Below are 1,153,433 nucleotides of genomic sequence, written 5' to 3' on the forward strand. Positions count from 1 at the left end.
AATTGCAATAATGTAATTCCAAGATGGTCAAAGTCTACAGAACATTACCCTTGTGCACTGATAGCTGAGGGTGTGTAAGGAAGTGTGCTATAGATATGACTATCTACTCCCACATCTAACACTAAACTCCAGTTTAAGGCAGGCCCTGGACCCGCAACAAAAAATGAGACAGAAGTCTGGTTAGACAAAGAATGGTCCTTCAGCAATCGGAGAGAGAAAACACAGGAATTATCATCTGATCCTGTTTGATCCCTTTCAAGGGTGTAAAATCTTGACATGTGCCTCAGATAGAGTTTTCAGGCACAATTTAACACTGTGTGCCATCAGAAGGAGCTGTAACTCTCACCCTGAATGTCCAGCTAAGCTCAGAGGAGTCACAATGGCCCATTAAGGTGGGCCAGTCTATCAAAGTGGGCTATTATGTGGCTCCTTGAAGGAATTAAACACCTCACTATAAGCTGGGTACCGGGTGGACAGCTCCTGGAGAGCTAATGCAAATTAGCTCATATGAGCTTCAGACTGTAAATGTAGCTTTCTAAAAGTTATCTTAATGCTTATTAAGAGTCCAACTTTATAGTTAGATTGTATTATTATTAACTTTCTATAATAGTAGTTTATTATTTACCTTGCTGATCCCGAGCTCTAGTTAGCAATGTTAATGTTTTAAACTTTTCTCTATTCTTCTGTACATGACAGCCAGGTCTGCCACAGTGAAAATAGCTTTTGGGGCCTTGTAAATGTAAGGACATGGTGACCTTAATTTTCTATGTGTCCCTCTTTCAAATTCCATGCACTCTACCTTGTGTGCTACAGGGCCTAAACAGAGGAGCCTTTCTTCATATTTAATGGGAGATCTTTGCCTGTCAAAAAGGGTTATTTTAATAAGTTGCATTGCAGGTTTACACTGCAGCAGTCATATTGTAATGGTAGGCCTGAAGCTATGTTTTGCAGACCCACTTTGTGGATTGCACAATAGGTGCTGCAGCCCACAAGTGACATTTAACTTTCAGACCCTAGGTACATTTTCTAGACCATATAGTAGGGACTTATATGAAAATTAAATATGCCAAATAGGAATAAGCTAATTTAGCATTGTTTAAAGGGAGAGCACAAGCCCTTAACTTCTGCCTAACAGGGGTAAAGTATACAGAGTTCAAAACCCAGCAAAATAATTTCCTGAACAACATGCAAAAATCTGGGGTGACCATGCAGAAAAGGCAGATTCTTTTTTTCCAGAAAAGAAAGGCTGAGAAGCAAGGTTTGACATTGTCAAGTCACAGATTGTACAAAATCTCCACAGCAACTGCATCAGCCCAGTATATTATCTTATCAGTTTTGGCCCGAGGGGTAGCAGCTGCACTATAATAATTAAAAAAAAAGAACAGAGAATGACGGACTCCTAAACAAATCAAACATTCACCTCCAGTGACAGATCTGGAATTAATCCATTGTTTTATTGCTCACCACGTCAATCCAGTTTGACCCAGCCATTAGCAAATCAGTATTTACCATGTTCCCCATGGGAACAGGCAAGCCTGACCTGCCAGGTCAGATCTTCCTTGGACAAGAAACAAGCATCCTGAGACCAGTTTTGGGGTGTCACTCCTCATCAGCCAGACTAGCTTGAATTCAGTGGCAAGGCGAGCAAGGGACTCACACCCTTGGCTACTTAGGGAGAACATAGCAAACACGATGATGGACAGAGTGCTGAAACGTTTTAAACATGCACCCCTAGTAAAGAGATCTGGGTTAAATCCATCTTTCTTTTGCTCATCATACCACTCCAGATTGGACCCAGCCATATGCAACAATCAGTCATGACTCTGCTCCCCAGGGGAACAGTCCAGCCTGAACTGCCAGGCTAGGTCCTGCCCGGAACGGTAACTAGCATCCTGGGACCGGTTTCGGGGTATCACCCCTCATCAGCCAAGCTAGCTTGAATCCAGTGGCACAGCGAACAAGGGAGCCACGTATGGGCATACCCTTGGCTACTTAGGGCGATCATAGCAAACACAACAAGATGAGGGATGGCATGGTGAAACCTTTCAAACACTCACCCCCATTCTAGAAATCTGGGTTAAATCCATCTTTTGTTTGCTCACCGTGCTTTCCCAGGTTGGACCCAGCCATATACAAATCAGTCTTGACCCTGCTCCCCGTGGGAAAAGTCCCGCCCACACTGCCAGGCCTGGTCCTCCCTGGAATGGAAACAAGCATCCTGGGACAGGTTTTGTGGGTATCACCATGGCATGGTTGTGAAAACATAACACAAGCCTTTCCACACACCAACCAAATTCCTAGCTGCAAAGAGTTTCATTGATGTGTGTGTTACCTTTAGCGAATTGTGGCTTTTAACTCAACTGCACTTTACTGCTGGGAGTTCTGGGCCCATAGCTGGAATGAGTAAATTTGCCAGTGAGTAAATTTGTCTTGATTGTTTCATTATTTAAAATCATTACAATTAGAAAATACTATATATATATATATATATATTCACTGAAAAAAACCATAGGTTTCAGGAGTTATATAGTTAGGAATTAGCTTTTACAAAACCTTTGAAATTCACTCAAATATATATATATATATATATATATAATGCATATTTAAATAACGAAGCAAACCACATTCACTGGATGATGTCATCAGTGATGTCATTTGAGATGTCATCAGTGATGTCACTGACCATGTCATGAATGATCTAATATGTGACATCATCAGCAGTGGATTGCGGGTGCGCGAAACATAGTTAGTACAACTAACTATATAGGAGCAATTTCAATGGTTTTGTATGAGTAAAATGTCCAGCTAACTATAACACCACTAAAACGTATAGTTTTTTGAGTGAATTTCAAAGGTTTTGTAAAAGCTAATTCCTAACTATATAACTCCTGAAACCTATGGTTTTTTCAGTGAATTTCAAAGGTTTTTTTAAATGCTAATTCCTAACTATATAAGGCCTGAAACCTATGGTTTTTTTCAGTGAATTTGCAAGGTTTTTTAAATGCTAATTCCTAACTATATAAGGCCTGAAACCTATGTTTTTTTGCAGTGAATTTGCAAGGTTTTTTAAATGCTAATTCCTAACTATATAAGGCCTGAAACCTATGGTTTTTTCAGTGAATGTGCAAGGTTTTTTAAATGCTAATTCCTAACTATATAAGGCCTGAAACCTATGGTTTTTTGCAGTGAATTTGCAAGGTTTTTTAAATGCTAATTCCTAACTATATAAGGCCTGAAACCTATGGTTTTTTCAGTGAATTTGCAAGGTTTTTTTAAATGCTAATTCCTAACTATATAAGGCCTGAAACCTATGGTTTTTTCAGTGAATTTCAAAGGTTTTTTAAATGCTAATTCCTAACTATATAAGGCCTGAAACCTATGGTTTTTTCAGTGAATTCGCAAGGTTTTTTAAATGCTAATTCCTAACTATATAAGGTCTGAAACCTATGGTTTTTTCAGTGAATTTCAAAGGTTTTTTAAATGCTAATTCCTAACTATATAAGGCCTGAAACCTATGGTTTTTCAGTGAATTTCAAAGGTTTTTTTAATGCTAATTCTATTAGCGGATAATGTTTAAATATATTAATATCCTAGTGGGACCACCTGAGCAGCCCTAAGGGGTCAGGGTGTTTCTACCCTGCCCCCTTTTTGTGTTCTACACGTTTGTTTTTCTGCTTTCTTGTGCCTCAGTCTACTAAGACCCAAGATGGATGCCAACACTTCCTGGTTAGAAGTGTTGACAGCCAATGAGCATGCAGCTTTCTCGGGAAGGCATGCTGATTGGCTGTCACTGTCTGTCAACACTAGCACAAGATGGATGCCAACACCTGGTTAGAAGTGTTGACAGCCAATGACCATGCAGCTTTCTCGGGAAGGCATGCTGATTGGCTGCCACTGTCTGTCAACACTCAAAACCAGGAAGTGTTGGCAGCCATCTTGTGCCTTGTTAGAACCAAGGCACAAGAAAGCAGTGAAACAAAGGTGTGAAACTCGCAAAGGGGCCAGAGTAGAAGCACCCTGACCCCCTAGGCCTGCTCAGGGGGTCCCACAAGGACCCCCAAGGCAAAAAAAAGAAGTTTAAAAAAAAAAGTCACGGGGTACGCGTACCGTGCGTGTACGGTACGCGTACGGTACGCGTACCCCGCGACTTTTAAAAAATATATATTTTTTTTGCCTTGGCGGTCCTTGTGGGACCCCCTGAGCAGGCCTAGGGGGTCAGGGTGCTTCTACCCTGCCCCTTTTTAAGTTCTACACTTTTGTTTTTCTGCTTTCCTGTGCCTCAGTCTACCGAGGCACAAGATGGCTGCCAACAGTTTCTGTTTTGGAGTGTTGACAGACATTGGCAGCCAATCAGAATGCAGCTCACGCACTAGAGGTACGCGTACGGTACGCGTACGTGCGCGTACGGTAAGCGTACCGTAAGCGTACGGGTAAGCTCACGGGTAAGCTGCTATAGATATATATATATTTTTTTTAACCTAAATTACTCAAAATCCACTGGAGCACATATCTTGAGACATAGCAAAGGCACATCGGGCTACCAGTCCCTACAATTTTGCCAAGTTTGGTGGAAAACCATTCAGCCGTTCGGGTTAAAAGTGAGTCCAACCGCCCTATGGAAATTAACATGGGGAAAACATGTTTTGGGACCCCCCTTTTATTTCGGCCCCCGCTTGACAAATCCCCCAGAAACTTTCAGGGAAGGAGCGAAGCGCAGCGAGGCAAAGTTAAGGAAAATTACAGGCAGATCCCTCAACCGGCGCCAAAGTTATTCCCAATAGAATGTTGCGATTTCCCTATGTAAAACAATCCTAACTATATATATATATATATATATATATATATCTATATCAACATTTCAAGTTTGCAAATAAGCAGAACCGCGCACTCGAGGATATTCAGTCAGAAAGTTTTATTCTCCGGATAACGCTTGTCTTGATTGTTTGATTGATTGCTTGATTATTATAGAGAGATTGAAGCTTTTATTCGATATGCAAGATATCTTGAAAGCGTACACAAAATACAGCATTTACAAAACTAGAAAAAACATTTTTAAGAAGCAATATTGAATGTACATTTAAGAAAGATAAAAAGACATGTGATGCCAGAATAAGTTAGTTAAAAAAGAATTAAACCGCTATTGACAATCTCTTGCAACGAATCAACCAGAAATGCTTTAAAAATTTGGCTATACCACAAACAATGGGAAGGGAAGTGTCCGTCATTAGGATGCGAAGGGCTACCAGATAACTACGCGTACCCATATTGCAACAAAGGGGTTTGAGCCAAAAACTCCTGGGTTTAGCATAGTCCGGACATTCAAACAGGATATGCGGTATAGACTCTATCCTAGTGGTACAACGGGCACAAAAGGGGGACTTGTGGGCACCTGATTTCCACTTTGACACCAGGGCCCCTACTGGAAGGGAGCCCACTCTGAATTTGAAGTATAGTGCTCGATCAGCTGGAAGGGTAATTAGGTCCAGGTAAGGTTCGTAAACTGCTACATCTTTTATTGTTAAAAAGGCAGCTGTAAATTTACAATGACTAGAATTTATAACTAACTGATCCGCAACCCAATTCCAGTATAATCTTTTCAGAACATCTTTTGGTGGAGCCGTTCTTGATGACCAACAGACCCACAGCCCAAGTTCCTCCAAAAGCTTTTTGGTGTCTCTCAACCACTTAATCTTCGCCCAACCGCCCAGGCTCATTATCTCAGCCAACCCTTCAGCGTATGATTTTAGCTCTTCACCCCTCCAAATACGTGCCCATAGAAGGAGTGGACGAAGCCGGGCTTGGTCTTTGATTTTCTTACAACCTGTGTCCAACAGCACAGGCACTGTTGGAGTGCTCGGAGGGAGGGCGATTAAAGATTTCAAAAGCTTGCTTTCTGCTGTCGCCAGGGAATCCAGGCAGCAATGCCCCCACAGCTCTGCCCCATACAAGGCTGATGTTACTCCCTTAGCCTTGTAAATGTCAATTACTGGGGCAAGCGACCTCCTCGGTGATGCCCGGAATTCCCTCAGAAGGGCACCTCCTACTCTCTTGTGGTTCAAGACCATCTTGGCAATGTGAGGTGACCAGTTCATGCTATCCGTAATCCGTATTCCAAGATAATCAAATTCGGATACTTTCTCCAAGGGAACAGAGTTGAGAATAGGTGGGCGGCCCAGTTTCCTTGGAGGGTTTAGAATTAAAAACTTAGTTTTATCCACGTTGATTAACAAGCCCCTTGAAACACAAAGTTCTGGAAACGGGTTAGCAACTTCTGGAGGCCTTGCGGAGTCTTAGAAATCAAGAGCGTATCGTCCGCAAAAAGTAGGGTTGGAATCCGCACTCCCCCGAGACAAGGAGCGTCGGCTGGTTCTTGCTGGAGATATTCCACCACCCCATTAACATATAATGAAAAGAGGGTGGGCGCTAGGACGCATCCCTGTCTCACATCCCTAGACACTGGAATTTTCTCAGTTAGCTCTCCATTTCTCCCCCAGCGAACCTGAGCAAAGGTATGGGCGTGAAGGCTAATAAGGAGGGACAAGATGTAGGGAGGCAATCCCAACCCATAAAGCACCCTCCATAACTCCTCCCGAGGAACTAGGTCAAAGGCAGTCCTCAGATCTATAAAGGCCAAGTATAGACTGCCCTTGCCTAGCTCCACCACCTTCCAGCCAAGGAGTGCTAGCCTAAACACCTGCTCTATCGTCCCTGTTCCTACCCGGAACCCTGCCTGGAAGTCTGATAGTATTTTGTTTTCCTCCACCCAATGAAGAATCCTACCAAGTATAGCTTTACCTGCTATCTTTTGGGTGGAGTCAATGAGGCTTATGGGCCGGTAGTTCCCCGGGATTTCTCTAGATCCTTTTTTGTAAATAGGGACCACCACCGCCCCTTTCCAGGAATCGGGCACTGGCCCCCCCTTCATAATATCATTGAGGAGTACTGCAATAACCCTACCCCAGGCCACTGGATATGCCCGCATGAGATCCCCCGGTAAGCCATCTGGGCCTGCTGCCTTCCGGGGGGCTACCCACCCAATTACCTTTTCAATCTCTAGAGCTGAAAAGAGATTGTAGCCGTGAGGTTCAGATACTCGTGGGGGGAGCACCCTGACATTTAGTGCCCCATCCGCCGGGAGGTATAAAGCCCCAAAATGTTTTACCCAGCTTTGTGGGGGGATATTACAGGGTCTCATAACTTCGTCGGGCCTATTCCGGGAGCCTACAAGGTTCCAAAAACCCCTTGAGTCTTTACTTTTGCTGGCAACAAGTAGGTCCTCCCAAAATTTCTCTTCCCACTCCTTCTTAGCAGATTTAAGGGATCTATTATAAGCCTTCCTTGCTTCCAATATATCAGGGTGGGATTTGAATTTCACTGCCTCTACAAGTCTTGATTTGTGTACCCTACATATTTGTGTGTACCAACCGTTACCTTGCTTTACACCTCCTTTCTTCCCTACCTTGCTCGAGGGGATGGTAAACACATTTGTCAGAGCCTCTGTTAGGGAGACAAAGACCCCGCAAGCCCTACCCACCCCTTCCGGGAGGGACCCCAGGTTTAACAGTGCCTGATCTAAAAGGGTTGATATTTCTCCAACCCTTTCCTCCGAGAGGACCAATTTAGCCCATTTTAGACGCCTTCCACAGAGTGAGACTACCGACTCATCAAGGGGAGCTAATGTGGGGTTAGTGGGACCCTTCTTAGAAAAACACCACCACTGGACCATGGTCAAGGAAAGTGGATTGTGATCGCTTTCCACCCTCGGGACCACAACCATGTCCCTCACCTGGCTCCACAGACATGTATCTAATAAGATATAGTCGATTCTAGAAGTGTGTCCTGGTCTATTATAGGTATGAGCCCCCCCCTATCTGAGTTTGTCCTCCCATTCACTGCCCTTAGATTTAATTCGATACTCAGGGTGTATAACTGTAACGCCACCTCTGACCATCTCCTAATGGGTGGAATCTCCAGGGCTGGGATCCCTATCTTAGCGTCCTCCTCATCCTGGTCTAAGGCAACATCCGAGCCCAAAGGCTCGAACGTACAATTCATGTCTCCCGCGACCAGGGTACACAACTTATGTAAAGTTGTACTAAGGAGACTCTCCAGAAGAGATAATACAGTGGACTTCCTCCCGCCCTTAGTCCCTCTGGCGTACACGTTATAAATATTCAATATTGTACGGCCCCTGGAATCTCTTAGAATAATATTTTGAATATCTGGACAGCCTGTCTGAGACTCCTCTATTCTGCAGTCTAGGGAAGCTGCCACCCATATGAGCAGGCCACCCAAAGGGCGTCCTCTCCCTGATTCCGAGATTAGTGCAGGCACAAAATAGGAGGAGAATCCCACCCTATGTATCGGCTCCAAACTCCAGGTCTCCTGGAAGATGCATATGGCATGCTCATCAACCAAAGCATTCCAGTCTGGGAGGGCCAACTTTCTCGCGATCCCTGCAACATTCCAGCTGAAAACCTTAAAAACACGGTCCGTCACAGCTGATGTGTCGCTGACCTCGAGAACACTCCTGTCCACAGGCCTCACAGGGGGAACAGGCAAATTACAGTCCAAAGAAATGGGCAGAGGGTCTACCAACCCACTGTCGCCTGTACTTATAGGTGAAACTATTCGAGGTGATGGTGCTGTCATTAAACCTGTTCTATTGCCAGTTACCCTGTCAGAAACTACAATTTCCCTCGTATCACCCCCCTCCAGTCAACAACTCCCTGGCCCCCACAGGGGGTTCAACCCGTTGTACCCAAGACCCCCAACCCAACATGGGTCCCGGTTTTGGCCTAAGCCAGATGTGCTAGGGCCCGCCCAGGGTGACATAACAATTGGCCTGGGGTAAAAAAAGGTTAGATCCACTAATTTAACCCCTACCACATCCATATTTTTTATAGGGCCACAGATGGAGCTCACCACTCTGGGATCTTGGAAGTTTATTATTACACAATCCCCCTCCTGTGTTTTTTTTCCTTGTCCTACCCACCCTACTCTGCGAACACTTAGAATTAGCCCATCCACACCACTCGGGATTGGCTTGTTTAACTTTAGCCAGTGGATACACTTATTCTTGAGAGCCTGGTGATTCTCCAACTGGTATTCCTTCAGTGGGGGAACATTTACTAGTACAGCAACAAAAGGATGACAATCTGGTGGGAGATTTATGGGGGGGGTCCTCCGTGGGAATTTGCGGGGGGCCACTGTGGTAGCAACTGGGGCTGCAGGTTGAGGGGCAGTTTTGGCGACCATCTCTGTCGCTGCTCCCTTGCCTTTGTCTTGTGTACCAGAGGCTTGGCTAACCTTTGCCGTCCCTCTACTTGTCGGGGGCTGCAATTGGGGTGTTAGTTTTGGTGTACTTTTGGCAACCTCAGAAGATGTTTCCATTCCCTTGTGTTGGGGCCCTCCTTTTGTTGGGGGAGGAATATCAGGTACTGGTACTTGCACTTTGCTAGTATCTACTTTATTTGCCCTAGTTGGAGGATTAGAATCTGCCTGTAGTGGCAAGGAAGCTACTGGGGGCACACTCCCCTTTAGTCCCATGGCCTGGTTCTCACTCACTCTTTCATGCTGTTTAATTGTAGATTTAAGTGAGAAAAAGCCGTCGAGGGTAGATTGCTCTAGTTTATCTATTCTAGCCCCCAAACCCTTAAACTGGGTCAACAGGGGCATCAAGAGACTGTTTACCCTCTCCATAATGCTGTCAATAATCTTGGGGTCAATAAATGTGGAGACATTAACAGCACTACTACTAGGGGACGAACAATTATTATTACCCGTGGATGTGTCCACAGAGCCCCCCTCCACCACTGCCTTGTCCTCTGGGACCGACCCCTTTACGTCCTTCCCGCCCTGCCCAAGAGGCTTCCTCGGTCGCTTGTAGAGCGCGGCCTGTCTCACCAGCCTACCCTTACTAGAGCTGGCTGCCCTTTTATTTTTGGCCCTTTTACTCTGCCCACTCGAGTCATACACAGATGGCACCCCAGCTAGGTTTACTTTTTTGGGAACAGGTTGAGTTGGCAATAATATTTGAGTTGTGCCTATGTTTGGGGGTGCAGGTGAATGCGATATACTTGCGCCACCCTCTTCCACAACGCCACTAGGTAGAAGCGCAACCAGATGTTCCAACCTTTCTATGTTTGTCCCTATTTCTACCATCTGGGGGGAATCTACAGAGCCATCCGGGACATCAGGGGAAACAGATTGGACCCGCTCACAGGCCGGTGACAAGGCCTGGGCTACAGCCCCCAGTGAGGAGCGTCTAGAAGGGAGATAGACCTCAGAGAGACAGCGTTCAGACATAGCGATCTCCTTATCAATGACCGCCGCCACTCTGGTTATAAAACGGTCCATGGTTCCAATCATTGGGCTCCCAACAGCACCTCCCCTTTCGCCCTCGCTCCTAAGTAATTTACCAGAACGGGTTGACATGGTAAGAGGTACGCCTTTAGGGAATGACACGCAACCCACCAGGGCTGGATGAAAAAGACGTGGCCCAGCCCAGCCTCTGTCTGCCCCTGACTGCCACAGACTGCCCGCCCTTTGCTCGGGCTTCGCTTGCGTCCCGCTTAGCGCCCTGTACGTTGGTAATAAGGGGCGTTGCAGGCGGGTGGGCGTGTCTGTCAGGGGGCGCGGCCGTGCACACCTGTGCAGAGCAGGGACTCCTGGTCTTACGAGTCCCTGCTGGCACGCTCCCTCTGACTGCTCTCAATGGATCTTCCTCCTCCGGGCGTCCGACTTGCAAACAGTTGAGACCTGCCCCTCACCGACTGCTGCGCAGCGGCACCCGCGGAGCGGGTGCTGCAAGTCGTGAACACAGGAGCAGCAGCGCGGTAGATCCCGGACCGGGCAAGGGCAGCTCCTCCAGCAACCAGGTGAAGTTCAAGGCGGCGTGTGTGAACCGGCAGGCAGCACCTCCCTCCACAAGGTTTAGCGGCGGTTCAGGGTATATATAGTATTTTCTAATTGTAATGATTTTAAATAATCAAACAATCAATCAAACAATCAAGACAAGCGTTATCCGGAGAATAAAACTTTCTGACTGAATATCCTCGAGTGCGCGGTTCTGCTTATTTGCAAACTTGAAATATATATATATATATATATATATATATATATATATATATATATATATATCAACACACTCCACCAGCGTCGTCTTTCTCGTACTCTCAGAAAGAAATAACACAGGAGCCGTGGCCTCAATAAACGGTGCAGATCACGTGACATATTTTTTTACTTTATAACAAACACTATTATGCACAAAGTTTGCCCGTGATGAAGGAGTAGGCTTACTCCGAAACGCGTAGGACGTTGTATCCGCATTAAATCTGCACCGTTTATTGAGGCCACGGCTCCTGTGTTATTTCTTTCTGAGAGTACGAGAAAGACGACGCTGGTGGAGTGTGTTGATTTTTGGGGGTGGCTACCCCTGCCGTGAGCCCGCCGACACAGAGGCAGAGGTTCAGCCAAAAGTCTGTGTTTATATATATATATATATATATATATAACGGTTTTAAAAAAGATGAGCCGTTAGTAAAAAGCTATAATGACTCTAATTTTCATTGAGGCATAGTGTCCCGGATGTTTAAAATGTGCACCATTTTCCAGCTGTGTATATTATCTGGTAAAGGGAGGAATCCAGCAGGGGCTAAAACTGCATTGTTAAGTTGAGGGGACAGTCTCGGCAAAGACAGGGGAAAGAGAAAAGGAAGAAGAAAAAAGAGGCTAATATAGCGCTTGACTCTAAAGAATCGAAAGTTCTGAGTGGTCTCCGCTATCGTCAAGAATGTTCAGGCTGGACCGGAGTTACTTGCGATCCTACTGCGCTAAAATCTTTGGCTGCTCTTGAAATTAATTTGGTGAACCGGATGTTAAGCATCGCATTTTCTGAATTCATAGCTGCTATGATGGCTTGTTGGTACGATCGAATACCAAGTTTGTTCTATTTGCCCCGCAGCCGTATCCTTCTGTCATTGAGTAAGATGGGGCAGACACATACCCAATGCTCAATCAATTCCGAGTGGCACCCGCAGCCCCTGCACTCGATGTTGGTACTTGAACGACGCCAGTCTGGAAGATGTTGCAAAAAAGTCCATTTACCCATCTACAGTGCCAAAACATTTTTTTCCATAGGACTGAGTAAGTGCTTGATAAATATGGTACCTCTACTCCGGGCTTAAACTTCGGAAGAACTGTCTAGGCATGGTTGTTTTGGCCAGTTGTGCCCTGTCTGAATGAAAAGACCAGAGTTGTACTAGTGCCTACTGGGGTGGGTTAGTTCCCCAGTATTCGAGCAGTTGCAGTGAATGTTCCAGGTTGTATCAATGTTTTTGTCCTACTTGGCTGGCTGATATTTCTTGCCAAAGCCTAGCCTCCGGACTTCCTTCCCGCGAATTAAGCAGTCTGTTACACAGCTTGACGAAGTTGGAATGTTAACATCACAACTTTAAGTTCCAGAATACAATGCGATGACTTTTGGAAGGTCAGGAGTGACTTAAACGGACATTTGCCAAGGGGACACTTGGAAGCTATGGATGTCTACACAACAGCAGCAGCACTGCCTTAATGTAGTCAGGCAAAGAGTGCAGGAAAGGAGTGGTGAGCATGCTTATGCCGTCATGTTTCAGGTGCCATGGATTGCATGGCTACAAATTAATCTGGTGCCATTTAAAATGGTAAAGGTTTAACAGAGTTTAACAGGATACTGTGCTAATTACAGGGTTGACCACTTATGGAATGTTATAATATTAAGTAAATAGTAGGTGAATCAATCACAATTGTGTCAAGGAATTAGTTTATTAAAACATTTGAATATAGCACTCTTCGTTTTTTAATCCATTAATTATCCTGTAAACCAGACTGAGACCCGACAGAGGGAGCGTGAGAGATACTGAGATATGAGAAAAGGTCATGAGATGTGAAGGTGAGAGAACAAAACACAGACTTTCTATGCTCAAAACAGTCTAACATAAGTCAATTTGGATACTGCTAGTCGGAAAACACTGCGTGCACTGCATAATTCTCTTTTAAATTAAGTATGTGCTTTATAAGAATCACTGCAAAGAAATCATGTTTTGTTTAAACTGGGAAAACAGAGTTTCTATCTATTTAAAAACGGGTGTGGTGAGCACCTGAGAGGTATATGCCATGACGAGCTGAGCTAGTCATGAGCACCGAAGGGGTTAGGAGTTAGGAAGCTGATAAGCATAGATAATCGCAGATTACAGAAGGTTTGGAAAACACAGAAAACGCCACTGAAATCCACAAAATAAACACTGAAAACAGGTAAGCCTAAAGAAACTATACACATCCTCTGCTGAAAAATCTCTCCTGAAACTTAAATGGAAGCACTCCAAAATAGGTGCTAAAGCAGGACAAATAATTGCCTTTCAGCTCAAATAGAGAGAGACGTGATTAGGCATTCCAGCAATTAGATCTTCTGTTGGGAAACTCCTTATGCTTCCAGAGGCAATTTTCATAGCATTTGAGAGTCTCTCTGAGTCAATATATGATTTAAATAGGACTAGCTTCTTGGAGAATGAGAACCGCTTTTTCGACTCTACCTGTGTCCCATCTCTCAGAGAGATTGTAAACTGTAAAATCTCTTTAGAGGAGCTTGACATGGCAATGGCTGATCTCCCCACCTGTAAGTCTCCGGATAAGGATGACTTCCGCAGCAGAGTTCTTCAAGGAATGCACAGCACAGGTGACCCCAATGCTCTATAAGGCCTTTAAAGGCTTAGAGGCAGAATCCTCAGGCTCCTGGGACCCATTTCTAACGAAGCGGGTAAATTTTTTTTTATAAGGAGTAGAAAAATTTATTGGAATGTGAAACTGTAAACCAATCTCTCTTATAAATGTTGATATTACTTTTTTTGCAAATGTGTTGGCCGATGTTCTCGGCATAGCCATCCCATCCATAATCCATTCATCACAGACAGGCTTTGTAGCAGACTGTTCTTCATGAAACACTATGTGAACACTGAATCATCATCTCTGGGACTCTAGGGATATGTGGGAAACGGCCATGGTGATCTCCCTGGATGTCAAAAATGCCTTTGACTCAGTGGCGGCTCGTCCATGGGGGCGTTTGGGCACCGCCCTACTGCTTTCTCGCCGTGCGAGAAGGCAGAAACACATGGTAGTTATTACCGTAATAACTACCATTTGTTTCTGTCTTCTCACACGGCGAGAAAGCAGAAGTTAGAGTGGGCGGTGTTACTCGAGGGCAGGGGGAGCGGCTTGCCCACTGTTGTTAATACTGTCTGTTTGGCTGCCAAACAGACAGTATTAAGAACAGTGGGCAAGCCGCTCCCCCCTGCCCTCGAGTAACCCCTCCCACTCTCCCTGCTCTCTGTATGCTGCAGCATACAGAGAGAAATGACGTAGGTAGGGCAGCCGGCCGAACCAATCACAGTGTTGGCTGCTGTGGAGGGGAGGGAGGCTGCCTGCAGCCTTCCTGTTGACGAGAGCCCAGTCTCGGGAGAAAAGCGGGAACTGAAGCCAAGGTAAGTTTTATTATATTTTATTATTTATTATCGGCTACGTCGCATGTAAAGTGCTCTGATGATACATGCTCCGTGTACCCGGTACATGTATCAAATGCAGCTGGTCCTCACACTGATTTATCTTTAAAGTTTTGTAGTTTAGGAAGGATAAGTAATGTGGCAATGTTGTGTTGTGTAGTTTTACAGTGGTTTAGTTGACTATGCATTTCTTTATTTCGATTTGTTACGTTTCTGTGTCTTTAATTAAATATACATCATATGGAATCTCGATTGTGATGATAGATTCTGGAGCTATCATCTGCCAAGCTTGTTGCTAGTGGCTCCAGAGCGAATGGGGACTTTGCCTTGTCGAGGGTCGTGTATCTTTATGCACAAACTCACCGACTCTGCAGCGTGATCTGGCTTTGTGATTGTTTCTCCTATGCTTGATGGTACACAGCCAGAACTGCAAACATTAAATAATTATTCGTTAACTTGCAGAGTGAGAAAACACACAGTACGTCATTCCTGGGGCAGTTAAAGTCTGTTCCTGGGCGTTACACAGAGTGTACGCATGCCGAGACAGACTCCACACTGGCTTCCCCGGTCTCCACATGGCGTGTACAAAGTCCACCCCCCGCGTGTTCACCCTCTTGGCCAGTCACGTGCCCCCTCCACGGTTGTTTTATTACTGCTGGGTATCGGATGGACCCGGCGGTCTGTGAATTATTCATCCTGCGCCTCTTCCTGCTCCCCCAGGTGCCCGCCGAGGAGCCAGGGAGCCGCTCCCCGCGCCCCAAGGCCCCCGAGATGGACGTCTTGTACAACTCCACGCTCAACATCACAAGGTGACAGACACCCGGGAACCGTGGCACGGGGAGGGACGGGGGGCTCGGCCCCATCTTCTTTCTCCCTCGAGAAGAACCTCGTCCTGGGGTGGCCCCCAACCACGTCTTCATGAGCTCCACCTTCGCCATCTGTAAGGCGAGATGTCAGGTGGACTGGGCACGGGAAGGTTGGGGGTTTTCTACTTTGCACCAGCCTCCCTCCCCCAGAGACCCATGCTTGTTGTGGTCCAAGCCTCAAGCAGCATGACTCACGGGGGCAGTTATGAGTGGGATAGCAGGTCGGGCAAGCGTAAAGCTGCTCCAGTGTGCATCAGACACCAGCTTATTGATAGAGACACAATACAAAATTGGTGACACTCATCCTGAACTTTTACGCCGCACTACTTTCAAATGTCACCAGCCGCCACTGCTTTGACTGTATTGATTAGTATTATTCATTCAAGATGCTAGGCAAGTTAGACCTAGGTCCGAAAAAATTCTCCAAGGTCAAATGGCTTTGCTAGGGACCTTCAGCATGAGTACACTGCAGAGAATATCTTTCACGCTAGATATTAGTAAAGCAGGGCACCGCATAGGGCTGCCTTTTATCCCCACAGCTCTTCCTTCTAGCTGTGGAGCCTTTTGCTTTTGCCATTTGTTCCTTCCAGCAGGTTCTGGGTATCCCCACCAGACAGAGATGGCCCAATAAACTTCTTCTTGTATGTTGATGACATCTTGAAGGTGGTGACCAGGCGAAGTTCTTGTATGCTGATACTCGTTTCCCTACTCAACATTTTTTGAGACTTCTCTGGTTGTAGAGAAAGCAGGGGGAAATGCAAAGTGATGCTTATGTCCTCAGCCATGATGACGGTCAGCATTGAGAACCTTTACCTGAAATGGGCTTCCAGGAGGAATGCATTATCTAGGCATTAAACTGAATGTAGGCCTAGCCAATATGATGCAGAACAATCTAATACCCTGATATCCAACCCTAAATTAGATTTTGCTAAGTGTTATTGTCCTCAATTATTCCTGAGGGGCCAGACACAGAACAAGAAGATGGTGACAGTGCCACACTAACATTGTTATTGGAATAAGGCCAAAAACTGTCCCCAGAGTGCTGATAACACATATGGCATTAGACAATAAATCATTCATATGGGCCTATCCGGACCTTGTCTGTATAGCAACAAACTACTCATGCCGAAGCAGGGGATTTTCGGTGATCGCATATGTATTTTGGCTACTTAGAGCATCATTTCTGCCAATTGGTGTACTGGAGGTCCACTGCTCATTAACCCATCAATGGGGATGGTCATTGAAATGACATTTTGTCCCATATCCCTAGCATCAATGCACTTTATGAATTTAAATCACTTACACCATAAATACAAAATCCAATAATTTACTATTTTACAAATGTGAAAGAGCGTAATGGGTGCATGACTGCCCCTCTTTGGGTTATCATAGACATCAGGGTGGATGGGTCAGGTTTGTCATAGGCTCTCTGGATGACAAAGTGTATACACTCTGTAGGTCAGTGTAGGAAATTACCATTTTTGGGTGGTGCACCCCCAGCATTTTGCCCCATCTGTGTTGGCTGTACTTTAACCTTGCTAACCAGTTGCAAAGTGCCTGTGCTACCCCTTTTGACGTGGTTGGATGTGTAAACTCCTAATTTACATATTTAACTTACCCATGAGTCTCTTGTGTATGGTCAAAGTTGTACCCAGGGCCTATAAATTAAATGCCACTAGAGGACTGCAGCATCTATTGGGCCATCCACTAGAGTAGCAAGGTAAACATGGCTACAGGTTTACCATTGTACCCTGACTGTAGCAGTGTTAAAACTGCAATTTTATCTGCCACAACAAACTCTTTTGAAAGGTCTAACCATTCTTTTTGAATATTAATAACACCCCCATACTCCTCCTAGCCCATAAGGGAGGGTGCATGGTATTTAAAAATAGGACATGTAAAGAACTAATGCTAAACATGTACTTACAGTAACTTGCACCTAAAAGCTAATTTTAATATAGCAAGGCTTGCTGTTCCATAGAGAAGCACTGTGATGCTCTATCATATTTAATGCTATATTTTGCTAGGAAACACTAGAAACATAATTCCAGGATTCTTTATTTGTAATATTTCTTAAAAGCTCAATGCAATGGTGAAGTCGGGTTTTTAATAAATATTAAGAAAAAGGGTACATGTAGAAAGTTACCTTTTCCCTGCCTAAAGCATCAGGAGACTTATTCAGACCCTCCAGGATTTTGCGATTTTGCGGTTTGCCACGAAATCAGCACTTTTGTAAAAATGCCGCGATTTTTACCAAAGTGCCCCCGAAATCGTCACTTTTCTAGAAATCGCGCCATTTTTACAAAAGCTAATCCATGCCGCTACATCCTGGGGGGTCTGATTAATGCAAAAACAATGTTAAGATGTTTCTTAGAAATGCTGTTTTTTCAGAGCATAGTCTCTGGAGATGTTGGCATGCTGCTAAACGCTGAGCAAGAAAGTGCCGGGGACAGAAGGAATGTTGAAGAAATTCAGCCAGCTCTTCTTTTGACATTTTATGATAAGGACCTCAGGCGCCACGAGAAACGCTACACCAGATAGGAAGAAAATGCGGTCAAGCGCGGTAACAAAAAAACAAGACATGTAAGCTTTAAAGTTAAATATGTCGTTGTGCATTTTTCTATTTATTTTTAAAATCTGCAGAGTTGTAAACTGCATAAATGTGAACATCCTGGGTTATTTTATCATAAAATGTATTTATCAGTTTGTGTGTGTGTGTTTTTTTAGCTTTATGAGCCATCTTTGACACTTCAGAGCTCGAACTGCTAGGTGCCCAGCGAGCAGGTGAAAGGTGGGGGTTGGGGCCGAACATTGGAGTCTTCTCAGCGACATACCCTAGACTAGCACCAAGACAGACATGTACTCACTGACTAGCCTAGTCAGAGTGCATGTCTGTCTTGGTGTTGTAGAACAATGTCGGGTTTCTTAGTATCGAACTGCAGCAGTATTGACTGAAGAATATCTACTACCACTATATCAAGGTGAGTATATATGACTAAGTGTGGTACCTCAGTATAGTTTGTTTTTTTTACTATCGAGCTGCATCAATATTGACTAAAGAATACTATCACTATATTGACATGGTAATTAAATATGTGTAGATGAGTAGATTTACAATGGCATTATAAATACGCCTGTAACGCTGTTTTGCTGCCTTGGGCTGCTGACGGGCAGTCTTTTGCTTTTCGAGGCAACCTGCTGCGCTCGCCGCATCGCCCTGGTGGGACTCGTGGTCCCAGGGTGCACCACCACTGAATTGGGATCAGCTGCTGCATTGGGGAGGCACTGAGACTGCGCTATAAAGCACCGCTTTGCCCCACACAGCGCGGGACGACTGTAACGCTGTTTTGCTGCTCTGAGCTGCTGACCGGCAGTCTTTTGCTTTTCGAGGGAACCTGCTACGCTCGCCGCATCGCACTGGTGGGACTCGTGGTCCCAGGGTGCACCACCACTGAATTGGCACTGGACACACTACCCTAAAGCCAGCCCTGACAACAAATGTTAATCTTGCATGCTGCCAATCAAAGACATCATTTAAACGTCTGCCCCTGATTACTACTGAATACTACTACCTCACTGTGTTTCTGCGTGCCCAGTGTGTGCCGGTCCCTGGGGAGCATTACTTTTGGGGCATTTATTCATTAACATGTTTATGTCCTATGTGTAGCTTTGAAGCCAAACAAAGTGTCTACATTGTAAATAAACCAAATATACATAGCTTCGTGTTGTTAAATAACTAAAAAAATGAAGATATCTGTGTTTGTTGTAGGAAATATGGCCAAATAAAATGCTGCAAAATTGCCGCTAAATTTCCATATTTGTGCCGCTAAACTTCCATTTTTGTGCCTCTAAATTTGCTAATCCATGCCGCTAAAGCCTGGGGGGTCTAAGATTTGCATTATCCTCCAGCTACAGTCCTCTGAGGGCTCAAGCCCTAAATAAGGTGTGAAAACTGCGCCCAGAAGGGAAACAAGAGCCTGTGTGTTGGGAGGTGATGTGTTCCTCTAGCAGAATAACCGCTTGAGTTGTGTCCAGGGGCTTAACTTACTTAAAAGATGCTTCTCCTGTCACAGACAGCTGTCATATGACACTTGGACAGGGCCTTCTTCTGTTCCCTCGGTCATGCAGGCACTAATCCCAATGGGAAGGAAGCTGCCCACTGAACTGGTTTAGAGTGACCACAGAGGAGGGGCTGCTCATTACCCTAGATGCACCTTTCGGGTGGGCACATATGCTCTCCACATGGGGAAAAGAGTTTCACCATTGCAGTTTTAGGCAGAGAGGGACACTGTGGGATTGTTTACATTAGGACACACTGGAAATGATGCAAAAGTGGATAGTGTAACCCCTGGGAACTTTTACTCCATTGGTTAGGGGGCAGTCAGGTGTCACCCCCACACACAAACTGGTATCAGGCATAAGTGTGGCATCTCCAGTACCCTCCCCAGAACAAGCAGGACCTGAGAAAGATCAGGAGAGGACCGAACCTGCTGTCTGTGACATGAGAAGAGCCCAGTATGACTGGACCTGTTCGCTCATGTTCCCAGGACATAGAAGTGCTCTCCAAGGGTTATAAAGTTGACTTCCTGTTCAAGCTACAGGGACACAGCAAGCTACAAGAGGCCATTTCTGCAACTGACCAGCTGAGCAGTTCCTACTGAACCTGACCTGGTCTCTGGCAGTGGCTTCTGTTTAAGTTGGTCTTGACTCCGAGTGCTGTTCCTGAGGTCGTGAACCCCTTGACTGTGGCTGGCTTCACTTCTCCAACCACACCAGAGAACCTGGGACTTTGAAACTTTCTGGCTCCAAAGACCTGTGAGGGACCAGGACAAACCTGCTAAGCACATCCAAACAAGTTGCGCTGCAGCTGGGCTGATGATAGAGGTTTCTCCTACATTGAGCTTTTTCGGGATGACAAATCCTCATTGGTGGACCTTGCGGAGATGGTATCTGGCCTCGTGGAGCCCTTTTCGGCTACAGCCTGCATTCTTGACCTGCTGGAGGAATCCAAACTCCAATTTGACTAAGTCCAAATTAAGAAACCTTGACCAGGCGAAGGCGCTAAAAGTATCTAGCCAGTGAGGGAGCTTTCCTGGATGTGAAATTCAAACTTCTCCCCCTCTGTGCTTTCCTATCAAAAACCAGCTGCTTCATCAAGACCTAGTCCAACAGCTATCCGGCCTCATGGAGTCCTCTTTGGCTACAGCCTGATGCTTAGGATTTTTGATTTCCATTAGTCTCAAGTTAAAACCTCTAACTGGGTTGAGCCTCGTTTCTGTATCAGACCCACGCTCCATTCAGGTCAGCCTCAAATCACGCCTTGAAGCGGTTGGTGCTTAACTCTATTTTGGTGCTGTTGTTTTTTTTTTATGTTAAAAACTCTTATCTCTACTTCCCCTTATTCAATTTTTGTAATTTTAGAGTCATTTAATTTATTTAAATATTTTCTCTTTTTCTAAATTGGTTTGGGATTTTTATTGTTTTGTGTTTTGACTTTAGCACTGTTTTGGTACTGCATAAATGCTTTACAAATTGCATCTAATTTAAACCTGTCTGCTCTGTGCCATAGTTACCTGGGTCTTTAGCTCAAGTTAATTTTGTGGCTCTGGTAGTTCACCCTGACAAGGACTGTGTTTATTACTTAAGCGGGGTATGCACCCCTTTAACTGATATTCAAGTTCTGATGATCAGTTGATAAATGATGAAACCCTAAATCCTTTCAGGGTCTCCGTTCAGAAACAGGGCTAAAACAGTGCTAACACTTGCGGTTTTTACAGTTATCCCATTGCATCAGAGACAGACTGCACAAGGCCTCTATACTCTTACATCCTTCCCAAATACATGCATATTTATTATAATGGGGTAAAGGTAGGCAGCATTGGCAAACACTCGTAGGGCCCAATTTTTCATCAGGGGATTTGTCTGCCCTAATGGAGTCGTATGATGCGCTCCTTAGGGAATCCAAATTGACATTTTTCAACTTTAAACTCTTACCTAATTGGCACTCATCACCTCTTAGGTTATATAGAGCAGGCCTATTACAACAAAGGAACTATTGGAGATGCAGAGATGAGGATTGTGACATAGCCCACATCTTGTGGCACAGTTCTAAACGTTCACAGTACTGATCTGGGATACGATCCACTGTATAGAATACCGACAACGTGGCTATCTCTCTTTCCATGTGGTTGGGATATTTTGGATGGTGTAGTGCACTCAAAACACGGGCAATGGTGGTTGACAACAGCACTAGCAGCTGCAAAATTATACATTCGCAGGCACTGGAGGAAACCTCCACTCCCATCTAGCTCAGACTGGTTGTCCCACCAAGCCAGAATTGCAGACTGTGAGCCAATAATTTATCAAAATTAATGAGCAGATGAATCTATTTTACTCAATATGGGAACTCTTTGTTGCCCCAGCCAGAGACACACCCTAAAGGGCTCTGTGGCTTCACTGGAAGCTGGTCTCTCCCGAAGCTTCCTTAGAGTCACGCCCCTCACTCATTGCTATTTCTTGGTGTGTAAATGGTAGTTGGTTCTGTCCTGTCATTGATAACAGTATTCGGTTGATTTGGGGATCTTTGTCTGCTCATGTATGATCTTTACAAACCTTAGGGATACAGGGAGAGGAGGTTGGGATTTTTTCTATTCGATGCACTATGCTACTACGCATTTCTCCACTCAATGGGGAAAATGTGACTAGCTGAGGGCGTATTGTAGTTGTGTTCTTTCTTTCAGCACAATTGATAAAGGTATTTATACAGGACACCTTCCTTTGTCCTTCTTCTCTACCAAAAATATACTTCTCTCAAAATATATTGGGCTTCATTCACAAACTATACTTTCGAGTAGATTTACTACTTTTTGGTATTCACAAACTGCACTTTGTAGTAACTTGCACATTTATAATAAGCCCAGCACTACACATGGCTAACAACTGGCACTGCAACACCTACCCATAGAAAATCATGACAGTAGGTACTAAAAGTAAAACCCCAGTGGTAAATTATGTTCAATTAAAACATTTTAAATCACTTAAAATTCAAATAAATACACATACATTTTTCAAAAAATATTACAAATAGTATATATTTATTTTGGAAGTATAAAGTATGTAATAACCTATTTTAAATTTAAAAAACATTGTCACAATAAATGTTATTCGCTTTTAATATTAATTTCAATATTAATTGAATGCTTTATAATTAAATATGTACTTTTTATGTATGTGTTCACATTAATTTGTAATTATGTATACCCATTTTCAATGATTTTATTTCATTTACATTATTTCCTACTGGGTTTTAGTTTAATCCATTCCTCTATTATTTTTCTATGGAAGGGTGTTGCAGAAGTCGTGGTTGCCCATGTGTAGTGCTGGACTTACTACAAAAGTGCAAGTTATTACAAAAGTGCAGTTTGTGAATACTGAAAAGTAGTAAACTTCCTCAAAAGTGTAAGTCATCTTTGTGAATGAGACCTATTTTTCTCACAAACACCTCGGCTGCAGTTTAAGACTTCCACAGTTGCTCTTTTCTCCCATAATTCCTTCATCTAGATATCTTCCAAGCACATATCCTTGCCTCTGAAAGCAATTTCCCTTTGTCATCTTTCTTGTTCTGTATGACCTATAAACTTTAGCATGAAACTTCTGATGGTCTCCAAAACCCGCGGATCCTGAGAAAGTTTCTGCTATTTGCCATAAAACTGGGTTCATTTGACTCCCATCTTTAATGGACTGGACGAAGGCATAGATCTAGACTCCCTTGTTGTACCTTATTGATGTTTCTCGTTTCTGCCTACTCAACTTCATGCTCTTTTTCTCTAAGAGAGGAAACTTGAATGCAGGCTGGAATCGAACTGTCCAAACCCATACTGGGATTTATAACCACAGAACCCTGCAGCTCGTGGTGGATATTATCACCTACCAGGAACCCCGATCCCAGCTAAAAACATAATCACCAAACACTTTCCTAATATATTTTTTGTGACATCTGAATGGGATTGAAGGCCCTCACAAACCCAACGTTTTGTTAACGAAATCTTCACCCAAAAGGAAATCCTGCGCTTAATCACCTCCATATCTGATAGCCAGGTCAATCAATTTCTGGTCAATCTTTAGAAGAATACTCTTCCTTCTTTCCATTGATAACGCAGTGTCAGCGTTCCCACTAAACATACTGCCCTCAGCACCCACTGATGCAGTCCCTCTGCATTCACTCCCCTCCCATTCACATGGGAATCCTCTGCTGTTACAAATATCTTTGTCAATGGGCCACGAGCAACTAGCAATATGGTCTAACAAGACCTCAGTACTCTGTCCAATCATTTTCTTTTGACCTTTCCTCCTTTACAACTAACCAGCAAAGCATTGGCATCAAGCTCATGAGTCATGATGATCTTATCAGCAACTGTTGGTCTAGAACATTCAGACATCAGCCTAGTTCTCACTTACATAGTAATCTCCTTGGGCAGACAATGATTTAGATACCGAGCTACATGATGGGAGAGAGACCATCAGGTGAAGGAGGATGCTGCATTAAGAAAGGGCAAACATATCGTACCCAAGAGCATCAATGAGAGGTTTGTTTGAGGCCATACCTGCCTCACCAGGTGCTTTATTGCGACTCGCCTGAACTGTTTCTTGATCACAATCAAACTCTGAAGAGTTTGAAAGCTTAATGTCCACATCTTTTGATAAATCTTAGGTTCTCTGAGTTATCCTTTCTGTTTGCCCAAAGTTTTAGTTGCATAAACACCCTCTGGGCCTTCTCTCTGCCCATCTGCAATGCCTTCAGTACAATCACTGCTCTTATTTGCATCATCATCCAGAGATATATCGTTGCCTTCTTACTCTTCTTTCCACCAACAAGAATAGAAGACCCAATTTTTCTTTTCTGTTGTATTTGCCCTACTCAACCACAACAACCTTTTTTTTCTGAAGTATTAATCACCTCAGCCCTTAAGAACGATAAATCATTGACCTGTTGTTCCAACACTAGCAGAAAGCTTTCCACTTTTCTCTTAATTGCCTTCTTGATTCTATCGATAAAATGTCCCTTTGTTTAATTAACTGAAGTTTCAGTTTTGCCATCTGCATTCTTCACATTATATTGCTCTGTCATGTTCCCAATGTATTCAATCTCTCACCATCAAATCTCTGAAGCCATGCTTGAATTGATAGTTGTATAAATACCCAAGCAATCAAAATTGTTACTTAATAAAAGCTATTGAAATCATCCCTGGGTTAAGATTTCTTGTAATGAGCCAGGGTTTCCAGTGAGGGGGCAGAACTTCTTGTAATGAGGTGAGAATACTTGTAGTAAGCCATGGGATTGCTATAATTGGGTGGAACATCTTCTAAGAACGTGTGATTTCCTGTAGGTGATAGAACTTTTTGTGATGAACTATGACTTCCTGAAAGTGGTCTACCTTCACCAATGTATAGAAATCACTCTTTCCTTTTTCCGCTTCAGCTTGTTCCTTTCACATACTTTTACTACTAAAGTGCAGGCTGACTTAGAGCAACAGTGACTCTTCTATGTCAGTATTAGAGGTCCAGCCTTCTTAATGATTTTATATTGTATCTTGCAACCTTTATCTTGTACGATTGAAATAGGGGAGAATGAACTTGGCGGCAGCACCAGTTGTCACCTAAATGTCCTCAAGCATGCCACTACTGCTGCTTGCAACCATTGCGGGAAGTCATCTGCAACATGCATCATGCAGTCTCTGGACCATGTTGACTCTGAGCTGTGGCTAGGTAGGCAGACTTTAGTATACCATCAGGATGATGGTTGCTGACAAACATTGGAGGGAAAAAAAACAACAAACATTCTGCTGCTGTCTAATTTCTTTTATTTGTAATGTTTTGTTTTGCTCTACATATCGGCAACAAAGAAACAAAACAAAAATAGACTTCCCTTTGTGCTCATATAAATAGCTAATCTTGATACAATGTTTTCTTTTGACTAGTTTCTGAATTCTTGTTTTCACAAAATATTATACATATATTTTTCTTTAGAAGAGAACATAGATTTCCAGCATCCTCCAACTCACACTTACTGTACATATCAATTACAAGTTGTCTGCAGTATACAAACAAAATAGAAACTACTTCGCGGGTAAATCGCTAATTTAAATGTGTTTTGGTGGGAAAAGTTCAAAGGTCATGGTTTTCAACCAACCTTTTATCATATGGAAGAGATCATGAACCTTGTTTTGAACTGTTTAACTATTATCACAAAGCAACAGTCACCTAAAAGTCACTTTTCACTTTGTATTCATTTGTGTGATTTGCACATCGGACTTCATGCTTTCCCAACAAGTACACAGACACTATCTCGCATGTGTCTTTTTGAAATGTAATATCCATAATCGAAGAACAATATCGCCAAAGAATATCGACTTTCAGTGGCAGAACAGTCAGCCATATTGCTTGTGACATCACTTCCTTCCTGCTTCCACATCGTTAGAGTAATTGCCGTGTACTTCATTTTCTGTAGTACACAAAGCAACTTGATAAGTTTGTTTAGTATGACTCATCTGGACTGCTGTTTCTGACCAAGAAAGGGAATGTATGGAATTATAAAAAATAATGTTGTTCTTTGATTATAAATATAACAACCTGTAACTCGCAGAAAACACTGGAACACACACTTTTTGAGGCACCATCACATCAGCTGGCCTAGTACATTTGGTGAAATTCTGGTGACACGCCCAGGGTACAGGGTGGCAGTGACTCATTCTGGCTCAACAGAAGCACATTTAGACTAGGTCTTGCCTTTTTTCTTATTTTATTGTTTTAATGATGTAGTTGGGTGATATGGCTTTCTTTCAGTCTGGCTAAATCAATATTTGCAATTCAAAAACCATTGATTTTCGGGGCAAGCTGTAATGAAGAAAGCTCTGCCTTTTCTGGGGCAGTAATACAGCAGCCCTCAGTCACGCTAGACCATGCCCGTTGGGAATGCCAAACCTCACGACGAGTGCAAGTTAAAGATGAATTGAAAATCATGCTATGTTAAACATTTTAAAGCTCAAACTAATCAAATTGAAGTGGAAATGTCCCAAAGGTGCAAGTTAAAAGAAAGCAGTTTGTACAGTGAGCATCCGTCCCAAAATAAGGAGTGTCTCGTTCAAAGTCAGAAACACTTGCCTTTAATTCAAGTCCAGTTTACATTAAAGCAAACGTGTCTACCTTTAAATCATGGGCACCTTTCTATAAATCATGAACACCTTTCGTTATGTGAGTCCCTTTTTATTTTAAATAACCAGCATCTCAGGGAATTACCTTGCAGACATGGAGTCATATTTCTAATTTTTGAATCACAAAACTACAACATTCAAATCCTGCAGGGAGTCCCTTGCTGTGGCAGGATTTTTAAAATATTGTGCGAGGGTAAACTATGAAAAGGTTATGGTGCTTACACAATTCAATCAGTTTCTATTCACTAGAGAATCTGCCTCATTGGACTTGCTGTTTGCCGCAGTGCATTGTGGGTATAGTCCTGAATGTGTGCATATACAGAATAACATTCTTCATGAGGCGTTGGGAAGAGAGGATGCTTAAAGTTAGATCTGGGAAGGAATGTATGTTGTGAGCAAAGGTTTCAATGTGCTCGTGACAGGGGTGAGTGGTCCAGGCTTTCTCTTTGCATTTACACTTGGAATGAATATGGTATTGAAGCAGATTTTTAAGAAAAACTAGAACAGTGGAAACTAATCACACCTGACATAGAGTATTCGGCGATCTATATTAGTGACCCATTGCATTCTCAAACATATGACTACATTTTCTGTACCACGTGAAGTGGGCTGTGGGGCTTCTGTAGCATGGATGGCACCTGCAGTTGTACCAAGTTCTGCCAATCAGATTTAATAAAAAGAATAAAAACAATCAATGTCATGAATGCCATGGACTAGATACAAAAGTTAAAGTTTACCCATTCCAAGTGTGGCTCATTTAGGAGTATATTACCTGCAATAAACATGTGTAACGTTTGCTAACTTATATATATATATTTATTTCATGTAGCTATTTACAGTATGTACAAAACATATGTACACAGTGATTAGTTACAGTTTGCAAAACGACATGGCGCAGTTTTGTCTGAAAGAAAGTCCTGCAGACACACACTTACACACACACACACTGTCCACACATGCACAGAGCCACACGCACACATCCACACACCTACATTTGCAGGTGCCAGAGTCTTGTGTTCCTGCAGTTTCAGTGCAGAGTCTGGCAAAGCTTTATGTCTAAATTCAAGATGGTCTCCTTGTGCTTTCTGAAATCAATGTCCATTGTGCTTCTTCCCTCCCCTTGTGTCACTCTGCTATGCCATTTAAAACCAGAGAAACGTATTCCAAGTGCAAACTCTTCAAATTACCCCATCCACCCTCTGAGCTATGGTTGACACTTGTTCTTCAAATTAGACTAAACAACCTATAACTGTCTCTTTCCAGACCCCCACACGATATAGGCCAAAAAAGTGCAGATGGGCTCTCCGACACCATCAATAAATTCATTCAGAATAGAATTTAATACATGACAGTAACTCATTGGATAATGTATTCCTTTTCAAAAATCGGACATGAGAAGTCCTACGATGGAAGATATTTTTCTAGGTAAAGTGATGACACTGTTCTAAAGGGAAAGATGTATCTGGTGGTGGGAACGAGGGAGTGGGGCAGACAAGAACTTCGTTTTTAGATCCAGTCTATGAAAACTGTGGAATCCGGAGACCAGCGTTCTAATTCCAACCTCCACCGAGACCAGTTTGTGTGACCTTGGGCAAATGACTTTACATGTGTGTGGCTCATATTCTTTACCATATAAAATCAAGACATGGCTACATAAGCCTACAAACCCACTGACCCAATGTATACAAAAGATTTCTAAAACACAACAGGTATTCGTACATGCTATATAGAGTCCTGCAGGCCGACTCTTGTCTGCTTTAGGAACATAGGTGAAAGCTGTTTTGTAATGAAAGCTCAAAATGACGGCCTTCAGCCCGAGTAAAATCTTCATATATGTTGACACATGAAAACAGGGTCATTGTATGTATTGTAAGGGGTCAATAATGTAGCTTTGTGGGTTGAGTGTCCCATATTGCGGTATGCCTACACATGCATGGTAAAGGAATGACTACCAGTTGGCCCGCCCAAGCTTTTAATTTTGATAATATATGTGTCACAAATTTGGAGATCATTATAAGTCATTCAATGTGGCTGGAGCTGCAGGCATTAACAACGAGCTCTGGATAAGTAACTCACTGACCTGGGAAACTTGAGAGCTCTTCTTTACAAGAATTATAATCATATGTGATACTTCAATTGAGCTGTACCAAAACTACAGTTCCCAGAGTGCATTAGGTTGCAAAATGAAGACCAGGGCTGCTCTCTTACGGGCATAAACGATCTGTCAGCTCTAAAGTAACCAAAAATAGCCTTCCTATCGTCGAATTTGGTGTAAGCAATTGTCAAAGCTTTCAGATGATTAACTATAAATAGCACGTGTTTAAAGATGAAGGGTCAGCAGAGAGGGATGGGGGCATAGTGGTTAAATTGCTGCCTTTTGAGCCCAGAAGCTGGGCACATATTACATAAACTCTGCACGAATGAAGTGCAATTCTGGGTCAATATTTTCACTATCAGTCCAAAAAACAAAATTTGCATTGGCCCAGCGGGGGTGAAAAGGAGCTGTAAGACTGGGGTAAATAGACCAGAAGTGCAGGGTGACAAAAGGAAGAGACATCACATACTATCAACACTAGGAACCCCTGGCTGTTGGCACCCCTGGCACTCAGCAGCTCCAGCGGTGGGCTCCCACAATACGCCCCTCCTCTGTGCTTCTTTTTATTCTATATTTATGCTTTTACAAATTAGCGCAGCCGGTGCCTTTGTTGCGTGGACTGCTGCCCCAATGTCAGCGAGGTAACCAGAGTGCATGCTGTGCTTTCCTCTATAGCCAGAAATACGAGTAGATGCAAGAAAAGTGTGTCTGCCTCCTGCAGAAACGCGGCGCACCCAGCCGATGGCCGTGTATGCCACGAGAAAACAGAATGCCCAGCGGATGCGTTCATTCCTTTCTGGTTAATGCACGAATAACAATTTACTCACTGCTTTAAAATCGACAAAATTAAGAAGTCCTGTTCCCACCTTTCTGTAGCCCCGTGGTGGTAGATGCGTTCACCCAAGTATTATCAAACATAGTTAGATTTTTAGAAAAAGAAAACTTAAAATACATATTTATTTAATTTATTTTATTTTATTTGAAGAGTTTTAAATAGCGCTGTTGTTCAACAATTTAAAATTCGCACTAAATGTCCAAGTGTTTAATATAAGTAAATTACCTTTTAAGACCTGCTCTCTGCTTTTGTCAGATGTGAAAACGAGGCACAGGAAAACATAGGGATCTGCCCAGGATCACACAGTAAGGTTAGGTATTAGAACTCGTGGTTCCTGGTTACACAGTCAATGGCTTAACTATCTTTGCGTGCAAAACTATCCGAATGATATACGCTTTCATACAGAAGCGTCACCGTGTGAGTTTCTCTTCTATTTGTCCAATGCCGCACCCCGTATGTTCGTAAATACAAGGAAGGACAGGGAACAGGTATTGAGCAACAAGGAAATCTCGATGCTTTCGGTCCCCGCACCTCTTTCTCCGGGCCTTGTAACCAGGCGTTGCTATGTTCTTCTAATTCTGTAACGAAAAGGCTCTAATTTGCTACCAACCACAGTGCACCCTCAGATTGGGTCTAGTCTAACCATTTCACAATAGAGGGACACATATTTGAGGGGACTTTTATAGTGGTTCCGTTCGTTGTATTAGCGAGAATGGGGAATTTCTTTCCGAAATACCCGTCAGTAGCATGGCATGTTTAGATGCTGTCGGTAGGGAGCGCCCTTTCTTGCTACCTTCGTGACAGACATCTAAAGATTGCCACGTAAAATAAATCCGTTTGGCCATTCACCGTGCAATACTGATACCCCTATAGGTAGCTCAGTGAGTTAAGGCGGTTGCTGCTGTGGATTGCGAGTAGCCTGCTGGCACCTGTACTGATAAAATCATAAAAATGAACACTTTAATCTAACAATGATACTTCTAATTAATAGTGTTTCGAAGTGCATTCATACATACTTCGTGGTGGTATTATAAGACGAAGCGGAGGGTAGTCTGGCTTTTTTGTTGCAGTTTTATAAAGCGCCAACTGGACTCGAAGGTATTGGAGCGCTGTATTTGAGCACAGTTACATTACACATGTTTTGGTAGGCGCAGAGAGATTGAATGATTTGCCTAGAATCACAGGGGGGTCAGTCGACGCTGAGACACGAACCTGGCTGTCCAGCTCCAAAGCCGTCAGCTCAGGCCGTTATACCACATCGTGCCCGGGGATTGAGATTCGGGGCTAATAAACCTAGACAGGGCACGTGCGAACCATGAATCTCTGGTTTGACAATGTTTCATCGGCATCAAACACATATGACACCAGAAGTGTTGCCATTTTAGGGTCTCGGTCGGGTGCACGCGAGCCACGCGATCAAATCCGGCCTTCAGTGGCCAGCGCGTCTGGCGGGACCAACCCACCCTCAGGCATGACAAGTGATGCCAAGCGCCCCCTCTCACACCCACACACAGTGGTCGTGTCATAGAACCTTCACTGCGAGAAGGTCTTTTCTTCTGATGTAGTTTTTGCAGGAGTACCACACACTTGCTAATAACCACGACGAGCACAACACAAGCAAACAACCCCAACTTGCCCCGTGCAAACCGTGCACTGTGCCGCCGGGGTCGCAGGAGGCTCACGCGTGCTCCTACCCCTCCCCCTCCCCGCCCTCCAACCGCGTAAATGCCCTCTTGCAAGCTATGTCAAGCAGAACTAATATTTGCCAAATTGGGCAACGAAGGTGGGGGCCAAGGACGTAAACATAACAAGTGCCGTTCATGAACGGGTCAATTGAAGAAGGTCCTGAAGAGGAAAAAGTGTTTTGCACTTCTGTAAATTGTATTTGTTTTTTTATATGTGCTGCAGCCTAGCGGCCTCCCAGCGCCTACACTTTGTTCTCAGGTGAGTAATTCCAGTGTTAGCTGACATTACATCTGCACTGGCGACCAGGGTATTAAATCAACGGGTGTATCAGGTGAACGCGTTTGTAGTTGTGCTTAGTTTGTAAGGTGCCAAGGTGGCACTCAGCCTGTCCAGTAATGATTTCCTCCTCTGGTGTCAGACAGGCGAGGTAAAGGTTTGTTTTACAACACGAAAAGAGGGTCATATTTGAAGAGCTTACAAACAGAGCTGCGAATTCACGCTGTGTGGGTGTTTTTCCTGCAAGTATGTTCATATCTTTAGGGACCTTGCCTTCCTTTTAACTGTATAAGGGTGGATTAACTACTGCTCTGAAAGCGGAGCCCGTTGCACACCTACAGCGCACCTACAGCGCCGCTGCTGCCTTCCATCATCTGCCCTGTCAGATCTGATTGTCACAAACATTTTCCACTGCCCATTCAAACCTTGATGTCTTTACTGTATTAAAAGCGCTCTTTTTGGGAAAGGGGGGACTCCAGCAACAGGAACTGCAGCAGCCACCCCCCCCCCCCCCCCCCCCCCCAGTGGCACTCCACGCAGGCCACTGGAAGAGACACGAGGCGCTTTACAAAAAGGTGCCTATTTTAAGTGCCATGTTAGGCTGCATTATACCGGCACAGCACCCACGAAGGAGCATTGCCAACGACCACACACTAAACACAGGGACACACAAGGCAGTCACACAACACACGCGGCTTGGGATGAGGTACGGGTGCTGCTGGCAGTAAACTCCTTTAAGAGGGGGTGGCCAACCCCCTTTCAGTGCCCTGTCCATGCATGAACGGCCCCTCCCTGGACTACTAACCAGGACCAGTCGTCAGCTCTGGTGTTGCCTGTCACCCCCTCACACACACTCTAAGAACACTGTAAATACTGTAGGGCAGAGTTCCTGCTCGAACTCAGGCCTGCCTCGGTGCGAGGACACCCTTGAGTGAGTACTGCACCCCTCTCTCCTGTCCAGATAGAGTACGGGCACCTGTGAACAGTACTGTCACTGTCAGACACGGCTCACGTGCCTTTAATGGGACCGTACCGCAGGCCTCCGCAGGGCTTCTGTGCGTCTAGCTGGCCAGTACCTGAGTTTGTCAGACGGGGGCAAACACCGGGGGGCAGAGACCCCACCCCCTCCAGTAGTTCCATGTCCAGCACCGCTCTCCAGCTGTCGGCGCACCCCTCTGCCCCGGTGGCTGTCGCCCTCACCATCATTCACTGTAAGAACCCCAGTGCAGGGGGGAGGGGTGGTTTCACCTCACTTCCACAGGTTAGACAGCATCGCCACACTCTTACACCTGCCCCGCGGGGTCTCCACCCTCTTCTGGGGGCCACTAATTAAGCTAAAGAGGAACATGAAATGAAGCGTCTCAAGAACCCAGGGTGGCAGGCGGGGTCACACGTGTGAGAGGGGCACCTGCTTGGGGTACAGGGCCAGGCTGCCCACGCCCGTCCTGGCTGCCAGCGCCCTGCTGGCCTCGCTGTACCCGCAAGCGTCCACGGACTTGCCCTCCCGGCAGCAGCGGCCCGTGAAGCGCCTCCAGGAGTCCAGAGTCTTGCCCGACCAGATCCAGACCCCGGAAGTGATGCCCACCACCAGGCACATGAAGTACTTGAGCATGAAGACGGCGTAGTCTGGCCTCAGCTTCCTCTTGTCCCCGGGGCACGAGCAGTTCTGCGCCTTCTCCCAGGCCTCGCGGAAGTGCTGCTCGTAGATGTAGCAGGCGACCACGATGGTGGCGGGCACCGTGTAGAGCACGGTGAAGATGCCAATGCGAATCATCAACTTCTCCAGTTTGTCCGTCTTGGTGCCCCCTTGCTTGATCACACTACGGATGCGGAACAAGGACACAAAGCCAGCCAGGAGGAACATGGTGCCGGTGAAGAGGTACACCACCAGAGGCGCCAGCACGAACCCGCGCAAGTTGTCCAAGTTCTGGTTGCCCACATAGCAGATGCCAGCCACCGGGTCCCCGTCCACAGAGCTCATGGCCAGAACAGCGATGGACTTGATGCTGGGGATGAGCCAGGCCGCCATGTGGAAATACTGAGAGTAGCTGGCGATGGCCTCGTTGCCCCACTTCATGCCAGCAGCCAGGAACCAGGTGAAGGACAAGATGACCCACCAGATGGAGCTGGCCATTCCAAAGAAGTAGATCAGGAGGAAGACCACCGTGCACAGCGCGGGTCCGGTGGTCTCATAATGGACATGGTTGTAGTCTTTGTTGCAAGCCACATTGGCATGGCCAACGATGAGCCGGACCATGTACCCGATGGACACCAGGAGGTAGCAGGCGGACAGGAAGATGATGGGGCGCTCTGGATATTTGAACCTCTCCATGTCAATGAAGAACGTGGCCACCGTGGTGAAGGTGGAGATGAAGCACAGGATGGACCACAGCCCTATCCAGAAGGTGGCGAAGGTCTTCTCGTCTTGGGTGAAGTAGGGTTGAAAGCATGGCACGGCGCAGTTGGACACCTGGCCGGTCTTGATCCTGTTGTACAAAGGGTGAGACTCTTTCAGGATGGGGATGAAGGGGTCTCGACACTTGCAAACCCCATCACATGCGCTGTTTGAGGGCCGTTGACCCTGCAACGGGTTGAGGTTGTTGTTGGGCCTCCTGGATGGGTGGGTAGGCTTTGCAAAGAAAGGTGGCAGTGTGGTGGTGGTCTCTGTCCTGTTGTAGTCCATACACAAGTTATCCGAGTCGCCAAGCACAGGCAGCATGTCGCAGTCCATCCTTTCTGGCCACACAAACCCATACTGCATCATCAGAGGAGAGCACCCAGATTTAGCCCTCTCGCACACCGACCGGCAGGGGGGCAGCGGCTTCATGTAGTCTGCCAGGCAGATTGGCGTGTACATGCTGCAGAGGAAGAACTTCAGGTCTGGGGAGCAGTGGATTTTCACCAGAGGCCAGAACTGGTGCACCTCCAGACCCGCCTCGTCCTGGGTGTCGTGGTTGAAGGGGTTGGGCATGTAGGTATTGTTGTAGCCGATGCCCTTGCACATGGGCACAGTTATCTCTTGGCAGACAAGGCCCTTTGAGGCTGCCGTAACAAGGGCAGGGAAGCCCAGTAGCAGAAGTGCTAGCACAAGACCCAAATGCGAGACTGTGGAGTCAGACCTTGCCATAGAGCCCATTTTCCACCCCATCCGTGTTCTGGAAGCAGGGGTCATTTCTGCACCAATCTCATGATGTCCTCCAGAGAGTGCATTCAGTCCATGGGCAGAGTCTCTACGACCTACAGCAAGTCCCCAGATGACATATGCAACCTTTCACGAGGAGGAGGGCATTCTCAGAGGGTTGATTGCCCCCATCAAAGGCATACTTGTCCAGCGTTTGCACAAAGGCCCAGTCGCTCTTCTTTCTCAGTTCAGAGTGTTCCTACACAAGCCATAGATCCATCGACGTAGGTACTTTAATGCGCACAACGCACTTATGCATGCACTGCCTCTGTGACCCATCTAGATGTATGCACTGACATTGGTTTCCTCCAGGCAGCGGGGTGTTTACCTGTAGAGGCACCCAGGCCCGGGGGTGCGGGGGCAGGTCCGTGAGGGAGACAGCGGGCAGAGGGATTCACGAAAGGACCTTTCCCCGCTCTCGGCTCCGACGTGCTGCACACACGAATCTTCATCAGATGAGCAATAGCAATTTTCCAAGCGATGACACCTTTGACAAAATTGAGTTTTTTCTCTTGCAATGAATTGTGCTATGTTTCACTCACAACCTTGTTTTTTTTCCAATTCCCAAGGGGATGGCCAGGACCGAACAAAGTCCTATTTGCAACGAAGAGGACGCATTAGTTGTTTTAAGAAAAGTTCTTCCCGATCCGTTCCGAGAAGTTCTTGGACTTTGTCTCGTGTTACAAAAAATACATCTTCGCTGAGCAGCGCGCGGTGAATAGTTCCGTTCCGAGCTGTTCAGATCTGCCTTGGGCTTCCAAACTATAAACTTTGCAAAGCTGGCGGGTTCCAGATTTATTTCGATCGTTCAGTGGGCGGGGCCCTCCTGTCGCTGCCAGTGCACATGGCTTGTCGTCCCGTAGCCTCCTCGCGACCTGTTGCAGAGATCGTGCGGACAGGCTCCGATGCACTCGTGGCCAGGACTTCACCCTGCAGTGGTCCTGCCCCTGGACTCTTGCCGGTGTCACCCGTCCTGCTGCTCGGATGCACAAGTGGCAGAGACGAACTCTGTCCCGGAGCAGCGGCGGCGCACTCACTCCGGCTCCAGTCTGGACTTTCTCCCTGTGGGCAGCTACCTGCACTCAAAGGGGCCGGGGAGGCCACGCCCATCTGTCAATCCACAGCCTCTTAATGCGCCCGCCAGGCAGCGCCCTTCTGCGCGGCCACGCCCCCGTGACCCGCCCCTTTCCCTTTCAGGCCTCTCCTTTCTAGTCCCTGTTTGTCACCAGCAGCAGCCCGTGTGTGATCAGCGGGGTGGGGATAAGGCCGAGGCGGTCCTTTCCGCAGCCCGTCGCCAAGACTCAGTTGGGGGGAAAAGTGTCTTCACTCACTCATTTATTAGTTTAGGTTTCTCAAATACCACGTTGAATTGGGTCTTGATACAGTGAAAATCGGAACACCTTTCCTTGTTTATTTATGCCCTAATAATAACAATGATATTTAATTAATCATTAATTAAATATCATTGTTATTATTAGGGCATAAATACACATTAATCAATTAACTTGGCATTAATTATTAATGCCAAGTTTACTTATACAGTACGTCTGTGCACTTGTATTTTATTTTCGGGGTGTATTTCAGTGTTAAATATCGTGCCAACCTCCAAATCCGAACCATACCTTTATAGGCATACATTAAGGACAAGCGGAAAACGTGTACATTCCTTAACTTAGATTAGAGCCCGCCATGCCTAAGTAATTTTTATATAAAAAACATTTTTGTTTAAATGTCCAGTTACGGGCATGGCCACCACCTCGACCTTACTCACCTGAAATCTATGTTTAATTGCCTCCCTGTTCGTTACTTTACTGTAGGGACCGTATGTAGTCCAGTTAAATGCTTAGCAACTTTGCATCAATTTTTTTAAAATTCGCCAGCTTCCCAGAGTGTTTAGATGGTGTAGGTAAAAACACAGAAAAGGGAGTGACGGAGGCTGTGATGCTCATGGCTTTTGCAGTAATTCCACGCTGCTGCTGATGCTTAAGGCAGCCTGGAGGGAAGTGGGAGCACTCTCACTCAGGGCCATGTGTCAGTCATCAGGCGCCCTGCTCATCTTGGGCGGGACATCCATCCTGCAGCGGGACATTGGGTCGGCTGGCATTAACTTGCCCTGAGTAGAAGTCAGGTAGATTCCCCTGCCTTTTCGAAGGAAGACGTTTTCCCTATTTTACGGGCGGGGATTTGACTAAACGTCGCAAACCCCATCCTTATGACTCTAATGGTGACAACGTCATAGGCCGATTTAAGGGATTTTGGAACATAACCATAATGTTTTTTAGTTTTTGTTTTTTTCGTCGAATTTTGGGGATTTAGCTTCTCAAAACACTTTTATTAGAATTTTTCCTCTTATGTTTTTTTTAACACCGTATCCTGTAAACTTTAATTTTCATTCTTGAAATGTAAATTTTGGTTTGAATATCAGCAGCGGTCAATAGAAATGTATGTGAACCTCTTATTGGCTCCCTGTATCTGTCTTGGGTTGGTCCGGGGTTGATGGCAGCATAGTGGTTGCAGTGTATATGATTTACTAATAGGTATGTAAATTGCCTCCACTGGGGGAGTGCTAAAGGGTGGAGCCGGCAGAGGTGAAGCGAAAACATGCCCTGCACGTTGCAATGCAAACACTCACAAATACTACATTACTTAGTAATTATGAAGGATTGGCAAATATTTGACACATTTATACAAGAAATTCATTTGTATCCAAATTAACCTAGATTATACTGTGTGCATAATGCAGTGAATTGTTCCATGCACCAGAACATGTGGCATGCTGAGAAAAAAGCACAATTGAATGTATTGATTGCCTCGGTTTCTACTTGCGACTATGCGCATGAGTAATATAGGCTTATTATGCATGAGTAATAAATGCACAGCATACATAAGGCAACCCTGCGGTTAGGGAAATGGTCATAAGTAGACAATGTATGCGAAAACCATACACAGGTGCACATCATGCATACAACGATTATCTTAAGCATGAGCCCTACTGAAATACATGCAAATTCAGGCAACGCGGCAGCAGATTTACTTAGTGCGGCCTCGCACCAGGCACGTTTTCATACGTAGAGTATATTTACTCTGCAAAGATGTGAGATGATGCAGGAGAGCAAAGAAAGCAGCGCAGAACACCCTCCGCGTCATTCAACATTTCGATTAGCCACCCTAATGTTTAAAAAGTCAGGTAAAGAGTGCAAAACACACCACCACTCTGCCAACATGGCAGGCCAGGAGGAGCACGAGGACACAAGATACGTCAGAGTTGCAGAATTTGCATGCCATCATCATCCCATGTGATTGCTTTCTCTTGTGAAGTGTTAACCAAAGGAACATGTTCATATGCCATTGTGGTATAGTAGGATTGTAACTTATAAACTGCAAGTAACAAAAGAATCAGTATGACAAAAGCAGAGACCCCACTGACCCTCTATGTTCTGCATGGTGCAAGTTATTTGCAGTAGGCACATTAATGCTCTGCTCTACTTTATGATGAGTCAAAACTGTCACTAGACATAAAACTCTGAGCTCTCTCCAGTGGGAACTTTAATCACTAGAGTTATTGTGACATTTTTATTGTAGCCTGAAAAATGCTGGCCACACAAGGGACACTGCAGTTCTTTTAAATCCATTATTTCTGAACATAGCGACCTCCCCTCGAACTCAGCTCCAGGTGCGGCTGCACCATGCGCACCGCCCTAAAGCCAGGCTTCGATATACACATGAGAATAGGTTTGAGGTTGACATTGTCTTCCTGCGCATTTGTGTCTCCCTAATGTGTTAAATTGTACCTGATCCCAATTTTGTGCATTAGGGTTGGCTCTAAAAGCCGCCTGCATGGCTGTCTGGTTAGAACCACCACAGCAGGGAGTTTCATGTGTCATGATTTTGTGTGTTTTGAAGTTCATGCAGATCGCTCGATAGCCTTTGCATTCCTTTCTGTACAGTGGTTTGTAAGTCCCTCGTGGGCCAATGCTTCACAGAGGATATATCATGAAATTCATATGTATGTGAGCTATGTAGCTCCTGATTTCTCTTTACACAACCATTAAGTCAGCCACAGCAACAACACAGGAAGTACAATACATTTTCTATGAGAGATTTACATTCTATGCCCACTTACTAAGGAGTGGCCCATCTACGTAGGTCCTCAAACCAGTAATTGTTGGGGGAGGGCTGGAAGATGTAGGCATTCTGTGCATTCCCAGGACACTTGGCCACAACATTCGTGAATTGTTACCATCTATCACAAACTGCTGGAGTGGGTGTGCTTGTGGTTCCGGTAGAGGTGAGCGGTGGCAGCTGGTGGGTGAAAACCCATTGCACCCAATGCAATTTGGAATTGGGCTGTTTGGTAGAAGCCTTGCTTTAAGTGGCAGGGATGCAGGCAGTGCACTCTGAAAGAAGCCTGCCACCTTGCCACTTGCTTTGGATTGACCCAAAGGCAAGTAGATGGAGGTTGGAATGAGTTAGTGCTGTGGCGGGCTTCCGGCTAGATACCATCTTTTCCAACAATGCCTTGATCATGTCCTGGCTGCAGTATGTACAACTTGACTATGTCTTCATCTCTGTGTTCGAGCAGTTTGATTCTCAGCATTAAGGCTCTCTCCTATTTCACTCTTCTTTTTCTAGGTGGTTGAAGTAGGAGCTCGCTTTGTCACAGAGTAGCAATCTCCATGGTTGTTTTCCAGTGTAAGGTATGTTGCCTTCTGCTCGTTATTGTAGTGCTGGTAAGGTTAGCCCTGAATTTTGCACCTAATCTAACCTTGCACTGTTTTTTTTAGCACAAATCAGCTTTTGCCCGACTTTACGTCAAATTGCCTGAGTATCATAGGTCGCTTTATGTCAGTTGTGCAATGTGTTTGCTCTGGTTTCACCTGAAATGCCCACATTGCATAAATTAAAAACACATTTTTGACATGGTGTAAGACAGTAACATGCTACATGATGCTGAAAAACATACCCAGTGCCCACAGGCCACAGCTACAGGGTATTTTCAACAGGCCCTGGGGATATCGTACTTGGCGTAGGATGCATCTGTAGGCCCTGCCTTCTGCTCAGCTCTAATGAATATGGCATAAAGGTATGCCCAGCTGGTCTTGTGTTATAAGGAACACAGGTCCCTAAACAGATATAGAACAACGTGTAATGCACTGGAGATATACATAATACACAGGGAACATCCAATCAACTTTTTCTGAAAATAAAATTTAAAGTACATAAAATTAAAAAGTGGTATGCAGGGGTGGTACTCCTGCGAGGCGCAATTATTCAGGCATCACAAGTGAAAAACAAACAGGCAAAGAAAAGTGACCAGGAATGCACAGTGCAAGTCACAACTCTGTATAACACATCAACACTGCGCCCAGTATTCAATTTAAATAATAAAAAAAACGAATATGCGAAGAGTCAATCATCATGCATGACTGACTCTTCGCATGTTTGTTTTATTTAATTAGTCTCTTCTTTTTCCTTTTTCATTTCCTTTCTCCTCTCCATTCTTTTGTTCCTACAGGTTTCATTTTGATTTAATTTTTCATGTATGGCTTATATAATCCAGGCAAATATTGTATTGTCCTGATGATGATCCCGAAAATTACGTGGATTGAAATGTCGTCGGCCTAATCACTCTCACCCGTCTGATTATTTAGATTGTGTACTGGGCGCAGTGTTGATGTGTTATAGAGAGTTGTGACTTGTATTATGTATTCCTGGTCACACATACTTTTCTTTGCCTGATTGTTTTTCTTTTTTGATACCTGTATAAGTGCGTTCCACAGGCGCACCACCACTGCATGTCACTTGTTAATATTATGAACTAATAAAATGTCTTTTCAGAAAAAGTTGATCGGATGTTCCCCGTGTATTATTTATATCCTTTTGCATTACACTTTGTTCTGTTTCTGTTTAGGGACCTGTGTTCCTTATGAAACAGTACTACTCTTGCTCCATATACATCCTTCGTTTTCCTCGTGTTATAAAACAGCTGGTATTGTGGGTAGTTGTACTGGGCATTGGATCTGAATAAAGACGGAGCTCTGCACCCACAGATTATACCCTGGGGGTTTTCAGGCTCTTGGTACACGCTGTGGCAGACTGTACCCCTGTGCCATATACCTCTCACATACATGGGCTGGGATCCTGGGTACTGGGAATGGTTGGAGGTCACATGCAGGTCCCAGTGCCCCCTCGGCATGACTATTGGGTACGCCCAGTGGGTGCTGGGGTACTGACAGGGCCTCAGGCTATGCCCAGTGGATAATGGGGGTACTGGGCTCAGTCGTGGGCCGAAGCCCACAGCTTGTGTCCAGTGCTGCCGGTGATGTCTCGCAAGTGTAGGGCACTGGGCACAGGATGTGACATTCGAACCCTGCTAAGTAGCTTTCCCCAAAATGAAATGGTACACAATCCACAGGCATGACGCCATCCCCGTGAAATAAGGGCCCTGAAACACGTTTTCTGGGCATGAAACACACATATATACAAATATATAATAAATGATTATTAAACTTTTGTTAACTTCGAGATTACTTTAGTAACCTCTGAAAGATGAAATGAGGAGCTATCATAACACAGCAGATTCATGTATATATATATATATATATATATATATATATATATATATATATATATATATATATATATATATATATATATATATATATATATATCAATCCAAAGGATTCCTCAGTAGAAGAAAACGTGCAACGACACACCAGGAATTGCTGTACTGCAAAGGTTTATTCGGCAGCAAAAAACAACAAACAACGCGTTTCACCTCTCGGCTTGTTCACGTTTGCCGTGGACCCAAAACAATAGTCCTTTTACATTCTCAATGGTTAGTTGTAAACATAAACAAAGGACTTTCTGTGCACACCCTTCAGTGACATAAGTGTAGCGGACATATTGGAAAGGAGATTTCAGCATATATCACGCAGTCCATTTAGCTAAATCTATGTGTGATCAGGAGCTTAAGTTGTGGCAACAAATATCTGAAGTATTTACATGTTCTATCTGATGAATAGCTTCTTCATAGCCAATCATTATTTACATATATTTACACAGATTGTATAGAAAATACATGAGACAACCAAACATAATAATAAATTAATATTATTCGGTGCTACCTTATTACAATAACTCTATTAATTCCATAGAGCATCTTTAAGCTTTTGCCCCAGTGGGCAGAATGTTAGTAGGCAGAAAGAGACTAATCACGTCTAGGGGGTGTCAAATTCCAAAGGTAGGCAGATTTCTGTTGGGTAGTTTAGGCCCAAGTGGGCATATAAACAACAAGAAGTATATATATAGATTTATAATCATCTACATATGATTATGTCTCTGAAATTTTAGTTTAGCCTCATTTCGTCCCAATGTCCATCTAGACTGTAGCATATCCATATTTGTTGGTTGTATTTTGGTCTGTAAAGATCATACCAAATAATAAGTGTCTTCTGTGCCACTTCAAATTGGTTTTCTAATGGAATTTCCTTGTTCTCATTCTCCAGTGTCCAAAAATTACAAAATCAGTTTCTGTGAATTAAAAACATAAATGTACATTTTGTTTAAAAAGACGACTTCAAGTTATGACAGCTAGTAATTTACATACAGGTTCTCGATAGTCCCACTCTAAACATTTTTCATTATTAGTTAAGATGAACTGACAATTCTTCATGGTTATTCAAACCCTGAGGGAACGTACATTCAAAGTCAATGATAAATCTAGATTCTAATTTGCGGAGGCATGATGTTCTATCCCCTCCACGTATTCCCATGTCTATTTTATCTAGCACCACCATTCTTAATAAATTTTCATTTTGGAAATGATATTCAAAGAAATGTCTGGCCACAGGATATTGTGTGTTATTGTTTTTGATTGCTCGAAGGTGTTGTAACACTCTCTCCTTGGCTTTTAGAGTGGTGCTCCCCACATACCACTTGTCGCAGGGGCATATGAGTAGATAGACACAGTACATGGTGTTACATGTTAAGGTCTTTTTTATTGTGAAAACTTTTCCTGTGCTAGGTACAGTTACCTCTTTGCAATTGCTGCTGTTACGGCATGCCTTACAGGACCTACAGCACCTAAAACCAGGTATGTCCTTAGGTTTAGTGGTGCTTGTTACAGAATTTGGACTCAGCTCGTCTCTAAGAGACCTGTTTTTTCTGAATGTAACTTGTGGAGTATGGTTTAGATGTGATTTCAAATGCTGGTCAGTTAACAATACATGCCAGTATTTATTTAGAATCTTTTTTACATCAGTTGCTTGGCCTGAGAAGGTTGTAATGAATCTAATTTTGGATTCTGTATCTTTATCCAAATTAGTATTCAATAGATCCTTCCTATCTTTGGTGTCAGCTCTTACAATGGCCCCTTGTATGGTCTTATTGTTGTAGCCCCGTTGTCTGAACCGCTTGATCATTGTTTCTTTCTCAATTTCAAACGCTTCAGGTGTGCTACAATTACGTTTGGCCCGTAGCAGTTCCCCATAGGGGATGCTGTCTATCAGGTTTCTTGGGTGTGCACTTCTTGCATTAAGCAGGCTGTTGCCAGCTGTGGCTTTTCTATACAAGCTGGTGATCATCTCTGTCCCTTTTATTTCGATGACAACATCTAGAAACTCAATCCTGGACCTTTGTATGTGTTCAGTGAAACCCAGATTGAGTGTGTTGTCATTCAGCTTATCCACGAATCTCCTTGCAGATTCCTCATCACCGTCCCAAATTAGGAAGATATCGTCGATATACCTAAGCCACAGGACAACCTGGTTGTTAAATTCGGCGATCTCGTTGGACACCTGCTCCTCCCACCAACCCATGAAGAGGTTGGCATAACTGGGAGCAAAGCAGGTGCCCATCGCCGTGCCCTGTGACTGTCGGTATATCAACTCATCAAAGATGAAAAAATTGTGGTTGAGACAGAAGTTGATCAGTTCTAACAACATCTCAGAATGTTCCAAGTGCACAATAGACCTAGATTTAAGGAAGTGTCTTACTGCGTGCAGACCCAAATTGTGCTTAATGCACATGTAGAGGCTGCTGACGTCCAAAGTAACCAAGATATAGGTTGGCTCCCAGACAATGCCCTCTATGCTTTTCAAAAAATGTGTTGTATCTTTGAGATACGTAGGCAGCGATATCACAAATGGTCTCAGGTAGTAATCGATATATTGGGAAGTTTTCTCCAGTAGTGCGCCTATAGAGGACACTATAGGTCTCCCTGGTGGATCAGTGGCGTTCTTATGTATTTTAGGGAGAAGATATAGGATAGGGGTTTTAGGATGTTCTCATTTAAGGAACAAATATTCCTCCCATGTGAGTAAGCCTCTATCTCTATAATCCTGTAGCTTGATGTCAAATGTGTTTTTGGTTAGTCTTAGATCGGAAAAGGAGCTTAGTTCATAACAGTTGCAATCTCCCAACTGCCTATGCCCTTCCGCCAAATAACTCTCCTTGTCTAGAATCACAACATTACCACCTTTGTCCGCATGGCGGATCACAATGTCATTATATTCTTTAAGATTTTTGATAGCTTTATGTTGTTCAAATGACAAGTTTTTCTTATTGTTAGGCATACGGGTTGATCTTAGCTTTTTGAGATCATGTAAAACCCCCTTCTCAAACACCTCCACTGCCTCACACACAATCTGAGTAATAAATCTCGATTTTTCTTTAAACTTACTCCCTGGGTTCAAATGAGTATCAACATCACACAAATATGACGGTAATAAATCTATCTACTAGATCTTTAACTGTTCATGAACATGATGTACTTTCTTTGGGATTATCATTTTGCCCCTCTAATGATTTAAATTACGCCCAAACAAGGATTGACTTGTTTTACTTTTCAAGAAAATTGAAACTAAAAAAGTGGTTTGAAACCCATCCCCCGAAACCTCCTCCTGTGAGGGAAACCATTCATGAAAATAATCTGGATTTGAATGATATTGAACTAATGGAAATTATTTCTTCTGGTACTATTGATGGTAATGAATATCTAATGGATGATGATGTTGATACTCATTTGAACCCAGGGAGTAAGTTTAAAGAAAAATCGAGATTTATTCCTCAGATTGTGTGTGAGGCAGTGGAGGTGTTTGAGAAGGGGGTTTTACATGATCTCAAAAAGCTAAGATCAACCCGTATGCCTAACAATAAGAAAAACTTGTCATTTGAACAACATAAAGCTATCAAAAATCTTAAAGAATATAATGACATTGTGATCCGCCATGCGGACAAAGGTGGTAATGTTGTGATTCTAGACAAGGAGAGTTATTTGGCGGAAGGGCATAGGCAGTTGGGAGATTGCAACTGTTATGAACTAAGCTCCTTTTCCGATCTAAGACTAACCAAAAACACATTTGACATCAAGCTACAGGATTATAGAGATAGAGGCTTACTCACATGGGAGGAATATTTGTTCCTTAAATGCGATCATCCTAAAACCCCTATCCTATATCTTCTCCCTAAAATACATAAGAACGCCACTGATCCACCAGGGAGACCTATAGTGTCCTCTATAGGCGCACTACTGGAGAAAACTTCCCAATATATCGATTACTACCTGAGACCATTTGTGATATCGCTGCCTACGTATCTCAAAGATACAACACATTTTTTGAAAAGCATAGAGGGCATTGTCTGGGAGCCAACCTATATCTTGGTTACTTTGGACGTCAGCAGCCTCTACACGTGCATTAAGCACAATTTGGGTCTGCACGCAGTAAGACACTTCCTTAAATCTAGGTCTATTGTGCACTTGGAACATTCTGAGATGTTGTTAGAACTGATCAACTTCTGTCTCAACCACAATTTTTTCATCTTTGATGAGTTGATATACCGACAGTCACAGGGCACGGCGATGGGCACCTGCTTTGCTCCCAGTTATGCCAACCTCTTCATGGGTTGGTGGGAGGAGCAGGTGTCCAACGAGATCGCCGAATTTAACAACCAGGTTGTCCTGTGGCTTAGGTATATCGACGATATCTTCCTAATTTGGGACGGTGATGAGGAATCTGCAAGGAGATTTGTGGATAAGCTGAATGACAACACACTCAATCTGGGTTTCACTGAACACATACAAAGGTCCAGGATTGAGTTTCTAGATGTTGTCATCGAAATAAAAGGGACAGAGATGATCACCAGCTTGTATAGAAAAGCCACAGCTGGCAACAGCCTGCTTAATGCAAGAAGTGCACACCCAAGAAACCTGATAGACAGCATCCCCTATGGGGAACTGCTACGGGCCAAACGTAATTGTAGCACACCTGAAGCATTTGAAATTGAGAAAGAAACAATGATCAAGCGGTTCAGACAACGGGGCTACAACAATAAGACCATACAAGGGGCCATTGTAAGAGCTGACACCAAAGATAGGAAGGATCTATTGAATACTAATTTGGATAAAGATACAGAATCCAAAATTAGATTCATTACAACCTTCTCAGGCCAAGCAACTGATGTAAAAAAGATTCTAAATAAATACTGGCATGTATTGTTAACTGACCAGCATTTGAAATCACATCTAAACCATACTCCACAAGTTACATTCAGAAAAAACAGGTCTCTTAGAGACGAGCTGAGTCCAAATTCTGTAACAAGCACCACTAAACCTAAGGACATACCTGGTTTTAGGTGCTGTAGGTCCTGTAAGGCATGCCGTAACAGCAGCAATTGCAAAGAGGTAACTGTACCTAGCACAGGAAAAGTTTTCACAATAAAAAAGACCTTAACATGTAACACCATGTACTGTGTCTATCTACTCATATGCCCCTGCGACAAGTGGTATGTGGGGAGCACCACTCTAAAAGCCAAGGAGAGAGTGTTACAACACCTTCGAGCAATCAAAAACAATAACACACAATATCCTGTGGCCAGACATTTCTTTGAATATCATTTCCAAAATGAAAATTTATTAAGAATGGTGGTGCTAGATAAAATAGACATGGGAATACGTGGAGGGGATAGAACATCATGCCTCCGCAAATTAGAATCTAGATTTATCATTGACTTTGAATGTACGTTCCCTCAGGGTTTGAATAACCATGAAGAATTGTCAGTTCATCTTAACTAATAATGAAAAATGTTTAGAGTGGGACTATCGAGAACCTGTATGTAAATTACTAGCTGTCATAACTTGAAGTCGTCTTTTTAAACAAAATGTACATTTATGTTTTTAATTCACAGAAACTGATTTTGTAATTTTTGGACACTGGAGAATGAGAACAAGGAAATTCCATTAGAAAACCAATTTGAAGTGGCACAGAAGACACTTATTATTTGGTATGATCTTTACAGACCAAAATACAACCAACAAATATGGATATGCTACAGTCTAGATGGACATTGGGACGAAATGAGGCTAAACTAAAATTTCAGAGACATAATCATATGTAGATGATTATAAATCTATATATATACTTCTTGTTGTTTATATGCCCACTTGGGCCTAAACTACCCAACAGAAATCTGCCTACCTTTGGAATTTGACACCCCCTAGACGTTTTTAGTCTCTTTCTGCCTACTAACATTCTGCCCACTGGGGCAAAAGCTTAAAGATGCTCTATGGAATTAATAGAGTTATTGTAATAAGGTAGCACCGAATAATATTAATTTATTATTATGTTTGGTTGTCTCATGTATTTTCTATACAATCTGTGTAAATATATGTAAATAATGATTGGCTATGAAGAAGCTATTCATCAGATAGAACATGTAAATACTTCATATATTTGTTGCCACAACTTAAGCTCCTGATCACACATAGATTTAGCTAAATGGACTGCGTGATATATGCTGAAATCTCCTTTCCAATATGTCCGCTACACTTATGTCACTGAAGGGTGTGCACAGAAAGTCCTTTGTTTATGTTTACAACTAACCATTGAGAATGTAAAAGGACTATTGTTTTGGGTCCACGGCAAACGTGAACAAGCCGAGAGGTGAAACGCGTTGTTTGTTGTTTTTTGCTGCCGAATAAACCTTTGCAGTACAGCAATTCCTGGTGTGTCATTGCACGTTTTCTTCTACTGAGGAATCCTTTGGATTGAGATATTGGGTTTCCGGGACCCTGACTACGACCCTTTCGCGAGCGGGCACTGGTTGCAATACCGGAATCTGGTGCGTGTATATATATATATATATATATATATATATATATATATATATATATATATATATATATATATATATATATATATATATATATATATATATATATATATATATACTGGCATAGAGGCGGCGCCTGAAGGGCTGGTCTGGCAGGTAAGTGTGTTGGCCGTTTTTTTGGGCTGGATTTATACCCTGATGGACACGTTTTTACTGTTGATTTCTCTAATATTACTACAATCATTGGCTGCAACAGGCTCAAAGGCATACTGTCGCCCATACCTCGCAAAATATCTACAGAGCTTGTCTTACAATTTTAAAACTGCCCCGATTTGCAAATGTTTTAGGGGGGGGGAGCTTTTCATTTGATGCCCAGGTATTTACTGCCCCACTCCGACCCTATGAGGCAGCAGTACCCAACTTTAATGGTAATTTTTTTGTCAACATTCATATGTAAACACAATTTTGCCTTGTTTTCTCTTAGTTAAATCCTTATTTGATATCCAAAGGAAAACAAACATTTCCCTTTTATGGAGCAGGCAGTGCCACTTATCCTAACAAAGGCTGAAGAAGGTGCAGCTGTGCTGTGGGTGCCTGTCAGGAATGTGTCCTGACACCTGCCAGACGCTGCCACAATGCCAACTCCACGCAGACACGAAGAGCGGTCTAAGAGGGAAGATCTGATTTGAATGCAGGTGGTCTGACCACAATAGGAGACCGGTAGCTTTTATTACCAAACACTGCAACCTCCTGGGGAATAAAGAGCGCCTGGTTAAACATCGAGAGAACCACGAAATAGACAGATAGAACCACACTTCACTAAGCAGTTTGGGAAGTTTTATTTTTGGAGAGAACTACAATATCTATTTATGTATCTACAGAGCAGTTTACTAAAATAAATAAAGACGACTCAACAATTTCTAGTGTCTCTTTTTTCATGTCTATCTACACTTTTTGCTGTGCAAAAAAATAGTTCCACAATGTATATACATATAAAATCAATAAACATGCAGAACTTCTGGTTGAAAAACTAGTATCACGCTTAGTCGTTTTGGCGTGTGAGCCTAAACAGAACTAAAACGTTCAAATAACACATATTTAATAAATTCCAGAATACTTTCTCCTCAGCTCGATTTTAACACGTTTTGTACTTACGGCAAAGCCTTGCATTGCCATGCCTCTGTGGCGCTGTAAATGCAGACTTCATTATTGCTAAACAGCAAGCCATTGGATAAGCCTGGCACCTGAATCTGGCGTGGGGGTCAGACACAAATACCTACAGCAGATACATGAACACACCGAGCTATCTTGCCGTCCTATTTCACGCAGCGTGCACCTCACGTCTTCTCAGAAGTCCATTCATTCTAAGCAAACACAAGTCAATCTGCGGGAAACCTTGCCAGATGCAGTTTAAAGTTCAAACGAAGTACACAAATCCCAGTTGTAAACACAAGAATCGCTGTTTGCTCAACTCCAAGCCTGAAGCTAGAAATTACTGCAGCAGAAAAACTAATATGCGCCTTTCCATTTATTAGTTATATTTTGTTCTATTTTGAAATAAACCTCGCACCTGTATTTCTTTATGTAAGAGTTTTGCAATGTGACAAATGTATGGCCTTGAGGTCACAACAAAAAACTACAATGTTGACAAATGGCGCCATGTCTGCGTATTATGATATTTTGAATGGGCAAATACCTGTGAGTGGTTTGCTTTCTACAGATGGGTTCTAAGTAACATCAACTAGGCAGTGAGAGGAAAGCTTGAGATATCTGTAGTGTCATTTGCAATCCCAAGACCGAAAACACTGTTAACGATAAATAGGATAGGATAGAATTTGTAGAGCGCACTAATACCCATAGGTGTCATGGCGCTATCGCGGACCCATATTGAATTTGAAGTTGTGTTGGGCTACCCCAGATGCGCCTCTGTAAGATGATCCCAAGGAGAAGGTGTGTAGGAGAGAAAAATCAAAGGAGAGCCACAAAGAAAAACCCTACTCACTCCACCGTTCACATCGCTTTTCTACCTCTCATAGCAACACCCAAATGTTAAAAAAAGACACAGCTCATGTTCTACCGTGTTCCCTCACTACTTTCTGCAATGCTCTGCCCACCCCACAGAATAAATAAAAAAATACCTGTCACCTCCCACCCTTAGTGACCGCACTCCGCAACACTCCCCCTAGCACAAATGTTAAACAGTGATTGGCCACATCAATAGGACTGGCCTTTTAATGTGTACATTTGTAGATACTGTATATATGAACCTTTTGATCTGACAGTGGTTCTGTTTGTGCCTGTTTTTCAAATTTTTTTTGCTGATAAATGTATAAAAAAGAAAAATAAATTCGTTTGGAAAATTAAATCCAGTGGTCACATGGTACAGATTGACTGTGTGTCTGGGGAATTGTCTTGCGAATAATCCTGTCCAGCCACCTTGTTCTGTTTTTCCTTTTAAGTCAGCAGCAGAATTATAGAGTTTGATAGTGCTTGTTTGCTTTGGTATATTTAACACTTCTTTACCATTTTCCAATGGCCAATATGTTTAGAACCAGCATTTCAGCCAGGTTGGAAAGGTAGAGAAGAATAAAATATGCCCAAACCGTCTTAGATGCTCGGCCAGGCATGTTCACCCCTGCATATGCATGTACCACCACCTTGGATTTTGCTTGTCAAAGTATAAGACAAACCATTCAAAGAGGACTGCTTGTGCGTTCATCTGTGTGTGCATGCGTTCAGACACACAGGTGGCCATTTTGTGATGGTGTTTGCTATTCTTTCTGAGTTGCAACGAAGGGCAACAAGTCCTAAATAAAGAAGTGGGGGGACGCTGTCATTGGAAGTGACATCACGACGGGAAGACACGTCATGAAAGGTGGCTTGCACCATCGGGCTCATTGCCTCCCCTCGCTCACCCTTTAGAGGCGATTGCATCTGAAAGGTCAGCGCGTGAGCAGTGCTGTGAGCTCCGAGCTCCTCGTCCCAGAGAGGCCAAAGAGTGAAGTCGAGCTATTTGGCAGGGGGGACAGCGTCCACCCGGTAAAATAAGTGGGGGACGCCGTCCACCCGCGTGGTACCCCGACTCGAGCCCTGGTAAAAACCCTTTGAAGATGTTTGCTACTAGCAGTTCCCACTCTGGATGAAGCGAACTATCAGTAGCAGCAAGGGCTCAATAGCTAAGGCTGTCTCAAAGGCTAGACCCAAAAGTGGTGTTTTGCCTCACTCCCCACCATCCATGCTAACTCCGCCCCCTGAATATACCCAAATACTAAGTTGCAAAAAACAAATCCCTCTGGCCGGGCATCCTCTTCCATCTCCCGCTCATCCTTGCCTCCTGAACTAAAGGCCATGCTTTCTACTCTCAGTGCAATCAAGGCCAGGACAGACAATGCCTTGCTGATGGCAGTGCTGCCTGAGTTATGTCAGCATGGATTGAAATCTATCAGCCAAGACTCTTTGCAGACTGTGGGCTGAAGGGGAAACAGCATTTGGTGACACGAGTGCCACCGATAATCCCTTAGTACTGTAATCTGCAGATACACAAGGGAGTCTGACATGGGGCAGATCCTCATCGCTGTTCGCCACTTGATTTAGGCCTCTAGATCCTGAGGCTAGTCACAGCAGCACCAGGGGAGCGAGCACTCTCCCAAGCGCAGTCACAGCAGTGAAAAACAATGTTTGCTTTTCACTGTGATGTGCGAGCAGCAAATTCTGTGATTTCAGATTTGGTATTGACATTATTGATCTCTATTGGAAGTTAGATATGCCTGTGAAGCCTCAAATAAGATACCACTATTGCCCGTCGTAACTGCAATTGAACCCTGTAACTCCCACCACATTACTATGGCTCCTATGTTTAATATTTGTAGAAACCGTTTCAGTGACATAAAATAGTTGAAAACAATATCGATTCACCAAAAATATCTTAAAAAAACTATTAATTACAGAAATATCTCAACCCTACACTTAATTAACAACACAGACATTGATTACAAAAAAATCACAGGTAAACATATCCATCCCTACTAATATAGTCCCTCCATCCCTACAAATATTGTATACAAACATAAAGAAAGTCTAATTGGTCGCACACTGCTTGTCCTACCAGCATGTTGCCCCAAAGCATTGTGGTCCATGAAGTAAGCATCAGCGGGTGCGCCTCTGCCAAAGTCTTGAGCAAAAATCACTGTCGCGTTGGCCATCCCTGGACACGTGTTTCAAGGTTGTTACCTCTCGTCAGCAGGGAATAGGCATGTATGTAGGGGTGCTGCGTAGGCTGCCAAAAAATATTCTCAGGTCCGGTACCGCTCGTGGCACGCAGGTGCGTAACCCGGGCTCGTCAGCCCCACCAGCTCAAGGGAGCCTGAATATAAAAGAAAGTCCAATTGGTTGCACACTGCTTGTCCTACCAGCGTGTTGCCCCAAAGCATTGTGGTCCATGAAATAAGCATCAGCGGGTGCGCCTCTGCCAGAGTCTTGAGCAAAAATCACTGTCGCGTTGGCCAGCCCCACCAGCTCAAGGGAGCCAGAGAGGTAACAACCTCGAAACACGTGTCCAGGGATGGCCAACGCGACAGTGATTTTTGCTCAAGACCCTGGCAGAGGCGCACCCGCTGATGCTTACTTCATGGACCACAATGCTTTGGGGTAACACGCTGGTAGGAAAAGCAGTGTGCGACCAATTGGACTTTCTTTTATATTCAGGCTCCCTTGAGCTGGTGGGGCTGACGAGCCCGGGTTACGCACCTGCGTGCCACGAGCGGTACCGGACCTGAGAATATTTTTTGGCAGCCTACGCAGCACCCCTACATATATGCCTATTCCCTGCTGATGAGAGGTAACAACCTCCAAACACGTGTCCAGGGATGGCCAACGCGACAGTGATTTTTGCTCAAGACCCTGGCAGAGGCGCACCCGCCGATGCTTACTTCATGGACCACAATGCTTTGGGGTAACACGCTGGTAGGACAAGCAGTGTGCGACCAATTGGACTTCCTTTTTTTTTATTGTATGCAAACATATTGTAACCTATAAATATATAACTACATCAAAAGTACTCCTGCCAAACCTATATCTCTTATATCTGATGGCCTGCAAACGGCTCAAACTGGTATGTCCTACAATAATAAGTCTTGCAATACAAGGGTATACAAAATATAGTTATTTTTATTCATAAATCTTCATTTCTTTTTTTGTGAGATCTCCATTTATAAAAATATATACAAACTTATGATAGACATTTCATCTTGTATTTCATTGGATTGGCATGTGCAAAAATATAAGTTACAGATAAAATAACTGAAAAGACATATACAGACATATGGCAGGAGTACTTTTGATGTAGTTGTTGTTCTTCCCCCTGGCTCCTGGACCAAAAGTATCCATAGGGGGTACCTTTCTTGAGAAATTTACCTATAAATCTATATACACAATATCGACCACACTAATATTGCAAAAAATAAAGGCAAATATTATGAAATAATAATTGAATAACTATATTTTACTTTGAACAACAAATACAATTAAACTCTTCATAAATCAAGAAATTATCTAACTACATTATTTATATTTTGAAGAATAAATAACCTTTAAACGCATAAAAAATAAAAAACTTTCTACAATTAATGTAAACTTAAAAAAATAACCACTAATAAATGGAATTGAACACCAAAATTACATTCAAAACAACACAAAAAACTGAAATACATCTCACATTAAAACAGAAACACTAAGGGCCCGATTCCGATCTCGCTCTGAAGGGCTCCGAATATGATCCGGCCAGAAAACGTACGAGCCATACGCGTGTTCTCCGCCCAACTCGTACAGCTGTACGAGCGAGTAAGTACGATGCCGGGTCTGAATCGCTCCTTTCGCCTCGTCCGTAAGCAAACCGGGCCGTGCAATGGAGGCGATTTCCGACCAAGCCAGTACGATGCACGTGTCGGACAGCCGGATTGAGACGAAGTTTCTGGCTCGCAAAAAATCTGTGAAACTGCCTTTGGGGGTTCACGTCTGACCCCCCCGTCACCCGCAGCCTTACGACTCGGACACAGGGGGAGACCCAAGGTTTTCCCCAACCCAGGCATGTACGGTATGGATGGCACCGACACATACCCACTGTAGAGGACACCCTTGTGCGAGACGTACCCATTCAGTCAATGGGAGTCTATGTACATGTCGTACGACCGGCTCCCATTGACTTCTATGGGAGTCTGACCGAACCGAGTCTGGCAGCATGCGGCCACATCGTACTCGCTCGGTCGAACTGCAGGAGTCTGGCTCGGTCAGAAAACACTCCAGTTCCGGCTCAGTCAGAGAGCTTTCCAACCCAGATCAGAATCTGCCCCTAATTAGCAAAAACCATAAAAGGTAATAATTGACAAAAATATATCAAACTAATTGAAAACTAACCAATAAAAGCACGGGTAACACAAACTAACCAATAAACATAAGAAATTACTTAAAAATACAATATAAAAGGAGCTGAATATTGCAACACTTTCCACACCAAAAACTCTGAGGCCCTGATTACAAGTTTGGCAGACAGACCACCAGGCCACAGCATCAGCGGTTGGGAGAACGCCGCCAAGCCGGCATCCAGACTGCCACATTTAGAGTTTACCACTGGGCTGGCAGTGTGCTGCACCAGTGTTGGTACGGCAGAATGCTTTGGCTCACAGAGAGAGCCTGAAGGCAATGCCGGCGCAGAGCAGCACCTGCACTGTCATGCGTGCTCTGTTGCCATGCACCATGGGTGGGGTGCATGGTACACAGTGCACGCATGACAGAGCAGGCATAGGGGGCACAACATGTGCCCCTAGCCACAATACCCAATGGGCTAAAAAGCCAGAGGGCCCCATTTGGGGCTCCTTTCCTGCCTTTCTGCAAACCTTTACATGAAAATGTCAGCGGAAAGGTAGGTTGTATTCAACACGCCGGTTCCGGAATCGGCACCGCCTCCATGGCCTTCTAATTTTCCCACTGCTGCCACTGTAGGATCTGCTGGATTGCCAACAGAAAACCAAAAATAAAAAACTACCTTCACAAGTAAGTAAAACATTTCTTTTAAGATAGTGGAAAGTACCTTATTAAAAAAATAAAAATACAAATAACTAACCAAACTTTCTATTTTTATTTATCTACCAAACTTTAGATACTACAGAACAAGTACAACACCATCTACAACTTACATATCCACCAATATAATTCAACAATCAAACATCTGGAAAAAGGCACAAAAAAGTGAATACAATGAAACCACTTTTAAAAATCAGTTATACCGTAAGCTTAAAAAATAAAAATAAAAGCCCTCAACGCCTGCAAACTATCTACAAGTAAACATTTACAACATACCTAATACAACTCCCCCCCCCTGCAGCAAATAAACCACCTGGTCCACATTAGAGCACTTCCAACGGAAAACTGAAAAAAAGAACTGCAAATATAATCAACAACACATATGTAGGTATAAAATTCAAAATTACTGTCGTAATATTTTATGTACATTTGCAAAGCAAAATTAATATTATTACAATTTAACTGTATTATTAAACTATTTTCAACAGAATGACAGAAATAGCAAAATCTATCACCTCATCGAAAGGCAAACAATTACTCTTGTACGTGTGCTACACCAACAGCCAAGAAAGCACAAACAGCGAGAATGTTAATTGGAAATGTGCAAAATATTACTCTAATGCATGTTATGGGAGAACTTCTATGAAAAATTATGTTACTAACGTGAGAGTACACAATCACCCCCAAATGTCACCAAATCGAAGTAAGGCATGTTCTTCAAGGTTCAAAAGAGGCAAACAATAGTTTCCAAGAGAACATTACTAAAAATAAAAAAGATATACCTCCTAAAGTGCCTGAACATATCGCAGGACAACTACCAGCTATACCCACTTTAAATTGCTTAATGGCATAAACTAAAAAAGCCACCAGTGATACACCTGCTGCCCCTAGACGATACAAAGTCATCCAATTGCCTGAACACTTAATCCCCACATATAATGATGAACCCTTGCTCTTACATGAGAAGTTAAATAATGACACACATTATAATATTTGCTACAGCAGATAATTTAATAAGATTAACCCAATGTCAAACATGAATGATTGATGGAACATTCAAAGTGTGCCCTTAGCAATTCATGCAGATATACACCATACATAGTTCATATCAAAACACCAGTATACCACTTAACTTTGCCTTGCTACCTAATAAACAGTGTGCCTACAATGGATTTGTTTAGGCGTACTTAGACAATCCAAAATAGAGCGCAACTCCTCTGACAGTCCGCTGTGAATACAGTCAGCGTCCCTTGGAGAAAATGAGGCTGACCGTTGATACTTATGCCTGCGTACGTCAGACACAAGATAGAGCGCTACTTCTCTGTCAGCGGACAGTCAGAGGAGTTGCGCTCTATTTTGAATTTGAATTTTGCAAGCACAAATACCAAAGGCACTTTTACAGGGGACTCCACCAGAGCCTTATAATTGGACGCCGATTGCAGGGACAGCGGCATAGGAGTAGCGTCCCGCTCTTTGTTTGAAAGAGTTCTTCAATAGCTTTTTCTCAGTGTAATTAACCAGGAAGATTTTACTTACATAACAGATTCAGTCATGATTAGACATTCTCCATGAAATGTTCATATGGGTCATACAACAGTTCATTTGATCGTCCTGGAAATGGTTTAACGGATGCGAACACTAACAAGACCGAAACGTGGACAACTGCATCTATTTCCTTTTTGATTGGTTTTCTTTAGAAAGTGTTTTCTGTTTTGTTCAGATTCACGGTTCTATTTATATATTTATGTTTGGAATAGATGTTCGCATTAATGACTCAAGTGTTAGTATTACAGAATTCTTTTGTAAACCGTGGTCATTTTTGTACTGCTATAATTCTTTGTACCCTTTATATTTACATCACATACATTTGTTTTTTGAAGAATTCACACCCGTTTTATTAGTATCTTTTACAGATCTTTTTAGGAAGTATTTAACAATTGAACTGTAGATTGTTTAACTGTAGGTTACCGTCTGGAACCGTGACACATTACCATATGAATTGCCTAACTTAAGTACGCCTAAACAAATCCCTTGTAGGCACATTTACCTGTTAATAGTTTACTTTCCCGAGCCTCCAAGGTTTAATTGGTTACCCCACTTTCCTTTGCATAATAAATAAAGTGGTACTTACTACGAACTACTAAACTGCATTAACATTAAAATGAACAACTACTCCCCACATAAAATAATAATTGACTTGGAACAAGCAGTTATACAAACAAAACCGAAACTGTACCCACACACAGACATTCAAAGCTGTTACTATCACTTTAATCAAAGCATTTGGAGACCTCTCCAACATTCTACACTAATGGGCATATTACTATGTTGTTTGGAAACTGTTCCTAACGACTCGGCCTCAGATTAGTTTCCGAACTAATCGAGTCCTGTGAGTCTGAATGACCAATTATGATGCTTCAAAACATCGTTCGGGTGGTCTCTTATTGACTTCAACGGGAGCCTGTGTGCTGAATGAGAAAAAGGCCTCCCATTGAAAAAATGGGTGGTTGGGGAAAACCTTGGACCCTGTGGCGGGCACTCCATGGTGCCTGCCACATTGTGAATGGGTGGGAAGAGGGGTCCCTGGGGTACCCCCACGGGCCCCAATCGGACACTTCTGGGAGAAGGTGGGCCCATAACAGGCCCACACAGACAGATTCCGACAGCCGTTTTGTGTCGGGCAGACCGAATTGGAACGGCTGTCTGAATCAGTCATCGTAATTGCTCATTCGGAAACGTGTCCATAGAACTGTATGATTCGGCTCCGAAAGACTTGAGCTGTCCAAATGCCTTTCGGAACTGATTCGGACTGCCCGAACAGTTTCTGGCATCATATTCGGTCATTGGGAAATGTGTACGATTCGTACGGAAACAAGGGATCTGCAATACCGAATCCCATTCGGAACCTTTCGGAACGACATCGTAATCGGCCCCTAAATGTAGAATTTTCAATAAACAGCCAGTTTGCCTTCGAAATAAAAAAACAAATTTCACTAGTCTTTGTCCCTGTAACAGAGGTAGCTAACCACTCCAACTTACTTACAGAAAGCCCATTTTACCAACAAAACAAACACAAACTAAGTCCACTAATGGACTAGTTTGCAGACACTTGGGGTGGCAGACTGCGCCTCTCTGGACACAGATACTAACCCAAATGCCACATACCATGGTGGAATGTCTATGACAGCACCATGGATCAAGAAGCCAAAACCAACAACTCCGTAGAATGATGGCACAATGCCTTCCAAGTCACACTAAAGAGAATCCAACCTACACTCTACAAATTCATAGAAGCCTTACAGAAAGAACAAAGCTACCACCAACCAAGAATCGAGCAATCAGTAACCCAAGTTAAACATAAGATAAGTAAACAAACCAGTAGAATGTATGACATCCTACAATGTAAATTCAGAATCTTTATAAATAACAAAGGAGTGCCCTACTTACAATCAAAAGCAACATTATCGTTATAAAATTATCTTCCTACACATTATCCAAGGAACCTTATCAAAGGTACACACCACCATGAATTAGGGACTTTAAAATAAATATTAAAAATATATGGCATACAATGATTAAAAAACATAGAAAGACATACATGAAAATAATATGTTTAATAATGAATTAAATATCAGCACATCAACAATCACAAAGCAAAACATTGGAAATAAACACAAAATGTAACCAAGAAAATCCACACATAGAATTGTAAAATAACACATTTAAAACAGCAAATACAGAGACATATTAAACTATAACATTTCCCACCCATAAATAAATAAAACTTATAGTTGAATTTAGATCTCCATCCACATCCATGTTGTCAAAATGTAACCCACCAAAATAGAAAAAGGAAAGTCCAAAAAAAGCCCCATAAAATGCAAAAATGAAAAAATGTCCATGGTAAATCCATTGAAGTAGTCCAAAGTCATAAATAACCTTAAAAAAATTGGGAAAAAATGAAAAAGAAATGCTTCAGGAAACCTGAAAAATCTAACGAAAATAGAAAATAAAAAATAAAAATATTGGTTTGATAGAAACAAAAATAATTTCCATTAAAAAAAATTCAAAAACAGTCTCAGAGTCGAAGTGAAGGGCCGAGCGTGGTTCTTTGATCAACCGGAGGCGGTGATGGAGTGGCTCGAATATCAAGGAGCTCGGGCCCCAGCGGACCGAGGAGATGATGGCAAAGCAGACAGTCAGCCACCCTGAAGCTGAGGCATGTAGAACACTTGACCTGCCCATAATGAGGACTTTGGTTGTTGGGGGGACGGGGAGGATGAGACACTTTTGCTAGGGCAATAGGGGTGCAAGGTGTTTGATAGTTTGCTAATTCTACATACATAAGGACCAACTGTTGCATGGGTTGGGGACACGGGCCGGAGCTCAAGACCTGGTACCCCCTAAGTTTTATTCTTTCTTTGAATTTTCTGGGGCGACAGGCACTCTGCTTTTTTCAGGGAGCAGTTTGGAGCCAAGTGGGAAGGGCAGCAGGGTGTGGGGATTTTGGGGAGAGATGTTTGGTTCACCTGTTGAGTGGTTTGTTGGTTGCATCAGCACAGTACGTTTGTCCGATAGACAAAATGCTGAGGTTTGTCAACTGTACCATGTAGACGATGGGGGGTAGGGAAGTGAAGGTTTTGAGTTGGAACGTTAACGGGCTGGGGGACAAAATTAAATGGAGTGTGGTCCTTTAGTATATTAAAAGGCAGGCACCAGACATGGTGCTGCTTCAGGAGACGCATCTCGTTGGGAACTCATGCAAAGCTCTGCACAGAATGGGGTACAAATTGGTCGCACACTCAGGGTTCACGTCGGGTTCCAGGGGAGTGGGCATTTGATTCGCAATGCGTTTCCGTTGGCAGTGACTTCCACGTAGGAGGATGAGAGTGGCAGATACATTGGAGTTACGGGCATGTGGGAGGGTCAACACATAACCATCCTGTCTATTCTAATCGGGAGTTTATGGATAGCGCGCTAGCAGCTGACGAGATCGCCCAAGCCATCCATTCAAATTCTGGTAAGGCACTAGGCCCCCCAACGGGCTCCCTATCGAACTCTATAAACTCAAACCGGACAGACTGGCACCTTATTGAAAGAAATGTTTGTTGACTCTAGAGACAAAGGGGTTCTGCCTAGGGATCAGAGAGTGGCTACAGTGGTCGTGATTCATAAGGAGGGCAAGATTAAAGCGAACTGTGCCTCGTACAGGCCTATCTCTCTTTTAAATGTTGAACCAAAGATCCTGGCCAAGCTCCTGGCAAATAGACTGGTAAAAGTCATCAGCGGTCTGGTTCACCCCGAACAATCGGGCTTCATGCCCCATAGGAATGCGTCCCTAAACCTGCTTAGATTGCACGGGGTGGTAGCCAGAGTCCACATTCTGCGGGAGCCAGCTATAATCGCGTCGCTCGACGCAACAATGGCCTTTGACACGATTGAATGGCCCTATCTGTGGGCGGTCTTGGCCAAATTTGGGTTCGGTCCCGAATTCATCAGATGGGTACGTCTGCTATACACGGAACCGTTCACCCAAATAGTGGTAAACAAAAGAGTTTCAGCACAGTTCTTGCTTGGTCGGGGCACCCGTCAGCGCCGCCCGCTGTCCCCCCTTCTTTTCTCACTGGCCTTGGAGCCTCTTGCCGCCTGGATACTTTGGGAACCATCGATTAGGGGCATGCGGTGGTCCCACGGATGGGGCGATCGCATATCTTTATATGCAGATGATATTCTGCTTTACCAGACCTCTCCCCGTAAGTCCCTTATTCTGATCTTTGATATCCTGGGCTCCTTTGGGAGAAATTCAGGACTCTCAATCAACTGGGAGAAATCCTTGTTGTTTGCATTGAGGGGAGATCCCCCTGTCCCTCTGCGAAACTGTCCTATACAGGTAAACACAGAAGGGTTCAAGTATTTGGGAGTCTTTGTCTCTCTGGATCCCTCATTTAGATATGCCCGAAATCTCCGCCCCCCCTGCAGAGGCTTAAGAGTGATATTGCTAACTGGAGGAAGCTTTCTCTTTCATTGTTGGGTAGGGCAGCCCTTTTAAAATGATGGCTCTGCCTTGTTTTCTCTACACCTTGCAGAATACCTTGGATGTTGTGCCACCTAGTTATTTCTGTGAGATCGAGAGCCTGCAGCGGAGTCTACTATGGGAGGGCAGGCCCCGCATCGCTCTGAATAAACGAACACTTCCCTGGTATGATGGGGGCATCGCCCTCCCAGATATCAAAGATACTATTGGGCCTCCTAGCTGGCTGTGATTAACCACGGCACATATGGTTGAGTTGATGATCCTGGATATGCCATGGATAAATGGCTTCTTCCTGGGGATAGGTATAGCAGGGCCTTGTACTCCCGACCGAAGAAACTGGCATTAACGGGGCCAACTAAACATACACTTCGGATCTGGCATGACGCCACAGGTTCCCTGGGTTGGAGAGACAAACTAACCATGGCCACCCAGCTGTGGGACTCCGAGAGGCTAGGTAAGCTCTGGAGAACAAAAGGTTTCAATAAGTGGGACCTTATAGGAATCTCCACTTTCAAGGATATCTGGGGGAAGGGGAGGATTAAATCATTCGAGGAAATGCAGGTGGAATATGAACTAACAAATGCCAAATACTTCCGCTATGTACAGGTCCGACACTCGCTTCTCTCGGCGCTGCCCGGGGATACGGAACCCCCAGAAGCTTCACCTCTGGAGGATAGTATACTGGATGGCCACCTTCCTGAAAAAACGATCTCCTTGATATATAAAAAGCTAATCAACCACAAAGCTGATCCCCTTGAGGCGTTAAGGGACAAATGGGTGCAGGATGGGGTAGAGCTAGATGACGAAGATTGGCAGACAGCAGTCTCATCCCCAAGGGAGGTAGCCATCCCAGCTCGCCTGAGATTGGTTCAGCTTAAGATTCTGCATAGGGTCTGCGTCACGGGACCCCGACTGGTACGCATAGGACTGTCAGATATGGGAGTATGCAAACGGCAATGTGGTCTCACAGGTACCTTTATGCATATCATCTGGGAGTGTGTACCAACATATTGGCGCAAGATACATGACAGTCTACGTAGGGTACTGGGGGTCTCCCTGACACCGGAGGCGAGGAGGTGCCTCCTGAACATAGGGGAGCCTACCGACTTAAATACCTCACAGACGCAATGGGCTACTCTGGGCTTCATGTTAGCTAAAAGAAATGTAGCCCAGTTATGGGGAGCGGAGCAACCTCCCACCATGCCATGCAGGAACTGGTGTGCATGCACACCGGGGCACAAGTTGTGCCCCCCGTATGCATCCACAGGGCGCAGAGGCACGAGGGGGCCCTCCTGGAGGGCCCCCTTTGTTTTCCCTCTGCCAGGGTTTACATCGAGGGGGAACTGCCTTGTAAACCCAGGCAGAGCGGAAACTCCTAATATGCTTGGCGCGACTGCGGCAGTCCTGACAAGCATATGGATGCCTCCTGACTGCCGCAACACTGCCAGAGAACAGCGGTTTCCTGGTGGCTGTGGCGGGCTGTGTTTCCATGTCAGAAAGCCTGACATGGAAAGCTAGTTGGAAACCAACATCATAATCCTTATGGCAGAAACACGATCCATAGGGGTTACGGTCAAGTCTCTGACTGGCCGACGGGTTCCTTGAGTTTGGCGGAATCCATTCGGAATGACCGACCAGTTTCACTTTCGACCGCCAGTATCGTAATGCGGCGGTCGAAAGTTAAACCAGCGATGAAACTCAGAAAGCCTCCGACTTATGCAGGCTTTCCAAGTCTCAGCGCAACGAGGCCCTAAATATAACAGATTATATATTTAATACTCTAAAATTTCATATTAATAGCTAAGTAAAAATATATTAAAAAGCACATATATTTTATATTAAAAGAATTGTGAAATCTTAAAAAATTATATACAATAATATTAAATTATATCATAAACAGTACATTATTATTAAATAAATGTTATTAATAGATAATCATTTTGCATCACATATACTTAAATGCAAATAGTGCATTAAAAATACAACACATAATTAAATATACAACCATTCCACAGACAACTTAAAGGACATTTTTTTTCAGAGATATGAATAATACAAATTATGTATTCATATATATATATTTTTAAATGACATAACAGTAAAACAATATATTACACATAAAAATTGTATAATTGATTCTACATTTTTCTACAATACACTTTGAGGCAATATTAATCAAATAAACATACAATTTATATTTTACTAAACAAATATAAAACATTTATATTTAAAACATTATAAATAATGATAAAGCTATGCACTCATAACTATTTTAATATCGAAATAAGTTGTAATTAACCTAAACCATATATATGTATATATATATATATTTCTAAATAATATTTCAAATCTTTTAAATTTGTACAAAATTAACAATAAATTAAAACATTTAAACCAGTTTAAATGATATAAATTACTTCATAATAACATATGTAAATAAATATAATTTAGCATTAAACTGTAATTTAAAATCTCTACCAAAGTATATTAAAAATGTCACATTTAAAGATACATTTTGTAAAAAAATTAATTCAAATCAAAATTTAGCGTTTGCCAAAGTAATGCAAAATGTTATTTCTAATATTTTGTACTAAATTATGTATCAACTTTATAGACAAAATTAATACAAAAAGAAACAGTCTATATAACAACACATTAAAGAAATGTATCATTCAACAAAATATTTTTCTAAATTATCCCAAAAATATTTTCTCATTAATTAGAGAATATTACATTCAAAAAATTACTAATTAATTTTAAAACGTGCCAAATAATTACTGATACACCAAATTTTACATAAACTTTAATATAAACATATTTCACAAACTTCTCCACACTTTACCCACCCATGATCCTGCTCCTTTGACAGTAAAAAACCACAAAATTCCACTAATACTTAAAAAGTAAATATATCTTTATTGCAGTCAATAGACCATAAAAGTGCGAAATAAGCAACATGTTGATAAAAAAAGCATTCTCAGATAGAGTATTTAAAACACCAGAGGCCCAATAATTACAGCTCCAAATTACTGTAGTTATCCACTTCCCCAATAAAAAAAAGAGCAAAATTCATTACAGCTCGAAAATAAAGTAGAAAAACGGGGGGGACCAGGAGCCTTGTTTAGACAGGTCCTGCACACAGGCTCCAAAGAGAACTGTGTAATGAAGGGGTGTACATTTCCTAACAGGGAGACGAGGGGAGGTCTTTCTTCGTGATGCCCTCACACACCCCGAGGGATGTCCTGCTTCATCATTGTAATAAATAATACAGGGTTTGGCTTATGTGCAGCAAGGCCACGCCCAGGGCCAGACTGGCCGTAGCAGGCATCGGGCAATCCCCCGGTGCGCCGCACGGGTGTGAGGCCGGTTTGGGGCCCCTGGGGGCCATTTTTGTTACAGGGCCGTTTTTGCAAAATCAGCCCTGTAACAAATTTGGCCGAAAAAAACAGCCCTGGCAAAGAGCTCGGCGGCACCCACAACTACCCGGGGGGTGGTCAGGGGGGATTGCTGTGCACTTTGCCAGGGCCAGTTTTAGTTCCCAGTCTGGCCCTGGCCACGCCTCAATATCAATAAACACAACAAAATGCCAGTACTGTACCTTTCTTTGACCAATAGTTTGATGGGCAATGAATCAAACCTCTGCCCTTACAAAACCACTTTTTCCGTTCATCATTGGGCGATGCTCCTCGTCGGGCCTGCGCTGCAATGCCCAACGGGCTCCCGTAAACGGGGCTCTTTGCCGAAGATCTTTTGAAGAGGCTGTGAGGTGTGTGCGGGTGTGGGGGTAGGGTAGTGCACAGGAGGTGGTTTAAGATAAGTCTGGAGCAGTCCTCTTCAGAAATGATTTATGAACTGAGGTAGTTCCAGCTTAAGTAAAAGGAGTAGAAGGCCTACGTGGATGCAATGTTCCTAGAGGGCTATCGCAGTATAATGGGTCGAAATGTTTCGTGCCTGTACTGCCCCTTGCTGGTCATTCGGCACTTCATCAGGACCTAAGAGAGTGTATGGTGCACTACCACTGGTCTGGTACCCTGGTTATGACGTGGTATGCGTCCTACATTTTCCTCTGCCCACCATCCATTTCCCCCCACCATATGAGTAGGGTGGGGGTACCGTGGCGGACGGGAAGACTGTCCGCCACTATTCCTTGAGTCAACCGGGCGGAAAAGGGTTTAATATGGTGGAGGTGTCTAGCAGACAGGCAGGCGGAGAGCAGCCTTTCGCCGCCACAGAAAGGCATGCGGAGTTCACAATTGGGGGCCTGTTGCGGGCCCCCAGGAAGTTGAGGGGGTGGGGGCTGCACATGGGGAGTACCAATGGTAACCTCCTGCATTTGCATACACAATGCGGCAGGCACCGTGCGGTGCCTGCCACTTTGTGTATGCAAATGCACAACATGCATTTTTACCATTGCGGCGGATGCAGCTGAAAGCACTGCCTGCCGCAATGTTACAAATGCGTGATGCGCCCGCCAGTGTGGCGGGCGTATCCTAATCTCCCCCACGGGACCGCCGCACATAAGGCGAGCGGTCCCGTTTTCCATCCTAATTATGCCCCAAGTTTGGTTGTCCACGAAAACACCTGCGATTACAAGTGCCAAGCAAGCTGCAACCTAGATATGTGGGTCCCTTTTCTATCAAACAAATTATTAGCCCATTAGCTGTGAAATTAAAGTTGCCAGAAGATTTACCCATTCATCCAGTATTTCATGTGTCCCTATTGAAGCCCTATTGTGCCCAGACCCATCTTGCTCCCCCTCCTTCACCCATTACATTGGATGGTCTTTTTTCCTCTCCAAAGTTTTATATAGCGCAAACTCGACCCGAAGTTATCAGGTATCACATTGCTTTACATGGGCACCAGTTATGTTACAGACGGACATGTGGAAAAGTAAATTTTGCCATGTTCTGTGTCCCTACGTGTCATCCATCATATGTTATGTGTGCATGATTAAATATGCATATGCATTCCCCATGTTCGATTAATGACGCAATTACAGTTGTGTCCACCTCTAGTATGCCAGTTTCCAGTCCTCGTGAATACTACGTATATCAGGCCTATGTAAAGCTACGTTGCCACGTTTCTCAGTGTGCACGTTATTCCATTGTAAAGTTCCCGTTTCTAGGCCTCAAAAGGGCCTGGACACCAGATTCAGCTCCTGTCTCCTGAAGCCTCGCTGAGGAGCGATACAGCCCCCACCTGTATCCTCGACCCTTCACTTACTTCCTGCCTCGCAGTGCCCGGCCCAGCCTGGCTCAGTCTCTGAGTCTGCCAAGAATATGTTATGATTCCAGTTATCAGTTCAGTCCTCCTTCTCTGCATTCCTAAGCTACTGAACTGCATCAATAGTTTCCGTCATTGTCTAGCCTTCAGGGCTCCATGTTAGAGAAATACTGCATTTAATGGTCATTTAATATTCTTCATCACGCACTACATGTAGAATAATGCATGGTCCAGTCTCAGAATCACGTTAACTTTTCCCCTCCTAACTTCTAGTTTATATCAACATGTTCTCTAAACATCAGATACTAGATACTGTTTAGGTACATGTCGCCCTGACTCTCCAGACTTCAGTCTCTGCTCCTAGCACAGAGTTCATAGCCCCCAGCTTCTCCTAGTGATACGTCATTGCTAGTTTGCGCGCACCATCAGGTTAGAGGTCCCGGCTCCTTAGGTAGCCCCCTCCATGGTTTCCGCCCCATTCATGACATATTCTGTTACGTTTGCATCACATGTCTATGTATACGCCCAGTTACACCTACTTTCGCCCTTATCTTTCGCGACTGCTACGCGTCACACCTTCTGCTCCACCCACTGCTACGCCTACTGCAATGTAATGCTATGTGTTTGCGTTATGTATATATGCTCATGTATTGTTATTAAAAGTCAGCGCGCTCATCCCAGATCCAGCCCCAGCAGCTGCTGGGCCCTGTCATCCTATTCCTATGCAGGTTGTCCTGTTCCTGTCCTTATGCTGTATTAAACCTGCAAAACTCCTACTACCTCGAATCTTGACTCTTATTTATTGAGCTATCTGTTATGATATATGTCTAGTCAAAAAGAGAGGTATTATTTATTTATTTACCACATAATGGCGCCCGAACAGGGACTTGCCCTTTCCCCACGCGTCGGTGAAGCCACGCCGACCCCCTGACCCTCTGCAGTCGTGACGGAACTCTTCTGTGCACCGGCAGATATTTCTGCTTCAAGTATCCCTCAGGCCCACGGAGGAGACGGAGGAGGCGGTCCAGCATCCAAACGAGACGGTGGAGGAACGCGGCGAGTCCCGACCAGAGCCCAAGCCAAGAGTCCAAGGTCCGAGGTATCCGGAGGCCCACCCGTAACTGAAGTCCGAAGTTCGTCGTCCGTCGTCGTAGCAGTCCAGTCCAGTCCGAGGCTTTCCGTTCTTGCTGCCCGGTGAGTACCATTACTGGGGTAGTATCTAGACAGGGTCAATCTAAATTGACTCTGGTCCGTGGGTTGGTGGTACACAGACTCACAAACGAAGTGTTCACCTAGGTGGATACGGGTCTTGATGCGTCCCTTTATGGGACCGGTATGTTCCGTACTGTTTCAGCAGTGCATCCAGTAACTCTAGTCTGTTCCGTTCTCGAGAAATTCTTGTGTTTCTGTTCTCAGTATTCCAGGTAATATTCTGTCCGAACTGTTATGTTATGATGTTGTTCAATGTATTTCCAATGTCGTGATATGCCTGAATTGTTCTCCAAATTGTTATTGTTTCTCGTGTATTGTATTGTGTTGTGTTCCGATTCAAGTTTACAATGTCTCTCTTTTCGAGATTACGTCAGCTAAAAACTAGAAAGGGTTTGTTAGAAGAAGCAGTTCCTGTTCCGCCGAGGGACAGTCCAGGTCATTTTATGTATCAGAAGCATGGCATAAGCGCCATATTGTATCTAGATTTATGGGTAGAGTATACCAAACAGTTAGAAGAAAAGTATAGATGGCCCGTATCGGGTACATGGGATGCCGAGTGCATCATGCGAGTAGAAGAAGCATTATGGAAAAAGAAAGCCAGACAATCACAGAAAGATGCCATCGAGTTATGGCGCAAAGAAGCTCATAGAAGAACTGAAAAAGAAATCAGAAAGTCAGAATTAAGTAGAGAATCCTTAGAACGAGCACAAGAAAAAGAACTAATCGAGATAGGTGAACAAGTCAAAGCCGAACAGTCAGACAGACAGAGGCATGCCCTTATTAGGGGTATGTATCCTCTTCTTGCCGAGGGCTTGCCAAAAGCGACCCCAGAGGCATCCAGTAATTTCCCGCCACCATTAGTTCCGACCAAGCTACGTCACAAACAGACCGCAGCTGATATTTTCATTTCGTCCTATTTGGACGACACAGTCCCAGAATATGCAAATCCTGTTCGCGCTCCGCCAGTCCCTGTAAATCAGGCACTTCCCGCTCCTCCAGACACCGGAGTACCTGTCACGGTACCCCCGGTCCAGTCCGTCATACAAGTCCAGCCTACATTTCCATTTCCCACTCTGCCAGGACGAAGAGCCTCAGTAGACGACTCCAGTTTAGGGACCGCAGGGGGAGGCCCTCCTCAAACCCCGCCGCCACACAAGCGTTTAACGACAGCCGAATTACATGCACAAGCGTCACAGCGTACGCCCAGACATCAGACTGTAGCAGAAATAAGAAAATCCCTTGCCGAATGTGGCTATGATCCAGTCCCAGGCGAGGATAATATGGTTTTATATTCATTCCGCGTAAGAAAGGTGGCCGAGTATCTAGTCACCCTACCCAATATGAAAGAAGATCTAGACAGAATATATTGTTTCATCCGTACAGGGGATGATCCAGAAAGTATTAGCGAGGCCATGTCTCAAAGGAAAGCCGAGATCCAGCTCATGATATTAAAGTTTCTGATTAATTGTCTAATAAGAGAACAAGATTACCCGTCTAAAGATCAAGCCGAAATGAAAATCCTGACAAGGTGGAGTGATAATATAGCCGAGGGTAAGCACAAGACCGTCGGTGCTATGGAGAGTATGTACAAGAAAATCCGTAGAGAAATAATAAAGATACACGAACAACGTAAAGCAGCACAAGTAAGCGAGAAAGAAAGTAACTCTGATACTGAAGAGGTAGAGGACGAGAATCCCACCAGAATAGCGTATGTAGGAAAATCTAGATTTCCAGATCGCCATTTACGCCTAGAACACAAGTCTATTTCTCATTCTCCAGCACCAGAACAAGGTTCTCTAGAACAAGTATTCCAAGCTACCGATCACATTCTGAAATCACGAATCGGTTACAGTGAGTTAAGTACCATGCATGAACAAGAACTAGCCCGATCAGCAGTCCGATGGATTACTGATTCTATCACTTTTCCAGACGAAATAGTGGCACAAATGTTTCTGAAAATGCCCCCAGCCGAGCAACGACTGGTGGGTATGTATATGATTCAGCACCTCATTACATTGTATGAGGGTCAGCACTCTGATCCAGGCCCGTTACATGATATCCTGAACGAGTTACTCCAGTATAGATGGAAAGGTCTAGGTACCGATTTAATTAGTGTCATTCTAGAACAGCGTCACAAATATAGAACGTTTCTGAACCCACATTTTGTTCATGTCTCGCCCCCAGAAAGTAAACCATTTTACATGGAAAGACAGAACCCGTTACGAGAAGTGCATCCAGTTAAGACAGAGGACGGTGAAATGCAACGAGTGTTTGTTTACACCCCGATTACAAAGATGGAACTCCTCGAGATGAAGAAATTAATTCCCTGTCATGACAAAGATCCAGCAGGGTTCCATAGAGAATTAAAAGACATGCTCCGTATGGGAGAATACACATATCCAGATATAATCAAAATGCTAAAGGTTCTGCTGCCCGCAGGGGTGTATGAGAAGCTCAAGGAAAAAGAATGGGAGGTGGGAGAGAAAAAGATCGATTGGGCAGTCCTAGAAGCTGAAGATAAGGCACGAGTACCAGGTACCGGTCTTGGAGATAAATGTAAAGAATTACCAGAATTATTAATACAAGTTCTACCCAGATTATTGACAACGAGAAAAGAAGACTGGGATGCAATCTCAGCCTGTAAACAGAAGCAAGATGAGGATATTAGTGATTTTTATTCTAGATTTGAAAAATGTTTCAGCATCAACAGTGGCCTCAAGACAAGTAGTGAGTCATACCCTCACCTTTTTGTTACTAAATTAGTCGAGAATTCAAGCCCACAAATTAAAAATCGAGTTCTGAAAGTCGAAAGTACCTGGCAAGCTAATACCCCGTCCCAGATGTTGCAAATGCTTCAGTACCACCAGAATAGAATCAGAGAAGAGCAAGAACACGAAAGAAAACGTATGAAAGACACGAAAATGAAAGTACTAGTTGCACAATCTGTTCCTCAAGACAGTCAGAAGAGGGGTCCGAATCAAGCCAGTCATCCTGCAGCTCCCGTTAAAGGGAATTGCAATTATTGTAAACAGCCAGGTCATTTCATAAATGAGTGTGCAGTTCTGAAACACAACATAGCTACTGGTAAGACTAAAGAAAGACCACGTCCGCCTAGACAAGAACAAGTTTCACAGATTCCTCAGCCACAGAATGCACAACAGACAGTTCCAGCTCCGCAGCCTATTGCTGCAACACAGCATGTTACATCGCAGATGTACCAGTATGCACAGTCTGAGTATCCAGAGTACCAGCAGTATTCATGAAACAGCCTAGAGAGGGAGGTAGGCTTGCCTCTCATCGAGATACCTGTAGATCAAGAAGGTCCCTATGTTCATAGTCAAGTATTAGGGAAAGACAGAAAGTTTTTGATTGATACAGGGACAAGTAGGACCACAATTAGTCACGCCGAAGTTCCAGGGGCTCCGCTCTCAGGCTCAAGAAATGTTTCCCTTGGATTTTCAGGAAAGCCTATCGTAAATGAGATTTCAAAGCCAGTTACTCTAGAAGTAGGTCCATTGTCCCGCACTACTGATCTGTTACTTACTAAGTCATGTCCAGAAAACCTATTAGGCATTAAGACACTGAAAGAGTTAGGTGCAGTTATATGCTGCTCCCCAGAGGGAATACGATTGTTCCTACGTGACTTTAAGGGTCACTATGTATTACGAGATTTTGATTCAAGACTGTCTAATGTTCCACAGCATCTATGGGCGCAAGGTCCAACTGATGTAGGTTACATGCAAATCACACCCTATCGTGTGACTCTCAAGCCAGGTGTAGTGTTACCACGAATCAGACAGTACAGATTGCCACCTGAGGCTGTAGCAGCCTTATCCAAAATTATTGACGAGCTTATTGCTCAAGGAGTGGTTGTAGAAACTGACTCCAATGTATGTAATTCTCCGATCATTCCAGTCATGAAACGTACTGATCCAAATGCACCCCCAGTATATCGATTAGTGATTGACCTACGAGAGCTTAATAAATGTATTATTCCGCAGTACCCAGTTGTCCCAGATATCTCTTCCCTATTAACGGCCATTGATTCCGAAGCCACGTTCTTCACTGTCATAGACCTCAAGAACGCATTTTTCAGTGTTCCTATTCATCCAGACAGCCAGTTCCTTTTCGGATTTTGTTTAAATGGAAGGAGCTATATGTTTACACGAGCTCCTCAAGGTTTCACAGAAAGTCCTAGTATTTACAGTCAAGCACTCAAGAGACAACTAGACAACATTCACATGCCAACTGACACTGCCCTGCTCCAGTATGTCGATGATCTACTGATCACAGCCCGTTCTGAACGTGCTTGCGAGCAAGCATCCCTTACAGTTTTGTATTTCCTAGCCGAGATGGGGCACAAGGTATCCCCTTCTAAGCTTCAATTCTGTGTCCAGCAAGTGGTCTACTTAGGACACTTGCTGTCCAAGAGGGGTAGGCAGTTGACACCAGACCGTATCCAGTTAATAGCGAGTCTTCCTCAGCCCAAGACCCAGAAGGAGGTACGTGCTTTTATCGGCCTTACTTCTTACTGCAGACAATGGATTCCTCAGTATGCATTTCTAGCCAAGCCACTGATACAGTTAACGACACAGGAGGCAGCCGTATCGACTGTCCTCCCTTGGACATCTGAACATACACTTAGTTTCAATGAGTTAAAGAAAGCCCTATGCCAAGCTCCAGTTCTAGCGACACCGAACTACAGTAAGCCTTTTACACTTTTCGTTACTGAACGTGAAGGTACAGCATTATCTGTTCTCACACAAGATCAAGCAGGACAATACAAGCCTTGTGCTTATTTTTCGAGCACATTAGATCCTGTAGCCCAGGCTCTGCCTGTGTGCCTCAAGTCAGTTGCAGCCACAGCACTAGCTATCAGACAAAGTGATTCCATAGTCTTAGGACATACCTTGACAGTACAAGTTCCACACTCTGTGGAAGTTCTTTTAAACCGAACACAAACTCAGCACTTGACAATTGCACGTTTAACAGGTTATGAATTGACACTGTTCCAGCCTCACATAGAAATCAGACGCTGCAACGTTTTAAATCCTGCTACACTGTTACCATCAGTTAATTCAAATTCTGCCACACATGATTGCGTGGAAGTAGTTAACATTACGACAAAGCCAAGACAAGATCTGACAGATACTCCGTTACCAGACCCCGACCTGACACTTTATGTGGATGGTTCATGTATGAGAACTAGTACAGGAGAACTAGTCGCCGCGTATGCAGTGACTACTGACACCGAAGTTATTGAAACACACCGTATTGACACCCTGTCCGCTCAAGCAGCAGAGCTAGTTGCTCTGACACAAGCCTGTATACATGCCAAGAACCAGAAAGTTAATGTTTACACAGATTCACGTTACGCATTTGGAGTTGTACACGACTTCGGAGTGCTCTGGCAGGAGAGAGGTTTCATGACTTCTCATGGAACCAAGATTCAGCATGGTCTCCTTATTCAAGCTCTGTTAGATGCCATACATTTGCCGACATCTATCGCTATCATGAAGTGCAAAGCACATACGAAAGTTACTGACATTATTTCCCAAGGTAATGATCTAGCAGATCGCACAGCCAAGCTTACAGCACAGACTCTAGACATTCCAGTTAATCAGACACACACTCCAGATCCGACCACATGTATGACAGTTAAGGACCCTACACAAGATGTCATAGATATCCAGTTACATGCTACTCCCGAAGAAATCAAGAAATGGTCCGAACAAGGAGGGGTCCAGACAGATCAAGGATGGTTAACGAAGGGTAGAGCCACATGGTTTCTCCCCGACTCTATGGTTCAAGTCATTATTAATACCGCACATAGTCCAGCACATTTAGGAGAAAAAGCTATGTTAGACAGTATCCAGAACATTTGGTTTAACAAGCATTTACGAGCTGCAGCCAAGCAGAAAGTCCGTACCTGTATGATATGTTGTCAGTTTAATCCAGGTAAAAGTGTCCCGGTGGAACAAGGTGGATTCCAGCCCCCTGACCACCCTTTTGAAGTCCTCCAGATGGATTATATTCAGATGGAGCGATGTCGAGGTTTCAAGTATGTCCTTGTAGTTGTATGCGCTTTGTCCAGGTGGACAGAAGCATATCCAGTCCCAGATTACACAGCCGCGACCACTGCCAAGCAGTTGGTTCGTGAGTTTTTCCCTCGTTATGGACTCCCTAGAGTCGTATATTCTGACAACGGCCAGCCATTCTCATCTGAACTCATGAAGCATGTTTCCCTGTTATTAGGGTACCAGTGGAAGTTTCATTGTGTACGCCATCCTGAAGCAGCCGGTCTCGTAGAGAGACATAATCAGACTCTGAAAATCCGTATTGCAAAAGTGTGTAAAGAAAAAGGTGTGGACTGGCTAGTAGCTCTGCCAGTCGCTTTATTTTATATGCGCATGGTCGCACATTCCAGATCAGGTCTGTCCCCGTATGAGGTCGTATTCGGCCGCCCCCCTAATATGTGGGGTACTCCTAGACCCCGAAGTATTACCGATGTTTCAAGTAATATGCTGACAGATTACCTAGCTTCCTTGATGTCTGCCCTCAACTCATGTCGTTCACAGGTTGCCGCCGCATTTCCAGACAATACCGAGGTGGCACCGCATGAAATCATTCCATGATCCATGGTGATGGTCCGCAACTTTGACAGATCAAGTCCGCTGGAGCCTCGTTGGAAAGAGCCCCGACAGGTCCTCCTCACCACCCGTACAGCCGTGAAGTTGGAAGGACGCAAAGGCTGGGTGCACCTTTCTCATGTTAAACTTTTTAATGGACCGAAACCCGTCTTAAAGAACATTTCCCAGGATTTGAAGGATTGCCAAGGCATTGTTCTCAAGGACTGTCCCGCAAAAGACATTGCTACAACCCCTCCCCTGTTAGAGAAAACTCCGCAACAGGAGTACAAGCTAAAACTTCGGTCTAGTAAAATAAGTCAGTCAGTTTGATTGTCTAAGTCCTCCCCTAGGTGAAACGGTTAGACTGTTTCTGACATGTATAAAATAGACCCCCATAGTGAGAGAGTTAGTCAAAACTCAATCCGATGTATCGTTTTTCTATGTTTCATATTGTTTCTCAGCATTATGATTTCCTGCACGAGTTATGCATTCTACTTGTACTTCCCAGTTCTTCATGTAAATAAGTCTGCTAATGCTACAATAGAGCACACGTTTAGTGATCTGCCTCCTCATGAACTCTCTTACCGCCTCGCCATGCGTAATAACTAATTTATCCGCATGTTACATTACTCACACCAGACCAGCAATGCCACTAATTGTTGGGTGTGTGGTCGACTCCCCCCTTTCCAGACACCGAAGGGAGTTCTGCCACTTTTTCCTTATCCATTTTCACATAATGGTTCGTGTGGAGCATGGTCCACGTTAACGTCATCCTCAACAGATATGTCTTTTCTTAACAGTACATGTTTTCCAGACAAGCAAGGTCTCCCCCACAGAACAGGTTTAGATCTAGAAAATGAAGTGTATAATTTAGGTAATTATTCGTCGAATTTCATGGTCTTGAATGTTCAGTCTGATACTACTCCAGACTTACCTGCTATTTCAGTACTGCCAGTCAAAGGCGAATTATGTGTCCGAAATAATGGTTCCGTACATGTAGGACACAGTGATTGTACTACTATTGTCAAGTATAGTGACAGTGGGAAATCTATTTTTAAAGCTTCACGTCATTCTTATTTTATTTGTGGTCAAACTGCATATGTTCGTCTGCCCCTCGATTGGGAGGGAACCTGTTACATTGCCTTCCTACTGCCACCAGTTTTCCTAGCCCCACCTGATTATCATAGAAATACACATCTAGTACACATTAGACATAGAAGGGAGTCCCCAATTGTCGATTATACTGAAACTGCTCTAGAACAGTATACAGATTTCAACAGAGGGTTCTTTTTCTTTATAGGACCTATCCAGAATAGTAAACTGATCCGTAGGTTAACCAGAACCCTCGAAGCTGTAATAAATGAGACTGCCTCTGCTCTAGGTAACTTAACTGAAGAGCAATCTGCTATGAGATTTGTCGTTTTGCAAAATCGTCTCGTCCTTGACGTCATACTGGCCGATAGGGGCGGGGCTTGTAGAGTCATCGGATCTAGTTGCTGCATTTTCATTCCAAATAACGCGCCGTCTGTTTATTCAGCTATAACCAGACTCCATAAAATTGCCCATCTGATACACCAAGATCCAGGCACCTGGACATGGTCCGGTTGGTTCTGGAATATAATTTCCGCATGGGGATGGAAAATATTGTCCTTTCTAGGTATTGCAGTAGCGATCATATTCAGCTGCTGCCTCTGTATACAATGTGGCCCTGCGATTTGCGGCATTTGTGCTACCTCTTGTATTCCTAGTCCCAAGCCCCGTTCTAAATCCCGTTCCAGGATAATTCGAGACGAGCAAATGATACTGTATGAAATGATAGATGGTATCATGAATATTGATGTTTCCTGATGGAAACGTAGTGACAAGGAGGGAATGTGGAAAAGTAAATTTTGCCATGTTCTGTGTCCCTACGTGTCATCCATCATATGTTATGTGTGCATGATTAAATATGCATATGCATTCCCCATGTTCGATTAATGACGCAATTACAGTTGTGTCCACCTCTAGTATGCCAGTTTCCAGTCCTCGTGAATACTACGTATATCAGGCCTATGTAAAGCTACGTTGCCACGTTTCTCAGTGTGCACGTTATTCCATTGTAAAGTTCCCGTTTCTAGGCCTCAAAAGGGCCTGGACACCAGATTCAGCTCCTGTCTCCTGAAGCCTCGCTGAGGAGCGATACAGCCCCCACCTGTATCCTCGACCCTTCACTTACTTCCTGCCTCGCAGTGCCCGGCCCAGCCTGGCTCAGTCTCTGAGTCTGCCAAGAATATGTTATGATTCCAGTTATCAGTTCAGTCCTCCTTCTCTGCATTCCTAAGCTACTGAACTGCATCAATAGTTTCCGTCATTGTCTAGCCTTCAGGGCTCCATGTTAGAGAAATACTGCATTTAATGGTCATTTAATATTCTTCATCACGCACTACATGTAGAATAATGCATGGTCCAGTCTCAGAATCACGTTAACTTTTCCCCTCCTAACTTCTAGTTTATATCAACATGTTCTCTAAACATCAGATACTAGATACTGTTTAGGTACATGTCGCCCTGACTCTCCAGACTTCAGTCTCTGCTCCTAGCACAGAGTTCATAGCCCCCAGCTTCTCCTAGTGATACGTCATTGCTAGTTTGCGCGCACCATCAGGTTAGAGGTCCCGGCTCCTTAGGTAGCCCCCTCCATGGTTTCCGCCCCATTCATGACATATTCTGTTACGTTTGCATCACATGTCTATGTATACGCCCAGTTACACCTACTTTCGCCCTTATCTTTCGCGACTGCTACGCGTCACACCTTCTGCTCCACCCACTGCTACGCCTACTGCAATGTAATGCTATGTGTTTGCGTTATGTATATATGCTCATGTATTGTTATTAAAAGTCAGCGCGCTCATCCCAGATCCAGCCCCAGCAGCTGCTGGGCCCTGTCATCCTATTCCTATGCAGGTTGTCCTGTTCCTGTCCTTATGCTGTATTAAACCTGCAAAACTCCTACTACCTCGAATCTTGACTCTTATTTATTGAGCTATCTGTTATGATATATGTCTAGTCAAAAAGAGAGGTATTATTTATTTATTTACCACAGACACATTCTTTTTTGTTAGGCGCAGGGAAATTAAGTGATTTGCCCAGAATCACAGGATGATGAGCATCGTTGCTGAGACTCGAACCCGGTTCCCCAGATTCAAGGTCGACCACCCTAGCCACATCTCCTCCCCTCTCCCATTTGGAATTCAAAGTATAAAGAATCTTTGACCCTAGGCGTGAGAATAGACAATTGAAAAAGGTGTGGTCCTGAAGAACAGTCTTGGGAACCAGCCTGCAATGTTAATGCCCCTTGCCTGGTTCATTCCTTCCATGCCAATCACCCAGACAAATCGCAAACTGTAGGTCGTTCCTTGTGGAGGGAAACTGTCACGACCCTCTCATGTGCCCTCTGTGCAGTGGGCCTAGTGTGAAGAGCTCATGTGGCTTTACTCCATGGCAATTTATGGTCCGCTATGATATTTATTACTGACGTTTCCCCAGCACACTCATGTCCTGCTATTTGGTTCCGATCAACAAGCTGCACCTGCCTATTCTGTAAGGTCATAGAGAGTGTACTAACACGTGTTTTCTCAAAGGTTTGGGAACCTTCCAGATGGCCATGTGCCCCATGTACTGCCGGTTATTAGGCTACATCCATCGAGCCTTCAAGAGGGTATATAAACTCCACCCAAACCTGAATTGTGGCATGGCCTCACTCCCTGAAGAATGAGCTTCACCCTCCACACTCACCTAAAAAATCCTACCGGAACCAAAAAGTGATACAGTCTCCTTAAATTCCATCGAAACCCGTGGTTCCTGTGGCATCTGCTTTCACAATGTCTTCCTCCTTGCTCCTTCGTGCATAGTTACTCCGTAATACACATCTCCCTGAGTGAAGGCTTTGAGATCTTCTTTGAACTTCAGACAAGTTGAAGAACTAGGCTAAGTACTTGATATCGGTTAGTGTGCACTAAACGTACTACAGTAGTAAACAAGACCAAATAACCTTGTTTTCAAAGGCTATAGACTTTTCCTCCATTCCCTCTCTGTGATTTACTCCAACACTTCATGTGTATTTAATCTCCGGACTCTCCCTAGAATCTTGGCGCTAGAAATATATCGCGCACGGATAAGGACTTGAGCTCCGTGTTTCTCTGATGAACAGTAGTGCCTGGAGAAAGCCCTTCAGAGTCTTTGCTGTATGTATGGACCTTGTACCAAAATCGGTATTTCAAGTTATTCCTAGGAGTGACTCACTCCAATTTGTGATTATGATTATTCTGCTCTCATGCCGAACTGCTGCTGAAACCTGTAAGTTTGTGTCACTGAAGTTAATGCATTTTCATTTATGTAGAAACTTGTTAGGGTACAGATGGTGACTGCCTCCTTTTGTTATTTCCAGTGCATTGAGTCATTGCGAAAACAGAGGTTCTGGTCCCAGGCACAGCTACCTCACAAAATGTAGAAGGTCTCAGAAGTGACAGATCGTGTCACGTAGTGTCGCACAATCGTAGAGCAGATCCAACACCGCAAGTCTCTTGTTTCTTATGTTATCCCAAACCCTCTTCCCCTTTGGGACAATGTGTGCTCTAAGGTTTACATTCCTAGGCATTAGCTGTCTTTGGGAGAGATAGGAGGCCCAGCATTGGCTCCAGTGTCTTCCATGCAGTTGAGACCATCAGCCTGATTCATCATTCTCCTGTTTTGCGAGCCCCTAATAGCGATTCATAAGGAATCGCTATTAAGGACTTGCAAAACGGGATTCATGTAGGAATTGCAAAAAATATTGCGATTCCTACATGTTCCTTATTTGCGAGTAGCAAATTGCTAATCGCAAATAAGGAATAACTCCCCATGCATTCCTATGGGCCAAAAGGCCCATAGGATTGAATGGGGAGTATTCCTTATTTGCGATTAGCAATTAGCTAATCGCAAATAAGATAGCGATTTAAAGTGTGCCAGGGGTGTCCAAAGGACACCCTGTAGCACCCCTTAAATGCAAATTGAAACAGGTGTTGCGCACACACATGTCCAAAGGACATGTGTGTGTGCAACATGCAACTTAGAAAAATGCTTTTAAAAGCATTTTTCTAAGTTTTCGCTATTTACCACGAGGTTTGACCTCGCGGTAAATAGCGGGCCGAAATTGCGAATTCGCAATTTTTAAATGGATGATGAATTGCATTTAAGGAATCTCAAATAGAGATTCCTTAAATGTAATTCCTCACAAAATAGCGAAATCGCTATTACCGATTTTTGCATTTGGGATGATGAATCCCAAATGCAAAAATAGCGCTCGCAAAGGGCCAGATTCTCAGAATCTGGCCCTTTGCGAGCTGATTTCGGATTGATGAATCAGGCTGCATGTGAGTGCAGGACACATTTGAGGGCCTGCTTTGTGGAATCGTTATATTGAGATGAGGTGTGAGATGGTGTTGATAGGTGTAGAACAAGGAGGGCTGCCGTTCCCTATTGTCGGGTATCATCTGGATGTCTTCCATGGCTGCTATAAGGGTGGTTTCCGTGTTGTGGTTTTGGTTTGGTATCTGGTACTGCAAATACAATTAAGATTTAATAAGTGGGTAACACCAAACTATTTGATTGGATTATATGTAAAATGATGATATTACTGATGTGCTGCTATTATGTTGGTTGCAATAAAAAGATTTATAAATATATATATATATATTTAATAAGTAGGATATTGATATCTCCCTATAAATCTCTGGAGGTTACATTCTTGTTACAGGTGCATTCTAATGCTAGACTATGCCTTTAGCAAATTATTACAGGCATATATAAAAACCACTTACTTTTGTTCTGTTCGATTTGAGGTCTTCCTAACTACACCAGTCCTGACCTCATCTGCAGGAGAAGGGAGTCATTGTAGCTGGCAGTCACAAATTAACCAAAGAGTGAAACCTTGCACCTACCTAACTGTTTGCCATTCCTAGCCGATTGAGCCACAGTGCAGTTGTCCTGCTCTATCCGAGGAGTCTCCTATCTCCTCTCCAAGACCTCATCTATAGGAGGAAGAAGCCCTTCCAGATACCAAGGAGCGCAAATCACCCATAGTCTAAAAGCCGACATCATCTGTTGTGCCATCCTGCTGCTCGTTCCCTCCTGCCTGTTTCTAGACCTGTGGAATAAGCAGTATCTTTAGTCCTTTTTTGCATTTATTTCTTTTTTGCATTGTGTTCATTGTAGTCCTGCTTTTGTAAAGGGGAACACAAATCTACAAGTTCCAGAATGCAAACATACCTTAGGACCTCTGGATATGGTTAGGAAAATCCACTTATTATATGACATAAAATACCCCAACAGTATCCTTAAAAAGGATGGGCGGATTTTGCGGATCCACGATTCACGAATTTGCGAATTCACGGATCGTGGATCCGCAAAATCCGCGGATTTAGCGGATCGGCGGATTTGGGGGCGGGGCTTCCTCGAGTGTGTGGGCGGGGCCAAACGGACGGGGCTTCCATGCGAGCGCACATGCCTCTTGTGTGTATAAAAGGTCAGAGACCGATCAGAGCAGCAGATTAAGAGACAGAAGCCCCTGGTCACAGGAACAGCACGGGGATTGCGCTCGTGAAAGTCAAAGATGCAAATGCCTCTGGCCAGCATCACAGCGGATTTTCGATGGTATATTTGGGAAGAAGGCACATCTGCCCAGCCTCCCAACGCTCACGATTTTTTTTGGGCTGATGAATGAGTCACTGCATTTGCGCTTCAACTAGTTCCAGCGACCAAGTGTGTGTTACTATGCAATCGCGCCGAAGTGCGCAGGGGTCCCTTGAGTGAAATGTCCATCATAGTGGGTAAATGGCGGGAAGACGGTGCACACCTCGAGTGTGTGGGCGGGGCCAAACGGACGGGGCTTCCATGCGAGCGCACATGCCTCTTGTGTGTATAAAAGGTCAGAGACCAGCATCACAGCGGATTTTCGATGGTATATTTGGGAACAAGGCACACCTGCCAGAATGAACCCCGCCCTTCATATTTATTCAAGAAGACACCATGTAAATAATTTACGATGGCGCCGGCAAGCTGCCAGCGCCATCCTGCAAAAGTTACTTAATTAGCTTCAACAGGAAGCTCCAACTGATAAAATAAAGCAGGCGCTCGAGCCCCTGCTTTATCTTATCTGTTAGAGCTTCCTGTCGAAGCTAATTAAGTAACCATTTGAGGATGGCGCTGGCAGCTTGCCGGCGCCATCGTAAATTATGCAGGCTTGAACTTTTGACCGCAAAATCCGCTCCGATCGCGGATTGCGGATTCTCGGTAAATTCGCGAGAGTTCGCGGATCGCGGATTTACCGAAAATCCGCAAAATCCGCGATCGGAGCGGATTTTGCGCTCATGCTTAATTGCGGTTCACACTGGCATTTCATGCCCTAAAATGTTTTTGGCCTGTGTAGCTTGGCATGAGCAGGAAGGCTTATCTCAGAGGCAGTGTGTAAAGCATTTGTGAACACATACAGTAATACAGTGAAAACACTATAGATGTAAAGTCTGTATTTGTAAAGCACGAACTACTCACCCTTTCGGGTCTCAAGGCACTGGGGGCCATAGTAGAAATTAAGTGAGCTATTGCCCAGAGTCACATGGTGCTGAACTGAGCTGCCGCCAGAGTTGGGGATCGAACCGTGAACCCTGTGTTCCGAAGTCAGCTGCCCTGGCCGCTGCACCACACCTCTCCACTAAGATGGACACAACGCAGGTTCTATAAAAATAAGTATTCTTTATATAGACTTAACACAAGACCCAAACGACAAAAATCCTCAATACAGTATTAAGAAAATGACTTTAAGATGGTAGAAATAACTCAGTTCACTTTAGATGGTAAATGCGACATGTTTCTCACAAAGTACCTTTGGATGCGTCACGCAAGTTAAACAAAAAGTTCGCAGGGAGAACGATGCGTTGGTTCCTTCCTTCGGGTGAGGCGATGCGACTGTTCCTCAGTGCTTGCGCAAAGTAGCCGATGCGTCGGTTCCTTACCGGAGAGGAGGTGATGTCACGATCTTTTGGTGCGTCCCGGTTGCGATGTGATAAGATAGCACTTTGATGCAATACGACGATCCGGTGTGATGCGAGAAGATGGCGCCCTTGATGCAATACAACAACGTGAAGATGATGCGTGGTGCACGCCCGGCGGCCGTGTGGCGACTCTGTAACTTTGGAGCCACGACAGGCCCTGCGACATGCTTCTCCGGTGATGCGATGGCGACCCTTGAAGTAGCGCATGCTTCTCCGGTGATAGGACGGCACACAGCTGCGAGGCAGACATGGTTCTCTGGTGATGCAACGGCGACCCGTGTGGTGGCGACACGCTTCTCCGATGATGCAACGGCAACAGCTGCGGATGCGACACACTTCTTCTTGTTGAGTCACGCTTCCAGCTCCCAACAACACGCAGGCTTCTGCAGACAAAATTCCCAACAAGGAAATTCAGGGGGGAGCTGGTGGTGAAGTCTTGTATCCCTGAGACTTCAGCAGGAGAGTAGCACAGTTCAAGCCCTTGGAGATTCTTCTTCAAGATGATGAAAGTTGCAAATAAAAGTATTTCTCCTTTCCTTGGCAATAAAGAAACCACTGCAGGCCAGCCTCAGAAAGCAACAGTCAAAAAGTCCTGCAGATTCTCTGGTTCTTCTTGGCAAAAGATCTGTCTTGCTGTCCAGAAGTGATCTAAAGTTCTGGGGGCTGAGACCCCCTTTTTATACACACAAATCATTTGTCTTTGAGGGCAGAGAGTGTCTGTACCTAGTCCAAACCAGTTCTGGGTTCATTCTGCCAGTGCACAACTTCTTCCTTTGTTAGTGTGGACCAGGGTCATCAGACGCACCACAGGACGTGGAGCCAGCATTGTGGAAGGCAGGCACGACCCTATTCAGGCCCAGGTGCTACTCTCCTACCACTCCCAATGCAGATAGGTCTATTCAGTGCAGTGCTGACTCACCCTGCCTCCTGGAGTCCCCTCAGCCCCTGTCACTCACAAACCAGATATGCAATACACAACCTAGCAGAGGCAGGATGGATGGTTTAGGCAAGAAAATGCCTACTTTCTAAAAGTGGTATTTTCAACACAGAATGTTCAAACCAACTTCACTAAAAGATGTATTTTAGCATTCTGAGTTCAGGCGTACTAAATTTGTTTTTCTACCATGTTCCCTGGGTCAGTTAGGATTATAAGATGTTATTATCAAACTGCCCATTCTGACCAATGGGGACAGCTAGCCTTGCAATAGTGAAAAACGAAATTGGCTGTAATTCACTATCAGGACATGCCACACACATCAGGGCATGTTCTACATTTCACAAACAATGCACCATGCCCTTGGTCCTACCTTAGGGGTGGCTAACATGTAGAAAAGGGACGTTTAAGGACTGGTATATGGATGCACTTACCAAGTCACATGGCAGTACTAGACGGCCTCTTTTTCTGTTTTGCTGCAGCTCCTCGTTGAGTATGAGAGTTTGAGGGGCATGGTTGTGGGGAGTTGGAGGAGAGCTGTTGAAGTAGAATAGGCAAGATGAATGATGGTGTCAGAAGATAGGCAGTCATGAGTATATATAACGGATAAAAATGTGGTGTTGGTCAGCAGGGAAATGGTAATGGGAGGGTGATGCTGTCAGGGGGGTATTTGTAGGTGGCCAGGGTCATAGGGATGTGGTGTGGGGTAACGATTGTGCGGTTATATAGTGAAGAGGGTTTTAACATGCTGATGGGCAGTGATGATGGCAAGGTGTCAGGGAGAAAGTGGGCAGTGCTGGTGGGAGTGCGGTGAGGTATGATGAGGTTTTTCATCAGGAGGTTGACAGAATTAGATGTATGGTGTCTGGTGTGGGTGGAAATGTGGGTAAATTCAGGAGGTGTGCAGAGTTATGCCCTGAGTGAAGACTGGATAGAAGAGGTAGGCTGAGAAGGACAGATGAGGCTGTGGGTGGGGGTCTATAGTATCAGGAGGTGAACAGTAGGTCTTATGACGTTCGAGTGTTTGCCCGATAACATGTGGTGAGAGAAAGGAAATGGGTGACCCCTTACACCCTCCACCCACACCTGTGCGTTTATGTCTCATCAGTATGTCTGTGGCTGGTTAGTGATTAGTCAATCTGAGAGTTTTGAGTAGGGTCGCTGGAGAGTGTTTTGAGGGATGGGATGGGTTTTCTGACCTGCCACTGAACCCTTTTGTGTTTGTATGATCAGTAGGTCTCTTTCTGCTGCTAAATAGTCCATCTGTGGATTGTGGTTTGTCCTAATGTGTGTATGTGATAACTCGAGTCTCTATTTGTGGCTGCCCAGGTGAAATCTGCTGTTTAACCTACACCCCTGATGAGCGATATTTTATTATTGTCTTAGTATTCTTATGAGTTTCCATACGTCCGTTTCTAAAACGTGTCTTAGAGTTAATCACGGCCATTTGTCTGTGGCCGCCCACCCGTGGCATCCCATCAACCTTTTGTATCTGTTTCTTTATCTTGTCCCTCAGCTTCTCAGGGCGCAACCCCGTTATTTTAATGTCTGGTCACTGCATTGTCTGCTCTACATTGGCACAGATGAGTTATATATAAAATACGTAAATGGTAAAAGGCTATTTCATTAAAAATTCAGGTGTTTCCCCCTTCCCACCTTTACATGATGTAAAGCCAAGCCTTGTTAGTGGAAGGGCAGGCAGTACAATACTTCCTTTCCCTGTCTCCTTATCTTGTGTCGTCCGCGTGGTCATGTCTTGGGTCGGGCGGGCGGCCATTTGTCTCAATGTCTAGAGAAGAGGGCAGGACAAGAGCAGAGAGAAGGGTGAAGGTGAAGGCTACGGGGGAAGAAGAGCGCCAAGAAGGGAATGGAGGACAGGAGGGTATTGTCTCTTAGGGAAAAGAAGGACGGAAGGGAGTGGCTGGAAAGGGATGACGTAGTTAGGAGAGACAGGAGGTTAGGAGAGTAAAAGGGGAGATGAGAGAGATGGGTAGGAGGTGAAGCCCTTAGAGGTGGCATCGAAGACGGCAGGAGGTGGTGTGAAGGGATGAGGAGGAGCGCAGGAGGGCAGGAGGGCTGTCGCACAAGTTTACTGGCTCCTGGTCAGAGCAGGCCACACACCTCAGCTTATCTTTGTCTAACTCTCTGGAACCTTTCCTCCTGGATGTATAACAAGGTGAACGTGACTCTACCTACCTTCATACACGTTTTAGAAGCATCCACATTCACGGATGTTTGCTAATATTTCAAACTGAAATTACAGCTTGGCACAAATGTGTTGCTTTGTGAACTTTTTTTATATGAAAGTCTGCACTGCAGCGTTGTAACTATTCCATCAATTCATGTTAGTGGAGTAAATTCCGGCTTATCCCGGGTCACAGTTCATGTTTTGAAATGATACATTTGTTCTAAGCACCCGAAGAACATTTCCCGATTTTTATCTGCACTTATGTGGTTTTTCACAGCCCAGTTTACAAATCGGACAAAGCGATTCATCGACCTAACATGAAGTACTTTTTTGGTGCAAGCTTTCTGCTAAGGTGCCACTTAATCAGAACTAATGGCAAAATGGGCGGAAAAGGGAGAATCTATTAGCCAGTGAGTGAAAATCGATGGCGTCAAGAGGGCAGATTGACTATTTATAATATAATGGCCCACTACTATCCATTTTACTTTCACCCTTTGATAACTCAACGTTTAATAACTTTTTATCTTGACTGTATTTATGGTTTTATTGTTGTGCCTGTATATATCTTATTGCACTTTTATGGTCTTTGACCGAAATAAAGTTATCAAATGTCAATGACTATTTATTACCTTGAGGTAGGTGGAATATGACCAAGAAATCTAGTGAAGGCAAGACCGGCCTCACGCCCTCCTTAGGACATTTCTAGGCAGATATCAGTGTCTTGGTGTCTAGAACAGCATCTCTGGTCACTGTGTTCACTAATTTTTCTAACTCCTCCTGCGCATCTCAGTTCTTCTTTTTGTAGATGACAGGCATGGTATTATAAATGAGATGATTCTTTTTCCGAGGGTTACAGGATATGGCCCAGGCACCAACACATGCACTAGGAATAAGGTCGTAGAAAATGGGAAGTAACTGAGAGCAAGAGATATCCATACTGCGAACCAATCTATCATCCTTTCACTATCTTGCCCCAGGAACTTGGGCACCAAGGAAGTCCATCGATGGCAGTGAGGAATCAGTAGACTCCAACCTCTCGCTTGTACTGCAGGGAAATCAAGTAAGCAAAGGGGCCTTCTACACTTTGCAAATCATATATCTTATCCGTCGAGATGTAGGATTGTCTTCCAGAATGCAGGCCATTATTGCACTATCCTGGGGCCTGTTTCTACTTATCCTGCAGCTCAGAATGTGGCTGCCAGAGAGTTCCTTTATCTATGCATGCTCCCCATAATTCCTACTCTACAAGCCTTACCCTGGATGCCTGAGGCCAGCCATATCACACGCCGGGTTCTCTACTTTTCCAACTCGACGATACATGGTGCCAGACCGATGTTTCTTCAATTTCCAGATGGCCAAGATTTTGGAACTCGCACCCTGCAACAGTAAAGATCATCAATGAAAATGTTGCATACTGGAATGTGATAAACACAAGGATGTTCCAAAACTTGTGACCGTCTAAAGTATAGTTCATACCAGCAGAAGATTAACTGCAAACCCAAATCTATCTATCCAGACCTGTCTTGCACTCTTTGCGTTAGTGCACCTAAAAGTCCACCACAACGCATCTGGAGCACCCATCGGAACCTCATACGTAAGAGTAACTTCCTGCAAACTCCACAATGCAAACTGGTATTCTATAAACCTTACCTCACAAATGGAGCAACCTCTTACTTGATCACCAAGATAATGGTATGTATCTATGCAGGAGGAACACTAGCCATGGTATGTATCTATGCAGGTGAAACGCTAGCTATGGTATCTATCTTTGCAGGTGGAACGCTAGCCATGGTATGTATTTAAATACAAAAAGGGGGTGGTGATGGACAGAGTAGCTGAGTTAATCAGAACACTCCTACCCAGTCAACAGATCAGGGCTTGATCCATCACCGTTTTTTAGCTCACTGCACCATCCCAGTTCAGAACCTGGCTATATGCAAATTAGTCTGTCCCTGGCCCAGTGCATCATGGGAACAGGGCAGACCAAACTACCAAGCCAATTCGTCACTGGAAAGGAAACAAGCTTCCGGGGACCGGTTTCTGGCATTACAGCCGTCTTCGGCCCGGCTTGCTTGAATCCTGATGGTGCAATGAGCAAGGGACTCATGTCTGAGCATACCCTTCCACACTCATGGTGGCCAAAATAATTACAAAAAGGGGGTGGTGATGGACAGAGTATCTGAGTTAATCAGAACACTCCTACCCAGTCAACAGATCAGGGCTTGATCCATCACCGTTTTTTAGCTCACTGCACCATCCCAGTTCAGAACCTGGCTATATGCAAATTAGTCTGTCCCTGGCCCAGTGCATCATGGGAACAGGGCAGACCAAACTACCAAGCCAATTCGTCACTGGAAAGGAAACAAGCTTCCGGGGACCGGTTTCTGGCATTACAGCCGTCTTCGGCCCGGCTTGCTTGAATCCTGATGGTGCAATGAGCAAGGGACTCATGTCTGAGCATACCCTTCCACACTCATGGTGGCCAAAATAATTACAAAAAGGGGGTGGTGATGGACAGAGTATCTGAGTTAATCAGAACACTCCTACCCAGTCAACAGATCAGGGCTTGATCCATCACCGTTTTTTAGCTCACTGCACCATCCCAGTTCAGAACCTGGCTATATGCAAATTAGTCTGTCCCTGGCCCAGTGCATCATGGGAACAGGGCAGACCAAACTACCAAGTCAATTCGTCACTGGAAAGGAAACAAGCTTCCGGGGACCGGTTTCTGGCATTACAGCCGTCTTCGGCCCGGCTTGCTTGAATCCTGATGGTGCAATGAGCAAGGGACTCATGTCTGAGCATACCCTTCCACACTCATGGTGGCCAAAATAATTACAAAAAGGGGGTGGTGATGGACAGAGTATCTGAGTTAATCAGAACACTCCTACCCAGTCAACAGATCAGGGCTTGATCCATCACCGTTTTTTAGCTCACTGCACCATCCCAGTTCAGAACCTGGCTATATGCAAATTAGTCTGTCCCTGGCCCAGTGCATCATGGGAACAGGGCAGACCAAGCTACCAAGCCAATTCGTCACTGGAAAGGAAACAAGCTTCCGGGGACCGGTTTCTGGCATTACAGCCGTCTTCGGCCCGGCTTGCTTGAATCCTGATGGTGCAATGAGCAAGGGACTCATGTCTGAGCATACCCTTCCACACTCATGGTGGCCAAAATAATTACAAAAAGGGGGTGGTGATGGACAGAGTATCTGAGTTAATCAGAACACTCCTACCCAGTCAACAGATCGGGGCTTGATCCATCACCGTTTTTTAGCTCACTGCACCATCCCAGTTCAGAACCTGGCTATATGCAAATTAGTCTGTCCCTGGCCCAGTGCATCATGGGAACAGGGCAGACCAAACTACCAAGCCAATTCGTCACTGGAAAGGAAACAAGCTTCCGGGGACCGGTTTCTGGCATTACAGCCGTCTTCGGCCCGGCTTGCTTGAATCCTGATGGTGCAATGAGCAAGGGACTCATGTCTGAGCATACCCTTCCACACTCATGGTGGCCAAAATAATTACAAAAAGGGCGTGGTGATGGACAGAGTATCTGAGTTAATCAGAACACTCCTACCCAGTCAACAGATCAGGGCTTGATCCATCACCGTTTTTTAGCTCACTGCACCATCCCAGTTCAGAACCTGGCTATATGCAAATTAGTCTGTCCCTGGCCCAGTGCATCATGGGAACAGGGCAGACCAAACTACCAAGCCAATTCATCACTGGAAAGGAAACAAGCTTCCGGGGACCGGTTTCTGGCATTACAGCCGTCTTCGGCCCGGCTTGCTTGAATCCTGATGGTGCAATGAGCAAGGGACTCATGTCTGAGCATACCCTTCCACACTCATGGTGGCCAAAATAATTACAAAAAGGGGGTGGTGATGGACAGAGTATCTGAGTTAATCAGAACACTCCTACCCAGTCAACAGATCAGGGCTTGATCCATCACCGTTTTTTAGCTCACTGCACCATCCCAGTTCAGAACCTGGCTATATGCAAATTAGTCTGTCCCTGGCCCAGTGCATCATGGGAACAGGGCAGACCAAACTACCAAGCCAAGTCGTCACTGGAAAGGAAACAAGCTTCCGGGGACCGGTTTCTGGCATTACAGCCGTCTTCGGCCCGGCTTGCTTGAATCCTGATGGTGCAATGAGCAAGGGACTCATGTCTGAGCATACCCTTCCACACTCATGGTGGCCAAAATAATTACAAAAAGGGGGTGGTGATGGACAGAGTATCTGAGTTAATCAGAACACTGGGTGAGAGTACTCTGCTTAATTCGGAGACTCTGTCCATCACCACCCCTTGTTGTAAATAATTTTGTCCACCCTAAGCGTGGAAGGGCATACTCAGATGTGAGTCCCTTGCTCATTGCACCATCAGGATTCAAGCAAGCCGGGCCGAAGACGGCTGTAATGCCAGAAACCGGTCCCCGGAAGCTTGTTTCCTTCCCAGTGTAAGAATTGGCTTTTGTAGTCTGGTCTGCCCTGTTCCCATGATGCACTGGGCCAGGGACAGACTAATTTGCATACAGCCAGGTTCTGAAACTGGGATGGTGCAATGAGCTAAAAAACGGTGTTGGATCTAGCCCTGATCTCTTGACTGGGTGAGAGTACTCTGCTTAATTCTGAGACTCTGTCCATCACCACCCCTTGTTGTAAATAATTTTGTCCACCCTAAGCGTGGAAGGGCATACTCAGATGTGAGTCCCTTGCTCATTGCACCATCAGGATTCAAGCAAGCCGGGCCGAAGACGGATGTAATGCCAGAAACCGGTCCCCGGAAGCTTGTTTCCTTCCCAGTGTAAGAATTGGCTTTTGTAGTCTGGTCTGCCCTGTTCCCATGATGCACTGGGCCAGGGACAGACTAATTTGCATACAGCCAGGTTCTGAAACTGGGATGGTGCAATGAGCTAAAAAACGGTGTTGGATCTAGCCCTGATCTCTTGACTGGGTGAGAGTACTCTGCTTAATTCGGAGACTCTGTCCATCACCACCCCTTGTTGTAAATAATTTTGTCCACCCTAAGCGTGGAAGGGCATACTCAGATGTGAGTCCCTTGCTCATTGCACCATCAGGATTCAAGCAAGCCGGGCCGAAGACGGCTGTAATGCCAGAAACCGGTCCCCGGAAGCTTGTTTCCTTCCCAGTGTAAGAATTGGCTTTTGTAGTCTGGTCTGCCCTGTTCCCATGATGCACTGGGCCAGGGACAGACTAATTTGCATACAGCCAGGTTCTGAAACTGGGATGGTGCAATGAGCTAAAAAAACGGTGTTGGATCTAGCCCTGATCTCTTGACTGGGTGAGAGTACTCTGCTTAATTCGGAGACTCTGTCCATCACCACCCCTTGTTGTAAATAATTTTGTCCACCCTAAGCGTGGAAGGGCATACTCAGATGTGAGTCCCTTTCTCATTGCACCATCAGGATTCAAGCAAGCCGGGCCGAAGACGGCTGTAATGCCAGAAACCGGTCCCCGGAAGCTTGTTTCCTTCCCAGTGTAAGAATTGGCTTTTGTAGTCTGGTCTGCCCTGTTCCCATGATGCACTGGGCCAGGGACAGACTAATTTGCATACAGCCAGGTTCTGAAACTGGGATGGTGCAATGAGCTAAAAAACGGTGTTGGATCTAGCCCTGATCTCTTGACTGGGTGAGAGTACTCTGCTTAATTCGGAGACTCTGTCCATCACCACCCCTTGTTGTATATAATTTTGTCCACCCTAAGCGTGGAAGGGCATACTCAGATGTGAGTCCCTTGCTCATTGCACCATCAGGATTCAAGCAAGCCGGGCCGAAGACGGCTGTAATGCCAGAAACCGGTCCCCGGAAGCTTGTTTCCTTCCCAGTGTAAGAATTGGCTTTTGTAGTCTGGTCTGCCCTGTTCCCATGATGCACTGGGCCAGGGACAGACTAATTTGCATACAGCCAGGTTCTGAAACTGGGATGGTGCAATGAGCTAAAAAACGGTGTTGGATCTAGCCCTGATCTCTTGACTGGGTGAGAGTACTCTGCTTAATTCGGAGACTCGGTCCATCACCACCCCTTGTTGTAAATAATTTTGTCCACCCTAAGCGTGGAAGGGCATACTCAGATGTGAGTCCCTTGCTCATTGCACCATCAGGATTCAAGCAAGCCGGGCCGAAGATGGCTGTAATGCCAGAAACCGGTCCCCGGAAGCTTGTTTCCTTCCCAGTGTAAGAATTGGCTTTTGTAGTCTGGTCTGCCCTGTTCCCATGATGCACTGGGCCAGGGACAGACTAATTTGCATACAGCCAGGTTCTGAAACTGGGATGGTGCAATGAGCTAAAAAACGGTGTTGGATCTAGCCCTGATCTCTTGACTGGGTGAGAGTACTCTGCTTAATTCGGAGACTCTGTCCATCACCACCCCTTGTTGTAAATAATTTTGTCCACCCTAAGCGTGGAAGGGCATACTCAGATGTGAGTCCCTTGCTCATTGCACCATCAGGATTCAAGCAAGCCGGGCCGAAGACGGCTGTAATGCCAGAAACCGGTCCCCGGAAGCTTGTTTCCTTCCCAGTGTAAGAATTGGCTTTTGTAGTCTGGTCTGCCCTGTTCCCATGATGCACTGGGCCAGGGACAGACTAATTTGCATACAGCCAGGTTCTGAAACTGGGATGGTGCAATGAGCTAAAAAACGGTGTTGGATCTAGCCCTGATCTCTTGACTGGGTGAGAGTACTCTGCTTAATTCGGAGACTCTGTCCATCACCACCCCTTGTTGTAAATAATTTTGTCCACCCTAAGCGTGGAAGGGCATACTCAGATGTGAGTCCCTTGCTCATTGCACCATCAGGATTCAAGCAAGCCGGGCCGAAGACGGCTGTAATGCCAGAAACCGGTCCCCGGAAGCTTGTTTCCTTCCCAGTGTAAGAATTGGCTTTTGTAGTCTGGTCTGCCCTGTTCCCATGATGCACTGGGCCAGGGACAGACTAATTTGCATACAGCCAGGTTCTGAAACTGGGATGGTGCAATGAGCTAAAAAACGGTGTTGGATCTAGCCCTGATCTCTTGACTGGGTGAGAGTACTCTGCTTAATTCGGAGACTCTGTCCATCACCACCCCTTGTTGTAAATAATTTTGTCCACCCTAAGCGTGGAAGGGCATACTCAGATGTGAGTCCCTTGCTCATTGCACCATCAGGATTCAAGCAAGCCGGGCCGAAGACGGCTGTAATGCCAGAAACCGGTCCCCGGAAGCTTGTTTCCTTCCCAGTGTATGAATTGGCTTTTGTAGTCTGGTCTGCCCTGTTCCCATGATGCACTGGGCCAGGGACAGACTAATTTGCATACAGCCAGGTTCTGAAACTGGGATGGTGCAATGAGCTAAAAAACGGTGTTGGATCTAGCCCTGATCTCTTGACTGGGTGAGAGTACTCTGCTTAATTCGGAGACTCTGTCCATCACCACCCCTTGTTATAAATAATTTTGTCCACCCTAAGCGTGGAAGGGCATATTCAGATGTGAGTCCCTTGCTCATTGCACCATCAGGATTCAAGCAAGCCGGGCCGAAGACGGCTGTAATGCCAGAAACCGGTCCCCGGAAGCTTGTTTCCTTCCCAGTGTAAGAATTGGCTTTTGTAGTCTGGTCTGCCCTGTTCCCATGATGCACTGGGCCAGGGAAAGACTAATTTGCATACAGCCAGGTTCTGAAACTGGGATGGTGCAATGAGCTAAAAAACGGTGTTGGATCTAGCCCTGATCTCTTGACTGGGTGAGAGTACTCTGCTTAATTCGGAGACTCTGTCCATCACCACCCCTTGTTGTAAATAATTTTGTCCACCCTAAGCGTGGAAGGGCATACTCAGATGTGAGTCCCTTGCTCATTGCACCATCAGGATTCAAGCAAGCCGGGCCGAAGACGGCTGTAATGCCAGAAACCGGTCCCCGGAAGCTTGTTTCCTTCCCAGTGTAAGAATTGGCTTTTGTAGTCTGGTCTGCCCTGTTCCCATGATGCACTGGGCCAGGGACAGACTAATTTGCATACAGCCAGGTTCTGAAACTGGGATGGTGCAATGAGCTAAAAAACGGTGTTGGATCTAGCCCTGATCTCTTGACTGGGTGAGAGTACTCTGCTTAATTCGGAGACTCTGTCCATCACCACCCCTTGTTGTAAATAATTTTGTCCACCCTAAGCGTGGAAGGGCATACTCAGATGTGAGTCCCTTGCTCATTGCACCATCGGGATTCAAGCAAGCCGGGCCGAAGACGGCTGTAATGCCAGAAACCGGTCCCCGGAAGCTTGTTTCCTTCCCAGTGTAAGAATTGGCTTTTGTAGTCTGGTCTGCCCTGTTCCCATGATGCACTGGGCCAGGGACAGACTAATTTGCATACAGCCAGGTTCTGAAACTGGGATGGTGCAATGAGCTAAAAAACAGTGTTGGATCTAGCCCTGATCTCCTGACTGGGTGAGAGTACTCTGCTTAATTCGGAGACTCTGTCCATCACCACCCCTTGTTGTAAATAATTTTGTCCACCCTAAGCGTGGAAGGGCATACTCAGATGTGAGTCCCTTGCTCATTGCACCATCAGGATTCAAGCAAGCCGGGCCGAAGACGGCTGTAATGCCAGAAACCGGTCCCCGGAAGCTTGTTTCCTTCCCAGTGTAAGAATTGGCTTTTGTAGTCTGGTCTGCCCTGTTCCCATGATGCACTGGGCCAGGGACAGACTAATTTGCATACAGCCAGGTTCTGAAACTGGGATGGTGCAATGAGCTAAAAAACGGTGTTGGATCTAGCCCTGATCTCTTGACTGGGTGAGAGTACTCTGCTTAATTCGGAGACTCTGTCCATCACCACCCCTTGTTGTAAATAATTTTGTCCACCCTAAGCGTGGAAGGGCATACTCAGATGTGAGTCCCTTGCTCATTGCACCATCAGGATTCAAGCAAGCCGGGCCGAAGACGGCTGTAATGCCAGAAACCGGTCCCCGGAAGCTTGTTTCCTTCCCAGTGTAAGAATTGGCTTTTGTAGTCTGGTCTGCCCTGTTCCCATGATGCACTGGGCCAGGGACAGACTAATTTGCATACAGCCAGGTTCTGAAACTGGGATGGTGCAATGAGCTAAAAAACGGTGTTGGATCTAGCCCTGATCTCTTGACTGGGTGAGAGTACTCTGCTTAATTCGGAGACTCTGTCCATCACCACCCCTTGTTGTAAATAATTTTTTCCACCCTAAGCGTGGAAGGGCATACTCAGATGTGAGTCCCTTGCTCATTGCACCATCAGGATTCAAGCAAGCCGGGCCGAAGACGGCTGTAATGCCAGAAACCGGTCCCCGGAAGCTTGTTTCCTTCCCAGTGTAAGAATTGGCTTTTGTAGTCTGGTCTGCCCTGTTCCCATGATGCACTGGGCCAGGGACAGACTAATTTGCATACAGCCAGGTTCTGAAACTGGGATGGTGCAATGAGCTAAAAAACAGTGTTGGATCTAGCCCTGATCTCTTGACTGGGTGAGAGTACTCTGCTTAATTCGGAGACTCTGTCCATCACCACCCCTTGTTGTAAATAATTTTGTCCACCCTAAGCGTGGAAGGGCATACTCAGATGTGAGTCCCTTGCTCATTGCACCATCAGGATTCAAGCAAGCCGGGCCGAAGACGGCTGTAATGCCAGAAACCGGTCCCCGGAAGCTTGTTTCCTTCCCAGTGTAAGAATTGGCTTTTGTAGTCTGGTCTGCCCTGTTCCCATGATGCACTGGGCCAGGGACAGACTAATTTGCATACAGCCAGGTTCTGAAACTGGGATGGTGCAATGAGCTAAAAAACGGTGTTGGATCTAGCCCTGATCTCTTGACTGGGTGAGAGTACTCTGCTTAATTCGGAGACTCTGTCCATCACCACCCCTTGTTGTAAATAATTTTGTCCACCCTAAGCGTAGGAAGGGCATACTCAGATGTGAGTCCCTTGCTCATTGCACCATCAGGATTCAAGCAAGCCGGGCCGAAGACGGCTGTAATGCCAGAAACCGGTCCCCGGAAGCTTGTTTCCTTCCCAGTGTAAGAATTGGCTTTTGTAGTCTGGTCTGCCCTGTTCCCATGATGCACTGGGCCAGGGACAGACTAATTTGCATATAGCCAGGTTCTGAAACTGGGATGGTGCAATGAGCTAAAAAACGGTGTTGGATCTAGCCCTGATCTCTTGACTGGGTGAGAGTACTCTGCTTAATTCGGAGACTCTGTCCATCACCACCCCTTGTTGTAAATAATTTTGTCCACCCTAAGCGTGGAAGGGCATACTCAGATGTGAGTCCCTTGCTCATTGCACCATCAGGATTCAAGCAAGCCGGGCCGAAGACGGCTGTAATGCCAGAAACCGGTCCCCGGAAGCTTGTTTCCTTCCCAGTGTAAGAATTGGCTTTTGTAGTCTGGTCTGCCCTGTTCCCATGATGCACTGGGCCAGGGACAGACTAATTTGCATACAGCCAGGTTCTGAAACTGGGATGGTGCAATGAGCTAAAAAACGGTGTTGGATCTAGCCCTGATCTCTTGACTGGGTGAGAGTACTCTGCTTAATTCGGAGACTCTGTCCATCACCATTCCTTGTTGTAAATAATTGTGTCCACCCTAAGCGTGGAAGGGCATACTCAGATGTGAGTCCCTTGCTCATTGCACCATCAGGATTCAAGCAAGCCGGGCCGAAGACGGCTGTAATGCCAGAAACCGGTCCCCGGAAGCTTGTTTCCTTCCCAGTGTAAGAATTGGCTTTTGTAGTCTGGTCTGCCCTGTTCCCATGATGCACTGGGCCAGGGACAGACTAATTTGCATACAGCCAGGTTCTGAAACTGGGATGGTGCAATGAGCTAAAAAACGGTGTTGGATCTAGCCCTGATCTCTTGACTGGGTGAGAGTACTCTGCTTAATTCGGAGACTCTGTCCATCACCACCCCTTGTTGTAAATAATTTTGTCCACCCTAAGCGTGGAAGGGCATACTCAGATGTGAGTCCCTTGCTCATTGCACCATCAGGATTCAAGCAAGCCGGGCCGAAGACGGCTGTAATGCCAGAAACCGGTCCCCGGAAGCTTGTTTCCTTCCCAGTGTAAGAATTGGCTTTTGTAGTCTGGTCTGCCCTGTTCCCATGATGCACTGGGCCAGGGACAGACTAATTTGCATACAGCCAGGTTCTGAAACTGGGATGGTGCAATGAGCTAAAAAACGGTGTTGGATCTAGCCCTGATCTCTTGACTGGGTGAGAGTACTCTGCTTAATTCGGAGACTCTGTCCATCACCACCCCTTGTTGTAAATAATTTTGTCCACCCTAAGCGTGGAAGGGCATACTCAGATGTGAGTCCCTTGCTCATTGCACCATCAGGATTCAAGCAAGCCGGGCCGAAGACGGCTGTAATGCCAGAAACCGGTCCCCGGAAGCTTGTTTCCTTCCCAGTGTAAGAATTGGCTTTTGTAGTCTGGTCTGCCCTGTTCCAATGATGCACTGGGCCAGGGACAGACTAATTTGCATACAGCCAGGTTCTGAAACTGGGATGGTGCAATGAGCTAAAAAACGGTGTTGGATCTAGCCCTGATCTCTTGACTGGGTGAGAGTACTCTGCTTAATTCGGAGACTCTGTCCATCACCACCCCTTGTTGTAAATAATTTTGTCCACCCTAAGCGTGGAAGGGCATACTCAGATGTGAGTCCCTTGCTCATTGCACCATCAGGATTCAAGCAAGCCGGGCCGAAGACGGCTGTAATGCCAGAAACCGGTCCCCGGAAGCTTGTTTCCTTCCCAGTGTATGAATTGGCTTTTGTAGTCTGGTCTGCCCTGTTCCCATGATGCACTGGGCCAGGGACAGACTAATTTGCATACAGCCAGGTTCTGAAACTGGGATGGTGCAATGAGCTAAAAAACGGTGTTGGATCTAGCCCTGATCTCTTGACTGGGTGAGAGTACTCTGCTTAATTCGGAGACTCTGTCCATCACCACCCCTTGTTATAAATAATTTTGTCCACCCTAAGCGTGGAAGGGCATATTCAGATGTGAGTCCCTTGCTCATTGCACCATCAGGATTCAAGCAAGCCGGGCCGAAGACGGCTGTAATGCCAGAAACCGGTCCCCGGAAGCTTGTTTCCTTCCCAGTGTAAGAATTGGCTTTTGTAGTCTGGTCTGCCCTGTTCCCATGATGCACTGGGCCAGGGAAAGACTAATTTGCATACAGCCAGGTTCTGAAACTGGGATGGTGCAATGAGCTAAAAAACGGTGTTGGATCTAGCCCTGATCTCTTGACTGGGTGAGAGTACTCTGCTTAATTCGGAGACTCTGTCCATCACCACCCCTTGTTGTAAATAATTTTGTCCACCCTAAGCGTGGAAGGGCATACTCAGATGTGAGTCCCTTGCTCATTGCACCATCAGGATTCAAGCAAGCCGGGCCGAAGACGGCTGTAATGCCAGAAACCGGTCCCCGGAAGCTTGTTTCCTTCCCAGTGTAAGAATTGGCTTTTGTAGTCTGGTCTGCCCTGTTCCCATGATGCACTGGGCCAGGGACAGACTAATTTGCATACAGCCAGGTTCTGAAACTGGGATGGTGCAATGAGCTAAAAAACGGTGTTGGATCTAGCCCTGATCTCTTGACTGGGTGAGAGTACTCTGCTTAATTCGGAGACTCTGTCCATCACCATTCCTTGTTGTAAATAATTGTGTCCACCCTAAGCGTGGAAGGGCATACTCAGATGTGAGTCCCTTGCTCATTGCACCATCAGGATTCAAGCAAGCCGGGCCGAAGACGGCTGTAATGCCAGAAACCGGTCCCCGGAAGCTTGTTTCCTTCCCAGTGTAAGAATTGGCTTTTGTAGTCTGGTCTGCCCTGTTCCCATGATGCACTGGGCCAGGGACAGACTAATTTGCATACAGCCAGGTTCTGAAACTGGGATGGTGCAATGAGCTAAAAAACGGTGTTGGATCTAGCCCTGATCTCTTGACTGGGTGAGAGTACTCTGCTTAATTCGGAGACTCTGTCCATCACCACCCCTTGTTGTAAATAATTTTGTCCACCCTAAGCGTGGAAGGGCATACTCAGATGTGAGTCCCTTGCTCATTGCACCATCAGGATTCAAGCAAGCCGGGCCGAAGACGGCTGTAATGCCAGAAACCGGTCCCCGGAAGCTTGTTTCCTTCCCAGTGTAAGAATTGGCTTTTGTAGTCTGGTCTGCCCTGTTCCCATGATGCACTGGGCCAGGGACAGACTAATTTGCATACAGCCAGGTTCTGAAACTGGGATGGTGCAATGAGCTAAAAAACGGTGTTGGATCTAGCCCTGATCTCTTGACTGGGTGAGAGTACTCTGCTTAATTCGGAGACTCTGTCCATCACCACCCCTTGTTGTAAATAATTTTGTCCACCCTAAGCGTGGAAGGGCATACTCAGATGTGAGTCCCTTGCTCATTGCACCATCAGGATTCAAGCAAGCCGGGCCGAAGACGGCTGTAATGCCAGAAACCGGTCCCCGGAAGCTTGTTTCCTTCCCAGTGTAAGAATTGGCTTTTGTAGTCTGGTCTGCCCTGTTCCAATGATGCACTGGGCCAGGGACAGACTAATTTGCATACAGCCAGGTTCTGAAACTGGGATGGTGCAATGAGCTAAAAAACGGTGTTGGATCTAGCCCTGATCTCTTGACTGGGTGAGAGTACTCTGCTTAATTCGGAGACTCTGTCCATCACCACCCCTTGTTGTAAATAATTTTGTCCACCCTAAGCGTGGAAGGGCATACTCAGATGTGAGTCCCTTGCTCATTGCACCATCAGGATTCAAGCAAGCCGGGCCGAAGACGGCTGTAATGCCAGAAACCGGTCCCCGGAAGCTTGTTTCCTTCCCAGTGTATGAATTGGCTTTTGTAGTCTGGTCTGCCCTGTTCCCATGATGCACTGGGCCAGGGACAGACTAATTTGCATACAGCCAGGTTCTGAAACTGGGATGGTGCAATGAGCTAAAAAACGGTGTTGGATCTAGCCCTGATCTCTTGACTGGGTGAGAGTACTCTGCTTAATTCGGAGACTCTGTCCATCACCACCCCTTGTTATAAATAATTTTGTCCACCCTAAGCGTGGAAGGGCATATTCAGATGTGAGTCCCTTGCTCATTGCACCATCAGGATTCAAGCAAGCCGGGCCGAAGACGGCTGTAATGCCAGAAACCGGTCCCCGGAAGCTTGTTTCCTTCCCAGTGTAAGAATTGGCTTTTGTAGTCTGGTCTGCCCTGTTCCCATGATGCACTGGGCCAGGGAAAGACTAATTTGCATACAGCCAGGTTCTGAAACTGGGATGGTGCAATGAGCTAAAAAACGGTGTTGGATCTAGCCCTGATCTCTTGACTGGGTGAGAGTACTCTGCTTAATTCGGAGACTCTGTCCATCACCACCCCTTGTTGTAAATAATTTTGTCCACCCTACGCGTGGAAGGGCATACTCAGATGTGAGTCCCTTGCTCATTGCACCATCAGGATTCAAGCAAGCCGGGCCGAAGACGGCTGTAATGCCAGAAACCGGTCCCCGGAAGCTTGTTTCCTTCCCAGTGTAAGAATTGGCTTTTGTAGTCTGGTCTGCCCTGTTCCCATGATGCACTGGGCCAGGGACAGACTAATTTGCATACAGCCAGGTTCTGAAACTGGGATGGTTGTGGAAAAGTAAATTTTGCCATGTTCTGTGTCCCTACGCCTCATCCATCATGTGTTATGTGTGCATGATCAATATGCATATGTTATTCCCCATTTCTGATTAATGACGCAATTCCAGCTGTGTCCACCTCTAATATGTTAGTTTCCAGTCCTCGTGAATACTACGAATATCAGGCCTATGTAAGTAATGTTGCCACGTTTCTCAGTGTGCACGTTATTCAATTATAAAGTCTCCGTTTCCAGGCCTCAAAAGGGCCCGGACCACAGATTCAGCTCCTGTCTCCTGAAAGCCTCGCTGAGGAGCGATACAGCCCCCACCTGTATCCTCGACCCTTCACTTACTTCCTGCCTTGCAGTGCCCGGTGCACCCCGGCTCTGCCTCTGAGTCTGCCAAAAGTATGTTATAGTTCCTGCTATCAGTTCAGTCCTCCTCCTCTGCATTCCTAAGCTACTGAACTGCATCAATAGTTTCCGTCATTGTCTAGCCTTCTCGTCTCCACGTTAGAGAAATACTGTATTTAATGGTCATTTAGTATTCTTCATCACGCACTACATGTAGAATAATGCATGGTCCAGTCTTAGAATCAGGTTAGCCTCTCCCCTCATGACTTCTAGTTCATATCAACATGTTCCCTAAACATTAGATACCAGATAGGGTTTAGGTACATGTCGCTCCGACCCTCCAGACTCTAGTCTCTGCTCCTAGCACAGAGTTCGTAGCCCCCAGCTTCTCCTAGTAACACGTCATTGCTAGTTTTCGCGCACCATTAGGTTAGAGGTCCCGGCTCCTTAGGTAGCCCCCTCCAATGTTTCCGCCCATTCATGACATATTCTGTTACGTTTTGCATCACATGTCTAAGTAAACTCCCAGTTACACCTCTTATTACTGTTATCTCTCGCGACTGCTACGCGTCACGCCTTCTACTCCACCCACTGCTACGCCTACTGCAATGTAATGCTATGTGTTTGCGCTATGTATATAAGTCAATGTCTTGTTATTAAATGTTAGCGCGCTCATCCCAGACCCAGTCCCAGCAGCTGCTGGGCCCCAGTTGTCCTGCCGGGCCTTATTGTCCTATTCCTATGCAGGTTGTCCTGATCCTGTCCTTATGCTGTAATAAACCTGCAGAAACTCCTACTACCTCGAATCTTGACTCTTATTTTATTGAGCTATCTGTTATGCTATAAGTCTAGTCAAAAATAGGGTATTATTTATTTATTTACCACATAATGGCGCCCGAATAGGGACTTGCCCTTTCCCCACGCGTCGGTGAAGCCACGCCGACCCCCTGACCCTCTGCAGTCGTGACGGAACTCTTCTGCGCAGTGGCAGATATTTCTGCTCAAGTATCCCTCAGGCCCACGGAGGAGACGGAGGAGGCGGTCCAGCATCCGAACGAGACGGTGGAGGAACGCGGCGAGTCCCGACCAGAGCCCAAGCCGAGAGTCCAAGGTCCGAGGTATCCGGAGGTCCACCCGTAATTGAAGTCCGAAGTCCGAAGTTCGTCGTCGTAGTCCAGTCCCGTCCGAGGCCTTCCGTTCCGTGCTGCCCGGTGAGTACCATTGCTGGGGTAGTGTCTAGACAGGGTCAGTCTAAATTGACTCCTGGTCCGTGGGTTGGTGGTACCCAAGCCCACAAACGAAGTGTTCACCTAGGTGGATACGGGTCTTGATGCGTTCCTTTATGGGACCGGTATGTTCCGTACTGTTACAGCAGTGCATCCAGTAACTCTAGTCTGTTCCGTTCTCGAGAATTCTGTTCTGTTTCTGTTTTCAGTATTTTCAGGTAGTATTCTGTTCGAACTGTTATGTTATGATATTGTTTAATGTATTTCCAATGTCGTGGTATGCCTGAATTGTTTTCCCAATTGTTATTGTTTTTCGTGTATTGTATTGTGTTCCGATTCAAGTTTAGAATGCCGCTCTTTTCCAAGTTACGTCAGTTAAAAACTAGAAAGGGTCTGCTGGAAGCAGCAGTTCCTGTTCCGCCTAGGGACAGTCCAGGTCACTTTATGTATCAGAAACATGGCATAAGCGCCATATTGTATCTAGATTTATGGGTAGAGTATACCAAACAGGTAGAAGAAAAGTATAGATGGCCCGTATCGGGTACATGGGATGCCGAATGTATCATGCGAGTAGAGGAAGCATTATGGAAAAAGAAAGCCAGACAGTCACAGAAAGATGCCATCGAGTTATGGCGTAAGGAAGCGCATAGAAGAACGGAAAAGGAAGTCAGAAAGTCAGAGTTAAGTAGAGAATCCCAAGAACGAGCCCAAGAAAGAGAATTAATCGAGATAGGTGAACAAGTCAAAGTCGAACAGTCAGACAGACAGAGGCATGCCCTTATTAAGGGTATGTATCCTCTCCTTGCCGAAGGCTTGCCAAAAGCGACCCCAGAGGCACCCAGTAATTTCCCGCCACCATTAGTTCCGACCAAGCTACGTCACAAACCGACCGCAGCTGATATTTTTATTTCGTCCTATTTGGACGACACAGTTCCAGAATATGCAAATCCAGTTCGCGCTCCGCCTGTCCCTGTAAATCAGGCACTTCCCGTTCCTCCAGACACCGGAGTACCTGTTACGGTACCCCCGGGTCAGCCTGCCATACAAGTTCAGCCCACGTTACAATTACCGACCCTGCAAGCACGAAGAATGTCAGTCGACGATTCTAGTCTAGGGGCCGCAGGAGGAGGTCCTCCTCAAACCCCGCCGCCACACAAGCGTCTATCAGCACTCGAATTACATGCTCAAGCATCACAGCGTACTCCAAAAAGTAATAAGTCGGTTACAGAAATCAGACAAGCCCTTGCCGAATGTGTCTATGACACAGTCCCAGGCGAGTATAATATGGTTTTATATTCCGTACGCGTAAGAAGGGTGACCGAGTATCTAGTCACCTTACCAAATATGAAAGAAGATCTAGACAGAATATATCGTTTCATCCGTACAGGGGATGATCCGGAAAGTATTGGCGAGATTATGTCTCAAAGAAAAGCCGAGATTCAGCTCATGGTATTAAAGTTCCTGATCAATTGTCTAATAAGAGAACAAGATTATCCGTCTAAAGATCCCGCCGAAATGAGAATCCTAACAAGGTGGAGTGATAATATAGCCGAGGGTAAGCACAAGACCATTAGTGCCATGGAAAGTATGTACAAGAAAATTCGTAAAGAAATAATAAGGTTACATGAACAGCGTAAAGCAGCACAAGTAAGCGAGAAAGAAAGTATCTCTGATCCTGAAGAGGAAGAGAACGAGAATCCCGCCAGAATAGCGTATGTAGGAAAATCCAGATTTCCAGATCGCCATTTACGTCCAGAACCTAAGTCTATTTTTCATCATCCAGCACCAGAACGAGGTTCCCTAGAACAAGTATTTCAAGCTACCGATCACATTCTGAAATCACGAGTCGGTTATAGCGAATTAAGTACCATGCATGAACAAGAACTAGCCCGATCAGCAGTCCGATGGATTACTGATTCTACCACTTTTCCAGACGAAATAGTGGCACAAATGTTTCTGAAACTGCCCCCAGCCGAGCAACGACTGGTGGGTATGTATATGATCCAGCACCTCATTACCCTGTATGAGGGTCAACATTCTGATCCAGGCCCGTTACATGATATCCTGAACGAGTTACTCCAGTACAGATGGAGAGGTCTAGGTACCGATTTAATTAGTGTCATTCTAGAACAGCGCCACAAGTATAGAACGTTCCTGAACCCGCATTTTGTTCATGTTTCACCCCCAGAAAGTAAACCATTCTACATAGACAGACAGAATCCGCTACGAGAAGTCCACCCAGTCCAAGGGGCGGGTGGCGTAATGCAACGAGTGTTTGTATACACTCCGATATCAAAGATGGAACTTCTTGAAATGAAGAAATTAATTCCCAGTCATGACAAAGATCCAGCAGGGTTCCATCGAGAATTAAAAGACATGCTCCGTATGGGAGAATACACTTACCCAGATATCATTAAAATGTTAAAGGTCCTGCTACCCGCAGGGGTGTATGAAAAGTTAAAAGAAAAAGAATGGGAGGTGGGAGAGAAAAAGATCGATTGGGCAGCTCTAGAAGCTGAAGACAAGGCACGAGTACCAGGTACCGGTCTTGGAGATAAATGTAAAGAATTACCAGAATTATTGATTCAAGTTTTACCCAGATTATTGACAACTAGGAAAGAAGACTGGGATGCAATCTCAGCCTGTAAACAGAAACAAGAAGAGGATATTAGTGATTTTTATTCTAGATTCGAAAAATGTTTTAGTATTAACAGTGGTCTCAAGACAAGTAGTGAGTCATACCCTCATCTTTTCGTTACCAAATTAGTCGAGAATTCAAGTCCACAAATTAAAAACCGAGTTTTGAAAGTCGAAAGCACCTGGCAAGCAAATACTCCGTCCCAGATGCTCCAGATGCTCCAGTATCACCAGAACAGAATTAGAGAAGAGCAAGAACACGAAAGAAAACGTATGAAAGACACAAAAATGAAAGTGCTAGTTGCACAATCTGTTCCTCAAGACAGTCAGAAGAGGGGTCCGAATCAAGCCAGTCATCCTGCAGCTCCCGTTAAAGGGAACTGCAATTATTGTAAACAGCCAGGTCATTTTATAAACGAGTGTGCAGTTCTGAAGCACAACATAGCTACTGGTAAGACTAAAGAAAGACCACGTCCGCCGAGACAAGAACAAGTTTCACAGATTCCTCAGTCACAGAATGCACCGCAGACAGTTACAGTACCGCAGCCTATTGCTGCAACACAGCACGTTACATCGCAGATGTACCAGTATGCACAGTCTGAGTATCCAGAGTACCAGTCATATTCATGAAACAGCCTAGAGAGGGAGGTAGGCTTGCCTCTCATCGAGATACCTGTAGATCAAGAAGGTCCCTATGTTCACAGTCAAGTATTAGGGAAAGACAGAAAGTTTTTGATCGATACAGGGGCAAGTAGGACCACAATTAGTCACGCCGAAGTTCCAGGGGCTCCGCTCTCAGGCTCAAGAAATGTTTCCCTTGGATTTTCAGGAAAACCCATAGTTAATGAAATATCTAAGCCAGTTACTCTAGAAGTAGGTCCATTGTCCCGTACTACTGATCTGTTACTTACTAAGTCATGTCCAGAAAATCTATTAGGCATTAAGACATTGAAAGAATTAGGTGCAGTTATTTGCTGTTCCCCAGAGGGAATACGTCTGTTCCTACGTGACTTTAAGGGTCACTATGTATTACGAGATTTTGATTCAAGATTGTCTAATGTTCCGCAGCATTTATGGGCGCAAGGTCCCACTGATGTAGGTTACATGCAAATCACACCCCATCGTGTGACTCTCAAGCCAGGTGTAGTGTTACCACGAATCAGACAGTACAGATTGCCACCTGAGGCTGTAGCAGCCTTATCCAAAATTATTGACGAGCTCATGGCTCAAGGAGTAGTTGTAGAAACTGACTCCAATGTATGCAATTCTCCGATCATTCCAGTCATGAAACGTACTGATCCAAATGCACCCCCAGTATATCGATTAGTGATTGATTTACGAGAGCTTAATAAATGTATTATTCCTCAGTACCCAGTTGTTCCAGATATTTCTTCCCTGTTAACAGCCATTGATTCCGAAGCCATGTTTTTCACTGTTATTGACCTCAAGAATGCATTTTTTAGTGTTCCAATTCATCCAGACAGCCAGTTTCTTTTCGGATTCTGTTTAAATGGAAGGAGCTATATGTTTACACGCGCTCCTCAAGGTTTCACAGAAAGCCCTAGTATTTACAGTCAAGCACTCAAGAGACAACTAGACAATATTCACATGCCAACTGACACTGCCCTGCTCCAGTATGTCGATGATCTACTGATCACAGCCCGTTCTGAACGTGACTGCGAGCGAGCATCACTTACAGTTCTGTATTTTCTAGCCGAGATGGGGCACAAGGTGTCACCTTCGAAGCTTCAATTCTGTGTCCAGCAAGTGGTATACTTAGGACACTTGCTGTCCAAGAGGGGTAGGCAGTTGACACCCGACCGTATCCAGTTAATAGCGAGTCTTCCCCAGCCCAGAACCCAGAAGGAGGTACGTGCTTTTATCGGCCTTACTTCTTATTGTAGACAATGGATTCCCCAGTATGCATTCCTAGCCAAGCCACTGATACAGTTAACGACACAGGAGGCAGCCGTATCGACTGTCCTCCCTTGGACATCTGACCATACACTTAGTTTTAACGAGTTAAAGAAAGCCCTATGTCAAGCTCCAGTTCTAGCTACACCGAACTACAGTAAGCCTTTTACACTTTTCGTTACTGAACGCGAAGGTACAGCATTATCTGTCCTCACACAAGATCAAGCAGGTCAATACAAGCCCTGTGCTTATTTCTCGAGCACATTAGATCCAGTCGCCCAGGCGTTGCCTGCGTGCCTCAAGTCAGTTGCAGCCACAGCACTAGCTATCAGACAAAGTGATTCCATAGTTTTAGGACATTCCCTGACAGTACAGGTCCCACATTCAGTAGAAGTTCTTTTAAACCGAACACAAACTCAGCACTTGACAATTGCACGTTTAACAGGTTATGAATTGACACTGTTCCAGCCACACATAGAAATTAGACGCTGCAACGTCCTGAATCCTGCTACACTGTTACCATCAGTTAATTTAAATCCAGACACACATGATTGTGTGGAAGTAGTTAACATTACGACAAAGCCAAGACAAGACCTGACAGATATTCCGTTACCAGATCCTGACCTGACACTTTATGTGGATGGTTCATGTATGAGAACTAGTACAGGAGAACTAGTCGCCGCGTATGCAGTGACTACTGACACTGAAGTTATTGAAACACACCGTATTGATACTCTGTCCGCTCAAGCAGCAGAGCTAGTCGCTCTGACACAAGCCTGTATACATGCCAAGAACCTGAAGGTTAATGTTTACACAGATTCACGTTACGCATTCGGAGTTGTACACGACTTCGGGGTGCTCTGGCAGGAGAGAGGTTTTATGACTTCTCATGGAACCAAGATTCAGCATGGTCTCCTTATTCAAGCCCTGTTAGATGCCATACATTTACCGACATCTATTGCTATCATGAAGTGCAAAGCACATACGAAAGTTACTGACATTATTTCCCAAGGTAATGATCTAGCAGACCGCACAGCCAAGCTTACAGCACAAACTCCAGACATTCCAGTTAATCAGACACATATTCCAGATCTGATTACATGCATGACAGTTAAGGACCCTACTCAAGATGTCATAGATATCCAGTTACATGCTACTCCCGATGAAATCAAGAAATGGTCTGTACAAGGAGGGGTCCAGACAGATCAAGGATGGTTAACGAAGGGTAGAGCCACATGGTTTCTCCCCGATTCTATGGTTCAAGTCATTATCAATACCGCACATAGTCCAGCACATTTAGGAGAAAAAGCTATGTTAGAAAGTATCCAGAACATTTGGTTCAACAAGCATTTACGAGCTGCAGCCAAGCAGAAAGTCCGTACCTGTATGATATGTTGTCAGTTTAACCCAGGTAAAAGTGTCCCGGTGGAACAAGGTGGTTTCCAGCCCCCTGACCACCCTTTTGAGGTCCTCCAGATGGATTATATTCAAATGGAGCGATGTCGAGGTTTCAAGTATGTCCTTGTAGTTGTATGCGCTTTGTCCAGATGGACAGAAGCATATCCAGTCCCAGATTATACAGCCGCGACCACTGCTAAGCAGTTGGTTCGTGAATTCTTCCCTAGATACGGACTCCCTAGAGTCGTATATTCTGATAACGGCCAGCCATTCTCATCCGAACTCATGAAACATGTTTCCCTTTTGTTAGGGTACCAGTGGAAGTTCCATTGTGTACGCCATCCAGAAGCAGCTGGACTAGTCGAAAGGCATAATCAGACTCTGAAAATCCGTATAGCAAAAGTTTGTAAAGACAAGGGTGTGGACTGGTTAGTAGCTTTGCCAGTCGCTCTGTTTTACATGCGTATGGTCGCACATTCCAGATCAGGTCTGTCCCCGTATGAGGTCGTTTTCGGCCGCCCCCCTAATATGTGGGGTACTCCTAGACCCCGAAGTATTACCGATGTTTCATGTAATATGCTGACAGATTACCTAGCTTCCTTGATGTCTGCCCTCAACTCATGTCGTTCACAGGTTGCCGCCGCATTTCCAGACAATACCGAGGTGGCACCGCACGAGATCGTTCCAGGCTCCCTTGTGATGATCAGAAATTTCGACAGATCAAGTCCGCTGGAACCACGTTGGAAAGAGCCACGCCAGGTCCTCTTGACCACCCGTACTGCCGTCAAGTTGGAAGGCAGGAAGGGGTGGGTCCACCTTTCTCATGTAAAACTTTTCAAAGGATCGAAACCAGTCTTCAAAAACATTTCCAAGAACATTTCCCAGGATTCGAAGGATTGCCAGAACATTGTTTTAAAGGACTGTCCCGCACAAGACATTATTACAACCCCTCCCTTGTTAGAGAAAACTCCGCAACAGGAGTATAAGTTAAAGCTCAGGTCTAATAAGTCAGCCAGTTTGATTGTATAAGTCCTCCCCTAGGTGAAACGGTTAGACTGTTTCTGACATGTATAAAATAGACCCCCATAGTGAGAGAGTCAGTCAAAGTTCAATCAAATGTATCGTTTTTCTGAGTTTCATATTATTCATCAGCATAATGATTTCCTGCACCAGCTACGCACTTTTCCTGTGTTTTCCAGTTCCTCATGTAAATCTGTCTGCTCATGCTACAGTAGAGCACACGTTTAGTGATCTGCCTCCTCACGAATATTCATACCGCCTCGCCATGCGTAATAACACATTTATCCGTATGTTACATTATTCACACCAGACCAGCAATGCCACTAATTGTTGGGTGTGTGGTCGACTCCCCCCTTTCCAGACACCGAAGGGAGTTCTGCCACTCTTTCCTTATCCATTTTCACACAATGGTTCGTGTGGAGCATGGTCCACGTTAACGTCATCCTCAACAGATATGTCTTTTCTTAACAGTACATGTTTCCCAGACAAGCAAGGTTTCCCCCACAGAACAGGTTTAGATTTAGAAAATGAAGTATATAATTTAGGAAATTATTCGTCGAATTTCATGGTTCTGAATGTTCAGTCTGATACTACTCCAGACTCACCCGCTATTTCAGTACTACCAGTCAAAGGCGAATTATGTGTCCGTAGTTATGGTTCTGTACACATAGGTCATAGTGAATGTACTACTGTTATCCAGTATAGTGACAGTAGGAAATCTATTTTTAAAGCTTCACGTCATTCTTATTTTGTTTGTGGTCAAACTGCATATGTCCGTCTGCCCCTCGATTGGGAGGGAACCTGTTACATTGCTTTCCTACTGCCACCTGTTTTTCTAGCCCCACCTGACTATCATAGGAATTCTTTCTTAGTACACACTAGACACAAGAGAAATCTCCCGATTGTCGATTATACTGAAACCGCCGCAGAGCAATTCATTGATATAGATAAAGGTGTTTTCCCTTATTTAGGTACAGTTGTAAATAGTAAGCTAATCCGTAGGTTAACAAGAACCCTTGAAACAGTAGTAGATGAGACTGCCTCCGCTCTAGGTAATTTAACTGAAGAGCAATCCTTTATGAGAATTGTCGTTTTACAGAATCGTCTCGTCCTTGACGTCATACTGGCCGATAGGGGCGGGGCCTGTAGAATTCTCGGATCCAGTTGTTGTATTTTCATTCCTAATAACGCGCCGTCTGTTTATTCAGCTATAACCAGACTCCATAAAATTGCCCATCTGTTACACCAAGATCCAGGCACCTGGACATGGTCCGGTTGGTTCTGGAATATAATTTCCGCATGGGGATGGAAAGTCCTGTCCTTTTTAGGTATTGCAGTAGCGATCATATTTAGCTGCTGCCTCTGTATACAATGTGGCCCTGCGATTTGCAGCATGTGTGCTACCTCTTGTATTCCCAGTCCCAAGCCCTGTTCTAAATCCCGTTCCAAGACAATTCGAGACGAGCAAATGGTACTGTATGAAATGATAGACGGTATCATGAATATTGATGTTTCCTGATGGAAACGTAGTGACAAGGAGGGAATGTGGAAAAGTAAATTTTGCCATGTTCTGTGTCCCTACGCCTCATCCATCATGTGTTATGTGTGCATGATCAATATGCATATGTTATTCCCCATTTCTGATTAATGACGCAATTCCAGCTGTGTCCACCTCTAATATGTTAGTTTCCAGTCCTCGTGAATACTACGAATATCAGGCCTATGTAAGTAATGTTGCCACGTTTCTCAGTGTGCACGTTATTCAATTATAAAGTCTCCGTTTCCAGGCCTCAAAAGGGCCCGGACCACAGATTCAGCTCCTGTCTCCTGAAAGCCTCGCTGAGGAGCGATACAGCCCCCACCTGTATCCTCGACCCTTCACTTACTTCCTGCCTTGCAGTGCCCGGTGCACCCCGGCTCTGCCTCTGAGTCTGCCAAAAGTATGTTATAGTTCCTGCTATCAGTTCAGTCCTCCTCCTCTGCATTCCTAAGCTACTGAACTGCATCAATAGTTTCCGTCATTGTCTAGCCTTCTCGTCTCCACGTTAGAGAAATACTGTATTTAATGGTCATTTAGTATTCTTCATCACGCACTACATGTAGAATAATGCATGGTCCAGTCTTAGAATCAGGTTAGCCTCTCCCCTCATGACTTCTAGTTCATATCAACATGTTCCCTAAACATTAGATACCAGATAGGGTTTAGGTACATGTCGCTCCGACCCTCCAGACTCTAGTCTCTGCTCCTAGCACAGAGTTCGTAGCCCCCAGCTTCTCCTAGTAACACGTCATTGCTAGTTTTCGCGCACCATTAGGTTAGAGGTCCCGGCTCCTTAGGTAGCCCCCTCCAATGTTTCCGCCCATTCATGACATATTCTGTTACGTTTTGCATCACATGTCTAAGTAAACTCCCAGTTACACCTCTTATTACTGTTATCTCTCGCGACTGCTACGCGTCACGCCTTCTACTCCACCCACTGCTACGCCTACTGCAATGTAATGCTATGTGTTTGCGCTATGTATATAAGTCAATGTCTTGTTATTAAATGTTAGCGCGCTCATCCCAGACCCAGTCCCAGCAGCTGCTGGGCCCCAGTTGTCCTGCCGGGCCTTATTGTCCTATTCCTATGCAGGTTGTCCTGATCCTGTCCTTATGCTGTAATAAACCTGCAGAAACTCCTACTACCTCGAATCTTGACTCTTATTTTATTGAGCTATCTGTTATGCTATAAGTCTAGTCAAAAATAGGGTATTATTTATTTATTTACCACATGGTGCAATGAGCTAAAAAACGGTGTTGGATCTAGCCCTGATCTCTTGACTGGGTGAGAGTACTCTGCTTAATTCGGAGACTCTGTCCATCACCACCCCTTGTTGTAAATAATTTTGTCCACCCTAAGCGTGGAAGGGCATACTCAGATGTGAGTCCCTTGCTCATTGCACCATCAGGATTCAAGCAAGCCGGGCCGAAGACGGCTGTAATGCCAGAAACCGGTCCCCGGAAGCTTGTTTCCTTCCCAGTGTAAGAATTGGCTTTTGTAGTCTGGTCTGCCCTGTTCCCATGATGCACTGGGCCAGGGACAGACTAATTTGCATACAGCCAGGTTCTGAAACTGGGATGGTGCAATGAGCTAAAAAACGGTGTTGGATCTAGCCCTGATCTCTTAACTGGGTGAGAGTACTCTGCTTAATTCGGAGACTCTGTCCATCACCACCGCTTGTTGTAAATAATTTTGTCCACCCTAAGCGTGGAAGGGCATACTCAGATGTGAGTCCCTTGCTCATTGCACCATCAGGATTCAAGCAAGCCGGGCCGAAGACGGCTGTAATGCCAGAAACCGGTCCCCGGAAGCTTGTTTCCTTCCCAGTGTAAGAATTGGCTTTTGTAGTCTGGTCTGCCCTGTTCCCATGATGCACTGGGCCAGGGACAGACTAATTTGCATACAGCCAGGTTCTGAAACTGGGATGGTGCAATGAGCTAAAAAACAGTGTTGGATCTAGCCCTGATCTCTTGACTGGGTGAGAGTACTCTGCTTAATTCGGAGACTCTGTCCATCACCACCCCTTGTTGTAAATAATTTTGTCCACCCTAAGCGTGGAAGGGCATACTCAGATGTGAGTCCCTTGCTCATTGCACCATCAGGATTCAAGCAAGCCGGGCCGAAGACGGCTGTAATGCCAGAAACCGGTCCCCGGAAGCTTGTTTCCTTCCCAGTGTAAGAATTGGCTTTTGTAGTCTGGTCTGCCCTGTTCCCATGATGCACTGGGCCAGGGACAGACTAATTTGCATACAGCCAGGTTCTGAAACTGGGATGGTGCAATGAGCTAAAAAACGGTGTTGGATCTAGCCCTGATCTCTTGACTGGGTGAGAGTACTCTGCTTAATTCGGAGACTCTGTCCATCACCACCCCTTGTTGTAAATAATTTTGTCCACCCTAAGCGTAGGAAGGGCATACTCAGATGTGAGTCCCTTGCTCATTGCACCATCAGGATTCAAGCAAGCCGGGCCGAAGACGGCTGTAATGCCAGAAACCGGTCCCCGGAAGCTTGTTTCCTTCCCAGTGTAAGAATTGGCTTTTGTAGTCTGGTCTGCCCTGTTCCCATGATGCACTGGGCCAGGGACAGACTAATTTGCATACAGCCAGGTTCTGAAACTGGGATGGTGCAATGAGCTAAAAAACGGTGTTGGATCTAGCCCTGATCTCTTGACTGGGTGAGAGTACTCTGCTTAATTCGGAGACTCTGTCCATCACCACCCCTTGTTGTAAATAATTTTGTCCACCCTAAGCGTGGAAGGGCATACTCAGATGTGAGTCCCTTGCTCATTGCACCATCAGGATTCAAGCAAGCCGGGCCGAAGACGGCTGTAATGCCAGAAACCGGTCCCCGGAAGCTTGTTTCCTTCCCAGTGTAAGAATTGGCTTTTGTAGTCTGGTCTGCCCTGTTCCCATGATGCACTGGGCCAGGGACAGACTAATTTGCATACAGCCAGGTTCTGAAACTGGGATGATGCAATGAGCTAAAAAACGGTGTTGGATCTAGCCCTGATCTCTTGACTGGGTGAGAGTACTCTGCTTAATTCGGAGACTCTGTCCATCACCACCCCTTGTTGTAAATAATTTTGTCCACCCTAAGCGTGGAAGGGCATACTCAGATGTGAGTCCCTTGCTCATTGCACCATCAGGATTCAAGCAAGCCGGGCCGAAGACGGCTGTAATGCCAGAAACCGGTCCCCGGAAGCTTGTTTCCTTCCCAGTGTAAGAATTGGCTTTTGTAGTCTGGTCTGCCCTGTTCCCATGATGCACTGGGCCAGGGACAGACTAATTTGCATACAGCCAGGTTCTGAAACTGGGATGGTGCAATGAGCTAAAAAACGGTGTTGGATCTAGCCCTGATCTCTTGACTGGGTGAGAGTACTCTGCTTAATTCGGAGACTCTGTCCATCACCACCCCTTGTTGTAAATAATTTTGTCCACCCTAAGCGTGGAAGGGCATACTCAGATGTGAGTCCCTTGCTCATTGCACCATCAGGATTCAAGCAAGCCGGGCCGAAGACGGCTGTAATGCCAGAAACCGGTCCCCGGAAGCTTGTTTCCTTCCCAGTGTAAGAATTGGCTTTTGTAGTCTGGTCTGCCCTGTTCCCATGATGCACTGGGCCAGGGACAGACTAATTTGCATACAGCCAGGTTCTGAAACTGGGATGGTGCAATGAGCTAAAAAACGGTGTTGGATCTAGCCCTGATCTCTTGACTGGGTGAGAGTACTCTGCTTAATTCGGAGACTCTGTCCATCACCACCCCTTGTTGTAAATAATGGTATGTATTTATGCAGGTGGAATGCTAGCCATGGTATGTATCTGTGCAGGTGCAGCGCCAACCATCTTACACCTCTCTGCTGCAGTCCATTGGTAAGCATGGTAACAGAATTGCCACAAGGCGACTGGGGTACCCTTTTAAACCTCCTGCACCACATACACACTGCTTCCCACACTAGGAACCACCACTCTATGAGCTTGTAAAACAAATTAGGTAGCCTCTTACTCGACTACTAGGAAGTGGTTTTAGCCTAAAAGAGGAAACTGAATGCTACACAAATGCTACTGACAATACATTACAGTCCCTACTGTTGCTGCTTCTTTGGGTTTGATCCAAGCAAGTTGAGTTTCGATTACCTGCTGGGTTCAAGGAACCCCCATCAGAACCCCTGGATAAACTTTGTTTGGGTCAAAGAGACAAAACCATGGTCATTTTGGGGGGCAGCCACGTGTGTTGGGTCTGGAAAAGTTGAATGTCTTTCGGTGTGACTTAAAAGACATAAAGACTAACATTCCTTACATAGCAAGGTCAGGAAGGGGGCATTAGTTCTGTAACCTAGCATTCACTCAGCGCTCCACTGCCTGAATGAGTGACATGCCACACCCTGCTGAAAACAGCTCCACTGCAAAAATACTCTCCCCGCTGTATCCTGTATTGTTCTCTGTTTATTTAAAATGTCTGCACCAATTCACCGCTGATGTGTAAACAGTTCGGGGAAAAAGGCTGAATGCTACATTAATCTACGTCTTATAAACATTCCGTGCATTAGGCCAGGAGGCGGCCTTAGAAGCACGAGAAGTAGAGAATAGACATACAAGTGTAATGGAGCGGAAAGGTTACCCTAATGTATGACCTCTTGACCTTTCAGCGTGTGCTTTGTCTAGGTGATGTTTCCACTCCGTCCCTACCTCTTCCCCCAGCAAAGTATATACATTTTTAGAAGGTTCTTTTTTTTAAATATATAATACGCACCTTCCTATTCCCTTGGGTCCTTATTTGGAATTTATGTTTTTTAAAGCTGCCTGCTTTTCTAGTACTGCAGCATTCTTTAACCCGATCGAACGCTGCAACGTGTGTTTCAACCAGGTGTATTTTTTTAATCTGTTTGTGTTTGCTTTTCTTTTGTCCAGGAAGGAAATAATCCCCCGTGGACACGTTCCCGGACATTTTGAATGAAAGTATTCCGCTCCTTCCATTAGAATCAGAGTGTGTGTTGCTCTTTAAGACGGTCTCTATTTTGCTATTCTTAGTACATTTGTATTACGTAGAGGAGTGACCGGGGTGGTTTTACCAGCACGCTGTGCATGTACCATACGCAGCCATTGATCGCTTACAAGCAAATGTATATTCATTTTTTTATTAGTGTGTATATGTGTAAAAGTGTCTAGATGGTTTACAGTTTGTTGAAATAATCCATGAATGCAATACCATGATTTTTTAGGTCTGTCTTGACAGTTGTCTGCATGACCAATTGTCACCACTTCAGTAATGAATACAATGGAACCGGCTTTGGTGCAATCGAGAGGAGAGTTTCTCTTGTTCTCACACATCATGTTATTGGCTACTGGGTGTATCATTCCGCCTTCAAAGAAGTGCTTTGAATGGAATGCAAGAGGGATTACTTCATATCTGAAAAGTACCATCAAACGTCTCACTGATTGTGTTAAGGGAAGAGCCAACTTCCACGGGAGCGAAGACAAATCCCCACACCTCCAAGACACAGCAGCAGGAATGCGCTAACAAGGTAGACCACACTCCTATCTGCTGTATCCTAAAAGTATGAGGGAATTTACCCAAGGAGTGTCCACCACTCTCCTCATACGTGGGGTAACAGAATAGTAGATAAGGCGTCTCCGGGAGGGGTGGTCCAGGCTAGGAAACAAAGATCAAGTTAGGAATAAACACAATCCCTATGCTTACATGAAACACCCTAAAACATTGACAAGTGTGATCACTCTTGGTTCTTACCCCAAATGTAGATCGGGCCAGCGTCAACGATGAGTCCAGGCAATCAGGGAGGGGTCCAACAGGACTCACGAAGGACTCAACACACCTCTGACGCAACGTAAATGGGAAGGGCAGGTGAGGTGAACTGGCCGGCTGACTAAAGAGGATCAGGCCAGCGGAGCAGTAACACCAAAACACCATACAAAACAAACACAAAACAGAAAAGGAGTGAGGGGCACCAACCGGCTGCACAGGGGGCGAGTACAGCGGAGCAGCACCCACTCAGGAGGTGAGACACCCGGCACCTAGGAGGATAGGGCGGAGCGCTCACTCTCAAGAGGAAAAAACCACTTAAGTAAAGGAGCAAACCAAAGAGGTAACAGTGGTAGCAAAACCAGTATATAGCAAAGAGTGAACCGATAACGCCCGCAAAATGCGTGAGGAATAGCAGGGCGTCGCGTTCACTGAAAACGAAGCGGAAAAGAATACCGCTTTCACAACCAGACACCACACGCACACTCACAGGGCAGAAAAGCGAGTAGCAGAGGGTCAGGAGAGTCTGGTATCAGGCGACTAGAAGACAGAGCCCAGCAGAGCTCTAGACGGCAGCACAACAACTCGAACAGGAACCAGGAAGTGGGAAGGGGGCGTGGTCACAGAAAGTAAGCCAAGCAATGATGGGAGGGCCCAGCTCCTCCTTATCCCCCTTAGGGAGCGTCAGGAAAGTACGGGTTTAGGCGCTAAGGGGTCAAATACAAATGCACAAACCGGAATGACGCACACTTGCCAATGTTAATTCCTAACAGATTGCCACAGTCAATTATTTTTCTCATATATGCATTCTCTACAGAAAGCATACCTTTTTTGCTTCTTTTCCCAGCATTGAGGTGAGAAGTGACATCATTTTTGTCGTGGTTCTTCCATTTTTGCCTGTGTGATTTTGCTCAATTTAGGACTGTGCTAAACAGTGGTAAAGTGCATATGCTTGTCCCCAAAAACAAGCTGCACATTACAACTCCCTGCAGATACTTTCAACTTCTCTATGAGTCCATTATAAATGGTGCCTAAAATTCACTTATAGCTCGGAGATTGAATGTCATAAGTAGGTTGCAATGTGTATTTCCATCACACGTATATATAGCTGGGCTAGGTTTAAATGCACTGCAGTGATACATGGTGGGGGAAAATGCCTCAGCCATGTAGGAAAAGCCTATTATACTAAATTTATGTCACCCGAAAGTGCGCATTGCATACCTGCAGGGCAGGGTGCTAATATATACATATACACCACACTACATATTGTGGGTTAGTGTACTCTCACAGTGAACTTTTTATTTGGCCATCGCCTCTCACTAATCTATCGTGATCAGGCGGGCAACTAGAGCCAAATTTCGAGGGGGGCTGACATTTTTTTCCGGGGGGGGGGGCTAATCCTTCCAACCATAGACAGAGTGACTGAAAGAAGGGGCGAAAACACACCAAACGCTTAATTTACACGTAAATGGTCTTTTAAAGACCTGGTAAGCACTCGGGTGCGGCTGCAATTAGATGGCCGCCAGCCTGCAAAGCTGTGTCAGCCCGGGCTGACACACACGACGGGGGGGGGGCTGAAGCCCTGTGAGCCCAATGGTGTTGCGTGCCTGATCGTGATGCCAGAGGCCTAGACCTGCCCCATACAATGTGAGGTCCAGAAACTGTTCTGTGACCTGAAGCAGCTTACCAATTGCAACCTCATTGAAAACAGCAGACTACAGTTCCTGTCATGGATACATCACTTAAAGTTGTGGTGGCAGCGTAGTATGTTTTATGTTTATTATGTGGATAGAGGTTTTTCTCTGTGTCAGCGAGAGCATCGTCTACTGATCTCTCTTGTGGCAGGTGTTACGGTTATATGACCAACACCAACTCAGCGCCCAACATCGCCATCACCATTCCCGACAGGTACAAGATCCTGCGGAAAGACCGCCCCACCAGCCCAGGAGGAGGCATCGCCATCATCCACAAAAGCACCCTCAACATGACAACCAACGGCCTGGACGACACTATGACCCTCACCTCCACTTCCAGATCCAGACCAACCCTAAAATGACTCTCCACAGAACCCTCATCTACTGCCCGCCCGGCCCTCACGCTCATTTCACTGACACCATCGCCGACCTCATCGCATCCCACGGCCTTACCTCAACTGACTACATCCTATTCGGAGACCTAAGCTTCCACCTGGACAGCCATGACGACCCCAACACCACCTCCCTTCTAGAGAACCTCACCAACATAGGACTGAAGCAACTGGTCACTGCCCCCACGCACACAGGGGGGCCACTCTCGACCCCATCTTTGCAAAAGCACGCCCACTGCCTCCCCCGCAGAAGCTGGAACAAAGTCACCTAAGACCAGTTCACCTCCGCTCTCATCGGCACTCCACAAACAACAACGCCAGATGCTAACATTGTGGCACGCAACCTCCACTGCTGGAACACGAACTGCGCCCCTCCTCCTCTAGAAAGCCACAGGACGACACATAAAGAAAGCAAGCTGGTTCACCCTGAACTCCAAGAAATCCAAGCACTCCTGCCGGCGACTCGAAAAGACATGGAGGAACAATGGAACCCAAGAAACACGCATCGCCTACAGAGCAGCCACCACAGCTCATCACCAACTCATCAAATCCACAAAGAAGAAATTCCTCCAAGACAGAATCCTCACCAATGCCCGCAACACCAAAGAACTCTTCTCTATCATCAAGGAGTTTGCCAACCCAAACAGCAAAACAACAGACGTCCCACCCTCTCAAGACCTCTGCAACAGACTCAGCACCTTTTTTCACCTCAAGATGAAGATGATCTACAACAACTTCGACAACCAAGCCCTCCACATCACTCCAGATTTCGCCCCCGGCGACACCACCTTACAGACCCTGCTCACCTGGACTCTACTTACGATATAAGACACCATAAAGACCACGAATGCCCTCCAGAGCACCCTTCGAACCCTGCCCACTCCACAACTTCCACAGAGCCACCACGGCCATCGCATCCGAACTACACTGGATGATCAACTATCCCCTCGAAACCTCCACAATCCCCAAAGACTGGAAACACGTCAAAATCAACCCCCTCCTGAAGAAATCCTCCATAGACCCGACAGACCTCAAGAACTACAGACCCATCTCCCTTCTTCCATTTTCAGCCAAGGTCATCAAAAGGCTGTCAACACCCAGCTAGCAAACTTGACCAAAGCCAACAACATCCTGGACATCTCCGATTCTGCATTCTGCAGCAACCACAGCACCGACACCGCCCTTTTCGTCGCCACAGGTGAGATCTGCTCTCTCCTGGACTAGGGCCAAACAGCCGCCCTCAGCCTCCAGGACCTCTCAGCTGCATTCGACACTGTCTCCCACCGCGCACTAGCCACCAGATGCCACAATGCCGGTATCTGCAGAAAGGCCCTTGACTGGGTATGCTCATATCTCACAGCCAAAACTCAGAGAGTTAGACTCCCCCTACCTCTCAGAACCAATAGAGACCAGATGTGTAGTGCCCCAGGGATCCTCCCTCATCCCCACCTTCTTCAACATCTACATGGCCCCCCTCGCAACCATCGCCAGAAACCACAGGATCATCGGCCACCAACTTGCCATCAGAACAAGACAAAAGGTAGCCCTTAATGAAATTCGGTTAATTCAAACTTCCTCAGGGGAAACTACGAGTGATCCCAATAAAATACTATCTGCCTTTCATGAATTCTATCAGAAATGATATACCCAAGAGGAAGCTGGACCTCAGGCGTTGAGCCTTGAGGAAACAGATAATTTTTTAGATACAGTCTCTTTAGCACAGCTTACTCCTGAGGGTTGTGAAGTTTTGGAAGATCCTCCTTCTCTGGAAGAAATCACCACGGCTTTGTTTAACTTGCCTGATGGGAAAGTGATGCCCTGACTGTATTCCGGTGGAATTTTATAAAATCGTCTTTCCACAAGTAAAAGATATTTTTGTGCACCTAATCAAGTTAATTTTTAATGGCGCTTCTCCATCTGCGACTTGGGCAATAGCAAAGTTTGTTATATTTCCTAAGAAAGATAAATCACCCCTACATATGGGTTCCTAGCACCCCATTACCCTCATAAATGGGGACTCTAAAATCTATGCTCAGATTTTTTCGACCAGACTCTATTCAATTATCGAGCATTTGGTTTCAAAGTGACGACACAGGTTTTTCCAAGGAAAAGGCACTATACACCATATACGTTGTACCATTACTTTGTTTGATGCGACTCAAACTACAGGGGACCCAATCGCGTTAATACTGCTCGACGCTGAAAAAGCATTTGATCGGGTCTCCTGGCAGTTTCTGTGGAAGGTTATGGAGAAGATGTGCTTTGGGCCCAAGGCTATTCAAGCCATGAAAGCCCTATATCATAGCCCTATAGCGAGGGTGTCGATAAATGGGCAGCCAACAGAGCCGGTTGTGATCTCACGTGGGACGCAGCAGGGTTGTCTCTGCTTCCCGCTGCGCTTTGCTCTATACATAGACCCCCTAATAACTAGGCTTCAAGACAATCCTGATATCAAAGCTATCAATTGATTTGGCTTAGAAACAAAGATTACGGCTTATGCCGATAACTTAGCCCTGATTACGCCTGACCCAGAAAAAGACATTGTTGCTTTGTTTTATTTTGCCAAAAACAATCAATAAATATTTACAAAAACTTTGTTTACACACAAAAAGCAAATCGGGAGGGATCACGATATATATATAATTGCAGTACTTTACACAAGAAAGCAAGAAGGTCGAAGGTCGTTACATATCCAAATCTGCCTAGCAACAAATCAAGCTCAATCAAGAGGGGGAAACAATATAATGCTCATATCTGATCACCAAGCCTTAGAAACACCCAAATCTTAAAACCAAGACATCCAAAATACAGACGTTAGGCTAAATCATGATTATTTTACATATACCGTAAGCGTCCCCCATATCTTTATGCCTAGCCTGCACCTATGAAGCCCCTTGAGTGCATACAGACTACATTCTAAATTATACATAGCATAAAATCTGCCCCTCCATATTTCAAAAGATGGTGGTTCTTTCTCCCTCCATAATGACACAATACATAATCTGGCCACTGCTACAGTGATAAAATTAAGATATCTAAATTGATAAATCCCCTGTTCCGCCAATGAATCATCCAGTACTCCCAACATCATCCCCTTCAGGGCAATCACAAACTGTCCCCTGTCACTTCTCTCAGAAAGACTTCCATTTTATGTATGAATTGCTTCAACTCTGGACATTCATAAAACATGTGAATACTATCATCTTGATCTTTCCCACATCGCGTGCATCTGCCCTCATTTAGCCCCTCCCCCCCTGCTATTTTGGCGGGCGTATAGTACAAATTGAATACCGTTTTGTAATATTGTGATTTAAGGCTGGAGGATACCAGAAGTGTATCAGCCATCGCAATTGATTCCTGTAGGATATCCCCTTCCTGTTCTAGTTTATTATTCCATTTAAGATTCTGTATTTCAAGGTCATCGCTTTGTAATTCAATAAAGCTTTGATATAAGTTAACAATCCTACCGTGCTTTCTCAAAAACTCCAGCAAATTACTTTTTCTAGCCAAATTCATTACATATACTCTTCTTGTTAAGTAGTCCCATATTTGTAAATATTTAAACAAGTCAGTTTGAGGGAGATCATATTCGGACACCAACGAGGAGTAGGCCTTGATAGCACCATTATTAATTAAATCCCTCAAGGTCATAAGACCCTTTCTCCGCCATCTAGCCGTGCCAACGTCGGAAAAGATTATGTGAGGTAGTGCTAGGGAGGAGGTAGGTGTGTAAAAATTGAGTTTACTAATCTTCAACATATTACAAATTTGTAACCATGCTTTATAGGAAGCTTGAAGCACCCTAAACCTTGTTTTTTGTAGTAACTGGGCTCTAAATTAAAAATAAAATCCTCTCTTTTTGAGCCCAACAAGATCTTATAGATATTCGGGGACTCTTCAACCTTTCCCTCAGCTTCTCCAATCAACAATATACCCATTTGTTGTAATAAGAATACCCAATAGTAAAACAAGAAATTGGGAACAGCCCATCCCCCTCGAGGTTGTGGTAAAGTCATGTACCTCATTGCACACCCGGGGCTTACCTTGTGCCCACAAGAAGCTTCTGCAAATAGATTGTAATTTCTGAAGTTTCTTCCGAGTAAGTTCCAGGGGGACACATCTAAAATAATACAACACTTTGGGCAAAACATCAGTTTTTAAAACGTTACATCTACCTACTAGGGATAAATGCAGGCCTTCGATTCTATCCAAGTCCTTCCTTATTTTGGATAACAAAGGTTGCCAATTAGATATTACCATCTTTTCCAAACATGCGTTCATTTTAATCCCCAAAGATGTAGCCTCTTCTATAACCCTGGCATTATTAATACGTACTTGGTCTGTGCAGAGTATTTGTGTTTTTGCGATATTTAACTTAAATGCAGATTTTCCCCAAATACAGCTGCTAATTGTTCAATCTCTATCATAGTTTTGGCTGGATCTGGTGAAATAACAGCAATATCATCTGCATATGCTAATATAGTAACTCCCATTCCAGGCCGCGCTCCTGATGCATTTATCCTAGTTTCCAATAGGTTCAAAAAGGGGTTAATATACAAGGCGAATAATAATGGAGAACAGGGACACCCTTGCCAGGTGCCTCTTGATATTACAACCGAATCAGACTCAAGACCCATGGCACATATTTTGGCCTTAGGTGCTTTATACATAATTCGCAAAGCTTGACTATACCCAGGTCCAAAGCCTTGCCACCTCATAGTAGCCCACAGGAACTCCCAAGAAACACGGTCAAACGCTTTCTCAGCATCAAGTCGCCCTACTCCACAAGGTGTTTTCTGTACATTAGCAATGTCCAACATAGTGACTACTCTGCTGACATGATTGACTGTGCCTCTTGCTGGGATGAAACCGTGCTGACGGACAGATACTATGGGGGCGTGTTGCCAGAATCTTTGCATAAATCTTACCATTGTAATTTAAAAACGAAATTGGTCAATAAGATCCAAGTAGCATAGATGGTTTGTCTTTTTTTAAAAAGATAACTATATCCGCCTCATCCGATGACGCCGGTGCATCCCCTTTCTGTGCCTCCCGAAAAACCGTTAGCACATCTAGTTGTATTTCCGTTATGAAGATCTTATAAATTTCAAGCGGAAGCTTATCAGGTCCTGCGGTTTTCCCTGTTGCTAAAGATCCAACCGCCTCCACTAATTCTTCCAAAGTTATAGTTTCTTCCAAATATGCAGAGTCTGCTACACTTAATGTTTTCCTATGTGGGTCTTCATAAAATGATCTTGATCTATCCTGGTTTTCATACTACTCTGTATATAACCCCTCATAGAAAACTCTAAAAACTGCTAAGATCTCCACCGGTGTTTGTACAGTTTTTCCATTAGCATCTTTAGTTGCGGTAATTGTGTCTTTTACCTACCTATTCCTGATTTTATTGGCCAGACACCTTCCCGTAGTCTCCCCATACTCATAGCATTCCCTTCGGTATGTTTTTTTTTTTTTGGCTTTATCTTTTGCCCATTCCTCTTTAACCTTAGTCTTATAACGTGCTACCTCGGCTTGTGCATGAGAGCTATCCATCTTTTCTATCACAGCACGAATTAACGCATATTCAGCTTGTTTGAGTTTGAGGCTGTCATACAATTCCTGAGTTCGCTGTCTCTGCTGCTTTTGAACGTATAATCCGAAACTCAAGGTTTCCCCTCTAAGTGCTGTCTTTAGAGCATCCCACAAAATGGCATTTTTAGTGGTGTTCCAGTTTCTGTCAAGAAATTGTTTCGGCCACTGTTTTATATGGTTGACATACTGATCATTTAGCAATAACTTTCAATCAAAAGGAAAAAAAAACAGGGTCAAACCACTCCTTGCATTTTCATTTTTAATAATATTGGGTTATGATCTGAGGTAATTCTTGGAAAGGCCTATATCTGAGCTTCGGCTAAAAGTATTTTAGTAACCAGAAAATAATCAAGAGTTTCTAATTTCTGATGTGGTAAGGAGTAATGCGTATATCCAGGGGCGAATTGCTTTAATATAAGCCAGGCATCATCCAACCCATGTTCATATATAAGCTGCCGTAATGCCTTATAAACCTTGGGTTTCCGACCATAATATTTATCCCCAGTAAAACCATGCGTGGTTTTTTCAAACCGAATATTAAGATCCCCACACAGAATCAGGGGAGATATCCAAGAAGTTAGTTTGGTATTTAAATAGTCTATTATCTGAGCTTTGTCATGATTTGATCCACACACCGAAGAAATTGTGAACTTTTTATTAGCAATACTGCATTCAACAATGACCCAGCAACCATATTTGTCCGCAAGACTTTTCCCTACCATTAAATTGCGTATTTTATCCAATATAGCCACTCCTCTAGTTGTAGTCCATGGGGAAGTGAAAGCCATTACTTTATGCCCTAGTTATTATAGTACCTTCCGTTTAGACCAAGGGACATGAGTTTTTTGGAGACAAATCACATCGGGGCTATATTTTTAATTTCTTGCGCTACCCTTTGCTGCTTAGCTCTCTCGTTCAAACCCCAAACATGAAATGAACAAACTGAAAACATGCTAATCATTGATCTTCTTCGTACTGAGAAAATAACCAGCTCCCTCTCTCCCAACATACCAGCTTACTTCATCTCCTTTGCATACAAACATTTATTGACTTTTTTACCCCATTTTCAATCCCTGTTCCCACATAGCAGCCACTCCCCTTGCGTCCCATACATCCCTTCCCTTCCCACCCCTTTGTCTCTTCTCCTAGAAGAGACCCCACTGCCCACCTAACCCTAGAGGCTGGAAGACCAATGGGTATTGGATGATGGAGAGCCCTGCCCTAGCACAGACCACCTCCCCTTTCCCCCAGAATCTTCCACACCAGTGTACTGCTAAGTGTAAGTACGCAAACTTGTTCCAATATACATTAATACAGATAAGCCAAATCAAAATGTAAAACATCATTGGAGAATAAAAGTCTCACAAAGAAAAGTGTGGCCAGGATAGAATTACTCTCATTTGTTTACTGTATTTATAAATACCATAAATAAAAAGATTTTTTTAAAAGGAAAAGAAAAAAAAAATACATCCTTAGATGGTGCAATAGTTTAGGTTTTAATATCATGTAGATATTCTTTGGCCTTTGTCGCTGCTGTAAAGAACTGGGGGCCAGATGTAGGTCGCCAAATACCGATCGGTAACGGCCGATTTCGGCCGTTACCGACCGGTATTTGGCTTTTGAGATGTAGGTGGGTCTGAATTTACAGAATCGGTATATTTACCGATTCGGTAAATTTACCACTTCGGTATTTTACCGAATCGGTAAATAAACCGATTCTGTAAATCCATATGTAGGTGACGCTCCTAAGAGTGCCACAGGCCCTTAAGAGTCGGTATTTTACCACCCAATTTAATTGGGTGGTAAAATACCGAATTCAGGTGTGATGCACATCTGTGCATGCACACCTGTGCCATGTGACACACAGACATGCCCTTAGGGCATGTCTGTGTGCCACATGGCACACATGCCTGTACTTGGGGTGCTAGAGGGTGTCAAAGTGACACCCCCTGCACCCTTGCAGGATTCGGTATTTACCGAATCTGTAAATACCGAATCGGTATTTCACATTGATTCCTATGGGCTTCAAGGCCCATAGGAATCAATGTGAAATACCGAATCGGTATTTACCGATTCGGTAAATACCGACTCTTACAGAATCAGTAATTTTTTACCTACATCTGCCTCCTTCCTATTTACCGACTCTTAAATACCGATTCGGTATGAGTCGGTATTTAAGAGTCGGTAAATAGGAATTACCTACATCTGGCCCTGGGTGTTATCCTTGTATATGATCTTAAGTTTGGCAGGGTTCAGAAGGAATGCTTGGGCCCCTTTGGCCTGAAACGGAGAGATTAACTGCCTAAATTGCCACCTTTTTTGTACCGTTTGATGGCAATAATCAGGGCGAACAAAGAATTCAAACCCATTCCCCCTTCTCTTCCTATCTGGCCTAGCCAGATCATACAAGGCTTGCCTAGATACAAAATTAGACAAACATATAAGGATTGCTCTTGGTTGCACAGACTTACTAGCCCCCTGATTATAGTTCTGTTGAAAGGGGAACCGATGGGCTTGTTGTACTTCATTGTCCCAAGCCCACTGCGTCAATTCGGGGAAGGCTTCGGTAAACAGTCCTACCACAAACTTCCGCAGGCCACTCCCTTCAATGTCTTCCGGAACTCCCAGGATTCTTAAGTTGTTAAGGCGAAGCCGATTTTCATGTCTTTAAGCTTCCATGCCATATCACTACGTAGCGTTGCCAAATCATCTGTCACCACCTTTTGAGCAGTCATTGCAACCTCAAGATTAGAGATCCGATTCTCGGCCTCTGTTATCAGCTCGGCAAATTCAGAACAGGATTTGGCCACTCGCCGAAGTGAATTTTGTAGTTTAAGACACACTCCCTGTGTTTTCATGCTCTCTGCCCGGGTCTCCCCTCTATGTGACATTATTGTCTCATAAATGACTGCCAGAGAGATTTCTTCTGTGTGATCCAATGAGTTATGATGCCCTCGTCGCATCGCCTCGAAAGGATCAGTTGGGCTTAGTGATGGTGATGCTTGATTATTTGAGTTCGCTAGGTTAGACCCCTCTCTCGGTGTTTCTATTGCTGGATTTATTTTCGTATATTTATTTTCCGTATATTTTCCGATTATTTTCCCTATATTCTGGGCCAGACATCCTAGACCCGTTCCCCGGAGTCTCATCTAAATGTATGCTACTGGTCTCACTCCACTGTACAGACTCATCTGATGATGAGTTAGAGTGCTCAGAAAATGAAAAAAAGTATTCACCTACATCACCTCTTGTGCCTTACTCTGGTTAGCCTGTTCTCCCAATAAAGGTGCTTGGCTCTTATCACTGGCACTGATACTTTTGTTCATCTCCGATCCCCCAGAAATTAATTCCGCTGTATTGATACCGGATTCTGGCCCCCCATAGAGTAGGTTGCAGCGCGCTGCTCCCTTGGCCCTTCACTGGCACCAGGAGTAAGTAAAGCAGAGTCAATATCGACCTGTCCTTCATGATTCCCCTTGTTTGTTACTATTTTCAGACCAGTATCATTGGCCCCTGTATTTTCACCGCTCACCTCATCGCGTTGCAGAGACACATCAGCCACCTACATCACAAGGCTATCCAGTTTACTACTCTTCCCTTTTCTATCAGCAAGAAAGATGGCAGGGGTTTTCTTCCCTGGCCCCACAGTCCCACAGTCCGACAGCTCCCAGTACGTGATTTGCTGCCTGTATCTTCTGTAGCCTCTCCCTGTCGTTGTGTCTCCTCCTGGGCATTTCCTGTTTGCTTTGCCGGCACGATCCCCGCCGGAGCTCCGCCACGTTCTTTGGATCCCCTGGTACTGTTGGGGGGCATCTTCACCCTCACCCCCTCACTCCAAGTTCTGAGTGCGTCGCGACAGGCTCCCGAGATGTACACTGCACCAGATGCAAAAGCAATGACCGGGAACCCGGTAAGGGATCTAGTCGTCTCATAATTATGCTTCAAGTCATTTTCTGGTTGCGACAATTATGTGCTGCTGCTTACTGTTCTTAACAGTCTACATTTAGAAGGTATGAGCTCGGGTTTAGTTAACCTTCAACCACATCTATTCCGCATTTCTGGGGGTTTACGGAGAGCAGTCCGTTGCAGTGCTCACTCGGCCATGGACAAGGACGCGGCCGCCATCTTGCCCTGTCTGGTGCCATTCACGTTGACGTCATCGTTGCTAGTGAACTAGACACACAAGCTTTTGGAAAAATCTCTGGATATGCTCTAAATAGAGACAAAACTCAGATTATGGTCAGCGAGAAAGTCAAATGGACTGATAGCAGAGTCGTACCTAGGGCAAAATATCGAGGTGTAAATATAGCCGCTGACACTGAATCAATTGTCTCAGAAAAATTGGTACCTCTGGTAGCTGAGACAAAAAGAGCATTAACTAGATTAAACAATCTGCACCTAACTATAATTGGGCAATGTAACGTACAAAAATGGTATTCTTTCCTTTTTTTAAATTTTTTTTATTCAAGCTTGACAAAATATAATCATAATACAGGGACATAATAAACCGTGGCAAAACATTGTACACAGCAAAAAAAAAGGAATACCAGCATTTGGTGAGAAACATAAAAAGAAGGGGGAATAAATACATAGATAATCCTAGGCAATGGGGCAGGCAAAGAAAAACGGGACAATAATGTACAGAAACTAAAATCAGAGGCACTAACGACATGGCAGACCAACATAATGCAGGGAGTGAATAATTACCCAACCTGAACAAAATAAAATTCTTTATTATTATCTAAGCCACTCCTCCAACCGGGCCCAAATCTTCTGGCCCATCTCACGCCTCCTTCTGCCCCACCTCTGAAAGACTGCTGACTCTAAATTATAAAGGGCCAAGATCCTCGCTCTCCAATTAGGAAAAGGGGGGGGATCTGAACTGATCAATCCTGATGTAATACAGAGCTGGACTAAAGACATAGCAATAAATAGAAAGGCAGAGGCATGTCTCGATCTCTCAGGCGGGCCATTACTTTAACATTCACGTATCACCATCTCTGGTGAAGGATCAACCAGGATACTAAGCGTGGAATTTATAAATCGCTCGACATCCAATAGAAAGACCCCCAATTTTGGGCAACCAAAGAACATATGTACATCATTGGCTGCTGAAAGGCCACATCTCGGACAACAACGACCCCCACTGCCCCCCCATTTTGAAATTATAGCTGGCGTGTAATAATTAAAATCAAGCAGAGCCATATAGCTTTGGGAGCGTAAACTTCCCGATACTAACACACTACTGGCCGACTCAAGAGCCTGACTAATGTCCACCCCTGTCTTACCCAGCTTAGTCTCTCACTTAGCATTTTGTAGTGACAGATCATCCGGAAGGCCAATTCTTGACCTCCTCTGAGTCAATCAATCAGTGTAATCTTATCAAACAAGGTGGTAGCTTGACCCTTCATTTTATCAACAAAACTTTGGATCTGCAGTTATTTAAAAAAATCATGTGTATTAAGATGGAATTTATCCTTTAGAAATGAAAAGGAGGCCATTTTCCCATCCAAGCCTAAATCACCAAGAGCTCCCAACCCTAGCGACAACCACCTAAAAGTGGTCTGATCTTGAAAAATTGATGGCAGGAGTCTAGCAGCGGTGAAAGATGTATTAAAATTATTATTGGGAATCGACCATTTACACCGAATCTTACGCCAAACAGAAAACATGGCCCGATGACCTTGAACTTAGTCTTCTTATAATAGCTGGGTTCGAGAATCCGCAATAAGATCCCCTTAGCATCCTCTCCAAGCCCTATTTCATAGATAGTAGGTCTACAGAACAAAGGAACCACCGCCCTGTCCTCGAGCAATGGCAGGCCAAAATGTTGGAGCAGTGCGTACCAGTGATAAAGCAGAAGATTTAGGACTGACCAGCCTCCCCTGTCTCTCGAGAGGCACATCCACTTAGCTGCCCTACGAGGGCGATGGTACCCCCAAAGAAATCTATTGCAAGTCCTTTCTGCTCAAGCAAAGCTTAATTGTGAGAACTCCAGTGGAATGGTTCTGAATAGGTATAGAAACTTAGGTAGAACCAACATTATAAGAACGTTACACCTACCATACAAAGAGAGATGTAAGTTGTCCAATCTTACTAGTGTAGAGTTAACAGATTCAATAACCGGCAACATATTCAGATCTGGAATATTAGCAACTAGGGCAGTGATTTTGACCCCTAGATATGTTGCAACTTGAACCACTGGGGCTTGAGAAGGACCCATAGTGGCAGTTTGAATAACCTGGGTTTTGGTGACATTGATCTTGTAACCAGAGAGCTGACCATACTGTTCTGCTAGGTTATTTAAGGCAGAAAAAGCAGATGCAACATCCGTGGTTAGAACTACAATATCATCAGCGTAAGCCAACGTCTTGTACTCTGTAACATTGACAAAATATTTTAATAGCATTCAATTTTACTTAAAAAAGGGTCAATGTACAAGGCAAAAAGCAGGGGCGAGCAGGGTAAGCCCTGCCTAGTGCCCCTGCTAATGCTAAATGATGTTGATACCAAACCAGAAACGCATAGAGTAGCCACTGGAGCAATATAAAGCGAATGAACCCCCTGGATAAACTTAGGACTAAAACCTTTCCAACAGAGAACTGCCCATAAAAACCTCCAGGCGACCCTTTCGAACGCCTTCTCGGCGTCCAACAGGATTGCTCCAAGGGGGGACTCAGTAACCTGAGCCCAATCCAGAAGTGCAATAACCCGGCGCACATGAACGGCCGTTTCCCTGCCCGGGATAAAGCTGTGCTGACGTAATGAGACTAGTAGAGAGATCACCAGGGCTAGTCTAGTGGACAACATTTTGGAATACATTTTACTGTCTGTATTTATAAGAGATATAGGGCAAAAGAAGGAAGGGTCGAGTTCGGGTTTATCTTTCTTCCTAAAGAGGATGATAGTAGTTAGGCGCCATGAGTCCGGTATGTTGCCTTCCTGTGCAGCTCTAAGAACTGAAAGAAAATCCAACCGAATATTCGAGCGAAACACACTATAAAATTCCAGAGGGATAGCATCTGGACCTGCAGTTTTACCATTCGCTAATAAGTTAATTGCTAACTCGACTTCTCCCCATTCTATGGGGGCAGAAAGAGCTTCGTTTTGTTGGGCCGTAACATGAAGGGTATTAATGTCCTGAAGGAAAGCCCCAGCTTCAGACTCTATCTCTAAACCAGTATTTTCCTCTGTATACAATGTACGATAAAACTGCTGAAAGACACCCATGACCCCCTCCTGTGTGTAATGAACATGGCCTTGATGTTCTTGAATCTTAGTGATACAATCGGCCAAGCTCTTCGTTTGGCCAGGACCCTGACAGATTTTTCCCCAAACTCAAACATCATTGTACGAAACTGTAAAAACTTAGCAGCCAGGTCCTGACCAAAGAACTCCAGCAGACCAGCCCTGGTTTTAGCAACCAGTAACTGACTTTGACCTGTGTCGCAACCCTCCTTAATTGCACCTATTAATTGGACCTCTGCAACCCTAAACTCCTCAATATGCCTTCTAGTTTGTTCTCGGTTTGTCCTCCATCAAAAGGCCGAAAAACTCTTCGTCTCCCCCCGGACTGCAGCCTTAAGTGTATCCGAGACTGTGGTACCAGAAGCTGTCCCCCTATTAATATTAAAATTGCAATCATCCAATTCCTCATATGTTCTAAATAAGACGGTTCCAATAATAGTTTTCTTTTGAATGTCCAGACCATTGGGACACTAGGCACGTGAAAAAGAGGACATCAACGATCAGGGGATTATGGTCTGACAAAATTCTTGGGGGGGCTGAAATAGAAGTAATCTCAGCAAGCTGACTCGACATAAAAAAATAGTCCCATCTAACCATTTTATGATGGGGGTAGAATAATATGTAAAACCATCTTGATTTCTATTGTGGCGAAACCAGAGGTCACTCAAACAATGCTCTTGAACCAGAGCTTGAAGTGCCCTAAAAACTCTAGGCTTCTTGCCCGCATATCTTTGACCACCCGCTAAATGGCAATCAGCAAACAAATTAATATTCATATCCCCACACAATCAAATAGGATGAGGCCATAATGCCAGCTCTACATTCAAAAAGTGTAATACTGCCGGGTCATCTAAATTTGAACCATACAGTGTGCAAACAGTTAAAGGTCTACTGTTGATTATCAACTCAGCGATTACCCATATCCCTGCGCTATCTTGTCTAGTTTTACTACATGAACCAACCCCCGTCTCAGTAAAATTGCCTCCCCTCTAATCATTGAGGTCTGGTGAGAACATCCAATTAAATCAAACTCCGGGATTCTCAAGTAATCACCATTACTCCAGGGGACATGCGTTTCTTGTAAACAGAGCACATCTATATTTCAGAGCCTGAACAATTCTCGAGAACAGGGCCCTTTTCTTACCATCATTCAGCCCACATATATTCCAAGAACCTAGGCGCAATTTACCCTGCGCCATTTACTTTCATAAGAGAGCCTGACCCAACCAATACAAACAAAACAATTTCAATCCACCCTTCTGGAAATGAACATACCCTAATGATATCAATACCAACAAAAGTGCCACGATTATACTTTAAATTCAAGCATTTTTCTGTTTTTGAACCCAACCCCCTGCCTCCCTCCCACTCCCCCCCCTTGACCACCCTCCAAACCCTTAACCACCCTAACCCCACCCACCCAGAACTCCCCTACCCCCACACCCCCCATGTAGGGCAACAGGACCAAGATCCTTGTGATGGAAGAACTGGTTTATCCCGATCTCCCCCGGTGTCATCGCCAAGCTATTAACAACAATGGGGGATACGGCCGTAGGGAAAAAAGAAAACAAAAAAAAAAGAGAATTTAAGACCCAAACTTTTCCCCAACAAATGGCCAATACCCCCACTTAAGGACGCTTAGGTTCTTAAAGAAAGAAAGATATAGGAAGACACAGTTTTAGAACCTAAAGTGAGTTCAAAAACTCCTTAGCCTGAACTTCAGAGACAAAAAATCTGGTCTGACCCTGATAGATAATTTTCAATTTAGAGGGAAAGAGCAGAAATACTTGGGCTCCGTTTGACTGGAAAGGTGCTATTAGCTGTCGGAGCTGCCACCTCCCCTCAACAATAGCTGGGCAAAAGTCAGGCCTGACAAAAAACTTGCATCCTTTCCCAGCCCGCCTCCTATCTGGCCTGGCTAAATCATACATTTTTTCCCTGGCTAGAAAGTTATTCAAACATATTAAAATAGCGCGAGGCTTATCATCAGTTTGGGCAGTCCGGTGCCTTCGCTTAAACGGAAACAGGTGTGCACGCTGGACTTCAAGTTGCCAATCCCACTGTTTAACCTCAGGAAATGCTTCAGTGAACAATTCTACCACGAACTGCCTGGTGTCTGACCCTTCCATCCCTTCTGGGACTCCCAAAACTCTCAAATTGTTCCTCCTTGCTCTGTTTTCACAGTCTGTGAGTTTCCACAGCATGTCATCCCTTTGAGTTTTAATGAGATCTGTAATGCCCTTCTGAGTGGCCATGTCACCTTCCAGAGTGGAGATCCTCTCTTCCGCCTCCACGATTCTGGAGGCAATATCAGAGCATGTTTTTGCTACTCTCCGAATAGAGTTTTGCACCCTACGGCACGCGCCCTGAGTTTGCACACTTTCTTGCCGAGTTTCTTCGCGGTGAGCCATTATGGTCTGGTAAATAATCGCAAGTGTCATCTCCCCTGGGGGTGGATGAGAGGGATTGGCCCCGTTACCACTCCCCACATTAGTAGAATTACCCTCCAGACCAAACTGTGTCGAAAAAGAATAGTCCCAGACTAATGAACCTGTATTCGGGCAAGATGATGGGAGCCCCTGATCTCTAGCTGCTTTCTGGACTGTGCGAGAACCATAGGATGAGGCTGCTAAGCTTAACACTTCGTTGGCTCGCCAATCACCCAGTTCACTGTCGTCATCAGTCCAATCTTTATCAAAACTGGCATCCACTTTAGATGACCCAATATGCTCATATAGAGAATAACATTTATCACCGCCTTCTATGTCTCTAGTATCTCCATTTATATTGGACATAGCATTCTGTGAGGCCGCTTGGCCCGCCTCGCCTGACATAGTCTTATTTTGCTGTGGCAGTTCCACAACCTTTTGGTCAGAGGGGGTTCCATGAACAACCGTAGGCACCATTGAAACTATAACTTTCAGAGTTCCACTGGGCTGGTTCGACTGATTTACACTGTTAAAGGGAGCTTCAGGATTATTATCAGCACTCTTGCCCCCTACCTTCGGGTGCCCAGCCTCGCTTGTGGGGTCAAACCCCTATGCCACCCCATCTAGGGGAACTTTACTGCCATCCGATACTGTTGACCCCAAAGGAGACAGAGAAAGAGTGACATCCGCCTTACCAGTGATAGAAGCTGCCAAAACTTTTAGAGATGCAAGTGCCGGCTGACCACATTTGTTCTTAGTAGGTTGCTGCGGCATCTTGTTCTTGTTAGCCTGTGGTTTAAACATAGCGGGAGGGTGTGTCTTGATTTCACCGGGACCACTGTCTCCACAGGAGCCGGCTGGCCGCCCACCACGTCTCCGCCAACTCCGGCTCCTGATATTTCAGCTGCTGGGTTCCACCACACCGGCCAACCTCGAAGAGCCGCCCCCCCGGGCCGTCGAAGCACGTCCTGCGGTGGCAGAAATCAGATTCTTCACCTGAGCTTTAGGAGGCATGACAAAGCGCGGAAAACCAGACAGCCGGAGCACGGAGCCAGAGCCAGAGCAGCAAGCGGAGGAGCCCGTCTGCAGAGAGAGGATCCAGCTGGTAAGTCGATTCCAAGAAATCAAGGGCTCCCACAGCATAGCGTTTTATATTTTGACTGAAGTTATTGAATCCGTTTGCAAAAGTCCTGCATAATTTCAGTCTTTAAGAGCCATAGTACACCGTAGATCGGCGAGTCGACCGGGAGAGAGCGTTTCACCCAGCTCACTCAGCCGAGTTACCGGCCGCCATCTTGCCACTATTCTTTCCTAAGTTACTTTATTTCTTCAGAGCCATTCCTTTGGAGTTCCCAAACATACTACTGCAGGAGTTTGAACACCTATATTCTCAATGTGTTTGGCCGTACTCCCAGCCTGGGAGAGCGTTTACGTTTTTATCCCTTCCTCGAGAAAGAGGGGGCTGGGCACTCCCCAACATAAGATTATACAATTGGGCTTCGGTCCTGCAGAATTGTTCAATATTGCTACAAGAACAATCTCTGACCATAGCAACTACACTCCCATCTCTGATCGAATTATTACTTGGACCAGAGACCTGGGGCTGCCTGTGCATCAGGTGGAATATGGTTACTACTTAATCAAATCCAGGATTTTTTTAAAAAGGTTCTAAAACAAGACATTCTACTATCTCCCACAACTATTCTGCTGTGCATTCAAGATACTGTTAGCAGAAAAAATGGTGGGGCTTTGATATTTGTTGTCATGACAATTTACCGGCTATGTATTACAGCTTGGATAGACCCTAGCCCTCTTGCTTTTTCTCAATGGCTAGCTAGACTTCTTGCCATTTGTAATCTTGAGAAAGGCATTTATTCCAAAAAAGGCAGACAGGCCAAAAAGAAAGGTCTCATAATTTGGGAGCCCTTATCCAGGCGGCTCAGTCAGTGTAATGATCAATGAACCTTTGGCCTGAAAAGGAACCATATATGAATGCTAACCTGACATTTTTTCAAGCTCCTAGTACTGTGTCCCCTTTTGATTTGGTTAAAAAATGTATCTCCGGAACGAATGATTTATGAAGCGAATTGTATAAATAATAATTATAATGTGCGTAGATTATAATGTATGCAGACCAGCTGTAATTCTTTAAAATCTATTGCCAATATGGACACTATATTGCTGTGCTATACCATCAGTAGCAAAGAATGATGTGCTCCAGTTGTTGTAAAAATCTTACTGTTTGACTGAAGTTAGGTTATGCTGGTCCTGGTGATGCTCCAGCAAGCCATTCGATATATCTCTGTTTCTCTTTTTATTGCACTTGACACTTTTGCACATGACACCTTAATATGGATATGAACTCTGAGTTGAGGACGGCTCTAACTCCTCCAATGTCTTGGCATTTCATGGTTAACTTGGGTTGGCTGGGATAAATTGCTTAACTTGCACATTTTATTTGTTTTTTTTAGATAGTAGCACAAGCCACTTTTCACTGCCGCACTTTGCGATGGTGTGCACTATGACTATGGTGTTACAATAGTTGTACTGGTACTTTATGGATCTATTTGCCTCAGATCCAAACTTTGTTTACATGCTGCAGGCCTTCAATTGAGTGTTAGGCGAAACACTATAATTGTGCTATAACATGTATTTATTTTTGGATTATGGATTATTCTTTCCATGTTTTATCCCTTTGTGTTTTTTCTTTTTCCCTGGTTTTCTTCTTCATGAGTTGCAAAGATAATCATTGTTTGATTGAAGTGGGGGTTGGGGGCGCGCCAAGCTATTTGGAATTGTAACACTGGTTGTTCGTACTGCAAAATTAAATAAAAAAAAAAAAGGAAAAAAAAAAAAAAAGAAACCACGGGATCAACATTGTCTCCTCTGCCAAAGACACCCAGGTCATCCTCTCCCTCACCAAAGAACCCAACATCAGAAGGCACAATTTCCAAGAAGGGATGAAAAGCATCGTCACCTGGATGAAGAAGAGCTGCATGAAACTCAACTCAGAGAAAACAAAAGTCCTCATCATTAGCTCCACCCCTTCTGCATGGAATGACACTTGGTGGCCCTCCACCCTCAGAAACCCCCCACTCTGACGGACCATGCACGAAACCTCAGGATCATTCTTGACTCATCGCTCACGATGAATCACCAGATCAATGCTGTATCCTCGACCTGCTTCAACACCCTCCGCATACTCTGAAAAACGTTCAGACGAATCCAGATAAACGGTCACGCACACCCTCATTAGTAGCAGACTGGACTACGGCAATGCCTCCTCTACGCGGGAATCAACAAGAAACTACTCCGCAAACTCCAGACCGTCCAGATCGTTGCAACCAGACTGATCCTAGACATCCCATGTGACAACCGCATCACCCAACACCTACGCGAGCTCCACTGGCTCCCTATCAAAAGAACAATAACCTTCAAGCTCCTCACTCACGCATACAAGGCCCTCCACAACATCGGACCAGCATATCTAAACAACCGCCTCTCCTTCCATGGACCTAAGAGACACCTCCGATCAGCTGACCTCTCTCTGGCCACAATCCCACACTTCTACAAGACCAGAATGGGAGGAAAGTCCTTCTCCAACCTCGCAGCCACGGGCTGAAACAACCTCCTCCTCCACCACCGGCAAGTCCCTACACTGCTCCAGTTCAGGAAGGACCTCAAGACCTGGCTCTTTGGATGACCCCAGCACTCAATGGAGCCCCCCTCTACCCTAGCGCCTTGAGACACTCGTGGGTGTGTAGCTGCACTTTACAAACCTCTGATTTATTGATTGGGTTGATATGAAGACTCAGTACCTTGCGCTGACATCCTGTGTGCATGTCAAGTGTATGCAAGGAGCTGCTGATTAGTTCTTTCTGAGCACTGTCATTTAATGAATTGCAGAGGTGAATGGTGAGACTACAGTTTTAGTTGTTCAAGATGAAGAAGTTTCAGTCCAGACCTGCCATTTTGTTTGTTCCTGATTTCTGCTTCTTTAAGTCTGATGACAACTGAATGCAGAGATATCACACTTTATTTATTTGGGTACTGGTGCTTGGTGGAAGCCCCACTGCTACATGCTGTGGGAAGCACCACTTTCCTAAAAGGCTGTGCTTGGGGATCAGCTTGTGAAAGACACCTGAACCAGAACCACCTCAATTCAGTTCTGAAGTGTAAGGCAGTGGATCCGCATGTATAAAAGAGGGATCCAAACCACCCCGCATTTCTCCAGGCCCAATTTCTTCATGATCAAAGGAAAGGAGTGCTCATAGAACACTTGAAGAGCTCCTTTGTAACTAGGGCTGGTGTCTGCCTGACACCCAATCACAAAGTGTGAGGGGCATCACCTGAAATCTGTTCTTTCTGTTGGGAGAGCTGAGAGTCTGCCTTGTACCTACAAGCCGTCTGCCTGTCTGCTGAGAGAAGGAAGAAGTATGCTTGGCTCTGCTGGAGGAGAGACTATTCAGGAGGAGAAGCCCAGCATGTACATGGTGCGATCGACACCTTGGGATAGCAGCCTACATTAAAGAACAAAACCATGAGTGACCTGTAATATGAGTGAGTCTCCTTATCTCAGTTCCTGCTAAAAGCTCCCCCAAACTGATCATTAATTCAAAGGGGCATATTTACTATCACTAAAGTTGCTGTGCTACGTTGCGTTAGAGGGAGAAAATAAGACAGTACTGTATCTACTAGGATATAGCACTGCTGCTCTATTTCCTAATGCCGGTGCACACACCTCTGCAACAGAGGCCAAGATTTTCAAAGATTGGGGTCACTTTTTTGACTTAGTACAGATGCAAAATCTATTTTGGTATTTAGAAAGTAGTGGAAATGTCAATGTATATTGCTTTACAAAAAAAAAAAAAGAAAAGTAACACAATGCTTCGTATTGTGCTGCCTTGCATTGCTTGGTGTCAGGGAGGCATTCCTTGGGTGGTGCATAGGCGGGTAGACATCATTTACCACGCATGCGATACAACGCATGCCATTACAACACGTTCATTACAGCAACCGCATTGTTACATTGCAGACCATTACAACGCAAGTCGGAACAACGACTTGATGTAGGGGGCAGAAGGTGCTGGCTTTAAAATCCAACACCTTCCCTACTGTTGCACTGATTGGAGTTGGAAAAGTAAACTATACTATTCCAAAATCCAGCGCACCCCTCCCCCATCCCACAGCAATTCGTTGTTCAGACTTGTGTTGTAATGGTATGCGAGGTAACAACTCAGTTGTTGTAATGATCACATTGTAATGGCATGCGTTGTAAACGCATGCGATGTAACGTGGCCTATTTGCATGGGCGTCCCCGTACATCCACCGGTAGATTCTGATGCAAACTCATATTTACCAAGAGTTGTACTCATAGGTTTTCTCCAAAATAATGCGTCTGCCTGAGGCTGACATAATAAGGAGAAATAGCCTTATTTTTCCTCGTTATTTCCTCTTTGCATTTACGCTGCAATCTGCAGCACACATGCAAGGAGGAAAAAGCCTCCAAGGTTTATTTTTGTACAGGAAGTTTTTGTGCAGGAAGCTATCCCTTCCTGCAAAAAAACTATCCTGACCTTACGCATGCACCCTTGTGCAGCCACCAGGGGCGGCTCCTCTATAATGGCGGAAGAGCGTCACGCCACAGCCCATACCAGCAGATGATTAAAAAAATGATATTAACACAAAGTTATTATTTTATTTATGCTGTCTGTCTGAGCCCCACAATAAGTATAGGGCAGGGCGGGGCCAGGCATGTGAGGGAGGAGGAGTAGTGTGCACATATAAGTGATCATGTGTGTTTGGCCAGCCGCGCTAGGCTGCACTTATTTTCTCCTACCTAGCTGTGTTGCACAGTCGGATTGGAGAAAAGCCACATGCTCCAATTAACTCTCTGAGCGGCAAACAAGGACGCTCAGACCAATCCTGGCACTGCTCTCATGCGCCTGGATTGGTTGTGGAGCCTGTGCCTTGATGGCCCATCCCCTTCCGGCCTGACAAAAGGAGCAGCAAGGTGGCCGTCAGCGGGAGCGGAGCAGAGCGGCAGGTAAGTCTTTCATTTTTCTATGTTTATATTATTTCTTCTCCTTTGTTCCAGTACAAAGTGTTGATTAATCTGGCCCAACTCTGGCTGTGTGCTTTGACAGCCAATGTGGGCCCTGAGCTTGTGCTGCTGCTGCTGACGACAGAAGGAAAGAAACTGTGTCACTTTTAAGTGGAGCCTCCTCCGCCTGGCAGGCTGCAACTGCACATCACCACCGATTGGAGCCAAACTGGAGCAGTTGTGGCCTGGGAGGCCTGAAGGAGCTGTTTTGTGGCATCTGGACTCGCTGAGCTGCATATGTAGGACAAGTCAAGGCCTTGCATTGTTGTAACTGTATGCCAGATAACAGTCCCAGGCAAGCCATCATCTAAGCAATCTTGGCTTGAGTCTGCAGAGGGGCAAAGGAGCTTGAGCCAGGTTTAAGACACATATGATTGGTATAATAGGTAGTAGAGCTGACGACACTGCCAGGAGGGCCAGTGGTGGGTCATCAGTATGGTGCCCAGGCTGAGGGTCAGTGACTTCATGGTCACCAAGCCTTGTAGTTCCTGAGATGGTGGATGTCATTGTGAAAGCCATTCAGGCTTGTGATTTCGTGGGAAAATTTACATTTTATCTCCTGTGCAGCTATTTGTGTACACTTCAGAAACATGATTGCAGTTTTTAAAAATTATTTGCTTTGCTTATTGCTGTTCTTGACGTTGGTGCACAGTTATTGTGTCTGGCTTTTGTGTGAACGTGCTTGAATTGTGTCAGCAGAGGATGGCTCTCCACTGTTTGCCTACCCCCAATGCATATTCCACAGTATGTTTGGGGTATCTGCAACTTGCAGCTTCTACTGGGTTTCCTTCGATGATTCAAGGCCCTGTGAGCACTTTGACTGGTCTACCCTTTGAGCGGGAACTTTTTCTTTCCCTTATTGCCAGAGGGCCTGATGTATTACAGTTACCAAACATTGCTGTTCATGGATTTCAAGTTTTGGTTCCCAGCAGCAGCATAATTCCCATGTTTTCAACACCGAAACAATATTGTCCCACTGATTCAGCAGACCCAGCCATGAAACAGGTGATGTACAAATAAATATTCAGTCCTGAAAGGAAGAAGCTATTAGATGGCAAGGTGAGTAGACAACGAATAATGTTCAGCAAAAGTACCCTGATCGGTGGCTTTCCAAGTGTCCATTGACAAGCTCCTTGACATGGAACACCCTAGCTCTTTTACTATTCAGAGGCAACATTGCTCCCCTTACCTCATGCCAGCAAATAATCGTCTCCCTTGGAATTCACAAGCAGGAGAAGCACCATCATCTCAATATATCCCCGCACTGCCGAATACATTCCAATTATAATCAGATGCTGTATTATTAAATATAAATGTATAAAAATATAATAAAGCTCCCGTGGGACCTCAATCTGATATAAACAATGCAGTGCAGTAATAAAAGTTGCTCTGCTGTGTTGCGTCACAGCGAGACAGCAGGACAGTGCCATATCTACTAAAATAAGGTGCAGCTTCTCTCTCCCACTGCACTGGTGCTCCATAGGCACCCTTGCATTATAGTGTAGATGTGTGTGCATGATGTCTAGCATAGGGTTTGTATTGGAAGGGTACCGTCCCAGTACAAAAAACTATGCTTCGATATAGTTTAGAACTTTTCCAAGTTTGTATGTGTGCTGTACGCCACAGCACACAATGCAAAGCTGAAATAGTCTTGAGAAAAGAAAACCTTTATCCAATATTACACCTGACTCGATGAGACATACAATTTTGGTGCAAAGTCCTATCACACTTTTTAGTAGCTATGGCTTTACATCAAAAACCAGGGGTCGTTGCATGGGAATGCCCATATACTACCCACGGTGCAACACCTTGGTGCAAAGTAGTAGCGACTAGCAGCGCATCACACTACTTTGATTTACTTCAGAGCTACTTTCGAGGGAAAATTGTAAATCACACTTCAACACTCAGCTCCAGTTTGTGTCACTTTTGTGACACAAACATGGTACAACGTGTTAGTGAATCTGCCTCCTGGGAGTGGTTGTTTAACATTAGTTGGTAGGCTCATAGTAACTCTGTGTTTGTGGCAAAACAGCATGGGGATACATTGTGACATTCCTAAAATGTTGAGCTACATTGTACGAAATCCATTTCACGTTCCAGTAAAAAAGGGCAGGCTACACCAACATCAAGAGTTACCAGTTTCACAGGTCTCACAGAAGTCTAGCAAAAGAACACAAGGCCTGGGGCCTCATTTATGAGGCCTTGCGTCAGTTTTGCGCTTCCGATGCGTCACTTTTTGTGACGTATCGGCGGCGTAAAACATGCCTCCTGTTGCGCACTATTTACAAAGTGACGCCTCTAAGCAGATGCGGCACTTTGTAACCCCCTGCGCTACATTATACCTGCGTCAGGTATAATGTATGCAGGGGGCATTCCCCTGCAAAAAGCCTCGTAGAAGTGACGCAGTGACATCTATGAGATTTCACTGTGTCACTTCTAGCACGCCGTTGCATCAAAATCTTGCGCCTGCCTCACAGCAGGCGTAAGACTGACGCAAGCCCTTTCACATGGGCTTGCCCCATGTGAAAGGACGCATTGCTGGAGTTGCGTCACTTTTGTAACACACTCCGGCAATGCGTCACTTTTGCGCTTACAGATACGTCAGGAATACTGACATATCTGTAACTCCTTGCGACATGATGCGTCATACATTGAATATGACGTATCAGGTATGTCGCAAGGAGTGTGCACTGAGAAGTGACGCATCGCTGTTTTCACGCAGCGATGCGTCATTTCTCATAAATGAGGCCCCTGGTCCTTGGAAAAGAGTGAAGAGAGCGTACAGATTGACAGCATGAGTTTATCCACGGCAGACGGATCTTGAAGGCTTTCTGCTTTTCATTTTCTCTTTTTCTGGTTCTATGTTCCGTGTGAGGCTTCCCTTCTGTCTTTCCTAGAAGGATTGGCTCAGTCTTGCATCCTTGTGAAGAGTATTAATCATTACTGCCTAGACACTTCTTATCAAAGCACCAAAAGACGGTTGGGCCAGCGCTATATTCATGATCAATAATATTGCTGTTAAAACGAAGGCCCTCATTACGATGGAGTACAGATCCGCCCGTCATCTAGGGCATCGATCCGACCTCTGCATTGCAATGTAGCTAGTCGTACCGCAGTGGTGGGGGGTAGGACCGGCACCTCTGACAGGATCAGGGCGGTCATATTCCTAATTCCTGCAATGGGGCGATGCCTGTGTAGGCACCGCCGTAGGGCTTAGGGTATCCCTTTCCGATTGCCTGTTCATGGCGGTCCCACTGCCATGAACAGGCAGCTCGAAAGGGACTTTGGGGACTCCTAGCAGGGCCCCATTTCCCTCTCGCCTTCGCCATGTGGTGCCACCCAAACATCCATGCACTGTGTAGTGCCTGGATGTTTAAAAACATGGCTTTTCCAAATAAGGCTTGTGCTGCGCATCTTTTCCGGGCCGCAGCAGAAGCCGCAATTGGAAAAGGCATGTTTCGGCCACCTTCATGGCCATCGGATTGTAATATGGCGGGTGGGGCAGCCGCCTACCTGTCAGCTGACCTCCATACCGACACAAAGGTCAGACTCTTGACAACATCTCGGAACCCTCTCTAACTGCTCTCTGATACAACACTACTTTCAAAATGTCTACACTAGAAGTCCTGATTTCTGACCCATTGCCTGTGGTACGGCTTCCAGCTTCTTTGTACCCTGAGATCATTAGGAAGCTGTGACCTATAACCCTTGGTACTAATACATTTATACTATGTTATTTTGAAGGCATATAGGGGCTGTCAATTTTTATAGAGCGAGCACAGATTAACAAAGCTCATTTATTTTTAATGAGATTAAATCATATCCCATGAAAAATCTATAATGCACCCTCAGTGGCCTTCGAAGGGACTGCATACCATAATCATGGCACAGCCCAAGCTTTTGGCTTGGAAGATCCCAATTATGGCTAAACATGCCTCAGAATAAGATCATAAATCGCAGAGGCTCTTTAAACGTGATTCTTGTAGCCAAAGGCGGACTCTAAGGTCCTGATCTGGAGTAGAATGTTTTTATTGTGAAGTAATTTCCCCCAAGGAAAATCCGTTGCCACGTCTTACTATATGTCGCTGGGTTGAGGTTACCACACAATTCTGAGTATTCCTGCTTGGAATGTAGGATAACTTGCAGAATCAGAGTTATTATACACAAATTCCTTTCTTATCAATTTTCCCCATGCAGATTTGTCTAGGTATTGTATGGAGAAATTTGAGCGTGTTAAAATTGGTGGTCTGTGGTACTACCGCGACACCTGAAATACTGTAATCGGTTTCAAATATCATTTGTGCCATTATCAGCATTTCTGGGCTCACTTAGAGCAAGATCTAAGATGCACAATCACTTGTACAATTTTGCGTGTTTTAAGTTCATCAGTGTGATGTAATTGGCAGATTTGAGAGTTGAAACGAGGTGAATGGTTAATATCAAATGATTAGCATGTTATGATGTGTTAACAAACATGGAGAAGAATATTCACTGTTAAATACAATGAAAATAAACATTTCCCAATATTCTGTTAGCTAGAGAATTTGCACCACAGCAAAAGGAGCAGCTGTGTACAATAGTTCCTGTTCCTTTTGGAGCGGTGCCCTTAGTGTATCTAGCCGGGGCTGATTGTAAACATTTGGCTCATCTGCCACACCTGTGTGGCTATTCAGGACTCACGGGCTCCATGAGGCACCTCCAAGCCCCACACATACTCTTGACTGTATCTGCTACTGGAATCAAAAAGCTTTGCCAGAAGTAAGAAGAGAAAACTATAGTTGCTCCATGACTCGCATTATTGACCAAACCTCCACTGGCTGCATAGAATGACAGTGATGTTTACCATTAGTGAGTGACGGGGCAGGACTTGCTTGTTTGCGTCATGCCCCAATGCTAATGAATTCAGGCCAGCACTGAGGTGTGATTGTGGTGCATACACTGGCAGTAGAGGAGAGTCGTGAAGAGGTGCTCCTCGCTCACCACCACCTCTGCCATAATGTGTGCTTTGGCACCCCCAATGGTAAGACTCTGCACTTGGTCACTTACTGCTCTTTGTGTAATGCGGCCCAGATGCCATGCAACTCATTTCAGTATATCAAATTAATGTTTGTCAAAAATTAACAAAACAGGAAGAAAATGGTGTCCCTTTGAAGAAATAATGGATGGTTAATAGGTTATGGCAGACTGACCATTTAATGTTTCCGGGGAGAAAATGTAGTACGTTTGATTGTAAATATAAGTAAAAGGGAAATGTTAAAGCACAGCAAATTAGTCAACACCAATTTCTTTTTCGAAACCAGCAGTTGCTTTTGGCATGCACTTGAGCGCCAGCCTGCATATGTGACAGTGTCAGACTGACATTCAAAGCATTTGTTGAAGGCGTTGTAGTGTTGCCGAGTTTGGACCCAACCACTTACTGTACACTACCGAGATAGCCCCTATGCTCCGCTCCCCCCACCCCCCACGGGCGTGGAGTATTTGGTTTGGCCCGACGTTTGCACGGAGGGCACGCAGAGAAGTTAATAAAGAGCCCAGGACCCTGGGCGTGGCAGGCAGAGTACTGACCACTAATCCTAAGCAACGTGTGGTCCCCAATCTTTCCTAGGCCTTTAGCTAGGACTTTACATTGGCGACGAGGTGGTCTCGCCAACCCATCGCGTGCCACGCACCATCGCGCTCTTGCTCAAGGAGCGGACGGCTGTAGCCCCTGCAGTCTCCTCCACGGCGGAACCATCGCGCCCCTGCACGAGGAGTGGACGGCGGCAGCCCGACGAGCCGACTTACCGGAGAGCGGCCCAGCCGCGCAGCGCCAGAGTGCGCATCCGTTTGGACTCGCCGTTGCCCCCCAGGGCGGTCCGGACGTGCTGGTGCATCCCACAGAGGTGGCCCCACCTTTCCAGCCTGGCAGGGAACCTCGCTTTCCAAAGGAGTGTGTTTGTGTGCCCCGGCGCCCTGGCTGCCTCCTCCGCCTGCCCGTGCTCATCCCCGGCCAAGCGCCTGCCTCCTACGCTGCTGGTCCCACCACGTGCGCCGAGCGTACATTTCCTCATGCATCCCGGGTGCAACGCTGCGGACCCTGCCAATCCTCACGCATCTCGCGTGAGACGCTACGGACCCTGCCAATCCTCACGCATCTCGCGTGAGACGCTGTTTGGACTATCCCGGGGCCCTACTGGGTTTCCCCCGCGTGCTCTAGTGCTCCTGGTCATCTGAGTAGCGGACGGGACCTGCTAGCAAATCCTGCACCTGCCCTCAACGGCCATGGCCAACGTGCCCCCCCTGGAGCCATTCACAGTCACCGGCAGGCATCCGTCGCAGGCGGCACGGTGGAGGAAATGGGTGGAACGCCTAGAGAACTACTTCGTGGCGGCGGAAATCACGGTTGAGCGGCGGCGTGCCATGCTGCTGCACCTCGGAGGTGAGGCGATCCACCACATATCGAAGGACGTAGCGGAGGGAGGCCCACCCCGAAACTACGCCACGTTACGCGACGCCATAACGGCGTATTTTGAACCCTTCGCCAGCGCAGATTATGAAAGATTCCTGCTCCGCCAGGCCCGCCAGCTCCCGGAAGAGTCTGTGGACGTCTTTAACGCTAGACTGAAGAAGCTGGCCAGCACGTTCACCCTCCCCGATGTAGACGACGAGATCCGCGCTCAGTTCATTCAAGGCTGCGCGTCTTTGAAACTGCGCAAAAGGGTTCTGGAAACGGACAACATGCCCATGCGCGACATCCTGGCTTTAGAGCGGTCCAAGGAGTTGTCTAAGGCCAGAGCCGCGCACATGGAGCCGAAGCCAGCGGTCGCAGTCAAAACAGAGACGGTGTGCGTCATCAAGACCAGTGCCACCGAGAACCGCACGAAACAACCCCGGCGAGGAAGACCAAGGCCGGCTCATTCCTCCCACGACCACGCCTGTGCATGGTGCGGAGGAGCAACGCCCCACAACGGAGCATGTTCGGCACATGGCAAGATCTGCAGCGCCTGTGGAAAAGCCAACCACTTCGCAAGTGTGTGTCTGTCGACACAGAGGAAGAAGCAAGGTGGCCCGCCCAGAAGAGTGAGACAGCTAGAGCCACTGCCAAACACCTCTACCAGCAGTGACATGGACAATGACGAGGCAGACGCGGCCTCCGTCCACGTGGTGCGGATGCTCAACACCCTGGCAGCCACGCCATCCGCAGAACCCATGTGCACTGTCAACGTGCAGGACCAAGCAGTGGCGGCCCTAATCGACACCGGTGCGACGATCAATCTAATGGCGGCCAGTGTGTACAGGACATTAGAGAATGCACCGGTGTTCCATCCCACGAGAGTGCAAGTATACGCCTACGGCACCAGTCGCCCACTACGCCTGTGTGGGGTGTTCCGGACGGCCCTGTCACACGACTCTACTCACTTGCAAACCAAAATCTACGTGTCGCAAGAGGGATCCGGGTTCCTACTTGGGTGCAGAACATCCCAAAACCTCGGGCTGATACATTTCGCACTCACAGTCCAAGCCCACAGCCTCGACCATCTCGTACTAGAACACACCTCGCTGTTTGAGGGGATCGGCTGTTTGAAGGGACCCGCCATCCATCTCCACATAGACCAATCGGTCGCCCCAGTGGCCCTCCGGCACCGACGTATCGCGTTCCACCTGCGACCCAAGGTAGAAGCGGAACTGCGGGTACTCGAGCGAGCTGGAATCATCGAAAGGGTAAGCGGGCCCACTCCATGGGTGTCGCCCATCGTGGTAGCCAAAAAACCGAAGCAACTCGACGCCGTGCGGATCTGCGTTGACATGCGCATCCCCAACCTCGCTATCAAGCGTGAGCGCCACCTGACGCCAACCATAGATGACATCATTGGAGAGTTATCAGGCTCGAAGTGGTTCTCGAAGATGGACCTGAGGTCTGGGTACCACCAAATTCCCCTACACCCAGACTCACGATTACCACCTTCTCCACTCACGCAGGCCTTTGGCGGTATACCCGGCTCAACTTTGGGATATCAAGCGCAGCAGAGGTGTTTCAAAACATCATTCAGAACGTCCTGCAAGGGCTAGACAGCGTGCTAAACGTAAGTGACGACATTTTGGTCCACGCGCCGACCCTGGATGAGCACATCCGGTGCCTCCAAGCAGTGTTTACCCGACTGCAAGAGCGAGGTCTAACCCTCCATAGGGAAAAGTGCGAGTTCCTATGAAAATACATTAGCTTCTTTGGCTACAGATTTTCCGACCAGGGAGTAGGACCAGACTCAGAAAAAGTCAAAGACATCCACGAAGCTCCCGCCCCAACATCGGTGACCGCCGTCCGCAGTTTTCTCGGAATGGTCACGTACTGCGGGCGGTTCATCAAAGATCTGTCGGACCTCACCGGCCCTCTCCGCGACCTCACGAAGTCCACGACTACTTGGGAGTGGGGGCCGGAACAGCAAGAATCATTCCAGAAAACCAAGGCGGCACTCTCAGCTGACACGACCCTAGCCTACTTCGACCCTCACAACGAATCACAACTCGTGGTGGACGCCAGCCCGACAGGCCTAGGGGCTGTGCTAACTCAACAACAGGCATGTGGAGAATGGGCCCCCGTCGCGTATGCGAGTAGAACCCTCACGCCAACAGAACAACGGTACTCGCAGATCAAAAGGGAGGCCATCTCCATCTTGTGGGGATGCCGGCATTTCCACATCTATTTGTACGGACACCCGTTTGTCGTAATTACAGATCACAAACCCCTTGTCCCACTATTCCAGGGGTCATCCTCACGCCCCCCACATCAAATTGAGAAGTGGGTGCTCCAGCTCCAGGAATTCCAATTCACAGTGGAGTATCGGCCAGGCACCCGAAACCCTGCCGACTACCTATCGAGGCACGCCCGCCCGGTCACTGACGCGGAAGCTGCGGAAGCCGCCGCCACCGAGGAATATTTCAGGATGATCGTGGAAAGGTCCAAGCCCCTGCCGATCTCCCTGGAGGACGTGGCGCAAGCCACCAAGGACGATGACTGCCTACAGATCGCCATCCAGGCTATCACGTCGGGAAACTGGAAGCCACTCCAAAGTCCAGCATCCTTCCGCACACCGGATGCCCAAACAACGCTGAGGGCACTCCACCAAGTCCGAAGCGAACTGTCTATATCTCCGGAAGGATGTCTCCTGAGGGGCCCTCGCCTAGTACTGCCCGACAGTCTCACCCAGCAGGCAGCCCTCCTGGCCCATGGCGCACACCAGGGCATCGTAAAATCAAAAAACCGCCTTCGAAGCAAACTCTGGTTCCCTGGCCTCGACAGGGTAGTGGAAGAAATTGTCCAGCGATGCCCCGTGTGCTTAGCGACTAGCCTGCCCAACCCTCCGGCGCCGGTGATTACGGAGGAAGGACCGACATCTCCATGGGTGCGTGCCAGTGCAGACTTTGGCAGCCTCCCCGGAGGGAAGTACATGTTTGTAGTAGTGGACGATTTCTCACGATACCCCAAAATAGAGATCCTGCCCTCCACAGCAGCATCCGAGGTAATTCCCAAGCTTGAGAAGATAATTGCCACCCATGGCCTCATTGAGGAGCTACGCACAGATAATGGCCCCCCTTCAACAGCAGTGAACTAGCTGAGTACCTGCAGTCACACCGCATCAAACACCGCAGGGTAACCCCGAGATGGCCTCAAGCCAACGGGGAAGTCGAGAGGGTAATGAGGACTCTGAACAAGACCATTCAAATCGCATTGGCAGTCGGCCAAAGCCTGGAGCTGGCCCTCTACCAGTTCCTACCTGAATACAGGCTGACACCCCACTGCACCACTGGGGTTCCTCCAAGCCGCCTGTGTTTCCACAGGGCGGTCATGGACACTATCCCACACCACCCCACGTGGGCGTCATCATCAACTCCTTATAACCGAGCCATGGAGCAGCGAACAAAGACCAACTGTGAGGCGTCCCGAAGGAGAAGAGCTGCCGACAGCCCCATTCAAGTTGGTGACCGAGTGCTCGTGAAAGACCGCCACCCAGGCGGAAAGTTCCGCCTACCGTTCGAGCTAGAACCATGGACTGTTACCAACATCAAAGGCACCATGGTCACGGCGACCAGGGGTGGAGAGAAGGTCACAAGGAACGTGTCATTCTTTAAGAAGGTCCCGAGCGGAGAGGAGGACGAGTTCTCCGAACCAGGAGAACCGTGCTCAGTGCCGTCCCAAGGCCCACGGGAAGCAGCGGAAGGAGAAAACCCCAGCGAAGAGGAATGCTCAGGAAATGATTTGGCCACACCAACCCAAAGCGAGTTTGGGTCGCAAGGGGCCCAGAGCTACCCAGGTGTTGTCGAGGCAGATGGCTCTGAGGACTTGTTTCAGACCCCCTCAGGCGGGCGCAGCCAAAGCAGGTACCATCTACGCCCTTGCCCGAAGCCATCCCAGAGGTACCGCGACTTTGTGGCCCGATGCAGACGCTGAAGAAGTTTGGGCTGTACCTCTGCCAACACTAAAGTAAGACTGTTCCTTTTTGTGTCTGTTGCAACTTCCAGAGACTATATTCTGAAATGTTGATAGGTTATGTTATGTTTGTTTGTTTTTCACTTCGGGGTAAAGGAGGAATGTAGTGTTGCCGAGTTTGGACCCAACCACTTACTGTACACTACCGAGATAGCCCCTATGCTCCGCCCCCCCCACGGGCGTGGAGTATTTGGTTTGGCCCGACGTTTGCACGGAGGGCACGCAGAGAAGTTAATAAAGAGCCCAGGACCCTGGGCGTGGCAGGCAGAGTACTGACCACTAATCCTAAGCAACGTGTGGTCCCCAATCTTTCCTAGGCCTTTAGCTAGGACTTTACAGGCACTATGCTGAGGTTAATTCTCCAAAACGTTTTGGGAAAAAAGCTGAACGATAACATTTCTCGTGCTTCTAACCCCTTCGTTTTAGAAGCGTGTTTGTAACTGGGGTTTCCTCGATATTTTTGTAAAAAAAAATCAAAGTAAGTCATTTTCATATCATTTATGTGGAAAACTTACCAAATGGCATCAAAACACTTCATGAAAGTCCCCCACACCAGAGTGAAATTGATGTGAACTCGACATGGACTTACTCCTACAAATCAACTAAAAATTCCCCGCAAATCTTATATTAGTTCTACAAGTAAAAGATGATGCATGCTAATGAGAAGATTTTGCGCCTTTTTGACGCTTGCAAATGGGAGATCGGCCCAATTGAGACCACAAAAAAAGGGTCCAGTCATGTACAAACGCTATTTTGCAAATCACTGACTCGCAAAATAGCGTTTTCAAATCTCGCTATTAGGAAGGGACGTCTCTTCCTAATAGCGAGTCTCAATGCCATGTACTATTGTTTTGCGACCGCAAAACACTTGCAGTTACAACCTACTTCCAGTTGGTGGTAAACCACTTGCAAATGAGAAGGGGACCCCAGGGGACGCCTTTCTCTTTGTGAGTGTGTGTGAAAATATTTTTTAAGAGCAGGCAGTGGTCCCAGAGACCACTGCATGTCCTTTAAAAAATGAAACTGAAAAGTTTATTTTTTCTTTTTCAAATACATCCCGTTTTCCTTTAAGGAAAATGGGTTGCGTTTAGAAATAAACCCTGCTTTATGGAAAAAGCAGTCACAGACATGGTGGTCTGCTGACCCCAGCAGGCCACCATCCCTGGGAGTGCTAGCCATTCCCAATGGGGTTGCAAATTGACTTGCCTAATAAATATTAATGAGGCATGCAAGTTGCGACCCCATTGGGAATCGCAAACAGTGTCTGAGACACTGTTGTACATTCACGTGTGCGAGTTGCAAATTGCGAGTCGCAATTCGACACGATTTGTGACTCACAAAAGTGAACGGTCGTACATCTGGCCCTTAGTGGCTTATTGTCTCAATATTGTTGGAACTCCCCCTGAGATGCTTCTCTCTTTCTCTTGTGATTCTCCCACCGTATTGGTTATTATGATTGTTATTTGGCATTTGTATAGCACACAAAATAACATTAGCATGGCATCACAGTGCTTTTGGTAAACAAAGTATAACTTTCTGCTTATTCCATCAACATCCGGAGGCCCTACATCATTCTTTCATCCAAAACAAGGTTAATCAGTTCTGTAATCTGCTCCTCACATACATGAATAGAACAATTCCCTTTCGTTTATATCTCACTGATTCTCCCCTCCTTCCCCCAAAGGGAAAAAAGCCTCTTCCTTGGAGTAAGCTATGCCGTCTCACTTTCAGTCCTAACTTTTACTTACAAAATGTACGTTTTTTGGGGGGTTACGCACAAACTATAAAAGCTGCATGTGGAATTAATTAAGATAACATAGACAGACATCTGGCATGCTCATCATACTATATGATTGATACTGTGCTCGAGTTTCATAAACAATTTGCTAATCTTACAATACATATTATTACCCACTGCTTCACTAAGATATATGTTTGCTCCTCACCGTGAATGCTTTTTTCCTCTCCCTATTGACCACAGCAGCTTCAGCCACTGTGCCTCCAGTCCAAGAGCGCCTGATAGTCCCCACTTCCACTTCATGGTCATCATGATGAAGACCCTTTAAGACTAGCAAGTCATGCAAGGAGAGATCATAATTTATTCTAATAAAACAAAATATGTACTTTATATCAGGCAATGAAGTTCCGATATGGAGGCAGATATCAGAATTCGTAACATACTCCATCAATAATTTATTAACTAAAATATTATTATTGTTAGCAACTCTAGCCCAATCAATCGCCACTTTATAACTTCTACCCTATTATTTGATTTTGAGGGATATCCTATATATGTCTTCCTGATCTCATAAACTGCCCTTTCAAACTGCGTCACATTATAGCGTCTATGGTTGCTCCTTAATTTCAAAGAAGGACGTACCACCAAAGTTTTAACCAAAATAATCCTGATCTCTAGCCGTATGTCAATCTCTGGAATTGAGTTATGGACTCTTAGTACAGGATACCACACTGACACTCGGCGGGCTAGAAAAGGGGCTATTGTTGGCCAATATGCAGGACACAGGAGCAACTGCGGTTCCTCCACATACTGTGTAAGTGTGCCATAGTCAGTACTAACTTTGTGCTGCACCACCTGTTCTTATGTCTGTGTACTAGGACTCTTTACCACCTCCAGCTCTGTCCTGGCTCAACTTGATGCCTTATTGACAGAGCAGCGGTAGACCTCAGATTTAGTACTCTTTTGTTTCCACTCAAGTTCTTAGAAACAGAAGAAGTACAGCCAATACTGTGATCTGTTACCATTTAAAGAACATTGGCAGCCCTTCTTCTATGTCCACAAAGCACAAAGGAAATACAAAAGACTCTTGTTCACCCTCCCTGACAAGGTGCTTGCTGCATAGCAAGGCTTACAATACAACTGGAAGTGTGGTTAGCTGGAAGAGGCAGTCGTGGGCTCCAGGCCACTACAGGCACCGCAGCTGCTGTCGGGCCATGTCCACATTGTGAGGAAGGTAAGACCTCCTTTCCTTGCTCATCCCTTCAGCTCTAAACAGTGTGCTTCTCCTCTTGGAGCTTAGAGGCCAAATAGCATGTCGGCTTCTTCAGAAACATGTAAGCATTGGCTGTTGTCCATCGCTGGAGACATTAGCAGATTGCTTTTTGGCTTTCAACAGAAGGCTCTAATGAAGGTGATCATAGATGACTATTTCGAAATAGTTACAATATTTACTTTCTCTAGCTTCCAACCATCTATAAAGGGGTGCAGTGTATTCTTTGTTGTCCAAACAGCTGAACATTCAAAGTTCTCTGTTTTACCACTTTTGGTTCCCAACTATTATAGAGTGCTTCCAAAGAACAAATGGGGATCCAGCACATAAGGACCTCTCTTTCATTTACTAGATGATATATTACAGGTTCTTTACAATTGGTCAATTAAAGAGGTTAATTTCCAGACAGTTCTTGAATGTCAACCACATTAGCTGGAGGGTTATAGTCCCAGGAACTCTTTGTGACAATGGCCAATCACATCCTAGACTCAGTCTGAGCTTCCATGGGCCTAACCTGAAACCTACTGCTAGCTTTATGTCTCTTGTTCACCTACAAGAGAGGAAAATGAGGTTGTTCTAAAAGGGTTCCTGTCTAACAATAGTTCTGGCGACAGATGTAGATTATACAATCATTAATATACAATTATTGCCTAGAAAATGCATTTAAACTTGAAAACCACACAGATAAGAGTGAATACCTTCCCTCATTCTATTACATGCTAATGTATAGTGAATTATTAGCTTTCTGGTAATATTCCACATCTTTAAGTCTGCTCTATTGTAGCTTCCAAAACTAAAAGCAGGTGCTACAGCTGTAGTGGTGGAGTAAAGAAGAGCAAGTGCAGTTCCAGGTGATACAATTGAAGGCATGAAGTAGTCTTATCATTTAGGCCAGTAAACCACACCACAGTGGCGGGGAAATGAATGGAAAGAAATTAATGAAACATGTAGAAAATTAGGAGGATATAGGGTTAGAGGTACAGTTGTGAAAAGAAGAGAAAACAAGGTTTGTGGAGAAGCTCTTTTTTATTCGTCTAGATGCATGGCTCTCTCGGCAGCAACTGCCGACCTCTCCAAAAGAATACATTCCATCCAGAACATGTAAAGATAAGATAAGATGCCATATTCCAGAAAACATACTGCCCATTTGTTTATGTTGAACTATTCTGGAATGGGTAGAAGGTGGTAGATTAATACAATTTGTGTACAAACATAGGAATTCTTTTTTATCATGAGGATTATCTCTCTATTTGATTGAATAATCTTTAAGGAAAATAATATTAGGCAGCCCCCAAATAACTTATATTCAATTTCTTTATGTGTTTGATGTTTTGAGTTTATATTTCAACAAAGAAAAATACCAGTTTTCACAGATTTTCCTATTTTTGTTTTATAACCTTGACCTTAAAAATCCTGGTCAGGCTTGTAGAATGCCAGTGGTGGCAGCCCTCGTTATTGGATGCACGGCAGCATGATTTCACTAGGGGTTAATCATATCTAACAAATTTACCTTCTTTTTCGATGGCTGGCTTGACAGTGCAGCAAGGCCTATGTTTACGAACAGCATTACAGATTATTAGCAAGCTGGGGTGAGCAGAGCGGGCTCACACATTGCCTTTGCATGGTACATGTCAAACTCAAGACACTTAGACACCCAGTCATAGCTCTTCTCCATTCCCTGGAACAGAAACACAAATATACCAAGGGGTCTGGAGCGAAGAGTGGGTGGCTGAGATACTGGAATTACAATAGAGTTATGGTGAGGAACGATATGTGGGAAAGGGACAGATACCTTGATTCCAGGACAAAAAATGGCTTTAGGGAACATATGTACTATGTTATGAGAACTCTTTCTTGCTATACAAACTGGTTGGTTATAGTTCAGACCATGATTCCATAGTAAAAGCAGTTTTTGGTTAGCTTATAACTCTGGCATTGTTTGATGAATCTTCACAAAACTTTCCCGAAGCGGCGGGGTGGGGGGGTGAGTTATAGTTACTTTAGGGCTCTAGTTATAGTTACTTGATACAACTATAATTGGTGAATTTCAGTGATTTTGCTTGTTTCAATTTCAGCTATCTGCAACATCCCTTTAGCCTTTGGTTTTTTCAGTGACTATGCATATTGACTACATGCATACTCATAGAAAAAACAAAAGATTAAAAGGACGTTGTCGGAAAGTAGGCTCACCCTCTGGCGCAAAACTGGACAAAGGACATGGGAGTAACCTCCCCTCTGTCCAGACCCTCCCCTGGGAGGGTCCTCTGAATCTTCCCAACCCTCTCCCTAGGGTACTTAAGGACTTACCTGGGTGTAGGTCCCTAGATTTGTCATGGGATAAGATTCAGACCTGAAACCACTGCACTTCAACCGTCTGGGCACTCTGTACTTCGGTGGACTTCGTTTGGGCCTGACTGTCTCTCTTCCAGTCTGCTGCATTGTCTGTGCCTCTGCATCATACAGAAACCTTCCAAGGCCTGTGAAGCATCAAGGACAACCAAAGTAATCTCTCCTCGGGTGAAGGAGTCACTCCCCTACATTCATAGGCACCTCAACACTACTGACCAGTCTGAGGATCCCAGGCTCCTGAGGACTACAAAGGGTTCAACAACACAGGTGGTGGTTATCTATGTCTCCCAAGGACCGAGTTGCCCTTTAACCATGTTTGAGGACAGAACCCCTTTTGGGGGCTGCATTAAGCAAACCCCTGTGCACCATGTACTTTTGCAAGTGCATATGCTTGTTGGCAACTCTGCTACAAGTGCTTTGGGCTCCAGGTAGCCCCAACCTTAAGCAACTTCATCCACCAAGATCTTTATCTACATCACCTGGTGGGCACCGTGGCCAGCTCCTTTACGTGAGCTGCTGGAGTTCCTCTCATGACCCCTGTGCCTTCAGCCTGGGGGTCCATTTGAGGGTTACCTTTGTTTTACTTGGGCTTCCCTGATTGCTCGGGTCCTGCCCTGACTTCCCTGCTTGTGTTGAGTCTCCTGGACCATGCTGGTCCCAACCGTACACATTCTTCACTTCCTGCATAGGTTGCATTTGCCAAGGCTTGTATGTACTCTCACCGGACACCGACCCCTCAGCACTCGACACCCTTTGTGGGACAGCTTTTATCTGGATCCTGGTGTCTTCAGCATTGCCTGGTCCTCGCAGCTGCAGAGTCAAGATCATCGTCATCTAACCTGAAGCACCTGACATCGGAGGGCATTCGTCTTCCAAGTCTCCTGGTCCCTCCCGAATGACATACACTCTGTGCCCTCTGCTTTCAGGTACTCCTCTTCAAGAATCCACATTTGGATTCCCACGGGCACTTTCTCCTCTTACAACAGCGACTCTTTCCTGAAGTCCTCCTTTGGGTCCTCTGGCGGTTTCCGTGCCTCTTCGCACCTATGTACCCGGCTTCCCTGGGATAGGTAACTTGGGTACCACAGTATCCATGGGTGGGGTGGCTCTCCAACCTTCTCTGTTCCACAGGGTTTCTTCAGGGTCCACTGGGAAGGGTCCCAATCTTTAAAATTCCAACTGCAACTTGCACATAGACTTGTACAGAGCACGCAGTTGTGTTCCCAAACTGCACACGCTCTCCGTGGGGCCCCTGTCTACTTACCTTGGGTCCCCAGCAATTCTACGTCCTCTTGACATTGTCCTGAATCAAATCTTGGTTCTTATACCACTCTTAGTGTGTAGTTTGGTCCCCATCCTTGGGGCCCGCTGTGTATTGGTGCTATTTACTGTGATTTCTTTGCTTAAGTATTGTGTGCTTTGTGTCTATCTCCGTGTGGGAGATACTGTAACGTACTAGGAAGTGTTATATAATAAATACATATTTTTTTATACCTACTGTGTGGTTCTCTTTTCATTTAATCTATACTATAAGATTGCATTCTGGTAAAACAAGCTGCTTTACACTCTTTTAAGACTAAGCCTGAAGGCTGCTCTCCACGGCTACCACTTGGATAGCTTTCTAACGTTGTCTGAGACCTCTTAAATCACCATGAGGGTTGTCTGGACTGGTGCAAAGTGCCCATTTACATTAGTGTACATCATATACCAGGCCAGCTTCTCACAGACGTTATGCAAAGGTATAGTAAAAATATCTTACTTTACATTTAAAAAACCTCAGAAATTCACAGAACAAAAGAAAGGCTAAAGTGACATATTCAGGTGAAAATGTAAGTTAAAATGTACTATTTTAAACAAAAAAAAACACAGAAATTTATGAAGTAACATCACTAGAACTACTTTAACTCACTATTAGATAGACCTTGTTTTTGTTAATCAATTTGATTTGCTCACAGGACCACTATATCCTAGATAAGCATCACATTTTTTAATTAGGGTAGTGAGTCCAACCAATAAATGTTTTTGAAACGGAACATCACTAGACCTATTTTAACTCACTGTTAGATACACCACCCTACTCACACCACAATAGCCCAGACACCCCCACTTCATCATTCGGCAAGCAAGAAATCTCAAGAGCCCCCTAGTGGGTGAACATCGGGCATTACAGTGCCGCCCCAACGGGAAGCAAGTCCAATGATGAATCATGACACTCTCTGGGGTGTGTGAGGGCACTTACACGTATTGGAGCATATTCCTCAAATCTGGGACCTATACCCCCGCCCCGTTTGTCTTAACCTTGAGGAACTGCTCACCATTGTTTATTAGAACATTGGAATGTTGGGAGCTCCATTGCAGACAATGGAGTGCTCCCTGCTTCTACGGGCTGATAAAGGCATGCAGAGCAACATTCCAATGTTTTACAAAGGCTTTTCGAAGCTCAAGGGGATATAAATGCCCTCGAGCTTCGAGAAGCCTTTGTATTATTTGTTAGAGCATTCTGCCCTTTAGTGGCAGAATGTTCTAATAGCCTTATAGCCCTTCGTAGCAGGGTTATACCGGCTATTAAAGTCCAGTCCCTTGTTAAAGTCCCTCACCTTTGGCTCGGGCCTTTAACGCAGGAGCGGGCCTTTAATAGCCAGTATAGTCCGCTATGTTGGGCTGTAAGGCCACATTATGTAACTATAACTTGCACAATCACCCTGCACATTGATGTCATTAATAATGTAATTTCAGATGTAATCAGTAATATCAATGATATCATAGGACATGTCATGAGTAATGGGGGTGCAAGGGAGGTAAAGAGAAAAGGGGGAGAAAGCAAGCAAAAGAAGAAGATATGAAGAATATGCAGGAGAAGATGGTAAGGGGAGAAGAAAGGAGGGATGAAAGAAGAATGGAATTATGTTAGGTAGATATTAAGGTTGAAGAGAAAAATGACTAAAGGAAGAAAAGAGTGGGCAAGCATTGGCAATGACAATTTGTTTAGCTTAATGTGCTGTCCCCAACAATCACACAGGCACATCCATTCCCCTGCACTTACACCTCTTCTGCTCACACGCACAAGCTCCTTGTGCACTCGCACAGGCACTCCCTGCACTAATACACTGATCCTCGACATATACACTCTGCACTCCACCCTCACAGGCACCTGCTGCACTGACCACCTACGTGCACCCTCTCCTTGCACCCCAACAGACACCGCAGGTATGTTCCTGAGACAGACACTCTTGCACTCACCCCTGCTCTCACACTGGCATCCTGTGAACTCACCCTCATTACTCACTGCCTAAAGGCACCCACTCTCTTGTACTACTCAGTCGCTCGCCTACTCGCACCATCTAAATAAGCAGGATTATGTGCAAGAAGTGCCTATTGGGGTGCACAGTAGGTGCCAAAAGATGTTTATGTTGGGGGTGAGTGCAGAGAGTGAGTGTAGGAATACATGGATAGGGAGTGCAGGAATGCCTATGTGTAAGAGCAAGGGTTACCTGAGTGAGTGCAAGTGGTGTTGGCGTGTGAGTACCTGTATAGTGGGTACCTGCATAGGAGTTGTACAAACAGGCACCCACTAAACACATGCAGGCAAATAGCCTCCCTGCACTGACACTCCGTTTATCTCACAGGCAACCTGCACACATTACTAATGCAGACCCTGCACACACTGGTTGGCATGCCCTTCCCTCGCCTGCTACCGCACCCCCTGAACTCGCCCCTTACAGGCAGGCCCACATTCACCCTCTAGAGCCCCTCTCAGATTCACCCCCAGCTCACACAAGCATTCAGCCTGTGCAGGCACCCCCTACATTCATTCTCTATAAACGTAAGCTGCACACCACACATCCTGTGCTCAACCCCTACAGACAACCCCCTGCTTCCACCTCCTACAGGCACCAATGCATTCACACTCAAGAGGCGCACTCTACATTAATACAGGCACCCTCTCCATTCACTCTGGTATACTCTGCAGTCACACCAGCACCTTCTTCACTCACCCCTTCCACCCAAGCAGGCACACCCTGTCACTCTCCCACCTTCCTCTTACATAGGCACAGCACCAACCCCACACAAAAACAGGCACATCCTGCATTCACACAGGCCCACCACTCCCACTGCACTCACAGGTACATTCTGCATGCTCACTTGTCACCCGATGCTCACCTTCACACAGAAGCTTTTCAAGAGCATGGCCTGATTGCTGGGAAGTAGCTGCACCCATGACAGGGCCAGTGTTATGTGGGAAAGGATTTGGTTCCACTAGGGCATTGATAGTTTGTGCAAGTGGCTCCAACTCCAAGGAATGACTGAGGCACATAGTATGAGACTCATGAATACAGAGATTCAAGGCCTGGAAATGACCTTGGCCCATACACCAGCCCCAGGGAGTCACTACCAGAACAGAGACTGACCCATAACAGGCCAAAGCCGCTTGCAAGGAAAGTCCAGGTATGGAGTGCACTGGGACCCAGGGGACACCGCCAGCTATACTTCAAGCCTGGGGGTGCATTGCTTTAGGTATGGGAAGTGCCTCTTGGCCAGGCTGAAGTACAGCTCATGGGATATATCTTGGTAGGGAGGCAGTTTAAAGCCAGGCCTTGGTGTAGCATTCACTTGGTAGGTCCCGGGCCAGGTGACAATTCTGGGAAACGTCTTGCAGCGGTAAGAGAAGCACCTGGGTTTCACTCTTAAGTTCACAACCTAGCCTTCCAGCATGTATTATGGAACTCCAGGCAAGGGCTCTATGGATCACTGTATACAGGGTTACCCACCAATGTATAAACACAAGAAGATCCGACTAACTCAGAACAGTTAACAGTATGTATGAGACAAACGGGGTGTTTTCAATCATAAAACTTCCCTCACAGGTTAGATTCACCGCCACCAGCCTGTTAGTCCCACTGTTCAATTTCAACATAAGACGTCAATGTACCACATTCCATACAAGCTTTAAGAGGAAATGTATACCCACAAAGAATTGCGACCTTATGTGGAAAAAGTGTGAGAAAGGTCAGAAAGTACCTCAGGTTAGTATCTCCAAGGGGGGCTGCTGGTAGGTGCTAACCAGTTTGCCCACATTATCATCATCGGTAACTTTCTTGACCGGAGAAAGAAAAAAAGTGTGTAGAATCAAATTCCTCAGAGGTGAGAAATCAAAGAAAGAAAATCAGTGAAGGTGAAAGGGAAGTTTTATGTTTGAAAACACTCCCTCTGTCTCATAAATACAGTTAACTGTTCTAAGTTAGTTGGGTCTTCTTGTGTTTACATTGTTATACATTGCTGAGTGGGGGGCGACCTGACTACTTACCCCCTGGTGCTCTCTTTTGTGATTGTGGTACAGGATTACCCACACCAAAGAGGTCAGTGCTTCGACCTGCTAGGACCAAAGTTGGTGGGCAGAGGGTATGGGCCCTGCAGAAGGACATACAGCAGCCTGTTGCCTTTACTGAAATCCATAACGCATGTGATAGCATTGTGAACCATCTTTTTCTGTAGACTATGCATAATATAATAGAAAGACAATAGACTATTGCCTGACGTATTCTACAACATTTGTTAATAACAAGTTTTGATAATTTCTCAATGTCATAACATAACTACAAGAGGGAGGAAGAAAGATATGGGTTGGCTACATCAGTCACCTTCTTATCCTAAATTTGCATAGATGCACTGATGCAATATGCAAATGGCCCCTACTGAAGACAAAGAGGTCTTTAAAAGGGGCTTCATCCACATAATCTTTGTGGCATGCTTCGTCATCGAGTCCTTCATCCAAAATTACAATGCATCTGGATGTGCTCAACCTAGAAGAGAGCTGTTGTTATTGTAAATTCAGTACCTTCACCATTTTCCCGCTTGCTAAACCTTTTCTGGCACTTGTAATTTCACAAGGTAACAATCAGAAAAATTTGAAAAGTTTTCTGAAAACTTTTGTGGCACCTTAGGGCTAAGGAAGGGGTTTGAACATACTATTGTGCTGAAGAGGAATGCCAATCTAGTTGTCTATGAAGTGAGAGAAGTACCCTAACTGATGTTGACTCCACTTCTGGAACTCTTGAGCAGATCAACTTCTCACCTGGATAAAACCTACCATCACAGATCCCCTAATTTCGCCCTAACATTTAAAGAAAACGTTTTCATCCTCAGAGAACCAATACAAAACAGGCCATCCTTGCACCAGATAATCTTTAACAGCCCCAACGCTGTGTCACTCTCTTCAGCTTAGGACCACTCAAGTGACGCCTAAAAGTTCTCTCTTATCCATGAAATTATCACCTTTTCTGGATTCACATGTACATCATCAACTCCACTCTTTAAAGGCAACCTTGAAAGTGGTCTGTCACACATCTTTTTAACTGAGGATGATATGTCAAATAGAAATTGAACTTTCCTAATCCTTCAATCCATCTACTAATAATTTGGAGTGGCTTGTAAATAAGCCCCCTGGGAGTGTAGTGGAGTTTTTGAAAGATGATTGTGCATGTGAAGGTGTGCCTGATGTTCTTATCATCACAGACAACACAGTGCAAATTCTCTCAAGCAAAATGCAGGGGATCCTGAAGAGCAAGTAAGTCAAACACCACAAAAAATGTTGTATGCCCCAAATGAATGGGTTGCCGAAAACATCAATACATTTGCTAAGTCATGTATTAGAGAGCAAGAGAAACCGGTTGTCCTTTCAAAGATGTTCTGCTAGAGAAAATTTGGACACATCATAACACATCAAATAGTGTTATACAAGTCTAAATTTTTGTGTGCTGGAGAGTTTTTATTGCAGGTTCAAGGGTGAATCCATTGTGGCAAAAGTGGGAAACTAGTCACGTGACTCTTCAGCAGAAGGAGTCAGCTAGGAGGAGAGTTGGGTATCAAAGACAGTTTGATAACAAGAAAGGATTTTTAAGAAGGAAAGGAATGAAGGTGAGTGGGTCTATGTTAGGGATCCAAATGCTGTGAAGAAACGGAATTCAAAGCATTTGGGCCTTTACAAGTTGTCTGACGTGAGGCGGTGTGTAGTGGTGTTAGAAACTGTTAATGAGAGAAACATGTCTAGGTAGGCTAAGTGTGTGGAGGATGGAAGTACATCTATTGATATGGGATGAGATATGTGTTGCAAATAGAAGTGGCAAGGTGTTGGGCAAAATCAATATGGAAAGACCAGGTTGGTGGAGAGACTTCATGATGAAGTGATAGATGGGAATATAGCATGTCACTTTGTGTATCTCTTTACACTTTTAATACATGTTCTTGACATTAGTGATTTTGTTCTGTTTCAAGTTTACATATTCATTTATTTACCCTCTTACTGTAATTGATTTTGTTCTCCTATATCATTTGTTTATTCCTTACTTCTTGATTTGTGCTCTCTGTTTTATTTGTTTTAAAGTGGAAGACGCGCTGTGGTATATGTTTCTTTAACAGTGAGTGTCACAGGGTGGAATGCTGTTCGTGTTACATTCCAAGAATGCTAAGAAGTCTGGATCAGAGGGTTGACAGCATCCTGGTGGTGTTCACTGGATTGAATAATTAAGGGACATATGTATCATTCAGATGTGTCCCTCTTGCTCCACGGAAGGGGGCGCAAGGGTGCCACAACTACTAAGCTATATTTATCAAGCCATGTAAGACCACCTTGCGTGGCCCTGAGTGGCTTGCTAAAGCCAGAGGAACACAACAGTGCAAATCGCATTACTCTGCCCCAGCGAGGTGCTGCTTGGGTGGAATGTGGGTGTTCCCAAGCATCAACCCATGGATTTTGATGCATACCATTACTGGTAGACTTGGGAATGCATCAAAATGCTACTACACCTTCCCAGATGATGCATAACGAGGAGAACTATATTTATTTCTCCTCATTTTCCTCTTTCTGTGTGAACGGCATTCTGCAGTACACGTAGCAAGAGGAAAATACCTCAGATTATTTTTTTTGAGTAGGAAGGCATCCCTTCCGGCAAAAAAATTATCTTTCTGACAACACAAGCACCCATGTAACACAGTGCAAGGGTGCCTGCGTTGGCGCTAGGCAGCACATTGTGCACCAGTGCAAGAAAAAGACAGAAATGCACTGCATAAATACAGCGCATTCCTGCCCTCTCCCTTTCATGCAACACAGCAAGGTGGTTTGTTGTGCTGCGTGATTTCTTGATAAATGTTCCCCCACATCTCTGTAGAAACTAACTACATTGTGTGGAGATTTAATATCAACACTCTCACTCAGCTATCACACAACAAATGTGTTCAATATTTTTAAAAATGTAAATGTCTCTTGAAACTGCACAAGACCTTGGAGTAGCATTTTTAATAAAATTGAAAAATAATATAGTTTATAGTATTAACATGTAACTAAAGAAAAATTAAATGCATTTAAATACATAATTTGTAGTAGGCCACTATACATACTCACTAGACCTGAAAAGCTAAAATGGAATTGCTTGATCTAATATGACATGACTAAAGAATGTTGACATAACCCAAAATTTCTTGACCTTTCCATGAATATGTAGAAAAAAAATTATTGTTTTTTTATAACTGTTTTCATATATTTCAGCAGAATGTTTCTACTCACACAAAGATCACTGTTAACAATGATTAGAAATGCATTTTAATAGGGAAATGATGGGTTCATATATGTAGATTCAGCATTTAAACTTGATCTTGACCCTGTTAACTAACATTTTCTATTAAATAAATGGTTCCTGCTAAATATTTTCTTTTCATATATTGCTGTTGCAACTTCTACATAGACCTTTGTTAATATACTCGATAGATAGGAAGGTAAGAAATGTAGTTTATGCATGGGGAAGTAGTCCTGATTGACAGAAGAACCCACAAGAACATAGAAGAGATACAATTTAGCAGCAAAGTAAGCATTGTCATCTGTGGCCTATTGCATTCCAGTGAGGAGACAAGGAATGATCCTGTTTCCAGGGGAGCATTGAAAGCTGATTGGCTTACTGAAGACGGAAGAAGCATAAGGTTGCAAAGCTTCATCAATCAATACGTTGATTTGTGGAGCAGTTCTTGTCACTCATGAGGGTATCCAGCTGCTGGCAGGGTCCAGTTTATCAGCCTAATAGCCAGGTCTTCATGGACTTTCAGAAATCTGAAAGAGATGGGGAAGGCCGTAGATGAAAGCGTAGCGCATTCCATGTGTTAGGTAGAAAGATCAACCTTCGCATCTGCTAGGTCGGATGCAGGGGTGAGGATTAGAGAAAGGGTTGTGGAGATGAGGTGTCTGGAGAGCTTATGGAAGTTTGAGCAGTGGTTCAAGTTGGTGGGTCCGCTGTTGTGTAGGGTCTTGTATGCATGGGTCAGAAGCTTGAACTGGCATCGCTTCTATACAGGAAGAATGCAAACATTCACCCCCGGTCACAAGGATCTGGGTTTAATCCAAACTGGAATGGCATGGTGCGCAAAAAAACAAAGGATTTACACCCATATCTCTGTACTGGGGTGAATGTATGACATTGTTCTGCGTTCTGTCTATCAATTGTTCTTTTTGCATTTGTCACCCAGAGTGGGACGGGTATGTCCAAATGTGGGTCCTGTACTCTCCATGCCACTGGAGTCAAGCTATCCTGGCTGATGAGGGCTGAAAGCCCAAAACCGGTCCTAGGATGCTTTTTTCCAGTCCAGAGAAGACCTGGCCTGGCAGTTCGGACTGGACTGTTCCCATTGGGAACAGGGTCAAGACTGATTTGCATATGGCTGGGTCCAAACTGGAATGGCATGGTGAGCAAACAAACTATGGATTTAGGCCCAGATCTCTATACTGGGGTAAATGTATTACATTGTCCATCTGTCCATCAATTGTTCTTTTTACTTTCTAAAAGTGGCATTTTCAAACAACCATCTCCAAAAAGATGTTATTAAACCATCCCCAAAAAGATGTGTTGTTAAATTCTGAGTTCAGAGAGCCTAAACTCCATTTCTCTATCTTGTCCCAAATTGAAGATATACTTGTAAGATGTTACAAAGCAACCCTCATGTTAGCCTATGTGACAGATAGTTTTGCAGTAGTTAAAAAATAAATTGGCAGTATTTCACTATCAGGGTATGTAAAACACATACCAGTACATGTCGTACCTTTTACATACACTGCACCCTGCCCATGAGGATGCCTTGAGTCTACCAAAGGAGTGTCTTACATGTAAGAGCAGGAAAGGTGGCGGCCAGGCAAGTGGGTGCCCTTGCCAGGTCAACATGACAGTTTAAAACTGCACGTGCAGACATTACAGAGGTAGGTCTCAGATAGATTTACAGGGCTACTCATTTGGGTGGCATTAGCAGGATGGACCTCTCAGCATCCGTCGATGCAGTCTCTCATCGTACCCTAGCCTGCACACTCCATGACTTGGGAATCTGAAACAAGGCCCCCGTCTGGATCTGCTCCTTCCTCTCCGGCTGAACACAACGGGGCAGACTCCCTCCTTTCATCTCGGTACCCACACCGACCACCTGCGGAGTCCCCCAAGGTTCCTCCATCAGTCCGACTCTGTTCAGCGTCTACATGGCCCCGCTCACATCCATTGGCAGATCACACAAACTCAACATCTTATCGTACCCATATGACACTCAACTCATCCTCTCGCTGTCCAACAAACCCAACCTCTCCAAACATAACTTTCAATATGGAATGGGTGCAGTTGTCAGGTGGATGAAGAACAGTTGTCTACAACTCGACACGGACAAAACCGAGGTGCTCATCATGGGCCCACACCCCGACGCCTGGGACGTCACCTGGTGACCCTCGGGAACCCTCCCTCCCCCACGCACCTCGCACACAACCTCGGAATCATCCTGGACTCCAGACTCAAAACGGACAACCAGATCAACGCCGTCACCTTTTCCTGCTACCACACCCTACACCTACTCTGAAAGACCTTCAACAGGATTCAATTAGAACACATTAAAAATTCTCTCCCGTGCCCTCATCAGCAGCAGACGGGACTACGGAAACACACTCTATGCTGGAATCAACAAGAACCTCACCCGCAAACTCCAGAACATCCAGAACGCCACCGCCAGACTAGTCCTCAACCTAATGCGCCACTGCCACATCACCTAACACTTGCGAACACTACACTGGCTCCCTGTTGAGAAGAGAATCACCTTCAAACTACTAACCCACGCCCACAAAACCCTCCAAAACACCGAACCTGTCTACATGAACCCCGGCATCACTTTCTACGCACCCCAAAGGTCCCTCTGTTCGGCCCAGCTCTCCCTTGCGACGGTACCATGCATCAAGAAGACCAGATAGGGAGGACGCTCCTTCATCCCTCCTCGCAGCCAAGGCATGGAACTCCCTCCCTCTCCACCTCCACCTCTGACAGACACCAACGCTCCCCAGATTCCTGAAGGACCTCGATGACCTGGCTCTTCGACGGAGCTCGGTGATCCTCTGGGAGCTGCGCATCCCCCCCTCAGCACCTGGAGACCCCTTGGTGAGGAGCTGCGCTTTATAAAGATGATTGATTGATTGATTGATTGAATGAGCAGTGCTGCAGACCCAGTAGTAAATCAAATATGCCAATTATGGATAACCAACCATATTTACATTGTACACAAGGAGCACTTCACTTTGACACCGATCAGCAGCGGCAAAGTGCCCAAAGCATCTAAGCCAGAAAAAACAAAATCTATCACGTAGTCCAAAAATGTAGGAGGGTGAGGCAAAAAGTCAGGGGAAACCACATCAAGGATGCCAAGCCTAACACGGGTCATTGTGTTGCTTCAAGAAGTCGGTGGTCTTGGGATGGAAATGAAAGTTTCTGTAGATATTGGCCAACTTGTCATTGAAGAAGTTTGCAAGGTTGTCGCAGAGTTCCTGTGAGGGATTATGTTGTTTATTGCAGCTGAGGGGTTGGAGAACTAATTGATGGTGTTCAAGAGTTCTTTGCTGTTATTGGAGCTTGATTTGATGCATGAGGCTAAGGCCTTTTTCTTCAATTCTCTCAACTGTCTGTGGCAGAGGTTGAGGGCTGTTTTGAAGATGGTTCTGTTGGTCGTGCACTTACTGAAACGCCATCTCCTTTCCAGTTATTTACAGTGTTGTTTAGTGGTTCTGAGGTCTTCAGTTCACCAGCTGGTCTGCTTGGTGGACATTCTGTGGGTTTTTTTGCCAATGGGAGTGACACTGCCGGTGCAGTTGGTGAGCCAATTGTTGAAGTTTCCTTCTTTCTTGTCTAGGTTTTTGGATGGAATGAGTGGTATTGATGGCGTTGATCCATGTGTCCTTTAAGACTTTGCTCCAGCTGTGGTGGGGGCCTTGGGCAGACTGGGGATGTGGGTCCGTGAGCTAATGATGTTGAAGTGGACGATGGAGTGGTCAGTCCAGGTGAGTGTCGTTGTCTGGCTGTACCTGATGTGGTGAAGATGGGTTCTAGTGTGTGGCCTGGGGTGTGCGTGGGGTCATGGACGAATTGGTCTAGTCTGATGTTGTTTCTGCTGTCGAGGAGTTTGGTAGTGTTAATGTCATTGTGATCGTCGAGATGGAAGTTTTGGTCACTGAGGAAAATGTAGTTGTTAGAGTCAATAGCAAGGGGGGGCGATGAAGTCGGCGATGAAGTTGCAGAAGGCTGGAGGTGGTCCTAGAGGACGGTAGGTGAGGGTGCCCTGATGGTGGCAATGCTGTTAGTTTGGAGTCGGAAGTTGAGGTGTTCCATGGCTGAGGTGATGTCATTTGTGGTGGTGCACTGGATGGATTCCTTGTGTATGATGGTGATCCCTCCACCACGCTTGTTAAAGCGGTCACAGTGCGTTATCTTGTAGGCTTCGGGTATTGTGGTGGCGATGTCTGGAGTGGAGGTGGATTTGAGCCAGGCCTCAATGAGAGAGAGGTTGCTGTCTGTGAGGGTGGAGATTAGATCCCAAATGTTGGTGGTGTGTTTGCATAGTAAGCGTGTGCTGAGAAGGGCGCATGCGAGTTTGTGTTTTTTGTTCTGGTGATGTCTGTGGAGTGTTTGGGGTGAGCCTCGTCAGTGGGCCGGTGTGTGTGCTGTAGCGAGTGAACTGGCAGTGGGTGCAGGTGAAAGGTAATACCATGGAGCATGGGTCAGCACAGTGGCAGTGTTTGTTGCTGCATCCTTGGTCGAGGATGTAGAGATCGGTGATGGTGTATCTGCTGGGGGCGGGAGGGGCAGGGGGGGTGGTGTTGGGCACAGACCATGCATGGGTTGGTGCAGACGGGCATCCCTTTGGCTTCACTTTGGCATGCCAGTGGCGCACTCATTGAGCGTGGTCAAGCTGCTGCCTGCATTCCGTAAGTCCTGGGGTGGACGGGGCTTCTATTGGCGGGAAGAATGATGTATGGGGAAAAGCCAGTTGAGGATACCTGGGTGGGAAAACCAGGTGGAAAAACCTGGGCAATGGCGGTGTCACTGGATCAGACTGTAACAAGCAGGACCTGGAGGCCTCAGGAAAGTGGCAAGCTGGGTGCCCTCTGCCCTGGTGCCTACTAAAATGCCTACATGAAATGTGTAGACTATAATAGTGCGTGTTCCTAGAATAGGTTATCTCTTTCCACACCAATTTCCAAGCCATTATCCAGTCCAACGTTCACACTGCTTTGAGACCTCTTTATCAGAAGTTCTGCTTTGAATTATTTTTTTAACTAATGCTGAAGCGTTATGATTTTCTCTCAATCTCTTGAACTAGAACTCTTTATGGGTTTTGACTGATACCTTTCTCCCAATTTTTAGAACAGGGATTTTTTCCTTTATGGAACACGCGTGATGCATTTTATTATGATTTTCATTAACTAATATTGATCTTGATTTCTATATCATTGAAATTAATACAAAGTAACTTGTTATCTTAATAAAGATGATCTATTAAAAGATTTGCTTAATGAAACCCTTCAAGTCACACCAAATTCTCTTTATTGACAGCAAATAGATTACTGATTATGATTAAAATTTATGTGATGCAGAGCTCCTGATCTTCTCTAAAACAATGGAAAAGATCACACAGGCACAGGGTCAAGACTGATTTGCATATGGCCATGTCTGAACAAGGGTGGCTTGGTGAGCAAGATAACGATGGATTAAACCCAGATCTGTGACTGGGGTTGAATGTTTTGCCATTGTGCCACATTCCGTCCATCATCTTGTGTGTTTTGCTGTTCACCCTATGTGGGAAGGGTATGCCCAGACGTGGGTCCCGTGCTCACTACGCCACTGGAGTCAAGCTATCCTGGCTGAAGACGGCTGATAGCCAGAAACTGGTCCTAGGATGCTTGATTCCGGACCAGGGAAGACATGGCTTGGCAGTTCGGGCTGGACTGTTCCCATGAGGCACAGGGTCAAGACTGATTTGCATATGGCCATGTCTGAACTGGGGTGGCTTGGTGAGCAAAATAACGATGGATTAAACCCAGATCTGTGACTGGGGGTGAATGTTTTGCCATTGTGCAACATTCCGTCCATCATCTTGTGTGTTTTGCTGTTCAGAAAGGGACCTAGCATCTAAGTTCTCACATTATATTACTACAAGGTTATTAGGGTTTTGGCAGACCAGGGAATTACTGTGTTGAGGAAAAAGGGCTCACTGTGAAGAAGAATAGTGTGTGCAGTAGCGCCTGCCAGCAAGTGTACACAAATATAGTGCAAGATACTATTTTGCTCTGAGCACAAAGAATACTGCTGTACATTGGCTCAAAGTACATTTTCAATCACACACACGGGCGCCTACTCCTGTGCAGTTACATTTGGTGTCGAGGAACACCCCCTGTCAGGCTTACGGCCCTTACCTATTCCAGCCACCATCTAGCCAATGATTGACACTCAATATTAATGGTGTAGGCACACGCTACTTACCTTCTGCATCTGACTGACATGGTATAGCGCTGCAGATGAAAACAGGGATGAAGTGACTGAAAACCACTCTTACTTTTATTGAACTCATCACCACAGTGGCCTAAATAAACTTGAGCCCCCCGCAAAGATATTGGTGGGGGGGGGGGCATGCTCTGGACCTAGACATGCGCTCTGAGTCCTTGGGCCAGCCGCCCATACACGGTGTCAGAGGGGGCCCCTGAGCTCCGCCCCACTACCCCCACACCGGGGGGCTGCGGGGGTTAGTGTTGCATCGCCACCTGTTCACCTCAGAATAATCCTGCCCTGTTTTCTGTATTCCGCATGTATAGTCTATGCATAGATAATGAAGGACAGACGTTAATATACCTCTAAGGGAGCAGCAATTATTTTCTTATTAAAGGCGTGCTCCGAATCATAGAGTGCACATAATAAAAAACGCCATTAGTTGCTTATAGCAACTTACTATCCGCAATATTTTATCAAAAATCCCCTTTACTTATTTTTTGAAGTATGTCATTACACATCTGAGTATGACCTAAAGACTTATTTACAAATATGTAATGTATTGAAGCTCTCTGTACATTTTGATTCATATTATCAGTGATTACTGACTGGATTTAACTATCAAGAGTGCAGCAGGTGCAGCCGCACAGGGGCTTAAGGGACTCATTTGGTCTAAATTATAGCAGGTTTTTTTAAACTACCAAATTAAATTTCTAAAGGGCCCATTTACATTTCTTCTAATAGGCCCACAGCATCCTTGTTATGCCACTATTTACTGTGAGTGGTAGTAAGTACTATGCCCTGAAATACCTCAGATGTGTTTCTGTTGTGATTTCCCTTCAGGACCCACTTTGGTTCTCCCTTAGTTTGGCATCTAAGATGTTTTAGGCTGCCTCTGCTCACTCTGCATAGCCAGATATAATATATTTATTTTTGCAACATCATTCTGGGGCACCCTGTACATGCTGTTTGTTGTTCAGGGACTACAAACAGCAGGTATGAGGTTTTAGGCCAATCCCAAAGATTACAACTATATCCCTGTGCTCACACAGTTAGGGTAGATCTAGACAGATATATAATTTGTCATGGTTGGGATGTTTGTCCTATACACCCTGTTAGTAATGTAAATGTCTTTGTTTAGTTGCACCGGCCTATTGATCGCAGAAAATGTGCTTCATTATGAACTATGATGGTATCAATAAATGTATTGTAAACTTTCTTTGTGTCTTTCTTATGTTTACTAAGTGCATGCATGAGTGAGTAACAAAAGGAGATGGTCTGTTTCCATGGTTACCGTGGGGACTCGAGGGTCATGTTTGAGGTTGCTGAATTAACCTGTTACTCTGGGAAGGTTAAAAGTCCAGATGAGACACTGTGAGCTAGCCACGATTAGGCCGGCAGTTACTGACATTGTACAGAGACTTGAGCCTCATTTAGAAGACCATTGTGCCACGGGTGAGTCACTTTTTCTGATGCCTGCCCATATGTACAAGGCCACATAAAGCCACCATGCATGACTCTTCAGGTCTTGTAAATATTGGCCCCTTTCACGCGTTACTCTGCGTGAAAGGGATGTTCCATGGGTGTTCCCAGGCAGCATCCATGGAACCTGACACATTCTTAGATTTACAAAGTTGCGTAAAGCAAGGAATGCGTCAGAATCCTATGCCTCACCAGGGAAGGCGTTTGAGTGGTGCAATGAGGAGAAATGCTTTCATTTCTCCTCATTTTTCCTCTTTGCTAGATTTGGGGATCTCTAGTTGGCAGAGGTAGGTACCTTTGACCAGATAGGGACCCATGCGTCTAGTCAGGGTAAGGGGGTGCATTCCTAAAATAACCAATGCTCACCCTCTTGGTAGCTTGGCACGAGCAGACAGGCTTATCTCAGAGGCAGTGTGGATAGCATTTGTGAACACATACAGTAATCCAGTGAAAACACTACATATGGATATCACACAAATTGTAGTATAAAAATAAGTATTTTTATATAGACTTAACACAAGACTACAAACGACAAAAATCCACAATACTGTACTTTAAAAATGGTAGCATTGCTTAGTTCTCTTAAGATGTGAAATGTGACACTTTGAGTTCAATGTATCTTTGGATGCGTAACGCTACACAACAAAAGTGTTGCAGGGAAGGTGACGCGTCGGTTCCTTACACGCAAGAACGGTGATGCGTCAGGTCCCTACTGAAGCGTAGGGGATGCGTCGGTTCTTCTCGGCATGGGGATGTGATGCGTTGGTTTCTTACTGCGCTTCCGTGGCGATGCGATCAGCAGTACTGTGATGCGATGAAGATTCGGGGTAATGAAACAAAAATGGCATCTTCTCCTTGTTGCGACACGATGCGTGCATGCCCAACGGCCGTGCGGCGACTCAACGATTCTTCTGAGCCGCGACAGGCCCTGTGACATGCTTTCTGGTGATGCGGCGGCATCTGATGAGACGTCGATCCTCTTCTCCGGCGATGGAGGCGCTTTGGCGATGCGACAGCTGCAGCGGCGACACCCTTCTTCAGTGATGCGACAACAGCGGCTGCGGCGGCGACATGTTTCCCGATGATGCGAAGGCGTCTGATGCGATGACGCCACTCTTCTCCGGCGAGGCGCTTCTGCGATGCGAAATGACAACGGCAGCGGCGACACCCTTCTTCAGTGATGCAATGACAGCGGCTGCAGCGGCGAAATGCTTCTTCTTCGTGAGTCGCGCTTCCAGCTCCTTGCGACATGCAGCCCCTCAAAAAGCCCAACACAACTGCAGGCACTTCCAAAGAACTCTTGGAGAGTTGGTGGGTGAAGTCTGTTGTCCCTGAGACATCAGCAGGAGGCAAGCTCTATCTCAAGCCGTTAGAGATCCTTTCTCCTTTATTTGGCAGTCAGGCAACCACTGCAGGCTAATCCCCCAGACAGCACTCAGCTAAGGGATAGTCTCTTCCTCAGTTCCTCTGGTTCTTCTCCTCAGCAAAGGTTTCTTCTTGTTTCCCAAAAGTGATCTAAAGTTCTGGGGTCTGGGTCCCCATATTTATACTAGCAAATCCTTTGTCCTCTGAAGGCAGAGGGTCCTGTACCCAGTTCAAACTAGTTCTGTGCAGTCCTGGAGCACTTTGTTGACAAGACTCCTTCTTTCCTTTGACAGTGTGGGCCAAGGATATCAGACGAACCACAGGAGGTGGAGCCAGCATTGTCGAAGGCAGGCACAGCCCTATTCAGTTCCCAGGTGCACTCCTCCCACCCATCTACATGCAGATAGCTCTATTTAGCCCTGTGCTGACTCACCCTGTCTCCTGGAATACCCCAGCCCCTGTCACTCAAACTCCAGACAAGGAATACACAACCTAGCAGAGGCAGGCTTGGATAGTTAGGCAAGAAAATACCTACTTTCTAAAAGTGGTATTTTTAAACACAGAATGTTAAAACCAACTTCACTAAAATATGTCTTTTATCATTCTGAGTTCAGCCATACTAAACTTGAATTTCTAACTAGTTCCATGAGTCAGTTAGGATTATGAGATGTTATAATCAAACTGCCCATTCTGGCCTATGGGGAACAGGTAGCCTTGCAATAGTGAAAAATGAAAATTGCTGTAATTCACTATTCGGACAGGCCACACACATCAGGGCATGTCCTGCCTTTTACCTACAATGCACCCTGCCCTAGGGCCTACCATAGGGGTGACTAATATGCAGAAAAGGGAAGGTTTAGGGACTGGCAAGTGGGTGCACTTGCCCAGCCAACATGGCAGTACCAGACTGCACACAGGCTCTGCAATGGCAGACCCGAGACACACTTTACAGGTGCTTCTGTGGGTGGCACAAACAGTGATGCATGCCCACCAGCAGCATTTGATTTACCAGCACTTGGGCACACTCAGTGCACTGTACTAGGGTCTGACAAGTAAACCAAACCAGCAAATCATGGAGTCACTAATCCATACATCAATTTACAATAGGGAGAGCATATGCACTTTAGCACTGATCAGCAGTGGTAAAGTGCCCAGAGTCATAAAACAGCCAACAACAGGTCAGAAAAAATACAGGAGGAAGGCAAAACGTTCAGGGATGACCCTCCAAAAAGGGCCAAGTTCAACACTCTTTCTATGTGTGCTGCATTTTGCAGCCTGCATGGAAAGAGGAAAATGCCGTCAATGTTTGTTTTGTAGAGGAAGATGTCCCTTCCTGCACAAAAACAATCCTGCATGCAGCACTGGCACCCTTATACCATGACGCAAGGCTGCCTGCATTGGTGCTAGGCTGCTAAAAGGGCACCAGTGCAGAGGAAAGCACACTGATGCGTCGTATTGTTGTTATTACGATGCATCCCTGTGCTTTTAAATAAATGCAGCTCGGCGCAACAAAATGACTTGCGGCATTGCGCTGCATCATGCTTTTGTAAATGAGGCCCTCAGTCCCTACGTTCTGACGTCCTGGCGTCCTAACACACAGTTCTGCAGAATTTGTGCAACATTTCTTGTTTATCTGCTTATTAACCCATGTTTGAACACACACTCCTTGAAAAACATGCCATGTGCCTAACTTGCAAATGTCAGACACTGCAGCTCTAAAAGTGGAATCAATCTTTTTTTTTTTTACCAAGGCCTATATTTTAAGTATATATGGTACGCAACTTTTACACTTCAGACACTCTGTGCATTTCAACAAGTCCTCTAATAACGTATTTTACAAGTATGGCCGTCATGCTGACATTAAATGTATGAAACCAAAACAGATCTGGCATTGCTTCTAAGTGCAATTGTACTGTGCTGAGTAAAAACAGTAAAATGAAGTGGTGTTAAAATGAATAGAGGTGCACTTACCACTGCTACATGGATGAGGGTTCAAACAAGTTGCGAGAGTTCGGAAGATACCCCGCCAAATGCCTTGTTTTGTGTAGAGTTGTCTCATAGATGTAAGACTTTCCTTCAGCCATGACCCATGCACACCCAAAACAAATTTTAAAATGGAAAAAATGTGCCCAGGACAAGCTAGTTAAGCGTGCACATGCCGGGTAAGACACGGAATTAGCATTGGCTATCAAGGGCAAACCTAGCTAGGAGATCACTGGGTGGTTAGGATTAAATATGGCAATGCTATTGATACATGGCCCATCACAGGACGAGGCGTACCAGCTTAGAGAGCTACCTGGTCCATCCCTGACAATCCTGGTCGGGCTCGGTATGCCAGGTGCAAAGGTTACTATGTCCCCGTGGCCTATCTTTGACATGCCTTGTCCAGTGGGATAATACGATCCAGGGCTTAAAGTGGGTCAGGTCCAGGGTTGGATAGGGATTAAAAATTGTCCCGGGTGGCTAAAAAAAGTGGCCCACATTTGCATATTGACTTTCCGCAAAACACTGTTTCGGCTCAGTTTAATAAAAAAGAAGGGGGGGTCTCTGACAGAAGCATGTTTTCTTAACTTTACTTAGATTTTTTTAAATGCACGGATTCGTTCACACTGGTGTGACACACCTGAAAACAAGTGAGGCCACTTCTGCTCAGGCCCCCTGGCCCCACTCAATATGCCTACATTAATGGGCCGGCCCAGGGAGAGAAAGGGAGTGACACCTCTGCCCGTTGATAAAAGGGAGGTAATGGATGCCCATCTGCCTCCAGAAAGGCCACTCAGGCACCCACTGGGCCACTGGCGGCATCCGAACAACACAGACACCGCCCAGATCGGCCCCCCAGGCTACCCAAAAAAGAAGCCCACAGCCGTAACTCGGATACCGGCCCCTCGACCATTGCCCGAGTGCCCGCCATACCAATCCGACCCTGGCCAAGTTTCACTGGTGCTGAGCGCTGGCAATTTTTTAAACAGGTCTCCATCCGGCTCTGTTTTGTGCCCTGGCACAAGCGGTCCGTATTTCCCAGACTGCAGTGCCAGCCGGCACCTCGATGTGTGCGTGCTCACACTGCTCACTTCTCCCTAGTGGAGAAGTTATGGCATGACGTCATGCCAGGTGAGCGTGGTAGGGGAAGGGAAATCCTTTTAAGAGAGTCATATTATCTCTCTGAATTTCCCTTCTCTTTTTGAAACTCAAGAGCAGTTACATTGTCGTGGTGGCACCAGGGCTTTAAGTGGAAGCTTTTTCAATATTATTTACAAGCCATAGTTGCTGCTTATTTATCTTTTACAACCAACAACCAACAACCATTGATAAAGCCAATAGTCCTGACTAGTTGTAGGTACGATGTTACTTGTTCTATCATATATCTGGATGCAGTAACAGCAACAGCAAAATACAAGTCGGGTGGCACACTATGCTAAACACAGATTTTTAGCTTGCCTGTTTTCAAGCCACGTCCTTAATTACGTTGGCCACGCCCCTTTGAGAGACCCCCCACTCCAGTTTTTTCATCCCACTTACAGCCCCGAGATGATCCATGACAGACGAGGCTGTGGACTCGAGTACACTACTGTGGTGCTGTAGCAAATTATGTTGCTCCGTGGTGATCTTCAGAAATCAGTGAACAGTTTTAATCTGAATACAGGGTCAGCCCATTTGAACAGCGAAAATCTGATAAAGTCAAAGTGAATATAGCGTATTTTTGTTGTCTCCTGATAGCCCTATTAATTCTATGCTGGTATGAAGCAGCTCAAAGGAGTGGGATAAATAAAGTTTAATGCGCAGATAACGCCGGGCCTAGTATTGCCACCAGAGCCCTGATAACTGCTGTATCTTACAACTCAACAGCAGTTAAAGGGGACATTCTCCAGCAGGGCTCATGCACCCTTGCTATGCTACTGACTGCCATGCACGCCTGCCCCCTCAGGAATCTCCCCTGCCCGGCAGGGCTCGGCCACAATGAGAGGTTTCGATTCCACGTGTGCGGCGTGTCTGGCTCACTGGGCAGATGTGTTTTTGCTTCTAGTGGAGCGTGTACAGACCAGGTGGTCTCTACCCCTGGGACTATGGATGCGGCCACCCCAGCCCTGCACATGTCAGCAGCGGTCGGCGGCCCCCGAGTAGATGCCCAACAGAGCCGACACCGCACACTTCCGGAAGGACCCTTTCGCCTGAGGACATGCTATATTAAGGCGTCATGCTCTGAATAGTGAACGTGACAACCCCACACTTCCTGTTTTGGCGGGGTTATTTTTAGACATTTGAGATCTACAACTAGTTGATCGAAATGCATAGCGCCCAACTGACCAGCAAAGCATTTCATGCTAGTTATTGTAGTGTGCTATACAAGTGCAGTAATTCAATCCTTCAAACTGGGCAGCCTGCATTTCAAGCGTTTAAGTAGAATTACAAATGGGCAATTGGCTTGCATTCTTTCCAAAGCACTAAAAAATCAATCAGGCATTCAGAATCCTATTGGGCTTTATGAATGTAAACAGGACAATTGGAAACACAAATCAGAATCTCGGAAGAGACTGTGGCTCAGATTTACCAACACTCAGCACAGAGATAGCATCAAACTGTATTGAGATTTACTTTCCAATGCAAATCATGAATTGCACTGGGAAGAGGTCTAAAGCGCTACTTTCACTCTGCGGACCTCGGGCGGTACATGGCCCTTCCCATGCAATCACATGGGTTTTGATGCAATTTCCTGTCTACTAACATTTGTAATTCACACAGAGTATAGGGTAGCAGGGTACTCAAGAACGAAAAAGCTGTGGCTAATGGGAGCACAACAGGTGTTTGGACGAAAACCCTCACTCACTAGTGAATATGTATACTTTGCCCGCACAAGTTTATGTACCTTATGAATATAGTACCACAGGGATTCTGCTGTTTCTGTGGGAGAAGAAAGTTGGAGTGAGAGCCATTTGCTATGAAATTGCACAACTTGTTACCGGACTGAATGATAAAGTCAATAGAAATGGGTAGGAGACCAGAACCTAGCGAGACCATGGACAACTACATTGCTGAAGCCACTGTACAGACATTACTCTATACAAGTATTATCAGTAGGTTCACCATAACATTTAGAAACGCTGTGAATTAGGATAATGTGTGGTTTAATGCTAACTTTAATGCCAGATTTGAAGGATGCAGCTGAGCATAAGGCAGACAGGAGTGAAGAGTTACGTTTTGCGCTGTTAAAAAGAAACCAAACACAGGAATAAACTCAAAAACAACTGAAACAGGCACACAGCCAACCAGTCTACTTACACACAATACATTGGTGTCTTTCATCCTTCACTCAGGCCATAATAGCCATCTTGTGAATACACAATGGGTATCTTTCCACCCTCATTCATTCCATAACAGGGCATCTTGTGAATTATACAACAGATGTCTTTCAATCCTCAATCTTGCAATATGCAACATATATATTTCAACTCTCACTCATCCTACTTTAGCATAGTCCCTTGTGCTTGGTTACCAGTCTGGGCTTTGTAGTACCACCACGGGCCCTATTATGTAAAGGGCGCACTTCCCTGTTTGTGCCCAGTGCACCTTAAAACAGGTGCTCCCGTCACAAAAAGGTAAAGCACGCCCTATCACATAGATTGCACTGCCGTAAGGGCAGTGCATCCTGGTGAAAAATGGAGCGCCGTTGAAGCAGCTGGAATGTGTTTAACTGTGCAGGTGGCAACCCACCTGCACTTTTAAAAGGGATTTGAGATCCCCTTGCAGGCGGGTGCAGTGAATGCACCCACCGGCAAGGGGATGTCTGGGGGTCCATAGGACCCCCTTTACCCTCTCCAGAGTGCTATCAGGGGGCGTACTGACAGTGCATCACCTTTTAGGTGGCTAACTGTCAGTGGCCCCCTTGCAGGTTCTTTGCCTCTGCATTAGCATCTACAATAATGCGCAGGTACAGAGGCAAAGGGATTCCCTCATTTGCATGGGGCCACGCCCCCATGCAAATAAGGGAATGCCCTCTTGAGAAAACGCAGGTGCTGTATGTGTGCCAGCATTTTCAGTGTTATAGAAGGGGCTGCACAAGCATCTGCGGCCCCTTCTGTAATACCAAAGTGCCCGGGAGCACGCAAAGCGGGCGCAAATGCCCGTTGCGCCACTGAAGCACTTTGTATTTTGGCCCCAGGTAGCTTTTTTACAAGTATGTCTAGGTAGGTTCAGGAAACATCCTGTTCAGTTGAAGGTTACAAATATACATCAACAGGATGCTACACCAAGAAATGTCTCTTCCCTGCTCAGTCCCCCAGTCTCAAATGGTGTAACTATTAGGGGAGGGTGAACAATTTCGCTGAGTTTTACCCACTCTGCATTCTGCTTGGACCGCAGAGTCCTGGCAAAACTCCGCCAACTGTTGTATAGGTTTTTTGTATGTGGCTTGGCTATGTTACGTAGGCGAACGAGAATTTGCATCCCCTACCTCGATATTCGGTGCCAGAATGCCTCTCCTGAGTGCCTCTCCTGAGATTGCTCAACGTAGGCGCCCATGGCAGGTACTGACTGTTTGCGTTGACAAAGCTGCCACTCGAGTAGAAAATATACTCGAACGGATGAAAAAATGTAGCGCCCTCTGGGACGCCATGTGGTGCCATCTGTGCTGATTTTACAGGATGGAACAAGCTCTCGACTCTGAAAATCAGCGCGAGCAGTGCGACGTTAAATTCCGCCCGCTCGCTGAACTCTGCGGATTCTCGCTGAGTTTTTATGTAACCCCACAGATTTCTGCGAAGTTAAACACAGAGAGTTCCGCCCACCCCTAGCAACTATGAGACCAACACTGCACGTCACATGAAATGGAGCATCAAACTCATAGTAAAGCAGAGACAAATAGAACACAGGCACAGCAAGATTAAGCAATTACTTATTATGAACATTGGTTTACTTTAAAAAAAATTAAGTCTCTCAGTTAAGCTCTTGGTGTTATGATAATGACCTTACTGCAGAAAGCTGTAGAACAAAAAACGACTGTGCCTTTTAAATGTGTGGGTACAGCATACATAGATGAAAATGATCCATTTATTTACCTATCTTGGAAACTATTCTCTAAGAACTATGCTAAATTATAAGTTAGATAAGGAAGCTTGTATTGACTCTTGCTTGTCTAGCAAATAAAATAAAATAATACAAATACCTTTTGACTTGATGGCTAAACCTCCCTCACAATTCAGACTAAATATTGAGGCAGTTACAAGTCCCTTTTACCAATAAGAATTCTAAATGACAAATTAGATTTCCAAATGGCTACTGATTTAATAGTCAAAAAGCATTCAGAGCTTCGATGGAACAATCCAAAGTAAATTAGCTGGAAATTTGGAATTTGTACTCACCAACAGGAATTCCGGAGTCTCTGCAATTCCGGAGTCTCTGGTTCCGGAGTCTCTGCACATGTAACTATAGATGTTAGTGGTAAATGTGGGACGGATACCGGGAAGTGGGTGGGAAAAGGGTCACACTTACTACTGAAGGGTATGGTGTAAAGGATGAGTAAGTGGGATTTAGGGACAACCAAGGAGAGGTCTAGAGAGGGATATCACCCACACACACAAGAGTAAGCCAATTACATTACTCTGGGGATGAAGACATGTCATTTACACTTTTGTAGTAAGTTTATACTTGGAGATTGTGAATGCCAAAGATAGTAAATTTACTAGAAAAATTTAAACTTACTCAGAAGTGTAATTTAGTGTAACTTACTTTTGTGAATCAGGCCCTCAGAATACTGAATGCCCTTTGACAATGTGATGATAATGAAACCAGAACTGTGTCTGAACCAATGGGAGTGTGTCATTTGTCTCTGGGAAATAGAACAGAGAGCCTGTTTAATATGGTCTCAATATTAGAGAACTACTGTAATGCACTGGAAATATCTGTTTCTAAATTATCTTCCCAATTTCCAAAAATAGGTAGGAAAACTTCAAAAGAAAACTATGGAACCAGCAGAATATAGTGAGGAAGGTACCCTATTAACTACCCTTTGCCCCTCTCCTTCAACCTGTTTTTGAAAGCCGAAATAAAAAAAGTCCTACAATTTTAATTTCTTCATTCACAACTCTCACACACCAATACTACTCATTTATAGGTTCTAATCCCACCTTGAACTATTTGGTGCTGGTGAAGGAGACCACTATGATGGTGAGGCATGCCACTTAGTATGGTTGAAGGGATCCGTCCTTTTTTGAAGGAAATTCTGGTCAGTGATAAAAAAATGACAGAAATCCCGAGAGTCCCGCCTTCATCGCCCTGAGGGTGTCCCTCCCTGCCGGGTGAAGACAACGCCATCAACGTGAAGGGCATGACACCACAGAACACATTACTCGTCTCACCATCTAACAGCTGCTCATGCAGGCCTTGGCATAGTGCATATCGCTGTCCTAGCCTAGATCGGACGTCTGGCAGACAGTCTTGCTATGAATGGCAGTCACTGGGCCTATTGCTATGCCTAGCCACTGCTATAAATTTCCTTTCAATGAGGAAAAACAGGTTTAGGAAGATTCTTACCCAGAGCGCCGGATTGAAGGACACCCCTGTGGCTTCATCAGTTGTCCCACATACATCACTCCAAGCAACTTTGGACTTGGACCCTGATGTAAGCAAATTAGACTATATTCCGGAGGCAATAGAGGGTTCCCTGCCAATCCTAGGAGCAAACATCGACACAGTGGCTGCCAACCTCACCCTACTTTGCGATGACCAGCGCAAGTTTATGGACAAAGTCTACACCAAGGACACAGCAAAAACTGTGCTGACTCCCCAACTGAAGGACATGGCTGATCAAGTGCAAGTGCTAATAGAACAAATTCTCATTCTGGAAAGCTAGGCTGACGATGCAGTGGGACGCTCTAGAAGCAACAATCTCAGTACAATTGGTCGCCCGAGCGCACCGAGGGATCAGACCCTTTGAATGAATGAATGAATGAATGACCGGTACTTATAATGCACAGCTACTCCAGCAGGGGTGTCCCGGCGCTAACAGTTCACATATGGCTGCCCTACTAGAAGGCTTAGCTCTGAAAAAGCCATGTTTTCAGCTCTTTTTTGAAGTGGGTAAGATCTGTTGATGTTCTCAGAGCCACCTGTAGTTTATTCCATGCTTGGGATCCTAAGAAGCCAAAGGACCTATCACCTTTATGCACCAGGCGTGTCTTGTTGATGCATGACAAATCGGCAGAGGATGATCTATTTCTCTGGTAGGTGTGTACCGGCTGGCTTGCTTCCTGAGGTAGCCGGGGCCCATGCCATGGAAGGCTTTGAAGAAAATTACAATGGCCTTGAATTTTATCAGCTCTCACTGGAATCCAATGTAAGGTCTTGAGATGAGGGGTCATATGCGACCTAGGTTTCTGTCTGAGAATTGCCCTGGCTGAAGAATTTTGCACTACTTGAAGGAGCTGAAGAAGGTAGTCCGGTAGTTCCAGGTAGAGGGCATTGGCATAGTCCAATCTGGACGTGACCAGCGCCTGTACCACTGTCTTCCTGGAATCCGGAGGGAAATGCGGAAGGAGTTTCTTCAACATCCATAGTAAACAAAAACAGGTTCCTACTAGGGCCTGAACTTGGGACCACGTCGAGAGCTCATTATCATGTAGATACCCAGGTTCTTAATAGTAGATTGGGCAGCACAGGGAGGGGAGAGTTCTGCGGGCCACCATTGGCTCCAATTGTTCACAACGGGCTGGCCGAAGAAGATAATCTTGGTTTTATCAGGATTGCAAAAGAGTTTGTCCGCCTTCAGCCATCTAAAAACGTTTGTGAGGCAGGATCTAATTGCATCCCCATTGAGGTCTGTGCTTTTATTGCATGTGAACATCAGCTAAGTGCCATCAGCATAAGAAATTACTGTATTCAACAAACATTGGTTAAAGTCTACCCAGTCACCAGTGGGCCTATCCGCATGCTTTGTGGTGGAGCAGGCCCACAGAATACCCACACGGTGATTTCCTACGGGAGCACCATTGCAGCTTATTCTAGGTAGGATCAAGAACTACTGCGACTGCGATCACTTGCTGCAAGCCTCTCACTCCAAGGGTACCATCACAGTTGATAACTCTAAGGTGATGATATTTCCTGATTTCATCCTAGCGGTGCAGAAACGCAGAACCACCTTTACCCCTATCAAGCAACGGTTACATGATTTGGAACTTAAGTCTGCACTGATGTTCCCAGCCAAGCAAAACATTTTGACAGCATAGCACCAACTTTCTTCACTGACCCTGGGGAGGCGGCGGACTCACTAGACCACTCTCAGTGAGACTCAGGCGCTAGCCTGAACCTGCCCACAGATGATGGGACACAGAGTAAGCCTAGGCGGCAGCGCCCTGGACGCTGTGGGTGGGGCATTTACACAACTGCACCACCCTCCAGGGACCTAGCCAGACAGGCCATAGGATCAGCAATGAATGAATGGAAGATGAGTCTTTAAGCAGGCTTTAAACGAAGCATCTGACGAGATGCTCCAAAGGTGATCAGGATGTGAATTACCCACAGTTTAGACACCAGAAAGGAGAAGGTCCTACCTCCAGCTGTGGATCCGGACAGCGACTTCCCTATGGGGAGATCGAGAGTCCTAATGTACTATCACTTAAGAAGATAGCAGGGAAGACACTGAAGCAATTGTATCTTGGGATCGACTACCTAGCGTGACCCTACAAACCGCATATGAACTGCTCTAATGAGACCCTATATTGAGAAGATGGCGGCTCATCTCCCACCTCCCCCCTCAGTTTGGCTATGGAATTCCACTCCTGCGGCTGGCCTGAGGCTGTGCCCGCCAACTCCTGGCTGGAAGATCTACAGCATAAGAAAGAGAGTGACTGCTATCGCTGCCATTTCCGTAGTCCTTCCCTCCCCCATGAGCGTTGCTTGTTGGTCGAGATTCTTCGTACTCTAAAGGCTCAGACTTGGATACCATTGGATACCACGACTATAAGGCATGCTTGTTATGACACCCCTAATGCATGTGCCTGTTCACTCATTGTTTTGCTTGGAACACCTATGTTCCAAAGGTGTAAATTGTTTAGGTCAGCACATGTTTCTGTGCTCAACCGCGAGTTTTGGGGAGGGAGTTCTAATTCCAATGAAAGCAGTAAAACCACATCTAACCGCGAGTTTACAGCATACATACCTAGCACTTGTTTTCCCTTACTCGAGCAAGGCTACCCCCATGAGGTCAAGCACCCATGCTCCTAAGAACATATATATATATATCTATATATATATAGAGAGAGAGAGAGAAGAGAGTGCTGTTTTCAACAGAGTACAGTGCTGAAGTATTCATTTCAGAGCCTTCTTATTTAGGCAGACCTGTGATAGAATTTTCATAATTTCTACTTCACAGGTTGGATCCCCCCCCCTTGCACTACAGTAGATGCAGGTGAATTAATATGGATTGGCGACCCGCAAGTATATTCTGGTCTTGATCCTTTGTCAGGGAAGGTATATTTACCTGGTCCTGAAGAAATGCCATTGACCCTCCTGGCATGTAGGCATGAAACATGTTGACCTTTTGAGCTATCTCAGGACATTATTTTCATAGAAAGCCTCACTGTTTTTACTGTGTCAAGGGGATCATTAGAATAAACACCTGCCTTGATCCCCTTGGACTCTTTTAACTCACCCGAGTACCAACCTACCCCCACCCCCTCACTTGTATTCGCCATGAGAGTAGATTAAAAGATCTCCACTAAAGAGTCCCATTGAGGGGCCCGTCGAGCATTGCAGCACTTGCTCGATGAGGAGTGCCCTATGATGAAGCATGACACCACTTAGGTGTGTTAGGGCATTTAGATCTGACCATTGGGACTCTCCCCAAATTCTTCTGTTTGGTTCTGTAAATCCACTGCTTGTCGGGCGTTTGCTTCCCTTCCCTCCGATTTCTGTTGGGAACAGCACTCTCTTCTTTATAGATATATTTTGCCACATGGAATAATAGAGGGATGGGTAATCCAATCAAACGCTATAAATTAGATGTACAGCTGAAGCAGCGATGGTTTCTATAGCGTTCCTGCAAGAGCCCACCTTAATGAGATTGAGGGCTGTAGGGTTGAAGATAAATGGAAAGGTCAATTCTACCACACGTCTTATTCTGCGTACGCCACTGGAGCAGCGATCTGGATGAGTTTTAGAACGCCCTTTGCAATTACTGACAAATAGATTGATCCTGGAGGGGGCAATATTCTTCTCTGTAGTCACTTAGATGGCCAACTACTAGTCCTGAGTAGCCTATACTTCCCTAATATAGATCAATCCTAATTTTGGGATCCCTTGTCGAGAGTGCTGGCTGACTAGGCAAATGCCTCTTGGATGTTGGGGGTGACCACAAGTGTGTGCTCGATATAAACCTTGACTGCTCACACCTGCCCTTACCAGGAGTCCTTACTGTTCACAATGCAAAGGCCCTGAAATACTGGCTTAACCATTGGCTCCTGATGGATGCCTGGTGCGCTCAGAACTCTGGAGCTCTTGAGTAGTCGTGCCATTTCCCCATGCAAAACCTACATGTTTAACTGGATCGTATACTTTGGTCCTCACACCTACAGTGGGCCGTTTACGTGCCTTAATACGCTGGAAAAGTGACCTTGGACCATTGCCCATTAGAGATGGGGCTTTATTGGGCCACAATACCTACACCAATCCATACCTGGAGGCTGCAGCCCTCATGGCTGGAGGATCCAGTAGTTCGGGATTACCTACGATGGGAGATAGTGAATTATTTTTAGAACAATGAGGCTTCCGCCAACTTAGTCCTCACTGAATGGGAGGCCTTTAAAGATGGGCTACTTACAGACATTTATGCCACTTACACAGCATTACTGGCCCCCAAACTGCTCACACTAATCAACTCGACCAAGAGAGCTGGCTCCCTCCCTGCTACCACCTGAGAGGGGCTGGTCTCCTCTATTTTGAAGCCCAGCAGAGACCCCACAGCACTCAGGGCCATATTATCAAGAACGGCGTTAAAATTATCGGCGCTTTAGCAGCAGGAAACCGCCGCTAAAGCGGCGATAATGGGCTTGATAATATGCCCTTGTGAATTCCCATAGAAGCCGAGGTTCACAACAGAACTTGGGCTTCTATGAGAATTCACAAGGGCGTATTATCAAGCCCATTATCGCCGCTTTAGCTGCAGCTTCCTGCCGCTAAAGCGGCGATAATTTTAACACCGTTCTTGATAATATGCCCCACAGTTCCTACAGATCATTATCTATATTGATCAAAGACTACAAGACCCCGAGTAAGCTATTAGCAAACTGACTACTGCCACTTCTTCCTGAACTGGCCCATACAGACCAGAGTGGATTCATTACATCTCGCAATATGTCCTTGAATTTGGGGCAGCTATACCAAATCATAGACCAATCCCCTGCGACCTTGCCCCATGCAGCCTGTTTTGCTATAGACATAGAACAAGCCTTCAACACAATATGCTTGGACTATATCTATTCTGCATTGACCCAGTTTGGCTTGCGAACTAACATAATAGGCTAGACACACCTGCTTTACTTAGCGATTACTGCGCAAACACAGACAGGGAGACACACTTGGGAGAAATATACTATTGCCAGGGTCACCAGGCAGGGTTATCCATTGTCATCCATCCTTTTAGCACTGGCCCTCGAACCCTTGGCTGCAAAACTGAGAGCCCTGGTGTTGAGTTGGGGATCTGTGTAAATGGAGAGACATATATCGTCTCGTTATATACCAAGATAGTCGAACCAACCTGACGAAAATCAGCAAATTATTGCCCCGTTTTCACAAGGCTTATGGACTTTTGATTAATTATACTAAATTATGTTTATTTCTATTCCAATCCGCTGAGCTGCAATGTCCGTTAATCCTGGGAGGCCAGAGCTCAGATGGAAGAGCCACACATTCAAATATTTAGGTGTCAACATATATCATGTAGAATAAGACACAATAGAAGGTAACTTACACCGAGCCATAAAGTCTCTGCACTCTCAATTATTCTTTTGGATCAAATTGGCCCTATCGGTGGCCGCTGGCATAGCACTTTCCAAAATGGTAATGCTCCCATACCACCTCCACTATTTTGCCAACCTCCCCTTTGTATTACCCGCGAGTGTGTTCAAAGAACTTGATATGCAGTTAGGGCAGCTGTTCTGGGCATCGGGTACATTCAGGATAGCATTTAGCAAACTGAGGCTACCCAGGGACAGGGATGACTAGGAGCACCAGACTACCAGAACTATTACAACGCTGCTCATTTACAATGGGTGGCCTGTTGGCTGGAGGTAGGCATCAAACTGATGACAACTTGATGAAGAGGGCTTACAGACGTTGTTCTTCCCAGGCTAGTCTCTTCGTCCTTTACTTCCACTGCTCCCTACCGCTGCATTGTGCTGTTGGTAATTACCTTTAGAATGTTCACGAGGCGCTGTCCTCCTATGCTCCAGAAAATCCTCTTAAGGGACTGGGGATGAGCAATGCTTCACTGACCAGCCGCTCACTACAATCTTGAGAAAATGTAGGTATAGACACACTGGAGGACATGTACCCCTAAATATCCCTGATAACATTTCCCACTTTAGTGGAGCAACGGGACCTCCTACATGGCCAATTCTTTCTCTATAATAGAATTTAAAAAAAACTATAATATTACGGGCAAGGGGCTACCACTGAACCTCCCACACATACAGTAGTTCAAACACTTTACAAGATAGGATCTGGACGATGCATGATAACATGGTGGAGTACAGCTGGGTTGAGCCTACAGCCCCTCAGGGATAAATGGGGCACAGGTCTGGGATGGTACTTAAATGATAAAGAGTTGGGAAAAGTCTTAGCTTGAAGTATCATGCAGAGCTTGATTAAATTCATACAATTTAATATCCTACATAGAGCATTTCTTACCCCCAGTACACTCAGCTGGATGTTCCCTTCCACACTTGCACATTGCCCCCATTTCCAGGTGGAACTAGATGACTTCCTACACATGATGTTGACTTCCGCCAAAATATGAGCTTACTGGATTGCAGTATCAGGAGAATTGACACAGGTTACTGGTCAAGATGACTTCCACTAGGAGGATGGCAGCCTATTAGGCGATTACCTTGGGAGGGTGTGGCTTATATGGCAAAGATGGCAGCCACGTTTTAGTAAGGCTCGGCGCCAATTGCCCTGGCATCCTTCGTTAGTCCTTCTCCCTCATGCCATCTGCTAATGACACGATGTTAATGCACCTGCCCACACCTCTGTGATCCCAGTCTGGCCATTTGGTTGCAACAGTCGGATGATGGGGGGCGGTTTGAGGGGGCCGGAGCCCTCAGGTGCGGTCTGTGCTGAGACATGACCAAACGGAACAGACAGATAAACACTGAGGTGCCTGCCTTCCGCCATGCTTTTGGGTGAACCATCTGGGGCATCGTCCCTGCGAAGTGATGGATTTCTCCCTCCTGTTGCCAATGGTGGAGTTCTCTGCAACCAGATGGTGTGCTTCGTCGGGACTCCCTCCAGGGACCCCATGCCTGATGCTGTTGCCTGGCCCACCCTTGCGGACAGCCGGTACACTTAACAGGCCTGGACAGGACCATAGACACCCACCTGCACCACCTTTCAGGTGGACGCATACTCGGCCTCCCACTGTGGGGGGCCCTGGAGGCTGCAACCTCTCGTTGCTCTCTGCCTCTGCTGTCTGGAGGTATGACTGAGCTGGTTCAGCTGATGCAGACTGCCCGGGCTTACTGCAAGGCTGCTGCTTCTTACTACAGAGCTCTCTGGGACACTACGTCTCAGGCAAACACAAGACGGGCCCTGGTCGGTGGTGATGTGAATCAAAGTGCGGGTGGCCCATATGCCTCGGGGACCGCACCGTGCTTGCTGGGCACGTGTCCCAGGACTGGGGGATGACACAGGTAGGCCACATTGTATAAATCTGCTATTACCCTGTACATGAACGCTTCAATCTCACCGGGGTGGTTAGACACGACTACAGCCCGAACGGAATTACACCAAATTTGGCAGAAGGCTAGATCTAGGTCCAGAAAAAGTGCTTTTTTGCAACTTTATGTGACTCATTTCAGTAGTTTTGGAGTTAATAAAGTAAAAATATTTATGTATATCTAGAGACATGGATCCCAGGAGGATCCGTGCAGATTTGCGGGTCCGCGCACCAACAGCAGTGCCATGATTGGCTGGATGTAACCTGAAAGGAAAGTTGCGCCCTTCATTTTGTTATTGGGAATCGGTTTCCAGTGGGGAAAATTAAATTTAAAAGTGATAAAAGGTTCAGGGTAGAGGTATCCTGAACCCAAGGGACTGATATAGGGGGCTGTGAGAGACCCCTCATGGGCAAGCAAATGTCCAAAAGCAATTAGTTTTTTAGTGTGCAGTGATCTGTGTAATAAGCTAGATCCTTGGATCCAGAACCCAATTGAAAAAGAACACATCCACCCACTCTCAGGCCGACACACCTACTCACACATTCACTCACACACCCACCTACACACCAACACAACCACTCAAAGAGCCAAACAGCACTCATAACCACACACCCACCCACTCACACACCCATACAGCCACTCTCATTCATAAACCCACAAAACCACTCCCACATCCACTCACAGGCCCACACAGCACTCCCACACAACCATTTACACACCCACAAAGCCATTCACACACTCACCCACACACTTACATAGCCACTCACACACTTACTAACAAACCCACAGAACCACTCACAATACACCCACACAACCCTTTACACACCACACATCCACTCACACACCCACTCACACACCAATACAGCCACTCACAAACCCACTACCACGCCTACTCACAGACCACATAGCTAGTCACACATGCACTCACACACCCACCACACACTCACACATCCACTTACACATCCACAAAACCACTCACAGACCCAGGTTATATGGATGTTATTGTTAGCAAATACAATTTAAAAAACCTTAGAAATTCACTGAATAACATAAAGGATACAGGGAGGTTATAGTTATTTCAGATTTTACACACACAAAACCATCAAAATTCAGCAGTTATAATTACAGTTATGTTGAGTAATTATAACTCATGCTTTAGGTAACTATAACTCATGCCCTCACCATGTACTGCTAATTACCTCACATATTATTACAGTGATGACTTCTAAGACATAATTGATTATATCACTACAACATTTGCTGTGAAATTATTGATGAGAATACTGTGCATGGCGGGGGCGCGAGTTGTAGTTACTTGAGAACTTGAGATAACTATAACTGCTAAATGTCTGTGGTTTTGTGTGTATAGCACCTGAACCTAACTATACTAAGCCTGGTCAGAGTTCGCGGAGTTCCGCCAAGCAGAACTCCACGAAGTGGCAAAAATACTCAGCCAAGCTATGGGTAGTTCTGGCGAGCAGTAAGTGCATTGCCTCTTGCTGTTCGTGCTGATTTTTAGCGCTGGGTGTTTGTCCCGCGCAGTAAAATCAGTGCGAATGGCATCACGCACAGCGCAAGAGGGCATTGCTTCTTTCTGCTGCTCAAGTTCTAATCGAGCTGCACTTTCCTCAACGCAAACTGAAATTTTCTCAATACGAGCAGAAGCGACCATCCACAACCACCTGCATTGAGAAATCTCACTGGGAAGCAGTCTTGCCTTGGATTTTTCTTACTTGTGCTCGCCAACTTACCGTTTTTCCAAACTCCACGAGCTCCACGGAGCGTGGAGTGGAAAAAACTCCACGAACACAGTGAGTTCACCGCCCAGGCCTAATAACGACCCTGTCACCTTTGTTTTTTCATTGAATATATATGCTACGCTGTAGTGGTAGCCCCTGTGGGGCATACTTACACGCTGGTTTGCGTCACTCTTGCACCACACACCATGGTGCAAGAGCAATGCAAACCATAAGTCAGGTTTAGGAAGCCACACAGGAAAAATCCATAAATTTGGAGTAAGGCAATGCAACACAGATCCCTGCGTTGCCTTACTTTGCCCAGGGAAGGCTTTCCATTGGCATTGCTTGGGTGTTCCCATGCAACTCCTATGTTTTTTGAGGCAGTCCCAGATTTACCAGTACTGGTAAAACTGGGAATGCTGCAAAAAGATACGCCTTCCCAGGAGAGGCATAATGAGGAGAAATATCTTTATTTTTCCTCATTACTTCCTCTTTCTATGTGTGCTGCATACTGCAGCACATATAGAACGAGGAATATGTCTCTCAGGATTGTGTTTGTGCAGGAAGGTGCACCTTCCTGCACCAAAACAATTCCGCATGCAACAAAGGCACCCTTGCACCATGGTTCAAGAATACCTGTGTTGGCCCTAGGCTGCCGAAAGGGCACCAGCATAGAGGAAAGGGGAGGATTACGCTGTATTCACTTAAATACAGTACTTCCCTGTCCTTCCCCTGTCATGCAGCGCAGAACAGCAAGGTGACTTGCTGTGTTGCACTGCATGACAAGTTTGTCATTTGATAAATCTTTACCAAACTTTCCACAAAAAAGGTTAAGCCAACTCAGCTCCTTCATGAAAAGTTTCAGGTTAGTCCCTCTAGCAGGGGCTGACAAAAAGGGGGGAGGTTCCAAAGCTTGTTTTCCTCATGCGGTTTTCCATAAGAAAATTGAACAGCACTTTGTCAAATCGACTAAACAGAATTACACCAGTTTGGCCGAAAGCTAGATGTTTACTTTTTTGTGAGTTGGTCTCAATCTGTTCAGTAGTTTTTGAGAAATGAAGGTTCAAAATATGTATATCTAGAGCATCACAGTGCTTCCATGGAGAACATGGGGACTTGAAGCTGAAAACACACAATCTAATTGGTTGTCTGCAACATGAAGAGAAAGTTGTGGTTGTCATGTTATGACTGGGACTTAGAAATTCACAGAAAAAAACCAAAGGTTGAAGTGACGTTATAGTTATGTATGGTTACAATATCTTACTTTACGTCAAATAAAACAGACACATTTACTGAGAAAACCAACCAAGGTCTATGTGTATGGCTTTTAACCATTTGAAGATGCCAGCCTGTGCTTGCTCATGCATACACACAGACGGCCATCTTTAAATAGGATTCCAAGATTACCCCTGTTTCTGTGCACATGCTAGGCACGCAAAGGTGGCCAACCTTCAAAAGTTTGTAAAACGTAATTACAAAAACATCCAAAGAAGGCTGGTTGTGCACGCACATGCTTGCGAAAGCAGAGGTGCCCATTATTTATTTATTTATTTTTCTAATAGAAATTTACAAAAACTTTAAAAAGAAGCAGCACTGGCCAACACCAGCCTTATTGGCTTTGCCAAAACTTTTTAAGTAATCCCGCCAATCCCGAGAGCAACCTGTCCAACAGGATCAACTGAAATACTGAGCTCAATTTATCTTGCACTAATCTTGACTTTGAAAACTGATGTAAAGACTGACTGAGCTTAGTTTTCTTAAGTTCAACTAACAGCTGTGCTTACAAAAAGCACCTTTGCTTTGGGTGCCAAGAGAAAATTAATCTTTCTTTGACCACCTAGCGCATCCCTCTCTTTCTTGCTTCTGCTGTCATAATGTCCTCTGCTAGAGACAATAAAAGGCGAGGCGGATACGGTGAGAGGTTTCATACAAAACTTGCAATGTTTGCCCATATTTCCGCATGCATTCCTCCTCCCCTGTTCCTCTTGTGTTTTTGCGATGGTGCAAGGTGGTATCTACATTCCAAGACGCAACGCCTTTTTTTCTTTCTGCACCCTTGCGGCCACCTACCTCAAGCATTTAGAAATATAACATAGGCACATTTTGAACAAAAGATGCATATTAACCAATTTATCCACGGAATTGCATAGCACACAGCGATTTTTTTTAATGTGGCCAAGCCCGGATTGGGAACCAAAAGCAGCCCTAGCTAAAGTGTTCAAACCAGCCCTGCTCCTTTCCTCCTCACTCTCTTTTCTCTCTTTCTCCTTCACTCTATTCTCTCTCTCCTCGCTTCTCTCCCTCGTCTCTGGAACTCCCTCCCCCCTGCCCACTGGCCTGAGGAATTTGGAGAAAGTGAGAGAGGTGCCAGCAGTGGTCCTAAAAACCGTCTTGCAAATGCTCCAGCCCACCGGGGAAATACCCAGTGTGAAAAACGGACAGTCCGGGCCTATGCGACGAATCAGGACATTGCCTACAAATTGGCATGTTTTAATCATACAGAATGACTGGTACTCCTGAAGAGGGACGAATGAGACTTGTTGCAGCAACCACTGCCCCGGCTACACTGGAGGCAGTAAACAGAATGTCACTGCTTCATACTGTGTACAAGTAAAAGTGTGAATTGAAACAGTAGGTTTGTTTTAGCAGACTTCCTGACAGGCCCCACCTACAGAGCCCTTATGATTGGGCAGTGATCACAACTGATCTTCCCTAAATGTACTGGCCTTTCAGAGACACTGGCCTGCGCAAAACGTCCCTTCACTTCAGGCCCAGTGCTAGGAGTTCGGCTCACTTGGTAAACTAACCTTCATCAGCCTGCGGTGATGCCAGGGCAATTGTAGGCCTGCCCAGAAGATGTTCGGCCAGAGCCACCATTCAGAGGCTCCATTGGCTGCCCATAGAAGCTCGCATCCAGTTCAAGGCTCTTATCATCGCCTTTAAAATCCTTAGAACGGATGGCCCTGATTTACTCCGATCGTTGCTTACTCCTTATAACCCCCAACGCAATCTTCGTTCCAGGGGTCAACATCTAGTGGTGGTCCCTAGAATGAGGTTCTGCCGTATCGGAGACCGCTCCTTTAGAGCAAAGGGAGCGAAATTATGGAATTCCCTGCCCCTCCACATTCGTCACCTCACCAATCTGTCTGCCTTCCGCAAAGCAGTAAAAACGCACCTCTTTCCTTCTCTGTAGTTCCCCCCTTCCCCTCCTCCCCTTTTTCCTCAGCTGGTTATGCTTCGGTTCTTAGCGCCGGGACGCCCCGTTGCGGGGGCAGCTGTCGCGCTCAACAAAACTGATAACATAACATGCAGCATTTTCTGCAGATAGGGGCAAATGTATTAGGCATACAGAAGAAGAATCTGCCGCATTTCAGTGAGATGCTGCAGGGGAATCTAACAAGGCCCTTTGCACCTGCGTTGAACCCCCAGCACTATGGTGATACTGGGAGCCAAGTTCAGGTAGTTCAGGCATATGTAGGTCCCAGGCCCTCTGGCAGCTCGCGCGCCTCTTCATACCTTCTCTCAGAAAGCTTTTTAAAAGAGGTCATGGAAAGCGACAGAGAGAGAGAACGAGGATGTGTACCTGGCCGTGTGTGTGTGTGTCTGCGTGTCTTCCTCTCTCCTTTCTCCATTTCTATTTTAAGGCCTTGCTCATTAGGAAAGTGGCGTCCCCTCCACGCACCCCCTCCCCAACCTCGGTATTGTCGTCGCCAATTAGTGCATTGTCGGGACGCACAGTGCAGTTACTGTAGCCAGTGGATGGGTCGCTTTTGTGCGTCTCCACTCGGCCGTGGGGGCAGTCAAGATTCATTTAAGGCCTCACGCAACATGGACCAAAAATGCCATCAAAAAAAGCACAAAAAAGATTTCAGGAAAAAAAGTTTGGGAAGGCGCAGCGCTGTGAGGGGAACGGAGAACAAAAATTATATACTATTCAGGAGTTTGCCTCAACCCATGAAAGGCCCAGTTGCCAGCGTGTCGTATTGAAGCCTCTTTCTTAGAACACAAAACGCAGCCAGAGCTTAACAGTAATTAGTGGTCTAACTGTGCAAAGACCACGGTGCCTCTCCAGTGGATTGTTCAAACTTCTGCGTTTCCCCCCTTAAGAAATGAGGGGAGGAAAAAGGGCCCTCCTTTCCCCCTCCAGCAGTCTGCAGAAATGCATTCAGCTGTTCTCTTTTGACCGGCAAATTGGATTTTATTCTCCAAAGCTTGTAGCCAATTATAGAGAGCATTTCGCTGAAAGAACGTGCCATATGTGTAGATTTTGAGTCAAAGTTTTGCTTGTTTCCCATTGCTTGAAAGAAGCAATGGCAGTGTGTCACTGGTATAGACTTTTGTTGCTAAATTGTTTCACTTGGGTGTTGTAAATCGCGGTTTCTTTTGTTTGTTTTACTTTTTAGCATTCTTTCACTTTTTTCCAACAGGAAAGTTGGGTCTTTTGAGGAGTCACCAGTCGCTGGGATGGCTGTATTAATCAGATGGGAGGGACGAGGCGGGAGGTGTTGTGTTGGAAGAGAGATGTGTGCCTGCCAGTTTTGCTTTTGCAAGATGCAACATCAAAGAGCTGTCAAGTTCTGTGCCACAGGCTGTCTTTAGTGCGGCTAATGCTTCGTTAGTGCTCGACCCCGGTTGTACAGCTCCAGGGGTAGCCATGTCCTCCTCAACAATGAAAGACAATGAGGCAATGCCATAAAATGGACTGAGCGTTGGCACATTTATAAAAATAAAAAAAACATTGCTGGCAGGAAAGCATACGCTGGACATCCCAGTTCTAAGGAAAGTCATGGAAAACAAAGATAATCTGCTAGTTATAAACTGGTTGTGGTGGGATAGTTGTTCATGACGGGTGTTATCAATTATACTATGGAACAACTGGAAGAGTTGGTTGGTTGAAAAGAAATATCAATAGTCATGCAGAAGACCATTTAGAAAAATCTAGTAGACTGAAACTCGCCTATGAATAAATTATGATCTGCCTTTATATATGAGCTGTTTTGCTGGTGTGCTGAAACATGCACACCAGGCATACTTAATTGGGCTAATTTTGTGATACATGATCTGCACAGTTCACATATATTTTCATTAAGATTAAACACGTTTTACTTTCATGGCACACTAAAGGATGGATGCAAATATTTCTAGTTTTGAGGGGTAATAATGTACATGAAGGTTCAGGGATGTTGGCCGTGGATGCTATTGGAAGAAGCTCACCCTTGGTCCCACAATGCTAATGTGTATCATTGAGTAGCATTTAAGGAATTGGGAAATGAAAGAGAAAGCAGATAACACAGAGGTTCTACGAGAACACGATTCTTACAGCAGTAAAGGGTTAGAGAAGTACAGAGCCACCAGACCATGAGAAGCAAGCACAGCAAATGGAACAATAGTGGTGAGAAGCTGAGGAGAGCAGAGTAGTCCCAGAGGGAGGTATGAAATAAGGCAAGTATCAGCAGCAGTTTGGTAAGTATTATACCAAGTATCAGTAGGCCTATGGTATGTGCTTAAGAGGTAGGTTCCTCGACATTAGTTGCTCTGTGAGGTTACTCGAGCACAAAGACGCGATAGTAGGTGAATTATAGGAAAGAAGAATGGAACACAAGCAGTGAAGTAGGAGGTCTGACAAACATGACTGAAGTCTTCTCAGACTAATACAAGAAGAATGCAGAGATAATAAAAAGAACAAGGTTATGCTGGCAGCTAGTGAAAGAGTTGATTGAATTGTCGAAGTTGGTAAATAAGGAGTGAAATCTCTAGATAGAAAGAAGTAGTGTGAGAACTTGCTAAGAAGAACATGATGCTGATAATCATGAAGAACTGGATTTATGCTTTTAAATATATGCCAAAAAACACACAGATGATGGACGAAATGCAGAGCAAATCAAACATTCACCCCTAGTCAATAGATCTGGGTTAAATCCATCTTTCTTTTGCTCACCATTCCACCCGAGTTTAGACCCAGCCATATGCAAATCAGTCTTGACCCTGTGCCTCATCAGAACAGTCCAGCCAAAACTGCCAAGCCAGGTCCTCCATGGACCGGAAACAAGCATCATGGGACCGGTTTCGGGGCATCAGCCCTCATCAACCAGGCTAGCTTGAATCCAGTGACACAGTGAGCCCAGGACCCACCTCTGGGAATACCCAGCGAACTTAGGGAAAGAAAACAAAAAAAAACACAGATGATGGCCGGCATGCAGAGCATATCAAACATTCACCCCCAGTCAATAGATCTGAGTTAAATCCACTGTTCTTTTGTCCATCATGCCACCCCAGTTTAGGCCCAGCCATATGCAAATCAGTCTTGACCTTGTGACTCATATGAACAGTCCAGACCGAACTGCCCAGCCAGGTTTTCCCTGGACCGGAAACAAGCATCCTGGGACCGGTTTCGGGGTATCACCCCATATCAGCCAGGCTAGTTTGAATCCAGCGACACAGTGAGCCTGGGACCCACGTCTGAGCATGCCCGGCGCACATAGGGAAAGAAAGCAAAAAACAATACACAGATAATAGACGGAATGCAGAGCAAATCAAACATTCACCCTCAGTCATGCCAGCATAGACCTAGAACATGTTCCCAAACTAGAGTAATATTGGTAAAAATAAATGGACAGCTGTGTGCTGATATGTCAAGTCAAGTCAAGTGAAATAACTTTATTCGGTTATTTAAAATAACAACCATAAAAGCATTACATACAAAACATATAATGACGCATATTTACATAAAAAAGTTAAAAAACGACTTGATTGAATTCATTATAAATGATTACGAAAAAAGTTACAGGCAAGATATACACTCAAATATTAAAGAAGAATTACTCAGCAGACATAAAAGAAGTTAATATTTTTCTAAAAATATGTCTGTTACAAGCACAGTTAGCCTTCCATACTTTTCCTAAATTTGAGTGCTAATTTAAAAAAACTACACACAAATATGGTACAATCCCAGCTTAACATCTGAAGATAACAAAGTGCTGGTCTAAATTGGGAAAAATTCAATTTTTTAAGACAGGGTTTTAGATATAGCCTCCGTGGTATAATGTAAAATGGACAAAAGAATAAAAAGTGTGCCAGGTCTTGCGGAGACTTTTCGTCGCAGCCGCAAGCCGGCAACACTTGTCCACGGTAGGCTCCCTTTGGCACGGCCAGCAATAAATGGAATAAGTCCAGCCTAAATCTTGTCAACAGGAAGCGGTCATAACTTGTCATTGGCCATGACAAGTACGGTACCATGTACATGTTTACGTACGCTTCCTTTCATTATTTCGCCGGCCTCCCTGTCTAAGTACCTGGAGGAAATAAAAGCCTTCTTCACAAGAATAACATCTAGTTTCGTGATGGAATTCGGGTCTAAGAAGAGGTCGGGCGCCCAATTTCCCTGAAACAGTTACTTATTTATTTTTTATTTATTTAATTTATATAGCGCGTTATAACCACCGGGGTGTCTAAGCGCTGATTGTCCAGATTACATAGTGAGATTTGGCATATTACTTGATATTAGCAGTGCACCTAAAGGCTACTCCATGCTTGCTTAAACAAAACAGTTTTCAATTTTTTTCTGAAGGCTAGCAAATTGCATTCCTTCCTTAGTTCCGGGGCCAGTTTATTCCACAGAGCTGGGAGTGTATTGGAAAAAGCACGTCCCCCCACCGTAGCCAATTTAAAACGGGATTGAGATAGGAAGGTAGCATCCGACGAGCGCAAAGTCCTGCTCGGCGTGTAAGGGGATAGGCGAGATTTCAAATATTTTGGTGCCTTACCATACAATGCCTTGTGTACAATACACAATCCTTTGAATACCACCCTCTGCCGAATCGGGAGCCAATGTAGCTCCTGCATCAGAGGGGACGAATGGGCCGTCCTGGGTTTCTTGTAGATCAACCTGGCTGCGTCATTCAGAACCCCCTGTAACTTATCCAGCAGCCGCTGGGGTAGCCCTATGTACACGGAGTTTCCGTAGTCCAGCCTAGCCAGGATTGTGGCTGAAACCACATGTCTCAAAGTGGAGAATGAGAATAGTGCTGAAATGTTTCTCAGTTGTCGCATCAGGCCAATACAGATACCCACAACCGTAGTGACTTGTTTTTCCATGGAGAGTTTCTCATCCACGTACAAGCCCAGACTTTTAACTGCGGTCGCCGGTTTCGGTGGCACACCCAGCTCCACCGGCCAGAATTTCTCGTTCCAGGGGTTGCCCGTGATGGAAATGGGCAACACTTCCGTCTTGTCCGGGTTAATTTTTAAGGAGTTTTTAGACATCCAGTTAACCGTGGCTTTAAGTATGTCCTGCAGCCTGGAAGACGCTCCTGGACCGTCATCCAGCCGGATGATTATCTGGGTGTCATCGGCGTAGTTATATACTAGGCAGTCCATCCTATTCAGGAGTGCAATTAATGGCTGTAGGTAGATATTAAAGAGTAGGGGTGACAAGGCAGAGCCCTGTGGGACCCCGCAGGTGATGGGCGCGGAGGTGGAAAGCATGTCCCCCAGCTGTACTCTTTGTGTCCTGCCCTGCAGGAAAGATGTAAGCCATGCGAGAGCTGTGCCCCTGATACCAGAAGACCTCAACCACGACAAAAGTTGGTCATGACACACGGTATCAAAAGCCGCGGAGAGATCTAATAGTACCAGGGCACTCGGTGTTTTTTTATCAGCCCGACTCCTCAATTCATCTAGGATTGATAGCATAACTAGTTCCGTGCTATGATTAGCACGGAACCCTGCCTGATTGGCCTCCAGCAGGTTGTTGCTCTCTAGATGTTTTGAGAGCAATGCCAACACATGCTGTTCGATCACCTTAGCCAGAAACAGCAGCTGGGAGATGGGACGGAAGTTCTTCAAACACTTTGTGTCCGATCCAGATTTTTTTAATAGAGGAATCAGGCGAGCCTCTTTAAAAACTAGAGGAACCTGTCCTGTGTACAGGGAGGTGTTCAACAGGTGCAAAACTTCTTCCTCGATGCCTGGTAGTGCCAACCTGAACACTTCGGGAGGGCATGGATCCACCAGGGAGCCAGATTTGACTCGGTCCGTGATCGTGGATAATTCCTGTTTAGAAATTGAGGAGAGCTCAGCTAACGGTATGATGTCCGACGGGACAGTGTGGTCAGGTGGGCAAGGACACTCGAGGGATGTAGTTGCAGCAATGTCTCCCAGAATATCGGAGATCTTATTCACGAAGAAGTCCTGGAACCTCTGGCAATCCTCCTGAGTGAACTCAGTGCTTTGCTCTTTGTTTATCCTGAGCTCCGCCAGAACCCGAAAGATTTCCTTCTGCGGATTCCTAGCTGCAACTATTCTTTCCTCGAAGAAAGCAGCCTTCCTAGTTTGGATGGCTAGTTTATAGGTCGCTAAAGATGACATATATTCTTTCTTAGCGATGGCGTCATACTCTTTCCGCCATGCACGTTCTTTCCTCCTCACCCCACGTTTCATGTCACGTAGGGAGTCATTGTACCAAGGAGCCCCAGCTCCTCTCTCCACCTTCTTTACCCTACGGAGTGGTGCCACCAAGTCAATGGCTCTCCCCAGTTTATGGTAGAGATGTCCACAAAGGGCATCAATGTTGGCGTCCTGCTCCTCTACTGGAGGAGACTGTTCTAAGGAAGACACCAATTTTTCCCCATCAAGGTTTCTCCACTTCCGGGCCATTTTCCAACCATCCCCCGACTTGGACAGGTGGCTATTCAACAGAATTTTGCCCTTTATTAGGAAGTGGTCAGACCAGGCACATGGCAGGATCTCTATAGCGCCCTGGACTGGCATGGTGGTCCAGACTAAATCCAGCATATGTCCCTTCTCATGTGTCGGTCCCTTCACGTGTTGAGTAAAGTCCAGGGAAAAAATTGCCTCCTCAATCTGAAGTGCTTGCCCCTCTTTAGGGGATTTTTCCCAATGATAATTGAAGTCCCCAACAACAATCATTTTATCATATCTAGAGCGCAAATCCTGAATCAGTCTAGTAAAAAGAACCGGGAACTCTGGCGAAGCCCAAGGCGGGCGATATACCACCAGGAACACCAAACAAGCCGCCCCCTGCCTGACCTTTACCCCCATAATCTCTGCGCCCCCCAGAGTTTCGGATAGAAACTTTTCGGCGCGGAGACGGGCCTGGAAGAGGAGGGCTACTCCCCCTCCTTTTTTGCCTCCCTCCCTATTGAAGTGGAGTGCCAGATAATTATCTGGTAGGGCCGCCACTAAATCCGGCGCCGAACAGTCCTCCAGCCAAGTTTCAGTAAGTGCAAATGCATCTAACTCCCCGTCTTCCAGTAATGAAAAGACCTCCAGCTTATGGCCCTGCAGTGAGCGTGTATTCAGCAGACCAAAATTTAAGGTGCAAACATTAAGGTTACGCTGCCGCGTTCTTGTGCTCTTAGGTGATATCAGCAGGCCCTCCCGAGCCAACAGGCATATACAATCCTGGTCCAGTTGGAACTTACCCGAGTTAAGCTCCAAAAGTTCACCTCTAGAATAGGGCAAAAACAGACCAGGGGTTCTGGCCCCGGGTCCCGGATGGTCACTGATGGGCAAAGATGGGCTCGCCTCTGGCGCGCCTATGGCGCGCCCGCTGCGCGTCACCGCTGCGCGTCATCGGAGGGACGTTTAAATAGCAGCCAATCGTGCTATGTCTTATCAAGAACTATAACGCCAACAAAGATGGCGTCCCTTGCCGGCACTTCCCCTCCCAAGATGGCGCCTAGCCCCCAGTCCAGCTACCGGGCCGCCGAACAGCGGTGCAGATTCCAAAATTATATGCAGGTATGTCCTACCAAGCCCCACTAGTCGCAACACAATCAGCAAAACTATCCCTTTAAAATGCGCGATAAAAACGCACAAGACCGCGCTTCAAGCGCCGAACATGTGGCTCAGTTTAAAAATGGAATTTCAGATCCCCAAATTAAGTTAAGTGTACACGGGGTCAGTGGCAATTGTTGCAGTTAATTTAGCCAGCAAGCGCAGTTGCAGAGTCTCAAATAATACCTCGCCTACACTAGCGCTTACCTGGACAGGGCGAGCGTCCGCTCTGATCCACTTAAATAGCAGCCAATCGTGCTATGTCTTATCAAGAACTATAACGCCAACAAAGATGGCGTCCCTTGCCGGCACTTCCCCTCTCAAGATGGCGCCTAGCCCCCAGTCCAGCTACCGGGCCGCCGAACAGCGGTGCAGATTCCAAAATTATATGCAGGTATGTCCTACCAAGCCCCACTAGTCGCAACACAATCAGCAAAACTATCCCTTTAAAATGCGCGATAAAAACGCACAAGACCGCGCTTCAAGCGCCGAACATGTGGCTCAGTTTAAAAATGGAATTTCAGATCCCCAAATTAAGTTAAGTGTACACGGGGTCAGTGGCAATTGTTGCAGTTAATTTAGCCAGCAAGCGCAGTTGCAGAGTCTCAAATAATACCTCGCCTACACTAGCGCTTACCTGGACAGCTTAGGTACTTTATCCAAGGAACCTTAAGCCTGTTTTCCCATGTTAGCGCTTCCCTCAGTATTAGCTGGGTAAGAGGAATATCATTGTTTATCCAACAGTTTAGCCAGCATACTAAGGGGTTTACTGCTATTTTGTCACATAGGAATGGTACACCTAGCTCTTCATGTACGGAGAAGTTTGCTGTTCCACCAGGGACCCTTAATATCTTTTTGAGAAAGTTATTTTGAACTATCTCCAGGGCTCCTAGTGGGACAAGTCCCCATATCTCGCTACCATAGCATGCTATAGCAACACTCTTGGCCTGGTAAAGATGGAGTAATGCTGCCACTGGGCTGTTGCCCATTTTTCTTGCAAAGTTAAGTATTGCAGCATTTGCCCTAATTACCTCTCCCTTTTTTTTCTGAACTACGGGTCCCCAGTTCAGTTGGTGATCGAACAGGACTCCTAGGTAGGAGAATGTTTTTGTTGTAGGGATTATAACCCCATTAACATTTAAGCGATTTGTTTTTTTGCTACCTTGGCCAACCTTCATTACGAAACATTTAGAGTTGTTTATACTCAAATCTCGAGATTTCATGAATGTAAAAAAGGAGTTTAATAATGTTTGAAGACCATTGGCGGTTCTGGACAAAAGGACTGCGTCATCCGCATAAAGCAGAACTGGCAGTTCTTTACGTCCAATGTAAGGGTAATCAGCTCCTGTACTTAAAAGATACTCTTCCAGATCGTTTATATATAAGTTGAAAAGGAAAGGGGCTAAAATGCACCCTTGTCGAACGCCCCGGTGCACACCGAAGTCTTTTGTCACATTTAAATCCTGTGTGTACCGGACGTTTGCCCTTGTATCAGAATGCATATCTGCTAGTAAATTAATTAAATTCTGCTCTACACCCATTTTCATCATGGCGATCCAAAGCTTTCTACGGCTCACACAGTCGAAAGCCGACGACAGATCCATGAACGCCATGTGAATTGTAACCTGTCGGGCCTTGGTGTACTTCCCTATAATTAGGTACAAGTTCAAACACTGGGTAATTGTAGAGTGACCGGGCCTGAATCCGTATTGGATTGGGGATATTACTTTATTTTCATCTGCCCATGCGACCAATCTATTTAAAATTACACCCCCCACTACTTTGACGATAGAATTAATTAAAGATATTGGTCTATAGCACAGGGGGCTATTACGGTCTCCTTTCTTGAACACGGGTACGATGGTCGATACCCCCCAAGACTTTGGGCAACCGGAGACCACGGCCGCATTAAGTACTGCGGTGAGGACTGGTGCCCATAGTGACCTACAGGATTTAAAGAGGTCCGGAGGAAGATTGTCCGGTCCTGGGGCCTTGTTACTAGTAAGCCCTTCAATTCCCCTTTCAACCTCATTTATTGTGAAAAGCAATGATTTCTCTTTAGGTACAACCTGGAGACATTCTGCCTGCAACTCATTACTTTTAAAAATAGAGCTAAAGTGGTTAACCCACTCTTCCTCTGGGATATTTGTGCCCATACTAGAATTATTTGGGTGATCAAATAAGGGTTTGTTTATAATGTCCCAGAACTTGGCACTGTTTATCAGTATTTCGGGATCTAAAAGAGACTCCCATACATTTGTCTTTACTCCTTTTTTACGATTGGCAAGGGACTTTTTGTACCTAGCACGTATAACTTTAATATGCACCGGATCTCTAGGTTTGTTTTTCAATGCCGTCTTAAGCTCACGGCTGGCCTTAGAGCAAGCATTATCAAACCATTTTGGGTTACTGCTTGCGTTCCCTCTGGTTGTCACCGTTAACATCGATCCTACTATTTGTGCGACACCCTCAAAGGATGCCAAGATTTGTTGCGATGTTGATTCGGGTGATATACATAGCAAGAATTCAGAGCTACAAGAGTTATTAATGGAGTTATACAGATTTTCATGGTTCACCATTGACCATTTTAAGCGACGCTTCCCGTTTATACATTTTGTGGACCCACGATCCACTCGTGGCTTTCGCTGTTCAAAAATTCCCCCACCCATTTTGATACATATAGGATTATGATCACTATAAATACTCAATTGGATGTAGAAGTCCAGAACAGTATTGGCAAGGTCGGCAGACAATAAAATATGGTCTATGTATGATCCAGTAATGTGGCCTTTAAACGTGGGAATGGAAAAAAGAGTTTGGTCCGCCACTGTAGACATTGCTGTAATTAAATTATTTTCATTCATTAATAAATTTAGGTCTGTTCCACGCCGCGAGTGATCAAAGTGGAAACCTTCCTGACTATTACATCCTAGTTGGTTAATGGCAGTCACTCCGGGGTTTCCACATGGGTGTGTATTAAAATCACCTACGAGCAGCAATTGACGGGACAATCTCTCAACATTTTCTCTCAAAAAGTCACATAAAGGCTGTATATTACAATCACCTGTCTGATTAATTGCATTATAAAAGTTGATCAGAGTGTAGGTAGTTTTGCCCCTCTTTAGCTCCAAAACCTGAATGTTTCGATTACCAGAATGGTACTCGGCTTTAGAGCATGTAAGAGCCAGGTTAACATAAATTGCCAGGCCCCCTTTTGCTCTACCGCTAGGTGAGGGTTCTGCTGGGATAAAAAAGCTCTGAAAACACTCGATATGTACATTTTTCCCCACCAGCCATGTTTCCTGTAGACATATTACCGCATGTTTTTTAACTAAGGACAGCCAACCAATATCATTAGATTTATCATAAAGCCCTGCTATATTCCATGATATCAGGTTTTCATTACAGGGTGATGGTAAGCACAAGATTTTGGTAGCTGTGTCTGTGTCGGCCTTTTCAGCTAAAGCAACATGCGTTTGACTTATTCGTCTGTCTGCCTGTTCTACCAAAGAATTATATGTTGTGTCTACGTATATAGGATTATACATGTCTGATGGGTTGGTAGATTGATTTATCTGGGCTGGTAAAGCAGTCAGCTCTGGAGTAGATCCACGCGTCACAGTTAGATAATCCTCATACCCTTGTTCTACACCTTGTTGACTACAGTTACTATGAACGGGGGAAAGGAGTGTATCAGATAGTCATTCTTGACCCTGTGCCTCATCAGAACAGTCCAGCCAAAACTGCCAAGCCAGGTCCTCCATGGACCGGAAACAAGCATCCTGGGACCGGTTTCGGGGCATCAGCCCTCATCAACCAGGCTAGCTTGAATCCAGTGACACAGTGAGCCCAGGACCCACCTCTGGGAATACCCAGCGAACATAGGGAAAGAAAACAAAAAAAAACACAGATGATGGCCGGCATGCAGAGCATATCAAACATTCACCCCCAGTCAATAGATCTGAGTTAAATCCACTGTTCTTTTGTCCATCATGCCACCCCAGTTTAGGCCCAGCCATATGCAAATCAGTCTTGACCTTGTGACTCATATGAACAGTCCAGGTCCAGACCGAACTGCCCAGCCAGGTTTTCCCTGGACCGGAAACAAGCATCCTGGGACCGGTTTCGGGGTATCACCCCATATCAGCCAGGCTAGTTTGAATCCAGCGACACAGTGAGCCTGGGACCCACGTCTGAGCATGCCCGGCGCACATAGGGAAAGAAAGCAAAAACAATACACAGATAATAGACGGAATGCAGAGCAAATCAAACATTCACCCTCAGTCATGCCAGCATAGACCTAGAACATTTTCCCAAACTAGAGTAATATTGGTAAAAATAAATGGACAGCTGTGTGCTGATATGGCTAGGAATTAATGGTCAGAGTGGGAAATTATGCCTCTCTGGCAATGGAGTAGCCAGGCATGTATTTGTGATGACTGGATAATCCCTATTGACTATTCAGATTTTTTGCAGTTGCAAGCTTTGGGTTGCTGTTACTGTAAATATTCAAAGGAGGCGTGAAGCATACAATGCCCAGCTAGAGATGTGTTTAAGGTTTTTATTCAAGTGGTTATGGTACTAGCAATAAAAATTAGTAAAGAACCAGACATCTGAAACAGGAAGTATTATTTCAGCCATATTAGAAGAAGAATAAATAAGCACAGGAGTAGCTTCATACATAGAAATTTCACAATATCGATGGGATACGGGCAGTGCCCCACTCTAAAAATATATTTCTCACATAAGCACTCCAACCTTCCGCCACAACCAATTAATAATCCTGTTGACAAAGTAATACTTGAAATGGTATAAAAGATGGAAAACAAGCAGAATACCACGCTGAAGGGGAGGGCTGGGGATTAACATTTATGTATATAGGTTATTATTTTTAATGTTTTGGGTGGCTATTTTTTTAGGAGGTTGTGAGTATTTATGTTATTTATTCTTTAGAAGTTTAGAGTTGAGGTAGTTTTTTTAACTTTATAATACGTATAACATGCTATACATGTTATACTATATATTTCCATATTGTGCATTTTTAATTAATTGTACAAATAAATGCTCCATTTTAATGATCATAAATATATTTATTAACATTAATAATAAAAAATACTTTCTTTGATGTTTTTAGAACTTAATTTGTTATTAAGTATATTAATAAAAACGTGCAAACGATGCTTAAATAATTGTGAAAATGTTTTCCACAATTTCAATCACATTTTTCTATCATTTTTAAGTTGTTTACGGGTTTCAATACGTTTTTATAGCAGAAATGAACCTTTTTTTGATTTTCCCAGCATTATTCTTTTAAACATTTTCCTGTTGATGAGTCTGTTTCTTTAGTTGGTGGAGCGTTATTGTTGAAGATGGAGGGGCTGGCTGCTGCGATCAGCTAAGAATTTTTTTAGAAACAATTACTGGTTAATAGGGATAACTTTATTGCATTGTAGGGGTAAGGGAGGTTAGAATTGTTAGGAAATGTAGTTTTTGTTATCATAGTTTGTGGCTGCCTGGTAACGTGTTATTCTGTAGCATTTTTCAAAGAAACTAAATGGTACCTGTAAAGTATAGGGTAATTTTACCGTACAATACTACTATATTCTTTATGTTTTTCAGGCTTTTCATGTGTTTTCTGTGTTTTAGTGTCTCAGTGTTTAGCACATCTTCGGTACGCTTAATGGTGCTTTGCCTTCAATTGTAAAGTGGTTTCAAGTGTAAAATCTGACTTAATTTCTCTCTGCTTTCCTTTCTCCATTTGTATTGGAGCATTTTTTATAGTATGTAAAGACCATACTTATTTTTGGTTTTATTAATGGCATCAACAGTGAATTCTATTTTGAAGGCATGCGTATTTTCGTTTTCTTAAACAGAAGTAAGTTTGTGATTCATTTAAGCTTGACTTGTTTACTTTAGGCTTTCCAGGAGTGATTTATTAAAAATAAAAACTATCACATTTTGGATGGTTTACACCTTTTACAATGTGGATTACTAATATGAATTACTATGGATTCATATAGGATTTGGTTTTATGTTTATTATCTGAATTATGTTTTCAAATTTGAACAGTGTTATGTTCGTTTTTAATGTTGGGTGGATAAGAGAAGATAGGGTATGATCACAATCAATTTGTATTTTTAAAGAAAAGGCAAGCAAGTAAGGTCATTGTTAGAAAGAAATCAGTAATGTGGGATGGTGTATCTTTGTAGATGGAGCAGAAGTGCTATGCCAAACCTCATGGCATTGTTAGTTTTTGGACCTCCCTCTAAGCATGTTGGGTATCAATTCCACTACCAATTTAGAATCGTTGATTTCTCTTGCAACCCAACCTGCGAAGATGGTCAATCCATGTGTCCTTGAAATAATTTAGCACAGAAGCTGATTTTTGTTCATTGCTTGAAAAGTAATCAGATTGAACTATTGCAGTGTATAAATCATCTACTTGTTCCAGCGGTACGAAATCTAAGGCAATTTATTTTATTTAAATCGCTATTTGCCTTTGGTCATGTATTCTTCGACTAGGGATTCTTATTTTTATTTTTCTGCAGATATCATAGGTATAGTGGTAGAAACATCCCCGAAGTTGGGTGCACTATAAACATTTGTAATCATTGAAATCATTTATAAGTCGGAGTCAATCCGAATTTCACTGTTTTGAAGTGTTACAAGATTAAGCAGAGTAGCAAAATAAAGAATACATTTTTTAGAGTTATTTTTATTATATAGATGAAAAGGTTAATTTGAAATGGTCACGGTTAGTTCCTTAGGAATTGTTATATCAGTGTAGGTTTTGGCCTGGGGAGGAGATTCTTACTTGTTTTCCTGTTGATAATTCTCTTTAAATTTGGAATGTAAGGCATTTTCCTGGCAACATGCATGGGGACATTTTGTGTAGCCTTCTTTAACTCTGAAACAGAAGGGTCATTTGGAGTTTGGCTAGTACTTTGATTTGCTGAACTGTTCCTCTGACCATAGGGTCAATAGCAGAGTGGGTTTGCTCTGATGTTCTTTCAAAAAAGTCCCCAGAGTAACCACTCAGCCCCTGCAGCGGCCAGAGAAATAGTTGCCATGCTTCCAATGAGAACTTGGTTCATTAAGTCTTTTTTCACAGAAAAAGTAACCCATATGTTTTGGTTATTGGTTCCCCCTCTTCAGCATGACATAGGCTGCTGGGGACATGTGCTCTGTTTTTTTAATCTTTTGTTTGAATAGATAATAATAGAAATACATTTGTTTAATGCTATGTCCTATATGAGTAAATATTTAGTGTTTAAATGTTTTGAGTATGCACATTTTTGTTTAGATTTTTGGTTTGAAGGCTGCACTCAAGTTAAGAGGTTTTTCTTTTCAAACAGACTGCTCTTCAGTTGGTTGTTCTTATGTGATACTGTCTAGTTTCTCTTTTCTGAGGGCACTAGTTTGCAGCGAACAAAAAATTAACATAAGTGTCATATTTCATTTTCCTGAATTTTTATTTTTTCCCATAAAGAAAATTTATTTTTTATTATTTGAGATATTTAAAATTTTATTTTTTATTATTTGTGATATTTGTACTTTTTTAGTGCTTTAATAGCATTTTTTTCTTCATAATAGTTTGCAGAAAGCATATATCTTAGTTAAATCAAAATTAAGGTGACCAGTGTTTCTCGGCGCCACCGAGCACCTTCACTTCCAGATACACACCGACCCCAAAACCACCCTCAAAGGTACTCTCATCTACAGACCCCCGGGATCACGCACACAGTTCAGCGAAGCCATTGCAGACTTCATCAGCCCGCTTGCCCTCACCTCCTCAGACTACATCCTCCTAGGGGACCTCAACTTCCACCTGGAAAACAACAATGACAACAACACCACCACCCTGCTAGACAACCTCGCCAACCTCGGACTCAAGCAACTAGTGAACACCCCCACCCACTACGCCGGCCACACGCTTGACCCCGTCTTCTCCTCCAGCAACCACATCTCCTTCAGCCATTCCACCAGACCACACTGGACAGATCACAGTTACGTCCACTTCAACTTCAGGAAAACCACGACCCACCACCACCCACAACAGGCTCCCCGAAGATGCTGGAGCAAGATCACCACGACCAGCTCACCACTTCCTTGAGCCAAAATCCTCCCGCCAACACTATGGACTCCAACGAAGCAGCCCATAACCTCACACACTGGCTCACCAACTGCGCCGATGCCCTTGCACCACTGAAGAATCCTCCCAGCAGACCCGGCAGCAAGAAAACCTCGTGGTTCACCAACGACCTCAAAGATTCCAAGAAATCCTGCGGTACCCTCGAGAAAGCCTGGCACCATGCCCAGTCAACAGAAAACATGACAGCCCTCAAGAACGCCATCCGCAAACACCATCAGCTGATCCGCACCACCAAAAGGAGAGCATTCAGAGAACGACTAAACAACAACTCCCACAACAGCAAGGAACTCTTCAGCATCGTTAAAGAGCTCTCCAACCCCAGCACCAGCAAAAACGACATCACGCCCTCGCAAGACCTGTGCTACGCACTCGCCTCATTCTTCCACCGCAAGATCACCGACATACACAACAGCTTCGGCGCCCAGACCACGCACCCAACCACCGAACCAACGCCCCCCACCACCACCCTCTGTACATGGACCCCCGTCAGCACTGAAGACACTACCCACGTGATGAACACCATTCACTCCGGCTCCCCAGCTGATCCCTGTCCACACCACATCTTTAACAAAGCCGACTCCATCATCGCACCCCAACTCCGGAACATCATTAACAACTCCTTCGCATCTGCCACCTTTCCGGGGAGCTTGAAGCATGTGGAGGTCAGCGCCCTCCTAAAGAAACCCACCGCCGATCCCACGGACCTGAAGAACTTCCGCCCCATCTCGCTCCTCCCTTTCTCCGCTAAAGTCATCGAGAAGACCGTCAACAAGCAGCTAACCGCCTTCCTCGAGACAAACGGCTCCCTCGACCCATCACAGTCCGGATTCCGAGCAAACCACAGCACCGAGACCGCCCTCACCGCAGCCACCGATGACATCAGGTCCCTGCTCGACAACAGGGAAACCACTGCCTTCATCCTCCTCGACCTATCGGCTGCATTCGACACAGTCTGCCACCGCACCCTAACAAATCGCCTCCACCACGCCGGGATTCAAGGAATGACCCTGGAATGGATCACCTCCTTCCTCTCCAACAGAACTCAGAGAGTCCGCCTACCTCCCTTCCGCTCAGCGGCCACCAAGATAATCTGCGGCGTACCTCAAGGCTCCTCGCTCAGCCCCACCCTCTTCAACATCTACATGAGCCCCCTCGCAGCCATCGCACGCCAACACAACCTGAACATAATTTCCTACGCTGAAGACACCCAGCTGATCCTCTCCCTCACCAACGACCCCACCACCGCCAGAGCCAGCCTCCAGGACGGAATGAAAGACGTCGCGGAATGGATGAAGCTCAGCCGCCTGAAACTGAACTCGGACAAGACGAAAGTCCTCATCCTCGGACCATCCCCCTCCACCTGGGACGACTCCTGGTGGCCCCCTGCTCTGGGCAACGCCCCCAAGCCCACGGACCACTCACGCAACCTGGGTTTCATCCTGGACTCCTCCCTCACGATGACCAAGCAAGTCAACGTCGTCTCGTCATCATGTTTCAACACCCTGCGCATGCTCCGAAAGAGCCCCACTGAAACTAGAAAGACGGTCACCCAGGCCCTCGTCACCAGCCGACTGGACTCGGGGAACGCCCTCTACGCTGGAACCACAGCCAAACTACAGAAAAGACTCCAGCGCATACAGAACGCTTCGGCACGACTCATCCTGGACATCCCCTGACACAGCCACATCTCTGCCCACCTGAGAGACCTACACTGGCTCCCCGTCAGCAAAAGGATCACGTTCAGGCTCCTCACCCACGCTCACAAGGCTCTCCACGACATGAGCCACATATACCTCAACAGCCGCCTCACGTTCTACACACCCACCAGACAGCTCCGATCCACTGGCCTCGCCCTCGCCACCGTCCCACGGATTCGCGGAACCACCACTGGAGGAAGATCCTTCTCATACCTGGCTGCCAAGATGTGGAACTCCCTCCCCACCCACCTCCGACTGACCCAGGACCATCTCTCCTTCAGGAAGCAACTCAAGACCTGGCTCTTTGAGCAGTAGCACACCCACACCCCCCCCTCCCAGCGCCTTGAGACCCTTGCGGGTGAGTAGCGCGCTCCATAAATGTGTTTGATTGATTGATTGTAGGTACTCCATCTGACCCTGGTGTCTTACCCTTAGCCAATTGCTGTATGGTCTTTTTTATTTCTTGTTCTGTGAGTGACTTAATTAAATCTCTTTTTTGGTCAGGAGATATTTGAGGGAGGGTAAGGTCTGCTAAGAATTTCTCCGCTCTCAGCTGGTCCATAGGGAGGGTAGGGACATATAAACTCTTGTAGTGCTCTTTCAAAGCGAAGTTGATTTCACTTTGTATTTGAACCTGTTGCCTACTGAGATAAATGATGTTGTTATCTGAAGGTGGCAGTTTGATGAGTAAGGCTAATAGTCTCCCTGCCTTATTACCTTCTGTATGTTGTAATTCAGCGAACCTCATGTAGTCAAGGCACTGATACATTCTGTCAGGCATGAGTTTTACACATCCCACTCAGTTCCCCACTTTAGAGAGGTCAGCACTATGCTCCCTTTCACGCATGTGTATGCCGCTCTACTATTTGATGTTCCAAATCGAGTATTTTCTGCACCACTATAGTCAAACGGAGACAAGCTCCTCTCATAACGAATTTAACGCCTTGCATTTAGTGAGGTCTGCTATCTCCTGTTGTAGGTTGCCCTGAACTACAAGATCCTCCAGCCATGACGGCTGCAGTGTCTAGGTAGGGATTGGTGTAGGTATTGTGCCCCATCTCGAATGGGCTATGGTCCAAGGTAATTTTTCCAGTGTTTTAAGTCATGTGAAAGAGCCTCTGTAGGTGTGAGAAGGAAGAATACGATCTAGTCAAAAATGTAGGTTGCGCATGGGGGAATAGTACAAGTACTCAAGAGCTCTAGGGTTCTGAGCACGCCAAGCGTCCATCAGGAGCCAAAGGGTTAGCCAGTCTTTCAGGGTCTTCACTTTCTGAACAGTAGGAGCTCCTTGTAAGGGCGGATGTGAGCAGTCAGGGTTTAAGTCAAGCACGCACTTGTAGTTATCCCCAAGATCCAAGAGACATCTGTCCAGTCAGCCAGCACTCTCGATAAATCATCTCAAAATTAGGATTGATCCATATCAGGGAAGTATAAGCTACCCAGGACTAATAGTAGGCCATCTAAATGACTACGGAGAAGAACATACCGCCCTCCAGGACCAATCAGTTTGTCAGTAATCGCAAAGGGTGCACCAAGACTCGTCCAGATCGCTGCGCCAATGGCATAGACAGAATAAGACGTGTGGTACAATTTACCTTTCCATTTATTTGCAACCTTTCTGCTCTCATTCTCATCAAGGTGGGTCTCTTGCAGGAACGCTGTAGTAACACGCTGCCCCTTAACCCAAGCGTCTATTTTATAGCGTTTGACTGGATTACTCATCCCCCTAATATTCCATGTGGCAAATATATATCTACCTACTGACCTCATAAACTACAATGGTGTTCCTCAAGGCAATGGGAGGGGAAACATCCTTTACAACAAAACTTTTTCCACGCAGTACCTTTACAACGCAGGTATTACAATGCAAGTCGTTACAACGACTTGCGCTGGAGGGCGCTGAAGGATAGGGAATAGCTTAATTTACTATCCAAAACCTTCCCTACTATCCACAGGGACTGGAGTTGGAATAGTAAATTGAACTATTCCACTATCCAGCGCCCCCCAACGCAAGTTGTTGTAACGACTTGCGTTGTAAAACCTGCGTTGTAAAGGCATGCGTGGAAAAAGCATGCGTTGTAACGACATACATCCCAATGGGAGTAGCCTTGCTCAGGTAAGGGAAAACAAGTGCTAGGTATTTATGCTGTAAGCTTGTGTGATGTGTGGTTGAAGTGCTCTCATTGAAATTAGAACTCCTTCCCCAAAAACTCATGGTTGAGCACAGAAACATGTGCCGACCTAAACAACTTAGAAAAAAGAGTATTATATATGGGGTGACATGTAGGACCACTGGACCCGGGTAGACAATGGTACAAGAAAAATGGTCACAGTGGCTGACAGCTTATAAATTTATGTACATAGAACTAAATTCAAAGTCATTAAATATTTCAAAACGTCACAGCACAGAATGATGATTTACTGTGATTTAATATCGCATCACAGAAAAAGAATCAATCAAAACACATGAATACGAAATTAATCAAACATTGGTACACATCGGTGCTCAGAAAGAGAGGGAGGGAGTAAGTGCTCAGGGAGAGTTGAGTGATTGTGCGAAGGAATGGAAAGGCAATGTGGTTCAAGTACATCCAAATAATTTAGAACCGATCCGGTCTTCAACTTTACAAAACAATATACAAAATAAACATAACAATCTTGGCACAGATAAACATGTCTCTGTTGCCCACTTTGATATAGATACAGATGTGTACACGTTTCGACCACTATTATTATAAAGGCTGCTTCATCCTTATTATGGAGTCTTCATCTGAACTCAAAGGAATAGTGTGGGAGGGGAAGGAGCACCTAAAAACAAATAGTCTGAAATTAGGTGACGTTAAATAGGGAAACAATGTTATAGTGAAAACATTTTTTAGTGGTAATTACCATTAGGAACAGCAAGAGAAATACGGCTGTATTTTCAAAATGTGGGCCTGGTTGGCTCCTAAGTAAGAAATCAGAGACGGAGAGAAAGTCAGAGAAAGGGTCACATAATGGCTCGTAGTTGTGACCATATAGTGATGTAAATTAATCAAGGCTCACTTGTAAACGGAAATCAATTCCTGTAGAAATTGAGAAAAGGGTGCCAAAAGTACACCTAATTGTCCGGAAACGGTTGATGAGTAACCTACAGAATACAAAAAGTTGGTATCAAGCCAAAACCTAGTGTGCAAAGCGAAATCTCAATGAAAGACATAGATTGAAAGTGGCGTTAACACTAAAGTTAGTGAGTTGGGCGCTTGGTGTATTCACTTTGAAAGGTCAAATGAAACAGGGTCAAAGATACCTGTGCACTTATGTTAAAATGAAATTCCACCACCTGTCTGGAGTACTGGTCACAAAAACCACAACAAATGGTTAAAAGTGCCCACAATCACACAGCATTAATGCAAATCTGTTAAGACAGTGTTTTGGAAAAATGGCCAGGATGGCCCATTATGTGTCAGTGCAGGGGAAAAGGATTGGAATGTGCCGTATCTGATAGATTCAGCGCATTCCTGCCTTTTTCTTTTGCCAAGGGGCAACGCCTACGGCAAAACTCATAAATGAGGCCCCTACCATTTATGTATCTCAAACAGGGCTTGGGAATAAGCTCACAAACCACAAACATATTTTATTTGACCTCCCTAAGGTATGCTCGCTCTACTCTTTGTAAGTAGTGCTTCCTCAAAGCTCTCAACTCATTTGAACACTCCAAGCCACTTGTGATTTTCTTTCAGGTTATGGCATGCCTGGTTACATCTGCTGATGCTAACAACGGAGTATTGCCTATGAAGGACGGTACAGAAGCCTTCAATGACTGCTCAGACTCTTTGCTCAGACCCAGAATACATGACGTAGACAGTACTGTCAGCAGCAGTACGACACAGCTCTAATATGGGGCTTGTAGAACCTTATGGCCTGGCTGGAAAAATGATATCCTCTGGGGTGGACATGGTTCTGAACTTCTGACCATTAACAGTATATGAGCGGGCTGTGGACCAACTGGAAAACACAGTGCAGTGAGTCAGTCTGGAGCATGGTTTATCCATGAGATGACAATCCCGGCATGGTCGCTAAAGGGTACCGCAGCATCAGGGGGACTAGACATCTATATCAGATGATGCAAACATAAAATCACATGTGGGATGTGGGTAAAAAAACAGGCACAAGCTGTATTTTAGACAGTAACAAATAGTCATATCAGCCAAAAGTACAGACAATGAACGTGCTGCGGTTTCAGTCACATTTGTGAACTCAAACTTAATTAACAGCATCTATTCTTTTCTGGGTGATTACAATTTTCCTGACGGATTTTCTTGGCATACAAAGAAGAGCATATACAACGCGTTCAGTCTCCATCAGTCTTTCATATTGTGTCAGATTTTATCAAGGCAATACAATGTATAATAATGACTCAAAGTAAATAACGGAGAACATGGATAACGATTAAAAGGAGCTCACCACATTATTTCCTGATTTAAAACAAAAAACAATATTGGCTATTCAATTCTGCATTCTGATATTTGATGATTTTCTGGAAACACCAGAGCAATCAATTCATCCCAAATTAGTCATATTACTTTTTTGACGCTTTCCCTCTAAACACTTAATAAGCATCCTCTCAAAACATACACATGCTTCTCTGTCACAGAAAGCAGGCGGTGAATCATAGACACGTCAATTAACATTTTTTTACTAACTGGGTCCAGACTAAAGGGCCAATTAGGATTGCGGTTTTTCCACATCCTCTGGGCCGGCGGAAGTGTCCGCCGGTCCGGAGGATGCGGAAAAACCGCTGCGGAGCCTTCAAAGATCCCCCGCCAGATTAGGATGGCCGGGGGGTCTGGAAGACCGTCTGCCACTTTTCCGCCGCGGTCGCCTTCCGACCGTGGCGGAAAAGCTCTAACATGTCTGGCGGTGTCTATCAGACACCGCCAGGCATATTAGGATATCTGCATTTCTATGCCTTTCCATGGCGGCATTTCCGCCATGGAAAGGCATACGGACTTTTGTTTGTGGGCCCGTTGCGGGCCCCCAGGGGTGAAGGGGGGTGGGGGGTGCACATGGGGGGTACCTATGGTACCCCCCTGCCTTTGCGTGCACGAAGCGGCAGGCACCACGCAGTGCCTGACGCTTCGTGCATGCAAAGTTAAACATGCATTTTTTTAACCTCTGCGGTGGGCGCTGCTTCAAGCAGCACTCACCGCAATGTTAAAAATACAGGATGTGACCGCCAGGGTGGTGCTCACATCCTAATTTGCACGGAGGGACCGCCGCTGTCCCTGCGGACGGTCCCTCCACCTCTGGGGTGGCGGACAGACGCAGGTCCGTCCGCCATCCTAATAGGGCCCTAAGTAAGTGAAACACCATCTCTTCATGCAATAACTTGGCACAGGGACACCACCCGGATGCTGGACCATCCCCGCCAATTTCCTATTCCCGCCTCACCCTCTTTCTCATCCATGGTTCCACTTCATATTCCTCCTGTGAGACTCACCTTAGCAACTCCAATATATTGATGCTGTATCCCCCACTATTTCTGCCTACCCTTCTGATCTACCTACTATAATACCCACAGAATGCTCCCCCCTTTGTAACTGAGCCAGTACAATGTAAGTCACATACATATCTGTACATCTAATTGTAGGGGGCGGTGAGGGCTACTAGTAAAGGACTAGAAAAGAGCCATAGTCCGTGATTACAAGTTCAGAGCTAAATTCTGATCCCTGTGCAAACAGACCTTTTCACAGGGATTGAAATTGCACGTTTGTGATAATCACACCCAGCTATTTCCCATCGTTTTCAGAAGCCTGTTTGGTGCTATTTTATTAAGCCATTATCTGTTGCCCATTGTCATAGAAATTTCAAAACAGTTTTAGCAAATATTTTTCTTTTATCATCTAAAAGGGAAATCAAGCAGTATCCTTTAGATTCCTGCCTTGGGCTCCTCTTGTAAATAGGTTGTAAGATTGAACCCTTCCAAGAAATAGTAATGTTGCCAGATTGATTTATGCTTTTGAAAAGTACCATTAAGATTTTGCTCCATCTGTGCATGTCTCTTTTCATAATGATGATATGCCGTTAGGAACAGGTGTGCAAGATGACTTGCCGCCTATTATTAATTTGGCTGTATCATCTTCAGTAAGGCCATAATAAGAGATACCATTCAGTTTTTGAGGATTACTAAACACTACTTCATAACAACTATTTAATGCACTGATAAAAACTTTAGGGCAGATTTACAAGGACTGGCACATCCCTGCATATTAGCAGGGATGCACCTGTACCGATGCAACATGCAATTCTACCCTTGTGTCACCACGGATGCATCGCATTTACAATGTGGCGCACTATGGGGCAGGGATAGACAGATGCGTGTCACATCTGATGGCATAAGGGCGGCGCATTGCTGGAGTCAGGCGCGGCGCAACTCCAGCAATGTTCAGGGACCGCCCATACCTAACGTGTTGCGCCACTCCTTACGCTTGCTTCAAGCAGGCGTAAGGTTTCGTCGCAGCGGCCTCTGAAAAGTGACTCAGTGAAATCTTGTAGATTTCACTGTGTCACTTTTACGAGGCCTTTTCCGATGGAATGCCCACCCTGCATACATTAAACCCAACGCAGGTTTAATGTGGCGGAGGGCTTTACAACGTGATGCATCTCCCTAGATGTATCACGTTATAAATGTGTCACAATATGGGGCATGGTTTACGCCACCGTCTCGTCGCAGAAGTGACGCAAGAGCGGCGTAAATGTGACAAAAGGGACTTGTAAATCTGCCCCTTTCTTTCATAAGTGATATAATGATCATCTTTTTTCTAGTAGGTTTTTGTACCACACCTGGTCAGGGACTGGAACTTACAAAAAAAATGTTTAATTTGATTTCTTCCTGAAGGTCTAGCCAGAGTTCTTGTTGTTTTTGAATTTTTTTAATTCATTGTTTAGCGGTTTAATTACATTATCGCCTTGTTTTTGTGAAGAGAGATGTAATGCTTGTCTTAGCCCATTTCGGTACATGCGCTTATGACTCTTTATTGTAAAATCTACTGATGCTTGTGACTTACATTTTGTCAAAATTGTGCGAGATGTAGATGATAAGAAATTAAATATTTCTAATGTTAGCAATATCCATCGTTTGACCCAGAGAATTTCACTTTTTTTCAGATGTGATGTTCAAGATATCTTTCCCAAAATTTTCGTTTCCATAATGTATTAACTTGGTAAGAAAGACTGCAGTCCCACCTGATATATTTTGTATTTATTATAGTCATGCCCCTTACTCAAAAGTGTTTCTGGAGCTTAGCCAATGATGGGGCTATTTCAGAGTTATGACTAGTGGTTGGTGTCATTTTCTGCTCTGGAGTCAAAGTTAAAATTGATGCATTTACAACATTCTGAGGTATGAATGAAGGTATAATAATAACCAACATTGCTTCTTTTCCCAGAAGATTGGTAGGTGAAGCATGCCAGAATTCAGATTGACTGAAAGAACATTGGACGATCTTTGGGTGCTTGTGTATTTCTCACCAAAAACAACAGATGCTAAAGAGATTCGATCATTCCTAGAGTTTAGACCGCAGAACAACAAGCGCATTAAATATTTAACATAAAATATTTGTACAAACTTTTTCCAAGTTTAATAAACTTTTTTGTTTTTCCCTATAGTATACCATATACCATAGGGAAACTCCACAGCCCAAGCAGAAATCTGCGTTTGTTAAACAATAAGGGAAAAGTTCTCTATTTTTCACCATGGGGAGATCTCCTCAGTCGTGGCGGAAATACACTGGAAATTAATTAGGCTTTGGCTCCTTTCGTCCACTTGTCTCTGTGTGTTTAACTTGTCTCTAGCATACAGCTCATTAGGCTTTTCCAATATTTAGCTCTTTAGGAAACTTTGGAAAATCTGTATCCATAGTGAGGAGTCAGATTGCTACTCTCGTCAGTCTGGCTGGAATTATTCTAAGGTTCTCCTAAAGCTCTACTCGCCTGTACTGCTGCTGTTGCTACTTTTGCACAGCATGTCCCCCAAGAAGTCCTTCATGTTGTCTAAACTTACTGTATTTACTACCATGAGACAGAGATAGGCTGAAAAGAATTCAACTTTGTGGGGCATAGGCGTTGGCAAACATCTGTTGAGTTCCTTGAACCCTGAATCATCAACAGAGACAAGACAGACCTTACATGTGTAGCAAGATAATAATAATAATAATAATAATGACCCGGTATTTGTAAAGCACAAACTAACCACTGCTAAGCGTCTCAAAGCACTGAGGGCCATCTAGAAGATTAAGCGAGCTATTGCCCAGAGTCACATGGTGCTGGGCTGAGCTGCCGCCTGCGATCGAACCATGAGCCCCGTGCTCCGGAGTCAGGTGCCCTGGACGCTGCAACACACCTCTCCCAGATGGTCTTGAATCAGCCTGGTCAACCCACCCGTTTGCAGCACCTTTTATTATTTGTTTCAACTTTACCTGCTCCATTTGACCTGCCCTTTGTTGGAGCCTAGTAGTCAGTTGGCTAGCCATATAACTTGACTCAGGGGCCTTTGTGGTACTCTCTGGACTCCATGTGCTCTTGGGCAGCGGCTAAGAAACAGCTAGCCCCAGATCTCTGGATCCAGTTCCAAGGAGCAGTGTCAAACATGCAGCTGTATGTCTAGTTCAAGTTGAAACAATAATGTTCAAAATCTTTTTACTGATGTTCCTTTGGAATTCTTTTTAAATATTCTACATGGTATGTGCATACATATTGCGTATCAATCCATCAACAATTGTATACGTTTTTGTCCAACCCCGATTCTTCAAAGCTGATGTGTTGTTAGCCATGGTTGAACGTTCATAAATTATAAGCCTCAGTGCATTTTTAGGTCACTGGGACCCTTTGCAGGGGAAAGCTATAAACAAACAAAATGAAATGCACAATTATTCGACTTAAAAACTATTGTCCTCATGGAAAACTCACAAAACGAGGGTAGTACCCCCACAGAAAAAACTCTAATTACCCTTGTTGTGACTCTTAAGAAATAGGCTCACTGAACTTAGAAAAGTGAGAACACATCCGTAATGTGCATGTCATGCCACCACATCTTATGAAAAACAAAGCAACCAGACTGTGAATATGGTGAATTACTGAAAAGACTGAAACTGGCCCCACCGTGAATCAAAATCCATTACATAAGCCAGTGTTTCGGTCACTGAGTGAACAAGTGATGGATATAAAACAAGCAATGCACTTGATGAAAATGAGCATCCCAGAGAACGGATTCAATCTCGCTAACGTCGTGAAACGAATAATTCCGTTCCCAAAGAGTGCCATGTAGGCGGCACATAATTGGATGAATACCCTATGCCTGAGTTCACCTGTAGAAGTTAATCCCGCAAATTCATACAGTGAGCAGGCATGTGTACTGGCGGAGCCACACGGCCCGTCCACTCAAGCACGCACGCACGCACACAGCCTTGGGGCGGGGCAGCCCTCGGGTATAAATAAACGGGCGCGAGACCGCTCGTGGTCTTCGGCCCCTAATCTATAGCCAGTCTCTGTGTCTCATTGCGAATCAGATTTAGGTAGGCCCCACTCTGCGGCCTAGGTCACCCTTGCCCTTTGCAAGCATTACACTGCCGCGAGGTGGGTACTTTGCCCATGCCTCGCCCCCGCGGACGCGCCTGCCATTTCCCGCGGTGCCGCCTGAGCCGCGCTCGCGCTGCCTGCGCTGGAGCCTGCGGCCGGCGCCGTGATCTCTCGCGGGTGCCACCCCGCTGGGCAGTCTGACCCGGCCTTATCAGCGGCCGGTGGCTGTTTCGGGCCTGTCGCGGCACGTGAGGTAAGCCCCCTTCCAGGAGGGAGAACTGTGTCCGCTGTGGGCCCGCGCTGCAGCGTCCCCGCCGTGGAGGCCCAGCACTGCCTTGCCGCTGTCCCAGCGCTCAGGCCTGCTAGCGCGTGGGAGGGGAGACGTGTTTGGCGCGGATCGGGGGGACTGATTCGGCCCTCGCCATTCCCCTACGGCTGCTCACGCAACTCGCGGAAGCGGGAAGTTTGCCCTGCCAAAGCTCACGCATCTCGTGGATCTCCGTTTTTGGCCGTTTTGGAGGGTGAAGCACGACCAGTAATACACACACTGGCTGTCAAGGTCCCAGGCTGTTGGGAGAAGCTGGGTAGTGTCATACACAACGCAGAGCTGCCCCAGTAAGAAGACGAGGGACCAGCATCGCACCACCGCAGCGAGTCCCCTAGTACCACCGTCGCTACCTCACTGCTAGTACGCAGCCCACGCGCCACGACAAAGCCAAACATGAGCCAGCTAGCAATGGGAGGGGCAGCGGCCCAGCGAGTTCCTACCCCACCACCTTTGCCGCCACAGAATGCCGGACCTGTACAAGCAGGACCACCACCTCAAGTCCCTGCTATCAACGTCGCAACTGCCACGCCGGGTCATGCCATGGCGGCCCCGATTCCGCCGTTCAGCGAACTATCTGAACCCGCCACAGCAGCCGCGCGATGGCGCCTCTGGCTTGGACGTCTAGAACATTACTTTGTGGGCATCAGGGAAACCGATAGTAAAGTCAAACGCTCGCTCCTGATGTGTTATGGGGGCGACGAGCTCTATGAACTGTTCGAAACACTGCCGGACAGCGGGGACGACAATGACTACACGGCTGCAGTCACGGCTCTTAACCGCCATTTTGACCCGCCAACCCGGATTTTGAGTGGTTCAAGCTGCGCCAGGCCCGCCAGGCGGAGGGCGAGTCGATCGACGTCTTCTACGCGAGGCTGCGCAAGCTAGCGACGTCATGCGAGCTGCCGGACAGGACGCTGGAGATCAGAGCACAACTGATACAAGGATGTCGGTCAGTTCAACTGCGATGCCTAATCCTACGACAGCCACGAATCAGCCTGTTCGAGATCCTCGTGCTGGCGAGGTCACACGAGCTCTCTAACGCGAGGGCGGAAGCGATGCAGGCCGCGCTGGACGGACCCATGGCGCCGGTGAAACACGTGTCTTTTAAAGAGGAACACGTGGATGTGATTCGGAGAAGACCTCCGCTCTCTACACAGAAAGGTCAGCCGGCGGCAACCTCTCCATCTGCGTGTGGAAACTGTGGGATGGAGCATCCCCCAAACGGACGATGTTTTGCACGTGGGAAGGCGTGCTCCAACTGTGGCAAGATGAACCATTTCGCGAAAGTATGCCGCAGCAGCCGCCGTGCCTGTCCTGGTGGAAGGAGCGCCACTCAAGGAGTACGTCAAATCTCTCTCGAGGACCCTGGGCCATGCAGCGACACACATCAGTCAGCATTCCGGCTGGAAGACTACGAGGACGATGACGTTTTCTTCGTCTCCTTCGTTGGTCGGGATGGATCCGCCGCCGATGTGCGAAGTCGAAATTGGGGGTTCCCCAGTGAAGGCACTGATAGACACAGGGGCGTCGGTGAATGTAATGGACAGCACGCAATACGAACAGTTACACCCTCGCCCACCGCTCCTGCCCTCAAAAGCCAGAATTTACACATACGACAGTGATGAACCCCTGCCTCTGCGTGGGGTAATCGATGTGACTGTGTCGTGCAATGATCAAAAAGTGAACACGAAATTTCACGTGACCGGGGGTAAACGAGGCATGCTGCTCACCGCAGAGGACCTCCAACTCGTATTCTTTGCCAACCAAGTACACGAACGACACACTGATGCCATGTTGAGAGACTTCCCGACGCTCTTCCGAGGCCTGTGCTGCCTGAGAGGAAAAGTGTTCAAGCTGCACATTGACCGCACAGTGAGGCCAACAGCGCTGCGACACCGGAGGGTGCCGTTCCACCTGCGGCCGCAGGTGGAAGAGGAGCTAACGAAGCTCGAGAAACTGGGGGTGATTGAGAAGGTATCAGGGCCCACCCCATGGGTGTCACCCCTCGTCGTAGCGCCCAAACCCAAACAACCTGGCGCAATAAGACTATGTGTGGACATGCGCCTCCCAAACAAGGCAGTCAAAAGGGAACGTCACCTCACGCCAACTATGGACGATATAGTAGCTGATTTAAACAGGGCCAAATGGTTCTTCAAATTGGACTTAAACGCGGGCTACCACCAGCTGGAGCTCCATCCGGACAGCCGTAATATCACGACATTTTCGACCCATGTCGGCCTCCGCAGGTTCAAACGCCTGAGCTTCGGCGTGTCCTCGGCCGCCAAAGTGTTCCAAAATGCAATTAGGGAGACGCTGTCGGGACTGCCAGGAGTCATCAATCTAAGTGATGATATTCTAGTCTTCTCCAAGACCCTAGAGGAGCACCATGGACACCTGAGAGCCGCGCTTCAGTGCCTAGCAGACCACAGACTCACGTTGCACCGAGAAAAGTGTTCGTTCTACAACAAATCAGTTGAATTCTTTGAATAAATTTTCTCTCGTGATGGACTGAGAGTAGACCCAAAGAAAGCCGAGGCCATCCGGTCAGCACCCAAGCCGACGTCCGCAACCGAAGTCCGCAGTTTCCTGGGGATGGCCACATATTGTGGCCGGTTCATCCCTAATCTGGCGTCCCTATCTAAACCCCTGCGCGCACTCACCAAAGCTGGACAGCCATGGACATGGTCCGTGAAGGAGGACGATGCGTTTCGAGCCGTGAAAGAGTCCCTGATAGATGACAAGGTCATGGCGTACTTCAGGCCACATCGACAGACGGAGGTCATCGTGGACGCCAGCCCGGTAGGGCTAGGGGCGGTCCTGTTGCAGAAGATGGAAGATCACGCGTGGGTACCCACGGCATACGCCAGCCGGGCGCTGACGGCCACGGAAATTCGCTACGCACAGATCGAAAGAGAGGCTCTCGCTATAAAGTGGGCATGTCAGTACTTTCACCTAGTACCATACTTTAACAACTTTGAAGTGGACAATAGGGATGAGAGTGACCACAGGCCACTGAGGAAGACCCTGCAGCTAAGTGGGGAACCTGCAACACAACTGAAAACACTAGGGGTTTCAACCGGGGAAGAACGCTATGAAATCCTGAGGAAAATAAAATGGACAATCAACCTTGGCCCCAAAATTCTGGAGTGGATACTCACAAAGAATCACATTCCAGAGTCACGAGTCTAGTCTTGCCCCAGGTCCACTTGGAAACACTCTTAGCAGTATTAAAACTAGCCCGAGGGGTACAAATTGGAGGCACCCAAGTGCAGGATACGCACTCCCAGGGACCTCCGGTAACTATCAAATCAAGAGACCTAATCCACACAAAACGCATTCTTACAAGGGCCTTGAAGGCAAGAAGGAAAGGCACCAAAAACATCAAACCTCAGGAAATAACAGCTCTCCGTGCAGCGCACAGGAAGAAAATCTGGGAAATACGCTCCAAGAAAATTGAGTCAGAATGGGTCAAAACTTTTACCTTCCTCAAAGAAAGGGGACACATACAACTCTGGAAATATATTAAGCAATTTACCAACACCGGCCAGACAAAAGAAAATGGAGTGGCCGCCATGGAGTGGGTTAAATATGCAACTCAGCTGTACTCAATCCAACAGGATATTACCCAAACTTACTCCCATCAACAATCTCCAACAAAAGATAAAGTCATTAAAACTTCTAACATCACAGTGGCAGAGGTAATCACCCTAATCAAAAACATGAGGTCAGATGGAGCTCCAGGACCCAATGGAGTTCCCGCATCTGTGTTTAATGCCTCGCAGGGATTCTGGGCAGAGCAGTTAACAACACTTTTCAAGCACAATTTTGCCACCTCTACTGTTCCATTATTGTGGAAAGGTTCAATACTTTCCCCAATTTATAAAAAAGGGGACAGCACAAAACCCAGAAATTACCGGCTAATTGCTTTATTGGACGTTGAAGCTAAAGCATACACCAGAATACTTTTGAAAGAAATGGAAGCCTGGGTAACAGATAATAACATTCTTCCCCTATTTCAAACAGGATTCAGGGCCCAAAGCTCTCCCACAGACAACATCTTAGTACTGGGCCACCTGTCTAACCACGCTACCCAGACATCTCAGTTACCACTTTTCTGTTGCTATGTGGATTATAGTGCAGCTTTTGATAGGGTTGATTGCGGGAAGCTGTGGGAAATACTACACACTTGGGTAATCCCCCAACAGCTGCTAAAACCCATAATTTCCCTATATCAGGGGACCTGGGTCCGCATTGAAATCAGTCAAACATTAGTCACCGCTAAGGTACCAACTAATACCGGCTTAAAACAAGGGTGCGTACTTGCCCCTATACTTTATAATCTGTACACAGCTGATCTGAGAAAAATGCGGAGGAGGGGGCCTATTGCCTATTGCCCCGAGACTGGGAAAAACGCGGCTTCAAATACTCCTGTATGCGGATGACGTGATTATGGACCACACGAGGACTGGCTTACAGAAGGCCCTAAAAGCTTTGCATGGATATAACCAACAGAACAAACTCTTGGTGAACCAGAAGAAGACTAGAGTACTTATATTCGGGAAGTACCTCGTAAGAAGACCACACATTGGCAACTTGGAGCCCAGCAAATTAAAACAAGTATGAGCTACAAATATTTGGACTTATGGCTATCGGAAGGGGCAAAACCTACAGCCCATCTGAAACATCTGAAAAGGAAAGCGGCTGGCATCGTTTTCTCTTTAAAAAGCCTTAATCAGCGACTTCACAGTCCAACTGCTGAACCCATTTTGAAAGTTCTTAAGGCAAAGCTAATGCCCTCTCTTAACTATGGCCATTTAGTTTTCCCCGGTGCCTTCAATAACTTCCTCGCGAACCATCAAATTTTGGCTTACAAAAAGGTCCTAGCTCTCCCTAGACAGGCCAGGAGAGCTAGAGTAAGGCTGGAGCTGGGTCTCACCAGTCCGGACATTACTTGCTCAGGTGATTTAATAAAATATTATATCAGGACCACACGAGCACCAGAATGGTCATTAAAAAGACAAATTAAAAGGCTCTTTGAAGAGGAGGGTCCCCCATGGCAGGTGCATTTGGCAGGAGGCATTAGATTATTGGACATCAACATCCAAAATCTGCATAACCCTGACATCCTGCTAACAGCTTGGAGGAAAACAGTGAATACTCAGGCCAAGAGAATATCTTTTGAAAGGGACTTGGAAAGCCTGCATCACCAATTGAATCTCTCCTCGCTGGACTCCTCATACACCATGGGAAAACCGCAGCCCTACCTGGAGCAAGCTCTGACAGTCCTGGCCCAGGGAAGAATCTCTTACATGAGACTGCTCGCTTTGCCCATCATGGATTTTAATTCAACTTGGGCCCGGCAGGATAATTCAGTGGCTTGCCGACTCTGCAATTACCACCGTGAATCTTGGCTCCATCTGTTGTGCTGTTGCCCAAAGCTAGTCAGTGAGTGGCAGCGCTTGGTTCTCCCCATTTGCAGGTTGCTTGGCCTACAAAGTTGCAGGGAAGTTTCCGACCTGTGCTTCTCTATTAAAATACCTCAAATTGTGCCCCAACTAGGGAAATTCACAGACGCAATCAGAGCCAAACTGAAACTGAAAACTGAACTATAACAGTACTTAGTCGGCCATCAAGCAAGAGAGACTATGATAAAAACGTTGTCTTAAATCCTACGCACAACACTTCATTGCTAGATAAGACAATAATTATAATAACAGTCATTTTAATTATTTTAATTCTTTTTAAACGACTACTTCATTCTTAACTAATTGTGTGAGTTCTTAAATAAATTCTTGTTTTATTGACAGAATATTATAAGAATTTTAATTAATTGAACAATAAAGATTCATTTGATTTCATTTTCCTTTCAGAGCCCTTCTGCTATCTATCACATATGTTGCTCTTGTGTTATCCGTGTTTTAATCCATTGTTTTAATTTTCATTTCAGTTTTACTTACCTATAGTAAACCACATGGACACTTCAAAGTCTAAAGGCAGTTTTGGTATTCCAAGTGCCAGACTGTTTCAGATGAATATTGAATCCTTTGTGAACATGAGTCACAGAATCAATTGCTACTGATTACATTGTTACAGATCACATAATTATTGCATTTCACTGTACCATGATGCTTTCCCAGTGATTTATTGTCTTTCAATTAGAGGATCTCCTTAATATTGAGCAAACGCTGGCGAGAAAAATAAGGTCTTTCTTTGAATAAATCACCAGAATCTGTTTCAGATTGTAATAGTTCCCATCTCTTGTTGATTGTCTTCTTAATTGGATTACACTTAGCAGAAAACTTTGAAATAACAGTTATTCTAGTAGTTTCCTTTACAGGTTTTTTCAGTAGTGAGTCCTCGTTAGTTTCACTCAAACGTTCAATGGACTGGGACAGAATAATGTCTGGACCATGTAAGATTCTTGTATTTCTTCATATTCAATTGTGTTAAATGTTATTCACTTTAAATTGGTATACTGAGAAAATGAAAGTGCCTTTTCAATGATACAGGATGGAAACCCGGGTAAATGACTCCACTATTTCTGTCCATCAGTTTTCTGTCCACCCTGGCACTTTCTTCTGTTCCTGAGAGGGTGACCACATGTCAAGTAGAGCAATGTGAGATTTTTCAATCTGATACGAAAACTGGATATTGTGATTCCTCGAGTTTAACTCTTTAATGCTCTTTTCAAGAATAGTAGCTGGACCCATCCAATTAATGAAGATATCATCAATAAATCTTAGATATTACAGAAAATGCCTGGTTACCTACCAGTAATCGTCATTACTGCAAGTGTGGTCTTACTCGCCACATGAGCGACATAGTGAGCAGCAGCTCACTATGTCGCTCATGTGGCGAAGAACACTTACGAGGAGGTAATGTTGTTTCCATGATTTCTGCTTGAACATGTAATGAACTTCAAATTTTGGCATGAAAATATTTGCATACCTGTTGGCCCCTGTAAAACTCAATGATGATCAATTCTTTCGTAGAAATTGTATTCTTCCATTGAAAGTAGTATGGTGTAAGGTGAAGTGTAATAGTTCCCCCCCAAAAATATGTTGCCACCAATTTCTCAACATGTGAAATTGAGGTATAAAGAGAGTTGACATCTATAGTATAAAGCCAAATCACTTGAAAAGTATATATATGCCCTAGTTTATAAAATAAAAGGCAGTAGTACCTTCAAAGTAGAGCTTCATTTCCTGCACTATGAGCTGTCTAAAACTGTCCAAATACATGACTAAAGGTTCACATATGGAACCACAAGCTGAAACGATTGGCCTGAATGATTGATTAGTATTTATGCTTATCATGCATAAAATCTATCTGCAAGAATTTCTTGACATTTTTTAATGATCTTCTACAAACCTACTGCTTTGTTCAAGATTTGAGGGCAGATTTAGGAGGCAGCCATGCAGTGCAGTGTAGCGCAGCAAGTCGCCTTGCTACATTGTGTGGCAGGGAAAGGGCAGGCATTACCCATATATAAAAGAATACAGCGCATTCTTGCCTTTTCCTTTGCTCAGGCGTCCTTTTGTCAGCCTACCGCCAATGAAGGTACCATTGTACCATGGTGCAAGGGTGCCTCTGTTGCATGCAGGATTGTTTTTGTGGAGGAAGGGGCACCTTCCTGCACAAAAACAATTCCCAGAGGCTTATTTCTCTATCTATGCATGCTGCAAAATGTATCACACATAGAAAGAGGAAGTAACAATGAGAAATAAGGCATTTCTCCTCGTTACGCTTCTCTTGGGAAGGTATATCTTTTTTCGCACATTCCCAGGTTCTCAGTTCAAAAACCATGGGAGGAACACCCACGCAACACCCATGGAATGCCTCACTAGCACAGAGTAGAGCAAAGCAGTGATTTGTGCTTCGTTGCTTTACGTCAGGTTTATGGAACCACTCAGGGCTACGAAAAGTGGCTGTTGCTTGGCTTCATAAATCGCATTTAAGGTTTGCATTGCGCATGTACCATGCTGCGCTGTGCAAACATGACGCAAACTGACTCATAAATATGCCACTTGAGCCAGAATTGTTTTAAAAGTACTGATAGGGTCTTCATCAAGTAGCATGCATAGTTTTTTTTTCTTCAACATGGGTATTCACCTTTGCCCCATAAAAATCCATGTCCATAATGACGATCCACTGCCTTTATCCTCATCTCATCTCTTTTTTATTAGCTAATGTTCTTAACTGTCCCCACTCCTTACTAGTCAGGTTGCTATTCTCTTCCGATCATAATTCAAATGCTGTAAACCATTATTGGCTAAAGACTGAAAAGTATCTTATGTTTTGTCGGAATAGGAGCTATGAAATCACTTTTAGGTCTGAGTTTCTTGAAAAAAAGTGTTTCCTCATCTTCATAAGTTTTATCCATGCTACTGAAAAAATATTTCAATCGTAAACTCCAAATGAACTTAAAAACGACAATTTCCATTTCCAATGAGTTAATCCTTTAGGTGGGAACAAAGGAAGTATCTTTTATTCAATACAGCCAGCTGTTATTGTGGTTAATGGAAAAGAGGAGATGTTGATCACTACATTTCCGTGTGGCTGCGTAGATTCATTTTTTTTTCTACTTGACCTTTTTCTTCTCTTTTTCTTTTTCCTTGCCCCTCCTTGTTTTCCGTCGGTAAATGTTTCAGGTCTGTTGTTGGTCTGCGGCTTTCTAAAAAAAAAGTTGCTTTTTATAGGAAAACCAATTACACAGCTAAGAACTATTCCACCTCACTGCCAATTAATTTCCTTACTATTTTCATAAAGCAGATTGCTCTTCTACCTCGGTCAGCTGTCTAACACACAAGTTCTTGAAAAATTACAATAAATGGAAGGGCAACATCTCAAAAATCAATTCAATATTCCCACGTTAATTCAATGAGTCCAGAATTAAAGCTTCAAATGTCTTGAGAAGGTGTTATGAAAACTCTTTTCTTTACTGTTCTGTTTTCTTGATGCAGATATTAAAAGAATACTGGACAGTTAGAGGTAAGACCTGTTCCTACCTTAATGCATGGACATGCATTCAGGACAGACTGTAAGTGCTCTGTTTTTGTCCTGAAGAATGCCCTGGATCCCCCCTTCTTTTACAGGGGTATCCTTTTTAGTGGCCTAAACATGTTGGCAATTGATGACTTTGAAGGGATGTTTAAGACATTAACTCACATTAACAACCACTATTCATTTTTTAATCCTACCCTACGTATCCACTTAATAAAGTGAATCTCTTGGGTAAACACAAAGGTAGTCTTAGAATGAAAACCTGGACCCCTCGACTAACCAGAAGCTATTTATTTTGTTCTCCCTTTTAGTAAGGATAAGATCACTGTGCTGGCACGGTCCTAGCACTGTGGAACTGGCAGATGATGAAGCATGCCATGAAAATTTGTGCGATGCCTTTCAAGCTATCATTTTTGGATTTTGGATTCCTAGCGCTGTGACTTTCTGTAGGGTGAGAAATTTAGATGCCATACCTTTTGTGTGTTTGCATATTAGTTGTGGAGGGTGTAGAGCAGTTATTTTGAGAGAATCCTCTATCTTTTTCCTCTTGTGTGAGACTAACGATTGATTCCCCTCCTAATACACTGCTTTCATCTAAAGAGATTAATGATGACTACTTAAAGGTATGTTTTTGTGAGTCAACTTCACCCTGTGTATAAACTTCATCCAGTTTTGCCAGTTTGTAGTCTTTGGTACCCCATTTGAATTTTTTGATTTTTCTATCAATGATCTCCTTTGCATAGTTTTCTAGGGGTTTTCTCTTGCTCTTTTGCAAAGATTTTTGTAATTCATCCTGTTCAAGTATTTTGCTGATCTCCTGTTTAACCAATGTGATTTCTTCTTCTAGGTTAGTTAAGACTTTTGATAATTCCTCGATGATGAGAAGACTCAAATCTAATGAGCACTTATTTATAATAGGATACCAGCGTTCAAAAAAATCTTTTACCCCCGTTTCAGAGCATTTGGTCAGAGCCACTCGTATGCCACGGGTATTGTTTTAGCATTGTGATATTGTATTAAGGTGGTGGATTGTAAATGCTCAGACAATTTTCTCTGCTTCGAATTCTCCATGTGTCGGCTCTGTTGTGCCACAATTCCTGTGAATGATTCATTTTCCTAATGAGGGTATACATTTCAATGTCCTTTTCAGAAGTATATGCCAAAGTATTTGCTCTGTTTTTAGTTAAGTGAACTATCTCTTCAAACGACATCTTTCTGATGGAGTAAAAGAACTCCGTGGACAGTACCAATGGAACTCAATGCGCTAGAAGTCCTGTAGTTGCACTCAATAATATGTGGAATGTAAACCAATTAGTATCATCAAAAACCCCAAAATTGGGTTACATGCCATGTATTGTTGAGTGCAACCACAGGACTTCACACAAAGTTCTCTTGGGCAGCTGCCTCTTGTGTGCTCGTTGGCACTCTTTTGGTCAGTGCACATCCACAGTACCCCCCATCAACGTAAATGAATTTGCTTCTGCAGGAGATTTATGCTTCTCTATTTAGTTTAACAGTTGCTTTGTCATTTCTCCATGTCGGTTGTTCTAGGTACATTGCAATTATTCATGCTTTTCACTCATAGAACAGTGTATTTAGCATTGGGGTGAAGGTTTTATACCTGTATTGTGTACTGTAGCTTCCATGATTGTGCAGAGTGACCTAGCTCAGCTGCGGCTCCACCACTATGGTGGAGGAGCATTCTCAGGCCAGCCAAGCCATCATGCGCACTGAAGCTGTCTCCAATCCAGCTGCGTTGCTGGGTTGGAGACTGCAGGCACAGGCTCCCAGTCTCTCTGGGAGAGCAAATCCTCTGCACTCAGACCAATCCTGATGCTGCTCTCATGAAATGGTGCAGTGCAGTCCGGGAGCCTGTTCCTGTGAGAATGTGAGTAGAGGAGCAGAAGAGCATGACGCAGCGGTCTGCAAGTACATGTAAAAAAAAATGTTGTCCCCTGCTTGACCCCTTAAGCACCCCCCGCCTGCCACTCTTCCACAGCACCGACCACCACTGACATAGCTAGAGATTTTTATTTATTGTTCCTAGCCATAGATGCAAAGTCCCTGGCACCAGCATATTATTGGTAATGTCTTTCCAATGTTGCATGCTTTATCACTGAAATATCAGCTCTAAATATTGTTTGGAAATGTTGCCATTTTTCTTCATACAGCTGCTTTGAGTTTTGAAAATACACACTTTTATGTCTCGAATCTTGGCATATGTATATTGTTAGAAATGGGGGTCTCTAGTTGGCAATGGTTTGCACCTTTGTCCAAGTTGGAAACCTTCTTCCTAGTCAGGGTAAGGGGGATATACCTCTCAAATAACCCCTTCTCACCCCCTTGGTAGCTTGGCACGAGCAGACAGGCAGTGTGTAAAGTATTTATGCATGCATACAGTAACACAGTGAAAAAACTACAAATGGACACCACACCAGTTTAGAAAAATGAGCACATTTTTATCTAAACCAACAAGCCCAAAAACAACAAAAATCGAACATTCAATACTGTAAAAATAGCTACTGTGCAAAATAACCTTTAAATTGCAGGAATAACATGAAAATACAGTTCCTCTGACTCGGTACCTTCGTTCGGGGCTACAGCGTTACTGAACACGACAGAGTCTAACAATTCCAGCCAACCGCATAGGTACGGGTCAGCTAAAACGTTAGCAAATTCGGAGACAGTACCTTTCTTGTTACAGCCAATGTGCCGGTGCAGGCAGTGGCTTGACGGCAGAGTCAGTGAGACCAAGGCTTGCGTTGCAGGGTGAGACGGTGCTCGATGCAGTGCTGGTAGTTCACAGTGCAGCGACAGGGCCGTTGATGTTTGAGTCGGCAGTGACGGAGGCAGTGATGTCTCTTTAGCATGTAGCGAAGCGCTGCAGAGTATGGTGCCCACAGGACGCGGTGCAAGCAGCGGCGCGTTGACGGAGTCAGTGAGACCAGGGTTGCCTTGCGAAGCGAGGCAGAGCTCTCTGCAGTGGCAGACTTGGTGATGAAGTCGGCTGCTCTTTTCTTCTGAGGTGACTGGAACCAGCGGACCAGAGACAGTGCCCAAAAGGATGGTGAGGCCTTTGCTGTTCCTGAGACCTCTTGAAGAGGGTGCAAGCTCCACTTCACATCCTTGAATACACCTTGCAAGTAGGATACTCACACAGTTCCTCTCCTTGGCAGAAACAGCCACTGCAGGCCAACGCCAGACAGCACACAGCAAAGGGACAGTAGCGCTCCTCCAGTTTCTTCCAGCTCTTCTCCTTGGCAGAGGTTCCTCTTGATTTCCAGAAGTAGTCTAAAGTTCTGGGGTCCGGACCCCAATAGCAATATCCTTTGTACTCTGGTGGCAGAGAAGCCCTGTGCCCAGTCAAAACCAGTTCTTTCCTCTCTGGGGCAGGTTCCTCGCAGGAAGAGAAGACATCATTGTGTAAGGCAGACCAGGCCAATTCAGGTGAAAGGAAACCTTCCCCCCACTCTAAATGCAGCCCAGGCTATTTAGCCCAGCCCTGACTCACCCTGGAAAGGCCGGATACACCTAACCCTCCCTCCAAGTGGCTTTCTGAACAGAATGCACATCCCCAGCCCCTGTTACCCCAAAATCAGACATTCAATACACAACTTAGCAGAGGCACACTGGATGGCGAAGCAAGAAAATACATATGTTCTAAAGAATGTAAAAATCACCCTCACTAAAAGATGCATATTAACATTCTGATTTCAGGCATACTAAACTTTATTTTCCTATCTTGTTCCCATGGGCAGTTATGCTTATAAGATGTTATAAGCAATCTCCCCATTCTATCCTATAGGACAGATAGGCTTACAATTGTGAAAAACGAATTTGGCAGTGTTTCACTATCAGGACATGCCACACACATCTGGGCACGTCATACCTTTCACATACACTGCACCCTGCCCACAGGGGTACCCTGGACTTACCTTAGGCGTGACGAACATGTAAGCAAATGGAAGTTAAGGGCCTGGCAAGTGGGTGCACTTGCCAAGTCGACATGGCAGTACCAGACTGCACACAGGCTCTGTAATGGAAGGCCTGAGTTACATTTACAGGCTGCGTTTGTGGGTAGCACAACCAGTGCTGCAGGCCCACTAGCAGAATTTGATTTACAGGCCCTGGGCACACACAGTGCACTGTACTAGGGACTGACTAGTAAATCAAATATGCCAACCATGGAATCACCAATCCATAACAATAACATGCAAAGGAGCACTTGCATTTTGGCACTCAACAGCATTTGCAAAGTGCCCAAAGCAACTAGACCAGCAAAACGAAGTCCAACACACAGCAAAAACAGAGGAGGCAAAGGCAAAAATACAGGGGAAAACCACGCCAATGATGCCATGTCTAACATATATCAATTAAACCAAGCATAATCTTCTAATTTAGCATGTTGGGCTGCACAAAGGAGAGCTACTTCTGTGTAGCTAGAAAGCTACCAGCAGCTCGCAAGCTACTCATTGCAGAAGGTTGATCTATTCTGACCAGGCACATTCTCTCTTGACCCAAGCCTTAGACTTCTTGCTCACTTTTATCTGAGGAGTCAAATATGCTTAAATGACTAGCACCATCCCGAGATCCTTAAAAGCTCATTGCTGGGCAATAGAAACCTTCTTTGGAGCCCTCTAATTACCCACTGTGAAGAACATACCCACTGAAGATCCTTCCCCAGCCTCACATTTTTCAAAGGATAGGAACTATGTCAGCATCATGCTAATGTGGCACAGATGAAACTGGGAGAATACCTACATTTTAGGCCACCTGGCATGTCGCTTGGCATCATGTATTCATAACACTCTGATACCCTAGAGAGGTATATATGCTGCAGGTGTGTTTATCCCAACTCTACGACCGAGGCCACAAAGGATGCGCCTAGCTCTGTTTTTTAATTAGACAGGAAATTAAAGTTAGTTCTTCCAGGTTTGAAGTTCAGTGCTAAATTGTGCTGCTTCTGTATTATCACTTCCTGTTCTATCAAGGGGCTCTTGAAGGGAAAGCATGACTTTACCAAAGATTCTGTCAAGAAGTTTCGTTTTCTGCCCCTTTCAAGTGACCATAAGCCTATAGAAGGTTCATTTAAAAATCTCGGGATACCTGTGCTACGTATCGGCATTTCCTGGTGATATCAGCACCCAAGTCTAAGAAAATGGCGTCCTTGTTTGTACCTTACTTTTTTTCGTTGGTTGAGTGTTTTTTTAGCACTCCCGAAGGTGAGAATGCAGGTCAGTACACGAACAAAACATGAGGTCAGCAAAGCATCCCCCCTCATCCTACCCTCCCTCTGAGCACCGCCACGACAAACCCGCAAATGAGTTTACCTTTGGTGTATGCACACATAAACATATGGCGCTGTCAGCGGTCATTTATCACAGAAGGCTGCAAAAAGACCACATGCAAGGCAGATGGTGCCAGCAAAATGTCAGGTTCTGGCTGTGCAGAATACCAGCGTTAATGATTCTTTATCCCTGAGCACAGATAATAAATGAGAAATCTATTTTCATTTCACAGACTCTGTCGTTCTTTGCTCCTGAACAGTTGCCAAGCCTATTGCGAGTGAAACTCCAGATTTACTGTTGCCTTTCAATTTACCTAAATGAAGGACCTAGTCCGAAATCTATGAGGCCATGCTGTTGATTTGATTTGGATCGGCTGTGTTCTATTACATTATAACTCGGATAACTCTGTGGGTTCACACACCTTAGCTTGATTTGCTCACATTTGAAGCAAAACAGGGCAGCAACCAAATGTGCTGCCCTACCTTGCATCAAAGGAAAAGAGAATAAATGCGCCATATCTACTAAGATTTACCAGATTTTGCTCTCCTCGTGTGCTGGGGCACTTTTGGCTGCCACGCATCAACGCACACACCCTGGTGCCAAAGTGCAAGGGTGTTTGCGTTCTATAAAACCGAGGGCCATATTTATGACCCAGTTTGCGTTACTCTTGTACCACGCAATGTGATGCAAGAGAGACACAAACCTTAAGACAGAATTTTGAAGCCACGCAAAGTCACTTTGCGTGGCTCTGAGTGGCTCCAAAAATCTGGAGTAACGCCACGCAGCGCAAATCACTGCGTTGTGATACTCTACCTTGTGAAGGCATTCCAAGAGGTTTGCATGAGCTTTCCCATGCAACTCCAATGGTTTTTGACACATTCCTAGATTTTCAATACCTTTTCACCCTGGGAATGCGCCGAAATCTTACACCTTCCCAGGGAAGGCGTAACTAGGAGAAACATCTCTATTTCTCCTAGTTTCTTACTCTTTCTATATGTGCGGCATTCTGCATAGAAAGGTGCCCCTTCCTACCCATAACAATCCTGCGTGCAATGCGGGTACCCTTGCACCATGGTGCAAGGTGTCTGTGTGTAGTGGTGCTGTGAGCTAAAAGGGCGCCAGCACAGGGGAAAGGACAGGAATACGCACAAATTAGTCATAATACTTTTTTGATGCTGGCCCCAAAACACACTGGGCCATAGTTATGAAGGGGCTTGCATCACACTTGCTCCGTGTAACATGGTGCTGGACCAATGCAACCCCAAATGCGATTTATGAAGCCACACAAAGCCACTTTGAGTGGCTTCATAAACCGAGGGCCAGTTTGCATCACTCTTGCACCACACAACATGGTGCAAAGAGGTGCAAACCTTAAGTCAGAATTTTGAAGCCATGCAAAGCAAATTTGCGTGGCCCCCAGTGGCTTCACACATCAGGAGTAACGCAATGCAGCGCAAATCGCTGCGTTGCATTACTCTGCCCTGGGAAAGCGTTCCATGGGCATTACGTGGGTGTTCCCAAACAACTCCCATGGTTTTTGACACATTACCAGATTTACCAGCACTGGGAAACCATGGGGAATGCCCAAAAATGTACAGGTTCCCTGGGAAGGATTAACAAGGAGAAATATCTATATTTTTCCCAATTTCTTCCTCTTTCTATGTGTGCTGCATTATGCAGCACACATTGAAAGAGGAATATGTCTGCCAGGATTGTTTTTGTACAGGTAGGTGCCTTTTTCTGCACAAAAACAGTCCTGCAAGCAACAGAGGCACCCTTGCACAATGGTGGAAGGATGCCTGCGTTGCTGCTAGGCTGCCAAAAGGGCGACAGCGCCGGGGAAAGGACAGTAATGTGCTGTATCGTCTTAACTATCGTGTATTCCTGCCCTTTCCCTGTCGGGCAGTGCAGCATAGGTGTCTTGCTGTGCTGCACTGAGTGACTTGGCCATAAATATGGCCCCTAGGTTTTATACTGGCATGCAACACTTCAATTACAAAACAATCCTTTAAGACTTTTACCACTGTCAGTGTGTGTTGTAAACAATAAAAAGAAATGAGAAATTTATTTTCGCTATGCCTGTCTCAAGGAGGCATAAGGTTTGGACACAGTTCCCTGGCTATGAATATTTTTAATAGGATTTGCACCAAAATCCAACTGTGGTTGCATGGGAATGCTTATTACTACCCATGGAATACCATCTTGAGGCAAAGCTGAATGGTATCTATTTTTTCATCAGAAAATTAGGATCTTTGATTACATAAAGTTTGAGAAGGTGGAATGTCCCTGATCATTGCTTAAGGTTGTAAAAATGCTTTGGCAATTTAAAAAATGCAGGACAAGCTTTAGGGCAGTGTGACTGGGTGCTGACCTGTGGAGGGGGCGCTGACCTCAGGGCGAGGTGCTGTGTTTAGCAATAACTAATCATTGGAGACATGTGGGGCACTTTTGCCCAGTGGTAGTGAGAGAATTCAAGTAGGTGGTCTTGGGGGCACCAAAAAGGATTGTCGCACTGGGCGACACTAGCACTAAAGCCGGACATGTAAAAATGTTTTTGGTTGCATTGGGCTTCATCAATTTGGGTGGAGAAAAAGGCCTTTTTTGCAGTCTTAATCTGACCGTGGTAATTATGATAGCCCATCTGAATTGAAGCATGTCATCTGAATTATAAGCTCTATGCCATTTCCGTTCCAGTTGAATACCGCGGACCTGAGGGTTGAGAGCTCTGTTTATTCTTAAAGGAATTGGCATGATCCAGTTCTAAAAGCTCCAGGAATCCTCTGCTACATTTCCTGACAAAGTGAGGGTAGAGATTGGGATCAGGCAGTAACCGTCCCCTTTGCTGAACGTTTTGGGGACCTGGCCCTGGCGGATGTGAGGGTAAACTACTGACTCAATCCGAAGTCTAAAAGGGGTCAGCATATGGTCAGACCAGACCTGCCCGATGGGGGGTTCCATTACCAAACTGGGGTTATTGGAACAGACTCCAACCAGGATATAACCTGTGAGTGAGATGACCAATTGGTGAAGATCAAAAGTACTTATCTATAAAATTGTCCATCACCGATTTGTTACTGCATTCCAAATGGAGGTTGAAATCTGCCAGAATTGTAAAATTTGCATAGGGAAGTACAGGAGGAGCAAGAGCTTCTCCTAGTGAAGTTAGAAAGTTAGAACAAGAGCAAGCAAGATAGGTAAACCCTCCCCCAAAAGATGAGGAGGGACTCATTTTAAGTCAAAAGTCTGGGCTTTCTGCCCCTTTCAGAGGGCCTAAATCAAACGTTTGATACTGAAAAGCCTCATGAAAAATCTTGGGCCACCCCATAGGGATTCTGTTCTGTCCTGTATGAGAATCGTGTAACCCAGGGGTAGCACATGTACAATCTCGCGGTTGCACCAGTCTTTGAGCCACAAATCTGTGATGAGAAGGAAGTCAAGCTGGAGATCAATGAGCAGGTCGAAAGTTTCTTGAGCATGTTTATTCCGAGAACATGCTTTAATAAGCCCCCCAATAGTGACCTCTCAGCTGAAGCCTGGAATATAACAGGTGGTGGACCAGAGGAGGCTCCGAACACAGCTGTACACTTCAGGTATGACAACGGGCCTTCAATGTTATTTGAAGAAAACAGAAGGTCACAATGCGTAGTAGAAATATTAAGTGATTTTAGGAAATCTGATGACATAGGCATACCTCATGACAAACGGGTGTGTCATGGTCCCGCCACGGAAGGGGCACACACAGGCTTGGCTTCAGCACACAAGTGGCATGCCCACTGCATGCGTCTGCTGCACGCCCAACACATCCACCCCCAACACATCCACCCACTTAAATAGATATTGCACATGAAAAAAACTAGTGTGCCGACAACCAAAAATTAACGCTCTGAGCAGAACTCGATAGCCCAGGAAGTAGAGTTCACAGTAAGTGTGAGGTACAATGTGCCAAGGTAAAAGTAATTCAATAATTTAAAAAATGTAGATCTCACAGTAAAAGGCCCCCCAATTTAGTATTGAACACAGGTAAAACAAATGAGAATACAATGCATGTCTGTGGTGTCCAGCCACTTAAATAGCTATTAGACATGAAAAGAACTAGAGCGCTGACAACCAAAAATGGCTGTTCTGAGTGGAAGTCGGATAGCCCAGGAAGTGGGGTTCTCATAAACTGCAAGGTGCAGTGGGCCACAGTAAAATTAATTAAATAATTACAACATCCCCTTCAGAAAAAACAGATTTTAGATTGCATAGTAAAAGGTTTCCTGGGAGAGTCACCCTCTGCTTTTCTTCTTACTGATGGCATTTTGATTCTGCTGCATGTTGTGTTTCAGTCTTTTTCCTGGCTTCCTGGTCTTCTGCTGGGCTTTTGACTATGGTTGGCTGATAAAGTACGCTCCCTTGCCTCCCTGCTGAGGTTTTTTGTGTCTGGTTGGTTTTACTGTGCTTGGGACAGGGGTTGATATTTCTCTACTTGATAACGCTACAGGCTTCCATTGATGGATGAAGAGTACCCCTGTTTGGCCTTTGGGGGTTTGATGTGTAGTCACGATGCGGGAGCACTCTTCACTGGTGGACAAAGGACTGTCCCGCTTCTTTTAACTGTGGTGTGGGTTAGACTTGGGATTCACCATGTGGTGCCTATGTGGCTTGGAATTTGTGAGCTGTGTGCCCTGGCCTCCCTGCAAAGCTTATTGTGGACTGTGTGGTACTGTTCAATGTTCAGGATACCCTTACTGGGCTTCATTCTGGGTGTGTGGATGGTAGGTGCCTGCTTCATGTGGTTCTGTAACCAACTTTACTGGAAGAAAGGTTATCACCCCCTGGTTTTTTAGGTGCAGGCACCTTGTACTTACTCTGAGCTTACTACTGTGCTTGGGATTTGTGAAGAGTCCGTCCTGTTTTGCAACCTTTTTGTGACCCCGCATCCCTGCTGGGCTTGTGGTAAATGTAATTAAGGTTACGCTCTTTGGTCAGGTCTTTCCTGACACCTACTGGGCTTGGCCTTATGTTTTTGTTTTGCCTTATGGGATAGCCTGGTACTTATGGGGAAGGGGTGTGTGGCTCCCTATTCCCATCCATGGCCCTTTCTATGCCCCTTTAAATTTTTTGTAGGGGTTTGTTGTGGGTTGCCACCTGTACTTCTTGCTTGTGTGTGTGACCAAGTTGGGCTTACTCTTTGTTGGGTGCCTGATGGAGCAAGGTTTCACACATAAGAAACTTGCTTGAATTCAAGCCTCTCGAATACATGTAATAATGTAACCATCATGTTTGTATTTACTAAAAACTGCATTACATGACATTTATTTCACCTTGGAGAAGCTTACCTATGTGCTTTACTAACCTGTAACCCGAGTGTCTTAATATGGCTGCCGAAAACGCGGGAAACTCTTTGCGCATGTGTCTACTGCATCTACGTAGTATCACGTCCTTTGCTTTTGGTGGGAATTCTTTGCAGCTGCACAGTAATAACTAAAATGGCCGCTTTGAACCTCACATGCTAATGCATATGCTTTTGCTTAAACTAAACCTTGCATGTCTCGTTAATCTGTTAATGCAATAGTTAAAGTAAAATGATGAGATTAGGGTAGAAATAAGTGGGTATACAGTGCATTAATTTATTTTCGTATTCTAACATGTTCTTCTTTGACTTTATTATTAGCTCGAATTTGGGCCTGAAGGGTGACTGAAATCTCCAGCTTGTCTGAACTCTACACATGCGCACAAAAATCCTGGACCTCCTGTAACAGTGACATTGAACTACAGCTAAAAATTGTCTCACAAGCAATGCGCCTGAGAACTTTACCTCTTGACCGGGAGAGGGGAAGAAGAGTTGCATAAAATTATACACATTGTACATGAAATAACGTGAAAGTTGATGGGAGGAAGAAAGCATGGGAACGTAAAATTAAGGGCGGGAACATAGAACAATTAAACCAAAGAAGATGACTTCACATTAGTATAGTGTGATGTCCTCTCCCCATTCCATTGACCAATCGAAGGAAGGGAATACACAAATATTGAAACATTGGGGGTGGCACATACACTGAGAATTGTATAACTAAAGTAGGCTCAGTCAGTTAGATTGTCCGATTTGTCACAGACCTGTCACTGACCCAACGCTGCAGAAGAAGACGGTGGATGCCACGGAGCTCAGAGGGCTGATCGAGCACTCTGAAAGAAAAATTGGGAGATAGCTGACAGAGAAGAATCTGTCCATCTAGAAGGGAACAAGAGTAGCCCCAGAGAGGGGTGTAACGCTGGTGTTGCACTTAGAGGAGGTTACCTGTCCTGATCTGTTGGCTCCTGATTAGTCGGGAGCCCCTTCTTTTAGCTACCCTTGGCCAGGGGTTGGTCCTCGTACCATTCTAGGTAAATATAAATCTGTGTGGTATGTCCTTGTACCGTTTCCCTTTTCCACCCTTCCCAGGTACCAATGTCTAGAGATTTTACTAAGTCTTTGAAGATTTTTTACTTTGATCATTATTTTCATACTTGAGAAGTTGAAGATTGACCTGTATTGGTATTTGACTCTCCAAATATTGCATAGATAAAGATTTTAAAACTCTCCTGAGTCTGTGGTCATTCAAAAAATAAGAATACATTTTATTTATGCCTACTATGCTAACAACCTGATCTATCGACCTGAGTACATTTGAGAAATAAGGTGACAAAGGACTGGTAAGAAATGGTGCATAAGTACAAGTCATTATAAGGTAAAATAAACCCTGATCGGCAGCAGAGATTATCAGTTTATTGTATGAATGTTTATGGGCCCAGGTGAGTATGGTGTTTTAGAAATAACTCAAGCTGGTAATCCCGCGCCATCATGCCTCCTGCAGACGGTGGAAAATGGTAGTAGTATGCTCCCTGTCTACCTTGGTGTGGCTCAGAGTTTCTTGGCAGGAGGCTTTGCCTCGCTTTTCCAACCTACCTCCCTTTTTCCCCATTCCCTTTTTTTTTTGGTGTAGTGGGTTGTGTGGACCGGCACATTTACTCTCTTCTATTATAGCATGCTCTGCGTGAGCTGCACGTCTGCCATATTTTGTGCCTCGTTTGGTCTCCCAAGCTGTTTGCTGGGTGTGGTCTTCTCTACCTGGGGTTCCTGCTTAGGTTCCCTTTTTTTCTTTGGATGTGTTCTGGTGCTAGGCTACTCCTTGTGTTTTCCGCTTAATTGTTGTTGGGATTGGGCTTGTGTGTTGCTTCTCTGATTTTCTCATATGATTTCTGCTTTGTGTTTTCTCCCATGCCTCACTGCTAGTGAACGAGTGGTGTATCTTTGTGCCTGGGCATCTGTTTCATCCAGTTTTAGTGCTTGTGATCTGTACATGCGCGCAATGCCCATTGGGCTCAAAGGGCTTCAGCCCCCCCGTTGTGTGAGTCAGCCTGTCTGAGACAGCTTCTCGGGCATACACACAGCCGCGCCAGAGTACTTCACAGGTTTTTAAAAGACCATTTACTTGCTAACAAGGCTTTGTTGTGTTTTCACCCCTTGCATCTCCACTCTGCATATTGCTGGAAGAATCAACCCCCCCCCCCGAAATTTTTAGTAGCCTCCCAAAATGTGGCTCTAGTTGCACATCTAGATCTGTAGGTTGAGAGCTGAAAGCCCTCAGAAAAATCAGAAACCAATATAACAAAAAGATAATCAATTCCAAAAAAGAATTTATAAGAGAAGAACTTGACAATGCCAAAAACAGACCACGAAAACTCTTCGAGATCTTAAAGCAACAGTCAGATAAACTAGCCAAATCGGCCCAAGAGAACTCAAAAACGCCCTTAAGCTGCGAAGAATTCTCCACATTTTTCACGGAGAAGACCAAATCGCTAGAGGTAGAGCTCTCAAACGCTGTGGCTATCCTCCCAACCCAACCGTTGCTGACCAGCGAGGCTACCATGACAACAGAGAATATTAAGACAAAAAATAAAGCAAATTGGGACACATTTGAATTATATGACCAGGACAAGATCGCCAAAACGCTGTCTGAAATCAGACCGAACAACCACTATCAGGACCCTCTACCTGCAAAGTGTGTTAAAGAAATCAGCCACATCGTGGTCCCGATCTGGACCAAAATAATAAACGCGTCACTTGCACAAGGGATCCTCCCTGACTGCCTAAAAACAGGACAAGTTGTGCCAATAATCAAAAAACCGACAGCGGATACAACAGATCCGAATAACTACCGACCAGTAACCAACATCCCTCTACTGGCCAAACTAATTGAGAAATGCGTGCAGAGCCAACTGAATCAACACATCACCAAGTTCTCCTTACTAGACGAATGCCAATCAGGATTCAGAGCAGGACATAGCACGGAAACAGCGATCCTGCATATTGTCGATGACGCGCTACAAGCCCTAGACCAAAATCAAGCATGCCTATTGATTCTACTAGACCTATCATCTGCATTTGACACGGTAAATCATGAAGCATTATTGTCCAGGCTACAGGACAGGATGGGACTGTCCGGAAATGTGCTGAAATGGTTCAATTCTTTCCTACGGAACAGAACACAACGGTTCCTGGTTAACCAAGCAATCTCACCCCTTGTCCTAATACAATTGGGGTCCCGCAAGGTTCAACGCTATTCAACCTGTATGTCGAACCTCTTACAGACATTCTTCGGAATTCTCAGATATCCTACCACATGTACGCAGATGACACGCAAATATACTTGAAGATCGCCTCCCTTGATGACATTGATCTAATGAATGAGACATTAAAGATGTCTTTACAATGGTTAACTACTAATCATCTGAAACTAAATGCCCATAAAACAGAATTCTTGCTAATTTCACCTCCAAGGAGCCATTCTGAAATAAAGCAATGGACCAAATTGGTGACTGCGCTTAACTGCACCCCAACCCTAGTCAACTCAGCTAAATCACTAGGAATCACATTGGATGAGAACCTTGACATGAAAGCCCACCTTAATTCAATGGCGAAAAGTGCCCGCTTCCATTTGAGCTACCTAAGAAAATTAAAACCATTCATCTCAGAGGCAGATCTAAAACTGGCTATACAATCCCTAGTTATATCGAGGATCGAATATGGTTGCTCCACATTAGCCGGCCTACCTAAAACATCCACAGCACCACTAAAAGCTTGTCTCAACGCAGCGGCAAGACTCATCACTGGATCTAGGAAATTTGATCATATATCTCCTCACTTGAAAGCACTAAACTGGCTTCCTTATGAGGCCAGAATTCAAATGAAGTTAGCATGTATTACCCACAAAGCGGTGCACTATAACACGCCAAGATACCTAGCCAAGAAAATCAAGCTATCGGGAGGAAACAGACCAACTAGAAGCGCCAAGGAGCTGCTGTTGCGGCCAGCCATCTTCCGAAAGAAAAAGTCTTATGACCGAACATTCTCTGGAGCTGCCCCCAGAGTCTGGAATGCACTCCCTCCAAGTGTTAGGAAGATTCAAAATATTGTAACATTCAAACGGGAATTGAAGAGCCTTATGTTGAGGAAATACCTTGCATAGGGAAGCTGGCGGATCGCTGGTTCGAATACTTATGTCAGCTGAAGAGTGGCCCTTTCAAGAATATTATTCAAGAATGTTATCATTGATAAGGGACTAACTCCTCACACAAGCCCTGACTGTGTCCTGAACGCTACCACAGTCCTATGCGAACTTATAATTGTTTTTTAAAGCCAAAACTATATAACCTCTACCTCACTTTATTTGTCGATATAGACAGGGATATAAGCTAAGCCTCACCTACCTTTTAATGCAAATTGCACATGTGTTTGGAATAGTTAGATTTAGGCACCCCCTCATAGCCACAGTTTCCTCTACCTCATATCTGTTTGTTTGTATAAATGATACTGTATTGCCAATGTGTCACCTACCTCGATGTTAAGCGCTCTGATACCCACGGGTCTTGTTCGCGCTATACAAAATACTATAATAAATAAATAAATAAAATAAATAGGTGAAATGCACTGCTCTGCCTCGTGTGCTTCATTTTGCATGTTCTGGCGCATAGTTGAGTTTTGCTTCTGGCACGTGTTGTGTTTTGTGTGGATTTCTCTGTACCTGCTTGGTACCATGTGGGTGTGTTTTCCTTACTACTTGGTGAATTCCCTGTGACTTGCTGGCCCTGTGTTCCTTGATACCTCTTACTGCACCACCATCTCAATGTTATGTTGGTTATTAGGATACTCTGTCTTTGTGAGAATGCTGCTTTTTAACAGATGGCCTTAACCCTTTCTTGTTTGTTTTGGTGAACCGTGTGTCACTGCTGTCCCTTCCGGTTGCCAGAAACGTTTGATTGCTGGTCCTGTGGACCTCTGACTGCTTTTGTTGCCCCCATTCCCTTTCATTGCATGCATCCTCACTTTGCGTTGCTTACCAATGGGGAGCAGTTGTTTGTTGGCACTGTATGGATCTCGGCAATGTAGACTGTGCTTCGTCTTCCTCCTTTATTCTCTGCAGGTTTGAGGCTGGGTTTTCTAGATCCAAAGGTTGAGCACTCCTGTCTATTTAGCGTTAGATGTTTTGCATCTCCTTTGCCTTGCTCAATGTTGAGCTTTAGTTCTTTTTTGTTTGGTGCAGTGTCCATGGTCGTAGCCCTATGGTATCCATACCACAACTATTTTGGCAAGGGTGTACAAGTCCTGTAGGTTGTCGCAGTGGTTTTGGAGCATGCACTATGTCCCCTGCAGTGTACTGAAATAAAGGGGAAATATGCCATTTGTAATGGTAATACCCCTCCTGGTCCTAGCTTGGTTTTGTTGCAAAAGGTGGCTTCTCCTGCTGGTCAGATCTACTGATCTTGAGTTGGGTCCTTGACTCTGGAGCCTCTGCTAGTTCCTCTAGGTTAAGTAGTTCTAACTGCCTATTTTACTTTCGGAAGTGGGTTTGAGGTCTGGGTTTTAAATACATTCTGTGCTCCTATTAGTTTGAGGTTTAGTCGGGCCTGGTTGTGCTTTAAAGTTGTATGAACTTGTGGAGTTGGAACTTTGTGAACCATCTCTTTCTTACCTACTTCTTGTAGTGTCTGGTTACAAACTAACCTTTGTGCACTCTGCTGGACATAGGCTGCCCCTGCTCATAAGTGAGGTGGTTAGTCACTTGCTTTGGGTTCTCAAGTGTTTATCAGCTATGTTGGATCCTGAACTTGGCTGCTTTTGCTGCACTCTGGTGTACATAGGGTCGTCTGTCTGCCAGTCACTGCTTGGCCTTGGATCCTTTTTTAGCTTGCAGTATTCTCAGCCGTGGCCCGTGCCGGTAAGAGCGGTGGGACGTGGTGCCGAAATTGGGGGGGGGAGGCGGGGGATATTTCGACAAACAACCCAGATGGAAAATTAAATAATCAATTAATTTTCCCTCATGGTCGTTTGTCAAAATCCTCCCTAACCCATCCCCACCGCCCCACCGCTCTTACCTGCATGGGCCGCGGCTGAGTATTCTGGCCTTTTAGTGAGGGGCAATGGGGTCCAGGTGAGGATAGGATTTTTCTCTGGTGCATTCTAGGGATTTTTTCCCTGGTGTACCTGATCCACTGAGCTGGTCCTTACCCTTTTGCAGGACTTGGATCTGTGCTGCTGCAGTCTGGTCCTATGGTGCTTGGAGTTTAATTGTGTGCCTTGATCTCATGTTCCCGACTGCCTTCTGATCTTCTCATCCGGCTTTCTTGTACCTGACCCACCTTCTCAAGGATAGGGTTGAGAGGGGAGGTGATAGTTTCTTTGCTGATGGGTGTTTGTGGCTTCTGTACTTGGTATTTGTGCTGGTGCCTTATTATGTCTTCTGGCATTCTTACCCACATCACTCTTTGCTTGATAGGTTCCTTGGACGGATGCTGGTTTGGACTTCCTTCGCTGGCCCGTTTGCCCCCTTTTCTTTTAGAGGCAAGCTCCTCAATTCCATGATGAAGTACGGCAGCAGTAGGCTCACCAATCTTTTTATAGCCTATGTGGTAGACTCAGTCTTGGCTCTACTCAATAGCTTTACTATGATTATGTGAAGTATTTTTTTCTGACAAAGTTCACATAATTTATGAAAAATGCTATGTTTCTTACATGTAGTTCGGAAAGTTTCCTTCATTTTTATTTTTTTTATTTTTCATTTTTAAAAGACCTTTATTGTTCGAAGAATAAAGAAATACAATTGTACATGGCACATAACCTGCGATCCGCAGGAGCCGGCATCTGAAAAAAAACAAAGGATATTCAAAAGAAATGCTGATAGGTTAACACAGCCAATTAGCCGGCAACCCTGGGGTCCGGCGGCGCAGCTCAGGAAAAATACGGAAACAACATGGAACATACTGTACAATGACAATCAGGCCTGTGTTTTTTGAGTTTTGTTATGTTCCTCTGCTTAAACCTATCGTTGCATTATTGGCATCTGCAGCATATGAGCTGTGATCTAAGTCCACAATACAATACAATCAAAAGGTAGCAACAAGTTCCAGGTAAGGTGTGGACTCGGAATAGAGACCCTAAAGATCTTGTGTCTGTGATGCCATCATGCTGTGGGCAGGTGCTCAGTTGTATAGCTCACCAATGCAAAGTAGTAGGTACTTGTGGTCGACAACGCTCTGTTGCGGCCGCCTCAGCGGGGTCCCAGGCGTCTGTTGGTCTAGCGCGAGTTGAACCCACCAGTGTCCACGACCCATATATGGATGTTAGAGGTGAGGGTTCGCTTGTAGGTGCCTTCGCCCGGTGTCAGTTGATAGTTATCCCGAGCATGGCCCGCATCCCTTGTGTGTGGTGTGCTGTGGCCTGTCATGGCAACGAAGGTGTAATGTGTCTATAGGTATATGTCATTCCGCGACTTGTCACGGCGTGTAGGCTGTCTCCGTTAATAACAATAGCGGACTCGGGCAAAGAACGTGACCAGTTAATAAACAGTTACAAATATCAACACAGTGGCGAAGGAACCAGGGAAGGGAGGGGAAAGAGTTTGCATGTCCATTGGCGTAGTAGGGGAGGGGTGATAGCAGTTCCGGCGAGGGGTCCTCGGCTCTGGGGCAGGGTGTGGCAGGACGGTTACTGAGGTGTGGAGAGGGTCCGGGCGGAGGCGCATATGCTATGTCTCCAGATTATAGCTATCGGAGGGATCGTTCTCCAAACGACATGGTTTGGATCTGTCATGTGGGAGATATCATGTGGCATGTCAGATACATCGGTTCGTCGACTGCAGCAGGGCGTGCACTGTGAACGGGTAGGAACAAATGTTTGGAAGCAGTTCGATGTTGTATAGGATTGCTCAAGTTATTCCTTGCTCCTGACAGGCTTGTTGAAAGGACACAAGGAGATCGCCCCAGAGCTGCGCAATGGGGAATTTCCGAAGTCCAACTGTTTCCTCTCGGAGGAGCACCGTGCCCTCTGCCCGTGCCCAATTAATGAAGGATGTGTGCCAATGTGAGGTGTGGGGGGGGGCGCTGGCCTTCCAATGTTTAGTGAGTAAGCGCTTAGCTGTGATGAGGCCCATGTCCCAGAATCTTGTTTGTACCCTGTTGAGCTTCGTGCGCTTGTAAAGCCCTAAAATACAGGCTTCCCACGTCCTCGGTACTTGTTCTTCAGTGCACTGCGTGAGTAGTGTCGTGACCTCATCCCTGTATGTTTGTATGGCAGGGCAGTGCCAAAGCATGTGCAGGAGATCCGCCCCTATCAAAGAGCATCTTTGGCAGGCAGTGTCAGTGGCCGAGAAGTATCTGTTTATCTTGCCGGGTGTGAGGTAGGCTCGGTGTAAAATATAGAATTGGATAAGTTTGAAACAGGGGTTGCGTGGAATATTAGTCGGCCCAACTAGTATCATTGCCCATTCCTTGTCCGTCCAGTCCCTCCCTCTGTCGGCCGCCCATTTCTCTCTGAGTGGCAGTGTGGAAGGCTGCGTGTGCAATAGTAGGGCCTGCGCTAGCCAATGTATGATGTGCGAGCCGTTGCCCATGACATGCAAGTACTGCATGAAATGGTGCATCGGCAGTTCTTCCGAGACATCGCCCCAAGAGGTGGTTAGTGCGTGGGTAAGGGAGGCATGTAATAGAAACTGTCCAGCAGGGAGATCTGTGTTGGTGGCGAGATCTGCAAAGGAAAGTAGCGCACCATCCGCATATAGGTCGCCCAGTGTTTCCACCCCAGCGCGTGTCCAGCTAGTCCAAGTGGGCTTCTGTCAGTGTTCCCGCCGTTCCAGGGGTGCCCAAGAGTGGGAGTATCGGGGCATACGGCTTCGTGGCGTGGGTAAGCCGCAGGCAACGCAAAAAACATCGTCGTGCCACCGCCAGGTGTGATTGTGAAGGGCAGGGGGTGCGGGCCATAGGGTGAAATAATGTTTATATTTGTGTCTGGGCCCAGATAGTTGTGTCCGAGGCAGTGTCCCCCAGATTCTTGCCGCAGAGCCATCCCGACACCCATTGCAGCTGCGCCGCTAAATAGTATAGCTACATGTTGGGAACCGCCAGGCCTCCCGATTCAGTGGTCATGTACAGCTTAGTCAATGCCACTCTGGGTCAACCCGCATTCCAGACTAGGCCACGAAGCAGGACCTCCAGCTCCCGAAACACTTTGTTAGGTACGTATGTCTGGATGTTGGCGAAGTAGTATAGTAGCCTCGGCAGGACTATCATCTTGGTCAGCGCCACCCGACTAGGCACATTCAGGGGCAGGGTCTTCCAGAAACTTATTTGGGCGCGGATGGAGGCGATCGCCCGTAGCAGATTCCCCTATAGGATGTCTGCCGGGGCCCGGTAAATATGAATTCCCAGATACCGAAACATGGTGGGGTACCACTGCATCCTCTCCCCGCCGATGTGGATTTCACTTTCAGGCATATCTGTGCTGAAGGAATAGGCTCCCGACTTGGACCAATTGACCCGCAGTCCCGACATGTTTTCGAAGGTCCGGAAGATTTCCGTAAGAGATGCCCGGTACAATAGTCAGATCTTTGACATATAACAGCAGATCGTCTGCATACAGCGAGATCACATGTAGTCCATCAGCCATCCGGATTCCCCACTCCTGCCCTTGGTCCCTGAGGATCATGGCCAGGGGTTCCATGGCCAATGAGAACAGTAGGGGCGACAGGGGGCAGCCCTGTCTGGTACCCCTCCGCACACGGATGGCGTCAGATAGGAATGGACCGGTGCGGACTCGGACCGTGGGCCTGCAGTATAGCAGATTGACCATAGTCTCGTAACCGTCACCCAGGTGGTACTTCTCCATCACTGCCTTCAGATACGGCCACTCTACCGAGTCGAATACCTTCTCGAGGTCTAGCACCAGGCACCCCGCTCGCGGCCAGTGCCGGACAGCATATTCCTGTATCCGAAACAATCTACGGATATTGTATGAGGTGTGGCGCCACTTTTGGTCATGGTGCACCAGAAGGGGAACCAGGGGGGCCAGTCTCCGAGCCAGAGTGGAGGCCAATATTTTATAATCTGTATTCAGGAGGGCTAGGGGGCGATAAGAGCCCACTCGTGTGGCGTCTCTGCCGGGCTTGGGGATGGAGATCAGATTGGCTTTGTTTAGTGTGGGAGGGAGGTAGGAGTCTTCTGCAGCCGCAGTGTACATTTTTAGAAGTTCTGGAATGAGGATGTCCGAACCAGCCTTGTAAAATTCGGCCGGTAGGCCATCTGGGCCAGGGGATTTACCATTGGATAGGTTGAATATGGCATCACGTAGCTCTTATGACGTGAGCAAGGCCCCTAGGTCGTCCTGTTGCGCAACGGTAAGGTGCGGCATCTGGAGGGGGGAGAGGTATTCCATTACGTCGGGGCGGGGATCGCGAAGTCGGGAGCAATAAAGGGCATCATAGTGGGACGAGAAAGCCTCATGGATGTGGCGTTGGGAGTATATTAGTCCCCTCCCGTCAACATGCAACGCTGCCACCGGAGCCGCTCGGTCCTCCTGTGAAATCAACCAAGCCAATAATTTGCCGGGCCTATCGCTTAGGTGATGCGTTCGCGCCGAGTGTCCAGCGTAGTTGAGGTTGCGTAGCTGCTCTAGGAGGCGCACATGTTCCGTGCGTGCCTCCGTTAGTGGGTCATCAGTGCCATAAATCGCCTCCCGTTCCCGATTAAGTAGGTCAGTCTCCAGTTGCATTAAGTCGCCCTCCAGCTGACGCCTCATGTGTCCCTGTGTCCCCAAGCAATGGCCCCGTATCACAACTTTAAAGGCATCCCACTCAACCTGGGTAGAGGAGGCTGTGCCAGAGTTTTCCTCAAAGTATTGGGCAGTTTGTGCGAGAAGGGAGTCGTGAAAAGCAGCGTCTAGCAGCAGCGCCGGTTGAAGTCGCCAGGTGGGGATGGGCAGGTGTGGGAGTTCCCAGGCTATGGTTAGGAAGTGCGGGTTGTGGTCTGAGTGTGTGCGCCCCATGTATCGTGCGTCCGTAACCATTGGGAGAAGCTCGGCAGACACCATAAATCTGTCCAAACGTACGTGTAGGTTATGTGCGCCCGAGTAATAGGAATACACTCGTGCTGCAGGGTTGTGTGATCGCCACGCGTCATGAAGATCCCATTGTGCGGCCCATCCAAGCAGCGCCTTCATGGCACCGTGTGTTGGTGCACCCGTTGGGGGTGGGAAAGAGCGGTCTAGTGTTGTGTCTAATACGCAATTGTAGTCACCCCCCAGTACCCACGGGACTGCGTGCCAGGTCGCCATTGTCGCCGAGAGGCACGCCAGGAAGCCACCCTGGTCAGTGTTTGGTGAGTAAAGGGAGGCCAATACCACCTGTTGCCCATCCAATCTACCCTGCGCTGCCACGAATCTACCCTCAGGGTCTAAATGTGTATCCGTGGCTGTCCAAGGGGTCCTAGGGCGGACTCATATTAGGGCGCCACGCGCATATGAAGAATATTCTGTGGCATAAAGCTGCCCGCGCCATCTGCGATGCAGCGCTCGCACCTCTATTCTGTTCAGATGTGTCTCTTGAAGCAGCGCTACATTGATCTTATGGCGTTTTAAATATGAGTATATCTGGTACCTCCTAGTCGGTGTGTGCATGCCCCTAACATTCCAGGTACATATCCGGATTTCAGCCATAATCTTTGCCCATGAATGTCCTACATATGTCCGCCAGGGCCCGTCCCCCAGACCCGGTTCCCTGCCAGTTCCTCAACCCCCCCCCCCTTAGGTTATTCATAGCTGATGGTACATTATGCAACAATTCATCCTGAAATAAAAGGGTAGGAAAGAAAGGGAACCCAAAAAAAGGCCAAAAAAGGCCAACATGGTAAATAATGCCAAAAGGTCGGCTACACAACATTTCGCCGTCCAAACACTCAAGTGAGCTAAAGTAAACTATACAGTTCTAGGGGGAGATAAGTGGCTTATGCAACAAGAGTCCGTATATCAGTTTTGTTGTTGAGAGAGGTATCACCTCTTCCGGGCCGGCAAGGAGCGGCCGTGTGTGTCCGGTGGGCCCATCAGTCCGCCCTCCCTGTGCGTCTCAGGTGAGGCCCTTCGGTGCCAAAAAAAATGGGGGAGGAAGGGCTCCCACAGGGTCCCCGTCCCCGGAGAGTCCAGTACAGAGGTTGCTGGTAGGTCCATGTTGACAGTCCAGGCGTCGAATCCATCAGGGTGGCAGACAGATTCGGGTGTGTATAAGAAAATGTTACTCACTGCGTTCCGATAGGTCTCGACTCTCCAGGGCAGGGAGATCCCTGCACTAGGCAGTTCTGCATTTCGCTCACCTCAGGGCAAGTCAGGGTGACAGTTGCGTAGTCATACCAGCCCCGCATCGCGGGGGAGAAAGTCTTTCAGGGCCCCCTCAGCCGAGAAGGTCCACTGTTTGCGGTGTGACATCAGGGAGGTCCGCAGAGTGTTGGGAATCCGGCAGGCTGTAGATTGCCTCATCGTCACTCGGGAGAGTGGTCGGGCTGGCATTCGGGGCGGAGGATGGGGCCGGAGAGTTGCTGATCTCTGTAACCCTGCGGAGTGCATCCTGTTGTTCCTGTAGGATCAGATCCGTGGGTGTCGAGCGGTGTGGCATTTCCTTGGCGCGGGTGGGCGTAGGCGTCCTGCGCCTGCGGCGTCGTCTCGGCCCGCGCGTGCGCGAGGTCGTAGTGGTTCCGTGTGCCTTTCTAGGTGTCTTAGATACTCCTCCGTCTAGCCAGGCCTCTACTTCTTCAGGGCTGGTGAAAAAGTGTGTTTTGTCCTGTGCCACCACCCTCAGTTTTGCAGGGAAGAGCAATGAGTATTTAAGGTCCGCTTGCCGCAGCCTTCTCTTCACTGCCAGGAAGGAGTGGCGTTGTCTCTGCACCTGTACGGTGTAGTCCGGGAAAAACATCACTGTGGCGTTGTCTATTTGGACGTCACCAAGCTTCCTGGCTTCTCGCAGGATCGCGTCGCGGTCTCTGTAGTTCAGGACACGGAAGATGAGAGGTCTGGGGTTAGAGCCAGGGGAAGGGGCCTTGTGGGCACTCGGTGAGCACGTTCCACCACAAAGTGAGGCGACAGTGTGTCTTCGGGCAGCAGGTCGCGTAGCCATTCTTCTACTTGCCGAGTAGGGTCCACCACTTCCCATTTCTCCGGTATGCCCACGAGTCGAATGTTATTTCTCCGTGCCCTTCCTTCCGCATCCTTTGTGCATTCTTCTAAAAAGTCCACTCTGTTAAGCAGATCTCGGATGTGTTTGTCCGCTTGGGTCACTGTGAGTTCCAGCGCCGCCACCGCCCCCTCCAATGTTGTAGTGCGATCTTGAAGTTTCTTGTGATCGGCTTTGAGATGTGTCAGGTCGATCGCCACACTGTCTATCTTTGTCTCAAGGGAGGTGCGAGTCTGCTGCATTGATTCCTCTAGCCGTTCCATAACGGCTAGCACATGATCGAGCTTGGAGGTCACCAGTTCCGCATCCATCTTGGACGCCGTTTTCGTAAGCTTCCCCTTCGGTATCGTGCCTCCGGTCCCGGTCCGTGTCTTCACACCCCCAGACATGGGCCAGGTGTGGCAATTGCGCTCGGCGTGAACGCCAGTGGGATTGCCCCAAGCCTCTCTTCAATCGTGAAGTGTGTAATTTACCTGGAAGTCAGCGTTCTCCTACGCAGTTCCGACTGTGAGGGGGGACAGCTGCAATGACACTGCTTAGCTTGTGTAGTGTCGCGACTGCGTAGTCGTCCCAAGTATCAGCAGGCACTCGCAGACGGTCCGGTGAGCGGGGCAGGTGGCGAGGGTGTCTTGGAGTGGCCGCAAGGGGGTCCAGGTAGTAGGTCCAAGAGCAGATGGTTGCAACAGGGCACACAGCCAGGCAAAGCAGTCGACGAGGGGGACCCCCCTGAAACGGGCAGTGCTAGGCAGGTGTTTCAGCGTGTGGCAGCCGTTTCTATGCAGCAACTCCCAGGGCTGCCGCAGCCGTTAAGGTGTCAGGTCGCAGAGTGGTGCCCACTCCCTGGGGGGCTCCACGGGTCACTGCTTGTTGGTCCCACCAGTCCGTTGTCAAGGCTGTCCCTCTGGGCGCTGTTAGGCGCAATGTCTCCGCAAGCGTGAGGGCAACAAGGGCGCCAGTTCCCCGCAACGCTATACGGTGATGGCGGGATGTGGGCAGGAGACCCCTTTATGATTACGGCCCCTCTCGCATCCCAGATCACTGCATCTAGTACCACATGGTTCGGCTTGTCTCTGTGTCGGCCCAGGTGGTGGAGAGAGGGGCACGCGACACCGTCTCACAGAAATTTCACGGTTCGGGCGGCCCTCCGATGCAGGAGCACACTGATTGTCTCTGATGTTGCCGCGTGGCGGCCTCGGCCAGGGCTCAGCACCTTTACCGTGCCTCTAGAGGGAGACGCTGCAGCAGGTGTGGTTCAGCAGAGGTGATGGGGGGGGGTGTATCTCACAGCCTCAGCCCCCAAGTCGTCTGGGCCCAGCCAGGATGTAATTGGGCCGTGTTTCCAGGTTTAGTGTCCCAATCAATTGTCCCCAGGCGATATTGTCCATGTGGGGGGGCCGCCTCCCGTGTGTGGGTCGCGTCTCTGCACAGTCACTCACCAGCGGAGTCCAGGTAATGTCTCAGTGCGGTCAAATACTGCCTCCAGGGGGCCACCGATGCAGCCGCGTTGTTCCCCGCCTTCTACGTTGTCTCTGCGCTCAGCTTCCAGGCGGCGGCCCCGCTCAGGTCCCCAGCCCCCTCCGGCCTCTCACCTCAGTTGTCGGCGGGGGCGCAGGCGGGGAGGGCTCAGCGGCGTGGCAGGGCCCAGTCAGCAGCGCAGTTGACCTCACAGCCGCCGCTCGTATCTCTCGCAAGGTCCGGTCAGGCAGCACACAGGCCGCAAAGTCAGTCCCAGCCCGAGCCCCGGCCTCGCGTAATCGATGACCCCAGGGGGCGCCACGACAGTGCCGGCCACCGCCCCTCAGCGTGCTCCGATGCGGGCCCCGGCACCCGATCCGTCTCGCAGCCGGTCAGTGGGTGGGCGGGGGTCTGGTGCAGGTCCGCCAGTAGTTTGTGGCCGAGATAGGATAATTATGCCGGAGAAGCGGCCCGGGAGAGGGGAGCTCAAGCAGGAGCTCTACTCGTGTACGTCTTCCTCCATCACGCTTCAAGCCACGCCCCCCCTCGGAAAGTATTCTTCATGGTGCTACATCTCGGTCTTCCATGACCCTTCTAGTTTGTTTCGAGAGTAAATGATCACCAATTTCAATCGAGGTTTCAAAGTAACATAGTTTTTAAGTCCACTCCTGAGAAAATGGCACATTAATTCCCAAGTGCTAACTACCCCTCACATGTAATTATTAATATGGAGCCACAATGCTGCCAATTTTTGGGTAAAACTACAGCTGTGCGAAGTTGTAAGAAAATAGAAAGCTCTGTAAACAATGGGAAGGCCAATAACTGGAATCCACAGTAGACTCTGCTTGCGTCTTAATGACAATGACACCAACAACTAATGTGAGTGTTGTACCTTTTAAGGCATGGCAAAGAAGGAGCCAAATCCAATATACCCAGTAAGAATTCCTTGCTCAACCATAGATCAGTTTTTACTCTAATCATTCTCCACATGGACTTAATTCTAGTCGAAAATTATAATCACCTATTATTTTAAAGAAAATGATATTCAGCATATCTCACTTCAGTCCATGAAAAGAAACATGTTTAGGTTAGAATGACAGTCAAATTTTTTTTTACATTTCTTATGAAAACGTTTAAAAAATCAAGGTGAATTCTGCACCTTTCTACAATATGTTTATCAGGGGGTATCTGTACAAACAAATATCTTTAAAATAATTCCTGATAAAGTTTTTTGATATTTCTGCCACAACAAATAACTTGGATCTAATAGATAGAAAAAACTGTTTTCCTTCTAAAGAGTCTCCATCTGCACATCTTTTCTTTGTTCCCTCTGAGGGAGATGTGGCCATTGTTTACTTTCTTACTCGGACAGGTCAACTAAGATTTGAGAGTGTAAATCATCAAAAAGTCACTAAATTGATTCACTTCTTAGTACTGCTTTGTAAAGTAGTTCAAACTCTATTGCAGGAAATATTACGTTTACGAGATCTTCATCATGAATGGTGATATGTGAGCACTGATAGAAGAAAGAAGCATCAATCCCATATTTAAACCTAATTTTTCAAGAAATCCTAACACTAATGCTAAGAGTTGAGTCGTGTAGCAAATTAAAAGATTGATAAAAGGACCTTATACTTATTAAAGTTATCTACATCACTCAAATTATATAAGGTTGAGATAAAACTGTAAAGTAGATCATGTACCAGTGAACTGATTACCTGGCACCTTTATATTATCGAAATATACACTCAAGGTTCACCATTCCTGGTGAAGACCTTATACAAGTAATTGATGGCTATGACACACTATATAGCGAGTTAATAAAACTTACTGTGGATGCAACATAACAATCATTTGGTCAGTTTTGTGAAAAATCAGTTTCAGAGTCCGGGTTCTCCAGGTCTCAGGTCCACAGAAATCCATTCCTACCCAGTTAGGACGTTGTTTTTCAAGGGTCCTAACAAGTTACAACAGTAGCTCAAACGAACATAGTTCGGAAAGCTCTGGAGAACGGGTGGATAGATCCATTGGAGGGCCTTTTGGCCGGGGCTGTGAAGTTCAGGCCTGAGGAGTCAGCTATTGGTTTCACTACTGAGTTGGAGAGGCAGTGCCAGCTAAGGACAGCAAGCATGGAAAACGGTGCTTGGTAACAGTGGTTTTTGGGCCTTCTTTGCCTCTGACTCAGTTCACACCTATTTGGCATTCCAACAAGTTTATTGTGTTTTCCCTTTCCTTGAATCCCTTGGTAGTTAGCTCCTTTTGAGGCAGGGCCCTACCGGTTCCCTCTGATCCCTACTGTGCTGCGATACTCTTCATGTGGCATTCATCCATTGCTTTTGGCTTGCTTACCAAAATTCCAAGATTAAAGCTCCACTGGGTCGATGCTCCTTATCCTTTTGGTTCTCTGGCTGTATCCTGGTGGCAGTGGGACTAGTTAAAGAGGGGCATATTTATGAGAGTCTTTCTCCACGTTTGCAGCAAGCAAAGTGGTACATGAGTGCTGCAATGATCCGAGTCAGATTTATGTAGCCACACAAAGCCACTTTGGGTGGCTTTGAGTGGCCTCATAAATCTTAAGAAAGGCAACTCAGTGCAAATCGCTGCACCACCTTACTCTGCCCGTTCCATGGGTGTTCCGGTGGGTGGGTTTTGAAACATTTTCAGATTTCAAGGACCTGTAAACTTGGGAATGCGTTCAAATCTTATGCTTCCCCAGGGCAGGTGTAACAAGGAGAAATATCTTTGTTCCCCTATTTCTATGTGCGGAGGTAAATGCCTCTATGGATTGTTTACATGCAGGAAGGTGCCCATTCCTGCTCTCAAACAATCCTGCCGACAACACAGGTACCCTTGCACCATGTTGAAAGTGTGCCTGAATTGGTGTTAGGCTGCTGAAAGGGCACCGGCCTAGGGGGAAAGGACAGGAATGCACCATACTGGATAAATACGGTACATTCCTACCCTTTCACTTTGATGTAGGGCAGCTCAGCAATGTGAGTTGCTAAGCTGCCGTACGCCAAATCCCCATAAATGAGGCCCAGAGTTTCCCCAACACAATCCGTGTAAGCACCATAGTGGGTCTAGGCATTTTGGAGTAATTTATGGTTGTTATAAATCTGTTCTAATGTGCGGTGTGCTTTTGTTATAGAAACCCAAAGGTCTAGCGGGTCCTAGTAAATTCTTGTGACCTACTACGTCACCCTAAAATCAAGACCTCACCTGTCTCTCTCTCTCTCCTTATCACTCTTTTCGCTAGGGAAAGTGTTATCTTCCTGTGTGTTACTTGTCACGGGGAGGGTTCACTGTCGTAAATTTATCTGTGCACTTGAGAAACTATGAACAGTCTCAAGTCCTAACAGTCTGAGTTTGCCAAATTATAGGGGCTCTCATGGAGTTGAGAGTAAATCTGCTACAGGCGATGGCTCAAGATTTCACAAAAATCCACGATGATTTAAGCACGGTCTTAAGAAATGGTGCTTTTTTTCAGATTGCATTAACAAGATGGTATCTTGAACTACCACAAGTTCCCCAAATAGTAGCACCACCGTCCCCCCACAGCTTCAGGAAATATCATTGCACTGAGCAGTGGGGTGCGGAGATTAGCAGCAGTACCGGAATGACCCCCTCCAAAGAAATATTCTGGTGATACTCACACCTTCTCTGCATTCCTGAGCCAGTGTAAACTTCAATTCCATTCTTGCCCACGAGCATTTGCAACTGATCAAGCCAAAGTATCTTTCACTTTGTTTTTATTTATCAAAGGGTGTATTGGCATGAGTTATCCCCACAGATCCCAAATAAACGTTCCTGACTATAGAATTGTAGCTTGTTTCTGAAAGATTTCCTAACTATATTCAGCAATAGATAAACCAAGCAAAATGCTCATGTGAGGGTTATTAACCATTAAACAGGGCCACAAAACTTGGCTTCGTATATCAGTCTCTTAAAACAATTGTTAGCTGAGATTGTCTGCACAGATGATGCAGCGGCTACTGCCTTCTACCATGGCCTTTGAGAAAAAACAAAAGATCCCCTAGGTTTGGTGGTAAATCGGCCTGCATTTCTGAATGACTTGATTGAATTAGTATCTCAAATTGAATCACAACACAAAAGAGAAACTAAGAACACCTCGATTTTTTCAGGCTAATTCAACAGAGTCTACTCCTTTGTCTCCTCCTGAGGGTTATGGTTAGGAACCCATGCAGATTGGTAATATGTGAAATCCACTGACATCTGAGACACAGAAAATAACACAAGGACTGTGTCTCTTTATGGGGGAGCAAAACACGTGTTATGTAACTGCCCAAAGAAGCTAAGAATCTCTCGGGATCGACTATGACTAGCAAGCCCAGGTAGAGCTCTAATACACAGGAGGTATTTGCCTCTTCAAAGACTCATGATTACATGGCAGTAGCATAGACAACGCCAGCTAGCCCTTTAAATTGGGGGGGGGGGGGGAGGGTCTTACTTGATTGTGGTACCTCTGGATGCTTCAGGTATACTGCAGTACATTCTATGTAACAAGAGAGCAGTAACTGAGATGTCCTCGGTGTAGGTTGCACCTCCTTAACATCAGGAAATGTGGAGTGAGACACTGCTCCTTTAGTAATGCCCATTAAAACTGGACACCTTGAAACCATAATTTTGATCTGATTGAGGGCCCTGCTTTCACTGTGATTTTGTAAACTAATTAGCTGTGTACAAATAACCCCCAGATTAACTAGGTTGCAGGCAGGATTAATTTCACACATCCACTTTGTGAGAGTCCCTGTTTCCAGAGGGATGGCATGCCTAAGGTACAACCTATGTCATTTTTTACTGTGACTATAGACTCCAACCTCTTAAAAGTTCCAGAGCCTTATAAAGATTATGAAGATGTTTTCACAAAGAAAGGAGAGGATCCATTACCTTAACACGGACCCTACATTTGTGCCATTTACAATTACAGACTGATGCAAAGATTCACCATGGAAGTATTTACACTTTGAATCCCAAAGTAGATCAGGTCGTGATAGAATATTTTGATGAAAAACGTAAAGGAATGTATTCGCGTTTCCACATTCCCTGCAGGAGCTCTTGCCATTTTCTTCCCAAAACCTGGAAGAGATTACCGGCCTTGCATAGACTATTGTGAATTGAATCAGATCACCATAAGAAATAAAAAACTGTTGCCATTAATTTTTGCTTAGGTAGAACAACTACAAGGGACCAATATTTTTAAAATACATTATTTGGGAGGAGCATATCATCCTGTTTGTGTCTGAGAAGGAGGAAATGAATTGAAACCCTCCTTTATGACATGTTAAGGGCATTTTAAGTATCTGGTGATACCTTTTGCCTGTGCAACATGTTAGAAATGGGCGTCTCCAGTTTGCAATGGCTTGCACCATGTCCAAGTAGGGCACTTATTCTAGTCAGGGTAGGGGAGTTATACACCCAAGATAACCCCTACTCTCACCCCCTTGGTAGCTTTGCACTTGCAGTAAGGCTTATCTCAGAGGCAATGTGGAAAGCATTTGTACATAAACACACACAGTTATATAGTGAAAACACTATAAAAGAACACCAAACCAGTTTAGAAGAATAACCAATATGTATCTGAAGAAAACAAGACCAAAACAACAAAAATCCTACATACACTAGCAAAGATATCAGTTTTAAAAAGGTTCAAACTAGTTCAGTCCATAGGAAACTAAGGATACGTAGAAGAACTTTTACAGCCATGAAGCAGGTGTTGCGTCAATTTCTTCAGACGCACAGCAGGGTCTGAATCGGATTCGGAGCGGGTGCCTCGCACATCAGAGACACTGTGCTCGGGACTCAGGCTGTGGCGATCTTTTACCTGCAAGGCAGGTGCTGCATCGATTCTTCAGCCGCACAGTGGCGATGCAATGGTTTTTCAACTGCATGGTTTTGCTGCAGTAGGAAAAGCAGGCGCTGAAGGTCAATGCACGAATTTTCTTCAGTTCTTTGCAGAACTGGAATTGGCACCACTTGCAGGTCAGAACTCCCAGCAGAAGAGTTCAGGGGCTGCAGGTGAAGTCTTTGATGGCCCTGAGACTTCTTAACCGAAGGCAAGCACATACAATCCATTGGAGAACCTTGGCAAGCAGGATACAGAAAGCAAACCCTGTCCTTTCACTGCCCAAGACAGAAGCAGCAAGCTGTAGGCCAGGCCAACACAGCAACAAACAGAGTGGCAGTTCCCCTCCTACAGATTCTCCAGCTCTAATTCCTGGTAGAATCTCCTCTTAGTTCAGAAGTGTTCTGAAGTTTTGGTGTCACAGTTCCAGTACTTATACCAGTTTCTGTTTTTGAGTTAGGCAAACTGCAAAGGAAAGTCTTCGTAGTGCACAAGACCCTGCCTTTCCCTGACCTGGCTTCAGAAACACTACATCGGGGTGGAGACAGCTTTGTGTGACAACAGGCACAGCCCTATTCAGGTATTAGTGACAACTCCTCCCACCATTCTAAGTCAGGAAGACCCATCAGCCTGCAGCCATCAGGATATGCAGGGCACACCTCAGCTCCCTTTGTGTGAGTGTTTAGAATCAATGAACAAATAGCCTAACTTTTACCCTCCCACAGATGTGGATTCTAGAGGCAGACAGAGGCACAGAAGGGTAAAGCTACTAAAAAGTAGCATTTTCAAACATGCAATTTAAAAACCAACTTCACTATAAGAAGTATTTTTAAATTGTGAGTTCAGGGACCCCAGGCTCTAAATCTCTATCTCTTCCCAATTGGAAGTTACACTTCTAAGAGTTTACAAGGCAGCCCCAATGATAACCTATGAGAGAGATAGGCTTTTCAATGGTGAAAAATGAAATTAGAAGTACTTCACTATCAGGACATACACAACACCCCACCATTGTTCCTGCCTTTTAAGTACTCTGTACCCTGTCCATGGGGCTGGCTCCCCTGGGCCTACCTTAGGGGTGCCTTAAATGTAGTAAAAAGGAAGGTTTGGGCCTGGCAAATGGGTGCCCTTGCCAGGTCGACATGGCAGTTTAAACTTCAGACACTGCAGTGGCAGGCCTAAGATATGGTTGCAGGGTTACTCATGTGGGTAGCACAATAAGTGCTGCAGGCCCACTGTTAGCATTTGATTTACAGGCCCTTGGCACACACAGTGCACTTTACTCGGTACTTACCAGTAAATCAAATATGCCAGTCATGGATAAAGCAATCACTATTATGATTTAGACAAAGAGCATATGCACTTTAACACTAGTTAGCCGTGGTAAAGTGCCCAGAGTTCCATAGCCAACAAATACAGGTCAGAAGAAATAGGAGGGGAAGGCAAAAATGACGGCGATAACCCTGCAAAAAGTGCCCGGTTCAACACACATCCTGCAGCTTTCCAATCTTTTACTAATGATACTTTTGGGGATTTACTAGACTCCTTTTTCATCATTTATCTGGAGGACATACTCATCATCTCCAATTCTCAAGAGGTGCATAGGGCTCCTGCGAGAACAGTACTGGAATATCTAATGGCCAATTCTCTGTACGCTATAGGAGGCGTGTATATTGGAAAACAAGGAAGGCATCTTATTGGAGTTCCATATTTTTGACAAAAGTGTCCTCATGGATGATGGCAAGGCTAAAACTTTCAGAGACTGGCCTTCCCCATCTTCAGTTAAATAAATTCTGAAGTACTTAGGCTTTGCAAATGCCTACCAACAGTTCATTAAAGACGTTTTCAGGATTTTCCTCCCTGTTACTTAGATCACCAAAAAGTATTGATGAAGAAAGAGCTTTTTTACAGCTCATAGGCCTTTACAACAGTTCCCATATTAAGATTCCCTTATCATACCTTACCCTTTATAGTCAAAACAGTAACCACCTCATATCAGGGGAGGCTGGTACCCGTTGAAAGTGGTGGGGCGAGTGAGGTGCCCCACCACTTCCCAAAAACCCCAAAGTAAAACACCCTTCCTTCCAAAAGCCCAAATTAAAAAATCCCCTCCCTGCAAAAGTCCAAAATAAATCAACCACCTCCCTATATATGTAAAAAATAACAACTAGAATACCATTTTAAATAAATAAAATAAATGGGACTTACCACCAACTGCATGTCCTCCTCAATTCCACTTCTGAATCTGCAGTCGTGCTCACCAAATCAATCCAGACACCACTCTCATGCTGTTACCCAGCATGAGAGAAGCACCTGGATTGAATGGGGTGGGCTTACTGGACACTCCTTTAGGCCCTGTAGGCCTGTGCTAGGTCTCCACCCAGCAGTCTAAGAAAGCTGAGTGGAGGGCTTCAAAGAGCGCATGTCACTTTGGCTGGCACAAGACAGCTGGCCAAAGTGAAATGTGTACTTTGAAGCATCCTTCAGCCACTGCTGCTATACTCTGCTGGCAGAGGACACCCCCCGCATGACCCTGGGCTCCGGTAGGCTGGCTGTTGCAGTGCTCTATTTGGAAAAATAAAATGGCAATGAATACTTTTCATTGCCATTTTATTTTTTCCTGCATGGCTCTCAGAGGGTGGGGGGGGGGGGGGTGGAGTGAGGGCGATGCTGCCCCGCCCTCTTAAAGAAACTGCGGTTGCCTCATATACTGTTGGGGCAATATTGTCTAAGAGTCATCTTAGGACTCAAAAGGTTCACTGAGTTACTTATGTTTCACACAATTTAAATGCAGCAGAAACTACACTATTTATGACAGTGAATTGTTGGCCATTTTTGTAACATTCTGTCACTGAGGATATTTGGGGAAGAAGCAACTTTCCTATGATGATCTGGAGTGAATATAAACATCTTGGGTATCTAAAATCAAAAAAGTGTATGAACCCTGAACACACACATTGTTCTTTCTTCTTTAAATAGTTCCAAAATATTATTTCATATCTGTGAGAAAGTGGATTATCAGCTGAAGTGGGTGGTGGTCTTCTTCAAGTAATAATGGCACTATTCATTAATAGGTCCAGTTAGGTCTCAATAATTTAATCTTGAGCTCAACCCTGTAGCATAGAATGAAGATGCTTAATTTGGGAGTAATGAGTATCAAAACATTTGAAAGGTAAATAATATAAGGCAACAAAAATCACACTCCAATTTATAAAAGTAGAGAAACATTAAATGAGCAAATAGGTACCAAAATGACAGAAATATGTTGTATGGAACTGGAGAAATGATTTTTCAAAGTTTTAGATGTTTATATAATCCCACAAAGCACAAAGTTCCAACAGGGTATATGGTTGCACTAGACCGGGTCAAAGTCAAAAGAGAGGTTGACCGCGTCGGAGCGCGGGTCGGATACAGGCGCCAGGTTTGGTCTGGTGAGGAGTTATACCTTTTGACTTCATCTCTGTAATGGAAGTAAAAAATCCTCAGCTGGGCAAGGCAGCAGGCTGTGGCCGAGACGAGTTCCATGAGGCCGGATAGCTGTCGGATGAAGTCCCGGTGAGGGAGTTGGTTTTCGGAGGGAAACTTGAATTTTGGCCTTGAAAGGGAAACATTTGAGATTCACACCCCAGAAAGGTTTCTTGCTGGCTGGATACTTTTGTGGGAATTCTACCTTCAGTAAGTTAGCATCCTTTCTGCTGGGGAAACAAATAGGTTGAGTCCGACCGGCAGTTCGATGTTGGCAACCGTCTGGTGGTAGTCTCTGGTTCTTTTGGCAAAAATCCATGAAAACATTTTTTAAGTCCAAGCTTTTATGGTTAGGCAGGGGAGGTGTACATGCTGACACTTATCCAAAGCCCCAAGACCTCAGGGACACCATTTGGGGGTCCAGACCCACTCCAGGAGAAGCCACCAGGGCATGTCCAATTACGCTTGTCAGCAGAGCTCTTCAGGGAGGTGGGGTTTTGCAGCTTTTGTGTCCCTGTAGTTTAATTAGCCCTTGGATTCCACTCTTCTGTACTGGGTTCAAGTGGGAACAAGACCCTCCCTTGGGGTTTCTCGCCACTCATTAAAGTAGGTGTTGTCCATTTTTTGAAGTCCAAAGGGATCAGCAGGTGCAGGCCATCTTCTGTTTTCCTTAGGTCCAATAATGGTCTGAAGGATACAGGGGTTCCTCTTTTATGTAGGCACAAGCTTCTGGGTGGGGGAAATTCATTGTCCAATAGGATAAGAAAAAAGTTCACAAGGACAACCCTTCCTACATTTACATAATTGTCTGGGAGGTTTTCCCAAACAATCCTACAGTGTCCTGTTCTGCCAAAATCCAACATGACAAAATATTATTTCCCTAGATCAGAGCTAAGCTCACACCTTGAGGTGAACTTAGGGAAATTAGACATTCCTTATGCAAACCCCTCTCCCCCACTGGGATTGGTGCCACTAGCTACGTGGACCCTGGAAAGCCTAGTTACATCTGCTTGTAACAGGAGGGGCCCTTCTGAAGCTTGTTTACAGTTCGTGGGCATAGGCCATCCTCTCACAAGGAAGTCACACCTCTTCCCAGCCAAGGCACTTTTGTTCCTTTTCCTGGGAGCCATTCACACTTCCCAGTAGATTGCCAAGTGACAGCTGATGATTAACTCTGAAAAGGCTACTAGAGACTTTAGGCAGGAAAATGCCAACTTTCTTAAGTGGCATTTTCAAAATAGTAATTTAAAATCTGACTGAGATTGGATGTTTAAATCCTATTAATCTGAGTCCTTGAAACATGGTTCTACCTACTGCCAAACTGAAGCTATGCATTACAAGGAGATATAATGTAACCCACTGCTTTCCTATGGGAGAGCCTTGTCACAGTGAAAAACGATTTTTGAGGTTTTTTCCTGCCAGGACATGTCCTACTTTATAATACCATTCAAGCTCCCCTCGGAGCATTTAGGGCCTACCTTAGGGGTACTTACAAGTATTATATAGGAAGGTTTAGGCCTGGCAAACAGTTTTTTAAAAACTGTAGAATAAGGCTGCAGGCCTGAAGACATGCTTTGTTTTGGTACTTTAGTGGTGGCAAAATAGGTGCTGCAATCCACTAGTAACATTTAACTTACAGACCCCGGGTACACCACAGAGTGTCATATAGTAGGGACTTAGAGGTAAGTTAAATAAGGCAATCAGGGTTTAGTCTATTTTACACATGTTTTAATGGACAGAACGTATGCACTGGGGCCAAGTTAGCTGGGCCCCAGTACAACAGAGTCAAAACAAGCAGTATCAGGCCAAACATTGGTGGGAGGCAGGGGGGCAGGATGACGAAGCAAAAAGAGGGATTTCCTTATTATATATTCCTGGGGATACCCATGGAAATAGAGACCAACTCTCTACCTGACTCACCTACTATTATTCCTCTTTTAAAAGTGACGCTAAATGGGAAGTTGATACACTTTTTTCAGAAATTCAAATCCAACAGAGACCTGGCCACAATAAATAGTGGATTCAAGAACTACCAGAAAGCGAGAAGTATCATCATAGATATTTAATCCATGACAGTATACCTTCTGAACCTGATGTTGCTTCCAAACAAAATATTTCACAATAGTGCTATGAGTATCCAGTAGCAAATCACTCTGGTTTCTGTAAAACCCAAGAACTGGTCAAGCGACCATTTAGGGGGCCCAATATAAATGAACACATCAAGACTTATGTAATATTTTGTACAATTGTCATTAATGCCAAGAATGTGCACAGTAAAATAGCAGGGCTGTTACAACGGTTGTCCAAGCCAACACAGCCCTGGACACAAATATCTGTGGACTTTATAGTGGCACTCCCAGAATCTTAGGGATGAAAACGAATTCTGGTGGTTGTTGACTATTTAACTAAGGCCGTTCATTTGATCCTTTAAGCAAGCTTCCCAGGGTCCCTGAGTTTACAAATATTTTCTTTCACAAGATCTTTAGGCTTCATGAGTTCCCTGAGGTCATCATCTCAGATATAGGGGACTGATCATTTGGAAAAGTAATTAATGAAGAGGTTGGGAATTTGTCCATTTACATCTGCTAGTTACCATACGCAGACAGATTGTCAGACCAAGAGACTTAATGAAATGTTATAACAATAGTTAAGAGGTTCTGTCATACAACATCAAACAGAATGGGTATATTGGTTGCATTTAGGCGAGTTTGCATATAATAACTCTTTCCACTCAGCATTAGGATACTCCCCAGGTTACTGCTCTTATGGTTTACACAGTCACAGTTGTCAGACAGTTATTGCCTCCTCAAAGAATCTCATCATGCAGTGTCTGTTGAACAAACTTTCACCTCACCCTGAAATGGCCATTACAACTGCTTTGGAAAGCAATGTCTGCTATGAAGAATTTGCAATGGCTACTGACATCATCCTCAGTATACTGTAAGGTGAACTAGTTTGAGTATCCTTGAAGAATCTCTCTATCCCAGGGTCCAATCCCAAGTTCAGTCCTCAGTTTGTCAGTCCCTACAAAACCATGTATTTAGTCGGTTTCAGAGCAATCAGATTAGCACTTCCCTCACACTGGCGTATTCATCCGGTGGTTCATGTCTTCAGGGTCCACAAAGCGAATACGTCAGCCACCACACAACCACCATCAGTAGTGACTGATGGGTCCCCTGAATATTAGGAATTGCTGGGCGGGTGAGGTGACTTACAATATTTAGCGGCATGGAAGAGCTATGTTTCTTCAGAACAATCTGGGGCACCTGTTCAATTATAAAGAGCCCCTAAGCTGGTCAAAGCATTTCCAAAGAATAATGGGGGTGGGGATCTTTTGGGATGGTTTGGTCAGGAATCAGTCTCAGACACACAGTTCTTCAGGGTCACGGAAATCCATCCGCAGCCAGTTACATTGTTTTCAAAGGGTCCTAAAATGTTACTTCACATGACAAACATACACAGGCCTGGAAGCTCTGGGCAATAGGTAAATGGAATCAGGAATGGCCCTTTATGGTCAACGGTGCAAAGCTCAGTCCTAAGGGGTCAGCTATTGGTTACAGTTATGGGTTATGGGAGGCAGTGCCTAATAAAAGGAGAGCACGCATGCAGCACTGTGCTTGGGAACAGCGGTTATTGGGCTTTCTCCGCTTCTGACTCAGTTTGCACTCGCTTTCTTACACATTTTTGGTGTCTTCTCTTTTCCTCACTTCCCTCCCTAATTATGCCACTTAAAAGCAGGGACCAACAAGTTTTCCTCTTTCCTCTTATTCCTACAGTCCTGTGATACTAACAAGGTGTTGCTCGGTGTTGCTCGCTGCTGGAAAGTGTATTATTGGTAATGGTAAATATGCATCTACCACTGGCAATAAGGCCACTAACATGATATAGGGATCAGAATAGGTCTCAGAAAATGATTCCCATGCTCACCACTCGGTAGCTTGGTTGCGAGCATGCAGCCTTAACTTCAAAGACAGGTATGTCAAGAATTTAAAAACACCAATTCAGTGAATAATTAAGACAAAACACACAATAAAAACCCATCACCAACTTATACAAATAGGAAAGATTTCTTACTTTAAAATGACAGCCAAAGGAAAAAAAATTCAATGTAGGGAACCGGAGATAATTTAAACAAAAGATTTAGCACTATTTAGCACATACAAACCTATAGAGCCTATTGGGACATCTGGTCGCACTAGACCGAGATAAATTCAAAGTTTCAGGCCAACCCTGATGGAACCCTGCGCAGATACACCTCGAGGTAGGCCTCAGTCAAAGTTTTTTCCTTCTGACTTAGAAGCGTTTCAGGAGCTTTTCTTCCTGGGGTCCTTCGAAGCTTTCAGCCAGTCTGGAGTCAGTAAGGGTTGGCCAGCTTGCCTTGTGACAAGCTCCTGGTCAAACGTATGGGAGTCAGGCCTCTGAAGCTTTCCAGCGGGACAAACCGGCTCATGGTTGAAGGTGGGCGGCTTGACTCTCGTGGTTAGTCCCAGTCTTGTTTCCTATGTTTGGACTTAATAACTTTTAAGGAGCTTTTTCTCCCGGTGTCCCATGATGCTCTTCAACAGGCTGGATTTGGTGAGGGTTCGCTGGCTTGTGTTTTGACTGGCTCCTAGTGAAACTCTGGAGTTGCACCTCCACAGCTTTTTAGCGGGACGAACATGGAGGGCAGGCCGGCTCAGGGTTGAGATTCTCTGGCTTGGCTGGCCAGATCGTGTTGGTCCACATATGGAGCTTTTTTTCAAAGTTGCTCCTAAGTTCTCCAAACTTCTGGAACTTCTTCCTGAAGTTGCTTTGAGGGTCCCAACTTGTCCAGAACTTACTCCAAGGGTCTGGAAGCTCCAAGACAGTCCTTGAAAGTTTGGAACTTCAAATCCCACAATTCACTTGGACAAAACCCTTACAAATCCACTGGTAGTACTACGGGCTGGGGATCCTTGGTGGTGATGGTCCAGGTCAGGTCTGTTAACCTATAGCTTGCAGACAGTCCACTATTTAGTCCATTTGAAACAGGCTTGATCCACTGGGCTGTAGTTCCAGAATGTGCAGCAGGCACAGTCAGTCAGAGTGCAGGGCCTGGTTGGTGCAACTCAAACTTCTCAGCATGGATCCTTCTTCTTCCCTTTGTTTCAAGCAGCAGATCTGAGAGGTACTGCCCCTCTCTGATGCTTATTCAGTGTTCTCTGTTTTTTTTAATTTTTTTATTTGTTTATTAAAAAGTTTTGTATAGCGCGAACAAGACCCATGGGTATCAGAGCGCTTTACATAGAAGTAGGATAAAGATTAACAAGATAATAACCATTAAACAACATATAGATATTAGGTAGATAATTATATGGCTTTCGGGGGGTGCTTATGTATCTACGTTCCATTCAAGTTAGACTTTTACAATATGAAGTACTATAAAGCATGAAATTATATCATTTGCCATTTTCGCCATACATATGAGGTAGGAGGTTATATGGTTTCAGGATGTGAGATAAATATATGAGTTCACATTGACATGAGGTAGCAATTGATATATAGCTTAATCACAAAGCGTGGCGTCAGTCTCGAACCATCATTTATCTTACATCTAATTCACGTCGAGCCTTTCCTTTCTGATGACGTAAGTGTTCTGTTTGAGGGTAGCATTAGATCACACTAATGATCCATAAACTTCTCTATGTGAGGTATTTACTCATCAAGAAGCCCTTCACTTCTCGCTTAAATGTTGCAGTATTAGGAGTCTTCCTAATGCTTGGAGGGAGTGAGTTCCAGATTCTGGGGGCAGCTCCTGAGAACGCTCTGTCATAAGTTTTTTTCTTTCTGAAGATGGCTGGACGCAGCACCAACTCCTTGGCACTCCTAGCTGGTCTGTTGCCTCCTGATAGCTCAATTTTCTTGGATAGGTATCCAGGAGTATTGTGGTGGAGCGCTTTATGGGTGATACATGCTATCTTTAGTTGAATTCTGGCCTCATAGGGTAGCCAGTTTAATGCTTTCAGGTGAGGAGATATGTGGTCAAATTTCCTTGATCCAGAGATGAGTCTCGCCGCAGCGTTGAGGCAAGCTTTTAGTGGTGCTGTGGATGTTTTTGGTAAACCCACTAAGGTGGTGCAACCATATTCAATCCTAGAGATGACTAAAGATTGGATTGCCAGTTTCAGGTCTGCTTCAGAGATGAATAGTTTCAATTTTCTTAGGTAGTTCAGGTGGAAGCGGGCGCTTTTAGCCATTGAATTAATGTGAGCTTTCATGTCAAGATTCTCGTCCAAAGTAATTCCTAGCGACTTAGCTGAGTTGACTAGAGTTGGAGTGCAGTTGAGCGCAGTCACCAACTTGGTCCATTCTTTTATTTCCGTAACGCTCCTTGGTGGAGAAATTAGTAAGAACTCTGTTTTGTGAGCATTTAGCTTCAGATGATTGGTCGTTAACCATTGCAATGCCATTTTTAAAGTTTCATTCATTAGCTCAATGTCTTCAAAGGAGGCGATCTTTATATATATTTGCGTGCCATCTGCATACATATGATAGGATATCTGTGAGTTTCTGAGAATTTCTGTAAGAGGTTCGACATACAAGTTAAACAGATCAGGGGATAGTGTCGATCCTTGTGGGACTGGAAATTGATTGATTGACCAGGAATCGTTGTGTTCTGTTCCGTAGGAAAGAGTCGAACCATTTCAGCACATTTCCAGACAATCCCATCCTGTCCTGTAGCCTAGCCAGTAATGCTTCATGATTTACTGTGTCAAATGCCGATGACAGGTCCAGGAGAATCAGTAAGCATGCTTTATTTTGGTCAAGAGCCTGTAGCGCGTCATCAACAATATGGAGGATCGCTGTTTCCGTGCTATGCCCTGATCTGAATCCTGATTGGCATTAATCTAGTAGGGAGAACTTAGTGATGTGTTGGCTCAGTTGGCCCTGCACGCATTTCTCAATTAGTTTGGCCAATAAAGGGATGTTGGTCACTGGGCGAAAGTTATTCGGATCTGTAGCGTCCGCAGTCGTTTTTTTGATCAAAGGCACAACTTGACCTGTTTTTAGGCAGTCTGGGAGGATCCCTTGTGATAATGATGCGTTTATTATTTTGGTCCAGATTGGCACCACAATATGGCTGATTTCTCTTAAGCATTTCGCGGGTAGAGGATCTTGGTAGTGGTTGTTAGGTTTGATTTTCGAGAGCGTTTTGGCGATCGTGTCCTGATCATATAATTCGAATATGTCCCAATTTGCCATGTTTTTTTGTCTTGCTACACACTGTAGTCAGGTTGGGATCGCTCGTAGTCAGTGGTTGGATGGGGAGGTTAACCGCTGCACTTAAGAACTCTGTTTCAAGCGAATTGGCCTTCTTCGTGAAAAATGTTGAAAATTCCACGCTGCTTAGAGATGTTTTTGAGTTTTCATGAGCGGTTTTGGCTAGTTTGTTTGATTGTTGCTTCAGGATTTCAAAGAGTTTCCGTGGTCTGTTTTTGGCATTATCCAATTCTGATCTTATAAATTCCTTTTTGGAGTTGATGATCTTTTTGTTATATTGGTTTCTAATTTTTCTGAGGGCTTTCAGCTCAGGGGATGATGGGTGTTGTCTCCATTTTCTTTCGGCCATTCTCAGTTTGCGCCTGTCTTCGTCTTCAGGTCTCTCTCACAACTTTCTACGAGTAGCTCAATATTAGCCTCTTGTGTCTCGGATCCATCTTTTGAAATTGGCAGGTTGAACGGTCTTGCCCTTTTTCAATATGGGTATCAGGAATGTTATTGCATAGTGATCCGACCAATCACACGGGGCTATTGAGAGGATTGATGTATTTTTGTTACCCGAGATAATCCAGTCAAGTGTTGCTCCTTTAGAGTGTGTGGGTTGCGTGCATGCTTGGTTGAGGTTTAGCTCAGCAAGGAAATCCTTAAGCGTGTTAACTAGTTTGTCGTTGCAGTCATCCCAATGTAAGTTGAAATCACCCAAGAATATGTTATTGGCATCCGTGTTAGAGTTGGCCGTAATGATCTCCATTAACTGCTCTGTGAACTTAGCGTTCTCTCCTGGTGGGTGGTAAAACGCATGTAAATTGCATCTTTGATTGGTTGCTGATCTTATATTAAGACCTAAGTATTCGCAAGAATCTAGAGGGTCGGATCGAATTTGTTTGACCTCTATATCCGATCTGTGAATGCAGGCAATTCCCCCTCCTGACTTTTTTGGTCTATCTAGTCTCACAATGTTATATTGAGGTGGTACTAAGAGATCCATGGTTGGAGATGATGATTCCGATAGCCACGTTTCTGTAAGGATTGCCAGATCAATTTCCTTGTTAATGATGAGGTCTGCTATGTCTGACGCATGTTTGGGAGCCGATCGACAATTGAGTAGGAGGCAAGTCAGTTGTTTCCCAGAGTTATTACTGTTCAGATTTTCGTATTCAGAATTAAGCTGGACTTGTTGTAAATTGTTATGGTTGAGTTTCCTATCCTTCTTTCTTGGTGTTCTATTAGAATCGATCGGAACTGTTTTGATGTTCTCCTCTTTCTCACGGTCTGATGATTCATAAGTTCGGAGTAAGGTAAGGGCTTCCTCCTTCGACAAGGCCTTCGTCCTATTTGGTCGGTTGAACCTATTCGTTAGTGGCATGTCCATCTCGTTGCTCTTTCTATGTGAGGAGTGTACGAGATTTTGTATATGCGTGACCTTGGAATGGGTGCTTGCCGTCAATTCCAGTATCTTTTCAATCGCTTGTAGGGTACTAATTGTGACTTGTGTCATGTTACAAACTAGTTTCTGAAGATCTTTAATATCCTTCTGGTTTCGGGGTGATTTCTTAGGGATGGTTAACCTGTGTGTCCGGGGGTTGTATATTGCTCTTCTCTGTTTTTGATCTTTTCTTAGTGCCTCAGCCATCTTCTTTATATCCTCTGTTTGGTTGTCGGTTCCGTTCCTTCTTGAGATGTTGAGTGAGTTATCTATGTTTGGTGAAGCTAGAAGTGTTTTTGTGGGTGAGGTACTACATGGCTTTAGTATAGTATTAGAAGTAGGTAGGGAAAAGTTGATATCTCCTATCTTATTTATTTCCCGATTGACATTGAGTGATTCACTCGGCACCACTGTACGTTCTGCGTGGGAAGGCTCGGTATTTGGAAGTGGTGTCGACTCTTCCCTTTGGAGCTGGTCTTGTTCTTTGTTCTCATGACTCGTAGACCTCTCTATCCATTCTGTCTCATTTTCCGATATTGTCACTCCTGTTTCAATTTTCTCTCCGGATTTAGTAGCTAGCTCCTGGCAGCCTCCAGTTCGATTGGCGTCTCTGATAGTAATATTGTCAGGAGTGAATTCTGGTGGGGTCAGGTGTAGTTGGTGTCTTAAGCCCTCTAGTGATTCTTTTACGGTAGGGAATACCTTGTCGAACTTCATTAGTTCACTGTTCGCTGCCTGTATCAACACTATTCCAGTTTTATATATGGTGATGCATAATTCTGCTCTGCATCTTCTTGATGGTGAGGTCATTATTTTTGTGCCATGTGGGATGTTTTTCATATCTTTTATGTTGAGCATTCTTGTGAAGGCATTGCGCCATTTAGCCGTTTTAATAGTGTAGAATATCAGGTCATTAGTTATAGTGCCTTTATCTGAATTAAAGTATGGGTCGGACAACAGTGTGTCCGGGTTTTTCCTCAGGGTATTATGTTTGAACTTTTTGGCTCCGTTTTTAGATAACTTAGATGGATATTTTATGACCTGGGCGTTCGAGCCATCCGTATCTTTCGCCCATGTTTTGCTCCGCGTTATAGGTCTTATGGTGGCTCTTCTCTGTTTGTCTCTTAATTGTTCCAAAATTAATGTTGAATAGTGATAGGTATAGATATCTTTTTAAGTAATTTTCTTCTATGGTAGTGATATATATAAGTTTCTCTGTTAAGTAATTTCCTTCTATGGTAGTGATAGATGTCAATTTCTCTTCCAAGTGATTTCCTTCTATGGTCCCTTATTAGTTGTGATTCCAGTTAGCAGTAATTAAACTGGCCCTTGTTGTGTTCTTATGGTTTAAAACTGGATATTACAAGATGTCCGCCGCTTTGGTAATTCTACTATGGGCAGAGGACTTTCTCTCTTTCCACTCATTCGATTAGTCCACTTTCCCTTTCTTGCCTCAGATTAGAATCTGTTGTTGGCTCCTTTCTCTTTTCTAGTACTTGTTTGTCCCCTTTCCATTTCCTGCCTCTTAATTGTTGCCTTTCTGCTGGCAGTAGAAGATGGACTAAATGTCTCAAGCGGCCGCCATTTTAGAGTCAGGTGCGCCGCTTCGAATGCTTCCTCGATTGCTTTATTTCCATTATATTCATTCCCTTTATGTTTTATCCTGCTATTGCTCTCACCCGCGGGTCCTCTCAGTATCTTACTCTCGTCGTCGTTCTTCCTCCGCTCCCACTCCTCGCCTCAGTTCCCAGCCGCGTTGGTAGTGCTCTCTCTCCGCTCCTCGGCCAACTCCTGTCTCCGGTCTCACCGGTGGGCTGCAATCAGCATCGGCGCTGGGGACACCCGGCGATCAGCGTGGCAGCACCTCCTAGGGGTCAAAGAGTTGCCAGTTACATCGAGCAGTCGTGGCAACGTGGATTGAGCTTCCCTCTTTTCGTGGTGATCATCAGTGCGCGAGGATCAGCCGGTGCCTGGATGTCCAGTCTGTCGTCACCTTCCCTCTCGTGCCCTCCGGATAAAAACACCGCAGTCGATCTTCTGGGCAGTCTTGGAAGTCAGGTCCAGTGAGGAGCAGTCGCGCTAGACTCTCGTTTCTCCCGTTCAAGGTATGTAGTCGTAGATCCACACTTTTTCCGATAGTCTCCTTGTGTCAGGAGGGGGGGGGGCGAAGATGGGTTTTTGTCAGGGTTTAATCTGGGATTTAAACTAGATATTAGTTATCCCGAACTCAAGAGCTCTCACAGAGAGCTCCTATGGTGCGGCCATCTTGCCCCCCTCAAATGAAAAAGCAGGGGGGTTACACAGGAGGGCACTCCTGTCCAATTAGATGCAGGACAACACTCTAGAGCATGACATTTTTTCCTAAAGTGTGGCACCGTGGTCCACCAGAAAGCACTATTTCTCCAAAATTCAATATGGCTGAAGTCTCAGCAGAGAGGCAAGCACTGGCTAAACCAACCTCCAGGGTGGCTCTTCCCCGTGGCATCTGCACATTCCTTACTTAAGCTTGCCATCTTGCTGGGTTTAGAGGATAGGGGTGTAAATGAAGCTGGTTTCTTCTGCCTGGCTCCTCCTTCTTTTGAAGATCATAGTTTATGACCCCTTCCCCTTGCATTCCTATGCAGCAGAGCCCTGTCCTCCCGGCATTGCTGTTTCACCACAGGGGCTAATTATCACCTCATCAAAGCAGCCTGACTACCCCACTTAACTCTGACCAATCAGAGCAGATCACTGGAAGGCTGAATTTTGGCTTACAGACAAGAAAGTCTTATAACTTCTTGTCTGTATGTTTTACGATAAGCTCAACAATAGCAGATTGTTGTATTTATCAATACCATTCTACTGAGTCCTTGAATGGTAGTTTTTGGTGTTTCCTGGCGGGAGTTATCAATTAATAACTTCTTGCCATGTTAACCTATGTGGCTGGGGATCTGCAATTGGGAAACTAAACTGGGCAGTTCCTCCAACACCAGGGTTTATTAAACATTTTTTATAAGAACTCTGCCTCTATCTACAGAACCTCCCCAACCCTGGAACACCTAGGGGAGACTTTAGGGTTGATGAAAATGTACGCACATTGAAGATCCTCACTCCACAGTGCTCCTAGCACAAAAGTCTATTTTGGGAAGCACTTTACTAAATTGGGGGCAGTCAAATGTGCAGTTTTCCTAAACCCAGGCTTATAAAACCTATTTTCTAAGAGTCCTCCTTATTACCTGACCCGCCACCAATGGGACACCTAGGGGAGACCCTGGGAGTACATACTATGCCAAAATATTGTAGTTTATTAATTTCTAAGTACCCCAAATACCAGAGTCTAGTTTGGGCACAATTTACATGTTCAAAGCAGTCCTGCAACACAGGGCTGATTTGAACTCACCCCAGCAGTGCACATATGCAAGTGCAGAAAGGGCTGCTGGTCTCTAGACTTCCATGCCCTATTATATACTAGGCGCTTAAGGTAGTTTTGATCCCCTTGCCCTATTGTGTAGCAGGGCCTTATAGGGGAGTCATGCCAATTATAGGGGTACCCTAACCAACAGTGTACCCTACTATATGTAGGTGTTTTCACTGTACTCTAAGTGTGTTTTAAGCATAGCATAGGCCCTGGCCTGGTTAGGCAGAGCCCAGGGACAGTCAGAGTCAGTTACCACCAGTACTAGTCAGCAAAGAATGGGGGTGCCCAGGGCACAAGATGACTTTGCAACACTTGCTTACCGAATCCTCCAAAACTGAAGCACTGCTGGATCGATGCTCCCTACCCTTTCAGTTCTCTGACTGTATCTGGGGTTCTATAGCAAAAACAATCAACACATTAGAAACAGATCTATAAGAACCATTAATTACCGCAAAGCCCAAACACACTATGGTGCCTCCCGGGGGTCGAGTTGGGGAAACTCTGTAACAAGCCCTTCAGCTAACAGGATACAAACACAGAACTGAAAGGGTAGGAAGCATTGATCCAGCAGTCTTCGGTTTTGGACGATTCAGTAAGTGAGCAAAAAGCAATGGAGGAATCCCAACTGGAGAGTATCACAGGACTGTAGGGATTAGAAAGAAGAAAAAATGTTTAGGTCATTGCTTTAAAGGGAGATAATTGTGGAGGGATTATCTCCATTTAAAGTAGGGACCTAAAAGTTTTCCTCTTGCCTCTGATCCGTCCAGTCTGGTAACACTCACCAGTTGGCATTCCTCCATTGCTTTTTGCTCGCTTACCGAAACCTCCAAAACCGCAGACATGCTGGATCGATGCTTCCTACCCTTACAGTTCTCTGGCAGTATCCGGATAGCCGAGTGGGTTGTTCCAGAGTTGTTCAACCCAGGTAGGCACAAAAGAGTGTTTGGGCTTTCCAGTATTTAATAGTTCTTATACGTCTGTTTCTAATGTGTGTTTTATTTTGCTATTGAGACTCAAAGGGTTAGCCAATCGTAGTAAATTCCTGAGATGTTCTGAACCACTGTAGCATCAATACTCACCTGCTTCTCTCTCTCTCCCCATACCTCTCTATTCCCTGGGAAACCGTTATCTTCCTGCATGTGACCTGTGATGCGGCGGGTGCGCTGTTTTAGAGAGAGGCAGATTATCTCCGCTCCTGATAAACCAGGACCAACAGTGCCGTAGCTAGCCCTATGGGCGTCAGTGGTGGTGTCCGGGTCAGGCACAGTGAAGAGCAGGGTGCTGGTGAATATGTTCTTCATTTGGAACCCCCTCGTCGAAAAAACGCATTGAGAAGTGGGGTGGGGGCTGTAGCTGCCCGAGACGGCCGCCGCTCCCAAAACTCAAGCCGCCCGGTGTGGACCAGCCCCCCGCCCCTCCCTAGCTACACCACTGAGGACCAATCTCATAACCTCCCTGTTAACCGTTAAAGTCATGCCCTTATTGAAAAGATTTATAAAACTGATATGAAATTATGCAACTGGGGGGGTCACTGCATCGACGTCTAGGAACAAATATGTAGAGGTAATGCTCAGCAAATCACTGGAGAACAGCGTTTTTATCCTAACAATTAGTTGAACTCAAGGTTCAGATCTTACGTACAAGACCCCAATCTTGTACCCATACATTCAACAGGAACGCTACACTGTGGGGCATTTGGAGTATTTCTTTTTCCTATACATGTTTGTCTTTTGTGACCTCTGGTCTCTAGGTGCACCGCAGAGAAGCATGGCATTACTGTGCATGTTTACTTGGTCATGTAAAAAACACAGTATCAAAAGAAGACAGAGCTCATTTTTGTATAGGTTTTTATTCAGTCAAACTCAAGTGGTGAATGCCAGATACTTGAGCATCTACACAGGTATCACAACTACTTCCACAGGCATCAGCAGACTGTAATTTGCAATGTATAGTATTGAAATATCTTCCTTTTCTTATTTTATATCCTAGCACCCATTAATCCACTCTCTTAAATCAGAACGTTAAATGCCAAAGTAGAGTTGAGCATTTCAAGGTTACCACATTGAATCTCTAACAGAGCAAGGATTGTACCTCCACACGCGTGGGAAGAGTTTTTACGCAGCTGTGTCTCCAACAGATCTGAGGTATCTGGTCAGAGGAAATCCAGAACCTTTTTCAATTCCAATGGATCTTGTCTTTTTGATTTAGCACAGTGCATAGCTGTTTTTTACCCCAAAGGGACACATTTCACCAGCAGTGTACTATATCTAGTGTAAGTGGATTGCCCGTTTCTAATGCCCTTCCCGAAAGATTGTTTTAACTTGGTCCTCGAGGGGCACAGTCCAGCTACATTTTTAGGATACACACATGATACATTTTCATTAATTTAAATGTGGTCATTTATATCTTCGGTGGCTATCCTGCAAATCTTTCCTGGATCCGCTCTTTGTATACCTACGTTATTCAAACCCTGCCTTATAAGTAATGTTAAAGTGAAAAGGAGCACAATTTCTATCCTGGATACCTTCCTCGCCTAATGCAGGGCTAGAGATCCAAATGTCCGAAACAGGTTGATGGAGGTAATCTCTTCTTACCTCACACTCGCCACTTAACTCGGAATCTCTCGGATATTTGCACATTTTTTTTAACCCTAGCTCTACCCTTTCAGAATGGCAGTCTTCCAGAAGAAATGGACAAACAGTATGTGGCTTTACAGTGTATTATCAGATTGAAATTTTTCTCAATATGGACACCAGGTAATCTGCATGTCCAGATTTGTTACATAAAATATTATTTTGTTAATGAAAATACTTATTTTAGTAGTTATATAAAGTTGAGCCCTAGGCTACTTAAATTTAGTACTGGGATTTTTTTTTAGTTTTAGTTTGTTTTTTGTCTGTTATCCATCTTGCTATCAATATGTTTTGTTTCCATTGTGTAATGTATTTGTTTCTTTTGATATTTGTAATCAGTTTGTCTCCATTTATTTCTTACAGTCTCATCATTTACAAATATGAACAGTTTCCAAGGTCTTCCACTGATTTTCAACAGTGATTAGAAAAGTTGTCTTCCTGATGGGACCTCACGTTACGATTCGCGGTAAGATGATGTCACATTAAAGAGTGGCTTTATTGAGAATTGTGAGGAGATGCAATGTAAAAGATTAGCAAAAGAAAATGTATGTTTTTAGATAAAAAAGTTGCATGAAATAAAGAGACTGGCCCACATCGGCACAATATGTGACAACAGGTCCTATACCGGACATATCTAGAAATTATGTCTACACAAGAAAATCCCTAAATGTCACTTCGAATTATACGGCACAATTCCTATAAACAGCAGAAGCCAGATGTGATCATAGGAAAGGTGTTTTCCTGAAATATGCAAATGAAATACAGAAAATCCATTTTCTTTCGCATTAAATAAGAGGTTTCAATTGCCACGAATTCATGATTCAGGAGTTCTGAAGCCAGGATAGGAAGTAAATAAAATTTACAAGAAAGGAGGTCAATGCCGCCCTAAACGAGGTCTAATGAGAATGTAAGCAGAATGAGGGCCAGTCCATGGTTTAGCTAATTACTCGTTTTCAGAATTATAATGAATTGGTAAACTATTGTGATTAGAAATAAAATTGGTGACATGATGCCAATATGTATTTTCGCAATATATATATATATATATATATATATATATATATATATATATATATATATATATATACGAACACACAAATAATAATGAGAAGTCATTAGATGAAAAACTCATGTATAAAACTGTCATTTTGCACATGTATCAGACCATGCTTCAAATGATTACTGAAGCCATCTCAGTCAGTTTTAAGTGTTGAGGGAGTAAAATCACATCAGTGATTACGCGAAAGGCTGCCAATGAATGTCTAAAATGCAGAATTTTCAAATTATTTAAATAGTATAATGGGCACTTGTATTTTTAGGTTTCCAGCCTCGGAAATCCCTTCATAATTATAAAATCCAATACCAAGCAATTTGAACGAAATGACACACCACTGGTGCATTGCAATTTGATGTGTTCGCCTATTCCACAAATACATAGTAAATTATATGGTGCATGTGTCGACTCTGTAAACATTCCATTTCTAGAGCAGAGGTTTTCAAGAACAAGCACAAACCTAAGCCAAAAGTTATATTTGCTATATGTACAACAGTCGCGTCTTCATATTTGTTTCCCTCCGGCATCCTGTGCACTCACTGCCTGCAGTGTGGGAACATCTCTCAGCCTCCCTCTCCACAGTGGGACGGTTTTCTCTCTCCAGCTACTGCCAGTCACTGAGGTGTTTCTGCAGGGGCTTGTTGACTAGTGACCCAAGACTACTCGTTGCACAGGGCAAATGGCACACCCCTGCATCAGATGAGTGACGTTCATGCGCAGGCACGTTTTCCACAGAAAGACATGTCAATCAGCGAAATGCTCCTTGAGTATATTTCGCAAAGGGGAAATGATACTACCAAGATACATTTGTCTTTTGAGATGGAGGAACCATCCACATTTATGAGGGTGAGCTACCTCACTTATTAGCGCAATACAATGTTTTTTTTTTTTTAAATAAAAATATTAATGGAGATCTTACATTGAGTGGAGATATGCTTTTGTAGCCGACGTACTATGGAAATGAAGCAGAATTTGGGCCAAAGTCCTATTCTGTCTGTTGTACAGCACTATAACTTCTGTGAGGTGGGACATGCGCGGAGGAGTTTCGGATGGTTTTAAACTGTGGCTGGAAACATTTGATGAATATGTCAATGCCTTTCCATTGGCCATGGGAGAAGACATGATCTTATTTGCTCATCTATTAGTCTGAAAAATATTGAAAGTGCCTGAGGACAAAAAAAAGTTTTTTTATTATGGTAGGCAAATATTGGTACGTGTCTCTCTCTATTTATCCACTGAAAATGGTTATACCAGGATATTTCTCGCCCACATTCTCCGAGTTCGCCTGTGTTCACACTCAAGAAAGAAATTAGCAAAGCACTATTAGGCACTACTACTTCCATTAAATATCTTAAGAAACAGGGCCCTCGCCCTTTAGTCACTCCCTGAACCCCAATGCCGACCGTCAGATGACAAACGTCAGGCAATGAACTAAAAATCACTTTGTCACGAGTTTGCACATTTCAAGGATCGTTCCTCAAAAGCTATGGCGGAGAACAGGGGAGGAAGGTGCACAGTCTTGTACAAGTAAAGTGCTGCTCTTAAAACTTTATATTAGAAAGAGGAGGAAGCCGTACGGTACAATGCTACATAATGCGTCTGGGAGGCATGCCTTCTCGTAGTGGTTTCTGTAAATGCTGCTCTGGAGCACACTAAGAATAGATAAGTTACATAAATAAGTTGTTGAGGGATTGCTGATGGTGCAAAAAAAGGCAAATGTCTTCTACAGCGAAGTTTCTGTGGTCAACCAAAGTAATATGGACTGGAAACGCGGGCCACAGGGAATGGAAGCAGTGCAACTGAGACACATTTTTCATGGGCGGGCAGTGGTCGCTGATGTCCACTGCCAAGTATAACTCAGCTGGCCCTCAAGGGAAGCCACCCAGGCTTCCCTGTCCGAAAGGAAAGAGAAGGCAGGTCAGACTCCAGTGTAACCGACTGGATTATTTTCCCAACTAAGATCTCAGCTTAGCCCACTAACTAAGAAGCAGTCGGTGGAAAAGTGAAGAGCTGGGAGCTTTCAAGAAGCAGGTGATTGGGAGGAGGACCCAAAGTCAGGTGTTGTGGTAAGGCAGCTCAAACATGCTGCACGCCTCCTCAAAGCTTTCGTCCATGTCCAGCCGCTTCCAGAAGGACTTCTGCTTCTTCTGCAGCTCCCGTCGAACGCACTTCGGGCAAGGGACGGTCTTCGACTTGCACTCGGCGTGAAAGACAGCTCCACAACATTCACATCTACAAAATGAAAAAGTTGAGAAAGTCATAAAAAGCAGGCAAAGTTTATCTGTACTGTTACACAACTAATGTGACAGCGAACTGGTGAAGCTACACAACGCCGTGAAGTACTTGGCCATCAACTTCGAGAGAGAACACCCATACAACCACCCACTTCAGCAGAGGTCTGAAATTAGAAGGAAATTCTAGAGAATTTAAACTTTGAGGGATGTTTAATTTTGCCATGCCTATATTCCAGATTTTGAGAATGTTCACCAATAGACTGGTTGAGGGTCATCGGTGAAGAATGAGGGTTTTGAATCCCTAATTTCGAAAAGGACCAATGGCTTCTGGGTTTACAACAGCACATTACATTTCCAGTCTTAAAATGGAACTTGAGCCCTCATCCCTCCAATAAACAGAAAACAAGCATAGGCATAACAATTGGTCTGGCCTTGGCAGAATGGTGTTGGCATATGCCACACAAATAAAAAAGAGAAGAAAATATGTGACCACTTAAACATAACCATCATATGCTTGCAAAAATAATTAAATAAACAAAACCCTGATTTACTATTGAAGTTTGTTTTAAAAATAAGAAGCCTTTCAGTTGCGCCATACATTTTTTCCTATTATTTGTGTAGGAAATGAGAATAAACCACCACTTAACCAAGAACTGAAATTGCAGGTATTTGCAATGTCACTTGAACATTTTATAAGACGCATATGGAATATAAATCACCATCTAACTGGGCACCCAAAGTGAAGACAAAAATCAATAGCTGGCATTTAAAGTTGATGCTAAAATACAATGAAAACCAAGCTTCGGACCAGACTTATCGTGAGGAAAAAGAACACTATTTCTAGGCGGATATGAAAGATGTGCACATGCTTTGTGCACTCACTCAAAGTGAAGGGAGCCAGTGGGTAAAGGGGGCTGACCCATTTCGTTAAGCGATTTGCTGTAGAGGAGGAAGGCAAAATATGAATGACAATTTAACTGACCAATTGCTGAAGTCCGCTGACCAAAAGTCCCTCTATGTATGTATTTTATATATGATTTAAAAAAAATAGACTGGCGCAAAAGCTAGAGCCATCTCAAAGGCCACACCCAATAATAATTTCAGATCCATGGGTAAATCACACCCTAAAGAAATCATCCAATCAGTGCGTACCAGATGTAAATGTCAGAATCCTGAATAATTAGCAGGGGCACAAGACAGGGATGCCCCCTGTCACCCCGATATGTGAAACAGCAGCTAAACCATTTGCATGCTGAGTACACAACATGGGGACAGATTGAGGAATAGAGTTACAGGGGATACAACACATAATATCACTGTAGGTGGACAGCCTCTTGATATACCTGAGATGTCAGCACAAGCATTGGACATTTTGTGTTGGAACTAGTGGGACATGAATGGGCCTTGCACTTAAGAGTGAACTGTGGGAAATATTGCATCTTCCTGATACACTGAGGTGAAATTAGAGAAACTATGCCAAGACGCCATGGTCAAATAAGATAGGAATAGACAATATTTAGGTATCTAATGGAACAAATTTCTAGAACAAAGCATGCGGTGGTAGATGGCAACTTAGCTAAGGTGATTTCAGCCTTAAGACTAACCTAAAATTCTGCACGTGTCTCCCATTATCAATGATGGACTACAAAAATGGTGATGTTTCCTAGATTATCATATTTCTTGTGAATTTGCTGGTATTCTTGACAGCCCGCGTGTCCACAGAACTCAGTGGGATGCTCACAGATCATATATGGAAGGAGGGGAGCTGTAGGGTAGCACTAAAAAAACGATATTCCCAGCAATTGAGGGTGGACTAGGAGTTCTTGATTTTGAGCTCTATTACTGTGCACCTCAACTACAGTGGATCTCAAAATGGTGTACAGCACCTGAAGCACAAGACACAAAGATTACACTGAACCAGATACCACAGGGAGCGTTGGAAAGAAGGACACTCTGGTCCATTTAGAGGTGGCAGGTACGGGTGGAAGCAATGTATGAAAGAAGGCAAATCAGCTATACACACACCTGCAATTCCAATTCTGAGTCTCCTGGGACTGAGAGATGCTGGAAATTAACATATCTTATAAATATGGGACTAAGTAGGATTAACTAAATTCAGAGAAAATAAGGTGAAGAGAGACTTTCTGGAGGACTTATTCCATCACAATGGTTTGCCTGGAGTCCAGTTCCTGACATAGGCCAAAATCACATATGCTCTGATGCAATTTACTAGAAAGACAGGAAGGTAAGCCAAAACTATTTACAGTATTGGAGTTACTTCAATAGGAGGTGGCAAGCGACTGATTATATCACTATATAAAGCGCACCTAATGGAGACCAAACTGGACTGGACTCCCCTCAGAGACAAAAAGTCCCAGAATCCTGCCAGAGTTCCGGAAAACACTAACTGGACTCAAATAAAGTCTAATGGACCATGAACGCCAGGTTCAAACTGTTATAGGTCAACATCTTACATGGGACCGATTTCCCCCTAGCAAACTACGTACGATATACAATCTCCCATTAGCTTACCTAGATGTAGGTCAGATGTTACCCAGAGATGAGGGAGTATTGGACTAAAATAAGCAATATCATAAATGAGGCTACTGGGAGGCCAAGTCTCCTCAAAGTGGAACAGTATCTGCCAAGTTTAATGCCTAGATCTCAGTAAACTAAAAACACTACCAAGTTCATGGGATTGGCATCACTAATAGCCAACCATTTGGTAATGCAGTGGAAATCAGTGAAGGCACCCACAAAATATATGTGTAGGTCTGTGGTGAAAAGATGGGCACAATGTGAAGCAGAAGCCTTACGAATAGAAAGGAGGAGAGTAATGATAAATGCTGAGAAAGCCCAGGCCAAGGAAACTCGATTTTACACAACCTGACAAAGACAATGAATTAAAAGCAGAAGATAACTCAAAACACTGCACCAGAACATATGAGACCTGGACACAGCAGACACTGCTCCCTCTTCTCTCTACTCACCTCACTATTTCTTCCACCCTTGACCCCTCCAGGGTTGCGCCATGGACCCACAGTTTTTTTTTTTAGTAACACATTTAATTAAGGTTTTGAAATAGTTTGCACTTGTGCTGCAGGGAAAAGAACAAGGAAACAACCACTGCGGTGCCAAAGTGAGCTAATAGGACACATCCAAAGAGTGCAGGAGAAATGAGGTTGGGGGGTGGTTTGGGGCTGGGATTGCGAGGAAATGTCAGTGCTCCTCCGTTACAGGAATGATGTATCAGAGCACGGCAAATTGCGGGGGGCAGGGCACTGCCTAAGGGGTCCAACCACTCATTCATCGTTCAAGGATTCTTTGCTTGATGTGGAAAGCAGTCAACCAGCATCATCTATGAGTGGGTAGTTCTGCATTATCTGGTCCTAGGCCTCTGTGTAGTCTGGCCTGCGCTGGCACCTTTGAGCATCAAGCTTCAAGAGGGTGTCTTCACATTCAGACCACTTGTAGAGTTCACATCTCCAACCCTGTATGGGACGACCAGTGGAGGACTTCCAAAACATGGAGAAAGCAGTGCAGGCCAGGGAGAGAGCAAGATAAGCAAATTTAGTGGTAATTGCTTGCTTTGGAGCTGGGTTTAAGGAACAACCTGAGCAAACAGACAGCCTAGTTCCCATGTAGGTTTTCGCCAGTTGCAGCATTAATGAGGCATATAACTGTGGGCCAGTATAAGGTGAGTGAGTGAAGAGGCATTTCTAGAGCGCATGGCTACCTGGGGGCATCCCAGCGCTAGTAGCCGGCAGCTTCAACTTCCAGCTGTGTTAATGAAACAGATACATTTTAAGTTGCTTTCGAAAGGTCAAGTAATTTGGTTCCAGGCGGATACCAATAGGCAAAAGATTCCACAGTTTTGCAGCATTGTACAAGAAGCGACGTCCTCCGCTTCATGTTTTTCTTAATTTTGGGACTACCGCCAGATGTTTCTTATCTGACCTTAAATACCTCTTGGAGCGATAAGGTTGAATAATGGCTCTGATAGTGGGAGGGCCTCCACCTGAGAGAGCTTTGTGCATGATACTATTAGCCTTAAACTGGACACTCTCTTGAATGGGCAGCCAGTGAAGTGATGCAAGCGCAGGCTTGGCTGAAAGGCGCTTGGATGTATTCGTAAACAGACGTGCCGCACAATTTTGCACTATCTGCAATTTTTTGATGGTGGTGAGTGGGGCTCCCAGATATAGAGCATTAGCATAATCCAGGTGTGATAGAATCAATGCTTGAACCAGCAGTCTTCTAGCCGAGAAAGGTAGCAGGGAAAGAATCTTTCTTAACATTCTTAAGATCCCAAAGCAATAGGCTGCCACCTTACATGCTTGCTCTTCAAAATCCTGCTTAAGGTCTAGCCATACACCCAGACTCTTGATTTTCTCCTTTGGGGAGGGTGGTGTCCCAAGACAGCTAGGCCAGAGGGATCCTATACTCAGCAAGATGGAGTTACCCAAGAGCATCAGCTCGGTCTTAGCTCCATTCAATTTTAGATAGGAGTTGTCCATCCAACTCGACACCTTTTCAAGGCATAAGGCTAGTCCTGTTGATTAAGTGAAACCACCAACTGGGTATCATCAGCGTAGGTGATGATCTGAATGCCAAAAGGTGTAACTACTTTTGCCAGGGAACTCATATAGACATTAAATTGGGCGGGGAAGATCCCTGAGGGACCCCACATCTAAGGGGCATTCACTTAGAGGTGATTTCCTCTTCAAAAACAACTTAAGATCTATCTTCTAAAAGTACTGTAGCCATTTTAGCACTGTTCCAGACACTCCTGACTTCCTAAGTCTTTGGACTAACAAATGGTGGTTCATCGTGTCGAAGGCTGCGCTGAGATCTAACAGAATCAGCGCAGCACAATCCAATATTTTCCTTAATTCTTCCACAACTGTCAGGAGTGCTGTTTCTGTGCCTTGCTGTGGTCTGAGCCCAGTCTGTGAGGAGTGAAGACGATTGTTGTTTTCAACGAAGAGAGAGTCTGATTTAAGTGCTGGTGATAGGGCGATAGTTGGCCAGCACGCCAGGATCAAGGTTAGGTCATTTTAAGAGTGCTCTAATCATAGCTTGTTTCCATCGAGGGGGTACTATTCCCGTTGCCAACAAAGCATTCATCACGTTTAGAATAACCAGAGATACAGTTTCAGCAATTAAGTTTAAAATGTTAGGGGAGCAGCGTCTGACGGTGCTCCCGACTTGAGCTGACTAAGAAGTAATGTAATGTAAGGAGATTCTTATATAGCACGGCTGTCACCCAACGGGTATCCTGGCGCTGAGATTACCAAACAGCACTGTGTGGAACTGAGCTAGAGCACAGAACTAGATTTAGTCTCTAGGAAAGAGCTTGGAGGGAGGTCAAACTTGGGGGTGGGATGACCTCCAACAGATAGTCTTCATCTTGGGCTGTCTCGTCAGGTGGCAATAGGGTTTGTGGAGCCGTCACCAGGGGAAAAGAGTTATAAATAGTTTGTATTTTATCAGAAAATAATTCTGCAATTCGATTGCTGTAATAAGGGATTTCTACAAAGGTAATGGGAGGCGCATTGTAGGTTAGTAGAGACTTTGCGATCTGGAACATTTTGTGTGGACTATTTGCAGCCAAAGTGATTTTTTCCTCATAATAGAGAGCTTTGGCAGCCTTTAGTTCCGATTTATAGATCTTTATAGCCTCTCTATATTTTATTTTATTAATTACAGAGGAATATTTTCTCCAGGTTCTTTCCAGCTTTTTGCTGGATTGTCTAAACTCCCAAAGTTTAGGCGTATACCAGGCATTTTGGTTGGATCCTGCTCTGTCATGGTAGAATGGTATCAAGTGACGACTCTAACCAACTAACTAAATCCTCATTCACGGTGACTGGGTTAGTTTCAAAATTGGGAACGGAGTCTTCCACGATAGTCACCCAGGATTTTGTAGGCAGTTTCGACTGTTTGCTGGTTTTCTCAGCCGGAGTGATACCACCTGTGCTGTCCAAAAAAATTGAATTAGATAATGGTCCGTGCAGGGCACTAAAATAGGGTCCTTAACCAAAAGGTTGGGAATATTTGAAAAAAATAGGGTCCAGTAAATGGCCTTTACAGTGAGTGGGACCTTCAACTAATTGTGCCAATCGAAGCGTCTCCAGTCCCTCTACTAGTTCCAGTCTAGGTGGAATTAAAATGTCTTCAAAATGAAGATAAAAAATTTGGGGAGGGAGCTAGCTAAATTTGCTACAGTATCTGGAAGCTCCATACAAAAATTACCTAAAGGGCGTGGAGGCCGGTATACTAAAATCCCTGAGAAGGTCCTGACGTGAGAGATACCTAAGGTAAAGTAGATGGTTTCGCAATCTGGTAGAGGGTTTATAGTTAAGCGGCAATTAAATGTATTCTTATAATTTATGGCTAGTCCACCTCCTCTCCCTGTATCTCGATCCAGCCTCTGAATCACATAGCCTGGGGGGAGGGCTTGGACAATAATAGGGGCAGCATCTTCATTCAACCAAGTCTCTGTTAGGAAGAGAACATCAGGGCTCTCTTCTTATAGTAGAAGGTAGATTTCCAATGAGTGTTTAGACAATGAACGGCAGTTCAGTAAAAACATTTTAATAGCCTCCATGGTAAGGGGGACTAAAGGTGTTTCAAACATGGGGCAGAATTTAAAATGACAGGTGCGACAGTGCTCACTGAAGCTATCCGGTGACACTGTGTGTAGGCACTTACTTCTTAGCTCTCCTGTGTAGGAGTTGAGCTGATCCGCAGTATAAACGTGATTTTCCCTGGCCAAACCAGCAGGGGTTCTGGCCCTTGAGCCTGGTCTGGCGCAGATGGGCTTGTCTTAGGCGCGCCTTAGGAATGCCAGCACGTGCCCGCTGCGCACGTCTGCTGTGCGGACGCATCATCAGCCCTTTTTAAAGACAGAGAGAGCGTGCGAGCATTAGCAGTCTCGAGCGCTGACCTAAGACTCTCCCGTCTGCTAATTAAAGGCCTGCCGGAGAATTGAACACAGCTCCTTTCAGTGCGAGGATGAAGTTAAAATCACAGTAAATTTTATATTTAAAAACACACTCAAGGTCACAGTATTAAATAGCAGACTAAGGCTTAACACTCTCTCGGAGCATTAAACACAGTTCCAGTTAGTGCAAAACATGCAGCTAGCAGCGTAATGTTACCTAGCTGTGTAACTGATCGTAATTAGAAGTCCATAGCATCTGGTAAAAGTCTGCCCCACTAATTGACATCAGGGCAAAAAGCTCGCACTCCTGGAATATTTTGCTAATGCGGCTAATGGTCAGATATACTCTGTGTAGGTAATAATACTGAATGAGATTAAAGCGGGCATTGCGAGCAATGTGAGGGGTGTTGGTTAGGACAGTAATGCAATGTAATGTAATCCATATTTGTAAAGCGCGAACATATAATTTCTTAAGGTTTCAAGGCACAGGGGGCCGTCAGGGAGATTAAGTAAGCTATTGCCCAGAGTCACATACTGTAGAGCTGAGCTGCCACTGGCGATTGTACCGCGAGCCCCGAACTCCGAAGTCAGCTGCTGTAGCCGCTGGGCCACACCTCTTCTAGACCAGCATCCGTAAGCTTTACAGCCATTTACAGTGCATTGCTCGCGAAGGGGCGGGGGAGAGCTCACATTTGGATTGTTAAAGAAGGGATCTGTAAAGGAGGGTGATCGCTCGCACCAGTCAAGATGTTGTATGATGTCCTTCAAACAATTATTTTCAATGGGTTCCAGTATCTCTTTGCCCTACGCTTGAAGAGCTGCTGCTACTGCACCTGAAAAGAGAAAATGTCAAGGAGGTAGGGCTTATTCGTCTATCAGGTCTTGAAAACTCTACAGCTGTTGATTCATTCAGTAGTCGGCCAGGGAAGCCATGCCCCTCCGTTCCCAGTCATGCAGGCCGGTCCAGTTACCCTGGTGCAGCAAGTACAGTAAAGTTGTCAAAGGCAAATCCTCTGCATATGGAAGTTTAGTCCTTGTGCGCTAGAGTGCCCAGGTCTGTGCAATCCTAAGGGTCGGAATCTCAGGGGCCTCGGCTCATGGTCGCTTCAACTGGCGTGGTGGGCTTAGTAAGGCAAATAGGATAGCATGGGTTGGAATAAATCTCAACCCGTCAGTCATTCCACACCAATGCCTGTCCCACCAGTAGGCGCCCATTTCAATTGGGTGGCAAGATAGTAGAGCTCCATGTCTGGGACCGCTAACGTTCCGCACTGCAAATGAGCTTAGTCAGTAGGCTATTCATCTTGTCAAAGAGGGATTTAGTGAGGCGAACCGGAAGAGTAGTAAAGTAATAGAGAAGACGGGAGGGGTAGGTAGGGGGGAAATATTATTTTGCACAAGGTAACCCTACCCCTGCAAGATATTGGCAGGGAGACCTAAAAATGTACGGTTTAGTGCATTGAAGCCAACACCTTCCTAATGTTACCCTCTATTAATTCAGTCTCAGTGTGGTATAAGTGGACTCTGCGGTACTGTAATGTAATAGCCGTCCAATATCAGGGGGAGGGGCCCAAGAAATCAGGACGCAAATTGGGAATGTATTAACTCAGAGATATGAGCAGGCAGCAAAACGTTCCAGGGTTCCGATCGCGCTCTCCACATTGCAGTGTTATTCTCGCATATAGGGGAGGAGATCGTCGGCATATAATGAGATATAGGGAGTGAGACAAAAGTCTGTTGCGAGTGGTAATGAAGATGAATGCGGAGTAAGGGGAACGGCTCCATTGCCAAGTGAATAGCAATGGCAAGAGGGGCCAGCCCCTTTGTGCACCTCTATCTAAGAGACACAGTGCTGTAATAGTGGGACCAGTCCTCACACAAGCGAACAGGTTCATGCACAACAGTGGTTCCAGGCAAGAAACCTCCTGGATAACCCCATGCTTTCCATTGTGAGGTAGAGACAAGCCAAACAAAAGGATTCGAAGGCTTTCTCAATATCCTCTGCAATTACTAGAGCCTTAGTGTTGTCAGTAATCAACGTGATTGTAAAACGAGCATCAGTTGTAGAATATTCTGCACTGTGCTACAGGTATGGATAAAGCCTGACTGATCCTCATGGAGGAGGTCACCGACATGTGGAAGCAGCCTGTTTAAGGGCCTGAATACGAGTGTAGCAGTGTGGAAGCGGGCTGCCACACCAGTGCCCCGCTCCCACACTGTCAAACTCGTTCGCCGACTGCCCGCCAGATTAGGAGTTTTCCCCTGGTCTGGCGGGCAGCGCTGTGGTGGTCCCAGGTGGTGAGCCTTAGAAATGCACCACAATGGAATTGGTGATGTATACAGACATGGCGGCGGAACACGTGCCCCTCTGCATGCATCCCCTCGCCCAGAGGCAACAGAGGCCCTGAGGGCCCCCTTATTTTCCTCATTCCCACCCTTTTTATGGTGAGCTCAGCGCCATGAAAACTGTGGTGGTGAGGAAACTCGTAATATGCTTGGCGGTGCCGCAGCAGCACCAGCAGCATATTGCAGGCCTCTGAATGCTGCAAGATTGCCTGGGATGGCAGATCCCTGCTGGTGGCAGCTGTCGTATGGCAGTCCGACTGCCAAAATCATAATACAGTGGTCGGACTGCCAGTGCGGTGGTTCCTGCACTGCCACCGTGGCTGTGGCTGTCCATTAGGCCACCGTAGTCATAATTAGGCCCTAAGATTTTACGTAATAATTTATAGTAAAAATAAAGGCGGACGCACGATTACTTGAAAACGGTGACTGTTGGATTCTATGCTCTATTTTGAACATTTTTACAAATCTCGTGTTGCTAATATTGACTTTTTAAAATATCATTGCTGCTCACCTTCTCTGACCTGCATTCGACTCCCCCAGTCTACCGCACGCGCTGCTCGTTTGTAGTGGAGGGAGGTTCCTAAACTTTGAATTTTGTACATTCATACTCCCTTCCGGTGCGAGGAGGTTGGTGCTCTAGTGCCCAAGCACCTCTATTTAAACTGAATGCCACAAGCGACGCACAGTAGACGCGCCAGTGGCATGCCGAAGGCGCGCTAAAGGCAAGCCCGTCTGCGCCCGTCCGCGCCAGGACAGTGCCAGAAGCCAGGACCCCTGGTCAAGCCACCCCAGACCTGGGCATTGCAAGTAAGACCAAACAATACACTAGACAAGAGCTGCTTGATCTTTGAATCAATAACATTTTCCACAGCCAACATGATCTCCTGCCACTAGTTGAAGGTCATTTTCCGTGTCGACTATGTCAGTATCAGAGTAATGCTGACGAAGCAGGGCCGACCTGTGTAACTTCAGATTATTCTCTATTAAATAAGGTTCCTCCCTGCACAAAGCATGCCCCTTTCCATGTGGTATGTATTCCATAAATGGAAGCCAGAGGACATGGAAAAACATGGTATGTAATGTTCGCTCTTTGCCTAGACATTCAATTGAAATTTGAGACTTACTTTCCTCTATACAGCCTGAGCTTGGGTTTTTAACTGAAACTTGGCTAAAGCCCTACTCCACACCCTCTGTCACTCTTTCTATACCGGAAGGCTATAAGCTTATTAGGTTAGACAGACCAATTAAGATGGGGGGAGGGATTGCTATCGCTCATAAAGACAGCATTAATGTTTCTGTTTTGGATGAGTGTTGTAGTATAAAGATGGAGGTTCTTATTTTTCGAATTGATCTGTCGCCCCAAGTCAGTTGGAAGGGGGCCTTAGTTTATCGCCCGCCAGGTCCTTTAGCAAATTTTTCACTTTTACTTATTGAATTAATAGCTACTCATGTACTTGCAAGTAATAATTTCCTACTACTAGGCGATTTTAACATTCATAGTGAATGTACCACCAATGTGGAGTCACTAGCCTTTCTGAATAACCTTGCACTCTTAGGCCTAAATAACCAGAATGAAGGTCTCACCCATATGGCTGGCCATACGCTAGACATTATTTTGTCTAACTCCCCCAATGTATGGTGTGAGTCACAATAACAACTAACATGGACCGACCATGCTTTAATTGAATTTTCCATTAAGAGCCATAAAGAAGAACATAGGGGTCAACATTCGGATAGCTTTACGACTTGTAGGCAATGGAAAAAGGTCTCTCCAGAGAATTTTCAAGCCTCGCTGGAAGTACCACGAAATAAACCCTCAGACAATTTAGTAGAAGCCTTAACCAACTACAATCTGGCATTAACCCGGACCACTGACCACCTTGCACCTCTGAAATGTTCTCCCACTCTCTCGACATGCCCGCAAGCTGCCTGGTTTTCCCCCAGTTGCATATACAAAAGAAACTGTGTAGGAAATACGAGAGGAAATGGCGTGTTACCCATAAGGAAAGTGACAAAACTCAGTTTTTAACTTCTTTGTGAAGTTACCATAGTAGCATTAAGACTGCACGAAAAAAAACACATTTCCACTCAAATCATACTGGCTAGTAATGCTCCGAAGGTTTTATACAACATTCTTCAGTCATTTATAAACCTAAGGCCTGTGAGAATGTTGAAGCACCTTTGCAAACATTATGCAATGATATTGTATAACATTTGTCACAAAAAATAGAATTAATTTATGAAAAAATTGTCTCTTCGGGAAACCCACCTCAGATGCTTGTGACCACAGAAATTTCAGAATCAATTTCTTCCATGCTGCTCGAAAATTTTCCCCCACTAACCACAGCAGACATAGAGGTCCTAATGCATCAAGTGCAGTCTGGCTCGCCTTGCGATCGGATTCCTGATAGAATAGCCAGTACCCTAATCCCTCAACTATCTCTATTGATTGAACATCTTCTTAATTTGTCAATAAAGGAAGGTTTTGTTTGATCGGAATAGAAAGCTGCACAGATAATGCCGATTTGCAAGAACACTAAGGCCCCTCTGACTGATCTGACCAATCTTCATCCCATTTCGCTCTTACCATTTCTGAGTAAATTAATAGAGAGATACGTCAACAAACATCTCTCGAACCACGTCGAACTTCTCAGGCTGTCTAGACTCCTCTCAGTCAGGCTTTAGCCCAAATATAGCACCGAATCAGCCCTGCTAGTAGTCACGGATAACATCAGAATGACTCTAGATAAGGGCCACTCTATGATTCTGGTGCTATTGGACCTATCCGCCGCGTTCAATACGCTTTCCCATCAAATATTGCTCAGAAGGTTAAGGGAAATTGGACTAAGAGACTCCACCTTTCAGTGGATGTCAAGCTTTTTATCTGGTCGATCTCAGACGGTTAACCTAGGCCCATATCGTTCGGCACCCAAGGGAGTTCCACAGGGCTCTTGCTTGAGTCCTACTTTATTCAACATCTATGTGTCTCCCTTGGCCAATGTTCTAAGAAAATATGGGTTTATTCCAATATCATATGCCGACGATACGCAGCTACTCTTACCTTTCGATGAATCCACTCCCACTGCACATTCTGCGGTTGATAAAATTATGTGAATGTAAGAAATTTCCTAATATGCTGAAATCAATAAAATATTTTAAAATAATTTAATGTATGTATTTTTCTATTTATGCATTTTGTGATTACATGAGGGTGTGATTACATATGTAATCACAAAATGTATAAATATAAGAACACAAAACAAAGAAATTAACGATTCAGCCTCCCTCTGAGGGTAACCTATGTGGAACGAGCTTATTAACCTCTCCAGTTAGGTACTATATGCAAAAATAGGCCAGAAATATCTTTTATTAAAACTGCACACATAAAGTACGTCTCTTAAACAGGCATCAAATCTCATTTGTATTCCGAGCTCCACTATGGCCGCAGTCTTAGCAATAGTACCTTTAATGGAAAACGACATTTACATCCTTTTTTAAAGTAAATGATGAGAGGTAATAATTCCTTTTGATCCTGATTCTGAAACCCTTCTCCTATTATCTACATTTATAGCCTCTTCTGAAAGTAGTCCCAGAGGCAATTCACATAATTGAGTATAAGTATTCACAAAGCTCGAAACGAAATATGGCACCTATGTGCAGTCAATTTACGAAATAATATAGAGGGAGAACTGGAAGACAGGTAGAAACATAAAATGAAGGCATGTAAGGAATACACAGCAGTTTAGCAGAAATGATCACCATCAACAGAACTAAACTACCAAATCAAAAATATTTTCGTCTTATTTTAAATAATGTCAACAATTTCCCGAAAAAACAAAGCAGTTGGAATATGTTGAGAACCAAAAAGATGGATAGGTACATTCGGGCTGCTCATCTGGAAGCAAATACAATTTCAGATTTTGGAACCTGAAAAACTATTTCCCCTAAAAATGAAATGTAAGATATAACAGAAAACAAATTCTGTGTGCCGGAGCCTGTTGTGTTTGAAATACATAAGAATTTTCTTTTGTTATAGGTAACACAAAATATGGGGCCAGATGCATGAAGAAACCATATTGCGATTTCCTAATTGCGAATCCTTGCACTTTTTGCGTTTCCTAGGGGATTGCAAATGACCTACCTCATGAATATTAATGATGTAGGTCGCAATCATAGGGATAGTGGCCTGCTGGGTCAGCAGACCACCATGTCTGTTATTGCTTTTAAATAAAGCAATTTTATTTTTGAAATGCAGCCCGTTTTCCTTTAAGGAAAACGGAATTTGTTTCTAAAACAAAAATGAAAAGTTTTCTTTTCATTTTTTAAGAGTAGGAAGTGGTCCGTGGGACCACTGCCTGCTCTTAAAAAACGCTGTAACGAACATTCACGAATGGTAAGGGACCCCTTCCCATTTATGAATGGGTTACCACCTACTTAAAGTAGGTGGTAAAATGCGAATGTTTTGCGACAGCATTTCGGTCATAAAACATTCCTACATACTGATGTGATTTACTATTAGGAAGGGACGCCCTAAACATACCCCTTCCTAATAGCGAATCGAAATCCCATTTTGCAATTCGGTAACTGGTTACCGTATCGCAAAATAGGGTTTGCTACATCTGAAAAGCATTTTTTGCGTCCGTAAATGGGCCGACTTGCGAAGACAAAAATGCGTGATGCATGTGCCCCACAGTTCCCTGGGGCTGTGAGATACTTAGAAGTGGTAGCATAGAAGGAATGTATTAGAGCAGTGAAGGACTGGCTTGTATGGTGGTAGTGCATTGATTGTAGTACAAAGAAAAAACAAAAGTGATGGGTGGAATAGTTGAATTACTCTTAGCCACTGTTAATTATCCCAGTCCATCATGTTTTGGCCCACCACGCTACCTCAGACAGAAACCAGCCATATGCAAATCAACCTTGGTCCTGCTTCAATATAAAGAGTCCAAACCAACCTGCCAGGCCAGGTGTCCTTTGACGAGAACATAAGCAACTCCAACCAGTTTTAGATTAATTAGGTCTTTTCAGTGAAGTATAGCTTGTGTCCTATGAACCAGTGAGCACGGGACTCATGTCTGGGCTTATCCATTGCACTTAGGGCATCATAGTGAGGAAAACAAAATCATGATGGGTGGAAGGCTTGAATAGTTCTCAGCCACAGACAATTACTCGGTGGTAATACAACACAGTTCAGTGGTAGTGCTTTAATAGGAATTTGAAGTCGGGTGTTATTGCAGCTGCTTTGGTTGGAAGTGTTCTGAGATGATAGTGCAATAGTGTAGAGGTCGAGCACTGGTAGAGTAGATAATATGGTAAGTTGACAAACTTTAAATGGAGTAGTGTGGCATGGATAGTTGTTATAGGTGGTATTAATGCAGTTGTGATGGTTGTAGTATAGTGTTAAGGCCACAGGACTGGAAGGTGGAAGTGCAGTAGTGTGGGGTGGTAGCGCATTGCTGGCAACGCATAAGGAATGGTATTCATACAATGGGAATAGTAGTGTGATGCTGTGAAGCTGAACTAATAGAAGTGAGAGTGGATTGTTTGAGTTTTTTCATGGTAGTATTGTAATTGGGAAGTGTAGCTGGAGGTGAAAGTTAAGTGCTGGCAATGGTAGTGCAATGTGTTGGAGTGGTAGCATGGTGGTATCACATTGATAGTAGTGCAGTGGTAGAGAGTCAAATACCAGTGATGGTAGGTGGCAAAGTGGCAGAGGGTGTGGCAGTTCAATTTTACATTGGCAATACAATGATGGTAGTGGTAGTAATGTGGTGCTAGGAAGTGGCAATGCTAGGGTGGAGTTGATAGAGTGGCTACCATGATCTGGTAGTGCAATGCCGTGGAAGGAAAACAGTACTTGAATGGTAGAGTGCCGTTGGAGGGTGGTAGTGTAGTGTGGTATAAGAGTATGGATGTGTGAGGTGGCAGGGGTGTGTTGTTGAGAGGAAGTCCATTGTTGGTGTTACTAGTCCAATGGTATGTTGGTAGTGCAGTTGTTGTAGGTGGTGTTTGGAACTGTTGCCCTGGGTTGGAAGTGCAGTAATGGGGTGTAGTACTGGCAAATTCCAACATGGCCAGTGCACTGAACATGGATGGAATTTTGGTTGATGTAGGTACGGTGCAGCACTCAGTTCCACCAATCAGAACGCCGCAATGCAACGAACCAACAAAAAACCTGACAAGCCCCACTGAACATTAGAGTTGTAATAAGACGTTAGTAGATTAATAAGCTTTTCAAGAGATCTAAAGCTTTTTTCTGATGAGCCTACACTTGAATTACATCAACCAAAGTGTTTTACAAACGCTGCAATCACGCTCGATTGTAACAGCCTCTGTTATAGAGTGCAAGATCCTCTTTTACAAGACATGCAGTTTGAGACACAAAGCAGGAAAAGAGATAATTACATTCTTGCTCTTTCTTTTCCTTTTCTCATTTCACTTCTGTCTTTGTTCCCATCACAACCACACTTAGGTGAACTGTACACTTAGTAAATAATAATTTGAATGTGCACTATCTCAACTAAGCACAGAATGGGGCAATTTATTCCTATGACAGTTGTTATTGTGTGTAATTGAACACTTTGGCACACAATCTACTGAGCATAATTCCTAGAATGTGAAGAAATATGCATAACCGACTGTTCTGACAGAAATAAATCAAAGCACAATCTATAAAGATAGAGTATAATGGTCACTATATTGACACGGATAAGAGGATTATTCTAAAAGCATAGACAAAAGTGGTATCTCAGATGACGTAGGTGGCACAACCAAGAGGTTAGTTTTTAGCGCCATTCTGAATGAGAAATGAGCTTTTATACATGGTATGCTGACCACTAGGGCATCCGAAGCTCGGCCACCTGGGTGGCGAAAGCTTATCCACCTGACCGGTTGTTCTGAAATTTTGGGATGCTGTGTTTGTGTATTAATACTGACAACGTTGTCCTAGTAGAAGGAGGTTCTTCTGTAACAGACAAGATGGTCCGAAATGTTATGTTGCCGTGTACAGCTCTGAGAGACGAGAAAAACATTCTTATTTACTGTTCAATGCAGCAACATCTCTGATAGCTGATGTGTTCAATGCCCTGGCAATATCTGTGGTAGATATTGCATAATGCACAGTTATGCACTACCAGCATACTGTATTTACGCAAGTACTACAGGCATCACAGTTGTAGTGCGCTGAGGGAAACTCAAATCCAAATGGAAGGAGTTCCCTTTTAGAGATGTGAACTCTGGGGTGCCAGGACTAGGTTTGTGTTCATTATAACACCCAGAATATAAACGTTGGTCATAGTGGTTGGTCTAGTTCCTCACTGCAGCGGTCAGATATCAATGGACTTGGGGTTTTCAATGGGTCGATGCAACAATGTTCCCGTCTTGTTGGGTACGATGAGGAGGAGAGTTACCACAGTGTACGCATTCCTGCTCACCTGTTCTTTGTGCGGAGCAGACAGATGCTCTGCACCGTGAAACAGGTCAGTGTGAATTTATGAGGACACTGTCTGTCATCTAACTAAAGAAATTGTTCTCAAACAAGTGGATCAATTTCATGACACCTCTAGTACCAGAGGAGATCCATGTAGCATGCCACGTCATCATTGGAGGGGGACTAAATGATAATCTATGACTTAGTCGAGTGCTGGACTTGCGGAGAAGCTACAAATGCAATGAAGTGGATGCTGTTAAGTTGCTCCATTTCAGTCACACATTACATTTCGCAGCATTTACAGACATCTCTATTTGTTCATGGCGGATGTGAGTAGGTGTTTCAACTCTTGCTGCCTGTTGGAAAACAAAATCCCCTGCACGTCTCCAGAGAACTGTGGTCCCCTGCCCTGTTTCCCTGATTGAGCATGACAATCACACAAGCCCACAGAGGGATCTCTGTTAAGTGGCTTTAGACCCCGTAGGTGTGCTCTGATGTCGAGGTGACACCAACACTCCTTTTAGGCCAAAGCGTGCCAGACAGCACAGCTGTCTGACTGTGAATGACTTATTGGGAACAAGTTCATAGCTGACCTGGAAAGCAGCTATGCCAATTGCTTTGCATTTGTCTTTTTATTTTGTTACTCTTATTTTCTTGCTTTTTTCAATGGTTTTATCTATTTTAGCTCATCCATCTAGTCTTTGTCTCCCTCATGGAACATAGCCTGTTTACTACCTCTCTTGTTGGCTCCTTTTATCCATCCACAAGTGTCTGCTTTTTTGTAACTTTTTTCTTTTTCTAAAAGCACTCAGTGAGAATGCATATGTTTCCCTGCCCTGAGAGTGCATATGTTTCCCTGCCCTGAGAGTGCATGTGTTTCCCTGCCCTGAGAGTGCATGTGTTTCCCTGCCCTGAGAGTGCATGTGTTTTTACCATTCAGCGAGTTTGCCCGCTCCTCTCAGCATATTTATTTTCATATTATAAAAATTACATTTTTGCACAACTTTGACATTCAAGCTGCACTTATGTATGCTTTATTTTTATACAGCTTCGCCCTCTGAGCTGCTCCCCGTGAACGTTAACTCAATGTTGCTCTCTCTAGTTTTTTCACTTCCACACCCTTCCATGTTTCTCGGTCTCTGTTAATTTCCAGCCCAGTGCTCCATGCTGCTTCCTTCAACCGTGCTGTCTATGTTGCTTCCTCTCCGAGACACATGTGTCTCTTCCACATGCCCTCTATGGTGCTTCTCCCACCCTCCTGTTGCTTCGCCATGCTCCGTGGTAACACCTGCCGTGTTGTTTCCCCACATCTGCGTTTTTTCCTCCCCACTTCCTTTTTGTTTGCCTATCTAGCTCGGATCAGTAAAGATAAAAATTAAAAACACTGGTGTCATTTTTCAGGCATTTGCATATTTGGTGCGTGAGCCTATGAAATGATGTAGCTGCCTGTATAGGCTTGTTTTGCTTGTTTTTAGGGCTCGGGCCTACGTCACACAAAGTGGGGCGGGGCTTCCGAGCTCTAATGTTATAAAAAAAAAAGTTCAGAAAGGGCTGTGGGCTGCCGCATTCCAGAAAGCGCGCGGTTTTTGCGTGTGGTATTCTACCATGTGAATGGTAATTGGTGCAGGCAAGGCTGTGTTTAAGTAAGGCAGCACGCCATAGGGCTTTGGAATTTTTTCAATGTCCACTTCCTGCATAAAGTGTTCGGACACGCGCAGAAGAATACATAAATCCTCAATTACCAGCTGTCCGAGGTGCCGGTAATTGAAGGCAGATGGTGCTGGGAGCGTGTGCACTGCTGTGTTTTTTTTCCCTTGAGCTCTGTGTGCGCGCCGGCAAACCCGCGCCTGCTCTTTGACTGAGGTAGGCTAAACAAGCATTGGCAAAGCAAATAGGACTCTCCTATACAAAATCTGTTGGTTTTGTCAGGGATATGTTTAGCCATGTTGTACAGCAGCCTGGCTGCTATGCAGCACAGCTGAAAGTAAAAAAACAAACAAAGTGCTTTGATAAGCACTCGTGCCCACTCACCCGAACTCAAACTTTTAATGTCAAAATAGAAGATCACTTTAATTTACTGCCCTCATAACAGACCCCTTGCAGTAGCTCTCGTTGTCCTCTTACCAGATCCCTTGCATCTTCCCAGCTATTGCCAGATTCCTCACTCGCTCCCTGTCTCGTCACCATGACTCACTCTCTCCACCCTTTCATAAAAAAAACACTCCACCTCGCTTTCCTCTCACTGGGAGCCTCACATTTACTCTCACAGTCCGGTTATCAGATTCCTACTGCCGTTGTACCAGATCACTCATTGTACTATCATTCAGTGTCCTATCATTAGAGACTTGCTTCGGGCAGAGTAGGGAGGGCAGAGTAGGGAGGGCAGAGTAGGGAGGGCAGAGTAGGGAGTGCAGAGTAGGGAGAGGAGAAGTGAGTAGTGAGTAGAGTAGTAGAGTAGTGAGTAGTGAGTAGAGTAGTGAGTAGAGTAGTGAGTAGAGTAGTGAGTAGTGAGTAGAGTAGTGAGTAGTGAGTGCAGAGTAGTGAGTAGTGAGTAGAGTAGTGAGTAGAGTAGTGAGTAGAGTAGTAAGTAGAGTAGTGAGTAGAGTAGTGTGCAGAGTAGTGAGTAGTGTGCAGAGTAGTGAGTAGTGAGTAGAGTAGTGAGTAGTGAGTAGAGTAGTGAGTAGTGAGTAGAGTAGTGAGTAGTGAGTAGAGTAGTGAGTAGAGTAGTGAGTAGAGTAGTGAGTAGTGAGTAGAGTAGTGAGTAGAGTAGTGAGTAGAGTAGTGAGTAGAGTAGTGAGTGCAGAGTAGTGAGTAGTGAGTGCAGAGTAGTGAGTAGTGAGTAGAGTAGTGAGTAGTTAGTGCAGAGTAGTGAGTAGAGTAGTGAGTAGAGTAGTGAGTAGAGTAGTGAGTAGAGTAGTGAGTAGAGTAGTGAGTAGAGTAGTGAGTGCAGAGTAGTGAGTAGAGTAGTGAGTAGAGTAGTGAGTAGTGAGTGCAGAGTAGTGAGTAGAGAGTAGAGTAGTGAGGTGAGTAGAGTAGTGAGTAGTGAGTGCAGAGTAGTGAGTAGTGAGTAGAGTAGTGAGTAGTGAGTAGAGTAGTGAGTAGAGTAGTGAGTAGAGTAGAGTAGTGAGGTGAGTAGTGAGTAGAGTAGTGAGTAGAGTAGTGAGTAGAGTGTAGAGTAGTGAGTAGTGAGTAGAGTAGTGAGTAGAGTAGTGAGTAGAGTAGTGAGTAGAGTAGTGAGTAGAGTAGTGAGTAGTGAGTGCAGAGTAGTGAGTAGTGAGTAGTGAGTAGAGTAGTGAGTAGAGTAGTGAGTGCAGAGTAGTGAGTAGAGTAGTGAGTAGAGTAGTGAGTGCAGAGTAGTGAGTAGAGTAGTGAGTAGAGTAGTGAGTAGTGAGTAGAGTAGTGAGTAGTGAGTAGAGTAGTGAGTAGTGAGTAGAGTAGTGAGTAGAGTAGTGAGTAGAGTAGTGAGTAGTGAGTAGAGTAGTGAGTAGAGTAGTGAGTAGAGTAGTGAGTAGAGTAGTGAGTGCAGAGTAGTGAGTAGTGAGTGCAGAGTAGTGAGTAGTGAGTAGAGTAGTGAGTAGTTAGTGCAGAGTAGTGAGTAGAGTAGTGAGTAGAGTAGTGAGTAGAGTAGTGAGTAGAGTAGTGAGTAGAGTAGTGAGTAGAGTAGTGAGTAGAGTAGTGAGTGCAGAGTAGTGAGTAGAGTAGTGAGTAGAGTAGTGAGTAGTGAGTGCAGAGTAGTGAGTAGAGAGTAGAGTAGTGAGGTGAGTAGAGTAGTGAGTAGTGAGTGCAGAGTAGTGAGTAGTGAGTAGAGTAGTGAGTAGTGAGTAGAGTAGTGAGTAGAGTAGAGTAGTGAGGTGAGTAGTGAGTAGAGTAGTGAGTAGAGTAGTGAGTAGAGTAGTGAGTAGTGAGTAGAGTAGTGAGTAGAGTAGTGAGTAGAGTAGTGAGTAGAGTAGTGAGTAGTGAGTGCAGAGTAGTGAGTAGTGAGTAGTGAGTAGAGTAGTGAGTAGAGTAGTGAGTGCAGAGTAGTGAGTAGAGTAGTGAGTAGAGTAGTGAGTGCAGAGTAGTGAGTAGAGTAGTGAGTAGAGTAGTGAGTAGTGAGTGCAGAGTAGTGAGTAGAGTAGTGAGTAGAGTAGTGAGTAGAAAGTAGTGAGTAGAGTAGTGAGTAGAGTAGTGAGTAGAGTAGTGAGTAGTGAGTAGAGTAGTGAGTAGAGTAGTGAGTAGAGTAGTGAGTAGAGTAGTGAGTAGAGTAGTGAGTAGTGAGTGCAGAGTAGTGAGTAGTGAGTAGTGAGTAGAGTAGTGAGTAGTGAGTAGAGTAGTGAGTAGTGAGTAGAGTAGTGAGTAGAGTAGTGAGTGCAGAGTAGTGAGTAGAGTAGTGAGTAGAGTAGTGAGTAGTGAGTGCGGAGTAGTGAGTAGAGTAGTGAGTAGAGTAGTGAGTAGTGAGTGCAGAGTAGTGAGTGCAGAGTAGTGAGTAGAATAGTGAGTAGAGTAGTGAGTAGTGAGTAGAGTAGTGAGTGCAGAGTAGTGAGTAGAGTAGTGAGTAGTGAGTAGAGTAGTGAGTAGTGAGTAGAGTAGTGAGTAGAGTAGTGAGTAGAGTAGTGAGTAGAGTAGTGAGTAGAGTAGTGTGCAGAGTAGTGTGCAGAGTAGTGAGTAGTGAGTGCAGAGTAGTGAGTAGTGAGTGCAGAGTAGTGAGTAGTGAGTAGAGTAGTAAGTAGTGAGTAGAGTAGTGAGTAGAGTAGTGAGTGCAGAGTAGTGAGTAGAGTAGTGAGTAGAGTAGTGAGTAGTGAGTGCAGAGTAGTGAGTAGAGTAGTGAGTAGAGTAGTGAGTAGTGAGTGCCGAGTAGTGAGTGCAGAGTAGTGAGTAGAATAGTGAGTAGAGTAGTGAGTAGTGAGTAGAGTAGTGAGTGCAGAGTAGTGAGTAGAGTAGTGAGTTGTGAGTGCAGAGTAGTGAGTAGAGTAGTGAGTAGTGAGTAGAGTAGTGAGTAGTGAGTAGAGTAGTGAGTACAGTAGTGAGTAGAGTAGTGAGTAGTGAGTGCAGAGTAGTGAGTAGAGTAGTGAGTAGAGTAGTGAGTAGAGTAGTGAGTAGAGTAGTGAGTATGGAGTGCAGAGTAGTGAGTAGTGAGTAGAGTAGTGAGTAGAGTAGTGAGTAGTGAGTGCAGAGTAGTGAGTAGAGTAGTGAGTAGTGAGTAATGAGTAGAGTAGTGAGTAGAGTAGTGAGTAGAGTAGTGAGGTGAGTAGTGAGTATAGTGAGTAGAGTAGTGAGTAGAGTAGTGAGTAGTGAGTATAGTGAGTTGAGTAGTGAGTAGAGTAGTGAGTAGAGTAGTGAGTGCAGAGTAGTGAGTAGTGAGTGCAGAGTAGTGAGTGCAGAGTAGTGAGTAGAGTAGTGAGAGAAGTAGTGAGTAGAGTAGTGAGGTGAGTAGTGAGTGCAGAGTAGTGAGTAGAGTAGTCATTAGTGAGTGCAGAGTAGTGAGTAGAGTAGTCATTAGTGAGTAGAGTAGTGAGTAGAGTAGTGAGGTGAGTAGAGTAGTGAGTAGAGTAGTGAGTGCAGAGTAGTGAGTAGAGAAGTGAGTAGTGAGTAGAGTAGTGAGTAGAGTAGTGAGTAGTGAGTAGTGAGTAGTGAGTAGAAAGTAGTGAGTAGAGTAGTGAGTAGAGTAGTGAGGTGATTAGTGAGTAGAGTAGTGAGCAGAGTAGTGAGTAGTGAGTGCAGAGTAGTGAGTAGAGTAGTGAGTAGTGAGTAGAAAGTAGTGAGTAGAGTAGTGAGTAGAGTAGTGAGTAGTGAGTAGAGTAGTGAGTGGAGAGTAGTGAGTAGTGAGTAGAGTAGTGAGTAGTGAGCAGAGTAGTGAGTAGTGAGCAGAGTAGTGAGTAGTGAGCAGAGTAGTGAGTAGTGAGTAGAGTAGTGAGTAGAGTAGTGAGTAGAGTAGTGAGTAGAGTAGTGAGTAGTGAGGTGAGTAGTGAGGTGAGTAGTGAGTAGAGTAGTGAGTAGTGAGCAGAGTAGTGAGTAGTGAGTGCAGAGTAGTGAGTAGAGTAGTGAGTAGTGAGTAGAAAGTAGTGAGTAGAGTAGTGAGTAGAGTAGTGAGTAGAGTAGTGAGTAGAGTAGTGAGTAGTGAGTAGAGTAGTGAGTAGAGTAGTGGGTAGAGTAGTGGGTAGAGTAGTGAGTAGAGTAGTGAGTAGAGTAGTGAGTAGAGTAGTGAGTAGAGTAGTGAGTAGAGTAGTGAGTAGTGAGTGCAGAGTAGTGAGTAGAGTAGTGAGTAGTGAGTAGAGTAGTGAGTAGAGTAGAGTAGTGAGTAAAGTAGTGAGTGCAGAGAAGTGAGTAGTGAGTAGAGAAGTGAGTAGTGAGTAGAGTAGTGAGTAGAGTAGTGAGGTGAGTAGTGAGTGCAGAGTAGTGAGTAGAGTAGTGAGTAGAGTAGTGAGTAGAGTAGTGAGTAGAGTAGTGAGTAGAGTAGTGAGGTGAGTAGAGTAGTGAGTAAAGTAGTGAGTGCAGAGTAGTGAGTAGTGAGTAGAGTAGTGAGTAGAGTAGTGAGTAGTGAGTAGAGTAGTGAGTAGAGTAGTGAGTAGAGAGTAAAGTAGTGAGTGCAGAGTAGTGAGTAGAGAAGTGAGTAGTGAGTAGAGTAGTGAGTAGTGAGTGCAGAGTAGGCGGTGGAGAGTAGTGAGTAGAGTAGTGAGTAGTGAGCAGAGTAGTGAGTAGTGAGTGCAGAGTAATGAGTAGAGTAGTGAGTAGAGTAGTGAGTAGTGAGTAGAGTAGTGAGTAGTGAGTGCAGAGTAGTGAGTAGAGTAGAGTAGTGAGTAGGACATCACAGGCAGCAGCTGTGCAAGCTTCTTACACTCACAAGGAGACCACAGGCAGCTGAGTTGCAAACTTCTCCCACTCACAAGAAGGATATCACAGACAGCAGCGGTGGAAGCTTCTCACACTCACAAGAAGGACATCACAAACAGCAGCGGTGCAAGCTTCTCACACTAACAAGGAGACCACAGGCAGCTGAGGTGCAAGCTTCTCCCACTCACAAGAAGGACATCACAAGCAGCAGCGGTGCAAGCTTCTCACACTCACAAGAACGACATCACAGGCAGCAGCAGTGCAAGCTACTTACACTCACAAGGAGACGACAGGCAGCAGAGGTGCAAGCTTCTCACACTCGCAAGAACGACATCACAAGCAGCAGTGGTACAAGCTTCCCTTACACACTCACAGCAGGTACTGTGCAAAGGCAGCAGCAGCAACAGAGCAAGAGTCCCTTACAAAGAACAGGCACAGCACAGAGATGCACAATGCAATCTTCTCATACTCACAGGCAGCAGCGGTGCAAGCTTCTCACACTCACACTAAGGACATCACAGGCAGCAGCTGTGCAAGCTTGTTACACTCACAAGGATACCACAGGCAGCTGAGGTGCAAGCTTCTCCCACTCACAAGAAGGACATCACAAGCAGCAGCGGTGCAAGCTTCCCTCACACACTCACAGCAGGTACTGTGCCAAGGCAGCAGCAGCAACAGAGCAAGAGTCCCTTATAAAGAACAGGCACAGCACAGAGATGCACAATGCAATCTTCTCATACTCACAGGCAGCAGCTGTGCAAGGTTCTCACACTCACAAGAACGACATCACAGGCAGCAGCTGTGCAAGCTTCTCACACTCACAAGAACGACATCACAGGCAGCAGCAGTGCAAGCTTCTTACACTCACAAGAAGGACATCACAGGCAGCAGCAGTGCAAGCTTATTACACTCACAAGGAGACCACAGGCAGCAGAGGTGCAAGTTTCTCACACTCACAAGAAGGACAACACAGGCAGTAACGGTGCAATATTCTCACACTCACAAGGAGATCACTGGCAGTACACACCACATGAACACACTCCATAACACATAGCAACAGTACATTGGCATTTACAATGCCATTAGCTCAAACTCAAATAAATCCGAGCCCGATTGCATTTCTAATGCTTGTTTAGCTATGCTGCACACCATCAAGGATGCTGAGCAGCATGGCTAAAGGCTTGGCAAAGCCAATAAGTCCCAAGGCGAGATCTGATGCCTTCGCCAATGCTTGTTTAGAGAGTGGTTACTGTCATCTCTCTACCTGGGCTTTGAGAGACTTGCAATTGTTGCAGCATGATTAATAGTAAAGAGGCAGGTCTTTTTATTAGTACCTTTCAGTGGGAACTGCTTACCAGCCTCCCTAATGAAAGATCCAATGTATCTCCCTTATCTTAGACGCTAACTCTACATTGTGTGTGTCTGTACCCGCCTAAGCATGGAGAAGTGTGAGGTTCTTGAGTGTGATTAGCAGTGTACAGGCTGATGTTCAATGGACCTCACAAATCTGTGGCACTTCAAATGGTGGCTGACTTTGTGGTAAGGCTGCCCAGGTCTCAGCTGACCTGGCATGAGTGCCTGCACAGGCGTTTCTCACACCCTTTAGTACTGCTGTTCCTGAGGGTAGTAGTGACAGGTCATCAAGCATCTGGATCACCCACGGTACTGTTCCCTGCACCTCCCCCTCTTCCTGTCTCAATCTATATACATGAAGTATCCCCCCCCCCCCATTTGGAATCGACATACACACTCCATAGACCAGCAGAAACCAATGCTGTTCATGAGCCGTAGATTTGCAGATCATGCAATGTCCATGCTCCCTGGGATCTGAGAAGCCACCCAGAATTCAGAGTTGCAGGAGAGTTGACTGTTTAGCCTGGTTATAAATACTGGATCTGTGACCAGTACCTTGCTCCAGGATTGTATCTACATCCAAGGAGGAGCAGTACACAAATGTAGCGACTGTTTTGAAAGTTGCATATTCTGGTGTCTATATTTCTTTCAATATGGGGATAAACCTTACCCCAAGACCAAAGGGGTAACACTGCTCTAACCATCCTGCGTGAAGAGAGACTGCATTCCACCTGCTGCCTGAGAAGCAAAATGTGGACTGTGGGCTTCAGAAAGAGAGCCCCTGCCAGTAAGGCCCAGAAGCCAGATGAACTGTACAGGATCTGTGTAAGTCACTGGGAGACTGCACCAGCTCCAGTACATGAGATCCCTCACCAGTCAGCGGCTTGAGTTAGTCATCATTCTGAAGCACACCGAAACTGGGGCAGAAGGGAAAGAGTTGGAGCCTTTTGCAGCTATGCATTAAAGCCTGCTTCACCCCTGGCCCTATCTGTGCAGCAGGAAACCCTGTGTGTGACTTCCAGTTACCTCCAGAGATCTTAAGGAATAACTTGAGACTTCATCTGCTGGCTTGGGGAATCAAAGAGGTAGCTGAAGGGGGGTGTCTTGACCATGGAACCTCACTGTGCAGTACATTGTCTGCCGCTATGTCTTTGCTTCAGTCGGTCATTGTTACTGCCAGGGACCTGTGGGCAACCAGGGGATGGAATTTCATCAAAGCAACCACTGGGCATTATATATAGACCTGAAGAGTTTGTGAGCCATCTACACAGGTATTCTGGCAATGGAGAAAACTAAGCCCAAAATGAATCAGCCTCGTCGGCTGGCAGTACCCAAACAGATACTGTCTCTTTCTTATGGGCAAAGACCCCCTTACTTTACCCACTTTAGGAATTGCTGGAGTATGCCAAGACTGGGTGACCATTTTGCTCTTTTTGGGTGATGGTTTCACTGCTGTATGAGGTCCGACGAGGTCTAACAGGTGCGTAAACATTCCCTCAAAACCTCATTAATGTTGTACAATCACCATCAGAAGCTGGAATTTAAGCACTGCAAACAAAAAGAGTGTATTCCATCTTTGAAAAGTAAGGAGTTTAACCTCTACTGCTTTGAAGGGCATCGTGCCTGATATTTGAGCTACTGTTTTTGGGCATGCCTTCATTTGGATCATCTGAAGTCGCTGAATCACGAACATGCCCATGAACCTGTTCTCTGTGAAACTCAGAAGGCCATGTTAACTGTGCTTATACCGTTTAGCCCATTGACATTCATAGCACTTGGGGTCATATCTCTGGACAGGAATCTAGGGTCATCAGGTTTCCTTGCCTATCATTGTTTTTGTGTAATATACTTGTATTTTGTGTATTGAGGTTCTTTTTACAAAATAAATATCTGATTGTACAACATGCTATTAGACAGAAGAGCTACATTCAATCAATCTGGATTTGTATTGCGTGGCTTACCGCCCAAGAGGGTATCCAGGCGCTGATTTACATTGCATACTGTTGCCCCATGATCCCAGTGGTAAACCATTTCAAATACTGCACATGGTGTCCAGTAATCTCCGACTTTCCTGGGACTGCAAGGTTCTTGAAAACTGTTTAATCACTAATATAGATTCTGGATCCATTCCAACCATATAGAAATAAGTATTTGTCCTACCTTAAGCCGGCAGTATATCCACTCTCTTATGGTACATACTCTCTTAACAGAAACACAAGCAAGTCCAGAGCATGACAGCCTCATTTGGGCTGACTGAAAGAGTGCAGCTTGAGTTTCTACAGCACAGTGACGTTGAGGCCCAGGCCTAGGCATACCATTGCCACACAGGGCACCTCACTTAAAACAGCTAAAGAATGGTGGATGTAAATGGAAGAATCGGACTGGTCCACTGGAAAGCAATCACAATGCCTTGCATTCTATCGAGTCGGTGCCATTACACAGACCCACCGTATGAAAATCACTCTTGGCCTGTCCCAAAAAAGAACAGCCTCGCCCCAATTTCTAATGTTAAGCATGTACATCACTGCCCATGCAAGTGGAACGGCAATGATTGCAAAAGACAGGCGCTTGGGTTCCTGAATTGCATTCGTTTTGGACTAGAAAAAGTCAGAGCTGACATGTTACGCTACCAGAATCTTTCTAGGCATATGATTGTGTTTGCAGAGCATTGATTGATGCTAGTTGGAGGCCTACAGTGTGCTCTGCCTACATCATCGAGTCACAAATGCAGTTAACTGTTCTGCATTCAAGGGGCATTCATCTGGCGCCCTCAACTCCATGCAGGGACAATAACCAACTGCAAGGACTGCTAACACACCACACTGCTCCTAATCCTAGAGACACTAATTACATTGCACCTTAGGGAAAAAAACGCCACACTCTATGGCATACATGGGGCTCTCACTCCATCCCGCTGTGCTGTACCGCAAAGGCAATCTCCTACTACAATGCGCTGCATCTTGTCTACACAAAACGATTGATACACACAGTATGAGAAGGAGAGCAGCACATTATTACATTGGACTTTCATAACCATGGGACACCAGCCCGCTACACTGCATTCTTTCCGACTAACACTGCCCCACTAAATAGCACTACATTGTGGGACACAATACACCAGACCACCTGAATGATATCAACACAACACAACGCACTGCACCATAAGATCACCAACTCTACACACATAGTGAATCATAGAAGTACTGCCCACCATAGTGAAAAAGTGTTATGGACAATTCACTGCATTCTAGGGACACTAAACAAGGGCCGGCTTTAGGGCATTGCGACAGGTGCAGCTGACTGGGCGCTGACCTGAGGAGGGGGTGCTGACCTCAGAGGGGTTGTGGCGAAAAAGGGTTAGTTTGGGTAGATATGAATTCTTATTAGTAAATCCAACCTTTACCAGTGCTTTTAAACAAATTAAATGTATGTGAGATTGGGGCGATGGAGAGATAAGGCACTTTTGCCCAGAGGTTGTAATGGGGGAAGGGGAGTGGGTGCCAAAGCGGATTGTCGCACCATGCGCCACCAGCGCTAAAGCCGGCTCTGCACTAACCTAAACACTGCATCCTACAGACATTGATTTACCCATCAGGCTGCATTGGTACCTGGGGCTACCAAACAATTGTTTTTCTTTACAATAAATTAAGAAACATGACTTTCCCAGGGGTAAGCACTGCTGCGCTGCTGTGCCATGGAAAGAGTGCTTGGTCTTTCCACTGCAGAGCAGCGCAGCAGCAAACAGTGCACTTCAGGAAAGAATACGCATTGGTTCTTGAAAAGAAATTTGTACAATTGGGCCTCCTAAGCCAAGGTCTCCTTGGCTGCCCACCTAGCATCAGGAGTGACAACTCTGCCCACCCAGTCTTGGAATCTGTAACGTGAGGAAGGGAGGTAAAACAAACAGAGACGGTGCACTGACTACAGGAATCCATACTCCAGCAGCCATTTGTTTCTGCCTTAGGCAAACAGTGACAGAAACAACGATAATTTGGACTGAAAGACAGCCAATCAGGCAGGATGATGAGTAGGTGTGTAACAGCATGTCTAGAAAACGTTAAATCACTTTGAGCTGACACTAATGTTGCAATTACCGCGTTAGTACCTCCTGTTAATCAGTGATCTGCGTGTTTCTGAAGGTAGCTGCAAGGAAATGATTGATGGCAGGAACAGTTTTGTGTGCCTTCCCTGACACTCCCTCGTGTCTGCTGATAACTTCGTGCCGGGCCCTGCTGAATGCCAACACGGTTAGGAGTTGGTGACGCTGCCTCCCGTAAACTGGCAGCCTCAGCCAACCGTAGCGGCGGGTGCGAGCCAAAGGTCGCTGCGCGGGAAAGAAACCAGCAGATAAAGGTGAACAACTGAAAAACAATAACAACAATAAATCACTGCCCTAGGCACTGATTAACTCAGGTGCGGCCAGAAATGCTTATTCCATAACTTGAAGACTCGCACCACCCTAGAGAAGTATTTTTTCGAGGATGGGACCGGTCCTGCAGCTGCCTCTTGGGTTAACACTCGCGAGATTGTACGGGAATCTCGTTTGATAGCATCACAATCACATTTTCCAGGACCTGCGACTTACTGGTTAATACACAATGGTTAAGCAAACTCACTGTGGCATAATTATAGCAGATTTTGTTCGGACAGTGTCATGCAAAATCCAGGAAATTTTCAAGTGCTTGCATAGCCTAATATGATCGTTTTACACCGCTAGAGACTTGCCCAGTCCAGCAGTGCTAGAATCTTCTACCCAAACAGTCAGCATGGAATACTGAGGTTGTAGTCCAACCTTAGTAAAAATACATTTTCTCCACAAAAGAGAGAATTCGACAAGAGGCAATGGTGTTACCCGGGTTTACAGGAGAATAATGTGGCTTACTCCAGCTTGAGCAATCCAAATGTGGGGCGCAACATACTTGTTCGCTCCTGGGAGTGGGGATAGCCAGTGGTATGTAAAACAGAGTTGTTACCAAACGATCACTGGGTATCTCTGAAAGTCTGTTGTCTAGTTCCGAAGGAGTTACACAGCATGAGGTGTGCCTGGGCCAATATAAAGTAATGAGTGCTGAAGCCTTTCAGAGACACTCACTGGCCACTCCATACTGTCTTGGGAAAGGAGTGGTTTAGTAGTGAGTTAGGAATGAGAAATGGAAGGTGTTTGCTCTTTAGAGCAAACACTCTGGGAAGAAAGCATTCTCTAGCTCCAAATTTGGTGCCACCCATCCATGGTTGGACAAATAAAGTGTACATTAGAGACATGACTTCTACCTCCTAGGTGGGAGATTGTACCTCTACAAGGTAACTGGCAATGACCTAACACATCTTTCGTTCTGGCAACACTTTTGTGGAGGCACTTATGCAGCGTGCTTCAAACTTAAAATATATAACAAACGACTAGTACTCACGTAAAAGTTAGCAGTCCTCAGAGATATTTTAGAAGTTATTCTGCTTGTGTAAATCAAACTTTGGCCTTGAACAGATGTGATACTTGTGTTCATCAGCAGTAAAACAGTCGAAAACACTCAGTTATCTCTAAACACAAAGGTTTAATTGCAATTAAATGTGGTGCCTCCCAGTTCTGTTCACAATATCCATTGAGTAATAAAGTGAGTAATGGGTAACAGGAAGAGTTTTCGTCCTTGTAGGATATTGCACTTTTGCCAAATGCTGTAAGATCTTATTATATTTGGGGCACTACCACATTTTGATGTTGATTTTTTTCATTGTACTACACACATGTTACGGCTCTCCTTGTCTGTTGAATTTCAGCAAATTTTGCCTTCAAAGAAACCAGCCCACGGCCAGTGCTAAAGTTCTGTGCCACCTCCACAGGAAGTACTTGGCAAAGCCTGCTCTTGTTGGAGGGAAACTCCTCAGTCTGAGTCTTTGTGCACATCTCCGGAAAGAAAGTGGACACTCTGCGAGGGCTCATTGCGGATTTTCACAGGTACAAAAACAGCTGCCTGAACTGGAAGACCAATAGTATGTTACAATCTTTTCATCTGTGTTCGTCCAATTTTAGGTGTTCAGAATTCCCCTCAAATACATTTCCTGATTCACTTGAGATCGCAAAATACCACAACCATTACTAAAAACACTAAGGGCCCAATTTAGATATTGGAGGAGAGGTCTCTCCATCATTTATAGACGGGTGGACCTAACATTTTGTATCGATCTAGCCCCATTTGGTCCTGCCAATAAAAACTTCCTTCAACCACCCAACGCAGTAGGCACTGTTGGAGGAAGCACATTACACTGCTCGCTTTATTTAAGATGGATGATGTAATGTCTTTTTTCTCCTACTCGAGGGACAGAAAAAAATAATGAGCCCTACCACACCCACCCCCCATACAGACCATGGGAAAAAATCCCCAAGGAGTAGAGGTCATTAATAGTTTGTTTTTCTGAAACAAACTCCCAATTTTGGGAGTTAGTTTCAGAAGAACAAGAAACGTTTGAAAAGTTTGGTGAACGGCAGTCAAAACTGAAGTCAGTCATGCACCAAACATTTTGTACATTAAAAATAAAACCACTGTGATAGCCAGAGATGACTGCTGGGAAACTTGGCATAGTTTTCCAAGTTTCCCATCAATCACCAATAGTTATATTTGATGGACCCTGGTTTGCTAGGATGGCAGTGGTAATGTCCTCCCCCACCCTGATGGACGTAGTATTATCCGTCAAATCCTAAATCAGGGCTACGGTACAAGCAGTGAAAACAAAAAAGGTGCAACTACGTTAGGACTTGTACTCAGTGCACTTACTACTGACTGGAGAATAAGTTAATATTACATCTCTGAACCAGCAACACAAAGCGCCCTCTGTGGAATGGAATTGTCATTTGCATCAGGTAGTACCTAACTCAAGTGCTGTGACAGGGACTCCAGATAACTCTGGTCTCTCTTTAATTGAATTCTCCATTCTGACCTGTAAGTCCTTTGAAAAACTCTGATGCAGAACAATAAGTTATCAATACCGCAGCTATACACGAAGCTCCATCAAGCAGATGCACTGGGAGGAACTTTAGAAAAACCGACGGACCACAGAACAGAACGTAATTACGGTCCTTATAATGCGTAGCATGGAAAATGGCCAGGATTTTCAACACCCATGAGATATTGATACCCGGGGTACTAGTAACTTTGAGAGAGGGTAAAATCTGATCCATCACAAGATGAATTACCAGGGAATCAGTAATTCTGGTCCTATTCTCCAGTTAATCCTAATTTCTTCTTTGGTTTTCACACATAGATTTTGACTACTTTCAGCAGCTGAAATCTCTTTAAAAAAGCGAACAGATCAGTGAAAACATTGCGGATCTCATAATTCTGATGCAGCCTACTGTCATCTTCCCAAACAAATTAAGAGGCCACTCCTAATGAGAGCCAAAATGTCTCCTTGAGACTTTGGAAGCTTCAAAGCTTTTATCAGCCAGGTGAGGTTCCCTAGGGTTTCCTCTGCTCTAATGATAAACTATTTACCCCATAGATACAATTAAAGGCTCGGGTTCTATATCCTATACAGATCAATGCTTGGGTGGTTGTATATCCAGATTGGTGCTACCTCGTGGAGCTCATCCACTTTTCCCTAAGAGTGCATGAGGTGACGGCAACAGGAGTCCCCTTGAAGGCACAACACGATCAGCTCTCAGATAAGTGTCAATAAACACTAAAACACAACCAGGGAAGCGTGAAATAAAAAAATGACCCGACATTTTGAACAACAGCAAATGATTTGCAGATCAAAAGACGACAAGAAGAAAAAAAGGCTGGCGTGGTCTGGTATGTGTCAGAAGCAGCAGTTAGTGACACACAGAATGAAGTAATACACAACAGAAATACAGGATCTGGCGGCTGAGTAATTGACAAATCACCAGAGACAGAATAATGATCAGGCAAGGAAACATGACAACCGTCGCAGGTGATTAATCACCCTCCGTGTGAGGCTGTCAAGGCAAGGTTGGCAGTGTCCCACCATTTGTTTAGCATGTTTTATGCTCATTTGTGTTCTTGTGGATTTCCCAAGTTTCCTGTTAATTCCCTGAAAAGTGGCAGAGCTGTGAAACATTAACTAATCATTAATTTGACAATTTTAGTACAATAATATCTCTTTCAGACAAACACAGAGACGGCAAACAAGGTCTGCCAGTCTCCCCTCTTCGCCACCTGTCCCACTTGGGCGTATATGTTTGCCGCCCGCTCTGCAGATTTGAATACAAAAAGGGTAATAATTTAGCGCCAGTGCCAAATAATTATGTAATTTCGAGCTCGGCCTAGCTGGAACTTACGAATGCGAGTCCGCCTGCAACTTTTGTTTTGTTACACATAAACCATGTCGTCACATATAGCTTAGGGTTGATTTGTCAGGTACTGGGTCTCAAACAGTTTAACCTAACAGCTCATCTTATCTGGTCACAGTGAGTGTCTGTCCTGCAGGAAACTATGCTGTGGATATTTGTATGGGGTTGGGAAAATACCCCTCACTTTTGGGAATATTAAGTCCAATGGTTTCAAGAGGACCTAACATTACGTTGAAAGTGTTTGGTTTGAATAACACTTGGCAACTTTATGTAGCGACCATTCACGGATTCTATCTTTACTGTTGTCTAGGCAATTATACATAACCAGAGAACAAGGACCTGTCTGATTTAACCCACCACACAATTTCTTTAGGTTTTACCAGCACTTTAGTAACATCGACTTAGAATCTGTAGCATTGGATTGCTATCATAGGAATGGGCCATGGGTGACAAAATGACAATATAGTTCGTATGTCCTGGCCCCACAAATGAGGATGCCCATTACTATGTAAGATACCTCACTGCACAGAGAAGTGGGCATAGCAGGTAGACACGCCTCCAGCTTTCATTGCCCCATTAACTGCACAGTTCTGTGCCAGCTAAGTACTCGTGCACGGAAAGTGCAGCTGGTGGAGGGCTCAGGTCCCGGTGCTTCCCTCTGTGAATGAGGGATGAATTTGGCTCTCATCCTGTGGCCACTTTAATCCAACCGCCAGGCACAAAATGTAGCACATGCCTGCACTGAACATCATCACTGAGGTTGTGCACGTTTAAATGAATGTTAACGACTACAGACTATTTCTGTGAATTTAGTGATGTGCAAAATTTACTTTTCCTCAATCTGTAAATTGGTACCAAAATCCACATGTATATATGTATGTATGGTTGTGGTATTTCTAAAGCGCACATCTAGGTGAAAGGCCTAGTTCTGCGCTTGAGACAGTGGAGCACCGTAGGGCGCTCTATGGTGTCAAAGATGCAGTCAATGAGTGATTGGATGGGTAGTTGGGTTTTAAGATTGGAGGTGGATCTTATTGTGTTGTTTTGCAATGTGTAGTAAAAACACACTTTGTTACATGTGAAAACATGGACTAGAAATTATTATAGTGATTCAAAAAGCCATTTACAGCCATAAACCTATGTTTACAACCACAAATGGAGCCATTTACAGCTGTCAGCCATCCACAAAGAGATGAGCAATATGAGTAAAAACAGTGCGGTGTGGGGTGGGACAAGCAACACTAGGGCGGGGGACATGGGTGTGGGGAAACAACAGAGATAGAGGAGGGTGGGGTAGGTGGGAACTATGGACAGCAGGGGAAGGGCAAGGATGGGGAAACAAGCAACGGACAGCGTGAGGAGAGTGGAAGTTTAAACGAACAACAGACAGCAGGAGGAGGGCGTGGGAACAAGCAACGGACAGCAAGATAAGGGCAGTGGGTGGAATGGTTAAACAAAAATGGGCAGTAGGAGGAGAGCAGAGGTTTGGGAGAATAGACAGCAGCAGGAGAGCAAGGCCAGCAACACAAGCGTGCTGCAGGTGAGAAGGGAGAGACAAGGGGGAGAGGCGGGCTGACCGTACAGTGCTACGCACTCTTATGGAGTGCATGGAAAAAAGTTTAAAAAAAGTATATGGGGCTGAGCGTGGGCAGTGGAAGGACAATGGCCGCATACAGTAAGCTGTGCTGGGTCCATGCTCCACTTTACAAAATATAGACACAACTGTGTCATTACTTTCTCTGCAGTATCAAATACAGTCCGCAAAACAATTAGAAAAAACTGGCCCATTCTGAATGCCGGTACTCTTAACTTGGAGTTGCCCATGTTTGCGTTTAAAAAGAGTAAAAATATAAAAGACCAAGTAGTAAGGGCAGCTCTCCCCACTGCCAATAATCCCAATTCTACTCTGCATGATTTGTGGTCCTTACCTCCTCTCAGGGGCCACTCGAAGTGTGGGAACTGTGTTGTGTGTGACTATACCATCGAATGTAAAGAATTTGAGTTTAAAGATGTAAAAAATACACTCAAGACATTCACCAATTGTAACACGTGTAATATCATATATGCTATCTTCTGCCCATGCAACATGCTTTACGTGGGACAAACTAAACAGAAAATCAAGTTACGCATCTCACAGCATCGAAGCAGGATTCGGTGTAAGACAGCAAATGCCCCCCTCGTTGAGCACTTTATTGATAAAGGACACACGGAAAATGACATTCGTTGGACCGTGATCTGTCAAGTGATTTTACTCTCTAGGGGTGGCGACCTGTCCAGGATCCTAAACAAAGAAGAACTCAAATGGATTCTTAAAACAGATAGCTTGAACTCTGGCCTCAACCTTTTGGAAGATTGGACCTCCCTTATATAAACTTTGAGCTATATCTTCTTGGTCTAAAGAATCGTGGTTGCTGCAGTTTACTGGAACTATTGATTTCTTGATAGTTCCATGTGCTTCTTTATTTTAATAATGTTTGTATTGGTTCTTGTATTGTCTTGTAAAAAGTATGTTCTTACTCCTTTTTGTGTAACTTTCCCTTGAAACTCTATCACCATGACCATCCGAAGATGGCCGCTATCCTTCCCTATACTCCACACCCCTCTTTCATTTCCATCATAAACACGTGACTTCCTTAGCCAATCGGGATACATATCTCGTCATAAGGAGGCTTGTTCGAACATTGCCGACACACCATTCCATCGTGACTGACATTCCATCGCCACCCAGCTGCTCCTCCCTCCCGGCTCCTTACTTATGACGCCCCCAGAGCGACCGCGCAGCGGACGCGCGCAGCGGGAGCACCGATTGAGCGCCGAAGGTGCGCCAAAGGTAAGCCGTCTGCGCCCGTCCGTGCCTGGCCCGCGCCCTGCGCCAGGACCCCTGGCCCTCTCCGCCGAGGCAAGACGACCCGACTGACCTACGACGCCGCCACTCTCAACGCACTCAATGCCGGCCGGACCCACGCCTGCTGCCGAGCCACCCCGAGACGCACCCACGGACCCTTCACCTGCTGCACCTGCAAGTTCACCTGCCTCCGAACCTGCCCCGTACCCGCCAACACAAACACCAGCAGCAACCACCTCAAGTGCATCCTGATCAACACCCGCTCCGTCCACAGACACGCCGTGGAACTCTGGAACCTCCTCGACGCTACATCACCGGACATCGCCTTCCTCACGGAAACCTGGATGAACGCCTCCTCTGGACCAGACATCGCCATTGCCATCCCGGACGGGTACAAGATCACCAGGAGGGACCGCATCAACCAGACCGGAGGTGGCATCGCCATCGTCCACAGGAACACCATCCGCATCACGACCGACGCCAACGACTCCTTCGCCGCAGCCGAACATCTCCACTTCCAGATTCACACCGACCCTAAGACGACCCTCAGAGGCACCCTCGTCTACAGACCCCCGGGACCACGCACACAATTCAGCGAAGACATCACAGACTTCATCAGCCCTCACGCCCTCCCCTCCACCAACTACATCCTCCTCGGGGACCTCAACTTCCACCTGGAGAACAACAAGGACCGCAACACCACCGCCCTGCTGGAAAACCTCGCCAACCTCGGACTCAAGCAACTGGTCAACACCCCCACCCACTACGCCGGCCACACGCTTGATCCCGTCTTCTCTTCCAGCAAGTACATCACCTTCAGCCACGCCACCGGACTTCACTGGACCGACCACAGCTGCGTCCACGTCAGCTACAAAAGATCCACGACCCACCACCACCCGCAACAGGTACCTCACAGGAATTGGAGCAAGATCACCGCAGACCAGCTCACCACCTCCCTCAGCCAGAGCCCACCCGCCAACACAACGGACCCCAACGAAGCAGCCCGCAACTTCACACAGTGGCTGACCGCCTGCGCCGATGACTTTGCGCCACTAAAGAACCCTCCCAGCAGACCCAGAAGCAAGAAGGCATCCTGGTTCACCGACGACCTCAAGGACTCCAAGAAGACCTGCCGCACCCTCGAGAAAGCCTGGCTCCTCGACCGGACCACCGACAACATGACCGCCCTCAAACACGCTACCCGCAAGCACCACCAGCTCATCCGCACCACCAAGAAGAAATCCCTGAAGGAACGACTGGACAACAACGCCCATGACAGCAAAGAGCTCTTCACTATCGTCAAGGAGTTCTCCAGCACCGGCACCAACAACATCACTCCGTCACAAGACCTCTGCGACTCCCTCGCCTCGTTCTTCCACCGCATGATCGCCGACATCCACTACAGCTTCGGCGCCCCACCCACGCACCCAACCGTCGAACTAACGCCCTCCACCGCCACCCTTCGCACCTGGACCACGGTGACCACCGAAGACACAGCCCGCACGATGAACACCATCCACTCCGGATCACCGACCGACCCCTGCCCACACCACGTCTTCAACAAGGCCGACTCCACCATCGCACCCCAACTCCGGAACATTATCAACGCCTCCTTCAACACCGCCACTTTCCCGGAGAGCTGGAGGCACGCCGAGATCAGCGCCCTCCTGAAGAAACCTACAGCGGACCCCACCGATCTCAAAAACTTCCGCCCCATCTCGCTCCTCCCTTTTCCTGCTAAAGTCATCGAGAAGATCGTCAACAGACAGCTGACCGCCTTCCTCGAGACGAACGGATCCCTCGACCCCTCGCAGTCCGGCTTCAGAGCCAACCACAGCACCGAGACCGCCCTCATCGCAGCCACCGACGACATCCGGACCCTACTCGACAAGGGGGAAACAGTGGCCCTCATCCTCCTGGACCTCTCCGCTGCGTTCGACACGGTCTGCCACCGCACCCTAGTCCAGCGCCTCAGCAACATCGGTATCCAAGAGAAGGCACTGGAGTGGATCATCTCGTTCCTCGCCGGAAGAACACAAAGAGTCCGCCTCCCCCCGTTTCGCTCCGAGGCCACTGAAGTCATCTGCGGCGTCCCGCAAGGATCTTCACTCAGCCCCTCCCTCTTCAACATCTACATGAAACCTCTCGCAGCCATCGCACGCCAGCACAACCTCAACATCATCTCTTACGCCGACGACACCCAGCTGATCCTCTCCCTCACCAGAGACCCCGACACCGCCAGAACCTGCCTACACGAAGGGATGAAAGACGTCGCCGAGTGGATGAAGGACAGCCGCCTGAAACTGAACTCGGACAAGACGGAAGTCCTCATCCTGGGATCTTCGCCCTCCGCCTGGGACGACTCCTGGTGGCCCCCAGCCCTGGGCACCGCACCCAAGCCAACCGACCACGCACGCAACCTGGGCTTCATCCTGGACCCCTCCCTCTCGATGACCAGACAAGTCAACGCCGTCTCCTCATCGTGCTTCAACACCCTGCGTATGCTTCGCAAGATCTTCCGCTGGATCCCGACTGAGACCAGGAAGACTGTCACCCAGGCACTCGTCACCAGCCGACTGGACTACGGAAACGCCCTCTACGCCGGAACCACAGCCAAGCTACAGAAAAGACTCCAGCGCATCCAGAACGCCTCCGCCCGACTCATCCTGGATGTCCCCCGACGCAGCCACATCTCCAGCCACCTGAGGAACCTGCACTGGCTCCCCGTCGACAAGAGGATCACGTTCCGGCTCCTCACCCACGCACACAAGTCTCTCCACGACCTGGGCCCCAAGTATCTCAACGACCGCCTGACCTTCTACACGCCCACCCCCCAGCTACGGTCCACCAGCCTCGCCCTCGCAGCCGTACCACGCATCCGAAGAGCCACCGCCGGAGGAAGATCCTTCTCTTACCTGGCTGCCAAGACTTGGAACTCCCTCCCCATCCACCTTCGGCTGACCCAGGACCATCTCGCCTTCAGGAAACAACTCAAGACCTGGCTGTTCGAGCAGTAGCATAACCTTCCCCCCAAGCGCCTTGAGACCCTCCCGGGTGAGTAGTGCGCTATACAAATGGCATGATTGATTGATTGATTGACTGATTGACACTGCATGACTCTCTCGGTAAGTGTACACACGCTGGCTAAATCGATTCTCTTAATGCGAGATAGAGGCCTGCTTTGATCCGGTCCTGTTCACCTTTTCCCCAGGCGATTTTGCGTAAACCTGAAGCGATCGCTCGTATTGCCCGACTTGACTTGACGCTTCACATAGGACCCCGATTCTGGTAAGCATTGAGGCTTTACACTTCTACACCGTTGTCTAGCCCTGTTACGATTCCTGATAGTCTCACTCTTCCGACCTCTGCAAGATTAACTGCACAATACCGGTTCTAGAGCCTTGTTCCTCCCTGGCTCGTCCACGGTAAGCGTTTTCCATACCACCGAGTTCTTTTCACCGATACCATGCCGCAATTCTAATCGCCACCAATCACTTCTAGATTCTCACATCTATTCACAGACACCAAACCGCTTTCCTATTCGCCGGTAATCACTTTTAGACTCCCACATCATTTTGCTCCCGTTTTTGCTACAGTTATTTCACAACCACCGTGCCGGAGTTTTTATCGCCGCTAATCACTTCGAGATTGTCACACTAATTTAAGATCATCCGAATTACTCCCGTTCTACCCGTGATTCTTACTCTTAGTGCAGTCCTCTACCAGCACTATTCACGGCACGTAATTCACGATAGTCCGGATTAGCCTCAGTTATTTAAATACTGGCAACCCGCACATCTCCACCTTTCACCTTTAGTGCGTTAATTACCACTACTTCACTCTGTGCCTTAGGCTACCAGCCTGACTGTCAACAAACCTTTTTAGCATGAAACAATGGCTCACTCCACTCGCCAAAGCCGAATTCTTGAGGAACTGCCTGCCTGTTTCACCTTGTTTTGTTACAAACTGCATGCCCTCACACTGGCAATTGAACAGATTTGACACTCGTTTGAAATAACTGCCTTCTTAATTAATTACCTCATTGTTCTTTACTGTCCCTTCCTTCCCTTTCTTTTCCCCTAGGCAAACGAGGCTTGTATCTATTAGGCATTCATTACATGTCCTGATGATGATGATCCCCATAACAATGTAGTGGGATCGAAACGCCGTCGACTTTATTGCGCACCTTATACGTTTATGAACCTTGTGTCATTTAATATGTAAAGGTGTATGTTTCTTCTGTTTTACCATTGAAATTGTGAAAATTACAGAACCATAAGCTTTTGCCTAAAAGCCCTTTGTGTTTCACGTTTTCCAACTGTACGTTTCATGAATGCTAAGTAGGGTACAGGCTTGTGCCCCACCTTGTAAATTGCTGCTATTACTAAAAAGTAAATATTAGACCTCTGTCCGGCTGGACATGTCACACCAATATAGAAACGACTGTGTCTATATTTATTAAATTGCATTCCTTTTCTTGTAAGGACTACTGCTGTTTAAAAATAATCTATCCCCAAGGTCCCTTGAGACTTTATTGGGTGCCCTTGTTATTTTCAAACATATAGGTCCATGCTCCACGGCAGCAACAGAAGCCCTGGAAAGAATACAGCAGGAGGAGTTGAGCAGCCAGCAGGAAGGGTGGCCAGTAAGAAGCTAGGAAACAAGAGTGACGTGGAAGGCAACCAGTGGTAACGAATGGACGGTTCTAAGCTAGATTTCAGGCTTTTTAAAAATTAAACAATAGTTTTCGGTGACAGCCCATGGGTGCTGTATATGAAACCTAAAAAGCACCTCACATCAGGCTGCAGTTACCGAATGCAGTGTTACATTGTGTATAGTTCAGTTTTGGGCAAAATTCAGCTGTCGTGTGATATCTCTACTACTACACGTGGAAAAGCTATGACAGGTCAACTTTCCGAATGTACACCATAAGTCACACATTTACCCTTGTTCATGGAAGTACGTCATGTAAGTGTTGGAACTATGTAAATGTGAGTGTTTTTGTTTTTATGAAACGACTCCTATGTTTTCCAGGCCGATAGAGACAGATATAAATCTAGTTCATATATGAGACAAAATCATAAGTTCTCAAATAAGTAAAAATTATTAAGAACTTCGGAAAAGGAATCATTAATGTCCAGTATATGGGATCTCAACGTCAAAAGACACTGTTTCTGTTCTCTGACGTAAAGGGGGCATGAAAAGACCACAGTGAGCATGCACTCACATTTCTGCAAGCGTGAAATACTAAGAAGGCGAAACCTCTTTCCCTCTTCAGTGCTAACAGCACAAAAGCACACTTGGCAAATGGACAGTGCGGGCCCGCTGCCAGCGGCTTATGGTTTCCTGCGTGGGACTTCGTGGCACAGTGTTTACTTACAGATCTCTACAATGTGCACGATTGCATCACACTTCTGTACACACTTAAGGAAGCCGATCTGTACACATTTGTTTTGTGTATATAAACGATAATATACACCATGGATACTTAACTCAAACGTACAGCAACACACTGAAGAACTGCAGTAAGATGTTGACATTCTTTGAATCGGGCCACACCTAGGCTAGGTTAGAAAAGAGTTGGCTGCAAGAGAGCCCGGCCCAGAGCAGGCTTGTCATGGGCCCACATGGCATGAGTGACACCTTCAACTAGTCTGGCTTTTTAGAAGGCAGCAGTTTGCATTCTGGGAACTGTAGTTTCGACTTGTCCACTTTACCTGGGAGCCTAGATTTCCCAAAATAACAAGGTCAGTGTCATATATTATCTCAGAGTTATACCAAAGAAGTGAAATGAACATCACAGTTAAGTTGTGTGGAGGTAAGCGTTGAGAGGAGTGGGAGGGACTGACACAGGCACAGTGATTAAATGGGATGCCACTTGATGGGAGGGAGTGAGCGTGGGATTTTTATCCAGTTTACATGCTATTCTTGCAACTTCAGGCTTGGTTTGTTAGATGCACCGCACCGTAAACGCCTACTTTTTTAGGCAAAAATAGCATGAAAACTTGCTCCACAAAGCCTTAACCCGATGCCACTGCCCTCCTCGTGTGTCCTGTGCAAGTGACTGACAAACAGCAAGGTGGAGTGTAGGTTCAGTTATTATTACAGAGGTGTACAGAGGTGCATTAGGCTTTCCCATGGAGGCAGGTACGGATTCCCAAAAAGTAGGATAAATGGGGTCTCTTTTCCTCAAAGAGCAGTAGGGGAATAGGGGTAATCGGCTTCGAGGGGTTAAGAGAAGGGCCTTATAGACATTACTCTCTTCTAAGTAGCTTAGGGCAACATTCAGAAAACAGATTTGTTTGAGAAGTTTCAAACTTTACCACTAATCAGCTTTTTGCTTCAGATTAACCCCCACTGTGACATTTTTTCACGGGTATTTGCAATTTCACATTCAATAGTTGAAATGAAAACTGCCCTGAATGCCCTGTAGTTCAGACTTACAACACAAACTACATTTAATTTAAAGCAGCTTGGGGTTTTATTGGTACTACTCAAGTGCCCCTCTTGCCCTTTGGCGTGCAAACATACAACAGATACTTAAGATTGACGTCTCTGTGTTGATCGTGTCTGGACAGATCATTAATAACTTTGAACTGCATGTTCAACAACGTGGTCTGCATTAGCATGAGCCTTGAATGTTTGCCAGCTGGTCCCAACTCTTTCGACCACAATATAATTGCCATATTGAACAGGGAAACATTTTAGGAGAAGGTTGGACAACAATGTGCTCCGATATCAGTATATCTTTGAGTGACTATATTGTTGCAAATTTGCTCAATGACCCTTAATGGCGTGCTGTAGCTTCAGCATAAAATCCCTGCGTTCACTCTGTTACATCTTGAAGCGATTACCTTGCTTGCATTTCGCCTTTCACACCAGGTCAGAAGATGGAAATGCCATTCAATGCAACTGAAGGTAACAACAGAGAAAGGACCACTTACCCAACCCTGGAAGGGTGGTGGAGAGCAATAGGCTTGTCTGGACTTATTCTGTGGTCATGGAGAGGGGTGGGGGGGGAACAATACACATTCAGTGCTTAAGGCAACAGAGCAATTGGCATTCAAGATGTAACATACAAATACTTGAATTTACCTTGTTGGGGCACTTCACTAAAAAGTTAACATATAGGTGCTAAATGTGATCAGCTACAGGTGTACGAACGTTGGTTGTAAAATGCCGATGCTTGCTGACTCCTAAACATTTCTATCTACATAATGTATATGGAATAAACCAGACACGCCAAACCTTCTTATTAAAAAGGGACACGTTTGAATTTTGTTCCCCAAAGTATTGCTCTATTTTTACTACACCTCTCATAAGGCAATACCCATTTAAATGCAAGTCAATGGACAACAAAAAATCTCCCACTTTCTGTCATACAATCTTCCTATGGTGTTACCATATTATGGTATGCATGTACAATAATGTTAACCAAACAGGGTAGGAGTGGTGCAGAGTGCCTTATTACGATGGGGGTCGGACAGACCGCCCTCGTATCGGGCATTAGACTGTCCGATAATGAGTCGGCGATTCCGCCAGCCCAATTAAGATGAGGCCACCAGCACAGCGGTCAGAATGTGCTTTTTACCACTGTGGCATGTGCTCCAGCCCAGGAAAAGGGGTGAAGCACAAGGCACCGTGGTAAAAAGCACTTTGTGCACATCCATGCACAGTGTGCCAGGCACCCCATGGTGCCTGGCACATGGTGTATGGATGCGTCGGGGGCACTACATGTGTCCCCCAGGCCACTTAGCAGTGGGCCATGGGAGGACGGGTGTGCTGCTTGCGGCTCAAATTCCATTTCCATCTGCCTTTTCATGGCGGTCGGGCTACCATGAAAAGGCAGTCCCTATGGCGGTATCTGCGCAGGCACCACCTCCATTGTAGGGATAGGATTCCAATTGCAGTACCGATGGGATCTTGGATCCTGTCAGAGGTGGCAGTCTTTACCCCCAACCTCTGCTCACCAACTGCCGGCATTATGCCCTAGATGTAGGTAGGACCGCTGGTGAGGGCCTGACGATGGCAGTCCGCCTGCCATCGTAATGAGGCCCTTAGTGTTATCAGGTAGTGACTCTGATATGTCCTCCCCATCACAAGATATATACCACCTCACCTCAATCTTTCTTGACATATGAGTCACCCATTGGGTATTGAAAGCATCAATGGCAACATTCTGGCACTGGTATACTGCCAGTATTTTTGGGCATAGAGGAGGAGCATCTATGGATATCTGGGGCACTCATGACAAAATGCTAGCATTGGCACAAAGGAGGTAATAATTGTCATGTGGGTGCCACCACAATGGGCATTTTGAAAAATATGGAGTCTACTAAAAAAGAAGCATCAGGTTTCAAAGCCTTGGCATACCATGAAAGTACTCCAATATTCAAGGAGTACCATTCCAGAGCCAATGGTTTTTTAACAAATGTATGAAGGAATTCTGATTTAAAATGCACAATTTAATCCCACTGATTTAGCATTTTTCTTTTGGTGAGGGGGAGGCAGAAGCCCACTCACTGGAATTCAGTCAGGGCAAGTATTATGCCGCACCACTTTCAAAGATCACCTGGTCTACCCAGAAATTCTACAGGAAATTTGGTCTAGTCAACCAGAACAAACGTTTAAAGGAATATTTATTATTGTGGATGTTGGAACAGGCCCTTCTTGCAGGGTCCAGCTTGATCCAGTTGTGGGGCCTCTGGAAGTTGTACCTGTGCTGGGAAGCTTGAAACTAAGCTTGAGAGACTTTTGCAACTGAAAAGTGTCGCATCGCTCGCTTGCGGAGCGCATCCCCGACAGTGCGAGAAGTTTCCCGCCGCTGCGAAGGCCGAGATCGTCGCAGCGCCTGACGCCTCTGCCAGAGCCGTCGCATCCTACGTTTGCGGGACGCACCAGACCGGTGCGGGAAAATCGAACATCGCTGCGAGTGTCGTCGCAGAGCCTGTCGTCACTGGGTGAGATCGCCGCACCGCTTGCTTGCGGACCGCATCACGTCGCTGCGAGCATCGTCACAGAACCATCGCATCGAGGAGCTGCGAGAGAGAAGATCACCGCTGGACCGCGCATCGTCGCCCCGGAGATCGTCGCAGCCCCTACGAGATCGTCGCATTGTGCCTTTGCGAGAACAAACTTCCTACGGAACCTACGCACCGGAATCCATACAAGTGGCCTTCCTCCCCATACAGACCGGATTCGTCGCAACACGCCCGCTGCTGCAGCGGGGCTGTCGCAAACGCCTCCCCAGGGTCTCAGGAGCAACGCATCGCTTGTTTTCCACCGCACCAGCTTCTGCTTTTGGAACTTTGTTGCAACTAAAAGGTACTGTGAGTAAACGTGACGCAACTGTGAACTTTTCACGCATCTGTAGAGAATTCGATCGCAACGTAGAGAATTCTATCGCAACCTAAAGAATTTTAACGCAACCTTAAGAACTCTTTTGACACCATATTCTTGAACTGTGTATGTTGGATTTTTGTCGTTATGGTCTTGTGTAGTTTAGATTAAAATACCTTTATTTTTCTAAACTGTTGTGGAGTCAGTTTGTGGTGTTTTCACTTTGTTACTGTGAGTGTTGGTACAAATACTTTCCGCATTGCCTCTGGTTAGCCTAGACTGCTCGTGCCAAGCTACCTAGAGGGTGAGCATGGGTTATCTCAGAGGGTTATCTCCTTGCCCTGACTAGAAGCAAGGGTCCCTATTTGGACAGTGGTACCTACCTCTGCCAACTAGAGACCCCCAGTTCTAACAGTGGAGATAACTTCTTGTCCTTGGACTAAATCTAAATAAAAACATGCTATATTATTTATTTTTAAAAAGCTATTATGGGGCTAATATTGAATGATGGACTGTGTTATTTGTCAAAACTCCCCTGAGTAAATGTTGTCAAGTAAAGCTTTGCTTTAATGTGCGACTACTGTAGCTCATTTTCACTAGGCCCAGCCGAAATTTCACTTACTCCAGCATAATCTCAGGCATTTCATGGTAAACTTGTTATTTGAAATTCCCAAAATTACACAATTACACAGGTGGAATAGTTACACCACATTTGTAGCAAAGTTTTAGCATGGGAGCACAGGAACAATGCGAACAACCAAAACGTTAGCGTCTGTGGTTCACCCACGTTATTTGCACTATTTTTTAGCTCCAAATGCACCCTTACATCCAAAATAAATTGACTCAATGACATATTTCAGACTAAAATACACCAGTAAATGCCAGTTTCGAATTTCAAATCATTTCGTTTAAGGTTTGCAGAATAATACATAATGAAGCAAAAACAAATTAGACCAATTTCACACAACCCTAATTTTCAGATGATCAGTAGGCAAAAACACAGTCTAGTGAGAATGAGAGGTATTATTCTAAGCAAGTTTGCCATTCCCCTGGCTTTTCACAAATAAATTGCATGTACCCGTACACTTGTAAGAAATATGTCCTCTCTGGAGATTGTGTATTTTACTACTTACTAAATTATGAAATGCTGAAACTTTGAAACTATATAGCACCAGCTACACATCTTAACCTAAGACAACACAGGTGAAAACCCAGTAGCAACCATCCATTCACCATGTTCCTTTGAATGATACACTCAGATCGGAGCACACACACTGAGAAATAACCATCCTTGAGACGATATATGGCAGTTTTTCTTTATCCCCTCAAGAAGAGTTCCTCACTTCAAACCTCATTTAACCCTTCTCTGATGATTATCTTCTACTGACTCTGTGCTTTTCTTTCTTTACTTTCCCAAGCATGCATTCTTTCTTACATGCTTGCTTTGTCGCACTGCTATTATATACTTTGATACTCCCTTTAGTTACTAAGCACTATTTACCTTTGTCACACACTTCCTGGAATTTCATGGGTAGTACAGTGATTTTAAGGTGCCCAATTCATATGCTCTTCAACTGGGTAGTGTGGCCCTGTTAGAAATGGGGTTTCTAGTTGGCTAGGGTATGCACCAGAGCCAGACAGAGCCCATCGCTCCAATCAGGGTAAGTGATACTCATGTGGGTGGCAAAACCAGTGCAGAAAGCCCACTAGTAGCATTTGATTTACAGGCCCTGGCACACACTGTGCATTTTACTAGGGATTTACCAGTACATCAAATATGCCAATCATTGATAACCAATCAGATTTATAATTTACAGAGAACATATGCACTTTAGCACTGATCAACAGTGGTAAAGTTCCCAGATTTCTATAGCGAACGAAAACTAGGGTCAGTAAAATAGGAGGCAAAAGGCAAGGCAATAAACCTGCAAAAAGGGCCAGATCTAACAAGCCCTTAAAGGAAATACGCAAGTCTAAACAAATTAGCTTATTTGCAGATTTTTGTGGTGCTCTATTTGGGAGGTTGCCACTCCATATCAGAAAAGGAGATTGAAATAAAATTAATTTCGTCACAAACCTAAGGATTGTCAACCTGCATTCCATCCAAACCCACACGGGGTAAATGAGAGCAGCGCACACTATCCTCAGAAAGAATACTCAAGGAAGTCACTGAGAACAATGTGTGTGCCTTTCCAAGTCCCAAGAACATATATATCTGGCAGACTACTTATGCTTTAAGTTTTCAGTGGGAAGAGGTACTCACAGAAATATGTTATTCTACAATTTCATGAGAAGCAAGAAGGCCAATAACAAATATCTGAGAAAGAATGTTGAGTGCTAGAGTGCAGCCCGACAGACAAGAAAACAGCCTGAATCATGAAAGAGTTTTTTAATATGAACAAGGGCATCCATTTTCGCTAGTTTTATAGCTGTTATTGTTATTTAGTATTTGTATAGAACAGTTTGCCTTGGTTGTCTGGGGTCCGACTTTCCAAGTGTTTCCCTTACAGGACAGTGCTTGACTTGGATTTGTGGAGTTGTGCGGTTAATAAGGTGAGTATATCAGTTGTAATACATTGGAAGGTTTTTGGTTGGTGAGACTGGAGGGTTGAACCAAATTGCGCATTTAGTTCCTTGGCTGATGACCACTACTCTACAAACATATAAATGTGATGAGTAGTGGACAGTAGCAAGGGCCCTTGGTAAGCAAAAACTTTGTTGGAAACAGTTGATGAGTTACACCTTTGATTCTTCTTTTAAAAAGATCTTATTACCAACATGTTGGCCAACGAGTTGTAAAGTATGCTTTTCCCGCAGGTAGAACAGACTGACAACTCTGACAGGATTTTTATACTGATGTGGAGTATTAGAAGGCTTAATAATGATATGGAAACATGCTGAATGGCCCTTGGTTGAAACAGATACAGTCAACAACGAAATTCTACTTCACATCTAACAGGGAAAGCACTATGATATTCACTGATATGCCTTAGTGTATTTTTGCAACACTTTCAACAAGTATCAAGTAAAGAACACCAATTCTATTATCTGTGGTTGTTCATAGTATAGACACCCAACCCAATGATTAGTCTTATTTTGTGGTATGAAGTTACTAAATAGTTAAAATATCGAGGAGTTTTAATAGCTAATATGACTAAGCATTTCCATTGGATTTGATGTATTCATAGTTTTCTATCACAGGGGTCAGAACGCTTTAAGTGTTAAAGAAATGTATAGGAAAAAAAATTCTGTACGGGAGGCAAACACAGTCAGTTGTTGACATTGAGGGGCAAGTAAAGTACCCCTCTCAAGCATTTTGGCATGTAAGAACCCTGTCAAAGGTGCTATTGGTTGATACCTTTTATCAGACCCCATTCCGGGGGTTAGAGTGTAACCTGGGGCTACTGGGCTTTAAACGTTGCGTTGAAGTTTTGGCAATGTGTCTTAGGGTTCTGTCCTACTATGGCTCTGCAAACTGGACTAAGTACAACCTTTACTGCACTTGACTCTCAAGGAAGTGAGGGCAAAGACGAATACCATTTTAGGGAGAAAGGCGGCCCAGACCCTTTGCAGCAATTGGAAAAGAAAGTGAGGTATCAAGGTTTCACTAACAGTGCCAGCAGCTCAGCGACACGGGGTGCACAAGTGATTGCAATAAGGAAATTTGTCTTAATGGTCAAATACCACAATGATCGATTATGATATGTATGGGCATGACAGAGGTGAGGACCAAGTTAAGGCTGAAGCATGATAAATGGTTTCAGGCAAATCAAGTGCTAAGGAATTGAGAAAAAGCATCACAAAAGGTGACTGAAAGATGGAAGGCTAGTCTTGAAAAGTGCAATAGGGCCGACTTGTGAATTTTAACTTGCCCATTGCAAATCTTTCTCTTTCAATGACAAAACCATAACACATCTGAAAATGTATCCTTCAAGGAATCGAGATGGTCCCTTCAAAAAGCCATAAACTTCTTCCAATATCCTAAATAGGTGGACTTCATCAATGGATGTCTGGCTGCCAGAGGCACATCAACCACATCAGACAGCAAGTAAAACTGTTCAGTTGCCACTGTTTAATCTCTTTGCATGGAGGATTAGGTTGTAGAGATTCAGATGCAGGACTCTGCCCTGCTGCTGAGATTAGAGGTCCTTTTGAAGAGCCAACCAGACGAGAGAGCAAATGTTTATGTTCAAGTGATACGGGTAGCACACTTTCCTGGCTCTATCCGGTGATATCAAGGTCACTTAGGTTCTGTCTGTCCTCAATTTATTTTAAACTGAAGGCACGATGGGTAATGGTGGGAACTTGTATATGAGACCAGTGTCCCATTACAGATAAAATGCATCTCCTAAGGGCCTACCTGGTGGGAACTCCAGGGCCCAGTAGTCGTGACACTGCAGATTCTCATTGGTGGCAAAAAAGATCCAGCCATGGTAGACCCCACTGGATGAAGCTGTCTTAAGCCGCCCTGTGCGGAAGACTCAATTTTTGATCCGCCAGACGATGTCTGCTGAGTCAATCCTCTCTGGCAATCAGAGGCCATGCCAGGAGATGCGTCGCGAGAAAAATCCCATACTATTCAAGCCGGCACCAAAAGCACAGGGCCTCCTGGTTCAGGTCCAAGACTACACTGTGCCCTGCTTATTACAGTATTTACTACATGGTAGCAGTGTTGCTTGTGAGAACCTGCACCAGCCTTCCTTTGATTGTCTGTAGAAAGGCTTTCAAGACAAATGACTAGAAGATCCAACAGATTGAAGTGGGGCTGGTGCTCATTAGGAGACTTCAGACCTCTAGTTTCACCTCTCCCAGGTGGTGACCATCCAACAAGGAGACAATGTATCAGTCACTACTGTGAGTTTGGGGTGGTGATAGGGTGAGCGGTCCTCACAAGCCAGGTTGGTGTCTGCTTGCCACCGCTGAAGAACCCAGGCCATCTCCTCTGGGTTATGAATGGTGTTGAACCAACTACCGCAATGCTGAGCCCACTTACCCATAAAGGTTCTGCTATAGGGCCCACAAGCTACCACTGGAAATGAAGACATCTGGGTCAATTGGTATCAACACAACAGATTTCTATGGACCAAATTAATATCATGATTTCAGTCAAGCTCCTTGAGGTTATTCAGTTTGCACTTAGCGCTATACGTCAAAAGGCACTCACGCTTGTGAAGTGCTGGGCACATGATCAACTCATTCTTAACAAGCACTGGTAAAGCCAATAGCTCTTGCCTATTAGACATACTAGCTTTGCCAATCTTTTTTAGCAATGCTGTGCAGCATTGTGGCTGCTGTGCAGCATAGCTACATAATGCAATGCGCATACATAATGGCATGCTTTTTTGTTTGTTTTATTTACTGATCTGGGATGGATCAGTAACTAAAAGAGAATGGAAATTCGCTGTTTTGTAACGCAGAGCAATTGGGGGCATAGGTGAAGGGAAGCAACACAGTGGGTGAGGGGAGAAGCTACGTGGCGGGAGGGAAGGGAAGCAACATGAGTGAAAGAGAGCAACATAAACCAGGAAGAGGGAGGAAAACACACATTGGCAATAGAACGCCACATGAGTGTGGGTGGGTGGAGAGAAACACATGAGCAAGAGAGAGTAACATGGGGGGGAGAAAAGCACATGGGGGAAATAGCTGGAAAACACCTGCACTTTCATTGAGTGGTTAAACAAAAAAAAAGTTCCTTTAAGCAGACAGTGGAAGCATAGAAACCAGGGATTATATTCATCAACGTTTTGTGCCACCCTTGTGCAAGATAACGCAAAAGCAACGCAAAAAAACCTAGATGAGATTTACCAAGCCACACACAAGCTCACCTAGCGTGGCCCTGTCATTCTTGGTAAAACTTGAGTTAACATGGCAGCGATAATCACTGCCTTTCGTTACTCTGTCCCAGTTATGGGTTCCATGGGTGGAGCGTGGGTGTTCCCATGCATCCACCCATGGATTTTGGTGCGTTCCCAGATTAACCATGAGTGGTAGACCTGGGAATGCATCAAAATGTTACGCCTTCCCAGGTGAGGTGAGGAGAAATGTTTTTATTTTATCCTCGTTTTTAACTTTCTACATATGCTGCATTCTACAGCACATGTAGAAAGAGGAAAAAGCCTCAATGATAGTTTTTGTGCACAAAAACAATCTTGCCTGCAATGCAGGCACCCTTGCAGCCAAAATTGCGCCAGCGCAAGGAGAGCGCAGGGATGCGCCAAATCACAACAGATCTGGCGAATTCCTGCTCTCTCCCTTTCACGCAGCAATGTGTATTGCAGTGTTGCGAGAAAAAAGTATAAATTTGCCCCTAGGAATCAGAGAGATGGTAAAGAGGCTATGCTCCATGGGAGGGACAAACAAAAGATTCGCATGTTGGGACACAATAATAAGCAGGAAAAAGAGAGTGACAGTGAAGTCAACCAATGACAGGCAATGGCTGGTCTCCAAGTCCTTCTATGTTCTTATCAAGCCTACAATATGTCTTTCTCAACCAGACAGTACTAGCTGTACTCGACCTAGAAATAGACCCGACCAACGATGGCCTTGTTACTTGTTCTGTGTAATGCACTGAGGTTAACACGCACAAAAATGGCTACCTGTTGAATACAGAACAGCAGTGAAAACATTTTGTTTTCCTGAATTACACGCTTGTGTGAATACTCCACCCAATCGGTTTTGCATGGCAATCTGATGCCTTCCCCACTGTGGGGCAGGATGCAACAGGACTGCCAAGCAAGACCTACAAAACCGGCTAATTAGCGGCGCTGATTGTGTTTGTTTTGGAACCATTTACTGACAAAAGAATGTGTCACACTGATTAGTGAGGGAAGGGTAGGTAATGTTTGTGTATTCAAAGCCAGGTGAGTGCATAATCCAGGTATTCAACGCGTTTGCTTAAGGACTGACACAAATGAACACCGTGCAAACAACCTGGCCCAAGGAAACTGCCAGCCCTTTCAGGAGGGTCGACTGGTGCCTCGCATTGTCCCGGAAAGAAAACCCGAGTGAAAAAGAAAAATCACCTTTCAAAACCTGGGCCATCCTTCACAAGCTAAAGAGCAACTGCAAACAACCCTCAGATGGCTGGGACGTTTCTGTGAAAGGGCTTTTCCACTCAATCAGGTGACGTGGGGAGAGCGCGGCTCTGGGAGCCGCTGAGACTGTGTGTTTACTGCAGCCCTTCACGCTCCAGAAATGACGAGCTAGAAAAAGTACAAGGATGAGGTAAAGACAACACGACCTTCAAGCGGTCACTTTAATCAATGGAGTGGGGGCAGTGCCGTGCGTGGCGGGGCTCCGGGGCCTCTGGGGAGAAACAAAGTACCACTGCCCTTAAAACCAGGTCGCCTGGTTGTTCGCACATCTTTCCAGTGACCCAGAACCAGATTTAAGGCCAAGGGCAGTTACTGATTGTGAGACTGCAAAACAAAAGCAAATGTCACCTTTAACACAGAAAACCCCCAATATTAACTACACATTGTGACAAAGATTAACCAGTGTGGCATTGACCCTTTAGAAGATTATATTTATTGTAGATTTTAAAGCACTGGTGACAACAAGAACGAGCCCTCGGTTTCCCATATTTATACGCAGAGAGTGCTTTAAATGGAAAAAATAAGTGCAGGTACTCAGCAAAGGGAGCAGTGGACTGCGGTGGAGTTTAGTGTGGGCTTAAGGGCAGTGCTAAGAGCAGGAAAGGACTAGGCTTTCGACCTTAAGCTCATTATGGAAGAAATGTGCATGCATTTTAAGAATGTTTGATGTATCCGCCCATGAGTGAATTACTCTATTAACCATGGGAATCCTTTTTCAGCAATGTTAGACTAACAAAATACTGAGGGAAAACAGCAAGGTTCTAAATGTGTGCCTTGCTTGCATTTCCTTGATGCAGGATCATATGTCACTAAGCCTATATGACCAGGATGTGACCTGCAGGTAACACCAGGATCTCTGCAACAAAAACAATAACCAACTGAGCTATCTACATATCATACATAATATGCATGTTTTATACTGTGAGTTCAGAAGGCACACTGGCCCGCCATGCAATTTTATGCTGAGTTGAACCTTTGAATAGAATGCACAGAGAACTTTCCAGCAAGTACATTCACTACCCGAGTTATTAAAAGGGCAATGTTCCCTGGACTAGGTGATATTTGAACTTCAGCCTGTTGGGAAGAGTTAAGCAAGCCAGAATAGAGTTATCACATCTGTCTTGTTATCAAAGAAAAGCAAAGCAAACCAGGCAACCTGAGCAAAACTTACAATACACATTAAAGGCCCAAAAATTCCTTCACTCCTAGTCCAAAAAAGGTAACATTCTAAGCAGAAGTTCGGCCTATTAACTCTCATGCTACATAATGCCCCAGAAGGTGGATGATCATCAGTCAAGCCAAGGCTCAGGCCCTAAAACAACTGGAACTCTGCACGTGTGGGTGAAACACAAATTACAAGGTAGTGTCCTCAAAGAACAAGAGCAATACAACACACCCATTACCATTCTGTCTTTACCCCTCCATGTGAGCAGTATTGTTTCTTTTAGATCCCAGAGTCCTATGCTATTTCTTGTTAACGTGCGGTGACATCTTCCTTCCTCCTCCCAAACAGTTTCTCTTCTTTTTAGTAATGAATGAGATTTAAGGCAATGTGACTTTCTGCAATGCAAACATCTGAATACAAAACTAATTGTGTTTTTTAATGTAACTAAATACGAGTCAAAAATCATATACCTCCAATCTTTGTTCAAATTCGATGCATGTTTGTACAGCCAAGAGACAAATTCTTAACCTCTTTGGTACAGCTGTATTTAGCAAGGTCTAGAGGGTGATTAGTGACAGATAAATGTTTCAAATGTGGTTTTCAATTTGGCAGTCATTAACTAACACATGCTACTGACCCAAATCCATGTTAGGATTAATTCTAGCAGTGACATTGCCTGGCTCAAGAACTATCTCTCTATCGTCCATAAGCTTAAATGTGCAAGGCCTACCTCAAGATGAACAAAATGAAGTTAGAGTTTGTACATGAGCTCGCACTTCACCCAGAAAGCAACACTAGGGTCCAGTACTGTCTCAATGAAATGAAAGTAGACTGCTTCGTACCTCAACAACACAGACAAGTTCCTGTGATTCCAAATCAACACCTTCTCTAGCATCATGGAAATATATCTCACACTAGACCAAAACCGTCTGGTATCAATTGTGTCTACTCTGCAAAGTGGAACTTTTCCTCTCAGAAGACAGCATTAGAACAGATGTTCAGATGCTGTTCTTGACACCGCTAAGAAATGGTCTTGATTGTGCAGCATTTCTAAAGACAGTTTCAGGAAGACTGACAGAATAACATATCTCCACCTGCAACATCTTAAAGACGTGTTGTATTACCTGCAAAGACACCAAAGATGGCACCCACATTAACGTGTCACCAAAATCAGAACATCAGAAGGAAGGCACAAGGACCATGGTAAAAGAATCACCTGATTAGACACCAAGAAATTAAATTAAAGCATACTAACTCATTTTATATTGTGCATTAATTACAATTATGTGACCCCCTGAGCACTTAGCCAGTAGAAAGAAAAGAGAAAACACCAGGTCTTTGCTTGCTAAACTCCACTGGTGTGTAAGACTGGTGTGTAAGACAAAATCTGCAAATGGTCATTTCTCCTCTGCTTCAGAAAAAACCTCAGACTCAAATTTCTAACAAAATCTTTTTGATGTGGTGTACTCATTGTTACGTCTATATGACAGGTGTCCCCTCAACTGTCTAGATTAATGTGCGAGAATACCTTCCCTAAACAGCACTTTCTCCCTGGAGTGGCTCCTACTGGTTGGGGGTGATGGGGCGGAGAGGGTAATATGAAGGTCAAATGAAGAAGAAAAAAAAACACTCAGCTAGCTACGGCTGGCCGCCGCCTCTCCTCCGTCCTCTTCTAAACTTCTTCCTGCCTGGGGTTGCGCAGCAGGAAGCACCCGGGCTCCCAGGCTACCCTGAACCATTCACAATGCTGCAATGCAGCATTATAATTGTTCTGAGGGCTGTGGTTCAGCGCTCAGATGGGGAATAGGAGCCTGGGCATTTTCTCCACCCAGGCTTTAATGCATCCTGGCTGGCAAACATGCAAAGTGCACATGAATGTTTGGCTGGCCTGAGACTTTGAGTGTGCATACCACTACTCTCCCTGGCCACTGATTTGCCAGCAGAGCAGCTCCACCCACACCAGGAAACGAAAAGCTAAAATGATATTGACGTTGGTTATTATCATTTTAGTTTTCCTTTAACTACTGCTCGCAGAGCAGTGGGGTGACGCTCCTCCGTCTTAGCGGAGGAACCGCCGTTGCTTCCTCCATCCTCACACCTTCCATCCCACTCAGACCGCACCCCTGCCTGATGTACGCAGCTCCATTGCTTTTATGGAGATTTTCGCAGGGGGATTGTGCAAACAATGGGGACATTACAAACATTTGTCTGCAGATTCAGAGAATAACCAGGTTCTGAGGAACACAGGTTTACCCCACTGACATTTAGCATTGATTTAGAAAATATGGCATAGTCAACAGAGTACAGCACTACAGACAGACTGAAAACGCTATGCAGAGGGAACTGCCAGTCATCCCTGATATGGTACTCTATCTCCTGTAACTTTACATCTTTACCAATCTCACAAGTCATCATCCTGCCTCTACTTCTATATTCATTCATCACCTTCCATCCTGTGACCAAGGAGGAGCTGTCCCCTTTGCTTAGTTACTGGTGTTAAACAGCCCTGGTCAATATCTGACAAAATGTTAAATATCCATGGTGGAAAATAAAAATTGTGTCTTGTTGGCAGACGCATCATTCTGAGTGCGTATTTGTGATGCCGTGTGCATGCATACTTCATGAACGTCTGCAGAATGACCCGGACACCCCTTTTTAAATTAAAAAAACCAAGTTGGAGGATGCTACTTGGTTCTGTAAATAATGAAAAAGAAAATGTAATTAGCGCAAAAGTGTCTTCTAGAAAAGCAAAGCGGTCTGCCAGCAAATGGCAGCGGCCAGGCCTTCCATAATGGACAGGGAGGGTGGCCGGTGATAGTGGGTGGGTGGCGGGTAGGGGACAAGCAATGGGGTGGGGGTAGGTGGGGCGAGGGAGCAAAAGAAGCAGACAAAAGGGCTTTGTAGTAAGCTGTGGATAAGCAGCAAATGACAGCCGCCGGGCTGCCAAAAACATTTTAATTGAAAGACTTATTTTTAAGGGTGACAAGGGGTGGGCATAGGGAATACTGGAGTGAGTGGCAGGCAGGTGAAGGAGAAGCAACGTGAAATAACTGTGAGGAGCAGCAGGAACACATGCGCTCTCATTGAAATCTAAATGAAAAAGATAAACGTAGTTACCTAAATGTGAGCAGAGGAAGGCTACAAAGTCAGCCAATCGAAATGATGGTAAAGATGATATGCTCCAGTGGAGGGACAAACACAAGAAGAGGAAGGCAAGGCATCTAATAAGAAGCAAGCAAATTAGAGTGACAATAAAGCCAACCAGTTGTAAGGAATGGGCAGGCACGAAGACCACTATAGGTTCTTAGTATGGTCCAGAAGAGGCTGTCACCTGATTACAGCAGGAAGCAGTCTGTAGGCCATACCAAAAAATCCTTGTGATCCAGAAGAACAAGACATATGATTGGGCTTTCGACAAGGACAGAATAGAGGGAGGAAAAGCTTGGTTCAGTAAAACATTGCATAGGAATATCATCACCTATTTAGTGATTGGCAAGAATCCATCCAATATAAAGGCAATTTGGGGCACAATGAAATACACCTAGCTAACCCGCTGGTCTCCTAAAACAGTAATGTATGGCACCATGAATTACAATTTATTGCGATTATTAATTTGCTATTTGCAAGAAAGCACAAACATATCGGTTTAGGATCACATGCCATATTTACAAACGTCCATCTTTAATACCACACCTGCTTGTGGACGTGTCCTCAAAGGGGTAAAGAATTTCGCCGTTGTTGCAAATCTCACAGATGAAACCCTTTTGGCTACAAAGGCTGCAGTTGTACACATGCGAGGTGGCAAACTTGATCGCCTTCCCCAGGAAAGGAGCCAATTTACCGTCAACTACCTGGAAAAGACAAGGAAGAGAACGAACAAAGTGTCAACATTCCTGTGGGAGATTGCGTGGATTAAGGACTTGGCAAAGACTCAGGAAGCCATTCTTTCTCAGCCCGGTGTTCTTAGTTCAAATCCGGCTCAGAATACAAATTATTATTTTTATTATTATTACAATTTTCTACAAATATTTAAAATCTTTAGGTTTCGCTTAAAAGAATGGAAGAAATGAGAAATATAGTTCTGGAGAAATTAATGAGAGCCAATTCTTTATAATGAGGCAGGTGACGTCAGGAGAGATTCTATGACATTACAGGATAGAGGCAGCATGTCTACAGTTTTCCCTAAGCACAGAGAGAAGTTGTAGAGCTGAAAGTGGCATTTATTTTATAACACGTTTTGCATAATCTGTGTCTGAAAACACTTTTTCTATCACTAACGATTTTACACAGATAAAGATGTTTTTCAATTTTCTCTAGAAATTCGACTACCACCTCTTTACCTGAACCCGTAAACCGTGCTGCTGGTTTAGTTTATTCCATTATCCAATATTGTTCCAGAATCAGAGAAATATAGGATTTATCTCACATGTGTGCAAAAAAAATGTAAGGAATAGTCCACAAATAGGCTCGATCGGGCACGACATAGGGGATTTAGCACGTGAAACAAAGAAAAAGCTCAGGGCATGACTATCCTGGTACATTTTGAGATGACGCCTGGATTGCAAACGATTCATACAATGTTGTCTGGGACAGTACTTGTCTACTCGTAGCAGTGACCCTGAAGGAGAAATCTAAATATGTGGAGCATTCAAGAAGGTATGTATCGAGCTAAACCATGGTTACCACTGGGACTTATTACACCCAGCTGTCACACCACAATTATGTGATATTAGGAATACTAAATAGTGAATTTTATTGGGGCATGATCGTCTCCTTGTAATTCTGACATGCCACTAAACAAACGACCAAACTAAACAATAAGAAAATATATATGACAAGGAATCTATGCCTTATATGGCGCCTTACAGTCAGCAGATGTAATATTTGCAGCCCGCGGTTTACCATGGCAGGCGCTTTGAAAGCAGTCCTACAGCAAACATCAGTATGAAGGGAGTTCAGCCAGGAATTTCTTTCATTTCAGCTGGAATGACAGCTCCAGAGCTCCGAGGGACAGGTTACCTTTATCATAAGAGGATTAGTTATAAAGAAGGATTGTGTTTGTGCTCTGGTGGTGAACCTGGTAGCCACAAATAACAGTGGTTATATTGTGAAGTAATTTACAGAATAAGATTACGCCATCTTCAGCGCGCATTAGAGGTGAGCTGGGGTGCTACACCTTGTTTCACAGAGAACTGGCAAAGCAGGACAGCTACAGCGATCAGCTCCTAAGCACAAGAAGAGTTTCAATAGGTGTCTGGGGACCTCTATGCGCTTGCTGTGTCCATCCAAGGGGTTGAGATTAGTGTGATGAATGTGCGTGCTTGTATAATCACACAGAGCAGTGGAATCTAGGCACGGCGGAGAGGAACACCAGAATATTTAAAAAAATATAAATCTCAGGGTTCCATGAAATTGGACGCCTGCCAAGCTATTCTTTCACTTACACCATTTGAACTCTGCCAGGCTCCCCAGGAATATGGGAAAAGCCAACATTGTGCCTTATTCATTTATGAATATTCCCCTGGGTGGTAATGGTGAAAATGTACTATTCAACGTTTGACCATTAGATATATGTATGTTTGTATCTATGTATGTAGTATTTCTACAGCGCAAATCCAGCCAAAAAGCAGCGGAGACAAAGATATCTTGCTGCAACAGGATTAATTACATCAACATAACCTTTTCAGCACACTGTCGCTGAACGCATTCATCAATCATACAAGACATGAATAGATCAAAACCTGTTAAATAACCGATTCATCTTTTCATTCCATTCCTTTACAACAAACTCTGGAACCCATTTTAAAAAAAGTATTGTGCATACCGGCTAAAACACACAAATCTCTCTTACGTCATTGCACTTTATTATTCTTAAAGATCACTTACGTGGGTTGTCCATACACTAAAAAAATCCATCTTATTTGTATCGTTACAATAAATCCTCTCACAGGATCAGTTAAACAGCTGATTTGTATCCACAGTAGTTTCAAAGCAGGAAGGTTGATACAGCATCAAGTGGCATCGATATTCCAGAAGTTAGAATAACATAATCTGTAAGCACGTCTACGATGCAATACAGACTTTTCAAAGGCCTATTTAGTAATACGTTGGCCTTTTCACTAACTTACTCTTAAAGTGATCATGGTGAAAGTTGGTTTCAAACGTGTTATAGTTTGAGAGGTCCGTAGTACTTTGGGTGATTTCACTAGTAGTATAGTTCAAAAAGTCAATTTCTGTAAAAGCCTGTGTGCATATCACTGCATGTTATGGCTGGACTACTTCATCACATATCATTAAAATCAATCTACAATAAAAGCTCATAAAAAAAGGTTAGAGTATTACACAGGGCAAAATGATTTGGGTAGCAAGTTTGCTTTTTTTTCCATTTATGCTTTTGGAAAACTACATAGAAAACACATTTATTTCATTTGAAAGACGAAAAATAAAAATAAGTTAAGCGATCAAATTCATAAGCACAGAGGGCCTCCCCACTGGTGGTGGAGGCCCCGCAGTTATGGCGGGACCTCAGTACTGCAGTTACCCACTGCGGGGGCCCCGTCACCAGTGTGGCCGCTCCCCACCATGACTGTGGGGTCTCCGCCATGAGAGCAGAGGCCCTTTGTGAATTGGGCCCAAATGTATGTTTGCATACATAATTTAGGATGGCAAAATTAATGCATAAAGACTGGAGTCTGTTAGTGTGTAAAATTGGTCCGTTCTGTGTTTTGACCTTGAAGTGGTGTGGCTCACTGGTTAGAGGCGGCAGACCCGGAAGCAGAAGACGGTCAGGGACCAGGGTTCTATCCCCGACGCGGCAGGGTCGTGGACCAGGGTCAGCGGACTCGATAATTCTCGCCTCGGTGCCTACTCTAACCAGGGATCACACTCGGAAACTCTGGGCATTAGCTTGCCTCGTCTCCACAACGGCCCCCCACATACGCCGGGGATGCCTGGTTTCACCTTGGAGATACCCAGTAGGGACCTTCTCACAGGGAAAGCCAGGACGGGTTCCCCAGCGCAGAGATACTCCTTCGGGAGTCGATTCTAGCGCTTTAGAAACCCACAATAAATAAATAAATAAATAAAGTGTGGCCATGAGGAAATAAAGGGGGCCCTACAGGGGCCCTTGTTGGCTCTGTGCCAGGGAATGCATGCGGGGGGGCATGGACGAGGACACCAGCAAGATCATGAACTCCATCCACTCTGGATCACCATTAGACCCATGCCCTCACCACATCTTCAACAAAGCCAGCACAGCCATCGCACCCCATCTCCGGAGAGCAGTCAACATCTTTTTCGAAACAGCAACCTTCCCGGAAAGCTGGAAGCACGCCGAGATCAACGCCTTACTCAAGAAACCCAAGGCGGACCCCAAGGACCTCAAGAACTTCCGACCCATCTCCCTGCTTCCGTTCCTGGCGAAGGTTACCGTGAAAATCATCAACAAACAACTGACCCACTACATCAAGGAGAACAACATCCTGGACCCATCCCAGTCCGGTTTCCGCAGCAACCACAGCACTGAAACCGCCCTAATCACCGCCACCGATGACATCAGGACCCTGCTTGACAACGGAGAAACAGCGGCCCTCATCCTCCTGGACCTGTGAGCCGCCTTCGACACGGTCTGCCACAACACACTAGGAACACGCTTACACGACGCCGGAATCCGAGGGAAAGTCCTGGACTGGATCACATCCTTCCTCTCCGACAGAACTCTGAGAGTCCGCCTCCCCCTCTTCCGCTCCAAGACCACCGAGATCATCTGCGGCATACCCCAGGGCTCATCCCTCAACCCGACGCTGTTCAACATCTACATGGCACCCCTCGCCCACGTCGCCCGACAGCAAGACCATAACATCATCTCCTACGTCAACGACACCCAGCTGATCATCTCCCTCACTAAAGACCCTCACACCGCCAGAACCAACCACCACGAAGGAATGAAGGACGTCGCCGAATGAATGAAGAACATCCGACTGAAGCTGAACTCAGACAAGACAGAGGTCCCCATCCTCGGCCCCACCCCCTCAGCCTGGGAAGACTCCTGGTGGGCGACAGCACTGTGAACAGCACCGATACCCACCAACCACGAACGCAACCTAGGGGTTATTCTTGACACCACCCTCTCCATGACCAAGCAGGTCAATGCCGTTTCCTCATCCTGTTTCAACACCCTCCAAATACTCCGCAGCATCTTCAAGTGAATCCCCACCGAAACAAGGAAAACAGTCCCCCAAGCCCTCATCACCAGCAGGCTGGACTATGGAAACGCCCTTTACGCAGGAACGTCGGCCAAGCCCCTGAGACGGCTGCAACAAATCCAGAAGGCCTCGGCACGCCTTATCCTCAACATCCCCCGCCGCAACCACATCACACCCCACCTGAGAGACCTGAACTGGCTCCCCATCAACAAGAGGATAACCTTCAAGCTCCTCCTCCACACGCACAAAGCTCTCCACAACACCGGCCCAGCTTACCTCAACAGACGACTCAGCTTCTACACCCCCCCCCCAGCTCTGATCCACCAGCCTCGCCCTCGCCACAGTCCCCCGCATCCAAAGAATGACCACCGGTGGCAGATCCTTCTCCCACCTCGCTGACAAGACCTAGAACATGCTATCCACCAACCTACTGCAGACCCAAGACCTACCGGCCTTCAGAAGACTCCTCAAGACCTGGCTCTTCGACCAGTAGCAGCACCCTCCTCCCCAGCGCCTTGAGACCCTAATGTATGCAGTGCTCTTTACAAGTGTCCTGATTGATTGATTGGTGTGCCCCCCTGTATGTATGCATGCACCCCCAGTTCCTGCATGGCATGGACTTAAAAGTCCATGCCGTGCAGGAACGTGCAATTGCATACCCATTGCGGCCCCTTGCTAAGACTCACAAAAGATCCTTAGCAAGTTACTGCCGTGAGAACAGCAGGACCGCCCGACCTGGATTCCAGTCAGAATCCGGCAGGCGGGTACAGTATGGATTTGACGCTCTTGGAGCGGGGCGCTGGCGTGGCAGAACGCTCCAAGACCGCCAAACACATAATAAGGCCCTAAACCAGACTTCTTTTCCTAACACATCATCCCACAGAAACATCACATGAATCCAATTTCACCTGTGGGCTTGCATATGCACCTTGTACTTTTTTCTGACATCAGTAGCCTTGGATAAATGAGACACATTTATTTCTGAACTATCTATGCAATCTCAGTTCATTTTTTAACCCGGTACCCAACCTCTCAATAGGACAAAAGGTGATACACTAGTGGAACTATTAGGCGTTGTCCTATAAGCCACAACATGTATTCCACAACCATTTTCCAATCCATCTTCCCAATACGAATAGTAACTGAGCTTTTAATGTTCACCTGAATCGCTCCATCAAACCATTACTTCTGTGAGGCTACAGCGAACTGGTGACATGCTTGATACCATGGTTTCTCAAAAGTCTTTTCATGTCAGAGGATACCAATTGGGTACCATTGTCCATTACCATTTTCTTTGAAAAAGTCTCCCTGGAAATAATTTTCTGCATAAACTGAATGACTGCTGAAACATCGTTTGTTTTAGCGACCTGTTTTAGACTCCGCATGATTAATTTTCAGTTGCCCTTTCCCAGTGGAAAATCAGCTGATCCACTACCCTGTAGATGTGACTATGTTTATGGACACCAGAGGCGCAACTAGAGCCACCTTTCGGGGGGGCTAAGAAAAAATTTCGGGTGGGGGGCTGAAACTTTAAGCAATAGGCAGAGTGAAGCTGCAGGGGCTCTTGGAAGGGATGACACAACATCAAAGCCCCATTAACATGCACACAGTCTTTTAAAGACCTGTGAAGTGCTCGGGTGCGGCTGTGTGTGTGCCCGGAGGGCCGTCTGAGCCCGGGCTGCCACGCACGACGGGGGAGGGATGGGGGAGTGGGTTGTGAAGCCCTTTGATTTTGATTCCAAAGGGTGTTGCGCGCCTGATGGACACTATGCACTCTGTAATGTTTTGCTTTTTTTAATAAAAGTCTGTAGAAGCCTTTTTCCTTTCCTTGCTGACAAACATTTTAAACACATACAGCCTGCTTTGATGTACCTGCAGCTATTCTTTCACAAACATACCTGTTTTTATGTGGCTTGTTTTTTTGTCAGCGGCAGCAAGTCACTACAATGTGATTGATGTGCTGTTTTTTTTGTCATTGCACCCTGTAGACGTAATTGAGTTTTGATTCATAACATTTTGTACTTTGTAATGCTTCACTATTTTTTTAAGTCTGCGGAAGTCCTCTATCTTGTATTGTTATCTTTTGAAGGTTTTAACTTGCGGACATCAAATAAAGAAATTAAAATAGGAAAAAATATAAATGTCTGAGTTCATATTAAAGCTGTTTGCAAAGCTCTCTTCTGGCCACTCAGACATGTAATCAATTGGGGGGCGTGGCTTGGCTGCCGAGCGGAATGGCTGCCTGAGTGGTGAGCTCCGCCGATCGAGTTAATTAATCCGCCGACAATCCGCTCATACCTGCCTCTGGTGCTCGGGAGTTGTGCCCTGTGTGCGTGTGAGGCTTCCCCGCCCTGCCAAGTGAAAGTCCGACGATCCTGAAACCAGGTCCGCGGCGGAGCCGCCTTCCCGATCTGTCAGCGCGGTGGGGCCTGAAGCGGCGTGTGACGCCGGGAGCTTGAGTGGACGCGAGCCGACCGGAAGTGCGGGGGTGCCCGGCTCGGCCCATCCTGCGGGAGCCGCCAGGGTCGGAGACTGGCTGGCCAAGCCTAACTGCTGTGAGCGCTGCCGGGCACAAGAGATTACACAGCGCACGCCCGCTCCATAGGTGAGGATACGGACGCCCGTGCGCATATCTGTGGGAGGCCGCGCTACGCGGGCTGGACGACGCGCAGGCATAGCGGAGGACGCGGTGAGGGCGCCAAGACACCGCCGGAGAGACAGAGTCCCACCTGGTGAGAGGATTATGAGCGGCTGACCTGCTGTGTGGTGAGAGGCCCCTACAGAGTCTGATACTCTGGGTACTGCATCAGTGGACATTGTTTGGGCATACTGGTGATTGCCGGAGGCCGCCATTTTGTCCTATCACGGCTGAAGCGGCTGGTGGTGTCTCGCTGCACTACACTACTGTTCCTTTCGTGTGGGGGGTGCCGACTGGTATGGACCTACTGCCCTGGAGGCACTGTGATAGAACAACGCAGTGCCGGAGGGTGCTATTGCGGTGCGCCTACTTACTGGCATAGGAGCTTGACCCCCACACAGGACCAAGTTACGGACGCCTGGCAAAGAAACTAGACAAGTGCCTTACGGACCCTGTATCTGCCGCCACTCAACTTGCCAGAATTGGTTACACGGCCTTCCTGGACAGTGGTTGGACACCCGTCGGAACTAGTCGAAGCCATGGGCAAGCCAGACACGAGGCAGCCCAAAATCGCCTTTGAAAAATCGACCAAGAAGCCCACGTGCAATGAGACGCGGGATCAGGAGCTATCGGAAGATGCCCGACCAGTACTGCCGGCGGACGACATCAAGGCCATGTCCCAAGACCTCAAGTCGAGTCTGCAAGGCATCGATGGGAAGATGGACGCCCTGGCTGCCAGGATGGACAGTATGACTAGAAGAATGGACAAGCAGGAAGGAGTGGTCGGGGTGCTAGAAACGCGTGTGACGGACACAGAGGAGTGCCAATCGGACCTTGACAAGAAGCTGCGAGGAATGGACAAAGTGCTCTCCCTGATCCAAATGAAGAATGAGGATTTGGAAGCTAGGTCCAGAAGAAACAACGTACGAATCACGGGCGTGGCGGAATCGACGGATATTGCAAATATGGAGCGATACGTTGAACAGATGCTGAAAGATCTATTTGGAGCGGAACTGTCCCCGATGTTCCTGGTGGAAAGGGCGCACCGCACGCTAGGACCAGTGCCCAAGCCGGGAACTCCACCACGGACAATCCTTGCACGTATCCTGAACTATAGGGACAGGGACACAATACTACGGATGGCGCGCAACGTGGCAGATTTGCAATACAAGGGGAACCGGATTGCTATGTACCCTGACTTCACGCTCCAGGTTCAATCTGCCCGGCGGGAATTTTTGCCCGCAAAGAAGGTGTTCCAACAGACTGGCACAAAGTACTCCTTGATCTACCCGGCGAAGCTGAGGGTACAGGGGCCAGGTAAACCCACTTTCTTCACGGACGCCAAAGCGGCGCTGAAATTTGCCAAACAACTCGCCAAGGATCAGAGGGGGCAGACCGAGTCGGACAAGCAAGGGGACGCTGACCAGCTAAGTGATGTTGAACAGTGTCATGTTTTCTGTATTAAAGCGCTGCTGGGACCCCTGGGATAGAGTGGGACAAAGTATTCTTGCCACTGTGGGTGGTGGGGCGCTACGCACCTCTGCGGGGCATTGCTATCATTACTATTGACTGGTCCAGTTCTTAATCACTAGATGCTCGTTGCTCCGCCGACCCTGGGGCGCAATAGGCCCTGTAGCATACGGAGGCAGAGTCGCACTCGATCGCCCTGTCAAAAGCACAGGGTTAGTAGGCAGACACCTGCGTACCCCGAGGGATGTATCCCAAACTATGGTTCGACCATATATTGTTGTTGATATTTGGTTCTGTTGGGTTGGTACTGGGGGAAATGACTGCACGACCTGTTTGGGGGGTTGGAGCGGGTGGGGTGGGAGGGATGGGAATTGGGTATGTTTGGTTTGCACTGTTACTTCGGAAAAGCTATGTGTATAATGAGTCACTGGAGATGTTATGCTTGATAGTCACTGATAAGATAAAGATGGACTGCGAGCCTTGGTACTATGACGATATTATGTCGTGTGCTCTGCCGAGCCGATTTCACTTTCGCATTTTAATGTCATTATGGCTGATAGAGAGTGCTTGACGTTTGGTGAAACCACTGCCTTGGGAGGGAAGCCTGGGTCACTGTCCATAGCATGCATGTCTTGGAACGTGAGGGGGATGAATGATAGGCGGAAGGCGAGATTGGTCCATGCCTACCTGTCACGGAAAACGATGGATATTTGCATGCTCCAGGAAACACATCTGAGTTCCATGGACGCCCCACAACTAAAACACTCTAGATGGGGGGAAGTGGTGCATGCCCCATACTCGAACTATGCCAGAGGGGTGGCTATCTTGATCCGGCGAGGCCTACACTGGGTGACACAACGAGTGCTGAGAGATGCGGATGGCAGATACGTTTTGATTTTGGGCGTGTTGTGTGGAACACGGGTATTGCTGGTGAATGTCTATGGCCCGAATGATGATAACCCTGTCTTCTATGAAACTCTCTGGGACAAAATCCGTACGTTTGGTGAGGCAGCAATACTATGGGCGGGTGATTTCAATGTAGTGCTATCTGACGCGATAGATCGACAGGGCGCAGCCCGGGAACATCACCCGAAGGCGGCTGAGGCGCTGGGGGGCATTATCCTAGAGGCGTCCCTGGTGGATTCATGGCGGTATTTACACCCCCAGGCACGAGAGGGCACTTGCATTACGGCACACAGGGCCGCCTGGTCGCGGCTGGACTACTGGTTGATGTCCAGGGACTTGCATGCCTCGGTCCTGGCGGCGGTACATCTGCCGAGATCATTGTCGGACCACGCTCCGGTGGTGGTGACATTGGCCACACCTGCACAATACGCACAGCCCTTCAGCTGGCGATTTCCGTCGCAGGCCCTCCTGGATCAGGTATTCAGGGAAGAGCTGAGGATTAAATTAGAGGAATTTTTTGAATTCAATGAAGGGACTGTGGAATCGCCTGGTACACTGTGGGAGGCGTGCAAGGCGGTGACAAGGGGACACTGCATGGCACTGAAAATAGGAGTACTGCGGTCCATTAGGAACACACTAGACGCACTAGAAAAGGAATTGGCGACTCTGGAGGTTGAGCTCACCAGATTGACTACTGCCCAGACCCAGGCGACATTCAGAGCGACACTCACTAAGTATCAGGAAGAGGCAGACAGAGAGGTGAAGTTCTTAGGAAAGTACGCCCAGGCTCTGAGGTAAGGGGAGGGTGACCGCCCGGGCAGGACACTGGCTGCGCTGCTTCGAAAGCCGAGGGGTGCGGAATACATTTTGGAACTTACGGATGCGACTGGCGAGCCTATCAGGGCACCAAATGATATATTAAAAACTATGGCGGCCTATTATGAGGACCTCTACGCCTCTAAATTGCAGCCGGGGGACGAAGTGATAACGGAATACCTGGACACGATTGCACTGGCGTGGTTTAACAACGGGGCACGTGAATACATGGACCTGCCGATAACGCAGGATGACATACGGACGATCATAGCTGGTATGCCGTCGGGTAAAGCGCCGGGACCGGATGGTCTTACAGCGTCCTTCTATAAAGAGTTCGCTGATATCCTGGTCCCCCGGTTACATAAGTTGTACATGGAAGCGATCGAAACGGGGATCCTCCCCCCGTCGCTCCGTGAGGCCATGATAATCACGCTACTAAAACCGGACAAGGACCCCACGAGCCCTGATTCATACAGACCGCTCTCGCTGATAAACTTGGATGCCAAGATCTACGCTAAATTACTGGCAGAACGTTTGAAACCGATGCTGCCCCAAATAGCGCTGTCGGATCAATCGGGATTCGTGACAGGTAGATCGACCTCGCAAAATCTGCGCACACTGTTTGGTCTGCTCCATTACTTAGATCCGAGGGTCCAAGCGGCCGCTGCCTTGCTAGACGCCACCAAGGCGTTTGATTTGCTCGAATGGAAATTTTTACAAGCGCTGTTTACGAGAATGGGCTTTAGTAGACTTTTTATTCAGAAAATTTGCCTATTATACAATGGCCCTGTGGCGCGGGTGAAGGTCAACGGACAGATTTCACGGACGATAAGTATTTCTAGGGGAACCAGGCAAGGCTGCCCCCTATCGCCGCTGCTCTTCGCCATCGCCACAGAGCCCCTTGCGGCGAGACTGAGACAACACCATACCCAGCGTAGTATTGGGTTCACTTCGAGGGGACTACTGGTGTCCCTATATGCCGATGACATGACAATTTTTGTACGGAACCCGGCCGATAATCTGGACCCCCTCATGCGCGAACTGGTGCGGTATGGTGGTTTGACGGGCATTACCATCAACTGGTCTAAATCTACGATACTGCCGTTGACGGACGGTACGGTGCAATGCAGTACTGAGTTCCCCATAACCTGGGTGTCAGAGGAGGTGAAATACCTGGGGATCCATATCAGCCGCTCAATACAGGAACTATGGCTATTGAACTACGGGCGAGCAGTGGAATGGCTCGAGACGAAGGTGAAAAAATGGGTCACTTTGCCACTGTCGATGATAGGCCGGATAGCCATAACAAAAATGGTTATACTCCCGAAATTTTTATATTTATTTGCCAACATACCGCTGCCACTTACCATGTCTTTTTTTCAGCGTATACGCTCCGCGGTTTTGGACTTAGTATGGGCGGACAAACAGCCCAGAATCCAGTGGAAGGTACTGACTCTTCCCTTTAAACAAGGTGGACTGGCGGCTCCGGACTTTGAGCTGTACGCATACTGTGCTCAGGCTCAATATCTGCATTATTGGCAGCACCCGATCCCATACCAGCCTCATGTGGCGATCGAGAAGGACGTGTCGGCACCCATCCCCTTGGCCATGACAGTCTACCAAAAATACAAACGCTCGCCGGAAGATGTGAACACAGTTGAAACAACACGATGGGCCTGGCAAAACATAGCGAAACGGGCGGGCGTTGCTGAACTGTATGCTCCATCAATGCCGATTGGTGGTAATCCGTTACTGAGTCCCCTGCTGGATGCGGCGATATCTGAAAGGGCACGCAAATGCGGGCTTAAGGTCGCTAGTGATCTATACCCAGACTACACTTTCGTAGAGCTGGGAAACATCTGCGATTCAGCGGCCCCTACAGCATCTGAGATGCTCCTATATTATCAGCTCAGAGCGGCATGCAGGGCCAGGTACCCGATGTTCCCGATGGTGCCGCCAACGGTTTCGGCGTTGGAAAACATATTAGCGATCAAATCTCCACGTAAATTGATCACTAGGATCTACAGAGTAACGCAAGATACGGCACCATGGATACGTCCCGATTCAAAAGCAAAATGGGAGGTTGAGACGGGACTCAGCATAACGGACAAACAATGGGCATTCAGCTGCACTCAGTTGGAGAACCTGTCTCCCAACTACAGACTGAGGTTAATCCACTTTAATTTTCTACATAGGCTGTACCGCACACCGGCTCAGCTATTTAAACTTGGATTAATCGCTGACTCTCGCTGCTGGCGTTGTGGGGCCGTGGAAGCGGACTTCTTCCACCTAACTTGGACATGCACTCCTATACAGCAATATTGGGCTGCGGTGTTCTCAAAATTGGGGCGAATCCTAGGAGAGCAGTTGACTCCAGATCCCCTGATGGCGCTTCTGGGAATGGTAGCTGATATACCCTGTGCCTCAAGGAAACTGATAGCTATGTTGCTGCTACTGGCGAAGAGACAGATTGCACTACATTGGAAACAAAAGGGCGCTCCTGGGGTACAGGGTTGGATTAACTCGGCACTATACTGTCGGGATCAACTGACTACATACTGGGAACTACTCCCGCTGAGGTCCAGACCGGCTGATATATGGCAACCCCTGACGAGCCTGCTGGATGGCACCATGCCGGATGAATGAGAGTGGACTGTGTGTGGAGGGGAATGGATGGAAGATTAAAATAGCAGGAATGCGAGGGTCTGGATGAAGTGGCGTTGTGGCTGATGCCGCTGATGCGTCGGATGTGGTGATAGAGGATAGCTGGCCGCTAGCCCCACACCTGAGACTGATTGGATGAGTGAACTACCCGGGACGAGACGCCTGACATGTCATTGCCCCTCCCTCCCCCCCCCTCCCTCCCTTTGCTATTAGGCCGGGGACTTAAGTGCCCGCCCAAGAGATGGTGACATGGTACTCCGTGTGTAGACAAGATTGACATTACGACACACAGAAGCTTTAGGTTTAGTTCCAAAAGGTTTGTTTCTTTGTTTTCTTCCTTAGATATACCACATTCATCATGTTGAAGACTGTAAGCAAGTATACCAGAAATGTGCCCGCAAAGAGAGATCTAATTGTGCCTATTGATGCTGCCTGCCTCCGGGTTGTTGGCTGAATAGCAGTGTACTACTTTGCAACTCTTAATAAAAGTCTTTAACCCAAAAAAAAAAAAAAAAGACATGTAATCAATTAATACTTTGGCATACTTTAAACCATCTCCTAACAAATTTATTGGACCAGTGATATCTAAAGCAACCTTTGACCATGGACTCATGGCACCATCCAAGGCTGGACTGGCTGTAGTGGACACCAGGCATTTCCCCGGTGGGCTACCAGCATGGGAGCCGGTTTTGGGCCCCTGGGGGCCTGTTTTGTTACTTGGGACAGGCAATATCGCCCCCCCGGTAACAAAATTGGCCGAAACCGGCCCTAGCAAACAGCTCAGCCGCAACCCTTCTTCCCCCAGGGGGGCTGCCGAGCAGTTTCCCAGGGCCGGTTTCGGTTCCCAGTCCGACCCTGGGACCATCTACAAGTACGATGAGAGTTGAGACAGTGACCTGCGATTTATCACTCAATATACATGGTTCGCCATCCCCAAAACATTCTCCAAAAACCCTCCCACACTCTTCTTTTCATAACTCGAATGCCAATGTGCCACTCATGAGCCTATTCTAGAACTCTTCTCAATGATGTAGGAACAATCAAATGGACTGGTCTACGTAAGAAACCATTTTAACATGTTAGCTCATCTAATATTTGAGCATATGTTTTAGTGTCCTGTGACAGATCTTTGATGCCAGGCCAACATAATGCTACCTACGTCATAATGTTTTTTAACAGTAGTCCTCGTGCAAACTGTATCTCCATTCCTTCTCTGATAGGGCTCCAGGTAACCCATCACCCCACTCATTATTTTAGCATACTTTCTCACTATCATCCTATACCCAGTCATGTGGTTCATTAAAGGCATTCTGAATAGAAAGTAGGCAGTCACATTCCTTTTCTCAGGGACATATTCATTACTATACACATACTCCTAAAAGCAATATTATCATTTAGTAATTCTGGGAGTGGCTCTCACAGCCCCCTTCTTACTAAAAAGAACAATTAGAGGCTTACTGTCAGTACTAAGAGTAAAGGGTGCTCTCCATATATACACTTGAAAATAGTATACTCCACCACAAAGCCAAAACTTCCTTTTCAATTGTGGATTATGTGTGATCATCACCACAAATAATTTGCGATGCAAATGCTATTACCTAAACCTACCCAAAACAAAAATTGCTGGTTTCAGTTATAATTATACTTGACTCCTTAGTGTTAACTGGTTTCAAACGGTTTAGCATCAACAATATTTTTATTGATATTATCAAAAGCATTCTGACATGCTTCACCCCACTCAAACGACACACCTTTTTGAAAAAAGTCCCTCAATGGGTTAGTAATATCCTAAAAATGAGGAACAAATTTTGAATAAAATTCATCCAATCCCAGGAATGATCTAAGCTGTACTTTATTAATCAGAGTAGGAGCATTATTGATTACCTTGAAGAAATTCAATTTGGGCTCTATACCTTTAGTAGAAATGTGATAACCCAAATAATCCACACCAGGGACAGCAACTTTGTACTTGTCGCTGCGACAAGTTAATCCCTTCATTTGAAAGATCTTGATACTCTCAGAAGTCAGGAATCATGTTGCTCTTTACTACATGCATATACTAATATACCGTTCTGAACGTTTGAGGCCCTATCACAACCCTTAAACATCACTTTTACCTATCTCTTACATACCAAAGAGGCTGATGCTAACCCAAAGGGCATGCATTTCAGCGATATGCCTCTACTGGAGTAACACAGGAAGTGAGATGTTTAAGTCATCAAGGCCACTTGATGACTTGCAGCAGACATATCCACGGCAGTGAAAACTGAAGCACCCTCAAGGGTGGACAGAATTTCTGAAATATTTGGTAGTGATTCTCAGTCCACCCAGATATTCTGATTGAGGTCCCTTAAATCTACATACAACCTCAATGAATTATCCCCTTTATGTGCTAATACAATTGGAGCAAGCTACTCTGATCCCCTAATTGGTTCAATAACATTGAGTTTGATTAATTTTTCTATCTCCTTACGTAAATCACATCTCAAGGATAAAGGCACTCCACGTACCTTGTGCCCGACTGGTGTAGCACCTCTTTTTAGAATGATTCTGAGTTGAAATCCAGTTCCTTTATCCAGATAACTTATGAAGACTGAAGGAAACCTGTCCACTCAATAATTCTCAGGTATCACAATCATGCATATCAATTTACTTTTAGATATCATACAGTCAAGGTGATTTGGGTCCAAAATAATATCAAGATCTCCTTGATCATTCCATCCCAAAATATTTGAGCCTTCTTTTGCAACATTAACAATGCACATTGCTGTCTTGCCTTCAAATTCAAGAATAGCTTAAAGTCTCCTTGAACCTCAATTGTTTCCCACCATAAGCAAATATTTTGATGGTAGAGGTCCTTAACACTTGTGGGCTGACCTTTCTCAATACTTCTGGTCCAAACAGTATAAAGGGTGAACCCAAATCAGCCATAAGTTGCACATTAACATCATTCATGAGAATAAGCAGGATTTCTTCTGGCGGATTTCAATGTCAATACACATATGTAATTCAACGTATTACCTTCCTCACCACATCGATCCTGGGTAATGGTTAAAGCCACATCACAGTTATCATTATATACTGTGGGAGCGCAGGTTTGATATACAAGCGAGGAGGCTGTATGTATTTACGAACAGAATGAGTTTTATTGTCAGGAGTAACAATTGTTCGAGAATCAAAACTGTGTTCTTCGGTTTCCTCTTCTAATGGTGTTCTTACGGTAGGTGTTGAGGGCGATGGTTCTTGCTCCTCGTTTTCAGAGTCAAAGGGGTCTCCCCGGAGGCTCATAAAAGAGGAAAAGAAGGAGCCGTCAGACTATAAGTTCTGAAGTATTTCAAAAAGGTTTGTCCCGTCACCACACCATATAGTGCTCCAAAAATAAACAAATATCCTTTTTAGACAGGTAGGTTGTGAAAAAGGGCTGATAGGGTAAAGGAATAGGCTTAGTTGGAAAAAAGGGTGGGGAAAACAAGTAAACTGAATTAAAGCAGTCGGTCAACACCTGTTAGCCCATAAACCAAATAATGGGTCCAAAAGCGCACCCTACTTCTGACTATGGCCACACGATAAGCACGGGTCAGTTTGTGAGGTAACTCAAGGAACAAGGAAAAAAATAAACACCTTAGACCTTTTTAAATCTGTTAAGGGTCGCACTGTCAAACACACCCAGGGGAAAGAATACTGGCGTCCTGTATGATACACAAGTCGATAGGAAACAATGCCCCGCTTTTTACTTAATCAAAGTATTCAGCTTTTACTGGCCCCCTAGTTCCCTACCCACCTCCCTCTCCCTCGTTCCTCCCTCTACCACCCGTGGGACGCTTTCACTCACCGGCTCTGCCGCAACTCTTGCAGCCGCTCTACAGCATCCTCCAGAGGACTCCACCACTCCTCACACCAACGGTCGTCCGGTTCTGCGTCTCGGCGTCTTCTCTCCTGGGTTCTTTCTCCGTCAGCTTCTCTGCAGGATTCCTCCTCTTCAGACATCTTCACTCCTACTCCCACGCTGCAAGGTTCAACCCCCTCTTGCTTCTGGTCAGCCCTTTTCATTTGTCCGGCCCAAGTGCTTCCGGGGTTAGGCCCGCCCCCTTCCTGGTTACTGCTGTCGGCTCTCTGCGGAGAGACAGGAGAGTGGCATGGATTGCGCCATTTCATTGGATCCTGGGTTTTCCGACTGGAGGAGCCATGTGTGTAACGGGGACCCTCTGCCCAGGGCGAAACACCAGTGAGTCCCTCCTCACATATACATTTGAGTCACCCTCATCAAGTTGAGCTACGGTCATTTTGTATATGGAGTGGCACATCCTAGAAAAATAACCTTTACGATCACATTTAAAACATATTTGAGTCACAGTCGAATATGACTAAGAGGAAACCAAGTGTGATTGATCTGTTGCCACGTCTGAAGCAAATTGGATTGTTGAAATCTCTTCCAAAATCATGTGTGGATTTTGGTTTAAACTCTTGATTATTTCTCATGTCCTTCTGTTCATCTTAACATTCATCTTTGCCTTGTATTGTATTTACTTTCTTGATAGCTGATATATCCAAAGAAGTTGATAGTTCCTTAAAAAAGGCATCTGCATTATCCATAGCTCTAGCTGTAGTTATTGCAGATTCAAAACCTGGATCCTCTGTAGATAATAGTCTCTCTTGTATTTTCTTGTTATTAGTTTTCTCAATCAACTGATCATGCATGATCTCATCTATGAATTCATGATAGTAACAGTTTACAGCCATTTTCCTCAATACCGATAAATAAGCATCAATCGATCCCCCCTGTTCCCTACTTTGAAGAAATGTATCTGTATCCAGGAATACATTCTTACGAGGCGGGAATCTTTTATTCAAGGTTTTGATGACAGAGGCATACTCATCAACCATCTCAATGGGTATCAGATCCCCCAAAGCATCTTCTTGGTGTACTTGAACTTTAACTAATATTGGGGGTAGGATTATTAATACAGATTGGCCTTTAGGACCCACATTTTGGATAAGTAGGGACTTTTTCATTTTTGTTCGTAAAAGTATCCCAATCAGTAGCCTCAAATATGCCTCAAATGCATTCTTTCAACGCAACCAACCCAAAGGAGGTCTGAAAGGTTCTGTTAGTAAGGGGCGGAAATTCCATCCATACTAAATCCAAAAGATTATTGCAAACACAACAAGACCTCTGCAATCCACTAATGACGATAAGAGCAAAGAAACTTGTGCTAAAGATGATGGGAGGCCAAATCGGTGACAAGTGGACACAAAGGTAGGAGTACATTTTTTTTTACAAGTAACCAGATGTACAAGTTTCATCTGACAATTTCCATGAGAAAGACTGCCCAATCCAAAATGGCATTGCTATCCCCAGGAAATGTTTGATGGCATAGTAAAATGAGCTCATTTCAAAACTTTGCCCATATAAAAACCTGTAGAGGACAACTAAGACAATGCCAAATGGTGCTTGATGAAGTCCAAGTAGAAAAAGAGGAGGTTACCTCTTCAAAGCAGGAAACATAAAGGAAACTTTGAGGAACAAGAGGCAGCCACGCCCATTGTACAGTTTGTAATGCAGGTACAACTGGGGCCCCACCTCCAACCAGTAATGAGGCCAGCGACAACTATGCAGATATGAGGTACAAAAAGCCAGTGGTAAAGGGTCTGCAAGCCCACTCATCTCCACTATAAGGAAGGCGACAACGCACTAGGCTGGCAGAAACTCACTCTTTACTAGGTGAGTGCACAACGAGTCTGACCACTGGTACCTCGCTCGCCGACTGCCTTTTAGAATCTGGAAAGTGTGTGCCTGTTAACTGCGTGAGGCACAAGAACAGTGTGTGAGGCACGAACACAGACCCCATACTCAACCCCGCAAAGGATGCTGCAAAATTACTATGCCATTGCATCAACATTAGACCACATTTGTGTTCTCTTGCAGTTTTTGGAGGTACATACTGATGGGACCCCAGACATCTAAGGGCATAGATCTTACATCAGCTCCCAGTAGACCTCCAGTTAAGTAACCATTCCGAAATCATGGGTAAGACCCCATCCCTAGTGCATTGCCACTTTCCTCAGTCATGAGCAGCATCATAGCCATGAACTTACGTACCCCCATTTGCACTCCCTTTGCATACCCTAATAATGTTATGCGTGGCCTCTCCGGTACCTCAAACCCAATCGTTATGGATACAATCTGGAGTGCCCCTGTCCAAAAGTAGGCCACCTACGGGCAAAGCCATGCAAAGTGAAGGAATGTAGCATTCTGGGCCCCTCATATGGTGCAATTCGAATTGTCTGTTTGCCCAACTTTGCAAAAAGATACTAGAGTGTAATGGATCCTGTGGAAGAATTTCAGTTTGTAGTTAGGCGAAAGCGCTGGATTAGGTACAGCAGGACGTCCACTGTTCGTCTGTGACAGGAATGTTTAATGCAGTATTCCATTTGTCTCTTGCACCAAGGTGCACATTGGTACTGCGCTCTACATTGCAGTGTATAACCGAAATCCTAATCCCTTTGAGGAGGAGGAGACCATTATAACCATTAGTGTAGCAAGCATTGCTGGGTGAAAGGGAAATGCACTGCAAATGCACTATTAGTCTCTTTATAAGTTTCCCAATTCTAAAATATAAGAAGATGCCCAGTGGAGTGCAGCTATCTGCAATTTGGATCACTGCAAGAGTGGTGAATTTGTCTCTGGTACACAAAGCACTTAATTTTGGCAACTGTAGGTGTTCTAGGTGTTTGCTCACTTTAAAGTCTGACATGAGAGGCAGCTTTGGGTTATAAGTGAGAGAGATCCTCGAAGCATACACCTGGTCTAGTTCAGCTCTTGACTTAAGCTTATCCCAGGCCCAAACAGTACATTTGATTGTGTCTGGTTTGCATTGGGATGCTATGCATAGGAGCAGTGAACTGTGTCTAGAGGGCCTAGGTGTGCTGTGGCCGCTTCAACAGTAATATGTGGAAGGAAAGCAAAGAGTAATACCAGTAAAGTGATTACTGTGCATGAGCACACAAATAGCATAATTCAAAATTGGGCAACAAGAGACTGTTTTGTTTAAAGGTAAGAGTCAGCACCTCCCATTTTAATATCGGCTGTTTACAAGCCTATGTCCGCCTAATCATGCATGATCTCAGTCTATTAAAAAAACTGCCTGGTGAGACAGAGGGGTATATTGTTAAATACAAATAGGAATGTAGGCAGTACAATCATTTTGGCTAGAGCTACTCTGCCTGCCAGGGCGAGGAGCACCCTGATCCAGATAGTTATCTGATCCTCTAACAATCTGATTGTTCTGCCATATTTTCCCACCAACGATTCTATATGTCTCTGATCACCCAGATTCCCAAGTACTTCACCACGGATGGTCTCCTTGCCAGGGGAAACTGTAGGGTACATTCCTGCGAGGCAGGAGTCAGGGGGGATACTACTAATTTAGACCAGTTAATAGAAATGCTGGTCAAGCGACCAAACTGTAAAAATTCTCTAATAATGGTAGCAGGGTTGCAGACTTCTGAGTTATATTGTTCTCCTGAACCAGATAAGTTCTGATGCTGAGAGTTATGCTACTGAAGCCAGTGAGAGACTCCTACGTAAGGAAAAGATTCTTGAGGTTATCAAAGCTAAAAATTAAGATTTAGAAGCTCGCTCTTGCCTCAACAACCAGTGCATAATATGTAGTCAGTATTGATCACTGTTTCGTCACCAGAGATATTGGAACATGGATACACAGATGAAGCATTTGCCTGAAACTCTCTCATGATGATCCATTCCTCTTAGAACTTGCCCTTCCTGGCCCTCAACATAAGACCTTCTCCTGTATGCTGCCACCTCATGCTTTGAGAACTTCAGTATTTTGTGCAGAAATGTTCACTGCCATTCAGGAGTATTTCACCTGCAATGCACAAACAGTCGACAGTCGTAGTACACTATGGGATGCGTTCAAAGTAGTTGTCCATGGAGCATGCATGTCCCAACATTCCGTAGGCTTAAAGGCCCTAAGACCTCAACTTGTGCAATTTAAGAATGAAATCCAGGCACTCAAGAAACAGCATTGTGCTCCGGGTGGTGAATGGGTGCCGTGCGATATTAACATTAAACTAGAATTGTACAAAGAAGCAGCTGACAGGCAGGATAACTACCTGGGTATGGAGATGACAGCCAGGCTATTTGGCTAGGGAAATAGCCAGTAGAAAATGTTGTGTAATTTCGCTAGATGCCCTTGAACTAGTGTGGATATTAATAAGCTTTGTTCTGGTGTTGACGCATTGGCTTACGGAGCAGAGAATGTCCTTCAGGTATTCACTAATTTCATCTCCAACCTTTAGGAGGTTACTACCAAGCCAGCACTAGAGGATATGAACTCCTTCCTCGACTCTGTGGAACTGGCATGACTTGATAATCGGCACCGTCAACATCTGGATGTGCCAAGAACCACAGAAGAAATACTTCAAGGTATTCCAAGCCAAAACTCCTTGACAAGATGGAACCCTAGATTAGTTACACAGGTATAAAAGAACATACACATAACCATAATACTAATTCAGAAGCACTTTTCCATTCAGTTCTAGCTTTGGTTGATAGTATACATTGCACTGCCCGGAAAGTTGCACAGCCTCGTCGGAAATGTCATAGCACAAATCCAAGCGTAGAGCAACGCTGCATTATAATGTATACCAGAACAGCTTCTGTCTTTCTTAGCAAGACTATCTTTTGAACACGAAATTGAATACTGTTGGAAAAAAAAAATTATGTTCAATCTGTGTAACCTGTGAGGCTGCCACTGTCGGAGACAATCTTATCTGCTGGCCCCACCCAAAAACAAGATCCTAAAATGATTCTTTTATCTGAGCTTTATTGTACAGAGATAAGCGAAATTGTCTGCATTGCTTTTAAATGAGATCTCACCATTGCTGCTTGCTGAACTTTCTGATGACTCATATGATTAGAAAATACAGTTGGTATAAAAAAAAGACCCCTCCCAGGGTTTTATACCTTCACTAGTCAAGGAAGTTTCCCTCATTTTCCTCATATCTCAAGCAATCTAACACAATGCCGCCTTGTTTTTCCTTTCCAGGCTGCCCAAGCCCAATGCCAACTCCCAAATCAATGCTACTTGAATGGACTCAACGTCTTCAACTGTGCCATTTGCGTTTAAAACTGCTAAATACATGTTTACTTATTATAAGTTTCATGGGACCAAAATCAAGAACCAACAAGCAATGGCAAAGCCAATAGGTCTGGTATTGAGTGTGAGGCTCTTGGCTTTGTTAATACTTGTTTTTCTGATGTCATGGTTTTTGCAAAACATAATTGTTGGGGAAGTTGCTGTGCCCTTGTCAACATAAATAAGAAAGAAATGCTGACAGTGAAAATATTTTTGGGACTTCGAAAGAAAGCACATATTGCCATTTTAGTCCTTGGCACTAAAGGAAGCTACTTTGTGAGAGTGTGCTTCTCGTGAAAGGGAAGAATGCCATCACTCACCGTGAAGTTAGCCAATGGCTGAAGAAGACTGACCCACTGCCCCCATGCGGAATGATGTATTAGGCTGAAGAATGACACAATAACAACAGTATATCAAGCGAACTGGCTGAAAGTCCCCTCAAGTAATTATATTATATACTCAAAAAGTCTTGGCTAATGCCAGACCTAAAGATGGCAAACACATCAATAGGTTTGATAATCTATCATTTCTTCTACCTATATCCAGAATAGATGAGGCTGGAAGCCCAACGAGGGCCCACAACATGCAAGGGTAGTGATTCACAAAGAAACACCCATAAAACTACATCGGTATAGTACTCTTCTGCACCAGTGTAGCATTACAAATTTCAGCAATTCACACCAGGGAAGCTGTGCCAGTCTCAGTTGTCCAGGAGTGCTAACTACTGGGAATGTTTTAGGACATCAGTGTCGGTCAGGCCTGTCAGGCACTGGGGCTAGGCCAGATGAGCCATGTGAAAGAAGTAGGGTGCGGGACAGTTCTTGTAGTCCAGTGGGCAGTGAGGGGTCACGTACTGGCACTTTTAAGCTGGCCAATCTCACAGGACAAGAGAGCCCGTCAGGCCAGACACGGCATGACATTACAACTCCACATTGGGAAATGGCTGCCGCTCTGCAAATGCATATTTTTTTCACTTTCTTTTCAGAACGAAAAAAGCATATTTTCTCATAAAGCAACCCATTCTGATCAAAGAACTTGTATCCACAAGATTCTGGGGTAAGTTGAGCTAGAACAATACCAGTCAGTACACTTTTTCACGATTTGTGTCGCTAAATGCTGAACTTTTACTGCTAAAAATAATACAGTTAAAGAAAAGAGGAAATCCAACAATATTTGCTAATCGTGCGTATGCATAAAGCACGAACTGTGAACATTACCCACACATGTAATAAAAAAAGGGTATAAATGAATACTGTAAGTAAATGTTTGACGTAAACACGCATACAATCCGACATGCACACTGTAAGTCGACACACGATAACAGACTAACACTTGTAAACTACGCACGTTACACATTGTAAAGTATACAAGTCTACAACCATACTTTTGTTATTCGCTACACATATGCAAAGATGGTCTCTCATACCTTATTGCATAGGAAATCCACGACAACCGTCTCATGTCTAGTGTGGGTGGGGGATGGAGTTGGTCATGTCAAGTCTCCGGGTCCACATATATTGTTAGTTTCTAATCCAGTTCTACCTGATCACTGACAGACTAACAAAATGGCTCTCAAGGCTACCAACCCTGGATGTGTCTCGCACTAGTTATGTTATGTTATGTTAATGATGTTTTCTAAAGCGCATGAATCACCGAGGGGCATCTCCGCGCTACCTAATCCAAATTTCCAAGAGAAGTGACAGAAACCCAGAGTGGATCATCAGTATAGAAAGGCTTTCAGATGTTTCCTGAAGATCAGATATGAGGGGGACTTTCGCAGCCCCTCCGGGAGGGAATTCCAATATTTGGGGCCTACATATAAAAAAGGCTTTGCCACCCAGACGATTCCGGTAAATGCGTGGAATCGCTAAGAGGGCTTTACCATTCGATCTAAGATTACATGCTGATGTCAGTTTGCATATTTTAGCTTGTAGGTATTTTGGGCCTGTTTCCCTCATGGCTTTAAAGACCAGACAGCAAGTCTTAAAAAAAGCTCTCTTCCTTACCGGCAACCAATGCAATTCCTTCAATAGAGGGAGGGATGGGGTACCAGGAGGACGATTTCGGACCATCCGGGCTGCGTATTTTAAATCACTTGAAGCTTTGCTAGCTGCGTAATTCCTACTTCGGCCAGCAAAGCATTCCCATAATCCATCCTACTAATTACTAGGGCTTGGACTACCGTTCTGCGATGACTCAGAGGGAGATAGGGGATAATTTTCCTCAGCATACGTAAGCTGTAATAGCATGAGCTCATGATGTTACGAACATAGGCTTTGCTGAGACTAATAAGTACACATTGCATGTACATGTATGCACATAAATGAACATGCATGCATCACTCGAACTTGAATGTATCGCAAATTCAGTGGAACAGACAGACTGTCGCTAGCCCTTACTGAAGGAGGCGACATGGCAGCCCTACACTAAACTGGGTACAACCCATCCATCCTGAGGGTGCTGAGGGCCCCTCACACACCGGGACCCGGTGCCAGTGCACCTGCTGCTCTTTGATAGCTAAACTCATGCTGCAATGACCACTTTACGGTGTAACCTGGCATCATACTGCACAATATATGTATGGGTATAATTAGGAACAGTACATGGGAGCTAAAAAGCCTTCCATCAGACGTTTTATATCTAAGAACTAGAGTTCTGTACTGCAACAGTTCAAGTATAACTCGCCCAACCAGGTCTGGGCTGTTACAAAGACGACCAGAGAGGATTCTCAAGTTCTAGTTTCCTTTAATTAGAAGTGTTTTTAATTATTGTAAATATAGGTGCTATGGAAGCAGTAGGGCTTGGAGCCTGTAAACTGGGATATATCTATTTAATCACCCTGCCAACCGGTATGAACAATGAATTGTATTCATTAGAGTTATTGCAAGATGAATCTTTTTCGATGTGAATTTAGCGCAGATAATTTCTTGCCTGCCTATTCCCGGCGCAGGCTGCCTCCACCGGTAAATACACCACATACAAGCTAGGAGCGTCATCAAAAGGCCTCTGAATCCAGAGCTTCTCACTGGCCATCAAAGGCCCCCGCGGAGGATGCGCCCCTTTATGAAAGGTGTGAAAGTGGCGCATGAAAGCGGGTAAACAGCCCACTTCACTCGCAGCGAAGACGACCTATTAGCATATGCCTCTTGTCACAAACACACAGAACATATTTTTCATTCAGGAAAAAAGATGTTTTAATTGCTATAAGCAATCCTTAAATCACACAAGGCCTCTACATGCCGAACAATGAGCTGCGCAGACACGCTGGTCAAGCACCTCTTCCCCCGGGCTCCCCATTGTGCGCTGCTCCAGGTGCCGGCAGGACGGCCGTTCCCAAGCTGTGGAGCCGTGGGAGAAGTCTCCAAGTACCGGAGGCCATCAAAGGCACCGACGGAGATAAAAGGGTTCTGCGCCGGGAACACGTTTTAAAGAGATAGCTGCGCAAGCATCAATGATGCAGCGGCCGAATCGCCAGGAAGACTCCCATTGGCTGAGATCAAGACTAGCAGGATAACAAAAGGCCCTTATTGGGCACAGTCATGCGGTGCGTCAAGAAATCATTTTGAGCTGTTGGTCCGGTTAGGTAGTCTCAATGACGCCACACGCCAGCATTCTGAAGATTGCACTCTAATGCGTATTTGGCCAAACACGGAAGGACACATGACTGAATTCTTCTGTAAGGGTGACTAGTTCTTTTTTGCCAGTCGCTCATACCCACATTGTCTGATATATGGCGGTTGCTGGGGTAAACACTCCAACGTGGGTTTGGGATTTTTTTTTAGGTAAACACGATTTTGTGGTGCGAGAATGTGTATGTAGTTAATAAGTTAGTGGAATTCAAGTGGAAATATTCTCTGCTGGCTGAGTTTGTGTGGTAGTCACTCGTTCTCAAGCTCATAGGCGAGCAATTGTTAATTGGGGAAAGGAAGCTTGTGAACCCAGAAACATATAACCCAAGAAAGCTTTCTGTTATTGAAGCTCGCCAAAAGAAGTGCAAGGTATAATGGTAAGATATAATAAAATATTGTTGAAGTTGGAGGTGGTGCGTTCTTTCTAGTGGTTGTAGTGTTGCCCGAGATTGGGCTAGCCCATGTTGAAGTGTCCTGGGGGATGCCTAGCCACACCCCCTACAAGCGTGGCCGAAGTGGGCTGACCCTGCGTCCGCGCGGGCCGTCACGCAAGGTAGTGAATAAATAGCCCAGACTCTGGGCGTGGTTCTGTTTGCATCTGGCCACCAGTACCAGCTACTTGTGTGCGTGTCCAGTTATTTCACCAGGGCACACCCACGATATTACAGTGGTCTGCAGCACAGGGGTATACTGAATTCAGTGATCGGCCCCTTTGATATGGCATTTCTGTAAAGTCTTTCTTCAGATAGCTCCGAAGTTTGGGTCATGTAGGGTCCCTATCAAACTGAAAGTGCAGATGACAGCCACACTGCTGGGAAAGGAACGTGCTTGGATGGTAAACAGGTATGTCCCCCTGTCCTAAGTGCCCGACTGCATGGGAAACTGTTATACTGACTTTATTTTGACCCTTTATTTACCGTGTGCACAGAGGCTTAGGAGTAAAGCGAAGTCCATGACCTGTCCAATGGCCTGGAGAAGAGCACCAAGTGTGCCCTCATACAGGGTCGGACTGGGATCACAATTTGGCTCGGGCACTGATGAAAAAAGTGGCCCACATTTGCGGGCGTGGCCCACATTGTCGGGCGTGCCCTTTCACGAAACACGCAAGGAATGTAGTGGGAAGATATTGTTCTTGGGAAGGACACAGGGCCAAGGTGACAATGTTCTACAAGCTGAGCGTCTGAAAACAGCGAGACCCCTTTCAATTACAAAATTATTCCTCAGCCCTCCAGCGCAGGAGTACCTGAAACATTTCTCTTAAAAAATTATTCCCCAGCCCTCCAGCGCCGGAGCACCTGAAAACAGCGAGGCCCCTTTCTCTTAAAAAATTATTCCCCAGCCCTACAGCGCAGGAGCACCTGAAAACAGCGAGGCCCCTTTCTCTTAAAAAATTATTCCCCAACCCTTCAGTGCAGGAGCACCTGAAAACAGCAAGGCCCCAGCTATTTGTAAATTACTCCGCCCTCCCCAGCCATTCACAGCCTCAGGGCAATGAATGACGTGGCAGGAGAGGTGCTAAAGCAAAAATACAGCTTCTGGGCCATCCATGGGGGTGGGGAGAGGCTGAGGTGAAGATGGTGGGAGTTCCCCACATCACCTGGATCCCATAGTGAGACCCATTCTTCCTCACCACTATGCCCTGAATGACAAGGGCTGTGGGCAAGGACTAATGCAAGCACTGTTTCTGGGCTGCGTTGGCCCCATGGGGGCCGAGGTGAAAATGGCTCATAGGCCTGAGCAACACCTGGCCCCCTGGGAGGCCGATTCTGGCACACAATCACCCCTCCCCAGCCCACCATCAGCATGATTGCTTGGCAGGGCAGGGGGTCAAGGAGAGGCCCAAGTTCATCATCGCTGAACGGCCGGCCGCACAGCGAAGCTGCTTTCCTCTCCCTGTCAGTGCTCTCTGTGGACTGGTAAAGGGAGAGAAAAACGTCCCACAGAGTGCACTGAGACACCGGCCTTTCCACCCTTGCCCGAGTGCCCACAGTGCCAATCCGCCCCTGCCCTCATAGTGGGCAGCAGACTCTACCTGACGAGCCTTGATGCCTGCCTTCCTCCTGAGAGAGGTAAGGAGTGGACCTGGCCCTGTGCGCAAAGAGGCTGTCTATGAGAATCCCAGCATGTTCCATGCGTGAGAAGCACCCAGACAGAACTGATTACGTCAGAGCGCAACGTCTACATGGCTCCCCTCGCTCGCATCGCCAGACTACACAACCTCAACATAATCTCCTACGCCGATGACACCCAGCTGATCCTCTCCCTCACCAAGGACCCCATCACCGCCAGATCCAACCTGCACCTGGGTATGAAGGCCGTCGCCGACTGGATGGAGGCAAGCCGGCTCAAGCTGAACACGGATAAGACGGAGATCCTCATCCTCATCCTCGGGCCCAACCCCTCGGCGTGGGACGACTCCTGGTGGCCTCAATCCCTGGGAACCCCCCCGGCACCAACCAACCACGCACGCAACCTGGGGATCATCCTCGACTCCAAGCTCAGCATGACCAACCAAGTAAACGCAGTCTCCTCTTCATGCTTCCACACCCTCCGTATGCTCCGCAAGATCTACAGATGGATCCCAACTAACACGCGGAAAACAGTCACTCACGCCCTCATCAGCAGCTGACTCGACTACGGAAACGCCCTCTACGCCGGAGCCCCGTCCAAATTCATCAGCAGACTCCAAAGAATCCAGAACGCCTCCGCACGCCTGGTCCTAGACGTCCCACGCAGAGACCACATCACCCCGCACCTGAGAGACCTGCACTGGCTCCCCGTCGACAAAAGAATCACTTTCAAACTCATGATCCACGCACACAAAGCACTCCACAAGACCGGCCCAGCCTACCTCAACAGCAGACTCTCCCTATACGTACCCAACAGGAGGCTCCGCTCCGCCGACCTATCCCTGGCCGCCGTCCCACGCATCCACAGAGCCACCTCCGGGGGCAGATCCTTCTTCCACCGTGCCGCTGTGACCTGGAACGCTCTCCCCCTACACCTATGACAGACCACAGACCTCCCGGCCTTCAGGACACTACTCAAGACCTGGCTCTTCGACCACTAGCTGCAGCTCTCTCCCCCCCCCCCCAGCGCCTTGAGACCATAACGGGTGAGTAACGCGCTTTACAAATTGACTGTTTGATTGATTGAAAGCCAGGAGTGACCAGTGTCATCAATGCTAAATGAATGGGGAGATTAGTCAGACTCCTGTGGGACTCCACACTCGAATCCAGGACAGGTGGTACTACCACTTCATTGCAGAATTGTACTAACACAAACGTAACTACAAAATGGGCTTCCTTCGAACGAGAGGGGATGTTACCTTCGTGGTAGATGCCAACTCATGGAAATTTCACACAAACACTGGAGTAGCAGTACCTAATCAATACAGAGCATATAAGGATTTAGAAATCCCACTCGCTTATCCGGAACAAATGAACTGGTTCCTTGGTGCCCTACCACATACATTGGAAAACGTTTGACTATGTCCTCTCAGTAATGAGAGAGCAACATGGTGAGTCTTAGCCTTTTACACACCAAATCCAGATATAGCAAACATTATAGACATAGAGCTTGGAGTACAATACAGGGATTTAGTTACACTCTATAGACGTCTAGTACAATTTGTTCTGCGAACCATAACAGCTATCCCACAAAGGGCTGCTCAAGCTGCACAACCACAACTGGCTATACCTGGAATTAGCCCAGTAACCATTAATGCAATAATGGGTAAAGTTCCCAGCAGATGTGATGATATGCCGTTCGGGATTGCATAAAAAACAAATCAGCTGGAAGCAGTGTTTTGACATACAGGACCCCAAGAAAAACATAGAATTCTCACACAATGCCTTCCAATAGTGATGGCTCACCTGGTGGAAGACTGTGCCCCTTGGGGAACAGTCTTTGCTGGATTTATATCAGAACGCATGGCACACCATCCTTAGCTGTTTTGCCTGGGGTGCTTAAACAGATTCAAAATGATTACGGGGCAGACACTGCCCTGCATTTGGGGATGAAATTAATGGACAATTTTGCTGCAGTATCCTAAATCATACTAAGTAATAGAAAAGGGGAAGCAGTAGTGTTGGCTATACACCAGTGACTCATGCAGGTTGCTCCATTAGATCAGGAGCTCAAACTACCTAAAATTATTGAAGAAACCTATACATCAATGGGTTGAGATAATTTGAGAGCCAAACCTATTAAACCACAAATTAGGAATAATTGTGAAAAGGATAACTTGAAGCAGGCACCTGAGTCTTCTTAAAAACAGTGGAATAATAAGAAAAATAAAGAAAAAATTAAAACACTGGGTGGATCTCCTCCATAGGAGTCCATAGAAAAGAGCTATAATTTGTGTAACAGGGATTCAATTAAACAGCGTGATAGGTATCTAGATACTGATACACGTCCTTATCGTTCCCTTCAGGAATCATCAGATAAATGCTCAGAGAGAGGAGGACGATTGGAGCGCAGATCAGAGGAGGAAGTGAAACCGAAGGACTCACAACGCTCTTCTGAATTTATAATAAAAGAGAAGACAAACCTATGCAGGCAACGGCTCAATTTAAAAAGAAAAAAGTGCTGGGATTAAAGCCAAACATGCCACAGATATTGAGGACTCTGCTTCTGAACGGGGAGTGGGCTGTGACCATACTGGACACAGCGGGAGAAGCCATAATAGTTCACTGGAATCTTATGAAGTGTCTGGCGGCAGTAACAACAAGTGACTATGTCCAGGGATGCTAGTGACCCGGTGGCAGTGGGTTCGCGTCTGCTGATGCTGTGCGCGAAGGCCCTCTTCATTTCGCCACTTTGAGTACAAAAGCGGCACTTTTAAATTGGTTGTTTTAATACTTGTATTTTGCACTTACTTTTACTCCGCTGGTCCCTGCTCCCCGAGTCCCGATCCGGCATGGCTGAGTGCCGCTTGATCAGGCGGGCTGACGGGGTAGCGGGCACCATCTTGGATCGGGGCACAGAGGCTACCCAGGTCAGCGCTGAAGTCCTCGCGCTCCTCCCCTATTTAGGAGCTCCCTTTGCGCGCGCACTGTGGATGCTAGTGACCCGGTGGCAGTGGGTTCGCGTCTGCTGATGCTGTGCGCGAAGGCCCTCTTCATTTCGCCACTTTGAGTACAAAAGCGGCACTTTTAAATGGGTTGTTTTAATACTTGTATTTTGCACTTACTTTTACTCCGCTGGTCCCTGCTCCCCGAGTCCCGATCCGGCACGGCTGAGTGCCGCTTGAACCGGCGGGCTGACTGGGTAGCGGGCGCCATCTTTGATCGGGGCACAGAGGCTGCCCAGGTCAGCACTGCAGTCCTCGCGCTCCTCCCCTATTTAGGAGCTCCCTTTGCGCGCGCACAGTGGATGCTAGTGACCCGGTGGCAGTGGGTCCGCGTCTGCTGATGCTGTGCGCGAAGGCCCTCTTCATTTCGCCACTTTGAGTACAAAAGCGGCACTTTTAAATTGGTTGTTTTAATACTTGTATTTTGCACTTACTTTTACTCCGCTGGTCCCTGCTTCCCGAGTCCCGATCCGGCACTGCTGAGTGCCACTTGAACCGGCGGGCTGACACGGTAGCGGGCGTCATCTTGGATCGGGGGACAGAGGATGCCCAGGTCAGCGCTGCAGTCCTCGCGCTCCTCCCCTATTTAAAGACCTCCCCATGCGCACGCCCAGCGGACGGGCGCAGCGGATGCGCCGGCGGCACGCCAAAGGCAAGCCCGTCTGCGCCCGTCCGTGGCCGGCCGGGGCTAGGGGCACTCCACTATGCCCATTTTTTAATTTATCCGTCAGCCCAGCTCCGATCCTTACAAGGTTCGTGGCCACTGGCAGGTTCCACCATTGCCAACATTTCCAAACTCGACCTTAGGCTGATTTCTCCCACTCCCTGTCCCACTCCCTGCACTTTGCCTCCGCCCCCTCCCCCACTTATTCCACCAGAGCCGCCTCTCTCACCTTGTGCGGCCCCTGCAATCTCGGTTTTTCTTTTGAACACTAGATCCGCGGTCAAGCATCATCATGAACTATTCGTTCTGCTTGACACGCATAAGCCTGATCTTCTGTTTCTCACAGAGACTCGGTTTTGCCCGGATTCCCTTCCAATCCAATTAGCCGCCCTCCCCTCCTCTTACTATGCCCTCCGCGCCGACCGACCGGCTGGGAAGGCTGGCGGTGGCGTTGCCTTGATTGTCCGCTCTGGACTCCACTTTCAGCAACTATCAGCTCCCCCCATCACAGCGGTCGACTATTTAGTCGTTCGCTCTGCCTCCTTCCTAACACCTCTGACGTGCCTGCTCATGTATCGCCCTCCACAACAAATCCCGCACTTTCTTCCCGCTGTCCAGGACCTGCTGGTGAATAATTCCTCTATCCTTGTGCTAGGTGATTTTAACGTTTGGCCCTCCGACCCTGCTGAGGACCTCTTATCCAAAGAGTTCTCGGAATCTCTTTGTTCCTTTAATTTTCTGTCCCATGTTCACACCCCTACCCATATTCACAGTCACACCCTGGACCAGGTTTGGTCACTCAATTATCCTGTTTCTTCCCCTGTTGTCTCCCCATGTGCCTGGTCTGATTACTTCTTAATTTCTTTTTTCTTGCACCCCAGTCTCGCTAAGAAACCTCCTCTCCCCAGGAATACCTGGGCACGCAATTGGAACCACGTTGACATGACATCCCTCTGCTCCTCTCTCTCTGCCTCTAGTCCCAACCTTCCCAAGCAGACACTCTAAACAAATGGCTCGCCAGAGGCTGTGATCAAGTGGCCCCCCTAAGACAAGTTACTGCCAGGCGCGCCAACAACGGCAATAGGTGGTTTAACGCCGAACTCAAGGAGAAAAAATTGGCCGTACGGCCGGCAGAGCGCGCTTGGAGACGCGCCTACTGTCCTACTCTCAAGCTTCAATACACCACACTTCTTAATCAATCCAAGAAGTCCATTCTCTCTGCCAAGACCGATTATTTCTCCTCAAATATTTTGTCCGCTGAAAATCAATCGAGAGAAATCTTTACTATCGTGTAGGACCTGGCTTTCTCGGACAGAGTTCCCCTCAAACCCTCCCCTTCTCAGGCCCTCTGCGATTCTCTCAATAACTATTTCATGGAGAAAATCATAACTAATAAGTCCAACATCCCTCCTCCCTCTCTCTCTTTTTCGGATCCTCAGCCCTCGCCTGCCCGGTCGTATCTTGACCACTTTCCCCCTTTGACCAGAGAGACAGTCCTGTCCCTCCTTTTAACGGTAAAGTCAGGCTCTCCCTCTGACATTTGCCCTGCACATATCCTGAGACAAATCTATCTGGCTTGTCCTCCCCCCCTCTCACTTTACTCAATAACTCCCTTGCCCAAGGCATTGTTCCACAATCTCACAAATCCGCAACAATAATTCCCATTCTAAAGAAGCCCGGTGCAGATCCCTCTTCACTTGCAAACTATCGCCCTATCTTTCTCCTACCTTTCCTAGGAAAAATATTGGAATGCCACGTCACCAGAGTACTCAGCGCCTTCGCTGAGGAGAATGGCTGTTTAGCCTCTCGCCAGGCTGGTTTCCGCCCTGCGCACTCCACGGAGTCCGTAGTCCTCTCTGTTATGGACAACCTCAGAGAGGGTATGGACACAAACCAACCCCAAGCTCTTCTTGATTTATCCGCCGCCTTTGACACGGTTGACCACTCCATCCTCCTTTCCCGCGTCGGGGCGGCTGGCATCAGGGGAACCGCTTTGGTCTGGCTTTCCTCCTTCTTGAGGGATCGCACTCAGGCCGTCCACCTGGCTGATTTCTCTGCTCCCTCTTGTAAGGTTCAGTGCGGGGTTCCACAAGGGTCTTCTCTGTCCCCCCTTTTGTTTAATCTGTACATTTCCCCTCTTATTTTTGCACTACAGCAGATGGAGGTCATGATCTACAACTACGCTGATGACCTCCAGCTTATTTTTAATGTATCCTCCTCCCCAGAGTCCATTCACAATTTTCAATCTGTTATGTTTTTCATCAGGGACTGGATGAACTACAACCATTTGAAGCTAAACCCTGAGAAAACCGAGCTGGTTTTGACAGGTGGTTCCTCCAGTCCCTGGAATTCTTTGTTTTGGCCTTCCTCTTTGGGCTCTCCTCCTTCCCCCTCCTTTTCTGTCAAGACCCTAGGGATAAAATTAAACGCTCACCTCACCTTGCACTCCCAGATTAGCTCAGTTGTTTCATCCTGTTTCCTCACTCTCCGCACTATTCGAAAGATTTCACGCTTCTTTTCTTTTTCCGCTCTTAAACTTATCCTTTCAGCTATGGTCATCTCCCGCCTAGACTAGGGCAATGCTTTGTATACCGGCGTCCCCGCATACAATCTGCGGCGACTTTAACTGGTTCAAAACCAGGCCGCTCGACTTGTTTACAATCTTTCCAAGTCTCATCACGTCACCCCTCTGCTCAAAGCTTTGCATTGGCTGCCCATCTGGGAGCGCGCCCTGTTCAAGATGGGCTGCATTACTTTCCAGGCCCGGGCAGGGACGGCCCCTGGCATTATCACCTCTGAAATTAAGGCCTACCTCCCCAGTAGAGAGCTGTGCTCCTCTTCGCAATCTCTTCTGTTTGTCCCTCGCTTCAGGAAGAAGAAGTTGGGAGGCGTTACATTTTCCACTCTAGCCCCCGCCTTTTGGAACACCCTTCCCCCACCCCTCAGGTCTTCCTCTCATTACCTGGAGTTCCGAAAAGCATTGAAAACATTTCTTTTCGCTCAAGCTTTTCCACACTAGCGGCCTACCCCTCCCTCTGTCCCCTGGTTCGCATCCCTAGTGCCAAGAAACCGCCTGGTAGTCGTGCGCTTTATAAATATTTTAATTTCAATTTCAATTTCAGGGAGGAATACCAGACCAGAGACTGAATGTTCCAAGTCAATTATAAGAATTGCAAATCTAGATGGAGGGAGATATTCCACGTATTATCAATGTTGTCTTTTGGGAGAACTTGTCATTCAGCTAGGACACTCTCTTGACTGAAAAAGATTGACCACCTGAGTTTGTTAGGGATTGCCCACTAGGAGAAACAGTAATTGTACCAGCTTTTTCAGACCACATTTCAGAATCAGTAAAACAGACATATGCCAAGAAGTGGCCTTAGCACAAGCTCCAATGTTATACCATAATCCTCTTACCATATTGTACCTGCGCAGTCCAGCCCACAACCACAAAGACAATACCCCATTAAACATGAGGCTAAAAACAACTTAGAGAGATACTCACAAAACATAATATCAGGATGTAATAGAAAGTTGCACCTCACCAATGAATAATCCCTAGTTTCCAGTAATGAAACAGGACCATTCATATTGTTTAGTCTTAGATTACAGACACTTGAACACTGCTGCATGCACATTTGCTCTACAAAATGCACATAGCGTGGCATTAATGAACAATATAGAGCGCAAAAAATATAAAACGCCATCAGACATTTCAGATGGGTGTTTCTGCCAAAACATAGCAACTGAAAGCAGGTCCTGGACACCTACGAGGGTTCCACGCCCTCCCATTCATCACGTGTGGTAGTCTGCAGTGGTTTGCACTGACAGTGCATTTGCATGCCATGTTATAAGTACACGTATCAAGTATATGTTATTGTAGGAAAGCCGTCTCTGTTTTTCAAAATCTTTTGTGATTCATCTCTTGTCAATCCCTTCTGAATAGGTTTGTGTACTTACACAGATCCAGTATCTGGTAGGATTCACCTGGGATATTGGTAGCCTATACGTACTAATGATAATTGTCTATGTGGCTGTTAGAGGCACTTAAGCTAGATAAGGGATGCTCAAGCCCCGAAGAATGCCCCAGATCTGTTACACTATAATTTGTGGGCAGAAACATGTTGGCAGATAAGAGATGCGTCTAAGTCATTGTCCTCTGTGTTCGTGCTCATCTTTGTTTTTAGGTATACCAGGGGTCCTCACCAACAAAGGTGAAATACCAAGGAGCACCAAGGTATTTTTAGTTAGTCTGGATCCTGCCTTTTCAACAAGTTTGCATCTAAGAAATGCCTCCTTCCTTAAAGTCTTTGAGGTGGTTGCCCTGGTGGCACTGACCTACCAGGGTGGGGAGAGGATGCTGATGATGAAGCATAAAACTAATATAAATGAGGTTTCCTCATTCATAAAGATGGCATTCCTAATAAACTTCGCAGAAGTCCTGAGACTTCCAAACTTTGGACTCTCAATTGTTTCTGAAGGATTGGAAACAATCTATCTTCTAACTCTCATTTCTCGTCCCTTGTGCTACCGTACTCATTTTTGAGATTACATTGTTATTTCGGGGTGACGGACAGTGGCCTACCCCTCACCTCTCTGCTTACGTGTTAAAGGTAGCAGATAATTGACCACATTTAGCACTCTAAGCCTTCAAATGCAATTCTGTCGATTGACCCATGGGTATAAGAATAGCCCCAGGCTGTTTTGAGCTTGTATAACAAAACTATTATAAGATTTTGATGACCAAGCATTGGCCTATGTCAATGACATATACCTAACAGAGGATGACTTAAAAACACACTCAACCAGAGTAGATTGCATAATTCTAGTATTTGATCACATGGGTAATACATTGAACATCAAAAAACAAAAGATTGCCTATCTCAGTTTCCTGTTCTTGGGATACGAGTTGTTAAGTGAAGGCAAAAGAAGGGTGCGATTTTAAACTTCCAATCAATATTGGGTTTTCTAAATTTTGGCAGAGAGTACATACCAGATTATGCACAATGGGTGAAACCGTATTATGACTCTATTCGTCCAGACTTTTCAAGGGCACATTGGATATCTGGATACACACAGATTTTACGTTCAGTGCTAGCTGACATGTTAGCTTCAAAACACTAACGCACACGTGTTAACACCACACATTTGGTGATTTGCATAACTACAGGTACATCAGGATACACATATGTCACATTTAATGATGGAGACACTGTACCAATTGAATATAAATCATATTCATATACAAATAAAGAGATGCATTTGCAACAACAGAAAAAGATCCTGGCAGCAGTACAGGCAGCTGTAGAGAAAGAAAGATCATTGGCCACTGGAAAACAAGCAATTGTTGTGACCCCGATTCCAACCTTAGAGGCTGTTACGAAGGCCAGAGTACCCAACGTGAAAGCTTTACATCCAAGTTGGATACAATGGGCCATATCACTAACTGCAACAGAAGTAGTCTTTGATTCTACAATACAAACACAAGCAGACCTTCAATATGAACATGAATATTCCCTGCCCAATGCAATAATGCCTTTAGATCAGTAGAATTCTATAATCTACACTTATGGTTTTTGCCCAGGCCACAGTAGGGAAAACACTACTACTCTTCCTCTTGCACAGAAGTCAAGGGTAAAATGAGGGGTGGAGAACTCCAGCCTCATAAAACATACAAGCAGTCATTTGGTGAGTGCACTGCACAGCTGGCTGAACGGAAAGCTCTAATTCTAGCACTTGAAAATAAAATACAGATCCTGTGTTCCCTACACTTATATTAAGTGATGTGTATTATTGTGTCCAGTCTTACAATGAGTATTTACATTACTGGAGCCAGAATGGATTCAGAGACTCTGAAGGGTACATGATCAGGCATAAGATGCTTTGGGGACAGGTGGATAAACTTAAAGCAAGTTTGCCACAAGCTCATGTCATTTACACACTGAGCTACCAACATGTAGGAATATATGTTGCACGGAATTTAATGGCTGATGAAGCCACAAAAGCAACAATGCAAACTGTGGCAGTTGCTGCAATAATTAGTTCCAGTACGAGAACAGATGAAGACATCATGACAGCTGTAGTCGTTTCGGCCAAACTCCTGAAACGACTACAACGCTTTCAGAACGCCTCTGCAAGCCTCATCCTCGACATCCCTCGCTGCAGCCACATCACACCCTACCTGAGAGACTGGCACTGGCTTACCGTCAACAAGAGGATCACCTTCAAGCTCCACACCCACCCACAGAAGGCACTCTACAACACCGGACCGGCATACCTCAACAGACGACTCACCTTCTACACCCCAAACTGCCAGCTCTGATCCGCCGACCTCGCCACCGCCCCCCCACATCCTAAGAGTGACCACCGGGCGCAGATCGTTCTCCCACCTCGCCGCCAATACCTGGAACACCCTTCCCATCCTCCTACGGCAGACCCATGACCTACTAACCTTCAGGAGGATACTCAAGACCTGGCTGTTCGAGCAGTAGCAGCACCCCAAACCCCCACTCCCCCTGCACCTGGAGACCCTCACAGGTGAGTGGTGCGCTTTACAAATGTTCTGATTGATTGATTGAATGGCACCCTCTAACTGAAAAGATTTCCACTAGAATACTCCTACCAGTTAAGTTTGGAAAACATTCCATTTGCTCATATTCCCAGAGTGGGGAATAGAGTAATACCTAATTCAAACAAGAGGTAAGGACTGATCCTAGCAACACATGAGGGTCGTGTATCTGCTTACGCAGGTGTAGCGGCTACAATTTCACTATTGCAGCAATGCTATTGGTGGCCAGGTCTTTACCAACAGGTTAATGATTATGTCCTTAAATGTGTCATTTGCCATCAGATAAAAGTTTCCACCACAGACACCTCTTTTGATCTCAAACAAGTATGAGGCTTGTGTCTACCTGGACCATTGCAGATCCTTACACTCAGATGGGTCTTACAAATACATCATGTTAGCAGTGGACTCCTGCTCTCGATTCCTATGGGTATGACTACAGCAATCTGCTGACACTAACTGCTACAAAGGACTTGCAAGTCTTTATCGATACATGTGCTGTATCCGCATTTCATTCAGGCCAGGGTCCAGCGTTTACCTCTAGGGCTTACTAAGACCCCATGGGAACACTCGGTGTGACTGTGCATTATTCCTGACCATACCATCCCGAGGGAAACGCGGTCACGGAAACGAAATATTGTGACTTAAAGCAGTCTTTAGCAGTTAGAGTGTAAGATTCAGATCACAATTGGGTTCACCACCTGTATGGGGTACATATAGCCTTAAACAATCTGCCTAGAAGACCTTTGGGTGGTCAGACTGCCTACGAAGTCCTGTTTGTGGTTAAAATGTGGATTCCAGACCGTGACAGTCCCAGTAGAGAGGTGGGCGGAAACGCCTTTTGATATCAGTGAATGTTTAGATGTTTTGCAGCGCCTGAACAACTTCAGAGACACTCAAAGCAAGGTCCAAAAGAAACTTTCCTCCACTGGTGAAGTGAAGGAAGCACTGGGAACTCCTGGTTGGATTCCAAAGATTGGGGATCTAGTATGGGAGAAATTAATCAACCAGAAGGTAATCAAGCTATCTTACAGACTTCCTGTGCCTGTCCTAGCTGTTGAAGGAATCAAAATTGTACTTTTACACCCCCTTGCTGGTGGCAAACACAAGAGATTTGTGTCTATTGATTTTATCAAAGCACATCATGTGGTCAGTTCTACATAGTAGGCCTCGAGGGCTCTTGAGTAGTTACCTGCCGCCTTTCACTACGTTAGAGGAAGTCCTGTTACAAGCTTTAATCAATAACAAAGTTTCTCCTACCCAGTTTGGGACAGCTAACACTGAAGTGTCACTATTTCTAGTAACATCTGCAAATACTATGCAATCATCACATCTGACCATACAAAGTTCAACTCTACAAGCAGACAATGATGGAGTCTATAACATCCTACCATTGGAGACATCTAGCACTTCTACACGCGTCCATAAGCCTCCCACATTTGTACAAACATCCTCTAGCTATTTTGTTGACTTTGAGGATTTTTCGGATTCGTTAGATCCACTGCCATAGAGAGGACCACATGAACTTTTCATTTGGCTCTAAAAGGCATACCATATCCCATCATGGATATACCGTTGGATTACAATTACATTACGTTTCCTCTTCCTTTGGATTGGTTTTGTGACAGTTTTGTTCTTGCTTCTGAATAGAAACCATCTCCTTGAATGCGCTGCTGTTGAACTGGTAAATTAATTTTGAAACCCCATTCGTTATCAAACAAAGTGCGCAGGGAATTTTCTCTGATTTCAGCGGTTCTGCTTCCTGATGGAATTGTTTGGGATAAGGTACGATATGATATATTTGTGCCAACAGACAGTCCCCAGTGTTTTCTTTATTTCCTTACAGGATTTCATCACTCCAGGACCTATCACTGACTATTGGGACATTCAAACAGCCCAAGAAATGCTTGCTGATTTAAAGCATTATAGTATATTTAAAAGTGTAGAAACATATTACTGTACATCTAATTAAGATGCCATTTTTTGTTTTCACAATTATGATCACTATTATTTACATTAAGCAAGTACTTCATGTGCAGTATTTAATGGGAACACTGCCCTACACCACCCCTGGGTAGCTCAAAGACATTTGCACAGAAGTTTGCATATTTTTCAGGTCACAATCCAGCAGTCCCAGAGTCCTATTATTATAAACGTACCCCTTCATCGGGAAATAAATATATGATAACTGACCAAATGTATTCTGCGCCTTTCATTTCCCAGTTGATGACACAAAGGTATGACTTTTTGAAAGACAATATTCATTTGAACTCTATGGGGGGAATTAGAGATTGGCAGGTTCAGGGGAATGAGGCTTTATTTAGAGCATGCCTCATAGCGAAACAACACATTTTCATGAATAGAACTGTACAACAGATGTCCCATCTCAGCCTAGCCAAGATAAATGATCCGAATAACCCAAAAATTAGCACTTTGCATGGTTTGAGAATTAGCAGCAATTCACAAATTACACAGAGAACACATTCCACAGCATGCTTAGAAATGGGACATACAATTCTTCACTTTCCAGTGCAGAGGGATGGTTAGTGTGGCCGTTAGATACAAAGGGATGTCAGGCATGTTTTCTTGATAACAAGAAAGGCTTTAGGATCAGTAGGCCAGCCCCATATTATATGCAGACAAAACACACAGAAGTTGTCACAACATACAGCATTGGTAAGTTGTGCCTAGAGAGGCTCAAACATTCAATGCTGACTGATGACATGGATCTACAGAATTATTTCTGAGGTCCTTGAAAGCCAAGACAAATGCGCTTTCTGTATGCAATATACGATGAAGTGTGGAAAGTTTCACAGCACAAAGCTGCTGAGAGAATATCTGAAATGGAGCATATTTAGAGAAGGCTCTAGCAGTGTTTGACAATGGTATAACTACATCATCCATAGGAAATATTCTGTGGGTAACATTGTGCCATCTGTTATTGACGTCCTGTTTGCAACATGGGCAATCGCAGCTGAGGTCTATCATGCTACTAAGCTGGACTCTACAGACTTTATGCACTAGTCACTCTCCATGGAAGTACTTAAATACCACTAGTTTGTTTCTACAATACAACTTAAAAGAACAGACCACCATGGTCAGGAAAGATGCTGCATACACTATGCTGCACATAGAAAAGTTAGAAAGTTACCATTTACTGTTGCAGAGGTACCATCAGCAGGGTGGATGAGATACAGGTTTTTTCTCTGTCAATTTCAACTTTTACCTTTAAATACTGCTTGCAACACCATCAAGTAGGCAGATATGCAGCGCTAGGGGAAGGTTTTGTATATAAGGCATGGGTCCTACCTTTCACTTATCGCTGTAGGAATGGTGCAACTGAGGTTTTTCTTAGCTCTAAAGACCGCAAAAACACTTTAGGACATTCTCTAGTTTGCAGGGAGGTTACACTCCATGGTGCCTTCAATGCATCCAAGGCGAACTTGTCATGTTATCTGAAAAATTTGCCAGCTTCTGCAATTCGTCCAGTGTACAGATTGCTTTGCAATGGGAGCTTTTAGATGTTGAATGATCAGGGTTGTTGTGGGTTGAAACCACGAATACCATATCTGGTGACGGTTTCAGTGGTTGTGGCCTGTTGTGCACAAGTGCTTTTTCCACCTGCCCATATGGTTAGGGATGCAACCCTTTGGCCTTTGAATACAATTTTGAATCTGAACTTTGATGCTCTAAGCTTACTGAAAGCCTTATTGTTGCAGAAGAAAGTGGCCTTAACATCTGCATGAGAGATGTTTGATCTTCAAGTTGCAAGGTCTTCCTCTGAAATACAGTCACTAATTTGTACCAATCTCCCACACAACTTTGAGGAGCTGGTGCACTGCATTTGTAGCATCCCAAATACAGCGGGGGTAGCACATCTTTTTAAAACAATTGGCTCTGGGTTGGTTAGTAACTTCCAGATGGTCCTTGGGGTTACTGCACATTTCATACACTGAACACTTGTCCTGTTCCTGGATGTCTCAACACTGGATTTGTTTGTTTTGCTCCGCAATGAGTTTTCATCTAATGGCCAAATGGGGATGGCACCACCATATTTGCAACTGTGTTGTGAGAGAATAATGCAGTATTTTGGCACACCCTTGCTTTGAGAAGTGAATGACATCTGGCTCTTGTCCTTTAGGTCTGTTTGGCTACACTGCGTGCCGCCTGTTTTACGCTGTCAACTGGGCACTTTCTAATGCGCCCTGGATATATGCCTTGGAATTCAACCGGTCGAATCTAGAGACCTAGAGCTGCTGGCGGATCCATTAAAGATCACTTGCACAGATGCCCTGCGTGATTGCCATTGCTTCAAAACACATTTTATGAACTTTGCTGAGATGCTTCAGCTCCTGGTGTTTTGGATCCAGGGTCGTACTCTGCGGATGCACTACTGGTCATCACACGGCTGCTGAGGGTAGGGGTGAATTTTGAACATGTTTGTTCATTGGAACCGTTGAGAGTGCTGCCAATGGAAACAACATCTGCAGTAGCTGGGAACAGCAATGATTTGTCTACTCCTTGAAACATTTAAACAATCTGGCAGTTTCAAGCGGTGAAGATATTTTTAATTCGTTTTTTTTACTCACTAAATTGCTTTTAAATTGGAGTTTCTTATATACCTTGTTCTATTGACTTTTAATACAATTTGGCTTTCTCTATTCTTTTATTATTAAAGAGCGCAACACTTTTATGATTTTAGGTTTTAATTCATGATTAAATCTATATTTTAGCATAGTTTTTAGGGAGCCTTTTAGTCACCTTACGTCCAAGTAGTGGGTGCTATGTGGTCACATTAGTCCCGGGCCTGGAACATGTTACATGCTCATGTTTAAAGTTGACATCTTTCTTGAATTTTGACATTTGACACACGTTTGCTTGCATGCTAGTATGGGATACTATTCTCTGCAAAGACTTTGCTCACATTCACACTTCTTCGCATATTAACAGAACCTTCTGTACGAGACATAAAGTTCAATATTATTATTTGTTATTGTTTGCTCAGCGATAGCTCTGTCGGGATAAAATTAATAATGGTGGCATGACTGGGGCTTCGGTATGACAACATGGATGAAGTTGGCCATATGAACAACATCACTCCTTTGTCGAGGGAGAGGAGCAATTCGCTGACACTGTTGAGGTTGCTGCATGCCGGAATTCCAGCTCAGCTGAACCCTGTTTACCTCCTGCGCAGGAAGGTACCCAGCTCTACACCAAGACAGGCTTACAGATGAAACATATACACAGGTAACTGGGGAGTTAGATCGCTCTCAGGTATTCCGGCAGATTCACCCACCTTAGGCACACTAGGATAGGGAACGCGAAGCAGGATCATAATTATAACTGTACTCATATGCAAACATATATTCTGTGTAACATCACAATGGTTGAATTGTTCATTTTCTTTACCATTCTTGTAATGCTGATTACTCTGTTTTGTTTCTTTATATTAATAATTGCAGCACACATATTTTCCACAAGATTCCTATTGCTTCAATAAATATTTGCAATGCCAAATCGAGAATTTCTTGTATTTCCCTTTTGTCATGCATGAGTTACCAAATGAAATGGCTTTAGATCTGTTTCCACGATTCCCTGGTGAGTCAGGGTTGTCATCAGCACTAGGACTAACATATCCTGATGGTGTGCATGGACTTAGACTTGCACAGTTTTGACGTTTAAGTTGTTCAAAAATGCACAGTTGTAATGAGAAAGTGTGAACCCTACAACAACATAGGTACAGGTCAAACAAAGGGGAGTGATTCAGTTTTGGATCCGACAGAGGCTAGAATCCTAATTATATACTAAAACAAAAATGCCTCTGACACCATGGATCAAACAACCATTATTCTGTCCCAAAAGATTTTTTAATTATCCTTGGGGTATGCTCATTTATACTTTCCGATTTCTTACATTTATTTTACAAAACATTCATACCGATCACTAGGCAACCTAGACAGGATTATCTTGCCTTCTCTTATCACTTTACTATATGTACACATCAAAAAGCAACAAAAACAATGTGCCCAATTATTTATTTATTTATTTTATTTATTTAAAATATTTATAAAGCGCGACTGTCACCTGGCAGGTATCCTGGCGCTGATAACTACTCCTGTGGTTTATTGACGGGGGGGGGAGCTGGAAAAGGCCAGTTAATTTTTGTTATAGGGACAGGGGAAAGAGCCAAGTTTTGATACGTTTCCTGAATGGGAGGAGATGAGGGATATGGCGAATTTCGGCGGGTAGACTGTTCCATAACTTGGCTGCAGCTACTCTGAACGATCTTCCTCCCATCCTGGCCTTCTTACATCTGGGCACTCTCGCGAGGCAAGCAGTAGTGGACCTAAGTGTTCTGGTGGGGGTATACCAGGAGAATAGACGTTGGAGAGGTCTGGGTCCTGTTCCATGCAGTGCCTTGAAGACCAAACAAAGGGCCTTGAAGGCAATGCGTTGCCTCAAAGGCAGCCAGTGTAACTCGGCCAGTGCGGCAGTGGCCGAGGATCTCCTGGTCCATCCTAGAGCCAGTTTGGCTGCTGCTGACTGGACTCGTTGGAGTCTGTCCAGTAGTGTCGCCGGTGATTCAAGCAGCAGGGCGTTGCAGTAGTCAAGGCGACTAAGAATAGTACACCTGACTACTAGTGCTCTGGCGGAGGATGGGAGCAGAGGCAAGACTTTGCGCAGTGAGCGCATAAGGCCGGTGCAGGTTGCGACTGTTCTTGAGACCTGAGTCTCCATGCTCAATTGATGGTTGAGCATGACGCCCAGGTTACGGATGGTGGTAACTGGTGGGGGGTTGTTGGAGTTCTCCGGGGGCCAGAACTCAGCGGGCAGAGGGCGGGGTATGCGACTCGCAGGGCAGTACATCACCTCAGTCTTCGAGGAGTTGAACTGAAGAGAGTTCTGGTGCAACCAGCGTGCCGTGTCTCGTAGGCAGTCATGGAAGGCTTGTAAGGAGATGGAGTCTTCGCCTTCCCACGAGAGAAGGAGCTGTGTATCGTCCGCATAGTTTACTGTGGTCATGTTGTGTGACTTGATTAACGTGACCAGAGGTTTTAAGTAAACATTAAAAAGAATCGGACTGATAGAGGAACCCTGGGGGACACCGTGTGGGACCGGGGAAAAGACCGATTGAAAAGGGGGAAGGGAGACAGCTTGTTTTCTGTCGCTGAGGTAGGAGTGAAACCAGATAAGGGCCGTGCCGTCAATCCCTGCCGCTCTCAACCGCTGGAGCAGGATTCTGTGATTGACGGTATCGAATGCGGCAGACAAGTCAAGTAAAATGAGGGCCACAGCTTGGCCCCTGTCTGCGCGCATTCGGAGCTCCTCCATGGCCGTGAGCACCGCGGTTTCAGTGCCATGGGCTGGGCGAAACCCAAATTGGAATTCGTCCAAAAAATGGTGCTGCTCAAGGTGGGTAGAGAGGCATTTACTGACCCAGCGTTCGAGCACCTTCACTGGGAAGGGCAAGAGTGATATGGGACGGAAGTTGGACAAACAGTCTGGATTGAGCGTGGGTTTCTTTAGCAGCGGGGTAATAAGCGCTTGCTTCCAAGAGCGGGGAACGACGCCACAGCTCAGGGATTGGTTGCATATCAACCGAAGGGTGTGAAATAGTTGGGGCCCACAGGCTTTCCATATTTTCGGTGGCAGAGGGTCAAGGGGGGATCCGGAAGTAATGCCCTGTGCAACTGTTTCAAATTCTACTTGAGAAATAAGAGGGAAAGCCAGCAATTTGTTCGTGGAAAAACAGGTTGGCCTCAGAGAAACAGGGTTAGTGGAGATGATTTCGGGGAGGGTGAAGAGAGTGGAAGGCGGGGGTGTTGCCAGGTTATTAATGATGGTCTCAATTTTATCAGTGAAAAACTGAGCAAGATTGTCACAAAGGGACTGAGAGGGGGGGATGGAGTTTTTGACGCAGTCAGGGTGTAAGATATTGTCCAAAATCTGGAATATGCTTTTTGGACTGTTGGCTGCATTAGTAATGGTGGAGCAATAGTAGTTCGCTTTACTTTCTGCAATAGCGAACTTGTAGTCACGGAGTGCCTTCTTCCAAAGGATTTTATTGTTGTTATAGTATCCGTGTCTCCACTTTCTCTCAGCTTGTTTGCAGGCTGATTTAAGGGATTTCAAAGAATCGTTGTACCATGGCGCCAGGGCTCTACCTTTCGGTTTACAGAGCTTAAGAGGGGCAGCAGCGTCCGCAAGAGAAGTGATTCTTGAGCTAAAGGACCTATAGTTGTCTTCCACTGAGCTGGTAATAGCGAAACTGTCTTCCACCTCAAAGGTTCCGGTGGAGGTACTGAGTTTTTCAAGCGCTTTCCAGTTTCGGTACGAGAATTGTGGGGGTGGGTGGGATGTGATTTTACTTGTTGTGGCATTCTTAATGTAGAGTTTGAGAATGATTATATACAGTGCAAACAACCTTTAAAACATGCAGTGCAGTATTCAAAAAGATATATAATAAATCAAACAATGATACTGAGGTACATGTAACATCCTAAAACATTACATCAGTTGAAGGCTGATCCTACTACAATCTATCACCATGGGATGCAGCAAAGGCAAGTTACTACTTTTCTTATCCTTGAGTTGTAATCTTTTTGTGGCCAAAGGAAAGGTCAAAGATGGAAAACAGAACTCAAGAATAGAGCCCTCTTGACTGGTTCTATTTTGTCTCATTTTGGGAACCTGTTGCACCTTGGTTGTATTAGGAACCTCTCTTGGGTAACACCAACGCGTTTCGACCTTCTGAATGGCAGTGCTTTATGCGAAGGTCTTTATCAAGGATAGAAAGTCTTTCCAAAGGAGGACTTGTGTCCCCATAAGTAAAGGTAGAGCCTTCCATCGTGCTTGCACATGATGAGCAATTTCCACACCGTTTGTGTCCTTTAACCCCTTCGACGCTCATGACGAGCTGGGCTCGTCATGCAGTAGCCTCCCAGCACGCTCATGACGAGCCCAGCTCGTCATGAATAATGGGTTTTTGTAAATCCCAGCGCAGCAGCAGAATATGATGAGCTTCCAAGTGGTTAATGGGTGGAAGTGCCAGAAGATTTCGAATTTGTTGACTGCTCTTGATTTTCATGGTATTAGCTCTCATCAGTCTGTCCCTTAAACTCCTGTTTTTTTTAGTGCAAAATCGGGGTTTCAGCCAGTGGTTTCAATGCTTTGACTGTATTCTAATTTCTCCATACAATTTTCTTTGCCTCATTGGTACTTCCAGAAAAGGTGGTCACACATACCAAAGGTGAACGGTCATTCTTCTTCTTTGGTATAAGCAGAGACTCCCTCGGAGTATACCAATCTCTCTTCATCGCTCGTTTGAGAAGTTTTCTTGGATACTGGTGCTCTGCAAGTTTTTCCACAAGTATTTTGACATTGGTGAAATAATCATCTTTTAGAGTACAGTTTCTTCATGTTCTCAAAAATTGACTAAATAGTAGGTCTTCACGCAAATTCCTTTGGTGTAAACTCAAAAAATGAAGTAGAGTGTTTTTATCCATTTTATTTGTATACAGAGTTGTATACAAGATGCCCTTGTCATGCTAGATTAGGAGGTCCAAAAAATTCATTTCCACATAACTGACAGTAATTGTAAATTGAATGTCTTTATTCCTATTGTTAAGCCAGGTTTGGAAATCCAATAGCTGTTCCATTGACCCTCTTCACAGCATAAAAATATCATCTATATAACGTTACCACATTTTTATGTGGCGTCATATGGATTATCACGGTAGATCCAATTGTCTTCAAAGAGAGCCATGAACATAATTGCCATTTCAGGTGCGAACGGACAACCCATGGCTACTCCCTTGACTTGTGAAAATTGGGATTAGTTGAACTTAAAAAAGTTGTACTTCAAACAAATCTCAGCCAATTGCAGTAGGAATGAGGTTGGTACGTTATGTGGTCTCTCCCTCTTGTCTAACACTTCCATCGCTTCCAGACCTGCCTCCTGGGGGATGTTGGTATATAGGCTGGTGATATCCAATGTTACTAGATATTCTTCATCTTTATCAAAACTTTGGCCCTCCAGTAAAGTGATTGCCTACATGGTGTCTTTTATATAACTCGCTGTTAACCCTACTAGTGGTTTTAGGAAAATATCCACATATTTAGCTGGTCTTTCCAGAATAGAATTCACTCCTGAAATGATTGGTCTTCCGGGAGGATTTTGTGTATCTTTGTGGATTTTTGGTAGGGTATACAGGAGCCGCGTCCTGGGGTTGTTATTAATCATGAATTCTGCTTCCTTCTTTGATAGCCATCCTTCTGTTTCTCCGAGTGATGTTAAGTGAAATAATTTATCTTTGATCAGTTTGGTGAAATCTTCATCTGATCTTCGATAATGTTCCTCATTGGACAACTGATGTTTCACTTCTGACTCATATTTGTCTCGCTGTAAGATGACAATGGCCCTGCCTTTGTCCGCAGGCTTTATTATGATCTCATCGTTCTTCATAAGTTGTTGTAATGCTCCATTTTCCTCTTTGGTCAGATTCCATTTTGTATAGGTTTTTTTGTTTTCTAATGTATTGAGATCTCTTATTACATTCTTCTCGAAAGTCAACAGTTCAATTGGCATTAATTCACTGGCTGGAAAGAAGGTGGACGGATTTTTTAGGCCTGAGTAATTTTTTGATGGTATTTCCATTCTGTCAGCGAAAAACACCTTAAGCCGCATTTTTCTTTACATGGAGAAGTCCTACTTGAACATCTAAGGGCTGGAACAATACCAGTCGGGTTACAGGTGAAAAATGTACCCGTGATCTTCACAGATCAGCCAGAATCCTTAGATGGATTTAGCCATATAGAAACAAACTGCTCCAGGGACTGGATGTTCCACTCCATTAAGACAGCGGAACGACTGTGTCAAATTGAACTGGATTTGATAAAAGAATTGGAAGAGGAATTTCTGAACAACACAGCCATACAGAATGCACAAGCACTCCTGACGGCTCTGTTGGGCACCTTGACCTCTGCCGCCGCCTCTTCCACCGGTGGCTGTTAACGATGCAAAGAGCGAGGAGAACATTGTTCAGGAACCTCTAATCTATCAGGTGACTTAATAGTACTGCGGTCGCTCAACTCATATATAAGCTCAGCAGGTGTAGGTGAAGCAGGAGGGGACCCCTGTTTCTGTTGCTATTTCCCCTGTTTTTTGTTCTTACTCCAATTCTGTTTCTGTACTTTTGGGCGATCATCTTTATTAGATGACGCTTGTTGAGTTTGCAGCTACTTTTCTTTCTTAGCGAAAGGCTTAACACCCAAACTATTACGGCCAACGGTCTTATAAGCCTCCGTAATAATTTTCGATTAACTGACGGGGTTTGTCTGCGTCGGGGACATCGCGCAAAGGATTAGAGAGCTGGAAACTTACCGCATCCCCCTTGACATTAGCAAGGACGAGATCGCATACCATGTCAAACGCTCTCACGAGTCGCATTCCCAATTCCACAGCCGCCTCTGGTCCGTGTTCATCCTGAACACGCTTGATCACAGAGGGCAGAACAGTCATTGATGGGGTGCCAAAGCACCTAGTATAGACTGCCGCAAAAATCACATCCCAAGTTGTACATTCATTTATGTCTGGCACTAAGTCTTTCTGCAAACTAACTGTGAGGATCCTGTGTTTCTCCACAGGACTAGGATAAGGGAATACTGCTTCCAGTTGGTCGAATTTCTCGGCAAGCCAAAAAGGCATCTCCTCTTTATCCTGGGGACGCTTGCCCATGACCACATTGACCATGACCGGACTGAGCTTAAGCCCGCCACCTCCAACTGGATGCCCAGCACAGCCCGGGGCCCCATCCAGGAGGTTATGTAAATGTAAATGTAAATGTCATGGTACTTATAGAGCGCACTGTCACCAGACGGTCACCTTGCGGTGTCGCCTATGCGGTTTCCTGGCACTGATACTCATACCGCTGTGGAACCCCTCCTGGCTTTCCCTGTGAAGTGTCCACTCCTGGGCACCCCCAGGGTGAAGCCAGGCATCCTTAGCGCTGTTGGGGCCGGTGTGGAGGCTAAGCAAGCTATTGCCCAGAGTTGCACGTGGGGCCCGTGATTAGAATAGGCACCGAGGCGAGAATTAACAGGTCCGAGGAAATTGAGCCCGAGACCCCGCCGAGGCGGGAATCGAACCCTGGTCCCTGGCCAGAACTCTGCATCAGGGTCTGCCGCTCTAACCATTGAGCCACACTCCTCCACATTGCGGGAAATGTAATGAACCAGACCCCTAATAACTGATACTGCAGAATCATAAAGGGGTCATAGTTGAGGAGCTGTTAACTGTCCCGCCCTCGGATGCGGGGTGTTAGCAGCTAAAACAGGCCAAGTAGCGCCTGGGATCGACAAAGGCCCTTGTCTGAACGCTGTGATAACGTTTAGGAGGGCGCCATTAAACCAAACGGCATGCTGCCAAGCAGATATTGGAATTTCCACTGTCCGATATGGAGCGTAAGCTGCAGGAGCATCAGCAGGGGTGTAAGTGTGCATCACATAAACGGCAGTGGGGACCGAAAGAGAAGCCCGAAAACTGCAGTGAAAGCTGCCATACTGATAACCGATACTCTGTTTACAACCTGTGGAACACATCGTCACGAACAAAAGTCCCCTAACGGAACCCCTTTGAGGGTTGGAATTATCACCTCAACGTAGAAAAAGAGAAAAGATTTCAGAAAATAGCCTTGAAAAAGTCGAGGGTTACATTCCCATGAGTAATATAACTCAAACGGGTACGCCGCCTCAGCTGAGACTACAGAAACCACTGCCTGTCCCTGTAACGAAACAAGGTATTCCTGCAAATGATTCCGTACAGCAACACGACTGTGTGCTGGGATATCAATCGCAGCCATATCGACACAGTAATAGAAAAATATATTGCAATACAATAAGGCACAACTGGGTAGTAATTCAAATAGAAAACCGTTTTATATTATCAAGCTTGAAGTAACCTATGTAGCTGTAGGTAGGTTTTAACCGTCACTATTGTCAACCGGAAACAATAGGGAGGGAGTCGTAGACAGATATAAGCACTACTCAAGTGTCTCACAATAAGACCACACTCGTTGGCGGCGCCATGTTGCAAGGATTTCTGCTCATACACAGAACTGTGCATTGAGACCTAGGAGATTAGTGAATTTTGGTGTACCAGAAACTCACCGTAGTACCTAGAAAACCCCAACCAGCTAGCAACAGTGTCACATTAGCTCTTCGTCCTATAGCAAAGTAACCAATGATTAGACAACCTAGAAGATATGACTTAGGACCATCTCAGGAATGGTGGGAAGTGAGAACACTCTTTTGTTATACTCTCATACCAGTCCACAACAGGAATAAAAAAAGAGACATGGTAAGGTTAAAATATCTATTTTAATGACATGGTCTCATGCGCAGTATTTCAGTCTACATAAGCAGACATATGATTAAAATTAATATGGTCAGCATGGTTACAACTCCATAAAATACAAAAGGAGGAATAATATTACAATGATAGTGCAAACAGGTGATATAGCGCATAGTTTATGCCTTTTTTGATTAAAGCTACAGAACACCTGACTATTACTTATGACCTATAAAAATGTGGTCACAATAAACTGGTAGGTTGGTTAGTGAGAACTAAGTCATGAGACGTGCTGTGCCTGATGACTTCTCTTCCTCTGGGATAGCGGGTGATGTATATATGGGTTTCTCACATTTGTTACATATGAGAACACATTGTTCTAGTCCTGTGCATGCATTGTTTTGACTCAAACAACTGATTTTAATTAACCCCTTACCTGCAGGGCTAATTCCCCGCTGTGCTGGGGGGCGGAGGGGCGCACACAGCGCCCCGGTGATCATGATGAGCTTAGCTCGTCATGAGCCGCGGTGGCTGTGTGCTCATGACGAGCTGAGCTTGTCACTGCCACACCCGTTTCTTTAGAATGCTCAGCACAGCGGGGGAATTAGCACCGCGTGCGAGCGTTGCGGCCGTTATGACGAGCTCAGCTCATCATGAGCACACGGCCACTGTGGCTCATGACGAGCCGAGCTCGTCATGAGCTTGGGAGGGGTTAATAGTAATGTCTGTCCTCTGTGTGACTTCCTTGGGGGGCATGCCTTAGGCGGAAGTAAATATGTTCTGCTGGGGAGGCCAAGAGCAATATATCTGTCTTAGGGGCTTATTTGGGGTTTAGAGAATATTGATACTGGCCCTGGTCTTTCTTCTCCATGATTTGTGGAACATTCACTCTAGGGCCTTGAGAGAACCCTATTTGATGTGTAGGGTAACTATCAATGTGGCTAAGATTGCAGGTAAGACTTTTTACATCTCTGTAAGTTAGCAGTTACAGTTCTGCTGGATGTCCTTGAAGGAACTGTATCTGGGGTATTCATTTCATCTGTCACTGATAAGAACTGCTAACGCCTTTATCGATTACAGACACCAGTACATGCATCTTTTCAATTTTTAAGTGAGTTGTTTCTCTGGATTTTGGAAAGGTCAGCGCTCATTTGGAAGTCATGTTTTACAGGATGTGTGTTGTTCATGTGTTCATTTCCCTGGTGGTGACTTTCCACTCTTCATACTGGCTAGGCAACCGTCTGGTTGCTGTTTCCTCTCCTATCATACTTTTTGTGGGTTGGCAGGCTCGGTTTTCCCTCTCTGTGTTTGGGTCTTTTTGAGCAAGGACTGTGAAGATCATTGCTAACTTCAACTGTGGCCAAGTACACCCTTTTGAGAAAGTATTAGCATTGGAGGAACATGTTTTACCTTTTCTTTGTGAAAAATTGGACAACTGTGTAAAGGCTATGACTTGGAGAAACGAAGATTATAGATACATAAACAGGTCTTTTATATGGCACACAACGCATACTGAACTGCCTAAAGCATTTCGTGCTCCATAAGTAACTATACATGTTTATTTAATTTTTTTGATTTTTGTTTTCTCGAATTAGTGTAAAACCTTAATGTAGCTAACTGCTTGTGGTATTCAGTCAAACCCAAGCCTCATGCAGGTACATTTTTTGAATGAAGTAGAATTAAATTGATTAAAAGAACGTTCTTTCCTTTTGATGGAAATCGTGAGCCAGGTCTGGAACATGCTCACGTAGACACAAATGCCCTTAAGGTTCTCACACAGTATGAGACAGGAAGTTTACTCTTGACCTTAAGTCAGCTTGCAGGAAGACAAGGTTTCATAAGTACAATAGGGTCCAAAGTGTTTTAGACATAAGTGCTTGGCGAACAGCAGCCATGCAGATCAACGGGATCATCAAAATCTCCAACTTAGAACTAGATCCATTTGAAAACAGGGAGGCGGGGGAGTGGAAGAGAGAAAAGGATATGCATGGAAAATCCACAGATTATAGAAATCATCTGCTTTTCTGTAATTTCATTAAATGCATATTTCATGAACTGGCAGGGATAGTTTACAATTGCAGACATATCAGCTGGGTTTAAGGCTTCCCTGGAAAAAACAAGATTGATCCAAGTAACCCTGAAAATACATAAGATTGATTTCAGCTCAGTGTGAATGCTCCTGTTCCTTGCTTCTCTTCCAAAACCTCTACCCTCACATTAATTGGATTCTATTTTCCTCATCTGTTTTTCCTCTCTCCTAAGTTTTGTGGCTTATACTGGCTGCCTTGTGCATAATTTGCTGACATACCCTGATATTTTCTGAAAGCTGTACAGGGATGAGAAATTAGAGGTTACGTTAAGAAGCAGACCTCATGAGCTGCCATTCAGTGCAGAAACATTGAAATGCTGAAACGTTTGACACCAGTGCCACATGACACTATTAGACACCCCAAAAATAGACAACAGGAAATTAGGATTGTCATTGCTGCCACCAACGTTTCAGCACTGTTCAGCAATTATAGTTTCCATCTGCAAGCATGTTTTGTGACTGCGGTAGTGAAGATTTATAGAAATTCCTTTGTGATAGTTCTTTTGCAGATGTCTTGAAATAGCCAGGCTGGTATATTTTTTATTTTATTGTATGTTTTATGTGCAGTGTATCAGCCTTACATGTGTGTTACCTATTTTAGTCAAAATTAATATTTGTGTTACTGTTTTGAGGTCAAATATAGGCAGTATGTTGCTTTGCACTGAATGTTTAATGCCAGGGATCCAAGGCAATGACTATGTTTAATTTTTGTAAACAATTTTTCAAATTTTTCTTAGACAAATTCGAACAGAACCAACAACAATCGGTCACATTTAACATATTTGTAAGGGGTCAGCTGCATGTTCATGTGAACCGATCTGGGTGAGGGAATGTTTTGGCATGTATATGTGACATGAGGCCAATGCAATTATCTTGTAATGGTGCCTTCTGTAATGGTGACTTTTGTTTCACTAATCTTGACTTGGCAGGTATTTCCTCCTCTGCTCAGTGGCACCCGAAACCGGATTATCGCCAAAGAACTTAAAGCATAGCCAAGTGGTGTCATTTGTGAGTGTTCCCAAGGTTTACCTTCTCAGTAACTATTTCTTTGTTTTTCTCATGTCAATTATTTTCATCATGCTCTTGTTGAACATTAGGAATGAATATTCTGAGGCTGCCCACCCACAGACCTCCTTTTTCCATTCAGCAATTTCGAGTCCCTGAGCAAACTTTGGATGAATGAATATTGAATTATTTTGCTATAAATAAAAGCATGTCTATAAATCTGCATTCCATCTTCGCTATACACAGTTGGCTAAATAGTCTCTGCAAATAGCATTTGGCAGTATAAAACCTGTTATCTTGGCCGTCATTTAAATAACGTTTGCACAGAATTTCTTGCAATTGAATTCCATATAAGTGAAGTCTGTCTGATCTTTGCGACAACATGGACTGCGACCTGGGTAAAACCTCTAAATCTTTCGCACTCAATTACAGGTTAGGTATGAGTGGGTAAGATATCTGAAGTGGATAAGTTAAAATTCTGCAGTCCTTTAGAACCATTTCAGTTTTTAATCTTGGCTAATGAGGATAACATACTCTATAGAATGACAGGTTTCCTTTGGAGTCCAATATTGAGCAGAGGTTTGTCAAGCACTGCAGTGAGAGCTAATTTTGTTTTAGAAACCGGATTAAAGACAATGTTAAATCATTTGATCATCTAAAATGAATGTCAATTATTTTGTTACTACTTGTTGGACTTGGCCCTTTTGGCAGGTTCACCCCGAAACTTTTTGCGTTCTCCTAGCCTGTTTCTGTTACCTGGTGTTGGTGATTTTGTGCCTCTGCGCACTTTTTCACTATGGTCCAGTGTAAAGTGCATGCGCTCTCTGTGTATGTGTGGTGAGACTGGCCTGCCCTTCCATAGGAATGCATGGGGATATGTGTGCTCATGGTAGTTCCTGATATGTGGGGAGTGCAGAGGCGAGTTTGGCATGTGCCAACTCATGAGGATAAATGCTGCGCATTGGTGTGTGCAGATTGATTGTGGCTAGTGGAGAAGTGCCACTTATAGAAGGTAATTTCAAAAAGGGGGTGGTGATGGACAGAGTATGGAATGCCAGAAACCGGTCCTCGGAAGCTTGTTTCCGGTCCAGGGAAGGCATGGCTTGGCAGTTCGGGCTGGACTGTTCCCATGAGGCACAGGGTCAGACTGATTTGCATATAGCCATGTCTGAACTGGGGTGGCAGAGTGGGCTAAAGAACGGTGATGGATTAAACCCAGATCTTTTGACTGGGTGTGAGTGTTTGATTGATTCAGATGCTCCGTCCATCACCACCCCCTTTTGTACCACTTTTGGCCGCCATAAGTGTGGCAGGGGGATATATGACGGTACAACGCGTACCGTCACAACGCATACCTTTACAACGCGGCCGTGACAACGCAAGTCGTTACCACGACTTGCGTTGGGGGGGCGCGGATTTCGAATAGTTTAATTTACTATTCTAACACCAGTCCCCGTGGACCCTAGGGAAGGTGTTAGGAAAGTAAATTAACTATATTTAGACCTTGAGCGCCCTCCAGCGCAAGTCGTGGTAACGACTTGCGTTGTCACAGCCGCGGTGTAAAGGTACCGCGTTGTGAAAACATCGTTGTAAACGATGTTTACCGTGGCAGGGTATGCTCAGACGTGAGTCCCTTGCTCACTTTGCCACTGGATTCAAGCAAGCCGGGCTGAAGACGGCTGGAATGCCAGAAACCGGTCCTCGGAAGCTTGTTTCCGGTCCAGGGAAGGCATGGCTTGGCAGTTCGGGCTGGACTGTTCCCATGAGGCACAGGGTCAGACTGATTTGCATATAGCCATGTCTGAACTGGGGTGGCAGAGTGGGCTAAAGAACGGTGATGGATTAAACCCAGATCTTTTGACTGGGTGTGAGTGTTTGATTGATTCAGATGCTCCGTCCATCACCACCCCCTTTTGTACCGCTTTTAGCCGCCATAAGTGTGGCAGGGTATGCTCAGACGTGAGTCCCTTGCTCACTTTGCCACTGGATTCAAGCAAGCCGGGCTGAAGACGGCTGGAATGCTAGAAACCGGTCCTCGGAAGCTTGTTTCCGGTCCAGGGAAGGCATGGCTTGGCAGTTCGGGCTGGACTGTTCCCATGAGGCACAGGGTCAGACTGATTTGCATATAGCCATGTCTGAACTGGGGTGGCAGAGTGGGCTAAAGAACGGTGATGGATTAAACCCAGATCTTTTGACTGGGTGTGAGTGTTTGATTGATTCAGATGCTCCGTCCATCACCACCCCCTTTTGTACCACTTATAGAAGGTGGCATTTCTGTGTGCAGTGTGATGTGAATTGCCTGTCTGGCTTGTGAATGACAGGTGCTGGGTGGTGTTGCTGGCTCCAGGAGCCAGAATGGGTCCGTCCGGTGGTGAATGGAGAGATCTGCATGTAGATGGGAGGGAGGAGTTGCACCTGGGACATTAATAGGGCTGTGCCTTCCCTCCACAATGCTGGCTCCACCCCTTGTGGTGCGTCTGATGTCCCTGGCCTGTCCTGTGAATGGAAGAGGGGAGCTGAGCAAAACAAAGTGCTCAGCAGCTCCCCTGAACCAGTTGTCTCTGGTTCCCCTATTGCCTATACCATGCTGTATAAAAGGAGGGGCTGTGACCCCATGAATTGGTTCTGCCTTGGATCCTGACCCTGCGGGGCGTGTTGCTGCTGGGGCCCAGGGGGGGGGGTGCCATGAGAGCTTGCCTCCCTGGGCCCAGCATGGCCCCTGGATGCTCTAAGGATTTCTTGGACCTTTTTGCTCTTTTCTGTTTACTTGGCCAAGGCTTGATGCAGCCTTCCAGCGCCTGGGGAGCGCTTTATTCTAATTCCCCCAGAGGAGGAGCAAGCAGGAATGGCAGCGCGGCACTACGGGAAGGGAAAGAGAGGGAATCCCCACCTGAGGAATTCCCCCATGATGCCCACCCCGCTTACTTTTAATATCTAATTGCAGGTGCCCACCCTGCATTATGGCCGCTTGTTTGGATTTAATACAGCAGGTGCCCACCCTGCATCTGCGTTTTTGATGGCTCTCCTGCTGCTCTTAGGGTGGGTGCCCACCCTGCGGTTTTCCCAGAGGAAGAAGCCTGCTCCTGGCCGCTACAGCGTGACCAGGAAGTCAGGCACATTTGCGAGGGACATGGGCGGGGCCCCGTGGGCGTCACTTCCGCCTTCCTTCCCGTGAGCTAAGGGAAGCCCTGCTGAGGCCCGCAGAAGTCCAGGGTCCCAGGAGGGGGCCCAGGTGAAGAGGAAGAGGCAGCAGCGGCCACAGATGGTGGTGCGGGGCCTCCAAGAGTGGAAGGGAAGCTCCGCACCGCAAGATGAGTGTTGACGGTCCCGCAGTATAGAGAGGCTGGACAGAGCCTCCACCTGTGGGGAAGAGAGCCCCGCTGCACGGAAGAGATGTCCCCCCTGCGCAGGAGCCCGGTGAGTGAGGGCTGGGCAGGGGACATGGCGGCATCATTTCCTGAGTGGCCCCCGCGTGGTAGGGGGTTGCTCCGACAAGGGGCACCATGATTTCCAGAGCCTAGATGGCTCCAATCCGGGGCAAAGATTCTTTTGTAGGTTCCGTCGGGGCCAGATGGCATCGTGGTGCCAGGCCCTAGTCCCCCAGCTGCCCCGCTCACAGAGGGCAGCTGCAACACTTGGGGGGCAAGTTATTTTAGTGCACATTTCATTTTAGAGCGCTAGTGCGCTCCATAAGGGCATTATTTGTTTCAGAGCCAGAGGGCTCCAACGATGGGCACAATTATTTCCGAGAGGGCCCGAGGGGCCAGGTTTTCCCCTGTGGTGTGGCCCAGTGGTGCCCACATTTGTACAGTTCTGGAGAGAGTCCCTGAGAGGGACAGAAGCGGCACAGTGGTGCCAGTCCTCATCTGGAGATCCCCAGCTGCCCAGCAAGTAGTGGGCAGCTGCACCGTTTAGGCGCAATTCTTTGGGGGACATGGATTGTGAGTTAGGAGTGAGATGCACTCCTTTGCCCCATCCCTGCACACCTGTGCAGCACTTAGTGCCAGCTACACCGTTTAGGTTTGCGCAGTGACGCAATTGGATTTCGCTGCAATGGCAGCGCTCCCTGACTTTGGGGACACAGGGCATTTGAGCCCCCTTTCTGAGATGGCCAGTTGGCCAGGGGGGCTGTGGGAATTGTAGGGCACAAGGCCCTAATGTTAGTGATGTGCTCATGCAATGTGGTGCTAGGAAATGTAATGTATTTAGTATGTTTTATGCACCCTGATTTGATGCCTCTACATATGGTTTATGCCTATGAGGTTATTTTGCATTTCATGTGGTTATGCTAGTGAGATTATGTTTCACTGTGCGAGGTCCGCCCCTAACGTGAGTTATACTTAGGAGGTAGGGTCTAATGTGTTTAGACTAGCGAGGAGATTGCATAATGAGTTTATGCTGGTGAGGTTGGCGCAGAATGTAATTCGTGCCTGATGTGATTGTGCATAATGTAGTTTATGTTACAGGTTAAGGTGGAGCACAGTGATTACCAGTGGTTATTGGTTGTATGTTTATGATCTACTTTACTTTTACCAATTTCTGCTAAGTGCTGATCCTGACAGTGGCCCAGTCACGTGTAAATAATCCCGTGTGAATATTGCCCGTGCCAGTTGGCACAGTGTATGTTATGTGTTTCCTATTCTAATGTGTTATGAGAATACAAAGGTAATTTTTACATAACCTTGTGTGGAGTTCCTTTTGTAGTGTGCCTGGGATGTTGCTGCTGTGTGCGTGCGCAAATGCTTTACACATTGCCTCTGGGATAAGCCGGACTGCTCGTGCCAAGCTACCAAGGGGGTGAGCCGGGGTTATCTTTGGCGTGTAACTCCCTTGGCCTGACTAGGGTGGTGGTTTCTGCCTGGCATTGGCGCAAGCCTTAGCCAACAAGAATTCCCATTTCTAACACTGCTACTACAACATTCACACAAAAATTAAATCTGCTACCGTAATGAAGGGTATCTTAATATCCAGATTGGGTTTTTTAAGTAGTGGGTTTCATGGGAGTGTTTAAGGAAATTAAATGTGATGATATTTAAAGCTGGCTTTTAGGAATCAAGTAGTGAGGTAGGGGGCCGAGGACCACTGAGGGTCCAGGTAGCTTGAGCTCTGTGCCTTGTTTTAAAAAAACATTTAGAAGCACTGTAACTGAGACAGAGAATTGACCATCAAATTCATGTACTATCTGAATAGTGAAAATTAGCTTACGGTTTTACTCCACTTAACAATGAGTGTTCCCATTACCTTATCCACGCCAAACTAGGGTATGCAACCCTCAATCATAATGTGTTTTTAACAACGTGTAAATACACCCTCTTTGATTCTTTTATACTGAGAATATTGTTACCTTCTTGGGAGCTGAACAGTTTTCTGCTTACTATGATCGACTGCTTCAATCAAAAATTCCGGATTAGCCTTACTAGACAAACGTTTTCCTGTTATGATCCTGCACCCCTGTCTTTTGTCAGTGGAGTAAAAAGATTTCTCTTCTTGACATTTCTGCAGTTTTTTACATAGCGGATCTTGATATATTGAAGTGGTGAAGGTGTGAAATGCCTCAGCGTAATACATCCAATACTTTGTTCTCATCATTTTATAGTAGATTCCAGTTTCATGTGTTATTCCTTCTCTCAAATATGTTGGGAGCTATTCACAAAGATACATTTACATGTGAGTAAATCTACAGTTGTAAATTTACTCTTACACTTTGTTGTACATTTATTACTTTTCGATATACATAATTTATGAATAGATTTACTACAAAGTGTATATTTACATGTCTCCATCTGTCTGAACTCAGGGGATGGAACCTAATGTAGGAGTGCAAAGTTACTACTTGGATATTTTCACAAGTATGGGAAGATATCCGCCACCGGGGCACAGATCTCTCTATTGTAAAGTATAGGGGAAAGTAAAAAGAGTCTATTGAACTTAAAACAAATAATACAATATTTTTATGATAAATAGGAATGTAAATTCATTTTATACATGTATTTTAAATGTGAAACAAAACATGATGTTACAACCCTATTAACTTAATTTTGAATTCAATAATTAATCAATTTAAATATATTAAACTAAATAAAAATTATTTACTAAACCTTTATTTCAACATATCCCACCGAAAGTAAAATATTATATTTACTCATTATGAATTAAAAAAATATTGAGTAATGGTAGAAGGGCACTATGAAGGCAGGCTGCATGAGATGGAGGCAGCGGTAGGTAACCACTGTGTGTCTGGAAGCGGACCCGTTAAGCAAAAGCTGTCACCCTGATTCGTTGTGCCAAGGAAACTGCTGGAAAATTTTACAGATCGTTGGAGGAGCTGACTGGGAATGTTCAACATCAACATGGGCATCCACAGAATAAGATGACGATGCGAGATCGAGAAAAGATCACTGACTCTCACATTGTGGAAACTTAAGTCTGCCAAGGAGTGCTCTGTTTCTCCTGAGTTGCCAGCTGCCCATGGGTTAGGTAAGACTGTTGGAGGCGATCAGACCTACAGAAAACCTGCACGAACTTAGCAGCCAGGTGAGGCTCACGGAACTCTTAAGGCCAAATGAATACTTTATTTGCCTGGGAATACCGTGGGATGCATATGGGTATCGCCTCTCGGGTATTCCACCCAGGACAACACTATAATGCTGATCGTAAGAAGCTGAGGAGGTAATTTCAGTGTGCTCATGCCATGCTTTGTGAGTTACATGAAAATACTCCTTTTTCATTAAAGAAAGATTTTGGATTGGACAATCAACTTATTGTTCTTACTGTTTGAACTTTGAATTGTATGCCTGTGTATGTGTTGAACCTCAAAGAGCCTTGAACTGCTCGACTCGAGTTACCACTGGGAGTCAAGTCTGGACAGGGTAGTACTTGGCCCAGTTACTCAGAACCCACAGTAGGTCAGACCCTGGGACATTAGGAGTAAAAGGTCTCCTCAGCCCCCATGGTATGGGACCAGTAGCTCATGCTTGTCCCATATCCTTAGCAGTCTGGAAGGGGTTCTGACAGTTATTCATTCATCCTATAGGTTTGAAGTACTCCCTTAAGCGTCCCAAAAGAGAGCTATTACTATCCATGGAGATAAATGGATGGCTCCTGCAGAACCTGTGTAGCTCAAAAGCTGAGTTTTGCCATTAATTAGTCATACTTTATGTTTGGGCAGTATGTCCCGTACATGGCCTCTGGTAAGCAAGCACTGTACCTTGAGTTTCCCTTCTAGCGAGTCTCTAAATTCTTTCATTTTTGGTCTCAGAGCACATAATAATCATGTTGAAATGGAGCCTTTGAGCTGGGCTATGTGGTGTGGAGGGGCACAACATGTGCACTGCTCTTTTCATGTGTGTAACTATCATCAACACACCGGGTGGAAGAGGACTGACAGTGGTAACAGTGACAGATTATACCTGCGGGACAGGCTTTTGTAACTGTTGCCTGGACAGGGACGGTTGCCTACTGACTCCTGGTTAAAATGGTCTGGCAATTCCCGGCAACCAGATTCTTCATACCATCTGTGTGGAACATGGATGTTGCATACATTTTACATGTATATATAGCAGGGTGAGCATGGGGAATGTATGTTGTGTTTGAATGTTAAAGCAGAGGAATCCATTCTGGATCTCCTATGTGTGGATGGTACTCACAATGAAGATTAGAGGACTTCTGCCAGAGAGCAGGACTTCTCGAAAGTATTCCTGAGGGCTTTTGAGGCATGGGAATAGGTGTTAGACTCTGTTTGGGGGCGCAGGATCTAGCAGGGGCAACTGGGTTCACCTGTGGGGGCTTGCGTCATTTGTCTCTGATGACCCGGGATCTGTCCTATTATGGTTCGAGAAATTGGGCCATCTACAACGCCTTCAGCCCTTAACTCTCAGTGGTAGCAATAGAGAGCAGTCACAAGCTTCTGAGGAAGGTAGTGTGGGGGTGATTCACACTCAGAACTCAACAATCACCTAGTAGCACAATAACTGATTGTCCAACCTAACGTTTGTCTTTTGTAAAAAGGAAATATTTTAATATACTTAGAAATCATAATACAGCAACTACAACATTCAGGTACACATATCTCACTGAAGTGTGCCACTGTACCCCAGGGTCAGTAATCTCTCCTTCCATCCCCTCTCCTTTCTCCTTCTCCAGGTTCATACCTGGTACGGGCAGGTGGAGGTTTTCAGGCACAGGTGCATCCATCACAGTTGAGTATTCTCACAGAAAGGTTCAATAAAGCGTAGCACCCTTCCGTTTTTCGTGCGGATTTTGAATCGGGCTGTCGGCGGGTCGAGAGACTCGGCTTCCTACGGGGGCCTTTTTGAGGAGAGATTGTTCATACTTAATGTTGCATATCATAGCGTACACTGGCATCTTTTGAAGAACGTCGAAACTTGTTAAACGTGGAGTCGTTAAGTAAACCGGTACCATTTTGTGCGAAGCGTGCTACGCTTTATTGAACCTTTCAGTGACAATACTCACCTGTGACGGGAGGGATACCTTTTATGAAAAGCTTACACTTTATTGACCTGTTATATCGAAAATCATTGTTACTTCGGTGGACTGGTTTATATATGCCCTGAGGAAGCCCAATCTGGGCAAAACGCATTGGCTGTTGTGTATGATCATCTTGCATCAAGAACATTTCAAGGATGTATTAAAGAGATCGTTTTTTTCGCATCATTGAAGGACACTCTTATTCTTCAGTGTATTGAAGCACTTTGAAAAATACTTGCTTTGTTGCCTCTCTATGTGCTTGGTTTTGTATTAAATGTTTATGGTCTCATGGCAGTGGACCAAAGAGGTGGGCAACTGTAATGGGGTAATCTATTGGGATTTTCGTGTATTGCGAGGTGGTGTAACTTCTATTTTCCCTACTGCCAATTTGCTGAGTATTATATGGATACACTACAGTATCATAGCCAGTCAGCACAGCTTGCTGTCTTTACAATACTACCGTAGAGCATTACCTTGTCAGACCGTTATGAATATGGTCTCTAAGTCGAATATCTAGCTGTGTGATCATAAGGACGTACTTTTTCTTACCCTAAGACCTAAAACAATAGGAGCGAGGCTTGGATTGCTCTGTCCCACTACTTTAAAGGTCAAGTGCTAAACTAGTGTGTACGGTGTTCAGGCTCTGTTCTCACAGCAGTAAGGCCCCAAGACATAAGAGGTAAAAAGACTCGGTGGCCACTGAGCAGGTTCCAACCTGATTTCTCTGGCAGAAAAGATAAAAGTAAAAAAAAAACACGGATGCCAAAACCCATGAGAGAAATACTTACACTCTTTTGTAAAGTGTTATGTTTGGTCTAAGGAATGATACAATTGTTGAAAGTAATTTCATGTAATGTGAATGGCTTTTTGAACGCACAAAAAAGAGGAGCAATGTTAAAATGGCTAGAATCTTTCTCCCCTCAGTTGATTTTTTTTATTGGAGTCGCATCTTAAATCTAACTCCCCCAACTTTACTGTTCCCAAAAAATATGCCAAAGCATACTTTGCTTCGGCCCAGGTGGCAGTGCGAGGAGTGGGTATTCTTTTATCTTTGGAGTTGGATTGGGAGGTGAGTAAGGTGATTCAGGATGAGGGAGCTGGATGGTTGTGGATAGAAGTCTTAGTTAGCAGGAACAGCCGTCGTCCTGCTTAAAATCAATTAAAACCTAAAACAGACAGACTCTTAAAAATTATTAAAGAGGATTTCGCCTTATTGGATCCATGGAGGGTAGATCATCCAGGCACCACTGAGTTTACGTGTTACTCAGCGAGATTTAAAACAGCATCTCGTCTGGATTTCTTCTTGATATGTAATCTGTTCACAAGGGGGGAAACCTTGATTCTCTCTAACCCATTCTCGGATCACTCTTTGGTATCCTTGGTATTACACTTGCCCGCCCCCAGGAGAAAAAGTAACAGGTGGCATTTTGATAAAGCACTGTTATCAGATCAAAAATGGATTGATGATACCCGTGATTTTATAGGGTGGTTTTTCAAGCAAAATGTGAATATGGCACCAGGTTTTATGGTGTGGGGGGCTTTTAAGGCCACATTTATGGGACGGGTGGTGGCATGCAGGGCTTATCTTCACAAGTTAAGGAAACTTAAGATTGCTGGATTCTAGGGGGCGGTGGAGTGGGCAAGGAGAGAACGTTCGGGAAGGCGAACTGGGGAACTGGAGGAAGAGGTACTTCAGCAGGAACTATTAAGGGCAAAGGAGGAGCTGAAAAGTTTTTTATGCTCAAGAAAATTGCTGGAAGTAAAGCTGCTCGTCAAAAGGCGTACGAGGAGAGCCAGCATATCGGGACATTTTTAGCCTGGTCCACAAAAACGCAACAGAGCAAACAGTCTATTCCACAAATTAGAAACCCTACTACTAGGTGTCTGGTGAATGATAAAGACGGAATTGCCAAAGTTTTTATATCACATTTCAGCAAGATATACGCGGAAGTTCAGACAGTTGGCCCTCGAGCTCTTGCAGATTATTTTATGACAGTCCACCTGCCTATGGTCGGCGAGGAGTACTGAATGTTTTTGAGTGAACCGATTACAATCCCAGAACTAAGTGAAATCGTAAAGAAAAATGGCAAATGGGAAGGCGAGTTGAACTGATGGGATCCCTACTGAAGTATATGAATTGTTTTTAAATGAATTCGCCCCATTCTTGGTATTACTATATAACCAAACTATGGCGGGAATAGTGGTTTCAGAAAGATTTAAGGAATCAGTTGTGATCTCAATTTTAAAGAAGGATAAGGACCCTAAAGATCCAAGTTCTTATCGCCCAATAAGTCTACAAAATGTAGACTATAAACTTCTCATGAAAATCTGGGCAAACAGAATTGCGGGCTGCAAGCCTTTCTTGGTACATGCAGATCAAACAGGGTTTTTTCCTGGGAGATCTATGGCCGCAAATACTTTCTATTTGATTAAAATCCATCATCTATTTTTTGCTAGTAAGGAGGCGGCAGACGTTTTAATGATGGATGCAGAAAAAGCATTCGACCTGGTGGATTGGCAGGCCCTATTCTTTATTTTGGGAGAGTTTGGCTTTCCGTGCCATCTGATCAAGATGCTAGAGAGAATTTATAGGGGAGCCATCGCAAAAATAATTATAAACTCTGAGGAGCCGGGAGAGGTAGTAATAAGGCGGGGTACTAGGCAGGGATGCCCCCTCTCCCCCCCTGTTTTCACTCTTTATAGAGCCACTAGCGATAAAAATCCGTTCCAACACACTAATCAAAGCCCCCCTCTTAGAAATGGCCAAAATAAAGTTGTTTGTTGATGATTTGATCTTGTACCTGAACCCAGAGAAATCAAACTTCAGTGGACTTCCTTCAACTCTTTCACCTGAATTATAGTAGAACACTTGATCAAATAAAAAGTCTGTTAGAAAGATGGGCATTATTGCCGCTGTCAATAATAGATTGAGTCTCTCTGATAATAATGGCAATTCTCCCTTTGTTGTTATTTTTACTCTTAAATCTTCCTTTAACCCCTTGGGTGCAGCCGCGATTCTGCGCCTGTACGGCACTTTTAAACAGTGGGCGGGTTCATGATGGCCCCCAGCCGTCATCAGCACACGCCCACCGTGATGCATGATGGCCGGGGGCCGTCATCAGCATGGAAGGGGTTAAAGTTCCAGTCTCGTACTTTAATGAAGTTGATAAGGTGTTTCTGGAATTTATCTGGGCTAAGAAAACATTTCGAATTCAGCTATCTATTTTACAATTGGATGTAGAACAAAGAGTTCTTCATGTACCTCTTTTAGCTACTTATTACCAAGCTACATTACTTAGCTTAACAACTCAGCCCCTATTTCGAAGTTTGATCATTTTTTATTTAATCTTATGTTGAGGGAGAGTGCTATTAAGTTACCAGCATTCTTGCACACTGCAAAGCTACCAAAAACAACAAGATACAAGGTTGTGAATGTATGAGAGTAGGGTCTGCTTACTATTGTTACCGCCACTTTTTGCTGTGATTCTCTGGTTTTTCGACTTTAGTGTGGCTGAGGGCCTGCCAATCAGACGCACAACCCAGCTGTTCTCTCTCTAAATTGATACCATGTACTTTAGGTACCTACCAGATTGGTTACCGGGTCACCCTTGTGAGCCCCTGTAAAGTTTACTATAGGTATCCAGGGGATAGGTGCACCGTAGGCCTACCAGGGGCTGTAGCATGTATTGTGCCACCCCTGGCTTGCCTTCAAAACTGACACCACAGGTCTGTTCACACAGCCTGGGTAAGGTGGTGTAATCACCCCTTACTTAGATATAGTATACCTATATCTATATATACATATAGACACATATTCACCTATAAGTCACTCCTATGGCAGGCCTTAACAATCCTGGAGGCAGAGTGCTTGGTTTTATGTGAGAGGGTGCCCTAGCATGAGCTGAGCCCCTCTGCAGCTTTCGGAACCAGCTCCTTACAGCTGTTCTATGATATAGCTATACCATATACTCTTAAGTGCATTATAATCCTCGCGGTTAATGCTAACTTTGGTTTGGCTTTATCAAAACATGTCGTGTAAGGTGTCAAACACTTTGGAATACTACCATTTCAGCTCAACGTAACTTCCTGGTTCCTAGTCTGTTGGCTAGTGAGCCCCTGGAAGACTCCATCTTGAATCTTACTTGCTTTTCTGGTTGCTCCAGACTTGCTCCAGCTTCCCTACAAAGGAGAAGCGCCACAGACCTTGCTGGTCTGCACCAAAGCCAATCTCGACATCCTGCGTGGGTTGCATTTGCCAAGGCTTGTTGGGTCCAGTCTGGATACCGACACCGCAGTCAACTAGATCCTTTGTGGGACCACTCGAATCCAGCTCCTGGTCATCATCGACGCCTCCTGGTCCTCGTGGCTGAAGAGACAAACTTCACTTCTTCATCTGAAATCACCAGACATCTGGTGGCATCTTTCTATCGCCGCCCTGGTCACTGGCAAGTGACCCAGACTCTGTCTCTTCTGCTTTCAGGTTCTTCAGACTTTCGATCCACCCTTGGATCCACCCGGACACTTTTCCCCTGGTCGCCTGCAGCACTTCTTTGCCGCTCTCCATTGAAAACGACCACGAAACCTGACACGAAAAGACACCTATGCACCCGGCTTCCCTGGGTGAGGTAACACGAGTACTCCGGTGCTCCCATGGGTCTTGACTTTCGAAGTGTCCTAGTTTAAAAGGGTTCCATCGTAGTCCATCCAGAAGTGTCCTTAAATTGTATATTTGTAACTTCTACGCTCTCCATAGAAAGTCAATGGTAACCCGAGGCTGTGTCTAGACACTGCATGCGTCTCTCGTGGGCCTCCTACTTCCTAACCTTTGGTTGTGTAGAATAGCCCCAGCGATTCCACAGGCCCCAGGCCTGCTTTCTAATTCTCTTGTGGTTCTTATACCACTATTTTAGTATATGGTTTGTGAGGCCCCTAAGGCATAACGTATACTGTGCAACTTATCGTATATTAACTCAGTGACTTGTATTGTATTTTTACCTCTGACCTCATAAAGAGGGCAGAGGGGTTGTGTTTAGAATAAATACATAAATATTTGATATATACCTTGTGTGGTGTCTTTTCATTTGGTATTCAAGGGATTGTAATTGGTAGAACAACTTGCTTAATACGCTCTCTGAAGTCTTAGCCTGATGACTGCTGGCCCATGCTACCACTAGAATAGCTTTCTATAAGGTTGACTTTACAACCACCATCAATAAGGGTCGATTAGATGGTGCAAGGTGCTCACTAGAACTAGTGGACATCATATGCCAGGCTAACTTCTCACAGTGAATATAATATTAAGCAGTATACAGCGATTCAATACAAATTATAATATTCCATCATGTCATGCATATTCCTCTCTTTACGACTGTAAGATATGGGGCCTTAGACTCCCACAAAAGGGATTTTTTGTACATTGGGCGACTTTTATAATGGTACTAATCAGATGACATGGGAGGCTTGTGTAACACAATTTGAAGAGCAGAGCTGTGATCTCTGGCTAAGCTTTAGGCATATTTCATGCTTTTTCCGGACTAACTTTTGAGGAATCAGTGAGAGAGCTATAGTATTTTTAAAAGCTGCCTTTGAGTCAAACTTAGCGGGCATTGGCAATTGGTATAAGTTACTACGTCAAGAGAAGAATAAGAACCTTATTGAAATAATGCTCCCAAAAATCGCTCAGGAAACAAACTGTTGGTTCAGTAGACAGGAATGGCTACGAGTCTGTGAGCTTGGCCACAGGGTATTGAGGGCGTCCAATTTTCAAAGAATGTCCTACCTTTCTAGATGGGTGGCCTACTACAATCCCTCCAGGCTCGATAAATGGTTTCCTATGTTACCGAATGATTGTTTTAGATGTAATCTGCCAGAGGCAGGGGACTCGACACATATATTTTTCACTTGTCCGAGATTACAATACTTTTGGGAAGAGGTTTTTAGGTTTATTAGTAAATGCGTCAATAGATGTGCATCGTTGGCGCTATTCGGTTTCTCCTATGTAGCTGATCAGCTCTCATTATACGTGCAATTTTTCGTTTCCCTAGTCATAGCAGTAGCCAGACCTTTGATTTTACAGAATTGGAGAGCTCAGAAAATACCTACAATGGACCAGTGACTACACAAGATGGAGAGGACTTACAAATTTGAGGAGGCCTACTAGAAGAGGATAGCGGCGGTGCAGAGATATGGGATGACATGGGAGGGCTATGTTGCAAGCACGCACATAAATGATACTATATCTATGTAGAATCTCGAGGCGAAGACTGTAATCAGTTGTCTGGAAAAGATTCCCCTGGGAAACCAATCTAGCATGCCAATATGTAACACCACTCACACTTAGACCCCAGAAGGGTGTCTGTACACACTCTCAGGTCTATTCTCACATCAGAGTGAACCAGAAAACCAAATCACTGGCAACCAACTAAAAAGTAAGATACACAAACAGTTTACTTAAAAAACCTATTGAATCAACAATAGACATAAAGTTTAAAAATTCATAGTACAATATGAATGCAGATAAAAAACATTACATAGAAATACAATATCCTAACAGTGGGACAGAGCTACAGCAAGAAACAATATAAGTCAAATCAGGGAAATACCACGGTACTTAGACAATTCAATGAATGTTTTTAGATGCAGAGAGGCTCCAATTAAAGAATATTTAATGCTATGGGCCAAATACTCAAGGATGCATCCGTCATACATCCGTGGAATATTCCAAGACTAAAAGAGCATCGATGCGTTTCGGCGGGTCCAAAGTAGATAACTGCCCGCCTTCTTCAGGACAACAATTTTAATCTTCCCACATTTCAATATATATCTTTTGCCTTGCGGAGAGTTCTCTCACAAGTATATCTTCAGAGGGAGCGAGTTCCAGAATATATAGTAACCGGCCGGCACTCTCAGACAAAGTTAAAAAGATGCTAATGATCTATCCACTTCTTCCTCTTGGTAATTCGACTTATAAAATGTCACAAGACAGTCTTTTGCACCCCGCTCACAGAAGCTATTCTTCGATGCCTATTGTTTCTGGCTTGATGCAGCGTGTAAATAAAACGGAGACGACGAGAAATAACCGTGCCTCACTCCAAACGGGAGTCCAAATGAACCAACGAAGGGTTTCTGACGCGGGGTAGTATACCTCCAAGGACGTCTAAAAAAGAAGACTGTAATGATACAGGTCATCAAGCTAGGGGTCATATGTTATCACAGATTTGATGTTTAGAATGCTGGTATTGTATATCATGTAAAATGGGATATGAATTTGCGCTTTCTTTTACTGTACATTTTAAATGTGAGACTCAATATTCATTAAGTTTTATCTTCTTTGCTTTTCAGTATATTTTGTGTATCATATTTATCATGTATTAATGGATTATAGATTATGGAATTTGTTATACTTATTGTCTATTTATTATATGTAATTGGAGAGTCTGCAAATTTGTCTGCTTTATGTATGTTTTCTACGCTCAAATAAAAAGAAATAAAAAAAGAGAGAAATACTTACATTCCTGATGAAAAGAACTGATGCTATATTAAGAAAACGATCAAGATCTGCATGCTCCCAGTAAGATAAAGTGTTGCTGTAATGAGACAGATGACCATCAACATTGTCAAAATGTAGTAGTAGAAGCAACTCTTCCTATTATTACGTGCAACCTTTACTTACAAGGTTCGGTCTGGAAACTGTTGTGGGGTTCCCATAGCATATGCCATGTACAGCAGACAGGTGTCTAAAGGAACATCAGTATTTTAGCCGCATCAGGGAATCAAAACAGTCACAGAAGCTGCACATTTCTCAATAGAGGTTGTCAATGTTTTTGAGAATGGCTGGCAATGTGCTCTTTTTGGTTCCATCTTTTGTTGCCCCTACTGTTAAAGGGGCTTGTGGGCATAGCATGGGTAAAAAACTATGTAGTGTGACACTGCAGTGGTGCAATCATCTTGGATAGCTCAAGGAACTATCATATTTGAAGTTTAGAATCAAACAGGGCAGGGGTGGTTTTCCATCTACTTGCTTCTTTACAAAAAATAGGGCCAATAGTCATAGTCATAGGATTTTGTTGAGTGCACATAACACCCGGGGGTCTCAAAGCTCTTGCCTAAACCTGGAGAAACGTGAAGGGAAAGAAAGGTGAAAGGAGTGACAGTAAAGGGAGAGAAAAAATTATAACAAATTAGAGGAGCCAGGTTTTTAGAGCTTTTCGAAATAGTCTATGATTAGTTTCCATGAGCAACTGTAATGGAAGAGAGTTCCGTGAAAAGGGGGCAAGATATGAGAAAGATCTGCCTCCGGTCCTGGTGGTACGGATGTTAAGAGGGGTGAGAAGATACTTGCTACAGGACCTTAGTGTTCTGGCCGGTTGGTACCAGATGAGTTTTTTTTAGCAATATAACAAGGTCCGTTCACATGGATAGTCTTGTGGACCAGGCAAATGATCTTGAAATGGATGTGTCTCCTGATGGGCAACCAATGGAGAGCTCTCAAACTTGGTGCCGTCCTGGTCCAAGAAGGTAGGTTTAGTATAGTTATAGTTGTCAGATTATGATATTAAGCAGTATAAACAGGATGCTTTCATCTTAGTGACATGTCCCCTCGTGCAGTTCCCTTATTTCAGGAATAGACAAACTGTCCCTTTGTCAAATAACTAATAACTTAGCCCTTATTTCCTGGGTACACCTGGATTAAACTTGCCTTTGTAGCAAGCCATAGAAGGATCAGGTCGTCCATGATGCCTTATCTATTGAACATGTAGGTTAGTCCTGCCGACGAATTAGGAGGGTCTCTCATAACCAATTTTCCATTTGTTTTTGTCTCTCAGAATTCCTGCAACATTGTTATTGGAACAGTCCTTGCATGTAGAAGTGAGTTTCCCCTTTTTATGTCTCAGAATTGCCTTTGACAGGAACAGACAAAGAAAATGGAAGGGGAAGCAATGTACTATTTTACTTATCACACACACTTATACACAGGAATGTTTCTCTGTTTTCTGTTGTGTGAGATGCTGATTAATGCTGAGTGGAATGGAAGAAGCTTTGAAGGTGGGGTGTGTGTGTGTGTGTTGCATAAGAGATGACAAATGTTTATAGTGAATTGCTGTTGGTTGAGGCTAGATCCCTTGTAGGACCTATGCTGTTTATGATGCTTCTTTTGATCTCTTAGCTAAATATATAGAGACATAGATGGGTAACAGTGAATAATGCAGATGTTTCTCACCAAGGTGTTGTGAGTGATGCCAATTAAACAACCAGAACAAAGCTAAAATGATGTATGATATAAGTCAGAACCCCGAGCTGAAAAGCATACCCATTATTTAATTACCCATCTACAATTTAATATCATGTATGCCCCTCCTCACCCCAAATAATTTGACCCGGCTTTCAACAGCTATGTAGGGGTAATGGAGTCAAGGGGAAGGCTTACATAACATAACCACACCTGCCTCAGCCCTCTGTACGGTGTTACACTTGCTTTCCTGCTACCTACCCCCACCACTCTCTGTAACATCCCTCCCCTCCACCAGCAAAATATCTGAAAAGAATATTGAGCACCCTCCCATCTTTCCATATCCTACCACACTCCATCACACTGAGCATTTCCTTCTGGTCACCTTCCCAAATATTAAAATTAAAACGCAGCTGGTGCTGTGTCTCACACTTTCGCCAACCTCTCTTTAATCACTTGCCCAAATAGCAAAAATACATGGTCTCCGGCCATTCCCCCACTCCATCTTCTCCCTATCCAGAGTTGGATTGTCAACTGGCTCTGAGTTCCATCCATGAATAACAGCGAGAATCATAGATGGGTAACATGGATTTTTTCAGCAAGGAGTTCTGAGTGATTTCAGACAATGAGAGCAGAGCTCTCCTGCTGCTTTGTGATTTTAACTCACAACCCCAAGGTGAAAAACATCCTCTGTGTTCACTGTTGCTAGTCTACATTTCATCTAATGTATGCCACCCAAAAAATCTGCCCCTGCTTTTGAAAGCTGCAAGGGAGTAGAGGAGTAATGAGAAGCCCTACAGAACGCGGCCTCACCAGCATCGGCCCCTGCTCTGTGGAGCACCTGGTGTCTTGACACCCAAACTCACCACCCTCTGGCCATCCCTCCTGACATCATCCAAACTGCAAAAAGGAATCATGACATGCTACCACCCTAACCCACCACCCTCAGCATTAACTCTTCTCTCCCTCTCCCAAATATATATAAAAAATATCTGGTCTCCTTCCACACACTCCAACTCTCTCTACTTATACGCCCCTTTGCAATTAAAAATAAATATCTGGTCTACTGCCACCCATCCCCATTACCATCTATGCCTTCCCTGCCTCCCCAAAGTAATGCTCTTCTCTCTTACGCTGAGGATGGAGAGCAGCCTTTGTGATGGCATCTGTGAGATCTGCTCATTAGTGCCGCATGTAGTTCCTTGTGTACATGGTTAAACAGACTGAATGTGACTTTTGGGGCTGGTAGCTCTGGTCGTTTCCAGTTTGGAGCACCCACGAAAGAGGCACTCCCGCACTCTCCAGTCACTCTTGGATCTGTGGAGACCTGAGAAAGTCAGAAGATGGTGGCTGAACTTACTAGCTGCCTCACTTGGGTCTCTGGAGACCTGGGTGAGGTGGTATAACACAGGGGAAGCAAGATCTGCCCCATATGACAGCAACAGTGAGAAACAGCCTTTGTAGTAGTTGTTTCCACTGTTGATACGTCATAGTAATTAATAACGATTTCAAATCAAGTTAATCAAGCAAATAGCTCTAAATGATAGTCCGGCATAAAATACAGAATTATAGAAGGGTAGCTGTCAATAACAGGATTGTTTCCACATAGGCATCAAAAGCGACAGCAAATAGACTATGAGGCATTTTCAGCTAGCGTTATGGTGGGGTGCGATGGTGCACCACTCACCATATTACGGAGCGGGAGCACGACTGGTACGGCACTTCTGTGCCAGGATCCTGGTTGCCCACGAGCAGGAACTGGAAGGACTTCCATTCCTTCTCAGCAGAATGTGATCCAACCAATCCTGGAGCTACTCTCATCAGCATTAGAGTAGCTCCAGGACCGTTTGGAGCAGGCTTGCCCAGCACTCATTTTGAAGCTGGAGGCCTGTGCCAGTAATCTCCAAGCTATTTCACAGACTTTGGATTGCTGGGTCTACAGAACGCATGTCAGCCTGGTAGTTGCAAGACAGCCAACCAATCTGACATGCGCACTGTAGACCAGTGCAATCATCATGCGTCTTCAGGATTCAGCCCTGCCCCCACCCTTGCGCTGTACACAGCACTAGAAGGTGCGGTGGCAAATAAATAAAATGGCATTCACATGCCATTTTAATTATTTGTGTTTTCCTGCTGCGCTCGCAGCAGGCGGGGCAACGCTCCTTTGCTCTTGAGGAGGAGCCACCCCTGCTCCGAGGGCTGAGTTGGAGTTGTCTATGATGTCACTCGGTAGCCTATGGTGGAAAACTTGACATTTATAGACACCCAAGCAGGGTGCCAAATGCACCCATCATTTGGCCAAATGTTTCTAAAACTATACTTGGTGTTCTGCCAATCTCCTTGTGGTTTAGATCTCCCTCTCCCCAAATAAAATAAAAAAAATGCCTGGCATACTGCTATCCCCCTGATTGATCTCGGTTAATTCTAACCCACAACCACAAATTAAAAAATACATATCTGGCATCCAGCTTCCCCTCCCACTCTCTGGAGCTTGCCTCACACTCCTCACAAGAGTCCCATGCTAAGTTAACTGTTGCTCTGTCTATGTTGTTGTCAACACAGACAGAGATTACCTGTCAACTGGTGAACTATACAGAGAACCACCTGTTATTCTGCCCAAGTTGTGTCTAAATAAATGTGACAGAAATGGCTGACGATCAATCACCATTCCACCAGTTTCTTTTGACGTTATAACAGTGAAAAATAATGTTTGGTTTTTTACTGCTGTCTCATAAGAGCAGTCAATACCAAGTGGCCTAATGTATAAATCAATGTTGAAGTTGCAAAGCTTGCAATTCACAAAATCACAAGGTTTTTGAATGAAAAATGGCTTTTTGTGATGCAATAAACCGAATTTGAGATTTGGTAACAGGTTACTGAATCAAAAAATGGGTTTAGACATACATATAAGTAATCACTATTTGAAAAGGACATATTTTAGGGCATCCCTTCGGGACAGCGATTCATTAAGGTATGTGACAGTGTTTTGCAACCGAAATCCAGTTTCAAAGCATTGAAATTTTACAAACAATTGAAAGGACGTGGCGTACTGACCCAATCAGGCAACCATCCATGTGATGGCATCATATCCTAGTGAGTTGCAATTTGCAAGCCACCTAATAAATATTGATGAGATAGGTTGGATTGTGACCCACTGCTATTTGGAATTTTGTGAACCTACCTTTTCGTACTTAACTCGGTTTTCAAAATTCCTTTGCAAAAAAATGTGGGAGCATTTTACAACCACTTTTAGCGAATGGGAATTTCATACATTAGGCCCCAAATTCCTAATCCGGACTATATGCTAAACCCCTACACGACAAAGGAGTTACGTTCTACACTATTGCATTCTGTGAATCCTTCCAATGAAGACCTCCAAAACTAGACTCACCATTCACCCTTTATTTACCTACAGCCCATTTCAATAGAGAGGATGGATTACCAATGACAGAAATGGAATCTTCGATTGTCTAAATCGCATCATTAATAAAGTAAGAAATGTGGGCCGAAAACAAAAAGAATGGCTTTAGAATGGTAAACTATTGGCCCAGGTTCTGATCAAAATTTGCTGTTTTCACTGCTGTGTCAAAACACAGCACACAGGACATGCAACTTATTGTGCACTAAATTCAGGCCTACGATAAACTAAGAAAAGAAAATCCAAAGTAAAAAATAGAAAAAGAAGCTTAAAAAATCTCCCAGCTAGTTGTGTTCTTGGCTAAGTTCTGCTGCTGCTATTTTTACCTCCTACGCTGTCCACAAACCTCCCTGTAGAGCAGAAGGCTTCATGAGCACTGGCTACTGTGCACGTGTGGGCTGTAACTTTAATATATAATTAACCTTCCTTTTCAGAGTGGTTAGGGGAGGCTGGCAAGGCATGTGGCCACTAAATATCAGCTGAGCTGTCGACAATTTCGTAAATTATATACACACCTAAAATATGATCTGCATGTGGGGGTTTCTGCTCAGCATCATGAGGTGGGAGCCCTTCGGAGGGAAACTAATTTGCTACCAGCCAGCAGTTTAGTGTACTATGATTGGTACTGCTGCTCCTTGGAAAAACTCATTTTAACAGGAATATTTCTTCCTCGTGTTTCCACAATCTAAAATTCCATGTGTAATAATAAATAACGTTTTATATTTGTGTGTAGCCTTCCATTCTTAGACTGTGAATCTCTCTGCGGGAGGGTATAGGAGGATGTGCATATTACTTTGAGTGTGCCTTTATGTGACTTTATTTTATTTAAAACTCACTCACGTACTTCCAATTTACAGAAGTTAAAAGGATAAAAAGTCTTAAAAATGTCAGTAGCCTATCGCAAATATTAACAGTGTCAGCTATATACCATTAACGTATGTGTCAGATACCATGCACACATTAGGGTCCTTAATAATGGAGAAGGAAACTCTCTCTGGAGTCGACAAATCCAGGACAGGTAAATAAAATATTTATAATGTTTTTCTAAGGACAGGTAAATCATTTACAGGGGTTATCACTACTGGAAAGCCCCCTCCACTTGAAGTTCATGTTACACCTCCTAAAATCTGTCTCTAAGGGTCTGATTTAGAGCTTGGTGGACATGGTAATCTATCGCAAATATTCCATCACAAATGTGGAGGGGCACCCTGCCTGCCAAACCCAAGGTCCGCCCACCTCCTCATTCAGAGATAGGCAGACTTTAAGCATTCCGTTGACGGAGCCGTCACTGACTGAGTCGACAGAATACTTCCTCTGATTGCCCGATGGACTAGAGGCTATCAGAGGAAGGGTATAACACCATCTGCCCTATTTAGGCAGGATGGTGTAATGTCTTTTTTGTCCTGCGGGTCATGGCTAGGAAAAAAACTTTGTGTTGAAGGACCAAAAAAACCCTAATTTAACCCCTATACCCTGGAAGAAATCTTCCAGGGACCAGTGAGTGGAGGTGGATGGTGCATTAGTTGTTTTTTTGTTTTTTCCATACTCTCACTTAGGTACTTTGTTTTTGAAAAATGAAAAATTTGAAAAAGGTTTGACAGACGACCATCATGACTGATGGTACTGTCCGTCAAGCTTTTCCTACATTAAGTTAAGTGTAACATAAAAGTGTATTTGTCGAGGTAAAGCAGTATGGCACAGAGGAAGAAAGCGCAGAAAGACAGTACAATCATTTTAGTCATGTGCAAAGCTACACATCTGCAGAGCTTTATTCAATCAGAGCTTCAACTCCAAACAGGATTCTTTTTGAATGGCTTTTTAGATCTAGCTGTGAAACAACATGTTGTTCCATTTTGCAAAACACATATAACTCATTTCCATCTGTTGTTAGCTCCTGTATAAAGGACCGTGCGTGGTATTAGGTGCAGCTAGACAAAATACACACGTATAAAGATTTGTGCATCTTTCTCTTTGTGTTGGTCTTTGACATTCTGCCGGTATCGCTTTGCTTATCTTGTCTCCATGCACTTCTCATGATCTCCCAAATTGTATTCTATTATATTTGTATTTATATAGCGCTTCCACCAACTGACAAGTTGATGCTATGCATTAGTGGACTGGAAGCAGTCAGAGCCGTTTTAAGGCATGGGAAGCATGGGCCACATGGCCCAGAGGTGCCACCTTTCAAGGGGCTCTCTGGGAAAGTGGTCTGTGTCACCTAGGTGTATTATTTTATCAGAACTCCTCTCCCTCTCTCTACCTGCCTGTACCTCTCACTTGTTCTCTCTCTATCCTGTATCGTCCTAAGGATTTTTGAGACGCCGTGTTACACATATTAGATCTATTTTTGGGTCACACCATTTCTGAAAAACTAAGCATACTTGAATATTATTTGGCATCATACAGAAATTTTTTAATAATATTCAAAGTTGTTCCGAACAGGGGGTACCAAAATATGCTATTCCCGGGGCAAAAAATACCTTAACATGACACTATACAGCATGGTGAGGAACGTAGTTGGAAGAGTGTTGGATTGCAGTATGGCTCCTTTTTAGGAAATGCTTTTGTGTTGTTTGTGAGTAAGAGTGGTGCTATTATTTTGTATTGGGTTGATTCACCGACACATGTGAGGATGAGAACAGGAGAGAGAGAAAGGACACATGCAGTTTACATTGATTAATTATTGTGCCTCATTGAGAGGGTCTTTATCGAATCCACCTGCAAGTGATAGAAGCAGTAGCCATGGGCATGTAATGAATACAGATAGTCATGGCAAATAGTCTATAATTATAAATTACCCTGGTGAGACAGGTGATTGGCCCACAGGCACACATTGAATGCAGTCAGCCACTGTAGAAAACCTGAGTCCATTCCAGGATGATCAATAAGGACAATACCATGAAAATGAATGGGAGGAACAGTACCATAGTTATACTCTTTAGACGCTACCCAGCAGAAACCTAAAGGAATGAAGCGATTACAGGCAGCGAGTCGATGCTCCATAGGGTCTACTGAACTTGACAGGAGAACAACCCACAGACATGCCCTGGATACAGTTAGAGATTATGAAAGATATCAAGAGTTTCCTCAGGGGTATTGAAGATTAATTTACAGGCATACAGCCATAGGGAATGCGCTCTAGAAGCTTACCATGAGTGAAAGTGTGGAAATCCGCAGCCATGAATTGTTTACAAAGAGCCAGGGACCCAAAGACACAGCCATGCATGAAAGGCTACAAATTAGCTAAATTAACAAGATAAACAAATGTGACGAGTCACAAATCAAGGAGACCATGGCATAAAGGCCAACTCTTACAAAAACCATTCACCCCTTAGGAGTCTGTGCAGGAGCAATCAAGGCAAGACCAAGGAATGCAAAGGTGCCTAAGCAGAGTGTCACTGGAGAACATAAAGTTAAACAGCTACTTTAGTAAAGATTCTCTAAGTTCCACACAGAGGTGGGGGAGCCACAACCCATGGAAATTCACTGGAGTCTTAGTTGAGGGTCACTAGTGACCATCCATAAAAGGTCAATGTGCTAACCAAGGAATTCACAGGTACCACAGTAGAGGGTCAGTGTTTTGTCACACAAGGCGGTGGAGGTACACCCAAAAGACTATCACATACACCTCACTAGAGGATGAATAGGGTCCATCTGGAAGCAGTGAAGGTGTACCTCACTGGTATGGTGATATTCGGGAAACCAATGGATGGAATGTATGTGGATTAATGAGAAAGGGAGAGGCAGAGGACAAGTTTAAGGGAGGATGAGGACCAAACAGAGCAGGATTCCTGGTCTGAGGCACATTCCAGGCCCTAATAGGACCAAACAGGGAAGGCGTAACAGGAATGCACCCTTAACCTCTTTGCCCTACTTTGGCAAATGAGCTGTATGCCCAGAGAGGAGAGGTAAAAAGGCCTGGAACAGGAAGAGAGAAGCAACGATCTCAAGATGGTGGGTCTGGTGCGATAGAGCCCGAAGATATTGGTGGGGCAAGTGCCCGAAGCAATGCACATCACAAGTGGATCCAAGATGGGCATCAGGAAAAGTGCAAATACCCACAGTGAATTAACAGGACATATATTTCCACCCTCAAGAGACCTTTCATCTTAAATGATTTGTCAGACATATCTGAGACACTGTATACAAGGCTTGGTATTGTGGGCCTTCCTCTTGGTGTCTCAGTCTCCATGCCCATCTCAAGATGGCCACATTTGCTAGATTCCAACTGAAAACTTTAAAAAAACGTAAACAAATTCGCTTTGGAAAAGAATTCAAACTACCATTGAGGCATGGGAATCTCCCAACCCGACTATGATGGCAGACCCATCCTAAATGAAACTTGACTTGCCCTGTCAATGGCTGCTCTAAGGCTACTTAAAACACACAATAGGTGATGGGAGGCTGCTTGCAATAAATCTAACCAATGGCAATCGCTTGTGGTAGCACTCTAACCCATCGTTCTTTTGCTCACCATTCCAACTCAGTTTGGACACAGTCATATGAAAATCAAACTTGACCCAGATCCTCATGGGAACAGTCCAGCCTGAACTGTCAAGCCAGGTCTTTCCTGAACTAGAACACAAGCAAAACAGGACCAGTTTTGCCCTAGGTGTAGGTTCATCAGCCAGGTACGGCTTGGGCATGGCACAGTGAGCATGGGACCCATGTTTTTGCACATGCACGAGTCCAAACTGAGGTGGCATGGGGAGCAAAAGAACAATGGGTTGGAGTGCTACCTGGAGCAATTGCCAGTGGGTAGACTTGTCGCAGGCAGCCTCCCATCACCTTTTGTGTGTTTCATGTAGCGCCCTATGTGGGATGGGTATGTCCAAACATGGATCCCATGTTCACTGTGTCACTGGAACAAAGCTGTACCCTGCTGAGGAGGCAAAACGGGTCCTGGGTTGCTTGTGTTCCGGTTCAGGGAGGACCTGGCTTGCAGTTCTGGCTAGACTGCTCCCATGAGTACCAGGGTCAAGACTGATTTGCATATAGATGGGTCCAAACTGAAGAGGCATGGTGAGCAAAAGAACAATGAACTGGATTGCTACCCCGAGCGACTGCCAGTGGTTATTTGTATTTGTATTTGTAGGGTGCTTCATTCGCCCCAAGGGACATCACGGTGCTAGGACGGATTAGAGTATACTGAGATGATCGAGGGTGGGATCAGTGTCTAGGAAACAGGATGGTTTTCAAGTTTTTTTCTGAACAGATGATAGTCGTCAGGAGGGGGGTGGGTGCACACTGCCTCACACTCCAGCACTTAGTTTGCCCTGATGCATCATAATAAATGCAGTGGATCATAACACTTTCTTTGGTGTCAGGCTTTAGTTTTTCACCCTTGTTGGTGCAGCCAGTGCTGTGTATCTCTTTCAAGATAAGTGTCCTTCTTCAGTAGAGAGCAATACTTTTTTGGGGGTGCTGGAGATGCTGCCCAAACTCTTCTCAGGTCTCAGTACCACTCGCTGGGCGCAGGTGCATCAACCAGAGCTCGTCAGCTCGTTGGCTCAAGGGAGCCTTTTCAAATAGGAGGGGGGTGGGCGCACACTGCCTCACACTCCAGCATTCAGTTTGCCCCGATGCATCATAATAAATGCAGTGCATGATAAAAATACAAGACTGTATTCTTTACTGATGACGGTTAATAAACCAGAAACATGTGTCTTGAGATCAGCACTATCTGCGCCAACCTTGGCGAAACACTCGAAAATATCGGAGCGAGCTACAAGAGACTGCATTTACCAGAATGTCAGGGGCGAACCTTGCCTGAGAGGTCAGCGGTGTGCTCCCAATCCTGTTTTCTATTTAAAGTACTCCCGTGAGTCATTGAGCTGACGAGCTCGTGGATGAAGCACCTGCGCGCCAGTGAGAGGTACCGGACCTGATATAATATTTGGCAACCTTCTCAGCAAACCCCAAAATACAAGACTGTATTCTCTACTGATGACGGTTAATAAACCAGAAACACGTGTCTAGAGATCAGCACTATCTGCGCCAACCTTGGCGAAACACTCGAAAATATCGGAACGAGCTACAAGAGACTGCATTTACCAGAATGTCAGGGGCGAACCTTGCCTGAGGCAAGGGCTTGGTGGCATGATCTAAGGTTTCGCGAGGGGATATGAAAGTGTAGTTCTTCTTGTAGGAGGTGTGGTCCTTTTTTATGTAGGGTTCTATGCGCAAAACACAGGAGCTTGAAGTTAGATCTCTGATGGACTGGTAGCCAATGTAATTTCTTCAAGCAGTGTGATGCTGAACTGTATTTTCTTTTATTACATATTAATTTGACAGCGGCACTCTGGACTACCTGAAGTCTGGAAAATAGTCGGCCATGACAAAATAAAGGGCGTTGCTGTAATCTAGTCTGCTCATAAGCAGAGCCTGTGGGACCATTTGTCTGCAATTATGTGGAATCCAGGGGAAGAGTCGTCTAAAAAGTTTTAGTATAGAATAGGCTTTTCCGTACAGCGTGCGTATTTGGTCCTGCATAGATTGAGTGTCATCGAATATGATGCCCAAGTTCTTTGCCGCTCGTTTGGGTTCTGGGGTGGTGCCTGGTGCCCGAGGCCACCAGCTATTGTCCCAAATACCCTGGGCACCCCCGAAAAGTAGGATTTCCGATTTCCCAGGATTAAGTTTTAGACAGTATTGGGACATCCAGCCTGCGAGTTCAGTGAGACCATTTATTACGTTGTCCTTAGTCTCAGTGTTGGTCAGCCTGTCTATCAGGGAAATCGCCAATTGTGTGTCATCAGCATATGCGCAGATGTCAAATCCCCATTTCCTATTAATATCAGCCAGATATGAAACATATGCATTAAACAGGGTGGGGCTTGGGTAGCTCCCTGCAGAACTCTGTATTTAATGCTCTTTGAAGTGGAAGTGCAGGATCCCATGTGAATTGTTTGGGTCCGATCTTTCAAAAAGGAGGCGAACCATGACAAGGCTTTAGTACTGATCCATTTTTTATGCACGATTTGGAGAAGTTTGGTATGTGATACAGTGTCGAAGGCCATAGTAAGATCCAGAAGGATGAGTGCTACTGCTCTACCTTAATCAACTAGTGATCTAATATTATCAGACACTGCAAATAAAGTGGCTTTGGTACTATTGTTGGCTCTAAAGCCCATCTGCGAGGGGTCAAGTAAGATGTTAGATTCAAGGAAGGTGGTAAGTTGCTTATTGAATGAATGCTTCAGGACTTTAGATAGATAGGGAAGTTGAGAGATGGGGGGGGTAGTTAGCTGGGTCATATATTCCGAGTCCTGCTTTTTTTAGAAGTGGAAATACCACTGTTTTCTTCCAGATGTCTGGGAATGAAGCTTGCTCCAGAGATTGGTTAAATATTTTGGTGATGTGAGGGGATAGAACAGACGCTAGTCTGGCAAATGAGGGCAGGGGTATAATGGAGATCCAGCTTTGACGTCAGTCATGGCTTTAGACACTTCTTCATCTGAAAAAGGAGTTAAAGTGTTAAGATGAATTTGTGCAGAGGGATGAGAGGCCACGTTTTCCCAGTCTGTAATGTCTTCTTTGAGGGGGATTGTCGAAGGATGCATACATTTTTGTCACCTTGTCGGTGAAAAAATTATTGATTAGTTCACAGTTCTCTGTTGTGGGAGCCATAGTTTGAGATAAGCTGTTGGGTTTACAAAGTACGCAGATCACTTGGACGAGCTGCCATTGTCTTCAAACCTTTTTGTATAGTAGTTTGTTTTGGCGTTTATGGCGTGATGATAATTTTTTTGTTCAGCTAAGAAGTTTTGTCTATCAGTGTCGTCCTTTGACAGTCTCCGTTTATGCTCCAAAATGCGGCACTTTTGTTGATCTATTTTCAGTTCGGGAGTATACCATCTTTCGATCTTGGAATTGGTGGCTGGTTTCTTATTAAGTTTGAGGGCGCATTTGTCAAGCGACTTCTCAATTTCTTGTTGTAAGTGAGTGGCGGAGGCACTAGCAGAGCAGGAGTGAAGTGCGTCTGGGTCATGATCCGCGAAATGCATAGTGAAGGCTTCCTGAGTAATTAGGTTCATGTGTCCGTGATTGATGTGTAATTTCAATCTTAGATGGTTTAGTTGGTAACGTAAGGGAAAAGGAGATTAAAAAGTGATCTGTCCAATGAAGTGGTTTAATCTCATGAATGTTGGTGGATGTTATGTTCGAGAAGAGTAGGTCCAAGGTATGTCCAGCCACATGGGTTAGTTCCGATATCCTCTGAGTTAGTTGCATAATGGACATATCATTTTCCAAGTGTTTAACACCTGGATTAGTGGTTTTTTGAAAGTGGAGATTAAAATCGCCGACAATTAAGAATTGATTCTGTTTTAAACAGAGAGGAAAACGTTAAACAAGTAGGTTGGCACTTAATCCAGCATAGTGGCCGGTGGGGTTGTATATGACGGGTCCTCCCAAAAATACTTGGGCACCCTTCAAAACTGAGAAAGCTAGTATCTCATGGGTGCCTACTTGGGAGATTGTGGAGGGAATGCAGGAGAGATGGTCTTTGAAGAGAATGGCTATGCCACCACCTCTCTTGCCTTTCCTATCCTGTTTTAATATTTTATAGCCAAGTGAGAGGGCATCTAGAGTGTCCAAATCTCTATGCTATGTTTGGGAAAAGATCTGGCATTGAAGTAGATACATTTAAAGGACAGGTTTTTATGCTGTTGGTTTCTATCTATCTCAGTAGTCTGGGTGTTAATATCTCGGCTCACCCATTTGCAGTCGAGACAGGAAAATAGTCCTTCAACCACAGCTGGAGAATCTTTGATATAGCAAATATTAGATTTTTGTTTCTCAGCCAGATTCAAAAGCTTATCTCGAGCGTATGTGAGAGGTGGAGGTCTTTCTGAGGTGTGGGGGCAGCATTTCTGGCCCCTGGTCCCGGTCGGGCACGGATTGGCGCAGACGGGCTTGCCTTCGGGGCGCCAGCGGTGCGCCCGCTGCGCTTCTAGGCAGGCACCTGTTTTTATGATGCCGGTTTATCAGCTAGACTCCTAACCACAGTGGTGCTTTTTGCCGGTAGTAGGACACTTCCGGTTTGCGTCATATTCCCTCCACACAAGCGGAACAATCTGTGGTGGAACGGGGAAGACGCAGGAGGGGCAAAGTGCAACAAAATTAAAAATGAAGAAAGTAATCAATTTTAAAGGAAGGTGCAAAAGACGATCTGATGCGGCAGGGCACCCTTTACCAGGCGTTCCGAGCAATGGGGGCAAAGTGCAGTGTGCAGGTAAGCGAGCTCTTGTGAAAATAAGCAGAGTTAAAAAACGAAGTGATCAATTTAAAAGCAAAGGTGTTTAACAGCGTTTTAGTGCGCAGGGAACCCTTTACCAGCAACTGTTCTGAATCTGGATCCTAGTAGCCTCTAGCACGTCCGCTGCGCGTCGAGGCAGGCATCTGTTTTTATGGTGTCGGTTTGTCAGCTAGACTGCTAACCGCAGTGGTGCTTCCTGCCTGGGGTAGGACACTTCCGGTTTGCGTTGTATTCCCTCCACACAAGCGGAACAATCAGCGGTGGACCAGGGAAGACACAGTGTGGGCAAAGTGCAACAAAATTATAAATGAAGAAAGTAATCAATTTTAAAGGAAGGTGCAAAAGACGATCTGATGCGGCAGGGAACCCTTTACCAGGCGGTCCTAGCAATGGGGGTAAAGAGCAGTATGCAGGTAAGCGAGCTCTTTTGCAAATAAGCAGAGTTAACAAGCATTTGCAATGCAATAGGTCTCGCATTCGTGAGAGTTTAAGCTATTGGCATTGTAAATGACAATGCCCTTTATTTATCTGTTTTGATAATTAACACGTAAATAAAAGGCATTGCCATTTACAATGCCAAAAGCTCAAACTCTTGTAAATGTGAGACCTCGACTGCCACGGGCTGCTGGGAACGGGACGGGATGCTTGGAAAGTGCAAGCCTGCATGGCACCCTGAATGTTGGAGGAAAGTGTGTCGTGCCAGCAGTAGGTAAAACTCATTAAAGAAAAAGTGCTGAAAGACTAAATAAGACATGCCATGTAATAAACGAAATAAAAGGGCCAGTCGTCTTGGGAGGTTACAAATGAAGACAAGGCGGTACTAAGGAGGGACTAAGAATCCTATTAACCAATCAGAAGCCAGCATTTAGGAAGGACAATGACACAAGCCAATGACAAATATGGGCGGAGAGTGGGTGGGGCTTCAAATCCATACTTCAATACAGCATTCCTCGCAGCGCATGCAGCGCCCAGGCTCGACCTAAAAAAGCCACCCATGTCCTGGGGAGGTTTTACACCCCGGAATGGACTGTCGCTGAGCAAACGCCACACAATGAGGTGAAAGCCTGCTCTCTGCAGGGGATCCTAGCTCATTGTGTGCGCACCATGTGATATCAGCTTCTCAGCAGATGACCGTATGAAGGGAGCTGATATTGTGTAACACATGATGGCACCTTGTGAGCTGGAAGTACTGCCGTTGGCTTCCAAGCAGGAGAGCTTATGAAGTGGGCATCTTCAGAGAGGAATATAGATCTCTAAAGCAAAGGAAAGCTAAGCCGCTCCATATCATATTTTAAGTGTGTGTGTGAGAGAGACAGAGAAATTGAGCTACTATCTTTATCATACCCTTCTGTCACTGCTACAACACGTGCCACATTTAACGCTTCTATACCAAGCCCGGTAAGCACCTCTGGGCGAATATGGAACCCTGCATACCCAGCACAGTATAAGAGGGGATCCCAGTGTTGTGAAACAATATACACTGCACTCAAATTATGGTGTGACATAGGATTGACCATCTAAACTAAGGCATCAAGCATCTACCCAGACCTAGAAACAGCTGAATAATTGCTTTTTTGTGGAAAACCCCACATCCGATGAACAAACTTTAGATAAGCAATTAAAAAAGCTCTCATAAATGTAGGCGTGCACATTTCTTGCATTTATCTTTTTCATGATCACACCCTGTGCAAATAATATAACAATAATGATGATGATAACAACAATAAAGCAACAAAACAATGCATTTATCAGTCATCACTTGTATCGTTGTAAAATGCAGAATTCTACACTTGAGTGGCATTTTGTACCTGATTCAGTCAATGTCGCCTGTCACCTGCGGCAACGAACATGTGTCTGCTGGACAAGCACACCGCGGTCTGCAGAGGCAGGCATGAATGAAGGCACGCACGTGAGCCGTGACAGAAGCAACGGCGCCCCAGTGCCACCCCGGTACCCTCTGCAGCGCCAGCGGCCACCTTCCGCAGGTCACCGCGCGCTCAAGGAAACCCTCTCCCTCCTCCCACCCGGACCTCCATGCACCCCCCCCCGCGTTCCTTCCCACCACTAATAACATAGTCGTATATTACCTGCCCCACCTCACTCAGCACGGCAGCCCCATGTCCTCAGTCGTCAGGCCAAGAATGCGGCAGCCGCAGCCTGGAAATTCCCATTGTCTTTTCGCTGAAGCCATCCGCACAAAAAACAAGTTAAGAGAACATTTGAAACGAAACTTTCACCTCGGTACATTAGACTTCTGCAACAAGCACTACTCTATTTGTTTTAAAACTGAGTGCATGCTCAAAATGAGCCGCACTGTTTAAGCTGAAGAAGCAGTGTTGCCGGCAGAGGCGAAACCAGAAGTCAGGCATCCTTGCCCGTGACATGGGCAGGGCCTGTGACGCGGCTGGAAGAGGCCGGTGTGTCTCGTTGATGCGGGGCTCCCATCATGGAGGGAGAGCCCCACGGTAGCGTGAAAATCCAGAGAAGTGCCCCGCATGTGGAGATGCACGGGAGAAAACGAGCGCAGCGACAAAAGAGCACGGTGAGTGGAGGGGGGGATATGTGTGTCTGTGTGCATCTGTGTGTGCGCGCGTGTGTGTGCGCGTGAGCGGTGGTGGGGGAGGGGGATGCGTGCGTGTGTGTGTGTCTGTGTGTATGCCTGCATGCGTGTGTGTGTGTGTGTCTGTGTGTGTGTTTGCGGGGAATCTGAGGCAGGGGACGGGCACAGCGCAGGCCTGGGCGTGGGCGCCCACGAGGTGAAGTCGACGCTCGTGCCCGGCCCCTGTCTCAGATTCCCAAGAGACGGCTGACTATAGTTGTCGAGCTAGACATGCTTCGCATGTGTTCTAGCTCGACCTAAAAAACGAAGTAATCAATTTAAAAGCAAATATGTTTAAAAGCGTTTTTAGTGCGCAGGAAACCCTTTACCAGGCTTTCTACTTACTATTGGGGAAAGCAACTCCCCAATAGTAAGCGGAACGCCTCGTTAGACTTATTGCGAGCGGTCTCCCATCATTAAATTCGTGAAGTGATCAGTCGTCATACTATTTCTGCCTAGAATTGTCTCAGTTATTACAGTTATCTACCCTTGGGACACATATTTACAATGCACTATTTTAATTGTCTATCACCATGTTGGCACTAATAAATACTTGTTCTTATGTTTTCCGATTGTCAGTCAGTAACCACATTTCAACAAACCCTAGTGAGTTATTCAGCAATGTATTTTTAATGTACTCCCTAGCTTTAATCTCTAATCAGCTTAATGATATAATATTGTGATTTCATGTTCTCTAAGGCCAGTTCAAGAATCACTCTCGATTCCTCCCACTTTCTGTGCAAGGCTCCTTTACCCAAGCGATTCTGGTTTCTCAGAGCTACTCCTCCTCACAGTGGTCTCCCTAAAAATACAATAGGTCTGGTACTCTGCATGTTTGTTCTTATATTTCAGTTATTCTGTTCACATCTCCTCTTTTCTCTTACATGACTTTTGTGCATACCAGTCTGATGTAGTTATGAACAACTCGTGTTATTCTATGACAAAAACACACTTCTTTCCCTCTATGTTTTGTAATTACCATTCTGGTGTAACATCACTGTTGACCCCTAAAATGACATCACCAATGACATCGCTGATATGTACAAGGATAATGTGTGATGTCAAATATCTGCTCAATAAGGGAGCACAAACAGTTGAAGACACAGTCTATACGTCTAAGGAACTGAACATAACCCAGTGCTAAACGCATTCTTTAAAACTGTTCAACAATAATAGACAGCCCGGTACTGCAAACATGCATGCTCCGAGGTCGATATCTCTGCAAAGGGCTTGTTCCAAATGGCCACCCACCATGCCCTGTGGCTGCTGTAAGCAGTATACGGAGGGGCAAGGTCTTTAGTGCGTGAATCGGCTGCCCACATGCATGTTCATCAGTCAAGGGTGTACCGTATAAAGCAAGGACGCAGACCATGATCTGTGGGTTCTGCTTATAGGTAAAGATTGCAAGGCATGGCCAAAACGTCATTACTTGCGGCCGGTAATTGCAGGGCATAGCACTGTGGAAAAGGGTAGGGAGCTTGACTGCAGGGCAGGTCCAGACAAGCTCTTGGAGCAGCGGTGGACCATGTGTGTAGCTGAAACAACTCATGAAATTCACAAAAAACATTGTTGAAGCAACATGATGGTCCTCTTCTGAAATCACATAGGCTGTAAAACACTTTATACATTCCATGAAAATACTTCAGCTGAAGGGACGGCACGTACAAAGGAAAACCCAGAAACAACTGAATTCGCCAGGTACGGTTAACAGTCATCATCAGTGCTTTAAAGGGGAAATAAAGTACTTCGGTGCTTTATTCCGTGTGGCCTTCCGCTATATGCAGAAGATGAATAGAATGACTGCTAGCTAGGCCCTGCGCCCCGACATACAGGGACATTCATGGTATGGTCTGCTGCCAAGTCCTGTATGTAATCTGCACACGGCATTGCCTTTTGGCATGCACTTGTAACAGGGTGTTTACAGCAGCCATACTCTGGGTGGCTCAACACAATGGCAGAAGGCGCACGTGCAGCATGCAGTAAAGTCATCTGTGTTGAGTGAAATGGATAAGGTATTTGCCTTTCTATGTGCGCACAGCACACAGGCGTACAAGGTACAATGCCCAATGCCTGTAGTGCACACATGAGCACAGGGTACGGAAAGTATGGCATGTGCCACTATTTCATTGATGATGTCATTTGGGATATCATGTATGACGTCTTGAGCAGTGGTACGGTTAAAATACCCAGTGCATTTCAACAGTGCTTACTTTTAGAACAATCTCCAGCAATTCCCGAAGCTGAAATCTCAGAGACGTTGAAAGGATTATTTTAAACAAGAACATTGGATCTTAGCAGAGATCAGTAGCATCCATAAGCATATTTGTCAAAGAGGCATATATGTGTAGTTATGATTAATATTCACTGAAAGTTTTTTGGTTGGTTAATATTGACTTTAGCACTAATTGGCGAATCTGTATGAAACGTGCCAAACATTACCGAAAGTGATTCTGTTGTGGAATGTCAAGATTAATACAGATCGACCCTTAGAAGGAAATGTTAAAAGGGAGTGTGGGGTTCAAAAAGTTGCATTTCCTATTCAAAATCAATATTCTTACACATTTTTGGTCTCATCTACCAAAACTACTGCACGAACTGCTGGTCGCATATGTATAATGGCATTTCATTAGCAAACAGTGAAATGTAGACCTGGGCTTGAAATTTCGCACCACTCGTGGAGTTTTTCCCACTGCGCGCTCCGTGTAGAGTGCGGAGTACCGAAAAACTCCACAGAGTGTAGCAGAGTATTTTTACTTTCTTGCACTCGCCAGGTTAAGTAGGTGAGTTCGAGCGAAGAAAATCTTACTCCAGACCACCTCACGGCAAGATTTATCAGAGCGGGCGGTTGAGGATGTTCGCTACCGCTCGCATTGAGAACCTTCCATTGACGTTGAAAAAGGTGCCGCTCAAGTAGAATATCAATTCGAGTGGCAGAAAGAAGCGGTGCCCTCTTGCGCTGCACTTGGTGCCATATGCGCGGACAAACAACCGACCCTAAAAATCAGCACGAATGGTGCAACATAATGAATGAATGAATGAAATGACTTTTATATAGCGCATGGCTACGCGGGAGCATCCCAGCGCTGCAACCGTAACTAGAGTGGACAGACCTCCTAGGGGAAGAGCCATGTTTTTAACTGTGTTCAGAAGGCAGAATGGTTGGGATCTTTGCGAAGATACAGCGGTAGGGTATTCCAGAGTCTGGTAGCGTTGTATGAAAAAAGCAGTCCGCAACTTCTGGCCTTCTTAATCCTAGGGACCGCTGCTAGATGAAGTTAATCTGAGCGGAGTTTTCTGTTCGCTCTATAGGGGCGAATCATAGTTTTATTGATGGGAGGTCTGTTCCCTTCCAGAGCTTTATGGACAACGCACAGGGTCTTAAAGTTGATTCTCTCCTGCACCGGGAGACAGTGGTGGGAGCGTAGCACATATCTTGCTGAGCAGTGATTGGGGGTCCCTGTGAGCAGTCTTGCAGCACAATTTTGCACGATCTGCAGTTTCGTGACTACTGAGTTCAGGCCCCTAAATAAAGGGCAATGCCCTAAATAAAGGGCATTGCCGTAATCTATCCTTGAGAGGATTAGTGCCTGGATCAGCAGTTTTTTTCGCCTGAAAGGGTAAAAGGGGGAAGACTTTGAGGGACATTCTAAGCAAGCCATAAGAAGAGGCAGCAGTCTTCCTCGCCTGTGATTTAAAAGTAAGATCCTGGTCTAGGCAGATTCCCAGGCTTTTTATCTCTGTCTTTGGGACCGGCACTGGACCCATACAAGCTGGCCACACAGTACTTGCTTTGAAGCTTAGAGGGTTACCGAGAATCATAAGCACCGTTTTTTCGGTGTTAAGTTTTAGGTGGGACAAACTCATCCACTTGGCGACTTCCTCCAAACAAGGGTGGAGGTCACTGGACATCTGGTCAGGTTGGTTCAGTGCTACAACCAGCTGTGTGTCATCGGCGTATGTTACTATCTGAATCCCTAAGGTGGAAACCATATCTGCCAATGGGGCCATATGGACATTAAAAAGTGTGGGGCTCAAGGATGAACTCTGTGGGACTCCACACTGTAAGGGGACGGGATTTGAGGTGTTGTCGTCTTGGACATAACAGACTACGCCACTTGCAAAACTCTGTGTAGCGTGGCAGAGTTTTTGCGAACTTCGCTAACTCTGCCCTGGCCTAGTGAAATGAGAATATCACATGATGCAAATCTGAGTGTTGACTCAGGTTTTGTGACGAGCCACTCCAGCACCAGTGCAAAGATTATAGGGGATAATAGGCATCTCTGTATGGTAACTCCTGAAATATTTAAAGTTGGCAAAATTAGGCCATTAATTCTAAGTATTGCTATTGGGCTTTTATAAAATGGCCTACTCCTGTCGACAAAAGAAAGCAGCATTCCTATGCAATGTAGTATATTGAATAGATGAGCCAATTCCAGGGAATAAAAGCTTTAGGGTGTCTGAATACATTGCTGACTGGTCTATGTCAGGGTTACTCTTTGCATCAGGGTAAAAAGTGCTTGTAGATTAGATGGACTGTCCGATTATGAATCCCGCTCAGTCTGACAGACCCAGGTTCAGTAGAAGTGGCAGTAACCTGATCAGTTTAGGAAAACGTTTTTTGTGGCAATTGTTTTTAAAAAAGTGTCCTATAGGAGTCATATTTATTGGGTGGTTTCCCTGGCTTAACTTGAGCAATAAGCAGCTCCTCTCTCATTAAGGGGGATAGAATTATCTTAGAGGCTGGTACTTGGAATATAGCTATTAAACGAGGGGGTGCTAAATCGGCAAACTATTTAAGCAATTTGTCTAGGACAATCAGGGCCAAAAAGCTTTCCCTGCAGGCAATTCCCCGTTTACCTCCAATATCTTACCTGTGGGAAACTGCTGGCTCAGGAATTCTCTGTGCGAATCACCTAAGCCAGGGAAGTGTTGTGTAGGTATTCATTTATTTGCGATGGAGCGCTCTACACCTTAGAGGAGTATAGATCAAAACAAAAGTTCACAAAACCTTCCAAAATGTCTTCAGAATAGTAAAGATTCTTCCCACCATCACTAATGATACCGATAATGCCACTGGCTGCCAAGGACTGTCTGATCAAAGCGCTGCGAGGCCTCCGGGTAGTTACGTGCTATACAAGTGCAATTTTTCATTTCATTAAGTTGGAGTTTGATTTGCTAGGGCGGTCACTCTCCACATATCTAAGGGCAGTAGCATGTTTACACAGAAAGCTAATCTCCCCGTTTTAGACCTCATTAAATTCAGTCATTTTGGCCCTGATATTGGCCAATAATTATGAATCCCCAGCTTGCATCTGCTCAGGTTATAGTGCCTTAAACAAATTCAACCCTAGTCATGTGTGCTCCAAGGGATTTAAGTACTCCCCTCAGCTTGGCTATACAAAGACTGCAGACCAGCACCTTAAGACATAGTGCTCATATCCGCACTGAACCTAGATTATTGCTCAAGTAGTCAGCTATTTTTTTCCTCAGTTCTTCTCAAAACACTCTAACTAAAAAAGCCTCCAATTTGCGCTACTTTGTACTACTAGCGGGCCATGCGGTTCTTCTTGAAAACGGCCAGTGTTGAGGATAATTTTTCTGACAGAATTGCAGTTTAAACGCATTACTTTTCAGTGGTTCCCCTCAAACATGTATCTCTGACCCCACTAAGATGGCATGAAGCGAGACATATCCTTAGCACTAATATACAATTGCCAACAGCCTTGTGAGCCCTTAAATTCTTGAGAAAATGCACACCTTTCCAGCAGTAAGTAGGTCTTGCAGTACAATGTTCTACTAAAATATGCATGATGTTTGAAAACACTGCTGTGTTGGCTTACCCCATCTCAATTTTCTTAGAAGCCATTACAAAACAGATGCAGCCTCTATGCACCTAGGTAATCTAAGAGAATAGTTCCTTTCAGAAGACAATAACTCTCTCGGAACAAATCGAAAAGCGTTAAAGATCTCTACAGAACTGTTCTCCTGCACTATTTTTTGCATGCACACACCAATTACACTACTGCTTACTGAATGGTTGATTTGTCTTTCTTTGAAAATGCAATAAAATATTTCCCAGCTCTTGCCAGGGAATCAATTGGCCCTTCGATAGTAGGGAATCAATAGGCCCTTTGATAGTAAAAAAAAAAAAGAGTGGCTAGAAAGTCCCTGCAAGGTGGAGGCTAATTTCACAAGACACCACCTGACCCCTTCCTGAAACCCATTAATGCAAAGACGATAGATTAAGGAGAGTGCTATATTGTAGGATGATCTAACTAATGGGCCGAACTAACTGATACAGAATTGTTCGTGTTTTTTTAATCTGACCTTACCAAAGTTTCTTGTATTTTATTTTTTGTTGGTGCAGGGGCAATTATTTATTTGATTGGGATTAACTTGATGGCTGACTTTTGTTAGGTATACCGCATATCTTGACTTACTTATACATTGTAATGGGGACATTTTTAGATGAGTTTTTCTTTTCTGCCTGGTAGCCAAGTTGTTTGTTAACAAAATGAAGGGGTCTGGACTGTGCCTATTGGAGCAAGTACAAGACTGTTTTGTATATGGCTGGGTCCAAACTGAGGTGGCTAGATGGAGAAAAAGACCATGGGTTGAAATGCTACCAGATTGAGGTTCCGTGAATTCTGAACCCGTTTCATAAAGGTCATGGTTTCGTTACGAATTTGATATTAGCGAACCGTAACTAGTTAGTGCGGCAAGTATGAGTGCTTTCATCACGTTAGACCGATGGATTCACTACGTATTTAGGGATTTCGTTTTGAACCCTTGGGTTCCATTTTGTGTATGGCAGCCATTTTGTGGTTGCCCTCACATAGGCCGATGACTGTGGCTGAACTAGTCTTTTTCAGGACATGTACACCTTAGCTCCAGTTCGTGCTGACTTCTGTTTGACCTGAGTGAACTGACCCTGTTGCCTGAAGCTGAGCTTGTTAAACTAGTTCCTGCCCTTTAGCTGATCAAGATTAAGGATCAGAGCACAGGACATCATAAAGTTTTACTGCACACAAATATGCCTTATCCTACTCTCACCTGTTTCTGCTCTTTTTGTTTATGGTCTATTTATGATTGGGTTGTGGCCTTTTTTATTATGGGTTCGTTCGACCTGTCTAAAGAAGAATGTTGGGTTTGACCGATGATTGATCATGGGCTGGGCAACTGAAAAATGGGTTTTATCGTCATGCAATACTTTTGTTGTAGAAACATGTGATTGGTTAAACTGTAAACAAGGAATGTTTGCCTGAAACATAATGTTTGGCATAAAAAGGGATGACTTGCTTTGTAAAATTGAGCAGTCTCCTGAGAACTCATACCGTGATGATTTCTAGGACTTCTGTTACTGGCTGCAGCCAATAAATTTGATCTTTGACGCCACTCAGAAGTATCTCGTGTCTCTGTATTCTATGACAGGTGAACCCGAAGACTTTGGGCGTGCCCCTGGCGCCGCTGGGTTCTAAAAACCTGGTTCTTCAAGATGGTTGACAGGGGTTAGACTTATTACAAGCATCCTCTCATCAGACGTTGAGTGTTCGGTCTAGTTGTTTAATCACACATGAGCATCTTCTGGAGGTCACTTCTCTATATTGACACAGAAGTGGTGTGAAGTGGATTCATGCAGTGTGTCTGCCATGGGCAATTCTGTCAGTAACGCCCAGCGCTAATCACTATGCCCATTTAACAACAGCCATACTCCACAGACAGCAAACTCAGCAAGACCTTCTGAATCTTAATCCAACAATATATGCATCAGAATCCAGTTTTACAACCGATATTGATTTTTAAAAAAGTCTTCTCAGCAGGCGCAAAACATCACTTTTACTTGGGGCCATGTAAATATGTCATTCAGCAAATCCACTGCTTTTATGAAGATACATTTCATTTGTTGGCCCCGTCTGAAAGCCCTGTCTTTACCTAAGCACACTACTGAGATATATGAATTAATTCTGAACTACAACTTGGGTGCTCTGTTTTTAACAGAAACTTGGTTTAGTGTCGGGTCAGATCCGAATTTGGCATATGTTATTCCTGATTGCTATAAAGACTTAAACATAGAAAGACTCCAGAAAAAAGTTGGGTGGGCAAGTAGTGATTGTCAGAGACTCTCTTTCATTTATACAGGTAAATCTTGAAGCCCCCCCAGCAGGAATTCTGGGATTTAAACTGGGTCTGACCCCCTCTATTAGATACAACAGTCTTCTACAGTGACCACCAGCGGCGAATGCCAGGTTCAGGTCTGATGTTTTTAATTATCTGCTTGCTCATTTTCTTCGATCTGCCAAACTCTTCAGACTGGGGGCGTTAAACATCAGGATGAACTGCCCCGAGTGGCCTGATGAATCAAGTCTCATCGACAACACTTAAAAAAAATTGTCCCCCCTTGGACTCACTCAGTTTGCAGACTGTTACATCCGTGAGGGAGGGCACACTATCAAAGGAATGTTCTGCTTTGGCAATAACATTCTCTGCAAGGAGTCCATGCCTGTCCGACGTAAAATAATTTTCTTTGATTTGGTCTAGGAAAAGCCTACAAGTTACCATTTTGGTCGAGTTTGGAAGAAAATAATGTTGGATAAACTCGAGCAGACTCCTTCACCAAAACAATCCTTCAATGAAGTCTTCAACATGCACATCAGGAGTGTCGAGTCTCAGAAAAACTGGATATGTCAGACTCTCTGAAGCGCTTTACCTTCGGCTGCAAAAGACCATCAGCGTGAACCTGGAGGATAGATGCCAAGCTGTGGGACTGCCTCCCAACAGGGGCGGACTGGCTACCGGGCAGTTTTGTGTGCTGCCGAGCTGGGGGCTAATTTCTCTGTGGTGGGGGCTTATTTCGTTGATGGGGACCTGCGTGCGCATTGAAATAAAAAAAAGCAAAACAAATTTCGTTTTTCACACGCAGGTCCCTATCAACGAAATCAGCCCCCAGCTCGGCAGCACACACAACTGCCCGGTAGCCAGTCCAGCCCTGCCTCCCAATCAGTCGTCATTAAGAGCAGTGGAGCAGGGGGCTGCATTGGGATCCTCAGTGAGCCCTTCATTATTCAACATCTATGTAACTCCCCTTACCCGCCTCACTAGATGTTTATGTTTATGTTTGTGGGATTTATAAAGCGCGTGACCACCCTTGGGCATCTCAGCGCTATCATATGGCTTTGCATGTATGTCCTACATAGATGCGCCCTCGCTGGCCCTTCGGCTTGAGGATCCACCTGGCCCTACTAAAGAATGGTTTAAGTCATATCTGATAGCGGTGGCATCCTGGATGTCGGAGAATGTGATGAAGTTAAATTCAGATTTATTCTATTTGTTGCTAGCCAGAAATGAGTGGATCAAGCCACAGTTCCCTCTAGGTTGGCTACAGCAGCACTTTATTCCAAATGTCTGCAGTGCTTGAGATTTTCATTGGATCCTAACTATTAGAAAAGTCCTTTTTACAAGTTTAAAAACATTCAGTGGGCCCTATTAGGGCCGGGCAGATTTTGTCACAACTGTCCACACTGCAGCCTTCTGTGCTGTGCATGTGGTCTCAGTTCCTCGCTTCAAGAAGCGTAGGGCAGGAGGCCTTCTTTCTGTATGTTGGCTGCAATTAATGGAATACATTGCCTTTTTTTGTGCAATTTTATATAGCACAAATTCAACCCAACGGTATCAGAGCGCTTCACATGAGCACCAGTTGCATTAGAGACAGACACATTCATTTTTAGGAACGGGGAGATAAAGTTATTTGTCCAGAATCACAGGATGTTTGAGCCTCCAGACAGACTCCAACCTGGTGCCCTAGTGTCAAAGTCAGTCGCTCTAGCTGTTAAGCCGCATCCTAAGAAGGGAGACAAACTATCTTATTCTGGCTTCATTATTTCCTTCCTGCATTTTTTTTATTACTCACTTTGGATCTGAAGGTGAGGGTTCTAGAGTGGGGTGAGGCTTTTAGCCCATTTCCATCTGGCCAGCCATGCAGGGGGTGGGGCTTAGACCCCAGCACTGCCGAGCCATTTCTCCCTCCCACAAAAACAAATAACTAAGACATCTGAGGCTTCCATCAACATCCTGGGTCCCCCCTGTCCCCGGTTGTCAAAACAGTGATGGACGTCGGCTGCCCAGAGCCTCCAAACATCAGCTGGAAACCCGCTCACTGCAGAAGTTTCGAACTCTCTTTGTGGCACCGTGTGATATCGGGCCGATATCATGTAAAACATAGTGGCACATCTGCCTCTATGCTATCCACTCATATTGAGAAATGATGCTTTACACATATGCCAAAGCACAAGATGACCGTCCTTGATTGCCAAACACTAGAGACACAATCCTATCAGCACCTGCACTTATTTTTGCAATCAGAAAACGTTTTTTTTTAAAACAAATTTTATTGACAGATCACATACATTTCGCAGAGCTCTGTACCCCAGAGGTATCTGCAGGTCAAATATGTCACAGCAATAAAATCGCAATCCGCTTTTTGCAATAAACAAGAAAACATAAACTATGCTATAACCACCCCCCTTGCCCCCAAACTCCCCCCCCCCACCATCCACCCCCTCCCGGTTTCCCCCCTCCCCCGCCGCATGGTATCCATCTCACTTCTCCTGCTCACCATACACACAGCTGACAGTATGCATACACACGTTATCATGGCCTCCTTAAATATCCAGTGAGGAGTCCTGTTCCACCGAAGGTTCAAGCCATAGACCCCTATAATCAGCCCAACGCTTCCAGATTTTATAATGCTTTCTTGGGCATCCCCGGGCAAAAAAAAAATCGGCCGCTCCATACCCATGCAGAAGTCAAGCCCTCTCTTCCGTTCTACCACAGAGGGGGCCTGCGCATCTTTCCATGCTCTAGCCACATCCCTTTTCGCCAATGTGAGTCCCAGCAGTAATAGGCATCTCTTATAAATGTTACCCCCCCACCCCGTCCATTACATGCAATAGACCCAGCTGTGGTGTATGGGGATGCACCCACCCCAGGGCCTCAGACAGACCATCCCACACCCCCTTCCAGAACCTGTCCAGAGAGCTACAGCTCCACACTTTGTGCAAAAATGTCCACACCTCCTGACCACATCTGAGACAGTCCGGTGAAGCTATGAGTCCTGCCCGCCACAGTCGCTGTCTGGTGAAATACACCCTGTGAAGGTACTTAAATTGGATGAGTCGCAAGCGGATTGCAATGGCAGCACCCCTGGGGGCGGCCAACACCTCTCTCCAATCCTCCTCCTCTAATGTTCCGATATCATTTTCCCAGGTTTCCCGTAATTTCTGTAATGAAGAGGAACAGTGTATGACTAAGGACTGGTAGATGCGTGAAACTCGGGAAGGGAATCCAGGCCCTCAAGACTCAGGGCAAGAGTGTGGCGGAACTGAAGATACTTAAAGAATTGGGATGGGGGCATACCATATTCGCTACTCAGGTCCTGAAAGGACTTAAGGGTCACTCCTGACAATACGTCCCCCAGTGTTGATATCCCTTTACTATCCTATCCCGGAAGCACTGCAACATCACCAGTCCAGGCAGCCATCCATTATGCCAAAGGGGAGTTCCCCTGTCAGGGTGTTCCACCACCCCATTCGATGTAGAGCTTATTTCCAGATCTCAAAAACTACCTGCGTGGCTGGCGGTAGTGCCCTCCGCGTACGTGCCGCATATAAGATTGTATGCAGTGTGTGATGTCTCATTAGTAAGTGCTCCAGGGCGTAAGCTGGGTCCCCCCTGTCCCCATACCACCACTCATTTAAAACTAGAAGGTGAGAAGCTTGATAGTAGGACAGGACGTCCGAGGTCGCCAGACCACCACAATAAGTGGACAAAAAACAAGTGCGCAACGCCACTCGGACCGCACCTCCCGCCCAGAGGAATTGCCCTAGCACTGAGTCCACCTGCCGGAACCAATGGGGTGGGATATGAAAGGGGTGATTCTGCAATTGATAGAGCAGCCTGTGAAGGGCCACCATTTTAAAAATGGCCGACCGACCATAAATCATCAGGGGCATGCATGACCATGTCTTGATATCCGCCCGGATCCGCTCCCAGACCGGCGCTATGCTCCGCTCCCACGAAACCGTTGGAACTTCAGACAAGAACACCCCCAGATATTTAACGCCCCCCACCGCTACCTGAAGTGCTGAAGCCCAGCTCCCCACTCTTGATCCCTCCCCCAATACCCATAAAGTGGATTTGCGTGGGTTCATGTACAGCCCTGAGGTCTCTCCAAAGATCTGTAGAATGCGTAAAAGGTGTGGCCCCGACCTATTGAGGTCCATAAGAAAGAACAGAACATCATCGGCGTATAACGCAATTCTATGCGAGGGCCCCTGATCCCATTCAAAGCCTCGCATCTGCGCATCTATGCGCACCCACGCGGCCAGCGGCTCCATAGCTAGAGCAAATAGGTATGGCGAGAGGGAGCAACCCTGCCGGGTACCCCGCCCGATGGAGAAGCTCGAGGATATCGCCCCAGGAACTCTAACCGAGGCTGTCAAATCTGTATACAATAGTCGCAGATATGACATGAAGCGGGGTCCAAGGATGATCCGAGGCAGGAGTGCGAACAGGTAGACCCAGCTCGGCGAGTCAAACGCCCTGTCCATATCGGCTAACAAAAGTGCCGCTGTCACCCCCGCGGTCCGAACCGCCGCCACTGCCACATTAGCTCGCCGAATATTGTGTCTGGTCGCCCTCTCTGGCATAAAACCCGCTTGGTCGGGGTGGATGAGATCTGTGATATAAGGCAGTAACCAATTGGCCAAAGTCTTGGCCAGAATCTTAGCTTACAAATTTAACAGGGAGATCGCGCGATATGATGCATGCTCTTCCGGGGGCCGGCCCGGTTTGTGAAATACCACAACTTCTGCATGTCTCCAATCTGGAGGGAGGCTGCCTCGTTCCCTGGCCTCCTCCACGACCGCTCTGTAGTGGGCACCAAGCTGTAGATCTTATTTCATATAAAATTCACTAGGAAACCCATTGGGTCCGGGGGTTTTCCGGTGTTGAGTTCACCCAGGGCAGTGCCCAACTCTTCTTCCGTCAGCGGACGCTCAAGGCGGTCTCGCACCTCATCTGGGACCGCCCGTGGCGGTAAGTCTGCGAGGAACTTTTCTACCACGTCCACAGGAAGATATTCCTTCGGGGCGTATAGATTTGCGTAATAGGCTGCGAAGCCCTCGGCCAACTCTGTAGGGTCCGTGACAGGGGATCCCGCACAATCCCGTAACCCCAGCACGGTTTGTGACTGGAAGACGCCCTGGCATAGCCGGTGTAGCATCGTCCCTGACTTGTTCCCCCACTGGTATATTCTGCTGCGCGTCGCTAGCCATATCTGCCGCGCCTCATCTAGCAACAAAGAGGCATAAGACAGTTGCGCCAATAGCAACTGCCCTACTACTGGGCCCTCACCCTCTGCTATTACCTGACGCTCCAGCGCCTCAATCTCAGCCTCGGCCTGAATTAAGGCAGCCCTACGCTTCCTCCGGCAGCCACGCACCAGGCTATGTCCACTCCGTGCAATGTAGGTTTCATGGCCTCCCATAACGCCCCAGTATCCGCAACTGACCCCACATTCTCTGTCAAGAAGTGAGCTATGGCTTCACTCATATGCTTCTGGTAGTCCGGCATCTGCAGGTGCCAAACTGAGAGGCGCCAGTGAAACGGCTGTCGTTTCCTGTCTAAACAAACGTCAATGGCGGTGGGGGAATGGTCCGAGAGTCCACGTGGTAGTATGTCTGCTGACTCCACCCTGCCAATCGCTGCCCTGATGACAAACATGTAATCCAGCCTGGAGAAGGATTTGTGTACAGCTGACAGGAACGTGTACTCCCGCTTGTTACCGTGTAGGTGCCTCCATGTATCCACCCAGTCTAATCTCCTAACCATATCGCTCAATTTGGTGGGAGTGTCCGCCCCCTGGCCGGCCCCCGGTCTGTGCCCGTCTCTTATGCTATCCATGACGTCATTCCAGTCCCCCCCCACCACCGCCAATATGTCCGGAACATCTGCCCATACCGCAATTAGCTTCTCCACCAGTGACCACTGAAAAGGGGGTGGGGCATAAACACATCCCAGCACAAGAGGCTCCTCCCCGACCTTACCCTTAATAAAGATATAGCGACCCTGTGTATAAATCCAGTGAGTGGAGTGTACATAGGGGACCCTGCGGTGCACCAAAATGGCCACCCCCCTGGAGCCCCTAGTGAAACCCGCATGAAATACTTGGTGGTAGCCATACCGCTGCAGGCATAATGTTTTAGTACCTAACAAGTGGGTTTCCTGTAGCATCACCACATCAGCTCCTGCCCTATTCGCCTGCCGCAATAGAGCCCCCCCTCTTGATCTTGTCGAGGATTCCCCGCACATTCCTGCTAAGGACACAAATGGAGCCCCTGGGCCCACGTGCCCCAACCTCAGGGTTCACCATCAAGGAACATCCAGCGCAAACATCCACAAACTGGGCCATGTAGGTGCACACACAACTCCAACCCCGGTGGTGTATGTACTCTCACTGTGACAGTTTCATCAGTCCATCAAAACACCTCCTCTCGAGTATCAAAGAAATGGGTGCGGGACTGGAATACGACCCGCAGGCGGGCCGGATAGAGCAAAGCATAGGGGAGCTTGAGGTCCCTAAGACGAGCCTTAGCCGCTGTAAATGGTTTGCCGCTGCTGCTGCACCAACCGGGTATAGTCTGGAAAGATCAATATGCGATGGTTTTTGAAGAGTAGTGGTTCTTTCGCCCTGGCCTGTCGCAATTTAGTGTCCCGATCGTGGTAATTCAAAAGTTTGGCTATCACTGGCCGCAGACGAGCCCCCACCGGCGGCTTTTGCATGAGGGCCCTGTGCGCCCGCTTGATCACAAAGCATCTAGAGAGGGAGTCAGGGGGAGCCAGCCCTCCAACCACTGTGTCAAGAAGCCCTCCATATTACCCTTCTCGCAGCCTTCTGGGAGCCCAACGAAGCGCAGGTTGTTCCGCCTGGCCCACTCCTCCGCATCCTCAGCACGGAGTGACAGACCTTTCTGAATGCTTTCCAAACTGGCCATTTTCCGCTTCAGGGTCGCAACGTCATCCTCTACCCCGGATATGTGCGTTTCTGCCACAGTAATGCGGGATACAGCATTTCTCAAATCCTGGTGCAGAAATGTTACTTCTGATCCCACTGCACCTATCTTTGCGTCCAACATATCCCGGGACTGGGTTATGGCTGCCATCAGTGCCGCTTTATCGGGTCCGGGGTCCTTCTGGCCGCCCGCCGCCCCTGCACCGCCACCTGGCCCAGTGAACTTATCAATAGGCCCCTGCTTCATGGTCCCTCCACCACCTGCGCCTCGCGTCATGTCTACTAGGTGCAGGTTCCTGCCCCGGGGGAGGCCGGCCGCCGCGCTCACCCGCTGGGCAACCCAACTCCCACTAGGGCCACGTGCGCGTGTCCAGGTCGCTCCCCTCCGGAGAATGGGCACCCGCAGGCCCGGGCTCACCGTCTGGGTCCGGCCTCCTCGTCTCGTTCAGCTGGCCAATGTCCTAGAGGGCTCCAGCACTCCACCAGCCCTGTACCACAGTCCACACCCTCACGTTGCCTTGTCTATCGCCGCGGCCCGATCCAGCTGCCGTATGTTATGTCATTGGCCACCGTTCCCCTGACGGCAGCAGCGACCCAGGCCCTCGGGCTCAGGACCAGGCAGACACCACTCCGGCCCCACACCGCTCTCACTCCTGTCGCGGCCCGATCCAACTGCCGCGGGTGGAGCCGCTGACATCTCTCGGCCCGCAGTCCAGCAATGCCCAGGGCCGCGCCGCCCGTGAGCGTCCCCCGCTGTCTGGCTCCGTTCCAAAGGGCCGCTATGCCCCCCAACTGTCCTCTGCTAGGCCAGCCGCCAGATCCCGCTGCCGGGGGTACACACCAAGCCCAAGCCCCGGGCTCCTCCTCTCGGGTCCAGGCCCCACCGCAGCGTATGGTAGATCTAGGATGGGCCCCATCCCTGGAGCCCACTGTCAGCAGGTGTCCTGAGGGGGCCTAGCTGCGCCACTGGGCTGCGCCGCGGGCCCGCCGGACCGGGACTTGCCCCTCGTACCACAGGCTGCGGCGCCGCCTCCGCAACGACTACCTCGAAAATGGAGGTCCCCGGCTTCACTCCTCAGTCTAGGCCGCACTCTTCCACAGCCTTGGTCACCGGCCCCCAGCGCTCCGAATCTCACAGGAATTGGCCGGGTGCCTGCTGCCGGGCTCCGACACCGGATCCGCTCCACTGAGGCGCTCGGGAGCAGGGGGAGACAGGATAATTGGTTGCCTCGATATTCGGCGGGACGGAACTCTGTTAAGCTGCGTCCGCCATGATGGCTCTTTTGGCCACGCTCCCCGCAATCAGAAAACGTTTTTAAAAAAATCTTGAGTTGTTCTTTTTGGGGGAAAAACACTAAGGCCGCCCTAAGGTAAGCAGCCTGAAGAGGCACCAAGACATGTTGTTCTCTCCCAAAAGCATTCCAAGTTGCCACACATGCAGGGTTGACTGAGGGGATAATCGAAAGGGTCGCAATCCACTCACATGAAAATATGATATTCTAATAAGGGGTTAAAGAAAATTATGATGCCTCAATGCGAGAGCAAGGAAGAGATAACATCAGTCACTGGGATGTTTAAAAGAATTTCGAGCATTTCCAATGAAAAATCAGAGACCCCTGGGAGTAATGGAGGAGATGAAAGAAAACACTGGCATGGCAGAGGGAATTGAATCATTTTAATGCTGGAAGTGCAAGACTTTGGAAAGTTTGGCGGCAGAAAGCACGTTGTCTTCTTTGGCGTCAGCAGTACAGAGATACATCATCCAATCAAATGAGTGAGAGACCGAAATGTTCGTGGGCGGGACAATCACATGAATGGGGAGGAAAGACATTGAATCAGAATCAGAGAAGTGAGACAGGAAACAAAACCGTCTAATCATGAGAGGACTGCGCAATATATGTAATGTGTTTGTGCAATTTTATTTGCTTGTATAACCAAACATATACCAAGAACACAATACATTCAAGTACGAAATGTGTGGTAAATGTTTCCCTAGATTGGACAACGGATCTGCCCAGAGGCCCAGAGCAAATTTCTATCTTGTGTAGTCAACATATGACCATCATTTCCCATGGGAGCTGAGTGGACGGACGGGTCCTCTTCCTCCTCATTAAGCTCATGTCATTTCTCACCATTCCCGGGTATCGTAAGGGAGCCTTTCATCTTTTCTCACCATAGACTTTCGAATCTCCTCAGCTACCAACCATTTATTGGCAGGCTTTCTCCGCAAGTTAGGGGGGGGCTGATGTTTGCAATCAGTGAATCACTATTCTTTTGGTTAACAGTGATGCCCAAGCTACACATCAATAACGATTTTCCTTTTTTTTGAGTTTGGGCTAAAGATCCATTAAGCAAATTTGTTAGGAGTCGAGTTACTCAGTGACCTAGTGCTCCACTCAGTGAAGCCACTGCAGAGAAACCTGTTTTCACAATTCTTGCTACCATACATGTTAGACAAGCCATACCATCATGATGGCCCCTCTAGCATTCTTGTGAGCTAGTCAGATATATTTATATATTGTTGTTTATTTCATTTGATTTGGGATGTCTGGGTAAGTGGCCACAGAACCTTTTATCCTGATGGTAATATGTCTAATTACAACTCTGATGACTTGGATTAATTGGTGCAGTGTTCTGCCTTTCTTTTCTATTTGACATGGTTCTGGTCTTACAAGACCATTAGTTTCTGTCCTTGCCTCAAGGTGCCTGCCCAGCAGGGCTGCACTTTGGCCAGCATGCGGCACAGTGAGCACTATATTGCGGATGCAGTTGGACTGTGCCAGTCTGGCCTCTGTCCCTGGCTTTCAGCATGGCAGTCAGTACCATTGGCCGTGTGCCATTTCTGGATCAGTGTTGGGGTCAATAACTTGTAGGTATGTTTTAGCACCTTACAGGGATGCTGCCTGTCCTGCTGGAATTTCGTTAGACAGCTATCAAGGGTAAAAACATTGCACAGTTGGTGTTTTACAGTTATCTCTGGCCACCAGAAGTGCAGGGAGGTATTCTCCATGTTTCATATTCACTCTTTATTGTCTGGTGTATCTCTCCTCCTAGAGTAGTCAGTCAGGGGTTTACATACTCCATATGTTGAAGGCATGCCCAGTACCCTCATCCTCAGGCCCTGTTTCATGGATCTGTGAGATGCAGGCATGCCTATGGAGTGGTGATAACAGGTTTGGTGCAGACATGAGAACCTTATGTGCCTCGGTATGGCATTAGTACTGCCTGCTGTTGCAGGTTGGGCCGTGCGCCTTCTAGTGTATCCGTTTTGGCCGTAGCCATTAAGGTTTCCAATCCCTGGCCATGAACTATAGCTTGTCAGCTCCAAATTGTGGTTATAGTTTTGTTTTTATGTTAGGAGATCCTTTTCAGATGGATGCTGGGCACACGCTGCCACAGGTTCTTTGGCACCCAGGTACTCCAAAGATATTTGCATCATGTGTCTAATGACCATTTCCATAATTCTCTTTTTAGGCTGTTTGGGATTCCCAGCTGTCGACAGGAGCAACCTCCCAGAGATTAGCTTCATCCAGTTTCAGCAACCAGGGTATTGTCCCAGCTGCAGCACCTCACTAATCACTTTCTGCAGAAGGATATATTTCAGCTTATTCTATATTGAAGCTGGCACTCTGAACGTGAGTGCCGGGGGCTTTCCATGTGCGATTTAGTGTTCACTCCCCACTATACGTCCTACATCTGCCTGAGAGTTCATGTGGGGTTTCAATCCAACTGAGTGACATTTCAGTTGTTTGTGTTTCTTCACCATAACCCTTTTGAAGACGCTGGTATTGCTGGTACCCAACACTGTCTGGCACTCAGCTTACATGTCTCTGCAGCTTTGCATTCCTGCACTTTGTTGTGCAACTTCTATGAAGTTACAAGTTCTTCGCTTTGGGCTAGCTGTAGGAGAGTAGGGTCTGCTATCCTATGGTCACCCCAATTTTTGCTTTTTGCTTCACTGGTTTTCGACTTAATGTGGCTGTGGGCCTGCTAATCAGACCCCCAGCCTGCTGTCCTCTCTCTAAATTCACAGACATGTACTATAGGTACATAACTAATTTGGTACTGGACACCTTGTCAGCCCCTATCCAGTGCACACTAGGTGCCAAGGGCATAGGTGCATCCAAGGCCTACCAGGGGCTGCAGCATATCTTTTGCCACCCCTGGCTGGTACTTAAATCGACACAACTGGCTGTTCCCACAGCTGGGGCAAGGTGGTGTACTCACCCCTTGCTTAGATATAGTATACCTATGTCTAAACCTATATCTGGACACATCTATATCTATCAGTCACTCCTATGGCAGGCCTCTACAGTCCTGGAGGCAGAGTGCCTGGTTTTATGTGAGATGGTGCTCTAGCATGAGCTGAGCCTGTCTGCAGTGTTGGGACCAATTCCTTAATGCTGTTCCAGTGATACTGCCATACCATATACTCTTAAGTGCATTATAATCCTCGCGGTTATTGCAACTCTGGTTTGGCTTTATCAAAACATGTCGTGTTTGGTGTCACACACATTGGAATACTATCCCCTTGCCAGTCCTGGTGATGGGGATAGCATCCCACCCTTCTAGAGGGAGAAGACATGTTACTTTACTGAAAACACAGTTAATCCTAACCAGAGCCCCAGCATCACAAAATGGATGCTGCTGCCACAGACACCTGTCTGGCCTCCTGCTGCTGACCGAAACTTGGCAGAGGACGCCTGGACAAAGGGTTTCCTGTCACAGGGAGGTGTCACACCAGCCCAGACAGGAGATAGTGGATTGTAGCAGGGAGGGTTGAAAGAAACTAGACACTGCCTGGGGCGCACAAGGTGTCCCTGGGCAGATTCCAGTCAAACCGGTTCTGGGGCCATCCAGCCCCAGTCCTGGCGCGAAACTGGACAAAGGGAAAGGGGTGTAACCACCCCCTTCCTGGGTCCCACCCATAGGAGGGACCTAGCAGGTAATCCAGCCCCTTGATTTGACTTAAAAGTAGGAGCTGTGCAGATGCACATCAGATTATCCTGCCTGAAACTTATGAAATGAAACTCTGGACCCTTCGACATCCCACTAGACGTGGAAGACTGAAGAATCTCCTTTGTGGTCAAGGAGTGACCACCCTGTGCAAACAGGCACCATCCAGCACCTCGACGTTTGCTTTGTTGCAGTTCCCGCCAGAACTCGAGCGACAGAGATCGACAAGACCCAGCGTGCCTGCCTTCTAACAGCCCGATCCACAGTCCCTGCAGAGCTGAGACCCGTGGAGGCGACCTGAAGCGTGGGGCCGGCCATCTTGGAAAAACTACGAAGCGCTGACCGTGCAGCATCCGAGGCTCCCTCGAAACTGTGCATTGGAGTCTGAGAAGCTCCAGCCCTGCGCAGCTTGTGCACCGAAGCTCACCCCTCCACACTCGACGAGTGCTGCGTGGGGCCCTTTTGCATTTTCCTGCTCGACGCGTTGGTCCGGTCGCTTGCCCGTTAGCTAGAGGCCCCAGAACCAACGAACCTTTGAATTTGCTCAGCTAGTCTGGTTGCTCCAGACTGGCCCTCGCTCCCCTAAAAAGGAGCACCCGCTCAGACCTTGCTGGTCTGAGTATTAAGCCATCTTCAAATCCTGCGTGGGTTGCATTTGCCAGGGCCTGTTGACTCCGATCTTGAAGCCGACACCGCCGACAGCTAGAGCCTTTGTGGGACAGCTCGTGATTCACTCCAGGACATCCTCGGTGCCCCGGAGACCACGTGGCAGCGGAGACAAGCTCCACGACATCGACCTGATTGCGCCCGACATTGCCTGGTTCCTTCCTGGTCACTGGCTAGTGACCCAGACTCTGTCCCCTCTGCTTTCAGGTACTCTACAACTTCGATCCACCCTTGGATCGCACCAGACACTTCTCTTCTGGACGCCTGCAGCATCTTCATCTCGAGGCACCCTAGATCTTCGTGACGAAACCCGACACACCTTTGCACCTGCACACCCGCTTCCTGTGGGTGAGGTAATTCTTGAAAACCGGTGCTCCTGTAGTGGTTTACACCTCTAGTGTCTAACTCTAAAGTTTTGTCCTTCTAGTCCAGTCGGAAGACTCTTAAAACTGTAACTCGATAACTTTTACGCACCATTGACTTTGCATTGGTGCATGCGTGTGCTTTAGGCACTGCACCCGAATCCCGCGGGCTACTCCCGTCCTAACTGCTGTTAGTCCAGTGTAGTCCCAGCGATTCACAAGGCCCTAGGCCTTACCCCTGATCGATTAGTGATTGTTATACCACTTTTTTGATATATGGTTTGAGTGGCCACCGACCTCATCCATAACTGTGCAACTTGTGTATGTTATACTGTGCTTTTATTTAAACGCTTGTGCTTCATTGCTCATAAAGAGTAGTGGGGATTATTCTAAGAATAAATACATATATTTTGATAATATATAACTTGTGTGGTGTCCTTTCATTTGATATTACAGGATTGCATATGGTAAAACAGCTGGCTTCACATGTTCTCTTGAGTTAAGCCTTTAGGCTGCTTAGTCCATGCTACCTCTAGGATAGCTTGTCTATAAGGTTGACTTACAACCACCACCATAAGGGATTGTTTGGACTGATACAGGGTGCCCACAGAACTGTGGACATCATACATCAGGCCAACTTCTCACACTAGCTTATTGTCAATCTGGCACATGCATCAACAATGCCATTTGCGATTCCTTATTAGCGAAAAATAAGGATTCGCTAATAAGGAATAGCAAAATGCTATGCATGTAGAAATCGCTTAAAAAATAGCGATTTCTGAACATTCCTTAATTGTGAGTCGCAATTAAGGAATACCTCCCCATTCATTCCTATAGGCCTTGAGGCCCATACAACAGAATGGGAAGAAAGCCTCAATTTGCGATTCTCAATTAGAGAATCGCAAACTGAGAATGCAATTTCAAGGGTGCCAGGGTGTCAAAAGGACACCCTGTTGCACCCCTGAAATCTGCATATGAGTACATCTTGCATATGTGTGTGTGTGTAAAATGAAGCTTTGAAAAATTCACTTTTTTGCAAATTACCATGAAGTTCAACTTCATGGTAATTTGCTCCCCCTATTAGCGAAATCGCTATTTTTTTTTTACTTTAATGCATTACATTTAAGGAATCTCAATTTGAGATTCCTTAAATGCAATCGCAATTTAAGTATATTGCAATTTAGAGATTACTTAGATTGATGCATCCCAAATGCGAGAATACCGGTCGCATAGGGGCAGATTCTGAGAATCTGCCCGTTTGCGACCAGGTTTTGCTTTAATGCATGTGGCCCTAAGTGTTTTACTGTGGATGAAGAGTTGGATCTAGTGATGTAGGTCTGATTCTTCGGCTTCAAGTTCCTTGTCTCGTCAGACCTGGTGGCTCATCTGTATTAATGTATGTTCAGGCGCAGTTCTATTGATAGTTCCTTCTAACTTCACCTGCTATTATGGCACACCATCCTGCCCACTTAGTTTTAGAAAATGAAAAAAGGACTAAACAAATAAAATAGAGTGAACAAATTTCCCTGTTTGAATGCCTGGCTGTTTTTTGCCTCGCATTCCATACTGCGGCTTCTTTAAATGAGGTCTGCCTGGTACTTGGTCCTTGACTTCCTCACAGCCTTAACCAGCCTTATTATTCCCTGATTCGATTGTGACTGTTATTGACCTTCACTGCTCGTAGTAGCATCAATTATTTTGCTTCAGTGCAAACTGGTTTGGCTGCCTCTCCAACCTAGATGTATTGCTAGTCCTGAGGGGCTACCTAAAGTCAGGGCTTGTGGGATTGTGTTTGGTGGGGGGGCAAGTTCCTTGTGTCTTTTGGTTTATACACACCTGGCAGATCTGCACTTCTTCTTTCAGGTCTGGTTCACATGGATGGGTGGTTGTCCAGGTGTTTTTTATTTCTGTACACAAGAAGGGGCTCAATCTTCCTCACTGGTTTGTATTACACAGTGTTCTTGCCCCTACAGTGCTTCGCCCCCTTTGTCTTACAGGCAATTCAGCTGAGAGTGATGCTGGGGCTACCAGACCTCACATCTGTCTGTTCCAATCTCTTGTTCAATTTTCTCTTCAATTGTGTGTGTTCAGGCCGATTGTTGCATGAAGAGGGCTAGATGAATAAGCCTTTTTCTGATACCAGAGGTAGTTCTGCTTCTTGTTTTTGGAACATGTACCTGTGGGCACCAGGTCTGTTCAGCATCTATGCCTTCGTGCTTGGAGGCTGCTCGAGCAAGGCTCCGTGGATGACCTATGGATCAGTATCGTTTTTCCATCCAGCCTATGTTCTACTCTGTGCAGTCCCTTGTAGCTATTGGACTCTGGCATGCTGGCTACATTTTTGGCATCTTATAGGTTTGCCATTCGTCTATCTGTGGACTGTTTTTCACATCTCTGTGGCTTCTGACATCACTCCTTCATGCCCTGCTGGCATCTTCTGTTGGTTCCATCTCCGTCTTGGTGGCCTTAGATTGGTTGGATGGGTGACTGTGTAGCCTGGTTGTGCTATGGACTTTAATTTAGATTTTCCCAGCCACGATAGTTCTTTTTTCCAATGCCACTTTCAGCTCCTGTGGACTCATGCTTCTTTTAGACTGCTCCATTCTTTATCCCATTTTTAGGTGTTACCTGTGGGCTTCCTCTTGTGAGGCATTTTGCTACCTTACAACAGGCTTTGAACAGGCCCATTTTTTACTATTGCTTCTTCCTCAACCATTTTCATTCCACTTACCCTCTGTCAGTCTGCCTCTCCAGCCCCTCCTGCCAACTCTCTGTTGGACATGTGCTTCTCCCAGCACCTTCCACCCACCCTTTGTTGTATATGTGCTAGCCCCAGCCCTCTCCGCCCACTCTGGCTAAAAGTTAGTGGCATAGAGGAGAGTAGTGTGGCGTGTTTAAGAGTGGAATGGCAAAGAGTGATGTAGCGTGGAGTGGCAGAGAGTGTTGTGTATTGAAGTGGCATAGTGTGGAGTTGCATAGAGTTACATACACTGGAGTGGCATAGAGTAGAGTGGACTGGTGTAGAGTGTATTGGTGTAGAGTGTTGCAGAGTATTGTGGCATAGAGTGCAGTTGCATTGAATGCAGCGGCATACAATGCAGCGTTGTAGATTGCGGTGGGGTAGATTAGAGTGCAGTGGTGCAGAGTGGAGTGGCGCAGACTGGAGTAGTGCACACAGGGCATAGAGTAAAAGGTTGTGGAGTGGGGCAGTGTTTAGTGGCGTAGAGTTGAGTGATGTAGAGGTACAGAGGCATAGAGTTGAGTGGCATAGAGTGCAATGGAGTAGAGTAGCATAGAGTGGCGTAGAGTATAGTGCCGTAGAGCACAGTGGTATACAGTGCAATGGTGTAGTGTAGATTAGAGTAACAACACAAAAGGACTGTCAATGGTCTGTACAACTTATGGGGGCAAAGAAAAATGTACCGGACTCTGTGTCTACCTGTAAAGTGTGTACAACAAAAGGGAAATGAATCCCATTTTTGGTATGATCCATCACTGGTGGTTCCTTGGGTTTGGAGAAGCACATGATTCCAACAGGTGTGTGGCTCCCTAACCGGACCATCTTTGGTTCTATCCCAGATGATGAAGCTCTGCCATATGGGTGGGCTGATTGGATTAATTTCCTTTTTGTTGTACACACTTTACAGGTAGACACAGAGTCCGGCACATTTTTCTTTGCCCCCATAAGTTGTACAGACCATTGACAGTCCTTTTGTGTTGTTATACTGTGAATAATGGGTTTGTCTGGCCTTTGGTCTTTAAATAATTTTCCCCTTAGACCCTCCACCAACCTTGTTTTTGACGTGTAGATTAGAGTGCCATACAGTGGATTAGCATGGAGTTTAGGCGCATATAGCTGAGTGCTACAAAGTTAAGTGCTCTGGAATGCAGTGTATTGGCATAGAGTGTTGTTGCGTAGAGTACAGTGTTGTAGAGTGGCATAGAGTGCTGTGGCGCACAGTGGAGTTGTGGAGAGTAGACTGGTGTGGCCTAGACTGGAGTGTTGTAGAATGCAGTGGCGAAGAGTGCAGTGGCGAAGATTGGCGGAGAGTGAATTGGTATAGCGTAAAGTGGTAAAGTGTAGAGTAGAGAGGCTTAGCGTAAAGTGGCATAGAGTGCTGTGGCGTAGAGTTGAGTGGTGCAGAGTGCAGTAGCGTGTAGTGGTGCAAAGTGGAGTGATGAAAAGTAGAGTGCAGTGGTGTGGAGTGTTGCAGCATAAAGTGGAGTATGAATGGCATGGTATGGTAGCGCACTGCCATTACAGACAATACATTTTCAATTGAAATTACCATTACATTTGCCCAGACATACAGTTTTACTAATAAATCTATACAGTGCACAAACGAAAATGTGTGTCAAGTCAAGTCAAGTCAATAAATTTGTATAGCGCGCTACATACCCAGAGGGTCTCAAGGCGCTTGAAGAAGGGTGGGGACTTACTTGTCAAATATCCACGTTTTAAGTTGCTTTCTGAATGCTAGGTGGTTCTGGGTAAGGCGAAGGTGAGCGGGCAGTGAGTTCCAGGTTTTAGCTGCCAGGTAGGAGAAGGATCTACCTCCCATGGTTGTTTTGTTGATGCGAGGTACAGTGGCGAGGGCCTGGTTGGAGGATCGTAGCTGGCGGGGGGGGGGGGTGTAGAAGGACAGTCGTGTGTTGAGGCATTCGGGTCCGATTTCGTATAGTGCTTTGTGTGCGTGGGTTAGGAGCCGGAAAGTAATCCTCTTATTGACGGGGAGCCAATGGAGGTTTTTCAGGTGACCGGAGATGTGTTCTTTGCGCGGGATGTCTAATATGAGCCTGGCTGAAGCGTTCTGGATGCGTTGGAGTTTTTTCTGGAGTTTTGCGGTGGTACCGGCGTAGAGGGTGTTTCCGTAGTCCAGTCGGCTCGTTGGGTGACTGTTTTTCTAGTTTCGGTGGGGATCCAGCGAAATGTTTTTTTGAGCAAGCGAAGAATGTTGAAGCAAGATGAAGAAACGGCGTTGACTTGTCTGTTCATCGAGAGTGAGGAATCCAGGATGACGCCCAGGTTCCGTGCGTGGTCCGTCGGGATGGGTGCTTTTCCAAGTGCCTCTGGCCACCAAGAGTCATCCCAGGCGGAGGGGGAGGTGCCTAGGATGAGGACTTCTGTTTTGTCTGAGTTCAGTTTCAAACGGCTGTGCTTCATCCATTCGGCTACTTCTTTCATTCCTTCATGCAGGTTGGTTTTGGCAGTGTTAGGTTCTCTGGTGAGTGATAGGATCAGTTGAGTGTCGTCGGCGTAGGAGATGATGTTGAGGTTGTGTTGGCGTGCGATGACCGCGAGGGGGCTCATGTATACGTTGAAGAGGGTGGGGCTGAGTGAAGATCCTTGTGGTACGCCGCAGATGACTTCAGTGGCCTCGGACTTGAATGGTGGAAGGCGGACTCTCTGGGTTCTTCCGGTGAGGAACGAGGTGATCCATTCCAGTGCTTTTCCTTGGATTCGTTTCTGAGGCGTTGTAAAAGGGTGCTATGGCAGACCGTGTCAAAGGCTGCGGAGAGGTCGAGGAGGATGAGGGCGACTGTGTCTCCATTGTCCAGTAGAGTTCGAATGTCGTCTGTTGCTGCGATGAGGGCGGTTTCAGTGCTGTGCTTGGCTCGGAAGCCGGATTGTGAGGAGTCGAGGGATTTGTTGGTTTCGAGGAATGCGGCGAGCTGGTTGTTGACCGCTTTCTCGATGACTTTGGCCGGGAAAGGAAGGAGCGAGATGGGGCGGTAGTTTTTGAGTTCGGTGGGGTCAGCTGTGGGTTTTTTCAGAAGGGCGCTTAGTTCGGCGTGTTTCCAGCTTTCCGGGAAGGTTGCGGAGTTGAGGGAGCAGTTGATGACGTCTCGAAGGTGTGGTCCTATGATGGAGTCTGCTTTGTTGAAGATGTGGTGAGGGCATGGGTCTGTGGGGGATCCTGAGTGGATAGAGTTCATCAGACGGATGGTGTCCTCAGTGGAGATTGGCTTCCAGTCATTGAGGATATTCAGGGGGGGTGGGGGTCCTGCAGGGGGTTGGGTGGGTTGGTCTTTGGGTCGGTTGTCGAAGCTGTTGTGGATGTCTGCAATTTTGTTGTGGAAGAATGAGGCTAGGGAGTCGCAGAGGTCTTGAGAGGGGGTGATGTCGTTGGAGTTGGCTGAGGGGTTGGTAAATTCCTTGACGATGTTGAATAATTCTTTGCTGTTGTGGGCGTTGTTATCTAGTCGGTCCTTGAAAGCGGCTTTCTTGGCAGTCCGGATCAGTTGGTGGTGTATGCGGGTGGCGTTTTTGAAGGCGTCCTTGGTGCTGGTGGTTGGGTCTTTTTTCCAGGCCTTCTCAAGGGAGCGACAGAGTTTCTTGGATTTCTTAAGATCCTCGTTGAACCAGGAGGCCTTCTTGCAGCCTAGTTTGATTTGTCGTTTTTTCAGTGGTGCTAGGATGTCGGCGCTGTTGGATAACCATTGAGTGAGGTTGGTGGCTGCTTGGTCTGGGTTTGAGGAGTGGGCTGGGGGGTTTTGAAGAAGCGATGAGGAGATCTGGTCGATGGTGATTTTGTTCCAATTTCTTTGCAGAGAGGGTTGGGGGTGGTTGTTGGATGTGGGCTTGTTGTAGGTAAAGTGAACGCAGCTGTGGTCAGTCCAGAGGAGAGCTGTGGTGTGGTTGAAGGAGACATGTTTGCTGGAGGTGAAGATAGGGTCGAGTGTGTGACCTGCGATGTGGGTGGGGGAAGTAACAAGTTGTTTAAGTCCGAGGGTGGCGAGGTTGTCCAAAAGGGAGGTTGTGTTGCGGTCGTTGTTCTTTTCAAGATGAAAGTTGAGGTCTCCCAAAAGGATGTAATCCTCGGAGGGGAGCGCGTGTGGAGTGATGAAGTCCGTGATGTCTTCACTAAATTGTGAGCGGGGTCCTGGTGGTCTGTAAAGGAGGGTGCCTCTGAGTGTGGTCTTGGGGTCGGTGTGGATCTGGAAGTGAAGGTGTTCAGAGTTGGCGAGATTGACGTCTGAACTGGTTGAGATGCGGATGCATTTCTTATGGACGATAGCGATGCCTCCTCCTGTGTGTCCGGTACGGTCCTTGCGAATGATCTTATAGCCTTCCGGGATGGCAATGGTGATGTCAGGGGCTGATGTGGCGTTCATCCATGTTTCTGTTAGGAAGGCGACGTCCGGAGAGATGGTGTCTAGTAGATTCCAGAGGTCAATGGCGTGCCTGTGGACCGAGCGGGTGTTGAGCAGGATGCATTGTAGGTGGTTGGGGTCGGATATCTGTTGTGAGTTCGTAGATGAGGAGTTGTTATTGGTGCCGTCGAACTTGCAGGAGTTGCAGGAAAAGGGTCCATGGGTGTGTCCAGGGGCGGCTTGCGCGCAGTTGGGGGAACGGCCGGGGTTAAGGGCTAGGAGGGTGGTGGCATCGTAAATAATGCGGGAGGGGTGGACATTACGAGGACCAGGGGCTCTGGCGCTGGGCGCGGTCCAGGAGCGGACGGGCGTAGACGGGCTTACCTTTGGCGCACCTTCGGCGCGGCCGCAGCGCGTGGACGCTGCGCGTGGGACCATCTGACATAAATGGACAGAGGAGGGGGCGGAGCGTGGGAGGGGCAGCAGGGAGGCGGCAGTGTGGCTGAGGGGCGGGCCTGGGGAGATCAACAACAACAAAATGGAGGGTCCGAGGGCAAGGCACACAGGGGTATCAAACACAGAAATACAGCGAGTGAGCAGTAAGCACAATGTGTACAAAAGCGCTGATAAAATTATATACCACAACAAGCTATCGAGTGAGCAGCAATCCTGACAACAAATGCGCAGACAAGCAATAATGATCCCAATAGCGCTGAAAGAGGCTGATAATCAACAGAAGCGCTACGCGTGTGAGGCGCCAAAATACAAAGGCAGCAGCAGTTCAGCGCGTTACAACGATACCAGGGAGCGTCACAGCACAAGCACAGGAGGAGCGTGGTGGAGCGACCGCACCGAAGCAGGTCCAGGTGGTCACAGCTAGGCTGGGAGAGAGGAAGGCTCGATGAACGTGGGTGGGAGGGGCAGCAGGGAGGCGGCAGTGTGGCTGAGGGGCGGGCCTGGGGAGATCAACAACAACAAAATGGAGGGTCCGAGGGCAAGGCACACAGGGGTATCAAACACAGAAATACAGCGAGTGTAAATTGCTTCACCTGGTGTAATGATTTGTTTTGATCATATTAAAGTATTTGTTTTGAACACACTTCGGAAATGACAACAAATGTGCTTCATTTGTGTTCCTAATTCTGATATATTCTGAAATACTTACACAGTACATTTAAATGCTGTGTGCAGGGAAAAACCTCTTTCCACCCCCCAGTATCCAGCAAGATAATCACATAAGTCCTCTCACTTTGAAGTCAAAGAAAGAAAAGTAAACAAGCGCCCTTGGATGACAGCGCCTGACATTTGACCATGGTCTTTGAATGCACAGCAAATGTGAAAAGATAAGAACAAGATTTAAAGGCCTGCTTACAGAAAGTGAGTTTCTGGAACAATACAATAAACACACTTTAGGCAACAGGATGGACAAACTGAACCGGGAGAGACTAATGCAAATAAAGTCGGCAAACAGAAAGCCAGAAAATGTGAGTTACAAGCCAATGGTAATCAACAGGCAGAATGCATTCCTAGGTCAACTTTCTGAAAGTTCCCAAAATGTCTTTAGCAAACCAGACACCTACGCTGTCTGGTTGGCTAAGGCCTATAAATTGTTATTTGAGGTAAATGAAAAGCCATATTGTCAGTTTACAGTAGGGTTAGAGCCAGCCCATTGCTTACCATCGGTTGGCTTTATTATCTCTACAAATTGCTTTCTATTTATTCATCAGCTCATCTGGGCTTTACTTCCTCTGCTTAAGTGTGTCCCTATCCAGGAGCATGGAACCATTACTTGCATCCTTCCTTTACTCACTTTTGAAGCACTACTTTACTTTGGGTTAAGCATTACATGAGAGTACATGTCTTTTCCAGCTGTTTCCCCTGTGTACCACTCTTCCCCTTGCCCTCTATCACCTGTGTGCATCTCCCAACCTTCTCCTTATTGTGCTCCCTCTCTCGTGCTTCTCCACCATTCATTAGTTTCTTGTCTGTGTGCTTCCACGTTCCTCTCTCTAGCTTCTCTACACAGCGTTCCACCTTCCTCCCTTGCCTGTGCTGCTTCCCACCTGTCCTTTGAATTGCCCCCCCCCCCCCCGAGCAGCACCCTCCATGTTGCTTCTTGCCACCCGTGCCTGAAAGAAAAAAAGTTTTTTCTGCAACTTTTTAAACAATTTATTATATTTACTGATCCAACTCAGATCGATAAATTAAAAAGTGCCCATATCATTTTGTTGGCGTATGCAGAATTAGGCGGGTGGACTAGTCATAGTGACTTCTTTGTTTACTCTTTAGCCATGATACACAACAGCGCTAAAAAACAGTTAGGAAAAGCAGTAGGTCCCAAAGGTTAGACCTATTGCCTTCACCAGTGCTTGTTTCTTGGTAAATATTTGCTTTTGCGCATCTTAACAGCACATTGTCTAACCCGCTAATTGGTCGGAAAAGCCGAGGATAAAGTGCTGTAGCTAACAGAGGTTTAGTGGTGTTATAGTGGCCTAATTCCAAGTCACAGCTGATTACTCCTGGGGCTGGTGACGGCTGGGGTAAAACAAAACTGAGGTAACTGGGATACCGAGTACAAGAGCTGTCACGCTCTGTTTTTCTGCCTGTTAACTTTGAATGCTCCTAATGACTCATCTGTCCTCTTAGGGGCTTTGATGAACAATGGCGGCACGTCGGGGGTTGGGGGAGGAGCTAAGGATACGCACGGCGAAGGCGCGCGAAGCTTCCATAAACTTGGGCCCCGTGCGTTCGAACCGTAAGTGTGGGAGTAGGTGGGCGGCACGAGAGGGAGTTGGGGGCGTCTGTCTGTTTTTCTTCAGGCCCTGATTCAAGAGTGGGCGCGGGCTTCCCGTCCACAGCCAGTGACCTGCTGTGAGCTGCCAATCAAGAACAAATTGTCCCCGTGCGACCAAAAGACATCACCTGTTGATCAACAGGTTCCTGGGTGAAAGGGCAGCGTTGCTGTAGAGAGGCCAGTGCGTATCTTTTGTGCAACCGGGGTCTTTGCCTCGCCTCAACTGCAGAGCATCGTAATGATATAACAATAAGAGCATGGCGGGAGGGGGGCAGGAAGAGACTGGGGGAAGGGAGGAGAATATGAGAGGAACAATTGGGGGATGCATCATTATAAGTTATCATAATGGATGTTGACTGCAGTGGGGGGGAAGGCGCATTTCACTGCGATCTTTATGTAGTAGCCATTTGATGCAGTGGCCTAATGTGAAGTGATGGGCTCCCGATCTGTACGCAGAACTTAGTGAAGGACCCATGAAATTCCCAGCACCCAAGGTGCAATCGCCCAGCTGCCAGCGTTAGGCTTGGATGCAATGGCCCAGCTGCCAGCATTAGGGCTGGTCGGCGCTCCCCCACGGAGCCCCACTCTCCTGGTTAGGGTCCCTCCTGAATGGAGCCTCCGTGCAATGCAGGGCACACAGGGACTACTCCACCACTGTCTTGTTAGTAAGCTGTGCTGTCTTGAAATTTCCCCCTGTGTCAGCCACACTTCCAAAGACAAGGGCTCAGGTCCGCAGAAACTATGGACAATTTAATGGAAATTGTAGAATTCCAAATAAAGGCATTACATAAAGCTGTATATTGCCTTCTCTCTGTTCTAACATTGATAATAAAAACCCTAACCAGGAGAGTGGGGCTCCGTGGGGGAGCGCCGACCGGTTCTTTTGTTTAGATTGCTGCCTCTGTTTTATGGTTTTTGCTTACTTGAGGCAGCACCCAAACACTAACCTGTTTCCACACCACCATTTTCTCCTCTCAAGAAAAAATCAAGGGTGCAGTGTCCAAGCTGCTGCTTTTGACATCAATAGTTTATGATCACAGCGGGGTTCAGGTACCTTCCACTGATTAAAGGGAGAGGAGAAGAAAGGGGGTAGTTTTAGCTTTTAGACTGGAAGACACGGAAACAATTCATATAACATGTACAAAAACGGAATCACCACTAATCTGATAGACCTAGGAAGCACTCCCTTCCTTGTAAGAGAGGAGAAGACAAGAGCCATCACAGACCGGCCAGAAATCTGGTGTACCTAAAATTTGCTTTTCAAAGCACAACTAGTACTTCTGTGATTAGGGATATTGGGGGAACGATCCCTTAAAGGTGCGGGCCAAGGATAGGCACACAATGAGCATGAAGTATAGATTGGCTTCAAGACCATCCAGAGCAATCGTGATGCACATTTGTGTACAGCACAAGGAACCCCACCCTACACTGAAGGTGTGAGATATAAGCGAGTGGGTGTTTTTAAGTTAAATTATTTTCACTATATATACAGATAACTTAGAACTACACGTGTTGCCGGACTGCAGCGGGCCTCCTCTGTCATTCGCTTAAAGAGAAACGAGTTTAATAAAAAGCCAAGCATGAAACGAGTTTAAAAAAGCCAAGCAAACAACAACACACTGTGCAGCCTGGGACAGGGATTAATCCGCGCTACCAGAAAGTGCGAGGAAATTAACACACTTAGTAATACTGTCAAAGTAATCTACCCTTCATTGCCCCTACAAGCCCCCGTTTTAGGAAGTCACATTCATATGTTTGAGTAGGTGCGTGGTGATCTTTTTGATGTGATAAAATGTGACCTCTGGGCTGATGCTCCAGTTCAGAAACAAGGTCCCAGCAAATTCAGTTGTTGGCCGGACTGTATGATTTTCGATTACAAAGGAAAATGGATTTCAAAGTTATTCCCAAAAGAATTAAAGGATTTTGAGCAGAGTTCGGAAATCAAACCTTTTTACCCAGATCTAATGTAGGCCATTCTGGCCGTTGGCCACATCTATTCCAATGCTTTGCTTCAGCAACAAATAACCACGAAAAATATGGACACCACATGGTCATATCCCACCAGATCGTAGCATGTGCTCCTTCCAACGTCGATGAATAAATACAGTTAAGAGTAGGAATAGCACCATCTGTTATCACCGCTTTCAGATCAGTTATTACACAATAAACGTATTAAACAAGAACCCAGCGAATTCCATGCCTTCTTTTGTTCAATACTTCCTGAATTCTTATCAGGGTTTTCCTGCGTCAAAGCCTGAATCTTTAAATTACATTTGCCAGGAAAGCCTCCACCTTTTCAACTGCGTTTTCATTAAGCTGCAATTTAAATTGAATTTCCTTCATTTAAATTGATTTAGCTCAAGTGGGCAACGTCTCGGGCGCCTCTTGTTAGCTCTTTCTGTGGTGGGAAGTGCCTCCAGGCTTCCTCCAAATTTGTATTTTTCATCTGTCTGGGGGCTAAAGCTCATTTAATTCTCTCACCTGGTCAGGTAGATTAACTGATTTCCAATTTCAACGAAAAAGTGGCGTCCACCATTGGAAGGTGGTCTCCTTCACCAAGGCTGTTTGCTATGCCACGCTTCAATTTTGTGAGAAGGGAGTCTCCTGCTTTGCCATGTGCTTTTCTTGTGCGTGCATTCAAAGAACCACTCTGTCTTAAACATTCGTGCCAGCCTTCTAGTTGACATAAATATCATGCAGTGGAGTGGTTGCAGTCAAGGCCTGGTATGCTGTATATATTACGTTGTCTCATCAAACAAGTGGTTCAGTAGGACTAACACAAAATAACCCATGAGGTCAAAGTACAAGCCCATCTTGATCATGTACACAGATCACAATTTTATTGTTGTTTAAAATAAGGTGCTTAGAAAATCGAATTAAAAAAAGTGCAGACAATGCAGTACTCATCGGTGCAATGGAGAAACAGTTAAAATATGATACATAGTATGTATATACTTCAAAATTGTTAGTCCAGCACAATTATTTTGTAATTTTGGTATGTCTAAATCCTTTACGCTTGATCATTTGTTTAAGCCTGACTGCTCAAATCCACAGCTACAGAGGGTTGGGCTAAGGTTTACCAAACGATTCTTACTGGACCCAAGCAGGTATCGTGAGCGTATTACAAGGTGAGGTCACACAAGCACACCATATAATATGCCACTTTCCTTACAGCAGGTAATTAGGGGTGCAGTTTCTGATGACCTCATGGATGATGTATCTGGTCTTAAAAGTCATGCTGGCTTGGAGGGAAGTCAATGTAGTTCCCTCACTGTTTGGGTGCTGTAGCTGAACGTCTTCAAGCCATCTTTGAGACATGAATGCTTTAGAGTGTAAAATGCCATTCATAGATGACAAAGTAATTAAGTGTCTCCGGGAGGCCACTTAGAAGAGCGCTGTCTCTATCAGTTTGAGATGGGATCAAAGCCTACACTGCCATCCTGAAGGTACAGTTTACATTTATTCTGTAGACAGAGCCGATACCTTTGCAATTTTTAAAATAATTTGTTCTTTGAAGGAGAGGTCTGGCTGAGTGAGACACTGGCAATAACGAGGATTTGGTAGAAGTGCATCTTGATGGAATGTATTCAAGATGGGCGATAGTAGGATGTCAGAGGCAGTAGTCTTCAGGGAACGGAGGATGGCATTAAGTTCAGCTTGCAAGATGATGTCAAATGCTGATCTCTTGAGGGTGGAATGATAGGGCCATGAGCCAGAGCGGATGTCTCTTTGTTGTTGTGTACATGGTTTCTAATTTTGCCTATTTTCTTGTTGAAGAAGTAGTTGATAGTGTTGCACTTGTTTTCTGAATTAGGACTCGGTTGGCTGGCAATTTGACAGATGCAGTGCTTAACTGTCACTGCATCCTTCTGCCTAATGCTTAGATTGAGAAGGCCACTTTGAAGTTGCAGTTTGCTCCCCTAAACCAGTACCACTGGAAGAGGAGTGGCCATTTGTATTTAAACTGTTGCAGATGTCAATCTCCAAAGCATGGTAATGCCATTGGCAACAATCAGACATAGGTGCAAGTTCACTGAGCGGCAACCATGTTAGGAATCCCACAAGGTAGTTTTTCAGATCTTGAGCAAAAGAATTCATATTGTCAAACATTAACTTTCCCAACGGCAGTCTTATCTTTATGAGTGCAAGATACAGTATTTCAGCCTTTTGTTCTCTAGCCCTAATTTACCTGTCCCGTGGGGATGCAGCTTGGTGTGGCAATGGATTTTGCGCTTGTCATGATCGCATCAACAGCATCTATGTTGGTGGCACATGATTGCATGCATCAGTTTCAAACCTCTCTCAGGCCGCTGGGTCAAATAAAGCAGCAGGCCTGGTTAGCATGTATTCCTCTTTGGTAGTTGCAACCACCACGCTGGAGGCAGGTTCGTGCTTGAGGTTTTGTACATTTTTATATTTTTGTGTATTATTAACAACGTGGAGAGCACATATTTATTCTCAATTTTATATGTGCACATAGGCATGATATTGTTGCACTCAAAATAAGTTTGCTATGACATATAGAAGTGTGTTTTCTAGGTTCTTGCTAACTAGGCCTCAATGTAGGCCTAAATATCATCTTGTTCAAGATGGATATCTACTTCTGCATGTGCACTATTTATAATTTCTGCAGCACACAGTAGAGTCATGTTTATTTCCATTGACGTTTTTCTTGCTGTTTTCGATGAAAACCTTTGAGCATGGTCACAATATTCTTCTTTTCACAAGGACCTTCTGCTATCTGATGGTAACCAATTCATTCAAAATAGTTTACTGTTGTTCATGTAAGTAGTTCTTCCTGCCATCTTCAGATGACATTAGCATAGAATGAGCAGAATCAATATTTATTTAGTGGGATAGTGCTTAGGTGCTAAGGCAATATGACTTTTTTTTATTTGAAACTGTACTCTGTTTTGCAAAGAATGTAATTCTTTTCCTTACACTGTGATAAGTTCACATTTTAAATGTTAGTCTATGAGAAGATTTCTGTAGGAAATTGGGTTACTGCTTGAGGGGGGTGAAACCTTACTGAAGCTACAACCACAATTTCTGTTAGAGTGAAGTCACAAGCAAACCCCACCTTAACCTGTGCTAAATCCTCTGATAGCATGGCAAAAGGAGTCAGGCGTAAATTAGAGGCAATGTGTGAAGTATTTATGCAGCACTTCAAACAGAAATAAAGTGAAAACACAAGAAAAATCCCACACCAATTTAGAACAATAAAGAATCAAATTCAATAAATTAGTTGAGACCAAAATAACAAAACTCCAATAAGAATAACTGGAGATATGCAATTTTAAAGATTTAAGTGAAAATAGTGTAAAGCACAAAGTGCAAACTTTGGTTAACTGATCGTGCAGGACTGGGACAAAGTCAAAAGGTCAGGCCGACTGTGATGGAAAGCAGGCCGGATACAGAAACAAAGTTAGGCCCGATGACATTAAATCCCGGTTTGCGTAGTGTTGTGAGATCCCACATTGAAGATGCATCACACAGCGGTTTTGAGAAGCGGGGGGATAGTGGTGCGAAGACTTGAGTTGAGATGCGCCATGCAGCGGCGGTTCCGAGGAGTTGTGGAAGTCCTGCATAGAGGATGCGTAGGGTAGCGGTTCCAGTGCGGGGTTGCGCCTCGATGCACCATGATGCATCAGTTCTACTAGGACCACAGGTGGGCTGGCAGAGCACCTTCAGACCCACTTCCAAAATTCCAGAACAGGAGTGGCAAGACTCACAGCAGACAGAGTTCGGGTACGTGGTTCAAGATGGTTGGAACCTTTTCTGTACTTGAGGCTCTGACCAGGAGGGCAGCCAACTAGCCCTTGGAGTCACTTATGCTTTTTGGTTTTATGAGCTTTACAAATTCCAAATTACTCTGGTTGTCCTGGGATCAAGATGCAGGTCCAGTCCTCTTCACTCAGGCAGCATTCATCAGAGTAGCATTCCTTCTTGCAGAGTAGCACAGAAGTTCTTCCACAGGTCTAGAGGTGTACTGAAGAGTTGAGCCAGAGGGTCCATTATTTACACCTGGTTCCCACTTTGAAGTAGGAGAAACTTCTGGCGGTTTCCACCCCAGAGATGCTTGGAATTTCCTGCCTCTCTGCCCTGGTCCTAGCTTGTCTGGAGTAACAAAAGACTAGTGTCAAAACCTTTTGTGAGTGTGCTGGGCAGAGCCTTTGAGATGTGCACGTGTGGTAGGTGACAGTTCCTCCCCCACATCAAGTTAGAGAAGGCCCATCCCGCCAACACCTATTTCCCCTTTGTCTGAGAGCAATACACAAAGACCAACTGGCACCTACACCTAGTCATGTGATGCAGGAACAGACTGCAGGCACCAAATGGCTGCAGGACAAGAACATGCCAACTTTTTTAAAGTGGCATTTCCAGAATTGTGACTTAAAATTCAACTGTATTATTAAAGAGGGCTTTAAATTCTAATTCTTGGACACCAAACTCAACATTCCTACTTCACACAATTGAAAGTATCAATTATTGAATCTAATAAGCAAACCTAATGTTATCCTATGGACAGGTAGGCTTTGCAGTAGTAAAAAACAATGTTTTCACTACCAGGACATTCAAAACGTAAAAGTGCTTGTCCAACCTATGAAATATACTACACCCTGCCCTCTTGACTGTTAAGGGTCTACCCTAAGGGTGACTTATATGTTTTAGAAAAGATTGTTTGGGCCTGGCAAAATGTTTTTTTTTGTCAAGTCGAAATTAAAGTTGAAAACTGCATACACAGGCTGCAATGGAAGGCCTGAGACATGTTTAAAACGCTACTTAAGTGGGTGACACAATCAGTGCTGCAAGCCCACTAGGAGTAATTATTTGCAGGCCCTGGCTACATGTAATACCACTTTACTAGGGACTTATAAGAAAATTAAATGTGCCAATTTTGATTAAGCCAATTTTACTATGGTTAAAAGAGAGAGCATAAGCACTTTAGCGCTGGATAGCAGGGGTAAAGTGCGTAGAGTCCTAAAGCCAACAAAAATGAGATCAGCGGGGGGCGTGGCTAGCAGCCGAGCTTGATGGCTGCCTAGTGGAAGAGCTCCAGTGAATCCTCGGCCCTCTAAACAATCCGTTTAGCCATCCGGCAAAATTTAGTACTCCTGGGGCTGGGACGGGGTCCGACAGCGGGCGGCAACAGCAGAAAGCAAATCCGACGCCGATCGGTTGCCGGGCGGAGAAGATCCGTGTGCCTGCGCAGATGCGGCCTACGCCAGTAAGGAAGCCATTTCGAGTCGGAGGCGGGCGGGAGGCGGAGCAACGGAGTGCCGGTAAGCCAGAGGGCACAAGCAGATTTCTACAGCGAAGCCCGCAAATGCCCAACGGAGAACCCCCCCCCCGCTCGCGCACATGGCCTGTATGCAGCGCTGCCTAATTAGGGAAACATGGCGGCCTGGTCGGAGCGGAGGACACGGCAGCGACGGACGGCGGGGAAGGGGATCGAGGGCTGGCAGGGCAGTGGGAGGTGCAGAATCGTCCCCAGCACCCTGGCGGACGACCCCAGAGCTCACCAGAATACAGGTTGGGCCCCGGAACCCACGACATATGGCGACTTATGAGCTCTAGTGGAAACGTGAGTGGGAAAGTGGCCTTGGTCCAGGGGCGCCTACAGTTGCCCCCCGCCCCCCCTCCCCTCTGCTGGCTGATTCATTGAAGCTCACGCGGGCGCACTGGCTACTCGGCAGTGACAAGTGAGGACAGGGGACCAACGCAACGCACTGGCGGCTGGTGAGTCAGGGGCGCCCAGTGATCCAGAAGCTGCTCCGCCCAGCTCTGCCTTAAGGACACAGCCCATGGTCATCACGGGATCCTAGGGGAATACACTATCGAAGCCGGCCTTTGAGGCGAAGGTGACGCTCTGCCCGACGCTTCACTCATGGTGGGACTAGGGCGCACGTCCATAGGAAAAAGCCAAGAAGGAGACTGTGCAGGGGGGAAAAAAATCACGATGGAAGATATTATGAAGGCGCTAACCAGCGTACAAACCACAGTGGGTTCTATCTCCACCGACGTCTCTCTGATTCGAGCCGACCTACACAAAATGACGGACAGGGTAAAGGAAGTTGAAATTGTGACAAAATCACTAGTAACGGACACGTCGGAGCTACAATCAGCTGTCGCCCTCCTCCAGAAAGAAAACAAACTGTTAACAGAAAAACTTGATGAACAGGAAGGAAGGGCGAGACGGAGCAACGTATGTATAGTTGGCATTCCAGAGACGGAAGGTAAACAAGCGATGGACCTATACGTAGAGGAACTGATAAAGACCAGGCTCCAACCCAAGGGACTCTCAAACTTCTTCTCCATCGAGCGAGCACATCGCGTACCGGGTGGTAGGCCGAAACTAGGGGCCCCCCCGAGACCGGTACTCGCAAAGCTATTTAAATTTAGAGACAGAGATGCCATTCTCCAGGCGGCAAGAATCGCTCCACCCATACGTGTACATAACTCTACAGTAACCTTCTTCCCGGACTACACTGCGGCAGTATCCCGACGCCGAAGGAGCTTCCAGGAGGTGAAACAACAACTAAGGACCCGAAAATTACCGTACTCCATGATCTTCCCGCGAGGCTTCGGGTGGTCACAGATGGCCAACGTGGTTCTTCGAAACGCCGGAAGCGGCCCAAGACTGGATTGACGGTTGGCGAACAATGGGTCCCCAGAATCGCGGAAGCAGGCATCGACAGCGTCGGGAGGAGGAAGAGGAAAATTCGGAACCGCCAGAAACACAACACTCCGGTTCGGAGCAGACACTGTGCCAAGGGAATGAATAAGGAGAATGACACGGCAATTACCACTGGATACTCCGCCGGTGGACTGGTCGGCAAACACACATAACTTGTACCACATTCGAGGCTGGGCCGGCCGAACTGGTGGGCAAAGGTGGGCCCCGGAGGCTACGGAGGGCTGAGGTCTCCACTGGACCTCTTACCCCGGACAAGCAAGTACTATGTTATGGGGAGGGAAGAAGCACTCTGCTAAGCTGGGGGGGCGGGTAGTTGTGAGTCCGCTGAGCAGGGAGGCAGGGAGGGTGGGGAAGGGAAGGGGGGGAACAATTGTTAGTTGTTGTTATTGGTTAGTAATGTTAAATGGTAACGTTCAAATGGCAGCACAGCGTTTGCAAGATAAGCCTTCAGCTAAGGCAATATACAATTGGTCAATAAGGATTAGCGGCAGGGATCAGGGGGAGCACAGCACGCAACAGATAGACCCTCGGTTCAGGAGTCACGACACACACCAGAGGGTTGGCAGTTCCACGCATATGAAGAGCTAGGGCTTAGGGCACTAACTCAGGCCACGTCCACTCACTCGATAGAACACCAATCGACACCCCGGGGAATGGGACCCCAGCTACAGTCAAAAGTTTTAGATGGCGGCGATTACAGTCCCTAATGACCCGGGAGAGACGATACAGACCACGTCGACCTCCCCCTCACACTATTATCCTGGAACGTCAGGGGACTAGGGGACAAAATAAAGAGAGGATTGGTGCTGCATGCACTAAAGCGGCACAGCCCGACACTAGCGCTTCTTCAAGAAACACATTTGACCGGAACAGCATGTAAGGCATTAGATAGGTGGGGATACAAGATGATTGCACACTCGGAATTTTCCTCAGGGTCCAGGGGAACGGGAATCCTGATTAGGAAGACCTCACCGTTCATGGTCTTGCAGACTAGGATAGACGATCAAGGACGATTTGCGGCAGTACAAGGCCAGTGGGAGGGCAGACTCCTTAACATAATATCAGTATATATACCGCCAGCACTCCACTCAGTGACCTTACCAGCGCTTGGCGACTTCCTGCTCACACTCCCAGAAGGGGACCTCATCATAGGTGGAGATTTCAATACTACCACGGAGGCTGCACTGGATAGATACCCCACGCAACAACAGGCACCTACCCCCTCTCGCTTTCAGGGCTTTGTAGAATCAATGGGTCTCGTCGACATATGGCGTCACACCCACCCTAATTCTCGTCAATACACATATCACTCAGCGGTACATAATAGCCTTTCCCGGATAGACTATTTTTTAACATTGGGCCCCAGTGTCCAAACGGTAGAAGACGTAGACATAAAACCTAGAGGCGTCTCGAACCACTCCCCGATAGTGCTGAAGCTCGTAGGTCAGGGAAAAACGAGACGAAGGCTCTATCCCATCAATCCGGGATATCTTAAGGTTCCGACCAATAAGAAGGAACTTTGCGCAGTAACAAAACACTATTTCGAAGAAAACACGGCCTCAGTAGATTCAGCAGTAATACTATGGGAAGCGTATAAAACGGTCCTTAGAGGACAGGCCATTGCATCCATAACTGGATACAAGCGGCTACGGCAAAAAGAGCTGTCAGACCTGGAACTGGCTCTAGCAGAGGCGAATAAAACCCATGCACACCACCCAACTCAGAAAGCAGCGCATACTTTGAAACTTTGCCAACGGCAATACAAAGATTATCTCGAACAACAGACCAAAACCAACATCACATTGACTACACACAAAATTTATGATGTAGGGGACAAAGCAGGTAAAATGCTGGCATGGCTGGATAGGACGGGAGAAGGCATGAAGGGCATAAGTCAATTACGTTCACGGGAGGGGTCCATACACTCACACCCGGAAGACATAGTACGTCTCCTAGCCGAACACTTCAAAGAGGTTTACACTCCAACAACACTACTGACAGAAGAAGAGATACAGGACGCCCTAGAACAGATTGAGATGCTGACTCTGTCGCCGGAGACGGCATTGGAACTAGAAGGGGAGCTAACTCTTGAGGAGCTACACACAGCGATTACGGCAGTGAAGTCAGGGAAGGCTATGGGGCCCAATGGGATACCCATAGAGTGGTTCAAGCTGAGGTCGGACACGCTAGGCCCTCCCCTGTTGGCAATGTACAAGGAAAGTGTCGAGACAGCCGACCTTCCGTTGGACCAGCGTGTCGCAACAATAGTGGCAATCCCAAAACCCGAGAAACCACTGACGGAATGTGCATCATACCGCCCAATTTCTCTGCTGAACGCGGAAGCAAAGATATTGGCGAAGCTTTTGGCAAACAGGTTGATAGTTCATCTACCACACTTAATTCACCCAGACCAGTCAGGCTTTATGCCCCACAGAAATACGGCACGCAATTTAAGACGAGTGCAGGGGGCGCTGGCAAGGGCTCCGCGGCTCACGGATCCAACGGCGATACTATCATTAGATGCGAGAATGGCATTCGACATGGTAGAATGGAAATATTTGTTCGGAGTGCTAAGACGAGTAGGTTTTGGCCCCAAATTCAGTGCTTGGGTACGACTCCTGTATACCAAACCTGTGGCCCGAGTAACGGCCAATGGCAACTTATCAGAAGTAATACAACTAGCACAAGGTACGAGGCAGGGGTGCCCCCTGTCCCCGCTACTTTTTGCATTAGTACTGGAACCACTGGCAACGCTGATCAGAACGACCCCGTTGCTTAGAGGCATTGACTGGAAGGAGGGTTGGGAAGACTGACTGTCACTCTATGCCGACGACATGTTGATATATCTCAAAGACCCAGAAAGCGAGATTCTGGAACTTCTTAATATTTGTAACTCCCATGGGAGACTCTCGGGATACACAATTAACTGGACTAAATCAGTAATCTTCATCCTGAAAGGGCTTGCTCCGATACTCCCTGCGGATTCCCCATTACTGATAACGGAAGATTCCTTTAAGTACCTAGGAATACACATTACCAGAACCCAAGCAGACTTTTTTGTTAAAAATCTGGCCCCACCGGTAGAAAGACTGAAACGAGACGTGACACATTGGGTACACTTAATATGTTAGAAGTACTTTATAACAAAGGCTCAGTCTCAAAGTTGAGGGGTCCGACTAAACACACGGCCCAGATCTGGCACGCAGCACAAACTAAATTGGGATGGAGAGGGGTGACTTAAGACGTAGTAAAGGATTCACACACTGGGACAATATAGGCATCTCCACGGTGGGAGACCTATGGGAAAGAGGAACGGTGGTGCCCTTTGAAAAATTACAGCAACAATACCAACTAGGCGCGAATGAAAAATTTAGATATGTACAAATACGGCATGCCTTGTTAAAAGTGATACCACCAGAGACAGACTTACCGGAGGCCTCCCCGTTGGAAGACCGGCTACTCACAGAGTTCATGGAAGAGAGGGCCACCTCATTTACATATCGGAAACTACTAAATAACTTGCCAGACCCCACAGCCGCACTTAGAACTAAATGGGCAACAGAAGTGGGAGAGTTTGATGATCAGGAATGGGGTGGGAATATCTAGCAGGCTCAGGCTGGTGCAATTAAAGGCCCTCCACCGCATATACTACACGAGAACCACCCTACACAAACTACAAAGAGCAACACATCCATACACATCCATACTGTCTCAGAGGGTGCGGGGAGGCGGGAACCTTCTTACATACTATTAGGGACTGTCCGGTGTTGGTAGGCTATTGGCGCCAGGTGATGCGTACCATGTCGCAAACAACGGAAGTGTCCCTGTTGCCAGACCCGAGGAGGTGTTTGCTGAATGTGTGGGAGTCAAACGACCTCTCACATTATATGCAGATTTGGGTAACGTTGGGAATGCTACTGGCTAAACGAGACATTGCCCAGAGGTGGCGGCCAGCAGAGACTCCAACTCTGGCAGCATGGTGTAGAAATATGGAATTAATAATGGTCACAGAACGGACTGTATATGCTGCCAGGGGCAGCCCATGGAAATGGAATAAAATCTGGACAATGTGGAACCACTTTCGTGGAGACATTTGTGACCCACTGCCGGAGTCCGAAGGGGAGAGCTCAGATGAGGAGGAGGAGGGGTGAAAGATTAGCTGGAGGCTTTAGGGAGGGGAAATAGGGGATCGAGGAGAGTCGCACGCAGTCTACACAAGCTGTTGTACAATGTATGTTGTGATTTCATTACCTTTAAAAACTGCCTGATTAATGCCATAAGATGTACTGCTACTTGGTTATGCTTTAATAAAAACAATGAAAAAAAAAAAATGAGATCAGCAAAAATGGTGGATTAAGGCAAAGTGTTTGAGGGAAGTCTCCCTTAAGGCTGACAGCTCTAACAATTTCCTATGTAAACCTCTGATTTGGGTGGAGGCAGAAGATTTTCCTACGCTAGTAGGGATGCTGTTCGTCCCACAGCTGTTTATGGTGCTCACATGGGACTTAATTTTTTTTTATTTGCACATTATTCTGTATGCCCTATTTTGAGAGCCTTCATGGCATTGACTCCATGCTTTTTTGCATTTATGATCTCTGTACCGCACCTTTTGGATTTTTGTAATATAGCTTTTAATCTAGAACTCAATTCTGGAGCGAGCTCTTACTTATTTGGCTGTATTTTAATATTCTGTGGAGTGCCGTATTTCAGGCACATATTACTTCATGAAATGGAGGTTTAACACCATTTCAGATTCATCAACTGTGGGCGAGTTATTGAAGTAAATATTGTGGAATGTACAGATTTAAACGTACCCTGTGCCTAGAATGCTTAGGTAGCAGAGGATGGCTGCGAGATAAGAACACCTCCTTTCCAGTCTAGGGAACTCTTTTTGCTTGGTGCTTGGTCTTAGCCGATATTCTAGAATGGATTTTCCCAGTGGATGACTTACCGAGTTCCCGAGCAAAGGGATTGAAAGTATGAATAAGACAGAATTATTCATGTGTTTAAGAGTGCTCTGGTGTGTTATTGAGCTACTGTGGTTGTATTATTATTATTATTATTATTATTATTATGCAATTTATATCGCGCAAACTAAACCCGAAGGTGTCAAGGCGCCTATCAAAAAATCTGAAATGCAAAGCACCACTACAGGTATGCACGTACAAAGAGGTGGGTCTTTAGGGCAGATCTAAAAGCTTGTAAAGTGGGAAGAGACCTTACTTCAAGAGGAAGAGCATTCCACCATTTAGGAGCGAGATTGGAGAAAGCTTTACCCCCCCATCTGGTCTTCCGAATACGAGGAACGGAAAGCAGAAGTCTATTGGAGGAACGCAGATTCCTGCCAGGAGTATAAAGTGACAGAATAGCTCCAATGCCAGTGAGGCTTGTTTTAGCTAGAGCCTTGTAGACCATACACAGGATCTTAAAACAGATACGGTCCACAACGGGGAGCCAATGAAGCTGCTTCCGGGCAGCGGTGGCAGAGGCACGTCGGGGTAGATCGAGAACAAATCTGGCTGCTGCATTCTGGACAACCTGCAAGCGCTGCAGCTGACTTTTATTCAGTCCTGCATACAGCGCATTGCAGTAGTCCAGACGAGAGCCCAAGAGTGCAACGGCGGGTTGCTTTCTTGCCTGCAAAGAGAGGTAGTGCCTGATTTTCCTCAGTATGTGGATAATACCCCAACAGGTCGATACAGTCCTGTTGACCTGTTGGCACATACTAAGGGTGGGATCAATCAAAACCCCCAGATTTTTAGCCAGGGAGGTAGGATCAGGGCAGGCACCCAATGAATCCGGCCACCACTCAGTAGACCAGATCTCTTCCTTTCATCCGAACACCATCATCTCAGTCTTCTCCTCGTTCAGTTTCAATGAATTGTGAATCATCCATTGGCCGACTGCCTCCATACAAGATCTAAAATTGGAGGCAGTCGACGTAACTGACTGGGAGAGAGAGACGAGGATCTGGGTGTCATCCGCATAAGAGACTACCTCCATCCCAAAAGATCTAATAAGTCTGGCAAGGGGGGTCACATAGATGTTAAAAAGGGTAGGACTAAGCGCTGACCCTTGCGGGACCCCACATTGCACAGACAGGGATGGAGATAGAAACTGGCCCAGCATCACTCTTTGCTCTCTATGGTCAAGAAAAGAGGAAAGGAGCCCCAGGGCCGCCCCCCGAACCCCGATCTCCCTCAGTCGGGATGTAAGTACCGAGGGAGAAAGGGTGTCGAAAGCGGCCGTGAGGTCTAGAAGGATCAGGAGGGAGGTCTGTCCCCCATCAACCCGCGTGCGGATGTTATCAAGCACTATGGTGAGGGCAGACTCGGTGCTATGTTCCCTCCTGAATCCATGCTGGGATAGATCCAGACAGCCCGAACTCTCCACGAAGGCAGTCAGATGTTTATTTAAGTGGGCTTCTAGCATCTTCGCGGGAGCCAGGAGCAGTGAGATGGGGCGAACATTTTTTAATACCCCAGGGTCAAGAGAAGGCTTCTTGAGCAGTGGTTTGACCACAGCATTTTTCCACTGCTGGGGAAAAATGCCCTCCTTCATCGCCCGATTCATGATGTCAACCAAAGGGGGAAGGAGGGATTCTCTACACTGCTTAAGGATCTTTAGCGGGCAGACATCCTGCGGAGAGCCAGATTTAGTTTTGTTAAGAAGGATCTCAAGATCCTGGCAAGAGAGAGAAGGAAAGGATTCCAGACCCACGTGCTGAGATAATTCTACAGAATTAGAGCCCAGAACAGCGAGCACCGGAGGCTCAGCGGTAGAGGATCTTTGCGACTCCAAGGCAACATAGATGTCCGATATTTTGGACTGAAAGAAGGAGGCTATCTTGTTACAAAGCTCCTGAGATGCAACAACAGGATCTGGGATCTGGAGAGAAGTAAGAGAGTCAACAATCCTGAAAAGCTCTCTAGGAGATGAGAGTGAGGAAGTGAGGACCGTGAAGTATTCTTGTTTGGTCTTAATCACTTCCAACTTGTATCTTTTTAGCAGGATCTTGTGGACTTCTCTATCCTTTAGGTCCCAGCTAGTATGCCATAAGCGCTCCTGTCTCCTTACTTCTTGTCTAAGGAGCCTTAGTTGTTCTGAGAACCAGGGAGCTGAAGGTCTTTTCCTGGCTGAATAGCAGGTCCTAGCAGGAGCCAGTTCATCCAAGGCCTCCGAGATGGTCTTTTAATAATGCGAAACCGCTGAGGGAACATCCATCCCCTGAGTAGCGGACAGACTAAACGTCCACGTATGAAAAGAGTTTTCCCTGATATTTTTATAGTTCCTTCGTACTTCCATTGTGCTCGGGACCTTTCTAATAGTGTCCTGGGCCGGATAGATCAAATTAAAAGGAACGGCCAGATGGTCCGACCATGAAAGATGGAAGGGGTCGGTTACAGTCAGCCTCTGGTCGTTAGAAAAAATTCCATCGAGCGTATGGCCCGCTCGATGGGTGGGTCCTTCCACCAATTGGGTGAATCCACAGGCTGACATAACTTCCAGCAGGGAAATGGTGTCATGGGCCTTCAACAACTCTAAGTGAAAATTAAAATCACCAAGAATAGTGAGATTTTGGCGGCCAAAATAAGGTTCCAGAACCTGAAACAACTTCAGCCCAAAATCTGTTCTGGGGCCAGGGGGACGATAAAGCAGAATCCCATTAAACGCGGGATTAGAAGAGTCAGACAGGGAAAAGTATAGCGCTTGAAACACATCCTTGGGATCAGAGACAGGTATAGTGTGGCATTGGAACCTGTCTTTATACAAAATAGCCAGCCCACCGCCAACTCGACCCATTCTATCCTGCCGTGCTAAGCAGTAACCCTTAGGAACCGCTTCAACAAGGTCTGGACCTGAAGAGTCTTTGGCCCATGTTTCGGTGATAAAAGCCCAAGAGGGTTTCCTTTCTAATATGAGCTCCTTAAAGACCATATTGTTTTTAATAAGTGAGCGGGCGTTGATTAATAGACAATTTTCGCTCAACGCACTAAAACCAGAGCAGGGCTCCAAGGGAGAGGGGGGGCAAGGGAGGTTAGAACCTCCCGACTCAACCTGAAAGCAGCCACATCCGATGGTTGTATTGCATGATTGGCTGTTATGCTGCATGTGCGGTTTTTGGTTATGCAAGGCTGATTCTTGGTTCAGTTGGTGGTTTGATCACTGTGATACTGATGTACTTTTCTTATTTGTGATTTGCGTCAAAGAAGTCTTAGTTTGATTATTGGTTGGTTTAGTAACCAAATTCATCGGGATCAAACACCTCAATATATTGTTGTTGAACTTGTCTGCAGAAAAGGTAGTGTGTTTTTTGAAGCACTGCATTCACACAGATAGGGATTTCTTTCTAAGGAGTTTCCTTCCTAGGGTTTGCATGTCTAATTACGTTGGTGATATTTGCTCTTCGATACACGGAATGATTACACTAGTCAGAGGTGGACTGCCGCTGGATGGGGTCTGGTTTAGTTTGAATTGAGTTTGACAGGTGCTACGGAGGTACTGGTCTTGTCTCATACACTGATGGAATGCAGAGATAGTTGCAGGTTTTCATGGCTGCAGCACAACAGGGTAAGAGTGTATAGGCCCAAGGATTGACAGGACTTGCAGTAGTGAGTGCATCCGCAGGTGCCCACCTGAAAATACATTGATAACTCTGCCATCACCCAGCAGATGTACTACTGTAGTCTCTTCTGTTTTAAAAATTTAATTTTGAGACATTTTACCTGATCAGTAGATTTAAATTGATTGATGCCTTCGTTGAAATGTAATATTTGATCAACAAGGCAGTGAGTTGTGCAAATCAAGCACATGATAAGCTTGACGTGTTAGCTGATGAATTCAAGGTTGACATTAGTAGAATAAGGAATGTACAAAGAAATGATCATCTGGATTTGAATAAAGAGGACATACAAGAATTGGGCTTGGTTATTTTTCAAGCTCATACTCGGAATCTAGTTGAGAAAATGAAAGACGCGAGAGATTTGAAAACATACTGTGAAATGTGGAAGAAGAAAGTTACTACTAAGTAGAAAGCTACAGAATCAGGAAAGAATACAAAGATCTGTTAGTGAATTAGATTTGGAGACAATGTCAGAATTTCATCTGAGAGAAGTGAATGGAGGGAATTATGTGCATGTGCCTTGGACTAAAGGGGATTAATATGCATTTTCCAAAATTATGACAGGAACCTAAATGGTGGTACAAAAAAGGTCATAGATTAATGACAATTTAAAAAATGTGTTGTTTATTGGGATACATTATTTGAGATTGTTATTCCTAGTGATCTAGGGTCTGAGTGTAAACTGCTGTTGCTTGGCCAACTGAGGAACCCGTTAAGAGTTGCATCCAACAATGTTCCTGCTGGTATAGTTGCCGACAAACAAAAGTGCAGTGATAGAAAATTTGAAAAAGAAGGTGTCAGAAAAGGAAGTGAACTGAGTAAAGATGTTGAGAGCCACTCAAGAGCCAAAAGAGTCGGTGCAAACTTAAAATGAGAGGCGTACGCAGATTAATAAAAAACACAACAGAGTTGAAGTTGCATGTCAGCTTTCGTTATGGGTTATTCAGCCGAGTGGGATGTGTTGGCAGAATAAGGGTACTGATGAAATTCTGGAGTATGTTAAGTGCAGTAGTGAATGGTTTGATGCAAAGCAGAATACGATTAAAAAGAAGTTGATGGTTGCCCAGACAAAGCAGACTCAGAGAAGTGTCAAGAATAGGATGATGAGCTCTAAGTTTGACTTTGTGCCGCCTTACAATTTTTGAATGAATGGAGTGAATCTGATGCAAGGCGCGACAATGGGAAATAAGTTGGTGGGGATGCAAATATTAATTTGCTGAAGAAGAGCACTGCTTGTCATTTTTGCAGTAAAATCGGCCACTGGAAGCAGGAGTGTAGGTAGACAGAATCCAGACCGAATTCAGAATTACTTTTTTCCCCAACTGCAGCGAAATGTAAACCAAAAGCAGACCCAGTTAGTGACCCAAGCCTAACTAGCTCCTGTTCAAAATGCCCAAAATCAAGGGCACATCCATACAAATATGCCCGTAGCTCCAGTAATGTGGCTAAACATGAGAAATAAAATGCCTTAATGTGCAGGGTACCGGCAGAATCCATTGATTTGGAGCAATTATTACCTCTGTTTTCCCCAGAAATTAATTCCCAGTGATTATGCCCTCGGAGGGGAGGAGAATGAATGCTTGGTGTAGTCCTGGAGGAAGACCAGAGTGGCCGATATGTAGCTGGTGAGGTGAATGGCTTCCCGTGCCATTTTGGTAGACACAGATAGTACCTGCTCTATGGTTCATTCTGTGGTGGTTGCAAACCTACCCCTCTCTGGAAGAGTTGTACGCATTTGCAATAAACAGATTATTTACCAGGTTACAACACATGTTCCTGTTAAAATAGGAGTAATGGAGAAAAATCATCCGTTCATATTATGAGATTGAAGACCTGTTCATTTGTTGGGAAGAGACTTGCTTTGCAAAATGCACTGTATGATTTACTGCACCCCGATGGTGTTGCAAATTAAATTCAGTGTTTTAAAATTAAATCACAGGATTAAGAATTCTGTTGTTTCTAGATCTTACAAAAGATGACCTATCTCAGGATTTAGGACAAAGGATGAAGTATGGTATTTCCCAGGTAAAAAGAAAGGATTCATAAAAAGTGCAAAAATCCTAGTAGAATTACTGTAAAACTCAAGGTGACCTTCCCTAGAATTAGGGAATATAGGCTTTCAAAAGAGGAAGAAGATGGCATGAACGCCTTTATTAAACAAATGATAGAACAAGGCATTCTGCAAGAGGAGCTTGGTAGTCCTTGCAACTTACGATAATGGGCAAAAAGAAAACAAGTGTTTTCACCTTGCTGCGTTTTGTGTGCGAGTACAAGTGTGTCTGCGCAAATGTTTCAGTGTGTGTGCGTGTGCTAGTGTTAGTGTGTGTTGATGGGTTTGCACCTCAGACGTGGCAGTGGGCATTTGTGCCAATATGTGTGTATGTTATGTGCTCCTGAGTGCGCTTGTGTATGCAAAAGAAAGCCAGATCTAGAGGTTCTTTCTGTCAATGCTTGTTAATATCGCATGAAAACAACTGGGGCACTCCCAAGACATCTGTACGTGAACACTTAATGATGACGGGATTACGTTCTTTAAGGGCATCAGATCGGGACACGAAATTCTTGCCCTCAGTGAGTCACGCTTGCTCAGTGAAACAAATATTGGCAAAGCCAATAGGTCTCGCTTACACAACAGCTATAGGTTCGGCCAATGTTTTGTTTAGCCAAGTTGTACAGAAGCACAACTGCCATGCAGCACGGCTGAAAGCAAAGTAAAAAGTCCTATGATGCGTTTAGTTCTGGACACATTTTAGCTATGCTGCACAGGAACCACTCTTCTGTACAACGTGGCTAATAACAATTGATAAAGCCAATAGCTGTTGCATAGGCAAGACCCCCTGGCTTCGGCAATGCTTGTAACTATTTAGATATATTCAAATCGTGATTGTTTATGCACTGTAGCTATAGCAGTAATTTTGCAGGCCTTCTGGCTGTATTTTTACATGTGATGTACACTGGAAGATTTATTAATTTCCTAAATATTCAGGGTACAGACGGCTTATTGCACTATTGAGCAAAACATACATTATTCACAATGTGTTTCATATTGAAATCTTTTGATTAAGTATTACCCTGTCTCCTAGAAATACAGGCCATCCTCTTGTTGTAATAGTTGGCACAATATGTCCGACCGTGATATAGCTACAAGTCTCGGATCAAACGGAAGAATCTAGATCCTCAAAAGGGGAGAATTATCAAGGGCAGCAAAATGAGGGTACTCAAAGATCTTCCTCGTGGATGAACATTAAACTAACTGACCGTTTATTAAACAAAGAAGGTGCTTCATTCATCATTCACAAAATATTTCATGTTAAACTAGGCAAATGGCGGAGTAAATAATAGATACAAATTCAAGTAAGATTGAAAACGCTTATGGAGGTTTCCCTAAAGCATTATAAGTACTGCATATCCATGAGCATTAGGTGCAATTAAATCCACCTTGGTAATATTGCTATTGATGCGTTTGCTGAAAAAAATGAACTATTGTCCTTATTATAGAATCGCCGATCTGAACTCGACATCTACCTCGACACGCAAGTACGTGGTGAAGCAGGCTCTGCGACCTAGGCACGGGGTTTCTGATTGATAGGTCACAGGGAGGAGGGTGTGTAACTGGCAGGCAAAAACTCGGGCAGGAAACTCTTGATCAATTCCACAGATAGGAGCAGCGACATTACAATGTTCAGTGGAGATTGCCCCAATAAAACACACATGGTTGGTGGGGGTACGTGCTCCTCAGAACACCATCAATTCAGATGCCACATGAGTTAGGAACACTTAGCCAATCAGGGCTAAGCACATGTAGCTCTCTATGCCAGACATCTGGACACACCTACCACTGGCCACACTGTAACCACACAGGTCAAGACCCACCATTGACCATTAATTTAGGACCTTAAAGCCAGGAACCAACATTCCTCACCATATATGGTACTCCGGAAATCTTTTATGGCTGCTTTAAAAGTGTATTTAAAGACGCTTCAAACTCGATGTTAATGAAGACAGTCCTCAGACCTAGTACCTGTAACTGTTCTCCCGGCCACAATGTTTAATTAAACAAACTGTTCCTGTTTTGCCAAATGTCTCTCGTCTTCTGTTTAAGGAAATCAGATTCAAACAACAACCTAGTGCCTTAAAGATCTGTAATAAATAGGTGGCTTACCTGTTGCAGATCTGCAAGGGAATACAGGTGGATCTGCTGGAGAAGATATTCCCGGGGGAAAATTCTGCAAATATCAAGGTAAATGCTTGTGATTATTGAGATATGGAGAACACAGCTTTGCCCTAAAGATATGAAGAAATAGGAAACAATAAACTGGTCAAAGTAGTGGACAAAGATTCACACAAAAGACACCAGGACATCGTGTTAGATGCACTGATTGTTTGAATTACTTCAATTTAAACAAAAAGGTTTCCTAACTGAAGATTTTCACTTTGCAGAATAAGGGGATCAACGAAACCGGTAAAGTAATGATACACTGTAGGACCACATTTGAAAAGGGATGAGGGAGGTCACCAGAGGACACTTCGGGCTTTAGAAAACACAATACATCTGTGGCATGCAGACGTTTATTAACAAAAAATAAGGCAGCTCTGGTTTTTCACTGAGTTGAACCTCAATTCAAAATACTTAATAACATTGTTATGCCTGCAATTGGCCTCAATAAACTGCAGCCTTTCGAAACACCATTGGAAAACCTGTATCTCAAGAAGATGAGAGGTGGCATCTCTCTTCAATTCTGTCCCTCTGCTGAGGTGGTATTTTGGAGTTCAGCTCATCTGTACCACTGATGTAAGTAAAGCATACAGCAAAGTGACTGAAATAGCTCCTCTGAACTGATGTTCAGGCCTTAGTGGACTGGAGAATGATGTGGCCCGTTTCAAAGATATCATGAAGTTTGCCTACGGCAGGTCGCATTCGTAGCACAACTCCTGACCTCCCTGCATATTACCAACTAGTACACTAATCTTCAAGTAGAAGTCTATGCACTGCCGCAGCAGGCATTTTAGAGGTCAGCAAAACAATTTGAATTCCTTTTGACTGCAATAAGAAATTCTTGCCCCATATCAGTCAGTCTAAAAGCGTGAAGATGTGCCACTAAGAATGTTGGAGGATCTAGTTCCATGGGGAATGAAGATCTTTGGCTGCTCCATGCTGTATCTGGTGGATTTGCTTGACTAATATATTCATGTGGCGTGCTTTTAACCTGGAAAAAGTTAGCAAGTTGTAATATTCACACCTATGCCAGTCAACAAAAAACATACAGCAGACAGATTCTTATTTGCACTCATCCCACAACTTTGCAACTACAGCACCTTTCCTCATTATACATCTAGCAGATGGAGCATCCTACAAACTCAGGAAAGACCACAACACCACACAAGACTTTTTCAATAATATCAGCGCTCTTGGCATCTTAATTCTGCCATCTCACCTGCCTGGGGTTATTTTAGCAGCACGTGGTGCACCATGCTAATTCTTCAACGTCTCCAGCGAAGCTCTGCATAGAAACCAGCCAGTGTGTAGACATACCACCAAGAGATGCACTCCATAGTACCTCTCCCGCTCATTCAAGGCTTCTCCCCATTCTCCCCTCACTTGATAACAATATGCTATACTTTTCCTTAGTGACTACTATTGCTTCTGTGCCCCTATTTTGCCACTTTTAGAATTACAACTGGTGCAAACTTGCATCACTGTTTGTAGCTCTTGCTTAGAGTCCCAAGAGCACATTATTTTAAAGAAGGGATCTCACCTGTAGCAAAGAGCAACCACCAGAAGTGGCTTCAAGCAACTATATGGACTTGTTTTTATGTAGCGCTTCATACCCCAACTCTTCTGCCGTTTCTAAGCATGTTAAACAACAGGCATCACTATACACAGATTTAATGACACTAAATTCTCTAGCTTCAGAAGGTTGGAAGGCTCATTACCGCCATTTGAACTTGTGAGCAGCAGAGCACAGAAGATGCTAGCGGTGGGCCTTAAATCACAGAGCGGTTTAAATGGGGAAGGAAGCAGCACAATCTAGGCCATTACTTAGGCACAGGGCGGAGGTAAGGGTGAAGTATCATCTTGTGCCACTTTTCCACTGGCCATTGGGCACCATTCTAGGGTTGTAGCTTACTGATTCGCAGATCACATGTTTATGGGGCAGGCCATCATGCATTGGTGTTATGGTGCCATCATCAACAGTGCTGATGGGGCCTTTTGTTGATTCCTGTATTGAGATGCCTGTGTGTGTTGAGTGGGAGGAAGTAGAATCCACAGCCTCCAAGTAGGGGCTACGGGCAGGAAGTCATAGCAAGCATCAGCTTTAATGTCTTCTCCAGTAGGGAGACATTTTCTTCTGTAATTCATAAAAGTACCAAGCCACAAAGGGAGGCTACTATTGTCTATAGCGGGGCCCTAAGGACATTGGGGCATATGTATCAAGCCCTTTTCCCATTCGCAAATGGGCCGATTCTGAGATGTATCCCAAATGTATCATCTCAAAAGGGCATTGCAAAATAGGGAATCACACAATTTGTGATTCCCTATTTTGCGATTGCATTTAAGGAATCGCAAACTGTGATTCCTTAAATGCGATGCATGAAGCACCCAAGTTGTGTGATTTTGGATTGTGAAATTGCAAATTACCACCAACTTCAAGTTGGTGGTAATTTGCGATTTCTTTGAAAAATGCAGTTTATTGCATTTTCAAAGTGCCATGTGGCACACATATACTAGGGCACATATGCGCGCCACATGTGCACACATACATATTTCAGGGGTGCATTAGGGTGTCCTTTTGACACCCTAGCACCCTTGAAATTGCATGCACAATTAGTGAGTACCTAATGGGTGCTCGCAAATTGCGAATGTCTTCCCATTTATTCCTACAGGCCTAGTAGGAATGAATGGGAAACTATTCCTTAATTACGAATCACAATTTGCGATCCGCAGTTAAGGAATATTAAGAAATCGCAATTAATATTCCGATTCCTACATACATTCCATGTTGCAAGCCCTTAAGAACGATTCGCAAAAAATCGCTATTAAGGACTTTCAAAACAGGTTTTTAATACATATGCCCCCTTATGAGGGTTCAGTCCGATCTACTTGTTTGCCTTCAAGTGTAAGTTTGATGTTCAATAAAAAGCAGAGTCGAGAGCTTGTGTGGCACTGGGAGGGGTTCAGTTTAAAAAAAAACTCAATATTGAACCTTCATGAAACTAAATACTTTGTCTAATTTCAATCTAAAGCCTATATGCAATTTAGTGTGAACCAAACAGGCAAGAAGTTAACTGTGTTCCAGGGCTGGTTGCCTCTGTTAGCTGACTTTGTCAGTCTTATCAGGAGGATCCAACACATAGAAACTTGTAGTGACGGTCTAGTCTACGCACGTCACGTCGGCGACGTGACGTGCCGGCGGCCATCATTGGCTGCGCGCGCAACCAGCGCGAGAGGCGCGAAACGCTAGAGCAGAGCCGGCAGGCAACAGAGACTCGGCGCTCTTTAGGGCAAATATAGAAATAAACGCAGTTACTCTAAACTGGCTCCAGTGTCATGATTGGCGGTCCTAGCATCACTACAATGGCGACGAGGGTGGGATGATGACCCCCCAGCAAGAAAGAACCACAACAAGGAGAGCACCAGTGACACCAGGACCAGCAAACAAGAACACAAAGGGTGACAAGTTAAGAAAACCTTCGTGCACAACAACAGGTACCCTAAAGAGCGCGGCAGAGCCCAGGAACACCCGAGGGGGCAGCACAGAGAAGCGAAAATAAGGGGGACAGACCCCAGGGACAAGCAGGAAGTGCGCCAATCCACACTGCGGCCCGCAAGACAGGGGAACCCGCGCTGGATAACTCACTGGAGACCAAGGGGGCTGACGCAGGTGTTCCCAAACAAGCGAGGAAGAGCAGGACGACGCACCAGGGAGTCCCAGAAGCCAAGGGAGTGCACCACCAAAGGTCAAGAAAGAGAAAATGAGCGCGCAAACAGGATACGCGATGGCGCCAGTACAGTTTTTGCCTCGCCCCGGGAAACCCCTCATGAAGTGGGAGGACTGGAGAGAATATATAGACAATTTCATAGGAGTCCTGAAAGATGAGAATGAGGAAGTAAAGAAACGCATCTTACTACTGAACCTTGGCCCGGAAGATCTCAGGATTTACAAGAGCCTAGTTCCGAAACAGAGAACAGCCACGGACGATGATGTATATACGCACGCACTTGACGACCTAAATGAACACTTCAGACCAGCCGTGTGTGTGTCGGTGGACAGGTTCAATTTCCAACAGAGGAAGCAGCGCCAAGGAGAAACGGTGGAGGAATACGTGGCGGCACTGAAGCGGTTGGCGTCCACGTGTAAGTACGACAACTGGGAAGAGGAGTTCATCAAAGACCAGGTGGTGATGCACACCACATGCACGACAGTGCAGGACAAACTATGGGCCAGCGGAGACACCACACCGAAAGAGGTGTTGGTCATCGTCAAAAGGGCTGAATTGGCACGACGATGTGCCGATGTAACGAGGAAAGAAACAGCGTCCAACGCTATGGTAAACAAGGTAGACGACGAAGGACCTCGCAGAGAGTATCAGAACAAGAAGCCGATGGAGAGGGGACCCAACAAGTGGCACAGCAACGCAAGTACAGCAGGGAAACAAGCAGGGAGCAACAAGAAGCCATGCTACAGGTGCGGGAGCTGGTCGCATGAAGCGCACGACAGGAAGTGCCCCGCATTTCGCGCCAAGTGCATGTACTGCGGAATAATTGGCCACTACGAGAAGGTCTGTCGGAAGAAGGCCTCCAAAGGCACAGTGAGATACGTGGGTCAAGGCGACGAAGACCAAGACGACGATACAGAGGAGGATGTCGTCACAGTGATCTACATCGAAGACCAGGTGCTAAGCATGAACGGCCAAGTCCTGGGCAGAGACGGCAGACGGACAATGAAACGGTCCTAAAAATGACAATAGGAGGAGTCTTGATCAGCGTGGTGGCAGACACAGGATCGCCCTTCACAATCATCCAGAGGGCAGTGTGGGAGGAGAAATTCGCACCACGATTAGGCCCCGAGCTAGAAAAACTAGACATCCGCCCCGTCACGTACAACGGAGACCGCATACCAATGGCGGGATTCAGACCTTTGAACTTTGAATTTCGAGGCCGGTCAGCATACTGCAAGCTCTATGTATCGGAGAGAGGCCCGTCGGTCTTGGGATGGCTAGATCAAGGCGACCTGGGCATCAAGCTGGATCCGGGAGGTAAGGAACAGATACTACTGACTGACCAGGAGGCGTCGCCCGATCTTGACAAATGGAGGAGTGAATACCCCAAGGTGTTCGGGGGCACAGTAGGAAGACTGGAAAAGTTCGCCCACAAAATCATCCTGAAGGAAGATGCCGTACCAGTGGCCCACAAGGCAAGAAATGTCCCGTTAGCGGTGAAAGAAGCAGTGCGGGAGGAACTCCAAGACTTGGAAAGGAAGGGGATCATCGAGCCCATCACATGCGCCGAGTGGCTGGCGCCCTTGGTCGTAGTTAAGAAACCCAGTGGTAAGGTCCGGCTGTGTGTCGATTTGCGGGAACTTAATAAGAACATTGTGGTGGAAAGGTTCCCCTTACCCAGAATAGAAGAGATGCTTGCTAGCACCAGGGGAATCAAGTGGTACTCCACTATAGACTTGACATCCGCTTACCATCAAATAGCTCTGCACCCGGAGAGCCGGAAACTAACGTTGTTCATCACCCCGTTTGGGTGCTATCAGTTCCGCCGGATGCCATTCGGACTGGCCTCGGCAGCGGCGGTGTTTCAGAAACTGATGCACCAATTGTTCAAGGATATCACCGACGTTCAATACTTCCAGGACGACATCCTGGTGATGGGAAGAGACAGACCAGACCACGACGTAAAGCTTGGGAAAGTATTGAAGATCTTGGAAGGAAAAGGACTCACGGCAGAATGGTCCAAGTGCCGGATAGGGATGAACTCGGTGACCTACCTAGGGCATGAGATAGGAGTGCAAGGGGTGACTCCGAAAGCAGAAAACGTAAGGGCGATCTGCGAAGCGCCGCCCCCCACCAACAAGGAAGAGGTCAGGTCATTCCTGGGAATGGCAGAGTACTATGGCAAGTTTGTGCAGCACTTTGCCTCCAAGACTCACCACATGAGACAGCTGACAAAAGAGAACATGGAATTCTGCTGGTCAGAAGATACACAGAGGGAATTTGAAGTCATCAAAAAGGAAGTGGCTGGAGCAATACCGTTCCAAGGGTACGACCCTCAAGGAAAGACCGTACTAACCACTGACGCCAGCGATAAAGGATTGGGTGCCGTCCTCATGCAAGACCGAGGACAGGGAAGACTGGAAACATTAAGTTTCGCTTCACGCACATTGAGCGAAACAGAAAAGAAGTACAGCGTGATAGAGAAAGAGATGCTGGCAGTGGTGTGGGCCACCACGAGATTCAGACAATTCCTGTGGGGCACACGGTTCCAATTACGGACGCATCACAAACCGTTACTGAAGGTGCTAACGTCGAGCGGGCACGCGGAGGCCACGCCCCGAATATCCAAAATGTCACTGAAACTACTGGAATTCAGGTATGATGTGGAACATATATCAGGCAGCAAGAACAAAGTCGCCGACTACTTGAGCAGAGCGGCGGCTATGGAACCCAGTGAGGAAGATAAGGCGGGGACAGAAGAGTGGGTAGCACTCATGGAGGATCACGAAAAGGTCATCAGCCTTCAAGAGTGGGAACAGGCGTATGCGGAAGACCAGACCTTAGAAGAAGTGAAGTTATACATCACCTAAGGCTGGCCTGACAAGAGACACACCCGGGGGGAACTCAACCCCTACTTCGAAGTCAGGGAAGAACTGTCCATGGACGACCAAGGAATATTCATGTATAGAGGTGAAAAGGTCATTTCCCCCAACAAGTATCATCCCCAGACTGCTGGACATGCTACACGAAGGACACCTGGGTATTGGTAAACTCAAGCTGAGGTCCAAGCAAGACTATTGGTGGCCAGGAATGGACATAAGAGCAGAACGGCATGTAAGAGATTGTGCAAGGTGCCAGGGTGCAGACAAGACACTCAAACCACTATGCCCGGCGCTGGGTACGTTCGAACCTCCAAAAAATCCGTGGGAGGAGCTGTCGGTAGACTTCCTAGGCCTGATCCTAGACACACAAGGAGTCCAAAAGTATGTGTGTGTCCTAGTAGACAAATATTCGAAGTGGCCAGAAGTGAAGATAGAGGAAACAATGGACACAGAAACCATCGTAACATTTTTGGTAGACACCTTTGTAAGGGAAGGCATCCCAAAGTCCATCCTCAGCGACAATGGGCCCCAGTTCAGATCGGAAAGGTGGAACAACTTCATGCAACGAAATGGCATCCTAGCGAAGCACACATCCATATACCACCCAGCGGGGAATGGCCAAGTAGAACGCTTCAACAGAGTAGTGATGGGGTCGATCCAGGCAGCCATCGCGGACAACAAAGATTGGTAGAAGGACATATGGCATATGTTGTGGGCATACAGGATCACTCCCACAGGCACTGGCTACAGCCCCTTCCAAGTATTGCGCGGCCGGGAACCGTTCACCCAAGACAATCGGGTGTAGAAAGAGAAGACTATAGTAAGCGAATGGTCCCCTGCAGTGGTGCGTGCTAACATAGAGAAAGCACAAGCGATCTACACGAAACATTACAATGAGCGGAAGAATGTGAAAGACACTGAACTGAAAGAAGGGGAATGGGTGAGAGTAAAGTTGCCCATACTACAAAGGAAGGGAGAGAGCAAATACAGCAAGCCCATGCAAGTGAAGGAAATAAAGGGTAGAGCGGCCAGATTGAGTGATGGAAATGTATGGTCACAGGACCGCATGGCAAGATGCAATAAGATCCTAACGTGGGACTATGGAGAAGCAGATGAAGAGGATGGAGAGAACGAACTCGACCAACAAGGACAGCAGGAGGCTGAACCTGGAACGGGAGGAAAAGAACAGCGACAGGCGAAGGCGGGAAGCATCGAGCAAGAGCAGAGGTTCGGAGAGAACCGGAGTGAGGTGAATGGACAAGTAGAGGCACGAGGAAGCAGAAGGAGCGGCGAGGAAGAGAACCACACCACCCCGGTAAGACTGACCCGGAGTGGCAGGGCGGTGGTCAAGCCCATGAGATTCAGAGACTATGATTTGAGCGACGGACTGTAAGTTATAAATGTTATGTGTTGGAAAAAGGGGAGATATGTAGTGACGGTCTAGTCTACGCACTTCACGTCGGCGACGTGACGTGCCGGCGGCCATCATTGGCTGCGCGCGCAACCAGCGCGAGAGGCGCGAAACGCTAGAGCAGAGCCGGCAGGCAACAGAGACTCGGCGCTCTTTAGGGCAAATATAGAAATAAACGCAGTTACTCTAAACTGGCTCCAGTGTCATGATTGGCGGTCCTAGCATCACTACAAAACTGAAGGGACAGGAGGACTGAGTTCAGCCTGCGGGTGTTCAGCAAGGACTATTTTGGACTCCTAAAATCACACGACGTTATGTCCCGTGGCTCAGCTCAGTTACCCTCTTTTCCTTAAACGACTGATTGCTAGATATCATTTGATCAAAATGTATCATGTTATAACTCGTGTGCTATTCACATTTCAACTATCTCTGGCACATTTCAGTCACTTTTGAGCACTGCACCGCCGCCGATTCCTTGTCTGTGCAACCTTGGGGCATAATTTGACGTGACTGCAAAAAATACACGATCGCCTTCAAATGTATCTTGCTCTGGCAGTTTTATCATTTTTATACTTACGAGAAACTCGGATGTATTAGCAGATCATTAATTTGCTAGTTCATTATTTTGATAGGCGAACGTCTATTCGGGTACTTGAACATTATAAAGGACACAAACATTTCGCTTAAGTGTATCTCGAAACAGACCTACAGGATAAAAGGCCCATGGTCCCAGGTATAGAAGGAAGACCATTCACATGAACATCACTACAATACAAACCGTATAAAAACGTCACAGTCTCGACTAAAATCAACAGATTATGTGCATGTGCAGTTTGTTTTGCAACAATTGACTGGGTTATCTAGCTAAATACGGCATCGAATTTAGAAAGAAATTAATCATAAGTAGTAATTTCTATAGATCATGGAAATGAACAAACATGTAGCAAACTATGCTTGTTATAACCATTCTCTACCATGATGTCTTTTGAAACTTTTCGAAGTTTAATTATGTGAAAATTATATACGTTCTGGTATACTGCTTTTCCTAAAATCTGTAAGGCCCAGCCCTAGTCGATATATCATTCCTTGAGAGCTGCTTGGGTTCCACTAGGGTCTCTCAGCAGTGGCCCCTGGGGCTTACGCCGCTCCTCAGGAAAGGACTGCACTTTGCTGCAGAATGGCTCCCGTGGTAAAGGCATTCACCCAGCGAAGAGCACGTTTCAGGTTTTTTTCTACATGCAAAATTAATTTTCCTTATTCAGTATAAACATGGTATGCAAACGGTAGCATGCTCTTTATTTTCTTCTTCAGCGTTCAGAATAAGTCATGTGGTAGCGATCAGCACAGTTATCCCAAGTACGGGTTAAGTCTTATTACTTTAGGCCTACATGTTTTCATTTAGGTTTCTTTTCATTAATTTCTCAGACCCACTACTCCAGCTCTGATTCAAACCATAGGTTGCTCACCTAGTGGTTCCCTGGGCGTTCTTTCAGTAATAGGTTTTCCTACAGGGTTTCTTTCTCCACCTGCTGTTGGCAGCAGAGGATTTACTTGTGTTGCCTTACAGAGTCCCTCTTCTCATTGCCGATGATAAACAGTAGGGCTCACGTAATGTTCAAAGTTCAAAATAAGCTTTATTCGATATTCAAAAGAAATATCATATAAGCATACATAGGAATAAATTAAAAAATATCAATAATTTTAAGGAACATACCAGTACAATCTAAAACCCTCAATTTGTCAGCTAAAAAATACAATAAGCAAAATAAGGAACATTTAAGAATGTCATCAGTATATACAGCATTACAAACAACCAAATACAGATGGTAACATAGGGGTTAAAGTTAGTTATTACAAGTCCAAGTGTTTCCCAGGAAGGTCCTGATGTATTTTATGAGTTCGACCATGTAAGGTGTGATTTCTGAAAAAGGGGAAAACAAGGAATTGAGGGATAAAAGTCATATAAGTCCCATATAGATATTGGGCCGTCTCTCTCTTGAGGCGGCCAGGTTTTCAGGTAAGGGACAATGTTTGTGGCTCTAAATCTCACGAGTACCAGGTCCCCAGGAATATCCTTAGGAAGGGAACCCAGCCAGTCCACCCTCCTAACGCTCCTTATTGTTCCATATAAGTGACGTGGCAGTGGCCTATTTTTTGACAGCCAAAATTTGGTTTTATTAACTAAGTCATGTTGACTCTCAGTTTTTCCAGGTGGAAGAGTAGGGACCCCCGCAGGAATGCACACATATGGGGCCGCCTCCGGTGGTAAATGGATAGAGTTAGCCTTGTTATGAACTACTCTAGGTGCGGTCAACTGGGGAGAGGAGACTTTGGGAGGATGTTTAATTACTTTTTGCCCTACTGTACTAGGGCCAGTTAATTGTATTTGGCAGCTTCTATCCCGCAGAGATGGTTTAGAGCCTTGATGAGTGGGAGGTGACTTTAGGCGGTTGTGTGTGTCACTGCATTTGTCAGCCAACAGGTTTGACTTGATGGCTGACTCTATTCCAATGAGCCTCTCCCCTAACAAGTTAATTTTTTCCAACAACGGGGCTATCAGAGAACTAAGCAGTTGTTCAATGAGCGGAAGTATATGCAGGTGTGGAGGGGGGGTTAAGGCATCTGGGAGCTCAACAGTCGGTGAAATCATTGGGGAGTTAACAGTGAGTGAGCTTGGGCACGGGGTATGATTACCTGGATTGTTCAGACTGCAAGTTTTGTTGGATGAAGTGGGGTACTCTATGAGTGTGAGCTTATCCGATTGTATATTATCGCTTTTAGGCGGAAGGGGAGTTTCTGATATAGCGTAGGTGGTTTGACATAAGGTGTTTAACTCGTCTAACCAAGAGAACTTTTGGTCTGTACCTGCTACGCTGGCTAAGTAATCCACTTTAGAAGTCATGATGATAAAGGGATGTAAGGCAGCGATATGTCAGCAAGACCATAAATATAGAGACAGATGGGTGAGTAAAGGTCTTTACCTTCTTAATGACCTACAATGTAGCAGCCAAGTGGGGTGGCCCGTCCCGTCCTTATCCGGCCTTTGAGGGCCGTAGAGGGCCCGCCCTTGTCCCGGGCTTCTCCCGGCACGTCCCGCGCGCTGTCCCGTGGGACAGGAGGCGTTTCGGTGTTTGTAGGCGCCTCCGGGCGCAGCCTGCAACGTCCCAGGTGCGCCTCTGCCACCGGGGCACCTGGGAAATGGAGTCCTGTGAGCTGGGAGCTGTGGTTGCCTGCCCGGCCGTTCCCCTCACGGCGCTCGGTGGGCTGAAGGATGGCGGTAAGGCTGGGAGTATGGGGCTGTGCAGCTCTCCTCACGAGCTGCCAGGCAAAGTTTTGTCCCCCACGGAGCTATCGGCGCTCCGGTGTTTGTAGGCGCCTCCGGGCGCAGCCTGCAACGTCCCAGGTGCGCCTCTGCCACCGGGGCACCTGGGAAATGGAGTCCTGTGAGCTGGGAGCTGTGGTTGCCTGCCCGGCCGTTCCCCTCACGGCGCTCGGTGGGCTGAAGGATGGCGGTAAGGCTGGGAGTATGGGGCTGTGCAGCTCTCCTCACGAGCTGCCAGGCAAAGTTTTGTCCCCCACGTAATGTATAGATTATCTTTAGAGTAACCTAATGGCACCAAGAGGTTGAGGTTACATGCCATCATACATTTCCTTGAAGGAAACAGGTGATTTACTTATGTTACGGGCAACTTTACAAGGGACCTATCTTATTGTGGATGGCAAAAGAGAGTCCCTATGTCAGTGTGAATGGCAAAAAAAAAATTCACATATATTAGACTTTACCTTATTTATTTCGCTTAAGGTAACAGAGAATTAATTAATTATGCATGTGACCTTACAGTTCTCATGTCAACATATGATTTATCTATCTCACAAGTCACCTTGAAGCGATCCCATGAGGTAAAAGATGAGTCACCCATTTTGCAGGTTATCTTACAGGGTTTCTTTCTCACACCAAGAGGCAATAGAGAAGGTATTTATCTTACAGTTTACCTTACAAATATTTCTTATGGTAACAGGCCATCGACTTATGTTACAAGTTACCCTGTTCAGCATCTAATCCATGATGGTATGATGTGTCACAGCTCGTACCTTACTTCAGTTATCTCCACAAGTTCTTTCTTAATCTTCAGCCGGTCACCACACAAACAGGAGCTTCTCATTTGGTGCCTTCTTGAGCACCAGGGCCTTTGTTGTCTCTTGACCAACTTCTGGCCCACTCCCTGTCCACCAACCGATGTTCTCCCTTCACTTTAGTTAGACTTTGCCTGCTTATCTTACCTTGATTTTTCTACATGTATTCCACAAGTATAGACTATGGTCCCACCAAGTGCTGGAGCGCTACACATCCACACCAGGCTTTTCACTCAGAACTAACTAAAACACATTCCTTCTCCTGACACCCTCCTTCTAGAGGACTCTTCCTGTAGTGCAGATTGATCCTCCAAATCTAATAGGTTCAACTGCTGCATTTAACCTCCTCTCTTACATTTAGTATCTGCACACACTAATGGATGCCTACATTTGAACTCATTAGCACACCTCACTGTCAACCCTCAACACACAGCTGTGCCTGATCTTACATCACCACCTTTACAGATCTGACATCTTGTGCCCTGTTAGTCTTTTTGTGGTAGGACAGAATCTATCTGAATTATCCAAACCTTTGTTGTGCCTCAAGACCCTTTTCCAGTCTACAAATACAGTTAGTGACATTTAAATTTGTGCACTTGATTTAATGATGCTGTGTTATGCCACATGTGATTTTTACATGGCGTCATACCATGAGATCACCCTCTTCAGAGTCCTTGGCAAAAGTGTTAGTCTGCAGAACTTTAAGGTACCAGCAGAGCCTTCTTATATGACAAAGGCTCCTCTAAATAACAGCAAACAGACTCAACAGTACACTACCATCCCTGCAGGAAGGTCGAGTGACATTCTATGGCCAGGCCTTGTTTGCAAGCACCCATGAAACATATCTCCCCGAGAGCTGCCCAAGCAAAAGAGGGGCTGACGTGAAAAATATTCCCACAGTACACCTTGAAGTAAAAAGATGGTGATGCAAATATTTTCTTAACTGGTCTGATAAACCTTTTTCCTGATGAAGACGTTGTGGATTATGTGAGCGAGGAGCATTGCTTACTATAACATTAAAACATAAATTGCCAACAGCCTCTTTCAGGTTAACCAGAATAGTCCGTTTTTATTGCATATTAATCAGGTTTCTGTGGATTTCTCGTTTTGGCACCTAAGGACATTAAGGAACTGGTGAATAACATTAGTTTTTCATGAATATAACATTTTGTTCAGAGCTCCTAGTTTCCAAGTCGACACCATAACATTTTCAAAAGGGCTGCCAGTTAGTCCCCGGGATTTGGATCGAGAAAAATAATTGCCAAGCAGAGTGTAAGTACAAGCATAAGCAATTTTTATTGCAATTTTTACTTTACCTACCTATTTTAGCTCGATTGCAAATTGCGTTTGCTTCTTCCGTTTTGCACAACAATGCCCACCAGCCATAAGAAAGGTTACAAGGAAGGAAGAAAACGCATCTGTGCCTCTTACTGTCCTATAGCGCTGCAAAACAAGAAATCTGGTTGCAGAGAATGGTACAAGCCTGGTGCAATTAGAAACTGCGCCGGTAGGTTTCAACGCCTGATTTAGTAAAAATGGCAGATGTGGTGTTTTCACTGGCTAACCAAGGAACCACCAAATGACTCCATTCTTTCCACCTGAGTTCATCAACCAGAAACTCTGCAGGACCTCTGATCACCAGAGCATGTTGCTAATGCCCAAGTCTGAGGGGAGCCATTTCCCATTGTTGCAACACCAGGCTTATAACAATATTTTTTTCTGCTCCCAAGAGTGTTCTTAAAAAAGGCAGCTACCGTGGAAAGAATGTGGCTGTGCAGTCCTGATGCACTCTCCAGCCTCCTGCAGGATGAGCACGAGGCCTGCACACAAAGCGGTCTGCAGTGGAGAGGCACTCAGAGAGAACCCGGCACAGGTCACCTTGGAAACAGCTAAGCGCGAGAGCCTCGGAGGAAGGAAAAAAACATATCAAAAGCTTGTTCAAGATCATATTTTGTGCGGACCCAATTTAAAAAGCACACCGTTGAACAGTGGTAAAGACGAACAGCTGTTAAAAGCTTTTAGGGCACACTGTAAATCTCGGCCTCTGCTGGATCCGTATCTTGTCAACAAATTGCATTAATTTGGAAAAACAGGGCCTGGCAGAAGTGGAGAGGAAAACTCTACCTCTCCCTGTGAGAGGTTATAATTACACTGCATTTATCACTAACGTTTAGTTCACGTGGGCCTCTCTTCTTAGTTCCGAATTATCTGATTTAGCAGGCGAACGGGCGTGTTCTCAGGCGGCGCGAGACGGAGCAGAGGGCAAATGGAAATTCACTGCGTGATCGGTATCTGAGAACTCTGTCGCGTGCTGTCATGAGACTACAAAGGCGCATGCGCCTGGGACTAACGGGCAAGTCAGTAACAGGAAATTCTTACTTTCAAACCAAATGTTTCCCAGTTAAACCCTCTTTCGAATAAATGCTGTTAAAGGCAGGCACCAACCCAGAAGGACTCGATGGAGTGAGCCGAAGCCTCAGGGAATGATGACCCCTGTGACAAGCCTCTACAGGAAAACTCAACCACAGAAACATGAGGGGGAGGAATGGGGAAGGTTGTGTCAATGTTCAATAAAGCAGAAATATAAAAAGGACTTCAACACCATAGCAAGTGGCCATTGACCCAGAGAAGGAAATGAGTCCTGTCCACTGGTTAGGTAGTAAGCGACAGCACAGTGGCGTAGGAAGGGGGGTAAAGTGGGTGCGGGCCACCCCGGGTGTCATCACTGAGGGGGCTGACAAAATGGCAAAGATATGTGTTTTAAACACATATTTTTGCCATTTTGTCACCACCCTCAGTGATGACACTTGTATTTTTGCCATTTTGTCAAGCCGGGGGGTGACAAGAAATTTCCCGCACCGGGTACCACCTGACCTTGCTACACCACTGCGACAGCACTAATTTTGGTGCATGGAGCCCTTTACACTCCAGTGCCAATGCACTTGTGCTCTAAGGATAGTTACAACCCTGAAAGATTGTCAAAGGGAGTACCCCACAACACAAATAGGAATAGCCGGTTATGATTCATAGAGTGCCACTCAGTCACAGTCATACTCAACCCAGCTGCTTACCAAATATGCCTTCTCTGTCACCCGCTGATCGTTTCCTTCCTTCATAGCGTCTCCTCACTCACACTATCCTAAAAATCTCACAACCATTAACATTTGTGGGCCCAAATTCAGGGATAATTAGAGTTATGCTAAAATTAGGGAATAGAGAGGTGACTGGATAGTGTGAAAAATATGGAATTGTAACAGATGATTTCTGCCATTGGCCCAAATTAACAAAGAGGCTTGTAAAAGGCATGCTTCTATTCCTCACAGGACTCTTTCTACGATTTCAGAAGATTTATAACTGAGATTCACAAAATCCCAACGCATGCTTATCTAATATAAGAAAATCCTTGATTCATGTATGTATACTTAAACCTAAACTAACGGAAATGCACCTGTGTTTGGTATAGGCCCCTTCACTTATTTGCGTTTATTTTCACCAAAGGGAAAATAGGTTTCATCGTGTGACATTTTCTTCCCTGCCCCTTCTGTAAATCTGAGGGCCTTTGAGTCTTTAACATCTCTTTCCATTTTTACACTTTCTCTAGGTTTCAGTGTGTAAATGCGGTGGAGAGTTTCATTGAAAATATGTGTTAACATCCTCAAATTTATAACCTTGTGGGGATTATCACTTTCACAGCAGTCACCCCTGCCCTTCCCCTGTAACACAACGTCTGATCCTTAACACTAAATTTATGATGGCAGAAAATCTGCCATAAAGGCTGATTTTACACAATATTGATGCATTTTGTACTCATAATAATTGTTAATTAGTATTGTTACCTGCCGTTTGTTAATTTTTAATTGATAATTGTGGCATATGTGATCATAAAAATATTTTTTGCAAGTGACACATAGGTGTGAAAAAACAGCTGTAGATAGGAAGCAGTGTCTATAAGTGACACAGTAGAGCTGCATTGTTGTTATTATTGAGCAGGTTAGCAACAAAGCATCTATCAGCTCAACAATACCAAATGTAACTAACAATGACAGCCTTTGGTAAACAAAGGCATGGAATTGAAAACCCTCAACCTAAAAAGTGATGTTGAGAATGATACGGAGCATTCATCTCCATGCAAACAAAATGAGGAACGGAGAAGAGAGATAATCTTTATGTTTGAAGCATGAAAACTGGAGTGTTCAGTCACAGTTGGGAAGAAACCGGAACCAGGAACCCAGGTCGTGTGTAAGGATATTGGGTGGCTCAGACAAAAATTGTATTTACTTTAGGGATGCTCCTTTTGGGTTCACCAATAAAATATCATTTGACATATTTGTTTGCCTTTTTTTGGCCATTTGTGGGAAGTTGAGTACAGTCGCTCTCACATAATGAAATAGGATTGCCTAATCAATTTAGAAATAAACTTTTTAATTTAATCACTTCAAATAACAATAGACAAACATTAGCAATAACCAGAATATTGGCCAAATGTAATTGTAGGTTGATATTTTAACCATTCAAATTAATATGAACATAGAAGCTTGGCATGGTGGTGATTTTCTGTGTATTTGGAACTTTTCATTCTAGGACAGTGTTAGACCTGGCATTTCTTGGCGTGATTACCCCTGACTATTTGCCTTTACCTCCTCTATTTTTAGGTTTCGCCCTGGCGTTGCAACTGCATAGCAGTTGCTCCGCCCAGGGCGAAATCTCATGATCCTACATATGGGGCTTTGGTCCCGCCTCTGTCTCCCATTGGCTAACTCCATAAATGGAGGCTAGCTATTGGAAGACAGAGGCTGTCAATCACGCTTTCCCGTGAAAACGCGATTCGGGGATGTTTCTCGGTCTTTTTTAAGTCCCGCCCCTTTGTCCTGGGCCGCGCTGTCATTGGCTGCCGGCCCGGGACACCCCCGTGACGTCAATCCCCGGGCCGCGCTGTGATTGGCTGCCGGCCCGGGACACCCCCGTGACGTCATTCCCGGGCCGCGCTGTGATTGGCTGCCGGCCCGGGACCTGACTTGTTTTTTCACGCATGTAACCCTAAGTCCTTATGTTTTCAACTGCGGTGGCCGAGGGTGCGTGTCCCTCGCACTCTGTGTGCGTTAAAGTACTTGTGAGAAAGAATGTCACTTATGCCACTGTGTGCACAGAGAATGCATCACTCTAGTGCGGGGCCGGCGCCAGTCTCTGAGCCGTCTGAGCCCTGCCAGTGATAAAGTGCTTTGCACAACTGTTGTATCATTTCTGTCGCTTTGTGTGTACAGAGTGCATCATTCTAATGGGGGTCGGCTCCAGTCTCTTGGCCGTGTGAACACTACATGTGATAAAGGGCTTTGCACAACTGCCTGATAAGCAACCTCGCGTGCAGAGGTAGGGTAGCCGCTACGACAACTTCAAACTCCAATCAGCAGCAACGTTGTTTGTCCAAAATCACTCACTGCGTCTGGTGTATGAGCTGAGACCCAACCCTCTCCCTCCAGAGCAAGGAATAAACGCGTGGGGGTGTAGGGGTGTGTGTAGGTCAAAGGGGGGCGTTCCGTGTCTGTGCGGTACACTTGGCCTCCTCGTGGGGTGAACCTGAGCGCGTGAATGTAATATTATCGGCCTTGAACGGATGAAACGCAGAGTAGAGTGCGCAGGACATGCACCAGTGAGAGTGGTGGTGATACCCAGCTCCCCGGAAGGGCTGCATTACCCCCACGACGTCATCTGTTCCATGCTGTGCAGGAACTGGGAAACAACATACTACAGGAGCTCAACCATTGGATGTCAGGGTGTGAGGGTGAAAGGGGGCGGAGTCACGAGGCGGCGTCATGAAAAGCAGAGTCTCACAGTCCACATTTACAATTTTTTAAAAATAATTAGCGTCACGAAGAAACATGAGAGTAAATTATACATTTTTAATTGGCCACAAAGAGGCTGCATTTTAAACTCTCCTGGGCCTGAGGTCCCGGCTGCGGTGATTTGTGAGTGCGCAGCAATTTTGAGGGGATAAAAACAACAGTAAGATATCTTTGGTCATTAATGCCCTTGCTGGAGGGATCTGTGTTTTGGTTAGTCAGAGTTTTGACTTTTAAAGTAGTGTAGCAGGTTAATGTACGTGCTGCAAAGCAAGAGGCGTAAGATGCAGATCACAGATTTGATGTTATGGGGATAGGTAGGCGGGTCACTGATCGTGACACTGACCCTCTGGTTACTTCCGGTTCATAAGTTGCAGTGCTTCTAAGATAGCTCAGTGAGCTACGAACCAGCATCAAGGAGCTGCATGAAAGTTGCAACGCTTGGGTTTAAAACCATATTGTTTTTCTCAATCTGTCATTTTTCACAGGCTGCTAAAAGGCGTTCCTTTGGTAGTAATAAAGACTCATCCTTACCACTGTGTCACGTTGTAAATCTCACTTTGTGTTGCTCCCGAACTTGCACTCTTACCTATAATGCCTGCGCGTAGCAGTTGCATGTCGTCCTGGCTTGTAGGCAATATATGGCGTAACCCTCATTGACTCATGTAACACATTGTGTACATTGATGTACACCTTTGTATGATATATTGTCTTTGTAAAATGTATGCGTGGTGTAAACCGCTCTGACATCCAACATGGGGATGATACCTCTCCAGCAGTCAGCGGGGTTGAGGCTGGAACTCACTCACCGTGTGACCTCCGGCGCCGGCTGCACGTGCTGCCCGGTGCTTTGGTGCAGAGCCCGAGTCCCTCTCCTTACCGGAGCGTTTGGGGGCGTGGCCTTCGCGGTCGGGCCCCCGTGAGGGCCACACTCCCCAGGTTTAGGAGCGCCGTGCGTCTGTACACATACAGATACGGGTCACATTTCCTATGATGATTAAAGATCGAATAACCATGTTTTCAGAAGTGTCTTGAAGGAGATGGGGTCTTAGCAGAAGCGAATGGGCGAGGGTGGCTGATGCCAGGGTCTGGGAGTCAGGAGAGGGAAAGAGCGGCCGCCACATCTGGCTGCACGGATCCCTGTGGGGTATAGCAGACATCATAGTGGAGAAGTGTGGGTGTGGAGAAGTGTGGCTCACTGGTTAGAGGAGGCAGACCTGGAAGCAGAGGTCAGCCCGGGACCAGGGTTCAATTCCCGGCCCGGCGGGGTCTTGAGTCCCAAAATGTCCATGGACTCAACAATTCTCGATCCGGTGCCTACTCGATTCACGGGTTCACACTCTGCGACTCTGGGCAATAGCTTGCTTAATCTCCACAACGGCCCCTCGCGGCGGGATGCCTGGCTTTCACCTTGCGGATACCCTGCCGGGGTTATCTCACAGGGGAATACCAGGACGGGTTCCCTAAGCAAGCGCTTAGAAACCGCTTGGTGATTTGCGCTATATAAATTCCTGTACATTTTACATTTACATAGCTCAGTCACTGGACCTGAGCCTGGGTACCGGATATAAGGTTGCAGTTTATTTTTAAGATCGCGCGTTCCCCTTCCGTGCAGTGATTTAAAGACCAAACACATACGTTTGAAGAGCGCACACTTTTTTTATGGGAAACCAATGAAGGGAGCGTGATAAAGGTTCAGATGGGATCGCGGAGGAAGATTACAGACGGGACGCGCTGCTGTATTCTGTATATCACCTGAAGTATAGAAAAGGTCTTCACCGTGACTATAAAGTCTCTAACACATTTCCATGTCAGTAATAGAATCGCTATTAACATTTCACATTTTGCTTCAGCTGGCATTGCATAAGAGATTTAGTTTTTTCTCCATGTTGCGTTTCTACAGCTTTTCTCATGGAACATGTGACTTTAGTATAGTGCATACATGAAGTCGTCTCTAGGTGTGAGTGTGCTGAGGTTGCACGTGGGTGTTATATGATGGAGAGGTATTGAATGCTCTGAAACGAGGCTGAAGGCCGTGCACGTTTCTCACATTAACTGTCAGCGGGTCAAAACGTGTGTATATGCACACCAAGTCCTTAGCATCTCTGCATGTCATAAGGATGCAGACTATGTGCACATCCAGTCCTTGGCCTCTCTGCGGGTCATAAGGTGTGCAGACTACGTGAACATCCAGTCCTTGGCCTCACTGCAGAGTGCACAGAATGATGGTCACGTGTGTCAGCTCTAATTGTGGGGATGAGTGAGATGATGGAGTTCAGAAAGGTCTCACTCTTGAGGGGCCCCGTGCACTTTTTCACTCTTGAAGGACCTCAATTTCGTTCCGTGTCATTCTTGAGGGAGCCACTGTCCCTTCTGTCTCCCTCTTGTAGGAGCCCCCAATCCATTTCTCTCACTCTTGAGGGAGCCCACCATTCCTTTTTTCACAGTCTCGAGGGAGTCCCCCTCCTCTCTCTCATTCGCCACCCTCCCCCACTATTGAGGGAGCCTTAGTGGGTCTCTCTCTTTCTCTCCCAACACATAAATAAAAATGTTGTCATTTACAATGCCAATAGCTTTAACTTTTTCAAAGGCGAAACCGTTGCATTGTAAATGCTTGTTTATGCTGTGATGGATTTTGTGGACTCAGGAACACAAAAGTTTCCAGGAGAGTCTCAGTGACGCTGTGTGCGTGTGCTTCGTGCAGCCTGAGACCTTCGTGAGGATTGCCCTGTGACCGTAAACACCCGGAGCTCAAGTGAGTCCCATCGACGCTGTGTGCGTGTGCCCTGTTGCAGCCGGAGATCTTCGTCATTGCCATCGGCTCGGACTGGGATCCCCAAAGGAGTTGTGCCGCCGGCCCGAGCCTGCCTTTTCCAAGGAGGGAGTTTGAACCATCCCCATCGGGCGATGGGGATCCCGAGTTCCACCGCCCAAAATCAACGAAGTTGCATCGGAGGCCCAAGTCAAGAGGAGAGGAGAGCGAGGTCGCACCCCCCAGGTAACGCTCAGCGAGCATACGTGTGTCGCCGCCTGGGGCGGGGTGCGGGCTCGGGGAGAAACGCTCTAGGCCTTTCCTATTCTCGCGGCGCGAGCCTCTGCTGAAGCTCGTAGGGCAGCCCGTACTTGCAGAGGTGTGGCAGTACCGGGTCCGGAGTGTGGAGCTGCACTTTGTTTTCCACCATACCTGTGTTAGGGGCACATTTTGGCAGAAGCTGACCGCAAGTTAGTAAGAGTGGCATAGAGACCATCCAGAGCACCGTGATCAGTGCCAGAGTACATTATTTTTGCATTGCATTATTTCTGCATTATGAACTTCCTGATTGTTGCATTACGCATTGTATTATTTCTGCATTATGTACTGCCTGATTGTTGCATTACGCATTGCATTATTTTTGCATTACGAACTGCCTGATTGTTGCATTACGCATGGTATTATTGTTACATTACGAACTGCCTGATTCTTGCATTACACATTGCATTATTTTTGCATTACGAACTGCCTGATAGTTGCATTACGAATAGCATTATTTTGGCATTACAAACTGCCTGATTGTTGCCTAATGCATTGCATTAAGCCTTCGTTGAAGAGATTCTGCGTACTTCCGGTGGAAGAGAACTCCATATCTTTGGTGCAGCGCCGGAGAAAGCTTGGTGACAGGTTCTTTTTTTGTTAAGGATGAGTGGTTTCAAGAGGAAGGTAGTGGCACTTCTTAAGGGTCTTAAACCACAGGGTAGTTCAAGTTTTTTTGCAAGGTACCTGAGAGTATTGAAGTGAAGGGCTTTGTGCGCCAGAACAGCAATCTTTAACTGAATTAGTGCTTCGTAGGGCAACCAATTGAGAGATTTTAGGACTAGGGATATATGTTCGTATCATTTGGTGCCTGTGACCAGTCTAGCCGCCGCGTTTAGTGATGACCTTAGTGGAGCCAGGGCATATTTGGGAAGGCCACAAAGGGTAGCACTGCTGTAGTCTAGCCTCGGCAAGACAAGTGCTTGGACCACCTGCTTGAAATCATTAAGTGGAAGGAAAGGTTTGATATTTCTGAGAGAACTCAGCAAATAGTTTGCTCCCTTACATACATTGCTGATATGATTTTTCATATTCAGGTGCTTGTCCATGGTGACTCCGAGAGATTTGGCTGAGTCTATGATGAGAGGAGTACAATTGAAAGCAGTGAGGTGACTCAGCCATAGGTCTTGCGTGGGGATGTGATTCGGAGGGGAGATGAGCAGGAATTCTGTTTTGGAAGTGACAAGCAGGAGATGGTTCTCTGTTAACCAGTTTTGAGTAGACGTTAGGTTAGTGTTGAGGGAAATGATGTTTTCCAGGGATGAGATTTTCAACTAGAGTTGCATGTCATCCGCATACATGTGGAAGAGAATGTTCATGGAGTTTAATGAGTTAGCGAGAGGTTCCAGGAAAAGGTTGAAGAGGATAGGAGATAGAGCAGACCATTTGGGGACCCCCATGAGTACAGGAGAGAGCTGGAAGAGAGAGTAGTTTGCCTTGACTCTTTGTGATCTGTGATGTAGGAAAGACGAGAACCATTGTAGCACCTGGTCAGCAAAACCCATTCTGTTTTGCTGGATGGATAGGAGGTTGTCATGATTAACCGTGTCGAATGCGGAGGAAAGGTCAAAGAGAATCAGGAGGCAGGATTAGTTTTTGTCAAGCATTTTTAAAATGTCATCCATAACGTGAGTGAGAGCCAATTCGGTGCTGTGCCTCTTCCTAAAACCAGATTAATGCTGGTCTAAGAGTTGCTAATTCTCTATGTGAGAACAAAGTCGAGATTGAACACAATTTTCGAGAAGTTTCGCTAGGGTTGGGATGTTAGAAATGGGGCGGAAATTATTGAGATCAGATTTGTCAGCATTATGTTTTTTTTTAGAATAGGTGATACCTGAGCTGCTTTTAGGCAATTGTGGATCGTGCCTTGTGAACGAGAAGTGTTTACTTTCCTTGTCCAGGTGGGGATGAGTGCATTCTTGATTTCTTTGAAGATGGCCGGGGCAACGGGTCACTGAAGTGATTGGAAGGGTTGATATTCTGAAGAATCTTGTGGATGTCATTTTCACTAAATGGGTTAAAGGTGCCCCATGACGCATTGTTCTTGGTGTTTACCTTTTTCAAAGGGCTCAAGGGGGGAGGCGGTACTTGAATAAGGCAATAGAGCCTTCTTAGAGGCGAGGTCAGCAGAGATGAGTCTTGATTTCTGCAAGAAGAAAGCGGCAAGTTTGTTGCATGAGGGTGGGCTGCCACCCGATTCAGAGTGGTTTGGACCAACAACTGATTGCTGTTTGACCAATTCGAACAGTTTCTTGGGGCGGTTTGCCGCTTGATCCAGTTGGTGTCTGAAGTACTCAACCTTGGCACTCTTGATTTGTTTGTTGTAGAGGCTCCTGACATCTCTAAGAAGTTTTAGTTGGTCTGAGGAGGGATTACATTGCCAGGAACTTCAGCTGCCCTAAGGGTGCGTCATTCAGTGTTTAAGTTGTCATTATACCACGGTTTAGATATTTTTGTTGAAGCATTTTTATGTTGGAGTGGAGCAATGTCATCCATGATGTTGGTGATTTTCGAATTGTAGGCGTCAGTGAGTAATTGCACCTCGACCAAGTCAGCTTGGGTGAGAGGGCAGATTTACATTGTGCAGCTAGATTTATTGATCTGAGGACTCTTTTCCATATCTTTGCTTTCAATGGTTTCAACACCTCCCTATTAATGTAAAAGAGGATGCTATGGTGGTCGGACCAATCACAAGGGGTAATGGAATCTAGGGTGATGGTCTGCCCTTTAGAGATGATGAGGTCTAGAGTGTCTCCTTTAATATGAGTTGGTTAGTCGCAGCGCTGAATCAGATCTTGATCATTTATGAATGATTTAAGGCAAGATACAGCGGAGTCGTTGGGGTTAGACCAGTGAAGGTTGAAATCACCAAGGAAGATTTGGGCCACCACTGAGTCGACATTGCTAGTGATGATTTCCATTAGTTGCTCAATGAAGTGGAGATTGTCACCCAGGGGGTGGTAAAATGTGTACTTGAGATGCTGAAACACAGGTATTCACTGGAGGAAGGTGCAGAGGACTCCAAGTGAGAAATCGAAAGTGTGTTCCTGTAAATACAGGCTAGGCCACCACCCAAGTTCAAAGCTCTATCTAGCCTAATTATGCCATGAGTAGGAGGTACTAGGAGGTCTATAATAGGAGTGGAAGCAGGATTTAAACAAGTTCAGTGAGGATGATAATGTCTAAGTCACTGTGGTGGATGAGGTCGAAGATAACGGAGGCGTGTTTACTGGCTGACCTGCAATTAAGTAGTACACATTTAAGTCGTAGTGGATTAGGGGGTGAAGGAGTCTGGGTGATGTTCACACGGGTGAGGTTGTCGGAATTGCTGCATCTAGGATTGCGAGGAAGTTCTCTGTTCGGGTTAGAAAGGTTGGAATGTATTTGTTTTGGCTGGACCATGTTAGATTTGATCCAGGAGATCAGTGGATGCCGGGTGTGTCTCACATCCTCTGGGGTTGGTGGAGGCATTGGGTAGGGGAATGGATTTCGAGAAGGAAGGGGTTAGAGCTGATCCATGTGGTCGCTATCCCTGGTGGACGCTCTGGGCCAATTCAAAGAAGTGAGGATAGAGCTGATCACGGGGAAAAGATCATTTGAGAGGGCTTTCAGGTCATGTACCTCAGAAGTGAGAAGGTGCAACTGTTGAGATATCTCGTCAAGGCGCGCAGCCAAGTCTGAGTGTTGGTCTAGGGGTGGAGGCTGTGGGAGAAAAACGAGGGGTGAAGTTGTGCATCTGTTTAAGCCAGTTGAGTCCTGTGTCTACACATTTGCCTTGAAGATAAGCCTGTCTGCTCGTGCCAAGCTACCAAGGGGGTGAGCAGGGGCTATTTGAGAAGGTGTCCTTCCTTTCCCTGACTTAGAAGCAAGGGTCATCTCTTTGGACTAAGGTACCTACTTCAGCCAACTAGAGACCCCCAGATCTAACAGACGGTGTTTCCAGCTGTTGGACACTTGAGTGTTTGTCATGGCGCCCCTCCTTTTTTCTCCACCCCATGTCCTCATCCCAGTCATTAGTTCATGAGATAAATCACACCTCCAGAGACACGAAAACTCCAGTACAAGTTGGAAATGCAAGCCCCATCCACCCTAAGTTGGGTGCCATAAAATGGCTGGCATTGCCAGAAGCCTCCTTTCTTTCTTTCTTTCTTTCGTAGATTTATATAGCACAAACTTGACCCGAAGGTATCCGGTATCAGAGCGCTTTACATGAGAACCTGCTGCCTTATAGTAGGCACAGGGAGATTAAGTGATTTTCCCAGAATCACAAGATGTAAAGATTCATTGCCGAGACTCAAACCAGATTCCCTAGTCGTTAGGCTACATGCTCTCCTGTTTGTTTCCTACATCGAACAAGAAAGGACTCCAGGAGTAGAGGTCCCCGCGGGGCTAAGACCTCCACCTCTGCTACTAAATGCCCTTTCGGTACTGGCCTCTGAAGAAGCCCTTTCTCGTTTCCTGGCCAGGCTCATTTTCCCAAGATGTAGGATGCACAAACTAAATATCATACAAATACCATACACTTGTTATGTCACAGACCACACTGATGATGTTGCTACACTCCATAAAAACAACAGTCATAAACTAGGGAAGGAGGATGAGGTTAAAGGCAGGTGTAGGACAGTGCGGGTAGATGATCACAGAGATGAGTGAAAGCCTGAGAATGGATCTTCATTGTCCTATACACCGGGATGAGCACAGCTTGCTGTAAAGGGCAGTGAGATGGGCAGCTGGTAGGCGGGGGGTTGTTATGAGTTGTACCTAGCTGTACTTGCTCAGACAGTTTTCTCTAAACAGATGGATTTTTATTAATGTCTGAAAGTCAAAAGATCCACTGTGCCAGTTATGCGTTTATGGTGTCCCAGAGGTGAGGGGTAGCAAGTATGAAGTATTGTGTGCTGTGGCTGTAGTTTGTGTTTGAGAACAACCAACACCATGGCAGTGCTACATCTGGCAGACCTAAAGAGACTGGAATTGTAGAACATATTTGATTGCTAAATACGTAGTTTGTTAGTGTGTAGGGTTTCATGAGTGATACAGACACTATTTAATTGTACACACTAGACAAGGAATTAAATGGAGAGCAAGTAGAGTTACAGTAATGTTCGTTTCATGATGGCTACCAAATCAGCTGGCTCCTGTGATCCGGTCCAGCTGGAGCACAAGCAAGTCCGCTTCACAAAGGCCACGAAACGGTGAGTAACAATATTCAAAGGCAACTAAAGCTAGTGATATTTCTAAGAGGAACATTTGGACACAGCACATATTCACAGAAAAGTGTAAACTCAGGATATCTTTATTTTGTATGACTTATTAATTAAACTAGTCTGGAAGGGTGATAAAACAGCTGTAGTTCAAGACCATCACTCAATAAACTCTTGAGATCTTATTAAGATTTTGAAAAGAAACCCTCATTCTGCCTGGCAGGCAATGATCCTCCCCACGCGTTTGTCAATATATTTTCAATTATGCTTACGATGATTTGCGCCTTCTGTTGTGTTGCACCCTGACTCTACAAACTAGGCATTTGGCAAGCTGTAGTTCAATCAAGTCATAGAAATGACAACCATTACTGGCACAGATGTCCCTGGCAAGGCCTGCTCCTGCGATGGAGCAGCTAGCGACCAGTTGTATTCCCAGAGACCTCCTGTATTGCACTGGATTATTTTGTATTAGCAGTGAGTTCGAAGTGTTTATGCCATTCATACCTGATGTTCATATTGAACATTGTTTCTAACAAGGACACTCAGTTTGTACTAAGGTGCTGTATTGACTCAATGGCCTGGTAAAAAAATCTTCATTATATTTCTTTTTATTTTATTTTAAAGCATGCTTGACTATTATAAGGGCTTGTGGTGCTTGTTAACCAGCAGAGCAAATGAAGAAGTGCTAATTACCACTGACAGGTGATGGGTGAAGAGCCAGGAATCCAATTGCTTGCAAAATCAATGCTTTATAGCATGATTAGAAAATCCTCCATTTTGTGGAGGAAACTCTTAATACGAAGTAGAATTACAGGCTCAATTTCGGCTACAAATCTTCATTATTAATGGAAGAAATTCAGCAAGTAGACAATTCTCACTCCTCCTATTTGGATCATCTTTGTTCAACTATAAACAGAAATAGGTCTAGCTTTCATCCTTATGTCCCACTTGGACTCGAGCTCTTTAAAGTACTTTTGGAATCATGATCAGTTATAGGATATCATTGTTAATCCGCTTATCATTCACTACTATTACAGCAACGCTTAAGTTACTTTTAAATAACTGTATCTTTAAATTCAGGCTTTTTTTTTAAACAAATTGCAACTTTCGAAAAGCATGTCAATTTGCTCATCACCAACTCGAACTTCAAGCGCCTCCTTTCAGAAAAGATGCTCTATAAGAAAACGTGCACTGATGTAACACTTAGCTCTACCCAAAGGGAGCTTCCTTTCAAAACTGTGCATTTTTTAGTCCCATAAGTGGGATAGTAGGTACGGGTTTTGTGCCAGATAGCAAACAGGTTCTGGAACTCACACTGAATAATTCCAGTCAGGGTAGCAAACATGAACAACAAAACTACTCTTCCACCAATTGGTAAGCACAGTGTTCAGCCATCCCTTCCAGACATTTCTCATTTCTGTCCCAGGTCGTGGTTCCCCCACCAACACTTACACCGTGAGCCTCATTCCTGATTCCTCCAGTGGCGTCCACAGTTTACACCATGGCTCGAAATGTACCTATTTAGGGCAGGCATTATAAATAATTCTTCCATTAAAGAGCTCCCAGGGTCTTCAACTAAACGGGACTGCAGCCATCTGGATTTTCTCAGAAACAAGGACCCCTCAACCCAAGTAAACCTTTTAGTCACACAGGGGATACAAGCATTTCCAGATAAATTACGTGTCAAATAGTTCAAAATCAGTTTCAAGAGTAAGGAATGCATAATAATTTCGAATGTATAATTTGTGCACAAACACATGCCACCCTCTTAACGTTGGACCCATGATTGTGCGGCGTGCGTATATGTGTGTCTTTATAGATTTATATTTTCAGGGGGAATGCCACTAAAACTGATTATCAGCAAAGTTAAAGCCCCAAACAGAGCAGAGTTGCCAATACAATTAATCATCTGCGTTTTTGGGGAATCGCTGACAGGAATATTAACAGATTGTTTCAGTTTGTTTATATGGACTGACAGGCACTGGATGCCCGTGTTCACCTTCTGTGGATTAATGCTTCTCCTTGCTGGAGTGAAGCAAAAGGAAGAATGGAAAATGCCTTTTAGAAGGGGATAGGCATACCGGGCCTGCTTTCTGTCTGCCCTTCAAGGAGCAGCACACAGTTTAGAATGACTGTTTCACCGTACCTTTTTTGGAACATTCTTATGTAAGTCGAAATGGAAATACTACATATGAATCTAGAAACCGTGTACTTCGCTGTACAGATTTCCTGGCAATAAGAGATACGTGTTAAGAGTTGTATGCCATGCCAGCCAATTTGGAAGCTCTGGTGCATGGCAGTGTGTCCCCTGAAATCACTGAGAGAGACATTTATTTCCACTCACAGCGTTTGTGGGGGGTGGGAGGGGGGTTGGGGGTCGGTGGAGTCTCAACGCATCACATGGAGGGGAATTTTGTGTTTTTTTCTCAAGGGATGAGCCTCAGATTTAGATACACTTTTTATTAAACGTGTTATCAGGTGGTGCTAATGTTCGTTAAAGGATAGAACAGTGCTCGAAAACTTAAGCAATAGGCGCCTAAGCAGGTGATTGGCAGTCCTACAAGGCATCTTTAAGGTCATTGAAACAGTAGGAAAAGGCCTTTTGCAGTTCAAAACCCTATGATTTTGCGAATCGCAAGGTTTTTGACTAGCAAAAGGGCTTTGCACAATAGGCCCATGGTTCGGCGTCAACATGCTCACAACAGCATTTTCTTCCAAGTCAGACTATACACATCCTTACAACGGCACACATTAAGAAAGAACGCTGATACAAACTGTACAGCCTGAATATGCAAATATGTCTATCAAGGCACCAAACAGTGCTTGCTGCTATGACATACAGGCACATTTGCCAGTCAATGGGCACATGTGCCAAGAGAGGAAATGCTAACCAGCTTGGAACAGCCCTCTGGTTTCATTCACCTTAAAAAAAAAAAAAAAAAAAAAAAAAAAAAAATCACACATAAGAGTGACATGTTAACTCTACTAACCAAACACCTTCGCAAAAATGAATTAGACTCTGGTCTGTGATAGAAAAGTGTGAACATCCATACTCTAGTCTATCGAAAGGTGCTGCTATACTATGAGCTATAAAACTACTGATAACTAATAGATTAATGGGAAAGGAACACACAGTAGTAGATTCAGGGACTTTGTTTGGGGTGTAACACTCCCACATCCAAATGAATGAATTCTTGGCAGAAATTTGGGTCCGAGGATCATTGATTTTGGTCTGTTATCACTCTGTAATTTTTTTTGTTGTGAATCAAGAATGAAAATTAATACAGTGAAATTTGAAGGAAATAATAGATGGCTGAATTCTGGATTCAAGCTTGTCTGGCTGATGAGGGGTGTTACAACAAAACCGCTCCCAGGATGCTTGTTTCCGGTCCAGGGAAGACATGGTTTGGAAGTTCGGGCTGGACTGTTCCTATGAGGCACAGGGCCAAGACTGATTTGCATATAGCGGTGTCTGAACTGGGGTGGCAAAGTGAGCTAAAGAACGATGATGGATTCAATCCAGATCTGTGACTGGGGTTGAGTGTCTGAAAAGTTTCAGCACTCCAACCATCATCTCCTTGTGTTTGCTTTGTTTGCCCTAAGTTGGCAGGGAATGCCCAGACGTGGGTCCCTTGCTCACTTTCCCACTAGATTCAAGCTAGTCTGGCTGATGAGGGGTGTGACCCCAAAACCAGTCCCAGAATGCTTGTTTCCGGTCCAGGGAAGACATGGATTGGCAGTTTGGGCTAGACTGTTCCCAGGAGGCACAGGGCCAAGACTGATTTGCATATAGCTGTGTCTGAACTGGGGTGGCTAAAGAACAATGATGGATTCAATCCAGATCTGTGACTCGGGGTCACTGTCTGAAAAGTTTCTGCACTCCGTCCATCATCTGCTTGTGTTTGCTTTGTACTTAACTCATTACTCCTGGAGGATTAAGGGATTACTATGAGGAGGAGGCAAACATGTCATATTTCATGGTCACAGATGTAGTGGATGCCTCCATAATTAAGGCAGTGTAAGATGCAATGGTCCCTCTGGAGAAGAGACTGATGGATATTGCATAGCAGTGCTTACAACCCCTTGCACCAAGAGAAGACCTTCCAGGGCCTTCTGCCCCAAAACCTCCAGAGCCAGCCTTGTCCCCCCTTCTGAGAACCTGCATAAACAACCGCAATCCTCTTTGGTGGATGTGGATGCGTTTGCCAGGTTGAAGAAGGTGGTTTTAGACACCATCCCCCCTGCGCTCCCCAACCCGCCCACCCTGGTGGCCCCTCGCAACTGTGCGAGACCGCACCCAATTCACCTCCCCTTGCGTCTGATGACTTCTCCACAGGCCTGGAGGGCAAATCTGACCACAATCGGTCCTGGAGACCCTCCCCAAACCCCCTGTAGACCCTCAGCCCTCTCTGGAGGATCCTGGTGACTCCCAGTCAGATCTCCTGGATCTGGAGCAACTGATGCCCCTTCGTTCCTTGGAATGTTCAGCAAGTGACAAGGTGGGCAAGTATGTGAACAGGAGGCTCTAGAAACACCTTAATCAGGAGTTCATGACCCGCCTACGGGTGGAGTGCCCCCTCCCGTCTTTGGATGAGAAAGTGGCGGTCACCCTGGAGACAGACGCACAGATGGCTACTTTCCTAGCCAAATATATAAGAAACCAGAAGAAAGGCATTGCCTGCTCCTGGCTGTAATATCAGGACAAGCTCCTGGACATAACAGGTCTTTTTGTACAGATCTTCGATATGGCGGAGGATGCCAAGGCATTCAGGGCCCTAATCACTTGGTAGGTCCTGTCCAGCTGGGCCCAACGGACGATAATATTCCTCGACAACATCACCTGTGCCATCTCTATGGAGAGGATCAGGTCTTTGCTCATAAAAATCAACCCCAAACTCAGGGAGTTGGTGACATCAGAGGCAGGCCATGTGGCACAAGGTGGGCGCTTTGGCAACCCGTTTGTCATAGAGCTTGGGAAATTCGTTTTGAGCTTTAATTCTCTGAATAAGGCATAATCTAATGTTAAGCGCATCTTCAATGTGCGTGGTTTCTATGGGGCTAGCAGTGGCATTGAGCGCTCAGCTGGCCATTCCCAGTACTCCTCATCCGGCAGAGGACCACCTTCTCATCGAGGCCAATAGCAGGACTTCTCACACTTCCAGGGGTTTTTACCCCACAAGAGGGCGCTCACACCACACAGGCTACCGTAATGGAACCAGGGGAGGAGGATCCAGCTCCAGTTCTAATAATGAGCCTTTCGCTGACTGCATGCAGTTGTTTGGGGGGTCTACTTGGCAAACTTTATAAACCATTTGCGGGCTCTCACGTCCGACGCCTGGGTACTCCAGACAGTTCAGGGGTTCTACGAGTCCACCTTTCAACCCCTATCACCCTGTTACATCTGTTTCTCAGGTCAGGAGGCTGCTCTTATTCAACAGGAGGTTCTCGAACTCTTCTCCAAAGGGGCTATTTGCTCTTCAAATCCTCACCCCTCTGTTTTTCCAAGCAATCGGTTTCTGGTCTAAAAACAAGAAGGGGGTTAGAGCCAGGTGATCAATCTTCAGCAATTTAATGAGTGGTTGGTTTACCACCACTTAAAGATGTAGGGTATTCAACACCTTTGCAAACTCCTCCAGCCTAATAACTGGATGGTCCGCCTGGACCTCAAGGACGCCTACCTTACAGTCCCGCTATTTCCTCTTCATCGCCGGTTTCTTCAATTCTAATGGCAGGGTCAAACTTTCAAGTTTACCTCTCTACCTTTTCGCCTGTCATAGGTTCCTTGGTGTTTCACCAGGGTTCTAAAGACAGTGGTGGAACGCTTGAGGGCTTCTGGGGTATGCAATAAAAGTGTACCTCGATCACATGCTGCTGATGGATCAATGCCCACATGCTTTGTCCCATCATCTGCGGATGACGGTGGATTTACTACAGTTGCTGGGGTTCGTGATCAATCAAGCGAAGTCAAGCTTCTCCCCATTGCGCTCAATTTTGGGGTTTGTGATCGATTCAGTGGAGACCACGCTCAGCCTTCCTGCAAGGAAAATGTCCAAAATATGTCACAAGGGGAGGAGGACACTGGTGATACCTCATACCTCCCTTGTCCGATACCCGGGGTGGTAGGCCAGTTGTCATCCTCCATTCAGGCCATCTTTCCGGAACACCTACACTTTTGGGCCCTTCAGCGCTTGAAGGTATCCCACCTGCGCGGCGGTCTTACTTATTCCCAGTACGTTCCCTTGTCTGACCAAGCCAAGGAGGAGCTAGAAAGGTGGCTCTCTCACATGAGGCATGGAACGGTTGCACCACTTTCCACTCAGACCGGGATCGCACATTCAAGTCTGATGCCCGCAGTTTAGGCTGGGGCTCTCATTGTGGGGAGTTCACCACTGGCGGAGGATGGTCCACCATAGAACAGTCCTTCCATATCAACTGCCTGGAGTTGCTGGCGGGTTCCTTTGCTGTAAAGTTGTGGACCTGAAATTGGTGCAATCATGCGTCCTTCTCAAGAAGGACAATGGAGCGGCAGTCCACTACATCAATCATTTAGAAAATATGCGGTCTGGGACCCTGTCGGACCTGGCCAAGACTTTTTTAGAGTTCTGCCTGGACCATCATGTGTCAGCCACGGCCGAGCATCTCCTGGGGTCAGCCATCCAAGTGGCGGATTGGAAGTACTGCCATCTCCAAGACTCTAGTCTGTGGAAACTTCTCCTGACAATGTTCAAAGCTTTTGCCTCCCTGTGGGGCCCTTTCATGATTGAAATACTTGTGTCCCGGCTTGATCCTCAACTTCCCTCTTACTTCAGCTGGATGGTGATTGACAGCGCAGGTGCGCAGGCAGAGGGTGGATCTGGTAGTGATAACTCCGGTTTGGAAGTCGCAAGTTTGGTTTCCAGTTCTGATGGAACTTTTTTGGGCTTCTCCAGTCAGTTGACACCATTATCCTCATATCCAGAGTGATCCCTCAGGGAATCCCCAACACCTGGTAGCAGGACACAGCCTGCAGCTCATCGTGTGGAGGATTACAATTGCAAGTCCCGAGCCGATCGAAAGTTGCTGCAGACCTCCTCTCTCAAGCTTGGGCAGACTATACAGTCACAAGGTACCAGTGGACCAGGTCTCTATGGATGGATTGGTGTCTGCCACGAAGTCTGGATCCCGTGGTGGCAGACATTGTTTACATCCTAAACGTCTCCAAGACATCCGGGGGATGTCAATAAATTTTTTTACCTTTTGTTCTCATGGCCTAGCAACACGTATCTCTCCCAGAAACAGCTGTTGGCCAATCTGGACATTCTTTTGTGTCTTATTTCCTGCAGGAGAGTGTTGGATGTTAGGGCCCTCAATATTATGGGAAGGTCCTTTACTCCGGAGGGGGTCACATTTAATTTTGCCCAAAGAACCAAGGGCCATTCCCGGGTAATTTCTTACCCAGTCTTTCCTGATGTTCCCAAGTTGTGCGTTGTCAGATGCATCAAGGCACATGAAACTCATGTGGAGAAGCAATTGTTGACTGCTTTGAGGAAAGCTTTATGAGCATTCTATTTTGCAACCACTGCGAGATGGGTTAGGTGGATAATGCAGGAAGTGGGATTGACACCAAGATTTTCGGTGTGCACTCAGCTCGTTGCGCCACTGCCTCAAAAGATTTTGCTTTAGGAGCCCGCTTGGAGGATATTCTGAATGCAACAGACTGACCCTCAGATTCAACAATCCAAGAGGTTTTATTTCAAACCAGTCTCCTCCATTGCGGCTCTGGTGGTGGACAAGCTTTAAACTAGCATAATAGTTGCCTCTGGGTCCTGCCTTAGAATGAAAAATGTCCTAGATATCGGAAGGGAAAGTTTCAATTCTATTAAGGACTCGGAGGCGAGGATTAGTCCACCCTTCTATGAATTATGACACACCCGGGTTATTGGATCAGCTTATGGATGTATGTTAGGCATTTTCCTTTCACTGGTTGTACTTTGATGTTTTTTCTGGAGGTTGCAAGTGTTAATCATTTCCTCCTGTCTGTGGTTATGCGGTTGTGATACTTGATGAAGTTCTTCCTCAGGTTGATAACTCTCTCCCTCTCACTCATAGAGACGGAGTCTTCCAAACAAGAATGAAATCTTCCACTGGCAGCTTTGTTCCAGGAAGAAAGAGGAAGGTCGAGGAGGGGCAACACCTTTCGCTGATGTTGTAGGTGCCTGAATGGACACTGACTGTGCTTGTTTTAAACTTAATTGCTTCCCTGGGGATATGGGAAATGACGTTTTCTGGTTGTTCATGGTTATTGTAATATAAATGTAAATGTAGTATACTTGTAAAGCGCACAGCTGCCCCAGCAACGGGGCGTCCCGGCGCTGTATAACTCTGGGGAACCCGTCCTGGCTTTCCCTGTGGGATGGTCCCTTGCTGGGAGTCCCCAAGGTGGAGTCAGGCATCCCCGGAATTGGTGGGGCCGTTGTGGAGATTAGGCAAGCTAATGCCCAGAGTTGCTGAGTGGAACCCCTGATTAGAGTAAGCACCGAAGCGAGAATTATCAAGTCCGCTGACCAAGGTCCACGACCCTGCCGCGTCGGGAATTGAACCCTGGTCCCGGGCTGACTTCTGCTCTCAGGCCTGCTGCCTCTAACCAGTGAGCCACACTACTCCACAATATGGATGCTATTTGACTAAAATGAAGAAAGTAGAGCATAATCCTCACCTCCAAGTCATTAATAGAATTGCAACTTACAAGCAGCTTGGACATTTTTAATTCTCTGGCCCTGACTGAGAAATTCACAAGTATTCTCTTAGATGCCTGCCATTATCTGTGGGTGAGTACATACAATGAAACACTGCATTTATATTCTCACAAAAGCCATTAAAGTGTTAAGATGGCTGTTTTCTCTGTGTAATTGAGGCTTTTAATAAAACAAGCATTGTCAAAGCCAATAGAGCTCGTCTTTGAGACCTACTGACACTGCTAGTGCCTTTTGTTTCTACTGTACAGCATGGGGATTGCAATGATTTTTAGCCATGATGTACAGAAGTTTGGCTTCTGTGCAGCATGGATGGCTAAAAATCACTTTTTAAAAAGTGCTGTAATGCAGCAGGTGCTAATGTGTTTAAGAAAATGTTTTGCCCTTTTAGTGGCTGCTACATAGTGGTTCCCTCCCTCCCGGCTCCCTTCTTATGACGCCCCCAGAGCGACCGCGCAGCGGACGCGCGCAGCGGGAGCGTCGACTGAGCGCCAAAGGCGCGCCAAAGGCAAGCCCGTCTGCGCCCGTCCGCGCCTGGACCGCGCACAGTGCCAGGACCCCTGGCCCCCACCAACGGAAGACGACCCGACTGTACTACGACGCCACCGAACTCATCGCACTCAACGCCGGTAGAATCCCGGGCTGCTATCGAGCCGCCCCGAGACGCACCCACGGACCCTTCTGCTGCCACTCCTGCAAGTTCACCTGCATTCGGACCTGCACCACACCAGCACCGACCAAGCCGAACTCCAGCAGCAACCACCTCAAGTGCATCCTGCTCAACACCCGCTCCGTCCACAGACACGCCGTCGTGCTCTGGAACCTGCTCGACACCACAGCCCCAGACGTCGCCTTCCTCACGGAAACCTGGATGGACGCCTCCTCAGCGCCTGACATCGCCATCGCCATACCGGACGGCTACAAGATCATCCGGAGGGACCGCGTCAACCAGACAGGAGGAGGCATCGCCATCATTCACAGGAACTCCATCCGCATCACGACCAACACCGACAACACCCTCACACCCGCCGAACACCTGCACTTCCAGATCCACATCAACCCCAAGACCACCCTCAGAGGCACCCTCATCTACAGACCCCCGGGACCACGCACACAATTCAGCGAAGACATCGCCGACTTCATCAGCCCGCACGCCCTCCCCTCCGCTGACTACATCCTCCTCGGGGACCTCAACTTCCACCTGCAGAACAACAACGACCGCAACACCACCACCCTGCTGGACAACCTCGCCAACCTCGGTCTCAAGCAGCTGGTAACCACCCCCACCCACTACGCCAGACACACACTCGACCCCGTCTTCTCATCCAGCAAGGACATCGCCTTCAGCCACGCCACCGGACTCCACTGGACGGACCACAGCTGCGTCTACTTCAGCTTCAGAAGGACCACGATCCACCACCACCAGCAACAGGTTGCACGCAGAAGCTGGAACAAGATCACAGCCGACCAGCTCGCGACTTCCCTGAGCATGAACCCTCCCACCAGCGCAACAAACCCAAGCCAGGCGGCCACCAACCTCACGAAGTGGATCAGCAACTGCGCAGACGACCTCGCCCCTCTGAAGACCCCGCCTAGCAGACCCGGCAGCAAGAAAGCCCCATGGTTCACCGACGAACTCAAGAGCTCCAAGAAGAACTGCCGAGCCCTCGAGAAAGCCCTGCGCAGAGACCCAACACCGAACAACATGACTGCCCTCAAACTCGCCACCCGAAAACACCACCAACTGATCCACGCCACCAAGAAAACTGCATTCAAGGAACGACTGGACAACAACGCACACAACAGCAAGGAACTCTTCAACATCGTTAAAGAGCTCTCCAACCCCAACGCCGGAAACAACGACATCACCCCTTCGCAAGACCTCTGCAACTCCCTCGCCTCCTACTTCCACAATAAGATCGCGGACATACACAACAGCTTCAGCTCCCAACCGACGCACGCCACGACCGAACCACCGCCCCCCACCATCACCCTCCGCGCCTGGACCCCGATCAGCACCGAAGACACCATCCGCACGATGAACTCCATCCACTCCGGATCTCCGACCGACCCCTGCCCTCACCACGTCTTCAACAAGGCCGACGCCGTCATCGCACCCCACCTGCGGGACATCATCAACACCTCCTTCGACACCGCTACCTTCCCGGAGAGCTGGAAGCACGCCGAACTCAGCGCTCTACTAAAGAAGCCATCAGCCGACCCCACCGACCTCAAGAACTACCGCCCCTTTTCGCTGCTCCCGTTTCCTGCAAAAGTCATCGAGAAGACCGTCAACAAGCAGCTGGCCGCCTTCCTCGAGACGAACGGATCCCTCGACCTCTCGCAGTCTGGCTTCCGGGCCAACCACAGCACCGAGACCGCCCTGATCGCAGCTACCGATGACATCCGAGCCCTGCTCGACAACGGAGAAACAGCGGCCCTCATCCTCCTAGACCTCTCCGCGGCCTTCGACACTGTCTGCCACCGTACCCTAGTGCAGCGCCTCAGCAACGTCGGAATCCAGGAGAAGGCACTGGAATGGATCACCTCGTTCCTCGCCGGAAGGACACAGAGAGTCCGCCTCCCCCCGTTCAGATCAGAAGCCACTGAAGTCATCTGCGGCGTTCCTCAAGGCTCCTCGCTCAGCCCAACCCTCTTCATCGTCTACATGAGCCCCCTCGCAGCCATCGCACGCCAACACAACCTCAACATCATCTCCTACGCCGACGACACCCAGCTGATCCTCTCCCTCACCAACGACCCCGCCACCGCCAGAGCCAACCTACACGAAGGGATGACAGACGTAGCGAAGTGGATGATGAGCAGCCGCCTGAAACTGAACTCGGACAAGACGGAAGTCCTCATCCTGGGATCCTCACCCTCCGCCTGGGACGACTCCTGGTGGCCCCCGCCCTGGGCAGCGCACCCAAACCAACAGACCACGCACGCAACCTGGGCTTCATCCTGGACTCCTCCCTCTCCATGACCAGACAAGTCAACGCCGTCTCCTCGTCATGCTTCAACATCCTGCGCATGCTACGTAAGATCTTCCGGTGGATCCCCACCGAGACCAGGAAGACGGTCACCCAGGCCCTCGTCACCAGCCGCCTGGACTACGGCAACTCCCTCTACGCCGGAACCACCGCCAAACTCCAGAAGAGACTCCAGCGGATCCAGAACGCCTCAGCACGACTCATCCTGGACATCCCCCGTCGCAGCCACATCTCCGGACACCTGAGAGATCTGCACTGGCTACCGGTCAACAAGAGAATCACCTTCCGTCTCCTCACCCACGCACACAAGGCCCTACACAACTAAGCCCCAACAGCCGCCTCAACTTCTACGCTCCCACACGCCAACTTCGATCGACCGGCCACGCCCTCACCGCCGTCCCCCGCATCCGAAGAGCCACCACAGGAGGAAGGTCCTTCTCCTACCTGGCCGCCAAGACTTGGAACTCCCTCCCGAACCACCTCCGCCGGACCCAGGACCACCTCGCCTTCAGGAAACAGCTCAAGACCTGGCTGTTCGAGCCGTAGCGGACCCCCCCTCCCCTAGCGCCTTGAGACCCTCCGGGTGAGTAGTGCGCTATATAAATGCTGTGATTGATTGATTGATTGATTGGTTCTCGCCACCCATGAATTGTCCCGAACCCACTCCCCAAACAAATGGGGGAGTGGTTTGGGGGATGAGGCAACATGGAGGGAGGGAGGGGAGAGAAGGATGTGGGTGGGGAGAGAAAAGGCGAGAGGGTGTGGGGTGGCACATGGCAATAGAAGGTGGGTGGGAGGGGCTAGGGCATGAACACAGACCAGAACTATGGAGGGTGTTGTGAGGGGCACGCACATGGGACAACGGAAGGTGGGTGAAAGGGATGAAAGGGGCTGGGGCAAGTTCACAGGCAACAGAGTGGACAGGAGGGGCTGGGAAAGTACATCGAGAAGCTCACAGATAAAGGGTAGGCTGCTGGGGCAGGGGTAGAATGCAGACAACAAATGGCATGTACAAGGGTAGATGTGAGCACACATGCAAAGGAGGGTGGACAGGAGGGGAATGGGGAGGAAACACAGAGGGTGGAGAAATACATGAGAGAGACAGCTGACAAACACACTCACTCTTACAATAAGAAAAAAGAAGCGCATAAAAACGTGAGCAGTGGAAGGACACAAAAATGTTTCCATTTAGACGAATATAAGAAGAGGAAGGAACGCCTACAGAAACGGACTATTAAAAGAAAGCAAACGAGAGCGACAAAGCAATGGGAAGTAATGGGTGAGCTCTAAACCCTCTCTAAGGTGACACAAAATGTCTCACAACAGAAAGCGTATGTGTTGTCTGAGGTAAGACCTAAAACGCCAGAAGTCCATCTGTGCTATATGCCAAATGGTGCAAAGACAAAGATAAAAAATTCAAAACCTTGGTGTTATTCCATTGTGGAAGGGCAGCAATATGGATTGTTTTAACAGTACAGAAGATGCTACCATAGTTCTATTAGGACATTTTTACTCGCTCATGAATGTTCATAACAAAGATTTTCAAATCTTAAAGTGATGTTATCTCATTTTCCTTCACTGATCTATGTTTGTCCATTTTTGCATTTTTATGACACTCCCTACCCTCCCCCCAAACTTCATTTGCACAATTACTAAACTGATCATGATTGACTGTTATGGCTTCACAAAGCATGCCCAATTTACACTTTCACTGACCCAGTTGGGGCCATGAAGGTTAAGAGAATGAAGGCCCAGCAAAGGTTAAAAACAGCCTTTCAAAGAGTCTTTTTCCTGCATGCAGCTCATTCAAGGCGCTTGCAAATCTGGATAAATGAAATTTTAGTAGAAGAATAAATTGGTTCCTTTTTCCAAGTGCTGGATTTTGAGAAGGTTGACATTTTAACATATTTTTGTTATGTTTGATATCACACCCAAGTTCAATAACAAAAATGAGAGTGTAATCAAAGCATGTCTCTAACTAAGCTGATGGATGCCCACAACATCTCCAGTGTGCCATATCACCATTGCTAACCAGTTTAATGGAAAACATTATTGGGAATAGGATAAAGAAGCCACCTTGTCCGCACCTCTGACAATGGCTAGCCACCACCAAAAACAGCACCTGTTGTGCAGAATTATGATGTTGGAGTGCACTGACCAGAAGCTTCTCATCGTCAGCAGCAGTTCTGGCCACTGTAACAACTTCTGGCCACTGTAACAACTTCTGCACGATGAAGGTGGAAAAATCAGTGGCAGTCTTGGGAAAGAAGTCACACACGTGCAAAAGGAATCTGAGGACACTCTTGTTGAAAAGACCCACGAGCAAGTGAGTGCAAGAGAAAAATCAATCACCATCCAGGCACATAAACCAGCCAACAATAAAAATCATCAAGGTGCCTTCACACTGAATGCTATAAGGGCATTTATTTTGGAAAGACAGTTAATATGAGAAACTTGTAACAAAAAATGATTTACAAGAAGGCAAACATAAAGAAAAATCAGAAATAGAAAGAAAACACCGCATCCGAACAAGCAACCACCTGGCAAACAAATCCCAGAAAGCTGAAAAAATACCTGACCAAAGGGGTTGACTAAACTATGCTGGGCTTATTAACTACTGAACCTTGCTTCTTGCTCTGAAATGTATACGTCAAGCACACAACCTTGCGCAATGAAAGAAACTCAGCAGTGGTATTCTGAGGCCAGCCCAGGGCCTTATTGTGTCTACACTTAGATATGCTACAGGAGACTTGAGACTTCTCTGAAAGAGCTGTGCACTAGTACTACATCCTCAACAATCAGTGCCAACGGAAAATTCCCACAGTTGAATGCTGCACCTACAACTGGCAGGTACACAGTTAAGTGTCCAGCAAATGTTGATCCTCTTATTTGGTAATGAGACATGGGGTGGATTGCTTTTCCTAAGAAATTGGTTAAAAAGCCAATGGTTTTTCAAATAGTTCAGAAGGGGTATTGATAAAACATTCAATATTTCATACTCTTCCAGGCAAGCCAACAGTTCCCCATTTTGCTACGAACGTTTGTGCAAGGTGGCTAATGCCAGCAATATTTTGAAATTGGAGCAAACAGTGCATTGAACGGCAGAATATTCCACTTTGCCATACATTTTAAGGCATTTAAAAAAAACTCATGATTTTTTTTAATTGCAAAACATCTCCTTTCACTCCTAAGTTACACTTAACCATCCTAACGTTTCAGGTACATTTTCAGCAATTTAGTATACGAGAGAAGGAGTGCAACACTAGAGTCATGATCACTGTTAGTTATAACCTGAGGAAGACTAAACGGAAACATTTTAAATCATAATGCCAAACGAGAAACTCATGAGCCCTCGTTGCATAACAATTAATGACAGCAGCACATTATAATTCTGCTGAGATGACTTCTCTACCCGGATTACAAACTGCTGTGTGATACAGTTGTGCATTACATTTGGAAATATTGTCAAGAACATTTACCCTCAGTTTTAAAAATTAAAGCCATCTGGACCACATATTTCCAAAATCAGATGCGTTATCAATGATGAAACTGGCCAAACATGCATTGTAAATAATTCAGCAGCTACGCAAACACTGGAATTGGTAGACCTTTAGCTGGTAAATTAATACCACTGACCACAAACACATATAATTTAGGAGCATGGATATGTCCCTTTCAGGACTGGTCTCTCTTGCTGGTCCACTGACAACACATAGTAATAGCTTCACAAGGCAACAATGGATCATGCTGTGTACACATTTTAAGATCTAATGTAAATTGGGGTTGCAACATTTCAAGGTCATAAATGATCTTCTATAAAAAGTACTAGCAAAATGTAGGAAATAATTAAAAAAGGTGAATTCTAATGCTGTTCGGAGTATGATCAACCCACCTTCTTCGGAGGTCTTCTGCCACCACTGCTCTGCAGCTGAACAGGTACGCCCGCAGAGACTTCAGCTGCTGCCTCAGACGTAGAACAACTGCAAGCGGCTCAACGTGCCTGTACAGCATTGGATTTTCTTGTTGTATATCGATTAACGGCTCCTCGTGTACGTACTCCAAAAACTCCTTTGCTTGCTTGGACACCTAAAAGATATAGATAGGATTTTAGGATGTTAGATATGCTACCAGTTTCACAGCCCTTTTCTTACTCTACAGAAAATCATGGAGGTTTTAGACATGAGTTTCTCAGGCAAATCTATCTTTTCTGTTCTTGACACAACATTCTGTCATAGGCAAACATTGCAAGTTTATGATTTTCTCTTTTACAGTAGGTGCCACAAATTATTCAGCAATATCCATTGATTCAATGGAAATGTGTTTCATTGAAATTTTGCAGTTGAAGTTTAAAACAATAAACATATTTGTTAAACCACCCTACTGGTCTCAACACCTACTGTTAAGGTAGTATACTGTAAATTTAAAGGGATCAATACTCCCATTAAGCAGTCTAGGTTTTCTATATTTCTATCAAATACACGGTACGGTTATGTTATAAAATGTGTGCCCCCGCTGCAGAATGTAAAGCATCTCCTGAGTGTCCCACGTCTCACAGAAATTCATTGGCTTTGGGCGGAACAGGATTTGGGGTACCCTTATGGGTTAGGGGCCTCCTACACAGAAGGGCCTGCATTTCGCCCCAGTCTCTACCACAAAGAAACATAAGAAAAGTAAGTTATATCATTCTTTGGTAGGGGATTTAAAAATCTCCCTGGATACTTGAATCGTTAGATTGGTAAGTAACCATATCCTCGATAATACCAATGTCTGGCCACATCTTAGTAACTATGTCTGACTCTTTGACTATATGCTGGAGGTCTAAACATTCTTTAAAGAAATTTAAATTCAATGCGTATTTAGACAGGGAAATTACTCAGTTCCTTGAGTTGAGCAGGCTAAGCGTATGTCTTCTTAGGTGCTCTGAAACCACAGCTTTGGTATAAAACAGCTATTGTGCTGCAAGGAAAAAGCATTAGTCCTGAAGTCCAAAAAGCTTAAGAAACAACCTAAAATGCAGGAATGTAAATGTGCCTGCTTTTAGCCACCCCATGATTTACGTACAAAGGGCTAGGCATATATTCAGTGATTTTATCAATCTGAAACCTGAGCAAGTTTTACAAAAGATAAACATAATTATTGGAGCTGGAAAGATAATAATCTGCTCTCCAATAGTAGACTCAGAAAGGGTGAGGTGTTGTGGTAATTAATTCTACCAGAAGAATGGACAGACTAAATTAATTAGGCCATGACAATATTAGTTGGACATTTGTAGACTTTGATAGGCTAGTTACAGAATAATACTCAGAAGACATTACTTCTATTGATGTTTCTACTTTTTTTGCTAGTCTATCTTTGCCAGTGCTACTACAGGAACACAAGGGCCTTCTTTCTACGTACAGTGCAGATAAAGAAGTCTCATCAGCAGCGGTGGCAGCCCAACCTAATGGGCTGAGGGGCCACGCCGCTTCACCTTTTGCCCAAAAAGAAGTGTCAGGCTGAGCAAAGGTCAGCCTGGCAGACACTCTTTATTTTCAGGTCAGGAAGCCAGGAGCTAGCCATGTGCAGGCTCCTGGCTGCATGAGCAGAACCTTGTTGGGCTGATGATGTCACAGTCCCTGTGGGCGGGACCTCTTCAGCCTGGCAAAGCACCTCAAGGCCCTCCTCCTCGTGACAAGTGGGAGCATCACTGATTGCCTCAGACCTGGGCGCTTCATATCTGAGCCCTGAAGTGCACAGGGCCGAGTGGCAATCAGTGACTCTTCATCACAGAGTGGGGTGGGGTCAGCAGTCTCAGGACCTCATCTCACTCTGTGACGAGTGAGGGCTGCTGCCTTTCCTTATTGGCAGAGGCAGCAGTCCCAACCCTCCTGGGACCTCCGAAACAGAGCTGCGCAGGTACGTTGATTTCTCTTTTAATGTTTGCGGCGTGAATGAATATTTGGGAGTGAGTGTTGTGAATGTATATGTGTGTGTGCATGCATGTGTGAATGCATGGGTGTGAGTTAGTGTTTGTGTGTGTTTGTGTCTTGTCCGCACACCCTCCCTGCTTAAAGTACCGGACACTACTGCTCACCAGCAATTAAGCATCCTAAACTTGATAAAGCATGTGGTTTAGATAGCTTCCCCCCTGAATTTTATAATACATTCTTACACCCTTTCCTCATTATTGGTGCAAGTGTTTCTGAAATTTCTTAGTAGTGGTGTGTAACCTACTTAAATAAGCTCAGCTTTCAGCAATGTTGGCTTTCAAAAGTCCTAATAATGCTGAATTTCGCAAAACATCACTGCAGCTGAGAGAAGCTATATGGAAGTAAAAATAGGTAAAGTCCTATTGAGAACCATACCATTGAAGATTAGCACATAGGGCCGGAAAATGATTGCAAAAAAAGCATTGGAAAAGTCAGTAGATCGAAAAAGCCAATAGGTCTTGCATTTTTAATCTAATGGCTTTGCCACTGTTTTTGCATTATCATCAAAGATTAAAAAAAGTTTTTAAAAACCTAGTGCAATGAAGTGTGCATGCGATTACCTGTCAAGATGATATGGCTTTCTAGCGTGATGACATAGACATGTGCATGCTTGTTCGCATATGGCATGACGAGGGCGCCCTTTTGTTTAGTTTTTATTTATCGTTCCAAAATGGTGGCCCCACTTGGAACAGTAAATAAAAAAATATATATATTTAAATGTGTGCCAAAGTACCTTAAAAAACAGAGTGGCCCAGCAGCAAACTGAAAAACGAAAATTTAAAACAATTTCTTTTTATGGAGAGCAATGGGAAAGGTGGGAGAAATGGGGGAGAAGGCGAGGGAATAGTCAACAGAGGAGCAATGGGGAGTGGGCGGAGGAACCTGAGTCATGGGAGGAATAAAAAAATAAAAAGTGAAAAAAGACAAATCGGGGGAGGCAACAGATGAACTGAGACTTGTTGGAGAAGAAGCAATACAGAGCATGTGCGCACAGTATTTTAGGAGGGAAGTAGTTCCATGAATGTGAGCAGTGGAAGAATGCAAGTCATCAAATCAAAATGATTGTAAAGTAGCTTTGCTTCAGGGATGGATAAACACGTGAAGAGAAAGGAAAGCAATAAATAAGAAGCAAGCAAATTAAAGTGTCAAGAAAGTCAAACAATTGAAAGCAATGGGCTTCTCTAACCCGCTTACGTTTTTGGTATGGTCTACCAGAGGTCTTTCGAAAACAGATAGCTAAAACCTGTCTATACACCAAGGTAAACAGCTTACTAGACTAAATGATCAGAGAGGGATTGTCCGAGTTAGGACCTTTTTATGACAAACACAAAGTTACAGAAGAGGTAGCTAATAAAACCTAATAAACACATAAATAAAAGACAACATGCATTTGGGTGCATTTTCATTCTCTACCTGGAGATCACTTCAGTTTGGGGAAGGACATCCCTGCATAAGGAGATAGCTTTGGAATGGGAGACCCCCATGAAGTAAAAGCTGCAAGCTCACAATTGGACCCCGGCATGACCGCATCTGAGGTTTTTGCATGCATTCCAAAGAACATGAAAATCTGTCTTCATTCAAAATTACATATTGATTTCTGCATCAAAAGGCAACCAACTGCAGGATCTTCAGCACTGAGACAGAACAAGTTATTAGAATTTAAAAAGAATTTTTAGATCGAGTCATTTGCGAAAGACATTTTGTGGGCTTACCAAGAACTTACAGGCACTTACAGCTCACCCATTGCTTATCACTGGTTGACCTTATGTCACTCATTTGCCTGCTTCTTATTCAACGGATTTCCTTATTGTAGCTCGTCCATCTTGTGTTTGTCCCGCCCATGGTACACATCCATTTTGACATCTCTTTCATTGGCTGGCTTCTATGCTTCCTCTGTTCACTTTTAGGGAGCTACTTAATTATTTTTGTTTAAGCACTTAATGCGAGGGTATGTGTTACCCAGCTGTGTCCCTGGTGTACTTTTCTCCCTTCCACACTGCTCTCCCTTGCCCATGTTGCTCTCTCTCGCTTGTTTGTTTCTCCATGTTGCTCACTTTTCCCCACGTGTTTCTCCTGTTAACCATGTTCTCTCGCTCCTGTTGCTTCTTCTCCCACCCACCATGTTGCATCACCCCATACTCTGCTCCTACCCGCTTATCCATTTAATTTATTTTTCGAAAGTGCTTTTGCGTTATGTTTTTAAAAAGTGCTCCTTTTCTAAAATAATTTACCGATCCATCTCGGATCACAAAAGAAAAGAAAACACACACCTTTGTATATGAGCAATCTCACATTGTGTGTTCTAACCTATGCTACACAGCAGCATGGCTAGAAAACTGGCAAAGCCAATAGGTCTCTAAAGCGAGACCTATTGGCTCTGCCAATGCTTGTTACGTTTTGGAAAGTGTACAAAATCGCTAAAGCTAGACAGACATGAATAATTATACAGATCTTGTAGTAATGCCATCAAACATTCAAACATTAAAGAAAACTAAAGATCTTATAATTAAAGCTGCAACTTCTTGATTAATAAATGTGTTTTTTAAGGATACAAAAATTCTGTTATAAAAAATATAAAATAAGTAAAAATAAAAAATACTGGTATAAAAACTGAGAGAGCGCAAACTGATATAAATATATGAGTACATCACACTTACCTATAGAGAGCATAATTCATGAAGAGAAATGCCATGAGTGCTAATAGTATCTGAAATTATATTCTAAATGTATAGCTAATATAGAGATTTAAGTAGAAGTGGAACTAATACAGAAATGTGTGACATTATATGATTTTATTAGACGTGATTATTTTGAATCTATGTCGTGTAGCTGTTAACATATAAGATGGTCTGTGGTAAAACGCAGAACGTGGTAGGCCTCAGGGCCAGAGCTGGAGGTAAAAGGGAAGGTGTTTCTTTTCACGACACAGATTGTTTAACGTTTTTGGTCATTGCATTAATGGGCCATGATTTAGAGTAATGTTTTCTAAATAATAGAATAAGAGTTTAACATGCTTTAATTAAATGAAGAAATTGAATGCTATAATCATAATGTGAAATATTGTAGGCCTGAAATGCTTTAGCATTGATTTACAAGTACATGTCTGGGCTGAGAAATGTTGCAAGCCTTTTTTTAGAAGTCTATGAGAGTTGGGTTCTTGGCGGCAGATATCTGTCTGCAACAGGAAAGGGGGGATCCAATTATAAGTGAATGAATAGAGGTCTGTTCAGTAGACGGCCCAGACATGGAGGAGGGTTCTGGAATATTTAAGGGGTATCAGCGGGCCGGAGAAGAGACTGAGAAGCAAGGTCAACTCTAACGTCTGAGGCCCAATACAAAGCATCATGGAAAAAGCCTGAAGTTGCACCACGTGAGAGGCGTTTCGCAAGGGGCGTCTCAAATGTTGTTGACTGTTTTGTATTAGGGACAGCACCCCTGGGTGGAGTTAGAGCAGAGACCTGAGGACCCTTTAGAGAGCGGATGGGTAGGCAGTGAGGGGTCATGACTGGAGAACTTTAGGTTTTCACCAAGAGAATTAGAGTGGGTGACTTCCCTTGGGGGTCATTCATTGCTGACACCTTTGTTAGGTTGGGATTTGGTTAAGTAGGGATACCATCTAGAACAGGGTAGGGACGCCTAACCTGTGTTTGTTTTCCTCCAACCTAAATGAAGGAGAGATATGCGTCTATGCTGATAGCTTTGCTATTTTTAGAACTTGTGTTAGTGATTTCTGTTGCTCGTCTGAGGGCTTTTCGAGAGCACATGTATGTAATTGGACCTGTGTATCTCGTGAATCTCATTCTGAGATGCTTGTATTTGCAGCTCATTATATCTTTACAATAAACTTTTGAAACCTAGAAGTTGTCCGTGATCTTTGAGAGTAGAGTCCTTTCTTGGGTGAACTAATTTGCAGATAGGTGTACTGTTTCCTTCCAAGACAGGCAATAAAGGTTCAGTCGACCAGATCGAGGTTTGGATCAATAGATATAAGGTATCGATCAAAATCTCGCCCTTTCAGTTGGTAGCTATAGAGGATGGTTGCCTTCTTGAGGACGGTGACCTAGGCCAGGTTAGCTTACCCCAAGGCCCCTAGAAATCGATGATCGGAAGAACAGCCCGCAGATGAAGATCCGGATGACGTGAGACAGAAAAAGCAGCAGTATCGGTCGAGAGTGAGTATAAAGGGTTATGCGTGTTAGATTGCGGTGTTTTTGTATTGTATCTATGTTGTAATGTCTGGCGGAGTTGAATGTCTGTAGAGTGACTGTGGAACAGGTTGTGAGCGCGCGCAACCGGTGGAAATCTTAAGTTCAAGGAGAGCTTAAGTGGTTCGGGTGTATCGGACACCCAGAGTAATTGTCAACTAGTGTGAAGGGGGTCATGAGGTACCATTGATCACCCGAGAGACCGAGATAGGGGGAACGTAAGAGTGAGTGCGTGAGTAACGGACGCTGGTCGGAAGTTACTGTGTGTGTAAGTAACCTATCAGAGAGACGATAGACATCTCGTCAGTTGTGTTGACAATTACAGATAGACTGTGGACGTACAGTCGAGAGAAGTGACCGCTTGGTCGGAAGTAGTCATTTTTCAGTGTATGAATGGGACGCATGCATAACCGGGAGACGAGTTGAGAAAGGAGGGGTGCTGCTGCGAAGCGGAGAAAAGAGACGTCAGGTGGTGTCGCGCAGTGATTGGCCAACAGGAGAAAGACCGCGCTGTGATAGGCCAAGCTAGCAAAGCCGCGACAGGATTGGTGGATTGTCATCAGGAAGTAAACAGAGTAGCGAGGCTGAATTTTGTGCGCATAATTATGAAGTGTTTTAAATGGTTGAAAGCGCTGTTTAAGAAAGAGAGGCGAGGATCGTATGAAGGGGAAGAAGCCCCGCCGGAGGGTACGCCAGCTCGTTATATGGCAGTAAATGTTGGGTTGCATACGATCCTTTGGATATCAGAGTGGAGTAAGATTACTGAAGGAAACGAGGAACTGACGTTCCCGAAGTACGGGACGTTCAGATTAGAGGTGTTACATCGATTGAAATCAGTCATGACCTCAAAGAGACCCTTGCCTAGACCAACCCAGTTTGAAGCCCTTGATGCATGGCTTAGGGCAGCGCATGAAAGGAATATGAACAGACGACAAGAAAGGGTGAAACGCTCGGTAAGGGCAGTACAGGATGCCAGGTGGGATGCGGATGCTAAAAGATGGAGAGTGCATAATTTGGAAATAAATAAACTGTACCCAGTGTTAGAGGCGCCAGTAAATAAAAGCCCCCTAGAAGAAGATGATGAGAGCGAAACAGAGGACAGCCTGATAAACAGATTACTGACAGACAGGCCACCCCCGTATAATAGAGCAGGGGGAGAGGTCGAGAATACTGAAGGAGAAAAGGGGGGCAATGCAGGAGAGCATAGACCGCTTCCCAGTTCAGAGTGGGATCCTGAGCCAAAGAAAGAGTTGCTCCAGCCTAGTCAGGTGCAACAGGTAGTCGGTAGGTTTGTGGTACAAAGAGCGCCGGAAACGGAAAGCGCCACATCCTACCCATTACCAGATGCACTACAGGTACCTGTTACCATAGGTCCTATAATATCGATATATGACCAAGAGAGAGCAAAAGGGGAAGAACGGAAACGGAAAGACAGAGAAAGAGCAGAGCAGGCAAGGAGGAACGATACCACTAATTCCCCAAGTCAGATGCCGATGCCCAGAGAGTGGAGCACCCCGATGCACACAGCAGGGGACCCAGGAGGAGATCCTGGGGGCCCTAGATGGCCAATGGATCTGAGGGGATCTGGACGAAAATCCTTTCAAGAGCTAAATGAGTACATGAAGCAGTGGGATGAGGCAGTGAAGGCTCAAAAGTGCATCAATGCTGCAGAAGCAGAAAGGGAAAGTCAGGACAGCAGAGCACGGACTCACTGCGGGGCTGGGGAGAGTAGCCCGGAGTGGGACTGTAGAGGGAGTAGGGGAGTCACCCATTGGGCCCGGAATGGAGGTAGAACAGACCTGGAAAACGGGGGCCCCGGGAGTGGAGGGGTGGCGTGCCCAATACTCAGTGAAGGGGAGAGGAGAGCGCAAGAGTACAGGAACAGCTTTAAGTGTCCACACTGTGTGCCTGCCACCAGAGAACAGAATGGGAGTTGTGAGAGGTCGCACCATAGTCCCTGTGATGACAGAAATGAGCGCAGCCCAGGGAATATGGGGAACCAGGAAGGATCGTATCGGATACTGAGCGATACGAGGCAAAGGGAGTGTAGCGACCAGAGGGAAAATAACAGAGAGATGTGCGGTGAGAGGAGAGAAGAAGACGAGAGTGGGCAGAGAGAGAGTAGGGATAAAAGGCCCGTGTTCCATCACCTTCCAAGATCGGATGGCCGAGCATGGGACCTGGAGAGATGGGAGCAAGGGAGGCCACCCATTAATTCTCCTGAGCCCAAACGCAGAGCTCGAAGTTGGGATGGTAGGGAGACCAGTGAGCCCCCTTCAAAAGACATATTGCGAGCTGAGATAAAAGCCAAGAGACTTGATGTCTCCAGCTTAAGGTCAGATCTGGATGACATGGTAGATGGTACCCTGCCTTTAGAAAGAATGGAAATGTATGAACAGGATGAAATACTGTATATGGCAAAGGACATCACACGAAAGGCGAGAGCAGTCCATGAGAAGTTAGTCGAACTAGCAGGCAAATATATGGTGGACTTGTCAAGAACCAAAGCATTACAGGGTAACCACAGGCTACATTACTCAGATCGAGACCTAGATGAGAGGAGAACGATTGGGCTAAAAACACACATAAGGGAACTGATTACTGGAATAAGGACATGGAGGGCACTAGATAAATGGGAAGAGAGGTGGTCCAAGAAAGGGACCGGCAGAAGAAGCATGATTGGTATAACACCAGGACAGCAGGGAATAGAAGCTTACCCTTTGCGTGAAGTTGCCAATGGGAGCTATGTACATGTCCCTTGGAGTAGGGGAGATTTAGCTGCTTTTACCACATCTTTCCCCAAGTTACGAGAGAGCCCCGTGGAGTGGTACAAGCAAGTCGAGAGGTTTGTAAAGATCTCAAAAGTCCTATGGATAGATCTGAACACGCTGTTTGACATTGTAGTACCAGGAGATCTGTGGACGGCATGCAAGGTTAGCGCTGAGTGGCCCACAACGGAGCCAGAGAGAGATGCTAGGACTAATGGGCCGTCCGAGATCGTGATGGCAAAATTCGAGAGAGTGATGACTTGGCTGAAAGAAAAAGTGCCAATGCAAGACATAGATTGGGTCAGAATAGACAGAACGAGACAGGAACCCAAAGAGACAGTCCATGAATATTACGAGAGATTGCTGAAGGCGTTTAAACAGTATAGCGGCTTGGATGTAATGGATCCAAAGGACATAGGGCAATTCGTGTCCAAGTTCGTCCTGGGACTGAGACCGGATATTAGTTTAATGATTCAGCAACACTCGATTTGTTGGCAAAGTAAACCCCTAGATGAAATACTGAGATATGCCAGGTACTGCTGTGATGAGGTAGACTCCAAGGCTAAGAAACTAAAAGAGAAGCTGATGGTGGTACAATTGCAGACAGCAGGAAAGGGGGGACCGCAACAACAGCAGCAAGGGACAGGTACAGGAGGTAAGAAGCAGTACAGTCAGAACAAGGGTAATGAGGAGAGTACTACCTTTAGACCCAGAGTAGACATAGCTACCTTGAAGAAAACGACTAGGTGCCACCAGTGCAACGAGTTGGGGCATTGGAAACGCGAGTGCCCTTACACTGTAGAGATCGGAGAGCAAGAGATAGAGGAGGAAGAGGTCCAGAGCGCACCTATGAGAGGGGCGACGCCATACCAAGGAAAGGTGCTCAAAGGGGGGGGGGCTCCTCCCCGAGCCCCGTTCCCGCAACCTCCTCGAGTAGGGAGTATGGGTAAGACCTATAGGCAAATGCCCCTGTTTATGGAAGGGGAAGAATGCTATTATGTGGACCCAATAACCGGACAGAGAGTGGAAAGAGAAGACTGCACCCTTGGGGCAGCCTTAGAGGTAGATCAGAGGGGACCCTATGTGGAAGCAGAAGTAGCAGGGTGCCCTACGACATTTCTGGTGGACACAGGAGCCACTAGATCCACGATCAGATCAGCTGCAGTTCCAGACCTGCCCATGTCTGGAGAGACCATACAGGTGGTAGGGGTCGCAAACAGGAGAATAACCAGCCAATTGACAGAACCGGTACAGGTGAAAATAGGGAAGTACAGCGATGAGCACCAATTTGTGGTTTGCGATTCAAGCCCTGTGTGTCTGCTAGGAAGAGACCTGTTGTGCAAATTGAATTGTACTATATATTGTACACCCCAGGGAGTGGAGGTATTGACTAATGATGATGATGCAGATTTCAAAGTTGCAAACTCAAGAATATGTGTGGAGCTGTACCCTACTTTGACAGTAGACGAGCTTCCCTGGGATTTGAGAGAGACAGTGGCATCAGAGGTATGGGATTTCACTGGGGAAGAGATTGGATTGGTCAAAGGGGTGGACCCAGTGAAAATTGTAGTGAAACCGCATGCTGAGTTCCCAAGAACACCCCAGTATAAATTGACTCCAGAAACGATTGCAGGCATAAAACCCGTGATCGAGTCCATGATTAAACAGGGAATACTGAAAGAAATTGTGGGTAGTCCATGTAACTCCCCGATTATGGGTCTGCAGAAACCAAATGGGAAATTTCGGATAGTGCAGGACCTTCGAAAGATTAATAACATAGTCGTTTCATGTTGTCCAGTGGTACCGAATCCATCAGTGATACTGTTTCAGATTCCATTCCAAGCTGAGTGGTTCACTGTGATAGATCTTTGTCAGGCTTTCTTTTCGATCCCTTTGGACGAAGATAGCCATTTTCTTTTCGCATTTAAGCTGGAAAATCGCGTCCTAACATGGTGTCGTATCCCTCAGGGGTATACAGAGAGTCCATCGATCTTTAACCAGCTTCTGAAGAAAAATCTTGAAAGTCTAGTGCTGCCCCAGAAGTCAGTTCTGGTCCAGTACATAGACGACCTCCTTGTGGCGTCAGACACAGAAGAAGCTTGCAGGGAAGACTCCATTGCTTTGTTAAATCACCTAGCTGCCAATGGGCATAAGGTATCCCCGGGAAAATTGCAGTACTGCCTGACAGAAGTGCAGTACTTGGGACACAGAATTGAGAAAGGCAAACGAAAAGTGTCACCAGATAGGATAGAGGCGATCATGAAAATGAATGCGCCTCAGACCCAGAGAGAGGTCAGGATGTTCCTAGGGATGGTGGGTTATTGCCGACAGTGGATCGTGAACTTTTCACTGAAAGCAAAACCTTTGCAAAAACTGACGCACAAGGAGGTGAGTGATCCGGTACCATGGGACAAAGACTGTTTGATGGCATTCTTACAGCTGAGAGAGGACCTGTGTCGTGCTCCGGCATTGGGAATGCCTGATTACAATAAACAATTCTTTCTTTACTGTTGTGAGAGAGAAGGTTGTGCGTTGTCTGTGTTGGTCCAAATCCATGGGAATGCCCGTAGACCAGTTGCTTATTTCTCAGCTACTTTAGACCCAGTAGCCGCAGCGTTGCCCGGATGTCTCAAATCCGTTGCTGCAACGGGTGTCAGCATTGAGAGATGTGAAAATATCGTCATGGGGCACCCGTTAGAGGTGTGCGTGCCACATTCTGTTGAACTGTTGATGACCAGGACCAAAACACAGCATCTGACCAATAGCAGGCTCACGCGCTATGAGCAAGTTATTCTTGCTGCAGAGAACGTGACCCTCAAGAGATGCTCTGTTTTGAACCCTGCTACCTTAATGCCACTTCCAAATGATATTGATGAGGATGATGAATATACAGACCATGACTGTCTCGATGTGACTGAACTATGCACCAAACCCAGACCCGACATCGTAGATGAGCCACTGACCGACCCAGACGAAGTTTTCTTTGTCGATGGCTCATGTGTAAGAGACGAAGTTGGGCAGTTGAGAGCAGCTTATGCTGTTTGTACAATTGAAGGAGTTGTGGAAGCAGGGTGCCTGGAAGGAGTAAACTCCGCTCAGGTAGCCGAGATTATTGCCCTAACACGTGCTTGCTTAGCAGGCAATCAAATTCGAGTCACCATCTACACCGACAGCCAATACGGGTTTGGGGTAGTTCATGATTACGGGCAGTTATGGTCTCAAAGAGGGTTCATGACTTCTTCAGGCTCTCCCATTCGCAATGGAGAGTTTGTGCGCTTGTTGTTAGAAGCATTGCAATGTCCAGCAAGTATCGCAGTTGTAAAGTGCATCGCACATACCAAAAATGAGGACTTTGTTTCGAAAGGCAATAGATATGCTGATGAAGTTGCGCGGTATTGCGCAGAACAAGGTTACTCTTTCACAGAGGTGGATGTGGGTGGAATAAATGTAAGAACTGAATTAGCCATGATACTGGAAACTGTTGATACTTGGGATGAATTGTCAACCATGCAAGAAAATGCTCCTGATTCAGAAAAGGAAACATGGGTAAAGGCAGGATGTGTAATGGGTGAGACTCATTTTTGGGTCTCAGCAGACGGCAGAGCAGTGTTGCCCAATGAGATGGTGAGTCCAATGGCTAGACTCATACATGGTCCCGTACACTTAGGGAGAGATGCTATGCTGAGAGTGTTTAGACAGACTTGGTACAATCCTAAGTTTAGAATAGCAGCAGAAGCAGTGTGCCAGCGTTGTGTGACCTGCCAGCAGCTGAATGTAGGGAAAAGAACACCAGTTGCACTAAGTCACATAGGAAGGTCTGGAGGTCCATTCAACAGAATGCAGATAGATTTCATTGAAATGCCAAGATGCAACCGCCTCCGCTATGTCCTGGTGGTTGTTTGTGTGTTCTCCAGATGGGTTGAGGCATACCCTACACGTAGGTGCGACACCCTCACAGTGGCTAAGTTACTGCTTAGAGAACTTATCCCTCGTTTCGGGGTGCCGGCCTTTTTGGAATCGGATAGGGGAACACATTTTAACAGCGAGCTTGTGAAGATGATTTGTGTTGCACTGAATATAGACCAAAAGCTCCATTGCAGTTACCGACCAGAAGCCTCAGGAATTGTGGAACAAATTAATGGCACGATCAAGTCCAGAATAGCGAAAGTTTGCTCCTCAACGACCCTGAGTTGGCCTGACGCCCTGCCATTAGTACTCATGAGCCTTCGTAGTACCCCAGACAGAAGAACAGGGTTGTCACCACATGAGGTGTTAATGGGGAGAGCAATGAGACTGCCATCTATTCCAGCTACTGCACTGTTAAATATCACAGATGATATGATCCTGGACTATTGTAAGGGGCTGTCTGACGCCATGCGTTCTGTGTCCCTTCAGGTGCAGGCTGCAGAGGTTCCAGCGTGCCAGGGCCCTTGCCATGACCTGTATCCTGGGGACTGGGTCCTGGTGAAGAAACAAGTGAGAAGAAGCTGCTTGGATATTCGTTGGCGTGGGCCCTACCAGGTCATCCTGATCACAAGTACAGCTGTAAAGGTGGGAGGCCTGCCCAACTGGATACACGCGTCGCATACGAAAAGGGTTCCAGCACCTCTGGAAACAGCTCCTCTCTCGGATGGACGTCCAGCTGAGGACCAAGAAGCCATAGAGGGGGCTAGCCAAGCTGAAGAGGTGCCAGTGGAAGCAGGGAACGAGTCTGACCAAGCTGAGGACGGTCAGTACAACAGCGAAACAGAAGACGCTACAGAAGGAGAAGACAGCTGGGAGTACGAGTCTGACCCTGACAGGTCTGAAAGAGAGCGAGAACAGACCAGAAGGAGAAGGAGTAGAAGGGCACGTGGAGAAGCAAATTGGCCGCAAAGGAGAAGTTCTAGCCTGAGGTCAACTCCAGAAGCAACCCTTCCTCCGATATCAGAAGACTCAGACCCAGAAGAAGGTGCTCAGGGCGCTGAGGCACCGAACCGAAGGAGGTCAAGAAGAGTGCGTGTGCCTAACAGAAGATACTCCACACCTGAGTGGACATATCTGGCGACAAATGTCTGTGAAACCGGAGACAGGGAGGATCCGAGCGGTGGTGGTGTCCAGTTCTGAGCCCATTATCACCGTGGAAATACAACTGTTGGTACCCGGTGTCGAACAAGAAGGGTCACTAACATTCGTGCTCCCCAGACCTCCCCGCCTCAGCAAGTTAAAACACATGTTTCTTACAGAATTGAAATTCCCCGACTTTGGTACCACGATAACAGCACATGAAGAGCATACTCTTCGCATGGAAATATTGAACTATGCTATTGAAGCTGCAACCACAAATCTAATAGTCGATTGTTAAAGGACTTTGTAAATAAAGCAAGCAGAAGAAAAGAAGATTACCTAGCGCCCAGGAAGCAGAGAATTTTAGGGAACCCCTTGAGTGGATGGAGAAGGGCTAGGGTTGTCTTTTTGAACTGTGAAAGGACTTTTTTGCGAAAAAGGCTGTCAGCCTCCAGCTGTGTGGATTCTAAAGACAAAAAAAGGATTGAAAGAGACTGTAAAGGAACGAGAGGAAAAGAACTTTTTTCGCAAAGAGAAAGGGAAAAGCTAGATTGTCTGACGAAATGGAGGCCGGCACCCCGAACCGCAGAGCTAAATGTATAATAGGTACACTAATAGTAGGAGTGATAATATTAATAGCTTTAGTGGTAACAATTTCTTATGTAAAGGGACATGAGGAAGAGGTAAAGGTAACTGATGCGAATTCTGTAGTAACACTTACACCCACTGTTGCAGGTGAGAAAAGGGAAAACACTCAAGAGAAAGCGTTATTGGCTGCAGAAGCCCGCAGGTTACATGTAGACGAGTCCCAAGGAGACTTTAGGTCAAATGCTTATGCTAAACTTTTGTATGAATACGTGGATGCCATGGAGGTTAAGGATTGCTACGTCTGCATGCAGTTGCCTGCGTCTGTAGATGAAGGAATTCGATATCATCACCTCCCTCTGACATATGGCATTACATGTAGCTTATTGCTTAGTATATTTTATGAGAGAGATAGTTTTGAATACTATTTCTCCAATTATGATTCTGTGTTGCCAGAAGTCCCGAATTATAAGCAGATGAATAAATGGGATTACTGGAAGAGTGAAGACAGATTGGCCAAGTTCTTCATTCCTTGGATTACCTTAGATACTTCACATGCCCGTAGAAATAATCTGACATGCAAGGTGTCAGAAGTCGAGAAAAAGTTCATAGGGCAGGTGGATGATCGTTACAGGAGACAAAAGATTTTGAAAAAATCAGGACAAGGGAAATTAGATTGGACCGAGGAAGAGAAGTCACACAAGAGAAAGGGTAGTAGTGGTCCAATAGCTTTAGATAAAGCGCAGAGAGGAAAGTTATGTCTTCACCGAGCCAAAACGTATTATGAAAATGTATACGTGGGTGAAGTTGACTGTGAACATGCTTTTAATTTAGAGTACTACACTAAGGATTTCCTGAAGGGAATGCAAGTGATTCCAAATGTGTATTTTGTATGTGGAAGAAATGCTTACGTGAGACTACCTGACAACTGGTATGGATCATGTTACTTGGCAATTGTCTTCCCCAAAATATATCATGCACAAGACTTATTGATCATTGAGGGCCAGACATCATCGAGGGGAAGGAGAGATTTAGGCGATGCAGAAATGGTTGGAGATGTCTTTGGAGCTATGTTCCCTCTTTTGGGAATAATCCTTAATGATGTTAAAATTAGACGACTGGCAACAGTTGTCGACAGGTTGTCTGCCAGCACTGCTCAGTCCTTAATGCTGGTAGAAGGAGAGATGCAATCGATAAGGGCTATGGTTCTTCAAAATCGGCTTGCATTAGATGTCTTATTAGCAAAAGAGGGCGGAGTCTGTAAGGCTTTGAAGGTTCAGGAATGTTGCACTTACATTCCAGACCTTTCAAAACCCCTTGAGAAAGTTATTAAGAACATAACTAATATACACAAAGAGATCGAAGACTTGAGTAGAGAAAATGTCTGGGAAAAGGTGGGCCACGGAATGAGTACAGTTGGAGGGTGGTTTTCCACCTTAGGCAAAAGCTTTATTTGGTATATCCTAAAGCCTATCATCATAATATTGATCTGTGGGATAATATTGTGGGGATTGGTGAGGGTATTCAAATGGTACAGAGCAAGAAGGTCAGAAAGGGCCCAAAGAGAACAGTTGCAGAGATTGGCTGCCATACAAGATAATCAGTACAGGAGCCTGAGAGCTCTGGAAGCGCAGAGAATGCCAGCAATAACTGCAGTTTAAATGTTAGTGATGACCCCGAGAGGTCATCAAAGGGGGGAACTGAGAGAGCGCAAACTGATATAAATATATGAGTACATCACACTTACCTATAGAGAGCATAATTCATGAAGAGAAATGCCATGAGTGCTAATAGTATCTGAAATTATATTCTAAATGTATAGCTAATATAGAGATTTAAGTAGAAGTGGAACTAATACAGAAATGTGTGACATTATATGATTTTATTAGACGTGATTATTTTGAATCTATGTCGTGTAGCTGTTAACATATAAGATGGTCTGTGGTAAAACGCAGAACGTGGTAGGCCTCAGGGCCAGAGCTGGAGGTAAAAGGGAAGGTGTTTCTTTTCACGACACAGATTGTTTAACGTTTTTGGTCATTGCATTAATGGGCCATGATTTAGAGTAATGTTTTCTAAATAATAGAATAAGAGTTTAACATGCTTTAATTAAATGAAGAAATTGAATGCTATAATCATAATGTGAAATATTGTAGGCCTGAAATGCTTTAGCATTGATTTACAAGTACATGTCTGGGCTGAGAAATGTTGCAAGCCTTTTTTTAGAAGTCTATGAGAGTTGGGTTCTTGGCGGCAGATATCTGTCTGCAACAGGAAAGGGGGGATCCAATTATAAGTGAATGAATAGAGGTCTGTTCAGTAGACGGCCCAGACATGGAGGAGGGTTCTGGAATATTTAAGGGGTATCAGCGGGCCGGAGAAGAGACTGAGAAGCAAGGTCAACTCTAACGTCTGAGGCCCAATACAAAGCATCATGGAAAAAGCCTGAAGTTGCACCACGTGAGAGGCGTTTCGCAAGGGGCGTCTCAAATGTTGTTGACTGTTTTGTATTAGGGACAGCACCCCTGGGTGGAGTTAGAGCAGAGACCTGAGGACCCTTTAGAGAGCGGATGGGTAGGCAGTGAGGGGTCATGACTGGAGAACTTTAGGTTTTCACCAAGAGAATTAGAGTGGGTGACTTCCCTTGGGGGTCATTCATTGCTGACACCTTTGTTAGGTTGGGATTTGGTTAAGTAGGGATACCATCTAGAACAGGGTAGGGACGCCTAACCTGTGTTTGTTTTCCTCCAACCTAAATGAAGGAGAGATATGCGTCTATGCTGATAGCTTTGCTATTTTTAGAACTTGTGTTAGTGATTTCTGTTGCTCGTCTGAGGGCTTTTCGAGAGCACATGTATGTAATTGGACCTGTGTATCTCGTGAATCTCATTCTGAGATGCTTGTATTTGCAGCTCATTATATCTTTACAATAAACTTTTGAAACCTAGAAGTTGTCCGTGATCTTTGAGAGTAGAGTCCTTTCTTGGGTGAACTAATTTGCAGATAGGTGTACTGTTTCCTTCCAAGACAGGCAATAAAGGTTCAGTCGACCAGATCGAGGTTTGGATCAATAGATATAAGGTATCGATCAAAATCTCGCCCTTTCAATGCCTCCTAACTAGCTTTAGAGAATCTATTCTATTACCTTGTGTTTACTCGTGTCCCAGTTGTGCACGAGGCGGGCTGGTATGAGGAAGCAGTCGTCCACGTGGCATGTAGTGCAGTAGTACCACGCGCTGTAGCTGCACACCTTGGCTTTTCCGTTGTTCAGGCCGATGGGTCTCTGGCAGCCTATGACGGGCAGAAAATAAGTTAGTAAAAGAAGTTCTCTGGACACCTCTGTGTAGAAGGACTCTCAATGAATTAGTTGATGACTGGCAGCCAGAAAGCAATGACCGGGAAAGCTGGCGATAATACGCACAGGGGGGCACTCCCGACTCCTGCCTGACAACTAGGGTAGAAAATATTGCACAATACAATTTTGCACTTGTATGTAATGTTGCTGACAGCACTGCACGTGCGCCATTTGTTGTAAATACATTGCATGCAACCAACCCACTGCCTTGGAACTAAGCCTACGATACTAAGTAAACGAAAAGGAAGAACCAGAGAAGAACGAGCTTTTAAGAAAACACCACAAAAACGGTCTAAGAGAAGCGATTATAAACACTGTCAAACACTGTGCAGCTGGACTCTCAGCTGCATTACTACTGATATTTCTGAAACAAACTGCCTCTGTATATTAGTTAAATAAGTCCTGTGCATAGGAAGTCCGAATCACCTTTCTTAAGCCTTGCAGTAAAAAAAAGTGATGCGATCTTGTGGCCTGTGTTCTAACCATTCGAGCTTTCACGTCTGTCTGTGTCCCCATGGGGTGACTGCCTGCATTTCAATCCTCCTCTTGAAACTCGGAGGGAAAGCACAGAATATCCCTAAAATGTTCGAGGAGATCATTTATTACCACTCTAACTCCAGTCGGCGAATATTTGGGGTAATGGTTTTTGTGAGCACTGCCATCATATATAAGCGAAAGGAGAGATTAAAATTTCATGTCAGTTTTTGCCATGCATGAAATGCTCTCACATGCGCACCGAAGACTAAGGCGCATAGACCTGTGCTTAATTTGAGCCAGTGATTTTTGATGCTGGGACCAGCACTTAATTGGCAACACCAGCACTTGACAATCTGGCACATGGTGGCGCTGTTTGTCTAATTTAGGCAGTAGCATAACAACACTTGTTTATCAATTCAATATATTTAAAAGTGACTCACACCTGCCGCCCAAGCTTTTCTTATAACTCTGGGGGCCAGGAGTAGTCTGAATTGTCACACTTGTAAGTGTGTGATGGTTAGTAGTTGTGCTGGTACTCTCATTGGATATGCTGGTAGATGCAATGGGTGGTGCAAGCTACAGTTGCATACTGATGAGATCCAAGGCACTTTTTTCCTTTTTACAAATTAAGTACTGCCATACACAGATGGAGAGCTTAAACAGACAGAACAATGAATGTACAAAAATGATGGATGGAAATGCTTGAATCAATCGAAACCACTTGCACCTACTCTAGGCACATTTCCGTTCCTTCTTATTTGAGCTCCTCTGTGCCTTTACAGACAGAGACCACCCACAGGCCATAAAAAATGCTGGTCACGCAACAGGATGAGGCAGACTCACAGCTCCTAAGATAGTGCCAATGGAAATACATGCTGACCAGTTACACACTGTTTCGACTGGAACCAATTGCTGGCACAAACCCATTTGGCATTGACGTCCATCATTGACTCCACCAGTGTACACACTCACTGGCTTTGCCAATGCTTATTATTATGTGTGTAATGGGCCCTCAGCTATGGGCCATGCTGGTCTACATCGTGTACTGGTTCTTCATAGCAGAAACATTTAGAATGGCACAATAGGCGTTCAGGTCCACTTCATCATGTCCTTTTAATAGGCAATGCCTCCTTGTTTAGCCTAACTGCAATGTGAGCTAATCTATTGCTCTAAACTTGATTATGAGTTTGTTTATTTGAAAGTGATTCTGAAGACAAGCTACAGAGGACCTGTAGTCATTGGAAATTATTCTCTGGTTCGACCATTCAATGATCATAAACCTCTTTTAATCTGGTTTGAGGTATGCACATTTTAACTAGATAAACTGTGTACACCCCTATTATGAATTAAACCGGAAGTTGGGATCGACATTTATGCCATGTTTAAAAGGCATAACTGTAGTACAGTGGAGCTGCACAGATGATTACTCTGCTTCTTCTCATACTCATGGTTTTCCCATGTGAATATAAATAACTCACGAGTACAAACGTTAATAAATTAGGCAAAATAAAAAAGGAAAGCGACTCTTATATTTTGTAAAATTGAAAGCCACATAATGAACGTACGTACACATTTTGTTATTTAAAAATAGCAATGCGGTATGAACTAGTTGTTGAAACCAAGTTAAGGATAGGTTTGGCTTTATAGTAAGGTAGAGATTGGTGCAGCACGAGGGTTAGTACTAGGAAGCGTGCTTTGGTCAGACCTCTACGAAAGAACAACTCTATTCCGTGGTCAGACTTAACAAACCTAAGACCCATCTCCCTCCTCCCTTTCTTGGGGAAGCTCACTGAGAAATTTGTCAACCGACACTTATCCAAATACATCGAAAGTGTAGGGGGGCTCGATCCATCCCAGTCGGGGTTTAGACCCCGGCATAGCACTGAGACCGCCTTGCTGTCCGTCGCTGACGATCTTCGTATGCTCCAGGATAGGGGTTTCTCCGTTGTCCTGGTGCTTTTAGATTTGTCAGCGGCGTTTGACACGGTGTCACATGACATCATGACCTCCAGACTCACTGACATCGGTCTGGGTGGCAAGGCGCTGGCCTGGCTAAGGAGCTTTTTCACCAATCGCACTCAGAGAGTCACACTGGGTCCTTATCAGTCAGAGGAGGTTGAGATCTCAAAGGGGGTGCCACAGGGCTCGTGTTTGAGCCCAACGCTTTTTAACATCTATGTGGCACCCCTAGCGAACATCATGAGATCGCATGGGTTTATTCCTGTATCGTATGCAGACGATACCCAACTTCTCTTCCCGTTTAAAATCATGACTCCTGAGGTGCGTAACTCCTTTGCACAGGGAATGAAAGAGGTGGCATATTGGATGGCTGCTAATTTCCTTCAGTGCAACGTCTCCAAGACGGAGGTGATGCTTTTTGGGGAAGCCAAACGACTATGGACTCCTGACTGGTGGCCTCAAGATCTTGGCCCAGTCCCTACTCCCAAAGTGGTAGTGAAAGATCTAGGAGTTAAGTTGGATCAGGAGCTTGCCCTTAAACATCATGCTAATCAAGTAGTAAGCTCCTGCTTCCATGTCATCGGCCTTCTACGACGGGTATTTCCCCTCTTGCCTGATTCCACTAGGAAAACACTAATTCAGTCGCTCGTGCTGAGCAGACTGGATTATTGTAATGGTCTGCTGTTAGCCGCCAATGAGGGGGTTATTGCCAGATTACAGGTCGTGCAGAATACTGCTGCACGACTTGTCTGCAATGCCCCAGCCCGCACTTCCTCTATCCCATTACTAAGTAAACTTCACTGGCTCACTGTGAAACAGAGGGTGTCGTTTAAAATATGCTGCACCATTCACAAATGCCTTACTGGTAAAGGCCCTGACTATCTAACCAGGAGGTTCATTCCCTATGCTCCTTCAAAGTCTTTGAGATCGGGGGACCAAGAACTGCTTTGTGTCCCTAGGTTCTGGAAATCCCGACAAGGGGGTAGAGCCTTGTCAGTTGCTGGTCCAAGGCTCTGGAATAATCTCCCTTATGACATCAGAACCTGTAAAGAACATTTTCCTTTTAGGAAAAAATAAAAAACTTTCCTGTTTAATTAATCCTGATTGGGAATTTGTTATACATTGGATAGGGTCTCTGCTCATTGATGTTACCAAAGGCGCGGAGATACTCCTTAGGGAGTCGAGTTCCTAGCGCGGTATAAGTCAGTAAATAAATAAATAAATAAATAGGGGTTATGGTTAGTGCATAGTTTAGAGATGTTGTCAAGCATTCACCATTATGAGTCTGTCTTTACAGTTCACATACAATTAGTTTAAAAAAACGTATTTCTGCGGTCAACTTAAGTGTATCATTTGTGTATTTCTTTAATATGGTATTCTTTGTTTTCACATACATCAATTCCACATATATATCAAATTGATATATATTTAATAGCTATAAAATATAGAACACATGTTTCGGTTGTGAAAAAGTAAGATAATATTGTGAAAATGGTCTTTAGTGCGTTACCACAAAGTCAATAAATGTATTGATCTATATTTTCACTTTCCACTCAATTTGCAACTGTGAGGCCGATTTTGTTTATTTGATTGTCTAGGCAAAGTGAGAAAGTTTCTTTATGTCCAGGATAGTATCTGGGCGGTTTAAAGAATACGAGAAGCACATTAATGTATGAGTACACAGTCTGGTCACACACCTCTACTGAGTGCAAGAGTCAGTAAGACTGATCCTACAGTGTAGGGTGACCAGAATTTTAAAGTCAAAAACTGGGACATTTCACAAAAATAGAAGAAGTACTACAATTTTACTTCAAGCGATGAGAGCGCTCCTCAGCAGAGAATTACAGAACAGGCAGTAAGAACATACATAAAATGCAATTTTTAAGCCCAGTAGCTTGCCTGTTATTTAAATTGCTTTCTTGAAACAACTGCTAACTATCCCTGCTGTGTAAAACATAAAAAACACCTCCCACCGTTTTCAGTCGTCCCTCTCCAAAAACGGGGACATGAGCAAAATTTCTTGAAATTTGCTGGGACAGCTGGTTAAAAACAGGGACCGTCCTGGTAAAACGGGGACGCCTGGTCACCCTACTACAGTGGGGTGGTATAGTTGAGACGGGGAGTAGACTCAAACTTTAAACCTTCATTGGAAAGCTTAGCTGTATCACCTTTTCATTGGCATCCAGGTGTTTTACTAGGACATCTCAGGGTCCCCGCTGCAGTCTGCTATCATCTTGTCATGTAGTCTGATGACCATGCGCAGCAGGAGACATCTGTCAGCTGACGTGGGGGCCAAGAGGAGGCCTGACAGCGGATACTTTCTCAACCGTCATAATACACATCAATACTATCCAGATGTACAACAAAAATATCACATGAAAGAAACAGGGACCAAGCAGCAGCAATCAGGAGAATAACACAGGCCTTCAGCCCCTTTGGTGCAAGGGGGATTGGGCAACCATTCAGAGACCCTCAAACCTTGAGAGGGCTCTCATTTAGCCCAAGGCCAATGAAAGTCTATGCGATATGGGACCCTCAGGGGCCCCTCTTCAATTTCTGCAGGGGAGCCCCATCATTTTGCATTATGCCGCAGGTAGCCATGAGATTGTTTCTTTGAGTTGGTGGAGGTCTTACACTTTGTGGAGCTTCCTGTAAGATTTGACATGGACACCTACAGAAGGAGAGGCGGAAGCAGCCAGCACTTAGAGGAAATGGCCTGAAAATCGGCAGCGCCAGTCTTGGTACAACAAGTACTGTCTTCGCTGTCCATTCACTGAGCTTTGTAGAGTTTGAAGTCAGTTGTTGCCATTTTTAATCCCCACAAACACCTTTGCCACTGGAGATGACTGCAAAACCATTCTATACCATGGAAACAATGTAGTCTCTGTCAGTCTGACTTAGAAAATTAGTTCCTTTCTCATTGATCTATGTTAAAGCCCACGAACAAGTCTTTCCTCTCACTTATGTCAGTTTATAAATATAGATTGGTTGCTCACGTGATGCGCATTGATTTGTCCAAGGTAACACTATCTCCTTGCATCGTACAAACCAGCATTTTAAAATCCTTGGTAAAATCTACTCCCTCCTTCAAATACAGATCAACAACTAGAAATTAAACATTGACTGTGTGCTGGCAGAATGCCTACGGGCATAGGTTAAAGTTGTTGTAACTGGTTTATGATATATGTTGAACACTCGTTTCAGTGAGTGATTTAGCACGACTGAGTAAATAGTTAAAATTATCTCACTGAACATGAATGATACATTTTAACGATAATGGTTGTAGACTACCTTTGCAGACAGACTATTACGCTTTAAAAAACATCAGATTTTTTAAAGATGTAAGAGCTTGTAATCTCCAAACATCTTCTCACATTTTCTTAGAATGGTTGGACAATGGAGTGGGCATATGTTTTCATGATTCCTAAATGCATTCTTATGAATTGGTTTGCTATTAATACAAAGCATTTTCTTCTTTGAAATATTTGACAACATTTGTTGGGAATTTCATCAGTGAGGTCTGGAGATGTGTATGCATGTATGACTTTGTGAGTAACACAGCCATTTTATTGTTTGAATCAGTGGGTAGCCAGTTGAGCTTTTGTAATTTGGTGTCATGTGATCAAACTATCAAGGATATTATTCAAGCCATTCCAAGATCGCACAAGTGTTATGTTTTTAAGACTTTTATAAAAATATATTTATATTGAGATACCAAAAATTGCATTAAAATGCACCCTTTCATGATATTTGTACACCAGCTATAAATACACCAATAAAACACATTTCAGGACAGAATTCATCCAGGAACATAACAATCTTCAGAACATGAAACTCCACGTAAGCTTAATACAAATAACAGATCCGAAACAGCTGACTTTTTGGTTAAGCTTCCAAAAGTGCATAGAGTGCTAAATGTGCAAAAAAGCAAAAATGGTGCGCTTCAGACTTCTAGATCGACCCAGCGGCTTCGTCCATAAACCGATCCCAGAGTTTTTCATATTTCCAAATCCCCCATTACGCATTGCGTATAGCTGTTCATTATTTCATACATGGTTCATTTTTCCTAACAATTCCCCTCCATTGTAGGGATCAGCAGTGTCTGCCATTTCTAGAGTAGCAGGGATTTGGCCACTGCCGTCGCTACATATAATAGTTTTACCAGTTGCATGGTTAGGACAGCCACAGGATCATACCCCAGGACTCTCCACCACAAAATGGAAGCTAGTGTAGCATGCCATTCATTCTCCAAATATTGAAATATTGCATTCCAGAATTCCTGAATAAGAGGGCACAGGCCAATAGCATGCACCCAATTGGCCACAGACCCCGAAGTACGTCGGAAGCAGTGTGCAGACATGCTGGGATTGACATGTGAAATAAATTGTGGGGTTCTATATAGCAGCCATTTACTAAAAAATAACATTCAACGACAATTATCTTTAAGACTTGTAGCCTCATTATGATGTCTGGCGAAAAGCCTCTGACTGACTGATGGATTCTTTTGGACCGCGTCGGAGCCCTTTCGACAGACTCGGTCGGGTTGCATTCTGACCAACTGACCAATTACGATGTTTGCGGTCTTGGTGCAACCCACGCAGTCTTTCCAAATCGGTTCTGACAGGCTCTCAGAGAAGTCCTGTGGGTCAGAACCGCATCGTACACCTCTACAGGCAGCGTTTCCATTAGAACAATTACAATGTCGGTTTCAGACAGTCTTTCCTAGTCAGACTGTGGACACAAAAAGGCTATCAGAAAGTGACTTTGGGGGCCCCTGGCAGGCATCCGGTTGGAGGCCGAGAGGGTACCCAAGGGACCCCCCTGTAAAATCCTGCACTGTGTGGCAGGCAACGTGGGGTGCCTGCGACAGGGTGCAGGGTTTTCTGAAAACACCCCATTTCCCCATAGGAGCCTGTGTTGTTGGGCAAAACACAGGCTCCCATAGGGATCAATGGGACTCCGACCGAATCCTGTTCGGTTGCATCGTAATCTGTCTGGGGCAACCGCTGACTGTGAGTCGGTCAGCTCTGAGACGGTGTCGGGCAGAAAGTTTCCGCCCGACATCGTAATGTTGCCCTTGATGTGGAATGCTATGTGCTGGATGTTCTCTTGTTTACTCCAAAAGAGTGGTATTCCATGCTTGTCAGTTACAGCTTATGCTGTTAATTTCACGCCAGGACAGGCTGTATTAAACTCATCTTGTTTAACTTACAAGTGGTCCAGATCAGTCATTTAATAGATTTTTTGTAAGAAGCTGCTGGCCCTATTGCCCGCAAGGTAATGAATAAAGCTGTCTGCTCTCAGATCCTCTGTCCAAGGCAGCGCCTGCCATCCCTCTGCATGGAATCAGGCTTGGCGTGAGCTATGTTTGATAGCTGCAACCCTGAAGATTAAGGCATGCCTATGCCTTCCAGGAATTTTGTCTGCATGCTACAGAAATCAAGGCATTGGGAGAGCTTAGTTCACAGCGCGTACCTTAACCGCACTCATGACCAATGTGCTGGAGGAATTAAGACATTGAGCGCGAGCCTCAGCCGTGCACGTAATCTGGAGCACTCGTGATCTCTACTGTGATATCCTTTTGTGCAGCACCTGAAAACCCCATCTGTGTGCCAACATGCTAGGATTTCCTCGTGCCTGGCACTTGCCCAGGGATACTCGCAATGTGACGGCGCTTTCCTGAGGAAGAAAAGAGTAAAAAGGAAAAAAAGCGAAAAAATCAATCAATCAATCAATCATAGCATTTGTATAGTGCGCTACTCACCCGGAGGGGTTTCAAGGCGCTGGGGGTGGGGGGTCTGCTACTGCTCGAAGAGCCAGGTCTTGAGTTGCTTCCTGAAGGAAAGGTGGTCCTGGGTCAGCCGGAGGTGGATGGGGAGGGAGTTCCATGTCTTGGCTGCCAGGTAGGAGAAGAATCTTCCTCCGGTGGTGGCTCTGCGGATGCGTGGAACGGCGGCGAGGGCCAGGCTGGTGGAACGTAGCTGGCGGGTGGGAGTGTAGAAGGTCAGGCGGTTGTTGAGGTACCTGGGTCCCAGGTCGTGGAGGGCCTTGTGTGCGTGGGTGAGGAGTCTGAACATGATCCTCTTGCTGACGGGGAGCCAGTGCAGGTCTCTCAGGTGTCCGGAGATGTGGCTGTGTCGGGGGATGTCCAGGATGAGTCGTGCGGAGGCGTTCTGGATGCGTTGGAGTCTTTTCTGAAGTTTGCCTGTGGTTCCGGCATAGAGGGTGTTTCCGTAGTCCAGTCGGCTGGTGACGAGTGCCTGGGTGACCGTCTTCCTGGTTTCGGTGGGGATCCACCGGAAGATCTTTCGGAGCATACGCAGGGTGTTGAAGCACAATGACGAGACGGCGTTGACTTGTCTGGTCATCGAGAGGGAGGAGTCCAGGATGAAGCCCAGGTTGCATGCGTGGTCCGTTGGCTTGGGAGCGGTGCCCAGGGCAGGGGGCCACCAGGAATCGTCCCAGACGGAGGGCGATGATCGCAGGATGAGGACTTCCGTCTTGTCTGAGTTCAGTTTCAGGCGGCTGTTCTTCATCCACTCGGCGACGTCTTTCATCCCTTCGTGTAGGCTGGTTCTGGCGGTGGTGGGGTCGTTTGTGAGGGAGAGGATCAGCTGGGTGTCGTCGGCGTAGGAGATGATGTTGAGGTTGTGTTGGCGTGCAATGGCTGCGAGGGGGCTCATGTAGACATTGAAGAGGGTGGGGCTGAGTGATGATCCTTATGGTACTCCGCAGATGACTTCGAAGGCCCTGGATCTGAACGGGGGAGGCGGACTCTCTGCGTTCTTCCGGAGAGGTACGAGATGATCCATTCCAGTGCCTTCTCTTGGATTCCGATGTTGCTGAGGCGCTGTACTAGGATGCGGTGGCAGACAGTGTCGAACGCTGCAGAGAGGTCCAGGAGGATGAGGGCCGCAGTTGCCCCGATGTCGAGCAGGGATCTGATGTCGTCTGTGGCTGCGATGAGGGCGGTCTCGGTGCTGTGGTTGGCTCGGAAGCCGGACTGCGAGTGTTCGAGGGATCCGTTTGTCTCGAGGAAGGCGGCAAGCTGTCTGTTGATGGTCTTCTCGATGACCTTGGCAGGAAAAGGGAGGAGCGAGATGGGACGAAAGTTCTTGAGGTCGGTGCGGTCCGCCGTTGGTTTCTTCAGGAGGGCGCTGAGCTCAGCGTGCCGCCAGCTCTCCGGGAAGGTGGCGGTGTTGAAGGAGGTGTTGATGATGTCCCGGAGTTGGGGTGCGATGATGGAGTCGCCTTTGTTGAAGACGTTGCGGGGGCAGGGGTCGGTTGGTGATCCGGAGTGGATGGTGTTCATCATGCGGGTGGTGTCTTCGGTGCTGACCGGTGTCCAGGCGCGGAGGGTGGTGGTGGGGGGCGTTGGTTCGGTGGTTGGGTGCGTGGTCTGTGCACCGAAGCTGTTGTGTATGTCGGCGATCTTGCTGTGAAAGAACGAGGCGAGTGAGTCGCAGAGGTCCTGCGAGGGGTTGATGTCGTTGTTTCCGGCGCTGGGATTCGAGAGCTCTTTGACGATGCTGAAGAGTTCCTTGCTCTTGTGGGCATTGTTGTCCAGTCGATTCTTGAATGCTATCTTCTTGGTGGTGCGGATCAGCTGGTGGTGTTTGCGGGTGGCGTGCTTGAGGGCAGTCATGTTGTCTGTGGTCTGTTTGTTGCTCCAGGCTTTCTCAAGGGTACGGCAGTTCTTCTTGGAGTTCTTGAGTTCGTCGGTGAACCAGGAGGCTTTCTTTCTGCCGGGTCTGCTGGGAGGGGTCTTCAGTGGTGCGAGGTCGTCGGCGCAGGCGGTCAGCCACTGTGTGAGGTTGCTGGCTGCTTTGTTGGGGTCCGTTGTGCTGGCGGGAGGGTTCTGGTTGAGGGAGGTGGTGAGCTGCTCGGCGGTGATCTTGCTCCAGCTCGGGCGGGGAACCTGTTGCGGGTGGTGGTGGGTCGTGGTTCTTCTGAAGCTGAAGTGGACGCAGCTGTGGTCCGTCCAACGAAGTCCGGTGGAGTGGCTGAAGGAGATGTGCTTGCTGGAGGTGAAGACGGGGTCAAGCGTGTGGCCGGCGCAGTGGGTGGGGGTGTTAACCAGTTGCTTGAGTCCGAGGTTGGCGAGGTTGTCCAGCAGGGTGGTGGTGTCATTGTTGTTCTCCAGGTGGAAGTTGAAGTCCCCTAGGAGGATGTAGTCAGCGGAGGGGAGGGCGTGCGGGCTGATGAAGTCTGTGATGTCTTCGCTAATCGTGTGCGTGGTCCCGGGGGTCTGTAGATGAGGGTGCCTCTGAGGGTCATCTTGGGGTCGGTGTGTATCAGGAAGTGGAGGTGTTCGGCGGCGGTGAGGGTGTCGTCGGAGTTCATCGTGATGCGGATGATGTTCTTGTGTACGATGGCGATGCCTCCTCCGGTCTGGTTGACGCGGTACCTCATGGTGATCTTGTATCCGTCCGGGATGGCGATGTCGGGGTCTGAGGCGGCGTTCAACCAGGTTTCCGTGAGGAAGGGGATGTCTGGTGAAGTAGTGTCGAGGCGGTTCCAGAGTTCCACGGCGTGTCTGTGGACGGAGCGGGTGTTGAGCAAGATGCACTTGAGGTGGTTGTTGTTGGTGTTCTGCTTGGCAGGTGCGGTGCAGGTTCGGAGGCAGGTGAACTTGCAGGCTTGGCAGGTAAAGGGTCCGTGGGGTGGCTCGGTAGCAGGCGTGGTTACGGCCGGCATTGAGTGCGTTGAGGGTGGCGGCGTCGTAGGTCCGTCGGGTGGTCTTGCATCCGCGGGGGCCAGGGGTCCTGGCGCTGGGCGCAGGCGGGTTTGCCTTTGGCGCACCTTCGGCGCACAATCGGCGTGACCGCTGCGCGTACGCATGGGCGTCATAAGTAAGGAACCGGGAGGGAGGAGCAGCTGGGTGGCGGGAGCGGGGCGGCGAATGGGCTGGAGGGGGGCGGGGCCGCAGGGAGGCAGCGGCGGGAAAGTAGGCGGCGGGAAAGTAGGCGGCTCAGCGGCAGCTGGGGCGTCCGGTGGCAAAGCGAGGCAGGAGCGGCAAAAAGTCAGGCAGGAAGCAGCGGTGTGTGGGGGCGACCTCGCCTGGTTGCAGGCTCAGCGGTCGCTCCCTGCACCACTACGCGGTCCCCTTAAGTAAGGAGCCGGGAGGGAGGAGCAGCTGGGTGGCGGGAGCGGGGCGGCGAATGGGCTGGAGGGGGGCGGGGCCGCAGGGAGGCAGCGGCAGGAAAGTAGGCGGCGGGAAAGTAGGCGGCTCAGCGGCGGCTGGGGTGTCCGACGGCAAAGCGAGGCAGGAGCGGCAAAAAGTCAGGAAGGAAGCAGCGGTGTGTGGGGGCGACCTCGCCTGGTAACAGGCTCAGCGGTCACTCCCTGCACCACTACGCGGTCCCCTTAAGTAAGGAGCCGGGAGGGAGGAGCAGCTGGGTGGCGGGAGCGGGGTGGCGAATGGGCTGGAGGGGGGCAGGGCCGCAGGGAGGCAGCGGCGGGAAAGTAGGCGGCGGGAAAGTAGGCGGCTCAGCGGCGGCTGGGGCGTCCGGCGGCAAAGCGAGGCAGGGGCGGCAAAAAGTCAGGCAGGAACAGGCGGTGTGTGGGGGCGACCTCGCCTGGTTACAGGCTCAGCGGTCGCTCCCTGCACCACTACGCGGTCCCCTTATGTAAGGAGCCGGGAGGGAGGAGCAGCTGGGTGGTGGGAGCGGGGCGGCGAATGGGCTGGAGGGGGGCGGGGCCGCAGGGAGGCAGCGGTGGGAAAGTAGGCGGCGGGAAAGTAGACGGTGGGAAAGTAGGCGGCTCAGCGGCGGCTGGGGCGGCTGGCGGCAAAGCGAGGCAGGAGCGGCAAAAAGTCAGGCAGGAAGCAGCGGTGTGTGGGGGCGACCTTGCCTGGTTATAGTGAGATCATACATCCCCTCAACTCCTCTGACACTCAGTCTACTGCTGATTTATCTTCCTCTGCTGCTGAAATCAATTAGTTTTTATTAGGGGAAAGTACCTACTGCTGTGAACACTAGTTGAAAAAAAGCCAAACGACTGCTACCTACGACCTTTCCTCTACAGTGTTTGGAAAGAGGCTGGATCTACATTTGTAATGACTGCTGCACTGTTGATCAGGGTAATATGATAATTCTCAAAAAGTAATTCATGCATCTTCTTTATCAAAATAAAGGGGGCAACATGGAATCATCACCTTTGGTTGCTCATCCACCAATTCTTGAACATCTGGGGACTCTACCTATTTAATTGGAAGATTGGATAGACATGTTTTACAATTACTTGTTAGCACTTAATTGTCAAGACTTCAGACCTGAGGGGAAGAAAGCTATTCTTTTTAATTCATTGGGGTTTGAGGGAAACACTCAAATATCTTCCTGAAGTATTGGATTATGATGGGCAGAGAATACCTTATGTGTATAGGGAATATAACCTGAGACTGGAGCATAGGTATGCTAAGGAAACAAATGTCGCAATTATAAGATATAAGTTCAATATGCAGCGACAAATGCTGGAAGAGTCCATTGGTGTGTTTGTAGCAAGGGTACAAGAAGTACCAGAAAAATGCCAATTTCGCAACATGACCGCAGAACTGATTCATGATCAGTTAATTGTTCAATGTGAAAGTAGAAAAATTCAAGAAAGGTTCAGAGGCGTAGCTAGAGCTTCTGGCGCCCGGGGCTATCCCCCAGATTGCCACCCATGGCAGGTAGCGGCGGGGAGGGTGAATCTGGGGAAAAATATTGGCGAGCAGCAGGGGTGGATTGGCAGGGTTTAAGTTACAACGCCACTCTATACTCCACTGCATAAGAAAGGGTGTGAAACTGTGGCGTAAGCCTAGAGCAAACCTCGAAGGTCAAGTCTCAATTGATGAAGGCTCACCAGCACTAAAATGGTAGCTAAATGCATAAGTAAATGTATCCCTTCCTTCCCTTTATCCTCTAACACCTCTCCATACTGAACTGCTGCTACAAAACCACAGCAATAAAAGCACCCGCTAGACATCAAGCACAACACCAAAACAACTCCCACATAGGTCACACTCTACACCCACACTCTACCAAACAGCGACAGTATTTAGAAACATAAGCAAAGCAATAGAACAGTTTCATTATATCTTCCATCCATGCATCTATCTATTCATTCTTTCACCCTTCCATCCACTTACTGGCATCCACTATTTCACCTTTAGATTCTGTCATCCATTCATTCTTTCATCCATCATTCAATATTTCCCCATTGTATCCATTTATCTATCTATCCATCCATCCAATTTGCCATCCATCTATTATGCCATCCATCTGCCCATCCATACAGTCTAAAAACCAACCATCCACTCTGCCACCCATTGATCTATTCACTCTGCCATCCATTCTCTTTGCATCCGTCCTCCACTCTTTTATCTTACCATCACCTCTGCCATTCATCGATCAACTGACATCCTTTCATCAATTCATTAACTCTTCCATTCATCCACTCAGCCATCCATCAGCCTACTCTGCCGTCCATCCATCCTCCTATCCTCTCTTACATCCATCCATCAATCCACTCTGTCATTTACCCTCTCTGCCATCCACTCTGCCATCCATTCACCATCCATCCACTCTGCCACCCATCCATTCATCAACTCTTCTATCTATTCATTTAACCACCCATTCACTCTGCCATTCATTCATCCATCAATCCACCCACTCTGCTATTCAACCACCCATTCATCCACTCTGCCATGCATCAATCCCCTCCACCATCCTTCCATTCTGCCATCCATCTGCTCATCCATCCATCCATCTACTCTGCCATCCATCCTGCCATTCATTCATCAATCCATCCACTCTGCTATCCATCATCATTCACTTCTTCTTTCACCTACTCATTCATCCACATATCCATTCATCCTCCTACTCCATCATCCCTACTTCCTTTTTTTCACCATTTTCTTCCAACATTCCTTCTTTCTTTCCCTGTTCTATTTACCCAGCAGTCAGTTTTCCTCTGTGGCTGTGGGAGTGCTTCTGGTTTCCACGTGAGACATGTTTGGGGTCCTTCTTGCTAGTCCACAAAATGTAATGAACTGATTTTTTGCTTATTGCGGCGCTGGGAGTGAGCCTCGCATAGTGTGCAGACATGAGTTTATTAACCAAAGGCACCCCATCCCGTAGTGTGTCTCTCTCAGCCCCACTACCAAAATATCTGATAATAAATAACCAGAGACAACCTCGTCTTTCGCATCGACTCAGAAGCAGGCCTGTGCAAACGCTACCCACAATGCTCAGTTCATAGGAACGTTGCCAAACATGATTTAGTAGATTTTTGCCTGCAGTTGGCTGGCTTGAGCAGAAAATGTCTGCTGAGAGACAGCATTTCCGCAAAAAGACATTTTCTTCTCGAACCTGTTTCCTGCCGGTTGCAGGCGTAAGTTTTGTGTGTAAACTATACACTTGCTGAGAAATGTATTTTATGTAAGATGTGTGATTACACAAGAATTAAGCATATTTTGCAATAAGGCTTGCAAATTGTATATTTGCGGATGTTTCACGTGAGTCTACCTGTCTGAATACACCTGACTATTCATTACCTTCAGCCTGCTGGGAGGTTTGCCCGGCCTGCTTTCCCGGAGTTTAATCAGAGCCATCTCGAGTGAAATGTGGGGCCCTACAGGCGCATTCCTGCACGTGCCAAGGACCCTCACGGAGTTGTGCATCGCGGGTCATCTGCTCGGCCTTTCACATTCCTCCGCACGCACAGTATGCTGGCTTGCCGCCTCCAAAACAGTTCCACCTGAGGCGGTCCGACCCCCCCCCCCCACCCCCCTAGCTACGCGGGTGGAAAGGTTGTGTGCTGCTAAAAAATCTTACTTTGAAGGACGCTATTGACATTGCAAAGGTGGTCGAAGAGTCTAAACTTTGTAGGAGGGAAATTAGGGAAAGAGGCGGAGTGGGTGGCAGTGAATGTGGCAAGAAGAGGTAATGGCTGCTGGCAATGTGAAGACACAAAAAAATACTGTGGGTTTGGTGTCTAAAGGTTCAACCAAAATTCTAAAACGTAATGAGAAAAAACAATTTAACAGAGTTTGCCACAGGTGTGGGAGTAATTTACATGGAGATGCCTAGAAGGCTTTTTATACTATTGGTAAGAAATGTGGCCGCAAAAGTCAGTTATTGCGTATGTGTAAATTATTTTACCAAACTGAAAGTAGCAGTAACAGAGAAATTACAAGAAGATAAGTTGAGTAATCAGTTCTGAGTTTGGGTCATGATGAAAGTGGTGAATGGAGAAAAAGAGGCCAAAAGCATTGTTTGAAGTGTTGGGAAGGGACATCAAACTGATGGTTGATACTAGGTCAATCTACATCACTTCACACCAATAAATGTTTGAGAGAGAGTGGCCCAAAGTGACACTGCTACCCAAAGACATTTGCCTGGGAAGGATTCAATTAGTACAGATTGATATTCTTGGCTCTTTTAAGGCTACCTTAAGATTTCTGACTAGAGAGATTGAAAGGAAAGTTTATGTTGCGGAGAGGACACCACAAATTATAGGTTTGATGCATTAATCTGACTTGCATATTATCATTAATCGAAGGGCTTTCAACCAAGTGATGGTGGGAGGGAAAATGGGTGTCGATGACATACTGGATAGTGTCAAGGGTGTGTTTATAGAGGAACTTGGAGAGCTCAGGGATATGTGTATAAGATAGTTGTCAAACCAGGGGCAGTGGCGGTTAAACACAATTTGAGGGAGGTCCCAATAGTGGTCAGGGTCGAAGTCAGGAAGATGTTGAATGATATAGCATGGAAGAGAGTTATAGAACATGTGGAAGGTTTCAATTGGGCCTCACCAGTTATGATAATACAGAAGGCTGGTGGCCGGTTGAGATTCTGTGTAGACTTGAGGAGTGTTAATCAGAACACTATCACTGACAATTTTCCCCAACTCAATAGAAATGAATTGATTTTTCTATTGAGTGGTTGCAAATTCTTTTGGATTTCAAGAATGCACGTCATAGATGTTTACATAAAGACTCCAAGACTTTAACTGCATTCCTAACCATGGCACTGCATTCTTAAACATGAATGCATTTAGGATTGTTATAGGCAGCAAATGTCTTTCAACTTATGATGTCTCAGGGGTTCAATGGTTTATCCATCGTCATCTTTTTTCAAGATGGTATTCTCATCTTTGGAGCGAAAAAGGGACAGCACAATCAAGTACTAAGGCAAGCCTTGGACAGCCTGCTTGAGGAAGACCTCATCCTACTTAAAGATAAATGTGTTGTTTTGGTCAAGGGGATCGATTATTTAAGGCTCACAATTTCAGGTGAAGGAGATCTTCTTGAAGCCTCAAGACAAAGATCAATTAAGGTTCCTTATGGGCTGATTAAAAACTATTTAATGTTTTTGGAGAACATTGCTGCAAAGACTGAGAAGTTAAGAGTTTTGTTGAGGAACCAGTGTATGTTCAACGGGGATGTAGAACTACAGAGTTGTTTTGAATGGATCAAAAACGAAATATGTTTTGTGGGAATTTTAGTGCCATTTGACACAAAAGTGCAAACTGCATTGACTGCAAACGCCATTGGTGTGGGCATTGGAGCAGTTTTATCCAAATTGCACAATGCTGCAAGGAAAATTGTGGCTTTTGCATCACATTCTTTGACTGAAATTAAACATCATTATTCTGTGATTGAGCATGAGCTGATGGTGGTGGCTTGGAGTGCTGAATATTTTATAACATATTTGAGGGGTGTGAGCTTTAAACTACATATTGACCACAAACCGCATATCAAAGTGCTAACACCAGGTGGAGTGGGTGTGGTATCAGCCAGATTAACAAAACCTGTGGTTTGTTACAGGAGTATCGTTATGATATTGAACATATCCTGGCTGGCGAAATGCCAAGGCAGATGGCATGTCTCATGTGCTTATGAATTGGCGGCCAGAGGATGAAGATGCTGTGATAGCTAAAGAAAAGTGCTGGGGCAGTGGCATGGTTGGATGAAGTGGTCATTGAGTCAGTGGTATGTTGTATTGAAAGAAGTGAATTTAATGATTGATAGAGGAGAGCGTAGAGAGAGTGCTGTAGCTCCGGCTGTCATCCTGTTTATCAAAATCTTGCATTAACTGTCTTTATATATTTACCATTTAAAAAAGATATCTTGCTACAGGACTGGAAAAGGAGCCGAGAGTTTTGATCTGCGGAGACCAATTAGTATATAACATACAGACAATTAGGAGCTAAGTCAATGCCAATGCACCCTTTGTGGATACTGAAGGTTAGCGTGATTAACAGTGTAGAAGGCAGCACATAAATCGAGAAGAACAAATAGAGATGAATTTCCAGTATAAAAAATGCAAAGGATATCATCTACAACCTATAACGAGGCATCTCAGTACTACAACCTGGCCTGAAACTTTATTGAAATTCAACTACGTTTATTGTCAATGATGTCACACACTGTTAAATGAACTCTGCGAAGACAGAATGCCTGAGACAGACTGAACATTATGAAGGTCTTTAAAATCAGCTGAAGGTTTCTATAATAGAGCCAATCTTCAGGTGATATGTGAGAACACTTAGCTAAAGGGATGATTTCACTACATTAGCTCAAAATGTCAAGAACCGGCAAGCAATGCTTTTACAGATAATCATTGGAATTAAATCTGGGAAACGGTTAGATTGTTTTATTTCAGCACTGACTAAAAAAATCCAGCCTACTAGCCCTGGATTTACTGCTGAAATTCTAATTGTAATTTATCAGACGATTATGATGGTGAAGTAACAAGAGCTTAAAAGTTTTTACTCCAACTTCCAAGAACTGACCACATTCTTTGCATTTGGCATCAAAATCTGTAACTGTGAGAGAATTATTTTCTGATTTGATGAATAGTTGTCTAGGTCGATTGTTCAAAGTGTCAAGAAATGTATTTGTTCCATCTCTTCCACAGCTTTTGGCAGACCAAAGATTATCTAGATTGGAGATAGGTGGTGACTATCTCCATGTATACTTCATCGCTCTCAAACATTTCTTTCTTCGTAACACGCTCTGGAGAACGATGGTTTACTTTGAAGTGGTTGTAGTTTGTCAAGACGTCCATTCATGCATTCAGTATACTTAATAGTGGAGGTGCTGACACCATGATTGGGTTAGAAGGGAAGAGTGGGATAACCGTAGCCATTTAAAGACTCACATCTTGCATGCTTGCTATATTTGCTGCTGGTAGGGCAAATCTTTCAACTCCTGCTGGTAGCATCCTATATTGCCACATAGTCTGGCCTACCACTAAAATTGTACCTTGGTTCTGGAATGACAGACACCTCTCTCATTTCCTAGCCTTGCTCAAAGTCATTTCATTTAATATATATTCACGTTGGAAATTCAGATCACCTGTTTGTAGCTTTCAGGCTGCTGTATTCTCTGTTTGGCTTCACAATGGCCTCGGTTCCGATAGTCTTGATAATCAAGTAATGACAAATGCTGATTCCTTTGAAGTTGCATGGTTCAAAGGGACACGCAGCTTTCAGTGTCAGGCACCAATGGCGACATTTGCTTAAAATGAAGCAAGGAGGGGCTCGGAGACAAAAGAGGCGAATGGCGGGATCAATACTGTGAAATCCTCAGACACCAATGGGTTAAACGCGGTGCTGATGCAGCGGTGGATGTGGCTTTTGATGGCGAGGATGAGACTTGCAGCCAGCTGCGGACACACTGTTCTCATCATGAAAAACAACTTTCGCCTCCCATCAAAGGAGCTCTTATCTGAAAATCAAATGACGCGGGCTGTGTTTGAACGCAGAAGCGAAGGATGGGGAATCGAGGCTGTAATATTAGTCCTAATTTAGAGGCGAACTCGACAAAATAAGGATTATTTTCTCCACTTTGCGTAATTCGGCGGTCCCGAAGAGTCTGCTTGCATCACCAGGCTTCTCTAGTTCCAGGCAGAGCACAAATGGAGAGACAACATTCAAAGAGGTGGTTTATTTTCAGTAGAGCAATTTAAACCCACTAATGTAATGGAGAACAGTAATTCGTGCACTCGTAGAGAGTGGCACTGTGCACTAGAATTCTTATTAACAACTAATCAGATGCCATACTGAATTATAAATGATTGCGAAAAAACAATTACCAGTTTGAAGAACTCACGTGGAACAAGCTAAATGTAAAGACAACTGTTTGCTTACGTAGACATAGATACGTGTGTCAATGAAGAATCGATCAATAGTTATGGCATTAGGCGAATGTTGGTTTTCTATTTACGTGATCATATATTTCTCTTTGGGTTTTGTAGTATGCAGCGTTCCACTTATGTATCATGAATAAAGCATTTCACTGTGGAATATATGTAGTTTATTGCACTGTATGCATTTTTTAAAGAATTATTACATCAAATGGAAAATAGAATTCAATATGAGCGGATACAATTAAAAATAATGTTTACTGCTTGCTGCTAAATTCGCAGACATACTTTTATCTATCATATTTCCCTGTCAACTGCAGTGCTTAATTTGAGCCAGTGGCTGCCAGTGGGGACCTCCGTACATAGCGTTGGGGACAGGTACCTGATTTTTCCACATTGGATATTGACTGCGAGCGAGAGAGGGAAAAACACGAAGGGGGAAGAAAAAAGACAGAAACCCTGTCACCATGGGAGAAAGCAGAGACAGCAAGAGTAAGATAATGGGGGCAGCAGTTTCTGGTAGTGGATTAAAGAGGCCAGAGGTGAATAAAAAACTATACGACCTCTCTATTCGATACGCCGACGATGAATTGCACCGGCTTCTGAGGTGAGCTTCTGGCACCAGCATTCTTTTTATTTTACAGATTAAAAAGTGGTCTACTATAGTGTTTCACAGTCACATTTATAATCTCATTATCTGTAACATCTAATATCAAAGCAAGGTAGAGCCATCTACCATGTTGTTAGTATATGAAAATGAGGGGTGATGCATCGATGTGCCCACTTTATTCACTGCTACGATGATGGTTTAAAGTCATTCTAGGTAAACTGCTTGAAGACTGTGCTGCTCCTCGAGCCCAATACTGCTTCATCCATGATTGAATTAAAGATGAACAGATGTAAAACCAGCCTGTAAACATCTCTGTTCCAGCTGCCGAAGAACAGAGCCCAGCATTAGATCCCTCAGCCAAGCACAGTGTGGAGTGGCAGAAGTATATTGAGATTACTCTTGCTATTTTCAAAGTCATGCAGATCCACCAATGGGAAGCCACCATTCCATGGTGTACGTCTGACGTAACAAGGGGAGGGACATACCACCAAATGGCGCTCCATGACACCCACTCAAACAAACGAACGCCACAAAACATCATTCGAAGCCCAATCACTAGAGTGCAGAATAATGCACATGTGAATTCAGAAAGATTCACACTGCAGAATCCAAAATCATAAGATGCTCTTTACATCAAATGATGCTTTCTGTTCATGCTTCAGACACATTTTCGAAATATGCTTTGCTTAACTAATACTGGTTGAATTTCCATGGCTCCGGGGACCTTAGATGACAGCCAACGCCTTCTAGTTGAGAACCAAGATGTGAGCACAACTGATTAAAACCATGAATTACTTTCCAATTTAACACAGAACATCAGTAATATTTTAGTCACACATTAGCATGAGCACAATACCACTTTATACATAAAGTTTATTCTATAATATCTTCACCACACTATTTTGGAGGATTGTCATCAGGGTCGGGGTAAGATTTAAAGAGGGGGATACAAGAAATGTTCATTTGCTAATCACTTTGTCACTGTTTGATGAATTCACATCACATTTGTTAGACCTTTAGTAGGCTTATCCTTCTCTTGGTTATGTCAAGATTTGAGAAGATTTTTCTAGGTGACAAATATAAATGGGGTTAATAAAAGTTTCTTTTAGTTATAACTTTGGTGCTGTTTGATGAAACTTTGTGAATTTGGCAGCAAATTAAGCCCAAAGCAAGTCCAGACCGGCCTGCCTCATGGCTGTGCACATCACAATATGGGTACATGGCGGGTGAATGCAGGGCATAATAAAAAGCCATGAACTTTCCTGAAAAACACAGTTAAAAAACACAGGACGTTTTCTGTGTACGCAAAACAGAAAAAGTCCTGACATTTATGATCAATGGTGTGCAACCCACCATCCACACCATAATTCATACCCCCCAGCAACTCAGTACACCCCTTGCAAAATGTCATGTGAAATAAAGTTATCTACAAAGAGCAAACATGGTGGCTGTAGGACTTATGGTGTGCATTCGGCGTTACACACCATAACCGGTGAATGTCAGGACCTGAGAGAGAGAAAGAGAGATTAAAAATGTGCGTTCATTTTGTAGTGACTCCCATTATAGAGGCTGAGATGAAGTATCTCTCTATGTAGTTATCCAGCAATATATTGATAATCCTACCTACCTCGCATGCTCCTTTATCAACATAAAATACCAATGAAGCCCCTCATGTGCCATTAGTTTCTACTACTAGCTATAGTAAGATTTTATCTAAAATGACAACCCCTTGTGAAGGATGGCAGCTGCCCCATTTCACTACGAGCAACTACAATTATGCCAAGAATGCCTGCTCTATGTAAAAAATGAACTGCATTATGGCAGGATGTCACTATGCCAGGATTAGCTCCAGCAGTGCCAAGAATAATCTCAATGTGTCAAGGATAGGCACGATTAGCCTCTGCCCAAGGCACCATTATACAAAGACACAATTATGCCAGGAAAGTCACAATTATGTCTACATTGCCATAATACACCAAAGATGATCTCTGCTAGCTGCTAACCTGGACCACAGTAATGCCATGGACCATTCTGGCAGGACAGTCACAATTTTGTCCTGAATGCCCCACAATATGTAAACAATGGTCCCCCCTAGTCCATGGCCATAATTACTCCAGGCCTCTATGCTGCCGGGACAGCCACAATCATATAAAGAATGATGCCCACAAAACAACAAGATGTTCAACATGAACTGCTTGCTAGTGCCACCACTCTAGTCCGGGTTGTCATAGGAAAGGGGGAAAAAGAGGCAGGTCTCACCTTAGAAAAGTTAGATGACCTGCTCCTCTACCTGCATACCCATCAAACAGAACCCACATGCAAAGCAAGTGAACACTTCCAGACAGGTTACAGCTCTCATGTCGCGTTTAAATATATGATCAAGAAAGATTGTTCTTTCATATAACTGCAACATGTTGCGCAACCATCTGAATGTACATGTGCCTTCACACACCACAAGGGCCAGCCGCCACCAGTCACTTGTAAAAAGTTATTAGAGGTAACAAGTGACATTATTATCATATTACAGATGGATTATACAGTCAGAACACACGTGTAGTGAGAAAACAATTTAAGGTTGCTTATATAAAAAGTATATACTTCCATATATTATAGGACCATATTATATAGTTACCGTTATGTATCACTATCTATTTGTAAATGTATATTTTTTCAACATGGTGCTCCCTCAGAAATCAAAACAGAATTGTTATCAGCATGAACATATTTGTTGGGGGCTCATTGGTGAATATTGCATCTTTTTGTTGTGACTTGTCCATGTTACATGGGGGGCAATCTTATCTGTCATAATAGAGGCCCGTTGTTGACATATTGGGACATTCTTGTAAACAATCTAGAATAACAGTGAGCTATCAACAAGTTTGCAGCATTCCTAACAATATTCTTAGTGTACTTGGCATGATAGCTGCCGGTCCTGAAAGCACTGGGGCATTTTGACAACATTGTGGCTGATATCTGCTATAATAGTGGCCACCACATGACATTTTGTGGACATGCCTAACAACATTTTGGCACTCCCTGGTATAACAGTTTCCGATCCTTGATATATTATGGGCATTTATTACTACATTTAGGTTTTCCCCTTGACATGTGAACATTTGTTACATGCTTTTTGAGATCCCTGGCCTAATAATAGTGGGAAGCCCTGTCCAAATTGGTGTAACTCACTATCAGATGATGGACATCCCTGGGGTTTGAATGTGGCGAATGGGTGTGAAAGTCAGAATCTATGCACATGTGGCAGAAAATACCTGATGGGCGTGAGACACTAATGTTTGGGGCGAAGGGGGGGGGGGGGCAAGCATGTTTTTAATAAAAATGAAAAGTTGTTACTTTAGGACATAAATCATGCTTTGTTCAAGTAAAAGGACACATTTTTGTCTGTGGGATGTGAACATCTTATTAAAAACGAAACCTGTATTTGATTGGAGGTAGAACAGTTGCTCCTCTGTTGCTCATGGGTAGCCCTCCATATTTATTTTTTATTTTTATTTAGAGGTAGAACAGTTGCTCCTCTATTGCTCATGGGTAGCCCTCCATATTTATTTTTTATTTATTTGAAAGGTTTTATATAGCGCTGGCTAGACCCGAACGTATCAGAGCGCTTCACATGAGTATCAAACCATAGTTGAAGCTTACATCATTACAAGATTATACAGTTTCAAAGCATAGTTACATAGTTTCATTTTAGGTCAATAAAAACAATAAGGATATATACTTAAGGGAAAGAGCAGGCATGGGGGAGATTCAGGGTAGAGGGGTAGGAGCAGGAGAGGTAGACAAAGAATGAAGGAGGGAAAGAGGTGGGGAAGGTTGAGAGACAGAGTATGAAAGAGGAGGGGTGGTTGATGGGGGCACAAACCGGTGGACGAGTAAAAGCTGCGCCCAAAGTCCAGTAAGCTGTGATACCAGGGGAAGTGGAATCATTCCCACATCTCCCTTGATGCAGTGGACTATCTCAGAGGCCTAACTATTGGATCCTTCCCAAACAAGGGGAGAAGGAGTGCTTTGGCAAGGGGGGGCCATACCATTACCTCAACTGTGAGTGGCGCCCTTGACGCTGGGGACTCTCTCAGAGGGGTCACTGAGACTCCAGGGTATGAATATTGGATCTATTCCCAACAAGGGGAGAAGGAGTGCTTAGACAAAGGGAACAATTGACAGGGGGCTAGGCGGCGTAGATACATGTTATGTCGAGAAACAAATTAAGAAATATATGTAAGGAAAAAAAGCAGGCAAGGGGAGAGATTAAGGGGAGAGGGGCTAGGGGCAGGGGAAGTGGACAAAGAATGAAAGAGGTAGAGGAGGATTTATTTATTTATTTATGTGAGACAAAGCATGAAGGAGGAGGGAGAGGATGGAGGGGGCACAAACCGGTAGACGAGTAAAACCGCGTCCAAGGTCCGGTAAGCGGTGATCCCAGGGGAAATGGTATGAATCCCACATTTCCGTTGCGAAAGGTTCCCTTTATGTAGTTGACTCTCTCAGAGGGGTCTCAGTGACTCCAAGGCCTACCTACTGGATCCTTCCCCAACAAGGGGAGAGGGAGTGCTTTGGCAAGGGGTGCCATACCATACTTTAACTGTGAGTGGCTCCCTTGGCACTGTGGACTCTCTCAAAGGGGTCACAGACTCCAGGGTATGAATATTGGATCTGTCCCCAACAAGGGGAGAAGGAGTGCTTATTCAAAGGGCACCAGGAACAGGGGGTTAGGAGGAGGGTCGGAACTGGCAGGTCAACAGAGGGGGGACATAAGACAGAAAAAGAAAGGGTCCTCAAAAGGCAAAGGGCAGGGAGAAACGGGAGACAAAGGGAGGGAGACAGAAAGAGATACATATAGAAGAAAAGGAAATGTATAAGTTGTGGAGTCACTCACAAAATAGTGAAAGTATGTACAACGAACTACTACATATATTGGTGGTTAGAGTTGTGTCTCTGCAGATAGAAAATTCACCCAGAATTCCATTATCACAACGATTAGGCTAAAAATGATTATATAATATTTATCTAAAGAGTGAACAGAGAAAAAAGACATCCAAGGGGGCAGAGAGAGGGAGGGAGGGGGAGATGAGCTAGGTGATAGAAGAGACAGTATCTACAGAGTGAACGGAGAAATTAGACATCCAAGGGAGTAGAGAGAGGGAGGGAGGGGGAGATGAGATAGGTGATAGAAGAGACGGGGGCCTGGGGTGAGAGAAAGAGATAAGGCAGTCTAGCCGAGGGGCAATGTCTGAGGGTCAGCAGGATGAGGTCCAATGGACCGTGGGAGAGGGAGCCCCGTATGTTCACTCTTTGACACATTGTCAATCAATCAATCAATCATGCCATTTGTATAGCGCACTACTCACCCGGGAGGGTCTCAAGGCGCTTGGGGGGAGGGGTATGCTACTGCTCGAACAGCCAGGTCTTGAGTTGTTTCCTGAAGGCGAGATGGTCCTGGGTCAGCTGAAGGTGGATGGGGAGGGAGTTCCAAGTCTTGGCAGCCAGGTAAGAGAAGGATCTACCTCCGGCGGTGGCTCTTCGGATGCGTGGTACGGCTGCGAGGGCGAGGCTGGTGGACCGTAGCTGGCGGGTGGGCGTGTAGAAGGTCAGGCTGTTGTTGAGGTACTCGGGGCCCAGGTCGTGGAGAGACTTGTGTGCGTGGGTGAGGAGCCGGAACGTGATCCTCTTGTCGACGGGGAGCCAGTGCAGGTTCCTCAGGTGGCTGGAGATGTGGCTGCGTCGGGGGACATCCAGGATGAGTCGGGCGGAGGCGTTCTGGATGCGCTGGAGTCTTTTCTGTAGCTTGGTTGTGGTTCCGGCGTAGAGGGCGTTTCCGTAGTCCAGTCGGCTGGTGACGAGTGCCTGGGTGACAGTCTTCCTGGTCTCGGTCGGAATCCAGCGTGGCACTTTACTAATGCCTCTGACTGGGGAGTGTCCTCTATTTAGCAACTCTGATCTTCTGTGAGGGGGGCCTCCTTGGTCCTTTGCATTTCCCTTCACTGCTGTTTGGGCCACAGCCTCTCTGCTTTGTGTCTCTGTGCCCCCTGAATTACGCGTCTCTAAACAGGGTCTCTCAATCCTCCCGCTCTCTCCTTTAAGGGTCTGTGGCAGTACAACTGGTGCCTGCTGCCTTCGGAGCCGGTAATTGCAGCGCTGTCCCTGGGGGCCAATATGTCTTCTTTCTGCTCCGTCAGACCTTCTCCTTCTTGGGGAAATTGCAGCGCTCCTCCCGTCCTCCTCAGCCAATTACTTCGTGGGCCAGGAGCCCAGGGTACCTCAGTGCCTCTTGCTCCCTCCTCCATCACGTCGCTGTCTCTAGTGGCCTCTCCAGGGCCGGCCTTCCACTTTCTGCTTCCCCAAATAGAGTGTGGCCCGATCTCACTCCTTCCGCTCCCAACATATATCACCCCCCCCCCGGTCTGTTGCGATCGAGCGCTTCTTCACCGCTCCTCACCTTGATGCCTTAAGCCCCAGTGTTGGCAACTCAGGGCTTCACTTCACTCTCCTTTCCACCATTGGCCGTCCACTTTCTGCAGACTGCCAATTTCCTGCACGGTGTTCCTCTCCTTCTCCTCTCGGCGCTCACACTCGGTCCGTAGAGCTTAACGCCATTTTGAGATTTCGCAATCCTCAGCTCGGCGTTCCCGTTCTGCCAAATCCGGGCATCAAAATTACTTTTCAAGGATACCTTGAAAGTCACGCTGCTTTCTGCCAAATTCGTGCAAAGGCTGCCCCTCGTCCGCTACGCAGTTTTAGTAGTACCTCCAATGGGATACTCTGCTGTCGCTCATGCGTAGGCATCCATACAATACTCATTGTATGTATGCTTAAAACTACCACCAATAAGTTACTCCTTTGTAGCTCTTGGGTGGACTGCCATATGCTACTCTTCGAGGTTTAACAGTGCCTTCTAATAGGTAATTTTTCTGTTGATTTCCTGTCACTCAGGGACAATGTCAATATAATATACCTTGGCAGCTTCACAGTGCCTCCTTTTGGTTGCTCCTCTGTCTCTCCTGGCTACACTCCTTCTAATACACCCTGGAGGGTTAATAGATGCTTCAAAGGTTTGGCTCTCTGGTGCTGCTGTGCGAGTTCCATATACCACAACGGACTCCAAAGATGCACATCAATAGTGGTTTCTACATGTGATACTGCCCACCCAAAAGAAAGCATCTACCTGAATGTGTTGCTGGTTCTCCTCTCACTTTCTGCACAACACATGTGCTTATGTGCAGCCACACATACACACTGTACACCCACCATGTCATCATGTGTTGCGCACCCCACTCACATGTTCCTTGTGTAGACAAACCTCAAACAAAAGCAAACACATAGAGGGTTAATCATTTGCAAAGGAGTAAACCTGATTAGGTCTCAACAACTGAAAAATAGAGACCAACATTCACTAGAAATATGCTTGGTTTTAAGGCAGAAAGCACCTGGAAAAAAGGGATGTAATAATGCTCAGTTTGTGTTTGACCAGGGCCTTTGTGAGATTTAATGCTGACTGCAATGGAGTGGAGGCCGGGCAAGCCAAGCATGTTATAATGTCCATAAGAGTTTTTACTGTGGGGCTTTGATGTTAGAACTGTGCAGTTACCTGAGCCAAGAGCTTACTAGAGGTCCTGTGGGTCAACGATGAAGCAGTGGTGCTCGCTCTGCCAGCCAGCATGTTCTGAGACACCCAGAGCACTTGAACTACCTTAAATGCTCCAATGACTTTGCCCTCGAAGCCACCTAGAGGGAGGACAGCGTGTGGATGGCAGCAGAGAGATCACAATGTTGAACAGTTTGAAAGATGTCTAATGTAATGATGCTTATGCATTTTTTATCTGTAGTGTTTCCTCTATGCCCATATTTGCAGGCGACAAACATATTGTTTGGTTCTATGTTGGCATGAGCTGATCATAAACTGTTTAGTACTGAATGTGTCAGCTCGTGCGGCAGTTTCTCTTTAGCGAGTTCAGAATGCTTCTACCTTCAGATGCAGTCTGATCTTCACCGAGGAGGGATGCACTGCAGAGACTACGGCTAATACTTGCAATAAAGTATTTCTTGAAAACTCAGGACCTCGTTCAGCTTCTTCTTTGCAGCAAAGCATACTTTACATTTGGCGATGACTGGCAAACTACTAATTTGCAGAATTTTCACCAATTTGTGCTCTCTACTCAAATCGTTATGGATTAAACAGACATTAATTACCTTTCTCAGTTCACGGATTTACTCATCGTTTTCCTACTTTGAAGGTACTGTGGATTATTCTTTGTTTCTGATTGCATTTGTGCTGATTTTCTTCCCGAAACTGCTTGTGGCCTGCTCGTCTCGCGTCTTGGCTGCATTATTCAATTAACGCGGAGAGGCTACATTTACGTGATGTCATCTCGTAAACGACGTATGACGGCAATCTTAAATTAGGCACATTTCACAAAAACATGCCATCAGCAAGACATTGAATTCAATACTGATATACGACATTTGGATTGATTCTTCAACACAATTGCTCCATCCGCATGACGTTTTTCACATTGGTTTTTCCTCAATCTTCATCAGCAACTTGAAACAATGAATGGATCGGTTTGTTTGTGCACTTCTTCCGCATTCACTCATTTCACGCAATGAATTCTCCTCATTTCTAAAAAGTGGTGAGATTTTATTTTGCAAACGTCTTGGTATTACTAAAATATGGCTTCAAACAAGCAAGTAGTAAAATTAAATAATTTTTTACCCTTGCCTGGTAAACCAAAAATTCCTTGGAAAATATTGTTTTGCTCTTTTGAGAACTACCTAGTGGCCATCGATGCTGAGGATTACTCTGCTAGGAGAAAAGCTGCAATTCTCTTTAGCTATTTAGGTAGTGAAGGTCCACATATTTATGACAATTTACCAGTATCTATACTATCTGCAGTTGATGGGGATGGATGGAATGTTTATACAGAGGCCATACAAAGACTAGAAAAGACATATTTAAAGCAGCCAAGTGGCATTCTTGAAAGATTAAACTTCATGAAGGGAAAACAAGATCCCAATGAGTCTGTTGAGGAGTACATTTCCGCACTGGGGAATTTAGCAGCTAATTGTAACTTTGGCTCTGCTCTGGATACTTACCTCTTGGTTCAATTTGTTCATAGTTGTTTCTATAAAAAAAGCCAAGAATGCAAATAAAGCTGCAGAGACCCTTCACTCGCAGTAGTCAGTGATATCGCAAAATGCACTGAAAGAGCCATCATTTCATCAAAATGCATTTCTGTTGACAATTCTTCCATGATCATCTCTATCCAGGAAGATTCTTCAATTAATACTGTTTCGGTTAAAAACAAAAATTTAGTGTGAAATGTAACAAGAATGGTAATTTCCAGTCTGTGTGTAGAGGTGACAATGTGGCTCAGATTAGCACAATACAAGCTCAGAATTATAAAGAATCCAATTCTACTGAAGATATGTTCTTACAAAAGGATATGCAAAAAATTATTTTTATCTGTTGATACCCCTGTTTCAGACCAGCACATTTATACAGCCAAATATCCTGTTTGTCAAGTCACCCTGGATGGTCTTATGCTCGACATGATTGAACATTCCGGGGCTCCTGTAACAATAATTTCTGACAATCATTCACAACCAATTGGGGTTCAAATGTTACCCTTGAACATACAGACATTATGCCAAAAGATTATGGTGATAAAGAAGTTTACATGCTAGGCTTCTTTTTTGAAAATGTAACCTGCCTTGGCAGAAATTTTTACACCAAAGTATATATAGCTGTTAAAGTAAAGAATATTGTGGGATCGCAGGATTTGGCCAAAATGGGCCTCAAATTGGTACCTGGGTCGGATAACCCTGTATGTAGTGATGAAAATTTACAAAAAATATTCATGGAATTTCCAGATGTTTTTGGTGATAGCATAGGCAAAATTACTAGATTTGAATTTCTGATAAAACTTAAACCAAATGCTATTCCAATTTCCCATCAGCCTTGATCTATTGTAGAGTGTAAGGGACGATCTCAAAAAATTACTTTGTCAAATTGGTATCTGAAGGCATTATTAAATCTACTAACTCACCAGAATGGGTCCGAAAATAGGGTGGTGACATTTGCCTGTGTGCGGATTTAAGCACTTTAAATAAAAATATATTGGTGGACTGTCATCCATTACCTAAAATCCAGGATCTTATGGCAAGCATCGGTGGTCCCATGTTCTTCACTTAATTAGATTTACGCTCTGCCTACCATCAAATCCCACTGTCTCACTCATCTACTGATTTAACAATCTTTTCCAACACCTTTTGGAGCGTATACATTTTTGAGATTACCCTTTGGTTTTACCTCTGCAGCCAGTGTATTTCAAAAATGTATAGAACACATGGGGAAATCAATGGTGTGCAAGCATACCAAGAGGATGTTCTTATTTTTTCTAAGTATAAATCATTAACATTCTCAAAAAGGTTTTGAGCATAATCAAAGATGCTGGTGTGACTTCAGGAAGTGAGAAATGCATATTTTTTTACCCCGTTCCTGGACTACCTTGGGCATACCATCTCTGCTTCCGTTATTAAACCAAAATGTACTCTCACACAGGCTATTCACAGGTACCCATTCCCAAGGACAAAGATACATTAAAATAATTTCGAAGCATGACAGAATATTATTCAAGATTCATTTTTTTTTTTTCATTTCAATAACTTTTATTCGATTTTCAATTGTATAATCATGAAAAGTACAAAAAAAAGAAGACAAGGTTAAAAAAGATACTTAACAGATGCTTATGTTTTAGGTGTTTCTGATCAGTTTGAAAGTTTTTGGCGTAATATGATAGTGGCTTTAAGAAAAGACACAATAGACTTGGCTTCATGTGGGGAGTCCAAGCATTGCAGAAAAAGGAATGCAGAATAACACTGTCTATGACCACTAGATCGGAGGAATGGAATAATCCAAGATTTGCGTGGAGCTTTGTAGTATTTGCAAAACAAAGTAACATGGATCGTTGACTGTGGAGAAATTCCATCGCATGGACAGTTCATCAGCTTACGCGACCAATTGTGGGTTTCAGGAAAGGAAACTAAACGAAAAAATGTATTAAAACGAAATCTTGTTAATAAAAATTTCTCATGATTTGACAGAAGGTAAGACAAGTAGCGTTGCATGCCTTTCAGAGGTTGTATTGCACAAATTTGTGCATTTGAAGATTTTGAGATCTCAGCCTGATTGCGCAGTTCTCTCAGATGTGCCAAGCACATTGTTTTTAGCTGTTTCCTGGAAATGTCTTCAATAGTTGCAGGATCTTCAAAGTAGGACTTGGAGCCAAGGTCATTAAAAAAGTTCCGTACATAAACCAACCGTGGGATCTTATGCCAGTTGGATAGAGCTAAACAGTCTGCGATGAGGGAACGGGTTAAATGGCACTCAGGTTTAGTCCATATACGCTGCCACAGTAAGATGGGTTGGGAACGGATAGTGTCTGTAATAAATTCCATGCCAAGCTCGCTGTGCGATGCAAAGTTCGGAGAGCTTTGCAGGAGGGCTAGGACATACTTGATGAAACCGTTCTCTGTTATTTGTAGGTGGTCTATATGGCCATACCCCCAGATGCCTGCTCCATATGTAGCCACGCTGTGGCACTTGGCGTAATAGATTTTCAAAAGTTCAGGTGGGGCAGGTTTCCCTAATTTCCTCGAAAAAGAAATCAGGGCCGATGTTGCACGTCGAAAGAGGAGGTTTCTAGTGGTTGTAGCTTGTCGCCAGTTTAAAGCATCATCCACAAGAATTCCTAGATAGGGGTAAACTGAGGTTTTTTCCAGCTTTGTGTTATCCACCAATATCGATTTATGGTTTTTAACCCTTGGACCAATGTGCATAGTAAAAGTTTTCTTTATGTTTATTTTCAGGCCAAGTGAGTCCATAAAACTGCTATATTTGTTGATTTGTTTCTGAAGTTGATTTAAAGTACGGGCCAGTATCACTGAATCATCAGCATATAGCAATGTCGGTATCGGACGGTGGTTTATCTGGGGTAGATCCTGGCTCCCTTCCAGCATAGCCTGCTCTAGTCCATTGGTGTAAAGATTGAACAGGAAGGGAGCCAGGACACAGCCCTGCCTTCCTCCCTTAGTTATTGGGAATGAGCGGGACAACTCACCGTTGGTACCGAATCTAACTCGCCCTGAGGCATTAGAATAGAGTTCACGTAGGAAGACTATTAAGGGGGGTCCACTCCAAGGTCACTGAGTATTTCCCAGAGTTTTACGTGTTGGACGCAGTCAAATGCCGCACTGAGGTCGACATAGACGAGGAAGATGTTACCTCCTTTGGCGCCAACATATTTCCCGGTCAGGAGGGCAAGGTTAAGAGCCTGTTCCACGGTCCCAAGCCCCTTCTGGAAGCCGTATTGCAGGTCGGTCATGATGTTGTTGTCCTTGGCCCAAGATTGTAAACGGTCCAGGAGCACTCGACCTGCAATTTTACCCATGGAATCCAGAAGGGAGATTGGCCTGTAGCAGGCTGGGTCGTTACGGTCGCCTTTTTTGAAAATGGGTAAAAGGGTTGACGTCGACCATGACTTGAAAAGCCCAACCGATGTTACTGCAGCCATGACCCGGGTAATTATCGGTGACCAGAATTCTATATTGTGGAGGAAGATGTCCATTAGAACTCCATCAGGGCCCGGAGCCTTGCCTGGTTTCGATGCCTTAAGTGCTTTAATGATTTCGCCATATAGAAAACGAATGTTTATCGGGTAGATGTTGTTCTTCGATATATGGGCTTTGCTTTGTACTGGTCCTGTATCTGTTGCATTTTGAGAGGATGGACCAAAAATTTTGGAGAAGTGCATAACCCAGGCTTCCTCAGTTACTGCCACATCTAGGTGCTGGCCTTCAGATCTATCGGCCAAAAAAGGAGATCTTATAACTTGCCAGAATAGGGCACTATCCTTCCTTTGACTGCTGTCATGAAGTTGTGACCATAGATCTTGCTTGATTTCTTTTTTACGTTCCAGTCTGGCTAAATTGTATAATTTTCTTAGATTGGAGATTTCCACTTGGTCTCTTATAGGTCTGTGTAAGGCTTCTTTCAAGCTTGAGAGGGCCTTTCGACAAGCTGTGTTAAACCATCTCGTGGTAGGGGGCTTAGTGTTCTTTAGCTTGACAAAGAGTTTGTTACCGATTGTTTCCTGGATATTCTGAAAGCTATTAACGATTGCTCGAGGTGTAGTCTCTGATGATAAGCATTCAAGTATCCATGGCTTGGATTTTTCTAGAATTCTCTCTGTCATCTCCACCGGGTCAGTCTTGGCCCATTTGACTGTGTAGCCATTCAGTTTTTTCATGGATAGTGAGTGCTGGTTTAAGAGACTCGGTTTTGCAAGGTGTACTTTGACCATTTTTGGGGTGATTCTCACACTGAGTGGATAGTGATCACTCATTACATTTGTCCCAATTACAAAGTTAGTTAATTGCCCCATGAGTGATTGGGAGGACAGTATATAGTCTATGGTTGTTAGGAAGCCTCTTCCATGGAAAGTTGGCAAAAAATCTTGCTGTGGGTCTACTAGTTCATTTACAAACTCCAAGTCTAGAGAGAATATAATCTCGTTTAGTTTGTTTCCGCAGGTCGAGTGGGCGAAGTGGGGCATAGGATTGTCGAGTTCATTTTGCAACCCACAATTACCGCTTTTATGGTTAGGACACAGTGGAAGGTTAAAATCACCGCCCCATATTAGGTGTGATATATTATGATTAGAATTGTTTTGCAGGGCTGTTAAGAAAGTAACGATCTCTACTAGAATTATCAGACAGTCCAGGGTAGTTAGGTTATTGTAATAATTGATAAGAATATAAGTGCAATCATTTGTAAGATTTATTTGCATGATTTGGTAGGTCAAGGATTCTTTTAACATTTTTGCGGATATACAGGGGAGAGTATTGGCAACGTAAATCACGAGACCCCCCTTAGGCCTGCCCATAGGTCCCTGCACTGCTGGGGTGGAAAAAGTTTTGTATCCCGTTAGATGTTTTGGGGTTGTACACCATGTTTCTTGAAAACAGAGTACCTGGTGTTCCCTTACTATTTCAGACCATGGCTCTAACATTATTTTGGAAGACAGTCCTGCAACGTTCCAATACATGATGGAAAAGTTCATTTTATTGGTATCGAGTAATACATATGGGATAGAAGGTTCCCTCAAAGAACTTTCTGTCGAATTTTCTGTCAAAATCAGCGGACGGTTAGTAGTGTCTCTCGAGTCGTTTAATTGATGAGAATGTGGATCTATCCTAACCATAGGGATAACCGAGACTCTGGACGTCGCTTCATTAGTGGAAGTATGGCAGATGTCTACCAGAGTCCCAAGCTTAGAGTCTATATTGATAGGCAAAATTTGTCTTGCTTGGCTTCCGGATTTGGGAGGGGATAGCTGGTGTCTAGGGTATGCTGGAGAGAGCGTGGGGTGGATGTTCTTACTCTTTACTTGAGACCTTAACGGTCAATCCACCATCTCTAGACAGTCAAAACGATTTCTTGTTGGGAAACCCTGCCAGCTCTCCAGTGGATGATACGGTCTGCCTTGCCATGGCTGCCTATGCCATAGTCTAGTTCTATTTCTACTCCCGTGGCCAGAGATATATCCCACCTGTTTCCATTGATCTTCTTGGGGGTGGTGCCAGTTCCAGGAGGGGATATATTGATGTGCGTTCAATGGTGGATAGAAGAAAGAAAGGTGTTGGGCATCTATTCCACCTTTTTTCTCCAAAGAGGGCCAGGAGCAAATGTGATCCACGGTAGAAGGATCTCTGCATGTTACTACAATACAATCTCCGTGGATCGACTTAGGTTCTTCACCTACCCATGTTACTCTGCGGACTGTGGAGATCCCTCCAGTATGATGAGGTTCTAGTGGTCTATTAATACTTAGCCACTGCATAACCTTGTTCTTAAGTGACCAGGCAGTTTCTGTCATACCTTCCGTTATTTCAGGTACACCGGTAAGAATGATTGTAAATGCAGTGGCCTCTGGCGGCAGGTGGACTGGGCGCCTAACTCCTGGTGGCTTTTTTGGAGTTTTTTTGAAAATCGACTGGGGTAAAACCGTTGATTTGGAGGGTATCGGTGTCGATTTATTTGTAGTATGATTTGTGGTTACTTTTCCTGTTGTTTTTACCGTTGATCCTGTTTTTAGCGGGCCTATACTGGGCATGTGTTGAGGCAATTCCATATTGGTTTTGGGCTTTTGTGCACTGGGCGTTGAATTTTGCGGGTTTTGTGTAGAAACACTATGTTGCGGTTTTTGAGGAGGTGGGATGTTCGGGACAGATTGTTTTATTGCTATGGCTGATTGGGGATGATGGGGTACTTTTGTGGAGTGGGTAGCATTTCCTGTAACTTGCTTGGGTGGGTATCTGTATGCTAACTCACCCTTGAGGCGGAAGCCGGGGGTTCTTTGCGCTCCCTTGCGCGCTGTACATTTATTGATGGTGATTGGGTGATATTTGACTGAAAATACACTTGTTTTTTAAAGATTGTAAAAATTTTAAACTGGAGCTTTTTTAGCAGCCCCCACCTGGAGCGAGACTCACATCGCCCCAGGGCCCCCTCTCTTGTCCGGCAGCGCCACTGTTGCTAGGCGCCAGGCACCACTTGACAATCTTCAGGCGCCATCTTGGCCTGGGGAAGGATCGCGGGACAGATCTCCGCCCCTCCGCCCTCCGAGGAGATTTAAGGGCTGATATCACCGATCCTCGTGGTATCTGTATGCTAACTCACCCTTGAGGCGGAAGCCGGGGGTTCTTTGCGCTCCCTTGCGCGCTGTACATTTATTGATGGTGATTGGGTGATATTTGACTGAAAATACACTCGTTTTTTAAAGATTGTAAACATTTTAAACTGGAGCTTTTTTAGCAGCCCCCACCTGGAGCGAGACTCACATCGCCCCAGGGCCCCCTCTCGTGTCCGGCAGCGCCACTGTTGCTAGGCGCCAGGCACCACTTGACAATCTTCAGGCGCCATCTTGGCCTGGGGAAGGATCGCGGGACAGATCTCCGCCCCTCCGCGGAGATTTAAGGGCTGATATCACCGATCCTCGTGGTATCTGTATGCTAACTCACCCTTGAGGCGGAAGCCGGGGGTTCTTTGCGCTCCCTTGCGCGCTGTACATTTATTGATGGTGATTGGGTGATATTTGACTGAAAATACACTCGTTTTTTAAAGATTGTAAAAATTTTAAACTGGAGCTTTTTTAGCAGCCCCCACCTGGAGCGAGACTCACATCGCCCCAGGGCCCCCTCTCGTGTCCGGCAGCGCCACTGTTGCTAGGCGCCAGGCACCACTTGACAATCTTCAGGCGCCATCTTGGCCTGGGGAAGGATCGCGGGACAGATCTCCGCCCCTCCACCCTCCTCCTTCTTTCTTGGATGGATAAAAACAGACTACTTTCCCGTCCGCGCAGCGGGCGGGCGCAGCGGGCGCGCCGGCGGCGCGCCAAAGGCAAGCCCGTCTGCGCCCGTCCGCGCCGGACACGGGCCTAGGGCCACCCCCCCTGGCCAGAATACACGCGTAAGCACCATATCTTACCCACGCTCTGCGCTGATCGATCTCCGCCCACAAGCTATGGAAAAATGCATAAGGTATAGCCCTGATTCCATATCATCTAAAACTGTAATGGACTGTAATCACTGTCAAATGTCCATTCCCCTATTAAATGAAAGAGCAGGTAGTGAAAATTCGATCCAGACAAACCAAGTGGTCACGATAGCCCTCATTAATGTGCGCTCATTAGCCAAACATAGGCAAGAGGTAGCCGATGTACTTATCGACAGGAACATAGATATAATGTTCCTGACAGAGACTTGGCTGGATAAAGCCTCTGACCCGGACCTCATAATAGCCGTTCCACAAGGTTTCAAGTCCTACAGGCTAGATAGAATTGGTAAAAGAGGCGGTGGGGTTGCTATAATCGCCCGTGATTCTTTTAAAATTCGTACCACTGCCATTCCTTCTACGGCATGTGAGGCGCTTCAATTTGACATCTATCTGTCCCCCTCACACAATTTTAAAGGTGTATTACTATACAGAAGACCAGAATCACGGTCGGAATTCCTCACAGAAATACTCACTATCCTAGAAACTACAGCTATTGATAAATCTGTGACTCTGTTAGGTGATTTTAATTTCCATTTGGAATGTAGCGAAGATAAGGATACTACTTCATTGCTATCCGAAATGGAGGTTTTTGGTCTAGCTCAGTTGGTGAAAGGACCCACTCATAATGCAGGCCATACCTTAGATGGTATTTTTACCAATCTGGAGAATATACTAGTGACTGATGTCCTGCCAATGACTTGGTCCGATCATCACCTGATACTGGCCACAATATTAATTAATAAAACATCAACGGCCACCTTACTCCCCCCCAAACGAGAAGTGTTCAAGGTCTGGAAAGACGTCAATATCCCCAGTTTTAAGGAGGCGTTACAGAACTCTACACCCACATGGGCTACTGATCCAGAAACCGCTATTGAACAATATCACATATGGGTGGGCCAGGCGGCTAATAAACTGGTACCTGAAAAAAGAATGTCCAGGAATAGAAGATTCCCCTCAGCACCATGGTACACCGAGGAGCTTAAAAAACTAAAACAACAATGCAGAAACAAAGAGAGAACTTGGAGGAAAAAGTATGATAATGAGGATAAGATAGTGTACAAGGAACTGTTAACCCAATATAAACTTCTGATTACAGAGACAAAAAAGAAGTTTTACACTGAGCAAATTGAAAGCGCAAAAAATTCGAATAAAAAGCTCTTTGAAATAACTAAACATCTTGCGGGATGCGCCCCAGACCTTAACCCCCCTGCTCACAAGATTTCTGTGATTCTCTGGCATCATTCTTTTTTATCAAAGTGAATGACATATTTTCAGCCTTCAACCAAGGTGATAACCAATGCTTTGAAAAAATAAATACTCCATCTCCAAGAAATAATTTTTCTTGTTTTGCAGAGGTCACAGAAGTTCACATTCAGGACATTATCAAAACAATTAAATCTGGATCAGCCTTGGATCCCTGTCCTTTAAATACTCTTCGTTCAATATTGGATACGGTTATTCCAGTTATTACCCAAATAATTAATCTCATGTTTCGCACAGGCATCTTTCCAAACCAGTTAAAAAAAACTTTACTTAAACCCCTCCTGAAAAAACCCGGATTGGACAAAACAGAACTTAAAAACTATAGGCCTATAGCGAACTTACCTTTCCTTGCCAAGATAGTTGAAAAAGCCATGAATAATCAACTTGCGGAATTCATCGAGCAACACCATCTGCTCGATGAAACACAATTTGGATTCCGCAAATATCATGGAACGGAAACAGCACTCATCAAAGCAGCAGATGACATCCGACTTATCAGAGACCAAGGTGGTTCAGCACCGTTGGTGCTCTTAGATTTATCGGCTGCTTTCGACACGGTTGACCATAAGATCCTGGTCAACCGTGTCGAAAAGTTTGAATCCGCTGAGCTATCGCTGCCATGTGGGGTACCTCAAGGTTCATCCCTTAGTCCGACACTATTTAATATATATGTGTCGGACCTCGCTAACACCATCAAATCGCACGGGATGAACCTTACCTCATATGCGGATGATACACAGCTGATACTGGCTGTCAGAAACGATGGGGAAACAGTGGCGGAAAATTTCAAGACAGGTATGCTGGCCATTGGAAAATGGATGTCAGCAAACTGTCTGAAATTAAATTCTGACAAAACTGAGGTGGTCACCTTTGGCCACCTCAGCCCTAGCTGGTCCCCAACTTGGTGGCCATCATCTTTTGGAGCCGTACCCAAACCAGTCACGAAAGTGAGAAATCTGGGGGTCATCTTTGATGACAAGCTAAATTTCATGGCTCACACCAATCAGACGGCCTCTACGGCGTTTTACAAGTTACGTCTGGTTAGGAAGATCCTTCCTTTTCTTCCTACCAATGTGGGTAAGACACTGGTTAGCGCTTTGATCTATCAGCATTGGATTATTGCAATGGCTTGTTTGCAAATGCACAAGTCAGGATAATTAAGAAAATGCAATCAATCCAAAATGCGGCAGCCAGACTTCTCCTTAACATCCCCAAATTTAAGCCAATACAAGAATCTCTGAGGAGTCTTCACTGGCTTCCTGTCAGGAATCGAATTAAATTCAAGACGTTATGTATCGTCTACAAGGCATTACACCATCAAGCACCTCAATTCCTGCGCGACCATCTTGTCCCATACACTCCCACTCGAATGCTACGATCAGCAGGACAGAATGACTTGGTAGTGCCACGGACTAGGCTGGTCAACTGGGGAGACAGACGTTTCCTAGTTGCCGCCCCAAGACTGTGGAATTCCCTCCCACAAACCATAAGATCAAGTCCAAATCTAATGTCCTTCAGGAAGAAACTGAAAACTTGGCTATTTAACCTCTGAAAACATCCCCAATATCATATAGGTGAGTAATACAGTACAGCGCCGAGACGCCTGCGGGCAATTGTTTGCGCTTAATAAATCCTAAAAATAAATAAATAAATAAATACTGGGAAGTGAACGTGATAAAATTGCTAATTGAGCTTCCAGATTCCTTATGCTAATTTGTATGGGTTTCAACTGATGAGAGAGAAGGTCTTTAATTGAGGTCAATATTTGGAACGTAGTTTTACATATTTTACAGTGATTATCAGTGTCCTCAATAGGTATAGGAGGAAATGAGAAATTGTTTTCCGTTGACGTAATTGTCGTGGGTTGTGCAAATTGCGTTAACTGTTCGGGTCGATCCCCCCCAAATTCCCTCTCAATTCCCGTGTTGATGACAGGAGCTTGCACGTTATCGAAGCAGTTCATGCTACCTTGTTTAGGGATAGCTCCTTCCCTTATTCCTCTAAGGTGGTTGTCTATTGTTGAGTCTGTTCTTTCAAGTATTTGACAGGCTAGTAGGTCCGGAGTGGCCTCTAGGTCCTCTGATGGTAGTGATTCAGACTCTGATTGTGTTACTGACAGATCAACTATACATGGGACTGTGTTGATATCAGATGCAGACCCAGGTAAGGGAAGGGAAAAGGTATGTGATGTTTGTTTGATGGGGGATACTGCAGTTGCTAGGAGACCCAAGGACGAGCGTTTTGCATTCATTAGGTCCAGAGAAACTCTATGTTCGAGAAGAGAGATACTGTGGTCAATTATCTCGTTGGTCCGCGAGATGAACTGATCAATCGGGCCGGTGATTTGAGCTACAGCCAGGGCAGTTTTAGTTTTGGTTTTACTTCTAGTTCTACCCGGCATGGTTGACATATGGGAAACACCCTGTGTGCTGTAGAAGAGGACAAGTTGATAAAAAATAAATAAATAAATAAATAAATAAATAAAAAAAAGAGCCTAGTGGAGTGGCCCGGTCCGGTCTCTACCGGGCACTAACGGGCAACAACGGGCCCGCCCTTGGCCCGGGCTTCGCCCCGGGCTGCGACCCACGCGCGTCCCGCGATGCGCGCTCCTGGGCTTGCTTAAAAACTATTCGAGAGCGAGGAGGCGTGGCACTGGGAGGGGGCGCGGCTCACACGGGAAGAGGACCCAGCTGTAGATGGTGAATGCTGGTCCTCGCAGTCCCGGGTGCCGCGCCTCTCGCCTCCACTGCGGCCACGAAGCTGGTCTTTACCTCGCTGGAGTCAGAAGGGCGGCAAACAGTCTTTGGAGCTACTCCTGTATCTAAGGGCAGGACTCACGAGCAAAAACCTCTGAGCGAGCGGCTCCCGCGTAGCGGGGGCCGCGAGAGGTAAAGAATGTTTCACTAGAGGCGTGGCACTGGGAGGGGGCGCGGCTCATGCGGGAAGAGGACCCAGCTGTAGATGGTGAATGCTGGTCCTCGCAGTCCCGGGTGCCGCGCCTCTCGCCTCCACTGCGGCCACGAAGCTGGTCTTTACCTCGCTGGAGTCAGAAGGGCGGCAAACAGTCTTTGGAGCTACTCCTGTAGCTAAGGGCAGGACTCACAAGCAAAAACCTCTGAGCGAGCGGCACCCGCTTAGCGGGGGCCGCGAGAGGTAAAGAATGTTTCACTAGAGGCGTGGCACTGGGAGGGGGCGCGGCTCACGCGGGAAGAGGACCCAGCTGTAGATGGTGAATGCTGGTCCTCGCAGTCCCGGGTGCCGCGCCTCTCGCCTCCACTGCGGCCACGAAGCTGGTCTTTACCTCGCTGGAGTCAGAAGGGCGGCAAACAGTCTTTGGAGCTACTCCTGTAGCTAAGGGCAGGACTCACGAGCAAAAACCTCTGAGCGAGCGGCACCCCTGTTGATACCCCTGTTTCAGACCAGCACATTTATACAGCCAAATATCCTGTTTGTCAAGTCACCCTGGATGGTCTTATGCTCGACATGATTGAACATTCCGGGGCTCCTGTAAAAATCATTTCTGACAATCATTCACAACCAATTGGGGTTCAAATGTTACCCTTGAACATACAGACATTATGCCAAAAGATTATGGTGATAAAGAAGTTTACATGCTAGGCTTCTTTTTTGAAAATGTAACCTGCCTTGGCAGAAATTTTTACACCAAAGTATATATAGCTGTTAAAGTAAAGAATATTGTGGGATCGCAGGATTTGGCCAAAATGGGCCTCAAATTGGTACCTGGGTCGGATAACCCTGTATGTAGTGATGAAAATTTACAAAAATATTGATGGAATTTCCAGATGTTTTTGGTGATAGCATAGGCAAAATTACTAGATTTGAATTTCTGATAAAACTTAAACCAAATGCTATTCCAATTTCCCATCAGCCTTGATCTATTGTAGAGCGTAAGGGACGATCTCAAAAAATTACTTTGTCAAATTGGTATCTGAAGGCATTATTAAATCTACTAACTCACCAGAATGGGTCCGAAAATAGGGTGGTGACATTTGCCTGTGTGCGGATTTAAGCACTTTAAATAAAAATATATTGGTGGACTGTCATCCATTACCTAAAATCCAGGATCTTATGGCAAGCATCGGTGGTCCCATGTTCTTCACTTAATTAGATTTACGCTCTGCCTACCATCAAATCCCACTGTCTCACTCATCTACTGATTTAACAACCTTTTCTAACACCTTTTGGAGCGTATACATTTTTGAGATTACCCTTTGGTTTTACCTCTGCAGCCAGTGTATTTCAAAAATGTATAGACCACATGGGGAAATCAATGGTGTGCAAGCATACCAAGAGGATGTTCTTATTTTTTCTAAGTATAAATCATTAACATTCTCAAAAAGGTTTTGAGCATAATCAAAGATGCTGGTGTGACTTCAGGAAGTGAGAAATGCAGATTTGTTTACCCCGTTCCTGGACTACCTTGGGCATACCATCTCTGCTTCCTTTATTAAACCAAAATGTACTCTCACACAGGCTATTCACAGGTACCCATTCCCAAGGACAAAGATACATTAAAATAATTTCTAAGCATGACAGAATATTATTCAAGATTCATTGATGGATATGCCTAGGTGGTTTAAGCCAATACATGTTACTTAAGAAGAATTCTGTTTATAAGTAGAACCAAGAAGCTGATAATGCATGTTGCAAAATTGAGAAATTAATTATTGATGTACCTTAACTTTCTTCATTTTCTTCTGATAATAGGTGTTTTATATCAGTTGATGCCATCCAACATGGTTTTCGCCCAGTCTTATATCAATGGGTTGGTGGTAAAGGGCACAGTATGTGCTGTACATTGAGATCTTCAAGTGATGCTGAATCACATTGAAGCACCATAGAGAGGGGGGACCTAGCTTGCTCTTGGGCGGAAGAAAAATTCAAAACCTTTCTATGGGGTTCCCCTTCTGACATTTACATTGACCATAAACCATTATTGCATCTTCTGAATGGTAATGGTGCAGGAAAAGCCTCTGCGAGGTTAGGTCGCATTTTGTCTCGTTTGCACAAATATAATTTTGGGATTAAGTCTATCCCAGGTGGTCGTAACATTAGAGCAGACTGTCTCTCCAGGCTACCACTTAATGACTTTGCTACAGAAGGTTACATTTGATGATGTTGAATGTGTTGTGGCTAACATTGAAGACATTTTTGTTACAGGAACCTGTTTTTCTCACAGGGATTGGCTTGAGGCACATGAGAAAGACAAAGTTCTCCAATCAGCTAAATCGTTGGCTCAAATTTCAGAAGAACTTTGCATTGTAAATAATATACTCATGTTGGGAGACCTATGTGTTTTTCTATGGTAAAATACATATAATATTGGTTAAGCATTTTTCCAGGCAGAGATATAAAATAATAATTTCATTTCTCCTAGGTATGTCCATGAAAAAGAGCATCTTTCCATACTCAGTCAAAAGAACATTTGCACAATTGCTCACTGTGAGGTCATACTGTTCTCAATATTTATTATGCCTAATTTTTGTATGTAAACACTCAGCCCCTGGGCTCACAAGGCCCCCTTTAGGGGTGACTTTTTATTTATATATTTTATTTTCATACAATGTAAAGGCACTTTTCTTTGCCTTCTAAAGTGCAGCCTAGCCACACAACAATTGTACTACCTGTATCCATTCATTTTGTCATATATGTGGGTTGTGGTGTGGTATAAATACACACTGCAGACCAGTTAGGCCATTTAACATCCATAACTGATTTTCTTGCGCTATTTATTGTGGTCTTATGTGGAACTTAAGCAAGCTAATAGATGAAGCCAATGCACAATAAATATTTTATGGGAAAAAAATCGCTGTGCCACTGTTTAGCAGTGATATAACGAGTCTTCTGTCAACAAATATCTGGCAGGAAAAAAAGATATGCCACACCAAAAATGATGTCCTTTTTTACAACACTCTTTTTAGACTATGCACTCCTAAACACCCAGGAACTCGATGCATATCCGAGTGCTTCATACCCTAACCAGGCAGACGTATGAAGTGTGAGACAGATAACGTAACCAGGCCAGCCAGAAAATTGCTTTAGAGCTTATAAGGAAATTGGATTATTATTTGGGGTGGATGATTACCCACATGAAGGAATAATCCCAACACTTATTGAGGACTCTAAGTATTTAATTTAACTTGACCTCAAACTGCGGTAGCTATGGCACAGAACAGACAGGCCCAAATTAGGGCTCTGTAAAAAGGTATTTATGTAGTAACAAAACAGTAATAAAATCCAAATGCTAAACAAAAAAAAATACCAAATCAAATTAGAAAAATTGAATTCAATTTAATAAATAAAATGACACCAAATGGCAAAAATCCAATATGGGGAACCGGACATATACCATTTTTAAAGATGTAATGGAAAATAGTGCTAAACAAGAAAAAAGAACCAATGGCAGTCTACGGTCGCAGTAGATCGCCACCTAGGCACAATTTCAGGGTGACCGCGATGGAGCACAGGTCGATACACCAACCAGAGTTTTGTCCTGTGTCCCAGCCAAAGATGTTACCTTCTACTGTAGTCTTTTAAGTCTCAATCAACCATAGTAATATGTTTCTAAAAACCCCAGGGCCCTCATGAGACACTCGAGGTGTCAGGCAGAAGAAAACGACATTGTTCAGTCCAGGAGCGACAGGCTAGCTGGGTACGTCCAAGAAAAGGCCTTTTGCAGCTTGTTGTCTCCATGTAGCCACACAGGAGGTCAGTAAAGTGACCCTTGTAGTCCACTTCTTTGTCCTGGTACAAGAAGGAACAGGTGCAGTCCTTTAGAGGTCCAGTCCTCTTCTGATCTTCTTCAGGTCCAGAAAGTGCTGTGAAGAGGGTACGTGGGGATGCTACATTAAGCCAGGCCCTAGCTAGTGGGTGCGGGTGGCTCCAGGCCCTGGCCTACCTATGTCAGTAGTACTTCCCATTTGCCTTACTGCAAACAGGTGAAAAGGCAGAGTGTCAGGGAAAATCCAAGATGGGGAAAGTCTTTGGCAACACTAGACTTATGCCGGAGGGCTGTGTGTGTGGGCAGTGTACTATGGTAATCATATTGCCCTTCCATATCTAAAACTTATATTAGATGTGGCTCTGTACCCAGAACAAACCCAGACGCAGTGGCTTGGAAGGACAAAGGCAGGGTCCTTCACTAACCAGATATGGATGTGCAACAATTGTCTTGGTACCTGTACGCTCCCTTTGAAGTATGCTCTGTTACATGTGGCTCAACAAACCTCTCAAGCAGGATTTGAGCATGTTATGTTAAAAAGGCTGCTCACAGCCCCACCCTTCTACTGAGCTCAAAGGAATCATCCCTGCCCCATTTGTTTGATCTGTCAACCACAGTGATCTATTGTGTAGCTCGTTGGGGGCATTTTACACTTTTTTCATACCTATTCAAATGCTAATCTCTGGCTGGGAGAAGTTGGAGAGCAAATGAAAATGAGTCTTTAGGAACTCCAGACAAGGAAAACATAACTTTCTAAAAGCGACTTTTCCCTAATAAATATTACAGTTCTGATACCTAATAAAAATAGCTGTTATGTTATTTTTCTAGCTAGCCCCATTCCTGAGATACAACATTAGTGTTTTATACTATACGCTTGTTTCCTAGATAGGATGCTAGGCGTGCAGTAGTGAAAATTGCTTTTGGGTGCTAGTCACTGTAAGGCCATGTTAACTTTACATTTCTTTAAGTCCTACTTTACAATACCATGCACCCTGATTTGTGGGTAGCATGACCTACATAGGGGTAACTTATTAATACTTCAAAGGGAGGATTTGACCTGTCAAAAGGCTTTACTTATTTAAGTCATACAGCAGGATTTACACTGCAAGAGTCAGGCTACATAGGGTAGGCATAAATCATGCTTGCCCTGCCTCTGTAGTGGATGGCACAAGATGTGGAAGTGGAGTAGTGTGGCTCACTGGTTAGAGGCGGCAGGCCTGAGAGCAGAAGTCAGCCCGGGACCAGGGTTCAATTCCCGACGCGGCAGGGTCGTGGACCTTGGTCAGCGGACTCGATAATTCTCGCTTCGGTGCTTACTATAATCAGGGGTTCCACTCGGCAACTCTGGGCATTAGCTTGCCTAATCTCCACAATGGCCCCACCAATTCCGGGGATGCCTGGCTCCACCTTGGGGACTCCCAGCAAGGGACCATCCCACAGGGAAAGCCAGGACGGGTTCCCCAGAGTTATACAGCGCCGGGACGCCCCGTTGCTGGGGCAGCTGTGCGCTTTACAAGTATACTACATTTACATTTACATTTATGTGCCGTTCAGTGGTGGTATTTAATTTCCAGGACCTGTGTGCAATTTCTACACTATCTGTAGGAACCTATTTTCAAGTTACATGTGTGAAATAGGAATACGCCAATTCATTCATGTTTAAAAGGGAGCACAGTTATACCACTGGCTAACAGGGGTAAAGTACAGAGAGTTCAAAAGCCAGCAAAATACACGGCAAAGTAAAAATCTGTGGCGTCTAAGCATGCGGATTTCCTACAAGGTGTATGGAAAGTGCTACATAAAAAATATTATAAGCCAATACCAAAATCTGCAGACTTTCACTAAAGTACCAAGCTGGTGCTAAGGGATAAAAGAATTATGTGTCTGAAAACAATAATTTGTACTGTGTTAATGAGGTTTATTGCTGGTCTTAGTTCCTTAGAACAATGCTATTGTTTTTTATTTGAGTACCTGGATTTCATCATCTAAATTGAGAATTGTATTTTTATTTTATGATCAAAGCTGTGTGAGGCCTGAGGATGTTAACATGGGTTAGTCTGTCTGATTTCCAGTCTGCAAGGCTTTGTAAGCAGACTGCTAGCAATGCAGCATATATCTGTAAAACGTGTATAGCTCTGGCCTGTGATTGTGAGTTGGAACAATATTTGATTTTCCCACCTGCTCCTTCCAAATAGAGTCTCCGTCATAAAACTATGACTGAGAATCTACATGGAAGGGGAATGTAAATAAAAATAAAGTGGAATGAAGAAGTGACGAATTAATACATGCATGTTTTGAAAAAAAAATGCTAAGTGCATTTAGCCAATGTTTAGTGAAATAGTGCTGATAAATCCACTGATTCGCCACAAAGTGTTTAATAATCTTTTTTTATTAGTTTTATCATGCAAACAAAGTAAACATTGCACAGTAAAGAAGCAAACATACTCCACAACACTGCAGGGTAAATGCATATAATGGTTAGCAAACAGAGAACATTAGTATAGGCACTCAGCATGTGGTCAGGGAAACAAATGTAAAGGGCTACTACATGTCACTCTTTTGAGCATAATCCCAAACGTGCCCTATATCTTTGCATATTTTTAGACATCCTCGAGCCTTACAAACCACTGCACAATATTCCATCCCTGTAAGCCAATCTGCAACTGTGAGTGTATTCGGGGCATGCTGGTGCTTTGCAATATCTCTTTAGGACACTTTTAAACCCAGACCTACTGTTTACCCATCTTCCATAACCTTTCAGGACAATAACACTTTGAAAGTATCTGAATTGCATCAGAAGCAGGCAGGAGGAAATTACTGGTGTTTGAATTGACCTCTTTGCCTCTGCCAAGTCATCATCATCTGGAGGACCCACATCTGCCTCCCATTTTTGAATCAAGGTCAATAATGTGTCTGGAGAATTAACCAAAAACTGTATAGCTGTGAGACTCTCCTGGTACATAGTTCCTCTATAACCAGTTTCACCTCTTGCAGATTTTAGTCAGGGGTATCCTAGAACTTGCCCATGCAGTGTTCCAGGGTATGTGGCACATGCAGGTAAAGAAAAGACAGTTATTTGTGTCACTGGAACTCACTTGACAGCTATGTGTATGACTTCATGTTACCTTGGGACCAAACATCCCCCAGGCCAAATTCATTATAGCAATTAAGTCCCATCCATGGAACTCTTCTGATTTAGTTGTTTGCTCTAACTATATGCCCTGATTTAGGGGTGTGGTTTTCATTAATCTGCTGTGCCACTTTCCATGTTTAAAGGCATCGTGCCAGTAAAAAACCAGGAGCTTAGTGACTGCAGGCACTTCAAAAGGGGTGGACTTACTGTATAGTTTGGACAATAGATAATATTTACTTATAATGTCTACTTCTAGCTTATTAATTGGGTTTTGTCGTTGTCCATTTAATAAATCATTAATGGCATTGAGTTGTGTGGCTCAGTAGTATAGCCTCAAGTCTGCCCAGTTTAAACCTGCGTCATACATCCCTTGGCTATATTTGACATATGCAGCCCTCGTACTTGTTATCCCATAGGAACACTGCAACCTAGTATTGGAGAGTTCTAAAAAAAGTGTGCAGGAGCATCTTGGATAATAGGAGATGTAGAAAATGGGGAAGTGCAATATTTTATGTGGGGGTCCTCTCCCCATCAAAGATATCGGTAGGAAAGCCTATGTCTTTATTTCTAATGTCAGTCTTGCAAGTAAAATAATTACATCTATCTCCCACCCCCTGTCTGATTGCATGATTTACATGACCAAATAGTAGACGTGGTCTTGTGTCCTGCCTGTTGATTACACACCAGTGACAAGGAGTGGAAATGAGAAGGTCCCCGAGTGTGGTAGACCTTTTGATGAATTTACGACTACTAAGAACACCACCCCCTCCCTGGCCAGCCTACCGGTATCCCCTAAAGTCTAGGGTTGACTTCTTGAGTCAGCTCGAAGAAAACTCAGGTAAGATTCACCTGGGCGTTTGCATTCCCATTCCCATGTACACCAGTAGTAGCAATGCCTTGTATGATAGATTGAGTCTATTGTCTAGATTTGGGAATCCTAGAGAACTGATGAATGCCCCAAACCAGATAGGCTAGTTATTGTGGGCAGAAACAAGATGGCAATTATAATACTTGTTTGAGTAATTGTTCTCCATTTACCCGTCCGATACAGTGTTTTTAGACATACCCAGAGTCCTCACTGATAAAGGTGATACACAAGGAACTCTAAGGTATTTTTAGATTTTCTGGATCCCACTTTGTCCAGTAGTTTTGTTCAAGAACTCCCTTCTATGCCAAGTCTTCGAGGAGGTCGAGTTCGCCCTGGTGGTACTATCTTACCAGGGTGTGGAGAGGATGCCGATGATGAAGTAAGACACCATCATGTGTGTGAGGCATCCTCTTCCATAAAGGAAGGCTTTCCCATATAATCAGAATTCTGTTATATGTAATTCTAAAAAGACTGACCACTTTCTTAAAGTCTAGAACTTTGTCCTCCTTGTGAGACATCAGTTCATCTTATAAGCACCGTACCTTGCTGTGATATACTAGCAAACACAACATACCCACCCCCTCCCATGTGCACATAGGAGTTTTTCTCCAATTAACTCTCATACCTGATGCCTCTCCATAAATCTTCAGTACAAGAAAGGGAGTTTGCCCTAATAATCCGCCTAAACCTGGGCAACAAGAAAACATCAAGGAAAAAAAGTTGGATGTGGCGGAATAGATATGATCAACAATTTATAAATCTGATGGAAACCTGAATTTATCCATCAGTGAGAAAGTATTCTCATACAAGACGTTTATCTTCTTCATAGAGGCACTCACACTAGGCTGTAAGTCCGATGTATATCGCTATACATTCAATTTTTTATATATATATGTACATTTTTTTATCCAACACATCAAAAAGACAACGATTATATACAGGGTACTCATACATTTCACCCTGTTAATACTATTCACTGGTGTTATAATTTTTTTGTGTATAAATCAAAGTAATACGGGCTTCTTTCTATCTTGGGAAAGTCTCTTTGCTAAATCTAACGCTGGCGAATTCTCTGTCTCTGCCGGCTTTTGGCGCGGAGCAGTTGTCACTCCGCCCCAAAAGCCGTCAGACAGAGAATTCACCAGCATTAGATTCCGCAAAGAGACTTTCCCGTAGTCTTTACCCGGGAGTAGCGTCATGAGCCGAGAGAGGCAGAGTCGGCCTCGATAGAGGATTTACGAATAGAGGTTTCCACTTAGAGAACTTCCCGTAGTAATTTTTTTGAGAAAAGAGAGCCCTGCCATTGAAAAAAACGGACCCTTTAGTGACCATAGACAGCTTGTCTATTTTTCTGCATATTCGCTGACCCTTTTACATTTTACTGAGCATATTGGTTTAGCTCAAAACCAGTCCCATTTGCGAGGTGTCCCGTGCTCTCAATGCCACTGGAATCAAGCTATCCAGGCTGATGAGGGCTGAAAGCCCGAAACCGGTCCTTGGATGTTTGTTTCCAGTCCAGGGAGGACCTGGCTTGGCAGTTCGGGCTGGACTGTTCCCATGGGGCACAGGGTCAAGACTGATTTGCTTATGGCTGGGTTCAAACTGGAATGGCATGGTGAGCAAAAAAACGATGGATTTAGGCCCAGATCTCTGTACTGGGGGGAATGTATGACATTGTTCTGCATTCTGTCCATCAACTGTTGTTTTTGCATTTGTGCAGACAAATTAGTCTGATTGGAGTTTAATATAGGAGACTAGGTGGGATATGTATTGCTTTCTGGCGAGCCAATACAGTAATTTTCCCGATGTAAACTCTGCTCAAGGATTATAGACAGGCAGTGCAGGTCTCTCCAAATAATTTTCTTTTAGTTGGACACCATGGAAGTCTAGCCATCTCTGAATTGTCTGATCATCAGTATTAGGTAGCTGCTTTTCCAGCTGAGAAATACGAGCCTTGAGCTCCTATATCTCGAAGGACTTCCTTGAACGCCTCCCACGGACTAAGCCGGGAGGAAACAGAGTCCAGGTTAATTTCAAAGTACTCTAATGTTTTCTCCCAGAAAAAGTCAGTCAATTCAACAATCAGCAGGTATTTTGTTGCCAGTTGCCTCGATAACTCGGAGGTGTGTAAGACGTTGTTAGCTTTACTTCAGAGTAATCTGACAAACCTCAAGATCCACACTGAATACATTTGACGTGCATTTGTAGTCGGAAAAAATAAGTAATCAATTCTGGAGTGCGAGGCCTGAGAAGGGGAAATATGTGTATAGTGTTTGTCCTCTGGGTGTTTCGTAAGCCATATGTCTATCAAGCCTAGTTAAGTTACCAGTGCCTCACTTGTGTAGGTCTTCTGGATGTGTTGGAATTATTAATATCCAGAGAGGGGTCCATCACCGAGTTAAAATATCCCACATTCACTATGCAGCCTGAGATTTTGTCAATGCTAGTGTGGTGGCCCAGAGAGTATGCTCAATCAATGTGGGGAGTACATAAACACGTCAATTTCCTTGCTTCACTGTCAAGCACTCCAATCATTTCTTTAAACCTACCCAGGAGTGGATTGTCTTTACCACCAATGGGAAGAATTTCTTTAGGAGGATTGTAACCCCACGGGAGCCGTGGGTAAATCCTGAGTAGTACACTCATTGTAACCATTCTGGCACAAAAAAGGTGCTGTTGGTACCTAGCAAATGAGTTTCCTGCAATAGCACTACATATGGGGACTTTTTCTTATTGTTCAACAGTACTGCTGCTCTTTTAATTTGGCTATTAAGCCCATTAACATTATAAAAAATTTGTATCAGTCCAGTGTGGGCTTAAGTCTCCCCAGGGACATCCTGTACCAATATCAGGTGTAGTATGAAACCTGGATACTTGTTGCTTCCCATGTAAAAAAAAACAGTGCGACCACAAAACTTCCCAATATCCCCAGTCCTTCCCAAGTCCCCCCTACTCACACTTCTACCTCAGAAATATCGGTCACCCCAAATCATAGTACCAATAAATAGAAAACCAAACAGTGTTCAAAATAAATTAACACAGTGATCATAGCATTGACACATCCTGCCACCCTCAAGTCTTCTGAGAGGGTGCAGTTACACTCGAATGTCCGAGTCCGATGTTGCCTGAGAAGAAATCAGGTGGTGCTTCATGTGGTCAGATTGTATTGCTGACTGGGAAGCCTTCCAGCGAGGTCACATCCTTCTCCTGTTCCTGCAACTATTGCCCCATCTCTATCCCATGCAGTCATCTGGGTCAGCGGTATGCCCAGATTGTGATACCACAAACATAAGGTTTAATTGGATGGTGGCGAAACTCACCCCAAACACCCATGAAAGGGTCAAACTTGGTTGACATACTAAGTATTGGAATGCTTAATCAGTCCCCATTTAGAACCTCTATGCTTATGCAATTTATATTAAAATTGCACCATTAAAAATGTTTACCCCCGCTACTGGAAGTCTGGCACGCATGCACACGCTGTACATCTAGGGCCAGTATTTTCAGCCCATTAGCCACCACTGGGTTTTACTCCCTTTTGCATAGTTCTGTTTCTAATAGTAGTTTACTCTTTTTCAGAGAGTTACGTTTTTATTAGTAAAAAAGTATGCACTTGCTCGCTCAATATTTATAAAGAGAAACTTTGGATTTCTCTGAGACAATAGCCTTGTAGGTCCTACAAAGTTGTTGAAACCTTTTTGCCAGAAGTATAAAAAATAATGCAACATCAGTCTAGAAACAGAAGGCCATTAACCATAGAATCAATTTTCTCTACACGTAAATACTTGAAGAAATATAATATATGTCACTTAAAAGTAACCTCACACTTTAAGGAAGGTAAAGTAAAATGTAAAAAACTACTAATATGACAGGAGAAAATTGAGCACACAAAACCTTTTCACCACAGATGTGCTCTTTAAAGGTGCAACTAAGCTAAGCATAAAAAATCTAGGGGTGTATGTACAAAACATTAAGGGCCTGATTCTGATGTGGGTTGGAAAGCTTCCCGACTGAATCGGTTTGGAAATGGTTTCCAACCCACTCGGATCGGGAGAGTCCGACCGACGGAGTACAATGCATCCGGATGCTTCTAGATACGATTTGGTTGGACTCCCATTGACTTCAATGGGAGCATATGTTCCTAACTGCATCATAATTGGGCCCTGGGTAGTTCCCGATCCGATTTGGAAGGAGCAAATGCCATTAGGAGGCCTTCCTAACCTCATCAGAATCAGGCTCTAGGTGGGAATGCTTTCCTAACCGCATCAGAATCAGGCCAATAGAATAGCAATTTCCAACTTGTGATTCTTAACAAATCACAATTATGAAATCACAATTCCAAATGTACTAAAAAATATATTTTAAAATAGCGATTCCTAGTGGGGTCGCAAATTGACCTACCTCATGTATATTAACAATGTAGGTCACAATTTGTGACTCACTAAGAATCACAGCAATTACAAAAATGGTGGGCTGCTGAAGTCAGCAGACGCCATGCATGTGATCGCTTTTAAAGCAAACTTTTTTCTTTAAAATGCAGTCCATTATCCTTAAAGGAAAACGGGATGCGTTTCAAAAGAAAAATGAAACTTAAGTTTCATTCAGTTTCATTTTAAGTTTAATTTTTCAAGAGCGGGCAGTGGTCCCACTAAAATGTACTTTTTTGAAATTTTCAAAAGGGAAGTGGTCCCATGGGGAACCCTTCCTATTTGCGAATGGCTGCTACTACCTTTTGGTAGTCAGTAAAAAAATAATGTTTTAACACTAATTCAGTCACACTACATTAATACATACTACTGTGAATTTGTATTACTTAGGGATGCCCTAAAGGACGCCCTTTACAAATACCAAATTGCAAACCAAAATTGCGATTTCGTAACAGGTTACTAATTGCAATTTGGTATTTTTACATTTAAAATTTAATTTTTGCAGTTACAAAAGGTAATTGGGCCGTTTGCGAACACCAGGGCCGGACTAGCCGTAGCGGGCACCGAGCATTTCCCCAGTGTGCCGCCAAGGCGGGGGCCGGTTTAGGCCCCTGGGGGGCCGTATTTGTTACAGGGCCGTTTTTGCAGCATAGCTGCAATATCGGCCCCTGTAACAAAATCGGCCCAAACCGACCCTGGCAAATAGCGTGGCTGCACCTCCCAACCACTGGGGTTTTTGGTTCGCAGTCCTGCCCTGGCGACCACCAAAAATGCTTAGTACATATGCCCAATACTAACCAAATAACCTCATACACTGCAAAAGGGGGGAGAAGTTGATTTACAATCTCAAAACCTAGGGCGTCTAAGCAATAGTCAATTACCTCAATTACTTAAGCCTGGCTTTTCATCAGTCTGCTACTAACGCGCGCCGTTTGTTTCAGTACAGTACATTTATGGAACAAAGAACCGACGCCGTGTGTAATTAAATAAAGTTGAATTAAGTTAAGAACAGCTGAAAGGCTTGAGGACGCTGGCGAGACAAAAGTGGACAGCACCTGCTTCCGCCTGGAGCCGGATTCTGGGAACCATCTTATCTTCAGACACAGTCACAGCCCCCTAAGTTTTCCTCAATTACAAAACAAGTCTCGACAGGTTGAGAACAAGTTCGCTCAAAATCATAAAATAGAATAAAACGTAAAAGAGAACGACTTGTAAGAGGATGGAAAGATGCATATTATTGCCCTTCAAGCGGGAAATGCCAGATACTTCAAGCATGAGGCATAACAGAAACATTTGGGAGCTTCCTAGATACCCTTAAGTGGAGGAGATATTTGTAAACACAGTGAGGCGCTGCTATGTCGTGCCGGAGGTTGCAGGTGGTGAGCACTAGCACTTACTTTTGGGAACCAGGACCTATTTTGTCATCATCAGACCTAGAACAAGCGAGAGAAAACCAGAAAAGGGAGAAAGAAGGAAAAGGATAAAAGCTAGAATATTAATGACAATAGGAGAGTTGGGATGAAAAAGAAGCGGCAATAGTGAAGTAAAGAGACAGGAACTGTAGAGTGGTAGAGGAAAGTGGCATAAAATGGAATCAAGACTGGGCAACGTTGGTACTCAGCAACCCTGGCATTCTGCATTAGGCTCCAAACTAAATCTTTGGGCTCATGCATTTATTATTCATATTTTTTTATTTATTTATCAATTAAGCACAAACTGAGGTGCTAGAGGATATGAAGAGACTTGCCTCAAATCGTATGTTCGGTGGAGCAAGGCGAACTAAAGGGACAAGTCAAGACTCCGGGATCTTTAATTACACTGCGACATCTAATTAAAATGACAAACGCAGTATGCTAGATGCACGCACAACTAATGGTCTCAACCTAAGTTTAGAAGCCGTAATTTGGTATTAAATTCTAAGTTTGAATGTTTATGGATGCCAAAGTTTAAAATTGTGTTGGTTAAAGCAATTCCTTCAGCAGCCATAGTGATGAAATCGAGGATCTAAATTAAGTAAAATACACACTTGTCCACTGCAGTGCTTTGTGTATATGCCTATCTTGTGTGACATTTAGTCAGTGTGTTTCAATCTTGCGGCAGGCCAACACAACAATACAGTAATACTGAAAAAAGAGTAGTAGTATGTGCTTTACTTTGTACTATGGCAGGAACGGCAACAAGACCCAATATTTCAGGAGCGTGGACAACAGGAGCAATTTTTGGGCAATGTTGGGGTTTTAACTGAACCCCTGACCCGAGGATGAATACCAATGAGTCCAAACCTTGGGAGAGGCTACTTTCTATCCACGGACAGACAAAACAGATCAAGGAATATAATGAAAGCGCTAATGAAGATCTAATCAAGATATAATGAAAGAATTGAAAGATCAGTACCGGTGATCAGGGGATGCCGAAGCAAGGTAAATCTTTATTCCTATCATGAATGCTGTAATTTCTATTGGGTGCCAGGGTGAAGTAGATATTTGATAACTCTCTGGTCTATTAGATCATCAATTTGGCTAGTATCAAGACACTGAAATAGGGAAATGGTAGTGGCTAAGTTTCAGTAAACCACTAACTAGTTTGGGAGTCACCCAGAACCTCTTTGAGAGGCGGCACTTACACATATACATTCATAAGAGAACACAATATTTTTTACAGATGGTTTAAAAACAAAGGCCTTAAAACGTCTAGTTCTGAAGCACTACAAGGACAGTCCAGGATCAGTGGCCCAGTGTGGAAAACACAAATGTCAATATTTTCATACTGTGCTTTTTTGACTTTGGGCACTTTTCAGAATAGTAGTTATAGAGTCCATACTATGTACATTACCTGTGATTTGATTTTTTTTTTGCATCTGCATCTCACCAGGAGGTATTCCTCTTAGTGTGTTTCTGTGAGCAGTTTGTACATGATAGCTGTGGACTAGCTAATCTCGGTCTATCATTACTAAAATATAGAGTGAAGGCTGCCTGATTTGAGTGAAAGCAGAGACAACAGAATTTCTGCTCCATTGCCTTAACCAGTGAAGCCATCTGGTTTTGTCAGTGAAATACCCAACCGAGACTGAAACTCTGTGACCACATAGCTCTATATGTACTGACCAAGAACAGCGGTAAAGTATAACAGAATAATTGCAAAACGAATGAGGGATGTGAAAGTAGCCTGAAGGTCAAGATGTATGGCTACTTTTGATAAATGATCGCAGTCTCCTTTCAGAACAATTATCCGCTAAAGATGTAGTGCTTTGTAGCACTGAACTACCCTCCTAGAGAGTTTAATTATGACTTGTTTGGAGGTTTGTGTAAACCTTCCAAATCAGAAGCAGCTCCACTTCTAAAATGTAGGTTTTATATTTCAGATGCTGCACCAGTTCTCAAAATCTCCCTGTAAATCAGGATAACTAAATGAAATGCTTAACATATCATGGCTTTTTTCCAAACACTAAAGGTGGAAATTTCTGGTACTATTTCTGAGCACCAAAAAGTTGATAACAGTGTTCTACAAAAGTATACACTATAGGTTCCATACATTTCTAATTTTCCTCATTGTGATAGAACAGAAACAACATTTAAGAGAAGGTAATCTACAGACTGATATTTCTTTAGAACCTTGAGAAATGCAGGGCACAAGGAAAGGAATTCTAGATGACCTTAAATGCAGCTGCAGTCAAATGACACATGTATTCCAGGTTGTCAATTTTAATCAAGACTATATTTATCCAGTCGTACAGGAATAGTCCATGCTTAAACTTCAACAATATAATATAGGACATCCAAAATGTATACCACATTCTGTTAATAAATTATCCATGTCATGTGTGAGAAGGGAAATCTTCTTGTTTATTCATTCATAATACATGACCCTTGCATAGTACACACTGGTGCTTAAAAGGATCAAAGGGGTGCTACAAAATCTAACAATAAGTAAAGATGAAATTAAAGGAGTTCACCAAATTAAAACCTCAACAGTGTTGTCCAGAAAAAAACAGTGGTGAAAGAAAATGATAACTGGTTAGGAAAATATCTAGATGCGCTGGTAAAATATTTAAATTTTTCCTAATTGCAGTTAAGCCATTTACAACTTCACTGCAACCTCCAACATCCACTCAGATATTGGACTCCAAGAGGGTGCCTGGTGGATCCAGTTCATTTGTGGATAGCTCTGTTGAATGCTTAATGCCAAACAGGCATGCAATAGAGTGTACTGGCCATTCTTTTTATGACCTATTATTAAATGTTTTGGGATGGGTTAAATTATTTATTCAACAGTTTAAGACATTGTGCTCACTTCTGGATAACTAAGGCCTACATCAATATAAGAGTGACACAGCAAATATCCATTACACCGATTATCTTTGTATTATCCATCAGTTCTATATAGCAGCAGAAGTAAATTGAGATGCCCCACACATTTCACAAGAGGACTTTGCAGATCAAGTCACTAATATTTCTTTATTAGATGCATTAGTATCTGAAGTAGTTAACTTTAGGTTTGGTACATCTTCACTATTACAGCATAGCAGCCTTTGGGTGCATTACACTGGCATAGACAGTAGCTAAATGCTTTAAAAATCAAATTCTTAGTGTCTCGCAGACAGGTAGGAGAGTTTCCAAGAGACACAACTTGAGCAAAATATCAGTGGATCTGTGGTTGGATGCGACTCAAACCTAAACCTCAGGAACCAAAGCTGATACCATGTTCCTGGGATATGAAGCCCAAAGATGTGAGATAGTCAGAAACACAACCAAAAAATGTCCACGACCCAAAGCACCACCTTCCTGGGTTATACTGCAAAGACAGCAAAAGTAGAATTTTGGTAGACAGTGCTTATTACTGCCCTTGTTGGTGAAGACACTGCTCTTGGTCGGGCTTAGCAGCATATCATATCAAGCATTTGCATAGCCAATAGGTCTCGCCTTTGGGACCGTATACGTGTTTAGCCATGCAACAGTTGATATGGTTGTACCAAGGATATTATGCTGCATAACTCAATACTTATAAGGTCCCAAAGGTGAGACCTATTAGCTATGCCAGTGCTTGTTTGTTTTTGTTTCCTTGGCTGTATGAATGGTAGTGTCAGTGTTTGATGTTGTGTTGTGGTACTTATTGGTGTAGTTTGGTGGTAGTCATAATTGATGTTGGGGAATGCTAAAGTTATGAGGGGGCCCTGGAGGGCGGTCGAGTCAGACAGACCGGGGCCGAGCATCCACCAACATCTGCTCATGGTTGGGTCATTTATGTACCCATGCAATTTACCATAAAACTGCTCTTAATCTACTGACATTGACTGCACATTTCTACATTCCAACGTGCAACACCAATGGTGGGGTGTTCTCTACAGGTGGTCTAGTGGGTGTGTTCTCTCAAATTAATACAGTATGGCTTGCCCTATCCTGGCTGGAGAGCAAAGGTGTGCTGCAACTTAATAATATAATGAGTGCTCCATCCCCAAAATATAGTTGGATTTCTTTCCGTCTCTGAGACATAACGGGATTGATCTTTCAATGGTTCTTAAGCAAGGAATTATCTGTTGAAGGGAAAGTGTGGTATATTCTGTCCTGCTGGCAGAGTAGGATTTCCTCTCTCCTGGTGCTAAAGTGGAGTGCTGCTCCTCGCTCTAGTTTCTTTAACTTGTACATTGGGAAGTTCTTTTCGGGCAGTATAATGAAGAGTTTTGTCTTGGTGGTAGCGAGGGAGGTTTAACCTGGTCAAATAGCAGGGGTCTGCTAACTATGGTAAGGTGGGATTCTCATTCAGTTGCATAGGGAGATTTCCTCCCCCACACCATGAATGTGGGGTGTTCCCTCATGGGGCCAAAGCAGGAGTGGGTTCACCATAGTAGGGTTGCAGGGACTTACTTATTTGCTAGCAGTATACCAAGGGGGAGGGGTTATCAGTTAGTGGCTCAGTAAGGATGGTGTGGTACAGAGAATGCTTATCGTTTGGTGGGATAGAAGAGCTGGCTTGGTGGAGTGGTTCTCTGTAGGTGGGACGGAAGTGGGGGGTATGCCCCCGCGATACTGCTAGCAGGATTCATTCACGGAGGGGTGGATTCAAGGGGGGGGTCTAACCTTGTATTATACCGGTTACATTCTCTCCTAAAGACATGAGTTTTTCTTCTAGAGGTTTAGCAAACCTGGGCAGTTCTCTCTCAGATGTATAGTGGGTCGATGTGGACAAGGGCATTGTTTCCTAGTGGCAAAGCAATAGAGTCCTCTCCTGAATTATGGCATTTGCTATCCAAGTACTTTAGATAGTAGTCCAGTAAGAGTTTGATAGCCATCCATTTCCCTGACCCGGCCCAGGTGCCGCTGTGGTATTGGTAGCCGGTTAATGGCCAGACTAACTGTGGCAGAAACGGGCAGAGGCCATTATATTGAGATGGAGAGAAGGGGAGAAAATTGAGGTAGGCAGACATAAAAAAGTACAGAAGACAGACTTATTGTCAAGTGGTCCCGTTTCACTTTCTTCAGTCACACTCCTAGCTTCAGTTCATTATCCATTCCAGGGTTTAATTAGTCACACTAGAAGTTTGGACATAAAACTCCCAGCAACCAGAGTGCTATTGCCCGCACAGCTAGAACTAAAACACACATAAGGGATCAAGTGTAAGTACTAAGAGAGTACTGTTAGGATGAGAATCCACATAAATTGAAGAATAAAGAGACAAGACAGAGTGAAGCGCACACTGTCAGATCATGAAGTATTGGAATTACGGTCTTCTTGCCGTCGCCGCTGACTTTGAGGGCGCAGGATGACTTCTCGCTCTGTGGGTGGTGCTGTAACAACCTCGACTGACACCTCAGCTCCGTTCTGCGCTTCTCACTAGCTGGTCCAGTAGTTGCAGAGACAGGGGGCTGGAGTCTTGGAGCTGTCCCTGGGTAGGTGAGCGCACTGTGGTGGAGTAAGTATTCAACGGAGAGGCTACCGGGAGGCGCGCGCGAGTGATCCCTACCACAAGTTTGCAACGGCTTAAGGTGGGGGGCAAATTGCAGAACTTGGTTTTCACGCTTTCTTAAACTAATTTAGCTTGACAGTGTGTCTTCATTCAGGCTGCTATCAGAGAGCTGCTATAGGATAGAGAGGATGTTGGAATCTAAAAACAGATAGACAAAAGGAGAGACATAAATGGGAGAGAGAAAACAGCGAAGGGCAAGCGAAAGTCCGGCAAAGCGAAGGGTAAGCGAAAGTCTAGCAAAGGGTTCTATGGCTAGGGCACAGATGGAGGGTAGAGTCCGGGAATGTACTGCATGTCACAATAAGGAGGGGCCCTATGGGGGGTGAGGGAGGGAAAGCAAAAGTAGGCCACAATGCAATCGCATACGGACAAAAAAATGCGCACGCGAGGACACATCCCTTCGCTAAGTAAAGTAAACAAAGATGGCTTTGGGCTGTCCACGTCTAGTTCTGAAGCACTACAAGGACAGTCCAGGATCAGTGGCCCAGTGTGGAAAACACAAATGTCAATATTTTCATACTGTGCTTTTTTGACTTTGGGCACTTTTCAGAATAGTAGTTATAGAGTCCATACTATGTACATTACCTGTGATTTGATTTTTTTTTTGCATCTGCATCTCACCAGGAGGTATTCCTCTTAGTGTGTTTCTGTGAGCAGTTTGTACATGATAGCTGTGGACTAGCTAATCTCGGTCTATCATTACTAAAATATAGAGTGAAGGCTGCCTGATTTGAGTGAAAGCAGAGACAACAGAATTTCTGCTCCATTGCCTGAGCCAGTGGAGCCATCTCCTTTTGTCAGTGAAATACCCAACCGAGACTGAAACTCTGTGACCACATAGCTCTATATGTACTGACCAAGAACAGCGGTAAAGTATAACAGAATAATTGCAAAACGAATGAGGGATGTGAAAGTAGCCTGAAGGTCAAGATGTATGGCTACTTTTGATAAATGATCGCAGTCTCCTTTCAGAACAATTATCCGCTAAAGATGTAGTGCTCTGTAGCACTGAACTACCCTCCTAGAGAGTTTAATTATGACTTGTTTGGAGGTTTGTGTAAACCTTCCAAATCAGAAGCAGCTCCACTTCTAAAATGTAGGTTTTATATTTCAGATGCTGCACCAGTTCTCAAAATCTCCCTGTAAATCAGGATAACTAAATGAAATGCTTAACATATCATGGCTTTTTTCCAAACACTAAAGGTGGAAATTTCTGGTACTATTTCTGAGCACCAAAAAGTTGATAACAGTGTTCTACAAAAGTATACACTATAGGTTCCATACATTTCTAATTTTCCTCATAGTGATAGAACAGAAACAACATTTAAGAGAAGGTAATCTACAGACTGATATTTCTTTAGAACCTTGAGAAATGCAGGGCACAAGGAAAGGAATTCTAGATGACCTTAAATGCAGCTGCAGTCAAATGACACATGTATTCCAGGTTGTCAATTTTAATCAAGACTATATTTATCTAGTCGTACAGGAATAGTCCATGCTTAAACTTCAACAATATAATATAGGACATCCAAAATGTATACCACATTCTGTTAATAAATTATCCATGTCATGTGTGAGAAGGGAAATCTTCTTGTTTATTCATTCATAATACATGACCCTTGCATAGTACACACTGGTGCTTAAAAGGATCAAAGGGGTGCTACAAAATCCAACAATAAGTAAAGATGAAATTAAAGGAGTTCACCAAATTAAAACCTCAACAGTGTTGTCCAGAAAAAAACAGTGGTGAAAGAAAATGATAACTGGTTAGGAAAATATCCAGATGCGCTGGTAAAATATTTAAATTTTTCCTAATTGCAGTTAAGCCATTTACAACTTCACTGCAACCTCCAACATCCACTCAGATATTGGACTCCAAGAGGGTGCCTGGTGGATCCAGTTCATTTGTGGATAGCTCTGTTGAATGCTTAATGCCAAACAGGCATGCAATAGAGTGTACTGGCCATTCTTTTTATGACCTATTATTAAATGTTTTGGGATGGGTTAAATTATTTATTCAACAGTTTAAGACATTGTGTTCACTTCTGGATAACTAAGGCCTACATCAATATAAGAGTGACACAGCAAATATCCATTACACCGATTATCTTTGTATTATCCATCAGTTCTATATAGCAGCAGAAGTAAATTGAGATGCCCCACAAATTTCACAAGAGGACTTTACAGATCAAGTCACTAATATTTCTTTATTAGATGCATTAGTATCTGAAGTAGTTAACTTTAGGTTTGGTACATCTTCACTATTACAGCATAGCAGCCTTTGGGTGCATTACACTGGCATAGACAGTAGCTAAATGCTTTAAAAATCAAATTCTTAGTGTCTCGAAGACAGGTAGGAGAGTTCACAAGAGACACAACTTGAGCAAAATATCAGTGGATCTGTGGTTGGATGCGACTCAAACCTAAACCTCAGGAACCAAAGCTGATACCATGTTCCTGGGATATGAAGCCCAAAGATGTGAGATAGTCAGAAACACAACCAAAAAATGTCCACGACCCAAAGCACCACCTTCCTGGGTTATACTGCAAAGACAGCAAAAGTAGAATTTTGGTAGACAGTGCTTATTACTGCCCTTGTTGGTGAAGACACTGCTCTTGGTCGGGCTTAGCAGCATATCATATCAAGCATTTGCATAGCCAATAGGTCTCGCCTTTGGGACCGTATACGTGTTTAGCCATGCAACAGTTGATATGGTTGTACCAAGGATATTATGCTGCATAACTCAATACTTATAAGGTCCCAAAGGTGAGACCTATTAGCTATGCCAGTGCTTGTTTGTTTTTGTTTCCTTGGCTGTATGAATGGTAGTGTCAGTGTTTGATGTTGTGTTGTGGTACTTATTGGTGTAGTTTGGTGGTAGTCATAATTGATGTTGGGGAATGCCAAAGTTATGAGGGGGCCCTGGAGGGCGGTCGAGTCAGACAGACCGGGGCCGAGCATCCACCAACATCTGCTCATGGTTGGGTCATTTATGTACCCATGCAATTTACCATAAAACTGCTCTTAATCTACTGACATTGACTGCACATTTCTACATTCCAACGTGCAACACCAATGGTGGGGTGTTCTCTACAGGTGGTCTAGTGGGTGTGTTCTCTCAAATTAATACAGTATGGCTTGCCCTATCCTGGCTGGAGAGCAAAGGTGTGCTGCAACTTAATAATATAATGAGTGCTCCATCCCCAAAATATAGTTGGATTTCTTTCCGTCTCTGAGACATAACGGGATTGATCTTTCAATGGTTCTTAAGCAAGGAATTATCTGTTGAAGGGAAAGTGTGGTATATTCTGTCCTGCTGGCAGAGTAGGATTTCCTCTCTCCTGGTGCTAAAGTGGAGTGCTGCTCCTCGCTCTAGTTTCTTTAACTTGTACATTGGGAAGTTCTTTTCGGGCAGTATAATGAAGAGTTTTGTCTTGGTGGTAGCGAGGGAGGTTTAACCTGGTCAAATAGCAGGGGTCTGCTAAATATGGTAAGGTGGGATTCTCATTCAGTTGCATAGGGAGATTTCCTCCCCCACACCATGAATGTGGGGTGTTCCCTCATGGGGCCAAAGCAGGAGTGGGTTCACCATAGTAGGGTTGCAGGGACTTACTTATTTGCTAGCAGTATACCAAGGGGGAGGGGTTATCAGTTAGTGGCTCAGTAAGGATGGTGTGGTACAGAGAATGCTTATCGTTTGGTGGGATAGAAGAGCTGGCTTGGTGGAGTGGTTCTCTGTAGGTGGGACGGAAGTGGGGGGTATGCCCCCGCGATACTGCTAGCAGGATTCATTCACAGAGGGGTGGATTCAAGGGGGGGGTCTAACCTTGTATTATACCGGTTACATTCTCTCCTAAAGACATGAGTTTTTCTTCTAGAGGTTTAGCAAACCTGGGCAGTTCTCTCTCAGATGTATAGTGGGTCGATGTGGACAAGGGCATTGTTTCCTAGTGGCAAAGCAATAGAGTCCTCTCCTGAATTATGGCATTTGCTATCCAAGTACTTTAGATAGTAGTCCAGTAAGAGTTTGATAGCCATCCATTTCCCTGACCCGGCCCAGGTGCCGCTGTGGTATTGGTAGCCGGTTAATGGCCAGACTAACTGTGGCAGAAACGGGCAGAGGCCATTATATTGAGATGGAGAGAAGGGGAGAAAATTGAGGTAGGCAGACATAAAAAAGTACAGAAGACAGACTTATTGTCAAGTGGTCCCGTTTCACTTTCTTCAGTCACACTCCTAGCTTCAGTTCATTATCCATTCCAGGGTTTAATTAGTCACACTAGAAGTTTGGACATAAAACTCCCAGCAACCAGAGTGCTATTGCCCGCACAGCTAGAACTAAAACACACATAAGGGATCAAGTGTAAGTACTAAGAGAGTACTGTTAGGATGAGAATCCACATAAATTGAAGAATAAAGAGACAAGACAGAGTGAAGCGCACACTGTCAGATCATGAAGTATTGGAATTACGGTCTTCTTGCCGTCGCCGCTGACTTTGAGGGCGCAGGATGACTTCTCGCTCTGTGGGTGGTGCTGTAACAACCTCGACTGACACCTCAGCTCCGTTCTGCGCTTCTCACTAGCTGGTCCAGTAGTTGCAGAGACAGGGGGCTGGAGTCTTGGAGCTGTCCCTGGGTAGGTGAGCGCACTGTGGTGGAGTAAGTATTCAACGGAGAGGCTACCGGGAGGCGCGCGCGAGTGATCCCTACCACAAGTTTGCAACGGCTTAAGGTGGGGGGCAAATTTCAGAACTTGGTTTTCACGCTTTCTTAAACTAATTTAGCTTGACAGTGTGTCTTCATTCAGGCTGCTATCAGAGCTGCTATAGGATAGAGAGGATGTTGGAATCTAAAAACAGATAGACAAAAGGAGAGACATAAATGGGAGAGAGAAAACAGCGAAGGGCAAGCGAAAGTCCGGCAAAGCGAAGGGTAAGCGAAAGTCTAGCAAAGGGTTCTATGGCTAGGGCACAGATGGAGGGTAGAGTCCGGGAATGTACTGCATGTCACAATAAGGAGGGGCCCTATGGGGGGTGAGGGAGGGAAAGCAAAAGTAGGCCACAATGCAATCGCATACGGACAAAAAAATGCGCACGCGAGGACACATCCCTTCGCTAAGTAAAGTAAACAAAGATGGCTTTGGGCTTTCCACATGCGCGTGCATTTTTCTGTCCCTATGCATACATGTTTAGCTTTGTGGATGGCGAGAGCAGCCATCTTTGTTCATCTGTACGCGCGTGCATTCAGCTTTGGCTGAATTGATCGCAAAAGGCTGTCGCATGGCGAGAGAAGCGCATGCGCTGCTTTCGCAAGGCGAGACCTAAAAAGGGATATCTTAAATGCTAATGCAGATTTATGATGGGTCTTGGGGTCACCCATCACAGCGTGAAGACCCCAGGAAACATCACAGGGCAAGGTTCAGAGAGAGTAGCCAAAGGGACAGTTAGGAATGTAGAAATATTGCCCAAAGAAGTGGGGCTGGTATTTACCCATGTTTTGTGCTTGAGAAGAAGGACAATCCAAGGACACGCATAAAAACTGTGCTGGTGAAGAAGGCTGTACTGAGAGCTTAGAAGAGTTTATACCCATCCCGGAGAAGAAGCGTTCATCCTACTGACAGACAGCATATTCCCAGATACAGCATTATCACATGGATAATTGTCTTCGAGGGCAATACCACTCTGGCATCTCTGCGCTTGTGGTCACCTGGAGGGCAGATGTTGGACTACAGAATTCTCCATGTGACAATCAAACATCTTGAATTTCAGTAAAGGGGTGTGGCTAAGCTTTAAATTCTGCCATTTTCAAGATTACCTGTCCATAAAAAACTATCTGAGAGTTTTATCCAAAGACGTCAGTTCACGTTTGAATCGTGTAGAAAGATGCTTTTCCTGGAGATTAATCCATCACAATGAATTTGTTCCCCTTTTTGTCTGCACATTCTTCGCCTCCTTGTTACTATTTTGTCCCTGATGTTTGCTTATAGCAGTTAGCACTTGTGGATATTTCAGTAACTTACCATTTCTTCAGTATTCATTTTCATATTAATCAGGAACTCCAAGATTGCCAAGAGAGTATAGCTCCCTTTGTGATTTTTTTCCTTCGGTATGGAACCCTTTTAAGGAGGCCCTTATCTTTCACGTGCACTGTTCTGTGCTGGGTGGCACCATGATTACTGGAATCAGTCACCCTTTTCTTGGGCAATAAAGAAAAGGACTGAACAGACCTTCATAGGGGCCGATTCCGATCCTGGAAAAACGCTGTACAAATCGTGGTATGGAGCGTTTTCCTCATACAACTCGTACTTGTAAGGAGGCCCCTACAACCTAGGAAGTACGATCCGTACAAATAGACGCACTCCATAAAAATTGTAAAAAAGACCATACAACTCTTATATACAAGCGATTCCGATTCGGATTGCTCTGTACGCGACGTTCCCATGTAATCTGGGCAGCAGTTTACAACCCGGCAAATACGATTCGTACAAACGGCACTCAGTACGGCTCTTTTTTTACAAGAGCCAAAAAGTGCCGGAAAAACCTTGTACGCCCCGAAAACAGTACGAGACAGACCCCCCCATGTATGCGTCGTACACCCCATGAATACAGGGGTACGGTGCGTATGTACGGTGCATACGGATGACACGGAAAGTGGGGTACCGTGCGTACATACACGATGAAGGGGTGCTGGTCCTGTACGCACCGTACAAGCACCGTACCCCAAAATCGCCTGTGTACGCACTGTACCCCAAAGTCGCCTGTGTACGCACCGTACCCCAAAATCGCCTGTGTACGCACCATACCCCGAAATCGCCTGTGTACGCACCGCACCCCAAAATCGCCTGTGTACGCACCCTACCCCTAAATCGCGTACGTACGCACTGTACCGCAAAATCGCCTGTGTACGCACCGTACCCCAAAATCGCGTACGTACGGTACATACCCCAAAATAGCATACATACGGTGCGTACATGCGCGATGTTGGGGTACGCACCATACACACACCTCGCATGTGGGGGGACCCCTGTATGCCTCATACCACTATACGACCCGTACCCCGGTATGAGTCGTACTCCCAGAACGAGTCATACCAGGGTACGAGGCGTATAGGAGTTCGCTTCGTTGCCCGGTACGAGTCATTCCCCGTATACAGGCCATTTTCCATACAAATCATATGCTGACAACCCGGTACGAATCGTACTTGACGGGTTGGACAGCCTTTTTACAAATTGTATGGTCTTTTTTACAAGTCCGTGTCGTACAGCTTTTCCCGATCCGATTTGTAAGGATCGGGCCGATCTGTATGTATTTTTCCCGTACGAATCGTACTACACAGGTTGGAAGGGACTTTTACAATGTGTATGGAAAAAAATACAAATCCTATTTGTATGGAAAATGAAAATCCAGGATCAGAATCGGCCCCATAGTGTGCAGTCATTCACCGTTAAACATTATTCTTCTGTAACTCTTCCCAGGGATGGTCCGATGCTTGGTGGCCCTATGATCTGGCTCCTCACCTTTGCCAGCCATTCGTGCTCATAATCTGGAAGTTATGTTTGACAGTGACTCAAATTTTAAGGCAAATACCAATCAGTTGATGATGATGCGTTTTCTTTTATTAAAGGTACCGACTCGGGTCCCTTATTCCCTCTTTCGTACACATTTGCAACAAGTCAAGGCATGACCACTGGAACTACTTGTTATTTGGCATTGTGGGTCATTCAAAATTCTGAAGCCGATTCTTGTCTCGAATAAAAAAAAAATCACATCTCATTATTACCTTAAATTGGTTGCCATCAGTATTGGTACTAATTCACAAAAGCATTTATATGTACCTTCAGTAGTGGACTTTATGTTTGAGTCATCATCTATATTACAGTGCAAGAACCCTCAGATCCTCGTTCAGCTTCTTGCATTTCACTCCATGTAGCCTTATGGAAAAAACGAACAATTGTTCTTTTTCTGGCCTAACCTTGCAAATCTTGAATGTGCTCTCTCGTGACATTAGAATTACACTCAATCATCTAAGTTTTTATGAGAAACTTCAGATTTTTCGTTTCAGCACTGCTATTTAGTTTAACTTTGTTCACTGCTGTCAGTTTCCAGTTCCACTAGTTATGCCCTGTTCCAGGGCATGTGTAGAGCAATATAAACTGATAAGAAGGAAAAAAGTGGTAATAAGTTAAAGTCCTTCCCTGAGATAATTTATTTATCGCATTTCTGCGTGAGAATCTTATACTTAAAATATCACACTCTTCAGACTGTTAGTGTACAGTGTGCAACTTAAATTGTTGCTTTTGATGTAGAATATGGACAAACTTCTGGTTGCATCCAATTATCTGTTTAATCACTATTACATTATTGTCAATATCACTTACAGAGCTAGGAAACATATGGATCAGGATATTAAAAGGAATCACGGTGCCCCAGGTGTGGCCAACTTGTTTGTTCTATGTGTGGTCATACTACAATTTGTAAAGCACAAACCAATTCACTATAAAAGCTTTAAGGTGGGGGACAAATAACACAAACAAAATAAATAAATATGAAACAAACGCAAACCAGAAGCAAATTAAAAGTGGTTTATCAGGGTCTGAGAATGTAAGTAACTCTTAAAGAAAAGCAAATCATTCAGTGATTAAATATATGAAACCGTTTAGCTTTCAATAATTTGCTGCCATTCTTTTCACACCTAGGGCATGGGATAATTCATTTAGGAAAATACTAGATTGTAGACATCCATTGGAAGCAATACATTGTGTTACATGTGCCAAGCAAGAAGGCAATGTATTTTGGATCATCTCCACACGGATTTATGATAGAATATTGAGAACAACATATGCTAACACCAGAATATTGTGTCATCAATATTGTCCACAAAAATATTGAGTTTACATACTTTGTATGTAATCTACCAATATATTAAGTAAAACATATGCGGACAGAATATCTACCAAAAAGTATATAGAACTACACACAGCTATACCATTATATGTAATTTGTTGAACATGATAACATACAAAATAATAATACATGTAAAAATAAAACATTTCAATCAGTAATGTAAATAAATATAGTCTCTAAATAAATTATATAATTAAACAATTTCTAAAAAAATTGCATTAAAAACATTGCCAATTACTTTAAAATAAAAAATAACAAACATGTATAAGTAAAACATATAAACATATTTAAAGTTAATATAAACATGGTTTAATTAATGTGAACTAAATACATAAGTAACATATTTAGATAGATACATACACACACACCCTTTACAGAATATAAAAACAATATTGAAATATTTTCTAAAATTACATTATAAATATTAACAATATCTTAACCATTACAATTAACATTCACTAACAAAAACATACACCAACCTTAATTTAAAAAAACAGTAAAAAAATAAAAATAAAATGTAAATAAAAAATTATTTGAATTTGAATTTGAATTTATAATTCTTTTTTATAAAAAATATAAACAGTAACGGAAAAATAAAAGAAATAAAAAATAACAATCGAAAATGACACTAGCAAAAGTGTTGGTCTTTAAATGAGCAAAATTACTACTCTGACTCCAATTTAAGCAAAAGTAGGGAAATTGTTGGGCTTTGGAGGGGTTAGATTTACTATTCCCACTCCAACGTAAGCAACAGTAGGGAAAGTGTTGGAATTTGAAAGGGTTAGATTTATTATCCCAACTCCAATATAAAGAACAGTAGGAGCAGCATTGAGTTTTGTAGGGGTTAGATTTACTATTCCCACTCCAGCATAGGCAAAATCAGAGAATGTCTTGAACTTTGGAGGGGTTAGATTTTCTAATCCAACTCCAATCCAAGCAAAAGTAGGGAAACTGTTGGACCTTGGATGGGTTCGATCTATTAGTTCCATTCCAACTTAAGCAAAATACTTGAAAATATTGGACTATGGAGGGGTGAGATATAGTATTCCCTCTCCAATCTAAACAACATTTAGAGAAGTGATGACATTTTAGGAGATAGATATACCTTTCAAATTCTTAATCATTTAAAAAAATATATTTATAAACCTAACATAAAATAATTAAAATAAAAACAAAAATAGAAAAAAATGATTTCAATAACTTTCTAGCCTAAACCCCTACAGCCCAACAACCCACTACTCAATTATAAATTACTGTTAAAAAACACATTAAAACTTGCAAACTTCTAAACATTTGTATAAAACTAATACATGAAACATTATGATAACTTAAGTATGATAAATTAATTAAAAACAAAATGTAATACAACTATATTAAACAAAATTATATACAACACTATTTAAAAACACAATATAATTAACATAAAAACCAATATTCTGCCCTGCAATAATTCTGACTAATCAACACATTGCTTCACGATAATATTGTGCCACAATATTTTTGATACACTATTTTGGTCATTCACCCTCCTTAGCAGGCTAAAAAGTCTTACCTCTATTAATACATATTTTATCTTTTTAACAATAGTATGCCCATTTATCAGAGCCACAAATCTCTACTTTAAAGGAGATAACACTGTTCAAGGTCATACCCATATTTGTGGAAGAGTTTGGAATGCTTCCAAAACTTGTTAACCAATAGAAGGCAAGAGCGCTGGAATTAGCACAGTATAGGAGCAGGCCCTCTGTCTTATATCTTTAGAGGTACAACCTCACACCAAGACAGTCAGTTACCCGGTTACATTGTTTTCACTTTGGAAATCAATAGAAGACCGTGAGTCTGATTGACTGAAGAGTGGCAGAATAGAGATTTAAAAAAAGAGAACCCAACTAGATGTTTGGAGAGACCATCAGGATAGGGATAGTGCATCGACTAAGGATTCCTAGTGAGATCTGCTGATCCCCCATCAATGAGAAAGGACAAGATGTGTTGGACTTGGCTCTTTCTGTAGAGTCATCCCCAAACGTTTTGCATTCACTCTTCTTATTTTTGTTGGAGTGCTTGTACTCTCTCCTTACAAACCTTCCTTTTTAATAACTACAAGCTACCCCTTAGGGTAGGCCCTGGACAGCCCCAGAAGGCAGGCTGCAATTTTTTTTTTTTAATTAGGACATTTACTTTTAGGTTTTGCATGTCTTAAATTCGTTTTTCACTATTGCAAGGTCTATCTCTCCAATATGATAACATTTAAGTTGCCTTATTACATTTTATAAGTGTCATTTCCAAATGGGAAGAGATAACTAGATCATGTTGGTGTTTTTGGTATGAGGTGAAAAGCCCTATTTAGTGGTGAAGTCAGGCTTTAGATCACAGCTTTAAAAATGTAACATTTAGAAAGTTGGCAGTTTTCTGCTCTTAGTACTTTTGTACCTATATCCTGTCTTGGGTCACATGACTGGGTGTAACTGTCAGTTAGACTTTGTGAATTCCTTCCAAAAAGTCACACAATAGAGTGATTAAATGTGCCTGCGTGGGACATCTGCTGGCAGGATTGGGTGGTGGAGCGGACCACAGCCCCACTTACACCTGAATAGACTGTACTCTGTCTTCACACAAAGGGCCTAACAACCCTGCATTGCCACTTCAGCCAGCTTGGTGCCAGGGCAGGCATGACATTCCATGTACTTGAAAGCCACTCTCTAGAAGCTTCACCCACCTTCCAGAAAGAACCAGGGCACCAGGGTATAAAAGAAGGACCTCAGACACCAACCTTTCAGTACACTTCTGGAGCTGTGGATACTCTGCCAGGAAGAAGGACTGCTGTGCTGCTACAAGGACTGCCACTCTGCTGGACTGCTGCTCTAAAGGAACTTCTGCCCTGCTGTGCAGACCTGCTTCTTTCTTCTCTGGTGAGGAAAACTGGACCTGCAACTTCATATTGAACCCAGGACCCTGGAGTGACTCAAGGAGATAGTCTGCTGAGTTCCTGATCTGAGCCTTAGGGACATAAAGGGCTCCTCAACCAGTACCTGGACCATCTGCTGCGAGTTCCTGACCCCCAACTGGTGGCTCTCAGATCCTGGATCCTTGGTGTGGCTCATGGGCTCTTGAAATCGAGCTTTTAGGCTCTTCGTGGGTACAAACGGGCCCATTCACATTGGCACTACGCCGCTCGCACCGAAATTCAAAGTGAGCCCCTGCCAGCCTGTCTCTTCACACAGCAAGCATCAATTGCCTGCGGAGGACTGCCACCACTAAGCTGCAGTCCACCGGTCCACGACACCCGGACTACTCTTCGCGTCACACTGACCACCACCCGCATTGCTCTCCTTGCTTCCCTAGACTCTCTACAGAGTGAATAGGACTCCTGGCACACAACTTAAACCTTCAGCGGGACTAATCTGGGACAGTATCTGACCCATGTTCCATCGCTTTTCGGCCTGACCTTTAGACTATGACCCGGCCCAACACAACCAGATAGCCTCGGTTGGCACTTTTTGGCACAGTTTTACCGTTTTTTCTTTACAAAATTCATAACTCTGGTTCTACTCATTATATTTTTTATGTTTTAGTCTGGTTTGATTTATTCAATTAAGCTCTAGTTTTCTACCTGGCGTGGGATCTTTTTGTGTGGTGTTTTCCACTGTTTCACTGTTTGAAGATTTGCACAAATACTTTACACATTGCCTCTAAGCTAAGTCAGACTGCTCTGTACCAAGCTACCAAGGGGGAGCACAGGTTAATTTGGGGTTTGCTTGTGCCTTACCAAGACTAGAATTGTGGTTGCTACATGACCAGGGCTCACATAACAGTGAACTCGTAACCCATTGTCTAACAAGATCCAAATCAGAGTCTTTCCCCTAATGACCATCCTCTGGGTCCAGGTGATCAATGACAATCTCATGGTCCCATAGTGCCAAAAGACAGCAACAATAATAATGCAGCGGGTGTCCATCTGGTCTTTTGGCTAAGTAACTCTTCTGTAAACTAGAACTATTATTTCACAACAATGGGCGAGTTATGGCTAAAAGCAGGCGAGCAGTGAGTAGTTTACTAAATTTCTATCAGTTGGGGAGTAACTTTGGCTTCCTTCGTTTTTCCTATATAAGGTATTGCAGAATGGGTTTATAATGCATAGGCTTCATAGAAATACATTTACCTTTTTTCACAATGGTTTTTATTGAGCAACTAAAGCATACAATACACAACATGGGCATAAAATATATACCGTCTCGAGATACTAACAAAGTCATCTCAAACAAATAGACATTTAGATGGTTCTAATCTAGTCCACATTAAAAAACTGCAAAGTAAAATATGGGATAGGAACTGGGTAAAGAGGGGGAGAAACAGATGGATCTATATCACTGGCACTCTATGCATCTAGACCTCTCCTTGTAGGTATGAACCCTTTGTATTGTGGTAGTTGTAGTCTTGGTTCACTTTTTTTTGTTTAAGTCGCTTTTATTAACCTTTTTTTGTTGTTTGTTTTGCACATTGATCAGTAAAACATTACAGTCAAAGCAGCACTCATGTAATAAACGGGAAAGAAAGGGTGGGGGAGAGAATGAATTGCCAGTAGTAAGGTGCACTTTGGTTAGCAATTACATGTCAATGCCAATTCCGGGTGTGCTAATACAACCAAGCGAGCTTTTGGTAATCTCTCGAGAAGGGACAAAGCGGTGCTGCTAATTCTATACATCAGGTGGTACGTAGGTAGTACAGGAACAGTGCAGTTCAAACATAAGCTGAGACATAGGGTACAACTAAATGAGGACAACAAAAGCGAAGGAAGGGTAGGGAAGAATCTCGTAAGACCTGCCGCCATATCTAAGTTCGCTAGGGGCCTCAGACACCTCCAAGATACAGTAGTAGCAGGAATCCATAGCACAGAGGAGGTGACTTCTCCGAGTATCGGCGGTATTCCATATTTACGCCAATGGGGGCAAAGGGGGGAAAAAGGGGGGAGTTACCCTGTGTGATGCTCCTCTCTGACGCAATTGGAGATCCCGTGCCCGTGTCTGCCCGCAAAAGTTTGGAAACCATCGCATCCCATTGAGGCATCAGGGGGAACGTACGAATGCCAAGCAAGTCCTCCCTGCGCAGTACTGCTCCCTCCGCCCTCGCCCCTTTGAGTAGGGATCTGCGCCAAGCAAGGGGATGCGGCGGCAGGAGGGACTTCCACCGCCTGGTAAGCAAGTGTTTGGCCGTTATCATACCAAGGTCTAAAAACCGTGTGGTCGCTCTGTATTTCTTGTTTCTGCTGAAGAGATGTAACACATGAGCTTCCCAGGTTGGGGGAATGGTGCGGGAGGTGCAGCTAATGAGAGTAGTGGTCACAGTACTCCAATAGTCAGTCAGGACTGGGCACCCCCAAAGCATATGTATTAGGTCACCATCTGATTGACGGCAGCGGGGACAAGCCACATCTACGCGGAGGAAATACCTATTGATGCGGGCTAGGGTAAGGTAGGCCTGATGGAGTATGAAAAATTGTATCTGTCGAAATCGTTGATTCCGGGGGATGCGGGTCGGACCGCCATGAGCAGCCAGCCATTCCCTATCTGTAAATGCCCTTCCCAATGCCCCCTCCCAGTGAAGTCGAAGTCTAGTGAGATCTGCTTCCGTGTGTTGCCGAAGTGAAGATGTGAACCAGAGCGTAAGATGTTTCCCTCTTCCCATCACATGAAAATACTGCAGTGTGTGGTGTATGGGAGGTTCCTGAGCCAGCGCAGCCCATTTGGCCGTTAACGCGGCTATGAGTGTCCTGTGTAGCAAGAACTGCCCAAGAGGCATATTCTACCCTGCTACAAGTTCCTGGAATAGAATGAGAGCGCCCTCTTGAAAGAGGTCCCCCACATCCTGTATCTCCTTCAAGTGATGTAACTCTGCTGCTGTCGTGTAGGTGTCCCGCCATGGAGTTCCCAATAGCGGAATGGTGGGTGCGTATGGGATGGTGGTCCTAGTGAGGAAAAGACACATATCGGAAACATTTGTGCGCTACAGCGTGGAGGAAAGTATCTGGGTGTCTAAATGTGAAGCAAGGGTGAAAAATCTGGAGAAGTGTTTTCAGTGATAGTGGCAGTTGCATAGAGGCCATATCTAGCAGTTAACGGGAGGACATCCACCTGGCAATCCATTGCAGCTGGAAGTCCAGGTAGTAGTGTTCGAAATTGGGCACCGCACCCAACTCAATAGGCAGGTAAAGTTTTCCCATGGATACTCTATGGAGTGAGGTTCACCATATAAAATCCCGCACTACACTTTCCCATTGCTTAAAGAAGGGTGTGAGATGATGAGGGGCAGGGTGGCAAAGAAGTAGAGGAGGTGGGGGAAAACCACCATCTTAACCAAGGGATGTCTTGGTTCACTTTGATGAAATTTAATGGACTAACAAAGGAGCCAATTTTTAAAGTAATACCCAAGACTGTAAACTTGATGGCATGTGACATGGGATTACATTGGAACCATAAATGTGATTTATCAATGGGTACAAGTACATAAAATGCTTAAATAATGACACAAAAGAAGTAGATTCTGAGCCACAATTTTTGTATTTTATGACGAAAAATGTGCTATCCATTGCAGCACTATCCTGGAGAGGGGGCTGGTGCACGCAATCACACGTGGGATATCAAATGAAACCAAACTGAAAGAGGTCTTTGCTGAGAGTAAGTGAAGCACGTCTGCACTGCCATGGCCACTGTTGCTCTCAGTGTAGGCCCCACATCAAGAATATGACATACATGCTGCTACTGCCAAGTAATTTTTAAGGGTCTGTATGCAGCACACTTCCATACCAACTATGACAGTAACATATAAGGACATCAGAGCAGAGAAATAATTTCGATGTTTTAAGCCTGTTCTTACCAGCACATCATACCTTAGCACTCACACTTTGGCAATCAATGATTATGACAGTGATGGTACGAGCAAATCACCTGGCTTTAAAAATCCCTTATAAACTGAGCTGGAAAAACTAGAAAGAAGTCATAGATATGAATGAATCCATTAAACTTGCCAGTGTACTCCCACAAATCTTAAAGTGGACATGTTTCCCATGAAAAGCAGTTCTGGCAGTGTGTCGAACTAGCTGCTCTATCTTTCCTTGGCTTTGTGCACTCTGCCTTGCCCTACCCCTCACTTTCTCATCATGTGCCGCCTCTCCCACACAGACTGGAGTTATAGCGGAGGATGGAGCTGTGAGAGTCAGACAAAGAACATAGGGCATTAGCTCCCCCACCAACATACATATGTAGTCTAGTTACTCCATAACTCTAATGATGTGGTTAGGAGCCTTGATTCATTGCTTGGGTCAGGGGGAGTAGCTCACAGGCAAAGAAAATGAAGTGGTGGGCTCAGAGAACAGATCAGATGGCAAAGCTAGAGAGGTGGAAAGAATTGCCGTTGCTGTTGGGAAATTTATGCAAAGAGTGAAGGCACTCCTTTTTACCCTTTGTAATGAGTTTTAGTAATAATTCAGCTCCAATCAGAGTTATTGGAGGGTTTTATATTGAATGTATTTTAAGATATGTTTTAGTGTGTTAATGAAGTGTATGTTTTAGATGAATTTTAACAATATATGTATTGTTTGTGGACCAACAGTCCAAATAAACGTGATTTTAAACGGAAAAAAACTGAAAGAATGAGAAGAGAGAGGATCAAGAACTGGGGATAGGGAGGCTGGTGAGGCCAATTTGGCAGTGGGTCATTGTATTTGCGTCATAAATTCAGATTAGGGACCATGACTTCTTTACAGTCATCACCGGCAAGGGACAACTCTTCGGCCGGTGACATATTCACAGGGGTCACTGTACAGAGTTCTACAATAGGAAGGGTTGCCTTAATGGTGTGATCATCTTTCTAGGCTGTGGTAATTAGCCCTTTGATGTTGGAGATCGTGTACAATTTGAGGCCCATAATAAGGGTCATCCTTGATACTGTTCCAAGCTCAGATTAGCACAAGTCCTACTTGGATTATACATAAAGATTGAGTTTAATGTTGTGCATCAGCAGAGCACTTTATCTTGTTTTTCTGAGGAGCATCTCAAGCTTGAACCCCCTGTTGTAACAAGCAGCCAAGCCCATCAAAATGAGTGATCTTCGTATACACCGTTCCGCCAAACATGTGTTTAGGTAGTGTTTCAGAAATGGGGCAGCAGGTGATTTTTGTCACTTGTCATGTCTTTTTGAGGGTGACTATAAAACACTTTACTATGCCATTAGCTAGAGGGCACAGAGGCATTATTTTCCAATGTTTACAACTCAGCTTAATTGTAATTGATGGATTCCTAGTGACAAGGCACCCCAGGACAGGTGTCCTAGTGCTAGGAATGTGAATACAGCAAAAGTCAGAATGAATGATATACTGTGAAAAAGTAGGTTTTCAGGTGTTTCCTTCGGATTGTATACAAAGGAACGGTAAGAAGAGTGGAGTGGAAGATGATAAAAACGAAATTGCAGTAGTGCAGTCAGGCCACAATAGTGACTTGGCCAATTGTTTTACACAGATTTCATGGGATAAGAGGGAGGTGTGGAGTTTGAGTGAGTTGCAGTTCATCCAATCAGCAATGGATGACGTGCAGTAGTGACATCTGGACTGAAGAGATGGAAGGTCCCCATCTAATCTTTGTATTATCTGGGTATCATTCACATAAAAAAATTAATTAAACCAAAAAAGCAAACAATAGCAGTCAGTGAAGTTACAGACAAATTAAATAGAGTGGAGGTAATGGCTGAGTCTTGGGATATCCCACATAGGATATTTTTGATTTTGAAACAGAGTAAGGAAAACTGCCTGAGGACAGTGAGGTCAGGTAGATCATTTAAGGGCATGACTCTCGTGTCGGGCTCTATAAGTTGCTGAACCAGGATGGCATGGGAGGCGGCATCAAAAGTGGTGGATAGGTCCAGAAGGATCAGAATTGCACTGAGAATGCCAACCATAACTGATTCTATACTAAACCTTGGGCGAAAGCCAGATTTGACAAGAATCATAGTACTGGGTCAATTTGAATTGAGTGAAAAGCTAGCTGTTCAGATAAGATTCAAGAACTTTTAATGAGGCAGAAACTGTATTTAGATAACAAGTTAAGGTCCATGGAAGACTTTTTCAATAGTGGGAGAACACGCTCTTGTTTCCACAAATTGGGAAATTGTCCGGGAGCCAAGAGATAGATTAAGGAGTCCAGTGAGTTGTGAAGCAATAATAGGAATCCATAACTTAAGATATTCAGCAGAGCAAAGATTGAGAATTGACCCAGAAGTAAGGAGCAAGATTTACGCAAGTACATAACTTTCCCCTCTGGGTGGGAAGCAGAAAAACATGAGTGTCACTGTCTGCAAGATTGCCTTCAAGACAAGGAGGGGTTACCAGACTTGACTTGGGAGTCTGTAAGATGTCTATAATTTTGTTATGAAGGTAATAAGACAAGTCATATCATTGGGTCTGCAAAGGCACACACAGGGATTTACATCATTTTTGAGACTCTGCGCTATAAAAAATGTTAAAAAATTAAACTATTCAGTACCGCTTGGATGCAAGTTCCATAAGAACTAATCATTGTAGTGTTTTCAGGTGTTTTGTATTCACCGAGAGCTTTCAGGTAATTATCTTTGTTGGTGTGGGACTAAAATGATCTTTATTTGTGTTTAGGCATTTACAGTATTGTTTCATTTCTTTAACAGAATTGGAAAACCAAGTGGAGGAATTGTGAGAGCAATATTGTTTAATAGGTTTAATAGCAACAGATGTATCCAGGGCAGCTGTGATCCAGCTGTTAAGGGCTACCATGGGGTTGGTTATATTAGAATGTGGACTGGAGGAGCATCTCAGAGGACTACTGCCAATTCAGTGACAGATCTTCATCATGGTCTGCTGAAAAATGTTGGTTGAGTAATCAATCCATGCTAGTGGGAGACATGCAATTATTGACCAGGTTAGGTTACATAAAAAGCAGGTCAAATATGTGGCCATATGGGTGGGCCTTTGTACTACCTATTTAGGATTACAGTTGGGACCACCAGTGAGAAGAGCGCAGACTTTTTTGTTGGTTGAGAGTCAGCAAGCAGATTAAACTCGCCAAGATCAGATTTTTGGCACTAACTGAAAGTGATACCGTAAGTCCAAAAAAAGCATGACTGAAGTTTATAATATTGGGGGAGGGGCAATAACCTAGAATAATTTTACTGTAAATTCAGGAGATACGAAGCGTAATATACAAGAGGTCAGCTTCATTAAAAAGTAAGTAATCTAATGTCCAAATAGAAAGCATGTTTTTACAAATAACCTCTATATCACCACCTTTTGGGGAGGCGTGGTCAGATAAGGGAAGGCAGGTCGTATGCATATCCACAAAAAGGGGCTTGAGGCGATTTAAAAGACCAATGACGGCAAACTCACCAATCAAGTAATTCAGTACAGACAGGGCCCTCGGGTCTGGTGAGATGCAAAACTACAAAAACACAGGGATTGCCTCAAAGGGGGAGTTTCCCCTTTAACTGTGGTTTCCCTCACCCACCAATGGTGGCATGCTTCATCATCCGGAATCCTCCTCGCACCATGAAGCCTAGTCAAGGTGCAGGCTACAACCCCCTCACTGCGAGGGAGGAGCTCAGGGCTGTTTTAACAGAGCGGTTCTTACTAAAACCTAACGTGAGCTACCAGGTTTTTCTTGATATGTGCTGTGCAAGTAAAAAGGCAAATCAAAACAGGAGGTCAGCCACTATGGACAAGGCGGGATCAGTCATGTTTGGACAATGTCAATAGAGCGATGATACCCTTCAGCTACTGACTACTTGGCTGGCAACCTAGTGAGAGGGCATCTGAAGAGCAAGCTAGAAAGGTGTGGTCTTTGCCAGGAAGGTGTAGGATTTTGAATGTCTAATCCTACCAATGAAGACCTGCTCTTTCTGTCTGTGGTGGCATCATCGCCTTGGGATTTTCAAATATGGAGTACAGAGCCTGATGCTCAGTTTTAACGGTAAAAGATTTTCCATATATGAACAAGTAGAATTGTTCCTACACCCACACTACAGCAAAGATCCCCTTCCCTGCCTGCGAGTGAGCCTTCTCTGGGTCTGAGAGACTCCGACTACCAAAGGCAACAACCCGCTGAGGGGCTTCAGAATCTATGCCTTTTTGAGAAAGGAAGGCCGCTCAAGCAAAGGGCTTGCATTGATTACTAGTTCCGTGTGCGCTGAAAGGTCAAAGCTTGTGAGATTTTTTGTTTAAGTCATTCTATGACAGATAGTCTCAAATGCCGAATGGCACAGGGGTAACCATTTTAAAACATGCCTCTTCTCTGAGTTCATGTGTAGCGGTGCCTTGATTGACAGAACATCAGGTATATAGTGTTAACAGTAGCTGGCCAGTGCCAGAAAAGATTGAAGAGCTAGGATGTGTTCTGGTGTAGGAGCCAGCATGAGTGCTGAGACATTTTTGAGGAATCCAAGTGCATACCTTCCTGAGATAAACTGTAGCTATAACATTTTAGTGAGTATTCTCCATAGTGGCACTTTGCTTTGATGAGTGTGAGATAAGCATCCTGAAGAGCTTGTCAAACCTTAATCAGTGTTTCATCATATTCTTGCTTGGATTTGCCAAAGACTAATACATATTCACTGTAGTTTACTCAGTTGGGTATTACTTGACTAACCCATTGTAGTTCTTCCACAAAAATAAAATCCCTAATAAAAAAAGCCAGTGCTGGGGTACTTATATCAAAACCAACCGCAGAAAGTTGCAAAGCTGTTATGTGGCAGGAACCTTCCTCTAGTTCAAGCTATGGTAGCCTGTATTTAAGTCTAGATTAGAGAACACACAGGTTCCATTTAACTGGTGAATCATTACTCGGATTCTTGGTGATGAATTGTCTTTCATGTTATACAGTCGAATTTGGTTGGTGCATGTCAACAGAGATGCATATCTTCCCTTCTGCTGGTCTTTGACCTTGCTACAGGTTTAGTAATATCTTGTACTAGAATGTTCGGAAATTCCACCTCAACTTGTTTTTGAATACTGAAAGGGATACATCTAAAGTGTGAGCCACTGGTTTAACTGTTTCATCCGGGCAGAAGAGGTAGATTTGTCTTTCTTTTCATTTGCCTATGACCTGAAACAGAGTTGGAAAAAAAATATCCATATCAATTTGACCTCTGCCTGACACCTCATTGAGGCCCGGTTTGATGGCCTTCTTAAAGCCCAAAAGACATTCAGTACCTACATGTCCATAACAATAGCATGACAGACCTTTGTAAATTGAGGGTGAAAGATACAGAGACACTTGTGAGGATATTTGTAGCCAGAAGTGCAAACAAACATCCGTCAGCAGAATGTCAGGCTTGAGGGGTAACTTGGAGAAGGCAATGTCAGCATCACATTGATGTTAGCCCTTTTCTTCTAAGAAAGGGACCAGTGATCCTTCCACATCAATGTTGCGCACTAGTTCGGATAGACCAGTATTGTCTTCAAACTGAATGCTTCCTTGGTGATGGAATCTTTTGCATTTTTGTCACGCATCTGACAATGTCAACCCAGACAATGATCTGTGGTGAATCGTGGCCTCTCTGGCTTGGTGTTGGGGCGAGTTGTGTGCTTTTATTTTCAGTAAGGCGATGATATAGTCTTCATAGCAGGAGAATTGTTGATTGAAGGTCTTCGTATGCTTTCGCTTCTGTAGACACACACTATGAAATGGTCTAATTTACCATAGCTATGGCATTTTTCTTGTGAAACTGGGCACATGCCGCATTGCAGTAGATAGAAAACTCAGCAAGGGCATGTGTGTTAAAGTTTTTGCTATGCTAGGAATATGCCCTTAATATGGTTGATTGATTCCTCTATTAAATGGGTGAACTTGTATCAACTCTTGACTTGTGCTTGGTATTTGATTCTGCAAAATGTCCTGCCGTGGCAAGAATGTTCTCCAGTTTCCTTGTTTTTTGTACTAGCTTCTGGGAGAAAGCATCAGATTTGCAGCCCACAACTATCTGCCAGTGAAACGCCTCTTCACAACAGTAATTATCATAACGACAGTGGTGAACGCGTCCTTTCAGCATTTTTAACATAAGAGGAAATTGTTTGACGAGGTTTTCGCAAAGTTGAGTGGAATTGCTAGTGATCGTAGTCCAAGTTTTTCTTTGGAAGGAAATATATCACATTGTGCTCCAAACCATCTTATGATGCTCTCATCCTTGCCAAAGTGAAAGATCTCATCACGGGTGTCTGCGCCTTTGCAATGCACCATAGGTAAATAAGGTGCCTTTCATTTTCAATGCCCAGTGCACCAGTATACATTTGACAAAGTCTGTGGTTCAGCTACATCACCTGGGCTGTAGGTTGTTAGTACCATTTAGGCTGAACGGTGGCAGCCGGCAGTCCCGGAAATGATGAGTCAGAGACTGGAGCATGGACCAAGGCTACGGGTGTACACATCTGCAGAGGCACTACGTTGGAGGTTTATGGTTCACCTTTATGATAATTTCTCTTCTGAGGGTGACAATGACATTGTCCAGACTGACGAAGTAGAGAAAATTGAGGCAGTAAATACAGCACACATGGAGTACAGACCACCTTGGTCTCCAGTGTTGTGATGAGTCCTTGTATTAAAGAGAAACTTCTTAGTGAAAGAGTCTTCTTTTATTATAGTTTACATTTTGCAGAGGTCAAAGATATGAAAGGGCTAGTACGTTTGCCATTCTAATAGTAGGTGTCAGAACTCAGAAGTGCACAGGCTTTGCATACCGTGCAGTTGCGGCAGAGTGCACAGTGAAACATTTGATCTTTCCTTGGGTCTGCTCACTCTGCCTTCCCACCGCAAGTCTCCTCTCCTGCTCCTACTGGAATAATGTCACTGTGCAGGAGAAAGGGGATGCAACATTCAGATGAAGAGTACATGAGTTTACACCAACCACGTTACTCCAATACAGTTTAAAACTGTACGTCTCCTCCATGTGGTTATCACTCGTGTCTCTCCTTACCTTTCTTCCATTTTGCTTCTGTAGAGGGAGAGCTTCCCCTTGCCTTGCTACTAAGCAGTGGTATAACATGCCTTTATCTCTTCGAACTCAAGATGATTTATTTTTCTTCCTAATCATCTCAAAATGAAGCCATTCACTACTTCAATATGTTTACAGGTGATATTTAGAGCAGCACCAACACATGCTGTGAGCAAAGGTTGTGCTCTGTTAATGTATTAAAATCAAAACAAATCACGGATGACACACTTTTTGCCAGCTTTAAAAAACAATAAAATATTAAAAAACAGTTTTGTCATTTTGCAAAATACTGCATCCATACTTCACAAGGAGCACCGTTAATGGTGACACAAATGTAAGCAAGCTGGCATTTCTGGAAGTGCATATTTTCCCACCAGGAAAATAATAAGACTTATAAGACTTTGAGGCGCACTTCTACCCATAGAAAATCTAGTTCTGCTCTTTTTCAGTATACCGCTCTATAGAAAATCTGGCCACAAATGTTGCATACGACTTGTGCATTCAGACAGCAAGACCACGGGATGGTTATGTACCGATAAACTTTTTGCAGAAAACAGATCCTTCTGACATGCACCCGAGACCTGCACAGTGGTACAAATAAAAAAGTACACAACATTACAAATTACAATGCCTAATTTATATTCCCGGTTTTTCAGACTACTACTAATATTCTTTTTTGCCAAAATCCAGCTAAATCTCTTTACCAAAGAGTGAAGAGCAAGCCAAAACAACCAGCAAATGAATCCTATAAAAAAAAGAAAAAAACCCTTCCCCAGATGCAACCGACATACTGCTTTAGCAGTGATTGATTCATTGTCCGTCAATTAGCCAGCGCAGCACGGCTCCAGGGGGTAGGAAGAGCAGGGGGGACAATGGCTGCCCATTTCTATTGCAATTTAATCACTTTTACTAAATAAATAAAGCAGCCCCGAGGTGCTGTCATGTCAAGGGAATTTATAACAAAAAAACCCTCAATTTTTTGATTGAACATTACTTTTTTCCCTCCACTCCAGAGGACAAGAGAGAGTTTTTTGCTGCAGACTTAAGTTCTATTTAGGAGTTTTTCAGCTTTGATTCCCACTCGGTCCCTGCCACTTTCTGGCACTTATTTGTCATGCCAAACAAAGAGGGGATTTGTACCTCCTGTACGGTCTCAATTAGGAATGGCTTCTGCTGTATTATGTGGCATTCAGACAAGACACAATGACGATAATTATAGGAATTTGCACTAAATGGCTGAAAAATTCACAGCAAAACTTCGCCTCCCTCCAGTTCCCGTTTCCAAGTTAACCCCTCCTCGCAGGACAAAAAAACACAGAGAGGCTTTGAATGGCTGCAAAACGTAATTACCGACTGCCATCCCATTAGGTTAAACAGCAGCTTATGAATCAAAACAACCAAAACCTCCTGTGGTGAACAATGCTTTTTGGGATCCGCCAGGTTGAGGGTTTATTCTGTGCAGTCTGCTTCGTGTGACTCAAACCCCAACCCCATTCCTGATCCCTCTCCAACCCCAAATCTCTCATACAAACAGGAAGGAATTTTCTCTTCTAATGAATTGAGTATTCATGGAAATGACACCCAGAAGCCAAAAGCGACTGAGACGCGAATCAGAATTGCAGAATGGCCCACTGCTCTTCAACGACTCACAAAATAAAGTTGACGGGCCCACCCCTGCAGTCATCTCTTATGCCAAAGACCGGGTCTTAAAGCTACTAGTAGGGCCGAATAGGTGGACCTTCTTGAGTCCTATTCACATCTTGATCATCCGAAGGCGATTTTTTTCATGATTAAGTGTTTTATATTCATATCACAGTAACATGTTCAGATGGAAACATATTTACTGTGTGTTATTCACAGTGAGATTGACTATAGCTAATTGGGCCTGTATTTTAAAATTGCTGACGTCTGGTTGCCATCTTGCTTCACATGTCTGTCAGTATTTCAGGAGCAGCCTACTCTGCATTTACAACCTGAACGTGGCCTTAGTCTTGTCCTCATGTGAAATGTCCTTCTTTTGAACAGTAACTGCAGAATGTCCTAATTAGTTGCTAGTGTGCATCTGTAGAGTACAACTTGGCACAATGAATCTCATTATGTTGCAGATAACTGTCAGCTTGAAAGACATTTAGAGAAGCATTATAAGTGTAGTAGATTGAGAAAATAATTAGCTTAGTTATCTGCTTGCGCCTTAAGCAGATTGGATATGGGAACCATGAGTAGGTGTCACGCCTTAGCCTGCCCAAATCAGACACAGGACACAGAGCTCGGCTAGGGGTAACCTTCTTTATTCCCTGCCAGGAAGCTACTGGCTTACAAACTACATGCTCCTCCTCTTCCTGTCCGTCACTTCCTTTTCCTCCTTGCCTGACCTGTCTCTCTCTGAGGTCAGGCATTCGACACGACATCTCCCCCTTTTGTACAAAGAAGTGGTGCTACATTTCTTCAACGAGTCGCCGTGGTTTCCTCACCTGGCGTCTGGGGCGAGCTTCTCGTGCTGGCGTGTGACTGCGTCGATCAGGACCACTGATCATTCTTGGAGATTGATGGTGGTGGACATCGTTGCTGTCACTTTGACTGGCGGGGTCACTTGAAGTTTGACCTGAGGATGTTTCTTGCCTGTTCACAGGATTGTGTCTTTTGAAGTGAGATATATTTCTCGTTATTTGCTTATGATCAGCTTTGGCTGTAATCATGGTTCCTTTCCTCTTGTGGACCTGTAGGGGAAGATTCAGGTATCGGCTGTCTGCTTTCGTTCGCCGGTCTCCTCTTACTATGACCCAGTCTCCTTCACGGATGTCGGTCTCTTTGGCGTGTTCTTTCTGTCAATGTCGACTAATGTTTCGTGGTCAACGGTGACAGTCCGTGATTGAGGCGTCGTGCTTATCATGGGTACTCTCGTTCTGGGTGTTCTCCCCAGCATTATTGTGGCCGGGCACTGATTCGTGGTGTTGTGGGGAGTGGTCCGGTAAGCCCTCAGTACCTCGTTCAAGGTTTGCTGGACATCTCGGCGTGTCACCTCCGCTTGTTGGATGGCTTTCTTTAATGTTCCCATGAATCTTTCCACCATGCCATTGGCTTGTGGCCACAGTGGTGTTATTTTGTGATGTTTAAAGTCAAGGTGTTTCGCGAATTCCGCGAACTCATGACCATTGAACGGGGGTCCGTTGTCGGACTTGACTCTTGAGGGGACGCCCCACGCTGCGAAGATGTCATCCAATACAGGAATGACGGCTGTTGCTCTGGTGGATGCTATCATGTGTGCAAAAGGAAATCTTGAATATTCGTCCATGACAACCATGATGTATTGTCCAGATTGTAGTGGTCCAAAGAAATCAACTGTGACTTGTTTCCACACTCCGTCTGGCAGTTCGGACATTTGAAGTGGTGCTGGGGGTTCTTCGCGACTCACTAGTTGACACGTCATGCAGTCTTTTAGGGTTGTCTCTACCATGGAGTCGAGGGAGGGGAACCAGACTCGTTCTCTCAGGGTCTTCTTTGTAGCGTTCATGCCTCTGTGGCCTTCGTGGGCTAGGTTGACAATGCCTTGGCGTAGTTTGTGGGGAATCACAATCCTCCCCCCTCTCAAGAGAAGGCCGTTGTCACTGATGGACAGTTCCTCATGAACATGGTGAAATGCCGTGAGGTCGTGCAGGGGTGGATCTGAACCAGGAGTGGTGTTCATGGCATGTCGCCAGGAGTTGTTGCGCACGTGGGTCATGACGGTTTGAATCAGTGGGTCTGAAGTAGATGCATTCTGGATGGTTTCCAAGGGGACTGCAGGAGGGCACGCAGCATCAATGACGAAATGAATGTAGTCGTCTGCTAGAGATTCGGCATTCGCGACACTCGGCAGGGGGTGTCGGGACATATAGTCTGCTGGGTTTTCAGCCTTGCCTGGTTTGTGGACAATCGTGTACACGTAGTCTTGGAGTCTCAGACCCCAGCGTTCGATGCGAGGTGGCATCTTGGCGTTGGGATTGCCAAATATGGTGAGTAGGGCCTGATGATCCGTAACAATGGTAAAGTGTTTTCCATACACGAATAAGTGGAAGTGTTCACACGCCCATACTACGGCTAAGCTTTCCTTCTCCGGCTGGGAGTATGCTTTTTCCGTGTCCATGAGGCTGCGACTAGCGTATGCAATGATGTGTCGCTGGTCGGAGTGTTCACGATATTGGGCTAGAATGGCACCCAGGCCCACCGGACTGGCGTCGACGGTGATCTCTGTCCTTTTATTCGTGTCAAAGTACGCTAGGTTGATGGCAGAACCAACCGCTTGTTTGATTTCCGTGAAGGCTTTGGCGCACGCACGTGACCACTCGAAAGGTTGCCCTTGACGTGTCAGTTCTCGAAGCGGGTAACTGATGGTGGCGTAGTCCCGAATGTACCGCGCGCAGTAGCTCGCCATTCCCAGGAAGGAGCGGAGGTCACTCACATCCCTGGGTGTCGGAGTGTCAGCAAGCGCGGCCACCTTGTCGGGGTCTGGCGTCATTCCTTCACTTGAGAAAGTGTGTCCATAGAATTTGAGGGTGTTTTTGTGGAACTCGCATTTATCGGCATTCAGCGTCAGATTTGCCTTCAGTAATGCATGGCACACTCTGTCCAGCGCAGTGTCGTGCTCAACTTGATCCTTGTCGAAGACCAGCAGGTCGTCGCTGTAGTTGAAGGAGTTCGGGATCCCATGGATGATCTTTCGGATTGTTTCCTGGAAGATTTCGGCGGCTGATGAAATGCCGAAATTTAAACGCTTGTAGCGGAATAGGCCTTGATGCGTGGTAAATGTTGTGATATATCGCGACTGTTCGTGGAGCTCTAATTGGTGGTATCCTTTGTTCAGGTCGAGTTTTGAGAACATTGTGGCACCATTCAATTTCGTGATCATATCACTGATGTGTGGCCCTGGGTGGCGTTCACGCTCAATGGCGGTGTTGGGCGCTCTCATGTCCACGCATAGCCGGACTTTGTTGTCTTGCCCTTTCTTTGGGACTACCACGACCGGGGATACCCATGGGGTGGGTCCGGACGTGCGTTCTATGATGTCCGATTGCAAGAGGTCTTGTAACTCATCATCAACGGCTTGTTGCAGGTGGAAGGGCACTTTCCTGTGGTGTTGGGCAACAGGTGTGATGTTTTCGTTGATGTGGAGCTTTACTTTGAAATGATTCAGCTTGCCCAAGCCTTTGAAGAGTTTCGGAAATTTTGCCACGATGTCAGGGGCATCTTCAGTCATGTACAACAGCTCTACCAGCTTCAGTCGTTCCGCTGTTGGCAGACTGAGCAGGCAGTCGGCGAAGTCGGGTCCTTCCACGACGTGGACATATGCTGGAATTTTCCTGTTTTTGAAAGTCAGTGTGGTATGAAACCGACCGAGGCATGGCAGTGGTTTCCGGCACATTCACGTGAAGATGCGAACCGCCGCTGGCTCTAGTTTGGGCCGGGCCTTCATTTTCTGATACTCTAGCGCACAAATATAGTTCAACGAGGCGCCTGAGTCCAGGACGAACATTGCTGGGTGATCTCCTATCAGAATGTCTAGCTTTGGATATCGTTTTAGGCGGTCCGGGTCAGCCACCATGCAGATATATTCATCACTGTCCTGTAGCATTGTTGACGAATCAAACACCCTACAGACGTACTCATCACTATCTTGTGACAGTGTGGTGAGTGACGACGAGCTGTTGGACGAGGAGCGGTTGTTGAAAGTTGGGCTGAAACCGTCAACATTATCGGCGCCCTCTTGCTCTCCTTAAACCTTTTGTGCGCGTAAAACAGCCGCCATTTTGGGCACCATGGCTTCCCTGCTCTCGCCGAGAGCCAGCGTGCCTCTCTCTCCCTCCTAGCTTCGCTGACAACCCCCCTGCCTGCACCTGCCGCGAATCATAAAACCCCTCTTCGGCGCTGCTCTGCCCCAGGCCCTCGTCCTGTTCCCAGCGCAACACCTCCCTTCTTCCCATTTATGATCCCCGGCCCTTTGATGCAAACCCCTTTTCCCCGTGTGCCCGTTTGTCTTCCCCGTTCCCAGGCCGACACCCAGCTCTGCCGATACCAATCCTTGCCCCTCCCCGTACGATAGAAAGTTTCCCCCCAGCAAGGGATCCCCGGGATGATCAAAGCCCCCCGCCCTACGAGATCCGATCGAACCCCACACACTCCGTGAATCGGCGGAATATCCAGCTGCGCGATGATCATCACCTGTTGTGAACGGGGCAGGGACTTCCACTGTAACCTTGCGTGGGAACGGGCTGGGAAGGGGGATTCTGAGGATGTCTTTCCGTACATCAAAGTATCGACGAGAATGTGTTACATGCAATAAAGAGATAAACTTGTGTATAAGAGGCCAGGCCTCAGGGATGCAGTTAGAGCACCTCAGAACGATACCTTCTGTCCGTTTCGTTGTGTTCTCCTCCGGAGAGAATAAAAACCTTGTTTCCTGCCTTCCAGTCTCCAGCGCCTGCCTCTTCAATAGTTTAACTTCTTTGTGGGTTCAAGAGGCGACACCGCCGGGCAATACTTAAGGATCTTATATTCTGGTTGGTAGTGTCACCCTTATTTTCAACAATTGGCGACCCAAGCGTGGGGCCCATCAGCGACCCATGGATCCAGTGGGAGAGGTCCTGACGACAAAGTGAACGACTGCAACGATCGGGAACGCGTCTGTCCGATAGACCCTCGTCTGACAGCCGATCATCCGAACTTCACTGGTTCCGAACAGACCTCTCTCGAGTGATCTACGGTCCTGACTGGGAACCATCAGGAGTGCCGCGAGGATAACGGAGAAGAGAGGACGATCGGGCGCTGGATTCGGAAGACAAGAAACTGTCCATGCGGTCCGGGTAAGGTCGTGTAATCACGACAAGTTGCGAAATGATTGCTTGATTGCTTGTTTGTTTAAAAATACTAGTATTGCTCTCTTTTATTTATTTGGAGATTCACTGTCTGCAAACGGAGAAACAACGGGCTCTCTCTTTTGCAAGCAGTGGAGGATAGGTAGGGCAGCAGCCGTGCTTATTTTTTCTCCCCCACTCAATAATCACTTGAAACTGAACTGTTGTTCGCAAAACTATTGTTTCCTGGAGATTCCCTGTCTGCAAACAGGGAAGAGACCACCCTTTTTGCAGACAGTGAAAAGGGTAGGTAACGCAGATCTTTGCGGACCTACTCATTCTCCCCATTGTTATTTATTGGTCTTTTGTTATTTTGATCCATGAGGTATTCACTGCCTGCAAACAACGTAGAATAGAAATATTCTGTCCAGTCTTTGCACCTAGTGATAAGATAGGCAGTGCTGACTTTTTAGTCCCTCGTTACGAGCCGTCATGTCTGTCTTCTCCCCACTGATTAGTAGCCTGTTTAGCCCGGACCGCCTATTAGAGATGGACCATCCAGCCCCACTGGAAGGCACCCCTAATAAGGACATGTTCATGAAGCATGGATTGACCGCTATAGCCTATAGTAAACTATGGCATAAATATACAAAAAAGGGTCAAGAAAGTCAATGGCCCCTGATAGGATCCTTCGATGATGATAAAATAAAAACGCTAGAAACTGCCCTGGGTAAAAACAAGACAACACCTACTATGCTTGACAGCTTCGGCATGTGGCGAAAAGAAACTGAACAACGTAAAAAGAAAACTGAGAGTAGGTTGGAAAAAGAGCTGCGAAAAGCAGCCCACCTAGCTGCTCAGAAACTAGAAAAAGAGATAAAGGAAAGAGAGAAAGCTAAACAGAAACTAGAAATGGAAACGCCAAGCCAGTGTCCGGTTAGAACCCCCTCCATGCTCTACCCTGATTTACCCTCGAAACAACGAGCCAATGAGGACCTGCTGTTAGGTCCTCCTATCATCTACATGCCCCCTCCATATGCCCCTTCTCAACCCTTGGCGCAGCACGCGCCACCCCCAGGTACAAACGAAGGTACCGCCACAGCGTCGGCCCCAATGGCCTCTGTGCCAGCCGAACCCCTTGTATTAAAACCCGCATCAACAACAACGTTAGACGACCATGAGACTCGAGGGGCTGGCCCTGCAAGAACAAACAGACTAGACAAAGATGAGCGAGCGGGGATCGACAAAATAGCAAGGACACTGGTAGAAAGAAAGGATGATGAAGAGTACATCACAGATATGTTCAGCTCGTATACAGGGAGTCACAGACGACATTTTACCGTACGACTGTGTTATCATGTCTTGAATGCATACGAGGACCGATATCGAGACAAAGGTCCCGAGAGCCTAAGGACTCTGTACCGGAAGGTCGATATCGGGGATGAGGGCGAGTGTGATGTGTCGGACCTCCTTACGCGTACGCTTGAGGTTTTCCGCCACCTCACTGAACGAAAGCCGGGAGCTAAATCCGCAGCCTCCGTAGTGACCGAACCACCAACCGAGCAATCTAACACCATGATGCCGATACGTGAGGCTGCCCCTTACTGGGTTCCTCCTCGGGGTACAGGGACTCACGATGATGCAAACAACCAAGATGCGAAGGGAAGGGTAGTGTACAACTGGGTCTACCAGCCATGGGACCGGCAAGAGATACTGACATTCCGGAAATCTCTACCCGACCTACGTAAAAACCCCACTGCCTTCTATACTGAATTGGGTACAGCCCTGGGCTCAACGATTATGACCCTGGCTGACATCGACTTGTTCTTCGGGTTATGTCTACCAGCTGATGTGTGGAAGCAAATCCGGAAAGTCGACCACCTTGAGCTGTTTGGACATACCTGGTCACAACTCGATGACCTGGACAAACAACGGGGACCAGGACAAAAGCCGTTGAAATCCATTCTAGACCTCCCAGATAAAATCGTAGAGAAATTAAAAACCCTAATCCCAGAAAAGAAAGTGGACTGGTCGATAGTAACAGCCTGTCGCCAAAAACCACAGGAGGATGTATCGGAATACTTCTCCCGGTTTGAAACGGTGTTCTCCGATTACAGCGGCCAGGACATGACCACTGCAACCGGACACCATCTGTTTGTCCAGAATTATGTTAAGGGCCTATCATCGGAAATCTCCCAGAAACTACAGGCCAGCGAGAGTAGTTGGGCAGCCTCCAAACCTACAGCGATTCTCCAAATGGCCCAATATTATGGGCATCAGAAAAATGAAAACGATAGGGCGACAGAGAAAAAGAAGAAGGACTTAAAAGAGAGGGTGATGATTGCCAAACTGCAAGGGGTGACTATAGGACGAGACCAATACCGGGGAAACTACCAGACAAACGTCCCTAGGACTACATTTCCCCAGGACCGCACTCTGACTTCCTACAGTGGACGCACAGACCTTAGAGAAGACCAGTGCGCTTTCTGCAAAGGGACTGGCCATTGGAAATCCCAGTGCCCAGTTCTTCTGGAAATGATCAGAAACAAAGACCCCAGGGATGTAGCAAACGGACCGAGACCTAAGGGACAACAACGAGGGCCCCCAAATGACGCGACTAATGACAGATCAAGCAGACCAAATACGTTCGATCGACCCAGGCAGAACCAATATCAACAATCTGACTATGACGACACTCACACCTTCGCATAGGACAGCCAAGGGCGAGGGAGGGATCCAGTCGAGCTCTATGTTGACCAGCAGGGCCCTTATGTCACTGCTAAGGTCCTGGGTACCAAGTCTCCATTTCTGGTAGACACTGGCGCAACACGTAGTGCGTTATCTAAACGACTGATTCCAAGGGCACCCTTGTCTGGCTCACTCATAACATCGACAGGTTTCGATGGAACGCCCTCCACCAACCCTTTGTCTGCCCCGATTCTCTTTGACGTAGAAAACAACACCACCGACACCACGTTCTTGCTTTCCTCCAATAGCCCTGACGCCATTATGGGACTTGACTTACTGAAACACTTCCGAGCGACGATCAGGTGTTCTCAAGATGGAGTTCGAGTGTTTCTTTACGACAACCCCGTTCTGCTTAGACATTGCTCCCCCCGACACATGTTTTCCATCACCGACGTTGACGCGTCCCTGCTTGACACTCTACCTCCGTATCTGTGGGCCAAAGCGGATTCGGACGTAGGGCGTATGTTAATTGACCCAGTGCACATTACTGTCCGACCAGACGCAACACTCCCAAAACTCCCACAATATCGGATATCGTCAGAGGGCGAGAAGGCATTGGTAATGATTATCCAGTCACTGATAGACGCAGGAGTGGTAGAGGAAGTGGTTAGCAACGTTTGCAACAGCCCTATCTTGCCCATTATCAAGAAGCAGGGAGAGGGAGATGAGAAAGCATACCGTTTCATCATCGACCTCCGAGAGATCAACAAAGTGGTGGTACCCCAGTACCCTGTGGTCTCAGACATCACCACCATCCTGACCTTGATTCCATCCACTGCCACCACCTTTTCCGTCATCGACCTCAAGAACGCATTCTTCTCCATCCCCATCCACCCAGACAGCCGATATCTCTTCGGCTTTACCCTAAAAGCCCGCTCATATAGGTTTTGCCGAGCGCCTCAAGGCTACACGGAAAGCCCTAGCATCTACAGCCAGGCCCTCAAAAGACAACTAGACCAAGTCCAGTTACCCGACGGAGTGGTGTTGGTACAATATGTCGATGACATCCTTTTGGCAGCCGACACCACCCCTCTAGCGGTTACCGCCACCATTCAACTCTTGCACTTCCTTGCGGAAAATGGCCACAAGGTCTCCAAGAAGAAGTTGCAATTCTGCCTACCCCAGGTCACTTACCTAGGCCACCTTTTGTCCAAAGATGGAAGAAAACTCACCCCTGATCGAATCCAAACCATTCTAGATACCCCTGTCCCTAAGACCCAGAAGCAGGTTCGCTCCCTATTAGGCCTCACCTCCTTCTGCCGGCAATGGTTACCAAACTTCAGCCTCGTTGTAAAACCACTGCTTTCTCTGCTAAACAAAGACGTCCCTTTCCCACTCCCTTGGACTCCTGAGTGTCAAACTTCCTTCACAGAACTGCGAGATGCCCTTTGCTCAGCCCCTGTCCTGGGTACCCCTGATTACAAAAAGCCCTTCTCCCTTTACACTCACGAAAGGGAGGGGTGCGCTTTATCTGTCCTGACCCAGGCCATCGGCCCTAAGCAACGACCGTGCGCTTACTTCTCTGCCACTCTTGACCCTGTCGCCAGAGCCTTGCCTGCCTGCCTTCGAGCTGTAGCTGCTGCTGCAGTCTCTATCCGACAGAGTGAGGGGATTGTACTCTCGAATTCCCTCACGGTACTGGTACCCCATGCAGTCGACACCCTCCTGAACCAAACCAAGACGCAACATCTGACGAGTGCACGACTGACTGGATACGAACTGACCTTGCTTGCCCCCCATATCACCCTGAAAAGATGCACCACACTGAACCCAGCAACTCTGTTACCCTTGCCAGAGAACGATCCCAATGTGCACCCCGTACATGACTGCGTGACTCTTACGGACGAACAGACCAGGAGTAGGGTCGATCTCAGAGACACAGCTTTCCCTGACCCCGACGGGGAGTTGTGGGTGGACGGTTCTTGCATCAAACTCTCCGATGGTACCACTTCCGCTGCCTATGCAGTCACCACGGCTCGAACTGTAGTAGAAACAGCCCGCATCACCCAGCGATCTGCCCAGGCAGCGGAACTGATTGCTTTGACGCGAGCCTGCATCCTGGCAACAGGAACCACAGTGAACATTTACACCGACAGCCAGTATGCCTTCGGGGTGGTTCACCATTTTGGGCTCCTCTGGAGGGAGAGAGGATACTTGACCTCACACGGCACACCCATTTTGCACGGGGATTTAGTCTCCGCCTTAATCGAAGCTGTCCTCCTCCCCAACAAACTTGCCGTTATCAAATGCCAGGCACACAAGAAAGTGACAGACATTATTGGACAGGGAAATGCACTAGCCGACATCACCGCCCGAACGACAGCTGAAAATAGAACGACAACACATATGTACGTGACCAGGTCACAAGCAGAAAACTGGACTGACGCCAAGGACACAATTAGAGACATACAAACGGCTAGCACACAACACGAATTGACTGAATGGACACGGGTGGGATTGAAAGACGATGAAGGCTGCTGGCGGACAAAAGACACGAACAGATGGTTGCTACCTGATTCGTACTTGATTCCCATATTAACCATGGCACACTCCCCTGCCCACATAGGATCAGCCCCCATGATCGAACTTGTCTCCAGGGTTTGGCACAATGACAAGATCCCAGATTCCGCCAAACGCCTGGTCCAACAATGCTTAATATGCCTGCAACACAACCCCGGGAAAGGAACTGTAGTACCCCGGGGGGGATTTGGGGTCCCAAACCACCCATTTGAAGTCCTGCAGATGGACTACATCCAGCTAGACAGATGCCAAGGCCTGAAATATGTACTCGTCGTGGTGTGCGCATTTAGCAAGTGGGTGGAAGCATATCCAACCCGTGACAACACCGCTATGGCCACTGCAAAGGTTCTGTTAAAGGAGTTTTTCCCCCGTTATGGCCTCTGTCGTGTTTTATGGAGTGATAATGGCCCCCACTTTGTAGCCAAAGTTATCCAGCTCATCCTAAATGGGCTGGGTATTAAACAGAAATTCCACGCAGTCTTCCACCCTCAATCTGCTGGGCTTGTCGAACGACACAATGCCACACTAAAGCTTAAACTGGCCAAAATAGTGGCTACGACGGGCCTGAAATGGCCAGACGCCCTCCCATTGGCATTGCTATCGATGCGCTCTACCCCCACCCGACATCACTTGACCCCTTATGAAGTTGTCTTCGGTCGACCCATGAGCGTCTGGTCTGCCCCGAAACCAACTTCCATTCATGACGTTCCGGACGTCCTAATGTCTGATTATCTGTACAAATTGACTGAAACTTTGTCTGTCCTTCATCAGCAGGTGCAGCAGGCCATCCCCGATGCTTCCAGGGGTCCGGGTCACGCCATCCAGCCGGGGGACTTCGTGCTGATCCGAAATTTTCAGCGATCAAAGAGTTTGGAACCCCGGTGGACGGGCCCCTGGCAAGTGCTGATCACCACTCGGACCGCACTTCGAGTGGAGGGGAAGAAACACTGGCTGCACGCTCATCACTGCAAAAAGGTCTCTCCAGCCCTGGCCACGACAGACACCGTCAACACCCAAGAAGAGCTCCTGAACCAGGACCGACCATCGTTGAACTGCTACCCTGATACTGAGACACTTGAACTTTCAAAACATCCTGACCCCACTGTGCCATCTCGAGAAGGGTATTTCCTGCGTCGAAAGGAGGGAGCTTCGGCTAAGTAGGCCACGGACTAGGTTAAAGGATCTCAGAACGGTGACCCAAACTACCAAGGGTTACCTGGAGAGAAGCTAAAACTAAGTCTGTGGTCCTGCCCACTACCGAGCACCTTGAAGACGAAGATGATGGAAGCGCCAGATAAGAAGATGATGGAAGCGCCAAATAAGAAGCCGACGGAGACAGCAGGAAATACCCACTACAGAAATCCGAGAACAGACAGACTCCATAGCTCAAAGACAATTGCACTCTTCATCGTAATCCTCCTCTGTTTTCTCCTCATGACTACGCTCTGGATTATGGAAGAACACGCACCTGCTCACGAAACATTCCTAACCACTGCTCAGCCTACCACCATGAAGGAACATTATCTAATTTCGCTCTCTCCTCAACTAAGAGAGAGGCGAAAGGAGTTTTGGAACAACTCTTTCGTGCAGCTACTTCACCAGCACAATCTTGCCACCAATACCACCAACTGCTGGATCTGTGGGTTGCTACCCCATGCCACTGGACATTCAATACCATTCATCCCTTCACCCTTCTCTGTCCACGGCTCCTGCCTTGCCTGGCTGATCCTCCTGCAAGAGAGCTATACGGGCAATGCCACCTCCAGCAGACAAAGACACACTTCTGCCCGCTGACCCCCAGCGACTCGATCCAAATGGACATCCCGGCTAAAGAACGAATCGAAATGCAGGTGTTCAACAATCCAACCAGACCCACCTTCTCCTATCTGCGGAAACGAACGGCTGCCACTCTGACTGTGGCCCTGTCGGTCATCAACGTCACAGGCCACATGTGTGTAGAAGGACTTGGGACACAGCTGGTGGGTCGCAGCGCTTGCCGCTTTACCAGCACTCTGGATTCCACGGATCCACCTTCCTTTGTGTCATCCCCAAACATGTATTTCATCTGCGGCACGAAGGCCTACACCTGGCTCCCCAAAGGCTGGGGGGGCACTTGCTACATCTCCTTCGTCCTTCCTCCAACTTATGTGGCCCCAGCGAATCACCACAGGCAAAAACGAGCCAAAGACGTTGAGCAAGCCGACTCAACAGGGGCGCAGTTCCTCGATGCTATGAAAGGACTCGTCCCCCTCTGGGGCCCGATGGCAAACAGCCGTGCCATCCGACATTTGACTCAGGCAGTCGAGACAACCATGAACATCACAGCGGGCATCTTTGCCAACAACACTGCCGAGCTCCAAGCGGTCCGTTTGGTGGCTCTTCAGAACCGCCTCGTTCTAGATGTGGTTCTGGCGGACCGTGGAGGAGCATGCCGCATTATTGGGTCCAGCTGTTGTACATACATACCGGACAACTCACCCTCAGTGTACAAAGCCATCGAACATCTTCACAGACTCTCTTCGGAAGTTCACCAAGAGCAAGAAGAATGGTCGCTTGGTGGTTGGTTCTGGGACACCGTCAAAAGCTGGGGCTGGAGACTGCTCACCATTATCCTGATTCCCGTAGTTGTAATATGTGGCCTATGCTTAGGAATTCAATGTCTGCCACCTATGTGTTCTTTATGTGCGAGTTGTATTTTTCCCAAAACTGTGGACATTGGAAGCGAACATATGAGAGCATTGTATGATACCGAAGTTAGGAATTTGATGAAAATTGACATTGAGTAAAGCAAGGTGGCTAGATATGTTGAAAAGGGGGGACTGTTGAAAGTTGGGCTGAAACCGTCAACATTATCGGCGCCCTCTTGCTCTCCTTAAACCTTTTGTGCGCGTAAAACAGCCGCCATTTTGGGCACCATGGCTTCCCTGCTCTCGCCGAGAGCCAGCGCGCCTCTCTCTCCCTCCTAGCTTCGCTGACAACCCCCCTGCCTGCACCTGCCGCGAATCATAAAACCCCTCTTCGGCGCTGCTCTGCCCCAGGCCCTCGTCCTGTTCCCAGCGCAACACCTCCCTTCTTCCCATTTATGATCCCCGGCCCTTTGATGCAAACCCCTTTTCCCCGTGTGCCCGTTTGTCTTCCCCGTTCCCAGGCCGACACCCAGCTCTGCCGATACCAATCCTTGCCCCTCCCCGTACGATAGAAAGTTTCCCCCCAGCAAGGGATCCCCGGGTTGATCAAAGCCCCCCGCCCTACGAGATCCGATCGAACCCCACACACTCCGTGAATCGGCGGAATATCCAGCTGCGCGATGATCATCACCTGTTGTGAACGGGGCAGGGACTTCCACTGTAACCTTGCGTGGGAACGGGCTGGGAAGGGGGATTCTGAGGATGTCTTTCCGTACATCAAAGTATCGACGAGAATGTGTTACATGCAATAAAGAGATAAACTTGTGTATAAGAGGCCAGGCCTCAGGGATGCAGTTAGAGCACCTCAGAACGATACCTTCTGTCCGTTTCGTTGTGTTCTCCTCCGGAGAGAATAAAAACCTTGTTTCCTGCCTTCCAGTCTCCAGCGCCTGCCTCTTCAATAGTTTAACTTCTTTGTGGGTTCAAGAGGCGACACCGCCGGGCAATACTTAAGGATCTTATATTCTGGTTGGTAGTGTCACCCTTATTTTCAACACGGTGAGCATGTCGTGACCTCGTGGAGTGCTGACGAGGGCGAGGCATACTTGTGGATCGGCTTCGCCGTTGGTGAGAGTGTGTCGAGAGGGTACTGGAGCTTGATGAGTCGGATGAGTGGCTCTCTCTTCTCGTCACGGCTCGGGCATGATGTCGGGTGTCAGATCGTGGAGTGGGAGACCTCCGGGTAGATTGTCTGGCTTGGCAAGCAATCTCAAAGTGGTTGTCCTTCCCGCACCGGTGACATCGTTGGCCGATGGCTGGACATTGTCCCGAGTGGGGATAATCTTGACCACATCGATAACAGGCAGGCGCAGGTTTGGTGTGCTTTGTATGTCGTGATTCCCGTCGGGGTGACACTTTCCGGGAGCTGTGGTGATGCTTGCTTGTCCTATGCGCGCTCATCCCAGGGCGGATGTTTTTGCGCGTCTGTACCCGAAGGGCATGCTCTTTGTGTTCTTTGTGGTCAGGCTTGTGTGTTTCTATTCTCTTGGCATGGTCTTCTGCTTGGTCGTTAATCCTTGTGAGTTCTTCGATCTGTTCTAGTGTGTACGATTTCTTTAGGAGGCGTCTGCGTAGTGATTCCGAGCGGCAGCCGTCGATGATGCGGAGCCGCAATGCGTCTTCCGTCTTGAAATTTTCGAAATCGCAGTGACGTGTCATCCTCTTGATGCGTGTAATGAAGTCACCCATGCACTCTCCTTTCTCTTGAGAAGCTAGGTTGAACACACAGCGTTCGTAATCTACATTGTGCTTGTGCAGGAATCGCCGATCAAGGGCCGCCTTCACTTCGTCATAAGTGGCAGTGGCAGCGTCGGGCATTTCTTTGATTATTTGTGCTATTTCTTGGCCTGCTAGATTTCGTAGTGCCACCAGTTTGCGCTTTGAGTCTTGTACCAGGGACCCTTCCATGTAGTCTTCGAAGTCCTCACTCCAGGTTTTCCAGGCAGGCCCCATGGTGTTGCCAGGCGTCAGCACCAGCGGCTGTGGTTGTCGCATGAAGGGTGCTCCTATGGACGCTGCTTGAGGCACCATCGTTGTGCTGGGTTGCGTAGGTGCGCCTCCATTTGTGGAAGTGCTTTGAGCGTCGGTATCAGACATGGTGTCTGTGTTATATATTTTTATTTCTTTGTAATGGCTTGTAGTTATTCACTTGCTTGTCTTACTTTTGCTTGGTATTTGCAGTCTTTTACTTGTTACTGCCCCTCTCTTGCTCATGGGTGAGGTTAGTGGCAAGTTTCCCGCTTGTTCGTGGTCATCGCCTGACTCTAAGATGGCCGCCGTAGGGGAAGCGTGGGTTTGCTAGGGGCTGGCGCCTGACTTAAAGATGGCCGCAGTGTTCTCTGGCCCCGGCAGTCTCTGCCATGCGTGCAGACCACGCTTTTGCTTGTCTGGCGGTCGCGTACGCTGCGGGACTCACCCTCGTGGTCCTCGGGCCTCGGAGGGGGTGGAGCACTCGCGCTCACCTCAGCGCCGCTCTGCAGGGCTCTCCGCGTCTTCTGTCACGCGATCCCGTGGCAGCGCCGCTCAGCAGGCTCTCTGCGTCTTCTGCGACCAGGCAATGTCGCGCGAGCACTTTCTTGTGTGCTCCTCTTCACTCCGCTCCGTCTGTGAGCCAGGGTAGTGATGCAGGCGTCGGTCCGTTTCGCGCTCTTTCTTGCGGAGCGGCGCTTCTGGAGCTGCTGGCTTGTCGTTGGGGCCGTTCCTCAGCTGGGCTGCGCGACGTTGTGTGTGGGGTCTGCTTATCCCACCCTCGTCGCCATTGTCACGCCTTAGCCCGCCCAAATCAGACACAGGACACAGAGCTCGGCTAGGGGTAACCTTCTTTGTTCCCTGCCAGGAAGCTACTGGCTTACAAACTACATGCTCCTCCTCTTCCTGTCCGTCACTTCCTTTTCCTCCTTGCCTGACCTGTCTCTCTCTGAGGTCAGGCATTCGACACGACAGTAGGTGTATCAAGTGCTAGAATTGTGTGATTTAAGCTAACGCGATGTAGACGAGATTTCAGAAGATTCTCTGCCAGATTCTGTTCCTGACTCTTAGGGAGAATGCGTTTTTTTCCTGACTAATTGGCAGATGCCTTTCCTCACTAAATTGTTTATATTTGAAATTATTTTCTATTAATCTGCTTCTAGTTTATATTTGAATGTCATAATGATTGATTTGCATTCATGTACTGATTATCGATTAACTACAAATGTTAAAGATTTGAATTTGTAAACTTGTTAATCCTTTAATTAACCTTTATGGTTTAAAACAATAACCACACTCTGTCTTCTTGTGGAGCCTAATGTGCTTCACATTATTGAAATGTATTTGATTTGATCTCTAGAAATAGCCATTAATCAGAATTTTCACCGGAAAATCGCTCCATCATCTGTATCAGGGCATTCACTGAAATAAAATTAGTTAGCTACAATAACATAGAACCCCAAGATCATAAACCTTTGTTCGGGGCCGTCAAGAACCATGTACACTTGAAAATTCAATAGTTCAGAGTGGCGTTGCACGTCACACTATTGGGATTGAGAATTTTCTTTACATTATTGTCATATTGTCTTGCACAACTACTTGTCATACCTGTGCCCAGTGCAGAAAATTCATTTTGACAGTAGGAATTCAAAAGTCTTGGGAATAAAGCATACAGCTGACTGCGGGTGAAGAAAGTATCTGTTCGGAAATACTAGCCAAACTTGCCCCTAAAACCTGAACAATAGGCCCTCAGGGGGAAGAGAGTTCAAACAGTACGGTTCCCAGAAAGTGCTGCACCAGGATGGGTGGGAGAAGCAATAGCATCCAATAAGTTACTGGAAGCTACAGATGAAAAATCAAGACAGAAATGCAATAACTCCTCAGTGAAGATGAGTACCCATACATTCTGCTAGGCAGAACATATGCAGTCGCCTGTTTAAGACATTGCAAAGGGCCCTCCTGCCAAATCTGGAAACAATGCACAACGGTGTACAGTAACAAAGTGCTCATCTTAAAGGGCACAAGATGCAGAATCTCATGAAACAGGGAAGTACATTTAAATAGGTCTTCAGCAATACATTTTTGAGATTTCCAGAGCTTGCTGTGGTTGAGGCAGGTGTCTTATTAGGTCATTGAGGGAGTCGGCTCACTGATATAACCCTGTACATCTGATACCTTTACGATCCAGGGAGGACAAGATGTACTGGAAGAATGATGCCAGCTAATCTCCCTGACAAGAATGGGGTACGAGGGGGTAGGGTGGGTGGGAAGGCACAGGAAGGAACAGAACCACAGAGGACCTATGGTAAAAAGGGAAGGGCATGATAGGGTGTGCTTCAGGGAGGTATATACTACATAGGCTGCCCTAACCTGTCAGTGAGAGATACATTTTTCATCAGAAAAGAGGTGTATTTACCAGGTCTTTCTCATTTCAAGAAGCAAGAGGGGGCTGCTCCAGGGAAAGCCTGGGAAATTAACGAGGCAGTTCAGAGGAGGCTAAGGTGCTGGGCAGAAAGGGGGGGCATCTTTCTCTGTGGATGACAACAGCCTTCTTGGTAAAGAAGAAGGAACCTCGAACTACTACTCTCATCCCTCATTCGCCAAATTTCAGGAACACAGAACTATACTGTACTATCAACCAAAACACTGCATATTCATCCCTGACATATGAGCATGAAGAATTGTTCAGCAAAGACGAATTTAATTGACTCGAAATTAGACACCTTTAACATATTGCATCTATCTTCACATCATAGTGGGAGATGAAATATGTAACACCGTCCATTACTGAACTTTAGATTCACTCAAACATTTATTTTACATTTGTGATCTCCTGTATCTCTGGCAACTCAGTTCAGAGTTTCAATAGAGTTCATACACCTGTAGGTCTCTTAAAATCTGATGGAAAATGTTTGATGGCCACACCTTAAGGAAAACTATGAAAGCAGTTATTTTCATAGTAAAACGTACCTATTACCTTGACGTAAAGCGCTGACAATACAAATGTATATTTTTAAAAACTCTGAAAACTCAAACAACAATAGGATAATGGTAAAACCATAACTGTAATTCTAGTCACATTAATTTGGAATAGTGGTAAACCCTAGTAATAACTTGTCTGAAGTCCAGCACCCTAGTGCTGAGATAATTATTTTATAAAAAAAATATTGATCACATATCTGTATGAAGGCTCACCTATTCACACTGGATTTAAAGTGTTGATTTGGCATGTAAAAAAGACACACATTCTTGCTTACCAGTACATTTGAAACTCTGAGCAGTGAGTCCTCGCTCCAAGGCCAATGTTGTCATGATACTAAGGAAGCTTGTGGTAACTGACTGACGCTTGCTCTTTCCACGCATAATATTTCTAGGCTGGTCTTTGGGTTTGGGTCTAAGTGTGACCTGCAAGTTTTGATCCAAACGTCTTGCAATACTAGCAGCAGATGCTAAGGCTTCCATCCATTCCTGGGCTTTTTGATGAGTCTCGGCTCTGAGGCGTAGAGTATCCTGAGGAAAAACAACCTGAAAACAGGAGTCGCAGCCATCGAGAACATCCATTCGGACAGCCAGGCACACATCGGTGTTATAACTCAGTAGGGGATCTTCATCCAGTCTACTGGGCTTGTATGCCATCAGGTGGGACCTGGTTAGAACAAATGTAAAGGCTTTCCAGTTATTTTGAACCGTTAATCTGTAGAGAGTACCCAATTTGAAAATATTCTTTGGATACTCTTTTGGCCGGTTGGTCAAGAATGCGGACTGAAGAATGCTATTGGACTCCTTTTGCAGATCATGAACTTCAGTAAAGTCACTGTTATGACCTAACATTTGGGAACTGTCCATTGCTTTTTGCTCATGATTGACATAATCTGGCACCACAGCCAAAGAGCATACTCCTTCCCAAAGTTTCTGACCCCAGTCTAATGCCTCCCACGGGGAATCCGCCTTTAGCTGCAATTGAGTGTTATCCAGCAAGACAGCATCCACCAACTTTGTTTCATGGCTACCTGTGACAGTGATGCTTTGGAAATGTGAAAGCGGGAACTCAGTGAAGAGATTCTGGTTGCCACTGCTGTCGAGGCAGTAGAGGTATAATTTATAAGGCGAAAGCTCAGCATAACAATTTTGCCAGTGGTTGTCATGGTTCTTTCTGGTTTCCACATGCCCCTTCTTCAGAATATTTGGGAACGTAGGCTTGTCTTGTTCTGAAACGAATTGAAATAATTAGTGCATACAGTACCTGAAATTAGTGTATACAGTGACCTGAAATCAAATATATGTTGGAGACAAATGTTTTATTAAGTATAGACAAGTTACACCCTTCGACTGACATTGACAAATATTAACCATCTTGTTGGAATTCATTTGGGTAGGCCTCAGCCAAAAGAACCACAATGCATTCTCGAATTCATTTATTGCATTTAATCACTAATGTCTGACACTCGAAAACCCCATCCTCCTCCCCACTCAAGGAAACCGGCAGCACTATAAACTACTCTTGACCCTTGTTTCAGGTGCTTTCATGTAATGCCCTGCTAACTGTTCTCCCTTTTCTCTCTTTCCCCCCTCTTACCTCTCTCGCCCCACACCTGCTTCCACCTCACAATTTATGAATGCTGTAATCTACTCAGATTCCACTGCAAATGCCTTTTATTATCTTTGTACAACATGTTGATGAGACCTTATAATCAAGTGAATAAACATTGTTACCATTACAAATGCAGTTTTTTATAAGAAATCACAATGCCAATAAAAATACCCCAATAACCTTTATAAAAATACATTTGTAAAATATAAATAGTACTGTGTGGAATAATGCATACATGAAAATATAAATATGACCACGTGGAAGAATGCATACATGAATACTTATGAAAGAAATTCCTCTCCATTCTGTTTGTCAAAGATTTTACATTTTTGAGGTTGGACGAAGGAGGTCTTCGCCTTCACATTCACCTTCAAAGTTAGTAGTTAATCGTTTTCTATCCTATCACATAAGCTGTCTTGGTCAGTCAGCTCAGATGTAGCAAGCAACTAAATATTTAGGTATTGTCTGATGGAGCATTTCGTTCTCACTGTGCTTTGACTGGTTGACTTGTATCCTTCCCCTGCTGGCGTCAGACCTTGCATTACAGTCCAAGAGGGAGTATTTGCTCTCTCTCCCTGTCTCTCTCTCTCTCTCATATCCCCCCCCCCCCACTCCTTTTCTCCCTCTGCTCTCTATTAAACAAGCATTATCTAAGCCAATAGGTCTACCAACAAGAGGCATGGGCTATGTCAATCTTTTTTAGACATTTTGTCCAGCAGCTACAATGGGTTGGTGGCACCACCGTGAGAATGGAGGGAAAGGGGGTAGGGTGAGCAGCATGGAGAGCGAATAAAAGATGGGTGAAGCGTCAACCAGGACAACAGGGGACGTTTTTGGAGAGACCTTCAAATAAGCCTTCAAATGCCAGATTGCTTATCCAAATCCCTTCAGCTTCAACCCTGCCTGTTGCTTTATTAGCAGGTGACCATCTTAAATGCTGCTAGAGCCATCTGAAGCCAGCCATCCTTGCATGCATCCAGCCATATTAAAACTTTTTTTATTGCTTTCAAAGATAAAAAAAGCACTGCGAAAGTCTTAAATTCTCGTTTGGCACAGAGTCTCAATTACAGTTAATCATCTTAACTCCCTGAACTTGCAGTTAGTCTAAATAACAGTACAACAGGTGATCCAAGGTACAAGATCCTGTTAAAGAGTAGGAAAGTGAGATGTTGTAACATATAGCATTCTGACCTTCAATTACTGCTTGCCAATAACGCAAGTATAAAATAATTTCCTGGACCCACGTCCTGACGACACTCTTGCAATTCCCACTTGAGCTATGGCCCCAAAAGAAACAACTAGCTCATCAATTGATGAGGCATATGCAAGTATCTTGGTGATAAAATTGGTATCATTGAATCAAAGGAGAGAGTGAGGACTAGGTAAGCTAGTCCGGATCCCCACTTTTATATGTCAAAATCAAAGAGGACTAGCTAAGTTACAAAGGGAAGGACTCAATGGAGTACGTGTGTCAAGGAAACCAGTAGGTTTTTCAGAAAGCCCTCACCCACCAACCTAGTTGGTGGCATGCTTCATCATCGGGCCCACCACAGTGGCACCTAGCGTGCCCCGGGTGTGCTTCGACGCCAGATTACTGCGGAGCTGGTATACTTGCTGAGTGTGCAGTGTAGTGAGTGTGAAGGTGAAAATTAAAAAACCATACAGATGGTCCCAGTACCCGAGGGTAAAACAATATTTTAATTTACTGGGCCTCTGTTGGTGTATTAAAAGGCAGACGGACGCGTTGGAGTATGGATTATGACCTCCAGTGTCCTGTGTGGTCTACATGTTTCAGCCTGGCCTTTCTTAATTTAAAACAGGCTTTCCTCAGGACCAAGTGAGTATGTGTAAAAAGTGAATTAAATAAATAAACTAAATTATAGTGAGTGTGTTTATTTACTATGTGTAGCACTCCCTAAGGTGCTATATGGGTGAGAGGGGGGATCCCTCTCGCTTTGCTACATATAACATAAAGGGGGACACAGACAGACGTACAAGGTAGAGTCACATTAGCATTATATTGCAAGTTTAGCCGTCATTCAACCGTCTTATAAGGTGATTGAACGAACTATGTATGGCTAAAGTGTGGTCTTGTCAGTGACAAGACTCATGTGGTTTTTATCTAGAAGCCGGTTGTTGTGGTGAGCTAGAAAACGGAAAATACCAATGTGAGGTTCAGGTAAGTAAAAGAGCATTATCCTCACACAGTATTTTTCTGTACAAAGCCTCCTTGGGTCGCCTGGCAGAGAAAAAGACCCTAAAAGAAGGTTGTAACAGCTTTTAAAATCATCCGACCTGTAAGGGAAGACCTCAACACCTTACCCCAGTAGTAGCTGTAGTGCGCTGTCTCGTTACTCACGAAATTGTCGGCCTGGTTCCTCCTTGGACCTGTCGTCCTTCTGCGGCGCCCGGTTGTGTAAGGAGGGCCTGGCCGGTCATGTTTATAAAGCCTCCGTTATTGCTTGCACCTGTGTAAGTGTAGAAACAAAGGGAGGGGTGCAATTGCGCGAAGCGCCATGTCATTGTAGCTGTGCGCATGCGCGAAGGAGTAGTGGCCCTCGCCGGGCGCATGCGCATTAGTATATTGCTCTCCGCGCATGCGCGAGGGAGCAATGAGAGCGTCCGACTACCGCGCATGAGCGGGGGAGCTAAGGGAGCGCCCGCTGGTCCGGCCAATGCGCTAGGGGGCTTGAAATTGCACGTTTATATTGCACGTGTAGAGTGAACAAACTTAAGGATGCTTGTGGGTTATGAAAAGTTAAAAGATTACAGTTTGAAGGGGCACTACTGATGAGTAATGGTTAAGTATTAGATTACAATGGCAGCACACTCAGATGCACAGTGGTACACGTTTGTTGAGAAGGGAGAAGACAAAGGGACATATTGTTTAGGCTAATTCTTAGTTCAGTTTGTTAATGAATTCCAGGGTATGGAATCATTCAGCCCCCCAGTATGTGTGGACAATCTGTATATCCAACGTTGTTCCTTTTGGAGGAGGTGCCTGTCGTTGTTTTCTGTTATGTCAAACTGTTCAATGACAGTCCAAGTAAAATCATTGGGGGTGTGGTGTTGGGACAAGAAATGGTCTGTCAATTTACTTATGTTTTTGCCACATCGGATGGTGCTCCGGTGTTCCGTCATTCTGGTTCGTACCTTGCGGGTAGTCATCCCAACATATCGTAGGCCACATCTGCATGTTATTAGATACACCAGGTTGGAAGAATTGCAATTGGTGAACTGACGTTGTGTCCATGTTTTTCCTGGTTCCAGGTCCAGGGTTTTGGATGGAGATGTTAAGTGGCATACACTGCAGTTATTGCACGGCTGGTGTCCTGTAAGTTTTGGTAAGCCCCATGCGTTGAGAACGGTGTTGTCTCTCGGGGCATTGTTGGGTCGGGGTCTAGTGTGGACTAGGGAGTCTTTTAGATTTTTTGCTCTTTTGTAGGCAAACCTCGGTTTTTCCCAATTTCTGCTGCCTGAGTTTATGATCCTCCAATTCCTGTTGATTATGTTGGAGACCTGGTTTGATACAGTGTTGTACGTGGTAACACAGGTCAGGGTGGGTTCCTCAGGTGGTCTTGTTGTTGCCTCGAGTAGGGCCTCCCTATTTTGACTCCGTGCCCTTTTGCAGGTGGTATTCAAAATCCTGGTGGGATATCCCCTGTCTTCCAGTTTGTGGATTAGGGTGGTTGATTGTTGTTTGAAATCCTGGATCCGGCTGCAATTGCGTCTGAGTCGCAAGAATTGACCATAAGGGAGGTTTTCCCTTAGAGGTCTGGGGTGGAAGCTATCAAACCTCAGGAGGGAGTTTCTTGATGTTGGTTTATAAAAAGTTGTGGTCGTTAAGCCATTCTGGTCTGCTTTTATATTGAGATCTAGGAAGGCTAGTTCAGAGGCACTGCTGGTGCTTGTAAATCTCAGGTGGTCGTCACAGCTGTTGATCCACAAGAGGAAATTATCCAAGGTTTCTTGACTCCCTTCCCAGATGATCAGGATGTCGTTGATGTAGCGACGCCATATTTTGATGTTTGCTGTGTAGGGGTTGGTGATGGTTTGTATGTAGGTTTTTTCAAAGTGGGCTACATAAAGACCGGCTATGCTGGGAGCGAAAACGCTCCCCATGCTTGTCCCATTGGTCTGTAGGTACAGTTTTCCCTCATATTCAAAGTAGTTGTCCTTTAGCGCAAGAGTTGCGCATTCCATGATGAAACTACGGGGAGTGTGATGGTTCCAAGTGGTACCCATAAGGACTTCATGCAGTACTTCCAATGTGGCGTCCTGTGGCAAGCTGGTGTATAAACTCTCAATGTCTAATCCGACAAGGAGTTGAGTTTCTGGGTTGAAATTAGTTTCCTTGATCACGTTGAGGAGATGTTTCGTGTCTTTTATGTATGATGGTGTCTGTTGGACCAAAGGGTTCAGGAAGAAGTCACAGAAGCGGGACAGGGGCTCTAGGAGTGATTGGATTCCAGACACAATTGGTCTGCCCGGTGGGGGGGTTACCCCTTTGTGCATCTTAGGTACTGTATAGAAGTACGGGGTCTTGGCACTTTTAGTGCACAGGTAATCCGCCTCCTGTTTGGAGATGTGTTCAGCATCTCGGGCATTCTTTACCAGGGTCAGTATCCTGTTGCGTAATTCCTCGGTGGGATCTTTCTTGAGTGGCCTGTAGTTTCTGGTGTCGCTAAGGAGTCTACGGCATTCGGTATCATAATCCGTTTTATCCATTAGCACGATACCTCCACCCTTGTCAGCAGGTTTTATGACAAGTGTTGGGTTAGTCTGTAGGCGTTTTATCGTTTCACGCTCTTGATGGGACAGGTTGTTGAAGGTGTCTTTCTCTTGTATATTTTCCACCTCCGTATAGACCGCCTGTTCGAAAGCAGCAATCTCTACTGGTATGCTGGCGGGTGGTGGGACGAAGGTGGATTTGAGTCTGAGACCTGTCTCATTGGGGATCTCCTCTTGGCTGTTGTCAGTCTCCGTTTTCTTTTCAAAGAAGGCCTTTAGCTTCAATTTCCTAAAGAACTCCGCTAGTTCCACATGTAATTTGAAATGGTCCAGTTTGGCTGTGGGGACAAAGGAGAGGCCTTTGTTCAAGACTGCTATTTCTTCCTCTGTTAGTTGTGTGCTAGAAATGTTGAACACTAGTTGGTTGGTTGTTCTCGGCGGTGCTGCTATTTGCTTGGTCCCGCCTGTTCCTTGGATTTGTTCCTCGTGTTCGAACTCACTGGTCCGCCTCCGGTGCCCAGTGGACCTGTGGTGCATTTCTTCTCTTTCCGCGGTTCCTTCGGCCCTGTGATAAAAAAGGATATCTTTGATTCTGATTCCCTTGGAAAAAGGGCATGTGTCCTGGTGCGTACATTGGTGGGAAACCATAGTATGGGGGTGGTATTGGTCCAAATTGTGGTGGCCCGAAATTGTGGTTCTGTTGTGGTCCCTGCCATGGTTGCTGCCAGTGTTGACCTCGTCGGCCTCTCCCTCTAGATTGGTTTGATTCGGTACTGGAATTGCTCGAGACCGAGCTGTTGTCCCCGGAGCTATCAGAGTCTTTTTTGGCGGGAGCGTAGTCATCATCCGCGTAAGGGTATGTTTTTGTGAAACTGAATCTCTTCAGATCCTTTTCGAAGTTCTTAACTTTTGTCTGGGTTAGATACTCTTTATAGTCCGCCATCTCGCGATTCTGGTCCTCTAACTTCTTTTTAAACCCAGTTAGAGTGGTTTTGAAGTGGGTCTCTGTTGCTTGTATTTCGATCATGATGGCGTCTGAGATTCGTTTGGCGGTTTTTATGATCAAGATCAGCCAGTCCCTGGTGCAGTGCCAGGCGATCTGGGCCCAGTCCTTTCTAAAGGTCGCACCATCCAGGAAAATTCTGGGAGCGTTGGTAACTATGAGACCTTTTGGGGCAGTGTTGGTGCGTAAGTATTGTGCTAGAATTACGCCATGTAAGATGGTTCGTATTCTGTTCCTTTTCTTCTCAGTTAGTGTGTCCCAATCAGTTGTCTGTGCAATGGTTGTGGAGATGTTGAAGTCTGCCAGGAGGGATGGGTCGGATAGAATTTCACTGACATCATCTTCAGTGAAAGTGAGGCCGATGTTTTCTGCCATGTTGCCGTTAGAGATAGAACTCTCGCCGCTGTGCGCTGCCTAGTATCATTGAATCAAAGGAGAGAGTGAGGACTAGGTAAGCTAGTCCGGATCCCCACTTTTATATGTCAAAATCAAAGAGGACTAGCTAAGTTACAAAGGGAAGGACTCAATGGAGTACGTGTGTCAAGGAAACCAGTAGGTTTTTCAGAAAGCCCTCACCCACCAACCTAGTTGGTGGCATGCTTCATCATCGGGCCCACCACACTGGCACCTAGCGTGCCCCGGGTGTGCTTCGACGCCAGATTACTGCGGAGCTGGTATACTTGCTGAGTGTGCAGTGTAGTGAGTGTGAAGGTGAAAATTAAAAAACCATACAGATGGTCCCAGTACCCGAGGGTAAAACAATATTTTAATTTACTGGGCCTCTGTTGGTGTATTAAAAGGCAGACGGACGCGTTGGAGTATGGATTATGACCTCCAGTGTCCTGTGTGGTCTACATGTTTCAGCCTGGCCTTTCTTAATTTAAAACAGGATTTCCTCAGGACCAAGTGAGTATGTGTAAAAAGTGAATTAAATAAATAAACTAAATTATAGTGAGTGTGTTTATTTACTATGTGTAGCACTCCCTAAGGTGCAATATGGGTGAGAGGGGGGATCCCTCTCGCTTTGCTACATATAACATAAAGGGGGACACAGACAGACGTACAAGGTAGAGTCACATTAGCATTATATTGCAAGTTTATCCGTCATTCAACCGTCTTATAAGGTGAGTGAACGAACTATGTATGGCTAAAGTGTGGTCTTGTCAGTGACAAGACTCATGTGGTTTTTATCTAGAAGCCGGTTGTTGTGGTGAGCTAGAAAACGGAAAATACCAATGTGAGGTTCAGGTAAGTAAAAGAGCATTATCCTCACACAGTATTTTTCTGTACAAAGCCTCCTTGGGTCGCCTGGCAGAGAAAAAGACCCTAAAAGAAGGTTGTAACAGCTTTTAAAATCATCCGACCTGTAAGGGAAGACCTCAACACCTTACCCCAGTAGTAGCTGTAGTGCGCTGTCTCGTTACTCACGAAATTGTCGGCCTGGTTCCTCCTTGGACCTGTCGTCCTTCTGCGGCGCCCGGTTGTGTAAGGAGGGCCTGGCCGGTCATGTTTATAAAGCCTCCGTTATTGCTTGCACCTGTGTAAGTGTAGAAACAAAGGGAGGGGTGCAATTGCGCGAAGCGCCATGTCATTGTAGCTGTGCGCATGCGCGAAGGAGTAGTGGCCCTCGCCGGGCGCATGCACATTAGTATATTGCTCTCCGCGCATGCGCGAGGGAGCAATGAGAGCGTCCGACTACCGCGCATGCGCGGGGGAGCTAAGGGAGCGCCCGCTGGTCCGGCCAATGCGCTAGGGGGCTTGAAATTGCACGTTTATATTGCACGTGTAGAGTGAACAAGCTTAAGGATGCTTGTGGGTTATGAAAAGTTAAAAGATTACAGTTTGAAGGGGCACTACTGATGAGTAATGGTTAAGTATTAGATTACAATGGCAGCACACTCAGATGCACAGTGGTACACGTTTGTTGAGAAGGGAGAAGACAAAGGGACATATTGTTTAGGCTAATTCTTAGTTCAGTTTGTTAATGAATTCCAGGGTATGGAATCATTCAGCCCCCCAGTATGTGTGGACAATCTGTATATCCAACGTTGTTCCTTTCGGAGGAGGTGCCTGTCGTTGTTTTCTGTTATGTCAAACTGTTCAATGACAGTCCAAGTAAAATCATTGGGGGTGTGGTGTTGGGACAAGAAATGGTCTGTCAATTTACTTATGTTTTTGCCACATTGGATGGTGCTCCGGTGTTCCGTCATTCTGGTTCGTACCTTGCGGGTAGTCATCCCAACATATCGTAGGCCACATCTGCATGTTATTAGATACACCAGGTTGGAAGAATTGCAATTGGTGAACTGACGTTGTGTCCATGTTTTTCATGGTTCCAAGTCCAGGGTTTTGGATGGAGATGTTAAGTGGCATACACTGCAGTTATTGCACGGCTGGTGTCCTGTAAGTTTTGGTAAGCCCCATGCGTTGAGAACGGTGTTGTCTCTCGGGGCATTGTTGGGTCGGGGTCTAGTGTGGACTAGGGAGTCTTTTAGATTTTTTGCTCTTTTGTAGGCAAACCTCGGTTTTTCCCAATTTCTGCTGCCTGAGTTTATGATCCTCCAATTCCTGTTGATTATGTTGGAGACCTGGTTTGATACAGTGTTGTACGTGGTAACACAGGTCAGGGTGGGTTCCTCAGGTGGTCTTGTTGTTGCCTCGAGTAGGGCCTCCCTATTTTGATTCCGTGCCCTTTTGCAGGTGGTATTCAAAATCCTGGTGGGATATCCCCTGTCTTCCAGTTTGTGGATTAGGGTGGTTGATTGTTGTTTGAAATCCTGGATCCGGCTGCAATTGCGTCTGAGTCGCAAGAATTGACCATAAGGGAGGTTTTCCCTTAGAGGTCTGGGGTGGAAGCTATCAAACCTCAGGAGGGAGTTTCTTGATGTTGGTTTATAAAAAGTTGTGGTCGTTAAGCCATTCTGGTCTGCTTTTATATTGAGATCTAGGAAGGCTAGTTCAGAGGCACTGCTGGTGCTTGTAAATCTCAGGTAGTCGTCACAGCTGTTGATCCACAAGAGGAAATTATCCAAGGTTTCTTGACTCCCTTCCCAGATGATCAGGATGTCGTCGATGTAGCGACGCCATATTTTGATGTTTGCTGTGTAGGGGTTGGTGATGGCTTGTATGTAGGTTTTTTCAAAGTGGGCTACATAAAGACCGGCTATGCTGGGAGCGAAAACGCTCCCCATGCTTGTCCCATTGGTCTGTAGGTACAGTTTGCCCTCATATTCAAAGTAGTTGTCCTTTAGCGCAAGAGTTGCGCATTCCATGATGAAACTACGGGGAGTGTGATGGTTCCAAGTGGTACCCATAAGGACTTCGTGCAGTACTTCCAATGTGGCGTCCTGTGGCAAGCTGGTGTATAAACTCTCAATGTCTAATCCGACAAGGAGTTGAGTTTCTGGGTTGAAATTAGTTTCCTTGATCACGTTGAGGAGATGTTTCGTGTCTTTTATGTATGATGGTGTCTGTTGGACCAAAGGGTTCAGGAAGAAGTCACAGAAGCGGGCCGACGAGGTCAACACTGGCAGCAACCATGGCAGGGACCACAACAGAACCACAATTTCGGGCCACCACAATTGGACCACCACAATTTGGACCAATACCACCCCCATACTATGGTTTCCCACCAATGTACGCACCAGGACACATGCCCTTTTTCCAAGGGAATCAGAATCAAAGATATCCTTTTTTATCACAGGGCCGAAGGAACCGCGGAAAGAGAAGAAATGCACCACAGGTCCACTGGGCACCAGAGGCGGAACCAGTGAGTTCGAACACGAGGAACAAATCCAAGGAACAGGCGGGACCAAGCAAATAGCAGCACCGCCGAGAACAACCAACCAACTAGTGTTCAACATTTCTAGCACACAACTAACAGAGGAAGAAATAGCAGTCTTGAACAAAGGCCTCTCCTTTGTCCCCACAGCCAAACTGGACCATTTCAAATTACATGTGGAACTAGCGGAGTTCTTTAGGAAATTGAAGCTAAAGGCCTTCTTTGAAAAGAAAACGGAGACTGACAACAGCCAAGAGGAGATCCCCAATGAGACAGGTCTCAGACTCAAATCCACCTTCGTCCCACCACCCGCCAGCATACCAGTAGAGATTGCTGCTTTCGAACAGGCAGTCTATACGGAGGTGGAAAATATACAAGAGAAAGACACCTTCAACAACCTGTCCCATCAAGAGCGTGAAACGATAAAACGCCTACAGACTAACCCAACACTTGTCATAAAACCTGCTGACAAGGGTGGAGGTATCGTGCTAATGGATAAAACGGATTATGATACCGAATGCCGTAGACTCCTAAGCGACACCAGAAACTACAGGCCACTCAAGAAAGATCCCACCGAGGAATTACGCAACAGGATACTGACCCTGGTAAAGAATGCCCGAGATGCTGAACACATCTCCAAACAGGAGGCGGACTACCTGTGCACTAAAAGTGCCAAGACCCCGTACTTCTATACAGTACCTAAGATACACAAAGGGGTAAACCCCCCACCGGGCAGACCAATTGTGTCTGGAATCCAATCACTCCTAGAGCCCCTGTCCCGCTTCTTTGACTTCTTCCTGAACCCTTTGGTCCAACAGACACCATCATACATAAAAGACACGAAACATCTCCTCAACGTGATCAAGGAAACTAATTTCAACCCAGAAACTCAACTCCTTGTCGGATTAGACATTGAGAGTTTATACACCAGCTTGCCATAGGACGCCACATTGGAAGTACTGCACGAAGTCCTTATGGGTACCACTTGGAACCATCACACTCCCCGTAGTTTCATCATGGAATGCGCAACTCTTGCGCTAAAGGACAACTACTTTGAATATGAGGGCAAACTGTACCTACAGACCAATGGGACAAGCATGGGGAGCGTTTTCGCTCCCAGCATAGCCGGTCTTTATGTAGCCCACTTTGAAAAAACCTACATACAAACCATCACCAACCCCTACACAGCAAACATCAAAATATGGCGTCGCTACATCGACGACATCCTGATCATCTGGGAAGGGAGTCAAGAAACCTTGGATAATTTCCTCTTGTGGATCAACAGCTGTGACGACTACCTGAGATTTACAAGCACCAGCAGTGCCTCTGAACTAGCCTTCCTAGATCTCAATATAAAAGCAGACCAGAATGGCTTAACGACCACAACTTTTTATAAACCAACATCAAGAAACTCCCTCCTGAGGTTTGATAGCTTCCACCCCAGACCTCTAAGGGAAAACCTCCCTTATGGTCAATTCTTGCGACTCAGACGCAATTGCAGCCGGATCCAGGATTTCAAACAACAATCAACCACCCTAATCCACAAACTGGAAGACAGGGGATATCCCACCAGGATTTTGAATACCACCTGCAAAAGGGCACGGAATCAAAATAGGGAGGCCCTACTCGAGGCAACAACAAGACCACCTGAGGAACCCACCCTGACCTGTGTTACCACGTACAACACTGTATCAAACCAGGTCTCCAACATAATCAACAGGAATTGGAGGATCATAAACTCAGGCAGCAGAAATTGGGAAAAACCGAGGTTTGCCTACAAAAGAGCAAAAAATCTAAAAGACTCCCTAGTCCACACTAGACCCTGACCCAACAATGCCCCGAGAGACAACACCGTTCTCAACGCATGGGGCTTACCAAAACTTACAGGACACCAGCCGTGCAATAACTGCAGTGTATGCCACTTAACATCTCCATCCAAAACCCTGGACCTGGAACCAGGAAAAACATGGACACAACGTCAGTTCACCAATTGCAATTCTTCCAACCTGGTGTATCTAATAACATGCAGATGTGGCCTACGATATGTTGGGATGACTACCCGCAAGGTACGAACCAGAATGACGGAACACCGGAGCACCATCCGATGTGGCAAAAACATAAGTAAATTGACAGACCATTTCTTGTCCCAACACCACACCCCCAATGATTTTACTTGGACTGTCATTGAACAGTTTGACATAACAGAAAACAACGACAGGCACCTCCTCCAAAAGGAACAACGTTGGATATACAGATTGTCCACACATACTGGGGGGCTGAATGATTCCATACCCTGGAATTCGTTAACAAACTGAACTAAGAATTAGCCTAAACAATATGTCCCTTTGTCTTCTCCCTTCTCAACAAACGTGTACCACTGTGCATCTGAGTGTGCTGCCATTGTAATCTAATACTTAACCATTACTCATCAGTAGTGCCCCTTCAAACTGTAATCTTTTAACTTTTCATAACCCACAAGCATCCTTAAGCTTGTTCACTCTACACGTGCAATATAAACGTGCAATTTCAAGCCCCCTAGCGCATTGGCCGGACCAGCGGGCGCTCCCTTAGCTCCCCCGCGCATGCGCGGTAGTCGGACGCTCTCATTGCTCCCTCGCGCATGCGCGGAGAGCAATATACTAATGCGCATGCGCCCGGCGAGGGCCACTACTCCTTCGCGCATGCGCACAGCTACAATGACATGGCGCTTCGCGCAATTGCACCCCTCCCTTTGTTTCTACACTTACACAGGTGCAAGCAATAACGGAGGCTTTATAAACATGACCGGCCAGGCCCTCCTTACACAACCGGGCGCCGCAGAAGGACGACAGGTCCAAGGAGGAACCAGGCCGACAATTTCGTGAGTAACGAGACAGCGCACTACAGCTACTACTGGGGTAAGGTGTTGAGGTCTTCCCTTACAGGTCGGATGATTTTAAAAGCTGTTACAACCTTCTTTTAGGGTCTTTTTCTCTGCCAGGCGACCCAAGGAGGCTTTGTACAGAAAAATACTGTGTGAGGATAATGCTCTTTTACTTACCTGAACCTCACATTGGTATTTTCCGTTTTCTAGCTCACCACAACAACCGGCTTCTAGATAAAAACCACATGAGTCTTGTCACTGACAAGACCACACTTTAGCCATACATAGTTCGTTCACTCACCTTATAAGACGGTTGAATGACGGCTAAACTTGCAATATAATGCTAATGTGACTCTACCTTGTACGTCTGTCTGTGTCCCCCTTTATGTTATATGTAGCAAAGCGAGAGGGATCCCCCCTCTCACCCATATAGCACCTTAGGGAGTGCTACACATAGTAAATAAACACACTCACTATAACTTAGTTTATTTATTTAATTCACTTTTTACACATACTCACTTGGTCCTGAGGAAAGCCTGTTTTAAATTAAGAAAGGCCAGGCTGAAACATGTAGACCACACAGGACACTGGAGGTCATAATCCATACTCCAACGCGTCCGTCTGCCTTTTAATACACCAACAGAGGCCCAGTAAATTAAAATATTGTTTTACCCTCGGGTACTGGGACCATCTGTATGGTTTTTTAATTTTCACCTTCACACTCACTACACTGCACACTCAGCAAGTATACCAGCTCCGCAGTAATCTGGCGTCGAAGGACACCCGGGGCACGCTAGGTGCCACTGTGGTGGGCCCGATGATGAAGCATGCCACCAACTAGGTTGGTGGGTGAGGGCTTTCTGAAAAACCTACTGGTTTCCTTGACACACGTACTCCATTGAGTCCTTCCCTTTGTAACTTAGCTAGTCCTCTTTGATAAAATTGGTATAACATGTTCTCCAGGTCTCCCCAAACTGTAAAACAGGCAGCCAAAAAGAAATGTATTCGGCTTAAGGTTTATGAGGCAGCTTTTCTGGAAATCCTTTGTCATACCTTGACACCCCAAAACTGTTCACAAGTAGCATCCTTGATGACAAGCATATCCGTAGAAGTGTCTAACCCTCTTAACACTACAGAGGTCCAATCAAAGCTAATAAAGATGGATAAAATTGGTAATCTTGCCTTGGATATAATTAAAGTAACATTAAACAGACAGATGGCCTCAGAGGACTAAACAGAAATATACATGACCCTGCCAGCAGCAGTAGAAACATCGAAAGTAAGATCATTTTCAGATTTTAAATTTTCATTACAGGAACAATTTCCAAGGTAGACTTTACAGAGCTGTGGTTAGTGTGGGGGTGTTCATGACAGCAAGATAAGTTATTTCCTTAATGACAGCTATTTTATAGGTCTGCATGGCAGTTAAAGAGATACAGCAGAATCATATATTCAAACATATTTATCTGATTTATTCATATCTGTTATTTACCATTTTTCACATAATAGATACCGGAGGGTAGCAAGAGAGGTATGTAGTAATTCCAACCTAGAGAAGGTAGAGGAGAGATCATCAAGGGTTTTTAATATCAGTAGGGTAAAGAAGAATTTTATAGCAAAGCTCAATGTTAAAAGTGAATACTCATACTATTTATGCACTATATGTGAAAAATGTGATATTATATTTACTACCTTGTTGAGTATGGAGAGGGGCCACGACTCATGAAAGGTTAAGCATCACATGGGTCACGATATGCCTTCCCTTCGATATATAATTGCAGTGTGTAGCAAAGTACCCTGTGTGCATCTGCATATATTATTTATGTCATGGCATATTTCATAAGATTTGTTTTTCGAAAAAAGGCATTTAAACCAAAACAGGGATGCAACTGGTTACATTTGTGTAGTGATGTAAAATCCATTGCATAGGTCTGTTGTCTATAATCAGGAATGTCTCTGTGGAAAGTCAATGTCACATGCAATGTGTTCCAGTGGTGGCGGCTGCCCACTCTAAATGGTGAGGTAGTGCAGGGGCAGCGGTGGGAAAAATAAATAAAAAATAAACATACACCTACCTTCTGCTCCCATCCTGCGCAGCTTCTCTGTTCCCAGAACTGCAGTTGTTCCCATGAGAAAAGGCTTCCAGCTTCCCAAGCAATACCAGCACTTCTCTCACGCTATTACTCCCAGCATGAGGGAAGCGTTGAGATTGGACAGAGCGGGGAGTTTTCATGCTTCAGCAGGGACTGGGAGCCTGTACTCCAGAGCCCAACAGATATCTCAGAAGAATAGCCTGCAGATATCCAGGTGCGCATGCCGGTTTGGCCAGCCACAGACAGCCGGCCCAACCGACATGCGCACTTTCAGTGGCCACTACTCCTCCCCCTGCTGGTGACTGCGATCTGGCTCTGCCCCGTCCCAGACTTGCCGACTCCACCAACTCGCCAGAGTCAATGAAAAATAAAATGAAAATATGTGTTTTGTAATCATTTCATTTTATTTTTCATTTTCTTCCTTTAAGCAGCGAGTCGGCGCTCCTCCATCATAGCGAAGGAGCCACCTCTAATGTGCTCTGTAAAGCAGTTTAGCATCTTTTTCTCCTGTCAGGTTTGCTATATTGTCGATATGTTCACTGGAAAAAACACAATGGCTAAAGGGACGTTATAGTTAGGTCTGGTAATAATATAATAACTTACTTAATGGTTAAAAAAACATAGAAATTCACTAATCAACTAATTTTAAATGATAGAGTTAGGTGAAATTTTCACTTAAAACATACCTTTTAAACCACTGAAATTCACCAGTTATAGTTATCTGAGCTCGCTATAATTGCACCTAGTTATGCACTGCTTCTGACCTCACCTATTAATTTACTCGTGACATGTTCAATGATATCATTGATGACATCACTAATGACATCTCAAATGAACTCATTGAGGTCAAAGGCAGGGCGCGATGGGAGGTTGGCCAGGACCTACAGCCAACCACACAGCACAGCACAGTAAAATGGACATTTTCCTTTACGTCAGACAATCACAGAAATTCACAGAAAAAAAAGGTTAAAGTGACAACATTTAGTTAGAAATTGTCATAATGTCTTACTTTACCTTAAAAAACCTTAGAAATACACTGAAGAAACAGAAGGTAAAGTGTCATTATAGTTAGGTGAAATTGTCAGTTACAAATATAATGGTTTAAATAACAATACCACCTAAATTCACTCAGTAGAGTTATCTCAAGTTACTATCACCTGTGCCCTAAAGTAATTATAACTCACATCTTCGCCATGAACAGTGTTGTCATTATTTATGTAATTTCAGATGCTGCAGTGATTGTGTCAATAATGTCACAGAATGCCATGAGTAATGCAATATTTGAGGTCATAAGCAGTGCATGGCAAGAGTGTGAGTTATAGTTACTTCAGTTAATTATAACTGGTGAATTTCAGTGATTCTTAGAATTTATGTTTCACCTAACTATAACATCACTAACGTTTTTCTGACGATTTCTGAGTGTTTTCTTTTTACTAAGTAAATTGTTAGCAGGTCTAACTATAACATCACTTTAACCTCTGTTTTTTTCAGTGAATTTCTAATGTTTTTTTTAACCTAAAGTAACAGTATAAAGGGGTGTCATTTGAAGTAAGGCAGACCTAGTGGCTTTGTCAAAGGGTCAGAACACCAACATTTAAAGGGTAGGCATCATGGCATTATTCAGGGGGTGAGCACATCAACCAATGTAAAAACGTACCTATTGACTTTGTCAAGTGGTCCACAATAACTATAATAAAATTAATATTTCATAAATACATACATTTCAATATTTAATATTTATTATTAAAAAAAGTTTTTTAACAACAATATTTTTATAGCATTTTTGAGGACACTAAATGCAGCTACCTAACCAACCACTGAGGGTCCCTACACTCCAGCTGAAGAGCATACAGCACCAGCTCAAAGTGCTCTAAAAATAATAGAAAGCTCGTCTGGGGTCATGGATTCAACGACTAAAGGGCCTTACTGCAATTTCTTTTAAGTGTAGCTGGGGGATGCTGCATTTTCTGCAGGCTCCACAACATAAAGAAAATGATTGATGTTGCTCTTTCCACTTTTAGGAGCACCAGCAGGATCCAAAAATATCATTAAAAAGTCCTGGCAGGGCATTATGGGATGATTTGTCCCTAGGAGCAGTGAATAATAATCGAATTTTTTTTGGGGGTGTTCCAGTCCTACCCGGGGCACTCACAGGTTGGTGTTGTTTTGTGGGTCGCACGGGAGACCTACAACCCCCGCTGGCTCCCGATCCTGGGATGCAGCCAGGAGCAGGTAAAATATTTTGTTTGGTAATTTCTTTTTTTATATGGGCGCCAGATTCCCACCTAGTCGCCCACAACAGTCCTGGCCTTTGGGACCATGAGGGAGGCTCATGACAACCCAAAGAATCCATTTCCTGTGGAAACGTGGTACTAGCTATAACTACTGTGTTGCCCACCTCCCTGAGACTTAATAAGCCTTGGGGACCCCATCCCCCAGGGCAACTACATAATATAAAGAGGCCACGTGGCACATGTCCCAGAGCCTCATTAGGCCCTGGGGACCCCATTCCTCAGAGCACTTCTGAAAATAAAGGGGAGGAGTGCCATACAGCCCCTCTCCTACAGCTATTTTCATCCCCAGGGACCAATCCCCGGGGCCCGCATTTCGTAAAGGTGGGTGCCCACCCAGGGTACCCATCATATACTCGTTGGGGCTGTGGGGGGAGCCCCAAGGCCCTAGCCGGCTCCCCACATACAGCGAAAGCTGGCATTGCTCCCATCTACAGGGAGCAGCTACTTGTGCTGCTCCCTATGGGCAGGACCAACATTTCGAACTGTTTTCCTGCCTGCATTACTGTGGGCAGAGATACAGATCAAAAGTCTGCTCCCAAGCGGCGGGAGAATTTCCAAACCTCCCATTTGCTTGGAACAGACTTTGTGCTTGCTTTGTGGGAGTTTTCAAAATGTCCCATCAGTGGGAGCAAACACAGGTTTCCCTGCCTGTGCCGCTGCAGGCATGAAAACTGCTATGTTCTGGGGGTGGGCTCTCCGGGACATAGGTAGTGAGAAGGCCCCGGGTAATGAGGTTCCAGGGCAATTAATAGCTCAAGGAGGGCGGCCCCATTTCCTGGGGGATGGGATCCTTGGAGTCTTTAGAGGCTCGGGGAGGGGGGCCATGTGCCCCCTCTCTTTTAAACATACAGTGGGACCAGGGGATGGGGTCCCCGGGTCTAATACGGCATGGTCTCCTCAAACTCACTTCGAGCCCTGAGCAATGGGATCAGGGAAGGGGGGTCCCCTCTCCTCAAAAACAATATAGCCCCAGGGGATTGCATCTCCGGTGGCGAAAACGGTCTTGGGACACCTAAAAAAAGGATACTGGTGCCAGGGGACGTATTCCTCGGGCTGAAATCAGCCTGGGAGATGTGGTCCGCAGAGCTGTAATCAGCCTGGGTAGTGGGGCCGTGTGCAACTTCCTCCCCCAAAACAATAAGCGCCTCATTCCCCTGGGCCATGACCAACCCTGGTGGGTTTGCAATACATGCAGTTGTTTTTGTTTTTAATTTTGCAGCGGATCTTCCATGAATTCACATTAAAATTTTAAATAGATCTTTGTGGACCTAGGCAACCCCACCACCAGGCCTAGGGGTCAGAAGGGCCCTATCCTGCCCCCTTATGTCTTTTTTTAAAAACTTTTTAGAATTCGAGACTGAGTTCCGAGTCCTAAGATGGCCGGCACCACTTTCTGGTTGAGATGGTGGTAGACAATCACATCTTAGCTGAAGATCGGTCGGAATCTGCAGAGGCTCCGCATCACTAGATATACAAAGAACATTAATTGTTCTAAAACTACTGAACAGATTTATACCACATCACAAAAAGTGCTCTTGTTCGGCCAACATCTAGTTTTTTGACAAATTTGGTGCAAACCTGTTCGGCGGTTCAGGTTGTAACTGTGTCTATTATCCTATGGAAAAATCAGTGGGGAATATCCATGTTGGTACTCCTCTTTTTTTCTCAGCCTCCCGCTTGACAGATCACTCCAAAACTTTCTATGTGAAAACTGATAAAAAAGTAGCAGTTTTTTGGAAAGTTTAGTGAAGATTCGTCAACCAGCACCATAGTTATTTGCAACACAAAAAATGCATTTCCTATGGAAACACGATCTTAACTATAACAAACAAGTGCCAGCCACCACTTGGGGATATGGAGATATAGATATAGATATATATATATATATATATGTATATATGTATATATGTGTATATATATATATATATATATATATGTGTGTGTATATTACCTACTGGCGATAGCCAGTAGGTATATATAGTTAGGATTGTTTTCCATAGGGAAATCGCAACATTTTATTGGGAATAACTTTGGCGCCGGTTGAGGAATCTTCCTGAAATTTTCCTTAACTTTGCCTCGCGGCGCTCCGCTCCTTCCCTGAAAGTTTGGGGGGGATTAGTCAAGCGGGGGCCGAGATAAAAGGGGGGTCCCAAAACGTGTTTTCCCCATGTTAATTTCCACAGGGCGGTTGGACTCACTTTTAGCCCGAACGGCTGAATGGTTTTCCACCAAACTTGGCAAAATTGTAGGGACTGGTAGCCCGATGTGCCTTTGCTATGTCTCAAGATATGTGCTCCAGTGGTTTTTACGAAAATTACCTTTGAAAAAATATATATTGGGCTACATTGGGCTATATATATGTTAGAGCACAAATGTAGCCCAATGTAGCCCAATGTAGCCCAAAGATGGCCACCAGAGACAAAAAAAGCCAAATGTAGCCCAAATATCAGCCAGATGTAGCCCAACTATAGCCCAATGACAGAATGTCCCAGAGTGTTCTAAAGAACAACTAGAACGCTAACAGTCTAACTTATGACAAAAGTATGGCACACCTGAAGTCATCTTGATTGGAATAAAGTGGTAACACTTAATACATTTAATTTGAAAAGGAACAAAATGAGGGGTTTTATTTTGCTATAGAAATGTTATATATATATATATATATATTCACTGAAAAAACCATAGGTTACACACCAGTTATAGTTAGGAATTAGCATTTAAAAAACCTTTGAAATTCACTGAAAAAAACATAGGTTTCACACCAGTTATAGTTAGCTGGAAATTTTACTCGCATAAAACCATTGAAATTCCCACGTTATAGTTAGTTGGACTCACTATAACTTGCACGTCTGCAATGCACTGCTGATGACGTCACATATTGCATCACTCATGCATATATTTAAATATTTAAACATTACTTGCTAATATATGTATTCACTAAGATACACTTAATAAGCCAGTTAACCAATCAATTTTTTTTTAAAAAACACTGAAAAAACCATAGGTTTCAGGCCTTATATAGCTAGGAATTAGCATTTAAAAAACCTTTGAAATTCACTGAAAAAACCATAGGTTTCAGGCCTTACATAGTTAGGAATTAGCATTTAAAAAACCTTTGAAATTCACTGAAAAAACCATAGGTTTCAGGCATTATATAGTTAGGAATCAGCATTTAAAAAACCTTTGAAATTCACTGAAAAAAACATAGTTTTCAGGCCTTACATAGTTAGGAATTAGCATTTAAAAAAACCTTTGAAATTCACTGAAAAAACCATAGGTTTCAGGAGTTATATAGTTAGGAATTCGTTTTTAAAAAAGCTTTGAAATTCACTCAAAAAACTATAAGTTTTAGTGGTGTTATAGTAAGCTGGACATTTTACTCATACAAAACCAATGAAATTGCTCCTATATAGTTAGTTGTACTAACTATATTTCGCGCACCCGCAATCCACTGCTGATGATGTCACATATTAGATCATTCATGACATGGTCAGTGACATCACTGATGACATCTCAAATGACATCACTGATGACATCACTGATGACATCATCCAGTGAATGTGGTGCTTCGGTATTACTCAAGTGAGTCCGTAGTGCATCCCTGGTCATACATTACAAACAGTTAAAACCACAGTAGGTTGTTGTGCCATCTTCGATCATTTCATTCACATCCTAAAACCTCCAGAATGGCCCCTGTCCCTCACTGGTTCACCACAAATACCAGCAGGCTGAGCGGCCGGCCATGCCTACTGAGGCAGGTATTTACGGAGAGCCCAGGTGCTTTGAAAATCATGTGTGCACGCCAGGTCCAGCCAAGCCCAGGAAGAAGTGCAGTACCACGAAACGCGTTGGTTAAAGGCTGAATTCATTTGTATGTGCTACAGCTTTGACTTTTACTCGTGAACCCCCATTAAAGATTTGAAGGCAGATCTACCTGATGTCGGCTCCTTCGGTTTTGGGTAACTTTTGGTGGAATAATAACGGCTTGCCTACGCCGTGGAAGGAGCCCGCTGCAGGGAAGATGACCCTGGATGACGCCATCAGGCGGAACCAGTGAGGGACAGGGGTCATTCTGGAGGTTTTAAGATGCAAGTGAAATGATTGAAGATGTCACAACAACCCACTGTGGTTTTAACTGTTTGTAATGTATGACCAGAGATGCACTACGGACTCACTTGAGTAACACCGAAGCACCAAAAATACCAGCAGCCGGAGCGGCCGGCCACGCCCACTGAGGCAGGTATTTAGGAAGAACCCAGGTGCTTTGAAAATCTTGTGTGTACGCTAGGTCCAGCCAAGCCCAGGAAGAAGTGAAGTAGCATGAAACGCATCGGTTAAAGGCTGAATTCATTTGTATGTGCTACAGCTTTGACTTTTACTCGTGAACCTTGAAGACAGATCTACCTGATGTCGGCTCCTTCCATTTTGGGTAACTTTTGTTGGAATATAACGGCTTGCCTACGCCGTGGAAGGAGCCCGCTGCAGTGAAGCAGACCCTGGATGACGCCATCAGGCGGAACCAGTGAGGGACAGGGGCCATTCTGGAGGTTTTAAGATGCAAGTGAAATGATCGAAGATGGCACAACAACCCACTGTGGTTTTAACTGTTTGTAATGTATGACCAGGGATGCACTACGAACTCACTTGAGTAACATCGAAGCACCTCAAATACCAGCAGACTGAGCGGCCGGCCACGCCCACTGAGGCAGGTATTTAGGGAGAACCCAGGTGCTTTGAAAATCTTTTGTGCACGCCAGGTCCAGCCAAGCCCAGGTAGAATTGCAGTAGCACGGAACGCATCGGTTAAAGGCTGTATTCATTTGTATGTACTACAACTTTGACTTTTACTCGTGAACCCCCATTAAAGATTTGAAGGCAGATCTACCTGTTGTTGGCTCCTTCCGTTTTGGGTAACTTTTGTTGGAATATATATATATATAGATATATATATATATATAGATATATATCTATATATATATTCACTGAAAAAACCATAGGTTATAGACCATATATAGTTAGGAATTAGCATTTAAAAAACCTTATTTTACTCACACAAAACCATTGAAATTCCATATATAGTTAGTTGCACTAACTATATATCGCGCACCCGCAATCCACTGCTGATCATGTCACATATTACATCATTCATGACATGGTCAGTGACATCACTGATGACATCACTGATGACATCTCAAATGACATCACTGATGACATCACTGATGACAACATCCAGTGACTGTATGTTTCTGTAAAGTTAAAATATGTCTTACATATTGAAGAATGAGTGGATGTATAAGTGTCTGGATGAAGGATTTAGTAGGTGCGTGACTGACTGTATGAGTGAGTGATTAAATGTGTCTCACTGAATGCATGGGTTAGTGACTAAACTGTCTTAATTTGTGCATCATAATGTCTGTTGTGATGTAAACTGCTGCATGTGTTGATCATTAGCTATACGAGAGGCTATATGTGTTATTGATTGGTTGCCCAAATATTTGTATGGGAGATTGAGTTTGTGTAGGGGTGGCTGGGAGGTGTGTGACTCTGTGCATAGATGTGTGAGCAGTTGATTCACTAGGTGTATGTGTTCAAGAGTGCATGTGGAAACAGCTACATGGGCAGTTGACTGTGTGCATGAGTGTATTGATGAGTGAATGGATATCTCAATGCTACATGTCATAGTAAGTACATATGTAAAACACAGTACATGTGAGAGTTGGCATATATAAATAACTGTGCATGAGAGCCACTGAATGTGTGAGTGGTTGTATGGATCATTGTGAACTTATATCAGGGATTGTATAAGAGAGTAAATATGTGTTAGTATATGTTTGAATAAGTAAGGTGTGTATAACTGTATAGTTGAAGAAATGGAGGTGAGATTGTTTATTTGCATGACTGACTAGGTGTGTGAGTAACTCCATGGATGAGTGACAGTGTGTGAGTGTCTCTATACACTGAGTGTATCTAAGGTTATATTAGAGTCTGAAGAGGTTTATCGTATTAGCACAAGAATGATGTCAAATGAGATGTCATCATTGATGTCATCAGTGATGTCATTTGAGATGTCATCAGTGATGTCACTGACCATGTCATGAATGATGTAATATGTGACATGATCAGCAGTGGATTGCGGGTGCGCGATATATAGTTAGTGCAACTAACTATATATGGAATTTCAATGGTTTTGTGTGAGTAAAATAAGGTTTTTTAAATGCTAATTCCTAACTATATATGGTCTATAACCTATGGTTTTTTCAGTGAATTTTCAAGGTTTTGTAAATGCTAATTCCTAACTATATATGGTCTATAACCTATGGTTTTTTCAGTGAATTTTCAAGGTTTTGTAAATGCTAATTCCTAACTATATATGGTCTATAACCTATGGTTTTTTCAGTGAATTTCATTGTTTTTTTAACAGCTAATATCTGTAGCTGTAAAATGTATTCTTCTTTAAATCCAAAAATATATTTTATATGTTTATTAATAACTTTTTTTTTTTTTATATATTTTTTTCTTCGTTCCCGCTTCGCGAATCGGGAAGCTTCCCGTTAGCTGACCTTGATGCCGCGAAATAGACCGCGAGCCGGTAAACGTTTCTTTACCGCAACTGCCGCGTTAGAAAACAACATCATCACGCCTCCCGTCCGCATGACGTTTCGCGTTGTCGCGTGATACGTCATATGACGTGCTACGTTAGCGAACTGGTACGCTTACCGAGTCGCAAAGCACAGGTTTCTGGAAGCAAACCGGGAGGCCCTGCAAAGCGCGTAACGTAAACACAGCAGGTCATGTGACTTGGTAATAACACTTTTCATTGGTTCATTTCACTTTTGGTTTCCTAATGATGTAAGACTAGGTCATATAATATAAAATGAACACTTTTCATTGGTTGAGAACTATTGTTTTTCCCAAATGATGAAAATCCCTCCTTCTTTCCTCACTCTGACTTTCATCATTGTGAGAGAAAGACCCTTTGTTACCAGTGAGCAATGGCTTCTTTAGTAGCTTCAGCTGGTGCTTCCCCACCACCTCCACCACATCCAAGGAAGAGTGGACCACCTGCTCAAGTTATAATTCAGCAAGAAGAGGAAGAAGAGGAACAGGACGACGAGCATGAAGAGAGGCACTTTTTGCCTGAGGAGCCCAGGACGTCTCACCGGAAAGAAAACTTCATTTGGCAATTTTTTAAAATTCCCAAAGGTCAGAAAAAAGTAAATGCAAGATACGTAACTTGCCTTATATGTCAAGATAGACTGTCCAGAGGGACCGACAAAAAATACAGTTTCGGAAACTACACAATGCATCGCCATATGACTAGGTGGCATCCTAACAACTACAGTGCTGCACAGTTTCGTAACGACCTAGATAATCTCCCTATTATGGCCAGAAGATCTGTTGTACCGGAAGTAACTGGACCAGAGGGCAGGGAGATGGTGCCAAATATACAAACAAGATTTCGTGAAGTAAAACAAGTCTGCGTACATTGCAGTGGATTCATTTGCTACGGAGAAAGAAGCATCACTCTGATCAACAGAGCTATTGACTATCATATGCAAGTTTGTACGAAACGCCCCAAATAATAAATTCTTTTTTTTTGTTTTGTTGCTCCTGTTGAGCCCTTTACAATGAATCGTTTTCGTTGCCCCCTCCGAAAAAAACCCCCAAAAAATATAAAACTGTTCAGAAAAATTCAAAAAAAGTAAAAAAATGTTCAGAAAAATAATAAAAAAAATATAAAACAACAAAAACAATTTAAAAAAAGTTCTTTTCAGAACTACCTCCCCGTTATTAAAAAATTGGTACAATATTTGGAACTGTGCCAACCTCTATTTCTCTTAGTTCGCTTCCCAGTTCGCTCCCCGGTACGCGAACCGGAAGCGAACCCAAAAATTTTTTTTAACAAAAAGAACAGTAAGTATAAGGGAAGGAAACAGACAGTTATGTTAAAAGAAAGACAGCTATAGGGGAGTAAACTAGAGATACTATTACCCGTAATCCACTGCTGATGATGTCACATATTACATCATTCATGACATGCTCAATGACATCATCAGCAGAGGATTGCGGGTAACAGTATCCCTAGTTTATTCCCTATAGCTGTGTTTCTTTTAACATAACTGTCTGTTTCCTTCCCTTATACTTACTGTTCTTTTTAAAAAAATTTTTTTAGATCAGTCAGAAACAGTGAAAGTAATGAAATATAAAAGACTACGTACAATATAAGCACTGTATGCAACAACTTTGACACTTACAGAAGCCTCACCTTCTCCATGCCTCCTACACAGTTCTACATGTACATCATAAATGCAAACAGAACAGAATTAATTATACATGTTAAATGGTTTATTTTTGCTGTTCTCAGAATGTATCAAATTTCACTAAAACAGTGACTTGAAGGTATTCATCATATAACAGCGGGGAAAAAAAACCACAATCAAAATGATTGTGTTTAAAAAACCCATACAACATAACGAATCAGAATTCAGAACTCCTTAAAGTTAACTTACTTTCCATGACGGCCAAGGATGTCCTATGAACAGCTTACACTCTGTTGTGCTGTTATTACTTTCAACCCGCCACTTTCTGAAAGAAAACCTCCATCGTTTTCAAAAACATGTTACATACAATAAATGACTTCTCGCTCTCTACCACACGTTTCCACAAGGCCAAATCGTGTCTGAGCCATTTATAACTCTTAGAATTCTTTTAAACCAATCCCGTCATGTTGTATTTCCGCAACTTTCACAATTAAAATGTTGAAGATCATTTTCACAATCCTGGACTAGTAATATCTTCCCCTTCTTGCTCAATCATGTTCTACATTTCCTATCACACTGATACTGCTTACTATGAAGCAGACTTACACTACCTTTATGACTAGTACAATTATTTAATTCTCTACATCACTTTTAATCACAAAGCAATGTAAAACAGTAGACAGCATTGCAGACTTACATTCCCTCTACTCCATGTTTTGATTGGCTGCTTCAATTAGCTTATAAAAAGAAACAGTTTTTCTGATCTCATTCAAAGTGCACGTATTTCTCCATGACGTCCAGTGTTATGATAAGAAGTTATGTCTCTATACTACACTTATCCTCAAGGCCAAATCGTGTAGGAGCCATTAGAACTTCTTGAAATTCCTCAGAGCACATCCCGAGATTCTTTCCCTAAAAGTTTGGTTTTAAAAACACCAGGTAAGAGTTTTTAAGGTCATACGGCAATTTATTTTTGAAAATTAAAACAGAATCATTGCAGAATGACCAGCCATTTCTACACTTTAAATAAGCTGTATAATGTCCTGATGTTATTGAAGGACCATCATGATATATAATTGCTACAGTTACAAAAGTCCTTCCTGATATTGACAACTGTGAAGCCACAAAATTTTTAATTAAAGTTGTCAATTTTGTTCCATCAGGCCTACATCGTTGGAACATTAAAATGACATACTGGCCATATGTTCGTATAAATAATGTGGACATCATTTCAGATTTACATTGGCTACACTCCATGTTGTGATCAGCTGCTTTTACTAGCTTATTAAAAGAGACTGATTTACTGTCTGGCAAAGTTAAATATATAAATCTTTCTGAGTCTACACTAGTAGTACTTGATACCCTACAGTTCTCGCAGTCATGCTGCCATTGATAAGAAAGCCCAAACAGGTGATCTACATCTACACCTTCATCATGCAATACATCAAGCATATACATTAAAAACTCCTGACAATCTTGCTGACTATTTTGAGAGAATTGTGTTTGGCCTGAACATCTGTCTAACAGATTTCGAATTTCAGACACACTTTCTATGTTTGTTCTATCAGTGCTACATTTCTCTAACACAGAATGTAACAAACTGCAAAATCTTTGATCAGAATTGACCACAATCTCTTCTTTTACATTTTCTAGAGAAAACAAAACATTAACCACTACATTAGCATAGCAGTTGACACCAGAACTGTTTTCAAATTGAAAACCAACAACATCTTCAACAGAATCTTTTTTGTTTCTGCTTATAATTTCAGGTTCATCAACTTTTCGTCTTTTTGCTACAACCTCCCCAGTATTGGTCACATTTCTTCGTTTCCGGCCTACCACACGTTTCTCAAACAAAGGATACTGAGGCAAATGTGGTGCATACTCTCTTCTTAACCTATTGTATTCCTTAACACAATCTAGATCCGCACAAATGTTTGTGACATCACACTCAATCAAGTACAATCCCGATAAAGTTCTAACTCGTGACAATGCCACATATGCCATACCCTCCTTGAACACAGAACTGCCAATATTCACCAATGCACAGTCTACACTTAAACCTTGCGATTTATGGATTGTCACCGCATATGCCAAGCAAACAGGAAACTGCTTACGACGAACATATAAGTCTTTTACAAGCAAAAATCTAGCAGAACAACGACCAATTAGCTGTACTTCCTCAATGCCATCAAATTTAATTTTTAAAAATTCAATTCCATCTCTATTTCTGTATTTCACAAAATCAACAACATTACCCATTGATCCATTTACCAGACCTCTTTCAACATGTAAATTCCTTCTTAAAATTATACGGCAGTTCAAGCACACATTCAGAGTCTTTTCAAAACCCGCAGTTTTAGATATACTCTTCTCTAATGAATCCAATTTTGTTTTCAAATTCTCAGACAAAATAATTGTTGATCCCATATGCTCTACTCTGTCAATAGCTTCCAGTTTCACAATCTCTTGCTTTTCTAAATGCAACATTTTGTTATTGAATTTGGCACATTCTGCAAGAGTTGGCATCAAACATATTCCAGATTTTTTCTCAGTAACTTTCTGAAAAATATTCTCAGGCACAACATCTTCGTCTGGATATAAATTTGTCAGTAATCGTGCATGTAAAGCTTCTTTCCCATGCTCGGTCACTTTTCCAATTCTAACATCTTGTAGAATAGTCTTGTAAACTTCATCCTTTGCCTGACGCATATTTTCATGCAGTTCAGCATAATTGAAGTTTAACCATATATTGACGTTGCCAATGCTCCCTAAGCACTTCCTGGTATCTTCATGCGTGAGCATTTTGAACACAGGTTGCCCTTTCACTGGTGTCAGCTGCAGAAGATCTCCGAAAACAATGATGTGTTTGCCACCAAATAACACATCATACTCTGTTTTGAGAACTTCTTGCATTCTCAAATGCACAAAGGCAAGCATGACATTGGAAACCATGCTTACTTCGTCAATGATAAGAAGTTTCATTTTCCTCAAGACTCTTGAAACTTCAAAACAAGCATCTCCAGATAGCTTGTGATATTCTAATTTGTTGTCATGCTCCACTGGCAGCATCAGTAAACGATGTAAAGTAATCCCTTTAATGTTATGTGCTGCCAGTCCAGTTGGAGCGGTGACAACACAAGACAGCGATGACTCTGTCCTTTCCTGCAAATAACATGAAATTGCTTTAATAAGGAAACTTTTTCCAGTTCCCGCTTCTCCACTCACGTACAGTCGGGCAGGCTTCAACGACGTACATGAGCACTCTTTCTTGTCATGACTTAATCCATGATCAATTTGCATGGTAATCTCGTCATATATTTTCCTCTGCTCAACGTTGAGTTGTCTTTCCAACTCTTCTAAGTTAACCGCATCCTCCTGAGCATGTGCCATGGCTCTTTCCACTTCATTCATAGCAGTGGCAGCTTCATTTTCAATAAGAGGTCCTCCTAGTGGATCCTGACTCAATGAAGCAGAACTCTGACTGTCCTGAGAACTGTCTCTGGCAATCTCGGCTGCAATCGTTGCTTCCTGCTCAATTTCCACATTCAACATTTCTACATATTTGGGAAAAGCAGGACATTCTATGGTCTCCTTGGCAGCATTGAATGAGTCTTCGTAACAAAGGAAATGTCCAAGCAGTTCCTCTTCTGCACGCCAAAGCTTAAAAAGTTGCAAAAGTGCTAAATAGAAAAACTCCTTTTTTTCAGGAGATTCACCACTCAATTTTCGATGGTTTATCAAGTGGCATTTTCTTTGCTTGACCAGACATCCCTCACTTCCTATTACAGCATACACTCCTTTCTCAGTATCTTCTTTGATGTTCCTCTTGAATATGTAATTTTGCAGAACCTCATACAGACAAACATTCTCGAGGTGACTGCTTCGATTTGGGTAATATGTATCCAACATGTTGCTCTTCAAAATGTCGGTACTGTTTGGCTCCTTTTCCGCCAAATACTCAATTTCCCGCACAGGTTTCAGAACTCGATTACGCGTTGCAGCAAGACCAACACTCGCCCAAACGATACTCCTGGACTTGGCATAGAGACTTGCTGAAGACAACCGGTCAGAACATTCATAAGCTCCGATTTCTCGATGCGACAACATCTTCAGACTGAAACTGTACAACTTCTTGCTGAGGCTCTTTTCATGGGAACTGTCCTCCCACATATCCTTCAATTCTGTCTTCTCTTTTTTGGTGATGTAAGATGTCACATACCGAGCCACAGCCATACAGTTATCAGCCACAAACTGTATATCCATGTTAGCATTCCACATGGACAAAATCACCGGGTTGTAGTCGTTGATGTACTTAGACTCTTCGTTCCTCTTCAAATTGTATGTGTTTTTAGGTGATTTCTTCATCACATTATGTCGCAGCGAAGACATCAAACTGTTCACTCTTCCTTTAGAAATCACCGGTCGTGGAAAGCCGAAACGACATTTGGTGTAGAACTTGTCTTTGTTCCGGAATTTACGACGACAGTACTTTCCACATCGATGGCTTTGGAAACGTAGAACTTTTTCTCTTAGGCTTTTTTTCTCCTGTGCGTTTGGAACAGCACACGTAGAATACTGTTCTATGAAACTCATCACTGAGTCTTCTGCATCTGTTCCAAATTTAGGTGCATCCTTGATCCACAGCAACATATGTATATGAGGAGCACCTCTTGCTTGGTACTCCTTCCTCCAGAAGAAATCCAACACCTCTCCAAGAGGTGGATTCTTCTTATTCATGATGAAAGACATCATACCTTCAAATCTATGATTGAAGTACCTACATTGACTGGATCCAAAGAGCACAGTTCTCCGGGTGTCTTGAATTCGATGTTTTCTACGTTAGCATTTGCCTCTCGTAGAAATTCAAGTAAGTCTTCCCAGCCATACTCAGCACAGCTCAAAGTGAGGAACCATGTGGGAGTTCCTAAGTTCCTCAGCATACATTTTAAATCACCATGACGACGGTACCAGTACTCATTAGTACCACGCTGACACGCCATGAGATTAATCAGGTGAGAATCCAAAATACTGTCTTGGACATTGACTTTATCCATAAAGTCACTTGCCGAGATGTTTTGCATGTGTATACCACTTTTCAAGATGTGGTTCACTGCATATGACAGTCCAGACAGATCGCTTTCAAACAGGAGATGAAACAAATAAGGAATGCATTGTCGAAACCTAGGATCTCCTGCATACAATCGCAAAGTCCGGTATTCAGAAGCAGGAATTTGATGAGGTCGCTCATCATATCTTCCTCCCTGACCTGTTGGAAAAAGCTGTGGGAAACACCGAGCTTCCAAACTTTCCTCCCAAACACTAATGGGACTCCCTTTCGCTTGTTTCATTTGAAACAACTCAATAGCATTCCCCATGACTTCCTTGGAATGCAAAGGATGAACACTATAATGTTCATATATTTCTTCACTAGTACAGGGTTCTACTTTCTCAATTTGACCAGCACACAAATCGCTATCCTCTTCCTCACTTACTTCCTCTTCTGCAACATATACATTTTTATAGTATTTATTATATTTTTTCAAATACAATGTTGCCCTTTTGACTTTCCTAACATCTACTAAATCTTGCCATATTTTCTTATTCTTTGTCGGAACCCCATTAACTAAGATAACAAGAGGTTCCTCTTCCACTTTTTCTACTCCAATTGTGTTAATGTTTTTCTTCAAATCTAGAGGCAAATAAACAACTCTTCCCTTTAATCCTCTCTGTAAATCTGATGGAGGCAATTTCCCTGTCTGTGGCTCCATTCTTACAATAGCCTGAAAGGGATGGATACTTTGAATCAAAATAGATTCATAAGTATTTAAATCCTTCAATTCAGAAGGAATCTCAACCAATTCCAGATTATTATGAACTGCTCTAGCAGGCATCTGGTTTTGATTTAATTTGTTACAACAATAAGTACACACACGTTGATCCAATCCCAAATCAAAACAATTTTCTACCATCAAGTATGTTGTAAAATCCTTCCATTCACTATTACTTTCCCTTTCACTTTTTACATATAAATCCACTAACTTAGTCTGATTCTTATAATAAGTGCGTCGACAACACACACAAGTGAAATTTGGCCTCTCACTTGATTTCACCTCAAACGTCGCAATTTCCCTCTGGAAATTATCTGTACTGGAAACCTGTACACTATCTTCCACATTACTCTCTTCTTCTTGGTCAATTTCAACATTCTCCTCTTTACTTCCAAAGTAACAAAACTCAATTTCTTCACATATATTCTTCACATCTATTTCAGAACCATGCAAAAGAGCAGCGCATAATTGTTTAAGCATAATTGCTGGACTCTTAGCATAATACAACATTCTAACTAATTTCCTCACTTTATTATGATGCACTGCTAGCATCCTGAAATGATGAAAAACACTCTGGCATATTCTCCTGGAAAGACAAGCCAGTGAATGACCATGCAAACCTATCCCTTCTCTCACTCTGCAAGGATCTAATTCTTGCAACAACTTCATTTTCTGCTTCAAACTTTTCTTATTAAATGACCGTATAAAATCACAAAGCAAATTGATGGAATCCTGTCGTACACTGCAAATACTACTACACTTCCAGGTGTACACAGGACCCTTAGGACGTCTCCCTAAAACCTCATTACCTAACACCTCTTCTATCTCTGTTGTCACAAGTTTTTCTTTTTCAACTGGACAACCATCTTTCACTTCATAACCTCGACCACTGGTGTCAACTGCATGCACCAAATCATTATCCTGGAAATAACTCTCCTCATTAAAAAATGCCTCAGAGCTTGAACTATGCATCCATTCTCCAGAAAAAACTTCACAAAAATTACTACGATTAACTATTCTCTTCCATCTACTATTTCTTTTGAAATCATAAATTGCCTTGTTTAGTGTAGTGTATGAAATGATGAATAGTCAGTAGATCCTTGAAGCTCTTTATTTCAAGAAAGATGTACAGGAGGAAAACCCCACCAGGAACAGGATGGTCACTGCTCAGCCCTCTCTCATCAATTGTCATTCCACATCCACACCAGGCACACTAACGTTCTATTCACTCTGTCATCCATCATTCAACATTCCATACTGACATCACATACATACTGGCTGAGCAGGAAGCAAGGAGATAATATAAAGCACAACATATCTCCTTTTCTTCAACGAAAAATAAACAGAATAATATAATACATAGCGAAAGATAAAATTTGCAATATATATGCATATTTAAATTAAGACTAGAATGAAATAGACTAAGTAAATATAGGTAAACACAACCTAAGCAAATAATATATATGTACATTTAAATTAAAACTAAAATGAAATAGACTAAGTAAATATAGCTAAGTATATCCTAAGCAAATATAGCTAAACACATCCCCTTCCCTTGGGAACATTATAATTGTTAATTGCAACAATACCAATGTATGTATAGAATAACCACTGCAAAGAAGGCACAGCTGAAGCTAAGTAAAAAGATTATGTAGGGTATAAACAGTAGGAAGGGCGCGCGCACACCCCACACTGAATAAGTATAGAGACCAGCTCTGAATAACCCTAGGAAGTAAATAACCTCTAAACTTAAAGTATCAGCAAAATAAGAAGCATCAAACATGAAGCTAAAATTTGCAGCACTAAATTCGTAATATGTAAATAACAACAATCAATTAAATCATAAAAGCAATACAGACTAACTGCTGTATCAAGCATTGAAAGTAATACAGATTCATTCGAATTGCTGTACCTAGCATTGAAAGTAATCATAAAAGCAATACAGACTAACTGCTGTATCAAGCATTGAAAGCAATACAGATTCATTCGAATTGCTGTACCAAGCATTGAAAGTAAAACCGGCTTGAAGCACTGTACAAAGTATATAACGAAACATAGGCATACCTGAATTATTGTATGAAGCATAAACATATAACAGACTTATAAAAATTAGTGTAAAAAGCATTGAAAGTAACACATATTCGAAATACTGTATGAATAGCATTGGAAGCAATACAGACTTATAAGAATAGCTGTAAAAACACCTTGCATAAAATTTTGTAAAATAATAATGAATGCAGAACAACAGACCTACTAGATGGTTGGAAGAATTATTTTAAATAAAGCACCAACGTAAATATCAGTATAAATTATTTAAACATAGCTGTATAAATTATTTAAACATCACTGCAACTCTATTAACTGAAAAGCAGCTTAAAAAGAATTGGTGTATGAATCATAAACATTGCAGTCTTAGTGATATAACTGTATCAGTTACTATAGCCTTACAGTGTTATGTAAATTGCTGAAATATGCTGAAATATCTATAACATAACCTTTAAGTAGTAAGCAAATGAGCCCCCATGTATAAATTAGAGCTCTATGAAGCAACGACAAGTAGAGTACCGATTTTATCCAGCAGATGGTAGTAAGATGATGAATAAAGTAACTGAAACTTAGTAGAAAGAATGAAGAATGAATATTACTCTGTCAGTATTTCATCTGTTGCGTCACCTCAAGGCTTGACAGGTCCACGTAAAAAGAAAAGGACAGAATGATAATATTTGAAGACTTCCGATAGCACTTCTCTCACTAAGTCCCAAATGTATCTGTTCTTCCTCATTTACCTCGCTCTGTCACAGCAAAGTATTAGTTGAACTGGGAAATTAAATACGGCGTCAGCGTTCGTTTTCTCCACTTGCCTCCTCCTGTGTCAGCAAAATTGTAATTGAAATGGAGAGTCAAACTTGACCTCGTGTGTGAAGACGAGTTGATATGCACAAGGAGAAAGGCGCTGTGACTTATGAAATACCAGCGCGGGCAGAGTGTCAGAGGAATGCGCTCCGCAAGATGGATGGCGTAGCATTGTTTCCGGTTACCACGGAAACGAATATGCAGATGGCTGGGAAAGATCGTCATGACGTGACACGCACTCTTGCAAAGATTCTCAAACGTCATCATAAGCAGGATGGCTTCACCGTGGAAGGAGCTCTCCGTGTGAAAGGCAGTTGGCAGTTGGAATAACGTAAGATGCCACATCATTTGTTACTGAAATAAGTTCAGAAGATCAGACTCTCACACGATAGAATTTTAAAGGAAATAACCCGTTTTCCAACAGAAACCACTCGTTTTCCTGTTTGTAGCAGTCTTTTAAATTTCTTGCTCTCAGACTTCCACACAACTGAATTTTAAATGAAAACCACTCGTTTTTTCCCTTCTTCTTGGTAGTAAGTAAGCGAGTGTCAGAGCAGTACTTGACATTTAATAGTCTTTTACTCGTTAGGGATTCTTCTTAACAGTATTTTTAATTTAAAGGTCAAACAATTCTCAATGGGTTTGTGACCTTGAGCTAGATCTGGCACTTGAGAGTTTAGGGCGACCGATTTCGGGGTCACTGGTGGGGTTTTGGAGTGCCAGGTAGCTTGGAGAAAACCTTAGTAATTTAAAAGTCCTTTACCTTAATTGAATTCTTCTCTTTAGGGTAGTATTGCTTGGAGGTACCTTGTAAATAGGATGTAGCACGCTGTGAGTTCTTCAATCGTCGCCAAAATGTAGTGTATGAAATGATGAATAGTCAGTAGATCCTTGAAGCTCTTTATTTCAAGAAAGATGTACAGGAGGAAAACCCCACCAGGAACAGGATGGTCACTGCTCAGCCCTCTCTCATCAATTGTCATTCCACATCCACACCAGGCACACTAACGTTCTATTCACTCTGTCATCCATCATTCAACATTCCATACTGACATCACATACATACTGGCTGAGCAGGAAGCAAGGAGATAATATAAAGCACAACATTTAGCTTCCTAATTCTATTGATTGTCAAAATAAATAACTTACGTTTAATTTCAAATGCCTGATCAATAACTTTCTCAACTATTTTTTTCTCTTATAAAAAACCACTTTCTGTTGACCTTTCTTAATATTTTTTAACAAATTGCCAATTATCCTGTTGCGGAACATTCGTTTACGAATGTCCCTAAACTGTTGTTTCCTTCTACTTTCATGCATAGAGTTATCTCTTACTCTAGCAGTAACATTTCTCATTGGCCTTTCCTTACCGTTTGAATTGCTTCTCCTTTTCTGGACTGAAACATTTTCTGTAGTAATATTTTTTTTACTAGATATATTTCTTATGAATGTTTTTGTACTCTTACCCGGTGCTTTCTTGGTGACTTGACAAATCTTTTTGTTAGAGGACTGCTGCTTTTTTTCATTCACCTGCTGTCTTTGACGTTTTGCAGCCTTTCTCACTCTTTCTTTGCTTGGCATCCTAAAATCTTGAAATAATCTGCAGTTGAATCTGTGGTAAAATAGAATAAAAAATGTTATTAACCACTATTACCCAACAGTAAATTAATAACAGTCATCAAAAACTTAACACACTACTTAACATTTTTACATAGAAGAATTTTTTGTACATGGCAAATTTAAAATACAGAAATAGCAGAAAATAAATGGAATTTATATTCATTTTACCTGTCCTGTTTTATATATGAATCTGATCTAATTTTATGACCATATTTTAATATTTTATTGAAGACACTACACATAACCTGTTTTTGAAGGTGTCTTTATTTTTAAATTAAACGGTTTACATATTTACTTTTTATTTATTATAAATTTATAAAATAAATGTTTATAGTTCCATAGGCTCAAGCAAGTCAGCTTCCCATCCTATGTCATACAATTCTGACAAATCTGCATCCTCATCACGTTCTTCTTCATCCTCAGGATTGAAATCATCCAAGGGATCAACATCCACTGATGTTTCAATTACGAGTTCAATGATGAGGTCGAAATCAACTGATTGCTGATTGTCGCTCATGTTGATGTTGTCTTTATCTTTAAAGAAAGATAACAACAATGAGATGTTGCACAGTAAGAGACAAATCTCAGAGATTATAATAGTAAAATTGTTTAACAAGAGTAACATTTTGCAGCTATTATTTAACCATGTCCAACGATGCTGAGGAGCAGAGGAGGTGAAGCCTATCTCCAATTTTTCACTGAACAGGACTCATCTCTTCTTAACCTTGGATAAACCTCACCGACTCTGTGTCCCCTGCACATAATTAAATGTAAAGGGGCAGATTTATATTAACTAGCACATCCCCAGGGATGCACCAGTTAACATGCACCGCTGCTCTGCCACCCACAGTGTGCCGCATTTACAATCAGATAGGACAAAGCTACATCAAAACCCTGCTTGAAGCAGGCATAGATCTTGACGCAGGTAGGCTGAAAGCTAAAGCAACAACTAAGTGTCGTGTGCAGAAGTTGCAAAAAAGGAAAAATGGCGTTTAAACCAGTAATGAGCCCATGCTAACTTAACACAGAGTAAAGATATCCAGGATCTACATCAGTTTGGGGTTCACGAACCTGGCAGGTACAAGGCACTGAGGCTTTGCACCGTGCATGTCTCATCCCAAATCATATGTTGTTTGTGAATGAAACAATTTCCCAGACCAAATGCTTTGGATTGGCTACTTCTAAAAAATTAAACACCCCTACTATCCCGGAGTTACAGGAATATGATGCTTGGAGTAATTTTACTCGTTGTCCATTAAAGATTTACAGGCCCTACTCCGTAATTCTTCCTTTAACATTTCCAGTATAAATCCAAAAGGTTGACTGCTTTGGCAACGTGCCTTATCCATGGTTTAATAACGCTGCCTTTTGCTTTATATAAGTTTTCAAATTGTATGAAATATATACCAATAGGTCGTTATTAACCTTTAGGTAGTGGTTTTCTTCATGAGGTCTGGTCGCTTCCATACACATACAGATTTTCAAAGATGATCAAGAAGTTTATCTGAATGGAGAGGAATGCACTGAGACGCCAGATCATTCACTAATGTGTAGGCACATACAGTTACACGGTTCATGCAACAAACACAGACCAAATATGGCTTGCGTGTTGCAAGGAACGCCAGTTCCTGCTATCATCCCCACGTTCAAGTTGTTGGAAAATGGTAGTTATTTGATGCTCAATAATGAAGATTGTTCTGGGTTAATTAAAAGTATTCCTTTTATCGTAACAGTAAGTGAACGGGTTATTTGCTGCAGAAATGTTCTATTTCCTCCCACACATGAACATAGGGAGTTTTCAATCTGGCCACAAATACCAACCTTGGGAGCACATTTCAACGGCATGGCAAGAATAAGAGCTCTTTTGTCTCAGAGAGAGGTGGCCTTGACTTCGGCCCGTGAAACTTTCGTGCTTCACATAGCGAACACCCGTACAGAGGTGCAGACCCTTTTAAATACAGATTCGTCTTTCCATTTCAGCAAGATGGTTCAGACTATCTCTAACGCGTCCTCTACAAAGGGCCTGGCACACTTTTTTAAAGTTGTTACCAGTGGTCTCGTGACTTCATTTGAGAAAATCTTTGGAATCATCCCTGCTTTCTTTCATTCTATTTTTTCCACTGTGCTTGGTGGATTCCCATTTTTACTTGCATTACCAGCGGACGCTCTTGTGCTTTTTTACATTTTTAAATATGGATGTCCCTCCTGTGCAAGCTCCCGCCCTGCAGCTGCTCACGCTGTTCCGCAATCGCATGCTTGAATATTATGGCACAATGCCGTTGGCGATATTAAGCACGGCATATGGATTATCTTTTCGATTCTCCTACTTCACCTGTGTCCAGCCTGTATTTCACTGCCTGACCTGTGATTTCGATTGGGCCATTGATTTGTGTCTCTGCGGACCGGTTTCTCCTGACGTCGACTTTAATCAGCTGATGAGTCCTATCATTACTCACGAGTTGGTTTGTCCTGGCGAAAGTATTATGGCTGTGGCATTGATCCATGGACTAATTGGTCCCTGGAATTTACTGGCGGCAACACAGTCTTTCTTGGAACAGAGCTTTCTTGAAAACCCACCGAGCTGTCCTCTGATGGTGATAGAGGATCCGGTGCTGGAAGAGCACGTATGTTCTTTTCCGCTTTTAAATTGGATGGCTGAACTCTGTTCGGATGAAGACGGTGACTTCCTATTAGAGGGTGTTGCAGCTTATTTTGCATACACAGTTATATCATAGACCTTTTTCATGTTTGATATGCTGAGTACTAGCATTTCATTGACAATTCATTGACTTATTTGTCAAGTTTTTATTATTTAGCTTGCCTATTGGCTTAAGCCTCGATAAAGTAGTTGGCTGTTTTATTTTTCTTTAGCATTAAATTTTCCTAGTTTTTAATGTTTTACCTTGCGGACCGTCCACATATAAAGTTGCAATCTGCTCTCATGAGATGGCACTTCTATTATCTTATTCAGTTCGTTTCCGGATCATGGGGAGGTGTCATGTAGATCCTATATATCTTTACACCGTGTTAAGTTAGCATGGACTCATTACCGGTTTAAACGCCATTTTTCCTTTTTTGCAACTTCTGCACACGACACTTAGTTGTTGCTTTAGCTTTCAACCTAATAGTTCATCGTGATTTACATGAGAATAATATGTTATTGCTCTACTATCTGCTTTACTTGTTAAACTATATCTGTACAGCGAGTGCTGAAGTTTCAAGAACAACACGATACAGAATTGTTATGAGGTCTGATCTCCACGACTTCATACTCATAACATAAGTGCAGCTTCTGCCAATTCTGGGCATGAGGCGGGTTTTATATTGCTTTGCCGAACACACATACACAACACTTGATGCGGTTCACATGAAGAGAGAGCTGGTGTATGCTGATGTGATTCCTTCAAATCTAAGACACTAAAGTATGGGCACGCCCTAAACCAACACAAAGAGACCTTCTTAGCAAATAATATAATATGTGTATTAGGGAGGGTGAGATATAAGCAGCCGCAGGCCGTGGAGGGAGTTACGGTGGGGCAGGGAGGCGGGGAGGGGGAGGGGCAGGGTGGAGTCCTCTCCACCCTGCCCCTCCCCCTCCCCGCCTCCCTGCCCCACCGTAACTCCCTCCACGGCCCGCGGCTGCTTATAAGTGTTGCTAACTCTTATTCATTTACAGCATGTTAACATACTGTCACCATTCGCTTTTTATGTACTAGTAACTATGCTGGTAATTTTGCTACTGATAATATGTGTACTTGTATTATCTAAGATACTACGCCTGAGAAGACGGCATTAGTAAATAAACATTTCAAATACACATGTGTTCTTCTTAACTCCATGTTCTGGTTTCTAAGAAATATATAACGACCGACTGTTCATGAGTTCCACGTATCCTGAGGTACTATAAGTTCATATTCTGGATTGTCTAAACATTGAGAGTTTGTTATATCCAATGTGACACTGTACCTAGCTTGCTAAGGGGTTTTTGATTACTAAGGTGAGTTTTGGGGCACCCTAATTCGCCGAGGTTCCAATCCTCTGTCCACAGTTCTGTGTGAGAACAGAAACCCTGCGACAGGGGCACCCCTGAGCCTTGCTGGAGCTTCATCACACTTGCGATACAACTCCAGCAATGCGCCACCTTTACGGCACAGATACGTCACGCATCTGTGCTGTTTTTGCCCCATGATGCGCCGCATTGTAAATGCAGCACACCATAGGTGACGGAACAGCGGTACAGAATGACTAACACATCCCTGGTGATGCGCCAGTCATCATAAATCTATCCCTATGCTTCTTATCTTGTTAGACATGAACCGCCATATGTATCATCAAAGTTTTTTGCATTTCCTAAATAGCGAACTTTAAGGAATAAATAGCGATTCTTTACCATTCCTAGTTTGCGATGAGCTATTTGCTAATTACAAATTACCCATTCATTTCCATGCAGCAGGAGGCCCATAGGAATGAAGGTGCAATTTGCGATTAGCAATTACCTCATCGCAAATTACGAATTTTTCCGAGGGTGCAGGAGTGTCTCAAGAACACCCTGCTGCACCCCTGAAAAAGAAATTTGGGGGCATATGGCGCACATAAATTTTGAAAACATTCCTTTACCTCAAAAACGATTTTCAACTCATAATTTGAAAACACTGCACATGGGGAAATGACTTAAAATGTCCTTAAGACACATAAAAGCGTTTTTTGATTGCCTTTGCAGCATGTTTCAGTCACCTTTAACATGCCTATGTAACGCAAACATTCAAAATCTAAATTTGCCATGCACAGGTGGGAGCATATTTACAAGCAATTTGCTCCACAGACAAACTTCTTACATTGAAATGGGAAAAATAACATCAGAGACTCTCAATTACCTTATAAAGAAGCAGACACCATTATGTCCTTCTCATCAATATTAAAACCATTGCTTTTTCTCAAAAACGATTTACAAGTCATAATTTGAAAACACTCCACAGCTCCTATGCACATAAAAACCCTGTCAGTACTAATACTTCACATTTTCTCCAATTAAAATTTCTCAAAGAAACAAAATCTATTTGTAAAACACTTGAGACAAAGCAACATTTGAAAAACACAACTTTCTTCATAATTTTCTCCTTAAAGCACACTATTTTCTATCTAAATTAAAGAAATCTTTTCTCACCTTAGCAAATACTTTGAGTTTCAAAACAGTCTCAGAAACACACCAATTTGTCTTCAGCAGAGCAAAAGGTATGCACTCCAGAGTCTGCAGCTATCAAAAGCACAGAAATGCTGTAATTCCTCACACATATCTCTCATGTCACCCAATCAAAACTCTTCCCTCACTTTTTTTCAAAGCAAAACCCTTCCCCCCTCTGCCCCCTCTCTGCTTTTTCTGCATAGCAACCACCTCTTGCAAGACCTCTGGTGTTTCCAAGTTCACACAACAAAGTTGCAATTGAACTCTGAACTCTCAGTGCACCTGCATATCCAGTGCAATCTTTCATTTAATGATTTTTTCTTCGCCACTCAAAATACATCTTTCAACGAACTCATCCATGCACCCTAACTTTCTGTTTTCAGCAATCAAAATCCACCAATCACTCTTACTGCTTCATTAACACAGAAACTCCTCAGTTTTTTTTATTTTACACTCTCATTTTTTCAACTGCCATTTCATTGCCACACTTCATCTGACTGCAGGAGAACCTTCTCTCGCCATGTTTTCTGTCTGGATTGTTGGACATAGTTACATCTATTGGGCTCAGAGGTACGCTGAAAACAGGAATTTACCTAACCTCAATTTACAAGATGTGGAAATTAAGTGGTTTGGCCACAGAGGATTAAAATGTCACCAATTGATACCATTGGTGAAAACCTTTATGCATTTGCCAAAACCTGACCTGTTAATTGTGCACTGTGGAGGTAATGATTTGGGCACTTTGACTGGGGTAGGTCTGGAAATGCTTTTAAAGGACACCTTTGAGCAATTGATGGCACTTTTTCCTCAGACTGCCTTGGTATATTCAAATATATGCCAAAGACAAAAATGGAGGTGGTCGAACCAATTTTGTCCACAAATTGAGAAATCGAGGAAGCATGTAAACAAATCTGTTTCAGCTTACATGAGAGACCATGGAATGGGCTCCCTGTACAACAATAACTTGCGTTACTACATGCAAGATATCTACAGAGGAGATGGAGTTCACTTCTCAGATGAGGGCAACAGAATTTTCACTCTGAATTTAAGACTGTGCATTGGTACCTACTTATAAGTACCTAAATGTACCATAAACCCAAAAGCTCTTCTCAGAGCTACCCTACATCTGATCACTCACAATTATTATTTTACTCTAACTTTTTTCACTAATTTTCAAGAAAGTACGCTCCCCAGAACGCTTCCCGGTTCGCGAACCGGGCGCACTCCACGCAAAAAAACTAAAAAAACTGTATATTTTTTTTTTGCCCTGCGAGACCCTTTTAAAGCCTCCACATCAAACCTAGGGGGTCAGGGACGATCTACTATGCCCCCTTATGGTCATTTGCCCCTTAGCTTTGGCCTCCTCTTGTCTCTCGATCCTACCGAGAGACAAGATGGCGGCCGCTACGGACTGTTTGGAATGTTTACAGACGCCGAAGAACCAATCAGCTTCGCAAACCTCCGTAACGCGAAAAGTACGTGAAGCGGAGCGCTGTTACAGATATATATTTTTTTTGAACGTTAATTTCTCAAAATCCACTGGAGCACATATATTGAGACCTAGCAAAGGCACATCGGGCTACCAGTCCCTACAATTTTGCCAAGTTTCGTGCAAATCCATTCAGCCGTTCGATTATTATTAATTTTTTTTTTTTTGCCCCGCTGGGCCCTTTTAAAACCTCCACATCAAACCTAGGGGGTCAGCGAGAATCTACTATGCCCCCTTATGGTCATTTGCTCCTTCGCTTTGGCCTCCTCTTGTCTCTCGATCCTACCGAGAGACAAGATGGCGGCCGCTACGGACTGTTTGGAATGTTTACAGACGCCGGAGAACCAATCAGCTTCGCTTCACAAAGCTCCGTTGCGCGAAAAGTACGCGAACCGGAGCGCTGCCCGGTCCGCTGTTACAGATATATATCTTTTTTTAAACGTTAATTTCTCAAAATCCACTGGAGCACATATATTGAGACCTACAAAAGGCATATCGGGCTACCAGTCCCTACAATTTTGCCAAGTTTCGTGCAAATCCATTCAGCTGTTCGGGCTAAAAGTGAGGCCAACCGCCCTATGGAAAACTCAATGTTAAAAACACGTTTTGGGACCCCCCTTTTTTCTCGACCCCCCCTGGACGAACCCCCCCCCCCAATTTTCAGGGGCTGCTCAGAAACAAAATGTGCCATTTTCCTGAAAATTTCAACCAATTCCGTCCACAAACGCCAAAGTTATTAGACATAGAATTTTCAAAAATCCCATAGAGAAAAAATCCTAACTATATATACCTACTGGCGACCGCCAGTAGGTAATATATATATAGATATATATATAGATATATATATAGATATATATCTATATATACATATATAGTTAAAGTAATGGTATAATTAGGTGAATATGTCAGTGACAACATTAACGTTTCGAACTTAAAAAAAACACAAAAATTCAAATCATCCGAGCTTCTTTTTTTACACATTACTCTATAAACTAGTATGACATTAGAGGCCTGAAAGTAAGTCCAAAATAGCTCAGAATAAGATGAGGCATCATTAATGTCATTCCAGATACAACTCCCATAGGTGTAGCAAGTATGTGTTATGTGCATGGGAAGCCCAGTTCACATTAACAATCAACCACTGATATATGGGAAAAACTCATTACGCACGGTGTTCAATATTTATACATCTGTTGAGAGAAAGCCAAGTTCCTCAAGGCGTGTGGCCCCACCTCCCCTTTTTGGGACATTATAGCCCAAGGGGTTGGGACCCCAGGCCTCTAATGGCTCAGGGAGGGGGCAGCATGCCTTCCTCCCTTTATGGAATGCATTAAACAATGCGGCACTGAGCCACCATTTTTTATTTCGATCGCGCAGACGTTCCTTGAGATAGCGACAAAAATTGCTGATTTATTTTGTATTGTAGACCTAGGGGGCATCCTTCTGGGTTCTCTCACACTTAGACCTAGGGGGACAGGGCATCCCCATCCTGCCCTCTTATGTTTTGTTTTTAGGTCTCGGGCCTAGCGTCACACTGCGTAAGCAGTGTGGGCGGAGCCCGGGATTTTATGACTTCAATGTGGGGCTTTATTCTAACTCTCTCTTCCATTGGCTAGCTTCCTAAATGGAGGCTAGCCATTGGAAGAGATGTGTGTCAATTACTATTTTCCCCGCCTTGATGCGATCCGTGGGCGTTTGTCTCTTTTTTTAAGTCCCGCCCCCCACACCCTCCCTCTCGCCGAGGTCCCAGTCTAATCCTCCTGTAATGTATCGTTTGCTACCTCTTGTATTTTGTTTGCTCACAATTGTCACTTTTGCCTCATGTAACTTTAAGTCTGCTTTTGTGACGTGTTCACTCATATTGTAATGTTCTCATGGATCATTTCAGTGACCTGAAGGGGCTGCCGCGCTGCCCGCGGCGACCCGGAAGTGCTTCTGTGCTCTTTTTAGGACTTGTGCCCTGAGAGTAAGAGATGTTGGTGCACTGAGCGAGCAGCCACTTTAGGAGCGGTGGGACGAGGTCGTGTAAAGTATTCGTCTAGGATCTAATAACCTCTCGTTGCAGCTGAAGAACAGTTATGTGTCACTCCTGAGTCTCATCAAGGTAAAGGCCATAATGACCGCGCATGCACAGAAGAGCGTGAGCCCCACCATCGATCCGCCTCGCAGGCAGACTCAGAAGTGCTGGGTTGTGTTTTTCAAATGCTGCTCGCGATGACAGCCCCGTTAATGGCTCCCTTTTGAGTGCTGACGTCACTGCAGTATGCGGCTCCTTCAGACCACCCGGTGTTTTAATGAGCCCGAAGCGCTCGAGCCGCGGCAGTAATTGGCTAGAGGCATGTTGACGATGCCGCAGTGGCACTTACAGCATTTAAAGGATTACAGGGTTATTTTAGCATTTTCGCAATTGTGCATTTCATCAAAGTACAAAACATCCCCGCTTCAAAGTGCATCGGGTACAGGACGAGCCCCCGCCGCCTGCAAAGACCCCACGGAGGAAGGAAGCGAGTCTGCGGGGGGAGCTGGATTCACTACCGAGGCTTCCAAGCGCTAGCGCTGGGAGGAGATGTATTTATTTATAGCTCAAAGAGGGAATCACCAGGGAATTGGATCAAAAATTACTAACTTCAACTCTGAGCAAAATAAGGAATGACCAGAGGCTATGACTGTCTCGCAGCTTTATTCAGTAATATTTCATTTCTCTGGGGACGCTCTGGGTTCGAGCTGGAACCCTCTGGGAACGCAGAATTAACACCCAGCGTCCGCGCAGCGGTAACGAGGCTCTATGTAAGCGGAATGATGAAAAGCGCAAAGAGAGTGTAACAGCCAAATAGAGTGAGAATGGGAAAGCAGAGAGGAAAAAGAATGGAAAGAAGGAAATACAAAACAGGAGGGAAAGTAGGTTGGAGGGAACTAAAGAAAAACGGAAAAGAGAAAGGAAGGAAAGGAGCTTTTCTTTAAGTGAACATTCTCCGGGGAGCTTCCTAAAAATACGGGAATCGCTCGCCTCCCTCACTCAGTGGTAGATTTATAGATGAAAGTGGGGGTTAGAAGGTATTTTATTTTCTTGGTGCTCCCCTGCGGTCTGGGCACCTTAGCAAGGCTTTTAGATGCAAGTCTGCAAGTTGAGTTGGCGGTTCTGTCATATTGATTTATGCAATGTTAAATGACGTGGCAACGCGTACCTCATTGTTAGTATGAGACCCCTGTGTTCGTGTTTTTGTTTGTACTAAATGTGAGCTAAAATATTTTCACAAACTTGTGATCTGGATATTGTTTTGGCGGGAGGGGGGCAATGCCGCATTATTGTTAATCCCACCGCCTGCACGAAACGTTACTTCTGCTGACAACATCGGCAGCTGATGACGCCCTTCTTCGGATGTGTGTCCAAAAAAAGGTAAAGTGTAAAAAGTAGGAGAAAGCTGCTATCTCTAAGTACAAGGGTGCCCTGGGAGGTGATAAACTCGGCTACAGACTGACGGTTTCAGTGAAAGCATCTGCTGGGATCACTTTGGAGACGACAGATGTTGCCTGGAAATGACACACGATCTCTTTAATTGCTTTCCCACGCATAGGGAAGAATGAAGTGCGACTCGATTTCGGATTGAGGAAGAAGTTATATTAGTGTATTTTTGGTCAACAGTTTCCCTGGTTTATTATAGTAGCATATTCATTTTACCCTATCCCTCCGCTTTTTGAAACATTCCGAAGCTGGCAATGCATCTGCTATAGAATGTTGGTGGAGGATTCTCTGAACAGCTGGGATCTGGGCTCTGCCATCTTTTAACAGGACTGTGGTTGGCCAATGTTTGAGGGCGTGTCTGACCCTAAACCAGCCTCCCTTCCCAGGGACTGGCCCCACTTCTTCCGCTGCACCCCTGAGGGCACGAGGAAAGACTAGAGCTGCGTGCCAGTTGTATGCTGTTTTTGTTGGACTTTGTGATGTTTATACAGCGCAAACGGTTTAAGTCTCTGCCGATGCCCCCCCTCCCCATAGGGTGGTTGTCAGTGATAGAGCGCGCGAGGCCACCCGACCAACAGTTTTCGCCGTTTCCGGCTTCAGGGCCCATATACTTTTCAAATCACCATATACATCGATCAGGTGACTTCACGAGCTCTATCAGGTTGGTGTGTGTGTTTTCCCTGCTACCAATTTTCGGTGCACCCGACTTACCATCCACCGATGCGGGTGCCTAATGACCACAATGAATCAGGGAGCTAGCTGTAAAAGAAAGGCATCAAAATACAAACCCAACCAATAACCTTCAAATACTGTTTAAATGACCACGGACAACTGGAAGTTTTAAAATGTTTATCTAAAGTTCAATATTTTCTTGCATGAGGTACAGTAAAATAAGGCAATCAATAACCAGGATAACGTAAATCACATAAGCATGAAGAAATAATGACAGAGTAATCATCAAGGTACTAATAAATGTAGCGAGAAAATACTATGTAAGTCAGTAATATCTAAACAGGGATAGGCTAAGTGTGTGTGACTATAGGAGAGCTTATAATGAATAACACGCTTCACTTAAGGTGAAGGGGCCTTTGAACAATCTAGGCAAACGAAGTTCTAGACCATATCAGAAAATGACACACTGCTATGCAAAATATAATTTCTAACAAATGAGAAGACATAGGAATAAACTTTAGGGAAAATATAAATGACTTTCAGTAGTTGCGAAAAGGCATGGAAAATATCACATATGCAATGTTGAACTTTATTAAAGCAAAAGTTAGAAATTCAGAAGGTGCAAGAATTTCAAGAGGTTCAGAGCAATATTTACCTAGAAAGGTGTGGAAACCAAACCCTGGCCACGGGTCGGTTAAGGACAGGAAACCCTCACGGAAGGATACCCCTCAAAGGACAGCAGGTGCAGAATGGGCACCCAGGACAGGACAGGATACCCTCGGAATAGGAATCAGGACAGGACCCTCAGGACAGGACAGCAAACCCTCAGGACAGGACCCTCTTCAGGACAGGACCCTCTTCAGAACAGGACCGGAACCCACAGTTCGGAAGCAACGCCTGCGCTCCACCCGCTCTGCAGCTATCGATCAAGACCCCGATTGGGTCAGCGAACTCCCAGCTAAGTGCTTTGCCAGCACTTTAAGGTTCAGTAGAACCTTAGTCTATGGTCAAATTCGGACAGAGTGCTCCGCAGCGCTCTGTATCTTCAGTCACCTATTGAGTGCGTTGGGTCAGTGACAGGTCAGCTAAACCAGACAAGTCGGACGGTTCACTAGGTGAACCCAGGGTAGATATACAGTTTGGGGACAGTGTACCACCCCTCAATGTTGCAAAGTGTCAGAATCCCTCAATTTCGATTGGTCCTAAGGTAGGGTTTGGGTAACACACCAATCACAATACGCGAATTGAAGCCTTCATTAACATATTTGGGTACCGCCTAGCAGGTTTGGGGTTCCCATGAGCTAACAGTAGCGCAATATTACAATGTATCACATAAGGAGCCACATTCGCTGTTCTCGCAGGGCAGAGGTGACTTTCTCAGGAGTATCTCGCCCATCACTGCCAGCTGGCTATGTTCCATCAGCCAAGGTCCCTCGTGCTGCCGAATGTCGCACAGGCGCAGAAGGGACCTCCAATATGGCTCTCCTCTCACTCAGACCCCCATTTCCCGCGGTACATGAAAAGTAAGCGAAAACAAATTAATACATAATAATGTCATTAGGAAAACACATCACAGGGTTTGTACTTTTAACTCATCATCAAGAAATAAACTTATGCATTTAAATGTTAGCTACATTGAGACGGACACAAGAGCAGTGGCACGAGCAGTACCACATGATAAGCACAGCTATGAATTACGCATGCGCATAACTTTCCCTCCACTTCTGCAGATGCGTCAGGACACGTGAGTGTGGCTGACGCATGCGCAGTAACTAAAATACAAGCGACGGCCATTTTTAAAAGGACACGGATTAATTTCATTAGAAATACACATAGGCAAGCTTCGAGAACTTTGTTTTAAACAAAATAAGTGTTAGTAAAACATACTTTGTTACCTTATTACACATAAATGAGGTTCTTGATTTCGGCAAGCCGCAAAATATGCGAAGCTTTGCTTCATCAATCCCCTCTTTGATGATATCTACTATCATCACAAATTATAATGGAACCAGATGCCAACTTTCTTTCACACTTTATAAAGTTCTATTTCTTCCAGCAACCGCTCTAACTTTTCTCTTTCAGTTTTAGCAGGGTGAGAAGTTTTCACCTTTTTGTATATCTGATCATTCACTTCCTCTAATTCAATATCATCCACACTTCGTTTCACTCCTCTTGCATTTACCTCGTGCTTTTTGGTGCGCTTGCGGTATTTACAGCATAAGAAAATGGAAAGTATAATAAGACCTATAATACCAATTGGCATCAGAATTTTGAATAATAAGCTTTTACCTATGCTAGCAAGCCAATGACCTACATTTGAGAGACCATCTACCAGTCTCTTCCAGGCACTATCAACCTCGAGTGGTTTGAGTTCCTTTGCCAAATTAGTAATGTTTTTCACATATCTTTTGATCTGTACACTTTTGTCCGGAATATAAGTGCAACAATGTTGCGCCTTCAACATCCGGCAGACTCCGCCCTCTTTCGCTAATAAGGTGTCAAGAGCAAGTCGATTTTGTAAAACCATTGATCTGATCGCAACCATTTCGGTATTGACCAGCAGAAATCCATGAGCTGTTTCAGTAGACAGCACATCTACTATAGTAGACAATTTGCAAATTCTGTGAGTGTTCAGAACCACTCCCACTCCAGGTATCAGTGCACTGAAAATACTACCCATAATTTCACCTATACTCTCTCTTTTACTACGCACTAAGCCATTAGTATCTTCATTGCTTCCAGCTTTTCCATTCACATGGTATATTTTTGGGAAAACAATGCCAAAGTAGCAGCTCCCATACCAGTGATCCGGCAATTTGAAATAAGCCTTGTCCCCACAAATATAATAAATTCCAGGAAACACAGGCTCTGACCCATTTTTGAAACCCCAACCTCCAATTACCTTGTAATTATGTTCGCATTCACTGGAACCAATGAAAACATTATTATAATAGCTAGTCTTCTCGCGGTGAAGACATAGCTTGCCTTTCTTTTCAAAATCCAGCAACAGAGCAGGACCCGCTCCACCAGATGAGGTGCCTTCCATGTTTTCTGCCCACTTTGGCTTTTTCTGACTTTCGTCATTAGCCTTCTTCTGAATTTTAATTCTCCTTTTCTCTGCCATGTTCAGGAACATCTTTTCCTGCTCACGCAAAGAACAAGTCAAGTTATCTCTGTGTGCATCTGCTATGTCAATGTTCCCTATAGTCAGAAAATAGTCTCCCATATATCTTATGGTGTCAGTTTTGGTATGTACAGGATTCAAGTTCCCACGTATAGGAAGTTCAGAAAAGATCACGTCATTGTTAGAGTAATAATACTGTAACGGTCCCCTTTTGTAAAATAAACTAGCTAAAATGCTACAGGAAATTCCATATGTCAATGGCAGATGATGGTATGTCACGCCTTCAGCCACCGAAGTAGGTAGCTTCATGCAGACATAGCAATCTTCAATTTCCATAGTCTCTACATAGTGTATTAACAAGTTTGCGAAAACATTCAAATGTGTCCTGTTTTTCATTCCATGATAATGTAGTCCTTTCTCATCTGATGCTTCTAAGTCTCGTTTAGTTTGTCTCAATGCTCTCTCATGTCTTTCTACACTCTGTGTTGTCAGCTCCTCATTGTCAGTATTTACAACTTCAGTAGGGACAATGTTAGTATCTTTACTTACAGCAAAGGGAATGAAAATTGTTAATCCTATCCAGATAACTATCAGTACTACTACACTACATATACACACCTTGCAACACGTCTTAAACCGGCTGCAACTAGGACTACCATTCACTGTTGAATCAGACATTTTAGCTCAGTAGGAGTGTTCTCACCCCTCTTTTTTACTTTTTACACAACTAGCTTACTTTGTGCAAATTCACGGTGGCTCGTCTTCCTCTTCAGCTGAGTCCTCTGGGACAGGTTCTCCGTCGCTCACGTCAGTTATATCAAGATCTTCAAGTTCTTCCAAAACCAGTGTCCATTCAGGAGACTTGTACTTTTTGTTTTGTCTTTTTATTCGCTCACTCCTTCTTTTGGAAGAATCTTCTTCTTGCTCTGCTATTCGAGCACTTCTTCTTGCTTCTGCACGTTTTTCTTCCACTGTCTTTATCCTTAGTCTCAGTCTTTTTACAAACCTAGGCTCAAGGTTGTTTCTTTTCTTTAGTCTCTTAGTCGGTACTTGGACTTCACTTTCTTTTCTTCTTCTCTTGTTCTCTTTATCTTGTGGTAATTCTTCTCCACTTTCTTCTCCTACTTCCCTTATCTGACTAGTTCCAGGGCTAGCATCAAATTCTTCTGCCTGGTTGCTAATCTGGCCTTGTTCAGGAATATTTTGTTTTTGGCTTTCAATTGTCTCTGTTTCTGTTTCTGTTTCTGTTTCCTGAACCCGTTTTTCTAACCCTATCTGATCCTGTTCAAGCACTTCGATCTCTTGATTTTCTTCTGCTCGAACTATTACTCTATGTCTAGTCTGACCCTTATCCACATCAGGAGTTAGTGGAGGCGTATCAAACACTTGTTCTGTATCCTGCACGTGTTCAGTATCGGGCACTTGTTCAGTCTTATTCACTTGTTCTGTATCAATCACGTGCTCTGTCCCTGTCTGACCTTCTCCTTCCTCAGTTTTGATTTGAATCTCAATCGGCTGAGGATCTTCGCCTGTGCCTTGCTTTTCCTGACTAGTCCACTCTCTACCTTCACTAAGTCGTTCTCTTGTTCTGATAGGATCTTCGGTCAGATCAATCATCGGTATCCATTCTTCTGGCCATATGCTTGGCAGCTCGTCTTCAGCTACTCCTGGCTCAGTTTCCTGGACCTCTTCAGCAGGCTGGATTCTTGGCAGTTCGTAGTCAACTACTCCTGGGCCAACGTCTGCTGTTCCTGCAACCTGACTGGTGCTGGGCTGCTCGTTGTCAGTTGCTTCTGGTCTGGCTCCTTCAGGGTCCTCTGCTGGTTGCCCTGGTTCTTCAAATCCTTTGTCTGGCAATACCTTCTGGGTGTGTCCGGCGTGGATCCACTGGGGAACACCTGCGACTTTCACTGCAGTGGTTGTCACCAGGATTACTTGGCGTTTCTTTCCCCACCTTGGTGCCAGACAGCTTGAGCGAGTGTGCTTCTTTATTTTGACCCAGTCTCCTGGAACCAAGCTGTGGAGAGGAGTCGTTGGATTGAGGATGCCGTCGTCTCCAATCTGGCGAGAGATAGAACGCACTTGGTCACCCAATCTTCTGCAGTATTCAAGCACCAAATCATCAGTAATACTCAACAGTTTGCTTCCTGGCACCCATGCTTGTCTCATCACTCTTCCCATAATGATTTCATGGGGACTTAGGCCTGTCTTGCGGTCTGGAACACTTCTCAGTCCCATCAGGACCAGGGGCAGGGCCTTCACCCAGGTCATGCCAGTAGCATCTGTCAGCTTTGCTAGTCTGTTTTTGATAGTTCCATTTACTTGTTCCACTATTCCAGAAGCCTCTGGGTGGTATGCACAATGGAGTTTCTGCCTTATTCCAAAGGCCTTACAAAGTTCAGCCAGTATGTCATTCTGGAAATGTCCACCCTTATCTGATTCAATAATGCATGGTATTCCGAACCTAGGTATCAGTTCTTTTAGTAAACACTTCGCTACTGTCAGTGCGTCACTTTGAGGAGTAGGGTAAGCTTCTACCCATTTTGAAAATACGCAAACAATGACAAGGACATATCGTTTCCCTTCACAACGGGGCATGGTGATGAAATCAATCTGTATCTTTATAAAGGGACCCCCTGATCTCCCAATCTTGCTCAGCTCAACCATTGTCCTTTTGCCTGGGTTCATCTGTTGACATGACAGGCACCTCTGGCAGAGGGACTCTGCTACCTTCCTGAACTTTTTGCTGTACCAAGTCTGTTGAAATACCAAAATCATGGCATCCCTACCAATGTGTGATCCTTCATGTATCAATCTTGCCATTGTGCCAAGCAAGTGTCGGGGTAACACAGGCATACCAGTTGGGCCCAAAATCACACCATCCACACGTCTCGGTCTACACCCATCCTCCTTCCATTTCTCTCTTTCTTGCCAAGGAGCCGACTCCTGCCACTCTCTCACCTCATCCCATGTAGGCACTTCCTCAAACACCTGAAGCTGGCAGCTGGTTCCTGGCCCCCCTCGTTTTGGATTTACAATATACCGATCTTTGGCACACCATTGAGCCACTCGATCAGCATAATCGTTTCCCAGTGATACTCTGTCCATGCTCCTTTGATGAGCGGTGCATTTTACCACTGCCAGTTCTTTGGGCAACTGAATGGCCTCTAAAAGGTCATGAACAACTTTTGCATTCCGAATGGGAGTACCGGAGGAAGTCATGAATTCCCTCTGTAGCCATAATTGGCCAAAGTCATGCACAACGCCATAACAGTACTGACTGTCAGTATACACTGTTATGCGTAAGTCCTTCCCAATTTTGCAAGCCATTATCATGGCTATCAATTCGGCTACTTGTGCAGACTTGATGTTATATAGGTAACCTGCTTGTTCAATTTTTGTGAAAGACACTACTGCATAAGCAGCACTCAAGCCTCCTAATTCATGTCTTAGACAGGAACCATCCACAAATAGTTCTTTATCATGTTCAGGCAATGGTACTTCTTTTATGTCTGGGCGTGGCTTGGTACTGAACTCTGTCAGATCAATACAATCATGTTCATCATCATCCCCACCTTCCATTTCCAAGGGGTCGGGGAGTAAGGTGGCAGGGTTCAGAATACCGCACCTAACAATGCTCACATTTGCTGCACCCACAAGAATCCTCTCGTATTTAGTCAGCCGACTAGGGGTGAGATACTGTGTTTTAGTTCTGGTCAATAGAATTACCACTCCATGTGAAACATACACGGTCACAGGATGTCCCATGACAATGGACTCACTCTGTTCCAAACTTGCACAGGTAGCAGCTACTGCTTTCAGACAGCCTGGTAACCCAGCAGCTACTGGGTCCAGTGTGGCAGAGAAATAGGCCACAGGCCTTCTGGTCGTGCCATGTTCTTGAGTCAGGACAGACAATGCGCAATTATCGCGAGTGTCACAGAAAAGGGCAAACTCTTTGGAATAATCTGGCATTCCCAACGCAGGAGCTGTACACAGACAGTTTTTCAATCTTGTGAAAGCCATTAGACTTTCATCGTCCCACTGTACAACATCTGGCATTCCTCTCGTGGTCATTTTTATCAAGGGCCTGGCTAAGGCTGCAAATCCCAGAATCCACTGTCTGCAGTACCCTAATACCCCCAGGAACATTCTGACATCCTTTTGAGTACGGGGCAACTGCATCTTTTGAATTATTCTCACTCTTTCTGAAGTGACTTTTCTGATACCCTTTTCTATCTGGTGTCCTAGATATTTTACTGATTTTGCACAGAACTGTAGTTTGTCAGGGGCCACTTTATGCCCTTTCTCGCACAGGTGATTTAGGAGGGCAATGGTGTCAACTACACAGTCCCGGTGACTTTTAGACGCCAGTAGAAGGTCGTCTATGTACTGGACTAACACAGAGTTCCCAGGTAAGATCAAAGTCTCTAGACATTTTTTCAAGATCTGATTAAAAATAGAGGGACTCTCTGTATACCCTTGAGGGACCCTGTTCAAACAATACACGTGACCCTCGAAGGCAAATGAGAAAAGAAATTTGCTGTCGGGGTGCAGGGGTATCGAAAAGAATGCATGACACAAATCAATCACAGTGAACCATTCAGCATCCCAAGGAATCTGATATAATATCACTGCCGGGTTTGGGACAATAGGGCAGCAAGGAACTACAATTTTGTTAACCTTTCTCAGGTCCTGCACTACCCTATACTTGCCACTAGGCTTTTTGATGCCCATAATCGGTGAGTTGCATGGGCTGCTCATCACTTCCTGTATGATGTTTCCTTCCAATAATTTTTGTATTTCCAGAGTGACACCTGCTTTCACCTCAGCATTCATTCGGTAGGGCCTAGTGTTAGGATATACTGCATTGTCCTTGATGGCTATTTGTATGGGGTCCACATCTTTCATCAACCCCACATCCTTTCCAGTGAAATCCCACACCTCTGGCTTTACGGCTTCCTGTAGTTCTTGGGGCAAGTCCTGCAGGGTCAATCTTTTAATTTCTGAGTCAGGTCTAAGCAACAATAATTTATAAATGCCGTCTTCATCTGGGGTCTGTATTTCAACACCTTTTGGTGTGCAAAAGATGGTACAGTTCATTTTGCACAGCAAATCACGTCCCAGTAAATTTACTGGACTGGTGTCACAGACGACAAATCTATGCATCTGTTTAAAATTTCCAATTGAAATCTCCATTGGTTCGGTAACAGGAGTACTAATCAATTGATTAGATACACCTACTACTTGGATATTTTCTCCCGAGAGGGGTAGGTTTGGAACGTCCACTGTTCTTACAGTAGAACGGGTAGCGCCAGTGTCCAACAGAAAGGTGACATCATTTCCGTCAACCTTTCCTTCAATATATGGTCCAGACTGGTCTACCGGCAAGGAAGCGCCAAGTACGCACTCCTCGTCCTCCCCTCTCAGGCCCCGTCAGTCCTGATCATTACAAAGGAAGGTATCATTCAGCAGATACTGCGAAGTTGCTGTATTTCTGTTCTCCCCGCTTTCCCAAACCTCTATTTCTTCATTTTCTGCCTGTCTTCCCCTGTATACCTGCTTGGGTGCTCGAGGCACCTGAACTGTTTTTACCTGGGGTTGAGTCTTTCTTGGTCTTTCTTTCTGCGTCTGTGGAATTAAATCAGGAGTTTTCTCATTAACATCGACTAATTGGGGACACTCGTTTCGCCAGTGTCCAATTTCGCCGCACTGATGGCAGGGAAATTTTTTCATAGCCTCTTCCCTGCTAAATTTGGGCCGGGGCTTTCCTCCACCCCCTCCCCCAGGACTTTTGTTCTCAGCATTTTTAACCATGTTACTCAATTGTTTTTCCTGTTGTTCTGCGAGCTTCACCTGAGCCCACATAACCTTCTCCTTAAGGGCCTTTTTCTTTTCTGCCATCTCGTCCTCGCAGTACTTAGCGTACCGCAGGACCTCATCCATTTTCTTAGTATGCCAACAGATTTTATTGTCTTTTATCCACTGACAAATTTCAGGTCTTAAACCATTTACAAACCTGTAAATAAAGTGCGTCATATCCTTCAGGTCGATGTTGTCAATACCACTGTATGTTTTAAATACCTGCAATAACCTCTCATAGAAGGAGTGCACTGTCTCGTCCCTTTCCTGTGTTGTTCTATCTATTTTTGTCCAATCAGTTTCCTTAGCGGGCACCTTTTCTTTCAAGTGCTGAATTACCTGCTCATATTTTCGCATGACTTCCTTTGATGGCTCCCCTGTTTCCTTGTTTCTGGGATACTCTTCACTGGGCCAATCTATGTTTATCTTACACTGGGTCCATAAATCTACTGGAACCACAATGTCGAAAAACCCATCCAGGTCTTTCCACAGACATTTCTGTACCTTCACGAACCTCTCCACTTGCCGGTACCAGTCAACTGGTTTCTCTCGTAATTTTGGAAAATCGTTCGTGAAGGACACAATATCCTGCCTAGACCAAGGAACATGCACATATTTCCCTCCTGGAACTTCGCGCATGGGGCATAACTGCTCAGGGTTTTCTACCTCTCTTAAAGCAAACTCGGGAGTCACTTGTCGGGAGCGAACCTCTTCCCTCTTTTTCGCCCACCTGCTTCTCCATTTTTCCACATCTCCCCATTTCTGCAGTACCCCCATTAATTCTTTAATCTGCAACTTCTTCCCTGCCACATTCAAGTGTTCTATATCTTTGTCTGAGAAGTCTGCTCTGTACGGTTTCTGTAAGGGCTTGGATTTTGAGATATCTACCCCCATACTAACTGCTGTTTCGGTCAGTTTTTCGTGGAGCACTCTGGTGTTCCTTGTAAAGCTTTTACATATGAACGACAATTCTTCCTCAGAGTAGGTATTCAATCGATCCAACCCCACATTTCCTGCCATTAATTCTTCTATTTCAACCCTCAGCTTGTAGAGGTCTAAAGGCTTTGTTTGCGGAGTCTGCTTCTCTAATTCACGACTCCAACTCTCAATTTCATCCGGAGTTACCAGAGAGACATTCCTAGTACCTGTTGCTGTCTCTAATTTAATTTCTTTTGTATTAAAAGGGTTATACCTCTGCTGTGTTCCCTTTCCAGTCTGTTTGTTTGGCAATTCCAAGAACGCAACTTCAGACTCGCACTCACTGGACTGATCATCTATAATGATCGGTTCCTGTCTCGGGGTTGCCATGACTGGGGTCATAACTGGAGTAATCGGATTTCCCTGACCATTTCCGTATAACGGGACCACCGGTCCAATAGTTACTGGAATAGTCAATGCCTCAGGACTGGTATTTATCTGAGAAATTTTCTGAATTATTTCTGTTCTTTGTCTAGCTAGAGCCTCTTGCTCCTTTTCCACTAGTACCCTTCTTAGAGTTGTGTCATGTAATATCTGGGGGGTCAATGGAGGAGTAAAACTCGGGGCAGTAGGATGCGTTTCACTTGGTCCTCCCCCATAATTTGGTTTCGGGAATAAAGTTCCAGTATTAAAGGACCTGCGCTCTTCCCCATATGGAGGTTGAACAAAAGGCAGTCCCGAATTCGAGGGTTTCTCATCGCTTTCATACAAGGGTCTGGGGAAAAAAGTTTTCGTACGTGGATATTTTTCTTCCTGACTTGCGGGCACTTTGGGATATATATCCCTTGTTTCCGCCAGTTCGGGTTTCTCAGGATAGGGTAATACTTGACCACCCCCTCCCAGTCCCAGGGACCTGTCTTCTTCCTTTAGGAAGTGGCGTCGGGGAACATCTCCTACACTGGAAGGTCGGGTTCCCTCATTGTAAGGTGGAGGACTTCTGGTACAGATGTCATCTATTAGTTCGTCATCTGAATCCCCCAGGGCCCCCCAATGCTTACATTTTTCAGTACTTTTCTCACCCGCTCCAATGTTATGACATGCCGGCATCATGGGAAACAGACCTTCAACAATCATGCTCTGTCTCCATTGTTTCATCCTTTTATCCCTGGACTCTTGTTTCTGCCTGGGGTACCACTTGGTCAAACCCTTATCCATTCGGGGTCTTTCTCTTTCAAAAGCCTCAATCTCCCATTCCTCTAATGCCTCATACTGCGTTAGTCTCGGTCTGGGATGCAGTTCATTCATTCGGGTTCTTAAATTAAATAAGATCCTACCATTGAAAGTACCATCTAACGGAAAAGCCAATACTCCGTCATCTTTTGTGTACTTCACCCAATTCTCCAGCCACACACAGGTATTGTACCCTCGGTCAAACATCATGAATGAGGCAGGAGTATTGGGTGCTGGGACAAGAACACCTTCCCTAGATTTAATCGGTTTGTCCGTTTTAAAATAATTTTTCACTTTATTTACAAGGGACATTTTTCTCTTGGTTCCGTACATGATATCGTATCTATTAGTCTTCCACTGATCCCTTTCAAACCCTAGGTGCCTTGGATCAGGTCGAGTTCCTGTAGTCTGCGAGTGCCACATACGACTTCTGCGCTAACTTTGTTTACAAACTACCTCCAATCAGAACGCGCTTCAGAAATTCGTGCAACCAATGGGTGCGCGACACAAAATAAGCTCCGCCAATGGGTGCGCGGCCCCTTCGTGAGACAGTTCCCACGCTCCGGCGCTCACCCCTCCTTTACAATATCAGCTCCGCTACCCGCCCGCTGCTTCTACCAATCCCAGCGCGGCACAGAGTGACGTCAGAGGCGCTTCGCGACTGACTCCCTCCTTTCACAAGGTAACGGAAACTTTCTTACTTTTAAAGTGCTCAGTGCTTGGTTATTTTACAACAAATACACATTCGCCACAGTGCTCAAGTGTCTAGACAGAGAAAGAATTCTTTTACAGCAAGTAAACTACTTCTATTTACTTTTCACTCGCTGCGGGCAGATCTCTTCCGCCTACCCTTCACTCTAGCATCGGTGAACCTGTTATTCCCCTAAACTCATCCACTTCTTTCCAGGATATATTTCGAGTTTAAGGTTTCTCAGCGGACCCCTCTGCTTTCACGCTAGCTCCGAGGAACCTGCTACTCTTCCGATGTGACCCTTACTAGGTTACGCCACTATGGGAATTTTGCCAATGAACCCCGTTACTGTCATTTATTCACACATATATTCAGAAAACCCTAGTTAGTGCTTCCCGGTTATCCTAACCTGCACCTAACTTTCCTCGAACCTGTGACCTCAGGACAATGGATTCTATTCACCACTTGCCCTTTCAATTCCCCGGGGAGTTCGGACAACAAGAAACAAGACGGTTGACAATTGCATGGATTAGTACATATAACAATATAAGAACAAGAATAATAACAATACAGTAATTCATGAATTATTTTTACAAGATATTATTCGTGCGTATTCACAAGAGATTGATCAGGTCTCTTAGAACAGCCACTCTTATAGCAGCATTAATATAATAGCAGCTTCCGACTTAACTAGTCCAACTAATCCTGCCTAACCTTTAGCTAGTCCCTAACCATCCTCTAGCTACCAGAAAACTGATAGAGCGCGCGAGGCCACCCGACCAACAGTTTTCGCCGTTTCCGGCTTCAGGGCCCATATACTTTTCAAATCACCATATACATCGATCAGGTGACTTCACGAGCTCTATCAGGTTGGTGTGTGTGTTTTCCCTGCTACCAATTTTCGGTGCACCCGACTTACCATCCACCGATGCGGGTGCCTAATGACCACAATGAATCAGGGAGCTAGCTGTAAAAGAAAGGCATCAAAATACAAACCCAACCAATAACCTTCAAATACTGTTTAAATGACCACGGACAACTGGAAGTTTTAAAATGTTTATCTAAAGTTCAATATTTTCTTGCATGAGGTACAGTAAAATAAGGCAATCAATAACCAGGATAACGTAAATCACATAAGCATGAAGAAATAATGACAGAGTAATCATCAAGGTACTAATAAATGTAGCGAGAAAATACTATGTAAGTCAGTAATATCTAAACAGGGATAGGCTAAGTGTGTGTGACTATAGGAGAGCTTATAATGAATAACACGCTTCACTTAAGGTGAAGGGGCCTTTGAACAATCTAGGCAAACGAAGTTCTAGACCATATCAGAAAATGACACACTGCTATGCAAAATATAATTTCTAACAAATGAGAAGACATAGGAATAAACTTTAGGGAAAATATAAATGACTTTCAGTAGTTGCGAAAAGGCATGGAAAATATCACATATGCAATGTTGAACTTTATTAAAGCAAAAGTTAGAAATTCAGAAGGTGCAAGAATTTCAAGAGGTTCAGAGCAATATTTACCTAGAAAGGTGTGGAAACCAAACCCTGGCCACGGGTCGGTTAAGGACAGGAAACCCTCACGGAAGGATACCCCTCAAAGGACAGCAGGTGCAGAATGGGCACCCAGGACAGGACAGGATACCCTCGGAATAGGAATCAGGACAGGACCCTCAGGACAGGACAGCAAACCCTCAGGACAGGACCCTCTTCAGGACAGGACCCTCTTCAGAACAGGACCGGAACCCACAGTTCGGAAGCAACGCCTGCGCTCCACCCGCTCTGCAGCTATCGATCAAGACCCCGATTGGGTCAGCGAACTCCCAGCTAAGTGCTTTGCCAGCACTTTAAGGTTCAGTAGAACCTTAGTCTATGGTCAAATTCGGACAGAGTGCTCCGCAGCGCTCTGTATCTTCAGTCACCTATTGAGTGCGTTGGGTCAGTGACAGGTCAGCTAAACCAGACAAGTCGGACGGTTCACTAGGTGAACCCAGGGTAGATATACAGTTTGGGGACAGTGTACCACCCCTCAATGTTGCAAAGTGTCAGAATCCCTCAATTTCGATTGGTCCTAAGGTAGGGTTTGGGTAACACACCAATCACAATACGCGAATTGAAGCCTTCATTAACATATTTGGGTACCGCCTAGCAGGTTTGGGGTTCCCATGAGCTAACAGTAGCGCAATATTACAATGTATCACATAAGGAGCCACATTCGCTGTTCTCGCAGGGCAGAGGTGACTTTCTCAGGAGCATCTCGCCCATCACTGCCAGCTGGCTATGTTCCATCAGCCAAGGTCCCTCGTGCTGCCGAATGTCGCACAGGCGCAGAAGGGACCTCCAATATGGCTCTCCTCTCACTCAGACCCCCATTTCCCGCGGTACATGAAAAGTAAGCGAAAACAAATTAATACATAATAATGTCATTAGGAAAACACATCACAGGGTTTGTACTTTTAACTCATCATCAAGAAATAAACTTATGCATTTAAATGTTAGCTACATTGAGACGGACACAAGAGCAGTGGCACGAGCAGTACCACATGATAAGCACAGCTATGAATTACGCATGCGCATAACTTTCCCTCCACTTCTGCAGATGCGTCAGGACACGTGAGTGTGGCTGACGCATGCGCAGTAACTAAAATACAAGCGACGGCCATTTTTAAAAGGACACAGATTAATTTCATTAGAAATACACATAGGCAAGCTTCGAGAACTTTGTTTTAAACAAAATAAGTGTTAGTAAAACATACTTTGTTACCTTATTACACATAAATGAGGTTCTTGATTTCGGCAAGCCGCAAAATATGCGAAGCTTTGCTTCATCATCAGTGCCTGATCCTCCTCTTCCATCAGCAGCAGACATGCAGCCAGCGCCCCTCCCTGAGGCCGGGTGACACCGCAGGCAGGGCTGCTCGGGCGGTTGCATGCCTCTGTTTTCCTCCCGGACTCATTTGCTCTGTACTGTCTACTGTTGCTCCTGCAGCGTTTGCTATGTAACAACAACATGGGGCTAGACTTCTACTCTGCCGCCGCGATTCCACGCACCAAGAAGACGCGCTGCGGAGACACAGCCCCCCCCCCAGAGCAGACGATTCAACTGTTGGTGTAAGTTGATATGCGTTAAAGTGCTTTTTTTTTTTTCCAGTAAAGAACGGATGACAATCCAGTCAAAGAGGCACTGCTTTGTTTTTCAGTTGCCTAAGTGTGTACGCCTCATCACTTCCTTCATTACACACACGGACACGCACACACGGACACCACCACTGCCATGCACACACAGACACCACCACACCACCACTGCCATGCACACACGGACACCACCACTGCCATGCACACACGGACACCACCACTGCCATGCACACACGGACACCACCACTGCCATGCACACACAGACACCACCACTGCCATGCACACACAGACACCACCACTGCCATGCTCACACAGACACCACCACACCACCACTGCCATGCACACACGGACACCACCACTGCCATGCACACACGGACACCACCACTGCCATGCACACACGGACACCACCACTGCCATACACACACGGACACCACCACTGCCATACACACACGGACACCACCACTGCCATGCACACACGGACACCACCACTGCCATGCAGACACGGACACCACCCGTGCTTAATTTGTAAAAAAAAAAAGTGCCAGGGCTTTCATTTGTAAAAAATTAAGTGAAAGGGCACTCGTCAGGAGGCTACTGTAGTTTGCCATACACATTAGGCGACTTTGAGCTATTGGCATTGTAAATGACAATGACTTTTATTTATGTTTTGGTTTTTAAAACATAAATAAAAGACCTTGTCATTTACAATGTCAAGACCTTAAACTCGCGTTCATTTACAATGCTAATAGCTCTAACTTTTGCAATGCCGAGACCGTTGCATTGTAAATGCTTGTTTTAAACGTCAGGACAGGGCAATTTTACAATGTTGCTGGCAGGTAATCAGAGTGCTTTGTACCATGGGAGTCACACTCCCGTAAAAGTGAGATGGCCTAAGGGAAAAAGAAGCTCCCAGGACCAAACAGAATGCTCTAATTTTAATCTGGCGCTCCTGCAAAACTCTCTTGAGCCTAAAGCTGACCATCTGTACAGATATACAATTATGGTTTAACCTTAATATCTCAAAAACTTCTGAGCGAATTTACAGCAAATCACAAAAAAACACAATCTGTGGAGGAAGATCTAGCTTTCAGCCACATTTGGTGTAATTCCCTTCAGCAGTTTTTGCAGTAGCACTTCTTAAAGACTTCTATGGAACATGCATGGGGATTTTGCATTTTGGGACCCTTCTTTTCTCAACCCCAGCTTGACGGATCACCCCGAAACTTTCCATGTACAAACTAGGCAAAAGTACACTTTTTTGGAAAGTTTCGCAGAAACTCATTAAATGGTGCCGAGGTTATTAGCAACACAAAAAATGCATTTCTTATGGAAACGGTGACCTAACTATAATTACCCAGTGACGACTGTCGCTGGGAAATTAAAATAAATATATATACTTTGAGTAAGCCTGGGATCAGCCAAAATGCATCAGGGAACTGAAACGCTGTAAATAATAGTAAAATAATTAATTCTTACCTCGTCTGGAATGCCCACTCTTTCTTGTGTGTCGAGAGACTTGGAATGGGGATATAAATATATTTTTATATATTTATTGCATTACCAGCAACAAGAATGCGTTCCGGCTCACTCTTGAGCCTTCTTCACATACTGTATAAGGTGTGCATATATACATTCAGCCTTTGTGTGCAATATTAAGGTAAATCAGGCACACTCCACGCAGCCTATTTAACATACATATTAAGCCTTGGCATTCATCATCTCTGTGCCAAATCAAAAGCTATTAAATTGTTTGAAATTCACATCCATCTCTTAAAAGTGGCCATCTTTTCTCTCACTTAATCCAATAATGTGGGTGAGATGGGAAGGCGAAATGCGCAGCTACAGGGCAGACCCGGCCGTAATCTTGCCCTCATCTACTGCAGATGGCATTTTAAAATTTGCCGAGCAATAAACCAAACCCCAAACCGCCGGTTACGCCATTTTTCGCCTGTGGTTTTTCTCCAGGTGCCCCCTCTCTCGCCCCCACCGAGACAGAGGCTCTTAAGTACAGTGTTCTGAGAAATAGAAAGAAAGCACGTTGGCCTCTTTGACCCACAGCCTTGAGCAGCTTTCACTCGCTCCCAAATTAATTGTGTTACAAATGTTCGTCCTAAACATCATGCAAGGGCTTTAGATGGCCGAGTAAAATATTCCATTAGCACCCCTCCTCTCCGCACCAGCACCTATTTCTTTCCTCCCTAATGTGCAGTGACACAGGCCATGTACATTTCCACTTAGAGCCTCCCACTCACACGACATACGAGGAAAAATGTAATTAGAATGATAACAAACATCCGTGATGTTCTCTCTCCACTAATTTTGCACAAATACGGGTTAAGGCATCATCTTCAGAGAATCAGTGACATTTTATTTAACAGATATCAAATTTACATCCAGTCTACTAAATTGTAAAAAAAACCTTCCTACTTCCAGCAGTCGAGAGGCGTCCCTCATCCTGCCAGAAAAAGGTACATACTTAAAACATATGCACACACATTCTCCTTGCCTTAGCCCTCCTCTCCTGTCCACCTTTCTCGCCTAAGATAAGGCTCAAATGCCTATATTCATGAAAGCACAGAGCAGTCCGAAATGACCCTTGCAGTCATAAAACACAAGAGATGTAGGTGTCACCTCTGAAGCAACGCTCTCAGAATTTGTAATGGCCCCATGGTAGGTGAAAACAATGGAGATTTATGTTGAAGTGAAGTTCTCTCTCAATCACACACAATTCTCTCTCTCCAGGTGCATGTATAATGGTTAGGGCTCCCAGTTTTATGGAATTTAATTTTCTGACATTTATCCATATTTGCTTTCTGTATTTATCCATTTTTATTTTGTGTTTACAATATAAAGGAAGCTGCAGTTGGTATTTTCCCACTTATAAATGAGAAATGTATACTTGCATTTGAATGTCCAAAAGGTTTTAGGAGTATATAGTGCAATTAGTGTCATCTAAAAAGACTTGCATTGTAGAATGGCCTAAATAATAATTGGAGATCTGCACTTATTAAGCTTAATAAGGAAATCTATTGTCTTTTTTCATCTCCCCAACCTCTTAGTCTGTATACTTACAGACCTGGCACTTATGATTGAAAGTAGAAAAAAATCATCCAAAGAAGGCCTATTTTCTGTATTTTTCTGTATTTAGAAATAAATCGAGTCAGGAAAATAAATAGTTTTCTGTCTGTACCTGTAAGAATCAGTAAAAACGGAAAACTGGGAGCCCTAATAATGGTATAAAGAGGGGTGAAGAGGGTTAAGCGACTAAAAACCTGAAGCAAGAGGAGTGGGTGGAGCCGCCAGCAAAGGTAATGCACCCATTGGCAAGATTTATCCAGGTTCAACTGAGGTAGGACATGATTTTATGTACTTTCCGGTCTGTTACATAAACAGATGGTTTCAGTTAAAAAAAAAAACCCGTGGCAATTCTACCTACTTTGTGTGGATGACAAGATTTTTTATTTTTTACAAAAAAGAAATACCTGCCGATAATCACACTAATGATGGCAAGGGTGCAATATTCATCCATAACTAAAGAAAGGAAAGACAAGAGCCATTGGGGTTAAGAAGGAAAAGGAAGGACTTTCTTCCAAGTGAGTGTGGGACACTGGAGTTCATAATTTAGCCCCATGAACAGCTGTTGTCACTAGCTTTGCTTAATACATTGCCAAGGCAATCAGCACTGATGGACTGGTAAATTGACTACTAGACTGCAAAAGAGATCTCATCTTTATATTTTTGGTCTGGCTCAATGGAGGACAGGATGTCACATAACTAGATTTAATTCAGACCCAAGTTGCAGGTCCTACTAGTGTGAAATTACTTTACTTATATAATGTTTTCCTTGTGCACCTCGTGGTTGAAACATCCATTCTGCTTGTGTTAATGATATAGTTTCACTTTTTGGTGGCCTTTTCCCCGCACCAGGTGCATCTCACAAAATTACATGCAGAAAACTCACCACATATGGCGACCCGAGACTGAGCGGCAGTCAAACCAGCTCACTTTAGGAACGGACTAACCAGATAGTAAGTCATGAACACCAGCATGTTCGCTGGGCTCAATGAAAACCAGATGTGCCGTGTCACCTACACTTTCAGGGTAATCAAATAAGCAATTATGAATCCATGTAAATGAGGATTTGCAACTTTACAAATAATCAAAACACCTAAGGAGAGGGGGAGTGTACGCCACCACAAGGCCTCCCAAAGTAAAGGCTCAAACCACAAAGGTATGGTGGCTTCTGCAACACTATTTTTATCAGTGTTATGGTACAACTCACTGACATATAAATTACCAAGATTCTGGTGTGGATAGGGGAAAGCACCAGAGGAGAAGAAAGACCAATCTTATTGGAAGAGGAAGCCTCACTTATATAGTGTGACATGCTTCATCATAGGCAACCTCTGTCTTGATTGGGCAATACCACCAGGGCGAACTCGACCTCCTAGCATACCCAATGGAGGGAATTCTTAAATAAGATAATTTCATGGAAAAAAACAGTGGGATCCAGATAAAAGAAAAGTACCTAGAGATAACTGGGTTTCACCTTTATTAGTGGTGACCTCTGTTGCTTACCCCTATTCACACCAGAATCTTGGTAATTTAGGCATCAGTGATTTGTGCCAAAACATTGACAAAAATAGTATTACAGAAGCCTCCATACATGTATGTGTTTTTGCACTTTACAAAAACACCACACATTTTGCACACCTACCAATGAGTAACGTCTGTTTAGTGTGTATGTTATTAAGTTTTATACTAATAAATGTTAATGCATGATGTACACTTTGCGAGGGAGTATGGATGAGACCGTCCTGGGGGATTATCTTTCCGATATAGCCTGCGCCTGGCTGTCGGATGGACAGCGGTAATACCCGAGTTTACCAATTGACGAGGCCGATGTAAAAGCAGCGATCAGCTCCCTACCTAATAAAAAGGCACCGGGTCCGGACGGACTCACAGCGGAATTTCATAAGGAATATGCTGACCTGTTAACACCCTATGTATTAGCGACATATGCGGAGGCCCATGAAAGTGGCATACTGCCTCCATCACTGAGGCAGGCCCTAATTATTACATTACTTAAAAAAGACAACCTCCCTCTCACTGCGACTCTTACCGTCCCTTATCAATATTGATGCCAAAATATTAGCTAAAATACTTGCTACTAAGCTCCAACCTTGCGTTACCCGATCAGTCCGGTTTTATACCGGAGCGGTCTACATCTCACAATTTAAGAACTCTGTTTGCAATGTTTCATATCCCATCCCCTGATCTCCCAGCAGATGCGGTCATGTTGGATGCGGCTAAAGCGTTATATGTTTTCCATCTTAAGGCGCATGGGGTTCCCTAATGTCTTTCTAGGCTGGGTGCAGCTTCTGTACACTGACCCATCGGCAAGGGTTGGGGGTCTTACCTCACAGCCTTTCTCCATACATCGGGGCACCCGACAGGGATGTCCCCTGTCGCCGCTTCTATTTGCCATAATGCTGGAGCCATTGGCGTGCGTGATCAGACAACGTCATAGGGCGGCTGTGCTCAACTTTAATCATCGTCCCATTGGCATCTCTTTATATGCAGACGATATGGTGCTTTTCATTCGTGAACCCCAAACCTATACCGGAGGGAATATATTAGATTTGGCTTGTTTTCTGGGCTGCTAATAAATTGGGATGCATCGGTAGTAGTCCTGCTGACACCGATCACTAAACCCCCAGAGATGGAATACCCGCTAATATGGTCAGAAGATCCAGTGAAATATCTGGGGGTTTGGGTACATCGCGATCCGGAGACTGTGGTGAGGGAAAATTATGGTAGGGCGTGCGTAGATTTGGAACGTCAAGTTGACAGATGGGCCTCCCTACTGCTCTCCCTGGCCGATCGCATTGCTATTATAAAAATGATAGTACTGCCGAGATTCCTCTATCTGTTTAACAATGTCCCATCAAATTATCGATGTCGTTTTTTCGCACACTCCGCACTCACCTCCTTCGACTTATTTGGAATGGCAAACAACCTAGAATTGGATGGCACACCCTCAAGTTGGATTATGTTCAAGGCGGCTTCTGTGCACCAGATCTCTATTTGTACTACCTGTGTGCGCAGGCGCAATATGCTTATTACTGGTTCAAACCGCACGCTTTTACACCGCACGTTGCTGTGGAAGACGGGGAATAGCATCCCACCCCCTTGACCGGAATCATCACGCATGTGCGTAGGGGCACGCCACAGACAGAGATCAACACTGTAGACACCACTATAGCTGTTTGGGAAACTATAGGTAAGCTAACAGCCAAGCTTCCGCTCTATGCTCCAGCTCTGCCTATTGCGCATCATGCCGCCTTATCAGTCGCACAAGAAACGGGGCCAATCCGCTTGCTTCAGACAGTGGGTATTCAATACATGCAGGACCTTTTTGTAGAGGAGCACTTTCTCACACCTAATGATTTGCAGTACGTTACTATCCAGACACCGCTATTCCGATTCACATTGCACTGCTTAAAACGTACGCTCAGAACGCACGTTTCCTGAAGAACCACCACAATTGCAAGCTCTGCAGCTTCTGCTGGTACCAACCTCAAAGCAAAAAAAGTAGTAACAAAACCATACAGGGCGGTGCGGGCTGAACGAGTGCAGGGGGAAGACCGTAGTCTGGCATGATGGAATAGCAAACTAGATCCACCACTTACCCCCCCAGACTGGGAACATATATGCGCGTTAACTGGCAGGCTAACCCCTAACGGTACTCTCCGGATAATCCATTTTAAATACATTCACCAGACATATCACACCCCGGCTAGACTACACAAACTAGGTCTCCGAGACACCGAGACACCGGTAATTGTAAAAGGTGTGGTGCATACAATGCAGATTTCTGGCACCTAGCCCGGGATTGTACTCCAGTTGCAAAATACTGGGTGGAGGTCATTAATTGTATGAAAGAGATGTCTGGTCAGGCTCTGCAGTGCACGTCTGCTGTATGTTTGTTATGCTTCGTTCCTCATGTTTGGGGCACACAGGGGAAGTTTCTGCGAATTGCCCTATTACTTGCTAAAGGCGTGTGTCGCTGACCTGGGAGAGTTCACTAGTCCCTAAAGTAGAGCACTGGATAAAGGACATGGTATACTGCAAAGAGACTCTGGAGTTGTATGCTGAAGAACTGCCGTCCTCTTCTAAACCCAAAGACATCTGAGGGCCTTTACGGCAATATCTGTTGGCGAAGAGTTAAGATGACATAACGCGGGATAGCTAATGGGTATACCTTTGCGACATATGTGTTCTGTTTGCTGCTGTAAATGACAAGTGGTATTTGATATGTGGTATGTAAATATCCGACACATGCAATCACAATTTGTTTTATTTTGTGTTTCTTTTTGTTATCGTTGGCAGTACACTGCCCTGCGTGTCAGTTTTGTGCACTATTTGCTCTTCAAAATCAATAAACAGATTTAAAAAAAATAATAAATGTAAATGCATTTTTTGTAAAAAAAAGACTCCGATCAGGGTCTTAACCATGATGTTAATGGCAGCACGCATGTGTCTTGTGAGATTCTGTCTATGATATACAAATAAAGTATCTACGTTGACAATTTGTTTAGCCATCTAAAATTCAATATGGATTAAAACAAGCTTGTGACTAATCAGGTAAGCATTAGCAACATATATTAGATGTGTATTGTTTTTATTTTTTTTGTACCAGGGAGAGAGAGCATCTCGTCATCTCTATGATACATCTATGGCAAGTCTTTTTTATACTTTTATAAACAGGGATCTAAATATTTAAGCACAAAAAACTAAGACAAGCTGGAGTCCTGTCATGGTAATACCTTGAAATACAAACATTTATTTTAAGCTTTAGTGCTCAGACTGGGATGGAAATCTGTCCTCAATGCAACAACGCTATTCAAGATTAAGAGAACATAACCAGTATGGAAGCAGATGGCCATGAGGTCATTATCAATATCATGCCTTTTATAGTGTTAATCCACCCTCACTTAAGGGTCATTAGAATCCTTCAGGGTTTAATGATAAAACATTATAAAAGCACAGCCGCTGCATAAAAACACAATGTACGGTGCATTTTCAGATAGTAAAATCAATTTCTGAAAGCAGCGCAGTCAAGCTGCAGTTGAACAGTGCCTGCAGGGTACACAATGTGGACTAGGGCTGCAGCCTAATGCTATTAATGAGCTAGAGACTGGCCATTAAACTCAACTTAATTTCCAGCCTAATTTCAAAATGAAGGCCATAAAACTGGATAACACGGATAGATTCTGTGATGTGTCTAATGTAATTGTGGCTGACTGATTCCATGTCACCGCATTGCTGCTACTGAACGTGTTTGCATTCAAGCATCTGCCGACAGGAAACTGCTCGCGACCAGTTGATACTGCAGCTCAAAAATCTTGAAAGGCTACCTTGCCTAAAAGGATTTAAAATCCTGGATCTGTCAGACTATCTCATGATCAAACTCAAACTCCTTAGGCACTGCTTTTTTCTTCCACTCAGGAAATTAATCTTTCATGGTGTAGACAGGGGTGTAGCTGTCACAGGAGCAGTAATTTCACCTGCCCTAAGGATTTGAGGTCCCCCCTGCACCCCAATATTGACTTTCGTTCACTTTCAACATCAAGGCAAAAACCCCATTTTCCTTCGGTGCATTAAGGCATATAGCACTCTTGCTACAGCACTTGGGGTACGTTTTTCTTATAAGATCCCTCCGCTTTCCCTGCAAAGTAAATGAGGAGGAAGATGTTTTTAACACCGGATCCACCTGCCTGTAGGAAGAAAGCATATCTTGTGGAGGACATTTGGAAGTTGTTATCAGTAGCACAGTTAAAACTAAATTATCGGTGGTATATATTGGACAAGCAAGTTGAAGTGACAAGATGAGTTCCGTGTAGAGTAGCAGAGGGTTGGTAATCCAGCGTTGCCTCATGTGAGCCCCTCAGGATCAGTCACGAGGAAGCATCACTACTGGTATCATGGACCCCATGATATAAATCATCACCCTCTGATGTGTTTGTTGTTGCTACTGTATAGAACCGTTTACTACAGTGAGTGAAGGAGAACGTTACTAAGACTGGGTGTCATTGGTATTGTAATTCCTTATCTTTGTGCCATTTTCCACCGATATATTGCCAGCCTTTTCTTGATGTAATGAGTGTCAGAATGCAGAGTGTTTTACTTGCTGTTCTTGGAAATCCCGATTTAGTCAACTTACTCCCACTCAGTGTGATAACACCTGGCCTGATGTTGCTTTCCTCGTTTTCTGCCAAATTTAAGTCAGAAGAGTAGAGGTTAGCCTTTAATAAGGCTAACCTCTACTAAAGAAGATAGTGGAACCTTGTGGGAGATCATCTCAAATGATGCGGATGGATCTAGGCAGCAGGGATGTCTTGATTCTGCAACATTCAAATGTCATCCATTACTGACAGTAACACTGTCTTCAAGCTGAGAGCTGGCTAAAGTCTGACTGCACAGACATCCAGAAGGTTGTTGGTTTTCAGGAACTTGGACATTTGTCTGTTGATTGCTTCCTCCAATAACATAGCAGGAAAGGTAGTAGCAAGATTGGTTGGATATTATTAAGGATTTTAGGGCTGACCGAAGGTTTTTTCATAAGGGCGGTGCATGTGCCCATTTCCATCGAAGAGTCAGGCATTATGCCTGAACAGAGAAAATAACTGCATAGCTCTTAGAGAATGGGGACTAAGATATCAGAACCTCATACAAATATGTTCATAGGGAATGGGTCAAGCGAGGATCCAGATTTTATGGAATCTATCACCCACTGGATTCTGTGTATGGTTAGCTCAGAAAAATAGGGAAAGCTAAGGCTATTCAATAAAGCATCCACAACTGGAAAAGCTTCTGGCGGATGTTGCAGCAACAATGCTATATACAAAGAAGAGATTTCATTCAGGAAAAAGAAGGAAAGGTTATTGCAGAACTCCAAAGACTGCAGGACAGAATTGTTACAAGTCTCAGTATGCAGCTGGCTTTTCACGATGGAGGTATGGTGAGCTGTAACTTTGCAGAAGTCATGATTTTTTTGGGCCAGGAATTTGGCATTTGTTTGTACAAATGAGGCTTTGCTACTTTTTGATGGCTGCTCTGTAAATGAATATTTGTGTCCTACGTTAAACGCTATTGGTGTTCAAGATGCTTACGTTCTCACTTTTACAGATGTAGGTTGTTGGTATACCAAGAAGCAGACATAGGCGCTGGAAGTAGGGATGTGGCGGGTGGAGCAGCAGCCCCTGAATTGCCCAAGTTGAAGTTCAGAATGCGAATAAGCAATAAAGATGCATTTACATTTTGTATTAGCCTTGTTACATTTACTATGTGTTCAAAGACAGAGTCAAATGTCAGGCTATGTTTTCTGACAAATTACTGCTTATTGATTTAACTTGGAGATTGGTATTTACTTTTCTTTCTCCGACTACAAAGTAAGAGGAGTAAACTATGCTGGAGTACAAGGAGTGTGACAAGAAAAGCTGTAGGATGTCTTTTTTTTGTCTAACAGAACAAAACGTAAATACCTGTAAATGGACAGTCTACATATTTCAGTATATTTGAACAGTTAAAAAACAAATCACAAATGAAATTCTTTTTTTGTAATTCTGAAGTGTGATGGAAACAAATATTTTTTTTAATAGAATCAAAACAAATCGAGACACTTTTACTTAGTGATGTGCCAGTGATAATTATTTACTAAAACCCTATTTCCACAGTGACTGGGTCACGAGCCTCCAAGAATCCGAGTTTAAATTGCTGGGCTGTCCTGGAGGGATCATGAGATGCAATAGGGGGAAGGGAGGCAAGTGCTTTCACAAATGTATCTTGCCTAACTTTAATCCAGGATCCCTTTACGTCAACAGGTATGTGAGGAGCTTGGCTGAAAGAGTTGGTTGGATCAGGAATAGTAAAAGGAACTGCATAGTGATATGTCAAGGTTAATGGAAATGTATCCATCAGTGTCATAAGACTGTGGCTGGTGAAAATAGGGTTTAAAGGGTGCCTAGCCTTGGGGGCGGGGGAAGCGGAGACCCTTTGAGCGAGTTCTAAACTATTGAGTGAGTTTAGGAGAGTAGTAGTTTCTCCACTTCTAGATCATGGCAGTAAAACTTACGATCTCCTAGGACAAAAACATTTACATAATTTCTGATATCTTACTAAATGATGATCATGGGCAGACAGAGGGGCCATACGGGAAAGCTTCAGGGAAATAATTTACAGTGCTCAGAGTAAATGCAAAGACCATACACTCTGCCTAGCCAAAACTCAGGGTCTCAATGAGTACAAGAGTAAGTGGATTTGAAAACAATCAGCCAATCCTCTGCCAGGTTTACCTTAGTATTTTTTTCAGAAACCATGGAGTAGCAAGGTGGAATGGCTGAGGCGAGGCGATATTGGGGGATGAAGTATCTTTAAACCAGGTTTCAATGGGGAAAAAGATGTCCGGTTAGTGGGATTGATGAAATTAGATTTATCCAGATGTTGCTTGGGAAAGACCGAAAGTTGATCAGAAAGCATTTCACTGCTGTGTCTGACGCATTAGTAGCTAATAATAAATGAGTTGCAGTATATGTATGTGACGGAGGTTAAGTAGGAATAGAGGAGAAGCCAAAGTAATAACAAGAAAAAGCGACTGTTATCAGTTATTTATTTATTTATAAAGTTTTGTATAGTGCGATCAAGACCCAGGAAGGTATGAGAACGCTCCACAGGTGAGGTAGGTATAATAACCAAGTGTGACAAGAACAAACATTACAAATAGGTTCAAGACAAACGTTACCAATAGGTTCAAGGTGAGAGCATGACAGCAACATGATTCAGAGCATTTAAAAACAAAACCGGACAGATCCGATAAGAAGAGGCCATATACACAGTACCAGTAGGATTATAGCCTGCCAATCCTTTTAAACACCGGATTACACAAAAGTAAAAGATAGCGAACAACCTTCCATAAATTACATACAAAGTTGTGGAGTGGCCTGTTCACACTGTTAAACCTAGAAGTGTAACTGTGAACTGGACAGTCATAGCATTAGAAAGAGAGCAGAATTGAGGCAGATGAATCAGGACTTTAAGGCAGGAATTTCAGCATTAGGATTTTTTTCACTTCTTTTTTGAAGGAAGCAGTGGATGGGATTCCACGAACTTCTGGTGGAAGGGAATTCCAAATCTTTGGGGCCATGCCTGAGAATGCTCTGTTACTCGTTCTCTTTTTGTGGAAGATTTGAGGTTTCAAGAGATGTGAATTTGCACTTCGAGACGGATGGCCATCCCCTGATAATTCAAGTTTGTGAGTCAGATAGATGGGGGTCTTGAAGTGCAGTGCTTTGTGAGTCAAGAAGCGATCTTTATTTGAATTCTAGCTTCATAAAGTAACCAGTTTAGGGATTTTAAGGCTGGGACATGTGAGCATTTCTTTTTGTACCAGTAATCAGTCTGGCTGTTGCATTAATGGAAGCCGTAAGTGGGACCAAGCTTTATTTGGGGAGACCGCAAAGAGTAGAGCTGCCATAATCAAGACTTGGCAATACTAAAGCTTTAACCACCCATTTGAAGTCATGCTGATAAAAGATGTAGGTAACACTGCTGAGGTGTATGCTAGGAGTCCCTTGTGAGCGAAGTACGATGGCCAGGATTGCTTTTAATGCAAAGCACAGACAGATGACGAGTCTGCCTTTGGTGAGCCGCCAGCACACTCGCTCCACACAGCCACATAATAGTTGTTCATTGCAATATGTGTCATGGCCAATGAATAGGTTCAATCTCTAGAGGTGCAGGGTGTAAAAAATAGGGTGAGATGGGGATAAAAGGGGAATGGCAGCAACTCCTTGGTCGACCTCCAAGCTTCCTCAACGGTTGAGCCTACTGGGAACTAAAAGCAAAATGAAAATAATATGAACGATAAATGGATAAAATAACAAAATGTTAGTGTGTGGAACAGTTGTGGAGTCAGACACCTCAATTGCTAAGACATTATAAAAAATTCAAAACCTTGACTAAAACTCCCAGAAACCTCAAGGCAGCAGTAGGAGTCCAGGCAGCAGCACAGAGAAATCCAGTCTGGGCAACAAGCTGTGTCCGCTAAATGGTTGTTCATGGCAAGAACAGGCGTTCTCTGAAGTTTCAAGATATCTTGGTGCCAAGGCTATGTGAACTGTCATTGCCATCATGGAAAGAGTCCACAATTGTGCTTATATTGAAACCAGGGAAGGACCTCCTTAAGGCAGACTCTTTTAGGCCTATCTCCCTGCTAAATGCAGATTATAAGATCTTTACCAGCGTTTTGGCAGGGAGATTGTCTAAGCTGGCCCCACAACTCATCAATTCTGACCAGAAAGGCTTTATACCTGGAAGATACATCCACGAGTTGACCTTGCAATTGATCGGTAGTATGGATTTAGCGGAGGCACGGTCGGAGCCCTTGGCGGTGGCTGCATATGACGCTGCGAAGGCCTTCAACCGTGTCAACTGGGGCTTCCTGTGGGATGTATTGAGTACCATGGGGTTTGGTGTAACCTTTATCCAAACATTGAGAGGGTGTTATGAGGGGGCCTCGGCTGCGATAATATTAAACGGCTTCTTGACATTGCGTTTCAAAACAAAGAGGGGAACTAGGCAGGGGTGCCCCATCTCGCCCCTCCTGTTCGACCTCTATATCGAGCCTCTGGTGCAGGCCTTGTGGACTGGTGATTTGATTACACCCTTTAGAGTCAAGAATTACAGCTCTAAGTTGGCCCTATACGCTGATGATTTGCTAGTCTATACCAGCAACCCGGCCAAAGTGTTCCCTAGAGTGGAGGAGGTAATGACCGATTTCGGCCCCTATTCTGGTTATTTGATCAATAATTCAAAAAACGAAATAATGTGCTGGGGAGTTGACAACTGGGAGGGAGTTCGAAGTAGCCAGTTTAGGTATTTGGGCATTATAATAACATCAGATCTCAATACTATAGCGCAGACAAACATTAAGAAGGTATCAAAGGATATTGATCATCTGTTTAAGAGATGGCAGAACCTCCCTTTGACTATTTATGGCCGTGTCAACTTGGTCAAGATGGTAATTTTGCCTAAATTAACATACTTGTTTAATATGATACCTCTGTCTTTTCCTGATAAAATTCTGGGGAAAATTCAGGGGGAAATAGGCAGCTTTATCTGGGCAAATAAAAATTCCAGATTATCCGGGAACACAGGCCCCCCCATTATATCAAATCTAGAACTCTTCTAGGCTGGAGGATGCCTCAGTTACCCTCTACGATACATCTCTTCAAATTTTGTATAGGTATGTTAGGTCTGCCTCTCTTAAGAAAAATCATTTTTTTACTATCAACAGGCTATACTACACGCCGAAAAAAAATTGCAAAGTTTGTGAAACCGTCCCCTCTGTGCCCTAGATGTGGACTCGCTGAGGCAGATGATATCCATGTCTTCTATGATTGTTCTATCTTGGGTCCTTTTTGGGTTACTGTGGAGAAGGCCTTGGAGAGTATTTTTAAAACTAGACTGAGTTTGAATGTAGTTAGAGTTTCGTTTGGTTTGGACACTGATCTTATTAGTGGATTAAGGGGGGTACAAGTGGCTTTATTCTTTAGCCTTATTCTCATTGTCCATAGAGAGATCTGCAAGCTATGGAAAGATGCTAGTCCTCCTTTATATGAAAACTGGCTTCGAGCAGCACTGAGAATTGCATGTTTAGAATCTGATATGACACATAATGTAAATAGCACGGTTTGGGAACCTCTGATAGAATGGGGAAGAGAAATGAGGCTGGTCTAAAGCCCCAAAAAGGTCCTATGATTACACCATGCCTCGGAACGAAGGGGCAGGCCGGGTCGGCTCCAGGCGAAAGCAAGAACATCAGCCCTGGGTGCCCAGGACGGAATGGGGTTGTAAGTATTTATTTGCACTAGCCAATGGTGAAATGAGGACAAAAAAAAAAAAAGAACAGGCGTGGCTAGTGAATGGAATGGAGTGTTGGAGCAATAACCCAGGAGTGTAGGAAAATAGGGGAGAGAACTAAGGGCTCGATTTAGATTTTGACAGACGGGTTAATCTGCCAAAACAGTGACAGATATCCCATCCGCCAAAATTTAAATCCTATTATGTCCTATAGAATTTGTATTTCGGCGGATGGGATATTCATCTCCGTTGTGAAGGTGTAACCCATCCGCCAAAATCTAAATCAGGCTCTTAAATCACCAAAGTGGATCCAAGCCACTCCTTGAGCGACTTCGTGGTCGAATGAGCCTAATGCAAACTAAAAACAAAATGCAAGTAACAGTATGAACAATAAATATATTAAATAAGTAAAATATTCTGCAAGTGACTATCGTTCATTCCGTTGTGGAGCCAGACGCCTCGAATTCTTGGAGAGTACAATGGAATCAAATCAGTGACTGCAGAATCCTCCAGGGAGTAGTCAGAGTCCAGGAAACAGTGGACCTAAATCTGCTCTGCAGCAGATTCCAAAAGTACTTAGGGTCAAATATATTAAAGCAGAATGTGGTAGCAACCCCTGTGATTCACAAAACATGCTTTTTTTAATTGAATGATTCAAACCTCTGCTGTGATTCGATAAAGCCTTTTTGAATCACAAAAGCAAGGGGCGCGAAAGGCTCATCCCCTCCTGGTCGTGATTCATAATGAAATATGCATCAGTGAACTGGGACCTTAATTATCATTGGAAACAATTTAAAAGTTACTGACTCCTCAAAGGAGGGTCAAAAGAGAAGCAGACCATGTTGGACATTATTCCATTTGCGAATTGTGTCAGACATCCTTGGGCGGGACATAGTGGTTCAGAGGATGACTGCTTGCTTCCATAGACTTGTTCTCAAATCGATGGATTTTTTAAATCTGCACCTGTACCTTTATGGAACACTGACTGTTTTAAAAACATGTTTTCCTTGCGGGGTGGGTTGATGGTCTGCTGTTTCTGTCAAGCTACAGTCCCTGTTGTCCTCGCCAACTGTAGGAGGGTCACAAAGAGTGAAATGGCTAATTAATATTAATTAGTCAAGTTGTTCTGTGACCCTCCAGCAAAATGGAATTTTGAGATGCAACCTATTAGTACCTGGATTGAATCATCCATTATTTGTGACCTGCCTTTCATTAAATCTACCACTTAATGTAGTAAACTGCATTGCTTATTACCCAGTTGAAAAAGGCACTTTGTTGGCACTCTTTTTCCCCCTCATAGGACAGTTTACTAGGCGCAATAAACGGAAAGACAGAGCAGTTGCCAAATCTATTCTGCCCAATGCTTGCTGCTGAACCTCAGACATGGATACTAGAGTTGTGGATGTTCGGGAATACTTTACGGTGCTCCCGGACCAATCTTTCCTCTCTTTGAGGTAAATATTGATCAACAGAGTTTAAAAGTACCTGTCGTAAGCATGTATATCATCTGGCTAATACTTTCCTTTTTTGATAGTCAGTGGGTTCAAGGAAACTGATTGCTATCTTATCACGTCATACTGACCTTCAGGTAAGCACTGAGTGAGTTATGTCACTGTTGAAACTCATTCAGACATTCAACATAGCAGCTAAATGTGATGTGGAAGGGGTTTTTTGTGACCAAAATTGTAAAATCAATTGATTGCATCCATTTTACTTAAGGTGCAATAAGAACTAACAATTAGGTAACCCAACTCGGGTCGCTCCCCACTACTTGAGGAATTCACATGGGGCACATCTTGAAGCCACCCATGGAAAAGCAGGAGCACATCCAAGAACCCCCCCAAGAGCATTTCTATGCTCCTATGCTGATCTGGTCCTCTGATGTCAATGATCACCTGACCACCATCTTTAAAAGAGCATATGATAGCCTCAGCCATCCCTATGAAGGTGGATACAGCCAAGCTCGGACCATGTCCTCTAGTCCCTGATCTGGCACTGGATTGGCAGTGAGGCTCATCCTCTCCTTCACCTGAACTTGTGGCTACAAACAGCACCTCCACTAATGCTCACACCTAATTCTTAACAGTGAAATCTACCACACGACTCTGGAATAAATTCATGGAATGGTCTCCTTGAGAGCCTAAGACTACCCCAATAACCATAACCAACAGCAAACACTGGATTTACCACTGATCTTGAATTCCGAAGCAGCGTGTGCTCGTCGTAAAGCGATTCAAGGGCTAGTCTGGGGTAGTAACTACTACACAAGTGCAATTACAATACAATGCAAAGAAATATCATTTATCAAAGGAGGCCCAATTATGTGCCTCTCCCGTCTGCAGAGGAGGCAGCGGAGGGGTAGGAAGGTGCAGTATTGTGGGCCCTGGACCCACATGCTACTAAACATGGACACAGACACACCGTAGTTGGGTCCTGGAACTGGCCCAGGGCACGTGCGCCTGGCCCCTTTTATTTGCAGGGTCCCTGATTGGTGTGGCACTGCATTTGGCCACTAGATGGCGCAAATGCTCTTAATGTGGCAGCCTTTCTCATGCTGCATGCCGAGCCCCCCGCGGGCGTTGTGGCTGTGGGCGTGGCTGCACTTCGTGTAGTGATCCGCTGGTGGCAAGGTAGGTGCTCTTTGTAGGCAGGAGGGTTGCTGACAGGAAGGGAGGTATTGTGGGAGGCAGCCGTCTGGCAGTCTTGCACGGTGCATTGCTGATGGCCCGCTATTGCGCTGCAGGTGGTTCTTGATAAAATGGGTGATCGTCAAGTCAAAAAAAGCACAGGTCGTCTGCGTTTCTTCACTTGCTTACCACAGCTGTAACTACAGGTACTCTCCTATTTTGGACCTTGGCCATGACTCAACTTTTGGCACACCCGTGGGGCAGCCATCCGGTTCTTTATGGAGACTTTTGTTCCTTGTTAAAAATGGCAGGTCAACCATTTTGGACTAGATTGCAAGACACACTACATTGGGGTTTTACTTTTCTAGGATGAAGTCACTCCGCAACAGTTTATCGGAATATGACAGCTACTTGCAGCTTTTGGGCAGGGATTTCTCTTTGGGTGATGACCTCGGGTGAGAGACGGCTCACCGGAGTTTGAGACTTTCTTTTTATTATATTGCTGGCCATTATAATGCATGTTTGATTTTAGTCTGTGTGTGCTCTGGGTCGTAGTTTGTGCTTAGGGTCCATATCAGTTGTGGAGCAACCCTCCTTCCAGTTTTTACTGCACTGTGTACCCATCTTTGGGGAGGTCATGGGGGTGGTGTTCTCTGTCGCGAGTAGGTTTTGTGTGTGGTCGCTGCCTCCTTTTCAGTCTATGGTGCTCTTTGTACCAATCTTTTCACCGGTTATGAATGTAGTGAGGTTGTGGGGGCAGTCAGTGACTTAATTCCGTTTTTGCGGTGACGCTCACCCTGCTGTGTACCCTGTCATGGGGAGGTGGTATGGAGCAGTATGTGTTCAAGCCAAGTTTTGGTTTAGTGTAGAGTGTACCGGTTTTGGTAGGTTGTGGGGCCAGTCAGATGCTCCAATCTAGTTTTTAGGGTGATGTTTACCCTATGGTGTACCCTTCTTTGGGGAGGTTGTGGAGTTAGTCAAATGCTTCAATTTTAGTTTTTTGGGGGAGGTTGTGGGGCCAGTCAATGCCCAATTCGGTTTTGTAGGGTGATGTTTTACCCTACAGTGTACCCTTCATTGGGGAGGTTGTGGAGCCAGTCAAATGCTCCAATTTAGTTTCCTAGATTGATGTTTACTTTACGGTGTACCCGTAATGGGGAGGTTAATGTTCCTTTTCTTTAGGTTGTGGGGGCAATTAGCGCCTCAGTTATTTTCTCTAGCATAAAAGTTTACTCTTTTATGGGGAGGCTGTGGGTCAGTGTGTATCCCACAGTCATACCCTCGCAATTTTGTTCTTCCCCAAGTGGGGAATGACATTTCCACTATTGCACTCCTTTGTTGTTTTATTCCCTAAGGAAAGAGGATGTGTCATAAACTAATTCTTGTCTCTTCCCTACTGCTCAGCTGGAATGTGTGATGACCTCATAGAATGTTTGGATGCCTGGATGTGTGTGGCGTGTCAGTTGGTGAATGCAGGCTGAGCAGCAGGGAGGCTGCTCCTGGTGGGGCTACGCTTTATCTACTCATCTTCTCCTTCTCATCTACCTGGAACCAAGCCTAAATAAAGTAACCGTGTTTGTACATCTAGTCTATGGATCTTCCATTTACAACACACTGCGATGCCGGTATGGGCTGTCTTCAACGCTTGTGCGGCAGGGGAAATTGTTTTTCCCCCACCGCTCACCCAGTCGATGCCGATCAGTGTTTTTCTGCCGCTTCAGACATGGGCTGCTGCTGCTTTCTTTCAGTTGCTGGCCGTGTCTTCCTTGTGGGCGCCTCTCCTCATAGCTGCAGGGGTAGATGCGCGATTTCAGCCCACGGTGAGTGGCATTCGCGCTGTACTGTGGTTTGCCTGGAGGCGTCACTACCATCTATGTGTTTATTTATTTATTTTTTCCAGGGAATGCCGCTGCTTGCCAAGCTGCCTGTTCACAGCCCCCTCACACAGTGGGCGATCGACGCAACCTTTCCTCTGGTGGGTGCCATCTCTTCACCCACGCGGGTCTCATATGCAGGAGTGGGGCCTTATTTAATGTTGGCGCGGCACGCCTCAAACATCGAGGGAGGCATGTGTCAGCCGTCGCACTCTTGCCAGCAGATGCGGGGTACCTTATGTTCTGGCCATTACTCTCCTTACGACAAGACAGGCAACGGATGTCAGTTCACACGCGGGAATCGACAAGCTCGTCGCCATTGTACTGTTGTGGGCCCTGGGCCAACGTGCTACTAAACATGGACACAGACACACCGTAGCTGGGTACTGGAACTCGCCCAGGGCACATGCGCCCTGCCCCTTTTATTTTCAGGGTCACCTGACTGGTGACGCCTGCAATGGGTGGGTGTGAAGTGTAGTACATCACACTCTTCAACACTAGAACGTGTCGTGCTATACACTACAGAAGGCTCATGGCCTTTATCGAGTTGTCCATAATTTGATTAACAAACTCCGTACCTGGTGATTAGCAAAAAAAGTGACGTGGTAATGACTGATTCAGAATTTTGGGCCTCGGAAATGTTAAACGATGGAGATTTGCTAGTCATCAAGAGGCCCTGATAGTTTCAACTATTTGCCGGGTGGGTTGTGGTAGCTTTTCAGGAGGAGTTTCCACTTGTATGTGTTTGTGAAAGAGTATGAAACATTTGGCTTAAACTGTTATCTGCAGCACCCGGTCACCATTGTCGCTTCTGCCTGTCGTAATGTCAGCTGTGTTTACTGTCCTGCGAATTGAATAAACTGTCTGTATCGAAAATCAACAGAAACATCTTCTTTTTAGGGTTGGGTAAACATCAGACGTAACAATAACCACAATTCGCCTTGCAGATGCATACCGCGAGCCAATTCGGAAGGCATCCAAGGGGGTCCAATTACAGGCAGGACTAAAAGATTATTGTAAGCGGTCACCTGCATGTCAATAATGGGTTTTAGCAGAGCTAGTGCGCTTCTTAATTCAGTGTTGCAACTTAGTAGTTACAAAACGGGTTCTGATAAAGTTAGATTCAACTATGTTCCCAAAAACATAAAATAATTTCGGTAACATTTGCATTAATTTAGTGGTTGTGAAAACACATTTTATGGCCATTTACCTACCACTGTCCGAAATTCTTCCCTTTTCAGGAAGCAGCATTTGTAGATTTTCTTACATCCTGACAACTCAGACATTTCACATAGTTGCTTTTCAGGCACTACTGAAGGTGACAATCCAAAACGTTTAAAACGTTTACAAATGTAGCTTTTTTTTGTTTAAAGAAGCTTTATTAAAGTATTTTCAGCACGAGGTACAGCATAGCTACCATGTCTATAATATGATTACTACGTAAATATGTAAGACAGACATAAGGTAAATAAATAGAAAGATAATGCACTGTGTAACAATTAAACCAATAACCGAAGCTATGTAAAAGAGTATTTTATGAAAACAGAAATTTGTATTTTGTAATTTATGAGAAGTAGAAGAGGGAGAGAAAAAGAGGAAGGAAATAGGAAGAGAGAGAGAGAAAAAGAGGAAAACTAGAATTATATAACCTTACATGTATCATTAATTCATCTAGTTGTCAAGTACATTGTCATAAATTACAGTGTTGTAAGCGATAACAAAGAAACTCATGGCAGCTGAAATACAGTAATACTATCCTGGATCCAAGCGAGTTTCTAGATAATAAATGTAGCTTTTAATGGTAAAATATGAGCTCCCACCCATGTTAGGGTATAAATTCCACCCGCTAAGGTGAGTGGTCTTGATAAGGGCTACAGAAACGTTGTCCTGCTGGAAGGGTGATGGCAGTGTCGATACTGTCTGCCAGGCCATACTGCAGCCATGTTACTCTGGTGTCCCTCTTCAATGGAGGGGTCCTCTTAGGCTAGCTCCTCTGCAGAAAGCAGGTTTAGAGCTACACTCCATTACTGTTAGGATCACTAACTAGATAACACCCCGAGGACCCACGGCACTGCGATAACACCAGCAACACCAAACACAGTGGTGATACTCATTCCACCATTGTATCTCACGGCCAGTAGTGCACACGTTTCCCATGCAAAGGAGTTTGGTCTCATTTGCAAAGAAACACTCCATGCTAATGTGGTCAACTCAAATGAGCAGACACTTGGCCGAGTGTTCTTTCAGCTTAGCATTAAGACCTGCTAAGTACTCCACAAGGTATTGCCCATGTTCACATAACAAGCAATGGTTACCTCTGGTCATTAGCCATAATGATGTTACCACCGAGCCATGTGATACAGCGATTTACAGAATGTGGGTGCTTGAAAAATGTAGAAAGTCAAACATGGTAACTTGTTTCTCCGAGAGACCTCTGATTCCACTTCTACTCTCAAAGAAAATACTGTATGCCACTTAGAGGAAATAATGCGTGCCACTATGATGGTCCAATACTTAATTACTGTGATACTAGACTAATTAGGGAACTATAAATATGCTCATTTGGTTACCTTTTTTAGATGTCGGCAGTTGTAACTGTCTTTTGTGAGGTGGACTCACTTAAAAATATTGTCTATGTGTGTGAATATGTTGTTCCTTTCATACATGACTACCAGTGCCCCAGAAGCATGAAGTTGCTGCGCCAGATATCAAAAGTAAATTGAGAGAGTCTCATTTTGGGACGTACTTTATGGGCTGATCTGCCTAATTTAATTGTTAAAACAGATGAAGGGCATTGGAGGGCTACGTGCTGGTAAGAGGCACCCTTTGGGAAAGCTCTCTCACCACTGTTGCCTCCACTGGCCATGAAATCTTTGTGGAAATGGCTCGTGGACTGGGGTATCCAAGTAGGGGCAGAACACACGCAGTATTGAAGAGCACAGGCAACACTACTATAGCCAATCCTACTTAAAGAATTGGGTGACTCAGGCACAACCTCAGCCATACGCATGGTCTGGAACAATTCTATATTCTTCAGTTAAATATACTACTAGGCCAAATCATGGATGTGATGGAACCATATGGATGGGTGAAGAAATGAGGAGTGCATATTAAAGTCCAGATGAGGAATCAAGGGCTAGTGGCCAGCGGGAGAGGGAGGCCATTGGATAACATCAGAATCCGCAATTGCTTAGAAATGGCAGTAGTGCAGTTTGAAGCATGCTATAAAAACAAGTTATTCCTTTCCTTGGTGCTAATAAAAACTGCCATTCGGATGCAGAAAGGCACAACGCATGTCTGAAATTCATTATGCGCATACTGGCTGACAGAACAAGCAATGGGAAAAGCAAATATGTCAGGGTTTAATGTGATAGCCCATGCAGTCTGGAGCACATTAAAGCCACACCAGGCAAGAAACAAAAGTCAGATTCTATTGAACATTTCCTTGCCTTCCATACAGTCCTGTTTTTGTTTCTTTGTCAAATTGAACATGGATGGCAAGTGAGCCTGCCTCATAATCCTGCAGTTTCTTCAACATTGAAAGAAAATAAGGACATTAATGAAGAAAATGAACCATTTTTTCCATAGTGACAACCACTACATAGAACTTGGCCTTGCATCCTACAGCACACATGCTGAACTCAGTTTCCATTCTAGTTGTTGTCTCGTTCTATCACAGTTTATTGTGCTTCCCCTCAAAACTGTAGAGAAGGCACACTGAGGAGGTTCCATGTGAGAGCTTAACTGGTTATTTATATGCATTTTGATATTCCTATCTGTGGAATGCTGAAGTAGAATTGGGTCTTTGGGAGAGAGAAGAATTTAAAATAAAAAACATTTTCAGTAGCTGTTGTGGTAAGGATTTCATCTTGTAAAAGTAGACTGTTAATAGGATACACTATTATCATGTAACCCATACAGCGATTTTCTTGCCTCTTGGTGAGTGCCCTTCCAACATTCTGCGAAGACTTAACTAAACTCACCACATAGACTTACCCTCTAATTTAGACTTTCATGCTAGCTTTCCTTACTTACTATAATACACTGACATGGAGGTTTAGAAAGCTTGCCCATTTGTTAGTTCCCCATTGTGGCCATGTTGTGACAAATGATGGATCAACACCATTCTACCCAATTGATTAAGTTATCAAACTTTTGCTGCACCCCAAAAATACTGGCACTCACCTGTATTTCCTTCAGCATCTACAGAGGCAATCTCCTTGTTGCGAGGTGATGTTACAGATAGGCTGTTGCGATGCGTACCCTGGCTTGAGGAGCGCTGCAGAGGTGCTGGCTTGATGACCATATCCCAGTTCACATGGCTAGCATCTGAACGCGATCGGTTGTGCCCTCTCTTAAATTTTGAGGGTTCCTTTGTATTTGCTAGTGTATCATTCACAGAATGAGGCCGGTCCCTCCGGCGCTGACACAAGTTGAAGACATTAAAAGAAGAAGGCTCTCTTTGTTCCGCGAAGGCAATGTTATCTGGGATTGCGTTCCTAGGTGAGACAAACTGATCTTTGGTAGGAAAGCCATTCTGTGTTTTGGTGTCCAGAAAGCTACTCTTACAGTGTTCCCAAACAGTACTACCTCTGCCCAGAGAAGAGCTGTCATTCCGTGCATTGTTGCGATCTGCCAACGTTGTCAATACTTCATGTCCCAAGAGTTCCGGGACCTCCTGGATCCCAAAAACATCGGTTTGCTGCCCAGGTTTTTCCAGTTTGTTATCAAATGAACTAAAGAAGTCTTCAGTAGCCTCCAAGGCCGGGCTAATGTCGTCAACTTCGAGAGCCTCCATTTCACTCCCTGCCAACAGATTTGGCTTTCTTCTATTGAAAAGTTTCAAGTAGGAACCAGAAGGTGAATGGATGTGTTTGAAAGGGCCCTGCCCACCAGAATTTCTTTATTCTTGAATTTGTTGAATGGGTGCTCACAGCTTGCATGAGCACCAGTAGAGTGGATGGCCATTTCCTATCTTAAGCATGTGGTTTTATTTGCATAGTTAAGTTTTAATGTGCAACTCTTCCAAGCTTTCACCATTTTTATTTTATTGTCAATGGCTTTTGGTGGTGAAACTGCGAGCAAGGCAACATCTTGTGGACTCTATACCGACTCTATCTTGATTTCCTGTGAAATAAAGCACATTACACTTTATTGAAACATGAGCAAAGTACCATTGTGACCGCTTAATCATTCTTTTCCCACACTTTCAGTCACCTCTTTCCTAGCCCTGGACAAAGGGCTATGATTGTATTCCAGCCTACAGATTACACATGTATTTGCTTTGCTGAATCAGAGCCCAGTCAGAGAAGGGTGTGGTACCAGATAAGAAGGAGCGAAGGAAATCATTTTTATTGCTGGAGATAAAAGTCTGAGAGCAAAGAATGTGTGCACTGATATCGCTGCTAGCAATTCACATGAAGTTGTAAATAATTTAACACAAGGAGCCTGATTTCTGATGTTCATGTTTAAAACAAAATAAAGCAAACAAGTAATTGCACAAAATAGGAACCAGGTAATATCAAAATATGGACATTTGGGGAGATCTAGGGTAGGTTGCCTACTGGCCTAAAGGGTACCGTATACTGCCTTTTGTTTATGGATTTCTTTACTTACAGTATATAAAAAAGTGGCATAAGTGAGTAAATAATGCATCCTTGAATTTGATGCGACAGTTTTAAGGCTGCAGTGAACAAGAGAAGTCATAGCATTTCACGAAGACAAATCAGTGACATTATTAGAAGTCTGCAAGTACAATTAAAGTCAATTCAATTTGTTTATTTGGTTTGGAACTCCTACGAGGTCCACAAAAACACATCAATAAATTAAAAAAAAGACACATTTAACATACAATACAAAATTCTTTCTTTATACATCGCTACCTCCCAAGGGTAAATCTTATATTGAGCGTGCTGTATAATAAGCAAATAGTACAATAAATACATAAAACAATCAAGTATCCAACCAGCTCACATATCATAACATTGGAATAAAACTACTATAAAAAATATCCTAATAAAAAAAAAATGCTTAAAAAAATTGATATATATCTTATGACAAACCATTTCATTCGGGGGGAGACAGAACCAAAGATCATGCTTCCTGGGCAGAGTGAATATAACATTTGATAAAAGAACAAAACAACTGATAGTAGAAGTGAGAGAGTGAGTGAGATGTAATAAAAAAATAGCACTGCTTATCCAGTAATATATTTTACAGCTTATGCGATAAATGAAAATCCTGTTAACAAAAAGTAATAGTACTGGCACATATTATAGGTTAACTCAATAAAAACACTAGTAGCTGCGTGTACCATTGAAAAAAGCTGTGTCGGCTAAGCACTGGAATATTTACGGGGAAGGGCGTGTGGAGCCACTGCCAGAATCTCAAAGACCAGGACCAATGGACTTGCCCTGGCTCAGGAAGGTTGCTCAGGAAGGTTGCCGGTAAAAGCACTATTGGGCCGATGGAGGGGAATAGTCAAGAAAAAAAACACCCAACCCTCAATGGGTATAACTGAAGAGGACCATCCCTCGAGCCACAATGAGGTGGATCAACACTGCTTGGACTGGTAATGGAGATAGGCAAAGTTTGTCATGTCAACCGGACTGCCAAGGGGGACTGAGGTAGACTAGTAAGAATTGAATAGCTGGCACAAAAAGGCTCCTTCCCATATTTGAAAGAGAATTTGAGAGGAATGTTTAGCAGTAGTGTCTGTGGTCCAGGCCTTTATCACGGGCGAAGGCTAAGGCTGAGCAACATGTGTCAATAATATTTGAAAGGAACTCGTTAAAAACTTGTCTAGGCAGAAAATCAGGCTATGAAAAGGGGATGATTTAGAGTTCAGAGTATACGCACTCCGAATTTAGAGATGTCCGCCGCCCCAGGGGATATCACTCATCATTAGCAGCAGTCATAGAGGTATCTGTCAAACATGGAAATCATTTAGCGGCCACCAGGGGTCGCAGGTGCGGCCCCTGGCTTGTCTCTTGTGACCACTAGTACTGACTGTCCTTGCAACCCCTTGCCTAAGAGTTGGCAACATGAGTGTCAAGAAGACAGTGGTGGCCCTGCATCCCTTATTTTCTGCCAGTTTTTCATGACCATAATAGTGAATAACGTTCTACTATTCATTTTTATTGTAATAAAAAATAGAGTAAGCTTAGCTGGTACTGGATTTTTGATAGCAGCTGTGGTAAGTAAAAAGTGTTTTAAATGTATGTTGTGTGCATACTTGCTGGTGAGAACATATTTATGTGAGAGTGTGTGTATGTGTGAGCATGTTTCTGTAAGTATGTGTGTGTAAGTAAGTGTCAGTGACAGGCCAAAAGTAAAGTTGTGCAAGTCTGAGGCCCAGGTTTACAATTGTGTGATGCAAGGCAACTCTGAACCAAAGTTGCTGCTCTGCCTTGTGTCAAAGTGAGAGAGAAAACATGTACCATACCTATTAAGCTATGGTGCATTTTTCTCTTGCTGGTGCACTTTTGGCAGCTATGTGCCATCACATACACCCTTGTGCCATAGTGCAATGGTGTGTGTATTCTCCAAAGCATAGGCTTTGGGGACCACCCATGCACCACCCATGGATTGCCCCCTTGATGCAAAATAACACAAAGAAGCACACAGAACAATTTTGAGTTACTTTGTGGTACTATGTTATGGTATTGGTTATTTATAAAGCGCATGACTCACCCGGGGGCATCTCCGCGCTAACTAGACAGATACCTGAAAGGCGAATTGTGACGAGAAACTGACATCAATATAAGAAAGCCTTCAGATATTTCCTAAAGGCCAGGTAAGGCGAAGACTTGCACAAGGCTTCCGGTAGGGAGTTCCAATATTTGGGGGCAACATAAGAGAAGGCTTTACCTCCCAAGCGTGTCCGCTGAATACGTGGGGTCGATAGTAGGGCCTTTCCATTCGATCTTAGATTGCAACAGGACGTCAGATTGCGGAGTTTATTTTGTAGATACTTAGGACCTAGTCCGTTCGTTGCTCTAAAGGTCAAACAGCATGTCTTAAAAAAAGATCTCTTTTTCACTGGAAGCCAGTGTAGTTCCCTCAGTAGAGGAAGAGATTGCATACCCGGGGGATGATTTAAAACCATCCGGGCATCTGTATTTTGGATGACTTGGAGTTTTGCTATCAGAGTCTCCCATACCTCTGCCAGCAAAGCATTTCCATAATCCAGCCGGCTAACTACCAGCGCCTGGACCACCGTTCTGCGGTGTTTCAGTGGTAGGTATGGGATGATTTTCCGCAGCAGCCGGAGGCTATGATAGCACGAACTCATGATGTTTCTGACATTGTCCTTTATAGTCAGTTTGTCATCCAATTGTATTCCAAGGCTTTTTACTGCTTTTGAGGGAATAGGGGCTATGCCCAACTCGGCCGGCCACCAATCAGCTAAATTAAGATCCTGTCTTTTCCCCAGGAACATCAGCTCTATTTTCTCTGGGTTTAATTGGAGGCTGGAATCTGCCATCCAATTAGCGATAGCCAGCATTCCCTTCGAGAATCGCACTTTCTCCTCTTCTAGGTTGATCCCAATGGGGAAGATCAGTTGAGTGTCGTCTGCATATGAGACGACCTCAAACCCATAGCGACGCACAATCTTGGCTAATGGGGCCATAAAAACATTGAAGAGGGTGGGGCTTAAACATGAGCCCTGAGGGACCCCCCTCTCCAGCTGAAACTTATTTGACCTGAGAGGGCCCATCATGACCTGTTGTTTCCTATCGGCCAAAAAATTAGCCAGCTATTTCAGAGTAAGATCCCTAACCCCACAGTCCTGTAGCCTCTCCGCAAGCAGTCGATGCAAAACAGTATTGAATGCTGCGGAGAGGTCCAAATGGATGAGTATTGCCGATCCCCCTCTGTCCAGGGTCCATCTAATGGAGTCTGTGACAGCCAGAATGGCAGTCTCAGTGCTAAAGCCCGGCCGAAAGCCGGATTGCGATAGGTCCAATATGTTATTGGCCTCCAAGTAGTGGCTCAGTTGTGTATTAATGTGAGTTTCCAGTATTTTCCCTAGCAGAGGGAGTAAGGATATCAGTCTATAATTGTTCAGGACCGTGGGATCTGCTGATGGTTTTTTAAGAATAGGGCGGACGTGGGCTTCCTTCCACGCCATTGGGATGTAGACGAGTTGAAAATCTCCTGAATAAAAGGAGCACAGTTCGTTGCAATTAAAGCCATGATGTATGGCGGGCATATATGCGTAGGGGACCCTGATTTAGATGCTTGAAGATGACGAATTACGTCTTCCCGTGAAATGGGCTCAAAATGGTTGAGAAAATTCCCTGACGTAGACTTAGAAACATCAGGTTTATCTGTGTGGGTGTTTTTGTTGGAGACGTTCTCATATATTAGAGAGATTTTATCCTGAAAATAAGATGCTAGTGCTTTACAGAGTTCCTGCGTTTCTACAGGTGATTGTTTACAGGCCTGAGGGGAAGCAAAACCCTTAACAATATCAAACAGTGCCTTTGAAGAGTTGCCCGCCTGTTCTATTTGCAGCTGAATGTAACCACATCTGGCAGTTTTGATATTATGATGGTAGCCTGCCAAGGCCTTTTTATAGATCAGTTTGTCCGTCTCCTCTTTAGATCGTCTCCACCGTCTCTCCAAGGTTTTGCAAGAGGATTTTTCGATTTTTAAGGCCCCTGAATACCGTGGGGCTAAATTCCGTTGGGGTCCAGGCTTCTTATTATTCTCAGGGATGACCATGTCCAAGGTCTGCGTCATGGCCAGATTAAAGTTGGCCAGTAGGGGACGTGGCCAAGATAGCGGCATGATCAGACGCGCCTTCCCGGAGCTCCCGCTGACAGCGAATCTTAGCACGGGCCCACATCCGGCATAGCGACTGTCGGTGCCCGGCGGTGGTTGCCCTGACCCCTGGGAGCCTCGGGAGTGACCAGCTATCCCTTTGGACTTCTGGACAGCGGACTGCGGCTGAGAGACGGCCGCCGGGCGGGAGCGGCAGCCGCTGGGAGTGGAGAGCGGTGGGACGGCTGCGCCGGAGGGTCCGCGCGGTCCAACCCCGGTTGATGCGACGTCCCCTCGGGGGCACCGGAGGTGGTGTGCGGCCGTCCGCGAGTAGTTGGCGGAGTGACGAGCGGTGTCCAGCACCGAGAGTGAGGAGGCGGAGACAGTGCTCCGGCGGCCCGCCATTTTGAGGAGAATCGGCGGCGGCGGTCTGCGGGGGTCCGCACCGGTGCCGTGTGGAGAGCGTCCGGTCCACAGAAGAGACGGGACCGCGGACGGAGTGGCGGAGAGCTGGACGGCCGGGGTCAGCAGCGGATTGAGGTGGGCCCCTGGCCAACTAGCAAGGGCGACGAGGGGTGCCGCCATTTTGTGGATAGGACTGTGCGCCTTGGCAGCAGTGACTCTCCAGAGGGGCGTATTGCAGGGGACGCCAGCAGCTTCAACGGGGGGAGATAACCCCGCACCGTGACCACGGGGGAGCATCCCCAGCAGAGGACAGAGTGAGCCGGTCTCGCACCCTCAAGCACACAGTGGTCGACACGGAGATTGGGCCTTGCGGCGCCATTTTAGCCCGGCCAGGGGGTGCCCAGAAAGCAACGAGACTGTGGGCTGGCCCCGTGCTTGTGGTGAGGACCCCAGCTTGATCGGGACAGCGGCGGCGGTGCGTGGCGCCGGCACCTGGCTCTGCCCCGGGACATTGGGGGTTTGACCTGCCGGTAGTGCCCTAAAACAAGCCATAGGAGCGTGGACCGTCCGGAGGAGGGCGGTCGCTCGTCAGGATATTGGAGGAGCGGGCAGCGCTCGAAGGCCAGCAGGGAGTGGCTGTCGCGACTACCAGAGGCAGAGAGGTCCTTCTCCTTGGGTGGGGCGACAACGGCTGCAGGTGTTGGAGGACCACGGAGGCAGTCCCCAGGGTGGCTGGAGGGCCGGGAGGAGCCTAGTCCATAGTGCACACACAGGGAGGACCCTATCAGGCCCACGATGTCCACGGGTAGAGGCCGGAAGGAGAAGACGGTCAAAGACCTTTTTGCGTCAGCCCAGGTGAAGCCTCTGGCCAAGGAAATAGCGACCAAATCCCCACAATCCGCGGCGGAGATGACGGAAGGCAAAGACTTGATAACGAAGGCCTTCCTAGAATCCCTCTTCTCCGCCTTACGTGAGGACATCCATTCCCTGAAGAAGGAGCTCACGGACGAGATTAAGGAGGTTCATAGAGACATGGACGGTATTGGGGAAAGGGTTGCGGACCTCGAAACTAAAAGCGACTCCAGGGACTTGGAGATAGAGGGACTGCGCCAAGAGGTGGTCTTTCATGACCAACATGTGGATTTGCAGGCCCACATGGAAGACCTTGAGAACCGCTCCCGGCGCCATAATGTTGGCATTCGGGGAGTGACCATGGCAGACGACACCAAAGATCTTCTGGGCTTTACTAATGGTCTCGTCAATCACATCTTGGGGCGCTCGCCGGAGGAAGAGATACGCATTGACCGAGTACATAGAGTGGGCCCGCCGCGTTCTCCCAAGGCTCCCCCGCCTGATATCCTGGCATGTGTACAGGACTTCCGCACTAAGGAGGAGATCCTGCAAAAGGCGAGGCATCTGCACCCTCTTTCATACAAGGCACAAGCTCCAGTCTTGTACCAAGACCTGTCCGCCATTACATTGCAGAAGCGGCGACTCTTTCGGCCAGTCACGGCCTTCCTGCAGCAGCACAAAATTCCCTATAGCTGGGGTCATCCCTTTCGCCTGATGTTCAAGAAGGACAATAAGTTGTTTCAGTTGAGATCCCTGACGGAAGCTTGCCGATTGCTGGGAATTGACCCACCTGAGGAGACGGACGGAGAGGCGGATCCCACACCGGACCGAGACGATGGAAGGCCCGATGGCAGCAGCAAACCAGAAGACACCGGTTCAACAGGCCTCCGGCGGTGGCGATCGAGGAGGGACAGTGTGCCGCGGTAGCAGCGGTGTCCTCTGGGCAGGAGGGGGCCCAGCACAGTTGAGAGCCGAATCGTGCCCTACATTGATTGGGTGGATTCAGTAGTGATGGCCCCCGCTGTCGGCGGGAGTCCGGGACTCATGAGTGTGGTGCAGTCGATCTTCCCTGAGGTGACACTTTACCATTCATCCTAGGATGATGGACATTGACTATGGGTTATTGGGGGGGGGGAGGGTAGTTGTAACTGTTTTATTTTGTGGTTGGACGGGTAGTTTTGGTGGGATGGAGGAGGTTCCGGATCCGAGTGCGGCTGGGGATGTATGAGTGTGGTGGGGTCTGGGATGTTGGTGAGAGGCTGGGGAGAAGAGGTCACTGGTGGTCTGAACGACTGCGGAACATGATGCGGCCTGCGAGTAGGCCGGCGGTCTATGTTTCAGAGCGGGTGGGGGGGATGATTACCCATGCCTGTGACTGAGTTGTGCCTACTCGCGCTGAATGTACGTGGGCTCAACAACCCCGTGAAGCACCGGGCTGAACTGTACCTGCTGGAGAATTCCAAAGCGGACATCTGTCTTCTCCAGGAGACGCATTTGCTACCCAAAGATTGCCACAGGCTCAAATCCCGTCATTTCCCAATACAATTCTTTTCTTCCGCACACACGAAGATGGCAGGGGTGGCAATCCTGGTGTCCCAACGGTTTAAGGGGAGAGTGTTACACAAGGGAGCCGAGCTTAAAGGGCGTTTACTGTCCAGCAGATTCTCACTAGGAACAGACACCTTCACGGTTATTTCAGTATATGCACCGAATGAGGGGCAAGAGAAGTTTTTCCACCAAGCGCTCAGTGAGGCAGCCTCTGCGCCTGACAGACACATCTTAGTGGGGGGGACCTTAATCTAGTATTTGACAACCTTCTTGACAGATCAGCGCAGCGGTCCAAACAGGCGGGCACTCTCTCAGAGGGGGGGCGGAGCAGATTGGAAGAACTGGGGATGACTGACCTATGGCGAAGCTTTCACCCAGGAGTCCGGGACTATACATACTATTCCAACGCCCACAAGACCTATGCACGACTTGACTATTTCCTAGCATTTACCTCGCTTCGGGCGCTAGCGACTAGCGTAGAAATAGGGGCTGCGGCGCTCTCTGACCACGCACCACTCTCTGCAGTGTTCTCCTTTTCCCCCCTCAAGCACAGTGCGCGGTGCTGGAGATTGCGCGATACACTCTTACATAGGAAGGACCTGGTGGCCAAAATTAAAGGGGCTATAACCGACTACTTAACGCACAATCGGCTGTCAGACACCTCTCCAGCGACCCACTGGGCGGCTCTCAAGTCGGTCCTGCGGGGCGAGTTCATAGCGCTCTCGGCGGCGGAGAACGCGGAGCGGGCACCCCAGAGGGAGGAGCTTTCATCCCACACAAGGGAATTGGAACAGATACATTAACGGATGGGAGCGCCGCGGGTCTGGAGACAGCTGCGCCTGGCGCATCAACAGCTGGCAGCTCTGGATCAGGACCGAGCAGAATACGCGACGCTGCGAGTGCGGCACGCGTATTACACAGGGGGTGACAGGTGCGGGCGGCTGTTAGGGCGCACCCTCCGTGAGCTACAGCAGCGACACACGGTGCAGGAGGTCCACACACAGGGAGGGGACAGAGTGACTGAAGACAGAGCCATAGCAAAAGCCTTTAGCGACTTTTACACCACGTTACATGCTGGGGCTCGGCTTGAGCCCGCAGAAGGCACGACCTTTCTGGACTCGGTGTCTCTCCCGTCCTTATCGTCAGATCAGTCGGAGCTACTGGAGAGGGCGATCCGCCCTGAAGAGGTTATATCGGCAATTTCACGCCTCAAACTTGCTAAGGCGCCGGGCCCGGACGGTTTCACTGCCATCTTCTACAAGACTTTCTGTTCCCAGATAGCCCCGTTATTGACGGCCCTTTTTAATTCCTTTTCCGACACCGGTGCTATCCCGAAGGATCTGATAAATGCCACGATATCGGTCATCCCTAAACCTGGGAAGGACCGAACACAATGTGGAGCCTACCGGCCTATATTACTCCTTAATGTAGATCTCAAACTCTATACTAGTATACTGGCGACGCGGCTAGGTCCGTTCATGCAGGGATTGGTCGACCCGGATCAGGCTGGCTTTATCCCGGAGCGACAGACTGTCGATAACACGAAAAGGGCACGCCACCTGGTCGAACGGGCCACGAGACTGCCAGGTGAATACATGATGTTGGCAATAGACGCAGAGAAGGCGTTTGACCGTGTTCACTGGCCGTACCTGGAACAAGTGCCTATTAGGGCAGGACTGGGGGTTACATTTCACACATGGGTCCTGAATTGCTACACCTTCCCCACGGCGTCAGTGCGAGTTAACGGCTGTTCATCGCCCACGTTCCCCATCGAGCGCGGAACCCGACAGGGGTGTCCGCTTTCCCCCTTACTCTTCGCGCTGAACATGGAACCTCTGGCACAGGCTATGTGAATGGACTCAAAGGTGCTAGGGATCAAATTCGGGGCGTATGTCCACACGATCAGCTTATACGCCGACGATGTCCTTCTCTCTTTGGCCTCCCCTGCAACATTGTTGCCGGCCAGCGTGGCGTCCTAGAGGCGTTTGCAAAGGCTTCCGGCTTTAAAGTTAATATGGCAAAATCATTGGCCCTTGAGCTTTCCCTGGAGACACGGACACGTGCTTCGTTGGAGGCGCAGTTCCCCTTCCGCTGGGCGGATGGTGCAGTTCCCTACGTGGGGATAAAGCTGGCGGCCACGCTGCGTATTAACTACACCAACCTCAGTCGCACCATCCGCACGGAATTGGGACGATGGCAACATCTCCCGCTTTCCTGGCTGGGGCGGGATGGCAGCTGTGAAGATGACGGTCCTCCGACAGATCTTGTACATCTTCTGGGCTATTCCGCTCCGTCCCCCTGAGGGCTGGATCCGTCGAACGCAGTCGGAGATGGCGCAGTTTGTTTGGAATGGGAAACGGCCCAGGTTAAAGCTGAGGTTGGCAATGCTTCCCCCGGAGAGGGGTGGCTTGGGTCTGCCGGACTTACAACTCTATTATCAAGCGACTCAACTCCGGACCCTTGTGGAATGGAGCAAATGGAAATCAGAACGGCACTGGCTTTTCCAGGATCAGGCGGTGGCGGGGCGTCCGCTGCAGGAGGTGCCCTTCCTCCGTCGACACCACCGACCCCCCAACCTGTACGCTTCTTTTATCACAAGGGTTCCGCTTGAGGTGTGGGATCAAACTTGTACCCGGCACGGCTTCCTTCCCCCCTCACGCCCTTGCTAGAGAACCCTGATTTTGGCCCGGGTAGAGATGTTCTTGCACTCTGACACCCCGCAGGCTGCAGATGTCTTATTCACATCTATTCGGGTGAGGGCATGACACCCTTCGAGGATCTGCGGAAGGTCTATGGTTTACCGGAAACAGAGCGCCTTCGTTATCTCCAGGTGCGACACTGGGCGCTCCATCCCCTAATCCGTGGGGAGGCAGACCGCAAGCTTAGTCAATACGAATATTGGCTTATTACGCGCATTGCAGTCAAACGACTCATTTCGGACATCTATCGGCTACTCTTGTACAGGTACTCACATGTTTATAACGCAGGACGGGTGAGGTGGGAGAGAGTATTGGGGCGGAACTTGAGTAATAAGGAATGGGACGACATTTACTATCGCGCCCGACATTCGGCTTACCACATGGGGTTGACAGACACCTTTACTAAGCTGGTAACCTACTGGTACTATACGCCTGAACGGCTGCATGAGATGGATCGTACTAGGGATGCTTCCTGCTGGTGGGGTTGCGGGGAAAGGGGCACGTTGACACACCTCCTGTGGGATTGTAAGCATATCCAGGGATACTGGAAAGCAATCCTTGACGAGGTGGACACACACTTTGATACGGAAAGCCCGCGATTCCCGGCCTATGTCCTTTTGGGGATTCCCAATGCCATTACCTTCCCTTTGAGAGCACGCAGGGGCCGACTGATTGCGATAGTGCTGGGTTCTGCCGTTCAGACTCTTTTGGCTCTGTGGCGCACTACGCATGTCCCTACTTTCCAAGGTTGGCTGGGTCGGCTCTGGTCTGTCCTGGGTATGGAAAAACTATCCCTGGTGAAAGCAGGAGAGGGGGCTAAATATGCGGAGCTGTGGCAGCCCTTTCTATCCCTGTTGGCCACTGAATTTAGAGAGGTGACTTGCCCCAGGTATCTACGACTGCTCCGTTTATCGCACACGGATGACTGAATTGCGTAGGTATGTATGGCTGTATGCTGGGTGCGGGACTTTGGATCCGAAACGAGGATGGGGGGTGGGTAGGACGGGGATCAGTTCTGAGAGGGGTGGGATGGGGGTGGGATTGTTTCCTGTTGTGGCTCTGTGGACAATGGGCCTGCTCCGACTAATGGCCCCGCAATTTCCGGGGATTATTGGACTGGGTGGGTGTACCCTACAGTGGTGTTTCGCTATGAAAGTTGGCAGCTTGCTACATGCTTTGTACAACGATACTTTTCTGCTTTGTGAAAGAGCCTTTCTTTTTGCAATAAAAAGATACAATACTAAAGTTGGCCAGTAGAACATCCGTGTTCTGATAATTCAGATCGTCGGCACGCTTTTCTTGGAGCGAGAACTTTTCTTTGAATGCCTCCAAGGGGAGCTTCTGCCAAGATCTAGCTCTTTGTTGTCTTATTAGTATGGGCGGCTGTCTATTGGGAGACTTATTGGAGACTATCCAACGCAAATAAGGATTGGCATTGCTTAATATATCTGACCGTAACATTTTGCGCCAGGTTTACATCACAAAAGTGACACAAACCTCTTGCCAAGCATTAGCAAACCTAGGCCTGACAAAATACTGGCCCTGACATCCTGAGGTTATTTTTGACATAAGGGTCACCTACGGTATATGGGCAGCATAAGTTGCAGAATTCTCACATGTGCATATTTAATGTCATTTTTGATAAAAAGGGCACCCATGCAATATGGGGAAGGCCATAACAAAATGCAGGTCTTGGCACAATGGAGATCATTTTTGACCAATGGGGCAACCCATGTCACATTTTGAAAAAAATGGGGCAACTCTCTGGGAATGTCATTTTTCATTGCCTTGGCACACCATCAAAGGATTTGAATATTTGATGAGTGCCCTTTCAGTGCCTTTGACATTTTAGCAGATTTATGTGAATATTGACTTTTAAAATGCATGATTTCACCCTGTTCTTTTCAAATATTTTTTTTGAGGAAAAACCCCCTAGAAGAGGTCTGGCTTACTGGTTTTGCTTGCTCACTACAATTCAGGCTACGTATTGTGCCCCAGAACTTTTAAAACTCGTCAGCACCATAATATCTAAAATAGACCTGTGTCTGTCTTATGCTGTTATACTAATTATGCAGTTATTATGGAACTTCAGAGATATCAATTGTGATGTTAAGGTGACATGCCTTCTTTGAAAACAATCAGAGACAAGGGTCATATAATGTCACTTTCTGTGATGTCATTAAGGTCAAGGAGTATGCGATGTGGGTTGTCATCTTGACTAGTACATAGTAATAGGGTATTTGTTGATAACTTTAGCAACAGATGTCAATGTGTGGAGCTCTAGGTGCTTCTCTGCGGTCAGTGTTCCATCATGACCGACTCATCCCTTGGAGTGACAGGACCAAATTTGAACAACCACATTTTCTGCCAAAGAGATAGATAGCACCCCATTGGAATCAAGCCATCTTTTTCCCTCAGGGGTAAGACATCATACCAACCCACAATTTCCCACTGAGCGATAGGACCCTATGAAGACCAATTCACCTTTAGAGGGACCAGTCTCTATTTGGTAGGAGTCTACATTGTCCTCAAGAACTCATTCAGCCCCAAGAGCAATGGTGGAATTTAGTCTGTGAAGTGGCCATTGAGTGGCCATTGAGCAACATGACAGTGCAATACAACACACCCTACAAAAGAAATAAACACCATCCTCCCTCCCCCTAAAAATTTCACGCTACGGTACGAATAACAAAAAATATGTTTCTGAGTAGATCACTCTCAAGATCCTCCATTGTGCCTTGTATTACTCGTTTCCACCTACCAATCATATCCTGAAATTTGTAATCTGGACCGCATATAAGTCTGTGTGTTGCTTTCCATTTTCCAGATGCCCATACTGCATAAAGATATTACCTTTAAAATACTTCATCCCTTCTTGCTGGATCTAAAATAATTAAAATATACATGGACTGTATTTTATATAATAATGTAATGTTTAATTCTCACACTCCAGTTTGGCCAGGGACCCCCTTGGATTACTGTTTTACCTACGCCTGTGCCTCTGCCCCACATATGTTCCAGCTTGTCCTGCCCCAACCCTATGCCTCAGATTGGCCACTATTCATCATCCATCACCTTATATCACCCTTACACGCCAAACTAGCCTATGTCCTCCTTACTTTTCAGTCTTACCTTTACCCTTGTGAATGGCTAAAGGAGTAGTCTGTCCCACGGTTGTCCATTCTATTTCAATGGGTGCTATCAGGTGAGACCCAGCTGTTTAAATGGGAAATTCCTAACCCTTTTAGACCAAGTTCCATGAAAATTGGTGAAGGACAGAGTTGAGTAGCTGGGTAATTTTTCCCTGCTACCCAGCTCTGTCTTTCATCCATTTTCATATTACTCTTACCCTTGCTTGTGCCACCCTGGACCCCGGTCTGGTGTTTGTGACCTCTTCCACTCCAATCTGGCCTGTGTCCCCCCCACCACTTATGCCACAGTGTGGCTTGGACTGCCCTTACACTCCAGCCTGGCCTGCCTCTACTGATCAAAGCACCGCTTCTTTTTTCATTAAGGTGGTCCCTGAAATATCAAAGTGTTAAATCTGACCATGACTGAAACGCTACGGTCGCTGTAACCATTAGGAGCCCAAGCTAAGGTTAAAGTATCCCCACTCCTCCCACCCTTCCCCCAAACACACAGCTAGGAGGTTAGGGGACCTGCGTTCCCACTCGACTAGTAAAGTCACGCAACAGTGACACTTTTCACAGTGAACAGTGTCAAAATAACGTTCATTCCAATGAAGTCATAATCAGATTTTTTTTAAATGAGATTAGCTCAGGTACAGCAAAGGGAAATACACTCACAATAGTCCTATGGTTTGTAGCTCCCATGGCTTTCTAGTGGTTATATATATCATATACAGCAATAGTACTTTAATTCTTTTGGAAATGGGAGGGACATGTGGGATTGCATCACTGCAGGGCTGGAAGTTGGAGCATACAACTGTGCAGTGTGCTGAAAACAATGTACATGCAACAGGAAGAGATGTTTTAATCCATGGGCAAAGTCGGCTCTGGCCCAGGGTCCCAGCCTTTCAGGGGGGCCCCTGACAGAGTCAGCTCCGTTTGCCAGAGTTTTGCCCTAATGACCTTGAATATTTCTTAAACAGATTAATTTAAATACTGTTTTCCTTTCATTTATTTTATATGTATCTGATGTGTGAGTCTAGTACAGCCATTTTGCAGAGAAATGTTGTGTTTATGTTTCATTCAATACACATAAAAAAGTTTCTTTTAGATCAAAACAAGGCCTAACATATAAGAAATGGGAGGGCGTCACAGAGATTATTTGCAGTAATATTGGTGAGCTGAGGCTGTGTTGCCATTTTGAAAACACACGACTATCTCCGAATATTAGATGTAAACACATTTAGGGCCTTATTTATGAGAAGTGCTGCATCGCTGTGTGAAAACAGGGATGTGTCACTTCTTAGTGTGCTCTTCTTGCGACATGATGGATACGTCATATTTACAAAAAGTGACATGCCGGCGGCATAAAAGTGAAGCTAGGCCTCATAAAGAAGGCCCTTTGAATTTGGACGAGTATTCCTTTTGCACTGTCAGGGGCCTAATGAAATGAAATACTGTATTTAATAAAGCTCGCAGCTACTCAGACTAGAGTGTCCTGGAGCGTGACAGCAGGAGGAAAACATGCGTAAAAGACCCATCAGGTATTAAAAAGCCAGGGTTTTAAGTTCTTCCTGAAAGAGAGTAGGTCTGTGGTTAGTCTCAGAGACTCAGGGAGGATATTCCACAATTTTGCGCCTAGAAAGTCGAGGGATCTGCCTCCAGTGCGGACAAATGCATATTTTAGGCACAATGGTCATTGTGGATTTGGTAGATCTTAGGGGTCTAGATGGTGTGTAGCTACTAACACGCTTATTTAGGTAGCCGGCTCCTAAGCCCTGGAAAGCTTTGAAGAAGATGGTGATCGGTTTGAGGTTGATTCGTTCATTTATGCGGAGCCAGTGTAGAGACTGAAGAATGGGGGTCATACTTGAACTGGGTTTAGGTCTCAGGATGGCTCCGGCCACCATGTTTTGTACCACTTGTAGGCGCTGGATAAGGGATTTGGGAAGAACGAGGTACAAGCTGTTGTAATATTCAAGCTTTGAGGCCACAGAGCCTGTACCACGATGTTTCTGCTCTCAAGCGGTAACAGTGGCATGAATTTTGTTAGCATCCGGAGTACGCCAAAGCAAGAGCCAGTTAGAGTTTGGATTTGAAAGCGCATTGAAAGTTTTTGACTTTCTCCTTTTCCACGGGTGGGGGCGGCAGATCTTTTGGCCACCAAGAGCTCCAGAGAGGCGTTTCTGGATTACCAAAGAAAACAACTTCAGTTTTGTCAGGATTGCACTTCAGCTGATTGATCTTAAGCCAGTTAAAAACCTTTGTGAGGCAAGACCTAATCATTGCCCGTCAAAGTCCGTTCCTTTTTCACAAGTAAAAATCAGCTGAGTGTCTTCAGCACAGGAAACAATTTTGGCGCCCTCTTCCTCTACCAGAAATGCAAGATGGGATAGATATATATTAAAAAGGATAGGTCTGAGAATGGAGCCCTGAGGGACACCTACATTCATGGCCGGAACCGGGAATGAGAAAGGGGGAGCCAGATGTTCTGAGATCTATTTGCCAAGAAGGATGACATCCATGTTAAGGCGGTCCCCCCCTCAGGCCGATGTTAGCAAGTCTCTCCAAGAGCCTCTCACGTGGGACCGTATCGAAGGCCGCCAACAGATCGAGCAGTAACAGAACAGCTTAGCCTCCCTGGTCCAGCTTACCCTTGGGAAATTCAGTCATTTCCATCAGAGCAGACTCCGTATTGTAGTTAGCCCTAAATCTGAATTGGGACTCATGAAGGAGCTTCCCATCTTCAATGTGTTTTTGGAGGGCCTTGTTTACATGCTTCTCTAATACTATGGAGAGGGCCAGAAGAAGGGAGATTGACCTGTAGTTATCAGTGGAAGAATCTTAGCGTTCTTCCATAATTTCGGCATGTTGCCTGAGGAGAGGGAAGCATTAAAGAGCTGGTTTAGCATGGGGTTTATGATGGGAGCTAATAGGTTCAGGATATTCGCTGGACATGGGTCGGTAGGAGAGCCAGACTTAATGATTTGGAGAAGGGTCAGTGACTCTTCGAGCTGAAATGCAGGGAAAGCTAGTAAAGATGGAGGATCCAAGAGGTGAAATTTGCTGTTAGAACTAAGATGGAAGGTCAGTTCTTCCTCTGAGATTTTAGTGAAGGCTTGTTGGATCACGGAGCTCTTTTTTGAAAGAATTGTGCTATTTGCTTAGACCATTCCTCCGTGCATGGCCCTTCCTTTGTGCCGGCTTTCGGGCAGTAAGGGATTTAACTTTGCTAAAGATTTCTTTACTCCTATTTTGGGCATTTTCTATCTTGGTTTGAAAGACGTTTTTCTTGGCTGCCTTCACAAGAATGTAATGAGCTTTTAAGGTGTCTTTATACACCTTCCTGTCCTCGGGTAGATAGGATTATGCCATTTCCATTCAATTTTTCTACAATTTCTTTTGCTAGATCTGAGGGAATCGTTAAACCATGGAGCTGGTGGGGCCGACCTCTTTGAGGAGCAGGAAACAACGGGTACCGCTGCACCAATGTTGGTTTGGAGCCATGAATCTATTGAGAAGGCGTCCGAGTCAGGGCAGCCAGACAGCTCCAGTGAAGAACGACTGAGGGCGTCTGCTAACATCGGGATGGATATTTTATGGAACGTCCTGTGATTAGGGACCCTCTGCCCTGTGTTAACCCAAGGGGCTGTGGCAGAGTTGGGAATTACAAATTTTAATAGGAGGTGGTCAGACCAGGTAATGGAAAGAGGTAGGCTTACTGATATGTCAAAGTAGTGAAAGGTTTGGTCTAGGGCAGTGTTTCCCAAACTCTGGTCCAAGGTCCCCCAGGGGTCCTTGACACATTCCCAGGGGTCCACAGGCAGCAGTCTTAAAAGCACTGCAAAGTTTCCTGTATCATTAGCAGTTTTAGAGCAACAATAAAAGTGTCAAGATAACACCAGTGATTAATGTACCTGCAGGAGAGAGATGAGAGTTTTGTCTAGTGGCAGCTTTAACTTATCTAATGTAGCACAGAGGGTTAATATGCCGACTGCAAAGAATGTGTACCATGCATTTAAAACATTTTTTATTTCATGTGCAGAGGTCAGTGGGTTACTCCTTTTGTCAGTAACTCATGTTTCTTCCCAGATTGTCGTACCCTGGTGCATAGTAAGGTTTTCATTTACTATTCTTTAACCCCTCCCATGCGCCCGCGATTTTGCGGAAGTGCGGCACTTCCGCAAAACGGGCGGGGCCGCGTCGGCCATTGGCCGACGGCAGCACCAGCAAGGTAGTGTTGGCTGACGGCAGCATGGAAGGGGTTAAAAGCTAATAAAATTCAATACGTAATGATAAATGTGTTGTAGACTGCACCATTGTTTCCCAAAATCTTTTGGGGGAGAGCCTTACAAAGCCCCCTCTGTAGTGGCCAGGCTCACTCACTGCACTTGGGCATGCACCGTATGGGGACTGGTCTGAAAACATTTTCTAGGGCTGCTTTTGGTTTCCAGTCTGGCCCTGGCAGGAGCAGGAGCCTCATACTGCAAAATAAAACCAGCCATTTACAAGTTAGTCACTGGGATGCAGCACCAATCTTCCAATTAAATTATTTAGTTTTTTGCAAATTCTTTCCATATAAAATATTAAAAGGGATATTTACAACAGAATTGGAGGAGCGTGTCGTTAGCCTCCTTGGCTTAACGACACGCTCTGTCACTTCTGAAATGCAGGGCTGCACCATATTTACAAGAATATGGTGCAGCCCTGCATTTCCCCCTGCGCTGGTGCTACATTTAGCAGGGTAGCGCTAATGCAGGCACCCTTGCACCATAGTGCAAGTGATGAAGCAAGATTTCGCATATTACGCGACTTGCTTGACATCAAGAACCTCGAATAACATTTAATCCTATAATTCAACCTGTACGTCTTACTAATTTTCCGTTATCTTTATATTTGAGTGTCGTAGTGACGCTTGCCTATGTGTTTACTAATACAAATAACCCGTGTCCTTAAAAATGGCCGCCGCTTGATGGGTTTCTTCTGCGCATGCGTTAGTCACACTCACGTGACGTGGCGTAGTTGCAGTTCTGGTGGGAAAATGAGCGCATGCGTACTTGCGTCTAAAATGGTTGTCTGTGTCCTAACGTGGTGAAGCTTGCGCAAATGCTTTCGTGTTGTTGTCTGTTGCACTAACTATAATGCCATAGTATAATTTTCAATTTAAGGAGTATAAAGTAGCTACTCATAGTATGCAGTGAAATCATTTATATTCTATGTTTTAATTTGTTTTCGCTTACTTTCCATGTACCGTGGTATTGAGGGTCTGATGCAAGGCTCAAGACTCCATATTAAGATGATGTTCTGCGCATGACTGTATTCTGCCGGTGGCATTGACCGGGTGCCAACTGAAGGTCCCTGCCAAGACGTGCCTGGGAAGATGCACCTTCACCCAGCCGGAGAAGCTAAAAAATGTTACATTCGAAACAAATGTAATTTTTCCTATTGTATTCTGTAGAATCGGTCATGGGAAACCCAAATTCAATAGGCGGTTCCAAAATATGTAAAACTCGGCTTGTAGACGTAAATTGTGATTGGTGTGTTAGCCTATCCTACTTAGGGACCAATCGAAATTGGGGATTCTGACACTTGCAACATTTGGGGGGTGGTACACTGACCCGAAAACAGTATAACTAGCCTAGGTTTAGCTAGAGAAATTGTCCGACTTGTCTGAATAGCTGACCTGTCACTGACCCAACGCACTCAATAGGTGACTGAATACAGAGCGCTGCGGAGCACTCTGTCCAAATTTGACCATAGACTCTAAGGTTTTACTAAACCTTAAGTGCTGGCGGAGCACTGTGCTGGGGAGTTCGCTAACCCAATCGGGGTTCTGACTGATAGCTGCAGAGAGGGTGGAGCGCAGGCGTTGCTTCCAAACTGCGGGTGCTGGTCGTGCCTTGGTGGTCCTGTCCTGATCCTAATCTGGTTTTCCTGTCCTGTCCTGGGGTGTCCAATCTGCACCTGCTGTCCCATAGATGACTGTCCTTCCTTGGGTTATTTCCTGTCCTTGACTGATCCGTGGCCAGGGTTGGTCTGCACACCATTCTAGGTAATTATATAGGGCTAAGAACTTTATACTGCACTCTCTATTTTCTGCCTTTGCTTTAATAAAGACATTTCTTTGCATACGTTAATTTTCCATGCTTTTCCGCAACCTACTATAAAAGTCATACCGTATATTTTCCTTAGCATGACCCTATGTTTCCCTACCTTTTAGAACACATTTTCTCCACACTGTTTATGAATCATAAATGTGGTATATAATTTTCTCCTCCAATCTGATTTGGACGTAATAATGCTAGAACTATAGCGTGTTCCACTTTTTCCCCCTCCTATAGATGTATAGGATTTCCAATCTTTTTACTTTGAAGTATTTTCTAAACAGTAAAATTCTAGTTTGTGATCTATTTCCGAAATCTATTTTAGCATATCGCTTTGTTATTACTTTCCTATAGACTCCTAAATGGTTGCCTTAGATTTCTTTTTATATGGTTATGTGCTCTTCATTATTCTGATTATAGATTGTCTTCTCGTTGTAAATTGCATACTCTCAGAATCTGATTTCTAAGATAAACTTTTAAAACTTCCCAGTAGTCTGTGGTTATTTGATGAATACAGAGAAATAAAAGTCGGTATTGTATTTTTGCCTGCCTTTTCTTTTACAGCTAGCTCCCTGATCCATTGTGGTCATAGGTACCCGTAACGGTGGATTGGTAAGTCGGGTACAATAGAAATAAATAAGAAGGAACCAGGGTTACTGGTAGTAGAGTGTTAGGTCACCCGATTAATGAATATGATAAATTGGAAAAATATGGGCCTGGTACGTGTATGGTGAAATTATTGGCAGGGTGACCTGCGATCTCTATCACAAGGGTATCTGTGTGCAGGGGAAGATAGTTTATGTACATGAGGTCCTCCTTCCTGCACATAAAAAATCTTGAAATGCTGTTTTGTCACTTCTATGTGTTCTGCTTAATGCAGCACACATGGAAGTTACAAAATGTAATTTTTTTTAAAGATTGTCTATGTGCAGGAAGGGTCACCTTCCTGAACATAAACAAACGAAGGTGTGTTGCTTTTTCCATGTGTACTGCATAAGGCAGCACACATGGAAAAGCAAAATCGAGGAGAAATAAAGCATTTCTTCTCGTTTCGCCAAGTTAAGACCAGGTGTTTCCTGGTTTTAATTTTGGCGCAGTCTCCTTGTAAATAGGAGGCAGCGTAAAAATCAATGGGTGTTGTAGTGGAATGCCCACCGCAACACCCACCTCTTTCACGCTAAGTATTGCATCAAAGGGGGCATTATTTGCAAGGCAGCGTTAAGCCACGGTAAGTACCTCGACGCTGTAAATAAGGCGAAGCCCCTATCGCCATGGGAACATCACAAAAAGTGACATTCCCTTGGGGATAGGGGCTTGTAAATATGTGTGCACATGTGTGTTTATTTTGTTCGAATTAATGTTTGAAATTTAAATCCTACAAATTGCTTGGCGGTCCCCGGCTTCCAGTGGTGACTTAATGGGGATCCACAGGCGTCAAAAGTTTGGGAACCACTGGTCTAGGGTATGGCCCTTCTCATGGGTGGCCAAAGAAATAAATGGAAACATTTATTTCTTGCAGGCCTGCAGCATCTCCAACAAGGAAATTGTTTGAGGGTCTTTTCCATTGTCCATATGTATATTGAAATCTCACAGAATGAGGCAGTTGTTGTATTTTAAGGCCAGGGAGGTGGTGGCTGTATTAAGCGTAGTAATAAAATTTCCATTTGCACTGGGAGGTCTGTAAATCAGAAAAACAGTTATGCTATGATGGGGGGATAAGGTACAGCAGAAGCCTAAGGACTCTGCGCCCTCGATGTTTTCCATCGGGATTGGAGAGCAGTCTAGTTGTTGATTGTAAATTATGGTGACACTGCCCCTCTTCCCACTCGGTCGGTCCCTCCTAAGGATTTTATAACCCGTAGGGAAGGCTGAGGTGATAGTAGGGTTGGAGGCTTCAGACAGCCAGACCTCAGTGAGAAATAAAAGATCAGGCTGTTTGTCTAAAAGTAGGCCATAAATGTGTGGTTCATGATTTTGCATTGAGCGACAATTTAAAAGTGGTGGCCTTTAAGTCTTTTGTTTTCTAATTGTTTTATGCTAATTGTTGCGTGGGAGGATCTTGGGTCCGAGTATCCTGGACTGGAGGGGAGACCAGTTACACTTATTGCATCCCAGAGTCTACCTCCAATCTCGGATTAGCCGCCGTACACTAACATAATGGAAGCCGCCTAAGGCTAGGCAGTTTTTCCCTATTGTGATATAGTGGAAGAAATTCACAGAAGGGTCTTAAAATCTTAGTTGCAGGGCAGGAAACACTAAATCCTACACTGTAAGCTATGCACGTCCGTTTGTATCAGGAATATATAGGCTAATGCTATAATGCAACGTGGATTGCTAACGCAGCTGAGGAAGTGGAAACTGCATAGGCAGAAGTGAGGAGCCCGATAGTCGTATCGGCCACGGTGGACCAGGATTGGAAGAAAAGCGAGACACGAATCGGAGCAGCTAAGGAGGTGTAGGAAAGCAGAATCTAGTAAAGTTCAAGCGCACGTAGGTAGGAGAGATTGTTAAAAAGCACAGAGTTATTCAGCCACACATATACAATTTAAAAAATATTAAAAACCTAGTAGCAGGGCAGGAAACACTAAATCCTACCCCTGTCAGCTGTGCGCATCCATTTACATCAGGAATATAAAGGCCAATGCCTATGATGCAAACTGGAACCCTGACGCAGCTGAGGAAGCGGAAACTGTGTGGGAAACAGGGGCTCAATTTGGATCATAAATTCAAAGCTGTTCTGAACAGGGGCCCTCAAAATATATTTGGCCAGGGGCCCACAAAATCCTTAAGATGTCAGTTTACAACCCAAATGAGAAATACAAATGGATGCCTCTGACAAGCAAACAAACACATGTGTAAGCATCAGAAAAGAAAGCATCATTATACGGGCAGGGATGGAGAAACTGACAGAGACACAGAGAGAGCTAAAGAACTAAGTAGGGAGTGTAAGTGAGAAAGAATCAGAGAACCGGAGAATGAGACAAAGACTGAGAGTGTGTCAGAACTTTACCAACAGGTCCACTGTACTGACCAGGAACTGGCGCGTCCCAAAGGATGATGGCCCAAGGCACATAAATAAAACCGTCACAAGACAACATTCAAAGTTCAAACCATGTAGGTTTATTATAAAATTAGGACTCATTACAGAAAACAAAAGGGCAAAGGGCACTTAGTTTGTCATTTAGAATCATCATCAACAGAATTCATGATAAGCAAGAGGTTTATCCTAAGGTTGACAGCCAGAATAAATCTAGGTATGACCTAAATATATTACAAAATCAAATAACAAAACTGTCAGAGTATGAGTTTATTAAAATGAGCGAAAGGTTTGGCACACATTCCACAAATAAACATTTTATAGGTTTTCAGTCAGTGAACAACACCCTCATGACATGGTGTGAAATGAAGTAATAATGACCCTAACCAATAGATTTTCATAAATATATGGTACATTATCTACACCATTGCTAGAGACGCCCTCATAATGTACAATTAATGCTAGATGTTAACCTAAGAACAACATTACACATGTTAAATACAATTATTCTTCAGAATCATCTGCAGGAACAGGAAAATGCTTTGAGTGGTTATAAATTTGCTCAGTTAAAAAACAGCTTCAGAGGAAGTTTCAAAATAAATTATATTTCGTTGCCCCGCTGCACTACAGAAGAAATCCCATTTCCACTATTTTGAGAACGGACATGCATGCACATAGAAATCTTTCCATTTCAGTTTTAAAAACCAGATTGTCTTCGGCCCGTAAATTTGAAAATGAGAAAGGCCCAGTACATTTGTTTTTCTGGCCTGCTTATGCACACACAAATGAACATTGAAAGTTTTATTAATAAACACGGGTGACAATGAGACAAAGCTAAGAGTGAGAAAAAAAAGACGCAGGGAAAATTATTCCTACCATTATAACTTTAAATATTCTAAGAGCAATTATATACATTATTATATTTGGATTGCCTCTAATTATTATATAATATAGGCATTAAAATTCAATGAGCAGTGTTAGTCAAAGCACCCGGAAAAATACATCACTCTTTTCCTGGCCCAACAGTTCAATTCAGGCCCACACATTTCACAATTCTCACCTCATATTCCTTCAAGCAACTTATAATGTCGACATTCTACACTATATCATCCAACATCCTGGAATGTTTTGTAAATAACCTGCAAGAGAAGTGTGAGAAGAAAGTGCAGTGATGAGCTAACAGAAAAAGAGCAACCAAACATTGCACCACGTTTTAACCTTTTATCACGCCGTCTTATATTGTTTGTAATTTTACATTTCACACACAGATAGTTTGTACACAAATATTTCATATTTCAGTTCTAGTGTGTGTAATTGGCTATCCAAAGAGACTGTTTGACATGAAAGCCTTTGGCGTGGTCCTTTCCCCTCTTGTTTGCATTAGGACTCTGTGCACTTTACCACAGCTAACCAAGTGCTTGTTCTCTCCTTTAAACACAGTAAAATTAGATTACAAGCAATTGGCACATTTCATTTATGTATATGTCCTTAGTAAAGTGGTACTGCAAGTACCCAGAGCCTGTAAAATAAATCCCACTAGTGAGCCTGCAGCACATATTGTCCTCCCACTTAAGTAGCCCTTTGAAACATGTCTTCGGACTGCAATTGCAGCCTGTGTGCAGTTTTAAACTGCCAATTCCACCTGCCAAAATAAACCTTTTGCTAGGCCCAAACCTCTCTTTTTAATACATATGTCACTCCTATGGTAGGCACTTTACAGCCCATAGAGCAGAGTGCATTGTATTTAAATGGTAGGATATGAGATTTTTAGTTTTACATGTCCTGGTACTAAAAAACTCCCAAATTAACTGTTCACTAAATGTGAAGCCTACTTCTCTTACAGAATACCATTGGGTTGCTTTATTACATTTAATATGTGCTAACATTTTATTGGGAATAGGTAGAAATGTCCCACTGGGTTCTTTCCATTTCCAAAACAGAAACAGATTATGAATGTAGAAATCTTCACTGCAACTTTGTCTAGTGGCTCCCCATGACACCTTCTCCTGCCGGGACACCGCCTGCTGCCTTTCCTTACTGAACTTTACCTTCTAGGGAGCTTTCCTTTAAAATGTCTTCTAAGCCTGAAGGTCATAGCCGGCCTTAACTTTTGACTTTTCCCCAGTCTTATGTGCACTTATTACAGCAGTTGGTATTTTGATCTTTTAGGCACTATCAGGGCCGGCCTAAGGCATGTGCAAGCTGTGCACCTGCACAGGGCCGCCAAACCCCAGGGGCCGCCACGCCAATATATATCCTTAGATACATATTTGCGTGGCGGCCACTGGCAGGGATTTGGCGGCCTCGGGCCCCCTACCTACACTCCCTGCTCAGGGCCTCCGTGAGCCTAGAGCCGGCCCCGGCACTATTTTTCATTTAAAGCATCAGAAAGGAGTAATTCGGGTTCTATGGATTGGACTTCATTTTTTTCGCTGTCATTTTATTTATTATATTTTGTATATGTTTCAAAATTGATTTGGGATTATTCTTGTGTTGTGTCTTCACTTTATTCATGTTTGTATGTTGCATGAGGTATATGGTATATAGGCATGGCTTTACGAGCAATAAAAAAATAAACAAGAATTTGCAATGCAATAGGTCTCGCAATTACGCGAGTTAGAGCTATTGACATTGCAAATGACAATGCCTTTTATTTTTGTTTTCGTTTTTAAAACATAAATTAAAGGCATTGTCATTTACAATGCCAATAGCTTAAACTCGCGTAAATGCGAGACCTACAGCATTGCAAATGCTTGTTTTGGGGTTGGTCTCCCGCACACACCCTAGTACTGAGCATGTTTGATAGTCATCTGCATCAGGATTTTAAGGCTGTTTCGGGATTTTAAGGTGATGGGATCCAGCACTAACAGGAGCTTGGAATGATGCCAACTTGTCCGGCACCTATGCCACGCCTCCTGAACCTGAGCTCTCTTGACTGCTGTGTTCTGCTTTGACTTCATATTTTTTCAGATTTGTGATATCTTGGCTTGGATTGCTCCTGCCTCCTTGAATCAGGAAGAACCAGTCTTTAACTTCATTCCTTTCTGGGCTTCAGATGGTACTGTGTACTTCTGAACTTGGCTGGTGAAGAGTTCCAGCGCTTTGTCACTGTTTCGAGAATGCTGTACCACCAGCCGTTGTTTCCACCACACTTGAGTGGTTATGTGGTGCTAGACTTGAGAAGAATCTTCTGTCTGGGAGCACCATTGAACTATAGCCTATAGGAACCGCAGGCCTTTCCTTTATATGGCTCGATGGACAATGCAAAGTGCCTTAAAGGAGGGGCTGCAGTTGGTAAGTACAATACAGGAACCACCCGTGCCTTGTGCTCCTTTGAATGGAGGTGTCGTATCAATCTAGCTCCGGTGTTTTGAATATTTTGACATTTGTGCAGTATAGCGTGTAACTTCTAGGGGTATATCTGTAGAGGAAATATGCGTCAGTGTATGCATTGTATATAATGCACTGCTCTTGACTTCTTTCTCTCGTGGTTAAATCGACTTGTTAAATACAATGAATATTGCGCATGAGAGCTAAACTCTTTGGAAGATTGTCAATCATTTATCCAAGGGGAGTTTTAGTAATGGCTTCATGGGGGAGGGTATAGTTGGTATACTAAACAGTTTAGGAATATTCACTCTTTGCATCTTAAACACACAATATTTCAGGTTAACTTGGAATATGAGGACCGACTGAAGATCTATTCGTTAATATTAGTGATTTCTATGCTATTGAAAACAAACCATAGTGTTAATAGTGGAGGTTTTAAAATGTTTATATTCTTGCTCCAGTGAATAAGTAATAGTAATACAACAATGTTTTGTTTTCCTAGCATAAAAATGTGCTTTTAAAATAAATCACTTGCTTTCTACACACGGTAAGGCTTCCTACATTTAAACATTAAAGCCTCCCTTTTTCTCTATGGAACATAATGTGCTATTCTTCCTCGTGTTTAGAGTAGGCGAAGGTGCAATCATTCACCCGGCATTCAAAATGTCCGGTGTACGTGCATGCACGATCTCGGTGACAACTGAATGTAGTCTTTAAACAAGTAATCCACCAGCAAAACAGAAACCAGCTCCACATCTGGGCCGGGGAGGAGCGCTGGGAGGGCGAGGGCTGCCCATGCATGAACGGTACCTGGAACTTTTGCGTGTTCTGTGGCTCGTGCCCAGTGGCGCCGCGTGCGAACTTCAAAAGCAGCCGGATTTTAATGAGTGCTGCGCAGCTCGTGCGGCCCAGTGAGGGGGCTGCCAAAGTGCCCAAGACAAAAAAAACAGTACAGGAAGTCCGGCGGGACCCCACCCCGCCTTCGTGAATGCTGCATGGTGTGGCCAAAGCAGGATTTCAGGCGGGACTCCTGTGAGCAAGACGGAGCCCCACGTGTTGCTGCAGTGGCCGGCTGACGACGCGAGACCAGCCGAGGAGCAGCGCAGAGTCCCCACAAAAGCCGGTAAGTGGGGCATGCTGTACGTGTAAAGCACGCCGTGCTTGGAGTGCGCATGCGCATTTAAAAAAAATTAAATTGCATGAGGCTGCTGAGGACGGAAGGGAGACAGGAGATGTGCACATTGCGTGTCTGTACGTGCATGTTCATGGGCGGATTCACAATTCCAGTCTGTCCTGCGCATGCACATGTCCTGTCTCCCTTCCAAAGCAAGTCAGTAACAATAGATCTTGCTAATGACAGCCCTTTGCGCTGCATCGCTAGGCGAGACCTAAAAAGGAACACCAAAGTAATATACGTTATAAAAGATCCAGCACAAAGATGAATACACACTGTTTCACTGTAGGCCACTCTTCAAATGACATCTGCTGGACAGTGTTGGAGGCACACCTACACATGGGCAAACATGCATTGTTAAAAAAAAGAACAGTATTGGATGATTTTCTACCTGTCATACACATCACTAGTCTCAATGAACAAAATCCATGGAGTGAATTGAACTGTTATAAGACATTTACTTTGATTCATATAACGTTTATGAGCTAAGATGACATTAACTATCTCTTCTACCCACTTACTACAGTTGACTACCATTTAGTGGAATGACACACACCCTGGTTTATTTAAGTGATCTCTACTTGATTCTCCCCTTGTATTTAACTCTCTACAGGTTTACATTGGTATGAGATTTCTCTAGCGACTCTGTGTTGTGTAATAACTTAATTGGGTGCTCACATGAATGTTTGCGCCTTATGTATATTGAGGGCATGCGGTTACTGGTGGCTTCTAAATCATATTAATTGACTTAAGACAGCCCAAATAGCACATTGCTGTATGAGACTAGCTGTCTTTACTGTTTTCAATACCAGCTCTCTGCTTCCATCGTGGCACTTGAATTTCCCACCACCCCGTCCCATTGAAACATGGCCAAATCAATATAGGCACTCAGCGGTGTAGGTCCTCCTCCGAGGAGAAGTTTACATTGGTAGAGTGCTATTATAAGATTGTACTAACAACCCTGTGATGTGCAGAAACCCTATCAGGCACAGACATGATTTTTGCATCTTACACAAATCTGTGTCAAATGCTTATTGGCGACTTTTACTCCATATGTATTACTATATTTTACATCCTCTTGGGTGTCAGATAGCCCGACTAGCACATTGCTGCCTTCACTGATTTCAATACGTGCTTCCTACTTCCAACATGGCACTCATATTTTCGGTATCTTGCACTGCTTCCCTGCTTCAGTGAATCATGTCTGAACCAATACCAGCACTTTGCGGTCAATATATTGAGAACCGCCCCCCGTGTATTCCTCCTCCAAGGAAACAGTCGGGTTAGGTCTCATGGTAGACACCATCACGCGCCCTTGTACGTATCAACTCTATTTCGAGATGGACTTGAGCCTTCACTTACAGAATAAAACGCGCACCCTTAACAACTCCTCTGTTTTTCTCACCCACAGTACGCTCATTAGTGTTTCCTCTGCCATCTATTGTGGGTGCGACCATGACCCTAATTAGGTGAGTTCCCAAAACCATTTCACTGAGGTGATAATTTCACAGTGGAAGGGTCCCTGTCGGGCTCTCACAAATATCTCCCCTTTGTGTGTGTAGGTGTTGTTTTGTTGATTCACTATGTTTGTTGCACGCACGTTTCTCAGGCGCATGATCTCAGCACTGCACCTCATGCCTCAGAGACAAATGTGTGATTCATATTGAGTATTCATATGTTTGCTCTTTATATGTTCAAGGATGGTTTTTACTGACAAACAGGTACAAATCTACCACAATTTGGTAATTTGACGGTAATCTCCTTTGAATGTGCGCACCAGAGATGCCTTTCACTGTGTAGATTAGGGTTTATTAGGTCCTGAAGAATAGCCACTTGATCCGTTTGACAAATATAGGCGAGAAACATGTCGACCCATTAACAATTCACTAGGCTATCTAGGATCATTGTATCCTCCGGTAGCAAAACCACCAATTTTAATTAGACATATGAAACCATTCATTACAATTTCTTGCCCTAGAGTCTCTTTTACTCTGTTTTAACACACGTTTAGCTTTTTCACATCTATTGCCACCAATCTACACCACTAGCCCACACACCCTCACTTCCTTAAATGGCAGCCTGTGTAAAGATCTCTGGCAAAGTGCCCCTTCGCAGGTGCCAGTCAGGGTTTGCAGAGCCGGCCCGCTATCCCGATGATGAAGTATGACACCCATTTGAGTGTGTGAGGGCTTTTGTTCCAATTGGAGCACTCTCCCGAACCTCTACACAGTGTCCTTATCTACCTCAAAAGGAACTGCATACTCTTGTTGGACAATGGCATAAATATTTTACATATTGCCTCTAATTTAAGCCTCATTGCTTTTGTGCCAAGCCCTCAGAGGGAAAAGAGTTGGTGAATTTAATCACTTTTGTAGTTCACTCTGACAAGGATTGTGATTGTTGCCAGAGTGTCGCTTCCACCCCTCTCAACTAATAACCCAATTTCTTACAGCAAATAATTACATATAACTGCCAGAACAGAGGTGGGGAATGGGTAGGCAATTCGAGGAAAAATGTTTCCACGAACAAAAAATGTATGTAAATAAATATTTTTGCAAGACACTATTTCCCAAGCCCTATTTATTTGTAATATCTGGACAGGGCATACCCTTGAAAAGTAAGTTAGTGGAAAAGAGATGTCTACAAGGAAAGGTGTGGGAATTATATAGTACCTTCATGCACACCTGGAGGTTTTATGAACCAGGAAAAAGGCATTTGCTATTGCATCCCTACATTAATAATGTTTTTAATAAATGGAAAATTTTAATTAGATGTTTAATTGTCATCTTAGTTGAAATTTGCATCACAGATGAAAACCCGAGGTAAAGGGTAGTGATATGAGTCGTCGTGGCAAATGATTATTTTCTACAGCGTGTGAATTAGAAGTGAAAGTGTGGAGTAAGGTGGCAGCTAGGACAAAATCCCACTAATCAAAACGCTGTACAAATAAAATAAACAGAACATTCTCAATCAGTTCCTCATGAACGTAGGACATCATAAAATATTACATGAAGTTTGACTGAGTAGAATGGAGCCTGTTCAGGCTGAAGTATTTGCGATTGTAACTTTAGTGAAATGCAACCGATTTACCTCTTTTATATGTGTGTTTTTGTATTGGCATATACAGTGGTCAAATTGTAAAAGTTAGAGTGACAGTTTCCAGAATCTCTGTTCAAGTGGCCAAATACTAATGCTCTATAGCTTTAAATCAACTTCATACTTCTTTAATCTTCTACAAGACCTCTCCTTCTCCTTTATCTCACTCTTGCAAGTTTCTGCCTCCTCCCTTTATGAGTGGCAACCTCTGGTTTAAATTAAATACTGGGCATGTCCCTTCCCGAACCCCTCCTTAATTTTCCCTTTCCTCTCCCTTGCCACTCCTACATTTACACCAACATTGTAGATGTAAGGTGTAGGAATCTCTGCAGTTGTGGTAGAGAACTTCTGCACATGATTAATCCTAGAGATATAGGTTGAGATGTTAACCAGTGCCTGGGTAAAGTGCATTTATTATTATGTAAATAGCAATACATGAGTATTAACTTATTTATTGCTAGGACTTTTTCCCTCTGTTCTAAGCCTCATTTTTGGCTATTTGGGGTAGTTCGTGTTTAGGCCCCTGTAACTTTTTATCCACATAAGGTATCCACGAGAAATTTATATCCTTTTCTTCCAACATGTTGAGGATTCTAAGGGTACCCAGGGTTTGTGGATTCCCCTGGAGGGAACCAAGACATTGCCAAAATACAGCCAATTTTGTTTTTATTTTAAGGTAAAGAGGAAAAAAGTGCTGCAGAAGAAAGCATCTGTTTTTTTCCACACAAAAGGTATCAACACAGGGTTTGTGGTACTAAAATCACCATCTTCCCAGCTTTCAGGAACAGGTAAACATTTGTCAGGAAACCAAAATGTTCTACACCGTTTTGGAATTTTACTGGGGCATTGCCTATTTTTCATATTTTTTGTGCTTTCAACCTCCTTCTGGTTAGTGATAGAAATGGGTGTGAAAGCAGTAATGGATCCACAGAACTATACATTTCTGAAAAGAAGACAAAAATCTGAATTCAGCAAGGGGTCATTGGTGTAGATTCTTCAACGTTTTTCTATAGAAACTAACAGCTGAAATAAGAAACATACTGACATTGAGTTAGAGAAAAACTGCCATTTGTGCCAACATTTTCAACTATAACTTCTTCTACTTATGGTGGATTGTTTAAAGCAATATACCGTTATGTCCGCTGGACCCTTCTGGTTGCAGGGGCATATAGGACTTGTAGGTTCACCAAGAACCTGAGGTACCCAGAGCCAATAATTGAGTTGTGTCTTGCAATGGTTTTTTATTGTGTACCAGGAATACATTTTGGGTTTGGTATGTTTCCCTAGGGGGCACCTGCGTTTTAGGTACCGTGTTCAGCGCCCATCTAGAGAATCCTTTAATCCTAGACATTTCTGAAAACTAAACACCCGGGGGAGTCCAGGGAGGTGCGGCTTGCATGGATCCCCACCGTTTTCCTACCCAGAATCCACAGCTTATACTGTACTGTATTAAATTAACTGTGCATAATAAGTGACGTTGTATATTATATGTATCAAGTCTGACGTTATACACTTACTTTGAGGACTCACTATAGAAGTCTCCTGCTGTCTGTCGTGGGACAGCATTGTATACCATAGTCCACAGAGACAACCCCTGCTCAAGATGGGATGGCTTTTGTGCCTTTCTTAGAATCTTTTGTTGACGTGGGACTACTGTCGGTGTCCTTCGTTACTGAGTTGAAGTGGTGCTATTGCAGATTTTTGCAAATTAATAATCATGAACAGTTATTTTTTTCTATGTCAAAGAGGAGTGCGGCCTACCAGCCCTACTCAGGCTAAGGTTTCACTTGATAATGGTACGCATACCACTGTACTGACAGTCTGCCTGTCAAGTGTGTGCATGAACTGTGCATGTGTGATTCATACAGGACAGTGGCACTCTGTGTGGAATGTGACTATGTTTGCCGGGACCATTGGGATCCATTTTGGATGGCCCCTGGTTTAGCATGACAAAAAATGAAGAAGGATACAGCTTCCAGGCAGAGCAACGTTTTACTTTCATTCTTGTGGCGGGAGGTTGGGGACCCTTATACTTATGTGAGTTAATATGGAAAAGACCTCTAGCAATGGATTCCTAATTAATTTTTTTTACCACTGCCATTTGGTGGATGGTAGGAGAAGTTTTGTAAGTCCTAAAACACTTGTTTTTGAGGACGTGTAGGGATCCATAAGCGAGATGAAGCTGAAATTCAATACAACTTTGTGGAACAGCAAGTCGGATACGTATTTCAGTGGCTCCCACTATAGACCCAGCACTCCGTAGAAAAGGTTTATTGAAAAGTTATCACACTTTCTTCTAGTGCCTAAATAACCACAGGAGCATTGTTCTAAGACTCCCAGGAACTCAGGGGAGGGCATGTACTGACTATCAGAATGCCAGGCAGATGTCAACAGGAAAGACTAGACTGGTTACCTGGGCACCTCATGGTAACCACACGAGAGGTCAGCCAACAAAATCTCAGAGTCCACTTATTTGCCCTGATTACAAGATGGAGCAAGTCCAGTCCTTTTGGACTGGTTTCATGTCACAGACAACAGGTCTAATCTTCTAATCTTCTGCAGATCCAAAAAGTGTCCTACGGAGGGTGCCTTGGGGTGCCACATATATGCCTGACATAAGCTAGTGGATGACAGTCCCTCCTGGCTGTTCCCTAATCAATGGAGTAAAAGATGCAAGGGGGAAACCCTATGCCCTTTTGCAGCAGTTCCTGTTTGGTCTACTGCAACAATCCCACAGTGCACCTTATTCCCCAAAATCTATTTGGGTAACCCTTTTCCTCTTGTATAGAAATGTGTGCCCACCTAGACATGTAGCCAGCATAATAAGCAGTTCCCTCATGAGTAGCCACTGAAAACCAGTTCTGGGTGTAGGTTTCCTCCCCCTGGATTTTGTGCAAGCATGACAATGGGGATAAAGGCTGATCTTCCTGACAGGGGGAAAATGCCTCCCTCCTGCTTGACTGGGAACAGTTTACACACTTCTTTCTCACCTCATTCAGGTCAAGTGCAGGCTGGGCAGTGACTATACAGCAAATGAAAATTAGCCTGCAGTAGCTTCACACAGGTTGGAAGTGACCTTCAAATATTACATTTCTAACATATTTATCAGACATGAGATTGGATGTTTATTAAATATAAAAATAAGTTTCCAAATGAGGTTTGTGGGTGGTACAGGTCAAAAATTATAGATTAAAGTGTATAATCTATACTTTGACTTTTCCTGTGTGCCAGTTACAGGCTGACCAGTGCCAATGTTGCTTTCAGAATAGTCAATAGGGGAACACACCATTTCTAATGTAACACATGCTCCACTCTTAAATATTATGCACCCTACCTTGCGGACAGTAAGATGTACTTAGGGATGACTGATTTAATATTTAAAAGCAGGCTTTCCAACCTGTGAAAAGGATGTTTTTCACAGTTCAGTGCAGCAGGGCTCAAGCTGCTGTTTTTGGGCTAAACATAGTAGACCTGAAGCCATATTTTTCAGGCCCACTATGCGGATGGCACAAAAGGCACTGCATTTCACACATGGCGTTTAACTTTTAGGCCCTGGGTATATTTTCTATATTCTATACTAGGGACCCATAGGCAAGTTAAGTATGTCTATTGGGGATAAGCCAATTTAACCATGTTTAACCCCTTCCGTGCTCCCGTCGGACGTTGGCCGTCGTGAGCACTACCTGGCAGGTGCTGCGAACGGCCAACGTACGACGCGTCCCCACCCACTCTTAAGAACGCCCGCACTGCGCCAAAATAACAGCAGCGGTAAACGGGTTAAAGGGGGAGCACAGGCACTCTACTCCTGCTTAGCAGGGGTAACAGTGCACAGAGTTTTAAGTCCAGAAAAACTAGGGCACAGAGAAAGTAAAAATATCTGGGGTGACCATATAGAAAAGAAGGATTTCCCACAGACACCAAACTCGGATCCTAAGACAATGTATGTATTAGGACTTAATGTGGAGAACTACACACAACTTTCTATGTAAATGCCAAGTAATTTTGCAATAGATAGTGGTTTTAAAGATTTACACTCTTTTATTTAATGCTTTCCTAGCCAGCGTCAGAAATATCTGCCTAACATTCAAAAGCCAGTATAGAAGAACATAGTTATATGAGTGAATGTGACTGGTCAAATAAAGGAGAGTGCAGATAGTTGGCACCGGGCAACACAAGAGTCTTATTTACATTTTAAACAAGCATTTTCAATGCAATAGGTCTTGCATTTGGGAGAGTTTGAGCTATTGGCATTATAAATGACAATGCGTGTTATTTAAGTGTTTTGAAAACCTGCAAGCGGTACGTAAATAGAAGCAAGGCTGGCAGTAACTGTGCTTCTTTTACTGCCAGCCTTGCTTCTGGTAAGCAAGGACTATAAGTACAAAGAGTGTGTTTACGCACTGCTTGCCGGTTTTCAAAACATATAAATGAAAGGCATTGTCATTTACAATGCCAATAGGTCAAACTCTCGCAAATGCGAGATCTATTGCATTGCATGGTATGTGATAAGTGTCAGGGGACGTAATGAGTGTGCCCGTTTGTGATTTTGGGGTAATGGTACCTGGTGTATATGATGCACAATGGAGTCATGTTTCTGCAAGGGCAGAGCTGTGGTGTTCCTGTGAGTACGTGTGATGGGGAGTGAGAGGAGAAAGCAGGTGCTTCTGTTAGGGTGAGAGCTCATTGTGTGTGTGTGTGTGTGGGATGGGAAGAGAAAAGGAGGGGTGTGTGTAATAGGAAGAGGAGGAAATGGTGGGTGTGCTCGCAATGGGAAGAGGAGGGCTGGTGTGTGTGTGTGAGAGAGAAAGAGAAATGTAGTGTGTAGACACAATGGCAGCGATGTACAGACGACCAAGCACAAATATATATGTAGTGAGAGTGAGGAAAAAGGAGAAAAACAATTTGATAGAGAAGTGACCCGAGTGCTTGGGAGGGTGCATGGGGGGAGCACGTATGTGTGATGGAGAGTGGTAGAGCCGGGTGTGTCTGATGTCCTGGTCTGTGTTTTGTGATGGAGAGTAAGTCACGATGGCATGTGTGTGTGTGTTTCTTTGGGGGGATGAGAGGCAGACTATGTGTGTGGAGGCAGGTTGTGGTGGTAAATATACTTTGTTACCAAATTAGTAGTGTTTTAAGTAATTCTGAGACTGAGGTCCTGAGAGGACCAGATTCATTCATGCCACAAGGGCTGATGATATGGAGGGGTGGTTGGTGGAAAAGAAGGCCTGAGAGAAGGCAGCATCCTTCAGGTGACAAGGGTTTAGGAGGCAGGGGCACGCGGTTGGGTTGAGGTAAAAAGAGAAAAGGTAGGGTAACAATATTCTGTATGTAGGGTAGACGATGTGGAAGCAGGGAGTCTGACTGGGACAGGCAGCTTCTTAATTTATTGAGGGCTGAGGAAGGCGTGGGGTAGAGGGGTCACGATAGAGAGGCAGAAGCTGACACCATGGCAGGGCAACATCCGCAAGGCAATGGGAGCAGAGGGGGCTGCGTGGGCTGGACAAAGGTACAGAGGAGAGCTTAAGGCTGACGCCCTTACATGAACTGCTTCCTTAGGGTAACTAGAGACAGGTATCAGAGAGGGGTGTTTATGAGGGAGAGATGGAGGAGCAGTTGTGTGAGAGGATGGGGCCGTTCTGGATTAAAACGCTCTTTCAATCTTCCAGTTGATAAGGAGCGCAAGGAATGTGTAGAGCAGAGTGCAGCTGCAGGGTTATGAGGGGGACACAAGAGCAGTGCTTAATGAGTATAAAAAGCAAGCATCCTGCTGGGGGTCAGAGGCTGTGTGCCTGGGGCTGGGGGGGTTGAACACTGGACTGTGGGGGTGGCATGGATGCCACTCTCCTTGGCAGGCTGACAAGGCAGGACAGGAGACTGATGGGGCATTGTTGCTGCAGCCGGCGGAGGCTAAGCTGGCAAACCCCAGGGCAGGAACAGCCCAGGATTAGCCCGGGGCCCACTTGGCGGTATGGTGAGGTTCGGAGTGTTATCCATCAGTGCAGACTCCACTGTAGCACAAAGGGAATCTCCCTGCACCTACAGATGAAAATTAAAGCAGACTGGAAGGGCGCTTGTTGCTCCTCCTCCTCCTCCTCTCGGTCCCCTCTCCCCACCAAAGCAGAGATGTTGGCATAGAGTTGGGCGAGCCGGGATTACATGCGGCATTAGTAGTTAAAAATATATATATATATATATATATATATATATTACCAGTAATTAACCACAAAAAATAGAAAAATGGGCGCCTGCTAAAATATTACATGTGGCGCCCGTGTTGTTAATGCTCAAAGTTTAGCGCAAAGTGCGGTGCCTGTGTTGTGAACATAAAAGAGGAGCTGTTGACAGAGTTCAGCGAGCCATGCAGCCGCCATTGTTTGCTTAGTTTCCCGGTCAGCTGCCATTATATACGGAGCTGCGTACTGTAAAAAAGGCTCATCAAAACAGTGGCATTCAAACACTCATTCCTACTTCAAGGGTACTGCATGCACTGAGCACACACGAGAGAATTTCAGCTTTTTGTACAGCTGCCACAGACACTTAAAGACAAAACAAATGCATGAAAAAATACTTCCTACCAATGGCAATTATACTGTGGCATCGCTGAGAAGTTACGAATTACCTTAAGTGAACAGATCGTTTTTCCTGTTTTAAATTAGATTTCCTTTTTTTCCACGTCACATAAAACAAGCATGGATTTTAAACTTGTGGTATGCGTGCACCACAGAGGAGCCGAACGCGGGAATCGAAACCAGTGGTGCGCGCACACCACAGAGGAGCGGGGGCGAGGGAGCCTGGTGTCTGTGCCGTGCGCTGATGCGCACCCTAGACACGGACGGGAATGGGCGGAGCAAAGGCGGGACATGCGTCTGCCTTTGCCCAATTGCTTGCTGCATTTTTTGTTAAAAAGCACACGAAAGCCAATGGCAGACGGGGAAAGCAAAACCACACGCACGAGCGTGTGGTCCGCTTTCAGAACCCCATACAAGAGGTCTCGTGCTGCGCAGGCACTGCTGCGCACTGCAACGCTGGGCGCGAGACCTAAAAAGTGCTATATGTTGCATGTTTGCTGAATGGACAGCATCTTACCGGTTTAGAATGCAATAGCCGAACAGCCCTTGTGACAAAATAATGTGCTGAAAGGCTTTACTTGGGTGACTATAATGTTGAATGTATTCGTTGATGCCAGGTTAGTCGCATAACCAGTTAAAAATGTTGTTCCTACACCTCATCCAAAAAAATAAAAAATTCACCACGTGATCCCAGCACACAAGGCAACTAATGTTCAAAGGTCGGTCTTTTCATCACCATTCATGGTAATCACCTCTCTCTATTAGTTATGCTCTTCAGAAGGAGGAAATGGATGGAGAGGATGGAAAACTTGTTATTTTTCTGTAAGGGTGCAGTGTGGGATGTCCCAGGTCTCCCCTGTGCTCCCTCCCCATAAAAACAATATCAGTAATAATAATACTCTATTACAAGCTTGACAATTCCCTCCCTTGAAAGAGCTGGTTTTTAACTCAGTTTAAATGCTTTCTGGAGATTTAGTTCCCATCTTACTAAATAAAAAAATACCATAAAGAAATAATGAGATGTAAACCCTAGATTTATTGCCAATTTGGGTTGCTTCCCAGTTTCTGCACCCTCTGGGTACTAGATTTATTTGGACTAGTAATTTTGAATTAAGCAATTCATGTAGGAATAGGGATGTATGCCAGTGATGCAGTGTTGGACTTGGGCCTTAGGGCAGGTTCACCCCTAATCTTTTTGCTTTTATTTTGTGACCCTGTGTAGTGATTTTTGGGTCTGTGCGCACTTTTTCCCTGTGCCCCAGAGTAAAGTGCGTGCGTGTAGTATGCCTAGCCTGCTCTCCCATAGGAATGCATGGGGAATGTGTGTGTCCATGTTAGTTCCTGATGCGTGGGGAGTGCAGGCTCGAGTTTAGTATGTGTGAACTCGTGAGAGTGAATGCTGCAAGATGGTATGTGCGGCATGTATGTGTCTAGAAGGGAAGTGCTACTTCTGGACATTGATGTATGTGTGCAGTGAGGATACTGGAGCGTGATTGGCTGGAGCTGGCCGGCATGCCAGGCTCCAGGAAGTCTGGATGGGTCTGCCCGGTGGTGAGTGTGAGATCAGCATGAGTGATGTGTGGGAGGAGTGCACCTGGGTCCTGGATGGGCTGGGTTTTTCCCCACACAATGCTGGCTCCGCCCCCCTGTGGTTTGTCTAACGACCCAAGCCTCCCCAGTGAATGAAAGGGGTGGTTGGGCCATCAAGGGTACTCCCAAGCCAGCTGCAATTGGTTTCCCCCCACCCTGCACCCTGAAGACAAAGGATTTTGTAGTATAAGAAGGGGCTGTGTCCCCTTGCAATTGGTTCCCTGTTCTACTTTTGGATCCTTGCCAGAGGGGGCTGTTGCTGCTGCTGGGGCCAAGAGGACCGCCACTTGGCTTGTCTCCCTGCCTGGAGACCCAGTGTGCTGGCTCTGGCCCTGCCTTGCCCCCCCTGCCTGCCTCCAGACCCTGCTGGATCTTTACCTTATGCCAGAGCGCCTGAAAGCGCTTTTATTTGACTTATAGCGCTGGGAGCGCTTTAGTTTTACCCCAGCGCTCAATAGCGCTTTGCTTTGCCTTCTAGCGCTCCAAGCGCTTTATTTTGACTCTAGCCGGTGCCACCCGGCATCTGCCCGAATTTGCGGCGCATCGCGAGTGCCTACCTCGCTTTATATTTCTTTTGGACGCCGGTGCCCACCTGGCATTGCCCCGGTTTATTTAATTATTGAAAAGCCGGTGCCCACCCGGCATTGCCCAAGATCACCGCCGCAGCCCAGGAGTGGTTGCAGCCCCCGCCGGGCCGCCACGCTGCCTACCGCGACCCGGAAGTACTGGGTCGGCCGGCCAATCGCTGCGCGGCCTGGGAGAGGCGAACCGGAAGTCCCGCCCCCGCAGCCGAGCAGCGCGAAGGGAAGCAGCCGGCCGTGTCCCCGAGGCTCCCCGAGTGGAGAGAGGAGCCCCGCGCTACTGCGAGGAGGTCTGGTGAGTGGGGCCGGGAAGACGAGTGCAGGGAGGAGGGCGTCGGGGCCAGTGCCGGTGCCCGCCCCTCCCCTGCAGTGCACGGCCCTGAGAGCGGCCCAAGTGTGTAGAGCCGATTGAGGCTCTGGGGCCATTACCTGATCCCGAGTCCCCGTGAGGGACTCCAACGAAGCCTACAATTTAGATTGGAGCCCCAAGGCTCCTGGGGGCAATTTTTTTAGTAATAGCCCGAGAGGCTCCCTCCCTAATAGTATCTACGAGCCCCGATGCTCAAGGGGGCATTTTATCGTTGGAGAGCGCTGAAGCTCTCAAGGCTCCAGCCCATATTCATTTTGCGAGCCCAGAGAGGCTCGAGTGCACATTCGTGTTTGAGAGCCTGAGAGAGGCTCAGGGCGCCTGTTCTTGCCCAGAGCCCAGAGAGGCTCTTTGTCCACATTTGTTCTAAGAGCCCCCGAGCTCCAACGTTGCCCAGCATTATTTACAACTGTCCAGCACTTAGTGGACAGTTGCTACGTTTAGGCTTTGTGTTCTGGCTGCCTGCGCAGCCTTCCCTGACATTGAGACTCAGGGTATTTCAACCCTTGCGAGGCCAGTTGGCCTGAGGGACAATTCTAGTGTTGTGCTACAAGCACCCTGCGCAATTTATGAATACTGCTTATGTGATTTCTGCGCAAATGTTCTACCTGCACCTCTGAATGTGTTTTAATGTTTCATGTGCAATTGTCTATGTTATTACCTTTGCTAAAAGTGACCTGCTTAGGTGATTCTTTATGTTTTATTCCCCTTTGCTAAAAGTGACCTGCTTAGAGGAATGTTCGTTGTTACCTTTGCTAAAAGTGACCTGCTTAGGTAATTGTTTATGTTTTATCCCCTTTGCTAAAAGTGACCTGCTTAGAGGATTGTTTGATATTACCTGTGCTAAAAGTGACCTGCTTAGGTAATTGTTTATGGTTTATTTCCCTTTGCTAAAAGTGACCTGCTTAGAGGAATGTTTGTTGTTACCTTTGCTAAAAGTGACCTGCTTAGGTAATTGTTTATGTTTTATCCCCTTTGCTAAAAGTGACCTGCTTAGAGGATTGTTTGATATTACCTGTGCTAAAAGTGACCTGCTTAGGTAATTGTTTATGGTTTATTTCCCTTTGCTAAAAGTGACCTGCTTAGAGGAATGTTTGTTGTTACCTTTGCTAAAAGTGACCTGCTTAGGTAATTGTTTATGTTTTATTCCCTTTGCTAAAAGTGACCTGCTTAGGTAATTGTTTATGTTTTATTACCTTTGCTAAAAGTGACCTGCTTATGTAATTGTTTATGGTTTATTTCCCTTTGCTAAAAGTGACCTGCTTAGAGGAATGTTGATGTTTTATTGCCCTTGCTAAATGTGACTTGCTTAGGTGATTATTTTAGGTTTCCTTCCCTTTGCTAAATGTGACTTGCTTAGGTGATGGTTTTCCTTCCATAGGTCCTGACGATAAGGTCCTAGTTCCCTGCGTGATTTCCCTACAGTGTTTAGGGTGGCGTAGGAGGTATTTTCCCTTTACCTTTACTGGTTGTATGCTACATTTACTATTTCTGTGTTACAGTCATTATATGTTTATGTGCTAAGTGTTATACCTACAAGTATTATTTCTAAAAAGTGCATACCCCTGACAGTGGTCCAGGTGGCCCTGTCCTGTACATAATCCCTTGTAAATCTTGCCCGTGCCTGTTGGCACATTGTAAAGTGTGTGTCTTATCTAATGTGTTTTGATTATAATACAAAGGCTATTTTTATATAACCTTGTGTGGAGTTTCCTTTGTGGTGGGCCTAGGGTGTTGTCGCTGGGGTGCGCGCGCAAACGCTTTACACATCGCCTCCGAGATCAGCCTTGCTGCTCGCGTCCCGTTACCTAGAGGGTGAGCAGGGGTTATCTTGGTGTGTAACTCCCTTGCCCTGACCTTAGAAATGGTGATCCCTGACTGACCTTGGCGTGAGCGTTGGCCGGCCGGGTGTCCCGTTTCTAACATTGGTGGCTAGCGGTGCGGATTGGACTTGCGTTTGCGCTGTACCACAGTGGCGACAGGCCACACTACAAAACTCTGCAATTTTAGATAACCACATTTTGGGGATTATTGTTTTTTAGGGAAGTTCAGTTTTGCTTCTCCTGAAAGGTGTCATTTTGTAATTTCTGTCCAGTACATTTGTTCCCCGCCCTGCTTCCAGAGTTTGGTACCTGTGTCACTTGTGGTCAGGTTGAGAAAATCAGGGGTGGTAGAAACTGCCTTACCAGTCCGAGGGGAGGGTGTGTGTGAATGAGTGGTGTGTTACACTGGGCAGAGGAGTGCAAGTTCTCTGAGATAGGAATCTTGCTGAATTTTGTAACTGTGTACTCCTGTGTAAGCTCAGACCCCAGGTTCCCTGTGTCAAACTCTTCTTGAGAACGTCCGCCAAAATGGAGCCTACTTTTGATTTCTGTGATCTGTTTAGATACAGTATGTTGGAGTTGGTCAGATTCTGTGAAGAGAGAGACATATGGGTGGATGAGTCAGATACTCAGTCAGAACTTAGGAGCAGCCTGATCCTATGGCAAAAGGGTCAGTGGGATCTTGAGCGCAGTGAGAGAGATAGGGCCCGGGCCGCACGCCATGAGGGTGGTGAGTCTATGGAGAGCCCTGAAGAATGTGAGTTGTATGATGATGACAGTGGATGGATATCAGCAGATAGTGAGGACCCCATAGGTAGGGAGTCCCTTGCTGAGCCCAGTGTCAGTACCAGCGCCCCATCCCTTGTCCTGTCCCCAGAGGAGTGGTTAGATAGGAGGGAAGAGCGGGAGCATCAGCTAGCGATGGAACAGCTCAGGTTGGAGCACGCCAAGCTAGAGGCTGAAAGGGCCTTGTTCAGGGAGAAGGTAACCCTAGAGGGTAGGTTATCCCCTGAGTGCAGTTATGGTTTTCTGGATTCCCCAGGGAGGGTTGAATCCAGTGGTGGCAGCTATTTAAATGTTAGTGTAGACAGTCCCACTCCCAGTTCCCCGAGTATGGTACCTGTTTCTCGAGAAGAGGAGTGTAGGTTGAAGTTCCGGAACCTTAGGAAACCACCTCACCAGTCTTGGGAAGATTTTCAGGATGACTGTTGTGTAGCACAGTGTGATTGGTTACGGGGTCCCACAAAATGTGATTGGGACATCTTGTTTGATGTGATTGCCAAAGAGCAGTTGCTCAGTGTTGTTTATCCAGAATTGCGCCAACACCTGTTAGGGTGTGGATTGTCTGAACCATATGAGCTGGCAGAGGAAGCCGACCGATGGGAAAGTGCGAGAGGTTCTTTAGAGTCACTAGTGAGTGATTCCAACAGTAGTGGGTCAGGTGTCCTCCAGCCCAGTGTGGTGGAGGAGGGTGAGAGTAGCCCAGCTAGGTCCCAGGTTAGTGAGGAGGGTGTAGGGGCTGACTGCCTGTCTCAGTGGAGCGGGAGTGAGTGTGTGACCGAGAGTCCCCAGAGGCCCGAAGCCCTGTCACAGAGCCTGGATGGTTTCTTTAGGGAACACCAGGATGGGAACCTAAGCTTGCCTGTTAGTTCACTTGAGGGAGATCTCCTAGTGTGTAGAGGACCTGGAGCATCTGTAAGCGGAGATTCTATGGTTCTAGAGTCTGGCAGTACCGCTCCAGTGGGGAGGGTACAGGAGTCCAGCTAAAGGAGTGATTGGGGAATAGTATGTGAGTCCCCAGAAGTCCTGGAGTGCCAGGCATTGGTTCCACCAAAGGTTCTAGACCGGAGGTTGGAAGGCCAGGTTCAGGATCTGCCTGACCTGAAGGGTGGGACTACTGTAATCAGTGTCCTGACCAGTTCTTTTTCCAGAGGCACCGCCCCGGTTGGGAGGGAGCAGGACTCTGGAAGGGGGTGCAGAGGATGGGAGAGCCCACCTCTGACCCCGGTGCAACCTGAGGGGTTAAACCCTAGGTTGGGAGGATGGTGTTTAGAGGGTACCCCTCGCAGGAGGAGGAGGAACCCGAGAAGAAGAGGTAGGGGGAGGAGAGCCTTCCCTGAGACTTTTGGTCCACCTAAGGTTGTAGACCCTAGGCTGGAGAACCAGTGGCAGTCTAGCCCTGTCTTGCAGACAGGAAGGGTGGAGAATGGCTATTATGTGCCAGGGGTTACTACCCCCCACTTTGTGAGTAGGCAGGATCCAGTGGTACCTGGGTGGCCTAGGGCCTGGTCCTGGCCGAGGGCAGCTGGAGAGTACCAGTGGGGTACCCCAGTTAGTCCCTACAGTAGTTTTAGAAGGAACCCTAGGGGTTCACCGTGGCGTAAAACAGGAGGGTGTCCCTGCAGTTGCGGGCCCGCGTCCGTGTTTTATCGCCCCAAGCAGGGAAGTCCATCACGGTGGTGATTGGTCTGCCCTGCGTTTTGGCTGGAAAGGGGTTGTGTTGGACTTGGGCCTTAGGGCAGGTTCACCCCTAATCTTTTTGCTTTTATTTTGTGACCCTGTGTAGTGATTTTTGGGTCTGTGCGCACTTTTTCCCTGTGCCCCAGAGTAAAGTGCGTGCGTGTAGTATGCCTGGCCTGCTCTCCCATAGGAATGCATGGGGAATGTGTGTGTCCATGTTAGTTCCTGATGCGTGGGGAGTGCAGGCTCGAGTTTAGTATGTGTGAACTCGTGAGAGTGAATGCTGCAAGATGGTATGTGGTCTGCCCTGTTCCCATGATGCACTGGGCCAGGGACAGACTAATTTGCATACAGCCAGGTTCTGAAACTGGGATGGTGCAATGAGCTAAAAAACGGTGTTGGATCTAGCCCTGATCTCTTGACTGGGTGAGAGTATTCTGCTTAATTCAGAGACTCTGTCCATCACCACCCCTTGTTGTAAATATTTTTGTCCACCCTAAGCGTGGAAGGGTATACTCAGATGTGAGTCCCTTGCTCGTTGCACCATCAGGATTCAAGCAAGCCGGGCCGAAGACGGCTGAAATGCCAGAAACCGGTCCCCGGAAGCTTGTTTCCTTCCCAGTGTAAGAATTGGCTTTTGTAGTCTGGTCTGCCCTGTTCCCATGATGCACTGGGCCAGGGACAGACTAATTTGCATACAGCCAGGTTCTGAAACTGGGATGGTGCAATGAGCTAAAAAACGGTGTTGGATCTAGCCCTGATCTCTTGACTGGGTGAGAGTATTCTGCTTAATTCAGAGACTCTGTCCATCACCACCCCTTGTTGTAAATATTTTTGTCCACCCTAAGCGTGGAAGGGTATACTCAGATGTGAGTCCCTTGCTCATTGCACCATCAGGATTCAAGCAAGCCGGGCCGAAGACGGCTGAAATGCCAGAAACCGGTCCCCGGAAGCTTGTTTCCTTCCCAGTGTAAGAATTGGCTTTTGTAGTCTGGTCTGCCCTGTTCCCATGATGCACTGGGCCAGGGACAGACTAATTTGCATACAGCCAGGTTCTGAAACTGGGATGGTGCAATGAGCTAAAAACGGTGTTGGATCTAGCCCTGATCTCTTGACTGGGTGAGAGTATTCTGCTTAATTCAGAGACTCTGTCCATCACCACCCCTTGTTGTAAATATTTTTGTCCACCCTAAGCGTGGAAGGGTATACTCAGATGTGAGTCCCTTGCTCATTGCACCACCAGGATTCAAGCAAGCCGGGCCGAAGACGGCTGAAATGCCAGAAACCGGTCCCCGGAAGCTTGTTTCCTTCCCAGTGTAAGAATTGGCTTTTGTAGTCTGGTCTGCCCTGTTCCCATGATGCACTGGGCCAGGGACAGACTAATTTGCATACAGCCAGGTTCTGAAACTGGGATGGTGCAATGAGCTAAAAAACGGTGTTGGATCTAGCCCTGATCTCTTGACTGGGTGAGAGTATTCTGCTTAATTCAGAGACTCTGTCCATCACCACCCCTTGTTGTAAATATTTTTGTCCACCCTAAGCGTGGAAGGGTATACTCAGATGTGAGTCCCTTGCTCATTGCACCATCAGGATTCAAGCAAGCCGGGCCGAAGACGGCTGAAATGCCAGAAACCGGTCCCCGGAAGCTTGTTTCCTTCCCAGTGTAAGAATTGGCTTTTGTAGTCTGGTCTGCCCTGTTCCCATGATGCACTGGGCCAGGGACAGACTAATTTGCATACAGCCAGGTTCTGAAACTGGGATGGTGCAATGAGCTAAAAAACGGTGTTGGATCTAGCCCTGATCTCTTGACTGGGTGAGAGTATTCTGCTTAATTCAGAGACTCTGTCCATCACCACCCCTTGTTGTAAATAGTCTCTGAATTAAGCAGAATACTCTCACCCAGTCAAGAGATCAGGGCTAAATCCAACACCGTTTTTTAGCTCATTGCACCATCCCAGTTTCAGAACCTGGCTGTATGCAAATTAGTCTGTCCCTGGCCCAGTGCATCATGGGAACAGGGCAGACCAGACTACAAAAGCCAATTCTTACACTGGGAAGGAAACAAGCTTCCGGGGACCGGTTTCTGGCATTTCAGCCGTCTTCGGCCCGGCTTGCTTGAATCCTGATGGTGCAATGAGCAAGGGACTCACATCTGAGTATACCCTTCCACGCTTAGGGTGGACAAAAATATTTACAACAAGGGGTGGTGATGGACAGAGTATGTGTCTAGAAGGGAAGTGCTACTTCTGGACATTGATGTATGTGTGCAGTGAGGATACTGGAGCGTGATTGGCTGGAGCTGGCCGGCATGCCAGGCTCCAGGAAGTCTGGATGGGTCTGCCCGGTGGTGAGTGTGAGATCAGCATGAGTGATGTGTGGGAGGAGTGCACCTGGGTCCTGGATGGGCTGGGTTTTTCCCCACACAATGCTGGCTCCGCCCCCCTGTGGTTTGTCTAACGACCCAAGCCTCCCCAGTGAATGAAAGGGGTGGTTGGGCCATCAAGGGTACTCCCAAGCCAGCTGCAACTGGTTTCCCCCCACCCTGCACCCTGAAGACAAAGGATTTTGTAGTATAAGAAGGGGCTGTGTCCCCTTGCAATTGGTTCTCTGTTCTACTTTTGGATCCTTGCCAGAGGGGGCTGTTGCTGCTGCTGGGGCCAAGAGGACCGCCACTTGGCTTGTCTCCCTGCCTGGAGACCCATTGTGCTGGCTCTGGCCCTGCCTTGCCCCCCCTGCCTGCCTCCAGACCCTGCTGGATCTTTACCTTATGCCAGAGCGCCTGAAAGCGCTTTTATTTGACTTATAGCGCTGGGAGCGCTTTAGTTTTACCCCAGCGCTCAATAGCGCTTTGCTTTGCCTTCTAGCGCTCCAAGCGCTTTATTTTGACTCTAGCCGGTGCCACCCGGCATCTGCCCGAATTTGCGGCGCATCGCGAGTGCCTACCTCGCTTTATATTTCTTTTGGATGCCGGTGCCCACCTGGCATTGCCCCGGTTTATTTAATTATTGAAAAGCCGGTGCCCACCCGGCATTGCCCAAGATCACCGCCGCAGCCCAGGAGTGGTTGCAGCCCCCGCCGGGCCGCCGCGCTGCCTACAGCGACCCGGAAGTACTGGGTCGGCCGGCCAATCGCTGCGCGGCCCGGGAGAGGCGAACCGGAAGTCCCGCCCCCGCAGCCGAGCAGCGCGAAGGGAAGCAGCCGGCCGTGTCCCGAGGCTCCCCGAGTGGAGAGAGGAGCCCCGCGCTACTGCGAGGAGGTCTGGTGAGTGGGGCCGGGAAGACGAGTGCAGGGAGGAGGGCGTCGGGCCAGTGCCGGTGCCCGCCCCTCCCCTGCAGTGCACGGCCCTGAGAGCGGCCCAAGTGTGTAGAGCCGATTGAGGCTCTGGGGCCATTACCTGATCCCGAGTCCCCGTGAGGGACTCCAACGAAGCCTACAATTTAGATTGGAGCCCCGAGGCTCCTGGGGCCAATTTGTTTAGTAATAGCCCGAGAGGCTCCCGCCCTAATAGTATCTACGAGCCCCGAGGCTCAATGGGGCATTTTATCGTTGGAGAGCGCTGAAGCACTCAAGGCTCCAGCCCATATTCATTTTGCGAGCCCAGAGAGGCTCGAGTGCCCATTCGTGTTTGAGAGCCTGAGAGAGGCTCAGGGCGCCTGTTCTTGCCCAGAGCCCAGAGAGGCTCTTTGTCCACATTTGTTCTAAGAGCCCCCGAGGCTCCAACGTTGCCCAGCATTATTTACAACTGTCCAGCACTTAGTGGACAGTTGCTACGTTTAGGCTTTGTGTTCTGGCTGCCTGCGCAGCCTTCCCTGACATTGAGACTCAGGGTATTTCAACCCTTGCGAGGCCAATTGGCCTGAGGGACAATTCTAGTGTTGTGCTACAAGCACCCTGCGCAATTTACGAGTACTGCTTATGTGATTTCTGCGCAAATGTTCTACCTGCACCTCTGAATGTGTTTTATTGTTTCATGTGCAACTGTCTATGTTAATACCTTTGCTAAAAGTGACCTGCTTAGGTGATTATTTATGTTTTATCCCCTTTGCTAAAAGTGACCTGCTTAGAGGATTGTTTGATATTACCTGTGCTAAAAGTGACCTGCTTAGGTAATTGTTTATGGTTTATTTCCCTTTGCTAAAAGTGACCTGCTTAGAGGATTGTTTGATATTACCTTTGCTAAAAGTGACCTGCTTAGGTAATTGTTTATGGTTTATTTCCCTTTGCTAAAAGTGACCTGCTTAGAGGAATGTTGATGTTTTATTGCCCTTGCTAAATGTGATTAGCTTAGGTGATTATTTTAGGTTTCCTTCCCTTTGCTAAATGTGACTTGCTTAGGTGATGGTTTTCCTTCCATAGGTCCTGACGATAAGGTCCTAGTTCCCTGCGTGATTTCCCTACAGTGTTTAGGGTGGCGTAGGAGGTATTTTCCCTTTACCTTTACTGGTTGTATGCTACATTTACTATTTCTGTGTTACAGTCATTATATGTTTATGTGCTAAGTGTTATACCTACAAGTATTATTTCTAGAAAGTGCATACCCCTGACAGTGGTCCAGGTGGCCCTGTCCTGTACATAATCCCTTGTAAATCTTGCCCGTGCCTGTTGGCACATTGTAAAGTGTGTGTCTTATCTAATGTGTTTTGATTATAATACAAAGGCTATTTTTATATAACCTTGTGTGGAGTTTCCTTTGTGGTGGGCCTAGGGTGTTGTCGCTGGGGTGCGCGCGCAAACGCTTTACACATCGCCTCCGAGATCAGCCTTGCTGCTCGCGTCACGTTACCTAGAGGGTGAGCAGGGGTTATCTTGGTGTGTAACTCCCTTGCCCTGACCTTAGAAATGGTGATCCCTGACTGACCTTGGCGTGAGCGTTGGCCGGCCGCCGGGGGTCCCGTTTCTAACATGCAGGAATACATCAACAAAGCCACGGCAAAGTGCAGAAATTCAATCCTGCAGTCACTGAAAAGCAAAAGCACCCTTAAAAGTTAATTCATTTTGGACACTTCTAAATATTTTGGATCAGTTGCGCTAGAGAGGCCAGTGCCAGCCTAAGTGCAATATTTCAGCATTTTTTACTGTTTCATTCTTCCTTGCCTTACAGCCATTACAGTATAAATGTCATTCAGTATACGCAGATTGGTCTTTAAACCTTGATACAATTATGCTTATATGTGTATAAAGGAATAGGACAGTTTGCAAGAGTTTAAAGCGGGGAATCTTCAAGAGCGAAAGCAGCCCCCAATCATACATAATACAACAAAAATAGTGAACAATACTTTAAAATGAAGTAAATGAAATTCCCCAAAATTATGTACTGCTTGTAGTAAAATTAGAGTAAAAACCATTTATATGTCTGGAGTCAGGGCCAGGAAGGGCATTGTCTTGTCCACTACAAAGACTTTTCTTTGAAGTCTGCCAACTTCAAAAGCTGAAATGGCTAAAACTACTCGACCTCCGACACCATATACTCAGAACACTTCGGGATTGAAGACATTCTGCCAGGAAGAAGACGTGTGTTGCTGTCAGGAGGGACTACCACTTTTATGTATCCTTTGTGGTGCTGGCCTGCTGCGTGCTGCTTCCGTTCTGGGAGTGAAAGGACTGGATTTTGCCTTCTACATCCTGCTTTACAAGTTTCTCCAAGGGCTTGAGTTGAATTGCCTCATGTTGGAAGTCTCAGGGCCATCAAAGACTTCCTCTGCCAGCACCTGGGCTCCTCTGCTGACAGCCTTGCTCTGCCAGGTGCTGCAAATACCAGTTCCGGGCCCTTGGTAGTGAGTTCTGGTGCTAAAAGAAGAAAATCGTGTATCAACTTGAAGCTTCACTTTGGAATCGGCGCGCCTTTGTAATAATCGCCGCATCACCGCTGCCTGCACCAAAGCTGTGGTCCCCACTTGCAGATTGTGTGATGCACCGGCTTCTGTTTACAACGTAAGTTCCGGTGCGTGAGTCTCGAGCATCGCATCACTGAAGTCTGTGATGCATCGCTCTGACTCTGACACATCGCCTGTGGTTTGACATTGATGCCGTAGAATTGACGCATCTTGCTGTGATGTTGACGCATCATTGACACCACGTGGTCTTCTGGAGCCGAGGTATCACACTCGCAATCAGAGCATCACCTCCCCTGCGCCTCGCATTGTAACCAGGTGTTAGCGGCACAATGAGCCCGCACTGCCTCCAGGAACTGAGGCATCACTTACTACAAGTGACGCATGACCTCCTTTGTGCAAAGCACCATCTCCAAGCACCAATGACCTGCATAGCAGTAAGGAACTGATGCATCATCTGCTTTAATGACGCCTCCCCTGCGCCACGCATCATCTTTAACGCATCAAAGGTTCTGTGTCGTGGTCAAGCCCAACCATTCATTTCTAAGAGCTAGAACTTTATTTAACTTTGAAAATTCGTATCTTGACTGGTGTATGCTGGATTTTTGTCTTGTTTTAATTAGATAAATATTAGCTATTTTCCTAAACTGGTGCGGAGTACTTTTGTTTTCACTCTGTTACTGTGTGTGTGTGTGTGTGTGTGTGTACAAATAATTTACACATTTCCTCTGAGGATAAGCCTCACTGCTCTTGCCAAGCTACCAAGGGGGTGAGCACGGGTTATTCTGAGGCTGCAATTTACTTACCCTGACACGAGTGAGGGTCCCTACTTGGACAAGGTGCAAACCACTGCCAACTGGAGACTCAATTTCTAGCAATGTGCACTTATATAAAGAAGGAGTCCCCTCTAGTGCCTGGGACTACAGGCCCACACATTTTATGAAACAACAAGTATGTTAAATGCAACATAAATGTTTTTGTAATAAGGTTTTACAAAACAAAAGAAAGCATTGGCAAAATCAAAAGTTTAGCAGCCAAAGCAAGACCTATTGGCTTTGTCAATACTTGTTTAGGATTGTTGCCGGCACCTGAGCAAAAGTTTTTTCCTTTTAACAGAATTAATTACACGTCGCCTGAGGCAGAAATATAGGCCTCAAACTTAAGTGGCGATTAAAGATGAGGCATAGTAAAAGCAACCTGTTTTAAGACTTTACAAAACGCAGATGGTATTTTCTACAATATGCAAGGTATCTAATAAACGGCTAATACCTTCACTTTGAAGTACTGGACTATTCTGCACGATTTTCAGGCACTATCTCCAGTTAATAATATGAAAAGGCCCCGTTTATCATGTTCATTTTCTTGAGACCTGGCCTTCAATTGTGGACGTACATCAATGTTTTCCATTCAAAGTACCACAAGAATATTTGTTAAATAATTCCCGTTTTCCTTGGTCTACTTCAGCGCACATTTCCCCTTTTCCTTCTGTTCCTACAGTTCCACTCTCGTAATATCTTCTGCCACAAAGATATACAACTTGGTTGCCACTATATTTGACCATTAATGCTATTTTCCCTTTGCTCTGCTCTCCCTTCATTGTTTCCATTTTTACTGTTTCTGATCTTCTTGTAGGACATAAGAGGACTTAAGTGGGTGCTTTAAGTTTGTTTACAATTATCTTCCATATTTTCATTTTTTTTTTGTTCAATATACCTTATTCTTCACAATGCAGTTGAGCCATGCACTGCGTGCATGGCTCTCACTTCATTGATTCTATTTTTACTGATTCTGATCTTCCTACTGATTAGATTAAAAAAACAAGTTTCTCCCTTACCTTTTCTGCGACATATACTCCCTGCCCTTTAAGATTCGTTCGGAGCCTAACATTCTGCACTTTAGGAAACTCCTGAAGACGTATTTGTTTCCTGTGTAGTGACTGAGTCTGAGCTTTCTCTTCCTTGTTCTGTTCTGCGCCGGGATGCCCCTGGGTAACTGAGCGCGCTACAAATTTCATATAATAATAATACTGCAAACTACTTTTATTTTTCTTGAAGGACATACGAGGACTTAAGTGGGTGCTTTAAGTTTGTTTACTATTATCTTCCATATTTTCATTTTTTTTTTAGTTCAATATACCTTATTCTTCACAATGCAGTTGAGCCATGCACTGCGTGTAGTTAGACCTCTAGATTCATCAGATCATAAAGAGGATGAAGATATCTCCTGGGCGGTTTGGTGACTTGTTGATAGGCCTGGAGTACAACGCCCTATTAAGCCTTTTATTTCATTTTATTTATTAATTTTTCATTATAGAAAACAATTGCCACAAATGAGTTCTGCAGCTAAATAACGCTCCTCAAGGATCAAGTAACAATGCCTCTTTATAAACATAAAAGTCCAAGTTGTAGACTTGTTCCTAAATGTAAGGTAAAGATATGTTTTTGGGAGATCCTGGTGATGGGCATAGCCTTATTAGCTGTTACCGAGGGCTATATTGGTTGTTAAAGGCCCTTAACTTGAGTGATGCGCCACAGAAGTAGGCAAGGGCCTAAATCCAGGGAGAGGGCCTTTAACAACAAGTTTGGCACAAAGCAGAAGGACTATAAGGCTAACAAAACATGTGACCCACTGAGGGTAGAATGTTCTATATTAAAAAGAGAGAAACAGAAAGACGAATATTTCAATGATGGAGCAGACGTTGTATATGAGCAAATATTAGCCCTGAACCACTTAATTGTCTTCAATGGAGCACCCAACATTCCAATATTCTAATATAGCCTTATAGCTCGTCGTAGTGGGCTATTCGGCGAGGGCCTTTAACAAGGCATGGGCCTTTAATAGCGATATAGCCCAGCTACGGTGGCTATAAGGCTATTAGAACATTCCGCCACTAGATGGCAGAATGTTCTAACAAATAAAACAAAGGAGTAAGTGAGCCCAAGGGGATTTAAATCCCTTGGTTTCCATGAGGCCTTTGATCACAGCAACACCAGTGAATGACAAACATTGGAATGTTGATGCTCCGGGCTTCCACCAGCCATTAGACGCCCAGAACCCTCCATTGTCTTCAATGGAGCGCTCAACATTCCAATGTTCTAGTACATTATGGAAGCGAAATAATCCAAGATGTGGGTCAGAACGTTCAGTGTACTTTCTTGTTGCTGATGGCACCGGCCAAAGAACCCCTACTTTACAATGTCACAGGAGCACGCACTGGAACCTTTAATACACTGAAGACTGCCCTACGATTACTCCTTTGCACTGGGCATTTCAAATACAGTAGTTATGAACATTGAGATTGAGCCAAAGACTGACATCATGTATGATCTTCTTCCAACAGATTATCTCTATCACAGTGACTTTGTGGAGACGAACACCGACTCGTATCACGTAAATCATGAGGGAACAGGACATCCAGCAGCAAATATGGAGTCAAAGGACCATGTTATTTTACATAAGTGACACAGCTCAGGAAGCTGCTTTGTGCAGACTCCTCCTGGGCTGCAGCTCCTCCTCCCAGCCTCCTACAAGCACCTTGTTTACAGCTCATATGGGGCTGAAGGTGTGAGAATTGTTTGGGAGCTGAGAGTTAAAACTGTGGGGGCGCTAAATGCTGCGCAGTGTCTCTGAATGGTCTCCTTGCAATTGGGACAAGAGGAAGGGTCTCCCTCCCCTAGGCCTCCCGACACCATCCCTGTGAGGCCCGGGGATGTGGCCCCTCCCATGGACCCTAATTGCAAGGTGATACCTTAGTTGGATCAGCAGGGAAACAAGAGGACACGCCACCAGTTCAAGGCCCCATGCTGGTGGGCTGAGTGCGAGGCCCTGGGCAGCTGCCCACACTGCCCATGCCTAGCACTGGCCCTGGTTACAACCCTACCACAGCTCGGGGGCTGTGAGAACTGCGAATTAGAGAATGAGACCAACACTTGCAGGGAACACTTCAGACCGCATGGTAAAGCGCACCGAAGGAACGTCCTGCAGGCGTCTCGTGGAGTATATTAGAATGGAAAAGAACCTCATTAGAGGTGTAATCATGGTTGAGGAGACTCTTCACACGCGGCCGATACTATCCACTTAGGAGGCTGCGTTCATGTGTCTCAAGGCCGCTCGGTCAGTTCTTACCGCTAGCCCTTGTCCCGTGCCTCGCGCTCATAGGGAGATTGATTATTCTGCAGAGCGTGCCCGGAGCACGTGCCTGATGTCCGATAATATGGGCATTACGTCAGCCCCTGCCCATCCTAGACCATCAAGGCGCGCGCCAGGGAACGTGCCCTGACGGGGAAGGCTGAGATCGGCGCAGCCCGGTGGGTGGATATGCTGAACAGTCAAGAAGGTTATTTTGACTCGGAGAAATATGTACGTGCTCTGCGTACACAATGAGCGCGAGCTGCTCTCCGGCCCTGCTGTATTCTGCAGGCACTTGCCCTGGCAGGAGTCAGACAGCGCGAATGTCGTGGGATGCAAGCTGGGGCGCGCTGGGAGAGGCTGTCAGCAGAAAATATGTTGTTTACTACACCAGGCATGCTACCGAAGGGACCTGGTTCAGGACTGGTGGCCTGTTCTGAAGGTCGTGTCTCGAGGAGGAGAATGAGTGACTATTGACAGCCCAGAGAAGGGCTACCGAGGTAGTAAGCGTGAGGCTATGGGAGATTCAAAGTTCAAAATGCGTAAAGAGTGGAGCAAATGCGCAGGTATCACCTACTAAGTCAATAGGCAACTTTAGTTAAGATAAGGTAATAGAAATATATTCTATATAGACGAAGAGTAACACAAACTTGCACATTTTTGTAAACAAAATGTAAACATCGTTTAGCTTCCTTGTCACTGCCTTGAGCACATACGTAGTGGGATACCTGGCTGTGTTTTGCTAGCACAATTAGCGAATGTCTGCCTGAACACTTTATGAAGCAAGGCAGTTCACCTTCCCGAGAGGGCGTCCCTTACCTGCATCTTCCCACCAATTACAAAGGGACATTTCAGGCTTCTAGATTCAGCCAAAAAATTAGTTATAAAAAACTAAACGAAATGATGCAATCCTTAATGTCAAGATAGCTAACACATTCAAGAATATCTCAGAAAACTATTGTGAACTTTAACACCATCAGCTCTAGATATAGAACAGTAACTAAAATAACAAACGTGATTTTATTGAAAGAATAAAAATGCTCAAAATAGGACAAAAACCCCAAAACTTTCTCAGAAACAAAATTACCCTAAATCCCGGTAAAGAGACAATGTATATAGATGTCCATATTAAATGTGGCAGTAATGATCACATCAACTTTTTATGTTAGGACTCCTGCATGAAGACGATCTCATTCATTTCCCGTTAATATATGTGGAGAGCTCTACAAAAGCACTCTTGATTTGCATGTCTCCAGCGATTTCATTTAGACAAATATCAAAATGGGATAAGGTGGCCCTGATTAACTTGGTTAAAAACCCCTCTGAGTTCACACTTTCCTACCTTTAACACAGCCATTGGTTCCATCATCTTAATGCTGTCTACTAGTTCTATGTTTCTGGGCGACTCCCCCCATTTTTGTAGGTAAGAGCGCAATGCTCTGCGACTGCTGTAGCATTAACAACGGATATTAAAATTGGAAACAAAAGGTCTCAGATTTTCCGATACTAAGATAGAATTTATTGTGCTCCCTTACACTCTGCCTATAAATGTGTGTCCAAATGGGGTGGGGTTGCTAACCTCATTCCCAAAGACAGAGTTATATTTGGCGAGTAAATAATTTATCGAATCCCCATAGGCATCATGCATAGAGTGGGTCTGTTCATTTTATTCTATGTCAAGGTATTCACATACTTCCCTTGCTGATAAAGGACAAAGACCGGTGTTCACCCCCCAATCTGAGGAAATATGTTTCCTGGCCACTCTTAAAACGCTGTTTTTTAAAATCTTTATCCAGCCAGTGTAACACCTTGGTTTTGTTAGACTTAAAAATGTTACTATAGAATTTCACTATAACCAGACAAGTACCCTTCAACTGCTCTATGTCTATCATTTGGTAGAAAGAGGCACCAACCAGATACTTGGTTAGCCTCTTAGGTGCCAAGGTAGAAATATGTATAGAAAGGCCGATTTAGGAAGTATGCCGTTACGAGAGGGATTGATGTGGTTTTCAGGTGTGCATAAAGTCTTCGTCACAAATCTGTAAAGGAAACTATTTATATTTAGAGGTCTAAATTACATGGAGCCTGAGTTTGGGGTTATATTAACGCCTCTCCAATACAAAGGAATGAAAACAGATTTTTACATCGTTTGCTGTTAGTGCACAAGAGTACAACCAACATAATCTGTCATGATCAAACAGGAATGAATTATTTACTGGAATTGATAGTCATCGCCCCTCTCGCGTTATGGCATCAAATTTGCCATTCTTTGGATGCTGGACTCTCAAGACTAATGCTTATGCATTGTTTATAGTTTGACAATGTGGCCCAAAATCCATGGTTTACCTATCTGAAAAGTACTTTCATTGAAATGGGTGTCCCAGATTATAAAAATGTTCCAGAACCGCTACAACTAGTATCCAAAGATGCTATGAAAAAGTATATTTCAGTTATAAAGATAGGTTGCGTAACCCAAAGGCCCACTCCATGCAGACGGCTGTCATCTTGCACACTTTATAGTTCTCCCAGTAGGCTTTTTCTAGTCTCTTCTTTACATGCTGGTAATATCAGGCAACATCATACTGCTTTACTGTACCTATAAAAACTGGACTCCCCTTAGATTTGCTATGCTGTCCTAAATTATATTAAAGCAGCTATGACTATTAGTACACAGTAGATCACTCTTGACACACTGTAAGTTTGTATATGCGGTTTTGATTTCATGTATGGAAAGCTATATCAGATTGTGACAATTTTGTGCTATATAATTTTATTTTATGATTGAATTGATCTATTTATCTGTCTTTGTTTATATGTTTGAATGACTTTTAGCTAAATAAAGAATTGCATAGAAAGGCCTCCTTTGGCACTGCCAGAATTAGAATGTGTAGTTGGCAAATGGAAAGAGATGTATACTTTCGATGACCTACGTTTCTTGTAAACGGAGGATTGAACACCCTGTAATAAAGGTTGACCAATCTTTGATCTTTATTTTACCTTTAAGCCCGCCACATTCCAGAATAAAAAAGTTCTTTCTGGTAACAAAGTGATTGACATCAACCACAGCCCGCTTGTTTAGTTTCAAACTGGCCTCTTCTACGATTTGCTGCATGGGCATGGAAAGATGACATAAGGGGTCCGAGGGGACCCCTTAGGCACTACTGAGCGCTACTCTGAATCAAGAGGAGGCACTGTCAATCAGTCACTAAGAGGGGTTGCCATCAGCTCCGTGCCTTTCACATAGTCAAAATTAGATGTATCCTTTAGTTGACAATAAGAAAGTCAGCCTAGACCGCCCAAGTCCCTCAACAGAAGGAAGGGATTTGAAGTGGGGATGGTATACCCTTGCAGAGAATAGTTACTTAAAGCTATTGTGTTTGATCCTCTAAAGGTCGGGCATAAACATGTGTCATTTAAAAAAAAGCCTAGGTGGACAGCTGTGATCTGTGAGAGGAGGGAAACATTAGGTGTTGCTCTCAACAGTATCATCTCTACTAACGTTGATCCAAAATTCAAGACAACACAGTCACCCACGCATGTTTTTCTACCTCCTCTCACCCATTTTACTGTGAAAATTTCATTTAAAAGTTCATTGGTGAGTCGAAACTTTTTCACCATCCAGCAAATCACCTCATTCTCAAGCTCCATCCACCTCTCACTCGGAGTCTATTCCAGTGGGGGGGGCACATTGGTCAGGGCAATACATAGGGTGTGGAATCAGGGGGTAGGTCCATAATGTTCTGCTGGTGTGTGATGGAGTTCAATCCCCGGCTGGGGTCTTGTGGGATTGAGCTTGTTTTGGCCACGCTGTGAGGCTTTTTCGGTGCCACTCTGTTATCTTGGGGGGGGAGGAGAGGGGGAGAAGTAGAATATCTAACCCACTTTTATTAGATACGAATCTAAACGTAACATCACCTATGAGGTGGTTCATTGAGACCACAAGTTACGTTGTTATCATGTGAGCATGAAATTACCAATTTAAGATCTTTAACAATCTCAAGACAGTTTGCCACATTAACTTCTACCTCCCTTAAGCAACTACTAATGGCATCCAAAGTGTCTCTCACCTAAGCTGCATGGCTCGAGGAGTGTATTCGGAATGACATACCAACTTGGAAGGAAAAAGATCTGCTTTTAGTAGTTTGCCTCCCTTGGGCCCTAACCGGGGGCATTTGAGGCCATTAGGTTGGTTTAAGAGGAGAGGCGTGGCACGCTAACCACCACTGTGCTCTTTTTAGGCAAAAGGCGACGGTCAGGGGATAGAGCAATGATTAATAATCGGCAGTGGGATACAAAAGGGTTTTCCGTGTCCCTTCTCCTGCCCCCTCTCGCAGTATAAGCCCCTATTCCGAACTTTGTTTACAGAACGCTGAGTGACCTCAAACCTTTCCTCAGTGCTTCTGATTTCCTTATTGGTGCCCCCCTGGAGGCGGAAGGAAAGTTAGCTATGGTGAAGTTCCTGCCTTTCCCATGGAGAGGGTTATTCATTTCCTTTTGCCCACTTGTCCCTCTGAAAGAGGAGCCGAGAGATGCTGCCTAGCCAACCTCTTCCGGGCGCAGACGGATGCAGGGGGGGCCACGCTTGGCTCTGGCGTGTCCTGCGATGCGAAAATAATTAATGCGCATTATATCCCTGCGTCACTGCCATACTCCGCCTCCTAGAGCCACCACAACAAGAAGTACTGGAAGAAGAAGTGTCCGGGGCTCGGACAGCTACACAGTCTTCCATCCCCAAAAAGAATTTAGTCATAGACAACTCCTACCTGTAACGTTCTCACAGGCTGAACAGAGAGACAAAGAATATTTTATTCTAGATTCCTTTGCAGAATTAAGCAAACCTCGACAATTAACTGTACCCAATGCCGCAGTGTCCCCAATGCACTCTCCTTTTGACTGCAGCGAGGTAAGGAGGTCATTCATTACCTTGCATTGTACAACATATGATTTTAAACAATCTGGTATAATCAACAGCATTCTAAAACTAGCTGATTCTACATGTTATTACACAGAGTATCATGTTTGCAACTTGTAGTTAAAAAAAGACAATGTGAGTGGAGTCATATTAGCTTCAAATCTTTAAGGGATTGTAAATAATTGGGAAACTGCATTTTTGTGTTCACAGTAAGATAAATAACCAATGACACTTATCTTATATGGTGTCAATGACTGTCTAAATTATTATTGCTATCGTTTCACCAGGCAATAGATTATAATGTTGCCAAGGCCATGAGTCAATTATGGGCCCTTTATTGAACTGAACATTATTGCTGAATGATTCATTTGCTAATACCTAAACTGCTGAGAAAATAAACATGGTGTGGTTTCATTCTGTGACTATCTGCCTAGAAGGCGAAAAGCAACATATCAGTTCCATACACTGGGTAAGTGAATAGAATGAATGATTATAATTACATTTCTGTAATTTTTTTGGCGTACTAACAAAGACCCACAACAGACCCTGCATGATCACAGTCAAAAATACTGATTTATTCCTGGTAATGGAAGGTTTATGCATCATCGACTTTAATTCATGATGCTATGACCAACCTCTTATAATAATGTGTAACCGACAGATATCCAAGCAGCTGGAATCATGATGAGCGTGAGGCTCCAAGACCATATTCCCCTGGTCCTGTAGGTGGTTCCACAGATGCCCTCTAAGCAACGAGTGCAGTTCCAATTATTGTGTAGCATACTGTACATCATCATATACCACACCCATGAGGCTAATCAACACTAACATGATCTAGGACAGTGATTAACTTGTGGTCCAGGGACCCCCGGAGGGTTGTAGTGTAGCTCCTATTTTCCCAATAGGCTCTGCGCATTGGAATAGTACCTACAGCAGTAAAGGCCTAGGCCAGACGTTAACTAGGTCTACTACTGTCGATACTAGACTTAATTTTTGGGTTTGCCAGCTAAGCTCAGAGTTCGCTAGAAACTTTCTCGAATGTTCAAGGAAGGAATTAACTCCCCTGATTAGACAAGAAGGGATTTAGTTTCTGACAACCATAGAACATGACAACTTTGCTCTCCCCTAATCAAGAGTCAATCTCGAGAGTCGTGTGAGCACAAGGCAATTATTTTACTCAGTCAGTACGTGCATTCTTAGTCTCATCAGAATGTAGAGAAAAGGAAGAGACGGGCGTGTTCAATAAAAGATGTTATTTATTGATCAGTCTCTTTTCTCGTACAAGAGAATTGGATCGATATTATTGCAATACTTATAGTTAAGTAAAGTGCATACATTAAAAGCAATAGTATAAAATAATACTGTAAAAACATTGATATGGTTTCTGAGCCATATGATGTTTAAAATGATTAAAATATATTTACATACACATATACATTTGACTAAACGTACTCAACTGGTGTTTCTAAATACGCCTACCCCGTGTACCTGACCTAAGTCTAATGCGTGGGCGGGAATAGAAAGTTACAGTTTTAAGTTAAGTTTGTTTTTGCCAAGTGAATAACTAAAGAATTCTCTGTGAGGGGTTATTCAGTTCTGTACCTGGAATTTAGGATGGATGAGGAATGGTATCTCTTTCTCTGGTCTCGATATTCCAGGCTGCCTGCGAGGGCTGCCCAGAAGCGCCGGTGCTGGGTCTCTCGGCTTGAGATAGCAGCGCGTCTCTCAGCGCGTCAGGAAGGCGGGGCTGCGCCAGCGGGGTCTGCTTCTGCTCTCGGCTTCGGCAAGTATGGCTGCTCCGTCTTGTCACCACGCGTGTGTTTGCATAGGGCAAGGTCGGCAATATTTATACCTTAAAGGTGCCGAGATTGACGTAAGGATGGACATAGGTACGTCAATAAAGATGTCATACGACTTGCTCGTTAGCACATTCTTTACTAAAGTTCTCTGTGAAATCAAAACAATGGCCGCACGGATTGTCCAGGTTGTCATAGGTTTGATTTGTTATGAGAACGTCGTATGCCTTATCAGGGGCTGGAGGAATGTCGCTTGTCTAATTAGATCTCAAGCGTTATGACCTAATCAGATAACACGTTCCTGTGCCGTAGTGTGACTGCGTCAGATAACGGTATCTGCATCATGGGGGTTTTCTTGCCTCATGGGCTGACTGTTAGTTAACTTGATAGTTAGTTTAACCAGAATAGGGGGACTGATTCAGAACCTATAGAAATACACGACACCCACTCCACGCTAACTATGGTCATATCTACTAATCTATGCATAGTATAACATAGTACAACATACTATAGAGTATAGTGTATACCTTACCACCCCAAAATACATAAATGCATTTCGAAATTTTCAAATATACTGAAAAATTGCAGTCATATATATTGTATGCACTTAAGCTATGAATTAAATGCAAAAGTAAACACGCATTGTTATGCATTATTGGTAATTGGTATATGAGAAATACACATGAAATGGCTCTTAATATTGCTATACAGAAAGGAAGTTCGAGACCATTTCATCACATAATAAAATATTTGTGAACATCCCAGTGGGCAGCTAAAGTCTATAAAGTATCTAAAAATAGAAATTTTAGTTCTCTAGGAATAGTTTCTTACTTTAAGCAGAAGATCAGTGTCCCGGGAAAAAATATGTAGAAAAATATTTTAAGGGGCTTGCTGAAAAAAATTGCTGTCCGTGAACTGGAGTGAAATTGTTCATGTGACTTTATTTTTAAAGTTGAAGGCCGAATTCGGGGAACGCCGTGTGCGAGTTTACTCAAAAGTCTCTATTTCTGTTCCGGAGAGAACATCATATCATTCAGGCTTTCGAAAAAACTGTCAACAGCTTCATGGGAAAGTTCCACTAAGTCGGAAATAGGGGTAACCATGCATTCGTGCGCATGATTGTCTGCATTGACATTCTGATTCGCATTGCTGACAGAAGGTCGTACCTGTTCGATGTTGCTTTCATCTTGAACTTCACTACTCTTCAATCGTAGTGGTGAAGATTCCAGGAATGCCGTCATCAGGATTGGCAGCCTTTGAGGGCAGCACAAAGCGTGAACCTTGGTAGGAACCAACAGTGTATCTGCATCCACTGGCGCATCCGATTGTAGCGTCAGACAGGTGTCTAACACGCATTCTTCTCCGCATAGCAGACACCTTAGTACAGGTAAAACACACCTTTGCCACATTGGTCGAAATGATAGAAACCAAGTCATGTTTAGGTCTCTAAGCCGGGAGAGTCCCAGGATTTTTGATATCCGGTCCCGGTATCCAATGGCTAGGATCGTATCTTCCATTGTCGCGAGAGTTTGATCTGTGACATGGGTTGCCATAACGAAAAATAAGGACTAGGAATAGGATTCCTGCAATTAGTCCCAGGATCAGGGGAAGTCCGCCAAAAATCGAATGGACGAAATCTGGAAAAATACCCAGTATGGCTTTGAATGGTGTTAATGCCATCGAAAATACTGTCTTAAATACTTTTGAGACCCCAGTGGTATCAGAAATATTTAAGATTTCGCTTAGGATTTCCGCGAAATGTACGGGGGAATTAGTTGATAATAATGTATGTATCTCTGCAGTCGTCCTTGCGACTTGTAGATCATACGTTTCTTTTGATGACGTGAGCCTTGTAGGCGTCTGAAGAAGCACTGTTTTCATTCTGCTTAAAGTGTCTATTCAAATAGAAGTAATTTTCAAACTGGGCCATGCCCTTGCCTCCCTGTCTGGAAAGGAGCTGGGGAATAAAGAACGTCCACAGCACTTGACCTTCGCCGTTGTAGTGACTAGATAAGGAGTCCCGGGCATAAGACTACAACATCTGCGGTCTACAATAAGAATGTAACTCCCATTATAGAGTCTTTGAAAGAATGGTTCTATTTCAGTTGCAGGTGCGCCTTGCTGGTGACATGAAAGGTTGTATGAATTCCCTTCACAGGCTCCGTGCAAACTAATACCGTTACACAGAAGCGTGCCGCTTAGTGACATAGCACAATTGTTGCCACTAAGAAACACTTTCTGTCCTTTATTACTGACACATGCATGTGAATAGGGCAGGTTCCAAGTTGTTTTAAGGTACCCCTTTCCCAATTTCTCGTACATGCCAGCCTGTATATATTTTTGGCAGTATTGAAACCTGAAGGTTGAGATTGGAATATTTATGATTCCGTGTATTATCCATTCACTGACAGGTCGTTCTGACATTGTCATTGGTAATCTTTCTAGTTTTTCAATGCTCAAGATTGTATAATCAGCACCCTTTTGCGCCATACCGATTTGTCTATCAGTAAGGTTAAAGATTTGGAATAGTGACGTTGTGTTGATTAAACGCCAAGGCACGTAGCCTGAACGCAGATTTTGTAACGTCCAGCCAAGCTGTACAATAGAACGCAATTGTGACTGACCATGTTGTAATAACAGTAAGTCATGCGATAGTATATCGATTGCTGAAGACACAATGCTGTCCAATGAAAAAATTCTGGAGGACAGAGTCATTAACCCATTGTCCACTACAGAAAGTGATTTTTCCAAATTAATACGGTCAATTTCCCGTATTCTTTCTGCTGTCTCAATTTGAGTAACCTTCCAGGCCTCATTGTATGCTGCATATACAGAGGCTGCTATGAAACGCTTTTGACGCTGTTTGCGTGGTCCCAGTATGAAATCACGCAAGTCAGCACCATCAGTAAGTAAAGTTAGGTGTTGCTTAATTTCAGGCAGTGTGGAAGTCTGTAGCCATTGAAGGCATAATTTGCCCACACTGTAGGTTGTTATTATCCCTGGGTGATGTCTTTGGGGATATCTAGGGTCTGGCCTGGTCATTTTGAAACCCTGTGTTTTATTCAGGAATCTATCTTGACAGTAATTTGTATCTGTGGGCCAGATCAACCATTGTTTCCAATCAGGATGTGTTCTGTTTTGGTTTAATATATGGTTTACGTCTATCTCTTCATCTGTATCAGAGCTATTGCTAAACATTGTTGGCTTTGGAATAGACGGTTTAATTAAATCTTTGATTTTGGCTAAGCCAAGACAGGTGGTTTGTTGAACAGTGTCATTTAAAAATATCATTTGTTCTGGGATCATGCAGGCTCTAAACAAAGCTTCTATACCCTGTACTTGCCATTCTTTTGTACCCCAAACACTTTTTAAATCAACATTTTTGTCCCAATAATCAAATCCAAAAGTATTCATTTTTTCAAAGAATGAATCTGAATATATCAATTTTGTGTTGGTTATCATGGTTTTCATCCCTGTCTTGTTTGACAATTTAAAATAAAATGTTTCAGCATTACTTGTGTTAAAACCTGAAAAATATGAATATTTGTCATACACGGTTCTAGAGCTCCCTTTTGGAGGTGTAGCACAATGTTCCCATTGATTATAATTTAAAACATTTCTAGGTTGTGCAGATTTATGCAAAAAATGGTTACCATAATGGTTATAGCAATACATACTATCATAATTTGTAGAACCTTGCAAATAATCATGTTTTGTAAATTTAGCAGACATTACTAAGTCAGATATCATATTGTTGATGCTTTCGAAGTCCCAATCATCAGCAAATGAGTTTGGTTTTGCAAAATCACTCAAGGAGATCTTGATTTGGTGTGGATATTTCAGGATCTCGACCGGACCATAAATTTCATAGTCAGTGTTGTCCCAGGCTACCCCACCAGGTATAGGATTGGCTGTGAAGTTGGCTGAAGAAAGTTCTCTTTTCTCGACGTGTGAAGATGTGTGTGGTTTGAGGACCAAGTTGATGTTCTGGCTTGCTGTGTCCATTTTAGCATATTTTCCCTCAATGAAGCGTCCCAAAGTAAATACCATGATGAGCCAAAGTATGAGGATAAATGCACCAAAACCCACCCAAAATTCAATCCATGGAGAAATCAGATATGTTTCTTTCAGTTGGTTCAAAAGTTCCTTAGCTTTGTCTTTAAAGGATTTTGATGATGGCTGTGTCTTTGATTCACTGAAGCCGTCAGAGGAATCATCGAAGTTGATGAAGTACCCGGATGCAGTTCTGTCAATTGTTCCAATTGCTTCAGGATTTTTGTTTCTTGCATTGTCACTTGGTACTTCATTGTAGATTGGTGTGTCTCTGCTAAATGTTTTTATTTGGGTTTTCAGAGGTCTTAGTTCTATTGCATTGTTGCATAGTCCTTCTTGTTCTTCTTTAGGCATTTCGAATGTGATGAGCCTCTTTGTTAGGACCTCTGTACTGGTAGCAAACCTTGGTGTTCTGCTACTTATTGGGAGTCCACTTGGCCTACTGTTTGTTATCGGCCACATGTTGTGGTTTTACCAGGTCGATGGATACAACTCGGTTCTCCTTTTTTCCAGCAAGTGGCGGTAGTACAACTGATCTTGTCCCGTTGACCGACAAGACAGGAACTGCTTTTCTGTAAGAAGGCCCAAATTCCTTCTTTACCGCGATCTTCTCCCTGACTAGATCCCCGACTTTTGGAATCCAGACAGGTCTTGCTGGGACAGGTGGTGATTCTTCAGTGGTTGTTGGCTGTTGTTTCAACTGTATGTTGCTCAGGTCTTTTCTTGTTTTGTTTAAGTCCTGCAAAATAGCCAAACGGTCTTTGACATCAAAGGTTTTTTCTATTACCACTGAAGTCTGACTATCAAGGTCAGAGATCAACATCCTAGTTCCGAATAATAATTCGTACGGACTGAATCCCTTCAGAGAATTTCTTGGCAAGTTATTTAGACTACGTTGGACACTTATTAGATGTTTGACCCACCCAGCTCCCGAACCTAATATCCTTTCTATTATAGATTGCTTTCTGCCTTGGGTTTTTCTTTACACCATCCCGTACCCTCAGGAAGGAAGTGAGAAGATTCCCGCTGGGCTGTGCTCATTCGGCCATGTTTCCCCCCCAGGCTGGATTGCCTGAGTGAAAACAATGGTCGAACGTAGCATGCTCTTAGCGTATATGCCATTTAGACTCGCAAATCTTGTATAATAGTCCGGACGTCAGCCGAGTGCTGTGGATCTACATTATAAGTGGAAACTAGCCTGTATATGTTAATCGCAAGCCCTTCTTTTTGCTGGTAATATTATCTGCCTTGATACGACGAGGTATTAAACTGCTTCTCTCCCCACTGCGATCTCTGTTGCAGTTTGGGCACTTTTTTACAAACATGGTGTAGTGCAGGCTCATGCCTGGCCACCAGTATCGTGATTGTAATTCTTCCAGAGAATCTTTTAATTTAAGGTGTCTGTGACCCTCGCCCATGTGTGCGTCTGCGATTAACAAGTTTCTCCTGTCCATGTTTGGAATCACTCTATCCCCCACTCCAGGGATTCGAGCAAAAGGGACGGAGTTTGCATCGATTATGTATGTATAATTGAGTGGATAGTTGATCGGTAACGCTGAGCAGTCGCCTCTTGATGACGTTTTCACCGCCAGCAATGTTTCACCGTCAATGTATTTTAATGTACGCTTTTTTCGATCTACGGGAGCCGATTTAGTGGCTGCCGCAGGGGCTGTTTCAGCCAATGAATTCCCTACAACGTGAACGCCATCACGTTGATGACTCAGTGAGTGAGTCACGTGAGTCTTTGGTAGTTCTTTTTGTAAAAGAGCTATTTGTTCCCAGAGCAGTCTCTGCTTTATTGGTGCATCTGTGTCATCCTTGTAACCGTTCTGAATCCATGTCTGCAAATCTTTGTTATATGCTTTGACGCAGTAATATGAATCTGACACTATAAGTGTCGGGAATTCGCGATCCGCATTATCTAGCGCCATTTTCAAAGCTATTATTTCAGTTTGTTGTTCTGAATTAGTTTCTACTGAGTGTGATTTTGTTAATAGAGGTCTTAGTTTACCCCCGCGCCACACTTCTTTTGTAATCTCACATGTGGGATTGTATGCATGTTCTCCCCAAACGGAGGGTTGAGCATGTCCGTCTGTATAGATTACACAGGCGTAATGTCGTAGAGGCAGAATATCGATTGGCAGAGGATACGTCTATTCATATTTTAGATTTTTAGAAAATTGTCAACCATGCTATGCTTGATAATTCATATCCTACGTACAAGACTGTCAGATGGGCAATTCTGGACTTTTTGAAGTTGAATTTGTAACCCTCTGCAGCGAACCCAAGTATTATGGTGTTCACTCTTTTCAAGTGAGTCTCCAAGTCATCATCTGTTAAGTAAATGTCATCGACATAAGATAATGCTTCATCATCATATAGTTGTAGTAATTCTGTTACTCTCGCTGAGAATACCCCCGGGCTGTTCTTGTACCCCTGGGCTAACCGACAGAATTGTTTTTGAGTGCCATTTACTGAGAATGCAGTTAAATATCTGCTCTCTGGTGCTATGTTTTGACAAAAGAATCCATTGGAGATGTCCAAGGTTGTTTTGTATTTTTTGCGCACTATGTTATTCATTAGTGCAGCACTGTGTGAGTTTTGCACTGCAAAGGTTTTGCAACATGTGTTAAGGTGTCGGTAATCCAAAACTAGACGATATGAATTGTCTGGTTTGGAGACCGGAAACAAAGGATTGTTCATTTGTGAGGTGCAAGTTTCAATCACCCCCTGGTATTCTAGTTGATCTAGTATTTCATTTACTTGTTTTTTAGCTTCTTGCTTAATTGGGTACTGCCTTTGTGCAGTAGGTTGTGATTTTAACTGGATTTTGTGAGGAGGAGAATCCTCATCCCATCCTGCATGATTTTTATATAAAGCAGGTGCTAAGGCCACTGCCCACTTTCTAGCAAGTGTGTATTTTTTATGAATCGGTATTTGATTCGAGAAGGCAGGCATAATTACTTCTTCGCCATGAGGGCACTCCCTGACAAACTCTGGTGGCCAGTCTTTTTCAGCTAGAAGGATATCATAGCCCTTGGAGAGGTTATCCCAAAATAGTCCCCTTATTTTCCTAGTCTTATCTCCCTCTATACGTAATGTTATCTCGTATATCTTGTGGGGCTTGCTAACTCTGGTGTCTGCAGTTTCCACTTGAAGGTATTCATTCGTGTCCACTGTCTCCAGATGATTCATAAGGACTTTGCGAGCTATGCTCACCTCTGCTGCGCTGTCTAGCATTGTCTGAGCCCATTCTCCGTTTTTCAGTTGTGTCCTCAGTATTCTCGGCATTTTTAACTACCTTGATACTGGCTACCTTCTTTTTTGGAAATTGTAATTTCTTTTTTAGTTGAGCAGGTTCCTTGTCTTTGGACTTGGCGTGCTCTTCTGATCGTCCTCTTCTTTCCGATTTCTGCGAGGAAGTCTGAAAAGATTGAGAGGGACGTGTATCAATGTCTTGATATCTATCAGGTTTTTTAATATTATCCCTATTTCTAAGGTTATATCTATTCCCAGAGGGGTCACTCTGCGGTGACCTTTGTCTTTGGTTTGGAGATTTCTCTCTTCGCCTAGGAGACCTTCCTCGGGACTGGAATTTCTTTTCTTTAGGATTGGATTGTTTGTTTCCATCCCAGTTCTTTTTTGGTGAATTATTATTATTAAAAAATATTTTTTCTGGACTTGTAGTCAGTTGCGGTTTTACTGGTATTCCACCTAGACTATCTCTGCCTAGTTCTTCATAGGATCGCCACGTTTGCTGCTTCACCTTTTATGTTGGCTAGTAATATAGCCGAGACCTGCTTGAAGTCTTTCAGTAATTTCATACCAAGAGTTAAAGCAGGTTCTGGACCGTATTCATCTTGAATTTGTTTTAGCACATCTGGTATTACCGAAATGGATGGAACACCGTGCGTTTTTGTGTAGATGGAAGCAAAGACTGTACCCCAAGTGTCACAGTCCTCAATGTGTGGTGCGATTCCCATTGGGAGACATATAGTCAGAATCCTGTGTTTTTCTAATGGGGTGGTGTCAGGAAACACCGCCTCTATTTGGGTAATTTTCTGTGCCAACCAGAATGGTATCTGTTCCCGTTTAGCTGGAACTTTACCTAGGCAGGATTGGATGTTCTGTGGTGTAATTTTATTTGTGTTCCCCTGGTGAGGGGTCAGCTGTGGAAGTTTAATCGCTGGCTGAATTGTTGAAGTCCGCATTACATACTGAACTAATTGTCTATGAATTTTTAGTAGTTGTTTTAGCTGTATTAACAGCTCTGCTGTAGACATTCCTTCGATGTCTGGGTGTGGTGTGTATCCGGCTAAGACCGGCCACGTTGCTCCTGGTCTACCTAAAGGACCGAGCCTTGTAATGTGATTATTATGTTTTAGGGCGCCATCAAATAAGAGCAAATGCTCTTGGAATTTGAGTGGTACTTCCACCTCCTCGAAAGGAGTGTACGTTTCAGGAGGTTCCTCTACTTTGTAATAGTGGAAGTACTTTGTTACAGCATTTGCTGCTGGAAAATGTATCCATGAATAGTATACCTCTGTCTGCCGATATTCGTGTGCCTCGATTACGAATATGACTGTGCCACCTCTAGGTGTCAGTCCATTTTCTATAAGTTTTAGAGTTATAGATCTCCTTTTGATGACCGGAATGAGTATTATTTCCGCGTCTGCTGCTTGCATGGTAGCATCAGCATCTGCGAGTTCAGTTGCTAATCTAACTGCCTCTCTTTCATCATCACTCTCTGCCATTTTACAGACAGGATGGTATTATGTTTATTTGCAGATCAGGTTTCTTTATGGAACAAAGATTAGATGCACAATATTTTGGAACTGTTTATCCTTCAACGTTGACTTGACCAAGAACCATACATAGGAGTTCCCTCCTGCGTGGTTTTGGAGGATATAACCTTTCACCCACTCCAGACGTGTTTGGAGTATAATGGGAAAAGGGGTCGGAGTGAGAAAGCACGACTGAGTTACTCTAAATGTCTTACGTTAGTTTTATCGCCCTTTCCAAACACGTTGGGCGCCATGTAGTGTAGCTCCTATTTTCCCAATAGGCTCTGCGCATTGGAATAGTACCTACAGCAGTAAAGGCCTAGGCCAGACGTTAACTAGGTCTACTACTGTCGATACTAGACTTAATTTTTGGGTTTGCCAGCTAAGCTCAGAGTTCGCTAGAAACTTTCTCGAATGTTCGAGGAAGGAATTAACTCCCCTGATTAGACAAGAAGGGATTTAGTTTCTGACAACCATAGAACATGACAACTTTGCTCTCCCCTAATCAAGAGTCAATCTCGAGAGTCGTGTGAGCACAAGGCAATTATTTTACTCAGTCAGTACGTGCATTCTTAGTCTCATCAGAATGTAGAGAAAAGGAAGAGACGGGCGTGTTCAATAAAAGATGTTATTTATTGATCAGTCTCTTTTCTCGTACAAGAGAAATGGATCGATATTATTGCAATACTTATAGTTAAGTAAAGTGCATACATTAAAAGCAATAGTATAAAATAATACTGTAAAAACATTGATATGGTTTCTGAGCCATATGATGTTTAAAATGATTAAAATATATTTACATACACATATACATTTGACTAAACGTACTCAACTGGTGTTTCTAAATACGCCTACCCCGTGTACCTGACCTAAGTCTAATGCGTGGGCGGGAATAGAAAGTTACAGTTTTAAGTTAAGTTTGTTTTTGCCAAGTGAATAACTAAAGAATTCTCTGTGAGGGGTTATTCAGTTCTGTACCTGGAATTTAGGATGGATGAGGAATGGTATCTCTTTCTCTGGTCTCGATATTCCAGGCTGCCTGCGAGGGCTGCCCAGAAGCGCCGGTGCTGGGTCTCTCGGCTTGAGATAGCAGCGCGTCTCTCAGCGAGTCAGGAAGGCGGGGCTGCGCCAGCGGGGTCTGCTTCTGCTCTCGGCTTCGGCAAGTATGGCTGCTCCGTCTTGTCACCACGCGTGTGTTTGCATAGGGCAAGGTCGGCAATATTTATACCTTAAAGGTGCCGAGATTGACGTAAGGATGGACATAGGTACGTCAATAAAGATGTCATACGACTTGCTCGTTAGCACATTCTTTACTAAAGTTCTCTGTGAAATCAAAACAATGGCCGCACGGATTGTCCAGGTTGTCATAGGTTTGATTTGTTATGAGAACGTCGTATGCCTTATCAGGGGCTGGAGGAATGTCGCTTGTCTAATTAGATCTCAAGCGTTATGACCTAATCAGATAACACGTTCCTGTGCCGTAGTGTGACTGCGTCAGATAACGGTATCTGCATCATGGGGGTTTTCTTGCCTCATGGGCTGACTGTTAGTTAACTTGATAGTTAGTTTAACCAGAATAGGGTCAGGAATAGGGGGACTGATTCAGAACCTATAGAAATACACGACAGGGTCAACAAAGCCCACTCAAGGGGTCTGTGACTGCTTAGAAAATTAAATATTATCAGCAGATTAATAAAGGCTATATAAATAAATAAATAGTCTAATTTTAAAGGGTCTATGCATGTGAATGAATTTGAAATAGAGGGCTAAAAATTAGGTTAGTATCAAAGGATTGTCTTGTTGGAACAGTGCAAGTGCATCAAACAGAATATAGTGTGGCAGATGAGTGACATTAATTGAATTAAGAAAAGCTCCAACCGTCCCATTTAAATTTAAACATAAATATTTATTTGTGAATTAAATGACAAATTTCATCATTTGTGTATTTGTTTGATGAATGCTTGTTTCTGCTTTTGTGTGTATCAGTGCTTAATTTGAGCCAGTAGTTTCCGGTGCTCAGCACTTATTTGTCAGCACCGGCACTATGACAGCCGGCGCTGCTCGTTTCATTTGGGGGCAAGTACAACAATTGCTTATTAATTAAATATACATTACAGGTGACTAATACCTGCTGCCAAATCCATTCTTTCAGCTTTTTTATCCTGTAATTGTCACAACTGTCACACTTGTAGGAGTGTGATGGTTATTAGTTGTGTTGTTACTGTAACTGGCAGCACTGACAGTGGCACTTGGTGGTGCAGGCTGAAGTGGCCTCCTGACTAGGGCCCAGATACTAATGTCTTTACAAATTAAGCACTGGTGCATTAGTTTGCGGTAGAAATCATTGAACATGCTGGGGCTGAGGTCCTCGGCTTCGAGTAATCAGGGCCGGACTGGCAGTACACAGGGCATTTTTCCGACGGGCCTGTTTTCAAGCAGTGGAGGCCGGCTTTGCAGCAGTGCTGCAATATCACCCCTAACAAAACCGGCAGCAGTGCTAAAGTGGAAGCCCCGTCTTTGTCATAACTCAAACACTGGTATTCCCTTTTCTCAGCAGCGCACATCACTTTAACTGCATAAGAGAAAAGGGAAAAACCCCTGTAGGAACACAATGATAGGAGCACCCAGCCCAGCAAAAAAATAAAAATCACACAGCAAGCACATTGAGTTCCACGGATGAGGAGCAAACATGCAACTCTAAAAGAGGGTCAAGGTGCAAGAAACAGACTGTACCTCTCCCTCTAAATCTAACTGTACACCTTACATTACTGGGCCTCAGTGGCACTGCACCTGCTGCACTACTGATGCATGCATTGGCACATGAAAGCCAATAGATCTGTATAATACCTGAAAATGCATGTTAAGCACAGTATGTTATATTTAGTGCCCTCCCTGGCTCCTCGTCCTGCTTTCCACCCCTCTCACTACTTTTTTAATTTAATTTGAAAAAAACAAAAAACTTCAAGATGGCCAGACATGCGCATTCACCACGACGCACTTCTGACCATTTTGGCATAACATTTTCTTTGAAAAAAGCATTGGCAAAGCCAATAGCTCGGACCTTTAGAGCCGATAACTACTGGCCTGGTCAATGCTTGTTTCTATTTATGTGCACTTGATGTAGAGATCACATTGCACCTGACTCCCTATGTGTTTAACTTGGGCAAGTTTGGAACCATCAAATTACCCCTGTAATATTAAAAAACAACAGTCTTCTTTGGGAACCATCCTTTAACACCTGGATTAATTTTTGTTCGCATGCTGCAGGTGGTTGAGTGCTTAATTTGAGCCAGTGGTTTCCAGTGCTCAGCACTGGTATTTAATTGTCAACGCCGGTGCTTATGTTGGTGCTGTTTGTTTAATTTAGAGATGAGCACAACAAAAGTTTTTTGTCTAATAAATATACATTTAAAAGGACTAACACCTGACCCAAAGCCCTTCTTATAACTTTGGGGGCCTGGAATAGTCTGAACTGTCACACTTGGAATGTAATAGTTAGTAGTTGTGTTGGTACTGTCATTGGCAGCACTGGCAAGGGCAATGGGTGGTGTAAGCTGCAGTGGCCTTCAGACCAGACCTGCGACAATTTTTTGTGCAAATTAAGCACTGTGCATGCATACATTGTTTAGTCAGTCAGTCAGATTCTTACGTGGATTGCAACGTTTGTTTGCATCACACCCCACTACACTGGCATGTGGTTCCACAATGGAAATACAGATGCTTGCGGTTGTGTGTTCGCGAAGGAGGATACTGTGGGAAACTTAGATGCTTGGTCTTGTGTAGATCCTGAGAGGTTTTGGCCAGCAAGGTTTCCATTACATAGTAATGAAGTAAGTATGAAGTATATGACATTGTCAGTATAGATAAAATAATATATGTATAAGAGCTAAAAGGCATAAAAGCAACCTTAGTAAGCTCCATAGCACCACTGTAGGTCTCAAGAGGAGGCGCACAAGTACAAGGGTGTAGGCGTGCCTGAAGTTATGAAGCTGTCCTCAACTTGGCCTGCGTAGGGTAAGGGTGTTTATCCAGGCGCCAGCGGCTGAATGAAGAAGACAGTCTCCATGGCTGAAGCCGAAGCCCTGCCAAGCATTAATACACATTTGAAGGCGCAGATGATGGTTTTATGGGCGTGTGGTTTACCACAATAGCTATCTTTATCGTTGTGCCTCTGTAATAAATAATATAATGTGATGCTAGCACCACTCAGCAGCACACATGATAGGTGTGTATTTATTCTATTTTTATTTCCAACTGGGAGATTTCAATAATACAGATAAACATTTCTAATGGATAGTTAAGTGTATTGGTTCAAGTCTGTGAGCATAACAACAGGAATTACTGGTGAGCTTCTAGTATATGCTCTATCATTTCTTAAGGCACGGACGGAAGATGGGGTCTTTTTGGTCCATATGTACACTCAGAAATTTGCAGAGATGTTGCACTCATGCCAGAGAGGATGACTACACATTTAAGAAGCCGATCAATACATGTTTTTTTTTTAACTGATGAGATATGCTAGCTGCTCTGAGGTCATTTGTGTTTTCTCTGTTGCATAACAACATCAACTGTTCACCTATGTGCACTGGATATGTTACATAACCAAACACACCACATACTTAAATTTTTTTTAAAAATGTTTTTATTTTACTTGTTCTTCCGCTAATCATCACAGTATGTTACAATCATAATTCCCACACCTATAAAAACAAATCGTCTCAATACATAGATCAAGAACCATATGATACAGTTTCTCTAAGTAGGAACAGCAACTATCAGATGCTGTGTACTATACACCTCCAGAAATAATGGGATCCGAAAGAACAGCATCTAAAACACATACAATTAAACGAAGAACTCACTCCCCCCACCAGGGTCAACCAGATGCACCCCTCCCATTGAACACACACTGCATGCTGCTATACTAGGGTACTGTACAGCACCAAAAAGTATGTGGCCAATATCCAGGGGTCTGTTGTTCAGTAGACATAGGATTAATTGAACAGCTAAGTTTAATCGTGTAGAAAAGTTTTTTCCAGCCTCTTAATGCCCATTATCTATGCTCTGACAATATTGCTTGGTACATTTCAGGACCACCGGTATACTTGGCTTTTCAGTGACTGTAAAGATTCCTTCCGTGAAGTTTAGGGAAAGGCCCCACACAGACACCAGTTAAAGGAAAGCTTTCTACATATCTTTTGCAAGCTTGCCAGCTGGTCACACAAGGAGCGAACGCCAGACGGGCTGCCTAGTTTATTTATCAATGTCATAGCCAATTATCGTGTCTTGAATTTCTAAACTAGATTATGATAATCAAATTTAGAGATGTAGTTAAATCAGTGAGAGTTGGCAATGGATCCAATATGCCCTACTGAAAGTCACTGCGGTGCTGTTTTTAATGAATTTCGAGAAGCCATGAAGCTCAAACCCACTTTAAAACCAGATACAGACATCTCCTTATTAAAGCTGTACATTTACTGATATGACCATTGCGACACCCCCTATCCGTGGCCCCCACAAGTCCTCCAGAGTGTCACAATGATGGCAGCTGCCAGTAACATTAGCAGGATGTTGATGCAGTGGCCACAAAGTCTTTGTAGCAAAGCGTTCAAACTGTCTGGATGACCCAGAGGTTGAGCATGTGAAAGAAGTTGCAACATCTGAGAAGATGTCCCGCTGTGGCCAGTTGACAGAGTAAGAAGTGACTACAGCCACTGCAGTAAATGGAGTGGCCTAAATAGTAATTTTGCACTCTAAGTCAAGTCAAGGGAGTTGAAAGAAATCATAGCAAGAAGGATGAAACCTTCCTACTGCTGCAGATTGAATTGTGGTTGAATGAACGTTGCTTCTGGGAGGCTTGCTACAAAGGGTTATGCTTGGGTCCCACTGACGTAGTACAAAATGTGCTACATTCATTGATCGTCTGGGAAGGATGAGACTGGGGGCTCGGGACACAAACAAGCTTCGGGAGCAGTAGAAGTGAATATTAGCATTTAGCAGATATTTGAGAAAGAATGCCTCTCTTACCACTGCTCTTAGCAAAAAATAAGCTAAATGGCAGCCCGAAGTAAATAATAAATTGGTTACGTACCAGGTTTGCATGGTAGGTAGGTGGCGTTAGTCTAGCGATAAGCAACCCACCCATCAAATAGGGAGGAACTTAATTTGCCTAGCCACTCTTTCTATGTCCACCCCCTTTCTTATTTACTTCACTCATTATTATTTGATTGCTCAATTGCATAGATTCTAAGGTCAAACAAATTAATGATACCACTTTTAAAGAAAGCTAAAACAGATTCTTATTGTCCCACCATAATATGGTCATTGAAAACTCGGACATGGGTATAGAAGCAACACCCAGAGCTGGCAGAGGGGAAATTTCATGCTAATTCTATGATCAACACTCAAGATAAATTATTGTATGGTAGGGTTAATGACACTGAGGATACTCAATAGCAACTCAATAGCAACTGTAATCCACAACCTCAAAGAGGGCTTTGACGTGATAGCTATTAATCCACCAGCCTGGAGTATAATAATCAAGGAAGGTGTTGGAGGTCCAAAAAAACTCAACCCCTGCTATATGGCTCTCTCAATGCCTACAATTCAAACAGTGTTGTGAAGCATGTAGAGTTAGTGGTGTCACCTTTAATGAGAGATAGTTGGGTTGTCCTGCTGGCTGATTTTTCCTCGTTTGGGCTGCTCTCCCCCACCGGGGCTCCCAGGGTCCTTTCCCCGAGGCCGGGCTTGGCTCTGCCCCTCCTGCACACTGGACGACCGGCCGGGCTTGGCTCCGCCGGTCTAGCTGCATACTACATCCCCCAGCATCCTTAGGGGCGCGACGACGACGAGAGCAGGAGTGCACCAGGAGGCGCATAAAGACTGGACAGGGGCCAAGTCCCCTGGTGTCCTGCTGGCTGATTTTTCCTCGTTTGGGCTGCTCTCCCCCACCGGGGCTCCCAGGGTCCTTTCCACGAGGCCGGGCTTGGCTCCAACCCTCCTGCACACTGGACGACCGGCCGGGCTTGGCTCTGCCGGTCTAGCTGCATACTACATCCCCCAGCATCCTTAGGGGCGCGACGACGACGAGAGCAGGAGCGCGCCAGGAGGCGCATAAAGACTGGACAGGTCCCTCGTCCCGCGAGGACGCGCCCGGGCGCGCCGGGCGAAGCCCGGGCAGAGGGCGGGCCCTCCACGGCCCTCAGAGGCCGAAGGAGGACGGGACGGGCCACCCCCCCTTCACCTCGTCACATCAATGAGGTAATGACTTTTTGATCCCTTCTTACATACTCGCCAAGGGACATCCCCACTGGACACTAGTCGAAAATCTACTAATACCACCAGACTGTATTGTTTTCTTGTAATAACTCTTCACTAGTAAACTCCATCATGATTTGTAAGGGGGTGCCCCAGAACCCTACCAGCCAAAGAGACTTACGTCCTAGGTCACAAGATCATGGAAGGATATCTCCGTCTACTGGCAACACAATTGTATTTGGTCAGAATATAGATAGCACACCTATCAAACATTCCCCTGAACAATCTATTACTACAGTGCAAAACTTTTCACTACTGGACGAGCTAAACTTTCTTTGCAATACCAGGTACGTTACTGTAGAAGATAGATATGGTCTTAAAATCCCCCCACCTTGCCCCACTAAAAGAACCAGTATATCAACCTTAATCGACAGCCCACTGGAACACCCTTCTTCATCCAATAATGTACTTACGCAAAATATAGTGCCTCCCCAGCTCCTACCCAGTAAAAGGAAGTGGGATGGGGTTAATCCTATCGGGAACGAATCCAAACTACAAAAAATGTGTTCTAGTCCCCCATTGACCGTAGCTAAACCCCCCCTAAATTTGGAGGAAAAATTAGATCAACCAGTACCTCATTTAAACCTGATTTTTCTGTCCCAGATTGAACAAATGGTTAGATAAATTATCTCTCCGTTGATGGAAAAAATTATCACCCTAGAGGACAGGCTGATGGGAATAGAGAACAGTATCAGGACTAACTCAACTCCCATTGAAAAAATTGTAACACCTAATTGTTCCCACTCACTTGGTTCAATCGAAGTCCCAACGCCACCTGTAAAAAACAGTATTAATCAAACTAACCCTCTAGCAACTAAATCAGTACCTTCAATTGCCCCTAAAGTCTACTCCAAACCTGGTTTACCACAAAATACTGCCATTGGAGAAAAGCCCTGTAAACCAACTCACATCCAGTTACCTCCGGAGGCTGCTCCTTTCGTGTGTGTTCTCGCAGGAGTTCCCCCAATCAAATATGGAAAAACCGAATGGGAACAAGCCCTACTAAATAAAGTCACGCATTGGCTAACTAAAAACAGACCCTTGCCACTAGACCTTGATGGTACAATCACGGCTGTTAGAAGGGTGGCCTGGTTAGGTCCCCTACAAAAAGACATTGCCGGCGACCTGGTTTTAATAAGATTTAGAAGTAGACTAATCGTTCCCTACCTCCGAACTTTGCATCCCCAAGAAGGTGACGGCACTATTTCCATCTGGGACCTACACGATTTCTATCCAAGTATGGCAGTCACCTCTCGATCAAGACTAAAGTCAGAGACAATTTACACAAGGGGTAGAAGCATAGGCGCATTGAGTGGCAGCGACTTTTCCGTTTTTAATCATCCCGTAATAATGGAAATTGGCCACAGACCTGGGAAATTATGAATTCTCATATGGATCTAGGGAACTTACTCCCAAAGTTTGGACACATGTTTTAATGTATGTAAATTTTTATGATTGTATTTTAACTGTACGCTTTTATGATTTTTAATCAAAATCGAATAAAGCTAAAGAATTGAATTGAGAGATAGTTGAGGGTTATCTTGATCCACTGGAGCACTATATGCAAAGCTTGTCATTAGTTCACAACAGGAAATAAGCAATGCCTATGAAAACCAGAGGTATTTTTAGTACTGAAGCATTGTTTTTTAGGGCTGGGGTATCCCAGGTGGAAACCTGTAAGATCACTGAGAGATAGGACAAGCAGGGATATACTGTAACACACGGCAACTGCGTAGTAAGAAATTTCAAAGCCACTTCCAGTAGAATAGTGTCACCAGTTTTAGAAGTCTATAGGGTAACAGCCCTTGGCAGGTAAACTCATGGAGCAGCAATAGGGTAAGAGCTAACATTACTCTCTTGTCTCAGCAGAAAATAAATTCATTAGGACAATGTTTAACCTACCAATGAGAACTCCCTTGCTACCCATCCACTTTGACTTAGTGCTAAATAGAGTGGATCTAGTGGTGATTTTAAAAACATTAAAATACTGGGTACGATTATGAACAAAAGTGGAACTGGCTCCTTATCGTGAACATATTGAGCTAGACAAAAGTGTAGTGACTCCATGGCTCAGCTTGATCAAATACCTCTGTGCACCCATTAAAATGGAGAAACTATGGCAGACACCAGCGACAATGTGAAAAGCCAGATCCACTAGGGTAAACAACATCTACTGGGACTACATGTTATACAAGTTATGGAATGATCAACGAGACACGGGCCTTACTGCAAAATTCCTTCTCCATAATGCATGCCAAGTTTTCAGCCATATCTGGACAGAATCATGCCAAGTCACATAAAAAAAGATGGGTTAAGGATACCATCTTGCTAGCCTATTGTCCCTTCTACCTTTAGGTACTGGAGACAGAAGAACATTTTTAAATTTTCTACCACGGCTAGCTGACTCCGAGATGGTGGATTGCCTCCTTATGCTGGCTGCTAGGCATTCGACATTTCTGGGAGGCACACAGGCTCTTGCGATGAAATACAATGAAGAAAGTTGTCTTTGCTACATTCAGGTACTTTAACTGGGCGTGGCGAGTGCGACCTAGGCAACTTGATAAAAGGCAAGATAACTAGTCCAAGTTGAATTAACACACTTGTCTTTTCCGTTCCCTAAACCAGCTTTAGACGAGCCTACACCACATTTATTAAACTCAAAATTCCTAGGAAATGGTTTACCCAACTTCATCATTGATTTACACAGCAGACCCCTGTTGAAAGTTTCTGTAATCAATTTTTAGAGGACAGAGTATCCATGTTATAAATATGTAACCCGAAGATTAGTGGCAGCTAGGGACAACGCCAATCTTTGTTATATTCGCTCAAGCTCATAGCTAGGGTAAAAAAAGTGCGTAAATACCCCGCCCCAAGTTTAGGCATCTCACACTGTGAGCCTCACATGCTCTAGATTAAAAACCTCAAATGCTATATATGTATTCTATGCCTCATGTGGATGAACGTGCACTTAAAAAAACTGACTATTTGTAACTTGTAATTTAGAAATACTTTGAGTAAGCATGACCAACAGCTGATTGTTCTCAATCGCGATTACCCTTAATTTTGTATTGTAAATAGGGATGCATTTTTCCCCATGTTTTTTATTGTATAAGCTACTGATTTTCGCACAGTTTTATTGTACATTTTATCATTATTTATTTGTGCTGCACTTTTATGGATTCTTTTATAAAATGAAATAAAGTAAATACTTGAACAACGAAGAGGTGAAAGATGATAAAACAATGTGTCCTGAGTGCAGAAAACCTGTTAGTATAGTGAACAACATTTTTGCTCAAACTGAAGTCTGTAGAAGAGATATTCGCTGTCAGTGCAAAACGTGTTTATTGATTCACAAAAGGTTTGGTGGTAACTGGAAGGATTCAGTCTTAACAAACAGTTTTTTCTATACAGCTAAGAAGTGAACCAGTTTAAAACAGTTTTAGAGATGAACCTTGAGCATTTCTTGGAGGCTCTGGTTTGTGTCCTGGAAACACTCGGCCACGTTTTGGTATGCAGGTATATCTTCCTCTCTCCCAAGAAGAGTGCCCATGCCTACTAGTCTGAGGGGGGGGGGTCTAAAGGCCTGGGCAGCGGGAGGTTGTGCGGATTGGACCTACCCTCCCGGACTCCTTGCCGCAGAGCTGCTTTTGGGCTAGTGGGCCAGGACCCATCAGCTTTTACACAGGTCTTCAGACAAATGGGCAAGCCTGGTCCCAACTGCAGGCTACCCACCCAAAGGGAGAGGTTGAATCAGGGGGCTATCAGTTTTCCTGTGGTAGAGGTACTGGGGAACTCGATCCTGGCTGCACGTGCTGCTCATGGGACAAGCATTGCACCTTCACTTGGCCAGTCTCAATGCCTGGCGTCTGCTGACGATCATAGGGAGAGACAAGCCACCACTACATGCATAGACACAAACTAAGATTGATAGATATACCTCCATGGCGCTAGGTGTTGCAAAGTCCAGAGGACCCGCGCCTCCACTCACGGCTTTAGAGAATCTTGAGAGTCCATGTTCGACCAAGGAGATGCAGTTGGAGGTTGCCAATCTGAATGGACTGCAGATGCGGCGGAGTCAGGAATTCCTCGAAATGACTCTACTTCTGCCCTACTGTGACAAAACATCCCCACACTGTTGTTTGGGGGATGGTAAACTACTTCTGGGGGACAAATGAGCAAACCTTCAATGAAGCTCAACAATCTGATTTGAAGCAAATTAGAAGCCGAAACTGGAGGAAGCTCCCCTACACTGAATACAAGTTTCTTTTTGTTGTTTACACTGTCTGGGGTGTTGAAGGGAGAGCATACGTTGAGTGTATGATGGGGAGGTGGAGTGGGTGACAGACATTTCACAAGTTCGGGAAGTGGGTAGTTAAAAATCCATGTAAGGAAAATGTGGGGAGGGGCTACAGTGGGGATTTTCATCCAGGTTGTCAGAGTTGAATTTAATAGTGCACAGAATAACTTGACACCACCTGGGCAGGCACAGAGACGGAAACCCCAAGTGGGACACCCACAGCACGCAGAGCAATGGGAGGACAATAACACAGCAGATGGCCCCAACAGTTACGCATTGATGGTCCTCTCAATGAACATCAATGGATAAGGTTGCAAAATTAAATGAGGAGTGGTTATGCAGTACATATGACAAGAAGCTCCAGACCTGGTGCTCCTCCAGGAAACACAGTAAATGGGTAACACTTATAATTAATGTATAGGCCACGCAGAGACTCCAGAAGTGTGTATTGGAAGTCCTGAACCCCATCCTTTTAGACACACCTGGTAATATGCGTTATTGGAGGAGGTACTTTAATGAGGCCATGGATTGGGAAATAGATAGGAACCCAACCTGCCCGCTACAAGTTAGAATGCCAACTGCACTAGCACGATTTACTCGCACACTGGGCCTGGGAGACATTTGGAGTTACCGCTACCCTGTCAAGCATACAATGCTCTTACACACACAAATGCACAAGAATGTCGTAGTGATGGTAGTAGAGGTGATGTTGGTGGTGGTAGTAATGGTGAATAATCGGGGTGATGGTGGTAATAATAATAGTAATAATAATTCCATTGGTGTTAATCAAGTTAGGAAACTCCACTGGTTACCAATAACAAGCCGCATCAACTTCAAAGCACTGTGCATCGCCTTTAAGGCCATTCATAAAACAGGCCCTCATTTCCTAAAGAAGGCATTCTGCATCTACACTCCCAATAGAGCCCTGCGCTCTTTAACGGCCAACCCATTGAAGGTCCCCCGAACAAAGAAGGTTTCCTGGGGGGACAGAAGATTTGTTGTTGCCACTGCCAAACTATGGAACACCCTTCCCAAGCACATCACAACTTGTCAAAATCTGCTATCCTTCAGGAAACTGTTAAAGACATGGCTTTTCGACCAATAAACGTCCATCACTGGTCTCATCCACTAGACACTCCATAGCGCCGAGACACCCACGGGTATTTGCGTGCTCTATAAATATGAATAAAATAAAATAAACAAAGTTGGTTGAAATAGTGGTAATGGCAATTGCTGTGGTAGAAATGAGGCATTACATTAAGATCATAAAAAGGCTACACATTGGCCCTGCACATCTTTTGATAACTCATAAGGGTGGTTGTCAGGTACCTTGTTTCCAAACCTGTGTCATGGAAGCGGGGGAGGGGCACAATGTGGTGTGGGGAAGCAAAGCAAAAGCTAATATATCTGTGAGCTTGCAGCCGTTTTCACTTCAGGAGATCAACACCTATAATCTTTTAACAACATCTGATTGAGGCTCATTAACAATAGCTCAGGCCCTGGATTTTCAAAGTATATAATGGAGCAAACACTATATTAGAATTTTGCTTCATATTTTGTGAGCAGCATGTGGCATTATGCAGTCACAGGTGTTTTTAAAATATTATTTTCCCAAATGGAGACCTGCGGGTCTGTACTTGCCACACTGGTGTGGTAAAACATGTTGATCTTTGTGTATATGTAGGAAGCAAGTGGTGTTACAGTTCTGTACTGTATCGTCTGCTGAGAATATAAATCAATCACCTTTTATGAATCTCTGTGCTGCGTTTCTCTTTTGTACTCAAATATGGGTTTAAGTTATTTAGTAAGCAAATAAAATATTATTTTGAGCGCTCTTTGTGTAATTGTGATGTTTTTACACTTCTGTCAGTATGTTTGTGCGACTGATAATGAACTTGCGGATGATATTTATGGCACTGAAACTATTACAAACAAGCATTTGCAATGTAATAGGTTTCGCATTATTGAAAGGTTGAGCTAATGGCGTTTGCAAATGTTAATGTTTGTTAGGTATTTTCTTGTTAAGAAATAGCCTAGCAGTAACACAAGTGAACAAATTAAATCCATGAAGCAAGAAAAGGGTGCAGTACCACATTCTGTTGCTAGGTGCCCCTGTGGAGTTCCAAAGGGACCTCTATTAACAGCACAAGTTGCTGCCCCCTTACTTATGCTACTGCTGGGTTATTTTTTAGCAAAAAAAACAAATCTAACATGCATTATTATTTGCAACACCAATTGCTCAAACTTTCAGTAATATGAGACCTATGACAGAGCAAATGCTTGTCTTTACGTTATATCCAAGGCAGAGGAATGCTGAGGTATGTTCAATGAATCAGCAATCAAAAGAAAGTTCCATGCATCAAACAAATATGTCTGTAACATTTGCACTAACACAAATAAAGTTAACAAGTTAGCAATGTTTTAAATCAAGGAAAAGCCAGATTCTTTATACTGGTCCCAGCAACGCACTTGTCTCACAGAGGATAATGTTTCCAATTGAACTGAAACTTCACTGTGTATCTGCTGATTTTGTTACACTGTTCACACAGACATGAGTAGGATTTCTATTTCTCTGGAACCTTCCAGTTTACTAAATAGTGTCATATACACAATTAAATGTTGTTACCAAACTATTACTGGTATATTCCAGTACATCAGCGTTCTGCCAATGGATGAGGATACCTCCATAATTTAAATGGGATTAAAAGGGAATTATAGATACTTTCTCTTAGCCAACAATACCTTAGTCTCAAGGGCTCAGTAGTACTGTTTATGAATATTTTCAATACATTAGTACATTTTGCACCAGTATTGTCATTTTTGTGCCTATAGTTTGATACGTTTATCTATTTACCCAAAGTTTAACTACTGAAAATCACTTCTTTTGGACTTCACTTAGGGTTAAGATACACCTAACAACTCTTTATTGATCCCATTCAGTTTCCTCAGGGCACAAGCGATAACGTACAAGGCGATGGGCTAATATATCTGTGATCCGAGAAGATGACTGCAATCTGGACAACTCAATCACTTCGATAATAATTTATTAGGTTGTAACAACTATATCCAAAAGTCAGTTGCTTGTGCCCTAAAGGAGTCCATCTTCTTGGACGAAAAGCATTTGCTGGTCTACCTTATATGTAGTTTGATACTACTGATTAATGAAAGACGATCTGAAGAACAAATTCGGAATACAGATTTTATACTCGTTAAAGTATTATTGTGTTGGTGCACCAATTGCTCTTTATGTGGAATATGTTAGGTCCATTAGGACCGCACCTTGACAGTGGGTGCTTGGTTTGAGTGCACACACTTTGGGGTACATTCTCCCTCATTCTAAAAGTGATATATTGGGGACATTTGGCTAGGTGCGAGCCAGCATAGGGTTTCACTGTCAATATTTGTATGAAGTGGTACAAAAGGGGGTGGTGATGGACGGAGCATCGGAGCCAATCAAACACTCACATCCAGTCAATAGATCTGGGTTTAAATCCATCACCGTTCTTAAGCCCACTCTGCCACCCCAGTTCAGACATGGCCATATGCAAATCAGTCTGACCCTGTGCCTCATGGGAACAGTCCAGCCCGAACTGCCAAGCCATGCCTTCCCTGGACCGGAAACAAGCTTCCTAGGACCGGTTTCTGGCATTACAGCCGTCTTCAGCCAGGCTTGCTTGAATCCAGTGGCAAAGTGAGCAAGGGACTCACGTCTGAGCACACCCAGCCAACTTATGGCGAACAAAGCGGTACAAAAGGGGGTGGTGATGGACGGAGCATCTGAACCAATCAAACACTCACACCCAGTCAACAGATCTGGGTTTAATCCATCACCGTTCTTCAGCCCACTCTGCCACCCCAGTTCAGACATGGCCATATGCAAATCAGTCTGACCCTGTGCCTCATGGGAACAGTCCAGCCTGAACTGCCAAGCCATGCCTTCACTGGACCGGAAACAAGCTTCCTAGGACAGGTTTCTGGCATTACAGCCGTCTTCAGCCAGGCGTGCTTGAATATTTGTATGAACCCTTTCAGTTTCCAGTTTGAATTCTTGAGATTGTCTCCTATATTTGTTACTGTGCTGCTCATTGAAGGGCTCTGTTAAACTGCATTCACCTTGTTTGTAATTTCTACCACTAACCTACTTTCTTGAAAAACACCTCCCTGACTCAGAGTTACTTGAAGCAGAGACGTTTGGCACTGGTTTTCGGCTCTAGATCTGGCACTCGACCAGATGTGCAATAGTGAATGCTTTGTGTTGAATAAATGGCTACACATCAGAGGGTGATGATCCTTGCAGTAACATGCTGTTTGATAAACAGTTGAGAAGACACTGGTCTTTAAATGTTATGCTGCAAACACGTTTGTCACTCACTAGCTGCTGTGCTCCACTAAATCGTTCATGGCGAGTGAACACGTCTAAAGCTATGAAAACGAAATATTAGATGACATTAATATTGATCAAACTTGAAGAAGATCTGCAACTCTGGAAAGATTAACCACATTAGCCACAATGCACTAGGAGGTCTACTGAGTCGTGTTTCATTTGAAGCATACATCTGAGGGCCAGTAGTGTTGAGTGCCAGTCCTGTTTTGAGTGCAGCAGCCACATGGATGTTGTTTTGAGTATAAGCAGTACATTCACCTGGCGCTAGTATTGTGTATGAGATGTTGCTGTTATTTGCAAACTAGACATATACATTGCACTAAGGTAGGAGATGATATATAAACTGTAATGCGCTCTGATATCCTTCGGGATCTTGTTCGCGCTATATAAAACTTTATAAATAAATAAGATAAATAAAGTGGTTGCAGTGAGAAACTATATAAAACAATGCTCTGGCATCCATACTTGGTTTAGTACAAACAACATTACCAACAAGGTTACACTCTGCTATTTCAAATGTGGACTGGGAAGCACGCAGGCACCCATTCCAGCTGTGGTACAGTCTGTAACTAAACCTCTAAAGAAATTCATGGACATAAAAAGGAAAGAGTGCTTAGTAGGAAGCTGACCTACATCCCATTTTCAGAACCAAAATTGTGCTAACTTCTGTACTAGGAAAGGAACAACAATAATAATCTATTACTTATATATTCCTTTATCCAAAGTACCTTACATAGAACAGTTTAAGAAATGACTTATCAAATTGAAATTAGCACTGAATTTAATATCCCGAAATGATAGAAGGTTTAGTCGACCAAACTTGACTTGAATCGAACGTCCACCCAGTACATTACACAGACCTCAACGGCAAGCAGTTAACTTGCTGAGCTAGCTTAACTGTTTTAGTGGAAAGTGTATTTACAGCAGCCAGAAATATCAAAGGTGCAATGTGCCAGGCACCCACACAAAGGGACCAGTCTGCTCGAATGATAAGAATGGAGCTGAACCAAGAATAAAACAAATGTACCCTTTATTCAGCAAGTACATACCAACTTTAATACCTAAAAGTCAAATTTAGAAAGTGCGGATAGGAGGAGGTCAACGTGTAAAATAACACAATGACACTTTCAAAGACAAGGAAAATGCTTATTCTGCAGTTGTCTGAAGTGCCACACAACATTGGTGTTAGGCAAATTTGTAGGGTTTTAAGTGGGATGAAAAAAGTGTGCGGGTCTAAAAGAGGCCTGGCCTATGTAGATATAGGCGTGCCTTAAACACAAACTAAATTTCGGTGATTCCCATAGTGTGCCATTCTACTAGTATTTTGGTGTCTCTGTGAGCTTTTTGTTATTGCATTTAGATTTATAAGACAACTGACATGCGCCCAAAAACACACTGGAATGTTGGCTTTGTCAATGGTTGTCTGTGTGTGTTCAGTAGAGAAGCCAAGGATTGGATGAGCATGTATCTGGAACACCTTTCTGAAAGGCACTGGGATAAACTTGCACTGCCTTCAGCCTAAGATCTCTATGGTAGACTATTATAATACATGAGATTCTGTAATTCTTATATAAATGGCAGTATTAGTTTCTTTGTAATCGGCGACTTGTGACGCACCAAGTCGCAATTATAAAGAAAAAGCGTAAGAACTCCACTATTATAAGGTTATTACATTTGAGTTCTGAGTCACAATGCCTGATGCCAGAGCCAGTTAAAGGCAGGCTGGGTCATGGATCGTAATTAAAGCAACTGTTTAAAGCAACAAACTGAATATTGCTTTTCTTTCTTCGGCTGCGTTTTAGTTTACATTGACAAGCAGATAGAATATGTTTATTTTGTGCACTCATTCGATAGAGAAAAGCTAGAATCTTTCTGAATGTTTCTACACATTTCGAGATACTACTGTCCACAAATGCAAAGGGCACCGCAAAAGAGAATTTCTGTAGCCAATCAGTCCAATCCAAAACAATCTTGTTTCCGAAGTGTCCTGATTTGTCATACAGAATCCTCAAATGTATCGAACAATTGATGTCTTCCAACATGTATTATCCGGATTGGTGATCCGTACCTATTTTACATAGGGCCCTCACATATCCAGATATTTAACTCCAAGCAACCGCATCTCCCTGCAATCGCAGGGAGACGCGGTCTCATGATTTGATATCGATGCTTACCAAGCTACCATCCCTTCATTGATACATGTATTCATAGAAGGGTACTCGTTTTGCCCTGGATATGAATTAATCATGACGCCCTGATGAAGTCCACAGGCAGTGGATGAAATATGTTGGCTGTTTTTGTGTCAATCCTGTGAAAAATAAAGGACACTTGGGAAACAAGATTGTTTTGGATTGGACTCATTGGCTAAGGAAATTCTCTTTTGTGTTGCACTTCGCATTTGTGGACAGAATTGTTTTGATTCTTGGGTCGCTCTCTGGAAAGAACGGATGCAGTGAATGTGAACACTATGTTGTTCTAAACCTATGCACTTTGGACTTATTGTGGGCTATTAAGAGGGTGGTGGGGTTGCCACATAGGTTCGCTGTTTCATTCCTTTTTACGTTTTGAGATATTTTCCTTTATTGACTTGCTTTGAACAGTTTCCAGTGCTTAATTTGAGACAGTGGTTTCTGGTGCTCGGCACTTACTTTTCAATACCCGTACTTGTGACAATCTGTCACATTGTGGCTCTGTCTGTCTAATTTAGAGATGAACCCAACAACAGTTGTTTATTAATTCAATATAGATTGAATATGATTATTACCTGCCATCCAAGCCTATAGCGTCGTGGGCCTGGAATAGTCTGATTTGTCACACTTATAGTAGTCTGATAGTTAGTAATTGTGTTGGTCAGTGGCGTCGTGATCCCCCTGCTTTCACAGCTAAAGCGGGGTAATGTTGACAATTATAGATATTTATGAGCCTGTCCTGCTGGAAGCACTGTAGACAAAAGCTCTTAAAAAATGAAAAGTAAAGAAAAACGATAACAGAGATCAGGGGTTAACCACAGCAAAGGAAGTAAGAGGAATGAGAGGGTTGGAAGGAAGAGCGAAAGGAAACATATATGAAAATAAGAAAGAATCTGTGGATGAAAGGATGGATGCAAAGGAAAAAGGACTAATGGATGCAGTGCCGTTCTAACGCAAGGGCCCGCTAGGAACTTGCCCAGGGGCCCCACGAGCACAGGGGCCCCATGCTGTCCAGAATTTAACACTAATTTTCTGTTAAACACTTTTATTGTTGTGGGTGGTAGTTTTGGCAGGGCCTAGTGCGCTGCTTTGCCCGGGAGCCTATAATGCTGTTAAAACGGCCCTGGATGGATGGAAGGGTAAAACAAGATTTGCATTGGTTGGTGAAAAAGTGGCTGGAATAATGGAAGGCTGAATGAATGGGTAGGTGGATGGATGGATGAATGGGTGGCTGGATTGGTGGCTGGATGAATGGGAGGGCAAAAGAGTAGATTGGTTGGCTGATAAAAATAGGTGAATTGATGGACGGATGGATGGGAAATATATGGATGAATGGTTGGACGTGTGAGTGGAAGGACGGATGGATGCAAGACTGTAATATTTATAATTAATGATTGATAATTAATGATTTTTATTAAAATATTTTTATGAAAGTGTAGATGGCAGTTGCGTAACGAACGTTGAGGGGTCCCCCCCTGCAAGGTACACAGAGGGCCCTCCAATCTGGATTTAATCCAGAGCTCTCTAACCTGAGGCTGCGGGGGCTTGTGTTATGCCCCTGGTAGACAGATGGAATGGTGAAAGGATGGGTGGACATATGAAAAGAAGGATGGATGCATGAAAGACATAAAGGATGGAGAGATAGATTGGTAGAAGGCAGGATGAAGGGACCTCATCTAGAGTGGGTAGAGTTTGCTCGCTTCACTCACTTGCTTCAGAGGGATGGATCAAAGAGAGGGGCATTTACATTTTCTGGCTACTCTCTTGGTGTTGGCACTATTATTGGCAGTGCTAGCAAGGACAAAGTATGATGCACGCTGCAGTGGTCTCCTGATGAGGGATCTGTTTTTTTCTTTTTTTACTAATTAAAAACGGACTGTTTCTAATATCTGTTTGCAACACATATCTAAGAGGTATTTTAACTGCACTAGAGGTTTCATTCTTTCTTATTCTTCGTGTTTGCAAACATGCTTGCTCTTTCCTATGAAAGAACTGCGCACCAAGGTGTTAAATGGTTTATGGGAAAGGTGATGTTGTGATCATGTATTATATGAGATAAAATGCCCCCTGGTCTATATGATAAGGATATTGCAAATTACCTAGCAGTTCATTAACCTTATGAAGGAACTCAGCCTTTGGCCTCGTTTCTCTATATGGATATGGAACTCCTTTGTGACTTGCAATATTCGTATAATGTACGGTGGGGGTACTTTATCCCTTACATAAACACCTAGATGTAGCTCAGCTGAAAGCATGCACTATACAAGATTGATATGCTGAACGAAAAAAATGCAGAAACACAACATCCTGGGAATAACTAACACTCTAATGAAGTGCAAGATTCAGTAAATCACGTACATTATAAACAGGAACAAAATCACTGACATGGATTACTTGAACATTTATTACATGACATGTTCTGGATTCATCAGTGTTTTTCAGTAAAGATAAGGACATGAATATAGGGCTCAATAGGGACCTGATTCAAAGTCTGTACTAAATTACTAATGGGTCTTAAACCCGAAGTGACTCGACCACTTAAAGCCCTATGAATTCGTATTTAGAGCCACACTGCATTAGTAGGAAACACCTTTGGACAGTGGAGTTTAAAAACGGCAGGGGTTTGGTGTCCTCAGTTTAAGGATTTCGGCAATCTGTAAACAGTAGAGATGCGATTACCCATCTGTGACCACTGGGAGTTCTTGCTGTTCCCTATCGGATTACATCATCAGATTCTCGGCATCCCTTGGGACGTAACCAGGACACGCCTCAGAATCTCTGATCTCAGTAATGCAGCATCATTTAAAGGACCATGGGAAACAGGATCCGTATCCCTTCATTGCATCTGTTCGCCTCACATCCTCCCCACCCAGTCCAAGAAGCAAAACTATACGAAACGAAACACGGAGGCTCGGACCTTAAAGAGCAGGTGCTTGTGGGCGGTGTTTCGGAAAAACTGGGGTCATTTCAAAAGACTGACACAGCCCCCACTGGAATACATGGGTGTTTCTAGTTATATAGCTCAAAGTGCAGATATTGCAAACGCACTGTCAAACAGGAACTACCCCTCCCAGGTGGAGACCCAGCAAGACAAAACTGTCACACCTGTCTGTGTACGTATAACGAAAAAAACAAAACATAACCAGAGAGGCTGGCATTCCCAATTGAGTAAGCAGACCACACATACAGAGGTTCGTTTTATCACAAATAATAACATGACCAGATGACTCTACACGAGGGTAAATGGAAACAACATTTCAGACAACAATGCAAGACGCAGCCTTTACTATTATCCAAACGCAGCACCAGAAAGCAATTTCTACCCGCAGGCAATGATGGATATATTTACCTGAATGCCGCAGCTTCCACAGGGTGTGGTTTGTTACTGGTTTCTGAGTTCGGTTTGTGTTGCAGCGTTTAAATCCGTATTTAGGACCGTGAGCCCCTGGTCTGCAAGGGCGAGCATTGCTACGGTCTATTGATATGTTGCTGCTGTCATTGTTGGGGTCAGATGGTGCCTGCCTGTGTCGGCTTCGTTTGCATCTCTCTTTTCCGTCCGTTGCTCAAAGGCTCCCGGGTGGAAACCAGAGCTGTGCAGAAAAAAGGTTCCGGGTTGTCAGCGTGCGCTCAGCCTATCTCTGGAAGCGGATTCAGACTCTCCTGCTGGTCGCTACCTATGTGGAAACGCCTTTCTATCTTTTAGAGTCGATTTCACCGTGCTTTAATTTTCAGACTGTAATCTATATGAACGTTCTTCTGTTTCAAGCCCAACCATGACTGGGAATTCTCCATGTTCTTTTTTAGAAGAAAGATAAATCTCCTTTGTTCCTTAAGTTAGGGTACTTCTTCTGGCTTTTTGAATTCTTAAACTGTAGTCTTGCATTTATAATAGAAAAAGAAAAATTGCACATTTTAGAATGCAAAAGTTAAAACCAAGACAGGATTACAACCCACCCCTGACATGGGCCAATCCGAGAGCTCAGAAAAAATTGGGGCTGTTTTTAAGCCAATTTGCAGGTTCCTCAAATATGTAAATGTGTGTATACTTGTAAAGCGCACTATCACCTGAAAGGTATCTTGGCGCTGTATACTGCTGTGGAACCCTTCCTGGCCTTCCCTGTGAGATGCCTCCTTACTGGGCACCTCCAAGGTGAGGCCAGGCATCCTAGCGCTTTCAGGGCCATTGTGGAGATTAAGCAAGCTATTGCCCAGTGGGACCTGATTAGAGTAGGCACCTAGGCGAGAATTATCAAGTCCATGTACATTGAGTCCAAGACCCTGCTGTGTCGGGAATTGAACCCTGGTCCCGGGCCAGACCTCTGCCTCAGGATCTGCCGCTCTAATCGGTGAGCCACACTTCCCACAATATCACAGTCAAAGGCAAATTAATAGGTCAATTGTATTCTCCTTCTACCCATTACCAGAGTACAACTCAATACACAGATTTCAATTCTGCTCCTGAAAGAGGGAAGCATTTAGTAGCCGCAACAAAGACATACCCCCATAGTATAAATAGGGCAGCCCATAAATAATTTTCTCTGATCTTGATATGCCCAAAAAGTTAATTGTCAGTGTGAAAAACAAAACAATAAAAACAGGTGAAAACTTAAAGTAAACCACATGAATTAATCTCTTCCTTGGCATATGTCCATGTTAGATTTGTCCATTGTTCCAAAGGACTAATCTTCTCCATGCCATCCAAACTCTGATATGAGAAATGGGTTAGGAGCAATCAAAATACATCCATTAAGATCAATCGTGGAGTGAGCAACCTCAAAGATGGAATAATATTCACTTCCTGTAATAAAATCAGGACTCTGCGTCACCAACTGGCTTGGAGAATCTACAAATTACAAGACCGAAGGCTTAAAAAATGCATGTTCAAAGCATATTCACCACTCTCATTGCTGCATACTTGACAGGCTTATAGTAAACAGATTTAAAAGTTGAAACCCAGGACCAGACTGTGGAATTGAAAATGTCCTCCAAACTAGCCCTAGCCCAGAGTGCTTTAGAAGCAATAGCCCCTCTACCTGTGTGCGTCCCAAAGTGACGTGTGTGCACACCTGCTAAAGACATCTCCCTTCTACCCTATGATATGGAGCACACGGCTTGCATAACGCTATGAGCAACTGCAGGGCAAATGGCCTTAGTTTCTTTGTTACATGAGGTATCTTACCACACACAATGTGGACTGTAAAGGGAAAGAAGGGAATTTCACATGTGGGCAAGTATTCATAGTACATCTTGTGATATTAAAATTAACCCCAAAACTCCAATGGGAAAAAAATGCATCTCAGTAATGTCCAATCCCCCAACATCCAAAACACTCCTAAAGGACACCACGAATAACAGTGACCCCAATTTTGTGGAAAATACCTTAAAAGATAATCTGTTATTATCTGCCCACACTTGGAACAACTACAACACCAAGTTCACATCCCATATAGTGGAATACCTAGGCTTAGGTGTGTTCATATATCTAATCCTCTTTAGCAATCTACAAATTAATGAGTACTCACCAACTTTTTTAGCATCAGCATACTGAGATCCCTTAGGGTTATCACTTGCCTAAACCTCTTGCTTTTCTTCTGCACCAGGCAAATATTGTAGGCAAGCCCTCTGGGATTCCTGCACTATAGTTCTGTTGTACACTTTGAGAGCAAATCCTTTACATCCACCGAGATTAAATCTGCACCATATCGTCAGACCTGCTTCAGAGAGGGAAGTCTGAACTGGCCTGTGAGTCATAGAGATCTATATTTAACACTTGAACTATGTGATGGATTCCACACTCCTCGGAAGTTAATACCCCTCCTGCACAAAAGTGCTAATCTGCCTCCTCCTTTTATGATAGTGGAAGAAAGAGCTGTTAGCTTATACTCTCGCCCCCGGTTCTCATATATCAGTGCCAAAATGTCTGCCCCTTCTCCGTTGCTGAAGAACGTCGACTGTGAATATTGGTATTGGTTACCTAAGTAGGGCCTGTAGTAGTTTGAACATCCTGCAAAATGGCCTTGTATCCACCAGCCCTGAAGGAAACCCGACCAAACATACTAATCAGTGTGGTATGGGCTGTGTTCAGTAATGTTAAAGCTTGCACATATTGACCAATTTCTCTTTTTAAATCATCTCCAAAGAGAATTTTGAGAATTCAGACTGACCTCTGACCCTGCCAGTTCCCCCATATTAGGGTCTATTCTCAACAGAATCCCCTTCTGTCATTCATATGGCAATCCAGAAATTGCACTATCCAAATAACAGACTGTCACCCGGGCCCATCTAGAAATTACTTCCAGACCTAGATGCTCCCCCAAAGTTTTTGCTTTGTCTTCGACAATACGATTTGTTCAAGGGGTCAATAATGTCTAACAATTTATCCTGGCAGGAGGCCCAGGCACTGCCCATACCCCTTCTGTGGTCTCTTCTGCCTTTGCCTAAAAGTTTGTAATTTTATATCAATTGCTGGAGTTAACATTGCTTTATCTGAAATCTGAAATGAATGGCCTTGGACACTCCACCCTGATTTGAGCGCTGGTAGCACGGTCAATAGGATTTTTAACCCTTGCTTTCACATGGTCATCCACAAAGTGTGAGATAAACCAATCCACAGACATTGGGTGTTGTAGCAACCCTTGGTCAAATATTGGATTGGCCTCTGAAACCAGAGTCACTGCTTGTGGTTTATCAGCATTTGCCATCTTAGCCACAGAGGGGGCAGGGGGATTATTATCATCATAATAAGTGTCATTATCATATAAATCATTCAGGTATATATAATTTACATTTAAATCCCCTAATGATCTCTTATTGAGGCCACCAACCATGTATGTATTTGAAACTTTGAGTTCATGTCCTCTCGTGAAATTTAGCCACAACCAATTTCATAATTTTCATATCCCAATGAATTGCCAAGCAATGCCATGTGATTATTTTTCATACATTTTGCCCCCTCACCACCCCTGGATGTGGCCAAAGGACTTTAAACTGCAGTTGAAAACAAATACTGATGTCCATGGCGTCATTCTTCAGTGATGAAGATACTACCTTCACAATAGAATTTGACACATATTTGTCCAGATATTTGGAGAGGACTTCCTTAAAAATCTCCTCCTCTGCAACATTAGCATTTTCCATACGGTCTGCAGTATTATTACTATTATTATTCATAATGACTGTGTTGGACTTGGCCGTTTTTTGCAGAACGACCTCCAGATGTTTGCCTTCTGTTGCTTAACCCATTTTTGTTGGCATTAGGATTCTTTACACTTTTTCCCTGTTAACTAGTGGTAAAGTGCTTATGCTCGCTCCATAAACCTGATACAAATTGCATATATTTGATTGGCACATTAAATGAACTTGCAAGTTTCTAGTAGTCGCTGGTAAATAGTACTACTTGAACCCATGGCCTGTAAATTCAATGCTATTAGTGGACAACAGCACTCATTGTACCTCCCACAAAAAAAGCAGTGTAGGCCTGCCACTGCAGTCTGTGTGGTGAGTGTTAATCAGTCATTTTGACCTGGCAAAGGAAACCTATTGTCAGACCTACATCATTCTTTTTAATACTTTTAAGTTACTTCCAAGGTAGGCCTTAAAGGCTCATAGGGCAAGATGCATTATACTTAAAATGTATGACATGTGTTTTAAAGTTTTACATGTCCTGACAGTGAAAAACTGTGAAGTCATTTTTCACTGTTGTAAAGCCTATCTCTGTCTCCCATTGATTAACACAAGTTTACCCTTATACAGTATTTCATCGACAACACACATATAAGAAACTTATATCAGGCCTGCCCTGCCTTTTGTCACCCTAAGCCAGTTTGGAGCCTTGGCCAGGTGAAGAACTTTCTAGACCCAATTGTGGTGGCAGGATAGAGAGTCCCCACACACAACAGCTGGCACCAGGTATAACTATTGGACCTCCTCATCCACTCATCAGAACACTGTTGAACCTGTGGAAGATTCATAAGAAGGACTGCCCTGCTGCTTGAAGGACTGCTTTGCTTTCTGAGAAGGAAGACTGGACCTGCTTGTCTTCATCTCAGGCTTACCAGAGTGACTCCAAGGGTCAACTGGCTGACCTCCTGTGTGAGCCACAGGGACACAATAAGCTTCAGAGCTGACCTGCTGCAATTGACTTGCCTGGATGTGCAATAGGACTGGCCTGAGGCCTGTTACTGACCTCTGCTGGAGTGAGTCCTGATCCCCAAGATGTACCCCCCAGATCTTGGACATTTGGCTGGTATCATTGAAATCTCCTCTGAGAAGCAAAGGTGAGAATCCTGAAGTTTGTGTTCTGCACGACCACAAACAGGCCAGTTTGCGCCGTAACTCTGTTTCCCACAATGACGACCAATGTGAAGCTCTGGTAAGACCTTCTCTATCCATCGACAGAGACCATCTGTCATGACCAACAATGCAAGACCTTCACTTAGGACTAAAGTAATGGCAGGCTGAGATGACCGCCAACGCGAAGCTCCTGAGATGACTAGATCTTCGTGCTATAGGAAAGACATTCTGTGACGCTCGAACGGCCCTTTTTTGTGCAGAAAGCCTCCTTCTTGCAACCTCGTCAGCCTGAACTTGTGCCTTTCCCCTGGGCTAGCACAACTGATGACTGCAAGTGGTGCCTTGTGCTCTTCGAGGGGAATTTCATAAAAATTTAAGAAATGAATATCTCCGGTTCTACTGATTGGATTTCTGTTATTCTGGCATCATTGTTTTTATTAAAAATTTACTCTAGACCGTCGTGAGACAGGTTAGTTTTACCCTACTGATGATGTGTTGTTGCAATAGTAATCCTGCTCAGTACGAGAGGAACCGCAGGTTCAGACATTTGGTGTATGTGCTTGGCTGAGGAGCCAATGGGGCGAAGCTACCATCTGTGGGATTATCACTGAACGCCTCTAAGTCAGAATCCCCCCTAAACCGTAACGATACCGCAGTGCCGTGGAGCCTCGGTTGGCCTGGGATAGCCGGCCTCTCTCGGGGGGGCGGTGCGTAGAGCCGCTCGCTTGGGGACCGGAGCGCGGACGGAAGGGGGCCGCCTCCATCGCCCTTAGTGCACCGCATGTTCGTGGGGCACCCGGTGCTAAATCATTCGTAGACGACCTGATTCTGGGTCAGGGTTTCGTAAGTAGCAGAGCAGCTACCTCGCTGCGATCTATTGAAAGTCATCCTCTGAGCCAAGCTTAAAAAAAAAAAAATAAAAATAAAAAAATAAAATTTACTCTATTTTCCTAAATTGGTTTGGCATTGTTCTTGTGTTGTGTTTTCACTTTATTGCTGTAGTGTGCTGCATAAATACTCTACGCATTGCCTTTATGCTAAGCCTGACTGCTTTTGTGTTAAACTACTAGAGGGATAAGCACGGTTCATATAGTGACTTTTTGCTGTTCATCCTTGCAATGATTGTAGGTGTTGCCTGAGTGGGGCTTCCAACCTCCTTAAACAATAAGCCAATTTCTTACAGACTGTTTAGTCAAACATTAGGGAATTGAACCCTCGCAGTGTTCTTTTTTAGCAATTTCAGTTTTACTAATACAAAATATAATACAATGCCCCCACCCAAAAACACGAGCAGCTTAGTTATAAATACATAGAAATGTAACATTGTAATGCGCGTAATTTTTGTAAATAGGAAAAAAATACATTGTACATTTTCACTAACGACCCAGGCTAGAACTCCAAACACCAGCCTGAAAGCTCAGCACTATGCAGCTAGGCCAACACTCACTTTCAGTAATTATAAAAACAATAGTTTTGCTGTCTACAACAGACTCAAGGAGAAAAGTTACACTAACACAGCTGAGCATGCTTGTCTCCAGCCTGCTCTACAAATACTATGTATCAAGCCGTTCACATTGCCAGCCCCTGAATCTGAATGATACAAAGTAGCCTGGAAGCCCTGCTAAGGTTCAACCAGTAACATTGTAACTACAGTGCTCTTTTCTGCTCAATTCAAACCACAAACAAGCTTAAATTCAGCAGTTAAGCACACTAGGCACACACGTAACTTTTTTTTACCTGTATCAAGAAAGAGAAAATGGCTTATGGACGGTCCTATTTATACAATGAGGAATGTGTCTTCGCGATGGTTACTTGCTGCCTAGGGAAGCAGGATTAGGGGAGTCATAGCAGCTTTAAAAATGCTGTAAAACGTAAACAAGAAAAGAGACTGTATAATATGACCCTCCCACTGGTGTTGTAATAAAATTGATTGAGGACTGAAAGAAAAAAAACAAGCAAGCAAAATCAAACATTTTTGCCAAAAAAGAAGTTCTTCTTCTTAAATAGGGAGTTTAGCATATTATATTCCAATCGACCTCCTTGCTGGACTAACTACAGTGGCCAGGTATTAGTCTTTCCCGGACAAAGAGGCAGCAAGAATAGATCACCATTCATCAAAAGGCCAGGTGACAGTGCTACACCACCAATAGCCTCCAATTTTCTGGTAAGGGAAGTGCACAAAGATTGCATTACAAAAAGTATGCATGCTTTATGGAGCCCTGTTTACTGTCTACTCCTGCCACTACTCTTGCCCTTGCTATTGCCTTAAAATGTCTTGAGGGGCAGTGTTGCAAGAGTAGGACTAGAGCAGAGGACTTCAAACTTTTTTTAAAAACTCTTTTTATTGCAAATAGCATAGTATGATACAGGTACAAACAAATGGTGTATCAACGGATCACGATAAACAATACAGTCATGGTATTAAACATCCCACATAACACATTCCCCGCCCCCACCCAACTCTGGTTCACTGGACAGTTATGCCATTAACTCGCTCACCCATGTTGATGGAGAGGTACAAATATTCAATCTATACATATTCCAGTTCCCCCAGACTTTATCCCATTTCTTGGGGCATCCTCTATTGATATAAACTGCTCGCTCTGCCAGCATACACCTGTCAACGACATGTTCCCACTCTATTATCGTTAGTAGTTCTGGGACTCCTCATTTTAGGTGGAATATTGCTTTTGGCAATCATGTAACCCACTGCCGCCCATAATTGGTTTATGCGACTGAAGTCTGTGGCCTCCCAAATATTAAGTAAACAGGTCTTATGGGACATGGGCTGGGTACTTCCACACACTTCCTCAATCACACCATGCGCAGAGACCCAAAACTCCTGAACACAGGGACAGTCCCAGATCGTGTGGAAAAATTAGCCCCTCTCCCCACACCTCCACATACAGTCAGTCTCAGTCATGCGACCCATCTTAAATTGAGTGATACTTAATATGGGCACGGTAGAGTTTTTTGAGATGCACCAGTCACAGTCCCGACGGTATGGCCTCCTCCCATGGGGATGAGAGGTCTTCAAACTTTTTGATGCCAAGACCCCCCTGTCAAAATTATTTAGGCGTAAGGACTCCCTCCTGACACAAATTTCTAGCACCAGGTACTTCTCATCCTCGACAACCATAAATGTTCCCAATTACCACAGCAAATCATTTTTATGGTGGGGAAACAATATTGTGTTTAGCAAACCAAAAGTTTGTGGGTGACTGTGGTTTGGAATCAGAGGCTTACCACACAGTGCAAACAAAAAGTCTCCAAAAAGTATTACCCAAGAATTCACAGTGGTACTTTTTCACAAATAAAACATATTTTGTCAAAACTTATTTGGATGATAAAAACCTTTCTGAACTAATGTGATGGGTGTGCTTGTTTTTCTCCAGAGACACGGTCAATCTCTAAGTTGCACCGCATAAATACCAGTTTAACACCAGCAATAAGCAACAAAGTCCAGCTTTGCAAAAGGCCCTCTACTGCGCAGCAACATGTGTTGCTGCTTTTTAGTAACTTGTGAACCGGTTGAGCTATAAACACATTTATTTTGTTAAAATCAGCAGTTTATGTGGCAGATGATTGACTATGTGTCAAATGTATAATTATGTGAAAATCGCTGCGATTGCACAATCGCATAATCCCAGTGACCCAGGTATAAATACTGTAATGTATCCAAACAGAAGAGGGGGGGCCAGGAGCCAATTATGGTCCAGTGCCTGTGCTCCTAATGTGAAATGTCTTAGTCAAAACAGAGGGAACTGTTCCAAAGGAGGGATACAAGTAGTCACCCACTCGATGTGGAGTTAGGAAAAGAAAAGAAAGTAACAGGTATAGATAGTCCTAGGCTTCTTGGAGCCCATGTGTGAGAGGAAAGAGCATGTCTTATCTCCTAATGCCCTCATACATCCCGAGGGATGTCATGCTTCATCATTGGGTGTTTTGCTCCTCGTTGGTCCAGAGGTTTTGCTCGGGTGCTCGCTCTTGTGTACCTACCCCAACCGTACTCCTGCCTGCATCTTGAGATGCAGGCAGGAGTACGGTTGGTGTAGGTGCACAAGAGCCAGCAGCTTAGCAAAACTCTTGGTAAGGTGCAGCCACTCGACTCCTACTAGCCTATGGAGCAACTCTCCTCTCATTTGTAGTTGGTATCCAGGCGCGGCCAATATCTACCTAGTAGTAGCAGTTGACTGCAGGGTTCAGTGTGACCGTGCACGCCCGGATACCCAATCAGGGCAGTGACCCTGTTCTTCACGTACTATCACTTGCACCATACTGCACTTTAGTTTGTTGTTTTGGTCCTGAAGAAGCGCCACGTATCTATGTAGACCACACAGGCGAGATACATGTCGACCTCTTGAGTTACCTAGAGCACATTGAGCCTCTATAGATAACACCAAACCTATGGGTTTTTTAGTCTGCCAAGGGTGCCCCTTTTCATAAAAAAATTATATTCGGACAACCCTTAGGCAGTTTTAGACTCACACACACACACCACTTCACCCACTCACCACACACCCGCATGCACCTTTGTCTCAAAATATCTCCGCAAAATTGATCCTTTGGGGGACCTGTAGGGCATTGCAGCACCGGCCCGACGAGGAGCAAAATGCCCAATGATGAGGTATGACATCCCTTGGGATGTGGGAGGGCATTAGGAGACAAGACATGCTCTTCCCTCTCACACGTGGGCCCCAAGAAGCCTAGGACTATCTATACCTGTTACTTTCTTTTCTTTTCCTGACCCCACATCGAGTGGGTGACTACTTGTACCCCTCCTTTGGATCAGTGTCCTCTGTTTTGACTAAGACATAAATACTGTAATGCATTGGCTGTAACTTGAGTGCACAGCATCGGAGGCGAGCCGTACTATATTTTATGGGCTGATGACGGCCTAGCTTTTACAGCTGGATGAACTGGAGGTTACTGAACATCATTCAACATAATCAAAACATACCATTTACAATCATTAATGATGAACGGTGATGCCTAAGTAGGATGCTTTCCTTCATTTCAGGGGAGTAAGTGGTCCCTTTATCATCTTTCACACAGTTTTTTTAAAAAGGTTTTATTTTTAACATTGTGAAAACAGACGCTCCTATTTTAGCAAAAACTGACTGGTTATTTTAGTTTGCTGCTGTTGTTGACTTCAGTCATGTTTGGGGGGCGGCTGGATGGCCTTGAGAGTGTTGAGCACAAGGTTGTTTTGGGATGTATCCCCTTGATATTAGAAAAAAGCTTTTATATTGTTGTTGTCATATTGATGGCAAATCATGAATATAATGGTATCATTACACTTTGTTTGGGTTGCAGCCCTGAGGAAGTCGTTGGTCTAATTCGACCAGACGAAACACGTGTTGGCTGCATTTGAGCTGAAAATTGTATTGAAGATTGTTTTCAATGAAGATGAGAATTGGAACATTTCAAGATTAAAAAAATGTAATTACTTTATTTTGAAAAATTCTATTTGGACTTTGAGTGCTTGATGAAAATAATTGTCTAACTCGTAGGGCATATTTTCATTCCTTTCAGGTAAGCAGGCATCCTGGAACGAAACCTTGTTTAGCTGTTTGATCAGCTTCGGTTTCACAGAACAAGAGGACATTCACTCCCTGAATGGCACTGCAGCTTTAAGTATTTTAACTTTCATTTTGAATCGCTTGGGGACGTTTTTCTTTTTTGGAGAGTCCAGGCAGAAGTGTGGCCGGGTAATGCACGAACCCCTTGTGATGACTCTGCGGCCACCGTGGGGGTCACGCCCCACAGATTGAAGACCTCTGGACTAGAGGCACCAAAAAGGCTAGCTCAAGGCACCAGCTGCTCCACGTGGCAACTATTAACATCCATGGTGAAGGTAGTGAATGTAGGTTGTACAGGATTATGCAAGTTCTTCACTAAAAAATATATATATATATATATATATATATATATATTTTTTTGTTGCCAAAAACCTTTATTGCACCATCAATTTCACACCGCTGTTGGCCTACAACCCATCGGGCCAGCCGCCATCACAATCATAATAGCAAAATGCGGTGATATCAGACCGGGTTTAGCCGGACGGTCAATGCCTCATTACTTAATTGCTTCTTTTAGAAGGTACAGTACTGTCAATATTCGTGCATTAGTACATGTTCTTGGTTTTCTAATTTAAACAACAACAACAAAAACACTTCGAGGAATCACAGTATGGTCATACATCTTGTATCAATTAATATATAGAGGTCTCTCCCCAGAGTCCTACATCTGGTGCCCTCAACCCCCCAGTAGAGCTCGCACGTGAGACTGGCTAGGCTTCTGTGGTCCCAACACTCCCGGTCCCCCATTCTCCATCCCTCGAACCCACCCTATATTGGTGGTGCATCCCGTGCTCGAGCTACCCCTGTCGCTGCATTCCATGACGTGTTCTACACCATTTCCCCCTCTTCATCCGATAGTTCCTGTTCGTCCACTGGTAGGGGATCACAAATGTCTCCCCTATACTCGTTCCACTTAGTCCAGTTTTTGTTCCACTTCCCCGGACATGCCCTGCCAGAGTATACCGCTCTTTCCGTCACCATAACTCTATCCATGTTAAGGCACCATTGTGTGTTTGTCGGTACGTCCGCCGCCCCCCACTTCTGTGCTATGTCTCGTTTCGCCATAATCAGGCCCACCGTGACCCAAAGACGACCATGCCTAGACAAGTCAGTAGGTTCCCACACGTTCAGTAGGCACCTTCATGGTTCGGGCAGCAATGAGATCTCCAGTGCCTGTGACAATGTTCGCATTATTTGCCTCCAGAACTCTTGGATGAGAGGGCAGTCCCATATAGTGTGGTAAAATGTACCCTCCTCCCCGCACCCGCGCAGGCAGTAAGGGTGTTGTGCTCTTGTAATACGGTGAAGCATTGTCCTGGTGTAGTATGTCCTATGCAGAACTTTTAATTGCACTAGCCTCAGTCTAGCGGAGATGCCTACTTCTTTGGGCGATGCCAGTGCTTCGTTCCATTCCTGTTCGTCCATCTCACAGGTGTCACCCTCCCATTTCTCCTTCAGTGTGGCCATTGGGTCTGGGAGGTTGTTAAGTAATTTACGATATGTAAGTGAAGTCGCACGATCGGTCATAAACTCCGTGAGAAGGCGGTCCTCGAGCGGGGAGGATTCCGGCAACTCAGTGTCGGGGGGTATGACTGCGAGTAATGCATGTTGTATCTGTATGTACCTGTACAACTCCCTCTCTCCCATGTCGTACAACTCTCTCAATCTATCAAAGGGAATCACACCTCCCCTTTCCCAGAGGTCCCCCACCACGGATATTCCTATGGTATCCCAGTGCGCAAAACCCTTGCTGTTCCTCATGTTGCCCAGGACTCGAGAGTCCCACAGTGGAGTAAGTTTGGTCAGTCTGCCCTTCCAACCCAGCGCTGTCGTCGCCGTGTGCCACAGCGTCGCCGTCAGTCTAGTAGGCCCCACCAATTTGCGCAGTTTGGTCCGGTCATATAACGGGCCCAGCATACTAGCCAAACCCAGTTGAGCCCTGTCAGCGTGAAACGCTGGTTCAGTTTGTGGAGTATGCAACCACTGATTGATGGGTTTCAGTTGCGCCGCCCAATAATACAATTTCAAATTGGGCAGTGCGATACCCCCCTCATACCAGCCCCTATGGAGCTTGGTCTGCGCAATTCGTGCCGGGAGGTTCCCCCCCAGCAGGGTTGACACCAATGCTGCCACTTTCTGGAAGAATCTCGGATGCACCGGGTAGGGAGTATTTTCAAGTATATACAAAAAACGGGGCAGGGACATCATTTTGTATAACGCTGCTCTCCCCAGTCCCCATTCCCGCCCAAAACTGAACATCTTGTTTGAGACGTGCCATAGGAGGTCCCAGATTTTTATCCATAAATTCCGCTGGGTCCTTAGTAACATGAATACCTAAGTATTTAAAGGAAGAGCCGGCAGTCCTTAGGGGGCACTCCAACGGGAGCGTGGGAGTCGGACCCTTCAGGACATACATTTCTGACTTGCTGCAGTTTAGGGTATAACCGGACACCGCACCATGGTTGTCACAGAGTTGCAGGAGCGCCGGTATCCCTTGTACGGGGTTCGTTAAGTACACAAGCATGTCATCTGCATAGAGGGAAAGCCGGTCTTCCCAGCCCTCCTTCCAACGTATCCCTGTCAGTAGCGGGGAGGTCCTTATTAAAGTGGCCAGTGGCTCCAAGGAAAGTGCAAAGAGTAGTGGCGAGAGGGGGCAGCCCTGTTGAGTGCCTCTTCCTAGAGGGAACGATCGCGAGATATGGCCATTCGCCACCACCTGTGCCTCCGGGTACGCATATAGCAATTTAATCCAAGCAATGAACTTGGGGCCGAACCCCAAACGAGACAGGACCTCAAACAGGTAATTCCACTCTACAAGGTCAAAGGCCATCCTGGCGTCCAGGCTCAGGATCACCGCCTGTGTTGATAACGAATCCGCCCTAGCCAGCGCCCCATGTAGCCTGCGCAGATTCAGCGCCGTGTTCCTATGTGGCATAAAGCCGGATTGATCCGGATGTATGAGGTCAGACAAGTGCGGCAAAATTCTGGTCGCCAAGAGCTTGGCGAGGATTTTGGTTTCTGCATTAAGCAGCGAGATGGGCCGGTACGAGGAGCATTCTTCCGGTGGCTTCCCTGGCTTGGGGATAGCTACTATCGTGGCCAATCTCTGATCTGGTGGAAGTAGCCCCTTCGCTAAACATTCCTTGAACATTACTAGGAGATGCGCGCTTAGGCTCTCAGATGCCGAATGATACCATTCTATAGGTATACAGTTCGGTCCGAGTGCCTTGCCCGGGTGTAGGGCACTTATAGCCCGCTGGATCTCATCCTCAGTGATATCTGCGTCTAATTCCGTTGCCGCTGCCGAGGATAGCGCCTGGACCTCGATACCCACTAAAGCTGCTCTGGCCGTTTCAGGTGTTATCACTTGCTCAGGGGTGTAAACCCCATTCGAAGTGGGTTGCAAGCGCCTCTACTATTTGTTCCGGGTTCGTGTGTAACACCCCCCGGCTATCTCTCACTTGTTGGATTCCCCTGGAGCCACCTCCCCTCTTGTCGAGCCATGCCAACATTTTGCCCGCTTTATCCCCAACCTCGTATATGCTATTCTGAGTGTCAGCTATATGTCCCTTAACCTGGGCCCGCAGATGGTCTATATAAAGCTGTTGTTGGAGGTTAAGTGTATGTAGTGAGGTCGGGGTGGGATGTAGGTCATGCGCCGTTGTCAGTTCCTGTAGTGTTAATTCCAATTTGGCCAGTTCCTGAGCCTGTTCCCGCTTATAGCCTGTAATTGAATTCATAGCTTGGCCCCTTAGCACTGTCTTGTATGCCTCCCATAAGATTTCTGAGGAGCTTACCGAACCCGTGTTTTCGGTGAAGTACAGTCTCGTCACCTGTTTGAGTGCTTTGCGGACTTGGAGAATCTTGAGGTATGTGGCGTGTATGGGGTACATCCGTTTACGCGCCTTCTCCTGTGTGGAGATCGTCAGTGTGATCGGGGAGTGGTGAAATGCCCCTAGGGTGAATATCTATAGTGTCTACGTGTTGGATGATATTTCCCAGCACCAGGAGGTGGTCAATTCTCGACATGCTGCCGTGTACTGCAGAGTGAAACGTGTAGTGCCTAGTTTGAGGGTGGGTGTGTCTCCATATATCGATTAGGCCCATAGCCGTCAGAAAGCGCTGAAAGTGGGAGGGGCCTCCTGCCTGAGGCATCTCCGGGAACCTGTCTAATTGAGTGTCTATGATGGCGTCAAAGTCTCCCCCCAGAATAACCTCCCCTTCAGGAAGGGTTAGTAAAAAGTCTGCCAGTTTCGGCAGCTGTACAGAGTGGAGTGCGGGAGGAATGTATACCGAAACTAAATTAAGGAGCTGTCCCTCCCATTGTCCCTGCAGCGCAGCGAAGCATCCCTGGTCATCCGTCTTAGTTTGTAGGGGAATGAACTGGGAGGACTTGTGCAGTAGGATACCTGTACCCCTAGAGCCGGACGTGAATTCGGAGTGTATTACCATTTTATATCCCTTCCTATCCATTGCCTTGGACGTCCCCCCTGTCAAGTGTGTTTCCTGCAACAGTGCTATCATGGGTTTCTGACGTTTCAGCGCGGTAAGGACCAGTCCCCTCTTCACCTTGTCACCCAGCCCTCGCACATTCCACGTCAGTATTTTAAGGGACAGGTCTCGTGTGCCCGGGTTAGTCCCTTCGGTAGGTGGTAGTGTGTCTTCCGCCATGTATGAGAATGGAGGTGTTAGTATAGCCGACCTGGGACCGAGCACCAAATCTATCCGTACAATCATTTATCAATTTGCATAGGGTCCTCAGAGAGGAGTTAGACCTTCTTCGCGTATATCCAGGCAGTGTTAAATCGTCCATGTGCTGCATAATGTTCCTCGACCAAACTTGTGCATTCCAAACAACCTTAAAACATTCCCCTCCCCTATTCCCCCTCCCTGCCTCCCTGCTAAACGGACTTCCAACTGCCCGCCTCCCCAACTGAGCAGAGTGCTTATCCCATCCCAGAACCAGAGTACTTGCGTGTAGGGGGGAGATTATCTCCCCGAGCAGGCGGCATCCCTGCCCGTCACCAGGGCTACTCAGGCCAGCGTCCAACTGCAGCCATAAAACTGTAGGTCCAGTAACACAAGACAGCGACCGCGCTCATCCGATCCATTCACGGTCATTCTGCTACTCCAGGGTCCGTGAGTCCAAGGGTCGGTTTGGCGAGCCTCCTGCTCCCCCTCTATCCGATGATTGCGATCCCGTCTGACTGCCGTCTCGGAGTCCATGATGTGTTCTGTGGGTTTTGCGGGGCCGGTCTACAGTGTGCCAACCCTCCAGCCAGTCTCTGGCCGCATCTGGGGAGTCGAAGAACCATACCTTTTTATCAGCCACCACTCGGAGCCGGGCGGGGAAAAGCATTGAGTACGGCAGTTCTTTTTCCCTCAGCGTCTTTTTAACTTCAAGGAAGGTTCGTCTTCTCCGTGAGACCTCCGCCGTGTAATCTGGGAAGAAGGACACTCTAGAGTTCTGAATCTGGATGGCTGGAGCAACTCTGGCTGCCTGTAAAATGGCGTCCCGGTCTCTAAAGTTGAAGAGTCTTGCCAGAATCGGTCTCGGTGGGCCTCCAGTCCTTGGTTTTCCCCCTGGAACCCGGTGCGCCCTTTCCACCGAAAAGAAATGGGAAAGTCCTTTGGGCTGAAGCTGGTTCTTTATCAAATCCTCCACATATAGGTCCATCGCCCCTGTGGTGTCCGACTCCGGAACCCCTAGGATTCGGACGTTGTTCCTGCGGGAGCGTCCTTCCTGGTCGTCAAGCTTGTCTTTAAGTAGTTTGTTGTCCGCCTGTAGTTTACTCATTGCGATTTGCAGCTCCGAGACGTCCTCCACCAAGGACTTGGCCACTACTTCAACTTGTTTCACCCTCTCATTCATCTTCTGGAGGTCCGCACGTATCAAAGTGACTTCCGTCGCCGTCGTCCCTACTGTTTCCTGCACCCGAGCCAAGGCCGCTAGTACATCATCCAGGGTAGCCTTCTTCATCCCTTCCGTATCCGCCATCTTCCCCATAGGCTTGCGCTAGTCTTGGGGGGGGGGGTTTGTTTTTCAAAGGCGAATTTGTCCAACTTAGCCTGAGTTGAGGCGTGTCTGGGGCCCCTGTTCGACATGCTGTCCCACCCGCGATCGAGCCGTTGCGCCAGCCGGGGCGTATCACCCGGTCAGCGGAGGAGTATCACTCGTGAGTCTCGTGTGGGAGCTGTGGGTGGCAAGTGAACCAGCTGGGAGCAATACCAGTCCGTGCCGGCGCCGTGCAGTTTATTCGTGATAGGGGTGATTTCCCGCCCTCCTCCAGATAGTAAGCGTGGTGCTATGCGTAGTCCTACGCCACCCCCAGGCCTCGTTGTCGCGTGTAGACCCCGCGAAGAGTTATCAAAGAATGGCTGGTGTAGAGTGGGTGCCTGGTGCCCGCTGCCAGTGTTTCCCGGCACGTAAACTTATCAATGTCCCAGAGCGTGCCCCGCAATTCCGCTGTGTGTTACACCTGCTTCTGGAGTAGTTAGTTAATGCAGCCGTACTGGGACGGGGAGGTGGGGGGGAGGGGGGGCTTTCGCCCCTCGCGGTGTACTGGTTCAGAGGTCCCCGCACCCCGTAGAGGGAGGGTTTCGCTGGGTTCACCGCTAGTCCTTCATTCCCCCTGCGTTTCTCCTCCCCGCCGCCGCGGGTGTACCTGTACCGCTGGTTAGTGTCCGAATCCTCAGGAGCGGGCCGCGGTCCAAGATGGCGGCTCCACCTCCCCAGCTGCGGCGCCGCCCGCGGCTCTCTGAGCTCGATGTCCTCGGTCGCACCCTCCGACACCGTCCCCCGCTGATCTGCTTCGCTGGTCGCGTCGGCCGCTCTGGTCTTGCCGGAGGTGCGGACGGGTGTCCTACACTTCCGGTGTACGCCTCCCACCGGCGCTCCACTTCCGCCCGGGCAGTGACAGACGACCACACCGCTGCTTCAAGGAGGAGAGTAGGCCTCTCTACTGAGCGTCAATCGCGGAGCCGTCGCCGTCTCCAAACTGCTTCGGAGAGTGCCGCCTGGTCGTCCAAGCCTTTCCGCCCCAGCAGAACGACAAATTTAGCGGATAATTAGTACGGATTAATGGGGGATGCCGCCTTACTGCGGGAGCTCTCCTAAGCTGCGACCGCCATCGTTGGCTACTAGCCACGCCCCCCACTAAAAAATATATTTAAGTTTTTGTGTATGTTGTGTGAGTGTCAGTGTGTGAGATGTAACTCTATTGCTCCTACCACATACTAATGCCTACACTATGTTAATGGGACCTGGTAGTTCATAGCAAGGTGGGCCCAGTGTGTAGGGGAAGGGACCGCCCTCTCCACACGAGGAGTTTGGGGAGGCCATAGGAGCACAGTGTGGAGATTAAGTCGGTGTCATATGGCTCCTGCGTCTTTACAACCACCAGCGCATGCAAGTGAGAGAAGCAGCATGTCCCTCCAAGGATGGCTGCAAAAAACTCTGACTCGAGAGCAGGCACGGGTCACCAGAGGGTCCAAGAAAGCAGAGGATATCCTTCTGTTTGTAGGCAGTGGGGCCGCCACAACACAGAGTGCAAAGCCCAAAAGAGATGAATCAGCAACAGTGCAAGTTGTTGTGGTGGCATGCATGATGCCCCCTAGGAGCGGCAGTAGAGGGGGAACTCCAGAGCAAATGAGGGGGGAGACTAGAAAGGACAGCATGTCAGACCCCAAAGAAGCCGGGCCACAGCCTTCAAGAGTAAGAAGGTGGGAAAAGTGCGGACTGCGCCTGGGATTTGGCAGGCCACAGTATCCAGTCTTCACAAAAGAAGTCACTGCGGATTCAGCACATAAATTGACTCCCAGATGGTCCGGGTAACCCCCAAGTGTGCCTGAAGCTGGCAGTTGAGCCGGCAGACTGCCACGGGTAACAGCAGGTGGGACAGGTGAGATGAGAGGGTGTGGCAAAAGGTATCCAGAATGATGGAAAGAAAGGCTGATAGAATACATGATGGGAGCGAACACTGTAGGTGGGAAGGGTTCAGAAGGGGAGAGAGCATCCACCCCGTTGCAGCAGAAGAGGTGGCAAAGAACCTGGTGTTAATTTGCGGCATGGCAAAGAAGTAGGGGGTTCTGCCACTTGTATCATAAGTGCAGTGACAGAAGTAGGCATTGAGGAGCCTTCAGACCTATCATTGGATGAAGGCAGCATGAGCAATGGCAAAGTAGTGCCGGCCATATGGTGGCAAGCAAGAGGCCAAAGAAAGATTGGCAGCGTGTAGAAGTAAGGGAGATGATAACAAAATGCAGAGGTGGTCAGTGCCTCGTGGGGAAAGCTAATACTCTGCAAATGAATATGTCGGCATGGAGGGGAATGATGATTTGGAGTCAGGAGGTCTTACGGACCCTTGTCCACCTAAGGTCCTCCGTATGTTCCCAGAGCTACTCAGTAATCAACTCCAGCTACTTTTTGATAAAATTAAACAGACAAATTGCTTCCCGGATGCTTGGAAAAATGCCTCAGTGACACAGCTGCTGAAAAAGCCTAATCTGGATCCATTAGTTCCAGCTAACTGCAGGCCGATTTGAAGAATACCTTTTCCTGCGAAAGTGCTGGAAAAGATTCTGAACCTACAGCTGGCAGGGTTCGTTAGATCTGCCCATGCCTTAGACCAATCTCAGTATGGGTTCAGGGAAGAACATGGGACAGAGACAAAACTGATCATGGCAGCGGAGGAGCTCAGGAGTGTTCTGGACGCCGGAGAGAAGGCTGCCTTGATTCTTCTAGACCTATCGGCAGCATTCGATACGTTAACCATGATATACTCCTGACCAGTCTTGCGGATCAGGGAGTCCTTGTTTCAACCTTGGCACTGGTCGCATCATTTCTGAAAGATAGGACGTTCATATGGGATTACACATCTAAATCCTTCAAGTCCCCGTGGGGGGTACCTCAGGGCTCCGCCTTAAACCCCACCCTTTTCAACCTATATGTAGCCCGACAAGCAGCTATTATTAGAAACTATGGGTTTCTTCCAGTTTCCTATGCTGACGACACCCAAATAGTTGTGTCCATTACCAACAACGTAGACGAAACAGCAGATAGGTTTAGGAGATGCATAGAACAGGTCAATCACTGGCTGCAAGAAAACTGTTTAAAGTTGAACGGTGACAAACCGAGGTCTTGCTATTAGGGATTAAGCCCAACATCTGGTCACAGAAGTGGTGGCCTGGCAGCCTGGGCGAATGCCCACTACCAGTGGATAAAGTTAAGAACTTGGGCTTTGTTTTTGGCGATAAATTACCATTTTTAGCCCAGACAAACAAACTTTCCTCCTCGGTGTGGTACATCTTGAAGCTGATAAAAAAAGCTACTGCCATTTATCACTGTAGAAACCCCCAAAACCCTGGTAACCATGCTGGCTCTTTCACGGCTGGACTACGGGAATGCGCTGTACGCAGGGCTTCAAAACCAACTGATGCTAAAACTCCAATGACTGCAAAACGCTGCAGCTAGGCTAGTTTTGGACATTCCCAAATTCGAACCAGTAACCCACAGACTTAGGAGCCTGCATTGGCTTACAATGGAAAAAAGGATGCGATTCAAGTTAGCTTTCCTGGCATACAAGGCTCTCCACGGGATCGGCTACCAATTCTAAAAAACCAACTTAAAACAATATGAATCAAAAAGGAATCATAGATCTAGCAACGCGAGGCTGATCGCGACCCCCAGATTTAAACAACTAAGATGGGGGGAGAAGTTTCCTGTTGCATACAGCCAAGACCTGGAACCAGCTCCCACTATCTATAAAAAACAGCCCATCACTTTTAGTATTCCGGGAAGCCATAAATACCTGGCTCTTCTTAGCTTAGCCCAATTACCAACTCGGGCAGTCCAGGACTCTTGCATCTAACTTAGCACCAAGACGCCTTAGGACATTTGTGCGCTTTACAATTTTTTTTAATCAAAACAAATCAAATCAATCAAGCTGCTTTCAGCTGCCACTACCAGACATGTTTCTGGACCCCTGGGTCAAGATCCTGTTGCTCTCTGGGGGCTGAAACAATGCACATCCTGGGATGAGGTGCCAATCCTCGTCCCCCATGATGGGCAGGGTACACGAAGGGGGAGCTTCAAAGACTTGCCACCTTTGTGAGCTTCCCCAGGCCACTTGCTGCACTCAGCAACTGGTCCCCACTTGTTCTAACCCCCACTTTGTGCGGCAAAACCAACAGGAAAAACAAGTGCGGAAGGGAGGTGTGCCCACCTCTGACAACTTCACCCCTCAGGTGGGGGAGGCGAGGTGAAGATCAACTCTCAATCCACGCCATCTTGAAGATGGGGGGACTCAGCCAACCAGGGACAGGCTCATGCCCCCCCTCCCACTGGAGGGTGGCATAATAGGGGGTGTACCCACCCCAGGGAAGGGACCCATTGCCCCTACCTTTTACCTACCTGTAACACCCCTACATCTAGTATTTAGGGGCACCCCTGAACCTTGCTTCTTCAAACAAGAGGAAACTACAGGAAGAAGAAGGACTGAACATCCGTGCAGAAGCGAACAAGAGGAAGATGCCCACTGACTTGGCCCCAGCTCTACTGGCCTGTCTCCACCTCGAACCTGCTTCTACGAAATCTTGGTGTGTCCTGCAGCCAGCAACCTCGAACACCCCGGAGGACCCACCTGCCTTCAACCACAAAGACTTTGTCTCCTGTGAACACTGGATTTGTTCATCTGCAACCTCTGGCCCTGACCGTAAACCATGAATCTGCACGACTCGGCACCCGCCATCCACGGCCCGATCTCGAGTGGGCAAACACCACGAGGAAGTCACCCCAGTGATCCTTATCCACGATCCGGTGACCCCTGACCTGCTTCAGCCTCCAGCCGACGTCTGCAGCCTAAAACCAGAAAGTCCCCCTACTACGACCAGGAGCTGGTAAAAAGATCCAACCCTAAATAGCACCCCTGCACCCGATGCACCACGGCCTTGGGTGGCCAAACCAACGGTGCCTAACCAACCCCCAACTTCCCAACTTAACTCTCAAAGTGGTGGTCACACCTAGAAGACCTTCGTCCCCAATCCTGCAGTGCCTTTTCAAACCGGAGGTTCCCCATCGAAAACAACAGGGCGCCCAACGTCGAAACAGTACCCTGCACACGGCCGCCCTAGTGCCGCTGAGGGTGCATCTTTGGTGCTACTTTGTTTCCCCATTTGCCCTGAGCTAAAGTCCAGGAGCTTTGCTCTCACTCCAAAGTGGCCTGCTCGTCAGCCACCAACCGGATGCCCCCTATTCCACTTTGGATAACATTAGGCCTTAGCACTCTGCACCCGGATACACTCTTGTTAAACACTGAGGGTTTAACAAGAGTGTATCCTTGACCATGGGGGACCCCTGACTCTACACCCAGAACCTCAACTCCCACTACCAAATACTTACCTTTAAACCGATATCACTATTTTCCTCCATAGGATAAAATTGACTGTTTTTCTTGGAGAAGTTTCAGTGTGGAGTTTAAAAACCTAAAGAAATTCTTTAAAATTGCACTAACTAACAAAAACGATTTTACTTACCTGTTGGAAATGTCCCAGAGCAGTATCCAGGTATAATACTCTGAGTAAGAAAAGTAATCTCAAACGTAACTTACCTGCAATTTTACTGAAAAGCCCATTCAAGTCTATGTACTGTATTTACAAAGTATTTCTCTGAAACCATACTGTAAGTCAAAACAAAGTGCATTTACTATTACAAATCCAAATTGTATTACAACTGTATATATACTGCAAAGTACTTATCACTTACCTGTGCCAGGCTTGCTTGGTTCTAAAAAATAAAATAACTAAAATAATATATTTTTTTTACAAAACCAATTGCTCTGAAGTTCAGTTTTTGAGTGTGTGAATTCATTTGTTTACTGAGTGTGTTAAACAAATGCTTAACACTGTCCTCTGATACTGCCGTACTCCTAGACCACACTACCACAAATAGAGAGTGAGGTGCTATCTAACTTTAACTCTGCCTACCTTTGGGGTTCCACTGGACTCTGTGCACACTATACCTAACTTTGGTATAGTATATACAGAGCCAGCTTCCTACACTTACCAATACTCAACTTGATGATTTCCCCAATGGGCTAGTGCTGGAAAATGTTACAGGAGAGTTGAGACTGGTTCCTCACCGGTCCTGGCCAGACGCTGGGTGTATAAATGATTTAATTGATAAGAAGGAGTGAGCCGTCAGTTACAAGTGCCTGGAGGAAGTGGTGAAGATGGTGCAGAGTTATGGAACAGGAGTAGATATGGGAAAACCTGACAAATAGTCTGCTCTTAGGCTGGTATTAGTGCATTTCAAGATTTCCCTCAGCTGGGAATATAGTTTGGTGGCCAATTCGTTGCTGATAAAGCAATGCCCATGGTGTGTTTGGTGGCTTATGCAGCATTTGAGTGTTTCAGCACATTTCTGGAATGGGTGCTGAAGTCAGTGGCGGTCTCGAAACAGTTGATCCATTACTTGGTTGAATTCTAATTTGTTTGGAGGGCAGGAGGCCCAGGGGAGTGTGCAAGGTTGATGGCAGCGTTTAGGCATGTGACCAGTGATCTAGGTGTCTCACTGGCAGAAGGAAAGGCAAAGGGCCTGGCAACAACCTTGACATTCCTGGGGATTGAGCTGGACTCGCTGGCTATGGTTTCCAAACAGCCTGTGGAAAAACTGGCAACTTTGTAGGATCTTTTGAGAGAGGTGCTGGTGAAGGACAAATGTAAACTGATGAAAGTACGACAAGTTTTGTGTTACCTTAATTTGCCTGCACAGTAGTGCTTCCTGGCAGGGCTTTCTGCAGACATATGCCTTTGTCCATGAAGAAGGCCTCAAACCTCCATCAACATACCATAAGTATTTGTAAAGCGCACATTTACCTAAGGGTATCGTATTACTGAATACCAGATGCTTATTGTTACTGAACTCACTGGTACTCATTTTATCAACCTCACAAGGATGAAAGGCTGGGTGTACCTGCCGGGATTTGAACCTGTGACCATGAGCTCGAACACAGGCCCCTACAATGGATGCATTAGCAATCACACCAAACTGGGTACATATCATAGAAGGAGTGAGATATCAGAATTTTCTTTGGTGCCTTGGTGGTAGGGGGTTTGGAGTGTACTGGAGTGGGAGATGGTGTGAAGAAAAGTGGTTGGCTGATTGGAAAGTGCAATGCCACAGCATCACGCTTTTGAGATTTTTTTTCCAGTACTATTGGCTTTGGAGCTTTCGGGGACAGAGTTGGCCAACAGATGTGCGATGTTCATGATTGACAACTAGGCTGTAGTGAGCATGTTCAGCAAGTTGTCAGCATCAGACTGGTGGGTTTTGAAACTACTAAGAGAAAGGATGTTGAGATGCCTGAGAGTTAATGTATTGTTCTGAGCATGGCACATACCAACTTTCATTTGGAAAATGAGATAGAAGATGATCTGTCTTGATATTACTGGTTGAGGTTCAGTGGTTTGGCACTAGAAGTAAAAAGCTGGAGGCATCAGGTGCTGGGTTAGCTGCGGAAGCTAGGGAGATTAGAGTCAGATGTTTGGCTGAAGGCTCACTGGCAACATCCATGAGGACTGCATTTAGTAGGCATGGATAGAATTTGTGAAGAGGTGGGCAAGAATGATGAATAAGGACAGGACGGACTTGGAATGGCAACAGGAGGATGTGTTGCACTTTGTAATGACATTGGTGGAAAAAGAGCTGTCCCTAGTAATGAATGTTGGGAAGCTGGCAGGTGTGACTTTTTGCTGAGAATGCTTTTTGGGAATAAGAGCTGCAGATGGGTAATTTATGTGGAGAATTTTGGAAGGTTGGTAGGAAGGCAGTTTTGATGGGGATGTTGCGGGACATCTTGAGCCAGGCAAAAATTGTGTGCACGTTCCCCTCTGATGGAGATATTTTGAGCATTTGACAGTTATTTATTTACCCATCAAGGGTACTGTAAGTGGAGGGAGTAAAGATGCATGAAAAGGGGTAACATGTCTAACAGGCAGGTGTTGGGGAATCTGAGGAAGTAATAAGACCAACTGGGGAGGTACTGCTCCTGTTAAAAGAAATAAAGAGGGAGACGAAACGGTGGCCGAACCTTGGAAATGGAATGTTACGGACAATTTCTTATTGCATTCACACATCCCTTTGGATGTCATGCTTCATCATTGGGTGTTGCTCCTCGTAGGGCCAGTGCTGCAATGCCCTACGGGTCCCATGAAGGGTCGCTTTGATGGAGACCTTTTGCTGTTTATGCCGTATGATGAAGGGTGCAAGTATGAGGGTGTCCTAAATGTGTGGCGTGATTGTGTATGTGTATGTACGAGTGCGGAAAATCCCAACTGTCCTCCTGCTCACTGGTGGTATCAAGTATGTGAGTAGGGCCTGAGAGAATGGGGTGCTCAATCTGGTTTCTAGCAGCTGCAAAGAAATCTCCGTCCCTGGCTAATGTGCTCAAATAGAGATGATTTTTTACATCTTCAGTTAGCATAGACTATTGAGAATCAGCAGGCATGTTCAATGTATGGCAGTAGTCCCAGTAAAGTGAAGATGTTAGTAGATGCAACCCCAAGCATAAGGAGCCTCACATAAGTGCAGACATCTGAAGCCAGCCACATTGATGGCCCCTAGTATATCAAGTCTTATGCATATCCACCATAGACTGAGAACATTTAAAAAGGGAGGGGGTCACTAAATCTTTCAGAAGGTAATATCTTTGGTGTCTTAACCCAGATCGGATAGAAATTTGGCCAAACCATATTATGTTCAACTTACTCTTAACCCCTTCGGCGCTCATGACAAGGTCAGCTCGTCATGGGCGTAATCTGCGCTACGCGGATGACGAGCTGACCTTGTTACGTAACGCGGGATTTTTGAAATCGCAGCGCGCAGCGGGAAAACCGCTAGCGCGCATGCGGTTAATGTTTTGAGTTTCATGCAACTCCATCAAGGCATAGCAGAGTTAGAAAGGTGGTTCTCTTAGTGTTTATTTGAAATAACTTTGGTTTGGTGCCAGTTGACAAACGGATATAATATTTGATAGACTGTTAGCAAGTTGAGCCCAGAACAGGAGTTTTAAGTTTCTGACAGATCTGATGAAGGGCAAGTTAAAGAGTTGATAAAAAACACCTTTTTTGATAATACCTGTGGTGCTGTACCAGGGACTGCTTTGAGATTTGGCAGAATCTTGGTATGTTTGCCATGCCTTCACCATAAGGAGTTTTGTGCAAGTCCATCAACAAGAGGCGCAGCTCTAGGGCAGGGGGCACAAAAGTGCTCATTTGCTAATAATTTATTAGGATGCAGCAGACTGCCTACTGCCGATGAGGCATTTTATTCATAGACCCTATTTTAATGGTCTGGCAGGTCACACATTGGTACCATCAATTCGAAATGGACAACAAGAGCTGAAAGGTTCTTTGTCCAGTGAGGGCTTTTATTTTTAAATTTTGCTACATGGAAAGTCTGCAAAACTGTGTTCAAGGACGGTCTAAACACTAACGGTCCCGCTACCCTTTCAAGCCTGCTGACACATTATTGTAATGCTAATTTCTTGAAATATATTTAACTGCTCCAAATCAAGCAACTGCACTTCTCTGAGTAATTTTACTCTAATTCCAAGACTGCTATAATTCCCTTCAGTGATTCTTTTGGTAGCACAGAGCAAAGATTCTTATGTGAGTTAAAATGGGAACTGTTGCTTTTCCAACGCCCCTTTAAGCGTACCAACAGTAATGGCTTCGCATGAAACTAAAAATATCACAAGTAAACTAACATATTGTAACATGTGTGTCTGTAAAGCGCACGTTCACCAAATGGTATCTTGACTATAAATAATAGATGTTAACTGTTCCCCAACTTAATGGTACTCATTTTATCGACCTCAGAAGGATAAAAGGCTGAGTGGACCGCCGAGATTTGAAACTTTGACCATGAGGTTGAGCACAGGCCCCTACAGTGGACCATGTGTAATGTAGTCCACCAGTCTTTAGCTTTGGGTTTTCATAGAATTTCCAGGTTTTTGTTTTAACATGAAGTAAGACGTTATTACCATACTTAACTATAACAGTAGTTTAACCATCGGCTAGGTCATGCGGCCAGCCCCAATGGCAGGCGGCCAACCCTACCTACTACACGGGCAAAGGTCATGAGAGCAGGGGGCTGGCAACAGTAACCACACACCTCCTCCCCAAAAAACAAAGATGTGCTGACTCCTCTTGGGGTCTCACCTGGCTGAGAATGGACAGAAAGTTTCTCCTGAGAAATTACCGTGCTGTCAGAAGGAAGTCATATATCTGGGACATCAGATAGAAAAGAGAGTGAAGCAAATATCCCATGAACGCATAGAGTTATTAAGTTCTGAATCTCAGAGAAGTGTGAATGTTCTTGGGCATGGTTAGCTAGTGCTGACAATAGATCCCAAACCTATCCTTTGTGGCAAAGCCTTTGCTGAAGTTGATGCACACTTATGCCAATGACCTTGTCCCTAAGGATAACAAAAGCATGGAAGCCTTCCAGAAGCATACACATTTGCTTACCAGCACACCCACTCGTGGAATGCTCCACAATAGTAAAGAATTACTACTCTTTTGCCATGAAAAAGATGGTGGTGCATTATCAGTACTAACTCAAGCCCAGTGGGAGGCTACCCCACCACCCCCCTTTGAGTACTTCTCAGCTACACTTGAACAGGTGCAAAAGAAACAATTGATGGACAGAATGCTGGACAATGCAAACATTCACCCCCAGTCACAAGGATCTGGGTTTAATCTATCATTATTTTGCTCACTACAGCACCCAAGTTTGGACCCAGCCATATGCAAATCAGTTTTGACCCTGTTCCCTTGTAGGAAAAGTCCAGCCCGAACTGCCAAGCCAGGTCCTCCCTGGACCGGAAATTAGCATCCTGGGACCGGTTCAGTGCATCACCCTTCATCAGCCATGCTAGCTTGAATCCAGTGGTGTAGTGAGCACGGGACCCACGTCTGGTATACCTTTCCCACTTAGGGCGACATATGCAAAAGAAACAATTGATGGACGGAAGGCTGGACAATGAAAACATTTACCCCCAGTCACAAAGATCTGGGTTTAATCAATCATTCTTTTGCTCACCACACCACCAAGACTGATTTGCATATGGCTGGGTCCAAACTGGAATGGCATGGTGAGCAAAAAAACGATGGATTTAGGCCCAGTTCTCTGTACTGGGATTTAGGCCCATATCGCTGTACTGGGGTGAATGTATGACATTGTTCTGCATTCTGTCCATCAATTGTTCTTTTTGCATTTGTCACCCTGAGTGGGACGGGCATGCCCAGACGTGGGTCCCGTGCTCTCAATGCCACTGTAGTCAAGCTATCCTGGCTGATGAGGGCTGAAAGCCCGAAACCGGTCCTAGGATGCTCGTATCCAGTCCAGGGTGGACCTGGCCTGGCAGTTTGGGCTGGACTGTTCCCATTGGTTGCAGGATCCAGACTGATTTGCATATGGCTGGGTCCAAACTGGAATGGCATGGTGAGCAAAAAAACAATGGATTTAGGCCCAGATCTCTGTACTGGGATGAATGTATGACATTGTTCTGCATTATGTCCATCAATTGTTCTTTTTGCATTTGTCACCCCAAGTGGGGACGGGTAGGCCCAGACATGGGTCCTGTGCTCTCCATGCCAGTGGAGTCAAGCTATCCTGGCTCATAAGGACTGAAAACCCGAAACCAGTCCTAGGATGCTTGTTTCCAGTCCAGGGAGAACCTGGCCTGGCAGTTTGGACTGGACTGTTCCCATTGGTCGCAGGATCCAGACTGATATGCATATGGCTGGGTCCAAACTGGAATGGCATGGTGAGCAAAAAAAGATGGATTAGGCCCAGATCTCTGTACTGGGGTGAATGTATGACATTGTTCTGCATTCTGTCCATCAATTGTTCTTTTTGCATTTGTCACCCCGAGTGGGACGGGTATGCCCAGACGTGGGTCCCGTGCTCTCAATGCAACTGTAGTCAAGCTATCCTGGCTGATGAGGGCTGAAAGCCCGAAACCGGTCCTAGGATGCTCGTTTCCAGTCCAGGAAGGACCTGGCCTGGCAGTTCGGACTGGACTGTTCCCATTGGTCGCAGATTCAGACTGATTTGCATATAGCTGGGTCCAAACTGGAATGGCATGGTGAGCAAAAAAACAATGGATTTAGGCCCAGATCTCTGTACTGGGATGAATGTATGACATTGTTCTGCATTATGTCTATCAATTGTTCTTTTTGCATTTGTCACCCTGAGTGGGACGGATATGCCCAGATGCGGGTTCCGTGCTCTCTGAAGAACCGGGTTATTTAGAACCCAGCGGCGCCAGGGGAACGCCCAAAGTCTTCGGGTTCACCTGTCTTACAATACAGAGACACAGGATACTTCTGAGTGGTGTCAAAGATCAAATTTATTGGCTGCAGCCAGTAACAGAAGTCCTAGAAATCATCACGGTATGAGTTCTCAGGAGACTGCTCAATTTTACACAGCAAATCGTCCCTTTTTATGCCAAAAATCACATTCCAGACAAATACCTAATATTTACAAACTGTCCAATCACATGTATTCACAGCAAAGGTATCGCATGACAGTAAAACCCACTTTTCATTTGCGCAGCCCATGATCAATCATCGGTCAAACCCAACATTCTTCTTTAGACAGGTCGAACGAACCCATAATAAAAAAGACCACAACCCAATCATAAATAGACCGTAAAGAAAGGAGCAGAAACAGGTGAGAGTAGGATAAGGCATATTTGTGTGCAATAAAACTTTACGATGTCCTGTGCTCTGATCCTTAATCTTGATCAGCTAAAGGGCAGGAACTGGTTTAACAAGGTCAGCTTCAGGCAACAGGGTCAGTTCACTCAGGTCAAACAGGAGTCAGCACGAACTGGAGCTAAGGTGTACATGTCCTTAAAAAGACTAGTTAAGCCACAGTCATCGGCCTATGTGAGTGCAACCACAAAATGGCTGCCATACACAAAATGGAACCCAAGGGTTCAGAACGAAATCCCTAAATACGTAGTGAATCCATCGGTCTAACATGATGAAAACACTCATACTTGCCGCACTAACTAGTTACGGTTCGCTAATATCAAATTCGTAACGAAACCATGACCTTTATGGAACGGGTTCAGAATTCACGGAACCTCAGACCCTCCTTTTGCCCTTACATAGGCAATAACCTAAACTCACGTCAATCTGAGTCCAGGTCTATATTCATCAGATCATCAAGATGTTGCTGGAGCATAATCCTATTACTTAGTACCTCTCTTGGGACAGGTCTCCTTGCACACGTAGTAGCACAGAGGCCACATATAGCAGGAGCGCACTGCACACAAAGACAGAACAGGAAAATAATCGCTAAAGCCATCTCAATGATCATCAGAATCTTACATCCCCAGGTCGATAACAGTTCCCAAAACCATCCAATCAACGACCAATCTCCTTTATCCACTCAGAGATCTTATGTAACTTAGAAATGGCCTGGTATACTGTAGGAGCATTGTCTGGTATGAAAACGCAGCAACTCGATTGGATCACTTTACATACCCCACCTCGGTCCGCAAGTATGACGTCCAAAACCATTCGATTCTGTAATGTCATAAGGCGATCCTCTTGAAGCTCAGCGGTCAGATTACTAAGGGCACCGGCAGTTTCATTTATGGTGGATTCAACCACTCTCGTTAATTGCCGTAGATTTCTACTGTTTGCCATAGGTCCCCAAAATGGTAGGAAACCCTTGAAAAAGTCTCACACTTCTTGACCCGTAGTATCTTCCTTACTGAAGACACCCCTAACAACTCTCGTTCTGTGGTAATCTACAGCAGCAGTATATGTAGGAGGCAACAAATATGCAACATAACATGTTCCCGAAAAATCAGGGGGCAACCATGTATATGCTCTATCATAGCAGACAAAATACGTGCCCTTAGCTGCTAAAAACGGTGGGGAAGTTTGAGACGCAAAGGCATATGTCTGAATACAAACACTCTTCCCTAACTGAGCTCTCGGATTCTTGCCTTTCCCTTGCAGACAGAAATGACCACGATGGGGTACGATCCAAATCGGAGGTGACCTTTTTCGTCTCTGCTTTTCACTCAGACGAACACTATATCCAGTCACGTTCCATCCGATAGAAGCTAACACCTCATCTTTGGGAATAGTCTCATATGTATCGATATTTCTAATCATATCTGTTATTCCCTTCACTAGGGCACTATTGCTCGAATTGTCTCTCATGGAACGCAGGGGATAGACTTCGATGGCATAAATAAACATCGTCTGATATGCCCATATGGACCCATTGTAACTGAATGGCAGAACCAGATAAGGAATACCTCTATCCATAGTATGTGGCATAAGACCACACACCCAACAATTAGTGGTGTTCACTACTAACTGGTGTTGATGGAGAAGTTACACAAAGGAATTATTCACAAATTCTGACCTTCTAATTTGCTCGTGTTCAGGTAAAATATGAAAAGAATGTAAAGAAACAGTAGTAGGAAAAGACATAGGTTGGGAAGTAGGTGCAAACGGCTGTTGTGTGGCATAGAAAACCAAACCCACACAAGCTAATGCAATATTCAAAAGCATTAAAAAACACATTATTAAAAAACATTTGCTACGAACCAATATACATATTCGGACATTAGAGTCCATTTTCCTAACATTCTGAGCAGCGTCAAAAAACTCCATCCTCTAACCGTGCTGTTCGCGGCAGTTGGTTCTCTTCCGCTAAGGAATGCGCCTTTCAGTCTAGGGAACGCCCTTGGACCAACCAGAACCGTCGACCTTGTGTCTACACGGCTTGCAATCCCAAGTCTTTATACCGCGACCCTACAGGTGAACCCGGATGGTGGTTCGAAAAAGAAAAAGACAAAAAAGTTTCTTGATCTGCCAAAGTGTAAATTCACTACATAAAAAAGAAAATATTTATTTGCCCATATGTGCAATCTTTCTTGGTCTCAAATCGTAGCGTTCTTTGTCAGGCACAGTCTGATCTTTGAATAGAAGATCCGGATTGGTGGTGTCAATCTTCAGATGAGGAGGCACAGCAGCTTGTAGAACATCATCATCCTCACGTTCATACCGTGTCCATGTCAAATGAGCATCACTAAATGGAATGATTCTAGGGACCTTCTCACAATCAGAATCGGCTATACCATCCCTTACCCACTGATCATATGGTAAAGGCAAAGGAACTTTCTTACAGTGGGTGGCATGCACCCAGTTCTTTTTGCCTGCTACTCTAACAGCAGTTCTAGTAACCAACAAAATCAGATAGGGGCCGGTCCATCTAGGTTGCAAGTTCTTGGTGCGCTGAAAATTCTTCACAAGAACGTACTGTCCAGGTTCAAGTATGTGGCCTGGATCTGTAGTAGCTGTCAGCAAACTATCATAGACCTGTTGGTGAAGAACACGTAATTTAGCAGTCAAGTCATGTAAGTAATCCACCAACATAGGGTATTCAATACTGCTGTATTCTTTCGGACGAGGCACTCCCCAAACATTCGCTGGACGACCAAACACAATCTCATACGGACTAAGTCCCACTTGAGAATGCACAGTCGTCCTTGTTGACAAAAGAGCCAACGGCAAGGCATCTGGCCATGTAAGACCAGTGCTCGCTTGTACCTTAGCTAATTTCAGCTTAAGCGTACCATTGTAACATTCAACAAGTCCAGCAGACTGGGGGTGATTCGCTGCATGGAACTTTTGATTAATTCCCAATCCAGTACACACTTTCTTCATAATCTGACCCACAAATTCACTCCCATTGTCTGACCACACAATTCTCGGCAATCCATACCTAAGGAAATACTCTCTCAACAAAACCTTGGCTGCAGACAAGGCAGTATTATCTTTTAGGGGGTAAGCCTCTATCCATCTTGAAAAGGCGCAAACAACCACAAGAACATATTTTAAATTGTTGCATCTCTCCATATGAATATAGTCTAACTGTATCACCTCAAACGGATACGTTGGTGGAGCAAAATGGCCAGCTGGAGTTGGAATTCCCTTACCAGGACTATATTGCAGACAAATCATACAATATTTCACCACGTTCTCTGCACATTTCGGGATTCCAGCATTCTGCCAAACTGGAGCCAACAACTTACATATTCCTTTCGAACTTATATGAGCCAATCCATGAGCCATTGTAACCACTGGGAGCACATACGCGTCTGGCAACAACCATCACTGGTGTTCCGACAACTCAATCCAACAACCTGTAGAAGCCAACATACCCGTACTCTCTCTCCAAACATTCATTTCCTTTTCTGTAGCTTCAGCCTGAATCATCTTCACACTTTCTATCGTGTCTTCACACATTCCACCAGCCATAACCCATCTTGCTGGTCCTGCAACATACATACGGCTCATTATATCCTTCGCTGTTTCCTTCGCAACTTCATCCGCAAACGCATTCCCTCGACCAACATCGTCCACAACTCTCTTATGCGCACTACATTTCACAATTGCAATCTGCTTTGGGAGAGTGAGAGATTCCAAGTTCATTCACTAACTGCCCATGCTGGATTTTAGTTCCATGGGAAGTAAGGAACCCACGCTCTCTCCACAAATGCCCAAAACTATGAGCAACACCAAACGCATACTGACTATCTGTATAAACATTCACTCGCTTTCCTTCAGACAACACACACGCTCTAGTCAGTGCAATCAACTCTGCTGCTTGCGCAGAATTCTGTGGTATACGTGCTGTCTCAACAACTGTATTTAAAGTTGTGATAGCATACGCTGCAGTCGTCTCACCATTCGGAAGCTTAAAACACGAACCATCAACCCACAGCGCACCATCCACATTCTCAAAAGGAGTGTCTTTTAGGTCCACTCTAGCTTTTGTTTCTTCCTCTGTACGAAGTAAACAATCATGCTGTTCTTGAGCATCCGTCTCTGTAGAGATCGGCAACAACGTAGCTGGATTCAACACATTACATCTTTTAATGTGAACATGGCTAGCCAACAGTATCAACTCGTAACTGGAAAGACATGCACTAGTAAGGTGATGTGTCTTAGTCCTATTTAGTAAAGTATCCACTGCATGCGGAACCATCACAATCAGCTTATTATCCAATACCAAACCAGCAGACTGTCGAATAGAAACGGCAGTTGCGGCTGTAGCTCTCAAACAACTCGGCAATGCTTTAGCAACTGGGTCTAACGTTGCTGAGAGATACGCACATGGACTCTGCTTGTCCCCAAAAGATTGTGTCAACACTGACAATGCACATACCTCTCTCTCGTGGACATACAACGTGAAAGGCTTGCTATAGTCTGGAGTACCCAACATAGGAGCCGAACACAATGCATCACGTAATTCCGAAAAACTTCTCTGACATTCATCAGGCCAAGGAAGAGGATACGGAGTATCTTTCACAGTCAATGCTAACAGAGGCTTCGCTAACAAAGAAAAATTAGGGATCCATTGCCTACAATACGATGTAATACCCAAAAAGGCACAAACTTCTCTCTCTTTGTCGTTGGCACACTCATTTGCGCAATTGCTTGAATTCTTTCTGGGGTCAATTTCCTTCCCTCCTTCGACAAGAGATGACCTAAGTAGGCTACCTCTTGGCGGCAATATTGCAACTTCGAAGGCGATACTTTATGATGAAGGTCAGACAAATATTGCAACAACGAAAAAGTAGCCTCTTTACAAATCTTTTCGTCATCAGCCGTAATCAACAAATCATCGACATACTGAATAAGAGTAGAACCAACTGGTAACACAAACCCGTCAAGCTGAGTTTTCAACACTTGACTATAGATTGAGGGACTTTCACAATACCCTTGTGGAGCTCCCTTAAACCGGAAGCTTCATCCTCCTAATGAGAAGCCAAAAATATCCCTACTCTCCTCAGCAATAGGGATAATGAAGAAAGCATTCTTCAAGTCGATGACAGAAAACCAGGCTGCCGAAGCAGGAATCAAAGTCAACAATGCAGTGATATCAGGTACCACAGGGAACTGTGGCACGACGATCTTGTTGACCTCTCTAAGGTCGATCGCAAACCGGTACACAGGTGGCTGAGAAGCATCTGTACGCTTAAGAACAGGCAAAACCGGACTATTGCACACGTTACCTCTCGTTTCCTCAACCATACCCTTCTCAACCAGATCATAGACAATCGCTAAAAGAGCTCTCTCACCATCGCTCGATATTTTATATTGCGGGATATGGGGCAACTTAACATTCGATTTTAGCATAACAACATACGGTGGAATCTGCAAAAGACCAACATCATTCGGACCTGTAGCCCAAAGTGTTTCAGGAAGCGAACTCAATTCCAGTGGCAAACAATCTTTAGACAAATACATTGGAGAAATCACTTTCTTACCAAGAGTAAGTTGTACTCCCGAAGGAGAACAATACAATGTCGCATACAATCTTTTCAGCAAGTCCAATCCTAACAAATTCTCACCACAACCAGTCGTTAGAATAAGTGGAGCTTCCAATTCACAAGGGCCAATAGAAAGGGACAAAGGACTAGAAACCGGATTACAAACTGGGGCGTCTGTAAATCCTACGGAAACATTGGTCAAGCCAGACAAAGGTGCGCCAGGGAGTTTAGAATGCATAATAGAACTCTTTGTCGCACCAGTATCCAAAAGAAAAGGTTCTACTACACCTGATGTAATCACTTCAACATACGGTCCACTCTGATCTACTGGAACTGACACTACTCCCTTACTTTGTCCATGGCTGTCCTAGCTATCATTATAGCCAACACTCTCACCTTCAACATAGTAATCCCCAACATAATACTGGGCAGACTGACCACTCGGAACATTTTGTCTGTCAAAATAATTAGCAGAACTCTGTAGGGAAGAGGAACGCTCATTCTGGGGGATCACACCACGACCTCTTCCTCTGGGCGCTTGCTGGAAACCACCACGTCCTCTCTGACCTGGTGCACCATTCGCACGCTGTAAGAAAGTCGGACAATTATTCTTGAAATGACCTTCCTCTCTACAGTAAGCACACTGATTAGGGCCTGGAAAGAATCGCTGAACATAGGGCTCAGGCTTCTGTAACAATCTCTGAAATGGCGGAAGTTGCTGAAACTGAGGCTGATTCTGACGAGGCGGATAAGCTTGCTGCAAAATAACTTTCGTCTTTAAATCCTTCGTTTTCTTCTCTACTTTATCCTTCTCATCTTTATCCCTATTCTCGTAATATTGAGTAGTAGCCAATATCTGGGCCGACGAAGAAACGGTCCATGAACTCTCAGAATCCTTCAACTTATTAGAAAGTTCGGGAAGCAAATTAAAGACAAATTTATCCACGAACAACCTTTGACCACCTTCCGTACTCATATCCTGACCACTGTGATCGATAAACGTCTCTTCAAACCTAGTGAAGAAGTCAGACACACTCTCATCTTTCTACTGCTTGCATGCTGCTAACTTATCCCAATTCACTCGTAAAGCAGGCATCATCGTCTTCATCAAAGTAATAATTCTACCAGGTAATTCTGCAACTAAAGGTTCAGGTTTAGCACCTCCTACTTGTCGACCATCTGCAGCAACAATATTCGCCCAAGTATCACCTAACTCTGCTGCATGATTCTCATGACGAATCTTCGCCCACAAAGACTGAGGAACTACATTAACCATCAACATATCGATGTCGGCTAAATTCATAATACATGCATCTACTGTCTGGGACAACTCTTTGTAATAATCAGCAGGATTCTTACGAGGATCAGGTAAGGTCTGCTTAAGAGCCAAGACCTCTGCTCTCTTCCAAGAGACATGTACCCATATTCGCTGAAAATGTAGCAAAACAGGCGGATTAGCATTTGCGTCTCCTTCTTTCCAAAGGGGAGGAACCTCTCTCATTGGATACTGTCTCAATTTCCTCCTAACAGAGGAATCAGGTTCGTACAACGTCTGAGGCGGAAGTCTAGATCTAAAAGCCAGTATCGTCTCTACGGCATCCGTAACATCTGATTCCACTATCATCCCTTTAGCAAAATCCGACTGAACATCAAGTAGTTCCTGTGGGATCAAACCCAAATCATTATCTTCCCATTCCTGACGCAGAAACATACACATCACATTAAAAAGATACCTTTGCTTGGGCGGTTCCCACTGAAAGAAAACATCCATAACCGCTGGCAAATTATACCTTGAAGCATTTAAAATCCATCTACGAGCCAACAAATCCAACACTGTCCGTTCCTCGGAACTAGGAAGCTGACTACGACTCTGCTTACGTCCCAAAACAGGGGTCATATTCAGTGACCCAAACAATGGAGACAATAAACTATAAACAGTTTCTGTCATTCGTTTTCGAACAGAAGGAGAAGAAGCAGTCATAAGAACAGGAGAATAAGTGTTCTGAGGCAAAGAAGGTGTTGAACAGTCGGATGCGAAGAAACAGAAGCAGAAGGCAAAGGAGCTTGAGGCAAAGCTGGTAGCAAAGATGGCGACCCTAGAGCGGGTTGCGCAGGAGGAGGTAAAACCACCTGTGGAGTACCAGGTGGCTGAGCAACAGCAGGAGGTTGAACAACAAAGGGTTGAACAACCGGGGGTTGCGGAGGTGCCGTAGCACTCTGTGCATAAGGGGGTGGTAATCTCAACAAATGTGACATCAAAGGATCCTTCTCAGGGTCCTTCGTTGCATTCTCAAGAAGAGATGGCAAAGCTGGATGACATTTATCAATAGCCATATTATGTTGCCTATCTGACACCTCAATTGCTTTATCTTCTTCGTTTTCTTTAAACTGCCTAGCAGCTTGCATTATTGATACATCCTTTTCTTTTTTCTCTTTTTTAGCTTGTTTAATTTCTCGTTGTCTGGCTTCTTTACGCCAAAGGCGAAAGGAGTCAAACATTGCTGGCCGGGCTTTCTTCCTAAATAATTTAGTTTCTAAATTGTCTAAAATCTCTGTATTAAAGCTACCATGTTGGGGCCATTGTAAGACACCATCTTTTCTAGTGTAGTGGACCATACTTCATTGAACGTAATGGGGCCCACGCCGTGTTTAGAATAGAGCTCATAAGTCGGAGTTCCAACCGGAGGTATCGGACACGAATCTTCCAATCGGGTATCCCTGTTGCAACCACAATCAAACCAAGTACCAAATTTGCTACGATTAGGCATCTTCGCTCACTAATAGAGCTTCAAACTTCAAGGGATTATCTCTACTGATACACTCGTAAATATACAAGACCCTCGGCTTTGGAAATTGCAATTTTCAAATCAAAACTAAGGACCAAACAAACTAAGAACCAAAGGACCAAAAACTAAGGATTGGGAGCGACCCACTTATACTTAACTGAGGTATCAGTCACGCCACCAGAAGACCCGTCTATCGTCTCGCCATACAAAGCATCACAAATGGGTCCAAGACAGGGCGACAGTCAGGGCAGCAGTCCTTCGTAGCCGTCAGGAAAGCGGGAAGCCTCGCAGAAAAGACCTTCAGTCCACATTCGACATGCCGGGTTCGATGAAGTGGTGGCCGTCCTCCAGAATTTTCTCACGAAGCTCCTCACGATCTTCAGGCTTGGACCGGTACCACTGAAGTCGCCCTACGTTGGGCGCCAACTGAAGAACCGGGTTATTTAGAACCCAGCGGCGCCAGGGGAACGCCCAAAGTCTTCGGGTTCACCTGCCTTAGAATACAGAGACACGGGATACTTCTGAGTGGCGTCAAAGATCAAATTTATTGGCTGCAGCCAGTAACAGAAGTTCCAGAAATCATCACGGTATGAGTTCTCAGGAGACTGCTCAATTTTACACAGCAAGTCGTCCCTTTTCATGCCAAAAATCACATTCCAGACAAATACCTAATATTTACAAACTGTCCAATCACATGTATTCACACCAAAGGTATCGCATGACAGTAAAACCCACTTTTCAGTTGCCCAGCCCATGATCAATCATCGGTCAAACCCAACATTTTTCTTTAGACAGGTCGAACAAACCCATAAAAAAAAAGTCCACAACCCAATCATAAATAGACCGTAAAGAAAGGAGCAGAAACAGGTGAGAGTAGGATAAGGCATATTTGTGTGCAATAAAACTTTACGATGTCCTGTGCTCTGATCCTTAATCTTGATCAGCTAAAGGGCAGGAACTGGTTTAACAAGGTCAGCTTCAGGCAACAGGGTCAGTTCACTCAGGTCAAACAGGAGTCAGCACGAACTAGAGCTAAGGTGTACATGTCCTCAAAAAGACTAGTTAAGCCACAGTCATCGGCCTATGTGAGGGCAACCACAAAATGGCTGCCACACGCAAAATGGAACCCAAGGGTTCAGAACAAAATCCCTAAATACGTAGTGAATCCATCGGTCTAACATGATGAAAACACTCATACTTGCCGCACTAACTAGTTACGGTTCGCTAATATCAAATTCGTAACAAAACCATGACCTTTATGGAACGGGTTCAGAATTCACGGAACCTCATCTCCATGCCACTGGAGTCAAGCTATCCTGGCTGATGAGGGCTGAAAGCCCAAAATTGGTCCAGGATGCTTGTTTCCAGCCCAGGGAGTACCTGGCCTGGCAGTTTGGGCTGGACTGTTCCCATTGGGCGCAGGATCCAGACTGATTTGCACATGGCTGGGTCCAAACTGAAATGGAATGGTGAGCAAAAAAACAATGGATTTAGGCCCAGATCTCTGCACTGTGGTGAATGTATGGTAATGTTCTGCATTCTGTCCATCAATTGTTCTTTTTGCATTTGTCACCCCAAGTGGGACGGGTAGGCGCAGACATGAGTCCTGTACTCCATGACAGTGGAGTCAAGCTATCCTGGCTCATAAGGACTGAAAGCCCGAAACCCGTTCTAGGATGCTTGTTTCCAGTCCAGGGAGGACCTGGCCTGGCAGTTTGGACTGGACTGTTCCCATTGGACACAGGATCCAGACTGATTTGCATATGACTGGGTCCAAACTGGAATGGCATGGTGAGCAAAAAAAGATGGATTAGGCGGGACTAAACACCAAAGTCCTTTGCCGCCATTACTGGCAAGCCCACTGGCCACGCCCCCTCCCAGAGGCCACGCCCCCCGGTAACACTATTTAGGACGCTGACCTGCTAGCGTCTCCAGATGCTCTGAACTCCTGAGGCGGAAAGCCGGGAGCCTGACTACATTAGCGCTTTTTAACTCACTTTAAGTGTCACTAATATATTGCTTTGTTTTACCTGCACTTCGTCTTTTGAGGCTCTGCCACTCTCCTGAGACACCCGCGCAGCGGATTTGAGCGCTGCCGCGGGACTAAACATCAAAGTCCTTTGCCGCCATTACTGGCGAGCCCACGGGCCACGCCCCCTCCCGGAGGCCACGCCCCTTCCGCCCCTTCTCCCTACGAGATAAAAATGTGCATCTTCCGTCTGCGCCCGTCCGCGCCTGGACGGGCCCAGGGCCCTTAAACTCTGCAGGAGTGATTACCTACACGCCCGACTTATTACGATCACTACGTCCCCATGTCAACCATACCTGCGAAATACTATCTAACCACAGGAACAGCAGTACCGCATGCTGTGCATGCAACTTTTATCTTGACATCCCGCAACTCTGTCGGCCCAGACCTAATTGCCACAAGCCAGCTCGCTCATGGCTTCTTGGCAGTCTCAACTGCAGATCACTCTGCAAACATAAAAGGGACATTTTTGACCTTCTGTCTGACAACTTCCTAGATGCCCTCTTTCTTACTGAGACATGGCTCCATGCTAGTTCCGGCCCAGACATCGCCGAAGCCCTACCGACCAATTATGCCATTATTCGACAAGACCGAACCACTGGAATCGGAGGTGGGATAGCAGTCATCTTTAAGAAATCGCTGCAGTGTATTTTGGAACCCATTCCTTTACCTACCTGTGAGGTGGCCCTTTTCAAACTCCAACTACACCCGTCCTTCTCCTTCACAGGTCTCCTGATTTACCGTCCGCCTGGTCCCACACTTCCTTGGGCTACCCAACTAGTGGACTGGATCGCCTCGGTAAGGGTGAATTACAACAATCTGTCCATTGTAGGTGATCTGAACATTCATTTCGATGACCCTACAAACAAACCTGGCATAAATTTAGTTCACGACCTGGCTGCCATGAACCTCACTCTATGGAACTCAGGCCCAACTCACAAAAGGGGACACCTTTTAGATCCCATCTTTTCCAGCCTTCCCCACCTACAGTGCCAACAGGCTACGCCCTTAGATTGGTCAGACCATTTTCTAACAAAATTCCATCTGTGGGACCACATGGCCGTCAGCCCTCTTAGCGGGACTAGCAAGTCCCTCAAAAGAAATTGGAAAAAGCTGGACATTAACCACCTCACGTCCATCCTAAGCTCAACCCCACCGGAGGAATTATTAGACACCAGAAACATTGAAATTACAGCCACCAATATCAATAACTGGCTCCTAGGTGCTTTAGACATTTGCCTGCCCCTAGTCCACAAAAAAACCACCTCCCATAACTCTCCTGCCTTATGGTATAATGAACAACTGAAGGCCTCTAAATCCAAATGTAAACGACTAGAACGCCTATGGAGGAAAGACTATTCCCCGGCTGCCAGCTCGCACTATAAAAGCAAACTCAAGCTCTATCATAAAGCCTGTAACAAAGCAAGAGCTAGCTATGAAGCCAAATCCATATCTGAAGCTACCAGCAAGTCTAAAACACTTTTTAACCTTGTAAAAGAACTAGCAGGCGCAAATACATCCTCCAAACCTCTTCCTCTCAACAGCCTCCAATGCGAGGAACTAGCGAAATATTTTACATCTAAGATTGAGACAATTTACCAGGATATAGCAACTCAACACCAGGCTCAATCCAATAGTGCGCAAAACCCCGGCCCCAATACAGATAACATCTATGTCCGACCTCAAGCGTCCTACGAGCCACTTACTTCCTGGCCCGAGATCGATGTCCAAGGTCTGCGGCACATCTTAGGGAAGGTTAAATCTGGATCACCTGCTGACCCCCTCCCGATTTCTATACTCAGACCCCTGGACTCTCCTCTTCTCGCCGTGTTATGTCAAACCTTAAATCTATCTCTTTCCACGGCCACGGTCCCGCCATCCTGGAAACATACCATGGTCTCGCCTCTTCTTAAGAAACCATCGGCTGACCCCAAAGTCCTGGCTAACTTTCGTCCCATATCCCTCCTGCCTGTTCTCTCCAAAATCTTCGAGAAGCATGTCCACGAACACCTAGCCAGATTTATGGAAGCAAACAGCATCTTACACCCTTCCCAATCGGGCAATTCCGCCGCGCTGATTCTACTCGACCTCAGCGCGGCGTTTGACACCATCTCCCACGATATACTGCTCGCTTCCCTCTCCAACATGGGAATAAAAGGAACGGCACTAGACTGGATTGCATCCTTCCTGACTCTCAGGACATTTCAAATCTCTTCCAGTAATGCGGCATCCAATGTCCATTTCTCCCCCTACGGAGTTCCACAGGGCTCAGTATTAAGCCCCCTGCTTTTTAACCTCTATGCAGCCCCGCTGGCCCAAATCGCCGAATCAGCTGGTCTTAACATGTTTACATACGCTGACGACTTTCAAATCGTCTTCTCACTTTCAAACGAGAACCCTGACTACCCCTCGCGTCTACAGACAGGCCTTAGGAACATTTCTTCCTGGATGAACAAAAACATGCTCAAGCTTAATGGAAGTAAAACCGAGGTCTTGATAGTAGGTCCCAATCAAAACCTCTGGAATTCCAGACACTGGCCATCCGAAATGGGCCCCTTGCCAACTCCATCACATCAAGTTTGTAAACTAGGCATTACTATTGACAAGGGCCTAACCATGGAGCCCCAGGTGAACAATCTCACAGCTACCTGCTTTACTATCCTGAGATGGCTCAGAAAAATCATATGGATGCTCCCGGATGACACTCAAAAGACAGTGATTAACGCACTAATTACCTCTCGCTTAGACTACGGGAACGTCCTTTATTTAGGGGCATCTCAGACAGTCATGAGGCGCCTCCAATTGGTACAGAATGCCGCTGCCAGACTGCTCTGCAAATGCAACAGGAGAGAGCGTATGTCCAGTCACCTAAAGGCGCTCCACTGGCTAAAAATTGACAACAGGATCATATTCAAGACCCTCAGCCTCATGCATAGGATAAAGTGGGGCAACGCACCCTGATATCTTCAAATCCTTGTACAGGCTTACATGCCTGTCCGCAGCCTGAGATCTGCCACTCAAGGTCTTTTCTGTGTCCCTAAAACACACCGGGCGAGGTTGGGAGGTAGATCCTTCTCTCTCCTAGGCCCGAAGCTCTGGAACTCCCTCCCGCAATCTCTCCGTCTAGAAACTCGGTACACTCACTTCCGCAAAGCCATTAAGACCTGGCTTTTCAACCAGTAACATGTTTCAGGTCTCTTTTTTTTTTTAACTCCTTCCTGTCTCTCTGGTTCAGTATTCTGCTATAGCGCCGGGAAGCCCTTTTTGGGTATCTGTCGCGCTCAATAAGCCCAATAAATAAATAAATAAATAAATAATTAGGCCCAGATCTCTGTACTGGGGTGAATGTATGACATTGTTCTGCATTCTGTCCATCAATTGTTCTTTTTGCATTTGTCACCCCGAGTGGGACGGGTATGCCCAGACATGAGTCCCGTGCTCTCCATGCCACTGGAGTCAAGCTATCCTGGCTGTTGAGGGCTGAAAGCCCGAAACCGGTCCAGGATGCTTGTTTTCAGTCCGGTGAGGACCTGGCCTGGCAGTTTGGGCTGGACTGTTCCCATTCGACGCAAGGTCAAGACTGATTTGCATATGACTGGGTCCAAACTGGAATGGCATGGTGAGCAAAAAAACTATGGATTTATGCCCAGATCTTTGTACTGGTGTGATTATTTGACACTGTTCTGCATTCTGTCTATCAATTGTTCTTTTATACTTGATTAGGTGGCATTGCCTGTTTGTCTGAAAGCAGTTGCAGCGGTGAGCCTTACTCAACATTCAGCAAACCAAGGGGATAGTGATGGGTTACCCCTAATTTAATGGTCACTCACTCAATCGATAGTGAATTTGATCATGACTGTGGTAGTGTTACCTAATTGTGCACAAAACGAAAACCAGACATACTGGATGTACTCCTTCCTGAATCTGGTCATACTGTTTTTGTTGAGTCTTGTTTGAGAGACTGACGTGGTATTTTAAGAGCTGCCTCTGCTAAATGCACTTTAAGTGGGAATGTGGAAGCATCCTAACTATGCATGTAACATCTGTACAAGTAGCTGAATTGATTGCCTTCACCAGAGTCTGTTGAACTTCAGAAGGCTCACAAGTCACCATTTACACTAATAGCCAGTATGGGTTTCGAGTGGTGCACGATTTTCAGCAGTTGTGGTCACAGCGATGTTTCATGACATCTGCAGGATCCCCCATTCATAATGTACTGTATGTTTTCAAATCTGTTGGAAGCTTTGTGATTTCTTTCCTGCAGAAATTGCCATGATGAAGAGTGGTACACACAGGAGTGGCAATGATTTTTGACACCAGAGGCAATCAATATGCAGACGAAGTTGCCCGATACTGTGCTCTTGAGTTTAGCAATTTTCACAAGGATGAACCATGAAATGCAGAGGGAGAGACTATCTCCAATAAGTTGCTAAATACAGTACATATGTTTAATGAACTGAGAGAATTGAAACATACTGGTTCAGAAATGGAGAAGGCCAAATGAGAAAATTTGAGATGTGTGAAGGATGTCATGCATCTCGTTGTATTCACAAGTATACATTTCATGATATCATCACGGTTTAATAAATGCACTCAAACTATCCCAATGCATTTCGGCATTTAAATCATGCCTTCTTCTGGGGACATGTTCGGTTAACAAAAAGAGAAAGTGATTGTACTCTAAGTATTGACTGAATGAGAAGAAGGCTAATCACATGTATCAAACGTCATGGTGAAGTGGTCGTGCAGTTTGAGTTAGAAGTCGGTGAACGTGGTTCAACGTGATTTAAAACGGTTACGAGTGGATTAGTAGTTGGACGGGGTGCTCAAGCATGCCTTTGACTTCAACGAAAAACCATTACTGACAATTACCGCGCTACAATACGTGGCTGACTCGGGGAAGGATGGTGCGGTGCGCAGCGGCTGTCCGCAATTAAGTGAAAGGTGAGGTGAAAAAAGTATTGCATCCGCAGTGCTTTTGGTTAAAGTGCACTTTTAAGAGTAGAGAAGTAAGTGTGTGGCTTACCGTGAACGTGCAAACAAGTTCCGACTCGCGGGTACAAAGCTTCTCGACCGGGCTTTTGGAAGTCTTGACCCCGGAAGTGTATTAAGGAGAAGTTGTGGAGACACGTAAGGCACGTTTCTTAAAGGTGCAGTGTATGAATTATCGAACGTGACGTGAAAACAGGATCAAAGGAATAAGTAAAAATTAATGACGTGCTTAATCACGGTGATATTACTCAATAAAATAGGAGTGAATAGGAGTGTGTATGAGGGTAACCACACGGTGTATGGAACCGAATGGCTAACGTTCAATCAGATAATAATTGCTCATAACGTAAAACAAAGGCAACTACATGCGTCGTGATCTCATTTTCAATGCTATTGACAACTATGTACGAATTAGAAACAGAGTTGCTTATAACAATGAGATGATCAATACTAGTACAATACGATGTGGTGATGAAGGTGGCTGAGCTAATCACATAGCGCATTGTGGGAGCTACGGGCTGAAAAAACAGTCTGTTATAGATAACATAAAAATTCCACACGATCATTTAGACCATGCGGTTTCATGCTGCACAATGTAAAAATCCAGTCATTCTCTCTTCTAAGCAGTTCAATGTGGTTATCTCTGCCTTCTTTTTTTATAACTGTTTCCAAGGCACAGTATCGTAATTGGCTGATTCCATGTCCGGCTTCTAGGAAATGTTGTGCCACAGTGGATTTGAGTTGTTTGGTTCTGATGTTGGACTTATGTTCATTGAGTCGTGTTTTTAGTTTCCTCTCGGTCTGTCCAACGTAAATCTTCCCACAGGGGCATTTTAACATATAGATAGCGTTGGAGGTATCGCAAGTCGCTGTGGCTCTAACCTTGATTTTGTTGCCCTTCATAGGGTGGTTAATAGTAGTTCCTTGAATAACACTATTACAGTGATTGCAATTTCTGCATGGAATTGTTCCTTTGAACTGGGTGATGGTAGATTTGGGAGTCTTAAGGAGTTCTCCTAAATTTTTGGCTCTGGTATAGGCAAAGATCGGTTGATTGTCAAAAATCTTATTGAAGTCAGGTTCTATCCTGAGGATCTCCCAATGTTTTTTGATGATCTGCTTGAATTTGTTACTGGCTGTGGAATATTTAGACACGACGGTGATTGAATCTCTTTTGGGTATGCTTATGCTGGATAGTAAATCATTTCTAGATTTGGTCTCACATCGTTGTTTGGCCTGCTCGAGGACTGGGTCTGGGTACCCTCGAGATTTGAACCTCTGTATGGTAGTTTGAACTTCCTTCTCGAATTGATCAATGTCCGAGGTAATCCTTTTTGCCCTAATAAGTTGGCTGTATGGTAAGTGGTTTTTCAAAGGTTGTGGGTGAAAGCTTGAGTAATGTAGTGTGTTATTCCTGTCGGTTGACTTGCGGAATAAACTGGTCTTGAATTCTGTGGTGGTGTTGGTGACTTTAACATCCAGGAATGTTATGGATTCAGTTTGGATCTCATAGGTGAATTCGATCCGTTGATCAATGGTGTTGAGTTTAGAAAGTTGTTGCTGCAGGATGTTACGTGGACCATGCCAGACTAGAAAAATGTCATCAATGAATCTTACAAACATTTTTAAATGGTCAGTCCATTCTGTCTTGTTGAGGATGTGGTCTTCTTCAAATCTATGCATGAAAATATTAGCATATGCTGGTGCTGCTGAATTGCCCATGGACGTTCCGGTCATTTGTTGGTACCAATTGTCTTTCCATGTAAAATAACTGTGGAACAGTGTAAATTGTAGAAGTTCCATTAAGAAAAGTTTTAAATCGTTGTCCAATTCAGTTCTCAACAAGCAATATTCAATGGCTTCTATGCCCATAGAGTGGGGGATGGAGGTGTATAACGATGATACATTTACTGTACACAATAACAGCTGGCTATAGTCCTCTATTTGCACTTGACTGAGTTTTTTGAGAAAGTCTGTGGTGTCTCTGATGAAAGTGGGTAAGGTGATGACAATGGGCTGTAAGTATTTCTCTAGAAATTTTCCCACAGGATCGTGGATGCTGCCACATGTAGAGACTATAGGTCTGCATGGAGGTGTTTGAAGATTTTTATGTATTTTGGGAACCAAAAAGAATTTGGGACTTTTAGGATATTTCGTGACTAAGTATTTGGTGTTTTATCAGAAATTACTTCATTTTCAAGGGCTGAGTTGAGTATGTTGTCGAGTCTTTCCTTGAACTGAACGGTGGGATTGTTTTGTAACTTCTGGTATGTGTTGGTATCTGAGAGGTGAAGGGATGCCTGTTGTTCGTAATATGATGTGTTGAGGATAACGATAGCTCCACCTTTATCTGCCTTGACGCAGGTTATCTCATTGTTGTTCGAAATGGATTTAAGGGTTTCGATCTCTTTGATGGTATAGTTCTTGTTTTTGAATCGACCGTTGCAGTTGAGTTTGGATAAGTCATTCCTGACAAGAGTCTCATACGTATCAAGGGTCTTGTGTGAGACAGGTGCTAGAAAGTTGCTTTTGGGGCGTAAGCCTCTGAGTTGATCAGGCTGAAGATCTACAGATGTTTGTATTACGTTTTGAAAAAAATGCTTTAGGCGTAATTTCCTCATGAGTTTGTAAAATGCAATTTCCAACTCGAGTCTGTTGGTCTGAGCCGTAGGAATGAATGACGTGCCTTTTTGTAAAATCCTTGTTTGAATTTTGCTGAAGTTGAAATCAGAGATGTTAATAACCAAATTGTCAGTTACTTCACTTTGGGTTTGTCTTTCTTGCTCGTTACTGTTCTTGTTTGGGGGGGTTCTTTGGTTTTTTCTTTTGGCCCTCCTGGATCTTCGCGTGGGTCCTGACCTAATTCTAAAAAAGGCTTGGCCGATGTTGAGGCGGTTTCAGTGTTTGTTAAGGTGCCTTGAACATTAGATATTGGTTTCTGTGTTATGAACCTGGGTCTTCTCCCTTGTTGGTTGGTTGTATCCTCTTCTGAGGATGAGGTCTCAGTGTTGGCGGTATAAGGTTTGTTCTGTCGCCGTTTAGCATAGATGTCTGCCCAAGTGTACACCTCTCCCATTTTGTAGTCTATAGTGTCTCTCCTTAGTTTTCTGATTTTACGTTCACTGACTTTAGCGGTGTGTCTGGCTAGTTGTACGTTGATATATTCCATGATTTTGTTGAGCTCTTCTGTGGTGTAGCTGTTTTCCAGTTCTACCTTGACTCGCGATATATCGGTCGATAATTCTTCGAGAATGGTGGACAGTTCCTCAATTATCAATAGTATAAGGTCTAAGCTGCACTTGTTAAGGATGGCGTACCATCGGTCTTTGAATTTCTGAACGTTTTTGCATAAAGACGGTTTTAGTGGTATCCTTAAACCCCTCGGAATTCTTTGGGCTTTGTGGTACTTGACCATGGTGCTCGCATGCAGGCGTTGGTTGATTAACTTCTTTGATAAGTACAACAATTGTCTAATATTCTGCTCCTTCGTGCGGTTCGTGGTTAGCTCAGTGGTCTCCTCGTTGATGAGTGCATAGATTCTGCTGGCTTCATCATTGGAATACGCAAAGGTTTCTGCTCTTGTTTCCGTAAGGTGGAATATTTCATCCATTTTGTGTGCGTGCTGTCCAGTAGTTGCAGAAAAGTAGACGTATACAAAAGGGTTGTTACTGGGCGCACAGCTATTTAGATTGGTTTTTCTCCAGAGTATCGCCTTGTGACAGGAGGTGTGGGAAATGTCGGGGGTAGCACTCTCAATGTTGAGAAATGTCCTCCGGGCTCCTCAAATGTCCTTATAAGAAGGTTTCTTGCAAAGTTAAATACAAAATAAACTGGAAAGTTCAAACGGCAGTGATGCTCTGATTTTTAATCAAATTTTCTTCATGCATCTCGTTGTATTCACAAGTATACATTTCATGATGTCATCACGGTTTAATAAATGCACTCAAACTATCCCAATGCATTTCGGCATTTAAATCATGCCTTCTTCTGGGGACATGTTCGGTTAACAAAAAGAGAAAGTGATTGTACTCTAAGTATTGACTGAATGAGAAGAAGGCTAATCACATGTATCAAACGTCATGGTGAAGTGGTCGTGCAGTTTGAGTTAGAAGTCGGTGAATGTGGTTCAACGTGATTTAAAACGGTTACGAGTGGATTAGTAGTTGGACGGGGTGCTCAAGCATGCCTTTGACTTCAACGAAAAACCATTACTGACAATTACCGCGCTACAATACGTGGCTGACTCGGGGAAGGATGGTGCGGTGCGCAGCGGCTGTCCGCAATTAAGTGAAAGGTGAGGTGAAAAAAGTATTGCATCCGCAGTGCTTTTGGTTAAAGTGCACTTTTAAGAGTAGAGAAGTAAGTGCGTGGCTTACCGTGAACGTGCAAACAAGTTCTGACTCGCGGGTACAAAGCTTCTCGACCGGGCTTTTGGAAGTCTTGACCCCGGAAGTGTATTAGGGGGAAGTTGTGGAGACGCGTAAGGCACGTTTCTTAAAGGTGCAGTGTATGAATTATCGAACGTGACGTGAAAACATCATTATCATTCATAATGTACTGTATGTTTTCAAATCTGTTGGAAGCTTTGTGATTTCTTTCCTGCAGAAATTGCCATGATGAAGAGTGGTACACACAGGAGTGGCAATGATTTTTGACACCAGAGGCAATCAATATGCAGACGAAGTTGCCCGATACTGTGCTCTTGAGTTTAGCAATTTTCACAAGGATGAACCATGAAATGCAGAGGGAGAGACTATCTCCAATAAGTTGCTAAATACAGTACATATGTTTAATGAACTGAGAGAATTGAAACATACTGGTTCAGAAATGGAGAAGGCCAAATGAGAAAATTTGAGATGTGTGAAGGATGTCTGTCACATATGGGTGTCTAATGATAGTTCACCCATTCTCCCTGATTCCATGCTTCCTTTTATGGTACGGCGCATGCATGACCCCATGCATGTGGGTAGAGATAAAATGGTGTCTACCTTAAAATCATATTGGTATAACTCTCATTCTAGATTGATGGCAAAGACTAGATGTCAGCGTTGTGCCACATGTCTGAGGCACAATGTTGGCAAAAAGGTTGTAGTGACCATGAGCCACATTGGAAAGTCTGATAGTCTCTTCAATCGTCTCCAAATTGACTTTGTGGAGATGCCCAGATGCAATCAATTGAGATATATCCTAATCATTGTGAGCATATTTTCATGTTATGTTGAGACATATCCCTCTAGGAAATGTGGCAGTCAAACAGTTGCTAAATTATTACTGTAGGAGTGAATACTGTGGGATGTCAGTTCATCTTGAATTGGATCAAGGAACTCACTTCAAAAGCGAGGTGAGGCAGTTGTTGTGCACAGCATTAGGAATTGATCAGAAATTCCATTGTAGCTACAGACCTGAGGCTTCTGGTATATTAGAAAGATTAAACGGGATGCTCAAAGCTAAATTGGCCAGGCACTGTGACTCCATGTCACTAAAGTGGTCTGATGGTCTCCCCTGATGAGTATCTGAAGGTCCCCCTGTAAATGAACAGGATTGTCTCCTCGTAAGATATTGATGGGAGAGCCATGCAAATTCCTTCTGTTCCTGCAGCTGCTCTTGTGAATATCACAGATGACCTGGTTCCCGAATACTGCAAAGGACTGACTTACAAGGTGTGTTCTACCTCTCATCAGGTTGATACTGCGACTCCTGCAATCAGAGACTCCCCAGGACATGATTTGATCTCCGGCGATTGTGTTCACAGAAAGAAACATGTACGCAAGCCTTGTCCTGAGGAGCGCTAGAGACGGCCCTTTCAGGCTATCCTGGTCACCAACTCTGAAGTTAAGCATGCTGGTCTGCTGAACTGGATACATGCCTCCCACACAAAGAGGGTAAGACAGGAAGAGGAAGAAGTGGAGCCAACATCCACTAACTCCTTGAGTCACGAAGTTTCAGAGACTTTTGAAGAAGAAGACCAGTCTGAGGACCATAGTCTCTATCAGCAGAGCATCATCTGAACAGCAGCCAGGTGGAGGTATTGTTACTCCAGCAACTACTGTAATACCAAACACTCGATTGCAGATACGTATTCATTGGGACAGTGAAAACCCATGGATAGCTGAAGCAAGCCTGCCAAAGACAAGATTATAAGAGGGAGAGAGTAGCATGCAACAATAAAGTTCCACCTCTGAGAGAGAATCAGCTTCATGAGAACCACAAATCTGAAGTACCTCTATGGATCTAGGCTCGACTGAGGGAGGCTGGCCAAGGACTACAACAAGCTGAAACTATTGACTACTAGAGAAATATCAGAGACAATAAGGGAAGTTAGTTAGAAGAACCAGAGCATAGCTGATCAACCTGACGTTGTGAATGAAAACCTAGACTTGACTTCTTCCAAATAGTCCAAAAGAGAGAAAAAGGCAACTGAAAGTATTCAGGCCTGGATTGGACAAACCTTGCCAAAATCAATTTTGAATCTGATGATTGCCTGACCGACATTGACAAACCTCCGTGAAACAAAGGCAAGTCACACAAAAAGCTTATTTATGTTGATTACAAACAAATGATGAAAAGGATGGCCAGAGAGTTAGGGTAACGGTCAGAGGTTAGTAGCTCCTTAGGCCTCCGGCTGACCAGGAATAAAAATCCCTATTGCTTTTGAGATATTGTAGTGATGGTAGGGTGGAACCAAGAGGACTAACCACCACAATCTGAAATTCTGAAATTTCCTTGATCTGATTTAAGCTAACATGGCGCAGCAGCACTGCAAAATTTTGCTTGTAGTTTAGAGGGTTGCTATTTCTGTTTCTATACTTTGTTGGCTGTTAGATGTTTATCTGTTGGGAGGTGATATCTCTTGTGCTCCAGTAAACAATTCTGTTAAGTTTGTTGTTTGATAAACTAGTACAGTAGAGTAAGTTTTCACACATTGCACAACATGAAAGTGTGTATAGTTGCTCCCTGAGAGGCTTATAGTGTCAGCTCTCTATCTTCGAGGTCAAACGTTGAGACGCTCCGTTGCTGGGGCAGCTATGTGCTCTATAAAATGTATGTGGAAGTTATGGAGGTAGAAAACTGTTATGTGTGTTCTTACCTTCCAGCTTCTGAGGCTGAGGGGAAGCATATTTTCATTTACTCCTATCTTATTCATTTTCATTTTCTTCTTTCTTAAATCTCTTTTATCTGCAAAATTCCTTTAATCTATTTTATTCTGACTATGACAAGCCGTTAGGAGACATGCCAATCGTGAAAGATGCTAATATGCATTTTAGGGATTTGAAAGTTTATCATTTTTACAAGGGTTTTAAGTCAAGGGATCAGCATGAGTATATGATGAAATTCTTTACTCTTGTGACTCACATGAGCACTACTAATCAAAACATTCATGATGTAACCTGTAGAATTAGTAAAGATGAAAGGATATTTGTGGATGAACTGAATGAAAGGATAAGAATAGATTAAGAGAAGGAAGAAAAAAGGATGAGTGCAGAAGGTGTTACTAGGAGAGGCAAGGAGATTTTAAAGGAACTACTTACAAAATTGAGTATTGGCATTGCCCAGAAGGGAGCCTTATGTGTGATAAGGAATCAAGATTGAAAGGAGACTGTTGAGAATTTGGGATGGAGCGAATGTGAGCATAAATGGTTTGTTACAGGCATAACATTTGCTGCATTAGAGGCAACTGCCAATTGAATCTATTATGTGTGGGAAGCAGGCTCTCTATATCATTTAACAAGAAGAGGTATGCTGTCTAAAGAGTGCAGGTATCCCTTATAAGTGGACAGGGGCTTGTTTTAACAATCCCAAGGTGCTCTATTTGTGGTAGTGTGGTCGAGCAGCCTTAGGCTTATCAGAGGGGAGTGTTAGGCCTTTGTGGCATACGCAGTCAGTAAATGATACACACACTCAAGAAGGAGATCCACACCAATATGGAAAAATAACTCATCTTTTTAAATATATTTCAACATTAAAAACTTTGTTATTTGGGAAAGTACTTTCCAAGTTATCGCTTTTACAGTTTTTAGCGAAGTTAGCAAACAGTGCGCTTTTACGTGGTCATGCTTTTCCTATGGAGAGAAGAACATGTACTGCATACCGGTGTTTGTAATAGGATTGTAAGGGTCCCCTTTAGGTCCTAAGTTTCTCCAGAGGTTCAGTTTTACTTGCCTGATGTGTCTGGGTGCAGAGGTACTTGATGGGTTGGTAGCCTTGCGAGCTACATGTTGGCAAAGAGGGGGTCACCCAGCAATAAGCTGCAATGGGGGCAGTTGAGACAGTCCGGGAGCTCCTAACAGTCATTCAGTTTGTGAGGGATCTGGGAGCAAGGGGGAGCAGTGGGTGTTCATGGATCCGGGCCGGGAAGCTCGGGTGGAGAGGATTTTGGTTGACTGGCCCTTGGCCACTTGGCTCTTGGTCTGTACCAGAAAAGGGGGGACAAAATAGGACAGTTGGGCCACTCTCAGTGCTGGCCTCTGCGTAGCTGATGTCCCAGATTGGCTGGTAAGTCATGGAATTATTAGAGCCCAGATTGGATTATAAACAAGGGGACCTGTACCACAGGTATTGGCGCAGAGAGGCTTGTAGGGGTGCTGGCATCTCAAAACTTGGGAGGGAGATGGATCTGATCTCTATGAGGGCACTGACTTCATCTTGGGTGGCTCCAGCAGTGATAGACCCAGTGGTCAGCAGTTTTCTTGAACCAGACGTCTCGGTCATTGCTTGGAGGATGCAGGTGAGTGCTCCTTCACTCCAAGGGAGGTGCGGGCTGGTTTTTGAAGTACTGGCAACCTTCCAAGGCTTTTGGAGGATGCACAGCTGCAGGATTAGTTGGGTATTTGCAATTGTTGAGTCTGGAGCAGCAGGCAGTGTTTTGCGCTAAAAGTTCACAGCAGTCTTCAGTTCTCAGGTTGATCAGCTTTTCAGTGTCTTCTTCCTTAATCAGGTCAATCTAAAGAACTATTGTCAGGGGGCCATCTTAATACTCAATTTAGGGGGGTTAGGGGAGTGTAGATTAGTAGCCAATGGGCTGTTTACCCTTGGGATAACTACACCCCCTATATGACCACTTTCGGTTTGTAGTGGACATAGCCCAGTCTTAGTGTTCCTAATTCTGCCATAATCAAGTTGGAGGAATTTTCCTAGAGTGGGGTACATCATGAAGCTCACCATTTTGGTGCGTCTGACTTGGGTGTGCTCCACACCTCTGTGCATAACTAATTTCCCACCTGTCTTGGTGTCAAATGGGCCTCGGGCCGGGGTGGCCTCTGCCAGGTCTGGGGGAAGCCAGGTTCGCATATCAAAGGTGGCAGAGTCTTTGAAGCCTCTGGCCTTGGTATGCTATTTTAGTAGCCTTCCTGCTGGAAGAGATGTAAACACCTCCTGCCAGAGCAGGCATTGTTCCTGACCTCTGAGATTGGGGGTGGGTGGGGGTCAGAAGTGCGTCTGTGGTGATAGGCTGGACTGTACCAATCAGCCAGCAAACTAGAGTACTAGTAGCTTTCTGGGGGACCTCTAAGGTACCCTCTAAGTGCATGTATTAATACATCCATCACTGGAATCACTGTGGATTTTTTAATGCGAGGTGTTTGATATCAACACCTTTGGTTTCAGCAAAGCCATCATGTAGCTGTGGAACATATATTCACCAGTGGCCAGTACATATACTTAAGATGGCTTCCCTGTTCACTAGCAATGTCTAAGAATCAACTTAAATCTAACAGAGGCATATCTACTCATGCATGTATGTCCACACATGTAATATAATTAATCTTGCCTTATGGCTGTAAGGGCCTGCTGTAGGGTGACTTACATTTATTGCATGCAGTGTCTGCAGGCATGGCACACAGGCTGTGTGCCATGTCATGTTTTCACCTTTGTCTGCACTATTTCACGCCGCCTGCAATGGCAGCCTGCATGAGTGTGATGTGATGTCCCTTAGGGTGGCACAATAACTGCTACAGCTCTTAGATACCTTCTTTGTTACCTATGCCCTAGGTACCAGGGGTATGATTTACTAGGTACTTTAAGGGGTGCTAAATGTCTTGACAATTGGAAAACAATTACACAGTTTTAGAGAAAAATATCTGGCATTTGAGACCTGGATAGCAGGAACCCAGTACACGTCTGTCAAAACTGCTTCAGATCCCATACAAAAAGAAAAGTGTGGGGGGGGGGCTGACTATTTAAAAAAGGGGCACTTTCCTACAGTAAGTAAGCTAATTTTCAGTTGCCACACAACTGGGTTGGTAGTTGCTATGCAGCTCTAGTTTACACTAGAATTGATCACACTAACCAGCAATATTCATCTCTTGATCGATACATAAAGTTCAGTAAGCAGAGTTTTAAACAGATCCTTAGTGGTATATTTGGAGGAAAGAGACCTTCTTTTGGAGTAGCATTAAATTATGTCAAGATTGGAAAGCTGCCCACATTAGTAGACCGACTAGCTACTAACATTGCAGGAATGCTAACCGTCATAAATGAAGAATTGCTTGCTATGAGAGCTATGACTGTGCAAAAGCGCCTGATGTTGGATATTTGCTCTGACCAAGGGAGGGCAGGATTTCCCAAGTCATTCAAGCTCGTGAATGCTGCGCTTATATACCACGCATAGATAAGCAGCTTGACAGCTACATTACTAACATTGCGAACATAACCAGGAATTACCGAACTAGAAGACCCAGGTGCCTGGGAAGAAATAGGTTCTTTCTTCGGATCTAATGGAAGATTTTTTGCTAAGATAGGGGAGTAGCTTAGCAGCATAGGTGGAGGAATACTAAAGTTGTGTTTTTTACTCCTCTTTGGTTATAATAATTGCAATTGTATGTAGGCTTATTTTCCTGACATTTTGCAAGAGAATTTTCTATAAGAAGCTGTCAGCAATGAGAGGAAGAAAAAGAAAGGAAAAGTGATCTCTACAACACCTTGAAGAACTTGAGAGAATCAAAGGAGAAGAACCTGAAGCAAATTAATGATTTGTTGTAATAAATAGGTAAAGTAATGATTTGGAAACCATCAGAGGGGGTTGTGAGAACTGTTTTCCTTTTCTGTCGCTTTAAATGTATTAGAAACTGAGTTTACTCTATCATAAATTGTGTTACAATGTCCTCCATCTTTAATCACTATCTGAACACACAAACGCGATGACCAGTACTGTTGTTTCTTATTCAAAATAAAGAATTGCAAGTTTATATTAATGAACAAAGAGCATTCTAAGCGACTTCTCCCAGTACTATACCTAGGACATAGAAACTGTCCCAGGCTATTGATGTACAATGTATCAATGAGCATGCTTAAATAAACTGCGAAAACAACTGCGTCCAATGCAATACGACTATAAGAGAATCATCAAATGTTTTCTGTAGTAAAGTGTTTCCTCTTGCTTGTTCCTCATTGGTGTATATCCTAAGAGCCATGTACTTATGTAGAATTGTAGGAAAGTCTTTGTCTAAAGTCCTATAAAAGGAAAGGCCTTTTTCTGTACCCCATCATAAACCTAAGGTACTTGGTGCTGCAGGAATCAATACAATTTTGTCCTATATTTAAAAGTAGCAGCCTAAGCTATCATAATAAAATATTTGAGAGGTTGCTTCACCCATAACTTATCATGGCATGCTTCATCATGGACAACCTGTCACACTGGAGTAGGACAGTGCCACTTCCAGTGGACTAAACCAAAGTTAGGAGTTTTTAGATATATTTTTACAGGACAAATTTACAGGTCCAGATCAAAAGCTAAAAATAGCTAGGAGCATACCCAAAAAGGAGATTTCTTTAATTATGAGTACCCCCGGTAAAGGTTAAAATCAGAGTTGTGGTATATGGGTAGAAAATTATGGTTTACCTAACCACTCTGCAATATCAATATGTTTCGACCTAATATTAGTGCAACACCTTGTCAAAGGACTTCCTCTGAAGATCTCCCTATCCACATGGCACATGCATTGCATGCAAAACAAGCATTGGCATAGCCAATAGGTCTCGCTTTTGGGAACTTATAAGTATTTAGTTATGCAGCACGATATCCTCGGTGCAACAACATCAACTGTTGCATGGCTAAACACTTATATGGTCCCAAAAGTGAGACCTATTGGCTATGCCAATGCTTGTTGGCGTTGTGATGGGCCCATATTTAGTTAGACGCCTGGGGATATTCACAGGTAAGGAAACTGCAGTCGGAGGTATCCAATAGATTTTCCATGACTAATATGTTGTGTTTATTTGAGTCTTAACCAGTGCTTATGGACATATGTAATGTGTTCAGCAGTGTAGAAGCTCAGCCAACCCTCTCTACAAAACCTCAGTTTTGGAGAAACCTACTGCATTTATAAATGTTTGTAAAATCCCTGTAGCTTTGCCTCCTCATCACTGGTATGTATGCCTACACTATTCCTTAGTATTGTTTCATCAACACTTACCCACTTTGGTACGGTGTTCATCATTTTAATAATGCTCAACCAATGATGCAGTGCCATCCCCATCCCAAACTACAGCTGGTCCCTGTGCAGTTACAAATGCAACTTGTAGGTGGTTTCTAATGGAAATGATTTTGTGCAAGAAAATATAGCTGCTTCACTCATCAACATTTGCCAAGGCTCAAAACAATACACATCTCAAAAAAGAAGCCAGTTCAGCCTTTGGAATGAGTTCTTGAAGATAACTATATTTGTCTGACTTTTGTTTAGCACAGCATGTAGCAGGTACAAGGCTGTTTCAGATCATAGTGCATGCAAGATAATGAGCAGGTGGCAGAAAACGAGGACAGAAGATTAGGGAAAAGACAGGAAAGGCTTAATCTCAGACATCAAAAGGCAAGGATATGTACTTATACTTTTTTGCATAGTGCGCTGCACACAAGCCGTAAATGAGTGGTTCAGAGCAAGCGGTTTCCAACATGGTGGGCAGATGGCAGAAAAAGAAGAGCCATGACAGAAGAAGCTGGAGAGGGATCAAAATGCAGAATTTCTTCTCTCACAGAATGCTCCTGGAGGTTTGATGGTCTTCAAACATTTTTGATGCAGGCTATTATGAGCAGAACACTGTAATTATTTAAGCCACTACGATTACTTGGCAGTTGTGGTTGGGGGAAACTGACAAAGACATTTACCTGACTGGAGTTGATCGGCATCCCGCTCGGGTGGTACTGTTTAAAGTGTGAGCTGAGCTAGCTGGAGTCCTTTTCCAAATTTCCTTGTCACTGGTATAGACTGTCTTAAAATATATGCATACTGAGGCTGGTAACCGTTAGGTACATTTCATGGGTGCCTGAATGTTGTTCTGAATTTTAAGACTGAAGGTTTTCCAGCTGCTCATACTTTGAAAGTGCGACATTTTTTATACATTCTGATGGAAGTCGAATTTACATCAGTTACTGTGGTCGTAGCAGCACAGGATGGTGGCTCTGACGAGCAACATTTGGTATTATACGATATAGCCATATTGGTTCCATCAAAAAAAAGGAAACATCAGTCCTACTCAATTGTTTTCCATAAAATCTAGGTAAAATTAATACAAGGGATGTAGACTGCATTTTTATGACATTACTTCTTTTCGCTTGAAGGTGTGCTTCGATAAAAAAAAATTGTGCTTGATTTTACACCAAATGAGAAAAAAAGCGCTGGCAAAGATTTAGTTCCACCCTCGCCTTTACAATGCAAGCCACAGACTTTACCAATGTTTGTTGGTAAAAATGTTTAAATAAGCAAAAGAGAAAAAAATGAAAATATCTGATGGAAAGCACATACACTCCTTAAAATATATCGAAACTAGACACTAAATTCAATTCTTTCAACCTACATAAAATGCCAACGTTTATTTTTCAAAGTTCATTAAGGAAACTTGGTAGAGAATTTAGAAAACATTTTTGCATGTACTTAAAAGTATAGAATAGCTGTCTGAGCAATTGTCACAATTTAAAAGGACAATGCATTCCACGACTTTCCACACACCTTAAAACTTGAACAAATGCTCTGGTCATTTGGTCTCTGCAGCAACCAGGAACGAGATTTATGGGCGTCCGGGAGAAGAGACATCTCCTAGATAGTCTCGCTAAGTAAACATTCTGCCTCAAAAAGAAGCATGAGCGCAGCAACCTGACAGAACCATAAATGCTGCCTTTGAGGGCAAAAGCCTGTGCTTTCCTCAACACATGGAGAGCAGCACAAGCTCGCGCCTTGCGCAGCAGCAGGGAGAGGGGGCCTGCGCGATTCCCTTGCGGGAGTGTGCAGCAAGGCGCGAAGATTGCGACCATATGGTGCCACCATATGGTGCCGCGTGCTTCTGCAAGGGAATTGCCAGATGTGCACGCGTTGCCATTGTAAGCAATGCAACGCGTGCACGTTTTTGACCCCAAAGCTGTGCCGATCGCTAAAGGTCTCTCTCCTATGTAGCGCATGTGCGCTGCGTAGTCGAGACCTAAAAACGGAGTCTATGCTCTCATACAAATAAGGTGTCAGTTGTGACATAAACCCAATTTGGGGATTATATGGGCTTCATCGATCAGAATGAGGGGCATCTCCTCTGTAGTCACACATTCGTCTAGAGGTGGACGCTGTCTATTGGCCCTACATTACCCCCATCTTGCCTTATGTCAGAGGAGACATTGTAAGGGATGCAGACCAGAAGATACCTTATATTCAGGAGGCAGTTCTTCCTTCTACAGTCTACAGCTCTCATTGAATGCATCTTGCGCAAGTTGTCCCTACTCAATAAGGAAGTCAGCAATCAAAGATTTTGTCTCTGGCACTCATGGAACTCCCACGTATACTGGTGTGTGAGTCCTGTCATTGGTCACAGAGATTCCTGCCACACTGACCTTATGGTTTCCTAGTATGAATTCTAGTTTGGGGGACACAGAAGTGGATTCTAGGGATGCTGGTTTCAGACTATTCCTGACATGTTGACCATTAGCCCCAGACTGGTCCAACAAATGTCTTATCTATACTATTCCATTAGAAATGGAGACTCAGGTGTTTTCTGATAGAGGAATGTGAGACAAAGACACAAAAGAGAGAGATAGGAGTATTTCCACTCACCTAGTATACATATCTGTGTGCAGTAAAATCTCTTGTGAAAAATGAAGCAGGAAGGGACAGGACCTGACCTACACTATAAAGGACCACTGCGTTTCTTTAACACAATGCCCCCTGCAACCTATCCAGCTCAAGCTAGCTGTTTGCAGGCAACTGGCCTTACAAGAAAACGTGGATATTATAGGCTGAAGCTCATAGTCCAGTTTTAACAGAGCGAACAGACTGTGAGGCTCAACTAAGGAGATTCACACCACAGTAGAGATCCAAATACCAGAGGTCAAGGAGAAAATAACAGGGAGTTTTACCAGGTTAAAACATATTTTCCGAACAACGAGAGGGTGAAATGTCAGCACTGTACACCAATCACAGAATGACAGTGAGTAAGGAGAGCCTCTATCCAGTTCACATTTAATGACACATCCAAAGGATGAGTGGATGTCAGTACAAACACTACAGCCGCATGGTAAAACTCATTTGTGTCTACAGTGGGTGCCTTTACATTCACTAGGCACACTGGTACCCCCTCTAGAAAATCAGGTATCTACCCCCAGTATGTGGGTGTAAAATATACAGCCTCTCTATCTTATGGGGAGTTTATCTCCTCTGCCCAGGACAGGTCCGAACTCTTGTAGGAGTGCTGTGTGGACATTGTGTCATTTCAGATTTGACTACACCCTGTGGCGCTTGCCAGGCCCCATCATACTACTAACAGTTCACAATACTAACTGTGTGTGTTCCTCTTCATGAGTCTAGTCCTCGAATATCATCAGGCCTCCATGCTCAACCATTTGCTTCACTATGGGCCACATACTGCAAACTGTGGACTCATGCATGTGGGTAAATGGTATCAGTGCAAGGGTATCAGTGCAAGGGTACCAGTGCAAGGGTATCAGTTCAAGGGTATCAGTCCAAGGGAGCTAAATAATCTACAACAATCTACTAAGCAATATGGTGTGATCACAAGACGATCTGGCATGTATGGTTCTACAAGCCTCAACATTAGCATTTCAAGGACAAGACGTGAACCAGAGAGAAGAAATACAGACTTTGTGGTAAACAAACCTCATATCTCCTCAACCTGGGCTGGTATCTATACGCCCCTGCCTGGAAACATACTTTGGTATAAAACAAGTACTGTTCTTACGTCCCCCCGCAGGTTCAATGAATAACTGGAGGATGAACAAAGCGTAGAAAAATAGCTTCAGTGAGTGTGCACTTCGATAACATATGTCCCTACTCCGAGGGAAAGGATTTTCATCACTGTAACCACACATAGTAATGACAAAGACACACCAGCATGAGCATTCTCGTGCAGTAGGTTTCCCAGTTTCCCATGACCTGCTCCAGTTCTGCAGAGTTTGCGCTTTGAGAGACAGGTGTATAAAGCAATTTTGATTGCAAATACAATTTACAGAATCATAGGTTTTCCAACTTGAAAAATCTCAAAGGAATCTGGGAGTATAGTGGGTGTTCCACTCCCCTTTGCATTTCGCTATGCAGTCACAGTCCATTTTTCTATTACTAACTCCTGACATGGGAGCCCTTCTCAAAGCAGAAGATATTTCCCAGGGGCAAATTCCATCTAGTGAATGGTGCCAGTGGCAGCCACTGGGGGAGAGAGGACAGAAAGCTGTTCTTTCAATGACATTTATTGAAAGCCAACATGTATTTCCGATAGTTTATATTTGCAAAATATTTGCGAAAGGGAATTTTGGTCTGCGGCTAAATAGTGGATCAGTTGCAGCGCTAAGTGAAGGTGGCGTCACAAAGCAGTCGGTGTGCAAAAACACCACTATTTTTCGACCCTTCCGTTGTAGGTCAGCTTCTAATTCCCTGATTCCGGGGCAGTGCCTTACACAGTCAGTTCAGGGAGGTTTTTGGAGATCCGAACGCCTTAAATTCATAAAACATTGAAATATTGATTTTAGGTTGATTGAAAACACATTTCCTTTTCATTCTTAACAGAACAGTGTAACAATCTCTCCTTCGAGATGCAGCCTTCACACTGCAGGAACAGGGCGGGGCGTTTTTCTGAAGCACTTCGGCTAGGGGCTACTTCAGTGGGGATGGTTGTTTTGGGGGTTAGAGGTACAGCCGAGCATTCCCTCAAAAGAAGTCATGTTTAACTGTTTATTATGTCTGCTTTTGGTGAACAGGAGGCAAAAAAGATTCCCAGTGCAAGCGTCCGCAAAGTGCACATGTGCCCCCGACACACACCCAGTCACATCAACACATGCGCGCAGGAATACCCGGCCATTCTTCTGCTAATGGGATTGGCAGCGCTTAAAGCAGACGGCCAGGCTATTGTCTACAACCGGAGCAAGAGAAACATTATTCAAAGGCCATTCAAGCCCCAAAGAAGCGGCCCGGCCGAGTAATTATCAGGGGCACTCTATGAACTAAGGAATCTTCCCTCTTTGTCCGTGTTGTTTTAATAAGACCCACTAATGGGTGCCTGGGGGAGGGAGGGCCACTAATGGCTCCAAACAGGCCTTGTTTGCCCCCCCTTGTTGTGAGAGTTGCCTTTATTGGGAGTGACAGCTGAGCCATACGTTGTCATATTGCAAACCGACGCTGTGGAGCACTTGAGGTGACCCCTGGATGTTTCTAGGCCTGTCGCTTCAATTCATGCATGTATTATTTATTTAACAGGTCGTCCATGTTCATCCACTGTTTGCCATATTTCCCATCCGCCCCACAACCTCATTACTGCGGGACAATGCCGAAAACATCATGCAGCATTAAGCAGCAGAGGAATGACAACACCAAGCCATCCTCGAAATGTTTTATCCTGTGGTTACGCCTGTTCCACAACTTGTTCATGCTAAATGCTTGGATTAATTACTATTACTCAGATTGGGAATTTCTCATTTTACTCTTTAATAGGGAGTTGTATTCTACTCGCTGGACAGACACCTCATTGCCCCAAAGGAAAACATCACCACAGCTCTTGCCCGAGATTTCAGGTAGAGGCAGGACAAGCAGTGCCCTGCCTCTGCCCTATGACTGTGCAAACGACCCAAACTACCTCTGATGGAGCTGTAGTCTAGCACAGGTGGAGTGAGAGATGCTTCTCAAGGAGGGCAATGAATAATGGCCTTTTACAGTGAATAGCCACAGTATTACCTCTTCAAGTGTCTTCTCGTCAACGTCACCAATAGTGAGGATTTATCCAAGCGCACCAACAAAATGCCTTTTCTTAGCATCATACTGCACACATTACTAGCAAAACCTTGCACCAAACTCCATGGCAAAGAAGTTTTAGTTTTTGATGAAGTGCTTAAAAGCTACAAGGTTCACAATGCTTTGGAGTATAACAAGATGAAGGGCGGCTTACATTGACATATTGGAGGGCCTACGTTTGAATAGAATTTTACACGCTGATCAAGTGTAGACAAACCCCAGTGCTCTGGCAGCCCTCACTGTAGTGTAGTTCCTATATTCCCAATAGGCTCTGCGCATTGGAATAATATATCCTATAGATGTGATGTAGGACTTATGTCTACTAGGTCTCTATCGGATATATTAGACTTAATTGTGAGTGCCAGCTAGCTCAGAGGTCACAAGAAACTTTCTAGAGTTCACAAGAAGGGATTTAGTTTCTGACAACCGCATAAACATGACAACTGTGTTTCCCCAAGATAAAACTGTTCTTCAGAGTTGTGGAAACAATAGATAGATATTTCACCCAGTCAATCGTGCATGCTTCATTTCACCAGAGGTGCAGAGAAATAGAGAGACGGGCGTTTTCAATAAAAGGATTTATTGAAAAGTCTTCTTTCTCAAGCATAAGAAATGAACTGCTACAATCGTAAAACTGGTTGCAAAATATAATGCATACAGTAAAAAGAGTAGGATAAAATAATATTGTAAGCGGATTGTATGGTTCCTAAACCATAGAGAAACACTACATAAATAACAGAGGCTAAAAGTACTCAACTGGTGCTTCTAAAATACGCCTACCCCGATGTACCTAACCTAAGCTTAGTACGAGGGGAGTGAGGTGTGGCATAAATGTAGTATTCTTTGCCAAGAATCTGTCCAAGATTTCTCTAAGGGTCTAATCAGCTCCGTACCTTGATTTGGAATGAAGAAGGTCAGGCTCAGGCTCAGGACAGGACTCGATTTCCCAACAACCCGCAAGGATCGTTTGGGAACACTGGAGCTGGATTTCTCGGCAGGAGAAAAGACAGCGTCTCTCTCAGTGCGTCTGCTGGAGGGTCGGCTTCCTTCGGCACTTGCTTCAGCAAGATGCGTCGGGGAAGTAGATAGTCGAACTGCTCCAAACCACCGTGTGTTTGCTATGGCAAGTATGGCCATATTTATACCTTGAAGGTATCGAGTTTGACGTAAAGGTGGATATAATAACGTCATCAAAGAGTCTCAAGTCTTTGAAAACTCCATGAGTTCTTGGACAAGTCAGTTTTCGAGCAAGGGGAAGTCCCTAGCTGCTGAAGCAGAGTTTTCCAAGAAATCGTTGTAGATTTTCGGAACTAGTGGAAGTAGCTCTGCCGTATTTGGACTGCATGAGCTATGTCTAAATATGGTTATGATTCTTATGCCTATATAAGGATATGGTGATTTAGACCTCTATAAGGGCATGAATCGGGAAAATTACAATAGGGTCCTAAAATGTTATACAACATCACGTCGAGCCTTGTCTCGCATAACATTATTATCTTACTTTTCCCCTAGTTTAGCTTTCCTCATCATGCTGAAATTACTGACCCACCCTCTGTCCTCATAAAGAAATATTTTGACTGTAAGACCTGGCATCTTTTGGCATGTTTCCCCTCTCTTTTTGTTTTCTGACCTCCTTTTTTGAAAGTATGCTGGACTTTGTTTTTGCTATTTTAGTGTTCACTGCTAACCAGGGCTAAAGTGTAACTGCTCCTACTGTAAATTGTGTTTTAATTGGCTTTCCATGATTAGTATATTTAATTTACTGGTAAGTGCCTAGGACTGTGCACTGTGGGTGCCCAGGGCCTGTAACTCAAATGCTACTATTTCATGAGCGCAAACGCTGTTTGCAAGGGCCCTTTTGTCAAAAAGTGGTTGTATGATTGATTAAGCGATCAGTTATCTGACATCATTATAATTTGAAAATACTTGTGAATAAATCCTCAAGGATTCTTGTTCTATGATTACTAGTGAGCTTACAGCACTGGTTGTGCCACCCACATAAAAAGTGTCTCAGCCCTGCCACTGCAGTGTCTGCGTGCAGTTTTTACTGCCATGTCGACTTAGTAAGTGCACACACTTGCCAGGTCCTAACCTTCCCTTTTTATCACATATAAATCACTCTTAATGAAGGCCCAAGGGAGCCCCATGGTCAGGGTGCAGTGTATGTGAAAGGTAGGACATGAAGTAGTGTGTTGTACATGTCCTGATAGTGAAATACTGTGCATTATAAGGCTGCCTGTCCCATAGGTTAACAAGGGAGCTGCTTTGTAACATCTTACAAGTGTAACTTCCCTTTGGCGACGAGATGGAGAACTGGTGTTCTGGCTCTCTGAACTCAGAATTTAATGACACATCTTTTAGTAAAGGTGGTTTTTAAATTGTGTGTTTGAAAATGTCACTTTTAGAAAGTTGGCATTTCCTTACTTAACCATCCTGTATACCTCTGCCTGTTCACTGTCTGTTTTTTGAGTGACAGGAGCTGGGATGTGCAGACACTCTAGACACTCACAAGGGGGTTGAGGTGTGTCCTGCCTTTCTTGGGTGACTCATAGCCAGGCTGAATAGACCTTTTCACCATTTAGAGTGGTGGGAGGAGTTTTCGCTAGCAACTGAATAGGCTGTGTCTGCTCTGCATAATGCAGTCTCTAACTGCTCCTGTGAAACTGGACCAAGGAGGAAACAACTGGTTTTCATTGAACTCAGAGACTTCCTGTCTAAACCTTCAAAGTTAAAAGTAGTGTAATTATCGGGCCCCTGACTCCAGAACTTTAGAGCTTGTTTAGACTATGGAACCTGCCAAGGAGAGGAGCTGGAGATGCTATATGCTTTGCTACAGAAGTGGCCGGCATGACTCGCAGGCAGGGTGGGGCGGAGGGGTCATACAGGGAGGAGGGTGGCGGTGGGGGTCAATTTAATAATAACAAAAATTAAACTTACCTTACCGCCTGCCAGGATCCACTTTTTCTCTGCTCCTCTCCTGCAAGAACCGGAAGCAGGCAGCCAGGCTCCCACCCCTATGCCAATCACAACGCTGCAATCGGTGTTGAAATTGGTCAGGACGCTGCCAAGCCAGGGGCTAATGGCCCAGCCATGTTCTCCATGCAGCCTGCATGCAGCCAGCATGAGTGACCTCTGACCCTCTGGGCCGGTCACCCCACGCACCGAGCTCACTCCTCCGGGTGTGAGTCCAGTGTGCCCCCGCTGCCGCCAAGTGCCACCACTGCCCGTTTGCTGTGCCCCTGGTTCCAGGCGAGTGCGGCCGCTGCCCGCAGCGGTGCCCCTGGTCCCCGGCCGCTGCTTCTGGTTGTGCCCCGCCTGCGCTGCCCGCTCCTTCTTCTCCCTGCTAACTTTTGCTCCGCCGTAGTTACTGTTTGTAGCCTGTATTTCTGCCTGTGTTTTTCTCACCTACGTTGTCAGTTTTTCCGCCTTATCCCGCTGTTGTCCCCTGTCTCCCCTTATTGAGCCCAGCCCCTGCCGCGTTTTCCCGCCACCTCCCCGCCGCTGCCCCCCTGCGACCCCGCCCACTCCCCTGTGTCGCCCTTCCCATTCGCCGCCCCACTCCCGCCTCCCAGCTGCTCCTCCCACGCTCCACCCCCCCACTCTCCTCATATGGCAGAGTGGCCAACGCGCAGCGTTGACGCGCAGTGGGCGCGGCCTAAGCACACCGAAGGCGCGCCAAAGATAAGCCCGTCTGCGCCCGTCCGCGCCTGGACCGCGCCCAGCGCCGGAACCCCTGGCCCCGCGGACCCCAGCACACCCGCCGGACGTACGACACCGCCACCCTCAATGCACTCAACACCGGCCGAGTCCCGGGATGCTACCGAGCCACCCCGAGACGCACCCACGGAGCCTTCAGCTGCCACTCCTGCAAGTTCACCTGCATCCGGAACTGCAATGTACCCGCACCCACCAAGCCGAACACCAGCAGCAACCACCTGCAGTGCATCCTGCTCAACGCCCGCTCCATCCACAGACACGCCATCGAACTCTGGAACCTCCTCGACACCACATCCCCAGACGTCGCCTTCCTCACGGAAACATGGATGAACGCCTCCTCAGCGCCCGACATCGCCATCGCCATCCCGGAGGGCTACAAGATCCCCCGGAGAGACCGCGCCAACCAGACCGGAGGGGGCATCGCCATCATCCACAGGAACACCATCCGCATCACGACCAACACCAACGACACCCTGACTACCGCCGAACACCTGCACTTCCAGATCCACATCAACCCTAAGACCACCCTCAGAGGCACCCTCATCTACGGACCCCCGGGACCACGCACACAATTCAGCGATGACATCGCCGACTTCATCAGCCCACACGCCCTCCCCTCCGCAGACTACATCCTCCTCGGGGACCTCAACTTCCACCTGGAGAACAACAACGACCGCAACACCACCGCCCTGCTTGACAACCTCGCCAACCTCGGACTCAAGCAGCTGGTGACCACCCCCACCCACCTCGCCGGACACACACTCGACGCCGTCTTCTCATCCAGCAAAGACATCGCCTTCAGCCACGCCACCGGGCTCCACTGGACGGACCACAGCTGCGTCCACTTCAGCTTCAGAAGGACCACGATCCACCACCACCAGCAACAGGTTGCACGAAGAAGCTGGAACAAGATCACAGCCGACCAGCTCGCCGCGTCCCTGAGCCAGCACCCTCCCGCCAGCTCTGCGAACCCCAGCCAGGCCGCCGACAACCTCACGAAGTGGATCAGCAGCTGCGCAGACGACCTCGCCCCTCTGAGGACCCTGCCCAGCAGACCCGGCAGCAAGAAGGCCCCATGGTTCACCGACGAACTCAAGAGCTCCAAGAAGAACTGCCGAACCCTCGAGAAAGCATGGAGAAGAGACCCTACACCGGACAACATGACCACCCTCAAGCTCGCCACCCGAAAGCACCATCAACTGATCCGCGCCACCAAGAAAACAGCATTCAAGGAGCGGCAGGACAACAACGCACACAACAGCAAGGAACTCTTCAACATCGTGAAAGAGCTCTCCAACCCCAACGCCGGAAACAACGACATCACCCCATCGCAAGACCTCTGCAACTCCCTCGCCTCCTACTTCCACAACAAGATCGCGGACATACACAACAGCTTCAGCACACAACCAACGCTCCCCACGACCGCACCAACGCCCCCCACCACCACCCTCAGCGCCTGGACCCCGATCAGCACCGAAGACACCATCCGCACGATGAACTCCATCCACTCCGGATCTCCGACCGACCCCTGCCCTCACCACGTCTTCAACAAGGCCGACGCCGTCATCGCATCCCACCTGCGGGACATCATCAACACCTCCTTCGACACTGCCACCTTCCCCGAGAGCTGGAAGCACGCCGAACTCAGCGCTCTACTAAAGAAACCTACTGCGGACCCCACCGACCTCAAGAATTACCGTCCCATCTCGCTCCTCCCGTTTCCAGCCAAAGTCATCGAGAAGACAGTCAACAAGCAACTGGCCGCCTTCCTCGAGACGAACGGATCCCTCGACCCCTCACAGTCGGGCTCAGGGCCAACCACAGCACCGAGACCGCCCTCATCGCCGCCACCGATGACATCCGAGCCCTGCTTGACAACGGAGAAACAGCGGCCCTCATCCTCCTAGACCTCTCCTTGGCATTCGACACTGTCTGCCACCGCACCCTAGTGCAGCGCCTCTGCAACGTCGGAATCCAGGAGAAGGCACTGGAATGGACCATCTCCTTCCTCGCTGGAAGGACACAGAGAGTCCGCCTACCACCGTTCAAATCAGAAGCCACCGAAGTCATCTGCGGCGTCCCTCAGGGCTCCTCGCTCAGCCCCACCCTCTTCAATGTCTACATGAGCCCCCTTGCGGCCATCGCACGCAAACACAACCTCAACATCATCTCCTACGCCGACGACACTCAGCTGATCCTCTCCCTGACCAACGACCCCGCCACCGCCAGAGTCAACCTACACGAAGGGATGAAAGAGGTAGCCGAGTGGATGATGACCAGCCGCCTGAAACTGAACTCAGACAAGACGGAAGTCCTCATCCTGGGCTCCTCACCCTCCGCCTGGGACGACTCCTGGTGGCCCCCCGTCCTGGGCACCGCACCCAAACCGACAGACCACGCACGCAACCTGGGCTTGATCCTGGACTCTTCCCTCTCCATGACCAGACAAGTCAACGCCGTCTCCTCGTCTTGTTTCAACATCCTGCACATGCTACGCAAGATCTTCCGGTGGATCCCCACCGAGACCAGGAAGACGGTCACCCAGGCCCTCATCACCAGCCGACTGGACTACGGCAACGCCCTCTACGCCGGAACAACCGCCAAGCTCCAGAAGAGACTCCAGCGAATCCAGAACGCCTCAGCGAGACTCATCCTTGACATCCCCAGACATGGCCACATCTCCAGGCACCTGAGAGACCTGCACTGGCTCCCGGTCAACAAGAGAATCACCTTCCGTCTCCTCACCCACGCACACAAAGCCCTACACAACCAAGGCCCGAGCTACCTCAACAGCCGCCTCAACTTCTACACTCCCACACGCCATCTCCGATCGACCAGCCACGCCCTCGCCGCCGTCCCCCGCATCCGAAGATCCACTACAGGAGGAAGGTCCTTCTCCTACCTGGCCGCCAAGACCTGGAACTCCCTCCCGACCCACCTCCGCCTGACCCAAGACCACCTCGCCTTCAGGAAGCAGCTCAAGACCTGGCTGTTCGAGCAGTAGCGGACCCCCCCCCAAGCGCCTTGAGACCCTCCGGGTGAGTAGTGCGCGATATAAATGTCTTGATTGATTGATTGATTGAGAAGGGCAAAGTGTGCATGACTGGTTTGGTCGGCCCCAGCGGGCCTATGGAGGGGGGGGGCAATCGGCAAGGTTGGATAAAACAGAAAGCCCGCACAATTCTTTGGAAGATATCTTTCAGGCCCTCAGATCTGAAATAATTAAAACAGTTGGGATATCCAAGAGCAATCAGAAGGAAATTCAAGAATCATGCTGTGCTTTGGAGAAAAAGTTTGATGGTCTTGCCAAGCAAACATGCGCTTTGGAGGAGAGTATGGAAAAAGTTAGCTTCACTCTCGTAGCCAATATTCTTGTGATAGGTGAGCTAAATAAACAAAACAAATTGTAAATCGAGGACCTTGAAATGTTATTAAAACATTCAAGGTGTAACACCCTAAAATTGCAGAGTATTTCTGAGGGGATAGAGAAAGTGGATCTAAAGAGTTTTGTGATTAAACTCTTAAAAGGAGGAATTCTACAGGACAGATTGGATGTCAATCTGGACTTGGAAATCCAAAGAGTTCATAGGCATCCTTTTAAGGGAAACCCACATCATAAATCTGCCCTCCTCCACCCCCCAGAAGAATTTTTGTAAACATCCATACCTGTAAAGGAGTTCAGTCTAACTCACGCGTCAAGACAGTATTCCTTGACCTATGATGGGTGTTCAGATTAAGTATGGTCAGAGCTCTGAGGCAGAATAGAATAAGTAGAGCGACTAGGGGGCATGGTTCATATGAAATTTCCCGCAATGTTGTGGATCATGTGGAAGAATGAGATGTATAATCTTAGAGATACTGCAGAAATAGATACATTATTAGAGGAAATGAAAATGGTTTCTTAAGGATTAGATTGGATGAATTGGGGGATAGGGCATTTATTACCTACTGGCGGTCGCCAGTAGGTATATATAGTTAGGATTTTTTCTCTATGGGATTTTTGAAAATTCTATGTCTAATAACTTTGGCGTTTGTGGACGGAATTGGCAGAAATTTTCAGGAAAATGGAACATTTTGTTTCTGAGCAGCCCCTGGAAATTTGGGGGGGGTTCGTCAAGGGGGGGCCGAGAAAAAAGGGGGGTCCCAAAACGCGTTTTTCCAATGTTAATTTCCATAGGGCGGTTGGCCTCACTTTTAGCCCGAACGGCTGAATGGATTTGCACGAAACTTGGCAAAATTGTAGGTACTGGTAGCCCGATGTGCCTTTGCTAGGTCTCAATATATGTGCTCCAGTGGATTTTGAGAAATTAACGTTCAAAAAAAGATATATATCTGTGACAGCGGACCGGGCAGCGCTCCGCTTCGCGTACTTTTCGCGTTACGGAGCTTTGTGAAGCGAAGCTGATTGGTTCTCCGGCGTCTGTAAACATTCCAAACAGTCCGTAGCGGCTGCCATCTTGTCTCTCGGTAGGATCGAGAGACAAGAGGAGGCCAAAGCGAAGGGGCAAATGACCATAAGGGGGCATAGTAGATCCTCCCTGACCCCCTAGGTTTGATGTGGAGGTTTTAAAAGGGCCCCGCGGGCCTGGGGAGCGTACTACAAGGAAACAAGAATGATTGACTTTTAACTTATTGTATGTTTATAGACTTTTTTTTTTCTTTTTTTTCTGCTGAGTGACGTCTCGGCCTATCTCCACGGGATGCAGTCCCTACCATCTCGGCGTTTAAGCCCAGGGGGACCGGTAGTGTGGTAGAGATAACGTCTGTTAACGTTCGATTAGAAGGAAATCAGGAAGTGTTGATAAACATTGTCTGCGCCATCTTGCCTTTTTTCAAATGCCACACTTTTGTCGTGCACGGCAGCCATTTTAGATGCCTTGACCAGACCCACTCTCTGCACGCTGTCGATCCTTAGCATGGCTCCCCACCCTCGCAAGCATCTCCCCCAGGCACTGGTCACCCCCGCTCTCTGTCTTACGCATGGGCAATAAACCTCCCCCCATCTGCGCTGCTCTTCCCTGAGAATCACAATCTGTGCCTGTCCGACACCTCCCTTTCGCCCTATTCACTACCGCACCCTCTGACACTCCTCTTCCTCTGTGTCCGATTGTCCAGGCCGGTCCCAGGCTATCAGCTAGCCCTGCAGATGTAGTTTATGGCCCCAGCTGTAAAGAATCACCCCTCTTCAAAGGAGTTATAGTAGATCAAGGCCCACACCCGATGAGATCCGTCACACCACACGCGTTCCTACTATCTGAAAACCATTCTGTATTGTGATTGGGGAGGGGACCGAGCCTGAAGCGGAAGATTCCATGGATGCCTCTTTGTACATCAAAGTTTTTAGAATTAAGTGTCACGTTAAAAATATATAGCACTCCAACAAAGTAGTAGGATTATAAAACTTTAATAACTTATAAATATATACAACAAAACAAAAACAGTAAAAACATTTAAACATTTTAAGGGAAAAAGAAGGAAGTAGCGGTCGGTTGTGCGAATAGTCCCAACGCAGCACAACGTCCAGATTTCTGGACGGCACCCAGGTGATGTTGCCTGGGTGCCGCACTGATTTCGGTATCCGGCGTGGGGCGTCGCGGGGGGTGGGTCATCAGTAGCGGTCTGTTGTGCGAATAGTTCCAAGGCAGCAGAACGATGGCACCAAGGTGATGTCCAGTAAGTTGCCGCCCTCCGAATAATGGCGTGGGGCGCCCCGGGGGGGGGGGTGAGGCGGCGTGAACGGGCCTCCCCAGGTGGAGGCTCGTCTGCTGTAGTGGGGCGCCCCTTTACCGTTTCCGTTGCCATTCCGTCCGCTTTTGGTCCACTGTGTCAAAATCCGCCATTCAGCTGAGTTGCGCCCACTCTTGCGGTGCAGCGATAGGCGGCTGCCACAGGACTCTCAAAATGGCGGCAGGCTCTTTCCTTTTTGGGCCTGGTCCACTGAAATGGCCCTGGGACACCTTGGAAATCGGACGCTAGTCTGCTAGGTCTTGGACCCCATTCTCGAAAGCGTTCCCTCAGCCTTGAGGATTGTACAAAAGTCTTGGGGGCCCCCGACTCCTGCAGGCTTCCGGTGGGGAGCGGCTGCCATGATTGCTCGCGGAATGACCACGACGGAGCCACGAGATGGTGGTGCTTTCATGCTGACGCCAGCTTCAGTCTGAAACATCCAGAAACAAGGTGGGGCTTTCATCGTTTGGGAAAAAAAAAAGTTTTCATCCAATGAAAAGTGTTATTTTTAGGTCATATGATCAAGCCTTCCATCATTAGGAAACCAAAAGTAAAATGAACCAATGAAAAGTTTTATAAACAAGTCACATGACCTGTTATGCGGCATAGGGTATAAAAAGCGTAGAAAATCCGTTGGCACGTGAGGCAGCGTCAGTAGCGGACCGATGTGCGAATAGGCCGAAGGCAGCACAACGCGCCAAGATCCGGATGGCACCGAGGTTGTGTTTAGCAAGTTGCCGCACTGGTGTGGCCATCGTACAATTCTGAAAGTGGGCATGGGGCGCCCCGTTGGCCTGTGAGGTGGCGTCAGTAGCGGACTGATGTGCGAATGGGGCCAAAGGCAGCGCAACGCGCCAAGATCCGGATGGCACCGAGGTGGTGTCATAGTTGAGAGTTCTGAGCAGCGGTTGTAACACTGTCTGAAGCTTATTTGCAGCTGCTGCAGCTTCACTACGCGCCAAGATTCGGATGGCACCGAGGTGGTGTCTAGCAAGTTGCCGCACTGGTGTGGCCATCCTATAATGCTGAAAGTCGGCATGGGGCGCCTCGTTTGCCTGTGAGTTCGTGTCAGTAGCGGACTGATGTGCGAATAGGCCGAAGGCAGCACAACGCGCCAAGATCCGGATGGCACCGAGGTGGTGTCTAGCAAGTTGCCGCACTGGTGTGGCATCCTACAATGCTGAAAGTCGGCGTGGGGCGCCCCGTTGGCCTGTGAGGTGGCGTCAGTAGCGGACCGATGTGCGAATGGGGCCAAAGGCAGCGCAACGCGCCAAGATCCGGATGGCACCGAGGTGGTGTCTAGCAAGCTATGCAGCTGAGTTGCGTGCGCACTTGCGGCGAATAGGTCGAAGGCAGCACAACAATGTTTTCTGAATAGAAGACACCACAAGGCGCTGAGATTCGGTTGGCACCGAGGTGGTGTCTAGTAAGTTGCCGCATTGGTGTGGCCATCCTACAATCCTGCTCCGAATAACGGCGTGGGGTGCCCGGAGGGGGGGGGGAGGCGGCGTGAACGGGCCTTGCCAGGTGGAGGCTCGTCTGCTGTAGTGGGGCGCCCCTTTACCGTTTCAGTTGCCATTCAGCTGAGTTTCGGCCGCTCTTGATGCTACAGCGACAGGCGGCTGCAACAGGACTCTCAAAATGGCGGCCTGTCCTTTGGATTTGGGCCTGGTCCACTAAAATGGCCCTGGGACACCTTAGAACTCGGACGCTCGAATTTTTTTTCCTTTCCTCTACATGCAAAAAAGGTAAATTCCCGGTACGTTACACGCTTCATCTGCCACGATGTACTCTCCAGAGGAACCGAAAAAAAATATAGTTATGGTAACTATACCATGCATCGTCATATGGAGAGGTGGCACCGATTAATTATAGTGCTGCATAAAAGAGAGATTTGGAGGAGAACCCCCGACCTGCCAGTACATTCATCAAAGAACTGGCACTGACAGCATCAGAGGCAAGGGAAACGGTCCCAAATATTTAGAAGAACTTTGGAAAGATTAAAATGACATGTTTAGATTGTGGCAAATTAATTTCATGTGGACAGATGAGTGTTATAATAAATACAGCATATGAACATCATCATAGTCGATGGTTGGTAGAGACATTTTGACTATATCCTGGACCTGCCCGTCCTCGCCCAAAATGGCGCCGGAATAAATGGGACTCGTAACTCGTTTTTGTGTACTGGTTGCAGAACCTTGAAATCACGAGATACGTATGCAGTTTTGAAGCACATGGCGGGCGGGGACGAGAATTGATTGAATATTTCGACATCCCTATTGATATTAAGTTCTGATGTGTTATTGATTACTGTACTATTGAAAGTTCGAATTAACGCCACCCATGGTACTTGCCCGCAAATGTATATCTAGATAATTTTATTGTAACTGGCCCTGTCGTATTTTAATTATAAAATGTACGTCCACCGATTCCGCAACTGTTAGACACCTTAGTTCTTGCAACCTAATGGCCCGCCCGTTACGTTCCTCTACAGTGTAAATGTCTACTCATCATATACGATTACAGTTTGCTCCGTGGCCGGCCCACGTGGTTATAGGCCCGTATTTGTATACTGACATTTTCACAATAAAGGTTTTTAAAAGAAAACATGGTAGTAGTATTTACATTGGTAAAGTTTTTAATAATAGTCACTGTTTTAGAATCAGTAAAAGGCAAGTGAAATAAAGCATTCGAATTACATGAAGGGTAAAAGGTATAATACGCAGGAACGCAGTAAAGATAAATGGTCAAGGGTTGTTGTGTTTTCTACTCCTGCAACATAAAGTGATCGATAAGAATCTGATATTCTGGCGTATCGGCGACTAAGACAGCAGGCCGACCCTCTTTTGCTCAACGGCTCCGTCATGGGACGAAGAAACGCCCTTTTTCTCGAAAAAGGAATATATTTTACTTGCAGGACAGTTGTAAATTTTCCGGGAAAGTACATTAGCCTGGAACATTATAACATATGTTTAAGAAAAAATAATGTTCGAAAGTAATAAAAAGCGTAATTTTTAGGTCATATGACCAAGCCTTTCATCATTAGAATAAGAAAAGTAAAATGAACCAATGAAAAGTTTTATTAACAAGTTACATGATCTGTTATGCTTACGTTACGCGCTGCGCGCCGGATCACTTCCGGATGCGCTAACGCGGCACGTCATATGACGCATTACGCGACAACGCAGGTCCAGAATATAGTCAAAATGTCTCCACCAACCAGCGGTCGGAACACAACCCCTTTCAGCAGGCTAAATAGTTCTGTTAAATGACAACAGAAGGGACAGGCAACAAGAACCATTAGTCAAAGAGGGGAGGGCAAGTTCTTCTCTACCGGGTCACGTTGGGGCACTACCGGAACTGATCGAATTGGTAGTCTACAGAGTTTCTGGATGTTTCAGACTGAAGCTGGCGTTAGCATGAGAGCACCACCATTTCGTAGCTCCGTCGTGGCCATTCCACGAGCAATCATGCTAGCCGCTCCCCACCAGAAGCCTGCGGGAGTCGGGGGCCCCCAAGACTTTTGTAGAATCTTCAAGGCTGAGGGGACGCTTTCGAGAATGGAGCCCAAGCTCTAGCAGACAAGCGTCCGAGTTCCAAGGTGTCGCAGGGCCATTTTAGTGGACCACGCCCAAATCTGAAGAGCCGGCCGCCATTTTGAGAGTCCTGTGGCAGCCGCCTATCGCTGCACCGCAAGAGCGGGAGCAACTCAACTACATGGTGAGCGAGACGTTGTAGTCGAAAGAGCGGGCGGTAAACAGCTGAATAGCGGAAGGCACAGTGTAGCAAAAGCGGGCGGAATGGCAACTGAAATGGTAAAGGGGCGCCCCACTACAGCGTGTCTTTAGGTGAAACGGATTGTGGGACAAGGTCAAGAATGGAAGAGTTACCAAAAGGCAAAAAGTTCCGCTTGATCCCGGGAGCCGGCCACCTATGTCGGGGGCGATCTCAGGCCGCACCAGGAGAACACGACTTGGGGAGGGGGCCGGAGCCAAGCGCCCCCTCCGAGTCCGCGCCATCACACCGTCCCTCAGGGGCCTCCGTTAAGCGGTTCAGGGTGGCACCGCATCACATTGTTTACAAATGCAGTAACGTACTCAAACAGCCCCCGCTTACTTTTAGAATAGTGAAGATGAAGCAAGTGCAAATAGGCTTCAGACAGTGTTACAAGCACTCTTCAAAACTTTGAATCATCAGAGTGCATGAGTTTCATGCTCGATCGATTGAGCTAGCCGGATCGGGCAACAAAAAGTTTAAAATAGTTATGTAAATAGTTGTTTAATAAAATGTTTTACCCTGTTACTTTGCTGGTGTGTTGTATATATTTGCATAGAGTTTATCGTTATTTTGGGCGGGGTGGGTGGCGGAGCCGAGCTGTCTTGCAGCCATCATGGTGTGGAGTTCAGTTCATCTCACTAGTTTCGTATTTGTCATGAGGGGTTGTTCCTAATGTTTCTATTTTAGTGAGGTCAAAAAGAGATCCCATTAGTGGCCTACTGATTTTGCTCGATTCCTTTTGTTTTTTTACACGATTTTTCGCTATCTGCAAAGACTAAACAGAGTATTGCGACTCTGTGCTTGTTTGTAAATAGAGAATGAACCAAAGAGAACCAATTCTAAAACAGTAAATGCTTGGATAACAATCAATCAAATGGAGAGAGAAGCAGGCACGACGGATTACAACGGGGGCAAAGGTGTTAGGAATTAACATTGACTTGTGTGCTTCATTCTGGTTCTTGCACTTTAATGCGACCCCTTAGCGTCAAAACCCGTACTTTCCTGACGCTCCCTAAGCGGAATAAGGAGGAGCAGAGCCCTCCCATCTTTGCTTGGCTTACTTTCCGGTGACCACGCCCCCTTCCCACTTCCTGGTTCCTGTTCGAGTTGTTTGCTGGCGTCTGAGGGCTCTGCTGGAGCTCTGTCTTCTTGACGCTCTGCTACCTGATTCCTGACCCTCTGCCACTTGTATTCTACTCTGTGAGTGTGCGTGTGGAGTCTGATGGTAAAGCGGTATTCTTCGCCGCTTCTTTTTTCAGTGAACGCGACGCCCTGCTATTCCTCACGCATTTTGCGGGCGTATTTCGGTTCACTCTCTGTTATAACCTGGTTTTACAGCCACTGGTACCTCCTTTGGTTTTTCCTTTCTTTATTGGGCTTCCTCTTGAGAGTGAGCGCTCCGCCCTATCCTCCTAGGGGCCGGGTGTCTCACCTCCTGAGTGGGTGCTGCTCCGCTGTACTCGCCCCCTGTGCAGCCGGTCGGTGCCCCTCACTCCTGTTCTGTTTGTTGTTAGTTTTTGTTTGGTGTTTGGTGTAACTGCTCCGCTGGTCTGGGCCCCCCTTTAGTTAGCCGGCCGGTTCACCTCACCTACCCTTGCCTCTTGGAGTGCGTCCGAAGGGTGTTGAGTCCTTCGTGAGTCCTTCCTTGGACCCCTCCCTGGCTCCTGGACTCATCGTTGACGCTTGCCCGATCTACAATTGGGGTAAGATCCATGATTGATCACACTTGTCAATGTTTTATGGTGTCTACAGTAAGCATAGGGATTGTGTCTATTCATAACCTGCTCTTTGTTTCCTAGCCTGGACCATCCCCGGAGACGCCTTTTCTACTATTCTGTTACCCCTCGTATGAGGAGAGTGGTGGACACTCCTTGGGTAAATTCCCTCATACTTTTAGGAGACAGTAGATAGGAGTGTCGTATAACTTGTTAGCGCATTCCTGCTGCTGTGTCTTGGAGGTGTGGGGATTCTTCTTCGCTCCCGTGGAAGTTGGCCCTTCTCCTAACAAAAGGCCTGCGTTAACTACCCTTCACTATCTGCAAAGAGAGAGTACTCCTAATAGAAATGAGGGGGGGGGGCAGCATTCAAAGCAGATCAGTGTGCATAAACACGAAAATGTTTTTTCTTACCACGTACTTGACATTCGACAGCTTATGATATTTGCTATTAAAAAACCATTGAAATTCACTGAAAAAACCATAGGTTATAGACCATATATAGTTAGGAATTAGAATTTACAAAACCTTGAAAATTCACTGAAAAAACCATAGGTTATAGACCATATATAGTTAGGAATTAGCATTTACAAAACCTTGAAAATTCACTGAAAAAACCATAGGTTATAGACCATATATAGTTAGGAATTAGCATTTACAAAACCTTGAAAATTCACTGAAAAAACCATAGGTTATAGACCATATATAGTTAGGAATTAGCATTTAAAAAACCTTTTTTTACTCACACAAAACCATTGAAATTCCATATATAGTTAGTAGTACTAACTATATATCGCGCACCCGCAATCCACGGCTGATCATGTCACATATTACATCATTCATGACATGGTCAGTGACTTCACTGATGACATCACTGATGACATCTCAAATGACATCACTGATGACATCACTGATGACATCTCAAATGACATCACTGATGACATCACTGATGACATCTCAAATGACATCACTGATGACATCACTGATGACATCTCATTTGACATTACTGATCACATCACTGATGACATCATTCATGTGATAATACGATGAACCTCTTCAGACTCTAATATAACCTTAGATACACTCAGTGTAAACAGACACTCACAGACTGTCACTCATCCATGGAGTTACTTACACACCTAGTCAGTCATGCAAAGAATCAATCACACCTCCATTTCCTCAACTATACAGTTATACACACCTTACTTATTCAAACATATACTAACACATATTTACTCTCTTTTACAATCCCTGATACAAGTTCACAATCATCCATACAGCCACTCACACATTCACTGGCTCTTATGCACAGTTATTTATATATGCCAACTCTCACATGTACTGTGTTTTACATATGTACTTACTTTGACATGTAGCACTGAGATATCCATTCACTCACCAATGCACAGAGTCATACACCTCCCAGCCACCCACACACACACTCAGTCTCCCATACAAATACTTGAGCAACCAATCAATAACCCATATACTTACTCATATAGCTACTGATGAACACATGCAGCAGTTTACAGAACAACAAACATAATGATGCACAAATTAACACAGTTCAGTCACTAACCCATGCACTCAGTGAGACACATTTAACCACTCACTCATACAGTCAGTCATGCACCTACTAAATCCTTCATCCAGACACTTCTACATCCACTCATTCTTCAATATGTAAGACATATTTTAACTTTACAGAAATACACAGTCACTGGATGTTGTCATCAGTGATGTCATCAGTGATGTCATTTGAGATGTCATCAGTGATGTCATCAGTGATGTCATTTGAGATGTCATCAGTGATGTCATCAGTGATGTCATTTGAGATGTCATCAGTGATGTCATCAGTGATGTCACTGACCATGTCATGAATGATGTAATATGTGACATGATCAGCAGTGGATTGAGGGTGCGCGATATATAGTTAGTACTACTAACTATATATGGAATTTCAATGGTTTTGTGTGAGTAAAAAAAGGTTTTTAAATGCTAATTCCTAACTATATATGGTCTATAACCTATGGTTTTTTCAGTGAATATATATATATATATCTTGAGTGACCATTCCCAGCACAGGCTCTCAGCATGGCAAAGGTTGAGGGAAGGGATCCTCAGGGGATGAAAGGGGGCACAATGGGAGGGGAGCATTCGGGGAGGGGGGAATGAGTCCTCATATCACACATCAGTAATTTCTGGCAGAGCTGCAACTTTTGGAAAGAGTTAGCTTTCAGGCCCAATATATGTTGGGTTATAGGGGGTGAGAGGCTACAATCTGATATTTTGAGCCTGGAGATCACTATTATTTATTTTATTTATTTTGAAAGTTTTATATAGCGCGGACAAGATCTTTGCAGATATCAGAGCGCTTTACAAAGAAGGGGTGGATGAGGGAGCATAGTCAAACAGGTAAGTCAGTAACGCTAGCAGTACAAATAGGTGGGGGAAAGCCAATCATATACATATGTAACAACAATACATATCAATAATACAGTTCATACAAATAAGCAAAGCGGTCGAACAAGTAGTACAGATCGGTCCAGAGTCCTTAAAGCGTTCGAAATAGTCTTTCATGTGTATTTAGCCATGAGGATAGCTTTTACTTCTTTCTTAAAGAGTGTAGTGCGGGAGGGAGTGAGTTCCAGATCCTAGGTGCCATTCCTGAGAAGGAGCGTTTGTAGGTTTTTTCCTTCCGGAATCTTCGAGGCTTCAGCAGAAGATTGTTTGTGCCTCTAGTGTTTCTAGAGCCGCCAGAGATTGTCAGCTTCTGAGTGAAGTAGCCAGGTGAGTTCAGGTGTACTGCCTTGTGTGTCAAGCAGGCTATTTTCAGATGTATTCTAGCTTCAAAAGGCAGCCAGTTCAGGATTATTATCTGGAATGTGAATGGGCTGAAGTCTAGGAAAAACAGAATGTGGTGGCAGAACGTTTAAAAAACAGCATGTCCAGGTCACAATGTTGCAGGAAACCCATTTAGAGAGAGCAGAGTGTAAAACTCTTTTTAGCAAATTTAGCTGGATACAAGATGTTTTGTGTTGTCAGCAGCGGGGCAGCACGAGAAGGGTAGCTATTGTTGTAAAGAAGTATTCAGGGTTAAAGCTCTTAATGTAGTATGCCGATTACACAGGGAGGTGGCTAGTGGCTATCTTGCAGATTGGTAGTATAAAGGGGCCTTGTGCAGTATACTGTTGCCCCAACTATGATGATACTATATATTTTGGTATTTTAGAACAGCATCTTCTAAATGCTCCTGCACCCTTACTAATAGGAGGGGATTTTAATATTGTCCTGAATAAATAGTTGGATAGCATGTCAAAAATACATTTATCGACTCCCCCAAAATGTAAGGTAAGATGAGGGAAATGAGGAGAGATCTAAACTTGGTATACATCTGGCATACAATGTTCAGGACTCGTAAAGGGTTCACCCTTTATAGCAAAAAATATGAGCATCATTCTGGGATTGACTATTTCCTCTGTAATCAAGCCTTAAACAACTTGGTAGAGATGGGTGCCCATCTTCCAGCTCTGTTGCCAGACCACTCATCCATAATCTTAAGACTACACTTCCCAGCTAGGTTGAGGCTGAGGCGATGGACACCGAATAGGGTCCTGCTTATTGAGGAGAGCTTATGTTCAGAAATGATAGATAAGACTATTGAGTGTTTGCACAAAACATGGGTACAATCCATCACCTGGGATGTGTATAAGGCCTACCTCAGAGAAATCATAAGTAAACTCTCAAGCAGGCACATGTTAGGGCTACCTAAGCAGGAGGTGATGTTAAGGGTGAGTATTGGAACAAAAGAGATGGAAATTCAAGGCTCTTCAATTATTGACCCTTCTAGAATAGCAGTTCTCTGATTAGAATTAGAGGCAATTCAAGCAGAATATGATGGTAGGTTAGTAAGGAAGGTACAGGATAGACGAGAGCCAATAAGATCTAGTACTTTGCATATGGGAAACATTGTAGTGCTCTTTTAGCCTAGAAGACCAAGGTGGACAGAGCTAGAAACTTTATACATATGTTAGTTGCTTCTAACACAGGAAAGGCCTTAAACACTACTACTAGCAGATCTCACATTCAATGTGAACTAGGGGTCGACTCCTTATTTCTTTTTGATTTTGAGAGGGATGTGTTTTGTGGGGCCAGCCATTGAGAATATTGAGCAGCTGCTATATAGATATTGTCAGAAAAATGAGATGAGAGTCTGTTAGATGGGAGGTTAAATTACCCGCACCAACATTGTGCCAGACCCGAATGACAATTGGGTTATTAGTAACCCTGGGCATAGTTTGCGTAGTAGCGCTACGCGTAGCTACGCGAAGTGCACTTCTCCCTACGTGAGATACTCGTTGACGTTGGGGACCGCGAGCGTGCAAAAAATGCCAACTACTCTATGCGATTTTGCACTGTGCTACATGCAATTCACGTAGCACGACGTAGCACAAACTACGCAAACTTGACGAGCGTAGCGTAGTTGTCCGCCCAGGTTTAGTTATTAGTGTCTAGAGGAGAATATGAAGGCAGACTACTGGGGATGTGAAACAGGATAGCACTGTGATCCAACCAGACTAATGGGAGTGCGCATATAAAGCGAATGGAAGGGTTATTAGCAAAAATGCCATCTAGTTTATGCCCAGCTGCGTGAGTAGGACCCATAACCAATTGCTTTAGGCCCCTAACGGTCATATTCGTGAGAAGAGCAAAAGGGTCTGGATCATCTAGAGTCTCAAGGTGAAAGTTAAAGTCACCAAGTACTGCATAATTGTTACAGAGAATGTTTGCGTCTAAAAGGTTGTTCAACTCATTTACACTGGGCCAAGTGGTCTATACACCAGCGTGCCTTTGCAATAATGTGAGTTGGAGATCGTGATATGAAAGCAGAGGGCCTCACAGTAAGGAGTTGATGTAGGATCACAATGCAGTGTTAGAATAGATCTGTAAATCACTGCTTGGCCGCCTCCTCTTTTGAGTGCTCTGTCTAGCCATAATACATTGTAGTTCTTTGGGATAACTTCTAAAATATCTGGGTTAGATGATGAGTCTGCTCATGTTTCTGTGATAAACGCTATAGAGAATTCTTGCGTTTCCATAAAAGGATGAAACTCAATGATAGGTTTAGTCAGAGATCTTGCAATTAAAAGTCAACTGAGCGCTATCATTATTATGGGGGGGTCACTAATAGGATGACCACTGGTAAGCATTAGAGATGTTAGACAGTAACCACAGGTGGGACAGGTATAATTATAATTGAGGGAAAAACTATCTGTGTCAGCTGAACAGATACCGATGGGGCAGAGCGATAAAAGATCCTTCCGGGAATAGCAGATGAATGGCCTGGTGTCTGGGTTCAAAAGACCAGGGGGACTGGTGCTTGGCGCGGTCCGTGTGCGGATGGGCATTGACAAGCTAGACTTTGGTGAACCTTTACACGCGTAACTGCATGGACGCGCTAACTGATGTAATTAAATGGCCTGTAATGGGCAACGGGCATGTCCGTGGGCATGGGCATGGCTAGTGTGGCACGCAGCGTGAGGCTGGAAGGAGAGGGGGAAAAGCAAAAGCCAAACTGGGATCTAGCATCCCCCAGATTTGTCTGCATGCTCCCCTGCAGACGGACTCTACTAGTAAAGAAAATTAAAACTGAAAGAAAAGTGTGAACATTTGAAACATAAAATCAATAAAAAAGGGCTGCTGCCCTTCTAACGATAGTGCCATCGCTATCATGAACCTCTAGCACAGGAGCCAGCGCCTCCCAAAGATAGTTGATGAGTCTGCCTACAAGGAAAGAAAAGTCTTGGTTTAAGGGCAGTTCCATTTTGAATCACTTTCGCACACAGCTGCACGGACGCGCTAGTGATGAGATGAAATGGTGTGTCATGGCCAGAAGGCGTGTTCATGGGTGTGGCTAGTGTGGACCACAGCTCATAGCTAGAAAGAGAGGGGGAAAGCAAAAACCAAACGGGTCTAGCAACCCCTGAGACATGCCTGCAGGCTCCCCAGCAGACTGTCTCTACTAGTAAAGTAAATTAAAACTAAAAGAAATGTGTGAACATTTTTAAAACCTAAAATCAATAAATAAGGGCTGCCACCCTTCTGACGATAGTGTGATCGCTATCAGGATCCTCTAGCATGGGAGCTAGGCACCACCCACAAATGGCAGAAGATTCTGCCTACAAGGAAAGAAAACTCGTGGTTGCAGCTCGGTTCCATTTTGAATCACTTTCGCAGTGAGTGTGTATGTGTATAGACATACATAGAACTTTAATGTAGGAAACTAGGGTATAAGTTGAGAAGTGTGAGATCCAATATTAAACACAATTCTTGTCAGGGTGATCCATAAAAGTCACTAAATAAACCTTTTCTCATCCTCAGCTTTGCATGCAACAACCCGGCTTAACTTACAGGCAATGTAAAGTATTTATGCAGCACTCAAACAGTAATATACAAGAAAAATCCCAAACAAAATTCGAAAAATAGAGTACATTTTAATAAATAAGATGACATCAAAGCATCAAAAATAAAATTAGTAATCTGGAAGACTAATACTATGTTTTTAAACTGTAAGGGGGACAATGGTCATGGCACTGTGATGATGATAGGACTGGGATTAGTTCTTCATGATTGTTCTCATATGTACTGTAACATTCTATTCTGCTGGGACACAAAATGTATGATTTATCATTGCAATATTTTTGGAAATAATAAAAATGTAAGAAAAAAATAATAATAAAAATTAGTAGAGGCAGTTATACATTTTTTAAGTTTTCAGTAAAAATAGCACCAAGAAGCACAAAGCTCCTCTTGCAGGTAACTGTTTGCACTGGAGCATGCTAAAGTCACAAGTTCAGGCTGACTGCGAGGGAGTGCAGGTGGGATACAGGAGCCTGGTTCTTCTAGGTAAAGAGTTTACCTTCTCATACAGTCCAAGTTCACTCGAGGAGCCACATCGGGAGATTGCGTCGGCAGGAGCTACAAAGAGCTCGTTGCTGACACAAACAGCAGGACGCCATTGGATTCTAGTGTTGGCTGGGGAAGCGGCGATCATTGCTTTCGCAGAGTGCAAATCGCCATCATAACTTCACATTTGCGTATGATGCAGGTGACCATTTGCCATTGCGAAGAGCCCACATCTTTTCACCTGGAGTTCAGTTCTTGCAGATTTGAGGTTGGAGGAATACACTCTGATAGCAGCCAAGGGTCCAGGGCCTGGGGAGGCACCTATTGGGGGTCAGGACTCACTCCAGCAGAGGCCAGCAGCAGGGCTCAGACAGGTCCAGTTGGTGCTGGTCAGCTGGGCAGTTGTAGTGAAGACCTCTGGAAGCTTGCTGCCTCCCTGTAGCTCAAACAGGGGGTCAGTCAAGTGACCCATGGAGTCACTTCTGGGGATGCCGGATTCAAGCCAAGCAGGTCCAGTCTTCCTTCTTCAGACAGCAGTGCAGTCCTTCTTTTCTTCTGTCTCTTCCAGGGGGCCAGGAGTGCTCTGATCAGAGAATCTGAGGGTGACACTATTATACCAAGTGCCAGTCTGTGTGTGGGGGCCCCTCTGTTTGTCTACCTCTAAACTGGATCTGGTTAGTTATGTCCCTTCCCCTGGGTCTGGTTTCAAATTGTATACGGTAAAAAAGAGCTGACAGGCCCAGGTGTCAGCTGCATTTGGCAGTGACAGGGCAGGCAGCTGCAGAAGTCAGCAATGGGTGGGCACAGCCCTTGGGCTACACTTTGAAGCCCAGGAAGGGCTGAGTATAACCCCCATCCTATACTGATCAGGAGAGGAACTCGCTCCCCACACCGAAGGGCCTTTTGTCCATTGTCCTGAAGGGATACACATCACACCACACTAGAGCCAAGAACTGTCATGTGACCCTGGACACTGGCAGAAAGGCACATTTGGTTGGGCAGAACGATTCCAACTTTCTTAAAGTGGCCTTTTCAGAAAAGTAACCTAAAATTTGAATCTATCATGAAAGAGGATTTTAGATTACCATTCAAAGGAGTGGAAGAGGATTTTTCTATCTGGTCCAAAACTGAATTTATCACTGTAACACTTAGGTGTAATAAGGTAACCCAGTGTTAGTCTATTGGATAGGTAGCCTTGCTGCAAGGAAAATTGCCGTGGGGAGTTTTTCACTGTAAGGACAGGCAAAACATGTCCTACTTCTTACATATCATGCACCCTATCAGCTTTTAGGGCCTAACTTGTGGGTGACATATAAGTATTTAAAAAAAAAAAAAGCTTTGAACCTGGCAAAATGTCAGTTTAAAGCAGCACTACAGGCTGCAGTGGTAGGCCTAAGTGATGTTCTAAGGTGCCACTTTAGTGGGTGAAACAATGAGTGCTGCTGCCCACCAGTAGTAAATAATTTACAGGCACTTGAAACATGTAAAAGCATATACCAGGGACTTATAAGTAAATTGCATGTGCCAATAAGATGTATACCAATTTTATAATGTTTAGAAGGGAGAGCACAAGCTCTTTAACACTGCTTTTTAACAGTTCACCGAGGCCTAAAAGACAACAGAAATGGACTCAGCAAACATTTGGGTTGACCTTGCAGAACAGGCAAGGTCCAACATATATGTAATTTAAGTAGTTATGTTTCTACTTAACATATATATGTATGCCAAATTGTATAGATAGCACATACATAGATGACTGTATGATTATGGGTTTGCATTATCTTCTTTGATAAGAATGTAAATATAAGTATATGCAAGGCATGTGTAAGTGTTTAACATTGTATTTAGATTTTGTATTTAGATTTAAAAAAAAACATTTGTTTATACATAACACACATTAGAATATCTGAGCATGTAACATAATGTGTTTATGTGTGTATGCATGTATACATTCATATATATATATATATATATATATATATATATATATATATATATATATATATATATATACTAGCAGCCCGTCCCGACGTTGTCCGGGTATGAATTGCTGCCGGCCAGTAGTATATTGTTTTGTAGGATTTCGATTTGATAGCATTTCTTATCTGTGAAAGGCCTGTGAAACGCTCCGATTCACAGTGCACTGCTGATGCACTGTGCGCGTTCAGTAGTGTGTGAACTCGAGTTTCCCTACTTTATTTTTCCTTGCAATATTATATAGCGCAAACTCGACAACATGGCATGAGCACAATTTACATTACAGAAGAACACATTCCTTTGTGGTAGGCACGGGGAGACAAAGCGATTTGCCTGGAATCACAGGACGTTGAGCTGATGCCGAGATTCGAACGTAGCTCCCCAGCTCTAAAGTTCGCAATTCTAGAACTTGTGGCGGGAGGTGTGTCTAAAAGTGTATGTCGGTGCTGGCCATCAATGAGAGAGACCTGTGCATTTTTCGAATCGGTGGTGAAAAAATATGAGTATGTTGCTGGAGATGTGGGCCTCCGTGCCACTTACCGGGGGGAGGGTAAACACCCATTATTCCGCAACTTTCTTTCCGCATACCATCACTCCGCATACTTTCATTACGAAAGTACCATGACTCCGCAATGCCATTTTAACGCATGGCATTACATTTTATATGCTTTTACCACGCATATATTAACAACGAAATTCGTTGTAAATGCATGAATGGGAAAAACATTTTTTAAAAATTTTTGGATAAGGTAAATATGGGTATTTGGGTATATGTTCTGGGGCACTGAGGTATATGATTTGGAGTATTTGGGTATTTTAAGGGTTCAGATATAGTTTTGGGTGATGGGGTACAGGGGTATTTTAGGGTTTAGGGATAGGTATGGGTTTTGGGGTACAGGGGTATTTTAGGGTTCCATCATGAGTGATGTAATATGTGACGTCATCAGCAGTGCATTGCACGCGCAAGTTATAGTGAGTCCAACTAACTATAACGTGGGAATTTCAATGGTTTTATGCGAGTAAAACTTCCAGCTAACTATAACTGGTGTGAAACCTATGGTTTTTTCAGTGAATTTAATAGGTTTTTTAAATGCTAATTCCTAAGTATAACTGGTGTGAAACCTATGGTTTTTTCAGTGAATATATATATATATAAAATTTCTATGGCAAAATTAAACCCCTCATTTTGTTCCTTTTCAAATTAAATGTATTAAGTGTTACCACTTTATTCCAATCAAAATGACTTCAGGTGTGCCATACTTTTGTCATAAGTAAGACTGTTAGCGTTCTAGTTGTTCTTTAGAACACTCTGGGACATTCTGTCATTGGGCTATAGTTGGGCTACATCTGGCTGATATTTGGGCTACATTTGGGCTCTTTTGTTTCTGGTGGCCATCTTGGGAGACTGCATATCAGAATTTTTTTAATGAAATATAAGAGGATTTGAGAAGTCACTCAAAATGTGCCCTAATTTTTCTTTCTTCAGCACTAATCATAATTTCTATGGCAAAATGAACCCCCTCATTTTGTTCCTTTGCAAATTAAATGTTTTAAGTGCTAACACTTTATTCCAATCAAGATGACTTCAGGTGTGCCATACTTTTGTCATAAGTAAGACTGTTAGCGCTCTAGTTGTTCTTTAGAACACTCTGGGACATTCTGTCATTGGGCTATAGTTGGGCTACATCTGGCTGATATTTGGGCTACATTTGTTTTTTTTGTCTCTGGTGGCCATCTTTGGGCTACATTGGGCTACATTGGGCTACATTTGGGCTCTAACATATATATAGCCCAATGTAGCCCAATATATATTTTTTCAAAGTTAATTTTCGTAAAAACCACTGGAGCATATATCTTGAGACATAGCAAAGGCACATCGGGGTACCAGTCCCTACAATTTTGCCAAGTTTGGTGGAAATCCATTCAGCCGTTCGGGCTAAAAGTGAGTCCAACTGCCCTATGGAAATTAACATGGGGAAAACACGTTTTGGGACCCCCCCTTTTATCTCGGCCCCCGCTTGACGGATCCCCCCCGAAACTTCTAGGGAAGGAGCGGAGCGCAGCGAGGCAAAGTTAAGGAAAATTACAGGCAGATCCCTCATTCGGCGCCAAAGTTATTCCCAATAGAATGTTGCGGATTTCCCAATAGAATGTTGCGGATTTCCTATGGAAAACGATCCTAACTATAACTACCTACTGGCAACCGCCAGTAGGTAATATATATATATATATATATATATATATATAATATATATAGTATATATATATATTATATATATATAATAATATATATAATATATATATAGATGTAATAATTTACAACATATATATATATATATATATATATATATATATATATATATATATATATATATATATGTTGTAAATTACAATTTATATATATATATATGTAAATTACAACATATATATATATATATATATATATATATATATATATATGTTGTAAATTATTACATCTCTTAACATGGCCGCTTTTCATTACATTTTCCTTTCTAGTTGTTTTTAGGGCTCGGACTCCTCCCCAGTGAAACTGGGAGGAGTTTCGAGAACTAATGTTAAAGGAGAAAAAAAAGAAGAAGTATCTCCTAGGGCCTTGGTGAGAGGAATTCCACACATTCCTTAGCGTTTTCTGTCATCTGGTCAGTGATTCGTCTTCCCTGTGCTGTGTATGTAGTAGCCTTGAAGTGATAGGCTGTAAGTAATGTACGCGTGCCCGATGTGGCATTTTGTGTGCGAGAACGAGCATGGCAGAGTGATTAATCTTAATTACGAGCTGTCAGAGTGCCCGTGTAATGCAAGCCAGATGGTGCGAGCGCGTACACCATTGCATGCAACAGAACAGTGACACGGTAAGCTCGCAGATGTCCTCCCTCTCTCCTCAGCGCCCCTCCCACCCCCTCTGAGTCGGGAAGCATGGCCTGTGTGTACTGGGTGTACGCAGGGGCGACATCACAGGCAGCACCAGTGCAAAGTTCTTACACTCACAAGGAGACATGCCAGCAGAGGTGCAAGCTTCTCACACTCAGAAGAAGGACATCACAGGCAGTAACGGTGCAATATTCTCACACTCACAAGGAGATCACTGGCAGTACACACCACATGAACACACTCCACAACACATAGCAACAATACATTGGCATTTATAATGCCATTAGCTCAAACTCAAATAAATCCGAGCCTGATTGCATTTCTAATGCTTGTTTCCATTGCTACCTTCCAGAATACTTGTATAACATACTATTTCAGAATACCTGTGTGTATTCTTCATTCTGGTTTATGATTCTATGTAATGACAGTTGGTGGTTGGTCAGCGGGCGATGTGCTTGCTGTGTGTTGCTTTCCTGATTAAACTACACTTGTTCATCTCAAGAAGTCCACAGAGTATTCTTCACAATATGAGGATGGGATGTAAAACTAGTGCGATGATGTGTAATGCCACAACTAGATAAAAATGAACACATGTCATGGGAAACAAGTTGTGTACCATTATCTGTGATTAAAATGGGTGGATAGCCTTCTTCATTAAACAGTTTCTTTAAGAAACTAATGGTACAAGCAGTAGTAATGTCTTTAACAAACTCAACTGTAAGCCATTTTGAGAATACATCAATAGTTACAATGGCAAAACGTTGATTAAGGGGTAGTTCCTCCATTGGTCCACCTCTTTACATGCTGAACATTTTTCAATCCATGAAGCAACCTTTCCATCCATGCTAGGCCACCAGAAATTAACTTTGTGCCTGCGTTGAGTTAGTGTTTGACCCAAATGGCCTTCATGAGCTATGTTGATTAACTTTTGTCTTAAATGCCTCTTTTTCGATCACAGAATAATTCTGTTCAGATGACATGAGGGTACGAGAGGCAAAAGCAATTGCACGCTCACCTCCAGGATATTTCTGTAATAGAATTGCACCCAAACCCGTGGCACTAGCATCCCCCATGAACACAGAAATACGTTTTGTGTCAAAAGGAGCTAAGATATTGGCTTCACAAATGTCACTTTTGATGAGATTAAAGCTAGCATTTTGATCATTTCCCCATACAAACTTTGCACCTTTCTTTAACCCCTTAACTGCGGGGCTTATTCCCCCACTGTGCTGGGGGGCGGGGGCGCGAACAGCGCCCCGGTGCTCACGACGAGCACAGCTCGTCATGAGCCACGGTGCTCGAGTGCTCATGACGAGCTGAGCTCGTCATGGCCACACCCATTTCCTTAGAATGCTCAGCACAGCAGGGGAATTAGCCCCGCCTGTGAGCATTCTAAAGGTCACGGGAACTGTGGCTTATGACGAACTGAGCTCGTCATAAGCATGGGAGGGGTTAAAAGTGCTCTCAACTGCCATGTTTTGTCAAAGAAATTCCTAAGAAATTTGGAGTAATACTCTTTTAACCCCATAAACGACCTAAGCTGATCTTTATCAGTGGGACACAAGGAGCCAAATGAATAGCTTCCAGGAGATTTTTCTTTGGTTTTATTCCCATTGTGATATTTCATAACAGAGATACTCAATTTGTTGTACCAGTAAGGAACATTTCTCCTTACGTAGCGTAAGGCCAGATTCTAAAATTCTGCGTACAAGATTATGATCAGCAACAGAATCACCAAACACTAGTATGTCATCCTGGAAAAAGACTACCTTTTGAATACCTTTGAAGATTTCAGTAACCTTCCTTTGGAAAACGCTGGCTGCTGAAATCAATCCAAAAGGAAGTAGTGTGAACTGAAAGATTCCTTCAGTGGTTATAAAAGCATTTAGTTGTTTTGAATCATCATGTAATCTGACCTGATGATACGCACTCTTTAAATCCAACTTGGAAAAATAGTTAGCTCCCTGCAAAGTAGATACCAACTCACCAATATTTGATAAAGGAAAAGTATCAGCTACAACACATTTGTTTAGGGGTCTTAGACCCACACATACCTTAATTTTCCGTCTGATTTCTTCGTAATTACAATCGGAGACACCCATGAGATAGCCTCAACAGGTTCAATTACACCATTTTGTAACATTTCATTTATCAAAGATTTGACATCATCTCTTACAGACAAGGGAATTCTCCTTAGTTTATGCTGAATGGGTAGACTGTTCTCTTTTAATCGGAAAAATGTGAGTACCCTTTCAATTCACCCAATTCACTTTTAAATACCTCTTTAGATTGTTGCAATATATCCTCCAAGGAATCATCATCCACCACCATGACTTGAGAGGGTGCTCATGGGTTTATAATGATATGATCATATTGATGAACCCATCCTAATATGGGAGGCCCATCAACTGACACATAAATCTTACCATTAGTAGACCTGTTCTTAAAAATAATGGCAGATTTAAAATAACCTACAATATCAATAGTTTCACCCTGATATCCCGTTGGAGAAATGTCACTTTTGGATAGTGGTTTATCACTCCAATGACTTCCAAAAATAGCTTCTGCAATAATGGTGTACCTGGAACCTGTATCAACCATGAGAGATACATCCCGTCCATCTATGGTAAAAATAGCTTTTGGTCTATTTTGTCTCTTGTCATCATCACAAACACTGTCAACATCACCAACAACCAAGAGTCTCTCTCTCATATTTGAGATTTCGCCCGAAGAGACTTGTACAACTGCTATCTTCGCACGATTTTTAGTTTTACACATTTTGTAGAAATTTCCAAGTCATCCACATTTCAAACACTCTTTGTTAGAGGCAAAACAAAATCTGAAGTCATACAGGTGACTGTTACTGCCACACCGCGAACAAAACGCATTAGTAGACTTTGTGGTAATGTTTTTCTTGTTACCAGGCCTCATTTTGTTTTTTACTGCAGCAACTGATTCTTCTTCATCCAAAACGCTTTCATCAACTGGATTTTTCTGTGAAATCTCAAATACTTCTTGTTGAGAGCTGTTTTTCTTTAAAAGTTCCTTCATACAACTCTCTGACTCTTCTATAACGTTAGCTAAGTCAATAGCTACTTTTAAAGTTGGATTTTTATCTGCCCAAAGTCTTTCTTGGATCTTTCTATTGTTGCATTGAACGATCAATTGATCCCTAATCATTTTATCATTCATCTGGCCAAATTTACACTTCACAGATAGTTCTCTTAGCCGAGCAACAAAATCATCAATAGATTCCTCACTTCTTAGACAATGGGTATAAAATTTATAACGATTCATGACTAAAATTGCCTCTTTTGAGAATCTAACCTCTAGTCTACAGATTGCTTCTTTGTATTCATCTGGAATTGGCTGTCCATTAGCTTGAAGTGCTTGTAGCAAAAACCTGAAAATCCTGTGTCCTTCTTTACCTAAGGTGCTTAGGAGTAGTGCTTTTTTTCTTTTCCCTGAAAATTCCTGACGATCTAGCACATCTAAATAGTTATTAAAGATTATAATCCAATCTTCCCACGGTATAATAGGAGGACCACATTTATTTAGAAAAGGAGGTGGCAAGGTGACATTAATAGCCTGCAACATGACAGAAATGTATCTATAAAATATTGTGGTTTACTTTTAAACAGCTAAATATCTCGTTTTCCCAACGAGAATTATGCTGCATATTTTATTTTTCCATAAAGGAGGAAGATGTGTTGTACATTATTACTTCTCTTAACATGGCCGCTTTTCATTACATTTTCCTTTCTAGTTGTTTGTTCCATTACTACCTTCCAGAATACTTGTATAACATACTATTTCAGAATACCTGTGTGTATTCTTCATTCTGGTTTATGATTCTATGTAATGACAGTTGGTGGTTGGTCAGCATGCTGTGTGTTGCTGTCCTGATTAAACTACACTTGTTCATCTCAAGAAGTCCACAGAGTATTCTTCAACAATAACCTCAACTCCAGACGCATCCCAAACCTCTCTGACTGCTATAGAGTCCCACACACCCTTTCCAAACTCTTCCCCCATGTATCCAGTTCATTCAACTAACAGGTACACATGTCCACTACTCATCATGATAATTCACATATTCCCTTGACTAATCCACTTCACTGAATGCATCTCTTTGAAAACAATGCAAGAAATTTTAATGAACTCTAACTTAACACACTTCTCACAACTAATACACAGCGAAAAAAACTTTGTATTATTCTACCAACATCAGCTGTAACCTTGAGTTTCAGAGCAACGTGTTACTCGCCATAAGCACTTAAACATGTTGTCAGGATTAGGAAGCATTAAATACACAATTACAGTTACAATTTAGAGGAAAAAGGGTGATCACGTTGTAGAGCAAAACTATCTTTATTGTTCACCAGAGTCAGTGCTACTGTCGTATTCTTTTCTACCTAACAGCATCATAGTTTCTTCTACAGCTGATCCTCTACTCTTTCCAACATGATGAATGCACTTCATAGAAGTCTGCACTCTATTGTGAGACTGTTGACGAATCAGACGTAAGATCAGTTAAAGTGTTCTCAACCCTATTGCAATTTGTAAGGACACATATTGATGACCTGAACTTAAATCCAGAGCCTTCAAATTACCACAAAGCTTAAAAAATCAATTTAAGAACATACAGATGCTCAAGTAAGTTGCAAACTTCTACTAAATGAAAGCAAGCGTTCAGAAGGAAAAAAGGGAGGAGAGGAAATAATGGGGCAGAGGATTGGCAAATGCAACACACACCCAAAAAGATTCTATGAATAGCAAATAATCAGTAATGCCAATTAGTGAAAAAAGTCTAACAACGTGGTGTTCCTGCATCATGTACGTATGGAAAAGTGTGTACCTTGTCTCATACACCTTGTCTCATGCACCTTGTGGGCCTGTTAGAGCCTCGTTCTAACTGTCCTTGAGTTAAGAGGGAGTCGTGTAGATACTAAGGCCAGAATGACCAAACCTCCAAAATCGTCACCAATGCCTTGGACATTCTGACTTCAAATCCCCAAATGGTAAGTTACCAGATTGATCCAGAATTGCAAGTCAACTCACACAATTTCCTTGATTCTCGGGGTTTTTCTGCTCCCATGTATCACCTTCACTGACCAGGTTTTCTATGTGGAAGTAGAGAGGGTAGTGGATAGCTGTGTGGTGGCCATGGAGGGGGGAAGGTATTGGGGACAGGATTCAGAGCAGCTGAGGTAGTGTAGCATGGCCGCTTGTACTCTGGGAGGGGTCGAATGGGGGACGGCATCAGCCTTTGTTTACTACCTCTACCCTTGAGTAGCAGGAGTTTTCTTTCCTGGTGCTTTCTTGCATTTGGCAAAATCGAACCTGGTTGTCCCCACACACCGCAGTTCTGGGTGTTGTAACATTGAGCAACTTGGAATGGCGAGCAGCAGTATCTGCTCTCCCCATAACCCCCGGGCATGCCAGCCACGAGCCCGCTGACTACCAAGGCATACCACTCATCCCTACTTGAATGAGAGCTTTAGAGAGGTATTGTATTATAATTGCATTCATATTATTAACGAATTTTGTACCGCGCACGGTTACCCGGAGGCATCCCAGCGCTTATAGAGAATCAGAGCGAGTTGCCTATGTGAAACAGAACAGATTTAGAATTATTCTGGAAATAGATAAGTTTTCAAATGTTTCCTGAACCTGAGCAGGTTTGGTTCAGAGCGTAGTGAGAGTGGGAGGGAGTTCCAGGCGTGTGCAGTATGAATAGAAAAGCTCCTGCCACCTGAACGGGCTCTCCTAATTCTCTTTATCTGAAGGAGGTGTTTATTATTGGAGCGTAAGGCTCTGGTGGGCTTATATGGCTGAATCATGTCCTTCAGAATAGCAGGTCCTTTCCCCTGCATGCTCTTGTGAGCAATACAGAGGGCTTTGAAGGTCACTCTCTCTTTGACCGGGAGCCAATGGAGTGCCTTTAGAGCGGGCCTGGCTGATTGCCTGGCCGGAACGTTCCGCAGCAGCCTGGCTGCCGCGTTCTGCACTTGTTGCAGGATTTTGAACGTTGATTCCGGTGCTCCGAGAAAGAGTGCATTACTGTAGTCCAGGCGTGAGATGATTAGACCTTGGACTAACAGCTTCCGGGAGAGTTCAGGTAAGAGGGGGAGAACCTTACGGGCCGAACGGAGCAGTCCATAACACACGCCAGCGATCTTCTTGGCGTGTGTCCTAAAGGACAGATCAGGCTCCAGCCAGACCCCCAGGCTCTTAATCTCCTTCTTTGGGTCAGGCGGAGTGCCCATACAGTTGGGCCAGCTGCTCGGCGAGAGGGCAAAGCTTGAGTGGCCCAAGATCATCAGCTCAGTTTTTGAGCCATTCAATTTGAGCGATGACCTGGTCATCCAGTCAAACACCTCTCTTAGGCATGAATGGAGCGTTTCAGGCTGTTTCTCCAGCTGTGTCAGACCCACCACTAGCTGAGTGTCGTCCGCATAGCTTATGGTCTTAAAGCCAAACGGAGACACCACACCCTCCAGGGGTGCCATATACACGTTAAATAACGTCGGGCTCAGGGATGAGCCCTGAGGCACCCCACAGTGAAGTGGAAGGGGAGGAGATTTTGCGTTGCCTTCCCAAACCTCGAAGGTACGCCCCTCCAGAAAAGAGGCCAGCCATTCCAGGGCCGCTCCTGTGACTCCTGTCTCTGCTAGGCGTTGTGTCAACACTCCATGGTTGACAGTATCGAAGGCCGCACTTAGGTCCAGGAGGATCACTGCCACTGACCCCCCTGTATCCAAAGTGCTTCTGGCCTCCTCTACAACTGCTAGCAGAGCCGTGTCGGTTCCATGACCCGGTCGGAATCCCGTCTGGGAGTCTCTCAACCGACCATTCTCCTCGAGAAAGTTGGACAGTTGGCGGTTAACCAGTTTCTCGGCAACCTTACTAATCCCTGGTAGCAAGGAGATGGGCCTGAAATTGGCCAAGTTCTGTGGATCTAAGCCAGGCTTCTTCAGAAGCGCTTTAACGACTGCGCTCTTCCAGTCTGGCGGTACCGTGCCGTGAGCGAAGGAGAGATTGACCAAATCGGTCAAAGGCTCTCCTATCGATGGGGCAGCCTGCTTTAAATACCGCATTGGGACTGGATCTCGAGGCGAGCCACTCTTCAAGCTCCCGAGGACCTTCAGTACTTCGCCTGAGGTTACGGGGCCAAAAGACGTCAATAAATTTTCCGACATGCTTAAGTCCTCAGACGGAGTCGGGGTTCCCATCACCGGAGGGAGAGAACTAATAATGGTGTCAATTTTATCTTTGAAGTAAGTGGCCAATTCCAGACATTTTTCCTGTGGTCTGTCGTGGACAAGAATGGGATCCTGTGGTTTAAGAAGCTCCTTCATCACTAGAAAGGCTTCCCTGGATGAGGACGCAGCATGACTCACTCTCTCCCCAAAAAAGGAGGCCTTTGCTGCGCGTATAGCAAGTTTGTACGTCCTTAATTCCCTACGGTATTTTTCCCTACTCTCTGTCTCTGGGTTCTTCCTCCATGATCTCTCCGCCCGTTTACAGTTCTTTCTCAGGGTTCTAAGCTCTGGGGAGTACCATGGGGCAGACCCCACTCTCTTATCCCTAATAAGCATCTTCTTGAGTGGAAGCACATGGTCCACTGCGTTGGTCAGCCAGTTCCTCATCGTAGCGTCTGCAGTCACTGGATCCTGACCTTTCTCAGGCTGGGAGCCCTCCAACCGGGCATTCCAGGCCTCTACTGGGAGCCTTGATTATGCCCTGTCTATTCTAAATTTCCTGGATGGGAGGGTATCATCTTCCTTTACCTCCCAGTTTGCCATGATCAGTGAATGGTCAGACCAGGGAAGAACAAGAGGGGGCATAGCTAATAAACCCCTCATGTTCGTAAAAAGGGGGTCCAAAAGGTGCCCTTTAACATGTGTGGGCCCGGTGTTTATCAAATTCATCTCCAGGGCGGTCAGCTCGCTCATTAAATTAGTTGCCATTGGGTCAGTAGCCTCATCAAAATGGCAGTTGAGATCTCCCAACAGAATAAAGTTGGACGAAGCTGAGGCCAGGAGAGTGGTAGTTTCCATAAGCGAAGATATAAACTCCCCCACACTTCCAGGTGAACGATAAACTAGGAGGCCTGTCAGCGTGCAGGTAGGGGAGAATTTAAGGGAAAATTGGCAGCTCTCACAATCTTTCACCCCTGCCTCCCAGGCTTTACAGCCCAGTGAATCCCTATAGATAATGGCCAAGCCCCCCCCCCTCCTCCCTGCGCCTCTGTCAAGATGGTAGATCAAATATCCCGGCGCTAGCGCTGTAACCACATCCGGACCCGAGGCGTCAGATAGCCAAGTCTCAGTGAGAAACAAGGCATCAACCTTGTGGTCCAGGAGTAGGGAATTAATCTCCGTAGCGTGGCAGGGAAGGGATCTGCAATTCAGCAGGGCAAGACGACGCAGGGTAGTGGGGGTAGTTACTCCTAAATCCGATTGGCAGACTCTACACCCCCGGAAACATTTTCCCCCTTTAGCGGTATAGCAACATGTGGCATGCTTTGGTGTTCTATAGGATAAAAGCTCCTCCTTCGTGTATCTGACCGAAGAGGCTTGATGGGGGCTCGAGTCGGGCATAACCAATGGCCCTGGTCCCGTCTGGGCCCGGACGGGCACAGACGGGCTTGACTCTGGCGAAACTCCGGCGCAAGTCCGGCGCGCCCACTGCACGCGTCCGCTGCGCGGAGCCATAAGGGACTATTTTTATAGGGCAACTAGACCGGTCGTCCAATGTGACCCCACCTAAGATGGCCGCCAAAACGGGATCGAGCCCTGGCCCTGGTCTAAACAAGCACCCAGGGATCAGGGACCAAGAGAAATGAATTCACAGCCCAAACGAGGGTAGGAGCGTTCAGTAGGATAATTCTAAAATTGATTTTAAAATAATTCCGTTTTTGTGAAGATTCCTAAAATTATTCTAAAAATGTGGTGCAGGTGCAGGGGGGGATCGGACACAAGGGAAAAATCAAATGCAGCTAAAATAAGCACTGAGCGCTCGACTAGCAGCCTCTCAAGAATGCTCTATCTCCGGTCTGGTAGCTAAGCCCTCCTTTTATAGGGCAACTAGACCGGTCGTCCAATGTGACCCCACCTAAGATGGCCGCCAAAACGGGATCGAGCCCTGGCCCTGGTCTAAACAAGCACCCAGGGATCAGGGACCAAGAGAAATGAATTCACAGCCCAAACGAGGGTAGGAGCGTTCAGTAGGATAATTCTAAAATTGATTTTAAAATAATTCCGTTTTTGTGAAGATTCCTAAAATTATTCTAAAAATGTGGTGCAGGTGCAGGGGGGGATCGGACACAAGGGAAAAATCAAATGCTGCTAAAATAAGCACTGAGCGCTCGACTAGCAGCCTCTCAAGAATGCTCTATCTCCGGTCTGGTAGCTAAGCCCTCCTTTTATAGGGCAACTAGACCGGTCGTCCAATGTGACCCCACCTAAGATGGCCGCCAAAACGGGATCGAGCCCTGGCCCTGGTCTAAACAAGCACCCAGGGATCAGGGACCAAGAGAAATGAATTCACAGCCCAAACGAGGGTAGGAGCGTTCAGTAGGATAATTCTAAAATTGATTTTAAAATAATTCCGTTTTTGTGAAGATTCCTAAAATTATTCTAAAAATGTGGTGCAGGTGCAGGGGGGGATCGGACACAAGGGAAAAATCAAATGCAGCTAAAATAAGCACTGAGCGCTCGACTAGCAGCCTCTCAAGAATGCTCTATTCATATAGCACTTGCTACCCCCGACGAAACATAAAAGTGCTTTTTCGGCAAGTAGAATGCTACTCCGGAACCCATAAGTGTTGAATTAGTATAGTGAAATACGAAAGTAATTTGAGTGGTGGATAGGTTAGTCAGTTATTTTGATTCATAAAGACAGCAGAGGGATAGACGAGGGAAAAAGGTTTGAATCTATAAAGCGCTTGTTACTCCTGATGGGGTGCTGAATAGCTTTTTTGGCGAGTAGCACGCTACTACGGAACTCATAAAGGATTAGTGGTGAATTAGTATAGAGAAATATAAAAGTAATCTGAGTGGTGGATATTAGTCAGTTATTTGGATTGAGAAGGATAGCAGAGGGATAGAAGAGAGAAAAAGGTTTGCATTTATATAGCGCTTGTTACCGCTGATGGGGTGTTGAAGTGTTTTTTGGGCGAGTAGCACACTACTCTATAACCCATTAAGAATTTGTTGTGAATCAGTATAGTGAAATATGAAATTTGAGAAGTGGACATGTTAGTCTTATTTTGATTGAAAAGGATAGTGGATGGGTAAAAGACTGAAGGAATTATACTTTTTGTTTGTATGTTTTGGAGGTCATAGCAGGTTTTGGATGAGTAAAAAGGATGTGGAGGGGAAGAGTCAGAGGACAAAGTTTAGAAAGGCTTGTTTTGGGGGATCGGTATAGTAAAAGAGGTGTCAGAAATTGCAAGGAGGGGTAAAGGAGGGGAGAGACTACAAAGGGTTATTTTCAGGATCATAGTAGTGGTATGGGGTTTGGGATGAATGAAAGAGTGAATGTAGAGGCACCCGCAACTGCTGCAGGTAAGAGTAGTGGGGCGGTGGGGCCACGTGAGGGGGATTTCAAGAGATGACCACAAGGGAAAATGTATTATTTATTTAATTTTCCCTCGTGGTCATCTCTCAAAATCCCCCCTCACCTAGCCCCACCACCCACTGCTCCTACCTGCAGTGGCCGTGGCTGTGTAGAGGATATATTGATAGAGGTACAGGGTGAGAAATATGGTAGTGCATTGGAAAGAGTAGTAGAAAGAAGTTTGAGATGAGTCAGAGAGTTGAGGTAGAAGATATATTGTGAGAGGTTTAGGGTGAGAAATAGGGTAGTGCATTGGATATGCTGAATTAGAAGAAGTTAAAAGTGAGACAGAGTAACAGTCTTGCTGGATAGCACCTCACTTTATTGTTGCTAATAGTTTTCCTAGAGTCACGCACAACTTCTCCTGCACTTGTCACCCTTCAGTGCCACTGAGTACAGATTAAAATTTGTATACAAGAAGGAGGTACACCGAAAAGATTAGTCAATAGTGTTTTCTTCAAAATTGTTCCTTATTTTAAATCACAAAACCAGCCAATGTGTTTTGTTCCCAAACATAAAACTGTAGAACTTCATCAGGGCTTAATGAGGTAATGGGAATACATCACAAAAAGTGGAAATTTCATCTTCCGATAGTAGTATACTTAAATTATAACGGTTTGACACCTTGATTACCTTGATGACTAGTGTGGTGTACTTGATGTGATACCATCACCTGACAAGTAAATGTTGTTCTCTTGTGTCTTTCTAGGTCCCTTCAGCCTCTCAATGCCTCAAACCAATCAGAGCTTCTGGTACATTTGAATAAGAGTCAATATTGTACATTCTATGATAAACATGGAGCTGACATAAAAACATAGGTGAGTAAAGAGTGTTTATTCCCAAAGAGTGTTTGTGACAGACAAGTGATGTTGAAAAAATGGTGCAAAGTGAATCAATGAGTTGTCAGGGATGGTAAACAAGACAATAGAGTAGTGTGCTGACACAGTCCAACAGACACCTGCCATCAACATGGCAGTATGGGTAGGGATAGTCAACAAAGTCAATGTCAAGATGAACAGAGGTGCCATCATGCCTGGCTCTTTGACTTGCGTTTGGCTGGTGCTTTGCAACGTGATCCTCCCGTGGTGTTGAAGGCCCCTTTTGAGCTTTCCAGGGGGGGGCACTGCTGCGGGCTCAACGGCGTCTGGGGAGGCATCCTGTTGCAGCTCACCCCTCTCTGTGCCGCAGCTGAGGTGGTTGGAGTATCATCCTGTGGGCCACTGGAGGGAGGTTGAGCTGTCCTTCGTGCCACATGACTGTCCCTCAGAACACCCAGAACTGGCCCATGAGGTCCACGATCTGGCCCATACGCGTGTCCATGGACCTCAGTAGCAGGCAGAGCTCACGCACTTCTTCCAGAACCTGGTCCATGTGCCCCTGGGTTTGTTCGTATGCCCCAAGGACTCTGGCGATGTTGGCCAGGGCTTCGGTCCCAGTGTCCTCTTGATTTTGTCCCCCAGTTGCCCTCCCACCTGCCCTGCTGTCCTAGACCTGTGGCGTTGCCACTCGACGCACCCACAGACCCTCCCTGTCCTCCTCTGATTGTGTGATGTGTTGGTGTTGGTATCCACTGAGGCAGGGAGAGTGTTGCATATGGTGCTTATGTGGCAAAGAGCCAATTGTTGAGCAGCTATCTGAAGATAAGGTGGTTGTCCATGGATCCTAGGTTGGGGGGGTGTGAAGAGTCACAACTTTGGGACACTGCATAGTGCCCCGAACCATGGCACAATAGTTGCTGCTTGTGCAGTTATTATCCTTCATAAATCGTAATTTTAAACCTTTTCATTCCATATTTTCACATTTTCATCCCCTTTCTTGATAAACCTTTTTAAGTCCACATGCAAGGAAATGCCAATTTCCATTGTTTCTCATATTTCTGATGGGTCATCAGAACCTCTTCTATCAAAAATACGTGCTGAAGCAGATTTCATCAAGTAGCAGTTTATTGACAACCCAATGCATTTCGGGCCTCGGTGGGCCCTTCGTCAGGGGTAACTAGAAAATCAATTAAACAGGTATTCAAATACATTGCGTCAATGTGCATATAAATTTTACATGTTCATCAGTTATTTACTTATTAATTACAATGATCAAACAAGTCAATGACGCACGGTGCTGTAACTGGACATATAAATTGTTCTTATCATAATTAGCTTACATTAATAAATGTGATTCTGGTCGGGTCTTATCAATTTATATATACATTCCCCAATTCACCACTTAACCCTTGACTATACGTGTACTGTGTTTTCACCCCGCTTTTTTAAGTTGTGGGCCCTTGTGCTAAATTCTGTACACCCCTCTTTGTGAGACACTCTTCCCTAAACATTCGGTACATTAAAACAATTCGTAACTGGCTACCCGCCCTGTAATTAATAAGTAAATAACTGATGAGCATGTAAAATTTATATGCACATTGGCGCAATGTATTTGAATACCTGTTTAATTGATTTTCTAGTTACCCCTGACGAAGGGCCCACCGAGGCCCGAAATGCATTGGGTTGTCAATAAACTGCTACTTGATGAAATCTGCTTCAGCACGTATTTTTGATAGAAGAGGTTCGGATGGCCAATCAGAAATATGAGAAACAATGGAAATTGGCATTTCCTTGCATGTGGACTTAAAAAGGTTTATCAAGAAAAGGGATGAAAATGTGAAAATATGGAATGAAAAGGTTTAAAATTACGATTTATGAATGACTAGCAGCCCGTCCCGACGTTGTCCGGGTATGAATTGCTGCCGGCCAGTAGTATATTGTTTTGTAGGATTTCGTTTTGATAGCATTTCTTATCTGTGAAAGGCCTGTGAAACACTCCGATTCACAGTGCACTGCTGATGCACTGTGCGCATTCAGTAGTGTGTGAACTCGAGTTTCCCTACTTTATTTTTCCTTGCAATATTGTATAGCGCGAACTCGACAACATGGCATGAGCACAATTTACATTACAGAAGAACACATTCATTTGTGGTAGGCACGGGGAGACAAAGCGATTTGCCTGGAATCACAGGACGTTGAGCTGATGCCGAGATTCGAACGTAGCTCCCCAGCTCTAAAGTTCGCAATTCTAGAACTTGTGGCGGGAGGTGTGTCTAAAAGTGTATGTCGGTGCTGGCCATCAATGAGAGAGACCTGTGCATTTTTCAAATCGGTGGTGAAAAAATATGAGTATGTTGCTGGAGATGTGGGCCTCCGTGCCACCAATGTACTTACCGGGGGGAAGGTAAACACCCATTATTCCGCAACTTTCTTTCCGCATACCATCACTCCGCATACTTTCATTACGAAAGTACCATGACTCTGCAATGCCATTATAACGCATGGCATTACATTTTATATGCTTTTACCACGCATACATTAACAACGAAATTCGTTGTAAATGCATGAATGGTAAAAGCATGTTTTTTTTTAAATGTTTGGATAAGGTAAATATGGGTATTTGGGTATATGTTCTGGGGCACTGAGGTATATGTTTTGGGGTATTTGGGTATTTTAAGAGTTCAGATATAGTTTTGGGTTATGGGGTACAGGGGTATTTTAGGGTTTAGGGATAGGTATGGGTTTTGGGGTACAGGGGTATTTTTAGGGTTCAGGGCTAGGTTTGGGTTTTGGGGTATAGGGGTATTTTTAGGGTTCAGGGGTAGGTTTGGGTTACAGGAGTATTTTAAGGATTCAGGGCTAGGTTTGGGTTTTGGGGTACAGGGGTATTTTTAGGGTTCAAGGTTAGGTTTGGGTTTTGGGGTACATGGGTATATTAGTGTTCAGGCGTAGGTTTGGGTTTTGTGGTACAGGGTTATTTTATGGTTCAGGGCTAGGTTTGGGTTTTGGTGTACAGGGGTATTTTTAGGGTTCAGGGGTAGGTTTGGGAGTACAGGGGTATTTTAAGGGTTCAGGGCTAGGTTTGGGTTTTGGGGTACAGGTGTATTTTAGGGTTCAGGGGTAGGTTTGGGGTTTGGGGTACAGGGGTATTTTAAGGGTTCAGGGCTAGGTTTGGGTTTTGGGGTACAGGGGTATTTTAGGGTTCAGGGGTAGGTTTGGGTTTTGGGATACAGGGGTATTTTTAGGGTTCAGAGTTAGGTTTGGGTTTTGGGGTACAGGGGTATTTTTAGGGTTCAGGGGTAGGTTTGGGTTTTGAGGTACAGGGGTATTTTTAGGGTTTAGGGATAGGTTTGCGTTTTGGGGTACAGGGTATATTTATAGGGTTAAGATGGGTTAGTGTTTAAGGGTGTTGGGGTATTTTAAGGAGTAAGGGTGGGTTATGATTATGGGGTGCAGGGGTATTTAAAGGAAGCAGGGTGGACACCCGTAGCTGGGATGTAACAAAACAATGAAATATTGGGCACAACGCTCGCTTTTTTTTTCCGTAATCCCGCGCCCCGCACACACCCACAGCACACGCCCACAGCACACGATATGAGACATGGCATGAAGGGCCGAATGTACCACACGCCCCCAGCGTTTGTCACGCCCCCAGCACACGCCCACAGCACAACGCAGACACGCCCACAAGGGACTACTTTGCTGGCACGGTTCTTTTACCTTTTAAATGTATATGGTGGGCATCTGCATAGCCTATGTCCTTCTGCTGCAACTGCCCTTTCCAACGCTGTATTGGGTGTTTTGATTGGTGCTGTGGTTCCTGAGATTACCCGCCTCAAAGGCTTGGGCTCTCTCTTTATTATATTAGTATAGATAATTGCACAAGCAGCAGCTATTGTGCCATGGTTCGGGGCACTATGCAGTGTCCCAAAGTTGTGACGTATTATATCACGTGCCACTGGGGCTGGGCACGTTACCATTGAGCACGCATTGTGATACTTTGATGATGAAAACGAATATTCTGAAATAGATAAGGTGTGCAACCCATCCACAAACGGGGTGTAAAGAGTTCCATATTTTACTTCTGACGGTAATCCTGCATGCATATTTCTAGAACCAAAGGGTTTATTCGAATAGCTCTCAGGCTGCCAGAGAGTTCATTGGCTACCTATAAAAACAAAGGGGCCTATTAGCATGGTGGGCAGATCGCCACAGCCCTACTGGAGGTGGCGATACGCCCACCAAAACACCCCACCCGACGGCCATTTACCCGCCATATTAGCATGGTGGGGGGAACCACGGTAGACGGATAGACCGTCCGCTGCTTTTCCGCTGGCAGGCTATCGTCACACTTGCCTGCGGGCGGAAAAGGCCCATAATATGGTAGTGGTGCCTTGCAAGCACCGCCAATCATACCATGATGTGTGCAGACTCCGCCATGGAAAGGCATGCAGAGTTTGCTTTGGGGGCCCGTTGTGGGCCCCCAGGGGGTGGGGGGCTGGACTTTGGGGGGTACCCATGGTACCCCCCTACTTTGGCATTCACAAGGTGGCAGGTACCACGCGGTGCCTGTCATGTTGTTCATGCCAATGCACAAAATGCATTTTCAACATTGTGGCGGGTGCTGCTTACTGTTATGTTGGCGGGCGGACTATGTCTGCCCGCCATCATAATGAACCCCTAAGTGTCAGATTTACCTTCAAAGATTTTCATTTAAAAACTTATTTTGATTCCTCCCAGAACCTGGAGATTTCAGGAAATGATTGCAATTATTCACTGGTATGTCTTGTTACTGTTGAGATTAAATATAAAAATAGGCATTGATAAATCCAACAGATATGCCGTTGGCAGCCAGTCTTTTGCCTTTTTCAGCGTATGTTTTCTGTAGCACTGTTTTGGGAAAACTTTATAGTTGTGAAAGTTGCTGGGACTTCATCAGTCAAATCAAAGGGTCTTGGCTAATGCCAGACCTAAAAACTCTGAAGCACTGAAATTATTTTAGTATCTCATTTTTATAATTACTTGAGATAATATTCTTCTGGAATGTTTAAGTTCTAGCGATAACTGGAAGACTTATTTTATTGTAATGTTTACTTGTATTTATTGAAATTGTTTATACAGCTCATTTATTTTTTGGGCCACATTTTGTACATAAGGTAAACTAATGCTTTTCAGAATGCTAAAATCACATGAGGAACAGGTGTAAGCAAATGCACTTGCAATGATGACCTTCACCCAACAGTTGTGAATACCCACATGTGCCATAAGTATGCACTTTCAATGGAATCTAAAATACTGTAGGAAATGGGGGTCTCTAATTGGCACAGGTATGTGCCTTTGTATAAGTAGAGACCCTTGCTTCTAGTCAGGGTAAGGGAGTTATGCCCTAAGACAACCCCTGCTCACCCCCTGGGTAGCTTGGCACAAGCAGTCCGGCTTATCTCAGAGGCAATGTGTAAAGCATTTGTGCACACATACAGTAATACAGTGAAAACAATACAAATGGACACCACACCAGTTTAGAGAAGTAGGACATTTTTATCTAAACCAAACAAGACCAAAAGGACAAAATCTACGAGACGCATGCCAAGATATCATCAAAATAGGTTATTCTCAAAAATTAAAGCTTGAATAGACTGAGAGAATTATACGAACTCAGCGAGAGGGAGCTCTACAGGTACATCCAAATACGACATGCATTACTAGCGGCTCTGCCCATAGACACTGACCTGCCCGAGTCTTCCCCGCTGGAAGATCGCCTCCTCACTGAATTTATGGTAGAACGCGCGACATCTCTTACCTACCGCAAAATACTCAACAACTTACCAGACCCAACACTGTCCTTAAAGGCGAAATGGGAGGGGGACACTAGTGAAATGGACGAACATGAGTGGAATGAGGCACTGGCGTCACCTAAGGAAGTGGGCATCTCTGCACGGCTACGGCTAGTGTAACTGAAAATACTACACAGGGTGTACTACACAAGGACAATGCTACATCGTATTCACAAGATAGAACACCCTTACTGCCTTCATGGGTGCGGGGAGGAGGGCACGTTCTTTCACACCATATGGGACTGCTCCCGGATTCAGGAATATTGGAAGCAAATATTGCGAACAATCTCACAAACACTAGAAATAACGCTGTTGCCTGAACCGAAGAGGTGCCTTCTGAATGAATGGGAACCTACGGATCTCTCTAGACACGGGAGACTCTGGGTTACAGTAGGATTGATGGTAGCAAAACGTGATGTCGCACAACGCTGGGGAGTGGCAGAAGTGTCGACCAAGTCACAATGGTGTTTAAATATGGATAGGGTAATGATGACGGAGAGGGCGGTGTACTCTAGCCGTGCCTGCCCGGGGAAGTGGAATAAAATCTGGACCAAATGGAATATATACAGAGGGGAGATTTGCGACTCCTTGCCGGAGGACGTCCAGGATGAATCGGATGAGGAAGAGGAAGAGGGCTAGTGGAGTGGGCGTTATGTGAGTGGGGGAGACTAGGGATTAGGATAGTGGCCTTCTACTACGATGCCACGCAGGATTGACAGGGGGGGGATTACATGAAGCGCCAGCTCAGAGGGTTATATACTTGACCACGACATGACCCTCAGGGGCTGTAACGAGAATGGGGGGGGATCTGAAATGAGACACCTTGGTGAGATATTTACGAATAATCAGTATTGCTCTATGAATGACCACATTCTTGTTCCTAACGGTTATTTTGGTTTGTTGTTGTTCACAAAAACTGGAAAATCAAAAACCATTACTTTCTGGGAAATGCTGCTTGTGCTGTACCTCTTCATTGCAGCACCTATATTGTTGTCTATACTATGGAAAATTCTACCAGAGACTTTATGGTGCTGTATTGTGATTAACAACCTGCTATAGCGGCCAGCCCGTTGGGTTGTAGGCATTCCGCAGTGTAATTTAATGGTGCAATAAAGGTTTTTGGAAAAGAAAAAAAAATAATAATAAATTAAAGCTTGCAGCAAAAAATAGCTCCCACTGAGGCTATTACGACGTAGTGAAATAAAAATCCCAAACGACGGTGCTGGCTGCATGGTGTGCACGGCGGGCATGGAGTTGCACGGACCCCCAAGAACAGTGCATTGGCAAACAATGAAAACAAAGACCGTGCACGGCGTTGGGAAGGTGGTGTATCTTTGGTGCCGGAAGGTGTTGATTCCTTACGACCACAGGGAAGGGGAAGCGTCAGTTCCCTACGACCACTGGGTAGGTGAGGCGTTGGCTCCTTACTGCGAGGCAGGGGAGGTGAGGCGTCAGTTCTTAACTGTTGCCGGGGAGGTGGGACATCAGTTCCTTACTGTTGCCGGGGCGGTGATGCCACATTAGCAGTGATGCGGGAGGTCATCCATGTCAGGTATCGGCTCCGTGATGATGAAGCACCAGCGTCGGTGAGGTCAGGGCTGCGGTGCGAGGCAGGACAGGCGTTGTGAGCATCACAAGCGGTGCCCTTGGCTCCGGTGCAAGCAGCGGCCTCAGTGATGATGTCAGAGTTGATACGGTGTGGGGCCGGCAGGCTTCGGTACAAGTCGATGCGGTGTGTTGTGCACTTCACGTGCGGTGCCCATGGCTTAGTTGCATGTCGCGGAGTCACGCGCCGGCATAGTTGTTGTTTTTTCCATCTGTGGCAACTGAAACAGCAGTTTCAGGAGCAGGAGGACAGAGGAAACAAAGCCTTTGTGTCCCTGAGACTTCAAAACTGGAGGCAAGCTCTAAGCCAAGCTCTTCGAGATCTTATTCAATCAGAATACACAGCACAGTTCAGTCTTGGTCCTCTCCTTGGCAGAAGCAGCCACTGAAGGCCACCTAGCAAGCCATCCACATAGTAATGGGACAGTACTCCTCCTTCGCCAGCTCTTATCCGTGGCAGAGATTCCTCTTGAGCCCAGAAGTATTCTAAAGTTATGGGGTCTAGGTCCCAATATTTATACCACACATACATTTTTATTTCAGACCCTTTGACACCTTTGTGTTTCATAACTCTATTTAGGGAATGTGTCTCAGTATGGTCTTTAAACTCCCTTAGGCCACCCTTAACTTTTTTGTTCTTTATGTCCCAATATTTATACCACATTTCCTTTGTTCTCTGGTGGCAAAAACTATCTCAGCTCAGCCCAAACCAGTTCTGGGTTCTGGGGGGTAGCAGGATCACAGGAGGTGGAGACAGCATTGTGCAAAGGAGACAGGGCCTATTTAGATGCAAGGGAAACTCCTCCAACTACTCTAAATACAGCCTAGGTCTATTCCGCTCAACTCTGAGTCACCCAGGAAAGGCAGGGCACACCTCAACCCCTCCAGTGGCTGTCTACAGTGAATGCACATCTTCAGCCCCTGCATTCCAAACCCAGATTGTCACTACACAACCCAGAAGAGGCATATAGGATGGTTAAGTAGGAATTTGCCCACTTTTTCAAAGTGGCATTTTTATACACATATTTAAAAAACATCTTTCTAAAAAGATGTGTTAACAAATCCTGGATTCGGAAAGCCTAAACTCCATTTCTTTATCATGTCCAATGGGAAGGTATACTTGTAAGATGTTAAAAAGTAACTCACATGTTAGCCAATGGGGCAGATAGCCTTTCAATACTGAATTTAAACAGTATTTCACTATTAGGACATGTCACCCAAACCAGTACATGCCCTACCTTTCACATACACTGCACCCTGCCCAGGGGGTACCATTGGCCTACCTAAGGGGTGTCGTACATGCAAGAGAAAAGGGATGGTTGGGGCCTAGCAAGTCGGCGTAATTGCCAGGTCGACATGGCAGTTGAAAACTGCATGCAGACACTGCAGTGGCAGGTCTGAGATACATTTACAATGCTACTCATGTGGATAGCACAATCAGTGCTGCACACTTAGTGCCCTTTACTAGGCCCTGGCACACATAGTGCACTTTACTAGGGACTTACCAGTAAATCAAATATGCCAATCATGGATAACCAATCATAATCATAACTATACAGGGAGCACTTGCACTTTGGCACTGATCAGCAGTGGCAAAGTGACCAAAGCATCTAGACCAGAAATAGCTAAATTGAGCAAACAGCAACAATACGGGAGGCAGAGGCAAAACGACAGGGAATACCACACCAAGGATGCCAGGTCTAACAAATACTTTCTTATAATCTGAGATTACACCTAAATCACTTTAATTTAAAAATAAAAAGCACTGTTGTAGGGCAGGGTATCAGTATTAGATATCATTATCATTACGTTTATCTTTATTTAGGGACTAAAGATGAATTGTTGTTTACTACTGTGGGTTACAAATACCACTACAATTGCTATCAGTAGAATTATTAAATGCGTGTATGGCTCCACAACACAACACTGAGCTGCTTCTGGGTTATTGGCACCCAGAAGAGTACTATGTGTCCAGGAGGCAGTTGGGGTAAAATACTTGATGGAAAGGCAGAGTCTCTTGGGGTCTCTGGATGGTGTTTTATTTCTGGTTAGGCAGGTATTGCCAAAGAATAGTCTGTGCCTTTGGACTAAGTACACGTAAGCTCATTCCACCCATTTGTTGGTCTCGCCTACCAGATAGTGCAAGTAGTCATTTGGCAAACTGACCTATTGCTAGCTTACAGTGGCTTAGAGCCCACAGTTTGCTTATCATTGGGTGGTTTTATTGTCACTCTAGTGCTTGCTTCTTATTCCTTAGCTTGTGTGGGCTTAACTGCCGCGTGTTTGCCCCTCTCCTGGTGCATGGCTACATTACTTGTGTTCTTCCACTGATCTTGTTTAGTAACTACTTTTTTTGTGTGATTTAAACACTCCATGACAGTGCATATGTTTTCCCGCTTCCTTTCTTTTGTGCCACTCTTGCCCCCTCTGTGGCTCCGTGTTGTTCTCTCTCGACCATGTGCTTCTTCCCCAAAGCTCCACTTTGCTCTCTCTCATATCATGTCACTTCCCTCCGTGCTCTCCGTGTTGTTCCTGGCCACCCACCAGCCCCCTGTGTTGCTTCCCCCACCCTTTGTGTTGCTTTCCCATCCCACACCCACTGTAAAGAAATTGCCTTTGTAATACTTTTTCGGTTTCACATGTGACAGCACATGCTCTCTCACTTTCGTGAAATGCTCTATATAGTAAGGGGCTTGCAGCCTGTCCACTACTTAACATTCATGAGCTTCTTAGTCAATCTTATATGGTGCCTTCTAATTGGCCAGCACATGCTGGCTTCACTTCCTCTTCTTTCAGCTGTAGCATGGACCAAATATTGATTGCATCAGCTTGATTGATGTCCTTCTGCTGACTGTGCTGTGTTTAAGGCACTAATTTTATTTTTTATCCTTTCCTGTCGTGGTTTTGACCCTCTTGCCATTTATAACTATGATTTACCATGCCACAAGCACTTTGAAGACGCTCTTTCCTCCTTTGAAGTGGATTTTTTTTGTGAAAAGAGATGTTATCTGCTTCCGAATGCAGCCGCGCCGGTAGTGGGAGTACCGGCCGGGCGGTGACATGGGGAGAAGGAGGCGCAGGGTGGGGGGTAGTAATGTATGGATTACGGACTTTAACAGGTAAGTAAACATAAAAATAAATAAAACAAATTTTGTTGCGCGCACTGCATCGCATTTGGTGATGCAGTGCAAGCAACGAAATTAGTTTTATTTATTTTTATGTTTACTTACCTGTTAAAGTCCGTGTCTGGGCATACCCTGCCAACTTAGGGAGAACAAAGCAAAACTAAAGGGGATGATGTGGGATGGAGTGTTGAACATTGCAAGCACTCACCGGAGTCAACTGATCTGTTTTTAATGCATCATCATTCTTTAGCTCACTCCAACCACCCCAGTTCAGACATGGCAATATGAAAATCAGTCTGACCCTGTGCACATGGGAACAGTCCAGCCGAACTGCCAAGCCATGTCTTCCCTGGACTGGAAACAAGCATCCTGGGACAGGTTTCGGGCTCACAGCCCTCATCAGCCAACCTATCTTGAATCCAGTGGCAAAGTGAGCAACCCCTTGCAACATCCAGAAAAGAGTTCCTTTTAGATCAAAACAGATCCTCACATATGAGAAATGGCAGTAGGTCACCAATATTATTTGCAATAATATTAGTGATCTGCTGCTATATTACAATATTGATACCATGCATCACTCTCCCTGAATATTAGACGGAAATACATTTAGAATTTGGGCCGGTCTGTTTGTGCAGTGTCAGTGACTGGCCAAAGAGGGCATGAAAAATTTGAAATTGGACCATAAATTCAAAGCTGTTCAGAACAGGGCCCCCCAAAATATGTCTGGCGCAGGGCCCCCAAAATCTATAAGATGTCCCATTCCTGTTGCACAACTACAACTTTGGTGTAGTTCTACCAGGTTTACTTTACCACCCACAGGTGATACAAACTTCGTTCAATGAACCAGCACTGAATGTGAAAGATAAGTTATTGTAGCAATGCAGAACTCCACCCAAAACATTGTTAAAGTAGAGTTATTGCTTTTGGGTTACTCACAATCCCTAAATATGGATCAAGGGCACCATGGTAACAAAAACAAAACTATTTTGTCATTCACATTATCACTCTCCCTCACACACACACACACACATGCACACACATGTGCATACACACACACATGCACGTGCGCAAGTGTATACACACACACACATGTGCAGGTACACATGCATACACACACAAACACACTGTACTAAGAAGAATATACACTTTTAAATAAAAGCAATTATTATGACAGGAATAACCTGTTTCTCAGTACATCTTAACTCCTTCCGCACTTATGTCGAGCTGAGCTCGTCATAACTGCCGTGGAACGCCCACGTGGGGATGATTCCCATCCTGTGCGGGGCGTTCCATTGAGTGGCCGGAGCATAGCTCCATTCTGCCTCATGATGAGCTGAGCTCGTCATGAGTACCGCGGCGCCGCGCGCGCCCCCCCTCCTCCCCGCGCCGCGGGGGAATTAGCCCCGCGGCGAAGGGGTTAAACAACTGCAGAGGATATCATAAGAACAGCAAGACGACACATTGTAAGCAACGAGAATAAAATAAACATTTATTACATGGTAAAAATGTCATCTAAATCCTAACACCCTTAAACCTACTTCTATGTGCAGCACTAAGAGAGCACGGAAAGCAGAGCACCTTTCAGTCTGGAGTTTGTTATGGAGAAGAGATGCACTGCATACCTTGTTGACAGTGAGAGCTGTCGTTATCAGTGGAGGCGTGAAGGAAGTGTTCCATGCGAAGGGCAAGCACGTGCTGTGCTAGCGTCCTTCCTTCAGGACTCAGCTTTATCAGAAGTGGGTGAGATGTAGCATCTTTGAAGTGCACCAACAGTAGGTGAGACCATCTTCTGACACAATCTCTTGCAATAATCTGGGCAAAGGACCTCTCCTGACAAGTGGTTCTAGTGGCAGTCCTTATATGCTAAATCTTATCAGAGATTGAATTTCTGAGATATGTTTAGTAACATCTGACATAGATGATTTGCATAAAGGTGTGTTTCCCAGCTATTTTCTTATGAATATATTAGGTGAGAGGACATCAATTCAAACTACACTATCTTGGCTGAGATTTGTCCCAGACTGGTGACGCATCAGGTGTTATATTTGTGTCATTGGCCAAATGACCTGACAATTTCACAGTTCTTAGTGAGACAAAATCTGCGTGAAATGGCAGACATGACAATAATTCTACATAAACTGAGAAGGATTGTGACCTCCACTGTCTAAAGATGGTGACCCCCAATGACTAAAGAAGGTGCTGTGGTCCACTAAGAATGCCGTTGACGGAGGAGGAGCCAAGATGGCGGACGGGACGGACGTGTGAGTCCCCGGCTCCGCGACCCGTCTGTTTTTCACTTTAAAATCCTGTTAGTTATCCTCGGTCGAATCCAATTTAAACGGAGCCACGAATGCGCTGGAGATGACTGCGTTCTCCTGAGGTCTCTCTAGGCTGATTTGCTGGAGGATTCGTGGAGTTAGCCGACCTCCGACACTGCCCCTGGGATCTGCTCCGATGTTCCCCGCCTGACGCTGCTGGACTTGGGAGGTGGAACGAGCTGTGGCGGGGCTGTAGCGGGGCCGATCCTGAGCGAAGCGCGACCGATTGCTGAGACGAGCGGATTTGCTTTCTCTGCTGAGACGAGACCCCATTTAACGGCGGAGTGTCTAATTGTGGGGCTGGGTCTATGCAGGCGAAGCCTTTCTTTGTTCCGAGACGGGCCATCGGAGCGGACTCCATCTTAAAGCGCTTTCTCCGCCGCGAGACGCTTGCACCACCAGCCAGCGAAAGGGCTTTCACTCGCGCAGCCCCCGGACTGCGAGCCGCGCTACATCTGGTGGCTCTAACTCCTGCTTCATTAGGTACCGGAGTCGGCCCCCCCCCTCCCTCCATTGTAGGCTGCCTGAAGGGGTGGTAATGGCGCCTGCCTATCGAAACGACGGAGTGGCTGATCCCCTGTCTTCAGTACTTGCTGCCCTGCCTGCCCTGGGGCTTGAGACTACACTGGGGGTGTCATTGAGCGGAGCTGACCGGCCAGTACCGCGGAGTGTCCTGACTTATAGAGATATCCTGATGGCGCTTGTGGATCTACGGGCGATATGGCGCAGGACTGCTCGAGAGCTGGCACGGAAGATCGACAGCGCTGCCCATGACATGGGGCAATCGCGGCTGGCTGACCCTTTGCTGCCTCTCACTGCTCCCGAGATGGATACAATGTTGCAACATGTGCACACGGAGATCGGCCATGTCCCTGGCTACAGTGTCGAGTGTTTCCCTACTGACGAGACTGCAGCTACAAAGTATCCCTCCATTCTTACTACTGAGACTTTGCCTACGAGAATGCTGCCATCGTCTTTTCTTCACAATCGGAGTGTGAGCCGTCCTGCGGAAAAAATAGAGCCCGCCACCCTGGACGCTTCTCTGGCTGCCGACTGGGGACACTCCCTTCTTCTTTTTCCGTTTCTTCCATGCCGAGGGCGGCCATTTTCCTCCTTTGTCCTGCCTGAAGTGCGCTCACAGCGGTGGCCAAGCCTGCTGGGGTTTCGACGTTCAGGACAAGGTTGATGCTGTCTCTCTCACTGGTTCTGACTGACTGGCTGGCTGAGACCCGGACTGGCGCGCTGGTTGATATACTGGTAGCGTTTTACATGCAATGACCCCCCACGCGGATCTCCATGCTACAGTCGACGGAATTCCTGGTGACTTTTGACGGCCATTTTGTGGTCTCACTGCACTTTCGTTTTTCTCTTGCCATGTTGCTTCTTTGTTCTGCAGTGGGCGAGCTTCTTTCGGGGAGCATGTCCGGGGGTTTATCCACGTTTGGATCAGGGCTGGGCTGATTTCCTTAGTACCTGCTTCTTGGCTGGTTGGGCCGGGTTTGGGATTGTTTTTATGTCCAGTTTCATCGACTGCTGCTAGTCGATCGAGGGCTGGGATCGGGGGTGCTCCTGAGATCGGGACAGGGTTGGGCGGGTTCCTGGTTGTGTCACTGTCTTGCCGGGTGGGGATTGGGGTTAGAATGGGGTACGTACTGGCTGCATGGCTTATGTTTACGATGTAGACTGTTCTCCCCCGTCTGTCTCTATTATAGCTAGTGGTTGTTTTGCTTTCCAATCAAGGCATCCTTCGGGTGCTGCGACCTTTGTCAATGGCACAGTCGGCATTATACACTGGCTACCCTAATTAATTGCTGGCTATCGGCTCCGCCACGTTTTCTTTGGTTCCTGTTTGCTGGTCCTGGAAGCTTGTTGTGACATGGGTGTTATTTGTTTAGGGTAGCGTCCATCTTGCTCTCCTTTCTCTGCACTCTCGTTACGGCGGCCATCTTGTCCCTTTGTCCTGACTGGGGAGGGCTTTTGCTGGGCGTCATGCTGTAGTGGTCGCTTGCGACCTGATCAGAGCTGGAGGTCTTCGGGGCTTCGCTCCTGTTGGACCAGCTGTTATGTATCGGACTGTGCCGCATCTCTGGCGAATGTAATGGTCGTAGCCCCCCACATTTGTTCTGCTACTGTTGCTCATCCTGGCGATTTCGTACGTGGGGTAGAACTGGGTGTATCCTGTTATTGCCCATATGGACGGGGTGATCATTCAAGTACCGGCTCGGGGTCCCGGGTGTATCTGATTCAATTTTTCATTTGGTGGTGTACTTTTCGATATTATTGCTTCACTCAGTGCAGGGGGCTATACATAGCTGGGGGTCCGGGAATTTTGTTAGTATTAGGGCTCCTCCTCCCCCGTTTCCTTTCTTTTTCGGGAGTGGTAGACTAGCTTGTTCTTTTCTTCCTCCCGATGCTTCAAGTGTGATAACTTTCTTTTCTTATCTTTCTTCTTTCTTTTCTATTCTTCCTCTGTATTTCGGGTTTCTTTACTGGGCGACAGGCACTTTGCCGGGGGGGGGGGTAGGCCGTAGCCTCCGGATTGTTGCAGGGTGGGGGGTAGATTTATTTTTCTTTTAGTTTCTATGGGCCTTATTTTTCTAATTTCTGCGCTTTCTTGTTCTGCTTTCTGTTCTGGGTCTGCGTTAGGGGTCAGTAGGGAGTAGGTGGCGCTGAGGGTAGTACGTACATGTGAACTGCAGCTCTTATTGTTTTGTATGGTACTGCCATATTGACGGGGTGTTCTTACTAATGTTGTTCTAATTGCTGCTGCCTGCTCATGTTGTAAAGCTAATGTCCGGACTCAGTTCTTCTTGATTTTATTCTTCACTGATTTATATTTCTTCAAAACTTTAAAATTTAACCTTCAATACTCCTTCTCCTTGGCGACATGACTCCATTCAGTGTAACTGCTACAGATTGCTGCTATCTTGCCTGTTGCCGCTGTGAAACCGCATTGCTCGCACATGTGCTTGAAGTTTCGTGGCCGGCCTGCTGGTTGTAGGCCCGTATTTGTTCTCTCTTTTTGTGCACAATAAAGGTTTAAAAAAAAAAAAAAAAAAAGAATGCCGTTGACGACATGGAACTTAGGAGCTTTATGTCACTCCTGGGAATGTGCAAATGTCATAGAGTCCCTAGAGTATTTACATGCATAGTCCTATTTATACAGATTTGTAATAGATTTATATTTCTAAATTAGGAAAACTGATGGAAAGGTAATATTGAAGCTGAAAAAAATAGCTTTCTTGTTTCTTCATGGGGAACCTCGTTAATCTACAAACACAAGTAAAATTAAAAATACAGGATCCAAGTATTCAGGAACACAGGAATATGATTCTGTACTATCAAATGTTGTTTGCACTTATGTTGAACATTTAGGAATCTGTAGATTGCCAAAGGTATCAGTGAAATAGTTAAATCATCTAGTAAGAGAAAGAATAGGAGGGTTCGATTTAGTGAGAAATAGGATAACAGGTCCAGATCAGAATTATTAACCGCGATAATGACTATTGCTCTTTTTAAAAAGGAGTATGTTTATTTCATAATCAAGAACTTATTTATAGTTGAGGATCGATTAAGTGTTGGCCTCGAAGATTGATGTGACAAAAATGTTCCTATCTGTGTATCCCAACATCATTCAAATACAATTCTAATATCTTCAGCAACTGTTGTCTGGAAGTTTACTTTAATAGGCTAGTATAAAAATATACTGCCAATGAGCATTTTATTTGCACCATGCTCGGACCTAAACCTAAGCCCCAATATGCTCCTGTTTTTGCAAGGGAGCAGAAGCGCAAATCGAGGAAAACCTCTACTTGGGAAAGTGTTGAGAATGTGGGGGAGATGATAAAGAAGAAACCTCTGAGCCATATTACGTCCGTACTAACCTCAGAGTTGTTGATGTTGATACAATGAAAGACATGAGTAAGACAACCAAGCTATCTTTGGTGAAAGTTTCTTTAGCTATTATTCTTCCTTACCAAACCTTGGGAGGCCCACTGCACTAAACACAGCCATTGGCAGCTTCAGGACTGCTGTGTTGCCGCGACACTCATGTGGCCTACGCCTTGTGGTGGAAAGAAAGAATTGGCACAACATAGTGGTAGTGGGTTAGAGGCCACTCGGAAATATCCCTTGGTCACCTACTGGCCGCATATATTACCTCAAGCCTTGATGTCATGGCTGTTATCATCGGACTCACATTTGTGGGGTCCGTGTTACAAACACCCCTTCTGTGGCGTCTCAAAATGGTCCATCTCCAAAACATAACATTGCTCCTTTACTCAAAATTAGACACTAACACACTAGCATTAGATAAACGCCTTGATGAAATATGGCACCCTAGGAACATGAGTGTGTGATACATTTATGACATGATACACTCAATGAGGTGAATGAGAACATAGAGATGAAGGGAAAGAGAGCGGGAGAGAGAGCAGAAAGAAAGAAAAAAGATTATATTTTCTACTGAAAACCCAGTGTCAATACGATGACTCAGTTTACCACAAAATCTTGTAAACAGGAGGACTTCATGGGACGTGGCCTGAGGTGATACCTCTCAGTCCCTTGTAGCCGGGGAGTCTCAACCGCTCCACTGGGCCTTTCTTGTGGCTGACTGATCTCAGGAACAGAAGGCAGATACAAACAATCTCCCCACACACCTTGACTGGCAACGGGTGAGGCCATCGGGACTTGAGTGCTCAAAAAAATCGATTTTTTTATATCCAACTACGCTAATATCGATTTTTTAATATCGTAGGAACAGAATATCGATGCCAAGAATATCGGTGCCCATAATATCAACCTTAAGGTAAGTAATATTGTTTTTTTATAACGAAATAAGTTATATCGGAGTAAGTAATATCGTTAGCAAAAATATTGTTGTTAATAATATCGATATTTATATTAGTGATATGTATTTTAGTATGTATTTTATATGTATGTTTAACACTTTTTTGTAATGTATTTTTATTATTCTTAAATATATGTATTAAATGTTTAGAAATTAGTAATTTTTTTATCTAAATTTTGTGTTTAAGTCTCAAAGCGGGATGTGGGTTTATAGGGGAAAGGGGCGGGAAGTAATTTAATTATAATTAATTAATTACTATGTTTTTATTTATTTATTATTAATTTATTGTTAATTATTTATTAATTGGTGATTCATTGTATTGATTGAATATTTATCATTATATTAATTATAATGTGTTTATTATTATTTTTAATTTATTGTTATTGTTAATTAATTTACTGTTAATTAATTATTAATTATTAATTGTAGCGTTTTTTAGGGGAATTGGGTGGGAAGTAATTTAATGATAATTAATTAATTCAGATGTATTTATTAATTGGGTATTGATTATTAATGTATTGGTAAATATTAATTAGTAATTCATGTTTATTAATTGATTAATTTATCATGATATTAATTATAATTATTTGTATCATTATTTTTTATTTATTATTATTGTTAATTAATGTATTGTAAATGTTTTATTAATTGGTAATACATTTTTATTAATTAATTCATTGATAATTAAATTAATTGTGTCATTTATTTATGTGTAATGGGTTGTGGGTTTATAAAGGAATAGAGTGGGAAGTAATTTATTATAATTAGGTAATTATTAATTGTTCTTAATTGGTATTGATTATTAATTTATGTTAGTTAATTTTTCACTGGTAATTAATTTTGATTAATTGATTAATAATTAAATTAATTGTGTTCTTTTTTATGTGTAGTGGGTTGTGTGTTTATGGGGGAATAGGCTGTGAAGCAATTTTATTTTATTTAAGTAAATATTTATTTTATTGACCTTTATAATTATTTTTTTGTTAATTAATTATTAATATGTTAATTTAACCCTTGAGCTATCCTTACACTCACTGGAGTTGGAATAGTAATGTTAACCCCTACGCCAACACTTTCACTACAGTTGCACTCACTGGAGTGGGAACAGTAATTTTTACCTCTACGCTATCCAACACTTTCCCTACTGTTGCACTCACTTGAGTGTGAATAGTAATTTTTACCCCTACGCTATCCAACACTTTCCCTACTGTAGCACTCACTGGAGTGGGAATAGTAATTTTAACCCCTATGCTATCCAACACTTTCTCTACTGTTGCACTCCCTAGAGTGGGAGTAGTAATTTTAACCCCTACGCTATCCAACACTTTCCATACTGTTGCACTGTTTAGAGTTGGAATAGTGATTTTATTCCCTCCACTATCTAATATTTTGTGTATTATTTTAGTTAATGTAGTATATAATTAATTCAAAAAAGATTACAAAGAATGTTATTTTTTTTTATTTGTTATATATATTTATTTAATTTTTATTTATATTATTGTTTCATGTGTATAGCTATATTTATAATTGATAAGATATTTTTTAACAATGTATAAGTTATTAAAATAATTATAAAACATATTAATAAGTAAGTACATATATTATATATTATATGTATATGTTTAACTTATTTTTACATTATATAAATATATTACTTAGCATTTTTAAACATTTTGAAATATTTGTAACTATGTTTATTTTAACTATATTTATTATTTACTTTATTTTACATTATTTTTTTACCTGAAATAAATGATATTTTTAAGAACAATATTTTTGACATCAATATTTTTTTCTCAAAGTTTCATACTTACCATAATGTAGATACTATGTTGATATCCTTGACTTCAATATTCTTGCTTTGATATTTCTGTAGGTCGATATTCTGACCTTCGATATTCTGTCAGTCATTCCGGGACTGGATGTCTATCGGTCTGTCGAGAGGGTGACAGAAGCGGATGTGATAGTTGGCTCCTTGCGCATCCGACCAGCCAGTAGTGATCTTAAGGTGCAGACACAACCCAACAAGGAGGTCGTGTTTGGGCAGCTGTACTAGTTCCTGGTTGCTGGTAGAGCTTGGAGAAGGACACATTTCTTGTGACAGTCTAGCCTTGTTTCTGAGCAGTTATCATGGTACATTTTACTGAAGTCACTGTACATCAGTCAACCTTAAACAGCAGCAGGAATTTGCTCCAGGGATGCAGGTTCTAGACTGGCACCAGGTCGCCAACATGAATGATTTGCTTCTTAGCACTTCTTGTTCGAAATAAGTTGTCTTTTTGATTTTGGTGTGACACAGCACTTCATCCACTTGAGTCTTCAAGGCTGAGGATTCTTCCACAATGGGGATGGTGTCATTGACAGCTCAATTCATGCAAAGAGCACAGGGGCTCACCTTGGTAGTGGCATGTGGCGTGAGCTGGTATTCTCTCAGAAAACCATAGAGAGCACATTTCAACTACTGTCCATTTGCCTAGGCAATTCTGAGGACCTTGTTTAAGGTTCACATACGTCTTTGTGCCTCTCCATTGGCTTGAGGCCAGCGTGGCATGATCTCTCAGTGACAGATGCCACAGGATTGCAATGACTCCGCGAACTCTTGGCTGGAAAATGGGGGACCATTGTCTGTTCGGAGCTCACTAAACAGATCATGGTTAGCCATAACTTTTTCCAAATGAGGAATTATTTGGCTGGCTGCAGTGGATTTGATGATTTCCACCTCAGGTTATATAAGAAAATCATCTATGATGACTAGCATATGTCTGCTATCAGGCAGACTCCCAAAATCCATGCTGGCTCTGTGTAATGGTATGGGTTGCATGGTCTCTGTGATGATTGATGCCAAGATTCTGCAGATCCAGCAGCATTACACAGGGGGTATTGCCAAATGGTACGTTCCACTAGATCTTCTAGATTCGGAAACCATACTTTGCATTGTAGTCTGGCTTTGGTTCTTACAATAGCCTGGTGAGCTGTGTGAGCAAGGTCAACTACCTCTTGTTGCATAGTACTCGGGATTACAAATCAAGAGCCTCTCATTAGACACTTCTGGGTACACAAATAAATACAATCAAACATTGTGGAGAGAGACCAGGGTCAGCCGTGCTTCATCAATACGATAAGAAGCTTTTTGAGTGAGAGTGTGCCAACCTTCAGACGTCACCACGGAGATGGCCAGGTGGAGGCATTCATCAGTCGTCTGGATCGCTCCACCACCAGTTGAACATATTCTTCCACTTCTTCAGCATCTTATTGCTCCTCTACTGTGACAGGCTGTGCGTGCATGGGTAAGAAATCAGCATGATTTTATGAGCCAGGGTAATATACCACAGACAAATGGTATGTCTGAAGTTGAAGAATTAATTTCTCTATTCTTGGAGGCTGAGTCAAAGAGGACACTGTGAAAGAGGGACGAGTGGCTTGTGGTCCATGTGAACTGTGAAAGGCTGGCCATATAGGTTGATATGAAAATGGTGATAGCCCCTATGCACTGCAATGGCCTCCTTTTCAATATGTGAACGGGCCTGCTTAGTTTCAGTCAGGGTGAGAATAGTATATGCCACTGGTACCCACTCTTCATTTGGTTGTCTTTGTGGCAATACAGTCCCCAAAGCAGTAGGGCTTGAATCTACTGATAACTCTGACTCCAGGCTAGGATCGAAGTAAACCAACGTAGTGTCCCCAGATAGAGCACGTTTGATTGCCTGGAAGGCCTCTTCCTGCTGGGGTCCCCAGTTTTACAAGGCATTGGCCTTAGTCAGTTCTCAAAGTGGGGCAGTGAGGGTCATCAGGTTCTGGATAAAATGCCTACAATAGGTGACCATTCCTAAAAAACTGTGCACTCCCACAACAGTGGTGGTTGCCAGTGCCTACTGAATGTTGTGAACCTTTGTGGGATTCGGGATCACCCCTTCCTTCGAGAAACGGTATCCAAAGAACACTATCTCCTTCTAAAGAAAAGCACATTTCTCTCTCTTTAGAGTTAGACCATTGTCCTTTAGTCACTGGAACAGGGCTTGTTGATGCTCCTCCAGTGTTGGGGCATGGACCAGAAAGTCATCACTGACATTTATAATGCCTGGGAGGCCAGTCAAAACCCCCCTGATGGTGCCTTGGAATACTTCTGCTGCACTTAACACCCCGAATCTGAGGCGCTTGTACCTCTGCAATCCTACATGAGTGGAAAATGTGGTGATTGCTATGGATTCCGGGGCAAGCATCTATTGGTGGTACTCTGCTCAAAGATCCATCTTGGAAAACCACCTGGAGCCACTTCCACTACAATGTCATTGACTGTGGGTGTGGGATGTCTTTCATGTCAGATGGCTAGATTGCGCAACCATATGTGAACACAAATTCTGACCTGCCCCGGCTGCCATCACAATTAGGAACACCCAGGGTGTAGGACCGTCAACCTACTCAATGATGTATTTTTGCTCCAACTTTCGCAGCTCAGCTTTCACCTTGGGGCACAGATAAAAAGCTACCATTCGATGTGTCAGTGCAACAGGATGGATGGAGTCATCGATATGCAAGGGTATGAGGTGGTCCTTGAGACACCCTATGCCTTCAAAGAGAGATGCAAACCAATTCACCTGGTCAACCACACTTTCTAAGTGGATGCTGAAAGCAAACTTGACAAGTTGAAGACACTCTGCTGTCCGACAACTCAACAGCATTCCGGAGCTTCCTTTAGTTACGTACTCCTTGATACGAGATGAGGTAGACTCATGCATGGCTTCTGCCTAAAATCACCAGCCAGTGAAAGTGGTATGGATGACCCATATGCGATGAACTAGGTAGAGGTTGGGTGTAGGACCAGTTGTAACTGGACTGTCTTTAGATCATCCTGCGCCAAGATATTGATGGAGGCTCCGGTGTCGATTGATGCAGGCAGCTGATGGCCTGCCAGAAACATGTTGTACCTGGGAATACATCTCTATGGATACCACTCGGTTTTAGTGCATGAATTACGTGGACAGTTCCTTCAGTGTCGTCATCATCGTCCATGTCTTCCTCATCCTCGGGTATGGAAGAGGACTGCATCACATTGATATCTTGGGGTTTCTGTCCCTTCTTTGGCACCGAAGCACCGCAAACTTTGGCAAAATGGTTGGGTTTGTTGAATGCTGAACACCTTTTTCCCTGGGCAGGGCACGGCCCTTGGTGTGGATATGACCCTCCACACCTGTAACAGGTCTTGTTGGACAGAGTTTCTTCTTGTCTGTAGTTACCGCATTTACTGGTTCAGTCTTCACCTGGCTTTGCATGGCGGTCTCCATATGGGCAGTGCGCACCTTGGAGAGTTCATTGGAATGACCCATCATCAGCATGTCAGCCTAAGACATCCTAGGAACTTGGAGAATGTTCTCCCTGAGCTTGATAGAAGAACAACCTTGTATGAAATGTGCACGAATTTCATCATTGGCATCGGTCAAAGTACAAGTGCTGGCTAAGGCTTTGAGGCATGCGTAGAAAGTGTCCATGGATTCTTCAGGTAGCTGACGGGCTTGGCGCAGCAAGAATTGCTCATAGTCAGGGTTTAAAAAGGGTCATCAGAGCCTGTTTTAACATGGTGTAGGTGAACGGAGGGCCAGCCTCAACAACAGACTATCCCAGTTTATGGATGGCTGCCCCTCCCAATTGTAATAGCATAGGATGCCCTCAAACATCTTCCAGGCCCACTGCAGCAAAATCGATCTCTAGTCGATCTACCCAGTCCTTCCATCTTGCAGCTTGAGTAGGTGGGAGCCCTTCAACAAAACAGTTCTAAAGCAGGGAAGACAATGGCAGCAGCGATTAGAGTAGGCGGAGACGGGGTTAAAGCACTGACCTCGGAAGAAGATGAGGTAGTAAAATCAAACCCTGACGTAGCAGTGGAGGGCAGGCAGATGCAGGACAGCATGAAATGGCACACTGGATGCAGTGTGAATGTCTTTGTGGCTGGACATACGTGTTCCTGGGGTGCTGAAGCGCGGACTGTAGATTAGTTGCACAGAGAGGCAGGGCCCCGGGGTCCTGGCGCTAGGCAGGTGTGCTTGTGGCAATTGTGTGGGATAAGTAGTGTAACAGCAGGAAGGCTGGAGTGGAAAATGCCTCATGGGACTCACCAGGCAGCCATGTAGTTACGTGCAGAAGTGGGCCATGAATATTACACCACTGCTGAAGACAGCCATCAAGTATTGCAGGCAGCCACAGTAGCACTGCAGGTATTCAAGCCATTTGCTGGTGAGATCACTGTGCTGAAGAAAAGGCAGGCATCATTCTGTGATACAGGTAGGAGAAAACAGCCACCTAGCAGTCACTGCTGTGCTCAGAAAGGCAGGAAAGCAAGAAAGAGCCTAACTCTTTTGCCCCTGCAGAATCTTGGACGATCTCGTGCACTTTCAGGTACAGGCGCGCAGGAATGTATGTGCCAGCAGGAAGTGACTGCGGCAGACACTGGCTTGGCAGGCTTGGCACAATGCAGGCTGCAGCTGGAGTGCAGACACAGTGGAGGACGCTCAGTGACCACTGGCAGGAGTGCGGTGAGAACTCCACACAGGAGGGCAAGCACAAGGGTGGGGGTAAATAACCACTTGTTGCCAGTTGCTGTTTTGCCGCAAGGCTCCTATGGCCTAGGCCTCACGGCAGAAAGATAGAATGGGCACCACAGAGTGGTCTTAGGTTATAGGCCACTCAGAAGACCTCTCGATCACCTCCTGGCCTCATTTATTACCTCGTGCCGTGACATCACTGATATCTGATAGAGACTACTAGCCGTTGATTCCTCAACGTAGAATTATCTCCAGGCGTGAGACTAGATCCGGAAAATCTTTTGCCACAGCATCTCCGCATGCCGGAGATGGCACCACATGACTCCGCCCTGACATTGTCCACGTACGTGATGTCAGCGAGGTCACATAAGTCTCACCCCAATGAGCTGACATCAGTTTCCTTCTTTTCTGTATGCAACGCGGATCTGGATCGTGTCCCCTTGACCTGTTTTCAGGCCTTCTATTAGCGCATTTGCGCTAGGAACAGTGTGCAAATGCCTTCAGGTTTCAAGACATATAATTCTTGTGCATGTCAGATGTCGGCGACAGACCCTCACCCTATTTGTATGTGGTGTTTGGGCAAGCACCATGTTTCGACGGACTGCAACGCTTGCCAGCATCTCAAGCCTGTAGTCCCGGCGAGAGCGCTGGATGAAATTGCTTTCGGCCCGCTTGTCCAGATCGGTTTCGTCGGCGCGTCAATCCCCTACTTCGGATGGGTCCAGAAACCGATGATTCCGACTGCTGCATTGACCTTCTCCGCGGCCTCAGGGGCGTTGCTCGGCCACCGTTAAGTCCTACAGTTTGTCACCAAGGCCTTGTCCTCATTCTGCAGAGGGTGCGGGTCCCTCTCGGGACGTGCGCCCTCGGCCGTCGCCACTCTATCTGCCGTTTCCTGACGTTTGGGTGACTAGGGCCTAAATGGAGGCCTACGCGGTGGCTCTGAAGGCTTCTTTGGGCTCCTTCGCCAGGTGCGGGGCCTTCAGCGGACTTGCTGGTGGCTCCAAATCCGGCACCGACGAGTTCGGCTTCAGGTTCTGGAGGTGTGGTGTTGTTGAGGTGCGGCCCTCTGGGGTTCCCCTCTTTGGCCCATGGAGTCCCTGCCTCTCCACAAAATCCCGTGGGGTTGGGTCCTCGACTCATCTCCGGATGTTCCTTCCTCTCTGGACGTTTGTCACCTCCTTGTCTCCTCTTCACTGGAGACTGGACGCCACGCTGTTGCCTTCTCCCCGGCATATTCCAGGGAGGGCTCTGCACCATCTCAGCGGCCATAGCCCCCAGACACTCTCTTCCGCACCTCTCAGTTGGTTGCCCGGCAGGCTTCTCTGCCTTCTCCGGAGACCACACAGGCCCCTTACTCGTCCATGGGTCTTCCATCTTTCAGGGGCTGGCCGTTTCTTCCTCCAGATGGGCTCAGGGTTGGGCGGCTTAGTCTGCAGCCTTCACCCACGGAAGAGTTGCTTTCTCCCTCGCGACGCCATACGGAGGTGAGTGTAGCCTTTGCCCGGCCCATTTCCACGGCTGCTGGCATTTTGCAGTTGGGCACCCCAGTTAATCCACTCCCTCTGGACCATTTGTTAGAGGTTCTAAACCAGGGCTCTGGTGGAAGGGAGATGCTTCTTCCATTTGTAGCTTCACTCCATAACTCCCTTCTGGGGGCATCCTGCCACGGGAGATCCCGTGCCTCAGCCGCTCCTCCACCATCACCGTACGGGCCCCGCATGATCCAGTGTACCATTTTTCCCACCCTTCGGACCAGGGTCCTGTCCTGCAGACCGCTTTTTCTGCCTTGCCCTCAGTGTTGCTCCATCTGTCACGGGAGGGCCGGTGGTTGGACTCCTGGAGGCGTAATATTTTCGCTTCCACTAGTGCTGCTTTGCGAGTGCTCAACACACTTTGTGTGTTGGCCAGGGCTACATCCGGCCTTTGGGATTCCGTGGCGTCCCTTCTGTCTCACTCCTCCCAGGAAGGTGCCTGCGCTGATCTGCGGCACCATGTGCTGGATGGTCCGGGTTTGGCTGACTTTATTCTTCGTTCGGCTCTGTTTTTTTCTGATTCTCTCGGACGTACTATGGGGAGTTTGGTGGCTCTCCACCGCCATGCTTGGTTGCGGAATGGCATACTGAAGAACCGGGTTTTCTTAGAACCCAGCAGATCCAGGGACACGCCCAAAGTCTTCGGCTTCTCCTGTCTTGGCAAACAGAGACACGGAATACTTCTAGGTGGCGTCAGAGATCAAATTTATTAGCTGCAGCTAGTAACAGTAAACCAAGCAATACAACACGGTGTACAACTCGGGAAACTGCTCAATTTTCATAGAGCAAGACATCGCTTTTTATACACCATATTCTCATTCTAAATGTACACCCACTCCGCAAAATTCTGACCAATCGGACACATTTTCTAACTGAGTATCACATTAACAAAAACCCAATTTACAGTAACCCAACCCAAAAGTTAATTATTAGGACTGTCCCAAATTCAATTTCCACAAGCCGGACAAACCCATAATTGAAAGCACTACCCATGTAATGAAAAGTCGTAAGGAAAGAAACAATTCAGATGCTGATTAGGATAAGATATGTGCAAGGAAACTAAAAGTTAACGATATCCTGAACATTGGCAATTTTAGACAAGAATCAAACTTAAGGGAAATTGGTTTTGCGTGGTCAGTTTCAGGTGAAGAGGTCAGCATCCTGCAGTTCACTCACAAGTCAGAAAAGGGCCTGGTAATGCATACATGAACAATGAGGCCCATGCAACTTTGTTCGTTCGGTTACCTCCACGGCCTACATGAGGGCAACACAAAAATGGTGTCACGAACAACTCAAACAAAATGGAGTCTGGTTCGAAATCACGGAACCTCAGTCCCTCCTTTTGCCATTACGTAGGCAATAACCTAAACTCACGTCAATCTGAATCCAGGTCTATATCTATTCTCATCAGGTCGTCAAGGTGTTGCTGTAACATCATCTTATTATCCTTCACTTCTCTCGGGACTGGTCTTCTCACACAGATCGTAGCACAAAGACTACAAATGGCGGGACCACACTGGATGCATAAGCAACACGAGAAAAGGATTGCTAAAGCCATACCAAGAAACATCAGAATCTTCCATCCCCATTTGGACAGCAGTTCCCAAAATCATTCTATCAATAACCAGTTCCCTTTGTCTACATGTATAGACTCAGTGGACTTATGTAACCTCAAGATGGCTTGGTACACTGTCGGGGCGTTATCTGGTATGAAAACACAGCAACTAGACCCGATCAATTTACATACCCCACCTCTATCTGCAAGTATAATATCTAAAACAAAGCGGTTCTGTAATGTCATAAGGCGATCCGCTTGAAGTTCAGCTGTAATATTGCTAAGGGCACCTGCAGTCTCATTTATAGTGGCCTCTACCACTCTCGTAAGCTGACGAATATTTCTACTATTAGCCATAGGACCCCAAAAGGGCAGAGAACCCTTAAAGAAGTCCCCAACTTCTTGTGCGACAGTATCTTTCGCATCGATAACACCTCTACCATATCTTGTCTTATGATAATTGAAAGCAGCTGTATACGTAGGGGGAAGCAAAAATGCCACATAACATGTGCCTGAAAAATCAGAAGGCAACCATGTATATGCTCTGTCGTAACAAACAAAATACGTGCCTTTAGCTGGCACGAACGGTGGATATTTCTGGGATGTATAGACATAGGTGTGAACACACACACTCTTACCAAGCTGAGCTCTTGGATTCTGACCATTACCTTGCAGACAAAAATGACCTCAGTGGGGTACAATCCAAATAGGAGAAGACCTTTTCTGTCTCTCTTTTTCTGTCAGACTAATACTATATCTCGTCTTGTTCCAACCAACATATGCTCGTACCTCATCTTTAGGGATAGCATTATACGCATCAATATCTCTGATCATATCTACTATTCCCTGTATCAAGGCATTATTACTCGCATTATCTTTGACGGAACGTACAGGAGATGCTTCATTCGCATAGATAAACATTGCTTGGAGTGCCCATACTGACCCATTAGGCGAAAAAGGCAAAACCAAATATGGCATTCCCTTATCTGTCATATGTGGCATAAGACCACAAACCCAGCAGTTCGTAGTATTTACGACTAACTGATGCTGATGCAACATCTGTATAAACGAATTGTTAACAAATTCTGATCTTCGTTTCTGCTCATTTTCAGGCAACGTATAAAATTCATGTGGAGAAACAGTAGAAAAAGAAAGAGTAGGTTGGGACGTAGATGCAAACATCTGTTGTATGGCATAAACAATCCAACCCACACATCCCAATATAATATTCAAAAGCATCAAGAAACACAATATTAAAAAGCATTTGCTACGGACCAATGTACACATTTTCATTTTAAAATCAACTTTCTCAACACTCTTATCAGACCCAAAAGACTCCATCCTCTAACGTGCTGCTCACGGCAATCTTCCTTCTCACTCAAGTGTGCGTCAAGATCGTACTAACGACCATGAACCACAGACCTTTCGTCAATTCGCGGCTCACCCCTTAAGAACTTATACCGTGACCCTGCAGCGGAGTCCGGATGGTGACTCGAAAAAGAAAAAAGTAAAAAAGTCTCTTGATCTCACAAAGTGTAATTCACTATATAAAAAAAATCTGATTTTATTTGTCCATGAGAACAGTCTTTCTTGGTCTCAAATTGTAGCGTTTTTTACCAAGCACAGTTGGGTCTTTAAACAGGAGCTCCGGATTCGTCGAGCATCAGATGTGGAGGCAGAGCAGCTTGCAGAACATCATCATCCTCACGTTCTGACTGAGTCCATGTCAAATGTGCATCACTAAAAGGTACAAATCTAGGAATCCTTTCACATTCGGAATCAGCTATTCCATCCTTCACCCACTTATCATACGGTAAAGGCAAAGGAACTTTTTTAGTATGGGTGGCATGCACCCAATTTTTTTTTACCAGCTACTCTAACAGCAGTTCTAGTGGCCAAGAGGACCAAATGTGGTCCAGTTCATCTCGGCTTCAAGTTTTTGGTTCGTTGAAAATTCTTCGTCAAGACAAAATCACCAGGTTGAATCGTATGGCCTGGATCTGCAGTAGCTGTCGGCAAACTGTCATAGACCTGTTGGTGGAGAACACGTAATTTAGCAGTCAAGTCATGTAAGTAATCTACCAACATAGGGTACTCAATCTCGCTGTATTTCTTAGGACGAGGCACACCCCAAACATTCGCTGGACGACCAAAAACTATTTCGTATGGGCTAAGTCCCACACGAGAATGCACTGTCGTCCTTGTTGACAAAAGAGCCAACGGCAAGGCATCCGGCCATGTACGACCAGTGCTCGCTTGTATCTTAGCTAATTTCAGCTTCAAAGTGCCGTTATAGCACTCGACAAGTCCAGCAGACTGGGGGTGATTCGCAGCATGGAATTTCTGTTTTATTCCCAAACCAGCACATACTTTCTTCATGATTTGACCCACAAATTCACTCCCATTGTCGCTCCATACAATTTTCGGCAAACCATACCTAGGGAAGTACTCTTTAAGCAAAACCTTGGCTGTAGACAAGGCAGTATTATCCTTTAGGGGGTAGGCCTCTATCCATCTGGAAAAGGCACAAACAACCACAAGCACATACTTCAAATTGTTGCATCTCTCCATGTGAATGTAATCTAGCTGTATCACTTCAAACGGATACGTTGGAGGAGCAAAATGACCAGCTGGAGTCGGGGTTCCCTTTCCAGGATTGTACTTCAAACAAATCATACAATGTTTCACCACATTCTCAGCACATTTCGGAATTCCAGCATTCTGCCATACTGGAGCCAACAACTTGCATTTTCCCTTTGAACTAATGTGAGCCATTCCATGAGCCATAGTAACCACTGGGAGCACATACGCATCAGGCAACAACCATCGCTGGTGTTCTGACAACTCAACCCATAACCCGTCGAATCCAACATACCCGTACTTTCTCTCCACGTTCTCACTTCCTTTTCCGTAGCTTCAGCCTGAATTGACTTCACACTTTCTATTCTGTCTTCACACATTCCACCAGCCATAACCCAATTAGCAGGGCCTGCAACATACATACGGCTCATCATATCGCTCGCCGTTTCCTTCGCTACTTCATCTGCAAACGCATTCCCTCGACCTAGATCATCCACAACTTTCTTATGCGCACTACACTTCACAATTGGAATCTGCTTTGGGAGAGTAAGTGATTCCAGAAGTTCATTCACTAACTGCCCATGCTGAATTTTCGCACCATGAGAAGTAAGGAATCCTCTTTCTCTCCACAGACGTCCAAAACTATGGGCAACACCAAACACAAGCTGGCTATCAGTATTGGCATTCACTCGCTTTCCCTCTGACAACACACACGCTCTAGTCAATGCAATCAACTCTGCTGCTTGCGCAGAATTCTGTGCTATGCGTGCTCTTTCAACAACTGTATGTAAAGTTGTGACAGCATATGCCGCAGTCGTCTCACCATTCGGAAGCTTGAAACACAAACCATCTACCCATAAGGTACCATCAACATTCGTGAGAGGAGTATCTTTTAAATCAACTCTAGCCTTCGTTTCCTCCTCTGTCCGGAGAACACAATCATGCTGTTCCTGAGCATCTGTCTCTAAAGAAATCGAAAACAACGTAGCTGGATTCAACACATTACATCTTTTGATGTGAACATGGCTAGCCAAAAGTGTCAGCTCATAACCTGACAGACGTGCACTAGTAAGGTGCTGAGTCTTAGTCCTATTCAATAAGGTATCCACTGCATGTGGGACCATCACAATCAACGTATTATCCAATACCAAACCATCAGACTGTTGGATAGAAACAGCCGCTGCCGCTGTAGCTCTCAAACAGCTCGGCAACGCTTTAGCTACCTGATCTAACGTAGCTGAAAAATACGCACATGGACGCTGCTTGTCTCCAAATTGTTGAGTCAATACTGACAATGCACAACCTTCTCTCTCGTGAACATACAACGTGAAAGGTTTACTGTAGTCAGGAGTACCCAACACCGGAGCAGAACACAATGCATCACGTAATTCAGAAAAACTTTTCTGACAATCATCAGACCAAGGGAGAGGATACGGAGTATCTTTAAGAGTCAATGCCAACAGAGGTTTCGCTAGCAAGGAAAAGTTGGGGATCCATTGCCTACAATACGAGGTGATACCTAAGAAAACACGCACTTCTCTCTGTGTGGATGGCACACTCATTTGCGCAATCGCTTGGATTCGTTCTGGGGTCAACCTTCTTCCCTCATTCGACAAGAGATGACCTAAATAGGTTACTTCTTGTCGGCATTACTGTAACTTGGAAGGTGACACTTTATGATGAAGGTCAAACAAATGTCGTAACAAAGAAAGAGTAGCTTCTTTACAAATCTCTTCATCATCGGCAGCGACCAGCAAATCATCAACATACTGGATAAGAGTAGCACCAGAAGGCAATACAAAATCATCAAGCTGAGTTTTCAACGCCTGACTATAAATGGAGGGACTTTCTCAATAACCTTGAGGAGCTCTCTTAAACCGGAAGCTTCGGCCTCCTAAAGAGAAGCCGGAAATATCTCTACTCTTCTCGGCAATCGGAGTACTGAAGAAAGCCTTCTTCAAGTCGATAACTGAAAACCAGGCTGCTGAAGCAGGAATCAGAGTCAACAAAGCAGTGATATCAGGGACAACAGGAAACTGTGGCACCACAATCTTATTCACTTCTCGAAGATCGATCACAAAATGGTACACAGGTGGCTGAGAAGCATCAGTACGCTTTAGGACAGGCAAAACAGGACTGTTACACACGTTACCTCTCGTTTCTTCAATTACACCCTTCTCAACCAAATCATAAATAATTGCTAGAAGAGCTCTCTCGCCATCACTCGATATTTTATATTGGGGAATACAAGGTAGCCTAGCATTTGACTTAAGGGTAACAACATAGGGTGGAATCTGCAAAAGACCAACATCATTGGGACCTGTAGCCCAAAGTGTATCAGGAAGAGAACGCATTTCCAGTGGAAGGCAATCTTTAGACAAATACATCGGAGAAATCACTTTCATACCCAATGGTAAGATGTACTCCCGCAGGAGAACAACGTAATGTCGCATAGAATCTTTTCAGCAAGTCCAAACCCAACAGATTCTCATTACAACCAGTCGTTAGAATAAGTGGAGCTTCCAATTCACAAGGACCAATAGAAAGGAACAAAGGACTAGAAATCGGATTACGAACTGGGGCACCTGAAAATCCTACAGAAACATTGGTCAAGCCAGACAAAGGTGCGCCAGGAAGTTTAGAGTGCATAATAGAACTCTTCGTCGCACCAGTATCCAAAAGAAAAGGTTCTGCCACACCTGATGTAATCACTTCAACATAAGGTCCACTCTGGTCTACTGGAACTGACACTACTCCCTCTCTTTGCCCATGGCTGTCCTAACTATCATTATAATCAACACTCTCACTCTCGACATAATAATCATCAACATAGTACTGTGCAGACTGAACACTCGGAACATTCTGTCTGTCAAAATAATTCGCAGAATTCTGAAGGGAAGAGGAACGCTCATTCTGGGGTAACACACCACATCCCCTACCCCTAGGAGCTTGCTGGAAACCACCATGACCTCTCTGACCAGATACGCCATTCGCACGCTGTAACAAAGCCGGGCAACTATTCTTAAAATGGCCTTCCTCTCTACAGTAAGCACACTGATTAGGACCAGGAAAGAATCGCGGAGCATAAGGCTCAGGCTTCTGTAACAATCTCTGAAACTGTGGAGGTTGCTGAAACTGAGGCTGATTCTGACGAGGCGGATAAGCTTGCTGCAAAAGAACCTTTGTCTTTAGATCTTTAGTTTTCTTCTCTGCTTTATCCTTCTAATCTTTATCCCTATTCTCTTAATATTGGGCAGTAGCCAATATCTGGACCGACGAAGAAACTGCCCATGAACTCTCAGAGTCCTTTAACTTATTAGAAAGTTTGGGAAGCAAATTACAGACAAATTTGTCCACGAACAACCTCTGACCACCTTCAGTACTCATGTCCTGACCACTATGATCAATAAACGTTTCTTCAAACCTCGTGAAGAAATCAGACACACTCTTGTCTTTCTTTTGTTTGCATGCTGCTAACTTGTCCCAATTCACTCGCAAAGGAGGCATCATAGTTTTCATTAAATTAATAATTCTACCAGGTAATTCTGCAACTAAGGGCTCAGGTTTGGCACCTCCTACTTGCCGACCATCTGCAGCAACAATATTAGCCCATGTATCTCCTAATTCTTGCGCATGATTCTCATGATGAATCTTCGCCCACAAAGGTTGAGGAACTACATTACCCATTAACATATCTATGTCAGTTAAATTCATAATACACGCTTCAACTGTCTGAGACAACTCTTTGTAATAACCGGCAGGATTCTTACGGGGGTCAGGTAAGGTCTGCTTAAGAGCCAAGACCTCTGCTCTTTTCCAAGGGACATGTACCCACACTCGCTGAAAATGTGCCGGTAGACCCTGAATACCCTGATTAACATTAGCAACAACTTCCTCTCTCCATACAGGGTGAACCTCTCTCATAGGATACTGCTTCACTCTCCTCCTAACAGAGGGATTAGGTTCGTACAATGTCTGAGGCGGTAATCTAGACCTAAAAACAAGTATCGTCTCCACGGCATCTGTAACATCAGATTCCACTATCGTCCCTTTAGCAAATTCGGACTGAACATCAAGCACTTCCTGCGGAATCGGACCCAACTCATTATCTTCCCATTCCTGACGGAGAAAAGTACACATTACATCAAAAACATACCTTTGCTTAGGCGGCTCCCACTGAAAGAAAACATCCATAACTGCTGGCAAATTATACCTGGAAGCATTTAAAATCCATCTACGAGCCAACAAATCCGACACTGTCCGTTCCTCGGAACTAGGAAGCTGACTACGACTCTGCTTACGTTCCGAAACAGGCGTCATATTCAGTGACCCAAACAATGGAGACAACAGATTAGCAACAGTCTCGGTCATTCGTTTTCGAGCAGAAGGAGAAGAAGCAGACATAAGAACAGGAGAATAAGTATTGTGAGGCAAAAGAGGTGTAGGAACAAGAGCAGTAGGAGTCGAAGATACAGAAGTAGAAGGCAAAGGAGTTTGAGGCAAAGCTGGAAGCAAAGCTTGCGTCCCTAGAGTGGGTTGCGCAGTAGGAGGCAAAACCATCTGTGGAGCACCGGTTGGCTGAACAACAGCAGGAGGTTGAACAACAAAGGGTGGAACAACCGGGGGTAATGGAGGCGCAGTAGCACCCTGCACATAAGGGGGTGGTAATCTCAGCAAATGAGAGATCAAAGGATCTTTTTCAGGGTTTTCATTCAGTTTTGGAAGGGAAGGCGGCCGGATAACATTTATCGATAGCCATGCAACGCTGTCTATCTAAGATTTCACTTGCACGCTCTTCTCCATCTTCCTTAAACTGCCTAGCAGCTTGTAGTACTGACATATTCTTATCTTTCCTATCTCTCTTTGCTTGCTTAATTTCTCGCTGTTTGGCTTCCTTTTGCCAAAGGCGGAAAGAGTCAAACATTGCCAGCAGGGCTTTCTTCTTAAATAGCGCAACTTCCAAATTATCTAAAATATTTAATTCGAATCTACCATGTTGGTTGGGGCTATCGTAAAACACCATCATTCCTTGTATAGTGAACCCATATTTCGTTATAAGCAATGGGACCCACTCCATGTTTTGAATAGAGCTCATAAGTTGGAGTTCCAACCGGAGGTATCGGACATGAATTCTCCAATCGGGAATCCCTGTTGCAAATTAAACTAAACCATTTCCTAATTTTGCTAAGACCAGGCATCTTATAGTCACTAATCTAGCTTCAAACTTCAAGGGGTTATCAACTATCGATACACTCGTAAATATACGAGCCCCTCGGCTTCGATTATTGCAGCAACCAAATCAAACAAAACCAAGAACCAAAACAAAATCGTGGGAGCGACCCACTTATACTTAACCAAAATATCTGTCACGCCACCAGAAGACCGTCTATCGTCTCGCATTACAAAGGATCAATCAAGGGTCCAAGACAGGGCGACAGTCAGGGCAGCAGTCCATCATAGTCGTTGGAAAGCGGGAAGCCTCGCAGAAAAGACCTTCGGTCCACGTCGACATGCAGGGGTCAATGAAGTGGCGGCCTTCCTCCAGAATTTCCCCACGTGGCTCCTCACGATCCTCAGGCTTGGACTGGTACCGCTGAAGTCGCCCCACCGTTGGGCGCCAACTGAAGAACCGGGTTTTCTTAGAACCCAGCGGCGCCAGGGACACGTCCAAAGTCTTCAGGTTCTCCTGTCTTGGCAAACAGAGACACAGAATACTTCTAGGTGGCGTCAGAGATCAAATTTATTAGCTGCAGTTAGTAACAGTAAACCAAGCATTACAACACGGTGTACAACTAAGGAAACTGCTCAATTTTCATAGAGCAAGACATCGCTTTTTATACAACATATTCTCATTATAAATGTACACCCACTGCACAAAATTCTGACCAATAGGACACATTTTCTAACTGAGTATCACATTAACGAAAACCCAATTTACAGTAACCCAACCCAAAAGTTAATTATTAGGACTGTCCCAAATTAAATTTCCACAAGCCGGACAAACCCATAATTGAAAGCACTACCCATGTAATGAAAAGTCGTAAGGAAAGAAACAATTCAGATGCTGATTAGGATAAGATATGTGCAAGAAAACTAAAAGTTAACGATAACCTGAACATTGATTGGCAATTTTAGACAAGAATCAAACTTAAGGGAAATTGGTTTTGCGAGGTCAGGTTCAGGTTTCAAGTCTTTATTTCGATTTTTAACAAATCATAAAAGACACATTAAAATACAATAATAAGTCACACATGAATCTTTAAGAAAGGAAACTATTTAAAAAAAAAGAAAAAGGAAAAATACAAAACCTCAAAACTAGATACATTTAAAAAAAGCATTAAATATCAATGAGAAGGAAACCTGAGTAAATAAAAAAAGGACACATGGTGTTTTAGCAGTACAATACGAATCAATTAGTGTGAAACCATTTCTTGCCTGGTGGATACAGATGGAAAAATCTAATAAGGAGATGGATTCAACAGTGTACATGGTTTGTCACTTTACAAGACACTATATATGGGCTCTGACAACTGAGACGTATGTCTTAACCTTAAAAACCAGGCCCAGCCCAAATATTTGGCCAGGCTTACAACAAAAAGCTCGGAAGTGTTGGTCTTTAGCGCCCAGATGGCTTCAGCAGATGTTTTAAACGGCAGTCTCTGGAACAATGGTTTAAGCCATTTCTTTCGGGGTACAGTATATCTCGGACAAACAAAAAGAAAATGTCCCTCTGATTCTCTGTGACCCGGGCAACCTTTACAATAGATCGATGTCCCTGTGGACCATTTGTTAAGAAAAGGGTTCAAAGGCAATGACCCCACTCTGAATTGGTGGTACAATTTCTTGTCTAGTGGTTTGGTTATTACATCCCAATAGGGCTCTCGGAATAGATCTAGCTTAAAAGTTAAGAACCTGCCTGTGAGGCTGATGTTGCTAGAGAATGAAACTCTTTTTAGACGAATCGAGGCCCAGTACAGGGATTTGAACTCTTGTTTAGAGGGAAAAACATGGGATGAGGGGGATAACCAGAGTTGTTCCAAGCCCATGTCAGTGAGAATGGTTTTCACAGCTAAGAACCATGGGATTTTTCCGGACCCGCTGATTGACCTAACTTCAGCTAATTCTTTAGCGAAGAGAGACAGGTCAGGGGAGGTCCATATCCGTCTCCACAAGGCCACCAACCTAAATCTAGCCATCTCATTGATCGGAGGGCATCCTAAGTCCAGACATAGAGGGATTGAGGGGGTCGATTGTGGGAGACCTATTAAGTTCCGAAGGAACTTACATTGGGTTCTAAAAAGGTTAAGCAGGTCCATATAGCCCCAAAGAACTGCGCCATAAAGAATAGCAGTGGTGATTTTTGCGTCATAGATCCTAAGGGCAGGAAGAACCCGCTTGGTGGATGATCCTTTTTGCTCTTTTATAAGACAGCCAGACAAACGTGCCAGCTTGAGATGTTGGATGTTGGTTTGATCTTTCCATCTCAAGCGGCTGTCAAGGGTGACCCCCAGGTAGGTCATGGTCTCGACTTGCTCGAGATCAACTCCATTCAACCTCACAGAACTCCGCACTGGATGGTTTCTAGTAAAAACCATAAATTTCGTTTTCCCCACATTTACCTCCAAGTTGTTAATGGCACAAAACTCCTCAAAGCGGTCCAGAGCCCGCTGGAGTCCGCTGCGAGTTCTAGAGAGGAGTAAGGTGTCGTCGGCGAAGATGAGAAGCGGGAATCTCGTCCCTGCCAACATTGGGGCGTCAGTGGGGGTATCCATGAAGAATTTTACCACTTGATCGATAAATAAAAGGAAAAGTGTGGGTGCCAGGACGCACCCCTGACGGACACCTCGGGTTACGGGAAATGTTTCCGTCACTTGTCCCTGGCCTCCCCACCTTACCCTCGCGTAGTTATCTTCATGGAATCTAATGATGAGATCCAGAAGTACTGATGGACAGCCTAGGTTTTCCAACACGCCCCACAATTTGTCCCTTGGCACCTAATCGAAGGCGGACTTTAGATCAATGAATGCAGCAAAGATGGTACCGCCGCCTAGCCAAACCACCTTCCAATAGATCAGGCAGAGTCTAAACACCTGATCTATGGTGCTTATTCCCGATCTAAAGCCCGCCTGCATGGGAGATAAAATGTCATCTGTTTCAATCCAGCCCTGGACCCGTCCCAAGACCATACGTGCGATGGTTTTTTGTATGGAATCGATTAAACTAATGGGACGGTAATTCCCTGGCTTGGACTTATCGCCCTTTTTATATATCGGAATTATCTCGGCGCCCTTCCAAGATTTTGGGATCGTGGCTCCATTAGCTAAGGAGTTAGCAATCATGGTTATGTATGGAATCCATAAGGCTAGATTGGATTTAAATAAGTCTGCCGGTATCAGATCCATACCAGGAGCTTTTCCTCGCAGAGTCAGGCCCAGGGCCAACTCGGCCTCTGTAACTGAGAAAATTAGTTTCTCCCCGAGGGAGCTTAACGGGGATGACCTGACCAGGGGATTTATAGCTTTGGGGTCATCAGCTCTAAATTGGGTGGAGTAGAATGTTACCCATTCATCCAGGGGTACATGGTTGGCCGGAGTGGATGAAGCTGGGTCCTTCCCCCATTTAACTAGATCCCAGAACTTCTTTTGGTTGTTTGAGGTGGATGCCTCCAGAAGATCTGTCCAAAACTTATCCTCCCACTCCCGTTTAGATTCCCAAAGGATTTTTCTGTACTGGAGCCTAGCCGCCTTAACTGCGACCATGTCCCTGGTTTTGATAGATGAAATAAGATCCGAGTGTGTCTCCCTACATTTTTTGTTGTACCATTTTTGGGGCAGGGGGTTAGCTTTGGTAGAAGCGCTACGGCACGGGAGGGAAAGAAGGGACTTTAACTGGTCAAAACATCCAGTATGGAGGTTCATAACATGGTTTGCCAAGCCTGGGTTTGCCCCCAGCAGATCAATTTTCGACATCTCATTATACACACTGTAGGCCATTGTATTAACATTGTCCCATAATGATTTGTCCTCCAAGACCCGGGACCATTTCAATCTCCTCCTATCATTGGTTAGCAAAAGGTCCCCTGTATGTGAGGTGGTAGGCTCCTCTTGTCTCTTTAGGTCTGGCAGATTTAATGATAGTAACAGCGGATTGTGGTCGCTTTCCGGGCACTGTATAACTGCCATGTCAATTAATAAAGGCCAATATTCCAATTTTAACAAAAAATAGTCAATGCGGCTCTGCCTTAGCCCATTATCGAAGGTACAGTTGGCTAGTTTATCCGAGGTTGTGCGGCCATTGCACGCTCGGAAACCCCTGTTTAGGCAGAATGCCATCCAATTCACTGCCGCCTTTGTTGCTTTGGCCCTTTTGTCGACAATTAGATCAGGGATATCCCAAGCGGTGTCCTCAGCCGTGCTCCAACTGTCCCCTATGCCGAACAAAGGCTCTATAGTGCAATTCAAGTCCCCAGCAAGGATGGTAACGTTCCCACTACCCATTTCAGCAATTTTGTGGTCGATAAAGTTCAACAAAGGCTGACTACGACCACCAGGCAGTCCTCTGGCATAGATATTGAAAATGTACACATCCCGTTGGTTAACTTTGCTTAGTTTGATTAGTAGGAGATCCGGATGCTGGGCAGGGAGCTCAGTCGGATGAAGGCCCAATGTCTGCTTCACCCAAATCGTTAGTCCGCCTGAGGCACGCCCCTTAACCCCTTTGACCGCAGGTTTAAAAAAGTTGATATAACCCAGCTTAAAGACTGGGTCAGTTGCCCAGGATTCTTGGAGCAAAATGATATCGTAGTTATCAACAAAGTTCAGCCAGTCTGCGGAGGAAAAACGGGCCTTGATTCCTGCGATGTTCCAAGACAGGATTTTCAGGTTTTCAATCGGTGCCACCACACGGGGAGGTTTAAAAGGTGGAGCTGAGATGGCTGCCTGTTTGTGACCTCTGTCGTACTTAGTCTTTATGAGCTTGGAATTATTTGTAGGATCATTAGTTATCATGGCCTTTTGGACATCACTGTATACGGGTGAATTAGGTGCCCTAGGCTCTAGGCCTCCCCCCACAGCAGCTGGGTTGCTGGTTATATGTGGACTCGTCATGCAGTGCCCAATAGGCTCATATCCAACAGGTTTAACCATGGGAGACTCGCTAGTTGGGACATGGAGTCAGTCAATGGCCTCAAGGTCAGAAAGGGGGCCAAAATGATTAAAAAGGAAAGGGCGCTGATGGTCAAGTGGAGTTAGTGTCAAGGGAAGTCTTATAGGAGGGGCCTGGCGAAAAATGGGACGAGGTTGGGGGGGTGTTTGCCTGTGGGGGTAGAAATAAGATAGGGCTAGAGTTTGTACATCCCCCTGTCTTGCAAATCTAGGTTTTCTTCTAATGGCGTCTACCACCCATGCATCCTTAAACGAAATCAAAATGCAATCTCCCTCCAGGTCTTTAGTCCCATGGCCCACCCAATCTACTCTTCTTACATATAATATCTCCGTAGGAGATGAGGGAGGTAGAGGGCGGTTTTTGTTTAGCCAGAAGATTACTTTATTGCGGAGATCCCCAAATGCCTCCTTACTGCCTGGATTTAGCGGGGCAACCCCTGTCAAGACTATGGTGTGTTTGGCAGCTTCAAGCGGAAGGTCAACACGAGGGGTGGTTAATCTTTTGCGATTCCCCTCCCTACGGTTGATATTAGTGTTGCGTTCGCTCACAGGGTCTCTATGAGTACTGGGGGGGGGCAGGATTTATTTTAGATGGTAAAGGTAATCCCGTGCTTTGCTGCCCACCAGAATTTTGCTTATCCATAGCTGGTTTAAATGGTGGAGCTTTTTGCTTCACCCCCCCTTTTGGCGTATTGGGATTTGGCCCTAAAGTTTTAATATGGGGAGGTTTACACCTTGCCTGGGTGGTGCTAACGGGGTCCTTGGTAACTAATTGAGATTTACTGACACCCGTATGGCTAGTGCCAAGTAGATTTTGAAGGATGGCATGGTTAGAATTAGTTATAGCCTCCATACTGTCAATTTTTGAGGTCATGAGCCTTGTCCGCTCTAGGACAGGTAACAATAAAGTTTTAAACATGGCCTCCATTTTTGCTAGCAAAACTTCATCGCTGTTAAGACACATGGGGCAAGTACTAGAGGAACCCAAGGACAAGAGGGAGGGGCACAGCAAGTTGGCAAATTCGGAGGGGTTATGAGTGTTAGGGGGATGCTGGTGACCCTGGCTCACTTTATCTGTGGCATCATTTGTTTTTGGGATCTTTCGTTCTCTACCCCCCGACAGTCGAGAATCCGACTCTGGGTGATTTGTAATTTCAGCTGAGTCAGAGTTATTGAGGGGGAAATGTCCAGATAACTGACTAGGTTCAAACCCCCCACTAATCCGTGAAGCACCCCCCTGGCTAGCTTGAGAATCATCAAAACTATACCCTTCTTCCACCTGGGTAGTGACAGTTGGACTCCCCCCACACTTTCTAAATGGACGATGGCGTCCGTGGAAGAAATTTGGACACAATTAAAGGCAGCATGTGGTGCAGGGGAGGTAATGGTGGCTAGTCCCCCCAAAGAGGAGCGCTTACCGCTAATAAGGTCAAGTGAGAGTCTTTTTTCAACCATAGTGATTTCCTTTTCCAGGATCCCCGTAGCCCGTGTGATAAATGCATCAAGGGGGCCTGATACGACTCCCTTAGTGGTATGGATTTGTACTGTTCGTTCTTTGCCTGATCTTAAAGGCATTGTAAGGGATTCGTACAATTTGATTTAACAATAAGTTTCAGTCCGTCCTTGGTGCAACGGAGGGCAGGGGCTGGTATAGCGACAACCGCCACCTACCTGGTGGGCCTCCAATCGGTCAGGGGGGGTAGGCCTGGGCCGGACTCTGCCGTACTGGAACGGCCTCAAACGGCCCGCTCTTTGCCCGGTCTTCGCCCCGGTCGCTCCCGCGCGCTCCCGCGCAGCGGGTTCTCCACCCTATGTAAATAGGGGAGGGCAGTAGGCGGAGCCGGCAGGGAGAGCGGCCACAGGTGGTGCACGCAGGGACTCCTGGTCACTGGAGTCCCTGCTAGGCAGCTCGCAGCCCCGCCGGCGTCCAAGGTCCGATGGTGAAGATGAGGACAGGCTCCCCCTCTCTTCCTGCACAGAGAGAGTCACACAACGCTGCGGGACCCGCGCAGCGGGTCCGGCAAGGCGTTGATTCGCACAAAGGGCACACGAAGCTCCAAACACCGGTCAGTTTAGACAAACGATCCGAGGTCAGTTTCAGGTGAAGAGGTCAGCGTCCTGCAGTTCACTCAAAAGGGCCTGTTAATGCATACATGAACAATGAGGCCCATGCAACTTTGTTCGTTCGGTTACCTCCACGGCCTACGTGAGGGCAACACAAAAATGGCGTCACGAACAACTCAAAAAAAATGGAGTCTGGTTTGAAATCACGGAACCTCAATCTTCCCAGAGAACGTTAGGGAGCATCTTGTCGACCTGCCTTTTGATGGGATTCTTTTATGCAACACCCACGTGGTCTCTGCCATTCAACGGCTCCTTGCGGGGCTCCGTCCTCCCCCTCAGTAAGCTTTGGCTTGTCGGTCCTCCATTTATCTCACCTTTCTCTTGGGCCTAGTGTTTTGGTTGGCCCATCTGTGTGTTCTGGGTGGCTTGGATTGCCTTCAGGGTCCTTAAGTTGGCCCCTCTGTCCTGTTGGCTGCTGGTACAGCCCTTTAGCTTTGATGAGTGTTTTGGCTGTTGGTGACATGGTATAGGTCCTTAGGATTGGACCATCTGTATATTTGTTGGCTGCTTGGTAAGCCGCCTCTGGTGCAACCCTCAGGTTCTTTATGTTCTTGATCTCTGCTTCAGGTTTTTTTTCCCTAAGAGGTGTTTCCATGTTTTGTTTTGGGATGTGTCATACCCTAGGTGGGGTACTTGTAGCTATTGTATAGCTTGGTCCTAAGCTGGGCGGGTGTGGATACCCTCTTGGGTTCCTCGCCTTTCTTGGCATCACTGTATATCGCTTGGTGTGATCTTTTTTCTTCCGTCTTAGCGCAGCGTCCTGCTCAGTATCCAATGGTGTTCCTGTCCGTCATCTACAGGGCTTGCTTGTCGTGCCTTTTGTCCCTCTTTAACCTCTGGATTGCCAGACCAACTTTTGTCATGCCATCTACGGCGATGTGTCGTGGTGTTTTCACCTTGTTATCCTGCATTTCAGCCTGGTCCTCTGCCTTGTGTTCCAGGGGGGCTAGGATGCTCCTGGTGTTTGCCTGTGTTCTAGTTGACTGCTTAAGCCTGTACTACAGATTTCTCCTGTTTGGCGTCTGGCCGTTCCCACTTCTTTAGTGGGTCATGGGTGCATCTGGGATGGTCCTTCTCTAGGGCTTGTACGGGGGTTCCCTTGCCTCTGCCTTCGTCTTGCGTTTGGCTTACTCTGGGCACACTACTTCATAGTATTTACAAGCTGCCGGCTGCACACGCCTGGTCCTTATGGTCCACCTCAGTGGGCTTCAGAGTGTACCCGTGTGCCCCTGTTCCTTGCTCTGCTGGAGCTTTGCATGACTGTGTCTCCCTTCTCCCGTCTGCGCTTCTTGGCTTTGGGGCCGTTCCTGCCTTGCCACTGCCAGTTCAGCTGTCCCCTTCTCTGGGTATGTTCTCCTGCGGCGGGCTCTGTCTCTGTTTCCACCTCTTCTTCTTGGAATTTGCGGGTGGTTCTTTTCTTCCTTTGGTACTCTCTTGGTGCCATTCGCCCCTCCGGGGTGTCTGGCGGACACCATTTGCCCCTCGGGTAGGCTTGTGGTATCCCGGCTTTCCCTTCTCCTTGTTCTTGCTTACTTCTGCTTCGTTGGGGCTGGGCCGTCCTCCCTGTCCCCATGACACATTCCCTATTTGGACCCTGTGTTCTTCCAAGCTGATGAGGTTCTTTTGCAGCCCCTCCACCCACTTTTGGGTATGGCTAAGGTATCTATTCTAGGTTAAGGAATCCCGCGGCTAGTAGTCTCTATCATATGTACGAGTTACTTACCTTTGGTAACAATGTATCTAGTAGAGACGATTCTAGCCTCAGATTCCTTCACGGCCCGCCCTTCCTCCCCGTTCTGCGAGGACCTCCAGCTTGGTCTTGTACACTCGCCTCCCTCTGGGTGGCTTGTCTTCTGCGAGTGCCCTCTTCACTGGCTCCCTGATGAGGAGCTTTGTTCTGTTTATGTGTTCCTCTCCTTCCTTTCTGGTAATTGGACGGTAGGATCATGTGTACTTCTGCATCCCTACACCCTGGTTTCCAGTGTGGGGCCTACTTATAATCTTCTTCCTTTTTCATTTCTTGGGTTTTTGACTCCTCGGCAGTCCTCTGAGTTGCAGTCCTCTGGGTTGGGGTCTCCTGGCTGTGCCTTGGCCCTTAGCTCTTACAGCGGATACAACACTCCTTGATGGTGTTGTCTTGGGGTACCTTGCCATTACTCATCTGTTCCAGGCTTGTGATTCCTTCTCGGTTATTGATTGTGGTTTTAGGCTTTCTGTCGTCTGCCATGACACTTTTCACATGTTTTTCTGTTTCTAGGGAGGATATCGCCTTCGCCTTGAAGGGTTGCTCCACGGAGCGGTGCTCTGCTCTTTTTCTTCCATGACTTTCAGTGACACAGTGCCTGGCACTGTTCCTGTTGGTGCTGTTATTCACCATTCGCTTCTTCTGTTTCCCTGATCTTTCGCACACTGTACCCATACTCTCACAGTTTTGTTTGTGATGGCTCCGCGTTGTGGTGTGGAAAAGTTCTCTGAAGAAAACTGATGTCAGAGCGCCAGGGTGTAACATATGTGACCACGTTGATGTCACATACGCGGACAACGTCAGGGTGGAGTCACGTGGTGCCGTCCCCCGGTGCGCGAAGATGCTGTGGCAAAAGATTTTCCGGATCCATTCTCACGCCTAGGGATAATTCTACGTTAAGGAATCTGCGGCTAGAATCGTCCCTACCAGATACATCATTACTGAAGGTAAGTAACTGTCCTGTGTATAGCATTTGGCCGGGGATGTGGAGGCCGCACAAAAAATCTTGCATTCACCCCATCTTTCCATTCTTCCCCAGTACTCTGTAACCATTACTCTTCTATCTCATGTGTAATCTTGCGTCTCTAAATAAATGCATGCAATCTTTCAACGGCCCCTCATGGTATTCGCCGGGAAACCTTAGGGTAGCTGTAGCGCTCTATAAAAATAAATATAATAATTCTTAGTGAATTAGTAAATAAATAATATTTTGGAAGTCATCCTTCAAACACAGGAGAATCATTTTCCACGGAATGCAAAAAAGAAAATCTATTTATAGGCAATCTACAAAATTATGTGGAAACTTCTGCCGAGGTCGTGGAAAGGTGGGATGAGGGATGCAGAGCAATAATGTAATAGGAGTTAATGAGCTCAGAGCAGTGAATGCATTTGTGCAGCCTGGATATTACACCTGGCTGCCGACACCTTTTGTGCTTCCTTTCTTGTCCTTTCCATCTCTGCTCTTTCATGAATACCTTTATTTAAATGATTACTAAATTAGTGTTAGGGATTAATGAGATCTGTCATTTAATTTGTGCAGTATTTCCCCTTTTCTTTGACCAATTTTATCACTCATCAGCATCACAAAAGCGTTGTGCATCTGTAGTTTGCTTTTGATGGTATGGTCATTTGCTGTCATCTATCTCCATGGAGATCCGCCCCCTCTCTCTCCCTGGCCTCTGGTGCTGCAGTGTGCACAGTGCTCTGCCTGCGGAGGTGTATTTGTACAACACTGATTAGAAAATTGCCGCTTTTAAATAGGATTAAGCTTCAGAGCTCAGTAATATGTCTGTAAAACAGAGGCTTATTTCCTGTTGTCGAAAAAGACCTACTGGGTTAAGGGCTGATTTTAAAGCAAGATTGTTGATGATACAACCAGGAAGTCACTACAAACAGTAAAGCGGCTCCTTAGGTGGTCATGTGGTATTCATGCCAATTGGGCGTACTGAAAGATAAACACAGAGATACCGGATGTCGTGAGTAATTGAGTGAATCAGTGTGCTTTCTTGTGTTGTTGAAACAGAACCCTGACTGTCTATTACAAGCAGCATACAAGGTGCAGATATAGTGCCTAGGTAACACTAGATCAAGAGCACTGGAGCTGAAACTCACAATTTCTACAAATAGAACTTTGCTGAACATCAGTACCAGATTTCCACATTACTACTAATGCCAGCTTCTCATGCTTCGCAAAACTACATTTTTTCACTAAACCTATTTCACCTCCCATCAGGGAGGTTTTCTAAGTTTGTTTTCTGCAAGACAGAAATAGGAGGTCCTTAGACCCATCTTACATATTTCTGCTCTCAACCACTGGGTTGTCAATCAGCACTTCACAATGGAGTTCTCTTAAAGGATGCTGTTCTAGTACGCAACTCGTGCCCCAATATGGGACACCCTGTGGGGCGAGGTTGGGAGATACCCAGGTAAGGTAGAGTATTTCTCACTCCTCACCACGAGAGTTATGTTCTTATATAGAGAGTCTTAGGATAAACCTGTCAGACAAACCTGCCAGAGTAACTCTCTTCTACAGAGGAACTCTTGTATATATGTATGGATCTCTACCCTAGACCCTAGAAGCAGTAGACAATCACAGCTATTGGCATTTTATAATGGAAGTTTATTTATTGAACACTATTCATGCACAAACCTACTGTAGTAGAATTCCCCGTATCAGTGTAAAACTGGTGTCGCTGTAGCTAGCTGTTGTGGCAGTGCCTCTAGTGCCGTGTCAAGCAGTTGTGGGGGGGGGGCATACGTGCTCTTACGCACCCAGGGTAACTGAAGAGAAGCAAACTCCACACATCAAATAAGGTAGGAGCTGGTTTATTCACGTCCAGGTACAACGGCTCCCCGGCAGCAACTGCCGTGCACAGAACAAACATCGTTCCACGCAGGGAACGTTCCTGAATGGAAAAAAATGAGTAGAACAGATCGCAACACACCTCCCCTTCTTCATGAAACAAGAAAAAAGAGAATAGAGGAACAAGAAAAGAAAAAGAAAATGAAGAAATAAGAACATAATGGAAAAAGAAAATGAAGAAAAGTGAAAACAGAACATTAAGACATTGTCCTCTCTACACAATGAAAAATGAAGAAGAAAAAAACAGAGAGAGAAAGAGAAAATAGATTAAATTAGAGGCAAAAGTAGAAAGTAAGAAACCAATGCAACACAATGTAAGAAACTAATTATAAAGACATTTTGTAAGAAAAAAATTACGAAATCTTGTAATCATGAAATTTCATAGGAACAAATTTCAATCTGGAAGACGCACGCCTCGTAGGAACATGATCAGAATGAACAACACCTCTCTTCCCATGGATACCCAAAGGTTCAATAACAGGAGGAAAATGAGCACCCACATTTTTGTTAACTATATCTACCATAGGTTGGGGTACAATTGATATGGCAGATTTGTTCCAGACTCTTCCATCCATTAATACCACAACACGGTCTTTTACAGCAGTCACTCTTATAGGAGACGAGAACCGAGACTCTCCCTTGCAAAGAAATCCCGTTTTTTTTATTCTCACCCAATCTCCCACCTTTACATTCAAAGGGTGGCGCACAATAGACCTGGTATCATACTTGGACTGAACAGCAGTTCTAACATCAGTTACAGAAGACAACTTCTCCACATAACCATTCTTCTGGGCATCCACTCTTTATTCAGTTTGGAACCAGCCACCCTTCCCCGAAGCAAAGTAAATGGGGCAACTCTAGTACTGATATGAGGAGTGGTTCTCACAGCCCACAACATATCGCTCACAGCCTTGCGCCAAAACAACCCATTCACCAAAGCAAGTTGCATGTGTTCTTTGATAACTCAGTTGAAATGTTCAACTAAACCGTTGCTACGGGGGTGGTAAAGGGACTAAGAATGTGTTTAATGCCAGCCTCCTTGAGAAAATTCTGCATTTCAAATGAAGTTAACTGGGTACCGTTATCTGTAACCAACTGTTCCGGTAAACCCTACCTGAGGAAGATGTTCTGAAAAAAACTGATGATAGAAGAGGAGTTGACATTATCAACAAACCTCACTTCAGGCCATTTAGACATGTAACCGATCAAGACCAGAGCATATTTGGGGGAACACCCAATGAGTCCAAAGGGACCAGCAATATCAAAAGCCAGTTTGGTCCATGGTGTATTCTTTACAACAACAGGTTCAACCGGGGAAGGTTGAGACACTTGAGACTTGTGACACACGCACAACAGTCCCTTACAAAATGTTCAATATCCTTATCTAGCGCTGGCCACCAAAAATCCTGTCTAATTCTGCACTTCATGGCACGAATGCCCGGATGACCTTCGTGAGCCAAGTTTAAAATTCTGCCCCGCTTAGAAGAGGGAACCACTAACAACCCACCCCTACGAAACATACCATCCACCACAGACAACTCATCCTTTACTCTCTTGTAGGGCACCAAATCAGAAGGGCAATCCTTGTCGATGGGCCACACATTAGTTAGGAAGTCATGACCTTCATGACAACACTATCGTCACACATACTATTCAACCATTCACTTTCCGAAAGAGCGCAACCAACAATGTTTTCTAATGAGCACACAGCACAGACAATTTCTAAATCGTCACATTCAGGAACATCGTTCTCAGCTGTAAGGGGTAATCTAGACAGGCAATCAGCAATGTGATTCTTAACCCCAGCCACATACTCAAGTCGATAACGGAATTCTTGCAACCTGAATTGCCATTTCGCAATATGTGGCGTGGCCCTCCCACCACCCTTGGTTGTGAATAGGACAACCAAAGGTTTGTGGTCAGTCCTCAAAATGAATTTGTTGCCCCACAAAAAAGTGTTAAAATGTTGTACACCCCGCCACAAACCCATGGCTTCCTTCTCAATAGTTGAGTAGGTACCTTTAGCACCCCTCAAGGTTCTCAAAGCGAAGGCTATGGTTTCTTCTTGACCATCACTCCTCTTCTGGAGAAGAACAGCCCCCAAACCAACATTACTTGCATCTGTTGAAACAATGCATAAGTCATTGATGTTAAAAAGTTTAAGAGGTCGGGCTTGTACAATTTCTTGTTTGATGGAATCAAAATTGTTACAACATCCACCCACACCAATTTGGCATTTTTCTTGAAAAGATTGCGCATAGAAGCAGTTTTAGTGGAGAAGTTGCTAATAAACGTTGCATAATATTCCACCAAACCTAAATAGGAACGGAGTTGATCTTTGTTCGTAGGTGTGGGTGCATTTTTAATGGCCTCTATAATTTTCAGTTTAGGCTCTATGCCGTTATGGGAAATGTCAACGCCATCTTGAAAAAACTTGCATTTGTCCGCTCTTAGAGTCAAACCACTTGCTTGGATGATACTTAGAACATGTTTAACTCTGTCATCATACTCCAAATCAGACCTGCCATAAATTAAAATGTCATCTTGAAAAAAAACGACACCAGGAATGTCCTTGAATAAATTGTTCATCAGCCTCTGAAACACTGCTGACGCAGAGCCGAGTCCGAAAGGCATACAGACGTAACGGTGTGCACGTTCCGGAGTAACAAAAGATGTTAAATGCCTGGACTCTTTGCATAACTCAATTTGATGGTACGCAGAAGAGATGTCGAGTCGTAAAAAATTTGGCACCTTCAAGAGTGCTTAACAGAAGTGGTTGACGATCAACCCAGATGTTGGCATTGAGGTCTCTTAGGTCAACACGCATTCTGAGACAGTTGTCAGATTTTCGGGCCAAAACAATGGGGGCGAGCCATTCGGAACCCTCAATGGGTCCGATGACCCCTGCAGCACAAAGTCGTTCCAATTCTTTCTTGAGTTCAGAACGGAGACTCAAAGGCACCTTGCAGACCTTATGCGCAACAGCCTTGGCACCATCTTTCAGAATAATGCAATGCTGGAACCCCTTGAGCTTTCCAGGTTTACTTTCGAAGACAATAGAAAACAGGTGTTCCCAATTGACATTGGATAATTGAGTAACAGTGCAAACTGAGGACGCGTTGGCAGAAGATCTGTAAAACTGATAGAGTGCTGTGTGGGAAATTACCATGTCAGGATGGTTCAGATCCAGAATGATATTCAAAGCTCCTTGCTCATCCCATCCAACAAGTTTGCACCATCCTTGACTACAAATACAGTACCAGTGGCGTGATCAGTACTGAAAACGAGATTAGCTGTGAATTTTCCCAACACTTCAACTCTCCTACCCCCATAAGCAAAAATTTTGATGTTGGATTGTTCTAGTTGAACTCCGTCTATTTTACCAAAATCTGCAACATTGATTAAGGTAAATGGGGACCAGAGTCAGCCAGAAAGTTCAGACATGTGCTGTTCACAATAATATTGCAAGAAGGAGATTTTCTCTTATGGGGACCACCCAAAGTAGATAATTCGACTACACCTTCAATTTGAGATGACGAAGGGGACAATATCAGCAAGTCATAACACTCCTCATCAGATTCATCAGCGATGGCTTTCACCATTTGAGTTGGGTTTTTCTTGACGGAAACGGCTTTACACATTCTAGAATAGTGGCCCTTCTTTCCACAATTATAACAAGTTTGATTAAGAGCAAAGCAAAATTTGGCGTTGCTCAGATGAGACTTGCTACCACAACGGAAGCACATTACGTCATTCTGTTCAGGTTTACTCTTGGACAGAATCGAAGAAGAAGGAAAACTGATAGGTGACGGTTTAGAAATGTTGGCAGATGATGATTTTACCGGATTAGAAACAGATTTTGTTTTTAACAGTTTTATCTCAGAAGAAGAAGTGCTACCCATTTCTTTAACACAAAATTGGGAATGTTCAATACTTCTGGCCAACGTAAGAGCAGTTTCCAAATCAGGATCGTCAGAGGCAAGCAACTTTTCTGTCATTTTTTTATTTGAAGTTTTTTCAATCAGCTGATCACGTATGATCTCATCTCTGAATTCTCTGTAATTACAGTTGACTGCTAGAATTCTAAGGGCCGCAACAAAATCATCAATAGACTCACAAGGAGTTTGATCATGTTGAAGAAATTTGTGGCGTTCAAGAACAATGTTCCTTTTGGGGCAAAAACGTTTGTCCAAAGTTTTAATACCTGAAGCATATTCGTCGTCAAGTAGGGAATCACCACTGTCTCCACCACTCACTACAGTACTGACTATTTCCGGAGGTAAAGTTTTTAGACTGTTTCTAGCTTCAGAACTAAGGTTGTAAACTAAAAGAGCTTTCTTTATTTTAAGTAAAGGTTTCACCATCTATGGCTTCCAGATACGCTTCAAACGTATCTTTCCAGTCAGATTGCAAGAATGGTGGAGGTACTAAGACGCGAGCCATATTTGAGCGTGGGTGAGTTGCTGCCACACAAATATGAATTGAACACAAATGTACGCAACAAAAGGAATGATGCTTATTGGAAGTATGCAGTGCGCATCAGCGAAGGAGACAAACAATGAGAACTGAGCGCTTTGTGGTAATAGCAGAAATGATGCGTGTTGCTGAAATATACTGTGGCATATTGTTGAAACTGTGCGCATCAGTGGTGTTAAATAAGGTACACAACAATGCACATTATAATTAGGCTGTGCGCATCAGCGATGAGCAAGTGACAATATAATGGATGATGTCGAGTGAGTTAAAAAAACTGTGCGCATCAGCGATAAAGTAATGTGAAAGCTGTGCGCATCAGCGAGGATTGAGGCCGGTTACTATGGAGAAATGAAGCCAAAGATGGTTGCACGCAACGTCGGCACGTTGCGTGCAAGTCGCAGAGGGAGTCAGGAAAAGTTACGTGATGCAGCGATGACGCGAGAGCAGGACAGCAGCTCGATCGCGCACTGAAGGGTGAAAAGAAGAAAAAGTACCTAAAGAAATCGTTGAAGGATCATATAGTCGATCAGCAGGAATTGAAGATTACAACAATGACAGGAGGTCACGATGGGGTAACGTAGGGGCTGGTGGTGCTTGATGGTAACTGGCGGGAAGCAGGATTCCAGGATCGACAGAATCACCATGGGTGGAGAGGTTGAAGAGCTGGAGTCAATCGTCGCCAGTGGAGAGAAGCAAACTCCACACATCAAATAAGGTAGGAGCTGGTTTATTCATGTCCAGGTACAATGGCTCCCCGGCAGCAACTGCCGTGCATAAAACACACATCGTTCCACGCAGGGAACGTACCTGAATGGAATAAAATGAGTAGAACAGATCCCAACAGTTACCCTTCCATAGTCCGAAGTATCAGCACAAATCGCCCGAGGTGGACTGTGAGGACTTCATGCACCACTAAGCGGAACTACATTTTGAGCAAAATTGCTACTCCTGTAGAGCCCTTAGTTTATCCCAAGTGATTTACTCTCGAGTAGCCGTGCCTTCCTATAAAGAAGCATTCTGTACCCAGCAAGTGTGCCTACTGTAACATAAAACCGATGGTCACTGTTGTTTGCTGTTTGATTTTATCATTGAGCCCATTCACAGTCAAAGTGACTGTAGTGTGCCCCCTAGCGCATTCCACTATCAAGTCTAAGGCCATTGTAAATGGTATTGCAAGGCATTTGTCTGAGGGTGGGTCTGGATTAACACAACAAATATATCTAACAAAACCAAAGAAACCTCCCAAAACCCCAGAATGGTGTACAACCAGTGACAACAGATCCCCACTATCATCCTCCGCCCTAAACTTACCCAATGAAGCATTTGTCATCCCAGAAAAAGTAAACAATAAGAACCACGAACAAATGAAAACAAGTTAGGGGGTAGGTGTTAGAAATTGAGTTTCTTGTTGGCGAGGGTATGCACCTAAGCCAGACAGAACCCACCACTCTAATCAGGGCAAGTAAGATACACACCAAAGATAACCTGTGCTCACCCTCCGGTAACTTGGCATAGAGCAGTCAGGCTTATCCTCAGAGGCAATGTGTGAAGCATTTGCCACCAGCAGCACAATGAAAACACCACAAAGATTTTATAAAAATATAAAGTATACTATACATAAATCACAGACAAAAATAACATGAATTAGAAATACTGTGCATACTATGCAAATCCTGAGATAAGACTCTTTATCCTGACAATGCAAGGAAAAACGACATATCCTAATGTTAATATTGATGTCGATGTACCCATTAATACATGTGTGCATAAAAACAAAAATCAAATCACTGTTGTCGAAATCACCCAACATGACCTCTCCATCAACATTGTGTCAGAAATAAATGGTCATGACCTAGGCCTGAAGCAACTGATGCCATGCAAACCACCCCCCAAAAGGAGAGCTTTCGAAGCCATAGCCCCTCTAGTGGAATGTGCTCCAAATTTTGATAAATCTATACCCGCTCTTCTCATGACCTCCCTGACCCAACGAACCAAGGTAGGCGCAGACAACGCCTTATGCGGGGTTCTGTAAGAAATTATCAACTGTGAACCCGTACTGCACCTCAAACATTCCGTTCTTCTCTCATACTCACACAAACATCTTACCACGCACAGCTTCCTACACTCATCCAAATAGGGATAAAAAGTTGTTCGAGACATAGTTTTGGTCCTTTTAGAGATATAGAAGCAAACCCCTTCTAGTACAAAGCTACGTCCTGAAATCTCCAGGGCTCTAACATCAGAAACTCTTCTAAAAGAAACCAAACATAACAACATAACCAACTTCTGAGAAAGATCCTTCAAGTTTAAAAACTCATTTTCGCTCCAAGACAACAACTCCTTAAGGACTTTATCAACGTCCCAAAGGGATGAATATTTCGCCCCTGGCGACACCTTTAATCGTACTCTTCTTAACAATCTCTTGACCACATCCTGTTGACCGACAGGCAAACTGTGTATTAAATCATGGCCTGCTGAGATGGCAGACCTAGCAATGTTAACTGCACTGTAAGATTTTCCTTGAAGGAAACATTCTGATCAAATGGTTCACTACCTCGACCAAAGGTGCTGAAATGGAATCCAGACCCCTCGTAGAACTCCAACAAAACCATCTTTTCCAGGCCAACCTGTATGCTTTTGAAGTCCCAGGTGCCCAAGACTCTTTAATGAGTTTCGAAGCTTCCAATGATAAGCCCGACACTTGCCAGGCTCTCCCGAAACCAACCAAGCCATTAAACTTAAATGACCATGAAGAACTAACTAGTGATACCTCCCCAACGGGTTCGTCAACAACTCTGGGATGACTGGAAGAAGTACTGGGTCAGCAACCAGCATTTCCAGATTGTCTGGAAACCAAACTTGGGAAGTCTAGAAAGGAGCTACTAGCACCAACGCACCTCTCTCCCTCTTTACTTTCAGAAGCACCCTTTGAATTAACGCAAAGGGAGAAAAGCCTAATTCCGATACTTTCCCCAGACCTGCAGAAAAGCATCTTCTGCTTCGGCTGCTGGATCCGGCTTCCAACTGAAGAACCTGTGAATCTTGGCATTCACCCTCTTTGCAAACAGGCTATTGCCAGAGGACCCCATCTCCTGTCTAAAGCAACGAACATTTCCCTGTTCAACCTCTTATCACTGAAATCCATCAACTGTCTCGAATTTTAGTCTGCAACTGAATTGTCCAGCCCCGGACGATATTGAGCTAGAATCATGATGTTCCTGCTCAGGCAATAATCCCAAAACTCCTTCACCAAATCTGCTAGAGCCTTTGAACGAGGTCCCCTAGTTTGTTTACATATCTCACAGTGGAAATGTTGTCCATCTTTAAAAGAACGCAACATTTTGTCTGATCTTTGACAAAACTCTTTATCGCAAAGTAACCTGCCATCAATTCCAAATAATTGATGTGCATTTCCATCTCCTGACCTGTCCATTTCCCACCAGTTGCCAGAGATCCACATCTTGCTCCCCAACCCTGCAAACTGGCATCTGATTCTATTACTACATCCAGGCTCAGACTGAAAGCTGCCTTATCATTCCAAGCCTCTAGATTTTCCAGCCACCACTTTAACTCCTCTATTGTCTCCAAATCTAACTGTACCCTGTGAGAATACCACACTCCTTTGTACAAATACAGAGTTTTTAGCCTTTGGATCACACGATAATGCAAGGGACCCGGGAAGATAGCGTGAATGGTAGCTGAAAGAAGACCCAGAACTCTGTCTATCTGCCTCAATGTTACCCACTGGCTTGCTAACATTCTCTTTATCTCCTTGCAATTTTTTTCCCCTTTTCCATCGGTAACCTCAACACACAGTCCAACGTCCAAATCTGAAAAGCCAAGAAAACAGTCTCCTGACTTGGTCCAAACAGGACTTCTTTCTGTTTACTACAAAACCCAAGGCTTCTATCCCACAAACCGCCAAAGTGGTGTGCTCATGAGCTAATTCTTTGCTCTGCTCCATAATTAGGATATCGTCTAAACGGATGATCAGCCTGATACCCCTCATCCGCATCCACGCTGCTATTGGTTTCATCAACTTTTTAAAGCACCAAGGTGCTGATGCTAAACCGAAGGAGAGGTTTTTGAATCTCCACATGGTTCCCTTCTATTGGAATTTAAAAAGATCCCTCTGATCTTCGCAAACTGAGACGGTCAAACATGCATCCTTTAGGTCCAAACGGTCAACCAGTCTCCTTTTCTTAAAAGGTCCCTCAACATATGAATACCTTCCATCTTGAAGTGGTTGTATTCCACCCACTCGTACAAGTCTTTCAGGTTTATGACCGGTCTCATACCCTTGTCCTTTTTTTCTACTAGAAATATATTGCTTACAAAGCCTTAAGCTATCTATATGGCACCTTTTTTCTCCAATTCCATATCCTCCTGATCTACCAATTTTTCTTCCTCTATTGAAAACCTTAAGGGGCGAGGACGTTTCACCTAAACCGGAGTCTCCATAAAATATATTCGATATCCACTTACCGTGTGTAACACCCAAGGATCAGAAGTAATCTCCCTCCATTTGCCTATAAAATGGGCAAGTTTGCCACCCAATTTTATCTGAATAGACAAAAGGTCATTTTGCAAACATACCTTGGTTCCTTGTCCTTCTTTCTCCTCTCAATCAACCTCTTCCCCTCTGCCTTTGAAGGTAGAATCCAGGAGTATAGCTTCCTGCTTGAAATGATCCGGGTCTGTACCCATGGGAGAAGGAGCTTCATGAGATTCCAATGCCTCGGCCAGGGAATTGACCCGCATTCTCCCGGCCGAACCAAAAACCTTTCTACAGTCCTTCTGTATCTAGTTAAAGGCCCAGGCATAGCGCTGCACTTCTGTTACAAATGTTTGCCTCCATGCCTGACACTTTCCCAGCGAACTCAGCCAATTGTGGGTTGATTTTGATGAGTAGGCTTTTCCTATGCTCAATACATAGAGATGCATTAGCGTTCCCCAATAAACAGACAGCTCTCTGTATCCACTGTCTTAACTCAAGGCTGTCAATAGCGCCTTTTGAAGATAAGCCTCTTCACAGAAGTCAAAGATCTTGGTCAAAGATCCAAACACAACAAGAAGGCAGTCTTGACACCCCTTCAGCCCTTTATCCAGACCCCTTCTAGGGTCCCTTCCAAATATATTTAAGAAGCTAAGCATTTTACCATCTAGTTCTGGTGTATACGCCACCTTATTAGAGAGGAAGCGTCTTTGACACTCGAACGGAGTCTTGTCCTAACATCTTTTGGCATTTCTCTCCTCATCCAATATTCCACGTACTGAGCAACATGTTTAGACGGGATCCTTTGTGGAGAGAGAGGGTGTTGTATACTACTGAGGTCAAACATAAGGTCACCCAAAGGATCCAAGACCTGATCCAAACCTTGATTGTCACTACTCTCTTTTTTAACCTTCTTATTTTTAGTCTCATCCTCTGATGATCCAAAATCTGAGGAACAAGAAATGATTATATCTCCACTACTGGAGATTCATCGGAGGCAATAGCCCTGCGCTCCCTTTTTGTGGCCTTTATAGCCTTTTTAATGTAGTCCTTGTGAGTTGTCCTACCAAAGCCTTTCTGGTTACAGGTCTCCTTTGCTTTAGAAACGCTCTCTTTTTTAAGATGTTTTCTCTCTGGGTGACCTTTCTAGCACCTCCAGCAGACCAGGTGTTACCAACCACCTCTTCAACAGACCAGAATTGTTCCTCATTATGCTTTTCAGCAAACCTCCCTTTCAACCGTTCTTGTTTTGCTAAACACCTCTTGCCTTTTTGTTTTTTTCAAGGTAAATTCACATTCGAGCAACAATATGACACCAGGACATGAAAGGTGGAAGTTCTGTTAGAGGGAAACGACATAAACCACCAAATTTTCCCATCCAACCATAATTACTTTGTAGGTTTTTAGGGCCACTCTGTTAGGTAAAACCAACATGAAGCCATAAATACTGTGCAAATTAGGCAGGAGTCAGCATTGCATGCATATCATTAAGTAAAAGTACTCACAAAGACCTCCCAGCAGAATGTCAGATGTGTCCACTAAACATGGGGTATTGGAGCACCTGCGCTCCTAATAGGTCTTATATGGTACTCTTCATACACTATTGAACTGGTGCACCTTTTAGGAATAGAATGTAGGGAAACAGAACGCCTGGGTACCTACTACCTGTAATACAGTAATTCACCTTCCACGAACCATGTCAACCCCTAGACATCTTCGGAGCAGGAGAAGCAAAGCACCCAAAGCTCCCGGTGAGTGATCTGGGGATCTTTAAATATGGAGTATGCCCAGTGTGAGCACAAGAGGTCTTCCTTGGTCCCTCTGGACTGTGCACTTCTCCAATTAAGTGGCCGATGGTTCATGTAATCCCCTACAGTGGGCCAAACCGCTGCATGGGGTGCAGTGTGCCAATATAGGAACCCTTCAGGTCTGGTGTTGATTTAAATAGCAAAAACTCCTCCCTGTCAGAGAGCAGAGTGGCACAATAGGGACCGCTCAAGTCCGGTTTTGATGTAAAAAGCAAAACTCCTCCCTGCCGGAGTGCAGCGTGCCAAAATGGGGACTACTCAGATCCAGTTTTGATTTAAATTACTGCTCCTTGCTGACCCTGAGGCTCAGCAACGGACTCCGGTGTGCTGAGACAAATGAACACACCAATCCTCTGATGCCTCTCAAAGTTCTTAACTCGTGCTAGGCTTTGAAATGGCAATTCAAGTGCTCACCACGTGCTGGAGGGAGAAGAGGGGCTGGGAGCAGCTACCATTGTTCACCCGCGCTGGGGCTCTTGAGTGGACACCTGATTGGCACCAAGGGGCATGCAGGCCAGCACAATGTGGCAAGTAGGCAATATGGTGGTTCCGTCTGCCAGCCCAGCAGTACCTAGTGAAACCAAAGCCAGGGAGCAGCTGACAGCAAGACAACACGCAGAAAAGCAATCCAATGAGTCCTTTAGGCATCCAGCAAATAGTAGGCCCCTGGGCAACAGCAGAAGAGCAGTCCAGATGTGTCATTTGTGCAGCAGTCCTTCTGACAGAGGTTCAATCACAGTTCCAAAAGTGCTCTGAAAACATGTGGTCGGAGCCCCTGTACTTATACTCAAATGTCTTTGATCTATGGGTGAGTTAAAAAGAATCCTTTCAAGTGTAAAACAATAACCCCTTTCAACCCAAGCCCTGCTTCCAGATATCAGTTGGGGGTAAATCAGCCCTTTGTGTGAGGGCATGACACAGCTTATACAAATGTAACTGCATCCTGCCACCCTCTCTCACAGCCCAGGAAGACTATCAAAATGCAGATGGATACCTCACTTGCCACGCCCAACCTTTTCTGTGTTGTGGCTGTCTGGAAAGTATGCACAAAGTGTAACTGTCCCTCTGCCCTAGATAAGGATTTGAGTCAGGCTGCAAAACTCTAGAGTTGTAAGCACAGAGAAATGTCCACTTTCGAAAAGTAGCATTTCAAAAATAGCACTGTAAAATCACCAGTAAAATACACCAGCAAGTAGCATTTCTCACTATCATTCTAAGCATACCAAACATGGCAAAACTACAGATCAGGAATTACCACTTAAACACATAGAAAGGAATTTCCAATGCTAGCCTATGAGAGGAGAAGTCCTCACAGTAGTGAGTAACCAAATAAAATGTGTTTCATTACCAGGAAATTACACAATGAAGCACATATCCTACCCTTTACTTACACAGCACCATGCCCATAGGGCTACCTAGGGACTACCTTAGGAGTGCACTATGTGTAATAAAAGGGGAGATTAAGGCTTGGCAAGTTGTTTTAAATGCCAAATGAATTTGGCTGTAAACTGCACACGCTTGAAAGTCTACTTCAGTGGGAGGCTCAATCAGCCCTGCAGGCCCACTAGTAGCATTTCATTTACAGGCACTGGGTGTATCATATACCACTTTACAAGGGACTTACATGTAAATCAAAATGGGTGTAAACTAGCCATACCATGTGTAAAGGAGAGAACAGGTGCACTTTATCACTGATTAGCAGAGGTAAAGTGCCCAGAGTCCTAAAACCAGCCAGGGACTCAGAGCCACTTCGGTCAAAGTTGGTGTGCTCCTCCATCCAGGACCAGCCACTCTCTGGGGTGTCAAAAACAATGTCTGGTCATTGTGGATGAATTTAAGGCAAGCCGGGTATTACAACATATACTTTACTTGCATGGCCCTTGGTTTCTCCTTGACTGCATGGAACATGCAGCGCTGTTGTTGAACTGTTAATGTTTAATCTGGTAATAGCATGCATGGGCCCCCCACTTTACAGCTTGCCCAGCTTCCAAAGCTTCTCTGAGGAGGATTTCTTTCTACACAAAATTTAGAATCCTTGCAACTATTAGTCTCAGAGGGGTCCCTGGGCTCAGCTTGGCTGCCAGAGGCCTGTGCACTTGCACCACCACAAAACATTTGGCCAATTTCCTCTAAGGGAGCCATGACTGGAGTCAATCTGTTATGGAGCTTGTTGACTGGGGCTCTTCAGTCCCTTGAGCACCCTTACTATGCGGATGCTATTACTTCTTGGCCTATCCTCCGCCCTCACCTCCAATTGCCATACTTTGCACTGGATGGCTGCCAGCGTGGTTTGTAAAGTTTTGGTCATGTCTTCACATTTCGACAGCTACTCTTCCATCTCAGTTGCCCACTCAACTGTGTTGCTGAAGTCCTTGTAGAGCAAAGACAGGTTGAGACTTATTTATCTGTACTTGCCCTCAAGGGATGCTCTAGATTTAGAATATTGGATGGCCTGAAGTATGGAGGAGGAAGAGTTCAGGGGCCCACCAGCAGGCAATGACCCCCACTCGTGACTCTCATGTTTATTTGTCGCGGGTCTAGTGAATATGTCAATCTTCCCCTGGCTAGGGGTCACTTCCCTGTCATTCGCGGTCCAGAGAGGTTAGTTGCAGTCCTTTTGAGGGGCCCTGTAGAAGTCTGCACCCTATAGTCCCCAGTCATCTGGCCTCTCTTAATGTTACCTCTACGAAACGGGCTGGCCCTCCAACAACTTGGACTCATCAAGCCTTAAAACCCAGGCCCCACAGCCACCAACCACACCACAGCACCCATTTCTGCCCTCTCCCAGATCATGGGGTCCCTCCTCAACTTTCCCAGGTGCAGCCTTGTCCGGTGCTCCGGCCTGCTGCTGCTGGTGTCTTTTGCTTTGGCTTGCGACTTTTGGTATCTGGCACACCCACAACTCGCCTCCTGTGTCCACTGAGGTGTGATTCATCCCACTTCACACCTCTCACTTTGAGGGGGCAGGGGCATCCGCTGTTACTCCCTGGCTCCTCCCCCATCTGGGGCACTGTGACTCTGTTACCATGAGGTGCCACTGCTCCAGGTCTCTCATGCTCCCAGTAGGTGGCAGGTCGAGAGTGGCCATGCTTATCTCTCCTGTCACGTGGCCACCTTGTCACTAGCATCATTAAAGGGCTGTGGCCCCTGACTCTCCACTCAACTCCGGGAGGGCTGCCGGTTTGTATACAGCCTGCTCCCCTCGCCTCTCTGCCTCCTCTATGCCAGCAGGCGCAGTTCCCATGTGCGGTCAAACCATCGCACTTCTCTTGGGCCCCTCAGCCAAAGCAAAAGGAATTTTCTATGAGGGAGGGAGAGAGCGACACTATTCCTCGCGTCTCCAACCCCGCCTGTGTGGACTCAAGCCATGGTTTTGCCAGATTGCATGGGGGCCAGTGGTGGTGTTCAGAAATCTACAGATGCAATATTGGCCAGTAATCACACCACCAAGATTCAACTCTTTGAAGAACACTAAATCAAAATACATTAACTGTTCATAACCAACTTCCTCTCTGTTAGACCTGACATCCTTGGCATGGTATTTCCCCATTATTTTTTGCCTTCAGTCCCCTAATTTTGCTGAAATAGTTTTTCTTGTCTATAGGACCCTGTGCAATCTACCTTGGCTAGCCAGTGTTAAAGTGCTTGTGCACTCTCCCACAAACATGGTAATATTGGTATACACCTAACTGGCACATGTAATTTACTTATTAGTCCGTAGTAAGTTGTACTACATGTACTGAAGACCTGTAAATGAAATGCTACTTGTGAGCAGGAGCACTCAATTTTTCCACCCACTAAAGTATCCCTGTAAAACATCTCAGTCCTGCAATTGCAGCCTGTATTGTAGTTTTGAAACTGCCATTTTGACCAGGAAAAATAAACCTTTTATGGGGCCTAAACCTTTCTTTAGAATACACATATACCACCCCTAAATACGCCGTAAAAGCTCATAGGGCAGGGTGCATGGTATTTAAAAAGTAGAATATGTGTACTTAACTTTTACTTGTCCAGACAGTGACAACATCTACAGTTATCTTTCACTGTAGCAAGGCTATCACTGCCGCAGACTAACACTGGGTTATCTTATTACCCTTAATAAGTAATAAATTCAGTGCAGGAACAGATAGAGAAATAGTTCTTCCACTAATTCATATTGTAATTTTAAATCATCTTTAATGATAAAGTTGGATTTTAAGTTACTATTCTGAAAATGCCAGTTTGAGAAAGTTGGCACGTATCTGCCTTTCTGCCAGTGTCCAGGAGCTTTGGGTGTGGGGTAGAGTGTTCTTCTCCTGAGGAGGATGGCATGGGGGCTTCTACTCAGCCCTTTCTGAGCTTCGAAGTTTAGCCTGAGGACAGTACCCCTCCTTTCCTGACTTTTAAGGCTGGCTGCCCTGCCACTGACAAATGCAGCTCACAACTAGGCCTGCCTGCCTGTATCCCTCTAGACAAATTGGAGCCAAACACAGGAAAGGGGGAAGGTTTGTTAGACTTCTCCCTGCCTTGTACGATTTAAGTTAGCATTCACGGCACCATTTGGTATTCAGCCGCCATTTTGTACCATGATCGAAACTAGAATTCTGTCTCATTCTGTTTGCCACAGCAGAAAGCAGCCTCAATATTTATTTCTATTCTCCAAGGTTGAGCTTCGCTGCACTAATGAATAGACTGGTTTACCATTACATACCTTTCTCATTCGATAGGCCTGCTCCCACCCTAAGAGTTGGGGGCATGGGCAGAGTAGCCTTGAAACTGAAATAGCATGTACCCGGTCTCAGGATTGCAGCTCATTTCTCTGTGTCTCCTTTGTTCACCAGCTACTAATTGGAAAATTCCAGTCTGGGCGTGTCATTAGGGGTACTCGAAATATACATCATGTAGTACCATGTTGGCGGGGGTCAGTCTCTCTGCAGCAATCCAAGGAGGTTGGTCAGACTGGACTCTGCTCGAGTGTAAGACTACTAATAAATAGCTTTGGTTTGTATTCTCCACTGTCTGACTGACTCTTCATTTGTTTGGAAGGCTGAGATGTGGTCGCGAGTGACCCGGTTGGCCCTAATCGGGTCACTTCCTTTAGGTTAGTTAAGGGGGGAATTCCCCAACCACATGCTATCACTAGCTATAAAAAACAGCACCCTCATAACCTCTTATCAGAACATTTCTGGACCTGTGGAAGAATCAGAACATGAACTGCCCTGCTGTCTGATGAAGGAAGACTGGACCAGCTTGCCTTCAACCCAGGATCCCAGAAGTGACCCCAAGGGTCAGTTGGCTGGCCTCCTCTTTGAGCTACAGGGATGCAACAAGCTTCCAGAGGCCTTCTCTACAACTGCCCAGCTGACCAGCACCAAATGAACCTGCCTGAGCCCTACTGCTGGTGTCTGCTGCTATGAACGTTGATCCCTAAAAGGTGCCCCCTGGGTCCTGGACCCTTGGCTGGCATTAGAGTGTACTCCACCTGCTTCAAATTTGAGCTCCATGTGAAATTCAGATGTTTTGGGCTCTTTGCCACCATGAGCAGCCGCCCTGTGTCAGCAGCGATCCAGCTTCAACCGCCAATGGTGGCTTGCACTTTGTACTAAACCGCCACCCCCCAAGTCACCCATAAATGCAGCTAAAAATTTCTGTTCTCTATTTTGTTATTTTGTCAACTTACAACTTTGAAAATAATGTGGGAAAACAATATGGCAATCTCCAACAGACTGGTAGCATTACCATTCAAAATGTTAGTTTTCTAGGCTCGAAACATGCACACACTCTAATGAGTTAGCGCTCTCAATTTGGCATACATTCAGGCCTGACTTGTATGTATCATTTATGTGTTACCAAGAAAACCCAGTCACATGTGACAAAACAGCTTTATGTGGTTGTGATTTTGGAGACTGAAGCACATTCTGGTTGCCTTATCTCATAGTCTTTGTAGCATCACAATAATTTTCTTCGCTATTCCAGTACAAGTAATATTATTGTTGTCAAGATGTGTCCGAACTGTCATAAACACAGCTTCAGTCAGCTCCACACTATGATCTATTTGAATGGATAGAAAGATGTTCCTAAGAATGGAGTACTACACCTTATCACCTACTTGCTAGTTGACCTGGGGAATGAAAGAACTTGGAATTGAACAGAGCTCACAGACTCCTTATTTTCATTGATGCTGATGGTGGCAATCTTAGGCTCAGCAAGTGAAGTTGGCTCGACTCCATCACAACCATAGACTCTCTGTCACATCTTCTCATGCGTTTATGTAGCGACAACTCCATCTCATCCTTTGCAAGAGATGGTCTATGCATGCCAGTGCAATTCCTGACACCCAACCATTCTATGAGGTTTCCTAGAATTTTATCATGGTCAACTGTGTCCTACGTGGCTGAAATATCAAAGAGAATCCCATCTGCTGTTATCTTTTTCGAGGAGGAACTCTTCTCTGTTGCTAGTCAAAACAGTTTTACAGCATGTTCGGAAATGGAAAACCACTGAGCGGAAGGTGTTGATCCTGGATGTTGAATTTGTTGCAAGTGCAGGAAGAAATGGTTCCATCCTGCATCCCTATACTTGCACCTAAAACATCCTCTGACGTCTGCCTACTCATTTCTAATTCTCTTCACCTTTCTATCCTACCTTTTCAACAAACCTTCCCAGCCCTTGTTTTTACCCTCTGAACGTCTGTCCAGCCATATTCTTCTCTCTTACCCACCTTATTTCCTTGAACACTGCTCTCTGTGTCTCCTTCTCTGTGTCTCCTTCTCTTTCCTTTCTTCTTCTCCTTCACTTCTCCTGCCACTGGAACAGAGAATAGATATATTAAGGTGCAGGCGTCATCCTGATGCTGACACAGTTTGACTATCTACAAAGCTAACGGAGTGGGATCAAACCACAACAAAATATCTTTCCTTTTCTGAGAGATAAACGCAACCACAAGGCAGTCAAACGATGAGTAATGATACAGTGATGAAGTTAACAAACTATGCACCTACACACCCAAGAGAACAACATATAGAGAACTGCACACTGTAGTTCATGGGGAGCCCCTCGCTGCCACAAACATTGCTGCCACATACAGGGAGAGGCCTACACTGCGATAGCACATTGCTCTTAAAGAAAGGGAGTTCCACACGCCAAGCAACAACATCAATCCAAGACACGGAGACACACACACAGGGACAAGAGGACACTCACACCAGCATTGAGATCCTCACTGGGACACTTTTCTCTGAAAGACTAGGAGACCTCACTTCAAAGAAAAACATTGCTCCAAAACACAGGAAGAACCACACACTGTGACTGGGAGACTGTTAAGAGGTCGAGACCAACACCAGGACGGGATAAGGTCCACAAATACATGGAGACCTACATATTAAAAAAAACATTGCTCCCAAATACAGACAGACCCACACAAGCAATATTGTAGCGCTTCTCTGTAGACTAGAAGACCCATATGCACCTACAGGAGGATACATACATATGCAAGCATAATGTAATGTATAGTAAGTTGGATTTGTTAAAGCGCTCCTTGTCACCCGTAAGGGTATCCAGGCGTGCTATGGTACAGAAGTGAACGGAACGGTGAATGGATAGAATCAGGAAACACATATGTAATGTTATCAGTGGGAAAGAAACACTGTCTTGCAACTACTGCCTTCTCCAGCACACTTTTACAACATTGGCAATTCGGCCAGAGAAGTCAGGGCATCTCAGACCGTGAGCCAGTTGGAGACGTGCATCATCATCATAGGATACAAGAAATGGGAGGAGGGTTTTAGAGAAACCAGTGAGGTAAACACACACCAAGACACATAAATATTTAAAAAAAAACAATCGCAAGACGTTTTTACCCACCTATGCCAACCCCCTTTAATACAGCTGATAGTCAGATTACTTATCATTGATCACAGTTATGTTATGTTGTTATGTTACTTTCTTAATGTTATGTTATTTGTGCTTGTAATGCGCACATATAACTCCATAGGTATTGTGTTGCAAGAGCAGAAAGCTGACCAGGAGAACAGTTTGCAGGGAGCCTGACATGAGATTAGCCACGGTTTTAGCTTTTCCTTGACGTCCTGCAGGAAATGGGCCGAGCGGATGGTTAGAGGAAGCTTGTTCCAGGTCAAAGTAAGAAGAGGAGCAGCCCCAGATCTGGAACAGTGCATGTGTTGCTTCTAAGACAACAACAGAGGGATAGATCGAAGATTTCTGGAAGGAGAGTGTAAATGAATATTCATGCTAATGTAAGACGGACCTGGGTTGTGAAGAGCTCTGCCAGTGCTGCACGCTTGTGAATCTGAAGCCAATGTAGATTTTGCAAGTGGTTGAAGACCGAGACGTGAAGAGGAAGATTCAATACTAGCTTATAATAATAATAAGTGTACTCTCCTGAGGCGGTGGGTTGGGATGCCCTAATCAGTCCTGCTACTGCTGAGGGCTTGGATGACAGAGTTCTGAAATCTGGGGCAGCACACTTTTTCTGAGCATCTTAAGACTGGTGAAAGAGCAGGCTGACACTGCAGTCATACTGCCATTTTTTTTCAAACATATTTTTATTGAAAATATTTCAAATTACATCATAGGTTATTACCATCATTTCAAATCGCTCAGGGAATATTGAAGGTTTCGACAGGACGAACAGTGTACAAAGTTACACAGTGCTAGACAGTGACCCGGCCCCAATCTCATGGAACTGCTTAAATGAAGCATACAGTTTCTGATAGTAGTGGGCCTTGGGGCAGACCTTTATAATCTGTGTGTGGAATCAAACGATGAGAGTGGATGTCCCATCATCCTTTTGGGATGGTAATTTCCAAAAACCTTCCAACCGGAAGGTGCCACATGAAGCGTACTAAAATTATATAAAAAACAACTCCCAACCAAGGAGTAACAAAGAGAAAAAAAACTCCCCCTCTCCTCCCTCCCCTACCATGGTGGCAGCAATAGTAAACCAGCTTAGTCAACTTGTGGTAATTTAAGGGAATTCAGAATTGAAAGAGGTGTAGGGCTCTAATGGAAGAAGGACAGACAGCCGATGTTAATCCATGAGAGAGGAAGGTTACTAATGGTCAGGCATTTGGGAGTCCTAAAGTTGGGACTCCTAACTTCTGTGAATACCGAAGTGAGTAAGTGCCTTCTGTGAATACCAAAATGAGTAAGTGCCCTCTGTGAATACCATTAGTAAGTTAAGGATTTTGTCTTAAGTTAGTTCTGTGAATCGGACCCTTTGACACTAGCCACGTGTCGAGGACTTTGAGGAGAGCACTTAGGGGATCAAGACTCACCACAGCAGGGACCAGAAGCAAGGTCCAAGGCAGATCCAGTTGAAACTGGCCATCTGGTAAGTTGCAGGAATGGACTCTGGAAGCTTGTTCTGTCCCTGTAGTTCAAACAGGAGGCAAGTCAACTGACCCTTGGAATCACTTCTGGGTCCTGTGTTCAAGGAAGCAAGTCCCGTCTTCCTTAAGGCTCTTCAGACAGCAAAGCAGTCCTTTGTCTCATTCTTCACAGGTCCAGGAGTGTACTGAGGAGGGTACTGTGGATTCCAGATTTATACCCAATACCATCACCTAGGTGGGGAAAATGCCAGGCCATTCCATAACCAATGGGATAACAATTCCCAGTGGTGACCCTACCACTTTTTCAGTACTTCCTGTGGGCTTAACTATTAGCTATCCCACAGAACGCATGTCCTTCCCTAAAACCACCATTGCAGAACCCTTCTTTTTCTGATCACAGCTTCCTGTGGCACCCCAATTTGTAACTATGGAAATGGGCAACCCCAGTGGTCATTGTTCTTGGGCAGGTCCCCCTCCCACTGGGTTTGGAGCCAAGCTGACTAGTAAGATTGAGGGAGGCATATCTAGCTGTGAACTGCCACTGCCAGTGACAGGGAAGGCACACTTTGAAGCATAGGAAAGGACTGGGCACAGCCCCCAAGCCAGCCTGCTCTAGGAGTCCACAATCCACATCTCACCACAGGGGAGCCATTCAACAGTCAGGTGACAAACGCAGAAAGGCACATTTTTAGGTTACCATTAAAATGAGTCTGTTACTCATCTTTCTAGCTGCTACTAAACTGAAAATAAGCATTATAAGTTGTTATAATGTGACCCTGTGCTTTCCTATGGGAAAGCCTGCATTGCTACAGTGAAAATCACTTTTTTTCCACTGCCAGCCTGCCTTGACATGTAAAACATTAAATATACATGGCCTACATTTTAAATGCCATGCACCCAGCCCCATGGGCATTTAAAGTGTACTCTCGGGTGACTTTAGGTATTAATAAGGTAGGTTTAGGCCTGGCAGAAGTTTTCTTTTGCTAGGTCAAAATGGTAGTTTAAAACTGCTTCCCTAGTTAGTAAGGCAGGCCTTGTGACATGTTAAAACATGGTTGATTAGTGGCTGGCACAATGAGTGCTGCAGACCACTAGTAGCATTTAGTCTACAGACTCTGGTCCCATGTAGTACCATATACTAAGGACTTGTAAGTAAATTGTGGAAATCAGGAATATGTCAATTTTTCCATCTTTAAATGAAGAGCATAAGCACTCTACTCCTGGTTAGCAGGAGTAAAGTGCACAGAATCCTATGCCCACCAAAAACATGTTCAGATACAGAAAGCAATAATCTGGGGTTATACCTCACAAAAGAGGGTCATGCCCAACACCCTTTCTACAATCTCCATGCCAAACGATGTAGCTCTGAATCTGCAGTTTGTTATGTCAACTCTCGAATAACTAATCCATGCTAAGTGGTCAGTAGTTAATATCTGTGAGAAGTTGGCATGGCATACGCTGTCCACTATTCTAGTGGGCACCTTGCACCAGTCCAAATGACCCCCCTTATTGATGGTAGATTTAAAGACAACCTATATGGAAGGCTATCCCAGTGGTAGCTATGGAGAGCAGCCTTCAGGCTAAGTCCAGGAGGAATGTAAAGCAGCTTGTTTTACCAGTCTATAATCTCATGAATGACCAAATGAAAGGAGAACCACACCAGGTACATATATAAAATATATGTATTTATTCTAAACACATCCCTCTAGTCTCTTTATGAGGCTAGAGGCAAAAGTACATTCAGTAAACTTAATTAGCACACAGTAAATTAGCACAATATATGTTGAGCCCTAGGGGCGTACCAAACCATATATTAAGAAAGTGGTATAAGGAACACAACTGACATAGATACAAGGCCTAGAACCTTTAGAACTGCTGGAGCCATTAGGAACCACCCAATGGAGTGACACAGGGGACCCACGGGGACGTGTGCAGTGTCTAAACACAGCCCCAAATCACCATTAACTTCTATGGGGAAAGTCGCGGTTGAAAATTTAAAGATTAAGGACACTTAGAAGAGGACTTGGTGCGAACACCTTTAGAACTAGGAGGTTCTAGAGGCAACCCCCACGGGAGCACCGGAGTACTCGAGTTACCTCACCCAGGGAAGCCGGGTGCATAGGTGTCTTTTCGTGTCGGGTTTCGTCGTCGATTTCAATGGTGAGCTGCTACAAAGGGCTGCTGGCGACCAAGTGGAAAGTGTCCGGGTGAATCCAAGGGTGGATCGGAGATGTGAAAAACCTGATTGCAGAGGGGACAGAGTCTGGGTCACTTGCCAGTGACCAGGAAGGCATTGAGCGGATGCCCTCTGATGTGGGGTGATTTCAGGTGAAGAAGGTGAAGCTCGACTCTTCAGCCACGAAGACCAGGAGGCGTCTGCAACAACCAGGTGCTGGATTCGAGCTGGACCACAAAGGATGTTGAGTGCTGCGGTGTCGGTTTCCATATTGGAGCCAACAAGCCTTGGCAACAGCAACCCATGCTGAAAGCAGAGATTGGCTTCGGTGCAGACCAGTAAGGTCTGATGGACTCACCCCTTGGTGAGGAGTCAGGGCATGTCTGGAGCAAACAGGGAAGCCAAAGGAAAAGAAGAGCTACATTTGTGGGGACCCACCAGTTGACGGACCAGGGATTGCGATGGGGCCTCAAGCAGAAATGCTAGAAGCGGGCTCACAGAACACTCGTGGAGTGTAGGCTCACAATCTTCAGTGCAGATGGTGCTCGGGGCTTGGACTATAAGTAGCCCAATGCACAACTTCAGGAAAGCTTGGGAAGTGGATGCACTATCAAATGTGCACAATGTCCAGGAGTTCCGGTCCCACGTCTCGCGTGAGGGCTACGGATCTCAGCTTTGATGGGATCTAGTATCGGCCTCTGAGAAGTGTGGAAGTCCATATTCTGAGTTGTAAATACTTTGGGGTCCGGCGGGAGCCTCGGAAATGCAGACCGGCAAGATGCTTCTTTGGTGCCTGTTTGAACAGGGGAGTCACTCCTTGACCCCAAGGGAGATTCTTCCGTCTTCTAGTCATGTAGAATGTCAAAGTTCCAGGATATATGTTGCAGAGTTTCGTTCAGGTGTAATCTGAAGTCCTAAGGACTCCGGCCCCGTACTTGTACTAAGAAAGGGGGTTGGACATACTCTGGGGACCCACCTATGGGAGGATCTAGGGAGGTGGGTGGTTACACCCCTTTCCCTTTGTCCAGTTTCGCGCCAGAGCAGGGGCTGAGTGCCCATGCAACCGATTTGAACTGGGATATGCACAGGAACACCAAGTGTGCCCCCAGCACTGTCTGAACAGCATTCTCTGAATGCACCCACCCTGCCGAAATACACTAAAGCCTGTGTGGGAGGTGGTTACACCTCCCTGTGATAGGAAACCTATTGACCCGGCTTTCCCTCCCGGAGTTTTGTCCAGTAGCAGGAGATCAGACCCGTGTCTGTCGCTACATCATCCATTTTGTGATGCCAGGGCTCTTTTAAACTAATACCGGTTAGGTCAGTGTGCACATGGGGGGTGGGGGGGTGTAGGATTCCAAAGTGTTTGACACCAAACACGGCATGTTTCCATGCAGCCATTCCAAAGTTAGCATTTACTGCGTGGTTATAATGCACTTAAGAGTATATGGTCTGGCTGCATCACAGAACAGCTTCGAAGAATAGATTCCAAAAGCTGTAGAGGGGTCCTGCTCTTGCATGGGCACCCTATCACACAAAACCAAGCACTCTGCCTTCAGGATTGGTAAGGCCTGCCATACAAGTGATTTCTAGGTTTCTACGTGTCAGTGTTTAAAGGTAGATATAGGTAACCTATATCTTAGTAAAGGGTGCATGCACCACCTTACCCAGGCTGCAGTAGCAGACCTCTGGTGCCATTTTGGAAGGCTTCAGCCCCTGGTAGGCCTCCGGGGTACATATGCCCTTAGTACCTAAGGTACCATGTACTAGGGATTCACAAGGGTAACCCAGTAACCAATCTTGAGTGTACCTAAAGCACATGCAATCATTTTAGAGATGAAGCAGCTAGGCTGGGGCCCTGGTTAGCAGGGCCTCAGCCAGACTAAAGTCGAGAAACAGTGAAACACCAGGTCAAAGTGAGGGTAACCATAACCATAGTAAGCAGATCCTACACTCTTGCAATATCCATTAGCCATTTATGGGTGCAGAGGCAAGCCATTGTCCTCTGAACCAGAGTTTTTAACTTACTCAGTGTAGGATGTGCATTTCACCCTCTGAAGGTGAGATTGATGGCAGAACTGGTCTACTGTGACTGGGGAAGGTTGTCTAGGTGGGTCCTCAAAATAAATAGGAGAAGCCTCCCTGGCGTCTCCAAGTCAAAAGGGGTAGTACTATAGCTGCCTTTTGTTCTATCACTGTTCCTGGCCACTCCAAATAGCTTATCATCTAAGTCGTTAGAAGCTAACACCCTTTGGCCTTTCCTTGGCCCAGAAACAAGCCTTAAAAGTCCAGCCTAGCTTACATAGTGAAATAGCTTTAGGTATTGTTTCATTATGATGGCAATCTCACTCCAGTATGTATTGTGCCTATTTTTATATATCAGCCCTATTTTTATACAACAGTACCTTGCCCTTTGGATTTACAAGCCACAATTTAGTGGTGACTTATGAATATTTAAAAATAGGCCTTTCCTACATAGCAAAGGCATTTTTTCTACCATATGTTTAGGAATTTGGGTACTGACTGAGGAGGGTGGAACACTACTCAAGCAGCAGGCACAGTTCTCGTCAAGGTAAAACACAAGCAAACCCCATATTAACCTGTGCTTAACCCTCTGGCACCTTGGCACAAATGCAGGCTGGCTTAACCGAGAGGCAGTGTAAGATCTATGTATGCAGCATACAAATAATAATAAAGTGAATGTACAAATGATTTGACACCAAAACAGAAAAAATGCTATCAGTAGAACCGGCGATATGCAATTTTAAATATTTCGATAAAAATTGTGCTCAAAAGCACAAAGCACCAACTGTGGTTATCTGGTCGCTCCAGACCAGGACAAAGTCACAAGCTTAGGCTGACCGAGATGGAGTGCACGCTGGATACAGGGACCAAGTTAGACCCACTGAAAAAAGTATTAAGTCCTAGTTGCGGAGCATCAGAAGGTCTTGCATTGAGGATACATGCACAGCGGTGATTCAGGGTTGTGATGCGAGATTGTGTGTTGTGGAGTAGTGTGGCACAGAGGCTGTTCTGAGGAGCTGCTGGGCTGTGAGTATACATATGTTTTAGTGAGCAAGCACACTCACACTAAATGTTTGTAAGTATTCAAAATCTCATCTCTGATCCATCCCTTCTCTGAATAAGATCAGAGATTTTCTTCTGTCAAGGGCAGGAAGAAAATTCCTTTTCAGGGTTTGGAAGGAAACACCACACAAAATGTATTAAGTTAAAGGAAAGAGCATTTTCCAACGAGAAAATCTTTTCATGTGGAAAAAGTCACATGCAGGCACGTTTCCACTGGTGCTGCTGATATTCTCGTGCGAAAATATAAGCATAAATATTTTCACATGAGAAAATGGAATTCACAGACGTTTTCTATAAAGTTCATCTGGAAAACTGACGGTCGCAGGTTTCCAGCATACTTCTAACAACGTATTAGAATTTCTGAAAGTCGATATTTGCATCGAAACAAGGTTGAAGACCTTTCAGACTCAGGCCCTGAATTAACTGTGTGATATTTAGTGTGTCACAAGCTTTTGCCCCTACCACCTCCTACAGTAAGCTTTGAGTCTTCAGCTTCTGTAAACACGATGAGTCAGATGCCCAAGATAAGATAAAATAAATTTTATAAAGCACTCGAATGCCGCAGCGTCTTGGCGCCGAAAGTGTGAAGAGGGACTGTGCCATTGACAAAGGCTACTTAGGTAGTGGGGAACAACCAGGATTTTAGCAGTTTCCTAAAAAGCTGCCTGTTGGGTTGAAGTCTCATCGCGATAGGCATCTGATTCCACAGTTTAGCTGCACAGTGTTATAAACTCCTACCTCCCCATTTTGCTCTGCGAATTTTGGAGACATGAATGAGACCCACATTTGTGGATTTAAGATTTTTGGTGGGAGTGTACCATGAGAACAGTTTCTGGATATCAACCGAACCACCTCCATATAGTGCCCAAAAGAAGTAACTTGCCTCTCCAATCAGGGTTCCCTGGGATACCAGTTGTAAATGACAGCAGTCACCACATGTATTGAACAGTAAGCACTAACTGCCACAAGTCTCCAAGTTAAGGCCTTGCAGCAGCTTATGTCAGTGAGGTGACTATCTTGGACTAAATCTTTAAAAGGTTCAAGATGGCTGACTACGGGAAAGCTTAGTAATGAGCCCCCAGAGGCCTGGGATCACTATCTGTGGAGTTATCATTGTTGCCCCAAGCATCTATCCCACAACATACACACCATGAGGGCGACACATATGCACAGGAAAGTAGACAAAAGGAAGCTGACTCATACCCTAACAAACATTGGCAAAGCCAATAGATCTAATATAGTGAGAGCTATTGGCTTTGAACATTTCTTTCAGCCATGTTGTACAGCAGTGTTGATTCTGTTCACCATTCCTCAACATTAGTACCGTGGCACAAAGTTGATGGGCATGGAGGGGAGTGGAATAGAGTGGCTTAGAGTGGAGTGGCATGAAATAGCATAGAGTGGAGTGTCATGTAGTAAAGTGGTATGGTGTAGAGTGGCGTAGAGTAGAATGATGTAAAAATTAGCAGCGTGTGGTGGGCGGCATAGAGTGAAGTGGTGTATAGTGTTGTGGCATAGTGTGGAGTGCCATAAGGTGGAGTGGTGTAAAGTAGACTATCATATAGTGGAGTGGCATTGAGTGGGGTAATCTAGAGTGGGTTAGTGTGGCATAGAGTAGAGTGGCTCAGAGTAGAGTGGTGTGGCACAGAGTGGAGTGGTGGGCATAGAGTAGTGAGGCACAGTGTGGGATGGAGTAGTATAAAGTGGAGTGGCGTTCAGTGGAGAAGAATAGAATAGAGTGGCATAAATTGGAGTGGCATGGAGTGGAGTGATGTAGAGTGATGTGGCATAGAGTGGTATGGAGTAGCATGGAGCGACTTGGAGTGGAGTGGTGTGGTGTAGAGTGTGGTGGCATAGAGCTGAGTGGTGTAGAGTGGCACAGAGTAGAGTGGTGTGGAATGGTGTAGAGTAGAGTGGCTTAGAGTGGTGTAGAGGGCATTGTGTGGAGTGGAGTGGTGGGCAGTGGAATGAAGTGGCGTGGAGTGGCAGAGGGTAGAGTAGCATAGAGTGGTGTAGAGTAGAGTGGAGTAGCATATAAAAGAGTGGCGTAGAGTAGAGTGGCATAGAGCAGCATTGTGTGAAGTGAAGTAGAGTTGCATACAGTAGAATGGCATGGCATGAAGTGGTGTGGCGGTGAGTGCCGCAGAGTGGAGTGGCAAAGAGCAGAGTGGCGTAGAGTAGATTGGTATATAGTGGAATAGCGTGGAGTAGCATAGACTGGAGTGGTGTAGAGTAGAGTGGCATAGAGAAGGAGTTGAGGTAGAGTGGGGTGATGTTGCATAGAATGGTGTAGAGCACAGTGGTGAAGAGTGGTGTAGAATAGAGTGGCATAGAGTACATAGAGAAGTGGAGTGCTGCAGAGTAGAGTAGAGTGGTGAAGAATAGAATGACGTAGAGTAGATTGAAGTAATGAAGAGTGGAGTGGTGTATAGTGGTATAGAGTGGCACTGAATGAATTGAGGTGGTGGAGAGGGGTGTTTCATATAAAGGATTGGAATAGAGTTGAGTGATGTAGAGTATAATAGAGTGGAGTGGCATATAGTAGAGTTGGGTACAGTAGATTGGTATAGAGTGAAGTGTTGTAGAGTTCCGTAGACAAGAACAGAGTGGAGTGGCCTAAGGTGGCATAGAGTAGAATGTTATAAAGTGGAGTTGTATGAAGTGGCGCAGAGTGGCTTAGTGTAGAGTGGCATAGAATGGAGTGGCATAGAGTGGAGTGGTTCAAAATGGTGTAGAGTACCTAATGTGGAGTGGTGTGGAGTGGCACAAAGTGCCATAGAAAAGAGTGGTGTAGAGTAAAGCGGAAAAGAGTGGCTTAGAGTGGGGTGGAGCGGCTTAGATTGGAGTGGATTATGGTGGGGTGGTATGGAGCAGCGTAGAGTAGAGTGGCTTAGACTGATGGTGAGGTGGCATAGAATAGAATGGGTGGTGTAGAAAGGAGGGCATAGAGTGGAGTGGCATGTAGTGGCATAAAGGTGAGTAGAATTGAGAGGAGTGGCAAAAAGTGAAGTGGCATAGGATGGCGTAGAGTGGAATTTAGTGGTGTAGAGTGGAGAAGAGAGGGGTGGCATAGAATAGATTGGCATAGAGTGGAGTGCTGTAGGGTGCCATACATGGCATTGTATGGAGTGATGCAGAGTGCTGTAGAGTACCATCATTTTGAATGGAATGAAGTGGCGTGGCGTGGAGTGGAGTGGAGTGGCATGGAGTGGAGCGTGGAACGGTGTAGAGCAGAGTGGTATAGAGAGATGCTGAGTGGAGTGACATAGAGTGGCATAGAGCAGAGTGGAGTGGCGTATAATGGGTTGGAGTGGTGTGGAGTGGAGTAGCATAGAGTAGAGTAGTACATTAATGGGTGTAAGTAACTACAGCATTGATAGAAACAGCATATAGGGTGAAAGCAACATAACTAAGAACCTGAATGCGTTAAAAGTATGAAGTACATTGCACATCCAGGGATCATACCAAAACACTTATGAAAAAATAGTGCATTGCAAAAAGATGTCTAAGAACACATACTCGTTAGGGGTAGTAAGCGCTATATAAATGCAATTACAATACAATACAATACTTGGTCGAATATCCAGGAAGGAGCCAACACAAGAAAGGAAGGGAAGCCCATGTGAGCTCAGCAATCGAAAGATTGCAAATGAGAGTGACAACTTAAACAATTATTGGTATGCTGTGGGCGGGTTGTAAGCCCACTAAATAGTGGAGCCTATCCACTAGCCTTCCCTTCCTAGTTGACATCATTAAATGCCAGGTATCAAGAACCAGGCCATCCCTTAACTACCAAGTAGCGTTTTGATTTATAAGACCGCAGACCATGACTGGAGGGCTTGCAGAATCTGTAAAGGCTTGAGGAGAAGAGATGTACCCAACTCATCAGTGGTACAGTAGTGGGTGTAAGTAAGTAAAGTGTTGATAGAGTCTGCATATAGGGTGAAAGCAACATAAATAATAAGCTATATGCCTGTCTAAAAAGTATCAAAACACATTGGACACCCAGGAATAACAGTGAAAGACTTATATAAAAATAGTTTGTTGCAAAATGACGAGCAATAGAACATATAATTAGTTCATGCTCCAGGGAGGAGCTAATACAAGAAATGAAGGGAAGCCTACAGGATCTAAGCAATCGAAAGATGAGATTGACTACATAAATAACTAATAGTGTGCTGTGGGTAGATTGTGAGCTCACTGAATAGTAAACAACACGTCTTACAGCACAGCTCATGACATCTGTGGGTGAGACCTAAAAGGACCTCCAATAATAGAAAAATGGTGGAGCATATGTAAACACCCAGCACTAAGAACCAGGCCATCCTGTGACCACCCTGTAATGTTTTGACTTATTGGATTGCGGTTCATAACTGGAAGGCTTTCGGAATCAGTAAAGATTTGAGGAGACAAGACAAACCCAGCTCATCGATGGGGAGGCCTGATGGACAAGAGGTGAATCCTGTCCCACCCAGCAGAATCAAAGATAGAGGTGTGTCGCACCCAGATGTGGTAACACTATCTTCTTCTGCTCCTGCATTAACAATGGTACTTTTATGTCACAGGTCACGCATTCATGACGGACTCCACAGGTTGCCCTTGAAGACATGTGCTGGAATGGGTGAGCCCAGTGCAACACATGGATTCCAATTGACTGACCAGACCATCGCCCAATCCTATTCGACATCACCGCACAAAAATAGATCAAAGGCCAAAGTACCAAACAAAACGCTGGATAAAAGACAGTAAAAACATTACAACTGTCCTCTCGATGCCTGAGGAACATTTCACCTTCAATTGAGTTGTAGAACCTTCAATCAGACAATGGCAGACATCATGAAAGAAATAACTCCACTATTTCTCGAAAGACAGAAAGACAGATTGTCCCACTTCTTATACTCAGCTATACTTAAAGATATATTCCAAGCATTACTTTGTCAAAAATCCAAACCTGGCTAGTACGGAACCTCCTCAAACTGAACTCCTTGATATTTGAATTCTTCTTCTTCCCCCCCTCTACAGTTCCTCACCAATACAGGGGTTCTCAACTACTTGGATGCCCTCAATTTCAAATCTATCATCAATAAATAAACACAATTCCTTCAGATAACCTTAAACAAAAACATGAACATGCAAACCCACATCAATGCATCTACATGCAGTGCTTTTTTCTAATCCAGTCTCCTTAAGAAGTTTAAACCATTCAGCCTGACACCAGGCTTCAAGACTGCAGAGCTAGCTCTGGTTGCATTCAGACTAGACTATGGAATCGCTGCTGTAAAAAGAAATCCATAATTGCACATGTTCCACTCAAGGCAATGCACGATGTCGCAGAAAGACTGATAAATGATCACATTACACCCCCTCTAGTATCTTTCCAGTGGCTTCCCACTTTCAGTGTCAGTAGCATACTCATGATGACCTGCTTGCCTCACAAAGCCCCAAGCATTGGCTCCCCTCAGTCCCTAGCACACAGTCCGCTGAACTGAGGCAACACCTAATTTTCAGTACAAAGACAAACACTTAGCTCTGTTGGTGCCCCTCAGACTGAGCATGCACTATCACCTGCCATTCCAGATATAAGACCCCCACAGAACTTTATTGCTGCAGCACAATACTAACTTGAAGCACCCTTTGCTAAAAACCTTCCATGCTCTACCAACGCACCTCAATCCTTTAGCAAAACTTTGTGCTTGGTGAAAATAACAAAATCATGGCACCCTTGTACTTTTTGTTGTATGCTCCATTCTTTTTCTGTTCTGCATTTGTGATCTTGCTAATGCTTGAAACCCTGCAAAGCAGAACGCTGGGATAAATTATTCTAAGCTCATTTCTGAACTATAGCTTTTGGACTTGAGCTCAGGTCCCGGGCTTTTCTGTGTCTCCAGACCCACTGCCTATAACAAAAAAGTTCCTTGGTTATTGTACACACAACTCAGGGCATGGCCCAGACTTACGGGCCATCAAATATTCGGGAGACTGAAGTACTTCTTCGATTGTTCAGTGGAGCTCAGTCTATTACGAAGATGTAAATAACTATCATGCAAACAAATACAAATGAGCAATTTTAAAAAGACAATTTTTGTAGTCTAATCAGCACACATAATAACATTAATCATGGCTTTTTTTTAAAGATTTTTATTGAATTATAATGCAATACAGAAGATAATCAATAAAAAAGTGAAAAATAAAATAAAAATGAAAAGGAACAAGACAAAAAGACAGATATTACTTCCACAGTGAAGTTGCACATATCATATGACAGAAACGTATGCATAGTCTGCTGGTTTGTAAAGTACAGTTCACCATAATCTAACAGAAGACATTTCACATTTTGTCAGAAGTAAGAAATCAACCAAAGGAAAGAGAACAAAAAAAATAATACACATCATAGACACCGTACATCCCTGAGTTGTGCAAGCATGGCTAATCATTCTATCAAGCAATATACGCTATGTGTTCTACCTCTCTGAGCTTCTCATGTAATGTAAGCTTTAAACAGTCTTACTAAGTAGATAGATTTGTAATGGTTCCCAAATGTCCCTCGGCCGCGAAATTGGTGGCAGTTCCTCTGCATATGTATTTAAATTGTCTCTACAATATACTAAATCTTTCATCCATGCATCTAGTGTGGGTCTGCGTCTGCTTCCCCATGTAATCGCCACTCTTCGCGCCGCTAACAACAGAGCTAGTCGCACAAAATGACCAATCACTCCCTTAATATGCAGCACGCAACAGAGCAGACACACAAGTGGATTATATTGAATATCCACAGTCACCATCTCTTGCAGACTCTTCACTACCGCTGCCCAGAAGTCACTTATCTTCCGAAAGCCCCAGGCCAAGTGTATACAATCCAAATTGTCTTGCCCACATTGCTCACAACAATCAGTCCCTCGTAGACCATATCTGTGCAGTCGCGCTGGAGTATAATACACTTGATGTATGTATTTAAAATGTATAATCCGAAGATTACCATTCATGCTGCATTTCCCTGTCAAGCTACACACATATTTCCAGTTCTCCTCCGTAATGGGGTCTGGTAAACATTCATTCCATCGATCCCAGCTTCTGTCTGGTACAGCTATAGTTTCATCTTTGATCATCTTATAGAGTTTTGATATTAACCGTTTATTAGTAGGGGTGGCGAGCACAAATTGTAAGGACAGCAGCATGGGGGGTTCTTGTGGATAAGTAGTGTAGTGTATCCTGGCTGCCTGTCTCAATCTGTGGACAGCAAATCTGAAGAGAAGTGACTGGTTTCTAACATATTGCAAATCTTCTTGAGTAACAAGCGAACCATCTGGATAAACATCCTTCATACACAGAAGACCTGCCTCTTGCAACAGTCTCATCGAGAGAGCCTCGTGCGAAACCGACATGGCGGCGTGATGTTCCAAATACATGTGTGGCGCGTATATCGGTAATTTCTGTGCTAGCTGCCCTACTCTCCACCAAGCTGCAACTGTGGCGTCCACTACATTTATTTCCGACTTCAAAGTATTACGGGCATGATGAGTGACCACGCTATGTAGCGGTACAAATCATCAAAGATGTATTTGACTCAAACAATATTTCACATCAAAATTAAAAATAGTTTCACAATATCCTTTGCCATTTTACAGCAACTCAACATCTTTTGCAAACCTTGCATTTGAAAGGTCCAAAATATAATAATATGTGCGTATATTTTTCTTGAGAGGCTCGACCCAAAATCCCTTCCTGGCTCCTTCAATTGATCTCGCTCCTTTGTGTTTATAAATCGTTTTTAGCTGATGCTTAAGCAGATCTCCCAATGCTAGAAAAATACATATAACATTTGGTTGGTGTTTAGCCCCAGACTTCAAAGTCCATTTAAAGTATCTGTTTCTAGTGTATAATACTACCCATGATTGCTCCATATGGGTATAGTGGAGTCTGAGGCACAAACATTTCTGTCATAATGTTCGACGTGTGAATGCATTTCAGTAATATTAGGGATTATGACTAACATAATTAAATGATAATTTATACTGTTGCATTTTTACTCGGTCCTCTACTAAATGTGCCTCTTTAATATCCTGTAGAAATCAAAAATCCACTTCTCAGGGGTTCCACTGATACTTAGTCCTTTTAAACTCACAAAGAAGAACTTGACACAGAAGCTGGAATATAAAAGTACATTTTTATTAACCTCAAATGAGTGAGACTACGTCACACAGAAGCCTTAGCAACTGAATGAGGCAGTCTGCTAGAATGGTCTTACTTCACGTCTTATATACTCTTTATCCTGCCCCAGGCATGTAAGGGAGCTGTACCAATTACATTCCTAAACAAATTGAAAATCTGGAGAGTCAGCAGGTGAGTAGCCTTTGGGGTTTTAGCAGGATATGGGCAAAACATTACAATTACATAGTTCACAAAGGTTAATCTGATTTAGATGACACTGCAGGGCATGGCATAATTACATGTACAGTATCCCAACCCAAAAGTTAATCATTAAGAATGTCCCAAATTCAACCTCCAAAAGCCGGACAAACCTATAATTGAAAGCATAACCCATGTAATGAAGAAACATAAAAAGAAACAGTAACAGATGATGAACAAGATAAGGCATGTGCAAGCAAACTAAAAGTTAACGATGTCCTGAACATTGATTGGCAATCTCAGACAAAGATTGATCAGGGAAATTGGCTTTGCGAGGTCAGTTTCTTACAGTTCATTTCAGAGTCAAAAAGAAACCTTAGTTAGAGGCCAGGACACTTTATTCGCCAGGCTACCTTCACAGGCCTACGTGAGGGCAACACAAAATGGTGGCACAGAACAAAATGGAGTCAGACTCGAGAATTACAGAACCTCAATCCTAATGCACCATTTTCGTATTCGGACATTTCTTCTATATTTTTTTAAGTACACACACTGAAAAATAATTTATAGAATTTAGCATTTCATTTAAGATTGTTGACATGGGGCTCATTACGATGTCGGGCGGAAAGCCTCCTCCTGACAGTCGGAATCTCCTAGACTGTGTTAGAACCCTTCTGATGGACTTGGTTGGTTTACATTAAGACTGACCAATTACAATGCTCGCGGTCGAAATGTAAACCATGTGGTCATTCCGAATCAGTTCTGACTGGCTCTCGTAGTATCCATGTCAGTCGGAACCACATCGTACAGCCCTACGGACAGCATTTCCGATCTCAGGATTATGATGTCCATTTCCAATAGCTTTTCTGAGTCAGCCTGTCCGACATGAAAAGGCTGTCGTAAAGTGATTTTGGGGGCCCCTGGCAGGGCCCCCTTCATCCTGAAGCCACCGTTTGGTGGCTGCGGGGGAACCTAAGGGGCCCCCTGTAAAACCATGCACTGTGTGACAGACACCATGGGGTGCCTGCACACACCTCATTTCTTCATAGGAGCCTGTGTTATGGCTGGTAGGCGGGCAGAACATGAGCTCCCATAGGAAACAATAGGAATCTGACCGAACAGTGTTCAGTCGCATCGTTATCGTTCGGGCGGAACAGCTGACCGCGAGTCAGTTGGTGCCGATCCTGAGACGGTGTTGGGCAAAAAGTATCTGACTGACATCATAATCAGTCCTGTAAATGTGATATTCAGTGACATTTTAGTTCCTCATTATAAGTGTTTCACCAATTAATTTTTATTGTATCATTATGGTCAAGTTCTAATCTCATTTGTTTTTTGTTCGTAAAGCCAAAGCTTGTCGTAAGAAATGTAATTGAATTGCGTCTCACTGCTTGTTACTTACCAAATTGTATGACAATGCACCACATCTTACACTAGCATTAATTTTCCCAATATTGGTGATACGATTTTGTAGGAAGCATAACCTTTGCATACACTATCACGGGAGTACTTTGTTTCCAATGCTTCAACCTCTGAATCCATGACAATATTGAACCCAATTTTAGCTCAAATTAATTGTAGCGTGTTACACAATCGAGTTATTCACCATTAACATAGCAAACATGTTCTTATTACTATTATCAAATTTCATAATCATGGTTTTAATCAACTTCACTGTTAAACACATCCCTCTTATATAAGTTTCAAACAAAGTTAATACGTACGGAAAAGCAACAGGAATTCTGTCTACCACTACTAAATCCTTCACGTTAGAAAATATGGAAACATGTTTGCCTATTTTTGGTGGGTTGGACAAATACAAATTAAATAAACTGGGGACCTGGATACAGCCCTGTTGAAGCCTGTTTCTGTTGGAAACGTCTGGGAAAGCAACTTTAAAGGTAAATTGTGTCCTGATCCAAGCATCATCATGGAGCATCTTCACTAACAAAAGAGTAAAGTTTGTGCCACAGACAACAAGTTCATTCCTCATTTAACCGCAGTCTATTTTGCCAAATTCTCTAATGTAATCCATAGGTTAGCAATACATACATGTATCCTTCTTTTATACTGCCTGGTTAATGAATTATATTAAAGTGGAGGTATTGTACAAATGTGTTAATCTTGACCTTTAGTTGTACTTTAAAGCCATCATTCTACTTTCGAAATTGATAGCTATAGTGCGACATTGTAGGAGTCTACATGTATCTTTTATCCTACAAACATGTTACGCTTCAATTACTGTTCCTTCTGTTAACATGGATTCTCTGTCTCGTCGAGGGGATGGATTTAGAATATGTTTACGTTAATTGGTTGCTACCTTTACTGGGGCAAAAAAGAGCAGGCCAAGTTCCTGGGTGTTAGAATGACCCTTTGATGCCGTAGCATGGATGTGTGGTAGATGTGTGCATGGTGCAACTAATGTTTTAAATGGAAACATAACAGTGCAGGTACTCGTTTTTTAGAGTACCTGTTTACTCCTGAGAAGTGCTGGTACTGTCCCATTAAATCTATTGCAGGAGTGATGAGAAGTGCAGGTAAACTCCCTTTCAAAGTGAAGAAGTGCAGGTACTCAGTATCGGACAGTACCTGCATTTTAAAGCACTGGTTGCAACACGAGGTTCTTAAATTGTTTTATAAACTCCTGTTATGCTACTATACTGTCTTAGTTAATAGTACATACACACACATACACACACATGCATTAGACAGTGTGCTATACCGTTAAACGCAGCCAATTATGCTCCGGGCTATAATATTTATATGTATTTAAAGTAAAGATGGAATTTCTTCCTCTAAAACCGTTGTGTTGCTTATGTACAAATATAAAGTATATTTTGTGGGTTGTTCTTTTAAAATTACATTGTAGAGCACATTCACCACTACACATATAAGTAACATGTCACAAATACTAAACAGTTTACACATTATTATTACATTTGAGAAATTTTGTGTATTTGTGCTGGATAAAAAGGTTACCTTTTTACAGCAGAAGAACCATTACAGATATAGGTTACATGTTACAGACATTAAGCAGTCCCCACATTAGTCTTACATTTAAGACATTTGTGTATTAGGGCTGTATACATCTTGAATTAGAGGCAGCCCAGGCGCAAAAGGTTCCTTTCGGTAATACGCTTCCTCGTGGTGGAGACGGTTCACAATTGAAGCGCGTTCTCTGCGACATTGGTTCCTCAGCGTGTCTCGAGAGCACAGGAGCTGACGTCACAGGCGGGGGCTGCCCCTTTCCTGGCCAGCTGGCGGGAAGAGCAGGCCCTAACCACCAGCTCTCCATCTGGCAGTGGGCTTTCAAGAGCGGTTTTGTCCTGTTCACAATGGCACGGATTGTGCACCCGTGCATATTGTAATTGTGTTTGCAGCAGTGACACTGAAGGAGTAGAAAGGTTTGTTTTGATATCTTTCAGCACATTTTCCAATCTAATTTCCAGACCCCTCGCTCTCTTTCAACATTTCCCGCCCCTGGTCTTGTTCTGATTTGCTTTTGGGACACTCTGTACTAATTGCAGCTCGTTATCACCCTTTCATGGTATGGGCGTGAATTGATACATTATTTCGAGATGAGCATGAAATAGATAGTGATCATTTCGTAAGTAGGCCTCAAAACACGGAAAACAGGTTAAAACCGCGAAGAAGCTCTTGTGCTGTGCGCCCGGTGGGTGAATTGTTAAAATAGGAAAGCAGCTGTGGTGAAAGGGACGGCAGAAGAATATGTCACATAGACAGCCCCCTACCCCCAACAGAAAATGTAAAGTGTTTGCAGGTTAAAAAAAACAGGATTTTAATCTACTTCTACCCATTCCAGAGTTCTAAATATGACACATTTTGTGCTATAGAAATGACTGACATTGGTTAGATCTCGATCATTTACATCCTGTAGAGAAACTTAATAAGCTATATATTTACAACCGTAACCATCCGACGTAGAGACAATCTAACCAACCCTGTGAAGTGAAGTGACTTTCTTGCCACACAGGCAGCAACCTGTTATAGATATATGGTGGTTAAAGTTTTCATTTGTTATTGTTTCATCACACCATAGCTGTCAATATTCATATCTCGCTGGTAGAGGAAATGATAAATAGGGTCAAATTTATCAAAGGCCTGGCCCCGCATGGCTTGATAAATCTAGAGTAATGCAATGCAGCACAAATCGCTGGAGGCATTCCATGGGTGGAGCGTTAGTGTTCCCATGCACCACCCATGGATTTGGTCCATTCACACATTCACCACTGCTGTTAGACCTGGGAATACGTCAAAATTGTTCTCATTCTGCAGCATACATAGGAAGAGGCACATGCTTCGAGTTATGTTTTTGTGCAGGAAGGTCTCCCTTCCTGCACAAAAACAAACGTGCTTACAATGCAGGCCCTCTTGCACCTTGGTGTAAGGGTGCCTGCGTTGGCACTAGGCACCACATTGTGCGCAAGCGCAGGGAAAAGGCAGGAATACACTGTATAATGTTAAACATGGTGCAATCCTGCCCTTTCCCTATTGCACAGAGTAGAGCAGCAAGGTCACCTGCTGCACTGCACTCCGTGAGTTTTTGATACATGTGCCCTGTAAATTGCACTTTATCCAAAAGTACATTGCTGTTTAAGGCCAGTTATCCAAAACAGGCTACCAGAGTGGGAAAATCTTTTGGAGGCCAAATACTATGGCCCTCATTAAGAGTAGCTTTAACCCCTTCGACGCTCATGACGAGCTGGGCTCGTCATGAGGTAGCCTCCTCGCACGCTCATGACGAGCCCAGCTCGTCATGTAAAGTGCGGTTTTAAAAAACTCAGCACAGGAGCAGAATTCCGCTAGCGCGCATGCGGTTAAAAGGGGCCTGGATATTCCCCAGCCTGAGAATTACCAATATCAGCAGCCTGGACCATTACAGGTGGGTCCCTCAAAATTCGCTTAGACATTAAGAATTAGGAATGTGTGGGGAAATTCAAAATTCTGAGACTGATTTTCCTGCGTCATGCACTTTATGCACAGTGAACCTGCAGCCCAAAACCCAATATTCTGGCCTGCTTAATTTGTCAGGATTAAAATCAATATTCAATTTCCTCACCTTCCTCACCCCCCTTTTTGACAGCAGGTCACCTTAGTGGTGATCGGTTGTCAATTCAACTTATTGTGTCGCTGCTGACAAGCAAAAATCCATGAATGATCTGTGGGCAGAAACAAAAATACACAACACACAAAAGAGAGACACTTCACATAACACATACAAATATCGACTGTAACTTTTAATCAGGAGACAAAACATAATACACAATAACAAGACACAAAATAGTAAATATATATACTTAACTGTAACCTTCTTGTCGACTTTGCAATGACTAAAACATGTAAGCATGTTAAGCCACCTTAATTTTGACTGTCTAAAATTAAAAGTCAATTGTGCGGGCTGAAGGGCCGGATACATGGAGGGGGTATAGGGTGGAGGGGTGTTCAACATGGAGGACATGAGTGGGTCATCCTCTTTGTCCCGGGCTTTTTCGGGAACCTTCTTTGTAATGTAACATCCATCTACCTGCATTCGATGTAATCTATCGTGTATTATTATACCTTCTTCTATTCTCTGATTATCATGATTCTGGGCCTTCTGAATCACACTCATGCGCATTACTTTAGCTTCACTCTTTTTGAGTTTGATTTCTTTCTGTTTGGACTCCTTGCGCCAAACCCAAAAGGAATCAAACATCGCAGGTCTAGCTTTTCTTTGAAACAACTTCTCCTCTAAATTATCTAACACAGGAGGTTCAAAACTACCGTACATTGGCCATTGTAACTCAGCATTACCCTTTGTATACTTATGCCAAAGTGAGCAAAACATAATTGGGCCAACACCATGTTTAAAATAAACTTTATGATTAGGGTCCCCAAAGGAGGAATCGGACAAGATTCCTCCAATGCGGAGTCCTGTGTACAATAACAACAACACCATTTCCAAAACTTTCTAAATCCAGGCATCTCTAGACGTGTATCCTGGTTCCAAACTATAAAGGGTGAAATCTAACGTTTACAGCATATAACTGTACTTACCCTTTGGTTTTCGGCTTTTGCAAAAGTCGAACAATACCCAAAACAAAGATACAATTCACCAAAGAAGTGGGCCACTCCCACTCTTACCTGACCATTAATCTTCCATCACACGGCAGGTGTCACAAAGGTCCTGATCTCCCAAAACTAGGAACCAAAACTGGGGCGTCAGTCGGGGCCGCAGTCGGGTAGCCCACTGGAGGGAGGAATCACGCTATCGGAGTCCGCGGGCCCACAAAGACAATTTTCAGCCAATGTAGTGGCACACCTCCCTTAGAATTCGATCACGGACTCCTCACGACCACCAGGCCCGATGACGACCACCGAAGACGCCATACGCTGGGCGCCAAATTGTAGAACCGGCTTTTTGGAGACCCCTCCCCACTAGAAGAGTCAAAGCCAGCGGTGCAGGGGACACCTAGAATCTACGGGTTCTTCTTGCTTGAATCATACATTACCAAAGAGACCAGGACAACCAGCCGTGGAGGGAGGACAAGTTATTTATTAGCTCGAGCTAAGAACAGGGTCCCAGAATGGTACAAAGACAATTCTATGGAGACTGCTGCTTTACTCCACAGCGTACACATATTTATAGCGCTGGCCACGCCCATTTGCACAGTACAAGTTCCTTATTTCGATAAGTTTCTCATCTGACAAGTTCTTCATCAGTCTCGTGTGGTGCAATCGTGGCCAGGGGACATCTGTCTCTGATTGCATAATGTACGCAGCTCCGTGCTTCCTTGCCCAACTGGTGTGGTCATGGGGCACAGCCTCGTGCTTCCTCTATCAGTTGATGTGGTCACAGTGCACAGCCTCGTGCTTCCTCTATCAGTTGGTGTGGTCACAGGGCACAGCCTCGTGCTTCCTCGTCCACATGGTGTGGTCATGGGGCAGTTGGTTGTGACAGGCTGAGTTGCCAACAATGGACAGGATGTGGCTGAGTCTCTGGCACAACTGGGGGGGTGAGGCACACAGGCAGCTTCTTGGAATCGGCTCGACCACAAGGAGCGGGGAGGGTTGTGCAAGTTTCAACAGGGACATGGAAAGCAATTCTTCACCAGGTTGCCGAGGGCATTGCAACACAAAATGGAGTCATGTGGGTCATTTTAAAATACAGTTCAACATTACAAAAAGTCTAATAATTAGTTGCTAAGCAGTTACATGTTTATTGCAAAACGTCACATCACCTGTGTCCCTAAACCTTTAACCAATTTCTTACTCATTCTTTATTGCAGTTCTAACAATGCTTAACAAACTTCACTACTCTTGAATGAATGTGTATTTGAGTGTGTGCTTTATTGTTCTTCTCCCAAGACCTCTTATCCGATTATGTATACTCATGGCTAATTCAATCTCCTGCTCCTATTCTTCAATCATGTTTTCAATTTCACGACCATCTAGTGTATGTGCTAGGACCAGAGTGTTTGACGCCGCGACTGCTATAGATGCTCCAGGTGTACGGGAATACCTCAGGCCTCTATACCAACCATGCCAAATATGTCCTGATCACTCTACGACACCCCAAAATCTTGGCGAGGGCATAATTGAGGAAATCAGATATGCATTTTACTTACTTGGGTACATATAACTACAGACCAGCAGGAGAGTTGGGCCGTTAACATTGACCCACTAATCTTACAAACTAAACTAGACTTGACAGCCTGGAACAAGTTTACCCTTTTGATTATGGGCCACAGAGCCATTTTTAAGATTATAATACTCCCTAAGTTCCTTTATTCACTTCAGAAGGCTCCATTTACACTGCTGGAAACACTATTTATTGATATGTTCTGCTCCATATCTTTCCATGAGCTGGGTCCTAACTGGGGTATCACTCACAAAGTGTTTCCAAGCTCCATGTGATGGTGGGCTGGGGGTACCTGATCTCAGTTGGTATAAATGGGCCTCGCAGTAGTTGGTCTTAAATGACTGAGTACAAGGGAGCTCTTCGATGTAATGAACACAATGTATAATACAGGAGCCTCCAGATAGTGGATAGATGATTTATTAGCAGAGAACAGGTTAAGCGTACACCTCACCAGCTGACCAAATACCAACTGACAAGTCTGGAATGCAGCTCAGCTGAGAATTATGCATTTAGAACATAACACGTATTCTGGAAGGACAGAAAGGAAAGAACACAAAGGAAGGGCTAAAGATAGAGAACCATGTTACGAGAAGTATATATTTACTACACATCTTCCATCTTTGGAACAAAAAAACAAAACACCAAAATGAAGAATCTTAATATGAAGCATTAACATAAATAATCATTCAAATAGACAGTATGTCTGTGAAATCGCGAACCTCTGGCTTCCATGGATACTGAGACATTTTGAGAAACATCACATTGGGCAGACTGAACATTACTGTGAACCAACTGATCCTGAACACCAGTGAGATCAAAGGCTTAACCACCTTCCCCTCTGCGACAAATTAAAGCTGGAGTAATATCTTATGGGGTAGATAACATGTAACCACTGTTGGGCAGAGAACCCTGAACCACCTGAGAGGTCTCACTGGAGGATGCAGATTTACGGTACAATGCCACTCTGAGAAGGTTCCACTTTTCATCATTATCCAAGACCACATAATGAGGAAAAAAGTGTTTTACTAAATAGGGACATCTGAATTTGGAAAGTCCTTTAGTCATCCTCCCCGGTTTGACTTTAACAAGATCACCTGAGGAAATTGAGTAAGAGGTACTGGCATGATGAAGCGGCTCTGGATGAGCACCCTTGACAACACTGCTTTTGATCCAAGATGGTGCAAGATTAGTACCAGGACGTCTGCCCCGCATGAGCTCGAACGGAGACTTACCATCTTGTTTGTGAGCAGTGGTCCGATATGCCCACACCATCTCCTGAACAACCTAATTGGCAAAGCCACCAGAAGCACAGGACAGTTGTATTATCCCTTTAACAACTCTGTTTGCTCTCTCACACACACCATTCCCTTGAGGGTTATAAAGGGAAGTGCGATGGTGGGTCACCCCACAACCAGACAAGAACATACGCATTTTATGAGATGTTAGCTGAGTGCCATTATCTGTTATTAGTACAGAGGGATAGCCTCCATCATGAAATAGATCTTTAAGGAAAAATATGGTACAATCGGTGGTGAGATCTTGAACAAATCTGACTGTAAGCCATTTTGAAAACATATCGACAACAACGATGGCAAAACGATGACCCACAGGCAATTCATTCATTGGTCCGATGAAATCAAGGCACACACTGTGCCGAGGTTGATCAGGAGTAATAATGTGACCCATGGTTGAACCTGAAGCAACCTTGAGTCTTTTCTCACCATCTCTACAAGCAGAACAATTCTCGACCCAGGGCGCTACTTGTGCGTCCATGGCTGGCCACCAAAAATCTGCCATTGCCTGCGCTGAGTGAGTGTTTGCCCTAAGTGTCCTTTATGGGCAAGTTTTAACAATTTCGGCCTCAAACTGAATGGTGCGATGTATCTGTCACCTCTCATAAGAATACTGTCACCATACACCGAAAGCTCATCTATAACTTCAAGACAAGGGGGGACCTGGGTTGAACACAGTTCTCTCGCCTGGCACCACATTTGACAAGGTCTATGACTTTAGTGAGGGCAATGTCTTTTACCATGGCAACACACCATTCATCCTTGGTAAATGTACCAACACTCAGAGCCAATACATCTTGGATAAAGGCTACAGCCCCTTCATCGTGAACATCCGAAAAGTCACTCTTTGAATTTTCACCTAGACGCACTCTACGCAGGAATCCCGGCCAAACACCTGCGACGACTACAACGCATTCAGAATGCCTCAGCCCGACTGATCCTCAACGTCCCCCGCCTCAGCCACATCTCCCACCACCTCAGAGACCTGCACTGGCTCCCCAACAACAAGAGAATCACCTACAAACTCTTCACCTACGCACACAAAGCACTTCACAACAGTGGACTAGCGTACCTGAACGACAGACTCAACTTCTACACACCCGCCAGCTCCGCTCTGCCAGCCTCGCCCTTGCCGCCGTCCCACGCATCCAACGAACGATCTCCAGTGGCACATCCTTCTCCTTCCTCGCTGCAAAAACCTGGAACACCCTCCCTCCCCATCTACGGCAGACTCAGGACCTGCTCACCTTCAGAAGGCTCCTCAAGACCTGGCTCTTCGAGCAGTAGCAGCAGCGCCTTGAGACCCTCACGGGTAAGTAGTGTGCTATATAAATTCACTGATTGATTGATTGATTGACTGAAAGTCTAGAGAGACAGTCAGCCTGTACATTGCGCCAACCTTGTATGTAAGAAATGTCTTACTGATATTCCTGAAGCCTGGATGCGAGTCTTGCTAGTCTAGGGGAACCTTTTCCAGCACCACTAGGAGACAAAACCCAAACCAAAGGTTTGTGATCTGTCTTAAGTTGAAACTTGGTACCCCAGAGGTATGTCCTAAAATATTGTACACCCCAAGCGGCAGCTTGAGCCTCCGTTTCAAGTACAGAATAATTTTGTTCAGAAAGAGCAAGAGTAAGGGAGGCAAAGGTGATGTTTTTTTCCCCTTCTGGAAGTTTCTGTAGGAGTACCACTCCCCTTCCAGTGGCCCTCGCATCCACCATTAATACAGAGGTACGCCTGATGTCAAAGGGGGCCAACACTTTAGCTTCACACAATTCTTTCTTAATACTAGAAAAACAATCAGTATGACTATCATTCCAAGAAAATGTTACTCCTTTCTTGAGTAAGAGTCTCAAAGTTAATGTTTTGTCCGAGAAGTTCTTCAGGAATTTAGAGTAAAACTCTATAAGGCCCATGAATGAACGGAGCTGGTCCTTGTCAGAGGGACACGGAGCTGAATGTATAGCCTCCAAGATATTCCTTTTGGGTTTAACTCCTTGGGCTGAAATCTCATAACCCAAATACTCTATGTGTTGAACAAGGAAAGAATATTTTTCTTTACATAATGTCAAACCTGCTTCATCAATTCTATGCAACACAAATTTGAGCACTTGATTGTGAACGGAGATGGTGTCACCAAAGACAAGAATATTGTCTTGGAAAAACGCAGCCTTTTTTATTGCCATGAAAATGTCTGTCACCATAATCTGAAAAACGCCGGCAGCAGAGGTTAACCCAAAAGGAAGTCTCGTAAACTGAAAGTACCCTCCGTGGTTATGAATGCGGTCATATGTTTGGAATCATCATGAAGACGAATCTGATGATACGCGCTCTTCAAATCTAATTTTGTGAAGAACTATACACCTTGCAAGGTGGACACTACTTCTCCAATGTTGGGGAGAGGAAAAGTGTCCACCACAACTATTTTATTGCGGGATCTTAAAACCACCCAAAATCTTATCTTGCCATCTGCCTTTTGCATAATGACAACCGGAGACACCCAGGTGGAAGACTCCACAGGCTCAATGACGCCTCCTTGTAACATTTCATTGATTACAGCTTTAACTTCCTCCCTGACTGCAAGGGGAACCCTTCTCACTTTGAGTTGAACAGGGATGACATCTTTCTTTAACTGGATCTTATGTACATAACCCTTCAACTCTCCCAACTCATTTCTAAAAACTCTGCTTGCATCATGAAAAATATTGTTTTTGTTGGGTCTTCTTTCTCTCCATTCATTAAAGGTATTCATGTCGGGATCATCAACAACCAAGATCTTGTCCCTCTCCCTTTTAATCTCTATGGTATTATCTTCAATAACAGCCACCTTGAACCGACCTTTGTTCCTACACATTCTCGAAAAATGTCCAAAGTTCGCACATTTAAGACACTCTTTGTTATTTGCAAAACAAAATTTTGCATCGGAGGTATGTGCATTATTGCCACATCTCGAACAAAATCTAATGGACGTCTTAACAAAAGTATTTTTCCTTTGACAATTTTTGCCTTTAAGTCTTCACAAGGTCAACTGATTCATCATCCTCTGGTTCACACTCATACATGGCCTTCTCAGACACTTCAGAAAGTTGTTGCTGTGAATTACCCTTTTGTAACTCATTCATACATCTTTCTGATTCTTCGACCACCTTAGCTAAATCTACCACTAATTTTAAAGATGGGTTCTTAGCCGCCCACAACCTCTCCTGTTTCTTCCTATTATTACATTGTACGATCAGCTGATCATGGATCAACTCATCTGTCATTGAACCGAAGGTACATTTTACTGATAGTTCTCGTAATCGTGCCACAAAATCACTAATGGATTTCTTGTTACGTTGCTTGTGAGTGTAAAACCTATATCTGTTCATAACCAAATTCTCTTCTTTGGCAAACCTCACTTCAAGTCTAGAAACAGCTTCTTTGTACTCATCAGGCATAGACTGCCCACTGACTGCAATGCTTGAGGAAGATACTTGTAGATACGCTGACCTTCCTTGCCCAGAGCACTCCACAACAGCGTTTTTTTACGCTTGGCAGAAAAGTCATGCCCATCAAGGGCATCAAGATAATTATCAAGCATGACTATCCAATCTTCCCATGAAATTGACGATGTACCTGGTTCGCTGAGAAATTGTGGAGGTAGCGCTACTGCCACTTGTTGAGCCATAACTATTCAAATATTGCAACCCAACTCCAGTGAACGAGAATTAATGATACGTTTTCTCACTGAATAAAGAGGAAGTGAGTGCAAAATCAGTAATACACAAGCAGGAAGCTATAAACTGTCACCTTATTACATTCAAAACGCTGTGGGAAACACCTAAACAAACTAGTGTTAAGGTGTTAACTTCACCAAATGTAGCATGGTGTGTGCGTCATCGAATATCACGGACATAAAATGTAGCCACCAAGTCACCGCTGCCACAAAATGAATATACTGGCAAGAATAACAACAGAAATGGTGAGCGTATCACCATGTAACAGTCAAGCTCGAACTTGCGGCAACAAATTGGTGATCGTATCACCGGTTCAGGATTACGCTCGCCATTTGCGGTAACCTTGGCTACACAGTAAGGCACAACAAATTAGTCGCTTTCCATTGCGTGACAGCGTCAGCAAGTCACGTTGTAGCTTCAGCAATAGCCGTAACAGGAAATCCAATATGGCGGCCAGACGTTTGAGGATAGCATAAGCACGTCGCGTCGAGGCATGGAAACACAGAGAGGAGCGAGAAGGAGCTGAAACGCACTGTGGCTGGAACCGTGACGAGTTGTCACTACAGAGATTTCTCTGCTTGGCAACATGTGGCACGTGTATGGAAGCACTCACGGTTACGAAGATGACGACGGGACCCCTCCTGGACTCCAAATTTTCTTGTAATTTCCCCAAGAACGCAAGTGCCAGCCTAAGGAGAACCACGATGGTGCTGCACGCTGAGAGTTGCTGGGAGGGAGGTGTCGCTAACCTGAGAATGCTTGAAGACTGCTCTGCTGTCGGCAGGATGCCTATAATGTGGTCAGCTTTCAAAATCATCGCCAAATTGATGTAAGTAACACGATGTATAACACAGGAGCCTCCAGATAGTGGATAGATGATTTATTAGCAGAGAACAGGTTAAAAGTACACCTCACCAGCTGACCAGACACCAACTGACAAGTCTGGAATTCAGCTTGGCTGAGAATAATGCACTTAGAACATAACAAGTATTCTGGAAGGACAGAAAGAAAGGACACAAGGGAAGGGCTAAAGATAGGGAACCATGTTACTAGAAGTACATATTTACAACACTTTCAAGATCCAAAATACAACTGGAGAGGGACTTCCTCTAAACGTTGCCACTAAGCACACACCTATACTCTACCTCTGTCCCTAAAGAGAATCCAGAGTCCACCGGAGCTCATTTAACCTGTTGGCATCAAGCGCCACAGCACAATAGATGTTTTAAGAAGACCACAAGGGAAACCCCTCCATGGAAAGGCACTTATCTACCCCTAGTCTCGGGTCTCACTGGGTTTTGGCCATAGTATCTTATCATCATCTTGAAGTTAAGAGATGTGTGGGAGGAAGCACATTAAGGGCCCGATGTAGGTAAATCTGATTTACCGACTCTAGAATACTGAATTTTACCGATTCGGTATTCTAGATTCGGTAAATCAGATGTAGGAAAAATTCGGTAATTTTTACCGAATTTGTATGATTCGGTAATTACCGAATCGGTATTTACCGATTCGGTAATTGCCATTGATTCCTATGGGCCTTGAGGCCCATAGGAATCAATGGCAATTACCGAATCGGTAAATACCGATTTGGTAAAATTACTGAATTTGCAAGGGGGACAGGGTGTCACTTTGACACCCTGTTGCACCCCTGATTCTGGCTTGTGTGTTATGTGGCACACATACATGCCCTTAGCCCTAAGGGCATGTATGTGTGCCACACGGCACAGGTGTACATGCACAGATGTGCATGTACACAGGAATTCGTTTTTTACCATGACATAGTATGTCATGGTACCATGACATAGTATGTCATGGTAAATAACAAATTCTTAAGGGCCGGTGGCACTGTTTTCAGTGCCACCTACATCACAAATTAGCGATTCTGTAAATTTACTGATCCGGTAATTTACAGAATCAGTAAATTTACCGAATCTGTAAATATACCGAATCTGTACATTTAAGTCCCCCTACATCTGAAACTCCAAATACCGGTCGGTAACGGCCAAAATCAGCCGTTACCGACCGGTAATTGGCCTCCTACATCTGGCTCTTAATCCTTTACCAACCTGATGCAAGAATATCAGTTGCATCCATCCCAATTTTTGCCCTTCTTGCAACTTCGTCATGCCTTCCATCCATATCAACATCTAGAGCAGGACTTCCCAGAATTCATCCCACTTTAGGGGGCATAGTGAGATACCCACTGACCCTTGACCCTAAATGTGCCATACTGGGGATGGAACAGGAGGGGGTGGATGGTGTGAGTGCTCACCGCCTTGTGCCAGAGAGCCTGCCAGTGGCCAGACATGATGGAATGGACATTTATGCTAAAACTGAGCAAACAGTTTATAGTTCACATAGCTGTCCAAGTTAATATGGTGGGATGATTGTAAACAAAAATAGGGGAAGGTTTCAGTGTCGGGCGAATCTAAACAAGACTGCATTTGTGCATTTATATGGTCGCTTTTGTGTTTTTATATCAATGGCTGTACTGTGGTGGTGCTGTTTTAAAGTGTTTGGTTTTCCTTTCTTTATTGTTGGAAACGGAAAATAATTTATAAAAAAAAGATTCTTTAGGATCCTCAATCACGTACCTCTTCCATCAACTTTCTGGCCTGGACCTCCCAGTAGTAATGGCCCAGAAGCGCTACAGCAAAGTTTATGTGAGCAAGATGCCTCTCTGTTCCCATCAGTCGGTTTCCAAATCATGGCCAAAGTTCCAGTGCTCTGGCTGTCTCCTGTTTTTGGCCATGAGTTACAGTTGAATACACAGCCTCAACCTCATTTTTTAGGAGTCTTTAACTGTTCATCCTAAACCTTGTATCCACACAACAAAGACAGCGTGAGAGTATTGAACTCGTCATTAGTTAGAAAGCCAAAACAGAAAAAGCAAGCACTGGCAAAGCTAACCGCCGTGGGTTTTATATAGTAAAATGTTATACTCGGAATTTACTAACACACGTAACAAGTAGAGTGTGGCCAGGGACAGCGAAACTTCACTCTCAGATCAAGAACAGCAAAGGCAATGCCCGTTCTCATACAGAAAAGGGGCAGCGTTGCTGGCAGCAACTTCAGACTGCAAAAGATGCGCAGTAAAGGAGTTAAGCAGTTGTGTGGTCAAACCTCTGTCACATCATCCACTGAAAACCAATGATGAGCTTTCTGTCCCTCTAAAATTCTACTCCAGGCATTCATTTGAAATGTCCCTTTTTTGTGTTTCAAAATATTATTGTTTTCAGGTATTTAAAATCTGGAGGTGCAAAGCATCAGCGAGGTCTGACAGTCTCACCTTGTCCCCTATGTTCTTTAAATGCTTTTCTTGATACTTATGTAATTTTTAACTGATGTATATTGCAACATTATTGTTCCTCATGTAAAGCGCTCTGTTTCCTTCGGGTCTAGCCAGCGCTATATAATAACTCAATAATTTTAATTTGTTCCCATTTAGTACTCTTTCTCTCTTTGTCTACTTCCCTAGCTCCTATCCCCTCTCCCCTGAATCTCTCACCTTGGCTGCTAGTCTGCCTAGCCCCCTGTCCTTTGTGCCCTTTGACTAAGCACTCCTTCTCCCCTTGTTGGGGAAAGATCCAATATGTATACTCTGGAGTCTCAGCAAACCAGCTGAGAGAGTCCACTGCGCCAAGGGAGCCACTCACAGCTGAGGTATGGTATGGCACCCCTTGCCAAAGCACTCCCTCTCCCTTTTTGAGGAAGGATCCAGTATGTAGGCCTTGGAGTCTCAGAGACCCCTCTGAGAGAGTCCACTGCGTAAACGGAACCTCCCACAACAGAGATAGAGAAGTGATACGACTTCCCCTGGGATCACAGCTTACTGGACTTTGGACGTTGCTTTGACTCGTCTACCGGTTTGTGTCACCGTCGCCCTTCCCCTCCTCTTTCCATGCTGTGTCCGTCACCCTCCTTTTCTCTTCCCCCCTCATTACCCCTCCTCTGAATCTTTCCCCTTGCCTGCTTTTCCCCTTACGTATTTGTGCTTATTGTTTTATCTCGACCTTACAAGTAACTATGTTGCCATGCTTTAATAACTGTGTAACCTTTGTAATGATTTAACCTGTAACTATGATCTGATGCTCATGTAAAGCGCTCTGATACCTCTGGGTCTAGCCAGCGCTATAAAAAACCTTTACAATAAAATAAAATAAATAAATAAAAGAGTTGATGAATGAAGGTGCAGCACAGCAACAGCTGATCATTCTCTCAGCAGCTATTTTTAGGCATTCAGAACTACAGAATGCCACAACCATCAAAACACAGCTTCCCTCTTACTTTTTGAACAGCAAGTTTCAAATATGAATTAGCAAAAACACATGTATTTAAATCCATACGTTTCTACTTTCCTGCAATCTGCTCGATGGGAGACACTGAATTCTACAGCTCTATTTCCGGTTGTTTTTTTTATAAACCGATACCTCAGCTTTGTTCTGCCACCCAAATACAAAATTGGCACTTATCTTAATAGTTCCTCCTTTGTATTCATTGCCTCCGTATTAACTTGGTTCATGCTTTATGTTTAGCTTGAGATCCTAGGGTATTTGCGGATAAGAGCGAATGGATGGTGACAACCACGTCGGTGTCAAGCAGAACCTGGCCCATTTGTTTACTTTTTTTTAAATATTTTATGCCTTAATCACCGTCTGGTCAACTTTTCCCGAAATAGAATATTTTGCCTGGCTTGAAGAAGGTCGCAGATAGTGTATTTTATTTTTGATTAGAAATAATTATGTAGAGTGAATCTAAACCTGGAGGGCAGTTGTACGCTTTGCACAGAACAGGATTGACATGCCGTTATCAGCCTGATTCATCAAGCGAAATGCGCTCGCAAAAGGGCCAGATTCTGAGAATCTGGCCCTTTGCGAGTGCAATTTTTGCATTTGGGATTCATCATCCCAAATGCAAAAATCGCTAATAAAGAATTCGCTAAATTGCGAGGATTAGCATTTAAGGAATCTCTTTTAGAGATTCCTTAAATGCTATTCATGAAACATTAAAAAATTGCGAATTCGCTATTTAGGGCCGCTATTTACCACGAGGTCAAACCTCGTGGTAAATAGCGAAAACTTAGAAAAATGCATTTAAATGCATTTTTCTAAGTTGCATGTTACACACACACATGTCCTTTGGACATGTGTGTGCGCAACACCAATGTAGATTACATTTCAGGGGTGCTATAGGGTGTCCTGTGGACACCCCTGCACCCTTGAAATCGCATACTTATTTGCGATTAGCTAATTGCTAATCGCAAATAAGGAATAACTCCCCATGCATTCCTATGGGCCTGTAGGCCCATAGGAATGCATGGGGAGTTATTCTTTATTTGCGATTAGCAATTTGCTAATCGCAAATAAGGAATGTGTAGGAATCGCATTTCTTTATGCAATTTCTACATGAATCCCGTTTTGCAAGTCCTTAATAGCGATTCCTTATGAATCGCTATTAGGGGCTCGCAAAACGGGAGAATGATGAATCAGGCTGTATGAGTTCTCTGTTGAACTAGCCTTTGGGCGGAGGGACTGCTCTTTTGGGTCCCCACAAAGGCCACGGGACCAAAGAAATATAACCCACGCACTGGCCCTTTTCAGCGGGCCCATCTGGCCGTGCCAGACTCTCGAAAGGCCAGCCAAACACTGCATGTGCTGCTTGGGATGACTAGCAGATATTTACAAAAGAAAGCATATAAACTATCAACATTACATCATTGGCTGTTCTGTGAATGCCACATGTGAGCCAGGGGTGCCTAGAGAAAGATGAGGCTCTGAGGTCTCACCCCCAGACCTTTTCAGTGACTAATGTTGCCTGAAAAACATGGCAGAACCGGACTGGGTAGAGAAAGGCATAGGTGGGTTTTAGGAGGTTACTACCTACTGCACAGCAGGCTCCCTTCTTTTCTTGTCCCAGCATATTTTGGAAGTCTTTAGCAGTTTTTTTTCCATGTTGCACCATAGACTAAGCAATGAAAATGCTGAATGGGCAAGTTGTGAGGATGTTTAGTTTGGAAAAATCAATGTGGGTTAGCAGAGATATACAGCAACACGGAGGGATTGATGGTATAAGTGATATAAGGTACAGAGGGAGGACCTCTTGGTCCTGCTGCTTGAACCCTGGGTAAGGAGTAAAGGCATAGCCTCACAGGTGGTCTGAGTGTTACAAATGTTGATTTCACCAACCACATTCGAGCTTGGGAGGTGAGAATAACCGCAGAGGGCGTGGTAGAGGTGGGAAATCCAAGAACCAAGAGCAGGGAAGGCTTGGAAGAGGGATTGCCTGTGAGAAAATTGAGGAGTCATAATAAGAGGTAGCACTTGCTGAAATGTTTTTACTTTGTGCATGACTTTCCACATACATATCTTCCAGGCAGCAGCATGCAACAAGGTCCACAAGATATTGGCAGGAAGAGGAGGGCGGTGTGGCATCTAAGAATGGTATTGAGGTTGGTGAGATTCCAGAGAAGAGCATGGAGGGGATAACATATTCTGAATGCACGGAAGGCAGTGAGAGCTATGGATTTTGTCAGGAGATGTATTTTGGTGGTGGATGGAGAGATGTTGCAAGAAGGGGAGATTCCGGATACATTATGGGGTGAAAAAAAGAATCTGGGATAAGCAGGATGGCAAGGAATGCAATGAGTGGAGCTATTTCAAACACAACATAAACGGTGGTACGGGTAGAGAAAGGATACCTAGCAGGCTGGCAGAACTTGATGCATTTCAGCCCAATAGGCAGAGCATGACCTGTGGGAAGTTATGGAAGAAAAGTGACCTGCTTGTGTCCAAGTTAAAAGGAGTGGTGGGACCGTTGGGAAAGTCAATTGAAGGAGTTAAAAGAAAATGAAGTAGGGTGAGGGCTATTGGGGTAGGTGAAGAAGAGGAGCTATTGCTGTTGGAAGAGGAAAAGTAGCAAGACAGTGGATTAGTGGACAAAGGAGAGGGGAGCGATGACAAATAGATTGGAGCAGGTTGTGATGAAAAGAAAGATCTGGCTAATGGGCAGGATAGAGGCAAAACGGAGGAAGTGAGTAAACTTTGAGGTGAAAGAAGGTGGTGATGCCTCTGGGTCGAAAATGAAGACATTTCCAACTAAATGCATTATAAAAAAATCTAGAGGCATATTTATTGCTATCAATGAAAGAGAAGCTATGGGAAAGTACGTTTATTGGTACATTAAAATCATTACATAGAGAAATGAGGGTGAAGGCAGGGTTTACACAAGAGAGAAGGGAGTTGATGAGGATGTCTGGGGTGCCAGTTAACATACAGAATTTGGCTTAGGCTATTTTCATGTATGCTAGTGTTTATTATGAATGCTAACAGGAATAGAGCATCACACATTTTCAAGTATGTGGATGCTATTCAAATACCACCGAATAGTTAGTAGCAAGACATAGGTTCGTGAAGAAATGTATGGCAGAGATCGCAGAACATAATGTAAAATCAGTGGGGTAACATTGATGTCAAAGGTCCTAAATCAAGCTGGGAAAAGAAACACCTTGTCTTCTGCTTTGCTGTTGAAAGACAGTCATAATTGGGATGCAGGGGGCCTTAACCCCCAGGGCAATGGTGCAGTCGTATGCGCTGCACTACTGCTAGCTACTCCCCTCGTCAGAAGTGGAGATTTGGACAAGAACTGTGACTTGAATGGATTGAAATGATTAAACCAACACCTGTGAGTCAAATGGCAACTGGGTTACTGGTTTATTAATGATCCTTTTAAGTTGAGTAATCTGGTAGGGATTCAAGGAGACCGTTTTAGCGAGGATGGTCTTGCTGTTCTCCCAACAAAGGGCTCTGTAGAAGGGCCTTTTCTAATTTCAGACAGATGGTTGGAGAGGAGAGACCAAGGTCAGTCAGCTAGAGGCCTGGGATCTTGGTGGTTTGGGATTGGGATTAAACGTCGTTGAACCTATGGGTATTTGGCAATTGGCTATCATACTACCTTGATTGGCAAGCAGTGGAAGGTTAGTGTGCTTTGAAATCCAAAAAGGCTATAACCCGGTAAGTGGAGAACACATTTCAGCAGTAACTAAAGGGTGCGTTGTAGGTCTTTTTGATTACTATGCATTTTGAGTACTGCTCCAAAGAACACCTTGCCTGATCCACCATTAGCCTCCGCTGCAGGGTCCATCAGTGTGAAACTGGTTCAGAGATGGCTAAGTGTGTCATTTTAAAAAGTGGTATGCTGAGTGCTTCAATTAATCTCAATCACTGATGAATGTTTGGTATGTGACTGATTTATAAATTTGCCCTATTGAATTGGTGATCAATTCCCCTAAGAGTTTGGTTTGGTGTTCTGGCGGGTGGAAACAGAACCCTTAGGGCCATATTTATCTTTTTTTCACGCAACGCAGCATGACACCTTGCTGCCCTGCATGAAAGGGAGAGGGCAGGAATGTGCCATATCTATATCATACCCAAATATGGCACATTCCTGCTTTCTCCTTGCACTGGCACCCTTTCAGCTGCCTGATGCCAAGGCAGGCACCCTTGCACCATGGTGCAAGGTTGATTGCACTGCAGGCAGGATTGTTTTTTGCAGGAAGGGGCAAAAACAATCCTTTGAGGCTGTTTCCTCATTCAACATGTGGTGCAGAACAGAAAGAGGAAAAAATGAAGAGAAATACTGATATTTCTTCTTGTTACTTCTCGCCTGGGAAGGCGTAACATTTTGACACATTCCCATGTCTACCTCTCATGGTAAATTTGGGAATGCAACAAAATCCGTGGGTAGTTGCACGGAACACCCACTTTCCACTCCTTGAATGCCTCCATGGGGCAGAGTAATGCAAGGAAGCAACTTGCACTGCCTTGCGTTACTCCAGATTTGCAGAGCACCGGAGGGCACGTAGGTTGGCCTTGCATGGCTTGTGTGGCTTGGTACATGTCATCTAGGATTTTGCGTCGCCCTTGCGTTACCTTGTGGGGTACAAGAGTGATGCAAAACTTTAATAAATATGGCCCTTTGGTGTGCTGGAGCCAGATCCCTTTTTACAATAAAATATCTCTATCCTTGTTATGGAAGCAAGATGGCCGACACTCTGTGAGGCTCTGCGGGCTGGACAGGCAATCTGCAAGATATCAGGCAGAATAAGCAGCCATCACTGCCAACAAAAGAAAGGTGATTGACCCACAGGTCTCGGAGCCCCGACTGGTCTTATCCATGAGTCGAGAGATGCTTCAAAAAGAGATGAAGTGAGCAGCAAGGGGCCACATGGCTAAAGATGGCGGCTCAATGGCGCCTCTGTAACAGCGCGTCCCTCAGGACTCCTGCCAACAGTAGCGGTGCTACAGGTCATGCGCTTTCTGCACTTCAGAACATGCCCCCCCTGGAGGTAGCTTGAGGACGGGAGGTGCGCAGAGGCTGGCATGAGAGACAAGCAGATCGCCGTGGCTGCGGCCACTGAGTACCGAAGTGAAGCGAAGCACCAGAGGTAACGTGGCACAGATGGAGAGGACTTGAGGAGACCGTGGGATATGCACACAGAGAAGAAAAGTAACCCCCCGAGAGAGAGACCATGAGCAATAGAACTCCTGCAGCTGCCACTGGATGATTAGAGTGCAGTGCTGACGCCCAGAGAAGCACTGGACTGGCTGTACAGCAGAGTGGAGGGGCCTGTCTTAGAGCACTCCTTTCCAAAGCCGGCTTGGACGGTCTAGAAGCCTGGGCATAGCCCGAGAGAGTAGGAGTAAGCAAGAGACCAACCAGAATGTCTGTAGACCCCGCAAACGGCAAGGAGAAGGCAGAGCAAGAAGACAGCTGGCGGGGAGGACCGCAGGAGGGTCCGCCGAGGAGCAGCATGAGGCCTCTCTGCTGAGAATGGGTAGATGAGAGGCAGAAGAGAATGGCCCACTGAAACCGCGTGAGCGGAATCAGGAACCTCAACGCTTCAACACCTGCACAGCCTTAAATGGCTGTAAGTACTCCGCCAGGAGGAGGCGCATCCAGGAAGGCAAGAGTGTATGTTGAAGGTTGGTGTGCCTGAGGAGGTCTGTACAAAAGACTGGCCTGCACCGAGGCCATGACGGCGAGGCCCAAATAGAAAGAGTAGAAGGTGGGGAGACAATTAGAAGCACAGAGGAAAGGCCATAAATGAAGTGAGGCCGCCACGTTAAATCACTTTCCCCGGAGAGTGCCAACTCCCCCCTGCAGGTGCCCCAGAGAATGGGCAAGCAGACTCCCCCCTCCCTTCGGCTCAAAACAACCTGTCTGAGGAAGGGATTCCCCACAAGAGAAGATGCACCTTGGGAGCTGAGGCATTTTGTCTCCCTGGGTGCCGGTGGACTGGTCCAGGACAGGTGGATACCACCTCCTCAGCTGGTGGCTAGTTAGGGGTTGGCGCCCGATTGGCCACTCTTTCTGAGAGCCGGGCTGTGCAGAGGAGACCAGAGGGCCCTGTACACCGGCCCATCACCTAATCACAGAGAATGGAAACTCAAAACCACCAATAGAAGAACAACTGCAAAGGGTTTCTGGGACAGCATAGCTGAGCTGGACAGCCATGGAGAAGCTGGACGATCGACAATCCAAACTGGTATTCGAACAGTGTAAATCTTCTAGGAGCACAGCTCCAATGGAGGATAGACAGCAAGAGACAGACATGGACATAGCGTCCTCACTGGAACCAGACATTCAAGAAATGTTTAAGGACCTCAAGCAATCTCTCACTGCCATTGATCATAAAATTCACTCTATGTTGGATAGACTAGATAGGCTGAAAGACAAGGTAAGTCCGAATGAGGTCGCACACTGCTCGTCCCATCAGCGTGTGACCCCGGAGCATGATGGTCGATGTAGTCGGTATCAGCGGGTGCGCTTCTACCCGAGTTTAAAGTCTTGAGGGTGTTCACTGGTGTGCTTGCCATCCCTGGACACGTGTTTCGCGTTCATTAACGCTCATCAGCAGGGATTAGGCGTGTGCAAGGGGTTGCTGCGTGGGCTGCCGAAAATATTCATAGGTCCAGATACCTCTTAAGTCGCGCAGGTGCGTTGTCTCGAGGTCGTTGCTTCCACCGGCTCAAGGGAGCCTGTATAAATAGTAAGTCCGAATTAGGTCGCACACTGCTCGTCCCATCAGCGTGTGACCCCGGAGCATGATGGTCGATGTAGTCGGTATCAGCGGGTGCGCTTCTACTCGAGTTTAAAGTCTTGAGGGTGTTCACTGGTGTGCTTGCCATCCCTGGACACGTGTTTCGCGTTCATTAACGCTCATCAGCAGGGATTAGGCGTGTGCACGGGGTAGCTGTGTGGGCTGCCGAAAATATTCATAGGTCCAGATACCTCTTAAGTCGCGCAGGTGCGTTGTCTCGAGGTCGTCACCTCCACCGGCGCAAGGGAGCCTGTATAAATAGTAAGTCCGAGTGAGGTCGCACACTGCTCGTCCCATCAGCTACATATATGCCTATTCCCTGCTGACGAGAGGCAACAACCTCGAAACACGTGTCCAGGGATGGCCAACGCGACAGTGATTTCTTGCTCAAGACCCTGGCAGAGGCGCACCCGCTGATGCTTACTTCATGGACCATAAAGCTTTGGGGCAACACGCTGGTAGGACAAGCAGTGTGCGACCAATTGGACTTTCTTTTATATTCAGGCTCCCTGGAGCTGGTGGGGCTGACGAGCCCGGGTTACGCACCTGCGTGCCATGAGCGGTACCGGACCTGAGAACATTTTTTGGCAGCCTACGCAGCACCCCTACATATATGCCTATTCCCTGCTGACGAGAGGCAACAACCTTTATACACGTGTCCAGGGATGGCCAACGCGACAGTGATTTCTTGCTCAAGACCCTGGCAGAGGCGCACCCGCTGATGCTTACTTCATACCATAATGCTTTGGGGCAACACGCTGGTAGGACAAGCAGTGTGCGACCAATTGGACTTTCTGAAAGACAAGGTATCCAGCCACGATGAACGTATTGGACAATTGGAGCAACGGACATCTATGTTAGAAGCAAAGCTGCTGAGCATGGGAAAAATACCTGGAAGTGATCAGGAACAAAAATGAGGACTTTGAAGCCAGGTCTAGACATAATAGCCTGCGCATTTTAGGAATTCCGCAATCCACCGCCATGACACGAGTAGAGGACTATGTGAGGTCTCTATATGGTGACTCAGTGTCAGATGTCTGTATTGTAGAGAGGGCGCACAAAATCTCGACCCCTTGGCCCACGCCAATTATAGACCCATCTCCCTTCTCCCAGCTTTTGCTAAGGTTGCGGAGAAGCACGCCCATTTGTCCCTTGCTAATTTTCTGGAGACAAACAACATCTTGCACCACACCCAGTCGGGTTTCCGGGCTAATATGAGCACGGAAACCGCACTTTTGGAAGTAACGGAGATAATTAGGGAGGTCTTGGACTCTGGGGGAAAGGCGATGCTGGTGATGCTTGATCTCTCGGCGGCTTTTGACTGGTTTCAGCTCAACTGCCTCAAGTGCAATTCTGATAAATCCGACGTGCTTTTCTTTGGGTGCCCTTCTGACCCGAGTTGGAAGTCTTGGTGGCCAGCGTCCATGTTTCCACCCTCTGCCGCCTCGTCGGCAGCCAAGAATCTCGGGGTGAAGGTTGACAACGGTCTTTCCTTGAAACCACAGATCCTCAGCCTAGTGGGCAAATGTTTCGGTCTCCTAAAAATGCTTAGGAAATTCCTTCCTTTATTATCTCAGCCACAAAGGCGCTGATAGGCTGATTTTTTAGGCAATGTTCTCCCTGACCCTGCACAGTGATTAACTTTCATAGACTGCGTGGTGCATTCATAATGGAGACTGTGATACCTGCAGCATAAGGATGTGTTTCAGCTCACATTCGTTTATACAATGAAAATCAATCTTGGGGGCCTAAAGTACAATGGTGAAACCTTGTTTGTTTGACTATTTTCTCGTAAGGCATTGAACTTTCCCACTGCCGGTTTCATCGTGCATGCTATGGTTTAGACGTCTATTTTATTTTATTTTATTTTATTATTTTATTATGGCAATGTTTAGAGCGCGCAAATACCCAGGGGTGTCTCGGCGCTAGTCTGATCAGATGAAAAAAGTAGACAGGTCTTATTGTGGAAACAGCCAGGTTTTTACTTGTTTCCTGAAGCTAAGGAGGGAAGGGGGCAGTTTTAATGGAACTTAATTTGAACTTACAATGTACATTTTCAATGCCTATTGACTGCCGTTTGGGCCAGTTCAGGAGTTTGGATGTGACGGAGAGGGGGCTTATGGGATATGTAGTCCTGTTGGTTGTTGCATGAAGGGGCGGCCTTAGAGCTCTTTGAAATACACACTATGTGGCAGAGTTTCACAGTAAGGCATACGCTTGACTGGGTGTGAACTCTTTGTTGCCCAGTGATGAGAGATAATTAACACGGCATTTAATAATCACGCTATCCCTCTCCATCATAAGTGATAATTGCCGGCATGGCCTCTTTTGGTCTCTATGTTCAATCCATGAGGTAGCTGCTTGAAGACACATATCTTTGATTTATCACACTCACGCAGTATACCCACGATTTTGAAGTGTTATGTTATAAATGTTTGCGCCATTTCATATTCATATGGGATTATTTTAGCAGGGGTTCTAATAGATTATGAAAGACACAATATATATATAAGTGTGTAAGGTGCACATTATAGATATATCGTGGGGGTCCGCTGTTACACTATGCAAGTTGAGGGTTTTATCATATTTACACTATGCACGCTGCATTTTGATTATGATATATATTATCTTTTTTGTTTATTATCATTGTGTAATGTAATGTAAGCACTTCTTGTATAGCGCACTGCGACCCAGCATGTATACTGGCGCTGTGAGACGGGAGGCCTGTGACAAGGAAGTAAGTTAGCCTGATGCTCTGGGATAGAGCCAGGTCTTTATTTTCCTTCTAAACTGCAACAGATCATTCATTCGCTGCAACTCCCAAGGTATGTTGTTCCAAAGCCTTGCTGCAGCAACACTGAAGGCTTGCCCCCCAGTTGAGCTCTTTTAATCGGGGGTACCTTCACCCAGTTGGCCGAAGATGACCGGAGACAACAGGTAGGAGCATACCAGCTGGATTATTTCTGCAACGGTAAGGGCCCCAATCCATGCAATGCCTTAAACACGACACAGAGGGACTTAAAATGAATCCTCTGCAAAACAGGGAGCCAGTGGTGCTCCATCAGGGCCTGGGAGGCAGAAGACTGGCGAGGTCTCATCAAGGCCAGCTTAGCTGCCGCATTCTGGATTCTTTGTAGTCTCCCAATTAAATACTTTGGAGATTCCAATAGTAGTGCATTACACAATCCAGTCTGCTCATGGTATCTATTTTATTTATATTCATCCACAAATATTTTTGTAGACAAAAGAGGAAGCAGCAGCTAATTTTTTTGCACATTTATTTAAACATAAAATGGCTCTGTTGAATATGGACCCCACCTTCCTACACTTTTCACCACAGCCCTTCAATGCAATAGGTCTCGCAGTGACGCAAGTTTATACTATTGGCATTGTAAATTACAATGCCTTTTATTTATGTTTTTTAAAAGAAAACAAAAATAAAAGGCATTGTTATTTAGCAATGCCAATAGCTCAAACTTTAATAATGCGAGACCTATTGCATTGCAAATGCTTCTTTATATCTGGAATCGTCTCGAAAGTTAAAGGTATACCATACTGACAATGGTACCTGACACCCAGGGTTATGCAGTATCTATACGGAAAAACAATGTGCTCTGTCTTTATACCATTTAATTTGTGAGCTTTACTGGTGGTGAAATAACGCGCTGTTATTAAATTATAGTAGAGCGTCGAGGCACGAGTAAAATGTATAGTATCTCTGCGGCTGGTAAAACGTACACTATAATATACATACTGGAGATTTACTGCCAAGTTGTTATCTTCCAATATAGCGCTATGGTCCAACTATGAAGCTTAGTCCGTTGTTAGTGCCAATGATCTTTTTAGTATCACAGCTAATGCCAAGTCCTCTGTCAGTAGCCATATATCTCGACATCGTTTACGGCGGAGGTTTAGTGTGATAGGACACCAGCTCCGGTTTTGAAATCACGTGATGACGGCTGAACTGCGGCCGAGTAGTCCTTATTTTGTGTCTAGCAACTAAAACCAGGTGTTTCTAATTACGGCGCGAGGATGTCAGCGAAGGGCCCGGTATATAAAGAGTCTCTGAAAGCAGCGTAAATCACTCGTGAATGCGCGATGTATGGTGCACGACGCTGATGGAGAGGAATGGAGGATAAAAGAGTTGAGCACGCCGAAGTCCTGTTTAATAACTGGCAAACTATTTTGGGAAAGCTTAAATGCAGTAGGTAACATCAGAGAGATGGATATGGAAAGTTCCTGTCACATAGGATGTAGGAGAGTCTAAACGCCTTTGTATAGGAGGGACAATGAAAGGGACTGAGAATCAAAAATTAGCTAGCATTCGCGCCAAGAATTTTCAACTCTATTAAGGACACGGAGGCGAGTAATACCGTGAAACAGGCAATAATATAACACGCACAGTGCTCACAGTTGTGTAAATAAGTTTTAAGCGCTGCACTCACAGTACATCAATATTCATGAAAGAAAAATCAGTAGAATAAGGAGCATGGCACTTATCTCTCGCTGTGTGAGCAGCAAAGAAAGAGGATGCTGGGAATGTTACCAGGACTCTTATAGGGCTCATGGAGGCGTGGCTAAGGCTAAGCATCATGGCCTCTGTAGTTTATTTTTTTATTAAACTGTATGTTTATTGGCTGCTGTGAAATTACAGTAAAGAAAGAGAAGCATAATCTAAAGCCTCCGGTCCTGTAATAGAATCCTTGGCTAGCTATCTTGCTAGAGAAATTAAAAGGCTCATTAGTGTAAGGGTCAAAAGAACAATATTGTAAATCTGAGGGAATGAGGGTTGATACAATGGAGATTAAACAACGGAAAAATAATTTATTTTTCCATATTTTGACAGTGATCTTATGAATGGTACGAGGCCCGAAGACTGACGTAGTTGGATAACTTTCGCATATAGGAAGTACTAACATATATAAAGGAATACAAGAAAAAAAGTTTACGGTACTTACAAGGACTATACAATAATAATAGAGAACTCTACGTTTTTGCAATAGGTCTCCTATGTAGTTACACCAGTCTTTCTCGATCTCTTTGCATAGGTTACAACATTATACGAGAGACTCTGTAATAGGGTGACCAGAATTTTAAAGTAAAAAACCAGGACATTTCACAAAAATAGAAGGACTACAATTTTATTTCAAGCGATTAAAGCGCTCCTCTGCAGATAATTACAGAACAGGCAGTAAGAACATACATAAAATGCAATTTTTAAGCCCAGTAGCTTGCCTGTTAATTAAATTGCTTTCTTGAAACAACTGCTAACTATCCCTGCTTTGTAAAACATAAAAAACACCTCCCGCCGTTTTCAGTCGACCCTCTCCAAAAACGGGGACATGAGCTAAATTTCTTGAAATTGCTGGGACAGCTGGATAAAAATAGGGACTGTCCTGGCAAAACGGGGACGCCTGGTCACCCTATCTCTAAGCAACTTATACGGGCCTAACAAAAACAGGATTGAAGATGTTTCCATTCTAACAAGACATTTAAGGTAATAAGGTTTTAAAAAAAAGGTTGCCAAACAATGTTTTCCTATGGGAAATAGATGGTAGAATTGTTGCTTCCTCTGTCTTTCAGTGCACATCTTGTAAAAACCATGGTGGTGAAACCAAGACAGGATTGAAGTTTCATCCCCTGCTTTACGAGATATTTAAGGTAACAGGGTTTAAAGTTAGGGTTTTTTCAAAATGAAAACTGATTTTTCTAAGAATAGGTGATAGAACTCCCGTTTACTCTATTAACTCTATAGGTAGCAAATCTGGGGTCGTTGCATTAACAGAACCTGGAGTGATCCGTGAGAACTTTTGGAGGTTTATAAACATTAAATTGAAGACCTAACTAAGAGTAAGTCCTGATATAAGACAATTTCTTAGTTTAGTTTATCGGCTGTAAATCACACAATAGAGAATTAGAAGTAAAAATGAGAGTTGTGATGATTTTTAAAACACCTAGATATTAAGTTAAAGGGGGCACATCAACTATCTTTTCGCCCTGAGTAAGTGAAGGCAAATTGGAAATTGTAGAATCTGCACTTTTCTTTTTCAATAGATAGGAATCACTTGTGTCTTTGTTACAAAGGTGGCACACAAGGGGATAATGTTTGTATGATTGTTGTTCTTGCGTATCGGTCCAAGCAATGTCTTTTTAAATATGCGTCATGGGCATAAAATCTAATGTGGACTTTTCATATACATCTTTGCAGGTAATCCAGGGTATAGAGAACAAATGTTGATTTATCTGGCGGGTCCTGATGAAGGTGGTTTCTATCGCTGTTACCTTCCACCGAAATGCGTTGACCAAGTCCTTGTAAAATCCCACTGACTATAGTGGTTATATATTGGGCAATAGCCAGAAAACCAACAAAACGTGTTAACGTGGCAAGATATATGAATTTGTGACTGTGAATGTGTTAGCAGGGGATAGGAAACTCCTTCACAATGGGAGGACCTGTCCACCCACACTGGATCCTTCAGTGTTCCACACATACACCTTTACCTAACTTCATTTACCCTCACCACACCACTATAATAGAAATACCTTTATACAGAAACTGAAAGATTGCAGACATAAAAGTTGGATTTAAAATTAACCTCAAGAAGACATGTTTCCTAGCTACTGCAGGCCTAATTCTTACATTTGTAGGGGGGAGGGAAAGATAAAATAATATGCACGCAGGATCTTCATTGTTTAATAACCAGCTGTTAAAGAACCAGGGTAATAATACAGAACAGTTAGAAGTAGACATTTTGATATCAGAACACTAGGGAATTTCATCTCAATCACGATGAAGTTGGCAACATAGGACATAGCCCATCGACATGGATCTGTACATGCAGGAACGAAAGCCCTTTGAAAGCAAAACCACCAAACCATACTCCAAACCATATTTTACACTAAGGGCCTGATTACTAGTTTGGCGGACGGGTTACTCCATCACAAACGTGAAGGATATCCCGTCCCCTGTATTACGAATTCTAATATATCTAAAGGAGCATAAAGGAACTCGTAATTTGGACAACAGTATCAGGGCTGGACTGGGAACCTAAACTGGCCCTGGCACACTGCTCGGCTGCACCCACTTTCCTCCCACCAGGAGGGCCGATTTTGGATGATTTTGTTACAGGGGCTGATATTGCCGGCCCCCGGTAACAAAACTGGCCCCCCAGGGGCCTAAAACCGGCCCCCAAACTGGCGGCCCACTGGGGAAACGCCTGGTGCCCGCTACAACCAGTCCGGCCCTGAACAGGATATCTGTCACATTTGTGCTGGAGTAACCTATCCGCCAAACTCGTAAACAGGCCCTTAGTGTAAAACCGGGCACCGCTTCTACCTGGAATAGTTGGCGCCACTCAGTGGTGCTGGAAAAAGGGTTCAGCAGGTTCTGCAGCACCCCATACGACATGGGGAGATTTCAGCAGCTTCATGATCAATAATGGGGCTTTTTTTTGTTTTCTCTTGCAGCTGCTGATGTGTGTTCACAAAGAGCCAAATGGTAAATGTAATTAAATTAAGAGACAGTGCTTTTATTTCAGACTGCTAAATTAAGAGAAAATGCTTTCATTTCAGACTGCTACCATCCCTCTTTCTTTTACATCTATGTTTATTTGTGTGACTGCAGAGTCAGTACATTTTACTGAGAAACTTTAGTAGCAGTAGCTGAGATCCAGGAGAAGGCGACATCTAACCTTCCCTGATGCAAATAAAAGTAATAGTTTTCCCGCTTTTTAAAGTTCCCTAATTATTCACATGTATGTATTACCAACATTGGAAGCGCGAATTAGGTACATTGATGCCTAATGTTGAAATGTGACTATAACATTATTTTGAGTAGGGTCAAAAAGCAGCTGTTACACAGTAACTTTATTTTGTGTTATACACATTTTTTCAGTGGAAAGCGGCACAATTGCAGGCAGACAGATACATATATTTTATAAATTCATAGGTAGGTATAGTGCTATGCTTTGCTATGGTATGTAAGTTAAAGTAACACATGTAAAAAATCTGCACTAATTAGTTATTTCCTGATACCCAAAATCAGCAATTGCAGATGCCTAGGCCCAGATATTTCCGTTTCTGACTGGAATTTCCATTATGTGTGCAATAGTGTCTCAAAAAGACTGTCCCGGTAGTACTCCTTTCCCTGCTCAAATAATGAATACCCAAAGTGCCAGGTTTGTGGGTATTTGCAAACAGTATCAGTGTCCACAACATATCTCCACTCTGAGGTTTCACCTAAATAAATCAGTAGTAAGTAATTTGGTAAGTGTGAAAAGATGCACAGAAATATTTTTTCACAGGGCGCATGGAGAATAGAAAGACTTTACTGGAAAATAGTTTGCCATGAAAAATAAAATGGAACGAAAAATCAATGTTTACATTTTCTCATCCTGTGCTTTTGAGTTGGTTAGTTGGTTTATTTTCTATGAAAGATCTTTCTTTGCAAATTGGTCCCTCTAAAATGAGAAATATTGGTTAAGTGCTCACGTTTATTACAACAGTTATAATGGAGATATTCAGGTGTAAGTCAAACATTGCAGGGGATTGTGTGAAAGTGCAAAACCCTGCCATGTTTCTTTAAAAGGTGAGTAGGTGGAAATCCAATCACTCCTGCTGAAGGGAAATATAGGACCATATTATAGTTTATTATTAGTAATCTATCAGGACAGATATTTGGACCTCAGATACAACAAAGAGAGCATTTAATTCTGAAATCCAATTTACTTAAAGGACTATTATAGTATAACAAGTTCCAAAATATCCCTGCAGCAGGAGTGACTGAATCACTGCCTGCTATTGGGCTCTCACAAAAGAAAGGAGTCCAAATGTACTGGTCCTCGAGCAAAAACACTCAGGAACAGACTTACAAAACTTTTGCGACCAATGCATAAGATTTTGACTACAGTACAAATGTATTTTCTATATGCTAAGAGAACCACGATTTAATCCTGACACAATCACTTGGTGATTAACTAAATTAACAGCGGCATCATAGACACCAGTAACGCTTTAGGAGCATCGGTTAAAAAAACATTTTTAGCATAATTAAAAGTTGATAATGTTACATGTGTACCTACATGTGATAAGCAGGATGTTGCAAACATTTTGAAAAATATTGGGCAATAAATACGGTCTGTTGGCACAAAAATGTTTATACATTAGTTTTGTACACAATTGTAAAATTTATGGCAGATTGTCTATTTTGTTTCTTTAATGGAGTCTAACAACCCTTGATGAAGGAATAGTGGTAAAGCTACAAATGTCTTTTTTGTGCAGTTTGATTTCTCTATCACATATACTCCAAAGTTCAACTTATATTTTGGCTGATGCCTGATCTCCTTGTTATCTTTGGTGATATTTGCTCCTATAATATGTTAAATCAATCTGTGTTTAGAAAGTACATTTTCATTAATGCCTGGCCTAAGGAATTTTTTTTTGTGATCATCCAAATGTGTGTGGACTGGTGCTGCAGTTTTTTTTGGCTCCCTAGAGTGCACTGAGGCCTGTTAACCAGACCTCTGAAACTGTGCCCTTATTGTAAAATGTGTATGACAAATTGGCTCATAACAGGCTGACCTACGCCAACTTACTTGTGAGCCCCTAGCATATGATACCCTGGGCATATAAGTTAGAGGGGCACTCCAGGAATTGCACCACTGGTTATGCCTCCCTGGATGTGACCCAAGTAAAAACATATATCCCTGTTTACCATTGCAGACTGGCAAGCACCTTTCAACTGCTAGCCCAACCTTGCCACTGCCAGCAGTGGCAAAACGATGCCTCGCCCGATAAGATGTGTAAGTCACCCCTATGACAAGCCTATTAAGCCTCAATTCACGGTGCAGCATATTTCATGGACAGGACATGCATTTTGCATGTTCTGACAATAAAACCGTGAAACTGTCTTTTTTGCTGAGGAAAGACTTGGTTGCTCTGTTTGCGAGTACAGGATTACATGCTGACCCCTCAACTGTGCTAACTCCTGAATGTTACGACTAAAGTTGATACTCCAAGTAATCAACAACTCATGACATTAAGTCCGTTGGATTCTCCACTCAAAATTAATGTAACATATTGAGGTGTACAACTTTTACAAAGTTGACACTTTGTTGCCTTCAATCTTCTGTACCCTTAACAGATGGACATGGCTCTTAAATCTGATACATTTCTCTGTTCTGCTAGGGGGACGTGCTAATGTCTCACAGGACACAAAAGGGGCCTGCCCTGGAGGGTGGTGTTACCTCCCTCCTGCAGGTAGCCACACAGGTTTTGGCCCAAAAGGCAAGCTTCAAAGACATAATCGCCTTTGAAGGGTATATGGGGAACACTTGGGTGAGGGGCAGCCCCAGTGTTTAGATTATCTGGCACACTGCAAGGAGATGGAAATCATGTTGTCATACCATTTAATCCTGGGCATGTAGCCCCTCGGTAGCCCCACCTCTGGATTGGGCTAGGGAGCTCCACATGATAAGAGAGGGGTCCCGCTACATTGGAAGTGGACAGGATGGTGCATCTTGGGATATTAAAATGCTACACTTACCATGAAGGGGTCATAATTAGGGAGGCAACCATTTGGCTACTGACCACGTCCACCCTGAGGGCAATTTCTGTGCATAAAATAGCACCCCCAGTACCCTGAAATTAGATCTCATCTGGACTGGAAGAAGGACCAAAGAAGGACTGGCCATCTGCACTATGGAACAGGCAAAGAGATGTTGCCCCGGCGTGGACTACACCTGCTGAACCATGTGGTCAGGGAATGAGAGCTGTGACATGCACATGGAGAAGTCGTCTCCGAAGGTCAGCCAAAGTAAGAGACTCTAAAGGTCAGTTGGCTGACCTCCTGTTCGCAGCAGGGCCACACAGCTGAAGAAGCCTGCTGGGGTGAGCGGCTCAAATCTTCAGGCCACTACTTCTCGTTCTTGTGCAGCATCAGAGACCAGGGCCTGATGCTCAAAATTGCACCTGAGTTCACTGAACCCAGGAGAGATTCAGAGTTCAGCTTGGTCATCAGGTATCATCCAAGGAAGGCTTCTGTGCGATCATGATGTTGGCCGACTAGTAGCCCAGTGGCAACTGGACTTCTATGAGGAGAGTGTACTTTGAGAGATGTTGCCCCCGTGGCCAGGACTGCCTCACCAAGTCTGTGGACTGAAGAGGCGCTGCTAGAAGACCCACATCAATCGCATTTACAGTGTCCTTGAGCATCTTTCACATCCTGTATCCCTTACTCAGGACCAGCCAGCAGGAACCTACAGCAAAGGGATAAAAGGGCCTGGAACCCACTGAAGACTGCTACTACCTTCCAGGTAACTGTTTCTGAGGACCTTGCTGGTCGCCCTAGCGGCTTCCCTGCCGGAGTTGGTCACCTAAAGTAGATTTATGTAACCTCATTGACACACTTGCCCAAAGGTTTCCTTAAAAAGTTTATGTGCCAAATTTGTTGAATTTACCAAGGCTTGTTTGTGGTTAAGGGAAACTGCTTTGATTTATTATTGCTTGTAAAATTCATATCTCTGGAACCCTTTGGCGGATCTATTTCATTCTAGAGTCTAATTTTCTTATAAAAATACAGTCTATTTTATAAATTGGTGTTGGATTTCTTGAGTGTCGCATCAATTTCTTCTTCAATTGTTTTGGTGCTATTTAAATGCTTAACACTTGTTCCTCCTGAGACTTGCTGCTCACTGTCACAGCTACCCAGGGTTGAGCTTAGGGTTTGCAAGCGAATCCTACTGGCCCTAAAGGGGTTTGTAAGTGTGTTACACAGGGAGGTCGTACCACATCATATATTACACCCCATTTCCTCACACCTGGTTAATGTGGCTGAATGATAACAATGCAATAAATATGAAAACCCTGCTTTCCCCTTGAGTTTCTCTCCGAAACTGACCACACCCTACAAAACCAACCCCCATTATCATCACCGTCCCCCGCTACCATTGCTTTGCATTATACATCACAGTTCCCATACTCTCATTTGCACTTTGACCCCTTACTTGCTCCATCCATTGACTCCTCTATTGACATCTGCCCAGCACCTTGTTTTAAACAAATTGTCTCTTCAGAGTTTAGGTGTCTTTTTTCTGAATTGTAGGGTTGGACAAAACCGTGTGACTTTGTATGTGTTCCTCCGTGTCTTCTATTGTCTACCCTCCTTCATTGTTTAATATACCTGTCTACGTGCAGCATGGGTAAGCATACTTTACCAATTCGCAAGCACAACACTTTGTCTACGTAACCCATTTAAGGTAGTACCATGTAACGCCCGTTATCACGCTAGCCCTATCTTTTCACTTACGATTCAAATGCTCCATTGGTCTATTTTCTTTGCACGCTTTTCCTCTTTTAAAGAAGTAAATTAAATAATGGAACCGCATCAACGTGCGCTCTGGACAAATGTATACAAATTAAGATCTCCTAATATTTGTAGTTATTCCTGCTTAGATGCACATCTATTTGTTTTCTTGCTACCGTTAACCATGCATAATCGACAAAATTAATTTCTTGTTTATTTGTTAACACAGTGGCATGTTTTCTGTAGAGCGAACAACCCATCTTCAAAGGTATGATAAAAGATGTACAACAGAACAAGAGCTACGCGCTACCAGTTTTTAGCCCTTTAAAAGCAACAACTCGTGGACGGACACTGCCATCTTGCGACAAAAGCATTCATCACAGCCTGAAACCCATTCTGCCCATCAGTGCATCATACTGGAAGCACAAATCCGGCAAGGGTGAAAATAAGCAGGCCCAGGGAAAGGTAGCAAGGGAGTTATAAAGGGATTAAGAACGTGGTGCTGGTGAACGTTTGCGTCTCATTTAATTGCAAGATGAAGATGTGATGTCCCCCTGACGAACGCCCTCCAGGTTCTTTCCCTCCCAAATAAGTACTTGTTTTTGCAATTTTAAAGGCCTACAAACCATAAGCCATTTAAACTCTTATTTCTATTTTGGCATTATACTCTTATGTCTGGTTTGCTTTCGGAAGTTAAAAGTTTTTTTTTCTTTTGACAACCATGGGGCAGATTTATGAGGCCCTTGCGCCACGTTTACGCCGCTGTTGCGTCACGCAAGGCGGCGTAAACGTGGCGCATCCCTACGAACGATTTACAACGTGACGCATCTAGGCAGATGCGTCACGTTGTAAAGCCCTGCGCTGCTTGTGGGCGTTCCGGCGCAGGGTGGGCGTTCCGGGGCAGGTGCGCCTCGCAAAAGTGGCTGAGTGAAATCTATAAGATTTCACTCAGTCACTTTCAGGCCAATGCTGCGTCAAAAGCCTGCGCCTGCTTGAAGCAGGCGTAGGTCTTGACGCAGCATTGTTAAGATGGGGCACCCCCCAGCCTTGCTGGAGCTGCGTCGCGCTTGCGACGCAACTCCAGCAATGCGCCACCTTAACGGCACAGATGCGTCACGCATCTGTGCCGTTTTGCCCCATGGTGCGCCGCATTGTAAATGCGGCGCACCATGGGTGGCGGAGCTGTGGCGCACTGTGGCGCACTGTGGCGCACATTAACTGGCGCATCCCTGGGGATGCGCCAGGTGTCCCCCATGTGTTTAATGTTAATTGTGTAGTAAGAAAGTGGTTGTCTTCTGCAAAATTGGTTAAGATTTGTTATGCGCAAGAGAGCTTGTTTTCCAAACTCTGGGTTGATCTGATATTTAAGGATATTCAGATGGTCACTGGGTAACCTGTGCATTTTCTCTGCTATTTCCCTGCCAACAGATAAACTGGAAAGATTGTTGATTATTTGGCTGGCAGCTGTGTAAATGGCAAAGAACCTTGACTATTAACCCTGTCGCTGGCTAAATAGTAGCGATTATGCACTGATAGGCTGGTGGCTCTGAAAATAGCAAAGAAATTTCACTATTTACCTGGCAAGTGGCAAACCAACAGCTGGAATGATGTACTGTTTGACTGGGGGTCATGAAAATAGAAAACATCCTTCACTACTTACCTAGCCTCTGGCTAATTAGCAGGCATTATGAAATTATTAGCTGTTGATTGTGTAAATAGTAAACAACTTCACTATTTACCTGGCCACAGGCTAAATAAAAGACATTATGTATGATTTGGATGTTAGCCCTGGAAGTAGAAATAAACTTCATCATGTTTTGAGCTGCTACCTAAATAACAGAGAAATATCCATCTCGTTCGGCTGTTGGCTTAATAGCAGACATTTTATGCCCCTTGGCCGGTGGCTGTGCGTTTAGCAAAGTAACTTGACTGTGTATCCGTCTGCTGTCTAACTAGAAGACATTATGTACTTTGTGCAAGGTGGCCCTCCAAAGAGCGAATAAGCTTCACTATTTACATGGCTGCTATTTACAGGGCAGACATTTGAGGTCTTATTTAGAGTTTATTGTATGGGCTACTCCATTTCAAATGTGATGGATATCCTGTTCCACCTTATTACAAATGCATTATAGCTAGGGCTCCTGGTTTTATGGTATATTGTTTTGTGACATTTCCATCTATATTAATCCATATTTACTTTTTGGTAATTGTATCTGTATTTATCCATATTTATTTTGGAAGCTTGTTTCCTTTCCAGTAAAGAATTGGCTTTGTAGTTTGGTCTGCCCTGTTCCCATGATGCACTGGGCCAGGAACAGACTAATTTGCATATAGCCAGGTTCTGAACTGGGATGGTGCAGTGAGTTAAAAAACGGTGATGGATCAAGCCCTGATCTGTTGACTGGGTAGGAGTGTTCTGATTAACTCAGATACTCTGTCCATCACCACCCCCTTTTTGAAATTATTTTGGCCACCATAAGTGTGGAAGGGTATGCTCAGACATGAGTCCCTTGCTCACTGCACCATCAGGATTCAAGCAAGCCGGGCCGAAGACGGCTGTAATGCCAGAAACCGGTCCCCGGAAGCTTGTTTCCTATCCAGTGAAGAGTTGGCTTTGTAGTTTGGTCTGCCCTGTTCCCATGATGCACTGGGCCAGGGACAGACTAATTTGCATATAGCCAGGTTCTGAACTGGGATGGTGCAGTGAGCTAAACAACGGTGATGGATCAAGCCCTGATCTGTTGACTGGGTAGGAGTGTTCTGATTAACTCAGATACTCTGTCCATCACCACCCCCTTTTTGAAATTATTTTGGCCACCATAAGTGTGGAAGGGTATGCTCAGACATGAGTCCCTTGCTCACTGCACCATCAGGATTCAAGTAAGCCGGGCCGAAGACGGCTGTAATGCCAGAAACCGGTCCCCGGAAGCTTTTTTCCTTTCCAGTGAAGAATTGGCTTTGTAGTTTGGTCTGCCCTGTTCCCATGATGCACTGGGCCAGGGACAGACTAATTTGCATATAGCCAGGTTCTGAACTGGGATGGTGCAGTGAGCTAAAAAACGGTGATGGATCAAGCCCTGATCTGTTGACTGGGTAGGAGTGTTCTGATTAACTCAGATACTCTGTCCATCACCACCCCCTTTTTGAAATTATTTTGGCCACCATAAGTGTGGAAGGGTATGCTCAGACATGACTCCCTTGCTCACTGCACCATTAGGATTCAAGCAAGCCGGGCCGAAGACGGCTGTAATGCCAGAAACCGGTCCCCGGAAGCTTGTTTCCTTTCCAGTGAAGAATTGGCTTTGTAGTTTGGTCTGCCCTGTTCCCATGATGCACTGGGCCAGGGACAGACTAATTTGCATATAGCCAGGTTCTGAACTGGGATGGTGCAGTGAGCTAAAAAACGGTGATGGATCAAGCCCTGATCTGTTGACTGGGTAGGAGTGTTCTGATTAACTCAGATACTCTGTCCATCACCACCCCCTTTTTGAAATTATTTTGGCCACCATAAGTGTGGAAGGGTATGCTCAGACATGAGTCCCTTGCTCACTGCACCATCAGGATTCAAGCAAGGCGGGCCGAAGACGGCTGTAATGCCAGAAACCGGTCCCCGGAAGCTTGTTTCCTTTCCAGTGAAGAATTGGCTTTGTAGTTTGGTCTGCCCTGTTCCCATGATGCACTGGGCCAGGGACAGACTAATTTGCATATAGCCAGGTTCTGAACTGGGATGGTGCAGTGAGCTAAAAAACGGTGATGGATCAAGCCCTGATCTGTTGAATGGGTAGGAGTGTTCTGATTAACTCAGATACTCTGCCCATCACCACCCCCTTTTTGAAATTATTTTGGCCACCATAAGTGTGGAAGGGTATGCTCAGACATGAGTCCCTTGCTCACTGCACCATCAGGATTCAAGCAAGCCGGGCCGAAGACGGCTGTAATGCCAGAAACCGGTCCCCGGAAGCTTGTTTCCTTTCCAGTGAAGAATTGGCTTTGTAGTTTGGTCTGCCCTGTTCCCATGATGCACTGGGCCAGGGACAGACTAATTTGCATATAGCCAGGTTCTGAACTGGGATGGTGCAGTGAGCTAAAAAACGGTGATGGATCAAGCCCTGATCTGTTGACTGGGTAGGAGTGTTCTGATTAACTCAGATACTCTGTCCATCACCACCCCCTTTTTGAAATTATTTTGGCCACCATAAGTGTGAAAGGGTATGCTCAGACATGAGTCCCTTGCTCACTGCACCATCAGGATTCAAGCAAGCCGGGCCGAAGACGGCTGTAATGCCAGAAACCGGTCCCCGGAAGCTTGTTTCCTTTCCAGTGAAGAATTGGCTTTGTAGTTTGGTCTGCCCTGTTACCATGATGCACTGGGCCAGGGACAGACTAATTTGCATATAGCCAGGTTCTGAACTGGGATGGTGCAGTGAGCTAAAAAACGGTGATGGATCAAGCCCTGATCTCTTGACTGGGTAGGAGTGTTCTGATTAACTCAGATACTCTGTCCATCACCACCCCCTTTTTGAACATATTTATTTTGGGTTTTGTGAAAAAAATGAGGCTGAAACTGGCGTATTTCCACATTTATTTACAGATAAATATGAACTCTTTCTTGAAAGCCTGCCAGGTTTCAGTGTTATGAACATGCGAAGAAGATAAATCAATGCGCATTATGTGAAAAATGCAAATTTCAGCATCAACTGTGTAATTATAATTTTCTTTTTGCATGTAAAACATTTTTATTGGCATTTTTCATTTTTACATACATCACATCTTTCATTGCCGACGACTTTGGCATTCAATTGATCCCGCATGGGGACTGATCACTACAACACACCAACATATGGGTTGAAGGCTATTATGCCTTGTCACTCAGTCCAATAATTGTCAAGGATCCTCTCAGGTCTGTGTCCATATACAGGTAACCTATACAGATGGTACTCGCCAGGTCCCGCTGGGGATGTGAGGTGCCTTATCTCCCCACATTCGAGCTCGTAGGAGACTCGATATTTCTGCCTTATGTTTAAACCGTGAATAAACTTGGGGTAGAAAACTGGGATGCACTGAGTCGTATGCTGGAATTGCGCGTTTGGGAACGCCTGAGAGCCGCACTATTGTGGGATATCATGATGTACTTGCGCCGAATCGGACTGGGGGTGGGGGAGGGACCCCGCTAAGAGCTTTCTGCGCAGGAGTGTGGCAATGGGTCGATGACTACTATTTGGACTGACCCATTGGGGGTACGGAACCGTTACATTCCCACTCAAGCATCCCCCGAGGCTATAAAAGGCCTAGGGGAACCATCCCCCGGCGTTTCCGCCACTATCGCCGTTTCCTGTGCAAAGGTGTGAAGCCGCATGGCCCATGGCATGGAGATTGGATGTTTGCGAATTCCTTGGGCTTCCTCCCCCTGCAGAATTCCCTCTTCCGCTGCACCCCACTTTTTGACTGCACCCACCCACGCCGCCAGGGGGGACGGTCAGGTGCCTTCCAGTGCATTGTTATGCACTGCTTAGCCAGGAGGAGCACTAGGGGGGCAAAGTGCATTTCGACCTTCATGTGATTGCGATGCTTACCGATACCAAGGTCGCTGGCTTCCCACTTGTAAAGATCCTGGAAGCCATTGACCGTTCCAAGGGTAGTATGGACGGTGCACCAATAGCCGTGGAGGGACGGACAGTCCCACGGCATGTGAAAAAAGGAGGCAGCGGGCTCTCGACATCTTGGGCAGGTGAAGGTGTCATCGGGGAAATACTTCTGGAGCTTTGCAGGAGTGAGATATGCCCGATGCAGGATATGTAACTGTATGTTTTTGTAGCGGTAGTTGCGTGAGACCTTCTTGGTGTATGCTAGTGCTTTGACCCACTCCCTATCATGTAAAGGCCTGCAAAAGTCATCTTTCCATTGTTCCCTGAGGGATTCAAGTTAGGTTGCTTAAGGGATCACACAGCTTTGTATATCCAAGTAACTAGGTGCCTCCCTGGGCCCATCTGTAGGATTGCGTGAAGGACCGGGTGTGTAGAGGGCTCGTCCTCTAACGTGTGCCAGTGTTTACAACAGTCATTTAGGAGCAGCCTGTGCAGCAAGAAGTGTCCCCCTGGGAGATCAAAGTCATTCATGAGTGCCTCAAACGTCTGCAATTGTCCGTCAAATTAGAATGCCCCAACGTCTGTCAGGGCGTGCTCCGTCCATATGTGCATAAATCTCTCTGTGTAGGTGCGCAACCTTTGACGCGTGCGAGACAGGCGCGCGCCATCATCAGCTGTATTGGCCTGGCCGGGGGGGTGGGGGGGTGCAGCTCCTGGCAAAAGCATGTGATGGACGGCGGAAGTTTGTGATTGTCCAGTCGCAGTAGCCAGTTCTCTTTGCGCCTGACCTGCACCCATTGTAATTGGGCAGCCAGGAAGTAAGCCTCAAAGGATGGGGCAGCTCGCTCCTTGGTCGAGCGAGGGGGAACCACCGGGAGGTTGGCAAAGAGCTATAGGAGTCTTGGGACTAGGATCATTTTGGCGATCGCTATCTTACCCGTGACTGCGAGTGAGAGATCTTTCCAAAAGTGTACAGATGACCTAATGCCTGCCATCAACTTTCGATAGTTGCCTTCGTAGATGTCCTGTGGCATGTGATACAGTCGAACTCCCAGGTACCGTACTGCCTGAGGGCTCCACGAAAGGCTAACATTACCCAGCCTCAGCTGGCACTGGGGCATTGCCTGTACCAGGGGATAAACTGTGGACTTGGCCCAATTAACTCGTAATCCAGCCACTTCCTCAAAGTCCCGCAAAATACGTGTTATAGAGGTGAGGTCTGCTGCAATAACCCGGACGTATATGAGAACATCATCAGCGTATAATGAAACTGTATGGATGGAATTGGCAATAGGAATTCTCCACTCCTCTCCCTCGGCATGAAGGCAGGCTGCTAAGGGCTCCATTGCCATGGCGAAAAGGAGGGGGAGAGCGGACAGCCCTGACGGGTGCCACGCTGGACCGAAAAGGAGGCGGAGATGAGGGGGCCTATTCGGACTCTGAATGTGGGCACAGTGTATATGAGCCTAGTATATGCCTGAAGGCAAGGTCCTATTCCCAGAAGTTGCAAGACCCAAAATAAGTATGCCCAGATCCAGGACCAGACACTCCGCACGAGGAAAACAATCACAGATCTGGTCCTGTACATGGAACAGCCGCTGGATATTGTAAGAAGTATTCCTGCCCAGCACAAAACCCTTCTGATCCGGGTGGATCAGCTGTGGAAGGATAGTGGCGTACCAATCTGCCAGGATTTTCCCGTAGATTTTATAGTCCGCAGGCAAGAGGGCTATGGGCCGTTAAGAACCCATCTGTTGGGGATCCCTATCCGGTTTAAGAAGGGACACTATGACTGACTCGCACATGGATTGGGGCAAAGCGCCCTCCTCTAAGGCTGCTCGGAAGTGCCTCTCCAACTGGAGACCTGCTGGGATGCAAGGTGCGGTAAAATTCGAATGGAAGGCGGTCTAATCCGGGGACCTTGTGGGTAGCTAATGCCTTCATAGCATGTCTGATTTATGTTGCTCGGATGGGATCATCAAGGTCTCGACGAGTTTCTCGATCAATCTGGGGTAGTTGGTGTCGAGCCAGGAATTGGGAAAGGGCCTCCTCCGATATCTGAGCCGGGCAAGTGTATAATGATGTGTAGTGCTCCTGAAAGGCATGCAGTATTGAGTCTTGGGAGTATAGCAGGATACCTTGAGCATTGCGAACGGCCGTGATTGGAGGAAGATCGAGTCCTGCTTGGCAAGCCATGCCAGTAACTTTCCCGCCCTGTCACCCTCCCTGTGAGCACGTGCTGCGTATGCCACAAAAGTATACCTACGCAAGCTTACTAAAGCCTCTTCGTATGCTGTTTTTGCAGCAGCAATTCAGGCCGTCGTGTCTTTGTCTGGGTTAGTCTCCTTTATAAGGGAGGCCAGGGCTTGCGCAGTTTTTTTTATGTTTGATGGACTCCTATGACTTGTCGAATACATGTGCCTCGAATAACAACTTTAAAGACATCCATTCTGCCACGCGCGCGGCTGCAGTATCCGTGTTCTCTCGTAAGTATTGGCTGATGTGGTCTGCCTGTGTTTGTTTAAAAATCGAGACATTCCCTGGGGAGACACCATGTAGGGACAGGGGGTGTGGCGGGCGCCAGGGCATCGTGAGTGTGTGTGCATGGTCTGATATGGTCCTGCCTAGATAGTCCGAGATGAGAGGTAAGATAGCGGAGGAGCAAAGGAAACTGTCCAAGCACACTCTGAGGTCATGGGGCACTGAATGGAAGAAGTAAAGCCTAGCAGTGGGGTTGCGAGTGAGCCAGGCATCGTTGAGAGACCAATGGTGGGCCCATGTAGCAAACCGCTTTGCATGCGCCGCTATAGGGGATGCCGGGGGGGATGGGATCTATCCAGTGTTATGTTTTGTACGCAATTGTAGTCCCCTCCTAAGATCCAGGGGACCTGTGTGTATGTGCTCAGCGGGGCAGAGAGAGCATCCCAGAATTTACTTCGGTCAACATTGGGTCCATATATACTCCCCAATAGGACTGCTTGGCCGTCCAGTCATCCCTGCAGGAGAACGTATCGGCCATCTGGGTCAACGGTACGGGACTGCTCCTGAAAGGGAACGCCGGGGCGCACCCATAAAAGGGCGCCTCGAGCAGAAGCTGAATACGTGGTAGCGTATATGATTCCCCAGCGCCTATGCAGCTTTGCCAGTTCCCCTGCTGTTAAGTGAGTTTCCTGCAAGACCGCGATCTGCGCATGATGACACTTGATGTAAGCATAGACTGAGTACCGTTTACGCACGGTGTGCATCCCACGCACATTCAGTGTAAGAATGGTGACAGTGCCATTTTGTGCCATCTGTATGCATGCATGGTATGTAGCGCTGCGGGGGCATCGGGATCCAGGATCTTCCGGAGGACCCCGAGTTCCAAGCTGTCCCTCCAGTGTCCGTGCTGCTATAGTGTCAGTGCTGTTGCTCCTCGGCATGTTAACGGGGACACAGTGGAGCGTAGGTGCGCTCAGTGGGGGGGGACTGGGATGGGGCAAAACATAGCCCCAATGTGGGGGACCTATCGACAAGGACGATATGTCCAAACAAGCTCTCATCTGGCCAGAGAGCATCAACACGTTGAGGGGGTGGCGGCCTGTGTCTGCGAGGTACCTCAGCTTCTGGGCTATGTGCGCAAGTTAATGGCTGCTCGCTGGATTGCTTGAGTGGTGGAATGGCTAGACAGAACTAACTTGACATGTGGGCGCGCGTGTAATGAGGTCGCATGTGTCAGTGCCAAATAGACATCACCTCCCCCCGGTACTTTCTTCCAGTGACGAACGTCCATTCATATCAGATCATCAGCGGATCTTAGGGTGACCACAGGCAAGGCCACTGAGTCCACTCCGGACTGCATTGCTTCGCTGTCTCCTTCCTCATCCAAGGTGAATATGTGAGGAGCCCGTTCAATGTCCGTTGCCAGGACACGAGACGGAGGCTCGCCACTGCCTTCAGGGCTTTCCGTCTTTCTTGAACAATTGTGAGACTCCTCCACTGGCTCCCGGTCAGGGAACGAGTGCAGTTCAAAGCACTCTGCCTGGCCCACAAATCGCTGCAAAACAAAGGACCTCCGATCCTAGCTAAATTCATCACACCCTACAAAGCCTCAAGATCTCTCCGTTCCGATCAGGAACACTTCATCACCATCCCCAATGTCAAGAAGGCCCGGACGGGCGGAAGACGCTTCTCAGTACACACAGCACGTCTCTGGAACGCTCTACCCCGCGAGATCAGAACAGAGCCCAACTATCTACGTTTCAGAAAGAGGCTGAAAACCCTCCTATTCCCACAAAATCCCTAATTCACTTCCCGCCCCTCACTACCCTCAGGTTCACTGTTCCTAGCGCTGGGATACTCACGGGTGACTACGCGCTTTACAAAATGTATTAATAATAATAATAATTTGTTCCAGGTCTGGTGACCCCAGGGTGCATGGGAGCGAGTTGGAGGTGCCTTGCTGGTTGCATCGTCTTGAGCGTTGTCTTCTAGATCCTGGCGCTTCTGTGCGTTGCTCGTGGGTATACTCTGTACGGGGACCTGTGGCACAGTGCTGGTCCAACCAGTCATGCACCTCCTTCGGAGTCACGAAGAAGTGAGCGATACCGTCATGCATAATTTTGAGGCGGGCGGGAAATAGCAGGGAATATTGCATCTTTTCTGTTCTAAATCGCCATTTCACTTCCATGAAGGACGATCTTTGGCGCTGGACCGCTCGGGAATAACCAGGAAAAATCATGATGGTTCTGTTCTCCACTCGAAGCGGCCCTTAACACTGCATCTCGGTCTCTGAAGTGCAAGAATTTTGCCAGCATGGGACGCGGCAGAACCCCCGGCCTGGGGCGATGCGCCGGGCCCTGATGGGCCCGCTCAATGGAGAAGAACGCTGACCGTTCTGCATCTGGCGTGAATGACTTAGTCCATGTCTCTATATACTCCACTGCATCCGCCTTTTCGATTCCCTCTGGCAGGCCAAGGACACGTATATATTGCAGCGTCTCGACCGCCCTTCCAAATCATTGATTAGTTCTTATATGATAGACATACGGCCTATCAGCATTTGTATTGTGTCTTGGTGAGCCTGTACCATGGGTTGGATGGATGTGACAGTTTTTTCAGTATCCGAAACCTTGTCAGACAATTTTCGGTGGTCATATCGGAGGAGGCTGATGTCCGTTGTCAGGGTGCCCAGTTGTTGCTCCATAGAGAGTCTGGATTGCTCTATTGCCAGTAGAACCCTGTCCAATTTGGCCAAGAGAGAGACATCTGTTGTCGTAGCATCATCCTTAGGGGGCCCGTAGAGTGACCGGTGGCAGCTTCTGATGTAGCCGCCTGGGCTGCCGCCATCGCTCTTGGTTTGCCCATTCTCCCACCTGGGGTCACGCAAAAAATAATAATAATAATAATCCACATTTGTAAAGCGCACAATCACCCGTAAGGGTCTCTAGGCGCTGGGGGCCGTCGTGGAGATTAAGCGAGCTATTGCCCAGAGTCACATGGTGCTGGGCTAACCTGCCGCCGGAGCCGGGGATCGAACCCTGATCCCCAGATTCCAGCGTCAGTCGCACCTCTCCCTCAAAAGGTGTCTGGTGCCGACTTCCAGGCAAAGTGTCGGCTTGACCGATCCCGCGTCTCCTGCCGTCGTAACTAGCCGGTGCCCCCTGTCAGCGGAAATATTTCAGGAAGGAGCCAAGGTACATGGACATCCGCGGATGTCAGTAGGTATCTGGAGTGGACCCACAGCAGGCAAATTGGACGGACCTCTGAATTAGGCCATATTGTGTGATCTGGTGCAGCCCATCCGGTTCTTCTTGGTACCGGACTATGGACCCCCACCGCCATGACAGTGGAGCCACTCGCAGCACGCTCTCGCTGTCCACCCGGGTGTCATCTTAGTACTCACCCCCTCTGGGTGACGGTGGTGCTGGCACAGACTCCTGCCCCTGTTCTGTAATCACCGGGGCTCTTGACTGTCAGTAGATCTCCCCCGGTAGGGCACAGTTTCGGGCTCTGGCAGGCTGGTATTACCTCAAGTCCCAGTACCCCCAGGGAGAGCATCAACTGTGTACATTTCTACTGCTGTTAAAGCCTCCGTAATAAATTCCCTTTCTTTTTTAACCTCTTATCTATCAATCCACACAGCTATTGGCCTGGCAGTGATAGCACAGAGTATTTAGAATCACACGAAAACTACCCAATTTTCAGTTTTATCCACATCTAAAAATTAATACAGATAAGGAAGCAAATGGTTTTCCTTCTGCATCTGTTAAAATCAATAAAAACGGAAAACAGGGAGCCTTAAATATAGCCTATGGCTATTTGAATATGGCGGGCGGATATCTGTCATGTTTGGACGGAGTATTCTGTTTGCCAAACTCTAATTAAGGCCCAAAGTATGATTTGACTGGTAGCTGTGTAGATAGGTAAAAAATACATAATTTTTGATTTACCTGTTGCCTAAATATATGACACGGTGGAAAGGACCACGTGGCAGCCATTTAAAAAGATTATAAAATCATATCCCTGATGAGGGAAAATACCTTTCATTGCCTGGGGATGGGGAAAAATATGTTTGCTGGTGTCTGATCCTCTCTAGACACAGGCAAACTCACTCACTAGTGACATCGCTTTCAATTGGTCCGGAGAGGGATTCCCTAACCCCTCACAGGTATATCCAATGATTGAGCTGATAGACATGACTGCAGGAGTGGCTAACCGCAGCTATTACTGCCCTCAACTCGTCCCTAGCCACCTCAAGGCATGTTTTTCTGTTGAAAGGAGGGAGACGTGGGAAAGAAGTTGGGAGGAGCATCCCAGCTCTCACTGCCCTTCTTTGCACCAACCTTACAACCTCTTCAACAGAAACAAATAATTCAAGAAGTAGGGAGTGATAGAGAATTTGGATTGTTCCTTGACTCTTCCGGTCCAATCCCTACATCCTGATTCCGTTTCAGACAGCTAGTTTGTCTGCCAGAGCTTCTCTGTCGAAGAGAAGAATTGGGAGAGGAAGGAGCTATGTGTCTGTGTCCCAGACAGAGGGCATGTGCTATTTGAAATTTATTTAGTCTAAGAAAAAATCCAAATAAAGTCTGACAACTTTCTGGGGCCCTGAGACACAATATTTCACCTCAAAAAGGAGTCAAATGCTGTTTGGTTTTTTTCTTATTCAAAGAGTGTATGGATACCTTCTGGTGTGTAGAGACACACTTGTGTACAACATCAGAATGTCTTCTCAGAAAATATCCAGACAGCCTTGACTTCTCAATGGGACATAGACACACACATTTCTGTGCCCCGATAAGGAGTCCAGTCATGGTTTGGATTTTTCCTATCCTTAGAAAAATTCCAGACACTGCCTGGTTCCTTACACATATACACACACACACCCACACACATGCAAACACCCACACGCATGTGCCCATGCATGCACCCATACACACACCCAACACCCAACACCCAACACCCACCACACCCCTGGCAGCAATCAGTGGCTGGATAATTTCGTACCCTAGGAGAACAGACAGACAAACAGCACCTTAATCCTTGTTGGTACACAATGTCACACACGTCTGCGCCCCAGCATTTTTACTTATGGTGAGAAGCCTAAATGCTGTTTGGATTTTTCTTATCCTAAAAAAATGCAAACACACCCTGGTTTGTCAGTGGGCCAAAGTCACATATGCCTAAGCCTGAGGGAGAATCTCCGCTTTGGATTTCTCCTTAGCCTCAGGAAAAATCTGAACAGTATCCTTTTCCTCACTCGGAAAAATTGTAACAGCACGTGTCTCCTCACTGGGGGCAGAAAACATAGTTCTGCGCCTGATGTAGGAGCTCATATTCTGATTGGATTTTTTTGTCAGACTCAGAAAGAATCCAAAGAGTGCCCTTCTTCACCTTCTGGGGCACATACACGCACACTGGCATTTGAGTCTCATTACGGATCCCAATTTTTTATTATTTTTTTAAAGATATTTTTATAGATTTTTTGGTCAACATTACAATGTTGAGCCAGACAATCTCAGCATGGGTATATGTGCTGAAAGTAAAAGGCATCATCATATTGCAACGGTCCTGATCATTTTGGTAAATGACTAAAATATTGTTTCACAAATATAGTGGTGTAACAATATTGAGGGTCATTACGATGGCGGGCAGACTACCGTCCACCCGCCATTGTGGCGAGAAACGGGACCGCCCGCCATGCATGCAGTGGTACCGCACTCCAAATTAGGATGTGATTGCCATCATGGCGGTCGCATCTTGCAATTTAACATTGCGGCAGGTGCTGCTGACTGCAGCAGCCACCGCAATGTTAAAAATGCATGTTGCGCATATCACTGCACTATGTGGCAGGCACCACATGGTGCAGTGAAATGTAGGGGGACTAAGGGTACCCCCGAGTGCACCCACACCTCCCCCCAACACAAGGGGGGCCTGCAACGGGCCCCTAAACCAATTCCCACCACCCTTTGAATGGCAGTTTCACCGCCATACACCGGCTGGCGGAGTTGCAGCATTGTAATTTAGCAGACAGTGCATGCGGGGCACCACCACCACCATTTTATGGATGCTGACCGCTCTGCCAGGCAATCGGACTGTTTGGCAGTGGCGGATCCGTAGTGGGCAGTCTTTGCTCCCACCATGGTCGCAGTCGGATTCCACCGCCGTCCTAATTTGGTGGGGGAAAATTGGTGTCCGATGGCGGAAGGCACGCCACCGCACAGCTGGCGGTGGTGGGCCTTCCGCCATCATAATGACCCCCTTTGTGTTAAAAATATTATCAAGTCAAAAAAATAGAAGGTAAAATTATTAAATTTTTTTTTTACCAACAAATGTTATCGAGTTTATAACACCCAGTGGGCGAATCCCAGTAAGCAGCATACAAACAAATGACAAAATGTAAAAACAAGGGATACCGGAGAGGACCACACCAGAAGATCTGCGAAACATTCGATCCAACATCCCACACCTACCCCTCCCCCAAAAGTATTACATTTTTATGAATATAATAATGTTTTTTTTTAAACATTGTATATAATAATATGAATAATAAAGAAGGAGAGCATTCATAATATCACATCAATCAACAATCAAATATTGTTGTCTGAATAATGAAATCCTGATGCCAGCTTCCTGTTCCAGCTCTTTATTGGCAAACCTTTTTCCAAAATGTTCAAATGTTTCGTAATCCAAAATCAAACAAAACAGTTATTGATTTGTACAGCCTAAGCGTCTGCTGGGGTTCGCATAATTAGTTAGCAAGGAGTCTCGTTCGTTATCGGAATTAACCAGACAAATCGCTCCACCAACTAAAAATGGCCAAGCACCACCACCCACAGGTTCGAGAAAGAGCTATTAATCTGTCAATCCTTTCTGTCAATTTTTTTTTAAATACAAAAAAATACGGAAAATAGGTCTTCTTTGGATTTTTTTTTCCCACCATGCCAAAGCAAACTCTGCTTCACTTCATGAAAGAGAGAGCATTGAAAAATTATCTCACTTCCATGAAGCGAAGCAGAATTGCTTTTGGGCAGAGGGAGCTTTTGGGCAGAGGGAGCTGCATTTTTGGACGTGGCCCTCCTGGCATGCTCTTAGTTGGGGGTTAAAGTCTTCTTGCTTCTGAGGGTCCTTAGGTGCCAACAAGCCTAACTGGTACCTCCAGTAAGCCCACAAACAGTAGGATTGCTGAGAGGTGGTCGAAGCCCATGCCCTTTTGTACACCACTCTGCAAAAACCTAAATCCTCTCATGTTGATGGAATGGGCTTAGAGCAATCTTGATGCCTCAATGAGACTGGTATGCTTATTGATCAAATATGCCAAACTGATCAAGAGTCAATTCTCAAGGAAATTGATAATATAAGTAAAGAATTAGACAAACTCGAGCAGAAAGAATTATTTTCGAAAAGCTGTAATGAAATCAAGGATCATCTAAAAAAAGTGGAATATATTATAAAAACAAGAAAAGCGTACAAATTTGCCAGAGACAAAGTGGATTATGAGACAGGCCAAATTTTCACCTTCGCCCAAAAATTTGATTCCATCAGTCGACAATGTGGTTCCAATTTCAACTTGGGCAAACAAAATGATAAACCCAATGCACAGGCTATGGACACGACGTCAGCATCAGACATCAGTTCATTGCCCAGTTAAACTTATTCGGAGGATGGAAGACCCACCACCAGTAATTGAGGAGAAGATTTGGGTAATCTCACTCTGGCTGAAGAGCTCAATTTTTAACTGCAAGACCAAAGACAAACATTACGACCACGGAATCGAAACGTCTCTCAAAACAAAGAAGGAATCAAAGACGGTGAGGTAGGAGGAAGTGCCACAAACATAAAAAACAAGAAGCAACATAATTACAAATGGAAAAGGAAATACAAACTATCAACAATACTGTAATTAACTTGTCTGACATAGAACTCAATGAAGCCGAGATTCAATTGCTGGCATTAGGTCATACATTTTACCCAGAGAGTAATTTCAATTACTGTCGGATAAGAATTGAGGAGTTAAAATTTATAAGAAAACCCAAGCTTACTAAATATTATAAGAACAAGCAAACAGCTAGTCACACTACCAGGGAAACATCATCTAAGGTCAACAGTGAGGACAAGCTTCAAGTGGGAGATGCTACACTATTACGAACATTGCTTGAGTTATCTCACAAAGACAGCATTAACAGTTCACCCGCTTCGACTCAAAGTTTACTACGAGAGGAAGGAATTCATTAATCAGCTTCCATCAAAACCTCTATCAAGCCTCCTTCTACATTTACGCCCATGATGCCCAAGGATGCAGTGGACATCTTCCGTGACCGGATAATAGATGAAATCAAGAAACTCAATCGTTGAACGTGGTCGTCTACCAATAGATTCAACTTTCAAGAGAAACAATATTCCAATTTAATCACAAAACTATGGATGAATGCAACAGTGGTTATCAACAATTCTGATAAAGGTGGTAACATTGTGCTTTGGCGTAAATCTGAGTACCAATGAGAGGCATATAGACATCTAAATGATTCTGTGTGCTACATGAAATCTAATATGCAACAACTCAAGGCTATCACTATATCATCTAAAGATGAACTTGTTGGTTGGAAACGTGAAGGCCTCATATCTAAGGAAGAGTACCTCTTTTTACACAATGAAATACCTGTTTTGTCAGTGTTCTATTTTATCCCAATAATACATAAGAGTATGTCTCCAGTTCCAGGCCGACCTATTATATCGGCGAGGAAGGGCTTATTTGAAAATGTCTCATGTTATGTTGATTTTTTTCTTCAAGAATTTGTAGTGGGTATACCATCTTACATTCGTGACGGGAGTGATTTTTCGAGGAAGCTTCTGGATTTACCCTGGTCTGATGAATTTACACTTATGGCTTTGGACATTGCTTCCCTTTATACTAGTATCGACCACAGGGATGGTTTGAGAGCGGTTAAACATTATTTAAGGAACAGATCAATGGAATTATTCAATCACAACAGAATGCTGTTGAGCATGATCAATTGGTGTCTTAATAACAATATCTTTAAATTTGAAATTAGATATTCTAGCAGCTTAGGTGTGTTGCCATGGGGTGTTTGCTTCTCCCCCTAAGCTATGCGTGTTTACATGTAGGCTGGTGGTAGGAGCGTGTTCTCATGGAGGAGCACTGAATTTACTGGGACAGGTATGTTGTCATTTGGTGGCGTTATATAGACGATGTGTTTATCATTTGAAAAGGGACGCAAGATGAAGCGGAAGCTTTTGTTAAAATAATTAATATCAACACATTGAACCTTGAGTTTACAGCACATATTGACAAACAAGCTATACATTTTTTAGATCTGCATATTTATGTTGAAAATGACAAATTGGAATCTTGTTTATTTTGCGAAAATACAGGAGAGAATTCAATATTGTATGCTTCGAGGTTCCACCCAAAACATCTGATCAACAGCTTCCCCTATGGGAAATTTGTAAGGATTTGTAGGGTGTGTAGCTCAGCTAGAGTTCATATTCAATAACAGCAAGAGGCCAAAACAAGATTCTTACATAGTGGATACAAAGCAAAAACAATAGTTCAAACTTTGACTAAAGCTAATACTAAAACTAGAGGAGAAATGCTCCTTCCTACGGACAACTTAGCTATCTCAGGGCATAGTGTCAATCCTAGGAGACAAAAGGCTGTTTCCCATGTCAAGCTCATCACTACCACTAGTAGACATGAGAGGAATATCAGAACCATAATTAACCAACAATGGTCCATTGTGCTTACTGATGCTACTTTGGGTCAGATACTACCCGAGAAACCCACCTTTACCTTTTGGAGAGAGACCTCAATGAGGAGGGTGTGAGTAGTATTGAGCTCAACACAAAGACAAACTACCTCGCCCCTAAAAATGTTTTTCTAAATGCAGCTCATGTCGGGCGTGTAAATTTTGGGTCAATAGGTATACTTACACAACGGCATTCAGCTCTAAATCAATTGATTTAAAAGGATTTTACAATTGCAGAACTCAATATGCAGTGTATGTCCTTAAACGTACATGTGGACTGCGTTATAAGGGCAGCACTAAATTGCAAGTTCACATTAGAGTTCTGCAGCATTTAAGAGCTATTGTCAACTCAGACCCATCGTACCCGGTGGCTCTTCATTTTAAAGACATACATGACAACATTCTCAAACAAAACAGAGTGGACGGTGCATCACCTTGTGAACAATATCACACAATTAGATGTTATATTATTCAAGTTGTAGGCTTCACATCGAATAAGGTATTTTGTTATCATGCTTTTTTTAAAGAATATATAATATATAAACCAGTCCTGCCATAATATATCTGTCTCATGATTATTATGAATAGGTTGTGTCGTTTAAATGTTTTGTTAAATGTGTTTACTGTACTGATATGTGTATATATTTGTTATTCTAAAGCCCTGGAGAAGTCCAATTTCTTTGGATGAAACACGTAGGCTGATTGACTTGATATGTCTAAATTGTTATTAAATAAAAAGGACAATGTAAAGAGCAACCTTAAACATAGATTTCATAATTGTGTGATACTGTTCACAAGGTGGTGCACCATCCGCTCTGTTTTATTCAACATTGTAAAGTCCAGTTGTATGGACTGCACAGCGACAGTGGGTGCTTATAGTGTGCGCACATATTTCTGGGATATTTCCCATTATTCATACAATGGTGATAGCATGTTAGGTGCTAGTCTTTATAGGGTTTCACTGTCAACAATCGCATATGACAACATTCTTATTTGCATTAAAAAATTTGTAATTTGAGCAGTGCAGACATTTAAGGGAGGTGGCAACAGAGAGAAATTATTACATCAGCTCGAGTCAAAATTCATCTTAGAACTTGACACCAAGACACCCAATGGCCTCAATACCAGAGATGATTACATAATTTTTTATAAATATGATATAGCCTCCTATGAGTAATCACTTCAATTATCTTAGTTTGCTTTACTTATTTGTTAAGACCTGTTTCCTTAGCTATTGTTATGACATATAGTGATGTGAAATGTTGTAACTAGATCTCATTCAGTAGGCATTCTGAGAGTATCGTTTTATTCCACAACTAGTCAACTCTTTGCAACGTCAATGTTCTGTTTACGTACTGTATAGCACTCAGCACTTTAGGCATTTGGGCACTTTATTATTGAGACAATTTAGTTTATTACGGTTGACAACTAGATGACTGACCATTTGTTCACTTTCAAGTGAGTAGTTGTATCCCTTTTAGCATTGAGCCTGTTCTATTTACCTATACATGAAATGGTATGACCTATGCACAATGCACTTTAATCAGCTTTATGCTTGAGTACATTTAACTAATATTATAGTTCTGTATATCAAGTGTCTGTGTATCTTCATGGTCAAAACACATTTTTCAGGTACTGCAATAACTAAGCACTTTATTCAGTTTTACTGCTTGAGTACATTTTACGAATATCATAGTACTGTAGATCAAGTTTTTTTGTACCTTTATGATCAAAACTAATGTAGTTCATGTATTCATACATATCTGAACTTACAACATATCGCGTCCTAAACATGACTAAAAATACACATGTAAATCAACATTGCAATAAATCAAAATGACGCTGTTGCTCCTCCCGTTTTACATTAACTTGGTTAAAATACATATTAATACATGAGTGTAGAACCTGTATGCACAACGAATATAAACTACCTCGTATATCCCGCATATAGATACATCGTTTGATATTGTGTTCGCATAAACTTTTCCTTGCGCATTACATCCGACGCAGGTAGGTTACCAGGTTTTGTGGTTCTGTCTCAAGTTAAAACTTTATCTTTAGACCAGCACATGCCATAGTCAAACTAAATACTCAATCTAATGTATGTTGTCTGCACGGCATGATATGTCGTACATACTCCTACCGGAGTTACGGCATAATGCCTAAAACAATATCCCCAAAAGTGTATGGTCCAAATAAGTAATATGCAATTTTATACACAGTGAACATGTAAAATACACATGTTGGCACCTCTCCTGTATCTGCACAATGTGTACTTTGGAGCATGATGCTCGTAAATGAACATCGGGGCATAAGGGTTGTATGTGCTACGTCACACTTGGCCAATCCTATACTGACTAGGCAGTGAGACAGTTCTCATGTAAAATACGGTATTACACCAAGGCCGAAATGGTCTTACCCACTCTGTTCTCGATAATGTTCACACAATCAGACAATTATAATTATTTATAGTGCTTATTGTGCATACATAACAGTAGAGTGCTGCAGATGCTCATCGGTACTATCGTGCTCGGTGAATCAACGTGAAAAGGATAAGTGGTGCCCGTGAAGGTGGATATGGTGAATGGGCCCTTTCCCTGTCGTCTGAAATATATAATAGAAAATGAAATTAGTGAAATGCAGTTTAAAATTGTTAAAAACATGATACATGACTCTTTCATATTACAAAAAATCACACAAATATATATTTTCATTGAAAAAACCATAGGTAGAAATTAGCATTTAAAAAACCTTTGAAATTCAATGAAAAAAAACATAGGTTTCAGGGACATTATAATTAGCTCGACATTTCACTTGTACAAAACCATAAACTTCTGCTGTTATAGTTAGTTGAGCTAACTATAACTCGTGCCTGAAACCTATGTTTTTTTCAGTGAATTTCATACGGTTTTTAAATGCTAATTTCAAATTATAATGTTCAATAGACCTATGGTTTTTTAAGTGGCTTTAAATTATCATTCCATTCCCAACCTAGTGAAATTAGCTGATATTGCCAGTTTTCCAACAATTGCTTCCGCAAAAAAAATCGCCACAAATGAGAGCGAAAACTAACGCCAATAATATGCAGAGTAGGCGTTCCCATGCAAAAATAACACGAAAACACCACTTCCCGATATTTTCAACGAGCAGCCAAATCTAGGGTGTGATTCAAAAACAGGTGATAAGCTGCATTAGCAGTAGAAATTTAACATCTACCGTTTACTGGTGAAAAGCGGGATGACTACCTACAGTGTGAAAGGGAGCCCAGCCCAGAATCACATCTATAGACCAACACATGTCATAGAGTTACAGATCATGCAGCTCCGACACCCAAGAAGGCCACAACACCTACTGCCACCAACCTCAGGACCTCCCCCGGACCACCCCCCTACCTACTATCACAAAGGCAGCGCAGAACAGGACAACTGACCTTCCAAAAACGGCACGGTCCCTCAGCCACACAATAGCTCAATGTTGGGAGATGTGACAACCAAGTAAGTGTGAAGGATGTAAGTCACCAATCAATAAAAATGCACACCATACCAAGTGTGCCAGACAGACCTCACTATGCAGAGTACAAACCTCTCCATGCTGGTGCTGGTAGTGTTGTGGATAATAGATGTAACCATGTTACCTCAGGTAGAGGAGAAGAACTCGGGCATGTAGCTGTGTTGTCCCCCCCTGTAAGCGGAAGCGCAGGTGGCTGGTCCAATGTACGCCACTCCAGCGTAGATGTGGGAATAAATTGGCCGGGGCTCTGGGCATGGTTAACTTCTGTGATGGCCGACACGTTTGCTAGAACGGCAGCCCTCACCCTGCCACGTGGCCGCTGCCATGACTGTGGGCCTCCTCGACACAGGCCCCCTGCGAACACAGCGGCACAGTACCACAGACTTATGTCTGTACAGACTACTGCCTTCGATCTACACTGCAGACAGCAGGGCTCACAATTCAGATGGAGTGGCGATTGCAGATGACGCAGTCAAGTAGGCAAGACACAGTGCTCCCAGTGCAGCCCGCCCGGAACCCAAATCCTTTAATGTTACAAGGTGGGCAGAAAACAATTTGCAGGCATCAATGAATATGATTTACATTCTCATTAAATATGCCGAAATCGATCGCAATGCTCTTGTGATAGAAATTGAATGCACTAATGGCTTACTGGATGCTACAGGAGAAATAGACTTTGTCAGTAAAAGTAAAAAAGAAATTGATTTACGTATCAAAAAACATGAGGAGGTTATCAAAAAACGTAAAATCTACAAGTTTGCGCGTGATTAGAATGATTATGCAACCGGAGGAATATTCACATTTTCCCACAAATATGATAACTACAGGAGACAAGCACTAACTGGGGGAAACTCACAAAGCAAACAAGCAATCGGTGGTATTGAAGCACGGACAATTGAAGGTGACTCTGACTCTGCTTCTTTAACATCTAATAGTGATTCAGAGGATGGCAGACCTGGTACGCTGGCTCCCAATACATCTGGCATAACAAGCTTCTCCCTTTCTGAGGAACTGAATTTTGTAAGTGAGGACCGGCGGTATACCTTTTGCCCCCGCAAAACTTAGTATGTGCTAGGTGACCAGCCAACAAACGGAGGAGGGAGAGGAGGGTCAGGCACCGGCAAAACTTCATCAAGAGGCAATGCAAGAAGGAATTGGAAGAAATAACAAGTGTGACAGAGAATACTGTCAACAATCTGATAGATACGGTGTTATCCAAAGCTGAAGAACAACTTCTTTCATTGGGTTTGTCGTTCTGTCCCAAATATCATTTTTCATACAATCAGGCACGGATTGACGTGTTCAAATTTATAAGAATGATCAAACTCATTAAACATTTCCAGTTGAACACGTTTACAGGTAAAATCAACCAACATCATGTCCAATGCTATCAACACGGACGGTTCTCTGCAAGTTAAAGACATCTCCAACTTACAGGCTATGTATGATTTGGCACATGAAACTAGCACTGACGAAGCACCTACTGTCAACCAAGTTGTGTGTTTGAAAACATCAGCTCCAAGTCCATTCCGTCCTGCTTCTACTTTTTTGTCCCTAATGCCAAAGGATGCACTAGATGTTTTTAGTGACAGAGTCATCACCGAGCTAAAGTCCTTGAATAGAACTGTGCCCTCCCAAACACGTCACAAGGATTACAGAAATAATCAATACCATCTGATGATTAAAAACTTTACAAAAATCTAGACCTCGTCATAAATAAATCCAACAAAGGTAGCAACACAGTTCTATGGTCAGAGTGGATTAGTTGGCGGAATCTGAATGGCATCTTTCTGACATCTCCTGTCACAGAAAGTCTTCTAAATTCGAAATGAGAGCCGCAGAGGACAAAACCCGCAAGAGAATACATCAATGGAAGAGAAACAGGTTAGTGACTAAAGAGGAAATTAATGTAGAACACGCCCGTAATATATTAACTGCCAAAAGTTCACAAGATGGTCACCCCTGTACTTGGTCAGCCGATTATTTCAGCTTAAGGTAGCATGAATAGGAACTTATCAAAGTATGTCAACTTCTTACAGCCGCATGTGACCAGTCTACCGTCATATTTTAAAGACACCACAGACTTTTTAAATAAGATCAGAAATGTCACTTGGTTTTCAGATTTTCTTTTAGTGGCAATGGACATTGAATCCCTTTAAACTAGTATAAATCACTGTCATGGTATCAAAGCCACTAAACACTTTTTAGAGAACTGGGACTTGAATATGAGAGATCACAATAATATGCTGCTAGAGATAATTGATCTGTGCCTTACAACCAACTTTTTTCAATTAGAGAATGAAATTTAGCATCTGGGGCGCGGTGTGGCAATGGGGTCATGCTCCTCCCCTAGCTACTCAGGATTACATGTTGGCTGGTGGGAGAGGCATGTCCTCAGAACCACGCACAACCACTGGAGGAGCTATATAGTGCATTATTGGCGCAATACCGATGATATTTGTCATATCTGGTATGGGTCTAGGGAGGATGCTATGAAGTTCGTAGAATATATCAATGTAAATGATTTGAATTTAAGGTCTACAGCTTCCATTGATAACTCCAAGGTTGAATTTCTAGATGATTTACTGTATGTTGATGAAGGTATCCTTCACACTAAGTTACATAGAAAATCCACCGCTGGGAACTCGATCCTTGACGATGACAGTGCACACCACCGATACCTCATTAACAGCATACCTTATGGCGAGTTCATCCGTACCCGTAGACTTTGTAATTCCGAGTTAGTGTCTAGTGAGTGTCAGATGGAAGCTTTTCGTAGATTCCTTGCCAGGGAGTACAATAAACACCAATTGACCCTAGCCCTGAATAAAGCTAACAATGTACAAAGGGAAATCCTGTTCCAATCTCACTCTAGCAAGGAGACTGACAACGAAAGTTCTGAGAAAGGTGTGCACCCAATTCGCTTGATAACTACATTTAGCACACAAGAACAGGCTATTCGCAAGATCATTTTTTCAGAATGGCCCATCGTTTTGACCGATAACATTCTTGATCCCATTCTACCAGCCATCACCTTTAGAAGGGCACCCTCTATGAGGGATGCTCTTGTTAAATCTATGCCTGAGGTGAAATCCAAAATTATCTGGCTTACCAAAACTGTCTTTTTTAAATGCAGCTCTTGCCGTGCGTGCACTTTTGCCAAGAATAGCACTCACTATAAAACAGCTTTTAGTGATAAGGAGATTGCTATTCAGGAACATCTGATATGCTGTTCTGAATGTGCCATTTATAAACTGAAGTGCACCTGCAATCTGGAATACATTGGTAGCACTAAGGTCCTGGTGCATAAGCGCATTCTCCAGCATGTTAGGGCCATTGTGAACTCTGACCACAATTATCCGGTGGCCAGACACTTCAAGTCTGTTCATGACAACAAACTGAAGGACTTGGAGTACACAGTTTTAGGATCTGTTCTCAACCCCGGCCGGGGAGGGAACAGAGAAAAGCTATTAAGACAAAGAGAATCCCATTTTATCTTAGCTCTTGACACAAGAGTCCCTAATGGTCTTAACATGAACGAGGATCTTCTATGATGTTTTAACTATTTTCATATTCCTCTATAGCAGAGGTCTTCAAACTTTTGTAGGTTGAGCCCCCCCATTTGAATTTTTTTAGATGTTGGGTCCCCCCACTACCTGACAGAAATTTCTGGAATCTGGTACACTATATAATCGACTGCCACGTGCATATCACGGGCCATATTCGGCAAATAATATTTAACACAATAATAGCGTTTAGTAAACTGCAGGTTTGTGAATGGGTGTGGTGAAATGACAGAGGTTTATTACACAGCTGAAAATACAATTTTCCAAGAAAAAATGTGCGCAAATTCTTTTTACTAGATGCTTTGTTTTACACATGTCCTAGATTAGTAATAACGCCACCAACATAAATGTGTCAACCCGTTTTGATCTAAAATTGCATGAAACTAAAACATTTCTCTGCAAATAGTAATAGAATCTCTCACATCAATCACATTAAAAAGAATTGAAAAAAAACAGTATTTACAAGAATCTGTTTAGGAATTATTCCAGGCCATCAGGGCAAAAACAGAGCTGCCTCTATCAAGGGAACCCCTGAAAGGCTGGATTGCAGTGCATGTAAATATGTCCTTTTGTAATTTAGGACGAAAAGATTGATGGGGCACGACATGCCCAAACTTGTGTACAGGGGCGCAACTAGACACAAACTTTGGGGGGCTAACACTCCCATCCAGGGCTGGCCCTAGCACTGGTCGCACATAGTGCAACGGTCTGTTTTGGCGCCCCTCCCCCATTTCCTCCTTCTCCATGAATTTCCTCACTACCACTCACCAACAATGCACCTTTCTGGCAAACATTTCATTTTTTTTATAGTGCTACTCATAGTTTACCCATACTCAGTTCTTTGATCTGCATGGTACACATTCTTTGTAGCAGGCCCATTAAACCTCTGCGCTGTGTGAGTGCATGGTGTTCAGAGTGAGTGCAGGGTGAATGGTGTGAGTGCGTGGTGATCAGTGTGAGTGTATGGTGATCAGTGTAAGTGCATTGTGATCAGTGTGAGTGCATTGTGATCAGTGTGAGTGCATTGTGATCGCATTGTGATCGCTGTGAGTGCAGGGTGAATGGTGTGAGTGCAGGATGAATTGTGTGAGTGCAGTGTGAATAGTGTGAGTGCATGGTGATCAACGTGAGTACATTGTGATCAGTGTGAGAGCATTGTGAGCACTGTGAGTGCAGAGTGAATGATGTGAGTGCATGGTGATTAGTGTGAGTGCATTGTGATCAGTGTGAGTGCATTGTGAGCGCTGTGAGTGCAGGGTGAGAGGGTGAATGGTGTGAGTGCATGGTGAACAGCGTGAGTGCATTGTGAGCATGAAACTGAAGGGCGAGAATGAGGAGTGAGTTGTTTGAATGCAGGGTGCATTCCCAGACACTTGAACTAACACAGCAGGTTATTGACGGCAGCGAAGGGTTTCAGATATGTTAAACTATTGCTTTTATGGCATTAACCAGGGATCAGGGTGGAGGAAATAAATGTGCTGATCTTGTAACAAACTTTCAGTTTTATGGTTAGGGTTGCCAGCTCATTGTTTATTTTTGTACCAACTGGCCCATCAAAATGGTCACCTAAAGCTGCATTGTCAGCACTTGTCTGTGCATACCTTGAACAGCACATATAAATAGTAGCACTTTTAATTGTGTTCTAGGGCTGCCTGAACGGTCCATGACTGATAATAAAAAGTCATATTACAACTGTATACATACTTATTCATTTATAAGTATATTTGGTGTCAAGACAAGCAATTTTCAGGCTGTTTAAAAAAACACATGGCTGGCTGGCATTTTTCTTTTGGTAACTTGAAGCCTGTGGGCGTTGCAGCGCCTGCCTGTGTAAATTTAAAAGAAACTTTGTCTCCTTTCTGCTAACAGCTTCCTCCCAGTACGGGATTAAACTGGTAGAGCTGAAATGCTTCATCTGCTTTGGGAGACAATATTGCACTTGCATTTAATTATGGAATCTTCTGCTGCTATTTTCTGACCCAATTGTAATCTTTGCTGCTATTTTTGATCCAACTGTGATGGACATTACATCTTAGGATATCACTTGCATGATTTGTGAATATTTGTTGCCTTGCCTTTTTGCACTGTTTTTAGACAATGGTTGTATTAACCATCGAATGCTATGTTTAATGAGAGATTTGTTTTATGTGCTCTATTTCCTTCACTTGCCGAGATTCGACAGACAGCAGTCACTATGAACCGTTTTATCTTGGTCTTTTGATTTCTGGACTCAAGATTGGCATTATTTGCACTATGTATTTATTTAGGTTCACCATTGATGTTTACTGTTGCTATGGAATTATGCACTTTTCTTTCTCTCAGAATTACTTTTAGCATGTCTAGTTTGCTAATTACAGACCATAGCAAGTGCCTCAGTCTGTTGTCCATATCATTTTAACATGGTTAGCTCATTTTCTTTAGTTGATTGTGCACACTCTTTCACTTTAAAATACGTCAGAAAACGGAGATGTATCCTGTGATCAAGCTCCCTAGGAGGAGCGAAACGCGTCATGGAGGGCACTGCTCCCGTGTTATTTTCTGCCTGAAATAAACTGCACTACTTCACCCCCTGAAGTTGTGTGGGAGTCCGTGATTTTGTCCTTTGGAGCTGGGAGGTCTGAGCCTGTAGTTCCGCGTGGACGAGGATTCGGTGGACAGGATGTTTTATTTTTATATATATATATATATATATATATATATATATATATATATATATATATATATATATATATATATATATATATATATATAATACACGAAAGTCCCAGCAGTGCGACCAACCTTCACAGCGGCGCTGAACCAGGAAACAGACTCCACAGGCAAGACTTAGTGCTTAAGGATGTTTAATTACAGCATCAGATGCCCCAATGACGCGTTTCGGGCCGCCAGACATGCGGCATTAATCACATAGCGCTTGCAATGGTGAGACGGTGAATTTATATACATTGTGAAGGAGAGGCAGTATTTTTACTATGTTCATCACAGTGATAATGCAGTTTTACAACGCGTTGGAAGGCAACATATGTGACATCACGATTTTACTACATCAAACATGTAGTAAGGAAGTATAGACATAGTAAAAGGACTATACAACCTAAGCATGATGCTTTAGACCAGTGATTGCCATGCACAAGCAGGGGAAGATGGACTGGTGAGTGGTGTGGAGTTCATATGAACTCATGTATTTATATGACCAGTTACGGGCTGGGCATACGGAATAAACAGTGTAATACTGGGGCCAGAAAGCACGTTGACATGTGTGTAATACTTCAATATTGACCGATCTATCAGCGTAGTGCTTGAATATGGGTCAATCAATGTCAGCCGTCAGCGCCTATGAGTACGCGTGGGAGAAACTGTGGATGCCCATTGAGCGTACTATTTGAAATCCCATGCGTGTCAGTAGCTAATATCCGCCGTCGAACTGCAAAAACTAATATGGCATTAATGCAGAAACTCCCGTGGTGGTTTGGTGTAACATGGAGAATTAATATACACCTGCGTAGGCCTAAAAACCGTGTTGTATGATGTATGTGTATGTGTATATAAGGGGTTGCTTTTACTCATTTCAGGTTGGCTTGAGTTGGTATTTTACCAATTCAAAGCTGTAATATTGTGCCTGGAGTGATAAATGGCTTTTGTTATTTTACAGCTCGGCAAGGACTGCACTGTACTAGTCCTATGCTTAAAGACTTTGCTGTTTAAATGGCAAAAGACTTTGTCATTTTCTATCTCGGCGTGGATAGCACTGTGCTAATCCTATGCTTAAAAACTTTGACAGAAAAACAGACATTTGAGGTGAGCAGATCTAGAGTGTCGCTGGTGTTGAGAGTGCTCTAACAGGAGCTGCTTTCCACCTAAACTGAGACCTTCCCAGAGTTCTCTCCTTCTTTTTTGCATAATTTATGCGTATATGCCTGAAAGGGTTTTGTTTTGACTTAATACTGGGTGCTCCCTTGTGTCTGGACAAAGCTATACCTCTCTGAAGAGCTCTAATTAGAGCGAAACACTGTGTCAGGGCTTGCTTTTTACTCATTTCAGGTTGGCTTGAGTTGGTATTTTACCAATTCAAAGCTGTAATATTGTGCCTGGAGTGATAAATGGCTTTTGTTATTTTACAACTTGGCAAGGACTGCACTGTACTAGTCCTATGCTTAAAGACTTTGCTGTTTAAATGGCAAAAAACGTTGTCATTTTCTATCTCGGCGTGGATAGCATTGTGCTAATCCTATGCTTAAAAACTTTGATAGAAAAACAGACATTTGAGGTGAGCAGATCTAGAGTGTCGCTGGTGTTGAGAGTGCTCTAACAGGAGCTGCTTTCCACCTAAACTGAGACCTACCCAGAGTTCTCTCCTTCTTTTTTGCATGCATATATATATATATTCACTGAAAAAACCATAGGTTATAGACTATATATAGTTAGGAATTAGCATTTACAAAACCTTGAAAATTCACTGAAAAAACCATAGGTTATAGACCATATGTCGTTAGGAATTAGCATTTACAAAACCTTATTTTACTCACACAAAACCATTGAAATTCCATATATAGTTAGTTGCACTAACTATATATCGCGCACCCGCAATCCACTGCTGATGATGTCACATATTACATCATTCATGACATGGTCAGTGACATCACTGATGACATCACTGATGACATCTCAAATGACATCACTGATGACATCACTGATGACATCATCCAGTGACTGTGTGTTTCTGTAAAGTTTAAATATGTTTTACATATTGAAGAATGAGTAGATGTAGAAGTGTCTGGATGAAGCATTTAGTAGGTGGGTGACTGACTGTATGAGTGAGTGATTAAATGTGTCTCACTGAGTGCATGGGTTAGTGACTAAACTGTCTTAATTTGTGCATTATTATGTCTGTTTTTCTGTAAACTGCTGCATGTGTTGATCAGTAGCTATATGAGTAAATATATGGGTTATTAATTGATTGTCCAAGTATTTGTATGGGAGACTGAGTGTATGTGTGGCTGGCTGGGAGATGTGTGACTCTGTGCAGATCAATGTGTACTTGTATCAATGATTGTATAAGAGAGTAAGTATGTGTTAGTATATGTTTGAAAATGTAAGGTACTCTATGTTTAACTGTATAGATTAGAAAATGGAAGTGTGATTGATTCTTTACAGGACTGACTAGGTGTGTGAGTAACTCCATGGATGAGTGGCAGAGTGTGAGTGTCTGTATAGGTGTATGAGTGCATATGATAGTGTTGTAAAGATGAGTGATTGTATGTATGAATGATTGTATGGGTGAATGAGTGAATGTGTGTGTAGACGTAGGAATCAGTGAGTGCGTATGTAGTAACTAGTATTGGTGTGTCAATGGTTTCAAAAATTATACTCTGTATTTAACACTGGGTGTAACAGAGGTTATATTAAAGTGTGAGGAGATGCATTGTATTGTCACATTAATGATATCATCATTGATGTGACCATTGATGTCAAATGAGATATCATCAGTGATGTCATCAGTGATGTCATTTGAGATGTCATCAGTGATGTCATCAGTGATGTCACTGACCATGTCATGAATGATGTAATATGTGACATCATCAGCAGTGGATTGCGGGTGCGCGATATATAGTTAGTGCAACTAACTATATATGGAATTTCAATGGTTTTGTGTGAGTAAAATAAGGTTTTGTAAATGCTAATTCCTAACGACATATGGTCTATAACCTATGGTTTTTTCAGTGAATTTTCAAGGTTTTGTAAATGCTAATTCCTAACCATATATAGTCTATAACCTATGGTTTTTTCAGTGAATTTCAATGGTTTTTTAATAGCAAATATCATAAGCTGTCGAATGTCAAGTACGTGGTAAGTAAAAACATTTTCGTGTTTATGCACACTGATCTGCTTTGAATGCTGCCCCCCACCCCTCATTTCTATTAGGAGTACTCTCGCTTTGCAGATAGTGAAGGGTAGTTAACGCAGGCCTTTGCCCCCGTTGTAATCCGTCGTGCCTGCTTCTCTCTCCATTTGATTGATTGTTCTCTTTGGTTCATTCTCTATTTACAAACAAGCACAGAGTCGCAATACTCTGTTTAGTCTTTGCAGATAGCGAAAAATCGTGTAAAAAAACAAAAGGAATCGAGCAAAATCAGTAGGCCACTAATGGGATCTCTTTTTGACCTCGCTAAAATAGAAACATTAAGAACAACCTGTTGAAAATAGCAATGTGTATGTACATAAGCGGCGTCCATTTGTGTTCACAGTACCCCTTGTTGATTGTTTGAATCGAGCATTGAATTGTTCGAAGTTGGTTCTCTTAAGGATCTTCTCTGCCTGCAAACGAGGAAGAATAGGAATATTCTCTCTCCCTTTGCAGATAGTGAAGGGTAGGTAAAGCAAACCTTTAACACGTCGTGCCTATTTCGTTCCTCATTGATTGATTGTTTGCCCAAACATTGACTGTTTGGGAATTGGTTCTTTTTGGAGGTATTCCCTGTTTGCAAATATACGTAGGAAAATCTTTGCAAGTAGTGAAAGGGTAGGTAATGCGGACCTTTCTCCCCCGTTGTAATCTGTCATGCCTATCTACTCCCCACTGATTGATGCACCTGTTTCACCCGGACCATTTACTAGAGATACGTCATCTGGCCCGACCAGAGAGCACCCCTAGTGAAAAGGACGTATGCAATAATAACGAAGTGATCACTGTATCCTGTTAACAGAAACTTTAGCATGAAACAACCTGGAAAGAAAAGAATAGGAAAACGAAAATCAGTAGGACACTGATGAACTTTTTATTAAATAACAAACAAAGAAACGATAACAATACGTAATGATAAAACCTATTATTGTCCTAGAAACAAGAAACGTTAGAAGTAAGCCTGTAATAAGAAACCTGAAAACATCGCCCCTCACTGCCCCAAAACCTGTCTGTCCCACCGCCTGCCACGGCCAAATAACGGCAAACTGGGAAAGATAGAAGTCAGCAGACATCCGCCCCATTCTAGAAACTTCCAAAGGGCAACAGGTTTTCGGCTACGCCCAGCCGGAAGCAACACATATAAGGCGGGTCCTGCTGCCACGCCTCGGCCAGGAGATCATCACGTAGGGTGTAGCCGGAGGAGAGGCCGAGGCCAGCGGGACCCGGCCAGGGGGATTGACAACGCTGGAGAGTTGCAGGGGGGGGAATGTCCGTGTCCTCGACCCTCCCCTCTCTCTCCCAGTCCGGCCGCGGTGGCCCTTGACAGTTGCAGGTAGTCCCGCCACATTCTCTACCGGTCCGGCCACCAACGGCCGGGGCCGATGGGATCCGGCTGCAGCCGATAAACCAAGGAACCCGTTCATGGGGCCAGAGCAAGGGGCGTCCGGCCGACATCCACCGGAAGCCCGGCCCGAAGACGGACGGGACATTTCTTCTTTCTTCAATAATGGCTTTGACAACACTGGGGGGGATGTCTTGCACATGCCTCCGACCCCCCCCCCCTCGTCCTCATCGCCTGGTCCGGCCATAACAAATCTCAAGCGAGACGCCGTGGGGTGCACTGGGAGGGAGAGACGGTGCGAACAGGCCTCTCCCGCCTCCCCAGTGGAGGCTTCCCACCGGCACCCTCAGCGCTCCAGGCGCCCGGAAAAGGGTTCTTCCACTGTGGCGATGCTGCAACGTCTCGCCCGGCAGGGTGGAGCCCGTCCGCTCATTTGACCCCGCGATCGCCAGTAGCTACCGAACTCTCAAAATGGCGGTCGACCTGGCAAGAGCGGGCCCAGCATAAAGAAATGGCCCGGTCACTGGTTGACTCCACCACCGTAGTCCTCCACGACCTTGAAGATTCTAGAGGAGCCGCGGGAGTCTCCGACCCCCGCAGACACCCCCGATGGGGAATGACTGCCATGATCGCCCGTGGAGTGACGAAACTGTATCCGCGGGACGTCGGCGCTCCCATGCTGGCGCCAGCCTCACTTTGAATGACTAGAATCCTGCAGACCTCAGTTCCGGTGAAAGCACACTGTGACCCGGTAGGAAAAATTGTTGCACCCCCTCCCCTTTTTGACTGATAGTTCAAACCACCGATCCTTTCCTTTGCCCTTTTACCAGAACTTTGGACTGCCTCCCCCTCTTTTACATTTTCTAGAGAAAACAAAACATTAACCACTACATTAGCATAGCAGTTGACACCAGAACTGTTTTCAAATTGAAAACCAACAACATCTTCAACAGAATCCTTTTTGTTTCTGCTGTGACCCTGCTACAGCACAGGCATTGTCCCCAGCAGTAATTCTGCAATGCCGGTAAGAATAGCTGTGGTGCCTACTGGACTCACTCACCCCCGCGGCGCCCCACGCCGTTATTTGCTGGGCGGCAGCTTACTAGACATCACCTTCGTGACATCCAGATTTCAGCGCTTTCTGCTGCCTTGGAACTATTCGCACAACAGACCGCTTCTGACAATCCACCCCCCGGGACACCCCACGCCGGATACCCAAATCAGTGCGGCACCCAGGCAACATCTTCTGAATTTTCATAATTTGAAAGAACTAGTAACATGTCCTCATCAGGAATTTCCTCATGAAAATTCTGCAATGATGATTCTTGTAACTCTATGGTCTCCAAACATTCGATAAATTCGCCATCAAGAGATTGATCAAAAAAATCATTCAAGTCATCTCCTCCTTGTGAGAATATTTCGTTATTGGTGCTGTCAATTTCAATAAATGTATTGGATAATTCAAAAGAAATTGCCACGGTCTCTTCGTTGTTTAAATGTTTTTACTGTTTTTGTTTTGTTGTATATATTTATAAGTTATTAAAGTTTTATAATCCTACTACTTTGTTGGAGTGCTATATATTTTTAATGTGACACATAAATGTAAAAACTTTGATGTACAAAGAGTCATCCCTGGAATCTTCCGCTTCAGGCTCGGTCCCCTCCCCAATCACAATACAGGATGGTTTTCAGATAGTAGAAACACGTGTGGTGTGACGGATCTCATCGGGTGTGGGCCTTGATCTACTATAACTCCTTTGAAGAGGGGTGATTCTTTACAGCTGGGGCCATAAACTACATCTGCAGGGCTAGCTGATAGCCTGGACAAACGGACACAGAGGAAGAGGAGTGTCAGAGGGTGCGGTAGTGAATAGGGCGAAAGGGAGGTGTCGGGCGGGCACAGAGTGTGATTCTCAGGGAAGAGCAGCGCAGATGGGGGGAGGTTTATTGCCCATGCATAAGACAGAGAGCAGGGGTGACCAGTGCCTGGGGAAGATGCTTGCGAGGGTGGGGACCCATGCTACGAATCGACAGCGTGCAGAGAGTGGGTCTGGTCAAGGCATCTAAAATGGCTGCCGTGCACGACAAAAGTGTGGCATTTCAAAAAAGGCAAGATGGCGCAAACAATGTTTTTCAACACTTCCTCATTTCCTTCGAATCGAACGTTAACAGACGTTGGTGCATATTACCAAAGTTAAGCGATATTTATCGCTAACGATGCTTACCAACGAATTTTTTACCGCTAAGCATCGTCAGAAATTATCGAAGATAAACCTTGCTATTATCAAGGTTTATCGCAAATGCGATAAAAAACGGCCGCAATGCATGAATATCGCTAAAAAGTCAGCGATATTCATGCATTACCGAGCTAATGCTCTTAGCCATGTTATCCACCTCCCATTGGATAACATGGCTAAGAACTGCTCAGGGCAGGTGTTAGTTTTTGGAGATATTCGCGCTTAGCGCGAATATCTCCAAAAGTTGGTAATAGGAGATATATATCTTGCATGTTGTAATGCAAGTTATTGTGGTATATGGAACTCATACCATAATCTCTCAGGAAAGCAGAAACTGATCCTTTTGGGACCGCCTGAGAAGGCCTAGGGGGTGAGGGGTACTCTACTTTGCCCCCTTTTCACGTTCCGAACTATTTTATTTTACTCTCTTCTGTAATTACACAAAATAGCAACGATAAGATGCATCAGAGACACACAGTGAGAGAAAGGAGGCCGGAGATGAAGAAGAGATGTCAAATACACATTGGAGATAATATAGTGGTAGAAGGGAAGTAAATATGAGTAAACTTACCATGTAACATAAAAATGTTGCACTCTATACTATAAGTCTCATTTTATACTACAATCACTTCGCTACAACCTCATAAATTAAAAATAAAAATGAATAATGTCTCAAACAATTTTTGATTTCTAAATATAAATTTATTCTTCTGAATTTTCTAAATTTGAAAGAACTAGTAACATGTCCTCATCAGGAATTTCCTCTTCAATCATCTCATCTGGAATCTCCTCATTAAAAGTCTGCAATGATGATTCTTGTAACTCTATGGTCTCCAAACATTCGATAAATTCGCCATCAACAGATTGATCAAAAAAATCATTCATGTCATCTCCTCCTTGTGACAATATTTCATTATTGGTGCTGTCAATTTCAATCAATGTAGTGGATAATTCAAAAGAAATTGCCACGGTCTCTTCATTGTGAGCCATTTTATTTTGAAATTGCTTGCTGTAAATTGCAGAAAAAAATAATCACTTTCATTTATCATTTTTAGTAATACATAATATAAAACTAACTTTATCAAGTATTTAGTATAACAGAAGGACTGCAAATAAATAACAGAAAACATTTTTCAAATTATCTTCAAGTGTACAACATAGTTCCCCTTACAAATTAACAACTCACCTTTTTAAAAGTAGGAGAAGTGTTAGTACTGTGTAAATCAAACACCAAAAATTGACCACCAAAAATTCCTCACAAATGTACCTCAGACAGTAGTATCACAAAATGGCTGTGGTTTCCTCTCATTTGAGATATATACATAACCAATTAACTTTCATCACACACAAATACAAAACCAAAGTAACATTTTAATTGGTTCTAAATTTCAACACTTTCAAATGTGTTTTCCCCATGCAATTTTCCATAGGACATTTACATACGTCTACAGCCTGAATGGCTGAACGGAATTACACCAAACTTGGCAAAATGGTACATCAAACCTAAGAGGTCAGGGAGGATCTACTATGCCCCCTTATGGTCATTTGCCCCTTCGCTTTGGCCTCCTCTTGTCTCTCGATCCTACCGAGAGACAAGATGGCGGCCGCTACGGACTGTTTGGAATGTTTACAGACGCCGGAGAAGCAATCAGCTTCGCAAAGCTCCATAACGCGAAAAGTACGCGAAGCGGAGCGCTGTTACAGATATATATCTTTTTTTGAACGTTAATTTCTCAAAATCCACTGGAGCACATATATTGAGACCTAGCAAAGGCACATCGGGCTACCAGTCCCTAATATTTTGCCAAGTTTCGTGCAAATCCATTCAGCCGTTTTATTATTATTATTATTTTTTTTTGCCCCGCGGGGCCCTTTTAAAACCTCCACATCAAACCTAGGGGGTCAGCGAGGATCTACTATGCCCCCTTATGGTCATTTGCCCCTTCGCTTTGGCCTCCTCTTGTCTCTCGATCCTACCGAGAGACAAGATGGCGGCCGCTACGGACTGTTTGGAATGTTCACAGACGCCGGAGAACCAATCAGCTTCGCTTCACAAAGCTCCGTACCGCGAAAAGTCCGCGAACCGGAGCGCTGCCCGGTCCGCTGTTACAGATATATATCTTTTTTTGAACGTTAATTTCTCAAAATCCACTGAAGCACATATATTGAGACCTAGCAAAGGCACATCGGGCTACCAGTCCCTACAATTTTGCCAAGTTTTGTGGAAATCCATTCAGCCGTTCGGGCTAAAAGTGAGGCCAACCGCCCTATGGAAAACTCAATGTTAAAAACACGTTTTGGGACCCCCTTTTTTTCTCGGCCCCCCCTTGACGAACCCCCCCCAAATTTCCAGGGGCTGCTCAGAAACAAAATGTTCCATTTTCCAGAAAATTTCAGCCAATTCCGTCCACAAACGCCAAAGTTATTAGACATAGTATTTTCAAAAATCCCATAGAGAAAAAATCCTAACTATATTACCTACTGGCGGTACCCATTTTTTGCGTGGGTAGCGCCCGGTACGCGAACCGGGAAGCGTTCTGGGGAGCGTACTACAATGAAAAATGAATGATAGACTTTTCAAATGCTGTATGTTAATTGATTGTTGGATTTGTTGATTATTTTTTATTTTCTTTATCTTCCCAGGGAGCGACCCGGTACGCGAACCGTTGAGCGCCTCGGTTCGCGGACCTTAAGCGTTCCGGGAGTCCACCATTTTGTGTTTCAGTCGAATTAAGATACAAGATGGAGGGCAAATAATGTTCAGAATGGGTAGAAGGGGGCACGGTAGAGTTATCTTGACCCCCTAGGTTTTCTGAGGGTGGCTGAGGAGGCTTATATGTGCGAAAAAAAAACATTTTTAAAAAAAAAATTCGCGAGGTTAGCTCCCGGTACGCGTACCGGGTAGCGCCCCAGGGAGCGTATTTTGTTGAAAATTAGTGAAAATGTTAGAGTTAAATAATAATTGTGAGTGATTAGATGTAGGGTAGCTCTGAGAAGAGCTTTTGGGTTTATGGTACATTTAGGTACTTATAAGTAGGTACCAATGCACATTCTTAAATTCAGAGTGAAAACTCTGTTGCCCTCATCTGAGAAGTGAACTCCATCTCCTCTGTAGATATCTTGCATGTAGTAACGCAAGTTATTGTTGTACAGGGAGCCCATTCCATGGTCTCTCATGTAAGCTGAAACAGATTTGTTTACATGCTTCCTCGACTTCTCAATTTGTGGACAAAATTGGTTTGACCACCTCCATTTCTGTCTTTGGCATATATTTGAATATACCAAGGCAGTCTGAGGAAAAAGTGCCATTAATTGCTCAAAGGTGTCCTTTAAAAGCATTTCTAGACCTACCCCAGTCAAAGTGCCCAAATCATTACCTCCACAGTGCACAATTAACAGGTGAGGTTTTGGCAAATGCATAAAGGTTTTCACCAATGGTATCAATTGGTGACATTTTAATCCTCTGTGGCCAAACCACTTAATTTCCACATCTTGTAAATTGAGGTTAGGTAAATTCCTGCTTTCAACGTACCTTTGAGCCCAGTGAATATAACTATGACCAACAATCCAGACAGAAAACATGGTGAGAGAAGGTTCTCCTGCAGTCAGATGAAGTGTGGCAATGAAATGGCAGTTGAAAAAATGAGAGTGTAAAATGAAAAAAAAAACTGTGGAGTTTCTGTGTTCATGAAGCAGTAACAGTGATTGGTGGATTTTGATTGATGAAAACAGAAAGTTAGGGTGCACAGATGTGTTCTTTGAAAGATGTATTTTGAGTGGTCAATAAAAAATCATTAAATGAAAGAATGCACTGGATATGCAGGTGCACTGAGAGTTCAGAGTTCAATTGCAACATTGTTGTGTGAACTTGCAAACACCAGAGGTATTCCAGGAGGTGGTTGCTATGGAAAATAGGCAGAAAGGGCAGAGGGGGAAGGGTTTTCATTTGAAAAAAAGTGAGGGAAGAGTTTTGATTGGGTGACATGAGAAATATGTGTGAAGAATTACAGCATTTCTGTGCTTTTGATAGCTGCAGACTCTGGAGTGCATACCTTTTGCTCTGCTGAAGACAAATTGGTGTGTTTCTGAGACTGTTTTCAAACTCAAAGTATTTGCTAAGGTGAGAAAATATTTCTTTAATTTAGATAGAGAATAGTGTGCTTTAAGGAGAAAATTATGATTTATGTGGCGCAAATTGCTTGTAAATATGCTCTCACATGTGTATGGAAAATTTTGATTTCGAATGTTTGTGTTACATAGCCATGTTAAGAGTGACCCTACCATGCAGGAAAGCCAATCAAAAAACGCTTTCATGTGTTTTAATGACATTTTAAGTCATTTTCCCATGTGCAGTGTTTAGAAATTATGATTTGAAAATCGTTTTTGGGGAAAAGGAATTGTTTTTAAATTCATGACAAGGACATAATGGTGTATGCTTCTTTATAAGGCAATTGACTGTCCCTGATGTTATTTTTCTCATTTTAGTGTAAGACCTTTCTCTGTGGCGCAAATTGCTTGTAAATATGCTTCCACATGTGCATGGAAAATTTTGATTTTGAATGTTTGTGTTACATAGCCATGTTAAAAGTGACCCAACCATGCTCGAAAGGCAATCAAAAAACGCTTTCATGTGTTTTAATGACATTTTAAGTCATTTTCTCATGTGCAGTGTTTTGAAATTATGATTTGAAAATCGTTTTTGGGGAAAAGGAATTGTTTTTAAATTCATGACAAGGACATAATGGTGTACGGTTCTTTATAAGGCAATTGACTGTCCCTGATGTTATTTTTCTCATTTTAGTGTGAGACATTTCTCTGTGGCGCAAATTGCTTGTAAATATGCTCCCACATGTGCATGGAAAATTTAGATTTTGAATGTTTGTGTTACATAGCCATGTTAAGAGTGACCCTACCATGCAGGAAAGCCAATCAAAAAACGCTTTTATGTGTCTTAAGGACAATTTAAGTAATTTTCCCATGTGTAGTGTTTTGAAGTTATGATTTGAAAATCGTTGTTGAGGTAAAGGAATGTTGTTAAAATTTATGTGCGCCATATGCCCCCAAATTTCTTTTTTAGGGGTGCAGCAGGGTGTTCTTGAGACACCCCTGCACCTTTGGAATAAATTCCTAATTTGTGATGAGCAAATTGTTAATCGCAAATTGCACCTTCATTTATATGAGCCTCCTAGCCCATGGAAATGAATGGGTAATTTGCAATTAGCAATTTTCTCATCGCAAATTTGGAATGGTAAAGAATCGCTATTTATTCCTTAAAATTCGCTTTTTTGGAAATGCAAAATAGTTATATGATACATATGGCGGTTGATGTCTAACAAGATAAGAAGCGTATGGATTCATTTATGGTGACTGGCGCAATTAAGTAGACATCACTTACTTCATTGGTAGAGCTTTACATGTATTATCTCCTCTGTATTCTTCATCAAGCGTAACTTTAATCTGCAATCCTGAGTAGGCCTCACCTTAAACAAACCTCTGGATAGGACACACTTTATTGTCATCCTGGATTAATCATTTAAAATGCTAGGGACAGATTTATGATAGGTGTATGCCTCTTTTGTGCCACTGTGCGTCACTTTTATGATGCAGCGGTGGTGCAAAAGATTTGCTATGAGGCGACCACATTACAAATTGAAGCATTTAGGCAGATATGTCATGGTGTAAAAAAAACGTACCACATAAAACCCAAGCAGCAGTGATGCAAAAGATGCACCATGTCGCAAGACAGGCCTCACTTGGGGCTATATGTATCAAGCTAATTAGCATTTGCAAATATCAAAATTCTACGAATTTCGGCCTTTGCAAATGTTAATTAGACAAATGGTATGTATCAAACAAGTTTGATGCAAAATAAGGAGTAGCAAAATTTGCTATTCCTTATTTTGCAATTGCACTGAAGGATTTGCAAATTTTGTGACTATTTAAATGCAATGTATCAAACAAAAACTATGTAAAAAATGACAATAAGGATTTGGAAACTATTGTGGTAAATTGGTGGTAATTTGTGAATTCTTTTCAAAAAGCTTTCTTTCAAAAAAACAAAAGGTGCCATATGACGCCAACACATGCCCTTAGGGCATGTATGTGTGCCATATGCCCCCAAATTTGTTTTTCAGGGGTGCAGCAGGGTGTTCTTGAGACACCCCTGCACCCTTGGAAAAATTCCTAATTTGTGATGAGCAAATTGCTAATCGCAAATTAAACCTTCATTCCTATGAGCCTCCTAGCCCATGGAAATGAATGGGTAACTTGCAATTAGCAATTTGCTCATCGCAAATTAGGAATGGTAAAGAATCGCTATTTATTCCTTAAAATTCGCTATTTAGAAAATGTAAAATATTTTGATGATACATATGGCAGTTCATCTGTAACAAGATAAGAAGCTTAGGGATAGATTTATGATGACTGGCGCATCACCAGGGATGTGACAGTCATCCTGCGCCGCTGTTCCGCCACCCATGGTGTGCTGCATTTACAATGCGGCGCAGCATGGGGCAAAAACGGCACAGATGCGTGACGCATCTGTGCCGTAAAGGTGGCGCATTGCTGGAGTTGTATCGCAAGTGCGATGCAGCTCCAGCAAGGCTCAGGGGTGCCCCATCTCCACAATGCTGCGTCAAGACCTATGCCAGCTTCAAGCAGGCGCAGGGTTTTGACGCAGCTTTCTCCTATCTGATTGTAAATGCGGCACACCATGGGTGGCAGAGCAGTGGTGCACGTTAACTGGTGCATGCCTGGGGATGTGCCATTTAATATAAATCTGCCCTTTAACATTTAAGTATGTGCAGGGGACACAGAGTCGGTGAGGCTTATCCAAGGTTAAGAAGAGATGAGTCCTGTTCAGTGGAAAATTAGACATAGGCTTCACCTGCTCAGCATTGCTGGACATGGCTAAATAATAGCTGCAAAATGTTAATCTTGTTAAACAATTTTACTATTATAATCTGTGAGATTTGTCTCTTACTCTGCAACATCTCATTGTTGTTATCTTTCTTTAAAGATAAAGACAACCTCAACATGAGCGACAATCTGCAATCAGTTGATTTTGACCTCATCATTGAACTTGTAATTGAAACATCAGTGGATGTTGATCCTTTGGATGATTTAAATCCTGAGGATGAAGAAGAGCGTGATGAGGATGCAGATTTGTCCGAATTATATGATATAGGATGGGAAGCTGACCTGCTTGAGCCTTTGGAAATATAAACATTTATTTTTAAAATTTATAATCAATAAAAAGTAAAAAGGTAAACCGTTTAATTTAAAAATAAAGACACCTTCAAAAACAGGTTATGTGTAGTGTCTTCAATAAAATATTAAAATATGCTCATAAAATTAGATCAGATTCACATATAAAATAGCATAGGTAACATAAATATAAATGTCATTTCTTTTCTGGTATTTCTGTATTGTAAAATTGCCAATGACTAAAAAATCTTCAAATTAAAATGTCAAGTAGTATGTTAAGTTTTTGATCACTGTTACTGATTTACTGTTTGGTAATAATGTTTAATAACATTTTTTATTATATTTTTCCACAGATTCAACTGCAGATCATTTCAAGATTTCACCATGCCTACAATACAAAGACAGATAAAGGCTGCAAAACGTCAAAGACAGCAGGTGAAAAAAAAACGCAGCAGTCCTCTAACAAAAAGATTTCTCAAGCCACGAAGAAAGCACCGGGTAAGAGCTCTAAATATTTCATAAGAAATATTTGTATTAAAAAAAATATTACTACAGAAAATGTTTCAGTCCATAAAACGAGAAGGAAATCAAATGGAAAGAAAAGGACAATGAAAAATGTTACTGCTAGAGCAAGAGATAAATCTGTGCATGATAGTAGAAGGAAACAACAGTTTAGGGAGATTCGTAAACGAATGTTCCGCAACAGGATAATTGGCAATTTGTTAAAAAATATTAAGAAAGGTCAACAGAAACTAGTTTTTTATAAGAGAAAAAAAAAAGTTGAGAAAGTTATTGATCAGGCATTTGAAATTAAACGTAAGTTATTTATTTTGATAATCAATAGGATTAGGAAGCTAAACAAGGCAATTTTTGATTTCAAAAGAAATAGTAGATGGAAGAGAATAGTTAATCGTAGTAATTTTTGTGAAGTTTTTTCTGGAGAATGGATGCATAGTTCAAGCTGTGAGGCATTTTTTAATGAGGAGAGTTATTTCCAGGATAATGATTTGGTGCATGCAGTTGACACCAGTGGTCGTGCTTATGAAGTGAAAGATGGTTGTCCAGTTGAAAAAGAAAAACTTGTGACAACAGAGGCAGAAGAGGTGTTAGGTAATGAGGTTTTAGGAAGACGTGCTAAGGGTCCTGTGTACACCTGGAAGTGTAGTAGTATTTGCAGTGTGCGACAGGATTCCATCAATTTGCTTTGTGATTTTGTACGGTCATTTAACAAAAAAAGTTTGAAGCAGAAAATGATGTTGTTGCAAGAATTAGATCCTTGCAGAGTAAGAGAAGTGACAGGTTTGCATGGTCATTCACTGGCTTGTCTTTCCAGGAGAGTATGCCAGAGTGTTTTTCATCATTTCAGGATGCTAGCAGTGCATCATAACAAAGTGAGGAAATTAGTTAGAATGTTGTATTATGCTAAGAGTCCAGCAATTATGCTGAAACAATTATGCGCTGCTCTTTTGCATGGTTCTGAAATAGATGTGAAGAATATATGTGAAGAAATTGAGTTTTGTTACTTTGGAAGTAAAGAGGAGAATGTTGAAATTGAGCAAGAAGTAGAGGGTCATGTGGAAGATAGTGTACAGGTTTCCAGTACAGATAATTTCCAGAGGGAAATTGCGACGTTTGACGTGAAATCAAGTGAGAGGCCTAATTTCACTTGTGTGTGTTGTCGACGCACTTATTATAAGAATCAGACTAAGTTAGTGGATTTATATGCAAAAAGTGAAAGGGAAAATAATAGTGAATGGAAGGATTTTGCAACATACTTGATGGTAGAAAATTGTTTTGATTTGGGATTGGATCAACGTGTGTGTACTTATTGTTGTAACAAATTAAAACAAAACCAGATGCCTGCTAGAGCAGTTCATAATAATCTGGAATTGGTTGAGATTCCTTCTGAATTGAAGGACTTAAATACTTATGAATCTATTTTGATTCAAAGTATCCATCCCTTTCAGGCTATTGTAAGAATGGAGCCAAAGACAGGGAAATTGCCTCCATCAGATTTACAGAGAGGATTAAAGGGAAGAGTTGTTTATTTGCCTCTAGATTTCAAGAAAAACATTAACACAATTGGAGTAGAAAAAGTGGAAGAGGAACCTCTGGTTATCTTAGTTAATGGGGTTCCGACAAAGAATAACAAAATATGGCAAGATTTAGTAGATGTTAGGAAAGTTAAAAAGGCAACATTGTATTTGAAAAAAAATAATAAATACTATAAAAATGTATATGTTGCAGAAGAGGAAGTAAGTGAGGAAGAGGATAGCGATTTGTGTGCTGGTCAAATTGAGAAAGTAGAACCCTCTACTAGTGAAGAAATATATGAACATTATAGTGTTCATCCTTTGCATTCCAAGGAAGTCATGGGGAATGCTATTGAGTTGTTTCAAATGAAACAAGCCAAAGGGAGTCCCATTAGTGTTTGGGAGGAAAGTTTGGAAGCTCGGTGTTTCCCACAGCTTTTTCCAACAGGTCAGGGAGGAAGATATGATGAGCGACCTCATCAAATTCCTGCTTCTGAATACCGGACTTTGCGATTGTATGCAGGAGATGCTAGGTTTCGACAATGCATTCCTTATTTGTTTCATCTCCTGTTTGAAAGCGATCTGTCTGGACTGTCATATGCAGTGAACCACATCTTGAAAAGTGGTATACACATGCAAAACATCTCGGCAAGTGATTTTATGGATAAAGTCAATGTCCAAGATAGTATTTTGGATTCTCACCTGATTAATCTCATGGCGTGTCAGCGTGGTACTAATGAGTACTGGTACCGTCGTCATGGTGATTTAAAATGTATGCTGAGGAACTTAGGTACTCCCACATGGTTCCTCACTCTGAGCTGTGCCGAGTATGGCTGGGAAGACTTACTTCAATTTCTACGAGAGGCAAATGCTAACGTAGATAACATCGAATTCAAGACACCCGGAGAACTGTGCTCTTTGGATCCAGTCAATGTATGTAGGTACTTCAATCATAGATTTGAAGCTATGATGTCTTTCATCATGAATAAGAAGAATCCACCTCTTGGAGAGGTGTTGGATTTCTTCTGGAGAAAGGAGTACCAAGCAAGAGGTGCTCCTCATATACATATGTTGCTGTGGATCAAGGATGCACCTAAATTTGGAACGGATCCAGAAGACTCAGTGATGAGTTTCATCCAACAGTATTCTACGTGTGCTGTTCCAAACGCAAAGGAGAAGAAAAGCCTAAGAGAAAAAGTTCTGCGTTTCCAAAGGCATCGATGTGGAAAGTACTGCCGTCGTAAATTCCGAAACAAAGACAAGTTCTACACTAAATGTCGTTTCGGCTTTCCACGACCGGTGATTTCTAAAGGAAGAGTAAACAGTTTGATGTCTTCGTTGCGACACAATGTCATGAAGAAATCACCTAAAAACACTTACAATTTGAAGAGGAACGAAGAGTCCAAGTACATCAACGACTACAACCCGGTGATTTTGTCCATGTGGAATGCTAACATGGATATACAGTTTGTGGCTGATAACTGTATGGCTGTGGCTCGGTATGTGACGTCTTACATCACCAAAAAAGAGAAGACAGAATTGAAGGATATGTGGGAGGACATTTCCCATGAAAAGAGCCTCAGCAAGAAGTTGTACAGTTTCAGTCTGAAGATGTTGTCGCATCGAGAAATCGGAGCGTACGAATGTTCTGACCGGTTGTCTTCAGCAAGTCTCTATGCCAAGTCCAGGAGTATCGTTTGGGCGAGTCTTGGTCTTGCTGCAACGCGTAATCGAGTTCTCAAACCTGTGCGGGAAATTGAGTATTTGGCGGAAAAGGAGCCAAACAGTACCGACATTTTGAAGACAAACATGTTGGATACATATTATCCAAATCGAAGCAGTCACCTCGAGAATGTTTGTCTGTATGAGGTTCTGCAAAATTACATATTCAAGAGGAACATCAAAGAAGATACTGAGAAAGGAGTGTATGCTGTAATAGGAAGTGAGGGATGTCTGGTCAAGCAAAGAAAATGCCACTTGGTAAACCATCGAAAATTGAGTGGCGAATCTCCTGAAAAAAAGGAGTTTTTCTATTTAGCACTTTTGCAACTTTTCAAGCCTTGGCGTGCAGAAGAGGAACTGCTTGGAGATTTTCTCTGTTACGAAGACTCTTTCAATGCCGCCAAGGAGACCATAGAATGTCCTGCTTTTCCAAAATATGTAGAAATGTTGAATGCGGAAATTGAGCAGGAAGCAACGATTGCAGCCGAGATTGCCAGAGACAGTTCTCAGGACAGTCAGAGTTCTGCTTCATTGAGTCAGGATCCACTAGGAGGACCTGTTATCGAAAATGAAGCTGCCACTGCTATGAATGAAGTGGAAAGAGCCATGGCACATGCTCAGGAGGATGCGGTTAACTTAGAAGAGTTGGAAAGGCAACTCAACGTTGAGCAGAGGAAAATATATGACGAAGTTACCATGCAAATTGATCATGGATTAAGTCATGATAAGAAAGAGTGCTCATGTACGTCGTTGAAGCCTGTCCGACTGTACGTGAGTGGAGAAGCGGGAACTGGAAAAAGTTTCCTCATTAAAGCAATTTCATGCTATTTGCAGGAAAGGACAGAGTCATCGCTGTCTTGTGTTGTCACTGCTCCAACTGGACTGGCAGCACATAATATTAAAGGGATTACTTTACATCGTTTACTGATGCTGCCAGTGGAGCATGACAACAAATTAGAATATCACAAGCTATCTGGAGATGCTTGTTTTGAAGTTTCAAGAATCTTGAGGAAAATGAAACTTCTTATCATTGACGAAGTAAGCATGGTTTCCAATGTCATGCTTGCCTTTGTGCATTTGAGGATGCAAGAAGTTCTCAAAACAGAGTATGATGTGTTATTTGGTGGCAAACACATCATTGTTTTCGGAGATCTTCTGCAGCTGACACCAGTGAAAGGTCAACCTGTGTTCAAAATGCTCACGCATGAAGATACCAGGAAGTGCCTAGGCAGCATTGGCAACGTCAATATATGGTTAAACTTCAATTATGCTGAACTGCATGAAAATATGCGTCAGGCGAAGGATGAAGTTTACAAGACTATTCTACAAGATGTTAGAATTGGAAAAGTGACCGAGCATGGCAAAGAAGTTTTACATGCACGATTACTGTCAAATTTATATCCAGAACAAGATGTTGTGCCTGAGAATATTTTTCAGAAAATTACTGAAAAGAAATCTGGAATATGTTTGATGCCAACTCTTGCAGAATGTGCCAAATTTAACAACAAAATGTTGCATTTAGAAAAGCAAGAGATTGTGAAACTGGAAGCTATTGATAGAGTAGAGCATATGGGATCAACAATTATTTTGTCTGAGAATCTGAAAACAAAATTGGATTCATTAGAGAAGAGTATATCTAAAACTGCAGGTTTTGAAAAGACTCTGAATGTGTGCTTGAACTGCCGTATAATTTTAAGAAGGAATTTACATGTTGAAAGAGGTCTGGTAAATGGATCAATGGGTAATGTTGTTGATTTTGTGAAATACAGAAATAGAGATGGAATTGAATTTTTAAAAATTAAATTTGATGGCATTGAGGAAGTACAGCTAATTGCTCGTTGTTCTGCTAGATTTTTGCTTGTAAAAGACTTATATGTTCGCCGTAAGCAGTTTCCTGTTTGCTTGGCATATGCGGTGACAATCCATAAATCGCAAGGTTTAAGTGTAGACAGTGCATTGGTGAATATTGGCAGTTCTGTGTTCAAGGAGGGTATGGCATATGTGGCATTGTCACGAGTTAGAACTTTATCGGGATTGTACTTGATTGAGTGTGATGTCACAAACATTTGTGCAGATCTAGATTGTGTTAAGGAATACAATAGGTTAAGAAGAGAGTATGCGCCACATTTGCCTCAGTTTCCTTTGTTTGAGAAACGTGTGGTAGGCCGGAAACGAAGAAATGAGAACAATACTGGGGAGGTTGTAGCAAAAAGACAAAAAGTCAATGAACCTAAAATTACAAGCAGAAACAAAAAGGATTCTGTTGAAGATGTTGTTGGTTTTCAGTTTGAAAACAGTTCTGGTGTCAACTGCTATGCTAATGTAGTAATTAATGTTTTGTTTTCTCTAAAAAATGTAAAAGAAGAGATTGTGGTCAATTCTGATCAAAGATTTTGCAGTTTGTTAAATTCTGTGTTAGAGAAATGTACCACTGATAGAAGAAACATAGAAAGTGTGTCTGAAATTCGAAATCTGTTAGACAGATGTTCACGCCAAACACAATTCTCTCAAAATATTCAGCAAGATTGTCAGGAGTTTTTAATGTATATGCTTGATGTATTACATGCTGAAGGTGTAGATGTAGATCAGCTGTTTGGGCTTTCTTATCAATGGCAGCATGACTGCGAGAACTGTATGGTATCAAGTACTACTAGTGTAGACTCAGAAAGATTTATATATTTAACTTTGCCAGACAGTAAATCAGTCTCCTTTAATAAGCTAGTAAAAGCTGCTAATCACAACATGGAGTGTAGCCAATGTAAATCTGAAATGATGTCCACATTATTTATACGAACATATGGCCAGTACGTCATTTTAATGTTCCAACGGTGTAGGCCTGATGGAACAAAATTGACAACTTTAATAAAAAAATTTGTAGCTTCGCAGTTGTCAATATCAGGAAGGACTTTTGTAACTACAGCAATTATATATCATGACGGCCCTTCAATAACATCAGGACATTACACAGCTTATTTAAAGTCTAGAAATGGCTGGTCATTCTGCAATGATTCTGTTTTAATTTTCAAAAAAAAATTGCCGTATGACCTTAAAAACTCTTACCTGGTGTTTTTAAAACCAAAATTTTAGGGATATAATTTCGGGATGTGTTCTGTGGAATTTCAAGAAGTTCTAATGGCTTCTACACTATTTGGCCTTGAGGATAAGTGTAGTTCAGAGACATAAATTCTAACCACAAGACTGGACATCATGGAGAAATAAGTGCACTTTGAATGAGTTCAGAAAAACTGTTTCTTTTTATGAGCTAATTGAAGCAGCCAATCAAAACATGGAGTAGAGGGAATGTAAGTCTGCAATGCTGTCTACTGTTTTACATTGCTTTGTGATTAAAAGTGATGTAGAGAATTAAATAATTGTAGTAGTCATAGAGGTAGTGTAAGTCTGCTTGTAGCAGTGTCATAGGAAAAGTAGAACATGACTGAGCAAGAAGAGGAAGATATTACTATTCCAGGATTGTGAAAATGATCTTCAACATTTTAATTCTGAAAGTTGCGGAAATGTGAAAAGACGGAATTGGCTAACAAGAAATCCAAGAGTTATACATGGCTCTGACAAGATTTGGCCTTGTGGAATCTTGTGGTAGAGAGCAAGAAGTCATTTATTGTATGTAACATGTTTTTAAAAACGATGGAGATTTTCTTTCAGAAAGTGGCGGGCTGAAAGTAATAACAGCACAAAAGAGTGTAAGCTGTTCATAGGACATCCTTGGACGTCATGGAAAGTAAGTTAACTTTAAGGAGTTCTGATTTTTGATTTCTGATGTTGTATGGGTTTTTTAAACACAATCATTTTGATTGTGTTTTTTTTCCCCCGCTGTTACATGATGAATACCTTCAAGTCACTGTTTTTAGTGAATTTTGATACATTCTGAGAACAGCAAAAATAAACCATTTAACATGTATAATTAATTCTGTACTGTTTGCATTTATGATGTATATGTAGAACTGTGTAGGAGGCATGGAGAAGGTGAGGCTTCTGTAAGTGTCAAAGTTGTTGCATGCAGTGCTGCACTTCTGCGTATTCTTTCATATGCTAGACTACATCTGCACAATGAGATACCTAAGCAAAGGAAACACAAGTGATGTGATTGGTGATTGTGAAATGAGCAAAATAAATTGCATGTATTTCAATTACATCACCTGTGTTTCCTATCATTACGAATCACATTGTGCAGATCAAGTTTAGGTCTGTCCAGGGAAACATAGGAGGTTTGGACTTTGTTGAAGATTGCAGTGGACATGACTCACTTCATTGGTAGACCTTCACATGTATTATGTCCTCTATTCTCTTCAACAACTCGAAATTTCATCTGCAACCCTGAGTAGGCCTCACCTGAAACAAAACTCTGGATAGTAGACATCTTATTGGCATCCTGAAGCAATTATTTAAAATTTTAGTGTCTTGCAACACTTTTCTGAAACAACAGCAATGCAAAATATGCACCATGTTTTAATATAGGCCTCACTTCATCTGCATCAAGAGAGTGTTAGTTTAAAATGTATATCTTTAGGACTGTGTAGCTTCTGTAAGTGTCAAAGTTGTTGAAAAACTGTTTGTCCTTCAATCTTTGCCCTTGTCTTTTGTAATTTTTTAATACATGTTTTTATATTTTTCTAATGTTTGTTCTCTCTTTCACAGATTGAAAGTATAAAAACAAAAAGTGAGTAATTTAACGACAATTGTAAGGTAAATATTTTGTACTCTTTTCGTTACATTTCTATCACATTGAACTACTATTAGTTCCACTGCTTCATTTCTTTAATCCTCAGTTTCCTGCCTTTGCTACTTCCCTCATTCCTTTCTCTATTACATACTTACTCAACTCCTTCCACTCTTTTTCTCAGTCCCTCTCTTCTCATAGTTCCTCACTCTTGTTCACTCACTCCATCTCTATTACTCTTAGTGTCTTTGACTGATCACTGTATCACTATTTGTTCTTAATGCTTTCTCTGTGTAGTTGAAGCACACTAAGTGGCATATTATGAATACAGCCAATAAAATTATTGCTCTTTTTATTGGCAGAAAACTGGTGCAAAAGCGGCTTTAGCGGCAGTTTTCTGCCGCAAAAGCAGCTTTAGCGACACATTTCTGCCGAAAAAAGCTGCAAAACTTTTATTGCCTATGTTGATAATATGCCCCTATGTTATTTACATTAGGGCTATATTGTCCAGTATAACAATCAAAATTGCTCTCCAAAGACACCAGGCAAAGCAGACGCTCCCTCAAACAGATCACCAAGCGCAATTTACCCTACTTACAGCCTAGCCTGTTCTCTGTCGAGACTTTAGCAATCTTTAGAGCACAAGATAAGATCTTTTCACATGGAAGAGTCAGACATATTGCAATTCTACTTAAGAAACAAGCATTGGCATAGACAATAGGTCTCGCTTTTGGGACCTTATACGTGTTTAGACATGCAACAGTTGATGTTGCTGCACCAAGGATATTATGCTGCATAACTAAATACTTAGAAGGTCCCAAAGGCGAGATCTATTGGCTATGCCAATGCTTGTTTTTCTTTCACTTCGTTATCTATTTTGTTTTTCACAATTATACCCTCTTCTGTCTTTTCTTCGGTAAATAGATCTATTAAACAGTATCTCTTCTTTACTCCCTATAGCTGTCTTTCTTTTAACATCACTCTCTGTTTACTTTCCTTATACTTACACTTTTTAAAAAAAAAAAAATTTTTTTGGGTTAGCTCCCGGTCCGCGTACCGGGAAGCTAACCCGGGAGCGAACCAAAAGAAATAGAGCTTGCCAGAGTGCTAAACATTGTAGCAATTTTTTTTGAAAGGGAAGGTAGTTCTGAAAAGAACTTTTTTTTTTATATTTTTGTTGTTTTATATTTTTTTTGTATTTTTTGAAATTTTTTTGTTTTTTTTGTATTTTTTGAACGATTTTATATTTTTTTTGGTTTTTTTGGGGGGGGGAAACAACAAAAAACAGGCGTTGAAAAGGGCTCAACAGGAGCAAAAAAAAATTACTGGGGGCGGTTAGGGCAATCATGGTGTTCATATGCAAGGTTGAGTGCATTGATGCTCATGTTGCCACAAGCTAATAATGCACGACAGCGCATACATAAATGTATCATATTCCCAAAATTTGGTTGGATATTTGGCACAGTTTCCCGTGCCTCCTCTGGTGTTAAAGAAACCGATGTTGTTGATCTCGCCACAGGAGTTGCTCTAGGATTGTCCATCATATCCCTTAATTCCGCCCGGCTGTAATTTAGGGGATGTTTCCTCGTCATGTGCCTATGCATGGTGTGATTACCATAACTGTATTTTTTGTCCGTCCCTCTGGACAATTGTTCCTTGCATATGAGGCATGTTGCGTACCTGGCATTGACCTTTTTTTGGCCAGGAGGGATGGAAAAAAACTGCCAGATGAAACTGGCTTTCTTTCTTGAAACCCGGGGCAACTCTTCCAGGAATTGTGGTTGTTCTCCCTCCTCATCCATTGCTTCATCTTCCTCCTCAGTGTTGGTAACCACCTGGGGAGGTGGTCCTCTCTTCCCATGAGGAGGTGGAGGTGGTGGTGGGGGTGCACCAGCTCCAGCAATCAATGAAGCCATTTTCACACAACCAAAATAGGTCTTCCAAGAAGCAAAATAGGTCTTCCTCTCACAATAATGAAAGTCAGAGTGAGGAAAGAAGGATGGGTTTTCATCATTTGGAAAAAACAATATTTCTCAACCAATGAAAAGTGTTATTTTTAGGTCACCTGACCTAGCCTTCCATAATTATGAAACTAAAAGTGAAATGAACCAATGAAAAGTTTTATTAACAAGTCACATGACCTCTAACGCTCATGTTACGCGCTGCGGAACGCTCCCCGGTTAGCTTCCGGTTCGCTGCGCTTCGCGCCTCGGTCCGCGCCCCGGGACACTTCCGGGTGCGCTAACGCCATACGTCACAAGACGCATTTCGCGGCAACGCGATACGTCGCGCTTTCGCGCCGCGGATCGCTTCCGGGGAGTTGCGTTTCGCGCCTCGGTCCGCGCCCCGGGGCACTTCCGGGTGCGCTAACGCAGTACGTCATAAGACGCATTACGCGGCAACGCGATACCGTCACTATGTTGATTTCTTACCGGTTCGCGGACCGGATCGCGGAATCAAATTGAGCTAACGGGAAGCTTCCCGGTTCGCGGACCGGGAGCGAAACAAAAAAAATATTTAAAAAAATTATTAATAAACATATAAAATATATTTTTGGATTTAAAGAAGAATACATTTTACAGCTATAGATATTAGCTTTTAAAAAACCAATGAAATTCATTGAAAAAACCATAGGTTATAGACCATATATAGTTAGGAATTAGCATTTACAAAACCTTGAAAATTCACTGAAAAAACCATAGGTTATAGACCATATATAGTTAGGAATTAGCATTTAAAAAACCTTATTTTACTCACACAAAACCATTGAAATTCCATATATAGTTAGTTGTACTAACTATATATCGCGCACCCGCAATCCACTGCTGATCATGTCACATATTACATCATTCATGACATGGTCAGTGACATCACTGATGACATCACTGATGACATCTCAAATGACATCACTTATGACATCACTGATGACATCTCAAATGACATCACTTATGACATCACTGATGACATCTCAAATGACATCACTGATGACATCACTGATGACATCTCATTTGACATTACTGATCACATCACTGATGACATCATTCATGTGATAATACGATGAACCTCTTCAGACTCTAATATAACCTTAGATACACTCAGTGTAAACAGACACTCATAGACTGTCACTCATCCATGGAGTTACTCAGACACTTAGTCAGTCATGCAAATGTAGTTGTAGTTGAGCTTATATAGCGCACAGCTACTCGCAGTGGGTTTCCCGGCGCTTGCTTAGGGAACCCTTCCTGGTATTCCCCTGTGAGATAGCAGGGTATCCACAAGGTGAAAGTCAGGCATCCCGCCGCGAGGGGCCGTTGTGGAGATTAAGCAAGCTATTGCCCAGAGTCGCAGAGTGTGAACCCGTGAGTCGAGGAGGCACCGGGGCGAGAATTATCGAGTCCGTGGAATTTTTAGCCCAAGACCCGCTGAGGCGGGGAATTGAACCCTGGTCCAGGACCGATCTCAGCTTCCGGGTCTGCTGCCTCTAACCCCTGAGCCACACTTCTCCACATGCAAAGAATCAATCACACCTCCATTTCCTCAACTATACAGTTATACACACCTTACTTATTCAAACATATACTAAAACATATTTACTCACTTATACAATCCTGGATACAAGTTCACAATGATCCATACAGCCACTCACACATTCACTGGCTCTTATGCACAGTTATTTATATATGTCAACTCTCACATGTACTGTGTTTTACATATGTACTTACTTTGACATGTAGCACTGAGATATCCATTCACTCACCAATACACTCATGCACACAGTCAACCGCCCATACAGCTGTTTCCACATGCACTTTTGAACCCATACATCTAGTCAATCAACTGCTCACACATCTATGCAGAGAGTCATACACCTCCCAGCCACCCACACACACACTCAGTCTCCCATACAAATGCTTGGGCAACCAATCAATAACCCATACAGTTAATCATATAGCTACTGATCAACACATGCAGCAGTTTACAGAACAACAGACATAATGATGCACAAATTAAGACAGTTTAGTCACTAACCCATGCACTCAGTGAGACACATTTAATCAGTCACTCATACAGTCAGCCATGCCCCTACTAAATCCTTCATCAAGACACTTATACATCCATTCATTCTTCATTATGTAAGACATATTTTAACTTTACAGAATTATACAGTCACTGGATGACGTCATCAGTGATGTCATCAGTGATGTCATTTGAGATGTCATCAGTGATGTCATCAGTGATGTCACTGACCATGTCATGAATGATGTAATATGTGACATGATCAGCAGTGGATTGCGGGTGCGCGATATATAGTTAGTACAACTAACTATATATGGAATTTCAATGGTTTTGTGTGAGTAAAATAAGGTTTTTTAAATGCTAATTCCTAACTATATATGGTCTATAACCTATGGTTTTTTCAGTGAATATATATATATATATATATATATATATATGGTTTCCACACTCAGCCGCCAGTCAGCAACAACAACGAGTGAAACGGACTCTCAGAATATCTTCCATAAATCTGGTATAAATCGTCAGGGTGTGTAGATGGTTATAGGCTAGATAAAGTTTAAAAATAAACCTTATTTAAAAAATTAATATTTAAAAAAAAGTAGTCCCCCCCCAAAGCAGCGCCGGCGTCAGAGCGGCGTCAGAGGAGCTCCGGCCATGGCACGGGGGAGGAGCGGTCACGTGAAGAGCAGCACGGAGAGGCGGACAAGGCGCGGGGGAGGAGCGGCGGCGGACAAGCGGTGAGGAGCAGACCGGCGAGGAGCTGTGAACGCAGGAAAAGGTGAGCAGGCGGGTGTCGGGCTGCAGGCGGGGATTCACTCAGGCCACGCGAGGGTCGGGCCAGGCGGCAGGCGGGGGACGGGGCGGGCGTGGGCACGGGCTGCTGGGCAATGTCGGGGCAGGCGGGGGTAGGGGGAAGCCTGAAAGCTCCCGGACAAGGTCGGGACGGGCTGCTAGTCATTTTATAAAGTGCAAAGCCGTGTCTACCAAACGCGTTTCGGCGGTCCCTGCCGCCTTGCTCGCTGGTAATTAGTGCTCGTGACCACAATACATTTAAATCACCTTTCACCAATCATATGAGGATACACTTTCCATTGTGGATATCGATGAGGGACTATGGCATTATTGGTGGCAATAGAAAACAGACTATTTTCTAATATAGCATATATTGCATGTTATTCTTAAAATATATCTAAGAACAGTTGTCTAAAATCTTACATTGCTTTGCCTAATATATAGTACCAATACATATATATTTAAAATCATTTAAATCGGCAAAAATGTACAACACAATTATTTACTGTATGTGCCATCAGTACCCTGTCTGGATCATCCATTCATAGTGATCATATAAATAGTGCAAGTGCATGTGCAAAATAGTGCAAATATAAAGTGCAAAGTGAAAGGCATGGTACTCGGGCGGTAATGCTTCTCGATATAGCGAGAAGTACAATTAATATCTGTACAAATGCTGCAAAAATCGAGGATCTAATGTGGATGGTATCATAGGATAGAGGAGAATAAACCAACATTATAATCTATACATATACAAATATATACATAAACATAGATATAAATATAAGAATAAATATAAATATACACATGACTCATGAATCTCGGAAGCATACTGACAGTGCAATGGGTATCTCAGTTTACAAAAGCCCGTAATTGCTGTACCTCAGAAGTGAATGTATGGTCTGCTAACGGTAAATGTTGAATTCAGACTGCAGGCTCAATTTACACATATAATATACATTAAAAAAATTTCAAATGTATAAAAATGAATAAATGTTTTTTTTAAAAGGAATCACTAAAACAATAAATAGATATATGTCTTAAGAAAGTCCTATTGCATATGTTGTGAACCTATGGGAAGAGGAGTGGGCTATTTATTATAAGTAGTGGTATAGATCTTCACAGGTATTAAGCCCTCTCGGGTTCTTGGTATCTAGCTCAAGAATGTATTTAGTTTCAAGTTGGCGTAATTTTTTGTCTCTGTCACCCCCTCTTTTGTTGGATGGTATGCTGTCTATAACAAAATACTGCAAAACTTCTAAGTTGTTGTCATGTTCGCTTTTCACATGTCTTGCCACTGGGTATGTAGGGTCCGGATTGACCGTGGCTCTCAAGTGTTGCAGTATCCTAGCATGTACTTGCAGTTTTGTACTGCCTACATAGGTCAAACCACATATACATTTAAGTATATACACTGCGTATTCCGTTTTACATGTATAGTATCCCTTGATTTTAATAGGGATATCAGAGAATGCGCTAGTGTATGTAGTGGTATTGATACCAAACTTGTAGGCCCTGCAGGTACTGCAGTTATAGAAGTCTTTTTTAGTGGGGAAAGTGGGGAACCAACTTTTTTATAGAATAACTCAGGGCTAGATTTGACCAAGTCGCTTCTCATCGAATAGGCCTTCCTAATTGTGAAGTTGGGTCTGCATGTATAGACTTCGTTGAGAACAGCATCAGTTTGTACTATGAGCCATTGTTGGTTAATTATCTTTTTGATGATCTGAGATTGTCTACTGAAAGTAGAGATAAATCTGCATGACTTGTTTTTGTTAGTGATCTGTACATTAGTGACAGCCCTCCCTATTTCTGTATCAAGATTATTAATGATACTAGAATCTGGATGGATGAGGGATGCCCTGTCTTTAAGGTTTGCTTTATGCATTGCTGCATTACGTTTTTTCTCTGAATAGCCTCTTTCCATCATTTTGATTTTAGCGCTATTTTGGGATTCTTCTAGGGATTTTTCTGTGCTGCAGGCTCTCCTGATTCTTAAAAATTCGCCATATGGTAGACTGGCGATTGTATGGTGGGGGTGAAAACTACTCGCGTGTAAAAGGGTGTTACCTGCTGTTGGTTTGGTGTAGAGACTGGTTTCTATCTTCCCTGACTGTACAGTTACTAGAATGTCAAGGAAACTTATCGTGAGGGGGTCTATATGTGATGTAAAGTTAAGGTTCAGATTATTGTTGTTGATAGTCTGTACAAAATCTGTTGCCTCTCTTTCAGATCCCTTCCAAACGATAGAAATATCATCTATATATCTCCATAGATGTACCACATGTTTCTCTACTATGGCCCGATGTTCTGTTCTGAGGACATGCTCCTCCCACCAGCCTACATGAAGACATGCATAGCTTGGGGAGAAGCATGCCCCCATAGCCACCCCTTGCGTTTGTCTATACACTCTGCCATCAAACATGAATAAGTTGTTGTTTAGACACCACTGTATCATTTTCAACAGCATGGAATTATGACGGTACAGTTCTATGTTCCTTTGTTTTAGAACATAGTCTACTGCTTGAATACCATCCCCATGCTTGATGCAAGTATATAAAGATGTGATGTCCAATGTCATCAATTTATAGTCTTCATCCCATTGTATGGTACTGAGCTTAAATAAGAAATCTGGAGATATATATATGCAATGAGCCCTTGAGCTTTGAGAGAGAACACTGCACCCTGCCCACCAATCCGGTTTAAACGCCTGTATCCTGCTCGCATTCTTGAGCTTCTTCATATTCATTTTGATTCCGACACGTTTCAAGGCAATGACGCCCCTTAATCATGGAAAAAACATGGAGGAAGCTGAAGCATTCACCGCGTTCTTCTGACGGCCTTTAATTGCTGCAGGAAACACCCTGAGGGCGTGGCATGCCAAGGCCTGCTGGTACTCGTAGTTCATGAATGCGGCGAACCCAGTGTAATGCCCTAAGTGGGCTCAGTTCCTCTATGGGTTTATTCTCTTTTTAATCCTTAAGTAGGTGAAGTTCAAGTTTGCGTGCATCTTTTCTTGACGGCAGTGCGCACTCGAGAAGCTGGAACAAGTTTCCACTCCAAAGCTCTTCTCACCCAGGCTGCTGTTTGTCCTGGGCAGAAGTGGTTCCCGTCTCCACGGCCAAGGGTAGCCGTGCAAACTAACGTGGAAAAGCAATAAGCCCTTGAGCTCTGAGAGGGAATACTGCCCACCATCCGGTTTAAACGCCTGTATCCTGCTCGCATTCTTGAGCTTCTTCATATTCATTTTGATTCCGCGCATTTCAAGGAAATGGCACCCCTTAATCATGGAAATAACATGGAGGAAGTTGAAGCATTCACCACGTTCTCCTGACGGCCTTTAATTGCTGCAAGAAACACCCTGAGGGCGTGGCATGCCGAGGCATGCTGGTACTCGTAGTTCATGAATACTGCAAACCCAGTGTAATGCCCTAAGTGGGCTCAGTTCCTCTATGGGTTTATTCTCTTTTTAATCCTTAAGTAGGTGAAGTTCAAGTTTGCGTGTATCTTTTCTTGATGGCAGTGCACACTCGAGGAGCTAGAACAAGTTTCCACTCCAAAACTCTTCTTACCCAAGCTGCTGTTTGTCCAGGAGAGAAGTGGTTCCCCTCTCCTTGAGCTCTGAGAGGGAACACTGCACACTGCCCACCATCCGGTTTAAACGCCTGTATCCTGCTCGCATTCTTGAGCTTCTTCATATTCATTTTGATTCCGACAAGTTTCAAGGCAATGACGCCACTTAATCATGGAAATAACATGGAGGAAGCTGAAGCATTCACCGCGTTCTCCTGACGGCCTTTAATTGCTGCAGGAAACACCCTGAGGGCGTGGCATGCCAAGGCCTGCTGTTACTCGTAGTTCATGAATGCGGCGAACCCAGTGTAATGCCCTAAGTGGGCTCAGTTCCTCTATGGGATTATTCTCTTTTTAATCTTTAAGTAGGTGAAGTTCAAGTTTGCGTGCATCTTTTCTTGACGGCAGTGCGCACTCGAGAAGCTGGAACAAGTTTCCACTCCAAAGCTCTTCTCACTTAAGCTGCTGTTTGTCCAGGACAGAAGTGGTTCCCCTCTCAACTGCCAAAGGATTATTCACCCTCGCGCTCTAGCAGCGCTATAAAAGGGAAACGGAACATCCAGCAGGTGATTACCAACTGCTACCTACCTTTTCCCTCCTGAGGCGGAAGCCGGGAGGTCTCCTTACTTTTCTTTGGCCTTTTAAAACTTAGCGTGTGAGACTTTCATGCTGTTATTTTAATTGTGTGCTTTTTGCCTTTTGCAGCTCGTGCTCGCGCTTGTGTTATATGCGTGTAGGAGCACAGCGCTGCTTGCCATTTAGACTTCCCAGCGCTTGTAAGCGCTTCGCCTTCTCCCCTCCTTTGCCTGGGACTCTGAGACCGCCCTCGGCTGAGTGTTGACGCCGAGGGCTGGGATCTCACTTTGGCCGCCATCTTGGGGGTAGGATTATTCACCCTCGCGCTCTAGCAGCGCTATAAAAGGGAAACGGAACATCCAGCAGGTGATTACCAACTGCTACCTACCTTTTCCCTCCTGAGGCGGAAGCCGGGAGGTCTCCTTACTTTTCTTTGGCCTTTTAAAACTTAGCGTGTGAGACTTTCATGCTGTTATTTTAATTGTGTGCTTTTTGCCTTTTGCAGCTCGTGCTCGCGCTTGTGTTATATGCGTGTAGGAGCACAGCGCTGCTTGCCATTTAGACTTCCCAGCGCTTGTAAGCGCTTCGCCTTCTCCCCTCCTTTGCCTGGGACTCTGAGACCGCCCTCGGCTGAGTGTTGACGCCGAGGGCTGGGATCTCACTTTGGCCGCCATCTTGGGGGTAGGATTATTCACCCTCGCGCTCTAGCAGCGCTATAAAAGGGAAACGGAACATCCAGCAGGTGATTACCAACTGCTACCTACCTTTTCCCTCCTGAGGCGGAAGCCGGGAGGTCTCCTTACTTTTCTTTGGCCTTTTAAAACTTAGCGTGTGAGACTTTCATGCTGTTATTTTAATTGTGTGCTTTTTGCCTTTTGCAGCTCGTGCTCGCGCTTGTGTTATATGCGTGTAGGAGCACAGCGCTGCTTGCCATTTAGACTTCCCAGCGCTTGTAAGCGCTTCGCCTTCTCCCCTCCTTTGCCTGGGACTCTGAGACCGCCCTCGGCTGAGTGTTGACGCCGAGGGCTGGGATCTCACTTTGGCCGCCATCTTGGGGGTAGGATTATTCACCCTCGCGCTCTAGCAGCGCTATAAAAGGGAAACGGAACATCCAGCAGGTGATTACCAACTGCTACCTACCTTTTCCCTCCTGAGGCGGAAGCCGGGAGGTCTCCTTACTTTTCTTTGGCCTTTTAAAACTTAGCGTGTGAGACTTTCATGCTGTTATTTTAATTGTGTGCTTTTTGCCTTTTACAGCTCGTGCTCGCGCTTGTGTTATATGCGTGTAGGAGCACAGCGCTGCTTGCCATTTAGACTTCCCAGCGCTTGTAAGCGCTTCGCCTTCTCCCCTCCTTTGCCTGGGACTCTGAGACCGCCCTCGGCTGAGTGTTGACGCCGAGGGCTGGGATCTCACTTTGGCCGCCATCTTGGGGGTAGGATTATTCACCCTCGCGCTCTAGCAGTGCTATAAAAGGGAAACGGAACATCCAGCAGGTGATTACCAACTGCTACCTACCTTTTCCCTCCTGAGGCGGAAGCCGGGAGGTCTCCTTACTTTTCTTTGGCCTTTTAAAACTTAGCGTGTGAGACTTTCATGCTGTTATTTTAATTGTGTGCTTTTTGCCTTTTGCAGCTCGTGCTCGCGCTTGTGTTATATGCGTGTAGGAGCACAGCGCTGCTTGCCATTTAGACTTCCCAGCGCTTGTAAGCGCTTCGCCTTCTCCCCTCCTTTGCCTGGGACTCTGAGACCGCCCTCGGCTGAGTGTTGACGCCGAGGGCTGGGATCTCACTTTGGCCGCCATCTTGGGGGTAGGATTATTCACCCTCGCGCTCTAGCAGCGCTATAAAAAGCTATCCTCTTTCTCCGCGCAGCGGACGCGATCAGCGGTCGCGCCGGAGTCGTGCCAGAGTCCTGCCCGTCTGCGCCCGTCAGCGTCCCGGAGGCGTTTGGCGTGGCAGGTACCTCTGGCCACTATGCTTTCCTACTCCGCTCAGGAGCTCTACTCTTTGCGCAACAGGAATACGTCGTGTCACTCAGTTTTTCCTGGTCGATATAGGGGTAAACATAAGTGCCCTGTATGCTATTGGCACCCTGTTCGCTCCCTCCCTTCCCCTATCCCTGTAAAGGAGGGTAGCATTAAACATCTTTGTTTACTCCTCAATACGAGGTCGTTACACCGACACACTCAAGAGATTTTTGATCTCCTTTCGACGACCAGTCCCACCTGTTTGATGCTCACTGAGACATGGCTCAATGATTCCTCCCACCCGGACATTGTGGCAGCCATTCCCACTGACTATACCATCCATCGTCAGGACAGAGACAAAGGCAGGGGAGGAGGAGTTGCCTTGGTTGTGAAAAAATCTCTTTCGTGTACGGTCACGCATACTCACAATATTGCAGGGGCTGACTCCCTAGCTTTTACCATCTCCCTATCGCCGCAACAATCGCTGAAGGGTATGATTGTTTACAGACCTCCGGGCCCAGTGGGACCCTTTCTTGATGATCTCCAGCAGGCCATGTCGGTCCTTGTCCTTAGATCGGAGCGGTGCCTACTGGCGGGAGACTTTAATTTCCATATGGACGACCATAACGACCAGGATGCCATAAAATTGCTGGATATCGCTTCTACCCTAGGTCTCTCCCCCTATCTTTCTGGTCCGACCCACGACAAAGGTCATACACTTGATCAGGTCTTTTCCACCACACCTATCATGGCTGTAACACTTCTGCCAGTCGTTTGGTCCGATCATTATCTTGCCCATTTTGAAATACCATCTACCGCGGCTTCTCCGACCAGTGCCACGAGGCAGCAGGGCAGCAGTTATAGGGCACTTCACCGGGTGACCCCAGATATGCTTACGCATGCTCTGGCAGATCACCCTGTGTCCTGTACGGGCGACCTGGAGAAAGATCTGGAGAGCCTGCAATCCTGGCTCCTTGCCAGACTTAATGAGCTCGCTCCCTTACAGCCACCCAGGTCCGTTGCCCTACGGGTCTCTGCCCCCTGGTTTACGGAGGAATTAGCCCACGCCCGTAGGCAATGCAAAGTTGCTGAGCGGGCTTGGAGAGCCCAGTATGAGCCGGAGGCTAAACAACGCTATAGAATCATGATGAAGTCATACCATGATCTAGTTCTTCAGGGCAAGAAATGTTATTTCGCCAAAAGGATTGAAGAGGCAGCTAATTCCTGTAAGGAGATTTTCTCAATCGTGCGTGAATTTACCAGCCCCCAGTCAATCTCTACTCAGGGTGCTCCGGTGGAGACCTGGGCTAACACTATTGCCGAATTCTTCACCACCAAAATCAGGCAAATTCAGGACTCTTTCCCGTCGAGAACTCCAGACGATCTGTCTGCGGTGCCGACTGAGACAGCCTCCTTATCTCCCCCAGGCCCAGCCTTGTTAGACTTTCCTCCCCTTCCGGTTGCCACATCCTTAGCCTTGATGAGGAACCTTAAATCGGGCTCACCGTTAGATCCGTGCCCAGCAAAATTCCTAGCGAAAATGGCAGACGTTATCAACCCCATAGCTAATCCTATCCTTAATCTTTCCCTGAGTCAGGGTTGCCTGCCCCAGGCCTGGAAGCAAGCTATGGTCATCCCCCTGATCAAGAAGCCCAATCTTGACCCAGAGGCGCCTTCCAATTACAGGCCAATCTCGCTCCTTCCAGCACTGACTAAGATCCTGGAGAAACACGTGCACAGCGTGCTTTCCAACTTCCTGGAGTCTAATGAATTACTTCATGAATCCCAATCGGGCTTCCGCTCCAACTTAAGCACCGAGACGGCGCTCCTGGAAGTATCGGAGATCGTTAAGGAGGCGCTGGACACGGGAGGAAGGGTGATGTTAGTTATGTTAGACTTGTCGGCGGCGTTTGACACCGTCCCCCATGAGGATCTCCTCACTAGACTTCATGACATCGGACTAGGGGGGACGGTGCTCAACTGGTTTAGTTCCTTTCTGGCCAACCGCCGGCAGACGGTCTGGGTCCCTCCCGGGTCCGCCGAGATGCCGCCATTGGGAGTCGGAGTGCCTCAGGGCTCTGTATTGAGCCCCACTCTATTTAACATCCTTATGACCCCTCTGGCGACACTGGCGGAGTCCTATGGGGCCCGGATCGTCTCTTATGCTGACGACACCCAGCTCCTTTTCACCTGTCGTAAGAGCGAAGAGTTCGATGGAGAAGGGATCCGTGAGTGCCTTGGGGCTGTTTTTAGCTGGTTTTCACACAACAGCCTCAAGTGCAACTCGGACAAATCCGAAATACTATTCTTCGGATGCCCATCGGAACCAGATTGGCAGGGATGGTGGCCTACTGACATGTTCCCTCCCGCTCACTCCTCTAAGTGGGCAAAGAACCTGGGAGTTAAAATTGACAACGAGCTCTCGCTCAAATCCCAGGTTTCCACTCTTACGGGAACATGCTTTGGGATCCTCAAAATGCTACGCAAGTTCTTTCCCCTTCTCTCGGAGGAACATCGGAGGATCACTGTTCAGGCACTCATAGGGTCCAGATTGGACTATGCAAATGTCCTTTATCTGGGCCTGCCTGAATACCTCCTCCAGCGCTTGCAGGTCACCCAGAACGCTGCTGCGCGTGCAATTTTCGGCCTTCACCGCCGCACCAGTGCCTCCAATCTCCTTGTATCCCTTCACTGGCTTTCGGTGCGGAAGAGGATACTGTTCAAGGCCATGACTCTCGCTCATAAGGCCTTGCACGGCAATGGTGCCAAATATCTTCAGAGGAGGCTGGACTTCTATCGACCTGTACGATCCCTCAGGTCAGAAGCTTTGGCTCTAGCTCGGGTGCCACGTGTCAAAAGGGCCCGGCTAGGCGGCCGGTCCTTCAGATTCCTTGCTCCTCAGCTATGGAATTCTTTACCGGTGTCCTTGCGAAACACCGCAAACCTGCTTGCCTTCAGGAAAGACTTAAAAACCTGGCTGTTTGCTGGATAATCTGTCCCCTCTTATAGGCCCCTGCTCTTTTAGTGTTATGTTTTTCAGCTCTTTTCCTTGGTCTGGAGCTCAAAGCGCCGGGACATTCCTTGGAGTAGCCGTTGCGCTATAAAAGTCCCATTTTAACATAACATAACATAACATAGCCGTGCAAACTAACGTGGGTAAGCAATGAGCCCTTGAGCTCTGAGAGGGAACACTGCCTACCATCCGGTTTAAACGCCTGTATCCTGCTCGCATTCTTGAGCTTCTTCATATTCATTTTGATTCCGCGCATTTCAAGGAAATGGCACCCGTTAATCATGGAAATACCATGGAGGAAGTTGAAGTTTTCACCATGTTCTCCTGACGGCCTTTAATTGCTATAAGAAACACCGTGAGGGCGTGGCATGCCGAGGCATGCTGGTACTCGTAGTTCATGAATACTGCAAACCCAGTGTAATGCCCTAAGTGGGCTCAGTTCCTCTATGGGTTTATTCTCTTTTTAATCCTTAAGTAGGTGAAGTTCAAGTTTGCGTGTTTCTTTTCTTGATGGCAGTGCACACTCGAGGAGCTGGAACAAGTTTCCACTCCAAAACTCTTCTCACCTAAACTGCTGTTTGTCCAGGACAGAAGTGGTTCCCCTCTCAACGGCCAAAGGTAGCCGTGCAAACTAACGTGGGTAAGCAATGAGCCCTTGAGCTCTGAGAGGGAACACTGCACACTGCCCACCATCCGGTTTAAACGCCTGTATCCTCCTCGCATTCTTGAGCTTCTTCATATTCTTTTTGATTCCGACGCGTTTCAAGGCAATGCTGCCCTTTAATCATGGAAATAATATGGAGGAAGCTGAAGCATTTGCCACGTTCTCCTGACGGCCTTTAATTGCTTCAAGAAACCCCATGAGGGCTTGGCATGCCGAGACATGCTGGTACTCATAGTTCATGAATGCGGCAAACACCGTGTAATGCCCTAAGTGGGCTCAGTTCCTCTATGGCTTTATTCTCTTTTTAATCTTTAAGTAGGTGAAGTTCAAGTTTGCGTGCATCTGTTCTTGACAGCAGTACGCACTCGAGAAGCTGGAACAAGTTTCCACTCCAAAGCTCTTCTCACCCCGGGTGCTGTTCGTCCTGGGCATAAGTGGTTCCCCTCTCCACGGCCAAGGGTAGCCGTGCAAACTAACGTGGAAAAGCAATGAGCCCTTGAGTTCTGAGAGGGAACACTGCACACTGCCCACCATCCGGTTTAAACGCCTGTATCCTGCTCACATTCTTGAGCTTCTTCATATTCATTTTGATTCCGACAAGTTTCAAGGCAATGACGCCCCTTAATCATGGAAATAACATGGAGGAAGCTGAGGCATTCCCCGCGTTCTCCTGACGGCCTTTAATTGCTGCAATTAACACCCTGAGGGCGTGGCATGCCGAGGCATGCTGGTACTCGTAGTTCATGAATGCTGCGAACCCAGTGTAATGCCCTAAGTGGGCTCAGTTCCTCTATAGGTTTATTCTCTTTTTAATCCTTAAGCAGGTGAAGTTCAAGTTTGCGTGCATCTTTTCTTGACGGCAGTGTGCACTCGAGAAGCTGGAACAAGTTTCCACTCCAAAGCTCTTCTCAGCCAGGCTGCTGTTTGTCCTGGGCAGAAGTGGTTCCCGTCTCCACGGCCAAGGGCAGCTGTGCAAACTAACGTGGAAAAGCAATGAGCCCTTGAGCTCTGAGAGGGAACACTGCACACTGCCCACCATCCGGTTTAAACGCCTGTATCCTGCTCGCATTTTTGAGCTTCTTCATATTCATTTTGATTCCGACACCTTTCAAGGCAATGACGCCCCTTAATCATGGAAATAACATGGAAGAAGCTGAAGCATTCACCGCGTTCTCCTGACGACCTTTAATTGCTGCAGGAACCACCCTGAGTGCATGGCATGCCGAGGCATGCTGGTACTTGTAGTTCATGAATGTGGCGAACCCAGTGTAATGCCCTATGTGGGCTCAGTTCCTCTATGGGTTTATTCTCTTTTTAATCCTTAAGTAGGTGAAGTTCAAGTTTGCGTGCATCTTTTCTTGACGGCAGTGCGCACTCGAGAAGCTGGAACAAGATCCACTCCAAAGCTCTTCTCACCCAGGCTGGTGTTCGTCCTGGGCAGAAGTGGTTCCCCTCTCCACGGCCAAGGGTAGCCGTGCAAACTAATGTGGAAAAGCAATGAGCCCTTGAGCTCTGAGTGGGAACACTGCACACTGCCCACCATCCGGTGTACACGCCTGTATCCTGCTCGCATTCTTGAGCTTCTTCATATTCTTTTTGATTCCGACGCGTTGCAAGGCAATGATGCCCTTTAATCATGGAAATAACATGGAGGAAGCTGAAGCATTCGCCACGTTCTCCTGACGGCCTTTAATTGCTGCAAGAAACACCATGATGGCGTGGCATGCGAAGCATGCTGGTACTCGTAGTTCATGAATGCGGCAAACCCCGTGTAATGCCCTAAGTGGGCTCAGTTCCTCTATGGCTTTATTCTCTTTTTAATCCTTAAGTAGGTGAAGTTCAAGTTTGCGGGCATCTTTTCTTGACAGCAGTGTGCACTCGAGAAGCTGGAACAAGTTTCCACTCTAAAGCTCTTCTCACCCTGGCTGCTGTTCGTCCTGGGCATAAGTGGTTCCCCTCTCCACGGCCAAGGGTAGCCGTGCAAACTAACGTGGAAAAGCAATGAGCCCTTGAGTTCTGAGAGGGAACACTGCACACTGCCCACCATCCGGTTTAAACGCCTGTATCCTGCTCGCATTCTTGAGCTTCTTCATATTCATTTTGATTCCGACAAGTTTCAAGGCAATGACGCCCCTTAATCATGGAAATAACATGGAGGAAGCTGAGGCATTCACCGCGTTCTCCTGACGGCCTTTAATTGCTGCAATTAACACCCTGAGGACGTGGCATGCCGAGGCATGCTGGTACTCGTAGTTCATGAATGCTGCGAACCCAGTGTAATGCCCTAAGTGGGCTCAGTTCCTCTATAGGTTTATTCTCTTTTTAATCCTTAAGCAGGTGAAGTTCAAGTTTGCGTGCATCTTTTCTTGACGGCAGTGCACACTCGAGAAGCTGGAACAAGTTTCCACTCCAAAGATCTTCTCAGCCAGGCTGCTGTTTGTCCTGGGCAGAAGTGGTTCCCGTCTCCACGGCCAAGGGCAGCTGTGCAAACTAACGTGGAAAAGCAATGAGCCCTTGAGCTCTGAGAGGGAACACTGCACACTGCCCACCATCCGGTTTAAACGCCTGTATCCTGCTCGCATTCTTGAGCTTCTTCATATTCATTTTGATTCCGACAAGTTTCAAGGCAATGACACCCCTTAATCATGGAAATAACATGGAGGAAGCTGAGGCATTCACCGCGTTCTCCTGACGGCCTTTAATTGCTGCAATTAACACCCTGAGGGCGTGGCATGCCGAGGCATGCTGGTACTCGTAGTCCAAGAATGCTGCGAACCCAGTGTAATGCCCTAAGTGGGCTCAGTTCCTCTATAGGTTTATTCTCTTTTTAATCCTTAAGCAGGTGAAGTTCAAGTTTGCGTGCGTCTTTTCTTGACGGCAGTGCGCACCCGAGAAGCTGGAACAAGTTTCCACTCCAAAGCTCTTTTCAGCCAGGCTGCTGTTTGTCCTGGGCAGAAGTGGTTCCCGTCTCCACGGCCAAGGGCAGCTGTGCAAACTAACGTGGAAAAGCAATGAGCCCTTGAGCTCTGAGAGGGAACACTGCACACTGCCCACCATCCGGTTTAAACGCCTGTATCCTGCTCGCATTGTTGAGCTTCTTCATATTCATTTTGATTTCGACACCTTTCAAGGCAATGACGCCCCTTAATCATGAAAATAACATGGAAGAAGCTGAAGCATTCACCGCGTTCTCCTGACGACCTTTAATTGCTGCAGGAACCACCCTGAGGGCATGGCATGCCGAGGCATGCTGGTACTTGTAGTTCATGAATGTGGCGAACCCAGTGTAATGCCCTATGTGGGCTTAGTTCCTCTATGGGTTTATTCTCTTTTTAATCCTTAAGTAGGTGATGTTCAAGTTTGCGTGCATCTTTTCTTGACGGCAGTGCGCACTCGAGAAGCTGGAACAAGATCCACTCCAAAGCTCTTCTCACCCAGGCTGGTGTTTGTCCTGGGCAGAAGTGGTTCCCCTCTCCACGGCCAAGGGTAGCCGTGCAAACTAACGTGGAAAAGCAATGAGCCCTTGAGCTCTGAGTGGGAACACTGCACACTGCCCACCATCCGGTTTACACGCCTGTATCCTGCTCGCATTCTTGAGCTTCTACATATTGTTTTTGATTCCGACGCGTTTCAAGGCAATGATGCCCTTTAATCATGGAAATAACATGGAGGAAGCTGAAGCATTCGCCACGTTCTCCTGACGGCCTTTAATTGCTGCAAGAAACACCATGAGGGCGTGGCATGCAAAGCATGCTGGTACTCGTAGTTCATGAATGCGGCAAACCCTGTGTAATGCCCTAAGTGGGCTCAGTTCCTCTATGGCTTTATTCTCTTTTTAATCCTTAAGTAGGTGAAGTTCAAGTTTGCGGGCATCTTTTCTTGACAGCAGTGTGCACTCGAGAAGCTGGAACAAGTTTCCACTCTAAAGCTCTTCTCACCCCGGCTGCTGTTCGTCCTGGGCATAAGTGGTTCCCCTCTCCACGGCCAAGGGTAGCCGTGCAAACTAACGTGGAAAAGCAATGAGCCCTTGAGTTCTGAGAGGGAACACTGAACACTGTCCACCATCCGATTTAAACGCCTGTATCCTGCTTGATTCTTGAGCTTCTTCATATTCATTTTGATTCCGACAAGTTTCAAGGCAATGACGCCCTTAATCATGGAAATAACATCGAGGAAGCTGAAGCATTCACCGCGCTCTCCTGATGGCCTTTAATTGCTGCAGGAAACACCCTGAGGGCGTGGCATGCCGAGGTATGCTGGCACTCGTAGTTCATGAATGCGGCGAACCCAGTGTAATGCCCTAAGTGGACTCAGTTCCTCTATGGGTTTATTCTCTTTTTAATCCTTAAGTAGGTGAAGTTCAAGTTGCCTGCATCTTTTCTTGACGGCAGTGCGCACTCGAGAAGCTGGAACAAGCTTCCACTCTAAAGCTCTTCTCACCCCGGCTGCTGTTCGTCCTGGGCATAAGTGGTTCCCCTCTCCACGGCCAAGGGTAGCTGTGCAAACTAACGTGGAAAAGCAAGGAGCCCTTGAGGTCTGAGAGGGAACACTGCACACTGCCCACCATCCGGTTTAAACGCCTATATCCTGCTCGCATTCTTGAGCTTCTTCATATTCACTTTGATTCCGACAAGTTTCAAGGCAATGATGCCCCTAATCATGGAAATAACATGGAGGAAGCTGAAGCATTCACCGCGTTCTCCTGACGACCTTTAATTGCTGCAATTAACACCCTGAGGGCGTGGCATGCCGAGGCATGCTGGTAATCGTAGTTCATGAATGCTGCGAACCCAGTGTAATGCCCTAAGTGGGCTCAGTTCCTCTATAGGTTTATTCTCTTTTTAATCCTTAAGCAGGTGAAGTTCTAGTTTGCATGCATCTTTTCTTGACGGCAGTGCGCACTCGAGAAGCTGGAACAAGTTTCCACTCCAAAGCTCTTTTCAGCCAGGCTGCTGTTTGTCCTGGGCAGAAGTGGTTCCCGTCTCCACGGCCAAGGGCAGCTGTGCAAACTAACGTGGAAAAGCAATGAGCCCTTGAGCTCTGAGAGGGAACACTGCACACTGCCCACCATCCGGTTTAAACGCCTGTATCCTGCTCGCATTGTTGAGCTTCTTCATATTCATTTTGATTTCGACACCTTTCAAGGCAATGACGCCCCTTAATCATGAAAATAACATGGAAGAAGCTGAAGCATTCACCGCGTTCTCCTGACGACCTTTAATTGCTGCAGGAACCACCCTGAGGGCATGGTATGCCGAGGCATGCTGGTACTTGTAGTTCATGAATGTGGCGAACCCAGTGTAATGCCCTATGTGGGCTTAGTTCCTCTATGGGTTTATTCTCTTTTTAATCCTTAAGTAGGTGATGTTCAAGTTTGCGTGCATCTTTTCTTGACGGCAGTGCGCACTCGAGAAGCTGGAACAAGATCCACTCCAAAGCTCTTCTCACCCAGGCTGGTGTTTGTCCTGGGCAGAAGTGGTTCCCCTCTCCACGGCCAAGGGTAGCCGTGCAAACTAACGTGGAAAAGCAATGAGCCCTTGAGCTCTGAGTGGGAACACTGCACACTGCCCACCATCCGGTTTACACGCCTGTATCCTGCTCGCATTCTTGAGCTTCTACATATTGTTTTTGATTCCGACGCGTTTCAAGGCAATGATGCCCTTTAATCATGGAAATAACATGGAGGAAGCTGAAGCATTCGCCACGTTCTCCTGACGGCCTTTAATTGCTGCAAGAAACACCATGAGGGCGTGGCATGCAAAGCATGCTGGTACTCGTAGTTCATGAATGCGGCAAACCCTGTGTAATGCCCTAAGTGGGCTCAGTTCCTCTATGGCTTTATTCTCTTTTTAATCCTTAAGTAGGTGAAGTTCAAGTTTGCGGGCATCTTTTCTTGACAGCAGTGTGCACTCGAGAAGCTGGAACAAGTTTCCACTCTAAAGCTCTTCTCACCCCGGCTGCTGTTCGTCCTGGGCATAAGTGGTTCCCCTCTCCACGGCCAAGGGTAGCCGTGCAAACTAACGTGGAAAAGCAATGAGCCCTTGAGTTCTGAGAGGGAACACTGAACACTGTCCACCATCCGATTTAAACGCCTGTATCCTGCTTGATTCTTGAGCTTCTTCATATTCATTTTGATTCCGACAAGTTTCAAGGCAATGACGCCCTTAATCATGGAAATAACATCGAGGAAGCTGAAGCATTCACCGCGCTCTCCTGATGGCCTTTAATTGCTGCAGGAAACACCCTGAGGGCGTGGCATGCCGAGGTATGCTGGCACTCGTAGTTCATGAATGCGGCGAACCCAGTGTAATGCCCTAAGTGGACTCAGTTCCTCTATGGGTTTATTCTCTTTTTAATCCTTAAGTAGGTGAAGTTCAAGTTGCCTGCATCTTTTCTTGACGGCAGTGCGCACTCGAGAAGCTGGAACAAGCTTCCACTCTAAAGCTCTTCTCACCCCGGCTGCTGTTCGTCCTGGGCATAAGTGGTTCCCCTCTCCACGGCCAAGGGTAGCTGTGCAAACTAACGTGGAAAAGCAAGGAGCCCTTGAGGTCTGAGAGGGAACACTGCACACTGCCCACCATCCGGTTTAAACGCCTATATCCTGCTCGCATTCTTGAGCTTCTTCATATTCACTTTGATTCCGACAAGTTTCAAGGCAATGATGCCCCTAATCATGGAAATAACATGGAGGAAGCTGAAGCATTCACCGCGTTCTCCTGACGACCTTTAATTGCTGCAATTAACACCCTGAGGGCGTGGCATGCCGAGGCATGCTGGTAATCGTAGTTCATGAATGCTGCGAACCCAGTGTAATGCCCTAAGTGGGCTCAGTTCCTCTATAGGTTTATTCTCTTTTTAATCCTTAAGCAGGTGAAGTTCTAGTTTGCATGCATCTTTTCTTGACGGCAGTGCGCACTCGAGAAGCTGGAACAAGTTTCCACTCCAAAGCTCTTCTGAGCCAGGCTGCTGTTTGTCCTGGGCAGAAGTGGTTCCCATCTCCACGGCCAAGGGTAGCTGTGCAAACTAACGTGGAAAAGCAATGAGCCCTTGAGCTGTGAGAGGGAACACTGCACACTGCCCACCATCTGGTTTAAACGCCTGTATCCTGCTCGCATTGTTGAGCTTCGTCATATTCATTTTGATTCCGACAGCTTTCAAGGCAATGACGCCCCTTAATCATGGAAATAACATGGAAGAAGCTGAAGCATTCACCGCGTTCTCCTGACGATCTTTAATTGCTGCAGGAACCACCCTGAGGGCATGGCATGCCGAGGCATGCTGGTACTTGTAGTTCATGAATATGGCGAACCCAGTGTAATGCGCTATGTGGGCTCAGTTCCTCTATGGGTTTATTCTCTTTTTAATCCTTAAGTAGGTGAAGTTCAAGTTTGCGTGCATCTTTTCTTGACGACAGTGCGCACTCGAGAAGCTGGAACAAGTTTCCACTCCAAAGCTCTTCTCACCCAGGCTGGTGTTCGTCCTGGGCAGAAGTGGTTCCCCCGTCCACGGCCAAGGGTAGCCGTGCAAACTAACGTGGAAAAGCAATGAGCCCTTGAGCTCTGAGATCGAACACTGCACACTGCCCACCATCTGGTTTAAACGCCTGTATCCTGCTCGCATTGTTGAGCTTCTTCATATTCATTTTGATTCCGACACCTTTCAAGGCAATGACGCCCCTTAATCATGGAAATAACATGGAAGAAGCTGAAGCATTCACCGCGTTCTCCTGACGACCTTTAATTGCTGCAGGAACCACCCTGAGGGCATGGCATGCCGAGGCATGCTGGTACTTGTAGTTCATGAATGTGGCGAACCCAGTGTAATGCCCTATGTGGGCTCAGTTCCTCTATGGGTTTATTCTCTTTTTAATCCTTAAGTAGGTGAAGTTCAAGTTTGCGTGCATCTTTTCTTGACGGCAGTGCGCACTCGAGAAGCTGGAACAAGTTTCCACTCCAAAGCTCTTCTCACCCAGGCTGGTGTTCGTCCTGGGCAGAAGTGGTTCCCCTCTCCACGGCCAAGGGTAGCCGTGCAAACTAACGTGGAAAAGCAATGAGCCCTTGAGCTTTGAGAGGGAACACTGCACACTGCCCACCATCCGGTTTAAACGTCTGTATCCTGCTCGCATTCTTGAGCTTCTTCATATTCTTTTTGATTCCGACGCGTTTCAAGGCAATGACGCCCCTTAATCATGGAAAAAACATGGAGGAAGCTGAAGCATTCACAGCGTTCTCCTGACGGCCTTTAATTGCTGCAGGAAACACCCTGAGGGCGTGGCATGCCAAGGCCTGCTGTTACTCGTAGTTCATGAATGCGGCGAACCCAGTGTAATGCCCTAAGTGGGCTCAGTTCCTCTATGGGATTATTCTCTTTTTAATCTTTAAGTAGGTGAAGTTCAAGTTTGCGTGCATCTTTTCTTGACGGCAGTGCGCACTCGAGAAGATGAAACAAGTTTCCACTCCAAAGCTCTTCTCACATAAGCTGCTGTTTGTCCAGGACAGAAGTGGTTCCCCTCTCAACGGCCAAAGGTAGCCGTGCAAACTAACGTGGGTAAGCAATGAGCCCTTGAGCTCTGAGAGGGAACACTGCCCACCATCCGGTTTAAACGCCTGTATCCTGCTCGCATTCTTGAGCTTCTTCATATTCATTTTGATTCCGCGCATTTCAAGGAAATGGCACCCGTTAATCATGGAAATACCATGGAGGAAGTTGAAGCATTCACCACGTTCTCCTGACGGCCTTTAATTGCTATAAGAAACACCGTGAGGGCGTGGCATGCCGAGGCATGCTGGTACTCGTAGTTCATGAATACTGCAAACCCAGTGTAATGCCCTAAGTGGGCTCAGTTCCTCTATGGGTTTATTCTCTTTTTAATCCTTAAGTAGGTGAAGTTCAAGTTTGCGTGTTTCTTTTCTTGATGGCAGTGCACACTCGAGGAGCTGGAACAAGTTTCCACTCCAAAACTCTTCTCACCTAAGCTGCTGTTTGTCCAGGACAGAAGGGGTTCCCCTCTCAACGGCCAAAGGTAGCCGTGCAAACTAACGTGGGTAAGCAATGAGCCCTTGAGCTCTGAGAGGGAACACTGCACACTGCCCACCATCCGCTTTAAACGCCTGTATCCTGCCCGCATTCTTGAGCTTCTTCATATTAATTTTGATTCCGATGCGTTTCAAGGCAATGACGCCCCTTAATCATGGAAATAACATGGAGGAAGCTGAAGCATTCACCGCGTTCTACTGACAACCTTTAATTTCTGCAGTAAACACCCTGAGGGCATGGCATGCCGAGGCATGCTGGTACTTGTAGTTCATGAATGTTGCTAACCCAGTGTAATGCCCTATGTGGGCTCAGTTCCTCTATGGGTTTATTCTCTTTTTAATCCTTAAGTAGGTGAAGTTCAAGTTTGCGTGCATCTTTTGTTGACAGCAGTGCGCACTCGAGAAGCTGGAACAAGTTTCCACTCCAAAGCTCTTCTCACCCAGGCTGCTGTTCGTCTTGGGCAGAAGTGGTTCCCCTCTCTACGGCCAAGGGTAGCCGTGCAAACTAACGTGGAAAAGCAATGAGCCCTTGAGATCTGAGAGGGAACACTGCACACTGCCCACCATCCGGTTTAAACGCCTGTATCCTGCTCGCATTCTTGAGCTTCTTCATATTCTTTTTGATTCCGACGCGTTTCAAGGCAATGCTGCCCTTTAATCATGGAAATAACATGGAGGAAGCTGAAGCATTTGCCACGTTCTCCTGACGGCCTTTAATTGCTTCAAGAAACACCATGAGGGCTTGGCATGCCGAGGCATGCTGGTACTCATAGTTCATGAATGCGGCAACCACTGTGTAATGCCCTAAGTGGGCTCAGTTCCTCTATGGCTTTATTCTCTTTTTAATCCTTAAGTAGGTGAAGTTCAAGTTTGCGTGCATCTGTTCTTGACAGCAGTGCGCACTCGAGAAGCTGGAACAAGTTTCCACTCCAAAGCTCTTCTCACCCCGGCTGCTGTTCGTCCTGGGCATAAGTGGTTCCCCTCTCCACGGCCAAGGGTAGCCGTGCAAACTAACGTGGAAAAGCAATGAGCCCTTGAGTTCTGAGAGGGAACACTGCACACTGCCCACCATCCGGTTTAAACGCCTGTATCCTGCTCGCATTCTTGAGCTTCTTCCTATTCTTTTTGATTCCGACAAGTTTCAAGGAACTGACGCCCCTTAATCATGGAAATAACATGGAGGAAGCTGAGGCATTCACCGCGTTCTCCTGACGGCCTTTAATTGCTGCAATTAACACCCTGAGGGCGTGGCATGCCGAGGCATGCTGGTACTCGTAGTTCATGCATGCTGCGAACCCAGTGTAATACCCTAAGTGGGCTCAGTTCCTCTATAGGTTTATTCTCTTTTTAATCCTTAAGCAGGTGAAGTTCAAGTTTGCGTGCATCTTTTCTTGACGGCAGTGCGCACTCGAGAAGCTGGAACAAGTTTCCACTCCAAAGCTCTTCTCAGCCAGGCTGCTGTTTGTACTGGGCAGAAGTGGTTCCCGTCTCCACGGCCAAGGGCAGCTGTGCAAACTAACGTGGAAAAGCAATGAGCCCTTGAGCTCTGAGAGGGAACACTGCACACTGCCCACCATCCGGTTTAAACGCCTGTATCCTGCTCGCATTGTTGAGCTTCTTCATATTCATTTTGATTCCGACACCTTTCAAGGCAATGACGCCACTTAATCATGGAAATAACATGGAAGAAGCTGAAGCATTCACCGCGTTCTCCTGACGACCTTTAATTGCTGCAGGAACCACCCTGAGGGCATGGCATGCCGAGACATGCTGGTACTTGTTGTTCATGAATGTGGCGAACCCAGTTTAATGCCCTATGTGGGCTCAGTTCCTCTATGGGTTTATTCTCTTTTTAATCCTTAAGTAGGTGAAGTACAAGTTTGCGTGCATCTTTTCTTGACGGCAGTGCGCACTCGAGACGCTGGAACAAGTTTCCACTCCAAAGCTCTTCTCACCCAGGCTGGTTTTCGTCCTGGGTAGAAGTGGTTCCCCTCTCCACGGCCAAGGGTAGCCGTGCAAACTAACGTGGAAAAGCAATGAGCCCTTGAGCTCTGAGAGGGAAAACTGCACACTGCCCACCATCCGGTTTAAACGCCTGTATCCTGCTCGCATTCTTGAGCTTCTTCATATTCTTTTTGATTCCGACGCGTTTCAAGGCAATGCTGCCCTTTAATCATGGAAATAACATGGAGGAAGCTGAAGCATTTGCCACGTTCTCCTGACGGCCTTTAATTGCTTCAAGAAACACCATGAGGGCTTGGCATGCCGAGGCATGCTGGTACTCATAGTTCATGAATGCGGCAACCACTGTGTAATGCCCTAAGTGGGCTCAGTTCCTCTATGGCTTTATTCTCTTTTTAATCCTTAAGTAGGTGAAGTTCAAGTTTGCGTGCATCTGTTCTTGACAGCAGTGCGCACTCGAGAAGCTGGAACAAGTTTCCACTCCAAAGCTCTTCTCACCCCGGCTGCTGTTCGTCCTGGGCATAAGTGGTTCCCCTCTCCACGGCCAAGGGTAGCCGTGCAAACTAACGTGGAAAAGCAATGAGCCCTTGAGTTCTGAGAGGGAACACTGCACACTGCCCACCATCCGGTTTAAACGCCTGTATCCTGCTCGCATTCTTGAGCTTCTTCCTATTCTTTTTGATTCCGACAAGTTTCAAGGAACTGACGCCCCTTAATCATGGAAATAACATGGAGGAAGCTGAGGCATTCACCGCGTTCTCCTGACGGCCTTTAATTGCTGCAATTAACACCCTGAGGGCGTGGCATGCCGAGGCATGCTGGTACTCGTAGTTCATGCATGCTGCGAACCCAGTGTAATACCCTAAGTGGGCTCAGTTCCTCTATAGGTTTATTCTCTTTTTAATCCTTAAGCAGGTGAAGTTCAAGTTTGCGTGCATCTTTTCTTGACGGCAGTGCGCACTCGAGAAGCTGGAACAAGTTTCCACTCCAAAGCTCTTCTCAGCCAGGCTGCTGTTTGTACTGGGCAGAAGTGGTTCCCGTCTCCACGGCCAAGGGCAGCTGTGCAAACTAACGTGGAAAAGCAATGAGCCCTTGAGCTCTGAGAGGGAACACTGCACACTGCCCACCATCCGGTTTAAACGCCTGTATCCTGCTCGCATTGTTGAGCTTCTTCATATTCATTTTGATTCCGACACCTTTCAAGGCAATGACGCCACTTAATCATGGAAATAACATGGAAGAAGCTGAAGCATTCACCGCGTTCTCCTGACGACCTTTAATTGCTGCAGGAACCACCCTGAGGGCATGGCATGCCGAGACATGCTGGTACTTGTTGTTCATGAATGTGGCGAACCCAGTTTAATGCCCTATGTGGGCTCAGTTCCTCTATGGGTTTATTCTCTTTTTAATCCTTAAGTAGGTGAAGTACAAGTTTGCGTGCATCTTTTCTTGACGGCAGTGCGCACTCGAGACGCTGGAACAAGTTTCCACTCCAAAGCTCTTCTCACCCAGGCTGGTTTTCGTCCTGGGTAGAAGTGGTTCCCCTCTCCACGGCCAAGGGTAGCCGTGCAAACTAACGTGGAAAAGCAATGAGCCCTTGAGCTCTGAGAGGGAACACTGCACACTGCCCACCATCCGGTTTAAACGCCTGTATCCTGCTCGCATTCTTGAGCTTCTTCCTATTCTTTTTGATTCCGACAAGTTTCAAGGAACTGACGCCCCTTAATCATGGAAATAACATCGAGGAAGCTGAAGCATTCACCGTGTTCTCCTGATGGGCTTTAATTGCTGCAGGAAACATCCTGAGGGCGTGGCATTCCGAGGTATGCTGGTACTCGTAGTTCATGAATGCGGCAAACCCAGTGTAATGCCCTAAGTGGACTCAGTTCCTCTATGGATTTATTCTCTTTTAAATCCTTAAGTAGGTGAAGTTCAAGTTGCCTGCATCTTTTCTTGACGGCAGTGCGCACTCGAGAAGCTGGAACAAGTTTCCACTCCAAAGCTATTCTCACCCAGGCTGCTGTTCGTTCAGGGCAGAAGTGGTTCCCCTCTCCACGGCCAAGGGTAGCTGTATAAACTAACGTGGAAAAGCAATGAGCCCTTGAGCTCTGAGAGGGAACACTGCACAGTGCCCACCATCCGTTTAAACGCCTGTATCCTGCTCTCATTCTTGAGCTTCTTCATATTAATTTTGATTCCGACGCATTTCAAGGCAATCACACCCCTTAATCATGGAAATAACAGGGAGGAAGCTGAAGCATTCACCGCGTTCTCCTGACGGCCTTAAATTGGTGCAGGATACACCCTGAGGGCGTGGCATGCCAAGGCATGCTGGTACTCTTAGTTCATGAATGCGGCGAACCCAGTGTAATGCCCTAAGTGGGCTCAGTTCCTCTATGGGTTTATTCTCCTTTTAATCCTTAAGTAAGTGAAGTTCAAGTTTGCGTGCACCTTTTCTTGAACGCAGTGCGCACTCGAGAAGCAGGAACAAGTTTCCACACCAAAGCTCTTCTCACCCAGGCTGCTGTTCGTCCTGGGCAGAAGTGGTTCCCCTCTCCATGGCCAAGGGTAGCCATGCAAACTAACGTGGAAAAGCAATGAGCCATTGAGCTCTGGGAGGAAACACTGCACACTGCCCACCATCTGGTTTAAACGCCTGTATCCGGCTCGCATTGTTGAGCTTCTTCATATTCATTTTGATTCCGACACCTTTCAAGGCAATGACGCCCCTTAATCATGGAAATAACATGGAAGAAGCTGAAGCATTCACCGCGTTCTCCTGACGACCTTTAATTGCTGCAGGAACCACCCTGATGGCATGGCATGCCGAGGCATGCTGGTACTTGTAGTTCATGAATATGGCGAACCCAGTGTAATGCCCTATGTGGGCTCAGTTCCTCTATGGGTTTATTCTTTTTTAATCCTTAAGTAGGTGAAGTTCAAGTTTGCGTGCATCTTTTCTTGACGGCAGTGCGCACTCGAGAAGCTGGAACAAGTTTCCACTCCAAAGCTCTTCTCACCCAGGCTGGTGTTCGTCCTGGGCAGAAGTGGTTCCCCCGTCCACGGCCAAGGGTAGCCGTGCAAACTAACGTGGAAAAGCAATGAGCCCTTGAGCTCTGAGATCGAACACTGCACACTGCCCACCATCTGGTTTAAACGCCTGTATCCTGCTCGCATTGTTGAGCTTCTTCATATTCATTTTGATTCCGACACCTTTCAAGGCAATGACGCCCCTTAATCATGGAAATAACATGGAAGAAGCTGAAGCATTCACCGCGTTCTCCTGACGACCTTTAATTGCTGCAGGAACCACCCTGAGGGCATGGCATGCCGAGGCATGCTGGTACTTGTAGTTCATGAATGTGGCGAACCCAGTGTAATGCCCTATGTGGGCTCAGTTCCTCTATGGGTTTATTCTCTTTTTAATCCTCAAGTAGGTGAAGTTCAAGTTTGCGTGCATCTTTTCTTGACGGCAGTGCGCACTCGAGAAGCTGGAACAAGTTTCCACTCCAAAGCTCTTCTCACCCAGGCTGGTGTTCGTCCTGGGCAGAAGTGGTTCCCCTCTCCACCGCCAAGGGTAGCCGTGCAAACTAACGTGGAAAAGCAATGAGCCCTTGAGTTCTGAGAGGGAACACTGCACACTGCCCACCATCCGGTTTAAACGTCTGTATCCTGCTCGCATTCTTGAGCTTCTTCATATTCTTTTTGATTCCGACGCGTTTCAAGGCAATGATGCCCTTTAATCATGGAAATAACATGGAGGAAGCTGAAGCATTCGCCACATTCTCCTGACGGCCTTTAATTGCTGCAAGAAACACCATGAGGGCGTGGCATGCGAGGCATGCTGGTACTCGTAGTTCATGAATGTGGCAAACCCCGTGTAATGCCCTAAGTGGGCTCAGTTCCTCTATGGCTTTATTCTCTTTTTAATCCTTAAGTAGGTGAAGTTCAAGTTTGCGTGCACCTTTTCTTGACAGCAGTGTGCACTCGAGAAGCTGGAACAAGTTTCCACTCTAAAGCTCTTCTCACCCCGGCTGCAGTTCGTCCTGGGCAGAAGTGGTTCCCCTTTCCACGGCCAAGGGTAGCCGTGCAAACTAACGTGGAAAAGCAATGAGCCCTTGAGTTCTGAGAGGGAACACTGCACACTGCCCACCATCCGGTTTAAACGCCTGTATCCTGCTAGCATTCTTGAGCTTCTTCATATTCATTTTGATTCCGACAAGTTTCAAGGCAATGACGCCCCTTAATCATGGAAATAACATCGAGGAAGCTGAAGCATTCACCGCGTTCTCCTGATGGCCTTTAATTGCTGCAGGAAACACCCTGAGGGCGTGGCATGCCAAGGTATGCTGGCACTCCTAGTTCATGAATGCGGCGAACCCAGTGTAATGCCCTAAGTGGACTCAGTTCCTCTATGGGTTTATTCTCCTTTTTATCCTTAAGTAGGTGTAGTTTAAGTTGCCTGCATCTTTTCTTGACGGCAGTGCGCAGTCGAGAAGCTGTAACAAGTTTCCACTCCAAAGCTATTCTCACCCAGGCTGCTGTTCGTCCAGGGCAGAAGTCGTTCCCCTCTCCACGGCCAAGGGTAGCTGTGCAAACTAACGTGGAAAAGCAATGAGCCCTTGAGCTCTGAGAGGGAACAATGCACACTGCCCACCATCCAGTTTAAACGCCTGTATCCTGCTCTCATTCTTTAGCTTCTTCATATTAATTTTTATTCCGACGCGTTTCAAGGCAATGACGCCCCTTAATCATGGAAATAACATGGAGGAAGCTGAAGCATTCACCGCGTTCTCCTGACGGCCTTAAATTGGTGCATGATACACCCTGAGGGCGTGGCATGCCGAGGCATGCTGGTACTCGTAGTTCATGAATGCGGTGAACCCAGTGTAATGCCCTAAGTGGGCTCAGTTCCTCTATGGGTTTATTCTCTTTTTAATCCTTAAGTAAGTGAAGTTCAAGTTTGCGTGCATCTTTTCTTGAACGCAGTGCGCACTCGAGAAGCTGGAACAAGTTTCCACTCCAAAGCTCTTCTCACCCAGGCTGCTGTTCGTCCTGGGCAGAAGTGGTTCCCCTCTCCAAGGCCAAGGGTAGCCATGCAAACTAACGTGGAAAAGCAATGAGCCATTGAGCTCTGGGAGGGAACACTGCGCACTGCCCACCATCCGGTTTAAATGCCTGTATCTTGCTCGCATTCTTTGTAGTGTAGTTAATATATTCCCAATAGGCTCTGCGCATTGGAATAACATAAACGATAGTTTAGACGTAGGACTTAGGTCGACTAGGTCTCTATTGAATATGTTAGACTTAATTATGAATTCCAGCTAGCTCAGAGGTCACTAGAAACTTTCTCGAATTCACAAGAAGGGATTAGTTTCTGACAACCGCATAAACATGACAACTTTGCTCCCTCCAGAATAAGGAGTATACCGTCAGAGTCGCGCAAACAATAGATAGCTATTTTACTCAGTCAATCGTACATGCTTAGTTTCACCAGAAGTGCAGAGAAACAGAGAGACGGGCGTTTTCAATAAAAGAGGTTATTTATTGAACAGTCTTCTTTCTCATGCAAGAGAAGTGAATTGCTACAATCGCAATACTTGTCGTAAAGTAAAGTGCGTACAGTAAAAGGAGTATTACAAAGTAATACTGTAAAAGCATGGTATGGGTCCTAAGCCATACGGTGTTTAAAATGGGTACAATACATACAATGATAAAATAATGACTAAACGTACTCAACTGGTGCTTCTAAGATACGCCTACCCCGGTGTACCTAACCTAAGCCTAGTACATGGGAAGGAGTAAGTGAGATGTAGTTTGAGTTAAGATAGTTTCTGCCAAGAATCTGAATCAAGAATTCTCTAAGGGTCTAATCAGCTCCTTACCTTGGTTATAGAATGAAGGAGGTCTTGTATCTCTCTCTCAGGACTCGATCTCCCAGCAACCCGCAAGGGTGACAGGGAAACACTGGAGCTGGATTTCTCGGTAGGAGAAAAGACAGCGTCTCTCTCAGTGCGTCAGCGGGAGGGTCGGCTTCCTTCAGCACTTGCTACAGCAGGGCGTCGGGCAAGTAGATAGTCGATCTGCTCCAAACCACCGTGTGTTTTGCTAGGGCAGATACTGGTATATTTATACCTGGAAAGTGCCGAGTTTGACGTAAGGTTGGACATAAGACGTCACTAAGAACGCGCAGTTCTTTCCGGACTCCGGGAGTTCTAGGACAAATCAATACAGAAGCAGGGGGATTTCCCGGGATGCTGGAGGCTTGGTTTGCTTAAGAACACGTTGCACTTTCTAGGAGTCTATGGGAGTACCCTTTACCCAACGTTTCATACAGGCCCGCTGGTATGTGCTTTTGGAATATTGAAACTGAAAAGTCGTTATCGGAATTGTAATGGTTTCACGTATTATCCATTCAATGACAGGTTTTTTGGAGATTGTCAATGGTAATCTTTCTATTTTTTCATTGCTTAGCACCGTATAGTCTGCTCCTCTTTATGCCAAAGAGATTTGTTTATCTGTAAGGTTAAAGATAGAAAACAATGACGTTGTGTTGATTAGACGCCATGGCACGTAGCCTGACGGAGATTTTGTAACGTCCATCCTAACTGTACAATAGAACGTAATTGGGACTGGCCATGTTGTAACATTAGCATATCCTGTTCTATTATATCAATAGCAGATGATACAATGCTGTCCAGTGAATAAATTCTGGCGGACAGAGTCGTTAACCCATTGTCCACTACAGACAGTGTTTTTTCTAAATGAATACAATCAATTTCTCGTATTTTTTCAGCAGTTTCAATTTGCGTTACTTTCCAAGCTTCATTGTAAGCAGCATATATACCGGCGTATTTGAAACATTTTTGACGCTGTTTGCGAGGTCCCAATAAGAAATCTCACAAGTCAGCACCTTCTTTAAGGAAGGTCAAGGGTTGCTTAATTTCAGGTAGTGTGGATTTCTGTAGCCATTCGAGGCATAGTTTTCCTACACTGTATGTTGTTATTATCCCTGGATGTTGTCTCTGGGAATATCTTGGGTCTGGCCTGTTCTGTTTGAACCCCTGTGTTATGTTCAGGAATCTATTTTGACAGTTTTTAGTGTCTGTGGACCAGATCAACCATTTTCTCCAATCAGGATTAGTTCTATTTTGGTGTAAAATATGGGATACGTCTATCTCCACATCTGTAGTGCTATTACTATCAGGAATGGGTTTTGGTATAGACGGTTTGTTTAAGTCCTCTATCCTGGCTAGGCCAAGACAGGTTGTTTATTGAATGGTGTCATTCAGGAAAATTATCTGTTCTGGGATCATGCAGGCTCTTAATAATGATTCTAAACCTTGTACCTGCCAGTCTTTTGTACCCCAGACAGTTTTTGTCTCTATGTTGTTTTTCCAAAATTCAAAACCAAATGTAGACAATTTTTCATAAAATTTTGCAGAATATATCAGTTTATTATTTGTCAACATGTTTTTCATTCCTGTCTTATTTATAATCTTAAAATAAAACGTTTCTGGATCAGTGTTATTAAATCCTGAGAAGTATGGGAATTTCTCATAAAATGTTTTCGAGCTGCCTTTTGGCAGTGTTGGACAATGTTCCCATTGATTATAAGTGAAAACATTTCTAGGATTAGCAGATTTATGCAAATAGTGGTGACCATAATGATTAAAGAAATACATTTCTTTATAATTTGATGAACCTTTTAAATGATCATGTTCTGTAAATTTTGCTGACATTTCTAAGTCTGACATCATATTATTAATAGTTTCAAAGTCCCAATCATCAGAGAAAGTGCTAGGTGATACAAAGTCACTTAAAGAAACCTTGAACTGGTGTGCATATTTCAAGAGTTCAACCGGGCCATAGATGTCGTAATCAGTAGCGTCCCATGCTACACCACCAGGTATAGGAATGGCTGTGATGTTTACTGATGATATTTCTCTATTTTCAATGTGAGAAGATCTGTGAGGCTTCTGAACGAAGTTGATTTTCTGACTTGCTGTGTCCATTGTACTGAATTTTCCATCAATCATTCTTCCCAAGCTTAAAACCAAAATGATCCAGAGTAGGAGGGAAAGTACACCTAACAAAATCCAAAGTTCAATCCATGGTGAAATCAGATATGTTTCTCCAAGTTGATGAAAGAGTTCAGTTATTTTTTCTTTGAAAGTTTTATTTGCTGGCTTTTCTTCAAGTTCACTTGGATCTACAGAAAAGTCATTGAAATTGATGAAGTAGCCAGATGCAGTTCTGTCAATTGTTGGAATTGCTTCAGGATTCTTATTAATCTTTGTAGTAGCTTCATCTTTTGTCATATTAGTATAGTCAGAGGCTACATCATTTTAGACAGGTGTTTTATGATGAATTGTTGCAATTTGGTTTTCAAGAGGCACAAGTTCCATGGCTTTGTCGCATAGTCCTTCTTTATTCACTGCAGGTTTATCAAATGTGATTAGTCTTTCAGCTTGAACCTCTTGAATTGTAGCAAGGTTTGGTCTTCTGCTACATCTTGGGAGTCCACTGGGCCTACTACTTATTATTGGCCACATAATTGTGGTTTTACCAGGTCGATTGATACAACTCTGTTCTCCTTTTTACCAGCAAGGGGCGGTAGTACTACTGATCTTGTTCCGCTGATTGCCAAGACAGGTACTGCTTTTCTGTAAGAAGGCCCAAATTCCTTCTTTACCGCGATCCTTTCTCTGACCAGATCCCCAATCTTTGGAATCCAGACAGGTCTTGCTGGGACAGGTGGTTTTTCTTCAGTGACCGTTGACTTTAGTTTATTTTACTTATACTTCTTCTAGTTTCATTTAAGTCCTGTAAAACAGCCAAACGATCTTTGATATCAAAGTTTTTTTGTTCCACCACTTAAGTCTGACTATCGAGGTCGTCGATTATCATTCTTGTACCAAACAAACGTTCATATGGAGTGATTCCACCCAGAGAATGTCTTGGCAGATTATTAAGACTACGTTGGACACTTATTAGATGTTTTACCCACCCGTCACCGAGCCTAATACCCTCGCTGTTATAGATTGCTTTATGTCATGTTTTTTTCTGTCCACTACCGTATTTCCCTCAGGATGGAATGGACTAGAGTACCGCAATGCAATGCCCAAGCTGGCCATGGCCTCCTTGTAAGCTCAAGAGCTAAACGCAGGACCCTGGTCAGAATGTAGCATGCCAATTGCGTATGTGCCGATAAAGACTCGCAAATCTTTTATAACAGTTCTGGCATCAGCCGAGCGCTGGGGCCACATCCAAATGAATCTCGTCTTAATATTTATGGGATTGCTTCTTTCCTTGTGGACGTATGCATGTAGATAGCCTAATGCTGTATAACGGAGGTATCTGGGCTGGAATCTGGTCCGGTTCACAACTGCGATCTCTGTTGAAGTTCTGACAAGCTAATGCAAAGTTATAAACATGCACGTTCATCCCCGGCCACCAGTATTTTGATTGCAATTCTATTAGAGATTTCAAGATCTCTTGGTGCCTCAGACCCATTCCCATGTGTGCTTCTTGAATCAAGTAAGCCCTCCGGTTCGTGTTTGGGATTACTCTGTCCCCCACTCCAGGGATTCGAGCAAAAGGAACAGAATTCGCATCAATTATGTATGTATTATTGAGTGGATATTTTAGAGGTAATGCCGCATAGTCGCCTTTTAATGAGGCTTTTACAGCCAGCATTGTTTCTCCATCTATTTGTTTTTTAGAACGCTTTTTTGTAGCTACGGAAGCCGGTTGAACAGCTGCCGTTGTGGCTTTGTTAGCCAATGAATTCCCTGCAACGTGAACGCCATCACGTCGAAGACTCTGCGTATGTATTACGTGAGTCTTTTGTAGTCCTTTCTGTAAAAGAACTACTTGTTCCCATAGTTTTTTATGCTTTATTGTGACACCTGTCTCATCTTTGTAACCATTTTTAATCCAGGTCTGCATGAAATCATTGTAAGACTGGACGCAGAAATGCGAGTCACACACTATCAGTGTGGGGAATTCGCGATCGGCATTCTCAAGCGCCATCTTTAAAGCTTGTAGTTCAGCTCGCTGAGCTGTACAGTTTCTGAGTGATTCAGTTTTAGTGACCGGAGGTCTAAATTTACCTAAGCGCCAGCGACCTTTCATAATCGCGCATGCTGCATTGTAAACTTGTTTATCCACAACGTAGTGTTGTGCAGATACGTCTGTGTAGATTACACAGGTGTACTGTTGCATAGGCAGAATTTCGATCGACAGATTACATTCATGTTCGTATTCTAGATGTTCTAGTTTTTTCATTTTGGTATCAAATGCGTGTTTCACGTCTGGTGCAGCATGAGAATTAACCCATTGTATCCATCTTGGATGTAAAGCTTTAGCATTCGGAATGCTAGGTCTTGTTACTGCCTCAAGGGTTGATACTGCTGTTAAAACAGATGTGCTCTTCCCTTGGGCTAGGACTCTTTCTTTTGCTACAGCAGTTTGAACCGCAGTCAGAATTTTTTCAGTATAACTGAATTTCTCTTCAGCTTGTGTGTACAAGTGTAATTTATAAGCTATTGGTACCGTTTTTCCCTCATTAGAGGTCAGGTACGTAAATCCGCATCTTCCTGGGATGACTCGGATTACATGGTTGCGCTCGTTTGCGCGTGTTTGCAGTTTTGTTTTAGTTAACATGTCTGTTTGTATTGATCGTAAACTTTTTGTGTGTTTCTGTGTCCAATTAATTGGTTTGAAATCAGGTTTTATTAATTCGTAGAGGGGTTTAACCCTTTCTGCGTAGTTTAGTATGTAAGTTCTTCCAAAATTCAGGAAACCTAGAATTGATTGTAAGTTTTTCAGCGTTTTTGGAGCTTGGAGTACTGCACACTTCTCTAGGAAGTTGTCTGCTAGGCTTTTGCCTTCACTTGATAACTCATATCCTAAAAATAGGACAGTGAGGTGGGCAATTTGTGATTTTTTAAAGTTGAATTTGTACCCTTCAGATGCGAACCCAAGTATAATGGTGTTCACTCTTTTCAAGTGTGTCTCCAGGTCATTGTCTGTAAGATAGATGTCATCGACATAAGATAATGCCTCATAATCATACATTTGTAGTAGTTCTGTTACCCTGGCTGAAAATAATCCTGGGCTGTTCTTGAATCCCTGGTGGAGACCTCAAAATTGCCTTTGGGCCCCCATACTGGAGAAAACGGTCAAATACCTGCTTTCTGGTGCAATGTTTTGACAGAAGAAACCATTTGAAATATCTAATGTCGTTTTATATTTTTTGCGCATGATGTTATTCATCAGTACTGCACTGTGTGAGTTTTCGTACTGCAAATGTTTTGCAACAAGAGTTTAGGTGTATGTAATCCAAAACTAGACGATATGAATCGTCTGGTTGGAGACAGGAAACAAAGTGTTGTTTATTTGTGAGGTGCATGTTTCAATCACCCCCTGGTATTTAAGTTGATCTAAGATCTCCCTGACTTGTTGTTTAGCTTCTTGCTTAACAGGATACTACCTCTGTGCAGTAGGTTGATTTTTTTTAACTGAATTTTATGGTGAGGAGAATCCTCTTCCCATCCTACATGATTTTTATATAATGCAGGGGCTTGGGCCACTGCCCATTTTCTAGCAAATGTGTATTTTTTATGAATTGGAATGGGATTTGAGAAGGTAGGCATAATCATTTCTTCGCCATGTGGGCATTCCCTGACAAACTCTGGTGGCCAGTCTCTAAGGTTGTATCTTTTTTCAGAAGGCTCCCGTTGTGAAGACCTGTCCCCTCGTCCTGGAGATCTATTTCTCCGTTGGGGAGACCTTCCTCTGGACTGAAACTGTTTTTCTCTGAGAGTGGTTTGTTTATTACCCTCCCACTTCTTTTTTGGAGTATTGAGATTATTCTTAATAAAGGTTTTTTCAGGATTTTCAGTTAGTTGTGGTTTTAGTGGTTTCCCACCCAAACTATCTCTACCTAATTCTTCATAGCACTTTTCAATTATTCTGGCAAGTTCAAAAGGTTGTTCTGTTATTTCTGTTTCTTTGAATTTTTGGCGGATCACCACAGATGCTGCTTCTCCTTTTATGTTGGCTAGTAATATAGGCGAGACTTGCTTAAAGTATTTCAGTAATTTCATACTTAGATTTAAAGCAGGCTCCGGACCGTATTCATGTTGAATCTGTCTTAGTACGTCTGGTATAACCGCCATAGACGGAACACCATGTGTTTTTGTATATATTGAAGCAAAGACTGTTCCCCAAGTGTCACAGTCCTCCACATGTGGTGCGAATCCCATTGGTAGACTTATTGTCAGAATTCTGTGTTTTTCATGAGGTGTACTATCAGGAAATACTGCCTCTATTTGAGTAATATTTTCAGCTAACCAGAACGGAATTTGTTCCCGTTTTGCGGGTAATTTGCAAATGACTGATTGTATAGTCTGTGGTGTAATTTTATTTGTGTTCCCCTGGTGAGGTGTGTGCTGTGGAATTTGTATTGCTGGTTGGACTGTTAAAGTCCGCATGACATATTGGACCAATTGTCTATGTATTTTGATTAATTGTTTTAGCTGAACTAAAAGTTCTCTGTCTGACATTTCTTCAATGTCAGAATGTGGTGTATAGCTGGTTAGAACCGGCCATGTGGCTCCTGGTCTACCTAGTGGACCGAGCCTGGTAATGTGATTTTGATGTTTTAGGGCGCCATTAAACCAGAGCTGATGCTCTTGGTAAGTTAGTGGAATTTCAACGTCCTCGAAAGGAACATATTCCGCTGGAGGTTCCTCTGTTTTGTAGTAGTGGAACTCGTGTGTCACAGCATTTTCTGCCGGAAAGTTTATCCATGAATAGAATACCTCTGTCTGCCGATCTTCATGTGCCTCTACCACAAATATGACGGTACCACCTCTTGATGATACTCCATTATTTATAAGTTTGTAAGTTACACTTCTTCTTACATTTATCGGGATGTTTATTGCCTCCGGGTCATTTTGGAGGGCTGTGTCATCTAAGACTGCTTGAGCTACTATTCTAGCTCTTTCCCTTTCTTCGTCACTTTCCTTCATTTTTGCTGACAAAGTTTGCAGATCAAGTTTCAAGGAAACAAAGATTAGGTGCACAATATTTTGGAACGCTGTATCCTTCAACGTTGACTAAACCAAAACTAATTCATAGGATTCTCCTCCTACTTAGTTAGGCGAATATTATCCTTTCACCCACTCCAGACGTCTATTGGAGTTTTTACGGGAAAAGGGGTCTGTGTGAAAAGCACAACTGAGTTACTCTAGTATCTAGCGTTAAATTATCGCCTTACCAAACGTTGGGCACCATGTAGTGTAGTTCCTATATTCCCAATAGGCTCTACGCATTGGAATAACATAAACGATAGTTTAGACGTAGGACTTAGGTCGACTAGGTCTCTATTGAATATGCTAGAATTATTTATGAATGCCAGCTAGCTCAGAGGTCACTAGAAACTTTCTCGAATCCACAAGAAGGGATTCGTTTCTGACAACCCGATAAACATTGACAACTTTGCTCCCTCCAGAATAAGGAGTATACCTCCAGAGTCGCGGAAACAATAGATAGCTATTTTACTCAGTCAATCGTGCATGCTTAGTTTCACCAGAAGTGCAGAGAAACAGAGAGACAGGCGTTTTCAATAAAAGAGGTTATTTATTGAACAGTCTTCTTTCTCATGCAAGAGAAGTGAATTGCTACAATCGCAATACTTGTCGTAAAGTAAAGTGCGTACAGTAAAAGGAGTATTACAAAGTAATACTGTAAAAGCATGGTATGGTTTCTAAGCCATACGGTGTTTAAAATGGGTACAATACATACAATGATAAAAAAATGACTAAACGTACTCAACTGGTGCTTCTAAGATACGCCTACCCCGGTGTACCTAACCTAAGCCTAGTATGTGGGAAGGAGTAAGTGAGATGTAGTTTGAGTTAAGATAGTTTCTGCCAAGAATCTGAATCAAGAATTCTCTAAGGGTCTAATCAGCTCCGTACCTTGGTTATAGAATGAAGGAGGTCTTGTATCTCTCTCTCAGGACTCGATCTCCCAGCAACCCGCAAGGATGACGGGGAAACACTGGAGCTGGATTTCTCGGTAGGAGAAAAGACAGCGTCTGTCTCAGTGCGTCAGCGGGAGGGTCGGCATCCTTCGGCACTTGCTACAGCAGTTCCTCTATGGGTTTATTCTCTTTTTATTCTTTAAGTAAGTGAAGTTCAAGTTTGCGTGCATCTTTTCTTGATGGCTGTGTGCACTCGAGAAGCTGGAACAAGTTTCCACTCCAAAGCTCTTCTCATCCAGGCTGCTGTTTGTCCTGGGTAGAAGTGCTTCCCGTCTCCACGGCCAAGGGTAGCCATGCAAACTAATGTGGAAAAGCAATGAGCCCTTGAGCTCTGAGAGGGAACACTGTACACTGCCCACCATCCGGTTTAAACGCCTGTATCCTGCTCGCATTCTTAAGCTTCTTCATATTCATTTTGATTCCGACGCGTTTCAAGGCAATCACGCCCCTTAATCATGGAAATAACATGGAGGAAACTGAAGCATTCACCGCGTTCTCCTGACGGCCTTTAATTGCTGCAGGAAACACCCTGAGGGTGTGGCATGCTGGGGCATGCTGGTACTCGTAGTTCATGAATGCGACGATCCCAGTGTAATGCCCTAAGTGGGCTCAGTTCCTCTATGGGTTTATTCTCTTTTTAATCCTTAAGTAGGTGAAGTTCAAGTTTGCGTGCATCTTTTCTTGATGGCAGTGTGCACTCGAGAAGCTGGAACAAGTTTCCACTCCAAAGCTCTTCTCACCCTGGCTGCTGTTCGTCCTGGGCAGAATTGGTTCCCCTCTCCACCGCCAAGGGTATCCGTGCAAACTAACATGGAAAAGCAACGAGCCCTTGAGCTCTGGGAGGGAACACTGCCCACCATCCGGTTTAAACGCCTGTATCGTGATCTCATTCTTGAGCTTCTTCATATTCGTTTTGATTCCAACGCGTTTCAAGGCAATGATGCCCCTTAATCATGGAAATAACATGGAGGAAGTTGAAGCATTCACCACGTTCTCCTGGTGGCCTTTAAATGCTGAAAGAAACACCCTGAGGGCATGGCATGCCGAGGCATGCTGGTACTCGTAGTTCATGAATGCGGCAAACCCAGTGTAATGCCCTAAGTTGGCTCATTTCCTCTATGGGTTTATTCTCTTTTTAATCCTTAAGTAGGTGAAATTCAAGTTTGCGTGCATCTGTTCTTGATGGCAGTGCACACTTGAGAAGCTGGAACAAGTTTCCACTCCAAAGCTCTTCTCATCCAGGCTGCTGTTCATCCTGGGCAGAAGTGGTTCCCCTTTCCACTGCCAACGGTAGCCCTGCAAACTAACGGGGAAAAGCAATGAGCCCTTGAGCTCTGAGAGGAAACACTTCACACTGCCCACCATCCGGTTTAAACTCCTGTATCCAGCTTGCATTGGTGAGCTTCTTCATATTCATTTTGATTCCGACGCGTTTCAAGGCAATGATGCCCCTTAATCATGGAAATAACATGGAGGAAGCTGAAGCATTCACCCCGTTCTCCTGACAGCCTTTAATTGCTGCAGGAAACACCCTGAGGGCGTGGCATGCCGAGGCATGCTGGTACTCGTAGTTCATGGATGTGGCGAACCCAGTGTAATGCCCTAAGTGGGCTCAGTTCCTCTATGGGTTTATTCTCTTTTTAATCCTTAAGTAGGTGAAGTTCAAATTTGCATGCTCCTTTTCTTGACGGCAGTGCGCACTCGAGAAGCTGGAACAAGTTTCCACTCCAAAGCTCTTCTCACCCAGGCTGCTGGTCATCCTGGGCTGAAGTGGTGTCCCTCTCCATGGCCAAGGGTAGCCGTGCAAACTAACGTGGAAAAGCAATAAGCCCTTGAGCTCTGAGAGGGAACACTGCACACTGCCCACCATCCAGTTTAAACGCCTGTATCCTGCTCGCATTCTTGAGCTTCTTCATATTCATTTTGATTCCGACGCGTTTCAAGGCAATGACGCCCCTTAATCATGGAAATAACATGGAGGATGCTGAAGCATTCACCAAGTTCTCCTGACGGCCTTTAATTGATGCAGGAAACACCCTGAATGTGTGGCATGCTGAGGCATGCTGGTACTCATAGTTAATGAATGCGGCGAACCCAGTGTAATGCCCTAAGTGGGCTCAGTTCCTCTATGGGTTTATTCTCTTTTTAATCCCTAAGTAGGTGAAGTTCAAGTTTGCGTGCATCTTTTCTTGATGGCATTGCGCACTCGAGAAGCTGGAACAAGTTTCCACTCCAAAGCTCTTCTCACCCAGGCTGCTGTTCTTCCTGGGCAAAAGTGGTTCCCCTCTCCGTTGCCAAGGATAGCCGTGCAAACTAACGTGGAAAAGCAATGAGCCCTTGAGCTCTGGGAGGGAACACTGCCCACCATCCGGTTTAAACGCCTGTATCGTGCTCTCATTCTTGAGCTTTTTCATATTCGCTTTGATTCTGACGCGTTTCAAGGCAATGATGCCCCTTAATCATGGAAATAACATGGAGGAAGTTGAAGCATTCACCACGTTCTCCTGGTGGCCTTTAATTGCTGAAAGAAACACCCTGAGGGCATGGCATGCCGAGGCATGCTGGTACTCGTAGTTCATGAATGCGGCAAACCCAGTGTAATGCCCTAAGTTGGCTCATTTCCTCTATGAGTTCATTCTCTTTTTAATCCTTAAGTAGGTGACATTCAAGTTTGCGTGCATCTTTTCTTGATGGTAGTGCACACTCGAGAAGCTGGAACAAGTTTCCTCTCCAAAGCTCTTCTCATCCAGGCTGCTGTTCGTCCTGGGCAGAAGTGGTTCCCCTTTCCACTGCCAACGGTAGCCCTGCAAACTAACGGGGAAAAGCAATGAGCCCTTGAGCTCTGAGAGCAAACACTTCACATTGCCCACCATCCGGTTTAACATCCTGTATCCAGCTTGCATTGGTGAGCTTCTTCACATTCATTTTGATTCCGACGCGTTTCAAGGCAATGATGCCCCTTAATCATGGAAATAACATGGAGGAAGCTGAAGCATTCACCCCGTTCTCCTGACAGCCTTTAATTGCTGCAGCAAACACCCTGAGGGCGTGGCATGCCGAGGCATGCTGGTACTCGTAGTTCATGGATGTGGCTAACCCGGTATACAACCTTTACAACGCAACTTTTACCACGACCTACCATTACCACGCATTTTTTACAACGCAGGATCCATGACAACGCATACCATTACCACGCATGTATTTACAACGCAGGTACTTTTACAACGCATACCATTACAACGTAAGTATTGGTAAGTATATTATTTTATTAATAATATTATTTGGTTTTTTTTGTAAAGGGGTATTTTTTGGGTTCAGGGTCAGTTTTTAGTTTTTGGGTAAAGGGGTATTTTTTGGGTTCAGGGTCAGTTTTGGGTTTTTGGGTAAAGGGGTATTTTTAGGGTTTAGGGTCAGTTTTCAGTTTTTGGGTAAAGGGTTATTTTTAGGGTTCAGGGTCAGTTTTCAGTTTTTGGGTAAAGGGGTATTTTTAGGGTTTAGGGTCAGTTTTCAGTTTTTGGGTAAAGGGGTATTTTTAGGGTTCAGGGTCAGTTTTCAGTTTTTGGGTAAAGGGGTATTTTTAGGGTTCAGGGTCAGTTTTCAGTTTTTGGGTAAAGGGGTATTTTTAGGGTTCAGGGTCAGTTTTCAGTTTTTGGGTAAAGGGTATTTTTAGGGTTCAGGGTCAGTTTTCAGTTTTTGGGTAAAGGGGTATTTTTAGGGTTCAGGGTCAGTTTTTAGTTTTTGGGTAAAGGGGTATTTTTAGGGTTCAGGGTCAGTTTTGGGTTTTTGGGTAAAGGGGTATTTTTAGGGTTCAGGGTCATTTTTGGGTTTTTGGGTAAATGGGTATTTTTAGGGTTCAGGGTCAGTTTTGGGTTTTTGGGTAAAGGGGTATTTTTAGGGTTCAGGGACAGTTTTGGGTTTTTGGGTAAAAGGGTATTTTTAGGGTTCAGGGTCAGTTTTGGGTTTTTGGGTAAAGGGGTATTTTTAGGGTTCAGGGTCAGTTTTGAGTTTTTGGGTAAAAGGGGTATTTTTTGGGTTCAAGGTCAGTTTTGGGTTTAAATTTAAATTACATTAAATTAAATTGATTAAATTAAATTAAATTAATTAAATTACATTACATTAAATTAAATTAAATTAAATTAAATTAATTAAATTAAATTAATTAAATTAAATTAAATTACATTATATTAATTTTAATTAAATTAAATATTAAAAAATATTATATACTTACCAATACTTACGTTGTAATTGTATGCGTTGTAAAGGTATATGCGTTGTAAATACATGCGTGGTAATGGTATGCGTTGTCATGGATCCTGCGTTGTAAAAAATGCGTGGTAATGGTAGGCGTGGTAAAAGTATGCGTTGTAACGTCATACATCCGGCTAACCCAGTGTAATGCCCTAAGTGGGCTCAGTTCCTCTATGGGTTTATTCTCTTTTTAATCCTTAAGTAGGTGAAGTTCAACTTTGCATGCTCCTTTTCTTGACGGCAGTGCGCACTCGAGAAGCTGGAACAAGTTTCCACTCCAAAGCTCTTCTCACCCAGGCTGCTGGTCGTCCTGGGCTGAAGTGGTTTCCCTCTCCATGGCCAAGGGTAGCCGTGCAAACTAACGTGGAAAAGCAATAAGCCCTTGAGCTCTGAGCGGGAACACTGCACACTGCCCACCATCCAGTTTAAACGCCTGTATCCTGCTCGCATTCTTGAGCTTCTTCATATTCATTTTGATTCCGACGCGTTTCAAGGCAATGACGCCCCTTAATCATGGAAATAACATGGAGGATGCTGAAGCATTCACCACGTTCTCCTGATGGCCTTTAATTGATGCAGGAAACACCCTGAATGTGTGGCATGCTGAGGCATGCTGGTACTCATAGTTAATGAATGCGGCGAACCCAGTGTAATGCCCTAAGTGGGCTCAGTTCCTCTATGGGTTTATTCTCTTTTTAATCCCTAAGTAGGTGAAGTTCAAGTTTGCGTGCATCTTTTCTTGATGGCATTGCGCACTCGAGAAGCTGGAACAAGTTTCCACTCCAAAGTTCTTCTCACCCAGGCTGCTGTTCTTCCTGGGCAGAAGTGGTTCCCCTCTCCATGGCCAAGGATAGCCGTGCAAACTAACGTGGAAAAGCAATGAGCCCTTGAGCTCTGAGAGGGAACACTGCACACTGCCCACCGTCCGGTTTAAACGCCTGTATCCTGCTCGCATTCTTGAGCTTCTTCATATTCATTTTGATTCCAACGCGTTTCAAGGCAATGACACCCCTTAATCATGGAAATAACATGGAGGAAGCTGAAGCATTCACCGCGTTCTCCTGACAGCCTTTAATTGCTGCAGGAAACACCCTGAGGGCGTGGCATGCCGAGGCATGCTGGTACTCGTAGTTCATGAATGCAGCAAACCCATTGTAATGCCCTAAGTGGGCTCACTCAGTTCCTCTATGAGTTTATACTCTTTTTAATCCTTAAGTAGGTGAAGTTCAAGTTTGCGTTCATCTTTTCTCGACAGCAGTGCACACTCGAGAAGCTGGAACAAGTTTCCACTCTAAAGCTCTTCTCACCCAGGCTGCTGTTCGTCTTGCGCAGAAGTGGTTCCCCTCTCCACGGCCAAGGGTAGCCGTACAAACTAGCGTGGAAAAGCAATGAGCCTTTGAGCTCTGAGAGGGAACACTGAACACTGCACACTGCCCACCATCCGGTTTAAACGCCTGTATTCTGCTCTAATATATATATATATATATATATAATGATATATATATATATATATATATATATATATATATATATATATATATATATATATATATGTGTGTGTATATATCTATATATAGCCAAACGATTGGCGAAATAAGCCCGCGCCACTTTCAAATGGCGGGCCTCAACAGGGTTTCGCCTTACCCCAGCCGAGTCGTGATCAAGGGGCTGCGGCTGCGAAACGCGTTGGGTGTGATCGCAAATAAAACTTCACCTTGAATGCATCTGGGCCTCAGCTTGTTGTCTTTTTGAAGATAATATGACAATTGTTCTGTTGGATTTATTGGGGTAAAGTGTTCCAGCAGTTGAGAGGAGTGGCAATGGGGGCCTGCTTCTCCCCCAGTTACAGGTCCTGGGTGTAGCCTTTGCAGAGGTCATGTCCAGTAAAGTAGTGTCATGGTACAGGTTCATAGATGACCTCTTTATAATATGGAGAGGTTCATCTATAGAAGCTGAACAATTTATCTTGGACATTAACAACAATGAACTGAATCTCAATTTTACAGGTACAATCAGTGACAACAAGGTTAATTTTTTGGATGTAGAAGTTTATGTGGAAGGGGCAAATTGCAGACTAAACTACACCGCAAGGAAACCGCGGGCAACACGGTTCTCCATGCGTCCAGCCAGCACCCCAATCATCTGATCCGAAGCATCCCTTATGGGGAGATGCTGAGGATCAGAAGAATCTGCAGTACAGATGAAGCCTGTCTAACAGCACAAAACGATAGTAATACAAGGTTTCTAGAAAGAGGCTATTCAGAGAGCTTGGTGCAAAAAGCAATGCTAAGGGCAAACAAAACTAATACTCTTCCCAGCGTAGAAGGCATTACTGAGGTAAGAAGTACAGAGACAAGCAGTGAGGGTAACCAACCAAGACTCATTACAGAGTATAGCCGCCAACATAGACAACTACAAAAGATTGTCAGAAAGAACTGGCCTATAGTCACAGGGGATCCAGTGATAGGCAAGACATTGGCGAAGCACCCAGCAATAACTTACAGTCGTGCCAGATCGATGAATGACATGCTGGGGAAAAGTAGCCCGGAAGTAACTAGCAGAGACAACTGGCTCAAGAAAAGTAAAGGTTTCATAAAGTGCGCTTTGTGCAAGGCATGCACCATAGGGAAAAATAAAACATTTTACATGTCCCCATTTAGTGAGGCCCCGATCTCAATCACCCAAAAAATGACATGCAAAACAGATTATGTCATTTATGTGTTGGAATGCATTTGTGGGCTATGCTACGTGGGTAGCACAAAGCTACAAGTACATAAGCGCATACTCCAACACATGAGAGCGGTAAACAACAAAGATGAAGCATACCCTGTGGCGCGACATGTCAACCTTTGCCACAGAGGAGACTTGAACTGCCTCAAATATTACGCCATAGACATGGTGCTGCCGCTCCGCAGAGGGGGCAACAGGGAAGCACATTTAAGACTACTAGAAACAAGATATATCCTTGAGCTTGACACCAAGACACCCAATGGCCTCAATGCAACGAAGGACTTGTACACATGTCTATAAACAGTAACAGAAAATGATATTCTGTATAGACTAGTCCAGGTCAGCCCATATCCATTAGAAATTAGAACAAGAGGGGTCATCAAACGAGACTATAAATAAAAAGAACTGCTTTTTTTAAGAATGTTGTAATTCAATTTATCACTATGGGTAACTACACAATCTTTTCTTAATTATGAACGTACAGGGTACAAACTGACTTTCCGGGCAGTGTAGTAGCAGTAATCCACAGACTAATCGAGCCCACTTGGGCGTTGCACCATCCATCCTCCCTGTTTGTGTAATAAGATCCAGACTAAATAGATTTTAGACTAGCGAATATTTGCACATTTGAGGCAGACTTCTGCACAAGTTTCCATCAAAAGTGAAATCAATGAATTCAATGTATTATTTATTGGTATTCGGGCTTTTGACAAATATGAAAATGTATAAAGTGTATAAATGTATATATAGAATGAAATATTGGCACATAATTTTTATCATTATCATTAATGAGATGGAGGTTATCCAATATTTTATAATTCTGTAACTTTGCACATATTTATATATACTTTATCTATTTATTGTGAATTTGCACACAGGTCTGGAGTCATATCAATAAGGAGGCTGTAAGAATATAATCGTGATGTATTGAAAATACTAATGTAACATCATAAAATACATAGATTACGGTTAAAAGCTGTGGAGTAGGCAGAAGTATGTTGTTCATGTCTATAGGCCCGGAGTCATGTGACCACTACCTGTACTTTAAAATCACGAGGTGAAAATGACCATGTCATGTGATCAAGGGGTTCAGGGCCCGAAACGCGTCATGGCGGACGAGAGGTTGCACGAATAAAATAAGCGCTAAATATACCTGGTTGGGTCCGGTTTGTTTTTTACTTCCAGTTTCCTGGTGTAGCAACGAAGTTCTTGGTATATATATATATATTTATATATATATATATATATATATATATATATATATATATATATATATATATATATATTCACTGAAAAAACCATAGGTTAGAGACCATATATAGTTAGCTGGACATTTTATTGACATAAAACCAATGAAATTCCATATATAGTTAGTTGCACTAACTATATATCGCGCACCCGCAATCCACTGCTGATGATGTCACATATTACATCATTCATGACATGGTCAGTGACATCACTGATGACATCTCAAATGACATCACTGATGACATCACTGATGACATCTCAAATGACATCACTGATGACATCATCTAGTGTCTGTGTGTTTTTGTAAAGTTTAAATATGTTTTACATATTGAAGAATGAGTGGATGTATGGAAGACTGAGTGTGTGTGTGGCTGGCTGGGAGGTGTGTGACTCTGTGCATATCAATGTGTACTTGTATCAGTGATTGTATAAGAGAGTAAGTATGTGTTAGTATATGTGTGAAAAGTATGGTGTTCTGTGTTTAACTGTATAAATGAGGAAATCGAAGTGTGATTGATTCTTCACAGGACCGACTAGGTGTATGAGTGCATATGATAGTGTTGTAATAATGAGTGACTGTATGTATAAGTGATTGTATGGGTGAATGAGTGAATGTGTGTGTAGACGTAGGAATCAGTGAGTGCGTATGTAGTAACTGGTATTGGTGTGTCATGATGTCATCAGTGATGTCATCAGTGATGTCAATTGAGATGTCATCAGTGATGTCATCAGTGATGTCACTGAAGTATGGTGTTCTGTGTTTAACTGAATAGATGAGGAAATGGAAGTGTGATTGATTCTTTACAGGACTGACTAGGTGTGTGAGTAACTCCATGGATGAGTGGCAGTGTGTGAGTGTCTGCATAGGTGTATGAGTGCATATGATAGTGTTGTAATAATGAGTGACTGTATGTATGAGTGATTGTATGGGTGAATGAGTGAATGTGTGTGTAGACGTAGGAATCAGTGAGTGCGTATGTAGTAACTGGTATTGGTGTGTCATGATGTCATCAGTGATGTCATTTGAGATGTCATCAGTGATGTCATCAGTGATGTCATTTGAGATGTCATCAGTGATGTCATCAGTGATGTCACTGACCATGTCATGAATGATGTAATATGTGACATCATCAGCAGTGGATTGCGGGTGCGCGATATATAGTTAGTGCAACTAACTATATATGGAATTTCATTGGTTTTATGTCAATAAAATGTCCAGCTAACTATATATGGTCTCTAACCTATGGTTTTTTCAGTGAATTTTCAAGGTTTTGTAAATGCAAATTCCTAACTATATATGGTCTATAACCTATGGTTTTTTCAGTGAATTTCATTGGTTTTTTAAAAGCTAATATCTATAGCTGTAAAATATATTCTTTATTACGTGACGTATCACGTAGCCACGTGAGACGCCTCATGACGCGTCGCATAACCGTAATGTATCGGCTCTGCAGCGCAAACAAAACCTGTAACGTAAGCGTGCCGGAGCACGCTTACAGATATATATATTTTTTTTAACCTTAATTAGACAAAATCCACACGTGCACATATCTTGAGGCCTTGCAAAGGCACATCAAACAAACAGTCCCTACAATTTTGCCAAGTTTGCTGGAAATCTATTCCCTTAATTTTTTTTTTACTGTTTCTCTTGGTTTTCCCCTTGTTACGCTTACCGGGACGCTACCCGGTACGCGAACCGGACGCTCCAAAAACACAAGATGGCGGACTCCCGTTACGCTGGCGGTTAGCTGCCCGGTTCGCGTACCGGGAAGCGCCTCTACCGCGAAAAATCGCGGGGGACTTTAATATCCCCCTCATCAATCCTAGGGGGTCAGGAGGGGTTTACCTTGCCCCCTTTCCTTCATTTCCCCCTTCTTGTCTCTCGAACCTACCGAGAGACAAGATGGCGGCCGCTCCGGACTGTTTACAATGTTGACAGCTACGCTGCCGGTTAGCTGCCCGGCTAGCTGCCCGGTGAGCTGCCCGGTTCGCGTACCGGGACGCGCCTCTACGGCGTAAAATCGCAAAAAAATTATTTTTATTTTTTTTGCCCCGCGGGGCACTTTAATATCCCCCTCATCAATCCTAGGGGGTCAGGAGTGGTCTACCTTGCCCCCTTTCCTTCATTTCACCCTTCGTTTTTCACCACATCTTGTTTCTCGATCGTACCGAGAGACAAGATGGCGGCCGCTCCGGACTGTTTAGAATGTTGACAGACACCGGAGAGCCAATCAGCTTCGCTTCGCGAAGTTCCGTTACGCGTCAGGTACGCGAACCGGGGCGCTAACCGGAGCGCTGTCACAGATATATATATTTTTTTAAACGTTAATTTCTCAAAATCCACTGGAGCACATATATTGAGACATAGCAAATGCACGTCGGGCAAACCATATCTACAATTTTGCCAAGTTTCATGTAAATCTATTCAGCCGTTCGAGCTAAAAGTGAGTCCAACCGCCCTATGGAAAAATGAATGGGAAAAACGCGTTTTGGGACCCCCCTTTTTTCTCGGCCCCCCCTTGACGAAACCCCCCCAAATTTTCAGGGGCTGCTCAGAAACAAAATGTGCCATTGTCCTGAAAATTACAGCCAATTCCGTCCACAAACGCCAAAGTTATTAGACATAGAATTTTCAGAAATCCCATAGAGAAAAAATCCTAACTATATATACCCACTGGCTATCGCCAGTAGGTAATATACATATATAAACATATATAATCTGCATATCTATATAAATATAAATGCATGCATACATATACATATATGCATACATATGCATGTTATTTACATGAAAGTTTTAAAAACACTAATAAAAGCAAAGCTAAAAAGCCACCTCATTACAAACAGAATTGCTTTAACTTAAACAAGGGCGAGATCTATTGCATTTTCAATGCTTGTTTACTTTGGTTCTATCAAGAAGGCATTCAGATGTGTCACACATTTGCCATAAATTCTGAATGTTAGCACTCTAGTTGCTCATTAGATCACTGTAGTAAAGCTAGTGCTCACCAGGGAAGTCTGCTGCTAATCATGGTTTGCAGCCATTTTCCCGCATTTTTTATCCCGCAGACTTTCAGTCCGCATATCATTATCCCGCAAGGTCATTGACCTCGCATACCATTATCCCGCATTTTTTCAAAACGCATGTGCATTTATCGCGCATGCCTTTACAAAGAATTACGTTTTAAAGGCATGTATGGTAAGTGCATTTGCGTTGTGAAAACCACGATGACGAGAGAGGTAAGTGGGTTTGTGTTAATTTTTTCGTGGGTTAGTGATTGTGTAGTGTAGTGTAGTGTTGTGTAGTGTAGTGTTGTGTTAGTGTAGTGTAGAGTTGTGGTGGTTGTTTAGTGTAGGGTCATGCTGGGGGTAGTGTTTTAGGGTTTAGGGTTGTGTTGTAGTGTTTGCGTAGTGTAGGGTCATGCTGGGGGTAGTGTTTTAGGGTTTAGGGTAGTGTTGTAGTGTTTGCGTAGTGTAGGGTCATGCTGGGGGTAGTGTTTTAGGGTTTAGGGTTGTGTTGTAGTGTTTGCGTAGTGTAGGGTCATGCTGGGGCTAGTGTTTTAGGGTTTAGGGTAGTGTTGTAGTGTTTGCGTAGTGTAGGGTCATGCTGGGCGTAGTGTTTTAGGGTTTAGGATAGTGTTGTAGTGTTTGCATAGTGTAGGGTCATGCTGGGGGTAGTGTTTTAGGGTTTTGGGTAGTGTTGTAGTGTTTGCGTAGTGTAGGGTCATGCTGGGGTGTAGTATTTTAGGGTTTAGGGTAGTGTTGTAGTGTTTGCGTAGTGTAGGGTCATGCTGGGGGTAGTGTTTTAGGGTTTAGGGTAGTGTTGTAGTGTTTGCGTAGTGTAGGGTCATGCTGGGGGTAGTGTTTTAGGGTTTAGGGTAGTGTTGTAGTGTTTGCGTAGTGTAGGGTCATGCTGGGGGTAGTGTTTTAGGGTTTAGGGTAGTGTTGTAGTGTTTGCGTAGTGTAGGGTCATGCTGGGGGTAGTGTTTTAGGGTTTAGGGTAGTGTTGTAGTGTTTGCGTAGTGTAGGGTCATGCTGGGGTGTAGTGTTTTAGGGTTTGGGTAGTGTTGTAGTGTTTGCGTAGTGTAGGGTCATGCTGGGGGTAGTGTTTTAGGGTTTAGGGTAGTGTTGTAGTGTTTGCGTAGTGTAGGGTCATGCTGGGGTGTAGTGTTTTAGGGTTTTGGGTAGTGTTGTAGTGTTTGCGTAGTGTAGGGTCATGCTGGGGGTAGGGTTTTAGGGTTTAGGGTAGTGTTGTAGTGTTTGCGTAGTGTAGGGTCATGCTGGGGGTAGTGTTTTAGGGTTTAGGGTTGTGTTGTAGTGTTTGCGTAGTGTAGGGTCATGCTGGGGGTAGTGTTTTAGGGTTTAGGGTTGTGTTGTAGTGTTTGTGTAGTGTAGGGTCATGCTGGGGGTAGTGTTTTAGGGTTTAGGGTAGTGTTGTATTGTTTGCGTAGTGTAGGGTCATGCTGGGGTGTAGTGTTTTAGGGTTTTGGGTAGTGTTGTAGTGTTTGCGTAGTGTAGGGTCATGCTGGGGGTAGTGTTTTAGGGTTTAGGGTAGTGTTGTAGTGTTTGTGTAGTGTAGGGTCATGCTGGGGGTAGTGTTTTAGGGTTTAGGGTAGTGTTGTACTGTTTGTGTAGTGTAGGGTCATGCTGGGGGTAGTGTTTTAGGGTTTAGGGTAGTTTAGTTGTTTAGTGTATGCTAAAGGCATATTCGTTCTAAAAGTTTTCGTTATTTTAATTTGCGGCCTAATAGTACATGCGGGATTTTTTTTGCGGACTGATGGTATGCGGGATTTTGTCATATATTCGCTAATCATACTTTCTATGGCAAAATGAACCCCCTCATGTTGTTCCTTTTTAAATTAAATGTTTTAAGAGTTACCACTTTATTCCAATCAAGATGGCTTCAGGTGTGCCATACCTTTGTAATAAGTAGGACTGTTAGCACTCTAGTTGTTCTTTAGAACACTCTGGGACATTCTGTCATTGGGCTATAGTTGGGCTACATCTGGCTGATATTTGGGCTACATTTGTTTTTTTTTGTCTCTGGTGGCCATCTTTGGGCTACATTGGGCTACATTGGGCTACATTGGGCTACATTTGGGCTACATTTGGGCTCCAACATATATATAGCCCAATGTAGCCCAATATATATTTTTCAAAGTTAATTTTCGTAAAAACCACTGGAGCCTATATCTTGAGACATAGCAAAGGCACATCGGGCTACCAGTCCCTACAATTTTGCCAAGTTTGGTGTAAATCCATTCAGCCGTTCAGGCTAAAAGTGAGGCCAACCGCCCTATGGAAAATTGCATGGGAAAAACACGTTTTGGGACCCCCCTTTTTTCTCGCCCCCCCCTTGACGAAACCCCCCCACATTTTCAGGGGCTGCTCAGAAACAAAATGTTCCATTTTCCTGAAAATTTCAGCCAATTCTATCCTCAAACGCCAAAGTTATTCGACATAGAATTTTCAAAAATCCCATAGGAAAAAAATCCTAACTATATATACCTACTGGCTATCGCCAGTAGGTAATATATTCATATATATATATGTATATATATATATATATATATATATATATATATACATATATATACAAACACCAGTCCCGGCCAACTCACGGGCAGTCCGAAACAAAGCGTTTCAGCTATCGCCTGAAACGCGTTGTTTCCTGCAATAAATTAACTTCTCAAGCAACGTGATGCATCCAAGTAGTCTGTTGAAGAAGCGGATTAGTGTATTTTTTATATATATATGTTCTACGAGTGCACAATAAAGGAGTCCTTGTTCTACGAGTGCACAATAAAGGAGTCCTTGTTCTACGAGTGCACAATAAAGGATTTGTGCAAAGATCTCCTGGTGTGTCATCTCTATGTCCTTCTAACTAGTTGGATTTGGAACCTGTGTGAAGTAAAGAGTAGCGGCTGCTTCTACCGATGGCACCAGCGCTGTTAGGTTGAGGATCGCTCGAGCAGTGTTTTTGAAGCACACATATATATATATATATATATATATATATATATATATATATATATATATATATATATATATCTCCAAATCAGCTCCTCTCAGCTTCTCAGCAGCAGGCAAGCATGTACGCCAACCCGACAATGAAGGAGACGGACCACCAGGTACCGCAAGATGTTATTTATTGCATTAACACAGCAAACAGCTACGCGTTTCGGGGACTTTATAGTAAGAAATTATCATTTAAAAAACCTTTGAAATGCAATGAAAAAGTGATTGAAAGAGATAAACAAATCGTCGAGGTAATTATCTGGAGGGAACTTACAGCTAGCTCAGGTTTGAACAGCTGTAGGAATATATAATAAAATGTTCCAATTTATTGCTAGGTATGTATTAGCAACTTCGGAAAGAATTTTGACTAGAAGATCGTTATTCAAGTCTCCTTAATACAGGTAATAGTAACCTGCCAGTAATAAGAATAACATTTGATTAATATAAAACTATGACATTTCTAAAGAGCTGTATTAATTTATACCTTACAGCTGAGGTTGAAGGCAAGGAATATAGAAACGCCTCACCGCAAGAACAAAACGCTTCATTTAAAAGCTCCTCACCCAGATGCCCTTGCACCGGTGAGTGAGACATGATGGTAGAATGGTGTGAGTATGAACAGAGTTAGAATGGCGGTGAGACTAGTGGTATGTTGGCATAACACTTACCATGGTTTGAAAAAACTTTTTAATAATAGAAGCAACATTTGTGAAGAGCTAATCAAAAAAGAAAGAAGTACATGTGAATGGTTTTAATATTAGGTATTTTTGTTTTAATGTAAACAAGAATGAATTTTTTGGATAAAGTAGGGGTTGAGAAAATCATAGCTCATGGAAATACTAACTTGTATCTATAGCTTAAACAAATGTTTTGATTTAAGTCTTGAATTGATCATGTATAGGCCTTAGAACGTTGTGAGTAGTAAAGAATGTTTTATTTATGCATTAGGTGACAGTTTGGATGCGGAGAAATACATTGAAATTGTCCTGAAGAAGGAGGCCATAATCATCTAAGGCTTCCGAAACGCGTCGACGCACTACAAAAGGGTTAAAATTCAAAGTTGTCAACGATTAATTAGGTATAGGAATGGAAAGCCTCCCCACTGTTGTCAACAAATGAGTTGAATTAACCACATAACAAGACAAAGTGTGTTGTCTCGATTATATTTCTCCATCTTCCACATTAGGTGGTTTTTGTCTATTGTTTTTAATGATTTTGTATATGGATTCATGTTTTTAATCAAAAATAAATGTATATTTTTTACTATAGTGGTTTTTTCCTTGTTAAGTGTTTGCCAAACCTTCGGTTTATGGTCTAATAGTGCAGTTGCGATTAGTGTAAGAGTGAAGTGAATGCATGAATATCTGTACGTATTGTCCTCCCAACGGAAACAATTTATTTTTTTACCTAACAGTATACTGGAGCTCCATTTTCCCTTGGGTTACATCTCTTTTTGTTAAAGATTCAATGAAAAAAAACATAGGTTTCGGGGACGTTATAGTTATTTCGACATTTCACTCATACAAAACCATAGAAATTCTGCTGTTATAGTTAGTTGAGCTAACTATAACTCGTGCCTGAAACCTATGTTTTTTCTGTGAATTTCAAACGTTTTTTAAATACTAATTTCGAATTATAATGTTCATTAAACCTATGGTTTTTTTAAGTGACTTTAAATTATCATTCCATTCCCAACCAAGTGAAATTAGCCGATATCTCCAGTTTTCCAGCAATAGCTTCCGCAAAAAAATTTGCCACAAATGAGAGCGACAACTAACACTAATAATATGCAGAGTAGGCGTTCCCGTGCAAAAATAACACGAAAACACCAGTTCCCGATATTTTCAATGAGCAGTCAAACCTAGGGTGTGATCCAAAAACAGGCGATAAGTTGCGTTAGCAGTAGGACTTTAACATCTGCTTTTTACTGGTAAAAAGCAGGATGACTACCTACAGTGTGAAAGGGAGCCCAGCCCAGAATCACATCTAAAGACCAACACTTGTCATAGAGTTACAGATCATGCAGCTCCGACACCCAAGAAGGCCACAACACCCACTGCCGCCAACCTCAGGACCTCCCCCCAGACCACGCCCCTCCCTACTACCACAGAGGCAGCGCAGAACAGGACAGCTGACCTTCCGAAAACAGCATGGGCCCTCAGCCACACAATAGCTGAATGTTGGGAGATGTGGCAACCAAGTATGTGTGAAGGATGTAAGTTACCCATCAATAAAAATGCACACCATACCAAGTGTGCTGGACAGACCTCACTATGCACAGCACAAACCTCTCCATGCTGGTGCCGGTCGTGTTGTGGATAATAGACGCAACCATGTTACCTCAGGTAGTGAGGAAGATCTCGGTCAGGTAGCTGTGTTGTCCCACCCTGTAAGCGGAAGCGCAGTGGGCTGGCCCAATGTACGCCACTCCAGGGTAGATGTGTGAATAAATAGGCCGGGGCTCTGGGCATGGTCCACTTCTTTGAAGGCCAACACATCTGCCAGAGCGGCGGCCCTCACTCTGCCACATGGCCGCCGCCATGACTGCGGGCCTCCTCGACACAGGCCCTCTGCAAACACAGCGGCACAGTACCACAGACTTATGTCTGTACAGACTACTGCCGTCGATCTACTCTGCAGACAGCAGGGCTCTCAATTCAGATGAAGTGGCGATTGCAGATAACGCAGTCCAGTAGGCAGGACACAGTGCTCCCAGTGCAGCCCGCCCGGACCACTCATTATCTGCTGCGCACACGCTGAGTGCCAGAGGTACCACTAACTCAGTGCACCACAAGTCAACGCCACGTGGCCTTATTACGGCATAATTAATTAGACAATAGACAATGCTACCAGTGCGGCCCGCCTGGACCACGCATCATCGCAGGGTGCGCACAAGCTGAGTGCTTCAGGTGCCACTAACTCAGTGCACCACAAGTCATCGCCACATAGCCTTATTAAGGCAGAAGTCATTAGACAAAAGACATTGCTACCACGCATCATTGCAGGCTCCGCACATGCTGGTGGCTTCAGGTGCCACTAACTGTGCAGCTCAACTCAACGCCACGTGACTGTGGGGCCCTGCTGGCTGCTGCTTCTGGCCTACACTGTGGTCAGCAGGGGTTACATTTCAAATTCAGTCAGATTCATTAATTGCAGAGTCCAGTAGGCAACTAAGTATAACGTCCCTCAAAACTACATAATATCCTTTTAGTATCCTTGCTTCAACTTGTGTTATATCAGTTATAGCTTTACTACAATGACCATATTCATCTTGCAAGTCCAAACGATCACTGAATGGCAGTCTACACTGCGGACAGCAGAGCTCACAATTTGAACTATAACGTACCTGCAACCTACATATTTCGACAATGTATTCCATACATATTTCATGTTTTCTTCCATACGCCTACACTGCGGTCAGCCGAGCTCACAATTTGAATTCAGTCTTGTATTAATTGCAGAGAGAATTGCCTATGTCCTCAGATTTTGTTAAGAGTCTGTGACTAAACGCATTCCTCGATGTCTGTGCTGACCAATGCCTTCGATCACAATTCACACGAGTCGCAAATGCAGATGACGCAGTCCAGTGGGCAACAGACATTGCTCCCAAATCGGCTCGCCCGCACCAAGCGTCATCCCTGGCTAGGCAAACGCTGAATGCTTCTGATGCTCCTATCTCAGTGCAGCACAACTCATGGACCCTTTATGATACAATGTTTTGTGTATAACTTCACAGCTGCTGCCACTACCTCAGTGTACCACAAATCATGGACTCTTTACGATAGAATCTTTTGTGTATTATTTCAGATCTGCTGCTCCTACGTTAGTGCAGCACAAATCATTGCCCCTTTATGTCTGATCCAATGATTACTGTTGTACTTGTTACCAGCACCAACCATTCCCGGAGGGCTGGCTTACACTCACCCCACATGCATCCAGCAAAGACGTCACAGAACATGTGATCTGGTAATAAAAAGGAGTTGAGCGCACGTGCACGTGCCAGTACCCAGTTCCACTATTTATCTGTGTCTGTGTGTTCATTATGTATGCAAGAAGCTGCCCCTGGGCCCTACCACATTACATTGCGCTGTGGACAGCGTATGCAACCATGTTACCTCTGGCAGTGGGGAAAACTTTGTTATGTAACGTTGTCTCGGTCATTGTACAAGTACGTACGTAGAGACTGGATCATTAGAGTACTATAATGAGAGTGTATAGTGAATTTATAAGTGCTTGGGGATTGGCAGAGTGATTGTATAACTACATATGTTGTCGCAGCCTAACCCCGAACAAGAGCTTGGCTCTAATTGGCTGCCCTCCATGTGCCAAAAACTGAAACTTGAACTTTCCAAGGCCCCGTATTGCTTCAGCTGCAACACTCCACTGAATGTGCATTAAACATTCATATCCACACAGATGTGTCATGTCCACCATCTTTCATGTGTGGAACTATGGATGAATGTAGGGTCAGTGATCCCCAGTACCTTCAATGCTGGCCATGTTGTGGGACTTGGCTCACAGAGTGACACATTGGCGCTTGCTGCCCAGGTGATTGCAGCACTACAACACGGACACCTGTATCAATTGATTCCTCATACAACTCACACAGGAGCCACACATGACTGGCATACGCCAGGCCATCCCACTCCTCTTATGCTTACAGGGAAGGACATAAATGCTGCATGGCCCAGGTTTTAATTGCAGTGATCTGCTGGTCACAGGCCTAGTTGTCAGTACGCCACAGCCACTCCCTCACGGCTGGTATACACCCACACCACACCATTCAGCACAGAAGTCACAGGACAAGTGACCCTGCCAATAAAAAAGACCGGGCGCATGTGCTCTATGCTATTTTAGAGTTGCTCGCACCAGATGCACTGCGGCCAGTACAGGCACACCGGCACGGGACGCTGACTTTCGGTTCAATGATGTACGGGTACCGTAACTGCTGAGGGGGTGTGCAGCCTGTGGTGATGGCCCGTCCCGGCGGTCTGGACAGCTCAGTTTTTGAGTGCCCTGCTAGACCGCAGTGTAGGCCCGAGCTATCATACAGTGCAGGCCTACCGTCATGTGGTGTTGTCTCGCTGGTCACTGAGTAAGTGGCACCGCAAGGGCTGTGTGGGTGTGCAACCTGTGATGAAAAGCCGGGTGCACTGGTTTGTCCTCTGCCATGGCAAAATCAAGTCTCAGCACCAAATGTGTGACCTGGTGGCCTGTGGAGTGGGGTTGTATGATATGCAGGGTACACAGTCCGCTGACCCCGGGCTTGGGGCTTGCAGCGGCACATGGTAGGCCCTCTTTTCTACATGCAGGTTCGAAAGGAGAGCAGAGAGGCTTGTTTGCGCAGCGGCGGGCAGTCACCTCCGGGCAGTGGTAGTGCCTGGGGGCAGAAGCCGGGGTGCGCAGCGGCGGGCAGTCACCTCCAGGCAATGGGAGTGGATGTGGTGCAGCAGCCTGGGTACGCAGCAGGGGGCAGACAACTCTGGGCAGTGGAAGTGGATGGGGTGCAGCAGCCTTGGGACTCAAGGGGCGGGACAGCAATTTAGGCATGCACCATTGTATGTACTCTGCCATTACTGATTCCATACTATGTTTCAGATGACGTGCACCATTGTATGTACTCTGCCATTACTGATTCCATACTACATTTCAGATGAGTAAGCTTGAGGGCTCCACTATGCCCCGGCACATGGTTGGAGACACATCAGTGGCAGAAAGGTGAGCTGTGAGGGTTTTGTCCACAGTGTGGGCACTCACTGTCATGGGCATCCGCAGAAATTTTTCCAGGGGGGGCGCTAACCTGGCAAATGAAGGGGCGTGGCTAATGTTAATCAATAGGGGCGGGGCTAAAATGGCAGACAATGAGGATCGGGTAATGCTCAGGCCAAGCTGAGAAAAAAAAGTGGTGAATTCTGCATTTGAAACTGGACAACAATTAGAGCACACATATTAACCCTAATATTACACCCTGGGCCCTTAAAACTCATACATTCCCTAATCCCTGAAATTAGCCCCCTGGCACCCCAAAACACATAACCCATACCCGCCCTGACCCCTAAAATTGTCCCCCTGGTACCCCAAAACCCATACCTGCCCTGAACCCTAAAATGTCCCCCCTTGCAACCCAAAACCCATACCCACCCTGAACCCTAAAATTACCCCTGGTACCACAAAACCCATACCCACCCTGAACCCTAAAATTACCCATGCCCCCCCAAAACTCATACCCGCCCTGAACCCTAACATTACCCCTGGCACCCCAAAACCCATATCCACCCTGATCCCTAACATTTTCCCTAGCACCCCAAACCCCATACTCGCCCTGAACCCTCAAATTACCCCTGGCACCACAAAACTCATACCCACCTTGAACCCTAAAATTATCCCTGCCACACCAAAACCCATAATCACCCTAAACCCTAAAATTACCCCACTGGCATGCCAAAAGCTGAACGCTTTGGAGCAGATTTACAAGCCCCTGCGCCACTTTTGCGTCACTATTAACATGGGAAAAGTGTCGCAAAAGTGTCCCAAGGGGCTTGTAAATCTACCCCTACAAGCTTACACTACATTCGCATATTCGGAGGGGACTGTCCTCCTTGAGGTTTCCATGCATGTAAGTCTAAAACACTGTAACCTAGATATGCAGCCAGTAGGTAATGCTGGTGATGCTGCAGAATGCATTAAAGTTACTGAAACTTACTTAAAAACTGCTGCCTGCTCTTCTCATACTATTCGGTGGAGTCGGGCTGATCAGCAGCACTGTCGTCTTGGCATCCAGCCCCTCCCGAAGGTCTCACTTTCTAGATAGGTGTTGGTCAAATGTCTCCTGGATTCTTCTTGCCTGGGCCTCCTCTGCTTCTTCGTCTGTGCCCTTGGATGCAAAAAGAGACAGATCCATGGCCCTGTTCACCATTTATCTGGTGAGCAGCGCCATGGATGTGTATTCCATACAAGTGCACAGACAGCAGGGTGAAAGGGACAGCAGTGCAGGTGATGCTTTTCCTTTGTAAAGTCATTCCTGCTGGCGTCATAGCCCATGGTTTGCTGTCTGTGCACTTGTATGGATACACACCTATACAAGTGTACAGACAGCAAACCCTGGGCTATGATGCCAGCAGAAATTCCTATACAAAAGAAAAGCGTCACCATCCCTTTCCCCTTGCTGTGCACATCTTCCCACTCCCACGCCATGACCAGGCAGCTAGAAGTGGTGATTTGTCATTCTAAGGGGTGTGAATGTTATAAGAATGTGTGTGCCCGGCTGAGACAGCTTCCCCGCACACCACACACACACACAGCTGCATCCGAGTACTTCACACAGGTCTTTAAAAGACCATTCAAGGAACAACACAAGTTTGAAAGCGCAGAGCTTTATAACTTCCTAAAGATAAGAGTAGCAATCACCAAAGCAAACATAACTGAGCACACACCCTCAATACTGCAATATGCCACGAGCCTAAACATAATAGGACACCAAGTAGCACACATGTACAAAGCCCTGTGCCCCAAGACCTCTAAACTTTACAACAGAATCACAGCCCATTGGGCAACAGTGGCAGGGAGGGAACTTACTGACAAGGAGAACGCCGACCTCTGGTCATCCACATCAAGAAGGAAGGTGACAACAACACTAGATCAGACAAAATTCTGGCTGTTACACAAGGCCTACTGGACCCCAGCCAGACTAGCATCCATGGGTATTAGAGAAAACGACTCCTGCTGGAACTGTAACAATCAGAAAGGGGACCTGGCACACCTCCTCTTTCACTGCATCAAGGTCAGGAAATTTTGGGACTCGGTTAACACACTGGTAAACGATGTCACAGGGGCCACCCTAGCACTTGACTTCCACCATCTAGCACTGGGGTACACCGACCCTTCCATAAGATCCGAAACGGACAGAGACCTGATTGACCTCCTGCTCACAGCCGCGGTCAAGACGGTTTTAACCAACTGGAAAGACACAGCGAAAGCCACCTTCAAAGCCTGGTTTAACTGGGTCATTTTCTTGCGGGGGGCTGACAACATAACAACCAACAACTTACCGAACGCAGGGAAGAAAAGCGAAATGTGGCTCTCGCTGGACAACTACCTGTTCTCACACAAGCCACCTTGAACGCCAGAGAGACAACCGGGAAATAAGCCCCAAGCAAGATGAGACACCACTGAATAAGACTACTAAGATCGCCTACTTTGCTAACTAGCCGAGCCTCTCTACTCCCTACTCTCTCTACTCTCTTTCTCTATACCTCTCTCTCTACGCCACCGGGGGAACGGAAAGACAATTGGACAATTCAGCAAGGGGGAAGGGGGAATGCCAAGAGGAACTGAAGAAGAAGTGAGAATAAAGTGGACAAACGGCTGCAAATCACTACCTAAACCCCCCCCCCCCGGTGGCCCTTTCCCTTGTCCTCAGTTATCTCCCATGTATATCCTGTATATCCTCTGCACCATGTAAATATAATTTTCAATAAAAATCTACTGAAATAAAAAAAAAAGACCATTTACTTGGTAATGAGGCTTTGTTGTGTTTTCACCCCTACTTAGAGCCCCTGCATCTCCACTCTGCACATGGCTTTGGCTGGATGAATTAGCCCCCCCTCCCGAAATTTGAGGGAGAGGAGTTGACGTGAGGTTTAAAAGAGGGGTGAACAAGGGATTGAAGACACTGAGTGGTGACTGTGATGGGGCAGACATTTAATGCAGTTTCCTTTACAAATAGGTTTATTGTACAAATCTAATTTGACATACTCGCAGGCAGCAAATGCTGCTGCCTTTCCATGGAGTCTGAAAGTTTTTTTCAGGAAGTTGGGTCGACGAGCTGATCGGGTTATTTTCTTCCTTCATGTGGTGGTGATGAGTGGGTTGCAGGGCGCCTGCACTTGTCGCCTCTGTCATTGGTAGCCCCCTCCATCTGAATGCCAAGGATCACCGCCCCCCAACCACCGGTACCTGGAGGGGTCGCTGTGATGCCTAGAGTGACCAACTGGCATGGGTGCAAATTCAGGAAAGTGAGTGTAAAAATTCAGGACTAAAGGTCAAAATTCAGGACAAAAATTCAAGACAGGAGGTCAAAATTCAGGACAAAAGGTAAGGTTTAAACACACATCAGAGAAGGTTGCGCAATAGTATATAAGTAAGTAAATAGACAACCACTAAAGTACAAGTGAAAATAAGTTTATATTAAGTTGAGACAATTGTGCACTTCATGGTTTGTCAGTATACGTGCAGCTTTAAGCAAATGTGCAGGTCTTTTTATGGTAACAAAACCGCCCCCACCATTCCAGCTCCCAGAAAAAACGCCTGATGCCCGTTCCGGCCAGTCTGGCTTTGATACCACCCTCCAATGGTGCCCCTCATCTTCTCATAGACCCTCTCGCATGTGTATTTAATTTCTTGTATAGAGCTACTCATCCCAAATATGTGGGGCAGAGTTTTGGAGTGCGTTACAACACACACATATTATATAGAGACAATCACTCATATAAATGAGAAAGTCAATATATAGGAAATGTTGCTTAAGATAATGGGGCTTACAATGTGTAATCATACTTTCATCCATCATTCAGTCTTTCACGATTCATTCTGTCCTTCCATCTGTGTGCCGATCCATGTCCATATTCATCCATTTACAAACCTATCCATCACGTTTCCTTCCATCCATCTGTACACTCATCCATCCACTCTTCCACACATCCATCCATTAACTCATCCATCCAGCCATTCACCTGTTCAGTCATCCATTTACACATCCCCCTTCCTCTTTCAATTCCCCTTTCACTTAGCCATCCATCCTTCCATCCACCCACCCATCCATCTACTCATCCACTCATGAATCCATCCATTGAACCTATCATTCATCTATCCTTTCTCTCATCCATCCACCCTTTCTCTCATCCATCCACCCTTTCACTCCTTCACTCATCTATCCATCCTTTTGTCCATCTACCCGCCCTTTCACTCACTCATCCAGCCTTACATCCACCCTTTCACTCATCCGTCCATCCATTCACCCTTTCACTTATCAATTCAATAATCCACCCTTTCACTTATCAATTCATCAATCCATCCATCATTCCACTCATCCATCCACCCATTCACTCGCCCGTCATCCACCCTTTCACTCATCCATCCATCCATCCATCCATCATTTCACTCATCTATCCAGCCATCCATCCATCCACTTATCCCTTAACTTACTTACTCACTCACCTTTTCACACTAATTATGAGACCCATCAAGGACTCCACCCTCGCTGTAGTTCCTAAAGTAAGGGGTGGGGTGGAGCAGGGTTCACTATGCCCCTGCACATAGGCAATCTGAAAAAGTGGAAGGCATGAGTCATGCATGATGCGCAGGGCCTTGACGTGGGGCGACTGTGACATGGTGTTGTTTCCAGAGCTTTAAGTGGGATGAGAAAACTAGGGGGTCTCTTCAAAAGGGTGTTTGATGTAACAAAATGCGTGCCTTAAAACACATAAGCTAAAATTCTGTGCTTAATATAATATGCCGCCTGACTGGTATTTTTGTTGCTTCTGTCATTGCATCCAGATATATAATACAAGTAACGTTACACTTAGAACAAGTAACGTTACACCTACAACAAGGCAGAACTATTGGCTTTGTCAATGGTTGTTAGTTGAATAAAATAAAAAAGCAGCAATCATGGTTGCTGTACTAAAACTATAATCCTTTCCTTTCAACTTCTTTTACTGCCTTCCTTTGGCTAAGTGGATTCTCACCTAGCAGCAGCATGGGCGTTTTTGCACTTTCATGTGACAGAATGCCCTGCCCTGGACCGAGGCTGGATGAGGCCACCACATGCTGTGCCAGCCCAGACTGACCCATTGTCATTCTGTATGGGGAAATCAGCCCCACACAGAATGATAATGGGCGGAGTGGGGCTGCTCTTGTGCTCAGAGGAGTGCGAGGCGCCCCATCAGGGAGCTGAGGCCTTTTGCAGGGGAACAGCTCTGTTCCCTGCAATGCTTAAAAGCCCCAGCGTCAGGCCTCACTCCTGGATGCATTGGTACAGATTGACTTGCGCATGGGGGGGGGCAAGGAGAGGCGCTCCAGGGTGGGGCAAGCGCCCCTCCTTGCCCCCCCTGCGAACGCCCATGCTCACTGTCCCTCTCCATTTCTTTCTTTCGCTCCCTCACACTCTTTCTCTCTCTCTCTCCCTCACTCTATCTCTTCCTCCCTCTCACACTGTTTCTCTCTTTCTCTCTCTCTTCCTATCTCACTCTTTCTCTCTCTCGTTCTCACTCTCTTCCTCTGTTTCTCTCTTCCTCTTTCTCACACTGTTTCTCTCTTTCTCTCGCTCTTCCTCTCTCTCACTGTTTCTCTCTCTCTTCCTTTCTCTCTCACTCTTTCCCTCTTTCTCTCTTTCTCTCTGTCTTCCTCTCACTCTTTCTTTCTTTCTCTCTCTCTCTCTTTCTCTTCCTTTCTCTCACTGTTTCTCTCTCTCTCTCTCTCTCTCTCTCTCCATTGATGGATGCATGACGCACAATCTTGTCTTGCTTTTTGTCTAACAGGCTGTGATTCACAGATTGATGCCCCCCCACACGGGTCTCCCACCACGAGGCGATGACTTCAGTTCTACTGAGTTACTGCCACCAGTGCTGAGCGAGTGTGCAGCCTGCGATGGTGCGTGGCCATCCTGGCAATCAACATCTATTTTGAATTGTGAGCTTGGCTTGAGCATGTGTACACAACGGGTG

The 1,153,433-nt window shown here is 45.0% G+C and overlaps 2 protein-coding genes across 2 annotated transcripts; both read right to left on the reverse strand.

The window, feature by feature from the left end:
- Positions 1–25,243: 25,243 nt before the first annotated feature.
- On the reverse strand, positions 25,244–35,740 carry FZD5 (frizzled class receptor 5). The gene has a single exon (XM_078680326.1). It carries the CDS (start codon positions 34,672–34,674, stop codon positions 32,890–32,892), a length of 1,785 nt encoding a protein of 594 aa, XP_078536452.1. The 5' UTR covers positions 34,675–35,740; the 3' UTR covers positions 25,244–32,889.
- Positions 35,741–280,897: 245,157 nt separating this feature from the next.
- LOC144822599 (pleckstrin homology domain-containing family M member 3-like) lies at positions 280,898–820,376 on the reverse strand. Its single transcript, XM_078680327.1, has 8 exons — positions 820,116–820,376; positions 728,730–729,671; positions 642,681–643,631; positions 539,354–539,499; positions 521,528–521,721; positions 479,594–479,657; positions 339,642–339,799; positions 280,898–282,317 (listed from the first exon to the last, which is right to left on the reverse strand). The coding sequence occupies exons 2-8, from the start codon at positions 729,340–729,342 to the stop codon at positions 282,140–282,142; spliced, it is 2,304 nt and encodes a 767-aa protein (XP_078536453.1). The 5' UTR covers positions 729,343–729,671; positions 820,116–820,376; the 3' UTR covers positions 280,898–282,139.
- Positions 820,377–1,153,433: the final 333,057 nt, after the last annotated feature.

This window comes from Lissotriton helveticus, chromosome 3_1 (assembly GCF_964261635.1).
Source record: "Lissotriton helveticus chromosome 3_1, aLisHel1.1, whole genome shotgun sequence".
Taxonomy (NCBI): domain Eukaryota; kingdom Metazoa; phylum Chordata; class Amphibia; order Caudata; family Salamandridae; genus Lissotriton; species Lissotriton helveticus.

Excerpts from the sequence above, each read along its gene's own strand:
- LOC144822599 (XM_078680327.1), bottom strand. The coding sequence starts at position 729,342 with ATGGAGGCTCTCGAAGTTGACGACATTAGCCCGGCCTTGGAGGCTACT. Across the intron at positions 479,658-521,527 it reads GCAGAAGACCTCCGAAGAAG|AATTTTCCCCCGGGAATATC; the intron begins GTGGGTTGATCA and ends TGATATTTGCAG. Across the intron at positions 282,318-339,641 it reads GAGGACACGTCCACAAGCAG|ATGTGAATGTTGTGGAGCTG; the intron begins GTGTGGTATTAA and ends TTCATTTTGTAG.
- FZD5 (XM_078680326.1), bottom strand. The coding sequence starts at position 34,674 with ATGACCCCTGCTTCCAGAACACGGATGGGGTGGAAAATGGGCTCTATG.